This window comes from Homo sapiens, chromosome 15, assembly GCF_000001405.40.
Source record: "Homo sapiens chromosome 15, GRCh38.p14 Primary Assembly".
Classification (NCBI taxonomy): domain Eukaryota; kingdom Metazoa; phylum Chordata; class Mammalia; order Primates; family Hominidae; genus Homo; species Homo sapiens.
In genome coordinates, this window is record NC_000015.10 from 63,860,067 (window position 1) to 64,982,603 (window position 1,122,537).

At 45.1% G+C, this 1,122,537-nt stretch overlaps 15 protein-coding genes, 5 long non-coding RNA genes, 3 other non-coding genes and 4 pseudogenes across 84 annotated transcripts in view, besides 158 other annotated features; 11 read left to right on the top strand and 16 right to left on the bottom strand.

The window, feature by feature from the left end:
* Positions 395 to 454: an enhancer, noted in NCBI's record as "active region_9542". NCBI's record gives its function as "activates an Ori minimal core promoter by ATAC-STARR-seq in GM12878 lymphoblastoid cells {active_cell/tissue: GM12878}" and the evidence as "EXISTENCE:reporter gene assay evidence [ECO:0000049][PMID:35858748]".
* MIR422A (microRNA 422a) lies at positions 10,864 to 10,953 on the bottom strand. Its single transcript, NR_029944.1, has one exon. It is a non-coding gene; the product is annotated as a microRNA 422a (primary transcript).
* Positions 18,828 to 19,723: an enhancer, noted in NCBI's record as "H3K4me1 hESC enhancer chr15:64171093-64171988 (GRCh37/hg19 assembly coordinates)". NCBI's record gives its function as "activates a minimal SCP1, AML or CMV promoter by ChIP-STARR-seq in naive and primed H9 embryonic stem cells {active_cell/tissue: H9 hESC(naive and primed)}" and the evidence as "EXISTENCE:reporter gene assay evidence [ECO:0000049][PMID:30033119]".
* Positions 31,226 to 31,315: an enhancer, noted in NCBI's record as "active region_9543". NCBI's record gives its function as "activates an Ori minimal core promoter by ATAC-STARR-seq in GM12878 lymphoblastoid cells {active_cell/tissue: GM12878}" and the evidence as "EXISTENCE:reporter gene assay evidence [ECO:0000049][PMID:35858748]".
* Positions 32,664 to 32,958: a silencer, noted in NCBI's record as "tiled region #4498; K562 Repressive DNase matched - State 5:Enh". NCBI's record gives its function as "represses a minimal TATA promoter and a strong SV40 promoter by Sharpr-MPRA in K562 cells {active_cell/tissue: K562}" and the evidence as "EXISTENCE:reporter gene assay evidence [ECO:0000049][PMID:27701403]".
* Positions 32,664 to 33,114: a biological region, named in NCBI's record as "Sharpr-MPRA regulatory region 4498".
* Positions 32,885 to 33,114: an enhancer, noted in NCBI's record as "active region_9544". NCBI's record gives its function as "activates an Ori minimal core promoter by ATAC-STARR-seq in GM12878 lymphoblastoid cells {active_cell/tissue: GM12878}" and the evidence as "EXISTENCE:reporter gene assay evidence [ECO:0000049][PMID:35858748]".
* Positions 33,890 to 34,391: an enhancer, noted in NCBI's record as "H3K4me1 hESC enhancer chr15:64186155-64186656 (GRCh37/hg19 assembly coordinates)". NCBI's record gives its function as "activates a minimal SCP1, AML or CMV promoter by ChIP-STARR-seq in naive H9 embryonic stem cells {active_cell/tissue: H9 hESC(naive)}" and the evidence as "EXISTENCE:reporter gene assay evidence [ECO:0000049][PMID:30033119]".
* Positions 36,743 to 36,792: an enhancer, noted in NCBI's record as "active region_9545". NCBI's record gives its function as "activates an Ori minimal core promoter by ATAC-STARR-seq in GM12878 lymphoblastoid cells {active_cell/tissue: GM12878}" and the evidence as "EXISTENCE:reporter gene assay evidence [ECO:0000049][PMID:35858748]".
* Positions 36,993 to 37,042: an enhancer, noted in NCBI's record as "active region_9546". NCBI's record gives its function as "activates an Ori minimal core promoter by ATAC-STARR-seq in GM12878 lymphoblastoid cells {active_cell/tissue: GM12878}" and the evidence as "EXISTENCE:reporter gene assay evidence [ECO:0000049][PMID:35858748]".
* DAPK2 (death associated protein kinase 2) lies at positions 46,970 to 186,419 on the bottom strand. Of its 24 annotated transcripts, NM_001384997.1 has the most exons (13): positions 186,232 to 186,419; positions 180,104 to 180,201; positions 123,467 to 123,688; positions 111,357 to 111,495; positions 79,166 to 79,295; positions 70,341 to 70,389; positions 69,485 to 69,511; positions 65,875 to 66,027; positions 64,750 to 64,795; positions 52,042 to 52,131; positions 51,842 to 51,925; positions 48,624 to 48,757; positions 46,970 to 48,534 (listed from the first exon to the last, which is right to left on the bottom strand). In NM_001384997.1, exons 2-13 carry the CDS (start codon positions 180,193 to 180,195, stop codon positions 48,351 to 48,353), a joined length of 1,350 nt encoding a protein of 449 aa, NP_001371926.1. In that variant the 5' UTR covers positions 180,196 to 180,201; positions 186,232 to 186,419; the 3' UTR covers positions 46,970 to 48,350. The 24 variants fall into 24 exon arrangements, 20 of the variants coding, with proteins under 20 accessions (NP_001371926.1, NP_001371929.1, NP_001382221.1 ...); NR_169523.1 differs by lacking the exon at positions 48,624 to 48,757 and having other exon boundaries at positions 123,559 to 123,688; NR_169522.1 differs by lacking the exons at positions 48,624 to 48,757; positions 111,357 to 111,495 and adding an exon at positions 62,970 to 63,277.
* Positions 68,208 to 75,887, top strand: LOC101928988 (uncharacterized). The gene is made up of 4 exons (NR_120344.1): positions 68,208 to 68,422; positions 69,445 to 69,772; positions 72,496 to 72,611; positions 75,475 to 75,887. It is a non-coding gene; the product is annotated as an uncharacterized LOC101928988 (long non-coding RNA).
* Positions 111,324 to 111,618: a silencer, noted in NCBI's record as "tiled region #12240; K562 Repressive DNase matched - State 5:Enh". NCBI's record gives its function as "represses a minimal TATA promoter and a strong SV40 promoter by Sharpr-MPRA in K562 cells {active_cell/tissue: K562}" and the evidence as "EXISTENCE:reporter gene assay evidence [ECO:0000049][PMID:27701403]".
* Positions 112,366 to 113,113: an enhancer, noted in NCBI's record as "OCT4-NANOG-H3K27ac-H3K4me1 hESC enhancer chr15:64264631-64265378 (GRCh37/hg19 assembly coordinates)". NCBI's record gives its function as "activates a minimal SCP1, AML or CMV promoter by ChIP-STARR-seq in naive H9 embryonic stem cells {active_cell/tissue: H9 hESC(naive)}" and the evidence as "EXISTENCE:reporter gene assay evidence [ECO:0000049][PMID:30033119]".
* Positions 125,374 to 125,875: an enhancer, noted in NCBI's record as "H3K27ac hESC enhancer chr15:64277639-64278140 (GRCh37/hg19 assembly coordinates)". NCBI's record gives its function as "activates a minimal SCP1, AML or CMV promoter by ChIP-STARR-seq in naive H9 embryonic stem cells {active_cell/tissue: H9 hESC(naive)}" and the evidence as "EXISTENCE:reporter gene assay evidence [ECO:0000049][PMID:30033119]".
* Positions 138,014 to 138,515: an enhancer, noted in NCBI's record as "H3K4me1 hESC enhancer chr15:64290279-64290780 (GRCh37/hg19 assembly coordinates)". NCBI's record gives its function as "activates a minimal SCP1, AML or CMV promoter by ChIP-STARR-seq in primed H9 embryonic stem cells {active_cell/tissue: H9 hESC(primed)}" and the evidence as "EXISTENCE:reporter gene assay evidence [ECO:0000049][PMID:30033119]".
* Positions 149,696 to 149,755: a silencer, noted in NCBI's record as "silent region_6524". NCBI's record gives its function as "represses an Ori minimal core promoter by ATAC-STARR-seq in GM12878 lymphoblastoid cells {active_cell/tissue: GM12878}" and the evidence as "EXISTENCE:reporter gene assay evidence [ECO:0000049][PMID:35858748]".
* Positions 150,126 to 150,215: an enhancer, noted in NCBI's record as "active region_9547". NCBI's record gives its function as "activates an Ori minimal core promoter by ATAC-STARR-seq in GM12878 lymphoblastoid cells {active_cell/tissue: GM12878}" and the evidence as "EXISTENCE:reporter gene assay evidence [ECO:0000049][PMID:35858748]".
* Positions 151,073 to 151,122: an enhancer, noted in NCBI's record as "active region_9548". NCBI's record gives its function as "activates an Ori minimal core promoter by ATAC-STARR-seq in GM12878 lymphoblastoid cells {active_cell/tissue: GM12878}" and the evidence as "EXISTENCE:reporter gene assay evidence [ECO:0000049][PMID:35858748]".
* Positions 166,066 to 166,231: a silencer, noted in NCBI's record as "fragment chr15:64318331-64318496 (GRCh37/hg19 assembly coordinates)". NCBI's record gives its function as "represses an EF-1alpha promoter that drives an FKBP-Casp9 reporter gene in an ReSE screen in K562 erythroleukemia cells {active_cell/tissue: K562}" and the evidence as "EXISTENCE:reporter gene assay evidence [ECO:0000049][PMID:32094911]".
* Positions 178,653 to 179,154: an enhancer, noted in NCBI's record as "NANOG hESC enhancer chr15:64330918-64331419 (GRCh37/hg19 assembly coordinates)". NCBI's record gives its function as "activates a minimal SCP1, AML or CMV promoter by ChIP-STARR-seq in primed H9 embryonic stem cells {active_cell/tissue: H9 hESC(primed)}" and the evidence as "EXISTENCE:reporter gene assay evidence [ECO:0000049][PMID:30033119]".
* Positions 184,703 to 184,752: an enhancer, noted in NCBI's record as "active region_9549". NCBI's record gives its function as "activates an Ori minimal core promoter by ATAC-STARR-seq in GM12878 lymphoblastoid cells {active_cell/tissue: GM12878}" and the evidence as "EXISTENCE:reporter gene assay evidence [ECO:0000049][PMID:35858748]".
* Positions 184,803 to 184,852: an enhancer, noted in NCBI's record as "active region_9550". NCBI's record gives its function as "activates an Ori minimal core promoter by ATAC-STARR-seq in GM12878 lymphoblastoid cells {active_cell/tissue: GM12878}" and the evidence as "EXISTENCE:reporter gene assay evidence [ECO:0000049][PMID:35858748]".
* Positions 186,053 to 186,272: a silencer, noted in NCBI's record as "silent region_6525". NCBI's record gives its function as "represses an Ori minimal core promoter by ATAC-STARR-seq in GM12878 lymphoblastoid cells {active_cell/tissue: GM12878}" and the evidence as "EXISTENCE:reporter gene assay evidence [ECO:0000049][PMID:35858748]".
* Positions 186,303 to 186,362: a silencer, noted in NCBI's record as "silent region_6526". NCBI's record gives its function as "represses an Ori minimal core promoter by ATAC-STARR-seq in GM12878 lymphoblastoid cells {active_cell/tissue: GM12878}" and the evidence as "EXISTENCE:reporter gene assay evidence [ECO:0000049][PMID:35858748]".
* Positions 186,383 to 186,592: a silencer, noted in NCBI's record as "silent region_6527". NCBI's record gives its function as "represses an Ori minimal core promoter by ATAC-STARR-seq in GM12878 lymphoblastoid cells {active_cell/tissue: GM12878}" and the evidence as "EXISTENCE:reporter gene assay evidence [ECO:0000049][PMID:35858748]".
* Positions 190,393 to 190,939: an enhancer, noted in NCBI's record as "H3K4me1 hESC enhancer chr15:64342658-64343204 (GRCh37/hg19 assembly coordinates)". NCBI's record gives its function as "activates a minimal SCP1, AML or CMV promoter by ChIP-STARR-seq in primed H9 embryonic stem cells {active_cell/tissue: H9 hESC(primed)}" and the evidence as "EXISTENCE:reporter gene assay evidence [ECO:0000049][PMID:30033119]".
* On the bottom strand, positions 212,499 to 233,772 carry CIAO2A (cytosolic iron-sulfur assembly component 2A). Of its 4 annotated transcripts, NR_110310.2 has the most exons (6): positions 233,579 to 233,772; positions 230,132 to 230,249; positions 228,621 to 228,785; positions 221,036 to 221,085; positions 215,426 to 215,471; positions 212,499 to 212,962 (listed from the first exon to the last, which is right to left on the bottom strand). NR_110310.2 is itself a non-coding variant. In NM_032231.7 (5 exons), the coding sequence occupies exons 1-5, from the start codon at positions 233,700 to 233,702 to the stop codon at positions 212,865 to 212,867; spliced, it is 483 nt and encodes a 160-aa protein (NP_115607.1). In that variant the 5' UTR covers positions 233,703 to 233,772; the 3' UTR covers positions 212,499 to 212,864. The 4 variants fall into 4 exon arrangements, 3 of the variants coding, with proteins under 3 accessions (NP_115607.1, NP_001014812.1, NP_001276037.1); NM_032231.7 differs by lacking the exon at positions 230,132 to 230,249; NM_001014812.3 differs by lacking the exons at positions 221,036 to 221,085; positions 230,132 to 230,249.
* Positions 229,364 to 229,423: an enhancer, noted in NCBI's record as "active region_9551". NCBI's record gives its function as "activates an Ori minimal core promoter by ATAC-STARR-seq in GM12878 lymphoblastoid cells {active_cell/tissue: GM12878}" and the evidence as "EXISTENCE:reporter gene assay evidence [ECO:0000049][PMID:35858748]".
* Positions 229,474 to 229,523: an enhancer, noted in NCBI's record as "active region_9552". NCBI's record gives its function as "activates an Ori minimal core promoter by ATAC-STARR-seq in GM12878 lymphoblastoid cells {active_cell/tissue: GM12878}" and the evidence as "EXISTENCE:reporter gene assay evidence [ECO:0000049][PMID:35858748]".
* Positions 232,847 to 233,409: an enhancer, noted in NCBI's record as "H3K27ac hESC enhancer chr15:64385112-64385674 (GRCh37/hg19 assembly coordinates)". NCBI's record gives its function as "activates a minimal SCP1, AML or CMV promoter by ChIP-STARR-seq in primed H9 embryonic stem cells {active_cell/tissue: H9 hESC(primed)}" and the evidence as "EXISTENCE:reporter gene assay evidence [ECO:0000049][PMID:30033119]".
* Positions 233,045 to 233,094: an enhancer, noted in NCBI's record as "active region_9553". NCBI's record gives its function as "activates an Ori minimal core promoter by ATAC-STARR-seq in GM12878 lymphoblastoid cells {active_cell/tissue: GM12878}" and the evidence as "EXISTENCE:reporter gene assay evidence [ECO:0000049][PMID:35858748]".
* Positions 233,455 to 234,184: an enhancer, noted in NCBI's record as "active region_9554". NCBI's record gives its function as "activates an Ori minimal core promoter by ATAC-STARR-seq in GM12878 lymphoblastoid cells {active_cell/tissue: GM12878}" and the evidence as "EXISTENCE:reporter gene assay evidence [ECO:0000049][PMID:35858748]".
* Positions 235,900 to 236,019: an enhancer, noted in NCBI's record as "active region_9555". NCBI's record gives its function as "activates an Ori minimal core promoter by ATAC-STARR-seq in GM12878 lymphoblastoid cells {active_cell/tissue: GM12878}" and the evidence as "EXISTENCE:reporter gene assay evidence [ECO:0000049][PMID:35858748]".
* SNX1 (sorting nexin 1) lies at positions 235,916 to 284,165 on the top strand. 3 transcript variants are annotated; one of them, NM_003099.5, is made up of 15 exons: positions 235,916 to 236,106; positions 252,507 to 252,618; positions 258,051 to 258,178; positions 258,722 to 258,788; positions 263,437 to 263,480; positions 266,013 to 266,154; positions 267,108 to 267,186; positions 267,665 to 267,740; positions 269,850 to 269,963; positions 270,162 to 270,255; positions 271,621 to 271,826; positions 274,598 to 274,741; positions 276,264 to 276,344; positions 276,795 to 276,866; positions 277,502 to 284,165. In NM_003099.5, the coding sequence occupies exons 1-15, from the start codon at positions 235,948 to 235,950 to the stop codon at positions 277,550 to 277,552; spliced, it is 1,569 nt and encodes a 522-aa protein (NP_003090.2). In that variant the 5' UTR covers positions 235,916 to 235,947; the 3' UTR covers positions 277,553 to 284,165. The 3 variants fall into 3 exon arrangements, with proteins under 3 accessions (NP_003090.2, NP_001229862.1, NP_683758.1); NM_001242933.2 differs by having other exon boundaries at positions 277,976 to 284,165; NM_148955.4 differs by lacking the exons at positions 258,051 to 258,178; positions 258,722 to 258,788.
* Positions 236,160 to 236,239: an enhancer, noted in NCBI's record as "active region_9556". NCBI's record gives its function as "activates an Ori minimal core promoter by ATAC-STARR-seq in GM12878 lymphoblastoid cells {active_cell/tissue: GM12878}" and the evidence as "EXISTENCE:reporter gene assay evidence [ECO:0000049][PMID:35858748]".
* Positions 245,124 to 245,418: a silencer, noted in NCBI's record as "tiled region #7733; HepG2 Repressive non-DNase unmatched - State 19:H4K20". NCBI's record gives its function as "represses a minimal TATA promoter and a strong SV40 promoter by Sharpr-MPRA in HepG2 cells {active_cell/tissue: HepG2}" and the evidence as "EXISTENCE:reporter gene assay evidence [ECO:0000049][PMID:27701403]".
* Positions 251,237 to 251,286: an enhancer, noted in NCBI's record as "active region_9557". NCBI's record gives its function as "activates an Ori minimal core promoter by ATAC-STARR-seq in GM12878 lymphoblastoid cells {active_cell/tissue: GM12878}" and the evidence as "EXISTENCE:reporter gene assay evidence [ECO:0000049][PMID:35858748]".
* Positions 284,312 to 284,621: an enhancer, noted in NCBI's record as "active region_9558". NCBI's record gives its function as "activates an Ori minimal core promoter by ATAC-STARR-seq in GM12878 lymphoblastoid cells {active_cell/tissue: GM12878}" and the evidence as "EXISTENCE:reporter gene assay evidence [ECO:0000049][PMID:35858748]".
* Positions 284,642 to 284,731: an enhancer, noted in NCBI's record as "active region_9559". NCBI's record gives its function as "activates an Ori minimal core promoter by ATAC-STARR-seq in GM12878 lymphoblastoid cells {active_cell/tissue: GM12878}" and the evidence as "EXISTENCE:reporter gene assay evidence [ECO:0000049][PMID:35858748]".
* Positions 285,597 to 286,113: an enhancer, noted in NCBI's record as "H3K27ac-H3K4me1 hESC enhancer chr15:64437862-64438378 (GRCh37/hg19 assembly coordinates)". NCBI's record gives its function as "activates a minimal SCP1, AML or CMV promoter by ChIP-STARR-seq in primed H9 embryonic stem cells {active_cell/tissue: H9 hESC(primed)}" and the evidence as "EXISTENCE:reporter gene assay evidence [ECO:0000049][PMID:30033119]".
* Positions 290,324 to 290,433: an enhancer, noted in NCBI's record as "active region_9560". NCBI's record gives its function as "activates an Ori minimal core promoter by ATAC-STARR-seq in GM12878 lymphoblastoid cells {active_cell/tissue: GM12878}" and the evidence as "EXISTENCE:reporter gene assay evidence [ECO:0000049][PMID:35858748]".
* Positions 291,351 to 291,790: a silencer, noted in NCBI's record as "silent region_6528". NCBI's record gives its function as "represses an Ori minimal core promoter by ATAC-STARR-seq in GM12878 lymphoblastoid cells {active_cell/tissue: GM12878}" and the evidence as "EXISTENCE:reporter gene assay evidence [ECO:0000049][PMID:35858748]".
* SNX22 (sorting nexin 22) lies at positions 291,665 to 297,415 on the top strand. Of its 4 annotated transcripts, none has more exons than NR_073534.2 (7): positions 291,665 to 291,784; positions 292,177 to 292,260; positions 292,572 to 292,676; positions 293,179 to 293,320; positions 293,586 to 293,618; positions 293,869 to 293,936; positions 294,321 to 297,415. NR_073534.2 is itself a non-coding variant. In NM_024798.3 (7 exons), the coding sequence occupies exons 1-7, from the start codon at positions 291,710 to 291,712 to the stop codon at positions 294,440 to 294,442; spliced, it is 582 nt and encodes a 193-aa protein (NP_079074.2). In that variant the 5' UTR covers positions 291,665 to 291,709; the 3' UTR covers positions 294,443 to 297,415. The 4 variants fall into 4 exon arrangements, 3 of the variants coding, with proteins under 3 accessions (NP_079074.2, XP_016878070.1, XP_005254734.1); NM_024798.3 differs by having other exon boundaries at positions 293,179 to 293,273; XM_017022581.2 differs by lacking the exon at positions 292,177 to 292,260 and having other exon boundaries at positions 293,179 to 293,273.
* Positions 291,991 to 292,370: a silencer, noted in NCBI's record as "silent region_6529". NCBI's record gives its function as "represses an Ori minimal core promoter by ATAC-STARR-seq in GM12878 lymphoblastoid cells {active_cell/tissue: GM12878}" and the evidence as "EXISTENCE:reporter gene assay evidence [ECO:0000049][PMID:35858748]".
* Positions 293,361 to 293,590: an enhancer, noted in NCBI's record as "active region_9561". NCBI's record gives its function as "activates an Ori minimal core promoter by ATAC-STARR-seq in GM12878 lymphoblastoid cells {active_cell/tissue: GM12878}" and the evidence as "EXISTENCE:reporter gene assay evidence [ECO:0000049][PMID:35858748]".
* Positions 293,614 to 294,345: an enhancer, noted in NCBI's record as "H3K4me1 hESC enhancer chr15:64445879-64446610 (GRCh37/hg19 assembly coordinates)". NCBI's record gives its function as "activates a minimal SCP1, AML or CMV promoter by ChIP-STARR-seq in primed H9 embryonic stem cells {active_cell/tissue: H9 hESC(primed)}" and the evidence as "EXISTENCE:reporter gene assay evidence [ECO:0000049][PMID:30033119]".
* Positions 293,614 to 294,380: a biological region, named in NCBI's record as "H3K4me1 hESC enhancer GRCh37_chr15:64445879-64446610".
* Positions 294,091 to 294,210: an enhancer, noted in NCBI's record as "active region_9562". NCBI's record gives its function as "activates an Ori minimal core promoter by ATAC-STARR-seq in GM12878 lymphoblastoid cells {active_cell/tissue: GM12878}" and the evidence as "EXISTENCE:reporter gene assay evidence [ECO:0000049][PMID:35858748]".
* Positions 294,221 to 294,380: an enhancer, noted in NCBI's record as "active region_9563". NCBI's record gives its function as "activates an Ori minimal core promoter by ATAC-STARR-seq in GM12878 lymphoblastoid cells {active_cell/tissue: GM12878}" and the evidence as "EXISTENCE:reporter gene assay evidence [ECO:0000049][PMID:35858748]".
* Positions 295,751 to 302,956, bottom strand: PPIB (peptidylprolyl isomerase B). The gene is made up of 5 exons (NM_000942.5): positions 302,786 to 302,956; positions 301,975 to 302,088; positions 300,038 to 300,131; positions 296,659 to 296,843; positions 295,751 to 296,079 (listed from the first exon to the last, which is right to left on the bottom strand). The coding sequence occupies exons 1-5, from the start codon at positions 302,918 to 302,920 to the stop codon at positions 295,957 to 295,959; spliced, it is 651 nt and encodes a 216-aa protein (NP_000933.1). The 5' UTR covers positions 302,921 to 302,956; the 3' UTR covers positions 295,751 to 295,956.
* Positions 301,515 to 302,079: an enhancer, noted in NCBI's record as "H3K4me1 hESC enhancer chr15:64453780-64454344 (GRCh37/hg19 assembly coordinates)". NCBI's record gives its function as "activates a minimal SCP1, AML or CMV promoter by ChIP-STARR-seq in naive H9 embryonic stem cells {active_cell/tissue: H9 hESC(naive)}" and the evidence as "EXISTENCE:reporter gene assay evidence [ECO:0000049][PMID:30033119]".
* Positions 302,313 to 302,813: an enhancer, noted in NCBI's record as "H3K27ac hESC enhancer chr15:64454578-64455078 (GRCh37/hg19 assembly coordinates)". NCBI's record gives its function as "activates a minimal SCP1, AML or CMV promoter by ChIP-STARR-seq in primed H9 embryonic stem cells {active_cell/tissue: H9 hESC(primed)}" and the evidence as "EXISTENCE:reporter gene assay evidence [ECO:0000049][PMID:30033119]".
* Positions 302,313 to 302,870: a biological region, named in NCBI's record as "H3K27ac hESC enhancer GRCh37_chr15:64454578-64455078".
* Positions 302,621 to 302,870: an enhancer, noted in NCBI's record as "active region_9564". NCBI's record gives its function as "activates an Ori minimal core promoter by ATAC-STARR-seq in GM12878 lymphoblastoid cells {active_cell/tissue: GM12878}" and the evidence as "EXISTENCE:reporter gene assay evidence [ECO:0000049][PMID:35858748]".
* Positions 302,814 to 303,314: an enhancer, noted in NCBI's record as "H3K27ac hESC enhancer chr15:64455079-64455579 (GRCh37/hg19 assembly coordinates)". NCBI's record gives its function as "activates a minimal SCP1, AML or CMV promoter by ChIP-STARR-seq in primed H9 embryonic stem cells {active_cell/tissue: H9 hESC(primed)}" and the evidence as "EXISTENCE:reporter gene assay evidence [ECO:0000049][PMID:30033119]".
* Positions 302,921 to 303,280: a silencer, noted in NCBI's record as "silent region_6530". NCBI's record gives its function as "represses an Ori minimal core promoter by ATAC-STARR-seq in GM12878 lymphoblastoid cells {active_cell/tissue: GM12878}" and the evidence as "EXISTENCE:reporter gene assay evidence [ECO:0000049][PMID:35858748]".
* Positions 303,421 to 303,470: an enhancer, noted in NCBI's record as "active region_9565". NCBI's record gives its function as "activates an Ori minimal core promoter by ATAC-STARR-seq in GM12878 lymphoblastoid cells {active_cell/tissue: GM12878}" and the evidence as "EXISTENCE:reporter gene assay evidence [ECO:0000049][PMID:35858748]".
* Positions 305,459 to 496,107, bottom strand: CSNK1G1 (casein kinase 1 gamma 1). 4 transcript variants are annotated; one of them, NM_001329605.2, is made up of 13 exons: positions 495,922 to 496,107; positions 440,253 to 440,657; positions 399,135 to 399,175; positions 391,446 to 391,515; positions 356,496 to 356,647; positions 353,824 to 354,058; positions 347,443 to 347,528; positions 344,799 to 344,883; positions 344,375 to 344,523; positions 343,016 to 343,123; positions 328,309 to 328,419; positions 320,282 to 320,388; positions 305,459 to 306,014 (listed from the first exon to the last, which is right to left on the bottom strand). In NM_001329605.2, exons 2-13 carry the CDS (start codon positions 440,431 to 440,433, stop codon positions 305,912 to 305,914), a joined length of 1,428 nt encoding a protein of 475 aa, NP_001316534.1. In that variant the 5' UTR covers positions 440,434 to 440,657; positions 495,922 to 496,107; the 3' UTR covers positions 305,459 to 305,911. The 4 variants fall into 4 exon arrangements, with proteins under 4 accessions (NP_001316534.1, NP_001316535.1, NP_001316536.1 ...); NM_001329606.2 differs by lacking the exon at positions 328,309 to 328,419 and having other exon boundaries at positions 305,459 to 311,919; positions 496,000 to 496,107; NM_001329607.2 differs by lacking the exon at positions 328,309 to 328,419.
* Positions 385,913 to 386,413: an enhancer, noted in NCBI's record as "H3K27ac hESC enhancer chr15:64538178-64538678 (GRCh37/hg19 assembly coordinates)". NCBI's record gives its function as "activates a minimal SCP1, AML or CMV promoter by ChIP-STARR-seq in primed H9 embryonic stem cells {active_cell/tissue: H9 hESC(primed)}" and the evidence as "EXISTENCE:reporter gene assay evidence [ECO:0000049][PMID:30033119]".
* Positions 386,414 to 386,914: an enhancer, noted in NCBI's record as "H3K27ac hESC enhancer chr15:64538679-64539179 (GRCh37/hg19 assembly coordinates)". NCBI's record gives its function as "activates a minimal SCP1, AML or CMV promoter by ChIP-STARR-seq in primed H9 embryonic stem cells {active_cell/tissue: H9 hESC(primed)}" and the evidence as "EXISTENCE:reporter gene assay evidence [ECO:0000049][PMID:30033119]".
* Positions 387,035 to 387,094: an enhancer, noted in NCBI's record as "active region_9566". NCBI's record gives its function as "activates an Ori minimal core promoter by ATAC-STARR-seq in GM12878 lymphoblastoid cells {active_cell/tissue: GM12878}" and the evidence as "EXISTENCE:reporter gene assay evidence [ECO:0000049][PMID:35858748]".
* Positions 387,984 to 388,278: an enhancer, noted in NCBI's record as "tiled region #12494; HepG2 Activating DNase unmatched - State 5:Enh". NCBI's record gives its function as "activates a minimal TATA promoter and a strong SV40 promoter by Sharpr-MPRA in HepG2 cells {active_cell/tissue: HepG2}" and the evidence as "EXISTENCE:reporter gene assay evidence [ECO:0000049][PMID:27701403]".
* Positions 466,025 to 466,885: an enhancer, noted in NCBI's record as "OCT4-H3K27ac-H3K4me1 hESC enhancer chr15:64618290-64619150 (GRCh37/hg19 assembly coordinates)". NCBI's record gives its function as "activates a minimal SCP1, AML or CMV promoter by ChIP-STARR-seq in primed H9 embryonic stem cells {active_cell/tissue: H9 hESC(primed)}" and the evidence as "EXISTENCE:reporter gene assay evidence [ECO:0000049][PMID:30033119]".
* Positions 466,886 to 467,745: an enhancer, noted in NCBI's record as "OCT4-H3K27ac-H3K4me1 hESC enhancer chr15:64619151-64620010 (GRCh37/hg19 assembly coordinates)". NCBI's record gives its function as "activates a minimal SCP1, AML or CMV promoter by ChIP-STARR-seq in primed H9 embryonic stem cells {active_cell/tissue: H9 hESC(primed)}" and the evidence as "EXISTENCE:reporter gene assay evidence [ECO:0000049][PMID:30033119]".
* On the top strand, positions 482,500 to 482,632 carry LOC124900364 (small nucleolar RNA SNORA48). Its single transcript, XR_007064814.1, has one exon. It is a non-coding gene; the product is annotated as a small nucleolar RNA SNORA48 (small nucleolar RNA).
* Positions 495,373 to 495,432: a silencer, noted in NCBI's record as "silent region_6531". NCBI's record gives its function as "represses an Ori minimal core promoter by ATAC-STARR-seq in GM12878 lymphoblastoid cells {active_cell/tissue: GM12878}" and the evidence as "EXISTENCE:reporter gene assay evidence [ECO:0000049][PMID:35858748]".
* Positions 495,823 to 495,882: a silencer, noted in NCBI's record as "silent region_6532". NCBI's record gives its function as "represses an Ori minimal core promoter by ATAC-STARR-seq in GM12878 lymphoblastoid cells {active_cell/tissue: GM12878}" and the evidence as "EXISTENCE:reporter gene assay evidence [ECO:0000049][PMID:35858748]".
* Positions 495,993 to 496,042: a silencer, noted in NCBI's record as "silent region_6533". NCBI's record gives its function as "represses an Ori minimal core promoter by ATAC-STARR-seq in GM12878 lymphoblastoid cells {active_cell/tissue: GM12878}" and the evidence as "EXISTENCE:reporter gene assay evidence [ECO:0000049][PMID:35858748]".
* Positions 500,688 to 500,914: a silencer, noted in NCBI's record as "fragment chr15:64652953-64653179 (GRCh37/hg19 assembly coordinates)". NCBI's record gives its function as "represses an EF-1alpha promoter that drives an FKBP-Casp9 reporter gene in an ReSE screen in K562 erythroleukemia cells {active_cell/tissue: K562}" and the evidence as "EXISTENCE:reporter gene assay evidence [ECO:0000049][PMID:32094911]".
* PCLAF (PCNA clamp associated factor) lies at positions 504,238 to 527,621 on the bottom strand. 3 transcript variants are annotated; one of them, NR_109934.2, is made up of 4 exons: positions 527,381 to 527,621; positions 520,892 to 520,972; positions 516,677 to 516,839; positions 504,238 to 506,009 (listed from the first exon to the last, which is right to left on the bottom strand). NR_109934.2 is itself a non-coding variant. In NM_014736.6 (4 exons), exons 1-4 carry the CDS (start codon positions 521,303 to 521,305, stop codon positions 505,964 to 505,966), a joined length of 336 nt encoding a protein of 111 aa, NP_055551.1. In that variant the 5' UTR covers positions 521,306 to 521,375; the 3' UTR covers positions 504,238 to 505,963. The 3 variants fall into 3 exon arrangements, 2 of the variants coding, with proteins under 2 accessions (NP_055551.1, NP_001025160.1); NM_014736.6 differs by lacking the exon at positions 527,381 to 527,621 and adding an exon at positions 521,260 to 521,375; NM_001029989.3 differs by lacking the exons at positions 516,677 to 516,839; positions 527,381 to 527,621 and adding an exon at positions 521,260 to 521,375.
* Positions 521,036 to 521,546: an enhancer, noted in NCBI's record as "H3K27ac hESC enhancer chr15:64673301-64673811 (GRCh37/hg19 assembly coordinates)". NCBI's record gives its function as "activates a minimal SCP1, AML or CMV promoter by ChIP-STARR-seq in naive H9 embryonic stem cells {active_cell/tissue: H9 hESC(naive)}" and the evidence as "EXISTENCE:reporter gene assay evidence [ECO:0000049][PMID:30033119]".
* Positions 527,485 to 527,985: an enhancer, noted in NCBI's record as "H3K27ac hESC enhancer chr15:64679750-64680250 (GRCh37/hg19 assembly coordinates)". NCBI's record gives its function as "activates a minimal SCP1, AML or CMV promoter by ChIP-STARR-seq in naive H9 embryonic stem cells {active_cell/tissue: H9 hESC(naive)}" and the evidence as "EXISTENCE:reporter gene assay evidence [ECO:0000049][PMID:30033119]".
* Positions 527,485 to 528,056: a biological region, named in NCBI's record as "H3K27ac hESC enhancer GRCh37_chr15:64679750-64680250".
* Positions 527,567 to 528,056: an enhancer, noted in NCBI's record as "active region_9567". NCBI's record gives its function as "activates an Ori minimal core promoter by ATAC-STARR-seq in GM12878 lymphoblastoid cells {active_cell/tissue: GM12878}" and the evidence as "EXISTENCE:reporter gene assay evidence [ECO:0000049][PMID:35858748]".
* Positions 527,770 to 595,237, top strand: TRIP4 (thyroid hormone receptor interactor 4). Of its 3 annotated transcripts, none has more exons than NM_001321924.2 (13): positions 527,770 to 527,982; positions 533,880 to 534,049; positions 535,332 to 535,465; positions 537,540 to 537,752; positions 540,677 to 540,755; positions 546,264 to 546,393; positions 549,547 to 549,762; positions 554,019 to 554,145; positions 558,475 to 558,662; positions 563,965 to 564,089; positions 565,474 to 565,565; positions 584,940 to 585,042; positions 594,931 to 595,237. In NM_001321924.2, the coding sequence occupies exons 5-13, from the start codon at positions 540,749 to 540,751 to the stop codon at positions 594,996 to 594,998; spliced, it is 1,056 nt and encodes a 351-aa protein (NP_001308853.1). In that variant the 5' UTR covers positions 527,770 to 527,982; positions 533,880 to 534,049; positions 535,332 to 535,465; positions 537,540 to 537,752; positions 540,677 to 540,748; the 3' UTR covers positions 594,999 to 595,237. The 3 variants fall into 3 exon arrangements, 2 of the variants coding, with proteins under 2 accessions (NP_001308853.1, NP_057297.2); NM_016213.5 differs by having other exon boundaries at positions 527,770 to 527,898; NR_135855.2 differs by lacking the exon at positions 554,019 to 554,145 and having other exon boundaries at positions 527,770 to 527,898.
* Positions 527,986 to 528,486: an enhancer, noted in NCBI's record as "H3K27ac hESC enhancer chr15:64680251-64680751 (GRCh37/hg19 assembly coordinates)". NCBI's record gives its function as "activates a minimal SCP1, AML or CMV promoter by ChIP-STARR-seq in naive H9 embryonic stem cells {active_cell/tissue: H9 hESC(naive)}" and the evidence as "EXISTENCE:reporter gene assay evidence [ECO:0000049][PMID:30033119]".
* Positions 569,948 to 570,459: an enhancer, noted in NCBI's record as "OCT4-NANOG hESC enhancer chr15:64722213-64722724 (GRCh37/hg19 assembly coordinates)". NCBI's record gives its function as "activates a minimal SCP1, AML or CMV promoter by ChIP-STARR-seq in naive and primed H9 embryonic stem cells {active_cell/tissue: H9 hESC(naive and primed)}" and the evidence as "EXISTENCE:reporter gene assay evidence [ECO:0000049][PMID:30033119]".
* Positions 570,460 to 570,971: an enhancer, noted in NCBI's record as "OCT4-NANOG hESC enhancer chr15:64722725-64723236 (GRCh37/hg19 assembly coordinates)". NCBI's record gives its function as "activates a minimal SCP1, AML or CMV promoter by ChIP-STARR-seq in naive and primed H9 embryonic stem cells {active_cell/tissue: H9 hESC(naive and primed)}" and the evidence as "EXISTENCE:reporter gene assay evidence [ECO:0000049][PMID:30033119]".
* Positions 584,178 to 585,377: an enhancer, noted in NCBI's record as "MED14-independent group 3 enhancer chr15:64736443-64737642 (GRCh37/hg19 assembly coordinates)". NCBI's record gives its function as "activates an origin of replication core promoter dependent on BRD2, BRD4, P300/CBP and CDK7 cofactors, and independent of MED14, by STARR-seq in HCT116 cells {active_cell/tissue: HCT116}" and the evidence as "EXISTENCE:reporter gene assay evidence [ECO:0000049][PMID:35650434]".
* On the bottom strand, positions 584,681 to 600,521 carry LOC105370861 (uncharacterized). The gene is made up of 3 exons (XR_932367.3): positions 600,433 to 600,521; positions 590,766 to 590,811; positions 584,681 to 584,820 (listed from the first exon to the last, which is right to left on the bottom strand). It is a non-coding gene; the product is annotated as an uncharacterized LOC105370861 (long non-coding RNA).
* On the top strand, positions 599,512 to 826,002 carry ZNF609 (zinc finger protein 609). 5 transcript variants are annotated; one of them, XM_047432263.1, is made up of 10 exons: positions 599,512 to 599,560; positions 639,227 to 640,100; positions 762,761 to 762,986; positions 810,280 to 810,367; positions 813,850 to 816,190; positions 818,050 to 818,416; positions 820,119 to 820,294; positions 820,580 to 820,796; positions 821,243 to 821,321; positions 821,626 to 826,002. In XM_047432263.1, exons 2-9 carry the CDS (start codon positions 639,354 to 639,356, stop codon positions 821,314 to 821,316), a joined length of 4,236 nt encoding a protein of 1,411 aa, XP_047288219.1. In that variant the 5' UTR covers positions 599,512 to 599,560; positions 639,227 to 639,353; the 3' UTR covers positions 821,317 to 821,321; positions 821,626 to 826,002. The 5 variants fall into 5 exon arrangements, with proteins under 5 accessions (XP_047288219.1, XP_047288221.1, XP_016877510.1 ...); XM_047432265.1 differs by lacking the exon at positions 599,512 to 599,560 and adding an exon at positions 600,161 to 600,279; XM_017022021.2 differs by lacking the exon at positions 599,512 to 599,560 and adding an exon at positions 600,207 to 600,364.
* Positions 600,034 to 600,103: an enhancer, noted in NCBI's record as "active region_9568". NCBI's record gives its function as "activates an Ori minimal core promoter by ATAC-STARR-seq in GM12878 lymphoblastoid cells {active_cell/tissue: GM12878}" and the evidence as "EXISTENCE:reporter gene assay evidence [ECO:0000049][PMID:35858748]".
* Positions 600,564 to 600,683: a silencer, noted in NCBI's record as "silent region_6534". NCBI's record gives its function as "represses an Ori minimal core promoter by ATAC-STARR-seq in GM12878 lymphoblastoid cells {active_cell/tissue: GM12878}" and the evidence as "EXISTENCE:reporter gene assay evidence [ECO:0000049][PMID:35858748]".
* Positions 600,744 to 600,843: a silencer, noted in NCBI's record as "silent region_6535". NCBI's record gives its function as "represses an Ori minimal core promoter by ATAC-STARR-seq in GM12878 lymphoblastoid cells {active_cell/tissue: GM12878}" and the evidence as "EXISTENCE:reporter gene assay evidence [ECO:0000049][PMID:35858748]".
* Positions 604,762 to 604,811: an enhancer, noted in NCBI's record as "active region_9569". NCBI's record gives its function as "activates an Ori minimal core promoter by ATAC-STARR-seq in GM12878 lymphoblastoid cells {active_cell/tissue: GM12878}" and the evidence as "EXISTENCE:reporter gene assay evidence [ECO:0000049][PMID:35858748]".
* Positions 651,619 to 651,806: a silencer, noted in NCBI's record as "fragment chr15:64803884-64804071 (GRCh37/hg19 assembly coordinates)". NCBI's record gives its function as "represses an EF-1alpha promoter that drives an FKBP-Casp9 reporter gene in an ReSE screen in K562 erythroleukemia cells {active_cell/tissue: K562}" and the evidence as "EXISTENCE:reporter gene assay evidence [ECO:0000049][PMID:32094911]".
* Positions 654,386 to 654,465: an enhancer, noted in NCBI's record as "active region_9570". NCBI's record gives its function as "activates an Ori minimal core promoter by ATAC-STARR-seq in GM12878 lymphoblastoid cells {active_cell/tissue: GM12878}" and the evidence as "EXISTENCE:reporter gene assay evidence [ECO:0000049][PMID:35858748]".
* On the bottom strand, positions 668,402 to 669,674 carry GAPDHP61 (glyceraldehyde 3 phosphate dehydrogenase pseudogene 61; annotated as a pseudogene).
* Positions 668,621 to 669,487: an enhancer, noted in NCBI's record as "H3K27ac-H3K4me1 hESC enhancer chr15:64820886-64821752 (GRCh37/hg19 assembly coordinates)". NCBI's record gives its function as "activates a minimal SCP1, AML or CMV promoter by ChIP-STARR-seq in naive H9 embryonic stem cells {active_cell/tissue: H9 hESC(naive)}" and the evidence as "EXISTENCE:reporter gene assay evidence [ECO:0000049][PMID:30033119]".
* Positions 679,235 to 679,735: an enhancer, noted in NCBI's record as "H3K27ac hESC enhancer chr15:64831500-64832000 (GRCh37/hg19 assembly coordinates)". NCBI's record gives its function as "activates a minimal SCP1, AML or CMV promoter by ChIP-STARR-seq in naive H9 embryonic stem cells {active_cell/tissue: H9 hESC(naive)}" and the evidence as "EXISTENCE:reporter gene assay evidence [ECO:0000049][PMID:30033119]".
* Positions 679,736 to 680,236: an enhancer, noted in NCBI's record as "H3K27ac hESC enhancer chr15:64832001-64832501 (GRCh37/hg19 assembly coordinates)". NCBI's record gives its function as "activates a minimal SCP1, AML or CMV promoter by ChIP-STARR-seq in naive H9 embryonic stem cells {active_cell/tissue: H9 hESC(naive)}" and the evidence as "EXISTENCE:reporter gene assay evidence [ECO:0000049][PMID:30033119]".
* LOC101930091 (uncharacterized) lies at positions 682,035 to 774,646 on the bottom strand. Of its 4 annotated transcripts, XR_007064678.1 has the most exons (5): positions 770,448 to 770,536; positions 769,544 to 769,604; positions 766,195 to 766,299; positions 738,979 to 739,066; positions 682,035 to 682,830 (listed from the first exon to the last, which is right to left on the bottom strand). It is a non-coding gene; the product is annotated as an uncharacterized LOC101930091 (long non-coding RNA). The 4 variants fall into 4 exon arrangements; XR_001751587.2 differs by lacking the exons at positions 682,035 to 682,830; positions 738,979 to 739,066 and adding an exon at positions 763,588 to 763,672 and having other exon boundaries at positions 766,078 to 766,299; positions 770,448 to 770,576; XR_007064677.1 differs by lacking the exons at positions 682,035 to 682,830; positions 738,979 to 739,066; positions 770,448 to 770,536 and adding exons at positions 763,590 to 763,672; positions 774,595 to 774,646.
* Positions 686,358 to 686,427: an enhancer, noted in NCBI's record as "active region_9571". NCBI's record gives its function as "activates an Ori minimal core promoter by ATAC-STARR-seq in GM12878 lymphoblastoid cells {active_cell/tissue: GM12878}" and the evidence as "EXISTENCE:reporter gene assay evidence [ECO:0000049][PMID:35858748]".
* Positions 697,322 to 697,823: an enhancer, noted in NCBI's record as "H3K4me1 hESC enhancer chr15:64849587-64850088 (GRCh37/hg19 assembly coordinates)". NCBI's record gives its function as "activates a minimal SCP1, AML or CMV promoter by ChIP-STARR-seq in naive H9 embryonic stem cells {active_cell/tissue: H9 hESC(naive)}" and the evidence as "EXISTENCE:reporter gene assay evidence [ECO:0000049][PMID:30033119]".
* Positions 697,824 to 698,323: an enhancer, noted in NCBI's record as "H3K4me1 hESC enhancer chr15:64850089-64850588 (GRCh37/hg19 assembly coordinates)". NCBI's record gives its function as "activates a minimal SCP1, AML or CMV promoter by ChIP-STARR-seq in naive H9 embryonic stem cells {active_cell/tissue: H9 hESC(naive)}" and the evidence as "EXISTENCE:reporter gene assay evidence [ECO:0000049][PMID:30033119]".
* Positions 703,026 to 703,595: an enhancer, noted in NCBI's record as "H3K27ac-H3K4me1 hESC enhancer chr15:64855291-64855860 (GRCh37/hg19 assembly coordinates)". NCBI's record gives its function as "activates a minimal SCP1, AML or CMV promoter by ChIP-STARR-seq in primed H9 embryonic stem cells {active_cell/tissue: H9 hESC(primed)}" and the evidence as "EXISTENCE:reporter gene assay evidence [ECO:0000049][PMID:30033119]".
* Positions 703,596 to 704,165: an enhancer, noted in NCBI's record as "H3K27ac-H3K4me1 hESC enhancer chr15:64855861-64856430 (GRCh37/hg19 assembly coordinates)". NCBI's record gives its function as "activates a minimal SCP1, AML or CMV promoter by ChIP-STARR-seq in primed H9 embryonic stem cells {active_cell/tissue: H9 hESC(primed)}" and the evidence as "EXISTENCE:reporter gene assay evidence [ECO:0000049][PMID:30033119]".
* Positions 712,100 to 712,169: an enhancer, noted in NCBI's record as "active region_9572". NCBI's record gives its function as "activates an Ori minimal core promoter by ATAC-STARR-seq in GM12878 lymphoblastoid cells {active_cell/tissue: GM12878}" and the evidence as "EXISTENCE:reporter gene assay evidence [ECO:0000049][PMID:35858748]".
* Positions 712,200 to 712,299: an enhancer, noted in NCBI's record as "active region_9573". NCBI's record gives its function as "activates an Ori minimal core promoter by ATAC-STARR-seq in GM12878 lymphoblastoid cells {active_cell/tissue: GM12878}" and the evidence as "EXISTENCE:reporter gene assay evidence [ECO:0000049][PMID:35858748]".
* Positions 732,889 to 733,329, top strand: RPS26P50 (ribosomal protein S26 pseudogene 50; annotated as a pseudogene).
* Positions 736,915 to 736,964: an enhancer, noted in NCBI's record as "active region_9574". NCBI's record gives its function as "activates an Ori minimal core promoter by ATAC-STARR-seq in GM12878 lymphoblastoid cells {active_cell/tissue: GM12878}" and the evidence as "EXISTENCE:reporter gene assay evidence [ECO:0000049][PMID:35858748]".
* Positions 739,290 to 739,490: a silencer, noted in NCBI's record as "peak2369 fragment used in MPRA reporter construct". NCBI's record gives its function as "represses an SCP1 promoter by STARR-seq MPRAs in K562 erythroleukemia cells {active_cell/tissue: K562}" and the evidence as "EXISTENCE:reporter gene assay evidence [ECO:0000049][PMID:32103011]".
* Positions 743,568 to 744,067: an enhancer, noted in NCBI's record as "H3K27ac hESC enhancer chr15:64895833-64896332 (GRCh37/hg19 assembly coordinates)". NCBI's record gives its function as "activates a minimal SCP1, AML or CMV promoter by ChIP-STARR-seq in naive H9 embryonic stem cells {active_cell/tissue: H9 hESC(naive)}" and the evidence as "EXISTENCE:reporter gene assay evidence [ECO:0000049][PMID:30033119]".
* Positions 757,561 to 758,153: an enhancer, noted in NCBI's record as "NANOG hESC enhancer chr15:64909826-64910418 (GRCh37/hg19 assembly coordinates)". NCBI's record gives its function as "activates a minimal SCP1, AML or CMV promoter by ChIP-STARR-seq in primed H9 embryonic stem cells {active_cell/tissue: H9 hESC(primed)}" and the evidence as "EXISTENCE:reporter gene assay evidence [ECO:0000049][PMID:30033119]".
* Positions 762,583 to 762,662: an enhancer, noted in NCBI's record as "active region_9575". NCBI's record gives its function as "activates an Ori minimal core promoter by ATAC-STARR-seq in GM12878 lymphoblastoid cells {active_cell/tissue: GM12878}" and the evidence as "EXISTENCE:reporter gene assay evidence [ECO:0000049][PMID:35858748]".
* RPL21P15 (ribosomal protein L21 pseudogene 15) lies at positions 771,011 to 771,467 on the bottom strand (annotated as a pseudogene).
* Positions 792,941 to 793,441: an enhancer, noted in NCBI's record as "H3K27ac hESC enhancer chr15:64945206-64945706 (GRCh37/hg19 assembly coordinates)". NCBI's record gives its function as "activates a minimal SCP1, AML or CMV promoter by ChIP-STARR-seq in naive H9 embryonic stem cells {active_cell/tissue: H9 hESC(naive)}" and the evidence as "EXISTENCE:reporter gene assay evidence [ECO:0000049][PMID:30033119]".
* Positions 806,248 to 806,947: an enhancer, noted in NCBI's record as "H3K27ac-H3K4me1 hESC enhancer chr15:64958513-64959212 (GRCh37/hg19 assembly coordinates)". NCBI's record gives its function as "activates a minimal SCP1, AML or CMV promoter by ChIP-STARR-seq in naive H9 embryonic stem cells {active_cell/tissue: H9 hESC(naive)}" and the evidence as "EXISTENCE:reporter gene assay evidence [ECO:0000049][PMID:30033119]".
* Positions 806,948 to 807,645: an enhancer, noted in NCBI's record as "OCT4-NANOG-H3K27ac-H3K4me1 hESC enhancer chr15:64959213-64959910 (GRCh37/hg19 assembly coordinates)". NCBI's record gives its function as "activates a minimal SCP1, AML or CMV promoter by ChIP-STARR-seq in naive H9 embryonic stem cells {active_cell/tissue: H9 hESC(naive)}" and the evidence as "EXISTENCE:reporter gene assay evidence [ECO:0000049][PMID:30033119]".
* RNU6-549P (RNA, U6 small nuclear 549, pseudogene) lies at positions 811,197 to 811,302 on the top strand (annotated as a pseudogene).
* Positions 825,476 to 825,977: an enhancer, noted in NCBI's record as "NANOG hESC enhancer chr15:64977741-64978242 (GRCh37/hg19 assembly coordinates)". NCBI's record gives its function as "activates a minimal SCP1, AML or CMV promoter by ChIP-STARR-seq in naive H9 embryonic stem cells {active_cell/tissue: H9 hESC(naive)}" and the evidence as "EXISTENCE:reporter gene assay evidence [ECO:0000049][PMID:30033119]".
* Positions 827,508 to 843,215, bottom strand: OAZ2 (ornithine decarboxylase antizyme 2). Of its 2 annotated transcripts, none has more exon segments than NM_001301302.1 (5): positions 827,508 to 828,768; positions 829,018 to 829,103; positions 830,308 to 830,483; positions 831,368 to 831,522; positions 842,963 to 843,215. In NM_001301302.1, coding segments are annotated over 5 exon segments (567 nt in total). In that variant the 5' UTR covers positions 842,983 to 843,215; the 3' UTR covers positions 827,508 to 828,637.
* Positions 839,498 to 840,334: an enhancer, noted in NCBI's record as "NANOG-H3K27ac-H3K4me1 hESC enhancer chr15:64991763-64992599 (GRCh37/hg19 assembly coordinates)". NCBI's record gives its function as "activates a minimal SCP1, AML or CMV promoter by ChIP-STARR-seq in naive H9 embryonic stem cells {active_cell/tissue: H9 hESC(naive)}" and the evidence as "EXISTENCE:reporter gene assay evidence [ECO:0000049][PMID:30033119]".
* Positions 840,335 to 841,172: an enhancer, noted in NCBI's record as "NANOG-H3K27ac-H3K4me1 hESC enhancer chr15:64992600-64993437 (GRCh37/hg19 assembly coordinates)". NCBI's record gives its function as "activates a minimal SCP1, AML or CMV promoter by ChIP-STARR-seq in primed H9 embryonic stem cells {active_cell/tissue: H9 hESC(primed)}" and the evidence as "EXISTENCE:reporter gene assay evidence [ECO:0000049][PMID:30033119]".
* Positions 842,801 to 843,020: a silencer, noted in NCBI's record as "silent region_6536". NCBI's record gives its function as "represses an Ori minimal core promoter by ATAC-STARR-seq in GM12878 lymphoblastoid cells {active_cell/tissue: GM12878}" and the evidence as "EXISTENCE:reporter gene assay evidence [ECO:0000049][PMID:35858748]".
* Positions 843,031 to 843,350: a silencer, noted in NCBI's record as "silent region_6537". NCBI's record gives its function as "represses an Ori minimal core promoter by ATAC-STARR-seq in GM12878 lymphoblastoid cells {active_cell/tissue: GM12878}" and the evidence as "EXISTENCE:reporter gene assay evidence [ECO:0000049][PMID:35858748]".
* Positions 844,477 to 860,503, top strand: LOC124903507 (uncharacterized). Its single transcript, XR_007064679.1, has 3 exons — positions 844,477 to 844,566; positions 852,511 to 852,639; positions 858,000 to 860,503. It is a non-coding gene; the product is annotated as an uncharacterized LOC124903507 (long non-coding RNA).
* Positions 851,010 to 851,210: a silencer, noted in NCBI's record as "peak2370 fragment used in MPRA reporter construct". NCBI's record gives its function as "represses an SCP1 promoter by STARR-seq MPRAs in K562 erythroleukemia cells {active_cell/tissue: K562}" and the evidence as "EXISTENCE:reporter gene assay evidence [ECO:0000049][PMID:32103011]".
* Positions 858,001 to 858,501: an enhancer, noted in NCBI's record as "H3K4me1 hESC enhancer chr15:65010266-65010766 (GRCh37/hg19 assembly coordinates)". NCBI's record gives its function as "activates a minimal SCP1, AML or CMV promoter by ChIP-STARR-seq in naive H9 embryonic stem cells {active_cell/tissue: H9 hESC(naive)}" and the evidence as "EXISTENCE:reporter gene assay evidence [ECO:0000049][PMID:30033119]".
* Positions 871,875 to 872,522: an enhancer, noted in NCBI's record as "H3K27ac-H3K4me1 hESC enhancer chr15:65024140-65024787 (GRCh37/hg19 assembly coordinates)". NCBI's record gives its function as "activates a minimal SCP1, AML or CMV promoter by ChIP-STARR-seq in primed H9 embryonic stem cells {active_cell/tissue: H9 hESC(primed)}" and the evidence as "EXISTENCE:reporter gene assay evidence [ECO:0000049][PMID:30033119]".
* Positions 872,523 to 873,171: an enhancer, noted in NCBI's record as "H3K27ac-H3K4me1 hESC enhancer chr15:65024788-65025436 (GRCh37/hg19 assembly coordinates)". NCBI's record gives its function as "activates a minimal SCP1, AML or CMV promoter by ChIP-STARR-seq in primed H9 embryonic stem cells {active_cell/tissue: H9 hESC(primed)}" and the evidence as "EXISTENCE:reporter gene assay evidence [ECO:0000049][PMID:30033119]".
* Positions 876,092 to 877,071: an enhancer, noted in NCBI's record as "H3K27ac-H3K4me1 hESC enhancer chr15:65028357-65029336 (GRCh37/hg19 assembly coordinates)". NCBI's record gives its function as "activates a minimal SCP1, AML or CMV promoter by ChIP-STARR-seq in primed H9 embryonic stem cells {active_cell/tissue: H9 hESC(primed)}" and the evidence as "EXISTENCE:reporter gene assay evidence [ECO:0000049][PMID:30033119]".
* On the bottom strand, positions 879,825 to 915,523 carry RBPMS2 (RNA binding protein, mRNA processing factor 2). 5 transcript variants are annotated; one of them, NR_138350.2, is made up of 8 exons: positions 915,167 to 915,523; positions 891,495 to 891,572; positions 890,277 to 890,315; positions 889,365 to 889,427; positions 888,934 to 889,084; positions 888,353 to 888,462; positions 881,107 to 881,176; positions 879,825 to 880,934 (listed from the first exon to the last, which is right to left on the bottom strand). NR_138350.2 is itself a non-coding variant. In NM_194272.3 (8 exons), exons 1-7 carry the CDS (start codon positions 915,251 to 915,253, stop codon positions 881,114 to 881,116), a joined length of 630 nt encoding a protein of 209 aa, NP_919248.1. In that variant the 5' UTR covers positions 915,254 to 915,523; the 3' UTR covers positions 879,825 to 880,934; positions 881,107 to 881,113. The 5 variants fall into 5 exon arrangements, 2 of the variants coding, with proteins under 2 accessions (NP_919248.1, XP_047288402.1); NR_138363.2 differs by lacking the exon at positions 915,167 to 915,523 and adding an exon at positions 914,590 to 914,677 and having other exon boundaries at positions 888,353 to 888,501; NR_138364.2 differs by lacking the exon at positions 915,167 to 915,523 and adding an exon at positions 901,065 to 901,151 and having other exon boundaries at positions 888,353 to 888,501.
* Positions 882,514 to 883,015: an enhancer, noted in NCBI's record as "H3K4me1 hESC enhancer chr15:65034779-65035280 (GRCh37/hg19 assembly coordinates)". NCBI's record gives its function as "activates a minimal SCP1, AML or CMV promoter by ChIP-STARR-seq in naive H9 embryonic stem cells {active_cell/tissue: H9 hESC(naive)}" and the evidence as "EXISTENCE:reporter gene assay evidence [ECO:0000049][PMID:30033119]".
* Positions 889,905 to 890,880: an enhancer, noted in NCBI's record as "H3K27ac-H3K4me1 hESC enhancer chr15:65042170-65043145 (GRCh37/hg19 assembly coordinates)". NCBI's record gives its function as "activates a minimal SCP1, AML or CMV promoter by ChIP-STARR-seq in primed H9 embryonic stem cells {active_cell/tissue: H9 hESC(primed)}" and the evidence as "EXISTENCE:reporter gene assay evidence [ECO:0000049][PMID:30033119]".
* Positions 894,610 to 894,669: an enhancer, noted in NCBI's record as "active region_9576". NCBI's record gives its function as "activates an Ori minimal core promoter by ATAC-STARR-seq in GM12878 lymphoblastoid cells {active_cell/tissue: GM12878}" and the evidence as "EXISTENCE:reporter gene assay evidence [ECO:0000049][PMID:35858748]".
* Positions 894,710 to 894,889: an enhancer, noted in NCBI's record as "active region_9577". NCBI's record gives its function as "activates an Ori minimal core promoter by ATAC-STARR-seq in GM12878 lymphoblastoid cells {active_cell/tissue: GM12878}" and the evidence as "EXISTENCE:reporter gene assay evidence [ECO:0000049][PMID:35858748]".
* On the bottom strand, positions 902,321 to 902,449 carry MIR1272 (microRNA 1272). The gene has a single exon (NR_031674.1). It is a non-coding gene; the product is annotated as a microRNA 1272 (primary transcript).
* Positions 903,677 to 904,562: an enhancer, noted in NCBI's record as "H3K27ac-H3K4me1 hESC enhancer chr15:65055942-65056827 (GRCh37/hg19 assembly coordinates)". NCBI's record gives its function as "activates a minimal SCP1, AML or CMV promoter by ChIP-STARR-seq in naive and primed H9 embryonic stem cells {active_cell/tissue: H9 hESC(naive and primed)}" and the evidence as "EXISTENCE:reporter gene assay evidence [ECO:0000049][PMID:30033119]".
* Positions 911,074 to 911,575: an enhancer, noted in NCBI's record as "H3K4me1 hESC enhancer chr15:65063339-65063840 (GRCh37/hg19 assembly coordinates)". NCBI's record gives its function as "activates a minimal SCP1, AML or CMV promoter by ChIP-STARR-seq in primed H9 embryonic stem cells {active_cell/tissue: H9 hESC(primed)}" and the evidence as "EXISTENCE:reporter gene assay evidence [ECO:0000049][PMID:30033119]".
* Positions 915,384 to 916,230: an enhancer, noted in NCBI's record as "H3K27ac-H3K4me1 hESC enhancer chr15:65067649-65068495 (GRCh37/hg19 assembly coordinates)". NCBI's record gives its function as "activates a minimal SCP1, AML or CMV promoter by ChIP-STARR-seq in naive H9 embryonic stem cells {active_cell/tissue: H9 hESC(naive)}" and the evidence as "EXISTENCE:reporter gene assay evidence [ECO:0000049][PMID:30033119]".
* Positions 915,699 to 915,948: a silencer, noted in NCBI's record as "silent region_6538". NCBI's record gives its function as "represses an Ori minimal core promoter by ATAC-STARR-seq in GM12878 lymphoblastoid cells {active_cell/tissue: GM12878}" and the evidence as "EXISTENCE:reporter gene assay evidence [ECO:0000049][PMID:35858748]".
* Positions 916,231 to 917,076: an enhancer, noted in NCBI's record as "H3K27ac-H3K4me1 hESC enhancer chr15:65068496-65069341 (GRCh37/hg19 assembly coordinates)". NCBI's record gives its function as "activates a minimal SCP1, AML or CMV promoter by ChIP-STARR-seq in naive H9 embryonic stem cells {active_cell/tissue: H9 hESC(naive)}" and the evidence as "EXISTENCE:reporter gene assay evidence [ECO:0000049][PMID:30033119]".
* Positions 939,196 to 940,098: an enhancer, noted in NCBI's record as "H3K27ac-H3K4me1 hESC enhancer chr15:65091461-65092363 (GRCh37/hg19 assembly coordinates)". NCBI's record gives its function as "activates a minimal SCP1, AML or CMV promoter by ChIP-STARR-seq in naive H9 embryonic stem cells {active_cell/tissue: H9 hESC(naive)}" and the evidence as "EXISTENCE:reporter gene assay evidence [ECO:0000049][PMID:30033119]".
* Positions 945,615 to 946,123: an enhancer, noted in NCBI's record as "H3K27ac-H3K4me1 hESC enhancer chr15:65097880-65098388 (GRCh37/hg19 assembly coordinates)". NCBI's record gives its function as "activates a minimal SCP1, AML or CMV promoter by ChIP-STARR-seq in primed H9 embryonic stem cells {active_cell/tissue: H9 hESC(primed)}" and the evidence as "EXISTENCE:reporter gene assay evidence [ECO:0000049][PMID:30033119]".
* Positions 946,631 to 947,138: an enhancer, noted in NCBI's record as "NANOG-H3K27ac-H3K4me1 hESC enhancer chr15:65098896-65099403 (GRCh37/hg19 assembly coordinates)". NCBI's record gives its function as "activates a minimal SCP1, AML or CMV promoter by ChIP-STARR-seq in primed H9 embryonic stem cells {active_cell/tissue: H9 hESC(primed)}" and the evidence as "EXISTENCE:reporter gene assay evidence [ECO:0000049][PMID:30033119]".
* Positions 948,662 to 949,169: an enhancer, noted in NCBI's record as "OCT4-NANOG-H3K27ac-H3K4me1 hESC enhancer chr15:65100927-65101434 (GRCh37/hg19 assembly coordinates)". NCBI's record gives its function as "activates a minimal SCP1, AML or CMV promoter by ChIP-STARR-seq in primed H9 embryonic stem cells {active_cell/tissue: H9 hESC(primed)}" and the evidence as "EXISTENCE:reporter gene assay evidence [ECO:0000049][PMID:30033119]".
* Positions 950,692 to 951,199: an enhancer, noted in NCBI's record as "OCT4-NANOG-H3K27ac-H3K4me1 hESC enhancer chr15:65102957-65103464 (GRCh37/hg19 assembly coordinates)". NCBI's record gives its function as "activates a minimal SCP1, AML or CMV promoter by ChIP-STARR-seq in primed H9 embryonic stem cells {active_cell/tissue: H9 hESC(primed)}" and the evidence as "EXISTENCE:reporter gene assay evidence [ECO:0000049][PMID:30033119]".
* Positions 951,200 to 951,705: an enhancer, noted in NCBI's record as "OCT4-NANOG-H3K27ac hESC enhancer chr15:65103465-65103970 (GRCh37/hg19 assembly coordinates)". NCBI's record gives its function as "activates a minimal SCP1, AML or CMV promoter by ChIP-STARR-seq in primed H9 embryonic stem cells {active_cell/tissue: H9 hESC(primed)}" and the evidence as "EXISTENCE:reporter gene assay evidence [ECO:0000049][PMID:30033119]".
* Positions 955,566 to 966,996, bottom strand: PIF1 (PIF1 5'-to-3' DNA helicase). Of its 7 annotated transcripts, none has more exons than NM_001286496.2 (13): positions 965,503 to 965,581; positions 963,712 to 964,288; positions 962,412 to 962,544; positions 962,200 to 962,325; positions 961,301 to 961,454; positions 961,101 to 961,215; positions 960,916 to 961,022; positions 959,781 to 959,920; positions 959,051 to 959,157; positions 958,191 to 958,278; positions 957,880 to 958,025; positions 956,508 to 956,699; positions 955,566 to 956,291 (listed from the first exon to the last, which is right to left on the bottom strand). In NM_001286496.2, the coding sequence occupies exons 2-13, from the start codon at positions 964,267 to 964,269 to the stop codon at positions 956,232 to 956,234; spliced, it is 1,926 nt and encodes a 641-aa protein (NP_001273425.1). In that variant the 5' UTR covers positions 964,270 to 964,288; positions 965,503 to 965,581; the 3' UTR covers positions 955,566 to 956,231. The 7 variants fall into 6 exon arrangements, with proteins under 7 accessions (XP_011520385.1, NP_001273426.1, NP_079325.2 ...); XM_011522083.3 differs by lacking the exon at positions 965,503 to 965,581 and adding an exon at positions 966,916 to 966,996; NM_001286497.2 differs by having other exon boundaries at positions 955,566 to 955,882; positions 965,527 to 965,581.
* Positions 959,417 to 959,917: an enhancer, noted in NCBI's record as "H3K4me1 hESC enhancer chr15:65111682-65112182 (GRCh37/hg19 assembly coordinates)". NCBI's record gives its function as "activates a minimal SCP1, AML or CMV promoter by ChIP-STARR-seq in naive H9 embryonic stem cells {active_cell/tissue: H9 hESC(naive)}" and the evidence as "EXISTENCE:reporter gene assay evidence [ECO:0000049][PMID:30033119]".
* Positions 961,814 to 962,315: an enhancer, noted in NCBI's record as "H3K4me1 hESC enhancer chr15:65114079-65114580 (GRCh37/hg19 assembly coordinates)". NCBI's record gives its function as "activates a minimal SCP1, AML or CMV promoter by ChIP-STARR-seq in primed H9 embryonic stem cells {active_cell/tissue: H9 hESC(primed)}" and the evidence as "EXISTENCE:reporter gene assay evidence [ECO:0000049][PMID:30033119]".
* Positions 963,666 to 964,155: a silencer, noted in NCBI's record as "silent region_6539". NCBI's record gives its function as "represses an Ori minimal core promoter by ATAC-STARR-seq in GM12878 lymphoblastoid cells {active_cell/tissue: GM12878}" and the evidence as "EXISTENCE:reporter gene assay evidence [ECO:0000049][PMID:35858748]".
* Positions 963,666 to 964,524: a biological region, named in NCBI's record as "H3K27ac-H3K4me1 hESC enhancer GRCh37_chr15:65116122-65116789".
* Positions 963,857 to 964,524: an enhancer, noted in NCBI's record as "H3K27ac-H3K4me1 hESC enhancer chr15:65116122-65116789 (GRCh37/hg19 assembly coordinates)". NCBI's record gives its function as "activates a minimal SCP1, AML or CMV promoter by ChIP-STARR-seq in primed H9 embryonic stem cells {active_cell/tissue: H9 hESC(primed)}" and the evidence as "EXISTENCE:reporter gene assay evidence [ECO:0000049][PMID:30033119]".
* Positions 965,714 to 965,843: an enhancer, noted in NCBI's record as "active region_9578". NCBI's record gives its function as "activates an Ori minimal core promoter by ATAC-STARR-seq in GM12878 lymphoblastoid cells {active_cell/tissue: GM12878}" and the evidence as "EXISTENCE:reporter gene assay evidence [ECO:0000049][PMID:35858748]".
* Positions 966,997 to 975,866: 8,870 nt separating the features above from the next.
* On the bottom strand, positions 975,867 to 981,355 carry LOC124903508 (uncharacterized). 3 transcript variants are annotated; one of them, XR_007064682.1, is made up of 4 exons: positions 979,788 to 980,090; positions 979,525 to 979,630; positions 978,954 to 979,068; positions 975,867 to 976,070 (listed from the first exon to the last, which is right to left on the bottom strand). It is a non-coding gene; the product is annotated as an uncharacterized LOC124903508 (long non-coding RNA). The 3 variants fall into 3 exon arrangements; XR_007064681.1 differs by lacking the exon at positions 975,867 to 976,070 and adding an exon at positions 981,107 to 981,355 and having other exon boundaries at positions 978,854 to 979,068; positions 979,788 to 979,937; XR_007064680.1 differs by lacking the exon at positions 975,867 to 976,070 and having other exon boundaries at positions 978,854 to 979,068.
* Positions 977,468 to 977,567: an enhancer, noted in NCBI's record as "active region_9579". NCBI's record gives its function as "activates an Ori minimal core promoter by ATAC-STARR-seq in GM12878 lymphoblastoid cells {active_cell/tissue: GM12878}" and the evidence as "EXISTENCE:reporter gene assay evidence [ECO:0000049][PMID:35858748]".
* Positions 981,372 to 981,691: a silencer, noted in NCBI's record as "silent region_6540". NCBI's record gives its function as "represses an Ori minimal core promoter by ATAC-STARR-seq in GM12878 lymphoblastoid cells {active_cell/tissue: GM12878}" and the evidence as "EXISTENCE:reporter gene assay evidence [ECO:0000049][PMID:35858748]".
* Positions 981,702 to 982,141: a silencer, noted in NCBI's record as "silent region_6541". NCBI's record gives its function as "represses an Ori minimal core promoter by ATAC-STARR-seq in GM12878 lymphoblastoid cells {active_cell/tissue: GM12878}" and the evidence as "EXISTENCE:reporter gene assay evidence [ECO:0000049][PMID:35858748]".
* Positions 981,702 to 982,472: a biological region, named in NCBI's record as "H3K27ac hESC enhancer GRCh37_chr15:65134214-65134737".
* On the top strand, positions 981,849 to 1,007,936 carry PLEKHO2 (pleckstrin homology domain containing O2). 2 transcript variants are annotated; one of them, NM_025201.5, is made up of 6 exons: positions 981,849 to 981,962; positions 988,527 to 988,676; positions 994,855 to 994,971; positions 999,828 to 999,932; positions 1,001,411 to 1,001,509; positions 1,004,833 to 1,007,936. In NM_025201.5, exons 1-6 carry the CDS (start codon positions 981,951 to 981,953, stop codon positions 1,005,820 to 1,005,822), a joined length of 1,473 nt encoding a protein of 490 aa, NP_079477.2. In that variant the 5' UTR covers positions 981,849 to 981,950; the 3' UTR covers positions 1,005,823 to 1,007,936. The 2 variants fall into 2 exon arrangements, with proteins under 2 accessions (NP_079477.2, NP_001181988.1); NM_001195059.2 differs by lacking the exon at positions 988,527 to 988,676.
* Positions 981,949 to 982,472: an enhancer, noted in NCBI's record as "H3K27ac hESC enhancer chr15:65134214-65134737 (GRCh37/hg19 assembly coordinates)". NCBI's record gives its function as "activates a minimal SCP1, AML or CMV promoter by ChIP-STARR-seq in naive H9 embryonic stem cells {active_cell/tissue: H9 hESC(naive)}" and the evidence as "EXISTENCE:reporter gene assay evidence [ECO:0000049][PMID:30033119]".
* Positions 982,505 to 983,056: an enhancer, noted in NCBI's record as "H3K27ac-H3K4me1 hESC enhancer chr15:65134770-65135321 (GRCh37/hg19 assembly coordinates)". NCBI's record gives its function as "activates a minimal SCP1, AML or CMV promoter by ChIP-STARR-seq in primed H9 embryonic stem cells {active_cell/tissue: H9 hESC(primed)}" and the evidence as "EXISTENCE:reporter gene assay evidence [ECO:0000049][PMID:30033119]".
* Positions 984,105 to 984,464: an enhancer, noted in NCBI's record as "active region_9580". NCBI's record gives its function as "activates an Ori minimal core promoter by ATAC-STARR-seq in GM12878 lymphoblastoid cells {active_cell/tissue: GM12878}" and the evidence as "EXISTENCE:reporter gene assay evidence [ECO:0000049][PMID:35858748]".
* Positions 984,575 to 984,684: an enhancer, noted in NCBI's record as "active region_9581". NCBI's record gives its function as "activates an Ori minimal core promoter by ATAC-STARR-seq in GM12878 lymphoblastoid cells {active_cell/tissue: GM12878}" and the evidence as "EXISTENCE:reporter gene assay evidence [ECO:0000049][PMID:35858748]".
* Positions 985,915 to 985,964: a silencer, noted in NCBI's record as "silent region_6542". NCBI's record gives its function as "represses an Ori minimal core promoter by ATAC-STARR-seq in GM12878 lymphoblastoid cells {active_cell/tissue: GM12878}" and the evidence as "EXISTENCE:reporter gene assay evidence [ECO:0000049][PMID:35858748]".
* Positions 985,915 to 986,496: a biological region, named in NCBI's record as "H3K27ac-H3K4me1 hESC enhancer GRCh37_chr15:65138202-65138761".
* Positions 985,937 to 986,496: an enhancer, noted in NCBI's record as "H3K27ac-H3K4me1 hESC enhancer chr15:65138202-65138761 (GRCh37/hg19 assembly coordinates)". NCBI's record gives its function as "activates a minimal SCP1, AML or CMV promoter by ChIP-STARR-seq in primed H9 embryonic stem cells {active_cell/tissue: H9 hESC(primed)}" and the evidence as "EXISTENCE:reporter gene assay evidence [ECO:0000049][PMID:30033119]".
* Positions 986,497 to 987,055: an enhancer, noted in NCBI's record as "H3K27ac hESC enhancer chr15:65138762-65139320 (GRCh37/hg19 assembly coordinates)". NCBI's record gives its function as "activates a minimal SCP1, AML or CMV promoter by ChIP-STARR-seq in primed H9 embryonic stem cells {active_cell/tissue: H9 hESC(primed)}" and the evidence as "EXISTENCE:reporter gene assay evidence [ECO:0000049][PMID:30033119]".
* Positions 991,410 to 992,356: an enhancer, noted in NCBI's record as "H3K27ac-H3K4me1 hESC enhancer chr15:65143675-65144621 (GRCh37/hg19 assembly coordinates)". NCBI's record gives its function as "activates a minimal SCP1, AML or CMV promoter by ChIP-STARR-seq in naive H9 embryonic stem cells {active_cell/tissue: H9 hESC(naive)}" and the evidence as "EXISTENCE:reporter gene assay evidence [ECO:0000049][PMID:30033119]".
* Positions 993,774 to 994,342: an enhancer, noted in NCBI's record as "H3K27ac-H3K4me1 hESC enhancer chr15:65146039-65146607 (GRCh37/hg19 assembly coordinates)". NCBI's record gives its function as "activates a minimal SCP1, AML or CMV promoter by ChIP-STARR-seq in primed H9 embryonic stem cells {active_cell/tissue: H9 hESC(primed)}" and the evidence as "EXISTENCE:reporter gene assay evidence [ECO:0000049][PMID:30033119]".
* Positions 1,005,309 to 1,005,358: an enhancer, noted in NCBI's record as "active region_9582". NCBI's record gives its function as "activates an Ori minimal core promoter by ATAC-STARR-seq in GM12878 lymphoblastoid cells {active_cell/tissue: GM12878}" and the evidence as "EXISTENCE:reporter gene assay evidence [ECO:0000049][PMID:35858748]".
* Positions 1,006,812 to 1,007,491: an enhancer, noted in NCBI's record as "H3K27ac-H3K4me1 hESC enhancer chr15:65159077-65159756 (GRCh37/hg19 assembly coordinates)". NCBI's record gives its function as "activates a minimal SCP1, AML or CMV promoter by ChIP-STARR-seq in primed H9 embryonic stem cells {active_cell/tissue: H9 hESC(primed)}" and the evidence as "EXISTENCE:reporter gene assay evidence [ECO:0000049][PMID:30033119]".
* Positions 1,012,930 to 1,013,019: an enhancer, noted in NCBI's record as "active region_9583". NCBI's record gives its function as "activates an Ori minimal core promoter by ATAC-STARR-seq in GM12878 lymphoblastoid cells {active_cell/tissue: GM12878}" and the evidence as "EXISTENCE:reporter gene assay evidence [ECO:0000049][PMID:35858748]".
* Positions 1,013,040 to 1,013,089: an enhancer, noted in NCBI's record as "active region_9584". NCBI's record gives its function as "activates an Ori minimal core promoter by ATAC-STARR-seq in GM12878 lymphoblastoid cells {active_cell/tissue: GM12878}" and the evidence as "EXISTENCE:reporter gene assay evidence [ECO:0000049][PMID:35858748]".
* Positions 1,023,992 to 1,024,211: an enhancer, noted in NCBI's record as "active region_9585". NCBI's record gives its function as "activates an Ori minimal core promoter by ATAC-STARR-seq in GM12878 lymphoblastoid cells {active_cell/tissue: GM12878}" and the evidence as "EXISTENCE:reporter gene assay evidence [ECO:0000049][PMID:35858748]".
* Positions 1,033,368 to 1,033,477: an enhancer, noted in NCBI's record as "active region_9586". NCBI's record gives its function as "activates an Ori minimal core promoter by ATAC-STARR-seq in GM12878 lymphoblastoid cells {active_cell/tissue: GM12878}" and the evidence as "EXISTENCE:reporter gene assay evidence [ECO:0000049][PMID:35858748]".
* Positions 1,033,628 to 1,033,937: an enhancer, noted in NCBI's record as "active region_9587". NCBI's record gives its function as "activates an Ori minimal core promoter by ATAC-STARR-seq in GM12878 lymphoblastoid cells {active_cell/tissue: GM12878}" and the evidence as "EXISTENCE:reporter gene assay evidence [ECO:0000049][PMID:35858748]".
* Positions 1,034,478 to 1,034,527: a silencer, noted in NCBI's record as "silent region_6543". NCBI's record gives its function as "represses an Ori minimal core promoter by ATAC-STARR-seq in GM12878 lymphoblastoid cells {active_cell/tissue: GM12878}" and the evidence as "EXISTENCE:reporter gene assay evidence [ECO:0000049][PMID:35858748]".
* Positions 1,034,568 to 1,034,617: a silencer, noted in NCBI's record as "silent region_6544". NCBI's record gives its function as "represses an Ori minimal core promoter by ATAC-STARR-seq in GM12878 lymphoblastoid cells {active_cell/tissue: GM12878}" and the evidence as "EXISTENCE:reporter gene assay evidence [ECO:0000049][PMID:35858748]".
* Positions 1,034,732 to 1,035,330: an enhancer, noted in NCBI's record as "H3K4me1 hESC enhancer chr15:65186997-65187595 (GRCh37/hg19 assembly coordinates)". NCBI's record gives its function as "activates a minimal SCP1, AML or CMV promoter by ChIP-STARR-seq in naive H9 embryonic stem cells {active_cell/tissue: H9 hESC(naive)}" and the evidence as "EXISTENCE:reporter gene assay evidence [ECO:0000049][PMID:30033119]".
* Positions 1,051,064 to 1,051,358: a silencer, noted in NCBI's record as "tiled region #6079; K562 Repressive non-DNase unmatched - State 21:Repr". NCBI's record gives its function as "represses a minimal TATA promoter and a strong SV40 promoter by Sharpr-MPRA in K562 cells {active_cell/tissue: K562}" and the evidence as "EXISTENCE:reporter gene assay evidence [ECO:0000049][PMID:27701403]".
* Positions 1,051,432 to 1,051,481: a silencer, noted in NCBI's record as "silent region_6545". NCBI's record gives its function as "represses an Ori minimal core promoter by ATAC-STARR-seq in GM12878 lymphoblastoid cells {active_cell/tissue: GM12878}" and the evidence as "EXISTENCE:reporter gene assay evidence [ECO:0000049][PMID:35858748]".
* Positions 1,051,682 to 1,051,861: a silencer, noted in NCBI's record as "silent region_6546". NCBI's record gives its function as "represses an Ori minimal core promoter by ATAC-STARR-seq in GM12878 lymphoblastoid cells {active_cell/tissue: GM12878}" and the evidence as "EXISTENCE:reporter gene assay evidence [ECO:0000049][PMID:35858748]".
* On the top strand, positions 1,051,836 to 1,098,625 carry ANKDD1A (ankyrin repeat and death domain containing 1A). Its single transcript, NM_182703.6, has 15 exons — positions 1,051,836 to 1,051,898; positions 1,055,731 to 1,055,834; positions 1,057,320 to 1,057,448; positions 1,061,855 to 1,061,953; positions 1,066,000 to 1,066,104; positions 1,066,835 to 1,066,933; positions 1,070,756 to 1,070,854; positions 1,071,421 to 1,071,519; positions 1,074,070 to 1,074,168; positions 1,082,401 to 1,082,499; positions 1,083,418 to 1,083,516; positions 1,084,586 to 1,084,681; positions 1,087,338 to 1,087,527; positions 1,089,775 to 1,089,906; positions 1,097,037 to 1,098,625. Exons 1-15 carry the CDS (start codon positions 1,051,865 to 1,051,867, stop codon positions 1,097,120 to 1,097,122), a joined length of 1,569 nt encoding a protein of 522 aa, NP_874362.3. The 5' UTR covers positions 1,051,836 to 1,051,864; the 3' UTR covers positions 1,097,123 to 1,098,625.
* Positions 1,052,048 to 1,052,591: an enhancer, noted in NCBI's record as "H3K4me1 hESC enhancer chr15:65204313-65204856 (GRCh37/hg19 assembly coordinates)". NCBI's record gives its function as "activates a minimal SCP1, AML or CMV promoter by ChIP-STARR-seq in primed H9 embryonic stem cells {active_cell/tissue: H9 hESC(primed)}" and the evidence as "EXISTENCE:reporter gene assay evidence [ECO:0000049][PMID:30033119]".
* Positions 1,055,299 to 1,055,799: an enhancer, noted in NCBI's record as "H3K4me1 hESC enhancer chr15:65207564-65208064 (GRCh37/hg19 assembly coordinates)". NCBI's record gives its function as "activates a minimal SCP1, AML or CMV promoter by ChIP-STARR-seq in primed H9 embryonic stem cells {active_cell/tissue: H9 hESC(primed)}" and the evidence as "EXISTENCE:reporter gene assay evidence [ECO:0000049][PMID:30033119]".
* Positions 1,070,705 to 1,070,999: a silencer, noted in NCBI's record as "tiled region #9291; HepG2 Repressive non-DNase unmatched - State 20:ReprD". NCBI's record gives its function as "represses a minimal TATA promoter and a strong SV40 promoter by Sharpr-MPRA in HepG2 cells {active_cell/tissue: HepG2}" and the evidence as "EXISTENCE:reporter gene assay evidence [ECO:0000049][PMID:27701403]".
* Positions 1,070,748 to 1,070,847: an enhancer, noted in NCBI's record as "active region_9588". NCBI's record gives its function as "activates an Ori minimal core promoter by ATAC-STARR-seq in GM12878 lymphoblastoid cells {active_cell/tissue: GM12878}" and the evidence as "EXISTENCE:reporter gene assay evidence [ECO:0000049][PMID:35858748]".
* Positions 1,071,087 to 1,071,964: an enhancer, noted in NCBI's record as "H3K27ac-H3K4me1 hESC enhancer chr15:65223351-65224228 (GRCh37/hg19 assembly coordinates)". NCBI's record gives its function as "activates a minimal SCP1, AML or CMV promoter by ChIP-STARR-seq in naive H9 embryonic stem cells {active_cell/tissue: H9 hESC(naive)}" and the evidence as "EXISTENCE:reporter gene assay evidence [ECO:0000049][PMID:30033119]".
* Positions 1,086,900 to 1,087,400: an enhancer, noted in NCBI's record as "H3K4me1 hESC enhancer chr15:65239186-65239686 (GRCh37/hg19 assembly coordinates)". NCBI's record gives its function as "activates a minimal SCP1, AML or CMV promoter by ChIP-STARR-seq in naive H9 embryonic stem cells {active_cell/tissue: H9 hESC(naive)}" and the evidence as "EXISTENCE:reporter gene assay evidence [ECO:0000049][PMID:30033119]".
* Positions 1,087,401 to 1,087,901: an enhancer, noted in NCBI's record as "H3K4me1 hESC enhancer chr15:65239687-65240187 (GRCh37/hg19 assembly coordinates)". NCBI's record gives its function as "activates a minimal SCP1, AML or CMV promoter by ChIP-STARR-seq in naive H9 embryonic stem cells {active_cell/tissue: H9 hESC(naive)}" and the evidence as "EXISTENCE:reporter gene assay evidence [ECO:0000049][PMID:30033119]".
* The window catches only part of SPG21 (SPG21 abhydrolase domain containing, maspardin), a 26,893-nt gene continuing 7,311 nt past the window's right edge, over positions 1,102,956 to 1,122,537 (bottom strand). For 2 of the 3 annotated variants that reach the window (NM_016630.7, NM_001127889.5), the window contains exons 3-9: positions 1,120,798 to 1,120,959; positions 1,116,409 to 1,116,489; positions 1,114,536 to 1,114,681; positions 1,110,048 to 1,110,156; positions 1,109,189 to 1,109,296; positions 1,105,254 to 1,105,394; positions 1,102,956 to 1,103,670 (exon numbers count right to left, since the gene is read on the bottom strand). In NM_016630.7, coding sequence (NP_057714.1) covers positions 1,103,554 to 1,103,670; positions 1,105,254 to 1,105,394; positions 1,109,189 to 1,109,296; positions 1,110,048 to 1,110,156; positions 1,114,536 to 1,114,681; positions 1,116,409 to 1,116,489; positions 1,120,798 to 1,120,959 — 864 coding nt within the window. In that variant the 3' untranslated portion in view covers positions 1,102,956 to 1,103,553. The remainder of the gene's footprint in view (positions 1,103,671 to 1,105,253; positions 1,105,395 to 1,109,188; positions 1,109,297 to 1,110,047; positions 1,110,157 to 1,114,535; positions 1,114,682 to 1,116,408; positions 1,116,490 to 1,120,797; positions 1,120,960 to 1,122,537) is intronic. The other variant, NM_001127890.5, reaches the window with a different exon arrangement.

A 1,122,537-nucleotide genomic window follows, 5' to 3' on the forward strand; every position in this document is an offset into this window, starting at 1 on the left:
AATTCAGAGTTGGGCAAAGTTAGAAGCAATGGAGAAGGCATTTAGCAGGCTTTTGTAGGCCACTGTAGGCTTTCCTCACTGCAAGATTTTTGACAGACTGCTAGAATACCTTCTGGAGCAGAAAGCTCACTTCTTCACAAGAGAGCCAAGGCCATTGCTGGCAGCTGTGTTAAAAACTTCTTCCTTAGTTGAAGTCTACTTCCTCAGAAATGCACCCATTGGTCCTATCTCTACAGAGGCTGAACAGCTGCTCCCCCACCCACTGCCTTCCGGAGGTGAGGCTTTCAAGTGTAATGAAATCTTTGAAAGGTGCTTGTACTAAATCAAAGACACCAGCTGCACCCAGGGTGTACCAGCTGCCATCATCCACTGCCACAGGAACAGTGGATCTTCTAGGTGCTTTCAGAGTCCATGAACCAGTGACAATACTAGTCTGGTGCCTGCCACAAACAAACAGGCTCTTTAAAGCAGTGCCCTGGATCAAAGAGCAGAACCAGATCATCCTTGGAAGAAAAGGGCCGAGCAGATTTGGAAACGCGGCCAGATGCCCCAGACTCCTCTCCTTATAGCAGCTGTCAGAATTACAAGAAAGTATCTGTTGATGTCCCTGGTCCCTGTGCCCTGAAAACCTTCCTCCTCACTCTCTGGCCTAGGAGTAGAAATGGTTTCCTGCTGCTGCTGATCTGAGTTGTGTCATACTCTCCAGTGCTTTCTTGATTCTTCCATTGCTTGTGTGATGTCTATTAACATCTTTCTGTTTTAAATACTCAAAGTAGTATTCGTTTTCAGACTAGACATTACTCATGTAGGCTATGTTACCTGTATTACATTACCTATATATGTTACCTTCAGCTGTCATGCTTCAAGCACCCCCTTGCTGTTCTACAAGTGCTAAATTTCCTCCTTTAGACTAGCTATTCATTTTCCCATTTAACAGCCTTGGTAACTGATTTAGAAAAAATCTCTCTCTCTCTTTTTTTTAAAGAATCTCTGAAAAGGAAGATACAGGTCTGTGTGATCCACAAAGATCAAGAGTAGGGTCCAGGCCAGGTGCAGTGGCTTATGCCTGTGAACCCAGCACTCTGGGAGGCTGAGACAGGTGGATCACCTGGGGTCAAGAGTTTGAGACCAGCCTGGCCAACATGGTAAAACCCTGTCTCTACTAAAAATACAAAAATTAGTGGCTTGTGCCTATAGTCCCAGCTGCTTGGGAGGCTGAGGCAGGAGAATTGCTTGAACCTGGGAGGCAGAGGTTGCAGTGAGCCAAGATTGCACCACTGCACTCCAGCCTGGGCACAGAGTGAGACTGTCTCAAAGAAAAACAAAAAGTGGGGTCCAGTACCCCTCAATTCAACAAATATTCACTTGGTTCCCAGCATTCATTCATTCATTCGACAAATATCTATTGAGCACTGCTATTTTTCAAGCACTGTTGTAATTGGAGGGATACAGCAGTGAACAAGACAAAGTCTTTGCCTTAATGGAGTTTATATTTAAGTGGGAAGAGACGGACAATGAACAAATAACAAATAAATCTACAGTATATCAGACTGTGATAAGAGCTACAGAGAAAATACAAAGCTGGGTAAAGGAGTGAAGAGTGCCCAGATAGACATTGCTGGGATCGCTTGAGGTCAAGAGTTCAAGACCAGCCTGGGCAACATGGTTAAACCCAGTCTCTACTAAAAATACAAAAATTAACTGGGCATGGTGGTATGTGCCTGTAGTCCCAGCTACTTGGGAGGCTGAGGCATGAGAATCGCTTGAACCTGGGAGGCAGAGATTGCAGGGAGCCGAGATTGGGCCACTGCGCTCTAGCCTGGGTGGCAGAGCAAGACCCTATCTCAAAAAAAAAAAAAAAAAGTGAGTATAAACAAATGGGGAGGTTTGTGGACTGAACTCTGAACATTCCTGTGTTCAGAGGTTAGGAAATTATGGAAGAACCAGGAGAGGGGACTGAAGAGACAGGGTGTGTGTATGTGTGTGTGTGTGTATGTGTGTGTGTAGCAAGGAGAGAGGAGAGACTGTGAATGATCCTTGGGTAACTGCAGTCCATGTCTGTCTGTATGTCTTGTACCTCTGAGTTTGTGTAGCAGAGGACAGCCACATGGACTTTGAGTCTGCAAGCAAAGTTCCAGGCATGCAGTGAAAGTTCAGTGACCTCCCCAAAAAGGGTCCATAAACTCAGTTCATGGGTCTCTCCAAGAAGCCCCTACAACTTGAGTTCAATGCAGTCCTCAAGAATGTCCTGTTGGACCTGAGTTTATCAGCCTCCCCAGACAGCCTCACAGTTAGAGTCAGTACATTTCCTAAGAACCCCCTGCCTGAATTCAGTGAGCCCCTGCAGCCTAAATTTCGCACATTTCCCAGAAAGGTCCCACAGCCTCAGTTCAGTCACTTCGCTAGGGTGTCCTTAGAATCTGAGTTCTGAGCACTTCTCAAAGGTTCCTGCAGCCCGAGTTCAAAGCATTTTGACCTCCCTGCAGGCTGATTCCCTCTATGTCCTACCCCCAGGAAACCCCTGTGCCTCTAGTCCCCATCACTCCAGGCTCACCCTCAGGCTCTAAGTTACCAAGGCCCAAGGCCAGGAAGGCATGTGAAGCCAGGAGTCTTTTACTTCAGGGAAGAAAGGACACTAGGTCTCTCTCTCTCTCTCTCTCTGTCTCTCTCTCCTGCTTACTCTGACAAAGGCCTCTGCCCCTTGCTGGCAGCCTAGTGTCCCCATCTGCCAAGCCCCTAGGAGACCCTCAGTGGTGGCCACAGGTAGATCAGGGTGCAGACTCAGGATGGTGAGAAAGAAGGATCCCAGGAGAGAAGGGGGCTGAGTCTCCCTGGCAGCTCTGTCTTTCTCCCATTTTTCTCTTTCTCTCACCTCTGCTGGTAGCAACACCCAGGTCATGCACCCTGAATGGACTCTACAGTGAATGGGAGGAGCAAAGGGAAAGGGAAGGCATAGAAGGCCAAGGGAGTCCTAAGCTAGGCCAGCATCTTGGCAAGGAGCTGGCAGAGCTCCCCAATGTTAGAGAGCTCAACACCACTCCCCTTGGGAGAATCTCTGATGTTAGAGGGCTCTTCGATACCCCCCAACCCTCAGGAAAAAATGTTTGGGGCTGGGCGTGCCAAGGGCTCTGGTCCTCAGTCTGCTGCAGAGAGTAGAAAAACATTTATTCAAAACTATTCTCTAACCCCCTCAATGCCAAAAAAGTTTATCCTGATATCAACAGGGACTCTTTGCAGGGTTTTAAGCAGGTGAGGGGAACGTCATGCTGGGGTTGTAGAAAGCATCCGCCAGCTGGTGCCCCAGGGAATGGGAGAGCAAAAGCAGAAAGACCAGTGAGGACTTTGTTGCACTCGTCCTAGCAAGAGATGAGGGGGACTTAGGCTAGGGGAGCAGCAACGTTGTTGGAGGATGTAGAAGTATGTGAGAGAATGTTTTCATTTTATTCTTTTTATAAGATGGGTCTCGCTATGTTCTATAGGCTGGCCTTGAACTCCTGGGATTAAGTAATCCTCTTGCCTCAGCCTCTGGAGTAGCTGGGACTACAAGTATGCATCACCATGCCAGGAAAGAGAATGTTTAAAGGGCAAAATGGACAGGTCTTGGAGATGGTTTTGGTATGTGGGAGAAGGCAAGAATTCATTCAATGCCAGGTGTGGTTGCTCATGCCTGTAATCCCAGCACATTGGGAGGCTGAGGTGGGAGGATCAGTTGAGGCCGGGAGTTCAAGACCAGCCTGGGCAACATAGTGAGACGCCATCTCTATTTAAAAAAAAAAAAAGATTTTCATTCAACAAATACTTATTAGGCACCTCCTAAGCCAGTTCCACGTGCTTGGAATATAGGCTTTAAACAAGTAAGAAAAAAATCCCTGCCCCGTGAGTTCACATTCCAGAGAGTGACTCCCAGGTTTCTGCTTCTTATGACTGGGTAGATGATGGTGTGTGTCACTGAGATAGGGACATGGAAAGAGAAGCTGGTTTGGAAGGGGAGGGGTGCTGAGGTCCATTAGACATGGTTCGCTTGAGGTGCCTGTGGGATGACCAGGGAGGCTGGCCAGGCAGGACTTGTGGCTGGAGCTCAGATGAGAGGTCTGGCCTGGCAGGAGGTAGAAATTTGGTAGTGGCCACACATGGATGGTTCTGAATTTAAGGGAGATGGGAGACTGACCAGGCAAGCAAGTGCAGTCCAAAGACAGACCAGACTCTGAGGAAACAGATGGTGGCCTAGCTTAGGGCTCCCTTGGCCTTCTATGCCCTCCCTTTAGGGAAGGGAGGAGTGAGGGAAGCAGAGGGGTGATGAGAATTGGGAGAACCAGGAGAGTGGGGTGCCATTGAGCCACTAGGAAAGCCAGTACAGCCCCGAGAGAGGGATCCATTAGATTTGCTCACCAGGCCACTCAGTGACGCCGATGGGGGCAGGTAGTATCAAAGGAATGATGGGATTGGATCTCAGTGGACTGAGGAATAACAAGGAATGAGGAATCAGAGAGAGTTGTGGGTCCTTCTTTCAAAAAGTTTGGCCAGGAGGAGGAGGAGGAGGTAGCCCATCTGTGCCCTCTAGGGAGAACAGGTGTCAGGGCACAAAGGAGAGTACATGTCACTGTGGTTCAAAGTCGACTTAGGAGGGTCAGTGAGGAGCCATGAGGGGCCAAAGCATGCTGTGCGGTTTCCCCTGGCTCCTTTAGGCAACAACAAGCCCGCCTTCCAGCTACTCTGGATGGTTGATCTGCCAGGAGCCTCTCCACCTCATAGAAGGTAACCTGGCCTGCTGGGAAGCACCCAGCCTTCAGCTTGACTTTGAGTTTGCAACTCTACTTGGCTGCTTCCTCGTTGAGTAGCTATAGGTAAATTCATTAACTTAGCCTCCGTTTTCTCATCTATAAAATGGCATCTTCACAGGGATTAAATAAAAGAACATTGTGAATATAATCAACTTAACTATGGACTTAAAAATGGTTACAATGGGCCGGGCACAGTGGCTCACGCCTGTAATCCCAGCACTTTGGGAGGCCTAGGCGGGTGGATCATGAGGTCAGGAGATCGAGACCATCCTGGCTAACATGTGAAACCCCGTCTCTACTAAAAAATACAAAAAAAATTAGCCGGGGGTGATGGTAGGCGCCTGTAGTCCCAGCTACTTGGGAGGCTGAGGCAGGAGAATGGCGTGAACCCGGGAGGCGGAGCTTGCAGTGAGCTGAGTTCGCGCCACTGCACTCCAGCCTGGGTGACAGAGCGAGACTCCATCTCAAAAAAAAAAAAAAAGGTTACAATGACAAATTTTATGTTATATATATTTTCTCACAATGTTAAGATTAATAAATTAATGTGCCAAAAGCCATTGAATTGTACACTTTTTTGTTTTTTTTGAGACGGAGTCTCAAAAGTCCAGCCCAGGCTGGAGTGTAGTGGCGCGATCTCGGCTCACTGCAGCCTCCACCTCCCAGGTTCCTCCACCTCCCAGATTCTCCTGCCTCAGCCTCCAAGGTAGCTGGGATTACAGGCCCTCGCCATCATGCCTGGCTATTTTTTTTTGTATATATATTTTTTAATAGAGACGGGCTCCACCACGTTAGACAGGCTGGTCTCAAACTCCTGACCTCAAATGATCCGCCCACCTTGGCCTCCCAATTTGCTGGGATTACAGGCATGAGCAACTGTGCCTGGCTGAATCGTACACCTTAAATGGGTATATTGTATGGTATGTGAATTATAGCTCAGTAAATCTGTTAAAAAACATGAATGGGCATATTAATTTGCTTATTTAATTATTTCCTATAAAGTGTTGTTTATAGGAATCGTGCCAACTTACTGCCCAAGTTAAGTTTTATTTGTTGGTATATATTAACACATATACACACAGTTTACAATTTAATTTTCACCCTAAGTGGTGTACAGTCATTAAAGGGGCCCAGACCTCTGGGCTGCTCCAGGTTAAGAACCTTGCCCATGTCTCCTAGACCCTGAGTCTGATCTTCATCTCAGAAGTTGTCAAACTCCACCTGCAAAGCTCACTCTGGGGTAACCAAGCTCTGGAGAACCCAGGCCTCTGATGCAGACGCTTGAGAGGCTGATAAACAGGAAGGCCAATGGCTCCTTTTACCGATGGGGACACACTGAGCAGTCCTGGGTAAGGGCCCTCCCCATCACTGCGTGCCCAGCAGAAAGGAGGAACACAGGGTGCTCAGTGTTCTTCAGCACCCTCTTCCTAGCTATAACAACCATGGTTTTCACTGGCTGGTTCAACTTTATTGTGGGATAGAAGTCAATGATCAGAGCAGATATAAATAAAGAGCATTAGAAAATAATGAATCAGGAACATTTTTTTTTTTTTAAGATTCCAGTTCTACAAACCTGTTAGGAAAAACATCAGCCCCTACCACTCCCGTTTCCCACTTTCCAGGGAAACCACGTTCAGCTCTTACAGTGTCTTAAAAAAAAAAAAAATCTACTCCTTCCTGCTATTTTTCAGATTGGAAAACAGTTTGTAGAAGTCCTGGATGAGGGTCTCAATTTTGACAATTGCTCTAAGAGAACCTGTAAAGCAATATGAAATCTTGTAGAGCAATAGTAATTAGCTGTGGTAGAGGGTAGTTATAATAATGTAACTATTGCATCCTAACCCCTCTACCACAGCTAATTATTTCATGTTGCTGTACAGATTGCAAATGACTCTCCTCTACAGTATATCTTTTTTTTTTTTTTTTTTTTTTTTTGGTTTTGTTTTTGTTTGAGATGGAGTCTCGCTCTGTCTCCCATGCTGGAATGCAGTGGCGCGATCTCAGCTCACTGCAACCTCCGCCTCACGGGTTCACGCCATTCTCCCGCCTCAGCCTCCTGAGTACAGGCACCCGCCACCATGCCGGGCTAATTTTTTTTTCCTTTTTTTTTTTTTTTGTATTTTTAGTAGAGACGGGGTTTCACCGTGTTAGCCAGGATTGTCTCAATCTCCTGACCTCGTGATCTGCCCGCCTCAGCTTCCCACAGTGTTGGGATTACAGGCGTGAGCCACCGCGCCTGGCCTATATCTTTCTTTTTTTAAAAAAGGTAATTTTTATTGTGTTAAAATATACATAATATAAAATTTATCTTTTTTACTTTTTATTTTTTCTTTGAAACAGGGTCTCACTCTGTCACCCAGGCTGGAGTGCAGTGGCACAATCATAGCTCACTTCAGCCTTGAACTCCTGGATTCAAGCGGTCTTCCTGCCTTAGCCTCCAGAGTAGTTGGGCATTTTAACAATTTTTGACTGTACAATTCTTTGGCATTAAGTATATTCATGTTGTGTAGGCATCACCACCATCCATCTTAAAACTTTTTCACCACCTTAAACTGAAACTCTGTACCCATTAAACAATAACTCCCCATTGCTTCCTCCTCCAGCTCCTGATAATGACTACTCTACTTTCTTTCTCTATGAGTTTGACTCCTCTACGAACCTCATCTACCTGGAATCATACATTTGTCCTCCTTTTGTGTCTGGCTTCTTTCACTTAACATAGTGTTTTCAAGGATCATCATGTTGAAGCATGTATCAGAATTACATTCCTTCTTCAGGCTAAATGGTATTCCGTTGTGTATGTATCATACTTTGCTTATCCATTCATCCATTAATGGATGCTTGGGTTGTTTCCACTGTTTGGCTCTTGTGAATAACGCTGCTATGAACATGAGGGTAAAAATATCTGTTGAAGTCCCTGCTTTCAATTCATTCATTCATTCATTGAGACAGGATCTTACTTTATCAGTCAGGCTGGAGTGCGTGGTGTGATCACAGCTCACTGCAGCCTCAACCTTCCAGGCTCAAGCCATCCTCCCACGTCAGCCCCCTTAGTAGCCAGGACCACAGGTGCATGCCACCATGCCCAGCTAATTTAATTTTTTTTTTGTAGAGAAGGGGGGGTCTCACTATGTTGCCCAGGCTGGTCTTGAACTCCTGCCTCAAGCAGTCCTCCCTCTTTAGCCTCCCAAAGTTCTAGGATTGCAAGTGTGAGCCACTGAGCCCAGCCTCAATTTTTTGTATACCTAGAAGTGGAATTGCTGGATCTTCTAGTAATTTTATGTTTAATTTTTTGAGGGACCTACTTTGTCTTTCTGACAACAGTTTTATGACCAAGGTGAGGCAGATACTAAGACAACTGTTCTCATAAACCAGACAGGACACTTGGTGGCTGGCCCAGGGTCTCAAAGCTTGTTGGAAAGTAGAGCTGGGACTTGAGCCTGGCTCTTCTGGCTTTAAGTCCACCTTCTTTCTCGCTACCATGCTGTCCTCCCTATTATATTGGCCTTCTTAAGCCTATAGTCCCCAACCAGAGGTCTCAGATAGATGTTCCCATTCCTCCAGAGCATGTAGAGGAAGCTACATTTATGCAGCCACCCCCCTTTGTTTGCAATCATCATTAGCATCTATCAATGGCACATGCCTGGTCTATTATAGGTCTTGAATTAGAGCCCACCTCACCTCCGGTTAGACTAACTCATTGGATGAAGAAGTCTCATTGACACATTGGGAAAAAGGGTGTGCCTTTGCAATGATTCATGTCTATCTTATATGAATGCTTAATCCCTCAGGGGCTGTTCTTTGATCCAAATTTTGTTCCCCCTCTATTCTGGACCAACTGCTCCACACATAACTCATGGCATTGAAATAACAATTTTAAAGTAGCTGCCACATTTCAGGAATGGAGGGCTTTGCACATGTTAGCTCATTTACTCCCCTCACCCTGAGAAACAGAAAGCATCTTTCTGTTTTGCAGATAAAGAAACATAGGCCAGAGAGATCAAGCCACTTGCCTGAGAGATGGCCCAAGATTTTCTGGGTGCCAACATCAGTGCCTCTATTTCTCCACCTCACAACACCTCCTTCCCAAGGATATCTCCCACTATGTAAGACTTTGTAATCTAAAGCTTATGCTCTTAACGGGAACAGAGGGTTTTTTGAGTTGATGGGTTTTTTTTCTTTTTTCCTGTCTGGAGTTCAGACTTGACTTCTAATTGGTAGGGTTTTGTCCTCACTTCTTTGGACCCTCTCCTACAAGACCCTCTCCTACAAGACCACCCACCAGTCTGGGTCCTAATTGTTTGTGACTCTTTTTCAGGGTGGGAGCAGGGTGGTTATGGAATGACCATGGGTCCCGGCATGTAATAAGTGGCCATGACCTCTAGGTCTCTGGGCTAACACCAAGTGTCCCTGTTTAGCCAGTTCTCATTGAGATGTATTGAATGAATAAATAAGCTCATGAAAAAAAAATCAACCTAGACGATATTCTTCTCATCAAGAATAATAATACAAAATCAACCTAGACAATATTCTTCTCATCAAGAATAAAAATAAAATAAACCTAGACAATATTCTTCTCATCAAACAAAAACAAACAAACAAACAAAAAACTCATAATTATCCCCAGTGTTCTCTGCTTCAAAATAATGTGGAGGTACTCAGGAGGCTGAGGTGGGAGGATTCCCTCAGGCCAGGAGTTTGAGACCAGCCTGGGCAACACAGCAAGACCCCATCTTTAAAAAATTTTTTTTTAATTATCCAGGTGTGGTGGTATGTGCCTATAGTCCCAGCTACTTGAGAGGCTGGTGTGGGAGGGTGATTTGAACCCAGGAGTTTGAGGCTGCAGTGAGGTATAATCTCACCACTGCACTCCAGCCTGGATGACAGAGCAAGACCTTGTCTCTAAAACACACACACACACACACACACAAACACACATAATAGTGAGGAGGACTTGAATGCTATGAGAAGTGGGGAGCTTAGGAGGAGAGAGGAGGCCAATTTGCTATGATGAAAAGTTCAGTGCCCTAAGTTGAAATCCTAATTCCAGTCGCTTACTGTGTGGCCCTGGGCACATCACTTAACCTCTCTGAGTCATATTTTTCTCATTTTTGAAAAGGGGATAATAATTCTTGCCTCGCTGAGATGGTTGTGAGGATTAAATAAAATGAGGGGTGTGAAGGTGAGAGCACAGTCTCCAGCACACAGGAGAAATGAGGAAGCAGAGAGAATACTGGATGGATGAATGACCTAGCAAACAGTACAATATAGAATCTGTTTAAAGAAGTGAGCTTAAAAAATCCTCATGTGATGTATGTTATCTTTTGGGGCTATAAATGGCATTAGGCAATGAGGTATGTCAACGAACAATTATGACTCACCGTGGAAATACCAAGTCTTTAAAACCCAAGAACCAATTACCAAATCCAGCATCAAAGACACACTGAAGCACTTAAAAAAAAAAAAAAGTCCCATAGTCTAGGATGTGACAAAATTGCTATGTGTGGGATAGAGCCCTTGATTGCTAAGAAGATTCTGAACATTCACAGTGGAAAATTTTTCTCTTCCATAGGATCAAGTGAGAATCCTATATTCTATATGTGGATTAGGACCAATTAGGATGTCAGGGTCTAAATGATTTTGGTGATCTTGGCCCTAAGGATTGCAGGCAAAACCCAAAAGCCACAGTCTCTGAGCTCCTCCACTAAGGGTGTGCCCAACCCCCTCCTGCTCCCCCTCCGAAGCACTGGAGCTCCTCGCTGCCGGTGCCAACCTCCTCTTCCAGGAAGGAGCTCCCCACTCTCCCATGCCCTACTCTGGAGCTCTGGGTCTGATGTGTGCCTGGGCCTCCATGCTCCTGGCCTGAGGTGCTGTCCAGATGCTGAGAGTTGGGAGACTTTGCTGTCTCCAGGAATATTAATAGCATGGGAGCTGTCCAGCCTAGGGAGCCAGCACTGAGAACAGGAGCTGGGCAGGGAGGGCCTCGGAGCTCAGAGCCCAGGACCCAGAGCTTCTGAGCCAAGCTAGGATAGCCAGGAGGGGCCCTGGAGGCCATGCCTAAATGAACAAAGGAGGAAACTGAGGCCCAGGGAGGACAAAGCTTGGCTCAGGGACAGAGAGCCCATCTGCAGCAGAGAGACTCAGGCCTTCTGACCCTAAGTCCAGTGCTTCTCTCGTGTCCTCACATTGTGGGCTTCCCCCAGCAACATACAGTATTATATGCTCACCAATGAGGTATGCATCTGCTGACACATACCTACCACTGACCATGACACTCACTGATACAGCCCCCTCACAAGGTGCTTTTATCATCTCATTTAATTCTTACCACTACCCTGTGATTAGCTATGGTAGTACCGTCATCATCATCGTATTTTCCAGCTACAGAAACTGAGGCACAGAGAGGTGGGGTGCCAGACCTGGGGACTGGAGTCAGTTGTGAGAGCAGTGCGCCAGGGAAGGTTGCCTAGAAGAGGGGACATCTGAGCTGGATAGAGAAGCAGGTGTTCACTAGGAGGGTAAAGGAAGGGAAAGACATTGTAGGGAGAGGGACCAGCAGGAACAAAGCCTAGATTTATGAGGTTGGGGAGAGAGAGACAGAGGCAGAGAGAGAAGAGCACTGCAGGAGCATGAGGCATGCAGAGGATGATAGAGGGTACGGTGGAGACAGTGGGCAGGGTGGGGCTGGGGACTGTCTTACACAGCCATCCCTAAAGGCTCTCTCTGAGGGAACATGTGCATTAGTCCCGGGGCAGCAGACCCTCTGGACCCCAGCCTGAAAAATTTTGGAGCAGAGCTTCCCTAAGTGTTTTCCCTGACGGTGTTCCCAAGGGGTGTGGCTTAACCTTCCAACTACGCAGTAACCTCTCCTAAGTAAGAATAGTATCTGGCCAGACGCAGTGACTCATGTCTGTAATCCCAGCACTTTGGGAGGCTGAGGCAGGCAGATCACTTGAGACCAGGAGTTCAAGACCAGCCTGGCCAACATGGCGAAACCCCCTCTCTACTAAAAATACAAAAATTAGCTGGGTGTGGTGGTGCACTTCTGTAAGCCCAGCTACTCGGGAGGCCGAGGCATGAGAATTGCTTGAACCCAGGAGGTGGAAGTTGCAGTGAGCTGATATCACGCCACTGTACTCCAGCATGGGTGACAGAAAGAGACTATCTCTCAAAAAAAAAAAAAAAAAGTGATATCTCTCCTTCTGGGGTCTCCCTCCTCCATCCCAGCCTAGCTGTGGGCTGAAGCCCCATGTCATCAGGATAAAGGCTCAAGGCCTGGCTACCAAAACACAAAAACACAAGCACTCAGGCCCTGGCCTTTAGGGCCACTTACTTGCCTCCTATGTGTCTGGCTGGGGAGAGGGAAGAAGGATGACTGAAGGACAGGCTGGGGAGAGGAGTCATATCGCTGTGCCAAACTTGCCTCAAGATGGGGTACAAGAAGACAAGGAAGGGAATTTATGTTCATTGAACATTTATTAGGCAGTTGATTCCATTCTAAACACTTTTTTTTTTTTTTTTTTGAGACAGAGTCTCTGTCACCCAGGCTGGAGTGCAGTGGCGCAATCTCGGCTCACTGTAAGCTCCACCTCCAGGGTTCATGCTATTCTCCTGCCTCAGCCTCCTGAGTAGCTGGGACTACAGGCACCCGCCACCACGCCCGGCTATTTTTTTTTGTATTTTTAGTAGAGACAGAGTTTCACCGTGTTAGCCAGGATGGTCTCAATCTCCTGACCTTGTGATCCAGCCACCTCAGCCTCCCAAAGTGCTGGGATTACAGGCATGAGCCACCACACCCTGGCTGTAAACACTTTAATTTAAATATGCTATTTTATTTAATCCTCTCAAAAACCTTCACTTTATAATTGAGGAAACCAAAACTCAGAGAGGTAAGATAAGTCACCTGAGGTGTTTCCCCTGAGGCCATACTTCCCACTAGTATCCGCCTATGGGGATACTAAGGCCGACCTGGAAGTTGAGATTGACAGCACTGCTCTGAAGGAAATCTTTAGCTCAAGGACCCCCTTAATCCACTGGCCTTGTTGACCTTTCTTAGAACTGCACTGCCGTGTAAGATACTTTGATGTAACCTTCCTTCCTTCCCTCTCTCCATCACATGGGTCAGACCTGCATTGACGTCTGACGCCTCTCTCAGCCTTGCCAGCTCCCTCTCCAGTTTTGCACACTTACCGAATAATCTCCTGCAGTCTAACCCTGTCTTGATGTCTGCTACTTGGAAGACCTGGGCTAACACAGCCATACAGCTAGTGGTAGCTGGCTGGGCTTAGACTGACCTATATAATCCTTCTTCTGCACCATGTGCCACCTGCCATGAAATGGAAATGTCGGGGACTAATGTGAGCTGCTGCCTGGTTTTCTTTAAACAGCACAGGACAGAACTCCTTAGCCCTCCTCCCTCCCACAGCTTCCTTGCTTCCTTCCAGATGGAGTGACTGGCTGCCTCTGGAATCTCAGGGATCTCTTTGTGCCTGCCTGGCTGCTTCTCACTTTTCCCTGGGACTCAAGTGGGGAAGAAAGTCTACGTAGGTTTATTTATATCTTGAAATGAATCTTCCAGCCTGTTTTACACCTACCTCTCAGTTTCAGGTTATTTTTGTTTTGTTTTGTTTAGACAGAGTCTCACTCTGTTGCCCAGGCTGGAATGCAGTGGCGCGATCTCCACTCACTGCAACCTCCGCCTCCTGGGTTCAAGCGATTCTCTTGCCTCAGCCTCCTGAGTAGCTGGGATTACAGGCACACACCACTACACCTGGTTAATTTTTGTATTTTTAGTAGAGACAGGGTTTCACCATGTTGGCCAGGCTGGTCTTGAACTGACCTCATGTGATCCACCCACCTTGGCCTCCCAAAGTGCTGGGATTACAGGCGTGAGCCACCATACCTGGCCTTCAGTTTCGGTTTTTATTTTGCCTCAGGTCTGAACAATTCCCTCCACAATGACAATGTTCCAAGCTTCCTGAGTGCTGCACAGACTTTGTGACCTGAAAATAAATGAAATAGAAAGTAATCCTACAGATGGTACAGACACCCCCAACTAGGAGGAAGAGCAAGCTTCCTGAAAAGCTGTATAAAGAGCTCTTTCCACAAATTATATTAAGCTTTATAGTTAAGGGGTAGAGGGCTCCCTATCTCAAAGAACCCTGAATCTATGGCTTATTCCCTTTTTTCCCCCAGACCCAGACTATACAGAGTGGTACTGGATAAATATTTATAATGTGAAAAAATGATTATCTTTAATGGAGTCATTTTACAAGTTCAGATTTTCTCATGACCATTTTCTGGAAAGCAGAAAATCTGAAATTGTAACACGGTTAATAATATGAATATTATTAATCATCTAAGTAATAAAATAATGATATAAAATTCTTCCTGCTTTCAGAAATATATAAAGAGGCCACTGAGCCCATATCTCGAATCTATGAATTCTAAATAGTCCTGGCTGCAGTCTCAAGGCTCCAGGCTGAAGAAATGAACATGAATTTGTTTTGTTTTGTTTTGTTTTGAGTCGGAGGCTCACTCTGTCACCCGGGCTGGAGTGCAGTGGTGCAATTTCGGCTCACTGCAACCTCTGCCTCCTGGGTTCAAGCGATTCTCCTGCCTCAGCCTCCCTAGCAGGTGGGATTACGGGTGCGCGCCACCATGCCTGGCTAATTTTTTATATTTTTAGTAGAGATTGGGTTTCTCCATGTTAGTCAGGCTGGTCTCGAACTCCTGACCTCAGGTGATCTGCCCGCCTTGGCCTCCCAAAGTGCTGGGATTACAGGCATGAGTCACCACGCCCAGCCGAACATGAGTGTTTTTAAGGACTCCTGAGAGAAGAGGAGAGAACACCTGGACTAAAAATGCACTGCACTTGCATATCCTGAGGCCAATCTTCATGGTTTTTATGCTCTTATCCACCTAGAGCATCACAAACACCTTTCTGCAGGGTGGCCCATTCTGACATTAGCCAGATTATGTCAGCCCTGGATTGCTCAGGCAAATTATGACTGCCAAGGAATCTAGCCATGGCCTAGAAGAAAGGGGTCATAGCGACTGGCTGTTACAGGAATGCTGACAAACCAGAAAGGAGAAGACACCAGGCCCAAATGATGAATGCTCAGAATTCTATCCGAGGGTTCCAAAACACAACTGCCCCCAGGCCTGGGCCATGCTACTCTAGTCCCTATTTTTCTTTTCTTTTTTTTTTTTTTTGAGACGGTGTCTTACTCTGTTGTCCAGGCTGGAGTGCAGTGGTGCAAACATGGCTCACTGTAGCCTTAGCCTCCTGAGCTCAGGTGATCCTCCCAGCTGAACCTCCTAGTAGTTGGGATTATAGGCACATACCACCACACCCAGCTAATTTGTGTAGTTTTTGTAGAAATGGGGTCTCGCCGTGTTGCCCAGGCTGGTCTCAAACTCCTGGGCTCAAGCGATCTGCCCGCCTCAGCCTCCCAAAGCGCTGGGATTACAGGAGTGAGCCACTGTGGTCCGCCCCTGTTTTTCTTTTCTATCTAAATCCTATCCAGTCCTTAAAGCCCAGTTCAATTTTCACCTCCTCCATGAAGCCTTCTGTGGCTACTCCATTGCATGATGACCTCTAGGCTGTCTCTAGCTTCCTGGGACGCTGTTCTGTACAACATGGCACTTACAGTTGTAAGTCCTGCCTTTTATAGCTAATGGTCTGCATTTGTGTAACATTTGCATTCACAACTTGATTGCAAGTCTCTAGAGAGCAATAGTTTTGTTTTCTTCTCAGTTCCAGGAACACAGTAAATCAACACTTGTTGGTTTGGATATGCAGTAAGCACTCAATAAATGACTGTTGATCTGGCATCCAATAGATGCTCAATAAATGCCTATTGGTTTGGTTTACAGAAAGTGCTCAATAAACGCCTACTAGCTTGGTATACAATAGGAGTTCGGTAAGTGACTGGCTTGATCTACTAGGGTTTTTTTTGAGTCTCCTCTTTGTTGAGGACTGGCTAAGCCGATTGGGCACCAGACCCAGTGGGAAGCTGGTTGGAAGATAGCTAGGACAGGAGAGCTCCCCACAGCAGGCCAAAGTGGAGAGCGAACAGTAGGGAGAACCCAAGCCAAATTCTTGAGAGGGACTAAGAGTCAAGGTCTGGAGAGCCCAGACCTAAATATCAGTTCCTAAGAAGCATCTTCCAGTAACTTCTAACAGCACCTCTTCAGTGAAGCCTTTCCTGACCTCACTATCCAAAGTAGCCATCCCTCGCCCTGTCACTCTCTGTTGCACTCTCCCATCTTACTTACTTCTTAGCATTCACACTACTTGATATTAGCATTTCTCCCCTACCGGGCACCCACCCCACTCCCCACTAGAATGTAATCCCTGTGAGGAAAGACTTCCTTGTTTATCAACACTTGCCTTGTTCACCAACATAACCCCACGGCTAGAAGAGTGCCAGCACATAGTAGGTGCTCAATAAATAGAACTTGAATGAATGACTGGATGAACTGAGAGAAATCAAGAGAAAGGAAGTCAGCAGGAAGTGAATTCAGACAGATCTGGATGGGAACTAGCAAGGTCCTGGGCCTCTGGCGAGAATGGCCCATGAGGCTGTGTGGGAGTTTTCCGCCTTCCTTTATGAGCCTGTAGGTGCCATAAATGGTCGTGTCTGGTAATCTTAAAGGGACGGAGGAGAAGGAAGAGAGGGTCAGCCTACCCCTTTCACATTATTTCTATCCTCAGGGCCGGGCGTGGTGGCTCATGCCTATAATTCCAGCACTTTGGGAGGCCAAGGTGGGTGGAGCTCTGAGCTCAGGAGTTCAAGACCAGCCTGGGCATCATGGCAAAACCCAGTCTCTACCAACAACACAAAAACTTAGCCGGGTGTGCGGGCACACACTGTAGTCCCAGCTACTTGGGAGGCTGAGATGGGAGGATCATTTGAGCCTGGGAAGCGGAGGTTGCGGTGAGCCAGGATTGTGCCACTGCGCTCCAGCCTGGGTGACAGAGTGAGACCCTGTTTCAAACAAACAAACAAACAAACAAACAAACAAAGAAAACACATTAATTCTATCCTCTAACTATAAAATTCTACAATGGCTCCACTTTCTTAACCTTGGGGAGCCCCGTAGGATACTCTCTCGTGGATAACATCAAAACATCTCACAAAGCACATTATGTTTGCTTTATTATACAAGTAATAAGCAATAAACTGGGTTAGTACTCAGAATATACCCACTCCCCTCCCACTCCCACTGTGGGTGGCATATACTTCCCTGCCCCATTGGTGTTGGGCTTGGCCATAGGACTTGCTTTAGCCAATAAAATGTTAGGAAATGAGGTAAACAGAGGCTTTATACATGCTTGTGCATTTTGGCTTGTCTCTTGGGCTCTGACAAGCTGGAAGGTGAAGCGAAGCAAGCTTTTATAACTGTTGCCCCTTCAGCCAGAGCCCCAGAATGAAGGCACGTGGGGCATACAGCCTGACCTGCAGTGAGGAGCCAGACCTAGTCCAACTGCAATTTGACTGATTTAGCAGGGCGGGGCTGAGACAGAGCAGCCCTTCCATGCCCAACCTAAGTCAGTCAAATTGCAGTTGATCTGCAGAACTGTGAGCTTGAGAATAAATCCTTGTGTTGTAATCTACTGAGATTTGGGGCTGGTCTGTTATGCAGTATTATTGTGGCAATAGCTAATAATTATATAATATATATTTACTGTAGAAAAAATTAAAAATATAGATAAGTAAACAGGGAAAAATAATACACCCATGATCCTATCACCCAGAATAAGTACTGTTAGCATAGTGGAATATGGCTCTTGGCTATTTTTCTATATTTCACAGCAATGGGGGCCTAGTATATATACCTTTTTTGTAATCTGCTTTTTCATACCAACATATCATGAGCATCTTTCTAAGGCCATAAGCATTGCAGCATTTTCTCATCACCCCTCCCAGCAACTTACAAGACAGGCGCAGTGGCAACCGTGTTTGCCCAAGTTCACTCCTCTAGAAATGAGCAGAGCACATTGTGACTCCAAGCTCAGTACCCTTTCTACCAGGCAGGGGTTCTCTTGGGGCCTCATTAGCATTTTTGTCACCTGGCAAGGTCAGCTCTTTCCCCAAGGAGAAGAAAGTGAAACCTTTATCTTATCTGGAAGTGGAACAGAAGTGTTTGATTCCCTTGATTCACCTGATCCCAGGGGCTGCAACAGGCCCCAGCTCCAGGGACCTACTGCCAACCTCTCACCACAAGCATCCAGGGGAACACTTGTTTCTGCCTTAGGGTGTAGTGGGGCATGAGCAAGCGGTTGGTAAGTATTTTCTGATGCCCACAGGTTTCTAGTTTCAACTGAGGCTTTTTTTTTTTTTTTTTTTTTTTTTTTTTTTTTGCGATGGAGTCTTGTTCTGTTGCCCAGGCTGGAGTGCAGTGGCATGATCCCGGCTCACTGCAACCTCTACCTCCTGGGTTCAAGCGATTATCCTGCCTCAGCCTCCTGAGTAGCTGAGATTACAAGTGCATGCCACCACGCCCGGCTAATTTTTGTATTTTTAGTAGAGACCGGGTTCCACCATGTTGGGCAGGCTGGTCTCAAACTCCTGACCTCAAGTGATCCGCCCTCCTCGGCCTCCCAAAGTGCTGGGATTACAGGCATGAGCCACCTTGCCCGCCTATCTGAGGCATTCTTCTTAGCAGAAATGGAGCAGAGGGTAGCTTCCATTCCTGCAGTAAAGCTAGCCTGGGTGCTTCTGGCAGGAACCTGGGAAGCCCGTGGAGCCAGGCTGCATTCCCAATTCAGACAGTTTCAGCAAGAGAACCCCAGGGAGGTTGGAGAGAGGGGCACAGAATGACCAGATCAATGGCTGAAGTTACTCACCTAAGCAAAGTGCAGGACTCAGAGATGGAAGGCCTGTGTCTTAGTAGTTGTGTGGCCTCAGTTTTCTCATCGGTAAAATGGTCATGGAACTGTGTGCCCATTGAACACTCTCTTCCGACACAGGGTTGTTGTGAGGATGGTGAAGTAATAAGCAGGAAAGAGCGATGGCACTGCAGGGAGCACTTACCCTCAGAATCCCAAGAGGCCGTGTCCTCCTGGGTCAAGCGGAGGAGGCAGGACATGCAGGTCCCCACTCTCCAAGCCAAAGGACAGCAGCAGGGAGAAGGAACCTGGCTTTGGGGAGCTCCGGGTTGGGAGAGGCCAATCCTACAGAATCCCTGACAGCTGGCAGAAAACAGGCTCCAGGCACAGAGTCTCCTCTGATCAGGTTTTTCCCTGAGGAAGGCCCTTTATTTGTGTTTTCCTCCTTAAGTTGATGTTCTAGCCCCAGCTTGTGAAAGGGAAAGAGAGAGAAAGACAGGAAAAAAGAGAGAGGAAGGGAGGGGAGAAGAGGAGAGCAGGAAAGAATAAAAACATCCCACAGTGTGTGGACTGGGGCCATTGCAGGTGGGTGGGAGGGGACATCTGAGAGCATCCGATGGGGCCACTCTGCAGCCAGACTCCCCCAGGAACCAGAAGCCTCAATGCAAACCCAACCATAAAGGCTGGGGAAACCCTGGGCCCAGTGGCTCAGCTGGCAATGATTGTATGCCTCTAGGGTGGGGGTGGGGCACGGGGTAGGCCTTTTGTTCAGCCAAAAGGCCTCCTCCTGCCTCCTCCTTTCACCAAGTCCAGCCTCTCTGCAGGATGAAGAGATGGGAGGGCCAGAGACAGAAAACGTGATAAGAGAGAAAATGCTTTTTTAAAAAAGTGTGTAAAGTATCTTTTTTTTTTTTTTTTTGAGATGTTCTCCCTCTGTCATCCAGGCTGGAGTGCAGTGGTGCAATCTCAGCTCACTGCAACCTCCACCTCCTGAGTTTAAGCAATTCTCCTGCCTCAGCCTCCCGAGTAGCTGGGTTTACAGGCACGTGCCACCAGGCCCAGCTAATTTTTGTATTTTTAATAGAGACGGGGTTTCACTATGTTGGTCAGGCTGATCTTGAACTCCTGACCTCAGGTGATCCACTTGCTTCGGCCTCCCAAAGTCCTGGGGTTACAGGCGTGAGCCACCGTGCCTGGCCTTAAGTATGTGAAGTATCTTGCACAGTGTCTGGCACATATGAGGTAACAAATATGACCAAGTTTGCCCCGAGAATTAGTGACAGGGCCAGGACTAGAGCCCAGGTCTCTGGACTCTATGTCCCAGACATGATTCTTTGATCTCTTGTTGGTAGCAGGGTGCAGCTAGTGTCCAAACTAATGCTTGGTGATGAGGACAGTGGCTGGTTGAGTCCATAGGGGACCTGCCAGGCACACCCTCCCTCAGGATTCTGGTTGCCAAGGCTGCCTCTTACTGAGGCCTGAGCACAATGCATTCACTCTCCCCTGGGCCAGGAGCAACTCTGCACAGGCAGGGGCGGGCTCCCTAGGGCCAGCCCCCAACCAGGCTCCAGGAATGCTGAGGGAGTACACCAAGAGAAGGCTAGCCTAGAGGCAGCTCCCAAGATGCTCATCCCAGGGACCCAGATCTCAACAGCTGTGCCCTCAGAGTCAGTAGGGACAAATGGACCTCTTCAGAGAGCTACCCTTGTGGGGCCTGGGCCCCCAACAGCACACCTGGGGACCCCAATCCTAGGCAAAACTTGAGAGGACACTGGGGGACCCAAGTAACAGCCTGTGAGGGTCCCTTGCCCAGTTGGGAAGCCTCACTCTACATTTTTCCTTCCTGTATATAATTCTTTCATCTCTAAATACCATCCACTGAGAGGCTTTTATTTCCTTAGTTTGTACAACCATTTAAGGATGGAGATTATGACTTCTTCAGCACAATCCAAGCACCTTAGCACAGAGCTGAGATGCACGGTATTTAGAAAATGGGTTAAGTTGAAAGGAAAGAAATCGAGTTGGATTCCTTGGGGGTTCTCAAAGGTACTTGGAAGTTCACAGAACCAAAATGAGCAAGGAGAGTTTCTACGTCTTGATGCACCTGCCAATACAGATTTCAGTACTTTATTTATTTATTTATTTATTAATCTATTTATTGAGACAGAGTCTTGTTCTGTCACCCAAGCTGGAGCACTGTGGTGCAAATATCACTCACTGTAGCCTTGACCTCGTGGGCTCTTGGGAACTTTCCAGTGAGACTTAGAAGGAAATGCCTCAGCTTTAGGGGAAATTCCCAAGAGAAACAGTTCAGTTAAACTACTTTCTACGGTCCGAGGCCATCGCATGGTCATGACTGGCTGTGAGGGAGATAGAGAAAGGTGAGACTTGGGTCCACATCTTGGAGCCCCCTGGGAAAGAGGATATTATTAACCTATATTAGAATTCTAGTGTGAATGAGTTCCCCTACTCATTTTTCCCAGAAGCTAAGGAGAGAGCTTAAGAGGTTACTTTTTTTTTTTTTTTTAGGCAGGGTCTCACTCTGATGCCCACACAGGAGGGCAGTGGCGTGGTCTCAGCTCACTGCAACCTCCGCCTGCCAGGCTCAAGTGATTCTCCCACCTCAGCCTCCCAAGTAGCTGGGATTACAGGCTGCCATGCCCAGCTAATTTCTGTATTTTTAGTAGGGACAGGGTTTCACCATGTTGACCAGGCTGGTCTCAAACTCCTGACCTCAAATGATCCACCTGCCTCAGCCTTCTAAAGTGCTGGGATTGCAGGCAGGAGCCACTGTGCCCGGCCCAGAGGTTACAATTTGAATTGCAGACGTGTGTGAAAAATCAGGCCTTGGTGATGACCTTGAGCCGCAGGATATAAATAACTCCCACCTGCTTAGCATTCCAATAATGGAACACTAGGCATAAGACCTTCTGGTGGGCAGGTACCCATCTGGGAGGCTGCAACAGATTGTGGTTTCAAACACTATTTCTTCCATTTGCCAGCTGAGTGATCTAAGACGAATAATCTGCCCCTTTGAGTCTCAGCTTCCTCATCCCCAAAGTGGGGAAGTGAAAAGTGCGAGGTTGTTTAGACACGGATGGAACTGCCTGAGTGAAGACACTTGGCATGCAATAGGTGCTGGGCCATCCTACTTGCCAGCCTGCTTTTGTAGGGCAAAGAGGTGTAGTACCTTTTCCTCACCCATTCCAAGGTCCATGGCCAATACCCCCATGACAAAAAACAGATTAACGAGAGAAAAGCATAACACATTTATTTAATCTAAGTTTTACGTGATGCGAGAGGCTTCAGAAATGAAGATCCAGAGACAAAGGGAAAACTGTGTATTTTTAAGCTTAGGTCCAATAAAGAACAGACAGCCATGTAGAAATGTGATTGGAAAGAGGGTGTGCTCTAATGGTGATAGACTGAAGGCAGAACACAGCAAGGCCTCTTGTTCAGCTTCTCTACGGCCTCTCTGTGTAGCGTTCTTTCCTTCCTGAGTAAGGGGCAGGACCCCTGTCGTATGAGGGTCTTCCAGGGAGATGGGAAGAGGTTAGAGAGTGACATTTCTAGGTTTCGTGGCTTGCACTGGGGAGAGGAGTTCTAGTTTCTATGACCTCTTTCAGGGGCAATACTGGGTAAGGAGAAAGGAGGGAAAGAAAAAGGAAGGCAGGAGAGGATCAGCAAGACTTGCTTTTGAGGCCCTTCCCATCCCTTCCAGTCCAAATAACTCAGAGTGCTAGAGTGCCATATTTTGGGATATTGTGTTCTGAGCCCCAATATTTGCTTGGGTTTTTTTTTTTTGTCCCTCCCTTCCTTCCTTTCTTCCTTCCTCCCTTCCTTCCTCCCTCCCTCAGGCCTGGCAGGCTGAGGAGGCTGCCCCTGCCATAGCTGCTCCACAGCAAGGCCTAGAGAGTAGCCACTGCACCAAGAGCCTTGGGCCAAGCTCTGAGCACCCTGGCTAATACCAAAGCTGGAGCCTAGAGCAGGGTTCCCAGAAGGTTATCTGGGGCTGGCTTTGACCACATTGGCTACAGCATGGCCTGTGGGTAGACATGCTCTGAACAGCTGAGGCTGACCTGAACGTTGGCATCATCAGCAGAATCATCTTCACCAAGCAGGGTTTGAACTTGAGGTCAGTGACCCCAGGCAGTGTGGGGAGAGGGTTCTTCACCTGGCTGTGCCCCATGGATGGACAGCTAGGACTATACTCTGGGCCCTGCCCTATAGCTCAAGAAACATCCTTTACCCAGAGGAGGCAGAGACATCCCAACTGGTTTTGGGAAACAAATATGAGAGGCTCAGATCATATAAATGAAAGCTTGTTAGGCACCAAGGGAAAGTGGGCAGAACGGCCCCTCCACCTTACAGATCAATAAATCTGACTAAACAGGAGTTCGATTTACACAGCCTGGCCAACATGGTGAAACCCCGTCTCTACTAAAAATACAAAAATTAGCCGGGCGTGGTGGCATGCACGTCTGTAGTCCCAGCTACTCAGGAGTCTGAGGTAGGAGAATCACTTGAACCTGGGAGGCAGAGGTTACAGTGAGCCAAGATTACACCATTGCACTCCAGCCTGGGTGACAGAACGAGACTCCGTCTCAAAAAAAAAAAATTAAAATAAAATTTAAAAATAAAAATGTACTGAAACATTATGATAGTATGAGCTCATGTTGCTAGAAAGTGCGTGTGTGTCTGTGTGTCTGTGTTGAAAAAATACAGAACATGTTCTAAAATATTACTAGTGGTTAGATCTGAGTAGTGTTAATTGTGGAGATTTGGGGGATTTTGTGTGTTTTTCTGTTTTCCAAATTTTCTTTGAGTATCTTGTCTTTTATAATGAGAAAAAATTCTCCATAAAAAATAAATAAACATATTTTAAGAACAAACCTTCTCCTCGGTCTCTGGCACCCATAACCTTCAGGCTGAATTAGCGTGTGCTGAGTGGTCAGAGTCCAGGGCTGGAAAGCAGGGTTTGGGTTTTATCTGTGGTCAGCCTAAGACTAGTGAAGGCTCTCCTTATCCCCGAGGGTCTTCAGAGCCCAGGCTCCTGGGAGTAACAAGACCTTGGAGAGCTAAAGAGGACAAGCCTTCCCCAAGAGCAAGCATCAGCCCTCGGGTGCACCCTGCAAAGGATGCAGGCCTATGGCCAGAGCCCACTGGCAGGTGAGGAGCTGGTCTCCAAATCACCAGCCTGTCCTCCCTGTGATCTCCTAGTTACTGTCCTTTCCAAGGCTAGTTTGTTCATTTCTTTTGCTTTGGTGAATTACCTGGTAAATTCCTAACACATGTTTTTTTCTTCTTTAAGTTATAGCCCCAGTCAGTTTCTGCTGCTTTCAACCAAAGAACCATCTGTTTCACCATTCAAACAGATTGGAGAACAAGAGAGATGAAGGAAGAAAGGAAGCCAGCTTTTAGTGCAGGCCTACTATGTACAGGCGTTGGGCTAGGTACCCCCATACATTCTCTCAACTTATTCTGATAACAGCATTTCAAGGTAGGTTTCGTTAGGCCCAGTCTAACAGAGGAGGAAACTGAGGCTTAATGGAGTGAAGTCACTTGTCTATCGCATATGGAGTTGGTGAGAGAACCAGGTCCTAAGAGAACCAAAATTGTCTCATCACAAAGTTCACGCTCTCCCCAATGTCTGAGGCACCTTCCTTTGGCACTTTGCTGATTTTTTAGTTGACAAAAGAGAAGCATTAAAGAGCATTCTATTTTTTCACTCTGGAAGTCGGAAGAGCAGACTCAGACCTGGCCCTGGGCACAATTGTGAGGCAGACGGGTCTCAGGAACCTTTTCTGTGCCTTGTGTTCCCTTCCCACCCACCTCCGGGCACTTCCTGGATACATGTCCTTCTTTGCTTGCCCCACGGAAGCTTGCTCTTGGGAAAGAGTCTTCCTGAATCATTCCCATCCTACTCCCTGTGATGGAGAAGGCTTAAAATGTTTTTATGTTCAGGGAAGCATCAAAGAGAAAAATTTCTAGCTCTGGGATTGCAGGAGTCAGGAAGCAGGGCAGGGCCGTGAAGAGGACAGTTGTACCCTGAAGTCATAGTTCACAGACCTCCTCATGGTGGTCGGCCCTGAGGGGTCAGGGCAAGATGCCCTGAGCAGAGGAGTGAATCAGGAGGTGTGAGACCTGAGCCTGTGAGGAGTGGCCTGTGCTCTGCCTGAGGCCAGGAAAGGCCAGGGCAGGGTGGCTGGCAGGGCTGGCCTCACACCATCCAGGGACAGCCAGGGATCCAGTATCCTGGGTTTTTTTGCCCTGGGTTGGCCCCCTCTGACAGTTACTCTCCCCTAGGGCTACTACATGTCCTTTTGGGGAGATCCCCGGGAGTGAGGAAAGGGCAGACAGGGCCAGAGCCCCTAGGCCTCCAGAAGGCAGTCCGGCATGCAGAGAATTCCCACCAGGACCGGGGGGTTGGCAGGGCCATCATAACAACTGCTACCCACTACTGAGTGTGGGTTGCACGCCAGGTTCACTCAGCACTTTCCCAGCATTTGCTGTGAGTCCTCAGAAGCGGATGCGCCTCCAGTTTCCCAGTCATCAGGACCAGGATTGTGGGAGGCAGCTCCACCATCTTCCCACTGCCCAGGGCTGCCCCAGAGCCAGTGGGGATGACAGCGTGGGGAGAATATGACTGTTGTCTGAGAGGGATGGGGTTTGATTGTGCTTCCCTTCACTTTTTACTCAAGAAAACAAGACAGAGTAATTTGGCTCTGAACAAACAATTCCCACTTGCTAGGTGCAGGCCAAAACGCCTAAGTTTGAAACCTAGAAGAAGCCTTGAGGTTATCATTCTAGAGCTAGAGAAACCAAGGCCCACAGGTGAAAGGACCGCCTTGACTTGCTGAACCAGGACTTAAACACGGGTGTCTCCACCCCCAGCAGGTTGCAATTTCCACTCCAGGAGTTGGAGGGTCTGTTATCTCAAAGGTGTCAGGTTGTAGGCGACAAGAGCCCTGCATGGCTCCTGCTGTGCCCTCCTCTTCCTGACTACATTCCCACTCAGAACAGGTTGCCCCAGGACCACAGGAAATATCTCGATTGTCTCTGGATTGCCACTTTTCTTTATTTTCAAAAAGACTTTTTTTTTTTTTTTTTTTTTGGAGACAAGCTCTGGTCATTTACCCAGGCCAGAGTGCAGTGCTGTGATCATGGCTCACTGCAGCCTTGACCTCCTGGGCTCAAGTGATCCTCCTGCCTCAGCCTCCACCTGGCTGATTTTTCTATTTTTTGTAGAGATGGGGGGTCTTGCTTTGTTGCTCAGGCTGGTCTTGAACTCCTGGCCTTAAGCAATCCTCCTGCTTTGGTCTACCCGAAGTGTTGGGATTACAGGGGTGAGCCACCACACCAGCCAAAGACTCTTTGCTTCCAGAAAGAAATAAGAAATAACCTTCTCATTGCATTTCATTGAGAGATGCAGAATAGACCACCTCCTGCAAGCTGCTCCATTTTAACTTTTGTCAAGGCAGAAAAATCCTTTAATTGTTTCAGATCTATTGAATTGAGTCTTCCCTTGCTGGCTGACTAAAGCAAGGGCTGAAGGATACAGGCCCCAAATTTGCTGAGCCTCTACACTGAGCACTCTACAATGGTTTGTAGAGTGGCAATGATAAGGAAGCCCACTTTGTAGGCCTGTTGGGGGATTAACCGAGATAACGTAAGGCAAAAGGCTTAGAACACAGTATGGATTTAATAAACATTTACTATTATTCTTCTAATCCCAGCCAGGCCACAAGCGAGGATATATCATCCTAATCTCATTGAAGTCTGAGTTCATTAACTTTTTTATTGTAGTAAAATATAGATAACATAAAATTTACCATTTTAATCATTTTTATGGTCGTGGGAAGCGCTGCCTCTCCACTCTCACCAGCGTCAGGTCCTAGGACCTCTCCAGCCCCTGAGTTGGGTTTCTGGATTTTTCTCGATGGTCTGAATTTACAGTTTTCTTAACATGATGCCCATGGCTTGAGAAGGAGCAAGGGGGAGAAGGAGGTCTCCATTTCTTCTTGGAAAGGTAACAGAAACACTGCCCATCCTCAGGGACCAATGGAAGTTGTTCTTTTCTTTGGTCTTCCCTGCCCCACTAGACTTTCTGTACCCTTCTGCCCACTCCCCAGTAGGACCTGTTCCAACTGCTCCCAATATCCCTCACTCTCCATGGGAATTGCTCCTTTTTTGTTTTTGTTTTTTGGTTTTTTTTTTTTTTTGGAGACAGAGTCTCACTCTGTCACCCAGGCTGGAGTGTAGTGGTGCGATCTCGGCTCACTGCAAGCTCCGCCTCCCGGGTTCACTCCATTCTCCTGCCTCAGCCTCCCGAGTAGCTGGGACTACAGGCGCCCGCCACCATGCCCAGCTAATTTTTTGTATTTTTAGTAGAGATGGGGTTTCACTGTGTTAGCCAGGATGGTCTTGATCTCCTGACCTCATGATCCGCCCACCTCGGCCTCCCAAACTTCTGGGATTCAACAGGTGTGAGCCACCATGCCCGGCCCCTGCTCCCTCTTTTTAACAGGGTTATTGAAACATAATTCACACACCACACAATTCACCCATTTAAAGTGAATGATTCAATAGGTTTTAGTATATTCAACGATATGTGTAACCATCATCGTAGTCAATTTTAGAACATTTTTGTAGCCATAAAGAGAAACCCCACACCCTTTAGCTATCACTCGCCCATCCCCAGGTCCCCTAGTCCCAAAGTCAACACTGATCTACTTTCTGTCTCTATAGATTTCCCCATCCTGGACATTTCATATAAATGGAATCATATACATGGTCTTTTGTGTCTGGCCTTTTTCACGTAGCATTCTATTTTCAAGGTCCATCTGTGCTATGGGAATCTATGCTTGTGAATGTGTCTTTCTTCTCTGCCTGGGCCATTGAAACAAGGCCATGTAAGCCACAGCAGTTTTCCAAAGGACATGTACCCCTTTCTTCTCTCTTTTTGACTCCTGCTCTCCACTTCCGTCCTTTGGAGGACTTCGTCTTCTTCCAGCCAGGCTTCTGTTAACCCTTCTGCCAACACTTCCTCTGAGGGCCAGGCCCAGGGCTGGAGGCCTGGGAAAGCTGCCCCCAGCTCCTCTTCCAGTGCTGGGGCTAGGCCTGGGGAATTCTGCTTTGAAGTTGGTTTCAACATGGGGAAGTGAGTGGATAGGGCCTCTAGTCCTGCTCTGAGCTCAGCCCTTGTCATTCAGAAAGCCACAAGGCCTGGGACAGGCCCCTGAAGTCCTTCCTCCTGACCCTACCCCTGACCACACGATGCCTCGAGGGATGCAGATGCTCCGAGGAGCCCCAACCAACATGTGCAGGCCCACACGTACATGCACAGAACCCAGGACTAATGCCAACAATGGAGACCCTTCTCAGTCTGCTTAAAACTCTGAAATCTTATATTTATAGAATACTATCTTTATTTGATTATGTTTTGTTTTAGATTTTAACTTGCAACGTTTGTTTATCCAGGGCTTTTTTTCTGTCTCTCTTTCTCAAAGATGGCCAATGTTGGTTGGCCATTAGTCAAGTACTGTGCCCATGCTGGGCAAACTAGGCTCCTTTGTCATGCTGTGTGGGGAGAATGGGTGTGGAGCTGGCACTTTCCCTATTCCTGCCCAGCCTCAGCCTGGCCCTGGGGACATCTGCCCAGCAGGCCTATGTGGCTGGATCACATGGGTCCCACTACAGTTCACTGCCCTCCAGTCCATGATGAGGTCAATTGCTCAGATTGTCCCCAGGGCTGACTGAGTGGAAAGGTGACTCCTGACAGGGCAGGCCTCCAGGGTTAGTCTCTATGAGATATGAGTCCCCACTTGCCCCAGAACATCAGCCTCATTGAGAGCTGCTGCAAATGGCCATCTTCCTTTAGGGCTAAGCATCATCCCCTCCCTGCAGGGCCTCACGAGGATGAAGGCGCTGCAAGAGGACTCTTGGATGGAAGTGACTTGTTGGGAGAGCCCATGAGCTCTCCAGAAAGGACTCCCAGCCTGCAGAAATGTTCTTTCTGTACACATATGACACATGCACTTATACTCACCACCTCTCCTGTGGACACACCTCCACAGTGTGCCCCTGTGAATCCCAACCCACACTTTAATCCACCTTCTGCCACCATCTCCACATCAGTGGTCTAGAGCTGGCGGCAATGGAGAAAAACACACCCACTGTACAGAGAAGATGCCTGAAGTGGAGGGACAAGAGACCTGCCCAAGGTTACATGGATGTATGCAGAGCCAGAGTGGGTGCTCAGGCAGCTGTGGTGTGGTGGAAGCACATCACCTGATCTCCTCTCCCCAGCTGTGTGACCTGGGGCAGGTCACTTAACTTCTCTGAGCCTAGAGTCTGCATCTGTGAGACGATAACACCCACTTCAGAGGGCTTCCGTGAGGATCCAGGGAGTCATGTGATACAAGCACCTCCTTACAAGCTATAAAGATGGTGAGAGCTAGTGGACAGTCAGAATTCTGGCCTTTTCCCTTCTTTTGAAAGTTCAGCTGCAAGTTGTATTGGGATATAGGTTGCACATACTTTTTTTTTTCCTGTTATATCTTTTAACATTTCATGGTATTGTTTATATATAGAAGTTTGTGATTTGAATGTTGTTAAATTTATTCATCTTTTCCTTTAAGGTTTTTTGTTTTTGTGTCTTGCCAAAGGTTATAAGTGAGGAACATTAAAAAAAAAAAAAGACAAATTCCCCAGACAAATCACAGAAAATAGAAAAAGATCTTGAAAATATTTTTAAAAACTCACATAATAAGAGGAATGCTAAGATGCCATTTCACATTATCAGATTAACGGAAGTTGTAAAGTTTGCTAACACACTGTGTTGGTGAAACTGATGAGGAACAAGCACTCTTGTTCTTTGCTGGTAGATGTATACACTTGTAGAACTCTGATCAAGAGCAATTTGGCTGTATTTGTAAAAATTAAAAACACACATACCATTTGATCTATAAGACCACATCTAGGAATTTATCCTCAGATATTACAGATGTATGAAATGACATATGCACAAGGTTATTCATTATAGCATTGTTTATAACAGCAAAGGAAACAACCATCATTAGGGAACTGGTTAAAATATGTTTCATCCATGCAATGAACCACTATACATTTGTAACAAAGAATAAGGAAGCTTTTCTGAACTGATATGGAAAAAATATCTCTATACCCTTAAGTGAAAAAAGCAAAGTGCAGGACAGTGTGTATAATAAGCAATTGTCTTACCCCGTGAGGCGCACTGTGGCAACCAGACCTCTGGGTTGTGGAATCAGGTCCTACAGGTCACCGTGGTTGGGGGACAGTGGCAGTTGCTGCCCCCATCTCAAGAAGGCTTGAGCAGCCGGCAGTTTGGCATCATTCTACAGCAGGAGGTTAAGGGCCCCCCTCCCAGAGTGGCGATCATTAAAGCCAAGGCTCCCAAAGGTCAAGCTGCAGAGCAACACCTGGAAAGAATCTGCCACAGCCTTCAGAAGCATCATGCTATGTTGACTTCTATATAGTCAGATAAGCAGGATCACTTGAAAGCTGAATGGGATCAGCCTAATGACCAAAGGTATTGAGACAGCCTTGTGCAAGCAAAAATTAAGAATGCCATGCAAGCGTTTATCATTAACACTGAAGGACAAAACACATGAGGCACACAAACCTGGCGCCTCAGACTGTGAAACATTCCTAAAACCATAATTGGAGATTGCCTAATCAAAAATCAAGTGAATTTGTCAAGTAAGGGTTATGGCTAGGATATTCATATTCCTACCAAATCAATAGCTATTGCTTGTTAATATTTTTTGTTTTATCTATGTTTTGATGGAAAGCAAATGAATATATTGTTCATATTTTGTTACTTTGGTTAAAATCTATTTTGCTTCTTTTGTTGAATATAAAATTGACCCTTGAACAATAAGGATTTTTTGTTTTGTTTTGTTTTGTTTTTTTTAAAGACAGGGTTTTGCTTTGTTGCCCAGGCTGCAGTGCAATGGCGTGATCTCAGCTCACTGCAGCCTCCCCTTCCTGGCCTCCTGGGTTCAAGCGATTCTCATGCCTCAGCCTCCCAAATAGCTGGGACTACAGGTGTGCACCACCACACTAGCTAATTTTTGCATTTTTAGTAGGACAGAGTTTCACTGTGTTGGCCAGGCTGGTCTCGAACTCTTGACCTCATGTGACCTACCTGCCTCAGCCTCCCAAACCGCTGGGTTTACAGGTATGAGCCGCGGCACCTAGGCTTATATACCTTTTTATACTTTAAATTTTTTGAGCCATGTGAATATTTTACCAATGCAGAAAATTAACACTATTTTAAAATAATAACAGTTTCCCAGAATCCAATCCAAAATATCAAACCAGACACTCTGGGCCCATATATTTTTTTAAAAGTTTCCTAGGAATCTCTCAGGGGAATCCTGGCCTGTCATGGAAGATCGCTAAGAACCTACTGAGCCTTAGATCCAGCAGTCAAGGTCCCAGCCCTTGCAGCGCCACCTGGTGGCCTTAGTTACCAAGCATCCCTCAGAAAAATGTGTGTGGATGGCCAGTGAATGCAGACCAGGACAAAGAGTAACATGGCACTGTGTCCACAGGCTGGGTGGGGCTGGCCCCAGCGGACCCAACATCGACCTCCAGGACTGGCTGTGTCGGTCCTGAGGGAAACGAGGCAGAGGGCCTAAAGTTCTACAGCCTCTGTCCCAAGGAGCCACCCAGAGGCAGCCTGCAAGAGCACATACCTTGGGCCTCTGTCCCAAGGAGCCACCCAGAGGCAGCCTGCAAGAGCACATACCTTTGGACCTGAGTTCAAACCCCGGCTCCACCAACTACTAGCCTCGTTATCTCATGCAGCATAACTTCTCAGGTCCTCTGTTTTCTCATCTGCAAAATGGAGACAAGTATAAGTCTGTAGACACATCTAGTATAATGCCTATGCTCAATAGGAACTTGATTAATGCTCATTCTCTTCCCTTTTGTTACTTCTAGATAGCTTTACTCCCTGGCCCTAAAGAGCCTAGCTGGGCTCATGGGAGCTTCCTGTGGCCTGGGAGGGTTCAAGCATTGGAGAGACTGAGGAAGAAGAAATCCATATGCTTCTTGTCTTTCTAAACCCTCTCCCTCCTCCTTGCCCCTTCTTTAGCTAGCAAGGAATACATTTCAGGCCTGGCTGAGGTGGGGAGGCAGTTCAGGAAGTGGCTGCAGTTCCCACAAGCAGAGTCAGATGGGGTTCCAGTCCTGTGCTATAGGCCTGGGTGCTCCATCAATCAATCGAGTCTTTTGGCCTGGGAGCAAGGCCCAGTCCCTGCCCTCCCTCGGGGAGTGCATTATACTCAGGGAGAGCCGAATAGAACACAAATCACAGTGAATGTGCAGGGGACTAAGGGGACTCAGAGGCACTGATGAAGTTACTAAATTGACCATCTGCTCTTTCAGGTTGTGACACTATTTCTAGAAGCTCCTGATAAAAATGCAACTAGGAGCCCATGAATCCCTCACCCTTTAGTTCAGACTAGCATCTCTGCTTCCCTCCTAGGTCTTCTGGAAGATGGCAGAACCCAAGAGAGATGAGACATTATAAAAACGTAGACAAGACATTGAAACATTTTTGTTCGAAGCTGTAGAAAGGAATGTTCAGACGACAGAGCAGAGCACTCCTAGAAGGGGTGACTGCTAGGTTCCAGACCCCCTGGCAGTGGGAAGACACCAGCCTGGCCAGAAGAGAGCCTCCCAAAGGGAAACTGGGGGATACTGAGATCACCTGGGTCACAATTCTGCTCTTTGTACCCATGTCAGCAGAGGACCTCCAAGAAGTCAGATGCTGGGAGAACAGAGTCCTAACCTTAGGCATTACCCGATTCACAGGTGAGGAAACTGAGGACCAGCAAGGGGAGGTGCTTGCCTCAGTCCCATGTGAGTTAATGGATGACCCTGACCTGGACTTCAGGTCTCCCGAGCCCTATTGCATGGTGCAAAGCACTCAGTCTTTGGAGCCAGGTAGAACTGAATTTGAACCCAAAGTCCCCTGCTACTTTGCTAGCCATTTAGTTTTAGAAAAGTCATCTACCTCTCTGAGCCTTGGTTTCCTGCCTTTGTAAAACAGACCAGAGCTCTTGCTCAGGAGTGTTGTCAGGACTAAAGATAATATGTGCAAGCCACCCGGCACATGGTAAGTGGGGATGCTACGATTATTGCTTCTCCTACGCAAACCACACCAGCCACAGACAGGCAGGAAGAGGGCTGGCTGCTGCAGCTCTCAGGCACAGCAGCTTTGCACTTGGTGGTGGTCATGGTAGGGGCATGGGGTTCTGGTTGAAGGAGTCAGATGTGTGGAAAGTAGAATGTGCCTTGTGGCTGGGTAGTGAGGCTTCTTCACTAACTCCAGAGTTGCAGAGTATGCAGGCCGTGGGAGCCACACACCCAGCCCATGGCATGCAGAAGCAAGAGGCATGACCCCTTATTCATATGAAGGGCCCTACCGATCACATGCTTTGCAGTCGCCAGAGTGGTTGCCAGGGGCAGAACCACTATAGGGGATCTTCCTTCCTCTTTTGCTCCAGGCTCCTCACTTACATGTCTATTTTTACCCTGTACTGTATGCTGTCAATAAGAAGCATGGTTATTACAGCAGCAACCACATTCCGAGTGCAACGGAACGGGAACTTCACATGCATCAGCTCATTCCATTTCACCCTCACAGAAGCCCTGCGGGAGCATACTGTCATTCCCATTTTACAAGAGGGAGAACTGAGGCTCAGTTCGTTGCTAACAGTTACCCAGCCAAGAAGGTGCCAGAACTGGGATTCAGACCCTGAGGTCCAGTCTAACTCCAAAGCCAGGGTTTCCATGCAGCACCCCCCTGCCCAGGTATGATGCTTCTTTCCAGGGAAGGGAGGTTGATAGAGGCAGGGCCTACAGGTTATCATTATTATTGTTGTTGTTTTAAAGATGGGTGTCTTGCTCTGCTGCCCAGGCTAAGTGCAGTGGCATGATCATAGCTCACTGCAGCCTCAAACTCCTGGGCTCAAGCAATCCTCCTGCCTGCGGGTTTTGAAGGCTGTAGCAGGACCAACTCCTGGGCAGGTGTGTTGGGAGTAGGGAGCCTCATTTGAGCCCCAGAAAGTTTGCTCACGAGGCAGTTCTGAAAAAGTAGAGAGCACCACAGCAGAAGCAGAGGAAGAGAATTGAAGGAGACATGAGGTTCACCTCCCAGCAGCTGTTCCCCTTCTCTTAGCAATGACCAGTTCTCCTCCTTCCAGTTTCGGGGAAGCTAACTCCACCCTAGGCACTAAGGCCTTGGGTCTCAGGCCTAAACAAATCACCCTCATCCATCCCTCAGCCTCCGTGACTGGTCCATGGATAGGGCGTGTGGATCAACAAGACACGGGGAGGGGCTCACTGGGGTCTTCAGAAAGCAGCTGCCCCACTTTTCTGAGCAAGCTTCCATAGGCAGGCTTGCTGTCTGGTGTTTAACAGCTCAGTGAACATGGTGAAGTCACTCTCCCCACCATCCCCTGTATGTGTTGAAGGCAGCTGGGGTGATAAATAAAAAGGCTCCTGTTTTAAAAACCTCCACCTGTAGGAAAGGTGGGAGGCTGCAGTGCCCTGAAATCACCCCACAGAGGCCAGAGCCTGGCTGAGTCACCACAGCCTCTCCTCTGATTCCTGGCCCAGAGGAGCCACCCGGGCGCCCAGGCCGGGACCCTGGGTATTTTCAGCTTCCAGCAGCATCAGCAGGGTCAGAGAGGCCTCAGCCATATTGTATTTCATGTGACCGAGGCGCCTGGCCAGCGACATGGCCATGGAGAGCCAGCCTTGTATTCTTGTCACTGGCCTGGGCTCCACCTCCCTTTCTGCTCTGGTCTCCAGAGCCTGGACACAGCAGAGGCATGTGGGAAGGGCTCCTGCCAGGCACAGCAGGCACCAGAAACGGGTGACAAGAGGGACAGGCAACTTTAGCCACTACAAAGTCCTCGAGGATGGGCTTCAGCGTTGTTGGGAACTCCACCGTTCACCCATTCCCTTCATAAACAACCTGAGCAGTACGTCTTCCTGGGCAGTGTTAGGGCAGGGTAGCTGACTATCCCAGTTTGCCCTGGGCTCTCCTGGTTTTAGCACTGAAAGTCCCATGTCCCATGAAACCTCTCAGGTCCCAGGCAAGCTGGGACAGTTGGTTACTGTAGTTGGGAGCGTTGTTAGTGATATCTCCTCCCATGCTCGGGTCCATCTTCCAGCTGTGATTGCTTTTTGAGGATGCAGCAGCACCTGCGGCCTCTTCCAGGCTCCCCCCACCTCCCCTCTCTCCCTCAGCTCTCGGGTTGTTTTTCTAAAGCAGCACATCAGAATCACCTGGAGGGCCTATTAAAGTACCCTCAGAGTTTCTGATCTAGGAGGTCTGGGAGGCAGCTGGAGAATTTGCATTTCTAAGTTCCCAGATGACCCTAATGCTGCTGGCCAGGGACCACACTTTGAGAACCCCTGATCTTAGCCACAGCTCTGATAAAGTCTCACGAAACCTCTCAACCCTCCCCATAGCTTGCTGAATAAAGGCCTAAGCCTGGGTTGAAGCCCCTCTTTATCTAGCCCCCTTCCCCACCGCAGCAGGCCCCACCCCAACAGGGTGCCCCGCGTCCCCAGGGGATACCTTGCTCTCTCCTACCTCTGTGTCTTTGCTCAAGCTGTTCCTGGCCTGGACTCTGCAGCCCCCTCCACCCATGTGAATCCTCTTATCTGTGAAGCGCACTCAAAGGCTACTTCCTCTGGAGGCCTGCCTGGGCCCCCATCCCTCGGAACACAGGACTCCTTCCTCAGCTCCCAGCTTAGCGCCTATTTCATCCTTGTCACTGCACTGTGGATTCCTTGAGGACATGAACTATCTTTTCCCATCTTTGTCTCTATATTTGCTAAATAGATATGACCCCAGAAGACAGAACCAGGACAATGGATGGATCTGCGGGGAGGCAAACTTGAGCTTAACCTGAGAAAGAACTTGTAACAACCTGAACAGTTTGACACCAGCCCTTAAGGGTCCTGCCAAGAGATCCTGAGCTCCCTGTCGCCCCTGGGCATCTTCAGTGGTGTTGGACGAGCATCTACAAAGTCTCTGAAACCCCTGCTTAGACCAAGTACTGACTACCTCAATGTCCCTCCTGGGGCCCTCTCTCCCCAGGAGAACCTGACACCCCCCCATCAAACCCGCTGCCCAGCATGCCAGACCCACAAGGCCCCACAGGCTGGCTGGACCTTACTGGAGACCAGTGGTCACAGCAAGTGTGACATTTTGTCAGTGGCCTTCACTGTCTGAATACAAGGAGTGACCAGTGGTGACACCCTCCTGCTCCAGGCCAGCCTCCCTGCCTTCCTCTGATCACCGCCTCCCCCGAAGGACCAACCCCACCTCGATGTACTCACATCGCCTTTCCTTACCTCATCCATATCTCACGTGGCCAGGGGAAGCAGCTCATCTATGGGCAAGCTGAATATCCACAGGTGCGCTCCCAGCTCGGGCTCCTTAGGAACAGGAATATCCTCCTGCAGAATATTCTCCAGTGCCTTCCCCATGCTGGGTGCATGTAAATGCTCAGATGTTCATTTCCTGATGTGCGTTTCCCATCGATGTCCTGCTGGAACCCTTCCCTCACAAGTGGTGCTCTCCCAGGTGTGCTCCAGCGGGCAAATGCCCTCCTCACCCCTCCCCATCTGATATTAGGAAAGAACCTGTGAAACCCATTCCAACCAAGAAGCCTGGGACTGAGGCTTTCTGCCCCTGCCATCCCTGGGGAAACGTTACTGTTTAAATCCGATAAGCGTGAAAGCCTCGCTTGATTGCATGGCAGCTAAGCATACTATGTGTAGTGGTGTTTATTTGCTGATTGGTTGATTTGGAGAGGAAGGAGAAGGATTTTCCAGAGTCTAGACTCTTATGGCTTTGTGGGGCTTTCCAGGGTCAGCATCGATTGTGAAAGTTTGGTGAGCTTGGCAGTTTGTATCATTTAAGAAAATCTGCCCGGGCTTCCTCCCCCACCAGGAAGTGTCCCATCAGTTCCAAAGCCCTCAGCTTAGTTATTGGAAAGGCCTGAGAAAGCCACGACCCAGCGGACCCAGCTGGGGAACACCTGGGTCTCAGTTCACCTTCTGCCAACCTCTAGGTCTTACGAGCATTCCTGTTTCCTCTCCTTCCCTGGGCTACTTGAGGTCATGACCTTCTGAAAGAATGCAGGGTCAGCCAGCCTGGCTGAAATTTCCCCTCCGTGGGTGTGAAAGGCGATATGTCCAACTGTGAACACACAGGGCCCACATCCTTATGACTCAGCAGATGCGGCTGTCCTCAACCACATCGCCCAGAATGTCACTCTGACCTGCCTCAGAGGTCTGACAGCAGAATAGATTCTGCAAAGCCTGGGCCCAGGAGGCGCTTTCTCCATGAGTCCTTTTGGACAACACACATTCACCCAGACACACACTCAGATGCACACACACACACACAGACACATCCACTACAGAGACAGATGTGCACACACTGATACCCAAACGTACCCCAAACGCAGACACGCGGACATGCACAGACACCCAACACACACATGCACACACAGGCCCCCGGACAGTCAGATACACACACAAAGACATCCACACACACAAACACCCAGACACATCCACACACGTCCACACACCCCACAGAGACATGTCCACAACGGGTGCCTAGGTATGCCCAGAAACACACAGTTACCCGAATACAGCCAGACACACACACACACACACACACACACACACACACACACACACACACAGACTCCTCCAGAGGACTCAGGAAGAATCAGATCTGTCCCGTATGCCTGACCTTGAATGCCTCTGCCAACCCCAACAGATGGCCACTGGCTCTCCGACAGGGCCCTCTGGTCTCTGACCAAGAACCAGGGTCACAATGGACAGAGAAGGGGAAAATGGTAGAACTACTAATTCACCACCGTGCAGTTAACCCGCAGAAGTCTCATTCTTTCATTTAATTGGTAGCTTTCCAAAGTTCAGCCACGAGAAGGCGTAAGGACAAGCAATCAGAATACTAACCCATAACTTCCTGTCCCTTCTCTTAGCACCCATCCTTTAAGGCCAAATTAAAGTCCACCTTGTTCATATAGTCCTCCAGATTCCCAGAGTTAGAAACCGCAGCTTCTCCCATGCGCCCCTCATGTCATGCTTCTTGGTCTCTTTTTTTTTTTGAGATGGAGTTTCACTATTGTTTCCCAGGCTGGAGTGCAATGGTGCCATGTTGGCTCACTGCAACCTCTGCCTCCCGGGTTCAAGCGAGTCACCTGCCTCAGCTTCCCAAGTAGCTGGGATTACAGTGCCCACCAGCATGCCCAGCTAATTTTTGTATTTTTATTAGAAACAGGGTTTCACCATATTGGCCAGGCTGGTCTCGAACTCCCGACCTCAGGTGATCCACCTGCCTCAGCCTCCCAAAGTGATGGGATTACAGGTGTGAGCCACCGCGCCTGGCCCACCATTGATTTTTTTTTTTAAAGACGAATTGAGTACCAACTGCTCTGTTCACAGCTTTCTTTTCCTTTTTGTCTTTCTTTAAGAGACAGGTCTCACTGCAGTGACTATTCACAGATACAATCATAGTTTGCAATGTAGCCTCCAACTCCTGGACCCAAGCAGTCCTCTCGCCTCAGCCTCCCAAGTGGCTGGGACTACAGGTGCACCACTGTCCCCAGCTGACAGCTTTAAGGTGAGTGCAGTGGCTGTGTCAGTCCATGCCTGCCAAAGGAATCAGTGGAGACAAAAAGAAGGAGCAAATTCAAACTTTCCTCCTTTTGCCCTCTCTCCTATGTGGGTTCAGATTCTTCAGGAAGCAGATGCCAAGATGGGATGAGAAGTGCTGGAGACCTGGGGTGTGGGATGAGGAACGCCTATGAAGGATGAAGGGGAAAGGAAGCAGGAGTAGGCAAGGGAGAGCTTTCAGGCCATGATGTAGGTGTGACACCTAAGGAAGGAGGGTGGGAAGGAAGGAGGGCTGGCTAGGAAGTGCCTCTGATGGCAGAGCAACCCAGAGAAGGGCTCAGCCAGGTGATGAGCAGTCCAGGGGCAAATATTAGAAGGGTCCCATGCTGGGCAGGAATGGCCTGGTTCGAGTACCCGCCGCGTGTCTCCCATCCCACCATGCTCAATCACTGGCCAAAAGCAGCCTACGGAGAGTGAAGACCTTGTGGCTACTCTGAGAATGCTCTGAGAATACCTGGGCTGGGATTTTTATTCCCCTTTTAAGGAGAAGGGGTAGAATATACCCCTGCCCCTCCCAGCCCTGCCTCCTCAAACATCGCCTCCTCTTGGAGTTTGAGTAAGGACGTGGGTCTGAGGACAACTTCCAAGGCCAACTGGGCTGAGTTTGCCAGCTCATGCTCCAGGTGCCTTCATGTCTCTTTGGACTTAAACCTACAGGCTAGAACAGTATTTGAAAAGTCAGCTGGCACTTAGCAAACTAATACAACACCCTGAAGGGGTGGCAGCTGGGGGCCAGCAGTGAATAGCACTCTTTGCTGCGGGTTCTCTCTTGAAGGCACTTCCGGGGCTGCCACACTTCTTATCTCCTTCCCTCCTTCCTTCATTCCCTCCTTCATTCCCTCCCACCCCACCTTTCCTCCTCAGATCTTCATACCATCTGCCAGGCACCAGCACACTGTGGAGCCCCATAAATGAACTGACACAGTCCTTCCCTTCAAAGAGCTCCCATCCAGAGCTTCCTCTTGCACCCACAGACGGGAAGCTTGCACGACCTTCCGTCAGGCTGCCCGGCCCTTCCGGACAGATCTTCCAAGCACCTCCACCACCCTCTGTCTTGCCAGCCAGCCCAGAGACAAACACTCAGTGCCTGCTCACAGGGGCAAAGTGTGTAAATAAGTGAAGCAGCCAAAACAATGAAACTCTTTGGCTATTTGAAGTATATTTCTAAGTTTCAATGGCAACATAATTCTTCCCAGCTTTTTCTTCTTTTTTTTTTCTTCTTTTCGAGACAGAGTTTCGCTTTTCTTGCCCAGGCTGGAGTGCAGTGGTGCAATCTCAGCTCCCTGCAACCTCTACCTCCCAAGTTCAAGTGATTCTTCTGCTTCAGCCTCCTGAGTAGCTGGAATGACAGGCGCCCGCCACCATGCCTGGATAATTTTTGTATTTTTAGTAGAGACAGGATTTCACCATGTTGGCCAGGCTGGTCTCGAACTTCTGACCCCAGGTGATCTGTTCACCTCAGCCTCCCAAAATGCTGGGATTACAGGCGTGAGCCACTGTGCCCGGCCTTCCCAGCTTCTTTCTTACCTTAACCCCCCATGCACCTCACTTTTATCCACTACTGTCTTGAAATTAACAAATACTTGTTGGGATGCATCATAAAATAGTATTTCATCTATAAAAACGAGTGAAAAAGGCAGATACACACCAACCACAGCAGAGTTACACTGTGGAGATTTTTTTTTTTTTTTTTTGAGTGGGAGTCTCACTCTGTCACCCAGGCTGGAGTGCAGTGGCATGATCTTGGCTCACTTCAACCCCCACCTCCCGGGTTCAAGCAATTCTCCTTCCTCAGCCTCCTGAGTAGCTGGGCTTACAGGCACACGCCACCACGCGTAAGAGGTGAACTACAACGTCTCTATGAAGGAAAAGTCAGGCCCTGGACTCCACAGACAATCAACTCCTGAGTAAGAAAAGAGGCAGGGTGTCCAGTGCCCAAGGGTGCCTGGAATATAAAGCCTACAAAGATGCTTGTCTCTGCCCTGCTGGTGGTTTGGCACACCTGACCTCATAAACCAAAGATAGTCTGTGCCAGGCTGGGCCCATAGCTCCATCTCCCAGGGGTATTCAGAAGCTGGATGTAAAACAGGAAGGCAAAGTACTTACTTTTTTTTAAATGAAGAATTAGATTCACATCAGTGTATGGGCTGAATTAGGTCCCCACCAAATTCACATGTGGAAGCCCTAACCCTCAGTACCTCTGAATTGTGACTGTATTTATAGAGACAGCCTTCAAAGAGGTGATTAAGTTAAAATGAGGCTGTAAGGGCCCTAATCCAATCTGACAAGGGTCCTTCTAAGAAGAGGAAATATGGACACACAGGGGCACCAGGGACGCACATCCACTGAGGGACCACCGTGTGAAGAGGCAGCAAGGAGGCGGCTGTCTGCCAGCCAAGGAGAGAGGCCTCAGGAGAAACTGATCTTGCTGACACCTTGGTCTTGGACTTCTAGTCTCCACAACTGTGAGAAAATTAACTTCTGTTGTTTAAGCCACCCAGTCTGTGATATTTGGTTATGGCATCCTTAACAAACTAATACAACACTCAAAATAAGAAAACGGGGTAGGGGCAAATAGTCAAGTCCCGCACTTAGTTCTTTAAAGAGTTGTTACAGGCTTTGTCTTTTCATTCAGAACCTGTGTTGGGTGCTGAATGAAAAGACAAAGAGCAGGCCGGGTGCAGTGGCTCACGCCTGCAATCCCAGAACTTTAGGAGGTCGAGGCGGGCAGATCACGAGGTCAGGAGATCGAGGCCATCCTGGTTAACATGGTGAAACCGCATATCTAATAAAAATACAAAAAATTAGCCAGGTGTAGTAGCAGGCACCTGTAGTCCCAGCTACTCGGGAGGCTGAGGCAGGAGAATGGCGTGAACCTGGGAGGAGAAGCTTGCAGTGAGCCGAGATCACGACATTGCACTCCAGCCTGGGTGCGAGACTCAGTCTCAAAAAAAAAAAAAAGAGTTGTTACACGCTTTGTCTTTTCATTCAGAACCTGTGTTAGGGTGCTAAATGAAAAGACAAAGGAGCAGTATACTGTCCTCTCAGCTCCCTGACTCCCAGCAGGCCCTCTCGGAGGGGTGGGAGGAAGACAGCCAGCTGAGAGGCCCCTCGCTGAGAGCCTCCAGCATCAACGTGATGCTTTCTCCTGTGTTTAAACCACTGCTGAGAGTCGGAGAGGTAAGAGGTGCACTGATCTCCAGGAGCCCTCCATCCAGAGTCTAGGTAAGCAGTGTTGAGTCTCACTATTGGCCATGGTTGACTAACATCTACATTTCTCAGAGTTGCTCTTATTGGGGTGCTATGCTGACTGCTTTGAACAAAGGAGACTGAAAGGCCCCAGAGGAAAACTAAGGTCTCTCTCTGACCTTCTCCTTCCCACCCCTCTTTTTCCTCCCTAGGGCAGGGAGGAGCTCCCTCTGAAGTTCCCACCTCTTGACTGAGGAATGGTCTTCCAAAAGGAATGGAATTGTCTTGAACCCCTTCCCTAGGAATCTCATCAAACCACCAGGGAATATTAATAACCACAAGGAGATTAAAAGTCATCACCACCCCCAGACAGGCTATTGCCTATTCTGGAGGGAGTTCCAAAACAACTTTGATTACCTGAGGGACTTGTATTTGCATAAGACACCATTCTCTGTGCAGTTCTTCCCCTTTCCTTCCCGTAACTTATCACCACCTCCCCCCAAAGCCTCAAGGCTCTATTCCTTTATGCTGTAAAAACTTCAACCATTGGGTCCCTCTCTGGAGCCTCATTCTTCTATGAGGCTCCTGTGTACAGCCACAAAATTAAAATGGTTTTTCTCCTGTCAATCTGTCTATTGTCAATTTATTTCAGAAGCGACTGTTATGGAATCTTCAGAGGAAGTTGGAGCTTCCTTACACTCTATGCCTATGGTCCCAGAGTGTAACTAAATTGTGTAAAAACAAATTCCTTATGCTTGCCAAGTCCTTCAAAGTTGACAAAGCTCGTTTACAAAATTGGTTTCAACAAGGCACTCATGACAAGTAACACTGATATCACCATTTCACAGATTAGAAAACTGAGGCCCAGAAAGGTTGAATGACAAGGCTAAGTTCCAACAGCTGCAAAGTGGCAGGACTTAGCCCAGGCTTTTTGGATCTGATTGGTAAAATATAATAAAGACTGTTAAGAACTGGAAAAGGGAATTGAGAGATGATATAGGATCTCCCTGGCTCAATTCCAAAATGAGACGAAGAAACCCAAGTGCAATCCCATCTAGGAGCAGGATAATGGCCCAGCTGACTTTTCAAATGCTGTTCTGGCCTCTGGGTTTAAATCCAAAGAGACATGAAGGCACCAGAGCATGAGCTGGCAAACTCAGCTTCGTCGGCCTTGGAAGTTGTCCTCAGACCCAAGTCCTTACGCAAACTCCCAGGGGAAGTGATGTTTGAGGAGGCAGGGCTGGGAGGTGCAGAGGGTATTTCCTATCCCTTCTCTTTAAAAGGGGAATAAAGGCTGGGCTCCGTGGCTCACACCTGTGGTCCCAGCACCTTGGGAGGCCAAGGCGGGCAGAACACGAGGTCAAGAGATCGAGACCATCCTGGCCAACATGGTGAAACCCCGTCTCTACTAGAAATACAAAAATTAGCTGGGCGTGGCGGCACACGCCTGTAGTCCCAGCTACTAGGGAGGCTGAGGCAGGGGAATCACTTGAACCCAAGAGGCGGAGGTTGCAGTGAGCCGAGATTGCCCCATTGCACACCAGCCTGGGCAACAGAGCGAGACTCCATCTAAAAAATATATATATATAATAAATTTAAAAATAAATAAATAAATAAAAGGGAAATAAAAATTCCAGCCAGGTATTCTCACATTGAGTGGTGTGATGACCTCTGATCTAGGTGCTGGTAGAAGAACACAAAAAAAGCCCACCATCGAGTCGTGTGAGAAAAACACTGCAGGGAGGGGCACTACGTCCTGTCCCTAATAGAGGCTGCTGCGGCAAATGGTGACCATTAGGATGGACTTTTTTCACCTCATTTCTCCCTTTATCTTTAACATAATATTTGATACATGCAAAAGCATAGACAACTAATATGTAAGTTAGAAAGCATTATAATAAATAGAACTTGCAGGAGCCCACCGTGAACTTAGTGTTGGCTGGAACACTGCCAACAGCCCAGTGCCCACCTTGTCCTCCTCCCCATCTCAGCCACCCAGATGTAAGTTTCATCCAGAATTTTGAGAGTGGTCATTCCCTTGCTTTTAAAATTCAATTTTAGGCCAGGTGCAGTGGCTCACACCTGTAATCCCAACACTTTGGGAGGCCGAGGCAGACGGATCACCTGAGGTCAGGACTTCGAGCCCAGCCTGGCTAACATGCTGAAACATAGGGCTCTACTAAAAATACACAATCAGCTGGACATGGTGGCATGCACCTGTAATCCCTACTCGGGAGTTTGAGGCAGGAGAATCACTTGAACCCGGGAGGCAGAGGTTGCAGTGAGCTGAGATCACGCCATTGCACTTCAGCCTGGGCAACAAGAGTGAAACTGTGTCTCAAAAATTAATTAATTAATTAATTAAATTTTATCACATTCACATGTATCCCTAAACAACTTATGGCATAGTTTGTGAGCTTTAAAAAAAAGAGTATAATAGTGTACATAGTTCTCCGGGATTACTTTTTCATTGAACACCGTACTTCTCCAGGAAAAGTAGAGAAGAATGTGGATTTGAGGGTAGGCAAAACTGGGCTGGAATCCCGATTCTAAGTACTCCAGCTGTGTGACTGCATGCAAATTTCCTAACTCCGCTGAATCTCAGCTGTATCATATAAATGGGGCTCTCATTTCCCTTACAAGATTAGGAAGAGGACTAAATGAAATGTATGCAAAATGTTCCTATTGCAGAGCAGATTTTAAACAATTATTATGAGCTTCATTTTCTTTTCTTTCACTCTTCCTCTAGCTTAGGGGTGGAGGATCACTGACCCATAGAGGAAAAAATACTTTAAAAAAATTTCTCCCTAGATAATATAATCAACTGCTTTTTAGATTAAGAACTGGGAACATGAATTTCATTCAGTAAGTAAATAAATGACTAAAATATATACTTCAGCTATATATTATGAATTGCTAATGGACGAAGGGGGAGAGAAGAAGAACCAGTGGGAGAGGGAAAAACCGGAGGAGAGAAACTGTTAAGGGGAACTCACCAATGGTGTGTCTGCTTTTTGAAATGTCAATTAACCATTGTTCACAGATCTTCAGCTGCTCAATCCCTAAGCCTATTAATGTTTGCTTAGAATGGGATCCTCTCAGCAGATCACCAAGGAAGACATTTTCCTTTGGGGTGCAGCTACAGTGAACAGAACAATATCAGGATGAAATCAAGTTGGGGACTCTATGGAAGGAAAGTTCTCCAATCCTGTGCCAGATAGAATTCCCTGTGAGAAACAAGTCCTCAAGTTAGCTCTTTCACGTGTACTTACTTTGATTGTCTGTGGAGTCCAGGGCCTGACTTTTCCTTCATAGAGATGTTGTAGTTCACCTCTTACAGTATGGCCTTCATTTGCTTCCAAAATAAGGTTTTCACAAATAAATATGCGAAGGGAAAAGGCAAATGCAATCTAAGATTTGGAGTCAGGAAAGCTAGTGAGATTGACATCGAAATGCAACACACTAAAATATTTATATGGATATTTGTGAAATATTAATGCAGCATCCAACACTCACATAAGCACACACTCTGGGGCAGGAACCCTCCAGACCTCTTGAAAGAATTGCATTTGAACCGGCATGGCTTTCATCACTGGAATGTTCCATTTGCCTCTGAGAATGCTGTGGTCTCTTTCAGCCCTGTAAGTGTCAGCTGGTCAACACATCCTTCTTCAGAGCCAACAGAACACACGTGGCGCCCTGGGCCAGCTGCTGCGCTCATCCTCACACCTGGGGGCCGCAGTCGTCTGCTAGCAGAGGCCACAGGGACTGGGCCCCTGTCTGGGAGGCGCATGGGTGCCTGGCTTCTGGCTGCTGGTCCTCAAAGTCATCCTCAAAGGATTGTGCATCCTCAAAGGCCCCCCTCTGCCCACTGCCTGGCCCTGTGCTTCCCAAGGGCTTCTAGGAAACACAGCAGGTGCCATCCAACACCAGAAAGCTGGGCTAAGAAGACTCAGTCAGCAGTGCTTTATATAACCTGGATGAGAAGAGGGCCAGGAGGAGATATGGGCATGATGGAGTCCTGGTTTCCCAGGGCTTAGAGAACGTGGACCCCTTTAGGACAGGGTCTGTGTCTGTCCTGCTCTGTTCCAACCCAGCATCTAGAACAGTGCCAAGCATACAGCAGGAGCCCGATTAATACTGGTTCCCTGACTGCCTTGCAGCCTGTGGGGGTGGGCTGCTGAGATGCCCCCATCCAGGGGCAGTGTCCTTTACTGTGAAAGATGGGCAGAAGCAAGTGTGTCAATTTCTTCCATTTCCAAGAATGAAGGATGAGGCAGGCCACAGTCAAGAATAGATGAGACTCGTTAACAATGAGGCAAAGCGAACGGTTCATCCTTTCCTGAAAGGTCCACTGCAGTTTATCAGCTGAAGAAATGAGCACCGTTACTAGGGGCCAGAAAGTCTGGGCTTTCATTAGATATTTTCACAAATTTGTTGTGTGAAGCACTAGTCACTTCCTCTCTCTAGGCATCGGTTTCCTCTTCAGTGAAACATAGTGGTTGGGCTAGACAAGTTGTAAAAGGCTCTCTGATCAAGACTGGGTTTGTCAAAGGTCTTTCCTGCTCTTCTTCCTAGCAGGAGGGCAGCCCCACCTTTACCGTAACTGACTTCCTAGGAGCTCCCAGTGAGCCCTGTTCCAGAACATGCCTGCTGATTTATGTAACCAACCATAGCCAAGAGCCCCTCGCAGGCCCAGGGCCCTTGCCCACAGTTGGCAGTTCTCGGCCTCTGCTATCCTCCCAGGGTGGAGGGAGGCACAGGACTGTTTCTGCCTGAGATCTGGGGAAGCTCAAGAAGTCCAGGTCAGCTGCTAAGCTTTCTGCAGCCAGCTTGTGGGCTCACTCCATTTCTGGCTCGACACTTTTCTGAAACTGGGTCGCCTTGCTGTTCCTGTGGGGTCATTTTGCTCTGGACCCATCAACTGGCTGCTGACGAAGGGAACTGGGACCTCTTTCCCCAGCACCCTTTCCTTTTAATAATAGTTTTCCCCCCTCTCTCCTTCCTGGCTCACTTCCTCAGCTCAGTTTCCTCACCTTCCAAAACTTCTCTTTCAGCCTCTTCCCATGTGCTTTCCCAATCTCCCGGCCTCGCCCTGACTTTATTTCTGACTTCCATGGGTCGTCTCTTGAGTGCTGCTCAGCAACACTGTTCTTTTGGCCTGAAAAACAGGGCCCACATTTCGATGCCATTGAGTGAGCTTCCCTTGCCATTTCCACCGAAGGGGCCAGGTCATCCGTCTTTTTCCTCTCCCTTCTCGCCGTGGATCCTTCTTCGCCCTTCTCCGCCCACATCGTTAGGAATTCTCCTGCCCCCATCTTGGCTGTAGTTGGCAAGTGTGTATTTTGCTAGGGCCGCCATAAAAAAAGTACCACAGACTGGGTGGCTTAAAAGACAGAAGTTTATTTTCTTACAATTTTTGAGGCCAGAGTCTAAGATTGAGGTGTCAGCAGGGTTGGTTTCCTCTGAGGCCCCCTTAGTTTGTCGATGGCTATTCCCCCTCCCACTCCTGGGCCTTCATGTGGTCTTTCCTGCGTGTCCTAACCTCCCCTTCTTATAAGGACACCAATTATATTGCATCGGGGCCCATATCAGTGAGCTCATTTTAATTTAAGTGCCTTTCTAAAGACCCCATCTCCAAATACAGTGATATTCTGTGGTACCAAGGGTTAAGACTTCAACATAGAAATTTTAGGGAGACACACTCAGCTCCTAACAGCAGGAGTGGTGGCAGTGAGGTAGAGGGAGCATGGGCATACTCGTCTCTGGCAACTTTTTTTTTTTTTGGATATGGTCTCTCTCTGTCACCCAGACTGGAGTGCAGTGGCGTGATCTCAGCTCACTGCAGCCTCGACCTTCTGGGCTTAAGCAATGCTGTCACCTCAGCCCCTGGAGTAGCTGGGATGCCAGGTGCCTACCCCTACACCTGGCTAATTTTTTGTATTTTTTGTACAGACTGCGTTTTGCCATGTTGCCCAGGCTGGTCTCCAACTCCTGAGTTCAAGCAATTCCCCTGCCTCGGACTGCCAAAGCGCAGGGATTATAGGCGTGAGCCACCACTCCCAGTCTCTGGGTGGGTTCTCTTGAACTGGACACCTTCCTGTTAGGGAAGCAAGGAGGAGGCAGGCCCACTGCAGGCCTGCGCGGACGGTTCAGGAGGACCTTCTGAGATTCTGCCCACTCAGCACCCCACTGGGTGCCCCCCCTCAGAGTTACAGGCACACGGGCTAAAGGAAATGAGATGGGGGTAGCCCTAAAAGAAGCCAAGCATCAGGTAAACCAGAAGTTTAATAAAAATGAGCAAAATTACAACATGGCGGGCCAGCAATGGGCTGCTTCAGAAGGTCTGAGGTGTTGGTCAGCCTGACGTCCTGGCTTCCATGGTTCTGGGAGGTCACAGGATTGGTCCCTCACACCCAAGGTTCACTTTCCTCAATCACCCTGTTCCCAATGGGGAGGACTCTGTCTCTCTGGTGTAATTTTTGGCCAGGCTGGTTCTGAACCCCCTCAGCCTGTGAAGAAGGCTGCCTTAGTCTGACCTTCACCCCGTGATGATGAGGATGTCCTTTATATTGTTTTCCTAAGTCCACACTCCCACCCCAGACTCTGAGGATGGCAGACAGAGGAAAGCCCATTTTATGGAGAATTAAGAGCTTTGGGAATGCTGGAGCCTCCTCCACAGAAGACAGCCACAGCTCCCAGGGTCTCCTGGCTTGCCTGCAAGCTCTTCTGAATTCCTTGGGCCCATCTCTCTTGCAAAGTGCTCAGGACGCCCGGGTGCTGGTGCTGAGCTGGGTCCAAAAGTCTGCACAGAAGGGAGCCCCGCTGGGCCCAGACCTCCCTGGCGGCCACTGCAGGTCAGGCCAGTTAGGAGGTGCTGCTCCTCCTCCGTGGGTGGAGGGCTTTCCTCCTGGCGATGTCCTCCTCAGTGTCACTCTCACAGTTCCTCTGGAGAAAAAAAAGAGAAAGAGGTCCAGGGCAGGAGGATCATGAGACGCCAGGAATGGGGCTGTGCTGGGCAACCTGGGTTGATTCACCTGGACCACGGGACTACAAGCCAGGGAGGTGGGTGGTGAAAGCAAGCCTGCTGATCCATCCAGGGGCTGGGGGATGGGAGGGATCTGAAACGAGGCCAGACCAACTGCTTGGAGGAAGGAAAGCAGCAGGGCATCTAAGGGAAACCAGACATCAGGAGAGGCCAAATTATAATAAAGAAAATTACATCTAGTTCCCTTTGTGGCTGCCATATAATCAAGGCCACTTGGCTGGGTGGTCTGTGGCTGCTGGGTCTCCTGAGCTCAGCCTAGAGAGACTGGAGGATGGGTGTGAGCCACAAGGTACTCCCCATGCTTGACAGCCACCATCCCATGCCCCTTCTTCTTTGATGGGCTGCACCTTCAGCCGCCTTGCTGACCAGTGTTTCCAGGGAAATGACTTCTGAGCTCCATTTTTATAAAACAGGAAATGAGTATAAAGTACTGTCTGTCAGTTCCTACATGGCAAACCAGAGCTGAGGCAGCCACCCCGAGGCCATAATGTCTTTTCATCCAAGTCATGATGATCTAATGTAATTATAAAATTATTAAAAGAAGTACTAATCCACAGTGACTTCATTCCTAAAATATCTGTTGTCCAATGTTCAATTCCAGTGCTTCCTAAACAAAAGGACCTATCATTACTCTTTTTTTTTTTTTTTTTAAGGAAAGTCCCTTTGGGAAAACTGCATAACAGATATCTGGGACCCAACATTTTTCCACTTCTAGGATGAACCTTTGAGCTGATGGTGCTTGCTATTTGAGTAAAAAGAGTACTATTTAAGAATATTTGTACAAGAACAAAAGTTTGGAAAGAAACTGACATTCTTTTTGGCTGGGCGTGGTGGCTCATGCCTGTAATCCCAGCACTTTGGGAGGCCGAGGCGGGTGGATCACCTGAGGTCAGGGATTCGAGACCAGCCCAGCCAACATGGCAAAATCCCATCACCACTAAAAATACATAAATTAGCCAGGCATGGTGGTGCAAGCCTGTAATCCCAGCTAGTCAGGAGGCTAAGGCAGGAGAATCTCTTGAACCCGGGAGGCAGAGGTTGCAGCGAGCTGAGATGGTGCCACTGCACTGCAGCCTGGGAGACACAGTGAGACTCTGTCTCAAAAAAAAAAAAAATTGACATTCTTCTCAATTACTCTGGTCTTCTCTCCCCACAGATTGTATCTGTCAGGGAAGAAGGGCCAGCGGCTCAGCCTGCGAGGCATGCCCACCATCTGCCACTCATCCTCCCAGGGCCTTTTCCCCTTCCTCCAGCCTGAGCCAGCTGGAAATCCAAGGTCAAGATCAACTTTAGCCAAATACATCCTAGACCAAGCCCGGCTATAACAATAAAAATAACTCAAGCTCTGCTGAATAGCAACTTTTTAGCTTGAGTCAGAGCCAAACAGTAAAAAAATAAGCTGGGTAAAGTCTGCTTGTCATTATCAGGGATTCTCAGCGGGAGAGCGGTCCAGTGCCCTGCATAGGAGACGAGGAAAGCAGCCAGAGCCGGCACAGGGCTTGGCCAAAGCCACACAGTTGTTTGGGGCCTCTGGGCCATAAATCCTCAAGTGCTGGCAAGAGATCATGCTAAAGAGAGAAGACCCCAGGCTGTGTGGAGGGAGTGGGGACAGCAGGGCTATCCTAGGTCTAGCCGTGCATCATAAGGCTGCTCAGCCCTCTTAGGCACCCACCTCCCAGTCGCTCCCTGAGCAGGGCGTCCCCTTCTGTCCTGACCTGTGCCATCCCAGACATTCCTGAGCACCCTACACCACGCTCCATAAGCGGGGGGAGGGGCTGTCCAGGGAACCCCTACCAACTGCATTTTAAAGTCTACAGGAGGATTTTACTTTTTTAATTTTGAAACTTAATTTTCTTTAGAGTTAGGGTCATGCTCTGTCGCCCAGGCTGCAATGCAGTAGTGTGATCATAATTCACTGTAACCTTTAACTCCTGGGCTCAAGTGATCCTCCCACCTCAGCTCCCTGAGTAGCTAGGACTATAGGTGCCTGTCACCATACCTGGCTAATTTTTTTGTTTGTTTGTTTGTTTTTGTTTTGTAGAGTCAGGGTCTCACTGTTGTTGCCTGGGCTGGTCTTTAACTCCTGGCCTTAAATGAACCTCCCGCCTCAGCCACCCAAAGTGCTGGGACTATAGGCACGAACCACTACTGCCAGCCTACAGGAAGGTTTTAAACAACAACAATTGCTAACGCTTACTGAGCACTTACATGCCAGGCTTTAAGAATATGTCATTATTGGCCTGGCATGGTGGCTTATGCCTGTAATCCCAGCATTTTGGGAGGCCGAGGCGGGCAGATCACCTGAAGTCGGGAGTTCGAGACCAGCCTGACCAACATGGAGAAACCCCATCTCTACTAAAAATACAAAATTAGCTGGGTGTGGTGGCGCATGACTGTAATCCCAGCTACTCAGGAGGCTGACGCAGGAGAATCGCTTGAAGCCAGGAGGCAGAGGTTGCGGTGAGCCGAGATCGCGCCATTGCACTCCAACCTAAGCAATAAGAGTGAAACTCTGTCTAAACAAACAAAAAAAAAAAAAAAAAGAAGAAGAAGAAGAGGAAGAATATGTCATTATTTAATCTTTAGGAACTATTATTAACCCTATTTTACAAATGATGAACTATCAGCACAGAGAGGTTAAGTAATTTCCTCAAGGTCACACGGTAAGTGGCAGATTTGAATCCTGGTAGTCTGACTGCAGAGGGCACCCTCTTCACCAGTATATTCTGTTATAAGCTACTCCCTTTAAATGTATACAAAATGGCAATAAAGTAATCAAATATAAGATATTGTCTAAATATTATGATGATGGTAATCTGAAACAAAGCAGAAATAGAAATATGGAAAAAAGAATGTAAAGCTCCCATTCTAAAGCAGCTTTTGGGTTATCAGAAATACATTTTGGGTTGTCTGTGGTCAGCCGGCAGCAGCGGCCCCTCTGAAGGCCCACCAGGAAAGGATGGGAGATCCTCCAGGAGTTCATGCTGCTGCATCAGTGGTCCCCTCCCGGCACCACCCAGAGGTCCCCAGAACACACTCCTCTGAAGATCACACTTCAGCCTTCAGGGAAGAGGAGGACTGGGCCAGCAGAACTGGCTGGAAACAGTGAACACCCACCTGCCTTGTGAGGGGAAAGGGAACTCACCCATCCCTGAGCTCCAGGCTACCCCAGAATTCTGCCCAAGAAGAGGGCATGCATTTACCCACCAGGTCCTCATCCGGCCTCAGGTGCACCTTCTTCATCAGCGAGCGGGTGAGGTGGTTGCACAGGGACACGATGCTGAAGGAAAGCTGAGGGAGGCAGAGGAAAGGAATCCCCAGGTGAGAATGTGCATGGAGACCCTGGAGAGCCAGAAACCCCGCCCTAGCCCCCACCCTGTCCCCCGCCGCCCCAACCCTGGACACACCTTCCACCGCCTGCGGACATACTGCTTCCTGAAGTTCTCCAGATTGACCACAGACTCCCTGCGCACCATGGCTTGCTGGTTGTCCACCGGCTGAGAGACAAAGCAGAGCATGGCAGCTGATGCTGGGCTTCAGACAGCAGCCACCCTCCTCGCCGCAGAACTCCCCACCCACCGCATGCCCACCGCCCTTGGCTTGACCCTGGCATCTCCCCGCCAGGTGGGGCACACCGTGGGAGCATCACAGTCAGGGCAACAGCTACACATGTCTCAGCTGTTCAGGAGTTGCCTCTCAGCTATTATTACCACAGCCTGACACACACACAGCCTTGGCTGGAGGCTCAGCAGCTCCTGAAGGGGAATAGCAGGAGGCAGGCCCTCCAATCGCACATCACTTTGGGGAGAGGGTCATTTTACAGCAGTCTGGGATGCCCTCTGGGCACTGGGGTGATTCTGGGCTTGGCAAAACAAATGCCTTGTTGGTAGACGGGGAATTCATACTCCATTAAAAAATAAATGGAAGGAAATAAGGGCTTTGATGAAAGTCAAGAGGCAACAGGATGTGCAGTTGCTTTTCACAGCCTGGCAGTCAGAGCTCAGCTTAAATTTTGACTTCTCCAAGAAGCTTGGGATGGCTTCTCTGAGCCTCAGTTTCCCCATCTGTAATATGGGGATAATAATATCATGTCACAGGGTTGTTAAGGATTATATGATCATGCATATATAAAGTGCTTAGCCCAGCACCACTCAATAAATAGTAATAAGTTATTGTGAGCTTTCCTGCGTTCTCCATTCCCTTTTCAACACCCCCCTTTTGTAAAATAAGGTTTTGTGAAATCAAGAGATAGGTTTCAGGGGTTCTGTGAACAAAATGTGCCTATATATCCATACAAAGGAATATTAGTCAGAAATACTATTCATAAAAAATTGAGTCCAATACATTTTACAACACGGATGAACCTTAAAAACATTATGTTAAATGAAAAAAGCCAGACACAAAAGGCTACCTGCTGTATGATTCAATTTATATAAAATGTCCAGAACAGACATATCCGTAGAAACAAAGCAGATGGGTAGCTGCCAGGGGCTAGGGAAAGGGGAAAACAGGGAATGGCTACTAAAGGGTATGACATTTCTTCCTGGGGTAATGTAAATGTTCTGGAATTAGATAGTGATGTGGTTACACAACCTTGTGAGTATACTAAAAACCACTGAACTGTACATTTTAAAATGGTGAATTTTATGATATATAAATTATAACTCAATTTTTAAAATTTAGTATGTATGTACAGACATGCATTTCTTTGGAGGAGAGTCAATAGCTTTTATCGATTCTCAAAGGCCCCCATGACCTCAAGAAAATGAACTGCCTAGAATGATTCCAAAGGTCCCGGGCAGCTCTGGTTTTCTCTCTGCTCTGACAGCCTTCCTGCCGCAATGCCTCATTCACCTGGTGAATGCTAAGCGAGGGAGCCTATTGATTCCCAGGCGTGGGTCTTGTCTCCTAACCATGCTCGGAGCACACCTCCACGCTTGATTTTTCATCATGGCATCAGGGACCGGAAGAAAGCCAGTGCACACTGCTGGCCACGCTGCTCTGGAGCTGGCAGCCTCTGGCAGGAGGTCCATCCCATGGCAGCCCCTGCTGCCCATCCCCCTGGAAGGCCTTCAAGTATTTCAAAGCCCAATTCAGACATGATCTCCTCCAAGACAAATTCCAGAAAATCATGTCTCCCTCCCTGACATGAACAAGGCACATGTATGCTCCTTTATGAAGTCCAGCACCTCTCAGAACCAGCCTTGCAGAGGAATCACCCCACTCCTGGAAAATGACTGGAGGGCACAGACTTTCTTCCTGTCTATGTCAATGCCCTGCCCTACTCTCCTCCCAACCCGGGACCTACAACAGTGAGTGCTTAATAGTTGTATGGTTAAGTCATTTCCCTGAGCTGTTGGAGAGATAAGTTGGAATGAAATCCCAGGACCTGGGACCTACTCACTCCCACTGATGAGGGGCCCAGGTCACCTGGTCAGCCCAGTCACACCACCTTGAAAGGGTGTCAGGGCACAAAGGTTCCCCATGGCTCTGCCCAGGAGTCAGTAGGATGTACAGCTCCGGGGCGGGGGGTGGGGTGACCCAAAGCTGGAGGGGGAGTGCATGCAACCTGGAAGTGGATGGGAGATGAGAAAACCTGGGGCTATTCACCCTCCGAAACTGAAGCACAGTGCTTTTGGGCCAAAGAGTACAGAAGGAAAGAGAGGAGGGGAAGGAGAAAGACAAGGAATGGGAAGAGAAAAGGACAAGGCTGCCGGAGGAACCAGCAGGCCATGTCCAGCCCTCTAGATCCTGTCTTTAACTGTCTGTCACCCACTCTGTGCACCTGCAAGCCCAGCCCTGGGTCTAGTCCCCCCCTGGAAGGGAGGCACAAAAGTGGATGGAGGGTGACCAATCTGTGCTGAAGACCTTGCCTTTTCCCTTCTCCAAGCCTTCCAGTGGCTTCCCTGTGCCCTCTATACATCCCCACGAGCTCATGGAGACCCTCAAGGCCTGTACCCTCCACCCTGATTTTCTACCTCTCTGCTTCCTGTCCATTTGGCTCCCATCGCACAGGTCCACTTGCTGGTCTGTGAATCCAAAGTCTCCGGGTCTTTGCCCTTGCTCTCTCCTATACTCACTTTATCACCTTGTTCAAGTCTTTGCTCAAATGTTATCTCCTAAGGGAAGCCTTCCTTGACCACCCTATATAAAGTAGCAAGCCAACTTCCCCCATGATTCACTATGCCGGGGCACTAAATCTTCATTACACGTGGTGCTACCCAATATTCTATTCTGTATTTATTCACATTCAGTCCTCAGTATCCTTGAAGGGTTGGTTCTAGGACTGCCGCAGATACCAAAATCCATGGATGCTCAAGTCCCTTATTATAAAATGGTGTGGTATTTGCATATAACCTACACATACCCTCCCCTAATGCTTTAAATCATCTCTAGATTACTTATAATAGCAAATATGATATAAATGCTATGTAAATAGTTGTCACACTGTATTATTTGCATTTATTATTGTAATGTTATTTTTATTTTTACTTTTTGCGTATTTCTGATCTGTGGTTGACTGAATCTGAGGATGTGGAACTTGCAGGTAGGGAGGGCTGACTGCTTGTTTTTTGTTAGTCCTCTCTCCCTTGCACCTCCAAGCTCCTAGAATCTCGTTTCCAAGGTGCTTAGCACCCTCCCCAACCCATCAACCATTTCTAAGTCTAACTTCACTGATGTCTGCAATTCCCCTGGGCATGAATGACCTTTGAGCCTAACCCTCACAGGGGCACCTGCACCTCACAAGGAGAGTTTGCTCAGATGGGATTAGTAGACTCTGGGGGAGAAGAGATTTCTTTTTGCCCACTTACTGATTGGCACCCTCACCCAGGGGAGGAAGAGCTAAGCCCATGGCTGGAAGGTCAACTTGCAGGTGTGGGGAATCTCGTTAATGAGAATCCCACCCTCCTCCTGGCCCAGCAGTGCCAGCCACTGAGCAGAGGGGCCCAGCTAAAATGTCAGGTGAGATCATTCCCAGAGGCTATTAATGGGAGGTGATGCAATTCTTTTGAGGGCCCTGTTTATAGCTACACACAACACCACCAACCCTGAGGAGGCAGCATGGGGCTATCATTCTGTCAGGCTGGCCTTTCCTAATCAATGGGCCTTCCTGGTTGTTAAGAGCCCCACCAAACGCTGATGCTGACATCTCAGCCTGGAAAGATGTAAATTCTGCAGCAGAGGTGAAAATTCTGCAGCAAAATTGTTCCCAGAGGGAATGTGGCACAAACACTTTTGATTCGACTTGGGGTGTGAGGGGGAGATGGAACTGTGTCCTGCCTTCTCCTGACCCGCCCCTCCCTGCAAACAGAAAGTGCCCGCCTTCTGGCCTTGTGGTCCATCCGTGATACCAGGGAGCCCTGGGTGATTCTGACCAGGCTCCTAGGAGTGTGTTTGGTGTCTTGGAAAAATGTCCAAAAGGGAAGCAAGAAGACAGAAAACTGTGGGGTAGTCAAGTTTTGTTTATGCAGCTGCAAATGCCTTTGAAAAAGTCCAGTGGGGTGTGCCAGGTCAGTACCAACATCCACAGGCAGGGGCAGGAAGCAGCAGCCGCTGCTAAGGCATGAAAAAGGAATCCTGGCTTTACTGAAGAGGCGACTCCCCCAACTCCACCCCCCACACAACGATTTTCTCTAGATACTAGGTCTTCTTTAGGAACTGCAAGCAGATTGCACCTCCAACCCCCATCTGTGCCATCTCTCCAGCCCCTTACTCCAGTGAAAGCCAGGGCACTCTCACACCCACTTCTCTCCTGCCCAGGACCCCTCCCCGCTGCCCTTCCCTCAATGGAGTTTTATAGGTGGCACCCCTCCACCCCTCCCCTTCGCTGGATGTTTTGATGGCTGAAGCCTGGGCTCTGCTGCCTTCACCCACCTGTTTTCCCAGGAAAGGAGCACATGGGGCTTGTGGGAGGCTTGAGGCTCTGCCTCCTCCTAAGTGGGAGGGACAGCTGCAGAAAGGCTGTGAGCCTGAAGGCTGCCCCCTACAGTGAACAAGCCAGTGGAAGGAGGCAGAAACATTCCTTTCCTTGCTTGGCCTGGTCTCACATTTCTGAGTTAGGTCTTGACATGGATACGCTCTGTTTTTTATTCTTCTATGGGACCATCAGTTTTCTGAGCAATTTTTTGTCCCCAGGAAAAGCTTCAAAGGTTCTTCCTTTTGTACTGTTATAAAACCCAAGAGACTTGAGAGACGTAGCAACCAAATGCCACATGTGGACTGTTTGGATCCTGATTTGAACAAACCAGCTGTAATGGGACACTGTTGGGAGTGGTGGGGACATGTGAGGATGGAATGGGAATCCAGATGAGATGAAGGAATTATTGCTGATTTTGTCAAGTGTGATAATGGCATGGGGTTGTATTAAAAAGAAAGTCCTGGCTGGGTGCGGTGGCTCATGCCTGTAATCTCAGCACTTCGGGAGGCCGAGGCAGGCAGATCACCTGAGGTCAGGAGTTCAAGACTAGCCTGGCCAACATGATGAAACCCCATCTCTACTAAAAATACAAAAACTAGTTGGGTGTGGTGGTGGGTGCCTGTAATCTCAGCTACTCAGGAGGCTGAGGCAGGAGAATTGCTTGAACCTGGAAGATGGAGGTTGCAGTGAGCCAAGATCGCGCCATTGCACTCCAGCCTGGGCAACGAGAGTGAAACTCTGTCTCAAAAAAAAAAAAAGAAAAAAAGAAGAAGAAAATCCTTAGCAGAGATTTATGCTGGAGAACTTATGAGTTAAATAAGTCTGAAATTTGCTTTAAAATACCCCAGAAGAAAAGTAATGGGAGAGATGAATGAAAGAGGACCCGCATGACTTGATTCCTGCTGGAGCGGGGTCATAGGTCCTGGAATCCACTATCCCATTCCTTATACTTCTGTGCAAGTTTTGGCAATTTTCCTGCTGAGGGGACCATAACAAAAAGTTTAAAACACTCTTTTAAATCTGTGTAATCTCCCTCTCTTTAATCTCCATTCAACTGTTCCAAGTTCCTAACCCCAATCTTGGCTCAGCCCCACCCCCCTTCCAGATTTTACTCATGCCTTCCTCAAGGGACACAGCTTGGGAGTGGAGGAGGGCGGTCACTGGTGGGGACGGCGTCCCTGGGAAGGCCTCTCTTCTCTGCAACCCTCTTACCCTTTCTCAATCAGAATTCCTCTCTCCTTTGATTTCTAGGAGATGAGGAAGCTCTATTTTATCACTCACCATAGCTTTTCCAATCTAGTTGGCTGGGTCCCCATCTGCCCCAGACACTGAATCTTTTATTTGAGGTTATCTTGTCCTTGTCTGTCACCTCCCCCTGAGCCAGAGCACAATCAGTGTTTGTTCAACGGGACTGGACCCTTTTGCAACGTGAACATGCCCACTGCTGGGTCAGGAATTTCACGGACCAAGGAAAAAAGGCATCCAGTCCCACAGACATTTACAGAAGATTGACAGTAGGGGTGACAGCTGGGCACACAGCCACCTCCAGCAAGGGCCGGGCCACCTGTGCTGCGTGATGGAGTGAGGTAGGAAGCCACCATCTTCATGATCACCTGTAAGGGAGGGGAGGGGGCCCATGGGGGAGACTCCAGCTCTTTCTGCCATTATTCCTCTGCTCCATCCCTTCACTGCCAGGCTCCCACAGCTGCAGAATCATCGATTACCAAACCATCACCCCACCTTCTGACACACAGTCAGGCAATGCTAGGCTGTGAGCACCTGCCTCACAGCAGGGACAGGCAGCTGCCTTCCCCAAGGGCCAGCTTGCCAGCTTCCTTGAGAATTGTTATTCAGGGCGATGTCATACACTCACTTTCCCCTCCCAAACAGCCCAGGATGGTGTTTGAACAGAGCACAGAAGCCGACCTTTTATTTGCAGTCTGGGCTGGGTGCAGTGGCTCACGCCTGTAATTCCAGCACTTTGGAAGGCCGAGGTGGGTGGATCACCTGAGGTCAGGAGTTCGAGACCAGCCTGACCAATGTGGTGAAACCCCCATCTCTACTAAAAATACAAAAATTAGCCGGGCATGGTGCTGCGCACCTATAGTCCCAGCTACTCAGGAGACTGAGGCAGGAGAATTGCTTGAACCTGGGAGGCAGAGGTTGGAGTGAGCCGAGATCATGCCACTGCACTCCAGCCTGGGCGGCAGAGTGAGACTCTGTGCGGCTCCCCCACCAAAAAAATTGCAATTTGGTGAATTAAAAATCCTCAATGGCAGAGGGGCCTGCCCACAGAGCAGCACCCACAAGCCTTCCTTCCTCTAGGCACCAGCGAAACAGTCCATTCTCACAGCCCTTCCCGCCATTGTTAGCCCTCCACACTGTTGTAAAAAGTCAGCTGAGGGCGTGTGGGGAGCAGAGATAAGCAGGTCCTGTGGCTGCATCCCACAGGCCCCCGGGCTCCCCCAGCATCAGGTTCCAATGCCATGGAAGGACGGGACTTCAGCTGGCCAGGACACAGAGGAAGGTCATGGTCTCCTCTGCTTTCCCCAAAAGACTTGGGGGCATTTCTCAACTCTCTTTCATTTGTCTTTAGAAGCTCTTTGTACAGAAAAAGGTCTGTTTACGACACGTCTAAGTGAGAAACAGTTACAGTGACTGGACATGAGCATAGAGAGGACGATGTCACTGCTATAAGGAAAACCACTTAGAGTTCGGAGTCCAGCTCACGGCCAACTAAATGGGTGACTCTCAGCACTGTGTATAGCTGATCATGATTCTAAAACAACCACTTCTCCCTCCCTTTTCCCAATTTTCCCCATTCAAATCATTGCCAACATTTTACTCTTTTACTGTATTCTATTTTTTATTTTTTTGAGACAGAGTCTCACTCTGTCACCCAGGCTGGAGTGCAATGGCGTGATCTTGGCTCACTGCAACCTCCGCCTTCCAGGTTCAAGCGATTCTCCTGCCTCAGCCTCCCGAGTGTCCTGAGTAGCTGGGACTACAGGCACCCACCACCATGCCCAGCTAATTTTTATATCTTTAGTAGAGACAGGATTTCTCCATGTTGGCCAGGCTGGTCTCACACTCCTGACCTCAAGTGATCCACCCACCTCAGCCTCCCAAAGTGCTGGGATTACAGGCATGAGCCACCACACTGGGCCTGCATTCTATTTTGACCTTCACTAAAAAGCTTGCCCTGTGTTGCCCCATCAGTGGCTTCCTCTCCTTAGAAACCTGGCTGTGTGAAGGTCAAGGTCTGTTAACACGGCCAAAGGGACATTTAATATTTGCAGTGTCTCAGCACCAAACAAGTATACAACTTCCCGTGACAGGGCAGGTAAGACCTTGGAGAGACTGTAGACAGGTCATTTGAACCAATTCTCTGGGGTAAGATGTAGGAAATGGAGCTTTTGCCATCTTTCATTGGTTCCAAGATATACATTTTTGGATCTCTGAAGTCAGGAGGCATCTCCCAGATGATGGTATCATATTCTTACTGTTGGCCCGGACAGAAGGCAGGTGCTCCGGGAGAGGATAGTACTGTTTTTGCCAGCCATCCAGGGCCACCCAGCCTCAGACTGTTGGACATTACACTCTCTGCTTGATGTTCTTTTGGATCACACTGATAGTGCAAATTCAGAAAGCAAACCTGCATGAGTACCACCGGCTTGGGACTCCTGTTCTCAGGGAAGGATTTTTCACCCCCATTTAGTGTCAAGGTTGAGATGCATGGGTTTCCTTGCTCCCCCTTTCTGCATGGTGGCTCTATTTCTCATTTACCCTCTCATTGAGGGCATCACAGCTTTATGTGGTGGGGGTAGAGAGAGTTTCCTATTAGACGCCCCATCTTGGGCCTTTTTTCTTAGTGGTCCATAAAATGATGATGCATCTTATCACCACGGTTTCTCATAGCTGATGAAGTAAGTTTCTGTTACAAATATTGTATATGATATTTGAAATGATCCTTCATGCATATAGAAAAGGAGACAGGATTCTGAAGAAATGGTTTCATGAGATGAAGCTTTCCTGTCTTGTCCTAAACCACTTCCTGTCTGAGCTGTTCACGGGGCATTCCCTCCCCAGCACCTGGAACCCGCTGGCTTCTCATGACTTTCGGGATAAGGGCAGAGCTCTTCCACATGGCCAAAGCCCTGCTGCTCCTGCTTGTTCTCCGGTCATTTCCGCACTGTATTCCTATTCTCTCCCCTCCAGCTTTCAGTCCTCACATTCTCAACCTTCCACACCGCCTCTCATCACAGAGCTCTGGTATGATGGCTCTGTTGGGAAACTTCTCTCTCCCTGGTTGGCTTAGCTGACCTCCGTTCCAGTGTCACTGCTTCAGGACGCTTCCCCCGATGCTGTCAGACCCTGACGGCAGGCCCCTGCAGTGCTATGTGCTTCTCTCCCAGCATGAACACAAGCTGCAGCTCTATCTCTCTGTGATTCTTGGTCAATGTTCAAATCCTTCGCTGGACTGAGCACTCCGTGAGACAGGAATCAGGCCTATTTTTACTAAACATTGTATCCCCAGAGTCAAGCCGGGCATCTGGAAGTTGGTTGGTGCCTAAGTATAATTTATAAATGGATGGATGAATCCAGGTGTGAGCTGCCCCCACAAGCAGGGAGTAAACTTCTGGAGCCTGGCGCAGCCAGGGGAAGCAGAAAGAGCAACAGACTTGTCATTAGAAGGTCTCTACTTTTGCCATAATGATGTGACCTTGGGAAAATCCCATCCTCTCCCTGTTTCCTCAGCTCTAAATTGGGAATATCGTTTAGTCTGCCTCTAAGATAGGGATGTTTTGTGAGGCCATGAAGACACTTTGAACTATACAAGTTATGCCCCTACCCACAAGCTTCTAGCTCAGCACTAGGCTCATATGCCATGCTCTGTTGACATGAGTTGGTTGACTGTCCCCTCCCCCAGAGAAAGGGAGATGAGATCTTATAATCCTTGGGGAGGGGTGCTCAAAGCTTTGGGTCATGAAACGACCATGTGGCCTTGCGCTTCCCCATCTTTATGTTTGCCCTTTTCAAAAACCCTCACGGAACTTCTTAGGCCTTCAAGGCCCAATGGCCTAGGTACATAAGAAAAGGAACCTCCTGTTGAGGACCTTCTGGCCTTTATTCTCGACACAGAGTTGGGGCCGTTAGCCAGAAGAGGAGAAAGGGTGGAGAATGGGAAGACTCCTTCCTTCCTTCTCTCCTGCTTGCAGGCTGGTCTTCAGACAGAGACAGGGATGGGTAGGGACAATGACTTTGCCTTCTGGGACAGAGCTCCTGGGACAATCATCTGCAGGTGTATGCATTCCACCTACACCTGGCAGAATACATGAAGTTGCTTACTTTACCTCTGGGACCTGGACTTTAATATTAAGGTAGATATTTACAGCAAAGCCTTACTACTTTCTCCCATATACCTCATCTTAGAGATGGGCATCCTGGGTTTCTGTTTCATCTGTACTGATTGACTATATCATTTTCCCTCTCTGAGTCAATTTTCTCATCAGTTACATGTAAATAATAATAATAATAATGCCACCCACCTTCCTATCTCACTGAGTTCTTTTAAGGACCAAGTGAGGTCATTTGTCAGACATGAGTGCTTGGTAAGTGAAAAATCAATGCAAACGAAAGGCAATATTATTTTCTCTATGCATTGTAAATCCCTGCTTCTGTAGCAGGAAAGCACCATGCTGACTTAGTTATTCCTAATTAACTCAAATATTACCCAAGATCTACAGTCCATAAGGTATGTAGGCAGAAAGTGAGATATGAACAAATCCTTCATCACAAATCAATTCTCAAGCATTTCCCCAGGGCCAGCCATCCTCCCTCTGCAGAAGGGGACCCTGAGGGGTACTCACTCTCTAATTGTTTTAACAGCTTGGCTGCCCTGCCAGAGCCCTCCCAGAAAACCAGATTGGTGAGGGGAGGTGCAGAATGAAGAATTAACTGGCACCTCAGCAATTCTGGATTCTGTGGAGGGGCTGGAAGGCTATACTACAGACACACACCCCTGCAGGATAATTCTAGCTGGAGGCCGCAGCAGGGTGGATGAGAACATGCTTCTGCAAACCTCTTGGGATGCATCACTGACTGGATTCTGGCGATTAGAGCTTCCAGCCTGCCAGAAATTCCTCAGTGCATGATCTGCTGAGCAGCTCTGACAGGGATTCACTGGTGTCCTGGTAGAATGTGGAGCCCAGGCCCTCAGAGCTCCCACTCTCCAGCTGGAAGCTGCCCACCAGCTCCTGAATCCACTGCAGGTCTGCGGAGAGCTCCTGCCTCAGAATCTCAAACTGGGCTTGCAGATGGTCCAGTTTCCTGGCCATGCTTCCGAGGCTACATCCCGTGGCCTGGATGTCTTCTCGCAGCAGCTTCTTCAATGACTCCACCTTGCGGAACTCATACCTGAGCTGGGACAGGTCATGCCGGGCGCTCTCATTCTCCTCTCGGTACCAAGCTTCCTTCTCATTGAAGATGGAGACCAGGGCCTCCACATCGTCCTGGATGGTATCGTGGGCCTCCACCAGGGCACGGCATCCCAGGTCGACCCGAGCCACGTCTTCCACCACACAGGCAAAACGCTCGAAGTTGACATAGGAGTTGTTGGGAGGCATGCTTGAGTGGCATTTGAGAGTGTACTCTCTCAGGTGCTTGGTCTTCAGCTGGGTGGGCTCTGTCTTCCGCTGTTCAGGGGCTCTGCCTTCTCCTTTTGACTGGTGGGTGTTCAGACAGAAGAATCAGAGTGTTAATTTGCCGCCCACCCCAGAGGGCAGTCCAAAGGGTAGGCAGAAGGCACACAAGCGGCCTCTGGCATTCACTGCATGCGTCAGGCCATGGGGAGAACCAGGGTGGGATGAGCACCTCCTTAGGCCATAAGTGAGGTCAAGGAGTGTGGGGGTGCTGTCTGCATGCTCATTCAGGGCAGAAGGGTCCACAGCCATTAGAGAGAGCTCCACACACATAGCATTTAAGGGGTGCTCACGCAGACAAGCAGGCTGCAGCCAGGACTCCGCAGGCATCTGCGCAGGGCTGGAGCACGCAAGGCCAGGGCTCACGCAGCAGGGCTGAGGAGCATCTCTCCTTCAGGGCTCCTTGGGCCTTCCCCATCCTTCAATGAGCTGATGAAGCTGAGCAGATAAAGCTGACCTCTTCCCAGACGACTCCAGCCCTCCCTGTTCTGTCTTCCACAGGCCTCACCTTCTCTTTGTATTGATTGATTGATTATTATTTTTTAGAGAGATGGGGTCTTGGCATGTTGCTCAAGTTGGTCTTGAACTCCTGGGCTCAAGTCATCCTTCTGCTGCCTCGGCCTCCCAAAGTGCTGGGATTACAGGCATGAGCCACTGCACCTGGCCTGCCTCACCTTTTCTTATCTCCACCTTTCTTATGGTCATTTCATCCTTGCTGGCCTTCTCACATAACAGTTAAGGTGAATGGGAAGTCTGGTGACGTCCCTGGGTGTGCATAGCTGGTCAGTCAGCAGAATTAGGGCCTGAATCCTGCTGAGTCTCACCCTCTCAAAGTGCTCTTCACCACACCAGACCACAAGAGCCTCTGGAAAGCCAGCAGCTGACTGGAAAGCCAGCAGGAAGCCCGACTGCAAGGCGAGTTAGGCAGGGATTCATTTTTTTGCCCTGACTCTCCCCAGAGGGAACAGAATTGCCCTAACAGTGGCTGTCTCTCTTCCCCACCAGGCCTCTGTCTCAGGCCCCATTCCTCAGGGCCTGAGGAGGTGGGTGGCTGATTTAAGTGTCATCCTTGACTTAGAGCCCCAAAAATCAGAAGGAAGGAGGCCTGGTCACAAAGTGGGGGTTTTCAATTGTCATCTATCTTTCTACACCTGGGGAGTCCTGATTTCCACTTGGAGAAGTGGCAGTGACATACCCTTCAACAAAGAACACTGTGTAAGTTGGCCCCAAAGAAAAAGGGTTTCAACTGTGGTTTGTGAGGGTTTCATTTCATAAGTTACCTGAATTTGAGACACACAAACTTAAAATAGCAAGCAAATAAACCTATTCGAATAAGCCCAGGCCCTCTGGGGCCCCTGGCTAGCTTTCATCTGTGCCCAGGGTCAGTGTTTAAAGCAAAGGCCTCTCCATGGGCCCTCTGCATCTGGCTGCCCAGGCCAACCCTGGCGACAGAGCAGGGACCCTTTGCCCATTGGAACTCATGGCTGTGCCCTTACCGTGATCCAGGGGTGTCTGAGAGCCTCTTGGATTGTGAGCCGTTTCCTGCAATGAGGATTGGGAAACAGTGATGATCCATGAGGACAGAAGTTGGGAGCAACCATCTCCGTTCTCACTCTTTTTAGACCTATATTTTGGCATTATTTGGCCACTGCCGTCAAACCAGTGGAATGGAGGATGCAGAGATGGATGGGAGCTGGCTGCAAATCCTGCACTCCAGGGGAAGGAAGCAGTCCAGACAGACCCCTCAATAGAGTGGCCTTGTTACCTACACCCATACTATTAGTCCCAAAGCTGAAAGGCCTAAGAAGAGTCATAAATGCTCCAATGAGCTTCCAGAATCTTCCAAAAGCCAACTCTCCATTGCTAAATCCCTGGTCTGTTTTTCTGTTTGCCTCCTGGATCCGTTCTCTGCCTTTCGCTGCTCTGTACCCAGGTAAGCAACTCTCCCTAGCACTGTTCTTAGACAGGAAAATCAGGGCCCTTGCACTCCAGACAACCCCACTCTGGCCCTCTCTGAAGTCTGTGGGATGGAGAGGACATGGTGTTCTAGTCTGTGGACCTTTCTTCCTGCCCCATCCAGAGCATGCTCTGGGTACCCAGCGCCCTGCAATTCCCTGCCTATTTCCTTCTTTGACCCCACAGCCACGGGACTCACCCTGGCCCCTGGAGAAGGGATAGGGTTAGCATGTCTTCCACCATCCCACTGTACTGACCTCTCTGAGCCTACCAGCTCCTACTCCCAACCTGAACTGGCTTGAAAACCCTGCCACTTAAACTTTTCAAATCTGAATTCCAGGTGCCTTTGGGACAGACTGCACAAGGTAATGAGCCCTAAAGAAACCCAGGCTGACTTGTAGCGCACACACACACACACACACACACACACACACACACACACACACATTATTTACATTTCAACAGGAGAAGAAAGCAGAAAGACTTGAGCAAACAAGATGAATGCCACGTCTTGGCTAGGCCACACTTTCCAGCACCTGCCCGGATTAGACCACAACAGTGCAGATGACAGCTATGTCAAAGTGGGGACATACTGACAGGTCTTTGACAGAGGCGACAGGAAGGGATCAGTACCTGAGAAACCAGTGGCTTCTCTGTCCTCTTACCGGGTCTCTTTAACCAGAAGCTTCCGAATAAAGTCCTTGGCCAGCTCGCTCGTCTGGCTGAAGAATTCCTCATCAAAGTCGTAACTCACTGCTGTGATATTTGCCAGTGTTTCCTGCTTCGTGTCTCCCAGGAAAGGGGATGCTCCACTTAAGCTGAGTACGACAGACAGGGAATCAAATAACTAAGGGAAAGTAGGTGGAAATGGGGATTACGGACTCGGGGAACCCTGCCCCATGACTGCTGCAGGGAGCTGGAAGGCTCCCAGCAACACAGCCTGCCCCCTCTGGGCAGCCAACCAGCAGCCTGTTCAGCTAAGTCCAATTCAATACATGTTCATGGAGCTCCTCCTAAGCACCCGACAGAGAGAAATTGTGTCTTCAACGGACTCAAAAGCGGAGGGGAGAGAAACACAGAGACATGTCTCTTTGTGATCCCCAGCAAGACAAGCAGAATATAATGGAAGGCCAGCCAAAGGATAGGGGAGCACAGGAAAGAGGGAGGCCCAGTGCAGCTTCACGGTGGCACAGATATTTGCATCATTTGTGTCTTGAAGAATAAAGAGGTTGTCAGCAGTCAGAGAAGGAGACGGAAAGGCCTTCTGGGTTACAGGAGCAACTTGAGCAGAGCCCACAAAGTTTGGAAATAGATGGGCCATTAGGGACAAGAAGGGTCTGTGTGGTTCCCCAACAGGGTTTGTCAAGGATGTCATACAAATAATGACTCCTACATCTACTATCTCCTGACTCAGATTTCAGTTGTTCATGGGATGCCTTGGTAGAGGTATGATCCAGCAGTGTCTGGATCAGATGTGCCATTGTCCCAAACTCATTGTGTCCAAACCCATTCCAAGCACTCCCTTGATGAATCACATTACTTCACAAATGTACCCGAGCTAGAAGCACAGGAGTCACCTTGGACTCTTCTTTCTATTCCCTTGCCACATCTGACTGGCCAAAAGCTTCCTTGTTGGTTCCATTTACTAAATATCTCTTGAAAGTCATCCCCATTTCCACAGCCACTTTCTTAGCATGGTGGCAGCAAGGTGCACTGTACAAATTTTGGTGTTGCAATCCTGGGTTTGAATCCCAGCTCAGCCACTCATTAGCTGTGTGAAGCTAGAACCCCTTGTGTAGTTTCCTCATCTGCAAAATGAAGAAAATAAAATTCCCACCTCATGTGATTGCTGTGAAGAATACATGCATACAAAAGCCTTCATGCAATCCTGGCCCACACTAAGGGCTCTGGAATTAATGGCCATTATTATTGTCATTGTGAGAACACAAAAGCCCTCTATGACTTCCCATCTTCTACAGGATCACATCTAAACTCTTGAGCAAGGCATCAAGAGTTGGTCCTTACCCCACGCTTGGTACACTTCAGCCACACTTAAGGTTTACCGTTCCTTTTCTCATGCCATTTCCTCAGCCAGCACAGCCCTTCCCTCCTCCACCCACAGAATTAACTTCGTTCCCTACATCCCAGTTCAAATTGATCCATCAATCATGTGCTGTCTCTATTTCTCTCTCAATAAACCTTCAGCAGTCCAGCAAACCAGTGGCTCCCCATCTGTGTCTCAAAGAGGCATGTTCATTCCTCCAGCCTAACCTTGGTTCCACTGGGTGTGAGTTAGGTGTATGGTGTGTCTCCCACAGACAGGGAGCCCCAGCAAGCAGGGAAGACCCTCCTTCATGTCAGTATCCTAGTGCCTGGTACAGTGCCTGCCATGGAGCAGACCTCAACAAAGCTGTTAAATTCAAATGAGCCACAAGAAGACTATGTGCTCAGTAGACACTGGGATTCCATTTTTTTTTTTTTTTGAGACAGGGTCTTGCTCTGTTGCCCAGGACGGAGTGCAGTGGTGCTACTACAGCTCACTGCAACTTCTGGGCTCAAGCGATCCTCCAGCGATCCTCCTGCCTCAGCCTCCCAAGTAGCTGGGACTACAGATGTGTGCCACCACACCTAGCTAGTTTTTTGTTTTGTTTTTTGTAGAGATGGGGTTTTGTCATGTTGCCCAGGCTGGTCTTGAACTCCTGGACTTAAGCATCTGCCCACCTCAGCCTTCCAAAATGCTGGGATTACATGGGATCCCTTCATAGTTCAAATCAGAGTCCTGAAGAAATCAAAGTTTCAAGAGCCAACATCAGACCGTTCTGGCTCTGATCTGAAACTATAGATCCATGGTTCTCAGCCTTCTCTTTGCATCAAATTCAGCTGGAGTTTTAAAAGATACAGATACTAAGTCCCTACCCCTAGCAATTGTGATATAATAGATCTGGGGTGGGGCCTGGGCCATGGTGGGTATTAAAAGCTCTGCTGTGCAGCCAGGGTTGAGATCTTCAGCTGCAGCTCAGGGGGATCCACCACGTCACACAGGGCTCCTAGTCCAAGAGCTGCTGGGAGAATCAGGGACCTGGCTCATAGGGATCATTGAGAGAATAATCCTCTCAGCTGCTGAGCACTGGTGCCCCCTGCCCCATCTGGTTGACTCTTACTCCAGGGTGCTATAAAAATAGCATTTTCCATGTGTGCCATGAAGGCAAAAAGGTTGGGAAGGGCTGATGGAATGAATACTCACTAGCCCACTGTGCATGTTCCAGAGTCAGGGCTAGGAGACTTGCGCATGTTGACTTATTTAGCTTTCACAACACACCCATGGCAGGAAGTTTGTGATTCCTATTTTTCTCATGAGAAAAACAAGCCCAGAGGTTAAGTCCCTACCCAAGGCCACAGAGATGGAAAGTGATAGTATCATGGGACTCCAGCCCCAGAGGTAACTCACTACACACTGGAGCTATGCAGGAAATCTCTGTCTAAGCAACTGAGTACTTCAGGGACAGGCAAAGAGGAAGGAGAAAGGAGGAGAGAGACAGTGAGAGGAAGAAAAGGGGATCTGGGGAAAAGGGGAAAGAAAGAAGAGGCAAGATTGGGGAGGGCATAAGTAGCTTCACAGGGCTGTCCCAAGAGTTCTGAGTGAAGGGCTGGGCACAGTGGCTCATACCTGTAATCCCAGCACTTTGGGAGGCTGAGGTGGATGGACCACGAGGTTAGGAGTTCAAGACCAGTCTGGCCAACATGGTGAAACCCTGTCTCTACTAAAAATACAAAATTAGCCAGGTGTGGTGGTGGGTGCCTGTAATCCCGGTTACTCGGGAGGCTGAGGCAGGAGAATTGCTTAACCTGGGAGGTGGAGGTTGCAGTGAGCCAAGATCACGCCACTGCACTCCAGACTGGGTGACAGAGCAAGACTCTGTCTCAAAAAAAAAAAAAAAAGAGTTCTGAGTGAAAAGTGACATTCTCCAGTATACCTCAGTCTGGGGGAGGGTGAGCAGGGGAGCCCTGGCATTCCATAGGAGGAATGCAGACACAGGTTGTGCAGAGTGGAGAGCCTGAGGCTGCTCCCCTGGATGCCTATTCAACCTCAATGCCAGGGTCAGATGGATGAAATGGACCTACAGCACTTAGCCTCAGGCTTGCTGTGTGGACTTAACACATCTGGATTATGGTGGGTGCTTAGTAAATGTCAGTCTATCAGCCTGCCCCTCTCTCATTCCTTCTGGTTCCCCCAGATCTAAGCTGAGCCAGAGCCCCTGGATCAGGGATACTCACAGGATGTAGGTGATGACGCCTATGCTCCTGCAAAATAAAGAACAGTCAAGTCAGGGCCACCTGGGTCCCATCCCCGACCAGCAAGGGACACCCTCATGGATCTAAGGGGAAGAGGTCACTTGCCTCCTCCACAGCAGACCCTGGATGCCGTCTCATGCTCCACACCCATCTCCATCCTGCTCTTCAGCAGCAGCCCGGGGTGTGTTTGGAGTCATCGAGCTCTGAACCCTGAGTCCGAAGACCCAAGTTCAAGATCAGACTCCTGCACTTGCAGGCTGTGTGATTTAGGTAAGTCCCTTACCACCTCGGAGCCCTTCCCCCCTTGTAAAATGAGGATAATGATAACTACCTCACAGGACTGTTGGCAGGATTTTAGAAAACCAGGTAACAAAGGTGCTTGGCCAACTATAAAGCAGCGTCCAAATGAAACGAGTCCCATCTGTGCAGAGGACTAATCCCTGCAGTATCCACAGGCCCAGCACAGTGCCCAGAACTCATGGACTTTCAGTGATGACTTGGTTGGCTGACTGAGCGAGCTACTGTTACTATTATATTTAACCCCAGCTGGGGCAGGCCCACGGGTGAGTCTGCGCCTCCCCCTTGCCTCTCCTCTTGCTCCTCCATTCCTGACAAAGCTCTGACCTGGCCAGGAGCTAACTGGCCTCAGGTCCAGGCCTAGAGACCTCCAGCTGCCCTGGCCACAGGTCTAACACATCGGGGGAGCAGCCAGAGGCTCTGAACAGTGAGTGTGGAGTAAGGGGCTTTCATGGTTAAGCGGATGTCACCTGGAGCAGGATCTGAGGCCTTCCGCCCTTGGAAGGATCGCTAGGTCACCTGAGTGGCCTATCCAACTTACCACATGTCAGCCTCCAGACCCAGGGGCTCGTAGTTCACAATTTCTGGAGCTGAAAGAAGTCATATTAAATAGTCAACATGAGTGTGAAAATGAGAGGAGAGATGGTTTTAGGGAATTTTAGGGAATTTGGTGCCAAATATCTCCATCCTGAATCTCCAGGAAAATTAGAGCAGCAGATAAAGGTGATCTGCATCTAAGATTCTGAGGAAAGGAGTTGCCATGGCCCAAATGTTTGTGCGTCCCCAAATTCATATATCGAAAGCAAATCCCCAATGCAATAGTATTAAGAAGTAGAGTCTTTAGGAGGTGATTAGGTCATGAGAATGGAAACCTCACAAGTGGGACTAGTACCCTTATAAAGAGGCCCGAGGGCTGGCTGTGGTGGCTCACACCTATAATCCCAGCACTTTGGGAGGCTGAGGCAGGAGGATTGCTGGAGCCCAGGAGTTGGAGACCAGCCTGGGCAGCACAGTGAGACCCCATCTCCACAAAACATTTTTTAAAATTAGCTGGGCATGATGGCACATGTCTGCAGTCCCAGGTACTTGGGAAGAGGCTGAGGTGGGAGGATTGCTTGAGCCTGGGAAGGCTGACGCTGCAGTGAGCCATCATTGCACCACTACACTCCAGCCTGGGTGACAGAGTGAGACCCATCTTAAAAAAAAGAGAAAGAAATAGAAAAAGAGGCCTGAGAGAACTTGTTTGCCCCTTTGGTCATTTGACAACTTAGCAAGAAGGCACCATCTATGAAACAGGGTGAGCTCTCACCAGAGTCCAAATTTGCTGGCACCTTGACCTTGGACTTCCTATCCTTCAAAACTGTAAGCAATAAATTTCTGTTGTTTATAAATGACCCACTTTAAGGTATTTCATTAAAGCAGCCCAAAAGGACTAAGAAAAGAGTTGTCTGTTATCCTGGTAGAAACCTTTTACAAACAGGCCTTGATAGGAAGAGGAAAAGTACACCGAACACCTGAAAAAGGAAGAGAAGGGCAGGGAGAGGAAGGTACAGGAAGGAGAAATGGGGCCTCGGCTATGTGGCCTGCTTTAGAACTCTCTGGTAAAGACCAGTCATGTCAGTGCTGGAAAGTGATGAAGAAGAAGGCAGAGAAGAACTCCATTTTCCTGAGTCTGGTCTGAAAGAGGGTACCTCCCACCTGAGGAGCAGGAGGACATTCCTGGGGGTCCCTGAGACAATGAGCTTGAGGTGCCTGAGGGGCAGCCAGGGGAAGATGTCCAGGGGCAGGCTCCAGGGGAGTGGTCCAGAGCCATCACGTTTGGAGCCATCCATGTACAGGAAGGAGCAGGAGCTGAGCCAACGATGTGATGAGCAGGAGAGGGTGCAGAGACTAGGAGAGATGGCTCTGCCAAGGAGAGAAGAAGATCAAATGCTCCCCAGAGATCAAGCAGATAATCCCTGGAAAGTGAGTGTTGAATTTCACAGCCCCGCAGTGCCCAGAGTGTCAAGAAGGTATAGGATGGGCGTGGTGGCTCAAACCTGTAATCCCAGCACTTTGGGAGGCCAAGGTAGGTGGATCACTTGATGTCAAGAGTTCGAGACCAGCTTGGCCAACATAGCGAAATCCCATCTCTACTAAAAATAAAAAAAAATTAGCTGGGTATGGTGGCGGGTGCTTTTAACCCCAGCTACTTGGGAGGCTGAGGCATGAGAATTGCTTGAACCTGGGAGGTGGAGGTTGCAGTGAGCTGAGATCATGCCACTGCACGCCAGCCTGGGTGACAGAGTGAGACCCTGTTTAAAAAAAAAAAAAAAAAAGGCTGGGCACAGTGGCTTACGCCTGTAATCCCAGCACTTTGGGAGGCCAAGGTGGGCAGATCACCTGAGGTTGGGAGTTTGAGATCAGCCTGACCAACATGGAGAAACCCTGTCTCAACTAAAAGTACAAAATTAGCCGGGCGTGGTAGCACATGCCTGTAATCCCAGCTACTCAGGAGGCTGAGGCAGGAGAACTGCTTGAACCCAGGAGATGGAGGTTGCAGTTGAGCTGAAATTGTGCCATCGCACTCCAGCCTGGGCAACAAGAACAAAACTCCGTCTCAAAAAAAAAAAAAAAAAAAAAAAAAGAAGCTACAAAGAAGTAGAGGTAAGAGTATAGATGACACTTTATTTTATTTATTTATTTATTTTTTTTAGATGACACTTTTTAAAAGCTTGGAGATCATGGAGGCAAAAAAGAGGACAGTAGCTTGAGAAGGAGGAAGGACTGAGCCCATTCAACTGCGAATGGAAAAGGTGGAGAGTGGGAAAGTGTGAGTTTATCTAAAACAATATCAAAACCATTGCATCCACAGCCTGTGTCTGCCCTCCTGTCCTCTTGCATCCTGCTACTTTAAGACTCAGGGAACTACGCTCCTGGTTTTGCTGCTGTTTTAGCTTTATAAAAATGCTGTCATACTGCATGTGATTTATAGTCACTTTATTTTTTCACTGAACATTTATGCTTCTAGTGTTCACTGATTGTTCATCCATGCTTTTTACATTTTCACTGCTATACGGTAATCCATCGTGTGAATGTGTATCATTTTTTAGTCATTCTCCTCTCAGAGTTCATTTAAATGGCTCCCATTTTAAACAATTATTGAAACGACATTGCTATGAACTTTTTTTTTGCATGTGTTTCCTAATGTGCACATGAAAGACTTTCTTTAGGTCAGTGATAATTCAAAGTGTGGTCTGCAGACGAATAGTCCACAGACTGTCACTGGTCCAACAAGATAGGCACAGAAATTTGGACTATGCATTTAGAGACTCTGATAGCAATGTGACACTGTTGTGACATCCAAACTGTGGTCATTTTTCTAATAATTTATTTGTTTTTATTTTTATTTTTTTGAGACAGAGTTTCACTCTTTTTGCCCAGGCTGGAGTGCAATGATGTGATCTCGGCTCATCGCAACCTCCACCTCCTGGGTTCAAGTGATTCTCCTGCCTCAGCCTCCCAAGTAGCTGGGATTACAGGTGCACGCCACCACAACAAGCTAATTTTATATTTTTAGTAGAGACGGGGTTTCACCATGTTGGCCAGGCTGGTCTCAAACTCCTGACCTCAGGTGATCCACGCCTCTCAGCCTCCCAAAGTGCTGGGATTACAGGCGTGAGCCACAGCGCCTGGCCTAAGAATTTATTTTTTATTGTATCTTACTGAAGTAGCAGTTCAGGACAGATTGATTTTTTTTTTTTTTTTTTTTGAGACAGGGTCTTGCTTAGTCACCCAGGCTGGAGTGCAGTGGCATGATCACAGCTCACTGCTGACTCAACCCCCTAGGGTTAAGCGATCCTCTCACCTCAGCCTCCCAAGTAGCTGGGACCACAGGCATGTGCCACTATACCAGGTAATTTTTAAATTTTTTTGTAGAGATGAGGTCTCACTGCGTTGCCCAGGCTGGTCTTCAATTTCTAGGCTCAAGCCTCCGGCCTCAGCCTCCCAAAGTGCTGGGATTACAGGCTTGAGCCACCACTTCCAGCTGAATTTTTTTTTTAAAGCTTTCATCATAGATTGAGAAGCAGAACTCACTTTCTCATGCCATTGATCTGAGATACATACACTTTTATTTCTGTCATCAACATGCTTTTATTTGTCTTTTTTTCTGTGCTTTTCTTTTCCTTTCTTGCCTTCTTTAAAAAATGAAGACTTTTGGTTTTATTGTTTTTCCCCAACTTCTTTTTTTTAACAGCTATCTTTGAGACATAACTGTGGATATCTAACAAATTCTAATATAAATCAACATTTTGATGCTCCTCGAACAACCTAAAAACCTCAGAACATTAATTTTAAACACTGCTGCATCTAACATTTTCTTCATGTTCTAGTTTTATCCTAGTTTTTTTTTTTTTTTTTTTTTTTTTTGAGACTGAGTCTTGCTCGTCACCCAGGCTGGAGTGCAATGGTGCCATCTTGGCTCACTGCAACCTCTGCCTCCTGGGTTCAAGTGATTCTCCTGCCTCAGCCTCCCAAGTAGCCGGGATTACAGGCACCCACCACCACACCCAGCTAATTTTTGTATTTTTAGTAGAGATGGGGTTTCACCACGTTGGCCAGGCTGGTCTTGAACTCCTGACCTCAGGTGATCCGCCCACCTTGGCCTCCCAAAGTGCTGAGATTACAGGTGTGAGCCATGGCACCCAGCCTATTGTTTTGTTTTGTGTTTTGAGACAGACTCTCACTGTTGCCCAGGCTGGAGTACAGTGGTGTTATCTCAGCTCTGTGCAACCTCCGCCTCCCAGGTTCAAGCAATTCTTCTGCCTCAGCTTCCAGTGTAACTGGGACTACAAGTGTGAGCCACAATGCCTGGCTAATTTTTTGTATTTTTAGTAGAGGTGGGGTTTCACCATGTTGCCCAGGTTGGTCTCAAACTCCTGGCCTCAAGTGATCTAACCGTCTTGGCCTCCCAAAAAAGCTGGGATTACAGGCGTGAGTCACTACGCCCAGCCATCATCACAATTTTAGGCAGAAAAATGTTTATATTTGCTTAATATTTACTGATTTCTTTGCTTCTATTACTTCTTGCTTTGAGGCCTCCCTTCAGAGTTCATTTCTTTAATTCAGAAGTACATCTTTTAGAAGTTCTGCTAATGATGGTGTATTGGTGGCAAACTCTATATCAATGTTTTGGGGTTTTTTTTTAATTGTTCTTATTTGTTTTTCTTAAATCTTTGCCTTCTTTTTTTTTTTTTTTTCCTGATACACGGTCTCACTCTGTCGTCTAGGCTAGAGTGCAATGGCGAGATCTCAGTTCACGACAACCTCTGCCTCCTGGGTTGAAGTGATCCTCCCGCCTTAGCCTCCCAAGTTGCTGGGATTACAAGCGTGCGCCACCATGCCTGGCTAATTTTTGTATTTTTAGTAGAGACAGGGTTTCACCATGTTGGTCAGGCTGGTCTCGAGCTCCTGACCTCAAGTGATCCACCCACCTCGGCCTCCCAAAGTCCTGGGATTACAGGCATGAGCCACCATGCCCGGCCTCATTCTTGAGATATATTTTTTCTGGGCACACAATTATGGGTTTACTTTTTATTTTTCCTCAGCTCTTTGAAGATAATATTCCACTGGATACTGGCTTCCATTGTTGTTTTGAGAAATATGCTGTAGATCTAATTATTGTTCTTTTGCAGGTATTTGTCTTCCCTGACTGCTTTGTCTTGGTACCCTTCAGTTTCACTATAATGTGTCTAGGTAAGATTTTTGTTTTTTTCTGCCTGGTATATATTGTCCTTTCTGTGTCTGTGGATGCATGGATGCAGTTCTGAAAATTCTCAGCCATTCTCTTCAAATAGTGCTTCTCCTTTTTTTCTTTTTGTATCTATTTCCTCCTTTTAGAATTCCAAAGAGATCTATGATAAGTTTTCTTTTTATCCTCTTTTGCTTATCCTCTCTTTCATATTTCTATGTCTTTGTCACTCTATGGTGCTCTAGCTAATTTGTTTCAGCTCTTTCAATTCTTCAACTCTCTCCTTAGCTGTATACAATCTGCTGTTTAACCCATTCACAGAGTTTTACATTTCAACAATTAAATTCTTTAAAGTTCTATCATCCTGTTCTTTTTAAAATTCATCTGGTCATTTTTGACACCTCTTGTTGCTTGCTCATTCTTGTGAGTCTACCTTTTATTTCTATGTATATAAAATGTACTTTAATATTTATATTCCACTAGTGTATATATTCCATCCATCAGATGTTACAGTCAACATCTGATAATTTCAGTATCTTATGTCCTTGAACATCTAAATTTTGCTAGTCTCTAACTGAAGTGGCGACAAGTGCACTTGCCTCTAGTGGAGTTCCTTCTGTTGAATTTTCTTGCTGCTCACTGCTCTAGCTCTAGGTTCAACTCATCAGCTTTTGGGGGTGGGACAGGTGGTGCTGAAGGAGTTACTATGTTTAAAGATTTCTCTGGCCAGGAGCGGTGGCTCGCTGGCTCACGTCGGTAATCCCAGCACTTTGGGAGGCCAAGGCAGGGGGATCACTTGAGGTCAGGAGTTCGAGACCTGCCTGGCCAACATGGTGAAACCCTGTCTCTACTAAAAATACAAAAATTAGCCAGACGTGGTGGTGGGTGCCTGTAATCCCAGCTACTAGGGAGGCTGAGGCACAAGAATCACTTGAACCCAGGAGGCGGAGGTTGCAGTGAGCTGAGATCACACCACTGCACTCCATGGGTGACAGAGTGAGACTCTGTCTCAATAAATAAATAAAAATAAAGATTTCTCTTATTTCCTGTGAGACCAGAATTTCATGAAAAAGAAAATTTTTCTCAAGAATCCAGTTTTGTAAGCCGGGCATGGTGGTTCACGCCTGTCACCCAGCACTTTGGGAGGCTGAGGTGGGAGGATCACTTGAATCCGGGAGTTTGAGATCAGCCTGGGCAATATAGTGAGACCCCACCTCAAAAAAATTTTTAAAAAATTGCCAGGCATAATGGTGCATGCCTGTAGACCAAGCTACTCAGGAGGCTGAGGTGGGAGGATTACTTGAGCCCAGGACATTGAATCTGCAGTGAGGTATGATTGCATCACTGCACTCCAGCCTGGGTGACAGAGTGAGACCCTGTCTCAAAAAAAAAAAAAAAAAAAAATCCAATTTTGTAGGAGGAGGGCTTTTCAGAACACCTAATCCACCCTAGTACTAAAAGCTGACACTAATTTTTTAACCCTGGGTCTGAGGTTAGAATATCAAAGGAATGGTGGGAGCAGGGGAAAATGGTTATAACCTGTTTCTCAGGGGTCTTGGGAAAGAAAGTCATCACAATTTAGCCAAGAGGTTGGAGAAGTCATCTTATATATTTTAAGGTAAAACAAAACCAGTGCAAACAAAACCATACTGGCTCACAAAAGCCAATGAGGTATATGTCTTTCCAACTCTGTGTTGAGTGACAACATGCCAGTACCTTGAAATTGGCCAATGCTATAAATTAGGGAATTTTTTTTTGAGACCTGGTTATTGGATATTTATCAGCATACCACTGGGCAAAACTCTCCATTGTATAGCCTCATCCATCAATAACCCACTCACACTAACAGTCTAGTGTGAACTCTGGGCTCCATTTGGAGTGGACAGTGACTTGTCCCTGATAAATGCCTTACTCTGGCCTTACTTCCCTGGTAGGGTATCAGTGAACCTGGGAGGTGTTCCTCCCCTCCTCTGGCTCCCTCCCCACCCCTCTTCAGAGACCTCTCCCACTCCAACACCAGCCCTTTTCCTCTCACTCACTCAAGGCCATGACTGATCCCATTGACTTTGCCAGAGTGGGTATCTCATATGAACAGTCTTTTCAGAACATCTATTTTACTTGCTTTACACTTAATCACATCCTGTCTTGTGATACCTCTTCCTTATTGCTCTCAGTTTCTAGTTGTTTATTGTTATTTAACAATTATAATAAACTTAATAGACATGCATTTTTACCACATATGTGAATGGTGGGTAGCAACTGCTCTTTCAGACAAAGCTCAAGTCTAGATGTCTGTGCCCCAGGTTTAAGTTGGCTCTGCCACCAACTTGTGACCTTGGGTGTGTCATTCTGAGTATGGCTCCTTAACATCGCTGTGTCCCCCATACATCACCTAATATCTGTCATACAGTAGGTGACAAATAACCTGAGTTTACCTTAACTAAAATCCCCCAGCCTGCCATCTCCACGTGTGTTAAACTGGACCAGAAAATCTAAAAAGATCCTTCTGGCACTCTTTTTTGATGGTTTGATGCCTTGTTTCTACAACTAAATTGTAAGCTCTTTGAGGGCAGGGTTTGTTAGAGAGACAACCTGGCATAATGGGAAGAGCACAGGCTTTGCTGTTGGCTGTATCTGTATTTGAATCTCAGCTCCACTGCCTACTGGTTGGGTTGCCTTGAACAAGGCACCTGTTGGAGAAAATAATTAACTCTGCTTCATGAAGCCATTTGGGGATAATTAAGACAATGTTTGTAGAGCATGAGACATAGTGCCTGGCACACAGCAAGGGCTTCCTGCCCTGGGATCTGTGGGGTCTCTGAGCAGCATTCTACGGTGGCTGCAGAGCCTGAAAATCCACCAGGTGGTTGGTCTGACACATTCTTTCTTTTTTATTTGACTGTGGTCAGAAGTTTTAGCACCCAGATTTTGAGGACATCATGCCCTCCCTATCTCCAAGACCACTCCAACTCCCAAAGCAGATAAACAGATGGTGGTTCTCAGCGCTCATTCCTTCCCCCTCTACAGGCTATTTCTTCATGACCCCAATCTCCGGCCCAAGCCCTATAAGGAGGCTTCTGGGGTACAGAATGGGCAGGGGCCTGGGCCAAGGGTGACAGAAACAGAGGGAAGAGGAAGCAGCCAGGGCCCCACTGGAGCTGGGCACCCCCATGCATGAATAAAGCCAGGCATAGAGGAGAGGCGAGTGGGTGGATGTGGTATTTGGCAGATGATTTCCTTTTTCCTTTTCAGGAAATCAAAAGCTAGTTCAGAGAAGGTTGAGTTTATGGGAATTCAAGAGGGCGAGGTAATTTTAAGTCTTCACAAGAATAAACTCATCTAAGAGCACGAGGTGGGGCCAGCGCTACAAGGGTTTAACCTTACAGGCTGTAGCCCCACTGAGAGCCACTGGGCCCCACTCAGCCCTTGCCTCACTGAGCACTCAAAGCCTACACCTGGGCCCTCATCCCCAGGCCCAATAAGACATTTCCTTCCCCACCCATTAGGTTTCTAGAGATGTCCCAATGCATCATCTCTTTGCTCAGAGGCCATAGCCCCAGACACAGGTTTCTTCCCAGGATCCCTACCTTTGATGCCAGATTCTTAGCTGAAAGACAAACAGGCCTACAACTCACCAACAAATTCCGGCGTCCCAAAAATATTCTTAAATTCAACTCCATCTTCTATTTCGTGAGCCAGACCAAAGTCAATCAGCTTGATGTGTGGAATGGGAATATTCTTGTCTAACAACATAATGTTTTCTGGCTGGACAACAAAAAGTAGAAAAAAAAAAAAGGAAGGAAGAAAAGAAAAAAAAAGACGGTAATTAAAGGCTGGTTGGTTCGTGTTTTGGCTTTGGGGTTTGGGGTGGGACTTGGTGTTCTTTTTAGGAGACTGAAACAGCATAAACTCTTCCTTGTTTTTGGTCCTCAGTCTTCTCTGTGAACCCAAAGACAGGTAAAGCATTGAGGGCAAGGCCTGGGTTTTACCAAACCTTCTGCTCACAGCAGAACTGAAGACTCCAGCCTTCATCTCCATTCTGTCTCTGAGTGGCAGATCCCTTTAATGCAGTGCCTCTGTTTTCCTATCTGTCAAATGGGGCCAATGAGATACTTGCAGCATTTCCTGTAAACAAACCCAGCACTGCTGTGTGGGTGTGAAAGGGACGGGGACATCCCAGCTTAGCCTCTGTTTATACTTGGCTTACTGACCTTGGTCTTCCTGACCGCCTCTTTCCCCTGGCCAGCCAACTTCCTGTTGACAACATTCCCCTCCTCTAGACTCACTGTGTAGCCCACACTTCTCTCTGCGTTTAACTAATTTTGGTCCTCAGCAGGACACAGGAAAAATGCACCCGATTTCCAGGGAAAATACCAGCTGCTCAGGCTATTTCCAGCCCAGCAAGCAGCTGCCAGGTCTGACACAACAATGCAGGTGGGTGCAGGGTAGGGGACAGCCCCTCACACACCCATGGGCCTGGCCCTCACACACCCCAGACTCCCAGTGAGGCTGCAATGGAATCCTGAGCTCTCCCTTCTCACTCCCACCCAACCACTCAGACTACGGTCCCCTCTGCCTCACCCACTTTCTCCCACTCCACACAACTTTCCTTCACTCCACTCTAAAGGAAATGTCCTGAAAACACACATCCACACAAAATATGTATACAAATGTTCACAGCAGCATATTCCCAATATCCCTGAAGGGGAAACAGTGAATGAATGGATAAACAAGATGTGAACACCCATAGCACATCTAGTATCCACATGTGAATTCGATTTGGCCATAAAAAGGAATGAAGCCAAAGAAAAAAATAAAAAGGAATGAAGTACTGCTGGGCGCGGTGGCTCATGCCTGTAATCCCAGCACTTTGGGAGGTCGAGGTGGGTGGATTACTTGAGGTCAGGAGTTTGAGACCAGCCCGGCCAACATGGCAAAACCCCTGTCTCTACTAAAAATACAAAAGTTAGGTGGGTGTGGTGGCGCACGCCTGTAGTCCCAGCTGCTCGGGAGGCTGAGGCAGGAGAATCACTTGAACCCAGGAGGTGGAGGTTGCAGTGAACCAAGATCGTGCCACTGCACTCCAGCCTGGGCAACAGAGTGAGTCTCTGTCTCAATTAATAAATAAATAAATAAATAAATAAAATGAAATATAAAAAGGAATGAAGTACTGATACCTGCTACAGCAGCAAGGAACCTTGAAAACATTTATGCTAAGGGAAAGAACCAGTCATAAAAGACAAAAAATATTCCATTGATACAAAATACCCAGCATAGGCAAATCCACAGAGACAGAAAGTAGATTAGTAGTCCCCTAGGATTGGGGGAATGGAGAGATGGGGAGTACAAGGTTTCTTTTCTATTTTCTATAAACTATGGTGGTGTTGGTTATATAACTTTGTAAACGGTACACATTAAGTGAATAAATTATATAGTATGTGAATTATATCTCCATAAAGCTATTAAATAAATAAATATTTAAGAAAATCAAACATCCCTGTTTCTTAAAGCACTGAAGGGTTTCCACAGCTTGCACCTTTGTTCACACCATCTGCTCTGCCTGGAAAGCCTTCTGTTCAGTCTCTGTCCATTGAAATCCTAGCTGGGCTTCAAAGTCTAACTCAACCCACTGTGTTCTTGCAGACTTTCCTCAGCAACCCTGAGCACCCTCCACCACCCCCAGGAGTGAGCCCCACCCCGCTCCAGGCCCCACCAGGCTTATTTGAACCTTTCTGTGATGACATTTGGCATGCTTTCTCTTGTCCAGCGGCCCTTTGCTGTTTTTATCATAGCTCCCCTACCAGAGCTGTCCTCAGCCGGAAGGAGGACTCAGATCTTTGCATCTTTGCCCCTGCAATGCAGAGCACAGCAGCTGGCATGCTGAGGGTGACCCTAGCTGTTAGCTGAACTGATAGTGAATCTGGACAGATGCCTTCTCCCAGGTCCCCCTGGCTGCCTATGGTCTCTGTGACCTTCCAGCTGGAAACTTCCACTCAAGGGAGCTGACTGAGGCCTTCCTTGGCTTTTTTTCCTTTTTTTAAAAAAAATAAATAACACATTTCCTTTTGCATTTTTTTTGCTTTTTTATTCTTCTTCCCCTCTGGAGATTACTCTCAACACTGTTTTGAAAATGTGTCCAAGTCTCCCCAAGGCACCGCAAATTTCCCTAAGGCTGTACAGAAAGGAGCATGAGGGTGGGTGAAGTCAGCTTATGACCTGGAGAGGATCCAGGAAAGTGGCCCCACTCTAGCACCCCTGACCAGCCCACTGGGGGCTGCCCATGGACCCAAGTGTCCTGGCACCCCATGCAGTCAGCTGCAACCTCCCAACTGCCAACTACCTCCCAGGCAGGCAGTTTCACCCTCTTAGGAACTTCTCCTCTCCTCCAGGGAAAAGACAGTGAGACATCTCCCTGGGGCTGAAGGGCCATGGCCCAGCCCTCCCGACCACCATAGCTGAGAGCCCAGGACACCATCTCACACCACACGCTGAATGGGGGTGGGAGCCAGACCTGGTGATCCCCAGGACTATGGAGCAGTAGGGATGAGGTGGTGGAGGGGAAGAATTGAGGCTGAAATAAGATGGGAGTCTCCTTCCTCACACAGGCTCACCTCTGTGGCACACAGTCCAGGAGAGATGGTTTCTTCACTGGTCTATAAGAACCTCAGGGCAGGCCGGGCACAGTGGCTCACACATGTAATCCTAGCACTTTGGGAGGCCAAGGCAGGGGGTATCACCTGAGGTCAGGCGTTCGAGACCAGCCTGGCCAACATGGTGAAACCCCATCTCTACTACAAATATAAAAATTAGCTGGGCGTGGTGGCATGCACCTATAATCCTAGCTACTCAGGGGGCTGAGATGGGAGAATCACTTGAACCGGGGAGGTGGAGGCTGCAGTGAGCCGAGAACACACTGCTACACTCCAGCCTGGGCGACAAAGTGAGACTCCATCTCAAAAAAACAACAACAAAAAAAACAAAAATAAAAAAACAAACAAAAAAAAGAACCCCAGGGCAGGGCCATGTTTCCCCCGCCCGAGTCTCATCTGTCCTCAGCCCCACCCCAAGCACCTAACACACAGCAGGTGACTTCTCTCCTGCCTGGAACACTCTCCCTGCACTACCCCAACCCCAAACCTGGCTAGTTCCTATTCACATTTCAGCAAAGGTAGTACCTCCTCCAGAAGGCCTTCTCTGCTCTCTCCCTGCCTACCACCCTCCCCAGTTCCCAAAGTACCCTGTAATACCCGAACACAGTGCTTCTTACTCTGATGAGCTTGTCTGCTTGTCTCCCTCTACTGGGTTGCCCAAGGGTTTTGTTCCTGTCATCTCCCCAGAGGTTGGGATAGAGCCTGATATCCAGCAGCTGCTCAATATATGTGCCCCAAGTGAAGACAGGTGCCACTGATTAAGCCCCTGCAATATACAGGACCCAGTGCTAAGCAAACATGCGACATACTTTACACTTCATTGAACTCTCAACTACCTCACATGGTGGGTGTTATCATTCCTTTTGCAAAAAAAAAAAAAGAAGAAACCAAGACTAGCCAGGTGTGGTGGCTCATGCCTGTAACCCCAGAACTTTGGGTGGCAGAGGCAGGAGGATTGCTTAAGCCCAGGAGTTCAAGACCAGCCAGGGCAACTTGGAGAAACCCTGTCTCTACAAAAAAAATTTTTAAAAATTAGCCCAGCATGGTGGCACACACTTGTAGTCCCAGCTACTCAGGAGGCTGAGGTGGGAGGATCACCTGAGCCCAGGAGGTTGAGGCTGCAATAAGTTATGATTGTGCCACTATACTCCAGACTTGGCAACAGAGTGAGACCCTGTCAAAAAGAAAAAAGAAAAGAAACCGAGACTATAACATTAGTTTGTATTATCCCTCATTAGGAACTTTAACCTTTATCTCTCAGGCCCCAAAGTTTGTGCTCCTAACCGCTAGACTAAATGATTCCCCTTCCTTGCTTCTCAGGGGTCTTATTAATCTAGCCCAGGAGGCCGGGCGCAGTGGCTCATGCCTGTATTCCCAGCACTTTGGGAGGCTGAAGTAGGTGGATCACTTGAGGTCAGGAGTTCAAGACCAGCCTGGTCAACATGGTGAAACCCCGACTCTACTAAAAAAAATACAAAAATTAGCTGGGCGTGGTGGCACACGCCTGTAGTTGCCACTACTCAGGAGGCTGAGGCAGGAGAATTGCTTGAACCCGGGAAGCAGAGGCTGCAGTGAGCTGAGATCGTACCACTGTACTCCAGTCTGGGTGACAGAGAGGGACTCTGTCTCAAAAAAAACAAAACAAAAAAAATCTATCCCAGAGAGAAGCAGCAATGCCACTCTGGCCTGGCAACCTGGGGCAACCTCGTGCCTGGCTCAGACACAGCTGTTTTCCTCCTCTGGCACCTGTGTCCTACCCCAGGGTGCCTTTTCTTCTGGTGATGCTTCCATGCAAGTGAGTAGCCCCAGAACCCATCCCTGGCCTCAGGAGCTCCTGAGCAGGAGGTCCTCAAGTCAGATGAGAAAACGGAGGTCCTGGCAGGGCGAACACCCAAGCTGGGTCTGGATAAAAGGATGAAGCCTGGGGGTTTCAGGCTGGAAGGTGGCCGTGGGGCAGTAGGAATGCTCTGTTGGGTCGTCAGGACCCAGGTTCTCGTCCCTACCTTCACCATTCACTTATTGGGCCATTTGGACCAGACATACCCATAGACTCAGACCTGCCCTGATTGGGAGTAAACAGAGGCCATGGCTCCCTGCTATCCAGCCATGTTTCTGCTTCCTTCCTAGGCCACCAAGGTACCTATAGGCTGGCCAGGGGATTTGGGCCCCTAAACCTGAAGCTCTACCTGCTTTCAGACAGGCTTCCTTCTTGCTGTCCCAAGCTCCACTATTAGCCTGATGACAGCCAGGACAGAGGGTAGGGACTAACATTTACAGCATGTTTACTAAGCCAAATTTGATGCTAGTGTTCTATGTGATCCTTGCAGCCACGCTGAGTGATAGGTACTGTTATAAACTCCATTTCACAGATAAGAAAACGGGGCTCACACAGGGCTAAATGATTTGCCAAGGTGCAACAGCTTGTAATGTCACAATCAGTGGGGAGCAGTGGGGTGGGGGCTTCCCTGGCAGTCCAATCCCTTTCTCCCCAACACATCACTGAATCTGGTTAAATATCTTCAGTGGTCCCACTGGCCACCGGAGAAAGTCCAAATGCCCCACCTGATATTTGAAGTAGTCAAGGCACTGACTGCCCCATGCTCTCTTTCCAGCCTCACCACCCATCCCTTGCCTGTACCTGCTCTATATCCCCGCAGGGTGGGCACTACCACTCCACAACGACATCTCAACTCCATCCTTTGCTCTGGCTTGGAATGCCTGTCCTACTCCTCTTCATTTTCAGAGCCTCTTCCCCCTCAACCCTGCCTCCCCTTACTCCCTTACTTAGAGAGAATCTTTTTCTAAAAAAAGAGATGAGATGTTGCCCAGACTGGATTTAAACTCCTGAGCTCAAGTGATCCTCCCCGCTCAGCCTCCTGAGTAGTTGGGATTACAGACATGAGCCACCCTGACCACCCAGCTAACTCCCTTACTTCTCCCTGAGCTTCCCCCAACCCTGTGCTCTAACCCCTCCGTGTTGATGACGCTGGCCTGCTGGCAGTCCTAAGCTGTAGGCTGTCTCTCACAGGTGATGCCACTTTCCTGGGTGGCAGCCTTTTCCCTGAGAAAATTCAAATTGGTTTTAGGATTCCTGGTATCCCCTGTGGCGTCTTGCATCCTGCATGTTCCATTAATATTTGAGGAAATGAATTGAAAGAATCCAGGGCCAGAGGCTCCTCCTTTTCTGCCAGGCCCCGCACCACCACTAGGGGCTCCAGAGTGCATTCCTCCTATAGGGCTGTGATGCGGATGGAGCAGGAAGGAACGGCACTAAGGGAGGGTCCAAAAGGAAGCTAAGGGTCAGCAGAGTGGCAGTTCCCCAGGAATTTGGTCTAAGCTTCTCTGCTTCCACCCTCCCCAAATAGAGCAGGGTGGTGCAAAAGAGCCCAGGCCTGCAGATTGGAAAACTGCAGGTCCAGCTCCACCACCCAAGGCCATGTGAGCTTAAGCAGGCCACGTCCTTTCTCTGGGCCTCAGCCCCCCAACTGTAAGTCAGGCAGTGGATGGCATCCAAAGCCCCTTCAAGCTCTGGGCTCTGCAGTTTCGAGATGGCACAACCTCCCAAGCTGGCTGTGAAAATTCCTACTGCTTTGGGCTCTAAGGCAGGACGTGTAAAGGCGCAGGTCTCCTGGCCCCAGGTCAGGAAGAACAGGCTGCTGCAACCACACACTGCTGGGTCCAAGCCAGAGTGCCCTCTGGGGCAGTCCGATTCTATCCATACTCCCCACTCCTGTCATTCTCCTCCAGCTTTATTTACTTCAACCAAATACTTCACCCACATACCTGACATCACCTCCAAAGCACGGCTGGAGGGAGGGGTCACATTCCCACAGGTGCCGCCACTGCCCAGCCCAGGGCCTGCCTGCCACCAGGAGGCAGAAATACCCTTGTCAAAACAAACCCACCCAGCTCATCCCGCCAGGGAGGCACCCATGGGAGAGGCCAACGTGCTCCTTTGTGTCCTGGGGGATCTGGCCAGAGGTGCCTGCTGTGGTGCCGACCAGAAGGTGGTTGTCCGGTGGGGCACCCATGGCCTGTGGGCCCAGCACAGCGTGTCCTGAAGTCTGAGCAGGATGAAGACACCCTTGGGGGGCTATGTCATAAAGTACAAAAGACAAAGGCAAGTCTGGGTTCAAATCCCAGCTCTGCTGTTCACAGTATGAAAACTGGACAGACACTGGAGCTCTTAGAGGCTCAGTTTCCCATCTATAAAATGGGGGCAAAACCTACTGAGCCACGGGGTTGTTCTGTGATTGAGAGAGATGGTTTATGTAAGGAGCAGCACCCAATGAGATTTCAGACAACAGTGGCTATGTTTGCTCATTCTTTTCTGGGATGCAGCATGAACAGTCATCCCTGGGAGCTCACAATGTTGGGGCTGCAAGGGACCTCAGAGATCATTTAGTCCCTTCATGTCAGAGCAGCCCAGAGACATCAAGAAACTACCAAGGTCACTGAGCAAGGACCTCCAGCCCAGTGCCCTCTCCAGATGCCCGTGTGGCCTGCCTGCTGCTGAGTGAGGCTGCTCTGCTCAGCAAAGCAGAGGCCCAGCCAGGGCTGTGCTGTGGGGACAAGGAAGCTGCCTACCAATCTTCACCAGCCATGTCAAGCACAGCCCCAGATTATTCAGGCAGTGCTGGGCAACCTGAGAAAGGAAGGCCGCTCCATGCTAGGCCTCTGTGGACAGGTTTTGAGGGTGCTCAGCTCCCTGTCCTCACACACTGTCGATGGGACCACAGCCAGCCCCTCCCCACAAGTCTTCAGTGTGGCCCATGCCCAATACGTGCCTCTGTGTGGCATTCAAGGCCCTGCTTCCCCACCTCCTACTCCCTGCCCGCTTTCCCTCTGCTACCTCTCTGCTACCTCTTCATCACCCCATCCCACCCTGCAGTTCACTCTGCTGGAACAGCCTTCCTGACAAGCTCCTTCTCCCCCTCTCCACCCAGTTCCCACACACACTGGAACTTCTTCTATGATCTCCCTCCCCTCCAACACACAGCTAGTTGTCCCCAGCTTGCACACACCTCTGGCAGAGAATCAGCTGCACTACAATTCCTTCCTTACATGTCCTGTCCCCACTATACTAAAACCCCATAAGGAAGGACAAGGGCCTTGCCTTTCATTTCCATCCCCAGCACCCAAGGGCGGCTGGCATTATAGCAGGGCCCAGTTACTGTTTACTGGACAAATAAAGAAATGGGCCAATGCGGTCACATATGCATCTCTCACACATCCTGCTTTTGGAGAATATAGATAATGGCTAAGCATGCACGCCTTGGAATCTGGGTTCGGATCCCAGCTCTGCCATTTATCAGCAGCCTGACACTGGGCAAGTTATTGAACCTCTCTCAGCATAGGTTTCTCACCTATAAATTAGGAATAACAATCATAAAACCTATCTCAAGAGGGTTACTAGGAGGATCAAACAAGGCATATAAAGTGGCCTATAGGTGTTATCATAGTCTCTGTGACTATTTCCTTGATGATGTCTCTCCTTCCCAGAATGAGAATCTTTATCATCTGCCTATTGAACTCCTAACCACATTTCCAGGCCCTGCCCAAACCTTCTTTCCTCCAGAAGCATCATTTGGATATGCAGCCCAGCTCTTCTTCCTTCTCCCATCTCCATTCATGCAACAAGCTTGATCCATAGCACCAACCACCACCAAGAGCTCTGTGAGTGAGTCTTGCCTTCCCCACTTGTATTAGTCCATTCTCGAATTGCTGTAATGAAATACCTGATGGGCGCAGTGGCTCACGCCTATAATCCCAGTACTTTGGGAGGCCGAGGTGGGCAAAGCACCTGAGGTCGGGAGTTCAAGACCAGCCTGGCCAACATAGCGAAACCCCATCTCTAAGAAAAAATGCAAAAAAATTAGCTGGGTGTGATGGCACACACCTGTAATCCCAGCTACTTCAGAGGCTGAGGTAGGAGAATCGCTTGAACCTGGGAGGCAGAGGTTGCAGTGAGCGGAGATCACACCACTGCATTCCAGCCTGCATGATGGAGTGAGACTCCATCTCAAAAAAAAAAAAAAAAAAAAAAAAAAAAAGATTTAACTGGTTCATGGTTCCATAGGCTGTACAGGAAGCATAGCAGCTTTTGCTTCTGGAGAGGCCTCAAGAAGCTTACACTCATGGCAGAAGGTGAAGGGAAAGCAGGCACATCTTACCTGGCCAGAGAAGGAGCAAGAAGGAGAGAGAGGGGAGGTGCCTCACACTTTTAAACAACCTGATCTTGTGAGAACTCACTATCATGAGAACAGCACCAAGGCACTAAGGGGAAAATCCGCCCCCAAGATCCAGTCACCTCCCAACAGGCCCCATCTCCAACACTGAGGATCACAATTCAACACGAGATTTAGGTGGGGACACAGATCCAAACCATATCACTGCTAGACTGCACACTGGCTGAAGGCAGGGCCTGCTTCTCACACTCCTCCTGCGTTCCTCCACACACGCAACCTAGAGGTCCGTGTAGAACAAAACTTGTAGCACTTCACAGTTTACAAAGGAGTCACATGTGTCTCATTTTGTCACAGTTTACAAAGAAGTCACATGTGTCTCATTTTGTCCTCACCCTGTGAAGCAAGTGCTGTCTTGCTTCTGACCCCTGTAAAACTGACCCCAGTTTTACAGATGAAGAAACCAAGGCACAAGAGATCGTTTGCCCACACTGCCTCAGCTAATAGGTAATGGAGCTGAGATTCAAGCACAGGCTGACCCCAAATCCTGTGTGCTCTCCACTCTCCCACATGGCCTCCCCTCCTCTAGCTGATGCCGGCGTGCCTTCTGAAATCACCCTTGCCTGCTGGTTTGCCATTTCCAACCTAGCTCTGGTGCCTCATCAGTTTGCTGTGCAGCTCCATGTTTTTCCCAGAAAACCCACAGTTGTGGCTTAGGAAAGGGCCTGAACTCAGTTGCACTTGGATTTGTTAAACCACAGCCTCTGGCTACTCACCCATGACTGCTTCCTCCTCTGGGGTAGGCCACTGTGTGGCTCTGACCTCCTGTTGCCCTACTGGGTAAAGCAGGAAAGAAAACCCTACCTGCTCTGTCTCTATACTCTCATGGGATAGAGGGAGAGAAATAAAAATTCACTTTCAAGGCCATTCCAGGACCACTGGCTTTCAGTCCTGGGCTAAGCAGCACACTGGCTTTATGGTCTGTGCCACACACCACCAGCATTTGCCTTGGGCTCTCCCTTCCCTTCCCTTTATCAGACCCTCAAAGCCAACGGGTGAGGCTGGGATGGATGTTGCTCCCATCTAACCAGTGAGGAGCCTGGGCCTGGATTCAGGCATTCTGAGGACCTAGCTGTGCTTTAGGGGCCCCCCATCTGTGCTAATTGCCTATCGGAATTCCCAAACCAACTAAATCCAACTCACCAGGAGTTGGCTCCAAGATGCATGACTTCAAAGCAAGCCTGCAAGGAAGTCAAAATCAGCTGGGGTCCAGTGTTTAGAAAACCAATGCTACAGAGGGCCCCATCCTTAGGTAGATAGGAGTTCGATTCCACTTCTACCCATCCTAGCTCTGTGATCTTGGCAAGTCACTCATCTCTTTCAGCCTTGGGTCCCTCACTTGCAAAATGGGAATGTTAATATGGTAAAGCAAATATGGCTGAATGTTGAATGTAAGGAGAGGGTTTAATGATGTCTATTGTATTCTCCCAATTTCTTCAAATGTTCTGAAATTTTTTTCCCAATAAAAAGTTTTGAGGGAAAAAGACTTCCATGCTGTGACTGCTGATAGAAACTCTTTGGTCTGGACCTGAACCTTTACAGTCTCATCCTAACAGATCTTGCCAGTTCGATTTCTACCAAGTCTTACCTCCACTTCATGCCTTCAGGTTTTAGTATGGAAATAGCTCCAGGCATAAGTTCTACTTTCAAATGTATGCACATTCTATAGCAATTAATAAAATACAAATTAAATTTTTAAGTATGAGGGATAACTTATTAGAAAGAGAAAACAATTTTTTTTTGAGACATAGTCTCACTCTATCAACCAAGCTGGAGTGTGGTGGTGCGATCACAGCTCATTGCAGCCTCAACTTCCTGGGCTCAAGTGATCCTCCCATCTCAGCCTCTTGAATAGCTGGGCCTACAGGCATGTACCACCACATCTGGCTAATTAAAAAACATTTTTTTTTTTTGTAGAGACTCACTCTGTTACCCAGGCTGGTCTCAAACTCCTGGGCTCAAGCAATCCGCCTGCCTTAGCCTCCCAAAGTGCTGGGATTACAGCCATGAGCCACAGTGCCCAGCCAGAAAGAGAAAACAACTATTAGAAAGAAAAAAACAACTATTAGAAAGAAAAAAACACTGTTTTATTTTTTTTATTTTTTATTTTTTTGGATTAACTGTGTGTAAAAGGCATAACCTAAGGAAGTAAGAAATCCGTAATGTTAGAATCTGGTAAAATAAAACTTGGTGACCTCCAGCTTTGTTTAGTGTTTCCTCACTGGCTAAGTTCAAGTCTCAGCCCTGTCACTTAATACTGTGTAATCTTGGGCAAGTTACTTAACCTCTCTAAATCTCCATTGCCTATATGTAAAAAAGTGACAAGATCCTGTACTTCAGTGAGGATCAAATGAGAAAACAGACATGTAAACACATCATGTTCTAGAAAGTTCCACACACATTTGAAGTATTAACATCCTCATGACAGCTTGGCCAGCAGACTTCATCACACATTATTAAAGGACAGCTCGCAGAATGACTCAGGGCATAGAGGAATTTGGATTTTTTGGAATATCTTACTCAAGGATTCATGCCTCTTAACACTGTTTATATAAAGCAATTCCCCCCTCCCCGGGGTTCTGGATTCCTGGCCTGCATAGAATTTTCATCAATTCTCATGACTTGTTATTTTGACATAAAATACCATCAGACCTGAAAACTTCACCTTCCATTTCTGAGTTCTCAAGTTGGATCAGGCTTGGGTGCAGATTGGGGGTGGAGGAAGGACATACCATTACTCAGAGGGGAAGCTACCAAATCCAAAACAAACACAAAACCACATAAAAATGCCCTCTACAAGGCCTCTGTGTTGGAATCATGCAAGGGGGTGCGGTTCCTGGGTGATACTGAGCCCTGTTTCCTGGTGATCCATCCCGTGGAAGGTACATCTAGTGCTACCAGGTACCGAAGGGCAGTCAGCCCCAGTGTCCCTTCCATCTATGTCAAGATAGGTGACATCGTCTATGCACATCACCTCCACCTACCCACATCAGCAGGCTTTCTGTGGTGGATGTACAACACACACCAGGATGATTTCCACTCTGCAGAGACAGAGAGCGCACTCCTTGGCAGCGAGCATTTGTTTGTGATAATTGGTTACCTTTTATTTCCGATGGCATCCCCACCGAGTCTCACTATGGCCAGCTCCTAGTAGATGATGGGCTCCTGGAAGGCTGGTACCATAGCACATTGATGTTTGTCACTCTACCCCCTGGCATACAGTAGACCTTCAACAAATGTTCATATCAGTAAATTGAAATCCACCTGCAATCTCTTCTGTATTTTCCAGGTAAGACATGAAAGGGCCTTGGCCATCCGTGTGTGTGCCTGGTTTTCACTAACGCATTCACTCATTCATTCACCCATTCACTCATTTGTTCGACACTGAGGAACTCAGCATGTGTTGGGCACTAGGTAGCAGAAAGTGACTCACTGTGATCAATGCTCAGCAGAAGTTTGTACACAGGGCCAGGCGTGCTGGCTCATGCCTGTAATCTCAGTACTTTGGTAGGCTGAGGCGGGCGGATCACTTGAGGTCAGGAGTTCGAGACCAGCCTGGCCAACATGGTGAAAACCCATCTCTACTAAAAATACAAACATTAGCCAGGCGTGGTGACAGATGCCTGTAATCCCAACTACTCAGGAGGCGGAGGGAGGAGAATCGTTTGAACCTGGGAGGCAGAGGTTGCAGTGAACCGAGATCCTGCCACTGCACTCCAGCCTGGGAGACAGAGTGAGATTCCATCTCAAGAAAAGAAAAAAAAGTTTGTACAAAGAACAACGGAAGCAGAAAGGCAGATTAGTTCTTAGTTACGCTTTTCAGAGGTGGCAAGGATGGTGAAAGTGTTCCGGAGGAAATGGCAATTCTGTTGGGCCTTGAGTGATTAGCAGGAAATCCATGAGCAGAAAAAAGGAAGAGCAGCAGCATCTGGGATGAGAATAGCACAAACAGAGGAGAAGAGAGGCCAGGGTATGTATCTGTATCTTGTTGCCCGGGGCTAGGTTTTGGAGAGAGGAACAGTGGATGAGGACAGAAATAGGGCTAAGGCAGTGCAAGAAAGGCCCGAGAATGTCATGCTAAGAGTGGGTTCATTCACCCTATGGCTAACAAGGACTCATCACAGATTTTTGGGCAAGAGCATTCCATGATCTGTTTTTTTTTATTTATTTTTTTATTTTTGTGGGTACATAGTAGGTGTATATATTTATGGGGTATGTGAGATATTTTGATACAGGCATACAATGCATAATAATCATATCAGGATGAACAGGGTATCCATCATCTCAAGCATTTACCCTTTGTGTTACAAACAAAGCAATTATGCTCTTTTAGTAATTTTTAAATGTACAATAACTTATTGTTGGCTATACTCTATTGTGCTATCAAATACTAGATCATCTTCATTTATCTAACTACATATTTGTACCCATTAACCAGTCTCCCTTCCCCCCACCCCTGGCCTGGCCCCTCTACCCTTCTGAGGCTCTGGCAACCAGAAATTTTATTTCCATGGGCTTTGGGGGAACAGGTGGTGTTTGGTTACATAAGTTCTTTAGTGGTAATTTGTGAGATTTTGGTGTTCCCATCACTTGAGTAGTATACAATGAACCCAATTTGCAGTCTTTTATACCTCACCCCCCTCCCACCCTTCCCCCGAGTCCCCAAAGTCCATTGTATCATTCTTGTGCCTTTGCAACCTCATAGCTTAGCTTCCACTTATGAGTGAGAACATACAATGTTTGGTTTCCATTCCTGAGTTTCTTCACTTAGGATAATAGTCTCCAGCTCCATCCAAGTTCTGGCAACCATTTTTCTACTCTCAATATCTCATGAGTTCAACTGTTTTAATTTTTAGCATGCATAAATGAGAACATACAAAGTTTGTCTTTCTGTACCTGGCTTATTTCACTTAACATAATGACCTTCAGTTCCATCCAAGTTGTTGCATATGACAGGATCTCATTCTTTTTATGGCTCAATAGTACTTATTTGTGTATATTTACCACATTTTCTTTATCCATTTGTCTGCTGAGGGACACTTTGGTGGCTTCCAATTCTTGGCAATTGTGAACAGTGCTGCAATAAACACACAAGTGCAGATATTTCTCCAATATACTAATTTCCTTTCTTGTGGGTATATATCTAGCAGTGGGATTGCTGGATCGTTATGTTAGTTCTATTTTTAGTTTTTTGAGGAACCTCCAAATGTTCTCCATAGTGGTTGTATTAACTTACATTCCCACCAACAGTGTACGAGGGTTCCCCTTTCTCAGCATTGTTACCAGCATGTTACTGACTGTCTTTTGGATAAAAGCCATTTTAAATGGGGTGAGATGATGTCTCACTGGAGTTTTGATTTGCATTTCTCTGATGATCAATGGTGTTGAGCACCTTTTCATACACCTGTTTGCCATTTGTATGTCTTCTTTTTAGAAATGTCTATTCAGATCTTTTGCCCATTTTTTAACCTTTCCTGTGATGCTGATTTTGCCCATTTTTAAATCAGATTATTAGATTTTTTTCCTACAGACTTGTTTGAGCTCCTTATATATTCTGGTTATTAATCCCTTGTCAAATGGGTTGTTTGTAAATATTTTCTCCCATTCTGTGGGTTGTCTCTACTTTGTTGATTGTTTTCTTTGCTGTGCAGAAGCTTTTTAACTTGATGTGATCCCATTTGTCTATGTTTCTTGGTTACCTGTGCTTGTGGGGTATTACTCAAGAAATCTTTGCCTAATCCAATGTCTTGGAAAGTTTCTCCAATGTTTTCTTTTAGTAGTTTCATAGTTTGAAATCTTAGATTTAAGTCTTTAATCCATTTTGAATTTTTCTATATGGTAAGAAACAGGGGTCTAGTTTTATTCTTCTGTATGTGGATATGTAGTTTTCTCAATACCATTTATTGAAGAGACTGTCCTTTCCCCAGTTATGTTGTTGGCACCGTTGTCGAAAATGAGTTCACTGTAGATGTATGTATTTGTTTCTGAGTTCTCTACTCTGTTTCTTTGGTCTATGTGTCTGTTTTTATACCAGTACAATGCTGTTTTGGTTACTATATAGCTTTGTCATATAATTTGAAGTCAGATAATGTGATTCCTCCACTTTTGTTCTTTTTTCTCAGGATAGTTTTGGCTATTCTGTGTCTTTTGTGGTTCCATATACATTTTAGGTTTTGTTTTTTCTATTTCGGTTAAGAATGTCATTGGTATTTTTATAGGGATTGCATTGAATCTGTAGGTTGCTTTAGGTAGTATGGACATTTTAACAATATTAATTCTTCCAATCCATGAACATAGAATATCTTTCCATTTTTTTGTGTGTCCTCTTCAATTTCTCTCATCAATGTTTTATAGTTTTCATTATAGAGATCTTTCACATATTTTGTTCTTTGGTTAAGTTAATCCTAGGTTTCTTTTTAGCTATTGTAAGTGAGATTACTTTCTTGATTTCTTTTTCAGATAGTTCGCTGTTGGCATATAGAAATACTACTGATGTTTACATGTTGATTTTGTCTCCTGCAACTTTACTGAATTCGTTTATCAGTTCTAACAATTTTTTGGTGGAGTCTTCAGGTTTTTCCAAATATGAGATCATATCTGCAAACAAGGATAATTTTACCTCTTCCTGTCCAATTTGGACGCCCTTTATTTCTTTCTCTTGTCTGATTGCTCTAGCTAGGACTTCCAGTATTATGTTGAATAACAGTGGTGAAAGTGGGCATCCTTGTTGTGTTACAGATTTTAGAGGAAAGGCTTTCAGGTTTTACCCACTCAGTATGATACTAGCAGTGGGTCTGTTATATACGGCTTTTATTGTGTTGAGATATTTATCATGTGGGGATGTTGAATTCTATCAAATGCTTTTTCAGCTTCAATTGAAATGATTATGTTTTTTTCCTTAACTCTGTTGGTATAATGCATCAATGTTCATCAAGGATATGGTCCATAGTTTTCTTTGATGTGTTTTTGTCTGGTTTTGGTATAAGGATAATACTGGCCTCTTAGAACGACTTTGGAAGTATTCCCCCCTCCATTTTTCAGCATAGTTTGAGTAGGATTGGTATTAGTTCTTTGTTGTTGTTGTCGTCATTGTTTGAGACAGGGTCTCACTCTGTCACCGAGGCTGGAGTGAAATGGGGTGATCATGGCTCACGTGGCCTCTGCCTCCAGGGCTTAGGTGATCCTCCCATCTCAGCCTCCCAACTAACTGGGACTACAGGCATGCACCACCACACCCAGCTAATTTTTGTATTTTCAGTAGAGACAGGGCTTCTCCATGTTGCCCAGGTTGGTCTTGAACTCCTGAGCTCAAGTGCTCTCCCCACCTCAGCCTCCCAAAGTGCTGGGATTATAGGCATGAGCCACAGCACCTGGCCTGGCATTAGTTCTTATTTAAATGTTTGATAGAATTTAGCAGTAAAGCCATAGGGCCCCAGGCTTTTCTTTGCCAGAAAACTTCATATTACAGCTTTGATCTTCTTACTTGTTATTGGTGTGCAGGTTTTGGATTTCTTCATGGTTCAATCCTGGTAGGTTGTACCTGTCTAGAAATGTATCCATTTCTTCTAGGTTGTCCAGCCTATTGGAAATCATATAGTTGCTCACAGTAGCCACTAATGATCCTTTGAGTTTCCGCAGTATCAGTTGTAATGTCTCCTTTTTCGTCTCTGATTTTATTTATTTGGGTCTTTTTTCCTCTTAGTAGGTCTGGTTAAAAGTTTGTTGATTTTACCTTTTCAAAAAACCAACTTTTTTGTTTCACTGATCTTTTGTATTGTTTTCTTCATTTCACTTTTATTTATCTCTGTTCTGATCTTTATTATTTCTTTTCTTCTACTAATTTTGGATTTGGTTTGCAAAAGCCCTCTTAATACTGCTTTCAATATACCCCATAGGTTTTGGTATGTTGTATTCCCATTATCATTTTTTTCAAGAAATTTTTCAATTTCCTTCTTAATTTCTTCAATAGCCCACTGGTCATTCAGAAGCATATTATTTAATTCCCATGTGTTTGTATAGTTTCCAAAATTCCTCGTTATTATTTTTCAGTTTTTTTCCATTGTGGTCAGAGAAGATACTTGATATGATTTCAATTTAAATTTTTTTTTTTTTTTAGATGGAGTCGCACTCCGTCGCCCAGGCTGGAGTGCAGTGGCGCAATCTCAGCTCACTGCAAGCTCCACCTCCTGGGTTCACACCATTCTCCTGCCTCAGCTTCCCAAGTAGCTGGGACTACAGGCACCCACCACCACACCTGGCTAATTTTTTTGTATTTTTAGTAGAGATGGGGTTTCACCATGTTAGCCAGAACGGTCTCAATCTCCTGACTTCGTGATCCACCTGCCTCGGCCTCCCAAAGTGCTGGGATTACAGGCGTGAGCCACTGCACCTGGCCAAAAATTTTTTAAAGACTTTTATTGTGGCCTAACATATGGTCCATGCTTGAGAATGATCCATGTGCTGAGCAGAATGTGTATTCTGCAACTATTAGATGAAACGTTCTGTAAATATCTATTAGGTCCATTTGGTCTATAATGCATATTAAGTCCTATGTTTCTTTGTTGATTTTCTGTCTGGATGATCTGTCCAATGCTGAAAGCAAGGTCCTCCAATGTTGGATGCATACATATTTACAACTGTTATATCTTCTTGCTTAACTGACCCTTTTATCATTATATAATGGCTTTGTCTCTCTAAAGTTTTTATCCTGAAATCTATTTTGTCTGATGTAAATATAGCTACTCCTGCTCTTTTTTAGTTTCCATTGGCCTGGAAAATCTTTTTTCATCCCTTTACTTTTAGTCTATGTGTGCCTTTGTAGGTGAAATGCATTTCTTGTAGGCAACATATCATTGGGTCTGGTTTTTTCTTTATTATTATTATACATTAAGTTCTAGGGTACATGGGCACAACGCGCAGGTTTGTTACATATGTATACATGTGCCATGTTGGTATGCTGCACCCGTTAACTCGTCATTTACATTAGGTGTATCTCCTAATGCTATCCCTCCCCCCTCCCCCCACCCCATGACAGGCCCCGGTGTGTGATGTTCCCCACCCCGTGTCCAAGTGTTCTCATTGTTCATTTCCCACCTATGAGTGAGAACATGCGGTGTTTGGTTTTCTGTCCTTGCGATAGTTTGCTCAGAATGATGGTTTCTAGCTTCATCCATGTCCCTACAAAGGACATGAACTCATCATTTTTTATGGCTGCATAGTATTCCACGGTGTATATGTGCCACATTTTCTTAATCCATTCTATCATCGATGGACATTTGGGTTGGTTCCAAGTCTTTGCTGTTGTGAATAGTGCCGCAATAAACATATGTGTGCATGTGTCTTTATAGCAGCATGATTTATAATCCTTTGGGTATATGCCCAGTAATGGTATGGCTGGGTCAAATGGTATTTCTAGTTCTAGATCCATGAGGAATCGCCACACTGTCTTCCACAATGGTTGAACCAGTTTACAGTCCCACCAACGGTGTAAAAGCATTCCTGTTTCTCCACATCCTCTTCAGAACCTGTTGTTTCCTTACTTTTTAATGATTGCCATTCTAACTGGTGTGAGATGGTATCTCATTGTGGTTTTGATTTGCATTTCTCTGATGGCCAGTGATGATGAGCATTTTTTCATGTCTGTTGGCTGCATAAATGTCTTCTTCTGAGAAGTGTCTGTTCATATCCTTTGTGCACTTTTTGATGGAGTTGTTTTTTTTTCTTGTAAATTTGTTTAAGTTCTTTGTAGATTCTGGATATTAGCCCTTTGTCACATGGGTAGATTGTAAAAATTTTCTCCCATTCTGCAAGTTGCCTGTTCACTCTGATGGTAGTTTCTTTTGCTGTGCAGAAGCTCTTTAATTTAATTAGCTCCCATTTGTCAATTTTGGCTTTTGTTGCCATTGCTTTTGGTGTTTTAGTCATGAAGTCTTTGCCCATGTGTATGGCCTGAATGGTATTGCCTAGGTTTTCTTCTAGGGTTTTTATGGTTTTAGGTCTAACATTTAAGTCTTTAATCCATCTTGAATTAATTTTTGTATAAGGTGTAAGGAAGGGATCCAGTTTCAGCTTTCTACATATAGCTAGCCAGATTTCCCAGCACCATTTATTAAAAAGGGAATCCTTTCCCCATTTCTTGTTTTTGTCAGGTTTGTCAAAGATCAGATGGTTGTAGATGTGTGGTATTATTTCCGAGGGCTCTATTCTGTTCCATTGGTCTATATGTCTGTTTTGGTACCAGTACCATGCTGTTTTGGTTACTGTAGCATTGTAGTATAGTTTGAAGTCAGGTAGCATGATGCCTCCAGCTTTGTTCTTTTGGCTTAGGATTGTCTTGACAATGTGGGGTCTTTTTTGGTTCCATATGAACTTTAAAGTAGTTTTTTCCAATTCTGTGAAGAAAGTCATTGGTAGCTTGATGGGGATGGCATTGAATCTATACATTACCTTGGGCATTATGGCCATTTTCACAATATTGATTCTTCCTACCCATGAGCATGGAATGTTCTTCCATTTGTTTGTGTCCTCTTTTATTTCATTGAGCAGTGGTTTGTAGTTCTCCTTGAAGAGGTCCTTCACATCCCTTGTAAGTTGGATTCCTAGGCATTTTATTCTCTTTGAAGCAATTGTGAATGGGAGTTCACTTGTGATTTGGTTCTCTGTTTGTCTATTATTTGTGTACAAGAATGCTTGTGATTTTTGCACATTTATTTTGTATCCTGAGACTTTGCTGAAGTTGCTTATCAGCTTAAGGAGATTTTGGGCTGAGATGATGGGGTTTTCTAAATATACAATCGTATCATCTGCAAACAGGGACAATTTGACTTCCTCTTTTCCTAATTGAATACCCTTTATTTCTTTCTCTTGCCTGATTGCCCTGGCCAGAACTTCCAACACTATGTTGAATAGGAGTGGTGAGAGAGGGCATTCCTGTCTTGTGCCAGTTTTCAAAGGGAATGCTTCCAGTTTGTGCCCATTCATTACGATATTGACTGTGGATTTGTCATAAATAGCTCTTATTATTTTGAGACACGTCCCATCAATACCTAGTTTATTGAGAGTTTTTAGCATGAAGGGCTGTTGAATTTTGTTGAGGGCCTTTTCTGCATCTATTGAGATAATCATGTGGTTTTCGTCTTTGGTTCTGTTTATATGATGGATTACGTTTATTGATTTGCATATGTTGAACCAGCCTTGCATCCCAGGGATGAAGCCAACTTGATTGTGGTGGATAAGCTTTGTGACGTGCTGCTGGATTTGGTTTGCCAGTATTTTATTGAGGAGTTTTGCATCGATGTTCATTGGGGATATTGGTCTAAAATTCTCTTTTTTGTTGTGTCTCTGCCAGGCTTTGGTATCAGGATGATGTTGGCCTCATAAAATGAATTAGGGAGGATTCCCTCTTTTTCTATTGATTGGAATAGTTTCAGAAGGAATGGTACCAGCTCCTCTTTGTACCTCTGGTAGAATTCGGCTGTGAATCCGTCTGGTCCTGGACATTTTTTGGTTGGTAGGCTATTAATTATTGCCTCAATTTCAGAGCCTGTTATTGGTCTATTCAGGGATTCAACTTCTTCCTGGTTTAGTCTTGGAAGAGTGTATGTGTCCAGGAATTTATCCATTTCTTCTAGATATTCTAATTTATTTGCGTAGAGGTGTTTATAGTATTCTCTGATGGTAGTTTGTATTTCTGTGGGATTGGTGGTGATATCCCCTTTATCATTTTTTATCGCATCTATTTGATTCTTCTCTCTTTTCTTATTAGCCTTGATAGCAGTCTATCAATTTTGTTGATCTTTTCAAAAAACCAGCTCCTGGATTCATTGATTTTTTGAAGGGTTTTTTGTGTCTCTATCTCCTTCAGTTCTGCTCTGATCTTAGTTATTTATTGCCTTCTGCTAGCTTTTGAATGTGTTTGCTCTTGCTTCTCTAGTTCTTTTAATTGTGATGTTAGGGTGTCAATTTTAGATCTTTCCTGCTTTCTCTTGTGGGAATTTAGTGCTATAAATTTCCCTCTACACACTGCTTTAAATGTGTCCCAGAGATTCTGGTATGTTGTGTCTTTGTTCTCATTGGTTTAAAAGAACATCTTTATTTCTGTCTTCATTTCGTTATGTACCCAGTAGTCATTCAGGAGCAAGTTGTTCAGTTTCCATGTAGTTGAGTGGTTTTGAGTGAGTTTCTTAATCCCGAGTTATAGTTTGATTGCACTGTGGTCTGAGAGACAGTTATAATATCTGTTCTTTTACATTGGCTGAGGAGTGCTTTACTTCAAACTATGTGGTCAATTTTGGAATAAGTGTGATGTGGTGCTGGGAAGAATGTACATTCTGTTGATTTGGGGTGGAGAGTTCTGTAGATGTCTATTAGGTCTGATTGGTGCAGAGCTGAGTTCAATTCCTGGATATCCTTGTTAACTTTCTGTCTTGTTGATCTGTCTAATGTTGACAGCGGGGTGTTAAATTCTCCCATTATTATTGTGTGGGAATCTAAGTCTCTTTGTAGGTCTCTCAGGACTTGCTTTATGAATCTGGGTGCTCCTGTATTGGTTGCATATATATTTAGGATCGTTAGCACTTCTTGTTGAATTGATCCCTTTACCATTACGTAATGGCCTTCTTTGTCTCTTTTGATCTTTGTTGGTTTAAAGTTGTTTTATCAGAGACTAGGATTGCAACCCTTGCTTTTTTTTGTTTTCCATTTGCTTGGTAGATCTTCCTCCATCCCTTTGTTTTGAGCCTGTGTGTCTCTGTACGTGAGATGGATCTCCTGAATACAGCACACTGATGGGTCTTGACTCTATCCAATTTGCCAGTCTGTGTCTTTTAATTGGAGCATTTAGCCCATTTACATTTAAGGTTAATATTGTTATGTGTGAATTTGATCCTGTCATTATGATGTTAGCTGGCTATTTTGCTCATTAGTTGATGCAGTTTCTTCCTAGCACTGATAGTCTTTACAATTTGGCATGTTTTTGCAGTGGCTGGTACCAGTTGTTCCTTTCCATATTTAGTGCTTCCTTCAGGAGCTCTTGTAAGGCAGGCCTGGTGGTGACAACATCTCTCAGCATTTGTTTGTCTGTAAAGGATTTTATTTCTCCTTCACTTATGAAGCTTAGTTTGCTAGATGTGAGATTCTGGGTTGAAAATTCTTTTCTTTAAGAATGTTGAATATTGGCCCCCACTCTCTTCTGGCTTGTAGGGTTTCTGCCGAGAGATCTGCTGTTAGTCTGACGGGCTTCCCTTTGTGGGTAACCCGACCTTTCTCTCTGGCTGCCATTAACATTTTTTTCCTTTATTTCAACTTTGGTGAATCTGACAATTATGTGTCTTGGATTTGCTCTTCTTGAGGAGTATCTTTGTGGCGTTCTCTGTATTTCCTGAATTTGAATGTTGGCCTGTCTCACTAGGTTGGGGAAGTTCTACTGGATAATATCCTGAAGAGTGTTTTCCAACCTGGTTCCACTCTCCCCGTCACTTTCAGGTACACTAATCAAACGTAGATTTGGTCTTTTCACGTAGTCCATATTTCTTGGAGGCTTTTTTTGTTTCTTTTTACTCTTTTTCCTCTAAACTTCTCTTCTCACTTCATTTCATTCATTTGATCTTCAATCACTGATACCCTTTCTTCCACTTGATCAAATCAGCTACTGAAGCTTGTGTATGCGTCACATAGTTCTCGTGCCAGGGTTTTCAGCTCCATCAGGTCATTTAAGGACTTCTCTACACTGTTTATTCTAGTCAGCCATTCGTCTAATCTTTTTTCAAGGTTTTTAGCTTATTTGCGATGGGTTCGAACATCCTCCTTTAGCTCAGAGAAGTTTGTTATTACCGATCGTCTGAAGCCTTCTTCTCTCAACTTGTCAAAGTCATTCTCCGTCCAGCTTTGTTCCATTGCTGGCGAGGAGCTGCGTTCCTTTGGAGGAGAAGAGGCCCTCTGATTTCTAGAATTTTCAGCTTTTCTGCTCTGATTTCTCCCCATCTTTGTGGTTTTATGTACCTTTGGTCTTTGATGATGGTGACGTACAAATGGGGTTTTGGTGTGGATGTTCTTTCTGTTTGTTAGTTTTCCTTCTAACAATCAGGACCTTCAGCTGCAAGTCTGTTGGAGTTTGCTGGAGGTCCACTCCAGACCCTGTTTTACTGGGTATCACCAGCGGAGGCTGCAGAACAGCAAATATTGCAGAACGGTAGATGTTGCTGCCTGATCCCTCTTCTGGAAGCTTTGTTTCAGAGGGGCACCTGGCTGTATGAGGTGTCAGTCAGCCCCTATTGGGAGGTGTCTCCCAGTTAGGCTACTCGGGGGTCAGGGACCCACTTGAGGAGGCAGTCTGTCCATTCTCAGATCTCAAACTCCATGCTGGGAGAACCACTACTCTCTTTAAATCTGTCAGACAAGGACGTTTAAGTTTGCAGAAGTTTCTGCTGCCTTTTATTCAGCTATGCCGTGCCCCCAGAGGTGGAGTCTACAGAGGCAGGCAGGCCTCCTTGAGCTGCAGTGGGCTGCACCCACTTTGAACTTCCCGGCCACTTTGTTTACCTACTCAAGCCTCAGCAATGGCAGATGCCCCTCCCCAAGCCTTGCTCCCACCTTGCAATTGAATCTCAGACTGCTGTGCTAGCAGTGAGCAAGGCTCTGTGGGCATGGGACCCTCTGAGCCAGGCACGGGATACAATCTCCTGGTGTGCCGTTTGCTAAGGCCATTGGAAAAGCGCAGTATTAGGGTGGGAGTGTCCCGATTTTCCAGGTACCATCTGTCACGGCTTCCCTTTGCTAGGAAAGGGAATTCCCCGACCCCTTGTGCTTCCCGAGTGAGGCGATGCCCCTCCCTGCTCCATGGGCTGCACCCACTTTCTGACAAGCCCCAGTGAGAGGAACCCGGTACCTCAGTTGGAAATGCAGAAATCACCCATCTTCTGCGTCGCTCACGCTGGGAGCTACAGACTGGAGCTGTTCCTATTCGGCCATCTTGGAACCTCTTAACTGTTTTTTGTTTTTTAATCCATTCAGCCAATCTATGTCTTTTGATTGGAGAATTTAGTCCATTTACATTCAATGTTATTACTGATAAGTAAGGACTTACTCCTGCCACTTTGCTTTTTTATTTCTGGTTGTTTTGTTGTCTTCTTTTCCTTCTTTCCGTCCTTCCTGTCTTCCTTTTAGTGAAGGTAATTTTCTCTGGTGGTAAGTTTTAATTTCTTGCTTTTTATTTCTTTATATCTCTGCTGTAGGTTTTTTGATTTGAGGTTACCATGAGGCTTGCAAACACTGTCATATAATTCATTATTTTAAACTAATGACAACAATGCTGATTGCATGAACAAGCTAACAAGCAAAGAGAAAACTAATAAAAACTCTACACTTTAACTTTCTCCCCTCACTTTTTAACTTTTTGTTTCTGTTTATATCTTATTGTACTGTCTGTCTTGAAACATTGTAGTTATTTTTTATCAGTTTATCATTTAGTCTTTCTACTCAAGATACAAGTAGTTTACACACAATTACAGTGTTATGATATTCTGTGTTTTTCTGTGTACTTAATATTACCAGTAAGTTCTACACCTTCAGATGGTTTCTTATTGCTCATTAATGTCCTTTTCCTTTAGATTGAAGAATTCCCTTTAGCATTTCTTGTAGGACAGGTCTGGTATTGATGACATCCTCAGATTTTCTTTGTCTGGGAAAGTCTTTATTTCTCCTTTATGTTTGAAGGATATTTTTGCTGGATATACTATTCTAGAATAAAGGTTTTTTCCTCAGCACTTTAAATATGTCATGCCACCCTCTCCTGGCCTATAAGGTTTCCACTACAAAGTCTGCTGCCAGACATATTGGAGTTTCATCGTATGTTGTTTCTTTTCTCTTGCTTTTAGGATCCTTTCTTTACTCTTGACTTTTGGGAGTTTGATTATTAAATGTCTTTAATTTTTGGGAGTTTGATTATTATTTGGGTTTAACCTTCTTTGTGTTCTATAACCTTCCTGTACTTGAATATTGATATCTTTCTCTAGCTTTGGGAAGTTCTGTTATTATCCCTTTGAATAAACTTTCTACCTCTATCTCTCTACCTCCTCATTGGGGCCAATAACTCTTAAATTTGCCTTTTTGAGGCTATTTTCTAGATGTTATAGGAATGCTTCATTCTTTTTTTTTCTTTTGTCTCCTCTGTGTATTTTCGAATAGTCTATCTTCAAGCTCACTAATTCTTTCTTCTGCTTGATCAATTCTGCTGCTAACAGACTCTGACGCATTCTTCAGTACATCAATTGCATTTTTCACTTCCAGAATTTCTGTTTGATTCTTTTTAGTTATTTAAATCTCTTTGTTAAATTTATCTGATATAATTCTGAATTCCTTCTCTGTGTTATCTTGATTTTCACTGAGTTTCCTCAAAACAGCTATTCTAAATTCTCTGTCTGAAAGGTCACATGTCTCTGTCTCTCCAGGATTGGTCCCTGGTGCCTTATTTAGTTCATTTGGTGAAGTCATGATTTCCTGGATGGTTTTGATGCTTGTGGACGTTTATTGATGTCTGGCCATTGAAGAATTAGGTATTTATTCTAGTCTTCAGTCTTCGTTTGTTTGTACCCATCTATTTGGGAAGGCTTTCCAGATATTTGAAAGGACTTGAGTGTTGTAATCTAAGTTTTTGGTCACTCCAGCCAAATCTGTATTAGAGGACACCCCAAGCCCAGTAATGCTGTGGTTCTTGCAGACTTGTAAAGGTACTGCCTTGGTAGTTTTGGATAAGATCCAGAAAAATTATCTGGTTTAGGAGGCAGAGACTCTTGTTCTCTTCCCTTACTTTCTTCCAAATAAATGAAGTCTCTCTCTGTACTGACCTGCCTGGGGCTAGGGGAGGGGGAACACAAGCACTCCTGTGGCCATCACCACTGGGATTGTGCTGGGTCAGACCTGAAGCCAGCATGGCCCTGGGTCTTGCCCAAGGCTTATAACAGCTGCCTGGCTACTGGCTATGTTTGCTCAAGGCCCTAGGGCTCTACAATAGGCAGGTGGCAAAGCCAGCCAGGCTTGTGTCCTTCCCTCAGGGTGGTGAGCTTCCCCCCCTTGGGTGGTCCAGAGATGCCATCTGGGAGCCAGGGCCTGGAGTTGGAAACCTTGGGAATCTACCTGGTGCTCTATTCTAATGTGGCCTAGCTGGTATCTAAGCCAGAAGACAAAGTCCTTCCCACTCTTCCCTCCCCTTTCCACAAGCGGAGGCATCTCCCCCCATGGCCCCCACTGCCCCAGGCCTATGGCAAGTACTCCCTGACTACTGCCAGTGCACATTCAAGGCCCCAAGACTCTTCAGTCAGCTTGTGGTGAATACTGCCAGGCGTGGGACTCTCCCTTCAGGGCAGTGGGCTCCCCTTTGGCCCAGGGTAGGTCCAGAAATGCTGTCTAAGAGCCAAGGCCTGAAATTGGAAACCCGAAGAGCCCACTTGGTTCTCTACCCCACTGTGGTCAAGCTAGTACCTATGTTGCAGGACAAAGTCCCCTTTATCATTCCCTTTCCTCTTTCCATAGCCACCACAGCTGGGAATGTGCTGGGTCACACCTGAAGCCAGCATGTCTCTGAGTGCACATCTCTGAGTGATACACTGGATGTCACTGCTGACTATTCAGGGCCCAGGGCCTCTGTAGTCAGCAGGTGATGAATCCTGCCAGGACTGGGTCCTTCCCTTCAAGGCAGTGGATTCCCTTCTGGCTCAGAGAGTGTCTAGAAATGTTGTCTGAGATCTAGGGCCTGGAATGGGGGCCTCAAGACTCTGCCTTGTGCCCTTTCTTACTGTGGCTGAGCTGGTATCCAAATTGCAAGATGAAGTCCTCTTCACTTTTCCCTCTTTTCTCCTCAAGTGGAGGGAAGGATTCTCTCCTGGAGTTGCAAGCTGTGCTGCCAGGGGCTGAGGGAGGTGTGGTACAAGCACTTCCTTGGCCATCCCAACTGATGTCTCACTAGGTGTACCCTCCAAGTCCTCTGGCTCCAAGCACAGCACAGGACCAGGACTTGTCCAGGAATTGCAGTCCTTGTGGCCTAGACTTCCGTTCAAGTTTACTTAGAAACCCAGAGCACTTTAGTCTGCAGTGGTGAGGCTTGCTGGAACTCAGGTTCTGACCACTAGGATGAGCAATTCTCCTCTGTCTAGGGCTAGTCTAAATGCTCCTTCCATGGGTTCCAGCGGGGTTCTGCCTGGTATTGCTTTCTGCTGTGACAGGGCAGCACTGAGTTTCAATGCAAAGTCCCACAATTGCTGCACTCTCCCTCCCCCAAGTGCACAGGTTCTTTCTCCATGCAACATGGCTGCTGCCAGAAGATGGGGAAGGGGTGGTATAGGTGATTCAAGACTGTCTTTCCTACCCTCTTCAGTGCCTCTTTCTGTGATATGAAATTAAAACCAGGTACTGTGGGCCGGGCGCAGTGGCTCACACCTGTAATCCCAGCACTTTGGGAGGCCGAGGTGGGCGGATCACGAGTCAGGAGATGGAGACCATCCTGGCTAACATGGTGAAACCCCGTCTCTACTAAAAATACAAAAAAATTAGCCGGGCATAGTGGTGGGTGCCTGTAGTCCCAGCTACTCAGGAGGCTGAGGCAGAAGAATGGCGTGAACCTGGTAGGTGGAGTTTGCAGTGAGCCGAGATTGCACCACTGCACTCCAGCCTGGGCAACAGTGCAAGATTCAGTCTCAAAAAAATAAATAAATAAAATAAAATAAAACAATAAATAAAACCAGGTTCTGTGACCTCTCACCTGGTTTTTGGTTCTTACAAAGGTGCTTTTTTTGTGTATGGATAGTTGTTCAATTTGGTGTTCTTGCAGGGAGGGTGATCAGTGAAGGCTTCTATTCGGTCATCTTGCTCTGTCTCCTGTTTTTACCAATACTGCTTATCTCATATTAATTTGTCCATTTGGACTGGGTATGGTGGCTCATGCCTATGATCCCAGCACTTTGGGAGACCAAGGTGGGTGGTGGGGATCACCTGAGGTCAGCAGTTCAAGACCAGCCTGGCCAACATGGTGAAACCCTGTCTCTACTAAAAATACAAAAATTAGCTGGGCGTGGTGGCAGGCACCTGTAATCCCAGCTACTAAGGAGGCTGAGGCAGGAGAATCACTTGAACCCAGGAGGCAGAGGCTGCAGGGAGCCGAGATTGTGCCACTGCACTCCAACCTGGGCAACAGAGCGAGACTCTGTCTCAAAAAGAAAAAAAAATATCCATTTGTCGGCTCCCTGCAACGAGGCTAGGAGCATGTGGTGAGCAGGGACAGAGCCTGACTGTCCATTGCACAATGGCTGAACATAGGAGAAGCTGATTAAATACCAGCCTGAAGAGAGGTTGTTCACATTCCAAAGGTAGGCAAGAGAGTGAACCCTCTTCTATTACCTGCCCCTTCAAGCTGGAAGGTGTGCATAGAGAACAGGTTATGGGTAAGGGTGTGGAGACAACATGCTGGCTGTGTTCCTGGGGCAGTAAGGACCCTGAGCTTGGGAAGGAGTTAACAGAATATAAGCAGGAGAGGAAAGTGAAAATCCATCATGGAGAATGAAAATCAGGAAGAAAAATGTGGATTTTATATGGTGGGAAACAACACAGAACCAAGAAGCCTCCTCTAAGCTACCAGCTGGATCTTAATTGCATGATCCCCTCCAGGAGACAGAATGTTCCAGCCAGGAGGCATGCATACCCACATTCTGGCTCCAGGAAACATGTACCCGATCCTGAGGTAATCCTTCTGAGTTCCAGCTACTCATCACTTCCTGAAGTTGCCCAGGTGGGCCTAGGCCAAGGGACCCACGGGTGGAAGAATCAGAAAGCTCAGGTCCTCACAACTCTAAGGATACCTGGCCATGGTGGGGACTGGCAGCATCCTCACCTCACATGCATCCAGAGAAAACCCAGACTGTTTCCAGGTAATGGAAAATGTCCAGGTTAGCCCCGGAGCCTCACCAGCCCTCGCCAGCAGTTCTACCTAGCAACCAACTCAGCTCTCTGCTGGACAATTTATTAACAGAACTGTACTCACAGGGTTTGTTTTCCTAGTCTATGGGGCCCACAACACTGTAACAAAAGTTCTATTTCCTTTTCCTCTATTCTGAGAAGGGGAATAACAATAACAGCTACTATTACCGAGCACCTATTCCATATCTGGCACTTAATGCTTCTCTCTAACCCTTACAGCTCTGCCAGGTAGGTATTATTTGCATTGAAGCTGAAAAGCTGAGGTTCAGGTGTATCATGGTACATGGTAACTCAGCCTGGCTAACTCCAAGCCAGTGCTCTCCCCACCACAGCGAGCTGCCATAAAGGCAAGCCAAACATCACGAACCTGCTGCAGTCATTGGTGCCTGTTGGGCTCCAGCCACTCCTCCTACCAGACCCATTCAAGAAAAGACAAAGGAGCCCATTTTGAAGCAGCTCTCCTGGAGCCAGCAAAGACACAATAAAACAACAAGTTAATTGTCCACAGCAGTACCAGGAAGTCACACAGGTGCAATCAAGGCAGACCATTTCCTGCTGTTACTACCCTGAGGTCCAAAGGCCTGCCCAGGCCTCACCATCCTTGGTGACCCCCATTTTTACCCTGTGACGCCTCAGTAAAACTCTGGAAGACTTCTGTTGGAGGTATTAAAAAATACCGTGACAGCCAGGAGCAGTGGCTCATGCCTGTAGTCCCAACACTTTGGGAGGCTGAAGTGGGCAGATTGCTTGAGCCTAGGAGTTGCAGACCAGCCTGGGCAAAATGGCAAAAACCCATTTATACAAAAAAATACAAAAATTAGCTGGCCATGGTGGCATGTTTCTGTAGTCCCAACTACTTGGGAGGCTGAGGTGGGAGGATTACCTGAGCCTGAGAGGTCTAGTCTGCAGTGAGCTGAGATCACGCCACTGCACTCCAGCCTGGGTGACAGAGTGAGACCCTGTCCCCCCCAAAAAGAAACACCAAAAACAAACTGACAATCATGGCCAGACGCAGTGGCTCATGCCTGTAATCCCAACACTTTTGAGAGGCTGAGGCGGGTGGACCACTTGAGCCCAGGAGCTCAAGACCAGCCTGGGCAAACATGGCAAGACCCCGCCTCTACAAAAAATACAAAAATTAGCCAGGTATGGTGGCACACGCCTTTAGTCCCAGCTATTCAGGAGGCTAAGGCAAGTGGATAGATTGAGCCCAGGAAGTCGAGGCTGCAGTGAGCTGTGATCACACCACTGTGTTCCAGTTGGGTGACAGAGCGAGACTATCTCTATTAAAAAAAAAAAAAAAGTGACAGTGAGCCTAAGGAAGGAGGACCATGCTAAGGGGACTCATAGAAGGTCACCCTATCAGGCAGAGTAGAGTAAGAGCTGGGGTAGGGACTCATATGGGAACTGAGCTCATGCCCTGGCATAGCCACTGTGAGATAATGGACATGCCAGACCCTCTCTGGGCCAGGGGCACAAGCCAGAACTTGGGTGTCATCCAGAACCCTGTCCCCTCCTTCATCTCTACCTCTAATTAGGCACCTAATCAATCCTCAGATTGACCTCTGCAAAAGATCTTGACTCTGTCCTCTCCTCACATCTTACCTAGATTATTGCTTTAGCCTCCTAGCTGAGCCCCAGCCTCCAGGCTGTCTCCAGCCTATCCATCCTCCCAGCCAGAGGGATCACTCTGAAACAAGTACATGCTTACCTCACTTCTCTGCTCACCTGAACCCTTATCTCTCAGGGTAAAGTGCAAGCTCCTTGGCTTAGCTCCCAGACCCTTGTGTCTGCTTCCTGCACTGTTCCTGGCTTCTTCCCCAGCCACTCAGCACACACTTCCCATGCCTGTACTTCCCTGAATGCATTGTGCTGTTTTGTGACCATGTATTCTGCTGGCCTTTCTTCCTTATAAGGCCCTTCTCTTCTTCTATTTCCTACCAATCCTTCAGAACTCAACTACATAGCACTTTTTCCAGGGAGCCCTCTCTGATATCCCGGTTGGACTTAGATGTCCCCTCCTTTAGCCTCCCCACCCACCCTGGGCTTCCTTCTAGCATAGTACTTAGAGTTGCTGGTTTTTCTATCTCCTACACTAAGGTTCCTGGAAAAGATGAAGTAATCTCAGACAGGGCCTCAGTGAATTTTGTATCAGCAGCAATACCCAAGCACCCAGCACCATGCTTGAAAGACCACAGGGATTTCTGGATAGAAAAATGAAGGGATCTCCCCAGCAAACAGGTCATAGAATTGATCAAAGTTAGAGGACTTTACACATTAAGTATCTGTATAGGCTCATCAGTCTATGCAACTGAGCTCAGTTACTAAGGGAACTGATCCTTCTACTTTGACCACATTCTTGCTTTATGAAGTCCTATGTGGTCACAGTGAACTCTCTCAGTCCTGAATACCAGTCACCATAAATGATCAGTGGCCCCTACAAGCAGTTTTATGACCACAGTTTGGAGCACAGTAGGGGTTGTGAGTTGGGGAGGGCAGCCAGTGGTCCCTGGGCTCCAGGATTTACAAGCTCTGGTCAAGGGATGATGGAGGCTGCACTATGAATGGGTCTGGCGAGCCAGCCAACTTCAGCAATCCTCCAAACATTTCTAGTTTTTTGTTACTGAAAAGTTCAGTCTTGTGAAAGGTGTTTGGTTTCAAGTTTCCTGTCACTGGTCTACTTATTTAGAAAGTGTTCCCCCCTGCTCCCTGAAATAAATAAGGTGCCTGAAGTCTGATTTAAGCAGCTTCTTGCAGTCAGCTCCAGTGTGCAGAAAACCTGTTATGAAAAATGAAACTGAGAAGGTGGACATTTCCGTGGCATCATCTTTCCCATGAGCTCAGGGTTTTTCACTGTAAGATGAGAAAGAAGGGCTGGTCGGCACTGGGCCCATCCTGGGAAAGACACCAGGAGGGACTAAGCCTCTTCTTCCTAAACTTGATTCTTTTCCCTTTCTCCCCTTACTGACCTTGAGATCAAAGTGAGCAATTTTCTTTGTGTGAAGGTAGTTCACCCCATCCAGGATCTGCTTAATGAAGCTGGTGGCCTCCTCCTCACTCAGTGACTCCTTCTGGGCCAGGAAATCGAAGAGCTCTCCTCCAGACACTCTGTAAAACACCAGCGGGGGGAGGGGAGGCCCAGGCCCAGTCAGCTCTGCATGTCATGAGGCTGGGCTGATAGGGGCAAGCCCTCATCCTGACCCCCCAGGGACCTTGTATGGCAGAATCCCCCTGGCTTATTTCTGGGGCTTTGTCTGTCCAGTGCCAGGGACTGACTTTGCTCCTATTTGCTTTGTTCTTTCTTTTGGATCACAAGGGCAGGAATCACCCTGGAGGTGTTGTCAGAAGAGCCTCTGCTCCCACTCTAGGCCCTGGTCCCAGTCACCCTGGAGGTTGCCCTCTCCCCTCCATATGCCTGAGATGGCAGGGGACAAAAACAAGCAGATTATTTAGCCTGAATGTTTGCGTTCCTCCAAGTTCATATTTTGAAATTCTAACCCCCAAGGTGATGGTATTAGGAGATAGGGCCTTTGGGAAGTAATTAAGTCATGAAGTTAGAGACCTCACAAATGAGATTAGTGCCCTTATAAAAGAGACCCCAGAGGGCTTACTTTCCCCTTGCACTATGTGAAGTTACAGTCAAAAGACAGCCATCTATGAGGAAGTGAACCTTCATCTTGATCTTAGACTTCCCAGACTCCAGGACTGTGAGAAATAAATTTATGTTGTTTGTCAGCCACCCAGTTTATGGTTATTTTGTTATACAGCAGCCTGAATGAACTGAGAGAGGAAATTGGTACCAAGTGTGGAGTGCTACTGTAACAGACACCTAAAAATGTGGAAGCTGCTTTGGAATCAGCTAACAAGTAGAGGCTGGAAGAGGTTTGGGGTGCCAACTAGAAAAAGCCTACATTGCCATGAATGAATGGACTGTAAGGGTGGTCCTGGTGAGGGATCACAAAGAGAGGAGATTCTCAATCTTCTTAGAGAATACCTAAGTGGCCATCAACAAAATATTTGTAGAAATACAGATGGAAAGGCCATTCTGATAATGTCTCAGATGGATATGAGGAACATGTTACTGGTCTGGTCAATGGAGGAAAGGGCATCCTTGTTATAAAGTAGCAGAGAACGTGGCTGAATTGTGTGTGTGCCCTAGTGTTTTATAGGAGGCAGAACTTGTAAGCAATAAAAATGGAATATTTGGCTGAGGAGATTTCTAAGCAAAGTGTTGGAAGAGTGTCCTGGTTCCTCTTGACTACTTAAAGTAAAATGTGAAAAGAAATGGTTTAAAGACAAAATTGTTACTCAAAGGGAAGAAAGCTTAAAAGTATGCAAAATTCTCAGCCTCCTCATATTGGAAAACATAAGAAAACCTGTTTGGGAAGGAACAAAGGTATGACCAAGCAACCATTTGATAAAAAGATTAATATGGCTCTCCAGGGAAGCCAGGTGCTATTCATCAAGACAATAAGGGGATTAGTCAGCCATCTAAACAGAAGCCAGGACCTATTGTCCAAGACAATGGAAGAATAACCCTGAAGTCATTTCAGAGATCGTGGGGGTGAAAAGAGGGGTGTCCCTCCCATCACAGATTCATAGTGCCAGAGCTTAGAGGGCAGAATGATATCAAAGGAGGGGCCTCCACTGCCCAGTGCTGCCTCACATTGTGGGCTTTGCTCTCCAAACTCTGTTGCCATACTCCTCAGACATACCAGGTGTGGCTCCTGGAGGGCAACAGTGTGGCAAGCTCTGTGCCAAGCAAAGCTGGTGGGTGTGTGGCTGCTTTCACCTGGATTTCACAAGATGCCTTAGAGAGCTGGTGGGCCCCTGGGCAGAGAACTGCCTTTGGTGTGGGGGCCAATGTTTGGAGAGCAAAGCCTTATGGGCAGGGTTGCTCAAAGCTGCAGGGGCAAGACCTCCATTCCACCCCCATGGGCCTGGAGGGCAGAGCAATGAGCCAAAGATTCTTCTCAATGTTTTGTACTGGCTCAGAACCTGTCACTCCTTTATTCTTTCCCATTCTTCCTTTTAGAATGGGAATGTGTATCCTCTGCCTGTCCCACCATCATATTTTGTAACACGACATGTTTGATGTCATTGGTTCACAGCTGGAGAGCAACTTGCCTCAGAATGAATCATACCTTGAGTCTCACCCACATCTGATTTAGATATTTAGATGAGACTTTGGACTTTAAACTTTGGAGTTGATGCTGGAATTAATTAAGAGTTTTGGAACTATTGGAATGGAAGGAATGTATTTTACATTTGAAAAGGACATTAATTGGGGTGGGGGGCAGAGACAGAATGCCAGAGTCTGAATGGACTAAGACAGATGACAAAGCGGAACAAATGCTGTGCCAGAAACTAAAGACCTAGGTTCCATTCCAGCCTTGCCACTGACCTTGGACAACTCATTTCCCTTCTCCAGGCAGGCCCTGGTTTCATTACCTACAAAAGAAGCAGACTGAGCAAGACAGCCCCAAAGCCCCCTTTCTTCAATTTTATAAAAGATGGCCCCTTTATGGGGCTCAAGAGAATCTAAGTATGGCCCCTAACTTAAGCATAAGACCCCATTAATTATATTCATTTTTAAAGACTCTAGAATACTGTTTTTGATGTTTGATACTACTTTTTCACACTCTACATTCTTGCTTCCTATAGTTGATGTGACAGAGCAAAAAAAATCTCCCCTGAGATTTAGAATTGCCAGATAAAATAGGTTTTTACTTGCTAAATCTGGCAACCCTACTTGGGCTTATTTATCCTGTCAACAAAAAGAGTCAAACTCTGTAAAATATTTAAAGATGTTTATTCTGAGCCAAATATGAGTGCTCAAGACCCATGACACAGTCCCAGAAGGTCCTCAGAACATGTGCCCAAGGTAGTTGGGTAACAGCTTGATTTTATACATTTTAGGGGGACAGAAGTTACAGGCAGAATCAATAAATCTAAGGTGTACATTGGTTCCATCTGGAAAAGTGGAACAACTTGAAGGTGAGGATAGGGGGTTGGGAGGGCTTCTAGGTCACAGGTGGATTTTCTGATTGGCAATTGGTTATTATTGAAAGACCTGGAATCAATAGAAAAGAGTGTCTGAGTTAAGACAAGGGTTATGGAGACCAAGGTTTTTATTATGTAGATGAAGTCTCACAGGTGGCTGCCCTTGGAGGCAATAGATGGCAAATGTTTACTATTCATATTCTTAAAAGGTGCTAGACTCTCAGCTAATCTCTTCAGGATCAGAAAAAGACATGGAAAGGAACAGAGATTCTCCACAGAATATAGATTTTTCCCACAAGAGTCAGCTTTGCAGGGCCATTTCAAAATATGTCAAAAGATTTATTAGGGTAAAATACTTCTATTTCTTTCAGGGCCTGCTATTTGTCATGTGATGTTATAGTAGAGTCAGGTTGGAATTTATTATCTTATTGCTGCAAAGAGTCTGTTTTGTTAGGCTTAAGTTCACTGTTTTCATATTAATGCTGGTCACTTGTGCCCGAATTTAAATGGGCAGAGAGTATAATGAGGCATGTCCAACCCCTCTTCCCACCATGGCCTGAAAGTTTTTCAGGTTTACTTTGGAATCTCCTTGGCTGAGAGAGGGGTCTATTCAGTTGGTTGAGGGGGCTTAGAATTTAATTTTTGGTTTACAATCCTCTGACAGAAGCTGGGGTATCCAGCCAGCATGTGCTCCACTGGGGCTGAAATAAAGCCATGGGCCCAAAGGGAAAGATCTCAGGAAGGGTTCTAGGCCAAGGGATCCAGGACCTTGGGATCACTTGGAGAACTTGTTTTAAAATGCAGATTTCCAGATCCCACCATAGACTTTAACAAATTAGATTCTCCAGCAGTGAGGCCTTAAAACCTGTATTTTTACTCTAACAACATAATAATAGCAATTAATATTCATTGAACACATACTCTATGTTACATGCCTTATGCACATTATCTCATTTAATCATCACAATATCCTATGATCTAAGGACTAACATTTTTCTATTTCACACTTTAAGAAACAAAGGCTCAGAGAGGTTAAGCAACTTGCCCACAGTCCCATAGCTAGTAAATAGAGTCAGGATTCAAACCCAAGCAGAACAGCTCTCAACCACTACAGCATACTGAGTATTGCAGATGATTCTTTTCTTTTCTTTTTTTTTTTTGAGACAGAGTCTCATTCTGTTGCCCAGGCTGGAGTGCAGTGATGCGATCTCAGCTCACTGCAACCTCCGCCTCCCAGGTTCAACTGATTCTCAGGCCTCAGCCTCCTGAGTAGCTGAGGTTACAGGCACATGCCGCTACGCCCAGCTAATTTTTGTATTTTTAGTAGAAATGGGGTTTCACCATATTGGCCAAGCTGGGACTCCTGACCTCAAGCAATCCGTCCACCTCAGCCTCCCAAAGTGTTGGGATTACAGGTGTGAGCCATTGCGCTCGGCTCCAGATGATTCTTATATGGCTAAAATGGCTCCAACCCAACTTTGGGGATCATTCCCTGCCCCCTAGTCCATCCTAAATAAAGAACATCAAAATCTTCTTTTCTCCTTTCTTTAAACATTTCCAGAAGCACACCTGGACCCACTCAATAATCTTAGCATCATGAAAAGTAGAACAACCGGACATAAAATAGTGACATAGAAAGTACACAGCAACACCTATGATATGCTGTGACTTACAAAATGGAACCTAAATCCGCTTAAGCCTCTTGTTCAGCACTATCAACAGAACTTTCTGCAATGATGAAAATGTTCTAGATATGTGCTGTCCAATAGAGTAGCCACTAGTCACATGTGGTTACTGAGCACTTGCAATGTGGCTAGTGTAATAGAGGAATTGAATTTTAACTTTTATTTAATTTTAATTAATTCTAATTTAAAAACTGAAGTGGTATAAAATATTTTCCATTAAATACAACTTTATTGTTTCAGTAGAATTGCATTTCACTTTAACCGTTGCATTGCTTTGCGTAAGAATTGAAATGTGGGCTGGGCACAGTGGCTCACACCTGTAATCTCAGCACTTTGGGAGGCTGAGGCAGGCAGATCACTTGAGCCCAGAAGTTCAAGACCAGCCTGGGCAACATAGTGAGACACTGTCTCTACAAAAAAAAAAAACTTAGCTGGGCATGGTGATGTGCACCTGTAGTTCCAGCTACTTAGGAGGTTGAGAGGATCACCTGAGGTCGAGGCTGTAGTGAGCCGTGATTGTGCCATTGCACCCTGGGCAACAGAGTGAGAATCGGTCTCAAAAACAAACAAACAAACAAAAAAACAGGTTGAGATGTGCTGTAAGTATAAAATTCACACTGGATTTTGAAGACTTAGTTTGAAAAATAGAATGTAAAATATCTCATTAATAATTTTAAATAAAAATATTATTAAAATCAATTCACCTATTTCTTTTTGTTTAGTCAGTGTGGCAACTAGGAAATTTAAAATTATGTATGTGGTTCACATTACATTTCTATTGGACAGCGCCAATAGGCAGGGTATCTCCTCTAGATCTAACTACTAGTTACAGGAAATACAGGGAACAGAGGAATGAGTTAAAGAACACCATGAGGAAGGAACAAGTCTAATCCAGACTGTGAAACAGGACAAGTGGCCTAGTTTTCCAACATATCAATGGCATCAAAAAAGAGGCAAAAAAAGAGAAGGGGAAGGGGGAAGGTGAAAGGGTGAAGAGAGACTGAGATAAGATGGCACATTTGAGCATATGTACCATCTGCCATAGCTGCAGCGCCCCTCTGCTCAGGGTTGAGTAGGGTGTGGCCTAAGGTGGCTGCCTTGGTGTTGGGGACCAGGCTGGTGCACTATTTTCTCAGTGTCTCATGGGTGAGGCCGTCCTTTGCCCCACTCTGACCCTTGCCCCCACCTTGGGCAGGTGCTGGAAGCTGGAGCACCCTCCCAGCTGCTGGAGTAACCCTGGGTCTGCTCTGCAGACTGGGGTCAAAGGGCCAAGATGATGGCTCCAATCCTTCAGCAGCAAAGATACAACCTTCACCTTGGGGTGGGACATGTGAGAGTTCTAGGGCTCAACTTTTCTTCTTGTGAAACAGGAGTGAAAAAAATAATGCTTTCATTACCAGCTTTGGATGTGAGGGTGGGAGTGAGAGGAATCTCTATGAGATTCTTGATAAAGTCCTTGACATAAACACCGTACATGGTGTCATCATCAGGGGTGGCAGTGGTGGAAGGGGGCTTGATTTAGAGTTTATTTGAAGTTTGCCACCGGTGCAATGTGCTTTCCCAAACATTTCCTCACTTGAGCTTGATATCCACCCGGAGGGCATCCTCATTCTCAGATGAGAAAACTGAGGTCTCAGGAGAGCAAGTGACTTGCCCAAGATCACACAGCTAGTAAGTGGCAGGACCAGGATTTAGACCCAGATTTTCTCAGCCCCAGTTCACCATGTGTCCCTCTCACCACAACCCTTCCACATTACAAAGCCTGAGGTGCTGATGCAAAATGGAAAGGCTCAAAGCAGCCCCAGGCACTGGGCAGTCCTCTGATATCCCTGCTCTGCTGCATCCACGCTCTCCTCACAGTGGGCTTCACTATCTATCTTCCTCTCTCCCCAGCTATATTATTTTTGCTTCCACAGCACCTAGTGCAAGAAAGACATTCAATCAGAAGTTTGGTGAATAAAAGAAGAAAGAAAGAAATAAAACATTAAAAATAACAACATGATGTAGAATATTCTGTATCATATAGACAGTGAAGCCTTGGTATTTGTGAAAGATCTGTCCAGAGCTCTCTGCAAATTTTCACATCTGCAGTGCCCCCTCTGAAACACACAGAACCCAGCTCCACCCTTAGTCTGCCAGCCCCTGCCAGGTTGTGTGGGCCTGTGACCTCGGGCAAATATCTAAATAAATAATAACCCTGCAATTCCTACTTTAAATAAAATGCTGCATCAGTGTAAAAGCTTCTTAGCTTAGCATTCCCAAAAGCCACTGACATGAAGTCTGGGGTTGAGGGAGGACTTTGGGGTGCAGTAATCAGTCATCTGTTTGAAGGTGAGATATGGGCAGGAGACCTGGTGAGACATGGTCTCCTTGGGATGAAGAAGGGAACAGCCACTGTGCCCCCTAGAATCTCCCCCAGAAACTCAGAAAGGTGGGAGGCTGATGACCTGCCACTGTCTAGGCCCTGGATACCCAGGCTGGGACATTCACATTAATGCTCAGTCACCTCTTTTCAAAGCCAAACCAAGGAGCCTGAGTGTCATTTCTTTACCCTCTAAGACCTCTGCCCTGGAGCCACCCCCCATCTCCTTCCAAGTTTCTTTCCTCTTACATCCCACATCTCTTTAGCTTTAAGATGAAAAACAAAGCCTCACGACCTGGCCTCATCTCTTCTCCTAGTGTTCCCAGGATCATCCCCTTCCTGCAAATCTGACCTTTGCCTCCTTCCTCCCTGCAGGGTGGCATGCCTGCTGGAAATGCTTTTCAGACTCTTCTGGAAATGTATACATGAATGACCTGCACAGGCAGCGATAGGGGAAAAATGCTGCCAGAGCTGCTGGGCCCAGGAAGCTGGGCTCAATTCAGGAACCTGGGAAGCATCACTGCCACCCTGGAGCACTCTGCCAGGCAGTTCTCTGGTATGCAACCACCACGGTATCGCTTTCCACAGGCTTGGAATCAAGGAGGCCCCAGAGCAGTCAGGGGCCTGTGATGGGAGGCCAGCCCAACCTTCACAGGGAGACTTACATTTTTCAGGGCTAGTTCCACATGTGACATGAGTTAAGCTGCTGAGATTTTGAATATATTCTATACCCCATACAGAAGTCAACTTATATGGACAATTAAATCCTTCCCAGTCCTGCCTTCAAGAGTCACGACCAGAGGCAGCTGCTTCTAGGGAGGTCACAGATGGGATAATAACAACTGAAAGGGATTTAGATCAGAGCCAGGCATGTCCTCCTAGTGCTGGCCACTTGAGCAGAAAGCAGGCGGAAGCCCTGCACCAGACAACAGTTGCTGAGAGGGGCAGTGGGATCAGCGTAGACTCATTCATAAAACCTGCAACTGGGCAGCTTTCAACTGAGTAGGTGGATACTAACACTTACTGGGCAAACCCACTAACCTATTAGGGCCCAGTGAGGACCACGAGGCCAAGACTTCTGACCAGCCTAACAGGAGTCACTAAGTCTAAGCAACAAAAGCCCATGAGGCTGGGTGCGGTGGCTCATGCCTGTAATCCTAGCACTTTGGGAGGCCAAGGCGAGTGGATCACTGGAGGCCAGGAGTTCAAGACCAGTCTGGCCAACAGAGTGAAACCCCACCTCTACTAAAAATACAAAAAAAATTAGCCAGGCATGGGGGCACATACTGGTAGTCCCAGCTACACAGGAGGCTAAGGCACAGGATCACTGGAACCCGGGAGGTAGAGATTGCAGTGAGCCGAGATCACGCCACTGCACTCCAGCCTGGGTGACAGAGCAAGACTCCATCTCAAAAAACAAACAAACAAACAAAAACAAAAGCCCAGGAACTCCTCTCCTGGGAGGTCCTCCCTCTCAGAACCTGGCCATACATGGGTTAGGGACAGTCTTGGAACGCTTGGGTCTTCTCCAATCTCATAAATTCTTAGCAGTCCATAGACAGGCACCCTGAGAACAATGAGACAGCTTGGAAGTGAAGGGGGAGACAGAAACGGGACAGAACTTAATAAGCACAGAGGCCCAAGCAAGTCATGGGAGCACCAGCGTGACAACTGATGTTACAGATGGTGCACCTGAGCTCACAAGAAGCCGGCACATAACTGGCTGACCATGAGCCCTGTTGGGAAAAACACAGACATCTCAAGAGCATTTACCTGCCACATCCCCGCCACCGACTCCTAGGGTTCTACAAACAGGAAGAAGCAGGCAATTTCCCCAGCAATTAAAGGCATGCCAATTATAGTAAGAAAGTATCAATTTATAGCTATAAAGATCAATAAATAATGAAACACGTTTCAAAACAAATGACCCAGGGCTGGCAGGGCTGCAGGCACACAGCAACACTCCTACGTTGTGGTAGTAATGGTTAACCAGCACCATCTTTGAAAAGTGAGGATATTGAGTCCCAAAAATGTCAGCCTTTGGCTTAGTCATCCCATTCCTGGGGATGTTAGCTAAATCCTCAGGACTTTGCTGAAAGAATTAATTAAAAAGAAAAGGAGAAAATCATGAGAAGAAAGTTGTTTTATCAGTAAAATTTGTAATGGTTAAAAGCTAGGAAATAAAAAGCATGTGTCCAACAATAAGGATGCTATGGTTTGACTATTTGTGCCCTACAAACTCGCATTGAAATTTAATTCCCAATGCGGCCGTATTAGGCAGTGGGACCTTTAAGACGTGATTGGGTCGGGGTGCGGTGGCTCACGCCTGTAATCCCAACGCTTTGGGAGGCCAAGGCAGGCGGATCATCTAAGGTCAGGAGTTCGAGACCAGCCTGGCCAACATGGAGAAACCCCATCTCTACTAAAAATACAAAAATTAGCTGGGTGTGGTGGTGGGTGCCTGTAATTCCAGCTACTTGGGAGGCTGAGGTAGGAGAATAGCTTGAACCCAGGAGGTGGAGATTGTAGTGAGCCAGGATCGCGTCATTGCACTCTAGCCTAGACGACAGAGCGAGACTCCATCTCAAAAAAAAAAAAAAAAGAGGTGATTGGGTTATGAGGGCTCTGTCCTTATGAATGGATTAATCCATTCATGCATTAGTGGATTAACAGGTTACATGGGTGGGACTGGTAGCTATATAAGAAGTGAGACCTGAGATATCCCACTCTGCCCCCTCACCGTGTGATGCACTGGGCTGCCTTGGGGGACTCTGTAGAGAGTCCCCATTAGCAAGAAGGTCCTAATCAAATGTGGCCCCTCAACCTTGGACTCCTCAGCCTCCATAACTGTAAGAAATAAATACCTTTTCCTTATAAATTAACCAGTTTCAGATATTCTATTATAAGCAATAGAAAATGGACTAAGACAAGGGAAATACTGGTATGCAATTCAGTGAAACATATAGTCAGTTAAAAGAGAAAAGCCAATTTTTAGAATTATGTTAATTGGGGAAAAAAGTAGAGCAGGAAATTATACAAGTACAATGATTGTATACAAATAGATAAAGATTGAGAGGAACCACAGAAAAACATAAATAGCTGTGTTTGGGTTGTAGGATTATAAATGTAATTTCTTGTCCATTCCTGCTTAGTTTTTTTTTTTTCCTCCCCATAATAAACTTTTTAAGAAGTGGCTCGGCCTTTCCAGAAAGGTGCACTTGTCACTCTCTGCTGGGAATCAGGATGCCGACTGCTGACCCTCAGCTTCTCTCTGGGTCACGCAGGGCAGGCATCCAGTAGTCCAACCAGCTGGGAGGCCCGTGGGAGAAACATGGAGGACACTGGGAGCTAGCGAAGGGAAGAGCACAGGCAATTCTATACATTTAAACACCGAGATGGATAATTTAAGAATCAAATGCAAGAGTATGCAAATGTCCATCTGCTACTTAAATCTATATCCTGCCAATACCAGAGCATAGTTCTCAAATTAGAATGATCTCAAATGTCAGGTGGTCCACCGAGTCTGTAGGCAGGTTAAGGATGGCTGCCTGCTTTACAGATGAGAACTAAAGCTCAGGGAATTGAGGTGACTTGCCCAAGGGCACAAAATCAGGGATTCCTGAGAGATTCTATCACTCCCGCTACCAGGCAGGTGTATACATGCTTATGAGCCTCAGAATATTCTTTTTTTTTTTTTTTTTTTTTCCGAGATGGAGTCTTGCTGTCACCCAGGCTGGAGTGCAGTGATGCAATCTCGGCTTACTGCAACCTCCGCCTCCCGGGTTCAAGCAATTCTACTGCTTCAGCCTCCCGAGTAGCTGGGATTACAGACACCTGCCACCACACCCGGCTAATTTTTGTATTTTCAGTAGAGATGGGGTTTCACCATGTTAGCCAGGCTGGTCTCAAACTCCGACCTTGTGATCTGCCCGCCTTGGCCTCCCAAAGTGCTAGGATTACAGGCATGAGCCACTGCACCAGGCCAGAACATTCTTTATATAGTCCTTGCTGCTTGACTGGACACAGCCACTGTAACTTGTCCACAACCCAACTCAAACTCTATTGTTTATCAGAGCCCCACCTGCCCAGGACGATACCAGCGTGGCTAGCCAAACCCTAGAGTATTGAGGTCATCTATCCAAATTCCATCATGAACTGTGAGGTCTTCCTCTGCTAAGCCAGCATAAGGCCAACCCGCCTCACACTCATAGCTGTCTGCACAGGCCGTGTGGACTCAAGTCCTGGTCCTGCCACTTCCTGGCTATAGGCTCCTGTAAGTGTCCTGGCCTCTCAGTGTTCTTGTCTGTAAAATGGGGATAATAAGAGTGTCTGTGTGACAGCGTTGTTATGAGGATTAAATAAGGTACAGAAGTACTTGGCTTGCACAATGAATACAAAATAACCTGTCTGCACTAGTAAGACATTTCCCTCATCACAGTCTTTAAAGATTGAACAAGACGACAGATAGAAAGCGCCTAGCAAATTCTTGGCTTACAGTAGGACTCTCTAAATAATAGCTATTATTATAACAATAAAGGTGTCATTCACAGCACAAATGCAGTGGACTTTCCCCAGGAAAGGGCTGGAGAAGGGCTTCGCAGAGCCCAGAGATGTTTGTACTTCCCCTCCTCATAGTACACAGCCCTCGCTGACAGCCTCCCCTGGCCCCACCCCACCATCTGTCCCACTCACCCTCCCACATGCTTCTCCAGCCAGGAAAAGACCCCAGTGCAGTCATTTCTTCCCTTTGATCTCCAGGATCCAGTGAAAGCCAGACTTAGGCCATTGCCCTCTGCCCCTGCTATTCAGCAAGCTTGCCCCTCCTTTGGCTCAGTTTCAGGAGGAGGAAGCGGGTAAGGAGGAAGGGGGTAACTGAGACAGAGGGGATCTGCCCACCACTGACTTCACCTCCTCTGGGCTGAGCTTAGGCCTGGTTGCTGCTGCCCCCTGGGGCCTGTGGCTGGAGTTTCCACTGCTCTGCCTGCCCCTGCTGCCCCCCAACCCTGTGGGTCCTGGGGACCCCACTCACAGCTCAAGGATGAGCACCACGTCGGTGCGGTTCTCATAGACGTCGTGCAGCGTGATGACATTGTGGTGCAGCACCTGCCGCAGGATGCTCACCTCCCGCTCGATCTCCTCCCGGCTCACACCGCGCCGGCTCGCCCGGCTCTGCCGCTTCTTGATGAACTTGGCTGCATACTCAAGCCCCGTGCTCTTCTCCCGGCACTTCTTCACGATGGCAAACTGGCCACTGTGGGGACACAGACCCACAAGATTAGGTCATCACTGTGGTCATTGGGGAAATGACCCCACTGTCAGCTACCAGGTCACACAAATTCAGAGTGATTCTGCCAGGACAGGACAAATCATGCCACCAGTCTGCATCCCCACCTGATGACAACCTGTGGATGAGATGGGGCAGGGACTGGGCTTCCCTTCTGTCCATTCCTTCTATGAGGAATGAATGTTAGTATTCTTAGTCCCAGTGTACAGAGGTGAGCACTGAGGCCCAGAAAGGTTATTGATCAGGATGACATAGCCTTGTCATTGCAAAATCTCAGCTAGAACCCAAGTCTAGGACCCACCAGATGAAATCACAATGTCCATAAGCAGACTGGGCTGGTGGGGATCCAGGTTTGGGTAGAGTTTGGAGAGGAGGCAGCCTAACAAGGTTAATCATCATAGTGGGGGAGCATCACAGTCAGAGGACTTGGTATAAACAGAGAGTTGTACAATTAGGAAACTGAGGCATAAGGATAGGTCATGTGACTCGCCTGAGGTCATCGCAGAGTTAATGGCAAAGCCAAGCCTCAAAGTCAGATACCCAACCGGCTGTCCACAAAGCCTCTGAGATAGTTAGAGCAGTCTAGACCATTATTATTCCCCTTCAGGCACTAGTACCCAGGGCTGGGCTCAGAAACCCATTACTCCAGGGACAGAGACAGCAAGCATGAAATGGAGTCCATGGCAGAGTGGCAGGCAGCCCTGAGCCAGCTTCCCTGAGTGCTCCAGGGGCCCTCCCCACAGGGAAGGGCACCAACCACCTGCTTCTGCACCTCAGTTCAGTGACCAGCAGGAGCAGATCTAAGTCCTCAGAGACTTCCCAGTGACCATCTTGCCCGGGGGTCCTCCCGTCCCCTTACTGCCATTTGCCATCATTGCCCCATGTTTTCTTGCCACCCAAAATACCCACTGCTTGAGTAACTCAGAAAGTTTTCTGGTTCAGCTTAATGGCTCAATAAGGGGCCAGCAGACTCCAGACTTAAGAGGTACACTCTTAGTGGCTCTGGGTTAAAAGCTACATACAGGGAAATGCCTGGGATATTTGCCCCAAATGCAGAAAATAGCAAAATAGCACTGCATCTGAACCACTCCATCATTAGCATCATCCTCAGTGAGACAGTCTTCAAAATACCCGGAGTGGCAATAACAACAACAAAGTCAAGTTCAGCAAGCAACAGATACATAGGCCAACACTTAGGTAGCATTCTATGGCAGCCACTTCAGAGACGTTCCCAAACACAAACTCATGCATCTCTCCATTGCCTTAATCTCCATTCAATCAACACTGTCTGGGCATCCAGTCTGTGCCAGGATCTGTGCTAGGCACTACGGGGCAGGGACCAAAGGCACAGACAACAGGTACAGATGGAGCTCTAGGGAAAGAGAAGATCCTGGGGGCTGGACTGGGCAGAGAAGGCTTTGTGGAGCCAAATTTATCTTACATCGTCCACTGACTCTAAATTTTTAGCTATTTCAGTTCCAAATATTGGCTCTGAGCTGTGCACACACTAAGGGCTGACGCAGGTGGAGTGGAGCCAGGCCTCCCAGAGCCAGAGTGAACACATTCAGTGTGAACTCTAACACATATGGTCTCTTGGAGCCACTCTGGGCCTCGAGGACAGCGGGTGCCTTGGTAGGTGCCAACAAACACTTGACCGAGCTTCCAGGCCCGGGTGGCTCTGAGTCTCAGTGTCAAGGCAGCCACACGCCTCTCCTCTCCGACACCTCAAGCAGCCGCTGGCAGGGCCTGGCATTTCAGAGTCCCTGTGACCTTGTCACAGAAGCCCTGAGTTCCTACTTGACCTGTGGGGAAAGCAAAGCTTAAGGGTGGTAAGGGATACACTTAGGTTTACAGAGCACATAGGCAGTGGCGCAGGGCTTGGCTTGGCATCCAAATCCCCCAGCTCCCAGCCCTGCACTGTGTTGACAGCCTTAGGACTTGTGAAACGGCAGAAGGGCTTTTGTAAACTAGAGCTAAACATTTCAGGCCATGTTGACGTTGTTTCCCCTTCCTCTTATGAGGGAAACAGTGGCATTTTTTTTCTATATCACATGCCTGAAAAATTCCTCAAACTCTCAAAAAGCAAATGAGTGTTTGCTTTTCCTGCCTGAGTTTTCTCTTTGCGAGACAGCTGTGGCAATGAGTGGTGACCGGGGCAGGCCCACTGCACAGGCATCTTTCCCTCCCCAAAAGGAGGTATTTTGAGAGTGGGTGACTACGATGGCGCCAAATACCACACACCACCACTCGTCTCACCTGTCTTCACTCAGGCACAGCCCTCTGCTCAACCTGTAGAGGGGAGCCTCAGAGGGAGCCAAGGCTGCTGGCTGGTGTCCCCCACTCCTTGGGCTGTTTCCAGAAGAGCAGAGAACACCCTCCACCAGACCCAGCCCCCAGGCTTCAAGATCAGACAGGCCTGGCCTCAGAGACTTATGCTTTCACCTGCTCTGAACATAGATTTGCTCATCTGTCAAATGGGAATCAGGGTTCCCTGCTAGAGAATTGTGAAGACTGGAAATATTTGTAATGTTGGCCCGTGGTACTCAAAAGTGGTTCATGTGAAGGCTGAGCAAGAGACATCCAGAGACATAAGTCACTGATTCAAATGGTCTGGAATGTGAAACCAAGGAATTGGTTTAATTTTATTTATTTTTAGAGATGGGGTCTGGCTCTGCTGCCCCGGCTGGAGGGCAGTGGTGTGATCATAACTCACTGCAGCCTCAAACTCCTGGGCTCAAGCAATCCTCCCAACCTCAGCCTCCCGAGTAGCTGGGACCACAGGTGCCTGCCACACCACCCAGCTTCAGTTTAATTTTAAAAGCACCACCCTACCCCGCCAATGATTCCCACGCACAGCCAGATGTGAAAATAGCTCTATTCCGAGCAAGTAGCCAACTCTTTAAATCCTAGAGCAGTGGTTCTCAACCCAGGCCACACATTGATATTGCCTGGGGAATTTTAAAACTCCTAGTGTTTAAGTCTCACCCTGAGAGATTCTGATCTCCTGGGTCTGGGCCTGAAGATGGGGCTATTTAAAAGCCCGCTGGGTAACTGACATGCAGCCAGGGCTGACTTACAACAGCTTTCTGATTATCTCCATTTCACAAATGAAGAAACTATACCACTGTTACTCATACTAGTTCCTCATTTTCAGTATTACACTTCCCCATAGTTCTCTGATCTGATCATTTCAGGAAAGGAGTAAAGAAAGGGAATCAGAGGGGAGGGGTTGTCTCTCCCATCAGCATGATTTTTGCTTGAGGGGTTCACCAGTCTAACTGCTGTGTTATGAATATGCAAATCAAGGCAGAAGATTACTCTAGCTTTCGGAGGATAACAGGAGTGAAAATTTGCAGTCAGGCACTCCCTGGCCACTGTACTCAGCAGATGCACAAAAGCAGAACCTGAGGTGGCTCTAGTATGCCCATCAGAGGGCCCAGCCAACCCAAGGGCAGGTGACAGCAACAGGCCTTTTTCTGCACACAGAAGGCTCTGCAGCCAGAAGTTGAGGTCCCACAGTGCAGAAGTCGCCAGCTAGGCTACAGGGATGATGGGTGGGAGGCGAGGGTCTGTCTACTTTAGGACAGAGCCACCCAGAATGTCATCCAGGGAGGGAGCAGAAGGGAGCAATTCAACCTCTAATGAAAGTCATTGCTAACACTAAATCAAAAATGATGGGAATACTGGAATCTGGTATACATATGCAAAGCACACATATTCCAGTATCTCTGCCCCCCATAGCAACAATCAATACCTATGCATGGTCTACTGCAGCACGGGGCTGGTAGGAGGCCCGATTCCTCGTCCTAATCTGCTATCAAAGTTTCATGGGCTTGACAGGGAGCTGCCTTTTCAGTTCATGTTTCTCCATCTGCCATCCCAGGTCTCATCTTAGAAAGCTTCCTGTCAGACAGCTCCAAAGAGCCTGGGACAACTCTAAACAGGAATGAAGCCCTTTCTCTTCACTCTCCAAATTCCTAACTCTGGGCTGGTGTCAGGAGACTGGGAGTCTAGTCAGAGCCCTACCACTAACGAGCCAGGACCCTGGGCAGCCTGTTCAACTCCCCAGGCCTCAGTTTCCTTCTTTGTCACATGGGGATGATAATACCTGCCCTGCCCACTTCCCAGGGTTGTTTGGGAAATCATGAGGTAATGTCTGAGATAGGACTTTACCATCCAGCCTTGCAGAAGAGCATGAGGTGTGGGTGGGTGGGAACTCTGTGCCTGAGACTGGCTTGCAAAAGTCACGTAGGATGGTTTCGTGAGGGACAGTAAATCCTCAAGATACAGAAAACACCCCGCTTCTGCCAGCACACTCTCCTGCAATTCTGTCAGGAACACACCCCTCTTCCCAGGCAGAGGACTCAGCTCCTCACTCACTCAGCACCTGGGAGGACAAGTGGGCTGTGTCAAGATCAGTGTCACTGGCAGATGGGCCTCATTTCCAAACTTGTCAGGCCCCCAGGTGCCACCTCATAAGGGCTCTCTAGTTGTCTGCCCAGGACTCACATTAAAAGGGGTATACCTAGAACAGCTTCTCAGTGCTCAGAAATGTCCCCAACCTCAGCTCTTAAGGTTCATGGAGGAGCCTGGCTTAATCCCCACCCCCCAAAGTCTTCACTGTCAAGGGTAAATAAACAGGGCATGAACCAAATGTCACACCACGGGATCAATTTTGTATAGCAATGTGAACATTACAACATTTACATCCAGCTTTTCCTTTTTTTTTTTTTTTGAGCTGGAGTCTCGCTCTGTTGCCCAGGATGGAGTACGGTGGCGCAATCTCGGCTCACTGCAAGCTCCACCTCCTGGGTTTAAGTGATTCTCCTGCCTCAGCCTCCTGAGTAGCTTGGATTACAGGCACCGCGACCATGGATGGCTAATTTTTTTCTATTTTTAGTAGAGACGGGATTTCACCATGTTGGCCAGGCTGGTCTTGAACTCCTGACCTCAAGTGATCTGCCTGCCTCAGCCTCCCAAAGTGCTGGGATTACAGGCATGAGCCACCGCGCCCGGCCAGCTTTTTTCTTAATGAGCTAACTTCATATTCATTCTCTTTTTCAATATTTGCAAGTATCATTTTTAGTTCCATTTCACAGATAAGAAAACTGGAGAGGTATGGTGGCTCACACCTGTCATCCCAGTGCTTTGGGAGGCTGAGGCAGGGGGATCACTTGAGGCCTGGAGTATGAGACCAGCCTAGCCAATATGGTGAAACCCTGTCTCTACTAAAAATACAAAAATTAGCCAGGCATGGTGGTGCAAGCCTGTAATCCCAGCTACTTGGGAGGCTGAGGTATGAAAATCACTTGAACTCAGGAGGCAGAGGTACCAGTGAGCCGAGATCATGCCACTGCACTGCTGCACTGCAGCCTGGGTGACAGGGTGAGACTTTGTCTCCAAAAAAAAAAAAAAAAAAAAAAGCCAGGCAAGGTGGCACAACCTGCAGTCCCAGCTACTCAGGATGCTGAGGTGGGAGGATGGTTTTCAGCCCAGGAGTTTGAGGCTACAGTGAGCTATGATCATACCACTGCACTTCATACCACTGCACTTCAGCCTGGGCGACAAGCAAGACTCCGTCTCTAAAAAAAAGCCAATAAAAAAGAGAGAGAGAAAACTGGGCTTAGAGAAGTAAAGTGACTGGCAATTGGGCCAGGGAACAGGGCTAGGACACAGATCCACGTCACTGACTCCGGCTACAATGAGGCTCTCGAGGTAACTGACCAGTAGTGTGTACCAAGTAGTGAGGAGAGGGGCCCATCCCAGAAGAGAACAGTATTCGACATTGTTTTGAATTGCTGGCATGTGGTGATAGTAAAAAGCAGACTGATTTTTACTCGATTTTATTATCGGTTTGTTTGATTTATTTATACATACATACACACACATACATACATACACACACACATACATACACACGCACATACATAGTCTCGCTCTGTTGCCCAGGCTGGAGTACAGTGGTGCAATCTCAGCTCACTGCAACCTCCACCTCCTGAATTCAAGCAATTCTCCTGCCTCAGTCTCCCAAGTAGCTGGGATTACAGGTGCGCACCATTATACCTGGCTAATTTTTGTATTTTTAGTAAAGATGAGGTTTCACCATGTTGGCCAGGCTGGTCTTGAACTCCTGGTCTCCAGTGATCTGCCCGCCTAGGCCTCCCAAAGTGCTGGGATTACAGACATGAGCCACTGCGTCAGGCCTATTATTGGTTTTAAATTCTCAAAAGGCAATATACCCCTTACGGCCTGCATCAAGGTAGACCACTCGCACTGCCACCCACCCTCACCCTCTGTGGTAAGCCACAGCCAACCAGACTTGTTCTGTCAACTACCAGGGCCAAGCTGCTAAAGGCTTTGAAAGATCTATGGGCTGGGTGTGGTTGTTGTAATCCCAGCACTCTGGGAGGCGGGAGGATCACCTGAGGTCAAGAGTTTGAGACCAGCCTGGGCCAACAGGACAAAACCCCATCTCTCCTAAAAATACAAAAATTAGCTGGGCATGGTGGTGCACACCTGTAGTCCCAACTACTCGAAGGGTGAAGCACAATAATTGTTTGAACCTGGGAGGTGGAGGTTGCAGTGAGCTGAGATCGCACCGCTGCACTCCAGCCTGGGTGACAGAGCAAGACTCCATCTAGAAAAAGAAAAAGAAAGGTCCATGGATTGAGTGGGTCTACCTCATTCCCTCTCTTAGTCGACTCTAAAGTGTCCAAAGATTGAGTGATGTACCCCTAAGTCACCAGTCTATCAAGGTGGAAATGAGGTAGAGCTGCATAGAACGCAGGGCCCCAGCCAAGGGACAAGATGCCACCAGAGGTGAGAGGTACCAAATGGGAAGTGTTCCAAAGCAGAGGGTCGCGGAGACTGGCTTCCTCCTCCTGCTTCCCCACCGCAGACACCGCAGTTCCTCTTTCCACTCTGGAGAACAATGAGCCGTGATTCCTCTGGAATTACCCTGCGAGGTTTCAGGGCCATAGGGCAGGGATAATGCTTAGGAACTTCCAGCCAAGGACCTTCAGCCAATGTGTCTCAAAGGCAGGAGCAGCTCAAAGCTGTAGTCCACAAGAACCAGGTCAGCCTGATCCCGGAGGACCCACACCCACATCCCACAGCCACAGCCTGCCTGGGGATGGTGTCACTGAGCCCCCTCCCTACTCCTCTGCCTGGCCAGGCTCCACTGTGGAGCCTCTGTGGCTGACCCTGTCCTTATTTCCCACCCTTTCCCAACACATCCATCTTCCAGCCAGGCCACTCCAAATCCCATGAACAAGACGCAGAAAACACTTGGGGACACATTCCCCAAGGTCAGAGCAAGCAAGGGACCAGATATTCAGGAAACCAAAACAGAGTGAAGAAATATAACGTTATCTGAGGTCAGAGCAGGAAACAGGTCAGGGTTTTAGGCCAGAGAGACAAGGGTAAGGAGGAAAAGTTTACCAAAGCCAGGTGGGCAGTGCGCTGGGAACTAGATGGGCATGACAGGAGTGAGAAACACGCAGGGAGCAGCAGCAAAGTCAGCAGCAGGTGGAGAGTCTGGAACAACAGAATGCCAGCCAAGAACCTGCAAACAGAAGAGGGCACAGGGCTGCCTAATATGACTCTTCTCCCAGCTAATGACCCAGGCCCCTCGTTTCATGAGCCTGTTTCCCCTCCCTGACCTTGTTGCTACTGTCTTTCTAGTTCCTTGACGATGGCTTTGAAATTTGAGGTGTGGAACCCTCTCTCAAATCTTTCACCGAAGTCCAATATGTAAAACAGATGAAAAGCTGTGCTTCTTTTGGAGAGGCATCCAGAGCCCACCCACTGACCGCCCCCACCCATGAGGCCTAAAGGGGCTTCAGGGAACCCCAAAAGCTCCAGGGAACACAGTTTGAGAAGTACTGCTCTATAGCATGGAAGCATAGCATGCTCTAGATGATCCCAAAGAAGTTTCAAATCATAAATGAAAATGAAAAACAGAACATGCAGATGCTTCTCAGTATTATTATCTAGTCTTTTAGGAAGTCACTCCAACCAAGCCGAACTCAGGGTCAGCGGTGAGGAGCACATGTAGGCTAAGTACCAGGAGCCAGAGTCTCCAGGGAACTGACTCCTGACCTATAAATGGCCCCTGTCCACAAAGTCACAGGTGGCTGTTCTGTATGGGCCTGCAGCAGCTGCTTTTAGAGGCTGGCTTGTTTCATTCCCAGGTCCTACAGACTAACTTCCTTCCTCTAGACATTTTTTTGTTGTTGTTGCGGGGTACAGGGAGTCAGAAAAACTAAAGCACAAAAAGGAAGGAATCACTTAGCAGGGCCAAGCTGGGCTAAAGTATGACAACTATTTTTTAACTTAAGTACATTTTGATGCTGTTGTCAAATGAGCTCAAGCCTGCAAGTCTAGGACCTGAAATAAGTTAGGCTCAATTAAAGTTTGACTTGGCTACGTAAAGAAAGATTTTCACTGAAAATATAGCTCAGTATCCTCTGATATTTCCCTTAGTCTAGAGTCTAGATTCTAGACACTAAACATGATGTAGGTTACTGAGGAAATGCTGGGCTTGGAAGGTACCACCCACCACCCACCCACCTGCCCATGTACTCACCCAACCATCCACCCATGCATCCTCCTAACTGTCCACTCACCTATCCATCTGTCTCTCATTTACTGATCATTGTCCTAAGTGCTGTAAACAAGACACACCTCACAACTTGAAAGGCTTATATAGTCTATTGCAGAGATTAGACAAACGCAGATGAAAAGGAAATATAGCCTGGGCATGAAAGAACTATCTGCAACAGCTGGAGAGGCAGGGAGTGATACACAAGCACTTCATTCTGTGGAGGCCCCAAATAACCTCTCACCTTCACTCCCTCCCTATCAGGTTGTGGCCACTTTCTCAAGGAAATACATCAGGAAGCTGAACCTGCCCTTTCCTTTCCTCCTTGTGGGAGCACAGGGAAGGAGAGAACAAGCAGTCAAGGGACCAGTCGGGCTCAGTTGGGTCAGGCACCCTTCCCACCATCTGAGTTCCTGACAGTCAGATGTATGTTTAACAAAAGAACTTCAACAGAGCAGGTCAGTTTGCTCCCTCCTAGAAATGCCAGCCAGGCCCATAGCCTGGGCAAAGCCCAGGAGACAGAACCAAAGGATAATACCTTAAAAACGAGCTTGTGCTGCCACGCAGGAAAAAGACTGCAGAAAGAAGATGGGAAAATCCAGGATGGTTTGAGGCTCTCCTGTTACTGTGGGGGTACAGGATTACCCCTCATAAAATGGTAAAGTGAACCATTCATGTTCTAGAATACCTCCCTCCCCACTTGCCCTCCCCTCTCCTGCATCCAGCCCGCCTCCTGTGAACTTTCCACCTCTTCCTGGCCCACAACCCCCTGTGATCTTTCCCATAATTCATGTAAGGTGACAAAGGATCCCTAAGGGTTATCCTGACCTCCCTCCAAAGAAACACCTTCACAGTTTAACACTATTTGTGACCAAGAAGGGGCTTGAATAGTGGCAAGTTTAGGCACACATGGGGCAAAGTGGTAAGATGACTTGGAGATAGAAAGGTCTTTTTACTTTCCCAAGATTCACATTAAACAGGTGGCTCTGCAGAGGGCTATGTGTGTCTGTGTATGTGAATATGGATGGTGTACAAATCATAACCAGTTATTTCTTGCCCAATTTTTTTCTGTCCACCAGGATCTTAAGGCCTGAGAGATTCTTGATGTAAGAATCTTGTTTTTCACTGATATAGTCAGCTCTTAGCCATCTAGGATGGATGGTCTCTGTTTCTCAAAATGTTTGTGAATTTTTAATCCCATGTTTATTTCTTCACCATGACTTGAAAATGCCCAAGATTGCTTGCCTCTCCCAGACATGCAGGGCTGTGAATGGGGAAGACTACATATCACGGGCAAAGTACAGGGTTAGGGGTCCTGGCTCTACCACCAACTTCCAAGCTTCCTTTTCCCTTGGGGCCTCAGTTTTCTCATCCAAAAATGAAGGATTGGACCAAGATATCTCTTTCAGGTCCTCATGCCAATCCCTGTTAGAGTCTCTGATGCAGGTCAGTGTGTGACATACTGTATCACAGGTATCATATGTTTCATATTGATACATATGAAACATTCCACAGACACACACGGTGGTTTCTGGGTTTCCTACCGCACAGGGCCCAGCCATGGGTCCAGGCTACTGACATTGATCTGTCACGTGTCAGCCAACTAAATTTTCAAAGACAAAGGAGGACCAGGGCTTCAGGCAAGGAGAGCAGATCTCAGGGACTATCTTCATGGCCAGGAAAATGCTGAACTCTCCAAACACCACAAAAGTATTTCTATAAGAAATGACCTGGGCATTCATCTTGGCACTCAACTATAAGCCAGCCTGTAAGAGCCTGGAGAGTAAGAGGTGTTATCTTCATAACTCTCACAGGGCCCACCTCAGCACCCGGCACAAAACAGGTATTCAGCCAGTGTTTGTAGAAATGATGACCTAAGCTGAAGAACCGGGAAGTGTGATAAAGGGCCTTGTCATCCTTGGCTGGCCCCCAGTGCAGCAGGAACCCTTCATTGGCAGACTCACTTACAAATAAAACATTCTTGATTGTTTTTGATTAGAAAAAGAAGAATGTTAAAAGAAAAGGAAGGAAGGAAGGAAGGAAGGAAGGAAGGAAGGAAGGAAGGAAGGAAGGAAGGAAACGCACAAAAAGGAAGCTAAAAAATGTTCCTTAGTCCCACCTTTCTAAGATAACCATCGTTATCATCTTGGTGTCTGCCCCTCAGATGTTTTTCAGCACATACTGAAATCTTTTTTACTTTTTTTTTTTTTTTTTTTTTGAGACGTAGTCTCCCTCTGTCGCCCAGGCTGGAGTGCAATGGCTCCATCTCGGCTCACTGCAACCTCCGCCTCCCGGGTTCAAGCGATTCTCCTGCCTCAGCCTCCTGAGTAGCTGGGATTACAGGCATCCGCCACCATGCCTGGCTAATTTTTGTATTTTTAGTAGAGACCAGGTTTCACCACATTGGCCAGGCTGGTTTCGAACTCCTGATCTCAGGTGATCCGCCCACCTCAGCCTCCCAAAGTGCTAGGATTACAGGCGTGAGCCACTGTGCCTGGCCTGTTTTTTTCATTTTTTAATGTAAGTGAGATGGTACTGTAGATACTATTTTGAAGCCTGCTTTTTAAAAATTCTCCCCTTAACAATAGATCATTAACATCTCCTCATATAATTAAAAATTATTTTAATATCTAATTTTAAATGGCTGTATAATATCATATTATACAGGTAAACCATGGTTTTTAAAGCAAATTCTCAATTTTGGACATTTATATCATTTTCAATTTTTAATATTATGATACTGTTATAAATACACACATGTATAAATCTCTGCATACATCCCTGGTTGTTGTTGTTGTTGTTTTCTTTTTGAGACAGGGTCTCACTCTGTAACCCAGGCTGGAATACAGTGGCACAATCATAGCTCATTGCAGCCTCAGCCTCCCAAGTGGCTAGGACTATAGGCGCCCACCACCACACCCGGCTATTCCTTTTTCTTATTACTTGTAAAAGCTCTTTATGTATTTGTGATATTTAACCTTTTGTCAAATATGTTGAAAAGATTTTCCCTAACTGATTTTCTTATAGGCCAGAGTGGTTATGGGTTTATTGTCTAAAGAAGCTATAGGTCTTTCTCAGCATCAGAAGGTGGTAACAAGTTTTTTCCCTTCACTTCGCCTGCCTGTTACTTCAATCACCCAACTGCTGTGTCTTAGGGCTACTCTGAAGGGAGCAATTCTGTGCCTCAGTGACTCTTGCCATTGCTGGTCACATTGTTGGTCACTCCATGCAGGGTATACCTTCAAACTTACTGCACGACCCAGGGGACCCACTGCCATCCCTTGTCCCCCTGACCTGGTCCTTTCCTCAAAGTCACTGCACTCTTGCTCCGGGCAATGTCCCTCCTGTTAGCTGACTAAAGGAAGGCATGGCATTGGAGGGTGAGCAGGTCCTGCTGCAGAGCGTGCCTGGTGCCCCCAGGGTGGGCCACAGCTGTGAGGCAACCAGCACAAGACCCCTTTAGAGAGGCAAAGCATCTCTCCTGACCCCAAATTATTCAGCATGTGTGTAGTGTCCTTTACAGTAGGACTCACATGTTGGCTTTCTTTCAGAAATTACCAGAAAGATGTTTGTCTACCTCATTTCAGATAATGAAAATGATGTCATCTATCTTATTTCCTTTTTGTTATCTTGGTACCAAATGACAACAACTATGATGACCTAGATGTTGGGTGTATTTCCTCCTTCTTCCTTTGCACCATGGATTCTCAAACTTGGGGGCATATCAGAATCATTTGGGGAGCTGGTTAAAAATTCAGGCACAGCCAGATGCAGTGGCTCACACCTATAATGCCAGCACTTTGTGAGGCTGAGACAGGAGGATCACTTGAGGCCAGGAGTTGAAGACCAGCCAGGGCAACACAGTGAGATCCCATCTCTACCCTGCCCCCCAAAATTGTTTTAATTAGCTGGGCATGGTGGCATGTGCCTGTAGTCCCAGCTACTCAGCAGGCTGAGGTGGGAGGATCATTTCAGCTTAGGAACAAGAGACTGCAGTGAGCTATGATGGTGCCACTGAACTCCAGCCTGACAACAGAGCAAGACCCTGGCTCTAAACACAAAAATATTAAAAATAAATAAAAATAAATGAGACACCCGGGCCTTATTACACATTTGCTAAATCATACTCTTCTGGAGGGCATCTGGCTTTTGATCTTCCACTTTTATGTTTGCTTTCTATGTGCCTCTCATCATAGGTTGCCTCAAATTCTTAACATGCATGAGCAAGAGGAATCATAAGTGGTTCTGTGCTGCCATCACTGCAGCGTTCACTCCAGGACACGAGCATGGAGAAATACAGTGGGCAGCAGAGCACGACTTCCAAAACGGAGCTTAGCCCATTTCACAGACGGCTAAAGGGAGTCCCAAAGTGTGAAAGGCTTTGCCCAAGGGAGGACTACTCAGGCAATCATGTACAGCCGATCCTAATGGCCAAGTTCATTGTAGAGCAAAAAGCATTTATCACAGGAATGAAATGGTGCCACCCCCATCCCCCTCTGCCCCCACGCTTGCAGGTGGCCTATTCCCTCATCCCCACCCTCAAAAGATTTGGCTTTAGGTCCACACCCAGCCTTTCTGCCCACAAGCCTGGAGGGCTGGGTGGGGACAGAAGGAACAGGTCCAAGTCCTCTTAGAAGCACATCTTCCTCTACACCTCTCCCATCCAGCCCTACTCCCCAGCAGACACCAGAGCCTCTGTCAGGCAAGCGGCTCAGAGTGCAACTGTGCCATCTCCTCTGTCATCACCACCCCCAATTAGCAACTCCCAGGTGCCTTCAGGGTTGCCACTCCTGCCCCACTCCTCCAACTCTGCTCTAAGCCATTACAGGCTTTGGCACTGCCTGACAGGTTTCCTTCAAGCCTAATTGTCAGGGCGCAGGAAAGGTATGTGTCAAATCCAACATGATTTATTTGTCCTTTGTCTACCCCAGCTGCAATTTATTTTATTTTATTTCTGAGACAGATTCTCGCTCTGTCACCCAGGCTGGAGTGCAGTGGCACGATCTTGGCTCACTGCAACCTCCACCTCCCAGGTTCAAGCAATTCTCCTGCTGCCTCAGCCTCCCAAGTAGCTGGGACTACATGTGCCCGCCACCATGCCTAACTAATTTTTGTATTTTTAGTAGACATGCGGTTTCACAATGTTGGCCAGTCTGGTCTCGAACTCCTGACTTCAGGTGATCTGCCCACCTTGGCTTTCCAAAGTGCTGGGATTACAGGTGTGAGCCACCATGCCCGGCCTTTGCTGCAATTTAAAATGGACCCTAGCCTCTAAAATGGTCTCTTTCCTCTAGAAAACCCACCCATCAAGTCTCCCACACTAACTGCCTCTAATTGCCCTTGTCCTCACCCACATGGCCCACACTGGAGTCAAAGAGGGGCAGAGGTTAACCAGCAGTGCTCTGAGGGCACGGAGGTCTCTGGAAAGGACTCCAAGATAACTCCAGTCCAGTTCTGTTACAAGGTGGCTGTGAGACCCTGGGCGAGTTTCATCATCAGTGAGACAGGAATGAAAACCGCCTCATAAGCTATGATGATTTCATGCACTGATCCACACAAGTGCCCACAATGGCATCCAGCACATGGTAAACACCAACAAATAGGATTTTATCCTTGGTGCTCTGGGCTTCAGTTTTCCCACCTGTGAAATGAAAGTAATACACTTATCTCACAGTCAGTTAAGAAAAAGGAATTTGAGAATTGGGAGAACACAGCACAGAGCCTGACATATCCTTGGTGCTTAGGAAGTGGTTTCTGATTGATGAAGGATGAAGCAGTCAGACAGTGAGTGTCATGAGTCAGAGCAGACATTCTTACCCATGGGTGCAGGCTGCCCTTCCCTGCCCCTCAGTACCCCAGAAAATCACCTCCGTCCTCAGGGAAACAGGCCCACAGAGCAGTCATGGGCTCCCACATGGATGTGGGCTGGCCACACAAGCACATTCCTGCCTTGAGAGGTGGCAGGTCCAGGCTTTCCCTCTGGGACAGAGGGAGAAGCCAGGTTGTGTCTCAATATATTAGGGCCCAGGAGAGCCAAAGGATGGACTGTCTCCCTCAGGCTGCCTGCCACCACACTGTTCCTGCAGGCTGGGGACTCTGCAGGGTCTCTCCTGCCAGAGGCTGGGCCTGGCTGGCAAGCCTCCTCTATACACAGAGAAGGGTCCCCACATATGCCAGGCTCTCTGGCTCCCTGGGTCTCTGCAGGGTGGACCTATGCCCGGAGGAGACCCAGGGGAATCCCCAGGAAGCCCAGGCAGGAGCAGCTGAGGTTGCCATGGCCGTAACAGTAGGTGCTTTCCGTGTGCACAGCTTGGCATCCTCCCCCTTGCAGCTCGTCCTGCCCTGCACTGTTCTGTCTACTTCCCGGAATCTCACCGTGGGCTGTAGTCTCCTGAAAGGAAGGGACAGTGCTGCTTGTTCACTGTTGTGCGTTTGTGCTGGATGAGGATTAAATGAATAATGAGTCTTGAGAGCAAGCACCGGGAACACAAAGATGAACAAGATGCAGTGCCCATCCACGGAAGAACCACCAAATATTGGAAGAAGGCAGCTTCCTCGCAAATCTTCTCTTTCCTAAAGGAAATATTCTATATATTGACTCTCCTGTGCTCTTGGAGGGCAGGGCTGTTTTGTGAAATTTTCTACCTGCCAATCCCCCACAAAGTACACAGTAGGCGCTTTGACACAAACTAAACTCAGCTCGGGAGCATGGCACAGACGCTGTGCTGGAAACTCGCCCATTCACTCTTCAGCAGTCAATCTCTGTTCTGAGAGGAGTTTTCCCATGGATCCCAGAGGCCAGTAAGAAGCAAACTAATTTGGTCAAAATCTCTCTTCCTCTCCAGCCCAGGAATGATCTGACCAAGCTGGGGCTGGGGGTCAGGACTATCCATGGGCCAGGCATCAGACCCGAGCCTTTCCAGGGCACGTGGGGACTGGGAGGACAGTTCTGCCCCCACAGCTGCCAACAGCTGCTTCTCGTGGAACTGCAGGGTCAAACCACAGGGGAGAGGAAGATCATCTCCCCTCCCATCTCATAACTAAGGAAACACTCACAGCAGCTTGCCCAAGGTCACAAAGCAGTTCAGTCACACAGCCCAGGACCTCAGGTCCCTTACTTCTATTCCTGTGACTTTCTACAACTGCTAGGATTTCCAAACTTGCTCCATCAGTAGGGGTCTTTTCCTTTTCATTATTTTAAAACTTTTTAGCAGAATAATGTACACAAACATGGCTAAGTAAAAATGAGATTGCATAGAAAGCCTTATAATGCAAACAAGAGTCCCCTGCCCCATTCCTCTCCCACCCTAGCTCTGCTTGCCAGAGGCACCATTTTTAAGTCTTCTTGTATTTAAGAATGCTTTTTTCCCTGCTTTTATTTTTTTATTTTTTTTGAGACAGGGTCTTACTCTGTTGCCCCAGCTGGAGTGCAGAGGCACAATTACAGTTCACTGCAGCCTCAAACTCCTCGGCTGAAGCTCTCCTCCTACCTCAGCCTCCTGAGTAGGTAAAACCACAGTCATGCAACCACTATGCCTGGCTAATTTTTATATTTTCTGTAGAGATGGGGTTTCGCCATGTTGCCCAGGCTGGTCTCGAACTCCTGGGCTCAAACTCCTGGGGCTCAAACTCCCAAGGTACTAGCATTACAGGCATGAGCCACCACACCCGATCAATAACGTTTTCAAATAAGCCTTACATAGATGTTTAATGTACAGAATAGATCAAAGCATCTTTGCTTTGGATGAAAGGGGGATGATACAAAGCACTTGCCTGACTACTACTACTACTACTACTACACACACACACACACACACACACACACACACAGCCCCTAGGTCTGCTCCACAGGACTTTGTGTAAAAACCACCCCACTACAGCAAACTCCCCCTTATATCACAGCATCCCGCTTTTACTGGGGCCTGCTTGCTATGGGGCAGAAGAAACCTTTCTCCCTGAACAAATACGTGCACCAAGCATACCTGGACTTTGTCCCCACACCCAGACTCCTGAGATGTCACCATCTACAGCAAAAGAGACCTCTACAAAGCCTCTGGTTTTCCCTAAAGTATAGGCTCTGAATGGGAGGAGAGAACTAGGGAGGAACCCCTGTGTGTCATGACTCACAAAAATGCAACTAACAGCTGGTTGGATCAGTAGCCATGTATTCCTTAACATGACTGAATTAGACTGCTTTCCTACTAGTTGGCAGAATTCAGGTATGCAGGGGGAAAAAAATGAAATTTCAATGTAATGGAAGAAGGCATGATGCTGGGGGTGGGGAGAACCATGGTAATTAGGGGGAAGGCAGATCAAGATGGCTGCACAGTAGAGGTCTTTGGGGTGCTGGAGAGCCACATGAGGGCACTCAGAGCCTGGCAAGCTGGGAATAGGTGATGACAAAGTGTCTGATGAGTGTAAAATGAAGGTGGTGGGGGCACCCTCTGACTGCTTACTCCCCAATCCTTCTCTTCTTCAAAACACTTGAGTCAACACTTTTTTTTTTTGAGATGGAGTCTCGCTCTTGTCACCGAGGCTGGAGTGCAATGGTGTGATCTTGGCTTGCTGCAACTTCTGCCTCCCAGGTTCAAGCGATTCTCCTGCCTCAGCCTCCCAAGTAGGTGGGATTACAGGTACGTGCCACCACGCCCAGCTAATTTTTGTATTTTTAGTAGAGACAGGGTTTCACCATGTTGGCCAGGCTGGTCTAGAACTCCTGACCTCAGGTGATCCTGCCTCAGCCTCCCAAAGTGCTGCAAGTGCAGGCATGAGCCACTGCACCCGGCCAGAGTCAACACTCTTTAATCACCTCCACTACCTGCCAAAAAAAAAAAAAATCTAGTCTGCACTGGATTCTGCTGTGCTGCGCCATCAGATGCTGAAGGCAGGCACTGGCTCAATCTGCTGTCTCTAGATCATGGTACAGCCATGCTTCCCCAAGCAGCTTGGCCCGACAAAGAACAGTTACCGTATGTGATGGTGTAATCTCCTTCCTTCCTCCTCCTACCCCGAGATGGGGCTCAAGCACTCACAATATACATTTTCTCTCTCCAAAATTCAGAGCAAATACACAGCCTAAGAAGACAACAGCCTCTTCCCACTTGAGGAGGATGGGAAGGAAGTGGGGCTACTAAGCAGTGATCAGAGCTCCCAAGAAGACCTTTCTGGAAATCTCCCCTTATGGCACAAATAGGTCAGCAGTGTGCCCCCCTCCCCACTCTAGGAGCCCCGGGCTGTACTTCCCCTCCTTTCCTCTCAATTGCACCCTTAAGAACATTGCTCCTAAATGTTGTACCAGCGGCATTGACTCCACCTGGAAGCTTGTCAGAAAAGTGGAATCTTAGATTTCATCTCAGCACTACTGAATCAGAATGTGTGTGTTAACATAACTCCCAGGTGATCCACATACACATTAAAGTTTGAGAAGTGCTGTTTTAGAAAATATTACGGCAAGGCCCCAATCCACTGCATAACAGAATCCTAGGCACCCCAATATTCATGCCACATTTCCTTTGGTTCTGACCCTCTTTGCTGAAAATTTGCTTTCCTACCTTGGTAAAGGCAGTATTATGAACAAACACAAATTAATAAATATCTGTTGAGTGACTCCTTCTGTGAATAAAAGTAGCCCTTGAAGAGCAACTTCATGATTTGCAAAGTAGTTTCACATGAATCCTCTCATTTTACACTCTCAAATCCTTGGGAGGCTCATGGGGACAGGTATTGCCAACTCCTACTGCAGAAGAGCCAAGCTCAGGGCCCTGGGGAGAGTGGCACAGTCAACCTCCAAGGTGGCACCTCTGATCCCCATCTGGTGGAAACGTCCCAGCTCAACGCAGATCAACCATAGTGTTAAGAGGAAAGGATGGACTACTTTAAAACATTTTTATTAACAGAGTTCATCAGAAATTCCTTTTTTTATGTAAGTCTTCTTATTGGAAACACAAATGAGCTCTACATGCTCTAGCAATAAACAATATATGTCCTTCAATAAAATACGTTTTGAAGATGAACACATTTTTAAAGGTTTTAACAGTTTCTCCTATTGTCCCTGTGTCTTCCATAGCATCTATCAACATAATTTGTCCATAATAGTAAAAAATATTTCATAATTAATGGATGGATGGATAGATGACCAACTGGAGGACTTGGCAGAACACATACTAAACTCTCCCAGCTCCAGTTTCCACTTCTGTAAAATGAGGCTAATATCTACCTATGTCAGGCTTCTATGAGGCTCACATAGCAATGCAAGTGAATATGCTTTGTAAACTGCAAAAGGCCACACACATGCAAGGGATGATAGTATGAACTCCCATCAATCTCACACACAGATACAGTAGGCAGCTATTTGGTAAGAATTCAGGGGGCCTTTGTGCCCCCAACTCACCCAATAAACTCACTGATATCTCATCTGTAAAGTATCATTCCTTAGAGTCTTGGGTCTTTTAAACAAAGAATCGCCTAATTAATGAAACCAGCAGCAGAGGGAGGAGGAGAGAGGGAGGGAGAGAAAGACTGAGACACTGTGTGTGTGTGTGTGTGTGTGTGTGTGTGTGTGTGTGTGTGTGTGTGTCGTGGGACCTGTGTGTGTGTGTGTGTGTGTGTGTGTGTGTGTGTGTGTGTCGTGGGACCAGAGGTGGTGGGGTAGTGTTAAGACTGACTCTTTTATTAATTTACCCAAAGCAGGAATTTGCAGGAATGGGACCTAGGCTTGGAGGCTGAGGAGGGTGGGTGGATGCAATAAGGCCACAAGATAAGGTGGGGAAGAACTGATCTCAGGGGAGACCCCTTGAGGATAGAATGGACAGACGACCCCCTACTGGCTCTTCTCTTCTAACTCTGAAGGCTGGACTTCGATCCAGAGCACATCTCTAGATTCTGTCCCTTTTCAGCGGCTGAGTGAGGAAAAACTTGGAATAGCAACACTTGCAAAGGGTGTGAAATTAATCTGCATTAGTGGGAAGGTTTAGCAATAGCACTCTATCATAGGCAGTGCATTGCTCTGGCAGAGACCTAGACACACTTTGCAGACTGCAAAATCATGTCCTTACAGGGCATCCAATGCTTCCAGCATCACCAGGATTCGCCTACTTCTTTGCTGACCCATGGTGGCATTACCTGGGTTTAATCAGCTGAGTGATCAAGAGCAAATCAGTCATCCTGTCTTGGGTCTTAAGTTTCTTTTCTTTCTTTTCCTTCCTTCTTTTCTTTTCTTTACTTTTCTTTTCCTTCTGACAGAGTCTTGCTCTGTCACCCAGGCTGGAGTGCAGTGGCGCAATCTCAGCTCACTGCAACCTCTGTCTCCCAGGTTCAAGTGATTCTCTTGCCTTAGCCTCCAGAGTAGCTGGGATTACTGGTGTGTGCCATCACACCTGGCTATTTTTTGTATTTTTAGTAGAGACGGGGTTTCACCACGTTGGTCAGGCTGGTCTCAAACTCCTGACCTCAAGTGTCTGCCTGCCTCAGCCTCCCAAAGTGCTGGAATTACAGGCATGGGCCATGGCACCTGGCCTATCACACCTTTTAAAATTAACAATAATTCTTTAATGTCATCAATATCCATTTGGTGTTCATATTTCCCCCATGTGCCTTAACTTTTTTTTACAGTTTGTTCCATCAAATCAAAACCCAAGGAAGGTCACATATTGCAAATGATATGTCTCTTAAGCCTCTTTTAATCTTTAGGTTCTTCTCTCTCTCTCTCTCTCCCTTCCCAGAGCTCCCCTCCATCCCTCCATTTTTCTCTTTTTCTTATACTTCATTTGTCATAAATACCAGGTCTTTTGACCTATACCATTTCTCACTGTCTGGATTTTATTGGCCACTTCCTGATAGTATTGTTTACATGTTCCTCTGCCCCCTGTATTTCCTGTAAATGAGTAGCTGGATCTAGAGGCTTGATCAGATTCAGGTTTGAGTTTCTTGCAAGACTCCTTCATTGGTGGTGCTGTGTGTTCCCATCAGGAGGCGCCTAACGTTGGCTATCTCTCTTTGTGATATTACCAGCTTCTGATGATCAATGCCTAGATCCATTAATTCAACAGGGGGACCCTCACTTTTTAAAAAAATCCTCATCATAATCTATGGCTTGCCTCATGCTGATACCTTTGCCTGGATGGGGCAGCTTGGTTTAGACAAGTGTTCTGAGGACTTTGAGCACCTTAGTGGGATAGAGACTTTCAGAGACATTACTGCCCCTCTTCAAGGGTGGAGATAGGGGTCTCTGCTAGGCCTCAATGGAAACTGCTGGCTGGTTTGGTGGGGTCTTTCCCCTCAGCTTGCATAACAATAATTCCACAGTGGGCCCCTTGGTTTGGCAGCGGGCTTTCGCACAGGCTCCAGGGCACACATACAAAAGCACTAAGCACGTGCAGCACCGCTCCTGAGTCATCCAAGGACACAACCCAATGATCCTGTAACTCTGAGAGCCACACCCTCCCTTTCAGCAGCCACAGGTTGTTCTCTGACCTTACACTCTTGGCTTCAGTGCCAAATCAGTGATGACTTATCTTTCCTTTGAAACGTTAATTCCTTCTACTCCCAGAGTTCCTTTGAGATGAAGGTTTTCATGAGCTTTCAAAACACTCTCTTACCTAATCCTCCTAGCACTTAAGTAAGGATGAAAGGTGACTAGCCGAGAGACCCCACTTCCCAAACAGGGAAACTGAGCCCAAAGCTTAACTGATCCACCTGCTGTTGTGCTCTGGCCTCAGGCCCCCACTTCAGGGTGCAAGATTGTGGGTTTGACAAGACAAAGACATGTCTTCTGAGTGAACCCAATACCCATCCTTGAGTGGTGCTCTGTCCTGTGGTCTCAGGGAAGCCAAGAGGCTCTTCTCAGGAGGGGTATCCAGTTAGCTCAGGGCAAGTCATCCTACCTAGATTTTCCCAAAGAGCAGTAATTTCAAACCCTTTGATTCACTTTCAGGCTCTGTGTGTGAGGTTGTGTGTTTGATCAAGGGTTTGGTAAGTTCAGCCACCACAGATACTAGATACAAGAGCAGAAACTTACCTTTCCTTGACCTAAGTCATAGATGCCAGCCCAAGAATATCATGTGCAGTTCCGGAAAGATGTGCAGGTGCTGGAGAAGATGTGGAAAGGGAATGTCTGAAGCAACTCAGAGGGTGGGAGGACAGCCATGTGCCCTCCCAACATAGGAATGGGCTTATACCAATCTGCCCAGAGTCCCTCATGCCTAAGGCCAACAGCAAATACTGGGAAACAGATAGCCAAGGTAGGGGTGGGCAGGGGAGGAAAACAAAAAACTGTCTTGCCCACAAAGGAGAAGAAGTAAACACAAAGACTAGATCTGGGAGAAGAACCAGATTCAAACCACATAAAACTCTGCAACATGGCTGGGCATGGTGGTGCGTGCCTGTAATCCCAGCTACTCAAGAGGCTGAGGTGGGAGGATCACTGGAGACCAGGAGTTCAGGACCAGCCAGGGCAACATAGTGAGATCCTGTCTCTAAAAAGAAAAAAATTTTTTAATTAGCTAGGCGTGTTGGCACACATTTGTAGTCCTAGCTACTTGGGAGGCTGAGGTAGAAAGATCACTTGAGCCCAGAAGTTTAAGGCTGCTGCAGTGACCTATGATCGGATTATTGCAATCCAGCCTGGGTGACAGAGCCAGATCCTGACTCAAAAAAAAAAAAAAAAAACCCCACAAAAAACCCTCTGCAACACGTACAAACCCAGCCAGCTCAGCATGGTTCTCCCTATGGCCTCTCCTGGCATCCCATCACTCCTGAGAGGGTGTCAGGACCAACCCACACTGAGTGGTCTCCGCTCACCACACTGGTCCATCCAGCTTTCCCAGACCAACCTGATCCTTCCGCCACCAAAGCAGCACCTGCCACCAAGATGTGTAGCCACCTGAGTTCTGACACATGTAGCTTTTGCCAATTTAACAAAAAACAGTCAGGAGGCAGAATGTCAGCCTTTACCATCAGAGGCCATAAGCCCCCAGACTGACCAGCCAGGGAGCAAAAATGACTTTTTTCTCCTTATATCATGTCCTGGTCTATACAGTATATGTCAGCCCTTGGCAACCACCAGCTAAGGACGTACAACATCGTCACCTATATTAGACGCTCAAGAGAAGCAAGGAACTCCCCCAACTCCATTCCCACTTCACCAAAGCAGGGCAGAAACAACCAAGAAAGACGTCAGAGATCCCCCAGTATACAATAAAACTTGGCAAACCTCATGGAACCATGGAAATAAAAGGAATTTCTTACCGTCACCTCACTTTATAAATGGGGAAACTGAGGCCTAGCAAAGGAAAGGAACTTGCCCACATCACCTATTCTCCCGGGCAGTGACAGATGCAGGACCAGACAGGTCTCCTGTCAGGTGGCCCCATTCTCTTCCCTTCTCACCCTGCCTCATGTGTCAGACAACTCATCCTTGGTGCCTGCCAGGGGAAGGCCTGGCAGCTGGAGGAGGTGAGGCCAAGTACAGATTACATCAATCTAGCAGGTAGCCAAGAAGGAAGTAGACATTATTCTTCCCTCCCACCCATAGGGAGCCCGACTCCAGGAAGTCACTGAAATGCAGGGAGGCTCAAACCTTAACTCGGAAAAACCTGCATGGGCTGCAGGGGAGAGGATCTAAAGGCAGTGGTGGGCCCACCCTCACTTTACTGTGCTTTTTCACTTTACAAGTGATCTTTCCACCTCAGCCTCCCAAGTAGCTAGGACTACAAATGTGTGCCAACCTCTCCTAGCTAATTGAAAAAAAAATTTTTTTTTTAGAGACGGGGTCTCACTATGTCATCCTGGCTGGTCCTGAACTCCTGGTCTCCAGTGATCCTCCCACCTCAGCCTCTCGAGTAGCTGGGATTACAGGCACGCACCACCATGCCCAGCCAACCTTTCTCATTCCCTTTCACACAACCCTTTCTCACTCTTCTCAAAATGACCTGAAGGTACAGGGTCCCCTCAGCCTGTTTTCTGGCCCCCACTCAGTTTCCAGTTCCCCCCAGTCTTCCTTCCTCTCCCCTATCATGGCAATCTGTCCCCTGCTCACATTTCATCTTAGCTCCAGCCAGAGCTCTCCATCCTCCAAGAGCCAGTAGGAAACCTCTCCTGCCTCCTGATCTCCCAGCCTCAGAGAAAGTCAATGCTGGGAAGGCAGGCACAGGTCCCCTCCTGGAGGGGGACAGGCTTACTCTGCACAGGAGTTTCCCAAAATCCCCTTGGATAGCTCTGTGATGCTTCTCCTAACAGTTACCTGATGCCTGCAGTTTGTTTAACTATAAAATTCTGCATAAGGGACTGAGAGTCCGACTTTTTTGGCACATCAAATAGCTTGGAGCATACAACTATGTTTGCTGTGTGCCATTTAGCACTAAATGTCAAGACGATACAGTCCAAATGTTCATCATCTAGTGAATAGATGAACAAAAGGTGGTGTAGCCATACAACTGGATATTATTTGGCAATTAAAAGGAAAAAAGTACTGATCCATGCTATATCATGGATGGACCTTGAAAATACTATGCTAAGTGAAAGAAGCCAGTCACAAAGGACCGCATGTTGTATGATTGCACTTTTACAAAATGTCTAGAACAGGCAAATCCACAGACAGAAGGAAGATTAGTGGTTGCCTAGGGCTAGTGGGTTTGGGAGAAGCAGAGAGTGACTGCTAATGGGTAAGGGGGTTTTTTGGTAATGAAATGTTCTAAAATTGATGATGATGATGGTCACACAACTCTGAATACATTAAAGCCATTTAATGGCTTTAATACACTATATGCGAATGTACTAATGGCTTTAGGACACTATAAATGGGTGAATTGTATATAAATTATATCTGTTTTTTTAAAAAAGAACCATAAAAATACTCACATGCTTTCACCAGGTGATATCAACTCTACCCTATATGCAGGTTCTTTATGAAGCACTTTTCATATATTGGCCTCAGACAGTATCTCAACACCCTGCACAGTCAGTGCTCTCCCCATTATAGAGATCAGGAAGTTGAGACTCACAGAGTTACAGTCACAGAGCCAATTTGCCACAGATCTAGAACTTAAAGTCAGATTATCTGAGTCCAGGTGCATTGTATTCTGGGAATTTGGCCTCTAGAGAGACTTCAAATGAAAGAACATAGTTTCATAGACAAGAAAAAGCTGGAAACAAGCTAAGCATTCTCCACTAAGGAACAGCTTTGGCAATCAGATGTTCTGGATGCAATAGACAATTATATAAACATTAAAATAGCAAGTATGAACATCATAAGGGACATGTTTATAAAATAATAAGTGAACATGCACAAATGATATGTATGGTTTGATTCAATTTTTGTATTAGAGAACACAGATGCAAAAGTGCATGAGGATAACAAATAGTTGAGTGAAACTTTTCCTTTTAAAATTTCCTGTGTTTTAAAAGTAAGAAAATGAGAAGAAACACCTGCATAGACATCCCTAACCAACAGAGCAGTGCACTGCTGTCATCCAATCAAGGGTGTACTTGAGGGACAGGCCACAGAGCTGCAGCATCACCAAGGGCCTTACAGATGACAGGGGAGGAAAGGGTAGGATCCCCTTTTCAGTCTGCAAACATAAGACCTCTTTGTTTAAAGGAGGCATAGGAAAGTTGGCCAGAATTTATTGTCACAGCTGATCCTTCCCTCAAGGTGTCCTGGACATGAGGCCCTCCTCTATTTTCACCTCCTGTGCATACCTCCATCATGGGATTCAGCCCATTTTACTGAAATTCTCTATATATTATTCTCCCTTAGTAGACTGTAATTGTCCAGCCTTGTACCCCCAGGCACCAACTACAGTGGATACACAGTAGATCTGCAGTGCATGTTTTCTGAATGGACTTGGGCTAGTATCTCTTCATTACCTGCCATCCTCCTGAGCTAGACTTTTACAGACCAACACTTAGTACAGCTTCCTGATCAGTGTTGCTGTCTTCAGCCCTCCACCCACACACCCAATCCACACCCCACATTCCCCAGTATATTGTCCTACAACGCAGACATCATCATGTTCTCTGCTCAAGATTATTTTCTCCTTCCCATCAAGCCTGAGCTCCTTGGCCAGGCCCCAGGGGCCTTTCACCACCTAGCCTCATTCTACTTGCCCAAATGTACTCTGCTTCCCAGCAGACACACCCCAACACACTCATTTCCACCTCTGGGTTTCTGCTAGCCCTATTTGCCTAAACTAGGAGGTCGTCTGCCTACCCAAATGCTACTCCTGTTTTAAGTTCAAGTTCCAGCTCCTCCTGGAAGTCTTCCCTGACCATGCCACCCCCCAGGAATCCTCACCTTGGAATATGTTAGCTCCTAAAGTTCAGTACACTTAATTGTCTCTTTATGCTCATTTCTTTACTGTGTTTGCCTTTCCCCCCGCCCCTAAATTAGGTTAATCTGTTAAGGGCAGGGCAATGTCTTACACTTCATCTGTGTGACCCACCACACCCACTGTAAGAGAGGCACCTTACAGCAGCTCAAGACTTCGAGGTGGTTAGCACTAAAAATCTGAAACACAGTCATGATGAGTAACGACAAAAGCAGTTTCCAGTGGCACAAAGGCTTGTTCTAGGCAGCCAGCACAGTTGGGCTGTGGGTAAGAGGGTTTGTCAAAGGGCCTTAGAATTGTAAACCTATGCCACTGAAACAAACTGAGTTCTCTGTAGCACCTGATGGTATAAACCAGTGTTTCTCAAAGTGTGACCCGAGACCAGTAAGATCAGGATCATCTGGGAACCTGTCAGAAATGCAAATTATCAGGCCCTAAGCTCAGACCCACAGAGTCAGGAACTCTGGGGGTGGGGCCCAGCATCTGTGGTTTGATAAGCCCTCTGAGGATTCTAATGCCCACCAAAGTTTGAGAACCACGAGTTCTCACGCAACAGGAATATCCTGGTATGCCAGAAGGTTCAGTTTCTTCTATCTCTAAAGACGGCCTATAAATATCATTTTTAACTTATGTCTTTCTGTTTACTACTACTCTCAATAACAATAGTAATAATATAACAACAGTATTGACTGCTTAGTGTCCTCTGCCAACTTTCCCAACTACAGTTTTCAGGAGCAAGAAGTTATCAGCATAGGTATAGGCATGGGGATCCGCATTCTTGGCTTTTTCAATGTGATGATGATCCCTACATTTGTCTCTCAGCCTCAAACCAGTTATTTCTCATCACTCCCAAATCCCAGCTGACCACTTCAGGCAAAGTCCCCACCCGCCTGCCTTAATGTCTTGATTTTCAGAGTTGGCACTTTAATTGTTCTGAGCCCCTACTGCAGTTTTGGTCTCTCATTTGTCTACCCATCCCCACTTCGGAAAACAATGGGTCAGTCTGCTACCAGCTTGGGTTTTATCCCATTCATGAAGACAAGCTTCCCATGGACTCATTCTTCAGCACCTGTCCCAGCTCTGCATGTCAGTGGGTGGGGTGGGTTTGTGTGTAGAACAGCAGCCGAGCTTCCTGTAATCTTGTTTATAAACTGTTGATGCATGTCCTGACCGCATCACAAGAGGGTTCACAGGGAAGCCGTCAGTCTTGGGGCAGAATCTGCAGGGCACCAGCAACCCCATGTGGAGGTGGCTGACTCATTCTGTGGTCTCCTGTCTGGGGACATAGCAACAACACAGACCCAGAGCTACTTGGCAGAGGGCCCCACTCATGGTAGGCACCCAATCTGAACCCTCCAGATTAGCATAAAGGCAGGACAATGGAACAGATAAAGCCATATGCAAAGGATCAGGATCAACAGCTCAGGTTGGAGTGGAAAAAACACAGGTGGAGGATTGGCTGTGCTTGTGGCTTTGCACCCCCAACTACGTGACTTCTGGCACCAAGTCACCTCTTGCCTGTGAGCCTCTTTTCCCTAAAAGTTAGAGAGTAAAGATGATCTCAAGCTGGGCACAGTGGCTCACACCTGTAATCCCAGCATTTTAGGAGGCCGAGGTGGGTGGATCACTGGAGGTCAGGAGTTCCAGACCAGCCTGGCCAACATGATGAAACCCCATCTCTAACTAAAAATACAAAAATTAGCCAGGCATGGTGGCGGGCACCTGTAATCCAAGCTACTCAGGAGGCTGAGGCAGGAGAATCGCTTAAACCCAGGAGGCGGAAGCTGCAGTGAGCCTAGACTCAAAACACTCAAGTGTTTGTGGAAGTGTTTAGGAGAAAAACAACGCTACAGCCTTATACACTCCAGGTTGATGCTTGGATAATGAAAATGTTCTATATCTGTGCTGTCTAATGTGGTAGCTGCTAGCCACGTGTGGCTACTGAACACTCGAAATGTGGATAGTACAACTGAGAAACTAATTTGCAATTTTACTTATTTTTAATTACATTTAAATTTAAGCAGTCAGATGTTGTTGGTGACTACCACATTGGACAATGCAGCTCTAACTGAATTCATGAAATGCAAGTCCTTGAGAACTCTGTCTCCATATAGTAAGTGAAAAAATAAAACTGCTCCTCCAGTTTGCACATGCTTTACTCTAAGTGGGAGAAATTCCAAGGACCACTTAAAGAAGTCCCAGGAAGCAAAACCCCTCTTCTTGGGCCCTCAGCCCAGCTTGGCCACCAGCCACCTTCATGGAAAGTAATGAGTCTTTTCCAGCCCCCCAGCCTTGATCTCTCTGTGTGTCAGTTCCTTCCGTAAAGTGCAGACCAGCCACTCTGATTTCCTCACACAGTTGCAAGAACACACTGCAAAGCTGTACCATAAGGAATCTTAAAAGTCCTGGCAAACATACATTACTGACTGTCACTACCCCTCACTGCTGCAGCAACCTTCCTGAAGCCTCAATACATGACCCATTAACCACTGAGAGGCTGGAAAGAGGTGACCATACTGCGGGATGGGAGAACATCCACTGATTTATCAAACATTCAGTAAAATAGTCTACGTGGCTTATATGCCACATGCATTCAAGAAATGTGATAAATCGATGCACTAACAATTCCATTTTCCAGAATTTATCTGACAATTTTACCAGTACAAGGGTGACACAAGAGTTTGTCTTGTTTACAGTTAAATCCTTAGTGCCTAGAACCATACTTGGCAGACAGCAGATGAGTAAATGAGGTATGCAGATGTATGTAAAAAGATGCGCATTTCAGCAACAACCTAAATGTCTATCAAGACGGTACTGCTTAAATTAATTATGGTCCATCCATAACAGGTGGTCTATGCAGCTTTTAAAAAGATACACATACCTGATCTGGGAAAATACACAAGATTAAAATACAAAGTTACAGAACAACATTCTGATCCCATCTGTGTATATAGTCTGTTCTACCTTTTTGAAAATATAGACTATGCATATGTATGTTCATATATGCATTGACAATTTCTGGAAGGATATACAAGAAACTTAATGATCACTTATGAGGAATAGGACTAGAGAGGTTCAGGAGGATGGTGGGAGGGAACTTTTAAATGCACTATTTGATTTTGTTATTAACTGATTTTCTTTCTTAACTATACAAGTTAAACATGATCATGTTAAGCATTCTATCTGGGGCACTGCATAGCCAATGAATATATTTATATAGGGAATGACTGTAAAATGTTTACACTACAACATAAATAGGGAAATGGGATATAAATTGTATCTTCGATATGATCATAATGTCAAACAGACAAGAAAGAATTCACAGAAGCAAAACTATGTCAGTCCCTACTAGCCTAGTCCCTGAAAGGAGGCCTGAGACCCCTGCCACCCCAGACCCCCAGACAACCCATAAGGTGGCAACCAAATCATTAAAGAGCCGACTCATTTCACGGTGCATGTGCACAAAGCAGTCACAATAACATTTTGGTTGTTCTGTAAAATGAGACCAGTCTAACTCCCTTGTTCTGCATGGGATTATGGAAATGGGGTAACCTGCCATTATCTTTATACAAGGGTTAAGATCTTGTTCTTCATTACTGAGATTTTAAGCTGGGAGGCTGCAAGTCACAAGACATTAAGTGAATGTGGGCAGTCTTAAGAGGCCAGGAACTAACAGCTTAAACTACACTACGTGCCTTTAAGACTTAGTAATTGGGCAGAAAAGTGAAACCAGGAGAGAAGCTTTCAACAGCTATGTCTCTGATTACCTTGCATTCAGTCCTATGGAAGCAAATACCTTAAGAAAACATGAGGAGAAGGGGCAAGAACTTTAAAAGTAGAAAAACCTAAGGGCTAGAAAGGCCCTGAGATACCATCTAGCCTAACCCTCACATTGCCAGAGAAGGAACTGAGCGCCAGATAAGAATGCATTCCTTCTAAAATGATTGCAGACCTGGGAAGGAGGGTGCTATTAAGTGAACAGAGTTATAGGTTTCCTGGCAGCGGTGACTGAGAAAGCAAGCTGGATTTGAGAAATTATTCATTCTGGAAAACTACAGTTGGCCTCATATCACATCAAAGCCAGAGGAAACATGGGACCAGTCCCTGTAAGTGGTCCAGCCTCACATGAATAAATCATGATGCCATTATGAGCAGATAGAAATCTCCTGCTTCAGGACTAATTAGTCATTTCACTTAGAAAATGGGAGAGGCCCCAACCTTCTCTGGGTGTGGCTGGCAGCTGTGCCAGAAAGAAACACCTTCTAGCCAGGGTTCTGGCCAGGAGGCTAGGCTGCCAGAGGCCTTGCTGAGGTTGCACCAACACAGGTCAAGTGTTTATCTACTTGGTTTTCCTCTAACTAGGCTCCCAGATGGACTTCACCTACCCACGGAGAACCTGATCCTTGGGAAATGGGGTTATCACAGAGAATGCTTTACAGGGAAAAGCATGGTCCATCCTGCAGTTTGGGTTTTTAGGAATACTACCTGCGGAGGCAGCACTGCTGGGACCAGGATCAGGGAATGGGATCTCTGACCCTACCTTGGCCACAAGGAGAACATTTATGTTGGTCCAGGCCCTGGCCTTATCAGACATGAGCCTTCAGAGACCTGAGAGCTGTTGGGACAATCACACAGTGTTCTGCCTGAAAAGGACCTTTGATAGTATCCGATAGTCCAACATTCTGGCTTTCCACAGGAAGAAATGAAAACCCTGGGAGTAGGTCACTTGTTCAAAATCACCCAATGATTTAGGAACAGAGAGGAGACAAGACCAAACACTTTCCTATGCCAGTTGAGCAGCCAAGGAGGCACTGACAGGTGTTTACCAAAGACTGCATGGTACTGCAGGGGGGCTTACATCTAACTGGAAAAACAAGGCCTGATCCCTCAGAAGAGTTAATATTATTACACAAAAATAAGACCTGGCTGGGCTTGGTGGCTCACGCCTGTAATCCTAACACTTTGAGAGGCCAAGGCAGGTGGATCACCTGAGGTCAGGAGTTCGAGACCAGCCTGGTCAACATAGTGAAACCCCGTCTCTACTAAAAATACAAAAATTAGCTGGGCATGGTGGTGGGCACCTGTAATCCCAGCTATTTGGGAGGCTGAGACAGGAGAATCACTTGAACCTGGGAGGTGGAGGTTGCAGTGAGCTGAAATCGTGAAATAGAGCCACTTCACTCTAGCCTGGGTGAAAGAGCGAGACTCCATCTCAAAAAAAAAAAAAAAACATTCTGACATTGTTGAAGGAGGGAGGACAGATAAAGTACCAGATGCGTTGATAGCCAAGAGGCATGCAGTAAGGAAGAATGCTAAGAGGAGGTGGGCAGGGAATGATGGGGAGGGAGATCTGGACAGAAGAGGAGAGAAGAACAGATTCTGCAGTGTTAAGTAAATGTAAGGCAGCAGGAAAGGGTACCGTGTGGTCAGGAGTCTGTGCCAGCTGCAGTCTGGCAGGAGAACAAACAGCCTGGCTGACCCACAGGGCCCTGCCATGCCAAGGACAGCCTCTCTCTTGCTTATGCCACACAGGACAACGACAGCATGTTCGAGGTGGGAATTACCACTCTGACGTTCAAAAGTAGCTAATCCCAGAGCTGCTCTGTGAGCTCTTTATATAAGGTCTTCCCATTGCCTAAAGGTCTAAAGGATCGAGACCACTTGACCACAACACTCAGGGCACTGCTATAGGCAGAGTAGAGGCAGCTGCTGTCAGCTCAGTGCCCAGCCTGCAGTGAGTGGATTGACCCCCAAAGTTCTCATGCAACTCCAAGAAGAAACAGGGGTGGGCAGTCATAGTGGGTTGAATAGTGGCTCCCTAAAATATATTTCCATATTCTAACCCCTGGCACATGTGACCATGACCTCATTTGGAAAAAGGGCCTTTGCAGATGTAATTAATTTATGGATCTTAAGATGAGATCATTCTGGATTACCTGAGTGGGCCCCAAATCCAATGACAGATGCCATAAGAGTGAGGCAGGCAGAGATTAGACAGAAGAGAACTCACAGAGACACACAGGGAGAAAGCAACATGAAGATGGAGGCAGAGATTGGAGTGATGTGTCTACAAGCCAAGAACACAAAGGATCACCAGCAGCCACCAGACGCTAGGAGACAGGTATGGAACTGATTCTGTCTCAGAGCCTCCCCAAGGAATCAACCCTGCTGACACCTTGATTTTGGACTTCCGACCTCTACAACTGGGAGAGAATAAATTTATGTTGTTTGAAGCCACCCAGTTTGTGGCCATTTGTTATGGAGGCCCCAGCAAACTAACACAGCAGGGAAAGGGGGCATAGGGAGGAAGGCTTGGGTTCTTCAGGAAAGCATCCGAGAGGACAAAGCAGCCTCTGCTCTTCAGGGCCCACGCAGCGCAGGGAGGGCTGGCTCCAGGGGACTGCAGGTCAGCATGGCCATAAGCAGGAAAGTCCTCCTCTCTCTCAGGTACTGCCGCCACCAGCAGGACACACGGCCTCTTACAGATTCTCTGCCCACAGCCATGGTCCTGTCCACCTCTCCAGCACCTTCCACACCTGACCCCCCTTATCCATGAGTTTCCCAAAGTAACTGGCACTATCCTTCTCCAGCAAGTTTCTTAGAGTCCATTATCACAGAGAGGCAGTGTAGTTCAGTGGAAATTGTTCTGGCTTTGGAGCCAAAGAGACATGGATTTTAATCCCAGGGTGACTTGGGATATGAGTGATTTGCCCTCAGTGAGCCTCAGTGTTCTCATCTGTAAAGTGGGGTAAATAATCGCTGCCTTGCAAGGTTATTGTGACAGTTAGAAATAGCATAGGCTGGGTGCAATGTCTCAAGCCTCTAATCCAAACACTTTGGAAGGCTGAAGTAGGAGGACTGATTCAGGCCAGGAGTTCAAGACCAGCCTAGGCAAGTAGCAAGACCCTGTCTCTACAAAATATTTATAAATTAGCCGGGCATGTTTGCTCATGCTTGTAGTCCTAGCCGCTTCAGAGGCTGAAGTGGGAAGATCGCTTGAGCCCAGGAGGTCAAGGCCACAATGAGCCATGACTATGCTACTGAGTTCTAGTCTGGGTGGCAGAGAAGAAAGAAAGGAGGAAAGAAAGAAGGGAAGGGGAAGGGGAAGGGGAAGGAAGGAAGGAGGGAAGGAAGGAAGGAAGGAAGGAAGGAAGGAAGGAAGGAAGGAAGGAAGGAAGGAAGGAAGGACGGACATGTAAAATGCCCAGCATATGGCCTGCATACAACAGGAGCACAATAAATGGCAGGAATTTTCATCACCATTATTTACATCATGACAAAGTTTTTCTAGAACACTGGCCTAAGCCCAACTTGTTCTCATTGCTGTTGTGGATACAAAGAGATCCACAATGTTGGGGCTGTCCTTGGGGGCTCTCACTCAGCAGGGAGTTCTAGGGACCTACTGTGTTCCCTTTTCTTACTTGCCTTCAAGTCTCTTCTTCTCCAGACACTGGCTGTGACCTCAGTCCCCTAGGTACCTTCAGTAGGCACCTAATACATATTTGTTTTGTGACTAATGAATACATGATGTTGAGTGAGTCACCTAACCTCTTGAAACATCAGTTCCCTCATCTATAAAATGCAGCTAATAGTGTCTATCTACCCTGCTGCCTCACAGGGCAGTTGTAAAGACCAAATAGACAACAGCCAAGGAAGGCATAGGAAGAGAGCAAAGCACCACACGAAGCCCCACCTGCACCTCAAAGGCTGTCCAACCCTCCACCGAGGTGGCTCTGCTGGGCCTAGGACAGTCACAGTCAGGTCTCAAGGTGCTTGCATCTCCCTGTGCCTAGAGAGCCGCATTCCAGGACACGGGCAGGTCCACACCTTAACAGGTGCAAACCTCCCTGCTTTCGCTGGTCTGGAGTCAGAAAGCCTTGACTCAACTATGATGCTGCCTCTTCCTAGCTGTGTCTCCAGGCCACTTAACATCTCCAAGCCTCGGTTTTCTCTTTTGTAAAAAATAGTCAATTATCCCTGCCTAACTAGAAATGTAGCCATGAGCATTGAAACAGACAATGCATGGCAATGTGCTTTGTCAACTGTACAGTTCTGTACAAATTCAGGTGATTATTACAATGATTCCCATTGTGTTGAAAAGCAGCCACACTGGCCTGAGCCTCAGAGGAATACAGACTCCCGGAGAAGGAGGAGAGGACAAACACCACTGCTCCTTGCAATTCCTGTAACTTTGAAACCTGCTCCATAAAATTGCAAAATCCTATATGCCTTTGCCAGGAGACCAAAAATATTCAAGGCACGACTCTAGAGAACCACAAGATGAGCCATTTCTATAATGGGTACTGCTGGGCTTCAATCAACTCAGCTGCCTGGCCCAAAAAAGTCATTTTTTAAAAACACCACACACCACAATTTGGCCTCTCCCCCAAAACATACATCCTTTCTCTTAAGAAATTAAGTGAAATCCAACTTTGATGAAACCCAACTCTGAGGCATTCATTCTCAGAGAGCAGGCCCCTGGTTCCCTGGTGAGGCGGGCAGACAAGCATTCTCAAATGACGGTTTGCAGGTAGACAGATCTCCAGTGGAGGTGGAAGAAATCAGCACTTGGCCAGTCCCAAGGGCTGTGAGGACAGGACCTGTGAGCCCAAGGAAGCAACTGCTGCCTCAGACTCAGAAATTAGCTCTACTAACCCAGCGAAAAAGCTAAACAGCCTTAAGACTCTTTTACTGGTTGTTTTAATCAACCAGGTACGAAGAAGGTGAGAGACCAACTCCTCTTCACCCACAGGCCTGGATGCCACAACCCCACACTCCAACTCCCTGCCCCGCAACAAATGGCCTCCCCCATCACATAGGCAGCCAGCAGATGAAAGTCCCTCCCAGACTGGAAATGGCCACCTGTCCCGTGGTTCTCTGGGTCCCACAACCCAGGCCACCTGGCCCCTCTAGGTTGCACCAGGCTGAGGAAGGCAGACACACCCAGTCCTGGATTCAGGGCTAACAAGGCCAGGATCCTACCTGTAGCTACTCGCCCAGCTTTTACACCTGGGGCTGCCTCTTACTCCAAAGGTCCTCAGTCCTGGATGGAGACGCATGTACCTTATTTGTTAGCTCAGGCTCCCTTTAGCAGTTTCTGTTTTCTGTTGCAAAACTCTGAACCCTCTGAGAGACACCCTAGCATGGTAGAAAGAGCAAATGCTTTGAGGCCAGGTTTGAGTCCAGGGCCTGCTGCTGACTGCCTCTGAGGATTTAGAGAAGTGACTTCTCCTGGCCTTGGTTTCCTCCTCCCTAAAAGGTGGCTAATGCCTGTCCAATAAGGCTTTGTAAGGTTATAACAATATGTGGATGGTGCCTGGTGTATGGTTGGTGCTTAACCAGTGGTAATTATTATTATAACGCCATTCTCACCCCCATCCCCACCCCAACATTCCAAATCCTGAAGTCTAGTCAATCCTCCAGAACTGATTGCTCCCACCTTCAGGTCACAAGCAACCATTTACCAGAGTGCCCTGTCTCAGACCTGCCCACCTCTGGGCCAAGCGGAGCTAGCTGCTGTGAATTACAGAATGCACTCAAAGCAGTTAAGTGTCTGTTTACACAGAAAAAAATTCTGAAATCTTATATGATTGCAATATTTTCCCACCACATCTGCTTTTATGGATATAAATCAGTGAACACACTTAGATCAGGATTTATTCGGAAGAGTAGCTTCTCTTACATGGACTTTTCTCTTTTGATAACTACGGTACTACCCAGTGTCCAGTAGGCAAAACACAAAGGTCTAAGGTACTTGCATGATTCTGAAAGTTCCTTCAGACTCTTCAGAAAGAATTATCTTATGTCTAATACATTGTCCTTTTCAGATTATAAAAGTAATATGTGCTCATTGTAGACCATGAGGAAAACAGAAAAAGTATATGAAAGTACAAATCTGTGGCAATTTCACTGTTTCTAGAGAATGCCACAGTGAATGCTTCGGTGTATTTCTTTCTAGCCTTTTTTTCCTACATGCCAGTGTGTATGTAAGTATCCATTCATTTTAAAGCGAACAAATGAATAAGCCAGCCAGACAGTGCAGACAGGAAAGCAGCTGTTAATTGCCCATGGAATGCTTCCTTGTCTTGTTTTCCATTCTCCCTGCCCCCAAACAACTTATTTATTAGTGACACACCTATGCGTTGTATAACTACATCTTATCAGAGGTTGGTGAACTTCTATCCTCTGAGTGAGTTGACATAGTCATCTCTGCTTTCCATTTTCATGCCACAGAGTCAATATTTACTAGCCATGTTGCTAAAAACAGGCACTGGTCACAGACTTGGTGCCAAACCACTGTGTCTAATCTCAGCAGAAGCAGTCTCAGTGGCACCCGCAGGCTTTACTGTGCCATAAGCCATGGCTCTAGATGAGTGATTCCTGCCCCAGCTGAGTAGACAGCCCATGGCCCAGTAAGAACACTTCACATAATCATGAAGTTGCAGGACACTAAGTGCCAGAAGGCACTTATATGCTAGAGATGGGGGAAAGGAAACTGAGGACTTGCCTAAGCACAGGCAGCTCCAGAGCCAAAGCCAGGACCCCTTTCTCTCCCACGCCAGCACACTCTTATTGCACTACCTTGTTGAATGCATCAACATGAAGAAACAGCTGAGAAGGCAGTGGGGGATAGAACCCATTTCATCAGGACTGGAAACTGGGCACTTGCTCTGAAATGGTCAATTTCACAGGGGTCTTCCCCAAGAGTGGCATGTTCTCTTGCAGTAATGATTAAGGTGATACCATGGCATCATCAATTCTCTTGCCTCTTGCTGTCATTTATTCATTCATATCACATATTTTTATTAAGCACCAGCTATGGAAAGGTATCGCTTGCTTCACCAAAGCAGCACTACTTTGCCCATCTCCTCTGGGAAGGATTTATAGTTGACAAAAGAGACACACCCATTTGATAGCGAAAAGAAATCTAGGCTTAAAGAAAAATATTTATAGAAAGGAAATGTAGGAGAATCATGGAATGACGTCAGGGTAGCCCCTTGACAGCAGGCCTCTAAAGAAAGTCCCTGTTCCCAAAAGCACCTCAGGTACTAGAAGGAATAAATCAAAAGGGAAAGGATAGGTAACTTGGTGTGATACCAAATGCCTACAGTGTTTCTATGGAGTAATGGAAAGGGCAAAGGACCTGGAGTGCAAAGACCCACATTCAGGTCTCACTTCTGCCACCAAAATGCCTTGTGACCCAGAGACAGAAAGTGCCTTGCCCAGGTGCATTAACGTATTGGTAGCCAAAGTGGGATATGAAGCAAGTTCTTTACTCCAAGTCCGTGGCGATGGGCCAGATGCCACAGATGAGTCTTTCTACCCCTCTTATCATTAGCCTTAAAGAAAGCCACAACCCTGATCTAGAACATCTATGGCAACAGAATTTCCCTTCATCTTTCCCCTCAGTAGAGATCAGACCCTACCCACAAGGGGAAGCCCTGGCATCTTCTCCTGGAAGTAGGCACTTCAGTGGGGTTCAGTCTCAGTCACTTTCGGGAGGAACAGGACAGCGGCCCCCAGGCTCACGTCAGCACAGGATGATACTGCGATGTGGGACGACTCTGGCACATGAAAGGGAGCGCGAGTGAGCATTCCGTACAGTTGCTGGGATGTCAAGCAGCTCTGCACACTTGGTCTGTTCCCCTGCCCCACCCCCTCCAGACAAGAAAACAAAGAAGCTCATGTGAACAGGGCCTTGATGAAATTGTTGCTGCTGAATTTCTACCTTCTCCTGGGCTTGTAAACACAAGCTCAGCGCCCTTGGGGCCTCAAAGCTGGCTAAGCACAGCTGATGGCTTTACCAGCCCCTGTGCTCGTTGAGTGCCTACTGTGGATCCAGCCATATGCTAGAGGTGGAAGGGACACAAAGAAGGATAAAATGTGGCCCCGTCTTCAATGGGCTCACAATCTGGCTTGAAATACAGAATGAATCCCCAGAGAACCTTCTACTTTGGAGTAATTGTGTAAGAGGCACAGATACTAAGGGCTATGGATGCTCAAAGCTGGAGGGATAGATGGGGCTGGAAGGAAGAACCCATGGGAAGGCCCCAGAGGGAGAGGAAGTATTTTCACTGGACTTGAGAGCTAAGTACAATTAGTTAAGTGGAAGACAAGAAGAGACAGGAAGGAGGAAAAGAACATCTTATAAAAAGGCTTGGACTAAGCAGCTAGAGAGGAGAAAGCTTGGAAGTATTGGGAGGTAAGTTTGGACAGCAGAGTGGGCAAAGCAATGAGACTAAGTTGGTCACATCACTCAGTTTAATCTGCCAGCCACTTTCCTGACTCTGTATCAGACACTGGATAGGGTGGAGATGGCCTAGACGTTGGTCTGGAAGCACTTACCTTGCAAAGAGGAAAGCAGGGTAACAAAAAGGGAAGGGAAACATATTAGAAACACAAACCACAGGCATAGAGTACAATTTTCCTAGGGTAACCATCCAAATGCTGGTTAGTATCAACAAGGGAGCTAATCTTGGCAATGCTACAGGTAGTGGCTACTGGGTGATCTCACAGAGACAAAAGGAAATGTACAACACTGTTATTACTAAAAGAGCACCTGCAATTATTAACATTTAAATAGTTTAGGTTATTTTCTCTGTTAACAGTCATTTTCTTCAAAGCATTAGGCAAAGGTTTCCTAGACTTTTTTCTGAGAAGAGCTTCCTAAAGAGAGCATTAGCCGGAATTAAGGCTTGAGCTAGGATACATACAAGTATTCTTCACTTCACCCAATAGACAAGTTCCCTTGTGCATGGTGACTACTTCCGTAAAGAACTGACCACTTAAAATGTTTAAATGATCCTAAAGAGTTCACAATCCCATGGGCATGGTGGCTCAAACCTGTAATCTCAGCACTTTGGGAGACTGAGGCGGGTGAACACTCGAGCCCGGAAGGTTAAGACCAGCCTAGGCAATATGGTGAGATGCCGTCTCTACAAAAAAATAACAAAAAATTAGCTGGGTGTGGTCATGTGCATCTATAGTTCCAGCTACTCAGGAGGCTGAAGGGGGAAGATCTCTTGCGCCCAGGAGGCAGAGGTTGCAGTGAGCCAAGATCACATCACTGCACTCCAGCCTGGGTGACAGAGTGAGACCAAGTGAAGAATACTTGTGTGTGTGTATTCTAGCTCAAGCCCTAAAAGAGCGCACAGTCCCTCAAAGGGGGTTAGACAGATGATATCTTGGGGCCCTTCCAGTCTAAATTCTAAGATAGCATGATGAGAAATGACTCTTTCCAAACTCCCTTAGGGTATCTCTGCCAGAAATTTTCTGGCAAAAGTGCTAGGAGACTCACTGTAGGTACCAGTATACAATCCTCACCATCTCTTTACCTTCTCTTTTAGTTGCTGCCATCTTAACTTACTCATCCTTCATTCAGCAAGGGTTTACAGAGTCTCTTCTCTTTGTCAAGGGGCGATGTGGAGGAGGGTGGAAGCTGACTCTAAGGCAAAGAGTGACAGCAGGGATATCCACAACATGCTGTGGGAACACAGAACAGGCTCGCCCAACCCTGCCTGCAGTAGTCAGGGCAGGCTTCTGGGAGGAAGCAGAACTTGAGTAGGGCTCAATGCATGGGTGAGACCTAGATGAGCATAGGACTCTAAGGAAAAGGTGGCCACTGAAAGGATACACCTATTAGTGGGAAGTAAACCTAGAAGCCATAAAGGAATTGGCTTGTGGAGTCACTGTTGGGTGTGGTACACACACACGGTGGGGGAAGGGCAGATCCCAGCAGGAGTCTAACATGAGCAAAGGCAAAGAGAGAGAATTAACAGAGCTGGGACAGAGGATAATAAACCAACTCACTCAATCAAGGGAGGAAAGGAATAAACTAACAGCTCTGAGAGCCTCTGATGTGTCTCAAGTACCATTTTGAAGAACTGATGGTGGATCCAGTTGCACATTCTGCTCAAACTGGGGCATATAAAAAATACTGATGCCAGGGCCTCACTGCAACTCCTCCCTGTGAACTCTTCAAATCAACTGATGACCACTGGGCCTTTAAGGAAATGATGTTGCTATCTACGGCCATTTGCTGGACACTTCCCACGTGCCACGCTATGTCCCTTACATCTGTGGCAGGAATGGAAAAGGTGCTATTTTAAAAAGCTGCTCAAAGCCGTTACCATCTGCTACAGGAGGCGGAAGACTGCATCGTGCGGGGGTCAGAGATGGCTTTTTGTTTAAGAAAAACTTTAAAGGACCTTTGGTTCTGCAAAAGAGAGGCCTGGGGTCCAATCAGGGAGGTGCTGCAACAAGGAGTTTAACTGCCTATCTGAAAGAAAAGGGGAGTCTACCTTGCGCGGTTAAGTAAAAAGAATGGTAGCAGATTTGGGGCCTAGGCTGGGGTCCTGGAAGACCCTGGTATCATGGCAGAGGTCAGAAGTCAAAGAAGCAGAGGTTTTGTTACCCAACTTTAAGCCATTTCCTTCTCTGTGCAGCAATTCCTCTCATCAACCCCAAGCCTTAGGTGAAAATCAATTCATCCTTCAACCAGTCTCAGTGGCAAGGGAGGGACTCAGAAATGGGCCAGGGTCCTTGCCTGAGACTTCAAGATCACAGAGGAGGTGCAGCCTTGTCTCGAAGGAGGAAAGTGATCCTCGAGTTGCAAGGGCCTAGGGCATGGAGGAAGATGTGAGCATGCCCTGGGGAGGCTCAGAAAGCCTGGGTTGGGGAACAGGACTTCCTGTTGCCTGGAATGGAATGCTTATTCTTATTCGGACATTAAAGGACAGAGACCCCAGAAAGCTGGAAAAGTGGAGACTCAGATTCCACATGTGGTATTTCAACAACCCCATGAGATAGCAACCATCTTACGATGAAGAAACAGAGCCTATGAGTGCAAAGCACCAAGGAGCTCACAGTGGCAGAGCCAGGATCAGACTTGGACCTGGTGATTCCAGTGCCCAGAACAGTCACTGCCAGGCTGTCCCGCCCTGAGCCTATCCTTCTGCCTGGGTCTCTCCACTGCCCTTCTCCCCTCTGCCCAGTCCATCTTGTCTCTTAGCCTGCAAAACATAGACAGGGAGGAATGCTTCACCAACTAGAGCCACACCACAGCCCTGAGCAGTCAAGTTCAACTAGTGGGGCCTGCCCCCAGGGTGCTAAATAAACCTCACCCCAATGAGGGAAGGATATTTCATCACCCTTCAAGCCCTGTGGCCAGGCCACCAGGGGCCAGTGTTTCAGGATTCAAGATCAGGGTCCTAAGGCCTCAGGGTTAGAAGCTGCCAGCAAGGAGGTGGAGGTGAGCAGGGAGGCAGTGCCAGCCCTGGAAATGGATTAGACACAGGACAACTGGACTCTCAGCAGGCTCCCCAGTAAACCACCAAGAGACCCAGACACTATTAACAACCACCTTCCCTGTTCTCTGGAGGGGATCCCAGGGTCACAGACAGAAAGAAAATTCTAGGCAACTTGGTACTTCAAAGAGAGCACTGGACCAGGATTCAGAAGTCATAGGTTTAAATCCCAGCTCAGACACTTACCAAGGTAAGTTAGTTCAATCTCTAAGATTCAGCTTCCTCATCTGTAAAAAGGGAAAAATACCTATAATCTCATAGGACTGCAAGAGGATGAAGCCAGGTAACAGACCTCAGAGCTTAGTGCAGGGCCAGGTATCGAGGAGACACTCGATCCCCAACATCCAGAGCGCCCTTCCCTTCTTCCTACCCCAGCCACACTCCAAAGAGGGCAGGATTGACCTAGGTGGACAGTGCTTCTGGGCTTCCCAGGGCTCTGAGTCCCTGGAAGGATGTCAGGGCAAGGGGCAGCTGGCCTCTGCTCACCGCTGCATCCTCCTTTCCCAACACTGCACCTTCACTTTCATCTTCACCCCAATTCCATCATAAATTACTTTTACAGTTTTGCTGTAAACCCTACTGGAGTAGATCAGGAGTAGCCCACCTTTTCTACAAAGGACCAGATGGTAAATATTTGAGGTATTGCAAGCCAAGAAGCAAAATGTAGGATATTATGTAGGCACCTATATAACAAAGGAGAAAATCGAATTTCCACAAGTTTTAAAGTTTTTAAATAATTAATTAATGAAATTCAAAATATAATAATAATTGAGTTTTATTTTGTTTTTATAATACAGCTGTTCCAATGAAAAGAATGGAAATATGGATATTGCGGGGGATGGATAACATTTTGCTTAATTGGGGTCTAAAGTTAGCGTTCTCTATCATCAAATTGATTGGAAACATTCCTCTGTAAAAGCCAATCTTAGCTCCAGGGCCACTCACACACAGGGCGCAGGCCAGATTTTGGCTGTAGGGCTATAGTTTTCTGTGCCCCACACTCAACAATGTAGGAGCCCTCGCAGGTGAAAGTTCCTGGTTCTAGACCCTGTGGACGGCTGACTGGGGGTGAGGGGCAATCTTGAGAAGAGAGGCTGGCGGCTGAGCCATCCCCTCTGTGGAAGGCCCTGGAAGCTGCCGGGGTCTCACATGACCTCCCACCTGCCCTACCAGAGCCCTGGGGTGCTTTGCTACAGCTGAGGTGATAGGGTAACTCTTTTTTTTTAATTAATTAATTTTTTTTAAGGCAGTCTCTCATTCTGTTGCCCAGGCTGGAGTGCAGTGGCATGAACTCTGTTCACTACAACATCTGCCTTCCGGGCTCAAGCAATCCTCCCACCTCAGCCCCCCAGGTAGCTAGGACTACAGGCGCATGCCACCACACCAGGCTAATTTTTGTATTTTTTGTAGAGTCAGGGTTTCGCCATGTTGGCTAGGCTGGTCTCAAACTCCTGGGCTCAAGCTATCTACCCACCTCCACCTCCCAAAGTGCTGGGATTACAGGAGTGAGCCACAGCACCCAGCCTGATAGGGTACCTCTTAAGCCTCACTTTGGTTTCCCCAGCAAGGTGGAGGACAGAAGCTCTCCCTTTTGCCCTCTCAAAAGCACTCCCCATCCCAAGTACCTGCTTCGCCAAATGGTACGCTCTCAGAAAACTTCCTGAGAAAATCCTGTGAGCCAGCTTCTAAAAGCAGAGACAAAGGAGCAGACCCCTTGGCAGGAGTTCCAGGTCCCTTAAGGACATGTATACTCTATTTCTCAGAGAAGGAAAGTGAAACCATCAGTCTATAGGGAAGAGCTCTGCATTTAGTCCCAACTGGCCTGGGTCGGGTAGAGTCTCTGAGCCTCCTTTTCATCACTTACAAAATGGGAACTATTATGTTGGCCTTACCTACCTTGTGTTGCTATTGGAACTTCAAAATATCCATGAAAATATAATGATGACTTACATAGTGGCTCACCGCCTGTAATCCCAGCACTTTGGGAGACCAAGGCAGGCAGATCACTTGAGCCCAGGAGTTCAAGACCAGCCTGGACAACATGACAAAACCCTGTCTCTATAAAAAATATAAAACATGAGGCCAGGTGCGGTGTGGCTCATGCCTATAATCCCAGCACTTTGGGAGGCCAAGGCAGGTGGGTCATCTGAGGTCAGGAATTCGAGACCAGCCAGCCAACATGGTGAAACCCTGTCTCTACTAAAAATACAAAAAAACTAACCAGGCGTAGTGGTGTGTGCCTGTAATCTCAGCTACTCGGGAGGCTGAGACGGGAGAATCACTTGAACCTGGGAGGTGGAGGTTGCAGTGAGCTGAGATCATGCCACTGCACTCCAGACTGGGCAACAGAGTGAGACTCTGTCTCAAAACAAAAAAACAAAACAAAAAAAAAACCCCAAAATTAGCCAGGTATGGTGGCACATAGTCCCAGCTCAAGAGGCTGAGGTGGGAGGATTGCCTGAACCCAAGGAGGTCAGAAGCTGCACTGAGCCATGATCACGCCACTGCCCTCCAGCCTGGGTGACAGAGCAAGACCCTGTCTCAAAAAAAGAAAAGAAAAGATAAAAATGAAATGCAAACACCACGAAGAAAAGTAAAGTGCAGGAGAGAATAAGGTTTGAAATTAAGGGGAAAGTACAGAAAACTTGAACTACTTTAAATTTCCCCACAGTGAAAATGTTAATGTATCTTTACAAAATTCATAAACTAACAAAAATACACAAAAACAATAAAAGAGTATTGGCAAAGCCACAAGGAAATAAGTACATGCTGATGACACTGTAAAGTGATTCACTATTTCCAGTTTAAACCATTAAGCAAATCAGTCATAACCTTTGACCTGGTATGCAACCTCTGGGAATACACCCAACCAAAATAATGCAGAGAGGAAATTAAACAAATATGTTCACCGAAACACCAATATTTTTAGCAGTGAGAAACAACAGGGGAAAGTTACCTGAATTGGGCATGCCTGGATAGAATATTATGAAGTTAGCAGAAGTACATAAACTGTATCTATCTATCTATCTATCTATCTATCTATCTATTTATATTTTTTGAGATGGAGTCTCACTGTGTTGCCCAGGCTGGAGTGCAGTGGCGCTATCTCAGCTCACTGCAACCTCCACCTCTGCGGTTCAAGTGATTCTCTGGCCTCAGCCTCCCAGGTTGCTGGGACTACAGGTGTGCGCCACCACACCTGGCTAATTTTTGTATTTTTAGTAGAGATGGGGTTTCGCCATGTTGGCCATACTTGTCTTGAACTCCTGACCTCAAGTGATCTGCCTGCCTTAGCCTCCCAAAGTGCTGGGATTTCAGGCATGAACCACTGCACCCGACCCTATTTATTTTTTAATTGTCCAGTAATCTTCAAAAATGTTAGTGTCATGAAAGTCAAAGAAAGACTGTTCCCAGTTAAAGGAGACTGGAGAGACATAACCACAAGATGCAACACATGATCCTGCCCTGTGTCTTTCACTGTAGGGAGAAAAACTGCTATAAAGAACACTAATAAGAAAATTGACAAAATTAGAGCAAGAGTGATAGCTTAGGTAAAAATATTATATTGGTATTAAATGTCCTGAATTTGTAACTGTATAGCAGTTATGAAAGAGAACGTCCATGTACTTAATACTTCACTAGGAAATCCATAGTGAAGTATTAAGGGGTGAAGAGGCATAATGTCTGCAACCTATTCTCAAATGGTTCAGAAACTAGGATGGATGGATACGTAGGTAGGCAGGTAGACAGACAGACAGACAGACAGATAACCCACAGACGGAAAGAAGGAAGGAGGAAAGGAGGCAGGTAGAGAAGGGGAAAGAGAGAGAGAGAAATGACAAAATGTTATAAACTGGTATACATAGGTCAAGGGTATATGGGACTTTTGTTATTCTTACAACTTTTTTTTATCACATTTCAAATTATTTCAAAACAAAAATATTTTTAAGTATATGAACTCTGGATATGTGGAAAGGTACATATTTAAAAACAACATGGAGTCAAAAAACAACAATCCAACACAAAATGTACACACTGGCAATAAATAAGTAGAAAAGCAAGGATATCCAGAAGATACAGGCCCATGGTGGTTTCCATTTCCCCCACATAAGTACTGCCCCCCGCCCCCAGCTCTTACAGTTTCCATAATGCAGACAGAGCTCAATGAGACCTACCCTTAGGGCAAGCGATTTGCACTGTGTGCTGAGCTTCTAACTCAAGCGTGTGCAATGCGGCCACTTTGTCTGAGTGGCTTTGTGCTTTGTTTTCCTAACAATGGGTGATGAAAGTGCCTCCCTCTCTCATCCACAGCCTCTGCCACCCAGGGCCCCTTGTAGTCATCAGTCCTCCTGGCAGCCCCATCCCTTCACCTTCTCCACATGCCCTCTTGCCCAAGCCTGGGCCTCTGCTCCTTGGTCGTGGCAGAGCCCTCACCCTTGAGGTAGTTACCGGCCTATCTCCTGGATTAGACCCTGCCGCGCCCAGGGTGATAGCTTCCTCCTCCGATCTCCTGGAATGTGTTTTTGGGTCCCACTATTAGCACATAGTCTAGGTACATCTCATTTCATTTGCTAAGGAGGAGAGTACTCCTGTGCCCCATCTGAGCCTTAGCTCTTCTGGGGCAAGGTCTAAGCCCTAAGTCTCCTCCCCAACACACAGTGGGTGCCCAAGAATATTTATTGTTAACTGTGATAGTGACCTACATACAGTACAGACATGCACATACTCATAAGCTCCTTCACACACACACATCCACACACACCCACTTACCTTTTAGAAACCACCAGCTTGTCTAGGGTGCTGCTGTGGTGGAGGAGGCTTTCTTGCTTTTAACCAAGTTCATTTTGCTCTCAGTCTACAGCCTGAGTTACAAGAGACCACTGTACTATACCGTTTTGCATCCGGCCAGCTCACAGTTCCCTACCCCCCTCAGGAGGACTGGTGTAGGGAGCCCCTCTCTGACACCCCTCTCTCTAAAGTCTGCTGTATGGCTGCACGCAATGGCTCACGCCTGCAATCCCAGCACTTTGGGAGGCCGAGGAGGGCAGATCACATGAGGTCAGGAGTTGGAAACCAGCCTGGCCAACATGGTGGAACCCGGTCTCTATTAAAAAATACAAATATTAGCTGTGAGTGGCGGGTGCCTATAGCCCCAGCTACTGGGGAGGCTGAGGCAGGAGAATCGCTTGAACCCAGGAGGCAGAGGTTGCAGTGAGTCGAGATGACGCCACTGCACTCCAGCCTGGGCAACAGAGCAAAAATCCATCTCAAAAACCAAAAACCAAAAACCAAAGTCTGTTGTGGTGTTGACAAGATCAAAGATGATGTAAATATGATACCCTTGCACCTAGATGTTGACAGGGCTGCTGGCTCCCCTCACCTGCCTCTCCTGTTTGTGGCCACTCTCCAACCCTGAACTGGGCCATAGTCCTGTGGCTACAAGTCTCATGGGTTTAAGAACCTCATCAAGGCTGCAGGATGGAATCCCACCAAGGGAATTTGGTGGCCTGGTATGGTCCTCACTGCTGCCCTATGCAGAGAATGGATATATCTGCCCTGTCTCCCTTCCTCCCCTTCCAGCCCCTTTTACTGACAAACTCTTTGATCCCCTACCCCTACTCGCCCTCAACCACCCTGAGCCCTGGGCCTTTACTAGAATAGATGACCTCTGAAGAATCTCCTGGATTGATTTTTATTAAATTATAGAATTAGGCTGAGGCGAAAAGAGCGCTTGAGGCCAGGAGGTCAAGATCAGCCTGGGCAATACAGTAAGACACCCGTCTCTACAAAAAATTTTAAAATTATCAAAGTCTAGGGCACATGCCTATAGCCCTAGCTACTCAGGAAGCTGAGGCGGGAGGATGCTGGAGCCGGGGAGCTTGAAGCTGCAGTGAGCTGTGGTTGCGCCATTGCATTCCAGCCTGGGCAACAGAGCAAGACCCTGTCTCAAAATACACACATACACACACACACACACACACACACACACACACACACGGAATTTGCATAGTATAATAGAAACAGTATGAGCTTTGTAATCTGACAGAGCTAGGATGGAATCCTGACTGCCTTGTTTAAAGTGTGTGACCATGAATACTTTATTTAACTTCTCTGAGCCTCATTGTCCTCACCTGGGAAATGGGAATGTGATCCAAGTCCAATTGTTCTGAAAGGGCAGGAAGTACTCAGCACAGATACTCACAGGAGGGCAGATTTTCTTTTTTTTTTTTTTGAGACAGGGTCTTGCTCTGTCGCCCAGGCAGGAGTGTAGTGGTGCAATCACAGCTCACTGCAGCTTCAACTTCCCATGCTCAAGCAATCCTCCCATCTCATCCTCCCAAGTAGCTGGGACTACAGGCGTGTGCCACCACACTTGGCTAATTCTTCATGTTTTGTAGAGACAGAGTTTCACATATGTTGCCCTGACTGGTCTCAAACTCCTGGGCTCAAGCAATCCTCCCACCTCGTCCTCCCAAAGTGTTGGGATTACAAGCGTCAGCCACCATGCCTGCCCCAACAGTAGATTCTTAACATATGTCAATCGTTTTCACTTTCCCAGCAGCAAGAAATACAAGCAAGCATGTGTATGATCAGAGAGGCACAAAAATCCCAGGCCAGGGTAGTGAAGAGGGCTTTGCCCAGAGGAAGTTTCTGGCTTTTATTTCCGACATTCTTTGAGATTTTCTGTGTCACACAGAGTAGAATTTCCCACTTGGCATCTCCTTGATAAGGTAGGTTTGTATTTCTTGAACCAGTTACCTAAAATTTTCGAGACTGAGTTTTTTCATCTATAAAATGGGAACAACTACTTCACAGGGTGTTATGAGAATTAAACTCAATAATGTATGTCCGGTAAATGGAAGTAATTTTTGTGTTTTGTTTCCCACTTTGTGTTTGGGGAATCCTGGACATTCATGAATTCCAGGGCTTATGGGGGCTGTGAGCTTGCTTGGCTGAGGTATTCTGCCTTAGGTTTAAATTTAACTCAAGGCAGATCCCAGATGCTCTGCAGTTAACTTATGAGTATCTGTAGGTGTTAAGCACTTATCAAGTATAAAAGGCCTGGGCTGGACACCACAGTAGAGGAGACGGACAGATAAAAGCTGATGTACACAGGAGCCCAGCCTGGAAACCTTCAGTCCAGCAGGGAGGACGACCGGGAAAACCCTATGTGTAACATGAGGTATGATCAGAGACGTGGTCCAGAATAAGAGGGAATTAAATCTGACAGAAGGGAGTGGGGTGGATGGGGCAGGGCATGGCAGGTTTTGTCAGAGTCACCGTGTTTGATCTGGACCTTGAAGAAAAAGCATAATTTTTCCAAGAGTGAGGAAACAGCAAGAGCAAAGATAAGTCATATACGTTTTGTGGGCCTCTGGCCTCTGTCTCAGTGCTGCAGTGATATTCCAAATAGGAGAACAGCTCTGAACCTGCTTTCAAAGAGTTGATAAACAAGTGCCAGATAAGCCTCATCTCATACGGCCATTAGTGCTGCTCGCCCCAGCCTCTCCAACCTGCCCCTGCTTAGCACTTGGGGGAATGTGAACTACATGCAAGTACGTGTGCCACAGTAGTTGCAAAGAGCAGGAAGTCTGTGGGTATGAAAAATACCCCTGCAAAGATTAGTAGGCAAGATTCAGAAATAAAAATAGCCAGGCGTGGTGGTTTACACCTATAATCCCAGCACTTTGGGAGGCCAAAACAGGAGGATTGCTTGAACCCAGGAGTTCAAGACCAGCCTGGGTAACATGGCGAAACCCTGTCCCTACAAAAAATTTAAAAATTAGGTGGGCGTGGTGGTTCATGACTGTAATCCCAGCATTTTGGAAGGCTGAGGTGGGTGGATCACCTGAGGTCAGGAGTTCAAGACCAGCCTGGCCAACATAGTGAAACCCCATCTCTACTAAAAATAAAAAAAGTAGCCGGGCATGATCGTGCACACCTGTAATCCCAGCTACTTGGGAGGCTGAGGCACGAGAATTGCTTGAACCCAGGAGGTGGAGGTTGCAGTGAGCCAAGATAGCACCACTGCACTCCAGCCTGGGTGACAGAGCGAGACTCCATCTCAAAAATAAATAAGTAAATAAATAAATTAGCTGGGCATGGTGGCACATGCCTGTGGTTCCAGCTACTTGGAAGGCTGAGGTGGGACGATTGCTTGAGCCCAGGAGGTCGAGGCTGCAATGAGCCATGACTGAACCACTGCACTCCAGCCTGAGTAACAGAGAGACCCCTGGGGAGGGGGAGGGGGAGGGGGAAGGGGGAAGGGGGAAGGAAGGAAGGAAGGAAGGAAGGAAGGAAGGAAGGAAAAAAAAAATAGCTGCTGGGTTAACTCCTGACCTGGTGATCCACCCGCCTCGGCCTCCGAAAGTGCTGGGATTACAGGCATGATCCACGGCACCTGGCCTTAAATTTATTAATTTAAAAAACCATTGACCCAAAATAAGTCTCACAGATCTACCTGCACTGCTATAAAAAGATACTCAACAGATTTCGTTAAGTGAGAAAAGCAAGTTGTTGACTGTTATGGTCGTGTGGTCCCCTCTGTCCACACACACACTTGCTTAACTTAAAAAGGTTCTGAATGGTGACAGAAGAAAATGACCATCGCTGGGCACAGTGGCTCACGCCTGTAATCCCAACACTTTGGGAGGCCGAGGCGGGTGGATCACGAGGTCAGGAGATGGAGACCATCCTGGCTAACACGGTGAAACCCCGTCTCTACTAAAAATATAAAAAATTAGGTGGGTGTGGTGGCGGGCGCTTATAGTCCCAGCTACTCTGGAGGCTGAGGCAGAAGAATGGTGTGAACCGTGAACCCGGGAGGCAGAGCTTGCAGTGAGCCGAGATGGCGCCACTGCACTCCAGCCTGGGCGACAGAGTGAGACTCTGTCTCAAAAAAAAAAAAAAGGAGAGAAAATGACCATCAAAGTCTACCTGTGGGGTGTGAGACTCAGCGAGAGGGCAGAGGGAGTTCTACTTTTTACTTTATACTCTTCATAACTTTATGACATTCACCTCGAATAACTTCTATAATAAACAAACATCTTTTTAATTTAAAAGGATCATAAAAGCCCCCTTGCTTCAGGGTTAGTCTTAGGAGCTCTTTTGCCAAGGGCTGAGATGAGTAAATCGAACACCTATGTTTGTTGTTTTCTATAGTGCCCAGTGTGGCTAGACTGGGCTATTGAACCAGCCTGGGTAAATTTAAACTTCACACATTTCCTAGAGGATGTTGTTTCTTTCCCCAAAGAAGGTGTCCTGGCTAAGCTGAATGTGCGGTGGCTGATCCTAACCACAGATGATCCCATTGGGAGACTCCAGTCTGTCTACCCCCTGCCCCCATCAACATGGCTGCCCCAGGGAATCTTTGTCCACATTCAGGCAGGCTGAGGGTTTAGTGCAGAGGCTCCTTCCCCCGCCGAAGTCTCTCATCCCCAGGCAAGGAGACTGCAGGTTGGGTGTCTGGCAGGGTGTCTTGCATACATGAGCCTCCTCTAAGTGGTAGCAATTATATGGTTGCTGTCTTCTTCAGGGCAGAGGTGATATGTGGAGTAATGGTAAGGTAAGATCCTTAAGAGAAGTGGGGGCTATGGATAAAGGTTGGATGTAGATTTAAATAAGTTCTTATCTGTTTGTTCGTTTGTTTGTTTAAACCAGCACGGTAGTCGGTAGTCGAGAAGTTTCTGCCTTTGAGTTCCACTTCCTCCAATGCTTGTTTATGACCTTAAACAAATCACCTCCCCTCTCTGGGCCTCACTTTCCTCATCTATAAAATGGTAGATTTGGATTAAATTTTTGTTGAAATCCAGCTCAACAGAAACATCTTATGATTTTATGTTAATATAATATAAGTAAAGAAAATCTGGTCAGGTGTGATGGCTCACTCCTGTAATCCCAGCACTTCGGGAGGCCGAGGCAGGCAGATAACCTAAGGTCAGGAGTTTGAGATGAACCTGGCCAACATGGTGAAACCCCATCTCTACTAAAAGTACAAAAATTAGCCAGGCATGGTGGCGTGTGCCTGTAATCCTAGCTACTCGGGAGGCTGAGGCAGGAGAATCGCTTGAACCCGGTAGGCAGAGGTTGCAGTGAGCTGAGATCATGCAACTGCACTCCAGCCTGGGCGACAGAATGAGGCTCCATCTCAAAAAAAAAAAAATCATCTAAGTAAAGGAAAGTAATCAAAGGATAGGAAACAAGGAATCACTCTTCATTATATGCTGCTTACGTTAAATTACTTTATAACATTGTGCATGCAGTAGTTGTCTATGTGGAAGTTCACAAAACCATCACTGGGCCTATCTACTAGCACCCTCCTCCTGGGAAACATCACTCCTTCCCAAAGGCTCATCCTTCTAACTTTGACCATGCTACACTACCCTCGAGTACAAACAGAAAAGACTTCCTTCCCTTATATTCTTTCCCACTCCTCAGAAGCATTCCGATTAAAGGAAGTAATGACTTTGTGTTTTGTGGGTCCTTATGATGCGGTAGCCAGAGTCCTGGGCTAGGAGTCAGACCACCAGACCCCACCCTGGTTCTATCACCAGTTCACCTCTTCTCCTCTCTGGCCTTAGCCTCATCTACAAAATGAGGAGTTGGATGAGTTTCTCTTTATGAGCCCTGCTCTGATATTTCCCTGCTCTGCTCTACTGATTGCTACCAAGGCTGGGAGATGCCAAACATTTCTGCAAGCCAATATTTCTCCAAACACTCCTAGAAACAGCAGACAACCTCCAGCATCCCAAACAGGCTGGTGCCAAAAGTGTGAGCACAGCCAACTGCCTGCACTCAGCGCTGGAAGCTAGAAATCAGGCAAAATATGCAGGGCCAGGGAGGGTCCCAGCAGAGTGCAGGATGCTCCAGCCAGGGTATCCTGTTTCCATCCAAAGCTTTTCCTACAGAGATGCTCTTACTCATAGGATAAGGATAGACAAAGCCTCTAAAGGAATCAGAAACATGTGGACCAGGCCAGGGCAAGAAGTAGAGTTAAAGGTTATTTATTTTTTGGGGGGAGGATCACAAGGTCAAGAGATCGAGACCATCCTGGCCAGCATGGTGAAACCCCATATCTACTAAAAATACAAAAATTAGCCAGACATGGTAGCACGCACCTGTAGTCCCAGCTACTCAGGAGGCTGAGGCAGGAGAATAGCTTGAACCTGGGAGATGGAGGTTGCAGTGAGCCGAGATCTCACCACTGCACTCCAACCTGGCGACAGAGTGAAACTCCATCTCAAAATATATATATATGTGTGTGTGTGTGTGTGTGTGTGTGTGTGTGTGTGTATATATATGTATATATATATATATATACATATATATATATATATTTTAGTTAAGGTCTAATAAACAGGAAAATGCCCATATGCATGCATGTCTTCATATAAATACTCATAAAATGAACACATCTGTGAAACAGACACCCAGATCAAGAAACAGAATACAGCACCCCAGAAATCCCTTTTGTGCCCCCTTCCAGTCACTAGTCCCCAAAGGATAACCACCATTCAGACTTCTGGCACCACTGATTCCTTTTGCCGTTTTGAACTTTTGCAAATGGAATAAAGCAGTACAGACCCTTTTGAGTCTGCCTTCCTTTGCTCAACATTACATGTCTGAGCTTCATCCATTGTTACATGTAACAAACTGTTGTTCATTTTCATTTTTGCATAGTTAAGACTTAATGAAGAGCTAAAATCAATGAGAGGGCCCTGAGTCTACACTAGGGTGCTCACTGACAGCCAAGTAAAGAGGTTTATATTGAGCTCTCCAGACATCAGGATGATCCCCCTGCTCTTCTTCCTGCAGTCCCATGCCTTCCTCCTAGAAGGCTGCAGAGGCAGAAGGTGGGGCCTTGACACCCCAAAACTACTCCAAAGGCTCGATCTGTTCACTGTTGAAGGCCAGAAGCTCTTGATCATGAACACTTACCCCATGCCCAGCTCTGAGAGGGATTCCTGACTCAGCATCTCATTTCATCCCCACAACCATGAGCTAGGTAATGGTACTATTTCTGTCTTACAGGTAAAAAAGCTGAGGCTCAGAGAGGGCAGGTTGTCTAATGTTGCACAGCTAGGACAGGAACCCAAACCCCAACCCATGTGACCCCAAAGGCCAAACCTCTCCACCACTCTGTGTTGGCAGGGAATTCACCACCTGGATCTGGTCCCCACCCATGCCCCCAGCCTCATGTAACGCTGCTTGCCCCGGCCTGCTTTCCAAGGCCACACTGGCCTCCTGCGGGTTCCCCAGGTCCCAGGCACTTCCCCACTTCAGGGCTCATCCATGCTGCTGACTTTGCTTTTGCATTTACCCTTCAGTTCTCAAATGAACAGTCACTTCCTCAGAGCAATCTTCTCTAACCACCCAGATGGAATTACATCCCCATGCCCCATCAATCCCTTGCAGGGCATCCTTTTCTCTCATTTCTTAGCCCTTAACACACCTTATGGTGATTTATCCTTTAGCATCCACTTGTCTAGTGCCTTTCTCCACCAGCCTGGGGAGCATAAACTGCCAGAGGACAGGACTGTGTCTGTTTTGTTTTCCACTGCTTGGATGGTGCGTGGCACACAGTAGGTCCTCAAGAATACGTTAAATGAAGAACAGGAGGGCAGGAGAAAAGAATAGGACTGTCCCTTCAGAAGCTGAGTGGTCATTCAAAGGCAGCTCTAGTTCTAGCCTGTTCTGTGGCCCCAGGCAAGACCCTTCCCTTCTCTGAGCCTCCATTTCCTCAACTGTCAAGTGAGAGGCCTGGAAGAGAGGACCTCTAAAGGCCTTCTAGGTCATCTGGCCTAGACCACAAATCCTAGGACATCTGACCACTCCAAAGGCCCCTGGCCCCTAGTCCCTGGGCCTCCCCTGCTGCTTACTCACCTTTTGCCCCATTAGCACTTTAGAAGAGTAGGGGAGGTGAGAATCACCCCAAGACACCCCAGGCTATGAGCTGCATGGGATCTCCACACCCTGTTGCAAGTGGAGGACCAGGAAACATGAGGTCTCTTCCGGGTCTAATAGCACATGTCCTTGATATATGGAGTCAGGGAGAGACAAGACTAAGAAGGAATTATAAATGCAATCCCCAGGAAACTGCTTCTACTTCCTTCTTCAGAGTCCCACTCCCCACAACTTCTCAGTTTCTCTGCCCACCCAGACTCTAGTCCAATCCAAGAATGCCCTTGTTAGCATGTATGTAACTGCCAGGGTGGAGCTCCAGGAGGGCAGAGACTGTCTCATCTTGCTCGTCTTTGTACCCACAGTACTCAGCACAGACCCCTGCATGCAGGACATGGCCAAGTGAGGGCACTGAATCAAGCATCATTGGCAGGGCTGGCTGTGGTTTGTTGCCGAGAATGGCATCTTTCTGCTGGTGCCACCAAGGGCAGGAGAAGAACCTGAGGCACAGAGAACCGGCTTCCCATTCAGAGGCAGGCTCCAGCTGACCAACCCCAGCCTCTGGTCCTATGTCCTCTTCCTACCCCTTCACCAGGCCCAAGACTGGGAAAAGTCATTCCCCTCTGGGGTCTCTGCAGTTATTTGCTCCCCCACCCACCATCCAGTCAGCCAGGACTAACTCCCTGATCTTGAAGCACCTGCTGCCTTTCATTCTCTTTGGAGTGAAGCTCTTCTGGCTTTGAAGCTCTGTTTCATCTTTGAAAGTTTAAAAAAAAAAAAAGTAAGACAATTAGTCCTGACATAAGAGTTCTATAAAGGGAAAAAACTCCTGTTTTGCCTGTTGGATACAGTAGACACTTGTGAAAAGAAAATAAATCTTGGGGCCCCCACATCCCTAAGCTAAAGGGAAAAGTCAAGCTGGGAACTGCTTAGGGCAAACCTGCCTCCCATTCTATTCAAAGTCACCCCTCTGCTCACTGAGATAAATGCATATCTGATTGCCTCCTTTAGAAAGGCTAATTAGAAACTCAAAAGAATGCAACCATCTGTCTCTTATCTACCTATGACCTGGAAGCCCCCTCCCCATTAGAGCCTTCCCATCTTTGCTTAGAGTTGGAGTTGTCCCGCCCTTCCAGACCAAACCAATGTTCATCTTGCATATTTGATTGATGTCTCCAGTCTCCAACCAAACTGTGCTGTGACAACTTTGGGCACAGGTCCTGAGGCTGTCATGGGCATGCGTCCTCAATCTTGACAAAATAAATTTTCTAAATTAACTAACACCTGTCTCAGATTTTCTGGGTCTACACACTCTAAATTCCCATGTTTTCATGCTGCGCTGTGTGTGAAGGGGTGAGGCTAGGTGCTCTGATGAGCATGTGTGAGTGTACAAGTGCCAAGCTCATGGGAGAGGGCATAACAGGTGTGCAGGTGCAAAATGGACTGGTCAGAACCTTGGCTATGTCACTCACTGGCTCAGCAACTTTGGGCAACTTGCCCAAACGCTGGACCACAGTTTCCTCATCTGGAAAAGGAGAGTAAAAATAATGCCTATTTCATGCATTGTTATGAGACTCAAACTTCATGACTGGTGTTTTGTAATCACTACACTACCACCTAAATATTAGCAGCTGGTAGAAATGGAAGGCAAGAAAAGAGCTTCAGAAAATCTTAATTTCTATCCAAATCCTAACGATAGTACTTTCAGATCTGATTTTCACCCTGGCTGTGCTCTGGGCTCAGCAAACCTGAAAATGCACCAGTAACAAAGATCCCAGGAAAACTTCATGATGGGGCTCGTGTGGCTGGTTACTCAACATAAATCCATTCTCAGGAGGATTACCTCACCTCCCATTCAAGTTCTGAGCTTAAAACAAAACCCTGGGAACCATGGAGAATCCCAAGTGAGACTCAGAAGAAAACCAACAAGTCAGGTCTCCATCCAGAGCCTGGGGAAGCTTTATGAAAAAAGTAACAGATCAAACAAGAATCATGAAGGTTGTCCCTGCCAGCTAGATTATGCTGAAAACACAGAACTCAACAATTCTCATCCCTTTTACTGGCAAGTCATTATTTCCAGAGCAATGACCATGTGCAAAGTCACCCAGGCAGGTGAATAATCCTCAGGCTCATTTTTAAAGCTTCCCACTGGTCCTGTGGCCCTGCCTTCCAACACCAACTGACAACTGTGCCAGAAGAAGCATGACTTTGGCTCCCTCGGCATCCCCCCACCTCTCACACAGTCTCCTACCTCCCCAGCTCCTCTCCGATGTCATAAAAGTCCTCCACCTTCTGCTGCTTGAATGGCTCCATGTTTGGACTCCTCATTGAGGCCTGGAACATACAATCCTGAAATGGGAAGAAACCTGTGGTTAGGACAGCCATCCAAATTAGCACAAGCCTAAGAGTCTAAGGCCTAAACGTAATTGGCTGCAAGGGAGCTAATAATTTAGTAATAATCCACAGCCTTGGTTCTTCAAGAACTGCCCTGCTCAAGCCTTTTCTCACCTGCAGCTGATGATGTATGGTTCTTATTTGATTTATACGAATTCAAATTTGTTAAGGAGACAGGAAAGGAGAGCTCCTCAGGTCTTCAGATCTGTCTGAAGAAGTTCAGAGAAACATCCATGGTGAACTTCAGCTATTTGTTTTCATTAAATTCAAAACTACTGCAAAAAGAGGCAGCTGTTGTACAGTTTTTAAAAAAAAATGGCCAGGCATGGTGCTCACAACTGTAATCCCAGCACTTTGGGAGGCCGAGGTGGGTGGATTACTTGAGGTCAGCAGTTCGAGACCAGCCTGGCCAACATGGTGAAACTCCATCTCTACCAAAAATACAAAAATTAGCCGGGTACGGTGGCATGCATCTGTAATCCCAGCTACTTGGGAGGAGGCTGAGGCAGAAGAATCACTTGAACCCGGGAGGCAGAGGCTGCAGTGAACCAAGATCACACCACTGCACTCCAGCCTGGGCAACAGAAAAAAAAAAAAAAAAAAAAAAAGCACTAGCTTTAAAGTCAGAAGTCCTAGGTACAAGCCCCAGTCTTGCTTGGGTAAGCCACCTAAGCTGCCAGAGACTTAGCTTCTTCATCTGTAAAATGGGGCTAATACTGTAAAATCAACTTCAAGTCATGAAATTATTTTGTAAACTAGAAAATGCTGTTAAAAGGTAAGGGATTATCATGACCTCAGCTCCCTCAGGTGTTGTACCACCCAACTGCGTGTCTGAACTAATCTGTAAACTCTCTCACTCATCAACCCCAAAGGAAAGATGGACAGGAGGAGTGAGGCAAATTCCTACAGGCACCAGGAGTCAGGAGCCTGAGGTGCTAGTTCCAGCTTTGCCTACAACTAGCTCTGTGATCTCCTTTCTTGTCAGAAGGGCCTCAGTGTCCTCATCTGTAAAACTGAGCCAACTCTGCCTGCCCCAGGCATCTCACTGAAAGCCATAGCCCAACTCTGAGCCATGGGGAGCACTTACCACTCCACCAGAAAAGACTGTCTGCATCGTCTCCTGGGATCCCTCTGCCCCAAGAGGCTTACCCATTCCTGACAGCCATGTGCCACTCTGGACAACATCCCAAGAGCAGGGCGCAGGGCACAGTCTGCAAATCACAAGAATAAAACCAGCTGCCTGTGGATGTGTCTTCCAAGGGTCTTTAGCAAAGGCCTGTCAGAGCTCATTTTGGTTAGCACTGGCAGCTTTTCTGCTGACTGCCAATCAGATCCCAACCACACATGGGCTCCACGAACCCCAAAAGACTATTTTCACCAGGCTGGGTGGAGGCACCATTATATAAGGGCACATCTCATCAATGCCAAGTGGCTGGAGCTGTCCTAACTCTCAGCGGGTGTATACATTTCACCCTCTTTCCACCACTTTAGCCCCCTGCAAACCAGAGCTTCATTACCAAGATGCCGCCTGCCTCTCTCCCTTCCACCAAGGCACACAGAGCCTGAAGACCCTCAGGCAGAGCTGGCCTGGTTCCCAGGGCTTACTCTCGTGGTCACCTGCCTGTGGGTGTCCAGGCTCCCTCATGCATCCTCCATGCTTGGCCAGGGCTGGAGCAAGCATGAAATAGTGAAAAGAGTAGGCTCCAGGAGCCCCAGTTCCAGACTAGCGTGAGTGTATATTAGCCCTGTGACCCACAGCAGGTGGGTACCCTCTCTGGGACTCATCCCCTCACCTGTAAACAGAGTGATACTATCTATATCACATACTTCACACATCCATGTGGGGATAAGGATATAAACTACTGTACAAATAAGAAAGATGATTATTACTGTGATTTAACCCATGCCAGGGAGCCCTCTAGCAAGTTTAGCTTGACCATAATCAGAAGCTCGACGCCCCTCATCCCCAACATCCTGGCAAATCTCCCAAGACTGGCCCAGGGAGTAAAGGGAGTGCTATCTACCATCTTCTTTTCAATGGAAAAAAAAAATTCCTTCCAAATAAACAATTTGGGTCAGGTCCTGCAGGGTGGGGTTACCAATTTCACACAGCTAGAAGCAAGCAGGAAACTCCAAAAAAATTCTGTTGGCAGAAACCCTGAGAGTGGTCCCAGGAACAGCTAAGATCTCCCATTTGGTGAGAGGCCAGCTCCATTTGCTGAGAGCAGGATTCAAAGAAGCCCCAGTTCCCAGCAAAATGGTGAGCCTCTGCCTTGGGCTCTATATCCTGGGTGGCCAAGGTTAGGGGGGCAGGTGAGCCCCTTAGGGACAAACTAGGCCCACCAGTTAGGCTTTCGCTCATCTTTCCAGCCTTTGCCCCCTCCCTTATATATCCTATATTCCAGCCAAAGTTGACCTTTCCCATTCCCCTAAAACTTTCATCCCTGCTATATCTCGGCTGAAGTGGGGCCCTTGCCAGGGGAGGCCCAGCTGGAAAGCCCTGGAGAGTGGGCATAACTACCCACTTCCCACAAGACCCAGCCAAATGCTACCGTCTCTGTGCGGCTCCATGATCCTTGCCCTCCCAAAAACAGATGACAATTCTCCACCTCTTCAAGTTCTCCCAGAGTGCTCTTCATACCTTTTTAGGGTTCGAGTTGATCATATTCTGGCTTATGTTTATGTCTAACCCAGAGGGAGAGAATAGATTCCATAGTCATCACACAGACCTGGGTTTAAATCCCAGCTCTGTCACTTACTGGCACATTGTCTTAGCTGAGCACAGGATAACTTTTGAGTTTCACATTCCTTCCATGGAAAATGAACGTAAGACAATGTCTAGTGTTGGTGAGTATGTGCGGCAACTAGAGCTCTCAAACACTGCTGGGAGGGGTATACACTGGGACCACCACTTTGGAAAACTGTTCAGCAATTTCTTTGGACATATCTAAGAGAAATGCATGCAGATGTTTTCCCAAATGATCCACGTTAGAATGGTCACTGCAATACTATTAGTAATAACTAAAAATTGGAAACAACCAAATGGTTATCAATAGAAGACTGGATAAACAAATTGAGGTACTATATACCCATACAATGGAATCATTATACAGCAATAAGAATTAACAAACTACTGCTACCTGCAACAACATGGATGAATCTCAGAAACATAATGTTGAATGAAAGTAGACAGACACAAAAGACTGCATACTGTGTGATCCCATTTAGGTAAAATTAATGCATGGTGCTAGATGTCAGCAGAGTGGCTATCCCCTCACTCAGGGGAGAGTTGGAAGGGGAGCTTCGGAGGCTTCAGAGTGCCAGCAATGTTGTTTCCTGATCTGGGTGGTAGTTAGATGGATATATGGGATGATTTTGTATGTGATCAAAATTTTACATAATTTTTTAAAATGAGACTAATGTGAGACAAATGAGATAACCCATGTGTAATGTTTTAAACGGTCCATGGATAACGTGAATTCCTTCCCTCCTCTTTGTGACTTGGAGCCCCATAAGGGCAAGAATTGTGACATTCCTACCTCTGTCCCCTTGTCGTAGGCTAGTACACAGTAGGCACTATATAAGTGTTGGCTGATTTTAACTTAGTTCCCCAGCCTCCTTTCTCAAGGCCGCTACTCAGATGCTCATCAGGTAAAACAACTGATAGCCACTTCAAGCACTTTCCTAACACCTCTCCTAAGGCGAATTTGCATTTTACCAGTTTAGAAACAAACTAAAGGGGTGAAACTGAAGTGGAATTATAGTCACCAGCTAGGACCCAGATAAGGAGCCAGAGGCACAAGGACCTTTCCAGCCTCGAAAAGCTGAAATCACATGGCAGAGGGAAGGGACACAGTTACAACTTTTGGCCAGAAGCACAGGCCATCAGCTCCAGATGCTCCCAGGATGATACCCACCTTAATGCCCATGTTTCTCCTGATGGAGTCCTTGGAATTCAAATTCCTGCCTACAACTCTAATACCAGGCAACACTTCAGGGGGCTACCACAGATTTCCTAGAACCCCATAGATCATCTATTTAGGGATTTTTAGAACTGCTTCAGGATCACCAGGGTGAGAAGGGGAAGCCAGAGCAGTTCCACGTTATCCATACTATATGTTGGCGTTCTGGGTAAGAATTCACTGTGAAACAGAAGTTTGAAAACCACTGCTGTCTGGTCTAACCCACTTGTTTTTACAAGAGGAAGCTGAGATCCAGAAAGGGGAAGGGACTCACTGAGCATCATACAGGTGACCCATCCCGCTCCTCTTCCCAGGGCTTCTTCTGTTGATAGCCACCCCAACTCCTCCAAGATGTCACCAGGGTTGGCAAAGTCAGTGGCCTCCTGAGGGACAAGCTAGGAGGAGGTGTCTAGGGCTGGAAGATCACCTCATAGGAAACTCTCAACACTCAAGAAGCCCTCTCCACCACTGGCCCAGCTCACTCTGCAAAGTGAACTCTCTCAGTTCCTCATCCCACCTCACCAAGTGCAAGTGAGTGAAACGGGACCACAGCAAGAGGGCAGGCAATGGTTGGGCAAAACACACACGACCGTCTCATTACACACACCCCCATTAGGAATCATCACACTCAGGCTCTGGAGAGGCTGCCAACAGAAGGGATGGGGCTCCGGCATTACAGAGCTCCTCTCTACATTCCAGGCTTTGACCCATCACAGTCTCCAATGAGGAAGCTGGGGCCCACAGAAGGTCAGCCACCTGCCTGAGTTGACACAAGAAAAACTTGGTCTCTCTGGCAAAGATCCAGCTCCCTTGGGAAGCCTGCTTGTTCACCCCACAGCTAACAAATCGGGAGGCCTCAAGGAGGTGGGCAGGGTCAGTGCGGGTCTCATTCCTGCCAGCCAGGAACTTACCCCAGAGGAGCAGACCTCCAGCCACATCCACACACCCCTGACCCCTCTGCCCAAGTCTCCTCTGAAGGTGCTGAATCATCAGTGGTGCCACTTGAGGGTGCTCAAAAAACATCTTGGGAGATGAGCGGTTTGGGGAAGGACAGGGCTGTGAAGTTAGCTGTGAAGAGGCCAAGGCACCACGGCCTCTTAGGTCAACAGGACTCTCCCAGGAATATCTTCCACAGAGGCAGTTGGGAGTCGCAGTGTCAGAAACCAGAGTGGCTGCCCTCCACAGGATTCCAGGATACAAGATGTCAGGCGCTGTCCCTGCACCTGCCCGCTTGCCCCCGAGGCAGCCAGCTATGGTGCCCTCTCCTCCAGTGTGCACCACTGCCTTACCATTACCTGCACGGCCTCAACGAGGCTCACCTCTCTGGACCTTGTTTTCTCTTTTGTAAAGTAAGAATACCAATTTCCACCGTGCAGAGTTACGGTGAGGGTTAGCCAGACCTATGCAAGCCTTGGGACCTCCAAAATGCCTAGCCCAGAGTCCTAGTCAACTGTTGGCAACGCCCTTCCAAGCCGTTCCACCCCAACCTGCAGCACACCTGCTGGCCGCCCCCACGCCCATCCTAGCTCTACCCCAGGCCGGGGCGCCTGACGGCGGGGACCCCAGCTTCATTCAGCCCCAGAGGAAGCTCAGACATCTGAGCACCCTCCTCGCATCACATCCTTGTGCCAGGCGGGAGCAAGAGGTGAGAGAGTCAGCCCAAGCTGAGAAGACTTGGCCGGGAGCCGGGCGTGCTCTGCCCGTTCCAGGGGGCCTAACTCGATGGACGTCTGTCTCCCATCTCCCTGCTGGGTGCTTGGCTCTGCCCGCCGCCTCTACCCTGTCTCCCAGGTCAAAGTGCCAGGCTCCGGAGGGCGCCCCAGGGCAGCGGCGGGCAGCTCCCGCGCTCGGGTGCCGGCCACAATGCCCCGGGCCACGGCGTCAGGCATTGGGGCGGCGGGCCCGGGATCTGCGAGCGAGTGCCCCGGATCTCTTCGCCCCGCCAGCCCCAGACCCGGGCGCTGCTGCCGTCAGGCCGCGCGCCCCGTCCCGCCCATCGAGCCCGCAGACGGGTGCTACTCACGGCGGGAGGCTGAGCTGCCGCGGTCGCGGCCGCGGCAGGCGCGGCGGGAGCGGCGGGCGCGGCGGGCGCGGCGGGCGCGGCGGGCGCGGCGGGAACGGGGGACGCGGCGGGGTGCGCTGGGCTCGGCCCTGCAGTCCTCTCCTCCCAGAGCGCCCGGCACCCGCCCGCCGAGCAGCCTAGGAGCCGAGGGGGCGGAGCGGCCAGCCCCGTCCCAGGCGCCGGCTGGAGGCGCGCCCGGCTGCCCGGGACGGGGCTCGGGGCGCCCCCTGCTGGAGCCCCCTCCGGACAGTCCCGGGGCGAGAGCCCAGCTTCCCGGCCGGGTAGGGGACACCTCAGGGCTCCCAGACTCCCGGGAGAGCGGGGAGAGTCGGTAGCAAGACCCTCTGCGCGTCCCTACCGGCTCTACCGCGCACATGCTGCGTGGCCTTGGGCAAGTCGGCTACCCTCCCCCGGCCTTATCTGGAAATCGATTTGAATGAGCTTATACGTATGACATGGTCTGGCACAATCCTCAGAAAATGGTACTTGTGTGCTCCTCTCCCCACCATACACACCGTGAGCGAGGAAGCCCCACTGAGGAATAGGCCGTCTCCTCCCTCCCAGCCAGAGCGCTCCCTACACCGCAGACTCTCCTGGAAACCTCAAGCCCACAGCGTACAGCAAGGTGGGGGCTGCGATGAGAAGGGCCGCTCTGCTCCTCACTGCCCCCGACCCAGCCTGAGAGCGGCCTGCCCTCGTTTGCCCTTTGTCCTGGCACGGTTGCTGAGTGAAGCCCCCCTCTCACCATCACGCCTTCTCTAATAGAGGACTTGGGAATGGGTTCCTCTCTCTGCCCTCTGCCAAAAAATCCCTGAGGAAAAAAGGAATGAGAGTGAGGGGGTGAAGGGAGGAAGGAAGGGAAAACAGAACTTAAGCCAAGTTCATTTGTCTTATTTCAAAACAAGAGGCTGTTTAGAGGAAGCAAATGAGGACCCCTCCAACCCCTGGAATTTCCATCCCTAAGTCACCCATGGGGCTCCTCAAAAGGGCCTTAGATTCAGAGTCCTACCACCAGGTTCAAAGCCCTGCCCTGCCACTCCGCATGTGTGTTCTTGGGCATGGCTCTTTCTTCATCAGTAAAGTGGGAGAAACGCACCTTCCGGTAGCTCCTAATGAAGCTATGGTGGGGCTGAGATGAGATGGAGTGTGTAAGATGCACCTAGAGGACCTCTACCAGTGTGAGCACACACACACCCTTCAGCCTTTTGGACATTGGGACAAATACAGATGGACCCCACCCCCCAGCTGAGCAGTGCCTCCGGGTCCAGGACATCCTCGGCAAAGAGTTCCTTGTTTATAAACTTCACAATAATTCAGAACAGTGCAGCCAGCGAGCCTCCTCTCCTAAGAGCAGCATGATATATAGAGTAATATCCAAGACTAGAGGTGGTTTCTGATGTCAACGGACCTAAGGGAATGACACCCACTGGTGAAGTTTCACCAACATGAGAAGTCCCCCACCAAACTATCCCTAAACACCTCTTCCTCCATTTCCATTTACCTATCACTGGTGACAAACCATTACCAGCCTTGGTGGCACAGGACAACAGTTTCACTATGTTCATGCATTCTGAGGGACAGAAGTTCAGACAGCACAGTGTGTATGGCTTATTTCTGCTCTGCAGTGTCTGGGATTTCAACTGGGAACACCTGAATAGCTGGGGGCTGAAATCATCTGGAGATTTCTCCATTCTCATACCCAGTACCTGGGCTGTGATGAATCCAAGGCTGGGCTCAGCTGACCCTGCTGATCACCTACATGTGGCCTCTCCATCTCTTTCCCTTGAGCCTCATGCTTAATACCTCATTGTCAGCAGCAGCAGCCCCTTACATGAGTCAAAAGAGACATTCTTGGGTTTAGCAATTGACAAGTTAGTCAGAGTCCATTGCAGCTGGAAGGGTCATTGTCAATTGACCCTGGCCACTTTTCAGATGAGGAAACTGAGGCTCGGAGAAGGGAGGTGACTTGCCCAACATCACATAGCTGGTGAGAGACAGAGCTAGGATTAGAACCAGGCCTCCTCCAGATTCAGTCTGGTGCCCCTTCCACTGTACCTGCCAGAATGCAACTATCTAGGAAGCTACCATCTGGAGATGCATCTTATGCTTAAGGTTGGGTGAGTTCATCAGACCCTCACCTGAGGGCAGCGACAGGGCACTGAACACAGGACCAAGGTGGCCATCAGCAGAAAAGGGGAGGCCCCGAGGACAGTGGCAATGAAGACACAAATTCCAGAATGAAGCCAGAGGCAGTCCAGGTATTAAGAGCTAAGAATTATCCAACTCAGTTCCAGTCCCTGCATGGTTCCCATGGCTGACCAAATCGAGTGTTAATGCCTCACCCTAGCATTTAAGGCCCCAACCCTTATTTTCCTGCTGTGTATGCACATTCCCTTCCCTCCTCTGCATGCACATCCAGCTCTTTTGCCAGGTTGGATTATTGGCTGTTCCTGCCTCCATGCTTTTGTTCGTTTCCACTACCCTTCATCCCATTCTACAAAATCTTATCTATCCTCTAAGAGCCTTCTAAAGTATCATGTCTTCCACAGAAACTTCCCTGGTCTGCCCTCTAAATACCTCTCTCCTTTGAACCTCACCACTCTTGGTTGGTACATCTCTTGTCATCTTCCTTCCTCTATTTTAATTAGTGTCTACTTCTCCTTTTCTCAAGGGCAAGTACAATTTCTTGTCCATCTTTGAACCCATACAGTGCTTGATATCCCAAACCCAGTAAAGGTTTCTTAAACTGAATTAAGGAAGGTAAATATCACAAGGGGCCATAGCTGTCTTGTTTTCTATTGTCCCCTAAGAGCACCCAAGCACCTGGCACTTAGTAGATGCTCAATAATCTTACTTCAAGTGCTTCACTTCTAGGGGGATGTCATTATCCTCTTTTACAGATGATGTAACTGAGGCTTGAGAAATTTGATTTGCTCAAACTCATCCAATTTGTAAGTGGCTGAGCTGTGACATGAATCTTGCCTACTGGTCTCTGAAGCTATTCCCTCTGCTGCCTTCCCTCAACTGAAACTTCCAAGATTTCTAAAACAGTGTTAATCTGGAACTTTTCAGTCCAGGCAGTACATCAGAATAACTGAGAATAACATGGGGTGCTTAAAATCCCCCATGCTTAGACTGCACCCTACATCAATTACATCAGAACCTCTGAGGATGAGTTCTGGGTATCAGTTTTTGTTAAACTCCCCAGGTGATTCCCAGTGCACAGGTTGAGACCCAGTCTGTTCATGTCACAGAGACCTAGGGAAATTCTCAACCCCCTCAATGACAAACACATCTGAGTACCTGCTTTGTAAAAGACATTCCAAGGGACTGTGAGATGGTAGAGTCACAGGACCTGTGCTTCCCAGGGATGAGAATACAAGCCCATAGATAAAGATGTAACCATGGCAGGCAGCAAAGGGCACTAGTCATGGTGATATCCTAAAGCATACTTTGGTGCCTGGCAAGTTTACAGAGCCTAAAAACCTCCTGACAAGGGGGCAAGGTGGGGATTAAGATGCTGCATGTTGGCCATGGCAGATGGCACCTGGGTTGGCTTACAGCATGTGTAGTGTGACGGCTAAATGCAGAGACTCTGATGCCAGACTGCCTGGGCCCACACTCAGGCATCCCAGCATGCAACTTACGTGCCATGTGGTCTGGGGCAGGCTATTTGATCTCTCTGTGCCTCATTATCCCCATAGGTCAAATGGAGCTTATAGTAGCATTTATCTCTTGGGTTGTTGTGAGCATGCAGTTACTTTTCAATTCGATCAGTGTCTGGCACTTGGTAAAGTCCGCAATGATTATTAACTGTTATTATTATTCCCTAAATGTCTGGCAATAAGCTCCCCTGGGGAGGAAATGGATCTTATTCATCTCTGCGCCCCATCCCACCCCTAGCCTGGCCCAGAGAATTGCCAAATGCAGTCTGAAATGCAGTCTTCTTGACAACGGGTCAAGTCCTGACTCTCAGGCTCTCGGCCAAGGGAGTGCACAGGTGATTCCTCCCCAGAGGGCTTGCCTACTGGATGGAAGGCCGGCAGGAAGCTGCTTCTTCCCAAACTGACCTGGTGGCCTGGCTTCTCAGCCCTTCCCAGCCATGCCCACTCTGCCCTGTGCCATCTGCCCTCCTAGATGGGAGGTGTGGAGCAGGCTTGGTTTGGCAACCTTTCCTGCTACCCCCCCCACCCCCGGGGGCACTGGTTCTTGCAGCCAGAGGCAGCTGCTTCAGCCTCTAGCCTTGCTGGACTCAGCACCACAGGGATGGGGCAGGGAAGGGGAGGAGAGAAGGGAGGAAGGAGCTGGGGGATGGGAGGCCTTGCCTCTCTCTAGAGAACCTGGGGGATGGGGATTTCCTGGACATGTGTACACACTCTTTTACTCCGCAAACATTCAATAGTACCTCCTGGGGTTATGTGCTGGAGTAGGGGCAAATAAAGACCCAATGCCATAAAAGGTCAGATCTACTCCAGAAGGAGCCTCCAGAGAAAAGGAAAGCTTGATTCAAACTTGAAAGAAGAGTAGGGATCACCGGGAGAACAGAAAAGTCCACAGTGGGGCAAGGGAGGCAGGGCACATGGGGTGTGAGCAGCTGTGCATGTAAAGGGCTGCAGGTATGAAACCACTTGTCATTCACCGCCCCTATTTCCACCTGAGCCAGCACAGGGCCTACGCTATGGGATCATGACCCATGCATATGCCATTGCCTTCTATTCAGGACAGAGGCTGGTGACACATTGTGTGGCCAGGACCCCTCAAACTATACCCACCTTTAGGGCTACAACATCCAACCACCTTCTTCTTTAGGCTCGGGAATCAGACAGGCCTATTTGTATTCCTGCTCATCCACTTTCTGAGCCTCTGTTATCTCATCAGTAAAATGGGAATAATTACGTCTTTTTCTCAGGGCTGATGTGAGGACCAGACTCACAAACACTGTGGCAGATGTTTGAGAGAGCACTGGCTCAGGACCATAGGAAAGGTTTGAGAGAGACAGAGATAAAGAGGGAGAGAGAGAGAACTGGCACAAATGTCAACCTCCCTCCCAAACCAGATCCTTCCATCCCTCAAGACAGTCGGTCACGTATGCCCTATCTTTCCAGCCATGTTGTTCCTGCCTCTGTCTCTGAAATGCTTTCTTCTTTTCTCCTTTATCTATCCAAGGTTCAGCTCAATTCCAACTTCATTCATTCTTCAATCCTTTCTCGGTGCCCATTGGGCCAGACTCTGGGCTGGGCCCTGAAAGAAATGAGGCACTGGCCCTGCCCTGCAGGAACTCAGAGCCAAGCAGAGGAAATACCCTGGGAACAAAATGCCTGGAATCCTGTGTTCTGAGGCCAGATCAGGGGCTAGGCAGATCCCAGAAGGAGCCCAGACATGGGAGGGGTGGACCCTGAGTGCCTGGAAGGTGGGCAGGGGGCAGGGAGACTCCTCAGAGGAAAGGACCTCTTCCTAGATCTCATTAGTTAAGAATTCACAGCCATATCTGCTGAGCTGAAGATATGATTTCACCTTTCTGTGTTTGCTGATGGGTCCCCTGAGTGACCCCTGTCACCCTCCCCACTCTGTGCCAGGGATGTAGTCGGAGTCATCAGGGGCCTTTGGTGGATCCATGCAGGAAGGATGGGTAGGACAGCAGCTCCTTCCACACCCCCGCCTGAGCTCTGACCTCTGTGTGGGCTGGTCCTCCCACTTGGGGCCCTGCTCTGCCTGGGGCCCTGCTCTGCCCTCCCTGACCTGCATGGTGACTCCATTTCAGCTGAGCCCAGGTCCTGACCCAGTTATGAACAGCTGCATCCAGGAAAACAAAGACACAGGAGGCTAAGTTCAACCATCTATAGTGGCCTCTGCCCCAAACAGGACTAGGCCCGGCTCTGCCCCCTCCAGATCTGTTCTCCAAGATAAAGGACTCCAGGCTCCCTCAGCCCTTCTCTTTCATGAGATTTTTTTGGCCTCTTAGCCTTGGTTTCCATCACTCCAACTACATAAAATATTTTCATCCTTCCACCCAGATCAAATCAAAATTTGTAGAGAATTTATCATGAGCCAAGGCACTGTGCTGTTTTCTAATTATCTCATTTAATCCTCAAGCTGAATGCATTTTTGAGACCAATATGAATTTTTAAAAATTATATAGATGGGGAAACAGATTCAATCAAAGAGCATGATGGATATTTACATTTAGTTTTGCTGCCCAGTTTCCAATCCCTGCTTCCTATCTGGGAGGAAATAACTATGGTGGCTGTGTAAGTGGATATAATGCACCATCCCTCACCACCAAAGTTGAAGGGAGGCCAGGCATGGAGGCACTTTGGGAGGCCAAGACAGGCAGACTGCTTGCACGCAGGATGTCAAGACCAGTCTGGGCAACAGAGCGAAACCCCGTCTCTATAAAAGAAAATACAAAAATTATCCAGGCCTGGTGGCATGCTGAGGCAGCGGGATCGCTTAAACCTGGGAGGTCGAGGCTGCAGTGAGCTAAGATTGCTCCACTGCACTCCAGCCTGGGTGACACAGCGGCAACACCCTGTCTCTAAAAAAAAGAGTTGAAGGGAGGAAATCTTCCTTCCTCGTGTCCATAAGACTTAGGCATGGCCAATCAGATATTTCTGCCCAGCACTTTGAATCCCAAATAAGTAATGCCAAGATGTTCACAGTGGGGTCAGCAGCAGGCGAGGCCTCCTGGACAGATGATTTTTCCAGCCTCTGGAGCCCCTTTGGTTCCTGCTGCTCCAGCTTCATTGATGCTGTGTCCCTCTCACCCTCCAGCACACCTTTTGTGCTGAGTTGGCAAGAACCTGAATGATACTGGGAGACACGAGAATGTGCTCAATGCTGAAGGGCCAGGAGCCATACATCTTCTTTCACACCCAGAGTAATCCACCTCATCATAGAGCTTCCAACACAGGAGAAAGGTGGACAGAATTCCCAGACTCCCGGGGAAGGGAAGCCTGGCGTACAGCAGGCCTAGAGAGCAATCAGACCCGACAGCCCAGGGGCACAGCAGGCTCCAGGGGCAATGTCTCCAAGAAAAAAGTGAACTTCATACATCAAGCAATCTGTTTTCACCTACTGAGTGGCACTCTTTGAGAGGAAAGTTTGGGGATGAATTTATTGTAAGTACATAGAAAAATTAAATGAATAAATAAAGTGATTATTATTTCTAGAAAAAAACAAAAAGGTGTATAAGTAAGGAAATGTCATCATAATACACTATGGCTCAGCTTTGAGCAGTGAATAATATTTACATGTCATCATCATGTGAACAATAGATTTTTGTCTTGTCTCAATAGAGAGAAGGATGGGGTTGGGGAAAAGTATAAGAATTAAGTGGCCAGGCGCGGTGGCTCACGCCTTGTAATCCCAGCACTTTGGGAGGCCAAGGTGGGCAGATCACGAGGTCAGGAGCTCGCGATCAGCCTGGCCAATATGGTGAAACCCCATCTCTACTAAAAATACAAAAGTTAGCCGGGCATGGTGCGCCTGTAGTCCCAGCTACTCAGAAGGCTGAGGCAGAAGAATCGTTTGAACCCAGGAGGTGGAGACAGAGTCTGCAGTGAGCCGAGATCATGCCACCGCACTCCAGCTTGGGTGACAGAGTGAGAGTCTGTCTCAAAAAAAAATAATTAAGTCCTCGTCTTTCATAATAGGAAGTCAATAGCTACATGAAACTGAAAAGTCATGAAGCAGTTTTATAATAATGTTTCTTGGAAATAAAAGAAAGAGTTTTCAGTGTTGAAACTGGTGGTCTTGGGGCTCAAGTGTGGAACAAGATGGGCAGGGAATAATGGTTCTTAGTTACAAGACTTATAAAGTTTTTGCTCTTTAAAACAATATAAATATATTACTTGGATAAAAAATAAAAGAAAAAGATAAAAAATGGGTAGGATCAGATTGATTTTTTTAAAAGCAGATAAAAATCACAACTCAAGATATCAGAGTTGAGCCGGGCGCAGTGGCTCACACCTGTAATCCCAGCCCTTTGGGAGGTAGAGGCAGGCAGATCACCTGAGGTCAGGAGTTCGAGACCAGCCTGGCCAACATGGAAAAACCCAGTCTCTACTAAAAATACAAAAAAAATTAGCCAGGCATGGTGGTGCATGCCTGTAATCCCAGCTACTCTGGAGGCTGAGGCAGGAGAATCACTTGAACCTGGGAGGCGGAGGTTGCAGTGAGCCAAAATTGTGCTACTGGACTTCATCCTGGGCAACAGAGCAAGACTCCGTCTCAAAAAAAAAAAAAAAAAAAGATAGCAGAGTTAATAATCTTCATAGTCACTAATAATAATTCAGCATTTACTGTACACAAATCACTGCATTATAATCCCCACTTTATAGATGAAATCTAGTGAGACTCAGGTAGTTAACATATAACAGAGACAGGATTTAAACCCAGGCAGTTTGACTTAGAGCCCCAGTGACAGCATACGCTGAAGCTCCAAACTCTGCATTAAACATTAGGAAAAGCAGAAGACCAGGACTGGGTGGTGACCATCAGAATAGTGCATGAATTGCCATACTAGGCACAGCAGGGTCAGTAGGCTCCTCTCCCTTGTTTCCACCTAACAGTGGCTAGAGGATACAGCTTTGGATTTGGGGAAAAGCTGAATGAGAATAACTCCATGAAGAGGAGAACAACTTGACTAGGGAAACAAATAGGGCGGCTGTAAGAGCCACAGGGAAAAGCAAAACAGAGGTAACTCTGGTCCTCCATGAGGGACAGAGGGGGAAAAAACAAAGACAGCTTCATCTAGAAGGGAGATACACCAGAGGGCACTTTACTCAGAGTAAAGCTCTACTTTTTTGGCAGTTTGTCCCCAACCTGTATGCTCCCCACCCAGTCCCCAACAAGAAAGCTAGTCTAACATGCCCAATCCATTCCCAACCCACTTACGCAGTTTGTAAACTGGAAAATAAAGAAGTCTCAGGCCAGGTGCAATGGCTCATGCCTGTAATCCCAGCACTTTGGGAATCTAAGGTGGGAGCATTGCTTGAGCCTAAGAGTGCAAGACCAGCCTAGGAAACATAGTGAGACCCTGTCTTTAATAAAGATTTAAAAAACAAATTAGTTGGGCAAGGTGGCATATGCCTGTAGTCCCAGCTACTCAGGAAGTTGAGGCAGGAGGATTGCTTGAGCCTGGGAGGTCAAGACTGCAGTGAGGCATGATTGTGCTACTGCACTCCGGCCTGGGCAACAGAGCAAGACCCTGTCTCAAAATAATTAAATAATTAATTAATTTTTAAAAATCAAAAAATAAAGAAAAGAAGTCTACCAGAAAATAAAAAAAGATGAAAAATACTGAGAAAAAATTTAAAGCATGGAGAATATATATAGGAAGTCCAGTATTTGTTTAAAATGAATACTAGGACAGAAGAGAGAATATTGAAAGAAATAGCAAAAAATATACCAAGAGAAAATTGTCTTTAGCTAAAAAAAATAAAAATAAAAATAAAAATCTTCAGATTAAAGGACCAAGTGCCAAGTAGGGTTTAGAAGGGTTAAAAAATGTCTATACCAAGGCACATCATGTTGAAATTTCAGAATTCCAAGAATGTAGAAAAAAACAAGAATTAAGAGGGGAGAAGTCGCTTGATCCCAGGAGTTCAAGACCAGCCTTGGCAACATAGTGAGACCTCATCTCTAGTGAAAATAAATAAAAATAAAAATGAAAAACAGGGAAAGGCATCTTGCCTCAAGAATACATATCAGAACAACAGACTTTAGTCAAGCCAAACTGTCTTCTAAGTATGACAGCAAAATGAAGCAATTTTTATAAAATGGCTCAGAAATTTTAACATACAAAACAGATATAAAAAAATTACTCTAGAAAGTGTAAACAGAAGTTTAAAGAATCCAAGAAAGAAGGAATGTATATTCAGAAAAAAAGAAGAATCACAGAAAGAGGGTGATATGGGATATAAGAAATAGTTTGGGCCAAATAAGACTCAAGAAAATACAGCTGGAAAGAAAACAGGGGCTGACATTTGGAGGACTCTTAGACAAGTTGCCAAAGTTTAATAGCATGAAATTACATTTCCTTCTTTCTTTATATAACCAATAACATCTCTTCAGAATGTACTAGAATCACTGGGCCCCTTAAAATTGATTCAGAACTTCTGGGGCTGAGAAATGTGATCTTCAACAGGCCCTGAAGGAGATGCATATCTACAAAAATTTGAGACCCAACGTGTATTTGGTTCTAGAGAGAATATTATACTGTATATATAAAATCATAAAATAAGTCATTTATTGGTTTTTAATTTTTTAGAAGCAACCTATGAGCATAAAGGATAGACTAGTTTATAGGCACACATCAAAACGTCATGTTATTAATCTTGACAATGAAAAAAATGTATAGCAAATTTGGGAAGTGGAAAGGGAAAAAGCAATAGAAGGAAGGGAATTTGCTCCAGCTTATGTTATTTTAAATTATTAATGGTAGCCGGGTGTGGTGGTGTGCCTGTAGCTCCAGCTACTCGGGAGGCTGAGGTGGGAGGATCACTTCAGCCCAGGAGGTGGAGGTCACAGTGAGCCAAGATCACACCACTGCACTCCAGCCTGGGCGACAGAGTGAGACTCCTTCTCAAAAATAAATAAATAAATCTAAATTATAACAGAAGTTTCCTAAGGGAAATGCCTGATACCAGGGCTGGAGCAGGAAGAGTACAAAGTAACCTAGAGCATCTTGTGCCACAAAGTAAGAAAGTGCTCAAAAATGACAGTAACATGCCAAGAGGACAAGGAAGCCAACTTCAGAGGGCTCTCACTGGCCAGATTAGGAATTATTTCAGTATTGAAATAAATAATGACAGGACCAGATTAGAACACATCAGATAATTTTAAAAGAATCTATGTCTTCCAGCCGGGCGTGGTGGCTCATGCCTGTAATTCCAGCACTTTGGGAGTCTGAGGTGGGTGAATTACCTGAAGTCAGGAGTTCAAGACCAACCTGGCCAACCTGGTGAAACCCCATCTCTACTAAAAATACAAAAAATTAGCCAGGCATGGTACTGGACACCTGTAATCCCAGCTACTCAGGAGGCTGAGGCAGGAGAATTGCTTGAACCTGGGAGGCGGAGGTTGCAGTGAGCCGAAATTGCACCGTTGCACTCCAGCCTGGGCAACAAGAGTGACACTCCATCTCTCAAAAAAAAAAAAAAAAAAAAAAAAAAAAAAAAAAAGAATCTATGTGTTCCAATCTATTTAAAAATAAAAATGTTTGGCCAAATGCAGTGGCTTACATCTGTAATGCCAGCACTTTGGGAGGCCAAGGCAGGAGAATTGCTTGAGGCCGGCAGTTTGAGCCTTGCCTGGGCAACATAGCAAGACTCTGTCTCTAAAAAATAGAAAAACTTAGTTGGGAATGGTAGTGCATGCTTGTAGTCTCAGCTACGTGGGAGATTGAGTCAGGAGGATCACTTGAGCCCACAATTTCAAGATTGCAATGAGCTATGATCACACCACTGCACGCCAACCTGGGTGACAAAGCAAGACGCTGTCTCTATAAAAAATAAAAATAAATACTAAAATAAAAAATGTTTAAATTTTTTAAAGGAGAGGGAAGGAAAGGAAAATGATATTTTCAAGAAACATGCCAACCAATAAGTATAGAAGAAGTAATGGAATTTTAAAAATCACCACTTAAGCAGCACATAGTAATAAGTGATTCAGGCAAGGAGCATCACTGGATAATAAAACCACTGAGGCCAGGCACGGTGGCTCGTGCCAGTAATCCCAACACTTTGAGAGCCGAGGTGGGTGGATTACCTGAGGTCAGGAGTTCAAGACCAGCCTGGTCAACATGGTGAAACCCTGTCTCTACTAAAAATATAAAAATTTAGCCAGGCGTGGTGGCAGGTGCCTGTAATCCCAGCTACTTGGGAGGCTGAGGCAGGAGAATCGCTTGAACCCAAGAGGTAGAGGTTGCAGTGAGCCAAGATCACGCCACTGCACTCCAGCCTGGGTGACAGAGTAAGACTCTGTCTCAATAAACAACAAAACAACAAAAACACTGAGTGAACGATTGTTGGGGAACAGGGTACTCATCTGGTCTCTAGGTATCACCTCACAAATTACTCATTTGTGAGTAATTTGGGAGGAATCTGACATATCCATCCTTAAGGAAATGACCAAACTAACTTAGCATCAATTATAATAAGACAAACTGACACCATGTGTCTACGGTGTGCAGGACCAAGATATCACATGATCTCCGTAGTTCTGCCAAAAATGTAGACTCTGAATCTAATCACAAGGACGCAATCAGACAAGTCCAGATTGAGGGATATTCTAAAAAACAACTGACCTGTATCCTTCAAAAATATCAGTGTCATGAAAGAAAAATATGGCTGAAGAGACATAACAAATTCAGTGTCACTTGTGATGAGTGACTGGATCCTGGATTGAAACAAATTATTTCAATAATGTTGAAAGAGACATTATTGGACAATTATGGAAATCTGAATATGGACATTTTATTAGATAATCATGTCAGTGATAACATTTTCTAAGTGGGAGAAGTATATTGTGGTTATAGGGGAGAATGTCCTTAATTCTTTTTTTTTTTTTTTTTTTTTTTTTGAGACAGAGTCTCACTCTGTCACCCAGGCTGGAATACAGTGGCATGATCTCGGCTCACTACAACCTCCACCTCCAAGGTTCAAGCGATTCTCGTGCCTCAGCCTTCCTAGTGACTGGGATTACAGGCACCTTCCACTATGCCTGGCTAATGTTTTTATTTTTAGTAGAGATGGGGTTTCGCCATATTGGCCAGGCTGGTCTCAAACTCCTGGCCTCAAGCAATCCACCTGCCTTGGCCTCCCAAAGTGCTGGGCTTACAGGCATGAGCCACCACTCCTAGCCAAATATCCTTAATTCTTGGAGCATGCATATTTGAGGAAAAATGGCTCTATGTCTACATCTGTTCCTCAAATGATTCAGCAAAAAAGAAAATTTGTATATATGTACAGTGAGAGAAAGCCAAATATGGCAAATGGTTAACAGTTGATAAGTGAATCTAGGTAAATTTTCGCAACTTCCCTGTAAGTTTGAATTTTTGTTGTTGTGGTGGTTGTTGTTGTTGAGACAGAGTCCCGCTCTGTCACCCAGGCTGGAGTGCAATGGTGCAATCTTGGCTCACTGCAACATCTGCCTGCTGGGTTCAAGCAATTCTCTGCCTCAGCCTCCTGAGTAGCTGGGATTACAGGCGCCTGCCACCACGCCTGGCTAATTTTTGTATTTTTAGTAGAGATGGAGTTTCACCATCTTGGCCAGGCTGTTCTTGAACTCCTGACCTCATGATCCACCCTCCTCAGCCTCCCAAAGTGCTGAGATTACAGGCGTGAGCTACCATGCCTGGCCAGTTTGAAATTTTTTTAAATCAAAAGTTGGGGAACATAGGGGTAATCACTCTGTGGTCACCCCCATGTACATGTTAATAAAATTTATATGCTTTTTCCCTAAACAAAAGAAAAGGCCAGGTGTGGTGGCTCATGTCTGTAATCCCAGCACTTTGGGAGGCTGAGGGAGGAGGACTGCTTGAAGCCAGGAGTTTGAGATCAGCCCGGGCAACATAGTGAGATCTCATCGCTACTAAAAATTTAAAAAAAAAAAAGTGGGGGAAAATATAACATAAAATTTACTACAGTAGGCTGGGCATGGTGGCTCACACCTGTACTCCCAGCACTTTGGGAGGTGAAGGCAGGCAGATCACCTGAGGTCAGGAGTTCAAGACCAGCCTGGCCAACATGGTGAAACCCTATCTCTACTAAAAATACAAAAATTAGCCAGGAGTGGTGGCATGTACCTATAATCCCAGCTACCCAGGAGGATGAGGCAGGAGAATCGCTGGAACCCGGGAGGTAGAGGCTGCAGTGAGCCAAGATTGCACCACTGCACTCCAGCCTGGGCCACAGAGCAAGACTGCATCGCAAAAAAAAAAAAAAAAAAAAAAAAAAAAAAAAATTTACTAAGTAGCAGAAACAGCAAAACTAAAAATTTTTGAAAGTGGTTGTCTCTAGGGATGTCTTAGTCTATTTGGACTGCTATAACAAAATACCATAAACTGAGTAGTTTATAAACAACAGAAATGTATTTCTTACAGTTCTGGAGGCTGGGAAGTCCAAGTTCAAGGCACTGGCAAATTGGTCTGGTGAGGGCCAACTCTCTGGCTCATAGATGGAGCCTTCTCATTGTGTCTTCACATGATGGTAGGGGCAAGGCAGCTGTCCCCGGCCTCTTTTATAAGGGCACTAATCTTTTAAAAGGGCTCTGGGACAGGCACAGTGGCTCATGTCTGTCATCCCAGCGCTTTGGGAGGCTGAGGTGGGAGTGAGAGGTGACAGCGTGCTAGCAGCCCTCACAGCCCTCGCTTGCTCTCGGCACCTCCTCTGCCCGGGTTCCCACTTTGGCGGCACTTGAGGAGCCCTTCAGCCCGCTGCTGCACTGTGGGAGCCCCTTCCTGGGCTGGCTGAGGCCAGAGCCGGCTCCCTTAGCTTGCGAGGAGGTGTGGAGGGAGAGGCCCGGGTGGGAACCGGGGCTGCGGGTGGGAACCGGGGCTGCGGGCGGTACTTGCGGGCCGTACTTGCGGGCCAGCGCGAGTTCCGGGTGGGTGTGGGCTCGGCGGGCCCCGCACTCAGAGCCGCTGGCTGGCCCTGCTGGCCCCAGGCAATGAGGGGCTTAACACCCGGGCCAGCCGCTGCGGAGGGTGTGCTGGATCCCCCAGCAGTGACGGCCCACCAGCGCTGAGCTTGATTTCTCGCCGGGCCTTAGCTGCCTCCCCACGGGGCAGGGCTCGGGACCTGCAGCCCGCCATGCCTGAGCCTCCCCCCTTCCCTCGGTGGGCTCCTGTGCGGCGGGAGCCTCCCTGACAAGCGCCACCCCCTGCTCCACAGAGCCCAGTCCCATCAACCACCCAAGGGCTGAGGAGTGCGGGCGCAGGGCGCGTGACTGGCAGGCAGCTCCACCTGCGGCCCTGGTGGGGGATCCACTGGATGAAGCCAGCTGGGCTCCTGAGTCTGGTGGGGACTTAGAGAACCTTTATGTCTAGCTAAGGGATTGTAAACGCACCAATGGACACTCTATCTAGCTACTCTGGTGGAGACTTGGAGAACCTTTATGTCTAGCGAAGGGATTGTAAATACACCAATCGGCACTCTGTATCTAGCTCAAGGTTTGTAAACACACCAATCAGCACCCTGTGTCTAGCTCAGGGTTTGTGAATGCACCAATCAACACTCTGTATCTAGCTACTCTGGTGGGGACTTGGAGAACCTTTGTGTCTACACTCTCTATCTAGCTAATCTAGTGGGGAGGTGGAGAACCTTTGTGTCTAGCTCAGGGATTGTAAACGCACCAATCAGCACCCTGTCAAAACAGACCACTTGGCTCTCTGTAAAATGGACCAATCAGCAGGATGTGGGTGGGGCCAGATAAGAGAATAAAAGCAGGCTGCCCCAGCCAGCAGTGGCAAGCCCTTCAGGTCCCGTTCCACACTGGAAGCTTTGTTGTTTTGCTCTTTGCAATAAATCTTGCTGCTGCTCCCTTTTTGGGTCCACACTGCCATTATGAGGTGTAACACTTACCAGGAAGGTCTGCAGCTTCACCCCTGAGCCAGTGAGACCACGAACCCACCAGAAGGAAGAAACTCCGAACACATCTGAACATCCAAACATCAGAAAGAGCAAACTCCGGAGACGCCGCTTTTAAGAACTGTAACACTCACTGCTAGGGTCCATGGCTTAATTCTTGAAGTCAGTGACCAAGAACCCACCAATTCCGGACACTGGAGGATTGCTTGAGGCAGAAGTTTGAGACCAGCCTGGGCAACATAGCGAGACCCTCTCTACCAAAAAATTAAAATTAGATGAGCATAGTGGTGTGCACCCATAGTCCTAGCTGCTTGAGAGGCTGAGGCTGGAGGATTGCTTGAGCCCCGGAGTGCGTGGTTTCAGTGAGCTATGATTGCGCTACTGCACTCTGGCCTAGGAGGCAGAGTGAGACCCTGTCTCAAAAAGAAAAAAGAAAGCAGGGGGTGGGAAGTGGGGGTGTGCTCTGCTCTCATGACCTAATCAACACCCACCTCCTAATACTCATTAATAAGTTCCCACCTCCGAATACCATCACTTTGGGGGTTAGGATTTCAACATATGAATTTGGAGGGTACATAAACATTCAGATCACAGTAGTGAGTATCACTGGGTTGGGCCAAAAGGGGTACTTCTAGTTTTCATCTTATATTTTTTGAACTTTTTTGGTTTTGCTATATTTCTATATTACTTCTATGATTAAAGAAAACTAGGTTAATTAATAAAACAAAATATCTACAACAGAAGCTGTTCTGAGGATGGTAAGCTTATATCCATGGGGGTCTCTTCATTCCAGAAAAAAAATGAATAAGCATTGCATTTAATGCCCATTAATGCTCATTAAGTTTTTAGACCTATTAGTGAGTGCTGAGGTCCTTAAAGCTCATGCAGATTTCCTCAGCTTCATTTCTGTTCAACAACAGCACTTAGTAAAGGGTAATGTATTCTTTTGCAAAATCTTGCTAAGAGGAAAATAATTGCCAAGAGCATCAAACATTGCTAATGTGAAGACACATTAAACTGTAAATATCCTTCAGAAAATGATGAAAATGGCAAAATGAGTAAAATCATATCTTGATTATTGTGTCCAGCTACGTCCCATTTATTTCACCAGGAAGTTCTATGTCTGTCAATCTACCTGGACCCTATTTTCAATCCACAAAATAGATAAGGAACCTAGAAAATTTTGCACTGTGTTCTGTTAATTCACTTTAATCAATAGGGAAAATGACTTGCCCAAATCACGCTGCTGATTTTTGGCAAATGCTCGACTGGAAATCAGGCCTCTTCCGGTATATCCTAAGCCCATAGGTCCTGACCCCATGGCCTCTGATTCTTCCATGCTATGTGAGTATGGACACGTCACTCAACATTTCCTGGCCTCAGTGTTCTTACCTGTAAAATGAAGTTGGAGAATTAGATTAACACAAAATTAGCCCTCACTGTCCCTGATGGTAGCCACGTTTTTCAGTGGGAGAAATGTAGGTCTCACAAGGCTCTGCAACTTGGTAAGTTTCACCTTGCAAGGCAATCTTGCACACATACTCACTTTACATTCTGTCTCATCTGAATAGACTCAGCTTAATGTAGCCAAAAAAAAACAAAAACCAAAACAAAAAACACCCACAGTTGTGACAGCCTGAGGCATCCAGCTACAAGAAAACTCAGTTGACAGGACCCAGTTTAGCTAAATTTGCTTAATCAGAACAACAACAAAAAAAGCCTAGGAACCATAACACTCCTTAAAAAACAAAAAGCAGGTCGGTAACGGTGGCTCATGCCTATAATTCCAGCACTTTGGGAGGCCCAGGCAGGCGAACCACGAGGTCAGGAATTTGAGACCAGGCTAGCCAACATGGTGAAACCCCATCTCTACTAAAAACACAAAAAATTAGCTGGGCGTGGTGGCGGGCACCTGTAATCCCAGCTACTCGGGTGTCTGAGGCAGGAGAATTGCTTGAACCCAGGAGGTGGAGGTTGCAGGAAAAAAAAAAAGCAAACACACACACACACACACACACACACACACACACTCACACACAGAGAGATTTATTAAGCTAATAAGTTTTGGTAAAAGGTCATGATCATTTTTAATTCTGCATGAATCAGTGGATTAGCAACTGTAGACCAAACTCAGTATTAATCTCGCTTGTTGTTAATGATGCTAAAGGATCCTCGGAACCCCTAGAAAGCCAACATTCACTGTGGCTTCTATAGTTAGACATTCAAAACCAGAAGGAACTTTAGAGATCACCTAACACATTAACTTTATAGAAGACAGAAGGAGGCCCACCAGAGCAAGAGTGACTTACCCAAGTTCACACTTGCCTGGGGCAGAGCCAAGATTAAAGGTCAGGCCTCTTGACCCCCAGCTCAGTGGATATTCCTCATGTGAAATGCTAAAGGCTGAAGCCCTGGGTAAAGCCAGATCCACTCATTATGACCAAGGTGAGCCTGAAATAATTCAACAAGAAATGTTGGAAGGCCAATATGCAAAAAACACACCAGTAGCTGTAGGAGACACCTGAGGAGACATGAAATAGAAAATACATTAGAAATAGCTAAGAATGTGAGCAGTGGGCTACAGCTCCAGCCCCCAAGAGTTTGGATAAAATCAAGGGAAACTTTCCCAAGAGAGAAAATACATTGTATTTCCCACCTTAAAAATATATTTTTAAAAATGGTTTTATAAAAGACACATATACCACAAGAGGTGTTTTGGTTTTGTTTTAAAGACAAGGTCTTGCTGTGTCACCAAGGTGGGAGTACAGTGGTGCAATCACAGCACACTGCAGCCTCGACCTCCTGAGTTCAAGTGACCCTCCGCCTTAGCTTCCCTAGTACCTAGGATGGCAGGCACATGCCACTATGCCCAACTATTTTAATTTATTTTTGTAGAGACAGGGTCTTGCTATGTTGCCCAGGCTGGTCTCAAACTCCTAGCCTTAATCGATCCTCCCACCTTGCCCTCCCAAAGTGCTGGGATTACAGACGTGAGCCACTGTGCCCTGCGTACATGAGTCTTTTTTGGTGTTTTAAATAATATTTATTAGGGGTTATCAACTTATCAAAAGGAAACATTCATTGCAGATAAACTTTTTAAAAGACAGAAATAAAATACTCTTAAAATGTTGATATTTCTTCTATTTTTATACATAAATACACTCTTGTTTTTAATTGGGATCACTTGGCATATATTATTTTGTATCTTGCCTGTCTTAATTTTGTCTTGAGAATTTCCCATGTAATTAAAGAGTCTTTGAAAACATCAAGATTCCATTAAATAAGTGTAGTATCAATTATTTAATGCCTTACATGTTGTTAGTCATTAAGTTGCACATTTTTCATGATAAAAAATGATGCTGTGATCATCATATGATTCATAACGTAGGGTTTGAAAATAATGGTCATGGATAAGATAAACTATTCAATAAGGGATGTCAAGACAATAACTAGTCATCTGGATACAAAACTGAGTTGGTTCAGCATTTATACCAGTATAAATTCTCAGTAGTCTGTACTGAGTATTTATACTGAGTATTTAGTAAATTATACTGAGTACTTATGCCAGTGTAAATTCCAAATGACTCAAAGATTGAAATGTTTAAAAATAAAATCATAAAAGTATTAAAGGGAAGGATAGGAAAAATATTCCCCTAGGAGAGGGAAAGACCTTTCTAATTATGACCAAAAAAGTCCAGGATACATAAAATTAAGGAATGACAAATTAAATCCCATAAAAGTATATTTATGGCAATTAAAAAAGAGAAAAAGTAAAAAAGGACAAACTGGATAGGAATGGTAGCTCATACCAGTAATCCCAACAGTTTGGGAGGCCGAGGCAGGAGGATTGCTTGAGGCCAGAAGTTCAAGAGTCTGGACAACACAGCAAAACCCTGCCTCTACAAAAAATTTAAAAATTAGCCAGGCATGGTGGCCCATGCCTGTAGTCCCAGCTACTTGGGAGGCTGAGGTGGGGGAATTGCTTGAACCTGGTGATTGTGCCACTGCACTCTAGCACAACATATGCTAAAATGTAAGCAAAAAAGGAGCATATGTGTTCTGGCATTTACAGGCATAAAAAACTCTGAAGCTACAAGAGCGATTAATCATGAAACCTACTGGAAAAGGATGTGAACTAAATCGGGAAGGAGTCTTTTCACTGTATATACCTTTGAATGCTTTTTGATGTTGAACCACCTGTGGTATTACTCATTCAAAAACTAAATAAAAGCCAGGCATGGTGGCACGCAGCTGTCATCCCAGCTACTTGGGAGGCTGAAGCAGGAGAATCACTTGAACCCAGGAGGCGGATGTTGCAGTTAGTGGAGATTGCACCACTGCACTCCAGCCTGGGCGACAGAGCAAGACTCCGTCTCAAAAAAAAAAAAGAAAGAAATGAATAAAAATATAAAAATCTCAGCTACTTGGGAGGCTGAAATGGGAGAACCACTTGAGCCCAGGAGTTCAAGACCAGCCTGGGCAACATAGCAAGACCTGATCTCTACAAAAAACAAACACACAAAAATTAGCTGGGTGTGGTGGCTTGCACCTGTAGTCCCAGCTATTCAGGAGGCTGAGACAGGAGGATTGCTTGAGCCCAAGAGTTAGAGGCTACAGTGAGCTATTATCTTGCCACTGCACCCCAGCCTGGGCAACAGAGCAAGATCCTGGTATCTTAAACAAACAAAAAACTGCAGATGACTAACATGTTGTTAGTCATTAAGTTGCACATTTTTCATGATAAAAAATGATGCTGTGATCGTCATATCATTCATGACATAGGGTCAAACATGTTTACACAACAAGAAAATAGGAAATATATTTGCAGTATATGTGACAGAAAATGCTAATATTTGTATTGTATAATTAGCTTTTTAAAACATTAACATTCCAGTAGAGGCCAGGCACAGTGGCTCACACCTGTTATCCCAGCGCTTCGGGAGGCTAAGGCTGGAGGATTGCTTGAGCCTAGGAGTTTGAGGCTGCAGTGAGTATGAAAGCACCACCGCACTCCAGCCTGGATGACAGAGAAAGACTCTTATCTCAAAAAAAAAAAATTCTACATGTTTAACCTTACAAATAGATGCTAATGAAAAACCTTTTCAAAATCCTCCACCTTGGGCAAATATTTTTTAAAATAATAATACCCAATATTACTGTAGAACAGGAACACCTACCCCACTCTTGGTTGGGTGTCAATTGGTACAATTTCTCCAGAGGCCAATTCAACAATATGTATCAAAGCCTCAAAATCATTCATAATCTTTGGCAAAGAGTTCCATATCTAAGAAAGTCTTCAGTGATGGGCCATGTGCCGAGGCTCACACCTGTAATCCCAGCACTTTGAGAGGCCGAGGCAGGCAGATCACTAGGTCAGGAGATGGAGGCCATCCTGGCTAACACAGTGAAACCCCGTCTCTGCTAAAAATACAAAAAATTAGCTGGACGTGGTGGCATGAACCTGTGATCCCAGCTACTCAGGAGGCTGAGGCAGGAGAATCGGTTGAACCTGGGAGGTGAAGGTTGCAGTGAGCTGAGATCACATCACTGCACTCCAGCCTGGGTGACAGAGCAAGACTCCCTCTCAAAAAAAAAAAAGTCTTCAGTGATAATCACTCCAGTCAGAACAAAGGCACAGGCTGCAATAAGTCCATGGTGGTCTGGTACCACTTAGTGCAGCCCGGTTAGAGGGGCAGTGAGTGTGCCCTCAGGGCCTTTGGGAAAACCCAGGGCAGCTGATGCCAAGTGGGTATGCTCTGTCACTAAGAAATAATGCTTTGCTGCCATCTGGTGTTCTCCCAGATAATCGCACCCACCCCAGAGGAAAAACTCTCCAAGTTAGCACCGAGCAGCCCTTTCCTCTATTCTCCCCTACCCCGGAAGATGCGGGTCTCGCTCTGCCACCCAGGAGGGAGTGCAGTGGCGCAATCAGGGTTCACTGCAGCCTCAATATCCTGGCCTCAAGCGATCCTTCCATCTCAGCCCCCCAAGTAGCTGGAACTACAGGTGTGCACCACCACGCCCTGCTAATTTTTTGATTTTTTGTACAGACAGGGTCCCGCTATGTCGCCTAGGCTGGTCTCAAACTCTTGAGCTCTAGCCATCCGCCCACCTTGGCCTCCCAAATGTTGGGATTACAGGCGTGAGTCACTGCACCTGGCCTTCTCTATTTTTAACAAACCCTAATAAAGCATTTACTAGGTTCCAGGCGTTGTGCTCAGCACTTTACAAGCATTCCCTTTTTTAGTCCTCATAAGGGCCCCACGAAATAGGTAATTTTATCATCCCCATTTTACAAACGAGGGAACTAAAATACAGAGAAGCTAGGTAACTTGCCCAAAGTCACACAGCTACTAAGTGACTGAGTATTGGATTAGAACAAGATGGCAGTTTGGCACCAGTGTCTGTGCTCTTGACCACATCCTTTGTGAAGAGGATCCAGGGTCTGCATGGTGCTAACAGCACTTGGAGAGAACCTGACAGCCCATACAGCAACATCCTCTCCACATCCAGTACATCTGCCCCAAATAAGTCCATATCAGAACTGGGTTCGCTCATGCCCTATAGGCAGTCTAACCTGAGTCATGGACAACCACCAGTTCAGGCTAAATCCAATGAAGTTTTTTGGAAAAATCTTTACTTGTATTTCATATATACAAAAAGATATCAGAAATAATGTGGCTGAGCACAGCGACTCATGCCTTTAATCCCAGCACTTTGGGAGACCAAAGTGGGAGGATCGCTTGAGCCCAGGAGTTTGAGACCCCCTAGGCAATATAGTGAGACCTCATCTCTACAAGAAATTTAAAAATTAGCTAGCTTTGGTGGCGTGCATCTGTAGTCCCAGCTACCCGGGAGGCTGGGGCGGGTGGATAGCTTGAGCCTGGGAGATAGAGCCATGATCGTGTCACTGCACTCCAGCCCCGGTGACAGAGTGAGACCATGTCCCAGAAAAAAAAAAAAAAAGAGTATTAACAGTAGTGGTGCATCAGTAATGAGTTTGAACCCCAACAATTCACTGGCTTGTTTTCTACCATGGTATTAACACATGCAGAAAACCACCTGGGATATGAGTGCAATGAGACTTTTATAGCAATCCTACCCCTTCCTAGTAAACTGGCCCCCACTAACTACAGTTAATTGTGTCCTGCTGGACACATCTGCAGTTTTGGTAGCAGTTGCTTCATGGTGGAGCTGGGAAAGCTGCTTTTTTTTTTTCCTTTTTTTCTTCCTTTCTTTTATTTTTTTCTTTATTTTTTGAGACAGCATCTCACTCTGTTGCCAAGGCTGGAGTGCAGTGGCGCAATCTTGGCTCACTGCAACCTCCGCCCCCCAGGTTTAAGCAATTCTCTGCCTCAGCCTCCCGAGTAGCTGGGATTACAGGCACGTGACACCATGTCCAGCTAATTTTTGTATTTTTAGTAGAGATGGGGTTTCACCATCTTGGCCAGGCTGGTCTTGAACTCCTGACCTCGTGATCCACCCGCCTCGGCTCCCAGAGTGCTTGGATTACAGGCGTGAGCCGCTGCACCCAACCTAAGCCACCACGCCCGGCCATAAGCTTCTTATTTGTAACGGTCTAAGAAAGCAGTGGATAAATAATTAGTTGAGCGTGGTAGCTCTCATCTGTAGTCCCAGCTTCTTGGGAGGCTGAGGTGGGACAATTGCTTGAGCCCAGTAGTTTGAGGCTGCAGTGAGCCCTGATGGTGCCTTTTCACTCCAGCAGGGGCGACAGAGAGCGACCCTGTCTCAAAAGCAAAAACAAGAAGGTAGTGGCTCCTACTGGGGCTCAGAAAGCAATAACCCAAAATATGGCTCCTTGGTGTGCTGTGAATTAAAGAAGAATAGAAAGCCTCAGAAGCAGCCTCAAAAGCAAAGACTCTCTCTGACCATATCCTGCCCTGCTGTCTCCTGCCCCTTCCTCCTCCAAAGGGAGTCATAGAAAACAGAATCTGTCTTCCCCAAGGGAGGAAATAGAAACCAGAACCTCTTTTCAAAGCAAGCCATACCAGTCTGGGAAACATGGCAAAGTCCCATCTCTACAAAAAAATACAAAAAAAAATTTAGCTGGGCATGGTGGTATGCACCTGTGGTCCCAGCTACTTGGGAAGTTGGGGTGGGAGGATCACTTGAGCCTGAGAGGTTGAGGCTGCAGTGAGCCATGATTGTGCCACTGCACTCCAGCCTGGGCAACAGAGCAAGACCATCTCAAAAACAAAAACAGTAACAACAACAAAAAGCAAACCACAAAACCTAGAAATATTACTCTAACTTTCCCCCGCCTTTCTGTGCATGAGCTGGCCATAAAGAAATTCTCTGACCTGCCTTATCTAACAGTAGGTCATAAGACTGCCCCATACCCAGGAGGAAGGAATGCTACACAGAAAGGCCAAGAAGAATCTGAAGAGATAGTCCTTGCTGGGTTTCCCCACTTAGTCCATTACCATTAGATCGCACTTTTTGTCCAATCACATTTCTACACAATTGTCCACTCTTCGTCAAACCTAAGCAGAAAAATAAGACAGTTTTCCCTGGGTCTTTGGATTCTTCCTATCTGAAGCCTGCTGTGTCACATAAAACTTGGATTGACCACATTTGTTATGCTTTTCTCTTGTTACCCTGTCTTTTGTCACGGGGGTGTTGGCCATGACCTTTATGATGGGTGAGGAAAGGTATCACACCTTCTGCCCCTATACTCCCAAAGTTGTGAACCCTCAGGGCTCTGGGGGGTTATTAAAGGAGGGGGGAGCCCAGTGCTCAGCTAGCATTACTTGTAAAGCAGAGTTATTAACCCGGGGTCCACTGGCTCCTTAGCAAGTCTGTGAATGTCCTGGAGTCACATGCAGTTTCATGTGAGTGCCTTTTTCTCCCTAGGGAGAGGGCCCATTCCACATCTTTTATCTGATTTTCCAATTGGTCTGACTTTTCAGAAAGGATAATCATTCTTGTAAATCAGGAGTTTGCTAATGGCACACAGGCCAAATCCAGCCCAATGCTGGAATTTTGTACAACCCACAAGCTAAGATGGTTTTTATATTTTTAAACGGTTGAAAAAATTAAAAAGGAAAATATTAATTCATGACACATGAAAATTATATGAAATTCAAATTTGTGTCCATAAAGTTTTCTTGGAGTGCAATCATGCTTATTTGTTTACAGACTATCAGCTGCTTTTGTGCTACAAGGGCAGAGTTGAATAGTTACAACAGAGCATATGGCTTGAAAAGCCTAAAATATTGCCTATGTGGCCCTTTTCCAAAAACGTTTCCTAACCCTTGCCAAACATGGACCAGATAACACTACTTCTGACTATATATGTACCTCTATTTTTCACTTCTATGTAGATACCATTATGATTAATAAAGTTTAAATTCATGTTCTAATATAATTAATGCAGTAGATGTTAGTTTTTTGACCCCTCTCACTCTACTATAGAATTCCCACCATGTGAGTCTTGCTGGGGGGACAGAGTCCACCTCCCCACACCAAAGGTCAGATTTTCTTTTCTCCCGCCTTCTTGGCAGCCAGGACATGGACATGTGACTTGAGATCAGCCGACTAGAGATCTCAGCTAGGACTAGGAAGCTGGAGTGAGTCACACAAAAATGAGAAATCACTCTGGCAGTAGCGGAGACAACAGAAGTCACATCTAGCTTCCAGGAGCAGCAGGGCCAGCAGTTCAGGTGACTCCTGTAGCAATGATCCACTTGGAGTTGCATGTCAGTAGTGTCCTCACCAGACAGTCCCTAAGGCATGGTTTTGTCTTTGGACCTGCTGCCCGGCTTCTGTTTCTACTTGGCCAGGACGAGCTCAGGCAGTAGATAAAACTGAGTCCGAATCACTCACTGCCTGGAGCAGAGAGAAGCTGAAGGTCCAGGCTAATAAGTATGAACTCCAGGAGGACAGACAATGGCTGATGTATCTTTGTGTCCTTGGCACCCAAGACAGTGCCTGGGTCCAGACTTTGGGAGCTAGGCAGTTCTGCATCAGGAGTTCACTCACATGGTTTGCAAATTGCTGCTGGTTGTTGTTGGGAGGCCTCAGCTGCACTCCGTGTGGAATTCTCCACAGGGTGGCTTGAGTTCTCGTGACATAGCAGCTGGATTCCTACAGAATAAGCAATCCAAGAGCCTAAGGTGAAAACAGCAATACCTTTTATGATCTAGCCTCAGAAGTCACCCATTGTCACTCTGCCATTCTTTATTAGCCACACCCATCAGCTCCAATTCAATATGGAAGTTAACTATACAAGGGCATGAATACCAGGAAGTGAGGATCTTGGGGGCCATGTTGGAGGCTACTATACTTCACATGACCATTAACCCCTAAAACAAACCAAATGAAGGACAGATAAAGTGCGGACCATACATTTAGGTTGGTTTAATCAAAACTTCTTTGGTGGACTTCTTGATCTTCAAAATTGTGTATGCCATCTAGCCTTCTCCACATTTGTTCCTTATCTATGAAAGGGTCCAGGACTCTCCTTGGAAGGAAGGAAGGCCCAATCTTAAGGGTTCCTTTTGGTTCTCAGATCTCTGATTCTACAAAATAATCAGCAAAAATAAAGCTTTGAAGATATCCTTTAGGAGTTGACATTTACACTGGAATTTACAATTCAATAAAAACAGTGAGTCATTATAAGAATCATCTGCTTATTTATTTTACAGAGTAATGATTTAAATTGAGTACATTTGGGCACAGTAGATATTTGACACGAAAAATAGTTGTATCAGAATGAGCATCAGAAAAATAGCAACTCATCTTGCACATAATAACTAGAAAATATTATTCTGTCTGATCATTTAAGTGTTACAAATCCTGAGAATGTTATACATTGAACAAATTAGGTACTACCTTATAATTAAATCTCGCTTGGAAAGAATCCTTTAAAAAATACTCTGAGGTACAAATCACCTATGTATTAAACATGAGTCTCTGACATTATACAAAGAGTTTAAACAAATATATCAAACAATTACAGGCCAGTGGCTCTTAAAACAGCTATCAGTCAGGTTCAAGGACACACTGTTCCACAATTTCCCGTAAGTTGGGGTTTTCCATTGCAGCTGCCACTCGCTCTTTGTCATTTATCTGCTTATTGACTGAAAAATACACAGACAAAAGTTAGCAGAAGAACTGTGTCAATATACAGCACCAGACAGTATTTTTATTAGCCTGCTGAAACAAAAACTTTAACTCCTTGAGAACTTAAACCTGTTTTTGGCTAATTACTCATAATGTAATTTCCCATCTAGAAGGCAGACTTAAGAGAAAAATATCTACTAGAATTCTACTACTTAACCACATCTATTTTTTTCTTTCCAGTCTTTGTCCATACACATATTTTTATACAGTTACATTCAGAGTAAATATAATTTTGAAAATTGCTATTTTTTCCCCCATAAGCCTATATTTTAAACTACAGGGTTATTTAACATGGTAAAAGTCTTAAGTGTTCTAAAGTAATTATGAAGACTATGCTACAATGAATACCTTTAAACATATAGCCTTCTTTTTGGAAATATTCTCAAAAATGGGATTATTTTTAAGAGTATGAATATTTTTATGGTGTGATTCATATCATTGATTTACTTCCTAAAATTACTCACCAGTTTATATTGTCAACACCAATACATGAGCTATCAGTTTGGCAACAATACCTGGTATTATTATCATTGTTATTATTATTCTTTGAGACAGGGTCCTGCTCTGTCATCCAGGCTGGAGTGCAGTGGTGCAATCATAGCTCACTGTAACCTCCAACTCCTGGGCTCAAGAGATCCTCCTACCTCAGCCTCCCACAGGCATGAACCACCACACCTGGCTAATTTTCAAATATTTTCGTAGAGACAGGGTCTCACCATGTTGCCCAGGCTAGTCTTGAAATCCTGGCCTCAAACTCCTTCCCTCAAGGCATTCTCTCGCCTTGGCCTCCCAAAGTGCTAGGGTTACAGGTGTGAACCACCATGCCCGGGCAATAGCTGGTATTATTTAATAAAAACAAATACACATATATACATACATAAAACAGGAGATGGAAAACGGCTCAATATTATTGTCATAATTTGCATTTCCTTGACTAATAGGAAAATAGAACATTTTCCATGTGCATATATTAGTTCTTCTTGCATGAATTTCCTGTTCATGTCTCTATTAATCTACTAGATCTTTTTTTAAAATTAGTTTGAATGGATCTTCATATAATAAAGGTATTGGCCCATTATGTTTTCTGTAATTAGCTAACAGCATTCTTAATAGAAGAGTTCAAAAGAGAGACGACTATATTCTTAATGTGGATTGAGTTTTCTGGGCTGCCGCTGAAATGTCTCATGTAGAAGACACACAAACATACACATATTCCTGCGAAAATACTTTCAATTTGGTTTCTTCCTACTACAATGTAGGCTCCACAAAGGCAGGAATGTATCTCAAAGGCTGAACTGTACCCACACATAGAAGGCACTTAATAAATACTTACTAAATGAAAAACAAGACTCATAAGACTTAATACTATTGCTGCTGTAAAATCCTATCATTCAAGGAATTTCAAAACGATAACCTGAGTGGATTTAGGGTACCTAAACTCTTATTTTTCTAAATTACAGGTAGAAGCCCTCAGCTCGTGGGGTTTAAAGAAATTCAGCCCACAAAGAGTATAATAATCTACATGTCTAGAACTATAAATAGGGCATGGTTTTTAACAGTTTTCATGACAGTACCTAAAAAGTTTCCTGGATAGGCTGTTCCTCTGGAAGCAGCAGGCTTCCCTCTCTATAGCTCTCTTTTATGTAGGAGATTTTGTGTGTCTCTCTCCAGCCCTGTGTATGCCTTTCTGAGTCTTCTTGGTATCTATCTCACTGTTGCTCTTCCTCTATTAGCTCTTTCTTCCATTCCTCTGCTATTTTTTCCCACCTTCTCAATTTACTTAGTGATGAAACTTAAGTACAACATGCCTTTTAAATGTATTTCTCATTATTTGCACTCTATCATTTGTAGATTAAAAACATTAAAATTATGTTTTTAATGTAACACAGGGATCATACAGAACATTTTGTTTTTTGCTTTTCCCAAACCCCACTTCTGCTATTTTTAAGTAGCTACTGATTGATTTCTCTCTGTAGGCCAGAGGTCCTCTATATAAAAAAGGTTCCCCACTCCCATTCTAATATACTAACCCAGAGAGACAGCACCTACCCCAAGATTCACTAAAGCTCTACTTGCTAGACCTTCAATTTCAAGTACACAGCTCTCTATCCTGTCACCAAAGAAAAGAAGCCTACTTAGAGCTCATAAGTCAAGGTCCCCAGCACTGGATATTCTTTACAGATGTGTAGCCACTGGCCTAAACCAGTCAACATCCGTGGGCTCTAGTGCACTCGGAGTCCACTGCAAAAATTACTTCTTTGAAATGCCTAGGTTTCCTCACCTAGGAAGGAAGAGCCAATAACCAATTGTGCACTTTTTTGAAAGTAACCCAGTAGATTCTTGGCTGGCAGAAGAATCCAGTATCCAAGATAAAATACTATCTGAAGTTGTTTTTCAATTATGTTTCAACATTCACTTACTGTCTTCTTCTGTTGAGTGGGTTCCTTCAGAAATGTAGATTTCCAACTGGAAAGTGGGAAAAAAAGTAAAAGAAAAAACATTAATGCATTCTAAGATAAGAGAGTGAAGTGGAATGTACAGTAAATTCAAACATCTAGGGATGAGTGCCCAAATCCTGTTTCTTTTTTTTTTTTTTTGAGATGGAGTCTCACCCTGTTGCCCAGGCTGGAGTGCAGTGGCATGATCTCGGCTCACTGCAACCTCCGCCTCCTGGGTTCAAGCAATTCTCCTACCTCAGCCTCCCAATAGCTGGAATTACAGGCAGACGCCACCACACCCAGCTAAGTTTTGTATTATTATTTTTTTTTTTTAGTAGAGATGGGGTTTCGCCATGTTGGCCAGACTGGTCTCAAACTCCTGACCTCAGGTGATCCGCCTCGGCTTCCCAAAGTGTTGGGATTACAGGCGTGAGCCACTGCGCCCAGCGCCCCCCAAATCCTGTTTCTAACATCAGAGACATAGGGACAAATCCCCCACATCCTTCTCTAAAAAAAAAAAGGACTGAAATGAGTAGGATTTTTTATTTTGTTCACCTGGAAAAGGCCTGCAGGTGGTATTTCCATTAATTTTTTTATGAATACACAAAAATATCATTTTACACAAATGAGATCTCATATGTGTGGTTTTACTTAAGAATATCTCTTTTCTGCACTCTACTTCTTCCCAACTCGGTATCTAAACTTCCTCCTGCCCTGCTACTGACTCAGGAAATCTACAATAACAATCTAGTGTGGTTTCTTCCATATTCTTCTCTTTACCCACATAATCTTACACAGATTTTACACACACACACACCCACATATCAGGGTTGGAAGTTTCTTCACATTGCTTGTTTTACAAAAATGGGATCACAATATAGTTTTCAGCATCCTTCTTTTCTCATTCATTATTATCATGCTAAATTTATTCTCAAGTATAATACTGGTTAAGCTATCCCTCCTGGCCCTGCTGCACCTATAGACATGAGCTACCCTCCAAGACCCAGAGCTTTTAAGACAACCTACAAAATTATTGCAAATCCTGTGGTAAAGAGAGTATGCTGTAATAAAGACGTCTACTTTCCAGAGAACACTGGAACATATGAACTAATTTTTATTTACTTATTTACTACGGAGATAAACATTTCTCATGAGTGAGAAAAATCATAACTTATTATAGTTAAAAGGGACCTTAAAGGTCATCTAGTCCAATCTTTTTTTTTTTTTTTTTTTTGAGACAGGTCTTACTCTGTCGCCTAGGCTGGAGTGCAGTGGCGCGATCATGTCTCACTACAGCCTCGACTTCCTGGGCTCAGGTGATCCTCCCACCTCAGCTCCCACACTCCCACCCCTCTCCTCCCTCGTCTCTATTTTTTTGTAGAGACCGCGTATCGCCATATTGCCCAAGCTGGTCTTGAATTCCTGAGGTTAAGTGATCCGCCCATCTAGGCCTCCCAAAGTACAGAGATTATAGGCGTGAGCCACTGCACCTGGCCCCAATTTTTTTTAAAAAACAAAACAAGCCGGGCGTGGTGGCTCATGCCTGTAATCCCAGCAATTTGGGAGGCCGAGGCAGGCGGATCACGAGGTCAGGAGATCGAGACCATCCTGGCTAACACAGTAAAACCCCAACTCTACTAAAAATACAAAAAATTAGCCGGGCGTGTATTACCAGCTACTCAGGAGGCTGAGGCAGGAGAATCCCTTGAACCCGGGAGGTGGAGGTTACAGTGAGCTGAGACTGCGCCACTGCACTCCAGCCTGGGTGACAGAGCGAGACTCCGTCTCAACAAAACAAAACAAAACAAAACAAAACACCTTTCTCCTAGTAGCAAAACACTCTTATTCTAGACCTCAAAGCAACAGGTATAGAATCACTCTATACTGACTTACTTCAGTTTAAAATTACACAGGACTCATTATTCTAAAAGTGATAAAGGGGAAAAGGCAGCATTTATGCAGCTATTCCTATATGAACTATACTTCAGGGTAACCAATTGATGAGGGGAGCTGTTACCAATAATGGGACAAACTGAATTTATAGGCCTCTGATGTGATGCAATGAGAACACATTTATTCAGTATTCTTGCCAAAAATGCACAAACTGAATCTAACCAGGAAACATCAGAAAACTCAATTTGAGGGACAATCTATAAAATATCTGGTTTACATTCTTCAAAAATATCAAGATCATGAAATAAAGGCTAAGGAACTACTCTAAATTAAATGAGACTAAAGAGACATGGCAACTAATGCAATGTATGATGGGGGAGAGGAGCAGAGCCAGGAGGAGGGACCGCCATGAAGGATGTTACCCATTGGAATACGTGCTGTAGATGAGATGACAGTACTGTATCAATGTCCTGGTTTAGAAATTTATACTGTGGTAATGTAAGAGAATGTCCTTGTTTTCAGGAAATACATCCTATAGTATTTAGAGTAAGGGGGCATTACAAATGCACTCAAACATTTCCAGAAAATATGTGTATGTGTGTGTACATATATAGAGAGAAATTAATGATAAACCAAATGTGGCAAAATGTTAACAATTAGTGAATCTGAATCTGGGTGAAGGATATATGGAATTTCTTTGTACTATTCTTCACTATTTTATTTCTTTTCTTTCATTATTTTCATTTCAAATAAAAAGTTAAACATTGTAATTAAAACAGTTAAAAATGAAAAATAAAATTTACAGGGCATCATAAACCACTAGTATAATAATTTATTAATTTACTCAATTTAAGACGTATTTATTGAGCTCCAAATATGTATAAGATCATAGCAGGAACACAGAGATGTATCATATATGAATCTTGACTTCAAGAAGCTGACAGCTAGCTGGTCAGGCATGGTGGCTCATGCCTGTGATCCCAGCACTTTGGGAGGCTAAGGCGGGTGTATCACCTGAAGTCAGGAGTTCAAGACCAAACTGGCCAACATGGCAAAACCCTGTCTCTACTAAAAATACAAAAATTTAGCTGGGTGTGGTGGTATGCGCCTGTAATCCCAGCTATTTGGGAGGCTGAGGCAGGATAATCGCTTGAACCCAGGAGTCAGAGGCTGCACTGGGCCGAGATCGCACCACTGCCCTCCAGCCTGGGCGACAGAGCGAGATTCCATCGCAAACAAAAAAAAAAAAAAAAGAAAAGAGAGAGAAGTTGACAGTCCAGGAGGGAAGATGAAAAACAAACAGAACACAAGTTAGAAAAGGACACTCTCTACATCAGAAGACAAAGAAAGAGCCACGGGGCTGGGTGCAGTGGCTCACGCCTGTAATCCGAAACACTTTGGGAAACCAAGGCGGGAGGACTGCTTGAGCCCAGGAGTTCACGAACAGCTTGGGCAACATAGTGAGACTCTGTCACTACAAAAAATAAAATTAGCTGGGCATGGTGGCATATACCTGTGGTTCCAGCTACTTGGGAGGGTAAGGAGGGAGGCTCACTTGAGCCTGGGAGATCAAAGGTTCAGTGAGCTGTAATCATACCACTATATTCCAGCTTGGGCAACAGGGTGAGACCCTGTCTTTAAAAAAAACAAAAAGAAAGAGCCACGGCAATTCAAAAAAAGAAATAGCTTTAGTTACAGAAATCAGGACTAGTAGTATGGAAAGGTGAATACAAAAAATAAAAAAAAAAATTTAAAAGATAAATAAAAATTCATCTTAAAAAGAAGAAAGAAATCAGGACTGATATCATGGAAAATAAAATAGTATTTCACTGGGCCTTAAAACGTGGGTAGGATTTGGCCAGGCCCAGTGGTTCATGCCTATAATCCCAACACTTTGAGAGGCCAAGGCAAGATGATCACTTGAGCCCAGGAGTTTGAGACTAGCTTGGGCAACAAAGAGAGACCTCATCTCTACCAAAAATTAAGAAAAAATTAGCCAGGCATGGCAGTGCACGCCTGTAGTCCTAGCTACTTGGGAGGCTGAGCCTCGGAGATAGAGGCTGCAGTAAGCAGTGATCACACCACTGCACTCCAGCCTGGGAGACAGAGCAAGACCCTGTCTCAACAGCAAACAAAAAAGATGTGTAGGATTTGAACATATGAGATGGGAGGAAGGGAACTCCAAGTAGACAGGGTACTCTGTGTAAAGGCTAGGTAGCAGCCAGGTAGAGAAGGCATAATTGCCCAGCAATTACAAGAGGCAGTAAGAGACAAGGCCGAATCATTCACGAGCGATAACCAATTACTATGAATTAACTGTGATATCCATATTCTTGCTCAATAGTAGGGTTAAAAACATCTTCCTCAGATTATCACACCAAAAGCACAAGTTAAAAAATTAAAAACAAATTAGACTTTATGAAAATTTAAAACTTTTGTACTGTAAAGGACACCATCAAGAAAGTGAAAAGACAACACACAGAATGGGAGAACATATTTGCCAATCATATCTGACAAGGGACTTGTATTTAGACTATATAAAGAACTCTTATAATTCAATAATAAAAAGACATCCTTATTTTAAAATGGGCAAAGGATCTGAATAGACAGCTCTCCAAAGATACACAAATGGCCAAAAACCACATGAAAAGGTTCTCAACATTATTAGCCATCAGAGAAATAAAAATCACAACCACCATGACAGCAGGGTGCAGTGGCTCATGCCTATAATCCCAGCACTTTGGGAGGCCGAGGCAGTGGATCACTTGAGGCCAAGAGTTCAAGACCAGCCTGGCCAACATGGTGAAACCCTGTCTCTACTAAAAATAAAAAAAAATTAGCCGGGAATGGTGGTACATGCCTATAATCCAAACTGCCTGGGAGGCTGAAGCACGAGAATCGCTTGAACCCTGGAGGCGGAGGTTGCAGTGAGCCGAGATTGCACCACTGCACTCCAGCCTGGCGACAGGGCAAGACTTTGTCTCAAAAACAAAAACAAGGCCAGGCACAGTGGCTCATGCCTGTAATCCCAGCACTTTGAGAGGCCGAGGCGGGTGGATCATGAGGTCAGGAGTTCAAGACCAGCCTGACCAATATGGTGAAACCCCGTCTCTACTAAAAATACAAAAAATTAGCTGGGCGTGGTGGTGGGCACCTGTAGTCCCAGCTACTCGGGAGGCTGAGGCAGGAGAATCGCTTGAACCTGAGAGGCAGAGGTTGCAGTAAGCTGAGATGGCGCCACTGAACTCCAGCCTGGGTGACAGTGAGACTCTGATTCAAAAAACAAAAACAAAAAACCATCACTTCACACCCACTAGAATGCCTGTAATCAAAGATAATAATAAATGTTAGCAAGGATGTGGAGAAGTGGGAACGCAGAATGGTGCAGCCACTGTGGAAAACAAACAATTCCTCAAAATGTTAAACACAGAGTTACCATAGGACCGGGCGATTCCACTCACAGGTGGAAAAGAAATGAAAATATATGCCTACACAAAAACTTATACATGAATGTTCATAGCAGCATTACTCATAATAGACAAAAAGTAGAAACAACCTAAATGTCCATCAACTGAGTAACAGACAAGCAAAAACCACTGAATTGGTACACTTTAAATACGTGAATTGTGTGGTATGTGAATTATATCTCAACAAAGCTGTTTTACAACAACAACAACAACAAAAATACATCTTTCTTACCTTATGTTTAAATGGTAAACATCGCTGAAGTTTTACTCTTAAGCACAGCCCTGTGGAGGGAAAATCACACCTCCAATTATCTCTTTATTGCTTCTTATTGGTTCTTGAAAAAGCATACAACTGCGTTTATGTGCCCCCATACAACACAGTTGCTGAAAACAGCTTTGGCTCAATCCAGAGCAGAGCTCCTTTGAGGCTGGCACCACGCTAGGAAATTTAATATATAATCTTACATATTCCTTAGGATAATCCAATAAGCTATTACTAATCCCCTTCTACAAATTATTAAACCAAAGTCACAACGTAACTTCCTCAAGGTCACTGAGTTACAACAGTGGCAGAATTGGGATTGGAACCTATGACCACTGGAAAGCCCAGGCCATTTTTACTACATCAGTTGGCCTTCCAGCAAAAGTCAATTAACTCATTAAGCCTTTTTTTTTTTTTTTTTTTTGAGACGGAGTCTTGAACTGTCGCCCAGGCTGGAGTGCAGTGGCATGATCTCGGCTCACTGCAACCTCCGCCTCTCGGTTCAAGCAATTCTCCTGCCTCAGCCTCCCAAGTAGCTGGGATTACAGGCGCACACCACCACACCCAGTTAATTTTTATATATTTTTGGTACAGATGGGGTTTCACCATGTTGGCCAGGCTGGTCTCAAACTCTTTACCTCAAGTGATCCGCCTGCCTTAGCCTTCCAAAGTGCTAGGATTACAGGCATGAGCCACCCCACCCGGCCAATTCAATTAACTTTTTAAAATGCCCCACAACAGGCCAGGACACGCAAAAAAATAAAACAAGTCAAAGCCATTTTAAAAGGGCCACATAAAATCTCTCAAATTTGTAATCCTTTATGCCTGCAAGGTACAAATACAGTAACTTCTTTAAAACAAGTTCCACTGAAGTTCAGTTTATCATCCCATGCTAAGACACATCAACAAAACCTCAAACCATACAGCAATACAGCAAGATATAATTGTTAGACTACCTATCTTTTAGGGAGGTAGTAACTTGGTTTTGGTTTTCTAAGTACCATTTGGTTTTCTAAGAGAATTTTTTGAAAAATCCCAAAACAGGGAAAAGGATTAGATGAGATATAATGAGGTGGTGCCTGCCACAGGGTCTTTATTTACTTATTTATTTTTTTGAGACAGAGTCTTGCTCTATTGCCCAGGCTGGAGTACAGTGGCGAGATCTCAGCTCACTGCAACCTCTACCTCCTGGGTTCAAGAGATTCTCCTGTCTCGGCCTCCTGAGTAGCTGGGACTACAGAAGCACGCTACCACACCCACTAATTTTTGTATTTTTAGTAGAGACAAGGTTTCATCATGTTGGCCAGGCTGGTCTTGAACTTCTGACCTCAAGTGATCTGCCCGCCTCGGCCTCCCAAAGTGCTGGTATTATAGGCATGAGCCACCGCGCCCGACCTTATAGAGTCTTGAACACAGTAGTTCTATAATAAATATTAGAGAATTCTAAAGAAAATATATTATTTCCTTAAGAGGGTCTCTCTTCAGAGGATCTGCCTTAAAGCATATCTGGGAGAGTTCCTCTTCCCCTGGCCCCACCATTGTCTCCTTAATTTGTTATCTGTGTACTGTCTGAATATCCTCACGTATTTTAGTCACTATTGGTAGGTGTTTTACAATTCGCAAAGCACTTTTTTGAGCATCATTATCCTCAAGAGAGGTAGTACAGCATAACTGAGATACTTTGGGTTTCAAAAGTAGCTTCACTACATACTCGCTGTGATCCTGCATAAGTTACTTAACCTCTCTGAGCTTCAGTTTCCTTATCTGCAAAACAGGCATTATAGTATCAGCTGGGCAAGGTGGCTCATGCCTGTAATCCCAGCACTTTGGGAAGCCAAGGCGGGAGGACTGCTTGAGCCCAGGAGTTCAAGACCAGCCTGGGCAACGTAGCAAGACCCCATCTCTAAAAGTAATAATAATAATAATAATAATAAAACTTAAAAATATATATAATAATATCACAATATATAGGGTTGCTATGAGGAATAACCTGTTATGCAATGTGTTTAAAACAGTACCTGACACATAAGTGTACAATAATAGTATAAAAATAATTACTATAAATAGTAAAAAATAATAGTATAAAATATTACTATTTTATACTATTTTATAATTTTCATTTTACAGCCAAGAAACCAAGGTAGGTGATTTAACATTACTTAGCTAACAAGTGGCAGAGGTAGAACCCAAACCTACACCTTCTGACCTCCAAACCCTAAGACCGTTCCCATTGGACCACAGCTGCCTTCAGCCATTCTTATCTGGAATAAGTCACCACAAATGATTATCAACTTGTTTCCCTGCCTTACCCTCTTGTTCCCTTGGAGTCTTCCTTGTCAATCACTTACCAAGGTAACATTGAGTAGGTGATACTCTTACTCAGGCACCTTTCCAGGCTAGGACTACCTGCTCTGGAGGAATATCTGTTAACACATCAGACAGACGAAGGCTTCTCTCAAGTTTTCCAGCTGTGTTGACTGAACAAAACTACTATGATACACTATTATACAATTCTCTAAAAAACCAATAGGCCGGGTGTGGCAGCTCACACTTGTAATCCCAGCACTTTGGGAGGCCGAGGTGGGCGGATCACTTGAGGCTAGGAGTTTGAGACTAGCCTGGGTAACATGGAGAAACCCCGTCTCTATTGAAAATACAAAAAATTAGTTGGGCATGGTGGCACGCGCCTATGATCCCAGCTACTTGGAGGCCGAGGCACGAGAATCGCTTGAACCCAGGAGGCAGAGGTTGCAGTAAGCCAAGACAGCACCACTGCTTTCCAACCTGGGCAACAGAGCAAGACTCTGTCTCAAAAAAAAATAAAATAAAATAAAATAAAAATAAAAAATAAAAAGCCAATGGTCTTAGCTGAAATGCATAACGAAAGGGCTAAGACAAAACTTTCTACAGGAAGTGTACAGATCTGAAATATCAACTATAATCTAATGTTAGCACCCTTACAGAACAGTTTTTATTTCATGCACTCTCCTGATATTTGTCCACGTACACATTTTTCTATAACTGCAATCATGATGCAATTTGAACTTATTCAAGCTTTTTCATGTTTTTTTTCTTTTTTAAGAGATTGCTGGTTTCAAACTCCTAGGCTCCAGTGATCCTCTCGCCTCGGCCTCCCAAAGTGTTACAATTACAGGTGTGGGCCACCACGTCTGGCGAATATTTTCTTCTATAAAATTAGTTCCTTAACTCCTGCGTCAAACAGTATAAACTTCCAGATAGGGATTTACCAATATATACCATGAGGCTTCAAAATACTTACATAATCTAACCCAATTATTCCACGTATAGGAATTTATCCTGATGCAATAATGAGATATATAAAAATATTTATATAAGGCCAGGCACGGAGGCTCACCCCTCTAATTCCAGCACTTTGGGAGGCCAAGGCAGGCGGATCACCTGAGGTTGGGAGTTAGAGACCAGCCTGACCAACATAGAGAAACCACATCTCTATTAAAAATACAAAATTAGCCAGGTGTGGTGGTGCATGTCTGTAATCCCAGCTGCTTGGGAGGCTGAGGCAGGAGAATCGCTTGAACCTGGGAGGTGGAGGTTGTGGTGAACCAAGATCATGCCATTGCACTCCAGCCTGGGCAACAAGAGTGAAACTCCGTCTCAAAAAATAAATAAATAAAAATATTTATATATAAAGTTGTTCGGTCAGGCGCGGTGGCTCACACCTGTAATCCCAGCACTTTGGTAGGCCAAAGAGGGCAGATCACTTGAGGTCACAAGTTCGAGACCAGCCTGGCCAACATGGTGAAACCCCGTCTCTACTAAAAATACAAAAATTAGCTGGGCTTGGTGGAGGATGCCTGTAATCCTAGCTACTCGGGAGGCTGAAGCGGAGAATCACTTGAACCTGGGAGGTGGAAGCTCCAGTGGCCACTACACTCCAGCCTGGCCAATAAAGTGAGACTCTGTCTCAAAAAATAAAATAAAATAAAATAAAATAAAATAAAATAAAATAAAGTTGCTCATCACAGTATTATTTATAATTGCAAAAGGCTAGAAGTAGTCCAAATGGTTACAAAACTTCTGATGTACCAATATGATTAGCATGTAACCTATAACTATATAATTAAAGAATATTTAATGATGGCCAGGTATGGTGGCTCATGCCTGTAATCCCAGCACTTGGGGAGGCTGAGGCATGAGCCCAGGAATTTGAGACCAGCCTGGGCAACATGGCAAAACTAGCCAGGCATAGTGGCACCTGCCTGAAGTTCTAACTTTTCAGGAGACTGAGGTGGGAGGATCACTTGAGCCCGGGAGGTGGAGGCTGCCTGCAGTGAGCCGAGATCGTGTCATTGCATTCCAGCCTGGGTGACAGAGTGAGACCCTGTCTCAACAACAAAAAAAATTTAAAAAAAGAAATATTTAATGAGAAAAATAATTCATGTATTTCATGCTATTACTTAACTCTTACGACTCTATAGATATCCTTATTATTCCTGTTTTACAGATAAGGAAACTGGGTCTTGGAAAGGTTAAGTAACTTGCCGAAGCCCACAATACGGTACAGCCAATAGACCTGGAATTTTAGCCCAGAGCATATATTCTTTTTTTTTTTTGAGACGGAGTCTCGCACTGTAGCCTGGGCTGGAGTGCAGTGGCGTGACCTTCGCTCACTGCAACCTCCGCCTCCCGGGTTCAAGCGATTCTCCTGCCTCAGCCTCCCACGTAGCTGGGATTACAGGCGCCCGCCACCACGCCCAGCTAATTTTTTGCATTTTTGGTAGAGACAGGGTTTCACTACGTTGGCCAGGCTGGTCTCAAACTCCTGACCTCATGATCTGCCCGCCTCGGCCTCCCAAAGTGCTGGGATTACAAGAGTGAGCCACTGCACCCAGTGACATTCTTTCATAATAGCTGGTTTTTTTCTTTATGTTTTTGTGGGGTATCAAAATTACTGCCAATAAACATGTTACTCATATAATTTAAATAAATGTTAATTTTAAAAATGAATTTGCTGGCTGGGAGTGGTGGCTCACACCTGTAATCCCAGCACTTTGGGAGGCCGAGGTGGGCAGATCACCTGATATTGGAAGTTCGAGACCAGCCTGGCCAACATAGTGAAACCCCATCTCTACTAAAAATACAAAAAAAATTAGCCAGGCATGGTGGCGGGCGCCTGTAATTGCAGCTACTTGGGAGGCTGAGGCAAGAGAATCGCTTGAACCTGGCAGGCGGAGGTTGCAGTAAGCCAAGATTGCACCATTGCGCTCCAGCCTGGGTGACAAGAGTTAAACTCCAGCTCAAAAAATAAATAAATAAATAAATTTGCTATAGGTTCTTGAACTCTCCATTTAAGAACTCTTTCTTATATGTCAAAATATTTTAAGACACCCCCTCCACAACACCCACAGCAGTACTTTCAGTATCTGTTCGTTCACAAATTGTCCAATGACCAAAAATAACCATGCATTCAGCATTCAGTAATGCTTTTTCTAGCAATGGGATTTTTTTTTTTTTTTTTGAGACAGAGTCTTACTCTGTTGCTTAGGCTGGAGTGCAGTGGCGCAATCTCAGCTCACTGCAACCTCCACCTCCCATGTTCAAGCGATTCTCCTGCCTCAGCCTCCCGAGTAGCCGGGATTACAGGTGCGTGCCACCATGCCCAGCTAATTTTTGTATTTTTAGTAGAGATGGGGTTTCACCATGTTGGCCAGGCTGGTCTTGAACTTCTGACCTCAAGTGATCCACTGCCTTGGCCTCCCAAAGTGCTGGGATTACAGGTGTGAGCCGCCATGCCAATGGGAATTTTTTTTTTTTGAGATGAAGTTTTTGCTCTTGTTGCCCAGGTTGGTGTGCAATGGCATGATCTCAGCTCACTGCAACCTCTGCCTCCCAGGTTCAAGTAATTCTCCTGCCTCAGCCTCTCAAGTAGCTGGGATTACAGGTGTGTGCCACCATGCCTTGCTAATTTTGCTTTTTTTTTTTTTTTTTTTTTTGGGAGATAAGAGTCTCGCTCTGATGCCCAGGCTGGAGTGCAGTGGTGCAATCTCGGCTCACTGCAAACTCCGCTTCCCGGGTTCACGCCATTCTCCTGCCTCAGCCTCCTGAGTAGCTGGGACTACAGGCACCCGTCACCATGCCTGGCTAATTTTTTATAGTTTTAGTAGAGACAGGGTTTCACCATGTTACCCAGGATGGTCTCCATCTCCTGACCTCGTGATCTGCCCGCCTCGGCCACCTAAAGTGCTGGGATTACAGGCGTAAGCCACCGCGCCCGGCCTAATTTTGTATTTTTTTTAGTGGAGATGGGGTTTCACCATGTTGGTCAGGCTTGTCTCAAACTCCTGACCTCAAGTGATCTACCCACCTTGGCCTCCCAAAGTGCTGGGATTACAGGTGTGAGCCACCACGCCCGGTCACCAATGGGATTTTAATAACCACAATAATACCTATGGATTCACAGACCTCCAGTCCCTCAAGATGTGGCCTATATGGTGGAAACCACCAGCAGAGGGAACCCAGGTCAACCAGTGAGAAAAGACAGAAATCACAATAGTGGAAATAATAACGAAATAGCGACCTTTTCAATCTTTTTTATAAACTTGTTGCTTTTTAATAGGTGAGATAGTCCCATGGTTTGAAAATGTAAAAACATAAAAAGGTATAAAGTCTCCCTCCCACCCTTTCCCCCATCTGCCCAGCTCCCACCACCACTATTACCCGCTAACACCCTTATAGCTATTCATTTATGTATTAATATTATTCAGGCATATGCAATCAAATACAAATGTATGTTTTTGCTTTTTTTACACAAATGATAGCAAAATGATACTTGCTTTTATTTCTTAACAGTATGTCATAGAGATCTCTCCATATCAGTACATGCAGAGCTTCTTCATTCTTTTTTATAGCTGCATAGTATTCCACTGTTTATATTCACCATCAATGATTATTTAATCAATCCCCTACTCATGAACATTTGGTTTGAAATAAAATCCCTTTATAACAAAGCATATGTTCAAATACATTTATTGTACCTGCTAACAAATCCAAAATACTGGGAATCCAACCTCCTACCAGGACTTCTACCCATACTATGTAGAAACCAGAAGAGTCACTGAAAGGAGATGGTGATGGAAGCAATGCTAGTCTGACACCACCCACTCCAACCTCCAGAACTGAGGAAAAGCACTGGCCCACATGCACTCTCCATTAATTGTGGGCATATATACCTGGGAGGGGCAGCCTGACATAACTAAAGGAGAAGTGGAGTCAGGAGACCTGGGTATGAGCCTTAGTTTCACCATTTCCTGGCTACCTGATTCTGTGCAAGTCACTTAAACTCTCTGAGCTTCAGGTTCCTCATCTGCAAAATGAAGATAATAATATTTTAACTCAACAAGCTAATTGTGAGGACTACAGAAGATGAATACACGAACATACTCTGTAAACCATAAAGTGTAATACATACACTGTATGGTTTTTCAACAATGATGCAAATTGTTATTATGGGTCAATATCAGCAAGAATAACTTAGAATTTATATAAATATACATGTATGTACAGAAAAACTTACCAATAAGAGTCGCCAAAGAGCAATGAGGTACTGTTGGCGTGAACCTGATAATAACCAGATATTCTTCTTCATTTATCTCCTGAACTTCCACACAACTTTCCGAGACCACTTCCAGTTCTTCTAAAGTATTGGGCTTTTCTGGGTCCCGGATAGTTCTAATCAAATCTAAAGAATCATCAGAGATAAGATATTCTATTAAAACATGACTATTCTAAATAAAGATGATTTTGCCAGGCCTAATTTAAGCACTGACTTCTCTTACGTTTAAGCAAATAGTACAGCAACTCCCAGGTTTCTGACAGAAATTTTCACTACTGGTTTCCTCTTGAGAAAACTGTTTTCTTGGATTATTATAAGACCATATCCAGTTTCTCCAATCGGACATTGCAGAGAAAATATAATAAGAATGGAAACAGTGTCATGGAAGCTCAAGAGGAAGAAATAACTTTCAGCTTGAAAGAATGTGGTTATCAGGCTTTATAGGAGCGGAATCTGAATCAAGCCTTGAAAAATAGGTAACATTTCAATATTTGACATTTAAAGTGAAGGAAAGTAGCTGGGCATGGTGGCTCACACCTGTAAACCAACCACTTTGAGAGGCAAAGGCGGGAGGATCACTTGAGCTCAGAAGTTCGAGACCAGCCTCAGCAACATAATGAGACCCCCGTCTCTACAAAAAATACACACAAAAATTAGCCGGGTGTAGTGGTGCAGGCCTGTGGTCCCAGCCACTCAGGAGGATCGCTTGAGCCCAGGAGGCAGAGGTTGAGAGCGGAGATCGTGTCACCGCACTCTAGGCTGGGCAACAAAGCGAGACCCTGTCTCAAAAAAAAAAAAAAAGTGAAGGAAAGTAAAGTAAAGAAGAAGAACCCTAGTTTGCCTGGAAGCAGGCATAAGTGAAAGGTGTTTTAGAGTATGAGATTTGGGTCTGACCATCAAGTGTCTTTTACAGCCAGCTACCGGCAATAGCAAGTCCTCAAGAGGTTTGAGACAAGTGACATGGACAACACTGTGCTGTCAGCTGGTAACTCATCATCAGCTGCTAGACTCAGACTAAAAAGCAGAACCAATGATACCAGCTAAAAACACCAGGCCTAAAATAGTATCTAGGACAACACTGGCAGAACTAAAAGAAACAGAACGAGGAAGAAATTTGGGTGGGGCATAGAGCAAATGAGTTCAATTTCACACAGAATGATTTTGAGGTGCTTAAGGGGTTATCCAATGGAGTTTTCTAGCAAGTGGTAAACTGTAGCATAGAGTTTAAAACAGCATCAAAGCTAGAGTGGTTGTCAAACCCACAGGATTCACAAAGAATAAGTAGAACCTTGGCTGAACATTGGAATTACCAAGAATGTTTCAAAACAAACAACAAGGCCGGGCGCGTGGTTCAGGCCTATAATCCTAGCACTTTGGGAGGCTGAGGCGGGTGGATCGCCTGAGGTCAAGAGTTCGAGACCAGCCTGGTGAACATGGTAAAACCTCGTCTCTACTAAAAATACAAAAATTACCCAGGCGTGGTGCCGGGCGCCTGTAATCCCAGCTACTTAGGAGACTGAGGCAGGAGAATCACTTGAAACCAGAAGGCAGAGGTTGCAGTGAGCCGAGATCCCGCCATTGCATTCCAACCTGGGCAACAGAGCAAAAACTCCGTCTCAAAAACAAAAACAAACAAACAAAAAAACCTGATGCCTGGGCCCCAATTCCAGAGACTCTGATTTAATTGGTTTGCTGGCCTTTGAGTTTTAAAAATTTCTCGGGTTGTTCTTAGGTACAACCCAGTATGAGAATCAGTGGTATAAAGAAAAAAGAGACCCAACAGATCCATGCGAAGCACCTAACTTAGGGATCAGAATGAGAAACAAAAGCAAAAAGAACTAGAGGAGGGAAGAGAGGGATGGTTAATAACATTAAATGCTGCAGAAAAATTCAGGCTCATGAGAGCTAAAACAGGTCTTTCATTTGTCACCCCAGCCAGCTGTAAGAAAGCAGTTTCAGTAGAGAGTGCGTGCGCTGAAGCCAGCTTGCAAAAGGGGAAGCAAGTAGGAACTGAAAATGTCTTCCTAGGGCCTTAGCTGGGAAGGGAGGGACATGAAAAGGACAATGACTTTATAAGGAAGCTAGAACAATGACAAGGATAAGGGCAACTTTGAGGAGAGAAATTGAAAATATAAGTTGGGAGGAGCGGAGACTGGTAAAATAAGCAGAAGGGAGTGGGATCAAATATTTAGAAGTCTCAGTTGGCCTTGGAGAAGACAAGATTTCTTTCTTACTCTGAGGCTGGAGAAAGAGATGAAGGAAAGGAGAACAATAAAGAGAAATGGTGAGGTAGAAAGGAAAGAAGCAGAATTTTACATAGAATGTGCTTGAGGTTCTCAAATCTGAAGTTTTGTTTTATTATTTATCACACAAAATTATATGTAATCAGAAATGCAACTGGGAAAAACAAGAACAAATTCTATTTTCTCTTTAATTTGCTCCTGGGCTTGTCACTTGATTAGAAACAGAATTTTGCCAAACATGACGGCTCATGCCTGTAATCCCAGCACTTTGGGAGGCTGAGGCAAGTGGATCACCCACCTGAGTTCAGGAGTTCAAGACCAGCCTGGCCAACATGGCAAAAACCCGTCTCTACTAAAAATACAAAAATGAGCCGGGTGTGGTGGCATGTGCCTGTAATCACAGCTACTCAGGAGGCTGAGGTAGGAGAATCACTTGAACCCAGGAGGCTGAGGCTGCAGTGGGCCAAAATTGTGTCACTGCACTCTAGCCTGGGTGACAGAAGAGACTCTGTCTCAAAAAAAAAAAAAAAAGAAAGAAAGAAGCAGAATTGGAAAACATAGGCAAGAAAGTCGACAAAGCTTCTCTTTCACAGAGCTGTGTTATCATGGGACTTAGGGAAACAGAGTTTTCTGAAAAGGAATTTTCTGCCTCTCATACTAGGCTTTCTCCCCATAAGGCTCATTTAATTGTATTATATTCTTTATATGCCACTAAACCCTGAAATTAAATATCATCCTTATTAAATTTCTCTAGTTTTCTAGTTTCTAGATTTGAGAGGTTTGGCTTTACTTCTTTAAAAAGAAAGAAGGGCCGGGTGTGGTGGCTCATGCCTGTAATCCCAGCCTTTGGGAGGCCGAGACAGGCAAATCACTTGAGCTCAGGAGTCCAAGACCAGCCTGGGTAACATAGCAAAACCTCATCTCTACAAAAAAATACAAAAATTAGCTGGGCATGGTGGTGCATGCCTATGGTCCCAGTCAGTCAGGAGGCTGAGGTGGGAGGATGGCTTGAGCCCTGGAGGTGGATGGAGGCTGCAGTGAGCAGTGATTGCACCACTGCACTCCAGCCTGATTACCAGAGTGAGACCCTGTCTCAAAAAAAAAAAAAAAAAAAAAAAAATTTAAAAGAAAGTTCTCCTCATATTACTCCCCACACTAACATTCTTCCACAGCACTGCACTATTAAAATTCTTCATTTATATTTAAAACCTTCAGTATCCAACTGCATCCCACTACCTAGAACAATGTTCAACCACATCTTCACATTTAACCACAAACCCTATCCTATAGCCCCATCTATCTGTCATTTCCTATCTTCTTACCTCCATGCTTTTAAGTTTCCTCTTAGTATGCCCTCTGACCCTCTACATATCTAGATCCTAATTATTCTTTGAGGCCCAACTCAAGTGGCTCCTTCTCTTTATTTCAAAGTCTTTCTAGATCCCCTCAGTCAGAGACTAGTATCTCCCTTTCTCTGAATTTCTGTATCTCTTATTCAGTCTACAGCCTTCTATTACATACTCTATTTTTGCATATATGGGTTTCCTTCAATATCAGTTTGAAGACTAGAGTCACTCTCTTCCAAAGTTGTATCTCCAGTGCCCTACCATCCCTAGATTATGTGGACAGAGATCTGGCAGGACAGGGATGTGGTCTGCTTTGTGGAGATCATTTTACTCACAATTATCATCTGCCTGGAGGCTGATTAGGTAAGTCCTGCCTCTAGTAAGAGAGGTCAACCAAATTAGCTCCCAGAGTATTTCCTAACCCTGGCTTCCTTCTACTGGCCTATAATCCTTACTTGAATTATATTTGTATTCTATGGTTAGATCTCTCAATATTATATCCAGTCTTTTCGGTTTTCAAAAACAATACAACATAATTAAAAAAACAAACAAACAAAAAGTTGTAAGGCAATTGTGAAGTGGTGGAAAGTGCATTACGGTTAGAACCAGTAGGCACAGCCTTTGCTTTTTGGCTCTGTTCCTTACTGGCAGTGTGACCTCCAGGTAGTTCTTTAACCTTTGTTTCCTCATTTGTACAATAAAGATGGCCCCAAGGGTTAAACAGAAAATATTTAATATGCAACATGGAAGAGTGTGTATGTGTGTGTGTGCGTTATGTGTGTGTACACAAGGCCTTGCTACAAGAAGCCAATCTCGTTCTCTTCTTTCGGGGACCTCTGCTTACTGACTTTGCCGGATAGAGTGGCTGTGACCTTGGGCCAGTCCCCAACTCGACTGTCACCCACAAGCGCCCTCAGCGGTAGCAAGAGTGCGTGTCCAGGAGCTAGAGAACGAGGCTCTAGTAGTGCAATCAGGCCAGCTTTGCTTCCTAACCAGGCACCCTAGACTTGTGGTCTCCCCACAAGTCTTGGAATGGTTACTAAGACGTAGGCCACACGTGGAGAATGAAGCTTTTAAGACCTCTGGGTTCGGCTTGCCCCAGGTTTACGAAGAGCCCAGTTCCCAGAAAGACCCACACCCCCCACGTGACTTAGGACCCCGAAGAAAGCGCCTGCTACGCCCCGGACAAGATCTGGCCAAAAACAAACAAACAAACAAACAAAAAAAAAGGTCTCCCCTCCCAGCCCTCAGGTGAGGCCATCATCCCCGCACCCCTCAGCTCCGGCCTGCACCTATAACGCCAAATGCTGTGCTGGGTAAAATTAATTACCATAAACTTCTAGCGCTTTCTCTTCCATGATCCGGGGCTGCCGGGCAGCTCCCGGCTCAGAGAGGCCGGAGAGCCACAGGACTCTGCTCAGCGTCCAGGAGAGCAGCCCGGACACCCGCTGCATCTTCACGCTCAGCCATCCCTGGCGACTGTCCCAATCGCGCCACCGTCTCTCAGCAGCCTCGGGATTGATCAACTTCCTGGTCTTCAAATGGGCCGAGACAAGCCTAAAGGTTCAGGAGAGCAGAGAAAAGGCGGGGCCAGACGGAGTAGCTCGAAGGACCTAGGGAAGGGGCCTCAAGGACTACAAGTTCCAGCGTGCTTTGCTCGATTTCGGCGGGACAAAAACAATCTTCGCGGCTCGTCAGCACATTGCATGCTGGGATGCGTGAGCTATTTTCTTCGGAAGGCAGCGAATTGTATTCTGGGACTTGTAGTGTCCGCCTGGTAGAAGTGGATGTAACGGTCTGTTAACCGCGACTGACTCACTCAGTATCCGTGATAAGTTAAAGATGAATCCTGAAGGGGTAGGGGAAAGGAGATCTTGAGTTCTCCAGCACGGAGACTCTTTACAATTATTTCTCCGCGGGATCCGCTGACAGCCAACGTCTTTCTTACTTCCTGATCGGACAGGAAGTAGGTTTCAGTTGCTGTGAAAAGGGATGTCATGGGAAGCCAGTGAGGTAGTCAGGTATGGCATGGGGAGGGCTTTTTGGCTTTCTCGTCTCCTAAGGGACTCAGTCCAGCACAGCTTCCCACCTTTGAACGAATATTTCTGCTAATGGCCTCCAAAGACAACTTAGAACATAAGTTTTCCCGTGTCTAATGTGTACAGTGGTGACATAATGGAGATCGCCATCCTTAAAAGTGTATCTTGGCCGGGCGCGATGGCTCACGCCTATAATCCCAGCACTTTGGGAGGCCGAGGCGGGCGGATCACCTGAGGTCAGGAGTTCGAGACCAGCCTGGCCAACATGGGCAAACCCCGTCTCTACTAAAAAATACAAAAATTAGCTGGGCGTGGTGGCAGGGGCCTTAATCCCAGCTACTTGGGAGGCAGAGGCAGGAGAATCGTTTGAACTCAGGAGGCAGAGGTTGCAGTGAACCAAGATCGAGCCATTGCACTCAAGCCTGGGGGAGAAGAGCGAGACTTCCCTCAAAAAAAAAAAAAAAAAAAAAAGTGTATCTTAAGCCCTCTGGTGTTCGTGGGTGTGATGGATGCCAGTAACAAAATCGATTTTATTTTATCCATCCATCCCTCCGATCAAATTTGTAGGTACTAATTTGCCATAGGTGATCCATAGGCATGGAAGATACAAAGATAAAACGCTGCCCCCGCCTTCAAACAGCTCACATGACCTGTGAGGGAGTCCATCCCTGAATTTGCAGTTACAACCAAACTAACTAAACCTCTTGTCAAAGTTGGTGACAAATGCCATTTCTATTGAGAAGATAGGATTATCTTGCAGAATTGTCCCATGCTAACATGCCCATTTATCTTTAAACTCCAGTCTTGTTTGTCTAGTTAATGTAGGCCTTAGGATCACCAGACAATGAATTGCTTAGGTCCCAAGGAAATTTTGGTCAGGGTTCAATAATTTCCCTGCCGTCTATTCCACTCCACTTACTCCACAGCAATTGAGAGGATAATCCTAACATTTTTCCAGCCAAATCTAGGACACTGAGGCCTCACTTCATCTGTGAGGCCTCCCTACTTCTCCAAGCAGAATTGATTATCTCTTTCCCTGTGCTCCCACAGGGCACCATAGCATTGAACATGTCGAACTGTCGATTAAATACCTGATTTCTGTATCTGAAACTCACAGCAAGGTGCCAGGCATACAGTAGATGCTCAGTATCTGTATTTCTTAATGAATTAACTGAATGTTGCTCAAGGAATAAGTGGTGAAGCTTTCTTCTAGTCTTGTTCAGATACCTCAATCGAAATATTTATTGACTCTCTGTGAGGGCATTGTGCTTGGCATGGGTAGATGGCATGTAGAGGTTTTCAAACATTTTAGTGACACTCCTTCATTCAGACGAACTCTTAGAAGCCTGTTGGATAAAGCTATCCAGAGCACAAAGGGCCCTAGAAACCTGAGCAGCCCCTAACTCCTACTTTTCTGCCCCTTTGGCCCCACTCGTTAATATCTCAGCATCGCGAACCAGGCCTCGGATTTGCTGCGCAGCCTCAGCTGGCCGGGTGCCGCCCCGCCCCCAGCGCCTAAGCCCCGCCCCTAGGTCTCCGCCCCTCGGATCCCACGGGGTCCCTTGCGGCCCTCCCACTCCTCGCACCGTTGGATCGCTTTGCTCACGGCGCTATCTCTCGATAAAGTTGTTGTTGCGGCTTCCGCCGCGGGTGGAAGAAGATGGCGTCGGGTGGTGGTGGCTGTAGCGCTTCGGAGAGACTGCCTCCGCCCTTCCCCGGCCTGGAGCCGGAGTCCGAGGGGGCGGCCGGGGGATCAGAACCCGAGGCTGGGGACAGCGACACCGAGGGGGAGGACATTTTCACCGGCGCCGCGGTGGTCGTGAGTTTGCACCCCTCGGGGTAGCAGGCGGGAGGGCACCCCGAAAGGGAAGAGAGGCTAAGCGAGAATCGGGGAGGTTGGGCAGAGTGGGCCCGGTGAGACCTTGCCTCGGTGTCAGCAGTCCGGGCCCCGGGGACCCTGGATGTGCTCGAAGCGGTAGAGCTTGGCTTCCCGGCCCCCAGGCGGGAAGAGTAAAGAATGAGGGTTGTGGTGCCTTCGTCGGCTAGCTCCCTAACAGCCGAGAACCGCCGACGCCGTCCTTTGACCCTGCAGTGTGGTGACACTCCACGGATCCACGGGGTTATTTTGCAGGTCGTGTCCTGCCAAGGCAGATTCAGTAGGACGGAATAAGCGAATGGGATGCAGACCTTTCCCCCGTCTTACTGCTTCTAAGATGAATAGCGTTATGTGGACTAGCCTGGGGTGGTGACCCGCCCACCAGTTCTTTCTTTAGCCCAGCATTTACCGATAATAACCAAAGGCCCTTTCTGGATCTTAGTTTACAAAAGTTATGTTGATTCTTCTGATCTCTAGGAAAATCAGGCCAGAGGCTGGTGGACAGAAGGCACTGCCAGATAAATCACTACATAGATCAGAAAGCTTTCTCCTTTTTAAAGGGATGTGTTCAAGTGCCCACGTACCTCACTGGGAGCAAATCTGAAATGTGATGAGGAAATGGTGTTTCCCGTAATGTTACCGGTAGGAGGCCCTTGAGTGTAGGTTGTCGAGGTTCTTGGCATTTTGAACAAATAATTGGACAAAACGCACAAAATAACAAAGGAATGAAACACAAACGAAGCAGCGAAAGCAGGAATTTATTAAAGCGAGAAAGCACCCCACAGGGTGTGAGTGGGCCGGAGCAAGGGGCTCAAGAGCCCACTTACAAAGTTTTCTGGATTTTAAGTGCTCCTTTTATGGTTCCTATGGGTTACCCCTTATCTGGATGAAGGATTTGGTCTGTGGCTAAAGGCCGAGGTGAATTGGCGTCCTGTGCAGATGAACGGATGGTCCCTGCTTGGCCTGCGGCCAGTCTAAGGCACTCTCCCTTTCCATGTGAGACGTGGTGGATGGGGAGGGTTGCAGGGATAGTAGCCTTTGATCCTTTGCCACTCGGGCGTGGGCAGATGGGTTTTTTCCTTTTGGTTTAGCTTTAGGAAGTTGGCCTTAATTGGCCTTAGGTTCCCTGCCCCCAAACCCAGGGGGTTCCTTTTGGGAATTCAGCTTTGGGAAGTCAGCACGAATTGGCCTTAGATTCCTTGCCCCCAGACCTTGGTGTTTTCTCTTTTAGAAAGTTAACGTAAGTTGACCTCAGATTCCCTGCCCCCAAACCTTGGTGTTTTTCCTTGATTCAGCATGAATTGCCCTTAAGTTCCCTGCCTCCAGACCCTATTCTCCTGCCTCAGTAATAAATATCCGGGTCTCTAATAAGAGTTAGGTATTAGAAAAAAATAATCTTTGTAATGTGGAAATCAGTAATCAGTTATGGAACCAGTAGAGATGTTTTGGGCTATTTTATGAGAATATTTACTCATACCACTTGGTATAGGTTGTTCCAGGCTGTAAAATTCAATGCTGGGTCTGTGAATTTATCTGTTTGGCATAATGCTTCTCTTCACAGTAGCTACTCAGTGTGTAACCAACTAAATAAAACAGCTATAAATTCTTTATGCAACATGTGGTCTGAAAAAGTTTGAGGCTTTCCTCATTTGTGTCAGATTTTCCCTGTCCTGTATTCAGAAATTGAGTCCATAATCTCAGCTCATAAGGTGCTTGATAATTCTAATATAACAACTAAAACTGTCAAATGAAGTCTCTTATTCTGAGAAATAATAAGTCTTTGTGACTGTCATAAAACAGGAAACAATTTTTGTTTGTTTTTAGAGACATAGTCTCCCTGTGTTGCCCAGGCTTGTCTTGAACTTCTGGGCTCAATGGATCCTCCCTTCCTCCTAAGTAGCTGGGATTGCAGGTGCATGCCTGAGAAATAATAATTCTTGCCGCTAATTTAGTCCTTCTGTATGTTATTTTAAGTAAGTATTTAGTCTGTTCCTTTAGTAATTCTTCTATAAGTCATGGAAGACAGCTACTGTTGGTAACTGCTGGAATGATGTGCAGACTGAGAATATGAAAACAGAAACTCTGACACTGAAAGTGATTGGTCACATAGGCAAATGTTGATTTATTTTCCAAAAAGGAACCTGGAAGAGTGAGGAGTTATTTTCTAGAGTTAACCTGAAGCAGTGGCCGAGTGCCATGCACACGTGTAATCTCAGCACTTTGGGAGGCCAAGGCAAGAGGATCACTTGAGGCCAGGAATCGAGACCAGGCTGGCCAACATGGCAAAACCCCATCTCTACTAAAAATACAAAAATTATCTGGGCATGGTGGCACGTGCCTGTAATCCCAGCTAGGGAGGCTGAGGCACAAGAATCACTTGAACCCGGGAGGCAGAGGTTGCAGTGAGCCGAGATTGTGCCACTGTGCTCCAGCCTAGGTGACACAGCAAGACTCTCTCTCAAAAAAAAAAAAAAAAAAAGTAGAAATTTAAAAAAGAAATGTAGGAGGCTTCAGTTTGATTCATCTTACCATACTTTATGGAGTTATCAATACCTCTTTTTTGTAAGACTGTAAAAATCCTTTGCCTAATTTCCAGCTAAAAGAGAGTTGAGGAGGTCAGAATGACCTTGTTCTACTGCAGAAAGCATAATTATTTTTATTTAGATATGATCTAGGAAAATTGAGTTGCTAAGGAAACTAAAATGCCACCTATAAGCCATTTTTCAAGCTGCCCATCCTGATGTTAATCTTCAGGATGCCAAGACCCCAAGAGAGCTCGCTAGTTTAACTGTCTTGTTAAACAGCCATAAAGAACAAATTATAATCCAATACATGCTTTAGTTGTGAGCCAAAGAAGATAGAGGATTGCAGCACTTGTGGTATTTTAAAGAACAACATTGAAGAATTAAGTAATTAAGAGTGTGGGCTTTGAAGTCTGATTTAAATCTAGGCTCTATGGCTGGCTAGCTTATCCCTGAACATGGTACTTAATTACTCTCTACAGTTTCCTCACGTGTAAAAAGTGAATAATACTAGTATTTACCTCCACCACTATTGTGAAGATTAAATTAAAATGCCTGTAAAGTGCTTAGAAGATGTTCCCTCCATAATAAACATTTAAAGAGTGCTTACTTTTTGAGGGCATGAGCTGTATTTGTTGGTGAGCATTTTGTAAACTGGAATTACTCTAAAAAAACCCACAAAATCTAATAATGGATTAGAAAAGTTAACATTAAAAATGGGTAATACAGTTGATCAAAGTCAAAACTATTATTAGCCTGGCATGGTGGCATAAGCCTGTAGTCCCGCATACTTGTGAAGCTGAGGTGGGAGGATCACTTGAGCCCAGGAGCTTGAGGCTTTAGTGAGCCAGGATTGCACCACTGTACTCTAGCCTGGGCGAAAAAGTGAAACCCCATCTCAAAACAACAACAAAACTAGTGATATTTATTTGATTAGCTAAAAGCATCAAATAGACACTTAATGACTTCATTTTTTTGAGACATAGTCTCACTCTTTTTGTTCAAGCTGGAGTGCAGTGGCACAATCTCAGCTCACTGCAGCCCCTGCCTCCTGGGTTCAAGCGATTCTCCTGCCTCAACCTCCTGAGTAGCTGGGATTACAGGCACGTACTAGCGTGCCTGGCCAATTTTTGTATTTTTAGTAGAGATGGGGTTTTACCATGTTGGCCAGGCTGGTCAGGAACTCCTGACCTCAAGGGATCTGCCTGCCTTGGTATCCCAAAGTGCTGGGATTACAGGCATGAGCCACCATGCCCGACCGACCTCAATAGCATTTTGCTAATTTAAGTTAATCTTCATCTTTTATTTTGTTTCATGTTGGAGACAGAGAGGAGCATTGAAGAATTTTGAAGTTGAGGCATGTAAAGTTAAAACTAATTTATGGTATGCCCGTAATTTCCTGGGCATTGATACAACTGCTGCTGTTAATCATCCCATCTGCTCTCTTTTACAGCCCAAGAGGCTTTGTTAGTTCAGTAATTAAAATGTGGTTTAATTTATACTTGAAAGAGCAGGCTTACACATGCATCTCAGAATCTGTAAACCAGTTACTTAAATGGGAGAGAATTGGCCAGGCGCAGTGGCTCATGCTTGTAATCCCAGCATTTTGACAGGCCGAGGCGGGCGTATCACAAGGGCAGGAGTTCTAGACCAGCCTGGCCAACATGGTGAAACCCTGTTTCTACTAAAAACACAAAAATTAGCCGGGCGTGGTGGCACACACCTGTAATCCCAGCTGCTGTGGAGGCTGAGGCAAGAGAATCACTTGGCTTGAACCTGGGAGTTGGAGGTTGCAGTGAGCCGAGATCGTGCCAGGGCCCACCAGCCTGGGTAACAGAGCAAAACTCCATCTCAAAAAAAAAAAAAAAAAAAAAAGAGACTCAAAAAAATTACTGAAATAAATTTGAAGTCATTGCTTTAAAACTACAAATAGTTTAGAGAGTTATGTAAGTTATGTATTAACATTTAGGCAGGAAAGGACATGGTCTTTTCAGAAACTACTCCTAAATCTGTGATCACTATAACATCTTGCGAGAGAAGGCAAAAGCTTTTTATTTGTTTGTTGATAAATAAATACAAGGTTTCTGTCTGTCTCCCAGGCTAGAGGGCAGTGGCACCATCATGGCTCACTGCAGCCTCTACCTCTTGAGCTAAGTGATCCTCTCACCTCAGCCTCCTGCGTAGCATGTGCCACCATGCCCAGCTAATTTTTCATTTATTTATTTTTTTGTAGAGATGGGGGTCTCCCTGTGTTGCCCAGACTGGTCTCTTAACTACTGGGCTCAAGTGATCCTCCCACCTTGGCCTCCCAAAGTGCTAGAATTATATGCGTGAGTCACCACGCTTGGCCCAAAAACAATCTTTTTGAAAAAACTGGGGTAAAATTCACATGACAAAATTTGCCATCTTAATCATTTTTAAGTGTATAGTTTAGTAGCACTAAGTATATTCACATTGTTGTGTAACAGAGATCCAAAACTTCCTCATTTTGCAAATCTGAAACTCTGTACTTATTAAACAGCTTCCACAGTCCCTGGTAATCAATCACCATTCTAACTTTGTTTCTGTCAATTTGTCTATTTTTGATACCTCATATAAGTTGGAGTCAAATAGTATTTGTTTTGTGACTGGCTTATTTTACTTAGCACAGTGTCCTCAAGGTTCATCCATGTTATAACATGTGACAAGATTTTCTTCTTTTTTAAGGCTGAATAATATTGCATTGAATGTATATAGCACATTTTATTTATCTGCCAGTGGACATTTGGGTTTGCTTTCTCCTCTTGGCAATTGTAAATAGTGCTGATGTCAACATGAGTGTGCAAACATCTCCTCAAAATCCTGCTTTTAATTCTTTTGGATATATATCCAGAAGTAGGATTCCTGGATCTTGTGGTAGTTCTATTTTCAATTGTTTGAAGAACCTCCATACTGCTTTCCATGGTAGTTGCACCATTTTATGGTCTCACCTCAGCTTTTTAAAACCTGTTTAATTTTGAATCCTAACCAACCTCTGGTAACAGATACCAAATTACAGCTAGATAGGAGGACTGAGCTCTCTTATTCTGCAGCCCTGTAGAGTGAATGTGGTTAACTGTATTTATTGTATATTTTCAAAAAGCTTTCTGAAAGAGAGGATTTTGAATGTTTACAGCACAAAGAAATGATAAATGTTTGAGATGCTGGATATACTAATTATCCTGATTTGATCATTGCACATTGTATGCATATATTGAAATATCACTCAGAATCCCATAAACATGTACAATTGTCAACTAAACATAAAAAGAAAAAAAATTAAAGAATAATGCTTGTTAAAGATTTTTTGTAGATACCAAGTTTTTTAAAAAGTTTCCTTCTATTGCTGTTTTGATAAAAATTTTAAAATATCTATTGAATTTTATTATTTTTTGACATCCCTTGGTCATGGGGTTTCTGTCTTAAATCTGTTATATGGTGAGCTGCTTTACTGGAGTGGACTCAACGTGGTTATTGTATATTGTCTTTTTTGTATTTTTTATTGATATAGTTGTACATATTTTTAGGATACACATGGTATTTTGATATCTGTATACAAAGTGTGATGACCAAATCAAGGAATTTGGGATATTCATCACCTCAAACATTTATCTTTTTGTTGAGAACATTAGAATTCTTCTAGCTCTTTTGGAACATACGATAAATTATTGCTAACTGTAATCTTCCTGCTGTCAAATACTAGAACTTATTCCTTCTAATTGTATTTTTGTACCCATTAACCAACTTCTCCTCATCCTGCCCTGCCTTCCCTTCTCAGCTTCTGGGAATCACCATTGTACCCTCTACCTCCATGAGATCCATGTTTTTGACTCCCACAGATGAGTGAGAACACTTGACATTTGTCTTTCTGTGCCTGACTTCTTTCACTTAACGTAATGACCTCCAGTTCCATCCATGTTGCTCTAAATAACAGGAGTTCATTCTTTTTTATGCCTGAATAATAGTCCATTTTGTATATATACCACGCCTTCTTTTTTTTTTTTTTTTTTTTTTTTTGACACAGGGTCTTGCTCTGTCTCCCAGGCTGGAGTGCAGTGGTGCAATCATGGCCCACTTCCCTTGACCTCCTGTGCTCTGGTGATCCTCCCATCATAGCCTCCCAAGTAGCTGGGGCTACAGGTGCATGCCACCATGCCCAGCTAATTTTTGTATTTTTAGTAGAGACGGGGTTTTGCCACGTTGCCTAGGCTGGTCTCAAACTCCTGGGCTCAAGTGATGTGCCCTCCTTGGCCTCCCGAAGTGTTGGGATTACAGGTGTGAGCCACCATGCCTGGCCTATACCACATATTCTTTATCCATTCATCCATTCATGGACACTTAGGTTGATTCCATATCTTGACTGTTGTGAATAGTGTGCTGGAATAAACATGGGCATGCAGAAGAAATATATATGCTTTGATATATTTGCTTTCTTTTGGATACATACCTAGTAGTGGGGTTGCTGGATGCTATGGTAGTTACATTTTTAGTTCTTTTAGTAATCTCCATACTGTTTTCCATAATGGCTGTGCTACTTCACATTCCCACCCACAGTGTATGAGTGTTCCCCTTTCTCCATATCCTTGCCAGCATTTGTTGTTTTTTGTATTTTTAATAATGTCTTTTTTTATACATTGCTGGGTTTGGATTGCTATTATATATTCTTTTACATCTACGTTCATAAGATAAACCTGTAGTTTCTTTCTCATGAAAATTGTATGGTTTGGGGAATTAAGATTATATGGTAATTTCTTCTATTCTTTCGAGAATGTTTATACTATTGGAATGATCTGTTTCTTAAAAATTGGTGGTACCTATAAAACTGTTCAGGCTTGGTATTTTTGTTTATGCTTTATGGAAAGATTGTTAACTATAAACAGTTTATTTCTCTGAGTGGTTATAGAGTTTGGTAGTTTTATTAAAAAGCCATAAGAAAAATGATGGTTAATCTGGCTAATACTTTAATTCTCTGTTCTGTGAAACATGCATGGTGGTTGTTCCCAAAGATATAACACATCCTCATTAAGTTTCTTGATATTAGCCCTTCTCTGATCTTAATCAGACTTCTGAAAGTGAATCTTTATAACAGTATCTTTAAACAAAGGTGTATCACTTAGTTTGTTTAGTTACTAGTTTAGTCATTTATAGCTAATATTGGTAAAAATTCTAGTGTGTAGTGTTTTCTACAGGGATATTGCCTCAAACACTTGTTTTTGGAGTTAACATACATCAAGTGGTCACATCTGGTCAAATGATCAGAAGTTGAAATTCTACCTTGTGGTAAATATATTCTTGAAAAAAGTGATAGGTATATGCAAAGACTCATTTTAGTGCTCAGCTCAAATAGTAAAGTTTTACTTCGCATAAGTTTAGATTTCCCTGAAATACATAAACTCATTAATTTCTTGATCATTGTATTGTACTAGCAATTAACTTAGCTTTCAGAATTATGGAGGAAAAGCTAATAAAAGTAATTATAGAACACCAGTTTTGGAGTAAAGGGTTTTTTTTTTTTTTTTTTGGGACGGAGTCTCGCTGTGTCGCCCCAGCTGGAGTGCAGTGGCGCGATTTTGGCTCACTGCAAGCTCTGCCTCCCGGGTTCATGCCATTCTCCTGCCTCAGCCTCCCGAGTAGCTGGGACTACAGGCGCCCGCCACCACGCCCGGCTAATTTTTTTGTATTTCTAGTAGAGACAGGGTTTCACCGTGTTAGCCAGGATGGTCTCAATCTCCTGACCTTGTGATCCACCCTCCCCAGCCTCCCAAAGTGCTGGGATTACAGGCGTGAGCCACTGCGCCCGGCCCAGGGAGAAGACTTTTAAAGATGGCTAATAGGCCGGGCACTGTGGCTCATGTCTGTGATCCCAGCACTTTGGGAGGCCAAGGCAGGTAGATCACCTGAGGTTGGGAGTTCAAGACCAGCCTGGCCAACATAGTGAAACCCCATCTCTACTAAAAATACAAAATTTAGCTGGGTGTGACAACGCATGTCTGTAATCCCAGCTACTTGGGACGCTGAGACAGGAGAATCACTTGAACCCGGGAGGCAGAGGTTGCAGTGAGCTGAGATTGCGCCACTGCACTCCAGCCTGGGCGACAGAGCAAGACTTGATCTTAAAAAAAAAAAAAAAAAAAGATGGCTAATAATAACCTGACTTAAAATTTATTTAAAAGTAGGGTTTGGGGCCGGGCACGGTGGCTCACGCCTGTAATCCCAGCACTTTGGGAGGCTGAGGTGGGTGGATCACCTGAGGTCAGGAGTTCGAGACCAGCCTGGCTAACATGGCGAACCCCTGTCTCTACTAAAAATACAAAAATTAGCCAGGCGTGGTGGTGCGTGCCTGTAATCCCAGCTACTCAGGAGGCTGAGGCATGAGAATCGCTTGAACCCGCGAAGTGGAGGTTGCACCACTGCACTCCAGCCTGGGGGATACAGCGAGACTCTGTCTCAAAAAAAAAAAAAAATTAGGGGCTTATGAGAGAAACAATAAAGGTTGCCGTCAGACTTCTGGTTTCTGTAAGGGTTGCCAACCCATTGTTTACTTAGGTGGTAAGGCCACTCTGACAACTTGGCCATTTGTAGTTCATTAGTTTGGACTGGAGAAAAGAAAAAAAAATCTGATATCTCTTCCTTGGTCCTCAAGCTTCTCAGCACTCAAGTAACTTTTGACATAAATAAATCATGAGTAGTTGATAGTTACTAGAGCAAGTAGCCGTAAGTATCTCATCTCCAGGAAAAGCTGTTGCTCAACTTTTTCTGGCTTATTCTTTTGCTTCGTCACGTGGACAGCTGGAGCTTCATTCTGCTTTCAGAGCAGATTTGAACTGGGTTTGCTTTTTCAATTTAGAAGGTAATCCACCCATTAATACTGTGATTCTTCTGCGGTTTTCTGGGCCCTTTCTAAGTTTTGTTAGGTTGAGACCCAAAAAGTTTAGTTGGGAAATTAAACCAGAGAATTCAGTAGAATGTCTGAGGCTAAATCTGGGGTCTCATGAGGTCTCTAATGGCCTTGCACATGATTTTCCTTAACTAGCTCAGTGGTCAGCTTCATGCTATTTTCCCCATCCTTCCAGCTCTCCCTTTTCCATTTTCATTAGTCCCTCTACTCTGTATCTCAGAAGTTCTTTACCTTTTTTGTGCTGTGGGCCAATTGGCAGGCCCTGTAAAGCCTGTGGACACATCCCCAGAATAATGTTTTTAAATGTATGAAATAAAATACATTAAAATATGAAGGAAACCAATTATATTGAAATTCAGTTTTAATAAATTAAAATGATTTTACATTAATAACATACTTAAATAGAGATGAGCATAAATGAGACTTTGAGATCTATAAAAACCATAATCTCATATAAAAATATCTAATATCAGTTACAATCTCAGGTACTTCTATTATGGTTTGTTGCTTATCTTTATGATTAATGTATATGCCAAATTTCAGTTCAAGGTTAATGAAAATGAAATTATAATAATTTTATTCCCATCCAAGTTCATAGATTACCCCCTGAAGTATGTGGCTAATGGACCCCAAGATAAGAACCCCTAGTTTAACTCCTTAAGCTATGGAGTTAAACTCTAGTTTGTAGAGTTAGGTACACCCTATTCTGAAATCCAGTGGACATTGAATGTCCATTCTCCCAAGCACAAATACTTTTAGTGCATCTGTGCCAGTTTTGAAACGTGGTGGGAGAGGAGTCACTGTCTGCTGTAGGCTGAATAATGCCCCCCTTCCTTTTCCCAAAGAAGTCCACATCTTAATCCTGCAACCAGTGAGTATGTTAGGTTATGTGGCAAGGGGGAGTTAAGGTTGAAGATGGAATTAAGATTGCTAATCAGCTGACCTTAAGATATGGAAGTTATCCTGGATTATCTGGCTGGGACAGTGTAATCACAAGGATCCTTAAAAATGTAAGACAGGCTATGAAAGACGATATGGAAGAGACGCAAAGAGATGAAATGTTACTGGCTTTGAAGATGGAAGAAGTGGGCCGTGAGGCAAAGAACCCTAGAAGCCAGAAAGGGCAAGGAAACAGATTCTTTCCTAGAACCTCCAGAAAGGAACACAGCCCTACTGACACCTTGATTTTAGCCCAGCAAAACCCATTGGACTTTTTCAGAACTGTAAGATAATTTGCATTGTTTAAACTGTTAAATTTGTGATGATTTGTTGCAGCAGCAATAAAAACTAATAGGCTGTCCCACCTCACTCATTTCTCCCTAGAAGTAAAGGTGGCAAAACCAACAGTATTTCATGCTAAGTTCTTCCAGGGTAGTTTTTAAAGACTCCATGGAGGCCCATTTATGATCTGGGTATAGCTCCTGGGATAGATTTACTCCTAATTGTCCTTGTCCTGTTACATTAGTGTGATCACACAACTCCTTAGCTCTATCTTGCCTTACTATGAAATATACTAATTTTCCCTCAAAAAATGAGTTATCTCATCCTCCAAGAGCCATGTTACCTTACCATTTAATTTGGATTTGACCTCTAAATACAGTTAAGTTTTAACAGTACCTACGTTTTTGAGATCCTTTGACTGTAATGTAAGGGTTCTGTGTGGAGCAAAGAGCAGTTAAGCAACATGAGGAAGAATCACAACTGGACAACCTAAAGGTAAGTTGCCTAGAATCACAGCAGTGCTTAAAGTAGTGAATGGCTTCGTCAGCTCTGAGGGGCAGCAAGCCTGTTTCTGTCCTTCTCTGAGCTAAGAAAATTGTGCTAGTGGCCTGGAATGGCTTGAGGCTGGTAATTGTGGAGAAATACCTGCTCTTAACAAAAGTGCTCTCTCTTTCTGGCACACCTTTCTAGTACCTCTCTGCAAATTAGTATTGGTCTGTCTGTATGCTCTTTTAATTATAAACAGAAACAGTTGAACTCTTAAACAGGCTGATCAGTAGAACCACTGGCTAGAATTAACAGCCAAAGGGAGTAAGCAAGTGTTGGATATCCCAGCTAGGATTTTAGCTGCGAAAAGGAAAAAAAAAAAAGCAAGGGCGATTCTTTGGCATTATTTACTGTGTCACAAACAGTATTTTCATCACAGAGAATAGTTTCTTGCCTAGAAATTTAGCCCCTTTCACACAGGTGAATAGTTATGTGACTTACTGACTGCTAAGGAGTTTTTTAAAAATATGGGTTATTGGCCGGGCGCAGTGGCTCACGCCTGTAATCCCAGCACTTTGGGAAGCCGAGGTGGGTAGATCAGGAGGTCAGGAGATCAAGACCATCCTGGCTAACACAGTGAAACCCTGTCTCTACTAAAAATACAAAAAATTAGCCCGGCGTAGTGGTGGGCGCCTGTAGTCCCAGCTACTTGGGAGGCTGAGGCAGGAGAACGGCATGAACCTGGGAGGCGGAGCTTACAGTGAGCCAAGATTGCGCCACTGCACTCCAGCCTGGGCGACAGAGTGAGACTCTGTCTCAAAAAAAAAAAAAAGGTTATAAAGCAATGCTTATTTTTAGTATTGGTTTTGCCATTGAATGTAATCAGTACGTTCTTTATAAAGTACTGTGGGTACTTCCCCCACAGTAAATTCTTTATAAAATTTTAACTGTTGATTTAAAATTAGCTTTCTATACTTTAATAATACTAATAAAAATCAGCCTTAATCTTAGACATAGCATATGAAGTGTGTTATAATGTCCAGGTGGCTTTGTATTTTGATAACGTGCTATTATTATGGACTCAAATCTCGTGGAAGACTTGTTTTCTTTTAACTGCACCATGTGAATATACGATACCATGAACGTGAGTCCATTTCTTCTTTAAAAGTGGTTCTGCTCAGTTTTTTTAAAAATCTGATTTTAAATAAAACTTGATAATGTTATTATGCCTCAAAGGCCAACTGTGTACAAGGTACTCTTCAGCCTTAAAAAACTTAATTTTTCCAGTGCTGGAAATAAATTTGATAAGGACAAAAATAAAATATCAAAAGAGTTGGGCACAGTGGCTCACACCTGTAATCCCAGCACTTTGGGAGGCTGAGGTGGACAGATCACCTTAGGTCAGGAGTTCGAGACCAGCCTGGCCAACATGATGAAACGCCGTCTCCACTAATAATACAAAAATGAGCCAGGCGTGGTGGTGGGCGCCCATAATCCCAGCTACTCAGGAGGCTGAGGAAGGAGAATTGCTTGAACCTCAGAGGTAGAGGTTGCAGTGAGCCGAGATCGCGCCATTGCATTCCAGGCTAGGTGACAGAGTGAGATTCCATCTCAAAAAAAAAAAAAACCAAAAGAGAGAAAGTTGGGGAGGGGTACTGTACAATATGCGAGAGAAAGGGTTAACATACTTCTGTGTAAGAAAAATGCAGACCTAGGGTAGGCGCAGTGGCTCATGTCTGTAATCCCAGCACTTTGGGAGGCCATGGTGGGCAGATCGCTTGAGGTTAGGAGTTTCAGGCCAGCCTGGCCGACATGGTGAAACCCCGTCTCTACTAAAAATGCAAAAAAGTTAGTTGGGTGTGGTGGCACGCGCCTGTAGTCCCAGCTACTTGGGAGGCTGAGGCACGAGATTGCTTGAACCCGGGTAACAGAGGTTGCAGTGAGCCAAGACCACGCCACTGCACAATTAAAGAAAAAAAAAGAAAAAGAAAAATGCACACCTAAGTAATGCCAACTTAGCATAGAAAAATAGGTGAAGAACATAAAGACAAGTCACAGATTCAAATGACCAGCAAATGAATGGAAAGAAATTTTCACTACTCAACCTAGTGAAGATTTTTGTTTTGTTTTGTTTTGTTTTGTTTTGTTTTTTTGAGACAGAGTCTCGTTCTGTTGTCCAGGCTGGAGTGCAGTGGCTCGATAGCTCACTGCAACCTCTGCCTCCTGGGTTCAAGCAGTTCTCCCTGCCTCAACCTCCCAAGTAGCTGGGATTACAGGTACCCACCAACACACCCGGCTAATTTTTGTATTTTTAGTAGAGACAGGGTTTCACCATGTTGGCCAGGCTGGTCTCAAACTCCTGACCTCAGGTTATGTAGGCACCTCTGCCTCCCAAAGGTTGTCTGCCCACCTCTGTCTCCCAAAGTGCTGGGATTACAGATGTGAGCAACTGCACCCAGCGCAAAGATTTTTTAAAAGAATGCTTAGTGTTGCTGTGGATGCCGCACTCTTACACACTTCTGGGGGAATGTAAATTGTTGGTCTTCCTGGAAGGGAGCTTAGCAGAGCCTTTGATACCACAATTCTACTTAAGAATCTATCCCAAGAAAATAATCAGATGTGGATTTATATATAGGATGGGTCTCACAGTAGTATTTGGTGGAACCTGGAAACTGTCCAGCATTAGGGGAATGATTATGTCATATATCCATAATGGAGAGTTCAGTAACTAAAAGTGGGATTTTTGTACGCTTTTTAATGACATGAGAAAATGCTCAGGCAGTAGAGGGGAAAAAACAGGATACAGAGTTTTACATAGGTAGAAGATTAATATTGTAAGAGAACTACAGAAAAAAGATTAGGATAGTAAGTATGGTCATGTCTATCTTCAGCTCTCTTAGAACTCAGCCATGTGTGATTTTTGGGATGGAGTCCCAGAGGATATCTGAGAGCAGTTTTCTGTTCTCACAAGTAGTTGTTATCTAGCTTACTAAGGGAACATAAGTCTGTTTTAATCACAGTTTGGGTTTGTTTTGTTTTTGAGGCAGGGTTTTGCTCTGTCACCCAGGCTGGAGTGTAGTGGTGTGATCATGGCTCACTGCAACCTCGACCTCCTGGGCTCAAGTGATCCTCCCACCTCAGCCTCCAGAGTAGCTGGGGCTACAGGTGCACACCATCACGCCAGGCTACTTTAAAAAAAATTTTTTTTTTAGAGACAGGGCCTCACTGTGTTGCTGAGGCTGGTCTCCAACTCCTGGGCTTAAGCAGTCCTCCCACCTTGGCCTCCCAAAGTGGTGGGATTATAGGTGTGAGCCACCACACGTGGCCACAGTTTGGGCTTTTGAAAAAAGTTAGGTGGAGGAAGAGAGGTATGAGTACTCTAGTTTTCACTGCAGTATCCCATTTGTGTGTGTCTGTCTCTTGAGGGAAAGATAGACTACTATTCTAACACTGCTCCGGAAAATATTCTTAGTCATTAACCTTCCAAGTTAAGTGGTGGATCAGAAATGGAAAGCTGGCTTTATTCATCTTTATATCACAGGAATGGGTCCTTCTAGGCATTTTTTAAATGGCTAAATTCTAACCTATGCCTTTTCTGTTGTTTTAATCTCCCCCGTGAGCTACTAGTAAATTACATTTGTATACATGTATCCTTAATGTATACTGGATTTTAATCTCTCATACGTCTCCATTTGGAGATGACTGGTGTCAGTAGGAAGTGAATGAAATCAGGTGGCTTCACATGAGATCTATGTACTGTACAAGAGTGTAGGAAGGAAGTAGTGTGGAAGAAGGTGGTTGGTTATTGGTGATGTGTGAAGCAAAAGGGAAATGCTGCTTTTGTATTTATCCTGTTTCTGTCTTTCTGCAGTGATTTTTTAGTTTTGTTTTTAAGATTGTTAAAGCAGCTAGAGGACAGGACCACTATCTCTAATAGACTTGGAATAACATTTAAGCTTATACAACTAAGTGTTCATGAAACTTCATTAGCAGGGAATAGTTCCAGTAGAAGGATTGTTTGCTCATATAAGTCTAAATATTGGTATGTTTCTTTTCTTGTTCTTTTTTCTTCAAAAAAATTTTTTAAGACTAGTCAAGTGCAGTAGTGAGAAGTGGGGAAATATCAAACAAGGGTTTCGATCTGTAACTGACTGTGAACAGTCAATTGAGATAACTCACTACCTTCAGACCTGCTAACAGTTTCTTTTCTGAAATCTGTCCCCAATATTTAGATGAAGCTATTTGCAAATTTAGAGTACCCAAATAGATTGTCATTTCACTTTGTTGGGTCAGAAAAGGTCTGTCTCCAAGGAACAAATTCCCTCAGATTTGTTAAGGAAGTGTGTCATAAAAGGTTCCTTAAGCCAGGTCTTTTAACTGATCTGCCCTTAGGGTCTGACTTCACAACACTGCAGTGCCATACCATGGCTTTCGAAGCCACATTCTCAACTTTCAGCTCAGGTTCTGCACAATCCAGCTTTGTTCACTCTGGTACCGGTCTGGGGACCCACCCCACCCTTGTTTGCCGCTGATCACTGAGCTTTGAATAAAGGCTATGGACTGACTGTATTTTCACCATGTGCTCACTAGGCTAAGCATGATTAGTTTTTATTCTCCTAGCTTGACACAGTGTGTTATTGAAAATTGTATTTGTGTGAGTTAAGGATGAAAAGATAAATTTTACTTTTAACAGCATTAGAACGTAGTGTTATACCTTCCTTTGCGTGTCAGATGGGTCAGTAATATCCACACAGCTGGGCTTCAGTTAACAGTTTAGCTGAGGCTACAGAGTAAGCATGGGTCAGAGCTTGAGTTCTGGACTCCAGTGTAGTATCCTGGTCACTAGAATGTGCACAGTCAGCATTTGAAAGAATAAAGGTCATCAGCTGAGAAAGAGAAATACATTTGGACATGTTCTTTTGAAAATTATCTGTGTGTACACATACCCATGTTGGTATCATGTGCTTTGGGGTAGGGCATTTGAGCGAGGTTATGCTGTTAGAAATTAACCCTAAAATGTATGGACTTATTTTTGCTCTGTCATGACTTGGGCAGCACTTATTTTACTAATAACGATTTGCTGCTTATTGAACTGGCTGACTGGTGGCAACTGAGGGAGGCATTAAAAGTTGCTTTCTAGGCAAGTTGGGTTTGTTTTTCATGGTAATGTTTTATTCAGAGTATCTCTTTGTTTTCAGAGTAAACATCAGTCTCCAAAGATAACTACATCCCTTCTTCCCATCAACAATGGCTCCAAAGAAAATGGGATCCATGAAGAACAAGACCAAGAGCCACAGGATCTCTTTGCAGGCAAGTTTGGACTCAAAAGTTACTCTAGGAACCTCCTAAATGGCTTTGTTAAGTTGCTGAGTTAAAGTCAAAACCAAAAAAAAAAAAAGTATTGGGAACATAACTTTATGTAAAGTACTTTTGTGGAGGATTCCAAAGTACATGAAATACAGGCCCTGCCATCAAGATTCTTTCAGATTTAGGGAGTAAGATATAAATACACAATTGTTTAAGAAGGTGAGTTAAACTGTTAAACAATAACAGAAATGCAGTTGGAGGAATGATAGAAATACTAAGTCACAGGAGCTCAGAGGAGTGTGAGACCAGTGACTAAAGCAGTGCGTGTAGCCTTGTGTGACCAAGACTAGGAGTAAGAATTGCATTTGGTGTCATAATCCAAAAATGTGCATACTGGTACAAAACAGAAACAAAAGTTTTATTAAATGACTTGCCCTTACTACTTCTAATACAGCCTGAAACTTTCTATTGTTTCCTTTTTCAGTGCTCTTTGCAACACATTGAATTGATTTCACAATCCACCAACAAGCTGTAACCTCCAGTTTGAAAAACACTAGTATAGGACAGTTTCTCAACCTTAGCACTATTAACATTTTGGGCTGGATAATTCTTTGTTGAGGGGTGCTGCACTGTTCTCAACAGAGGGGGTGCTTTTGCCCCCCAGAAGACATTTGGAAATGGTTGGAGACATTTTTGGTTGTCACAGCTGGTGGTAGTACTACTGTTATCTAGTGGGTAGAGGCCATGGATGCTGCTAAACACTCTGTACACAGGACAGGCCCTCACAACAAGGAATTGTTTAGCCTAAAATGTCAGTAGTGCTATTGTTGAAAAAACCCTGTCTAAAGTGATCTTGGGCCAGGCACAGTGGCTCACACCCGTAATCCCAGCACTTTGAGTGGCCAAGGTGGGTGGATCACTTGAGGTCAGGAGTTTGAGACCAGCCTGGCCAACGTAGTGAAACCCCATCTCTACTAAAAATATAAAAAATTAGCTGGATTCCATGGCGCACACCTGTGCTCCCAGCTACTCAGGAGGCTGAGGCAGGAGAATTGCTTAAACCCTGGAGGTGGAAGTTGCAGTGAGCTGAGATTGTGCTACTACACTGCAGCCTGGGTGACAGAGCAAGACTCCATCTCAAAATAAAGAAAGAAAGAAAGAGAGAGAGAGAGAGAGAAAGAAAGTGATCTTGGAAGAAGCAGGATTTATGCAGGAGAAAAGGAAAAAGGGGCCCCATGGTTGGGCAGGAAGTATAAGGTATGTTTGAGTGGCAGTCAGTAAAGTTGGTGGACCACAGCAGGACATTCTTGGAGAAGTCATGGAAGATAAGGCTGGAAATGTAATTTGGAAACAGATTTGGGAGGACCTTAGACATTAATAATTCGAGTCTGGATTTTCATCTTAATGCCAATTAAAAGCCATTGGCAGCTTTGTGTAAAGAATGTGGTATGGGCAAAGTAATGTTTTAGGAAGACTGACCTAGTGGAATTGGAATTATATTAAATTAGTTGCAGTGGGCAGAGACCAGATAATTTTTCGAAGGTAATCACAAACTAGTTCAAGAATGAAATAGCAAAGACTGAACATAAGGTAATAAAAGCAGGAAAGGAAAGGTGAAAACTTTTCAAAAGGGAAATCAACAAAATCTGATTTTAGTGATTGAATATAATGGATATCAAAAAAAAGTGGGGATTGAAGACAAAGTCAAAAGGTTTCAAGTCCAAGGGTTGAGAAGAAAATGGTATCATTATAGAACCCCATTCTAAAGAAGAAACTGGCTTTGGGAAAAAAGTAAGCTTTGGTTTTAGATACTTTACATTTGAAATGCAAAGGGAAATACCCAGGAGGTGACTTGAACTTTTCTTTCCTACCTGAGGGAAGACAAGAGCTGGACATATGGGAATCATCTTTCTAGAGGTGGTAGTTGAAACTTCCATGTGAACGAGATCCTCAAAAGAGTGAATGGTGAGGAGGGAGAAAGACAAGGGTGGAGGGTAAGATCTTGGGACGACTCTTACGTTAGAACCTTGGTAGGAAATTTAAAAGACATACAAGGAAAGAAGAGATTAGAAGAAAGAATAGAAAAATTGAGATTTTCCACTTCCCTTCATCCCTGAAATTTAAATATACAATATTTATTCTGATACTGATTATTTTTTGGATAAAATTTCTGGAGGAGGCCAGGCACGGTGGCTCAGGCCTGTAATTCCAGCACTTTGGGAGGCCAAGGTGGGAAGATTCCTTGAGCCCAGGATTTAAGACCAGCCTGGGCAACGTAGCAAAACCTCGTCTCTATTAAAAAATAAAAATAAATTTCTGGAGGAGAAGTGATATGAAGGCAAATAATGAATTGTCTTTGGTTATATGGCAGATTGAAAAGAAAGTGAATTTTCTATCTTTGGGACCTTAACATTTATATGATCTTTCATTATAAGGAGACCTGACCTGACAGTTTAGTGTAATAGTTACCCAGTGATTGGGTTTTATACACATGAACATGCAGATCTTTATTAGGGTCATATTTGTTCATAGTGAGGATTCTAATTTACTTCATTCCCCTACTAGTTTTTTAAGTAGCCAATACCTGCCTCACTTCTAAGAAAGGAACATAAGGTATCTCTAGAATGGAAAGTCTACAATGAGACACTTAGTTTAGGACTTCAGTAGCTTCTCAGTTGTTTTAGGTATTTGACTGTGGAAACTTAAACGTTCTGATATCATTTTTAAATAATAAATCTAGTGATGATCAGAGTCTCTCATGGAGCCTGAATGCTTTTCCAGTACTCTTAACAGGAGTTCAAAGAGAAAAGCATGTTTTAATATAAGTTTTGGCATCTTTGTCACATGAATTTCAGTAGAAGATGCACAGCTCTTCAAAAGGCTTTTTTTTTTTTTTTTTTGAGACAGGGTCTCACTCTGTTGCCCAGGCTGGAGTGCAGTGGTGTGGTCATGGCTCACTGCAGCCCCGACCTCCCAGGCTCAAGTGATCTTCCCACCTCAACCTTCTGAGTAGCTAGGACCACAGGTGGGCACCACCATGCCTGTTAATATTCGCATGTTTGTTTGGTTTTATTTTTTGTAGAGACAGGCTTTTGTCATGTTGCCCAAGCTGGCAAAAGGTTTTTAGTAGCTTTCTAAAGGGCCAAATATTTTAGATGAGTGATACTTCCTGTTTCATTTCCAAACATGTTTGTTAACTGAATTATTTGTGTGGGACCTGCATGATGTGAATATCCTACGCATACTTCAACTGGTTGCTTGTTTCAGAGACTTCTAATATGCTAACATGTTCATTATATGTATAGTTAGTCCTCGAACAATGCAGGCGCAGTCAAAAATTTGTTTATAACTTCCCCAAAACTTTTCTAATAGCCTACTAATAGCCTACTGTTGACTGGAAGCCTTACCAATAAGATAATCAATTAACATGTCTTTTGTATGTTACATGTATTATATACTGTATTCTTACAATAAAGTAAGCTAGAGAAAAGAAAGTTATTAAGAAAATCATAGGAAGGGAAATGTATTTACCTTTCATTAAATGGAAGTGGTTCATCATAAAGGTTTTCATTCTTGCATCCTCACATTGAGTAAGTAGGCTAAGGCAGAGGAGGGGTTGGTCTTGCTGCCTCAGGGTGGCAGATGCAGAGGAAAATTCATGTATAAATGGACCCGTGCAGTTGAAACCTGTGTTGTTCAAGGGTCAACTGTACTTTTTTGCTTGTTTGTTTTATACTCCCACCCCAGAGTCAGATTATGTTACCACCTTTCTCACTTTCCTGATAGGGATCAGATTTCATTTCTAACAGTGTGGCACCCCTGTTTGCAGACTTGATTCACATTTAGTGATTAGAATACTGATCTGGGACTTGATTATGCTATAGGCATATATGCATAAACCATCATCTCTGGTTTCGTTTAGCCCCAAATGAAAAAGAAGCAGCAGCATTCTTTGTATTTCCTAAGATTAAGATAGAATACTTACTGATCAGACCAAACCCAAATTGACATTTATGTTTTCTGTTACTAAAAAAGAAAAAAAGTTTGGACTGTTTAGGCTTAGAGCATCTAGTTCCACTGCTCCAAGTTGAAAGTGCATTCTTTTTATTTGCATAAAAAATTTTAATGCCTAGAAATGGTACATAATGCTATTTTTAAAGTCCCTTCTCTGGAACACTGAGGGAATGAGTCGTTCTGTTCAACTGAGTACTCCCCAGATAGACAAAGGCAGCCCTTAAGCACTGTTTTTTAAACTGTTTTGAGTAGGAAGATTTTCAGATATTACATGTCTTTTTTCACAAATTGGATAGCATATAGTAAGTATAATTTAACCTTTACAAGGAGATCTAAACCATTAGGAAAAATTCTTAAACCATGACAAAATAACAGTGCTGTCATCAGGTGTGGAAAAGTGCCCTTTCCCAAATGTTACTGTGCTTGTGTCTTGGCTCCATTTTTTTCTAGCTTATAGCTTTCCTGACACTTGCTTTGACGTCATTTTTTTCCTGTCAGTATGCCTGCCTCTTCTATCATATTGGTGTGTAAAGCAAATATCTGAACTTCTTTTACAAGCAATTTTTTTTCTTTTTTGGAGACAGAGTCTCCCTCTGTTGCCCAGGCTGAAGTGCAGTGGCGCGATCTCGGCTCACTGCAACCTCTGCCTCCCCAGTTCAAACAATTCTCCTGCCTCAACCTCCCAGTAGCTAGGACTACAGGCTCAGGCCACCACACCTGGCTACTGTTTTTTTGTATTTTTAGTAGAGACGGGGTTTCACCATGTTGCCCAGGGTGGTTTTAAACTCCTGAGCTCAGGCAGTCCTCCCACCTTGGCCTCCCAAAGTGCTAGGATTACAGGCATGAGCCGCCACGCCCAGCCTTTTACAAACAATTATAACAAGAATAAATAGGGCTCATATAATGTTCTAAAGGAATACTCCGAAGATTAAAATTGACAGACTAAATTAGCTGGCTGTGGTGGTATGCACCTGTAGTACCACCTATTCAGGAGGCTGAGGCAGGAGAATCACTTGAACCTGCGAGGTGGAGGTTGCAGTGAGCCCAGATCGTGCCACTGCACTCCAACCTGGGTGACAGAGTGACACTCTGTCTAAAAAATAAATAAAATTGATAAACTTATTTTGGCTGTGTTGTCTTTTTGCTTATCCTTGGTTCTTGTATAAATTCTAGGTAGGAGAGGGTAGCCAAGTGGTTGTATTTGGAAAGAAGGAGAGGTTGTTCTACTAAGCCTGTGCTAGAAGAACACTTCCCTTACCTTCCTCCCCTTTTCTCCTTGTAAACATTTTATGACTTTCAGTCTAAGAGCCTCTATGTATTGAGAGTGCTTGCTATTGTTCTTGTAAGTTCTTAGCCTATACAAGTTTAGCCTTCAAAGACTCATTACTGACCTTCATTTTAAAATATCAACTTCATTTTAGATGCCACAGTGGAGCTATCCTTGGACAGCACACAAAATAATCAGAAGAAGGTGCTAGCCAAAACACTCATTTCTCTTCCTCCTCAGGAAGCCACAAATTCTTCGAAGCCCCAGCCAACCTATGAGGAGGTGAGGATCTGTGCTCTTGGTCTTATCGCTTTTAGATATTGAGGACTGTGTACGGCCAGTCTGAAGTGTAGTTGAGTATGAACCTTGAGAAAATATTTGTTACTCTTGAAGGAGATCTTTATGGTTAATGGACAGCCAGAATCCAATACAGGAGTCTTTCTTGAGCAGAGTATCTATTGCCCAGAGAGCACGAAGGCTTTCAGTGGTTACTAAAGATACTTAGTGTGCGAAGCTTCCACATTCAGGAGTATAGTTTCTCCTCACTCCCTTCCTAGCCTGCAAGAGGCAAGTCTTTCTAAATCTGGCAGTTATTCATTGTCATCAAAATAAGATTTTAAGGGGATACATGTAACAAAGACTTGTAAGCTGGCTCCTAATTTAAAATTTTGAGAGTTGGTACATTGGGATTGTTGGGAATGGACAAAAGCTGAACACTGAAGGATACATCTTGATTTTATTAGATTGGTATAAGGTTATTACAGGGTAAAATTGATAGCTTTTTTTTTCATATCAACTCTCATGATTTGTCTTTTCTTGAAAAAGCTAGAGGAAGAAGAACAGGAGGATCAATTTGATTTGACAGTCGGTATAACTGATCCTGAGAAGATAGGTAAGTGGTTCTTAGGACTCCTTGTGATGTTAGGATGTGGCTGTGGAAAGCATAGGTAGCTAATTTCAGGATGGCTACCCCCAGAGTTGAACTAGCCAATGTGAAGTACTTCATTAGTATCTTTTCTGTAAAAGTAGACCCCTTGCTATGTTTCTAAGGCCAGAGACTGCTGTTACTCAATGCGTTAGTCAGTCTTTTCTTGGCTTCAGGAAGAAAAATCAGAGTCATCAAATACTACTAGAATCCCTTTTTATTTTTATTCTTTTGGTTTTTTGTTTTTTAGAGACAAGGCCTCATTTTGTCACCCAGAATGGAGCACAGTAGCACTATCATAGCTCACTATCATCTCCAGCTCCTGGACTCAAGCAGTCCTCCCGCCTGAGCCACCCCAGCCGCCCAAGTAGCTGGGACTGCAGGCACGTGCTACCATGCCGACTAATTCTTTTTTTAAGAGATGGGGTCTTGCTATGTTGCCCAGGCTGGTCTCAAACTCCTGGCCTCAAGTGATCCTCCTGCCTTAGCCTCTTAAAGCACCGAGATTACAGGCATGAGCCACCGCACCCAGCTAGAGTCTCTTTTTAAAAACCCCAACAGGCCAGCCATGGTGGCTCACACCTGTAATCCCAGCACTTTGGGAGGCCAAGGCAGGCAGATCACTTGAGGTCAGGAGTTCAGCCAGGCCAACATGGTGAAACCCCATCTATACTAAAAATGCAAAAATTGACCAGGCATGGTGGTGTGCGCCTATAATCGCACCTACTCAGGAGGCTGAGGCCAGAGAATCGCTTGAACCCGGGAGGTGGAGGCTGCAGTGAGCTGAGATCATGCCACTGCCCTCCATCCTGGGTGACAGAGCAAGACTGTGTCTTAAAAAAAAAAAAAAACACACACACACACACAAAAAACATTATCTTCTCCTTCAGAGTTGATAAGACCATTTTACTGTCTTTTGAGATAGTAAATCCAATGTAAGCACCCTAAAAAATACATGTTCTAAAATTGAGGGACACTGAACTTATTTTTTCCCTCAAGAAGTTTGAAACTCTCATTTATACACATACTTTTGATAACCTTATGAGGTGGGGAAGTCTATCTGTGGGATCCAAGTTGAATTGTACTCAAAATTGAAGTTAGATCTTCAAAAAGCATAACACTTAACTTTGTCTGGACTTGGATTTTTAGGATGGCTTTCCCCTCTACCAAGCTTGCAAGAGTTATCCCTGAGTGGAGAACAATAGGCCTCATCTTTCCTTGTTCTAGCTATAGTCCCTTATGGAAGAGGCTATACAGAACCTGTCTTCCTAAACAGGAGTGGTGTTTATACAGTTAAGAGGACAAATGTAATTCTCAACTCTTGGTCTGTTTGGTACTAGGGACAGGAACTTGTTAGACTTTATGCCAAAATGGTTGTCTTTTTTTTTTTTTTTTTTTTTTTGAGACGGGGTCTCACTCTGTCACCCAGGCTGGAGTGCAGTGGTATGATCACAGCTCACTGCAGCCTCGACTTCCCCAGGCTCAGGTGATCCTTCCACCTCAGCCTCCTGAGTAGCTGGGACTACAGATGTGCATCACCATGCCTGGCTAATTTTTTTATATTTTTTGTAGAGACAGGGTTTCACCATGTTGCCTAACCTGGTCTCTGGCCAAAATGGTGGTCATTAAACTATTGATTTTAGGCCAGGTGCAGTGGCTTACATGTGTAATCCCAGCAGTTTGGAAGGCCAAGGCAGGAGGATCACTTGAACCCAGGAGTTCAGGACCAGCCTGCCCAACATGGCAAGACCATGACTCTACAAAAAGTAAAAAATTAGCCCTGTCTCTACAAAAAAATAAAAAATTACAGAGGCATGGCGGTACATGCCTGTAGTCCCACGTACTTGGGAGGCCGAGGTGGGAGGATCATTTGAGCCTGGAAGGTCAAGGCTGCAGTGAGCTGAGGTAATACTACTGCACTCCACGTTGGGTAACAGAGTGAGATCCTGTCTCAAAAAGAAAAAAAATTTTTTTTTAATTTGAACTGTTGAGTTTTACTTTTCCCAGACTGTTGGACTGGTAGGATGTTTTTGAGCGTCTTACACAGTTCTGTCATCTAACAGAAAAGGAAATTGAGGACCAAAAAGGAAGTAGCTTTCCTGGTAGGGCACAGTGTGGCCCATGATAGATCCTGGACCAGGACTTTGGATTATATGTCTAGATTCTCTCTTGCTTCTCTAATATTTATGGATAGTCTATAAACACATTAATTTTAAGCTAGTTATTCACCGCTTTAAATCCTTGGTGGAATAAGATGAATGAATGGCACTTATTCTCTTAAAATGTAATAAGTCATGATGTCTGAACCAGGAGAGGGAACATACTGGTTTCCTAAGGCTGCTGTAGCAAAGTACCACAAACTGGTTAAAACAACAGAAATTTCTCACAGTTTTGGAGGCCAGAAATCTCAAATCCTGGTGTCGGCAGGCCATTCTCCCTGTGAAGGTGCTAGGGAAGGACTGTTCATGCCTCTCTCCCAGCTTCTGGCAGTCTCAGGCCTTCCTCGGCTTGTCGATGCATCACTTCAGTCTCTGCCTTTGCTGTCATGTGGCATCCTTCCTAAGCGTCTCCACATTGCCTTCCCTCTATGCATGTCTATCTCTGTGTGCACATTCCCTCTTTAACAAATAAGGACACCAACCTGAGTGGAGTAGGGCCCACCCTAATGTCTTCATTTTAACTCAGTTACATCGGTAAAGACCCTGTAAGATCACATTCTGAGGAACTGGGAGTTAGAACGTAAAATGTACCTATTTTGAAGGGGACACAATTTATCCCATTACAGAGAGTAATTTAAACAGCCCATGGATCAGATGCATTTAAACACAAATCACTCTTGGTGATAAGTTTTCACCTCCTTGCCCTGTAGTCTAGATTCTTAGTCATGTTGATGCCAAGAAACCAGCTAATTAAAATATTTTCATATTCAAGGCCTGATCTTTATAACAACGCATTCTGTTTGTGTGGGCTGTTTATTCAACATGTGCTTCTTGTTCCTGCACACGTCTAAATAATTTAGAATTCAACTTTTACCAGGATATGCTTTTTAGAGCCTTGGTAATTTGCATATGTTATCTTCAACTCTGAAATTATTCTGGAAATTTACGTAAATTTAAAACCTTGTATTACTAGCTTATTTGCAGATCTGTGTGCTCTCTATGTACATGCAGTATGTCTCTTTTCATGTACATTGCCTAAGTAAAAGCAGCTGAGAAACAAAATATCTGAAGATCCTGCTTTTCTGTTTTCTCTGTGTTTGCATTTAGACTTTCTTAACTGCAGGCACTAAATTATGGGATTGACTTCTTGGACATTTGACCATAACTATTCTGCTGTGAATGAAATTTTGAATATTACTTCTATAAAATAAACTTAGATTTCTTTTTTTTTTTTCTTTTATCAGTAGTAAACATCCTTAGTAGTATTGGGTAATGTTAATAAGGTGGTTTAGAAGAGAACTAAAGTTGGTAATCAGTATAAAATAATTTCTAAAGTTTAGCTTATGGTTTCTGTTTTATATACACCCTTTTGGTAGGGGCTGGGGAAGTATAGCAGACAAGCCCTGTATTCCTGTGTAATCTTCAAATTCTTGGTAAATTTTTCAAAAAGCAGGCATTTCCAGCCATCTTACTGAAACCAAGTTGTAATGTGGGAAGCTGCTGATCCAGTACTGCCTGCTCTTCCTTCCCTTGGCCCCTCACCCCTCACCCCAGAACCAGTTCAGGGGCTTAAGCAGCTGGTAACTGTTGACCTAGGTTTTCCGGTTTGATGTGGGAAGGAATCAAGGGTGGGGGAGGCAGGGAACAAAACCAACCCCAAACACCATAGTCCAGCACTGGAGCTGTGTCTGTTTGGATTCCAGAATATGTCTTTTCAGTGCTCAGGATATCAATGGCATCTTTATCTCCTTAAGTGGTCTAGGTCAGGACATCACCACAGAGAAAAACAATAGCTTGAATCCCAAATTATTTAACAGTCAAAGACTTCTTCATAAAAATAATTGCTCCAGGAAAGGGAGATTTGTGTGACATTAGGCAGCCAAAGTGTCTTCCTGCCAGACCCTTTGCTCTTGGTGAACATGCTAGATCAGAGAGGTCAGTGTCCCCCCCGGCACCAATGGAGGGGGTTGTGACGATATTTCTGAAAGAGCAAATCGAGCCCAGAGCTAGCCTAGGGTAGAACTACTTGTTTCCTTTTATATCAGTTGCTTCCTTCTCCTCCTGCTTTATACAGCAAGAGAATTGTTTGGTTTTGGACAGATGTGTGTAACCAGCCCAAATATTGGCATGGTAACAACTGATGGATTGTCAGTATCCAGTGCTGCTTTGTGGAGGGTATAAATGGAGCCTGGCCTGGCTTTGGAACAGAGGGCTGACTCTCTTGTGTAACTCAAACTGGGGCTCAGCCAGCATCCATGGGGGCTTGCTATGTGCCACAGAGGCCCTGAGGCAAAGTAGGAACTGGATTCTAAGATTGCATATAAAGCTTGGAGATGAAACAAGCATCCCTTCTTATCCAGGGTTCCTATGGCTTTTATGATTCCTGGTCAAATGTTAGCTGGATTGGCACTGCTTTGGTTTACAAGATAATCTTCTGCTTTCTTGTTCTCTCACAGGGGATGGTATGAATGCATATGTAGCCTACAAAGTTACAACACAGGTGAGTCCAGGTGACCCTGCTGATGACCATCTTCATAGACTTTGGTGCTTATACCAAGGTCATCATTCAGATTATTTCTGGGTATCTCCTTTGTTTCTTTGCCAACATCTTCATGTTTACTCAAGATAGAGCAAGCCTGCATCCCCTTGGTAATCTCATCTGGGTACTCCAGACTGAGTCTTTTTAATACTCTTCCAGAAAGCTAACATTTCAGTGTGATTCTATTAACTCGTGGTATATCTGATACAGCCCCATCCCTCTTAGAGAACCATGTGGTTTGGAGCTAGATTCACAGATTGCCCTAAACCATCTTTTAAAATCTTCAATGCTTCTGAGGTTTCAGAGAGCTTTTTTAAATACTTAACCTTTTGCCCCTCTAGTCTGCTCTTCTTTTGTATATAATATTAATGCATACAAAATGTATACAATGTTGTATACAAGTTAGGAAGCATAATAAATGAAGCCCTAAACTTACCACTAGTCTTAAAGTTGAGTATCATTGGATCCACCTGCGTGTTTTTCCATCATATCCCCTGCCTCATACCTTAGAGGTGTCCTTTCTCCTGAGTTGTCTCTCATTTCCTTTATAAGAAATCTTTACATATATATATATATATATATATATATATATATGACTGTTTTGCTTTGTTTTGAGTTTCATAAAAATAGTATCATGGGGGCCGGTCACGGTGGCTCACGCCTGTAATTCCAGCACTTTGGGAGGCTGAGACGGGCAGATCACAAGGTCAGGAGATCGAGACCATCCTGGCTAACACAGGGAAACCCTGTCTCTACTAAAAATACAAAAAAATTAGCTGGGCATGGTGGCAGGCACCTGTAGCCCCAGCTGCTGGGGAGGCTGAGGCAGGAGAATGGCGTGAACCCGGGAGGCGGAGCTTGCAGTGAGCCGAGATCGCGCCACTGCACTCCAGCCTGGGCGACAGAGGGAGACTCTGTCTCAAAAAAAAAAAAAAAAAAATAGTATCATGCTGATAATTGTGCTTGCTTTATTTAGCATTGTTTCTCTCACCCATCCTTGATGGTCATGGCTGTAGTTAGTTCATATACCACAAAATATTTATGTTTTCCTGTTGTGAACATTTTCTGCTGTCAACATGTTTCTGGTTTTTGTAACTGGGAACTTTCTTGCACATCTCTAGTACACACGTAGAAGGATTTCTCTAGAGTATGTAACCAGGAGTAATTCCCGTGGGTCATAGGTACTGCAAATATTGGACACAAGGAATACAAACTGTTTTTTAAAGTCTTTGTACCAATTTGTACCCCATCAGCAGTGTATAAAAGTTCCCATTGATTCACTTCCTTGCCAGCAATTGGTGAGGCCAACCTCCTTAAATTTTGCCTATCTGGTGAGTTTAAAGTGAACTCTCATTGTGATGTAGCCCTAACTTTTTTGGTAGAAATCTGCTTTGTATTGTCTCTCTACTACTTGTTGGCCTGCGTCCTGTGAGCTCTAGATTATGATACTTTAGAGGTTACTGTCTACAGCTTAGACATTTCATCCAATTCCCACCCTGCTCATCACCTGCTTCCCCTTCTTAGAAGCACTTTTTGTCTGTCTTTAGTTTGGCTGCTGTAATTCCAGCAGCTAATACCCTTAAATAAGTCAATGAGGCTTGGCGCAGTGGCTCACGCCTGTAATCCCAGCACTTTGGGAGGCTGAGGCAGGTGGATCACCTGAGGTCAGGAGTTCGAGAGCAGCCCGGCCAACATGGTGAAACCCCATCTCTACTAAAAAACTATAAAAATTAGCTGGGCCTGGTGGCAGGAGCCTGTAATCCCAGCCACTCAGGAGGCTGAGACAAGAGAATTGCTTGAACCTGGGAGGTGGAGGTTGCAGTGAGCCAAGATTGCACCACTGCACTCCAGCCTGGGTGACAGAGTGAGACTCCATCTCAAAAAAAAAAAAAAAAAAAAGCAGTGAAGAATGAGCTGGGCATGGTAGCGTGTGCCTGTATTCCTAGCTACTTGGGAGGCTGAGGTGGGAGGATCGCTTAAGCCCAGGAGTTTGAGGCTGCAGTAAGCTGTGATCGCACCAATGCACTCCAGCCTGGGCAACAAAGTGAGATCCTGTCTCCAAAAAAAAATAGTCAATAAAAGATGAATGGGTTACTGGTTACTATAGAATTCTAGCTTTAAACTAGAACTGAACATTTCTTTCTTTAGAACAAGAGTTCTTAACCTGGGAATGAAACTGTATTTGAATTTTTTTTTCTCAAGGGTCACCATGGCTTCAGATGTATTTGAATTTAATTGATTGCCTTTATAATCCTATATATTTTTTGCATTTAAAATCATTATTCTGAGAAGAGCTCCTTAGGCTCCCAGACTGCCAAAGGGGAACTATAGTTTTAAAAAGTTTAAGACTCTCTGCCTTGGAGAAAGTTATTTGCCAGGTGACTGAAGGGCAGGGATCTGGGAAATGGGTTTCTTTAATGTCAATAGGATGACTTTCAAGATACCATCCCCTATTTGGAATGAAATTGCCTTGTGTTTTTTCCTGTCCCCAAGACAAGCTTACCATTGTTCAGAAGCAAACAGTTTGCAGTAAAAAGAAGATTTAGTGACTTTCTGGGTCTTTATGAGAAGCTTTCCGAGAAGCACTCTCAGAATGGCTTCATTGTCCCTCCGCCCCCGGAGAAGAGCCTCATAGGTAAGCCTGTGGTCTTTCATTCCACTTGGATTGTTTTCCTTTGCATTCTCTCCAAAATTCACTCACTGTTCAGTATATGAGACTACTTCTATTAACAGTCTTGTGGTTAGAAAAGAGACATTTCCAGTGTTTTCCTACACTGGAGGTCTAGAGAAAAATAGCATATTTTGGCATGTTCTCCTTGGGTGCAGTAGGAGCTCTGGGTTTAGCCTCCAGAGATGTTCGTTTGTTTTCTGTTGGTCTTCAGGAGTCTTACATGATTGCGGTTGCCTCCAGATTGAAATAGACTACATTGGATTAGGGGTCAGAGGAAGAAACCTCTTCATTTTGTTTGTTTGTTTGGTTGGTTTTTTGGTTTTTGTTTGTTTGTTTGTTTTTGAGGTGGAGTCTCGCTCTGTCACCAGGTTGGAGTGCAGTGGCGCGATCTCAGCTCACTGAAACCTCCACCTTCCGGGTTCAAGAGATTCTCCTGCCTCAGCCTCCCGCTTAGCTGGGACTACAGGTGCCCGCCACCATGCCCAGCTAATTTTTGTATTTTTAGTAGAAACAGGGTTTTACCACGTTGGCCAGGATGGTCTTGATCTCTTGACCTCGTGGTCCGCCCGCCTTGGCCTCCCAAAGTGCTGGGATTACAGGTGTGTGCCACTGCGCCCGGCCAGGAGCCTCTTCATTAACATCAGTTGATGTTTGTACTCAGGGTTCCATGGCCGCCTTTTTAAGAAAATGTTTACTCTGCAAGTCCTAGAGTTTAGAACCTTCAGCACTTAGAGACTAGTTTTCAAAAGTGGCTCTCATGTAAAGAACCTTTTGTTCATCCCTGCATATAACATAGAAGTGGCCTTAGGCTGTGTGCTAGCCTCACTGCCTTTCCTCCTGTTGACACTTAAAAAAAAAAAAGATTTATCCTCTTCATGATGATTTATGGTTATTTTGCTTTTTAAATTCCATTCTAGGGATGACAAAAGTGAAAGTTGGGAAGGAAGATTCTTCTTCTGCAGAATTTCTTGAAAAACGGAGGGCCGCTTTAGAAAGGTAAGTGCCATGCAGCCATTTTCCTGAATAATGTGAGGACAAATGAAAAGCTGAAAAGTGAGTCTAAATGACGAGACAGTCCATTGAGTTAGAGATGAAACGTGAATAAATTGAAGTTGCACACCTCCATATTATCTCTTAACTTTTCCTGAGTCGCTTATTTTCCCACCTTGAGAATAGACCATCTTCTGTTTTTTCCCCATCCTGAGTGAGCAGGCAGTCATATTCTTAGACAATCAATCAAATATGAATGGCTCTGAGGTTTCTTTCTGACCAGTTATTTTTCCCTCCCTTTTTGGAAATGTCAGGAATGTGAACTTGAATATGCTTACAAGGAGAGACCTACTTAAGTACCTTATCTTAGGGTACTTTAAGTACAAAAAGTACAGAAGACATGGTATCACTGCCAGCACTGTGTGACGCCCAGAACCTTCTGAGGCCAGCTCAACTAACCAGATGATAACTGCTTACCTTTTAGGTACCTTCAGAGGATTGTAAATCATCCTACCATGTTACAGGACCCTGACGTCAGAGAGTTCTTGGAAAAAGAAGAGGTTAGTATTCAGTGCAAACTGAATTTCATAATTTATATCTGCCCCTAGTGAAACGAAACTAGTTCATTCCAAAAATATGTGAGCACTTAACATGCCTAGTACTAGACTGTATCCTAGTTTTGTGTGAACCCCTGAGAGTGACAAGTATTTTTCAGCCTTTGAAATAAAAGAAGCTCTGCCCGAAGTCAAAAGCAGTTGGTTGTAAGGGTCAAATAGCAGCCTAGTATTGTCTTACTGGATCAACACAGTGATCTATTTGGCAGGTCCTTGGCATGTTGTAGGTTACTTCTTGGCTCAGATTGAATGTATATTTTATGCCAGGCGGGTCACTGGTTAACAGTTACCACAAACCACAGAACTACCATGTAGGAAAAGTGTTGATTGAAGTAGACAGTCTCTTTCACAGGCTATGCGTAGGCTAGTCATGATTGTCAAAAACTGAAAACAGCCCAATTGCTAACAGTGGAAGAATTAAGTAAAATATATCAATATAACCAAATACTTGATTCTCATCATAAACAAAGTATACAGAAATGTTAGTACATGGACATGTATGTTAAAAGAATTACAAAATTTGAAACATGAAATAGCATATAAATACAGCTGTAGAAACATGTAAGTCATTAAGGATCAAAAGAAACACTGGAGTGAAATGTTTTATCTCACAGGAAAGCAAACTAGAAGGAAGTAAGTGACTGGGTAGGGCTATCATTTTGCTTTAATTTTTATTTTTAAATTTTTCTTTCATTTGTATGTAGTATGTGTTACTCCAGTGAAGAAAATGATACTAAATAAATGAGGGGGTTTTCTCCTCTAAAATGAAATGTTTTCATTAAAAATTCCCTGTCAAATGCTTCAAATCTTTTAGTCTTTTCTTGTGGATATTCTTAAATCCCTTCTGCCTTTTCACCCTCTCGTCTTTACTCCATACCCCTAAGCAGGGTATGTCTGTAGCAGCACTGTGGACACTTTGGGTCAGATAGTTCTTTGTTGTAGGGGTTGTCCTATGCATTGTAGAGGGTTTTAGCAGCATTCCTGGTACCTACCCACTAGATCCAGGTAGCACCCCCTCCCCAGTTATAACAACCACAATCATCTCCAGACATTGCCAAATGTCCCCTAGGAAGCAAAGTGGCCCCAAGTTTAGAACTACTGCCAGGCCAGGCGCGGTGGCTCTTGGCTGTAATTCCAGCACTTTGGGAGGCTGAGGCAGGAGGATCACCTGAGGTCAGGAGTTCGAGACCAGCCTGGCCAACATGGCAAAATCCTGTCTCTACTAAAAATACAAAAATTAGCGGGTCGTGGTGGCGGGCACCTATAATCCCAGCTACTTGGGAGGCTGAGGCAGGATAATCACTTGAACCCTGGAGGCAGAGGTTGCCGTGAGCTGAGATCGTGCCACTGCACTCCAGCCTGGGCGACAAGAGCAAGACTCCGTCTCAAAAAAAAAAAAAAGAACTACTGCCATAGAGTCCTGAACACTAAAATCTGACTTTTTAGCATAGTGTGCTGTATATGCTATAGATTTTTCAGCGTCCTTTCCATGCCCTAGGAGAGTACTGGGGAGACTGAACAGCAATCAGATTGTTTCTGAATATTTGGCATGCTTGACTACTAGGTTATCCCTGAAAGTAGCCTTGATCTGAATCAATAATTTTCTTGTCCTCGGATATTTGTTCACTGAAGAAAATTCGAACACAGCACGATTTCAGTGTCTTAAGACTTTTAAGTCTGGTTTTGTACAAAGTGTGCTAATCCAAGGGAACTTTTGACTTTTAACAAGAGTATGCTTGGTACTTAAGCAGTTCATGCCTGGGTAGGCAGACAATCTCAATTTGAGGTCACCTGGCCACGTAACACCCCAGTCTACTTTTTTTCTGTATAAAATATCAAAAGCTGAAAATGTTGCTGATTCTTTTTAACATGGTTCTTTGATTTTTCTGTATGGACATGTTAGTTGTGGATTCCTCAGACTGCCTTTGAAAACAATTTACAGTTCAAATAATTTGTCTGGCAAGTTTTGGCATGCCATCTGATGGATACTAATTCTTCTGAACCTAAAATAGGGGCAGCAGATAACTTGCCATCCCTGCCTTCTTGGTCTTGTAGCTGCCACGTGCCGTGGGTACCCAGACATTGAGTGGTGCTGGTCTCCTCAAGATGTTCAACAAAGCCACAGATGCCGTCAGCAAAATGACCATCAAGATGAATGAATCAGACATTGTGAGTAGCCCTGTGCCTCTTACCTCCACCTACACCTCAGGCTTATGGGTCAGAACCCCTAAGGAGTCCTGAAATTTCTGAGATTAGAAACTTTTTTATAAGATTTTTCAGTCCCTTTTTGAGAAACAACTGCTAAAGAAAGACTGTACTGCACCCATAAAAGTAATCTCATTAAAGTTCTGGGCTTTTGTGTTTCAGTGGTTTGAGGAGAAGCTCCAGGAGGTAGAGTGTGAGGAGCAGCGCTTACGGAAACTGCATGCTGTTGTAGAAACTCTAGTCAACCATAGGAAAGGTAACAAGCTCTGAAATGCACTTGGAGCTAGGGGAAATTGTTGTCTCTAGTGAACTGGAGATGCGAGGGCATGCTGTTCCAATCCTCTCAGCCATCCAAGTTGAAATTCTCAGCCCACCTGGTCCTTGATGTTCTGATAAAAAAAAGGTATGCCCTGTGTCTCCTGGCAGAAAACATGATTCAACCACTGTGGGCATTGTGCTTTCTACCTGGGAGGGGTGCAGGGAAGCCATCCCAGATACAGCATGACCTGGGATATGGGCTTCTGTTGATTTTGACTTGATGGCTTACATCCAAAATGATGTCATACATGCTTGAGCTACATGGTCAAACCAGCAATGCGTAAATGCAAGGAAACCACCTGTCTCCTAATCCTTCTGCATCTCTCTTTAGTGAAATTTGCTTAAGAGCTTGTGAAATTTTCCCAGTTTGAATCTTTTCCCTCTTTGCCTTAAACATGCTGATAATTAGAAATTGAAACAGACAGAAGACCCATAGCATGAGGCCAGGGTAAGTAAGGGTTGGCAAAGTATAATCTGGCCCATGGGCCAAATCTGACCCTGGTTCCTATTGCCATGAGCTACAAATTTAGGTTTTTACATTTTTAAAGGAATGAATGAGGGGAGAAAAGAATCTGTAGCAGACTATGTGTAGCCTTCAAAATCTAAAAAATTTATTATTAGCCGGTCGCGGTGGCTCACGCCTGTAATCCCAGCAATTTGGGAGGCCGAGGCAGGTGGGTCACGAGGTCAGGAGTTCAAGGCCAGCCTGGCCAAGATGGTGAAACCCTGTCTCTGCTAAAAATAGAAAAAATTAGCCAGGTGTGGTGGTGGGCATCTGTAATCCCATCTGCTTGGGAGGCTGAGGCAGAGAATTGCTTGAACCCGGGAGGCGGAGGTTACAGTGAGCTGAGATGGCGCCACTGCACTCCTTTACACAAAGTTTGCCCTACTCTAGAACGTGCAAGACTATACGATGTGCACATGTATTCACTCTTCTCTCTTGTACAGAGAGGCTACCACTCATGAGCTTCAACATAAATATAAGAATAGTTTCTTTGGCCTGTTTGTTATTTAACAACTGGGCTTTGGTTCTCCAGGGATATTGGAGCTGCTTCCTTCAGGTAGGCCTAACCCAGTGAAACTCAGGACAGCTGGTGCCTCTCCCTCCTGCTCCTGTGACCAGGCCACATTCTCTTTACTCTCTGAATACAGTTAACTGTGGTGTAAGTGACTGGGTTGCAGAGCCCTCAGTTCCCAGATATGCAGTGGGCGGCATTGCTAAGACATGCCATGCAGTGTCAGCTGATTTGTCCCTTTTCCTTGTGAGATCAGAGAGGCCTCTGCTGTCTTTTCCTCCTTCCAGAGCTAGCGCTGAACACAGCCCAGTTTGCAAAGAGTCTAGCCATGCTTGGGAGCTCTGAGGACAACACGGCATTGTCACGGGCACTCTCCCAGCTGGCTGAGGTGGAAGAAAAAATTGAGCAGCTCCACCAGGAACAGGCCAACAATGACTTCTTCCTCCTTGCTGAGCTCCTGAGTGACTACATTCGCCTCCTGGCCATAGTCCGCGTAAGCTTCTGTTTCCTTTTCTCCTCCTTCCCTTGATTTGATTTGTTTTTCCTTTGCTGGTCCCCTTCCCAAGACAGTTTCATCCCATTATAGCTTGTAAATAGGTGTCACTTTTTCTACTTTTAAGAGGAAAGGTATCCTGTAAACCAAGCAATCTATTCACCTGTTAGCTAGTTATCACTGAATCATTTTGAGCCCCACAGCCAAGATTCCTAGATGGCATTTGGAGAAAAGACCACTCTTGAATTTCCGAATAGGTTGCCCTTTATTGTTGAGGCCAGACAGTGTCTTCTGTGGTCCTTTCTTGAAGCAAGGTTGCTTACAGACCTACTCTCTTGGTCCCCTGGAGCAGTGACTTCCTCAGTCCTTTGGTCTTTGCCTCCTTAACAGTAACTGGTGGCTTTGCCCTGGTTAAGAGCTCTTGCTGACTTCCACTTGTCCTTCCAGTATGGGCAGTCAGGTAACTACATGGAACTGGCTTGGCATTGCATGGAGGAGTGCGGCCAGGGGACTGAGAGAGCTTGTCACCAGAGCCTTCCTGTGCTGTGTCACCCCACACTGGTAACATTCCAGCCTGCCCCTCGTCAAGCACCTCACTCTTTCTCCTGGTGATCAAGCAGTGTGGTTTCCCCGTGAGCACTCCTAGTGATTAAGGTTAAGGAATTTTGACAGTAGTATTAGCTGTCGCATGGCCTCCCTAAGACAGAGGAAAGAACCAAGAGGAAGCCTGGCACCTACACTCTAAGGGCCTAAGTCTGTCCTTGATTTCGCTTGGGATCAGGATGTGTGAGCCTCAGAGTTAGAACAGTGCCCCCCGCTCGTTCCCCGTCCCCAACATATCTCCCATTAGGGAGCTTGTGCGTTGTGTCAGGAGCTGAGCTGCTCCCAGGCTGTCACTTACCCCGTGGTGGAGATGCCTCATAGAGCCTGGAAGGTTGCTCATTGTCCTCTCCCATTGCTATTTGGTTTGCTGCTAACTCCAGAGTGATGAGTCTACCTGCTATGTAATTCTTAGAACTGGGCAGGCTACTTAGACTGGAGAGCCAGCTGCAGGAAGGGCACCCTCTGGGGGAAGCTTTCTATGAGGAGCATTGTTTGGGGTCTCTGGAGAGCACAGTTCTTGGATATGGCCCCCAGGCAGAGTGAGCTTGTACCACAGGGGTGAGGGCCTTGCTTAGAGCTACATGGGCTGGGGCTGGGGAAGTGTGCCTCATGGCACATAATTGCGAATGGTCTTTTCTCAGAGACCCTTCATCTGCCTACCTCATGCTTATGAGCCTGGTGGTGGGATTGGAGAGAAGAGCAAAGGTTTCTTTTCTGCTCTTCCCTGAGCATGGAGCCGGACCACTGTTAGGCCAGTGGGTTGGGCTTGAGTCTAACTAACTCAGATAAGAGGTTGCCCTTTACCTAATCTTTTGACATTGAGGTGTTAAGATGCTGCAGGGTAGCAGCAGTGACAATCCTGGGGCAGGTGAATTTGGTGGCATTGCATTCCCTAAGGTTCAAGTTTTGGCAAAAGCCTGTGCTGAGGAGGCATAGACAATATGCAGGGAAGGTTGGGGCGTGGTGGCTCACGCCTGTAATCCCAGCACTTTGGGAGGCTGAGGCAGATGGATCACCTGAGGTCAGGAGTTCGAGACCAGCCTGGCCAGTGTGGCGAAACCCCATCTCTACTAAAAATACAAAAATTATCTGGGCGTGGTGGTGTGTGCCTATAATCCCAGCTACTCAGGAGGCTGAGGCAGGAGAATCGCTTGAAACCAGGAGGTGGAGGTTGCAGTGCAGTGAGCCAAGATCGCGCCATTGCACTCCAGCCTGAGTGACAAGAGTGAAACTCCGTCTAAAAAGAAAATATTCGGGGAACTTTTGCAGGGCAGTGAGGGAGCCGCTGGAACCCGGCTGGGCGGCTGGCCCCAGGCACAGATCCTTGATCCAGGCTGCTGCTTGGGGCCTATTAAGCAAGTCCGGGTGGGCGTGGTTAGTCAGGCCAGCAGCTTCCTTCCCTGGAAATGCTGATTGTGGTCAAGGAACTGGAAACAAGGAAAACTAGCAAATAGATTTTGGGGAGCTTCTTGGAGGCCTTGGTAGCCTAGAGCAGGTGAGTGTGTGGTTGGGAAAAAGCAATGTGGCCCTATGGTGGTTTTAGGTGTTGATTTAAAGATTTGTTAAGCTAACCTTGTGCATTATTTGGGTGTCAGTTTAAAGGCTGGGTCCTTAGGGTGGACTTCCCTGACATATTTCCCAGGCTAAGCTAGGCCTCTGGTTTCATGTTATAGTACCCTGCTGCTTTCCCAGTAGTCTGCATACTTGTATCTATTTGTAATTGTAAATGTAATGTTGGCCTTTTCCATTAGATGACAAGTTCCATGAAAATGGGACCATGAGTTTCATCCACTGTATTCTTAGCTCCTGGCACATGGCAGGCACTCAGGGAAAGTATGTAGCCTTATGAACTGACTGATCTGAGGGAGGCACTTCTGTAAGCCATAGTATTGGTCACTGGCATGAGGCCACCTACTGGATCCCTGCCATCCAGCCCTGGGAGTAGCATGAAGCAGCATGGCACTGGCCTTCTGGAAGCTTGGAGAGGAGTCTTACCCAAGCTTTGCTCCTAGACATTAAACTTCCCAGCTGGGCACTAACATGTGGCTGCAGAACCTGCCCTTGCTCAGTCTGTCCCTGGTGCAGCTGCTGGGAGAGCCTGCCTCGAGGCAGAGCCAGCAGAGCTCTTGAAGAGCTGGTTGTGCTCCTCCTCAACCCCACCCCCACAGGCTGCCTTCGACCAGCGCATGAAGACATGGCAGCGCTGGCAGGATGCCCAAGCCACACTGCAGAAGAAGCGGGAGGCCGAGGCTCGGCTGCTGTGGGCCAACAAGCCTGATAAGCTGCAGCAGGCCAAGGACGAGATCCTCGAGGTGAGTCCACTGAGGCAGCCCAGCCAGGGGTGTTCTGCTGGTTCCAAATGAACCCAGGGCCCATCCCACCCAGAGGTTTGGAACCCCACAGGGGGAAGAGCGCTGATTGAGTCTAAAGGGCCGTGGCTGCTGAGGAAGCCTCTGAGAATGACTCCAGGCCTTCCTGAGGCCTAGTCCCCCTGTTCTTTTTCTACTCTACGCAGACTTGTCAAATCAGAATCTCTGGCCCGGCATGGTGGCTCGCGCCTGTAATCCTAGCACTTTGGGAGGCCAAGGTGGGCGGATCACTTGAGGTCAGAGGTTTTTTTTGTTTGTTTTTGTTTTTGTTTTAGATGGAGTCTCGCTCTGTCAACAGGCTGGAGTGCAGTGGCGCGATCTCAGCTCACTGCAAGCTCTGCCTCCTGGGTTCACGCCATTCTCCTGCCTCAGCCTCCCAAGTAGCTGGGACTACAGGCTCCTGCCACCACACCTGGCTAATTTTTTGTACTACCGTGTTAGTAGCCAAGATGGTCTCGATCTCCTGACCTTGTGATCCACCTGCCTCGGCCTCCCAAAGTGCTGGGATTACAGGCGTGAGCCACCGCGCCCGGCCGAGGTCAGGAGTTTTAGACCAGCCTGGCCAACATGGTAAAACCCCATCTCTACTAAAAATACAAAAAATTAGCCAGGGCTGGGCACGGTGGCTCACGCCTGTAATACCAGCACTTTGGGAGGCCAAGGTGAGTGGATCACGAGGTCAAGAGATTGAGACCATCTTGGCCAACATGGTGAAACCCCGTCTCTACTAAAAAAAATACAAAAATTAGCTGGGCGTGGTAGCACCCACTTATAGTCTCAGATACTCAGGAGGCTGAGGCAGGAGAATCGCTTGAACCTGGGAGGCGAAGGTTGCAGTGAGCTGAGATCACGCCACTGCACTCCAGCCTGGCAACAGAGCAAGACTCTGTCTCAAAAAAAAAAAAAAAAAAATTAGACGTGATGGCACACGCCTGTAGTCCTAGCTACTCAGGAGGCTGAGGCACGAGAACCGCTTGAACCTGAGAGGCAGAGGTTGCAGTGAGCCAAGATCGCACCACTGTACTCCGGCCTGGATGACAGAGCGAGACTCCATCTCAAAAAAAAAAATCTTGGCAGGAGGGGTCCTGGCTGGGTCTTTGAAAAGCTACCTAGCTGATTCAGATATGCCTTCTCGTGAGAACTAAATTAAGTTTTCCAGGCCTTTCAGCCCTGCTGGTGAGTACCTAAACTGGAGGCTGCTGGCATGTCAGAGCCTTCTTGAAGGACCACACTTGGTCCCAGATGCCTGAAACACAGGCATCTCTTTTCCAGTCAGCCCCTAAAGTAGCCTTCTGCCGGACTCTGACTTACGTGTGGAATCCTCTGTGACACCTCATCTTACCCACAGGGACAGACAGACATAATGATCAATTGAGCCCTCATATGTAAAATCGCTGTCCAAATGTGAAGGCTTAATAATGGTGCCATAATATGAGGTGATCCTTTCTTTCCTCTTTCTTCCCAGTGGGAGTCTCGGGTGACTCAATATGAAAGGGACTTCGAGAGGATTTCAACAGTGGTCCGAAAAGAAGTGATACGGTTTGAGGTGAGATAGAAAATCCTACTTCTCACTTAGCATGCAGTGCTTGTTTTGGGAGTACTCTTGGTGTTGTCCAACTCTGTTGGGTAAAGAGAGAGGTGCCAGTAACTTGGCAGTTCTCGTGAGCAGGCGTGGCCTTCTTTGGGGGGGTGTGTGCTTGATCCTAGGAACAGTGGCAATCTTACACTTGTGGCTGGACCACAGCAGTTAAACACAAATCTTGCAGCTGCCATATACCCTCGGTCCCCTGTCGTTTCTCCTCCACTTCCCATCTCCTGCCCTCCAACAAAGCCTTTCAAGGCCTTGGCAGACCCTCTTTGGCTGGAAATTACAGCTGTTCCACCTGCTGCCTCTACTTTCTGAGACTGTGTTTGGCCTTGGTCAGCAATAAACACCACCATCCCATCGAAAGGGAAAGCAAAAACTGGATGGTCAGTGTAGAATCTTGTCTCCTAGAAAGAGAAATCCAAGGACTTCAAGAACCACGTGATCAAGTACCTTGAGACACTCCTTTACTCACAGCAGCAGGTATGTAAGTTGTGTGTGACCTTCATCCTCTACTGCCTGCTCCAAAGGCCAGCTGCCTCCTCGGGGCTTCTGCAACAAGATGTGCAGGCCCTGCTTCTGAGGGGCTGGGCCCTCCTATAGTCCATCATTGAAAATAGGTCCTGCTGCTCTGACATGGAGCATCCAACAGGGTCTTTTACCAAGCAGGAGGGCCCAGGTCTGCTGCCCTCATTCTGAGGTGAGTTAGTTTTTGAGGACAAACCCCATCTCCCTGTAACTGCTTACCCTTCGAGGAGCCACCCCATGGTACCACCTGGCCCTCCTGAGGCTGAGGCCTCATCGGTATGTGAAACAGTGGCCCCACTGTGAGGAACTAACTGAGCCAGGCAAAGCTGTGGCCACCACAGGGGTGCTCCCTCTGGGGTGGAGCCAAGACTGTCTTCAGAGACTGCCCTTGCACTTGGGGCTCAGTAACTGCTGCCTTCCCTGTCGAGAGGGAGGTGTGAAGGTCATGTGGCCTGTGCAGCTGCTCGGAGCCTGCCTTTGTGTGGCAGGCGCTTGGGGAGCGCCAGGGTACTGTGCTTGATTCCTCCCAGGCTGGCTTAGGCTCTGCCACTAGGTGGGGGCACTTGCTTAATGTCCCCACTTCTTTGCAGCTGGCAAAGTACTGGGAAGCCTTCCTTCCTGAGGCAAAGGCCATCTCCTAATGGACCAAGGACCCCAGAGCCCACCTGTGTGACGCTGCCTTTTTATACACTGTCCTCCTCCACCTTGATGGACCCCTAGTGATGCATCCTGCCTAGGCTGGACTTAACCCCTTCCTCCCTGTCCCCACGACCAACTGTCCCCAGTTACTCTAACCGTTATTTCATTTAGCTTCCATATATATTTTCTTACCTAAGAGAATAGTTTCCTGCTTTAAGCAAAAGACCTACAATAGGTGGTGGAATTATGGGATGGGGTGGAGTATTGATATAAATATATAAATACAAATGTATATTTTTCAGGATGTGGTTTAGGAACTGGGAATAACGTTTTCTGTTACTCCTGATGGTGCCATGAAAAGGTTATGTAATAAAATATTTTAAAATCAGGTCACATGACTCAGAATGTTGGTGGTTTTTGCTTAGGCTGGGGAGCAGTTGGGAATCAGGTCTGGAATACTCCTAACCAAGAAGTTGCCCAGGTATAGTAAGTTTTTCTCTACCGTTCACAAGTTTTGTGCTGCTGCTTCCCTCTGGAAATGGGGTTTCTTTCTCTCCGCCTACCTCAGCTACCTGTTCTGAGGGTCTCAATCTGTTTCGTATTCCCACTTCTTTAGGGAAGGAGTTTTAAAAACATCTCTTAAAATAAGAGGAGCAAAATCTATTAAAACCTATTCTCCTGCAAAGGAGGCAGAGACTTTCTCTCTCTCTTTTTTTTTTTTTTTTGGTGTCCCTATCATTAAGCAAGAGCCTTTCTCTTTTATTCTTCCTGCTTCCCTAAGCTGCTCAGGGTTCTCTGAGTCTTGCCCTCTGATGGCAAGTCTTATATATAACTAAACCTATTTTTGTCACCCATCAAAACACATCCTCAGTAGACTGTGTGAAGGTGTGAAGGTCTGATAATGACTTGATGCTTTGTCTCCATAGACATGAAAGCCATGCCCTCTGCCTCTAGATAGGGTGATCCAAGAGCTCCTGAACCTTAGGAGGTTCAAAGAAGCTCTACTGTCTGTGCCCAGGAGGTAGCCTGCCAGCAAGAGCCCTCAGGAGTTGCACACACAGCCAAAGGGTGTTCACACAGATCTCTGCCGGTCTAGCCAGGGGAGGCCAGAGTCTCGTCAGTCAAGGATGGGCTTCCCCCTTAGCTGTGTCCACAGCTGCTCAAGCTATACTGGTCAGAGTGGGCTTTGAAGCTCCTTTGTGAGCTCGAGCTGCTGACTGCCACTATGGGAGCCTTGCCACCTCCAGCCCCTCCATCCCAAAGACGCTCCTGCCACTGGGGCCCCAGGTCCTGCTGTATCAGTTCTCTTTGGTGGGGGGCTAAGGTTTGGGGCGAGGCAACCTGAGACAAGAAAACGCAGTAAACATTCTGATTCCCTGTACACAGATGCAGCACCAGGGGAAGGGCCAGTGGTGCAAGTATTTCTTTTTAACAGGTGAAGTTTTTGGAAAAAGTCACTCTCCCTACCCCTCAGTATCCTTACCATCAACTTTGGTTTTATCCTTCCAGTCTTTATTATATGCTTGCTTTTACATAGTTGTAATAATATACACATAAAGTATTTTGTATCCTGCTTTTATCATTCAACATTGTACATGTTATAAGCATTTTACTATATTGTTATATATCTTCACAAAGTTGATCTGTAAAGCTGTGTAATTTGAAGGCATCCATAGGGTGACTGTACCATAATTTTGATTCATCCCTTGTTGTTGGATTCTTGGTCAGGGGTTGTTTGTTTTGTTTTATTGGTAACTTTAAAATTTTGAATACAATTTCAGATTTACAGAAAAGTTGCAGGAATATCACAAAGAACTCCTATATATCTTTTATCCAGATTTACTGAGTGTTTACATTTTATCCCATTTGCCTTATCTATATTTCATGTTGCATTTTCTTAATCATTTGAGAATAATTTGCACAGATACCCCATTATGCCCAAAACAGTATGCATTTCCCTAAGAACAGGACATTCTCTTCTAAGAGAAGAAGAGAATTACTTTAAGCATTATTCAGTATTTTTTTAAGTATTATTATCAAAATCAGGAAGTTTAACAGTGATTTAATACTGTTATCTAACCCATGATTCATATTTAAATTTTGCCATTTATCCCAATAATGTCCTTTGTAGCCATTCTTTTACCTTGTGCAGGATCATGTTACATTTGTAAACGTGTGTCTCTCAATACTGCAGATTCCTCAACTTTCTTTTGTCTTTCATTACCATGACATTTTTGAAGAATACAGGCTATTTTGTCGAATGTTCCTCAGTTTGGATTTGTGTGATGGTTCCGCATGACTAGGTGAGGGTTTTGCATTCTGGGTGGGAATATCACAGAAGCAGTGTGTCGTCAGTGCGTCGTAATCAGCATATAATGTCAGTTGGTCCCATTAATGTTGTTAACTCTGTTCACCGCTTAGGTTGGTGTCTGCCAGATTTCATTTTAAATTTACGATTTCCTCTTTGTAATTTACAAGTAATTTGTGGGGAGATACTTTGAGACTATATAAGTATTTTGTTCCTCATTCACCAGTTATATAGTATCAGTTGATTAGTCTTGTCCCAGTTATTACTGTCATGATTGACCAACATGATTTCCTAACTCCATAATGCCTTCTACATTTATTGGTTGACATTCTACATACAAAGAAAAACATCCTTTCTCACCATTTATTTATTCACTTGTTTATCAATATGGATGCAGGGATTCCTGTTTTACTCAGAGTTGCAAGCCATTGCTTTGATTTTATCTTGATTCTCAAATTGTCCCAGATTTATAGCGGCCTCTTGTGTGTTTGTAGCTTGCTCCCATCATGTTTTGAGTACTTTCTTACCTTCTGGCATAACAAGATGTTCCAGGCTCATCTTGAATGTTCCCTACCCTAGCCCTGGAATCAGCCATTTCTCCAGGGAGTCTTGGTTCCTTATAATGGAGAATGGTATTTATTTATTTTTATTTGATTTGATTATTATTACTATTTTTGAGACAGAGTCTCGCTCTTGTCGCCCAGGCTGGATTGCAATGGCACAATCTCAGCTCACTGCAACCTCCACCTACCAGGTTCAAGCAATTCTCCTGCCTCAGCCTTCCAAGTAGCTGGGATTACAGGTGCCTGCCCCCACACCCAGCTAATTTTTGCATTTTTGGTAGAAATGGGGGTTTTACCATGTTGGGGAGGCTGGTCTCGAACTCCTGACCTCAGGTGATCTGCCCACCTCAACCTCCCAAAGTGCTGGGATTACAGGTGTGAGCCACCATACCCAGCCAGAGAATGTTATTTAGAAACCAAGATCTGGGTGCCAAATGTGCTGCTTGTTACTGGAATGTCATTGCCTCTAGGCTCTCACCATACAGTGCAAAGAGATGATAGATAGATAGATAGATAGATAGATAGATAGATAGATAGATGATAGATATAGATAGATAGATAGATTGATTGATTTGTAGAAACAAGATAGGTTAGAGATACCTGACATAAATAGATACTAAAAATCATGAATTCACACTGATGCTTTGAGACCAGCCCTGTAGGTTTATTCCAGTCTGCCCCCTTTTCCATGTTGTTAACTCTTTCCTCCAGAGAGACAAAGATTTCAGGTTGCTTTGTTAAGTTCCATCTAATGATCATTCTGACGTAAGTCTGTTTTTCTTATTTCCTTGGAATGATGTCTCCTCTGGTTTCAGAACTTCCTCCTCTGCTTCCTGTATCCTGAGGCTGGCGGGGCCAGTTGTCTTTAGGGCTTGTGCATTTTTGTAAAGAGCTTGCACGTGTGGAAATCAAGTAGGCCAGTAGTGGGTTAGGGGTACTGAGCCAGAAGCCTCTACAAGGAATAACAGGAGCACAAAGGAAGAAGGTGGTATTCCAGCTGGGGACCCAGGAGGGAGGACTTTGTGGAGAACCTGATGCTTGAACTGAGTCTAAAAGGTGTAAAAGTGTTTGTTGCTTCTGCCTCCCTGTCTGTCTGGCAGGGTGAGGTAGGCGCATCTAGGGAAATGTCAAGTGGCTTGGTGTAGGGTAAAGTCAGTGAGGCCCATGGAGAAAAACGAGCAGGAGCCACATCACATGGGTGTCTGATAGGACCTGGGAGGCGCTTTCCACATTACCATTGTCGCTTCGTGATCTGGACACACCAGAAGGCGTGAGACTGGAGGCAGGAAGAGCAGCCAGGCTTATCCCTACCCTCAGGAGAGCTGAAAAGGGCAGGTATGGTGGGGCCAGAGCTCAGGAGAGTTTCGGAACCACTGAGATCGGTCCTTGATTTGATGAGAGGCTTGAGGGGAGAGGGAGGTAGCTAGGATGCCCCGCAAGCTTCTGGCCCAGACACTGGGCAGACAATGAAACCCTTTGTAACACATGAGGCAATAGGTTTGGGGCAGATGGGAGGGGAAGCAGTGGTGGGGGCAGTGAGTGCTGAAGGTGTTTTAAGAAGCGGCTCTGGGCCAGGCACAGTGGCTTATGCCTGTATTCCTAGCATTTTGGGAGGCCGAGGTGGGAGAATCACTTGAGCCCAAGAATTTGAGACCAGCCTGGGGAATATAGTGAGACCCTGTCCCTACAAAAATAAAAACAACTAGCTGGGTGTGTGGTGGTGCATGCCTGTAGGCCCAGCTACGCGGGAACATCACCTGAGCCCAGGAGGTTGAGGTTGCAGTGAGCTACAGTTGCGCCACTGCACTCCAGCCTAGGTGACAGAGCAAGATCTTGTCTCAAAAAAAAAAGCAGCTCTGGATGGGAAGGGAGGCCAGTTGCTTTAAGTAGGGGAGATAGAGTTAAAGGAGGCTTTGTTTTATTTAAAGGTGGGACAAACTTAAGCATGTTAATAAAATTCAGAGAAGAGAAAGAGAATGACTATCAGAGCCATGTTTGGAAGAAAATGGGGTCCAGAGCACAGGAAGGGGACCTGTGTTCAGAGGGTGCCTCACTGCTGAGGCCACAGGAAAGAATCTGTAGGTGGAGGGGAGGCCGAAGAGGGGAAGTTTCATGCTTGATAATTAAAATTTTCTGAGATAGGAATGTCATATTTACCTATTTAAGCCAAGTTTTTTTAGATAAAAGGTATGGAACCTGCTTTCCCCTTGGCTAGTTCAGCGTTTGGGCTCCGGAGTGCTGAAGATGAGGACTGGACTTCGAGCTGGTGTGATCCCAGTATTCAGTGTCAGTACTCAGTGACAAAATAAATGAGAGAAACGGGAATAAGAATTGTCGCCTACACAAAAATACCAGCAACTGTTAACTCTTCCCAGAAGATTTTCATTCTGAATGCTCCTGTAGCTAGGAACCCTAAAAAGTCTTTGAAGCAACTCAAGTTTTAAAAAAGGGGAGGAACTCCTGGAAATCTCAGGATGGGGCCAAGATGTGGCTGGAGAGTGTGTGGTGATGGAGGGCGTGTCTTTTGCCGAGCACACTCAGGGCCCACGGGAAGCCCATAGACTTCAAGGACATCAAGCCCCAAGGTGGTGGGATTTTCCCCACCAGTACTTGGCAGCCTAGGGGGAAGGGGAGGGCGGGAGAAGATAATGGGGATCCCTGGCTCCAAACATAGGAGGACACATCTGTGCTACAGTGCGCACATGCCTGGATGTACACTCTGTCTTTGGAGACACTGGCTAAGATTCTCTGCTCCATGTTTGGACAGGGTCGTGCCTGATCTGAGATAAATGGACAAGAACAACTGAAGCCTGTCTTCTGGTGCATGTGTCACCTGCCGATAACTGCATCTTGTGATAAAGTTGGGTGATTTACAGTCTCCACCAAATGCTAAACTCTGGGGTCTTACGCCTTTATAACTCCATGGGCCCCAGCAAAGGTTCAGGCTCAAAACAGGTGTCAAATAGATAACTGTTGAATGATTGTTCCCCAGTTGCAGGCTCTGCCACCTGGCGTTCATACTGTCTGTGAAAGGACCCAGCTCACCTTTCCCTCTTTATCTCCCAGTCCTTCCCAACAGCGCCGACACCTCATGGAAACTGATTGCAAATGTGCTACTTCTCACTTCTGTGTGGCCCGAGGAGGCTGGGTTAATGCTGGGCTTGGTACCTTAAGCACCCTTTCTCCCTTCCCCATCTTCATTCTCAGAATTACACCTGTCTGAAGCAGGCATTTTCCAATGCCCTAGATGGGAATATAAGTGTAAGGAGATGTGAAGCATTTGCCTGTGTGTCAGAACATTCACTGAGGATCCTCATAGGCACTTCTAGAAACCAAATCCTTGAAGATGACTAACCAGAAATGCCCGTCATAGCACTGTTTACAGTTGCAAAAACTGAAGCCAATTGAAATGTCCATCAGGAGGGGATTAAATGAATTATGGTACAGTTACACCGTTGAATATTTTACAGCCATTGAAGATGATATATAGCTATATTCATTGACAAGGAAAACTCATATTTTTTAGTGAAAAAAGCAGGTTATAGAATTGCATGATATTCACATTTATATAAAACTTTATATATGGGAAGGATGTTGATTGAATTGTTAATAACTATGGTCACCTCTAGAGATGGAAGTTTGCATTACCTTTAATTTTTAATACCATTTTGTATTGCTTAAAATTTGTATGTATTATCGTTAAAATAAGAAAAATCAAATAAAGCTATTTTCATTATGGGAAAACAATCCAGTGCATCCTTTGAGGCCCGCATCACATATCTGTTCTTTGGGCAGCTTCCCCTGATCCGCCCTCTGCCCTACCCCGGACTGGAGTTGGGCCCTGCGTCTGTCGTCCTCTTCAGCCTCTGGTCTTCCTCTCCTGTGTGGTGTCAGCTCTGAGGCGGTCTCTGTAGCCTCCTGAGCTCTGGACTCCCTGGGGTCCTGGGCTGCACTGTCTCTGCTCATCCTGGTGTCCTCCACCACCTGCACAGGAGCCTCCGGGGCAGTGGCTGCTCCTCGGCTCAAGATCATTGCCATACAAGCCTGTGGGTCACTGAGGCCAGATCTGGGGATTTTTCAAGAGATCCGGAAATCTGGCCTAATTTGAGGTTTAATAGGCCTCACCGTGGTTGGTAAGACTGGTGCTCAGTGTGCTGGGGAAGCCTGCAGGCCCCACAAGTCTTGCCCAGACAGGCCTTTCACCCCTTTGGCCCTTGTCTGTTGTGGAAATGCTCCTCTGGCTCTGATGACCAGACCTCGGGGCAGAAAACTTCACCCACCCAAGGCTGCTCAGAGGAAGCCAGCTGCTCGCCTTCCACAGGATGCTCTTTGTCTGGGTCCAGAAAAGAAACAGAAAAACCCTGTCCAATCCGAGACAGGACCTTTCCATAAAGAGATGTGACTGTTTCCAAATGACTGCCCCTTCGGGGCTTCAGAGCTCGCTGCTTCCTCTTCCATTATGAGCTGCAGTGGCGATAGCCACAGGGGCCCAACACGCAGGTTTCACTGGCAGCCTCTCAAGAAAAATAGACGAGGCTCCTGCGGCCAGGAGCATGTTCCGCAGCAGGGGACAGACTGCCCATGACCGCCCCTTCCCACTCGTGGGCCTAATTATTAACTATAGTAAGAACTGCCTCTGGGCCCTGAGATAGCTCACATCCAGCACTGTCACCCTGCAGGGTGCACTCATGACCCACACTAAGGACAGGTTCAGGGAGCTGAAGCAGCTGGCCCAGGTCACACCCCATAGCTAAGATGAACTCAAGCTCTTAGCATGGCCTCTCTGCCACACCCTATCCCACACACTGTAGACATTTAGACGGGGACAGACAAGAGGAACCTGGAAATCAACCCACTAAGTTTTGTTTTTTTGTTGTTGTTTGTTTGTTTTTTGAGGTGGAGTTTCGCTCTTGTTGCCCAGGCTGGAGTGCAATGGTGCCATCTCAGCTCACCGCATCCTGCGCCTCCCGGGTTCAAGCGATTCTCCTGACTCAGCCTCCCAAGTAGCTGAGATTACAAGCACGTGCCACCATGCCCGGCAAATTTTGTATTTTTAGTAGAGACAGGGTTTCTCTATTTTGGCAGGCTGGTCTCGAACTCCCAACCTCACGTGATCCGTCCGCCTCGGCCTCCCAAAGTGCTGGGATTACAGGCGTGAGCCACCACACCCGGCCCTAAGTTGTTTTCTTAAAGACCTGAAGGCATCCACACAGTAGGCCTGTTAAGGACAAGTCCCATTTGGATACCCACCTGACCTGGTAAGCATTGGAGCTTCTCTGACCCCTGCAAGACATTCTTTCCCCAGATGGGCAGGGGTTGCCCAGTGGAGTAGTAGCAGAGGCTGGAAGACAGAAGCATCTTTGGTGAGTAGCTGGGGACCTTAATGGCAGACATGAAAAACTCCACTTGCTGAGAAGCCACCGCCAGCACCCTGGGGACAGCTAGCATATGAGGCAGGGCCACCTCCCTTCCAGACCTCGAGGCCTGGAGCTCCTGCCCATCCTGGCTTCTGCCTGTTGCCCCAGTTCTTGGTCCCTCAGCTCTCTTCACAGTGAACCCCTGTTACTTGAGGGACCCAAGTGTGTCTTTGTTTCTTGAACCCCAGTGCTTGGCACACCAGAGGGGCCACTTGGTTGATTGGCTGACATGGCTCTGAAAGGCACTGGGAGTTGCTGTATCACCACACGCAGCCTGGAGAGCTGTGCCGTCAAAGTGGTGGGGTGGCCTCTGCCAGCTCTCCCTGTGCCAGACCTGAGTCGTGTTGTCTGAAGCAGCTGAGCTGCCGCTGTCCTATCTGGGCAGGGGACAGGAGACTCCTAGAAGTGACATTGCTGGCTGGAGCCCCGGGTTTGGGGCCTGCCTGTCCTGGACCAATTTTTGCTCTAAGGACTTGGGCAGGACATGCTTGTCAGAGGTGCGTTCTAACAGCTGCTTCCAGTACCCACCACTCCCTCACGCCTGGCTTCCCCCGGTTGACAGAAGTGAAGAGTTTGGACCAACTCAGTAACAACGCTTTTTAGTAGCACTCTTTTTAAAAGACACGTTACACCAAAATCTAATAAACATAAAAATGATGTTTTTAAATGTTATATTTATTATTTCCGTTTATAAAATGTACTTATTAACAAGGTAATCAGTAGGAACTCTGTGAACAGTAGGAGGCTGTTTTGATGAACAGCATAGTTGGTGATTTATATCAACCTCTGCTTCCAATTTATTTCTTTACTATTTTTGGTTGCACAATATGGAGGAAATCAGAAAAATCCTTATTGCAGTGTTAGTAGTTGAAATTGTTAATTTTTTTTAAGCTAACCTTGCAGTCTCAGGGTACGGAAGAAATAGAATCTGCTTTTGTTGTCAATGAGTCAGTATCCATCAGGATGAACCATGTCATTGGTAAGACCTTGCCGTTTTTTGCCTACGAAAACGGCAAATTCACATAATTCAGTCAATAATAGCTAACATCTCTCTGCTGTGTGCTGGGCCCCATGCCAAACACTGTGGAAGCTGCAGTCATTTAATCCACACACCACTCTCTGTTGTGTGAGGACCCTGAGATAAGGACAGATAAGGACCCTGAGCCTCAGGGGGGTTGTCCAAGGTGATGCCGGTGACCAGAGCTGGGCTGGGGTGGCGCAGGCAAGGTTCACCATGGCTCAGACAGCCCCCAGTGGCTGGGCCCCTCCTGGCCAGTCCACCCCTCCGCTGCCGCCCGCCCAGCCCGGGCCCAGAAAAGAATCCAGCCTCTGTGCCCCGTGGCGCCCACAAGCTCGTGGCCCAGGGGCTGTTTGTTTTCTTAACGAGGTTGACCAAACCTCCTGAGCAGCCTTTGTGGCGCAGCAGAAGCCTTGCCGGTGAAAGGGGGCTTTGTGTGACTGCAATGGAAGCCAGGGCCTGAGCTAAGGCAGGGTCTGTGGGCCAGCCTACCCGTGCGCAGGAATGGGGCGAGTCGGGGTACATCTTCACTCCCCAGCCCTTCCTGCCCTCTGCTCCTTGGTTCTATTTCCAAGTGGCAAACTGCCGGCTCTATGCCTGCATAGAGGAGCGAGTGGAGCCAGGCCCCCGGCGGGGCTGCTGCGGTAATCAGGAGACCGGTGCTTGCTTAGTGTGATCTCCAACCAGGAGCTTCAGGACCACCAGGGAGCTTGTTGAAGATGACCGCTTCAGGCTCCACCCCAGCCCAGCAATTAGAAAATCCAGGGCCAGGGCGGCCGGGCATGGTGGCTCACGCCTGTAATCCCAGCACTTTGGGAGGCCGAGGCGGGCGGATCACGAGGTCAGGAGATCGAGACCATCCTGGCTAACACGGTGAAACCCCGCCTCTACTAAAAATACAAAAAATTAGCCGGGCGTGGTGGAGGGCACCTGTAGTCCCAGCTACTCGGGAGGCTGAGGCAGGAGAATGGCGTGAACCCGGGAGGCGGAGCTTGCAGTGAGCCGAGATCACGCCACTGCACTCCAGCCTGGGCGACAGAGCCAGACTCCGTCTCAAAAAAAAAAAGAAAATCCAGGGCCAGGGCACTCAAATGTGAGATTTCACAGCCCTACAGGTGGTGGTGATGATTGCTAAAGTCTGAGAACTACTATAATCTAGTATTGAAATACAATCCATGTGCTAGATCGTGGTGGAGAAAAGACAAAAGCTTGTATCATAAAACAGCTCATTCTAAAAACAAGTTACTTTGAGGTCTGCACACCCATCATATAGAGTCTGGAACGTGGTGTTCATATGCTGAGCTGGCCAGCACTGAAGGCGTACAGAAAGCAAACTTTCTTTGATTGTAATAACTGCTATGGTATTTACATCATGTCATGCGTTCCTCTTTATAGGAAAATACTTGGCCGGGCACTGTGGCTCACACCTATAATCCCAGCAGTTTGGGAGGCCGAGGCAGGAGGATCAGTTGAGCCCAGGAGCTGGAGACCAGCTTGGGCAGCATAGTGAGACCCTGTCTCTATGAAACAAAACAAAACAAAAATTAGCCGGGCTTAATAATGCATACCTGTAGTCTCAGCTACTTGGGAGGCTGAGCGCTTGAGTCTGGCATGTCAAGGCTGTAGTGAGCCATGATTGTGCCACTGCACTCCAGTCTCAGCAAACGAGTGAGACCCTGTCTCAATAAATTAATACATAATTGATTTTAAAAAATTAGAAAATATTCTCCATACCTGTTTTATCTCCCCAAAGACATCTTAAATGCCTCTGTGTCAAGGATCTCGTTTTTCTTCTTTTGTACCTGCACTCTTGTGCGGTGGAACACTGTGCAATTAGGAGCTGCAGGTTCCCTATCACATGTTTGACAAGTCAGTTGCATGGAATCTCTTTCCACAACTGGTGATGAAAATCCACTGATCTGAGGCTTCCTGGAACACCTGAAAATTAAGTAAATGGAAAAAGTAGACAATGATCTGCCAAGAGAGAAGAGAGGAGAAGTGTGTTTAATTCTGGAGGTAGGAAGAAGATTCTTGTTGTCCCACCATGCAGGCAGCCTCTAACCCTTCAGCAGACGCTGCTCCTTCCCCTCCCTAGTTTTTTCTCAGCATACCCCCACTGCCCATTCATTCATATAGTCTTTCAATCACAAATATTATCCATATAGTCTTTCAACCCAAATGTTTTTGAGACACACAGTAACCAAACAATAATTGCAGACTGTAATATGTGCATAGAAAAGGTCATATGATAGGGTGGTCAAGAAGGAAGCCTCAGCTGGGTGAGGTGGCTCACGCCTGTTATCCCAGCACTTTGGGAGGTCAAGGTGGGTGCATAGCTTTAGCCCAGGAGTTCGAGACCAGCCTGGCCAACATGGCCAAACTCCGTCTCTACAAAAAATACAAAAATTAGCTGGGTGTGGTGGTGCGCACCTGTAGTCCCAGTTACTCAGGAGGCTGAGGTGGGAAAATCACCTAAGCTGCAGTGAGCCCTGTGGTTGCGTCACTGCACTCCAGCCTGGGTGACTGGAGTGAGGCCCTGTCTCAAAAAAAAAAACAAAAACAAAAACAAACAAACAAAAAAAAACCTTTTTGAGTTGAGTTTTAGGCTAAGAATTGGAGGATGAGCTCAATCCTTGAAGAGTCAAGGAAGGGTGCCCCCAGGTGGAGCAAACAGCCTAATGCAAAGGCCCTGAGGCAGGAAAGAGCTTGTCAGGTTGGAAGAGCCTAGTGCATGATGGGGAGAGGAGAGGAAATGAGGTGGAAGATGGAGGCTGGGCTGGGTTGTTTACAGCTTTGTGGATTGCATAGAGAGAGTGGGTTTTATTCTAAGTGCAGTGGGAAACATTGGAAGGTTTTAAGCACATGCCTTGATAACAGTTTGTGCTGCAGGGTAGAGAATGGACGTTCTATTGGGGATGAAGGCAGGAAAAAATGGAGACTCACAGACAGAGGGGCAGACAGTCATTAGGATGAGGACCAAGAAGTCTGAGGATCCCAGGAGAGGCCTCCCTGGACAGTGGGAGTTGGGGAGGCCCTGTAGGCCAGGGAAAGCTGGGTCCCTGAATGATGGGGCCGTAGGGAGGAAATGAAAGCACAGCACTTCTCCTCACTCTGGGCTGCTTTTCTTCTAGGGGACCCCACTAGAATCTGGGAAGTTTCAGCTTCCTGATTCTGTGGTCCTTGTGTGATGCAATTTGGAAAAAGAGAATGTGGGACATGATATTGGTGAGACCTGTTTGCCCCATTTTGGGGTCGTCATCTCAGCCCTTCTCTGGGGGCAGGGCTGGGGATGGAGGTTTTTTGCTCCAGCTCAGAGGCGTCTCTGCAGAAGCAGGGGAGGGGTGAGTCCCCTCAACCCCAGCCCCGAAGACAGGCACTCTGCTTCCTCCTGCCCACCCCAAGACCTCCCACTACGTATGAGCTTTGGAAGGCAGGGCCTCGCCTCTCTGCATGTCACGGGGCCTTTGTGGGGGAAGTCAGTGGAGTAGAGGACCTGCCATGGTGCTGCTGATAGCAGCTCTCCGACAGCTGAAGGGTGCAGGGCTGAGAGGTGGGAGCAGAGGTCCTTTCCAGCACATGGCCTGAGAGAGTTCTGGATCAAAATCCTGCCACATATCCAGGAAGAACCTGCCCGGAGGGGTGGACAAGAGCAACCCGGTGCCACCCCCCAAAGTCTCTCTTCCCATCCACTGCCCTGTGCCCACTTATCCTAGTCATCCAGGAGAAGCCCACAGTCAAGCTGCTGCTCAATGCTTCTGTTAAGGGCCTAACATGAATCATCTCACTTTTTTTTTTTTTTAAGACAGAGTCTTGCTGTTGCCCAGTCTGGAGTGCAATGGTTTGATCTCGGCTCACTGCAACCTCCGCCTCTCAGGTTCAAGTGATTCTCCCGCCTCAGCCTCCTGAGTAGCTGGGATTACAGGCATGTGCCACCACACCTGGTTGATTTTTGTATTTTTAGTAGGTACGGGGTTTCACCATGTTGGTCAGGCTGGTCTCGAACTCCTGACCTCAGGTGATCCGCCTACCTCGGCCTCCCAAAGTGCTGGGATTACAGGCGTGAGCCACCGCGCCCGGCCAAATCATCTCACTTTATACACTTGCCTGAAGGAGCCACGTTATCCCTATTTTGCAGATGAGCAAAGGTCTACGGAGCTCCTGAAATCCAGGCAGTCTGACGTCCAAATCGGAGTCTAGGTCCCTAAACTGCCTCTTCCCCACAAACAGCCTGGAGCCCCTTAGGGTTGGAAGATATGAGTGAATGGATGGATGAAAACAATGAATGAATGGGGGGGCCTGTGGATGCTGGGGAAAGGGGCATCAAAGCTGGACTGGGTCCAAGCCTTGCTCAGGTGTGGCCTCAGCCGGGGAATCCAGATCACAATTTCAGGGACCAGGCTGAAAGGAGGGAAAGGCTCGGGAAGGGACTGAGGAACCCAAGACAGGTCCCTGGTTGGCCCCAGGACCGGCGCTGAGGCCCGGGCCCCGCCTCCGTCCGCGCCTGGAGCCACAGGCCGTCCTTGGTAGGCGCTTAACTCAGGTTGGGTGACATTTTCGCTCGCCAGTTCCTGGCATCAGTGAGTGCTCCGTCAATGTTTGACAAACGGTTGACTCCACTGCCCCGCGCTGTGGGCGCACTAGACTTCGGGGGCGGCGTCCAGGTCCCGCCTAATCTTCTAGGCTCAGGACCCGCGGCGCAAGGGAACGCCCGGGGCGGGGTCGCCTGGGGGCGGGGCCTGGGGTGGGGCCTGCGGACCGAGGGGGCGGAGCCGGCCGCCCCGGGGTCCTCAGTCCGCTCCGGGAGAGTTAGGGCTCCGAGCCGAGCGCGCGGAGCAGCTGGGGCCGGGGCGCGGATGCTGGAAGTTCACATCCCGTCGGTGGGGCCCGAGGCCGAGGGGCCCAGGCAGAGCCCGGAGAAAAGCCACATGGTGAGCGCGGCCCCTGGATGGGGAGGGGCGCCGGGACCCGCAGGATTTCCCCGCGCTGCGCTCAGTGGGGACCCGGGGCCCGGGCCTGGGTGAACGAGCGCTGCGGGCTGGACCGTCGGGGGAAACCTTGTCGAGGGTTTGGGGGCCGCTTGGATTTGCCAGCCTCGCGGACCATGGTTCGAGCTCTTGAGGGACCCCAGGGCTCCGAGGGGCAGGTCCGCCAGCCGGTTCTCCCAGGTGTGCGGGAGCGGAGAGTCCCCGGGCAGCCGCGGCGCCGCAAGGCCGCTTTGTGCCTTTGAGAGCGGGAGGGTGGGCACGTCGCCAGGCGCAGGTGCTGCGGCGTCCTCCCGCGGGGCCTCACGCGCAGACCCGCTGCCCGCCCGCGCCGCCAGGTGTTCCGAGTGGAGGTGCTGTGCAGCGGGCGCAGACACACGGTGCCAAGGCGCTACAGCGAGTTCCACGCGCTGCACAAGCGGGTGAGGCGGCGCCGACCTCCCACCGGCCCCGGCCCAGCCTCTGTCCAGCCCCCGCCCAGGCCCTGTGAGGCGGGCGGGCGAGCCCCAGCCTCCGCCACCCCCATTACTGCCTCAGTCCCTGCGCAGCCGGTCAGCCCCCGGGCCTCTGTGGGTGGGTTGGGGCCTTCCTCGCCCTCGGCCGGTCCACCACTCACCAGGGTCTGTCCCAGTAGAGCCCGAAGGCGGGGGCGCGGGAGGGCTTCTGGCTGGGGCGAAGAGGGCTTGAGGGCTCAGTCGGGATGCTGTGATCGCACGCGGTAAACCTCCAGTAGATCAAGAAGCTGTACAAAGTGCCCGACTTCCCCTCGAAACGCCTGCCCAACTGGAGGACCAGAGGGTTGGAACAGCGCCGGCAGGGCTTGGAGGCTTACATCCAGGTATGCGAGAGCACAGTTGGTTGCCCCCCGGCCTTCTGTGCCAGGGGTGTGGCCCAGACAGAGAGGTGTGGGGGCATGGCAGGGAGGGAACCCACAACTTGGGGATGTTATTCACCACCTCAAGCATCAATTTTCTGAGTCTAATATAGGTCCAAACACCCCCCTCTGGCTTGTTGAAAGGACTGAAAGAGGTAACGGACACAGGTAGTCCCAGCTCCATGAAACCCAGGTCCTGTCCCCTCCATGGTGAGGTCCTGTGCTGCCCTCCTGATGGCATGTAGGGTGAGGGTCCTTCCCCCAACAGCAAAGCTATGCCGCGTCATGGGGTACAACCTGTGCACACAGCGCCCAGCGCCCAGAAGGGCCCTGAGCCTGGTTCAACGCTCTGCTGTCATTGTCGTGAAATTCTTTTTTTGGAACAAAGAGCCCTGCATTTTCACTGGCACTGCGCTATGCAAATTAGTAGCTGGGTCTGATTGCAGGTCTCCTCTGTCCTCTCCAGGGCATCCTGTACCTGAACCAGGAGGTGCCCAAGGAGTTACTGGAATTCCTGAGACTTCGGCACTTCCCCACAGACCCCAAGGCTAGCAACTGGGGGTAAGGGGGGCCGATGGCGGGGGCCAGGGGCTGTCAGCAGTGAGCAGGTGAGGAAAGGTGTTGGAGGGCAAGCCCTTTCTTTTCACATCTGCCAGGATCCAGCATGACCGCCCTCACCAGCTCTCTTGACCTGGGTGGAGGGGCTTTTTTTTGGACAGACTTGGTTACCCCCGCCACCTCCGGAACTGGGGCTTGTTACAAATAGAAGCAGTGGTCCCCTGGGAGGTGCAGTTCTGGGCTCTGGTGTCTCCACCCCTTCCTCACGCTCCCCCGGCATCCCCAGGCAGCTTACAGTGTTTCTCTTCTCTTCAGCACCCTGAGGGAGTTCCTGCCTGGCGACAGCAGGCAAGTCAAAGCCCTAGCCCGCGCTTGGCCCCTGCTGCCCCCTAGTGGCCATATGCTAGGAGGCAGGCCTGCTGCCTGGGCCTGTCTGGCCTGGGCCCTGAAGTCTGTTTTCCCTTTGGTGCCTCCTGAGCCCATTTCCCACTCACCTTTTCCTTCATGGGTCCCTGGTGATGGCAACCCCGTCTCCACCCCTCTGTGGGATTCTGCCCTGCCTCCCGCACCCATGGTTCATGACCCTGTTTCCTCCCAGCTCCCAGCAGCACCAGCGGCCTGTCCTGAGCTTCCATGTGGATCCCTATGTTTGCAACCCCTCCCCAGGTGAGGAGGTGCCTAGATATGGGGCTACAGGGCTGGGTTGTGGGCTTTGCATTTCTCGGCTCCTGGGACCCTCAGACAGCATCTCCTTCCTGCTGCCCACCTCTGGAGCCACTACCTCCTGCTCCTGTCCCCTGGAGCCTGCTTTGTAGACACAAGGAAAACAAGTTTGGCTTCCCTGGTCTCCATTTCTTCAGCAGCCTGACTTCTTTACCAAGCTGATGTGAAAAGAATGTGACCTGGGAATGCGGAGGCTTCATTTGGGGTGGACAGCTGCTGTCTGCTGCCTTGGCAGGGGCTCCTACTCCCAAGTGGGGGCTGAGCCCATGAGCAGGAGCTCAAGGAGCTGCAGGTCTGAGGCCAGACCTGTTTAATTCTATCCCACAGAGTCGCTGCCCAACGTGGTGGTGAATGGTGTGCTCCAGGGCCTCTACAGCTTCAGCATCAGCCCAGATAAAGCCCAGCCAAAGGCGGCCTGTCACCCTGCTCCTCTGCCACCGATGCCCTGATCAGTCCAGAGGCCTTTGGCTGCCTCCTAAGAAAGTCATGTGCCTCTGTCCTATGAACTCCATATAAGGCTGGGTCCTCCTTTGGCCTGGACCCAGGACTTAATTACCCAGTGCCCAGTTGTGCCACATTCCCACTCAAGGCTCAGAACTTGGCTCGCATTGGTAGCTGGAGGTGGTAGAATTTGTATGCTCTTAGAGCCCAACAGCCAAGGCAGGGTCAAGAAGATAAGTAATAAAAGAGGAAGTCAGCCAGGCGCGGTGGCTCATGCCTGTAATCCCAGCACTTTGGGAGGCCAAGATGGGTGGATCACCTGAAGTCAGGAGTTCGAGACCAGCCTGACCACCATGGAGAAACCCCGTCTCTACTAAAAATACAAAATTAGCCGGGCATTGTGGTGGTGCATGCCTGTAATCCCAGCTACTCGGGAAGCTGAGGTAGGAGAATCTCTTTTTTTTTTTTTTTTTTTTTTTTGAGACGGAGTTTCACTCTTGTTGCCCAGGCTGGAATGCAATGGCACGATCTCGGCTCACGGCAACCCCCGCTTCCCGGGTTCAAGCAATTCTCCTGCCTCAGCCTCTCGAGTAGCTGGGATTACAGGCATCCGCCACCATGCCCGGCTAATTTTTGTATTTTTAATAGAGATGGGTTTCACCACGTTGGCCAGGCTGGTCTTGTACTCCTGACGTCAGGTGATCCACCCGCCTCGGCTTCCCAAAGTGCTGGGATTACGGGCGTGAGCCACCGTGCTCGGCCCAAGGCAGGAGAATCTCTTGAAGCCAGGAGGCGGAAGTTGTGGTGAGCCGAGATCGCGCCACTGCACTCCAGCCTGGGCAACAAGAGTGAAACTCCGTCTCAAAATAAATAAATAATAAAGGAAGAAGTCAGCTGGGTGCAGAGGCTCATGCCTGTAATCCCAATACTTTAGGAGGCCAAGGCAGGAGGATGCTTGGGTCTGGAAGTTTGAGACCAGCCAGCGCAACATAGTGAGACCTGTCTCTACCAAAAAAAAAAAAAAAAAAAAAAAATCAATTTAGAGGTAGGCTATGAAAAAGTACAGATACATCCCTTAACATAGACTGGAGGGTGGTGGCAAGGGGAGCAAATGTGGAGGCCCAGTAGCTGGCAAAGTTTAGAAGCAGGGGGCAAAAGCTCCTGCCTGACTTTTCCTGGGTAGCTCCTGGGTCAAAATTTCAGGCAGGATCCCAGGGAAGGGGCAGGCACCCATTGCCACAGGAGAGTTGCAGGCATGTTGGGATGTAGGCCTAGGGGAGGTGCTGCAGGCTCAAGAACCAGGCCCACACATTATATATTAAAAAAAAAAAAACCCACATTTTTTTTTATTGGTCAGTGTTGGTAGGAGTTTGTTACAAAAGTGAGTCCATGGGCCTGTGGAATGTGAGGGGAGTGGGTCCGCTCCACCAGATGCCAGCACCGGGGCCAGTGCAGCTCAGAGCCCTGTGGCGGACTACAGGGCCTGCACAGACGGTCACTCAAAGAAAGATGTCCCTGTGCCCTACTCCTTGGCGATGGCAAAGGGCTTCTCCACCTCGATCTTGCCGCAGTCTGCGATGATCACATCCTTCAGGGGTTTATCCCGGCTGTCTGTCTTGGTGCTCTCCACCTTCCGCACCACCTCCTGGAAAAGAAAGGTGGAAGCAGGAGGGCATGGTGGATCAGGAGGTCCACCGCTCAGGAGAAAGGCCCCAGCGTATGGCTCAGGAGGGCTAAGACCCACAAGTGATCAACAGCACACAAAACTGGAGGCACCAAAATTCTAACAGACTCCTGGCCAGAGCAGGGAGAATGCAGATTTGACGAGGGGGTACAGGAATTTTGTTCCTTTGAAGTAAGACCCAGGTTGGGCCAAGGGTGAGGAGGAGGAAGAGGGTGACCAGGGCATGTGGCTTCTCAGGGACATTGCGTTCAGCTGCACTCTGTATACCTCAGGGGTGGGACCAGCACGTCACTGAGTGAAGGAGGGGAGGGAGGCTCTGGCAGTTGTGCAGCCTTCCTGGCTGGGCTCTGAGGGGGCTGGAAGAATTTAGAACCTTGGAGGCATGGAGGTACAGGGTTTATTCTGGACAGGAGCACTGGGCTGCATCTGTGGGTTGGGTCCTTTTGGGAAAGGGATGGACACATGGAGCTCCTGCCCTGGGGTCTGTGTTGAATCCCCGGTGAGGATTGCCCAGTAGTAGCCCTTGCTTCCACAACTCACCATGCCCTCTAGAACTTTGCCAAACACCACATGCTTGCCATCTAGCCAGGCTGTCTTGACTGTCGTGATGAAGAACTGGGAGCCGTTGGTGTCTTTGCCTGCGTTGGCCATGCTCACCCAGCCAGGCCCGTAGTGCTTCAGTTTGAAGTTCTCATCGGGGAAGCGCTCACCGTAGATGCTCTTTCCTGGGAAAAAAGACAGAGCAGGTCAGGGGCGCTGGATTGCGCCAAACCAAGCAGACATTCGGGGCCAGGACTGAGGGGGCTTAACCTGTCCTCTGTGCCAGGCTAGGCTGGAGTGGACTACAAGGACATAAAAGCAGCGTCCTTCCTATCTTCTGGCCTCAGAGCCAAGCCATGCTGACTGAGGCCAAGTGGGGCATCAGGCCAGGCTGATGTGGTGAACAGCTCACAGAAGGATTACTTTGAGAAGATAGTTTTGTGGCTTTTAAATAAGGCGCATGTTATCAGCTCCCCTTAGCTATGGCCCAGGCCTGCCACGGAGGGACTTTGGTGGAGGGAAGTGCCGTGCAGGATGCAGGGGAGTCAACAGGGTCGGAACTCTCCAGAAAAGGAGGACTGCTGTGGCTGACCAGCCTGTTTTCCTATGAGCACAAAAGACACAGGCATAGCTGCAGAGGAGAAAGCAGCCAGAGATGTGTGGGGAGGGGCAGAAAAGAGGGGCTGCCCCTTGGATTCTGGAGAGTCAAAGCCTCTTAACAAGGAATGAACAGGAATAAAAGACAGCTGTGAGTGTGTGTGACGCGTCTGTCCACGTGGGGCTTGGGGATATGGTAAGGGCAATCCGGAGTGATCTCTATGCCATTTCAGAGATCCTAGTTCCAAAGCTGCTTCCACGAGGAACACCGAAACCCTTCTTTTTCCCTATCACCCCTTGGAGACTGACACTGTGCATGAGGCCCCAAGAAACTCAGCCAAAAATGGGGTCATTTTCATTTTGTTTTATCTAACACCTTTCAAACATATTTGCATGCAAAACTCTTTTTTCCTTCTCACTGCACCTACCTTCATCCTGTGGTTCCACAGAATGGAACTGAGCTGGGAAACTGTCCTAGACAGATGCCAACCAGGAAGATGTTTCTGATTGGGCAGCAGGTAGGATGACTGAAAACCAAGAATGACCAGACTCTGGCTGGTGGGGACAGGGTGCTTCTGCCTGTGCTCCACCTCTCACCCCCACGCTGGGGAGACTGGACTCTGCCACATGTGCAGTGAGACCTGGCTGGAGTGCTGGCTAAAAGCCTCCCCCATTTGAGCCAACTGTGGGATTTTGATTATAGTTGTTATCCAGAAAACCCCCAAATCTCCATCCTTAGCTCCAGCCACTCTCTCAAGATACAGGGGTTCCAAACTCAAATGGACATTTCTATTTAAACTCAACATACCTTGTCATCTTTCTCTCCAGACCTCAGTTATTCTTTTGACCCCTTTTCCTCTGCACGTGGCTCAGGTTGTCCCTACCCACTCCCCATGTACTTACTCTTTCTTTCCATTCCCACCACCACCGCTGCAGTAGGCGAGTGCTTAGGGTGCTCATAGTGTGAGCCAGAGACTGTTCCAAGCATCTTACATATTTAACAATCCACTCTATGAGGAGGAGCTAACTCCACTTCAAAGATGAAGAAACTGAGGCACAGAGAATAAAAGGAGCCCCAGCAGAGCAACAGCGGGGCTAGAGTTCAGACCAAGGTGGTCTGCTCTCGAATCTCTGCTCTCAGCCACCTCAGGATCAGGTCCAAATCTCCCTGCCCAGGGTCAGTGGCACCAATGCCCCCAGCAGCCTGCCTGCCCTAGCCTCCACATCCTGGATCTGCCACCACATGACTCCCCTGGCACCCCAAGTGAGGGGTCATCCTCTTACTCAGCTCTGTGGCCCTGACTCCCTGCAGGCCGAAGCCCAGGCTGCAGGACATCACCCACCTCTCTGCACTCCGGGTACAGATGTCCTCACCCCACCTTTGGCCAAGCTCCTGCCACAGAACAGCACCGGGCTCATGCCCTAACCCTGCCTCTTTTCTGCCCGTTCAAATTCTCCTCATTGAGGACCCCACTGAAATCTTTCCTCACATCCGCAAGGTCATTCCCCCGTTCCCTGGCCTGAGGGGATCCCTCTGCTTGTCAGCACTTCAACAATGGCTGACTTACTAAGCACTCACTGCATGCCAGGCACTTCACACTCCAGATCTAGCCCAATCCTCATGGCCCCACAACTCTCTCCACCCTCACTGTACAGAACAGGAAACTGAAGCTCCAAGGACTCACTTGCCTGAGGTCACAAAACAAGAAGGTGGCAGACACTGGATCGAGCCCAACTGCGTCTGACTCCACAAATACAGTTCTTTGGTCTCCTTTGTGAGCCTGAGTCCTAAACGCTGCATCATGGCTCACTTGTACATTTTCAGTTGTTGGAAGTAAAAGGGAGCCACTGCCCCATGGGTCTTCACATCCTCAACCCCCACCACAGAGCCCCATAGACACTCATCGAGGAGTGAGCTGTGTTCTAAGGGAGCAGCAGGCTGTACCTGAGCTCAGTGAGACTCATGCAGGCGTCCGGGGGTCTTTCTGTCCTATGTGTGCAAGTTAATGCCAAGGTGAGGGTCGGCCCTCACAGAGTGGTCTCTGGTGAAAGACTGTCAAGGAAAGTAACTGCTCCCACTCTTTTTTTTATTTTTTTGAGATGGAGTCTCGCTCTGTCGCCCAGGCTGGAGTGCAGTGGCGTGATTTCGGCTCACTGCAACCTCCGCCTCCCAGGTTCAAGCAATTCTCCTGCCTCAGCCTCCCAAGTAACTGGGATTATAGGCGCGTGCCACCACGCCCGGCTAATCTTTTGTATTTTTAGTAGAGATGGGGTTTCAACATGTTGGCCAGGCTGGTCTTGAACTCCTGGCCTCAAGTGATCCAGCCACCTTGGCCTTCCAAAGTGCTGGGATCACAGAGTCACCACGCCTGGCCCTCTCACTCTTGCTGGGGCTTCCAGGGTAGCCTGGACAGGCTTTGGGCATCTGACCTAGAATCGCGTACCCACATGTCTTCACTTTGCTTCCACACGCCTCTCTCCCCAATCCCCATTCTGAAGAGGTATCAGGAAAGGTCACCAGGCTATAGGCCTGGATCAGCAGGACGGTCACCTGGGAGAGATTCTCTTAGATCTACCATCAGGTCCACCCCATTATTCTCTCTCCTTTGTACTGGGTTCCCTCTTCAAAGAAGGGTGCCGCTGGTCTCAAAGTAGGTAAGTAATAAGTAGGCCTGCCTCTAGAGCTGGGGAAGAAAGAGGCCTGGTCTCCCCAGCAGAACCTGGCCCTCCCACTGTGGAGGCTACACTGACATACTCCTTGGCCCAGAGGACCTGTGGTTACCTCCTGTGCCATCTCCCCTGGTGAAGTCTCCGCCCTGGATCATGAAGTCCTTGATTACACGATGGAATTTGCTGTTTTTGTAGCCAAATCCTTTCTAGAAAAAGGGAAGAGAAGGTAAGGAGGTGGTATGGGGCAGCAGGAAGACATTACATTAAATAGGCCTCACAGGAACAAGTCCACAACTCCTGCTCGCAGAAGAGACACCACTGCTGACCACTTTCACTGTTCAGTGTGCTACTAAGTGAGCGGGCAGGCGCCACAGGACAGGCATGGTACACACAGATGTGGAAATCCCTCTGCCTCCATACAATTCCCAAGCTTTATACAATTCTACATCACATAATGCTTTTCCCCTCATTTCTTCCAATCATAAGAACAGATACAAGAAAACTGAGAAGAAAGGTCACCTGCTGGCTCAATGGAAAGTTAATATAAACTGAAATAGGGCACTGTTGTTTCCTTAAAACCCACTGCCCTCACCCTAGGTGAAGTCTCCCCAGGAAGCTCTGGACCCCTTACTCTTTTTTATCTCATTTTTTAAATTTTATTATTATTTTTTTGAGACAGAGTTTCTCTCTTGTCACCCAGGCTGGAGTGCAATGGCACAATCTCCGCTCACTGCAGCCTCCACCTCCCAGGTTCAAGCGATTCTCCAGCCTCAGCCTCCTGAGTAGCTGGGATTACAGGCATGTGCCACCACAATGCCCAGCTGATTTCTGTATTTTTAGTAGAGATGGGGTTTCACCATGGTGCCCAGGCTGCTCTCAAACTCCTAAACTCACATGATCTGCCCTCCTCCGCCTCCCAAAGTGCTGGGATTACAGGTGTGAGCCACCATGCCCAGCCTGTTTTTTTATTTTTTATTTTTATTTTTGAGATGGAGTTTCCCTCTTGTTGCCCAGGCTAGAGTGCAGTGGGGCAATCTCGGCTCACTGCAACCTCCACCTCCTGGGTTCAACAAATTCTCCTGCCTCAGCCTCCCAAGTAGCTGGAATTACAGGCGCCTACCACTACACCTGGCTAATTTTTTGTATTTTTAGTAGAGACAGGATTTCGCCATGTTGGCCAGGCTGGTCTCGAACTCCTGACCTCAGGTGATCTACCCGCCTCAGCCTCCCAAAGTGCTGGGACTACAGGCATGAGTTACTGCGCCCGGCCTTTTATTTTTAATTAATTTATTTTTTTTTTGAGACAGGGTCTCACTCTATTGCTCAGGCTGGAGTGCAGTGGCATGAACATGGCTCACTGCAACCTCCATTTCACTTCAGCCTCCTGAGTAGCTGTAGCTGGGACCACAGGTGCACCCCGTCACACCCAGCTAATTAAAAAAAATTTTTTTTGGCCGGGCATAGTGGCTCACACCTCTAATCCCAGCACTTTGGGAGGCCAAGGCAGGCGGATCACCAGAGGTCAGGAGTTCGAGTTCAGCCTGGCCAACATGGTGAAACCCTGTCACTACTAAAAATACAAAATTAGCCAAGCGTGGTGGCGCATGCCTGTAATCCCAGCTACTCAGGAGGCTGAGGCAGGAGAATCACTTAAACCCGGGAGGCGGAGGTTGCAGTGAGCTGAGGCCGCACCACTGCACTCCAGCCCAGGCGACAAGAGTGAAACTCCGTCTCAAAAAAAAAAAAAAATTTGCGGGGGTAGAGACAGGGTCTTGCTATGTTGCTCAGGTTGGCCTTGAACTCCTGGGCTCAAGCAATCCTCCTACTTTGGCCTCCAAAAGTGCTGGGATTTTAAGTGTGAGCCACTGTGCCTGGTCAGGGCCCCATTACTCTTAAGAAAGGGCAATACTGTGTTCCCAGGGCAACAGGCAGTCGGTGCTCAGTGAGGTCCACGCTACAGATCGGCTGAACTCTGCAGGTCAGTTTGCTGCCATCCCCAGTGCCAATTTCACTTCATGTGAGTTGACTACCCCTGCTCCAGCCACTTACCTCTCCTGTAGCTAAGGCCACAAAATTATCCACTGTTTTTGGAACAGTCTTTCCGAAGAGACCAAAGATCACCCGGCCTACATCTTCATCTCCAATTCGTAGGTCAAAATACACCTGAGGAAAGAGACCATTTCCAACTTAGCTTCTTTAAAGGGGCGTTGCTAGGGGAGGGAAGGTACAAGAAGCTAACCTGAGGATGGGAGAGAGAATAGAGCCATATTTTTAGAGAAGTGGTTCTGAATCTGATTTTGGTGACGGTAAAAATCCTATGAGAATCTAATGAAAGCTCCAGACCCTTTTCTTGGAAAACATGCTTATCTATACCCTCCTTGGACTACAGGATAACAATATTTGCTCTAAACAGCTAATGGACCCAGATTCTAAAAATTAACATTAGAAAACCCATAAGGAGCGGAGCCTAAGTTCACCACTTAAGTTTGAAGTATACATACTGTGCTTTGTAATTGGAAGTGGCTAAAATTTGGCTTAAGGAGAGAAAGGATTCGGAATCCGGCAGGCGTGATCTTTCACCATCTCCCCAGCACTGAGGGGTGTTTGCAAAAAGCCTGCTCTGAGACTGCCAGTGTCGGCCCCAGATGGGTATCCGGGGATCCAACTAACTCCCTGGGTCAGGGCAGGGGCTGGGGGTGTCGGGGTGGGTCCGGGTCGTTCCCTGGACTGAATGGGCAGGACGGCCCAGACGCCACGAGGCCACAGACAGAAGCCGAGGGAGGAGGGGCTGAGCCAAGGCCAAGCCAAGGCCGCCCGGGCCCGAGCTCCGGCACCGTAAATGCCGCGGACTCCACCGGACCTTGACGGTGACTTTGGGCCCCTTCTTCTTCTCATCGGCCGCAGAAGGTCCCGGCAGCAGCAGGAAGAAGACGGACCCCGCGATGAGGGCGGCGGCAAGGAGCACCTTCATGTTGCGTTCGGAGAGGCGCAGCATCCACAGGCGGAGGCGAAAGCAGCCCGGACAGCTGAGGCCGGAAGAGGGTGGGGCCGCGGTGGCTAGGGAGCCGGCGCCGCCACGCGCGGGTGGGGGGGACTGGGGTTGCTCGCGGGCTCCGGGCGGGCGGCGGGCGCCGTTTCCCCCCTCCGGCTCGGCGCCGGATAGTAGGTCCCCCTGCGGGGCGGGCACCGACGCGGGCTCGTGGGTGGTTGCCACGTTATTGCTCCCTCATTGGGCTCCCGGCCGCCCTCTCCCGCCCACAGGAAGGCCACCGGCGGAAGGCGGCCTCGCAGAGCACGGGCCCGGGCTCCGAGAAGACCACAAGCCCCGGCATGCTCCGCGGCCCGCCCCGCCCGGAGCGCTGTTCCACTGGCCTGCGGTAGCTGGCGCTTGAGGTTAGCAAATACGTGGGCCTGGACAAGGGGCACGGGAAGCTTGTCACTGTTTTGGGCCAGTCAAGTGTTTGTCACCGCCAAATTGGCTCTAAACGTTGTGGCTTCCAAACACTTCAGGGACATTTATCCTTACCGAGCGTGGCCTTGTACGGCTCCTCCACTTGTCTTGCAAAACTTGCTGCACAACCCACTTCCTTTTTTACTGAGGCCGTCAAGTTACTACCCATTTTTCTCTCCCTTCTGTAATCTTGCTGTGCTTACTGTTGTGTATATCAATGGACATCTTATTGTATACGCTGTTCTTAACTTCCTTTACCTTTTCCCCCAATAGACTACATTTTTTTTTTTTTCTGCGGAAGGGACTGTGTTGCATTTACTCTGTCCACAGCTCCCTCACAGCGCGGCAGTACTGAGTGCCCAACAAGTCCTGGTTGGGATAGCTTCACATCCGCACTGACATGAGAAATAATTTATGCCACGGCCTGAGGATACAATGCCTTTTTCCGGAGGTCAGGAATAGTTACTAGATGTCCCCACAGGGCTATTTTAGGTCTTCACACACTTAGTGTTGTCCCAATCTACAACATAGATACTTTGGTACTGGGAGTCTTACACACCAAAACAAACCAAAACACAAACTTCCAAAATTTGGACCTATGGCGTTAAAACGTCTTTAAAACTAATTTTCAACGATTAACTTCGTAGAAATTCCAGGTCGTCACAGCACAGATTATAGGCAGGGCTCCATTTACATAAATTATGCAATGTAGTCTTCATGAGGCGCTGACCTGAGACTGAAGTTATGCAAGGCCACTGGCATTAACTTTGTTGTTCATTACAGCGGCCTTACACAGGTTGTAGAGCTTCAAGACAGTTCTCTTATTTCCCATCCTTGCACCTCAATTCAGACAACCCCAATCAGGAGGAAGTTTTAAACATTGTTATACTGACAAAGATGATCTTCCAGATCCATCTCTCATCCCTTTTTTTTTTTTTTCTCCTATTTTGTTAAGCCTCTTTCTTCACTCACTGGTCTCAGGCTGCCATAGCCAGAGAAAAATGTTTACTAAATCATGTTTTCAAAGTAGCCTCCAGCTGGGCACAGTAGCTCATACCTGTAATCCCAGCACTTTGAGAGGCTGTGGCAGGCAGATGACTTGAGTCCAGGAGTTTGAGCCTGGGCAACATGGTGAAACCTGTCTCTACAAAAAATACAAAAATTAGCAGGGCGTGGTGGTGCGCATCTGTAGTCGCAGCTACCCCAGAGGCTGAGGTGGGGGAATCACCTGAGCCCAGAAGGTCAAGGCTGCAGTGTACTGTGATCGTGAAACTGCACTCCACCCTGTCTCAAAAACAAAGAAACACTCAAAAAACCCAAGTAGCCTCCTGCACATGAGGAGCTAAGGCTAAAATGGCATCACAGCAGCCTTTCTCCCACTCCCACTTTCAAAAGAAATCAGGTTGATGGATAAAATGCTCTCAATGTGAAACTTTTCTCTCATGATTCTTCCACTGCTACCTGCCTGTGAAAAAGTAATTAAAGAGTAGTAACAAACTGGAAGGAGTCAATCATGCCCAGATTGACAGTTGTTCTGTTGGCTACATATGCAGTATGGTTTTACATTGCTCATCATAGTTCTATCTTCTGTCTGGACACATATTCCGCATTTGTAGAGGAGAATTATAAAGCTACTAAAGTTGTTCCACAGAGCAGATCCTGATTTCCTGTGTTCTACCACCTGAGAACAACAGGGACCCAGGAACTAACGTATGAGTGATAATGTCCAAATTCTTCCAGGAATATTTATTTATTTGAGACGGAGTCTTGCTCTGACGTCCATGCTGGAGTACAGTGGTGCGATCTTGGCTCATTGCAAACTCCACCTCCTGGATTCAAGCAATTGGCCTGCCTCAGCCTCCTGAGTAGCTGGGATTACAGGTGTGCACCACCACGCCCAACTAATTTTGTATTTTTAGTAGTGACAGGGTTTCACCATGTTGGCCAGGCTGGCCTCGAACTCCTGACCTCAAATGATCCACCCGCCTTGGCCTCCCGGAGTTGCTGGGATTACAGGTGAGAGCCACTGCGCCTGGCCAATATTTATTTTTTTAATTAAAAAATAATTTTCTTCTTCAGCACTCGAAGAGAGACAGCAGTATTTATTTTTGAAGTGACTCACAGGAGAAGACAATATTTAATCCAAGGAATGAAACAAGAATGCCAAATTATTTTTGTTCACAGGAGTCTTGAATCGCATCAAAGTTAGTCCTAGCTAGATTGTTAATTACAAATGAGCCGAGGGAGATTAAAAACAGACAAACCAATCAACCAACCAAACAAGCAGAAGTAGCCAAGAAAGGTAAGACATTTTATTTTACATACAAAAAGGGTGCAAACTGAGTCCTTTCCTCCCCAAACTGGGGAAGAGGTATACTTAAAGATCACATTTGTGTTTTCCATGGTGCCCTAGGAAATGGGCTACTCTGAGATCACATATCAGAACCCATTTTCCATTTTCTCCAAAGAAGGCTACTTCCTCTGCAGAGAAGATTTTCCTAATGGTGCACAAATATCTCTCCTGGAGGAACCATTTCAAATACACTTGAAATTGACATTCATGTTTAAAAATACTACAAATTTCATTTTCACAGCTGAGCTTTGTGACCAGTGCCAGGGTTTATGAAACATTATACATCTAAAAAAAAAAAAAGTAAAAAAAGAGGCATTTAACAATAATCAGACACATCCACACATTAAAACTGATTTCCACTGCTGATTTATACATTATCTAGTTGTTTAAAAATCGCAATCAACATCCCAACATCTTTTTAAGAGTACAATGGGCAAAGATCAAAGACAGATAAATAATAATATAATAAATTAGAGCATGTAATACATCCTATGGGAATTGCTGAATCAACATTATTTTCCATTGGGGGGTATATATTTTTGGTTTATCTTTATCTTTTCTGCTGTTATTTTTTTTCTCTGCTTGATAAAATGGGGCTCATTCCTAAAGCCAGCTTGCTGAGACACTAATTTCAGAAGCTCACTTGTCACTTGTTTAACCTCTGAGAATACTCAGGAACACATGGTTCCCAGCAGCTTGGGCTGGGTCTTTATGGAAGTGAAATGCACATAGATGAACACACGCACTCACGTGCGCACACACACCACACACACACACAGACACGCAGTCACACACTTCCATCTGTAAATATATTTCTCCCCAAAGAAATGGCTCATCTTTCCTGAGACATTCCTAATAGACTGATAAGCCTTCTAAAAAAGGCTTTTGGTGCAAGGGCTGGCCTGGGATTTGGTCTGGAGCTCATGAACTGAAAATGTCTCACCTGTACTGAAAGAGGGGTGGGTGGGGACATTCAGAACAGCTGTCCTCTTGTGGGTGTTACTGGAATGGCTGCACCACACCCCCACTTATTACCATGAATAATCCTCTGCTCTGAGACCTTATAGATGGTGATGGCACTGGGAAAGTGATTGTGAGGAGTAAAAGAAGAAAAATAAAAGAAATTCTGTCTACAGAACGGAGGTTTCTTTGTAACATCAGGTTTGGTAATCAAACTAGAAATACAAGGAATACGTGTTCACTTTTTCCCTTGAAAGGTGATTTACAAATACCGGAAGTGGGTTTTCTGGTTGTGTTTTGAGAAAATATGTCAACTACCACTGTGTATTATCCAGGGAACCTACTCACTATTTTGAATACAATGAGAAAACTATTTTTTTGTACTTAGTCACCTGCAAAAGGAGTTAGGAAAAACATTTTTAAGACTGCTTGCTGGACAAAAGACTTTCAAGATTCCTTACTTGTGGCTAAAACATTGCTCAAAAAGGATAAACCCACATAAGGGCCATGGTTGCCTCTTCTTTTTCTTATTCAGAAACAAAATCACCCCCCATACACCAAAAAACAAACTGAAAACCAAAAACAACAACAAAAAAACAAAACCCAAAGCCAAAGGAATCCCAATTTGATTCCTATCAACCCCTCATGGGAAAGACTAGGAGTCTCTGCCATCGACCTCTAGACAGGACTTCCCTGGAGTCTGCAAAAGCAAGAACCCGAGAGATAAGTGCCTGTCACTTACGTGGCCAATTCAGATGGGTTGCCTAATTATCCTGGCTCCCTGAGGGTTTCTGGAATTCATCTGCCCACCATAGGGCAATGGTGGGGATGGTGGCAGTGGCGTGGCAAAGGCAATGTTGGCTGTATGGTGTTGCAGGCTCCCAATCTGAGAAACGAACCTTAATATGGTTCTGACACTGGAGACAATGTTGTTAGGGCAACTCAATGGGAATGGAGAGCTGGTTTAAATGTGAAATGGAAGAGGTGGCTGGAACACAGGAGGCATGTGGGCTTGGGAGATGCATCAAACGAAAGTTCCTCTGAGAAGACGTTTTCTTGGCTGCCATGGAAGTTCTCATTTTTGAGAAATGCAAGCCATGCTTGCTCACTGGGAGGAGGAATGGATTTTATCTTTTACATAAAAAAGTTAAGGCTATAATCTTTAGTAACCACTTTGACGTTACATTATCATTGTTACATATTTCTGGCATTAAAAGTGGTTACTAGCACTGAAAATCAACACTGAATATGCACTACCAGCATATCTTCCCACTGAACTAAGTTTGGAAATTACTTTAGGGGTGATGGTCACCTTTTCTGGCTGATGGACAGGGACTGTTTTCTAAGTACTTGGAGTTCATTTAGAAAAAAGAGACAATCAACATGTCTAGAAACCTCAGGATCTCTGCTGTCATCTGTAGCTCATGCATTCCAATATAAAATGGGATTTTAACTGGAAGCTAATCTTGTACCTTCCTAGACCCTGTTTATTGCTGGACAGGCTCCATAATAGCAGAAGAATGTTAATTAAGGCAGTCATGAGTGCACACTGGCTGTCAGGATACTCTATCCACCCTTGGGGGCAGTCTGGAGTGAGATCTCTGGAAAGCACCAAGGTGCGTAGAGCAACTTGACCAACTCTTACTGCAGAGACACAAGTGATACCCTGGTCAAAAGGGAGTAGGGGGGACCATTTATGCCTTGGTGGAGTCTTGGCCTGTGTGCCTCAAATCTGTTTAGGATGCAATGTCTGAGGGACTGTAGAGCTTGGGAAAACTCCTAATGTATACTATTAAGGGTTTTTATGAATAGATGCTGAGTTAGCTTTCAGGAAAAACAACTGCATCAATCCTAAAGAAAAAGATCGTTAGGCACCATACTTGTGAAATGGAGAAAGCTCAGAAACTACAGAGCAAGTGGATGGGTGGGGACAGTCAGCGAGTGCATGCCCTAACCCCAAGGATCTGGCTGAGGCATACAGCTAAGGAACTGTAGCAGTAGGGTTGAGGAGGGAGCCCTGATTCGCTGATGGGCCTGAAACAAATGGCCAATTGCATCTAGGGTACTCAGGTTTTTTGCTTATTTTTAAGGAAGATCCCACCAGAATCTCCCAGGTCTGGGACCACTTTGAAGTGCCAATGGCTCTGGAGGGATCACCATTACTCTGCATGCTAAAGGGACCTGGGATTCTTTACCCTTGTTATAAAAACCAAATATCTAGTAAGAGATTTGTGAGGTTGGAAGGTGAGAACAGTGTCTTAGGAAGTACAGTCCCCTACAACTGATCCAGTAAAAATTTTAAGACAAAAAAAAAGTCGCAAATCCAGCTGCAAGGCAGCTTGCCCTGCAGCCAAGCTGGTCAGTGCCTTTGCTTTTGTGTGTGTGTGTGTGGAAGCAGGGTGAGGGGCTGAAGAGAGGCACTCAGTAGAGTATAGAGTGCCAGGATGCTCCAGGCATTCCCACCATTTCCCTCTGCCCTTTTTTTTTTTTCTTTTTAGACAGAGTCTCACTCTGTTGCCCAGGCTGGAGTGCAGTGGTGCGATCTCGGCTCACTGCAACTTCTGCCTCCCAGGCTCAAGTGATTCTCCTGCCTCAGCCTCCCGAGTAGCTGGGACTACGGGAGCATGCCACCATGCCCAGCTAATTTTTGTATTTTTTGTAGAGACGGGGTTTCACCATGTTGGCCAGGCTGGTCTCGAACTCTTGACCTCACATGATCCACTTGCCTTGGCCTCCCAAACTGCTGGGATTACAGGCGTGAGCCACTGCACCTGGCCCCCCCTCTGCCCTCTCTTGAGAGGCAAGGCATTTTCTATACAGGGGTGAGGAAAAGTTAAACTTTCTATACAGTAAGTTAGCAATGCCCAAATCCCAACTGAGAAACGATGTAAATTTTAGTGATAGGGCTGTAACCACTAGGTAATGGCAAGGACATAAATCCCAATATTCACAGTCCTTGTGGGGAAGGGGTGTGATATTGTATCTCCCTGCCACTTTATGTTTCATATATAGAAACATTTATAGAAATGACATATTACCATCTTTTCATAAGCTAAGCAGGTTTGATGCCAGTGAAATGATATTCCCTAGCCAAGGTCCAATGGAACAGATGAAGCCCAGTACCTCTGATCCATGTTAATGTTATTTCTGCTCTGTGTAAGGTACATCAAGGGAATTTTTCAAGAAATGGCAACTATCAGAAAATATCCCCACACCCTCCAGTACAAAAGACAGCCCTGCACCTCAAACCAGAGGTGAAGACTTCTATGGTCCACAAACCATCAGACTAAGTCACCCACCAGCCACTGTGCTCCATGGTTAGCTCTCTACTCCCAGATACAAGACCTCTTTCCTGATGTAAATGACCCTTTCTCTTCTGTCACCGCTGGAATGAGGAGTCATTGTTTGGTTAAGCCACTAAACTCAAATGAAAATTGGGCATGAGAAGAGTAACTCCACACATGAAAGACTTGTCAAACAGTGAATGAGGAACCAGATCCTTCACAGTAGTACCTCATATGAAAACACCATGGGGGGAGGCCTAGGGCATACTGGGAAAAACATGCTTAGAGGCACGGCCACCTTTCTGGAAGGAGTCCAATTGAGAAGATAATTTCAGACCTTTCATTCCAGTCTCCTTTTCCCTGGAATGTTCCAGCACCAAACAATCTTTCCCTCCTTTTAAATGCGGCCCCATATACTGCATCCTAAGCCTACTGCTATGGACCTGCTGGGAGAAGATCTTCATAAGCTTGGTTTCTGATAAGGCAGGCCAGCCCAAATGCTACAGCTCAGCTATTGGGGCAGATAGGATACACCGATTTTCTTTTCCTGGCCCTATAATGCCACACCCTGAGGTCCCTCTGGCAGGTGGAAGGCAGGTTCACTGTCCTCTTTTTTTCCACTAATGGCAATATGGTGGTGGCTGTTTCATCACTAATTTTTCCCCCAAGTCACCAGGACGTCACATGGCTATCTAGTTGGAAGTCCCTGGCAGCATGGGAAACAATTTCAATTTTTTTTTGTTAAGCATCTCCTTCTCTGGGATGAGCTGTTTCCTGGTCACAGTCTGGCTCGGCTGGCTCATCTCATGTTCTGGAGAGCTAGGTTTTCAAACTGTAAGCTGATTAGGTCAAGATGCTCTGGTAGGGACATTCTTCAGCTGCTGAGAAGATGAATGAAAATTCAAGTATGTTTTCTTGCCAACCTGAGTGTTCACTCAGAATGACACCGAGTTTGGCTTCTCTTCTGGGTGCTGCAGATCAAACTCTTTCCACTGAGAATGTCCTCTGGACCCATGTTCTCTCTGAATGGCTTGGCCGGCCCCATCCCCCTCAAAACAGGTAAAAGTAAAACCCCCAATATAACCAGACACAATATGCATCTGCCATGTTTTTGTTTTTGTTTTTTTTAAAAAAACTAAAAGTGCAACAAAGTCAGTTTTCTTTCCTTTGCTTAGAACAATTTTCATTGTCCTACTACCTGGAGAAAAGAGTTTGTCAAAAAAGCTAAGAACGCCAACACACAGGGACAGTAGACTGCAGATTGCTCACAGCTTGTGTCCTACAGTGTAACTTCACAGGAGGGAGGGAAGAAGGAACCTGAACCCCAAGGCCAGCTGGGATGAATGCTGCACAGGCACAGAGGAAGAGGAAACCATACTGCCAGGCACACCTGGGATACGGAGAAGGTTCTTCTCCAGCCCAGGTCTGCCATTTTCCTCCTACCTTCTTGGCCTTACCCCCAGCCTCTTGATCTCCTTCTGCAGACAAAGCCTTTAGCTCACTAGGTTTTATGCTGGAGAGGGTTGAGGGTGGGGTAAAAACCAGGAGTAAACTAAGGGGAAGAAGGAGAATAGCAGTCCTTGAGTTTTTGTGAATGACACCTTCACTGTAAACAATGGGAAGGAGAGTCAACCAGGCAGCCCTATGGGCAAGCAGTGGAGGAACAGCAGCTCTGGGACCTGCTCAGAGCCTTAGGCAGGCGGAGATGGCCAATGACCCACTAGGCCCTGGCTGCCCGCACTGGCCCCTTCTGGGGGCATCTGTTTTCTTCTTTTTGGTTTGGATATCCACCCTCCCCCAAAGAGGAGTCCCTTCCAATGAGAAATGGCAGGAGCTGCAGGTACAATTGAGTCAGAGTCCCCAGGGCCTGAGGACTCCTGGGAGGCACTGGTCACTTGTGGCGCTGAGCAGTCTTCTTCCTTTTCCTCTTAAAGAAACAGCAGCACCTGGAGCACAAGGAACATTGCAAGTCAGTGCGGGAGGCCTGCAGCTTCCAGCAGACTTCTGCCTGCTTCTGCTTACTGCAGGGGTGGAATTTTCCCCCTAGCACCCACCCATAGGGACCACCCACCATCTACAGTGCACGCACTGGAGGCAGTGGGCAGTGTCTGCCAGAAAAGCCAAAGGAAATAGCTGCTTGATTTCAATCTGCAGTCATCCTACCTAATTATCAAGATGGTGCAGGCTAGGCAGGGCTGAAATAGGCATTACTGGAAGGAGGGTGAAGAAGGCTCATAGTTTAGCACCCAACCCAGATGCCTCACCTTATCAAGAGTCATGACTGGGGGTCCTCAGGGCTGCATAAAAATAGTCTACATTGTCTACTCCTTGATACTGAGGGCACAATTATTTAATTCAACTCACTGGCCAGAGGGCAGGGAGGCTAAAATAAGGCAAACAAATCCCATGATAAGTATGATGTCTGGAACTCTAGGAGGATCTCAGGATGTTACCAATGAAGGATTAAGGATTCTCTCCATCCCCCTCTCTGTCCTCACCCACCGAAGTAGGCAGGAGAGGCCCTGACTCTAATAATGACGGTGAGCCACATCTCCTGACATCAGTACAGCTCCCCTTTTCATTTGCAGGGGACCACTGTCACAGCCCAAGAGCTGACCATCAGGATGCTCTCACTCCCCAGTTTAGGGAGTGAGATACAGGGCACTCCCCAATTTAGCTTCCTGAGACTGCTGCTGTGCCAGATGGGGTTTATGAACTGGCCTTGTTTAGGATGGAGGTGGGATTGGCTCCTTTATGAGTCCTCCAAGTTCTGCTTCCTGGGGACTAGCCACAGTTCTGGCACATCCCAAAGTCTGAGTATCCCCCATCCTCACTCCTGTCTTTAGAACAGGAAGTATCACTCTTGCTCAGGCAGTCCAGAAGCAGGTGATGAGTGCTGTGGCAAGGTGTACAAGATATGTCCTTTCTGGGGAGCTGACACATGGGGAATGAGAATGAAAGGGACAGAAGGTGGTGGATGAGTCAAAGATGCCGGATGATGGAGGGCAGTAAAGTTGGAAGCATAGCTCAGACTTGCTAGATCCTTGAAAGAAAACTTTTCTGAAAAAACTATCTTTGAGTCTCTTGCCTAATTATTGCAGGTGTAAAGCCAGCAATATTCATATGGAAATAAAGACTATTACTTACTTCCCATACCCCTAGGTATTCCATTGTAGCCAAGATTCCCTCTCTTTTTAGTTAGACTCTTTGGCATTCCTACATCCAATGGACTAGTTATAAAAAACTGGAGAAAGTTTCTAAGAATGCAGAAACATTTACACAGACCATGATGGGCTTTAATCATATCTGAATGAATCAAACATGAAAATTTTAGAAATAGGACTTTCTTAAGAGGGTCTTTGGAAAGATTTTCTCTGAAAGTATCAATGACATTTGTGAGGTACTATTAATGGGTGCAAATATAATCACTAAGCAAAGTGTCATATGTATTTGGAAACTAAATTCTTTTAAATAAAAGTGACCAACATTTTTGATTGTTAAAAATAATCCTCAGTGGAAACCCTGGATAAGAATTCAAGAACAAATGGTGTTTTTTGGTGTTTTTCTTTCTTTTCTTTTCTTTTTTTTTTTTTTTTTTTTTGAGACTGAGTCTCACTCTGTCGCTCAGGCTGGAGTGCAATGGCGCCATCTCTGCTCACTGCAACCTCCACCTACAGGGCTCAAGTGATTCTCCTGCCTCAGCCTCCTGAGTAGCTGGTGCCCACCAGCACACCCGGCTAATTTTTGTATTTTTAGTAGAGACGGGGTTTCACCATGTTGGCCGGGCTGGTCTGGAACTCCTGACCTCAAATGATCCACCTGCCTCGGCCTCCCAAAGTGCTGGGATTACAGGTGTAAGCCACTATGCCTGGCCCAAATAGTGTTTTTCTATACGTAATGCTTTAGAAATGGACATTTTCCAAGTTGAATGTCCTGAAATTAACAATAAAAGAGGCAAATTAAATCTCTATTTCAATAGACTTACCTCTTTTCTTCTGAATCATGATTTTCACAGGTATTACTAACTTTTAAGTCAACTTCTATTCTTAATCTTTTTGGAGGATGCTAAGATGATGATTTTGTGTTTTTAAGAAAGCAATAAAAAAAGTTTACAATACTGTTTAGGTCCATTTCAAATTGTACAATGACTTCTCTTTTACCTCCTCCAAGGCAAGCCATAAGAATTAATGCCTGCTTACAAGCATATCATAACTGGATGTGCAATGCTGAACCCACCTAACTAAAAGGAAGTGTGAGTTATGGTTCAAAGGAGTTGGAATATTTCAAATTTAGAGCCCTGGATTTATCTTTGCTAGTTATTGTAGTTAAAGCTTCAGCAGTGGCAAAGGCTTTTAATGATTCTACCTACAAGAAAGCAGGCCCCACAATCTGTTCTTCAACTCTTTGGTGTCTGTGGTGACTACTAGCAACAGGATCTATTAAACTGGGTCAGACTCTAGACCAAGTCCACTGATTGACTTTCAGATGTGTTCCTCTCAGAAGAGAATGAAGGCAGGTGGTGGACACCTCATGGCTTAGGTTTCCTTTCAGTTGATTCTTTGACTGTTTAGATGACAAGAAGTTCTCAACATGCTGGAGTCAAAATCGATCCAAATCTCCCTACTCTCAAAGCCATCTAGTGCTCTTACCCCAGGCCTCTGACCCACTACCTTTTCCATATGGCATTCTTACTATGTCCTGGCCCTCTCTCTTCAGCTATTCCCTTGCTATGTTCCTTTTCTCTGCCATATGTGTACATTCTTCCTTTCTTCTAATACTTAACTCAAGTCCTACAGTGTTTACAAGGACTTCTTTGACCATCCTGTCCATGGTGACCTCTTGGCCCCTCAGCCTCTCAAGGGCAGTAATCTCAATGTCCTGCAGAACTCCTTATCCTTTCATGTGTATGTCTGATCTCTTCAGCTAGATGGTACCCAAGCTCTTTGGGGCAAATTTTGTAACCCCACCCCCCACCCCACTAGAGTTCCAAGCACAGGGTTGGATAAGCATATAGCAGGCCCTCAAGTATCTGCAGTAAGGATCATGTGACTGACACCTCACAGGAAAAAATAGACCACCACAATGTCGGATTACACAGACACATGTTTGCAAAACAAATAGCCAAAGGTATTCTTTGATCCCCTAAGACTATAAATCTGACCTCCACAAAACCCAGTTGTTTTCTTTAATACATTCCTGTCCCTGAGGAAGCCCCTGTAGGCAATCTGGCTTAGATAGTTAGGGTTCAGAAACCAGTGCCCAACCCAGTCACTGAAGACAAATAGAAACATGGCAGTCATGAAACTAGCAGGCTGTTACCTCCATATAGAGCATGACTTTATGCGTGCGGACAATGTGGGAGAGTTAAAATTCCAGACTGCAACAGACCAACAAGTTCAGGAGTACCTGGAAGGTCACAGGCAAGAGAGCAGGGGAAGGGGCTATGTCTTGTAGCAAGAATGTTCCTCACCACACATGGATTCTTGAGGGCTTCTCCTTCCATAAACTCCATGTTATTCCTAAAAATACATTCCAGGAACCTTTTCCAGGAGTGGAAAAGACAGGCTCCAATATATCAATTAGCTGAGTCAGTCCTTGGCCTACTAAACTCTCACATAGGAATAAAGAAAAAGACAATAAACAAAAACAAAACAACTCTCAAAACAACAACAACAAAACATCCACCTCTCCCTGAAGGAGCTCCCCCTTTTTTGAGGTTGCTACTCTACAGAGGGAAGAGCCAGCTGAATCAAAAAGTCAGATTTTCCCAAAGCAGCCAATTTCCAGGTTAGAGACCACATTGCAGAATGTGAGATTATCCAGCAACAACTCACTATCCTTGCGGCTGTGAGTAAACACAACTGCTACATAAAAACTGATACAGTAATCTTGCCCTTTTACTTCTGTCCCTCTCCATATCTGGTTGTATTAATTTGGGAGAAAATTTACTCAGCTAAAAATAGATAATTTTGGATACTGTGGGATACTGTTATGGCAGGAGGAGACAGCGATAAGATGGGTTTGAAAGAAGGAATAGATTAATTCCTGGGTACAGGCCTGCCCCATCCCCACCTTATGGATCTAGATCCCCAGTCAGGGTGGTTATGGCACAAGGAGTCCTATGGAAGCTATTTAATGTTCCTAAGGCATTTTGTTTGGCTTTGCCAGTCCCAGCCTAGTCTGGTCCACTCCCCTTGCAATGGACTGGAGAGAGGGACTCACCACAGGTTGAGCATTTTCAGGCAGCTACAGAGTATATAAAGAGAAAAACACAGAAAGGAAGAGAGAGAAAGAGAGAGATATTAGTCCACAGAGGTGAAATGGAAGCGACTCCCTGTGAGCCATGCAAACATGCAGTATGTGTCTGTGTTTAGTTTCTTCTTCTGTCAAGGTAGGCTGAGTAGGCCCAGGCCACTTGGTCCCCACGTTAAAGTGGAGGGTTCGGACAGGAGCCTGACAGAAGCATCAAGGTGGGAGCTGGATCTCAGGGGTAAGGCAAAACAGAAAGAGTTGGTAGGAGCTCCAGGGTGGGCTTTCCTGGGCAACTTCTAGGAAGGCAGCAGGGGAAAGAGCAAATGACCCTGCCTGTAAGAACTCAATCAAGCACCAGGGGTGAACCATTTTGGTTCCCATATGAAGTCTTACTGTGCAATATTAAGCTAGCCTCTCAAATATTCTGAGGGAAAAAGAAAGTCCCTAGCCTTTGTGCAAGTCCAACATGCCTGATCAAAGCAGCTAGCAGTTAGCTCTTCCTCTAGAGAGGGAGAAAAGGTTTAAGCGACACTTACTTTATCTTATTAGAAGATGAATCAGAGGAAGGAGGGTCACTGCTCTGTATTAAGGTATAACTACCAGAGAAGGACCTAAATTCTACTCTTGTTAATGCTCAGGAGAAATGAGGTTCACATTTGTTAAATTATAGCTAAAGTCTGGATAACCAAAAATTCCTGTATTCTTACTGTAACAAAAATCAACCAAAAAGCTGCCTGCCCTCACCACCCTTTAAACCATAAACAAGGACATATGTCCTGGAGCTAGAGAAAAAGGGAATTCACATGTTCGTTTTGTACACAGAACAAAACCTAAGACCCTGTTATTTCTTTCCACCTTTACACTAAACAAGCTGGGTGAGGAACCCAAAATCAAAAGCCTGAAAGTGAAGGTTTCACATGGTCTCCCCAGTACTGAGGTGTGTCTCAATATAAGCATCATCCCCTTCTACCCCACAAGCAGGCTGCATGAACAAATGGCATCACAGCTGCGTGCAATGAGGGGCTGTTTGGAACACCTCGTGCTTCTCTAGCTGTGACTTCTTCCCATGAAAATGATCAACCAGGTGGACACAGGGCTACCCTTTCCTTGCCCCCACACGCAAAGGCCAAGAAAAATAACACATGGCTGGGCCCTGACAGTTCTCTGGGCAAGATGGATTGATAGCCCATGAAATCACTAAATGCCCTAAGCCATGAGCTTCGGGATGACATCTGGTCAAATATAATTTCTCCCCTATGCTTTCTACATCTTTTAGAAGGTCCAAACCTGAAGCTGGTGGCAAAGAGGCACATTTGTCCTTTTTGCTAAATGACAAGACTTTAAACTCTCCTTACATTCTAGAGGTTAGATTATACCAATACAGAATACACCAGATTGAAATCTCTGTGTGAATGAGCCCATATCTTACACACAGAACACAAATACCACACTCACATACACAATTAGTATACACATTTACCAAAATGAGATGAGATGAATGGGTTCAAAAGATAAACCTGTATAGGGCATAACATAAAACTAAAGCCCATTTGATTACTGCATTCAAAGTATACTATTAAATCCAAAGCTAAACTTCTAGCCTTCAAAGTAATAGCCACAAAGGTGAATTGAGAATGGGGTGGGAGCTGGGAACAGGTACGGCCATCCTTCAAGCTCTGACAATGTTTGAATCAGACCACGCTTGGTACAGTGGTTCTCAACATTGGCTACATGTTAGAATGACCTGAACTTTTAAAATTCCTGATGCTCGGGCCACATTTCAATAAATTAAATCAGAATGCCTGAGGCCAGACTCAGACATTTGTATTTTCTACCATGCCCCAAATGACTCCAAAGTGCAGCCAGTTGAGAGCCCAGAGGGTGGGAGTAACATATTGTTTATTTAAGATAATGTAATTTTGTATGGAAATCGAAAAACTGTGAGTACCATTAATATCTCCAAAGTCCCTGAGAATAGGAGCATGTTTCCTTATTAAAATGGCCTTTTCCTGGCATAACCAGCATAACCCTCACCCCCTTATATATCAGTGCCTTATACAAGCTGGGAGAAGAGCTCTGAAGCTGCCTACAGTTAGCAGGGGCTCAACAAAAGACAGTCAAGTCATCCTCATTTACTTTTGATGTATTGGGTAGGAATCCTCAAGCCCTGGTTTTCCAAGCAAAAATTTTCTTTTTTTTTTTTTTTTTTGAGATGGAGTCTCGCTCTGTCGCCAGGATGGAGTGCGGTGGCACAATCTCGACTCACCACAACCCCTGCCTCCTGGGTTCAAGCGATTCTCCTGCCTCAGCCTCCTGAGTAGCTGGGACTACAGACGCATGCCACCACACCCAGCTAATTTTTATATTTTTAGTAGAGACGGGGTTTCACCATGTTGGCCAGGATGGTCTCAATCTCTTGACCTTGTGATCCTCCTGCCTCAGCTTCCCAAAGTGCTGGGATTACACGTGTGAGCCACTGCACCTGGCCAAAAACTTTTGTGTGTGTGTGTGTGACAGGGTCGCACCTATCACCCAGATTGGAGTACAGTGACATGACCATAGCTCACTGCAGCCTGAACCTTCCAAGTACCTAGGACTACAGGTGCATACCACCATGCCCAGCTAATTTTTAATTTTTTTATAGAGTTGGGGTCTCATTATGTTGCCCAGGCTGGTCTCAAACCTCTAGACTCAAGTGATCCTCCTGCCTCAGCCTCCCAAAGTGCTAAGATTACAGGCATGAAGCACCACACCTGGCTAGAAAGGACTTCTTGAAGGTAAAATGAGTTCATCAAATAGACTGGCAGGGCTGGGCACAGTGGTTCATGCCTGTAATTTCATGACTTTGGGAGACTGAGGCAGGAGGATCACTTGAGCTTGGGGAATAGAGGCTGCAGTTAGCCATGATCGTGCCACTGCACTCCAGCTTTGGCAACAGAGAGAGACCCTGTCTCAAAAAATAAATAAATAAAAAAGATGGGCAGGAGACCAGGGGAATAGGCAGGAAAGACAACAATACAAAGTACATCTGGAAGGTGGAAGAATGCAGGTCTCAGTGGCATCTCACTAACTTACATTTAGAGGTATAAGAGTGTTCTGGCTTGTATTAAGCTACCTGGGGGCTCATGAGACTACTTAGGTACAATATCACTATAAATACGTTGTCTGCTTCAGAAAACAAGACCCTGGGATATCCTGAAGGTTCTCAAAGGGCTCACAAGAAAGGTCCTCCATATCAGGGATAGCAGCAGTTACTGACTCATGGTGTCTCTATCTCTCCCTACCTGGTATCTTCTTGAAGTCTAAATCTGGATCTAAATTTGGGATGGGGAAAAAAGTGGTAGAAATGCTGCTTTTGCAGCAGAATTGGCAGTTATCTCACCTTCCACCCCAGATTTTAAGAGTTTAAACACAGACCATGCAGCGCACCAAGGGGCTGGTGGTATGGGTGGGGCAAGACATACACATGCAAGAGAAGCAGAAAAGGGTGTGGGGCAACCTCCTTACCCTCCTGAGATGAGTATGACTTCCATTCTTTTCCCACACTCTCATTCACAGATGCAGACTATAATATTTTTCTTGCCTGACTTAGTCTCTCTGAAGCCAGAATCATTTGAGAGTGAACAAAATGGCCCTGAACTCCTTGTTCCATGATTGTACATCCAGTTGCTAGCCCACAATCAGAAATCGAATGCTATTCAGCATGGCCCATGGTTTAACAGCAGATTTTTCTCTATATCCCATATAGAGCAAGAAGCTCCACAGCCCCAAGAAGCTCATGGCTACTATCCACTGTAGCCCTGATAACATGATTCTTTCGGTTCACTATGTCTTTTTCATGTGAACTAGAAAAATGTGACTGTCTTCCCCGAAATCACAGCTAAAGAAGGGCAGTAGCAGCCTTAAGGTACCATGCAAAAATTAAAACAGTTAAGGAAGAAAGCTGTGGTTACAAGCATGAGAAATCCAGTCTGAGACGAGCAGCACACAGAGAGGAAGAGACAGAAAAGATTTTTCAACCCATGACTTAAGAGCCCCCTTGAAAGATGTACGTACTTAGCTTCCTCCACTACCTCCACCTCGGCATGAGCTGTGATTGGTGCATTGGAGTGGGCTCCCGTGGGATCATCAACATTCAGCTCTCCATTGGTTGAGCTAACCACCTGAAACAGAAAGACAGAAGTGTGTGACAGGCACCATGGCAACAGAAATCTCTTGCCAGCGCCAGACAGGGTCGCTAAACAGGCAGTGTCTGGAATGTTTGTTTTCCTGGGTTAAGGGATCAATTTAGGGAAGGTTCCCAGGCCCATATCATGCGAGAACACTAATATCAATGATGTAATCATATAATGATGATAATAACTTACATACTGAGTGCCTACTCCGTGTCTGACACTCTGCTACATTGTGTGTGTAAATCTAATCCTTACAAAAATCTTATGAAATAGGTTTTTTTACAGATGGAAACACTAACAAATGACTTAACCAAGGTTTAGAGTTAATATCTGTGAATTTCCATGAGGAAAATTTGTTCTAAACACAGATTCTTTCATATTGCAAAAACACACACATTACTTTGTTAAGTTAAAAATAACTGCATGGCTGACTTCTAAAGGTAAAATCACTTGGCTCCCTTGAATGTGATGGGTGAAGTCTAGTTCTCTCAGTTTATTATGCTATAATGATATAGACTTAGTGCTGATGTTGAAAGAAAAAGTTCTAAAAAGGAAGTCAACAGTGGGTACCAGAAACTATAAATAATCACACTTTCCTTCAGAAATTTCCTCATGGCTTTGAGCACTGGTTCGAAGTTACAAATAACAAGATTGTCACATCCTCTCCGACAAGAGGGAAGATGGTAAAAAAACACTCTCCCTTGGAAAGCCAGTCTTATTTCAACGATCTTTATTTCAGGTTCACTGCCATCCCAGTTCTCACTGATGGTCCCCGAAATGTAAGTGAAGGCTCTCACTCCTGTCATCTGGTTAATGTGGACCCAATCAGGCTTCTCTTGCATGTGTAGCTGCTTCTGCCACCTGGTTTCATTTCCAGCACATTATTCCTGTTTATGTGGGTGCTGGGAAGTGGGAAAAGGGGCCTCACTGCTGGACAAAACACTCTGCTTGTTAAAGACCTTGGCTGAAACATGGGAGAGAACACAAAATAGGATAAACAATTTGGATATCATATGCCCTTGGATAAGTACTTCCATCTATTTGAGATTGTTTCTTATAGGTTGATGAGAGAATTATACAAGAAAATGTATGAGACTGTCTAGTATAATACCTAGCATAAATAAGGGAAGCAGCATAGTGTAGAAATTGCCCTAATCAGCCCTAAGTTTGAACCCCAGCTCCACCAGTTATTTGCTGTGGGTCTTTGGGCAAGATCCTCAGTCTATGCCTAAGCTTCCTAATCTCTAAAATGGGAGAACAATGCTGCTTACCTAATGGTGTTTACTGTGCAGACAACCCACAGAAAGTGCTTAGCCCAGTGGCATGAGACATGGTAACAGCTCAATAAGTGGTCATCTTACTGTTATTCTCTCTCCGTAACTGTTTATTCTTATCTGCCTCTAGCTCAGGGGTCCTCACCAGCAGTTAATCCACAAAAATTTCCTGAATAGTCATAAAGAGGAGGGTGGGAGGAAATATATAGTACACGTAGCCTTTGGGACAGATAGGGTGAATACTACTTACTAGCAAGCTATATCCGCTATTATTTCTAAACAAGAAATAATTATTGTTCTCATTAGTAACCCGTTTTTTTTTTTTTTTTTTTTTTTTTTGAGAGAGAGAGTCTTGCTCTGTTGCCCAGGCTGGAGTGCAGTGGCATGATCTCGGCTCACTGCAACCTCTACCTCCCAGGTTCAAGCGGTTCTCCTGCCTCAGTCTCCTGAGTAGCTGAGATTACAGGTATGTGCCACCACACCTGGCTGTTTGTTTGTTTTGTTTTGTTTTTAGTAGAGATGGGGTTTCACCATGTTGGCCAGGCTAGTCTCGAACTCCTGACCTCAGGTTGTCCACCTGCCTTGGCTTCCCGAAGTGCTGGGATTACAGGCACGAGCCACTGTGCCCGGCCTCCAGCTGAATCTTTATAGAAGACTTTTATTTGTTTAAACACAGGGAGACTTAAAGATTAAAACGGATTAAAAGAGACTAAGACATTGTAAAAGACTGATGAGGCATATTGCATTGGTTAATGTGAGGCATGAACCTTGATTAAATCCTGGACACTACAATATTAATTCTGGGGACAACTGGAATTAGGTGGAATGTGACATGAACTATATATTAGATATTATGAAATTAACTTTCTTAGAATGTCTTCGTTCTTAGAAGATACAGGCTGAAGTACTTTGGGATAAGATATAATGATGTCTGCAACTTACTTTCATATGGTTTAGCAAGCAAACACACACACACACTTTCACTCATAGATTTAAAGCAAATATGGCAAAATCTTAATAATTCGTTCAGCAAGGTTAAAGATATACAAGAGTTTATTGCATTTCCCTCCCGATTTCTCTGTAGAGTTGAAATTTTCAATACAAAAAGTTGAAGAAAAACCAGCAAAACCAAAAAGTTGAGGAAGGAGGGTATATGGATTGGAAAACCACAGCTCCTCACTCTAATGCTATCCTGTTAATTTCCTCAGTGCTTCATTTGCTTCTTGTGGACATATTCTGGCTGCATACCAGTGATAATACTGGTAAACTCATTCTGTGAGCACAAAGGTTACAGGAAACATAGTAAGTTTCTAGTGGACAATTCAGGAACTAGACAAGACGTTAAATAAAATGTCTTGGCTTCTACTCACACGAATGAAACATTAGTAAGCATCACCACTGAGAATTACCTGGTGACTCTGGGTCATGGGGCCTGCTCACAGCGTTTCACATGGCTTATACTTCCTAAATTCTCCTCGCTACAAATTGCCACTTGGGCCATAAGCACTGTCCTTGGGCAATCTAAGGAATAAGAGGTTATCCCCATTTTACAGACTAGACATCTTGTCTGTATCAATGAGCATGTGGTCTCAAATGAATGAGACATAAACAGAGCCTCCATTCTCTACTTTTAAACTTAATTGTACCAAAAACATACCTAAGACTTAAAGGCTACACATCTGGGCCTTCACAGCATCCGTTTAATTATTTCAGGTTGGAGGTCTGGTTTGTCAAACTACTGAACTGCAGGCAGTGGAACAAACACTGTGTAAGTGATGGAAGAGTTGGATTCTAGGCCTTGTTCTACCATTAACATCCTCTGTGAGCCCTATTTTCTAATTCCATAAGACAAGGCAAATGACCATGATCCTATCAACTTCATAAATATGAAGGGAATTAAATACAATGATGTTTAGAAAATAAATTTTAAAGAATTAAAAAGAATCTTATGAATAACAAATTACTGACATTTTAAACAATATTATCTTTATGTTTTTCTTTTTTTTTTTTTTGGAGATGGAATCTCGCTCTGTTGCCCAGGCTGCAGTGCAGTGGCGTGATCTTGGCTCACTGCAACCTCTACCTCCCGAGTTCAAGCGATTCTCCTGCCTCAGCCTCCCGAGTAGCTGGGACTACAGGTATGCACCACCACATCTGGCTAATTTTTGTATTTTTTAGTAGAAATGGGGTTTCACCATATTGGCCAGGCTGGTCTTGAACTCCTGACCCCAAGTGATCTGGCTGGTATTTTTTTTCTATTAAATTTTTAGTATAACTTTATGGCCGGGTGCAGTGGCTCACGCCTGTAATCCCAGCATTTTGGGAGGCCGAGGTGGGCGGATCACGAGGTCAGGAGATTAAGACCATCCTGACTAACACGGTGAAACTCCGTCTCTACTAAAAATACAAAAAATTAGCCGGGCATGGTGGCACACGTCTGTAGTCCCAGCTACTCGGGAGGCTGAGGCAGGAGAATGGTGTGAACCTGGGAGGCGTAGCTTGCAGTGAGCAGAGATCATGCCACTGCACTCCAGCCTGGGTGACAGAGCGAGACTTCGTCTCAAAAAATAAATAAATAAATAAATAAATTTTTAGTATAATGTCATTATAAAAGATAATAAAAAATAAGCTTCATTATAAAAAGCTTTATTTGCGGCCAGGCACGGTGGCTCGTGCCTGTAATCCTAGCACTTTGGGAGGCCGAGACAGGTGGATTGCCTGAGCTCAGCAGTTCGAGACCAGCCTGGACAACATGGTGAAACCCCGTCTCTATTAAAATACAAAAAATCAGCTGGGCGTGGTGGCGGGCGCCTGTAATCCCAGCTACTCAGGAGGCTGAGGCACAAGAATTGCTTGAACCTGGGAGGCGGACGTTGTAGTGAGCCAAGATCATGCCACTGCACCCCAGCCTGGACAACAATGCGAAACTCTGTCTCAAAAAAAAAAAAAAAAAAGATTTGCATACTTCAAATAGACATTTATTTTGCTTTAATCACTATTAAAATTAATCGCTCATTACTCTGGCTATACCAAACAAGACCAATTAATATCTTAAAGCATTACTCATGAGAAAGACTAAGATGAAGGACTGTTTTGACGTTCAGACCTGGTAATATCCCTTTTAGGAGTCTCAATAATTTGGGTTATTAGTTTCATTTCTCAAAATGTCACTGTGAGGAGAAATCAGAGCTGTGTACCAAAGGAAACAGTACTTCAACTCATGTGTCATTCTAAGTCTTATGTCCTTACTTGGTCCTGAACATTTCTAAAAGCTCCCTAAACATTTTAATTCAGACAACTTTAGAGGAATCTTTTTGAAAGGGAAAATATATTATCTTCTTGCATTTAGGCCTTCCACACATAAAAGATCTGTGGAAATACTGGAAGGATGAGAACCATGGGGGTCTGCCCATTAAATATGTTGGAACAGGAGCCTTCATGTGCCTTATCAGAGCAAACTTTTCTTGTCTTAGATTCTGCACTCCCTCCCAGGGTCATGGTGTCTGCAAGTCACCCAGGTTAGGCCAAACATGATTTTACTACATTACCTCTGGCAAGTGAGACAACTCAGAAATATGTGGACATCTGTTGTGTTAGGAAAGTATTGTTAATCTGGTTTGCAAAAGGTATGCTAAAAACAGTGTCAGCCCAAAGAGGCCAAAGTAATGAGGAGCAGCAGAGCTGAACATAGTATTAGGTAAATGGTGTAACTGCCTGTCCTCTATCTAAGTGCCAAGGAAGCTGGTAAAACTTAGTTTATAGGGAGTAGAGGAAGTTGCATGTTTCAAAAGAGTTGCCAAAGACACCTCAGTTGGATCCATTTCTAAAGGACACTTTACGAGGCCAGGCACGGTGGCTCACATCTGTAATCCCAGGACTTTGCGAGGCCAAGGCAGGTGGATCACTTGAGGTCAGGAGTTTGAGACCAGCCTGGATGACATGGCAAAAACCCATCTCTACTAAATATCCAAAAATTAGCTGGGTGTGGTGGCACGTGCCTGTAATCCCAGCTGCTCTAGAGGCTGACAGGAGAATCGCTTGAACCCGGGAAACAGCAGTTGCAGTAAGCCAAGATCGCGCTACTGCACTCCAGCCTGGATGACAGAGCCAGACTCCATCTCGAAAAAAAAAAAAAAAAAGAGAGAAAAAGAAATATGCTTATTTTGTAATTATAAAAAGACAAGGATAAACCATAATGTTAAAAAGGAAAATACCAAAGAGCTGCTCTTGCAGCTCTGTTTTGAACAAGCTGCTCTCTTCTATTGGTGTACAGATCCCAGGATCTCCTAACTTTATTATTATATTAGGGATTCCCTTTGTTTCTTTCCTGTGCTGGATCTCTGGTTTCCTGGATCCCAGATATTCCTTTCTTTTTATTTTTTTTGAGATAGAGTCTTGTTGTGTCGCCCAGGCTGGAGTGCAGGGGCGCAATCTCAGCTCACTGCAACTTCTGCCTCCCGAGTTTAAGTGATTCTCCTGCCTCAGCCTCCCAAGTAGCTGGGACTACAGGTACCCACCACCACGCCCAGCTAATTTTTTAAAATTACTTTTTAGTAGAGATGGAGTTTCACCATAGTGGCCAGGCTGGTCTTGAACTCCTGACCTTGTGATCTGCTCACCTCGGCCTCCCAAAGTGCTGGGATTACAGGCATGAGCTATTGCACACAGCTGCTACTCTCTTGTTCTATTAATTCTGATAACACACATCCTCATGTGGCTTCACAAGAAAGTGTGCCTGAGAAATAAAATTGAGTTTTTTGTTTTGTTTTGTTTTGTTTTGTTTTAAAGAGACAGGGTCTTGCTCTGTCACCCAGGCTGAAATGCAGTGGTACGATCATGGCTCACTGCAGCCTCAAACTCCTGGGCTCAAGCGATCCTCCCGCCTAAGCCTTCCTGGCAGCCAGGACTATAGGCACATAGCACCACACCTAGCCAATTTTTCTGTTTTGTGTAGAGACAATATCTTGCTATATTGCCAGGATGGTCAAGAACTCCTGGCCTCAAGTGATCCTCCTGCCTAGGCTTCTCAAAATGCTGGAATTATCGGTGTTAGCCACTGTGCCTGGCTCCTAAGAGCAATGATTTTTTTCTCTTTTTTTTTGAGACGGAATCTCAGTCCATCACCCAGGCTGGAGTGCAATGGCGTGATCTCGGCTCACTGCAACCTCTGCCTCCCAGGTTCAAGCGTTCTCCTGCCTCAGCCTCCTGAGTAGCTGGAACTATAGGCATGCGCCACCATGCCCAGCTAATTTTTGTATTTTTAGTAGAGACGGGGTTTCACCATGTTGGCCAGGATGGTCTCAATCACTTGACCTTGTGATCTGCCCACCTTGGGCTCCCAAAGTGCTGGGATTATAGGTGCGAGCCACCACGCCTGGCCATCCTAGCTAATTTTTTAACTTTCTGTAGAGATGAGCTCTCCCTTTGTTGCTCAGTCTTGTCCAATCCATCATGGTTTTTTTTGGGGGGGATGGAGCCTCATTCTGTCACCCAGGCTAGAGTATGCAGTGGCATGATCTCGGCTCACTGCAACTTCTGCCTCCCAGATTCAGGCAATCCTCCCACCTCAGCCTCCTGAGTAGCTAGGATTACAGGTATGCGCCACCGGGCCTGGCTAATTTTTTTTTTTTTGTATTTATAGTACAGATGGGGTTTCACCATGTTGGCCAGGCTAGTCTTGAACTCCTGACTTCAAGTGATCCACCTGCTTTGGCCTCCCAAAGTGCTGTGATTACAGGAGCTACCACGCCCAGCCTCAATCCATCATTTTAACCTATATGATCCTATGTGGTTTTCTATAGGGCCAAAACTGTCTTTCAAGCTGTGATTAAGATCTTTCCATGAATCACTCCTTGTAACAGCATATCCTAGATGATCAAGGCTACCAAGATGCATTTCTACATGTACAAACCTGTCTGCACCTTTATAAGAATTTATGTTTGACAGCTCTGAGTTCACTGTGTGTCCCAACTGATGGTGTCACTTACCAGTATGAGAACAATATTGAGGCTAAGATTATTAAAAACATTCACATGTAAGACAAGTTAAGAGATACCAGATGTTCTAGTACTAAACAGAAAAAAGAGATTCAGAATAGCCCAAATGAAATCAGAAATAATTTTCTTAAGATCACATTGATTCCAGGGAGAAAAAAGGAAACAGCCCAACTTCCTGGGTACCCACTCAGAAACAGATGACTTATACAAATTAACATTCTCAGCTTATGCGTTAAGGCACATATCATGGAATGAGCAACATATGCAGTCCTTTAGTCCTCTATTCAAAAAATACTTGTAAGTTTCAGGTCTTTACAATTCACAGACTTGACACTAACACAATCCTACCTTGATGTTATTTTTATGGTTTATCATGAATGCATCAAGGTGGTAGGACTAGGTTAACCAGAAATCAGTATCAGAAATCATATAGATGTTTCTTAGTCAATGACAACAGGAAGTAATCATTTTAACAAGCGACTCTTACCCAAGTCCACCTAGACAGAAAATCTACAGAGATATTCAATTAGCCCTTCCTGTAAGCTTCCTTTCTAAGGCTGCCGAAGGTTCAGAAGCAAGCCAACATTCCACCAGCCAAGCTGGAAAGGCCAGGAAAAGGCAATAAAGGCAGTAAATACCTGCACTGATCCCCCATGGCGGTCTGCAGCCAAGTGAGACGTTAGGTATGAGGTATTGGTCTGCCGGCTGGGCTGAATTTCCCACTCTCCTCGGCGCTCTGATGATACATTCTGCTTAGGCGTTAGAAAGCATGAGAGCAAGATATGGAAGGAAAGGTGAAGCAACAGCAAGCAATAACAAAATCAAGTACATTCGTGTCCCTGTAGGTTTTTCTTTCGGTTTTGGATTTTAAACTAACAACCACTGGAAAGCAGTGAGGAAAAGTAAGCTTGTCTACATTCATTTTAGCCTTAATGAGTCAATACATGAATCTATATCACACCCTCCTTACCCAGAACCAGAAAACCAATAACGACCAAAAGAGGAGGGAGGGGGAAAAAACACACAGTCAAAGCTGGGATCATCTTTTAGTTTCCATAGAGGTAAAATTTCAGTAGCCACTAAGCAGATCAAACTCAGAATGTTAAGATTGTTCGGAGTGGTGGCATACGCCTATAATCTCAGCACTTTGGGAGGCCAAGGTGGGCGGATCACGAGGTCTGGAGTTCGAGACCAGCCTGACCAACATGGTGAAAGCCTGTCTCTACTAAAATTACAAAAATGAGCTGGGCATGGTGGCGCACACCTGTGATCCCAGCTACTCGGGAGGCTGAAGCAGGAGAATTGCTTAAACCCAGGAGGTGGAGGTTGCAGTGAGCCAAGATCGCGCCACTGCACTCCAGCCTGCGCGACAGAGCAAGACTCCATCTCGAAAAAATAATAATAATAATAACAAAAAAAATAGCTACATCGTTTGCCTGGTTCTTCTAGCTAACAGCGTCTAGACTGAATTAGAAAAAGTTTACTTATTAATATGATACTATGAATTATTTTCTTCTGGAAAGCAAAAGGAGGGTCGACCTTCAACTAAAAACCTCTTTGGATTCTGCTTTCACCTTAGTATCATTCAGGCTCTCCTTCTTTACCTGCTTTTTACATCTGCTACTATTCTGATCTTGCTCATATGTGACTTTTGTCCAGAAGAATCTGTTTAGGTGCCTCTTCCCCTGTGCCAGATGGCTGAGTTGTTAACATCATAATGCTCAGCTGTAACAGTCCTAAGGCTCTACAAAAATGAAAAATGAGTAGTTGGAGAGGCAGCAATGAGGGATTAGTAAATCAAATTTTAATTGCTGCTGATATAAACAGCTGCAGGGGTTAGGATGTGATATTGCTGCTCTGCATGAAAACCAGAAAGGACTATAAATCTTACAAATGTTCACAGCTATAAAAGTTGTATTCTATAAAAAACGAAGGGCAAGGAAGTAATGGTTTGAGGGTCTATATTCACTCCCCATATTTCAGTATCTCATTGACAAGAGTTGCTTAAAGCTCACCCGTAAGTCACCAAAAAGGCATTTCTCGTAAAAATCAGAGCTTTGTACACCAGCTACAATTTACTTTTTTTTTTTTTTTTTTTTTGAGACGGAGTCTCGCTCTGTCGCCCAGGCTGGAGTGCAGTGGCGCATTCTCGGCTCACTGCAAGCTCCGCCTCCCAGGTTCACGCCACTCTTCTGCCTCAGCCTCCTGAGTAGTTGGGACTACAGGCGCGCAGCACCATGCCCGGCTAATTTTTTTTGTATTTTCAGTAGAGACAGGGTTTCACCGTGTTAGCCAGGATGGTCTCGATCTCCTGACCTCGTGATCCGCCTGCCTCAGCCTCCCAAAGTGCTGGGATTACAGGCGTGAGCCACCACGCCTGGCCAATTTACTCCTTTTTATTAATGGAATACGAAGTCATATGGACAAGAGTATTATAAAGGATCCTGTTCATATTTTCTCTGCTCTTCCTCAGAGAATAAACATATTCTATGAGAAGGCAGCTGTATGGACTTGCTCTATTACCTTATAAATGAGGGGTTTGATTTTATGCTGCTAGTTATGTTAGAGAGAATCAAAGCTACCCAAAATATTCCCCTACTACAATTATTTCTGCCAAAAGAGGTTCAAATGTTTCATTTTCCAAAATAAGACTGGTGTACAACATAATCATAAACTTATTTTTATTTTTTTGGTTGAGATAGAGTTTCACTCTTGTTGCCCAGGCTAAAGTGCAATGGCGCGATCTCCGCTCACCACAACCTCCGCCTCTCAGGTTCAAGCGATTCTCCTGCCTCAGCCTCCCAAGTAGCTGGGATTACAGGCATGTGCCACCATGCCTGGCTAATTTTGTATTTTTGGTAGAGACAGGGTTTCTCCAGGTTGGTCAGGCTGGTCTTGAACTCCCGACCTCAGGTGATCCACCCGCCTCGGCCTCCCAAAGTGCTGGAATTACAGGCGTGAGCCACCGTGCCGGCCATATTTTATAAACTTACTGACATTGTCTATATCCTCAGAGCACTTAGTCTCATTTATTCTGACTGCTGGAGATCTGAGAATAAACCTATTCTTGTAATATTAGAAGTAATATCTATAACTAAACCTATCAGTGATAGACTTTTTCAGTTCTCTAGAACTTTTTATTTTTTGTAATATTGAAATATAATATTTAAGCTCTTAAACTATTATACAGTACTGTCAGGTTTCTAAAAACTTAAGTGCTTAAAAAAATCCAGACAATGGTAAGCCATTTAATGTTGAGTTCTATAATACATACTAAATGCAATTACATCTCATGAATGCTCTCTGTTTTTGCATTTGTTTTTTTGTTTTGTTTTGTGTTTTTGAGATGGAGTCTTGCTCTGTCACCCAGGCTGGAGTGCAGTGGCACGATCTCGGCTCACTGCAAGCTCCGCCTCCCGAGTTCACGTCATTCTCCTGCCTCAGCCTCCCGAGTAGCTGGGACTACGGACGCGCGCCACCAGGTTGCTAATTTTTTTATATTTTTAGTAGAGACGCGGTTTCCCTGTGTTAGCTAGGATGGTCTCGATTTCCTGACCTCATGATCTGCCCGCCTCGGCCTCCCAAAGTGCTAAGATTATAGGTGTGAGCCACGGCACCCAGCCTGCATTTGTTTTTGAGGCAGATAAAATAGAAAATGGCTGGAAATGTATGTTCATGTATACTCATGGGCTTTTAAAGTTAAGAAAACCCTGGACAGCTGATCAACAATTATTTCCATTTTTACTGACTACACATAAGAACTCTGGTTTTATGCTATTGTCTGATTCACAGGGCTATGTGGTTCTTTATATTCATTCTAGTTCAATAAATAATTTGTTGAAAGATTTAAGATTTTTGTTTAAATGAAAATACCAAGACATTTTTCAAAGGCCTAAAAATCACATTCCATCTCCATTCTCAAAGCAATATGCTATTTATCTTTTAAAGATAAATAGAAAACTAATGTTAACACTCTAGATTGCTTCATAAATGCTTCCACTATGATGAAGGAAAAACACACTATACCATACTACTGCCCGCCAATGCCTTCTGTATCTGTTGAAAACATCAAAACTAAGTACAGATGTGAACCTAGGGGTTGCGGGTTTATTACTTTGGAAGCAAGTTTTCGGTAAGATGTTAAATTCTAGGGCTACTGTTTTCTGGAATTTAAGAGCTTGGACCGGTATCTAGAGGATAACATAGTAGAAAGGGCCATTTGCAGTTTTAGAAAGCAACAGAATGCCTAGGAAATAGATGAAACCAAAGAAAGCTGACAACTACAGCAGTCTGCTAGTGTAACTCTCCAAGAAAGGTATTCTAGGCAATACTGTGTACACAGGAGTTATGATTAGGCCTCATCAGCACAGTAGCTAGTTAGATTAAGCAAACTAGTGGAAGAGATCAGCATGTAAATCCTTCATTCTTAAAGATCACTCATGCATACACATCTAATTAAATGTCACTCAAGAGGTGCATGAGTAGAAAAGTCATTCAGCAAAGTCAATTTCTCTGCATTACTTGAAAAGCAGAGCTCCACATGGAGTGTGTAAGTCCCCCAAAGCAGGAGCAGGAATCTCAAGTAGTGGTAACTCCTTGGGGGAACGCTTTAAAATTTTCAGTCGTGATTGCATCACCTTCATGGAAATGATTGGTTTACTATGTAGTAGGTAAATCTTGAAACAAGAAAGTAGCAATCCAGCATAGCATAAATGAAAGGTAAAGGTAACAAAAATACTTGAGAAAACACAGAAGACTGTTGAAAAAGTGAAAACCCCCACCTATGCCCTATGGCAGGGGAAAAAAATCTCTCCCAGCATTCATTTGGCAGGGATTAATGTAAGAGTGACACTAACAAAGTGCCATAATCCCAGCACTTTGGGAGGCTGAGGGGGGCGGATCACCTAAGGTCAGGAATTCAAGACCAGCCTCGCCAACATGGTGAGACCCTGTCTCTACTAAAAATGCAAAAATTAGCCGGGAGTGGTGGCATATGCCTATAGTCCCAGCTACTTGGGAGGCTGAGAACCCAGGAGGCAGAGGTTGCAGTGAGCTGAGATTGTGCCACCACACTCCACCCTGAGTGACAGAGTGAGATCTGCCTAAAAAAAAAAAAAAAAAAAAAAAAAAAAAAAAATCACCAAATCCTATTCTTCATAAAAAACTCATTTTAAAAAATTATTTTTGATTACATATACAAACAACTTTATCTACTTCACTTTATGGCTCAAAAAATACCTTAAAAGCTGCCATTTATAAAGAAACATTTTGGCCTCTCATGTAAGTCTTCTCAGCCTCATTAACTGTCTTCAACTATAAACTAACAAGAATGAGACTGAATAGTACCAAAAGGTTAGCAAAGAGAATATACTGGATTACATTCTGGTTTTATCACACTTCCAATATTAAAATTTCTTTTTTTTCTTTTATGATATGGTGGGGGTAAGACGGAAGAAGAAAAGAATGGAACAGGAGCCAGCTGTGGTGGCTCACGCCTGTAATCCCAGCACTTTAGGAGGCCGAGGTGGGTGGATCACAAGGTCAGAAGATTGAGACCATCCTGGCCAACACGGTGAAACCCCGTCTCTACTAAAAATACAAAAAAAATTAGCCAGGCATGGTGGTGCACACCTGTAGTCCCAGCTACTCGGGAGGCTGAGGCAGGAGAATTGCTTGAACCTGGGAGGCGGAGGTTGCATGAGCCGAGATCGCGCCACTGCACTCCAGCCTGGGCAACAGAGTGAGACTCTGTCTCAAAAAAAAAAAAGTATATACTTGAACAAAACTAAAAACTTCCTTCTATTAAGCTCATGAAACATAACCAGTTTTCCCATGCCAGACAGGGGTTATGCCATGTAATCTGTCATTTGTGCAGAGATATCCTGTATTCTATAAACCTTATCAAATAGGAGGGAAGTTTAAAAATCACTGACAACAACCTGAAAAGGGGATTATTCCCAGGCTCAACACTATCCAGAGACGAGAGTATCAATTCTGTGACGCTTTTAGAAAAATCACGGAAACCACCCTAGAAGTCTGCAATTCTCTATTCAAACTCTGCCCTATCCTTACAATGGTGTAAGATACCTCCCTAGGAAATGTTGGTTTATCTAGATAGGATTACTTCAGAATCACCAAGTTTCCTCCTACAAGGAGCTGGGTTAGAACACAGGTGTCTGCTGAAATACAAAACACTTAACACATACAGAAAGAAAAAAACTTTTAATATGGAATACAGAATTAAGAGAAGAGGTGAGCCGCAGTGACTAGGTGATAGAACAGAAGACGCTAAGGAATCTATTTTCAGTTTTGCACTTGCTTGTTTCAAAGCTCCTCTCAGAGTAAAGGTCCCAGAAATGAGGAGGGGCAGACGTCTCCTGCACTGAGCTCTATGTGGAGCTGTGGCCATCCTGTGGCCAGGAGGAGTGTGCAATCTCTGTCTGTGCTCCTACTGGATGGCAGGCAGCATGTTAGGAAACTGCACGCAGGTCACAAGGAGGCAGATTATCTCTGCGCAAACTTAGCCCCTTCAACTAGCAAACCCTGAGCCTCGGTCAGAACTAAACAGTACTCTGTAAAAAGACAGAAACAAATAACTATATCAGCTTTTTTTTTTTTTAAGGTATTCATTTTATGAAGATAACTGACTACCTTGCCTATTTAGCAATGTGGCCTAATGTTTCCTTTAGAAAAATTATGCTCATAACAAGCTGTAGTCACTAAGCATAACAGCACAAAGCCACAATATATTTTTCTTTTTCTCTTCTTTTCTTTTCTTTTCTTTTTTTTTTTTTTTTTGAGACAGAGTTTTGCTCTTATTGCCCAGGCTGGAGTGCAGTGGTGCGATCTCGGCTCACTGCAAACTCTGACTCCTGGGTCAAGCGATTCTCCTACCTCAGCCTCCCAAGTAGCTGGGATTACAGGCATGAGCCACCATGCCCAGCTAATTTTGTATTTTTAGTAGAGACAGGGTTTCACCATGTTGGTCAGGCCGGTTTTGAACTCCTGGCCTCAGGTGATCCACCGCCTTAGCTTCCCAAAGTGCAGGTGTGAGCCACCGACCCCAGCCAGCCACAATATATTTTTCTAAGGCTTTATGTCCTTTAAATGTATTCCCTTACAGTCTAGATACAAACAAATCCAAAACACTCTTTTACTGGAGGCATATCTTCTTCAGACCTCACATGATTTGACTCTTAAATTCTGCGTTTATTTTTCCGTGTATTATAAGGTATTGAGTTAGTTTAAATATGGTTCTTTTGGAAGGATGAGAGATTACCTTTACTGATCTTTGATTCATATTTTCCTAGTCAAATTGGAGAATTTGCAAGGGAACAGTCCACCTAGTACAAAATTACAAAGAATAAATTCTTTCCCTTAAACATATGCTACGCATCTCTTTTCACATGGCGAATGAAAACAAAACAAAACAAAACACCTATGCTACACATACAAAAACACAAAAAAGAGTAAGTGACATTTTGGGGTAGGATACCATGTCTGTTACCATTTAAAAGCTTTTAATAGTCAATATGACTCTCTCCACTGTCAAAATGGGATCTGTTCCTCTAACCTGCTAGTTACTAAGTAGCCCTTCTTTTTCACATACCCACAACAAAACCCACCATAATAAAAGAGGTCAGCCAGAGAAAAAGGAGACGCTATCATAACTCCTGAACCATTGCGGTGTAATGTTTATGTAGCATTTACGTAAGGATTGTCACAAGCTTGGATTTAAAGTACTGAAAGGGCAGGAAGAGTGCTGCTGCATGCACATAGTAGTCAATGCAACAGTCTACATTTACTGTGTTGAACAAGCACACTGAATAAAACCTATGACAGTACAATATGTTGTACTCTAATATCAGATCTGTGGATACCGGCAGGACTTACTTCCTGATTGAATTTGATCAGATAATGCAAAGGACGTTTTGCCAGGTAGAAGCAAGCAGGCAGAACTATTAAGGTTTTCATCCCCTTTCTGCCGGATTGTAATACGCAGTTCTTTAGAGAGGAATCAGACCCATGGCAAGATTTACAACTTTTGGTACTGGGAAAGGACAAACACGAAGTATAAAATGATGGAAAGACTAACTCAACTGGGATCTTTCTGAATGGATCTAGCTTTTAGGAACGTTTATTCTATCCAAATTCATAGTTTAATTATAGTTCTCTAGTTAGGTAAAATTTATGTTCAAAAAAATTGTGCTTGGCCAGGCATGGTAGCTCACACTTGTAATCCCCGTTACTTGGGAGGCTGAGGCAGAAGGATCACTTGAGCCCAGGAGTTTGAGACCAGGAGGCCCTGTCTCTACAAAAAATAAATAAACATTAGTCAGGTGTGGTGGCTCACGCCCATAGTCCCAGCTGTTTGGGAGGCTGGGGTGGGAGGATTGCTTGAGCCCAGGAGGTCAAGGTTGCTGTGAGCTGTGATCACGCCACTACACTCTATCCTGAGAGGTGGAGTGAGATCCCATCTCTATTAAAAAAAAAGAAGTGCTTGGAATAAAGATAGTTTTAAAAGGCAGATCCAATATATGTGAGTTTAAATGCAGTCCTTTAGGAACCATATTTGGGATTTATTATTGTATATAGATAAACCAAACAGTACTCAATTCAATATACCTAAAATCTAAACAAGCAAAGCAAAATTTTCCCAGAATACAAGGAAAATAGGATTCTTGTTGTGATGGAAAAGAACTAATAAGATCACCTGAACTTTTTTTTTTTTTTGAGACGGGTTTCACTTTTGTCCCCCAGGCTGGAGTGCAATGGCACGATCTCGGCTCACCACAAACTCTGCCTCCCGGGTTCAAGTGATTCTTCTGCCTTAGCCTCCCAAGTAGCTGGGATTACAGGCGGGCACCACCATGCCGGGCTAATTTTGTATTTTTTAGTAGAGATGGGGTTTCTCCATGTTGGTCAGGCTGGTCTCGAACTCTCGACCTCAGGTGATCCGCCCGCCTCGGCCTCCCAAAGTGTTGAGATTACAGGCGGGAGCCACCATGCCCAGCAATCACCTGAACTTTCTTTGCTGCAAAAGACTGCTCTGTGTGTGTTTTTTTTTTTTAAACACCCCTCCCCTTGAGCAGACAATCCAGCCCTACTCTAGCTGCCAAACAGAGGCAAAATGGCTCTTTGTGGAAACAAAAACGAGTAGGAAGAAAAGCTTAAAATTTATTTTTCAATAAAGGTTAAATAAAAATCTATGCTATAAAAAAATATCTATTTACATCTGCACCCTTCATTTGGCAGATTCATTCATTCACTCATTCATTCAAACAAGTATGCATCAAGTGCCCACTATTCTAAACATTGGTTTGGGTGTTAGGGTTAATTAAAGCAGTGAACAAAACAACAAAAACCTCTGCTCTTACAAGGCTCCAATTTGAGAATGCTGACACCCTAAATAGGTTAAATGTCCTATGGCCAAAGTTTTGGGATAAGATAAAACCAAGGTCTGAGCTCTTCTTTCTCCTTCTACTGTAAGTATGAGACTAAACAGTTTGTTGAGCCCTAGGCTCAGATTTCCCAGAATAAGGAGACTCTTTAGGCATTATCATCAATGTCATCTCTATGCCTTGACTCCCAAATATCTCTCTAGTTGTCTCTGGAGAACCATCCTCTGCCTGCTAGACCTCTTCAGGTGGAATACATTGCTAGTATTTCAAACTCAAGATGCCTAAATTCAAATTCCAAACAAGTTCCTCCCCCAACTTTGCCATCTCTAGTAATAGTACCACATGCCTCCTAATTATCCAGGCTCAAGATCTCTGCAACAGCTTTGACTCTTCCTTCTCCCTTAATCCTGACATTCATGTGGGCTGCCAATTCTGGTAGATTATATCACTGTAGCATTGTTCAATTCTGTTTCATTTGCCCTACTATAACCCATCTAGACTCCCTCTACATCTCAAGGGAATTCACTGCCTGCTTAATGATTTCCATGTTTGCTGCCAGACTAGTACCACATTCTGTGCCAAAAGATTTCAAAAGCAGAGTTTTAATCATATCACTCCTTTGCTTAAAAATCTTTAGTCCCTATTCCTACTTAAAATAAGCACCAACTCGCCAGCCCAGCATTCCAGGAGCTTCACCAAATGGTTTCAACCTACTTTCCTAGCCTTGTCTCCTAGGACTCCTTTACTCGCATCATATATTTTAGAAAACTGAACTAGATAAAACATTTGTTGTTGATCATATATTCTTCTGCTTGGAATGCCTCTTCCATCTCATTTAATTCTGCTAAAAGCATGTCAAATGCAGCTTCTCTCATCAAATTATTTGTCTTGCTCAGACTAGATGAAATTTCTTCTTCCAAACCCAGATGATAATAATTTGCAACTTGGGATGCTTATCTGTTCTGCCTTGTGTTATAGTTATCTGTCCATTTGGCTTATCTACTTGTCAGCTCTTTGAGGACAAGGACTCCCTACTTGGTATCCACAGGATATACTTTTTTTTTTTTTTTTTTTTTTTTGAAACAAAGTCTCTGCTGCCCCGGCTGGAGTGCAGTGGCACAGTCTCATGTGCACTGGCTCACTGCACAACCTCCGCCTCCCAGGTTCAAGCAATTCTCCTGCCTCAGCCTCCCAAGTAACTGAGATTACAGGCGCCCACCACCACACCCAGCTAATTTTTGTATTTTTAGTAGAGATGGGGTTTCACCATGTTGGCCAGGCTGGTCTCGAACTCCTGGCCTCAAGTTATCCACCCGCCTCAGCCTTCCAAAGTGCTGGGATTACACGTGTGAGCCACCTTCCCTGGCCCACAGGATACAGTTTCACATAGCAGGTCCTCAGCTCAGATTTACTGAGTCAAAGTTGCTGATGAAAGGTTAGCTGTTCCTAAAGTCAATACCTGTCAATCTCGCTCAAGGAGAAACTGTATTTTTCTTTTGCTAATTTCAAAACTTGAAAGGAATTAGTCTAGAAAATCATCTTGTTTTCAATTCTTAGAGTAATAAGAGAGAGATTTGGCTGCAAATTTTCTTAAAAAAAAAAAAAGGGCATAAGAAAACAATCCTAAAGATAGAAGAAATGTAATATTAACATAGACCAAAGGTTGAACAGACACTAGAAATCCATTACCCAGAGTGCATAGTGCAGAAAGAATTTTACCCAGCAAGGATTCAGAATCCTGGTGGGAAGGCGTTATAACATTTACATCAACGTGAAGGAATTCCAATCTCTTAGCAGCCACAGGATACTAAAAACTCTAAAATTAAAAAAATAGGGCCAGGCATAGTGGCTCCCAGCATTTTGGGAGGCAGAGGTGGGCAGATTGCTTGAACCCAGGAATTTGAGAACAGCCTGAGAAACACAGTGAAACTGTCTCTACAGAAAATACGAAAAAAAAAAAAAAATTAGCTGGGCGTGGTGGCGTGTGCCTGTAGTCCCAGCTACTCAGGAGGCTAAGGTGGAAGGATCACTTTAGCCCAGGAAGTTGAGGCTGCAGTGAGCTGTGATTGTGCCACTGTGCTCCAGCCTGGGCAACAGAGTGAAATCTTTTCTCAAAAAAAAAAAAAAAAAAAAAAGAAAAAGAAAAGAAAAAGAGAAAAAAATATATATCAAAGAGAGATATTCAAGATTCAACTTTTCAAAAATAAGCATAGTAGTTAAATACAGATGAGATTTTCCTAAATAATTATATACTGTGGTCAGAGACTTTTCATTTAAAAGTACATTGAAATTCACTACTCAGTTTTTACCCTGACAACCGAAGTTTTCAATCATCTCTTTTCCTCATACTTTAAAAATCCATGCAAAACCACAGCATTGGTTATAAATTCACTGAAGCAGGAAAGTAAAGGAAACACATATTTTAAGATAGTCTAGGACGGGCGCGGTGGCTCATGCCTGTAATCCCAGCATTTTGGGAGGCCGAGGCGGGCGGATTGCCTGAGCTCAGGAGTTCGCAACCAGCCTGGGAGACAGTGAAACCCTGTCTCTACTAAAATACAAAACATTATGCAGGTGTGGTGGCGTGCGCCTGCAGTCCCAGCTACTCGGGAGGCTGAGGCAGGAGAGTTGCTCGAACCCGGGAGGTGGAGGTTGCAGTGACGCGAGATCGCGCCACTGCACACCACCCTGGGCGACAGAGCAAGACTCCATCTCAAAATAAATAAATAAATAAAATTTTAAAAAAAATTCTATCACATTCTAAGAGAATGGAGGTAAAAAAGAATTTTAAAAAATAAAAAATATTCTAAAAAATAGGCACAAGGTGCCGGGCATGGTGGTTCATGCCTGTAATTGCAGCACTTTGTGAGGCTGAGGCAGGTGGATCACCTGAGGTTAGGAGTTCCAGACTAGCCTGGCCAACATGGTGAAACCCCATCTCCACTAAACATACAAAAATTAGCCCGGTGTGGTGGCAGGCACCTGTAATCCCAGCTTCTCAGGAAGCTGAGGCAGAAGAATCGCTTGAACTCAGGAGGCGGAGGTTGCAGTGAGCCAAGATCATGCTCCAGCCTTGGTGATAAGAGCTAAACTCTGTCTCAAAAAAAAAAAGAGACACAAGGATATATGTTGACTGTGATATGACACTACTTATCTATTTTTTCTTTACATACATTTTCTACTTAAATGCATTTTTGTTTTTTGAGATGGAGTTTCTCTCTTGTTGCCCAGGCTGGAGTGCAGTGGTGCCCAGGCTGGGGTGTAATGGTACCATCTCGTCTCACTGCAACCTCCACCTCCCAGGTTCAAGTGACTCTCCTGCCTCAGCCTCCTGAGTAGCCGGGATTTGAGGCATGTGCCACCACACCCAGCTAATTTTTATATTTTTAGTAGAGACAGGGTTTCACCATGTTGGCCAGGCTGGTCTCGAACTCCTGACCTCAGGTGATCGACCCGCCTCGGCCTCCCAAAGTGCTGGGATTACAGGCGTGAGCCACTGCGCCTGGCCGCATTATAGAGTAATAAAACTTCATTTAAAATATTTTAGAATATATTACTACACTTCCAACCCTATTTCTGTTAATAATTTTGATCTCCTTCCATTGATTCTGCTTATTTCCCCATCCCGTCCAGCTCACTTTACTATAACCCAGTTTATTCAATAAAGGATGTGAAGTAGATTTATAACCATGCCTTTATAGGTGGATAGGCAGATCATTTCTATATCTCTGCTACCAATGACAATGCAACAGTTTTATGCACATAACCTATACTTTGAGTGGTTTTATTGATTGATTTCAAGAAGTAAGGTATTTCATCAGAGAAGAAAATAACTTGATCAAATTGCTTTCTAGCCAGGCACAGTGGCTCACGCCTGTAATCCCAGTACTTTGGGAGGCCGAGGCAGGTGGATGACCTGAAGTCAGGAGTTCGAGACCAGCCTGGCCAACATGGCGAAACCTCATCTCTAATAAAAATACAAAAATTAGCCAGGTATGGTGGTATGTGCCTGTAATCCCAGCTACTTGGGAGGCTGAGACAGGAGAATTGCTTGAATCTGGGAGACAGAGGTTGAGGTAATCTGAGATTGCACCACTGCACTCTAGCCTGGGTGACAGAGCAAGACACTGTCTCAAAAAAAAAAAAAAAAAAAGAAAGAAAAAGAAAAGAAAAAAGAAATTGCTTTCTAGAGAATTTGTACAATTCGTAAAATCAACAGCAATATGTCAGTTTAACTGTGCCCTCACCTGCACTAGCTATTAGCTTTTAAAAAGGGAGGGATGGGAGAGAACTGCAGAAGTCAACAGTCTTTTGTTGTCAAACCAGAAGTCAGTCAAATTATAAATCTTAAACAACGACTTTAAAGGATGTGACTATGGACCCAATTAGTGCCCAGAGTTTGCTTAACCCTTTCTTTTTTGCCCACCTATTTTCTCGTTTATATGTACTCTCTAGTAAATGGCTTTCCTCCTTTTACATACTTTTTTCTTACCCACCAAACCACATATTTTGCCAAGAGTATATACTTACTGGTGAGAAAATATATTTGTGGGTGTACTCCATTGGACATGTGTGTGTGTGTGTGTGTGTGTGTGTGTGTGTGTGTGTGTGTGTTTATATACTATTCTTAACCTATATACTTGCACATGTGCATCTATGAAATAAATGTTTTTGTATTTTCTTGTAAAAATGTTAATACAAGAAAGTGAAATCATAAGGAGAGGAAATAAGCTAATTTGATATGTGATAATTATTTTAAAAATATGTAATCTGTTTATTATGCTTTGCTTATTTACCTACTGTGGTCTCTGTTTTTCTCTTAGCAATATATTTAATATAAAGATAAAAATCCTATGTCATATTTACTTCCCAAATACATAAGCCCTTTTTAAAAATGTCAAACTTGTTGATTTTTTGGTGTGTGTTTGCCTTATCTGTCTTTAGGCTGAGAGATGTCCCTCACTGAGACCACTAGTTTTCCAAACAACGAACAATGAAGGACAGATGACATCGCCTAAGCTGAGTCTTCACTGCAGGTCCATCTCAAATCTTGACCAGCTCTATAATTTGCCCGGGTAGAAGAACAAGGGGTGGTGTGGAGGTTCCATTTCATGCCCAAGTCAGTTGGAAGTCCAAAGTACCTACCATTCTTAACCAGCAAGGAAAAACCAGAACTGGCAAGAGCTCTAGACCAGACTACAGATGAGACCCAAAGTGGGCTACCTGGTACATCCTGTCTGTGCGACAGGTCTTTTTTTTTTTAAACTGCTCCTTGGCGAGTAGGGCTACTCCACAGGCACTGTGCCCAGAGTAGCCTCCAACAGGTCTTTTGGTCCTATGGTAGATGCCTCTGATCCTAACTTATAGCTAGTTCCCCCCAACAGCCAACAGACTCTGACAGGCCCACACACTTTTTTTTTTTTTTTTTTAAGACAGGGTCTCACTCTATCACTCAGGCTGGAGTGCAAATGCGGAAGCAATCTTGGCTCTCTGCTGCCTTGACTTCCCGGGCTCAGGTGATTCTCCCACCTCAGCCTCCAAAGTAGCTGGGACTATAGGCACGTGCCACCATGCCCAACTAATTTTTTGTATTTTATGTAGAGACAGGGTTTCACCATCTTGCCCAGGCTGGTCTTGAACTCCTGGCTCAAGTGATCTACCTGCCTTGGCCTCCCAAAGTGCTTGGATTACAGGCATGAGCCACTGCACTTGGCCAGGCTGACTCTTTAGACTGGATGCTTCATATAGGGCACCTGGCCACATCTCAGTGCAACTATACATGCCCTGAGGGTTGCTTGAAAGTCATACCACACCTGTAAGAAATGGCAAGCATTTGATCTTTATTTTCAGTACATACACTAAAGCGGAGAAGCTGAAGAATTTGGGTTTTAATATTAGCCAAGAAGAAGGGTAGTGTCTGAAAGAATGGAGGATCAACACATACCTGATTTCGAAGAGGCTGCTGTTGTGATGGCCGATCCCTATGTGTGTGGCTTTCTCGAGTTATTGCAGATGCACCAGAATCTACGTGAACTGACCCTACTGGAGTAGGCTAGAAAAATGAAACAAAAAGTCAAATGGGGGAAACAGGTCCAACTTGATGCATATGCAAAGGACAGAATGATTCTAATTCTAATAGAGTAGTAGTAATTATTTTCAGCTACCAAGAGCACTTTCAAGTTGTCTTGTCTTCTCAGTTTGCTCATCTGCAAAAGGGAGGCAGCCTGGTCCTTAATAGTTCATTGGAGAGTAGCTTACCTTCGAAAACAAAAAACCAGGGCCGGGCGCGGTGGCTCGTGCCTGTAATCTCAGCACTTTGGGAGGCCGAGGTGAGTGGATCACCTGAGGTCAGGAGTTCGAGACCAGACTGAGCAACATGGAGAAATCCCATCTCTACTAAAAATACAAAATTAGTCAGGTGTGGCAGCGCGTGCCTGTGATCCCAGCTACTCGGGATGCTGAGGCAGGAGAATCGCTTGAACCTGGGAGGCGGAGGTTGCGGTGAGCTGAGTTCACACCATTGCACTCCAGCCTGGGCAACAAGAGTGAAACTCCGTAAAAAAAAAAAAAAAAAAAAAAAAAATTTCCTCCACTGATATCTGTTTGGCCCTGTGAACCCCTGACCAGAACAACAAATTCAAAAGCTTCCTATGATGCTGGGTTCCACTGCTACAAAGGTCAAGTACATTAACAGCGTATGTGGCATCAACTTCTGAATCATGGGGCCAGGTGTGGTGGCTCACGCCTGTAATCCCAGCACTTTCGGAGGCCAAGGAGGGCAGATCACCTCAGGTCAGGAGTTTGAGATCAGCCTGGCCAACATGGCAAAACCCCGTCTCTGCTAAAAATATAAAAATTAGCCGGGCGTGGTGGTGTGTGCCTACAATCCTAGCTACTTGGGAGGCTGAGGCAGGAGAATCGCTTGAACTCAGGAGGCGGAGGTTGCAGTGAGCCGAGATTGGCGCCATTGCACTCCAGCCTGGGAAAACAAACAAACAAACAAACAAACTTCTGAATCATTCAAATGAAACTTCTCCTAAAAACTGGGCTTAAATTCTGTTATCTTAGGACACACAAGTTATTATCTTCCTATATTACTAGGAAAAAATACTTCCTACTTCTGAACTAGTAAGAGCAACCTATGGCAACACCCAGACAAGGCTAGTAAATATACAGTCTACGATCAAAGGAATATTTTTACCAAAGATTCAAGCAGAAAGACTGGCAAGTAAAGGCATGAGGCAGTGCTGGTTGGAGAAAGGAGGTAATGAGGTTAAAAAAAAAAAAAAAAAAGGATACTTACAATAGGTCTCCCAACCCAATCATAGGCATAGTCAAAGGTGTAGCCTTTCTTTTCAAAGAGGTCTGTGAAGAGGGTCCGTAAATACTCATAATCAGGTTTTTCAAAGAAGTCCAGTCGCCTGACATATCGAAGGTAGGTTGCCATCTCCTCTGTTAGGAAAGAGATGAAAGGCCCTGCTCATTAGCTGAATGCTTTCCATAGCAGTTGTGGGGAAGCATTGGGCCACAAAGGGGTTATTTATACAGACAATTTGACACTGATGTTTTCTTTACTGACAAAATAAAAGTGATAAAACCTACTTTGGTCTGTATCACAAAAGGAAATGTTAATTACCTAAACAGCACCCCTATCTAGAGATACCCAGTCATGGACTCTACCTAGTTTCAAAGCTCAGTCACACTGGAATGTCTTTTTAGCATCCCACCTGGAAAGTTCTCACAGAGAGCTTCAATGGGAGTATTCCTTTTGGTGTCACCAATTTTTTGATATCTCTCTTTTAATGTGTCAGCCTGTAGAGAGTAAAGAGAGAAAGTTACTTTAAAAGAGGGCCTAAACATGGGAGATTCAATATGTTTTTGGACACAATGGTTGTTTCACTCAAATTCGCAGTATTTGTTGGTCTTGATTTTTTTTCTAACACTAACAAATAAGAAATGTAGTAGAAATTATATATTTAGATATATACAAACATCTGCTGTGTTCTGGAAAATTTTACTTGTGAAAATATTTAGTTGTCTCAGATAAACACCATCAAATATAATGGATGAGTGGCTAGGATAAGAAAATAACAATATTATGTGGCCAATATTTTCAAAATTGCAGAAGCTTAGTAATATCCCATGGCCACCATAATTCAATATGATTCAGCATTCTCTCTTAGATCAGCTCTAAAAGTACTGCTAATCCAGGTGGGGGAAACAGATAAGTAATTCTACTACACATATATTGAGACTTTGAACAGAAAAAAAACAATAACTGAAAAATGTCTTTCAACAATGTGCTTCCAGAGGGAAAAAAGTTGTCTATGGTACAGCCATGGCTAACAGGTTTGGTGTATGTCAGTAACTCAAAAGCAGCCCAAGTCTGGTATGCTCAGAGCTATAGCCAGAGGGCTTCTGAACCCTGGATCAACAGTGGGCTCCTAGGGAATTCTTGTCAGGCTTTACCTAGCTTGCTGCACTCAGACTTAAGCAATAGTGTTCTGAAGTAAATAGGAGAAATTTTAGATCTACAACTACCACTAAAATGATTTATGGACAACGAGAGAGTTTCAAGCAATTAATAATACACTAATGCATTGTGTGGCTGTATGATGACCAAGTTTGACATGAAACTCTATTTGAAAGCTATAAAAATCAATGAGAAGATGTATATGACAGGAGAGGAATTTAAGAGTGAAGAAATAAAATCTCAAAGGGAATGGGTGGAAGTCTTACGTTTTAGGACAATAGTCTAGAAAGCCTACAGCAAAATGAACCATCCTGCCTTTCTGGAAGAGGGGGTGTAGGAGTACCCCAAACTACTGATTAAGTTTCTTTCCATATTAATATGTTGAAATAAATTACAACCAAAAAATATGTCTTGGGCCAGGCGCGATGGCTCATGCCTGTAATCCTAGCACTCTGGGAGACCTAGATGGGTGATCACTTGAGGTCAGGAGCTCGAGACCAGCCTGACCAACATGGTGAAACCCCGTCTCTACTAAAAATACAAAAAATTGGCTGGGTGCAGTGGCTCACGCCTGTAATCCCAGCACTTTGGGAGGCCGAGGCAGGCGGATCACAAGGTCAGGAGTTTGAGACCAGTCTGGCCAATATGGTGAAACCCCGTCTCTACTAAAAATACAAAAATTAGCCGGGTGTGGTGGCGTGTGCCTGTAGTCCCAGCTACTCAGGAGGCTGAGGCAGGAGAATTGCTTGAACCCAGGAGGCGGAGGTTGCAGTGAGCCGAGATTGCACCACTGCACTCCAGCCTGGGCAACAAAGCGAGAGTCCGTCTCAAAACAAAAACCAAAAAATTAGCTGGGCGTGGTGGCATGCACCTGTAATCCCAGCTATTCAAGAGGCTGAGGTAGGAGAACCGCTGGAACCTGGGAGGTGGAGGTTGCAGCGAGCCCAGCCTGGGAAACAGAGTGAAACTCTGTCTCAAAAAAAAAAAAAAAAAAAAAAAAAAAAAAAGTCTCACAAGATACTAATGGGACTTACAATGGGTTAGAAGCTCACCATTTCCTAGCCAAACAGCCAAAGGCACAGAGTAATGATAATGCTCATAATTATAATAGTAAACTGACATGTAACCACTGTACTGACACCTACCTAAGGAAGGCTATTTAAACTCTACACATTTTGCAATGAATAGATATTGTCTGAATAGGCATTTATTCAATAATACACTTGAAAAGCAATCTTAAACCTGGATTTTCATTTTAGTTCAGGTGAGTTCTTAGCCTACATAGGATAAACAAATATTTTCCAAGTTTTCCTGAGGAGTACACCCTGCTGGCCTTTCTGGTAAAATGTGTAGCAGCTGTTGTCAACAATTTGTTCCAGAAATTCCCTTACATACTGGGAACACTCCTCCTGCTACATAATGGTAGTGGAGGAGGAATACCAACACAGAGAGAAAAGCAGCACTGTCAAGCCTGGGAGGAAATGAGGGAAAAGATCATGGAAAATCCAAGAACAAGGAAAAATTAAGAAACGGAAGACAAATGTGAACAAAACAGTTTCCAAAGCCCAGGAGAGCATTTATAATGTAGACTAATGTAATTAGTCCCTGCTTCTTATCTCCAGAGCCAATTAGCCAATAATCCTTTTTGTGTGTTGTTTTAAAAAAATATTTATTTGTTTATGTTTAAATAGAGATGGGGTCTCACTATGTTGCTGATCTCAAACTCCTGGACTCAAGCAATCCTCCCACCTCAGCCTCCCAAAGTGCTGGGATTACAGGCATGAGCCACCGCATCTGGCCAGCCCCCTACACATTTCTTAAAAACATGAAGCCAGAGGCTCCTTCATTAACAACTGAGCATTGAAACAAAGCCCTCCACTGAACACTTTCAAGGATACCTTGAGTCCTTGCCAGGGGAGGCTGCCTCGAAGGAAATACATGAACATATGGCCTAGGGCTTCCAAATCATCTCTCCGGCTTTGCTCTAAAAGGGAAGACAGATCACACATTATGTTTGCAGTTATTAAAGCAGAAAGAGGTTCAAAACCAAGTAATCCCTTCAGAAACCCTTCGGCTCTGGAAAGGCTCTGCTTACTAATTACTTGTATATTTAAACCAAGGATAGTATTTTAGATCAAAACCCTAAACCGATGTGTACTTCCTTTGCCTAGATCTGTTGATGGTAAGTAAATATCAAGAGAAAAGAGCAAATTCTGAATTAAAACCAAGCCCAAATCACTAAACAGTGAATTTCCACCCCTCACTCAATGCTGTCACCTTCCTGAAAGTGATAAAATTTTAATGAAATGCTATTTCCAGTATATGGGCTACAATTACCTTTTAGTTACCACCAGAGAGTGAGCAGCAGATTAAGCAACCCAAACTGTTAAAACAGTCCATTCTGGCTAGGCCTGCAAAGATACAAGCTGCAAAATGCCTAGCAAACATGCCAAGTGCTTTTTATTCATCATAAAAATTAACACTTAAAATTAAGTTTCATATCAATGAACATCAGTACATACTCTCTTGGCTCCCATTCAATTTGTACCATGTCCTATAACCTCAAAAACATTTTAGAATTTATTACTAAGGTCTCCTCAAAATTAGATGGGTAAGGCTACACACATCTGTAGTGCCAGCTACTTAAGAGGCTGACGTGAGAGGATCGCTTCGGCCCAGGAGTTCGAGATAAGCCTGGGCAACATAATGAGACCTCATCCCAAAACAAAATAAAACAAAAAATCAAAGTCCCTGCATTCTGGAAGCGTATCTAAAACAAGTTGCTGGGTTTTTCTCTCCTTTTAATTGGGAAGGTGAAGATGACAAAGAACTGCAAAATAGTTAACAAAAAACTGCAACTTCATCTCAGAAAACATCCTACACATTCTTTGATTGTTAGAATCTAAGTAGTACACACCTTCGTTTCTTTATTCTTTTTTACAGACAGAGTCCTTGCTCTGTTTCCTAGGCTTGAGTGCAGTGTTGTGATCATGGCTCACTGCAGCCTCAAATTCCTGAGCCCAAGGGACCCTTCTGCCTCAGCTGAGTAGCTAGGAATATAAGTGTGTGGAACCACACTCGGCTAATTTATTTATTTTTATTTTTTGTGAAGATGGGATGTCGCTATGTTGCTCAAGCTGGTCTCAAACTCCTGGCCTCAAGCAAATCTAACATATCAGCCTCCCAAACTGCTGGGATTACCCATGTGAGCCATTGCACCCAGTCCATGCATTCATTTTGAATTTGCCAATTATGGTTTAGTCTCAGATTTCTTTTTTCTTTTTTTTTTTTTTTTGAGACAAGGTCTCGCTCTGTTGCCTAGGCTAGAGTACAGTAGCATGTTCTTGGACACTGCAGCCTCGCCCTCCTGGGCTCAAGTGATCCTCCCACCTCAGCTTCCTCACTAGCTGGGACTACAGGCATGCACCACCATCCCTGGCTACTTTTTGTATTTTTTATAGTTACTGGGTTTTGCCATGTTTCCCAGGCTGGTCTTGAACTCCTGGGCCAATCAAGCAATCAACCAGCCTTGGCCTCCCAAAGTGCTGGCACTACAGGTGTGAGCCACCACACCTGGCCCATCTCAGACATTTTATGTGTTTATTTTTCAGAATCAAGTTTAGGGCTTTATCTGAATAAACTACAGAAGCAAGACTAAGAGGCTACCTTCAACTTGATTGTGCTTTCTTTGTACAGAAAGTAAAACCCAAGAGAGCCAGAGAAAGCCACTCAGCTAACTCAAAATACAGAAGTGCAACATGTTTAACTATTGCCTTAAATTATAGGGAATTTGCATGAAAAAGAATAGTAGTCTACAGGGTAGATGAAGAAAGAAAAGGCAACTTTTTAAATAATGATTTGATGGAGGTTGTAAAAAGATGGTTACTAATGGGAAGGAGAGGTACCCTGACAGAGATAAATAACATAAAACTGAGTTGGTATACAACAATTGAAACAATCTTAAAAAGAATGAAAACAGCATGACCATCAGAATCCTTTGTCTACATGGCTTGTCTGAAGTTTGCAATAAAATATTCATAATTGAAAAAAAAAGCAGTTATACAAAAACAGTTTGTTGACACAACCTAAGGATGCACAAATGAAAAAGAGAAAAGAACAAGGAGAGTTGAGTGGAGGCCTCCCACAAAGCAGGGCAGATAGAGAAACGACTCTGCAGTTTCTCATACTGTATCACACCTACTCATTGCCTCTCCATTTTTATATCCACTTCCTGTAACAAGAAGCCCCTTGGTTATTAAAAATTCACTGGACAAATGTTTGAATTTTAAACAGTTGAGCACTAGAGGGCGAAAACTCTCCACATTTTCAATATTGATCAGGCCTACAGAAAAAAGATTTCACAGCAAAATAAATTATGAGATTAATATATTTTTAAAACTCACTGGAATAAGTAATAAAGTAACTTTTCAAATCCTGAGAACTATGAAAAAGAACTATAGAATATGGGACAATAGGAAAAATAAGGGTTCCTAAATCAGGAAGGGTACCTAAATAAGGTACCCAAAATAAGGGTACCTAAATCAGCTCAACGATTTAGGTATCTAGATCTTGGTTTATCCTTTCCACTAATTTAATCCAGTGAAATTAAGCATGGTCAAGTCACCTACTTTGGGTCTCAGTTTCCTCATCTGAAAATAAAGTGTTCAATCTGGGGAGAATTTGAAAAGTCATTTTCCAGCTCTAAAATTCTAAAATAATCTGATAACTTAAGCCTTTAGGGCCTTTCAGGAAAAAAATAAGAGTGAAAACCAGAGCATGCTTTATTTTCATACGACTTTGAACACTCCACACTTGTCCAATTCATTATTTCTACATGCCCTCATTTTTTCATGCAGCATATTTTCATTTTCAAAGAAGAAAGGTTTCCAATACCAGTGAGACCAGCAGGACACAAAATTCTTCAATTCTTCTGATTGGTTGAAAGGTGTGCTTTCATCCAATCAGAAAGATGTGCTTGGTTTACATGCATAACATCCCTGATTTTAGGTTAAATATATTTGTTGAAGGCAGGGAGCAAGGTAACCCAGTGTTCTCACCCTAATTTCAACCATTAAATAATATAAATTGGGCTTCTCAGTAAAAGCTTAATCAGTGGGAAGGTGGCTACTATGGTCTGGATTTCTGTCCTTCCCCCGGACCCCCCAACACACACAAACCTCACGTTGAAATTTGATCCCAATGTTCGAAGCTGGGCCAAATGGAAGGTGTTTGGGTCATGGGGGTATATCCCTCATTAACTGATTAACGACCTCCCTTAGGGATGAGTTCCCAAGAAAGCAGGTTGGTGAGAAGAGCCTAGCACCCCCCTTCCCATGTGATCTGCACATGCTGGCTGCTCCCCTTCCCCTTACACCATGAGTGGAAGCAGCATGAGGCCCCTGAGGCCCTCACCAGATGCAGATGCCAGTGCCATGCTTCTTGTACAGCCTGCAGAACCCTGAGCCAAATTTAAAGGTCTTTTCTTTATAAAATGACCCAGCCTCAGGTATTCCTTTATAGCAACACAAAATGGACTAAGTAAGTGTGGCTACTCTGATGTGGCAACTAATGCAAGGTTTAGGAGGCTTCTTCTCTTGTCCTCCTCCTCTGTAAAATTAAGAAGTGATTTTCTCAAAGCCATTTGAAAATACACATCTCAGTCATTTCTTCTTTGCAACACAAAAAAATGCAACACATTTAAAAACCAATAGCATTAGAGTTCCTACAAAAACTTCTATCGTTTGAGGCATGGGAAAGAGTTTAAAAAGCAGTGACAACTTTCTTTATGTATTCTCTGTAATGCAGAGAGCACAAAATATGATGACAGGTTAGATTTGACCTGAAAAACTCTGGTACTCAGTAAGCCAAGTCTGGGGGTAAACTCAAAAGTCCCGGCAGGAATGGCAGTACACCAAGAGATGAAACAGACTGATGCACAGTAGATGCTTAAAACAGATTTTGTTGAATAAATAATAATCGGGATAATTACAATATGGACTGATATTACTATTATCAGGCATTATGCTAAACATTTTACATACATTATCTCATAGAACCATATATTACAGGCATAATTATCATACCCATTTTATACATGAGATAACCGAGGCTGAGGGAAGAAGGTTATTGGATCAAAATTACATAGCTATTAAGAAAGAGCGCCAGGATTTGCATCCTTTTTCTTAACCACTACTCTGTATCTTATACAAACATAACATGAACACCCATCCCTTGTCTGTTCTTGTCTTTCCTCTTAAGAACAATAAAATTAGTACACAAATGGCTGAGCCCAGGAAGTGGGCATTAAAACAACTTCTAGAGTTTGTCAGTTAAACCACATAATCTTAAGTTTATTATTTAAGATACAGTTTTTGTTTCCTTGTAAAATGGAAAATTACTTGTCATTGTGAAGGAAGAAGGGGATGCTGAGCACTATGCAAGAGACCTATGTCAGACATGGTGCTTTCACATATATTATCCATTCAACCCTCAAAATATCCCTGTGAAGCATTACCCTCATTTTACAGAGGAGTTTCAGTGAGATTAAGTAACTTGTCCAAAGTAACGCTGATAGTAAGTACCAGAGGACCTCTAGTCTAATTTTAAAGTATTACATTTACTTAAGTGAGGATTTCCATGTGGTTACTGAAAAAATCTTGATAACATCATAATTTCAAATCGAATTGTATCATACTACTTTGTAATGCCATTTTTTACTCTTCACTATCACTTGAATTCCTCAGGTGAATAACCTGTGTAGTTTACTCAATGAGGGAACTTAGTAGATATTACATTAGTCTTTAAAATACTTATTAATGTGCAGGCCAGGCATGGTGGCTCACATCTATAATCCCAGTGTGTTGGGAGGCTGAGGCAACAGGATCTCTTGAAACCAGGAGTTTGAGACCCGCCTGGGGAACACAGTGAGACTCTATCTCTATAAAAAAATTTAGAAGTTAGCTGGGCATGATGGCATGCGCCTGTAACCCTAGCTACTGAGGCTGAGAAAGATCTCTCCAGCTCAGGTGACTGAGGTTATAGTGAGCTATGATCACACTGCTGCACTCCAGCCTGAGTGAGAGTGAGATTCTGTCTCTAAAAATAAAATAAATATGCTGGGCACGGTGGCTCACACCTGTAATCCCAGCACTTTGGGAGGCCGAGGCAGGCAGATCACTTAAGGCCAGGAGTTCAAGACCAGCCTGGCCAACATGGTGAAATCCCGTCTCTATTAAAAGGACAAAAATTAGCCAGGTGTGGTGATGCATGCCTGTAATCCCAGCTACTCGGGAGGCTGAGGCAGGAGAATTGCTTGAACCCGCGAGGCAGAGGTTGCAGTGAGCCGAAATCGTGCCACTGCACTCCAGCCTGGGTGATAGAGCGAGACTACATCTCAAAAAAATAAATAAAATAAAATACATCTTAGTGTGCAATAGTTCACTAATATTTAAGAATATTTTATAATTATTTCTGCCTAGGAGTATGGAATCTGAGAATATTCTGCTTGTCTACTCTCTAGAATGTTGATTTTCAAACATGTTTTTTTCAATCACCTAGGAGTCTTTTCTTCAAATAGAATCTTCCATGGAAGCCCAATATATGAAACATAAAAAAGGGAGGCTTTTTTGAAGTGGATAAGCCTAGGGCTCTGCCTGCTTGGTCTCCCCACTGTTCCTTAGGCTTCTCTGACAAATACTCTCCCCCTTGGGCTAGTTCCTCACAGGTAAGGTCTTCTGCCTTGATTAGAGCATTTAACAATATTTGTGCAGGTTGTTTATCCTGAGTAAATTGCAAGACTAATGGTAAACCAAGTATATTTTCACTGAATAAGACAGAAGCTCTTCCTTGAAGACTTCTGTGCAGAACTATGTGCAGTGAACAGAAGTCTACTCCATTTTTAGTGAGGCACTCTTCCCCACCGCTGACCCAGCCTGATGTCCTCTTCAGGACTATCATATATAGGGTCATACATAAGTAAATACCAAATTCATTACTAAACTCATTAAAATGCTATCCTCTTTTTACAATAATTCAAGTACTCACACTGCTCAGAAACTAAACATTTGGAAACAGTGTAAAGAATTAAGAACCTATGCATAGTCTATAGGATTCTTTGAAAAGTCATTAACTTACCATCTCAACTTCTCATGTATAAAAATCACTCAACCTTGTGAAACAATAAAAACCACAAGTTGTAATGCACAATGGGGATATAATGTTACAGAAATAATAAACTGTTCTAATGACTCGCCCCTTTCATGGAACAGAAAAAAACACACCTTTGCCAAGATGCGTGTTGATAGACATATATCTTGCAGTTCCAGTTAAACTTTTGTGTTCCCTATAAGGTATGTGTTTTTTGGTTTCGGGGTCAATGTATTCCTTGGCCAGTCCAAAGTCTATAATGTGTATAACATGCTCTTTCTTATTGCCTTGTCGACCAATCAGGAAGTTCTCTGGCTTGACATCTCGGTAAATGAGGTTCTTTGAGTGCACGTATTCCATTCGAGAAAGCTGAAAGAGAAACAAATGATAGAAAGACTGTAAAGAAGTATATCAGGAAAATACATCAAAACAGTTTCTTTAGCCAGACCAAGGTTTTAATTATTGAAATAACAGTAAAATTCATCTCCTTTCACCGCCCTGAGTCACTTCACTGACTTGTAAACAAAAAAATATTTTGCTATAAATACGTACACAACAAATATCAAGACTAGGAAAAAAAGTGGGATAGTACAGGTCTGCTAAAATGATAGCTCAATTTTACCTCATAATGTCACAATTTGCAAATGACAAATGAAATCAGTTGTTTATATGCTACGTCAGAAAATTAAGCATTTGAGACAAAAGAAGTATTCCCAGGTAGGATATCAAACTGTTGGTGACCTTTGAGACAAATGCCACTGCTACATTCACCTTCTGCCCACATCTTCTTATGCTTATTTGGACAAGACTACCCAACCCAGTTTTCGATGTTGTGAGGCCCAGAGAAGTTAATACTGGCCTGACATCACATAGCTAATTAGCAGCAGAGACAGGGAAACAGTTCATTATTATTATTATTATTTTTGAGACGGAGTCTTGCTCTGTCACCCAGGGTGGAGTGCAGCCTCAGCCTCCTGGGTTCTAGCAATTCTCGTGCCTCAGCCTCCCGGGTAGCTGGGATTACATGCACATGCCACCATGCCTGGCTAATTTTTGTATTTTTAGTAGAGACAGGGTTTCACCATGTTGGCCACACTGGTCTCAAACTCCTGACCTTGGGTGATCCGTCCTCCTCGGCCTCCCAAAATGCTAGGATTACAGGCATGAGCCACCATGCCTGGCCGAAACAGTTCATCGTTGTTGTTTTAAATTTATTTTCAGATTATTTTTGTAGAGATGGGGTCTATGTTGCCTACGCTGGTCTCAAACTCCTGGCCTCAAGTGACCCTCCCACCTCAGCCTCACAAAGTGCTGGGATTATAGACACGAGCCACCATGCCTGGCCAGGGCTATAGTTTTTATGTTAAGTTAAATATAACCAAAAATAATAATCATAAAAGCATTTCAAATTTTATTAAGTATTTCTATCTACTAAGCTTTTCTACTAACTTTTTTTTTTTTTTTTTTTTTTTTTTGAGATGGAGTCTTGCTCTGTCGCCCAGGCTGGAGTGCAGTGGCACGATCTCGGCTCACTGCAAGCTCCACCTCCTGGGTTCACGCCATTCTCCTGCCTCAGCCTCCTGAGTAGCTGGGACTAAAGGCGCTCGCCACCACGCCCAGCTAATTTTTTGTATTTTTAGTAGAGATGGGGTTTCACTGCGTTAGCCAGGATGGTCTCGATCTCCTGACCTCATGATCCGCCCACCTTGGCCTCCCAAAGTGCTGGGATTACAGGCGTGAGCCACCATTCCCAGCCCTTTTCTACTAACTTTTAGTAGAGAAAGAGAAGCTCAGATATTTGAATTTGGGGCTCAAAAGTCAAAGTCAATTATCTAACATTTCCAAATTTTTATAGGACAGTGGGAGAGACCATTACCATTTTAAACAAATGAAGATATATTTGCATCCTTCCCCAAAGGGCTTGTGACAAACTTCTCAAAGGAACTGTTGGAACTGCTTCTTAAACTGGTATTTGTGTATAATTTGGTAGGAGCTACAAGAGCTGCCTCTTCAGCTGAAATTTGTCTCTGAGAGAACTGGAGGCCTGAGAACTACAGCAAATTCCTAGTCACACAATTTTGAATCTGAGTGTTAGTGCAATGGGTTATAACATCAATCTTTTCTTGGTTGCAACAGTGAAGGGAGAGATAGGACATGACAAAACCTTACAGCTATATTTAAAACACATAAATAGGCTGGGTGCAGTGGTTCATGCCTGTAATCCTAGCACATTGGGAGGCCGAGGTGGGAGGACTGCTTGAGACCAGTTTAGACAAGCCTGGGCAACATAGTGGGAGTCTGTCTCCAAAACACTTTTTTTTTTTTAAATGAGCTGGCATGGCACCTGCAGTCCTAGCTGCTGGAGAGGCTGAGGCAGGAGAATCACTTGAGCCTAGGAGTTTGAGGTTGCACTGAGCTATGATCATGCTACTGTACTCTAGCCTGGGTGACAGAGACCCTGTCTCAAAAATGAAAAACAAAACAAAACAAAATCAAATAAATTATTCACATTTTTACAACTCCATCTAATCGACCTCTTTCTCCCTAATCTAAATTATATACTTCCTCTTCAGTTAAGGGCAGAGCATTGCTCCAAGGTGCAAAGTCTTAAAATAGAGCAAATTGCAGATGTAGTGTGACTTCTCTGAATTTACCCTTTTTGCCCCAGCCAGCTTCCCAGAATGCCATCAAGCCTGTGAGTACTAATTCTTGATGTGTTGCTACGGCTAGTAAATCACCAAAAGGCCCACAAGGATGTGGCTGAGGAACCAGCTTATTCTCTTCTAGAAGAGCAATTCCAACTTACCAGCTGGATGGCTATCATTAACACCGTCTTCAAAGTAAATGTTCGGTCACAGAGGTCAAACAAGTCCTCCAAGCTAGGGCCAAGGAGCTCCAGCACCATGGCATTATATTTCCCACATGGTCCAAAGTAATACACCTGTGGGAGACCTTCACCTGAAAGCAGAGGGGAAATGGGGGTATACAGTGGGAGACACAAAAGCCAAAATATGAGATAACAGTATTAGCACTGAATAAAATATTTTTAAAAGTACAATTTGTGAGATTTCCATTTTCTTTCATAGTCCCTACTGGAAACTCAAACTGAGCACAACAGCTTCAATGGGAACTAATAATGATGGGAAAGGCTAAGTCATTGCACAATACGTTCAAATGAGTAGTTATTTAATACCACAGTGCCAAAAACATTTCCACTGCTATAAGATAGAGAATGGTCCCTGATCCATTGGATCTTCCCAAAAGGATGCCTGAAAGTGCAGTATCATAAAAGGCTCAAAGGATGGCTCACTGAGCTCAAAGGCCAGGCTAACATAACTTGTTACATTATCTGGTTCATGAGCACTCTCTATGCTTACTGCCATAGCCACATGGGCTATTTGGAACTGTTGCCCTATGGACAACTCAGACTGAAGAGGCAAGGTCACAGAGCGTGCAGCCTGGCCCCAGGCCAGCACAACTGGCCCTCTTTTCACAGGGAGTCTCTATAGTTTTTTGTTTTTTATCAGCTGGAGAAAAGTCAACAGACACTTAGTGTTTGGTTGCTGATAAGTGCTGATGAAAGGAAAAGGGGGAAAAAACACAAGGCTGGGTTTTCCCCAGATTTGAAATTCATAACTATTAAGAAGCCAAAATCCAGACTTTCTCACCTAAGTGGCAAATTGTGAATGAATTTCCTTTATAAAGTGCATTGTAAATATGAGGCATTCACTAAATATATAACTGGTACCATGAGAATAGTAGATATTAAATAGGATTACAGACGCCAGGCGCAGTGGCTCATGCCTGTAAGTCCAGCACTTTGGGAGGCTGAGGTGAGTGGATCACAAGGTCAAGAGTTTGAGACCAGCCTGGCCAACATGGTGAAACTGTCTCTACTGAAAATACAAAAATTAGCTGGGCATGGTGGCACGCACCTATAGTCCCAGCTACTCAGGAGGCTGAGACAGGAGAATCGTTTGAACTCAGGAGGCGGAGGTTGCAGTGAGCTGAGATGGCGCCACTGCACTCCAGCCTGGGTGACAGAGCGAGACTCCATCTCAAAAAAAAAAAAAAAAGATTATAGAACACTTAAAAAATTATCTGGTTTCACAGAGCAGAAACATTCCCATCTTATATATTTATGTATATAGTGGTCTACAGTTGCATATGTTGTAGATTATTGTTTGCTTCTGCCTCTAAGTGTTTTAACTTGAGACAAGGTCTCAGTGTTACCCAGGCTGGAGTGCAGTGGTAAGATCTCGGCTCGCAATCTCTGCCTCCCGGACTAACGCGATCTTCCCAGCTCAGCCTCCCAAGTAGCAGCTGGGACTGTAGGCTCGCTCTACCACACCAGACTAAATTTTTGATTTTTTATAGAGATGGGGTCTCACTATGTTACTCAGGCTGGTCCTGAACAACTCCCAAGCTCAAGCAATCCTCCCTCCTTGGCCTCCCAAAGTGCTGGGAATACAGGCATGAGCTACTGTGTCCAGCCCCATTCCCTTTTTATTTCTATGGGTGGGATATAGACAGATGTACATCTAACACATACTTCTCTCGAGGGTAGGTCTCACATATTTGGAATTAATAACTATTTCATATATTGTATTAGTCTATCTTGATTCATTAAATCCTAAACAACTTTTTTTTTTTTTTAGACAGAGTCTCATTCTGTCACCCAGGCTGGAGTATAGTGGCGCAATCTTGGCCCACTGTAACCTCCGCCTCCTGGGTTCAAGCAATTCTTGCGCCTCAGCCTCCCAAGTAGCTGAGATTACAGGCATGGTGTCCACCAATTTTTTTTTGCATTTTTTGGAGAGACAGGGTTTTGCCATGTTGGCCAGGCTGCTCTCGAACTCCCGACTTCAAGTGATCCATCCACCTCAGCCTCCCAAAATGCTGGGATTACAGGCGAGAGCTACCATGCCCGGCCTAAATCCTAAACAACTTGAACATTTTCTTTAAATATGTTTATTCCTAGCTTGTATCCTCTAACATATGTTACTCCTGCTAGTTCAATAAATATCTGTTCAATTGTTTTTGTTGTTGTCTTGATTCTCCCTATCTCCAAAAGAGAAAAGGATTTAATTTGAAGTGTTTTTTTTTTTTTTTTTTTTTACATGGAGTTTCACTCTGTAGCCCAGGCTGGAGTGCACTGGCGCCATCTCGACTCACTGCAACCTCCGCCTCCCGAGTTCAAGCCATTCTCCTGCCTCAGCCTCCTGAGTAGCTGGGATTACAGGTGCACACCACCACGCCCAGCTAATTTTTGTATTTTTAGTAGAGACAGCGTTCCCCCATGTTGGCCAGGCTGGCCTCAAACTCCTGACCTCAGGTGATCCGCCCGCCTCAGCCTCCCGAAGTGCTGGGATTACAGGCGTGAGCCACCACACCAGGCCCCAAAGAGTCTTTTTTTCCCGGTTGTTTTGAAGAAGTCATTTTTCAGCTTTTTAAAAATATATAAAACCCAACTAGTTGTTTCCAATGACTCCTGCTGAGACATCCAAAGCAGAACACTCTGTCCTAGAGATTTACTGCTTTTATTAATCAGACACATGGTAAATGCAGTTTGGGGATCTTTTAAATTTATGTCCTATATAAGGATTTAATGCCACTAAAATGTTATTTTCCTAATATAAATATTATATTCTTCAAAGCAGGTTGTGGCAGCGCCTGTTGTTTGCATGCCCAATATCCATTCTCCCTCTCCTTTTTTCTTTTGAGACAGTGTCTCACTGTGTCACCCAGGCTGGAGGGCAGTGGTATGACCATGGCTCACTGCAGCCTCGACCTCCTGGGACCAAGCAATCCTCCTGCCTCAGCCTCCCAAACAGCTGGGAGCACAGGCACATGACACCACATCGGGCTAGTTTCTTAAATTTTTTCCAGAGATGAGCTCCCACTATGTTGTCCAGGCTGGTCTTGAATTTCTGGGCTCAACTGATCCTCCTGCTTTGACCTCCCAAGTGCTAAGATTACAGGGATGCCTCTCCCCTTCTTTTTTTCTTTTTCTTTTCTTTTCTTTTTTTTTTTTTTTGAGACAGAGTCTCGCTCTGTTGCCAGGCTGGAGTGCAGTGGCACGATCTCAGCTCAATGCAACCTCCACCTCCTGAGTTCAAGTGATTCTCGTGCCTCGGCCTCCCAAGTAGCTGGGATTACAGGCACGTACCACCACACCTAGCTAATTTTTAAATTTTTAGTAGAGATGGGATTTCGCCATGTTGGCCAGGATAGTCTCGATCTCCTGACCTCGTGATCTGCCTGCCTTGGCCTCTCAAAGTGCTGGCATTACAGGTGTGAGCCACCACGCCCAGCCTCCCCTTCTTTTAAAATAACATAACTTTTTTTTTTTTTTTTGAGACAGAGTCTTGCTCTGTTGCTCAGGCCGGAATGCAGTGGCGTGGTCTCAGCTCACTGCAACCTCCGCCTCTTGGGTTCAAGCCATTGTCCTGCCTCAGCCTCCTGAGTAGCTGAGATTACAGGCACCTGCCACCATGCCTGGATAATTTTTGTATTTTTAGTAAAGACGAAGCTTCATCTTGCTGGTCAGGCTGGTCTTGAACTCCTGACCTCAAGTGATCCACCCAACTCAGCCTCCCAAAGTGCTGGTATTATAGGCATGAGCCACCATGCCTGGCCCAGAACTTCTAATTGTTGCAAATAGCAACTTGCCCAGTTATAACTCCAGTCTCCCTTGACAATTAGGAAAGACCAATGAGATGGAAGCAGAAATGAGTGTATAACTCTTTTTTTTTTTTTTATTCAGAGTCTTGCTCTGCTGCCCAGGCTGGAGTGCAGTTGCATGATCTTAGATCAGTGCAACCTCCGCCTCCTGGGTTCAAGCTTTTCTCTTGCCTCAGCCTCCTGAGTAGCTGGGACTACAGACTCAGCTAATTTTGTTTTTAGTTTTACTCTTGCCTCAGCCTCCTGAGTAGCTGGGACTACAGACTATGGCTAATTTTTTTTTTGTTTGTTTTTGGTAGAGATGAGATTTCACCATGTTGGCCAGGCTGGTCTCAAACTCCTGGCCTCAAGTGATCTGCCTGCCTTGGCCTCCCAAAGTGCTGGGATTACAGGCATGAGCCTCCGTGCCTGGCCACTGAGTGTATAATTCTAAAAAAATTCTTTCAAGAGAGATGGCTAGAATGAAAGGTCCAGAAGCCATCTAGAATCACCAGACATCTTGACGATGTAAAGTAGTGCCAAGAATAGATGGAGCAAAAAACAGAACCTAAGTCCCTGATGGCTGTGGAGTAACCATGCTAATGTTGGACTTTTCTTCTCTCTGGATTTTTTTTATCAAAAAGAAAAATCAATCTCCACCTTGACTGAGCTACTTGTATTTGGATTTTTAAAAAGCAGCCAACTCTAATCCTAATTAATAAACATATTACTCCATTCGTTGGTTAAATTGCAAATCTGGGCATAATATCCTCTTTCTAAAGTACAAGCTAAAAGTCAGGCTTGCTTAGAAATATAATATTGGCATAATTTCCTACACTTGTTGCCAATACTTAAGGTTCAGTTTAAATGAGACAACTGATCTTGTTCTTAATAATCCTTAGTATCAAATCTAGATTATCTTTTGCCAGAAGTTTCCATGTTTACAATGAAGTCACAAAAGGATTTTGAGTAATATCTACAATTTCTAACTATAATGTCACCCATTACTCCTACCTAGGAACTTGGAAGAATTAAGAGTTCCTGCTCGCTGCATTATTGGTTTTATTAAGTACCCTGAGACCTCACAACACACTGGCAGGCTTTGGGATGCTCAAAGCAACTTCTAGACCACTGAGTGGTTTTGAAGCATTTCTAGGAGAGGGTCAAGGTCCGAGATACCAGTGTAGAAAAAGCTCAAGTCAGAGTCTTAGATCTAGTATTTGCTTCTGCTTTCAACTCTGGCACATTCCTTAGCCTCTCTGGGTTAGCTTATTCATCTGTAAAGAGGAGGGGGTTTACACAATGAGATACCATCTCACGCCAGTCAGAATGGTGATTATTAAAAAGTCAGGAAACAACAGATGCTGGAGAGGCTATGGAGAAATAGGAACACTTTTACACTGTTGGTAGGAATGTAAATTAGTTCAACCATTGTGGAAGACAGTATGGTGATTCCTTAAGGATATAGAACCAGAAATACCACTTGACCCAGCAATCCCATTACTGAGTATATACCCAAAGGAATATAAATCATTCTACTATAAAGACACATGCACATGTATGTTTACTGCAGCACTATTTACAATAGCAAAGACATGGAACCAACCCAAATGCCCATCAATGATAGACTGGATAAAGAAAATATGGTACATACACACCATGGAATACTATGCAGCCATAAAAAGGAACAAGATCATGTCCTTTGCAGGGACATGAATGAAGCTGGAAGCCATCATCCTCAGCAAACTAACACAGGAACAGAAAACCAAACACCACATGTTCTCACTCATAAGTGGGAGTTGAACATTGAGAACACATGGACACAGAGAGGGGAACAACACACACCAGGGCCTGTTGGTGGATGGGGGGTCGGGGGAGGGAACTTAGAAGACGGGTCAATAGGTGTAGCACACCACCATGGCACACATGTACCTACGTAACAAACCTGCACATTCTGCACATGTATCCCGTTTTTTTTCTCCTTAGAAGAAATAAAGAAATAACAACAACAACACCACCAAAAAAAAAAAAAAAAAAAAAAGAGGAGGGGGTTTAGACTGGTTCCTTTCAAAATCCAAATTCTTATGGCCAGGATTTCCTTCTAGCTACCTTCTGGGTTCCTCTTTGTAAAGCCACAGAACTATGAATGAAACTCACCTCCATATTTTATGAAATAACGTGTGGCACCAATTCAAATATAAGCTGGTAGTGAAACTCAACTGGAAGTGTATCTATCAGAAATATCTTTAAAACTTAAAAAAAAAAAAAAACCCAAAATGAGATGCAGTGACTTCACCTCCTACCTACTGAGTCAGAATTTCTAGGAGTGGAAGCAAACATTGCTCCACAAGTGATTCTGATGTGTAACCTCAGCTGAAAAACACTATATCTAGAGAGTAGAAATAAAGGGTTTTGCTTTGTTTTATGATTAATATAAGGATTCAGAATACAGTGACAGGTCTCTTTCAGAAGTTATTTCAGATCAAAACAACTGGACTCAATACCTTTTGAAGGAAAGAATTTTAAGGCAAGTTAAAAAGATTTCTCTGTTTAAAGTTTCTTAGTTATTTTCTTACAGAAAATATACCTTTGAGCATAAAAGTTTCTTTGGGAGATGTAGCTGTAATTTATTAGAACTATCTGTACAGAAAGCTCCCCATGCAAGTTCTACTCTGAGCCTGGTTTTTCGCAGGAGTGCCCATAAAGTGGTCTGTGCTGGTGGTAAAAGACACAAACACAAGCACACTAAGAAAGTCTGTCTCTTTGGTCAGAGATTACCACACAGTAACGGCTTATCAGCTGGGCTGCATTTAAATGAAAAAAAAAATCCTGTATATTTCATTCTTCTTTTGCAGAGCCATCTCTAATCCACTGCTTAAGAAATTTTAAATTAATCAACATTATGCTATGAAATCCTTTAATGAGGCTGGGGAGAAGGGCAGATCCTTAAGTGCAACATAAGGTACACATGCGGTAAACAGGTACTTTCTATAAATAATTATGAGGGAATGGAAAGGAAGTGGGAGACTCAGGCAAGGAAGATATGTGCTGGATTCTTTGATCAATGGTATATTGGAAACTAAGGTATTAATAGTTTTATAATCTCTCATCTGCTCTGGAAATAATGTGCTAATGAGGTCTCCCCTTCCTAAATTGGTAAACTGCATAGAAACCTGGAAACTAAAGAAGTGACTACTGAATTTTACTTTTCTGAAGGATTTCCAATAGATTTCATTATATTTCCTTTAACTACAGGTTAAATCTCTTATAAACCAAACTGCAAGGTTACATATACAGTACATATGTTATCTTGTATATTTTTCTTAGTACTATGAAAGAGCCTTTCCATCATCAATAACATGATGTTATAAACCCTGCCAGACATATGGCTCACACGTACATCAAGCTGCACAGAATAGGCAATGAATGTAGAACACTAGAGCTAATTTTCAGTCTGTATGAAGTTTAACTTGAGTCAAATACACCAATTCAAGGAAAATGGCTTCTTTTATCATCCAAGCTGTTATCTAAAAACAATCTACAACACATTATGAACCCTAACTACTCTAAGTAGAGATATTTTAAAATGCACATCAGGTTGAGAACTGAAATAGAACCACCTCAAAGGTTTTGGTAATTTGATCCTATTATTGCCTAATAATTAGTCTTTCATTCTTTTTTAAAAACTAAATTACCTAACTATGAAGGACAACAACCTTGGCAAGCCCATTCTTTTGCTTTGTTTATATAGTTTATTTTTTAATGTTTAAAGAAAATAGAATAATTTTTCTCCCAAATTAAATTAATTCTCTTCTCAGCCCCATCAATAGTAATAGTTTCTAGCACAACTACTAAATGCTCTGTAATGTTTCTGAGGGATCAGGCAATTATTATTATAATACATGGGCAATTATCATTAAAGAAAATAATATTAAACATGTACCCTTAGCAAGAAATCAGAAATAGGCAGATAAATGAGATGTTATTCCATTGTAAGTAACGAAAGGGAAAAATGGAAGCATAGCCTTTAAAACTCTGAGAATAAACCCATGAAACAATGCATTATTACAAAGATATGAGATAATACGTAGTATATCTTTTTTAAAAAAGAACAAACAATCCCTCTCATGTCTCTGACTCTGAAAAATGTCTCTTTGCAACATGAACCAGTTAAACATATGAATTTACTCAAAATGCTGGTTTAATAACAAAAACAGCTAGGCCCAGAATTAAGAAAACAGGATTACTTTGTCTGTCCTGTAATGAAAAATGTTTTACAATCATCTTGTTTAAAGGCCTCCTGGGAACTGGAATACTGCCAAACATAGGCTGCTAACACGAGCTCAAATTTGTATGGTGGGGGAAGAGGCAGTGAGGAAAGGCAAAAGAAGAGGAATAATTTCACATTTCCGAGCCACAGACATTGAGCTTTAACAGTGTCTCTATTACATACACATAATTATGAATGCCTTGAGCCTTAAAGCAGGCTTAACATTTTATTTACCCAAAAGGAGTCAGAAAAGAAAGCCCAAGACAGGACAGAGGACAGATTTCTTCTATAGTAGATAGAATCCAAAATACACTTTTCTTTTTTTTTTTTTTTTTTTGGAGACAGAGTCTTGCTCTGTTGCCCAGGCTGGAGTACAGTGGTGCAATTTTGGGTCACTGCAACCTCTACCTCCTGGGTTCAAGCGATTATCTTGCCTCAGCCACCCGAGTGGCTGGGATTACAGGCATGCACCACCATGCCTGGCTAATTTTTGCATTTTTAGTAGAGCTGGGGTTTCACCATGTTAGCCAGGCTGGTCTCAAACTCCTGGCCTCAAGTGGTCCACCTGCCTCTGAGGCAGGAGAATAGGGTCTGGAAACAGTAAACCTAAGGCCAACCTATGGCTGCCTTCTTGGAATTGGACTAAGAGGAAAACCCCACCTGTCCACAACCAAGTCATAACAGGCCAAAGGCCCATCCCTCTCCGAACCTCCCCTCCCCTATGTCAGGAATGGGAATGTCTGGTTTTGGTCCATTCTGGGACCTTCATCTGCATATATGCCATAGGTGAGATGCCTCTGATTGGTCCTGGGCAGAATCTTGATTCTGACTGGTCCTGGACAGAATCCTGCCTCTGATTGGCCTAGGGCAGAATCCTTCATTTACATAGGGCATAACCTATCAGAAGCCCCTAAAGGTACTTAGATGTGTTACCATGATCTTTTGTTGTTGTTGTTGAACAGAGTTTCACTCGTGTCGCCCAGGCTGGAGTGCAATGGCGTGATCTCGGCTCACTGCAACCTCTGCCTCCCAAGTTCAACTGATTCTCCTGCCTCAGCCTCCCAAGTAACTGGGATTACGGGTGCCTGTCACCACATCCAGCTGATTTTTATATTTTTAGTAGAGTCGGGGTTTCGCTATGTTGGCCAGGCTGATCTTGAACTCCTGACCTCAGGTGATCCACCTGCCTCGGCCTCCCGAAGTGCTGGGATTACAGGCGTGAGACACTGCTCCCGGCTTACCATATTCTTTTAATTCAATAAAAACCCCAAGGAACATTACAATCAGGGCTCTTGAGCCACCCGCTCAAGCCCGCTCCCACTCTGTGGAGTGTACTTTCACTTCAACAAATCTATGCCTTCGTCTTCCATTGCTTTGTGCGTTTTGTTCAATTCTTTGCTCAAGGCACCAAGAACTTGGACAACTCACAGTCAAGACTTTCCATCTGGTAACACCTTGGCCACCCAAAGTGCTGGGCACGTAAGCCACTGTGCCTGGCCCAAAATAAAAACAGGTAAAAGTGTGTTGTGTATTGGAGGTGGGTAGGGGCAGAGGAGTAAAGTCCTTTCCCTTTCCAAAAAGACTAACTCGGCTGGGTGTGGTGGCTCACGCCTGTAATCCCAGCACTTTGGGAGGCCAAGGTGTATGGATCACGAGGTCAGGAGATCAAGACCATCTTGGTCAACATGGAGAAACCCCGTCTCTACTAAAATACAAAAAATTAGCTGGGCGTGGTGGTGCACGCCTGTAGTCCCAGACTAGGGAGGCTGAGGCAGGGGAATCGCTTGAACCCAAGAGGTGGAGGCTGCAGTGAGCCAAGATCGCAACACTGTACTCCAGCCCAGTGACAGAGCAAGATTCCGTCTCAAAACAAACAAACAAACAAACAAACAAACCAAAAAAAAAAAAGGAGACTAACTCAGCTCAGCTCAGTTACTAACAGACTAACTTTACTCAGATGGTAAATTCATGAGATTAAAAAATCCAGTATTTGACATTTTTCCACCTTCCTTAGTACTGTAGTTCCTGTGATTTAAGATAAAAAGATGGATTATCTACTGAATTTCAAAATCTGCCTCAAAACCTAAGAAAATACACCTGATTCTTCTTAAAATCCACCTGAACAATTAACAACTAAAAAGTCAAGAAGGTTCTAGCAAGCAGCTAGAAGGAATGAAAAGGAAAAAATGAGGTTACCCAAAGTACAGTGATCCCCTTCCTGACAATCGTGCCCCAGTCCCATTACACTTTCTTTATCCATGTGTCTGTCTTCCCTACTAACAGAAGGCTATTTGAAGACAGCAACTACTGTGTGTTAATTTTTTGTATGTCAGCACCTAGCACTGGTCCAAGCATATGGTAGATATGGTTAAAATAAGTACTAAGTAAATTAATAACTACAACTCAGTGCGATGGCACTTGAGTTTTCCATTTGGAATGCCTAATGCTTTCCTCAAAATGCTGAAATACACACAATACATACAGAGCAAAGCAAATTCAGTGGATTTAAAATGTGCACGAATACTAACACAATTGATTTTTCTGAGTTCTTGCTTACATTTCATGGGAATACTTTTAAAAGACAGTTCTGCTGGGCAAGCCACAAGTATGAATACTCCAAGTAAATTCAGAGTTGCAATATTTCTACATTGACTTCTGTGTATTTTAAATCTTCCATGATGATTGTAAATGATATCTACAGTTTATCTTGCTGTTCCCATATGTAGGTAAACAACTATGCAGAATTACTTATTTCAGTTAACAGCACTGAAAACTACACACAAACAAATGTCTTCTCCTCTCTCAAAACAGCACCTGCCCATCCAAACAGATTAAATGACCAAAAAAATGAGACATCTAAATCATCTAATATGAAAGGAAGTCCAGTAACTTCTTCCTACCCTTATCTTCTCCCTCTCAATTTATAAACAAATTCTTTATTTTGGTCCCATTTAACTTGGAAATACACGGTCTTTTCTTCACCTAAGTAGTCTTTTCCTACCACACTTGAATCTCATGGTCATCCTGTAAGGAAAAACAGGGGAAGTACTAAAGACCCCATTTTACAGATGAAATAAAAACCCTGAGAAATATTGTGTGAAATCTCCTAGGTTCCCAAATAATACAACCAAATCTCTCAATTCCAGATTCACTGTTCTCTTCTCTACACTAAGCTGCCTACATTCTCTTACTCTCAATGTTCTTTTTCATCTGTGTTGTTGCCAAAATTATTCTCCATGCTCCCCAACCCAACTCTTCCAAACCCTATGTCCTGCCCTTTTGGTTAACATTTTCTTTTTCCACCAATTCTTTATCACCTTTCCAGTACATAAATCCCCCACTATGCTCCACAGGCAGCTTGATTTGTCCTACTCACCCTTTTGGCTTCCCTTATTTTTAATTTTTAAGAAATTTTCTTGCCCTCTCCCCCATTATTTTAAAATCAGCTCCACAAACACTATCTTTTCACCTTTCCTGTCCACCTCTCTGTGGTTCTCAAGCCTTGTCAATTCCAGTCCCTGGTCTTGAACAGGAACCACCTGGGGCATTACTTTTTTAAATTATAAAAGTGATAAACAGACAGATATAGCATGGATATCTATATTACCCATTTTTAGACAACCAAACATAACAGCAAACCAAAAGCAGTAAAAAGCATATAAAGAAAAGGTATTCACACCCGGGCACGGTGGCTCACGCCTGTAATCCCAGCACTGTGAGAGGCCGAGGCAGGTGGATCACGAGGTCAGGAGCTCCAGACCATCCTGGTGAAACCCCGTCTCACTAAAATACAAAGAATTAGCTGGGCGTGGTGGCGCACGCCTGTATTCCCAGCTACTGGGGAGGCTGAGGCAGGGGAATCACTTGAACCCCAGAGGCGGAGGTTGCAGTGAGCCAAGATCATGCCACTGTACTCCAGCCTGGCAACACAGCAAGACTCCGTCTCAAAAAAAGAAAAGAAAAAGAAAAAGTATTCACAACCACAAAGGCACATGATTAAGAACAGTGTACTGCAACTTCATTTTTAATTTAATACTATAGCATGGGCCAGACATGGTGGCTCACGCCCATAATCCGAACAGTCTGGGAGGCCAAGGCAGGTGGATTGCTTGTGCTCAGAAGTTCAACACCAGCCTGGGCAACATGGTGAAACCCCTGTCTCTACCACAACTACAAAAAATTAGCCAGGTGTGGTGGTGTGTGTTTGTGGTCCCAGCTACTTGGGAGGCTGAGACAAGAGGATCACTTGAGCTTCAGAGGCAGCAGTTGGCAGTAAGCTGAGATCATACCGCTGTACACCAGCCTGGGCGACAGAGTGAGACTCTGTCTCAAAAAAAAAAAAAAAAAAAAGAAAAAGAAAAATACTACAGAGTGGATATTTTTTCTTATCAACATATAGACCTACCTTATTCATTTTAATAGCTACATATTAATAGTAGTATAATAGTATTCCACCATGTAACATATCTGTTTAACTTTCCCCCTACTGATGGGCATTCATGCTGTTTCCATGTGTTAATTAGAAATATATATTATAGTGAACACCTATTGCTTTTGCCTGGTCTGCATCCTTTTGTTCCTTCTGATAACACCACCTTATTCTTACAGTGGAAAGTACCATTTCCCCAGTGTTACTTCATGTGGTTAAAGTGGGGGCAACCCATCTCCCACTGACATCCCGAGGATGCCACAAGCCCAATTACTCAGAATACTCTATCTGCCTGCCTGGGAAAACTGGCTCAGGAATGGGTGCCATGTCTCTCATGTAACAAGAGTCAACTCTAGGACTTTTGTGGAACTATAGAGAAGGAGGAGTATTCTCTCTCTTTCTCTCTCTCTTTCTCTCTCTCTCTCTCTCTCTCTCCCTGATCGCTAAACTGAAAGCAGCTCAGCCTGGAGTTGCCAGGGACCACCACATGGAGAAAGCCTATTTGAGAATGAAGCTAATGCAGAGAAAGAAGAGGTGAGAAAAAAAGAGAGGCAAATGTATCACATACCTATGGACCAAGGACATTATTAGTCCTGTATCTGGATGGCTTGAAGTGAGAATGCTTTTGACTTCTCAGTTCTGTGAGCCAAGAAATTCTCCTCTCCCTCTCTCAAGTGAGCTTGAACTGGGATTCTACTCTTGGCAAATAAAAGCATCTAGACAAATAGGCATGCAATACTACAAAAAAAAATCCTTAAGCCTATATTTTTGGGCATGTTTGTAAATTTTTTTTTTTTTTTTTTTTTTTTTTTTTTTTTTTTTAAGACAGAATCTCACTCTGTCGCCCAGGCTGGAGGGCAGTGGCGCGACCTCGGCTCACTGTAACTTCCACCTCCCGGGTTCAAGGGATTCTCCTGTCTCAGCCTCTGGAGTAGCTGGGATTACAAGCATGCGCCACCGTGCCCGGCTAATTTTTATATTTTTAGTAGAGACAGGGTTTTACCATGTTGGCCAGGCAGATCACCTGACGCGCTGGGCCTCCCAAAGTGCTTGGATTATAGGCGTGAGCCACCATGCCCTGCCCGGTAAACATATCTTGAATGTTAATTCCTTAAACAGGAAATGCTGAGTCAAATGCTTGCATAGTTAATATTTTAGTATATAGTGCCAAATTGCCAGTTTTGGTTTTTTTTTTTTAAGTCAGGGTCTCACTCTATCACCCAGGCTATAGTGCAGTGGCACAAACCATGGCTCACTGCAGCCTTGACTTCCCAGGCTCAAGCAATATTCCCACCTCAGCCTCCCGAGTGGCTGGGACTTACAGACGTGTGACACCACGCCTGGCTAATTTTTAATTTTTTGTTGAGACAGGGTCCCACTAGGTTGCCCAGGTTGGTCCTGAAGTCCTGGGCTCGAGCAGTTCTCCCACCTCATCCTTCCCAAACTGCCAGAGTTCTAAATCTTCTTTGGTCCCTATTCTGACTCTAGGCTTGGGCCTATTTTCAACATTTAGCACGACAGTCCCCATTACTTGAGTACTCAGGTCTGTGAGGGTATTTAAAAATAAAATGGCAGCCGGGTGCAGTGGCTCACGCCTGTAATCCCACCACTTTGGGAGGCCAAGGTGGGTGGATCACTAGGTCAGAAGATTGAGACCATCCTGGCTAACACGGTGAAACCCCGTCTCTACTAAAAAATACAAAAAAATTAGCCAGGCGTGGTGGTGGGTGACTGTAGTCCCAACTACTCAGGAGGCTGAGGCAGGAGAATGGCATGAACCCAGGAGGCAGAGGTTGCAGTGAGCCGAGATTGTGCCACTGCACTCCAGCCTGGGTGACAGAGCGAGAATCCGTCTCAAAAAAATAAATAAATAAATAATAAAATAAAATAAAATTGCAGGTTATATTCCTTTTAGAACATTAATTAAGCCTGGGCATGGTGGCTCACACCTGTAATCTCAGCACTTTGGGAGGCTGAGGCAGGAGGATTGCTTGAGGCCAAAAGTTCGAGACTAGCCTGGGCAACATAGGGAGACCCCATGTTTACAAAAAATAAAAAAATTAGTTGAGCGTGTGATGTATGCCTGTGGTCCCAGCTACTCAGGAAGCTGGGGTAGGAGAATCTCTTGAGCCCAGGAGGTTGAGGCTGCAGTGAGCTGTGATGACACCACTGCACTTCAGCCTAGGTGACAGAGCAAAACCTCATCTCCAAATATATATATATTATATATATATTTATATTTTATATTTATATAAACATATATATATTTGGAGATGAGGTCTTGCTCATATATGTATATGTATATATATATTAGGATATATATATATATACACACACACATATACATATATATATTAGGTGCTGTGCCTATCTTGTTCACTACTGTATCCCTAAGACTTAGCTTAGAATAGTACTTAACCCAAGTGGGATGCTCAAGAATATCTCTTTAATAAATGCATGAACAGAGACATAGCAGCCTCTGGGACTTGGTTTATTTTTTGTACTTGGAAAGCTTTCCTTACTCTTCCATTTTTATATGTTCAAATAAATCATAGTCGTTTTTTAAAGCTCAGCCCCATACATGCCACTCTCTCTATAAAACCTTTTCTCTTTCTCAAAATTAGAAACCATTTTTTCTTTCAGAACTTCCTCATTTTATATGCATTTTAAAAATATATATAACATTCTACTGTTTTAGCTTGTGTTACAGTTACTTACCATTATTGTCCTACCATTAACCTCACTGTCCTAACATGAACATACTGTAAGCTCAGTAAATATTACATTTTCCTTCCAATGACACTCTAGTGTACTGAAGGGCAGAGATCATCTTATTTATAATTCTTTGGCCCTCAAATTACCCAGCATAGTGGTAGCTATAAACACAGTGATGTGTAGTGTTTTGTTAGTGAAAACTTCATCTCCTTGCATTATCACTAATGTAGAAGAGATTACCTACAGGCTGGCTTTAAGGCAATATGAAGTATAAAGAAAAGAAAATGCAGAAAAATGTTAAAAGTGTGTTAGACTGCTGAAAGCACAAGAATGCAGAATCGTGCAGATCTGACAAACTCTTCTTTTAATGGATGGAATATAAATTACTTTTGTAGAAAGAAAATGACAATATAATTGTCACAAATGTTAAAAATTGATCTTTTTATTGGTTTTTGTTCCAAGCACACTTACAAATAACTTATATTCTCAAATAGAAAAGGGCTTAGCTAGCAGCTAGATTACTATTATGATAGTAGGCACAAGGAGTTATCTATCTTTAAATAGTTTGTTACTGGAACTTAAGGAAATGTTTTCTTACCAATGACACTGACAGATACTGGAAAGGAACTAGTTAAGTTTTAATATAATACAGTAGATACATAATTCTGCCTTCTCATAATCATAGGAATAATTCTCTTCAATGACTCACCTTCTTCATTCCATAGTACTCCACAGCTTTGGGAATGCTAAATGTTACCTCCCTTCTAAATGATTAACCTTGACATACTATGAGCTAGGAAGAAGAGTGACTAAGGGCTGTGGTCAGTCCTTTGAGGGTCACTGAGCTTACTTCTAGTCCTTATTTTAGACTGAGACTTCCCTTGTCTTTGACCTCCTTAAACAAGCATTCTCTAACGGCAGCCACTAAAAGCTCTACTCAATGCCAGAGAAATGGCTGTGAGAATACGGATGGAAGAGAAACATACAGGTATACAGTAAGAGAAATACGAGTAAAGACCAAAAAAAGGTCAAAATATGACATAGAATTAAAGGGAGAAAATAGCACCAGAACCTTCAGGGTCTGTGTCTATTTCCAAGCAAGCTCCCACTGACAGGTTTTGGTGATCCACCTTTTTGAAACCTCTGCCTGCATAAGCACTATATTGATTTCCTATAACTAATCACAACTCTTCAGTCCAGTTCACTTATATGTAAGTTACATGGGTGTATTTCTAGAACCTTACCTTCTATTTTTCATGAAGCCCTTTAAAAGAAAACAAAATCTAAGTAGCAAATTCTACCTTCACACTGAGCAAATAACCTCAAGCAGTTCTGCACTTTGCAAAATGATGCGCTGAAAAGGTGTCAGTACTTTGTGTTACTGTGGGATGTATGAAGGCCAAACAATTTTTATAATAAACTCACAACAGTCTATTTGCAATTAAGGAAATTACTGGTCCAAAATGTGTAAAATAGAAATGTTTTTCTTTTGCAGGAGGGAAAAGGACAGATTCTCTCTCTCTCTCTTTCTCTCTTTTTTTTACATTTTCCTTTCCCCAGTGCAAAATTCTCTAAAATTTTATAAATGTAATTAAAGGCAATTACTCTATGTGGCTCAGGTGATTTAGAGCTATTTGAGAATTTAAAGAGGCAGGGAAGGACCACAGGAGGTCTGGCCCTAAAAGATAAGCAAGTCTCTTACAGCATTATATATGAATATCTCTTGCTTATATTTCATCACGCAGTAGGGTACACTGTTAGCCACAGTATCAGAAATGTCCTAAAACTTTACGGAAATTACAAAGGACACACAACTGGAAAATTCGTCCTGGTCCAGAAGTCGGGCCTCAGAAATATCAGGATTTTGTTTTTGTTTTTTGCAAACTAGTATAGCTAAAGGCTGAGGTCCTGATATTTCACCCTTGGAAGAAGAGATGGAAATTCATAGTATCACTATTTAAGCTCCATTTAAGACTAGAAATTATTAGTACTGAGTATGTGAATTATACCTTTCCAAGTCCAATAAATGAAACAACTCTTCCTATTTTTTTCTTCACAAAATTAAGCATTTGCCACACACTGGACTTAAGCTACAACATCAATGGAAACATTTAAATATCCTTTTAAAATGTTTCCTGACAATGCAGGTAGATTTGAAATCTCTCTCTCCCTCCCGCTTCCTCTCTCAAATGAAAAGATGACCACACCACACTTTTCCTCATCTGACATTTGTTCCATAAGATAGAGCTGGTTTTCATATACTGATCAGGTTCTTGCTACTAACTCACCAAATCAGGCACACTTTTATATTTAAGTTCTGCTCCCTAAGAGGAACAACTGTGACATTAGTGCTGCTCAGATATTTTCAAACACCCCCCTCACCCTTTACCCAGTGAACGGGATTGCAACTTTTTGTTTTTAACATGAGGCTGTTAAAATAAATATAAAATATTATAAAAAATAAAATATAAAATAAAATTAGGTTGCTGTTGCCCTAATATTTACTTATTTCAAATAGGCCACTCACACAGGAGCAGGTCCTGAGAGCATAAAAGTTAGGCAGATGTTGCTTTAAACCTCAACTCATCATTCCAGACCCCCTCAAAGTATGAGATGAGCTACCTCACTTAACAGAGGCTCAAAGCAGGTTTTTCTCCAAAATGATTATTTTCCCACAAGAGGTGGTGAGTACAATACATTGTGAAAGGTGTAGTTCTGTTTCTGGGGGTACTCACTGCCCTATGCCAGGACCACACACTAGCTCTCAGTTTCTACTCCCTACTTTAACAATCTCAAGATGTTAAAATGTCTCAAGGCAAAATGGCTTGCTATTTAGCAAGTGTTACTAGAAGAGAAAGAAAAGCATGGTCTGTAAGCTCTCCATTTCCTTGTTATATTGTCATTTTTTTTCTCCCAGCTCTTAAACCTCATTCTTAGAGAATCTGCTCTCTCTTGAGTGGTGGGCCCATGTGGTTCTGTACCCACAAGTAAGCTACCTGGACCAGGATTGAAAAGCTGACCCAAGATGGGTCAGCCAATCTTCTTCTTAGGAATGTGCAGTTGTGACATAAGGGCTCTACTCAATCTCTGCTAGGGCTTAAATTGAGGAGAAGGGCTATGCAGGAGGCCTTTTCCCACAAAATACAAGAAGCAGAGAAGGCTGGTAATGTAGACAAAATGATACTGGTAGACGCAAGCTGAGGCAAGAGATTTTACAGCCCTAAGCAGGAGGAGGGTCAAAAAAAGTGTCAGAGACAAGAAGAGTTGAAAAGAAAGCCAGGGACCAAGAGTAGTTGTCTTGGTTCCTAGGAATTATCCAAGTGTTTTGTTCTAATCCCTAGATAGGCCTGTATATTTCCTATCTTGGTTTCATGACATATCCTGCTGGTCTTCCAGTAAATCTTCCTTTTGAGTTTAAGCTAATTTAAATAGATGCTGTTATTTGCAATCAAAACAGTGTTGACTAAGAACATATATAGCTGCTCTACCTCCTCTTAAACCAACATTTTTTATTGGCTTGTTTCACACAATAGATAACTGGAAAAGCACCCAAACATGAGATGACAAAATGTTTGATGGCAATTTAACACATGTATCAGTAAAATGAAATTTCAGCCCCAAAGTGGGTGTCTGAGAAATCATGGCAAACCAGAGTGATGCCTCAGTATTTCCAAAGACACTGAAAACGAAAAAAACCTCATTGGGCTTTATAAATCAACAAAATATATGTAGCTTAAATCTGTTCCGTATAAATATAGCAGAAGCAGAAAGAGTCTAAAAGTCTAAAAACCCACAAAAAGTTTTTGGGTAAAGGAAAGGGGGTTCTGGATTATCTTCCCCGCAAGGTAGAAGTTAAACTCCTGAGTGGATAGTAACTTAAGGACTGTGTTAATGAGAACATATTTGGCAATGATTGTGCAACTCCGAGGTGACTGAGAAAGATTCAAACACTGAACTCATTTGTATTGTATATATTTATTTTCTGTATTTCAAACATTTCTTAAATACTTACTATGTACAAGATACTACACTAGACGGTTAAGGGAAGAAAGAGAAAAAAGATAAATAAGGTACAGACTCTATCCATAGGGAACATAACAGGTAGAAAACTGTTAGGTAAACAGCTAACATGGTCCTGGAAATATGTAACGTCAACAAAATTAGCCTGGGTGTGGTGGCACATGCCTGTAATAACAACTACTCGGGAGGCTGAGGCAGGAGAATCGCTTGAACCTGGGAGGCAGAGATGGCAGTGAGCTGAGATTGTGCCACCACACCCCAGCCTGGGCGACAGAGTGAGACTCCATCTCAAAAAAAAAAAAAAAAAAAGAAAAGAAAAGAAAAGAAAATAGTGAGGAAAAGTTGAGCTAAACTTTTTCTCACTTCAATTCATGGCTATCTCCACTTATTCACACTATCTAGAATTGGAGATGACAATGTCTAAATCTTCAGTCCTCAAAATGTAATTGCAAGGCTATCCATTCATACTTTTGCACAGCAAAAGAAATAATCAACAGGGAGAGGAGATAACCTGTTGAATGGGAGAAAATAACTGCAACTATTCATCTGACAGGGGACTAATAACCAGAATATACAAGGAACTCAAACAACAAAACCCACCGCAAATAATCCAATTTAAAAGTGGGAAAAGAACATTAATAGACATTTTTCAAAAGAAGACACACATGGCCAAGAGGTTATTAAAAAATGTTCAACATTAGTACTCATTAAAGAAATGCAAATCAAAACCACAATGGCATATCATCTTACTGCAGTCAGAACGGCTACTATTAAATTAAGAAAATAACAGATGTTAGCAAGGATGCAGAGAAAGGGAACTCTTTTACACTGTTGGTGGGAATGTAAATTAGTACAGTCTCTATGGAAGACAATATGGAGATTTCCCAAAGAACTAAAAATAGAACTACTATTGGATCTAGCAATCCCAGTACTGGGTATCTACTCAAAGGAAAAGAAATCAATATATCAAAAAGATATCTGTACTCATGTATTTTTCACAGGACTATGCACAACAGCAAAGATATGGAATTAACCTAAGTGTCCATCAATGGATGAATCAATAAAGAAAATGTGGTATACATACATAATAGAGTAATATTTAGCCACAAAAAGTGTGAGATCCTGTCATTTGCAGCAACAAGTATGGAACCTAAGTTAAAACAAACCAGGCACAGAAAGACAAATACTGTATGATATCATTCATAAGTGCTAAAAAATAGGTTTACATGAATGTTGAGAGTGGAATTATAGAGAATAGAAATTTGGAATGGTGAGGGAGTGGGAGGGGGAAGGAAGATGAGAAATTGGTTGGTAGGTACACAATGTATGTTATTTGGGTGATGAATACCCTACAAACCCTGACTTGACCACTATGCAATCTATGTATATAACAAAATTGCACAGGTATCCTCAAAATTTGTACAAATGAAACAGGAAGACAAAATAACTTTTCCCTGAATTTAGGAGTATAGGTAATACCTCTGGCAGAGAGACCTGAAAAATTTATACATGGCAAGAAAAGATCCAAATTTTACTTTCTTTTACCAGGTTCACTATTTCATCCTTTCTTCCCAGGTTATGTAAATTTTCTACCCAAATGAAGATCAAAAGGTTTCTTCTAAGTTCCCTAAGCACTCCTAGAGGACAACTAAGTTCAGGCATGTTCTTTGTTCACAACTACCTGTGTTAAAAGAGTCCTCTTTAAGTAAAATTCCCATTTTTTCTAGTATATCTTCAGAAGTTTGTATTCTTGAATTCTTGTATTCTGTTTCCTGTGTTGCTCAGCTTATTTATAATGTACTCCTAAGGATGTTCACAACATTATAAAAGGGTCTTATCAATATTACACTTTCTTATGACTTCTTCAGATCTATAGTTAATTGCTCTATTGAAACAGAACCATGCTCCTGTTAATTTACAGTTGCCTAGATTCAAAGCTCTTTTGTGGTACCAACCAGCACTGCTTATCTTTTATGAGGGCATATAAAACCATTCCCTCCAAGCGACTTCGAAATTGCAAAGCCTGATAACCTCTATTAACACTTACTTTATTCACACCACAAAGGTTTCAGTGGGTGAAACAGTTTGAATACAGGAGCACTAAGCTTCTCAGTTGTATACATGGCACATGCATTCAACATCAATGATTGATTTACTGTGGGAAAAAAATTTCAAAACCTAAAAAACTCAAGGCCATAAAAGGTTTTGGAAGTAACGAAGGCAGCCTTCTGAGTCACAAAATTAGGGGGCATCATGTGAAACAGGAAATCTTGCTCTTTCACTGGGGGAAATTTCCAATCTTTGCCCCAGTTAAAAGCTTTTATGACTGTCTTCTGCCACTGTTTTAAAATTAGGTAAGGGATAATGTGTGGATGGCTCTAGGAATCTGCTGGGTTTATAGGTATATACGCACATAAAAAAAATCTGTACAAAAACATGCAGCCTGGGCAACAAAGCAAGATCCCATCTCTATAAAAAATAAAAAATTAGCCAGGCATGGTAGTGTGCACCTGTATTCCCAGCTACTCTACTTGGGAGGCTGAAGTGAGAGGATCTCTTGAGCCCAGGAGTTTGAGGCTGCAGTAAGCTATGATCACGCCACTACACTCCAGCCTGGGTGACAGAGCAAGACCCTGTCCCTTAAAAAAAAAAAAAAAAAAAAAAAAATATATATATATATATATATATATATGAAAAAAAACCCACATTCCTAGTGCAGGTTTGCTTACTGTGTGACTTTAGGTAAGTTACTGAAGTTCCTGTGCTCAAAAATGGGAAAAAAAGAAACAACCACATAAAGTGCCTATTAGACTGAGCCCTACTGACTTGGGCTCCTGAATTACAGCTATGGCGTGTATTCTGAATTCAAACCTCCAGAGCACCCATTTTTTCCCTGGAGTTGGGCCAGGGCTGTGCCATGCCCCCCCAGGGATAGAGATTCACAGCTGGAACCCAACCCCCTGGATCTGGGCTGCTAAAGGTACCTCAAGACCCTGAGCCTAGGATCCTAGTCTCACGGCTGCTTGTAGGCTATGTCAGATACCAAGAGTCTCCCCATTGTGGGGAAAATGAGAACAGGAGGACCCAAAAGTCTTTTCCAACAAGGATATTAACAACCTTCTGCCATCACTACCAAAAAACTCTATACCCTAGGCCACTAAGGCATCCACATTTATTCCTGATGTTTAATGTAGCCAAAGAAGTTGCACAGAGGCTGTATCACTAAACCTACCTGCACACAGATTCATCACACTCTTCCCAACCGGCACACTAAGACCCAACTGCAGGTGAAAGTCTTTGTCTATCAAAGCCACTCTAGAAAGTTTAAGAGAGTCAACAGTTCCATTAGATGCACAAACATCAACACAGTGGTACAGAAACATGAAAAAGCAAGAAAATATGACACCACCAAAGAAGCATAACTCTTTAGTAATAGACCCCAATGAAAAGAAATTTTAAAACTGCTGGAAAAGGAACTCCAAATAATGATCTTTTGTTGTTGTTGTTGTATGTTTTTTTTCTTTGTTTTTGTTTTTGTTTTGAGACAGGATCTCACTCTGTCACTCAGGCTGGAGTGCAGTGGCACAAACATGGCTCACTGCAACCTCAACTTCCTGGGCTCAAGCAATCCTCCTGCCTCAGCCCCACAAGTAGCTGGGACTATAGGTGCGTACCACCACACCTGGCTAATTATTTTTGTCTTTTTCATAGAGATGGGGTCTTGCTATGTTCCCTAGGCTGATCTCAAACTCCTGAGCTCCATCGATCCACTTGCCTTGGCCTCCAAAAGTGATGGGATTACAGGTGTAAGTCACCCATGCCTGACCTAAAATAATAATCTTAAGGAAACTTAATGAGATACCAGAAAATACAGACAAGTAAGTCAACAAAACCAGACAAATAATTCATGATATAAACTAGAAATTCAACTAAGAGATAGATATAGAAAAGAACCAAACAGATTTCCCACAGATGAAGAATTCAATGAATTAAATAAAAAGTACAACAGAAATTCAACAGCAGACGTAAGCAGAAGAAAGTCTCTGAGCTTGATGAGAGGTCATTTGAAACTACTCAGTTAACAGAACAAAACAAAATAAGGCGGGAGCAATGTTTCATGCCTGTAATCCTAGCACTCTGGGAGGCTGAGGCGGGTGGATCACTTGAGGTCAGGAGTTCAAGACCAGCCTGGCTAACATGGTAAAACCTTGTCTCTACTAAACATACAAAAATTAGCCAGGCATAGTGGTGTATGCCTGTAATCCCAGCTACGCGGGAGGCTGAGGCAGGAGAATAGCTGGAACCCCGGAGGCAGAGACTGCAGTGAGCTAAGATTGTGCCACTGCACCCCAACCTGGGTGACAGAGTAAGACTCCGTCTCAACAAACTAAACAAAACAAAACAAAAATAATGAAAAAGAGTGAAGAAAGCTTACAAGACTTATGGGACACCATTAAGTGAACAAACATGCATATTATATGATTTCTAGAAGAAGAGATGAAAAAAGGCATAGAAAACCTATTTAATGAAATAACAACTGAAAATTTTTCATGTCTAAGGAGAGATATGAACATCCAGGTCCAGGGAGCTCAAAGGTTCCCAAATATATTTAACCCAAAAAGGTCCACTTTATATTACAGTCCTAAATTGTGAAAAGTCAAACACAAAGAGAGTACTCTAAAAACAGCAAGAAAAAAGAGTCAAGAAAATTATAAGGGAGTAACAGCAGATTTCTCAGTGGAAACCTTACAGGCCAGGAGAGAATGAAATGATATGTGCAAAGTAATGGAAAGAAAAAAAAAACTCTCAGCCAAAAATACTACATATAGCAAAGCTATCCTTCAGAAATGAGAGAGCAATAAAGTCTTTCCCAGACAAGCAAAAACTGAAGGAATCTGTCACTACTAGACTGGACTTACAAGAAATGCTCAAGAGAATCCTGCATCTGGAGGTCAAAAGATGATAATTACCATCATAAAAATACGTAAATCTATAAAACTCACTGATAAAGCAGATACACAAAGGAGAAAGAGAAAAAGAAAAAGAATCAAACCGTATCACTACAGAAAACCACCAAGTTGCGATGATTAACAGTAAGAGAGGAATAAAGAATATATAAAGCAACCAGAAAAAGATTAACAAAATGAGAGGAGTAATTCCTCACCTGTGAAAAATAGCCTTGAATATAAACCGATTATATTCTCCCACTTACAAGATGCAGACTGGATGAACTGATAAAAAACGATGACCCAACTATATACTGCCTACAAGAAACTCACTTCACCTATAAAGATATATACAGACTAAAAATGAAGGGATGGAAAAAGATATTCTACACAAATGGAAACCAAAAGCAAGGAGGAGTAGATATATCAAAAGATCTTAAGTCAAAGCTGTAAAAAGCAACAAAGAAGGTAATTATACAATGTTAAAGAGAACAATCCAGCAATAGGATATAACCAATTGTAAATATATGTGTGCTCAATGTCAGAGCACTCAGAAAGATAAAATATTATTGGATCTAATGGGAAAGATAGATTCCAGTACGATAATTGTTGGGGGCTTCAACATCCCATTGGATTTAAACATCACTTTAGACCAAATAGACCTAACAGACATTTACAAAACATTTCATCCAACAGCTTCAGAGTATATACTTTTCATCAGCATATGGAATATTATCCAGGACAGGCCATGTGTTAGGCCTCAAAACAAATTTCAAAAAATTTAAAATAAATGGTATAACAAATATCTTTTCTGACCATAAGGAAATAAAACCAGAGATCAATAACAAGAGGAACTTTAGAAACTGTATAAATACATGGAAATTCAACAACATGCTCCTGAATAACTATAGTGTCAATAAAGAAATCAAGATGGTGTACAGCAATAAACACATCAAAAAAGTAGAGATTTCAAATAAACAACCTAATGATGCATATCAAGAAACTAGAAAAGAAAAAAAAAACAAGTCTAAATTCAGTAGAAGGAGAGAAATAATAAAGAGCAGAAATCAACAAAATTAAGACCAAAAGTTGCAAAAGATCAATGAAACAAAAAGTTGTTTTTTTAAAAAAAAAGATAGACAAAACCAACAAACCATTAGCTAGACTAACCAAGAAAAAAATGAGAAGACTCAAATAAATAAAATCAGAAACGAAAAAGGAGACATTACAACTGATACCACAGAAATACAAAGAATCATTAGAGACTACTATGAACAACTATATGCTAACAAACTGAAAAACCTAATGGAAATGGATAAATTCCTGGACATATACCACCAACCAAAACTGAACCATGAAAAACACAACCTGAACTAATTATGAGTGATAAGACTGAAGCAGTAACTTATTCCATCAAAGGAAAGGCCAGAACCTGATGGCTTCTGATATAGTTCAAATATTTGTCCCTGCTCAAATTTCATGTGGAATTGTAATCTCCAATGCTGGAGGTGGGGCTTGGTGGGAGGTGTTTGAATCATGGCGGTGCTGTCTTCATGGTAAGTGACTTCTCATTAGATCTGGTCATTTTTTCCCCCACTTTCCCCCGACTCCCAGTCACTCTTCTTCCTACTTTTGTATTGTGATGTACCAGTCCCCACTTTGCCTTCTGCTATGACTGTAAGCTTTCTGAAGCCTCATCAGAAGCCAAGCAGATGCCTGGTGCCACACTTCCTGTGCAGCCTGCAGAACCATGAGCCAATTAAACCTCTTTTCTTTATAATTTATACAGTCTCAGGTATTTCCTCATAGCAATGCAAGAATGGCCTAATACGGCTTCACTACTGAATTCAACCAGATTTATATCAATAACTAATATAAATTCTTCTAAAACATTAGAAAAGTGAAGAGGAGAAAATTCTTCCAAACTCATTCTGAGTCCAGGATTACCCTGATGCCAAAACCAGACCAGGACACAACAACAAAAGAAAACTACATAGCAATATTCCTCATGAACATAGATGCAAAAATTCTTAACAAAATACTAGCAAACCAAATCCAACAATGTATAAAAAAGATAATTCACCATGATCAAGTGGGATTTATTCCAGGGATGCAAGAATGATTCAACATACATAAATTAATATATGAGATATATCTCATGAATAGAATGGACAAAACCGTATGATCATCTCAATAGACACAGAAAAGGCATTTGATAAAATTCAACATCCCTTCATGATTAAAAAAAAATCCTCGGCTGGGCGCGGTGGCTCTCGCCTGTAATCCAAGCACTTTGGGAGGCTTTGAGGAGGGCGGATCATGAGGTCAAGAGATCGAGACTATCCTGGCCAACATGGTGATACCCTGTCTCTACTAAAAATACAAAAATTAGCTAGGTGTGGTGGCGTGAACCTGTAATCCCAGCTACTCGGAAGGCTGAGGCAGGAGAATCGCTTGAACCAGGGAGGCAGAGGTTGCAGTGAGCCAAGATTGCGCCACTGCACTCTAGCTTGGGAGACAGAGCGAGACTCCATCTCAAAGAAAAACAAAACAAAACAAAACAAAAAAAACCCTCAACAAACTAGGTACAGAAGGAACATACCTCAATGTAACAAAGGTCATATAGGACAAATACAGCTAACATCATTTTAAACAGGGAAAAGCTGAATTTCTCCTCAAAAAATTGGAACAAGACAGGATGCCGTCTCTCACCACTCTAATTCAACATAGTACTAGAAGTACTATCCAGAGCAAACAGGCAAGAAAAAGACATAAAGGGCATCCAAATTGAAAAGGAGGAAGTCGAATTGTCCCTATATGCAAGTGACATGATTGTATATGTGGAAAATCCTAAAACTGCCACCAAAAAAATTCTCAAAATGAATTTAAAAATGTAGTCAAGTTGCAAGATACAAAAGCAACATGCAAAAATTACTAGCCATGTGCCTGTAGTCCCATCTACTCAGGAGGCTGAGGCAGGAGGATCACTTGAGCCTGAGAAGTGGAGGTTGCAGTGAGCCGAGATCACACCACTGCACTCCAGCCTGGGTGACTGAGTGAGAACCTGTTTCAAAAAAATAAATAAACAGGCCGGGCATGGTGGCTCACACCTGCAATCCCAGCACTTTGGGAGGCCTAGGCAGGTGGATCACCTGAGGTCAGGACTTCGAGAACAGCCTGGCCAACATGGTGAAACCCCGTCTCTACTAAAAATACAAAAACTAGCTGGGTGTGGTGGTGGGCACCTGTAATCCCAGCTACTTGGGAGGCTGAGGCAGGAGAATTGCTTGAATCTGGGAGGCAGAGGTTGCAGTGAGCCGAGATCACGCCACTGCACTCCAGCCTGGGCGACAGAGCGAGACTCTGTCTCAAAAAATAAAAATAAAATAAGAAATAAATAAATTAGTAGCATCTCTACATCCCAATAACAAACTAGTGGAAAAAAATCAAGAAAGTAATTCCATTTACAATAGCTACAAAAAAAATACCTAGGAATAAATTCAACCAAGGATATGAAAGAGCTCTACAAGGGAAACTGTAAAACACTGGTGAAGGAAACTGAAAAATTAAAAAAAAAAAAAAAAAAGAGTGTGGGCCGGGGGGAGACATCCCTTGTTCATAGATTGGAAGAATATTGTAAAAATATTAATAATACCAAAAGCAATCTATAGCTTCAACACAATCCATATCAAAATACCTAAGACATTCTTCACAGAAATAGAAAAAACAATCCTAAAATTCTTATGAAATCACAGAAGACTCTGAATAGCCAAAGCAATCCTGAGCAAAAAGAACAAAGCAAGGCCAGGCATAATGGCTCACACCTGTAATCCCAGCACTTTGGGAGGCTGAGGCAGGTGGATCACTGGAGTCCAGGAGTTTGATGCCTGCCTGTGTAACATGGCAAAACCCCACCTCTACAAAAAATTAGCAGGGCGTGGTGAGGGAGGCTGAGGCTGTAGTGAGCCGTGATCACATCACTGCACTACAGCCTGGGTAACAGAGTAAGACCCTGTATCAAGGCGGGGAAAAAAAAACAACACAGCTGGAGGCATCACCCACTAATCACGCACTACCTGATGTCAAAATATACTACAAAGCTACAGTAACCAAACAGCATGTTACTGGCATAAACAGACAAAGAGACCAAGGGAAGAGAGGAGAGAACCCAGAAATAAACCCACATATTTGGAACCAGCTAATTTTCAACAAAGGTGCCAAGAACATTCAGTAGGGAAAGGATGGTCTGTTTAGAGAAATGAAACTAGACCCCTATCTCTAACTATACAAAAAAAAACAAATCAAAATGGATTAAAGACTTAGATGTAAGACCTGAAACTATGAAACTACTAGAATAAAACATTGGGGAAATGCTTCATGACATTGGTCTGGGCAAAATCTTTCAGGTAAGACCTCAAAAACACAGGCAACAGAAGCAAAAATAAACAAATGGAATTTCAGCAAGCTAAGAAGCTCCTGCACAGCAAAGGAAACAACTGAGTGAAGAGACAACCAGTAGAATAAGAGAAAATATAATATATGCAAACCATGTATCTAATAAGGGATTAATTAATAGCCAGGATATATATGCAATTCAAACAACTCAATAGCAAAAAATAGTAAAAATAATAATCTGATTTAAAAATGGGCAAATGATCTTCACAGCCATTATCAAAATCAGTTTATCAAAAACATGTGTGTACGTCCATGTTTATTACAGCTCTATTCATAATAGCAAAGATATGCAATTAACCTAAGTGTCCATTAACAGATAAAGGACAAAAAAATGTGGTACATATACACACAAGGAAATACTATTCACCCATAAAAAAGAATGAAATTCACACCTGTAAGCCCAGCTCTCAGAGAGGCGAGGTGGGAGGATAGTTTGAGCCCAGGAGTTTGAGACCTGACTGGGCAGTATAGCGAGACCCCGGTTCTCCACAAAAAGGAAAAAAAAAAAAGACACACACACAAAAAAAGAATGAAATTCTGTCATTTGCAGCAACACAGATGGAACTGGAGGCCTTTATAATAACTGAAATAAGGTAGGCAGGGAAAGACAAATATCACATGTTCTCGCTCATGTGAAAACTTAAAAAGTTGATCTCATATAGAATGATGGTTACCAGAGGCTGGGAATGGTTGGGTGTGGGGAGGATGAAGAGAGCTTGGTTAATGGGTACAAACATACAGTTAGAAGCAATAAATTCTAGTGTTGATAGCACAGCAGAGTGACTATAGTTAACAATAATTTATTGTATATTTCAAAATAGCCAGAAGAGTAGATTTGAAATGTTCCCAACACAAAGAAATGGTAAATGTTTGAGGTAATGAGTAGCTTAACCACCCTGACTTGATAATTACACATAGATATGCATGTATCAAAATATCACATATATCCCATAAATAGGTATATTATGTATCAATTTTAAAAATGAACCGCCTACTAGGTATTTAACAAGTTAACTGGCTTTCTCTGCCCAATGAGATTTTGTTTTGACTACTGCATTTGTGAAGTTTCAACTGGGGTCTTGTTAAGGCTGGACACAGTGGTTCATGCCTGTGATCCCAGCACTTTGGGCAGCCAAGGTGAGAGGATCACCTGGGGCCAAGAGTTCAAGACCAGCCTGGTCAACATAGTGAGACTCCATCCCTACAAAAAACTAAAAATATTAGCCAGCTATGGTGCATTGCGCCTGTAGTCCCAGCTACTTGGGAGGCTGAGGCGGGAGGATGACTAGAGCCAAAGAATTTGAGGCTGCAGCAAGCTACGATTGCACCACTACACTCTAGCCTCAGAATCAGAGCAAGAGTCCGTCTCTTTAAAAAAAAAAAAAAGGGGGGGGGGGAGGAATCTTGTCATTTTTTAATTTGAGGATTAGCTTCTCCTTTATAAGAGAGCCAAATCAGAAGAGTCACTAGATTACAATAGCTGCTGGGAAGCCAGGATATGGGAGCCTAGACTTAGAAATTTCAGGTTATGTCAGAGACCTCCATTTTCCTGTCATTTACTGCAAAGAATCCTATTATCCTGCCGTTTACCTACCCTCTAAACCCTCAATCCTCTTTCATTTGCTCTGGTCCTTGCTGACTCATCCCCTCCCTCCCTTTTTCCTCCCACTTCAGCTGCATGCTTGGTTCTGGCTTATTCATCTTCTAGTCAATTAACGAACATATACCACGCTGTTGTCATGTGGTCAGCTATGGAGTCATTCTCATACTGTCACTCTTCCTAATACGGATCTGTTTCGGCCACAGACTCTTTCATATCTCTGCCCCAAACCTCTCATCCACCAAATCTTGTTCCTGTGTGCTAGAATACAAGCAAAACTGAGAGCTATGCTGGAAAAAAGATTTATGGATTGGAAAATTTTTAAATTGATAATGTATGTATCTTCCTAAGTAAAAGACCCTAAGGAAATACTGAAACCTAAAATCATTCCCATAAAAAGAAAAGAAATTAAAACTTGCCTATGGTGACCATAATACAATTAACATAACATTGATGATTGAAGAAAATAAGAAAAATAGTTATAAGATTTTACAATTTGGTTTCTATAAGAAATGAAAAAATGATAGCTAACAGGAAAATAAAATGCTTATTCTCAGTTTCAAGGTTCTCATGGTCCCCTTTACTTTCTTCCCTGATTATCTTGGAGATATCAATTCTTAAGCATTAAGTCTTGAAAATCTTGGTGGTAAAACTGTAATCAAGAAACAAAGCTTGAAAAGTGTGACCACTCACTAGAAAACAAAGTGGAATGGAAGAGAAAGAGTTAGAGATCACACAAGGAAAAGCAGAGACAATGTGGAAGACCTCCAACCAGAACCACATTCACAATTACCCAGTGCTGTCATTTTTGTTCTATCTCTACATAATTAGAGAATTGGTATGAATTTCTAGATCAGGTCATCAATGTGAAACTGGGGTCCAAAAGGCCAAGGTAATGATTAAGAGTTGGGTACTGAAGAAAATGGTCATAGTCCCAGGACAACAAAAAGTTCCTATTTTAGGAATTTAATGTCTCAAGCTCTGGATATCACAGCAATAGGTATTCTTTAAATTCATAATCAATCATTTTTCCCAAATAATTTCATACATTTATAAGCAATGATTAATTCACTGAACAAACCTAAGTCACAATGGGCTTTTTGTTTAAGTATTCATTGTCAGGAAATCCAAATATTTTATAATTCACTGGACAGTAATGAACAATGACAGACAAAACACTAGTGAGTAAAAACACTAATTATGTTACTGTGGTCTTTGTGTGGCTTTGGCACAAAAGGTTGTTTATTTACAATGCTGCAACATCACCTTGGTAATCAAAAGAGTGGCATATGCGCACTGGCTGCTCAAACATTAACTACCAATGAGTCATACTTGCAGCTGAGAACTTACTCTGAAAAAATAGGGGGAGGAATGCTGTGCCTCTAAGTTAAAAACAAGCTCTGGTGTTCATGCTCACATTTACAAGGACACATGGTGAAATCTTGTCTATTTTCTTGTCAATTGATCTTCTTTCAAAATAAATTTCCTTTTTTTAACCATCACAAGGAATATTTTTATTAATAACATTGGTAAAAATCTAAAAAGGCAAGCTTATTAAATCTTTCTAACTTCTTTCTGCCACTGAACTACTTGCTGACTGCTATGTGACAGAATGACATCACACCAGGCCTTAAGATACGCTTGAGATACAAGGGTAAAGAAGACACAAGGCTTGTTTTCAAGGAGCTTATAATCTTATGGCAGGGAGTGGGGAGAGTGGGACCAATATGCAATTACAATAAAAAAATAGTCAATGCCTAATCATCAATAGGATAATATAATCAGGATTTTAAAAATATCCCAATGTTCTTCCTCATCTGGACTCTGGAAAAAATAAAATAAAAAATATGGCCAGGCACGGCGGCTCACATCTGTAATCCCAGCACTTAGAGAGGGCGAGGCAGGCAGATCACGAGGTCAGGAGATCAAGACCATCCTGGCCAACATGGTGAAACCCCGTCTCTACTAAAAAAATACAAAAAATTGGCCAGGCGTGGTGGCTCACGCCTGTAATCCCAGCACTTTGGGAGGCCGAGGCAGGCGGATCACGAGGTCAGGAGATCGAGACCATCCTGGCTAACATGGTGAAACCCCGTCTCTATTAAAATTACAAAAAAAAACTAGCTGGGCATGGTGGCGGGCGCCTGTAGGCCCAGCTACTCGGGAGGCTGAGGAGGAGAATGGCGTGAACCCGGGAAGCGGAAGTTGCAGTGAGCCGAGATAGTGCCACTGCACTCCAGCCTGGTGACATAGCAAGACTCCATCTAAATTTTAAAAATAATAAATATATAAATAAATGGCAAACTTGGGCCTAATATGAAGAACTTCAAATACACTGGACTTTCCCACATTAAATTAGCCTGAAGAGTGGTGAACTCTATGATTAGAACTAAGTAGTCAAGCCGATTTAGATGACTGTAAGAAAATCCTAAAAGTAATTCTTACACTAGCGGGTAGGGGTAGCAAGGGGATTTGAAACAGAAAACTAAAGCACTTCCTATCTTGGAAAAGTCTGCAGCTACCTTGTTAGTTGCAGGCAAGGGTATTAAGATGATGCCCACCGCAGCTATTTTAGAAGTAGTGGGTGATCTCAAGAAGCAGAAAAGAGGCCAGTAGTCACCACTGAACTGCATATAGGACCTAGAAGGCTTTGTGACCTTTACATGTTTGTTAGAAAAGGTACTGGGAGACAGACCAACGATGGCCAGCCTACCTGACTATGAGTCAACAGTTGGCCTAACCAGTACAACAGAGCCCTCCTATTCCCACTCATGACAATGATGGATATACCAGTCTCAGAGATTCCAGTTTTTCCTTGCTGCTTAAGTGAAAAGCAATTTGTATAGTCACCTTTCCTCTAATGCCCTCCCTGTTTACTCCTCGCTTTCAGTGCACAGAGAATGCTGAAACTTCAAGAGCTTGCAATTTTCTGTATTTGGGAAGAGTACCAACCCAGCAGCACAGATGTTATTCCTACCTAACAAATACATTAGATTTTTTTTGGCTCTATATTGAAAAGGGAAGATTGGTCTGATTTGGTGGATCTATTTGAAAGGGCTTACAGAGGAAATCCTGAAAACTGGCCTGTCCACTTCCCCACTTAAACTTCTAAGCTGGACTGGATTAAGCATGTTGTTACCTGACCCTTGGATTTATGAGACATATACAAACATGCTTATCATAAATGGGCTGTGACAGTCTTTTCCCTAAAACTTATGAAACCTAGAATAACTTAACAACATTATAAAACCAGGAATGTAAGAGGAACAACAATTAAAATGTAGTCCTGGGGCATGTGGGAAGATAAGCCTCAAGTTATGTATACACCCTGTGAACTCAGTTGCCAGTCTTAAATCTTATGCCAAAAACACTCCAATCAATTAACAAATATATACTGAGAGGCTACTGTGAGCAAGAATTCATATTAAGTTCAATGAAAGACAAGTCCATTGTGGGCTCCCTGGGTTATAACTATAGCTGATTATTGCTATAGTCAGGGTATAATAAAACTTGAATAACACACAATGACTCATATAATTCTAAATATTTTAGGATGCAGAACTCAAATTCCTTCAGTAGTACCTTCATAGGGTTACTTGAAATAGAACAAACAGTATGATGGCTCATGCCTGTAATCCCAGCATTTTGGGAGGCTGAAGGCAGGAGGATCACTTGAGCCCAGGAGTTCAAGACCAGCCTGGGCAACATGGCAAAACCCCATCTCTACTAAAAATACAGAAAATTAGCCTGGTGTGGTGGTGCATGCCTACAGTACCAGCTACTCAGGAGGCTGAGGCAGGAGAACTGCTTGAGCCTAGAAGGCCCAGGCTGCAGTGAGCCGTGATCGTGCCACTGCACTCCAGTCTGGGTGATGGGAGTGAGACCCTGTCTCCAAAACAAGAAAGAAAGAAAGAAAAAAAAAATAGAAACCAAGCTTTAGTCATTCATATAAAACCTGTCACAGTGAAGGGGGCATAAAGCAGAGGAAATTCTACTAATGTCAAATAGTGAAAATAGCTCTGAAAGATTTCATCTTCTGAGAGACTTGTCCCTACAGGTAAACATTAGCAAAACATTTTTCTGGAAGCCAGTAAGATATTTGAGAAATTAGAGCTTTTTGGTAAAAACAAACATTTTTTACAGTGATTAACTTAATTTTTAAAAATTGCCGAAGGTCATAGGTTATTACAATCATATGGATAGCTCTTGCAAATTAATGAGGACAATGGATAAAATGACGGTTCTGTAATATTTCAGAATGTATATTTTAGTATGTCTTCAAAACAGATAAACCATCTCAGTATGGTAAAGTATATTTTGCAAATTACCAACATTTCCTCCTTTCTTTTGGTATAAGTAAAGAAAAGAGAATGAACTGCTGAAAAGCAAATCCTTCACACTATGAGTATTTGACAAGTGGAAGGCATCTGCAGGTTGGTCTGTGGGCATAGTCATAGCAACACAGTTCCCCTGTCAACTCAACTCCAGGAACCAGAGCGCAAGTAGCTTTGTGGTTGACTATGTTTATTTACCTATCCGGCAAGCAGGGGAGATAGATGGTTTGGTAAAAAGGGCAAACCAGACAAAAAAATTTGTATATTTTAGGGCTTCCAGCTAAGATACATACTAAGTAAGTGGAGAGAAAAGACTTGACTTACCTGCACTGCCAAGCTGTTTATAAAATCTGTACTCTAAATGAAGCTGTGGAGCACGTGATTTTATTGGTTCCTGAAATCCAAAAAGAAAAACTGTGATCAGATTTAAACAAATGGGATTTTTCCATTCTTAAATTTTTGGAGTAAACGAGGGCTAAGATCACCCAATGTTTTAGAGATAATATCCATATATAAGAGCCTTTTCTAACCACAATTGGTCTTGGACAGTATAGCTAAGAGAAGATGAAGGTGAATTACATACAAGTCCTTCCATGGATAGTTAAATAAAAATAGACTTTGCATGAGCTATCATTCAAGGATATCTTTCTTGCAATGAAATATTCTCCTGGAATGTATTCTGCCAGGAAACTTGATGCCAAACCTTTAAATAAAAAAATACCAGAATGTATTTCCTGCTTGTTTTGTTCAGAATTTTGGGTGGTTCATGGTTTTATTATTTTTAGAAAAATAATGCATGCTCAGAAGAAAATTCAAATATACAAAAATTAGGAAGAAAGTAAAAATCATCTGTGATCCTGTCACTTTAAAGAGAGGCACTATTAACATTTTAGTGAATGTCTTTCAAAGTATTTATTTATCTATATATGTATTAATATATATAATATAGACTAATGAACTTAATTTTATATAAATGAGATTATAATATATTTGCTGTTCATTAATGTGCTATTGAATTCAACAATGTAATAACATATTCCCATGGCGGTAAATAAACGTGTATAATTTCTTTTTTTTTTTAAGACAGGGTCTTGCACACTGCAGTCAAAACCTCCCAGGCTCAAGTCATCCTCCTATCTTAGCCTCCCGAGTGGCTGGGACCACAAGTGTGTGCCACCACTCACAGCTAATTTTTAATTTTTTGTAGAGATAGGATCTTACTATGCTGCCTAGGCTGGTCCCAAATTCCTGGGCTCAAGCAATCCTCCCACTTCAGCCACCCAAAGTGCTGTGGGATTATAGGCATAAGCCACTGCACCTGGCTTATATTATTTTAATGGTTTGAGTATTGCCCTGTATGTGGATATGTATTTATGTATGTATGTATACACACCCTCCCCATAATTTTTGGACACGTGAACTGTTTTCATTTTCCAATATTATGAACAATGCTTTTAGGAACATCCTTATGTATATTTCTTTTTAAACTATTGAGAATTAAAGATTGTAAATGCAATTAAAATATGTAACTTCAATCAATGTGGTGTTCAAGTTTCCAAAAATGGAGTTTTCTAAAAACCTCAGAGATAAAGCAGCCAAACAACCATACTTTGCTCTATACCAATTGAGCAACTGGCTGGCTGATTATTCTAAACTGACAGTGTACTGGGCAACTGGCTAACAAGAAAACCAAACATTACCCTAAACACATTATAATCTCTCTTTAAAACCTCAACAGTAGCTGACATGGTGGCTCATGTCTGCCAACCCAGCACTTTCAGAGGCTGAGGCAGGAGGATCACTGGAGACCAGGAGTTTAAGACCAGCCTGGGCAACACAGCAAAACCTCATCTTTACAAATAAATAAATAAAATAGGACGGGCATGGTGGCTCATGCCTGTAATCCCAGCACTTTGGGAGGCTGAGACGGCAGAACTGTTTGAGCCCAGGGGTTCGAGACCAGCCTGGGCAACATAGGGAGACCTTGTCTCTACCAAAAATTAAAAAATTAGCCTGGCAGGGAGGCACGCTCCTGTAGTCCCAGCTACTCAGGAGGATGAGGTGGGAGGATTGCTTGAGTCCCAGAGATCAAGACTGCAGGGAGCTGTGATTGTGCCACTGTACTCCAGCCTGGGCGACAGAGTGAGACCTTGTCTCAATCAATCAATAAATAAAATAAAGCTCAACATCTGCACACCCATTAGGATGGCTATTATCAAAAACAGAAAAATAACAAGTGTTGATGAGGATGTGGAGAAACTGGAACCCTTGTGCACTGCTGATGGGAATGCAAAATGGTGCGACCGCTCTGGAAAATGGCATGGCAATTTTTCAAAAAATTAAAGACAGAATCATTATGATTTACAATTCTATTTCTGGATAGATGCTCCAAAGAAGTGAAAGCAGGAACTCAGATTTATTTGTACATCCATGTTTATAGCATTATTATGCACAATAACTAAAAGGTGGAAGCGACCTAAGTGTGCATAATTGGATGAATGGATAAACAAAATTGGGTATATACATAGGGTGAAGTATTATTCAACCTTAAAAAGGAAATTCTGACACATGCTACAACACGGGCAAACCTTGAGGACATCATGCTCAGTGAAATAAGCCAGTTACAACGGACAAATATTGAATGAGTCTACTTAATATTAAGTACCCAGTAGCCAGGCGCGGTGGCTCACGCCTGTAATCCTAGCACTTTGGGAGGCTGAGGCGGGTGGATTGCCTGAGCTCAGGAGTTCGAGACCAGCCTGGACAACACGGTGAAACCCCGTCTCTACTAAAATACAAAAAATGAGCCAGGAGTGTCAGCGTGCGCCTGTAGTCCCAGCTACTCAGGAGGCTGAGGCAGGAGAATTGCTTGAACCCGGCAGGTGGATACTGCAGCAAGCCTAGATCGCACCACTGCACTCCAGCCTGGGCGACAGAGCAAGACTCCGTCTCCAAAAAAACAAACAATAAAAAAAATTAAGTATCTAGTGTAGTCAAATTCATAGAGACAGACAGAATGGTGGTTGCCAAGGGGTTGGGGGGAGGGGAGAATGAGGAGTTAGTGTTTAACAGATACAAAATTTCAGTTAGGGAAGATGAAAAAGTTCTGGAGATGGATGGTGGTGATGGTTGTACACCAATGTAAATGTACTTAATGCCATTGAACTTTTTTTTTTTTTTTTTGAGACGGAGTTTCACTCTTGTTGCCCAGGCTGGAGTGCAATGGCATGATATTGGCTCACCACGACCTCTGCCTCCTGGTTCAGCGATTTTCCTGCCTCAGCCTCCCAAGTAGCTGGGATTACAGGTATGCACCACCACACCTGGCTAATTTTTGTATTTTTAGTAGAGATGGGGTTTCTGCATGTTGGTCAGGCTGGTACCAAACCCCTGACCTCAGGTGATCCGCCTGCCTTGGCCTCCCAAAGTGCTGGGATTACAGGTGTGAGCCACTGCACCTGGCCAATGCCACTGCACTTTAAAAAACTGTTATAATGGTAAATTCTGGATATCATCTCTTATTAGATAATATTATTTTCTCCTATTCCTTTCCATGGGTTGCCCTTTTTAGAATTCTGTTGACAGTGTGCAAAAGTTTTAAATTTTGCTGAAGTCCAACTTAGCTAGTTTTTTTCTTTTGTTGTCTGTGATTTTGGTGTCATATCCAAGAAATCACTGCCAAATCCAATGTCATGAAGCTTTTCCCATGTGTATTCTAGTAAAATATTATAGTTTCAATCTTACATTTAGGTCTTTGATCCACTCTGAATTAATTGTTGAATACAATGTAAAGTAAGAATCCAACTTCACTGTTATGTGGGTATCCAGTTTTTCTGGCATCATTTGTTGAAAAGACTGTCCTTTCCCCCAATGAGTAGTTATTTGTCCTTTTTTTCTTTTTTCTTTTGAGATGGAATCTTACTCTGTCACCCAGGCTGGAGTGCAATGGCACAATCTCAGCTCACTGCAACCTCCACCTCCCGGGTTCAAGCAATTCTTCTGCCTCAGCCTCCCAAGTAGCTGAGACTACAGATGCACACCACCACACTCGGCTAATTTTTGTATTTTTAGTAGAGACGAGGTTTTACCATATTGGCCAGGCTGGTCGCAAACTCCTGACCTCGTAATCCACCCACCTCAGCCTCCCAAAGTCCTGAGATTACAGGCATGAGCCACCACACCCCGCCTATTTGTCTTATGTTTAAGACAGACTCCAAGGAAGGAGATTCCATAACTTCCCTCGACAATTCATGCTGATGTTGAACAAGTTTCATGGTTTGGAACACTTTTATATTATACTCAAATCTCACTACTGAAACTTAAGCCTATTTTTCTTAAGTCCTCAGCAAAAAAATAAAAAAGCTCCTCAATAACCACGAATACTATTAAGTAGCTCTCTTCAAATAACAAAACTTACTTTTCTCAGGCTTTCCTAGACTTTCTTTTCTTAGGCAAAGTAATTTCAAATTCCTTTCACCTTTCCTCATTGGTCCTAGTTTTTAATTCTTTGATCATCTTTGAAGGCTCTTTCCTGAATCCACTTGAAGTTTTCTGCATTTTTCTTAAGATATAGAATCCATTAATCAAAGAATTCAGAAGTTTCTCCGAAGTTGTCTAGTCTATCCCTCTGCTTCTAGGAAGATTTTCTCTAAATCAATTCAGGCCAGACTGGAATGTTTGTATCTGTAGGAAGCGCTATGAAGAAAGAACTCATACCCTTGTTTGAGTATAAAATCAGCAATCATTAGAGTTGGACTTCAAGTGTCTCAAGACTTTCAGTAAAAAGAAAAGTACATAAGACTAATTATACTGTAGAGTCCCTTTCTTATTTATCTCTTCAGATAGAGAGGTATCATATCACTCTTATGTCTCCATCTGGTTGCAGATATTCCACTGAATCACTATCAAAGCAGCCAGGTATAGAATTTTTCCATTAGCAAAATAACTAAGAATTCACAAGGAACCAAACAGAAACAGTGATGACAAATCAACATGGAACTAGAAGTCGATCAAAACACTAGAAAAGGGACTATTCTTTCCAGAGAAATCGCTTTTGGATTCTGACAAACCACAGAGGCAATGAATTTTAAAAACCACACATCCTTCCTCAAATATTATACTCTCAATCTTCATGCTGGAAAGCATAATAGAAAATATTCAATCTGACGTTGGGTAGCCAAGCTAGTAAATTAAAAATGCAAAACTCCATAGAGTTCAAGGGTTGAAAGGCATACACATCACATATATTCAGACATGAGGGTCTTATTATGAAGACTGAGAGAATTACACACTTCAGCCAACTCCTTAGCACATGGCCATAGCCTGCTCAGCCAATTGGGCTTCAAGGTGCTTTTCTGGAAGCACTATAAGTAGAAGGCATTGCAAAACTCAGTCTACAGACTACAGAAGGCAGCAATATTAGCAGCACAGGAGATTTTTTTTTAAACCCAACTGTTAGAAAACCTCTGTTAAAAAGAACCCTAGAAATGTGGGTGATGGATAAAGGAGGGGCTCATTACACTATTTTGTTTACTTTGTGTACGATTTTTTTAAAGGTTTTTAGAAATCTAAGAAATCTAAGAAAAAAGAGTCCACAATGAAGATCCAAACAAAGTACAACAGAAACAGCAGCAGCAGAGCTTCCTTGCATTTCTGTGCCAGATGCTGATTACATTTCCATAGAGGGCTGTGCATTTGCCAGAATATTTACCATATTCTGGAAAACATATGCCTGCCTAAAATCCTAAACAAACAGCAGACAGCTACCTTATAGGAGTGTAGTGCTTAAGGCAAATTGACCATTACAATCCAAAGAGCTCAATTACTGCCTTCATATCTTCCTTTGGAGAACAGAAGCCCAAAAGCAAGAATGAAAGCCTGTAGACAAAACTGTTATCCTCTAAAATGGCTTTGAGACTTATTTGAAAGAGAAATGCGGTACTGAGTCACACCATACTAGATTGTAAGAGTTCCATTTTTAGCTTTAAATAGTGGCCATACAAAGCAGAATAAAAGTTTTTAAAAAGGAAATGAAATGTAACGATCAATCATGTCAACAATATGTTATGTAAGCTTATCTATACAGGTTGATTGGTATAACCTGGCAGAAGAAATCAAGATGAAAGAACTGTCCCTAACAGAAAGCCTAACAAATATGTAGTAATGTAGCAAATTTTTAAAGTGTTTTAGGAAGTGCTTTGTTCTCTTAGAAGTCCCAAATAATCAAAGATTATTCCAACTTATCAGAATAATAAAACAGAAAAAGTAAAAAAAGCAGGTGTACTAGAGAACACTTTTAAGAATAACCAAATTCCTATAAATTAAAAAATATGGTTAATATTATTTTTTTGAGACAGGGTATCACTCTGTCACCCAGGCTGAGTGCAGAGGTGCAAGCAATCTCAGCTCACTGCAGTCTCGACTTCCTGGGCTCAGGTGACTTCTTCCACATCAGCCTCCAAAGTAGTGGGGACTATAGGTGTGTGCCAGCATACCTGACTAATTTTTTGTATTTTTTGTAGAGACAGGGTTTTGCCTTGTTGCCCAGGCTGGTCTTGAACTTCTGGGCTCAAGCAATCTGCCTGCCTTGGCTTCCTAAAGTGCTTGAATTACAGGCATGAGCCACTGTGTCTGTTCGGTTAATCCTCTAATATTCAATCTAAGAGGATATTTGACCTGCATTGTTACATGTATTACCTCTCTTCCTGCTCCCATCTATCCAACAAGAGTTCCAAGTCAAAATACAAAAATACTTGGTTTCCTAGAAGGTACCTGCTGCTCTAAGCCCTGCTCCCTGTCCACCCACCCCTTTGTAGGGAAACAAATCTGGTAACTGTCAGTTCCTCACAAGACAACCCTAACTCCTCCACAAGCAAGCTGGATGAGAAGAACAACCAATCACAGAACAAGTGTGGATGTGGTAAGTGCAATTCATTAGAAAATAACAATGCCAGGCGTGGTGGCTCACGCCTGTAATCCCAGCACTTTGGGAGGCCGAGCTGGGCAACATGATGAAATCCCATCTCTACAAAAAATACAAAATTAGCCAGGTGTGGTGGCATGTAGTCTGTAGTCCCACCTACTTAGGAGGCAGACTGAAGTGGGAAGATTGCTTGAGCCCAGGAGGCGGAGGTTGCAGTGAGCCAAGATCACATCACTGCACTCCAGCCTGGGCAACACTGTGAGACCCTGTCTCCAAAAAAAAAAAAATAAAGAAAGAAAGAAAAAGAAAAGAAAAGAATAGCATAGATTTCCTTCAATTTCCTTCAACCATTAACTCCTCTGGCTTCCAACTAATAAAACAAAGCTACCTGTAAATCCTGGGACACTTACTATGAGGACAAACACAGAGTTTCAGTGAAACTAGTCATACGAAACATTTCACATGAAAAAATGGTTTTGTTATCAACCTTAAATATAAGATAAAGAATTCTGTCTTTTAAAATTATTAGTCCTCAAAAATAATAAAATTATTACTTTTTTAAATAGGATATCATTTTCTATGACTAGTTTAATTATTCACAAGGTTAGTACTAATATACCAATTGACTTCTTTGCTTCTAATATGACCATATGGTATGTTTTCCATGCTTGACAGATTTTTAAGGCCATGATTAGATGATCAGTTATGATTTTCTTCTAAGTACAAAAAATAAATCAGTTAAGTTAGAGAAAAAAACAGTAAAATTTTTGAATGATTTTATCTTTTTAAGATACCTCTGTGAAAGATTAAGTTCACAGAGTTACTAGTTCTTCCAGCTTTTTTTAATCAACTAATTTTTGAGTCATCATTGCTAACACTAAAGTTAGTATCATTTAACTATATAGTGTTATATAGTATACAGTGATTCATCACTGTTAACACTATAAATGAAGAAAAATGTGGGATCATACACAAAAAAAACCCCAAACCATTAGCAGTTTTGCGAATGAATGCTTAAAACTATTTCCTATAAAAAGATATAAGCAATGGGAGCACCAAAACATTAATTACCACAAACAGATTCTACTCACCAGTTTGATTGCTACATATTCATTGGTGTAGAGATTTTTACCTAAGAGGAAAGCAGAATGTATATGTTTTAGTGACATTTATTCTGGGAAAAGCAAAGCAAAATATTAGCTTACAGGGTCATGAGAAAGGTTATATTCCCAATGCTGTTCACATAAATGAAACTTGATTTATAAGCGAAAAGCTACAGAGATAATGAGATCTAGCAAGGCTAGAACAGCTTGAAAATTTAGAAATTTAAGCTATACCTGAGAATTTTCCTAAAAGAGAAAACAAATCTCTCTTACACACACACACACACACACACACACACACACACACACACATGCATGCATATTAATATTTCCCAACTATTAAGCCACAAGGCAATTCAAGAAGAAATGCCAGAATTTCAAAGAGATTTTAGCTCTTGGCACAATAAACACAAACCTTCATTCTTCGAACTAACTGGCAAATAGAATTCTATATATTTTGTCATGGTATTTCGTGTCAACTTTGGATGGCATAAAGGACAGTGTGAATAAAACCAATTATTGCCCAAACCTACTTTTGGAGAATTCATCTACTGCTTGTAAGGAGATGATTCTCAAAGCTGTTTTGACTGTTTACCAGAACAACAGACTTATATCTTTAACTATTTACAGGAAACAGATCTTCAGCTAGACAACACTTACACATCTCAAAGTTCTTCCTGCAATAACGGTTTTTCCTTTAAACTTTCCTATTTCTACAAATGTAATCAATATTCCCAGACGTTTAGACTAAGAACTTGGAATGATGATGAGGGCCAGAGCAACAACATTCACTTACTGAACCTGTAATATATGCTGGATACTCAGCTCCTCTCACCTCCCCATCCTCACTAATCCTTGGAAGCCTTAACTTTAATTCCTCCTGAGTGCTTAGTACATATCATGTAGTTCAGCCACTGCACTGAACTTCGCATCTCTTCTTACACGTTTGCCTTCTTATCCAGCTAGAGTGTAAATATCTTGAGGATAGGGATTTTAAGTTTTCTCAATACCCTATGGTGCTTAAGACCATGTTCAGCACATATAAAACACTCAAAATCTCGACTGATTAAAAGTTATTGGTACTGTACGTACAGCATAACTATTTTTAAAATATACCAGTAAATGTTATATTTCTGTAATACATAGCGGAATATATGTGCGTGAAAAAGAATATAAAAGGAATATAAAATAGTTTTACTATTTTAGTATTTTCTGATTTTTATATAATGCATTGTTTTTATAAATAAAAAAACAAGCTGGGTGTGGTGTAATCCCAACACTTTGGGAGGCTGAGGCAGGTGGATCACTTGAGGTCAGGAGTTCAAGACCAGCCTGGCCAACATGGTGAAACCCTGTCTCTACTAAAAATACAAAAATTAGCCGGGGGTGGTGGTGAATACTTGTAATCTCAGCTACTTGGGAGGCTGAGGTGGGAAAATCGCTTGAACCCAGGAGGTGTAGGCTACAGTAAGCCAAGATTACACCACTGTACTCCAGCCTGGGCAACAGAGTGAGACTCCATCTCATAAATAAACAAACAAACAAAAAAAGCTGCTTACAATACAAATTCTCATTTACAAACCTCTAGACAACAGAAGGCCCTCTGCAATATAACTACATCATTAAACTTTTCATACTGCCATCAGATTGCGAGTACCTTTACGTGTCAAAGAGTACACTAATTTAGGAATAATTTTTGTCTGCAAGTAAGATAAAAAGAAGACTAACAGGTTGGTTTCTTAGGTCAAACACCTCAGAAACCATAAGATGAATAACTTCTTTTTTAGGGGAGCACAAGTCAAAAATAGGCATTTCTCTCATATATATAGTGTTTGCATTAACCTTCTAAAGGTTACTTTATGTTTCTTATTAATGTTCCCACCAAAGCCATTTTAAAATATATTTCATGAAATTATAAAAAGGATAGTAATAAGTAAGAGAGGAACAGATGAGGCAGTAACAAACAGCCAATTCCCAGGCCGATTAAAACTTTAATTTGGCCCAGGACTTCTTGCACACCAGATGTGACTCTGCGCAAAGATTTTTCAGGACAGCTCTTCCTGAAATGAAATGAGCATTGTTACTGTGACTTAAAACTAGTTTTAGGGCCAGGTGCAGTGGCTCATGCCTGTAATCCCAGCACTTTGGGAGGCTGAGGTGGGTGGATCACCTGAGGTCAGGAGTTCGAGAACAGCCTGGCCAACATGGTGAAACTCTGTCTCTACTAAAAATACAAAAATTAGTTGGGGGTAGTGGTGGGCACCTGTAATCCCAGCTACTCAGCAGACTGAGGCAACAGAATCACTTGAACCTGGGAGGCAGAGGTTGTGGTGAGCTGAGATCATGCCATTGCACTCCAGCATGGGAGAGAGGAACAAAACTCTGTCTCAAAAACAACAACAACAAAAAACAAAACAAAACCAACTAATTTTAGCACAGGCTTAACCCTAAGAACTTAATTACAGCTCACACTTGTAATCCCAGCACTTGGGGAGGGCGAGGCAGGTGGCTCAAGAGGTCAGGAGTTGGAGACCAGTCTGACCAACATGGTGAAACCCTGTCTCTACTAAAAATACAAAAATTAGGCAGGCGTGGTAGTGTGCACCTGTAATCCCAGCTACTCAGGAGGCTGAGGCAGGAGAATCGCTTGACCTGGGAGGCAGAGGTTGCAGTGAGCCGAGATCGCACCATTGCACTCCAGCCTGGGCAACAGAGCAAGACTCCGTCTCAAAAAAAAAAAAAAAAAAGCCATTAATACCATTTTTCCCTGTTCCTACTTCCTGTATAATTGCAGAACATCAATGCTATCTTAAAGTTTAAAATGAAAGGTTTTATGACCTGATAAGATCTGTGATTTTGCATGAGCATTGTGAGGTAGTACAAGATTAACTAGAAAAATAAGAGAACAGAAGTAGGGAAAAGCATGTGAATATTTAATGCCCATCTACACAGATACCAGACATCTAAGATGAGCAACCTCAGTTCTCACCCTTCATAGACTGTATTCTAGCTCCTCACACAAGGTCTTGTATGTGGTGGCTCAAAAGTGTGTCAAATAAATCACATGATATAGTGAGTGTTAAAACAGAAATACAAATGAGTCAGTAGAAGAGCTTGGATACGGAGGGTAGTGAATTTGGGCACAAGCAGCACTTGAAGTGAGTCCTGACGGATGAACAGAGGAGAGAATAAAAGGCATTTTCTATTTTTAAAAAATACTAATTTGAACAATGATATGGATAAATGATAGAAAATGCACAGGATGTGATATACTGTGGGTAGACCCATATAATCGGAGCACATAGTGTGTGGGAAGAAACAGAAGAAAAGCCATAAACATCCACTAAGCTAAGGACAGGTTATGAATAATATCCAATGCCAGGTCCCCACTCTGAGGTATGTACCTGTGGGTACTTGGAAGTGTGCCAAGGCCTTTGTGCACTAAGCTACAGGACAAGTAAGATACACTTTTCTTGGATCCTAATTTTCATTTGAAGATTTGGATAAAGTCTTTTTATTTACATAAAAACAAACCTACTATATTATAGAAATTGTGCATAGATTTCTTTTGAAGAAAAAGATGCAGTCAGGCGCAATGGCTCACGCCTGTAATCCCAGCACTTTGGGAGACCAAGGTGGGTGGATCACCTGAGGTCAGGAATTCGAGACCAGCCTGACCAACATGGAGAAACCCCCGTCTCTACTAAAAATACAAAATTAGCCAGGTGTGGTGGTGCATGCCTGTAATCTCACCTAATTGGGAGGCTGAGACAGGAGAATAGCTTGAACCCAGGAGGCAGAGGTTGCAGTGAGCGGAGATCACACGACTGCACTCCAGCCTGGGCAACAAGAGCAAAACGCCATCTCAAAAAAAAAAAAAAAAAAAAGCAAGAGTTCAAAGAAATCCTGGGCACTTACATATTTGTTTCTTCCACAAGAAGTCTTGAGGAGTCTCATCATTCAGTGTGCAACCTTTTTCTTTTTTCTTTTTTTTGAGACAGAGTCTCGCTCTGTTGCCCATGCTGGAGCGCAGTGGCATGATCTCAGCTCATTGCAACCTTTGCCTCCATGGTTCAAGCGATTCTCCTGCCTCAGCCTCTGGAGCGGCTAGGATTACAGGTGCGCGCCAACATGACCAACTAGTTTTTGTATCTTTAGTAGAGACGGGGTTTCGCCATGTTGGCCAGGATGGGCTCGATCTCTTGACTTCATGATCCGCCTGCCTTGGCCTCCCAAAGTGCTGGGATTACAGGTTTGAGCCACCGCTCCCAGGCTCAGTGTGCAACCTTTTCCTTATTTTTCCTGCATTTAGCTGGGCAGCCGCTTTTCACAGTGCAGTTGACTTTCAACTAAATTTTCCATTTTTAGCCCCTTCTGCATCCCACCTTTGTGAAGTTCCTAGTGTCTCCAATTCCTAAGCCTATCTGGTATATTTTATAGCATTAACCGGCCTGCCCCTTCAGGCACTCAGCCTTGTCTGGAGTGCTAAGTCAGTTACCACCTAACCATCTGTGTTTCAGCTTCCAAAATTTTGTTAACATTTCTCAGTCTGTTTTCACTTTCTCTTCCATTTTTTTGGTTCCTTGTGGTTTTATGCCTTTTTGTTTACCAAAAAAAAAAAAAAAAAAAAAAAAAGCCCTTTTCTAAATATACTTTCTAGTCTTAAGACTAAGCCAGCACCCAATTTCATAAACTTCTACCTATAATTATTTATGCATATATTTTTTACTTCCACTCGGCAGTAAATTTCCAGAGGACAGTAACGTTTAATTCATCTTTTTATCCCTAGAAACAAACATAGTATCTGACATTCAGTAGGTAAGAGATGCTAAAGTGAACAACTTGACTTGATATATGTAGAAAGTTCTTGTGAGAAAGTTCTTGGGTGATAAAAAAGAAAGGCTAGTTTAGAATAAGATTATAGATAATCCTAAATGCAAATATAGGAGTTTTAACTTCATTCTTCGGTTTGCTGTGAACGAAGGGGAAAAGCAAATGGTGAAAGTTGTATTTTTACAATATTAATCTGACAACTATATGAGAACAAATGTTTAAAAATCTGAAGAAATGGAATAGTTCCTGGAAACATACATACAACCTACCAAGATTGAGTCAGAAGAAATAGAAAACCTGAAGAGAATAACAAGTAATAAGATGGAAGCAATGATAAAGACTCCCCCAGCAAAGAAAAAGCCCAGGACCTGATGGCTTCACTGCTGAATTCTATCCAACATTGAAAGAAAAAATATAAATTCTTTTCAAACTATTTCAAAAAACCAAAGAGGAGGGGAATAATACTTCTAAACTTATTCTGAGTCCAGCATTACACTGATACCAAAACCAGGCCAGGATAAAACAAAATAAAACTACAGGCCAATATCCCTGATGAAAACAGAGGCACAAATCGTCAACAAAATACTAACAAACTAAATCCAACAACACACTAAAAGATGATTCACCATGATCACATGGGATGTATCCCGGGGATGTTAAGGATGCTTGAATATATGCATATCAATACACGTGACACGTCACATGAACAGAATGAAAGACAAAAACCATATGATCATCTCAACAGACACAGAAAAGACATTTGATAAAATTCAACATCCCTTCATGATAAAAACTCTCAATAAATTAGGCATAAAAGGAACACATTTCAACATAATAAAGGCCATATATGACAAACTCACAGCTAATATCAGACTGAATGGGGAAAAATTAAAAGCTTTTCCTCAAAAGACTAGAACAAGACAAGGATGCCCACTTTCACCAATTTTATACAACATAGTATTCAAAGCCCTATCCAGACCAATGAGGCAAAAGAAAGGGCATCCAAATAGGAAAGGAGGAAATCAAACTGTTCCTGTTTGCAGACCACATAATCATATATATAGAAAATCCCAAAGACTCCACCAAAAAACTATTAGAATAAATGAATTCAGTAAAGTTACAGGATACAAAATTAACATACAAAAATTAGTAGCATTTCTAATGCCAAAAACAAACCAGTGGAAAAAGAAATTGAGAATATAATCGGAGCACACAGTGTGTGGGAGGAAATATGGTTTGGCTGTGTCCCCACCCAAATCTCATCTTGAATCATAGCTCCCATAAGTCCCATGTATAGTGGGAGAGACCCAGAGGGAGGTAACTGAATCATGGGGTGGGTTTTTCACATGCTGTTCTCATGATAGTGAATAAGTCTCACAAGATCTGATGGTTTTATAAAGGGGAGTTCCCTTGCACATGCTCTCTTTGCCTGCTGCCATGTAAGATGTGACTTTGCTCCTCCTTTGCTTTCTGCCATGATTGTGAGGCCTCCCAGCTATGTGGAACTATGAATCAATTAAACCTCTTTCCTTTATAAATTAGCCAGTCTTGGGTATGTCTTTATTACTGGCATGAGAACAGACTAATACAGAAGACAATCCCATTTACAATAGCTTTAAAAAAAAAAAAAAACCTAGGAATAAATTCAACCAAAGGGGTGAATGATCTCTACAAGGGAAACTATAAAATACCAACAAAAGAAACTGAAGAACACACACACCAAAAATGAAATATATCCATTGGAAGAAAATTGGCCAGTCACAGTGGCTTATGCCTATTACTGCCAGCACTTTAGCAGGAGGCCAAGGCAGGAGGATCATTTCAGGCCAGGAGTTTGAGAGCAGCTAAGCAACATATGAGACACTGCATCTGCAAAAAAAAATTTTTAATTAGCCAGGTGTAGGGGTAAGTGCCTATAATCCTAGCTAGTAGGTAGACTGAGATGGGAAGAATGTTTGAGTCTAGGATCTTTGAGATCATGTCACTACACTCCAGCCGAGGTGACAAAACAAGACCTTGTCTCTTTTTTTTTTTTGGAGACAGAGTCTCGCTCTGTTGCCAGGCTGCAGTGCAGCGACACGATCTCGGCTCAATGCAAACTCTGCCTACCGGGTTCAAGCAATTCTCCTGCCTCAGCCTCCTGAGTAGCTGGGACTATAGGCATGAGGACCACACCCTGCTAATTTTTGAATTTTTAGTAGAGACAGGGTTTCACCATATTGGCCAGGATGATCTAGATCTCCTGACCTCATGATCCACTGACCTCGTGATCCACCCGCCTTGGCCTCCCAAAGTGCTGGGATTACAGGAACAAGCCACCACACCCAGCCCCTGACCTTGTCTCTTAAAAAAAATAAAAATAAAAAATCGGAAGAATATTGTTACAATGTCCATTCCACCCAAAGCGATCTACAAGATTCAATGCAATCTCTATCAAAATACCAATGACATTCAACACAGAAAGAGAAAAAAAAATCCTAAAATTCATATGGAACCACAAAAGATTCCAAATAGCCAAAATAATCTTGGGCAAAAAGAACAAAGCCAAAAGAATCACTCTACCCAATGCAAAAATCTCCTAGAAAACTATAGTAACCAAAGCAGCATGGCACTGGCATAAAAACACACAAGTGAAACAGAATAGAGAACTCAGAAATAAATCTCCACATTTACAGGTAACTGATTTTCGACAAAGATGCCAAGAATATACACTGGGGAAAACAGTCTCTTCAATAAATGGTACTAGGAAAACTGGATATTCACACATAGAAGGAAGAAAGTAGACCCTTATCTCTCACCTTATGCAAAAATCAACTCAAAATGAATTAAAGACTTAAATGTAAGACCCAAAACTATAAAACTACTAGAATAAAACACAAGGGAAATGCTTCATGACATTCTCTAGGCAAAGATGTTTTGGATGGGACCTCAAAAGCAAAGCAGGCTCATGCCTCTCATCCTAGCATTTGGGAGGCCGAGGTGGGTGGATCACTTGAGGACAGGAGTTCAAGACCAGCCTGGCCAACATGGCGAAACCCCACCTCTACTAAAAATACAAAAATTTAGCTGGGCGTGGTGGTGCACGCCTGTAATCCCAGTTACTTGGGAGGCTGAGGCAGGAGAATCACTTGAACCCAGGAGGAGGAGGTTGAAGTGAGCCAAGACTGTGCCACTGCACTCCAGCCTGGGAGACAAAGCGAGACCTTATCTCAAAAAAAAAAAAAAAAAAAGAAAAGAAAAGAAAAAGAAAAACAGCACTGGCAACAAAAGTGAAAACAGGCAAATGGGATTATATCAAATTTAAAAGTTTCTCAACAGAGTGAAGAGACAACCTAGAGGGAAAAAATATTTGCAAATTATTCATCTGACAAAGGGTTAATATCCAGACCATATAAGGAACTTGAACAACTCACTAACAAAAAACCCCAAATAATCCAATTTAAAAATGGGCAAAAAACCAAAATGGACATTTCTCAAAAGAAGACATTCAAATGGCTAGCAGATACATGACAAAATGTTCAACATTACAAATCATCAGGGAAATCAAGTCGAAACCACAATGAGAAACCACCTCACTCCAGTTAAAATGGCAATTATCAAAAAAACAAATGCTGGCAAGAATGTGAAGAGAGGGAAATTTTTATACTCTGTTGGTAGGAATGTAGATTAGTACAGCCATTATGGAAAACAATATGAAGAGTTCTCAAAAAATTAAAAACAAAACTACCATATGACCCAACAATTCCACTACTGGGTATATATTCAAAGGAATTGAAACCAGTATGTCAGCCAGACATGGTGGCTCATGCCTGTAGTTCCAACACTTTGGGAAGCCAAGGTGAGAGGATCACTTGAGCCCAGGAGTTCAAGACCAGCCTGAACAACATGGCAAAACCCATCTCTACAAAAAAATAAAGTAAAATAAATTTTATTTTTTAAATAAAATTGGGGAGGGGAGGGGAGGAAACCAGTATGCCAAAAAGATATCTGCACTCCCATGTTTACTGCAGCATATTGACAATAGCCAAGATATGAAATCAACCTAAGTGTACATCAATAGATGAAAAGAAAATGTACATATATACAATAGAATACTATTCAGCTATAAAAAGGAAGTGCTGTCATTTGTGGCAAAGGAATAAACATGGAGAACATGTTAAGTGAAATTAGCCAGGCACAGAAACACAAATCCTGCATCATCTCACTTATATGTGGAATCTAGGAAAGCTGATCTCATAGGAGAGAACAGAATGGTGGTTATCAGAGGCTGGGGAGGGAGAAGGAAGAGGAATAAGGAAAGGTTTGTCAATGGGTACAAAGTTACAGTGAGATTTTAAGAATAAGTTCTAGTGTTCTATTAAGTAGTAGAATGACTATAGCTAACAAAAGGACCTTAAATAACATCATTTCATGTTATAACACTGATGAGAAAAAAAATCAATTCCCAGCCAGAACTACCATCTGTGTAGAGTTTGCATGTTCTCCTCATGTCTGTGTGGGTTTCTTCTGGGTACTCCAGTTTCTTCCCACATCCCAAAGATGTGTACCTTAGGTTAACTGGGGTGTTTTGTTTGTTTTTTAGGGAACACACAGTATTTCATTTTTTATTCTTTTTATTTCAATTGTTTTTGAGCTAACTGGGGTGTTTAAATTGTCCCAGGATAAGTGAATGTGGGTGTGTGTGTCAGCATCCCGCCACGGAATGACATTCCTCCAGGGTTGACTCCCACCTTGTGCCCTAAACTGCTGGGATAGGGTCTGGCAACCTGAGACCCTGAACTGGGATAAGTGGGTTGGAAAAATGCATGAATACAAATTATTGTAAAATTAAAATTCTAGCCTATGGTAATCATACATATGCAAGACAATCAACAATGCAGTACAAAAGTGCTCAAGGAGCCTGCTATATTTGTTTTTGCACTGCACAGTAGTAGGATATTCTCCTTACCATTTTTGCTTTGCAAACATTTATTCCTTGATTTTACCCACTACCATTGTGCTGCCATCACTCACTGATTCACCAAAAAAAAAGGGTAATTATCTTGTTTTTATTAATCTGTCTTAAATGTATGTATAGCCCACATTTATTTCAATGTTTAACATTACAAGTGTTTTGGGCCTTTATCTAGAAGTTTGGTGATGTTTTTGTGATCAGAAGTATGCCATAGGTCACTCCTCCTCAACTTTTTGAAACAGTTTCAGTAGAAATGGCACCAGTTCTTCTTTACATATCCAGTAGAATTAGGCTGTGAATCCATCTGGTCCTGGGTTTTTGGTTGGTAGCCTATTTATTACTGATTGGACTTTGGAGCTCATTCTTGGTGTGTTCAGGAAATCAATTTCTTCCTTCAGTCTTGGGCAGGTGTATGTGTCCAGGAATTTATGTATCCCTTCTAGGTTTTCTGGCTTGTGTGCACAGAGGTGTTTGTAGCAGTTTCTGATGGCTATTTTTTTTTTTTTTTTTTTGAGACGGAGTCTTGCTCTGTGGCCCAGGCTGGAGTGCAGTGGTGCGATCTCAGCTCACTGCAACCTCTGCCTCCCGGGTTCAAGCGATTCTCCTGCCTCAGCCTCCCGAGTAGGTGGGATTACAGGTGCATACTACCACGTCCAGCTAATTTTTGTATTTTTAGCAGAGACAGGGTTTTGCCATGTTGGCCAGACTGGTCTTGAACTCCTGACCTCAGGTGATCCGCCCACCTCAGCCTCCCAAAGTGCTGGGATTACAGGTGTGAGCCACCATGCCCGGCCTCTGATGGCTATTTTTATTTTTATTTTTGACATGGAGTCTCACTCTGCCACCCACGTTGGAGTGCAGGGGTGCAATCTCAGCTCACTGCAACCTCCACCTCCCAGGCTCAAGTGATTCTCCCACCTCAGCCTCCCCAGCAGCTGAAATTACAGGTGCACGCCACCAGACCTGACTAATTTTTTTTGTATTTTTAGTAGAGACAGGGTTTCGCCATACTGGCCAGGCTGGTCTTGAACTCCTGACCCTCAAGTGATCCACCCACCTTGGCCTCCCTAAATGCTGGGATTATAGGCATGAGCCACCACACCTGGCCTCTGATGGCTGTTTGTATTTCTGTGGGGTCAGTGGTAACATCCCCTTCATAATTTCTAATTGTGTTTACTTGGATCTTCTCTCTTTTATTCTTTATTAGTCTAGCTAGTGGCCTATTTATCAATTTTTTTTTTCAAGAAACCAACTTCTAGATTTGTTGATCTTTTGAATGGTTTTTCATGTCTTAATTTCCTTTGGTTCATCTCTGATTTTGGTTATTTTTTGTCTTCTCTGCTAGCTGTGGGGTTGAATTGTTCTTGTTTCTCTAATTATTTTCATTGTGATACTAGGTTGTTAATTTGAGATCTTTCTAACTTTTTGATGTGGACATTTATTGCTATGAATTTCCCTATTAACACTATCTGAGCTGTGGCCGGGCGCAGTGGCTCACGCCTGTAATCTCAGCACTTTGGGAGGCCGAGATGGGCGGATCACGAGGTCAGGAGATCGAGACCATCCTGGCCAACACAGTGAAACCCCGTCTCTACTAAAAATACAAAAAAATTAGCCGGGCGTGGTGGCAGGCGCCTGTAGTCCCAGCTACTCGGGAGGCTAAGGCAGGAACATGGCGTGAACCCAGGAGGCGGAGCTTGCAGTGAGCAGAGATCGTGCCACTGCACTCCAGCCTGGGTGACAGAGTGAGACTCCGTCTCAAAAAAAAAAAAAAACACTACCTGAGCTGTGTCCCAGAGACTCTGGTATGTTGTATCTTCGTTCTCATTAATTTCAAAGGGCTTCTTGATTTCTGTCTTTATTTCATTATTTACCCAAAAGTCATTCAGGAGTAGGTTGTTTAATTTCCATGTAACTGCATGGTTTTGAGTGATTTTCTTAGTCTTGACTTCTATTTTATTTTACTATGTATGTGTGTATTTTATTTATTTATTTATTTTTGAGACAGAGTCTCGCTCTGTCTCCCAGGTTGGAGTGTAGCAGCACGATCTCAGCTCACTGCAACCTCTGCCTCCTGCGTTCAAGTGATTCTCCTGACTCAGTCTCCTGAGCAGAGTAGCTGGGACTACAGGCATGTACCACCACACCTAGCTAATTTTTGTATTTTTAGTAGAGACAGGGTTTCACCATGTTGGCCAGGCTGGTCTTGAACTCCTGAACTCAAGTGATCCGCCTGTCTCAGCCTGCCAAAGTGCTGGGATTACAGGTGTGAGCCACTGAACTCGGCCAATTTATTTATTTATTTTGAGACAGGGTCTCACTCTGTCACCGAGGCTGGACTACAATGGCCCCATCTTGGCTCACTGCAACCTCCGCCTCCCCAAGACGCAAGCAATCCTCCACCTCAGCCTCTCAAGTAGCTGAGACCACAGGTGCACATCACCACACCTATTTTTTTCTGGTATTTTTAGTAGAGACAGGGTCTCGCCATGTTGCCCAGGCTGGTCTTGAACTCCCGAGCTCAAGCAATCAGCCCACCTTGGCCTCCCAAAGTGCTGGGATTACAGGTGTTAGCCACAGTGCCCAGCCTTGGCCTTCATTTTAATTGTACTGTGGTGCAAGAATGTGTTTGATATGATTTTGGTTCTTTTGAATTTGCTGAGAATTGTTTTATGTCCAAATATGTGGTTGATTTTAGAGTATATGCCATGTGGTGATGAGAAGAATGTATATTCTGTTGTTTTGAAGTGCAGAGCTCTGTAGAGGTCTGTAAGATCCATTTGGTGCAATGTTGAGTTCAGGTCCTGAATACCTTTGTTAATTTTCTGCCTCAATCATCTGTTTGATACTGTCAGTGGAGTGCTGCTATTATTGTGTGGGAGTCTACATCTCTTTGTAGGTATCTAAAAACTTGCTTTACGAATCTGGGTGCTCCTGTGTCGGGTGCATATATACTTAGGATAGTTAGGTCTTCTTATTGAATTGAACCTTTTACCACTATGTAATGTCCTTCTATCTTTTTTGATTTTTGTTGGTTTAAAGTCTGTTTTGTCTGAAATTAGAACTGCAATCCCTGCCTTTTTCTATTTTCCATTTGCTTGGTAGATTTTCCTCCATCCTTTTATTTTGAGCCTACGGATATCATTACATGACATGGGTCTCTTGAAGACAACATACTATTGGGTCTTGCTTTTTATCCAGCTTGCCACTCTGTGACTTTTTTTTTTTTCTTTTGAGATGGAGTCTTGCTCTGTCGCCCAGGCTGGAGTGCAGTGGCGCAATCTCGGCTCACTGCAAGCTCTGCCTCCTGGGTTCATGCCATTCTCCTGCCTCAGCCTCCTCAGTAGCTGGGATTACAGGCGTCTGCCACTATGCCTGGCTAATTTTTTTGTATTTTTTAGTAGAGACGGGGTTTCACCGTGTTAGCCAGGATGGTCTCAATCTCCTGACCTTGTGATCCGCCCACCTCGGCCTCCCAAAGTGCTGGGATTACAGGTGTGAGACACCACGCCCGGCCCCACTCTGTGACTTTTAAATGGGGGTATTTAGCCTGTTTACATTCAAGGCTAGTATTGATAGGTATGGATTTGATCCTGACAATGTGTTGTTAGCTGGTTATTATGCTGGCTTGTTTGTGAGGTTACTTTATAGTTTCACTAGTTTGTATATTTAAGTATGTTTTTGTATTAGCTGGTAGTAGTCTTTCCTTTCTATATTTATTGCTCCTTTCAAGATCTCTTGTAAGGCAGGTCTGGTGGTGTTTTGGAATGGGGTCTTGCTCTGTCGCCCAGGCTGGAGTGCAGCGGTGCAATCACAGCTCACTGCAGTCTCAGTCTCCTAGGCTCAAGAAATCTTGGAATGCACCACCACATCCAGCTAATTTTTGTAGAGACAGGGTTTTGCCATGTTGCCCAGGCTGGTCTCAAACTCCTGTGCTCAAGAGATCCACCCACCTCGGCTTCCCAAAGTGCTGAAATTACAGGCATGAGCCACTGTGCCTGGCCTTAACTCTTGTTTTTATCAATTACCCCACTGTAAAATTAGTTTCTTTATACATGGTTTCACTTAAAATCACAGTGTCCAAGAACCTATTGATGAAGTTAAGTGAGAACTTACTGCACTGTATATTTCAAGATAGCTAGACAAGAGAATCTTGAAAGTTATTATCACAAAGGAAGGATAAAGATTGAAGGCTATGAACATGCTAACTACCCTTATTTTATTATATAATGTACAGATGTATTGAAACATCACACTCTACCCCATAAGCATGTACAATTATTATGTGTCAGTTATAAACAAAATAAAAAATATTAATCTGGCCCCAATGTATAAAACAGAAGTGAATGAGGTAATTAGAAAGAAGATGAATAAAATGTTTTTATAACAGAACATATAAAGAATAACTATTTCACAGAGCTTTATGAAGATGATAGAATATGTGTAAATATTTTGTAAACTGCAAGGTGCTAGATAAGTCTAATTTTTATTACTTCTATTATTATAGCAGAGAAGAGGTAATAATTCCTAAGAGGACTAGAATAGGATCTTCATGCAAGGTATTTTGAAGGAAAACCTAACAACGTTTGGATTACATGTAATGTGAGGGATAAGGAAAACGGAAGGGTCTAAATGAGGGGTGTCCAACCTTTTGGCTTCTCTGGGCCACACTGGAAGAATTGTCTTGGGCCACACATAAAATACATGAACACTAACAAAAGCTGATGAGCTAAAAAAAAAAAAAAAAAAAATCACATAATGTTTTAAGAGAGTTTGCAATTTTGTGTTGGGCTGCATTCAAGGCTGTCCTGGGCCACACGTGGCCCACAGGCCACAGGTTGAACAAGCTTGGTCTAAATGATGCTCTTAATTAGCGGAGAACAGACTTAGTTAGGAGAGTAAACAATATCATTCCACGCTACTATGATGCATTCCTGCAAATTCTCACTAAACCTAAAAGTGATAGACAAATTATAAAATGCTTCTTAGCTTCTATTTTCACATGTATATAAAAGAGTATAATCACAGAAGTATAATAAGTGAGACAAGCCTATGTAACACCCAACATAGTGGCTGATACATCACAAAATGCTAGCTTGCGTTTACTTAATTTCTCTAAGGGCACCAAAAGAATCAAATACATGTTACCCTTTTTCTTAAGAGGCACTGGAGGTGACTTGATAAGTCTCCTGAGCTAAGCATTGCCTCAAATGAATTTCTTTGCAAGGGCACAAATGCATCATTAAAATTTTACAGGTCAACACAAAATGCAGCCATGTTTCAGAAATTTAGACAATCACTCAGCCACTATCCTAAATAATACACAGTACTCAAAAATTTTGCTCCAGATGAATTTAATTACAAAGATTATGTTAAAACCCTGCCCATTTAAAATAAATAACTGCTTCAGCTAAAAAAATAAAAATAAAAGCATACCAATAACTATGAGGAAGGAAAGCCATTTAATGGACAGAAAAGTACCATTGATGAGCTGGCACAATCCCAAGCACTGAAAGCTTTTAGTATCTGTTGCACAAAATCCACAACGCTTCCCAAGCTCACTTCCTGGCTATTGGTTCCTTTATTCTTAATAGAAAAGGAACTGCATTACACAGTAGTTTTTGGAGCTTTATATTTAAACTCAGCCCTTTCAAAGCAGCAGTCCTGGATGTGATGCTGTCCATAAAACCCTCTGCATGAAGACTTCCTGTTTCTGTAAGTCACCTACAGAGACAACATTCACCGTAAGCTTCATCAGACACTGCATTATTTCAAAGAACTAGGAGTTCTCAGTTCTCAGAGCCATACTGATAAAGGAACATACAGTCTGTTTAGTTAGAGCTCCAGCTGTCACATTTTCTTGCCCTTCAGTGAAAATAGTACATGTATAAATTACTACCTAGAACTTGTAAAAAATCCAGCCAAATGAACTTGAGGCAATTAGTAGTTAAAACAAGTAACTACTTTTATATAACTCAGATGATTACCATGTCTATTTAGGGCAAAGAGGACAGGTTGGCCTATTGCCACCTCCACCCAAAAAGCATCTCTTCTTTTTGTGGAGACACAGTCTTGCTATGTTGCCCAGGCTGGAGTGCAGTGGCATGATCTTGGCTCACTGAAACTCTGCCTCCCAGGTTCAAGCAATTCTCCTGCCTCTGCCTCCCGAGTAACTGGGATTACAGGTGCATGCCACCACACCCAACCAACTTTTGTATTTTAGTAGAGATGGGTTTCACCTTGTTGCCAGGCTGGTCTCAAACTCCTGACCTCAGGTGAGCCTCCCGTCTGGGCCTCCCAAAGTGCTGGGAGGCATGAGCCATCTTGCCCGGCCCAAAGAGCATCTCTTTAAGTGAGCAGTATGATTAGGGGTAAGAAGATAACGATAGCAATACAACTCTAAAGAAAAAAAGCAGATAATGTTTTCACTTTTACTAACTTAATAGTATTAAAATATTAGTATACTATGCAGAAACATTTCCCAAATGATTAGTAGTTAAGGCAAGAATAATTTTTTCTTGTGTCAAGTTTTTTAAAGGGCTTACCTATCAACAACAATAAGTACATTATAATAAAAGAAAAACTTATTAAAGCTTAATATCACTGGGATGGTATATACAGCATGTTTATTATTAACAAGACAGACAATGCTCAAATGTTTTCTAAAGTGTAGAACATGATCCATTAGTGGGATATAAAGTAAATACATTCAAATATTGATTTTAAAGAATGTCTTGACCAAATTTTTTAAAGAAAAAATATATAAAATAAAAAGTATCAGAGTACATTATACTCAGTAAGGATAAAATATTATTTCATGAAACTTCATATACACAGATATTAACTATGTGTATATTAAATCACAATTTTTTTAGTGTGAGTTATGATCAAAGAATAATAAGAGCCATCAATAAAAATCTTCTAAAAAGCAGTTTCAATTATTTCATTTTGCAATGAAAAGCTGGTCAGTGGCTGGACTAGTTTCTATATAACTTTCCTAAGGTATTACACATGATATTCTGATTAATCTGTTAGTAAGAAAAATGAGAGTGCTTCTAACATCTGAAAGTCTAAAGTGAGGCTACGTGGAGTGAGGTAAAAGGCAGCCAGGGCCAAAAGAAAGGGAGAAGTTGAAAGTCATTTATAAATAGCATCAAAGCAGGACTCATACTCCATTTTTCAGAAAGTGTCTATGTACTTTCAAGGGCCTATGCTTTACAAAGAAAATTTGTAAAATGTTCTATATTATAGTGGTGGGCAGAAAAACTGGAGTGAATCATTCTAGAAAGTATGATTTTCTGCAGCAGAGAAATACCAAAGTATTTTTGTATTTTTAAAATTTTTATGCATAACTTCAAAGGCATATGATTTTCCCCCATGTAACCTACCCAATTTCAGTAACTTTATTATTTTGAAACAAATCTCAGATGTTACATCATTTTATCAGTAAATATTTCATTATGGGTCTGAAACAGAATTGAAGTACTTTTTCAGAACAGACGGATCATTTATTATTTGAAGACCTCTAGAATATGAATGTGGAAAATTAAAAGGTCAAATGGGAACCCATGAAAATGAAAAAGAGTGACGTACCAATGAGATATTTCAGCCACCCAGGTAGGAAAAAAAAGGTACAACAGTCCTTTGAAAAATAAAAGAGTTGAGGCTGGGCACGGTGGCTCACGCCTGTAATCCCAGCACTTTGGGAGGCCGAGGCAGGTGGATCACGAGGTCAGGAGATCGAGACCATCCTGGCTAACACAGTGAAACCCTGTCTCTAATAAAAAATACAAAAAAATTAGCTGGTGGTAGTGGCGGGCACCTGTAGTCCCAGCTACTTGAGAGGCTGAGGCAGGAGAATGGTGTGAACCCGGGAGGCAGAGCTTGCAGTGAGCCAAGATCGCACCAGTGCACTCCAGCCTGGGTGACAGAGCGAGACTCCATCTCAAAAAAAAAAAAAAAAGAAAAAGAAAATAGTTGAAAGTGAAAAAACAATCATGAACAGAGTTCAAGGTAAAGCAATCAATTCCGGAAGAACTAGAACCATGCAACGTCAGTGACTTGAACTTGATCATTAGACAAAATAGTCAAATATATTTTCCTGCCAATAAGAATATAGACCTCTATTCTAGACAGTGATGCAAGTTTTGAGAGGAAATATAGATGTTATTAATAAAGTTGGAGGCTGGGTGCTGTGGCACAAACCTGTAATCCAAAAACTTTGGGAGGTCAAGGTGAGAGAATCACTTGAGGCCAGGGGTTTGAGATCAGCCTAGGCAACAAAGTGAGACTCTGCCTCCACAAAAAAATTAAATAATTAGCCAGGCATTGTGGTGCACCCTTCAGCCCTAGCTACTTGGGAGGCTGAGATGGGAGGATCCTTTGAGTCCAGGAGTTCAAGGTTACAGTGACCTGTGATTGCACCACTGCACTCCAGCCTGGGCAACAGAGTGAGACCCTGTCATTCATTCATTCATATGTACATACATAAAATAATACATATACACACACTTTTACCCCTGCTACAAGTTTTCATATTGTTATTAATATTAAAATAATAAAATTTAATATAATAAATATATTAATATTAATATATTTAATAATATATTAATATTGGTATATTTAATATATTAATATTAATATATTTAATAATATAGCAATATTGATATATTTAATAATATAGCAATATTGATATATTTAATAATATATTAATATTGATATATTTAATAATATATTAATATTGATATATTTAATAATATAGCAATATTGATATATTTAATAATATATTAATATTGATATATTTAATATATTAATATTGATATATTTAATAATAATATTGATATATTTAATAATAATATTGATATATTTAATAATAATATTGATATATTTAATATATTGATATTGATATATTTAATAATAATATTGATATATTTAATAATATATTAATATTGATATAGTTGAATAATATATTAATATTGATATATTCGAATAATATATTAATATTGATATATTTGAATAATATATTAATATTATTTTATTATCTATTAAAATATATATATTTTTTGAGATGGAGTCTCACTCTGTTGCCCAGGCTGGAGTGCAGTGGTGCAATCACAGCTCACTGCAACCTCTGCCCCGCCGGTTTCAAGCAATTCTCCCACCTCGGCCTCCCGAGTAGCTGGGATTACACGTGCCCACCACCACTCTTGGCTAATTTTTGTATTTTTAGTAGAGACAGGGTTTTGCCATGTTGGCCAGGCTTGTCTCAAACTACTGACCTCAGGTAATCCACCCGCCTCGGCCTCCCAAAGTGCCGGGATTGTAGGCGTGAGTCACCACACCCAGTCCAGGGGTAAAAGTATATATGCATGTATGTGCGTGTGTGTGTGTGTGTGTGTGTGTGTGTGTGTGTGTGTGTGTATATATATATATATTTTTTTTTTTTTGGACACAGAGTCTCATTCTGTCACCCAGGCTGGAGTGCAGTGGCACAATTTCAGCTCACTGCAAGCTCCGCCTCCCGGGTTCAAGCGATTCGCCTGCCTTAGCCTTCCAAGTAGTCAGGACTACAGGCACAGGCCACCACACCTGGCTAATTTTTGTATTTTTAGTAGAGACAGGGTTTCACCATGTTGGCCAAGCTGGTGTCGAACTCCTGACCTCGTGATCTGCCCGCCTTGGCCTCCCAAGTGCTGGGATTACAGGCATGAGCCACCGTGCCCAGCCATAAAAGTAGATTTTTATGTAAAATTAGGTACTCAACTAATGTACATATAGGAGAAGACAGAGTATAATGAGAACTTCATAGATCCCACTGATGCAACTACACCCCACATCTAAAAATTTTTAATCTTTATGAAAGCATTTATGTAAAAAGGAGCAACGTTAACCTATGTGTTTCACTTTTTTTTAAGTCTTGCTTTACTGTTAATTATTTGGACAATTTCCTAAAGGGTCTGGCACATAATTTTCAGCTTTGTTTAGATCCAGTGATTATGAAGCAGCTCCACCTAAGTGGTATGAAGATCACTGACATACACTGTTAACATCAAAAAACAAATTTCAATCCTCTTGCACAAATGATCCACCTTTTTTTGTAATTTTGTTTACACCTACTTTTTCTTTTTTACTGAGGTATAACTTACATGCAGTAAAGCACACAAACGTTAACTGTAGAGCTCGGTGAATTTTTATATATCCATACATACACCCATGTAACTACCATTTGGAAAGAGAACATTTTCAGCATACCAGTAGGTTTTCTGGTACCTCCTCTCAATGACTAACTCCTACTTATCACAACCAAAGGTAATCTGTTTTGACTGCTATTGTAGGAAATCACATTTGCTTATTTTTGACATCATATGGATGGAATTATCTAATAAGCATTCTCATGTATCTGCATTCTTTTCCTTGATTACGTCCGTGAGATTCATGCACTTTCTTGCATGCATTAGTAGTTCATACTTTTTCATTACTAGATGGTATTCCATTGTATGAATATATCACAATTTATTTATCTGTCCTACTGTTGATGGACATTTGGGCTGTTTTCAGTTTGGGCCATTAGGAATAATGCTGCTATGAATATTATTAAATATGTTTCTTGGTGCACATATATATGCATTTTCTTAAGTGAATACCCAGAGTGGAATTTCTGGATCATAGAGTATTCATACACAGAAACAAACAGGCCAGGCACAGTGGCTCACGCCTGTAATCCCAGGACTTTGGGAGGCCGAGGTGGGCGGATCACAAGGTCAGGAGTTCAAGACAAGCCTGGCCAACATAGTGAAATCCCATCTCTACTAAAAATACAAAAATTAGCCAGGCATGGTGGCACGCACCTGTAGTCCCAGCTACTCGGGAGGCTGAGGCAGGAGAATCCCTTGAACCCAGGAGGCGGAGGTTGTGGTATGCCGAGATCGCACCACTGCACTCAAGCCTGGGCAACAGAGCGAGACTCCATCTCAAAAAAAAAAAAAACAAAACAGAAACAAATAAAATATCCATAAACAAAATGCATAAACAAAATGTGGTATATTCATACACTGGATGAGGACATGACCTAGTTTTACTAAAATGATAAATAAGAAAGCATAAGTTCTCCTACATTAGAGGACGATACTGTTAATTAAAAAGAAGTACACGTATATACGCGCGCACACACACACATAAAGGTTTCAGCTTGTTCAAGCCCTTTCTTTCTGAATAAGGGTAATAAGCTTATCAAATTCACTTTGCATTTCACCAAGCAGCATGTTGAAAAAAGACAGCCCTTCTCAAGAAGTCTTTGGAAGCTGTGAGTTGAGCTGATATAACAATCGTCACTGACCACCCAGGACAACCAGGGCAAAATAGGTAGTCATTCCACTCAGACTTACCTTTTTTTTTTTGTTTGTATTGTTTTGTTTTGTTTTGAGACAGTCTTGCTCTGTTGCCCAGGCTGGAGTGCAGTGGCGCAATCTTGGCTCACTGCAACCTTAGCTTCCTGGGTTCAAGCGGTTCTATAAAAATAGCCCGGCTAATTTTTTGTATTTTTAGTAGAGACAGGATTTCACTGTGTTAGCCAGGATGGTCTCAATCTCCTGACCTCATGATCTGCCCGGCTCGGCCTCCCAAAGTGTTAAGGATTACAGGCGTGAGCCACTGCGCCCGGCCCCTTTTCTCATATTTTATCTTCAGAACTGCTGCTTCTCCCTCCAAATCAAAACTCTATTCTGTTGGTGTCTTATGCTAAGCATTCAGAAACAGCCAACTTAGTTCCATTTACAATAGCCCAAAGATAGAAGCAACCCAAATGTCCATTGATGAGTGAATGGCTAAACAAAATATGATATATACATACAATGGATTATTCAACTTGAAAAAGGAAGGAAATTCTTTTTTCTTTTTTTTGAGACAGAGTCTCACTCTGTTGCCCAGGCTGGAGTGCAGTGGCACAATCTTGGCTCACTGTAAGCTCCGCCTCCTGGGTTCACGCCATTATCCTGCCTCAGCCTCCCAAGTAGCTGGGACTACAGGCACCCGCCACCACGCCCGGCTAATTTTTTGTATTTTTAGTAGAGACGTGGTTTTACCGTGTTAGCTAGGATGGTCTCGATCTCCTGACCTCATGATCCGCCTGCCTCGGCGTCCCAAAGTGCTAGGATTACAGGCATACGCCACCATGCCGGGCCAAAGGAAGGAAATTCTGATACATACTATTATCCTTGAGGACGTTATACTAAGTAAAATAAACTTGCCACAAAAAGACAACTACTGTATGATTCCACTTTTATCAAATATCTGAAGTAGTCAAATTCATACAGACAGAAAGTAGGGGCTGGGTGCAGCAGCTCACACCTGGAATCCCAAAACTTTGGAAGGGCGAGGCAGGAAGATCACTTAAGGCCCAGGAGTTCCAGACCAGTCTGAGCAACATAGTGAGACTCCATCTCTATAAAAATAAAAAAAATAAAAAGAGAAAGTAGAGTGGTAGTTACCTGGGAAGAGGGGAAAGTAGGAGTTGTTTAATGAGCATAGAGTTTCCAATTCACAAGATGAAAAAGTTCTAGGCTGGGGGCGGTGGCTCAAGCCTGCAATCCCAGGACTTTGGGAAGCCAAGGCAGTTGGATCACCTGAGGTCAGGAGTTCAAGGCCAGTCTGGCCTACATGGCAAAACCCCATCTCTATTTAAAAAATACAAAAATTAGCTGGGCGTGGTGGCGAGCGCCTGTAATCTCTGCTACTCAGGAGGCTGAGGCAGGAGAATTACTTGAACCTGAAAGGCAGAAGTTGCAGTGAGCCGAGACTGTGCCGAGAAAAAAAAAAAAGAAAAGAAAAAGTTCTAGAGATGTATTTCACAATAATATAACTATACTAAACACTACTGAATTGTACACTTAAAAATGATTGAGATGGCAAATTTTATAATTTTATGGAGTTTTTTTTTTTTTTTAAACACAGTGTCTATTCTGCTGCCCAGCCTGGAGTGTAGTGGCGCAATCTAGGCTCAGCGCAGCCTCAACCTCCTGAGCTCAAGCAATCCTCTCACTTTAGCCTCCCAAGTAACTGGGATTACAGGCATGCACCATCAAGCCTGGCTAATTTTTTTTTTTAACATTTTTTGTGGAGATGCGGTCTTGCTATGTTGTCCAGGTTGGTCTCAAATGCCTGGCTTCAAGTGATCCTCCTGCCTTGGCCTCCCAAAGTGCTGGGATTACCGGCATGAACCATCATGCCCAGCCTCTACTTTCTATCTCTACACAATTGCCTGACCTAATTTTTTATTTTTTATTTTTTTGAGACAGGGTCTCAGTTGGTTGCCCAGGCTGGAGTACAGTGGTACGATCTCAGCTCACTGCAACCTCAGCCTCCCGGGTTCAAGCAATTAGTGCCTCAGCCACCCAAGTAGCTGGGATTACAGGCATGTGCCACCATGCCTGGTTAATTTTTATATCTTTTTGTAGAGACAGGGTTTCACCATGTTGACCAAGCTGGTCTCAAACTCCTGACCTCAAGAGATCCGCCCGCCTCTCAGTCTCCCATGAATTTTTCATATGAAATGGAATCACAAAATCAATGGTCTTTTTGTTACTGGATCTGTTCATTTAACCTGTTTTCAAGATTCATCTATGTTATAGTAGTATGTATCTTTATTCATTTTTATGGGCTAATAATACCACATTTTGTTGACCTATTTCTTCAGGTGATAAACATTTGGGGTGCTGCCACTTTTTGAGAAATTGTCAGACTGTTTTCCAAAGTGGTTATAGCATTTTACATTCCCAAGAGCAGTGTATAAAGACTCAGATTTCTACACTTCCCCCCTAGCCAACAATTGTTATCTGATTCTAGTCACCCTAGAGGGTATGAAATGGTAACTGTGGTTTTGATATGCATTTCCCCAATGGCTAACAATGTTGAGCATCAAGTCATATGCTTACTAGTCATCCTTACATTGTTTCTGGAGAAAAGTCTATTCAAATCTTTGGCTTATAGTAAGAATGATACAATGGACTTTGGGCAGAAGGGTGGGAGGGGGACAAGGGATAAAAGACTACAGATAGGGTGCAGTGTACACTGCTCAGGTGATGGGTGCACCAAAATCTCAGAAATCACCATTAAAGAACTTACTCATGTAACCAAACACCATCTGTACCCCAATAACCTATGGAAAAACAAACAAAAAGTGTATCTAAAGTGACCATTAAAAAAAAATCCTTTGCCTATTCTTAAATTGGGTTGTCTTTTTATGAATGAGTTGTAAGAGTCTTCTATATATTCTGAATACTAGCCCATTGTTAGATACATAATTTCCAAATATTTTTCTCCCATTATGTAGACTGACTTTTAAGTTTCTTTTTTTTTTTTCTTTTTGAGACGGAGCCTCACTCTGTCACCCAGGCTGGATTGCAGTGGTGTGATCTTGGCTCACTGCAACCTCTGCCTCCCGGGTTCATGCAATTCTCCTGCCTCAGCCTCCTGAGTAACTGGGATTACAGAAGCGCACCAACACACCCAGCTAATTTTTGTATTTTAGTAGAGATGGGGTTTCACCATGTTGGCCAGGCTGGTCTCAAACTCCTGACCTCAAGTGATCCACACACCTCTGCCCTCAGCCTCCTGAGTAGCTGGGATTACAGAAGCACACCAACGCACCCAGCTAATTTTTGTATTTTAGTAGAGACGGGGTTTCACCATGTTGGCCAGGCTGGTCTCAAACTCCTGACCTCAAGTGATCCACCCACCTCTGCTTCCCAAAGTGCTGGGATTACAGCCATGAGCCACTGCACCTAGCCAACTTTTAACTTTCTTGATGGTGTTCTTTGTCACACAAAAGTTTTAAATTTTTATGAAATCCAATTTATCTGTTTTTTTCTTCTACTGTTTATGCTTTTGGTATCATAACTAAGAATCCACTGGCAAATATGAGGGCAGTAAGATTCATCCTTATGTTTGTTTTTTTTAAGACTTTTATAGTTTTGACTCTTACATTTAGTCCTTTGATCTACTTTGGGTTAATTTTTTATTTGTGGTATGAGGTAAGCGTCCAACTTGAATCTTTTGATTGTGGCTATCCAGTTGTCCCAATACCACTTGTCAAAATAATTATTGTTTCCCCATTGTATGGTCTTGACACACCTGTCAAGTGCAATTGACTAGAGATTCATGGGTAGGTGTCAAATCTATTTTACCAGTCTATATGTCTATCCTGATGGGAGCACCACACTGTCTGCTTTGTAGTAAATTTTGAAATCCAAAGTATGAGTCATCCAACTTTGTTCTTCTTTTTTCAAGATTGTTTTGGCTCTTCTGGGTTTCTTGAAATTCCGTATGAATTTTAGAATCAGCTTTCAGTTTCCACAAAGAAGCCAGCTGAGATTCTGATAAGGACTGTGTTGAATCTGTACTTCAACTTGGGGAGTGCTGCCATCTTAACAATATTAAATCTTGAGATCCATGAATGTGGAATGTCTTACCATGTAGTTAGATCTTAAATTCCCTATGACAATACTTTATAGTTTTCAGAGTATAAATTTTGTACTCATTTTATTAAATTTATTCCTAAGTATTTTATTCTTGATGCTAATGTAAGTGAAATTTTTAATTTTTTTAATTTTTGATTTAAATATATATACTTTTGTGTAATACTGATTCAGACCTCTTCTCTCATGATCTATCCCCAGAAACATATTATGTCTTTTAATGAGAATAATATTAGTATCTCTTAAATGTCTACTAGGGAACTATTTTGGCTAAGATATTTTTAATTTTTATTATTATTTTGATTTGTTTCCTAGTCCTCAGCCTTGTTCCAGACAGCTGGAGCTTATTAACACAAGTGATATCATATGAAAGTTTTACTAAGACACAGCTAAAAATTTCAGCAAATATAATTTATAATTCTAATTCATATTACTGTTAACTTATACTGTATACAAATTTTGTGAAAAATTCCACATTTAGCCTTGACTCCTCAATACAAATATTTTAGAGTAGAATAAAACTATTGAAAAATATAGTTGTATCATCAATGTATAAATTTTCTGTGCAATCTATACAAAATAAAATTTATCCAGAAGCTACAGAGGAAGATACATTTCTTATAATAACCTCTATTTTCATGAAAATGTTTATTGTTATTTATTATTATAATAAAATCTAGATTTAACTGGAAGCCCAATTTTATGGTTAACAGTTCTAGTACTCCACTTGAAGAAATAGAATGTAGCCATTAAAATTATAATCATGAAAACCACATAGCAATGTAGTTAATAAAAAAGCCGAATCCCAAAGTATATCCAACATTTATATCAAGGTACACACATACCTGAACAAAGTCTTTGTTCTAATTTTTGTGATGACATTGCAATATTGCCTACCAAAAAAAATTGCCCAAACCAACAAAACAAAAAAGCTCCATAAATTAGAATTATCCTAAACCTGTCTATAGTCTAGATGTTCAAATCCAAAAAAACTGTTTATCATTTAGGTTAATCTATTTGCTGAAGTACTTTATAAAATAAAGAAGACTAACAAGTATAAAAAGTAGCATTACAACCCTCAAAAAGGACCCTACTCTGCTGAGATACTGTTAACATGTTAACTTCTAGTTTCACAGTACAAACAAACATTAATCCAAACTACCTGGAATAGTCCTTTAATCAAAAAACATTTAGAATTACTTAAATCACAAAGCATTTACTGTTTCAGCTTTTTGCCCTGATAAACTGGAAAAAAATCCTACTATTCTTTAGCTATGAACACCTCTGGATAAAAACAGATTGCTCCATGTTTTCTAAAAGCACAGAAAAACTACATTTTGGAGGAAAGGGGAGTGAGATCACTCTAGTTAATTTATCTTCTCCAAGAAGGGGAAAAAAAAAAAACGATGACTTGTAATTCCTCCTTTTTTCATGGCCTACACAATAAAGTCCAAAATCTCTATCATGATCAAGAACAGGCTTTGCTCACATCTCCGGCCTCACTTCCTAATACCAATTCCACTGAACGACCCCTGTGGATCTTAAGTCACCCATGCTTTCCAGCAGTGCTGAGGTTCTTTACATTTTCTTGTGTTTCACACCTCCATGCCTTTTGTATGGTGCGGCTTCCTCTTTTGAGAATGTTCTTTCACGTTCTCACCCCCGGACCCCAGCCCTTTCTCCTTACTGCCCAGCTCGAGCCTTAAAGGTTCAACTCAGAGTGTCTTATTTGTGCAGGTTTTCTGCCATTTGCCAATTCCAGCAGAGATATCACTCTTTCTAAGCTACATTGGAAGACTAACAAGTATAAAAAGTAGCATTACAACCCTCAAAAAGGACCCCACTCTGCTGATATTGTTAACATGTTATTGTTAACAATATTGTTAACATGTTATTGTTAACAATATTGTTAACAATATATTGTTAACTCATATTGTTAACATGTTAACTTCTAGTTTCACAGTACAAACATTAACCCAAACTACCTGGAATAGTCCTTTAATCAAAAAACACTTAGAATTATAAATATATATAAGCTAATTATCTTATATATTTCTTCTATTATTTTACTTACTGCATTGCAGTATAGTTACTAATTTCTAAGTATGAATCCCCAAATAATGATCTTGGCAAAAGCAGGGTCCATGTCTTATTTATGATCTTTGTACCCCCAGGGCCTAGCTAAATGCCTGCCAAAAAACCAGATGCTCAATACAATTTGTTAAATGAATAAATGGCTAGGTAATTATGGAAATCTACCCCTAGCCTTTTATTTGAAAGAGGCATAGTGTTTATAACATCCTCCACTTTGATTCTGCTCTAAATTTACTTTGCAATAGTATAATATTAAACTTCACAATAATTAATTTACCAATGTTTTTCCTCCTCACCCCCTGGAAAATCTCTGACGATTAATGTTGGGGATGATCCACCATAAAAACTAGATGGTGTCACTTAAAAGATCATTAGTTATCATTTTATACTTTATTTATATTTCTTTTTCTGGTAACATGTAATTATATTAAATGCTAATGACTATCATCTTTGTATTATAATTAGACATTTATTCTGATGTCTTTTGTAACTATTTTTTTCTGGCTTGTGGTATTTCAACTATACATTTAACCAGTAACCGGTAAGACTACATGGCATATAATAGAAATAGCTACTTGTGATGTCTTGGATCTGGGCTGTAGTTCCAATTCTGTGACAAGCTGGTTGTTCTCCCTAGACCAAGTCACTTAATTTTTAATTTCTCTCATCTTTAAAACGATGACAGTTGAACTAGACAATGCTAAAGTTCCTTATAAGTCTAAAACTTAACTACTTTTGTTGATCTGGACTTCACATATTAAGTTACTCAAAGTTACCATAAACTTTTGGGAAGCCTGGGACCATTCTTGTCTCATTCTAAACTTACAGTCATCTTTTTCATATTAATTTTTGCTAATCTAGTTGTCAAATCTAAAATTGTACAGTAGAACTGGTTTGTGAACCATGGTTAGGACTTTTGTTCAACTCTTTGCTTATTTAATATAATGCTGAATCTTGATTCTGTTAACCAGCAATACATATTAGCTGCCCCACCCAAAGCACTGTGTTGTGTACAGCTTTCATCAGTATGTTCTTCAAAGGTTTGATCCAATTCACTGTTGAAGTGGATAGGACCAAAATACAGAATTCTACTGTTTAGCATCAATGAGGGCAATGATCCATTAACTCATTCTCTTTTATGAAGATGGTTAAAGGAATGACAAATCTACTTAATTATCTTTTCAGTCACCGCACATTTCTATATGTTACCAGAATACACAAAAGTATGTCAAATAAATGCCCTGCTGAAATAAAAATGTATAACATAGACATCTAGTTTAACATGGCAGAAAAAAATTGAGACATTTAGCTCTATTTATTTCCAAAACCCCACTGAAAGGACAAAGGAAACAAGAAAGGACAAAGAGAACAGGTGAGGAAACAGTAGACTAGAGATGTCAACATTTTGGAAGATGAGAATTGAATAAACAAATGGTAAATGACTTAGCAAAACTAAGCCATCCAGCAGAAAAGGAATCTAAACACAGAATTACCTAATATCATGACAAATTTTTTAATTGTTGGACTTGAGGAAAAAAAATTAATGAAAGGTATATTGATAACTAAGAATTTTTTTTAAAAATCAAGTATCAGCAATTTTTAATTCTGAGGGAAGGAATGATGGAGTCATACTAAAAAGGAAATACAGTAACAGTGCTCTCATAGATTGGTTGTAAACAATACTTCCACAGCCATAAAGCTGTAAATGTAAAAAAATTATTGAACCAAAAAATATGACATAAGTATATTGGGAGAATATGGGCAAGGTATGTACGTCATTAGGGATGGCATCTGTGAGACAATCAATAACAACATCTAATATTGAAAAAATTAAGAAATAATATTTAGAAATAAGGAGGTATCTAGACGACATGGATAAAATAATTGAACCACTTGCCTATAGGATTCAGAACTTTAGAATCTATGTAACCTAGTTATTGGAATTAAAGATAAATTATAAAAAATATTACATGATACTTTATAAAGTTATATATATATATGTGTGTATGTGTGTGTGTGTTTGTGTGCATGTGTATATATATATATTTCCTCTTGTCCTAGTAACCCCAACATAGAAAAAAAAAATTGAATCAATCCAGCATCACCTGCTCTTTGAAAGCCCACAACAGCTGGCAGTAAGCTCCACTTTCTTTGACAAAAGCTTTGCCGCCTTCTGGAAAAGTAGGCCATAAGTTCAGACAGTTTTTTCCTTAGGATGCATGATGACATCATGTAAATACTGCTTCTGAATCACCCTCATAAACACATCTTTCTATAAACTTCTGTTGCCCATAACCATCCTACTTTCATAGTCCTCCTCAAAAATTGTGGCCAGACATGGTGGCTCATGCCTGTAATCCCAGGACTTTGGGAAGCCAAGGTGGGCAGATCACCTGATCTCAGGAGTTTGAGACCAGCCTGACCAACATGGCGAAACCCCATCTCCACTAAAAATACAAAAATTAGCCGGCCGTGGTGGTGCACGCCTGTAACCCCAGCCACTCCAGAGGCTGAGGCAAGGCACGAGAATCACTTGAACCCAGGAGATGAAGGCTGCAGCGAGCCGAGATTGCAACACTGCACTCCAGCCTGGGCGAACAAGTGAGACTCTGTATCAAAAAAAAAAAAAAAAAATTCCGGAATTGTTTGGCAAGCCTGGAAATTTTACCATTACATTCTTCTGGTTAACCATTCAAGATGTCAATGCATAATCTTGCAAGTATTGTATCTGTGACACTTCTAAAATTACCATATTAATGCAATGCAGACTGTGTGTCACCTAATGTGGTTAGAACTCTTCATTTCTACTTTATTTTGATGGATTATGCTATTGACAGAAATAATTCTTCTCCAAGATCTGTTAAAACTGCTTAACCTTAACAAATTGTGCTTAAGTTAAACTAGGGTGTAATTCCAAAAGAAATTTAAACTACGATACTACTACAAACAAGAATCTCATATACATTTGATATTCTTCCAAGAAAATTAAAATGCACAACAAAAACAAAATAGACAAATGGGACTTAATTAAACTAAAAAGCATCTGCACAGCAAAAGAAATAAGAGAGTGAACAGACAACCTGCTGAATGGGAGAAAATATTTGCAAACTGCATCTAACAGGAAACTAATATCCAATTACAAGGATATTATAGTATTTACAATACTAATTGTAAGAATTTACAAGGAACTTAAACAAACAATAACAAAAAACCGTATAACCTCATCTAAAAGTGAGCAAAGGACATGAACATTTTTCAAATGAAGACATACAAATGACTTCATTTGAATGACATTTGAATGACATACAAATGACCAAGAAGCATATGAAAAAACGCTCAAAAGAACTAATCAGCAGAGAGATGCAAATTAAAACCACAATAAGATATAATTTTATACCAGTCAGAATGGCTATTATTATTATTTTTTGTTTTGTTGGTTTTTCCAATAAGCCTTTTACACTCCTAAGAATGGCTATTATTAAAAAGTCAAAAAATAAAAGATGTTGGCATGGGTGCAGAGAAGAGAGAACACTTATACACTGTTGGCGGGAATGTAAATGAGTGCACCCTTTATGAAAAACAGTATGGAAGTTTCCCAAAAAACTAAAACCACCATTTGATCCTGCAATCTCACTAATGGGTACCTACCCAAAGGAAAAGAAATCATTACATCAAAAAGACACCTGCATATGTTATGTTTATCGCCAAAAATACGGAAACAAGTGTCCCTCATGGATGATTTTATATATATATATACACATACACATACACACACACATTTTACACACACACACACACACAGGCAGACAGGCAATGAACTACTATTCCGCCCTTAAAAAAATAATAAAATTTCACGTTTTTTGCAGCAACATGGATGGAACTGCAGGCCATTAACTTAAGTGAAACAACTCAGAAACAGAAAATCAAAAAATGCATGCTTTCACTTATAAGTGGGAGCTAAATAATGTGTACACATGGACACAGAGTGTGGAATAATAGACACTGAAGACTTAAAAGGGTGGGAAAGAGGTGAGAAATGAGAAATTATTTAATGGATACAATGCATATTATTCAGGTGATAGTTACACAAAAAAACCCAGACTTCACCATTAGGGAATATATCCACATAACAACAAAAAAATTAGAATGCATTTTATCTAAAGTTATAATTTAATTTAATTTAATTCAATTAATTTATTTTTTTTGAGACAGAGTCTCGTTCTTGTCACCCAGACTAGAGTGCAATGGCACGATCTCAGCTCACCTCAGCCTCCCGAGTAGCTGGGATTACAGGCGCCCACAACCATGCCTGGCTAATTTTTGTATTTTCAGTAGAGACGGGGTTTCACCACGTTGGCCAGGCTGGTCTCCAACTCCTGACCTCAGATGATCTGTCTGCTTTGGCCTCCCAAAGTGCTGAGATTACAGGCGTGAGCCACCATGCCCAGCCAAGACTCCTATTTTTAATCACTTAAGCAGAAGAATGACATGACTTCTAAAACTTGTTTTAGTTTGTTCCATCCACAGAACCTAAAAATTTGTAAATTTATAAGAAAACTTTAACAAGGTTACAAATATATATCAATGTTTCTGGTTAATTAGGTGTTTGGCTGATACACTTTCATTTGTTTAAAATACCATGATTTTCTAAGAAACTATTAACTTAAAAGCAAAAATTTGATTTTAAAATGGCTTCATTTTGAACTAGAGAAGAAATACCTTTAAATTATGTTACATTTTGGTCTGGGTGCAGTGGCTCACGCCTGTAATCCCAGCACTTTGGGAGGCTGAAGCGGGCAGATCACTTGAAGTCAGGAGTTTGAGACCAGCCTGGCCAACATGGTGAAACCCCATCTTTACTAAAAATACAAAAAATTAGCTGGGTGTGGTGGTGGGCACCTGTAATCCCAGCTACTCAGAAGCCTGAGGCAGGAGAATTGCTTGAATCCAGGAGGTGGAGGTTGCGGTGAGCTAAGATCATGCCATTGCACTCCAGCCTGGGCAACAAGAGTGAAACTCCATCTCAAAAATAAAATAAAATAAAATTATGTTTCATCTTAAGCCTGCATTCTCTCAGATGATTTTCAAAAATGTTTAAAGCAGCAGAATCATACCTTTCAAACAAAATCTTATTGAAAACTCAAATGTATAAAATGTATAAAACAGATAACATGGAGAGTTCTGCCTGCTCACTTTTCTTTTCTCATTGACTTGGAGTGGAAAATAATGGATCTAAGACTGTGGGATATAATATGAAATGAACTGCTTTAGATAGTATTCATCTGTAAATTGTTAATAATTACAACTGCCAAAAAAAGAAAAGCTAGTAGCAGAAGTTAAAAGTTCCAATAAAAGCAGGGCGCAGTGGCTCACGCCTGTAATCCCAGCACTTTGGGAGGCCGAGGCAGGTGGATCACAAGGTCAGGAGATCGAGGCCATCCTGGCTAACATGGTGAAACCTCGTCTCTACTAAAAATACACATATTAAAAAAAAAAATTAGTCAGGCGTGGTGGCAGGCGCCTGTAGTCCCAGCTAGTCGGGAGGCTTAGGCAGGAGAATGGTGTGAACCTGGGAGGCGGAGCTTGCAGTCAGCCAAGATCGAGCCACTGCACTCCAGCCTGGGCGACAGAGCGAGACTCCGTCACAAAAAAAAAAAAAAAAAGTTCCAATTTAAGTTCACAAGTGACAGTTCAGTAATTCAGACAAGGAAAGAACAATATGCAGAGCCTGTCATATAAATCCTACATCAATCACAGAAATAAGTGTCTTACTTTAGAAGCCATGCAGGAGTGTCACAGAACAAGCTGCTACCCTTAGCCAATTTATTTACCTTTGTCAGAAGTATCCTGTGTTAATGCATTTTTGCATATTTCATCAGACACCAAAGATGGAAAAGATCAAAAAGGTTAATTTGTTGTGCCTCCATTTTGTTGTATGCAAGTAAAAACATCCTCTCACTCTATCCTACTTCAAAAGGATAATATGAATATTATTAAAATCATACGCCTGTCTCTCTAGTCTAACAGGTCTCCCATAAACATACGTGCACCCCTATGTGGATGTGAAAGAAATATCACCAGCCAGGTGCAGTGGCCCATGCCTGTAATCCTAGCACTTTGGGAGGCCGAGGTGGCTGGATCACTAGCTTAGGAGATAGAGACCATCCTGGCCAACTTGGTGAAACCTGTCTCTATTAAAAAAATACAAAAAATAATTAGCCGGGCATGGTGGCGGGCACCTGTAATCCCAGCTACTCAGGAGGCTGAGGCAGGAGAACTGCTTGAACCTGGGAGGCAGAGGTTGCAGTGAGCCAATATCGCGCCACTGCACTCCAGCCTGGTGATAGAGCGAGACTCCATCTCATAAATAAATAAATAAATAAATATCATCTATCTACTTATTCTTGCAACTAAGAAAAACATCAGCAATTATTTGTACATTGAGGATGTATATTTTCTTAACTCTAGAGGAAAATAATTTTATTTTAATGTTTACATGATTCTTTCCAGGCCTGATTCAGCAGAAGGCTCAAAACTTTAAAAATGAGAAAGTTCTCACAAGATTCCCCATGATTTTCAGTTAGTATCAATCTATAAAATCTGTTTTCATCCCATCATGTCCTCCTACCTACACAATCACTATCCATCAATTTTCCCTTCTGTCTTAAATCTTCATAATTCTCCTTTCATTGAGGCAGTACACAAAAGACTCCACAGAAATAATCTTTCCATTGAAAATGAGCAAAGGCCACATAGAAATACTCTTTAAAAAAATAAGCAAATATGTGTAAGTATGTTTAACTTCACCTATGAACACATACACATTTAAGTAATACCATTTTCCCCTATCAGACTGTCATAGATGAAAAGATTCTTGATATTGTTTAAGATTTCTGAAGCACTGGAGGAAATAAGCACAAGGACACACATACACACAAAGTGAAACATCTTTTTGGAGGGCAAACTGACAATGTGTAACAAAATTGCAAACGTACATATCCTTTGACACAAAAAGTACGCTTCCAGGATGTAGTCTAAGAAATTAAACCAACTTTAAATACAAGGAGATCGAGTAGACCAGTGCCAGTCCGTGGCCCTGTTAGGAACCAGGCTGCATGGCAGGAGGTGAGCAGTGGGTAAGCAAGCATTACCACCTGAGTGCCACCTGAAAGATCAGTGGCAGCATTAGATTCTCACAGGAGTGCAAACCCTATTACTGTGCATGTGAGGGATCTAGCCTACATCTAATACTTGATGATCTAGGGTGGAACAGTTTCATCCTGAAACCATCCTCCACCCCTGGTACATGGAAAAATTGTCTTCCATGAAATGGGTCCCTGGTGCCAAAAAAGTTGGGGACTGCAGGAGTACTGTATTAATTATAGTATTAAAATACAAAATAATTTTTGTGTATATTGATAATGGCTAAATTGAATACTATAGAAATATTTAAAATTGATGAGATATATTTAAGTTGAAACAAGATGTTCATGCTCTATTAAGCAATAAAAAGAGGCTTCTTTTTTTGAGACGGAGTCTCACTCTGTCTCCCAGGCTGGAGTGCAGTGGTGCAGTCTCAGCTCACTGCAACCTCCATCTCCCAGGTTCAACTGGTTCTCCTGTCTCAGCCTTCCGAGTAGCTGGGATTACAGGCGTCCGTCACCAAGCCCGGCTAATTCTTTGTATTTTTAGTAGAGATGGGGTTTCACCATGTTGGCCAGGCTGGTCTCAAACTCCTGATCTCAGGTGATCCGCCCACCTCGGCCTCTCAAAGGGCTGGGATTACAGGCATGAGGCACCACGCCCAGCCATAAGAGGAAGCTTAGAGCACAATTTGATTGCATTTCTAAAATATGTCCTAATACACATTTTTGAGCTGTAGAAAATTAAACCATCATTACTGGTTATCTCCACAGACACCTCTAAAGTAGAATTAAAAAAAAATTTTAAGCAATAAGTGTATTTTCTTTTTAAAAAAATTTGCTTTAATGAAATTGTTTTGCTTTGATTACTACTTTTTGCTGATTACAAAATACACATGGCTCATTTTAAAAAGATAGGGAAGGGCCAGGAGTGGTGGCTCATACCTGTAATCCCAGCACTTTGGGAGGCCAAGGCAGGCAGATCACCTGAGGTCAGGAGTTCAAGACCAGCCTGGCCAACATGGTGAAACCCCGTCTCTACAAAAAATACAAAAAATTAGCTGGGCGTTGTGGCAGGTGCCTGTAATCCCAGCTACTTGGGAGACTGAGGCAGGAGAATCGCTTGAACTCAGGAGGCGGAGGTTGCAGTGAGCCAAGATCGTGCCATTGCACTCCAGCCTGGACAACAAGAGTGAAACTTCGTCTCAAAAAAAAAAAAAAAAAAAAAAAGAGGGTCGGGGGGTGGCCAGGCGCGGTGGCTCATGCCTATAATCCCAGCACTTTGGGAGGCCGAGGTGGGTAGATCACAAGGTCAGGAGATCAAGACCATCCTGGCTAACATGGTGAAACCCCATCTCTAGTTTGGTGTGATTTCTTAATCCCTATCTCAAGCCTAACTTTCTAAGTCTCAGATATGCATTTCTGCATATGTGTCACCCAGTCCTCAAATATTCACAAACTCTATCTTACCTGCCTTCCCAACCACTCTCCCTAGTCCTATATTTACTATCTCAATTAACTCATTTATGCCTAGTGTTCCATTATTGGAACGCTAGGCTGGTGGGAGTTATTTATATACACTGCTCGAGGTCATCACCAAGGTCTGATTTTTCACAAAAAAATTTGCAGCTTCCGGCATAAATGGGTTTACATCTTCCTCATTTATAAGGTCTCTTCAAGCTGGCACATTTAGTCATCTTTGACTTCTTCCCATCAAATAATTAGTGACTAAATCCTGCCTAAAGTCTATGTCTAAAATTTCTAATTTACCCTGTCCTCTCTCCATCTCACTTCCATTTTCAGAGCTAAGACCAAAGGCCCTGCTACTTCTGACCTGGACAATTCAGCCTTTCTTGAGTACCCATTACATACCACACACAGTGAAAGGAATTAGAATATGAGGACTAAAAAGCAAAGTAATACCCTTACACCTATCTTGGGAGAGAGAAATGGAAGAATAAAGTACAACATGATAAGTATTACAATTAGAGCAAAATCTACAAGATGTCAACTTCTTTCCTATTTGATCTAATCTTACAATACAACCCGAATTCTCTTTCTGGAATATAAACTAGATTATGTCACTCTGTTGTAAAACTCCTGATGATTCGACCCCATTGCCTACAGGATAAAGTCCAAATGCTTTAATATATGCAAACACTTCACAATTTCGTCCCAACTTACCTAAAAGCTTCATTCTATTACTTTTCTTTCACTTCACATCCTATGACCCAGTCATGTATAACTAAATGCTGCTGTGATATGCTGGGCACTTGCACAGTATCTAGTGATTGTGTATCCTGCACAAGCTCTTCTTCCTTATGTCTACCAGCAGAAATCCTGTCCTATCATCAAATCATACCTCCTCTTTGAAGCCTTTATTAACCTTCTCTGCCAATGTAGTTTCCATACAATCTGGTTTTTTGTTTGTTTGAGACACGGTCTCACTCTGTCGCCCAGGCTGGAGTGCAGTGATGTGATCTTGGCTCATGGTAGCATCAGGCTCCCAGGCTCAAGCCATCCTCCCATCTCAGCCTCCCAAGTAGCTAGGACTACAGGTGCATACCACCACACCCAGCTAATTTTTGTATTTTTTGTAGAGACGAGGTTTTGCCACGTTGCTCATGTTGGTATTGAAATCCTAAGCTCAAGTCATCTGCCTGCCTTGGCCTCCCAAAGTGCTGGGATTACAGGCATAAGCCACTACACCCAGCCCCCAATCTGCTATATTATCACTTTGTATTGCAATTTGTTTTTCTCTGTCTACCACTAGACTGTGGTATTTGTAGAGACAAAAACTATATCTTCTTATTTCTATCCTTCCCAGAGTCTAGTATCAGTAAATATTCAAGAAATAGTTGTTAAATGTATGATGAAGGCTGGGTGCAGTGGCTCACGCCTGTAATCCTAGCACTTTGGGAGGCTGACGTGGGCAGATCACCTGAGGTCAGGAGTTCGAGACCAGCCTGGCCAACATGGTGAAACCCTGCCTCAACTAAAAATAAAAAATTAGCCGGGCATGGAGGCACACGCCTGTAATCCCAGCTACTTGGGAGGCTGAGACAGGAGAATCACTTGAACCCGGGAGGCAGAGGTTGCAGTGAGCCGAGATTGTGCCACTGCACTCTAGCCTGGGCAAAAAGAGCAAAACTCCATCTAAAAGAAAAAAAAAAAAGAAAACTGTATAATGGGGTGGAAACATTTGCAGAGAACCAAAATGCACTATCGTTACTTTTTTTTTTTTTTTTTTTTTTTTGCTGTTTGGAACCGATAGGTCTACTATCTACCACCACCCCCACATAAACCTGGAGCCCAAAGAAAGTATGCTTTATTTTCCCCCCTCTTCCTATTCATCAGCTTTTTATCCTTCCATCTCATAAATAACAGTAAACAATACAGAAAGAATCCCTGCCCTTTAAAGGGCTTATATTCAAGTAAGGAGAGGCAATTAATAGGGAAACATACATATGGTCATTTCAGATAGTGATGAATGCAATGAATAAAATAAAGCAGTTTGACGAGACAGGATGTGCTAGAGAAGAAACGTGCTATTTTAAATGAGAATGAGGAACAAGTGATAGAATGTTTCTCTGAGAAGGTAAGACATAAGCTGAGGCCTAAAGGATGAGAAACAACCCACTACGCAAAATTTTAGGGAAATAATTCTGCAAGCAGAAGGAATTGCAAGTGTAAAGGCTCTGAAGCAGAAATGCACACGGTTGGTCAGGTGTGGCGGCTCACATCTGTAATCCCAACACTTTGGAAGGCCAAGGCAGGAGAATCGCTTGAGGCCAGGAGTTCAAGACCAGCCTGCAAAACATCATCTCTACAAAACATTTAAAAATAAAAAAATTAGCTGGGCGTGTTCTTATGCACTAGCTATTAAGGAGGCTGAAGTAGGAGGATCGCTTGAGCCTGGGAGTTGGAGGCTGCGTGAGCTATGATCATGCCACTGCACTCCAGGGCGGGTAACAGAGCAAGACCCTGTCTCTCAAAAAAAAAAAAAGAATAAGAAGAAATGCACTTGGCTGTTTGACAGACTGTGTGTCTAGGAAAGGAAATTAGTTTAGAGAAGCAGAGCTTTGTAGGTGGTAGCCATGATGTAGGCTGACTGCACCTGCCTTGACTTTGGAATTTTGTAGTTTACAATCTTCTCCTCGCTAATATTAGAACAAGAAAATGACGGAATGGGGTATGCAGCCCACTCTATTGTCAGGAAGATGCCAGATAATTCTGAAAGTATCTTTTCTAGATACAAGGCCATAACAGTATGGTCCCAGGGCTAATGAAAACTTGATAAGCAGAGAAGAGTAAAAGCACATGAAAAGAAAGACAAGTTCTTCTGACTACAGGCAAGTCCAAATGAGAAACATCAAAATTATCTCAGATTCAAAGAGGAAACAAAACACAATACTACTCTGAAAATATATATGGGCTATAAATGTATGCTTTTAACTGAATGAATTTTTCCCTTCCCACGTAAACTTATAATACAAATCTAGACTTCAGTGATTAAACAGATTTCCACTTTTAATTCACCAAGGTTTTTCTTCACTTTCACAGAAATGAAACAATTGTCTGATGTTTTGAGAATTCAAAGATTTAGATGCTTTAGAAACTGCCTCTTAGCAATCATTTTATGGATGTTTATGTCATAATTATTTAATCCATCCAAGTAGTACTGTGATGTTACAGTCAATTTATGACATAAAGAAATATTCACAGAACTATTCGTTAAAGCAACTCTGTGATTGCTAGAAAGTAAAGCAGTAATTACACATCTTACTCGTATTGTAAGTAGCATCTGCTGGCTTTGGTAACCCGAACACAATTCTAAATATAAAGATCCTTTCATTATCCTAATTAAGTCCTGAATTTCCAGGTTGTCAGCCTTCTAACAGTAAAAATAAATCCATTCTCATCATTCTTAAATTCAAATGGTCTCTGGCTAGTATAGTGATGTTTCTCCAAGGCTCTCTATGGGGGATCAGAGATAAGATTTTGTCCATGTTCTCTATGCAGGACCATCACAAGTAGCAGAGGTGGTCAGGCGTAGTGGCTCAGCCTGTAATCCCAGCACTTTGGGAGGCCGAGGCGGGTGGATCACTTGAGGCCAGGAGGTCAAGACCAGCCTGGCCAATATGGCAAGAGCCCGTCTCCACAAAAATACAAAAAAAAAAAAAATAAGCTGGGCATGGTGGCACATGCCTGTAAGTCCCAGCTACTCTGGAGGATGAGGCACAAGAATCACTTGAACCTGGGAAGAGGAGGTTGCAGTGAGCTGAGATCGCACCACTGCACTCCAGCCTGGGTGACAGAGCAACACTCCATCTCAAAAAGAAAAAGAAGTAGCAGAGGTAACAAACATAATTACATTATGTTCCCACCCTCCCACCACTCCCCCCAAAGGGCCAAAGTTTCTTACAATGAGTCTTCACATTAATCCACAGTCTCAAGAGCTATGAAGGAAAAGAAAACACTTTAGCCTAAAAGATGACCTTTCCACATTCTCCAGGCTAATTTCCAACTTCATATATTTATACGGCCTTTTATTTTCTCTATCCCACTCATCAAGGGAGAGCCATTAAAAAGTATATAAATGGCCGGGCGCGGTGGCTCACGCCTGTAATCCCAGCACTTTGGGAGGCCGAGGCGGGCGGATCACGAAGTCAGAGGATCAAGACCATCCTGGCTAACATGGTGAAACCCTGTCTCTACTAAAAATACAAAAACAAAATTAGCCGGGCGTGGTGGCGGATGCCTGTAGTCCCAGCTACTTGGGAGGTTGAGGCAGGAGAATGGCATGAACCCGGGAGGCAGAGCTTGCAGTGAGCCGAGATCGCGCCACTGCACTCCAGCCTGGGCGACAGAGTAAGACTCCATCTCAAAAAAAAAAAAATTTTATATATATATATAAATACCCAATGTACCTTCTTCCCAATCTCACATTTTTAGACAGATTAATTTTGTCATTATTTTCCATCTCACCCATAAATTCATAATTGAAATAGAAAATCCATTGCCTTAGTTGGGAAATAAAATTGCCTAACTTCTCCTTGGAGTTCTAACTTAATTCTAATGCTGGAAACTCCAGGAAGAAACGCAAACAAATTATCTTTTGGAAAATTTCTCCAAACAGGATGTACTGTATATCCTTGCAGACTAAGCCTGGGTATTACTGAGTAAGGATTTACTCTTTTCTTTTCAGGGGCAGAGTCTGAATTAAACCAAGGCCTTATGTCCTTCTTAAAAGACCAACAGCATCTGCATCACCTGGAATTTGTAAAAATATGCAGAATTTGGGGCTCCACCTCAGACATCCTAAATCAGAGTCTGCATTTTACTGATATCTGTATGCAACTCTATGTTCATCAGAAAATCTCAGAACTGGTAGAAAACTTAAAAGCCCATCGCACACACATAAAGAGAGATGAGCCTTGGATAACAAATAATTGATAATGACTATAGTGCCCCTTCACAAATTATTTCTTAACAACAGGTTCTCCTTAAGAAAAATTTCTTGTAAAACTATAAACGGCTTGTCTTGAAACACACCAAAGCTTATCATAGGTATTGTTGTTAGTAGAAGTCACTGACATAACCAAGTGCTTACCTAATCTGAGCTCTCCGAAGTTCCCACATCCTATCTTCTTGCCAACCCTGAAGTTGGGTCCCACCATAAGAACCCCAGAGGACGATGAGGAGCCAGATGGTCGAGAGCAGTGTGCACTCCTTTGTGCCATGGGTTTAGTTGTCCGTTGTCTTTCATCCTTTTCCCTACTAGGATGGTCCATGATCCTACAGGACAGAGTCTCCTATAGTACAGCAAGTAGCTTCAGTATGTATACCTCTCTTCAATACAAAAGTATGTCCAAATAAATTGTAGTCAGAGAAAGGTAAGGAGTTCTTTTAGCACCATATTTGTTTGTAATGTATCTCCGGGAGATGAAAAACCATTTATTTGTTCCCGTAGGAAATGTAGTCACTAGGTCTCAATCTTAGGTGAACATCTTGTAACCTAGGTAAAAATCAAGAAAACATGTAGTTAAAAATTAAATTTTGAAACAAATTCAGAAAGTCACTACCAATTAGAATGAATCCTATCCAAAGGTGAGCAAAATGCATAGCTTCTGAAATGGGTTTTGGTTTTCTATCCTCCAATAGTTTAACCATCTGGATTAGTTATTCACATAGTATCATAAGCTCAGTAGGCTGCAAACCATAGAAGCTACAGAAACACACAAGCCTTTAATATAGAATGCTTTCTTCTAGTAATGTATCTATGACCAAAAAGAAAGACAATTGTTTTTCATCACTGGCTAACAGAAATACAGAGCAGTGCTAAAATCAAGTTAAAGAAACTGAGGATGATTTAATTTTAAGCTCTTCCTTTTAATTTCGCCAAAACTTATAAGAAATTAGACTATTCACTCCCCCATTCCCCTATCCAAGCATTTACCAAGCACTAGCAAGAATTATGTAATCTTCAGTTACCAATCAACACAGACAACCTCTATGAAGGAACTTCCAAAACTCTATTGGTATTAAGTAGTCCTAAAGTTCTGAAAAGCTAAACTTTTGGTGGTTTTTGCTGTATGCTGAGTATGCAATGACAGAGTGCCAAAAAGAGATCCTTTGCAGAACCCCAAAGTGAAAATAAAGCAAAAAAAAAAAAAAAATCTTAAGCGTAACATTCATCTCTACCAGAATTCTGCAGTGTCCAAATTCAGGACTGAGCCCAACACAAATGTTTGCAATGAGATAATTTTGATGCTATATTTGATTATCCATGTGAGTATTCTTAACAAAAAAAAAAATACTGCTATCACCAATCACATACTAAACACACACTTATATTTCACTTTCATAAATGTTTTCCTTAAAACTTAAGTGAAAAGAAGGCCAGGTGTGGTGGCTCACGCCTGTAATCCCAGCACTTTGGGAGGCCAAGGCAGGCAGATCACCTGAGGTCAAGAGTTTGAGACCACCTGGCCAACATGGCAAAACCCTGTCTCTACTAAAAATATAAAAATTAGCTGGACGTGGTGGCAGGCACCTGTAATCCCAGCTACTCGGGAGGCTGAGGCAGGAGAATAGCTTGAACCTAGGAGGTGGAGGTGGCAGTGAGCCGAGCTCGTGCTACTGCACTCCCACCTGAGTGACAGAGTGAGACTCCGTCTCAAAAAAAAAAAGAAAGAAAGAAAGAAAACTTAAGAGAATTAGAACAAATGTCAAATGTTTGGTTATTATCACCAATTATACAACAAAGCAAAGACACCTATACTCTAAACTTCCTGAGGACCTGTAATTCCCTACTAAAGTAACAGGTAAAAAGCTGTCAGCTGACTGTACAAGTGGGCACATAATCCAATAATACAATCTGTTTGCTTTATTTATTTATTTATTTATTTTTGAGATGGAATTTCGCTCGTTGCCTAGGCTGGAGTGCAATGGCGAGATCTCGGCTAGCTGCAACCTCTGCCTCCCAGGTTCACGCGATTCTCCTGCCTCAGCCTCCCAAGTAGCTGGAATTACAGGTGCCTGCTACCACACCCAGCTAATTTTTTGTATTTTTAGTAGAGACGGGGTTTCACCATGTTGGCCAGGCTGGTCTCGAACTCCTGACTTCAGGTGATCCAACCACCTCAGCCTCCCAAAGTGCTGGGATTACAGGCGTGAGCCACCATGCCTGGCCTCTGATTGCTTTATTATAGTTTAAATAAACTGCTTTTCATTTTTGTTTTCTTTGCTTTACAATAGATTTACATTTATAATGTATATTCTGTAAAGGAAAAAAAAATCAAAGCGATCAAAGGAGGTCAGCAACTACTGAACTTCCTACATGAACAACATTAAGAATTCATATTTCCTCATTGTTTCTCCTATTTTCAAGTATATCCACTATCCCGGTTATCCTTGTCTTTTGCCTAAATCCCTCAAATGATATTAGAAAGAAAGAGAAAAAAATATCATAATTGTTGGGAGTATGTCTATACGTGAGACTGTCAACTATACTTCCTTCCATTATAAGTTAATATGAGGACAGAGGCAGAATGTGTCTTGGCCCAATTCAGTCAATTTATAAGTATTCAATGAACTCACACATTTTCAAAAATTATCACTACAATAGCCTCATTTATAAAGATTTGGAAACTATATTACATTGCCTATTTCTCTTCATATTTTTCATTTTTGCTCACTGTTTTTTCCAACAGATGGATGTTATTTTTATAATACTTTGCACTAATTTCTTCCATTGCACTTAGACTAGTATAACATTAGATGGAATAATCACACATAGCCCTCATTATCCATGTTTACTTACATGTATGTATTAGAAGAACACACAGTATTTGTCAGGTTAAAAACCCATAGAAGCCAGGTGCAATGGTATGTGCCTATAGTCTCCAGTTACTTGGGAGGCTGAGATGGGAGTACTGCTCAAGCCCATGAGTTCAAGGCTGGAATGTGCTATTATCATGCCAGTAAATAGCCACTGAACTCTAGCCTGGGCAACACAGAAAGACCCTGTCTCTAAAAAAAAAAACAAAAAAAAAATTAAAAATTAAATTTAAAAATATTAAAAATTAAATTAAAAAAAAAAAACCCTATAGAAAGCCAAAAATTGGCTGGGCATGGTGGCTCATCCACGTAATCCCAGCACTTTGGGAGGCCAAGGTAGAAGGACTACTTGAGCCTAGAAGTTTGAAATGAGCCTGGGCAACATACGGAGACCCCATGTCTACAAAAAATTTAAAAATTAGGGCCGGGCACAGTGGCTCATGCCTATAATCCTGGCACTTTGGGAGGCCAAGGCGGGTGGATCACCTGAGGTCAGGAGTTCAAGACCAGCCTGGCCAATATGACGAAACCCCATCTCTACTAAAAACAAAAAAATTAGCCAGGCGTGGTTGTGCATGCCTGTAATCCCAGCTACTTGGGAGGCTGAGGCAGGAGAATTGCTTGAACCCAGGAGACAGGTTGCAGTGAGCCGAGATCATGCCATTGCACTCCAGCCTGGGCGACAAGAGCAAAACCCCGTCTCAAGAAAAAAAAAAAAAAAATAGCTGGGCATGGTGGCGCACACCTGTGGTCCCAGTGACTTGGGGAGGCTGAAGTTGGAGAATTGCTTGAGCATGGGAGGTTCAAGGACGCAGTGAGCCATGATCGTGCCACTGCACTCCAGTATGGGTGAGAGCAAGGCCCTGTCCAAAAAAAAAAAAAAAAAGCCAAAAATCTCACTCAGCTGGGGGAAAATGTTCATAACACCTACTTGTAGAACAGAACAATCACTTTACTTCCCACAACCATGACAAAAACTGACACTAAAGGTGCTGTGTCAATTTTCTAATCTATGCATGGGACATAAGCATTGTTCAATCTATAATTATGAAAGATGAGGCCAGGAGCAGTGGCTCATGCCTATAATCCCAGTACTTTGGGAGGCCGAGGTGGGCAGATCACCTGAGGTCAGGAGTTCAAAACCAGCCTGGCCAACATGGTGATACCCTGTCTCTACTAAAAATACAAAAAAAATTATGGTGGTAGGCGCCTGTAATCCCAGCTACTTGGGTGGCTGAGGCAGGAGAATCGCTTGAACCTGGGAGGCGGAGGGGGCAGTGGGCTGAGATCACGCCATTGAACTCCAGCCTGGGCAACGAGAGCGAAACTCCACCTCAAAAAAAAAAAAAAAAAAAAAAGGAAAGAAAACGAAAGATGAATAATATTCAATGCTACTTTATGTGGCATCTCTCACTTAAGAAATTAAAGTTACTAAGTTTTTTAAAATCCTGTTTCTTTATCACTCTCAATTACAACTGCTCAATTATAAACTGCTCAATTACAAACTCTTTGGCTTATCATTTGAACTCTACTTAAATTCATGTAAAACAGTATATGGGAGGTTACATGAAGTCTAAAAGAAAATTAAGTCATATTATAAAAGCATCAAAAAAAGTTTCACTAATTTACTGTTTGTATATTTCAGATTCTCATATATTGGCTTTATCAAAAGTGAGGTACATAAATATTTAAATTTCAAAGTCAAAACACCCTGGGTTTTTGTTAATAATCAAAAGAGAGATTGCCAGGCTTCTAAATCTCTCTTCTTACACAACTTATGATGAAATTGTTTATAGGTATAGGACTGCTGGATCATATGGTAAGTGTATGAGAAACTCAAAAGCAAACCAGGCTCTTTCTGATCTACTACTTCTTCATCCACCACACATTGCTTTTGGTCCTCATGCTTGCTGTTTCTTGGTCACAAGTTTCGGCTTCAGGCATCACTTCCCATCCTACTGTCCAAAACAGAAATAATAGGGCAAAACCAAAAATCTTTCTCCTTATAAGTCTTTTTTTTTTAAATTATGTTGGTCAACGATAAAAATTCTTCTAAGAAACACCCCAACAAATTTCCCCTTCTGTTGGGTTGCCACTGGTTTTTGTACCAACATCTGTCATTCCAATTGTAAGCTTTTCAAAGAATGAGATAAAACCCTAACCTGATGTTTAAAACACAGGGTAAATTTCAAGAGCAGTATCATACCCAGAATAAGTATTTAGCAAACATTAAGCAAAAATGATATCTGTGTGCTCCAGTGCACACATGAATGTGTGTTTATAAAACTATCAATAACTATAGGACAAATTAAAAGACACTGTAGGACAATTTGAGTACCAATACAAGGCTTGAAATGCATTTAAGCTAAAACAAAACAAAACAAAAGGCCAGGTGCAGTGACTCACATCTGTAATCCCAGTGTGTTGGGAGGCCACAGTGGGGAGAATCACTTGAGCCCAGGAGTTCAAGAACAGCCTGGGCAACAAAACGAGATCCTGTCTCTACAAAATAAAAATAAAAATTGGCCGGGCAAGGTGGTATACACCTATGGAACCAGCTACTCAGGAGGCAGAACTGGGAGGATTGTTTGAGCCCAGGAGTTCAAGGTTGCAGTGCGCTATGATAGTGCCAGTATGACCCTGTCTCCAAAAAAAAAAAAACAAAAACAAAAACAAAAAAAAAACTTACTATAAAGCTACAGTACTCAAGACAGTGTGATATTGCAAAAAAAAAAAAACACAAATAAATCAATGGAACAGAATGGAAAGCCCAGAAATAGATTCACACAAATATATTCATACCAATCTTTGACAAAGGAGCAAAGGCAATTCAATGGAGAAAGGATAGTCTTTTTAACAAATGGTGCTAGAACAATTAGACATATATTTGCAAATAAAGAAAAATAATCTAGATACAGACCTTACATCTTTCGCAAAAATAAAATCAAAATGGATCACAACCTAAATGTAAAACACAAAATGATAAAACTCCTACTATATGCCATAGGAAAAAATCTAAATGACTTCGGGTTTGACAATGACTTCTTAGATATACCAACAAAAGCATGATCAATGAAAGAAGAAATTGTTAAGTTTAACTTCACTAAAACTAAAAACTTCTGCTCTGGGGAAGGCACTGCTAAGAGAATGAAAAGATAAGCCACTGATTAGGAGAAAATATTTACAAAACACTTAACTTGTTAGAGGCCTGTTATCTAAAATATACAACACTCTTAAAACTCAACAATCAGAAAACAACCCAGTTAAAATATGAGCAAAATATTTGAATCAGACGTCTCTTCAAAGAAGATATACGGATGGCAAATACATATATGAAAATATACTCAATACCATATGTCAGAAGGGAATTGCAAATTAAAACAATGATACCACTATACACTTATTAGAATAGTGAAAATCCAAAACACTGACAACATCAAATGCTAAGGAAGATATGGAGCAATAGGAACTCTCATTCACTGCTGGTGAGAATGCAAAATGGTACGGCTATTTTGGAAGAAAGTTTGGCAGTTTCTTATGTAACTAAACATACTCTTACCTATGACCCAGCACATTTCTTGGTATTGACCCAAATGAAATGAAAACTTAAGTCCACACAAAAACCACCACCTAAACGTTTACAGCAGCTTCATTTGTAGTTGTCAAAAAATGAAAACACTAAGATTTCCTTCAATAGGTGAATGAATAAACAAATTTGTGGTATAGCCATGCAATGGAATATCATTCAGCAATAAAAGGAAATGAATTATTGAAAGCTACAAAAAGACATAGAAGAACCTAAAATGCATATTGCTAAGTGAAAGAAATCCATTTGAAAAAGCTAAATACTACATTCCAAATTCATGACATTCTAGAAAAATCCTAACTATGGAGATGGTAAAAAGATCAATGGTTGCCAGATATTGTGGGTGGGGAGGGGGGCGGGTGAACAGGTGGAGCCCAGGGGATTTTTAGAGCAGGAAAACTATTCTGTATGATACCATAATGGTAGATGCATGTCATTATACATTTGTCCAAATCCATAGAATGTATAATACAAATAGTGTAATACATTCTATCTAATGTAAACTACCGACTTTAGTTAATAACGTGTCAATATTGGTTCGTTAACTACTACAAATGTAGCATAGTAATGCAAGACATTAATAATAGGGGAAAACGGGGGTGGAGGAGTGTTGGGGGATATAGGGGAACTCTGTACTCTCCACTCCATTTCTCTGTAAACCTAAAACTGTACCCAAAAAATCTAAAAATAAAGCCTGTTAATTAAAGTAATAATTCTATCTAAAAAAAGCAACAAGAAACTTAGGAAGCTATATTACAAAACCTGTACAAAAATCTATGCTCAAAACTACAAAATATTGGCCAGGCATGGTGGCTCATGCCTGTAGTCCCAGCACTTTGGGAGGCTGAGGCAGGTGGATCACTTGAGGCCAGGAGTTCAAGACCAGCCTGGACAACGTGGCAAAACCCTGTCTCTATTTAGTATACACTACTGTATTTCATGTACATATATATATACATACACACCACAGTATATCTAATCTTCAGACTACATTTTAGTAGTACACTAAAGTACGGGGACTTATGAAACATCTTGTCAGCAACTTACTTGTTTTTGATTTTGTTTTTGTTTGAGACGGAGTCTCGCTCTGTCACCCAGGCTGGAGTGCAGTGGTGCAATCTCGGCTCACTGCAAGCTCCGTCTCCCGGGTTCACGCCATTCTCCTGCCTCAGCCTCCTGAGTAGCTGGGACTACAGGTGCCCACCACCACGCCTGGCTAATTTTTTGTATTTTTAGTAGAGACGGGGTTTCACCATGTTAGCCAGGATGGTCTCAACCTCCTGACTTCATGATCCACCCGCCTCAGCCTCCCAAAGTGCTGGGATTACAGGCGTGAACCACCGCGCCCTGCCTGTCAGCAACTTACGCTTATGTGGTCAGGGAAAAAAATGTTCGTCTTCTACTTGCCAAAAAGGCACAGAAAACACTGTCCACTTAATCTATAATACTTATTTTTATCTTATTTCCTTATAACGTTGATCTCTGGAAATGACTGGATCCTACAACTAAAAAGTAAATTATAAATAAAATTTGTCTTTGGGTTTACACCTTCAGATCCCTTACTTTTTTCAGTGAAAACAACTAATCTCAATTTCATAAATTCGTCTGTTCTACCTGTTGTACATTTTTGTTTATTATATTTTTTTGTAGAGACGAGGTCTCACTATATTGCCCAGGTTGGTCTCAAACTCCTGGGTTCAAGAGATCCTCCAGCCTTGGCCTCCCACAGTGTTGGGATTACAGGAATGAGCTACCATGCCCAGCCCCACTAGTTATATACACATTTTTAGAACAGCTGTTCATTATTAAAGGGAGCCAAAGCAAAATACAGTGGCACTTTGATTTTATTTGCCTTCCAGCTCTCTCACACTCATTTACTCTCATTGTACTCATTCTATGATTTCATCAACCTCTGAGGACCCTCAACTCTCTAGCAGCCTCTTCCAGTCTTCCGACTTCCTTTAGGATAAAACAAAATCCTGGCCAGGCGCGGTGGCTCACATCTATAATCCCAGCACTTTGGGAGGCCGAGGCGGGTGGATCACGAGGTCAGGAGATCGAGACCATCCTGGCTAACACGGTGAAACCCCATCTCTACTAAAAATACAAAAAAATTAGCCGGTCGTGGTGACAGGCATCTGTAGTCCCAGCTACTCGGGAAGCTGAGGCAGGAAAATGGCGTGAACCCGGGAGGCGGAGCTTGCAGTGAGCCAAGATCACGCCACTGCACTCCAGCCTGGGCGACAGAGTGAGACTCTGTCTCAAAAAAAAAAAAAATCCTTACATGGCTTGAGGTCATTCCAGATCTGGCACTTGCTTACCTCTTCCGCTTAATTTCTGTTTAACTGTTCCCTTATATTTTATGTTAATGAATATCAAACTTACTTCAAGGCTTCCAAAGGGCCCTGGACCTGGGTCCTCCTTTATCTCTGCTCTTCATTATGTTAACTTATGCTCATATTTAGTTTTCACCTTAAATGTCTATTTCCCAAAACAAGCAATTACAGTGCCCCTCTTATGTAGTCCTTTTAGTAACTCACCATAGCAGTAATCACAGTGCACTGTAATTGCTTGTCTACTCACGTATTAGCTCTGTGAAGGTAAAAACTGTTGTCACATTCACCATTTTATTTGCAGGGCCTAGCATGGTAAGTTCTCAAATACTTAGTGAATAAAACACACACACACACACACACACACACACACACACACACACACAAATAAATGAGTTCTCAATCTTGGTTTTCAACCAATGAACAGATCTCACAAGGCTAAAAAAATCCAAACTCCAGATATCATAATTCTTGCCACCATTCTGAGTAGAAAGAAAAAGATAATCAAAAGTACCATGACTATAGTACCTGTCACAAGTACCCTGCAAATAAAATGGTGAATGTGACAACCTTCACCGAGCTACTAGAGCTACTACACAAGTAAACAAGCAACTACAATGCACTGTGATTAGTGCTATGGTGAGGTGCTAAAAGGAGTACATAAGAAGGGCATTGTAATTGCTTGTTTTGGGAAACAGACATTTGAGGTATATCCTGCCCTAATTATCTGCCATGCGTTATCATTGTGATCATTGTGAAAAAGCAACAGTCATTAGAAAACTATAACCCAAATTTTCACCCATTTTAAATGGCGTGAGAGAACATCAAAAGATGAAAACTTATGGCCAATAAACTGATTTTGGCCTGGTGTGGTGGCTCATGCCTATAATCCTAGAACTTTGGGAGGTCAAGACAAGATGATCGCTTGAGCCGAAGAATTCAATACCAGCTTGGTCAACATACTGAGACCCCATCTCTACAAACAGACTTTTTTTTTTTAAATTAGCAGGGTGGCACATGCCTGTAGTCTCAGCTACTTGGATGGCTGAAGCAGGAAGATCACTTGAGCCCAGGAGGTCAAGACTGTAGTGAGCTGTGATCACACCACTACCCTCCAGCCTGGGAGACAGAGAGACCCTGTCTCTCCCCAAAAAAGGGGTGGGTAGGTTTTGTTTTAAATCCAACTCTAAGTATTCTTATCTGGGTGCTTTCTGGAATTGTCAATAGTCAGCTATTTCATTTTTTCCTGGCCATGAAGAAACAGCCTATTTACATAGGCACAAAGTAGGTGAGAGGTAGAAAATCAAGGCTAGAAACCTGCAATTTTATTCTCAGCCTCAATATCAATTTACTTCCCTCCACTTGATTCACCTTTTCCAACAGGAAAAGGGACATATGTGAAATGTACTGTATCTTGTACTGCAAGAAAAGAAGATTTAAATAACTGTTTAAAAAAAAAAAAGTTTAGCCTGGGCACGGTGGCTCATACCTATAATCCCAGCACTTTGGAAGGCCAAGACAGAAGGACTGCTTGAGCCCAGGAGTTCAAGACCAACCTGGGTGATGTGGTGAGACTGTGTCTCTATAAAAAAAAAAAAAAATTAGCTGGGCATGGTGGTGTGTACCTATAGTCCCAGCTACTTGGGAGGCTGAGGTGAAAGGATCCCTTGAGCCTAGGAGTTCGAGGTTGCAGTGAGCTATGATTGTGCTACTACCTGGGTGACAGAGAAACACTCTGTCTCAAAAAAAAGGAAAAGAGGCCGGGCACAGCGGCTCACGCCTGTAATCCCAGCACTTTGGGAGGCCGAGGCAGGCAGATCACAAGGTCAGGAGATCGAGACCATCCTGGCCAATATGGTGAAACCCCATCTCTACTAAAAATACAAAAATTAGCTGGGTGTGGTGGCGCATGCCTGTAATCCCAGCTACTCGGGAAGCCGAGGCAGGAGAATCGCTTGAGCCCTGGAGGCGGAAGTTGCAGTGAGCAGAGATCGCACCACTGCACTCCAGCCTGGCAAGAGAGCTAGACTCCATCTCAAAAAAAAAAAAAAAGGAAAAAAGAAAAACATATATACATATGCATTTTATTTTATTTATTATTTTTTTTAAGACAGTCTCGCTCTGTCACCCAGGCTGGAGTGTAGTGGCATGATCTCAGCTCACTGCAACTTCCACCTCCCGGGATTCTCCTGCCTCAGCCTCCCAAGTAGCTGGGATTACAGGCATGCACCACCATGCCCAGCTAATTTTGGTATTTTTAGTACAGACAGGGTTTCACTGTGTTGGCCAGGTTAGTCGCGAACTCCTGTCCTCAGGTGATCCGCCTGCCTCAGCCTCCCAAAGTGCTGGGATTACAGGCATGAGCCACCATGCCCAGCCTACACACGCATTTTAAAATACTACTTCTACATAAATGAATCTTAAAGAATAATAGCAATTACAGAAGGAGTTTGGATAATTTCCAGGTGTCAAAAAGGAAAAATACAAACCACTACATTTATTCAAAGTGTTCCTAGTTAAATCAACAAATATTTTGTGAAGCCAGGTGTGGTGTCACACACATATATTCCCAGATACTTAGGAGGCTGTGGTGAGAGGCTCACTTGAGCCCACGAATTCGAAGCTGACATGCATGATGACCACGCCTGTGAATAGCTACTACATTCCAGCCTGGACAACATAGTGAGAGCCAGTCTTTTTTAAAAAAAGTGAAAAAAAAAAAAAAAAAAAAAGCCACGGGGTTTGGTAGCTCACACCTATAAAATTAGTCAGGTGCAGTGGTGCATGCATGTAATCCCAGCTACTTGGGTGGCTGAGGCACGGGAATTGCTTGAACCTGGGAGGTGGTGCTTGCAGTGAGCTGACATCACACCACTGCACTCCAGCCTGGGCGACAGAGTGAGACCATGCCTCAAAATCTCCTTAAGCTGATAAGCAACTTCAGCAAAGTCTCAGGATACAAAGTCAATGTGCAAAGATCACAAGCATTCCAATATACCAATAGCAAGAGAGCCAAATCATGAGTAAACTCCCATTTACAACTGCTACTAAGAGAATAAAATACCTAGGAATACAACTTATAAGGGATGTGAAGGACCTCTTCAAGGAGAACTACAAACCACTGCTCAAGGAAATAAGAGAGGACACAAATGGAAAAACATTCCATGCTCATGGAGAGGAAGAATCAATATCACGAAAATAGCCATACTGCCCAAAGTAATTTATGGATTCAATGCTATCCCCATCAAGCTACCATTGACTTCCTTCACAGAATTGGAAAAAACTACTTTAAACTTCATATGGAACCAAAAAAAGAGCCCGCATAGCCAAGACAATCCTAAGCAAAAAGAACAAAGCTGGAGGCATCACGCTACCTGACTTCAAACTATACTACAAGGCAACAGTTACCAAAACAGCATGGTACTGGGACCAAAACAGATATATAGACCAATGGAACAGAACAGTGGCCTCAGAAATAACACCACACATCTACAACCATCTGATCTTTGACAAACCTGACAATAACCAGAAATGGGGAAAGGATTCCCTATTTAATAAATGGTGTTGGGAAAACTGGCTAGCCATATGCAGAAAACTGAAACAGGACCCCTTTCTTACACCTTATACAAAAATTAACTCAAGATGGATTAAAGACTTAAATGTAAGACCTAAAGCCATAAAAATCCTAGATAAAAACCCAGGCAATACCATTCAGGACATAGGCATGGGCAAAGACTTCATGTCTAAAACGCCAAAAGCAATGGCAACAAAAGCCAAAATTGACAAATGGGATCTAATTAAACTAAACAGCTGCTGCACAGCAAAAGAAACTATCATCAGAGTGAACAGGCAACCTACAGAATGGGAGAAAATTTTTGCAATCTATCCATCTGACAAAGGGCTAATATCCAGAATCTACAAAGAACTTAAACAAATTTACAAGAAAAAAACAAACAACCCCATCAAAAAGTGGGCAAAGGATATAAACAGACACTTCTCAAAAGAAGACATTTATGCAGCCAACAAACATGAAAAAATGCTCATCATCACTGTCATTAGAGAAATGCAAATCAAAACCACAATGAGATACCATCTCACGCCAGTTAGAATGGTGATCATTAAAAAGTCAGGAAACAGATGCTGGAGAGGATGTGGAGAAATAGGAATGCTTTTACACTGTTGGTGGGAGTGTACATTAGTTCAACCATTGTGGAAGACAGTGTGGCAATTCCTCAAGGATCTAGAACTAGAAATACCATTTGACCCAGCAATCCCATTACTGGGTATATACCCAAAGGGTTATAAATCATTCTACTATGAAGACACATGCACACGTATGTTTATTGTGGCACTATTCACAATAGCAAAGACTTGGAACCAACCCCAATGTCCATCAATGATAGACTGCATAAAGAAAATGTGGCATATATACACCATGGAATACTATGCAGCCATAAAAAAAGATGGGTTCATGTCCTTTGCAGGGACATGGATGAAGCTGGAAACCATCATTCTCAGCAAACTAACACAAGAACAGAAAATCAAACACCGCATGTTCTCATTCATAAGTGGGAGCTGAACAATGAGAACACATGGACACAGGGAGGGGAACATCACACACTGGGGCCTGTTGGGGGGTGTGGGGCTAGGGTAGGGATAGCATTAGGAGAAATACCTAATGTAGGTGATGGGTTGATGGGTGCAGGAAACTACCATGGCACGTGTATACCTATGTAACAAAACTGCATGTTCTGCACAGGTACCCCAGAACTTAAAGTATAATAATAATTTTTTAAAAGTAAGAAAAAAAATCTCCTGCTGGGAGAAAAAAAAAAAAACCCCAAAAACCAAGAACTTTTTTTTTAATCTTAAAAATAAAAGTTAGAAGGTTGTAGGTATATGGCAAAAAAAAAAAATTAATAAATAACTATTCAGTGAGTGCCTCCTATGTGCCTAAAACTGGGTTATTCCACTGAGGATATAACAGTGAACTTGACATATACAGCTCCTCTGCTCACAGAACTTCTAGTGTAGAGAGGGCCTCACAAACACATGAATTAAAAAAACACAAATCGGGACGATGCTACATATCAAAGATCTGCTAAACTAAGGATTACGGTGAAATCAAAGAGGAAAGTTTTATTTTATTCATATTTAGAGATGTGTTCTTGCTATGTAGCCCAGGCTGGAGTGTAGTGCCTGTTCACAGGTGAGATCACAGTGCAATGCAGCCTTGAACACATGGGTTCAACAGATTCTCCCACCCCAGCCTCCTGAGAAACCGGGATTACAGGCATGTGTCACCATGCACAGCATGGAAGAGTTTTAGATAGAGGGGTGGGAAGCCTTTTATTAGAAGACACATTTATTTTTTAAAAGTTTAAAAATTGTATGTTGACAATTTATAATTATATAAATGTAAGGGGTACAAAGTAATGTTATAATTTATGAATATAATATATAATAATTAAATCAAGCTAGTTAACATATCCATTACCTTAAATACTTAACATTTTTGTGGTAAGAATATTTGAAATTTATTCTCTCAGCAATTTTAAAATGTACAAAAACTATCTTCACCACACTGTACCACAGAATTAAAAAAAAAAAAAAAAAACATATCCCTCAGCTGAGATTTTGTTCCCTTTAACCATGGTCTCACCACTTTCTCAACCCTCCAGGCTCTGTAACCACCATTCTATTCTCTGCTTCTATGAGTTCAGTTGTTTTAGATTCCACACATAAGTAAGAACACGCGGTGTTTGTTTTTCTGTACCTGGCTTATTTTACTTAGCATAATAAAATATTCTCCAGTTCCATCCAAGTTGCCACAAATGACATAATTCCTTCTTTAAGGCTGAATATGTATATGTGTGTGCGTGTGTGTGTACATTTTCTTTATTCATTCATGTGTTGAACACTTAGGTTGATTCCATAACTTGGCTATTGTGAATAATGCTGCAATGAACATAAGAAAGCAGACATCTCTTCAACAAACTGATTTCAAATCTTTTGGATAAATACCCAGAAGTGGTATTGCTGGATCATGTAGTAATTCTATTTTTAGTTTTTTGACAAACCTCCATACAGTTTTCCATAATAGGAATACTAACTTACATTCTTACTCTGTCAGATGGCAATTACAAAAAAGACCAAAGATAACAAGTATTGGTGCGGATGAGAAGAAGAGGGAATCCTTGTACACTGTTGTGAAAACATAAATTAGAAGCCACATTTAAACAGTGTCCTCAAGGAAGAGATGGAGCCAACCTTGTCAAGAGCTAGGGAACACAGTTTCCAGAAAGGAAAAAGCAGCAGCCTATTAAGAAAGGCTTTTGGTGAAAGAAGACCAGCAACGCCGGGGATTACAATGAGCAAAGTAAAGAGGTAGCAGGAGTCCATTGTTCAGGATTTTATAGGTCACTGATAGTCCAATAAGAAGACATTTAAGAATGGTACTGACATTTATGCTTAAAGGGATTTAGCTTTACAAAAAGCATTTACATTTTCTAAACGATTGACTCTAGGTGCTGTGTGACCTATTCAGTGGAGTCAAACTGGAATTACTTGCCTTAGTAAAGGCAATTATTCCTTTTCAAAAAGGACGCTGAGCCTCACAGAATTATGTTCACTGACTAGGTCACACTGTCAAACACAGTCAAAGGAGTCCAAAAAGCCTGAGCCCTCCTCCCTTCTGCCACACCAACCAAATGATCCTGCTTGCCCACTCACTTACCCATTCATTCCCACTGAGCCAAAAGTGCACTGGCCTCACAACTGTCCTCCTGAAACAATTTTTTTTAAAAAATCTGTGCAGTGATTTTAACATGTCCACAAATTTTTTTCAAAGGAGCTAATTATTCCTCCCTCGAGAGACTTAAAATTTCTTCTAACACACTGAATGCTCTTCCTCACTTGAATACTATATTTATGCCCCCTTTCTGGGGCAAAATTTCTCCATGGGTCAAATCTGTGTTTTTTAAAAACAGCTTTATTAAATATAATTCACCTACTATACAATTTATCTATTTAAAGCACACATTTGGGTTTTGCTGTTGTTGTTGCTTGTTTGTTTTAACAGATAGGGTCTCGCTCTGTCAGCTACGCCGGAGTGCAGTAGCATGGTCAGAGCTCATGGCAGCCTTGAACTCCTGGCCTTTAGCAATCCTCCAACCCCAGCCTCTCAAAGCACTGGGATTAAAAACATAAGCCACTGGCACTCAGTTTTGCTTTTTAAAACAAACAAACAAACAAACAAACAAACAAACAAACAGAAAAAGTTAATGCAGGTTGGGCTCGGTGGCTCACGCCTGTAATCCCAACACTTTGGGAGGCCAAGGCGAGCTCATCACTTGAGGCCAGGAGTTCAGGACAAGCTTGGAAAACAGGGCAAAACCTGTCTCTATTAAAACTACAAAAATTAGCCGGGCATGGTGGCACACGCCTGTAGTCCCAGCTACTTGGGAGGCTAAGGCAGGAGAATCAATGGAACTCAGGAGGTGGAGGGTGCAGTAAGCTGAAATCATGCCACTGTTCTCCAGCCTGGACGAGAGAGCAAGACTCTGTCTCAAAAAAAAAAAAAAAAAAAAAGAAAAGAAAAAAAGTTAATACAGCTTGTCTATCATAAAGGGAGGAGACCACCCCTCATGTTGTCTTATGCCCAATTTCTGCCTCCAAAGAAAAAAGAAGTAAAAACTAAAAGGCAGAAATGAAATTCACAGGCAGACAGCCCAGCTCTGAGCCCTGGGCCTGGTAGTTAAAAATCAAGCCCTGACTTAACTGCTTGTGTTATCTATAGATTCCAGACATTGTATGGAAAAGCATCATGAAAATCTCTGTCCTGTTCTGTTCCATTCTGAATACCCGTGCATACAGCCCCCAGTCACGTACCCCCTGCTTGCTCAATCGATCATGACCCTCTTACGTGGACCCCCTTACAGTTGTAAGCCCTTAAAAGGGACAGGAATTGCTCACTTGGAGAGCTTGGTTTTTTGAGACCTAAGTTTGCTGATGCTCCCGGCCGAATAAAGCCCTTTGGTGTCTGAGGGGTTTTGTCTGCGGCTTGTCCTGCTACATCATAATTCGTATTATTGCTGCTATTATCATGTCACAGCCTTTAGAGACATGGAACTTTTTTTTTGAGATGGAGTCTCGCTCTGTCGCCCACGCTGGAGTGCAGTGGCATAATCTAGGCTCACTGCAACCTCCGCCTCCCAGGTTCAAGCAATTTTCCTGCTTCAGCCTCCTATGTAGCCGGGATTACAGGTGTGCGCCACTACGCCCGGCTAATTTTTCTATTTTTAGTAGAGACAGTGTTTCACCATGTTGGCCAGGCTGGTCTCAAACTCCTGACCTCAGGTGATCCGCCAGCCTTGGCCTCCCAAAGTGCTGGGATTACAGGCGTGAGCCACTGTGCCCGGCCTAAAGTTTTCTATAGAATTTTTGTAGAGTCTTTATCAGATTAAGTTCCTTTTAAATCCTATTGTGAAGGTTTTCCTATTATGAACTATTAGTGAATATTATCAAATACTTTTTTTGTATCCATCAAAGTGATAAGGTTTCTCTTTTTTTTTTTTTTTAATGTGGTGAATTACATTTCATCTGTTTTTACTTATTTGTTTTCAACAGGGTTTCGTTGTGTTGGCCAGGATGGCCCAGGATGGCTGGGACTACAGGGGCATACCATCACCCACCTAATTTTTAAATTCTTTTGCAGAAACGTGGTCTCACTATGTTCCCCAGGCTGGTCTCAAACTCCTGGCTTCAAACAATCCTTACACTTTAGTCTCCCGAAGTGCTGGGATTATAGGCGTGAGCCACCACATTCAGCCTCATGTCTGTTTTTAAAATAATTTTTCAACTGGGAGATTTCAAACGTGGTCTATCTTTAGCCTACAATTAGTGCAACTGATTTTTCTTGAGTTTACCTGGTAAATAATACCAGTTTCTCTAATTGATTCACTCATTTCACCTGACAAAGATGGAAAGGAAGCTAGGGGCTTAAGCAACTGCTACATAGCTGGGAAAAGGATTTCGAGACTGCTGCCAATTTTCTCACCTAATGACTTCACTTCTAAACCTTATCCAACTTAGGTGGGGAGTTCTTCCAGGTAGAAGTAAGCCAACTGTGATATTAAGAGCTTTTATCAAAGAGGAGGGAAATACATATTTATATAAAAATTTTTACAAAAAATTAATCATATATATATATATTTTTAATGGCTTTGTAGTTGTGGCCTCAAGACACAACTGAATTATATACCCAACTAACTTTCTTCTTCCCGTGACGTATCAGTAGGGGTTTCTAAACTTTATGTGGTTCTAACAACAGTGTATGCTCAAAAAAAATAGCTGCAAATGATTTTCTTTCCATCTGGTCTAAATAATACTGTTTCTGAAAGACATTTCTAGAAATTTGTGGCATGAGATTAGGGCAGTTACCTGGTTTTCATCACTCTGAAGTTTTCTTTGCTAGTGATGCTTTGGTATTATTGTTTTTTGGTTAATTCATTATATCATATTATTTTGGGAGGGAGGTAAGTTTGAAGGGCTGCTGAGTATAAACTTGTATTTCTTTCTTTCTTTCTTTCTTTTTTTAAAGACAGGCTCTCACTCTGTTGCCCAGGCTGGAGTGTGGTGGCATGATCTTTTTTTTTTTTTTTGAGACAAAGTTTCGCCCTGTCACCCAGGCTGGAATGCAGTGGTGCAATCCCAGCTCACTGCAACCTCCGCCTCCCAAGTTCAAGCAATTCTCCTGCCTCAGCCTCCCAAGTAGCTGGGATTACAGGCACATGCTAACGAGCCTGGCTAATTTTTGTATTTTTAGTAGAGACGAGGTTTCACCATGTTGGCCGGGCTGGTCTTGAACTCCTGACCTCAGGTGATCTACCCATCTCAGCCTCCCAAAGTGCTGGGATTACAGGCATGAGCCACCGTGCCTGGCCAACATGATCTTGGCTCACTGCAACCTCTACTTCCCAGGCTCAAGTGATCTCTTGCTCAGTCTCCTGAGTAGCTGGAACTACAGGCACACACCACTACACCTGGCTAAATTTTGTACTTTTTTTTAGAGACAATGTTTTGCCATGTTGCCCAGGCTGGTCTCCAACTCCTGGGCTCAAAGTGATCCGCCTGCCTCAGCCTCCCAAAGTGCTGGAATTAACAAGCGTGAGCTACTGCGCCTGACCTAAACTTACATTTATAATATCATCTTTTCCAGAGAACTATTTACTTTGGACAAATGTTTCTAATGAGGTTCAAATTTACTGTGATGCTGGATAAAACCTGGTATCATCCAGAGTCTCACATGTTAGACTTTGAGCTGGTTTCTCACTACTTAATAAAATTTGTCCCATTTGATTTTCTTGTCAAATTACATGTATTACTATTATTAAAACGCATCTACTCTCAAAGGATATCAGGCATCCTGAGACTATTCAAAGGAAATATACCTTTTTTTTTTTTCCAAAAATGCTTTGAGTAGCACTTTTAGAGTAAGTGCTTTCTTGAGGTGATTGCTTTATGGAAGCAATACTTGCCTGAATTTTAAATTATTATAAGCTTATTTCAGTTCGTTGAATTTGTTTTGTTTTGTTTTGAGATGGAGTCTCCCTCTGTTGCCCAGGCTGGAGTGCAGTGGCACGATCTCGCTCACTGCAACCTCTGCCTCCCAGGTTCAAGCAATCCTCCTGCCTTAGCCTCCTGAGTAGTTGGGATTACAGGCGCATGCCGCCATGCCCGGCTAATTTTGTGTGTGTGTGTTTTAGTAGAGACGAGGTTTCACCGTGTTGCCCAGGCTGGTCTTAAACTCCTGAGCTCAGGCAATCCGCTATCATGCTTCACCCCCTGTATTCGTGTTACAGACACAAAATGTAACACCTTTATTTTGAATAAAGCATAAAAGAAAAATACTGCTTGTATAAAATAAATGACTGCCTAAGTAGATCAGGGCTTTTTTTTTTTTTTTTTTTTTTTTGAGACAGGGTCTCACTCTGCTACCCAGGTTAGAGTGCAGTGATGCCTCAACCTTCTGGGCTCAAGCAATCCTCCCACCTCAGCCTCCTGAGTAGCTGGTACAACAAGTGAGCACCATGACATCTGGCTAATTTTTGTTTAGTTTTTGTAGAGACAGAGTCTCACCATGTTTCTCAGGTTGGGCTCAAGCGATCCACATGCTTGGCCTCCCTAAGTGCTGGGATTACAGGAGTGAGCCACTGCACCAGGCCCTTTTTCTTATTCTCTAGATAATTCCACCGAAACAGGCACACGTCAAAAAAACAAATGCATTAATGAAGAGGTTACAACGCTCAGAAGTACCGGATATTGATTCTTTACTGGGAAGGTGTAGAGTGGCAAAGTGAATAGTGGGTGTCCCACCTAACAGGTACAGCTATTTCTGCTCCTGTTGAATTTTGCCATATAAAAATATGGGGCCGGGCACAGTGGCTCACGCCTGTAATCCCAGCACTTTGGGAGGCTGAGACAGGCGGATCACTTGAGGTCAGGAGTTCAAGACCAGCCTGGCCAACATGGGGAAATTCTGTCTCTACCAAAAATACAAAAATTAGCTAGGCGTGGTGGCAAGTGCCTGTAATCCCAGCTACTTGGGAGGCTGAGGCGGGAGAATCGCTTGAGCCCAGGAAGTGGAGGTTGCAGTGAGCTGAGATCGTGTCAATGTACTCCAGCCTGGGTGACAGAACAAGGCTCCATCACAAAAAAAAAAAAAAAAAAGAAAAAAGAAAAAAAAGAATACGGGTCCCATGCAATGTGGCCAGCTCTGAGTTTTCAGAAGTTGCTTAACACTGAAATTTTAATAAAATCTCCCAGTTTTTATATGTTCGCAATTAATTTTTTAAAATTTTTAAATACTGTCCACACCACCAGTTTGTAACCTCTGGTCTCAAGTTCTTAAAGTGAAATATGGCTTTTTAAATCTTTAGCGTAAGTGATCTACATTGCCAAAAACAAGGGTGGGAATTCACAAAACACAAAGGAAAATATCCTGTTTAAGATTAAAAAGTATCTTTTTCACCCTACAATACAAATTCGTAATATAAAAGCAAAAGTATGAGATATTTATAATGCTCTCTATAGAGAAATTCAGAATAGTATGATTACTATTGGTAATAAGTTTAATTCATTTCTGTTTCTTATTCAAGAGAAAAATTCCCATTTTTCAATTTCAAATGCAAAAAATAACAATTTAATGTATTATTTAAGGAAATGAGCATCACACAAAATAACAGCTTATTACCCACTGAAATAAAAAAAAGCATTTTTTTTCTTTTTTTCCTTTTTTTTTTTTTTGGAGATAGGGACTTGCTCTGTTGCCCAGGCTGGAGTGCAGCAGTGCAGTCATGGCTCACTGGAGCTTCAACCTCCTGGGCTCAAGCAATCCTCCCACCTCAGCTTTCCCCGCAGATGGGACCACAGACACATACCACCATGCCCAGCTAATTTTTCTATTTTTTGGTGGGGGAAGAGACTAGGTTGTGCTATGTTTGCCCAGGCTGGTTTCAAACTCTTGGATTCAAGCGATCCTCCTGCTTCAACCTCCCAAAGGGCTGGGATTACAGGCACCAGCCATCGCACCCAGCCTAATTAAAGCATTTCTATGACAGTTTTATAATATAAAGAGAAATGGCCATAATATATCATGCACAAAATTACTAAAGATCTATGGGCTATTGGCTAATATGAAGACAGCTGCTTCTGATATTGTACTCAATTAAGGAAGCCATGAACACGGTAAATTTAAAAGTGTCTGGTCAAACACCTAACACCAGTATTAATAAAGTTTTCTAATTATGAAATGACCATATTGTTAAATTTTCCCTGAGTAAGACTTTCCTCCACCTACTGAAAGTGGAGAAGAATGGAGGGAGTTACAGTTATGATTTGGGACATAAAGCCTGAATTATTTTTCTATAGTTCCCGCTAAGCTACTGATAAACCACAGAAGGCAGTAACAAACCTCACAAGAGTGCCTGGTAGGCTCTAATTGGATCTTATCTAACATTTTACTGTATTTTTTCTTTTTTCTTAACTAAATTACTCTAAGTAGTAAATATCTTTTGCCTTCTGAAATCAATATTCTGTAATATGTAATATCTTCCTCTCATGGAGCATAAGTAGTAAATATCTTTTGCCTTCTGAAATCAATATTCTGTAATATGTAATATCTTCCTCTCATGGAGCATAAAGTCTTATTGTAACTTGAATCCTCCCATATTCATTTCTCTTTCCTAGTTTTGTGCATGAAATACCCACAAAGCAATTTGGTTATTTCTCCTAAAGCTGTTCAACAGTTAAACCTTTTTCCTTTGAAGCACATACTATACTCTCAATTGGTACATGCAAGCAAAACAAGTTTTCTTTTCTCTCTCTTTTTTTTTTAAATACAGACACGGTCTTACTACATTGCCCAAGGTCTTACTACATTGCCCAGGCTGGTCTCGAACTCCTGGGCTCAAGCAATCCTCCCGCCTTGACTTCCCAAAGTGCTGGTATTACCAGCATGAGCCGCCATGTCTGGCCCAAAGCAAGTTTTTAATCTCATTTAGTACAGGCCAGGCATGGTGGCTCATGCCTGTAATCCCAGCACTTTGGGAGGCCAAGATGGGTTGATCCCTTGAGCCCAGTAATTCAAGACCAGCCTGGGCAACATGGTGAAACCCTGTCTCTAGCAAAAAAATAAATTAATTAAACAATACAAAAATTAGCCAGACATGGTAGTGCGCATCTGTAGTCCCAGCTACTCAGGAGGCTGAAGTGGGATGATCACTTAAGTCCAGGAGGCAGAGCCTGGAGTGAGCACTACATTCCAGCCTGGGTGACAGAGGAGATCCTATCTCAAAAACTAAATAAGTAAGTAAAATAAAGTCAGTTATTATAAAATTTAAGATAGAGTTCACTTTAATCATAACATTGTAAAATGCACTGCACTTTTACATTCCTCGTTTTGTTTTTGGGTTGTTTTTTTTTTTCCTCGCTCTGTTGCCCAGGCTGGAGTGCAGTGGCACAATCATCTCACTGTAGCTTCAACCTCCTGGGCTCAAGCAATCCTCATGTCTCAGCCCCCTGAGTACCTAGGACTACAGGCTCACGCCACTATGCTGGGCTAATTTTTCCTTTTTTCTTTTTAAAAAATGGAGTCTTAGTATGTTGCCCAGGCTGGTCTTGAACTCCTGGCCTCAAGTGATCCTCCTGCCTTGGCCTCGCAAAGTGCTAGGATTACAAGTGTAAGCTAGCACAACCAGCCTCCTCTTGCTTTTGTGTGGTATTTACTGGCAACCTGAAAAGCTGTGGTTTAAAATCTGCTATGACATTGAATATAATTACTAGCTTACTTTTATTTAACTTTTGTCCAGTCTCAAAAAATTATTTAATTACTGACTATACTTTTTTTTTTTTCTTTGAGACAGAGTTTCACTTTTGTTGCCCAGACTGGAGTGCAATGGCGCAATCTCGGCTCACTGCAACCTCTGCCTCCTGGGTACAAGCGATTCTCCTGCCTCAGCCTCCCTAGTAGCTGCGATTACAGGCATGTGCCACCACGCCCAGCTAATTTTGTATTTTTAGTAGACATGGGGTTTCTCCATGTTGGTCAGGCTGGTCTCAAACTCCTGACCTCAGGTGATCCACCCGCCTCGGCCTCCCAAAGTGCTGGGATTACAGGTATGAACCACTGTGCCTGGCCAATTACTGACTATACTTAAAACATATAAACAATTTCACCCATCCAATTAAAATCTTTAAAGTTATATTTACTCCCCTCCTTCCTTCAAAACGCCATTATCCCCTTATCTTCTCACTCTATAGCTATGTGGAAATGCAAAAGGAATACTAGTGTTCTTAAAACAAAGCCTCTCTTTTCCCAGCTGATTTTACTGTTCTATAAAAATAGTTTGCTTTAAGACATGTCACATTGTAGAACAGTAACAACTACACCATCTAAACCTTATTGGGCCTTTATGCACCAGGTACACTTTAAATGATTTAAATATATTAATTCATTAAATCCTTCCACTACCTTATGGATAGTAATACTGTTACTATAATTCTCACTTCACAGATGAGGAAACCAAGTAAGATGCGTAACAAAACTAGAAAGCAGTAGAGGCTTTGACACTTTTGTCAGGTAGATACTTGACATCCTGACTCAAAAGCCCCTGACTTACACTACTATGTATTTATAAACACTACACTGATTACCCAAACCTATAAATACCGAAGCATATGATTGTCCTGTGCGATGGTTAATACTGAGTGTCAACTTGATTGGACTGAAGGATGCAAAGTAATGTTCCTGGGTGTTTCTGTGAGGGTATTGCCAAAGAAGATTAAGATTTGAGTCAGTGGCCTGGGAGAGGCAGACCCACCCTTAATCTGGGTGGTACCATCTAATCAGCTGCCAAAATGGCTAGAATAAAGCAGGCAGAAGAAGACAAAAGAGCAGCCTTGCTGAGTCTTCCAGTTTTCATCTATCTCCCATGCTGGATGCTTCCTACCCTCGAAGAACATCTGACTTCAAGTTCTTCAGCTTTTGGTCTCTTGGACTTACACCAGTGGTTTGCCAGAGGCTCTCAGGCCTTCGGCCACAGACTGGAGGCTGCACTGTCTGCTTCCCTACTTTTGAGGTTTTGGGACTCAGACTGGCTTCCCTGCTCCTCAGTTTGCAGATGGCCTATGGTGAGTCTTCACCTTGTGACTGTGTGAGTCAATTCGGCTTAATGAACTCCCCTTCATATATACATATATTCTATTAGTTCTGTCCTTCTAGAGAACCCTGACTAATACACCCTAGGACCACATATTCTTGTTGCCTAATTATAAAGGAACTCCATGAAATTTCTTTAATGGTTCTTAAGAGTCACTGCTGACTGTGCAACAAATGCACATGGTATTATAAGAAAATTTATTCTTTTAGGGAATAAGTACATTTTCATGTAAAATATTCAAGTTTTGAATACATCAATAGAATCCTACTAAATTAGCTTGTATTGTACAGTGAAATTATTACCATACAGTCTGATACTCTGTAATATGTGTTAGCAGGGTAACTATTGAACATGTAAAAAGCATCTGAATCATGAGAACTTGATTAATACAGGATTTAATAAAGAATTCTTTTGTTGTTTTCAGTATTTGTGACATCTGGGTAGTGGACACTTTTTCCTATAATCATCCCCTACAGCTACACAGTAATAGAAGTATATTTTAAGGAGAATGGAGCAACACAATTTCAAGTGGTTGTTAGTGATATTTTACCTTCACTGGGATATAGCTACAGTTACATTATCTCACTCATAAGCAGCATAGCAGGCATCCGTTTGAATTCTACAAATGTATATGCTCAGCTTTCAGACTCATCTTTCATTATTTTCAGTAAAAACAACTCCAAATTCTATTAATTGGAGAAGGTATACAGGTGGTGAGCTTGCCTAAAAGACAATGCACATATCCTGATAGCTGTTAGTACTGCCTTATTCTCATATTATAATGGCTTACTTACTTCATACCAAGAGAAACTCATAGCCCCAGAATCACAAAAAATTATATAATCATTTCTATAACAAATTTACTCAAATAGCAGAGAAGTAGATTCACAACTACTTTAAATAAAGGTTTTAAAAGCTCCATAATTATAACTACCTTTAACTATTATAACTTTAGGCCTTAAATCACATCTCTAAATTTTTACAGTAATAAGACAAGCATCTTTTAAGTGCCTACTGCATACCAGGCACTATGCAAGACACTTCACTTGGACTATCTTAATAACTATCCTATGAAAGAGGTATGATTATTATCACTTTACATAAAAGAAAAGATTAGAGAGGGTAAGTAATTGGCCTAATACTACACAGCTAAGAAATGGCAGAGACAGAGACGGACAGAGAGACAGAGAGTTAGTTCAAACTCATATCTGCCCTGATTCCAGTGGTGCTACCCACATCATGTCATATCTTATATTACATCACACTTTACCTCATTAAATGTGAATAAAAACCTTTGCATCTCAGCTTTCAGTTTTGTAGTGTTTTAAGCCATGAACTACAAAAAGAAATAGTTTTGGAAACAGAGTCCTGCTCTGTCACCCAGGCTAGAGCGAAGTGGCACAATCTTGGCTCATTGCAACCTCGACTTCCCAGGTTTCAAGTGATTCTTGTGCCTCAGCTTCCTAAGTGGCTGGGACTACAGGTGTGTGCCATGATGCCCAGCTGATTTTTGTATTTTTAGTAGAGACAGGGTTTTGCCATGTTGCTCAGGCCAGTCTCGAACTCTTGGCCTCAAGTGATCCACCTACCTCAGCCTCCCAAAGTGCTGGAATTATAAGTGTGAGCCACCATGCCTGGCCCAAGAAAATATTTTTAACATTTAAAAAAGTAGTTTAGGCCAGGCATGGTGCTTCACACCTGTAATCCCAGCACTTTGAGAGGCCGAGGTGCGCAGATCACCCGAGGTCAGGAGTTCGAGATCAGCCTTGCCAACATGGTGAAACTCCGTCTCTACTAAAAATACAACAATTAGCCGGGCATGGTGGCAGGCACCTTTAATCCCAGCCACTCAGGAGGCCGAAGCAGGAGAATCGCTTGAACCTGGGATGTGGAGGTTGCAGGGAGCTGAGATCACGCCATTGCACTCCAGCCTGGGTGACAGAGCGAAACTCTGTATCAAAAAAAAAAAAAGTAGGGGGGAGGAGCCAAGATGGCCGAATAGGAACAGCTCCGGTCTACAGCTTCCAGCATGAGCGACGCAGAAGACGGGTGATTTCTGCATTTCCATCTGAGGTACCGGGTTCATCTCACTAGGGAGTGCCAGACAGTGGGCGCAGGCCAGTGGGTGCGCGCACCGTGCGCGAGCCGAAGCAGGGCGAGGCATTGCCTCACCTGGGAAGCGCAAGGGGTCAGGGAGTTCCCTTTCCGAGTCAAAGAAAGGGGTGACGGACGCACCTGGAAAATCGGGTCACTCCCACCCGAATATTGCGCTTTTCAGACCGGCTTAAAAAACGGCGCACCACGAGACTATATCCCACACCTGGCTCGGAGGGTCCTACGCCCACGGAATCTCGCTGATTGCTAGCACAGCAGTCTGAGATCAAACTGCAAGGAGGCAGCGAGGCTGGGGGAGGGGCGCCCGCCATTGCCCAGGCTTGCTTAGGTAAACAAAGCAGCCGGGAAGCTCGAACTGGGTGGAGCCCACCACACCTCAAGGAGGCCTGCCTGCCTCTTTAGGCTCCACCTCTGGGGGCACGGCACAGACAAACAAAAAGACAGCAGTAACCTCTGCAGACTTAAATGTCCCTGTCTGACAGCTTTGAAGAGAGCAGTGGTTCTCCCAGCACGCAGCTGGAGATCTGAGAACGGGCAGACTGCCTCCTCAAGTGGGTCCCTGACCCCTGACCCCCGAGCAGCCTAACTGGGAGGCACTCCCCAGCAGGGGCACACTGACACCTCACACTGCAGGGTATTCCAACAGACCTGCAGCTGAGGGTCCTGTCTGTTAGAAGGAAAACTAACAAACAGAAAGGACATCCACACCGAAAACCCATCTGTACATCACCATCATCAAAGACCAAAAGTAGATAAAACCACAAAGATGGGGAAAAAACAGAACAGAAAAACTGGAAACTCTAAAACGCAGAGCGCCTCTCCTCCTCCAAAGGAACGCAGTTCCTCACCAGCAACGGAACAAAGCTGTATGGAGAATGATTTTGACGAGGTGAGAGAAGAAGGCTTCAGACGATCAAATTACTCTGAGCTACGGGAGGACATTCAAACCAAAGGCAAAGAAGTTGAAAACTTTGAAAAAAATTTAGAAGAATGTATAACTAGAATAACCAATACAGAGAAGTGCTTAAAGGAGCTGATGGAGCTGAAAACCAAGGCTCGAGAACTACGTGAAGAATGCAGAAGCCTCAGGAGCCGATGCGATCAACTGGAAGAAAGGGTATCAGCAATGGAAGATGAAATGAATGAAATGAAGCGAGAAGGGAAGTTTAGAGAAAAAAGAATAAAAAGAAATGAGCAAAGCCTCCAAGAAATATGGGACTATGTGAAAAGACCAAATCTACGTCTGATTGGTGTACCTGAAAGTGATGGGGAGAATGGAACCAAGTTGGAAAACACTCTGCAGGATATTATACAGGAGAACTTCCCCAATCTAGCAAGGCAGGCCAACGTTCAGATTCAGGAAATACAGAGAACGCCACAAAGATACTCCTCGAGAAGAGCAACTCCAAGACACATAATTGTCAGATTCACCAAAGTTGAAATGAAGGAAAAAATGTTAAGGGCAGCCAGAGAGAAAGGTCGGGTTACCCTCAAAGGGAAGCCCATCAGACTAACAGCGGATCTCTCGGCAGAAACCCTACAAGCCAGAAGAGAGTGGGGCCAATATTCAACATTCTTAAAGAAAAGAATTTTCAACCCAGAATTTCATATCCAGCCAAACTAAGCTTCATAAGTGAAGGAGAAATAAAATACTTTACAGACAAGCAAATGCTGAGAGATTTTGTCACCACCAGGCCTGCCCTAAAAGAGCTCCTGAAGGAAGCGCTAAACATGGAAAGGAACAACCGGTACCAGCCGCTGCAAAATCATGCCAAAATGTAAAGACCATCGAGACTAGGAAGAAACTGCATCAACTAACGAGCAAAATCACCAGCTAACATCATAATGACAGGATCAAATTCACACATAACAATATTAACTTTAAATGTAAATGGACTAAATTCTCCAATTAAAAGACACAGACTGGCAAGTTGGATAAAGAGTCAAGACCCATCAGTGTGCTGTATTCAGGAAACCCATCTCACGTGCAGAGACACACATAGGCTCAAAATAAAAGGATGGAGGAAGATCTACCAAGCAAATGGAAAACAAAAAAAGGCAGGGGTTGCAATCCTAGTCTCTGATAAAACAGACTTTAAACCAACAAAGATCAAAAGAGACAAAGAAGGCCATTACATAATGGTAAAGGGATGAATTCAACAAGAGGAGCTAACTATCCTAAATATATATGCACCCAATACAGGAGCACCCAGATTCATAAAGCAAGTCCTGAGTGACCTACAAAGAGACTTAGACTCCCACACATTAATAATGGGAGACTTTAACACCCTACTGTCAACATTAGACAGATCAACGAGACAGAAAGTCAACAAGGATACCCAGGAATTGAACTCAGCTCTGCACCAAGCGGACCTAACAGACATCTACAGAACTCTCCATCCCAAATCAACAGAATATACATTTTTTTCAGCACCACACCACACCTATTCCAAAATTGACCACATAGTTGGAAGTAAAACTCTCCTCAGCAAATGTAAAAGAACAGAAATTACAACAAACTATCTCTCAGACCACAGTGCAATCAAACTAGAACTCAGGATTAAGAATCTCACTCAAAGCCACTCAACTACATGGAAACTGAACAACCTGCTCCTGAATGACTACTGGGTACATAACGAAATGAAGGCAGAAATAAAGATGTTCTTTGAAACCAACGAGAACAAAGACACAACATACCAGAATCTCTGGGATGCATTCAAAGCAGTGTGTAGAGGGAAATTTATAGCACTAAATGCCCACAAGAGAAAGCAGGAAAGATCCAAAATTGACATCCTAACATCACAATTAAAAGAACTAGAAAAGCAAGAGCAAACACATTCAAAAGCTAGCAGAAGGCAAGAAATAACTAAAATCAGAGCAGAACTGAAGGAAATAGAGACACAAAAAACCCTTCAAAAAATCAATGAATCCAGGAGCTGGTTTTTTGAAAGGATCAACAAAATTGATAGACCGCTAGCAAGACTAATAAAGAAAAAAAGAGAGAAGAATCAAATAGACACAATAAAAAATGATAAAGGGGATATCACCACCGATCCCACAGAAATACAAACTACCATCAGAGAATACTACAAACACCTCTACACAAATAAACTAGAAAATCTAGAAGAAATGGATACATTCCTCGACACATACACTCTCCCAAGACTAGACCAGGAAGAAGTTGAATCTCTGAATAGACCAGTAACAGGAGCTGAAATTGTGGCAATAATCAATAGTTTACCAACCAAAAAGAGTCCAGGACCAGATGGATTCACAGCCGAATTCTACCAGAGGTACAAGGAGGAACTGGTACCATTCCTTCTGAAACTATTCCAATCAATAGAAAAAGAGGGAATCCTCCCTAACTCATTTTATGAGGCCAGCATCATTCTGATACCAAAGCCGGGCAGAGACACAACCAAAAAAGAGAATTTTAGACCAATATCCTTGATGAACATTGATGCAAAAATCCTCAATAAAATACTGGCAAACCGAATCCAGCAGCACATCAAAAAGCTTATCCACCATGATCAAGTGGGCTTCATCCCTGGGATGCAAGGCTGGTTCAATATACGCAAAGCAATAAATGCAATCCAGCATATAAACAGAGCCAAAGACAAAAACCACATGATTATCTCAATAGATGCAGAAAAGGCCTTTGACAAAATTCAACAACCCTTCATGCTAAAAACTCTCAATAAATTAGGTATTGATGGGACGTATTTCAAAATAATAAGAGCTATCTATGACAAACCCACAGCCAATATCATACTGAATGGGCAAAAACTGGAAGCATTCCCTTTGAAAACTGGCACAAGACAGGGATGCCCTCTCTCACTGCTCCTATTCAACATAGTGTTGGAAGTTCTGGCCAGGGCAATCAGGCAGGAGAAGGAAATAAAAGGTATTCAATTAGGAAAAGAGGAAGTCAAATTGTCCCTGTTTGCAGACGACATGATTGTTTATCTAGAAAACCCCATCGTCTCAGCCCAAAATCTCCTTAAGCTGATAAGCAACTTCAGCAAAGTCTCAGGATACAAAATCAATGTACAAAAATCACAAGCATTCTTATACACCAACAACAGACAAACAGAGAGCCAAATCATGAGTGAACTCCCATTCACAATTGCTTCAAAGAGAATAAAATACCTAGGAATCCAACTTACAAGGGATGTGAAGGACCTCTTCAAGGAGAACTACAAACCACTGCTCAAGGAAATAAAAGAGGATACAAACAAATGGAAGAACATTCCATGCTCATGGGTAGGAAGAATCAATATAGTGAAAATGGCCATACTGCCCAAGGTAATTTACAGATTCAATGCCATCCCCATCAAACTACCAATGACTTTCTTCACAGAATTGGAAAAAACTACTTTAAAGTTCATATGGAACCAAAAAAGAGCCCGCATTGCCAAGTCAATCCTAAGCCAAAAGAACAAAGCTGGAGGCATCACACTACCTGACTTCAAACTATACTACAAGGCTACAGTAACCAAAACAGCATGGTACTAGTACCAAAACAGAGATATAGATCAATGGAACAGAACAGAGCCCTCAGAAATAACGCCGCATACCTACAACTATCTGATCTTTGACAAACCTGAGAAAAACAAGCAATGGGGAAAGGATTCCCTATTTAATAAATGGTGCTGGGAAAACTGGCTAGCCATATGTAGAAAGCTGAAACTGGATCCCTTCCTTACACCTTATACAAAAATCAATTCAAGATGGATTAAAGATTTAAATGTTAGACCTAAAACCATAAAAACCCTAGAAGAAAACCTAGGCATTACCATTCAGGACATAGGCATGGGCAAGGACTTCATGTCCAAAACACCAAAAGCAATGGCAACAAAAGCCAAAATTGACAAATGGGATCTAATTAAACTAAAGAGCTTCTGCACAGCAAAAGAAACTACCATCAGAGTGAACAGGCAACCTACAACATGGGAGAAAATTTTCGCAACCTACTCATCCGACAAAGGGCTAATATCCAGAATCTACAATGAACTCAAACAAATTTACAAGAAAAAAACAACCCCATCAAAAAGTGGGCGAAGGACATGAACAGACACTTCTCAAAAGAAGACATTTATGCAGCCAAAAAACACATGAAAAAATGCTCATCATCACTGGCCATCAGAGAAATGCAAATCAAAACCACAATGAGATACCATCTCACACCAGTTAGAATGAATATCATTAAAAAGTCAGGAAACAACAGGTGCTGGAGAGGATGTGGAGAAATAGGAACACTTTTACACTGTTGGTGGGACTGTAAACTAGTTCAACCATTGTGGAAGTCAGTGTGGCGATTCCTCAGGGATCTAGAACTAGAAATACCATTTGACCCAGCCATCCCATTACTGGGTATATACCCAAATGACTATAAATCATGCTGCTATAAAGACACATGCACACGTATGTTTATTGCGGCATTATTCACAATGGCAAAGACTTGGAACCAACCCAAATGTCCAACAATGATAGACTGGATTAAGAAAATGTGGCACATATACATCATGGAATACTATGCAGCCATAAAAAATGATGAGTTCATGTCCTTTGTAGGGACATGGATGAAACTGGAAACCATCATTCTCAGTAAACTATCACAAGAACAAAAAACCAAACACCGCATATTCTCACTCATAGGTGGGAATTGAACAATGAGATCACATGGACACAGGAAGGGGAATATCACACTCTGGGGACTGTGATGGGGTGGGGGGAGGGGGGAGGGATAGCATTGGGAGATATACCTAATGCTAGATGACGAGTTAGTGGGTGCAGCGCACCAGCATGACACATGTATACATATGTAACTAACCTGCAAAATGTGCACATGTACCCTAAAACTTAAAGTATAATTAAAAATAAAATAAAATAAAATAAAAAAACCCAAATCACAAAACAATTTAAAAAAAAACAAAAACAAAAAAAAAGTAGTTGAAAAATAATTTAAAATTTTTCTTGCTCATATAAGCAAAATATCTTACTTTTATGTTTAAAGTTACATAAAATTTTTTAAAAGAATTTTTAGCCCACAAGATAAATGAGATTATGTAAAATGTTCAAACCTAAGAATCACTGGTGTTCCTGAGAGAAAAGAAAAACCAGAAAGTTTGGAAAACTGATTTGAGGGAATAATTGAAGAAAATTTCCCTGACTAGCTGGGAGCAGTGGCCCATGCCTGTAATCCCAGCACTTTGGGAGGCCAAGGTAGATGGATCACCTGAGGTTAGGAGTTCAAGACCAGCCTAGCCAACATGGTGAAATCCTGTCTCTACTAAAAATACAAAACTTAGCCAGGTATGGTGGCGGGCACCTGTAATGCCAGCTACTCGGGAGGCTGAGACAGGTGAATCACTTGAACCCAGGAGGCCAAGGTTGCAGTCAGCCCAGATTGCGCCATTGCACTCCAGACTGAGCAACAAGAGTGAGACTCCATCTCAAAAAAAAAAAAAAAAAAAAAAAAAGGAATGCTAAAAGGAGGTCTAAATCTTGAAACAATGGCTGGGCACAGTGGCTCATGCCTGTAATCCCAGCACTTTGGGAGGCTGAGGTGGGAGGATTACTTGAATCCAGGAGTTCAAGACCAGCCTGGGCAACACAGTGAGACACCATCTCAAAAAAAAAAAAAAAAAAAAAAAAAAGGTCAATATGTACCAGAATAGAAGCTCCTGAAAGCACAAAACTCACAAGGTCTATAAAATAACATAATGAGGACAACAAAGTGTCTAGGTAACAATCAACATGATGACTAAAGCAGTACCTCACATCTCAGTATTAATGCTGAATGTAAATGGTCTTAAATGCGCCACTTAAAAGGTACAAATTGGCAAAATGGATAAAAAATTGGAAACCAAGTATTTGCTGTCTTCAAGAGGCTCACCTAACACCTAAGGATTCCTACATGCAAACGGAAACCAAAAGCAAGAAGTAATAGCTGTTCTTACATCAGATAAAACAGACTTTAAAGAAACAACAGTTTAAAAAGACAAAGTCATTATACAATGATAAAAGGATCAATTTAACAAGATTTTACAATCTTAAACATATATGTACCTAATTCTGGAGCATCTAGATTCATAGAACAATTACTACTAGACCTAAGAAAAGACAGAGACAGCAACACAATAATAATGGGGGACTTCAACACTCCACTGATAGCCCTAGATAGATAGATCTTCGAGCACTAGATAGATCTTAGAGACACAAAGTCAACAAAGAAACACTGGATTTAAACTGCACTTGAGAACAAATGGACCTAACAGATATTTACTGAACATTCTACCCAAGAACTGCAAGATATACAGTCTTCTCATTACCACATGAATCATTCATTACAGGCATGCACTGACCACCACGCCCAGCTAATTTTTTTGTATTTCAGTAGAGATGGTGTTTCACCATGTTGGCCAGGCTGGTCTTGAACTCCTGACCTTAAGTGATATGCCTGCCTCAGCCTGCCAAAGTGCTGGGATTACAGGAGTGAGCCACCGTGCCCAGCCTAAAATCTTTTATCTCAGCAGTCCTCAACCTTTTTGGCACAAGGACCAGTTTTACAGAAGACAATTTTTCCACAGACTGGGGGTGGAGGGCAGGGGGGAATGGTTTAGGGATGATTCAAGCACACTACATTTATTATGCACTTAATTTCCATTATTATTACATTGTACTATGCAATGAAATAATTATTCAACTCACCATAATGTAGAATCAGTGGGAGCCCTGAGCTTGTTTTCCTGCAACTGGATGGTCCTTTCTGCAAGTGATGGGAGACTCTGGCCAATCATCAGGCATTAGATTCTCATAAGGAGTGCATAACCTACATCCCTCTCACGTGCAGTTCACAACAGGGTTCACGCTCCTATGAGAATCTAATGCTGCCATTGATCTGACAGGAGGTGGCGCTCGGGCAGTAATGCAAGTGATGGGGAGTGGCTTTAAATACAGATGAAGCTTCACGCACTCACCTGCCACTCACCTGCCACTCACTTCCTGCTATGCAGCACGGTTCCTAAAGGGCCATGGACCACTACTGGTCTGTGGCCCAGAGCTTCAGGACCCCTGTTTTATCTAACAGATGACAGCAGTTAAACTTACCTTCACCAAAAAGTGTACTTCTATAACTACCTAATTTAGAGTAAGCTTAGAGACCACAATATTATTTCCATTTTTGGTTTCCCTAATAACTCCAGAAGAGTTACTACAAAGATTCAGATTATTGACTTATTTTGCAAGTACTGCTCAGTTCACATAATCTACAAAGAAAATGAGAATCTGCTGCAAATCTATCTGTCATTTCAGAACACATCCTGTGTGAGAAGGGTAGCCTAATACATGCTTTTAGGAAAAACATATTTCAATACCTGATAAAGAGTTTTGTCTACCTCACTAAAAATTTTTTTAAGCAAAGCTAGGCTAAAACAATAAAAACATAACCTTATCTGAGAAGATGGCTTTCCTTCCCTACTCAAGGAAAATAAATAATAAAACAATCAAGATGAAGCCAGTATTGAGGAGCCACAGACACTTCTTACTGGCATAAAAATAAAGTACCACAAAGGTCCTGATCCTCATTTTTCTTTCAATTGTTATACTTTTCCTTAAAAAAAATAAGGGCTTTAATAACTGCACTTTGGTAACAAAGTCAGTCACCATGACTGCCTATAGAAACACAAAAAGGCAGCCTTGATGATTGTCCCAAGAAATTACTGACTTGATTTTTCCATTAACTGCCTCATCACTATCTACCTCCTAAAGAATCAGTATATTTCTTTCATGAATATTTACTTTGTGATTGATGATTTGAATTTTAAGCTTTAATAACCAACTTTAACAATTATTATTTTTTAAAAACCCTATCACAAGCTTAGTAGTAAAGAATCATTCTAATGTTGATGGAAACAATTAGAATTTCAACCTTTTCTGTTGATCAAGAAAATACTAGACTGTCATACAAGCTACATCCTCACTTGAGTTCTCTAAGGATGAAAGTCAACAAATTCTTGCTGTTGTTCCTGTATTGTCCTAGTCATTTCATTTCAAAAACCTAAGAATAAGGAGAAAATAAAATTTACCTGCAACATCCCAGTAATCTTTTTCAATGCAAGCACAAATATTTCCTGTTTGTCACTATACCCCCAGTACCTACACTAGGCCTAACACATAGTATAACAGTTGCTCAATAAATTTATGGAGCATGAATGAATAATATTCATCTTAATTCATATATCCATCTATCGATTTATGTGGCTATTTTTTACCTATCTGCCTACCAAACTATTCTATGGAACTCTATGCGACTAGGGACTGCTCTCTGACTTACGTACCTAAACCGTTCAAAGCACCATGCCCAAAACAGAGTAAACAAATGTAAAATTGAATTGACTGTTTTCAAGTAACTGAAATTTACTTGACAAATTATCTTGATTAACTAGATTCGATCTCTCTCATTTCACTCCTTATTCTATTCACAAGAAAATTACAAAGCAAAACCACAATGTCCTCAAAGTGTATAAGCCACACTCTACATACTTCCTTTCTTCCTTTCTTATTTGTTTTAAAGCCCAGGAATTCTACTGAAGTCAGCATAAATGCTACCTGCACTCAATACTTACCTATGTCACTGAACATGCTTAATTGATAAATTTAAATAATAATTTTGGCAGGTCCTGTGCTATGTGCCTATAATCCCAGCTACTCAAGAGACTGAGGTGGGAGGATCACTTTGAGCCCAGGAGTTCATGACCAGCCTGGGCAACTTAGAAAGACTCCATCTCAAACAAAAAAATAACAATAATAATTAATTTTTGATCTGAAAATGTAAGAGATTCAAAATAACTGACATAGATATAACAAACTAGAAAGCATCTATAACCAAGGAAAATATAACTTTCATTAGAGAGGAAGTTTACAGGTTAGTAACAGTTCATGGAAAACTCAGTTTTAGTCACGATTCTATGGAAAAATCATCTACTCAAGTAATATAAAAATTTTCACTAGTGAGATTTACATTACAGAAAATCCTTCACATAAACATATTTTATAAATATTCACATATGTCTTTTTAACGTATTATTTACTTTTTTCTGATTCAGAAACACATGCTTGTTATTTTGAAAAAAGCAGAACTCGGCCGGGCGCAGTGGCTCACACCTGTAATCCCAGCACTTCAGGAGGCCAAGACGGGTAAATCACCTGAGGTCAGGAGTTCAAGACCAGCCTGGCCAACATGGTGAAACCCCATCTCTACTAAAAATACAAAAATTATCCAGGCGCAGTGGCAGGCACCTGTAATCCCAGCTACTCAGGAGGCTGAGGCAGGAGAATCGCTTGAACCTGGGAGGTGGAGGTTGCTGTGAGCTGAGATCTTGCCACTGTATGCCAGCCTGGGCAACAGAGCGAGACTCCGTCTCAAACAAAACAAAACAAAAAAACAAAAGCAAGCAGAACTCATAGAAACATATGACAAAAAAATGAGAGTGAAACTTCATCACCAAAAAAGACTTCTAATAAGTTTTTCCAGTAATATACTAACATTTTTGTCTGTTTTAAGAGACAGAATCTTGCTCTGCCACCCAGGCTGAAATGCAGTCGTACCATGATAGCTCACTGCAGCCTCGAACTCCTGGGTTCAAGCTATTCTACCACTTCAGCCTCCCGAACAGCTAGGACTACAGGTACCACCATGCCTATTTTATTTTTTGTAGAATGGGTCTCATTATGTTGCCTAGGCCGGTCTCAAACTCTTAGCCTCAAGTAATCCTCCCACCTCAGCTTCCCAAAGCTCTGGGATTACAGATGTGAACCCACCTGGCTTTGTTTTTTACTGTGATAAAATATATATAATATTTATAATTTAACCTTTTGTAAATGTACAATTCAGTGGCATGAAAACACACTCACAATATTGTGTAACAGTCTCCAGTATCTATACCCAAAATATTCTCATTATCCTCAACATTAATTCTGTACCCATTAAACAATAGCTCTGCTTTTCTCTGCCCCATCAGCCCCTGATAACCTCTATTCTACTTTGTCTTTGAATTTGTCTATCCTAGGTAGCTCATAAGTGAAATCATGCAATATTTGTCCTGTGTCTGACTTATTATACTAAGCATGTTTTCAAAGTTTACCCACGTCATAGCATGTGTCAGAATTTCCTTCCTTTGTATGTATATACTACATATTGTTTATGCACTCATCTGTCAACAGGCGCTTGGTTGGCTATTATGAATGCTGTTATAAAGGTACTGTACAAACATCTGTTTCAAACCCTGTTTTTGATTCTTTTAGATATATGCCTAAGAGAGGACTGCTGGGTCTATATGGTAGTCCTATGTGTAACCTTTCGAGAAACTGCCAAGCTGTTTTCCACAATGGCTGCGGCATTTTATATTCCCACCAGCAATAAATAGAGTTCCAATTTCTCCACATCCTCACTACTTTTTTACTTTCTGTGTGTGTATTTTAATAGCTATCTTAATGGATGTGAAGTGATATTTAGTATGATAGCAAGATTAGGACTTCTATAGATGTGCAAGAACCATTTTCTAAGTAAGCATAGGCATGGGACATCTAACAACTTGATGGTTAAAAACACTTGAGCCCGGCGCGGTGGCTCACACCTGTAATCCCAGCACATTGGGAGGCCAAGACAGGCAGATCACCTGAGGTCAGGAGTTCGAGACTAGCCTGACCAACACAGAGAAACTCCCATCTCTACTAAAAATACAAAATTAGCTGGGTGTGGTGGTACATGTCTATAATCCCAGCTACGCAGGAAGCTGAGGCAGGAGAATCGCTTGAACCTAGGAGGTGCAGGTTGTGGTGAGCTGAGATCGTGCCACTGCACTCCAGCCTGGGCAACAAGAGTGAAACTCGGTCTCAAAAAAAAAAAAAAAAAAAAAAAAAAAACACTTCTGGCCGGGCGCGATAGCTTACACCTGTAATCCCAGCACTTTGGGAGGTGGAAGCTGGTGGATCACCTGAAGTTGGGAGTTCGAGACCAGCCTGACCAACATGGTGAAACCCCGTCTCTACTAAAAATACAAAATTAGCCAAGGATGGTGCTGCATGCCTGTAATCACAGCTACTTGAGAGGCTGAGGCAGAAGAATGGCTTGGACCCAGGAGGTGGAGATAGCAGTGAGCCAAGATCACGCCACTGCACTACAGCCTGGGCAACAAGAGCGAAACTCCATCTCAAAAAAAAAGTACTTCCAAGAAAAGGGGAGAGTTAAAGTGCAGGATTCTGAAGGGAAAAAGTTAAGGAGGAGAGAAAAGGGGCTACAGGAAAAGAATTAGCAGTTACAAGGGATACAGTCAAGTGAATGTAATCTCTAGTACAGTGATTCTCAAAGCATTGTCCCTAGGTCACCAGCATGAACATCATCTGCAAATCTGCTGAAAATGGAAATTTGGAGGCCCTACCCCAGATGAGCTGAATCAGAAATTCAGGGGGTGAGGACCAGCAATCTGTGTTTTTTTGTTTTTTGTTGTTATTGTTGTTGTTGTTTTGAGGTAGAGTCTCACTCTCTCGCCCAAGGGGGAGTGCAGTGGCACAATCTCCGCTCACTGCAACCTCTGCCTCCCAGGTTCAAGCGATTCTCCTGCCTCAGCCTCCCAAGTAGCTGGGATTACAGGCACCCACCACCACGCCCGGCTAATTTCTGTATTTTTAGTAGAGACAGGGATTCGCCATGTTGGCCCAGCTGGTCTCAAACTCCTGACCTCAGGTGATCCACCCGCCTCGGCCTCCCAAAGTGCTGGGATTACAGACATGAGCCCAGCCAGCAATCTGTGTTTTAACAAACCCTCCAGAAAATTCCAATACATGCTAACATTTTAGAACCACTAGTGTCTAATAAGAGAACTTTAATTATGTAATTAAGATTAAAGCAAAAGAAACAGGAGGAGCAGTAGTGCCCACTGACAACTGTCAGAGGACAAATTGCACAAGGCCTTAAATACGAATATTAAATCAAGAGGAGTGACTGACAGTTCTCAATTTCTGAGGCTCTTTTCCTCTATTAATACCACTGCCCTCAACTAGAGAATGGTCTTTTCAAACTCTCACAGAGTATTTATGAAACTTGACTATATGCTATGCCCAAGAACCACTAAGTTGCATCCATCAATTTTGATGTTGTTTTTTTAATTAACATTCAGTGTTATGCATTGGTAAACCTCTATCATTATTTCTTTTGTAACCTCAAGAGTTATTTAGATGTGTTCTTTTAAATTTCCAAACATTTTTAAAGGTCATTTTTTTAAAAAACTGAGTCCTAATTTAGTTTGCACTGTCATCGAAGGTTTGGTCTATAGAATACATATTCTTTGAATTTGTTGAGATTTTCAGGGCTACTTTGAAGGTTGTTACCTCTCGCATTACAGAAATTTTGGATTCCACAAAGTAACTATATCTGCAAATAGTAGTAACTGTATGAAACTAATTCTTTAAAACTTGAGTACAATGTTCTATATTCACCCAATAGCTCTGTCTTGTTGTGTTGTTTTAATGATTTTTTTTTCTTTAGCACATCTCTGCTGGCAGGAAGTATTGTTTTAATGTCAAAAACATCTATTCTAATATAATGGTGAATTTATAAATTTCTCCTTGTAGTTGTTATGTAGGTTTATGTATGTTGAACCTGTATTATCTGGTATAAGTAACAGAATTCTAGTATCTTCCTGGTAAACTAAACCTTTTATTGTTATATGATGTGGTAGAGACTGCAGGTGGCTTTCCCAGAATCACCACTCCCTCAGTAAAGTCCAGTTTTATTCTGGGCAGCCTAATTACCTTGCAGCAAAGGGCTAATGAAGTTGCTAGGTAGAACTTCTGTGAAACCACTTTAAGGTCATGTATGTTGGCTCATGCCTGTAATCCCAGCACTTTGGGGGGCCGAGGCCAGAGGATCACTTGAGCCCAGGAGCTCAAGACCAGACTGGGCAATATGGCAAAATCCTGTCTCTACAGATAGTTTTTTAAAAATTAGCCAGGCATGGTGGTGTGTGCCTGTGGTCTCAGCTACTTAGGAGGCTGAGGTGGGAGGATCACTTAAAGCCTGGGTAGTTGGTACTGCAGTGAGCCATGATCACACCACGGCACTCCAACCTGGGCAATAGAGTGAGGCACTGTCTCAAAAACACCACCACGTCCAGCTAATTTTTATCTTTTTTTTTTTTTTTTTTTTTTTTTTTGAGACGGAGTCTCGCTCTGTCGCCCAGGCCGGACTGCGGACTGCAGTGGCGCAATCTCGGCTCACTGCAAGCTCCGCTTCCCGGGTTCACGCCATTCTCCTGCCTCAGCCTCCCGAGTAGCTGGGACTACAGGCGCCCGCCACCGCGCCCGGGTAATTTTTTGTATTTTTAGTAGAGACGGGGTTTCACCTTGTTAGCCAGGATGGTCTCAATCTCTTGACCTCATGATCCACCCGCCTCGGCCTCCCAAAGTGCTGGGATTACAGGCGTGAGCCACCGCGCCCGGCCAATTTTTATCTTTTTAGTAGAGCCGGGGTTTCACTACATTGGCCAGGATGGTCTCAATCTCCTGACCTCATGATCCACCCGCCTTGGCCTCCCAAAGTGCTGGGAATACAGGCGTGAGCCACAGTGCCCGGCCTGAAATATTTATTAAACTGTCATTTATTTCTTCTGTTGGTTGGTTGGTTGGTTTCAAAGACATCTTGCCCTGTCACTCAGGCTGGAGTGTAGTGGCATGATCAGATCTCACTGCAGCCTCAAACTCCTGGGCTCAAGCAATCCTCTTGCCTCAATCTCTTGAGTAGCTGAGACTACCAGCTCGTGCCATGACACCCAGCTAATTTTTTTTTATTTTTTATAGAGACAGAGTCTTGCTATGTTGCCCAAGCTGATCTTGAACTCCTGGCCTCAAGTGATCCTCCATAAGCCACCACACTCAGCTTAAACTGTCTTAAGACTAAGATGCTTAGAGAGGGAAAAGTGGTATTACAGTAAGCTTCTTGGGCATGACTTACTCACAGACTATCTACTCTAAAATCTAAAAGACCCTTTTTAAAAGCGGGATGAGGTGACTCTTCTAATTTAGTCAGCATGAGCAAGAACAAACAAAACCTATAAACTCAACTATTGAAAGTTACTTCGAACTTTATACTGAAAAAGCACTATACAAAAATTTCCATCGGTTATTCCTCATGGTCACTTTTACAAGATGGTTTGTTCCCAACTGGCTAAATGACTTCCCTTGTTACCCACTGTATGCACTATTTCCCTTCCGACAGTGACGTCCCCTTGCACTCTGTCAAGTAGGATTAAAACTTTTCAGACTCAAGTATTTTCCTTTTTCTCGTGGCTCTCCAGATATTATTAGCTGTTTCTTCAAGAGGCTTTAGAGGCAGAGATTCTTGAGCTTGACATCCTGGCTCCACCACATACCAGCAGTGTGAACTTCAGAAGTAACCTTCCTTTCTCTGCCTCATTTGCTGATCTGTAAAACTGGAATAGCCACACTTCAGTGGCTTGCTGTGAGAATAAAATGCATTTAACATGCCACTTGTTATGTAAACTCTCAATAAATTGCCATCACTATTATTAGTATTATGTTTTCTCACTAATACTTCCCTAGAACAAGCCTTTACTGCTGCTAGATTACATCCACTAGATTATGTCTGCATTTCCTCAACCAGCCCACTTCATTCATATCTTTTAGTAATCCAAAGTATTGTGCAGATCACCATCAGATTTACCTTGAATACATACAGATACTTCCTGTTACTCTCTAGCTTAAGAACCTTTAATGTGGTGATGTCCATCTCATGTCATCCAGGGATAAAGCAACCCTTGTTTATCCCATCTTGGCTCTTGGTCTGTGCCCATGGCTGGTTCGTGCCTTGGATACATGGAAAATAAGTAAATGATTAAAAAATAAAAATTAAAAATCTTCTATGGATCCCTGCTTATGAGCACATCAAATCTAATTTCCTCTGCCTAACTTTCATTATCCTCTCTTAACAGCAGTTCCCAAACTTTGAGTGTACATCAGAATCATCTGGCATGCTTGTTAAAATACAGATTGCTGGACCCCAGTCTAGAGTTTCCAATTCAGTAGGTATGGGACCAGGGCCTTAAAATCTGCATTTATAATAAATTTCCAGGAGACGCTGCTGCTGCTGCTGCTGGTCAAGAAACCACATTTTGAAAAGTACTATTCTATCTTGACCAGCCTGACCAACATGGAGAAACCCTACCTCTATTAAAAATACAAAATTAGCGGGGTGTGGTGGCGCATGCCTGTAATCCCAGCTATTCGGGAGGCCAAGGCAGGAGAATCGCTTGAACCCAGGAGGCAGAGGTTGCAGCGAGCTGAGATCGTGCCATTGCACTCCAGCCAGGGCAACAAGAGCAAAACTCCAACACACACACACACACACACACACACACCTCTTCTAAAATAGACCCCATTCTGCCTCTGTAGGCTTATTTCTCCTTCCTCCCCACCTAGCACACACTGCTTTGACTGGATTAATCTTTTCACAGACTGTGGCCAATTCTCCCACCCTGTGCTGGCCTAGTACACTTTCTTGCTTTTCCAAATCAAACCCAGCCTTTAAGCCTGTGATTCTTAACACTGCCTGCACATTACAAACATCTGGGAAAGCTTTTAAAAACTGCAGATGCACCTCACCCAAGATTCTGATTCATCTGATTTTTGATTAAGTTTTCCCAAGTGATTCTAAGGAGCAGTCAGAGTTGAGATCCACTACTTTAACTTTAATCTCCTTCCTGTCAGAATTGTGAATACTCACTGGATTTTCTCCCCTCTAAATTACTGTAATGTTGACAGATTAGATCAAGTTTTTGCTTCATTACATATCTGTGTTATTCTCTACCTTTCATTTTAAGTCTTGTTTCTTTCAACTCGAAATTGAAGATATAATCTATATCACCATACTAGAGCTGCGGTAATATAGAAGCTGAAGATATAGACTATATCTTCAATTTCTATATTACCACAGCTCTAGTATGGTGATGAATACACAGTAGAAACTGATTATTTCTTCACTGATTGTGAGTTCAAATTAGAATTCAGAGCCTTAAAATATTTTTTGGCGTATTATTTTGACAAAGCCTTAAAATATTTCTAATCTATTGAATTCAGCAAATTACATTCCTTTCTTTTTAAACATGGTTCTGCAACAAACTCATTTTGTTATGGTGAGTCATTTAGCCCCTTCCTTCCCCAATAAATAAATTGGAAAGAAAAATAGTAATGTATAAAAATGCTTTAAAAAATAATAAAATGAATAATAGCATTGTAAGTGGCTTCACAGTTGCTTCCTTAGAGCAAATGGCCTTTTCTAAATCCATTAAAGACTGTTTCAAAACAGTTAAAACAGAATCAAAGCGCACATATTTAAAGATGCTGAAACTCTGAATAGTTCTATGATTTGTTTTCTCAACAGATGTGCATCCTTCAAGCCCTGAATTCACCAGATGCATATTAAATTAATCTGTACTTTTAGTTTTTACATAACACTCTACTCTAGTTTTATAAATACACCACATGAAAGCAGAATTCCATTGTTGCTTTATGGCATTAAATATTAACAGATTATCTCCGCTGTGCAAAAAATACATTAAGATTCATTTTAATGCAGCCAAATGTGTGCTCATTAAATATAGGCTATAATAACTTCACCACTATTTTTAAATTGGCTGATTTCTATCTGGAACGTGAAACATAACAAATTTGCTCATAGAAATCCAGTGACACCTGGTACCTGAAAGAAATATACACATTTCAATTATAAGAAATACTTAATTTAAGTCCACTTAAACCTCCTGGAAAATTTACTTCTTATAAATCCATAATTTCTTCACTAACTGCAATGAAAAAATTAGCACAGTTATATCAGAAATAAGACTACACTGAATTCCAGTGTGACTCATTAATTAGCTGTACAATCTTGAGCAAGTCACTTAGCCTCTCTGCACTTAAGTAGTCTCAGCTGTAAAATGAAAGGGTCTAACTAGACCATCTCCATATTTTCTTTTAGCTTTATGATTTCATAATCTATGAAACTCAAGAAACACAGCATTAACCAGATGGATCCCATTAAAGACAAAGTGAGCCTTCATATTGATTGATTTGGAGATAATGTATCTCTGGAGAATCTAAGTGCTTTCACACAGACAGTTCCTAGTTGACTTATTTAACTAGGTGAAAAAACAAACAAAACTCACCAAACAGAGTTATTAAACAATTCTTGCATCATACCCTAGATGACCAGAATATTTAGATGTCATTATACCAATTAAGGTTAAAATGTTTTAGAAAATAGAAGCTGTTCTAGAAGTACAGGACAGGACAGTTATAAAGCCAAGTGAAAGAGGATTCTAGCTAACAATTAGTACTCAGGCTACATGAGAATAAAATGTCTCAGGACAGCATTCTATTACTTTTAGAATCAAGATTCTCAGCCTGAGACAGAATTGAAAATATTCAGGAAAGTACAGCAGTACCCATGGAAGCGCTTCCTATTCAGTTTTTGCCAGCTCAAGCTTCTAGATAGTCTTCAACAAGTGTAATAAGCAGCAGCAAACACTAGAGAGGGTGATCAAAATCTGTATAGTTGAAACCCTTCGCAACAATAAAACCCAAGTGACAAAGGCTCTTGTCCTTAGTGACAGTTGAAAAATTCTGCATTTAAATTTCCTATCAAGCCCCTTTACAACCTGAAACATCACATGACTGTGCCACATTTAGCTCATACTTCCTAAGACTCTAATACATGTATGAAATAATTAAGCAGTTGTCAATTAAGACCTAATAACCTAAAATCAATCTTCTTGAAAGGGAAAACCACACTCTGAACAATGCTTCTAATTACATTCGAGAACGTTAGGAAACTCTCATTTAAAAATAACTCCCACAGATTATTTCATTTGTTTTAGTTTCTTTAAGAACATCCTTATTAACGCTTGTAGAATAGAAAAAAAAACTTATTTTTTTTTGAGATGGAGTCTCACTCTGTCGCTAGGCTGGAGTGCAGTGGCACAATCTCGGCTCACTGCAACCTCCTACTCCCTGGTTAAGCGATTCTCCTGTCTCAGCCTCCCAAGTAGCTAGGACTACAGGCATGCGCCACCACACCCAGCTAATTTTTGTATTTTTAGTAGAAACGGGGTTTCACCTTGTTGGCCAGGATGGTCTTGATCTTCTGACCTCGTGATCTGCCCACCTCAGCCTACCAAAGTGCTGAGTGTGAGCCACTGCACCCGGCAGAAAAAATTTGCATAAACCAATTGGTCACGACTGGATGCAGTGGCTCACACTTACAATCCCAGCACTTTTGGAGGCAAAGGTGGGCAGATCAGGAATTCAAGACCAGACTGGGCAATATAGTGAGACCTCATCTCTGTTTATTTTTTTTAATTAAAAAATAAATTAAAAAAAAAACAATTGGTCACCCATGTGCATGCATATACACATATTCCTTACACCTTTCCAAAAAAAAAAACTAACTTAAAATAAACCTTATAACTAAATGTAAACTACAAAACGATAAAAAATTCTTGAAGATAAATAGGAGAAAATGTAAGTGACCTTGGGTTTGGAAACGAGTTTTTATTTATTTATTTATTTATTTATTTATTTATTTATTTATTTATTTATTTTGAGACATAGGTTTGCTCTTGTTGCCCAGACAGGAGTACAATGGTGCGATCTCAGCTCACTGCAAATTCCGCCTCCCAGGTTCAAGTGATTCTCCTGCCTCAGCCTCCTGAGTAGCTGGGATTACAGACGCACACCACCACACCCGGCTAATTTTTGTATTTTTAGTAGAAATGAGGTTTCACCACATTGGCCATGCTGGTCTCGAACCCCTGACCTCAGGTGATCTGCCTGCCTTGGCCCCCCAAAGTGCTGAGATTACAGGTGTGAGCCACCACACCTGGCTGGAAATGAGTTTTCAGATATAACACTAAAAGCATTATCAATGAAAGAGAAGAGGTTAACTTGGACCTTATTAAAAACTTCTGCACTATGAAAGGCACTATTAAGAGAATAAAAAGACAAGCCATAGACTGGAAAAAATATTTGCAAAAAATATATCTGATTAAGGATTTGTATCCAAAATACACAATGACCACTTAAAACTCAACAAGAAGCAAACAACCTTATTTTAAAATGGGCAAAAGACCTGAACAGATACCTCATCCAAAAAGGTATAGAAATGTCAAACATACAAAAAGATGCCCAACATCATAGAGAACTGCAAATTAAAACAAGATACTACTACATATCTATTAGATAACGAGTAAAATACAAAAAAAGAGACAATACGAAATGCTAGTGAGGACGTGAAACAACGGGAACTCTTGTTATTCATTACTCGTAGGAATACAAAATGGTATAGCCACTTTGGGAAACAGTTTGACAATTTCTTACCAAATTAAATAGTCTTATCATAAGATCCAGCAATCACACTCCTGGGTATTTACTCAAAAGAGCTGAAAACTTTTAATGATAGAAAAACCTACACATGTATGTTTATACCAGCTTTATTCATCATTATCAAAAACTAGAAGCAACAAAGATGTCCTTCAAATGGTGAAGGGATCAACAAATTGTGGCACATCTATACAACAGAAAATTATTCAGCAATACCAACTGGGTATGCTGGCTTGCACCTGTAGTCCAAGCTACTCGGGAGGCTGAAGCAGGAGGATCGCTTGAGCCCAGGAATTCAAGGCCAGCCTGGTCAACATAGCAACACTCCGTCTTAAAAAAAAAAAAAAAGAAAGAAACAAGGAAAGAAGGAAGGAAGGAAGGAAGGAAGGAAAATGTACAGAAAAGAAAAGAGAAAAGAAAAATTGTCCTGCAATAAAAAGAAATGAGCTATGAAGCCACAAAAAAACATGAAGAGGCCAGGCACAGTGGCTCCTACCTGTAATCCCAGCACTTTGGGAGGCTGAGGCGAGCAGATCACGAGGTCAGGAGATCGAGACCATCTTGGCCAACATGGTGAAACCCGGTCTCTACTAAAATACAAAAAATTAGCCAGGAGTGGTGGCATGTGCCTGTAATCCCAGCTATTCGGGAGGCTGAGGCAGGGGAATCGCTTGAACCCAGGAGGCGGAGGTTTCAGTGAGCTGATATCCCGCCACTGCACTCCAGCCTGGCGACAGAGCACAACTCTGTGTCAAAAAAAAAAAAAAGACACGAAGAACATTCAACGCATATTGCTAAGTGAAAAAAAAAACAATCTTAAAAAGCTCTATGTTATATGATTCTAACTATATGACATTTTGGAAAAGGCAATACTATAGAGACAGTAAAATGGTCAGTGTCTGCCAGTAATTCAGGCAGGAGAGGAGGGATGTGAAGCACACAGGATTTTTAGGATGGTGAAACTATGTGTAGGAAACTGTAATGGTGGATACGTGTCATTATGCATTTGTCAAAACCCACAGAATGTACAATGCAGAGTGAACCTTAGTGTAAACCAGATGCTATAGTTAACAATAATGTATCAATATTATTTCATTAATTGTAACACATGTACCACACTAATGCAAGATGTTAATAATAGGGGAAACTGGGGGATGGAGGAGAGAAGCACACTGAACTCTATGTACTATCTGCTCTCTTATTCCAGAAATCTAAAAGTATTCAAAAAAAAATTAATGAAAAAAACACAATAGGGCATACACAATCTCAAAGAGTAAATATTGCCACTGTAGACTACAGAAATTTTAGCAAAGTGCAAACAAAATTAAGAGATTTTAATCCTCTTGCCTTTTCCTGGCATTAGTCATTTCTCTCTGCTCACCAGCACCCACATCAGAGAGTGACCTCTAGGAAATGGAAAAGAATTCCAGCTGGGAAGCGGCTTGATCACAGCTGTGGTTAGCAATTTATCCTAAAGCTAAAATGAGATCTGGTGATTATCATGGATACTCAAACACCAAAAAAAGGAAGAAAAGAAAAAAATTTCACATCATTCATTATGGTCAACAGAGAAATTAAAGTGTATTTTAAAACATATTGGCAAGGCGCGGTGGCTCACACCTGTAATCCCAGCACTTTGGGAGGCTGAGGAGGGCAGATCACCTGAGGTCAGGAGTTCGAGACCAGCCTGGCCAACGTGGTGAAACCCCATCTCTACTAAAAATACAAAAAATTAGCTGGACATGGTAGGTAGCGGGCACCTGTAATTCCAGCTACTCAGGAGTCTGAGGCAAGAGAATTGCCTGAACCCGGAATGTGGAGGTTGCAGTGAGCCGAGATCACGCCACTGTACTCCAGCCTGGGCAACGAGAGCGAAACTCCACCTCAAAAAAAAAAAAAAAAAAGTATCAAGACAGAAGAAAATGTATAACTTTCATTCAGGAAGTCGTAAATACCCCTTTTTATAGGCTAAGGAGTTAGAATGTATAAGCAGCAGAAATCCATGGGGATCCAATGCTATTGTTCCCTGGCAAATTTATGTAGCATTTTGATGGAGACATCAAACTCGGCACCCAGGCTTCTCCCTTTTCGTGGCAAGGGCAATGGCTACCTCTTCACCCGACATCTCTGGACAAGGCAAAAACTAAGAGAATATCCCTCTACCCAGTATACCCACACCTCCAATGTGATGGGTGAGAAATTATTAAAGAATAATTCCCATCCCTAGCACCCCAACCCCCACTATAACTACACTGCCCACTTGGAGCTTCTGGGTGAGGGACAGACTACATTAGTGTGGGGACAGTCCATCTGTCTTTCTATCTCATCAGAACATTCCTGCTGCAGACAAAGCATGGCTTCTATCCAGATGGCTCTCTCTTTAGGCCATTTCTGGGATACCACACTAGTGCTATTTCAATTTCTCTGAGATGACTGAGTCTTTCTGGTCCGCTAAGTTAAGGTTATAACCTCAGCAAGTTTGGTCTTTTACAGTTTAGTAACCCAAAAGCCTGCCGTCAGAATTTATTAAGATCCAAAATGAACCTAGCATGGTGGTTAGCACCTGTAATCCCAGCTACTCAGGAGGTTGAGGTGGAAGGATCACTTGAGCTCAGGAGTTCAAGACCAGCCTGAGCAACACACTGAGACCCTCGTCTCCAAAAATTAAAAAAAAAAAAAAAATTAAAAATTAAAAAAATCCCAAATGAAAAGTGCCAACTATGTGCACACATTTAGATGAAAACTAAGCAACTGGCACAGAGGGTAAGATAAAATCCACTACTGAAAGAGTAAATTTAAGTAAGCTTGTTTTAAGTTAAAAATCCTCAGAAGAAGCTTCTTTTCTGGTTTTAAGACATCAAGTGAATAAAGATTTAATCTAAAATATCTTTTTATCAATTTTTTAAGCTTCCATCAACAAGTGGACTATGTTAAATACTACTTATAAAAATGGTTTTATCGGCTGGTCGCGGTGGCTCACACCTGTAATCCCAGCACTTTGGGAGGCCAAGGCGGGCGGATCACAAGGTCAGGAGATCGAGACCATCCTGGCTAACACGGTGAAACCCCGTCTCTACTAAAAATACAAAAAGAAAAAAAATTAGCCGGGTGTGGTGGCAGGCACCTGTAGTCCCAGCTACTCCGGAGGCTGAGGCAGGAGAATGGCGTGAACCCGGGAGATGGAGCTTGCAGTGAGCCAAGATCACGCCACTGCACTCCAGCCTGAGCAACAGAGCAAGACTCTGTCTCCAAAAAAAAAAAATTGGTTTATCAAGTGAACAGTGAGAATTAAAAGATGCATGAAGTTACCATTCATATAGTTTGAAATAACAATTAACTTTAAACAGTATCTGTCATCATCCTGTATAACTCAATATAAAAATGCAAGATCTTTGGTTACATGTTCACTGATAGAGCTGATATTATATAACCTAAATCTACTGAGGATTTTTATTTTTACAAAATAATCTGATGAACTCAAAGCCATAAAACATAAAAGGGGTTGGGAGAGAAGGAATCTGAAACAGATGGCATCTAAATTTTTTTTCCTGAGTCCATCTTGAACACAATCCCAATAATGTCAAAATCCAATTTTGCTCTCCAAATAAGTAATCTCCACAACTTAAAATGGTAATTCTGAAGTAAATCCATTCTTTTTCTTTTTTTTTTTCCTCCCAGCTTCTCAGAGCTTCTATATTGGGCAGAAATGAGTAGAGACAAGTTAACTGTTAAAAAGAGAAAAACTATCATTCCACAAATTCAAAAGTTATTTCCGGAAAATACACTTATCTAAAACCACTGAAGCAGTTTCTATCAATATGTAGTACTAAAATCTATGACACCAGCCTTTTTTTATATAATGATTATTTATCCTTATTAGAGACTAAATCACAGCTCCATAAAAGAAATATGCTTTAAAATAAAAATGAGCTCTGGAAGAATACTCATTTGGTTTGAGTAAAAAGAAAGCACCGCCTGGACTTTTTAATAACATTTTCACAGTAACTCACTCCTGATTGTATAGCGCCAATAAATTCAGCTGTATTTTGTTCATTATCTAATTCTAGTATATGGTACATATATAAACCTTCCCAATCTTTCCTAAAACTTTCTGAGGTCATCCAAGAGATAGATATTAAACAAAGGTTTAGTCATTTTTAGATTTCCTGACAAGCAAATTCCATAACTGACAACTGCAAAGATCCTTGGAACGGCCACAGACTTTGAGAGGAAGTGGTGATTGAGAAATCTCTAACCGTCTCTATTCATTGCACACAATTAAGATAGAATTTTTTACTCTAGCAGCTAGTATACTATCTCTTATATCAAAATTAATAGATTATCGGGCCAGGCACGGTGGCTCACGCCTGTAGTCCCAGCACTTTGAGAGGCTGAGGCGGGCCAATCACTTGAGGCCAGGAGTTCAAGACCAGCGTGGCCAACATGGCAAAACCCCATGTCCACTAAAAATACAAAAATTAGCCAGGTATGCTGGCGCACACCTGTAATCCCAGCTAATCGGGAGACTGAGGCAGGAGGGGCGCTTGAACCTGAGGGGCAGAGGCTGCAGTAAGCTGAGCCTGGGCACTCCAGCCTGGGTAACAGAAACTCCGTCTCAAAAACAAAAAAGATTTTTAAAAATATTAATACAGTATTATAGTTTGAGAAGAAGACAGGGGAAAAAGTGGGAGCTTCTGAGAGCTTTACCAAAGCATATGATCTCAACTTTAAGATTTAAAGGATGATAAAAAAATGATACGAGAAAACACAGCAGGCCGGGCAGGGCAGTTCACACCTGTAATCCCAGCACCTTGGGAGGCCAAGGTGGGTGGATCACCTGAGGTCACGAGTTAGAGAGCCGCCTGGCCAACATGGCCAACACCGTTTCTACTAAAAATACAAAAATTAGCCAGCATGGTGGCGCATGCCTATAGTTCCAGCTTATTCAGGAGGCTGAGGCAGTAGAATTGCTTGAACCCGGGAGGCGGAGGTTGCAGTGAGCCAAGATAGTGCCGCTGCACTCCAGCATGGGTGACAGAGCAAGACTCCATCTCAAAAAAAAAGTGAAAAGATAAAAGAAAACACAGCAGAAAGCTTAGATATATACAGACCTTACACTCTCAGAAGAGCCATTTAGAAAGCTAAATAACCTTACCAAAACTCTGTAACTATCACAAAACATAATTTGAATTCTTCTTTTTTTTTTTTTTTTTTTGAGATGGAGTTTTGCTCTTGCCCAGGCTGGAGTGAATGGCACAATCTTGGCTCACCGCAACCTCCACCTCCCGGGTTCAAGCGATTCTCTTGCCTCAGCCTCCCGAGTAGCTGGGATTACAGGCATGCTCCATCATGCCTGACTAATGTTGTATTTTTAGTAGAGATGGGGTTTCTCCATGTTGCTCAGGCTGGTCTCAAACTCCTGACCTCAGGTGATCCGCCCACCTCGGCCTCCCAAGGTGCTAGGATTACAGGCATGAGCCACCATGCCTGGCCTAATTTCAACTCTTTATAAAACAAAGAGACATGGGGAAGAAATATATTTGAAAATTTCTCAGGGCTGGGTGTGTTGGCTCATGCCTGTAATCCCAGCACTTTGGGAGGCCAAAGCTGGCGGATCACTTGAGGTCAGGAGTTCGAGACCTGCCTGGCCAACATGGCAAAACGCCTTCTCTACTAAAAACACAAAAATTAGCTGGACATGGTGGCACACGCCTGTAGTTCCAGCTACTCAGGAAGCTGAGGTGCGAGAACTGCTTGAACTTAGCAGGCGGAGATTGCAATGAGCAGAGATTATGCTGCTGCACTCCAGCCTAGGTGACAGAGCAAGAATCTGTCTTTAAAAAAAAAGAAAAGAAAATTTCTCACAAATTTACACAAAACTTATGAACTTCTCAAAAAAGGTCAAACTGAATTGCAAACTTTGTATTCTCACAAACATCTATTATTACAGGAAGTTATTTGATTTTTGTCCTCTGAGTATAAATTACATTTGAAAATAACTAACTATAAGTCACCTCAAAAAGCAAACTACGTTAGCTGAAAATCTGACATATAATAGGTGACACATAACTATATTATTTTAAATCCACAAAACAAATGAGTATAAAGACTTTGGCCGGGTACGGTGGCTCATGCCTGTAATCCCAGCACTTTGGGAGGCTGAGGCGGGTGGATCACGAGGTCAGGAGATAGACACCATCCTGGCTAACATGATGACACTTCGTCTCTACTAAAAATACAAAAAAATTAGCTGGATGTGGTGGCATGTGCCTGTAATCCCAGCTACTCAGGAGGCTGAGGCAGGAGAATTGCTTGAACCTGGGAGGTGGAGGTTTCAGTGAGCCGAGATCGTGCCACCACACTCCAGCCTGGGTGACAGAGTGAGACTCCATTTCAAAAAAAAAAAAAAAAAAGAAAGAAAAAGACTTCATGGGCTGGGTGAGGTGGCTCACACCTGTAATCTCAACACTTTGGGAGGGCGACGCAGGAGGTTTGCTTGAACCCAGGAGTTTGAGGCTGCAGTGAGTATAATTGCCCCAGTGCATTCATTCTGGCCTAAGTGACAGAGAAAGACCTTGTCACTAAAAATAAATAAAAAACAGACTTCATGTTTCTTGGATTTATTTCTATATCGTAATAAGGAATGATTTAAAGGCAGAAATGTATTCGATTTTGTTTTCTGAATATTATATAAGTTTTTCTAGTAGCATAAATCTAACTGAGATGAGAGGTGCTGCTGATGCTGCTGATTTTTATCTTAAAATTACAAGTAGGCCGGGCACGGTGGCTCACACCTGTAATCCCAGCACTTTGGGAGACCAAGGCGGATGGATTACAAGGTCAGGAGTTCAAGACCAACCTGACCAACATGGTAAAACCCTCTCTCTACTAAAAATACAAAAAATTAGCTGGGTGTAGTGGCAGGCGCCTGTGATCCCAGCTACTCAGGAGGCTGAGGCAGGAGAATCGCTTGAATCCTGGAGGTAGAGGTTGCACTGAGCCGAGATCGTGCCACTGCACTCCAGCCTGGGTGATAGAGCAAGACTCTGTCTCAAACAAACAAACAAACAAACAAAAAACAAGTACCTTCTATTTTACACCCCAATTTTAATTCTCTTTAAAGAGACATGTGATGTTAAGATTTACATACATTACTTTTTCATGTATTTCGTGTTAATCCATACTATAAACACCAATATGGTGTAGCTGAGAAAAATCTATAAAATATATTTTGCTCATTTCAATAAATGGGCCATATTCTACTTTATTATTTTGAATTTTAAGAAACTACTGATAACTGAATTTCATGCTACCTACGATCAATTTCGAGAAGACACTGAAAGTCCTATTGTATGCATTTTTTTTTCAAAATTATCCGGTTGCTTTCCTATCTCAAACCTCGTTTCACAAAACTGGGCTGCCTTGACTGTGTATGATTAATGGTAATAATTTATCTTCTAATTCAAAGGTGGTTCCGTTTAAAATGGGATGTTACTTATAATACAGGTAAGAATTTTAACTCATACTACTTATGAAGAAACAAAAGCTCTGGTAGGTTCCATGACTTGCCCAAGGTCAGTAACTAGCAACTGGCATAGTCTAGGTTCAACCCAAGATTTATCTGCCTGAAAGTCAATACTTCCACTTGACCGCAATTATCTCCTTAAAAGATTAAGACACAGGCTCAACAGCAGAACATTCATTCTCTCTCTGAAAATTCACATATCTGTTCTGAGACATCACTACACAGCACCTAGTATTCAGTCACTGATTGAAACAAAAATGAAGAGGATCTTTCTACTTCATTTAAATTAGGACAGGTTTACTGGCAGGTAAGAAAGAGGCTGCAAAAGCCTTGCCTCAACATGTCTTGCCTAGACCTGTGATACATCTATATGGTTTCCCCAGTCCATTCTTTTTAAATAAACACGTACATCTACTACACAAGACTACACCTGGACTAGCCTATTGTTAAATGCTTTTCAGAATTCCACTTTTCTAAGGTAATTTATACCGGAATTAATATCGAGCTGGGAGACTTGGTTGAATATGTCATTCAGGCACTTTCCAAACATCTTAAGTGTCATTTAGGGGCAACAAACCCAGTTCCACTCTCTTTTACATTGTGATGCCTGCCCACTTGGGGGACATTGCTCCTGTAGGACGTGGGGGCGAGGAAACAGTAAAGGAAGAAGTGGGGGAAGCGTACGGAAGTTGGGTAGAGGAAAGTCTCATTACCCACTCTTGTGCCCTAAGCTCCGCCAAGGGCGGCTCCCCGCGGTACCCAGTCGACTCAGAACCCCCACAACCTTCGAAGTCCAGCTCTGTCCCAGCGGGGTGGGTAGGGAAAGAGGGCAATGGAAGCACGGGATAGCCCCAGTCACCCTGACGAGATCTGTGCCCTCCTTTTGGCTCCCGGGGGATGCTCCCCCTTTCAGAGTAAGCCCTCCAGGTGGCAAACTCCCGGTCCACACCGGCTAGAGTCAGTTTCTCGGAAGGGGCGCCTCCTCCGCCTACCTCTACCCCGCTAACCGAAACTCTCCACCCGCTGTGTCCCTCAGCCCCTCCATTCCGCCCCCGCAACCCTCCACAGACACAAACGCCAGCCTGCGCCCCACCCGGGATCACGGCGTCCCCCACCCACGCCCAGGAAAGGGCCCCCCACCAACCCCCTCAGACACACACACACCCCCTCAGACTTCAGCCTACAGAACCCCGACGAAGCCGGGCAGATACCTGGTCCAGCAGTGCTGCAAGGCGCAAATGAGGCGGGCGCGGTCCCCTCCCCGAGGCGCCAAGTGCTTCTCTACCCACCCGCAGCGGTGGTTTCTCTCTTTCCCAGGAGCGGGAGGGAGGGGAGAAGGCGGACGGGAGGGGGAAGGCGAGGAGCCGAGGGGCGGCTGGAGCCGAACCGGAACCACTAGCGCGGCCCCGCCCTCGTCCCGGAGTCGCAGAGTACCCTGGCGGGCCTAATAGGACAAACTTTGGGCAGGCAGCGTTAAACTGACACCATCACTTCCGGGTTATCCCCACGGCTGCCCCCTCCTTAGCAACCGCGTGGGGTTGCTAAGCGGAAGTGCCTTCAAAGCAACCCACCCCCATTTCTTCTGGGACTACCAGAAGATATATCGGGAGCACTGAGCTCTGCTTTGGCAACACGCTCTTACCTTCTGCTCAAGATCTTAGACCAAGTACACGCTTCGCTGCCAGAGGCACGAAACCCATCCCGCTTTTCCCTTCAACTGTACTCCTCCACCAAGCCCCCGTCTCTATATACTCCTGCTCCCTCCCACCCTTAATCCCGTGGCTGACCCAGTGGCTGTTCCTAAGGCTCCAGGCTCCTCTCTCAGGTCCCTCGAGGGAATTATTTTCTGACGGTTTAGCAAGCATCTCCCTCTTGTGGATTTTTAATTGTGTTTCAACCAGATTTTTAAAATTTCTTTCAATGTTGTGAAAGGTTTTTCATGCACTTAGTTCTCCTGTGACAGCCCATGAAGCCGAATGGTTAGAAAAATGTTGTCTTCACCTACATTTTGTAAGAGCTGCACATGTTTGTGTAAGGTCTGGAATTAACCTAGCCAAATGGAATAGGCAAAAAAGATTCAATGTAACTCGACAGTTATTTTAATCCTTAAAACAGAGAGCAGGGCACATGTTCTCAGGACCTCTTGAGACTGCGCCTCGGGGGCGGGGTGGTGGTGGAAAAAAGACAGAAAACAAAGAAAAAGGCTAAAGGGAGCCCATAATCAAATTTGGGAAGGAAGAAGACTGTCTAATCCTCCACTCAAAACTCAAAATATGCCGGGTGCGGTGGCTCACACCTGTAATCCCAACACTTTGGGAAGCCGAGACTGGCGGATCACGAGGTCAGGAGATGGAGACCATCCTGGCCAACATGGTGAAACTCCGTCTCTACTAAAAATACAAAAATTGGCCGGGCGCGGTGGCTCGCGCCTGTAGTCCTCCTGTAAGCACTTTGGGAGGCCGAGGCGGGCAGATCACGAGGTCAGGAGATGGAGACCATCCTGGCCAACATGGTGAAACCCCGTCTCTACTAAAATACAAAAAATTGGCTGGGGGTGGTGGCACGTGCCTGTAGTCCCAGTTACACGGGAGGCTGAAGCAGGGGAATTGCTTGAACCCGGGAGGCGGAGATTGCAGTGAGCCGAGATCGTGCCATTGCACTCCAATGGCACTCCAGCCTGATGACAGAGCGAGACTCCGTCTCAAAAATAATAATAAATAAATAAACAAACAAACAAAAATTAGCTGGGCGTGGTGGCGTGTGCCTGTAGTCCCAGCTACTCGGGAGACTGAGGCAGGAGAATCGCGGGAACCCGGGAGGCGGAGGTTGCAGTGAGCCGAGACCGCGCCACTGCCCTGCAGCATGGAGACAGAGCTAGACTCCGTCTAAAAAAAAAAAAAAAAACCTTCAAAATAAACTTTCATACCGACACTATGGATAAGAAAAGAGACCTCATTTATTGTGTCTGGGTGATTTGGGGTTTGAAAATATTGGGAAAATGAATGGTTGGGGTAAAAGTTAACAAAGTAATACTCGAAAAAAACAACTCGTATCTGGAGGCTGGGTGCGGTGGCTCACGCCTGTAATCTCAGCACTTTGGGAAGCCGAGGCCTGAGGATCACCTGAGGTAAGGAGTTCGAGACCAGCCTGGCCAAACTGGTGAAACCCTGTCTCTATTAAAAATAGAAAAATTAGCTGGGCGTGGTGGTGGGCACCTGTGATCCCACCTACTCGGGAGGCTGAGGCATGAGAATCATTTGAACCCAGAAGGCAGACGTTGCAGTGAGCCGAGATTGCGCCATTGCACTCCAGCCTGGGCAACAGAGCGAGACTCCGTTTCAGAAAAAAGAAAAAAAAAAAAAAAAGGAAAAGAACCCATATCGTTATGGCAGGTAAAATATTCAGAGAAATGCAGTTGGGCATTCAGAGAAAAATGAGTAAAAATCTTCATTTGGTTTTCCTATCTTAAATAGGTCTTCTTACAAGCAGAATGCTTAACAGTAGCTCCTAAATTTGTTTTCTATTCCATGGCAGTGAATATACTTGCCACGGCAGGCTCTAATTTTATTGGTCATGATAACCTCTTTATAGACACCAAAATTGAACTGTTATCCACCTTAACTGGGGCAGAGAGGAAATGAGCTTTGGTCACTTAAACGAAACACCACGTCTATTGGTTTCCTGTATGCATGAGACAGGGTTAAATTGATTCACCATAGGCAATCACTTCAGCAAAACCTTTAGGAAATCACTTCAAACTCAAATGGGTCAATAGGATGTTTAATACATCTCCACCTCTGCCATTGACATGAATACATGTGGGAGTATATACACATGCACAATTCAAATGGAATTTCAGCTCATCCACTAATTGTTCCTTTAAAAACCTGGGCGGGATGCAGTGGCTCACACATGTAACCCCAGCACTTTGGGAGGCCAAGGAGGGTGGGTCATCTGAGGTCAGAAGTTTGAGACCAGCCTGGCCAACATGGAGAAACCCCATCTCTACCAAAAATCAAAAAAAAAAAAAAAAAATTAGCCGGGCATGGTGGCAGATGCCTGTAATCCCAGCTACTCGGGAGGCTGAGGCAGGAGAATCGCTTGAACCCAGGAGGCTGAGGTTGCAGTGAGCCAAGATCGTGCCATTGCACTCCAGCCTGAGACAGAGCAAGACTCCGTCTCCAAGAAAAAAAAAAAAAACCTGGCTGAAAGTGACAAGTGGTAAACATGTTACCCTGACAAAACAGAGCTTGGTATTTCAATTGCCAAACAGGTTTAAATATCAAAAAACTTTGAAATAGTAAATAAAATGAGCTCAATGAACAACAATATATCTAAAACTATGATAGACTAGGATGTTTCAAAAAATTAAAACATGATTATGGTAAATAATAAATGTGTTCTATAGAAAGAAATGTTTTATTAAGAAAATCAAGTTATGATTAAATGTGATAGCGTAAGCCAATGTAGAAATGCAAATTCCTATGCATCACTCATTTTACCCACTGCCTGAAGAAAAATGATTTATAAGCAGCATTTGTTTACATCCTCTCTTCCTACAGCTTTTTTAAAAACTCCAGGCACTTTTGTATAGGTGTATGAATAACTGGCTTGACTCCTAATTCATCACATGTCCTCTATTCTATTATTTTCAACATACTCATTGCTTTGAGATCTCTAAAGATAGATAGTACAAACCCCACCTAAAATTAGGTATGTGAGTTTAACTACACTTTTGTAATTTTTGTGGGGAATCCATAGTCTCTCTCTTTTTTTTTTTTCTTTTTAGACAGGGTCTCACTCTGTCACCCAGGCTGGAGTGCAGGCACAATCTTGGCTCACTGCAGCCTTCACCTCGTAGGCTCAAGCGATCCTTCTACCTCAGCCTCCCAAATAGCTGGCACTACAGGCATGCAGTGTGCAGCCACACCCAGCTAATTTTTGTATTTTCTGTAGAGATGGGATCTCACTATGTTGCCCAGGCTGGTCTTGAACTCCTGAGCTTAAGCAATCCGCTTGCCTCAGCCTCCCAAAGTGCCGGGATTATAGCTGTGAACCACCACACCTGGCTAATTTTTGTATTTTTTGTAGAGAAGGGGGTCTCATTCTGTTGCCCAGGCTGGTCTTGAACTCTTGGAGGCCTCAGCCTCCCAAAGTGCTGGGATTACAGGTGTGAACTACCACACCCGGCCATGAATCCATATTCTTTTTTTTTTTTTTTGAGACGGAGTCTCGCTCTGTTGCCCAGGCTGGAGTGCAGTGGCGCGATGTAGGCTCACTGCAAGCTCCGCCTCCTGGGTTCACGCCATTCTCCTGCCTCAGCCTCCCGAGTAGCTGGGACTACAGGTGCCCACCACTACGCCCGGCTAATTTTTTGTATTTTTAGTAGAGATGGGGTTTCACCTTGTTAGCCAGGATGGTCTCGATCTCCTGACCTCGTGATCCGCCCGCCTCAGACTCCCAAAGTGCTGGGATTACAAGCGTGAGCCACCGCGCCCAGCCCATGAATCCATATACTTAATATGAACTATAAGGCAGTGCTCTCAGATCTGGGCCAGATCTCAAATAGCCCTCATTAAGTCAGTACAGTACCTTCATCCTACAGATCAATATGGGACTTCCAAACTTTTCTCCCACTCTCTTGAGCTGTCTTCATTTTTTTTATTGCCCTTGGTAATCATTTAAAAACTTAACATATCTAATGTATATTGGGGAAACCCAATATGCTGTAACTCAATTATTAATATTTAAATACTACTACAGGAATTAATATTTAAATATTGTTAGAGTTACATTGGCATCTTCAAACATAAAATACCAGAACTAGGCCAGGCAGAGTGGCTCATGCCTGTAATCCCAACACTTTGGGAGGCCAAGGTGGGTGGATCACTTGAGGTCAGGAGTTTCAGACCAGCCTGTCCCTACTAAAAAAAAAAAAAAAAAAAAAAAAAAAAAATACAAAAAATTAGCCAGGTGTGGTGGTGGGTGCCTGTAATCCCAGCTACTTGGGAGGCTGAGGCAGGAGAACCTGGGAGGTGGAGGTTGCAGTGAGCCGAGATCACACCACTGAACTCCAGCCTGGGTGACAGAGCCAGACTCTGTCTCAAAAAATAAAAAATAAAATAAAATAAAATACCAAAACTACAGTCTAACAATTAATGAATGTGTGGAGTCAATAAGAAGAAATTTAGCCAAACTTATCATTTATGTGCCTAAGCAATATACAATATAAAAGACATAGTCCCTTACACAAGGGACTCAGAGAAAGTCACTTAGGATACACATAACATAAACCATCAAATGTTAATGCTTAGAAAGCTTGAAGACATAACAGCCTTAGGAAGGCTAAAGATATAACAATTATCTAAATAATTGAAGGTTGCGGCCGGGCACAGTGGCTCATACCTATAATCTCTCTCCCACTTTCATATGCTATTCTCAAAGGTAAAAGAAACCATTATAACAATGATGGTTGAACCAAGGCTCAGTTGAACATTTTTTTTCTGAAAGTGAGTTAGCTTGAAGATTCTAAGTACAGTAGAATTTGTAAGCAGTGTACACATGAGAAAAGTGCATTTAGTTTAGGCTTTATATTCCATGTTTTTGTCTGTTGAGACGGGGTCTCCCTTTGTTGAGCAGGTTAGAGTGCAGTGATGTGATCATGACTCACTGCAGCCTCAACCACCTGGACTCAAGCAATTCTACCACCTCAGCCTACAAAGTAGCCGGGACCACAGATGTGAGCCACCATGCCCAGTTAATTTTTTGATTATTTGTAGAGATGAGGTCTATGTTGCCCAGGCTGGTCTCCAACTCCTGAGCTCAAGCGATCCTCCCGCCTCAGCCTCCAAAAGTGCTGGGAGTACAGGTGTGAGTCACTGCACCCAGGCAAAATTCTACTTTTTTTAGAATCTCATGGGAGAGATGAGGGGGAAAAATAATAAGCATTTGACATCTTTTAAATAAGTCTTTGAGCTCTCTTTATAATTTTCTCTTGAGTATTTGCTCGTCCTTTGTAAAACTATGGAAACACAAAATACATATGATGCTCACAATGCTCTAGCATTCAAAAATTCCAGAGTAGTTTTAATCATTATCTGGTCAGGAGTAACACTAGCATTAATAATTTGAATAATGCATTAAAAGAAAAAAAAAAGCTGTGAGCAGTGGCTCATGCCTATAATCCCAACACTTTGGGAGGCTGAGGTGGGTGGATCACCTGAGGTCAGGAGTTCGAGACCAGCCTGACCAACATGAAAAAACCTCATCTCTACTAAAAATACAAAATTAGCCTGGCATGGTGGCACATGCCTGTAATCCCAGCTACTCAGGAGGCTGAGGCAGAAGGATCACTTGAACCTGGGAGGCAGAGGTTGCGGCGAGCCAAGATCACACCATTGCACTCCAGCCTGGGCAAAAAGAACGAAACTCCATCTCAAAAAAAAAAAAAACAGACTAACTTTGTGAAGAAGGGTACAAAATTAAAACCTTGGTTTTGACTGGGCATGGTGGCTCACACCTTTAACTCCAGCAGTTTCAGAGGTTGAGGCAGGAGGATCGCTTGAGCCCAGGGGTTCAAGACCAGCTTGTGACAGAGCAAAACCGCATATCTAAAAAAGAATTTAAAATTAGCTGAGCATGGTGGCGCATGCCTTAGTCCCAGCTACTCAGGAGGCTGAGGCAGGAGGATCACTTGAGCAAGGGAGGTTGAGGCTGCAGTGAGCTGAGATCACACCACTGCACTCTGGCCTGGGCAATAGAGTAAGATCCTGCCTCAAAATCAATCAATCAATCAATCTTAGTTAAACTATCTTCTTAATGGGTAGATTTTACTTTTTAATTCAGTTTCAATGAAAAGAAGGGGTCTATACTTCCCTTCTGTTTAGAAAAGCTAAGTGGCCATGCTACATTTTGAAAATGCTTCGAAAAGGAAACATTATGTATAAATTTGCCTAATGAAAGTGAAACATCATCAAATATATACTTGAAAAAATTTTTTTTTTTGAGACGGAGTCCCACTCTGTGGCCCAGGCTGGAGTGCAGTGGCATATCTCGGCTCACTACAACCTCCACCTCCCAGGTTCAAGTGATTCTCCTGCCTCAGCCTCCTGAGTAATTGGGACTACAGGCATGTACCACCCTGCCCAGCTAATTTTTGCATTTTTATTATTTATTTATTTTATTTATTTATTTTTTGAGATAGAGTCTCACTCTGTCACCCAGCCTGGAGTGCAGTGGCGTGATCTGGGCTCACTGCAACCTCTGCCTCCCGGGTTCAAGTGATTCTCCTGCCTCAGCCTCCCAAGTAGCTGGGATTATAGGTGCCCGCCACCACACCTGGCTAATTTTTGTATTTTTAGTAGAGACGGGGTTTCGTCATGTTGACCAGACTGGTCTTGAACTCCTGACCTCAGATGATCTGCCCGCCTTGGCCTCCCAAAGTGCTAGGATTACAGGCGTGAGCCACCATGCCCAGTCTTTTTTTGCACTTTTAGTAGAGTCAGGGTTTCACCATGTTGGCCAGGCTGGTCTCGAACTCCTGACCTCAGGTGATTCACCTGCCTCGGCCTCCCAAAGTGCTGGGATTATAGGCGTGAGCCACTGCTCCCAGACTGAAGTTGAATGTAGGCATGTAATTGTTTCTAAAAAATTTGAATCTTGGCCGGCTGCAGTGACTCACACCTGTAATCCCAGCATTTTGGGAGGCCGACGCGGGCAGATCACGAGGTCAGGAGATCAAGATCATCCTGGCTAACAGGGTGAAACCCCATCTCTACTAAAAATACAAAAACAATTAGCAGGGCATGGTGGCAGGCACCTGTAGTCCCAGCTACTAGGGAGGCTGAGGCAGGAGAATGGTGTGAACCTGGGAGGTGGAGCTTGCAGTGAGCCAAGATTGCGCCACTGCACTCCAGCCTGGGCAACAGAGTGAGACTGTCTCAAAAAAAAAAAAAAAAAAAAAAATTCCCAGCACTTTGGGAGGCCCAGTCAGGCGGATCACCTGAGGTCAGGAGTTGGGAGTTGGAGACCAACCTGGTCAACATGGTGAAACCCTGCCTCTACTAAAAATGCAAAAATTAGCTGGGCGTGGTGGCGAGCACCTGTAGTCCCAGCTACTCCGGAGTCTGAGTTAGGAGAATCGCTTGAACCTGGGAGGCAGAAGTTGTTGTGAGCCAAGGTCAAGCCACTGCACTCTGGCCTGGGTGACAGAGCGAGACTCCATCTAAAAAAGAAAAGAAAAGAAAAATAGCAAATGAAGTGTCAGATCCATTAAAACTTGACTTCAAGATATTTTGTTTAAACTACTCCTTAAAAATAAACCTAATTATCAAATAAGTACTTGAACTCAGCTCCCAATTCAATAACATACTGTTTAATAATATCCACCTCTAAAAGACAAAGCAAAAAATATAATCTACAATCATTCGGACTCAAACAGTTTGGAAGGTGTTAAAATCAGGTCAATGCTCTGATTTGTATTTGGAAAGAATAAAATAGGACATAATTTTAGGAAGCACACAAATGGATAGTGTATTGTAAAAATAAGTATGCATTTATTACAAACGTATTTCAGAAAAATATGCCTACTAAAATATGATTACTTTTGACAACAGGCTGCTGCAAAAAGGGTGATGAGGAATATTATACCCACTTCTTCAATTATACCTCTGGTTATGTTGAAAAATGTCATAGTAGCTCTTAGGAGTTTTGCCATGCCTATGGGTTTATGGCATGATTTGCCTTTCATGTTATATTGACTTCCAACTTTAAAATTATATTTTATGATAGCGAATCAAATGCAAATCCTAGGAAAATTTCTTTTAAGAGATGGGATCTGGTTCCACTGTGTGTGCCACCATGCCAGGCTAATTTTTTATTGTTCATATATAAATATATATTTTTTTCTTTTCTTTCTTTTTTTTTTTTTAAGACATTGTCTCACTCTGTTGTTCAGGCTGGAGTGCAGTGGCACAATCTGGGCTCACTGCAACCTCCACCTCCCAGGTTCAAGCGATTCTCCTGCCTCAGCCTCCTGAGTAGCTGGGATTACAGGCATGTGCCACCATGCCTGGCTCATTTTTTCATTTTTAGTAGTGACAGTTTCACCATGCTGGCCAGGCTGGTCTTGAACTCCTATCTCAGGTGATCCACCTGCCTTGGCCTCCCAAAGTGCTGGGATTACAGGTGTGAGCCACTGCACTCAGCCTTTTTTAAAATTTTTTTTTTTTTTTTTTTTGAGACGGAGTCTCGCTCTGTCGCCCAAGCCGGACTGCCGACTGCAGTGGCGCAATCTCGGCTCACTGCAAGCTCCACTTCCCGGGTTCACGCCATTCTCCTGCCTCAGCCTCCCGAGTAGCTGGGACTACAGGCGCCCGCCACCGCGCCCGGCTAATTTTTTGTATTTTTAGTAGAGACGGGGTTTCACCTTGTTAGGCAGGATGGTCTCGATCTCCTGACCTCATGATCCACCCGCCTCGGCCTCCCAGAGTGCTGGGATTACAGGCGTGAGCCACCGCACCCGGCTAAAAATTGTTTTAGAGATAGGGTTTACGCTATGTTGCCTGGGCTGGTCTCCAACTCCTGGACTCAAGCAAACCTCCCTCCTCAGCCTCCTGAGAAGCCACTGTGCCCACCATGATTCTATCCTAGTATTTTATCTTTTTTCTTGTTGTTGTAGAGGCATTATCAACCGTTTAAACCCTCAAGACCAAATTATCTTTACATTTTTTTAAAGAGAAGATATCCATCCAAGGTTTTCCAACATTGCGTATTTGTCCTCCTTGCCAAAAAAGAGGGTAGAATAAGTAATGTTTAATTAATACTGAATTTTTTAATGTGCAAAAATCTAACTCTGCTTTTTAAAGCAAGTAGAAGGAGTGACAATATGGCACCATTCCAATAATCAAACACCAATAAAAATGGCAGCAGTACAACAATCTAAGCAAATCTCAAATACAACATACTTGTAATTAGAACACAATGCAATGACTTGATTTTAGCAAGAACTAGACACTTAATTTGGTAAAAGAAACCAAACAATGCATTATATTGAATACTAAGCTAAGTTACCATAATTAGTCTTACAAATTCTCAAATTTCACAACTACTTTTGAACATCTAAATTTAAACCTAAATTTTTTAATTAAATGCCTGTTCAACAAAGCTAATTGGAACAAACACATTTATGTAAATTTACATTCTAGAATACCAGGGTAAACAAGGAGACGTTATTCAAAGATGAATGAGAAAGTTCTATTCTTTTTCATCATTTGTGTGATCAGGTTGCAAAGGACATGCTCTGTGAAAAGAAGAGAGAACATCAATAGCCATCCAAGTATCAACTGTTTGAAAAAAATAGTTACAAACCTATATAAATCAGGAACATTAATTAACAGTGCAGTAGATCTGGTCTAATGACTAGAAATGAAAGAAAATTAAACTTCATTAATTAACAAACACCTACAAATTTCAAGTATTAATGCAACAAAATTTTTAACAATTTATTTGCCTGTTAATTTGCAGAATCAGTGTTTCTCCTTTAGACTACGTTGTAATTTTTATTAAAAAAAGAATCTATTTATATAGCATATTATTTCAACATGTTATTAAATGGATTGATAAACAATATAATCCTTCAGCAAGAACTTTGTGGTAACAAAAAGTAAAAAAATTAACCAATCCACTTTAGCAGAGAAAACATATAGCAAGTTGTCCTTTGACTATATATACTCTTTTGAACCATGTGATTACATTAACTAATTAGGAAAAACCCCAAATTGGCCAGACACAGTGACTTACACTCATAATCCCAGCACTTTGGGAGGATGAGGCAGGAGGATTGCTTGAGCCCAAGAGTTTGAGACCAACCTGGGCAACTTAGTGACACCCCATCTCTACAAAAAATAAAAAATCAGGCCGGGGTCGGTGGATCACGCCTGTAATCCCAGCACTTTGGGAGGCCAAGGTGGGTGGAACATTTGAGGTCAGGAATTCGAGACCAGCCTAGCCAACATGGTGAAAACCCATCTCTACTAAAAATACAAAAATAGCCGGGCAGTGGGGGTGTGTGCCTGTAATCCCAGCTACTTGGGAGGCTAAGGCAGGAGAATCGCTTGAGCATGGTGGGTGGAGCTTGAAGTGAGCTGAGACTGTGCCATTGCACTCCAGCCTCGGGGACAGAGAGCCTGTCTAAAAAAAAAAAAAATTAGTTGGTCGTGGTGGCACATCCCTATAGTTTCAGCGACTCAGGAGGCCTGAGGCAGGAGGATCACTTCAAGGTTGCAGTCAGCCATGATTGATTGTGCCACTGCACTCCAGCCTGGGAAACAGAGCAGGTCTCTGTGTCAATAAAACAAAAAAAGAAGAAGAAAAAAGAAAAACCCCAAAATTGTTAGCATAGAATAGTTGTAGCTTTTGAAAAATAATTTACATTATCCCAAAGTCAGGGAGGGCCCTGTGGCTCGTGCCTCTAATCTCAGCACTTCGGGAGGCCGAGGCGGGTGGATCACCTGAGGTCAGAAGTTCGAGACCAGCCTGGCCAACATGGTGAAACACATCTCTACTAAAAATACAAAAATTAGCCGGGCATGGTAGCAGGTGCCTGTAATCCCAGCTACTTGGGAGGCTCAGCCAGGAGAATTGCTTGAACCTAGGAGGCAGAGGTTGCCGTGAGCCAAAACTGAATCATTGCACTCCAGCCTGGGCAACAAGAGCAAAACTCTGTCTCAAAAAAACCCAAAAAAAAAAACAAAAAACAAAGTCATTTTGTACCCATTATAGTTTTTTTTTTGAGACGGAGTCTCGCTCTGTCGCCAGGCTGGAGTGCAGTGGTGCGATCTCAGCTCACTGCAACCTCTGCCTCCCGGGTTCAAGCGATTCTCCTGCCTTAGCCTCCCAAGTAGCTGGGATTACAGACATACGCCACCATGCCCACCTAATTTTTTTGTATTTTTAGTAGGGACGGGGTTTCACCATGTTGGCAAGGATGGTCTTGGTCTCTTAACTTCATAATCCGCCTGCCTTGGCCTCTCAAAGTACTGGGATTACAGGCATGAGCCACCGTGCCCAGCCTCATTACACTTTTTATGGAGGAAAAGTCAATTCAAAACTTAATCAAAAACTACTTTTTTTTTTTGGTTTATTAGAGCTGACAAAGATTTGTAAGATCTACTCTAAAATTCTTGGTTTTCAAATTAGATCCAGCAATCCTTGATGGGCAGAACCAGGTAGTGAAAGAAGGAAGTGAAAATGAAGGCACTCAGATTTGGTATAAGATTATCGTTGGCCCGGCGCGGTGGCTCATGCCTGTAATCCCAGCACTTTGGGAGGCCAAGGCAGGTGGATCATCTGAGGTCAGGAGTTCGAGACCAGTCTAGCCAACATAATGAAACCCTGTCTCTACTAAAAATACAAAAACAATTAGCTGGGCATGGTGACGCGTGCCTGTAATCCCAGCTACTCAGGAGGCTGAGGCAGGAGAATCGCTTGAACCCAGGAGGTGGACTCCAGCCTGGGCAACAAGAGCAAAAACTCTGTCTCAGTAAAAAAAACAAAAACAAAATAAGATTATCATTAACTCAGTATTAGATAACAAAGATATCTTCATTGTATTTTCCTGGAAATTAAATCAAATTAACAAATGAACATTATCATAACCCAGACTTCCTTTGTGCAAGCGCCTGATTTACTTTAGGCATCATAACTCTGTTAAAGGTTTAAGTAGATAGTCTTCCTTGATTCTGACTCTTCCCCCACGCAACTGCTGGGAGTTTACCCTGCCTTTGGGAGAAAAATAAGGCCATGGGAATAACTATATTCCATAGAGAGTTTATATCATAAATCCTTCTAATAAACTCATTTATTATTTCAATAAAGGGGTAATTACAATCCTCCTAAACAATGGCAAATCTAAGAACAGGACCTAAAGAAATAATATAAACCTCTATTACCTAGGTTTATGTCACAGATTTTATAATACCATGGATTAAAGTTCTTTATGAGAATACATGTGTAATCTCTTTTCATATGGTGGGAAGGCTATAATATAGGTTTTATTCCTGTGATGATCAGTGTTATAGTCACATTTGGCTATATTGCCAAATATTTTATTTCCTTGATGTAAGTCACAGGTAATTCAAGAAGTCTGAAATATATTCTAAAGCTAGTCTTGACTATCAGCTTGTTCCTGTTGGAAAAAAGAACGAGGAAGAAAGGTGCCAGACAATGACAGAGAACTAAAAGAAATTTATTGGATCAGGAAAGCAAAACTATTAAAAAGCTTTATCCAAAATGTATCCCTCTGGGGCCAGGCATCATGGCTGAGGCCCGTAATCCCAACACTTTGGGAAGCTGAGGTGTTAGGATTGCTTGAGCCCAGGAGTTCAAGACCAGCCTAGGCAACATAGCAAGGCCTGGTCTCTACTAAAAATTTAAAATTAGCCAGGAGCAATGGCATGCATCTATAGTCCCAGCTACTCAGGAGGCTGAAGTGGGAAAATTGCTTGAGTACAAGAGGTCAAGGCTACAGCGAGCTATGATCTCACCACTGCACTCCAGCCTGAGTAACAGAGCAAAATCCTGTCTCTTTAAAAAAAAAAAAAAAAAAAAAAAAATCCTGTCTCTAAAAAAAAAAGGGTATCCCTTTGGTTGATTTTTATGGAAACCAGAAATCATGATAGTGATATAACAACAAAGCCTAAGATTTAATTGCTGCTAATCTCACAACATGGATCATAGACACTCAATTACTATTTACTAAATGAGCTTATGAACAGCACTGAATAATTTCTTTTTTTTTGAGATGGAGTCTCACTTTGTTGCCCAGGCTGAAGTGCAGTGATCTCGGCTCACTGCAACCTCTGCCTCCCAGGTTCAAGTGATTCTCCTATCTCAGCCTCCCCAGTAGCTGAGATCACATGCATGTGCCACCATACCTGGCTAATTTTTGTAATGAATAATTCTCAATATTTTATATGCTTTCATATGTCAAATACTTTGTTTTAATTACTCTTTCAGCCATCTATTTTTATCTAGTTTGTGTTCAATGAAAATCCATTCCAAACACAATGTACAATCCAAAACAGATGTAACAGATATAGAATGTACAAATAAGAAGCAAAAGGGACTGTTCAGTCACACATACCATAGGTCAAGATCTGTTGGATCTGCTTGTTCCCATGCAGGTTTCTAAAGATGGCAAATATTGCCTTAAGACTTATTAAAGCTACTATGGCCATATGGGATACAGGAACAACTAAGCATCAGTGTGTGACCATGTGAACCAAAGATTTCATGGAGTGTCCTTTTTTTTTTTTTTAATAGAAACACAATCTGGCTCTGTCACCCAGGCTGGAGTTCAGTGGCACAATCATAACTCACTGCAGCCTCGAATGCCTGGGCTCAAGCGACTCCCACCTTAACCTCCAGAGTAGTCAGGACTACAGGTGTGCGCCACCATGCCCACCTAATTTTTTTTTTTTTTTTTTTTTGTGTAGAGACCATGCCTAAGCTGGTCTCAAACTCCTGGGCTCAAGCAATCCTCCCCCTTCAGTCTCCCAAAGTGCTAGGCATGCCTGGCCTCATGGAGTACGTATTTCTTTTTTTTTTTTTCAGACGGATTATCGCTCTGTTGCCCAGGCTGGAGTGCAATGGCATGATCTCGGCTCACTGCAACCTCCGCCTCCCGAGTTCAAGTGATTCTCCTGCCTCAGCCTCTGGAGTAGCAGGGATTATGGGCACCTGCCACCAAGCCCAGCTAATTTTTGTATTTTTAGTAGAGACGGGGGTTTCGCCGTGTTGGCCAGGCTGGTCTCGAACTCCTGACCTTGGGTGATCCACCTGCCTTGGACTTTCAAAATGTTGGGATTACAGGCACAAGCCACCGCACCCAGGCTGGAGTGTCTATTTCTAAAAAGGCTTCTATACATCAAGGCAGTTGTAAAAGTTTTACTTACCAGAATCAAGTCCACTTATGCTTAGGCCCAGGCTCTATCTAAAAATATTGACTAATTATAGAAAGTGTCCCAAATGTAGCTACTCAGACTCATAAAGTTGTTTTTTTTTTTTTTTTTTTTTTTTTTTAAGTATTTACAGAAAGAGCACAAAAGCATTGTGAATTTAATGCAGACAAATTTCTGGTCTTCACTTTGCAAATACAGAACCAGATTTGTTATTTTGCTTATTTCATGTTCTTTTTTTTTTTTTTTTTTTTGAGACGGAGTCTCGCGCTGTCGCCCAGGCTGGAGTGCAGTAGCGCAATCTCGGCTCACTGCAAGCTCCGCCTCCTGAGTTCACGCTATTCTCCTGCCTCAGCCTCCCGAGTAGCTGGGACTCCAGGTGCCTGCCACCATCCCCGGCTAATTTTTTGTATTTTTAGTAGAGACAGGGTTTCACTGTATTAGCCAGGATGGTCTTGATCTCCTGACCTCGTGATCCGCCCACCTCGGCCTCCCAAAGTGCTGGGATTACAGGCGTGAGCCACTGCACTTGGCTTTTTTTTTTTTGAGACGAAGTCTCACTCTGTTGCCCAGGCTAGGCTAGAGTGCAGTAGCGCGATCTCAGCTCACTGCAACCTCTGCCTCCTGAGTTCAAGTGATTGTCCTGCTTCAGCCACCTGAGTAGCTGGGATTACAGGCACTCACCACCACGCCCAGTTAATATTTGTATTTTTAGTACAGATGGGGTTTCACCATTTTGGCCAGGTTAGTCTCAAACTCCTGACCTCAGGTGATCCGCCGGCCTAGGCCTCCCAAAGTACTGGGAGTACAGGCATGAGCCGCCGTGCCCAGCCCACCGCTTAATTTCAAGATTAATCAAATATGACTTCAAAACAGATCAATTTTTTTTGAGACAGAGTCTCGCTCTGTCACCCAGGCAGGAGTGCAGTGGCGCAATCTTGGCTCACTCCACCTCCTGGGTTCAAGTGATTCTCCTGCCTCAGCCTCCTGAGCAGCTGGCATTACAGGTGTGTGCCACCACACCCAGCTAATTTTTGTATTTTTAGTAGAGACCGAGTTTCACCATGTTCTCCAGGATGGTTTCGAACTCCTGGCCTCTAGTGATCTGCCCACCTTGGCCTCCCAAAGTGCTGGGATTACAGGCATTAGCCACCGCACCTGGCCCAGATCAACTTTTTTTAACCCACCTCCTGCACAAAAAATGGTCAATTTTTAAGTTGTAAAAATTATTCAACATGTACAAAGTCACCTCTTAATTTCAAGATTAATCAAATACGCCTTCAAAGGAAATCAACTTTTAACCCACCTCCTGCACACAAAAAAATCAGTTTTTAAGTTGTGAAAATTATTTGACATACACAAAGATAAAAAGGCACTATTTTAAAATTACTTGAAGTCAATGCACTTCTAATTTTTGGAATCCAGTTAAGTATCGTAACTAAATCTGGCATTCTTGTTGAATTGGAATGGGTGATAGGAAATGCCTACTATTTCACTTTTAAGTGTATATGCAAGAATTAGTCATGCTTGGATTTGGAGTAAATTCCAGTCTATCATTGCTCTGGCACACTTCAATTACCACATAGAAAGTAAAATGCAGGGCTGGGTGCGATGGCTCACACCTGTAATCCCAGCACTTTGGGAGGCCGAGGCGGGTGGATCACAAGGTCAGGAGATCAAGACCATCCTGGCTAACATGGTGAAACCCCGTCTCTACTAAAAATACAAAAAATTAGCCGGGCGTGGCGGCGTGCGCCTGTAGTCCCAGCTGCTGGGGAGGCTGAGGCGGGAGAATGGCATGAACCCAGGAGGCGGAGCTTGCAGTGAGCCGAGATAGCGCCACTGCACCCCAGCCTGGGCGACAGAGCGAGACTCCATCTCAAAAAAAGAAAAGAAAAGAAAAGAAAGTCAAATGCAATGGCAAATCAAATCCAAAGCCCTAAAGAGTTAAGTGCCCTTGGCCAGGCGCAGTGGCTCATGCCTGTAATCCCAGCACTTTGGGAGGCCGAGGCGGGCAGATCACAAGGTCAGGAGATCAAGACCATCCTGGCCAACATGGTGAATCCCATCTCTACTAAAAATACAAAAATTAGCTGGATGTGGTGGCACGTGCCTGTAATCCCAGTTACTCAAGAAAGGCACAAAAATCGCTTGAACCCAGGAGGCGAAGGTTGCAGTGAGCCAAGATAGCACCACTGCACGCCAGCCTGGGCAAGAGTGAGACTCCTTCTCAAAACAAACAAACAAAAGAAACAGAGTTAAGTGCCCAAGAGAAGAGTGAAAACTTAGCAATGTAAATCTAGAGCATATCAGCATTAAATTAGGATGGCTGAAACAATACATAGAATATTTATAGTAACACCTGGTAGTTTCTTCCAATGCACATATATAATAAATAGAATCATGGAAGCTTTTTCTATTACCTAATCATTTTACAGCCTTGTAGATTTAACAAACTAAAATGAAAACTGAATCTCCATTCCATAGCTTGCTAAGTAATTTTTGATGTTCTCTTTCTCCTCTGTCTTATACGTGAAACTCCAACAGATTTAATATTGGCATTTATCATCTAGTCAAATCCTTCAGATGCTCTTTAAACCAGTCCAGTTTGAGACTCTCAAGCGTTTCTCTGTTAATAAGGAGTGAAATTAGTAGATTTGATGAAGACCTGGTTTTTTTCCTTGCCACATTGAACTTCTAGGCACCATTTGGATTCGGTTTTAGTGTATGGGTTGGAGAACTGTAGCTGTTTCTTGACCTGCCTCTTAATGGTAGAGATGTAGAAGGGCAAGCAAGACCACAAGGAGACCGGCTGTAGGCTGTAGGGCACTGTTGGAGGGCTTTGTGGTTTCGGCTGCAGTAGCTTCCGGCATACTGGTTAAAGGAACAAATGAAGAAACCTGCACGGGTAGGAGCAGCGCCAGAAGTAGCAGACCCAGAATGAGCATCGCCACCATCCCCTTACCCATTTGGATCAGTGTGCCGTGTGTCCAGCTTGCTGCTCAGTGTGCTGGAGGATGGGTGGCTCCTGGCTGGTGCAGGGGAGATAGCAAGTAGGGTCTTATATTCAAGGGGCATCATAATGGCAGTGACATCACTCCCTTTCCTCCTACATCCAGACAAGTACTTTGTTTCGAAACAAAACATTTAAGTTGCTTAGAAAGCCTGGACCTTATTAATTACAAATCTATAAAAAGGCAGATTTCGAATCTTTTTTTCCCAAGTGGCGTGATTTTTCCCTTGGTTTTTTTTTCTGTCCCATATGACCTTCAGAAATTTTTCTTGATTCTTAAAAGTGATGCAAATTTTTTGTTAAAAGTTGTTAGCACAGGGTATGAGAAGAGGTTTTTACCCAGAGATAAGTATTATTGATATTTGGTATATTTTCATATAGTACATATACATGTATTTACACAGTAAAGATTGTACTTTTGTATCCAGAATTTTGGGTTAACAATTATTGTGAGCATTTTCCTGTCATTAAAAATGTAAAAGGTATGGTTTCATTAACTTCTTAAAAAGTTTGTGGCCGGGTGTGGTTGCACTCGCCTGTAATCCCAGCACTTTGGGAGGCCGAGGCGGGCAGATCATGAGGTCAGATTGAGACAATCCTGGCTAACACGGTGAAATCCCATCTCTACTAAAAATACAACAAAATTAGCCAGGCGTGGTGGCGGGCGCCTGTAGTCCCAGCTACTTGGGAGGGTGAGGGAGGAGACTGGTGTGAACCCGGGAGGTGGAGGTTGCAGTGAGCCGAGATTGCACCACTGCACTCCAGCCTGGGCAACAGAGCGAAACTCCGTCTCAAAAAAAAAAAAAGTTTGCACACTGGCCAGGTGTGGCAGCTTATGCCTGTAATCCCAGCACAGTGGGAGGCCAAGGCAAGTGGATTACTTGAGCTCCGGAGTTTGAGACCGGCCTAGGCAACGTGGCAAAACCTCATCTCTACCAAAAACACAAAAAATTAGCTGAACTCCATGGCACATGCCTGTAATTCCAGCTACTTGGAAGGCTGAGGTGGGAGAATCAATCGAACCCAGGAGGCAGAGGTTGAAGTGAGCGAACATTGGGCCACTGCATTACAGCCTGGGTGACAGAGTGAGACCCCCATATCAAAAAAAAAAAAAAAAAGGAAGAAAGAAAGAAAAAAAGGAAAAAAGGAATGAGATATTCATGAAATACAACGGATGAAACTCGGAAACTTTTTTTTAAAGGTTGCACACCAAGTTTGGTGTGTGTAGTTTTATCCCTACTTTTTGTTTTTCACTATTCTTACGTACTTACAGAGAAGTTGTAAAGACAATACACCATGGTATTATTCCTAGTTGGTTCTAGGTGATGGGGATTTCTATATTTTCCAACTTTTCCATATTGGTCATATTTTTATTTTTATTTTACTTGATTTTTTTTGAGATGGAGTCTCGCTCTGTCCCCCAGGCTGGAGTGCAGTGGTGCGATCTCAGCTCACTGCAACCAACACCTTTCAGGTTCAAGCAATTCTCCTGCTTCAGCCTCCCGAGTAGCTGAGATTACAGGCACGTGCCACCACGCCCGGCTAATTTTTTGTATTTTTAGTAGAGACGGGGTTTCACCATGTTGCAGGATGGTCTCGATCTCTTGATCTTGTGATCTGCCTGCCTTGGACTCTCAAAGTGCTGGGATTACAGAGGTGAGCCACTGTGCCAGGCCTATTTTTGAGACAGGTCCTCACTCTGCCACCCATGCTGGAGTACAGTGGCGGGATCTCGGCTCACTGCAACCTTCATCTCCCAGGGTCAAGCAATTCTCCCACCTCAGCCTCCCTAGTGGCTGGGATTATAGGCGGCGCCGCCACCCTTTTGGTAGAGAAGGGGTTTCACCATGTTGCCCAGGCTGGTCTGGAACTCCTGAGCTCAAGCGATCTGCCCACTGTAGCCTCCCAAAGTGCTAGGATTACAGGCATGAGCCACCGCACACAGCCTGGTTATATATTTCTTGTGCAAGTTGAACTGGTAGTTTTTTAAGGGACAGGATTAATGGAATTCAAGTTATATAAGCCAACAAGGAAATTGCCTTGTAAGAAAAGCCTAAAGGAAAAAGACAGTAAGAATTAAAGACTCAATACACTAAGTTCATGGTTAATGACATAGCACTTATGTGAATGGGAACTGATCCTCTTTGAGAGATTGGGAAGAGTAAAAAGAATACTTTTTACTAATGTTTGAAATTTGCTGGCTGGATGCAGTGGCTCACGCCTGTAATCCCAGTACTTTGGGAGGCTAAGGTGGGTAGATCACAAAGTCAAGAGTTCAAGACCAGCCTGGCCAACAAGGCAAAACCCTGTCTCTACTAAAAATACAAAAATTAGCTGGGCGTGGTGGCGTGTGCCTGTAATCCCAGCTACTTGGGAGGCTGAGGCAGGAAAATTGCTTGAACCTGGGAGGCGGAGGTTGCAGTGAGCTGAGATAGCGCCACTGCCCTCTAGCCTGGGCAACAGAGCAAGACTCCGTCTCAGGAAAAAAAAAAGAAAAGAAATTTGGGAGTGAGTTATAATAAGAAATTAGAAGAAGTTTTTAAAAACTTTTTTTGCATTTTCTTATGAGCTTGAAGAGAAACTTGACTCAATATCCTATTTGTCCTTTATTTTCAAGATATTTTCTTTATTAATTAATTAATTAATTTTTTATTTGAGACAGAGTCTCACTCTGTCCCCCAGACTGGAGGGCAGTGGCGTGAAAATGAGATACATGTGCATTACATGCAAGTTTGTTATATAGGTATATGTGTGCATGGTGGTTTGCTGCACCAAGCAATTCTTTTGTTTGAGCCTCCCAAATAGCTAGGACAACAGGTGTGCACCAGCACGCCGAGCTAATTTTGTATTTTTAGTAGAGACAGGGTTCCACCATGTTGGACAGGCTGGTTTTGAACTCCTGGCCTCAAGTGATCCTCCCGCCTCGGCCTCCCAAAGTGCTGGGATTACAGGCGTGAGATAAATATTTTCTTTATATTCCAGAATATAAAAACTTACTTTCTCTTTGCTTTTCCTAAGCCACTGCTTCCTGCCTCTTCAGGAATCTGATTCTCTTTTTCAGAATCTTTAGGGGACAACCTAAAGAATTCTCCAATTCCTTTTTGCCACTTGGGAGTTGGGCGCACGCAAACGGGGTTCCCTCCTGCATATTTATTTTCAGCTGTAAAATATAAACAGATGGAACTAGATAAGTGCTAATAATACAATCTCTATTCCTTAAACAACTTAATTCCTTCTTTAACATCAAATTCTCAAAGGTATTAAATAATCTTTATTTAAGATATACAACTTAAAGAATTAGAAAATGTGACACAATAAAGCTGTATTCCACCAATAAACTCAGTGTGATGGTTATCTTAGCAATAACAGTAGTAACAGAATTTTTACAACTGAAAAATATTTTTATATTTTGTCCACAAGCAGAGCTATTCAAATACTCTTGCCGGGTCCAGTGGCTCACGCCTGTAATCCCAGCACTTTGGGAGGCTGAGGAGGGTGGATCACAAGGTCAGGAGTTCGAGACCAACCTGGACAACATGGTGAAACCCCCGTCTCTACTAAAAATACAAAAATTAGCTGGGTGTGGCGGCACGTGCCTGTATTCCCAGCTACTTGGGAGGCTGAGGCAGGAGAATCACTTGAACCAGCGAGTCGGAGGTTGCAGTGAGCCAAGATTGCGCCGCCACTGCACACTCCAGTCTGGCAACAGAGCGAGACTCTGTCTCAAAAAAAAAAAAAAAAAAATATATATATATATATATATATATATATATATATATATATATATATATATTCTTGTATGTACTGACATACTGAAGTTTGACACACTTTTTCCTAACATAAGATAGGACCATGTAGTATAAAGTGCCAACATTTTACTTACTAAGGTCATTTAGTTAAAGCACATATAAGAGGCAATGTGAAAGTCTCCACAAAAGTAGATTCCATTTTTCAAAGCACCTGGCTCCTTTTCAGTTCATAAGAGAAGTCCAATTCCTGGTGTTTTTTTTTTTTTTTTTTTTTTTTTTCAAAGTCTAGCTCTGTCACCCAGGCTGGAGTGCAGTGGCGCAATCTTGGCTTACTGTAACCTCTGCCTCCCGGATTCAAGTGATTCTCCTGCCTCAGCCTCCCGAGTAGCAGGGATTACAGGCGCCCGCCACCACGCCCAGCTAATTTTTGTTTTGTTTTTGTTTTTTTGGGGGGGAGACAGAGTCTCACTCTGTCACCCAGGCTGCAGTGCAGTGGCACGATCTTGGCTCACTGCAAGCTCCGCCTCCCGGGTTCATGCCATTCTCCTGCCTCAGCCTCCCGAGCAGTTGGGACTACAGGCGCCCGCCACCACACCTGGCTAATTTTTTGTACTTTTAGTAGAGACAGGGTTTCACCATGCTAGGATGGTCTCGATCTCCTGACCTCATGATCCGCCCGCCTTGGCCTCCCAAAGTGCTGGGATTACAAGTGTGAGCCACCCTGCCCGGCCAATTCCTGGTTATTTTTCAACAGTAATATAAGGAGAAATTGAGGGAAAATTCTTGCCTTTTTATAAAGTAATGACCAGGAACAAATTATTCAGTTACTGCAAATCTTTTGCTTTAAGCTAAAACATTTGCTTTAACAACTCTAGTTGTTAAAGAATGCTTACAAAAGTTGTTTCCATATAGACTCTGAAGTTATATTGTTTCTACTTATTTATTTACATTTATAAAAATAGCAATGGGGTTTTGCCACGTTGTCCAGGCTGGTCTCAAACTCCTGGCTGAGGCAACCGTCCCGCCTTCGCCTCCAAAAGAAGGAATGGCATATAAAAGATAGTGATCTTTTGGTTCACAGTTTTCCCAAAGGAACCTTACAGGAATGCTTTTACTACTAGAAAACATACAGCAGCAGCTGGGCGCAGTGGCTCACGCCTGTAATCCCAGCACTTTGTGAGGCCGAGGCAGTTGGATCATGAGGTCAGGCATTTGAGAACAGCCTGGCCAACATGGTGAAACCCTGCCTCCACTAAAGATACAAAATTTAGCCAGGCATGGTGGCGCATGCCTGTAATCCCAGCTACTTAGGAGGCTGAGGCAGAAGAATTGCTTGAACCCGGGAGGCGGAGGTTGCAGTGAGCCGAGTTCATGCCACTGCACTCCAGCCTGGGTGACAGAGCGAGACTGTGTCTCAGAAAAAAAAAAAAATATAGCAGCAACAGGTTCAAACCCAACTCCACTGATTTAGTTGTGTGACCTTTATCAAGTTATATAACCAGATATTAAATTTCCTTATCTTTAAAATAAGGATATTACCCATTTCATACATCCAATTATTCGGATTAAAAATAGAGATTTTTAAAATGCCTTAAAGGATGCATTTATTCAACATATATTCAGTAAGGGCCTATTTAGTTGGCTCTGGTGATTCAACAGTGGACCAGACGATGAGATGCGGCTCTAATGAAATTTCATCAGGCCAGGCGTGGTGGCTCACGTCTGTAATCCCAGCACTTTGGTAGGCTGAGGCGGGAGGATTGCTTCAGCCCAGGAGTTCGAGACCAGCCTGGGCAATGTGATGAAACCCCATCTCTACAAAAAACACAAAAATTAGGCGGGCGTGTGGTGGCATGCGCCTACAGTCCCAGCTACTTGGGAAGAGCCTGAAGTGGGAGGATCATTTGAACCCTGGGGTCAAATCTGCAGTAAGCTGTGATTGCACCACTGCACTCAAGCCTGGGCAACAGAGTGAGACCCTGTCTCAAAAAAAAAAAAGAAAAAAGAAAAGAAAAAGAAACTTAGTCTAGTGGTACAGGGTATAAGTTACTCTAAAAAAATTCATCAACTTCTATTTCCTTTTATCTGAAGAGATAGAAATAGTAAATGTTTTCTAATGAAATGTTTATAATAGGGAGAAATTTGAATTGACTTTAAAACCCATGAAGTCCTAAACAGTGTTCACCTTTATGTTCTTAATTAAATCTTGTAGCGTTAATCTCCCTGTCTGCCAAATTTCCTACTGAAAGGAATGAGGCACCAGATGGCAGGGCATTTTCTCATCTACTCCACGCACAGAAGGAGCAGCGTGAAGCTATTTCCTTTGCCGGGTTTCACTCCTACTCTCCCAAAGACAGTATTAGGAGCTGCAAAGTTGGAGAAAACCCACAGACATCATACTCAAACAAACAAACAAACAAAAAAGAGTAAGGAAGAAAGGAAAAACAAGCAAACAAAAACAAAAACATTTTTATTAAAGTTTAGTAGACATTGCAATGAGCACTCAGCACTGTTAACGATTGTTCAAACCCTTAATCTACTAAGGGGGCTTTTAAATAGCCTCTAACAATATTTAAATAGCCTCTGTTATTATTAAGAAAAATAATAGCTGGGCGTGGTGGATCACGTCTGTGTTCCCATCACTTTGGGAAGCTGAGGCAGGCAGATCATGAGGTCAGGAGTTTGAGATCAGTCTGGCCAACATAGTGAAACCCCATCTCTACTAAAAATACAAAAAAATTAGCTGGGTGTGGTGGCGTGCACCTGTAATCCCAGCTACTCAGGAGGCAGAGGCAGGAGAATCGTGTGAACCCGAGAGGCGGAGGTTGCAGTGAACCAAGATCACACCGTTGCACTGCAGCCTGGGCAACAGTGCAAGACTCTGTCTCAAAAAAAGAAAGAGAAAGAAAAAGGAAAATACTAAACCAAAAAACAAAAATTGATAGGCTGGCTGTGGTGGCTCATGCCTGTAATCCCAGTAGGAGGATTGTTTGAGCCCAGGAGTTTGAGACCAGCTTAGGCAACATAGTGAGACCCCCATCTCTACAAAAAATAGAAAAAAAAGCCCGGCGTGGTGGCATGTACCTGTAGCCCCAGCTACTTTGGAGGCTGAGGTGGGAGGATTGCTTAAGCCCCATAAGTGGAGGATGTAGTGACCAGTGATTGCACCACTGCACTCCAACCTGAGCAACAAAGAGAGGCCCTGTCTAAAAAAAGAAAAGAAAAGAAAAATAGGCTTGAAGATAAGGTGTGTCGGTCCTTAACTCCAAGGCTTGAAATTCCCTTCCATGAGACCTCCCCCCCACCTCTACCCTAGCCGGCCAAAAGGCCCAGCCTCTCTTATTATATCACAGGGCAAGGAAGAAATTCGGGCGTGAGTACCTCAAGAAAAAGAAATTCATGGCAAGCCAGGGGCTTGCAGGTGCCAGGACTGATCCCCTAACTTTAGGAGGGCTCTTCTTACCTTTCCTCGATGAAACTGATGTCGAATTAGTGGCAGAGGTGGAAGAACCAAGCACCTTTCTGGGGGCTCGAGCAGCCACCACTGTGAAGAGAGGCAAAAAAGGGTGTTCAGAAGGGGCAGGAGGGTTCCGACACCGAGTCCTGGACCCCAGCAGCTTGGAGAGGAGAGCCTGGCGATCCAGAACAGCAGGATAACCTTACCCTGCCCCTGCGACTTCCTCTTCTAGGTAAAGGGGCCAGGCGGCTACTCCCTGGCTAGCTAGATGAGTTTGGCGCACAGGGCCCAGGGGGACCTCTGGCGTCTGTCGCCCGTGGCCAGGCTGCCGGGAGGACCCCCCCGCCCTCCAGTACCACACTCGATCGCCTCACCTTTTCTGTAAGTGCCTGGAACACTGTCTGCTTTAGTCCGCACCATGTTCAAACAAGAAGAGAGGAGAGGAGAGAACGAACTGACTTCCCAGCCGAGGGTGTTTCACTGGACAAGGACCCGAAAACTATCCCGCCACAGTTTATATTGGTCTCTTTCCCGCGCGCTCCAAGGTCTCTCCCGAGCCACCGCTCCCATTGGTTCCGCGCCGTTCCCCCTGAACCAATTGCCAATGCCCAGTGGTGACAGCGGCGAGGCTTCTTGCAGCGCGAATCCGTCCATCAACACGCAAAGGCCTAGGATTCGTAGGCGCCCCAGGTGGGCGGTACCAGGACTCTCCAGGGGTACCCGACTAGTGGGTGCTAAGTTTCTGAACTACAGAAATGAGCCTGCTTAGAAAAGAAAACCTAGCAAAGACAGCGAATTACAAACGATCTTCAAAAGTTACTATAGCTTTAAGTCCATAATGATTGACTCCTGGAGGTGAAACCTGAAATTAAGCGGACTTTTTGATGCAAATCAAAATTAAAAGAACTTGAGAACTTTCCTTTAGTCCCCCAGGCATGAACTCTTTGTACAGCATCCATACTAAAACAATTCTATGGAATGGGGAAAAGGAAGCTAATACAACTTGTTTACAAGGGTTTTTTTAAATGTCTTTAGGATGATGTGAGACTAAACAAAAACTAGGGGGATTGTATATACATACACACATAAAAAGAAACTAATAAAACGTCTTCTTGAGAACCGAATGGTGTCAGAGCTCCTAAATAATCTGCCAAATCTGCCAGGAGCGGGGACTCATGGCTGTAATCCCAGCACTTTGAGAGGCCGAGGCGGGCAGATCGCTTGACCCCAGGAGGTCGAGACCAGCCTGACCAACACGGTGAAACCCGTCTCTACAAAAAATATACAAAAATTAGCCGGGTGCAGTGGCATGTTCCTGTAATCCCAACTACTCGGGAGGCTGAGGTGGGAGGATGGCTTGAGTTCAGGAGACGGGAGATTGCTTGTGCCTAGGAGGGAGAGGTTGCAGTGAGCCATAATCACACCATGCACTCCAGCCTGGGCGACAGAGCGAGATCCTGTCTCAAAAAAAAAAAAGAAAGAAAGAAAGAAAAGAAAAGAAAGAAAGAAAAGAAAAGAAAAAAGAAAAGAAAGGCAAGGCAAGGCAAGGAAATGAAATGAAACGAAACGAAACGAAAAGACCCTGCCAAATGTGGTAAGACCACATCGCTGTCACACAGTGAGCATAACTCTAGGATAAAGGGTCATAATTTTTTTCTATCTTTATGCTTACCTTCTAATTACTCACAACACCCCTGGGGAGTGATTTTCACTCTCTAAATACCATACATAAAACAGAATCGGTCAGGCATGGTGGCTCACACCTGTAATCCTAGCACTTTGGGAGGCCGAGGCAGGCAGATTGCCTGAGCTCAGGAGTTCGAGACCAGCGTGGGCAACATGGTGAAACCCAGTCTCTACTAAAATAAAAATAAAAATAAAAAATAAAAAATTAGCTGGGAGTGGCGGCATGTGCCTGTAGTCCCAGCTACTCTGGAGGCTGAGGCAGGAGAATTCCTTGAACCCGGGAGGCGGAGGTTGCAGTGAGCCGAGATCACGCTACTGCACTCCAGCCTGGGCGACAGGGCGAGTCTCCGTCTCTAAAAACAACAACAAAAAACAGGATCAGATGAACTTGCTTTGGGATGTATTCTGTTAAATGCTCACTTGAAAGGCTACTCTAGAAGTGTAAACACAGCATTAATTCTCTCCAATGAATTGCTCGAACTTAGAATTAGGCTACTCAGTACTTTAACAGAATCAACAACTGCACTCTGTAACACAGATTTAAGGAATCTAGGCAACAGGTTAAATTAACACAATAATAGAAAATGTATTGGCAATTACCTGTAGTTTTGTCTTAACCTTGGTATCTAAGGTTACAGCCAAATCAACCGGAAAAATCCACAAGACCCAGGGCATTCCTTTGTTTTTTGTCCTCATGGCCCATCTCATTGCACAGTGGTTTTTTTGTGTGTGTGTTTTTTTTTTTTTGAGATGGAGTCTCACTTCTTCGCCCAGGTTGGAATGCAGTGGCGTGTTCTCGGCTCACTGCAATCTCCGCCTCCCGGGTTCAAGCAATTCTCCTGCCTCAGCCTCCCACGTAGCTGGGATTACAGACACGTGCCAAAACACTCGGCTAATTTTTGTATTTTCAGTAGAGACAGGGTTTCACCATGTTGGCCAGGCTGGTCTCAAACTCCTGACCTCAAGTGATCTGCCTGCCTCAGCCTCCCAAAGTGCTGGGATTACAAGTGTAAGCCACCACACCTGGCCAGCACAGTGGTTCTTAAATGCCATTATTTCCTTTCCAGTTTAAGTGGCTTCTACATAGGTCTGAATTACTTAATTTGAACTTATATTCCAGATTCCTGCAGAAAGAATAAGATAGTCTTTTCTCCTTGCCCACCTGCCAAGCAAGTTGCCAGAAAGAGTATCAAATATATATTTCCACCCGGGGCAGTCTACATATTACTATAGTTGTGTGTTTGTTTTTGTTTGCATGTTTGTCATTTTAACACCAACGATGATAATGAAGAATGCATGCTAGAGAAAAAAAAAAAGTGCTGATGCCTAGTAAAAGTTCTTCATTGAAATGTTTGCTTTGCAGAAGCAATTAAACACAATTTTTATAATGAAATAAAACACAGAGAGTGGTGTGGAGTGAACCTGAAAATTTCAAAGGCCTAGGGCATTAAGAAAAGTTACAGTATGTATCAATACAATTTCTGCCTAAATTTATTTATTTTATTTATTAATTTTGAGACAGAGTCTCACTCTGTCATCCAGGCTGGAATGCAGTGGCACGATCTCAGCTCAATGCAACCTCTGTCTCCCGGTTCAAGCAATTCTCATGCCTCAGCCGCCCATGTAGCTGGGATTACAGGTATGTGCCACCACATCCAGCTAACTTTTGTATTTTCAGTAGAGACAGGGTTTTACCATGCTGGCCAGGCTGGTCTTGAACTCCTGACCTCAGGTGATCTGCCTGCCTCGGCCTCCCAAAGTGCTGGGATTACAGGTGTGAGCCACTGCAACTGGCCTGCCTACATTTATACCAAAGAAAATCTTGGCCGGCGCAGTGGCTCATGCTTATAATCCCAGCAATTTGGGAGGCAGAGGCAGGTAGATCAACTGAGGTCAGGAGTTCGAGACCAGCCTGGCCAAAATGGTGAAACCCCATCTCTACAAAAATACAAAAACTAGCCAGGCATGATGGCTGGTGCCTGTAATCCCAGCTACTTGGGAGGCTGAGGCAGGAGAATCACTGGAACCTGGGAGGTGGAGGTTGCAGTGAGCCCAGATCATGCCATTGCACTCCAGCCTGGGTGATGGAGCAAGAATGTCTAAAAAAAAAAAAAAAAGAAAAGAAAAGAAAAAAGAGATCTTTAAGTCTTGCTAAATGGGTGTGCTTGCATTGCTCAGGCAGAAATGTAATTTAACAAATGACAGTAATAATAAATTGCATTATAATTACATCATAATTAACATATGACTTATGAGAAAAGAATGCCTTTTTCTTTTTTTGAGACAGGGTCTCACTCTGTCACGCAGGCTAGAGTGCAGTGGTGTGATCACAGTTTACTGCAGCCTCGCCTCCTGAGCTCAGGTGATCCTCTTCCAAGTAGCTGGGAACACAGGAGCTTGCCACCACACCTAGCTAATTTTTAGGTTTTTTTTGTAGAGACAGGGTCTCCTGATATTGCCCAGACTGGTCTCGAATTTCCGAGTTCAACCAATCCTCCCACCTCAGCCTCCCAAAATGCTGAGATTACCGGTGTGGGCTACGGTACCCAGCCACCTATGTTATTCTGGAGGACGTACTTATCATAACATGTATGACATACTAAATTATATTATATGAAAAAACTTAAGTCATAGTCTCTGCCTTCAAGCACTTAATGTTTTAGTTATGGAGACTGTTATGGTTAATTTTAGGTGTCAACTTGACCAGATTAAGAAATACCTAGAGGGCTTGTAATCCCAGCACTTTGGGAGGCCGAGGCGGGAGGATCACCTAAAGTCGGGAGTTTGAGACCAGCCTGACCAACATGGAGAAACCCCATCTCTACTACAAATACAAAATTAGCCGCGCATGGTGGCACATGCCTGTAATCCCAGCTACTCGGGAAGCTAAGGCAGGAAAATCGCTTGAACCCGGGAGGCGGAGGTTGTGGTGAGCCAAGATTGCACTATTGCACTCCAGCCTGGGCAACAAGAGGAAACTCCATCTCAAAAAAAGAAAAAGAAAAAAAAAAGAAAAAGAAAAAGAAATACCTAGATAACTTGTAAAGCATTGCTTCTGGGTGCCTTTGAGGGTATTTCCAAAGGAGACTGGCATGTGAGTCAGTGGACTGAGTGGGGCAGATCTGCTCTCAATGTGAGCGGGCACCATCCAATTAACCAAGGACCCAGAACAAAAAAGGTGAGAAAAAATATTTCTTCCTTCTGGAGCTGAGACACTCTTCTCAGACTTCTGCTCCCAGACATCAGAACTCCAGGCCCTCCACCTTGAGACTTGAAGATTTCACAACTTGGACTGAGCCAGCTACCAGCATTCCAGGGTCTCCTGCTTGCAGATGGCCTGTCATGGGTCTTTTCAGTCTCCATAATTTCCTGAGCCAATTCCCTAATAAATCTCCTCATAGATCTGTATCTATATCTATCTGTTATCTATCCTATTGGTTCTGTCTCTGGAGAACCCTAACACAGGGACTGAATAAATAAACAGGTAAATGACTTTGATACCTTACAATTATTATTAAATGTAGTGGAGTTTTACAAAGAAACAAAACTTGTACCCACAATTAATAAACATTCACAGAGTATTTTGACTTTTTCTTAAAAAAAAAAACCCTGGAAAATCATCTGCTTTCCAAATTAATGATATCTACGACAATCTAAATGGAATGTAAATCAATACACTTATGAGGTTTTGTTTTGTTTTTGTAAAAAGGCCTTGCTCTGTCGCCCAGGCTGGAGTGCAGTAGTGCAATCAGGGCTCACTTCAAGCTTGACCTTCCAGGCCCAAGTGATCCTCCCACCTCAGCCTTTCAAGTAGCTGAGACTACAGGCATGTGCCACCATGCCAGGCTAATTTTTTTCATTTTTGTAGAGATGAGGATTCTCCTTATGCTGCCCAGACTGGTCCGGAACTCCTGGGCTCAAGTGATCCTCTTGCCTCTGATTCCCAAAGTGCTGGCATTACAGGCATGAGCCACCACGCCCAGTGTGTGTGTGTGTGTGTGTGTGTGTGTTTGTGTGTGTGTCTCCGTGTGCGCTCGGGTGATCCTCCCGCCTCGGCCTCCCAAAGCGCTGGGATTACAGGCATGAGACACTGCGCCCGGCCAATACACTCATGATTTTAATTATAATATTTATGCCAATGAAAACACTAGCAAAAAGGTAAAACAGCTGCCAATTTAATGTGACCACTTAGTCTAAACAGGCTAGTAGAAATGAAGAACTTTTAACCTGCAAATGCAACAAAAAGCCAGAAATGAATGGGAAGACATTATGATCTCCAGAAAAGTTTGGCTAAATTTTCCCCAGCCCATTGTCTTAGCGGGGTAGGGAATTGCAGACAGCCCTTAAATACTGTCATTTTTGGTTGAGAACTCATGTGGAAAGTCCTCAAAGCCAAATTCCAACTCCTGTTTTACTGTTTTTTACCCTCGAGCTTGCTGAGTTGTCTTGGCTCTCCTGGAAAATACATGGCTCAAAAAATAAAATAGAAGTTTTAGCGGTGTGAATCTAGTAGTCGACTACAGGGGGTATTAAAAATAAACACTCCATCCCGGTTAACACGTGAAACCGCGTCGCTACTAAAAATACAAAAAAAATTAGCCGGGCGTGGTGGCGGGTGCCTGTAGTCCCAGCTACTTGGGAGGCTGAGGCAGGAGAATGGCATGAACCCGGGAGGCGGAGCTTGCAGTGAGCCGAGATCATGCCACTGCACTCAAGCCTGGGCGACAGTGCGAGACTCCGTCTCAAAATAAATAAATAAATTAATTAATTAATTAAAAAATTAAAACCACCACCAGAGCAAAAACTTACAGCGCTTACAATACCTTCCACGTGCTGTTTTATTTTACATAAAACCATGACGATTAAAAAGCTGGCCTCTCAGCTTTCCGGGTATTGGTTTGTTTTCCCCCTAAACTGTCGTTTTTATAGGCACTTGCACTGTCTTCTTAGCAGAATTGCCAATGGCCTTCCTCGAGTCCTACGTTTAGCGATTGGCAAGAATCATGCACTGACAGAGCTCGACTCCGGAGGGCACAAGGAAGTAGACAACAAAGCAGGAAGAAGCAGGAGGCGCACAGATGGGCGGGATCTGCACTGGAGGCGGTGCGACCTTGCGGGGCGGTGCAAGCTGGCGGAACCCGCGTGAGAGAGGTTGGTGTTGCGAAGGGAACTAGTCCGGTGCAGGACGTGGGGCTTTTGCAGCTCAGCTGGTTCCGGCTGGGGAAGATGGCGGTGGCTGGGGCGGTGTCCGGGGAGCCGCTGGTGCACTGGTGCACCCAGCAGTTGCGGAAGACTTTCGGCCTGGATGTCAGCGAGGAGATCATTCAGTGAGAACAGTTCGGGTCCAAGCGGGGAAGGAGCTCTGGGATGTGCACTGCCTGAGCGAACCGGGAAGCGGGGAGGACTGAAAAGTTAAGAGAGAAATGTGATAAAGGGGCTGCAGTCTGTAGTCTGTAGGCGTCGAATTTTGGCCTCCACCTTTGTAGTTTAGTTTCTGGAATAGGGTGTCCGGCTCCACAGTCTGCCGGTCGGGCTTTTTTCCTGGGAAGACGCCCAATCTGTAATAATTAGAAATGCAAGGCTGTCCCAGGAGCCAGTTTCCTTTCTAGAGAGAAGGGGCAGGTCAAACTGTATTTCCTAACTTTGAACCCCTTACTCTTTTATTTATTTATTATTATTGTTGTTATTATTGAGACGGAGTCTCTGTCGCCCAGGCTGGCGTGCGGTGGCGCGATCTTGGCTCACTGCAACCTCCGCCTTCCGGGTTCAGGTGATTCACCTGCCTGAGCCTCCCAAGTAGCTGGGATTACAGGCACGCACCACCACACCCGGCTAATTTTTAAAAATTTTTAGTAGAGTCAGTGTTTCACCATGTTGGCCAGGCTAGTCTCCAGCTCCTGATCTCAAGTGATCCGCCCGCCTCGACCTCCCAAAGTGCTGGGATTACAGGCATGAGCCACCGCACCCAGATATACTCTGAACATTTTAGTCGGCCCAATCTGAGTTGTGTCAGTAGAGCCAACAGGGTCAGCTGTGTCAATAGGACCTAGAATTTAAGTGGAAGCAGCGTGGTAGAGTACAAATAGCTTCTGACTCTGGAGTCTCAGGTTCTATATTCTGTTGTCGTTTACCTGTTTTAGAACCCAGGACAACTTAATTTTTCTCTCTGTACCCTGGTTTCTTCATTTATAAGATTAATCATTAGTAGAGCTTATCATGCTTTATGACTCCTATGAAATGGAGATGGTGTACATGACTTAATATCTACTTTCAACTGATTGAAGAACATTTGTTGCGCTGCTGTTACACGCCAGGTGCTGGGGTAACAAAGACAAGACAGTTGGGTTCCCCTTCGTTGATGAGTGCTGAGGTTGGGGAAATGAAGGGGCTTGTTGGAGCACAAAATAAAGGATTCTCATTAAGATTTGAAAAACTCGGAAGGTTTATTGGAAAGGATAACTTTCACCCGAGAACTAAGGAATAGACAGAGGTGGCGGTCCAAAGTGTTCAGGCAGGGGAGAAAACTACAAAAATGGGACTTGATCGAAGAACTGAAAGTGTTCCTTCATTTGATTCCTTGGTCACTGATGTTGAAACCTAAATTGCTGTTCTAGGGCTTTTGTAGGAAGTAAGATGAGTTTCTGAGTTTCGGAGAAAATAGACTTTTGGCAAGGAGACAGTTCAAGTAGGTTATTTTAATGGATTTTTTTGAGGCCCTAGGAGATGGCTCAAGCCCTTATTCCCAGCACTTTGGGAGGTAGAGGTGGGAGGATTGCTTGAGACTGGGAGTTGGAGACCACCCTGGGCAACATAGTGAGACCCTGTCTCTACAGAAATAAAAAAAGTAAACAACAAGATAAAGGATTTTTTTTAACACTAGAATAGACAACAAAACAAAACAGCGAAATCTTATGGTTTGGCTTTACCCTTGCTTGAACGCAGTCAGATTAAGTATTTAGTAGTTTTCAAACATTTTTTAAAGCAGTGGAATGCTATCAAATGAAATAATGAAACTTTGCAATATATAAAACAGAAAAGTGTTTTTTACGAATATAAGTTCAAAATTTTCACTTTTTTTTTTTTTTTTTTTTGAGACAGATTCTGTTGCCCAGGCTGGAGTGCAGTGGTGCGATCTCAGCTCGCTGCAACCTCCGCCTCCCACGTTCAAGCGATTCTCTTTCCTCAGCCCGAGCAGCTGGGATTACAGGCGCGCACCACCATGCCTGGCTAATTTTTGTATTCTTACTAGAGATGGGGTTTCACCATGTTGACCAGGGTGGTCTCGAACTCCTGACCTCAGATGATCCAACCGCCTCAGCCTCCCAAAGTGCTGGGATTACAGGCATGAGCCACCACGCCTGGCCCAATTTTCACATATTTATTGTAAATATGTGTAATATATTAAATATCAAATATATTAAATATTAAATATATCAAATATTATATTAAATATATTAAATATTAAATATATCAAATATTATATTAAATATATTAAATATGTGTATTATATTAAATACAGTATTAAAAAAAAAAGATTGAGGTGGCCAGGCGCAGTGGTTCATGTGTGTAATCTAAGCACTTTGGGAGGCCGAGGCAGATGGATCATTTGAGGTCAGGAATTTCAGACCAGCCTGGCCAACATGGCGAAACCCCCACTCTACTAAAAATACAAAACTTAGTCGGGTGTGGTGGAGCGTGCAGGTCATCTCAGTTACTCGGAAGGCTGAGGCAGGAGAATCCCTTGAACCGCGGGGCAGAGGTTGCAGTGAGCTGATACCGCACCACTGCACTCCATCCTGGGTGACAGAGTGAGACCTCGTCTCAAAAAAAAAAAGGAAAAAAGAAAGATTGAGGCTATTTTTGATAAATTAACAATTTGAAATAGGGTAAGAATGATAGATGTAGTCTTCTCAGTCTAGAATCCAGTTGTATTTTGTTTGGATTACACAGTATCAAGAAAATGCGTTCTCAGGCCAGGCGTGGTGGCTCACGCCTGTAATCCTAGCACTTTAGGAGGCCAAGGCAGGTGGACCACCTGAGGTCAGGAGTTCGAGACCAGCCTGGCCAACATGGTGAAACCCCGTCTCTACTAAAAATACAAAAAAAAATTAGCCAGGTATGGTGACGGGCACCTGTAATCCCAGCTACTCGGGAGGCTGAGGCAGGAGAATCGCTTGAACCCAGGAGGCAGAGGTTGCAGTGAGCCAATATCTCACCACTGCACTCCAGCCTGGGCGACAGAGCGAGACTCCGTCTCAAAAAAAAAAAAAAATTATATTCCGCCTGGGAAGGAGGTCAGTGCCCGTCGGCATGTATTACGCTAAGATACTATTTGAAGCATTTGTTAGGTATTCACTAGTATTCCACAACAGGCTATTATGCCATGATGAAAGCATTTGCTGTGCCTTGCCTGGCATTTAATTGAGAATTACCCAGGTGTATGTACTACAGTAATGTACTAACTTGAACAATTTTATATGAGTGGACTGAATTTTTGAAATAGCACAGAGCTATTAACTTTTTTTTTTTTCTTTTTTGAGACGGAGTCTCACTCTGTCGCCCAGGCTGGAGTGCAGTGGCAGGATCTCGGCTCACTGCAACCTCCACCTCCCAGGTTCAAGCAATTCTCCTGCCTCAGCCTCCCCAGTAGCTTGGACTACAGGCGCGTGACACCATGCCCAGCTAATTTTTGTATTTTTAGTGGAGATGGGATTCCACCAGGTTGGCCAGGATGGTCTCGGTCTCCTGACCTCGTGGTCTGCCCGCCTCAGCCTCCCAAAGTGCTGGGATTACAGGTGTGAGCCACTGCACCCGGCCTTAACTTTCTAATTAGTGATACATTTATAAGACATAAATAGCTATCCACAGAGTTAACAAAATAAACTTTGGTCCACAATCTGGATGAGTTCATATTATTTTGATAAGATTTGGTATATAACATATTTGGATGAATGTTGTTCTTTATTATACCTTGTTAAGTAGTTAAAATGACATTTATTCAAATGGTTCTGAAACTCTCTTCCCTGGTTGTTTGAAAAATACTCCAGGGTTGGCCAGGTGCAGTGGCTCAACCTGTAATCCCAGCACTTTGGGAGGCTGAGGTGGGTTGATCACTTGAGGTCAGGAGTTCAAGACCAGCCTGCCCAACATGGCAAAACCTTGTCTCTACTAAAAATTCAAAAAATTAGCCGGGCGCAGTGGTGCACGCCTGCAATCCCAGCTACTCAGGAGGCTGAGGCAGGAGAATTTCTTGAACCTAGGAGCCAGAGGTTGCAGTGAGCCAAGATAGCACCACTGCACTCCAGCCTGGGTGACAGAGTGAGACTCTGTCTCAAAAAAAAAAAAAAAAAAAAAAAAGCCAGGTGCAGCGGCTCAGCCTGTAATTCCAGCACTTTGGAAGGCTGAGGCGGGCAAATCACTTGAGGTCAGGACTTCGAGACCAGCCTGGCCAACATAGTGAAACCCCGTCTCTACTAAAAAAAAGCAAAAACAAAACAAAACAAAACAAAAATTAGCCGGGTGTGGTTGTGCACGCCTGTAATCCCAGCTACTCAGGAGGCTGAGGTAGGAGAATCGCTTGAACCTGGGAGATGGAGTTTGCAGTGAGCTGAGATCGCACCACTGCACTCCAGCCTGGGAGACTAAATGAGACTCTGTCTGAAAAAACAAAAAAACCCTCCAGGGTTAAATGATCCCTTGGGATTCCTTACAGTTTTGCAAGTCTTTGATAGCAGTTAATCTTTTGGTGGGGACTGGTAAGTTTGGGGATCAAGATGATTAAAATGTGTAAGTCCTGAAAAACCATTGTCTTTTCTAATCCATAGTAATTAGAAGATGCCTGTTTTTGGGGGGTGTGTGTATGTGTGTGTGTATTTTTAGTAGAGACGGTTTCACCATGTTGGCCAAGCTGGTCTCTAACTCCTGACCTCAGGTGATCCACCCGCCTCAGCCTCCCAAAGTGCTGGGAGCCATCATGCCCCACCGTTTTTGCTTGTTTGAGACAGAGTCTCATTCTGTTGCTCAGGCTGGAATGTAGTGGTGCAATCATGGCTCTGCAGCCTTCACCTCTGAGACTCAAAGGATCCTTCCACCTCAGCCTCCCAAGTAGCTAGGACTACAGGAACATGCCTCCATGCCTGGCTAATTTTAATTTTTCTTCTAGAGACAAGGTCTCCCTATGTTGCCCAGGCTGGTCTCAAACTCCTGGGCCCAAGTGATCCTCCAGCTTCAGCCTCCCAAATTGTTGGGATTACAGGCATGGGCTCCCGAACCCAGACAGAATATTCTCTTAGTGAGGCCCAAAGGCACAAATTTGTTTACCTCTAGAGCATAATTCTGCAATTCCACCATTACACTGTGAAAAGAATGCAGTACATACGATACCAATCATAGGACAATTTCATAATTTTTAAAAAGTTAAAGGATATAGCACTATGGTAATAATTTTTCTTGCATTCCATATCATTGTGTCTGAATTACAGTTTCTGTGCTGTTTTCAGTGTCTTGTATGTTAATTTTTTTTTTTTTTTTTTTTGAGAGGAAGTCTCACTTGCCCAGGCTGGAGTGCAGTGGCACGATCTCAGCTCACTGCAAGCTCTGTCTCCTGGGTTCACACCATTCTCCTGCCTCAGCCTCCCGAGTAGCTGGGACTACAGGCGCCTGCTACCATACCCGCCTAATTTTTTTTTGTTTTTTTTTTTTAGTAGAGACAGGGTTTCACCGTGTTAGCCAGGATGGTCTCGATCTCCTGACCTGGTGATCCGCCCGCCTCGGCCTCCCAAAGTGCTGGGATTACAGGTGTGAGCCACCGCGCCCGGCCGCTTATGTGTTAATTTATAAGTAATTTTTATCACTTCTTTCTCTTGTAATGATAAGATGTTCACTGTAGAAAACTAAAAAAATCAGAAAAGGATAAAAAAGTAAACTAAAATTACCATAATACTACAACCCAGAAATAAGCACTGTTTCTTTCTCTTTTTTCCCATATATATTATAATGTAATACATTTTAAAAACGTATTTATTGTAGGAAAAAAGAAAATAAAAATAAAACTACCTTTAATTCCATCACTCACTAGTAATCGTTTTGGTGTATAACGTTGTTTTTTTCCTACACATAAGTGTATGTATGTATACATTCATACCAGTTAGGATCGTATCGTATTTCTAGCACCTAGCATAGTACTTGGCTCAAAGTAAACACTCTAATAGATTAATGAATGGTTTTTACTACCTAGATCTCTGTTAAGATTACTGAGAAACAGTGTAAGTTAGTCTTGTTTCAACAACTTATATCTTTGCCTCCTGAGGTACGTTTTGTCAATTGAGAGTGCTGAAGAGATACGAGAATATGTTACTGATCTCCTCCAGGGAAATGAAGGCAAAAAAGGTCAATTCATAGAAGAACTTATAACCAAATGGCAAAAGAATGATCAGGAGTTGATTTCGGATCCTTTGCAGCAGTGCTTCAAAAAAGATGGTAAGTTAATGTAATTATGCAAATGTTGAAATATTGGTAAGTGGGCAGGCTTAAAGAATTATTATTATTATTTTTTTTTTTGCCATCTTGTGTTTCTTCACAGCTAACTTAAACAGAGTCATATGTATACATATTTTTAGTTCGGTTCTACTCAATCCGTAATGAATATTGCTCTAGTTCTTTTTCAACTTAGAAAATATCACAAAAAGGCCGGGCGTGGTGGCTCACGCCTGTAATCCCAGCACTTTGGGAGGCTGAGGTGGGCGGATCACGTGGTCAGGAGATCGAGACCATCGTGGCTAACACGGTGAAACCCCATCTCTACTAAAAATACAAAAAGTTAGCCAGGCATGGAGGCAGGCGCCTGTAGTCCCAGCTACTCAGGAGGCTGAGGCAGGAGAATGGCGTGAACCTGGGAGGTGGAGCTTGCAGTGAGCTGAGATAGCACCACTGCACTCCAGCCTGGGCGACAGAGCGAGACTCCATCTCAAAAAAAAAAAAAAAAAAGGAAAATATCACAAAAAAATGTGTGTTTACAGACACAAATGTGGCTTCAGAATAATTTGAAAAATTTATACATAAAGAAACATTTTTCAGTCGTGCATACCTGGATGTAAGTAAAGTGTTGATTGACTATAGTATGAATAGCATTTAGAGATAACTGCTTAAATAGTACAAAAGATAAGCACCAAACTAAATAATCTAAGTTATTATGCAATCTACAATATCAGAATTTTGTTTGTTTTGAGACATGGTCTCACTTTCATTGCCCAGGCTGGAGTGATGTGGCTTGATCCTAGCTCACTGCAGCCTCTGCTTCCTGGGCTCAGATGATTCTCCCACCTCAGCCTCCTGAGTAGCTGGGACTACAGGCGTGTGTTACCACACCTGGCTAATTTTTGTATTTTTTTCTAGAGATAGGGTCTCACTCTGTTGTCCAGGGTGCTCTCAAACTCCTTGGTTCAAACGGTCCACCTGTCTCGGCCTCTCAAAGTGCTGGGATTATGCATGTGAGCCACTAAGCCTGATTTTAGAATATCAGATTTTAATTTAACTTCTTAGTCCCAGCCACTTGTTTGACTTCTTTTTCATTGACTGCACTCTTGGAAATGATGATTTAAATTTAATTCTGGTTTGACAGGAAAAGATAATTAAAAATCTTCCTGATGATATCTTGACTCTAAATATTAAGCATCACCTTAGTTTATTAGCTATATTAGTTCACCAGGAATCCTCTTATCAATCTGTGTGTGTGTGTATTTTTTTTTTTCTATCTTTAAAGAAATTTTAGATGGGCAGAAATCAGGCGACCATCTAAAGCGGGGTAGGAAGAAAGGGAGAAACAGACAGGAAGTTCCTGCATTTACTGAACCTGACACGACTGCAGAGGTTAAAACACCTTTTGATTTGGCCAAGGTGAGTGCTTATAGATTGAAGCTTTTTCTGACTATTGGAGAAGAGGAAGTGACTAATACATTTCAGAGAGCAAAGTGTACAAATTGGTCTAGAATGGCAATTTTTCAACAAATGCATGAATTTTAGGTAGAAAAAGTTACATATACTCCTTTCTATATGGTAGATTTTTTGTTTGGCAACCTGATTAGTATTATAAAGACATCTTTGCTTTTTTTTTTTTTTTTCCCCAAGACAGAGTCTTGCTCTGTTTCCAGTCTGGAGTGCAGTGGTGCGATCTCTGCTCATTGCAACCTCCGCTTCCTGGGTTCAAGTGATTCTCCTGCATCAGTCTCCCGAATAGCTGGGACTACAGGCATGCGCCACCATACCCAGCTAATTTTCTTTTTTTTTTTTTTGAGACAGAGTCTCGCTCTGTCGCCCAGGCTGGAATGCAGTGGTGTAATCTCAGCTCACCACAACCTCTGCCTCCTGGGTTCAAGCGATTCTCCTGCCTCAGCCTCCCAAGTAGCTGGGACTGCATGCGCACACTGCCACGCCCAGCTAATTTTTCGTATTTTAGTAGAGATGGGGTTTCACCGAGTTGCCCAAGCTGGTCTTGAGCTGCTGAGCTCAGGCAATCCACCCACCTTGGCCTCCCAAAGTGCTAGGATTACAGGCGTGAGCCACCGCGCCCAGCCCTGTTTTTGAACTTTAAATTAATGGAGCTAAATAGTGTGTACTCTTGTATCTAGCTGCTTTTTTTTTTTTTTTTTTTTTTTTTTTTGAGACGGAGTCTTGCTCTGTCACCCAGGCTGGAGTGCAGTGGCGCAATCTTGGCCCACTGCAACCTCTGCCTCCCTGGTTCAAACGATTCTCCTGCCTCAGTCTCCCAAGTAGCTGTGATTACAGGCACACATGCTACCACACCCAGCTAATTTTTGTATTTTTAGTAGAGATGGGGTTTCACCATGTTGGCCAGGCTGGTCTTGAACTCCTGACCTCAAGCAATCTGCCTGCCTTGGCTTCTCAAAGTGCTGGGATTACAGGCATGAGCAACTGTGCCCAGCCAGTGTCTAGCTTCTTTCAATTTATGAGATTCATCTCTACTCTGGGCAGCTATACTTTCTCATTCTCATTGCTACACAGAATTGTATTAAGTGAACACATCACAATTTATCCATTCTATTATTTGGATAGTTTCCAATTCCAATGCAACAGTGAACATTCTTGTATGTATTTTTGGTGAACATATTTACACATTTCTGTTTAGTATATATCTAGGAGTTGAATTGCTGTGTCATAGAACATGCATATGTTCAACTTCAGTTGATATGAGTTTGCAGTCCTGCCAGCAGTGTATGAGAGGTCTAATTCTTTTGTATCTTTGCTAACACTTCATATTTTCTCTTTTTCAGTTTAGCCATTCTGGTTGGTATTTAGTGGTATTGCATTTTGTTTTCGTTTTTGCATTATTTTGACGACTAATGAAATTGAGCACTTTTTCATATGCCTGTTAGTCATTAGGATATCTTTTGTTATGAAGTTCTTATTAGGTTTTTTTTGCCCTTTTTTTGTTTGAGATAGGATCTCGCTCTGTTGCCCAGTGGCGTCAACTCGACTAACTGCAACCTCCACCTTCTGTTTTTCTATTGTATTATCTGTCCTTTTCTTAGTGGTTTCTGATTAAGTCAACTTTATATTTATTTTTCCTATTTTATTGATGGCCCATATTTCCAAATCTGTGAATATCATCTGCTTTTAGAGGCATTCTTGTTTCTTATGATCTCCAATTTAGCTGTGCTTAAAGATGTCATATAAACAGATTTAACTGCTACATTTACCCTCCACTAGCTATAGTAATGGGCTGAAAGCTACTAGCAGAAAAGACAAGGTAATTATCAGCTAGTTTTTCTAGAGTATAACCTTTCCTCAGAACCTTGATTATAACTAATTTGTATTTCTTCCTTTCACTGCCTTCTTTCTTGGTTCTTGGATAGTATATAAGTTGTTACTGAACAGAACGGAGCATTTTCTCCCTTGACTTTTTACATTGTCATTAATTATTTGATGTTATTTTGATGTCTTTGTACGATAGGCACAAGAGAACAGCAACTCCGTAAAGAAGAAGACAAAGTTTGTCAATTTATACACAAGAGAGGGACAGGACAGGCTTGCAGTCCTGCTCCCTGGTCGTCACCCTTGTGATTGCCTGGGCCAGAAGCACAAGCTCATCAATAACTGTCTGATCTGTGGGCGCATTGTCTGTGAACAAGAAGGCTCAGGCCCTTGCTTATTCTGTGGCACTCTGGTAAATTATTTCTTTTCTATTTTATTTTACTGTGCTTTGTGTTAATACGCAGAGCCAGTCAGATCTCAAGTAATTTCTCTTTTTTTGTTTTTTTTTGGTTGAGACGGAGTCTCACTTTGTCGCCCAGGCTGGAGTGCAGTGGCACGATCTCGGCTCGCTGCAGGCTCTGCCTCCCGGGTTCATGCCATTCTCCTGCCTCAGCCTCCCGAGCAGCTGGAACTACAGGTGCCTGCCACCACGCCCAGCTAATTTTTTTGTATTTTTATTAGAGACGGGATTTTACAGTGTTAGCCAGGATGGTCTCGATCTCCTGACCTTGTGATCCGCCCACCTCGGCCTCTCAAAGTTCTGGGATTACAGGCGTCAGCCACCGTGCCTGGCTTTCTCTTTTTCTTAGTAAATTTCTTCCCTAAAATATCCAGTGAACTCGAGTGTCAGGGATATGATTAGTTAGAAACCCAAGGTTAGGCCAGGCACAGTGGCACACGCCTGTAGTCCCAACACTTTGGGAAGCCAAGGTGGGTTTTGGGAGGCTGAGGTGGGAGGATCACCTGAGCCCAGGAGTTTGAGACCAGCCTGGGCAATGTAGGAAGACCCTGTCTCTACAAAAAAAAAAAAAAAAAAAAAAAAAAGTTTTTAATTAGCTGGGCTGGGTATGGTGGTGCACACCTGTGGTAGCATTTACATGAGGGGCTGAAATGGGAGCTTCACTTGATCCCAGGACGTCCAGGCTGCAGTGAGACAGCGAGTCCTTATCTCAGAAGAAAGAAAGAACCCCAGGTTATATCCTAGTACTGAGGCCATTAATGAGAAGGGTTTGAGAACATACATTGTTGAGAGATCCAAGGGCTAGGAGCCACTGTGACAGAATCCTCAGATCATTATAGCTTCTATTTCCAGGATTCCACCTTGTCATAGCTCTGCTTTGTCTGAGAGAATGACCTCAAGAATGCAGTGATAATGACTCACAGAAACCCTTAATGAGCTATCTAGAAAGCTAATTTTACCAAGTTGAGCTGGCTGTCAGAAGCAATGACATTTGGTGTTGGTAAAGGCATCCGTTTTATATTACTTCATTTTCTCCTCTTTTCTGATGGGGCCCTTAATTTTTTCTTTTTTCCTTTTTTTTTTTTTTTTTTTTTTTTTTTTGAGACGGAGTCTCACTCTGTCGCCCAGGCTGGAGAGCAGTGGCACAATCTCGGCTCACTGCAACCTCTGCCTCCTGGGTTCAAGCAATTCTCCTGTCTCAGCCTCCCTAGTAGCTGGGACAACAGGGACACACCACCACGCCCAGCTAATTTTTTGTATTTTTAGTAGAGACAGGGTTTCACCATATTGGTCAAGCTGGTCTCAGAACTCCTGACCTCAGGTGATCCAACCATCTCAGCCTCCCAAAGTGCTGGGATTACAGGTGTGAGCCACCGTGCCTGGTGGGACCCTTAATTTTTTCATATGCTCAGAATAAGCTGATAGACAATGGATGACCTGAAAAATGTAGTGTCTACCAATAAAAATGTCCATTAAATGGCAGTAAATCTCCTCCCATATGGAGCTTTCTCTTTAGAGCAAGCTCTTATAGCTGCTGGCAGGAACTCTGTGTGTCATTGAGGCAACTGCTAGGAAGTATTGTACAGTGTTTTCTCCTAGGTCCCTTGAAGTAATGTAAAGCAGATTGGCCTTGAAGTTTGTTTGTTTGTTTGTTTTTTGAGATGGAGTCTCACTCTCTTGCCCAGCCTGGAGTGCAGTGGCTCACTGCAACTTCCGCCTCCTGGGTTCAAGTTCAAGTGATTCTCCTGCCTTAGCCTCTTGAGTAGCTGGGATTACAGGTGCCCACTACCACGCCCAGCTAATTTTTGTATTTTTAGTAGAGACAGGGTTTCTCTATATTGACCACGCTCAATTGAACTCCTGACCTCAGGTGATCTACCTGCCTCGGCCTCCCAAAGTGCTGGGATTACAGGCATGAGCCACTGCGCCTGGCCCTTGTTTGTTTTTTAGACAGAGTCTCAGGCCAGGCATGCTGGCTTATGTCTGTAATCCCAGCACTTTGGAAGGCTGAGTTGGGAGGATGACTTGAGCCCGGGAGGTGGAGGTTGCAGTGAGCAGAGATGGTGCCACCGCACTCCAGTCTGGGTGACAAAGCCACACCCTGCTCAAAAAAAAAAAAAGAAAGAAAAAAAGAAAAAATAACGTACTCTCAAAGATAAATATTTCTCACTGTTGAGAATACTAGATAAAACATATGTGACTTTACCATAAAAAGCAACCCAGTTCTAATCATGAAGCCCAAATCTGACAAGAGAAGTTAATTATAAGAAGATGTCTTATTAGAAAGAACCAGAAGCCAGGTATGGTGGCTGATGCCTATAATCCCATTGCTTTCGGAGGCTGAGGAGGGAAGACTGCTTGAGCCCAGGAGTTCAGGACCAGCCTGGGCAACATGGCAAAACCCCATATCTACAAAGAAGTCCCAGCTCCTAAGTAGCTGGAACTATAGGCACACACCACCACGCCAGGCTAATTTTTGCATTTTTTTGTTGAAATGGGGTTTGGCCATGTTGCCCAGGCTGGTCTCGAATTCCTGCACTCAAGCAATCTGCCCACCTCAGCCTCCCAAAGTGCTGGGATTACAGTCATAAGCCACTGTGCCCAGCCTTTTTTTTTTTTTTTTCTAAACCATTAAGTCATTCAGGGACATGTGCAGTGATATAAGTTTTTTGTTTGGGTCATAAAAAAGAAATGGAAAGAGATCTGGAGAAAACTCATTTGCATTTTTATATTTTGGTGTGTTTGGATTAAAAAACACCAATAGTCTCATTATTTTATCATCATCTAATGTGTAATTTCAGGTTACTTTTAGATATATCAAGAAAGCAATATAATTTAACTGTTGGATCACATGTCTTACTCTTACTATTTTACAGGTGTGTACTCATGAGGAACAAGATATTTTACAGCGTGACTCAAACAAGAGCCAGAAACTGCTAAAGAAACTCATGTCAGGTAGACAGCAGTCTTGTAATTGGATCACTGGGATGATGGGTACCTTGTTGCGTCTGTGGTTGTTTCTCTTTTCTGTATCCTGGAGTGCAAGATGCAGTTTATTCACTCATTCTCAGTTTTTTTGGGGGGTTTTTTTTGTTTTGTTTTGTTTTGTTTTGATGTGGAGTCTCACTCTTATCACCCAGGCTGGAGAGCAGTGACGCGATCTTGGCTTACTGCAACCTCCGCCTCCTGGGTTCAAGTGATTCTCCTGCCTCAAACTCCCTAGTAGCTGGGATTGCAGGCGTGTGCCACCACGCGTAGCTAATATTTACTTTTTTTTTTTTTTTTGAGATGGAGTCTCGCTCTGTCACCCAGGCTGGAGTGTAGTGGCGCTGATCTCGGCTCACTACAACCTCTGCCTTCTGGGTTCAAGCAATTCTCCTGCCTCAGCCTGCCAAGTAGCTGGGACTACAGGCACATGCCACCATGCCTGGCTAATGTTTTGTATTTTTTAGTAGAGATGGGGTTTCACCATGTTAGCCAGGATGGTCTTGATCTCCTGACCTCATGATCTGCCCACCTTGGCCTCCCAAAGTGCTGAGATTACAGGCATAAGCCACCACGCCCAGCCAATATTTACATTTTTTTAGTAGGGGTGGGGTTTTGCCATGTTGGCCAGGCTGGTCTTGAACTCATGACCTCAAGTGATCTGCCTGCCTCGGCCTCCCAAAGCACTGGGATTACAGATGTGACCCACTGTGCCTGGCCTATTCACTCATTCTATAAGCATCTATTTTTTAGAAAAATTATTAAGACTACATAACATTGAACAGCAAAATAAATAATAGTATTACATTATAATCTAAATAAAATTAATATCCATGTGACCATACTTGTATAAATAACTGAATAAGTTAATAAAATGGAGAAAGGACAACTTCTTATAAAAGAATTCCAGTTAATAAAGTACAAGAAATGAAAATACTAGAAAATCACAATTAGAACACTACAGTAGTAACTGCCACAAGCACGATCCACCAATGGATACTGAAATTATTGGTTGAAAGTTTAAGAACAAGAGATTTACAATGTCATGAAAGACAAGAAAAGATTGAAGAAACGTCACAGATCAGAGTAGATTAAGGATATATATGACGACTAATTGCAGTATAGATCCAGTATTAGATCCTAGAATAGAAAAATGACATTAATGGGAAAAAAATGTTAAAATCCAAATAGTCTGTCTATAGTATTATACCAATATTAATTTCTTAGTTTTGATAATTGTACTATGGTTTTGTAAGATAAGATGGTAACATTAAAGGAAGCTATGTGAAGGTTATATAGGAACTCTACTTATTTTCTAATTATTTTGCATGCCTTTTATGCTTGAAACACACCTGACAAAAATGGTTAAGGACATTTTTTTTTTTTTTGAGACGGAGTTTCACTCTTTTTGCCCAGGCTGGAGTGCAATGGTGTGATCTCGGCTCACCGCAGCCTTCGCCTCCCAGGTTCAAGCGATTCTTCTGCCTCAGCCTCCCCAGTAGGTGGGATTACAGGCATGCGTCACCACCCTGACTAATTTTGTATTTTTAGTAGAGACAGGGTTTCTCCATGTTGGTCAGGCTGGTCTTGAGCTCCCGACCTCAGGTGTTCCACCCACCTCAGCCTCCCAAAGTGCTGGGATTAAGGTGTGAGCCACCGCGCCCGGCCAACATTTTTTTTTTTTTTTCTGAGACGGAGTTTTGCTCTTGTTGCCCAGGCTGGAGTGCAATGGCGCGATCTCAGCTCACTGCAACCTCCGCCACTTGGGTTCAAGTGATTCTCCTGCTTCAGCCTCTCAAGTAGCTGGGATTACAAGCGCATGCCACCTTGTCCAGCTAATTTTTTTGTATTTTTAGTAGAGATGGGGTTCTCCCATGTTGACTAGGCTGGTCTCGAACTCCTGACCTCAGATGATCTGCCCACCTCAACCTCCCAAAGTGCTGAGATTACAGGCGTGAGCCACCGCACTTGGTCAGTTAAGGACATTATTTTTATTTATTTATTATTTATTTAGTTAGTTAGTTTTGAGATGGAGTCTCGCTCTGTCGCCCAGGCTGGAGTGTGGTGGCGTGATCTCGGCTCGCTGCAAGCTCCATCTCCCAGGTTCATGCCATTCTCCTGCCTCAGCCTCCTGAGTAGTTGAGACTGGCGACGCCCGCCACCATGCCCGGCTAATTTTTTTGTATTTTTTTAGTATAGACGGTGTTTCACTGTGTTAGCCAAGATGGTCTCGATCTCCTGACCTTGTGATCCACCTGCCTTGGCCTCCCAAAGTGCTGGGATTACAGGCGCGAGCCACCGCACCCCTATTTTTAATTTTTTTTAGACGGAGTCTCGCTCTTTCGCCCGGGCTGGAGTGCAGTGGCGCAATCTTGGCTGACTGCAACCTCTGCCTCCTGGGTTCAAGCGATTCTCCTGCCTCAGCCTGCCACGTAGCTGGGACTACAGGCGTGCACCACTATGCCCAGTTAAATTTTGTATTTTTAGTAGAGATGGGGTTTCACCATGTTGGTTGGCCATGGTGGTCTTGATCTCTTGACCTCGTGTTCCACCCGCCTCGGCCTCCCAAAGTGCTGGAATTACAGGCATGAGCCACCGCGCCCAGCAGTTAAGGACACTATTAAAAAGAAAAACAATATACTCATTACTCACTACTTACGCAAATATTTCATTTTGTTCCTACCTTGGTTCATAGTAGTTTTTGTTTTATATCGACAGATTTGTTGGGATTATAATGTAGTCATCTGTGTAAAAACATTTGTTTTTCCATTTTCCAACTAATTCATAATTAGCTGCCATCTTGCTATATATTCATAATTGTTTTTAGTAGCTAAAAATAGTCTTTTAACTTGGTTTATTATAGTATGATTATTTCCTAATTACTGGATATTTGTTTCCAAATTTTAAATAATATTACAAATTGTCACCTTTATTAACATAGCTTTTGATTTACTTCCTTGTGATAAATTGCTAAGAATAATGTTACTATGTCAAATAATGTGTCTTTTTTTGACACTTGAGATGTATTTGCCAGATTATTTTGTCAAAATATATAAATAGCCGGGCATGGTGGCTCATGCCTGTAATCCTAGCACTTTGAGAGGCCGAGACGGGCGGATCACCTGAGGTTGGGAGTTTGAGACCAGCCTGACCAATGTGGAGAAACCCCGTCTCTACCAAAAACACAAAATTAGCCGTGCATGGTGGCACATGCCTGTAATCCCAGCTACTCAGGAGACTGAGGCTGGGAATTGCTTGAACCCCGGAGGCGGAGGTTGCAGTGAGCCGAGATTGCACCATTGCACTCCAGCCTGGGCAACGAGAGTGAAACTCCATCTCAAAAAAAAAAAATCATATTAATCTATAGCAATATTAGCATTGTACCCAGAATCCTGTTCACTCTTGAGTTTTGACATTTCAAATTTGTTTTAGTTGTAAAAGGCTGTAATTTTATTATTTTTTATTTTTATTTTTATTTATTTATTTGTTTTGAGACAGAGTCTCTGTCACCTAGGCTGGAGTGCAGTGGCGTGATCTTGGCTCACTGCAACTTCTGCCTCTCAGGTTCAAGCAATTCTCCTGCCTCAGCCTCCCAAGTAGCTGGGATTGCGGGCGCCTGCCACCACACCCAGCTAATTTTTGCATTTATAGTAGAGACAGGGTTTTGCCATGTTGGCCAGGCCTCCTGACCTCAGGTGATCCACCCACCTTGGCCTCCCAAAATGCTGGGATTACAGGCATGAACCACCGCGCTCGGCCTGTAATTTTATTATTAATGAGGTTGCACATGCCTCTATGTTTTTTTCAATTAGATTTTAAGGTAATCATTCTGAGAAAAAATAGTTCTGATTGTACGTACTGTCCTTGTTTGTTTGTTTGTTTTTAGACGGTCTCTGTCAGGCTGGAGTACATTGGTATGAACACATTTTACTGCAGCAATTCTCCTGCCTCAGCCTCCCAAGTAGCTGGATCTACAGGCTTGTACCACCGTGTCTGGCTAATTTTTAAATTGTTTGTACAGATGGGCTCTCACCATGTTGCCCAGGCTAGTCTTGAACTCCTAGGCTCAAGTGATCCTCCCACCTCAGCCTCCCAAAGTGCTGCAATTACAGGAGTGAGCCACTGCACACAGCCACCTAACCCATTTTGGATCTTGGGTGTATCATAATCTATGGCTCTCTTTTCTGGGATATACAAATTTACAATATGCTGTCAAAGAAGAAAACACAACCATGGAATCAATGTTGGCTTTAGAGTTATACTCGAGCTCAGATTTTGTTTCTATGGTCTAATTTCTTTTTCTTTTCTTTTTTTTTTTTTTGAGATGGAGTCTTGCTCTGTCGCCCAAGCTGGAGTGCAGTGGCACGGTCTCGGCTCACTGTAAGCTCAGCGTCCCAGGTTCATGCCATTGTCCTGCCTCAGCCTCCCAAGTAGCTGGGACTACAGGTGCCTGCCACCATGCCTGGCTAATTTTTTGTATTTTTAGTGGAGACAGGGTTTCACCATGTTAGCCAGGATGGTCTCGATCTCCTGACCTCATGATCCGCCCGCCTCAGCCTCCCAAAGTGCTGGGATTACAGGCGTGAGCCACTGCACCCGGCCACTGGTCTAATTTCTAACTGTGTGAACTCAGTAAATTTATAGTCATCTCTGAACTTCAGTTACTTTATCTGTAAAATAAAGATAATACAAACTGTCTTACAGGGTTATTGCGAAAATTAAATAACATGTATACTAAGTGACTCAGCATTTAGCAGGTTCTCATTAAACTGAAACTGTTCATTTTTTCTGCCCCTTTTGTGAAATTTTCTTTTTTCTTCCATTATTTAGTGTTTAGTTTTGATAATATAAACGTATATTTAGGCTGGCATAGTGGATCATGTCTGGAATCCCAGTACTTTGAGGTGCTGAGTTGGGAGGATTGCTTGAAGCCAGGACTTTGAAACCAGCCTGAGCAACATAGTGAGACCCGCCTCTCTACAAAAATTTAAAAATTCAGACACAATGGCATGTGCCTGTTGTCTCAGCTATTCAGGAAGCTGAGGTGGAAGGATCGCCTGAGCCTAAGAGTTTGAGACTGCAGTGAGCTATGATCACACTACTGCACTCCAGACTGGGCAACAGCATTAGATCCTGTCTTGAAAAAACGTATATTTAAAGGTAATATTGAGCAAATGTCTTCTTCACTGAGAAGGCATTTTTATGTCACATTCTTAAATACTTTGGTGCCCTTAGTGAACCAAATTTTTATAAAGGAAGAAAAGATCCCTGCCATTTATTGAAAACCTGTCATGTGTCAAGCACTGCTTACTGCTGTACAGGTAAGGCCTGGACTGTGTACTTGTTTTCTGTTGAAATGAAGGCTCCAGGCCATCAGGCCAGAACCAGATCTTCTGATGTTTTGTTCTTTGTTGCACACTGGTACAACTAATTTGTATTTAGAGGCTGACACCATTTGACTTCCTTATTGAATTTCAGGAGTGGAGAATTCTGGAAAGGTGGACATCTCTACCAAGGACCTTCTTCCTCATCAAGAATTGCGAATTAAGTCTGGTCTGGAGAAGGCTATCAAGCATAAAGACAAACTGTTAGAGTTTGACAGAACTAGGTATGAAAGGGTTAGAATAACAAATGCTAAGAAATAAACTAGTCCACAGATTCTGGCCATTATTTTGGTACTTGATACCTTCTCAAAGTGGAGTGTGAAAGAGTTTATAGCAAAAGAAGAGCCAGATGCTCTACATAGGAGGCCTACATCTTGTTTTTTAATCCACGGTTGAATAATATAGGCTCCTATGAAAAGAATCCTGTCCTGTAGCATTTTTTGATTCCTGACAAATGTTAGTATATCCCCTGGACAGTTATGTGAGTTGACAGAATTCACCACTTGTTTTACTTGTAGCCATTCATTCAGTCACCTGTATTAGAGTACGTGTTATTTGCAAACTGTTAGGCTGGGCTCTGGAGAATCTGTAAGGAATTGCCTCTGGGAGAACACAGGTTATGCCCTATCATAGGAGGGCATGATTTACCCTTCTCCTTTACTTTGACTAAATTTGTTTTTTGATTCAATAATCGGTATATTAAAATACAACTAAATTAGCTTTATACTACTGCATTATTATTGTTTAGCCCATTGACTTCTGTTTAGGAGATAGATTTATGATAATTCTGTTTTTGACTTCCTCCTTACTTACATTTTTTTTTCTTTTGAAAAAAATACTTGTTGAAAACCAGTTAGTGGTAAAAAATGTTTGGATAGGATTTATATGCTCCCTTCTCAAATGACTCTGAGGGTCCTCAGAGAGACCCTGAATCTCTTGTAACCTGAGAGTCTGTTGCTGACAGTGTAATCTTTTGATGGGACATTCCTGCTACTTCCAAACCATTTGCTATGAATACATGAGATAAGATTTAGAAAACTATTCCTTAAATAAACCCATCACAAGGTGTATAACTCATATTCACTCTTCATCCTTTCAGTATCACATTTCACCCTACTCAGTAGAACGTATTATTAGAAATAGAAATGGAAGCCGGGCACGGTGGCTCACACCTGTAATCCCGGCACTTGGGGAGGCCGAGGCAGGTGGATCACGAGATCAGGAGATCCAGACCATCCTGGCTAACACAGTGAAACCCCATCTCACTAAAAATACAAAAAAATTAGCCAAGCGTGGTGGCAGGTGCCTGTAGTCCCAGGTACTCGGGAGGCTGAGGCAGGAGAATGGCATGAACCCAGGAGGCGGAGCTTGCAGTGAGCCAAGATTGTGCCACTGCACTCCAGCCTGGGCAACAGAGTGAGACTCTGTCTCAAAAAAAAAATAATAATAATAGAAATAGAATGCACTTACTTTTTGATAAACAGAAAGTGGAAAAGGGTCTCTCCCTATTGTTGCTGTTTTGCTGGTGTATTCATGGATACCAGTTTCATTATCTAGGTTTTTGTATAAGACCAATTTCCACCAGGCACAGTGGCTCACGCCTGTAATCCTAGCACTTTGGGAGGCCAAGGCAGACGGATTGCTTGAGCCTGTAAGTTTGAGAGCAGCCTGGGCAGCATAGCAAAACCCTGTCTGTACAAAAAATACAGAAATTAGCCAGGAGTAATGTTACATGCCTGTAATCCCAGCTACTTGGGAGGCTGAGGTGGGAGTATTGATTGAGACTGGGAGGTGGAGGTTACAGTGAGGCGAGATTAATCCAGTGCACTCCAGCCTGGGTGTCACAGCGAGATTGTCTCAAAAAAAAAAAAAAAATTCCTCCAGAGTACTGTTAAAAAAGTTTCTACTCTAAGTCTGCTTTATTTTTGTTTTTTTTTTTTGATCCGCCAGCCTCGGCCTCCCAAAGTGCTGGAATTACAGGTGTGAGCCACCGTGCCTGGCCTAAGAAGACAAATTTTTTTTTTTTTTTTTTTTTTTTTTTGAGATGGAGTCTTGCTCTGTCGCCTGGGCTGCAGTGCAGTGGCGCCATCTCGGCTTACTGCAAGCTCCGCCCCCTGGACTCACGCCATTCTCCCGCCTCAGCCTCCTGAGTAGCTGGGACTACAGGCGCCCGCCACTACGCCCAGCTAATTTTTTTGTATTTTTAGTAGAGACGGGGTTTCACCGTGTTAGCCAGGATGGTCTCGATCTCCTGACCTTGTGATCCGTCCGCCTCAGCCTCCCAAAGTGTTGGGATTACAGGTGTTGAGCCACTGTGCCCGGCTGACAAAATTTTTTTATAATTCTAGCTGAGTATGAAAATTTGAAGCCAATATATGAATCTAACTTCAGTATTTCCCTTATGTCTATTTATGTCACTATTTGTAATTATGGGGAAACGTAATCTTAACTGGATTTATGACATTGGAGTAATCACTCAACTTCTATGAGCCCCAGGTTTATAATATGTAGAATTAGAGAGTTAGACCATCAAGATTCCTTCCAGGTTTTAGTGTCTCTGTCAGTATGATCTTAGAGATAGGCCTAATTGTCATATTTTGGAACTTGGCCCCAGTGCATTAGTGAGAGCCTGCAAAGTGGGGTATAGGTAATGACATATAGTAGTAGGGTAATAGAATGTCTTAAGAGTAAATAGTTGGCCAGGCACAGTGGCTCACACCTGTAATCCTAGCACTTTGGGAGGCCAAGGTGGGTGGATCACGAGGTCAGGAGTTCAAGACCAGCCAAGCCAAGATGGTGAAACCCCATCCCTACTAAAAATACAAAAATTAGCCAGGCATGGTGTTGCGCCTATAATCCCAGCTACTCAGGTGGCTGAGGCAGAGAACTGCTTGAACTGAGGAGGCAGTCACACCACTGCACTCCAGCCTGAGCGACAGAACGAGACTCTGTCTCAAAAAAAAAAAAAAGGTAAATAGTTAAGCTACAGAACTGAGACTTAAGCATAGAACTCCAGTAAGCAAATAAGCCTAGCAAGAATAGGCTGGATCCCAGTTACAGAGGGACTAGGATATTTAGTAAGCTGTCAAACTTGAACTCAGATGCAGCAAAACCAGGCTGAAGCCCAGCTTTCAGAAGGTAGAGGCTGGACTAATATGAAAGGTAGAAGGAAAATGTATTATGGTGCTGTGTCTTTTCTTGCCTGAGGTTGAGATAAGTTCTAGGAGCTGAGCCTACACTGGAGATAAAACATATGCAGAGCTTGACCTGATTTTGGAACATATTTGAGATATTAAGTTACCTTGAAACTGTTTTCCAATAATCGGTCCTTATTTGTCAACAGATGACCTAATTACCATGTGTTCCCTTTTTCTCAGTATTCGAAGGACCCAAGTCATTGATGATGAGTCAGATTACTTTGCCAGTGATTCTAACCAATGGTTGTCCAAACTTGAGCGGGAAACCTTGCAGAAGCGAGAGGAGGAGCTGAGAGAACTTCGACACGCCTCTCGACTTTCTAAGAAGGTCACCATTGACTTTGCAGGAAGGAAGATCCTGGAAGAAGAAAATTCACTAGCAGAGTATCATAGCAGGTAAGTGAGCAGCACTAGAAAGGGTCTCAAAGAAGGAACAGGTTGACCATAAAGGATTTTCCCTTTCTAGTGGATCTTTTATTTTTGTTGATTTAAAAAATGTGTTTATTTGGAACAGAAAACATGTTAAGAATAGCTAAGAAAAAATGTTTAAATGAGCACTCCTACCAGATAATTACTGATTTTTGTGGTTTGGTTTTTTTTTTTTTTTTTTTGAGATGGAGTCTCGCTTTGTTGCCCAGGCTGGAGTGCAGTGGCCTGATCTTGGCTCACTGCAACCTCCGCCTCCCAGGTTCAAGCCATTCTCCTGCCTCAGCCCCTTGAGTAGCTGGGATTACAGGTGCCCACCACCATGCCCAGCTAATTTTTGTATTTTTAGTAGAGACAGGTTTTCACCATGTTGGCCAGGCTGGTCTCAAACTACTGACCTCAAGTGATCCGCCTACCTCAGCCTCTGAAAGTGCTGGGATTATAGGCATGAGTCACCATGCTCAGCAAAAAAAAGTTTTTAAAACAATGAGATATAGTATGGGCACAGAAATAGATCAATGAAACAGAATCCAGAAAGAGATTGGTATGTTTACATTGTGTTTGTATGTGTGCATGGGTGTGTGTATATATGTATGTGAGTTTAGTAATCAATAAAGCTAACATTTTTAATTGCTAAAGCAATAATTAAATATGTTATTTTGGGATAATTGCCTGTTTAGAAAAAAATCTAGGTAATGTCTTTATCTCAGACCATTCTATGATGCTGTAATAAGTTTCACTAAAGAGTTAAATATAAACAATATAAAGGGATCAGAAAGAAATACAGAATTATAGGAGAATATAATTATAGTCTTGGTGTGATAAAGCTCTTCCTAAGCAAGATACAAAATCCTGAAGTCATGAAGATATAAGATATTTTAAATAAAAAAGACAGTACCAAGTTGGAAGAAAATATTTTAAGTGGTTTTAACAGTCAAAGGAACAATATCCATACTATATAAGTAAGAACTCTTGCAAATTAAAAGAAAATGACCAAAAACTCCAGCAGAAAAATGGACAAAAACTAAAAACAATTTACAAGTGGGGAAGTACAAATAGCCAGTAACATTTGAAAAGATGTTTAACTAGCAATCAGGAAATACAGATTTTAAAACAATATATCAATTTTCTTTGGCTCATCAAATTTGGCTTAAATTTTTTTTAAAGGATAATATTGCATATTGTGTGGGTATAGGAAAATGGGGATATTCTGTTACTGTGAATGGGAGTATTAAAATGATGCAGCCTACATACTGTATGATTTTAACTATTCAGTAGTTCCAGGGATTAGAAGAGAGGGAGGAATAAATAGAAGGAGCACAGAGAAGATTTTTAAAGCAGTGAAACTACTCTGTATGTAGTTATAATGGTAAATACATGTCATTATAAATTTGTCCAAACCCATAAATTGTACAATACCAGGAGTGAACGCTAATGTAAACTATGGCTTTTGGGTGATAATGATGTGTCAATGTAGGTTGATCAGTTGTAACAAATGTACCACTCTGGTGAGGGATGCTAATAATGGGGGAGGCTATGTATTTGGGAGGTCTCAGGGAATGTGGATAACCTCTGTATATTCCTCTCAATTTTGCTCTGAACCTAAAACTGCTCTAAAAAATAAAGCCTAAGGCTGGGTGCGGTGGCTCACACCTGTAATTTCAGCACTTTGGGAGGCCAAGGTGGGAGGATCACTTGAGGCCAGGAGTTCAAGACCAGCCTGGGCAACATATTGAGACCCCACCTTAAAAAAAAGTCTATTAACATAAATACATAAACAAAAAAGTTACAACTTTTTAGAAGAGAATATTTAAATTGTGCATACTGTTTTTTTTTTTTGAGACAAAGTCTCGCTCTGTTGCCCAGGCTGGAGTGCAGTGGCGCGATCTTGGCTCACTGCAAGCTCCGCCTCCCAGATTCACGCCATTCTCCTGACTCAGCCTCCCAAGTAGCTGGGACTACCAACGCCCGCCACCACGCCTGGCTAATTTTTTTTGTAGTTTTAGTAGAGACAGGGTTTCACCGTGTTAGCCAGGATGGTCTCAATCTCCTGACCTCGTGATCCACCCGCCTCGGCCTCCCAAAGTGCTGGGATACAGGCGTGAACCACTGCGCCCGGCACTAAATTGTGCATACTTTTGACTTATCAGCTACACACCACATATCAAGATAACAATTTCCTTTTCCCTTGTCAAAGATTTTTTAAAAAAATTGCCATTTTCAGACATGAAAAATAGTATTTCATTCTAATTTTTATTCACATTCCTTTGCTTTAGTTGTATGTTAGTAAGTTTGAGTGTTCTGAAAATGTATTCATTTGCTTTTTTACTATTTCTTTTATAGAGATTCTAGAGTTCTGGATATACTTATCATTTTACTGTGTCAAATTTATTCCTCTCTTTCAGACCTCACTCTCCCCACGCTATTTTAGACTTACCTCATCATACAAATTCTTATACTTTTTAAAAGCTTCAGGCCTTTGTTTCTGATTTTTCCTTGGTTTGGAAATTCCTCCTCCATTCTTTGCATTTCACATACCTACCTCTCCCTTGAACCTACATGATACAACATGTTGGATGATGGAATAATAACCACTAAATGGATTGTGCCTGTTTCATAGTAATTATTACATCCCCTCATGTATGATTCATCATCTATACGGCTTTCTTAAATCTGCCACTTGGATTGAAAGCCTCTTTAAAAAAAAAAAAAAAGCCTCTTGAAGGCAGGAACAATGTCTTCCCCACCTTTTAAGCTGCCTTATATATGAGGTATTCCTAACAAACATATATTGAATTGAATTGAAGGTCAAGTTTAGCCTTTCCTGTTAGTTGAAGCTTTTCATTATGTTGTGCCTCACAATTATTATTGTTATCCACAAACGTTTTGTCAAGCATCCAACAGGAGTATTGAATAGAGTAGCAAGTACTGTAGAGCTATAGAATGAATTAAGATAGGGTTCCTTCAGGGCTTATGATCTCTTACTAACTAACCAGTAGGTTTCCACAATCTTTAAATGAAAATCATCACATTCTTTTATAGGTTTAGAGCCAGATATCCAATGCCAACATCATAGGCATGGGATAACAGGGGATGTATCCAATGATTGTTTAGATAGTGGGTACTATAGGACCTTAGAGAAAGGATTAAGCATTTTTGTTCTGGGCCAGTAGGGTACCTCTTTATAACTTCTGAGCCTTCAAGCAAAGATAGAATGCAGACTAGCAAGAAGGAGTGGAGAAAGGACTGCTGAGCAGACAGAGGAATAACTGTATAGGTTGTATTGCGAAGATGAGCTGCCATAGAATACTCTTCTGTGGGTCAGGGTATTCCTAGGCAACTTTTTTTTTTCTTTTTGTGACAGGGCCTTATTGACTATTGCCCAAGCTGGAGGGCAGTGGCGCCTTGAACTCCTGGGCTCAAGTGATCCTCCCATCTCATCCTCCCAAGTAGCTAGAACTACAGGTGTGAGCCACCATGCCCAGCTAATTTATTTTTTGTAGAACCAGGGTCTCTCTATGTTGCCCAAGCTGGTCTCAAACTCCTGGCCTCAAGTGATCCGCCCTCTTTGGCCTATGATAGTGTTGGAATTACAGGCACGAGCCACCACTCCTGGCCTCTAGGCAGCTTTTCTGGTCTTGGCATGTTTAATGATCTTGTTGAGCAGGTGAATGACTGTAGCGTGCCCTATGTATTTTCTTGGTATTCTGGAACTTTTATTTTATTTATTTTTATTTTTTTTTATTTTTTTGAGACAGTCTCACTCTATTGCCCAGGCTGGAGTGCAGTGGCACGATCTCGGCTCATTGCAACCTCCTCCGCAGTTTCAAGTGATTCTCCTGCCTCAGCCTCCCGAGTAGCTGGGACTACAGGCGTGTGCTACCATGCTCAGCTAATTTTTGTATTTTTAGTAGAGATGGGGTTTCACCATGTTGGCCAGGATGGTCTCGATCCCTTGACCTTGTGATCCGCCCTCCTTGGCCTCCCAAAGTCCTGGAATTACAGGAGTGAGCCACTGTGCCTGGCCATTCTGCAATATTCATTAACTCATATTCCTTAGGGTTTTTGGTGTGAGAAGGAAGTTGGAGTGGGGAGTAGGGAAGGTCATCCATAGACTCCTCTTTATATTCCAAATTTTATTACTATTAAAGCATTTTATGTTGGTGGTAAGCATTCTGAGCATAGAACATTACCAATTGTTGCATCCTTTTGGTTTATTATCACAGACTAGATGAGACAATACAGGCCATTGCCAATGGAACCTTGAACCAGCCACTGACCAAATTGGATAGATCTTCTGAAGAGCCTTTGGGAGTTCTGGTAAATCCCAACATGTACCAGTCCCCTCCCCAGGTTAGTGGACCTTTGCTCTAACTGTTAATAAGAAGTTTGGCCCCAATTTTGCCTTCTTTTAAGTATGTCTATTTCATAGACTTCAGATACCAATCAGCTCTCTCAATACACCTGTACCAATCAGCTCTCTCAACACACCTGCCAACCTTATTCTCTGGCCCACATTTTTTCCATTTTTATTGCAGTACTTCTGACAAATTGACTTGTTTTATCTTCCAAGTACTTCCCAAGAAAGGGTTTTGTTAAGTACTATAGAAATTTAGACAGAAATTCCATGGTTCTTTTGTTAATGCTCTTTCTCTTTTTTTTTTTTTTTTTTTTTTGAGATGGAGTCTCACTCTGTTGCCCAGGCTGGAGTGCAGTGGCATGATCTCGGGTCACTGCAACCTCCGCCTCCCAGGTTCAAGCTATTCTCCTGCTTCAGCCTCCTGAGTAGCTGGGACTACAGGTGCCCGCTACCACGCCCAGCGAATTTTTTGTATTTTTTAATAGAGACAGGGTTTCACCGTGTTAGCCAGGATGGTCTAGATCTCCTGACCTCGTGATCTACCTGCCTCAACCTCCCAAAGTGCCCAGCTATCAATGGGTTTTATAGGGAAGCTGGCATTCATTAAAAGTAAATATTCACCAGGCGCACTTTGGGAGGCTGAGGTGGGCAGATTGCTTGAGCCTGGGAGTTCTAGACCAGCCTGAGCAACATGGCAAAACCCCGTCTCTACTAAAAATACAAAAATTAGCTGGCCATGGTGGCGTGGTGCCTGTAGTCCCAGCTACTTAGGAGGCTGAGTCGGGAGAATCACCTGAGCCCAGGAGGCAGAGGTTGCAGTGAGCTATGATCATGCCACTGCACTCCAGCCTGGGTGACAGAGTGAGACCCTGTCTCAAAAAAAAAAAAGCAAATATTTTTGAAAAATATATGTTTGGGAATGGTGGAGAAAAAAATTCCAGGCAGAATGAATTGTAGGAACAAAGGCATGTGTACACAAAAACATGGGATATAGATATAGGAATTTCCAAGCACACAAATCTGGAGAGGGAATTTCCAGGCAGAAGGTACAACACATACAAAGGCTCAGCAGCGTGAGAGCATTGCAGGTTTGGGGAATCACAAGTAATTAACTATTGTTATGGACTGATAAGTGTATTAGTTTCCTAGGGCTGCTGTAACAAAGTACCACAAATTAGGTGACCTAAACAACAGAAATTTATTATCCCATACCTGGAGGCTAAAAGCCCGAAATCAAGGTGTTGGAAAGACTACATTCCCTCTGAAGGCTTTACAGGAGAATGCTTACTTACCTCTTTAAGATTCTGGTGGCTCTAGGTGTCTTTTGCCTTGTAGCTCATTACTCTAATCTCTGCCTCTGTCTTCACATGGACTTCTTCCCCATGTGTGTCTCTGTCACTGTGTGCTCTCTCCTCTTACAAGGATACAAGTCATTGGATTTAGGGCCTACTATAATCTAATATAACCTCATCTTAAACTGATTACACCTGTAAAGATTATTTCCAAATAAGGTTGTATTCACAGATTCCATGAACGTGGACATTGATTTTGGGGGGATACTACTCAACCCAGTACAGTAAGCAACACCTGATCATGAAAGATTTTTTGTCTTATGCTAATGAGTTTAGGTTTTGCCCTAAAGTAGGCAAAGAAGGGTTCTGGAAGAATTTTAACAGAAGATTGGCATGGCTTCCATGCCTACGTAGAGAATGGATTGGAGGGAAGAGTAAGTAAGATTAGAAGCTGAGAAATTGCCAAGGTAGTCATTGCAATAGCACCATGGAAAGATGATGCCAGCCCAAATTAGTATTAAAGCACTAGTGGAGCAGTAGAGAGTTATTTAAAGACCAAAAGTGGGAGCCGGGCCTGAGATGTAGTGATACACATCTATAGTCCCAGATACTTGGGAAGCTGAGGTGGGAGGATCACTTGAGACCAGGAGTTGGAGGCTGCAGTGAGCTATGATTAAGCCACCACACTCCAGCCTGGATGACACAGTGAGACCCCATCTCTAAAAAAAAATAATTATCATCATAAAGACTAAAAATGTAGATGAAGAGACCTGCTGGCAGATTCTTTAATAGTATTATCAAAAGATAATGAGGAATTAATTTAGGAAAGTGGCTGTGTAATTAGAGGGAACAGCTGTAGTAGAAATAGAAAAAATAATTTGGGCCTCAAGATTGTTCACATACCAACATTTTATGAAATTATTTATTTCCAGCCAGGTGTGGTGGCTCACGTCTGTAATCCTAGCATTTTGGGAGGCTGAGGAAGGAGGATCACTTGAAGCCAGGAGGTCAAGACCAGCCTGGGCAACAGAGCAAGACAGTGTCTCAAAAAAAATTTTTTTTAAAGAAATTATTTATTTACCCTATAATGGATCAATTCTTTTTCCTCTTTGGTCCTCTGTAAAAACTTCTATCTCCTATTTAGTATGTAGTCAATTCTGCCTTATGTTTTGAATAGTTATTTATGTGTCTGTCTTCCACTAGGCTTTAAGTTCCTTGCAAGCAAGAACCGTATCTTTTTCATATTTTATGTCTCCCTAGTTAATGTGCTTTTCACAGTTAAGTACTCAATAAATGTGTATTTAATTTGTAAAAATGTGTATTTTTAAGATATGCCACAATTGACAAGAATCATAAAATTGTATGGCAGAAAGATCCTTAGAAATTTATTTAGTCCAACTTCATCCTTTTCCAGTTTGAAAAACTGAAATCTTTAGGGGTTAAATGCCTAGGGTTTCGACTACCACTAGAAGTTTTTTCCTATAAGTTATTTTATGTTCATTTTTATTTATTTTTGAGACAGGATATTGTTCTGTCATCCAGGCTAGAGTGCAGTGGTATGATCATAGCTCACTGCAGCCTCCACCTCCCAGGCTCGAGAGATCCTCCCATCTCAGCTTCTCAAGTGGCTCAGACTACAGTAGCCACGTGCCATCATACCTTACTAATTTGTATATTTTTTTGTAGAGAAGGAGTTTCGCCTTGTTGCCCAGGTTGGTCTTAAACTTCTGGGCTCAAGCGATCCTCCTGCCTTGGCCTCCTTAAGTGCTGGGATTACAGACATCGGCCATCATGCCTGGCCCTTATTATTATTTTTAAAGACACAGGACCTCACCATGTTGCCCAGGCTGGCCTTGAACTTATGGGCTCAAGTGATCCTCCTGCCTCACCTCCTGAGTAACTAGTGAAGCTACAGGCATGCTTCACTGTGTTCAGCTTTATAAATTATTAATTTTTTAAAAAAGATAACCCCAAATATCATCATGCTAATTGCCTTTATTTTTAAATTTTAATTTTGGAGGACATGGTATCGTTGCTCTGGAAGAAACATTAACCTTTGCCATTCTCTGTCTGAACTGTTGCCAAGACTCTTCACTCTCCTGTAATTACCTGTACCTTATAATTCTCTATTCTTTTTATATGATGGGAGCCCTGTTTTAGTAGTCCTCCACCCTCTCTTTCAGGAGACAAGTTCTTCATTTCAGGGTAAGAGAATATTTCATGCATCCAGTAGTCAGAACTGCTGCCTCTGACCTGACAACATCTGTTTGGCTTTGTCATGGTGCCAGCATGTGACACTGCCCCTAAGCACATGCAGAATTGTGGACCAAAATGTTGAACTTTCATTTAGCTCACAGAATTCTATTGAAAAATTATCCAGAACCAAGTATGGATCATTAAGTATAAATTGGAAATAATTATAGCTCTTTTGGTGTGATATTTGTGCTGTTGCTGGAATTAGTAAGCATTGTATGGAGATTTCAACATTCTAATTATTCTTTAAGATGGGCCTTGTTATCATACCTGAGACTTCTACTGAATGTATACTATCTCTACCCTTTTGGCCTTATTGCAGACAAAGATGGGATTATTTTTCATTTGTTGTTGTTGTTGTTGTTGTTCTGAGACAGAGTCTCTCTTGCCCAGGCTGGAGTGCAGTGGCACAATCTTGGCTCATTGCAACCTCCACCTCCTGGGTTCAAATGATTCTCCTGCCTCTGCCTCATGAGTAGCTGGGATTATAGGCACCTGCCACCACGCCCAGCTAATTTTTGTAGTTTTAGTAGAGATGGGGTTTCACCATGTTAGCCAGACTGGCCTAGAACTCCTGACCTCAAGTGATCCACCCGCCTTGGCCTCTCAAAGTGCTGGGATTACAGGCGTGAGCCACGATGCCCGGCCTGGGATATATTTTTCTAAGAAAAATGTTCCCAATATGATTTCCTCATTATTAGCATTCGCATCATTTTGTCTACCTACCCCAGATTCTTGCCTTATAAGATAGAACTGTATGTTTGTTTTTCTGTGTAGTGGGTTGACCACACAGGTGCAGCCTCACAGAAGAAGGCTTTCCGTTCTTCAGGATTTGGACTAGAGTTCAACTCATTTCAGCACCAGTTGCGAATCCAGGATCAAGAATTTCAGGAAGGCTTTGATGGTGGCTGGTGCCTCTCTGTACATCAGCCCTGGGCTTCTCTGCTTGTCAGAGGGATTAAAAGGTAAGAATAAAAATGAATCTGGGCAGTGGAAGATCTTAGAGTGACATAAATTTAATTTAGAAATATGAATTGGAATTAGTTTTCCTCAATCTAGTGATGATTTATAATACTCTTCAATAAATAGAACTTTGAACAACATATTCATGTTACTGACTTGGTAGCAGTATATTTTAAAATTAATTTCAAAACATTTAAATTGACAAATATAGTAGTAGTTTTTGTACTGAATAGCTTAAACAAACTGAGCATAAAAAGGCTAAGAAAGTCATAACAAAGATAGAAGACTAATTTTTTCATCTTTGGAAGGAAATCTATTGAAAAATCTTCTCTTGGCTTTGCTTTGGAATATACTACTAAGCAACCTTAATAATTTGATCCTATTTGAAACATAGTTTTGATGCCTATTTACTTATTAAGATACCAGCATAACTGATTTTATTTTCCTGTCCATATATCTAACTATTAATCTGGCTAATAATATTGAGAAACTATTTTATTACAAAATGCTTTTCTACAAAAGTAGGGGAAATTGAGATAAGTAGAGGTATTATACAGCTGAGTTACACCTGTTACTGATAATAATATTTAATAGCTTACTATTCCGTGGTGTCTTGTGTTTTTTTCTTTTCTTTTCTTTTCTTTTTTTTTAAAGACCGAGTCTTGCTCTGTCACCAGGCTGGAGTGCAGTGGCGTGGTCTCGGCTCACTGCAACCTCCGCCTCCCAGGTTCACGCCATTCTCCTGCCTCAGCCTCCCAGGTAGCTGGGACTACAGGCGCCCGCCACCACACCTGGTTAATTTTTTGTATTTTTAGTAGAGACGGGGTTTCACCTTGTTAGCCAGGCTGGTCTCGATCTCCTGACCTCGTGATCCGCCCGCCTCGGCCTCCCAAAGTGCTGGGATTACAGACGTGAACCACCGCGCCTGGTGTGTTTGTTTCTTAATTCAGTTTTTAAAAATAGTGTTTTTCTTGGCTTTTATTATCCATGTAAATGGAAAACTGTAAAGCACAGAAAAGTAGCTAGAAAAAGAAAGATTACCTATAATCCCACACCAAGAAACCGCTGTTATTAGCATTTTGGAGTGTTTCTATCTTTCTTTTTTTTGAGACAGAGTCTTGCTCTGTCACCCAGGCTAGAGTGCAGTGGCCTGATCTCGGCTCACTGCAACCTCTGCCTCCCAGGTTCAAGCAATTCTACAGCCTCAGCCTCCCGAGTAGCTGGGATCACAGGCGCCCGCCACCACACCTGGTTAATTTTTGTATTTTTAGTAGAGATGAGGTTTCACCATGTTGGCCAGGCTGGTCTTGAACTCCTAACATCGTGATTCGCCCACCTTGGCCTCCCAAACTGCTGGGATTATAGGTGTGAGCCACTGTGCCTGGCTTCTTTCTTTCTTTTTTTTTTTTTTTGAGACGAAGTTTTGCTCTTGTTTCCCAGGCTGGAGTGCAATGGTGCGTTATCAGCTCACTGCAACCTCCACCTCCCGGGTTCAAGCCATTCTCCTGCCTCAGCCTCCTGAGTAGCTGGGTTCACACGCATGTGCCACCACGCCTGGCTATTTTTGTATTTTTAGTAGAGACGAGGTTTCTCCATGTTGGTCAGGCTGGTCTCAAACTCCCGAACTCAGGTGATCTGACCACCTCAGCCTCCCAAAGTGCTGGGATTACAGGTGTGAGCCAATGCGCCCGGCTGTTTCTATTTTTCTTGTGTAAATTGTTAAATGGTGAGAGCATGATATATATGTTTGTGTTTTTCTTCTTTCACTTATCATTACAACATATGTCTTTTGCTTCTTATTTCTTTTTTTTTTTTGAAATGAAGTCTTGCTCTGTCGCCCTAGCTGGAGTGCAGTGGCGTGATCTCAGCTCACTGCAAGCTCCGCCTCCCAGGTTCACACCTTTCTCCTGCCTCAGCCTCCTGAGTAGCTGGGACTACGGGCGCCCGCCACCATGCCCAGCTAATTTGTGTATGTGTGTGTGTTTTTACTAGAGATGGTGTTTCACCGTGTTAGTCAGGATGGTCTCGATCTCCTGATCTTGTGATCTGCCCGCCTCGGCCTCTCAAAGTGCTGGGATTATAGGCGTGAGCCACCGTGCCAGGCCATTTCTTATTTTTTTCTATTAGAATTTTATATGCCTGGCAATGTCCCAACTCATAACAGTAAAAATACCTTATATTTAAATAGAATTTTAGTTTTCAAGGCAGTAGCTCTATGAAATACACGCATGTGCTGCATAACGACTTTTCAATCAGCAATGGAACACATGTACAACAGTGGTCCCATAAGATTAGAATACCGGCCGGTCACGGTGGCTCATGCCTGTAATCCCAGCACTTTAGGAGGCCGAGGTGGGCGGATCACAAGGTCATGGTGAAACCCTGTTTCTACTAAAAATATAAAAATTAGCCAGGCGTGGTGGTGTGTGCCTGTAATCCCAGCTACTCAAGAGGCTGAGGCAGGAGAATTTCTTGAACCCGGGAGGTGGAGGTTGCAGTGAGCCAAGATTGCATCATTGCACTCCAGCCTGGGCGACAGAGTGAGACTCCATCTGAAAAAAAAAAAATTATAATACTATATTTTTACGCTACCTTTTATTTTCTTTCTTTCTTTCATTTTTTTTTTTTAAGACAGGATCTCGCTCTGTTGCCCAGGCTGGAGTGCAGTGGCATGATCTCGGCTTGCTGCAACCTCCACCTTCCAGGTTAAAGCATTCTCCAGCCTCAGCCTCTCGAGTAGCTGGGATTACAGACATGCACCACCATGCCCGGCTAATTTTTGTATTTTTAGAAGAGATGAGGTTTTGCCCTGTTGGCCAGGCTGGTCTCAAACTCCTGACCTCAAGTGATCCACCCGCCTCCACTTCCCAAAGTGCTGGGATTACAGACATGAGCCACCATGCTCAGCCTTTACTGTACCTTTTCTATGTCTAGATGTATTTACATACGCAAATAGTTAACCACTGTGCTCCAGCTGCCTACAGTATTCTGTACAGTAACATGCTGTACCAGCTTGTAACTTAAGAATAAGAGGCTGCCGGGCACGGTGGCTCACGCCTATAATCCCAGCACTTTGGGAGGTCAAGGTGGGTAGATCACCTGAGTTCAGGAGTTCAAGACCATCCTAGCCAACATGGCGAAACCCCATCTCTACTAAAAATAACAAAAATTAGCGGAGCATGGTGGTGCATGCCTATAATTCTAGCTACTCGGGAGGCTGAGGCAGGATAATTGCTTGAACCCAGGAGACAGAGGCTGGAGTGAGCCGAGATTGCCTGGGTGATAGAGTGAGACTCAGTCTCAAAAAAAAAAAAAAGAGCAAGAGGCTATACCATAGCCTAGGTGTGTAGTAGGTTATACTATCTAGGTTTGTGTAAGTTCAGCCAATGAAATTGCCTAAAGACACATTTCTCAGGACATATCCCCATTGTTAAGCAAGATGTGACTGTAGATTAGGCCAGTATTATTATAGTCTTTGACAAATGAGGATACTGAAGCAGGCAAAGGTAAAATGGATTGCCCTGAAATATGAAGCTAGGTGATGACAGAGATGGAACTAGACTTCTGGTTTTCAGAGTGCTCTTTCCCCTCTACTGTTCAGGCTTCAGACGTTTCTCTACTTTACTTAAAAGCAAATGATTATCAGCATTTAGGCATAATCATTTCTACTTTGGTAGTTTCACTATTAGCTGCCATTTCTCTATTGTGTTAAGGTGCACTACACCTTTTCTCCCCTCTTGAAGGTCAGGTTTCCTTGCTTTGGCTCCTAATTGTTTCATAGTTCATGTCTGTAAACGCCATTAGAACAAGTGCATGGGAATCCGCTTCTGCTCCAGGATGATCAAAACCTTAGATGTCTGTTCTTCTCATTGAGTTTTCTGCAATTTAGGTGTCTTGCTTTTCCAAAGTAGAAAACTAAACAACTTGCCTTCTGCTAAGGGAATCAGAGTGTTTACATTTCTCTCATCCTATTTGGATCTGTTATTCAAATTTTCTCACAGAAGCGAAAGAATGAGCAGCATCTAGTACACAGTCACTTTATTTTAATCCCACAGAAATAAAGTAGGTGGTTTTGCCACATTTGTGGGACCATTTTCCCAGTAATTCTTCAGGTTATTTGGCCTAGAGGGAAGATATACATTGGTTCATTCCCCATATCGTGCACCTACTGTGTGCCTGGCACTCTTCCAATTTATCTATATTGGGAAACCAAGGATATGAAAAATTCATGACCCCATTTTCCATTATAAGAATGGGATAAGAGGGATATATTATCAAGGTACTTTATTTAATTTGGTGGGAGGGGAAAGAGAAACATCTTTTTGTAATCCTTGGAAAGTAGCAATTAAATTCTCCTGAATACATTCTGTTATTCTCTTTAGAGGTTTTTTCAAACTAGTCCACAAGTTGTTTAATAATCCTCAAAGAAAACCCCAAATACAATTTAAAAATGCAAATGGAGCCGGGCATGGTGGCTCATGCCTGTAATCCCAGCACTTTGGGAGGCCGAGGTGGGCAGATCACAAGGTCAAGAGATCGAGACCATCCTAACATGGTGAAACCCCATCTCTACTAAAAATACAGAAATTAGCTGGGTGTGGTGGCACGTGCGTGTAGTCCCAGCTACTCAAGAGGCTGAGGCAGGAGAATCGCTTGAACCCAGGAGGCGGAGGTTGCAGTGAGCCGAGGTCGCGCCACTGCTCTCCAGTCTGGCAACAGAGCGAGACTCCGTCTCAAAAAAAAAAAAAAAAAAAAAAAAAAGCAAATGGGTGTGGTTCTAATTGAAGAGTAAAGATAAGCGTTTTTATTTACTTAAATTATTTTAAATAAATAAAAAGTAACATTCTTGGGAGTTGTGTGTAGATGAGGATTTTTCTGTCAGGTTGGAGAACAAATCAACTAATCTTCTAGGGAAAGGTTAGCCTTTGACTCAAGGGCAAGGATTTCCATATCTCTAATATGATTTATATGCCTTGAAAATATAGGATTTGTATTGGAGAAGCACCAAGACTGGTCAGGGTTCCAAATCTGAGTTGTAGGGATCAGGTGAAAAGCAGTCAAGAGTTGAGAGAGATGACTTGTCGCTATTCTGATGGAGGAGAAATTAGTGGACAGAGTTCATCCTCAAGTGAAAAGTATTGTGAGAGAAAAGTGTTTTTGACAAAAGATACTGCTCTTGAGAAGGCATCATCTATAGACCTCTTGGTTCAACTGGATAATTTGCTATAGGATTTGTTATATATTATGGGATATTCCAGGAAACTAGAATTTATATCCTTCCCACTAAATTTCTATTTGTTTAAGGGTGGAGGGCAGATCCTGGTACACCCCCCACAGAGGACGACTTTGGATAGCAGCCACAGCTAAAAAACCCTCCCCTCAAGAAGTCTCAGAACTCCAGGCTACATATCGTCTTCTTCGTGGGAAAGGTAACAGCCGCATATTCTCCTTTCAATTTTACTTTATGGAGAGAAGTCATTGACGTTCATCTTCTTTCACTTCCTTCTTTCTTTGGCTTTTTCTTTGTTAAAAGAGACTTTTAATCTTTGTATATGTTTGTTTGTTTAGTGGTAAATCATTGACAGCGTTCAAAGCATTAATCTGTCAAAACAGTGCAAATAAAAATATCAATTTCCAACACAAGAAATCAACTAGTCTTAATTTTTTTATCTGAGAAAATCATCTTCTTTACTCTAAAGGTAAAATGACTAGTGTAAACTCTGAGATCCTTACATTGGGAAGAACAACCACAAATAGGAATTTTCATTGAGAGTGGCCTAAATAGACACCTACTATTGGATTTGTACAAATCAAAGTTGATTGATTTAAGCAACGTATTTTGGGAATCACCCCAAGAATACTAACTTTGGATCCTTAAAAAGACTTCTGACCTTTGGGCATCCTGTTTTTCCTTTGTGTTATCCAGCTCATACAGTTGTTTTGAGGGTAGAATAAAAGGACAACTACACAACCATCTTTAAAGGTTTTTAAGAAACAAGGCTTAAAGAATCACTAGGAATAAAAAGTTCATGCTTCCTTAAAAGCACTTTTCTTTTTTATTTTTTTTTGAGACAGAGTCTCGTTCTGTAACCAGACTGGAGTGCAGTGGCGCCATTTCTCCTCACTGCAACTTCCGCCTTCCAGGTTCAAGTGATTCTCCTGCCTCAGCCTTCCGAGTAGCTGGGACCACAGGCGCATGCCACCACACCCAGCTAATTTTTTGTATTTTTAGTAGAGACAGGGTTTCACCATGTTGGCCAGGCTGGTCTTGAACTCCTGACCTCAAGTGATCTGCCTGCCTTGGCCTCCAAAAGTGCTGGGGTTATAGGTGTGAGCTACTGAGCCCGGCCTAAAAGCACACTTCTATTCCTATTGATATGGACTGGCTTGTTTTAAAGACATTCATTCTTATGGTTTTAACCACATTTTGATGTTTTTTTTTTCTTGTCACCTGTAACTGCCTTACTTTGCTTCCAAAACTCATCACTGCCAAACTCCAATCTGATCCAATGGCGTATAGTAGAATCGATTTGTATTAGGATGAATTTGTGGGGTCCTTGAACTTTGATGGTATGAGGGCAAAGGAAAAATTTTCTAGCTTAACATGTGGATAGTGGACTAAGCCAGCCACTCACTAGATTTTTTTGCTAAAATGCAAACAGTTGTGCCAAGTAAATTTCACTGTTTTCCTTATGTCTACAAATAGATAATGGAAAAAGTTATTAATGTTTGTTCAGAATTGAAAACAGATTCCTGAGTTCCAAGATCACAAAGAAGGAAATTTATTCAATATTTTTGTTATTCCTGATTCAGATGTGGAATTTCCTAATGACTATCCGTCAGGTTGTCTTCTGGGCTGTGTGGACCTAATTGACTGCTTGTCCCAGAAGCAATTTAAGGAGCAGGTGAGTAAAGAATACTTTTTTTTTTTAGAGACAGGGTTTCGCCATGTTGGCCAGGCTGGTCTTGAAAGCACTTTAAGAGGCTGGGCCTCTTAAAAGTGCTGGGATTATAGGCATGAGCCACCACACCCAGCCTGGTGCATATAAATATCTGTATAAAAAGCTGTTTCCAGGCCGGGCGCTGGTGGCTCAGGCCTGTAATCCCAACACTTTGGGAGGCCGAGGCAGGTGGATCACAAGGTCAGGAGATCAAGACCATCCTGGCTAACACAGTGAAACCCCATCTCTACTAAAAATACAAAAAATTAGCCGGGTGTGGTGGCACGTGCCTGTAGTCCCAGCTGCTCCAAAGGCTGAGGCAGGAGAATAGCTTGAACCCGGGAGATGGAGGTTGCATTGAGCTGAGGTCCTGCCACTGCACTCCAGCCTGGGCAACCGAGTGAGATTCCTTCTGGGGGAAAAAAAAAAGCTATTGCCACAATGCAGCTAGCAAGTATATAGGGTCTTCATCCCTTACCAAAACCTTGCTTCTTTTGAAGAAACCCTTGATTATCCCTTGAATTATTTTGATTGGGGGGTGGGAATACTAGGATCTGTTATTGCTAATTCTGGAGCTTTTGGTCCAGGCTATTGAACTCATGATAGGCAAATGTATTTGACTCTGATTGCCAGGACTGTGCCATATTTGGGAGGAGGTATGTGTATTTATGTATGAATGTACATATGTATGAATGTACATATGTATGCATTTATATATTTTAATTTTTATCACTAAAGATTGAACTGACAGGTCGGGCGCAGTGGCTTACACCTGCAGTCCCAGCACTTTGGGAAGCCAAAGCGGGTGGATCACTTTAAGTCAGGAGTTTGAGACCAACCTGGCCAACATGGTGAAACCCCGCTTCTACTAAAAATACAAAAATTAGCCTGGTATGGTGGCGCATGCCTGTAATCCCAGCTACTCAGGAGGCTGAGGCAGGAGAATTGCTTGAACCTAGGAGGCAGAGGTTGCAGTGAGCTGAGATCGTGCCACTGCACTCCAGCCTGGGCGACAGAGTGAGACTCTGTCTCAAAAAAAAAAAAAAAAAAAAGATGGGCATGGTGGCTCACGCCTGTAATCCCAGTGCTTTGGGAGGCCAAGGCGGGCAGATCATGAGGTCAGGAGATCAAGACTATCCTGGCTAACACGGTCAAACCCCATCTCTATAAAAATACAAAAAAAATTGCTGGGTGTGATGGCACGCGCTTATAGTCCCAACTATTCGGGAGGCTGAGGCAGGAGAATTTCCTGAACCCAGAAGGCAGAGGTTGCAGTAAGCCGAGATCATGCCACTGCGCTCCAGCCTGGGCAACAGAGCAAGGCTCTGTCTCAAAAAAAAGAAAAAAAAAAGATTGAACTGATGTAACTAAAGTACATTTTTGAGCAGCAGAGGGAGCCGAAATACTTTAACTTAATTAGAAAATTCCTGAAATGTAAGACCTTTATGTTTAGACACAGAACTAGCAGAAATCCAAAACAGGAAAAGTCCATCCTTGAAGCACAAACAGTCTTACCTATCAGTATGGTTTTCCTGTTCTTTGAACAGTTGCTTTAGATAATAGGGCTTCCACCAGTGTGCTGAAGAAAAAGAGCTTCAGTTTCATTTTTCCCAGCAAATTCTCTTTTTCAGACTTACTTACCTTTCATTACTGTTATTACTGTCTACTGTTTTCCTTTACTGTTCCCAGCCATTTTACCCTCTCTATTCTTTACTCTTTATTTATTTTTTTTGGAAACTGGGTCTCACTCTGTCGTCCAGGCTGGAGTGCCAATCTTGGCTCACTGCAACCTCTGCCTCCTGGGCTTAAGTGATCCTCCCACCTCAGCCTCCCAGTAGCTGGGACTACAGGCACCACACCACCATGCCCAGCTAATTTTTGTATTTTTAGTAGAGACAAGATTTCACCATGTTGGCGAAGCTGGTCTTGAACTCCTGGCCTCAAGTGATCCACCTGCCTCAGCTTCCCGAAGTGCTTTGATTATAGGTGTGAGCCACTGTGGCCAGCCTACTGACTGATTTTAACTAACACTTGTTATCCCTCTAGATTTATGTCTTTCATTTCCTTGTGAGTTACCTCCTCTGCCTCCTCTGATTATGTGTGTGAGTACAATGCATGCATTTTGGTGTGAATTTTGAGTTCTAGCGTTTTGTTCTTCCCTTAGTATCTGATCCAGACCTAGGCAAAACCATAGACACATGGAGGCTATCCCCCACACTCTTGTGCCTGCACTATCCCTCTGAGCTTTTTGCCCATTTTTTTCAATGTCTACTTTCTTCCTCCCCCCTCTTTTTTTTTCCCCCAGTCTAGAAGTAATATTATAAAAATACCTTACACTGGTGTAGGCTTTACAGTTTTAGAGATTCACAGTCGTTAACAGCTTAGTATAACATACTGCATTATGTTTTCTTCCTGGGATATGTATTTGCGTTCTAAAAGAGAACCCAGGAGCATCTGGCAATGTGGATGATGGTTTTTGGCAAGCGGCCTTGCTTTATTTTCTCATCTATTGATCAAGCAAACTACCACCTGATACAAGGTCAAATGATTTCAATCTCTAGATAGCCAATCTTCTTTGTGCCACAAATTTGTGTAGAGAAGGGTAGGAAACTATAATCCTGATCTATGGAATACTATGAAGGTTACAGGAATTAGAAATCTAATTAAAACAAGTCTTGTTGATTTCTGAAGGATACCTCTTTTTCATGATACTTCTCCTTTAACTTATATTGTATCTCATTTCCTGAGGTTGCTTTGAACAGCATGTAGAAGTGCAGGAATCCTCCCATATGTTTCCAGCTAGAGGTGCTGGCAACTCTCTTTATGAATGTCTCTGATATATAACATTAAAATATAACAGAAGCCACTAGGCTTCATCAGACATGGGAATCCCATACCCATTTTCCCTATGGTTGGCTTTTCTGTAACTTTTTCCCACTGTTTCTTTTTTCTTTTTTTTGAGACGGAGTCTCACTCTGTTGCCCAGGCTGGAATGCAGTGGTGCAATCTTGGCTCACTGCAACCTCTGCCTCTCAGGATCAAGCGATTCTCTTGCCTCACCCTCCTGAGTAGCTGGGATTACAGGCACATACCACCACACCTGGCCATTTTTTTTTGTATTTTTAGTAGAAGCAGGGTTTCACCATGTTGGTCAGGCTGGTCTCGAACTCCTGACATCAGGTGATACACCCGCATTGACCTCCCAAAGTGCTGGGATTACAGGTGTGAGCCACTGTGCCTGGCCTCCACTGTTTCTTTTCTGTGTTTAAGGGTAGCATATGAATTTATTTAGAATTGATGTTAGCCCTATTTTTATCTTATTTATTGAGTAAAGAGTTTATCAGTTTTAAAAGTTGTAGCTTTTGGGTTGGGCGTGGTGGCTCATGCCTATAATCCCAGCACTTTGGGAGGCCGAGGCGGGTGGATCACTTGAGGCTAGGAGTTCGAGACCAGCCTGGCCAACATGGTGAAACCCCGTCTCTACTAAAAAACTACAAAAATTAGCCAGGCGTGGTGGCAGGAGCCTGTAATCTCAGCTTCTGGGGAGGCTGAGGCAGGAGAATTGCTTGAACCTGGGAGGCAGAGGTTGCAGTGAGCCGAGATTGTGCCACTGCACTCCAGCCTGAGTGACAAGAGCAAAATTCTGTCTCAAAAAAAATAAAATAAAAATAAAAAAAGAAATGTAGTTGTCTAATCTATTATACCAGCCTCATTCTTGTTTTCTGAATGAATGAGTTGAGAGTTTAGGAATAATGGCTCTTGACTAGCATTTACCAAACTATTCCATGGCATAGGTGTTCTCTGAAACACAAATTTGGGAAATACCTTTGGATTAAACAGATCTGTTTACTGTAGAACATCTCAGAGCCCTTAATATGCTAGTGTGGATTATGACTCTCTATGAGGTGGATATAACATGCAGTGTTCTCAAAACTTTGAGCATAAATTAATCCCCCACCCAAACATGCACTACCTATTTACATACTACAGAACTGGTATCATGGTATTTACAGTTTAGGAGTGTTAGTCTAAGTATGCTTGATTTTTCTGTATTCTCATAGGTCAACTCACTGAGAGAGAACCATCTAGGAAGTAGTTTCCTAACTGTGACCTGTGCCTTCCCTTCAGTATCTCCATATTCATTTATCACCCAGTTGAATTGCATTTTCTTTGAAAACTAATGTGGATCTAGTAATTTTTACTTCAACTGAAACTAACTTCCTGTGTGACTTGGACCACATTTTGCCTTTACATGCTGTTCCTTTTTCTTTTCCCCCCAAAATTCAGTAATTTACTTCTGACCTCACATTCTTGGCCTTTCTTTGATAAGTTAAAATACACTAAACCCTCACTATTTTTGGCATAGTGTGATCATTTAGTCCTCTTAAAAAAAGAAAATCGAAAAGGTTTTGTTAGTGGTTGTTTTAAAATCAAGTGCACTACACTGTTAAATGGCTTTAAAAATATGTGCTTTCTCCTGAGCCATGAACTAGTCTTCCTTTTTATCTTCTAAGATTAGTATGGCCAACATGACTAATTTGTGCCAGAAAAAATTCCTCTAGATCCTCAACCCTCCTGAGTAATGGCAGAGGATCAGCCTAGAGAAGGTAGAAGTGATATAGAAAAGGCTATGGGTTCAACTCAGGGTAAAAAGGTAGATGAGAGCCATCTCGTTAAAGCTTCTCCTGTGATTCCCCTGGAAGGAGCCCATGCTGTTTGCCAGCATTTTATCTGCCAGCAGCAGATGTAAGCTCTCAAAAACAGCAGGGAGGATGTTGACTGCAACAATGCATCAAGGCTGTGGTTTGTAACCTCAATAGTAAGGCAGTTAAAACTTTTTTTTTTTAACAAAGACATTTTGATTGCCAAATCCATAACCATTAGCAGCTGTGGTTTGAACAGTTCTCTAGACCTAACAAGTTTTCAAACAAAAAGTTGAGTTGGTGGCTTTTGTTTCTACGTGTCTGTGTTGTGTTTGTGCTATTTATATCCCTGCCTTCAATAGAAAATCTGATTTGTCTGAAATCTCCAAGGTCATTGATTATTCTATTTCTTCTGAACTGAATCCATTCCTTTCCTGCCAGCTTACTGACCCTTTAGTCTATTTGATCTTACAGCTTTTACAATAGCCAAGACCCTATCTTCAAGGAATTATGCTGAAGCAGTTATACTGCTGGGTGCCTGTTTCCAATAATTGACGGCAGTAGACTTGTAGTCTTCCAATAGGGAAGAGAATATTACTTCTTCCTTTTTCTAGAAAAGTATCTTCAGGATCTAGGAGAATTTGCTGGAAGAAAAGTAAGCAATTTTTAAAACTTTAAAAAAAAAAGAGTATCCAAGCAACATAGATCTTCAGGAAGATTCCAAGTATCACTTCGTTTGTGGAAATCATCAGCTTCTATCACCAATGAATTGTCTGTGAGTCTGAGAGATGAGAAATTAGAAAATGAAGGATTTAATAGTCAGTATTCAAACCAGGCACTGGAATTCAAAATGCAGTCCACAAATTCTCTTTTAAAATATGTGAAAATGTCCTGTCTGTTGTACTGAGAAAATCTGCCAATATATAGACCTCAAAATATTCCGATAACAGCCCTCACGATGAGGGCTGTTATCTGAGACTCAACAAGAAGAAAAATTGTTATGTTACTAACAACTAGCTTAACCCTGGACAATTCATTAAAATCACAGCTCACTTGAGTGAGATATAGGGAATGTAGTTTTGGAATTCTCTTGAAGACTGGAACATTGACAGGCTGGGCACGGTGGCTCACGCCTGTAATCCCAGCACTTTGGGAGGCGGAGGCTGGTGGATCATGAGGTCAGGAGTTCAAGACCAGCCTGGCCAACATGGTGAAACCCTGTCTCTACTAAAAATACAAAAAAAAATTAGCTGGGTGTGGTAGTGGGTGCCCGTAATCCCAGCTACTTGGGAGGCTGAGGCAGGAGAATCACTTGAACCCGGGAGGCAGAGGTTGCAGTGAGCAGAGATTGCACCACTGCACTCCAGCCTGGGCAACAGCGTGAGACTCCATCTCAAATTAAAAAAAAAAACAAAACTGGAACATTGACTAGAGTTTCTAGATCAAAACAGACTGTCTTTAGGGTTATTTGCAGTCTGGGTATTAAGTACCCACTTAAATGGTTTCAGAAACCATTTATATTATATATATATATATATTTTTTTTATCCAAAGAGCATTGTGTTTTCTTTTTTTTTTTTTTTTTTTTTTTTGAGACGGAGTCGTACTCTGTCGTCCAGGGTGGTGGAGTGCAGTGGAGTGATCTTGGCTCACTGCAACCTCTGCCTCCTAGGTTCGAGCAATTCTCCTGCCTCAGCCTCCTGAGTAGCTGGGATTGCAGGTACGCACCACCACGCCCGGCTAATTTTTGTATTTTTAGTAGAGACAGGGTTTCACCATGTTGGCCAGGCTAGTCTTGAACTCTTGACCTCGTGATCCGCCTGCCTCGGCCTCCCAAAGTGCTGGGATTACAGGCATGAGCCACCATGCCTGGCTGAGCATTATGTTTTCTGTTGTACTTATCCTGAAGAGAGATGGGAAATATTACCACTTTTCCATGTATTTAGTGTTTTGGTTTTCATCTGAAAATAAACATGAAATTCTTAAGATTTTCATATATATTTATTCATTAATAAATACTTGAGCCAGGCGCAGTGGTTTACGCCTGTAATCCCACCGCTTTGGGAGACCGATGCAGGCGGATCACTCAAGGTCAGGCTCTTGAGACCAGCTTGACCAGCTTGGTGACCATCTCTACTAAAAATACAAAAATTAGCTGGGCATGGTGGCGCACCCCTGTAATCCCAGCTACTTGGGTCACTGAGGCAGGAGAATCACTTGATCCTGGGAGGCAGAGGTTACGGTGAGCCGAGATTGCGCCACTGCACTCCAGCCTGGGTGACAGAGCAAGACTCTGTCTGAAAAATAAATAAATAAATACAGCCGGGCGTGGTGACTCACACCTTTAATCCCAGCAGCTTGGGAGGCCAAGATGGGCGGATCACAAGGTCAGGAGATCAAGACTATCCTGGCTAACATGGTGAAACCCCTTCTCTACTAAAAATACAAAAAATTAGCTGGGCGTCGTGGCATGCGCCTGTAATCCCAGCTACTCGGGAGGCTGAGGCAGGAGAATCTCTTGAACCCGGGAGGTGGAGGTTGTAGTGAGCCAAGATTGCGCCACTGTACTCCAGCCTGGGCAACAGAGCAAGACTCCATCTCAAAAATAAATAAAAATAAATAAATAAATAAATAAATAAACACTTGAGAGCCTATTATAAATCAGGCACTGTTCTAAACACTAAGAGAAACAAAAGGATGAATCAACTGTAGATTCTGTCCTCAGATGTTTGAAAGACTTCTAGGTAGATATGTATATAAACCAAATATAAAATAAAAAGTGAACCTAACTGTCTTAAAAGAAGTAAAGACTGTCTCTGAGAAAAATAAAGGAGGGAAAGCTTGCTTCTAGCTGGGAAGGATCCCAAAAGACTTTATTTAAAAAGATGGTTTTGAATTAGCTTTGAAGGATAGTAATGAAATCTATCACTTTTTGATCAGTTATTATGTGCCACATTCATCATGCTATTTTCTAATCCTTATAATAATTCCAAGCAGGGTGTCATTTCCCCTCCTTTAGGGATGAAATATCATCCCTAAAGTGTCAAGAGAGTTCAAATAACTTGTGTAATGTCCAGGGTGAGGAGTTCGAGACCAGCCTGGTCAACATAATGAAACCTCATCTCTACTAAAAATACAAAAAAAATTAGCCAGGCGTGGTGATGTGCACCTGTAATCCCAGCCACTTGGGAGGCTGAGGCAGGAGAATCACATGAACCCAGGAGGCAGAGGCTGCAGTCAGCTGAGATCGCACCATTGCACTCCAGCCCAGGCAACAGTGCGAGACTCCATCTCAAAAAATAAATAAAAAATAACTTATGTAATGTCAGTTAATGGTAGAGTTATGATTTTGCTGTTCAAGTGTTTCTACTGAGATGGTAGAAAAGCATATTACAAGGATGAGGAGTAATGGGAGCAAAGGCACAGAGGTGAAGTTATCGGCCTCTATGGAGAATAATGGCAAACCAGTTCATTGAAAGAAGAGTGTGAGTATAGAGCAAGCTTGTCCAAGCTGTGGCCCGTGGGATGCATGTGGTCCAGGACGGCTTTGAATGAGACCAAACACAAATTTGTAAACTTTCTTAAAACATGAGATTTTTTGTGTGTGATTTTTTTTTTTAAAGCTCATCAGTTATCGTTAGTGTATTTTATGTGTGGCCCAGGACAATTCTTCCAGCGTGGCCCAGAGAAGCCAAAAGATTGAATACCCCTGGTATAGAGGAATAAGCAGCAAACAAAAAATGAAATGGGGAGTCTCTCTGAAACTAATCTGCTTCTGGGACTGCCCAATTAAAAAAAAATTAAAAAGGGCTGGGCACAGTGGCTCACACCTGTAATCCCAGCACTTTGGAAGGCCGAGGCAGGTGGATCACCTGAGGTTAGGAGTTCGAGACCAGCCAGACCAACATGGAAAAACCCCGTCTCTACTAGAAATATAAAATTAGCTGGGCGTGGTGGCGCATGCCTGTAATCCCAGCTACTCAGGAGGCTGAGGCAGGAGAATCACTTCAACCCAGGAGGCAGAGGCTGCAGTGAGTCGAGATTGTGCCATTGCACTCCAGCCTGGGCAACAAGAGTGAAACTCCGTCTCAAGAAAAAAAAAAAAAAAATGAAAAGGTAGGTTTGTTCAGATGATAGATAGTTTTGAATGATAGGCATTCAAATCTATCAAATGATAGACATATCAGTTGTGGGATGGGAAAGAGTGTTTTGAAGTTTTTTTGAGGCATTAACATGATCTGAGGCTTGCTTGAGGGAAAACTAATTTGGCAGAAATGTGGAAGATGGAGTGGAGATATTCTGAAGATGGGAAGACCAGTGAGAAGACAGTTGTAGTCCAGGATAGAGATGTTTGAAAAATATGTTCTAGGATAATGCCAATGAAATGAGGCAAGACAGGAACAATGATGCAAGGGGCTTTATGTAGGTAGAATCAATTACTGGATATGATGCCTTCATTTTACCTTTAAGTAAACCAAGGCTTAGAGAAAGTGGTCTATTTGATCTAGAAAGAATATGCTGTAGTGTCGCTATCTACTTGGAATCTGTTCAGGACTCCTTGGTTTGTCATCTAGTCTACCATGTAAACCAAGTGGCAACTTATCTTCTAATTTAAGATATTATTGGCCAGGCATGGTGGCTCACGCCTGTAATCCCAGCACTTTGGGTGGCTCAGGTGGGCAGGTCACTTGAGCCCAGGAGTTCGAGATGAGCCTGGGCAACCTGGTGAAACCCCGTCTCTACAAAAAATACAAAAATTAGCTGGGCATGGTGGCATGCACCTGTAAACCCAACTACTAAGGAGGCCGAGGTGGGAGGATCCCTTGAGCCGGGGAGGCAAGGGTTGCAGTGAGCAGATTGCATCAGTGCACTCCAGCCTGAGTGACAGAGTGAGACCCCATCTCAAAAAAAAAAAAAAAAAAAAAAAAGATGCCGGGTGCAGTGGCTCACGCCTGTAATCCCAGCACTTTGGGAGGCCATGGCGGGCAGATCACGAGGTCAGGAGTTCAAGACCAGCCTGGTCAATGTGATGAAACCCCATCTCTGCTAAAAAAAATACAAAAAAAATCTGCCGGGCGTGGTGGCATGTGCCTGTAATCCCAGCTACTCGGAAGGGTGAGGCAGGAGAATCCTTGGAACCTGGGTGGCGGAGGTTGCAGTGAGCCGAGATCGCGCCACTGCATTCCAACCTGGGCGACAGAGTGAGACTCTGTCTCAAAAAAAAAAAAAAAAATATTATTATTGCTTAGGATATTATATAATCATACATTCATTAAGTATTTATTAACTATCTGTCATGTGCCAGGCACTGTGTTAAATACTAAGGATCCAGAGTTTTAACAACATTATTCCATCCCCTCTAGATCTTTAAGTATACTAGATGAAACTGAGACAAGAAAACCCAACCATAATAACTATCACATGAATAGTGGAATACACTAAGGAAGGGACCCAACTGTTAACTTTGCATGGCTGGAAGTGGGATGGGAGGGGGAGTGTAAAGGAAGCTTCTTAAAAAAAAAAAAAAAAAAAAAGACAAGTCCTGCAGAAGCAATGCTTCCTGGAATACCATAATGGTAGATTGAAAAAAAAAAAAAACCTGAAGAAAGTAAAATTTATATTTTCTTCAATAAACCATTCTACATCATGTCACCATGCCCTTGTCCACTAGGACAGCTCCTGCTCATCCTTTAAAACATCTCAGGCTGGGCGGGGTGGCTCACACCTGTAATCCCAGCATTTTGGGAGGCCGACGCATTTGGATCACCTGAGGTCAGGAGTTCGAGACCAGCCTGACCAACATGATGAAACCCTGTCTCTACTAAAAATACAAAAATTAACCGGGTGTGGTGACATATGCCTGTGTTCCCAGCTACTCAGGAGGCTGAGGCAGGAGAATCCCTTGAATCCAGGAGGCGGAGGTTGCAATGAGCTGAGATCGTACTATTGCACTCCAGCCTGGGCAACAGAACGACACTCCGTCTCAAAAGAAAAAAAAAATCAGCCAGGCACATTGGCTTACGCCTGTAATTCCAGCACTTTGGGAGGCCGAGGCGGGCAGATCACGAGGTCAGGAGTTCAAGACCAGCCTGGGCAGCATGGTGAAACCCTGTCTCTACTAAGAATATAAAAATTAGTTGGGCATGGTGGCGGGCGCCTGTAATCCCAGCTACTCAGGAGGCTGAGGCAGAGAATCACTTGAACCAAGGAGGCGGAGGTTGCAGTGAGCTGAGATCGCGCTACTGCACTGTAGCCTGGGCAACAGAGCAAGACTCCATCAACAAAAAAAAAATCTCAGATGTTACTCTCTGAAGTCTTCCCTAACCCCAGCCCATTTCCTCCCTAACAGGATTAATTTCCTTCTTTGGGTTCCTACTGTGTTCATACTTCTATTACTGCTTTTTTTTTTTTTTTTTAATATTGACATGTAGTTCTTTAGGTGACCATCTATGCCTTTTTTTTTTTTTTTTTTTTTTTTTTTTTAATAAGGAGTCTCACTCTGTTGCCTGGCTGGAGTGCAGTGGCGCGATCTCGGCTGCAGGTTGTGTGCCACCACACCCAGCTAATTTTTGTATTTTTAGTAGAGACGGGGTTGCACCATGTTGGCCAGGATGGTCTCCATCTCCTGACCTCATGATCTGCCTGCCTCAGCCTCCCAGAGTGCTGGGATTACAGGCATGAGCCTCCAGGCCTGGCCTAGGTGACCGTCTATGTCTTATTCACCTTTATATCAGTGTGCTAACATAGAGCCTGCCATGTAGTAGGTGCACAGTAAGTGGTCATGACAATAAATAGAGAGGGAGACAATGGTAGATATATGAAAAATCTTGGCCGGGTGTGGTGGCTCACACCTGTAATCCCAGCACTTTGGGAGGCTGAGGTGGGTGGATCACGAGGTTGGGAGTTCAAGAGTAGCCTGGCCAACATGGTGAAACCCTGTGTCTACTAAAGATTAAAAAAAAAATTAGCCAGGCGCATACCTATAATCCCAGCTGCTACTCAGGAGGCTGAGGCAGGAGAATCTCTTGAACCTGGGAGGCAGAGTTGCAGTGAGCTGAGATTGCACCATTGCACTCCAACCTGGGCGACAGGGTGAGACTCCATCTCAAAAAACAAAAAAGAAAAAAATGCCATATGAAAGGATTTGAACTGTGTTCTAAAGATAATCATATGAAGTCGTGTTACTTTGTTTTTTTTTTTTGAGACAGAGTCTCACTCTGTCGTGCAGGCTAGGGTGCACTGGTGCGATCTCGGCTCACTGCAACCTCCACCTCCCAGGTTCAAGCGATTCTCCTGCCTCAGCCTCCTGAGTAGCTGGTATTACAGGCGCACGCCACCACGTTTAGCTAATTTTTTTGTATTTTCAGTAGAGATGGGTTTTGCCATGTTGGCCAGGCTGGTCTGGAACTACTGTCCTCAGGTGATTCACCCGCCTGGGGTTCCCTAAGTGCTGGGATTACCGGCCTGAGCCACCACACCCAGCCAAAGTCATGTTTTACGATTGTCCTGGCAGCTGTAGGAAGGATGTACTGGATGGGGCAAGCCTGAAAACAGAGATGATTTAGGAAATTATGGTTGTCCAGGTGAGTTATGATGAAGATCTGCAGCAATGCTGTGTCAGTTGAGTTGAAGAGAAAGGATCTGATGATTGGAATGTTTAGGAGGTAAAGTTTGTAGGACTTAGTAATTTTACTGGATATGAAGGGTGAGAGAAGTCTAGGATCAACTTGGGTTTCTTTTTTGTTCTAAAAGATATGTTATTTGATAAAGGAGTATTGTTGACATTAATAACACCAGATTGCTTGACAATGACCTTACCTTGATATGTTAAGTGAAGTCAAAGATCTCTCAGAGCACTGCCTCAGAAGTTTTCAGTTGAGTCAGACTAGCCATTGGGAAAATAAAATCTAAAATTGGCACAGCCCTTAACTCAAGAGAAGTCTTCAGCATTCTGAGGTAATAGTCTCAGAGTGGACTTTGTTGGTTGAAGACCTTACCATGTACTGTCATTCATTCATTCATTTATTTATTTTGAGTTTCGCTCTTGTTGCCTAGGCTGGAGTGCAATGGCACGATCTCAGCTCACTGCAACCTCTGCCTCCCAGGTTCAAACGATTCTCCTGCCTCAGCCTCCCAAGTAGCTGGGATTACAGGCATGCACCATCACATCTGGCTAATTTTGTATTTTTAGTAGAGACAGGGTTTCTCCATGTTGGTCAGGCTGGTCTCGAACTCCCAACCTCAGGTGATGCACTTGCCTCGGCCTCCCAAAATTGTCTTTAATTAAAAGCAACTTTCTTCTGGTGTTCACTAGTTTAAGTTGGAGTGGAAGCCTATTATATTAAAATGAAGACCAAAAATAATTGTCATGAGTGGGTGATTCCCAGTTAGGCCTTGAAGAATCAGGCCAGAAAAGTTATGAGGTTAATTTTAGAGAAAATATACTTGTTTGAGTTCTTTTATGTGGAGGTTCTAGCATACGATTCCACAGGGCACAGGAAACCACAGTGGAAATGTTACTGTCGATAAAATGAGACCTGGTTGTAGCTGCTTCAACCAGATTGTCTTCCACAAATGGCTATAAGATCTGTAAGTTTGTGTGTGTCTTATCACTTATTTCTTTCACCTGGTACATATATGGATTGTCTCTGTAGCATTGAGCTGGAAGCCCCTGTCTTAGATACTAGGCATGTGACTTGAATTGGGTTACTGGTATATGGGAGTTCAACTATCCCACTTTGGGCCAAGTGGTATGATCTTTATTCAACCCTAGTCAAATATTCAGTCGTCATCTGGTCAAAGTATTATGATCAGTAGGTCACCCTGAAGTAAGAAAACGTTTATCTTCCAGTAGAGTGGGGCCTGGGGTGGTAGTTATCCTGTGACACCTTGAATTGCTTTGAAGGAAAATATAAATGAGAACTGTTTATCACAGAGCACAGTTGCTTGCGGGATATGCTTCCTTGGATCTGTTCTTGCACCTCTTTATCAGACTCATTTCCTTCTCTCTTTCTGCATATTATCACCTCAGTCTTCTTGGAGTTGGTTTTCAGCTAACGAGATTTCAGACCCTGATTTCATGTTCTATCTAGTTCCTCAAAATTCAGACCAAGAATGCCTACAGCAAATATATGTTCTTTGTTAATGAATTCCCTATTATTGTTGCTTTAGTTATTAGTTCTTCAAATAACAACTTATAAATCTTTTTTTTTTTTTTTTTTTTTTTTTTTTGAGATGGAGTTTCACTCTTGTTGCCCAGGCTGGAGTGCAATGGCGTAATCTTGGCTCACTGCAACCTCCACCTCCCAGGTTCAGGTGATCCTCTTGCCTCAGCCTCCCGAGTGGCTGGGATTACAGGTGCCCGCCATCATGCCGGCTAATTTTTTGTATTTTTAGTAGAAACGGGGTTTCACCATGTTGGCCAGGCTGGTTTTGAACTCCTGGCCTCAAGCAATCCACCTGTCTCGGCCTCCCAAAGTGCTAGGATTACAGGCATGAGCCACCATGCCTGGCTAACGTATAAATCTTATATCTGGAGACAGATATAAGATTTACAGATCATCTGGGAATTTGTTGTGAAGAGTGACATAGTTTAGGAGTTATTGATCATTTCAGTACAAGAATGAATAAGAATGAAGGGGAGGCTTGAAGATTTGGTGAAAATGCCCATTTTCCACTGAATCAGTGGTGGTTGACAAAAACTGCTAACCAATTTTTTCTCTTATGAAAATGGCAAAAGAAATTTATATATATATACATATTTATTTAGTCCTCTAAAAAAAATAAAATTAGACAGGTCTGGTGGTGTGCACCTGTAGTCTCCAGTACCTCCTGAGTGGCTTGAGCCCTCCAGGTCAAGGCTGTAGTGAGCTACGAACACACCACTGCACTCCGGCCTGGGTCACAGAGTGAAATCTCAAAATAATAATTAATTAATAATAAATATAAAATAAAATGTGACATCCAGAGCTTATTCACATTCTTCACCTCCCTTCTCTTATTCTTTCTCTGGGTAATCTGCATTTTAGTTTTCTGACTTTCAGACCAGATATCCCTTACTTGTGAGGATACAATGTAAGTATATAGTGGCTTGTTAGTATGTAATGTGGTCTTTAGTGTCCAGGCCCTGGTTATGGGGATTGTGGTTGTCTTTTTTTTTTTTTGGAGGTACTGAGGCTCTGCCAAGCTAACTTCGTTTTAATGCATTTGATAATGAAAAATAATCTCTTCTTCCAATGCATAGGCTTTACTTTATTCCTTGTAGGCCACTTTGCTTTTCACCTCTGTTTCTTGTAAGCCCCTTGAAGTTCAGTGCTAGTAGTAGGAAAAGGGATATTCACCTGGAACTTTAATTTGAGATTCATCTGGGAAAGTTGATTTTTATGTTTGTCTTTATTGTGAGGCATGATGGGTCCAAGGAACCTATTGTTATTTAATTTGTCCACCATTTTTCCAGTTTTTCCCACTATTTAACATTTTCTTACTCTGTTAATACACATCAGGGTGGTTTTTCTTAAACATAGAGCCATATTGACTACTTGCCAAGACACAAGCTTAGGGATAACACATTAAGAGTAATATCTACTTTTACTTAGAGTTATAGTTCTAAGAGTGTACAATTCCCAGCATGTGTGTATTCACCATGAATAAAATAACGTTAATGCACAAGTTGGTAAATTCATTTTTTTTTTTTTTATTTTTGAGACCGAGTCTCGCTCTGTCACCCAGTCTGGATGGAGTGCAGTGGTGCGATCTCGGCTCACTGCAAGCTCCGCCTCCCGGGTTCACGCCATTCTCCTGCCTCAGCCTCCGGCGTAGCTGGGACTACTGGTGCCCGCCACCACGCCTGGCTAATTTTTTGTATTTTTAGTAGAGACGGGGTTTCACAGTTTTAGCCAGGATGGTCTCAATCTCCTGACCTCGTGGTCCGCCCGCTTTGGCCTCCCAAAGTGCTGGGATTACAGGTGTGAGCCACTGCGCCCGGCCAATTCATTGCGTTTTTATTCAACAAGTATTTATTGATTGCCTGCTGTGAACTAGGCATGGTCCTAGATGCTGATGAGTAAACAAAACAAAAATCCCCGTCCTCATGGAGCTTTCATCCTAGTGAGTCGAGACCAAGTAAAAGTTCTAAATAAGTAAATTATATTGTATCAGACGATGGTAAAATAAGGCTGGAGAGGGCCGGGCGTGGTGGCTCACGCCTGTAATCCCAGCACTTTGGAAGGCCGAGGCAGGTGGATCATGAGGTCAGGAGATTGAGACCATCCTGGCTAACACGGTGAAACCCCGTCTCTACTAAAAATACAAAAAATTAGCCGGGCATAGTGCCGGGCACTTGTAGTCCCAGCCACTCGGGAGGCTGAGGCAGGAGAATGGTGTGAACCCGGGAGATGGAGCTTGCAGTGAGCCAAGATTGCCCCACTGCACTCCAGCCTGGGCAACAGAGCGAGACTCCGTCTCAAAAAATATATATATATAAATAAAAAATAAGGCTGGAGAGGTAGTTTAAGAGTGCCAAGTTTGTGGGGAATTTGGTGCTCTGATTTTAAATAGGGTTATCAAGAATATTCACTAAAAGTTGACACTTCAACAAAGTTCTGAAGGAAGAGAGGGAAGAAGCCATGGAAATATCTAGGGTGAAAAGCATTCCAGGAAGAAGGAAAAGGCAAGTGCAAAAAACCTGAGGCAGGAACAACAAGGAAGCCAGTGTGGCAAGAGTGGAGTGAAAGTGAAGGAGAGAAGTAAGAGAAGGTATCAGAGAGGAAATGGGGGGCCAGATTGTCTATGGACTTGTAGGTCATGGTAAGCAAGGACTTAGACTTTTATTCTGATTGAGATGAAAACCCGTTGGAGAGTTTTAAGCAGAAGAATGGCGTGATCTGATACAAAAAAAAAAAAAATTAGTTCTGGCGGCTGTGTTGAGAATAGACCAAGAGGGAAGTTAAGGGCAGAAACAGACCACTTAAGAGGTTATTGCAGAAGCCCAGGGAGACATTATGATGGCTTGGACCAGGGAAGTAGCCATTGAAGTCTTAAGAAATGGTGAGATATTGGATATACTTTGGCTTTTCTTTGAGACAGGGTCTCACTCTGTTGCCCACGCTAGAGTGTGTGCCACTATGCTTGGCTAATTTTTTTAACGTTTTATTTTTTGTAGAGATGGGGTCTTGCTATGTTGCCCAGGCTGATCCCAAACTCCTGGGCTCAAGCAATCCTCCTGCCTGGGCCTCCCAAAGTGCTGGGATTAGAAGTGTGAGCCACCGCACCTAGCCAGAGAAAAGAATTCTATCTTTGGATGGCAAGAGTGAAGATAAAAAAAAAAAAGAATTCTATCAAGTTCTACTACAGATAGATCAAGTTCTACTACAGATAGATCAATTAAGATGAGAACTGAGCCAGGCACGGTGGCTCACGCCTGTAATCCCAGCACTTTGGGAGGCTGAGGCAGGTGGATTACCTGAGGTCAGGAGTTCAAGACCAGCCTGGCTAACATGGTGAAACCCTGTTTCTACTAAAAATACAAAATTAGCTGGGCATGGTTTTGGACGCCTGTAATCCCAGCTACTCGGGAGGCTGAGGCAGGCAGGAGAATTGCTTGAACCCAGGAGGCAGAGGTTGCAGTGAGCCGAGATCACGCCATTGCACTCCAGCCTGGGTAACAGGGTAAGACTCCATCTCAAAAAAAAAAAAAAAAGATGAGAACTGCGAATTGACCGTTTGATTTAGCAGCATGGAAGTCAACAGTGACCTTTACAAGAATGATTTTGATGGAATGATGAGAGTGAAAGCCTACTTATAGTGAATTCAAGAAAAAAGTAGGAGAGGAATTAAAGGCAGGGAGTACAGATAATCTTTTGATGAATTTTGTTGTAATGGGAATCTGAGAAATGAGTAGTAGCTGGAGGAGGATGTGGGATCTGGATAAGAGATTTTGTTTCATGCCAGACATTACAGAATGTTTGTGTGTTAATAGGATTGATCCAGTAGAGAGGCAAAAACTATTGACATGGAAGAAGGAGGAGAGATTGGCTGAAATGGTTTATGGTGTTGGAAAAGCAGAGCTGTTGATTGTCCTTTGCCTCAATGGTCTCTAAGCCACAGGGAAGGAAAAACAGGAAAATTAAAGAGATAGTAATTATGAATGCTGCTGCTCTGGTCTCTGTAGAATTAGGTTTGGAGATCTTGATGGCAGCCTCTGGTTTTATTTGTGCCAAAGCACCTCAGCATGGATCTTGTGCAGAGCTTATTTCCTTCTAATACCCAGCAATAACAGCTGGGCCCTGTTTTTCTTTGGCTTCTGAAGATAAAAGGGATAAGAAAGAAGAGGGTTTACCTTTGTATCTGTAGCCTTACTTTTCTACCGTGAACATTTGACCCTGCCTATTAATATGATTGTGGCTGATAGTTAATATTAAGTTTGTTTTATTGGCTGGGTGCGGTGGCTCTCTCCTATAATCCCAGAACTTTGGGAGGTTGAGGCAGGAGAATCATTTGGGTCCAGGAGTTTGAGATCAGCCTGGGCAACATAGAGAGACCCCATCTTTAAAAAAAAACAAAACAAAAACAAAGTACATGTCCCACCTCTTCCACACTGAAAGCCATGGTGTATGGGCAGGGCCAGATGCTAGTAAAAATCCCTTCTGTTTTCTCCACAGCATCACTTATCATGTAGGACAAGAGTGGTCAATAAAGAAGTTTAACTATTCATGCTTCTAGTTACAGAGAAATTTGAATTTCCTTACTTTTTAAAATGAAACTTTTAGTGGCTTAGACTTTAGAAGGCTTATCTTAGCAGTCAAATAAGGGTGGAAAATACAGGTAATTTCATACTTTTTACGGTAGTTACTAGGAGAAAGTCTTCTCTGGTAATGAAGTCTGACCCAGAAGCCTATGAGTCATATTTGTTGAATGTGCTAAACATAAGACATAGTAAGATAGGAAATAATGAAATTCCAGCTCAGCCATTGCTAACCCCCAATTGTTCTTAAATTGTGATTGTGTAGCCAGCATAGTCTTACTCTAGGTTCTGTGTCTGTTTTTACAAAAAAAGTAAAAGTCCTAACTATTCACACAGATTTGTTTTTATGATAAGAGATCCAAAGGAGGTTTCTAAATAATTTTCAGAATTGCTCTAACCAGTTACCTTTTCACCCGAAGTAGATCTGGAAAGCATCCAGCAAAACAGCTTTTGCATGTTCATACCTTTCAGAATGAATCATCTTCCTTCCCTTTAGCTAGAGAAGGGCTATGTGTACTGTTTCTGGCAGAATTTCCACAGATGTTTTATTTTTCTTAAGTCTTCCAGTGCTTCACTTGAGTTGAACCTAGGGGGTACCTGATGTTCCCCAAGGAGATCTCTGAATCTCCTGACTCTTGGTTGTTTGTGATAAAAGAGCATTCCGTTCTGATTCTTCTGGGAGGATTTCAGGTATCCTTTTTTTTTTTTTTTTTTTTAATGAAGTTGTTCCCACTATAGGAAATCAGAGATGGCAGGCAATAGACTGTATAATGCTGTACTAAGGATTGTAGAAAGGTGAAGGTTTGTTCTTGCTTGTTGAGCATAATCCTCTTTACCTGTGAAATGGAAAGTAGTATCATCAGAATGTTGAGGTGAAATCTGGGACATCTTCTGTTCTCCTTAAATTCAAAGCTTGTCCCAACTATCCTGAACTTTTTATTTTTATATTTCACAGTTTCCAGACATCAGTCAAGAGTCTGATTCTCCATTTGTTTTCATCTGCAAAAATCCTCAGGAAATGGTTGTGAAGTTTCCTATTAAAGGAAATCCAAAAATCTGTAAGTCATGATTTTTTTTCTTTAAGACTAGTCAAGTGCAGTAGTAAGGAATGGGGAAAAAAGTAGAACAAGGAGTTCAATCTATAACTGACTGTGAACAATCAGTTGAGGTAACCCACTACCTTTGGATCAGCCTGTAAGTCATAATCTTTGATGGTCTAATTTTCTTTTCTTTTCTTTTCTTTTTTTTTGTCTTGCATCTTACTTGTCTAGATTTTTATAAAATCTTCCCTTTTGGCCGGGCACGGTGGCTCATGCCTGTAATCCCAGCACTTTGGGAGGCTGAGGCAGGCGGATCACAAGGTCAAGAGATCGAGACCATCCCGGCCAACATGGTGAAACCCCCCCGTCTCTACTAAGATTACCAAAAAAAAAAAAAAAAAATTAGCTGGGTGTGGTGGCGTGCGCCTGTAGCACCTGTAGTGCCTGTAGCGCCTGTAGTCTCAGCTGCTTGGAAGGCTGAGGCAGGAGAATCGCTTGAACCTGGGAGGCGGAGGTTACAGTGAGCTGAGATTGTGCCATTACACTCCAGCCTGGTAACAGAGCGACACTCAGTCTCAAAAAAAAAAAAAAAAAAAAAAAATTTATTGTGTTCTGTGTGTCCCTAGTGTTGGAGGCTTAATATAATTATACTTATCAATAACTTTATGTTAGGTTAACTACAGTAAAGCCTTTCCAAAGTATACCTTGATCCACAATTACCGGCATAGTAAGTCGCTCTAAACTTCAATTTCAGATCCTATTACATTAAAATGCTATTTGTCAGCCAAAAGAGTGTTTTGCCCCACTGTACTGCTCATTAAAGGAAGTAGTAAGGCAGTGCAGTGGCAACATTGTCATTTATCCATTTATTCATTGTTCAGTATTCAACTCAAGAATAAGGGCTGGGCATGGTGGCTCATGCCTATAATCCCAGCACTTTGGGAGGCTGAGACGGGTGGATCATCTGAGGTCAGGAGTTCGAGACCAGCCTGGCCAACATGGTAAAACCCCGTCTCTACTGAAAATACAAAAAATTAGCAGGGCATGGTGGTGGGCACCTGTAATCCCAGCTACTCGGGAGGCTGAGGCAGAAGTATCGCTTGAACTCGGGAGGCAGAGGTTGCAGTGAGCCGAGATCACGCCACTGCACTCCAGCCTAGGCAACAAGAGCGAAACTCCATCTCAAAAAAAAGACTTAACATTTTAAGTATTTATTATTGAACATCTATTTTAGAGACACCACTTCCCACATTTCTCTTCATTATTGGTTCCCAGAGTACAGCCTTGGCTCTCTTGCTTTTCATTCCTTTTTAACATTTTTTTTTTTTTTTTGAGACAGAGTCTCACTCTGTCTCCGAGGCTGGAGTGCAGTGGCCCAATCTCGGCTCACTACAACCTCCACCTCCTGGGTTCAAGCGATTCTCCTGCCTCACCCTCCCGAGTAGCTGGGACTACAGGCATCTGCCACCACTCCTGGCTAATTTTTGTATTTTAGTAGAGATGGGGTTTCACCATATTGGCCAGGCTGGTCTCGAACTCCTGACCTTGTGATCCGCCTGCCTTGGCCTCCCAAAGTGCTGGGATTACAGGCGTGAGCCACTGTACCTGGCCTCATTTTAAAAATTTTTATTAGTTAATTGATTGAGACAGGGTCTAGCTGGGACCCATCTTTTCTTCCTCTGTCCTAGAGCAGCCTCTTGTATTTCAAAGCAGTCTCAAAACGCATATAGTGGGCCGGGCGTGGTGGCTCACGCCTGTAATCCCAACACTTTGGGAGGCCGAGGCAAGTGGATCACAAGGTCAGGAGATCGAGACTACCCTGGCTAACACAGTGAAACCCCATCTCTACTAAAAATACAAAAAATTAGCCAGGCATGGTAGCGGGCACCTGTAGTCCCAGCTACTCGGGAGGCTGAGGCAGGAGAATGGCGTGAACCTGGGAGGCGGAGCTTACAGTGAGTCGAGATTGCACCACTGCACTCCAGCCTGGGCAACAGAGCGAGACTCCGTCTCAAAACAAAACAAAACAAAAACAAAAACAAACAAAAAAAACACACATATAGTAGTGGTGTCCTCCCTGCCTAACATCCTTGGAAAAGCAACATCAGCAACTCTCCCATTTGCTCATGTCAGTTACCATTTTGTGCCTCTTTGTCATTGCTTTCCCATTGTGTGAATTGCATGATTCTAGGGCATGCATTGTCCTCACTGGTGCGAAACTCTCCCTCATCCAATACCTTGGGGACCAACTAGCCATTTTATAAATCTATGCCCTAGAGAAGTACTTCTCAAACTATAATGTAACTAAAAATCACCTAGCAAGCTGTTAAAACACAGGTTCCTCAATCCTGCTCTCAGGTGATACTGATGCTGTTGGCCAGCTGGCTGTACTTTAAGTAACACTGCTTTCAATCACAAAATGAAATGCTTAGAGTAGGAATTTATATTAATGTATATTTACTGCAAAATTCAGGCAACATCTTGATTGATAAGATCCTAAGATTCCTACACATTCGAAGATCTGAACCAAGTTGCCCTTAACTGACACAAATTATTTACTTCAGACGGTACTCCAGTTGGTGGCCCAGTAGCCCTGGAAATCCTTTCTTTTCTCCACTATTAAGGATTTATTTATTTTTGAGATAGGGCCTTGGCCTGTCACCCAGCCTGGAGTGCAGTTGTGCAATTATGGCTCATTGCAGCCTCCACCTCCTGGGATAAAGTAATCCTCCCACCTCAGCCCCCAAAGTAGCTGGGACTACAGGTATGTGCCACCACGCCCAGATAATTTTTAAATTTTTGGTAGAGATGAGGTCTCACTATGTTGCCCAGTTTGGTCTCAAGTGGATCCTCCTGCCTTGGCCTCCTAAAGCGTTAGGATTACAGGTGTGAGCCACCACACCTGGCCCTGTTTAGGATTTAGATCTCCTTTTACCCTCCCTCTGTTTTGGTTCTAGCAGTCTACCCCTTCCTCCTCCATTTCATTCTCACCTTCCTCTAGGTACTGGTGGCAACACTGGTGGTAGGAGGAAACGGTGGTAAATCCTCTCTCTCAAACCCACTGTTAATTGATCTTTAGTCCTACTTCCCTTTTCGTAGCTTCTTCCCCTGGCTTGGTTTTCATCTGCTGCCTAAAGTCCTGTGAGAAAATGTTCTGTGTAGAGTTTAGCTATTTCTCTGAAATGTTTTACTTTAGTACTTTCTCTACACCTTCAGGACCTATAGGGCCTTCATTTTTCTCCATAAGGTTTCATGATGGTGAGGGGAGTGACATTCTTAGGAGAAACCTTTAATAACTTCCTATCTTTTTCGTATTGTTTCTGTTAGTTAATGGTAGACTAGACAAGGTTAAAAATTGCACAGAAACAATAGGTAGTGAAAATTTTATTTTGAGATGGGGTCTCACTCTGTTATCCAGGTTGGAGTGCAGTGGCACAATCTCAATTCACTGCAACTTCCATCTCCCAGGCTCAAGTGATCCTCCCACCTCAGCCTCCTAAGTAGCTGGGACCACAGGCACGCGCCTCCATGCTTGGCTAATTTTTTGTATTTTTGCTAGAAACGGGGTCTTGCCATGTTGCCCAGGCTGGTCTTGAACTCCTGAGCTCAGGTGATCCATCCACCTTGGCCTCTCTAAAAACCTTCTACTCTGCCAGAACTCTCTTGCCTTAGGTCCTAGGGGATAACCTCCAGTAGTTTAAGCTGGAAAAGTCTTTAATCCCAGTTACATTGGGGAAAATACATACCTGCCTCTTAATTTGAAATGGTTATCACACTTTCCCCTAGATATATTATTACATGAAGTGATTAAGTTTAATAGCAATAATATTAATACTTGGTCAGGCACAGTGGCTCATGTCTATAATCCCAGCACTTTAGGAATCTGAGGCAGGAGGATCACTTGAAGCCAGGAGTTTGAGACCAGCCTGAGTAACATAGCGAGACCCTGTCTCTACAAAAAAATAAAAAAAATTATTCCAGTGTGGTGGCGTGTGCCTATAGTGCCAGCTACTTGGGAGGCTGAGGCAGAAATATTGCTTGAGCCCAGGAGTTCAAGGCTGCAATGGGCTATGATTGCAATACTGCACTCCAGCCTGGGTGACACAGCAAGACCCTGTCTCTAAAAAAAAAAAATTAATTAATAGTCTGCTTTACTTATAACACTGTGGCTTAAATGTTTGTTTTTTTTGTTTGTTTTTGTTTTTTTTTTTTGTGGGATGTCTTAGGAACCTAGCCACCCTTTACAGATTAGTTCTATGATAAATATATTCGAAATTCCAAACTTTTATTTTTGAGACAGGGGTCTCACTGTGTTGCCTAGACTGGCCTTGAACTCTGGGCTCAAGAGATCTTCCTGCCTGAGCCTCCCAAGTAGCTGGAACTACTATGTAGATATACACTACTATGATGCCCGGCTTCAGGTTCCAAACTTCAGACTTGCAAATAAACTTTCAGAATATGACCCATTTATGTGTTGTATCATATATATATATATAAAAAATATATGGATGTATAAATGCCTTAAATTAAAGGTGTATACTTTGATTTGTTTGTTTTTGGAAGTGTAAATTTGAGTTTGCTTGACCTTAAGGTAATTGTGTCTCCTCAAATTGAGATAATTCAGAAAAGAGCAATATACAATAGGGTATCACCTGGCTCTGTGTCTGCTTTATATAGGTTGAATACTCAGATAAAGGAAATTTTTTAAATTTAGCAACATGCTCTATAAACTCATGCACCTTATATCTTTTGCAAACCATGTGAAAATTCCTATGAGAGTTATATCAATTAATGACAAATATTTTTTCCCCTTTTAACTTCTTGCCCATCTGCTGCACATGCATTTGACTTTCTTTTAGGCACTATGATTGAGGATGTGGTTTAACACTGAAACGATTAGGTACTAAATGTAAAAATATTGGGGAAATACAGAAACTAAGTGTTACACCCTACCATGAAGAGGATGTATTGTATGTCACTATGGTTCACTATCCAGATCCTGATCTTAGAAGCCCAGGGTGGGCTGGGCGCAGTGGCTCACGCCTGTAATCCCAGCACTTTGGGAGGCCGAGGCGGATCACAAGGTCAGGAGATGGAGACCATCCTCGCTAACACGGTGAAACCCCGTCTCTACTAAAAATACAAAACATTAGCCAGACGTGGTGGCAGGTGCCTGTAGTCCCAGCTACTCGGGAGGCTGAGGCAGGAGAATGGCGTGAACCCGGGAGGCGGAGCTTGCAGTGAGTCGAGATGGCGCCACTGCACTCCAGCCTGGGCGAGAGTGTGAGACTCCGTCTCAAAAGAAAAAAAAAAAAAAAAAAAAAGAAAGAAAGGAAAAAAAAGAAAAAAGAAGCCCAGGGTGAACTAGAACTCAGAGCTTTGAGTTCCTGCAATCTAAGGACAGTCATGATGACTGCTGCTTTCCACAAGAAGCCCCGGTCCCTTACCATCATTGCCCACAGCTGGCCCAAGAGTTGCCTCTATTGGCAATCACTCTGTTAGACGTTAAGGATACAAAATGTCCATGATTGTAAGGAGTTCACAGATTGTTGGCAAATGTCTGATTTTTTTTAGGCAGCCTAGAGGATGAAAGAACGTCTGAATTCCTGGGAATATCCTGGAAATCCTTGTTCCTCTTGTATCTTGTTTCTCCTATTAGCTTTCCATTTTAGACATCATCATTGAAGCCAGAGATTAGTCTGCCTACAATTGAGTGTTTTATTCTGATGGGTTGATCTTACCTGAGCTGGTCTCACTTGAGGGCTTTCATAATCATACTGGAGTTTCCTGAAACGTAAAATAGGAATGTTCTCATTCAGTAAAGCTTTAAGAATGTGAAGAAAATGATATGTCTTTTTTTCTTATGAAGAATCTGAAATAAATAATAATTAAAAGACTTGCCTGGGGTTATATGGTAAATGAAAGGTGAAATTGAAACCATAACTAAGAAACCTAACTCCCAAGCCTCAGCGTAAATAATATAACCACCCTTACTTCTTCAGGAGACTTTGAATTTATGAAGCCCCCCACTTTTTTTTTTGAGATGGGGTCTTGCTCTGTTGCCCAGGCTGGCATGCACTGGTGAGATCTCAGCTCACTGCAACCTCTGCCTCCTGGGTTCAAGCAATTCTCCTGCCTCAGCCTCCCGAGTAGCTGGGATTACAGGCGAGCACCATCACACCCAACTAATTTTTGTATTTTTAGTAGAGACGGGGTTTCGCCATGTTGGTCAGGCTGGTCTTGAACTCCTGACCTCAAGTGATTTGCTTGCCTTGGCCTCCGAAAGTGCTGGGATTACAGGCATGAGCCACACCTGGCCTGAAACACTTTAATATATATTATTTCAGTTATAGGCTGAGCATCCCAAATCTGATCTTTTTTTTTTTTTTTTTTTTTTTGGGGAGTGGGTCTCACTCTGTCACCCAGGCTGAAGTGTAGTGGTGTGAACTCGGCTCACTGCAACCTCTGCCTCCCTGGCTCAAGCAATTCTCCCACCTCAGCCTCCCAAGTAGCTGGGACTATAGGCCTGCACCACCATACCCGGCTAATTTTTTATTGCTTTTATTTTTATTAATTTTTTTTTTTTGAGTTTTACTCTTGTTGCCCAGGCTGGAGTGCAATGGTGCGATCTTGGCTCACTGGAACCTCCAACTCCTGGGTTCAAGTGATTCTCCTGCCTCAGCCTCTTGAGTAGCTGGGATTACAGACACCCTCCACCACGCCCAACTAATTTTTGTATTTTTAGTAGAGACGGGTTTCACCATTTTGACCAGGCTGGTCTTGAACTTCTGACCTTAGGTGATCTGCCTGTCTCGGCCTCCCAAAGTGCAGGGATTACAGGAGTGAGCCACTGTGCCCGGCCCAAAAAAAAAAAAAAATTTTTTTTTTAGACAGGTCTCACTCTGTTGCCCATGCTGGAGTGCAATGGCATGAGATCTTGGCTCACTGCAACCTCCACCTCCTGGGCTCATGCCATCCTCCTGTCTCAGCCTCCTGAGTAGCTGGGACTCCAGGCTTGCACCACCATACCCAGCAAATTTTTCTGGGGGTTGAGGGGGGTTTGGTTTTTTTGTTAGAGACAGTATTTCACCATGTTGGCCAGACTGGTCTGGAACTTCTGGGCTCAAGCGATCTGCCTGCCTTGGCCTCCCAAAGTACTGGGATTGCAGGCATGAGCCACCATGCCCTGCCACAAATCTGAAAATCTGAAATGCAAAATCTAAACCTTTTTGAGCTTCAACATGATGCTCAAAGGATATGCCTCATTGGAGCATTTGGGATTTTGGATTTCTGGATTTGGGATACTTAACCAGTAAATATATATAATGCAAATATTCCAAAATCCAAAAAAATCTGAAATTTAAAACACTTCTGGTCCCAAGCATTTTAGATAAGGAATACTGAACCTGTAGTTATTTGATTAAAGGACTCAGTGTATGTGTAATACACGTAGCTCAGTGACTGGTCTATAGAATGCACTTCATGTTAGCTATAATCTTCTTAATAATTCTGTGTGTTAGTAAGGGCTTTTTCCTCCTTTCATTTTACAGGTTTATGGAAGTTGTTTTACTCAAATCTTTCTGGCACAAGGTTTCCTGTTCTTTTCACTGTATCAGATTGCCTCAGGAACAAATTATTCCAATTTACATTTCATTTCTAGGGCACAATATCATAGAGTTGGAAGGAACCTTCAGTATTGTATAGTCCAGTTTCCTCTTAGAGTTGATAAAAATTGAGGACAAGAGTGACTAGGTAACATACTCAAGGTTATACAGCTAGGAAGTCTTAGGATTAAAACTGAGTTTTTCAGCCAGGTGTGGTGGCTCACGCCTGTAATCCCAGCACTTTGGGAGGCTGAGGTGGGGTGGGGGATTGCTTGAGGTCAGGAGTTCAAGACCAACTTGGCCAACGTGGTGAAACCCTATCTCTACCAAAAAATAAAAAAATTAGCTGGGCGTGATGGCACACACCTGTAGTCCCAGCTACAGGGGAGGCTAAGGCAGAATTGCTTGAACCTGGGTGGTGGGGGTTGCAGTGAGCCGAGATTATGCCATTGCACTCCAGCCTGGGCGACAGAGACTCTGTCTCAATAAATAAAGTCTTTCAACTTATGCAATACAGACGACTGGATGTCTGGAGTCCTAGATGGAATTCTAAATTCTGTCCCAGCTTGTCCTAAAAAGCTGAATGGGACTCACCTCTGGGTACCACCACCTTTACAATCTGTACTCTTACATTTGTCTGATATCTGCTATTTGTGGTTACTTAGTACTGTCTATAATATAAAGGTTTTGAAATTTGTAGTGTCTACCTTTGTTTAATTCATTTGGTGAGAGCATTTATTGAGCGTCTACCATTTGGCAGTCACTATGGTAGTGTTAGGGATACAAAGGCTGACTTGCCTTGTAACAGGGCTCTTTGCCAGATGGCTGGCACATGTTCAGGTTTTCAGCCAGGCAGCATAAGGGATAAAAGAACTCCTAAATCCCTGGGAATGCCCTATGCTCTAAAGCCCTAATTAAAATCAACAGCATTGTGATTATTGTTAAATGATATTCAGGGTATCACTTAGTGATGGTTTCTGAGGAAGCCCAGAAAAGGACATAATGTTCTTCTAGAAGCAGGTGTAGCCTAAAAGAAAAGAGAGAGAGAGATAAACAGACAAAGAGAGATATACAGACAGACTAATGTTGGGCAAGAGGAGATTTAAGTAAACAGAGAAACTTGTTAGGCTGAGGCTAATTTTTCTCACAGTCTTACTGTGCCATGGTCAGTACATGTATTCTTAACTTAATTGGACAAGTGAAAATACTGAAATCCAGAGAAATTGAATGACTCGCCTAGGTCACACAGCTAGTTAATACCAGAGAAGGGTGGACTAGAACCTGGGTCTTCTGATTTTTAGTCCAGTGCTCTGTTATGCCCAATTGCTGCAACAAATGAAAATGACAACATATTGAGAGGCAGTGATTATGGGCATGGGCCTGTGGTATACTCAGCTGCCTTTGAAGGGGAAGACTCCTTGTTTTTTTTTTTTGTTTTCTTTTTTTTTTTTAGTGCTGAGACTGAACTGAATTATGTTTCTATTTTCAGCATAAGCATCACTATTGACTTAGATGAGACTTTTTGTGGGAGAAAGCAAACTGCCAAACTGTTCTCAGGCCAGACAGACAGGAATTCTCTTAAGATTCTCCTAATGAGATGGATGGTTCCTAAGGCTGCTACCACTGAGCCAAACTCTATCCTGGTAGATCTGAGAAGAGGTCAGAGACCACATCAGTAATATACCTTTCATTAGGGTCACCTGGGATGGGAAGGTTGCTTGTTTTCTAAGTTTAACACTTAGAGAGTCATATAGCCTATGACCTTTAACCTTCTTAGCTGGTGATAGGGGCCCTTTGTCAGTAAAGCATTCATGTGGATTCTATTCCACTGTTGCAGGTCACTCCCCCTATTAAGTCTGAGGCAGCAAAGGGGTGTTGAACTGCTTTTCTCACTGTGAAGGTTCATGCATTATGCTCAGCCAGTTAACAGGTCACAGGAATGGATTTCCCACTGTGAAATGCCTGCCTTTATTGCATGTGTATATTCTTAAAAATTTGCCGTAGCATCAAACCCCTTAAAAATGTGATTATTTCTTTTCTAGTAGCTACAAAATTAGAAATAATTAACTTCTTAGATTCTTAGGACAAATACTCATTGTATGCATTTGTGTATCCTTGTACAGTGTTCCCATTGCTTCCTTATTCTTACAGAATGAAACTCTGAAGTTTGGAAGTGTCTGAGTCCTGAAGTAAGATAATTGAATGTGACAGGAACACAGTAACCAGAAGACCTGGGAGGCTGCAAAAGATTTGCATTGCAAATACAAAAATAAATAATGAGACTTATTTTTCTCCCTTACAGGGAAATTGGATTCCAAGATCCATCAAGGAGCAAAGAAGGGGTTAATGAAGCAGAATAAAGCTGTCTGACCCAGGAGAAAAGGAACTATACAGCATAGTGGAGTTTTGTGTACTAAAATTGCTATCTACTGGTCCTTTGGAATTGAAGTAGTAGAAACCTAAAGGCTTGGCGTCAGGCTTGAATATCTCAGAACTTAAACTCTTACCAAAATCTGTATATTTTTCTTAAGGAGTGGGATTCCTACTTTATGTAATGGGGTCGAAATCTTTGAACACATTATTTATAAAAACCTGTTTAAAAATTCTAAGTCTTTTGACATTTTTCTTAGAATAGTATCAAAAGAGATTGGACCAAGTTGGAAATTCTTTTCCTTTCTGAGACTTGTATTTGTAGTTAGAAAGTTTTTAACCTAGGTTAATGATTTTTTTTTGAGGGTTCCTCTCAGATTTTAAAGTTTCTTATCAAAGGGATAATCTGATAGAGTAATAGGATGTTTGAGGAATCCTGTGCTTAATACAAACCTGTGATGGGACAAAAAGGTTTGTAACAAGTTTTCTGCTCCAATCCAATGTCTCTTAAACAGTCTGAATGAAATGTGAAAAGCCGAGTAACCCTCACTGGCAAATTTTTTTTTTGGAAGGAATAACCTGAAGAAGTGCTTCCACTTCTTGGGTTTGAGAAGCCAGGATATGGATGGTTCAGACTGGGAGGAGATGGAGCCACCTGCTAAAGCACCATGAAGCTGCCCTATTTATTTTGTTGGTATTGCAAAAGCATCACTTGGATGGGGCAATTAGAAACAAACTAAAAAATAAAATCGCCTTAGTAAATGCATCCAAATACCCACCAAATGCTGAACTCAAACCTTTTAAACCATTCACATCCCAGAAAGCTATGCGCTTTGGAAAAAGAAGAGGTTGGTTTGAAATGAGATTTTTGTCAGTCTGGCCGTCCTTAGTGAAACACTGAGGCTGTTCTGAAGAGCTGTCAGAATCTCAGTTGCTGGCATCCTGAGGAAATTCATGGTCTTAAATGTGTATGTTCTGCTTTTTATAAAACAACACCACCACACTGGGGAAGTTGGACTCCCTCCAGCAGTTGTGTGCATTTCTTAAAAAAGAGAGAGCAAGGGAGAGAAAAAAAATGTGCCCTGTGTTATGAAAAAGATTAATTTCCCCTTTCTTTAATCCTTCATATTCAGCGTTTATTTGCATTGAAATGCCTCCACTCATTATGCATTGATGTTCACTCAACTGTGAACCCTGCTTGTTGCATAGCTCTAGGCATTGGTTTTGCAGGGCCTGATCACTCTGGATTCCCAGGGAAAACCCACCCGATTCTTGTTGCGGTGATGCAAACATGTAGTATTCTCTTTTTCTGTTCAACCTCTGGAGAAAGGGGAAAGGACTGCTAATGTCCACTTCTTTGGCAGGGGGCATGTCGGGGGAGTCTCTTTCTGGCTTCCTGCAGACCCTACTATTAATGAAGCCATACTGGGTTCACTATGCAGCTAATAGTTTACTAAGCAGTAGCACCTTGAATTCTATGCTGGAGTTGTCTGGCTCTCTTAATACCAAAATAAAACTAGAAGACAGGAGGTGAAGAGCCTAGGGAGGGAGGAAAAAAGTTTATTTGAACAACAGCCTGAGCATAGAGGTGTCTGGATTGATTTTTTTCTCCTGGATAGACTGTGTGCATGCCGAAAGAAAAACATCAGGAGCTGTGACAGATCAGGTTATGCAACCATTTTGTGTGCTGAGATAAGACAGTTTACAAGAACTTCACAAGTTTACAAGAACCCACCTCAGCATCCAAAATATGCAACTGGAGCCTCATTAGTAAATGGCAGAATAACATGGAAACTTCTCCTTTTCATGGTTAGACTGTGAAAGTCTGTCTTTAGTTCATATGGTGGTGGTGGTATAAGGTCTCTCTTTTATTTGTGGAGACACCAGGGAGGAAGTGTGGGAGAAACTTGGGGGTAGATGGCCTTCAGTTGCTCAGTGATGAATAGCACAATTTAAAGCCTAGTGGAAATTCTTAGCAGCCTGAGTGCAAACTTGCCCAGGAATAGCCTTTTAGGACTTTACAACACTTTGCTCTGACTGTGTAACTCTGGGACAGTGTGGCCTAAAGGAAGTTTCACATTTCTGAGCTGGTTTTTTGTTGCAGTCTAAATATCTGTACCCACTTTTGAATAGTTGGGTTCAATTGCTGTCAATTTGTATAGTGCCTAAAGGTTTCAGCTTTTTTGTTTTTGTTTTTGTTTTTGTTTTTCCAGGCAGGACTCAGTCTCATTTATATAAAGTCAGAGTAGGGGGATATATGAAACTGGAGACTTTCTCTGACGGGGTTTAGGAAGCCTTGGCTTTATTGCTTCTCGGCCTTTTGGCTAAGATCAAATGTAGGAAGCCTTGGCTTTGCAGTTAGATGTTTGGAATAGAGTAAGGGTTTTTGTTTGTTTCTTGCTATAGCTAATCTGGAAAAAGAAAACTAGGTATCCCCTCTTTTAAGTCAGAAGTTTACATAAATTCATTTTTTCCTAGGAAGTAAGTGTGAAAAATTTAGACTTCAAAGCCCATTTATGTGGATTTCATTTAATTTAGTAAATTTTAAAAATGCACCTAGCCAAGATCAAGACAGCATGGGAGTTATTCTCAAAAAGTCAGCTCAAAAAGACGAGTAAACAGCAAGCATCTATTAAACTAAAGAAATCAGTGAACTTCAGTTTGTTAGGCCTGGGGAGGGACAGAAAATCCAATGATGAAGGAATTTTTTTTCCTAGAGATTCAAGTAGCCAAGCATACATCTGCTGCTCTGAGCTTCTGTGAATGTGTTCGGAGGGAGGTGATCCATACCACAGGCACCAGCAGCAACAAGGCATCCAGCATGTGGAGGGCTTTTCTACTTCTCTCATGCAGAGAAGAAAGAATACAGCCTCAGTGCCATCCTCTGACACAAATGAACTTGTGTAAATGTCCATTTATGTGTATGTACATAATGTGGCTTAATTCATAGGGTGACAACTGATAACCTGATCCATTTTCAGACTTCATTTGTGACAATGGAGAGTCCAGAGAGACAACCTAGTAAGTGTACCCTAGCTTGAGGTCAGAAAAATGGATGTGTATATAGTGAGTGGGACTGTGGAACAGTGGGGTGGTGGGGAGTTCCTGAGAATCCATAGAGGAATGTCACAGGAAGGGAGTGAGATAGTGGCATAAGGAGAAAAAAAAACATCAGTACAGAAGATTTAAGAGTCTAGAGCTGTACTGTCTATTATGGTAGCCACTAGCCACTTGTGGTTATGAAAATCTCAATTATATGAAATTAAGGATTCAGTTATTCAGTCACTGTTGACCATATTTCAAGTGCTCAAATAGCTACATGTGGCTAGCGACTTCTGCATTGGACAGCACAGATATAGAACATTTCCATCGCTGCAAAAAGTTCTGTTGGATAGTGCTTGTCTGGAGCAGGGGTTGGCAAACTTTCTGTAAAGGGTCAGATAGCAAATATTTTAGGCTTTACACAGGCCATGCAGTCCTTGTTTCAACTGTTCAACTCTGCTGTTGTAGTAAAAATGCATCTATAGATGATAATGTAAATGAATGAGCTTGGCTAGAGCCAATAAAACTATTTTTTTGTTTGTATTTTAAGACAGTTTCATTCTTGTTGCCCAGGCTGGAGTGCAGTGGCAAGATTTCGGCTCATTGCAACCTCCGCCTCCCGGGTTCAAGCGATTCTCCTGCCTCAGCCTCTCAAGTAGCTGGGATTACAAGCATGTACCACCACGCCCGGCTACTTTTGTATTTTTACGGGGTTTCTCCATGTTGGTCAGCCTGGTCTCGAATTCCCGACCTCACGTGATCCGCCCGCCTCAGCCTCCCAAAGTGCTGAGATTACAGGCGTGAGCCACCGCACCTGGCCTGAAATTTGAATTTCATATCATTTTCACATCATGAAATAGTATTTTGATTATTTAACTGTTTAAAAATGTAAAAATCATTCTAGCTCATGGGACATGTTAAAACAGGTGGTGAGCCTGATTTGACCTGTGAGATGCAGTTTGCCAACCCTTGGTCTAGAGGAACAGTAAATCAAAACTTAAGGTTTGTTTACTATGTGGGACATCTGATCACTTGAAAATTTTTAGTGGTTCTTCGAGGCTTGAGAACTTTCTCTGGCTGAAACTTGGAGTTCACTGCAGGAATGTTTACCTTCCTTTGTTCCCTATTTTTGCAGTCTAGTTCTCTCCAATGGCAGAGTCATGCTCCTTCAGTGGGAGATGACTACTGGAATGTTTAATCCTTAATTAAATCATGCCTAAGTCTAAAACACTAAACCCTTCTCTGTCTCCACCTGCTAAGTAGCTGAATCCTCACTTGTAACTTTGTCTAGTATACATTGGAAGTTCGCTGTCACCTGGGATCAGTTCTGCCCCTGTACTGTCTAACAACATGACTATTGGTGGACCAAAGAGAGATTATTTTTCCTAGACCAGAAAGGTTTACTTTTATCTTTAGCTATCAACCCCTCCCCCCACCTTTTTATGACCTCACTTTATCTCCAAGTCACATGCTATCTTGAGTGGCACTGTTGAAGGATGCCCCAGGATAAGGGAAAAAAGGTAAGATAAATGCAAAGCAAAATAAAATGGTCAAGGACACAGGAAGGACATAATAGGGGCTAGGATGTGGGAGGCCTTGAGAATTAAGGTAAATTTGTTTGCTATGGAATGAGATGGAAGTCTTAGGAGGTCGTCATGAATAGATGTTTCACAAGTGAAAGCTGGGTGGGAGGGCTCACTTAAACATGGACTGAATGCCTACTGTGCACTAGATAGTATGCTGGGCAATCAGAGATGAATAGCAGATAAGGAAAAATAAAAGCTACAATCCTTAGAATGGTGGGTTGGAGAAGGACAGAATAAGGTTTTTAGATAATAAAAGGCAACAAGATTTAGTGATAGAGGATGGTGAGGGGAAAAGGGATATATAGAGGGATTAGAAATGGGTGCTTTGGGGAGAAAAGCAAGTGGTAATCCTAAAAGAGAAAGCTGGAGAACAAAGGATAAAAAATTAGGAGGTTGGTACTTTGCTGAACTAAGGGGTAAAATGGATGAAACCATCAGGAGCTGTGATTGCTCTTCTGTTCTTTGTGGATGCCCATGTTCAGATCCCCTACGGCCCTTTCCTCTCTGTGGTTGAAGGACAACTACAGAAGAGGTGTCTTCTGTGTTATAAGGTGCAATACTCCCCCCAGAGACCTCTCTATGAGGAAGTCTGATCCAGCGAGAGTTCTACTGCCCACGAGGGGACAGCGTTAGGTTCGAGCTCTCTAATCCAGGTTTCTTTGAGTTTATCTTGGTTCTAACCGGCACGCCGGGTTTTCCAGCATTCCCTGAGCTAAGACTCCCTAATCTGGGCTCCGGGTGAGCGCGCATTCCGAGACCCAGGATTTCGCTCCTTCATCCAGGTTCCGGGTTTCCCCTGCGCTCACCGGCTCCAGACTCCACACAAGCGCGGAATCCGGATCCGAGGGCCTGGCAGTCCAGTGTCCGCGTCTTCCGGGTGACTCTGGTTGTCCCGGATCGCGGCGGCGGCGGCGGTGGCGGCGGCTGAGGGACCCGCGGCCCCGGACACAGCGGCACCGGCCGGGCGGGGCGGAGAGGCGCGGGGAGGGGGCAGAGAGCCAGAGCCGGAGCCGGAGCCGGAGCCGGGGTGGGGTGGGGGGGAGGGGCCGCGGGAACGGATGGCGGCCTGGGCCCCGTAGCAGCGGCGGCTCTACGGCCCGGGGCCCCGGGCGGGCGGAGGTGGCGGCTCCCGGGACCGGCCGCGCGGTGAGTCCGGAGCTTTGTGTGGAGCCGGGACTGGGGGAGGAAAGAGGCGGCGGCACCGATGGGGCGCGGGGCTGAGGGGATCTGATGGGGGCCGGGGGCGGCGGCGCTGCCTGACGGAGGAAGTGGGGGTTGGGGGGGCTGGGGCGGAGCGAGGGGAAGGTGTGTAGGGGGGGTCGTTGCGTGGGTGGGGGAGGGGGCGTCGAGGGGCGCGGGGTGAAGTTCAAAGCGTGGCCACGGCCGGTTCAGGCTGAGGGTAGGGGTGCCCGGGAGGGGATTAGGGTCTGGCTAGGTTATGGGAGCAGGCCAGAGAGTTTCTGAGGCGAGTCTGGGTATGTTGAGGGCGCTCGGGGCGACTGGGGCCAGTCAGGGAGTTGGCGGGGGAGGGGGGGCGGGGGCGGTGGTGGTTGTTCAGAGCATAGGGTCGGAAGCAGGACGTGTGCGTGACCTAGGAGTGGGGAGCAAGGTGGCTGGGATCCTGCAGTAAGTAGGTTGTGGGTGTGTGCCCCTAACAGTCTTCAGGTCACATTTACTCCTGTCCTTTTCTTCAAGATGGAGGGATCCCTGGGCCTGGACCTCAACTGCTATCCTTGTACCCCCGGGAGGGTTTGTGACCCTATCCTGTTTGGAAAACCCATGCTGCCCTCTTTTCCCTTTATGTGTAATTACGGTTGGATCATCTCTGTGCTTTGCTCAGATTCTCCTTCCTCCCTCTGGGGTTGAGGAGGAGGAGACACATCTGACCAATTAATGTGTGTTTGTGAAACAGGCAGCAGCAAACAGTCATTTCAGCTTCGAGGAATTAGGCTCACACAGGGTGGAGAGATCAGAGCCCTTCAGGGGGAATATTTCTGAACAAATCACGGATGATTAAATTCTCTAAGAAACAGCTCCCTACCTAAATGAGAGTGAGAAAGATAGGGAAGAAAGCCTGTCTGTTTCCAGCCATGTGTCCAGAGCCTAAGGGGTTGAGGAGAGTCCCCAAGCCCCTACAGGCCTCCCTTTTCTGTATTAGGCTTTGCTCTGCAGCCTTGAGTTAATTTCACCCCTGCTGCTTTGTCTTGGGGGAGGGAGTGCTGGTTTAGGCTGTTGTGAGGAGATGACTGTTCTGCTGCCACACACAATAGTCGTGTCATTTTATCGGGAGCGCTACCCCAGGGCTGAGAACTGCTGCAGCAGAGATAAACCGGTCCCTCTCACCCGCCTATTGTGTACACAGTGAAGGTCATAGGTTCAAGTCTTGTCTGAGAGCTTTGGATATGCTCCATCTCCCAGGCTCCTCAGTGCCATTTTCTTCCTTTTCCAGACTGGGGCTTGCCATTGGAGGAGGCCAGAGAGAAAGGCTCTTCTTTTTGAGTGAGGAACAATGCAGAGCTCATTGGCACACATTTTTCAGAAGAATAAGGGATGCCAGCCATGTTGTGCCTGCCTCTTTGGCTAGCCTGTACTAAGTTGTGAAGGAATAGTGTCTGGTAGACTCAACTACGATGTTTGTTTCAGACCCTTAAGGAAGAAGACTTCAAGGGAAGGTTCTACTCTTAGTTGAATCATCATATTTAATTCTTTTATATGAATGGAACACTCATGCAGTGATTTTTGTTTGTTTCCGAATACCACTAAAAACCTGTGCAGTGTTAAGATGGGGAGTCAAGCCCAGGTGTGGTGGCTCATGCTTGTAATCTTGGCACTTTGGGAGAATGAAGCCAGAGGATGGCTGGAGCCCAGGAGTTTAAGACCAGCCTGGGCAACAAAGCAAGACCCTGTTTCTTTAAAAATAAAAAATAAAAAAGTCAAGAACCAAGTACCTTTTTAATGGTGGCTTCCTGGTCAATAATAATAGCACAACAAAAAAGCCACAGAATTTGCCTATCTGGGCAAGGGCTGTGGGAACAAACCTTTCAATATTTATTTTAACTCTAATGAAAGGACATGAGTTGCTCATTGTGCAAAAGTCTATATCTGCCTCTGTATTAAGAAATTTGCCAAAGAAATAAACATTTTTGAAAAAATGTATGGGTCTTAGGGATTATTAGTGAGAGAAGGATGAGAACAAACTAGAAGGAATCCTATTGTACATATCTGATAGAAGTGCTCAAATAATATTTATGTACTATTAGTTGTGTAAAAAATTATTTGGGACCAGGCATGGTGCTCACACCTGTAATCCCAGCACTTTGGGAGGCTGAGGCAGGAGGATCACTTGAGCCTAGGAGTTTGAGAGTGGCCTGGGCAACATAGTGAGAACTCATCTCTACAAAAATTTAAAAAAATACAGCTAGCTGGGCATAGTGGCACATGCCAGTGGTCCCAGCTACTCAGGAGGCTGAGGTGGGAAGATCGCTTGAGTTCAGGAGTTCGAGACCAGCTTGGGCAACATGGCAAAACCCCATCTCAACAAAAAATATAAAAAATGTTAGCTGGGTGTAGTGGCATACGCCTGTGGTCCCAGCTTCTTGGGAGGCTGAGGTAGAAAGATCTCGTTGAGCCCAGGAGGTTGAGGCTGCAGTGAGCTGTGATTGCACCGCTGTACTCCAGCCTGGGTGATAGAGCAGGACCTTGTCTTTAAAAAAAAAAAAAAAAAATTTGGGGCCTGGAAAAGAGGTTTCCATTTAGGACATTAAATACAACTTTTCTTTAAAAAGAGATTAGAAGTAAAACTCATTGTGAGTGGGGAATTGTATATAATGTGCTGTGTACACAATAGCCAATCATTTCCCATAGGATAGTGTTGAATAAGAACTTTAGCCTTTGGTTTTGGTAAAGGTCTTTCTGAGGCAATTAGTCTGTCTATGGTGCCTCCCTTATCCTTTTATTTCAGTGAGTTTCTTTAAATGATGGCCTGCCACTGAGGTGTTGGGCCTTTGATAGGAGGGAACAGGTTGTTCTGACCTTTATATATTTTTTGATAACAGAACTGTCTTCAGGCCTTACTGGAGGTGTTGTCTGTCTTTAGACTATTTCCAACTCTGTGTCCTAGGAATATTTGAGTGAAGCCTCAGCTAAACTGAGTCCAAAGCTTTTTGCTCTTGGGCTCTTGGCATTTATTTCTGAATGCTGTCAGGTGACAGTGAAGGCAGAAGCCTCAGATTAAATTTGTCCTGATTAGATTTAGTGGCTTCAGAGTTGGGCCCTTGCCACAAGGAATCTCATGTGAGTCTTCTGATTGTGACCATCATTCAAAGAGTGCTTTGGATTCCCCCCCAACTACCCGTCCCAGCTTCTTGGTAGAAAAAAATTTCCTTGTGATAGAAGTCTAGAAAGTTGGACAGATTAGTGCTTATTTTGTGAGGATATGGAGGCATAATTTTGGCTCCTGGTAGCAATTATGTTGCAATTAGCATATAGCAACTAAATGACTGGAACACGATAATTTGTTGAGGGGTTTACTGATTGCTCTGTCAAGTGGAAGTGCCACTCCTTATTTATTTTATTTATTTGACTCAGAACACTATTGCCTGAGCTTAGCCATGGAGGCTAAGTATAGCAATGATATGTGTTCTCCAGAAGTTCCCACTCTGCTTCCTCTTTGTAGTTACTTCTTTTCCAGGTACCTTAGTACTTGTACTGCCCTTTTCTCCTACTCTGAAGGTAGCTAAGCAATTGTTATTTCCCTCATGGAAAACTGGTCATGGATGGGAATACTGCCAGGCAGATGGGATTAGCCTGAGATGAGGCAGCCTTATATTGTGTGGGAAGTTTTCTTTTCAGTCTCTTAATTCTCTCTTCTACTTGATTTTTCAAAATCAGTTTCCTTTAAAGAAAACAAACAAAAACCCCACAAAATGCAAAATATCGTAATGTATTAAATATGCCTTCATGATACCTCTGTTATAAAAGTTGTCTGTGACAGACAAAATGAAGATAGGTGATGTTGATTGGCAGGTTCTGGGTCCACTAAGTGTCAGTGAAGGACTCTTTTCGCTAGGGAACAGGTAATTCACCAAAGCACCTGCCTAGCTGGGCATGTGGAATTGGCAGCAGCTGTGTAGCTGAAGAGGGATTACTGAGCAGGTGGTTGAAGAATCACATGCCACAGTGACAAGAAAATACTTGGTCTTCCGTGGGTTAGATTCAGTTTGTATGTGTGAAATTGCACTTTGTTTCACATTTCTTAATGCTTGTTGATTTGTTAGTAAGATGGTAATAGAATAGAGAAAGAGATTCTTCTGTAACTGTGGTTTTTTAGATCACTCAGTAGCATGCCCTAGACATGGCCCTACACGGCTCTATTGTATTTATGGGAGTTCTGGCTTTATGCTTTGTGCATGGGAGGGAAATAGTGGTAATTCAGTGTTTCTAGTACTTGTTTATTAAAGGGAAATGGGAAGGAGAAAATTTCTTGCTTTCAGTATGGTGAAAAAGATTTAGCCTACTGGGTGGATACCTAATAGGTTTTATGCAAATGATGTAATTGACTTTTTGTGGAAGTCTACCTGACATGCCTTACTCAAGTGATTTTGCATGTGTTTTTATATTATGTTTTTATATTATGAATATATTTCCCCACATGAAGTTTGCATCTCTTCGGTTGTTTATTTGTTTGTTTGTTTGTTTTTCTTTTTTGAGACGGAGTTTCGCTCCTGTGGCCCAGGCTGGAGTGTAATGGTGCGATCTCGGCTCACTGCAACCTCTGCCTCCCAGGTTCAAGCAATTGCTTGCGTCAGCCTCCTGAATGGCTGGGTCTACAGGCGCCCACCACCATGCCCAGCTAATTTTAGTATTTTTAGTAGAGATGGGGTTTCATTATGTTGGCCAGGCTGCTGTAGAGCTCCTGACCTCAGGTGATCCACCCACCTCGGCCTCCCAAAGTGCTGGGATTACAGGTGTGAGCCATCATGCCCTGCCAGTTGTTTTTTTCAATTTTTAGTTTCTCCCAGCACCTTTGTAACTCTTTTCCCTGACATTGACATTAACATCACTTGTTAGAACCAAGTCATCACCAGAAGAAATGATGTTAAGGAACATCACCACTAAATATTTATCTTAAAAACGGATATAGGCCGGGCGCAGTGGCTCATGCCTGTAATCCCAGCACTTTGGGAGGCTGAGGCGGGCAGATCACCTGAGGTCAGGAGTTTGAGACCAGCCTGGCTGACATGGTGAAACTCCATCTCTACTAATAATACAAAAATTAGCCAGGCTTGGTGGTGCACTCCTGTAATTCCAGCTACTCGGGAGGCTGAGGCAGGAGAATCGCTTGAACCCGGGAGGTGGAGGTTGCAGTGAGCTGAGATTGCGCCATCGCACTCCAGCCTGGTCAACAAGAATGAAACCCTGTCTCAAAAAAAAAAAAAAAAAAAAAAAGTTAGCGGGGGGTATAGCATTTCCTATAACTTGGGAAAAGACTATTTGAGGTTTTCTGAAAATTCAGATTTTTTAATAGATTATCATCTTCTGTTAATATGATTTTCTCTTTCATATGTTTGTGCCACTATAATAGGAATGCCATAGAGCCTAAAACTTGTAAGCAAGTAACTTTGTGTTTATTTTCTGACCTTTTTAGTGCCTTCCATTCATTTTCTATATTAGGCCAACAGGTTGTGTGCCCCTTCTCTTGAAACACATACACACACGACCTAATGGAATTCACAGGGTACTAATTAACGGATGATTGAAGAGAAATGAGCCATATGAACTGTTTTAAAGTTCAGAAATCTCTTTCCCACAGCCCAAGTGGAGTGAAGGCTCTTTGAGGGAAAGTGAGGCCAGACTATGACTCAGGTCAGGGCCTATGGAGCACTGCATAGATGGGGACATTTGCAGTGATCTACCTAAAGCTAAGCTAGCTTTAAGTGGAAGTCTAGCGACAGCAGTTAATTGTTTAGTATTCACTTCTAGGAAAGAATGTCAAGTTCTTGATTTCCTCATACGAAGCTATGGCAGTTTTTTATGTTTGTTTTATTAAAACTGTTCACAAACCACTTATGCTTTCCTAGCACTCTCAGTAGTTTGCTTCCTTTTACCTTTCCCCCACCCCCATCTCTTATCCCACTTCCCTACCCTGAAGACTTCTCTAGCAGCTTGGAAACACTCTAATTACTGTAGCTATTATAGTCACAACCCAGATCCTCCACCTCCTTCTCTCTCACCCCTTTCTTTCTTCCCCCCTCCCCTTGCTCTAGCAGCAGGAGTTGAACTGCAGTCTCATGAGCACAGTCAGATCTATGAATGAGCTTTATATCTTGTCAAGGCAGAACTCCAGATCCAACAGGGCTAATTTTTCATGGTTCTCTTGCTGTTTGTTCTTGGATCAGAGTCCCAGAAATAAGAGATGGCAAATACCTGTCAGGTCATATCTAGTCCATCACTCAGGGGCAAACCTAGGATTTTTCTCTTGTCTCTGTGAGAAATTTTTCCTTCTTTCTTTTGCAGGTGAGAGCTGTCTGATGCCAGACAAGCTCTGAAACTGCCTTCTTTTTATTGTGTTCTCTGGTCATTAGTGTCTGGCCAACTTCTTTGGGGTTTTTTTCTTTTTTAATTCCATTTTTCAGGAATACTTCCTCCCAGCAATATCTCTACCCCTTCTTCAGTCCTTTCTTCTTGATTGTGGGCATCACCTTTGTGGATTCCTTTTGTACCATCAGTTATCTATGCCAGAAGTATCACTTTTCTGACCTTTGCCACAAGTGTCACTGTGGCCTGCTTTTAAGGAGGTACATTTGATGAAAACACAGGACATAAATTCTAGCAGGTGGTAATTAATAAAATACTTTAGAAAACATGTGCCTTAGCCCGGTGCGGTGGCTTACGCCTCTAATCTAAGCACTTTGGGAGGCCGAGACGGGCGGATCATGAGGTCAAGAGATCGAGACCATCCTGGCCAACATGGTGAAATCCTGTCTCTACTAAAAATACAAAAATTAGCTGGGCATGGTGGCGCACGTCTGTAGTCCCAGCTACTCGGGAGGCTGAGGAAGGATGATTGCTTGAATCTGAGAGATGGAGGTTGCAGTGAGTGGAGATCGTGCCACTGCATTCCAGTCTGGCAACAGAGCAAGGCTCTGTCAAAAAGAAAAAAGAAAATATGTGCCTTAAGTAACCCCTGTACTATATGAACAAATGTTGCTTCTTCTGTTCTAACACTTCTCTTTATGTGGATGAAATTTTATTTTTCTGTGTCTTTGTTACAGTTAAGATATTGTCTAAGAGTGTTATGTTTTCTTTACTAGTATGCTTTTTTTTTTTTTCTTTTTTGAGGCAGGGCCTTGCTCTGTCACCAGGCTGGAGCATAGTGACACAATCACGATCACAGCTCACTGCAGGCTCAACCTCCTGAGCTCAAGCAATTCTCCTACCTCAGCCTCCCAAGCAGTTGGAAGTACAGGCAGGCGCCACCACACCCAGCTAATTTTTTTTTCCTCCCTCCCTCCCCTTCCTCTCCTTCCTCTCTTTCCTTCCTTCCTTCCTCCTTTCCTTTCCTTTCCTTTCTTTTCTTTTCTTTTCCTTCCTTCCTTCCTTCATTTTCTCCTCTCTCCTCCTCCTTCTGCTTCTCCTTCCTTAAGACAGGGTCTCACTCTGTTGCCTAGGCTGGAGTGCAATGGTGCAATCACAGCTCATTCCAGCCTCAATGCCACCACACCTGGCTAATTTTTTTGTGTGTTTTTTTTTGTTTCGCTGCATTGCCCAGGCTTGTCTTGAACTCCTGGGCTCAAGCCATCCTCCCACCTTGGCCTCCCAAAGTGCTGGGATTATAGGCATGAGCCACTGTGACCAGCCCAATTTTTAAATTGTTTTTGTAGAGATGGAGTCTCACTATGTTGTGTGCCACTGCACTCCAGTCTGGTTGCCCAGGCTGGTCTCAAATTCCTGGACTCAAGCAGTCCTCCTTCCATGGTTTCCCAAAGTGCTGGGACTACAGACATGAGCCACAATGCCTGGCTAGTATAGCTTTTCAAAGAATAGAGGGGAAAAAATCATAGAATTGAGAGTCATAAAACCCAGATTCTGATCATTACTGTGCCTCTAATTAGCTGTTTGTCCTTGTGCAAGTCATGCCCCTGTTTTCATGTGCCTCATCTGTGAAATGAACACATTAGACAGGATGATCACTGCGGTTCCATTTAGCTGTAGAATATCATGATACCAAGATTGAGAGTCAGGTTGACACTTGTAGTCCTAGCACTTTGGGAGGCTGAGGCAGGAGGATCACTTGAGCCCAGGAGTTGGAGACCAGCCTGGGCAACAGAGAGGCCTCATATCTTAAAAAAAAAAAAAAAAAAAACAACACAATTCAGCCTGGCCAACATGGTGAAACCTTGTCTCTACTAAAAGTACAAAATTAGCCGTGTGTGGTGGCACATGCCTGTAATCCCAGCTACTTGGGAGGCTGAGGCAGGAGAATCGCTTAAACTTGGGAGGTAGAAGTTGCAGTGAGCCGAGATCAAGCCATTGCACTCCAGCCTGGGCAACAAGAGATAAATTCCATTTCAATAAATACGTAAATAATTAGCCAGGTGGTGTGCACTGTGGTCCCAGCTCTTCAGGAAGCAGAGATGGGAGGATCGCTTGAGCCCAGGAGGTCGAGGCTGCAGTGAGCTGTGATCTCACCACTGCAATTCAGCCTTCACTCGCACAGAGCAAGACCCTATTTCCAAAAAAAAAAAAAAAAAAAAAAAAAGATTATGGTGGAAGAACAGGACAAAAATATTTAACATAAGTGAGCATCTTTTTTTTTTTTATTGCTGGTCAAAAATATAGCCGGTATTCAGAAGGGCTAATGAGTGCAATTTCAGTTCCCTGGGGCTTGACTCTCATACTCTTTGATTTGTTTGGAAGGCTGTACTTTTATTAGGCCATCTTTTTTTGGAGGGTTTTGTAGCCTCATTCTGCAGGCTCACCAACTTGCCGCATATATCTTTTTCTAGTGTGCTTAAAACATAGGAGTGGAAATCAGAAAGCTGCAAAAAAGGCTGGCCTGGCTTGGTGGCTCACGCCTGTAATCCTAGCACTTTGGGAGGCCGAGGCGGGTGGATCAGCTTGAGGTCAGGAGTTGAGAAAGCTGCAGAAAAGGAACCTTAGCTTGTGAGAAGGAAGTTGTACCTGGAAGGATTTGCCATCTATCAATAAGAAGTAACTTTGTAAATTCAGTCAAGGATCTAATAATCTATTATATCTGAAATCTGGGAGCTAAATTGGACTGATTATGGAGGTTAGTTGGATATTTTTCCACTTTTGACTAGTCAGTAGAAATTCCACTTTGAATTAACTTCTTGGGACTGAGTACAAGTTGAGTTGCCCACAGTGTTTTGTTCGGAAAATAAAATTATGTTGTTATTTATTTATTTTTGACAGGGTCTTACCCAGCCTTGACCTAGTGGGTTCACCTCAGCCTTCCAAGTAGCTGGGACTACAAAAGTGTGCCACCATGCTTGGTTAATTTTTGTAATTTTTTTTGTAGAGATGATGGTTTGCCATGTTGCTCAGGCTAGTCTTGAGCTCCTAGGCTCAAGCCATCCTCCTGCTTCAGCCTCCCAAAGTGGTGGGATTACAGGTTTGAGCCACTGCACCCAGCCAATTACGTTATTTTTAATGCTGAAAATGCACGTTGATGACATTTGCCGAAGTATGACGAACAAGGGGGTATCTCTGAAATACCCTCCTAAAAGAGACGAGAAATGAAAAGCTGGTTGGTAAGTGTTTCAGGAACTTTCAGATTGAGAGTAATGTTAGGAAGTATTTGCTTTCAAGCAGTTTTTTTTTTCTTTTTGAGATGAAGTCGCTCTGTTGCCCAGGCTGGAGTGCGTTGGCGTGATCTTGGTTCACTGCAACCTCCACCTCCAGAGTTCAGGCGATTCTCCTGCCTCAGCCTCCTGAGTAGCTGGGATTACAGGCGTGTGCCACCATGCCTGGCTAATTTTTGTATTTTTAGTAGAGATGGGGTTTCACCATGTTGTTCAGGCTGGTCTCGAACTCCTGACCTCATGATCCACCCGCCTTGGCCTCCCAAAGTGTTGGGATTACAGGCGTGAGCCACTGCACCCGGCCTCTTTCAAGCAGTTTTAAGGAAATAAAATTACACAGCCAAGTTGTTAATTCCCCATATTAGGATTTTTATCAGCATTTTTCAGTTAATTATTTGATCTGGGACTTCGAGTAGCAGCTATTAATACTTATTGAATAGTAAGAGGATGCTGGTCTTTTAGTCTTCTGTTGTTGTTAACATAGCAAAATCATAGGTTTAATCTACCTTTGAACATTGGAAATAATGTTCACTGTTTTCAGATTTGTACTTAAAACATCTGTTGGTCCAGGCACGGTGGCTCACACCTGTAATTCCCGCACTTTGAGAGGCCAAGGCTGGCGGATCAGTTGAGGCCAGGAAGAGACCAGCCTGGTGAACATGGTGAAAGCCCGTCTCTACTAAAAATACAAAAAAATAAGTTAGGCGTGGTGGCATATGCCTGTAATCCCAGCTACTCAGGAGGCTGAGGCATTAGAATCATTTGAACCTGGGAGGCAGAGGTTGCAGTGAGCTGAGATTGCCCCCCTGTACTCTAGCCTGGGTGACAGAGCAAAATTGTGTCTTTAAAAAAAAAAAAAAATTCTATTGGTCTGGAGTAGAAAAATTTGGTAGGCAAAACTTGTTTGTTTTGGATCATTAAAAAGTCCTGAGAGTGCCTTGCTTTATTCCCAGCCATCTATAGCACATTACTAATTTTTAGTTCATCTAAAGGTTATTTGGGGAAGTGTTCCACTTGAATGTGAGATTTTAGAATGATTTATATTAGAAATATAAGTAGTTTGTTTTTTGTTTTTTTTGTCCCCCCAAGATGGAGTTTCTCTTTGTTGCCCAGGCTGGAGTGCAGTGGCACAGTCTTGGCTCACCGCAACTTCCGCCTCCCGGTTTCAGGCGATTCTCCTGCCTCAGCCTCCTGAGTAGGTGGCATTACAGGCATGCGGCACCACGCCTGGCTAATTTTTTATTTTTAGTGGAGATGGGGTTTCTCCATGTTGGTCTGGCTGGTCTCGAACTCCCAAACTTAGGTGATCCGCCAACCTCGGCCTCCCAAAGTGCTGGGATTACAGGCATGAGCCACCATACCCGGCCAATATAAGTAGCTTTTTCTTTGTTTTTGTTTTTGTTTTGTTTGTTTGAGATGGAGTCTTGCTCTGTCACCCAGGCAGGAGTGCAATGGCACAATCTCAGCTAACTGCATCCTCAGCCTCCTGGGTTCAAGTGATTCTCCTGCCTCAGCCTCCCGAGTAGCTGGTATTATAGGTGTCTGCCACCACGCCCAGCTAATTTTTGTATTTTTTAGTAGAGATGGGGTTTCCCCATGTTGGTCAGGCTTGGTCTCAAACTCCCAACCTCAGGTGATCCACCCGCCTCGGCCTCCCAAAGTGCTGGGATTACAGCCGTGAGCCACCACACCCGGCCTATAAGTAGTTTTTATAGATGGTTTAAAAAAAGTGTGAAGTGCAGCATGGGGGTTGGATTGCAAAGTAGCCAAAGTGGGTACCACGAAACCTTTGGCTATCATACCACAGCATGAAATCCAGATGAGGCAGTTAGTCCATATTGCATGCTGGTACCACATTTCATGCTGGTACCTATAGTTTCTTAGACTGTAGTTCAGTATTTGTGGAGAAAGACAGCAGTGTCTGCTCTATCCTGTGTACAAAGTACAGCTAGTGTGGTCTTGGGATATTATCAGCAGCATACCTAGCAACATTCCTAGGTGGGCACTTTGTGTCTGGTTGAGATGAATTTTCATTCATATGAATAGAAGTGAATGTTCATGAATATAAGACGGGTGCGGTGGCTCTTCCTTGTAATCCCAACACTTTGGGAGGCCGAGGCTGGAGGATCACGTGAGCCCAGGAGTTCAAGGCCAACCTGGACAACATAGACCCCATCTCTACAAAAAATTTGAAAACCTGCCATGGTGGCACACTCCTGTAGTTCCAGCTACATGGGAAGTGGATCACTTGAGCTTGGGAGGTTGAGGCTGCCGTGAACTGTGATCATGCCACTTTACTCCAGCCTGGGCAGCAGTGAGACCCTGTCTCAAAAATAATAAAAAAAATAAAGACCAAGAATATACCTTGTAAATTTCAGCTACAAATTCTGAAATTCGGTGTAAAGCTCAGCATTTATCTGTTTTGGAACAGATGCTTCTAGAGCAGAGTTCTAAAGAATGGTATCAAAAATGAAACTATAAGAAAAGACATGGAATTGTAAAGCTTATGACATATATATCTGAAGGGTAAGGAAGGGAAGAAATTTGTTTCTACTTGGCATATGCTTTCAGATGTACTTCCCGTTCATAATTTGAAACCCGCCTATGCTTTTCTCCTTGAAGCATTGCTGTTCTTCCAGTTGCTTTGGCTTAAAACTTTTGACTCATATTTGGTTCTTTTTTTTTTTTTTTTTTTTTTTTGGAGACAGAGTCTTGCTCTGTCGCCCAGGCTGGAGTCCAGTGGTGTGGTCTCGGCTCACTGCAACCTCTGCCTCCTGGGTTCAAGCGATTCTCCTGCCTCAGCCTCCCAAGTAGCTGGGATTACAGATGCCCACCACCATGCTTGGCTAATTTTTGTATTTTTAGTAGAGACAGGATTTCACCATGTTGGCCAGGCTGGTCTCGAACTGCTGACCTCGTGATCTGCCTACCTCGGCCTCCCAAAGTGCTGGGATTACAGGCATGAGCCACCGCGCCTGGCCTCATATTTGGTTCTTTTTTTCGTCCTCACCACCTCATCTGAATCATTCACCAAATTACGTATCTAAGCATTCACTAATTGGATAGCCTGACATTTAGCCTCACTAGTTAGCCTTTTTCTTTTTTTTTGAGACAGAGTCTTGCTCTGTCACCCAGACTGGAGTGCAGTGGTGCGATATCGGCTTACTGCAACCTCCACCTCCTGGGTTCAAGCGATTCTCCTGTCTCAGCCTCCCAAAGAGCTGCGATTACAGGTGCATTTCACTACGCCCAGCTAATTTTTGTATTTTTTTGAGATGGAGTCTCAGTCTGTCGCCCACACCCCGTCTCAGTGCAGTGGCGTGATCTCGGCTCACTGCAACCTCTGCCGCCCAGGTTCAAGCAATTCTCCTGCCTCAGCCTCCCGAGTAGCTGTGATTACAGGCGCCTGTCATTGCACTCGGCTAATTTTTGTATTTTTAGTAGAGATGGGGTTTCACCATCTTGGCCAGGCTGGTCTTGAACTCCTGACCTTGTGATCCACCTGCCTCGGCCTCCCAAAGTGCGGAGATTACAGGCGTGAGCTACCGTGCCTGGCCAATTTTTATATTTTTAGTAGAGACGGGGTTTCACCATCTTGGCCAGGCTGGTCTCGAACTCCTGACCTCAGGTGATCCTCCCGCCTCGGCCTCCCAAAGTGCTGGGATTACAGGCGTGAGCCACCACACCTGGCCTAGCCTCACTTTTTTTTTTTTTTGAGACTGAGTTTTGCTCTTGTTGCCCAGGCTGGAGTGCAATGGCACAATCTCGGCTCACTGCAACCTCTGCCTCCCAGGTTCAAGCAATTCTCCTGCCTCAGCCTCCCGAGTAGCTGGGATTACAGGCGTACGCCACCATGCCTGGCTAATTTTGTATTTTTAGTAGCGACGGGGTTTCTCCATGTTGTTCATGCTGGTCTCGAACTCCCGACCTCAGGTGATCCGCCTGCCTCAGCCTCCCAAAGTGCTGGGATTACAGGTGTGAGCCTGGCCTCACTTTTTAATCTGACCTAGTTCAGGTCTTCATCTTCTATATATTATTGCAATAACCTCATGGTTATTGCCTTTTTTTGTATTGCATACTACATACAACTGCTGTATTATAATTTTTATTTACTCATTTAGGTAATATTTACTGGGCACTTATATGCCAGGCCACACATAGTCTTGTCCTGTTTGGACTTGTAGTCTAGTGGGAGAGACAATTAATGAATTTATGATTATGAACTAAAGTGCTCTGAAAGATAAGAATTTTGTTCTAGAAGAGTGTGTGCAAATAAAGCCAGCGTAGACCTTTAAAATTACAATTTTGATCATTTTGCTTCTTTCTATAAAATCTTCGATGGTTCCCATTGCCTACATAGGTCAATATTCAAGGTTCTTTATGATTTGACCAAACCTGGCCTTCCTCAACCTTATTTCATATTTTTCATTTTATCCATATCTTTTTTGTTGTTTGTTTTTAAGATACGGGCTCTTGCTATGTTTCCCTGGCTGGCCTCAAACTCCTGGGCTCAAGTGACCTCCTACCTCAGCCTCCCAAATAGCTGAGATTACAGGCCTGTGCTAGCATACCCAGTTTATCCTTTTTTTTTTTTTTTTTTTTTTTACAGCTATTCCTCTAAGTTACCCTGCATTTTTCAGTCTCCATTTCTTAGGGTTTTTTTTTCTCTTCTGTTCTGTTGGAATGCACTACCTTGCTCCCAGGACAGTTAACTCCCAAATCTAACCATTCCTTCAACTTAGCAAAAAAATTTCCTTCCTGAAGCCTTTCTTATCCCACTTCTTCCTATCCACCTATCTCCAGAATTGATTTCATCCTCCTCTTTATCTCTAACTTTTTGCTGGGATCTCTGTTGTAGTACTTTATCACATGTTGTCTTTTTTTTTTTTTTTTTTTGAGACGGAGTCTTACTCTGTCACCCAGGCTAGAGTGCAGCGATCTTGGCTCACTGCAACCTCCACCTCCCAGGTTCAAGCGATTCTCCTGCCTCAGCCTCCCGAGTAACTGGGATTACAGTTGCCCGCCACCGCGCCTGGCTAATTTTTGTATTTTAGTAGAGACGGGGTTGAGTTTCACCATCTTGGCCAGGCTGGTCTCGAACTCCTGACCTCGTGATCCACCTGCCTTGGCCTCCGAAAGTGCTTGGATTACAGGCATGAGCCACCGCGCCCAGCCCGCATGTTGTCTTTAACTGTAATTATTTGTGAATATATTTTCTTCATCCCTCATTTTAAGCTCGTGAGATACCTGTGTCTCCTCTGTTCCGTAAACTCTTAGCCCAGTGCTTCTTTGAATATAACTTTATGCTTAATTAATGCTTGATGAATTGAATTAGAACTTGATTCTTGAAAAAAGAAATTGTGATTTTTTTAGACTTCTTTTTATGCAAAAGTAACGTAACTTCCATTCAACACATTTTATCCCAAATTGAATAAACTAGGGAAAAGGCAGACGGTGAATGCCTTGAGAAATTGTTCAGATTCAAGGACAAGCATTTGTTGCCTTTACTGCATATGACTGTACTGTGGTTCCATACATCCGAGCTGATAGAAAACTTGCAGCAAGGGTCTAGTGGTGATGCATGGCAGGTGGAGGTGAGATAAATTTAGTCACAGGAACCAAATTGGTTCTGCTAGGGCAATATAGGCATTGTTGGGCCATCTGGGTGTGGTTGACTTCTGGGAGGTCTTTTTAGTTTTTCTTTCTCACTTCATTCCATAAATATTTATTGGATGCCCTGTTCTAGTTGTTTAAGATCAATGAACAAAATAGACCAAAAAAAAAAAATCAACCTCATGGATATTATCTTTGAATAGGAGATAGAAATAAACATAATAATATATAAAATTAGAAAGGTAATATATGATATGGGGAAAAGTACAGCAGGATAAGGAGAATTGGGAGTGGAAAAGAGGGTTAGGTAGGAGAGGTGGGAGGGGTTGCAACCCTAAATAAGATGGTTAAAGTAGAGATCTTTGAGAAATGTTGTGTTACTGGGTTGTTAGGCACTTCCCTGAGATTAGTGGATTCTCTTCTGCCCAGCAGAGAGAAAGGCAATGTCTACAGTTGTTCCAGAGTCCAGCTGACACTGAGGAGAAATAGCTACTCCTTATGTTCTTTTCTCCTGTCTGCTCCTCTTGCTGGCATCACTGGAAGTTAACTGGGGTGAAAATTGCAGTCAGTCTTGTCTGGAAGACAGCAGGGGTGGAACTAGAGACCTTCTAACCCAGTTCCCTGAGGGGTGGGATTTACCCTTCTGCTGACTGAGCCTTGGTTGCCTGGAGTGATGGGTGAGGTAGGCCTCTGACTTTTTTCCTTCCTCAAAGGGAGAAGCCCAGTATCATAACCTTCTCTCTTCTTAGTGAGGCCTCAGCAACTTTATTTCAGGTAGCTCTTTAAAAATAAGCTTTCAAAGAGTGTGTGCTATGCGCCTGGCCTAAAGCGTGAATTTTCAGGTTTTTGGTGCTTTGACTTCCTCTCAACACATTAGCTGTGTTTTGGAAGTCTCAGTACCTAATTTCAGCAGCCTAAAGATGAAGTTTTCTTATGTCTAGATGCTCTCTTGTTTGAATTGCACATTGTAAATTTATTTGTTTATTCCCTTGCTTACTCTTCTCTTTCTTTTTTTTTTTTTTTTTTTTTTGAGACGGTGTCTTGCTTTGTTGCCTAGGCTGGAGTGCAGTGGCGTGATCTTGGCTCACTGCAAGCTCTGCCTCCCCGGTTCAGGCCATTCTCCTGCCTCAGCCTTCCAAGTAGCTGGGACTACAGGCGCCTGCCCCCACACCCAGCTAATTTTTTGTATTTTTAGTAGAGATGGGGTTTCACCGTGTTAGCCAGGATGGTCTCGATCTCCTGACCTCGTGATCCGCCGGCCTCAGCCTCCCAAAGTGCTGAGATTACAGGCGTGAGCCACCACGCCTGGCCTGCTTTACTTACCCTTTTCTAACTCTTCTACTTCATTATTTTTCTTGTTACCCTTTCCCTTTTCTCCTTTCATGAAGCTGATAGGAAACAGAAGTCCCTTAGGCCAGACAGCTATTTAGGTAATTGGCTAGAAGCTAAAATGTATACCTAATATGCAAGCAATGGAATGGAATGTCTTATTTCCTTTTTTTTTTTTTTCTTTTTTTTGAAACAGAGTCTCGCTCTGTCACCCAGGCTGGAGTGCAGTGGCGCGATCTCAGCTCACTGCAACATCTAACTCCCAGGTTCAAGCAAGTCTCCCACCTCAGCCTCCCGACTGGCTGGGATTACAGGCATGCGCCACCGCGCCCAGCTAATTGTTATGGTTTTGGTAGAAACGGGGTTTTACCATGTTGGCCAGGCTGGTCTTGGAACTCCTGACATCAGGTGATCCACCCACCTCAGCCTCCCAAAGTGCTGGGATTATAGGCATGAGCCACTGTGCCTGGCTGCATATCTTATTTCTGTCCACATGTTATATTGGATTCAGCTTGTGGACATCAAGCTCTCAGCCTGTTACACTATATGCCATTTGATGTAGCTGAGGATATATTGGGACCCATTTACTCTGTTTTTGGTTATTTATACCACCAGCTTGTGTAGTTTCAGTACACAAGAAGACCTATTTGCCATTTTGTAAAAATGTGGTCTTTTTCATATTTAATTTTAGAATAAAGGTGTGTGTGTGTGTGTGTGTGTGTGTGTGTGTGTGTGTGTGTCTGTTTAAAGAGGTGGGGTCTTGCTGTGTTGCCCAGGTTGGAGGACAGTGGCTATTCACAGGTGTGATCATAAGTGTGCCATGGCCTCAAACTCATAGGCTTGAGCTGTCTTCCTACCTCAGCCTCCCAGGTAGCTGGGACTACAGGCACATGGCACTGCACCTGGCAGAATAAATGAACTTTTTTTTTTTGAGACGGAGTCTCACTCTGTTGCCCAGGCTGTGGTGCATTGTTGCGATCTCGGCTCACTGCAACCTCTGCCTCCTGGGTTCAAGTGAGTCTCCTGCCTCAGCCTTCCAAGTAGCTGGGATTACAGGTGCCTGCCACCAAGCCCGGCTAATTTTTGTATTTTTAGTTTTTAGTAGAGACAGGGTTTCACCATGTTGGCCAGGCTGGACTCAAACTCCTGACCTCAAGTGATCCCCCACTTCCCAGACTCCCAAAGCACTGGGATTACAAGTATGAGCCACCACATGGCCAGAATAAATGAATTTTGTGGTGAACTCAGATCCATACTAAGGAAAAATCTATTACTTTTAAGCAGACAGAGTTCTAATATTGGGTGGTCTTCTGGGCAGATTTTATATTACCTTTCTCTGGGAGGGTTTGCTGTATATCAAACTTGAAGTCATACATTCTCCCTACCTATGCTTAAGTAGTACATAACATATTACTGATATTGTGAATTTTAAAGCCAGCAGCTGTTAATCCAAGTGTATGTTGTTGTTTTCTTTAGTGGTTGAAAGGATATCAGTTTAACTGACCAAACTGTATTGCTTTTATTAGTAAGAGAACTTGAACATAGCTTGTTTGCTGCTGTTTACTTAATAATGTTTCTGTGGTTTGTGTTAGTAGGCCCTTCCAGTTGCAGAGCTAGAAATCTAGGCAATGTGGATTTCAGATGAGTTTCGTAACACTATCTGACACAGTGGGAAGTTCAAGGAAGTATCTGGCAATATTATTTTTCTTATGGAGCCTTTCCATAAGAAAGAAATTCAGTTATAACAAGGTCACATTTGGGTAGGTGACATAATGGTGAAATGACATTTTCTGCCAATAACAAAACCTATATATTGTACCTGTGTGATTTTTTTTTTTTTTTTTTTTTTTTTGAGACAGAGTCTCGCCCTGTTGCCCAGGCTGGAGTGCAGTGGCGCAATCTCGGCTCACTGCAAGCTCTGCCTCCCGGATTCACACCATTCTCCTGCCTCAGCCTGCCAAGTAGCTGAGACTACAGGTGCCCACCACCACGCCTGGCTAATTTTTTGTATTTTTAGTGGAGATGGGGTTTCACTGTGTTAGCCAGGATGGTCTCTATCTCCTGACCTTGTGATCCGCCCATCTCGACCTCCCAAAGTGCTGGGATTACAGGCATGAGCCACCGCGCCTGGCCCGTACCTGTGTGATCTTAAGCATTTGATTTATTTAAAAGTTACCAGGGCTGGGTGTGGTGGTTCACGCCTGTAATCCCAGCGCTTTGGGAAGCCGAGGTGGGCGGATCACTTGAGGTCAGGAGTTCGAGACTAGCCTAGCCAATGTGGTGAAACCCCGTCTCTACTAAAAATACAAACATTAGCTGGGCATGGTGGTGCACACCTGTAATCCCAGCTACTCAGGAGGCTGAGGCAGGAGAATGGCTTGAACCCGGGAGGCAGAGGTTGTAGTGAGCCAAGATTGCACCACTGTACTCCAGCCTGGGCGACAGACTGAGACTCTGTCTCAAATTTAAAAAAAATTAAAAATGAAAGTGTTATTGGCCAGGAGCAGTGGCTCACGCCTTTAATCCTAACACTTTGGGAGGCTTGAGGTGGGCAGATCACCCTGAAGTCAGAAGCTCGAAACCAGCCTGGCGAACGTGGCAAAACCCCGTCTCTACTAAAAATACAAAAAATTAGCCTGGCATGGTGGCAGGTGCCTGTAATCCCAGCTCCTCAGGGGGTCTGAGGCAGGAGAATCGCTTGAACCTGGGAGGCAGAGGTTGCAGTGAGCCGATATCGTGCCACTGCACTCCAGCCTGGGCAACAGAGCAAGACTCCATCTCCAAAAAAAAGGTGTGCTGGGCGCAGTGGCTCACGCCTGTAATCCCAGCACTTTGGGAGGCTGAGGCAGGTGGATCACCTGAGGTCAGGAGTTCGAGACCAGCCTGACCAACATGGTGAAACCCCGTCTACTAAAATACAAAAATTAGCTGGGCGTAGTGGCGGGTGCCTGTAATCTCAGCTACTTGGGAGGCTAAGGCGGGAGAATAGGTTGAACCCAGGAGGCGGAAGTTGCAGTGAGCCGAGATTCCACCACTGCACTCCAGCCTGCACAACAAGAGTGAGACTCCATCTCAAAAAAAAAAACAAAAAAAGTGTTACCAATAATTTAATTCTCATCTCATATGCTTGATGGAAGGAGACTAACTGTTCAGGTGTAGTACTGCTCTGGGCTATATACCTCATAGGAATGATAGAGGCAGCAAGTGATTATTATAAGGAATAACAAGCAATAGTAATGTTAATTTTTTCCCTATAACCAGGGAAGTAGCATGGAAGTTTGAAAGGTTTAAATCCTTGCTTAAATAAAAATGTCAGTCCTAATCAGAATAATGGGACTGAACTTGAAATGTTAAAGGAATTGGAGAAGCTGCAAAATTAGGTCAGATAGTAATAGAAGGTTTATTTATACATAGATTGATTAAATTCTTCATTGAGAGCAAATGTGGTTTTGACTAAGATAAGCTACTCCCGACAATTGGCAGTTTTAGAACATACAAAGCAAATAAATAACCTGAATTTTACCCGGAGGAACAAATAAGAATTGATTCAGGTTTCTGTAGGTCAGGCATTATTTCATAATAATTATACCGTGATTAAGTTCAGCATTCTTCAGAAAGGAGAACAAAATCTGTCATGCGAGGATTCATTTTTAGGAAATTGAGCTGTGATCATGTATATATTAGGGTGAGTGGAGAGGAAGATTTTAAAGAGAAACCTACTGGAAATTTAAAGACTTAAAAATCATCATATTTGAAATACATGTTAAAAGAATGCAAGAGATCAAAAGGACCATACAAAACAGTTGGTTATTTGGCATAGGCTTAGAGGCTGTGGAGAGAAGAAAGGCATCTTTCTTTTTTCTTTTTTTTTTTTTTTTTTGAGACGGAGTTTCACTCTTGTTGCCCAGGCTGGAGTGCAATGGCGCGATCTCGGCTCACCGCAACCTCTGCCTCCCAGGTTCAAGCGATTCTTCTGCCTCAGCCTCCCTAGTAGCTAGGATTACAGGCATGTGACACCACGCCTAGCTAATTCTGTATTTTTAGTAGAGGCGGGGTTTCTTCATGTTGGTCAGGCTGGTCTCGAACTCCCGACCTCAGGTGATCCGCCTGCCTCGGCCTCCCAAAGTGCTGGGATTACAGGCATGAGCCACCGTGAAGAAAGGCATCTTTCTAAGAAGAAGGCATTTCTAAAATATTGGAAACGTTTTCAGTCAAGGCCAGAGAAGCCCACAGACTGATTAGGAACAACCTAGAAATTAGGTGAATAAAAGATGAATTCAATAAGCCTCTTTGTAGAAATGATTAGGTAAGAGATTTTGTGTTTTTTGTTTATTTGTTTGTTTTTGAGATGAAGTCTTGCTCTGTCGCCTAGGCTGGAGTACAGTGGCACGATCTCGGCTCACTTCAACCTCCACCTCCTGGGTTCAAGTGATTCTCCTGCCTCAGCCTCCTGAGTAGCTGGGATTATAGTCACACGCCACCACACCTGGCTAATTTTTATATTTTTAGCAGAGATGGGGTTTCACCATGTTGATCAGGCTGGTCTCGAACTCCTGACTTTGTGATCCGCCTGCCTTGGCCTCCCAAGGCTGGGATAACAGGTGTCAGCCACCGTGCCCAGCCTTGTTTTTGTTTTTAAAAAAGATATGTTATAATGAAAAGGTCAGCTAGAGAATTGGTAAGACTACTTAATCATGGTGTGAAAGATCCATTTAAGAATGAAAACATTAGAGAATTTCCACTATTTCTTTCCAACCAGATTAAAGTTTCTAGTACAAATGATGATAGATGCTTAACTTTTTTTAAAAGTTTTTTTCTGATTGGAACGTGAATAAATCCTCTAGAAAGTACAGAAAAATATCTAGAAGTCCCAGGAATTATCCCAGAAATGTTAACATTTATTTAATATTTCCTATACGTTTTTTTTTTCTGGCTGCCTAGGCTTTTCTTGATTAAATCAGTAAACTTGATGAGCTCAAATTTATCTACCCAAGAATTTAGGAAGAATTCAGAGTTAGCCTGTGGAATGCTTAGTGAAAGTATAGTACCTTAAATTGTAAGTGGCATGGTTACTATACTAAGGAACTGGTGTAGATTTCAGATGTGGTTCTGTCCATAAGAAGGGTTCAGAGTGAAGGGACTAAAAACTACACCATATTAGAAAGCTGGAAAATGTAGATTAAAGATTGAGATGATTTGGTGCCAGTCATGTAATTTGTTGGCGTCAAGGCAATGGGTTAGTTTACATAAGGAAAAATCACATATGACAGATCATTAATACTTTTATGTGAACACAGTTGTTACCAGTAGACATTGTTTAGTTTGAAAAGACTTATGGTAAGGAAGGTCAGACCAAAGACTGCTTGAAAACTTTAGTCATGGAGTGTCAGAAAATTGTTTTGTTGTGAATTAGCAAACTGATTTTCTGACGGTAAATACTTGCCTAGGTCTACAGTCCCTTCGGTTCTAAAAACCTCCAAAAGCTCTGAAAACTGAAAGATTTTTGAAAAGATATGCACAAATCTGACTTCAACTAATAAAAGGCTATTTATAGTCTTTTTATGTAAAGTAAATATTCATATTGCTGGAGGAATATTAACGAATTTGATTACAGTGTGCTGTTTCAGTTTTTTCTTTCTTTTTTTTTTTCCCCCTGAGATGGAGTTTCACTCTTATCACCCAGGCTGGAGTGCAATGGTGCTATCTCAGCTCCCTGCAACCTCCACCTTCCGGGTTCAAGTGATTCTTCTGCCTCAGCCTCCTGAGTTGCTGGAATTACAGGCATGTGCCACCACGCTCAGCTAATTTTGTATTTTTAGTGGAGACGGGGTTCTCCATGTTGGTCAGGCTGGTCTCGAACTCCCAGCCTTAGGTGATCTGCCCGCCTCAGCCTCCCAAAGTGCTGGGATTACAGGCGTGAGCCACCAAGCCTGGCCTCTTTTTTTTTGAGGCAAGTTCTTACCCTGTCAGCCAGGCTGGAGTGCAGTGGCAGAATCATGGCTCACTGCTTCATCGACCTCCTGGGCTCCAGTTATCATCCTGTCTCAACCTTCTGAGTAGCTGGGACTACAGATGCATACCACCACGCCTGGCTACATTTCTTATTTTAGTAGAGACAAGGTCTGGCTATGTTGCCCAGGCTGGTCTTGAACTCCTGAGCTCAGATGACCCTCCCACCTTGGCCTCCCAAAGTGCTGAGATTACAGGTGTGAGCCACCATGCCCAGCACTGTTTCAGTGTCTACTGACAGCATTACACTCTACTATATAAGGTGTATTAATTATCTGAGCTGGCCTTGAACTCCTGGGCTCAAAAATCATCCTCTTGCCTCAACCTCCAGAATAGCCAGGACTGTAAGCACACATCATCACACCTGGCTATTTCAGCTTCTCACAGATGAAATAACTGAGGCCCAAATAGCTGTAGTGACTTCCCAATGTTATTACACATCTAGGGAGAGTAAATAGTAGAATTGAGTTTTTCTGCCTGCTTACTTGGTTTTGTGTTTTTTTTTCCCCCATTGCACTGTGCTGCTTCCTTGTTAATCAAATATTAACAAGTTTGATCAGAGGGTGCTGTTTCAGTTTCTTTCCTTTTTTTTTTTTTTGTCCTGGTGACATTGCCTCCAAAGACCATCTTGATGATAAATAAGTTCTATGTGGAAGAGTTTAGTGACATTCATCTTATTTGACATTTTAATAAATGTTTCACATAAGTGAAATATTGAGATTTTCCTATGACATTAAACTCTTCCAGGTAGTTAGGTCCCCAAATTGTTGAGATTATGCTTCAGGAATATCTTGACTGAGGTGAAAAGTAAATGAGCTTCAGTGTGGATAAGAATTGCATTTAAAAAGAGGGAGAAAGTCTAAACTACTTTCTTAGGATGTGTAATTTTTAGCTAACAATTGCAGCCCCCAGTAGAAATTAAGAATCTTGGCCGGGCACAGTGGCTCACGCCTGTAATCCCAGCACTTTGGGAGGCAGAGGTGGGCGGATCACGAGGTCAGGAGTTCCGGGCCAGCCTGGCCAACATGGTGAAACCCCGTCTCTACTAAAAATACAAAAATTAGCTGGGCGTGGTGGCGCGTGCCTGTAATCCCAGCTGTTCGGGAGGCTGAGGCAGGAGAATCGTTTGAACCTGGGAGGTGGAGGTTGCAGTGAGCCAAGATTGCGCCATTGCACTCCAGCCTGGGCAACAGGGTGAGACTCTGTCTCAAAAAAAAAAAAAAAAAAAGCTGGATGCGGTGGCTTATGCCTGTAATCCCAGCACTTTGGGAGGCCGAGGCGGGCGGATCATGAGGTCATGAGATCGAGACCATCCTGGCCAACATGGTGAAACCCCATCTCTACTAAAAATACAAAAATTAGCTGGGCATGGTGGCGCTTGCCTGTAGTCCCAGCTATTCAGGAGGCTGAGGCAGGAGAACCGCTTGAACCCGGGAGGCGGAGGTTGCAGTGAGCCGAGATTGCGCCACTGCACTCCAGCTTGGGCGACAGCGAGACTCCGTCTCAAAAAAAAAGTGAAAGAAACTAGGAATCTTGGTAAGATATTCCTCGCAAAATTAACTTAGTGTACTGCCACGGAAATGCTGGGCATCATTAGGAAGAGAATCAGTACCAAATAAACAAAGATAAAAATAAACTTCCATCTGTGTAAAACCAAGGTTTGTTTATATTTGTGATACTGTGTATTCTGTTGACCCCGAAGAAGTATTTATCAAAGCTGATGACCAAAGAAGGTGAAGGCTTTAATGAATACATGCAAAGAAAAAAAAAATTCAGCTTTTAAAGACAAAGGGAATATAATGTCAAGTGATGAAAAGAACATATAGACTTGATCACCAGTTCTTAGGATCCTGTATTAGATATGGAACACTCAGGTTAGAAGTGATTTTAGCTTAATGATTGGGCTACTCTTATAAATAGTAAATAAATAAAATATGTTTAACGGCGGTAGAAATTTAAAAATGGAAGATAAAGTGTTTGCATGTTTTTTAAATTACACTTTTTATTTTGAGATAATTATAGAGTCTTACGCAGTTGTAAGAATAATGCAGTGGGGTTGGGTGCAGTGGCTCATGCCTATAACCCCAACACTTTGGGAGGTTGAGGTGGGAGGATCACTTAAGCCCAAAAGTTCAAGACCAGCCTGGGCAACATAGTGAGACCCTGTCTACAAAATTTTTTTTTTTAAATTCACTGGGCATGGTCATGCACCTCTGTAGTCCCAGCTATTCTGGAAGCTGAGAGGATTGCTTGAGCCCAGGAGGTGGAAACCGTAGTGGGCCATGATAGCGCCACTGTACTCTAGCCTGGCAAAACAGCAAGACTGTCTCAAAAAATAGTAATAATAATGCAGAGGGATCCTTTGTACCCTTGACCTAGTTTCCTCCAGTGGTAACATCTTGCTAAAGTACAATATCATAATTTTGACATTGATATAAGCCATCTATCTTGTTCAGACCTCCCCATTTTACTCATAATCACTTTTGTATATATGTGTTTTCAGTTCTGTGCAGACTTAATCACATGTAGAGTCATACTATTTTCACCACCACAGTCAAGATACAGACAGCTCCATCACCACAAATGTCCCTCATGTTGTCCTTTTATAGCCACACCCACATCCTTTCTACTGTCCCCTTCTCCCATCTCCCACAATAAGATTTTTGATAAATTATTGGATTGGTACATTATATAATAACCTGTTAAGGGAATACAGGAGTATTTGAGGAAGTATATCCTTGACTTTTCCTAAAATTATTTAAAGTTTATTTTATCGGCCAGGCACGTTGTCTCACACCTGTAATCCCAGCACTTTGGAAGGCCAAGGCAGGCGGATCACCTGAGGTCAGGAGTTCGAGACAAGCCTACCCAACATAGTGAAACCCCGTCTCTACTAAAAATACAAAAATTAGCCGGGTGTGGCGACGTGCGCCTGTAGTCCCGGCTATTCAGGAGACTGAGGTAGGAGAATCACTTGAACCCGGGAGGTGGAGGTTTCAGTGAGCTGAGATCGTGCCACTGCACTCCAGCCCAGGTGACAGAGTGAGACTCTGTCTCCAAAAAAAAAAAAAAAAAATTGTTTTGTCTATCCAAATAATAGATAAATTATTTTTGGTTTCCTATGAACTTTGTATTAAAAGTCAAATAGTGGGGCAGCTTTTTTTTTCAAGACACAGTCTTGCTCTGTCACCCAGGCCAGAGTGCAGTGGCATGATCTCAGGTCAATGTAGCCTCTGCTTCCCAGGTTCAAGTGATTCTCATGCCTCAGCCTCCTGAGTAGCTGGGACTATAGGCATGTGTCACCATGCGATGCTAATTTTTTGTATTTTTAGTAGAGGCAGGTTTTGCCATTTGGCCAAGTTGACCTGAAGTAATCTGTCCGCCTTGGCCTCCCAAGTGCTGGCATTACAGGTGTGAGCCACTACGCCTGGCCTTTACTCCCATTTTTCTAAATAATAATGTGTTCTCTTACTGCCCTTCTCTTCGTATCGAATCATCCCAATATAGTTATGTCACAATTTTTGGTTAGGTCGATATTCATTATTTATTGTGCTGAGTAAATAATGTTTATTATTGAGCCGTTTGATATACTACTATTACATTTTTGGTGCAACTTTTTCCCCCCAGGATTTAATATCATTACTTAATTTTTTTTGATTTGTTTTTATATCCCTATTTCTGATTAATTTTTTTCAGACTCTCCAACAGATCTATAAATCTCATAGTCAAACATCAAGTAATCTGTAAGTTAGTTTCTTACTGTCTCCCTCCATCCCTCCCATCCTGTTATCTCTCTAAATAGCCTAATCTGTGGTGATTAATGGCATGATTCCCTTTACATATAATACTGCTTTAGGATCAGGACTATGTTATAGCAAGACAATTCTCTTGTTCATAGGTATTTATTTTACTTTTTTAAAAAGTATAATATGTATGTAGTAAAGTACAGTAAGTGCACGAATCTTGTGCACAACTCAGTTTTTCCATGTGTATACAGATATGTAACCACTATCCAGTTCAAGATATAGAACATTTATTTCCAGCACCCTGCAAGATTCCCTCGTGTTTCTTCCCAGTTGGTATCCCTCTCCCCAAGCATGACCACTTTTCATGACTGCTTTTTTCACCTTTGATTCACAGGTGTTTTTTTTTTGTTGTTTGTTTTTTGTTTTAATTTTTTTTTTGAGACGGAGTCTTGCTCTGTCGCCCCGGCTGGAGTGCGGTGGCACAATCTCGGCTCACTGCAACCTCCGCCTCCTGGGTTTAAGTGATTCTTCTGCCTCAGCCTCCTGAGTAGCTGGAACTACAAGCGAGCGCCACCACGCCCAGCTAAATTTTTTTGTATTTTTAGTAGAGATGGGGTTTCACCATATTGGCCAGGCTGGTCTTGAACTCCTGACCTTGTGATCCACCCACCTTGGCCTCCCAAAGTGCTGGGATTACAGGCGTGAACCACCGCACCCAGCCAATTCATAGGTGTTTTAAGTGTGACACTTGGATGGTTTAAGTCTGATAGAACTTTTACATTTATTATACATTTAAATATATACCTGGGGGCTCTCAGGAGTTTGTGGACTAGTCCTTTTTTGGGAAGCAACTATGCATGAATGAGACTGTTGCAAGGCTAGGAATACGCAGAAATGGTTAGGAATTTTAAGAAATATGGAAGCTGCTTTGTTTTCTAAACTTTCCCTTAGATTCTTAATGAATCTGAATTCTTTTTTCTGGAGAAAGGAATCCACACTCTGATCTAGTAGATTTGACAGCTGACTGCTAATTGAGAGAGTTTATAACTAGTGACAAATCAAGGTGAAGTAAGAATGGAGAGGAGAAATGCCAGCGGGGCATTGATATGATTCTGCTCATTGAGGAGAACAGTGTTCATTCACTCATTTGTTGACCAAAATGCTTAATGAAGGTGGACTGTAAACCAAACACTGGTTCTTCAATGGTGAGCACAAGAGAGACAGCCTCTGCCCTCAGGGTGGGTGCTTGCAGTGTAGTGCAGGAAACAAATGTGACATCCTTGAAGCAAAATGGTGGCAGTTGTGGCCATACCTCATGGCTGGAGAGGTAGTGTTAGGTATCTTTAAGGATATTTATGTGAATCCCACCCTTTTTTGTGGCTAGTCTAACATTATTTATATTTTTTGATAAGAGAAGTTTTCTTTGTCCCCTCAGATTTACTCTAGGGCTTCTTGTAGAATAGATCTGGGAAGGGAGAGATAAGGTCTAGAATATAAAAAATGAAGGCAATTCCTTGTCTGTTCTGAAAAATGCTAAATGTTTTTTCCTTTCCCTGAGACTATGAATTTGACCATGTTTAGAGATGAAGAACTAGGCGTGATGTAATTCCAGCACTTTGGGAGGCCAAGGTGAGAGGATCTCTTGAACGCAGGAGTTTGAGACCAGTCTGGGTGACAAAGAGAGACTTTGTTTCTACAAAAAAAAGAAAGAAAGAAAGAAAGAAAGAAAGAAACAATTAGCCGGGTATGGTGGTGGTGCATGCCTGTGGTCCCAGCTACATGGGAGACTGAAGCAGGAGGAGGATCCCTTGAACCCAGGAGGTCAAGACTGCAGTGAGCTTGTGTTTGTTTGCACCACTGTATTCCCACCTGGGTGGCAGAGTGAGACCCTGTCTCAAAATAAAAAAAAAGGAAAATTAATGATTTTACACAACAGTTCTGTGTGCAAGCCTAGTTTTGTGTTTTTTTTTTTGTTTTTTTGTTTTTCTTTTGAGATGGAGTCTCACTCTCTCTCCCAGGATGGAGTGCAGTGGCGCGATCTTGGCTCACTGCAACCTCCGCCCTCCAAGTTCAAGCAATTCTCCTGCCTCAGCCTCCTGAGTAGCTGGGATTACAGGCACCTGCCACCGCGCCCGGCTAATTTTTTTTTAGTAGAGACAGGGTTTTACCATCTTGGCCAGGCTGGTCTTGAACTCCTGACCTTGTGATCCACCCGCCTCGGCCTCCCAAAGTGCTGGAATTACAGGCAGGAGCCACTGTGCCTGGCACAAGCCTAGTTTTTTAGATGTTTTGAATGCTACCATCTCCATTATTCACTTTTTTTTTTTTTTTTTTTTAGACGGAGTCTCGCTCTGTCACCCAGGCTGGAGTGCAGAGGCGTGATCTCAGCTCACTGCAACTTCTGCCTCCTGGATTCAAGCGATTCTCCTGCCTCAGCCTCCCAAGTAGCTGGGATTACAGGCACCCGCCACCATGCATGGCTAATTTTTGTATTTTTAGTAAAGACAGTTTCCCCATGTTGGCTAGGCTGGTCTTGAACTCCTGACCTCAGGTGATCTGCCCGCCTCGGCCTCCCAAAGTGCTGGGATTACAGGCATGAGTCACCATGCCCAGCCACTTTTTTTCTAACAATTTGACATTACCACCTCCTTAGCACAAAAAGTTTATCTCTGGGGATAAGAACTTCTAAAGAGCTACATAGCCATCCAATTATGAGGGGAAGAGGCATGGCAGAGCTTATTTTTAAATTTTTATTTACTTGTTTGAGACAGCACCTCGCTCTGTCACCCAGGCGGGAGTGCAGTGGCATGATCACAGCTCACTGCAGCCTCAACCTCTTGGGCTCAACAGATAATCCCATCTCAGCCTACCAAGTAACTGAGACTACAGGCATTTGCCACCATATCTGGCTAATTTTTTATTTTTATTTTTGTAGAGACAGGGTCCCATTATGTTGCCCAGGCTGGTCTCAAACTCCTGGGCTCGAGTAATCCTCCCGCCTCAGTCTCCCAAAGTACTGGGAGTACAAAGGCATAAGCCACTGCACCCGGCCAGTAGTTGTTTTTTTTTTTTTTTTTCGAGACGGAGTTTTGCTCCCGTTGCCCAGGCTGGAGTGCAATGGCACGGTCTCGGCTCACTGCAACCTCCACCTCGCGGGTTCAAGTGATTCTCCTGCCTCAGCCTCCCTAGTAGCTGGGATTACAGGCATGTGTCACCACACCTGGCTAGTTTTTGTATTTTTAGTAGAGACAGGGTTTCTCCATGTTGGTCAGGCTGGTCTCGAACTCCCGACCTCAGGTGATCCATCCACCTTGGCCTCCCAAAGTGCTGGGATTACAGGCATGAGCCACCGTGCCCAGCCCCCAGCTAGTAGTTTTTTTTTAATTGTTTACCTCAGATAATCTGCCTCTGCTTTTTGGCCTAGCTATACACAGGATTTAGTAAGGGTTTTCTATGTGGATCACTTTCACCAAATGAATCTCTAAAGGGTCAGGACTGAATTATTTACATATTCAGGATACCATTTAGCCTATTGTGAGATACATGCTGGCACAGAGCAGTAGTGACAAACAACAAGGATCTGAACTTGAGCCCAGTTGAATTGCTATGTGCTGATGGAAGAGTCAGTTGCTTATGTGAAATGAAACAGGTCAAGCCTTGTAATCTTTGTTGGAGAATAGCAGCCTTTGAGGACTATAAAACTATTGATGAGTTGCAGCATATAAAGACTCAGGGACTAAGAGATGCTGCTGTTTTGCTCTCCTGTCCTTAGGTGACACATGGTCAGATAAGCCCTGTTGAATTGGATCTGTCTTCTCAAATTGGCTCTTTTAGTCTGTTCTTTATCTAATCTCCATTGGAGATATAAGCTGAAAGCTATGGTACTTGAGGAGATGACACAGTTCCTTTGTTACAGTAATTAATGTAATAAATTAAGGGAGAGGCCCAAAGGGAAGGTGATTGTTTCTCATTAGAGCCCTAGGTGGAAATTCATTTGATTAGCAAGCTCCCATGAAGTGTGGCAGGTAGAGAGGGAGATGCCTGTTTTTATAGTTGGGTAAGCTGAGAGTCACTGAGGATGGTTTACATGTTGTAGTAACCATACTGAAGCTGGCTAAGTATGAATTGATTTCAGGGCAACATCTAGAATTCAGGGAAGATGGTATAATATGGTTACCTTCTCAGCAACTTTGTTGTATCCCATTAGTTTATTGACAGTTCCCTGAGACATCAAATCCTGTAAACCTCACACAGTTTATATTCAAAGACAGTTTATATTGTCAGTGGGATCAACAACCTTGTGGGTTAGAACAACTGGCAAAAGAGGTAGTACAGATGTTAAAACCATGAGTTTTGCCGGGTGTGGTGGCTCACGCCTGTAATCCCAGCACTTTGGGAGGCTGAGGTGGGCAGATCACTAGGTCAGGAGTTTGAGGCCAGCTTGGCCAACGTGGTGAAACCCCATCCCTCTCAAAAATAAAAAAATTAGCCGAGTATGGTGGCGCCCCTCCAATCCCAGCTACTCGGGAGGCTGAGGCAGAAGAATCGCTTGAACCCAGGAGGTGGAGGTTGCAGTGAGCTGAGACTGTGCCGTTGCACTCCAGCCTGGGCGACAGAGCAAGATTCCGTCTCAAAAATAAATAAATAAAACCATGAGTCTTGAGATTGGTACCTTGTCCCTGAGGGATTTCTGAAGCAAGATGGAGTCTGTCAGTCACGACAGTATATGGCTTTAGGAGCCACATCGAGCCAGGCGTGGTGGCTCATGCCTGTAATCCTAGCACTTTAGAAGGCCAACACAGGCAGATCACCTGAGATCAGGAGTTCGAGACCAGCATGGCCAACATGGCGAAACCCCATCTCTACTAAAAGTACAAAAAATTAGCCAGGAGTGGTGGCACATGCCTGTAATCCCAGCTACTTGGGAGGCTGAGGCAGGAGAATTGCTTGAAGCCAGGAGGTGGAGGTTGCAGTGAGCCGAGATCACGCCACTGCACTCCAGCCTGGGTGACAGAGTGAGACTCTGTCTCAAAGAAAAGAAGAAGAAAAAAAGCCACATGTGAAGGTAGGCATAGCCTAAAAGGAAAACCCTAATCACTGAGTTCATGGAAGAAGAAAAGATTGCCATTTCCTTTCATAGAACTCAAATGGGTATTGGTACAACCTGTAATTTAATTTGTAAAAAAAAATTTTTTAAACATTTTCCTTTATTTTTCTTAATACTTTAGATGCCTTGTGAAAGGTAGAACCATGAAACAGTTCTCCCTAAGTTCATACACTAGAACCTTATAAGAGTAGTTGGGTCATATATTTTCGAGTTGTCTTCTTTTTATTTTTATTTTTTAAATAAATAGAGATGGAGTCTCGCTGTGTTGCCCAGGCTGGTCTAGAACTCCTGGGCTCAAGTGATCCTCTCACCTCGGCCTCCCAAAGTGCTGGGATTACAGTCGTGAGGTGCTGTACCCAGCTTTGACTTGTCTTACATTTTTCAGATTTATATCCTCATGATATGCTTAGAATGTGATAGACTCTTCCTCCATCTTATAATGAGAAAATACTTAATGAAGCAGCTTAGCTAGTGTCAATGGAAATTTGAGTCCAGAAATCACATCTCCTGACTCAGAGTTCATTGTTCTTTTTACTACACCATGCTACCCTCCTCGAATTGAGTATAGCATTTTTTCTTTGGCATGCAGGTTTTGGAGGGGAATACCTAGCTAGACAGCCCTAATATCCATATTTTGTGTGTGACCTGTGTGGTCTCAAGCAGATTATAATTCATATATAACTGTCACATGCTCAGGCCAAAGCCTATAAGAGGATTGATCCAAAATCCATAAGAAAAAGAGGACAGATAAATTTACAGTAGAACAGTATTAGACAATTTACTGCTTATACTGGATTATCTGTGGGTAGTTACCAATTAAAGGAATTGGCTCTTTGAAGCCTTCTTGGATGGATACAGAGATCTCTCGGGGGTGAAAGAGAAATGTAGTGTTTCTTGTTATGTTTGGATATGAGTGGGGTCCAGTTGCTGTTTTTGCCCTCTGAGCTGGGACAGAAACCTCACATGAAAACTCTTTTTCATTCTTACCCTTGTCGAAGGAGAGGCCTTGTTCATTCCTGAGGTAGAAGAGTTGTATGGTCTGTGACATAAGTCCTTAAAATTGCAATTAATGACCTGAAATGTATGATTTACAATGTACAAGCCTGTGGGCTGGGAGTCAAAGAGATGGATGTTATTATGATATGTTTTTTAAGCAGGAGTGCTTTGGGTAAATACAGGGTATGGAAAGTGATTGTCATGACCTATCTTGGTCCCTTAAACATATCCATGTAGCAAGGAATTTCTTAATGATCAGGTGTAGGAACAAAACACAGATAGTACTGACAACTCATGGTGGACAAGTGATTCCAGAGGCTGTTGAGTTGCAGTCCTAAAGAAGGAAGTGGAGTACACTTAGGCAGAAGGAGAGAAAAGAAAGGAAAATAATCACAGAAACTTGTGCAAGTTGTTAAATGCCTTGTGGTCTCTGTAAGATATTGGTTCTCCTGATTCCGCACTTTCTCTGCCATGAAAGCAAGAGGTCAGTGCTTTTCGTTTCCCACTAGCATGTTGGTTACCCCACCTCTTGGGGTTAAACATCTCTGCAATGACCTGTCAAAGAGTTGATTATTAGCTGCATAAAGCCAGGGATGCTGTAGGGAGCAGATGGGAAGTGGTTTGGCTGCTGCAGCCAGGCTGATTGAAGAATCCTTGGCAATTTTACAGTGTATCTTTGGAAATGTACCACCAAAGTTACTATGAAGCCTGCTGGGTTTGGAAACCTAGATTTCTGAAAAGTCACCTGGTTGAAAAGTAGTACTTACGAAAACTCTTCACTCTCAAAAATAGGAATATAGGGACTTCCTAAAAGAACATCAGGACCACCAAAGATCAGTCCTTGGGATATGTTTTCTTTGCATCCTGGTCATTCAGAAATTTTGGAGTAGCTTTCTAGTAGGGAAAGCACTTTTTGATGGGTATATTAATAGAATTATAAATTTGAAAAAGGCCTTAGGCATGTCTAGACTAACCCTACCACACACAGGAGAATCTTTTATGTATTTGCTTCACAGGTGATTATGCTTTTTCTGCTTAAATACTTTCAGTAAAATAGACATTAAACATTGTGGGTCATTGTTGGGAATCAGGATATTAAATTTTTTCCTGAGTTAAATATCTGTCTTTCTGTAACTTCTACTCACTGACTCTCTTTCTACCCTCAGAGTCACAGAGTTACTTTCTTCCACACTGCACACATCATATACATATATATATGTTTTTGTTTTTGTTTTTTCTTTTTGAGACAGAGTCTTACTCTGTCACCTATGCTGGAGTGCAATGGTGCAATCTCAGCTCACTGCCTCCCAGCCATTATCCTACCTCAGCCTCCCAAGTAGCTGGGATTACAGGCTCCCGCTACCATGCCTGGCTAATTTTTTGTATTTTTAGTACAGACGGGGTTTCATCATGTTGGCCAGGCTGGTCTTAAACTCTGACCTCAGGTAATCCACCCGTCTAGGCCTCCCAAAGTGCTGGGAGAACAGGCATGAGCCACCTTGCCTGGCATCATCATATATTTGAAGCTAACAGCCTGTCTTCCTTCAGTGTTCTCCTTTCCAGACCAAAGAATCCCAGTTTCTAAGGTCTTTCCTCTTAAGAAATGGCTTCCCAGTCTTGTACCATACTGTGCTCTGTAGTACATCCTTTCAGTTTATTAATATCACACTTAAGATGTGGAATCTGGAAATGAGCATAGATCATCAGATGTTTTTTTCGCCTCCAGCTACCGTTTCAGAAAAAGTACAATTTTTAAAAAGTGTAATGGCAGTATCACTTGCTTACTAGAAAAAAATCCCAAAAAACAAAACAATTTGCCATGGCATATGGAATTGGAACAAGAGGAATTTGAAAAAATATCAGCTTTATAACTTACGGTTTGTCTTTCCTTATTGTTAAGGCTTTTTGAGGTACATTATCAAAGTACTGGTTTTCCCTCACATATTATTCAGGGATAATTGTTAATATCTGAATTGAGTTTTCAGCTTACAAAGTGCAGTTGATATTTGTATTTATAGGAATTATTTAAATTTATGCTACATTGAACTGATTTTAGTATTTCAGGTAGTTTTTTTTGTTTGCTGGTTGAATTTTTTCAGATGGCATCTCGCTCTGTCGCCCAGTCTAGAGTATAGTGGCACAATCTTGGCTCACTGCAACCTCTGCCTCCCAGGTTCAAGCAATTCTCCTGCCTCAGCCTCCCAAGTAGCTGAGATTATAAGATGTACTGTCACACCTGGTTAATTTTCGTATTTTTGTATTTTTAGTAGAGAAAGGGTTTCGTCATGCTGGCTAGGCTGATCTCAAACTCCTGATCCTCAAGCGATCCACCCACCTGGGCCTCCAGGTGGAGGCCCAGAAGTGCTGGGATTAGCCACTGTGGACTACTTTCTTTATGAATTTTAATTGATACTGCATTTTTTGTTTCCTTGTATCTTTTTTTTTTTTAGTGTTAAATCCTTTTGTCCTTTCAACTAAGTTACACATTTTCATTTTAACCTGTTATCTTTTTTTTTTTTTTGAGACACAATTTCATTCTGTCACCCAGACTGGAGTGTAGTGGCGTGATCTTGGCTCACTGCAACTTCTTCTTCCCAGATTCAAGTGATTCTCATGCCTCAGCCTCCCAAGTAAGTGGGATTACAGGCACATGCCACCACACCCAGCTAATTTTTGTATTATTAGTAGAGATGAGGTTTCACCATGTTGGCCAGGCTGGTCTTGAACTCCTGACCTCAAGTGATCCTCCTGCCTCTGCCTCCCAAAGTGCTGGGATTACAGGCATGAGCCTGTGCCTGGCCTCTGTTATCTTTTTAATGCTCTCTTCCTTACTGGCATACTTTGTTTATCATGCATCCTGCAGCAGGGCAGGCAGTACAGTAGACTGAGAACTGTCAGAAGCTCTCAGTGAGCACTAACATTTTTCTGTTTCATACGCTTTCCTTACTCCTCCAGAGTCTCTCTTCCGTTACCATTCTATTTTCTAGAGGAAGGTCTTTTGAAACTAAGGAAAGTTTTATTGTTTTTCTAGGGATAAAACAAGGTGGGGTTGTTTTAATGGTTAAATTACATACTGAGGATAGTGAGTAACCCTTAGATTAATGTAGGTTACACTCTAAGCCTAGCCACAATTGCAAAGATTAGAGAACTAAAAAATTATGATTTGGGGAAGAACTGTGCTTTAAGAATTCTCTATCATGGAAATTCAGTTGGCATCTCCTTTCCTAGAGATGCCCTCTGCCCCTCATAATAGAAAAATTATTTTCAGTACCATGTTCCATTGCCTTACTCACTGTCTTACTTGCTGCTGTATTTTCAGCACCTAGTTTAGTGCCTGGCACGTTGAAGGCAATAAATAAAAGATTTTCTAACAAATGAATAGGTATCTACTATGCTATTTCATGGAGGCCAAGTCTTCTTGTGTAGTGTTGAGAATTCCAAACAGGTTACTAATTTCTTCAGAATCCTAGATCATTTTCAGAGTTTCATTTCTTTTTTTCTTTCTTTTTTTTTTTTGAGACAGCGTCTCGCTCTGTCACCCAGGCTGGAGTGAAGTGGCACAATCTCAGGTCACTGCAGTCTCGACCTCCCAGGCTCAAGCCATCCTCCCACCTTTCAGCTCCCTGAGTAGCGGGGGCTACAAGCATTACCATCATACCCGGCTAATTTTTGTATTTTTTATAGAGACAGGGTTTTGCCATGTTGCCCAGACTGGTCTCAAACTCCTGGGCTCAAGTGATTCTCCCGCCTTGGCCTCCCAAAGTGGTGGGATTACAGGCATGAGCCACCATGCCTGGCCTAGAGTTATCATTTCATAAGAGATTATGTTTCCTTTACCTTGTGAGTAACTTTTTTCATAGTTTGTACATCATATCATCCACCCCCACTTTTTGCTCATCTCTTATAAAGTAGGATCTATGTAGACTTGGCATTTACTAATAAATAGTGGTTGGTTGCTGTTAACACTAAGATCTCCACTTGGGTAATGGATATATTTTCTTCCCACATCTACAGCTAAATGGCAGATAAATGTGCACACCTCTCCCCCTTAAATTCCTGTTGCTAGCAGGCATTCACCTGGCTCCCCTCCTTTGCTCTTCTACTGTGACATCTTTTCTTGCCCCTACACCCTAGTTCTTTGACATTGCTCTGAGGGAATAGGTAAAAAAGTACAATTTGTCTTGTCTGTGTCCTATCTGTGGCATTTACAGATCTCTACAAAGTTAGAGATCCACTTTGCAGAATTCACTGTGACACTACTGGCTTGTTCTTTCTACTCAATTACCTTATAAAAATTACTTTTTGGCTGGACACGGTGGCTCATACCTGTAATCCCAACACTTTGGGAGGTCGAGGCAGGCAGCTCACATGAGGTCCAGGAGGTTGAGACCAGCCTGGCCAACATGGTGAAACCCCGTCTCTACTAAGAATACAAGTTAGTCAGTCATTGTGGTGCACGCCTGTAATCCCAACCTCTTGGGAGGCTGAGGTGGGAGAATTGCTTGAACCCGGGAGGCAGAGGTTGCAGTGAGCCGAGATCACGCCACTGCACTTGAGCCTGGGCAACAGAACAAGGCTCTGACTCAAAAAAAAAAAATTTTTTTTTTAATGGATAGAGAAAGGTGGTGGACAGAGGAATAAGCAAGAACAGAACTCTTTGGCTTTATCATAAAATAATACTGGATGGTATATGTTGACTGCCAGGTTTTCTAGATGGCACACTCCTCAAGTCTTGTTAGTCAGGAGATAGTGGAGACAGAGTCTTACTCTGTCACCCAGGCTGGAGTGCAGTGGTGTGATTTCAGCTCACTACAACCTCTGCCTCCCAGGTTCAAATGATTCTTCTGCCTCAGCCTCCCGAGTAGCTGGGATTACAGGTGCCTGACACCACATCTGGCTAATTTTTGTATTTTTAGTAGAGACGGGGTTTCACCACATTGGCCAGGCTGATCTTGAACTCCTGACCTCAGGTGATTAGCCTGCCTCTGCCTCCCAAAGTGCTGGGATTACATATGTGAGCCACTGCACCTGGCCATAAATTGCACTTTTAATACCCCATCACCACCACCCCCTTTTGTAGCCAATCTCTGTTTCCTATGGTGTGAGGCCTGGTGTTTGTCAATACAGTGCCATCAGTATTACATGAGAAAGTGAAGAGTTATTCTACATCCTGGTGTTAGGATTTTTAGTAGTGTCCAGTTTTTCATAGAGTAAACATTTTTCTTTATTTGTGTGTCGTCCTATTTTAGTGGGAAGTGGGAAAGGCCACTTTGAATCCTGCTATTGAGATAATAATTTGAAACCTGGAGTTTTAGAAGGCTGTTTCAGCTTCTCTGAACTTAAGCTGATTGGTTGAGTCCCCTCTGAGATTGTCTCCTCTAGTTCAAGTCTTAGCCCCCTGTCCTGAAGTTGCATTTTCCCCAGTTCTGCTTGTTTTTCTCTTTCATTCTTAACCATAAGACTTTTCCTTCCCAATAGTAGGAGGAATCTATACTATTTGTACTAGAGATAGACCCTGTTAGAGAGTTTTTAAAGCTTTTGCTAGATCATGTTCTGCGTCTCTGATAATGTAAGAAAAAGCAAGGAGAAATGGGGGTATAAGTAAAGTTGTGCTAGAGCTTGCATCTGTGATATGCCAGGACCTGTATTGATTGAGGAAGGGTTGCCAGCTGACAGTGGTAGTAGAAATAGGTCTCTTAGGAGTGGGAAATTAACTCTAGAGGACTCCTAGTTAAGACTTACCATGGAATCTCTGGGCAATTGGAAATACTGTACTTTCCCCTAGGGAGATGGAGTGGGAATTGATTTTTCCTTAGGTCCAATGTAACTTGGTTAGAAATACAATTGAACCTGTTTGTCATGTCTGTTGTGATATGATAGCCCCATAGGAAGGGTCTGTTTTTGTGTGGGAGTTTATTTCAGGCGTCTCTTGCCTGTATTGTTTCTTTTAACAGCTTTTTAAATTTTCTTTTTCCAGCAATGATGTTGTCCACTGGGCATGTACTGACCAATGTGGCAGGTCTGAGAACATAGCTGAAGCTGAAAATAGGAAAGCTGGGGGCAAGGAAGAGCCTTGAATCTTGAGGTGGGACGTTGACTCTAAGATGTCCTTGAGCAGTGGAGCCTCCGGAGGGAAAGGAGTGGATGCAAACCCGGTTGAGACATACGACAGTGGGGATGAATGGGACATTGGAGTAGGGAATCTCATCATTGACCTGGACGCCGATCTGGAAAAGGACCAGCAGAAACTGGAAATGTCAGGCTCAAAGGAGGTGGGGATACCGGCTCCCAATGCTGTGGCCACACTACCAGACAACATCAAGTTTGTGACCCCAGTGCCAGGTCCTCAAGGGAAGGAAGGCAAATCAAAATCCAAAAGGAGTAAGAGTGGCAAAGACACTAGCAAACCCACTCCAGGGACTTCCCTGTTCACTCCAAGTGAGGGGGCAGCTAGCAAGAAAGAGGTGCAGGGGCGCTCAGGAGATGGTGCCAATGCTGGAGGCCTGGTTGCTGCTATTGCTCCCAAGGGCTCAGAGAAGGCGGCTAAGGCATCCCGCAGTGTAGCCGGTTCCAAAAAGGAGAAGGAGAACAGCTCATCTAAGAGCAAGAAGGAGAGAAGCGAAGGAGTGGGGACTTGTTCAGAAAAGGATCCTGGGGTCCTCCAGCCAGTTCCCTTGGGAGGACGGGGTGGTCAGTATGATGGAAGTGCAGGGGTGGATACAGGAGCTGTGGAGCCACTTGGGAGTATAGCTATTGAGCCTGGGGCAGCGCTCAATCCTTTGGGAACTAAACCGGAGCCAGAGGAAGGGGAGAATGAGTGTCGCCTGCTAAAGAAAGTCAAGTCTGAAAAGGTAAGAGGTGGCCAGATATGGCTGCCCACTGACTGCCAGTCAGAACTGCCCTGGACTAACTGCCAAATACTATGTGTACTCTGTGGGAGGCTCATTAGTGTGTGGGTAATGACCAATTACAAGGTCAGAGCAGCTGGTAATGATAATGTGGTTTTCTTCCAAATTAGAGGATTCCCCTACAGACTCATTTACAGCAGGCCTGGACATTGTGGAACAGGATATTTGTTGTTGGGGGCAGCTACTTTGTAGAATGAACTTTCTGTAGTCTGAGTTGAGACCTTCCCACCTTGTCTTTGCCCACCTCAGACACTTGTTGGTAGAGATTGGCATCAGACCTTTATTTGTTTCCCAGCTTGACTGGCATTTCATCATCAGACTCATAATAGTTGATAAACAATACGCCTTTGGTGATAATGTAGATTGAGTACGGTTCTTGATGGGATAAATGGTGCTGTTGGGTCTCTGGTAGAACAAAGGGCTAAATTTCATGGCATATCTACGAAGTGTTCTATTGCCGGCTACCAAAGAGCGAAGGGGCACATTTTGAGGGCAAGAGGTACTCATTGTACTTTGAGGTACTTAGATCTTATGAGTTATTGTTGTGGTTATGACAGTTTGGCCTAGGAAGAGATTGGCCATTAAAGGTGTAGCTTCATGCCAGGTATCTCCCACAACTATTAGGAATCAAAGTCTCCTCGTGGTTTAATAGCTGCCAACAGTGTAATGATACCTTGCCTTCTGCTTGACTTGGAAGGACAGGTGCCTGCAGCCCCAGGAGGGGTTAGAACTGAGTCCCTCCTCTGGGAAGATGATCTTAGTTCATGCTTTAGGAAATGGAACTTGCAGGGCTGGAGGAGAATGGGTGTGAGTCTAGGGTCAGCTCAGGCAGCATTAAACTTCAGCAGCTTATTCCTGCAAAACAGTGGCCTTGTGGTGAGCTGTTCATTGGCTCTTGATTTTCTGCTCTGTGCTCTGCTCATCCTGTGCTTTCAGCTGATCCCAGCAGATGCAGTATAAATTGATTTCTCTGTAATTAGATCAGCTGCAGCAGGGAATACCTATTTCCATATGTAAGTGTTAATAAATAAAGGCTGGATGTGTATGTTTGGGTGGTGGTGCCCTCTTAGTGCCTGTATTCCAGTGGTAGCTCATGCTTTCTTTGCTGTCGGTATTTTGGTCTTTGCCTCTGGCACATCTGTAGCTCTTAGCAACATCTGGGCTTCTCCAGTAGCAGGTCTGTGAGTTTCTTCCACTAATAATACAGTGGCTCATTCCCTTTTACCAGTGGCAGCTGCCAGAGAGGCTGCCTGTGTTTAGGTGGCAGATGCTATAGTCCACTTCAGCAGAGTCAGGTTCCAGCTGGTTACTAGCTTGGCTCATCCTGTGCTGGCTGTGATTTGCTATTTTCTCTCGGGTACAGATGGATAATACTGTTTTAAAGAGGCTTAGGAGTACTAGCAGTTGTTGCTTCTGTTCCAGGCCCATTAGACTGTTCCCTACATCTGGCTTCAAGAAACTCTTGCCATATATCCATATTCATAATCATTATTCTTCCTGTGCTAAAAAGTACTTCTGAGGATGACCTTCATTCTCCTATCTAAATTTTAGAGTACTTATGTTGCAACCTTCTAAGCCCAGTGATAGTCTGTGGATGAAAGGATTAATATTGCTTAGCTTTATGTTGGATTTAAGTGTAAATGTCCATGATTGTCTCTAACAGAGAAGCAAATGGAACCCATTTTCTCACATAGAGGTGCAGGGACTGATTGGGTGGCTGCCCTTCAGATTATAATTGGGCTGAAAGATGCAGTATGTTCAGCTAAGAATACATCCTGGTGCCAGGGAGTTTTGTCCCTTAATAATGTTGCTTTGCCATATAAGCTTTGCCTCCCAGGGAGACTCTGAGAATGGGGCAGCAGAATGAGAAAGAAAAGGGAAAGAGACTGTGCTTCAGTTTTTGAAAGATAGAGAAAATTGCTGGCAATTACTTTTAGAAGCAGAAAATTTGCTATACAGTTTCATGTAACCATAAGCAAGAACCTGCTTTCTCAATTCCTTCCCCTGTTCCCTCAACCCTTTTGGACAGTCTGGTCCTGAGGGTGCCTTTCCATATTACCTTTGGCTATTGAAATAAATAATTATTTAAATAAATGTTTGGAAGTTGCTAGGAGATTAAAACATGCTGTGCAGGGAGAGAACATTTCTGGACTGGGAGGAGCAGAAGAGGCAAGTTAAAGGAAAGGAAGTTAGGAACCATGCAGAGGAGCGGTTTTTGAGAAACAACAATCTCCGGTTTGGGGCATAATAGGTGCTCAGTGAGTATTTGATGATTAGTACTATAATTTATAAGCAAAGTCTTTGAAAACTTCTTTAAAATTTTCTCTCTGAGAAATGGGCTTGCCTGTGGTTTGGGACGTTTCTATGTAGGGATAACAAACAGAACCAAAATAGCAAAACAGATGTTTTGATATAATCTAAGAATTGCATCCTCTCAACTGGGAACTGTCATGAAGAGGAAGAACTCATAAAATTTGGGAAGTTTCTTGACTGAATTCTGTGGTGCAGAGTAGCAGTGTTGACTACTAGCCAATGAGGAAGATTTGAATATTGAAATTACTGGCTGGGCCTGGTGATTCATGCCTGTAATCCCAGCACTTTGGGAGGCCTAGGTGGGCAGATTGCTTAAGCTCAGGAGTTTGAGACCAGCCTAGGCAACATGGTGAAACCCTGTCTCTACAAAAATTAGCCGGGCATTGGTGGTGTGCACCCGTAATCCCAGCTACTGGGGAGGCTGAGGTGGAAGGATAGCTTGAGCCTGCGAGGTGGAGGTTGCATTGAGCTGAGACGGCACCACTGGACTCCAGCCTAGGCAATAGAGCCAGACCTTGTCTCAAAAAAAAAAAAAAAGAAAGAGAGAAATTATCTATCTCATGTTCTTCTTTGTGAAGGTAGATATCTCAGGCTATGGCCTGGGAAATTTTCTGTCAGACAAGGATGTGGATTTCCCTTCATGGGATCCCACTTTTGCTCGACCATACCTTCCTCTGACAGAGTGAGCTCTGTGCTGTTTCCCAGAGTTCTAGGAGAGACCAGAGATGGCTCTTAGCAACTGCTGCTGCTCTGAATTGTTATTGAACACTTCTGCCTCATACTTCCTGCCAGCTGAAGAGATGGGGGAGGGAATGTTGAGGAATAAACAAGACAGAGCCTTCCAGCTCTTGCCTGTTCCCTTGCCTTTAGTTTGATTGATGGATTGTTAAGTTAGGGATGGAAGGGGAGGTAGGGAGGAGGGCAGGCGCCTGTCTGAGTGTCCTGAGCTTAGTGCTTATGTCGCCACTCTGACAGGCAAGAAAAAAGGAATTTACAAACCACAGATGGCAACGATCTATCTGTGCTGACTTTGTCAGGGCTTACGACCAGGAGTTTAAGGTGAGACTCCTTCTTTTCCCCCAAATCATATAAAATAGCCAAGTAGGCTCTAGTAGTTAAAGAAAGGATCTAGAAGTTTCTAACCAGAAGCTCCCCCTCACATGTCTTTAGCTGCTGCTTTTGATCTTGCAAGGTAGGAACACTGCACTTTGCTTTTCCCGTGTTTGAATGTCAGCTTCTGCTGCTTTCAGAATGCTGCATATATTTACCACTTCCCCCATTAGTTTAGGATACAAAGAAAACCATAAAGTGTGCTCTTTGCTCTTTCAACTTCTGATCATGCATGCTATCATATCCTGTGTTCTTAAGAGCATCTTCCTTTGCCATTGGTTTTGTATTCCTGCCCTAATTTGTGCCTTCTAGCTTAGTTCTCTTGTATTGTAGTCCCTCATTGCCTAACCAAGGTCAGGTCTCTTTTATTCCTTCTGATCCAAGGCTTTCTTAACGCCTTCTTCCACTAGCTGTTATTTCTCAGCTATTGATGGCAGAGCAGTCAGCTTTGCTTCCTGAAACCAAATGCCCTCAAGATTTTCCTTCATGGAAAACATTAAAAAGAAGTTGATATTTATGTGGGACAGAGTTGCATTCTGTAACTACAAGCTTAATTTATTTTTTCATTCAGAAACTCTGTTTTCCTTCTAGGTGTTGTAATTCAAGGCAGTTCCAGAGAAAGATTATCTTGTCCAATTTCCTCATTTTATAGAAGAAACTAAGACCAGTGAAGTCCTGTGACTTGCCCAGCATCTCACAGGTAGTCACTGGCAAAGCCAGATTTGTAGACACCAAATTCTTATGGCATGTTGTTACTCTGGGATTCTTAACAAATCTTTAACTGTCAGGAAGGATTCTCAATTTTCCCACTTTATTTGTTATTTTCTTAGTATTATTATTTTCGAGATGGAGACTCACTCTGTCACCCAGGCTGGAGTGCAGTGGCACGATCTCGGCTCATTGCAGCCTCTGCCTCTGATTCAAGCGATTCTCCTGCCTTAGCTCCCCGAGTAGCTGGGATTACAAGTGCATACCACCATGCCTGGCTAGTTTTTTTTTTTTTTTTTTAATTTTAGTAGGGATAGGGGTTCACCATGTTGGCCAGGCTGGTCTCAAATTCCTGACTTCAAGTGATCCACCTGCTTCGGCCTCCCAGAGTGCTGAGATTACAGGCATGAGCCACCACACCCAGCCTATTTGCTTATTTTTAAGGCAGGGTCTCGCTATGTTGCCAATGCTGATCTTGAACTCCTGGGCTTATGCACTTCTGCCTTGGCCTCACTTATGCACTTCTGCCTTGGTCTCACTTATGCACTTCTGCCTTGGCCTCGCAAGTAGCTGGGACTACAAGTGTGTGCCACCACACCCAGCCATTTTTTCAATGTAAAGACTACCTTGAAACATTAGATGAAAATGCTTACATACTCCAAAATTGCTTTTACCCCAAAACTGCTTTCACTTGTTTTTCACAGTGACTTTAACATTGTAGACACTCAATAAACAAAGGATCTTTGAGTTTAGGATTTTAGGTAAGGTAATGAATGATGTTTGCAAAGAATAACCATTACAGCTGGCACTGAACCTATCCTGTTATTTATAAAGAAGGAAAGTTACTTTAAAACTGCTACTTTGAGCTTGACTACTTATGATATATGTGTGTGTGTTCTGGAATATTTCATCCAGCCAAATTTTCATTATAATAATTGAGGAATAGTTCTTTCTTTACTTGGCAATTGCAGGTAAGAAAAAAAACCCTGTTCTAGTGCTTCTTCCTTGGACACATCACTAATAGGCAGACCTTCAAATGTATTGTGGATATTACTAAGTATTTTGTAGAGAAGATATACTGTTGGCTAATTGTTATCACTTTTCATTCAGTCAGTACATTAATTGAATGCATTTTAGATACTAGGTTTTCTACTTGGTATTGGGTATACACTGGTAAATAAAACAGAGATGGTCTCTGCTTTTTGAGGAGCTTACAGTTTACCGTCTACAGCAGAGTTCCTAAAAGTGTGTCCCATAAAACCATGTACATCACCAGAGTATCAAAAATGCACATTCTTGGACCCTACCCTAGATATGCCGAATAAGTTTTTGGGGTAAGGGCCCAGAAATCTGTACTTCCAGAAGTCTCTCCAGATAATTGCTATATACATCAAAGTTTGAGAATTTTCCTTTCAAGGTAAGTATTCGGGGCCACTTCTCATTTAAAACACCAGCCTTCTAAACTTGAATTTCACATCAACTCTTATGTATAATTTAGTGGCTAAAAGCGTAAACTCTAGCCAGGCCTCCTGGCTTGAGCCTGGGAGGTTGAGGCTGCAGTAGTGAGCTGTGATCGCACTAGTGCACTCCAGCCTGGGCAACAGAGTGAGACTCCGTCTCAAAAAAATAATAATAATAAATTTTTTAAAAAGTGTGAACTCTGGAGCCAGACTACCTGGCTTTGTTTCCTACCTTTGCACTTATTTACTGAGTGATCTTGACCAAGTTTCTTAATTGTTCTTCCTCAGTTTTCTTATCTGCAAAATGAGAGAAATAGCACCTACATAAGTTTGTATTTATTTATTTATTTATGAGAGGGAGTCTCACTCTGCCGCCCAGGCTGGAGTGCAGTGGTGCAGTCTCTGCTCATTGCAACCTCTGCCTTAACCTCCAGAGTAGCTGGGATTACAGGCATGCACCACCATGCCTGGCTAATTTTTGTATTTTTAGTAGAGACAGGGTTTCGTTGTGTTGGCCAGGCTGGTGTCGAGCTCCTGGGCTCAAGTGATCCACCCGCCTTGGCCTCCCAAAGTGCTGGGATTACAGGCATGAGCCGTCACACCCAGCCTTTAAGTTTGTCTTTAGGCCGGGCGCGGTGGCTCACGCCTATAATCCCAGCACTTTGGGAGGCCAAGGCGGGTGGATCACCTGAGGTCGGGAGTTCGAGACCAGCCTGACCAACATGGAGAAACCCTGTCTCTACTAAAAATACAAAATTAGTCGGGCGTGGTGGTGCATGCCTGTAGTCCCAGCTACTCAGGATGCTGAGGCAGGAGAATCACTTGAACCCGGGAGGCAGAGGTTGCAGTGAGCTGAGATTGTGCTGTTGCACTCCAGCCTGGGCAACAAGAGCAAAACTCTGTCTCAAGAAAAAAAAAAAAGTTTGTCTTTAGATTAAGTTAGCTAATTCATATAAAACACTTAGTGCCTGGCACGTAGGAAGCATTCAATAAATATTAGAAAAAAGAAAAATACAGTTTGAGTGGAAATTGGTCTTAGTCTCTCCTAGGCAATAATGTACTGAAATACAACAACATTCCACTTTACAGGAATCCCAGTATGAATAGATATACATGTTAGCTAAGACTTTTTAGCACTATGGTCTGAAGAAGTTCCAAATCTAGGCTGGGAAATTTTCATGGTGGTGATGTGTTCTAAAGCCCCTGATAATTATAGTTGGAGGTGGGGGGAAGACCAAAAATTAGCTTAGGGCATATTGAAGTGGCCTGTTGAATTTCAGACTTCATATGAATCGAGCTTCTTTTCTGGCCATATCCCTGGCATGGGGTTGGGTATGTTGGATAGATGTTACTGTGGTTTTGCCGGAATATGCAATCTCACGGACACTGGAGTAGTGCTAAGTGTTTTTGTTTCTACACAAGACTGCATGGAAAAAATCTAAGTCTTAGCCCTTAATCTTCCTCCCCCAGTGTGAACTTGTATTTTTGCCATTTGGGTATAAGAGCTTTTACCAGCAGAGCTCATCCAGGGAGGCAGCAGGGCTTGGGATGTGGCAGTAACATACACAGCTGAGATCCTGCCACTGCTGGCTGTCTGAGCCCTCTCTCTGTGGTTTTCACTCTTCAAGCCATGCTTGAGTAACCCGCCTCCAGAGCTGCTGACAGGGCTGTGTTCAGAGGCCTTGGAAATTACACTGTTCATTTCCTTATCATCCCCTGACCTGCAGTGCAGAGCCTTCTGGTGCAGGAACAAGGCAGAAAAAATCCAGACGGCTCCCAGCCAGCATGTGTCAAGAGCTACAAAGAAGGAAATTGGACTTGCTCACTTAAAAACCATGGGGTTAGGCTTTGATTTTCAGTTCCTGTGGAGAGTTATTTGTGTGTATGAGCATGTTGTATCTCTGTGTATATGTATAGAATGAGTCTGTGCGTGGCAAAGCTGTGGAGGAGGACCATTTGAAATAGAGAGCAGAGGGAAGATGGCTTTTCTCTTCACTTAATTTCCCAGTTGTGCCATTGGGGTGGGCCTGGAACCATTAGCATCAGGAAGGTGCCAGACCATATTAATATTTTAAAATATATTTCTCTCGGTACAGTTTAGTCATGGTTCAGAGCACCCACAGAAGAACCTTTCCTGGCTGACCGAGGAGACATTTTTAACAAATCCTATTCCCTAAAGTCATTCATCCTAGATGACATTGACATAGTCAATATTTAAGCTGCCTAAGAAAGTGTAGACTTTGGGTCAGTCCTGGGTAAGAGCAATAGCTCTTTTGAGATGAAGGATAGTGTGATAAAAGAGAGACCTTTGTGATAGCTAAGGTGAACTAAGGAGGAATTTGGAGCATTTTGAGATTTTCTGTTCACAGGGCAAAGTTCTATTATATTTTAAGAGCCCATCCTTGTTTTGGGGGTTGGTATTACAAAGCAATCTACTTTTCTTTTGGCATCTGTTGCTCAAGGAGGCCCAAAGGAAGGACTTCAGGCTGAAGTAAAATGTGAGCAGTAAGAAGTTCTTAGCAAAGTTTATAAATATTCTGTCCTTAATTTTCCTTTTTCTGGATTTCATGTGCCTTCATGTTAGTGGTGCCATTGAAGCCTTTGTGAAGTGGGGAGAAAAAAAATAAATCTTTAAGCTGTCAGACCCTGGAGGTGTTTTAAACCCTAAGTGTCTGTCTTGTTGAAAGTACTCTGTAGAGAAGTGTCTTCACATAAGGTGATAGCTAAGGTGAGAGGGGACTACTTTCTTTTCCCTTCATATAAATTAGTGGGCCCTGTATCAGCAGCAAATGAGAATTCGATAAAAATTTGGATCTCAGACCTCCTCCCAGTCCCTAAAGTTAGAAACTCTAGGCTTGAGACCCAGAAAATTTTTTTTTTTTTTTTTTTTTTGAGACAGGGTCTCACTTTGTTGCCCAGGCTGGAATACAGTGGCACAATCAAGGCTCACTGCAGCCTCAACCTCCCATGCTCAAGTGATTCTCCTACCTCACTTCCTACCTCCCCAGTAGCTGGGACTACAGGTGTGTGCCATCACGCCCAACTAATTTTTAAATTTTTTTAGAGACGGGGTCTTACTATGTTGTTCAGGCTAGTCTTGAACTCCTAACTTCAAGCGATCCTCCTGCCTTGGCCTCCCAAAGTGTTGGGATTACAGGTGTAAGCCACTGTGCCCAGCTGAGACCCAACAATTTGCGTTTTAACATTAGCTGTCCTGTTGATTGTGATACACACTAAAGTTTGATATCTACTATTGTAGAGCACCCTTCCCTCTTAATAGTGAAATTGAAATTACCAAAAACTTTAAAATGTAACGCTGGGCAGTAGGTATGATTTTTTTCTTTTAAAAATATCCTTATATATCTTTAACTCTTTGTGGACAAACTGACAGGAACCTAAAATTGGAATGAATATCTAAGGGCTTAGGACTTTCAGAGCAGAAGAGCAGAAAAGATATTCAAAAAAGACCCACTTTTCTCATCTGAATGGAGGAAGTAAATAATAGTACTGACCTCATAGGGTTATTGTGAGGATTAAATGAGATGAAAAGAGTTAAGCATTCAGCACAGTGCCTAGCATTATAGTAAGTAACCAATAAATGTTAGCTGTTGCTGATGTTACTGTTCTTAGCTTTGAGGTGCAAGGTCATTGTGAAATTAAGGAGAAAGGATATCCTTAGAGACTTTGAAGAATTAATCCCCTGAAGGCTTTGGAAAACAATGAATTTATGATAGCTAATATTCCAGCTCCTACTGATTTCCAAGAAGGCTTCAGGGAGAGATTGATTCAGAGCATTTGGAGGCATTGAAGTTTGGGGTTTTGTTGTTTGATTGGTCAGTTTGGAAGTGTGTGTTGGACTTCTTTTGGCAGAGGGCTGATCTCAGGTTGAGAACCATGGCTTTTGTTTATTCTCCATTAAGGTCAGTTTCTTTGGTATATAACCAACTTCTTCTGAATTATTTTCCTAAGAATTGAAATGAAGATAACATGATTGTTTTCATACAGGAAGTTTCTTTCCTCTCTCTGCTAATCCTTGTAAGGTACAGACTAGTCTTTTGAAGGGATTAGCAGAGGTAGCCAGAACAGTCAAGAGAAGAATGAGGATTGAAGTACTGTAGTCCCCCCAACCTTATCCTTGTTTTTGCTCTCTGTGATTTCAGTTACCCTCAGACAACCAAGATGTGAAAATATTAAATGGAAAATTCCAGAGATAAATAAATCACTAAGTTTTAAACACTACATTATTCACCCCATTTCATCTCATCCCATAGGCATTTTATCATCTCACATCATCACAAAGAGGGTGAGTACAGTACAATATTTTGATAGAAAGAAAAAGACACCATATTCACATAACTTTCATCACAACACATTGTTATAATTTTTTTTTCTTTTTTTTTTTTTTTAACAGACAGGGTCTCCCTCTGTTGCCTAGGCTGCAGTGCAGTAGTATGATCACAGCTCAGTGCAGCCTCAAACTCCTGGCCTCAAGTGGTCTTCCTGCCTCAGCCTCCCGAGTAGCAGGGACTGCAGGCATATATCACCACATCGGGCTAATTTTTAATTTTTTTTATACAGTTGGGATCTTACTGGTTGTCCAGGCTGGTCTGAAACTCCTGGGCTCAAGTGATTCCCCCTGCCTCAGCCTCCCAAAGTGCTGGGATTACAGGTGTGAGTCACCATGCTCACAACCTGTGTCTTACTGCTCACACCTGCTCTTACTGTGTCTAATTTATAAATTAAACTTTATCATAGGTACGTACGTAGAGGAAAAAACCTAGTATATGTAGGGTTCGATAATATCTGCCATTTCAGACATCTACTGGGGGTTTTTGAATGTATGTCTTGTGCTTAAAAGGAGGCTACTACTTTTTTGTGAGGAAATAAAAAAGACAGTTTTTAGATGTTTTGAGGTGGTCAGGTTTTACCCTAAAATGTTTGTTGTCCATTGGGATGTGACAATTTGACTGTGCACCTGTGAAATACTCTAATTGCTTTTTAAATTTAAGACTGCTGGGTTACAGCCCTAGTGGCAAATACTAGATTATGTTTTGATGAGCCAGACCTGGGCATTAAATCCTTTCTTGGGCTCTGTTTTCATTTGGTAATGAGTTCTTTTTTATTTTTATATTTATCTTTTATTGTTTTATTTTACAAGTTTCCACATAGCATTGATTTTTTTTTTTTTTTTGGTTCCTTCATTTTAAAAAGTTTTTATAAACTGGTACCTAACTCACCCAGCTCAGAGTTGATATTTCCTGGCTTATGTGTTGCTTTTTTTTTCTTTTTTGTTTCTTCAGAAGTCAGGTACTTAGTTCTGCACTGAATCAAACCTTAGTGAAAGACAACAGAGTGTTGTAGAAAGGAGGTATAGGGGCCAGGCTCGGTGGCTCACACCTGTAATCCCAGCACTTTGGAAGGCCGAGGCAGGTGGATCATCTGAGGTCAGGAGTTTGAAACCAGCCTGGCCAACATGGTGAAACTCTATCACTACTAAAAATACAAAAATTTAGCCAGGCATGGTGGCGTGGTGGAGTGTGCCTGTAATCCCAGCTACTTGGGAGGTTGAGGCAGGAGAATTGCTTGAACCTGGAAGGAGGAGGTTGCAGTGAGCTGAGAACACGCCACTGCACTCCAGCCTGGGCAACAAGAGTGAAACTTTGTCTCAAAAAAAAAAAAAAAAAAGGAGGTATATATAGTCGTCATACTTAGACCAACCAAATCAGCATACTGAATGTATCCTATAACATCTGAATGTTACAGAAATTAACATTCAGGTTGCAGAGTTTCTTGGTCGTGAGACAGCTTAGGGTACGTATCAGAGTCACTTCTGGAGGTTTTACAAAGTATAAGTGTCCTACTGGATAAAATCTTTGTGGCTGGAGACTCCAAGCATGTAATTTTTTTTTTTTTTTTTTGAGACTGAGTCTCGCTCTGTCGCCCAGGCTGGAGTGCAGTGGCGCGATCTAGGCTCACTGCAACCTCTGCCTCCTGGGTTCAAGTGATTCTCCTGCCTCAGCCTCTCGAGTAGCTGGGATTACAGGCACACTCCACCACGCCCAGCTAATTTTTGTATTTTTAGTAGAGGCGGGATTTCACCATGTTGGCCAGGATGGTCTTGATCTCCTGACCTCGTGATCCAACCACCTCAGCCTCCCAAAGTGCTGGGATTACAGGCATGAGCCACCGCACCCTGCCTACTTTTTTTTTTTTAAGTTCAACAGGTGCTTGTAATGTTCTTCTTGGTTAAAAATCACTATCATGTGAAAAGGACTCTCCTTTTTCATTGCTCAGTGTACAGGATGCTTATGTTGGGGTCAGGCATTTCGGAATTCAACTATAATGAACCTGATTTCTCATTATCACCTTAATTAGGAGAATTAATTATTGAATTTCTGACAGCCTTTAAGGTAGAGCATCCATATTTGTGTTACTAATTCAGTTTTAAATTATTGTTCCAGAATTTTTAAGGCAAATTTAAGCAAAATTCTTATGAGTAGATATATTTGCCACATATAGGCTATTTGAGCTTTTTTTTCTATGTAGATTAGAAAGGGGCAGAAGACAGATTTGGATAATCAAAATTTATGGCTAATCCAAAACCAGTCTCTTTTCTCATTGGTTTGTGAATGTATTTCTGTGCTTATATTGGATAATAGGTGTTCCTAATTTTCTGGAAATTCATGACATTTGAAAATAAAATAATGTAGCAATACAAAAAAGACCTTATTCCTGAGTCTGCTTCTGGATGCATTCAAAGTAAACATGCTGTTTTAGGAAGAGGAAATATCGCATCACAGAAATAGAACAAGCACCTTATATCATAGTTCTTTGTTGTTGATTTTTTTTAAAATAAATACAATTTATTTGAAATCAAAAAGAGCATTAATGTTTTGGGGTATAAAGTATTTCCTTGCTGAGATTTTTAAGTCTTATGCCTGAAGAAGAGTAATTAGAATGCTAATTGTTATCAAAGATGAACACATACCTAATTGTGCAGCAAACTCATACTTTTTTAAAAAAAACTTTTAGGTTTAGGGATATGTGTTGCAGGTTTGTTAGATGGGTAAATTGTGTGTCACATGGGTTTGGCGTGCAGATTATTTCCTCATCCAGGTAATAAGCAAGCAAACTCATACTAGAAAACATTGTGGTATGTCAAATTTTAGCCAAAATAATAATTACGTAACCTTAAATTCTCATAATAAAATTTTAATAATAAATTAATATAAAAATTTAAAATTTTAAGTGTGGTTTTTAGTACTGGTACATGCATTACCTATCTATCTTCTCAGAAGTTATATTAATCTGTACTTTAGATGGATCTTTTTTTAGGTTTTGGAGTATCTCAAATTCATATACCACTGTGAGTAGGAGGAGAAAAAATTGGCAAATGTGGGGAAAAACTCATCATACAAAGTGACTACACATTTATATACACCATATTAGACTAGATCTTAATTTCATCACTATGCAGATTCCTAAACATCTGGTAGAGTGTCTGTTTTAGATAAAATATGCCATAAGGCATTTTTCATTTTGCTTGTACATATGTGCTTGGATTGAGAATGTAGGGATTTGAAATCAAACAAGCTGATTGCTTATTACAATTTCAGAAGGAGACTGAGAAATTCTTTCATTTTTGTTTGCTTCTAGTATCTCTCCTGTCCTTTCCCATCTCTTAAAAGGATTAGGTTCTAAAGTCAAAGTGTGAGGCACTCAGTCAGAAGTTACCTACAGAATTTCTTAGGATGATTTCTTGAAGCTTGACATACTGGCTCCATGAATTCAACACAATCAGTTTTTTCTTTAGCATTGAGACAAGCCATTATTTCTTCAGCTGAGGTCCCCACATAAGAGCTGACTTGTGTGAGAGCTAGACTATATTAATGAAAAATATGTATTTGTAAATACTAGAATCACCCTAAGCCTAGTAAAATGCTTATATTATGAGAGGCACATGGGAGTGGAAACCAGATTAAGGAACAGCCAGCTGGCTGGGCAAGGTGGCTTACACCTGTAATCCCAGCACTTCAGGAGGCCAAGGTGGGAGGACTGCTTGAGCTTAGAAGTTCAAGACCAGCCTGAGCAACATAGGGAGGGCCTGTCTGTACAAAAAACTAAAAAATTAGCTGGGTGTGTTGATACATGCCTGTGGTCCCAGCTACTTGAGAGGCTGAGGCGGAAGGATCACTTGAGCCCGGGAGGTCGAGGCTGCAGTGAACCATGATCATGCCACTGCACTCCAGCCTGGGCAGCAGAGCAAGACCCTCAAAAAAAAAAAAAAAAACCACCAGTTCAAATCTCCTATCTCTGGCTTCCTCCAGAGCATATGCTCAATAAGCAGAACAGCTGTGAGGCCCAAACCATTCAAATTGGTTTTTGTTCCTTTCTTTCTTTTTTTGCCAGTTACATACAGTTGATTTTATAATGTTAAATATTATCCATTTAGTATACAAAGGTATTTTATGACAATAGAGCAAATCTTAGGATCCAGATTCTCTATGTAGTGGAAACTTTGGGTCCATGGAATGAATATAGCTTAATGTAATGATTATTGTAATATTTACATTTCAGTTCCAACCTTCATGTTCTTCACAGTGTCCACAAATTCCTTCCCTTTATTTCTGTATAGTAACCTCAGATCTTATCGTTGAATTGAACAAGAACTATCATGTAGCAGAGCTGTTCTCCTCTTACCAACATAAATATTTCTGAGCCTAGTTTCGCTTTCTTAGGCCCAGTGCCTTTGGTAGGTCCTTTGAGGTATACCTTTCACCTTCTAGCCTCTTCTCACTTTCACCTTTAGATTCTATCTAAACTATGCTTTTTTTTTTTTTTGAGACGGAGTCTCACTCTGTCATCCCAGGCTAGAGTGCAGTGGCGCGATCTGGATTCACTGCAACCTCTGCCTCCCCGATTCAAGCAATTCTCCTGCCTTAGCCACCCCAGTAGCTGGAATTACAAGTGTGCACCACCACACCTGGCTAGTTGTTGTATTTTTTGTAGAGATGGGTTTCACCCACACTTGAGGCTGGCCCCAAACTCCTAGTCTCAAGTGATCCTTCCGCCTTAGCCTCCCAAAGTGCTGGGATTAGAGGTGTGAGCCACTGCGCCCACCCTTTTTTTTAAAATTTTTTAATCCTGCTTTAATTTTTTGTTGTTGTTGTTATTTCTGAAATAACATTTTACATTTGTTGTTGGTCTTGTCTTAAGCAAATGGGATTATATTTAGTTATGCAGATTTAGGAAGGGCTCTTCCTTCCTTCTCAAATAAAAATAACCAGGAAAAAGCAGTCGTTTTCATATGTTCTACCTGGGACATTCATTATAGTCTGGGTACAGCATTGTATGTATCTTGAAAACTACTGTACTACCTTTGACAGTGAGGTGTTTTACCCATAGTTCAAAATTGCTGTTACTGCCTAGAGATGACACTGCTGTGAATAGTATACCTTATTCGAAGGCTTGGTGCTTTTAGGCATGGACTGGTGGCATCTCTTGGACAAGGCATTGCAATTGCCCTGGAGGACTGGCCAAACAAGTTTTCATGTTGAAAAGCTGAGTAAAAATGACTCTGGGTGTAGGCCAATATAGTATCACTCGGGAAAAAGAAAAGCACAATATGCCTCTCCCTGGGAAGCAGTTTGGCCAGGGCAAAGCTCCCAGAAATGGAAATTTAAGCTTGTTGATTTGGGAAACTCTTGGTATTTGCCCCTCAGCCTTTGTGAAATGGATCTTCTTTTTAAAGGGGGGAGGGGTAGGATAGAGGAGACTTAAAGGCTTAAAATAATGTCCCCTCTGAACCATCTAATCACCTCCTTAGAACTAAGCAGGTAAGGCTGGGCGCAGTGGCTCACATCTGTAATCCCAGCACTTTGGGAGGCCGAGGCAGGCGAATAACCTGAGGTCAGGAGTTCGAGACCAGCCTAGATAACATGGTGAAACCCCATTTCTACTAAAAATACAAAAAATTAGCCGGTCGTGGTGGCACACGCCTGTAATCCCAGCTACTCGGGAGGCCGAGGCAGGATAATTGCTCGAACCTGGGAGGCGGGGGTTGCAGTGAGCTGAGATCGCGCCATTGCACTCCAGCTTGGGCAGCAAAGGCGAAACTCCGTCTCAAAAAAAAAAAAAAAAAGAACTAAGCAGGTAAATGTCCTCATGTCACAGAAGAAAAGATCGACTTGTTTAGAAACCAAGTTAGGTAGGGCTGTCTGTAGTTGGTAGTAAATTATCAACCTGAAGTGGCATTCAGGCCAGAGAAAAGTCAGGGAAGATAGTTGGAAAATAAAACCCCAATGACTTTTTCATATTTGACTAAAATTTTCAGATCTCTTATTGTTCTTATTCCTTAGTCATATTTCACCCTCCTTCCTGTTTTATATCTAATAACCTGAAGCAGAAAAGGGCCAGGCCAATCCTACTTTAATCTCTTCCATTCCCCTGCCCCCCTGGAGTATATTTTTTAATTTTTAAAATTTATTTGTATTTGTTTTTCGTTTATTCAGTCTTGCTGAGTTAAGCAGAAACCTCATAGAGGTGGGGTTTTTTTGTTTGTTTTTGCTTTGTTTTGAGACAGAGTCTTGCTCTGTTGCCCAGGCTGGAGTGCAATGGCACGATCTCGTCTCACTGCAAGCTCTCCGCCTCCTGAGTTCAAGAGATTCTCCTGCCACAGCCTCCCAAGTAGTTGGGATGACAGGCATGCGCCACCACCCACACCCGGCTAATTTTTGTATTTTTGGTAGAGATGGGGTTTCACCATGTCGCCCAGGCTGGTCTCAAACTCTTAAGCTCAAATGATCCTCCTGCCTCAATCCTCCAAAGTGTTGGATTACAGGTGTGAGCCACCATGCCCACCCAAATAATACTTTTAAAGAAAACTTAGATTTTATTGTGGTGCCACTATATACTGGGCATTTATTAAGAATATATATATATTTTTAATCTTGTATTGATCTTATCTTAGGGATGGTTCCTTATAATTGCATTTATCCTTCTTATGTGTTTCTGTATCTTTCAGAACCATTTCCAGAATTAATCAGGCTACCGAACAATAAGTCCAGTCTTAGCTTATCAACTCTCAGGATGATTCTGATTTTAAAAATTTTCACCAGGTTCCAGCAGTCCCTTATACTATATCAATTTCTTCTCTCCTTAACCCCTACTCCGGAAACTTTTTACTTGATAATGTTTGTCTGGCTCTTCCTTATTTAATTGCGAGTTTTAAGCTTCTTGCTTTAAAAATATAGCATTAGCTGATTTTAAAATTACCTCTGGGCTGGGTACGCTGGCTCACTCCTATAAACCCAGCACTTTGGGAGGCCAAAGCACGTGGATCACCTGAGGTCAGGAGTTCAAGACCAGCCTGGTCAACATGGTGAAACTCCATGTCTACTAAAAAATACAAAAATTAGCTGGGTGTAGTGGTGCATGCCTGTAGTCCAAGCTTCTCAGGAAGCTGAGGCAGGAGAATCACTTGAACCCGGGAAGTGGAGGCTGCAGTGAGCCGAGATCATGCCACTGCATTCCAGCCTAGGTGACAGAGGGGGATTCTGTCTCAAACAAAACAAAACAAAATTCCCTGTGATTCAACAGATCCTATATGGGATGCTTTATAACAAAATTAATGTTTTTCTGGACTTACAGGTTGGAGGGCTATCCTAGTCAAGCAGTTCAAATTTATGGATACTCATTCAGTTCATCCAACAAATAATTATTAAATAACTACCATGTGCTATACAGTGTGCTGGCACTTAGGATAAAGAGTTGAAGCCAGGCATGGTGGCTCACACCTGTAGTCCCAGCTACTTGGAAGGCTGAGGTGGGAAGTTCCTGTGAGCCCAGGAGTTCAAGTCCAGCTGGGACAACATAGCAAGATCCCATCTAAAAAAATAAAAGTTAAATGGATGTGGTCTCTGCTCTGTGGAGTGTGTGTATATATATGATATATAAATAAAAATTATACATATATATTATTATTATTATTTTTAGACACTCTGTCACCCAGGCTGGAGTACAGTGGCACAATCTTGGCCCACTATAACCTCTGCCTCCTGGGCTCAAGTGATCCTCCCAACTCAGCCTCCCAAGTATCTAGGACTACAGGTGCGTGCCACCACACCTGACCAATTTTGGATTTTTTGTCGAGACAGGGTTTCACCATGTTGCCCAGGCTCACCACGTTGAACCCCTGGGCTCAAGTGATCCACCCGCCATGGCCTCCCAAAGTGCTGGGATTACAAGCGTGAGCCATCGTGCTGGGTTCCTGGAGTTTATATTCTAATGTGGGAGACAGATAAATTGGTTATTATAACAAACTTTGATGAGTAATGATAACATAGGGTATTGTGGGTGCACAGTGGTGGCCAGAGTATAGTGTAGGATCAAGGAAGATCTCTGCTCAAAAGAGGTGATGGAGATCTCTAACCTCTCTGATAGTTAAACAGAGACCCAAAGGGATAAGCAGGAATTAGACAGGTGATGGGAGAGAGGGCAAAAGGCTTGTGCCAGGTGAGAGAATAGCATAATCAAAGGCTAAGTGGTAAGACTAATCTTGAGGCATGAGAAGAACTGGAAGAAGTTCACTATGACTGGAGGAGGAGGAATAGAATGGTAAGATGAGGCTGGAGTGCTATGGGGTCAGATAGTAGAAGGCCTTAAAAGCCTTGTTAAAGGATTTGGATTTCATCCTAACATCTGCAGAAAACTATTGTTAGACTTTTTAGTGGATTACAGTGATTGATTTTTGAGTTTTTGAAGAATTACTCTTGATGTCATCTGCAGAGTGGATTGGAGAACAAGATTGGAGGCATTTAGGAAGCTGTTAGCATAGTTAGCAAGACAGCTGGACCAGAATAGTATTAATAGGAAAGGAGCAAAGTGGGTAGATTTGAGAGAATAGAAGTTCAATTGATAGCATCTTGGTAATTGATACCATGTTGGGAAGAGATTGAAGAAGAAGTCGAGAGTCATGTCCAGATTTTGGGCATGAACCAAGCTGTTCATGGAACCACTTACTCATAGGAGGGAACACTGAAAAGGGGCAAGTTTGCAGGGAATGATAATGAGTTTAACTTGGGACATGTTTTGAGGTGCTTGCACTGCCTGTGCTGGGGATAATGTAAGCAAAATAGATTTGGTCCTGCTCTTTCTAGGGCATACGGTTTAGTAGGGGAGATAGAATGGAATCAAACAATCATATGCACATCTATCATTTTACACTATTAAAATTATAAAAGTGAAAGTTATAGGATGCTGAGAGCCTATAATTAGGAACTGAACCATTCTTGGCGGGTGCAGGGCGGGGGGCGGGGGGCGGGGGCGGGTCAGGGAAAATATCCGTGAAGAAGTTTGAGTAAATATCTGAAGGATAAATGGTAGTTAATTTGGAAGAGGGAGTTGAATGAATGAACAACCAAGTAGAAATGTCTCTTGAGGACTGGATGTGTGAGAGAGAGAACTGGAAATCTAAAGATTTAAGAGTTTATTAATGTGAACACATAAATGGTAATTGATGCCATAGAAGTGAGTGCACTTACCCAGGAAGAATGTGTCTGTATTGAATGAAAGGGGCTCAGTATGGGTCACTGAGGAACACCAAGAAGGTAGCTACCTTAGTTGGCATATTGGGAACTGCTTCCTTGTGTCCTAGAGAGAATACAAAACCCACAGCTGGGAACATATGTCTATACAAACATTTTAAAATCCACTGAAAGAGGTTATAGAACTTGCTTGGTTCTGTAGTTAGAATTGGTTTTATTGGATTGAGGCACACTTTGAGGAAAAGTTCGTTTCTCATGCCACTTATGAACAATGGAAGAGTGATCTTTGCTTTTTATTTTAACCATTTGCCATATTTTCCCTGCCTGGCATCATCACTCTCAACTTTTTTAGTTTTCCTTTTTTCTTTTTTGACCTAATTTTCAGTTATTTAAACTCTCAACTTCTAATAGTATTAAAGTGAAAGCATAGATATTGTAATCAGGCCTATGTTTGAATCCCAGCACTGACTGCCATTTAATATATATAGGATCTTCTGCAAATTACCTCTCCGTATCTCATTTTCCTTAGATTTTATATGGTTTTAATTTAAAAGATCTAAAAGTACACTGTAAATGCACAGTATATGGAGGTTATAGTATAATAGTTACAGGTCAGCAACAAATGTTTGTTCTATTTTCCTTTCTCCTTGCAGCCTCTCTTGTCTTTCCAGGCAGGTGAGTAGTTTCATCTGTGATCATTTATGCTCTGTACCACCTCCTCATGGCAGTATGTTACAGCAGCTTTTCTACCAGAGCATAAGGAGTCTTGCATTTTTGTGGTAAAAGTCCTTTCTGGAGAAGCAGTACAGGAAGGTTTCTGGGTTGCTATAACCAGGATTTTTCAACAACAACACTATTGGTATTTGGGGCTAGGGTAATTCTTTGTTGTTGGGGTGGTCCAGTTTATTGTAGGATGTTTCACAGCATCCATACCTTTATCATATTCGCTCCAAGGTAAGACAACCAAAAATGTCCCCAGACACTGCCAAATATCCCCTGGAGGGCAAAGTTTTTATTTGAGCACTATTTGCTAAAATATTGTTGTGGATGCTATTTACATAACTGTGTGTTCAGTTTATGAAAATGCAGAGTTGTACATATATGATATATGTAGTTTTCTGTTGTGAATGTTGTTTCCGTAGAAAGTAGAAAACCAAAGGCAGTTAGAGAGCCAGGCTCCCTAACCTGTGTCTCAGTTTTTATTATCCCCAAATCTCTATTTTTCTTTTTGTTTTTTTATTCTCGTTTTCTTAAATTTTTGGCTAATATTTTTTTTCCCACACGTTCTGGTATTCTCCCCAAATCTCTAAAAGGTGAGGTGAAATTAAGGGAGAAAAGGGTTCACAATAGAATGGGAAGACAACAAAAAGTAACCGAGAAACTGACTTCCAAATGTCTCTTCAATTCCTAGCTGTTAGGATATGGAATTCAACCTAGGGAAATTTCTATTACAAGATTTCAGAAATAAGCTCTGAGTACGGGACAGAATTAAATTATCAGCCGAAGAGATTATTTTATTATCTTTCTTCCCACCTTCTCTGCTACACTGACAGCAAAGGAGAGGCTCACCTGATTTTCGTCACTTCAGCTGTTACCTTTACCTGATGGCCACTGAAGTTATTTCTGAAAGTGTTCGCTTTTACTTTTAATTTAAAATCTTTCCGTTCTTCTTTACTTTGTACAGGTGGGTAGAAAGTCCTTCCATATTAGATAATGTTGACTACCCCCTGAGAATGTAGTCCCCAGAGAAATCCTTGGATAGCACTCAAGCTGGAAGCAATAGGTTAAGTAACCCACGTCCATGTCTTAAGAGGAGTCCAAGATAAGATCCCATTTTGAAGTTTGAAAGATCCTGTAAAGGGAAGGCAGACCTTGGGCCAAGCAGCCTTTGAGGTGGTAACCAGCTCATAAACAAGAGCTGGCATGTGCCAACAAAGTCTCTCATCCTGGCTCCAGAGTTGGCTGAGGAGAGAAATTTGTGGAAGCCTCTGTAAGTGGAGGATTGTTCTTGGCTTTGGCTTTTGTGTGGCTGGATATGGAGTAGGGAGGGAGCTTGGACCTGGTCTCTGGGGTGTAGGCATTTCCCTGAGAGGAGGATTTTTTTTCCTTTCCTTGTTTTATTTTTTCCTCCCTGTCCTTCCCTTAGTGTTAACATTTCAAGGTACAGGAAATGATTGGATACTGATTGTTTTATAACTCTCTTAGGACAGCCTATTAATATTCTGCTGCCAAGACGACAGTCAGGAGGAATTTAGGTAGAATCAAGGCTCATAACCTTTATGAAAATACCCTAAGCAGGGAACCTTCAATTTATTTTGAAGTGTTTGAGTTTTACTAAAAGCCCATCATTGCCAGTGTGGTTTTTTAAAATGGACAGCCATAGTGGCTAAGGAGACCAGTAAGACCTGGAGTTGGCAGCAGAGTGAGCCTTCTGAGGAAAAAAGGAAGAGGAATATTGGTGTGGGAAAGAGGTGCAGCTGTGCCACTGGATCCCTGTCCCTTCATTATTCTTTACTGGCCCTGGCAGCTGTCAAAGTTTGCTTAATAGAGTTGTGGGCTGGAGATTGTTTCTTAATCCCTGTATAGGAGTACCAAGCTCCAGCTGTGTTATCTAGGCTCTGGGGCCCTAGCACTTGGCCAACTAATGCTGAGGCATCTGGTGACTCGAGACAAAAGCCTATTATGTCAGAGAGAAGATTGGGCAAAGCACAAGCATTGTTATCTCTAATGCCCCCGGGGCAAACTCTGTACTTGGCAAGTGAGAATGCCTTGACCTTGTGAGTTTACAGCAACCTGTCCACTCGGTTTTCTGTTTCTTTGAGATTATTTTCTACTAACGAGGTTTCAGCATTCTGGCATTGAAATCTATAAGTGCTTTATTGTAAAGAATTTGGAAAATTCAGAAAAGTAAAAGGAAGAACATAAAAATTGTACTTCATTCTACCAGATTCTTAAGAGAAGAATTTCTTTAATGTTGTGGAACTGGCTGAGATTATTGGTTCAGGACTGGCTTGGGCATGATCTATACCTCATGAATCTCAACTCTGTCCCTTTAAGCATCTTTAATTTTCCCATTAGAGATCTGAACTGGTTTGGCCCTGCTTGGCTAGATTTTATTACAATTGATGTGATCTCACCCTGGAGTATGAAACTCATCTTCTTTGTTTAGCTTTTTATAACTTATCTCAAACCAATTTTTTATCTTCATTTGTGATTGTCTTCAGAAGTCTGGGTGTTTGTTTTTTTTAAACTGATGGTGGTGAGTATGTAGGGAGAGAGTAGTTTTGCAATTTTTAAAGACTTAATGTTGACCTGCTTTCTTCTCTTTGGAAAGAGGTGTCTGTGATGTCAGTTAACATAATTTGCTTTCGTTGATGAGCTTGCTCAAGACATAAGCTTATGAGATTTCTAGTTGTATAAAAAGAAAAGGGCTGTCTTTCATGTTTTCTTTTCCTTGCTGGAGTAGCATTTTAGTTAAGGAAGTTGCACAAAAAGAAACCCATCTTTTTTCTGTGTAATTTTCTATATGGATTTCTATGTTGACCAGTCTAGACCTTTTGTCTATTCGATGTTTACATAGATGTTTAGATTTAACTTTTAATACATTGTGGTTAAAAAAAAAAAAAAAGGAAATTTTGGTGCAATAGAGAAAAGTATTTTGGATTTATTTATTGTTCCTTTTAAATGTTAAAATGAGGCAGGAATACAGTACTTGCAGCCTATTGTCTAAGAGTACTCTTTGACATTTATAATATCAGGTATAAGCATTTCCAAAAGAGATCTTCCTTAACATACCATACCCTTAATGATCTTTTGACAGGACAGAAATGGGGAGAGATGTTAGCAGGGTATATTTTAATTTATATTCTCCAAAAGTATACATCCTATACTATGATGAATTATTATAGATTTTATTTTCATGTAATATGGACTCCCTTGCATAACTGGAGAGAAACAGCTTCCAATTAAAGTAATTATGCTAGCAGCTCTGAGACTACTCTTTGGAACTGTTGTCAGCACTTTGGTTTGAAGAAATCAGACCAGGATTGACTGCCTAATAGTAGGCTTTTACCAAGAGCCTGACATAAGAATTTCAGGAAATCTAGGAAAATCTTTGAAAATCTGCTATATTATAGGCCGGGCACAGTGGCTCAAATCTGTAATCCCAGCACTTCGGGAGGCTGAGGCGGGAGGATCAGGAGTTCGACACCAGCCTGGCCAACATCGTGAAACCCTGTCTCTAAAAATACAAAAATTAGCCAGATGTGGTGATGCACACTTGTAATCCCAGCTACTTGGGAAGCTGAGGTGGGAGGATCGCTTGAACCTGGGAGGCAGAGATTGAAGTGAGCAGAGATCACGCCACTGCACTCCAGCCTGGGCAACAGAGCAAGACTCCATCTCAAAAAAAAAAAAGAAAAGAAAATCTTCTATGTTATAAACTTAAATTTCATGTGAATGGAAGATTGAGAAATGATGGCTGATGGCCTAAGCTCTGGGTAGAATTTCAACTTTTTGCATGTTTATCAAATGGCTTTAATGTTCCTGCCTTTTCCTGGTTATTATTTAAAAAAAAGTAATGTTTCCAGAAACCATTTAACAACTGATAACTGGAAAATTTTTTGGAAGAGGTTAGCTAGACAGGTTATACGGGTTTTTTTTTTTTCCTCATACAGTTTTTTTAAAAATTGAGAAATAATTCATGTTTTCTTTTTTTTTTTCAGTATACAATTCAGTGGTTTATACTATATTCACAAACTGTGTACCCATCACATCACTAATTCCAGAATATTTTCATCTCCTCAAAAAGAAACCCTGTACCCATCAGCAGTCACCCTAATTCTTCATTTTACTTAGCCCCGGGCAGTCTACTTCTGTCTCTCTAGAAATTTCATGTAAATGGAATCATACAATCTGTGGCCTTTGGCCGGGCGCAGTGGCTCACGCCTGTAATCCCAGCACTTTGGGAGGCCAAGGCAGGCAGATCACAAGGTCAGGAGTTCGATACCAGCCTGACCAACATGGTGAAACCCTGTCTCTACTAAAAATACAAAAATTAGCTGGGCGTGGTGGCACATGCCTGTAGTCCCAGCTACTTGGGAGGCTGAGGCAGGAGAATTGCTTGAACCCGGGAGGTGGAGGTTGCAATGAGGCAAGATTGCGTCATTGCACTCCAGTCTGGGAGACAGAGCAAGACTCCATCTCAAAAAAAAAAAAAAAGGGGGGGGCCTTTTGTGTCTGACTCCTTTCACTTAGCATAATCTATTGTAGCATGTATCAGTACTCCATTCCTTTTTATGGTTGAATAATATTCCATTATATAAATATACCACATTTGTTTATCCATTTCATCAGGTGAGGGATATTTGGGTTTTTTCCTTATTTTGACTGTTAATGGATAATGCTGCTATGAACATTCATATACAAGTTTTTGTATGGACATATGTCTTCAGTTTTTTTTATTATATACCTAGGGATAGAATTGCTGGATTATGTGGTAACTCTTTGTTTAACTTTGTTTGGAGCTGGCAAACTGTTTGCCAGAATGTAAATGGCTGTGCCATTTTACATTCCCGCTAGCAGTGTACAAGGATTCCAATTTCCCCACACTTTCAACAATACTTGTTATTGTTCATTTGTTTAATAATAGCCATCCTGGTGGGTGTAAAGTGGTATCTTGTGGTTTTGACTTGGATTTCTTTAATGACTAATGATTCAGAACATCTTTTCATGTGCTTATGTGCTTGTATATCTTCTTTGAAGATATCTGATTCTTTGTCAATATTTTAATTAGGTTCTTTGTAAGAATATATTCTGGATACTAGTGTTTTCTAAGATTTTTATGGTTATAGCTCTTACATTTAGGTATTTGATCCATTTTGAGTTAATTTTTCTATATGGTGTGAAGTAGGGATCCAGCTTTAGTCTTTTACATGTACATATGCGGTTTTCCTAGCACCAATCGTTGAAAAGACTATTCTTACCCCACATTGAATTTTCTTGACACCCTTGTTGAAAATTAATTGACCATAAATGTATGGGTTTTTATCTAGACTCTCAGTTTTGTTCCGTTGATCAACATATCTATCCTTATGGCAGTATTACAATCTTGATTACTCATCTTTGTAGTAAGTGTTGAGAATTGTGAGTCTTTCAACTTTATTCTTCTTTTTGAGATCGTTTTGGCTATTCTGAGTCCTTTGCATTTCCATACAAATTTTAGGATCAGCTTGTCAATTTCTGCAAGAAGCAGGCTAGGATTTTGATGGAGATTGTATTGAATCTGTCAGTCAGTTTGGAGAGTTCTGCAATCTTAACAATAAAAAATCTTCCAATCCATGAACATGAGATGTCTTTCCATTTATTTATAACTTCTTTAATTTCCATCAATGATGTTTTGTGGTTTTAGTGTACAAATCTTGCCCTTTTTCTTTTTTTTTTTTGAGACAGAGTCTCACTCTGTCCACCAGGCAGGGGTACAGTGGCACAGTCTTGGCTTGGATCACTGCAACCTCCACCCACCAGTTTCAAGCGATTCTCCTGTTTCAGCCTCCCAAATAACTGGGACTACAGGTGCACGCCACTAAGCCCAGCTAATTTTTTGTATTTTTAGTAGAGCTCGGGTTTCACCATGTTGGCCAGGCTGGTTTCCAACTCCTGGCCTCGAGTGATCTGCCTGCCTAGGCCTCCCAAAGTGCCGGGATTACAAGCATGAGCTACCACGCTCAGCCCTGTTTTTTCTTTTCTTTTTTTTTTTTTTTTTAAGCCAGTCAAATTTAGGGGTTGTACACCAAAATCTTGCACTTCTTTTGTTAAATTTATTCCTGAGGATTTTATTCTTTTAGATGTTATTTTAAATGGAATTGTTTTCTTGATTTCATATTTGGATTATTCATTGCTAGAGTACAGAAATACTATTGTTTTATATGTACTGATCTTGTATCTCACCACCTTGTGGAATTCGTTTGTTGGCTCTGATATGATTTTTGTGCATTCCTTAGGATTTTCTATATATGAGATCATGTTATCTGCAAATTGAGATCCTTTTACTTCTTACTTACAACCTCGATGTCTTTTTTCTTTATTTCTTGTCTAATTTTTCTAGCTATAACCTCCAGTACAATGTTGAATAGAAGTGGCAAGAACAGACATCCTTAACTTCTTCACTGATTTTAGGGAGTAACTTTCAGTCTTAATTATTAAATATGATGTTAATTAACTGTGGACTTTTTTATAGATGACTTCTATGAATATGGGATTTTTTTTTTTCTTAGAGATGGGGTCTTGCCCTGTCACCCAGGCTGGAGTGCAGTGGCACAATCACAGCTTACTGCAATGGCATAATCACAGCCCACTGCATCCTTGACCTCCCAGGCTCAAGCAATCCTCCTGCCTCAGCCTTGCAAGTAGCTGGGACTACAGACACATGCCACCACATGTGGCTATTTTTGTTGTTGTTTTTTGTAGACACAGGGTTTCACTATGTTGCCCAGGCTGCCCAGTCTAGTCTCAAACTCTTGGGCTCAAATGATCATCCCACCTCGGCAATCCCAAAGTGCTGGGATTACAGGCATAAAGCACCGTACCCAGCCCAATATGAGATTTTGAAGGGAACATTTATACTGTAGTTAGAGATTTTAAATTATGTTGATATTTTTCAGAACAAGATAATTCTTGAGGAACAGGTGAGGAAGGAGGCTGGAGAAACCTCTGGAATGTAAAGCACACAAGATTGAGAGCACCTAGCTTCTAGTGTCCATTCCCCTACTTAAGCTGAATAACATTGGAAATTCTGTTTAATTCTTTGGGCTTCCTTCATTCATGCTTTCTGTTCATCACATATTTATTGATCATCTAGTTTGCCAGGTATTTTGAGGATGCAGGGTTAAAAGACTAACGGCTATCTGAGTCGTTGTCGTCAGATATCAGCTACACTCCATTTCCAACGTCTTTTTTTTTTTTTTCTTCTGTAAAGATGGAGGTGATGGGCATATTTGATTTGTGGGGACATGTTACGGCCCTGCTTATTTTCAGAGTTCAGTATATTCTCAGTGTTAAGACCAGCCTTACACATAAGATGGCATGAGTGCTACCTATGTGTCAGTCTCTTACACAATTATTATTTCAAAGTACTGTAGTTATAGCAGTGACTCCCAAATATCCATTCCCTGCCCTGACATCTTTACTAAATTTGACCATGATTTCCAGTTGCCTAACAGATTTCCTTGCTTAGTTGTCCCAAATGTACTTCAAATTCACAAAGTTCAAAGAAAAATCATAATTTGTCCCTAAAGTCCACCTCTCTCCATTCCTTTCTCCAGTACTTTCTCAGTGTTAGTACTGGGAATACTTCTGCCCAGTCACCCAAACTAGAAACTTGTGAGTCATCTTTGATGCCTTTCCCTCACTGCTCACATCTGGTACATCACAAAGGTTCTTTAAGAGACTATCTCCTGCTTATCTCTTGTAACTTCCCCTCTTTATACTTGTTGCCACTTCCTTTGTTCAGACCCTCATCATTTTTAACCTGGACCAAACTCTACTCTTACCCCCTTTCTTTCCCACTTGTCATTCAGGATCCAACTTAAATATCACTTTCTCTTTACAGCATATTCTTGTTAGCCAGTTGCTCAGACTTCCGAATGAAGTTAAACACCTATTAATTTTATAGAAATATTGAATATTATATAGGGGTTAATAGCACAAATTATAGAATTATGCAGGCTTGAGTTTGAATCCTGGCTCCTTTTTTTTTTTGAGTTGGAGTCTCGCTCTGTTGCCCAGGCTGGAGTGCAGTGACGCGATCTCGGCTCACTGCAACCTCCACCTCCTGGGTTCAAGCGATTCTGCTGCCTCAGCCTCCTGAGTAGGTGGGACTACAGGTGCGTGCCACCACGCCCAGCTAATTTTTGAATTTTTTAGTAGAGATGGGGTTTCACCATATTAGCCAGGCTGGTCTCGAACTCCTGACCTCTTGATCCAGAATCCTGGCTCTTTTTTATTGGTGGGGGTTTTAAAAAAATTTATTATTATTATTATTATTATTATTTTTAATTTTTTGTGGGTTTTTTTATTGTTTAATTTCTTGTTTGTTTGTTTTTTGTTTTTTTGGCTGAGCACAAGGCACTTTATTGATGGTACATGACAAGGTGGGGCACCCTAGGCCCCTCCCTCTCCAAGGGGTCTGCATGGAAACTGTGAGGAGGGGAGATTCAGCTTGGTGGGGGACTGATTATGGCAGGGACTCCCCAGCAGTAAGAGCTTCTGTCTTCCTCTCATGCTGTCGCTGGGCTGGTGGTCCAGGGGTCTTACTCCTTGGAGGCATTGTGGGCCATGAGGTGCACCACCCTGTTGCTGTAGCCAAATTCATTGTCATACCAGGAAATTAGCTTGACAGAGTGGTCCTTGAGGACAATGGCTGCCCCAGCATCGAAGGTAGAAGAGTGGGTGTTGCTGTTGAAGTCGAAGGAGACCATCTGGTGCTCATTGTAGCCCAGGATGCTCTTGAGGGGGCCCTCCGATGCCTACTTCACCACCTTCTTGATGTCATCATATTGGCAGGTTTTTCCAGACGACAGGTCAGGTCCGCCACTGACACATTGGCAGTGGGGACATGGAAGGCCATGCCAGTGAGCTTCCCGTTCAGCTCAGGGATGACCTTACCCACAGGCTTGGCAGCGCCAGTAGAGACAGGGATGATGTCCTGGAGAGCCCTGCAGCCATCACGTGACAGTTTCCCGGAGGGGCCATTTATAGTCTGGGTGGCAGTGATGGTGTGAACTGTGGTCATGAATCCTTCTATGATACCAAAGTTGTCATGGATGACCTTGGCTGGGGCGCTAAGCAGTTGGTGATGCAGGAGGCATTGCTGACGATCTTGAGGCTGTTGTCATACTTCTCATGGTTCACGCCCATCACAAACATGGGGGCATCAACAGAGAGGACAGAGATGTTGACCCTTTTGGCTCCCCCCTGCAAGTGAGCCCCAGCCTTCTCCATGGTGGTGAAGACACCAGTGAACTCTACGACGTACTCAGCGCCAGCATCACCCCATTTGATTTTGGAGGGATCTTGGTCCTGGAAAATGGGTGATGGGGTTTCCATTGATGACAAGCGTCCCGTTCTCAGCCTTGACGGTGCCATGGAATTTGCCATGTGTAGAATCATACAGGAACATGTAGACCATGTAGTTGAGGTCAATGAAGGGGTCATTGATGGCAACAATATCCACTTTACCAGAGTTAAAAGCAGTCATGGTGCACCAGGCACCCAGTACGACCAAATCTGTTGACTCTGACCTTCACCTTACCCATGGTGTCTCAGGGATGCAGCTGCCAATGCGAGAGAATATGTGGCTGTCTGTCGAACAGGAGGAGCAGAGACTTTTTTGAGACGGAGTTTCACTCTTGTTACCCAGGCTGGAGTGCAATGGTGCAACCTCGGCTCACCACAACCTCTGCCTCCTGGGTTTGAGTGATTCTCCTGCCTCAGCCTCCTGCGTAGCTGGGATTACAGGCATGCGTCACCACGCCTGGCTAATTTTGTATTTTTAGTAGAGACGGGGTTTTTCCATGTTGGTCAGGCTGGTCTTGAACTGCCGACCTCAGGTGATCCACCCACCTCGGCCTCCCAAAGTGCTGGGATTACAAGGCGTGAGCCACTGCACCTGGCCTTGGTTTTTTTTTAAACTCTGTCACCCTGTCTGGAGTGCAGTGGTGTGATCTCGGCTCACTGCAACCTCTGCCTCCCAGGGTCAAGTGATTCTCCCATCTCAGCCTCCCGACTAGCTGGGACTACAGGCCCATGCCACCACGCCTGGCTAATTTTTGTATTTTTTGGTAGAGATGGGGTTTCATCATGTTGGCCAGGCTGGTCTCAAACTCCTGACCTCAAGTGATCCGCTTGCCTCTCAAAGTGCTGGGATTACAGGCATGAGCCACCGTGCTGGGCCTGAATCCTAGCTCCTAATAGCTGTGTGACTTTGAGCATATTACCTAGCCTCTGGGCCTCAGTTTCCTTTTATCTGTAAAGTAACACTGATAACTACTTTATAGAGCAGAAGTGAAGATTAAATGCAATTACAAAGGTTATAATTATACTATCACGGCTACAATATATTGAACATACATTATTTGCTAATCACTGTGCTAAGTATAATACTTGATACTTATTGCCCATGGAAAGTAGTTAGCTCAATGCTTAATATTAGTAGGGATTCAATAAACAAAAGCTAGTATTTTCTGTGTGGTCTTCTTCCATTCTTAGCATCTTAAGGGCAAGAACGATGTCTTATCTTTGTGACTGACAGTATGGTAGATAACAATAAACAGTTGTTGAGTTTGAATTTATTTAATGGGATTTGAGTAACTGCCAAGAGGTCTTCAGTATAATATTCCCTGCTAACTTGACTGCAGTTCCTTTGGAATTGAAGGTTTTGAGTTTTCTATTAAAGTATACATACCCCTAGAGAGAAGTAATACTTTGAGCTATTATCAACAGCCATCTTAAGGAAATTAGTTGTTTATCAGCTGCTTTCAAATCTGAGAAAGACCTTGCAGGATGAGACTTGGGTAGGAAAGAAAGAAGATGGGAAAGAGACCTGAGCTCACAATATCATGTGTAACAAAATCACTTTTTCCTATTTGCCTCAGAATTACTCTTTTTCCTAATTTGTAATGTATATCATTCCACTTAACATACATGTACTGCATTTAATACCTATAGCTCTCCTGTGGGACCATGGAATTAGATCAGCAGAAATGAGTCATTTCCATTACTTGAATTACTTAGGTTATTTAGCACTTTGTGATATTATGGGCAAGATGGCAGATTCACTCCCTATGTAGTTAATAGCTTTATATTGAGTACTGAGAGGATATTCTAGACCTGGTCCCTAATTTTGGCCAGCTATTTTGGCCAAATTAATGTCAGTTATCAGCTGCCCTATGAACTGCCCAGAGGATTGCTGAATACAAGATGAGATGATAAACCTAAAAACACTGAAAAAGCTACACAAATGCAAAGTGGATTATTCCAGACATTATTATTATTATTATTTGGGACAGTCTCGCTCTGTCACCCAGGCTGCAGTGCAGTGGCGACAATCATGGCTCACTGCAACTTCCGCCTTCTGGGTTCAAGTGATCCTTCCACCTCAGCCTACCAAGTAGCTGGGACTACAAATGTGAGCCACCATGCCCAGCTAATTTTTTATATTTTTTGTGGAGACGGGGTCTCCCTATGTTGCCCAGGCGGGTCTTGAACTCCTGAGCTCAAGAACTTCCCACCTCAGCCTCCCAAAGTGCTGGGATTAGAAATTTGAGCCATTGTGCCCAGCCTTATTTCAGACTTTAACACATGACCTTGGAAAACGCAATGTTGTGGGCCTCAGTTTCCTCATCTCTAAAATGAAAGACTTGGGAAAAAAAATTACTTCCAACACCCTTGTCAACTCTAACATTCTTAGAAATTCCATTCTCTCTCTTTCTAACCTATGTCCCTTGCTTCCATATAGTCTGTTCTTAGCACAGCAGCCAAAATGATTCTTTGAAACTTGTCCATTCATTATCACTTCTTTGCTCAGAACCCTCCATTGGCTCTTAATTTCATTCAGAGAAAAAGTCAATGATCCACATGATCTGTGCTTCTCTCTGCCATACCTCTATGGCCTTATCTCCTATTTCTCCCTACTAGCATGCCCCTCCAGCCCTACTGGATTCTGCTGTTCCTTGAAATGCAGCTCCTCTTGCCTTAGGTCTCTTACATCGAAGGTTCTGGCTACTAGAATTCTTTTATCACAGAGAAGTACGTAGCATGGCCAACTCCCTCATCTCTCTCAAGTCTTCACTCAAATGTCAACCTATTTGAAATTTGCAACCACCTCTGTACCCTCCTTTTATCCTATCCCATTATTTTTTCTCGAAGCACTAATCTTTTTAATTTACTATGTGTATACTTTATTATGCTTATTGTTTATTATCTATCTGCTAGAATGTAAACTCTACCAAGGCAGAGATTTTGTTTTCTTTTGTTTTGCTTTGTGAATCTTTGTTTCTCAAGCACCTATAATAGTACCTGGCCCAATAAATATTTATTAAACATATGAATGAAATGTGCAGTATGGTAAATACTAATCTCATTTTTAGCTGATGTGAGCCTCAGTTGACTGATTTATGAAATGCTGGTTTTGTTCTCTGTCTTTTTTGTTAGAGGCATTCCTCAGATATCTGGTAGTACTTGGTTGTCTGCTCACGTTTTAAACATCTTTAAGATGGAGCGCTGAAAGTTATATTTGAAGCTGTGAGTGCATTTGCAGGACATCTTTATGGTGAGCTTCACAGCGAGATGACTGTTAAGTTGGGAAACCCCAGATGTCAAGATCGTTAGGTGTTTCCTTATAGGCTTACCAGATTTCTTAGAAAAATAACAAGCCCCTTCCAATCCTCCTGGAGAGTAAAGATTTCTTTGAGCTAGGTGAAAAAGAGGACTGGGGCTTCAGCCTTCAGCATTCAGTATGTTTAAATCCACATTTAATCTCCTTATTTTAGGTACGGTACTCATGTCCTCCACTATTCCTGGAGCACCCTGGTCCAGAGATCCTCTATTTGAGCTTTCTCTATTTGAGAAACTAGCCTCTCTAGTTTTTTTGGGTCGGGGGTGGTATGTGAGTGAGAAAAGGAATTAAATAAATAATTGCTGCTTTTTTTTTTTTGAGACAGAGTCTGCTCTGTCACCAAGGCTGGAGTGCAGTGGCGCAATCTTGGCTGACTGCAACCTCTACCTCCCACGTTTAAGCGATCTTCCTGCCTCAGCCTCCTGAGTAGCTGGGGCCACAAGTGTTTGCCACCACGCCTGGCTAATGTTTGTATTTTTAGTAGAGATGGGGTTCCATCATGTTGTCCAGGCTGGTCTCGAACTCATGGGCTCAAGCCATCTGCCCGTCTCAGCCCTCCCAAAGTACTGGGATTACAGGCATGAGCCACTGTGCCCAGCCATAATTGCTTCTTATATAGTTTTCAATCAGTGTTATTCATCCTAAATCATTGATTTCACATCATCTGGTACTGCCAGTTACTGAGCTTTTAGGGGAAGATTCTGTAGTGTTGATTGGTATAGTTCAAAGTTTTTTCTGTTGCATGCTTATTATTCAATATAGCGTTCTTAGGTTTGCTTAGTCAGTTATCATTCCTTCATTTGCTTTCCACGTTCCAAAATATTGTTGTCTCCTCTCTAGTTCATCCCCCTCCTTGTGGGTTTAAGTCTTTTAAAATTCTTTATTGTTTCAGTGTGGTTTTTGTCTACTCTATTTATTGCAACTATTTTCTTGTTTCCCATTTTTCTTGTTTGCTTTCAATTGACAGTTTTATTGAGATAACTAGAATCACATGTAGTTTCATAAAATAATACAGAGAGATCCCTTGTACATTTTACCCAATTTCCTCCAATAGCAGCATTTTCCAAAACTAGTGTAACAGCCAGGTAATGGGCATTGATACAGTCCATCAATCTTACTCAGATTTGCCTTGTTTTGCTTGTTCATGTCTGCGTATGTGTCGTTATTTCCATACAATTTTATATCACGTGTAGGTTTCTCTTTCCACACCACTGTCAAGATTTTGAACAGTTCCATCAACACAGCAATCACTGTTATTAACCTTTTTTTTTTTTTTTGAGATGGAGTTTCACTCTTGTTGCCCAGGCTGGAGTGCAATGGCACAACCTCAGCTCACCGCAACCTCTGCCTCCCGGGTTGAAGCGATTATCCTCCCTCAGCCTCCCGAGTAGCTGGGATTACAGGCATGCACTGCCACACCCGGCTAATTTTATATTTTTAGTAGAGACGGGGTTTCTCCATGTTGGTCAGGCTGGTCTTGAACTCCCGACCTCAGGTGATCCACCCACCTCGGCCTCCCAAAGTGGTGGTATTACAGGCGTGAGCCACCACACCCAGCATTATTTATTTTTTTTTTTTAAGATAGAGTCTCGCTCTGTCGCCCAGGCTGGAGTGCAGTGGTGTGATCTGGGCCCACTGCTGCAACCTCCGCCTCCCGGGTTCAAGCGATTCTCCTGCCTCAGCCTCCCAAGTAGCTGGGATTGTAGGCATGCGCCACCATGCCTGGCTACTTTTTGTATTTTTAGTAAAGATGGGGTTTCACCGTGTTGGCCAGGCTGGCCTCGAACTCCTGACCTTAGGTGATCTGCCCACCTTGGCCTCCCAAAGTGCTGGGATCATAGGCATGAGCCACCGCGCCTGGCCGTGTTAACTTTTTTATACCATACCCACTTTCCCTGCACATGTGAACACAGTATATTCCCACCTCCATCCCTAATCTCTTGTAACCACTAACCTGTTCTCCATTTCAAAAATTTTGTTATATAAAAACTGTTATTTAGGCCCGGTGCAGTGGCTCACACCTGTAATCCCAGCACTTTGGGAGGCCAAGGTGGGTGGATGACTTGAGGTCATGAGATTGAGACCAGTCTGCCCAACGTGGTGAAACCCTATCTCCACTAAAAATACAAAAATTAGACGGGCATGGTGGCATGAGCCTGTAATCCCAGCTACTCAGGAGGCTAAGTCAGGAGAATTGCTTGAACCTGGGAGGCAGAGGTTGCAGTGAGCCGAGATCATGCCATTGTACTCTGCACTTCAGCTTGGGCGACAGAGTGAAACTCCGTCTCCAAAAAAAAAAAACTGTTATTTATATAAATATGTAAAGTGAAACAGGGTCTCTGTCACCCAGGCTTGAGTGCAGTGATGTGATCATAGTTTACAGTAACCTTGAACTCCTAGCCTCAAACTATCCTCCTGCCTCAACCTCCCAAGTAGCTAGGCGCATGCCACCACCCCTGATTAATTTTTAAAATTTTTTGTAGATATGAGGTCTTGCTATGTTGCCCGGGCTGGTCTGGAACTCCTGGCCTCAAATGATTATCCTGCCTCTACCTCTCATAGCACTGGGATTACAGTCATGAGCCTGGACAAAAATGTTATATAAATTGAATCGTACCATATGTAACCTTCTGGGATTGGCTTTTTCAATCAGCATAATTTTCTGGAGATTCATCCAGGTTGTTGCGTGTATCAATAGTTCATTCCTTTTTGTTGCTGAACGGTAGTATTCCATGGTATAGATATACCACAGTTTGTTTTACCATATACGTGTTGGAGGTGAGCTGGGCTGTTTCTAGTTTGGGACTATTATGAAAAAAAATGGCTATGCACATTTATATACAGTTTTTTGTGTGTGTGTGAACATAAGTTTTCATTTCTCTGGGACAAGTGCCCAAGAGTGCAGTTGCTGGGTCATATGGTAATTGTGTTTAGTTTTTTAAGAAACTGGTTTTCAGAGTGACTATACCATTTTACATTACCACCAGCAAATGTGTGAGAAATCTAGTTTCTTTGCATCCTTGCCAATATTTACTGTTATCTCTATTTTTTATTTTAGCTATCCTGGCAGGTATGTAATGGTACCTCAATGTGGTTTTAATTTGCATTTCTCTAATGATAACAGTGTTCAAGTTATTTTCGTGTGCTTGTTTATCACCTGTGTATTCTCTTCAGTGAATCATCTGGATGTCTTTTGCCCACTTTCTTTTTTTTTCATTTTTATTATTTTCATTAATTTTTTTCTTTGGCCACTGGAATAAAGACTCACCATTTTCTAACTGAGTGATGTTTTTTAAATATATATTTTTTAGAGACAGGGTCTCACTCTGTGGCACAGAGTGCCATTGTAGCTTTGAACTCCTCAGCTCAAGCTGTCCTCCCGCCTCAGCCTCATGAGTAGCTAGTACTACAGGCACATGCCACTACACCTGGCTAATTTTTTTATTTGTTTGTGGAGACAGGGTCTTACTATGTTGCTGAGGCTGGTGTTTAACTCCTGGACTGCAGTGACCCTCTCATCTCAGCCTCCCAAAGTGTTGGGATTACAGGCATGCGCCCCTGTGCCCAGCCTATGGCATGATTTTAGAAGTGGTTTATGACTGTATAGCCTCTTCCTGTTCTTGCTTGTTTTCTGAGCCTGATTCTCCAGACTTCCTGGGAATTCAGTGAGTCACCCACTACTAACCTTTCATCTTTTGCTTGAATCAACTAGGGTTCGTTTCTGTATGCAACTAGGGACCTTGAGTTATATAGTTTCTGAATTTTGAGAGTAAAAACCACAATACATATTAAAGAAGTGCACCATCTAACCAGGGAGATGGGACTTAATGAAATACTAGAACTGGCCGGGCTCAGTGGCACATGTCTGTAATCCCAGCACTTTGGGAGGCCGAGGCAGGAGGATCACTAGAGCTAAGGAGTTCGAGATCAGCCTGGGCAACCTAGCAAGACCTCGTCTCTACTAAAATTCCACCCCCCCCCCCAAAAAAAAAATTAGCTGGCAGGCAAGGTGGCATGCAGGCCTGTCCCATTTACTCAGTGCCAGCTACTCTGGGGGCTGAGGTGCAAGGACTGCTTGAGCCTGGAAGGTTGAGGCTGCAGTGAGCCGGAATTGTGCCACTGCACTCCAGCCTGGGCGACAGAGAGAGACCCTGTCTCAAAAAAGAAAAAAAAAAAAAAAAAAAAAAAAGGCCGGGCACGGTGGCTCACACCTGTAATCCCAGCACTTTGGGAGGCCATGGTGGGCGGATCACCTGAGGTCAGGAGTTTGAGACCAGCCTGGCCAACATGGCGAAACCCCGTCTCTACTAAAAATACAAAAATTAGCCAGGTGTGGTGGTGGGCAGTTGTAATCCCAGCTACTCGGGAGGCTGAGGCAGGAGAATCACTTGAACCTGGGAGGTGGAGATTACAGTGAGTCGAGATCGTGCCACTGCACTCCAGCCTGGGTAACAGAGTGAGACTCGCTGGGTGCGGTGGTTCACACCTGTAATCCCAGCACTTTGGGAGGCCGAAGCGGGTGGATCACCTGAGGTTGGGAGTTCGAGACCACCCTAACCAACATGGAGAAACCCCATCTCTACTAAAAATACATACAAAATTAGCCGGGTGTGGTGGCACATGCCTGTAATCCCAGCTACTCGGGAGGCTGAGCCAGGAGAATGGCTTGAACCCAGGAGGCGGAGCTTGCGGTGAGCCGGGGATCATGCCATTGCACTCCAGCCTGGGCAACAAGAGTGAAACTCTGTCTCAAAAAAAAAAAAAGAAAAAGAAAAAAAAGAGCAGAGTGAGACTCCATCAAAAAAAAGAAAAAAGAAAAAAAATACTAGAGCTGTATTACACAGAAATGTGATAGCTTATCTAACACAGACAAGTGATATAAATAAAGGGGAAATTAATGGCTGGAGCATGTGGAACAGGTTTATAGAAAAACTGGATGCAAAAATTTACATAGAAAGAAGAAGTGTTTATATACTGTGGCCCTTTGGCAGAACACAAACTGTAATATGATTGTTTTGCCCCCTTAGGGGCACTATCTTCTTCATTGAAAATGTATATCCTAGGGCTGGGCGCGGTGGCTCTCGCCTGTAATCCCAGCACTTTGCAAAGGAGGCTGAGGTGGGCGGATCACCTGAGGCCAGGAGTTGGAGACCAGCCTTACCAACATGGAGAAACCCCGTCTCTACTAAAAATACAAAAAAAAAATTAGCCAGGCATGGTGGCGCATGCCTGTAATCCCAGCTACTCGGGAGGCTGAGGTGGGAGAATTGCTTGAACCTGGGAGGCGGAAGTTGCGGTGAGCCGAGATCGCGCCATTGCACTCCAGCCTGGGCAACAGGAGCAAAACTCCATCTCAAAAAAAAAAAAGAAAGAAAGAAAATGTATATCCTAGGATGTTCTAGTTAGGTTAATCTCTTTCCTTTGTTGCATTAGGAGGTGAAAAAAATTTTTAGATGGGTTAGATTTCCCTCAAAAATATTTCTAGTGATAAGATGTTCAAATAGTATATTGAGGTCTAATGCTAGATCAAAAAGTCAGTTGCTAAGACACTTGATGTCACAAACTGTTAACCATCCTGGCATTTTAAGCTTTTGAGAAATGTAAAATAATTCTTCTCCACTAAAATGTTTGAGGCTTTTGCTTTAGTTTATAGACTGGTTTATTATACAGTTTATTTGTAAATTTGGCTCATCATAGAATGTATTAGTAAATTTGTCCATAGGCAGAAGCCAGAGAGTTTAGTTTTTAAAAGTTTTATCTGTAAAGTGTGGATTTTTGTTTGGTTTTATTTATTATTTATTTTTATTTTTTTGAGAGAGAGTTTCACTCTTGTTGCACAGGCTGGGGTGCAGTGGGGCGATCTTGGCTCACCGCAACCTCCGCCTCCTGGGTTCAAGCGATTCTCTTGCCTCAGCCTCCTGAGTAGCTGGGATTACAGGCATGCACAATCACGCCTGGCTAATTTTGTATTTTTAGTAGAGACGGGGTTTCTCCATGTTAGTCAGGCTGGTCTTGAACTCCCGACCTCAAGTGATCCACTGCCTCGACCTCCCAAAGTGCTGGGATTACAGACGTGAGCCACTGTGCTGGACTGGTTTTATTTTTTATAGAGATAAAATAAAACCCAGGCTAGAGTGCAGTGGTGTGATCATAGTTCACTGCAGCCTGGAATTCCTGGGCTCACGCAATCGTCCCGCTTCAGCCTCCTGAGTAGCTGGGGCTACATGCATGCACCACCATGCCTGACTGGTTTTTGTACATTTTTCTTTTGAGATGGAGTCTTGTTCTGTCACCCAGGCTGGAGTGCAGTGGCGCGATCTTGGCTCACTGCAACCTCCGCCTCCCAGGTTCAAGTGATTCTCCTGCCTCAACCTCCCAAGTAGCTGAGACTGCAGGCGCCTGCCACCATGCCTTATTTATTTATTTATTTATTTATTTATTTATTTATTTATTTATTATTTTTTATTTTGTTTTGAGATGGAGTCTCACTCTGTTGCCCAGGCTGGAGTGCAGTGGCGCGATCTCGGCTCACTGCAAGCTCCACCTCCCAGGTTCACCCCATTCTCCTGCCTCAGCCTCCCAAGTAGCTGGGACCACAGGCACCCGCCACCACGCCCGGCTAATTTTTTGTATTTTTAGTAGAGACGGGGTTTCACCATGTTAGCCAGGATGGTCTCGATCTCCTGACCGCGTGATCCACCCGCCTTGGCCTCCCCAAGTGCTGGGATTACAGGCGTGAGCCACTGCGCCTGGCCAATTTTTTTATTTTTGAGACAGAGTCTCACTCTGTCACCCAGGCTGGAGTGCAGTGGCACAATCTCAGCTCACTGCAACCTCCGACTCCCCGGTTCAAGCGATTCTCCTGCCTCAGCCTTCGGAGTAGCTGGGATTACAGGCGCCTGCCACCATTCCCGGCTAATTTTTGTATTTTTAGTAGAGACAGTGTTTCACTATGTTGTCCAGGCTGGTCTCGAACTCCTGACCATGTGCCTCAGTCTCCCAAAGTGCTGGGATTACAGGCCTGAGCCACTACGCCCAGCCTACCTGCCTAATTTTTGTATTTTTAGTAGTGACAGGGTTTCGCCATGTTGGCCAGGCTGGTCTCAAACTCCTGACCCCAGATGATCAGCCCGCCCTGGCCTCCCAAAGTGCTGGGATTACGGGCCTGAGCCACTGCGCCCAGCCTTTTTTCCTTATTTTTGTAGAGATAGGGTCCCACCATCTTGCCCAGGCTGGTCTCGCACTCTTGGGCTCACGTGATCCTCTTGCCACACACCTCCCAAAGTGGTGGGATTACAGGTGTGAACCAGCTTACCTGGCCAAGAGTTTTATTACTAGCTGGATTATGATGTTAGCCCGTTGTGTATCTTCTATATCTTATGTTAGGATTCTTTTCTCCCATCTTCCCGCATCTTCATCTTTTCTTCCCCACAGCATATTCTTGGAGAGAAAGGAGTAGGCAGGAGTTTGCTATTTGAAGGCAAGTAGGGAGAGAGATGTGGGGAGGCTGGTCAAAAGAGGAAACTCAAGTTTAAAGCAATGAAACACCAACACTAACTTCTTTTTCGAAGTTGCTGATGGCTTTGTGTTTAGTAATCCAGATTAGGTCATGAATCTTTTGATACAGATAGGTTTTTTTGTGTGTTTTGTTTTTTATTTTTGTTTTTGTTTGGTACGGAGTCTCACTCTGTCACCTCGGCTGGAGTGCAGTGGTGCAATCTTGACTCATTGCAACCTCCGCCTCCTGGGTTCAAGTGATTCTCCTGCTTTAGCCTCCCAAGTAGCTGGGACTACAGGTGCGTGCCACTGTGCCCAGCTAATTTTTGTATTTTTTAGTAGAGACGGGGTTTCACCATGTTGGCCAGCGTGGTCTTGAACCCTTTACCTCGTGATCCGCACGCCTCGGCCTGCCAAAGTGCTGGGATTACAGGTGTGAGATACCGTGTCCGGCCACAGATAGGTTTTTAAAATGTAGATTAAAAAAACCTTTGTGTCTGGCTGGGCGCGGTGGCTCACGCCTGTAATCCCAGCACTTTGGGAGGCTGAGGTGGGCGGATCACGAGGTCAAGAGATCGAGACCATTCTGGCCAACATGGTGAAACCCTGTCTCTACTAAAAATACAAAAATTAGCTGGGCATGGTGGCATGCACCTGTAGTCCCAGCTACTTGGGAGGCTGAGGCAGGAGAATCGCTTGAACCCGGGAGGCGGAGCTTGCAGTGAGCCGGGATCGCGCCACTGCACTCCAGCCTGGGCGACAGAGTAAGACTCTGTCTCAAAAAAAAAAAAAAAAAAAACTTTTGTGTCTAACAGCAAAACAAAATCCATCTTTGTTTCCTTCCTCTTCTCCATCATATAGGAAATATGGAAAAGCAGAAAAGAATTGCGTTTTTCTGGCCGGGCGCGGTGGCTCACGCCTGTAATCCCAGCACTTTGGGAGGCTGAGGCCGGCGGATCACGAGGTCAGGAGATCGAGACCATCCTGGCTAACACGGTGAAACCCCGTCTCTACTAAAAATACAAAACATTGGCCGGGCGTGGTGTCGGGCGCCTGTAGTCCCCGCTACTCGGGAGGCTGAGGCAGGAGAATGGCGTGAACCCGGGAGGCGGAGCTCGCAGTGAGCCGAGATCGCGCCACTGCACTCCAGCCTGGGCGACAGAGCGAGACTCCGTCTCAAAAAAAAAAAAAAAAAAAGAATTGCATTTTTCTGAAAAGAGAATAATTGGCAGAGTGGTACACTTGCTAGTGAATTACAGTGGGACTATAACTGATTCTAGAGAAAAGAGATTGTTGTTTAAGTAGAATTCCGCCGGGTGCCGTGGCTCATGCCTGTAATCCCAACACTTTGGGAGGCCAGGGCGGGCAGATCACGAGGTCAGGAGATCGAGACCATCCTGGCTAACACAGTGAAACCCCGTCTCTACTAAAAATACAAACAATTAGCCGGGCCTCGTGGTGGGCGCCTGTAGTCCCAGCTACTCAGGAGGCTGAGGCAGGAGAATGGCGTGAACCCGGGAGGCAGAGCTTGCAGTGAGCCGAGATCGTGCCACTGCACGCCAGCCTGGGCGACAGAGCGAGACTCCAACTCAAAAAAAAAAAAAAAAAAAAAAAAAGTAGAATTTCTTCTCTTGCCCTTCCCTTTTGGCTTCTACTATTTACTTAACTGAAACTTAACGAGTCCATTTTTTCCTTTCTCTTCCTTCCCTTTCTCTTCAGTGGATCTGTTTCTTCCCTTTAAAAAATAGGTTGAGTTGGGCATGGTAGTATAGACCTGTAATTCCAGCTATTCAGGGAGGCTGAAGCAGGAGGATCACTTGATGCCAGGAGTTTGAGACCAGTCTGGGCAACATAGGGAGACCCCCATCTCTCTCACACACACACACACAGACAGAGTAGGTATTTCTGAGAAAGTTGAACCTAAAACCTACTCCCCAGTAGATATTTTTTATGCTGTGTGAGAGTAAGGAAGCTTAGAAAATGGCCTAAAACCACTTTTTCTCAAACTTGGAACTTTGCATACAATATTTATGGGCCTCTTGGGCAAAACTATAGACGTAATTTTGCCTGAATCTATTTGGATTATTTTTCAAGTAGTTAATGTGAGGGAGAAAGGCAGAAATGGTCATCTCTTCCAAGGCCAATTTTTTCTAGAACTTCCTTCCTGACTTAAGATTTCTCTGTGTTATTTTCTCTCATCATCATATGGAACTTCAGCTCTGTAACACTGAAATAGGATTTAAATATTGTCACCTTTCAAATTTCTGTGCACTACACTATATTTTTATATTTTACATTCATTATATTTTAATCAGTGCATCCAAAGTTTTCATTGTTCAACCTAAACTTGATTGTCTAGTGATATTCCGTATCTTGCTGATGCTTAATGCACCAACCACTCAAATGCTGAGGCTGAAACAGAGAATCATCTTAGACTCTCCTTTTCACTTATTCAGAAGTCCCATGTCCTGTGGATGATTCTTCTTTTTAACAATATCCACCCTCCTTCTCTCCATCCCCACTTTCTCTGCCTTAGTTGGACCTTAACACTTTTTACCTGCATCATTCCAGGTTGGTCCCCTGGCTTCTGGTCTAGCATCTCTCCAGTCCATTCTCTACATTGCTGCCAGGTGATCTTTCTAAACATTCTGGATTAAATTCATATAACATTGTAAATTAAATTCCAGTTCCAGTGAGAACACATGGACACAGGGAGGGGAACATCACACACTGGGGCCTGTCAGCGGGTGGGGGGCAAGGGGAGGGAGAGCATTAGGACAATTACCTAATCCATCTGAGGCTTAAAACCTAGATGACGGGTTGATAGGTGCAGCAAACCACCGTGGGACGTGTATACCTATGTAACAAACCTGCACGTTCTGCACATGTATCCCAGAACTTAAAGTAAAATTTAAAAAATTTAAAAATAAATTTAAAAATTCCAGTCTCTTAATTTTAAGACACACAGCTCTTCAGAATTCCATCCCAGTCTGTTTTTTGTTGTTGCTTTTTTTTTTTTTTTTTTTCTAATTTCATCTACCATTCCTTCTTTATTTCAGCCATACCAAAGTATGGCAGTTCCCTAGACATGCCATGGGGGTTCATACTTTCTGTTGTTTCATATAATTGTACCTTTGTGTATATATACTTTTTTCTCTGCTTAAAACACCTTTCCCTGCCTTTTTGTTTGTTTTTTGCTTTTTTTTTTTTTTTTAAACGGAGCCTCCCTCTGTTGCCCAGGCTGAAGTGCAGTGGCGTGATCTCGGCTCACTGCAACCTCCACCTCTGGGTTCAAACGTTTCTCCTGCTTCAGCCTCCTGAGTAGCTGGGATTACAGGCGCCCTGCCACCATGCCCGGCTAATTTTTGTATTGTTAGTAGAGACGGGGTTTCACTGTATTGGCCAGGCTGGTCTTGAACTCCTGACCTTGAGTGATCCACCCACCTCAGCCTCCCAAAGTGCTAGGATTACAGGCGTAAGCCACCACGCTCAGCCTCTCTGCCTTTTTAAATCAAAAACTAGTTCTATTTTAAGAAGCAATCAAAGTTTTACTCTGATGAGTTTTTGTTTCCCAGAACCTCATATATGTTTGTGTCATAGTATTTATCACACCATACAATATGATCGAATTCTTTTCCACCTAGATTGGAAGATCTTTTTGAAGGCAAGTCTTGTGTTGTCTTTGCCTTAGGCTACACGTTACTTAGCACAACCCCTGGTAGTAGCTGTTCCATAAGTGCTCCTTGACTGACTCTCATTTATGTTAAAAAGAAAAAAAATCCATACAGCAGAAAATTTTTCAACTTTGAGGCCAGGCATGATAGCTTACAGCTATAATTCCAGCACTTTGGAGGCCAAGGACGGCGGATCACCTTAGGTCAGGAGTTTGAGACCAGCCTGGCCAACATGGTGAAACCCCATCTCTATTAAAAAATACAAAAATTAGCCGGGCGTGGTGGCATGCATCTGTAATCCCTGCTACTCAGGAGGCTGAGGCAGGAGAATCGCTTGAACTTGGGAGGCGGAGGTTGCAGTGAGCTGAGATCATGCCACTGCCCTCAGCCTGGGTGACAGAGTGAGACTCTGTCCTAAGAAAAGTTCTCAACTTGAGCACTGGACTCATTTAAGTAATAATCGTTAAAACCAAAGCCCAGCAAAATAAAATAATTTGAAAGGACTTCAGGGCTGTAATATAATTTGATGTGCTTTATAGGTTTGAAAGTTTTTGCTAAGCAGATTTATGCAGAATGTGATTAAAATAATTTTTTGGCTCACAGTGTCAACCAGACAAATGATGTTGAGGTTAGTTGCTAGGCTGGTTCTCCTTCCTTTATGTTGAAACAACAGGCAGCATTCATTTTAGCTGATGATGAAGACCTGGTTTCTCCTACAGCCTTATCTGAAATGCCTTTCCAAAGCCAGCAGTGACTGTCAGGCTGTCCAGAGTTCTTTCAACAGGAAAACCAGGACTCATCCCTTCTCTTAACTCCTCTAAGCTGTCAGCAAGCGAACCCCTTTTTACCAATCTAGCATGAAAGCCATGAGCCAGGAATACAGGGCAGGTACATTGATTGTTAAAGGGCGTTTGGTTTTCAGTCTCTGGATTCCAAGTCAGTGCTTTCTCCTCTGCTGTCAGACCATCAAGTTGTAGGTAGGTGTTGTGCTGCATGTTTCAAGATGGCCCATAGATGCTGGACAATTCCAGAAAGCAATGGTTTCCCTATTATGAGAAAACTGTGTACCTGTCATTTCTGCCATTCTGTTAAGCAGGTAAAAGAGATTAAGACTTGCTATTTAGCAAGATTAAATGAGACTAGTACCCCACTTCTTTCTTGAAGCCGTTGTGTCTCTCCTGTCTGTACATTTAGACCTTTCTTTTGCAACCAGATCTACTTGTTAAAAGGTGGGGAATGGGGTTGGCATGATGAGAAGAGTATGCAGTATACAGGATTTTTTTTTTTTTCTTTGAGACAGGGTCTAGCTCTGTAACCCAAGCTTGGAGTGCAGTGGCGTGACCTTGGCTCATTGCAACCTTCGTCTCCTGGGCTCAAGCCAATCTCCCACCTCACCCTCCCGAGTAGCTGGAACTATAGGCTCACGCTACCATGCCCAGCTAATGTTTGTACTTTTTGTAGAGATGGGGTTTCACCGTGTTGCCCAGGCTGGACTTGAACTCCTGAGCTCAAGGAATTCACCTGCCTCAGCCACCCAAAGTGCTGGGATTACGGGCATTAGCCAACACACTTCGCCAGGATTTTTAATAATCCATTCATCAAAGCATATATCTGTATAATAAAAATCACTGATTATGAGTGTACAGATTGATGACTTTTGTGAAATGGATGCATCTGTTTAACCACCCCCAAAACCAAGATGTAGAACGTTTTAATTTCCCCAAGTTCCTTTGTGTCCCTTTACAGTTTTCTCTCCCTGCCCCCATTGCAATCAACCACTAATCTTACTTCCATCATTAGTTTTGCCTGTTCTAGAATATGTATAAGAGAAATCATACAGTGAGTACTTTTTTGTGTCCAGCTTCTTTCACTTAATATAATCTCCTTGGAAGTTGTCTATGTTGTTGCATTTATCAGCAGTTTTTTTCTTTTTATTGCTGAGTACTATTTCATTGTATAGATATACCACATTTGCTTACCTGCTTACCACCAGTTGGATCATTTCCAACTTCTGGCTATTATAAATAAAGGTGTGAACATTCATGTACACAAAGTTTTTTGTGGATAGAGGGTTTTATTTTTCTTAGATAAATACATACACATGAAATTACTGGTTCACATGGTAAGTATATATTTAACTTTATGAGAAAGTGGCAAAATGTTTTCCTAAGTGGTTACACGATTTTATACTCTTACCAGCTATGTATGAGAGTTCTAGTTGCTGCAAATCCTTGTCAGTACTTGATACTGTCTGTTGTTTTCTTTTCAAGTGGCTATACATCTTAGTCACTGTGAAGGAGTACATCTCTCATTGTGATTTTAATTTTTCTTTTTTGCTTTGAGACAGGGCCTCACTGTGTTGCCCACATGGGAATGCAGTGGCATGATCACTGCTCACTGCAGCCTTGACCTCCCAGGCTCAAGTGATCCTCCCACTTCAGCCTCCCAAGTAGCTGGGACTACAGGCATGCACCACCATGCCTGGCTAAGATTTTAATGTTCCATGTTTCTTTCTTTTTTTTTTTTTGGAGATGGTGCCTTGTTCTGTCACCAGTGGTGACCAGTGGCGACCAGTGGTGAGCCCTGATTGCACAGGTTGGAGTGCGGTGGTGCGATCAGGGCTCACCACAGCCCCAACCTCCCAGGCTCAAGCAATCTTTCTACTTTAGCCTGCTGAGTAGCTGGGACAACAGGTGCATGCCACTATGCCCAGCTAATTTTTAAATTTTTTTGTAGTGATGGGGTCTTCCTACATTGCCTAAGCTGTTCTTGAGCTCCTAGACTCAAGCAATCCACCTGCCTATGTCTCTCAAAGTGCTGGGATTACAGGCATGAGCCACAACAACCCAGCCAGTTTTTCATGTTTCTTTTTTTTTTTTTTTTTTTGAGACAGAGTCTCGCCCTGTCGCCCAGGCTGGAGTGCAGTGGCGTGATCCCGGCTCACTGCAAGCTCTGCCTCCCAGGTTCACATCATTCTCCTGCCTCAGCTTCCCGAGTAGCTGGGACCACAGGCGCACGCCACCACACCTGGCTAAATTTTTGTATTTTTAGTAGAGATGGGGTTTCACTGTGCTAGCCAGGATGGTCTGGATCTCCTGACCTCGTGATCCACCCACCTCGGCCTCCCAAAGTGCTGGGATTACAGGCATGAGCCACCACGCCTGGCCCAGTTTTTCATGTTTCTTGATGCAAATGGTAATTTTTAAAATTTCATTTTTCATTTGTTTGCTGCTAGTGTATAGAAATGCAGTTGATTTCTGTGTATGACCTTATATCAATGTCAATTAGCCCTTATTTCTAGCAGTTGTTTTATTTTAGATTTCCTAGGCTTTTTGGAGATAGTCATGGTGTTAATATTGGACTTACTCAACTTTAGACAGTGAGAATAAGATCCACATGATCTAGATGTTTGGATTTTTTGGTTTTCTGGATATTTGAGAGCCTTATCTTTGTAGGTCTCTGCATGCATGTTAGGATGACATAATTGAAGTAAACCATGAATATAAAGTGGATGAATACAGTTGCAATAATAATTCTATGTAGAATTGACATGGCAGATGGGAAACAAGGCTGCTTTGCCCTCTGGGCTTTTGAAAAATTGGAAAGTAGGCCCTGTGCTCTAAAGAATGATAAAATCTGGCTCTGGCTCATAAGAAGTACTTCCTAAAACCAGGTTACTCAGGAGGATGATGGAATTACCTCTAGCCATTTGTAAAGCCACTTACCACTTTTTTTTTTTTGGACAGGTATTTTGTTAGTGAGTCCCCACCAGTGTACCAGGCACTGTTTTAGTGCTTGGGATACATCAGTGAACAAAACAGTAAAACAAATAAACAAACAAAAAAACTCCCTGTTTAAATTACATTCTAGTGGGGGGAATACATAATAAATATTAAGCATGAAAATACTGATTTTTTATTAGTGGTGAGAAGGGCTCTGGAGAAAAATGAGGCAAAGCAGGAGGACGGGGGTGTAGAGAAATATATTGATTTTAATACCCTTGTAGATTACTTTTTGATTAACACTGGAAAGTCATCATAAACCAAATAGCAGGAAAAAGTACTAATTCATAATTAATTATTCAATGATGACCCTTTGATGAGGATTATCTCAAGTTTACATATGTATTCCCCAGTGATTCTTTTCTCCAACTGAATTGTCTAATTTGCAAGGAATTTTTTAGAAGAAATGGTTCCAAGCAAGCTATGCTGCGATCCCTCAACCACAAAAGATCTAATTTTCATAGAAAAATATTTGAATTTTTTCAACAGTTACAAACACAAAGTAGGAAACAAAGGTCCTAGCCTTACCAAGTTGCATAATTTCTCATTTTACCATCTCACTTAGGAATGGTCAATATTATGTTTGAGAACAGTAAAGCAAAGGAAATAAAAAAGGTGCCACTTTTGAATAATTTTACTCGTGTACACTCTAACAAAATGTGAGATGCCAAAGAAACAACACTACACCAGATGGCTATTAAATCAAATGCTTTTCTTTACAAGTCGATGAATCAATAGACTCTAGTGAATGTGCTCAGTTAATAGAACTGCTTAGGCTGGGCTAGGTGGCTCATGTCTGTAATCCTAACACTTTGGGAGCCTCTGGTAGGCAGATTGCTGGAGCCTAGGAATTCAAGACCAGCCTGGACAACATGGCAAAACCCATCTCTACAAAAGACAAACAAAAACAAAAATTACTTGGGCATAGTAGTATGTGCCTATATTCCCAGCTACTTGGGAGGCTAAAGTAGGACTTGAGCTCAGGAGGTTGAGGCTGCAGTGAGCTGTGATCTTGTCACTGCACTTTAGCCTGGGCAACAGAACAAGATCCTGTCTTTAAAAAAAAGAAAGAAAGAATAATAAACTGCTTACAGCCCTTGAAGAGAAATTCTTAGAGAGTTATTTGTTCTGCATATATGTCAAAACAACCTACTTGAGATGAAATATTCAAAATTATAAATGAAATCTTTTAAAAAAGATGATACAGAAATCTTTCTTCTGTTCATGTAGTGGTAATGCTGGTGCAAAGATGGGTATATGGATATAAAGGCTTCATGTCAAGAGTTCACCTGAAAACCCTGAAATTTAGGCACATGAATTTTTTTTATTCCGTTTTGCATAGGAGAAATTCAGTTTTGCCTGTAGGTCTAAATTCCACATTAAATTTTATTTTCAAAATGGTGAATCTAATAATAATAAGTACTTAAAAATAAAATAGTACCCACTGTGTTTCAAGACTGTTTTTGTTTGTTTGTTTTGGTTTTGGTTTGGTTTGGTTTTTTTGAGACGGAGTTTAGCTCTTGTAGTCCAAGCTGGAGTGCAATGGCGCAATCTTGGCTTACCACAACCTCCGCCTCCCGGGTTCAAGCAATTCTCCTGCCTCAGCCTCCAGAGTAGCTGGGATTACAGGTGCACACCACCTCGCCCGGCTAATCTTTTTTTGTATTTTTAGTAGAAACAGGGTTTCACCATGTTTCAACAGCTAGGCTGATCCACCCACCAAGGCCTCCCAAAGTGCTGGGATTACAGGCATGAGCCACCGTGCCAAGACTGTTGTAAGAAGTGTATGTATATTTACTAATTTAATCCTCACAGTTAATGATGTAGGTACTATTAATATCATCCCCATCTACAGCTGAGGAAACTGAGACATAGAGCAGTTAGGTTATTTTCCCAAGGTTACATTGGCAGAGCCAAAATTCAAAGCCAGGTAATCTGGCTTCAGAGTCTGTACTCGTGTGTGTGTGTGTGAGTGAGAGAGAGAGGGAGACAGGGAGAAAGAAAGAAAACACAAATAACATAAAATTTACCATCTTAACCATTGATTTTTGGTCCATGTTTTTTATTTTTCATTTTTGGGCTTAATTTAATTTATTTTTGAGATGGGATCTCACTCTGTCATCCAGGTTGGAGAGCAGTGGTGCAATCACAGCTCATTGCAGCTTCAGTCTCCTGTACCCAAGTGATCCTCCTACATTAGTCGCCCAAGTAGTTGAAACTACAGGTATCTGTCACCACGCCAAACTAATTTTTTTCTTTTCTTCATGTTTTTTTAAGAGACAAGGGTCTTGCTATATTGCCCAGGCTGGAGTGCCATCACAGCTCACTGCAGCCTCTACTTCCCTCAATGGATCCTCTCACCTCAGCCTCCCAAGTAGCTAGGGCTACAGGCATGCACCACCACACCCAGCTAATTTTTTTCTGTTTTTTTGTAGAAATGGGGTCTCACAGTGTTGTCTAGGTTGGTCTTGAAATCCTTGGCTCAAGTGATCCACCCACCTCAGCCTCCCAAAGTGCTGGGATTACAGGCATGAGCTGCTGTGCCCAGCTGTGTATCTTCTTTGTAGAAATATCTATTCAAGTGTTTTGCCCAGGTTTGAATTGGGGTTTGTTGTTGTTATTGTTGTTGTTGTTGTTGTTGTTGTTAAATTGTGGGAGTTCTTTATATATTTTGGATATTAATCTCTTATTAGATGTATGATTTGCAGGCCAGGTATGGTGGCTCATGCCTCTAATCCCAGCACTCTGGGAAGCCAAGGCAGGAAGATTGCTTGATGCCAGGAGTTTAAAACCAGCCTGGGCAACATAGCAAGACCCTGTTTTTAAAAATAAATAATTAAAAAAAAAAAGAGGAATAGATGACCAGGCACAGTGACTCATGCCTGTAATCCCAGCACTTTGGGAGGCCAAGGTGGGCGGATCACCTGAGGTCACCAGCCTGACCAACATGACGAAACCCTGTCTCTACTAAAAATACAAAAATTAGCTGGGTGTGGTGGCACATGCCTGTAATCCCAGCTACTTGAGAGGCCGAGACAGGAGAATCGCTTGAACCCAGGCAGTGGAAATTGCAGTGAGCCGATGATCGTGCCACTGCACTCCAGCCTGGGTGACACAGTGAGACTCTGTCTCGGGAAAAAAAAAAAAAAAAAGAAACATGATTTGCAAATATTTTCTCCCATTCTGTAGGTTGTCTTCTTAGTCTTCTCATGCATAAGTTTTCAGTTTTGATGAAGTCCAGTTTATCTATTTTAACATTTGTTACCTGTACTTTTTGGTGTCTTAGTCAAGAAATCACTGCCAATCCAATGTCAGGAAGCTTTTCCTGTATGTTTTTCTCTAAGAGTTTTATAATTTTAGCTTCTACATTTAGGATGGTCCCTTTTTTTTGTTTGTTTTGAGGTGAAGTCTCACTATGTTGCCCAGGCTGGACTCACAACTCCTAGGCTCAAGCAGTACTCCCACCTCGGACTCCTGAATATCTGGGACTATAGGCATGCACTCTGCCCAGCTGGTTCATTTTGAATTAATTTTTGTTATGGTATAAGGTAAGGGTCCAGCTTTTATCTTATGACTTCTTTTCATTTCTGACCCATTGTTTTTACCTCCAAGGGTACTTATACCTTAATTCAAAGAGTTAGCATAAAGGATTTAGAAAAGTAGATGTCTTGCTTGGCGCGGTGGCTCACGCCTGTAATCCCAGCACTTTGGGAGGCCGAGGCAGGCGGATAACCTGAGGTCAGGAGTTCGAGACCAGCCTCAACATGGAGACACCCCGTCTCTACTAAAAATACAAAATTAGCTGGGCGTGGTAGTGCATGCCTGTAATCCCAGCTACTCGGGAGGCTGAGGCAGGGGAATTGCTTGAACCTGGGAAGCGGAGGTTATGGTGAGCCGAGATCGCGCCACTGCACTCCAGCCTGGGCAACAAGAGTGAAACTCTGTCTCAAAAAAAAAAAAAAAAGAGAGAAAAGTAGATGTCTCAGGGAAGGGATGACCATGGAGAGGGAGAAAGACAAGAGAACAGCTGATCAATGGGGCAGTGAGAACTTACACATTTATTGATTAAGCTTACCTTCTTATATCGCACGTTTTGTGGCAACTACCAAACGTCTCTACTAAAAATACAAAAATTAGCCAGGCGTGGTGGCAGGTGCTTGTATTTCCAGCTACTCAGGAGGCTGAGGCAGGAGAATCGCTTAAACCAGGAGGCAGAGGTTGCAGTGAGCCGAGGTCGCACCACTGCACTCCAGCCTGGGTGACAGAGTAAGACTCTGTCTCAAAAAAAAAAAAAAAAAGTTTTTTCTTATTTTAAATTGAGTTGTTTGTTTTCTTATTATTGTGTTTTGAGAGTTCTTGATACGTTGTGCATGTAAGTCCTTTATCAGATGTGATTAGCAAATATTTTCTTCCAGTCTGTGGCTTGTCTTTTCATTATCAGTGATAAGAGAACATAAGTTCTTAATTTGGAAGTTTAGTTTATCATTGCTTTCGTTAATGGGTCATGCTTTCCATATCTAAAATCTTTGTCTAACCTAAGGTTACAAAGGTATTCTATTTTATTCCTGAAGTTTTGTAGTTGCAGGTTATATATTTAGATCTATCATCCAACTTTAGTTAATTTTTATATATGTTGCAAGGTATGGATTAAAATGGTTTTGTTGTTGTTTTGGTTTTTTGTTTTTGAGACAGAGTCTTGCTCTGTTGCCCAGACTGGAGTGCAGTGACGCGATCTTGGCTCACTGAAACCTCCGCTTCTCAGGTTCAAGCAGTTCTGCTGCCTCAGCCTCCTACAGGCACGCACCACGCCTGGCTAATTTTTCTGTTTTTAGTAGGGACGGGATTTTGCTATGTTGTCAGAGTGGTCTGGAACTCCTGACCTCAAGCAATCCACCTGCTTCGGCCTCCCAAAATGCTGGAATTACATGCTTGAGCCACTGCTCCCAGCCATTGTTGTTTTTTTGAAACAAGGTCTTGCTGTGTGGCTCAGGCTGGAGTGCAGTGATGGGATCATAGCTCACTGCAGCCCCAAACTGCTGGGCTTAAGTGATGGTTGGCCTCAGGCTCCCAAGTAGCTGGGACTACAGGCACATGCAACCGTGCCTGACTAATTTTTTTCTTTTGTAGAGATGGGGTTTCACTATGTTGACCAGGCAGGTCTCAAACTCCTGGCCTCAAGCAGTCCTCCCACCTCTGCCTCCCCAGAGTGCTGGGATTACAGGGCATAAGGCATTGCACTCAGCCAAAATGAGTTTTTAAAATTTTTGGTTTTGTTTATGGGTATCCAGTGGTCCAGCACTGTTTAAAAAACTATTCTTTTTCTCCTGAGCTGCATTTTCACTTTATGAAAAATCAGTTGACCATTTATCATAGATGTGTGGTTCTATTTCTGGACTCTCTGATTTGTCTATCTTAGTTGGCATTACTACATGTCTTGATTACTATAACTTTATAATAAATGTTGAAGTCATATGATTTAAATCTTTCAACTTTGTTCTTTCAAAGTTATTTGGCTGTTATAGATTATTTGTCATAAACATTTTAGATTCAGCTTGTCCATGCCTTAAAAAAAAAAAAAAAGCCTACTGGGACTTTAATTGGAATTGCATTGAATCTATCAATAAATATGGAGAGAATTGCCATCTTAACAATATTGCCCTCCAATCTATGAACACAGGTTATCTCTCTTTCATTTTAGGTCTTTAAGTTCTCTTTACAATATTTTGTTTTCAGTGTGTATATTTTACACATTTTTAAGTATTTCATACTTTACTATTTTATGTTTTGAGGCTATTGTAAATGGTATTTTTAAAATTCAGTTTCTGAATGTTTACGTAATAATTTTTTAATTTTAATTTATTTTTTAATTTTATTTTTTATTTTTATTTTTATTTTATTTTATTTTATCTTGTGAGACAGAGTCTCACTCTGTTGCCCAGGCTGGAGTGCAGTGGCGCAATCTTGGCTCACTGCAAGCTCCGCCTTCTGGGTTCACGCCATTCTCCTGCCTCAGCCTCCCGAGTAGCTGGGACTACAGGCACCTGACACCATGCCTGGCTAATTTTTTGTATTTTTAGTAGAGACGGGGTTTCATCATGTTGGCCAGGAAGGTCTCGATCTCCTGACCTCGTGATCCACCTGCCTCAGCCTCCCAAAGTGCTGAGATTACAGGCATGAGCCACCACGCCTGGCCTATAAAATTTATTTTCATAAAGTGATCTTATACGCTGCAACCATGCTAAACTGATATATCAGTTCTTAGTAGCTTCTTTTAAGATTCCATAGAATTTGCTAGCTAGACAATCATGTCATTTTCAGATTAGGAAAGTTTAACTTCCTTTCCATTTAGATGCCTTTTATTTATTTTTCTTGCCTTTATTGAACTCAATAGAACCTCTATTACTATGCTCCATAGAAGTGCTAAGAGTAGACATCCTTACCTTATTCCTGATTTTAAGGGGAAAGCATTCCGTTTTTACCATTAAATATGACGTTAGCTGTAGTTTTTTCATAGATTTTCTTTTTCGGATTGAGAAAGTCCTCTTCTATTCCTGGCGTGTTGAGTGTTTTATCAGGAATGGATGTTAGATTTTGCCAAATGCTCTTTCTGGGTTATCCAGATAAATACATATACTTTTAAAAATTTTAGTCTCTTGGCCTAGCACAGTGGCTCACACCTCTAATCCCAGTACTTGGGAGGCCAAGGCAGGCAGATTGCTTGAGCCCAGGAGTTCAAGACCAGCCTGGACAACAAGACAAAACCCCATCTCTACAAACAAAACAAAACAAAACCACAAAAATTAGCCGGGCAGTTAGACTACAGGCATGCACCTGTAGTCCCAGCTACTCTGGAGGCTGAGGGGAGATCAGTTGAGCCCAGGAGGTCCAGGCTACAGTGAACCATGATAGTGCCACTGCATTCCAGACTGGGCAACAGATCAAGACCTTGCCTCAAAAAAAAATCTAGTCTCTTACTATGGTGAATTACATTGATTAAATTTCAGGTGTTCAAACAAATTTACATTCCTGGTATAAACCTCACTTGATCATGATTTATTAACCTTTTTATATATTCTTGGATTTGATTTGCTAATCTTTAAAGAATTTTCCGGCCAGGTGTGGTGGCTCACACCTGTAATCCCAGCACTTTGGGAGGCCGAGACGAGTGTATCACCTGAGGTCAGGAGTTCAAGACCAGCCTGGCCAACATGCTGAAACCCCATCTCCACTAAAAATACAAAAATTAGCTGACACAGTGATGTGCGCCTGTAATTCCAGCTACTTGGGAGGCTGAGGCAGGAGAATCACTTGAACCTGGGAGGCGGAGGTTACGGTGAGCCAAGATCACGCCATTGCACTCCAACCTGAGCAACAGAACAAGACACCATCTCAAAAAAAAAAAAAGAATTTTCCACCCTGGGAGACCAAGGTGGGAGGATCGTTTGAGCCCAGGAGTTCAAGACTGGCCTAGGCAACCTAGTGATACCTCATCTCTACAAAAAATAAAACAAAATTAGCCAGCTGTGGTGACACATGCCTGTAGTCCCAGCTACTCCAGAGGCTGAGATGGGAGGATCGCTTGAGCCCAGGAGGTTGAGGCTGTAGTGAGCCGAGATCACGCCACTGCACTCCAGCCTTGGTGACAGAGCAACACCCTGTCTCAAAAATGAATAAATTGGGCTGGGTGCAGTGGCGCACGCCTGTAATCCCAGCACTTTGGAGGCCAAGGCGTGTGGATCACTTGAGGCCAGGAGTTCGAGGCCAGCCTGGGCAGCATGGTGAAACCTCGTCTCTACTAAAAATACAAAAATTAGCCGGGCATGGTGTTGCACAACTGTTGTAATCCCAGTTACTTGGGAGGCCGTTAAGCGAAATTCTGTCTCAAAAAAAAAAAAATAGCCAGATGCAGTGCTTTACGCCTGTAATCCCAGCACTTTGGGAGGCCAAGGCGGGCAGATCACAAGGTCAAGTGTTCGAGACCAGCCTGGCCAACATGGTGAAACCCTGTCTCTACTAAGAATACAAAAATTAGCCGGGCATGGTGGTGTGTGCCTGTAATCCCAGCTACTTGGGTGGCTGAGGCAGGAGAATTGCATTGCTTGAACCCAGGAGGCAGAAGTTGCAGTGAGCCGAGATTGGGCCACTGCATTCCAGCCTGGGTGACAGAGCAAGACTCTGTCTCAAAAAAAAAAAAAAAAAAAAAAAAAGAAAACCTGAAGATTCAGTGAAGTATAGAAAACAGAAATCACCCATAATCCTACATGTAGCAATAACGCAATAACTACCTTTTTTTTTTTTTTAGTTGGAGACAGGGTCTCTCTCTGTTGCCCAGGCTGAGTACAGTGGCATGATCACAGCTCACTGCAGCTTCAGCTTCCCAGGCTCAAGTAATCCTCCTTTCTTAGCCTCCCAAGTAGCTGGGACCACAGGCACACACACCACACCTGGCCAATTTTTTTTTTTTTATTATTTGTAGAGAAAATGTCTTGCTATGTTGCTCAGGCTGGTCTCAAACTCCTGGGCTCAAACAGTCCTCTTGCCTTGGTCTCCCAAAGTGCTGGGAGTACAGGCGTGAGCCACTACTCTTGGGTAATTTTAAAATTTTTTTATAGAGACTGGAGCCTGGCAATGTTGCCCAGGCTGGTCTCGAACACCTGGTCTCAAGTGATCTTCCCGCCTCAGCTTCCCCAAGTGCTAGGATTACAGGCATGAACCACTGCTCCTGGCCAGCACTTATTTTAAATGCCAGCCATTATTCTAAATGCTTCATATATATATATTAGTTTATTTAACCCTCATGACAATCAGATATTATCTATTTGCATTTTATAGATGAAGAAACCAAATGAAAGGTTAAATAAGTGATCAGTTTCCCAACCCTAATTAAAAATTTAACAGAAATTATTGCCCTTCCCTCCTAGCCACTAAATACTTAGCACTGCTTTACTAGTCTTTCACATAATGCCAGTGTATTTAGTCTGTTTGTAATCTGTTAACACCATGTTGACCAGTTCTTGGTTGTTATATACAGTGTTTACCTTCCGATTTTTAGCCTCTGTAATACAGTTACAGCATTACCTAGGTTTATTGAGTTTTTTTATAGTTACTAGATTTAGTGTATACTTAGTTATCAGTATTTGAGGGAATTTCAAAATATTATTTATATCCTATCTGCTTTTTAAAAGGATTTAATGCCATTTATAATAAATAAGTCATACAATGAACTTTTCAACATTAAAGATTAAAAACCGTAAAGAGGAACCAGGATAATTATATCCAAAATGTAAGCTCATTTAGTAATAACAAGTTAATATTAAATTTAGTTCTTCTTTCTGACATTTTTGGTAAGAATGAGATTCTTGGTTTTGGAGATAGCACAGACTATTAGTTTGAAATTATGGGATTTGGTATGTCACATATTATTCAGAATGCTAAAATATCTGCCACTGAGCAAACCTGAAATGTAATTCTTTTTTCTTATTCTTCTTTTTTTTTTTTTTGACAACTTCTGATACCAAAAAAATGTGTAATTCTTTACATACCTTCTAATAGTAGATGGTCAGATTTTTTGTACGTGCAGTGATTTCAGAGAACATTGAAAAATAATCAGGAACTGGTTCAGTTTGCACAAATTTACTCTTCTACTCCTTCTTCTGCACCCACTAAAAATTGTGAAACTGTGCAGATGTAATAAATATATTGTGTGTAGGCTGAAGTATGATACAGAGTGTGAAACTGAAATATTTAGTCCAAATTTTTATTCAGCAATGAATAAAAATTCCCAGGGCAATGAATAATTCTATCGAGGGCTGAAATTAGTGGTGGGGATTGGTGGAAAGAGAGATGGAGCTCATTTTATGAAGTCTCATAAATTTGGCATGAATCTTATAATCAGTGAAGAGCTATTAAAGACTTTTTGATCAGGGTAGTGTCATGAAATTGAATTTTAGGAATTTTTTAGGAAGCTGAATACTGTTAGTGGTATATAGAAAGATTTTCTGGTTTTTTTTGGGACGGAGTCTCGCTCTGTCGCCCAGGCTGGAGTGCAGTGGCGCGATCTCGGCCCAGTGCAAGCTGCGCCTCCCAGGTTCACGCCGTTCTCCTGCCTCAGCCTCCCGAGTAGCTGGGACTACAGGCGCCCACCACCGCACCTGGCTAATTTTTTGTATTTTCAGTAGAGACGGGGTTTTACTGTGGTCTCGATCTCCTGACCTCGTGATCCGCCCGCCTCGGCCTCCCAAAGTGCTGGGATTACAGGCGTGAGCCACCGCGCCCGGCCGAAAGATTTTCTTAAAGGAGGAGATACCAGGAAATCACTTTATAGTCTATTGGTGTATATCATACATAGACTATTGCTTTTTGGTTTGTTATTTACTACTGTAATTCAAGGTGTAAGTAGCCCCAGCTTAATATAGTTTCTCATAAATTTTCATTCTTAACCTCTCCCAAGAAGCTCACCATACTTAACTCTCCATTATTGCTGTACCTTTTTTGTTCTCCAAATTGTAATACGTACATTTCTCTACCTGTCACCCTTTGATTTCCCCTTCCCTTGCCATCTCTTGCCACCCCTACCCCCACCTCCTACCTGGGTTCCAATCCTGGTTCTGCTTACCATGTAACTGTGGCAGTTTACTTTATCTCTCAAAGCCTCAATTTCCTCATCTATACAATGTGAATAATAGTTTCAGCTTCATAGGGTGGTTGGGAGAGTTATTAGGTAAATATATGGAATACTCTTAAAATAATGCTTGGCACTTAATAAGTACTATGTAAGTATTGTTACTGTTGTCTGGCTCATATTTATTTTTCTGATCTTAGCTTAGAGTTTATATCTTCCTTCTGGGAAGTCCTTTCTGCCCAAAGCTGAGTTACATATTCCTCTTTGTGTTGCCACAGATTCCTGTGCCTCCCTTGCCATGTTGTATTGTCATAGCCTAATTGTTTCATTGCCACAAGTTCTTTTTCTGCTTCCATCACATCATCACATCCTTCTTGATTGGCAAATAGTAACTACTCAATAAATATTTGTTGTCTAGCACATACATACAGTTCAAACAGAAAACTAAAATAGACTAAAGTATGAGGAAATCTTGGTATTGGAACTTAACTATTGAGGTTTATTTCAAAGAATTTTATTTTGCAGCTTCTTTTGTATAGCTTTGAAACTCTAAAATATTTCCTTTTTTTTTTTTTAGTTGCCATTTCCTTTGAGTCAGCAGGCCTTTCATCTGGACCTTGACCCAAGAAGTTATGATTTTTCTCACTGTTTCACTCTATCTCCCAGTCTGAAATAGAGCATTGCACTTTTTAGTGTCTGAGAGATATCATGCCTTTGCAGTTAAATTCTCTTCTGTGGCTTTGGCTGGAATGTGAGTAAATTTCCAGAGAGGATACATAATTCCCAGGCTGAACTCTAACCTTGTGAACTATTTTAATGTGTGGCCTCATAAATGTAAATTTTTTAAATTTTAGACCAAGGAGGTGCTTGTTGTTCTGCCTTAATTGCAACTTCTATTTAGAAAGAAAGGATCTCTTGGCTTTAAGATAGAATCAAGAGGTGATAGTAGTGAGACTCAAGTCCTGAAGATAAAAACAGAAAGGGCCAAAAGCTCACCTCTTGGTTAATCAGGCAGGTGTGGAGGTTATGGAAATCCTCAAAGATAAAAAGTGCCTGATGGCAGCAACCAAGGGGAAAGGAAGATTGGCTGAGCCCCTGGGGTGTGTAGCAAGGAGACCATTGGTAGCCAAGTTGGAATCTGAGAAGCGGCCCTGTAGCTGAACACTAGAAAAGCCTTTGCGTGAGGTATTCCCAATTCTAACATTTATTTATCACCTTCTGTGTACCAGGTTCTGTGATCATTGTTAGGAGGAATGAAATAATGACATAGCCTTCTAGAGAACCTCAGTATCCAGCAGGAAAGATGGGCATATAATGAATAATTATATTAATAACTTTAATAAGATCCCCTACCACCTATAAACTCCATGAGAACATAGAACATGTCTGTTTTGTGTCTAGCACTGAGTGGTCGCTCAATAAGTATTTATTGAATAAATGAATTTGTTTAGCCCTTTCTAGTTTACTATGTGCCTTCACAGATATCTCGTTTAATATTCTACCTTCCTTTTCTATTCACCCACTTTGTGATGTAAGCAAGATAAATAATAGTATCCGTAGCAATAATAGTATAAGACAATAAACTGAGTTAAATAGAAGTTAAAATGATAAACAGAGAAGGGAGTAAAATAGGAGCTTTTGTAGCTACATCTTAATCAGATGAGTTGTTATACCTCTGTCCAGTATCTAGAGTAATTACATACTTACCACCCTTCCTCTTGTCTCTCTGGGTTTTTTTTGAGACTGAGTCTCGCTCTGTCACCACGCTAGAGTGCAGTGGCACAATCTCAGCTCACTGAAAACTCCACCTCCCAGGTTCAAGTGATTCTCCTGCCTCAGCCTCCCGAGTAGCTGGGACTACAGGTGCATGCCACCACACCTGGCTAATTTTTTTGTATTTTTAGTAGAGATGGGGTTTCACCATGTTGGCCTGGATGGTCTTGATCTCTTGACCTCGTGATCTGCCCGCCTCGGCCTCCCAAAGTGCTGGGACTACAGGTGTGAGCCACCACACCCAGCGTCTCTCTGGTTTTTTAATTTGTTTTTTTTTTTCCCCCCGCAGAAGATCCTTTGGTTTTCTACTAGATGTTATTCCATCTAGATAGTGTTTATTTATTGTTCATAGTCATCTCTTACCCAGGGAATTCCTTATTTTGTATTCCTGAAATCGAAATATTCTTTCATACTCATTATTTAGATGCTAAGAGAAAACTTGGGGACCGCTCTTCCCAACAAGATTGTCTCAAATTTTGTGCCCATCTGTGTGCATTCACGCACATGAGCATGTGTGTGGAGGAGAAGAGGAAAAGAACAGAGATGGAAAAGATTTTGAAGTGGGATGCTTGGCAAGAGGAGTAAATAGATGATAATTATGAAGAAGAAATTGGCAGGATTTCTTAACTGACTAGATTATGGGAACAAGGAGTAGAGAAACAGGTCAAAGTTGGCTGAAGTCCATAGAATGTATATTTTAATTTAAGTGCTAAATTTCCTCCATACATTTTTCATGAACTTTGAAAAATTTGTTGGCTTTATACGAACCTGTGAACTTCAGTGAGAAAAACAGCATCTTTATATTTTTGAGCATAGTCTCAATGTCATTAATTCTTCTGCTTAAAAATCCTCAAATGACTTGCCAAATTAGGATAAAATCTAAATTCTGTTACCAAGGCCCCAAATTTCTACGTATCTGACTGCAACTGCCTACTTAAACTGATCTTACCATTATTCCCATTCATATACCACCCACATAGGCTTTATATCTGCTCTTACTTAAGAGTTTTTATACTTCCTGGTCCCTCATCCTGGTTGTTCCTCCCCAGTACTCAGCTTATTCAGTTATCAGCTCTTCCATACTCCTTTATCTAACGTGGTACCCTCAGTGACTTGTTATCTAACCTATTACTTTGTTTTGTTTTATTTTTATAACAGCACTTACTACTTTCTGATATTGTCATCTTGTTTGTCAGTTTTTCTCTTCTAGAGAAATCTTTGTGAGGGCAGGTTCTTGGCTCTCTACTGATTACTTGAGTCTCCATTGCCCAGCCTTCTTGTTGTATCAGTTTTAATATAGCAAACCAAAATAGGATCTTAATTTTAAAAAATAGTAATGCTACTTAAGATTTGATTACTCTTAAGACCTAGTGTTTCTGTATGCTAACTCCCTTTTTATAATGTAAAATGAATTATTCTCTCATAATATTTTTCTTTCTTTTCTTTTCTTTTTCTTTTTTTTTTTTTTTTTTAAATGATTTAGATGGGGTCTGCCTGTGTTGGCCCAGGCTAGCCACGAACTCCTGGGCACAGGCAATCCTCTTGCCTCAGCCTCCTAAAGTGCTGGGATTACAGGTGTGAGCCACCATGCCTGGGCAGTCTCATAATAATTTTCATTCCTGACTTTTTTTCAGATCTAGTCTCTAGAAAGAAACTTGTGCATACCAAGACAGTATGGCCAAAAACCTATCCTGGCAAGTGTTAATGCTATGTTTCCACTCCTGAACACCAGGAACTGAACATTGTTGTGTTTGGGTATTGTGAGTATGGAAGTCATTCAATTATTTTTCAAAGCGGGCTTAGTACATGATGTTTTGTTAAGCTACCTTGAGAACTGGAGTTTGTGTTTAAGTTTCAGTGAGATAAGGGTAGACCTCCTAATGCCTGTGAAAATTTTGATATATTTTATAATGTACCACCTGACATCATAATGTACTGCCTGACATCCAAATCATCTTTTTGAGTTTTATAAATCTCCAAACTTCAAAACTAGTAGATGCTGGTATAAAACCTAATAATTTCAGTTCAATCTTTACATTCTCCAGGGTCCACTTTTCATTCTCTTAAGTACAAGCCTATTTCTCAGTTTGGCATAGTGCCAAGAACATTGATAAATGTTGGCCCCAAAATGATTGTCAAAGTTCTGTTCACTTAAATTCACTGTAATTAGTAAGAATAGTTATCATTTATTTTGGGTGCCTTCAAAGTAGACTATGCTAGGCAACAATTTCTCTTGATAATCTCACAATAGCCTTGGCATTTGAAGAAACTTTGGCCTAGAAACATTTATGCCCCCAAGATCACACAACTAGAAAGAAGCAGAAGTTGATTTATCTCCTAAATCTATGTGACTTCAAAGCTGGTCATCCTACCACTATGCCTGGTTGCCTATATCATTTAATGTGATGAAGGCACTAATGTGACACCCACACCGGGCTCAATTTATTAGTAATCCTTCTATATCACAGCCACACAAGTGCTTAGAGTTCCTGGCTGAGATCAGTCTATATAATTATATTACACTTCTCAAGTTTAGTAGTGCTAGACAAATAGGAAGGGAGTTTTACATTCTTTGTTTATTTGCAATAATTTCATGATTGTCGTAATTAAACTATAGCCCGAGTTTAAAGAAGAAGCCAGCCAAAAAAAAAAAATTAACTCATACATTCATCCCTAAACAATCAAATCTCAGTAAAAATTTTAATATTAGCAGCAAGTTCTTTTTATTTTCTAGCAGCAGCTTCTTAAGAGAGAGGAAAAGAGGGTAAGCGTGAGTGTGTGTGTGTGTGTGTGTGTGTGTGTGTGTGTGTGTCTAGGAGAGGGGGAGAGCACATATGTCAACTAAGAGGTGAGTTTACTTCTGAAGTCCAATTGTCTAACGTATGGAGGGAGGATAACCTCCAGGCTTGGTGGTGCACACCTGTAGTTCCAGCTACTTGGGAGGCTGAAGTGGAAAGATCACTTGAGCCTGGGGGTCAAGGCTGCAGTGAGCCATGATCACGCCACTGCACTCCAGCCTGGGCAATGGAGCAAGACCCTGTCTCAAAAAATAAAAACTAAAAAATTTTAGTCTGGGCATGGTGGCTCACACCTGTAATCCCAGCACTTTGGGAGGCCAAGGTAGGAGGATCACGTGAGCCTAAGAGTTCAAGACAAGCCTGGGGAACATGGTAAAATCCCATCTCTACAAAATATACAGAAATTAGCCAGGTGTGGTGGCATATGCCTGTAGTCCCAGCTCCCTCGGGAGGCTGAGGTGGGAGGATTGATGGAACCCAGCAAATCGAGGCTGCAGTGAGCCATGATCGCATCACTGCACTCCAGCCTGGGTGGTGGAACAAAACCCTGCCTCAAAAAAAAAAAAATAATTGAAAATAACTGAAAATTTAAAAGATTGGCGGGGCGCAGTAGCTCACGCCTGTAATCCCGGCACTTGGGGAGGCCGAGGTGGGTGGATTACCTGAAGGTCGGGAGTTCGAGGCCAGCCTGACCAACATGGAGAAACCCTGTCTCTATGAAAAACAAAATTTAGCCGGGCATGGTGGCGCATGCCTGTAATCCCAGCTACTCAGGAGGCTGAGGCAGGAGAATAGCTTGAACCTAGGAGGCAGAAGTTGCGGTGAGCCAAGATCGCGCCATTGTTCCAGCCTGGGCAACGAGAGCGAAACTCTGTCTCAAAACAAAACAAAACAAAACAAAACAAAACAAAAAAACCCATATATATATAATATATATGTAATCCCTCCCAAAGTGGTGGGATTACAGGCGTGAGTCGCCGTGCCCGGCCTATTTATTTATTTTTTGAGACGGAGTCTCGCTCTGTCACCCAGGCTGGAGCGCAGTGACACGATCTCTGCTCACTGCAGCCTCCACCTCCTGGGTTCAAGCGATTCTCCTGCCTTAGCCTCCCGAGTAGCTGGGACTGCAGACAGGAGCCACCACACCCGGCCTAAATTTTAAATTGTGCCTCATTCTGAGTAGCATGATGAAATCTTGCACCATCCCACCCTGTCCCACCCAGGATGTAAACTGTTAGCCTTTATCTAGTATATGCATGTTGTATGCGCTGGCTGCTACAAAGTTAGGCACTTCGTAGCTGTGTTGGTTATCAGATCAAAAAAACAGTTTATGTAAGGTTAGGTACTATTCGTGGTTTCAGGTACCCACCGGGGGTCTTGGAATGTATCCTCCAAGGTTAAGGGTAGGGGGGACTACTGTAATTGCCTGAATGGCTCAGAAGGGAGAGCTGTTGTGGCCAGAGAAGCTGCTTGTTATGTAATCCACATTAGTACAAGATAATCATAAGATGAGCTGTAAGTATAGTGGGTGTTAGATCACTGCTGGGTCTTATTTAAGGTGGCAGGGGTGTTAGGGTAACATTTAGAAGTTGAGAGCAAAGAGTAAGGTTTGTTTTGACTTTATACAACACTTGAAGTAAAAAGCAGTTTGTTTTGTTTTCAGGCATAAAGATATCCATCCATGTGTTTGTTGTGTTGTTTTTGTTTTTTGTGGGGTTTTTTTTTTGTCATATTCACAAGGGAAACCAGAATCTGTATGTTCCTCTGGAAAATTAGGTGAAGAGAAGTATAACCTATTTCAGTGTGGCTTCAGTCTATGGTCTGGGTTTTATTAAACCAGATACGTATAAGAGCATGTCAAATTTAACCACCTCCCTTCATCCACTAGATTACAGTGAATGATAGTAATGTCACTGATACATTGTTATACACATTGCTCACTAACTGTTTTTTTTTTTTTTTCTTTTTAGAAACGGAGTCTCGCTCTGTTGCCCAGGCTGGAGTGCAGTGGTGCGATCTCCGCTCACTGCAAGCTCCACCTCCCAGGTTCACGCCATTCTCCTGTCTCAGCCTCCCTAGTAGCTGGGACTACAGGTGCCTGCCACCACGCCTGGCTAATTTTTTTGTATTTTTAGTAGAGACGGGGTTTTCTTTTTTTTTCTTTTTTTTTTTTTGAGACGGAGTCTTGATTCTCGGTCTGTCACCCAGGCTGGAGTGCAGTGGCGTGATCTCTGTTTACTGCAACCTCTGCCTCCTGGGTTCAAGCAATTCTCCTGCCTCAGCCTCTCGAGTAGCTGGGACTACAGGCAGGTGCCACCATGCCTGGCTAATTTTTGTATTATTATTATTATTATTACTATTTTTAGTAGAGACGGAGTTTCACCATGTTGGCCAGGCTGGTCTTGAACACCTAACCTCAGGTGATCCACCCACCTTGACCTCCCAAAGTGCTGGGATTATAGGCATGAGCCACCACACCCAGCCACTAACATCTTTTATCCATTAATAGTTCTTAATTTTGTTTTGCTTGTCTTTAAGTGCTTGTCCCTTTACTAGGATAAACTAAGTACTATTGATAATTTACAAAAGTGCTCCATCTTTACTGTTTACATCTACTGGCTAGAATGTCTACCAAGTTATGTAAGCATTTTTGTAAATGAATTTATTGCCTTTAGTTTTAGAAATATTGAGAGCAGAATGGAACACTGACAATCAGATTTGGCAAAAGCATTCAAAGTGATTGTTATGGTGATTCTGATCATCTCTTTAAGATAAGGGAGTTAGGAAGATTACTAGAATAAGCATCTTTAATATTGAGCTAAGATTCATTTTTGTGTTCCTTAAAATTCACCATAGTTTTGACTAAACTAAGGAGGACAGTGAGTACTTACTTTACACTGACCTATACATTCATTTAAAAGCATTCTTTAATTGAAGTACTTTATTTTATTTTATTTTATTTTATTTTTTGAGATAGAGTCTCGTTCTGTCACCCAGGCTAGAGTGCAGTGATACAGTAATGGCTCACTGGAGCCTCAACCTCCTGGGCTCAAGCAACCCTTCCACATCAACCTCTTGAGTAGCTGGAACTAAAGGTGTGCACCACCATGCCCGGCTAATTTTGTTTATTTTTTGTAGAAACAAGGTCTCACTGTGTGGGCCAGGCTGGTCTCAAACTCCTGGGCTCAAGCAGTTCTCCCGCCTCAACCTCCCAAAGTGTTGGGATTACAGGCTTGAGCCACCATGCCTGGCCCAATTGAGGTATTTTATTTTAGATGCATCTTCTAGCCAGGCAAGGTGGCTCACACCTGAAATCCCAGTGTCTTGGGAGACTGAGGCAGGAGGATTGCTTGAGCCCACGAGTTTAAGACTGTAGTGAGCCATGATCATGTGACTACACTCCAGCTGGGGCCACAGATCGAGACCTTGTCTCTAAAATGAATGAATGAATGTATGCATGAGCCTCCTGAGAAGCCATGGAGAAAGAAGCAAGCATGACCAGTCAGTGACTGACATTTAAACTGTAAGAAAAATTGACTTCATTTTATATGAACTTTAAAGGAGACACTCTGTGTAGGTAGGTACTTCAAAATATGTGTAAGTGTAATTGTATCAGAATAGGTGGCCATGATGTGATTTGATGAGACTGCCAAGAGCTAGACATTCTAGCCATTTCTTAAAAGGCCAGTTAGCTAAACACTAGTTAGGATTCATTTATTTAATTGATTCACAGCTTAAAATTAAGTGTAGTAAAGGAAACAGATATAGAAGAGATAGGGAAAGGTTTAGAGTTGGAGTGTCTTCAGCTGCTTGTGGAGGGCGTGGTAGAGACAGTGTTAACTACTTCCCAGTTTTACCTTGGGTGACCCTTGTTACAGATCACTGCTTCTGAGCTGCTTTTGAGAGCTAGTGGAGAGAGATTATATTACGTCCTAGGAGAATGTAACTCAGTTCTACTGGAGGCCACCATTCTCTTCCAGGTCATGGGTGGTACCTCTTAGTGTCACTCAGAGGTGAGGACTATTTGATGGCAGGCAACCTTAAGCTGCTGACAGGACAGAAACCTTTGTGATAAGCATTGGGAAATCTGACTCCTGGAAAGAGTGAAGCATCAAAAACTCTGTAGAGTATATGAGTTTCGCCTATTAGGCAGTTATAAGGAAATAGCTAAAAAGGAACTGGCTAATTAGAGTTGAGAGAAAATATTTATAAACAGACTTTAAATACTTTAAAAGCAGGCTTTTATTTTATATTCTTTCAGTGGGGATAGTGTGAACTGCCACCTCCTTTAAAAAGCCTTGCATTCCAGCTGGGCGCCATGACTCACTTCTGTAATCCCAGCACTTTGGGAGGCCGAGGCGTGTGGATCATGAGGTCAAGAGATCGAGACCATCTGGCCAACATGGTGAAACCCATCTCTACTAAAAATACAAAAATTAGCTGGACGTGGTGGTGCGCACCTGTAGTCTCAGCTACTCTGGAGGCTGAGGCAGGAGAATCGTTTGAACCCGGGAGGTGGAGGTTACAGTTGAGCCGAGATCACACCACTGCACTCTAGCCTGGCGACAGAGCAAGACTCTGTCTCAAAAAAAAAACAAAAAACATTCCATCTAAAAAAATTACCATTTACTTGCAGATGTTTTCTTGTGGAAGAAATAAAGTTTAAAGAAAAAGAAATAAATTACCAAGACAGCTTTCCAAATATGATGGATTAATTATCTGTATATTGTGGCAAGATATTTTCCCCCTCCCAACATTTATTTTTTATTTATTTATTTATTTTGAGACAGGATCTCGCTCGGTCACCCAGGCTGAAGTGCAGTGGCACGATCTCGGCTCACTGCGACCTCTGTCTCCCGGGTTCAAGCGATTCTCCTGCCTCAGCCTCCTGAGTAGCTGGGACTACAGACACGTGCCACCACACCCGACTAATTTTTTGTATTTTTAGTAGAGACGGGATTTCAGCGTATTAGCCAGGATGGTCTCGATCTCCTGACATCGTGATCTGCCCACCTCAGCCTCCCAAAGTGCTGGGATTACAGGCATTAGCCACGGTACCCGGCTGAGATATTTTCTCCCTCCCAACATTTTATTATGAATAATTTTAAACATACAGAAAAGTTAAGTAAAATGATCACCCACCACCTAGATTCAATAATTGTCAAAGTTTTGTCATATTTGCTTTATCTATATATGTGATTGTATTTGTTTTGCTGAACAGTTTGGAGGTTTTAAACATTATGACATTTCTCTCCCAAATACTTTATCATGACTCTCCAAAAACATGAGGACATTTGCTTATATAACTGTAATACCATTATTATACTACACAGTACTTCCTACTGTCATCTTTTATCCATGTGTAGCAAGTTATTTAGCCACTTTTAAATTTGTTTCTCCTCACTCCAGTAACCCTACACCCCCGAAAACCTTATTGTTCCTTGTCACTTTGTCATGTACCTCATGCCCAGCAGCAATTGGTGAGATGGCTTTTTCATATGGTTTTATATTTGGGAACCTCTAGAGCAGTGGTTCTCAACTTGGGCTGGACATTAGAATAACTTGAGGAGCTCTTGAAAATCCCAATCCCCCTACATCCCAGACCACATATATCAGAATTTCTGATATTCTGATGATTTCCATGCGTCAGTAGTTCTTAAAGTTTCCCAGGTGATTCTGGTGTGCATCCATGATTAAGAATCACAACTGTAGGTCCTATTAATCTTCAGTAAGAGTATTCAGTGTTTGGATAGGTGCTTGACAGTTTTCTGACCAGAACAGAGATGAAAAGTGGTATGCCTAGGTATTTAGGCTTTTTCCTTTTCTTTCACTGAACATTTACTGAACATCTACAATGTGTAAAACACTGAGCTAGGTTCCCATTCATAAGGATGAATAAGATATGTTAACTGTGGTGTTCTAGAAAGGCCATGGACTTAGGGTTAGACTTCTATGGAGTTAAATTCTAGCTTTGCTGAGAACAATTTGTGTGATTTTTAACTAAGTCCTAAACCTCTCTGGGGCTTTAACATGATGTGGTTTGTTTACCTTGCAGATATTATCTTAACCACTCTTACTACCTCTGTACTCTAGCCACACTGGCCTTCTTTCTTTTTCTCAAACATATGAAGCTTGCTCTATGTATATATGTGGCTTTTTACTACCTTCTTTTTCCACTCCCTCTGATACCCCTCTGGGATACAAATGGGCCCTTGCTAGTCATTCAGGTTTCAGTTAAAATATCATCTTCTCATTGAAGCTTCTTCTGACCATCTAATCTAAAATAACTTCCTGGATAGTCCATATCATATCATGGTGTTTGATTTTCATTGTGGCATTTATTCCTCTTAGATAGTTTCTTGTTTGTTATGGGCTTACTTTCTCCTCTATTATATAAGAGTACCAGGAGAGCTAGAACCTCATCTGTTTGGTTTCCCTTATTCTCAGGAACTGTAGAAAAATGCCTGACACATAGAGGATGCCTAATAAATATTTGTTGAATTAATAAAGTGGTAACAGTAATTCTACATTATGTTTGAGATAGTTTAGGAAAACCTCCTGGGGACAATTTCCTATCAGTTCCCTCATGCTCTTTCCCCAAGGAGTATCTTTTCTCTTAAATGCTAAAAGCCAAAGCCTTTGTTGTGCTTAGAAAATCCAAGCAGGTAGAAGATACTTCTGAATATGTAAAAAGTGTGCCAATTCAGTAGCCCCCTCCCCAGACTGGGGTTAGAGGGCTCCCTTTTGCTCTCACAGTGAGTCTCCTTGTGAAAAAGAATCAATAGTTTTATCATCTTGTCTTAGCACTTCTCCTTCTGAACAGAAATTTGTTGTTCAACCTTTGGGTTTATGCTGGAGAAACAGAATGCATTGATAAACCATCCTTTTGTGTGTATCATTGAGAGCCAAGATGGAAGCAGTGTTAGACAGCTAGTTAAGTTTTTTTCTGTAGTGTCTTTTCTGAGTTAAAAAGCAAATGCAATAAATGCCCACAGAATGTTCTTGACTTTTCTTTTTCTTTCTGGTGTATTTTTTTAAGCTTTAATTTATTGCTCTTGCACTGTGTGCCAAGAACGGAATTGCCTAGATCACATCTTACAATATCTCTATGAGATAGGAACTCTTTCTTTCTTACTTTTTAAAATAGAGATAGGGGTCTCGCTATATTGCCCAGGCTTGTCTCAAACTCCTGTGCTCAAGTGATCCCCCTGCCTTAACTTCCCAAAGTGTTGAGATTACAGGCGTGAGCCACTGTGCCTGACTGGCCGAGAGCTCTCTTATTCCCACTTTATACATGAGCATAGTGAGTTTTAGCAAGCTAAGAAACGTGGCCTGGTTGGTGGTTTGTGGAGCCAGGATTAAAATCCAGGTAATCTGACTTATATCTTCCACAGTTATAACTATACTACCTCTCATTATATCTTTTTCTCTTCTCATCTTTATCATTTAAATACTTTTATAAAAGGCATTTGAGATGGTTAAGCATAAATATGTTTCTCAAAGCAATAGATACCAGGAAAACAGTTCCTGGTGGCCTTGCTTAGAAGCCATGTTCTAATCAATCAAGATTCTTAAGGAAGAGTAGCATCATCAATTGTTCATGTATATTAGTAGATGAGTCTGGAAAGTGGAACCAAGGTTCTGGACTTCTTTGTTTCTTTAAGCCTTCTAATTATATTTTGATGATTATGGTCAAGTATATGGATTCTAGTTTGTCTTTAGTGAGAGATTCAAAAGGAGCATTGTGTTTAATTCTAGAAACTCGAGATACTAATATTATCACGATGAGTTCACTCCTATTATTTTCATGTTATGTTTTTTTGGATTAGTAAAATTAGCTTAGTTTTGGCCAGGCGCAGTGGCTCACACCTGTTATCCCAGCACTTTGGGAAGCCGAGGCAGGTGGATCACCTGAGGTCAGGAGTTCGAGACGAGCCTGGCCAACATAGCAAAACCTCGTCTCTACTAAAAATACAAAAATTAGCCAGGTGTGGTGGCACGCACCTGTAGTCCCAGCTACTCGGGAGGCTGAGGCAGGAGAATCACTTGAACCTGGGAGGCGGAAGTTGCAGTGAGCCGGGATCATGCCACTGCACTCCAGCCGGGGCAACAGAGCGAGACTCTGTCTCTAAATACATAAATAAAGCATATGATCTATATGGACAGTCATATCTTTTTCTTTTTAAAAGTCCATGCTGATGCTAGACGTAAGAGATGATTTGCACAGAGTAAGTGCTAAGGTTGATAACAAATTCCTTCTGTAGGGTGTTTATCCAAGAGGGGAAAATAGGAATTCTAGAGGGGAAGATATGAAACTTTTGGGTATAGATCCCTCAGCAGAGCAGAAACACAGAGGGCTTAGGCACCTCATAAGAAGAGCTAATAATACTGCCACTGATCATGGTGATAATAAGAAAGAGAGCAAACATTTATTTACTGTTTGCTAAATATAGTGCTGGCACTTTAAATGTATTATATGAATAGATTAAATGGGTTAATAAATGTAGAATACATAGAATAATGCCTGGTGCATGGTAAAAAGTTATATAAACAGCTGCTATTTTTATTGTACTTTTATATTTTTATATAATATATTTTTATTTTTTAATTTTTATTGTTATCCTTTTGGGTGGTGATTGTAATTATTCTTCACAGCAACCGTATAAGTTAAGTACTATTATTATCCATTTTACATATGGGTAAACTGGATGCCAGAGGTTAAGCCAGGAAATAGTAGAACAGGATTCAAACTCTCTAGTTTTATGTAGTTGAGTCTTTTTTTTCAGTCAGTCTCACTCTGTCACCCAGGATCGCCCAGGCTGGAGGGCAGTGGTGAGATCTTCACTCACTGCAGCCTCTGCCTCCTGGGTTCAAGCAGTTCTCCTGCCTCAGCCTCCCAAGTAGGTGGGGTTACAGGTGCCCACCACCACGCCTGGATAATTTTTGTATTTTTTTAGTAGAGACAAGATTTCGCCATGTTGGTCAGGCTGGTCTCAAACTCCTGACCTCAAGTGATCTCACAAAGTGCTGGTATTACAGGTGTGAGCCCGGCCTTGAGTCTTTGTTTGGTTAGGACTGCCTAGGGATATAGATAGCTATTCTACTTAGTGTTGCTGGAAAGTTGCCCTTAAGGAAGTGACATTTAGGCTGATACTGAAAGATAAAAAGCTAGGTATGCAAAAGTTGAGAAAGGGAAAGAGGAACTTTAGGCAAAGTACAGCAAGTGCAAAGGCCTGAGGGGAAATGGGTTTGACATGGTTCTGTAAACAAAAATGTCACCTTCTGAGTGAGTTCTTCCCTGAATACTGTATTTAAAACTGGCCAGGTGTGGTAGCTGATGACTAATTCCAACACTTTGGGAAGCCGAAGTAGGCAGATCGTTTGAGTCTGAAAGTTCAAGACCAGCCTGGGCCCCATTGTGAGACCTCATTCTTTACAAAAAATAAATTCGCTGGGCATGGTGGCATGTGCCTGTAGTCCCAGGTACTTGGGAGGCTGAGGTGGGAGGATCACTTGAGCCAGGGAGATTGATCCCTGTTTTATTTTCTCCATAACACTTATTATTGTCCCACATAGTATATAATTTATTTTGGTTGTCTCTCCCACAATGGGATATAAGCTTCCTGAGGACAGGGATGTTTGTCTGATTTGTTCATTGTTATTGCCAGGTCCTCCCTTAGCCCATGGGACTTTTTCCAGTAAATTAGAAAAGAATGCCAGGCACGGTGGCTCACACCTGTAACCCCAGCACTTTGGGAGGCCAAGGCAGGCAGTTCACCTGAGGTCGGGAGTTTGAGACCAGCCTGACCAACATGGAGAAACCACCATCTCCACTAAAAATACAAAATTAGCCGGGCATGGTGGCACATGCCTGCATACCTGTAATCCCAGCTACTCAGGAAGCTGAGGCAGGAGAATTGCTTGAAACCGGGAGGCGGAAGTTGTGGTGAGCCAAGATGGTGCCATTGCACTCCAGCCTGGACAACAAGAGCAAAACTCCGTCTTGAGAAAAAAAAGAAAAGAAAAGAAAGTCTCCTTTCCAAAAGGTTGTGGCTCCACGCGGGACACGTAGTTCGGCTAGAAAAGCATGGACCTAGATTTTGGCCTCCTCTTGCCTCCTCAGCCAATTATACAAGACATAATTGAGCAACCATTACATGGCAGTCCTAGGATGCATTCATAGTACCTAGAACAGTGCCAACGTGTAGCAGACATGAATAAATATTTGTAGAATGATGGAATAGTTTAGAGTGAAGAAGAGTGATTATGAGATGAGAAAGTAAGCAGAAACCAGGTCAAGTAAGACTTCTAAGGAGTTTGATCTTTTTTTTTTTTTTCCTAAATAGCAGTCAACTGACAAGTCCCATGGAATACTTTCCATTAAATCATAATCTGTATTTTCAAAAAGCAGTGCAAGTAATTCTGCAGTAGAGTTAGTGGCCCAACTTTCTTTTTTTTTTTTTTTTTTTTTTTTTTGAGACGGAGTCTTGCTCTGTCGCCCAGGCTGGAGTGCAGTGGCGCAATCTTGGCTCACTGCAAGCTCCGCCTGCCGGGTTCATACCATTCTCCTGCCTCAGCCTCCCGAGTAGCTGGGACTACAGACACCCGCCACCATGTCTGGCTAATTTAATTTTTTTTTTTTTGTATTTTTAGTAGAGATGGGGTTTCACCTTGTTGAGGATGGTCTTGATCTCCTGACCTCGTGATCCGCCCACCTCGGCCTCCCAAAATGCTGGGATTACAGGCGTCAGCCGCTGTGCCTGGCTAGCAGGCCAACTTTCAATACTTTTGGACCTTCAGGGATCCATCTCCTGCCTATTTCACCCTTGTCTATTTGGCATTTTACTTTGCCTGCATATGTGGGTTTACCATGTTCTTTCAAACTCTGTGCAAGGGAGTTTGGGATGAACTATATGTAAAATATTCATTTTTTTCCTTGCAACCCCAAATCCAAACACAGTTGGATGGAGTTTTTAATCAGGGTTATTGCAGAAAACCCAGGACCTCAGGTCCTTGTGATTGAGTGGTGAATGAAGGGGAAAATGAGGCCACTTGAACATTATTCTGTTTAGGAACTTGCTGTATGAATTAGTAGAGACCATCACATTTTTCATCAATTCCTGCTCTCACCACACCCCGCTCTTGCCCCTGCTAAAAAACTACCAGCCTTCTCTCATGTTATGATTTAGGGGCCCCTGTTCACTGAGGGGCTAACAGCTGGAATTGTGGCACTGCATTAGCCTTTTTTGAGCTTTTATTTCTCTTTCATGCTGGATTTTTTTTTTTTTTTTTTTTTTTTTGGCACCCACACCCCATTTGAGAATTTACTTTCTCTCTGAGAAGTTTTTGTCAGTAGTTTTTTGTTTTATTGCCTTTTCTGTGATAGGTTAAGGATACAGCTTGGTAAAGAAGGAACCTGCAGGGGTTTATTGATGGAGTTCCTGTCCCACCATGCCCTAGGCCTAGTACATACATGCTTCTGATGAATCACTGCTGTTAGTATTTAGTATCTCCTGATCCTCATAGTCCATATTATGCAAAGCATAGAATCTGCCCAAGGGACTTAATAGCTGAATCACTCACTTGATCTGTTGTCTTTCACTCTTTCTTCCCTTTGTTGGTGGCTACAGGCAAGTATATGAGAGATATAAAACTGTAAGCAAGACAAAATCTGGACTACATATCTTTATTGCTGCTTGGGAAGTGGCCTGGGAGTTCAAATTCAAGGATTTGAAGCTTTGTACAGCTGCCCCAGATAACCTGCTCTCATTGGGATGAGGATGAAGTATTTCCACATGATTGCTCAAGTCCCTTTTCTCTTTGCCCTGATGCCCCCTCCCTCCTCTCTATTTCATTAATTGCTTAGCAGTTGCTGATGGAATTAAAACGAAATGTGTCTGCAGCCTCTGTGGTTTGCTGTCAGAACTCTCTTTCTAAGGTCTTTATCTTACTGCTAGGGATGGGTGAACATCTGATTTTGAAGCAAGAGGAGGGAGGGACCTGTGGCTGTAGTTAAATGCATTTTTCTAAAAGCAGCAGCTTGCAGAGTTGGACTCCTCCTGAAGCACTATTCATTTTACCAAGCCATGCCCTAGTCCCTTATGCTGTTCATTAATGGGGCTTGTATGTGGCAGCACAGTATATAGAAATGAATCCTGCTGAATTGCTTTTGTTGGTGATGTGGAAAGTGCTTTTCATTTTTAACTAAGAACAAGAAGGAAACAGCCTCAAAGTGTGAAAGAGTCAAAACCAAATCCCGGGGTTTCTGTGGAAGACAAGAATCTGGATATGGCTGAGGCGGGTGGATTACCTGACATCTGGAGTTCAAGACCAGCCTAACCAACATGGAGAAACCCCGTCTCTACTAAAAATACAAAATTATCTGGGTGTGGTGGCACATGCCTGTATTCCCAGCTACTCAGGAGGCTGAGGCAGGAAAATCACTTGAACCTGGGAGGCGGAGGTTGCAGTGAGCCTAGATCGCACCATTGCACTCCAGCCTGGGCAACAAGAACTCCATTTCAAAAAAAAAAAAGGAAGAAGAGGGGAAAACCAGAGGTTATCTATAATCAGTAGGATTTTTTTGCACATACAGAATTTCTGGCAATAATAATCTTTTGGACACAGGATGGGAATAACAACCATGGAGGAACTTCTGTTTTCTTAGGGAGGTCAACGTATTTATTTTCTCTTAATACCGAATTCTCTTTTCTTATTCATGGTTTTGGTTTTGTGTACTATTAATTATATAAATTAATGGGATCCCAGGTAGTATTTGTATATTTACAAAAAGGTTATGAAATTTAAGCAAGGTAAACTTAAAGATAGCCACTTGAATTTTGCCAAAATTTGGAACTTAATCTACATTCTAACCAAGCAAGCTGGTTTTATCTGAGAAAATATAAATAATTACTTGATATACTTGGCCGGGCAAGGTGGCTCACGCCTGTAATCCCAGCACTTTGGGAGGCCGAGGCAGGTGGATCACGGGGTCAGGAAATCAAGACCATCCTGGCTAACGCAGTGAAACCCCGTCTCTTCTAAAAATACAAAAAATTAGTCAGGCGCGGTGGCGGGCACCTGTAGTCCCAGCTACTTGGGAGGCTGAGGCAGGAGAATGGCACGAACCTGGGAGGCGGAGCTTGCAGTGAGCCGAGATCGCGCCGCTGCACTCCAGCCTGGGCGACAGAGCGAGACTCAGTCTCAAATAATAATAATAATAATTACTTGATATACTTGAAAAATTAATAAAAATGGGGGCTAATCAGGATTAGGCACCTTGAGAAACCAAAACCCCTGGTTTGCCTTCTTTTAGGTCAAATTTATCTACTTAGTTTATATTATAACTTACAGGTATAAATGTGGTTGTTGTTATTAATAATAATCTTTTATTCAGTGTCTACTTGCTGCCAGTTTCATGAGGCTTTCTTTAAACATTAATACTGACTTTAGGCTAGCTTAAATATATTATAAATTCTGATACAGATTTCTCTAGTCATGTGCTTCTTAGTTATGATGTCAATTCAGAATTTTTTATCAGAATTTTGTTCTAGAAAAAAAAAAAGTCAACACACGTCACTGCTATAAATTATATCCCAGAATGGGGGCTAAAATAAACTTGCAATATCTTTAAAAAATCTAACTTCCATGCCCTATTCTAGAAAGCTACTGGATGTTTCTACGAAAAGGAAGATGTGATAGAGGAAAGATGAAATTCAATAAACAAGAAAGGTTAAAGGAATCCTCAAAATAGTGGATGGAGCCAGGCGTGGTGGCTCAAGCCTGTAATCCCAGCACTTTGGGAGACTGAAGCGAATGGATCACTCGAGGTCAGGAGTTCGAGACCAGCCTGGGAGGTGGAGGTTGCAGTGAGCTGAGATCATGCTACTGCACTCCAGCCTGGGAGACAGAGCGAGACTCCATCTCAAAAAAAAAAAAAAAAAAAAAAGAATGAACTGAAGGCCCATTTTAAGAATCATATATATACACATATAAATATATACATATATATGTATATATACATATATGTGTATATATACATATAAATATATACATATATGTATATATACACATAAATATATATATGTATGTATACACATAAATATATATATGTATGTATACACATAAATATATATATGTATATATACACATAAATATATACATATATGTATATATACACAAATATATACATATATGTATATATACACACAAATATATACATATATGTGTATATATACACACAAATATATACATATGTGTATATATACACACAATATATACATATATGTGTATATATACACACAAATACATATATATGTATATATATACACACAAATACATACATATATATGTATATATATACACACAAATATATACATATATGTATATATATACACACAAATATATACATATATGTATATATATACACACAAATATATACATATATATGTATATATATACACATATATGTATATATATACACATATAAATATATACACATATATGTATATATATACACATATAAATATATACACATATATGTATATATATACACATATAAATATATACATATATATGTATATATATACACATATAAATATATACATATATATGTATATATATACACATATAAATATATACATATATATGTATATATATACACATATAAATATATACATATATATGTGTATATATACACATATAAATATATACATATATATGTGTATATATACACATATAAATATATACATATATATGTGTATATATACACATATAAATATATACATATATATGTGTATATATATAAAGAAAACAAGGTCGGGTATGGGGACACATGCCTGTAATCCCCGCTACTTGGGAGGCTGAGGCAGGAGAATCGCTTGAACCCAGGAGTCAGAGGTTTCAGTGAGCAGAGATCGCACCACTGCACTCCAGCCTGGGCAACAAGAGCGAAACTCCGTCTCAAAAAAAGAAAGCAGGCTTAGTGCAGTGGCTTATGCCTGTAACCCAACACTTTAGGAGGTCAAGGTGGGAGGATTGCTTGAGGCCAGGAGTTCAAGACTAGCCTGGGCAACATAGTGAAACCCACCCCCCTTCCCTGCAAGAAAACAGAAAAAATAAAATATAGATAATTATTTTTTATCTGCTTGTTAGGATATGAATGACTTTGTAAGTGTGACTGCATAGGGAAAAAAACATAAAGGAAAAGATTGATAGATTTTTACTAAATAAAAGTTTAAGATTTATTTATTTATTTTTTTATTTTTTTGAGACAGTCTTGCACTGTCGCCCAGCCTGGAGTGCAATGGCATGATCTCAGCCCACTGCGCCCAGCCAAGGTTTTTTTTTTATATCAAAAAAGGTTGTGAACATTACTGAATGATCTTGCTTCACTGCAGTCCTAAGTCTTGTCATTAGTCTATTTTAGTTATCTTATAGATTTTGGAGTTGCTCCCTCTCATTCTTTACTTGGAATGATTCATTTACAGGAAAATTAATTATTTAATAAGGTTTATGAGCCGGGCACAGTTGCTCACGACTGTAATCCCAGCACCTTGGGAGGCTGAGGTGGGCGGATCACAAGGCCAGGAGTTCGAGATCAGCCTGACCAACATGGTGAATCCCCGTCTCTACTAAAAATACAAAAATCAGCCATGTGTGGTGGCGTGCACCTGTAGTCCCAGCTACTCAGGAGGCTGAGGCAGGAGAATAGCTTGAACCCGGGAGGTGGAGGTTGCAGTAGCTGAGATCGTGCCATTGCACTCTAGCCTGGGCGACGGAACAAGACTCTGTCTCAAAAAACAAACAAACAAAAAATTATGACCAGACATGGTGGCTCAGGCCTGTAATTCTAGCACTTTGGGAGGCCAAGGCGCATGGATTGCGTGAGCTCAGGAGTTTAAGACCAGCCTCAGCAACATGGCGAAATCCCATCTGTACAAAAAAGTACAAAAACTATATGGGTATGGTGGCATGTGCGTGTAGTCCTGGCTACTCTAGAGGCTGATTGGTGGGTGGATTGCTTGAGCCCAAGAGGTTGAGGCTGCAGTGAGCTTTGATAGGGCCACTATATTCCAGCCTGGGTGACAGAGAGAGAACTTGTCTCAGAAAAAACAACAAAATTGTGCAGGATCTGGATTTTTTAAAAATTAAAAAAATTTTCATTAAAAATTATAAAACAAAAAAGATTTGCATCTACATTTTGCTATTTTTTTATGTCTTTTTTGTTCCTCTTTCCCTCCATCACAGCCCTCTTTTGTGTTAAATAGATATGTTCTATTGTGTATAGTGTAGGGAGACCCATCTCTACAAAAAATTTAAGAATTAGCTAGAACAGAGAAAACAAAAAGAAGTGATGGTACATGCAAAGAAGTGATGGTACATGCATGCCTATAGTCTCAGCTACTTGGGAGGCTGAGGTGGGAGGATGAGTTGAGCCCAGGAGGTCAAGCTGCAGTCAGTTGTGATTGTTCCATTGCTCTACAGTCTGGGTGATAGAGCAAGACCCTGTCTCAAAAAAAAAAAAAAAAAAAGTAGCCAGACCTACTGGCTCACACCTGAAATCCCAGGTGCGGGAGGCCTAGGCAGGTGGATCATTTGAAGTCAGGGGTTCGATACTAGCCTGGCCAACATGGTGAAACCCTGTCTCTACTAAAAGTACAAAAAAAATTAGGTGTGGTGGTAGGTGCCTGTAGTCCCAGCTACTTGGGAGGGTGAGGCAGGAGAATCACTTAAGCCCAGGAGGCAGAGGTCGCAGTGAGCTGTGATCTTGCTACTGCACTCCAGCCTGGGCGACACAGGAAAACAAACAAACAAAAAAAAAAAACTTGTGTTTTTGTATAGCTCTGTTCCCTTCTTTGTCCTTTGTGCTATTATTGTCATACAAATGACGTATACCCATCAACACATATTATAAATATTGCTTTATGCAGTTGTCTTTTAAGTCAGATATGAGAAAAAAGTTATAAATAAAAAATACATTTATACAGTCTTTTGTATTTACCTACTATGGCAGGTAGGCAGAATACTGCCTCCTCCAAAAAAAATCTATTTCTTATTCCCTGGAACCTGTGAATATGTTACCTTACCTGGCAAAAGAGATTTTATAGATGTGATTAAATTAAGGATTTTGAGGTGGGGGGATTAGCTTAGATTATCCAATGGTTCCAATGTAATCACAAGGGTTCTTGTAAGGGAAGAAGAGGGCAAGAGAGTCAGAGTCAGAGAGAGATTTAAAAATGGTATACTACTTAGTTTGAAGATGGAGGGAGGGGATGAGCCAAGGAATTTAGACAGCCTCCTAAAGCCTAGAAAAAGCAAGAAAAATGGATTATCTCCTAGAGCCTCCACAATGAAATGCAGCCCTGCTGACATCTTAATTTTAGTTCAGAGAGAACCATTTTAGACTTTTGAACTCCAGAACTGTATGATAATAAATTTGCATTGTTTTAAGCCACTGAGTTTATGGTAATAGTTTCTTATTGCTGCTGTCATTTAATACAGCTATGGGGGAGTTAGCTTTACTAACATTCTTTCTTTGTGTGGATTCAAGTTATTGCCTAGTGCCCTGTCATTTCACTTAAAGATTCCCTTTAGTATTTCTTGTAGGGCAGGTCTACTAGCAATGAACTCTCTCAGTTCTTTTCTTTTCTTTTCTTTTCTTTTTTTTTTTTGAGACAGAGTCTCGTTCTGTCGCCTAGGCTGGAGTGTAGTGGTGCAGTCTGCAACCTCTGCCTCCTGGGTTGAAGTGATTCTCCTGCCTCAGCCTCCCGAGTAACTGGGACTACAGGCATACGCCACCATGCCTAGCTAATTTTTGTAGAGATGGGGTTCCACCTTGTTGGCCAGGCTGGTCTCGAACTCCTGACCTGAAGTGATCCTCCCACCGTGGCCTCCCAAAGTGCTAGGATGACAGGCATGAGCCACCACGCCCAGCCTCTCAGTTCTTTTTTATCTGGGAATATCTTAATTTTTCCTTGTTTTTTAATGGATAGTTTTGCTGGATATAGAATTAAATACTCAGCAGTTGACAACTCTGTTTTCTAGTCTTCAATGTCTTCTTTTTTTTTTTTTTTTTTTTTTTTTTTTGAGACAGTCTCGCTCTGTTGCCCAGACAATTTTATTTTTAAATTTTTTTAGAGACGGGGGTCTCACCATATTGCCCAGGCTGGTTCAGTGGCTATTCACAGTTACACTCATAGCACACTGTGACCTTGAACTCCTGGCCTCAAGCTGTCTTCCTGCTTCCTCCTCCTGAGTAGCTGGGACTATATGCATGTCACCATCCTGGCCTAGCCTTCACTTTCTGCTTGTGCAGAGCTTCAAGGTCAACCGGAGGTGAGAGTTTAGGGCCTTCTCAGTACTTTACTGAGCGTGGCCTCAGCCCTGGGCATGTATACGTCCTTGTGCATACATGTGGCTTGCTTTTTTTAAAGATTTTCTTCTACTCTCAGACAATCTAGAAAACATACGGCTTTCTAGATTTCCAGGAAAGCCCTGTGAACATGTCCTTCCCCAGCTTTTCCTTTTAAGTTTTTTTGGTCAGGCAGCCACAAAGTTAAGCACTTCCCTATATTTTTCACAAATACTCCTACCTCCCAGGGAAAAGGCTTTTTATGCTGGGTAAGCTCTGAGTCTGGTCAGATATAGATAACCTTGCAAGTGGGGCCTTCCAGGGAACCACCGGAAAGGTCAAATAATGATAATTCCCTGGGAATGAAGCTTCACAGGCACGCCAACCCTGTTCTGCCCCATCTAGTGATTGTCAAGCTGCTGCTTTTTCACTGTGATTGCAGGCTTTTGATTTTTCAGAGCAGGAGATGGGAGTAGGGCAAGTTAAGGTGCTAACAAAGCTCAATGTTTCTTACTGATATTCAGGCGTTTTGCTTGAATAAATGCTCTTAGATTGTTGTAAGCCTTTGGTGTTAATTTCCAGAATTCTGAAAAACTTGATTTTGACAATTTTTGTTTTATGGAGAAGAGAATTTTCAAAGATCCTTTACTCTGCCAATTTTGCCAGTGTCCTCCCTCATTCTTTAAAGGCTTTTTTAGTTCCTGGCTCAGAGTCACCCTCTCCAACACTATTCCTGGCTTAATTCTTGGTAAATTCTATGTCCATATTAATTATCTTTCCAACATCTTTATTTCTTAGTTCCTTATCCATGTCTCTCCCAAAGATTTTTGACCTCTATCCTGTCTCAGCTACTACTCCCATAGTCGTACTCTAGACCAGTGCACCAGGACCAAGCTGTTTTTGTAAATAAAGTTTGTTTAAATATAGCCTTACTCCTTCATTTATGTATCGTCTATAGCCTCTTTCATACTACAACAGCCAAGTTGAGTAATTGCAACAGACACCATTGACTCTCAAAGCCTAAGGTATTTATTGTCTAACCCTTTACAGAGTTTACTGACTCCTGCCCTAGATCTAGTCAATTAGAGCTACATCTCCTCTGTTATTTCAGTATCAAGCATGCTATTCTTCCATCACTCATTTCTACTTTCACAACACCCTTCCTCTGGAATCTCTGCTCCGTCAATCCTTTGACACTGTGAATCACCACTGTTTGTACTGAGCATTACACTCTTTTTCAAGTACTTCCCTACTGAACTTGTATTCATTATAATTACTTTCTTCGCTACATTGTTAAATTTCTCACCGACAAAAACTCAGTCCAACTTTTTGCTTACTTCATGCCTGTATCTGTGTGTCTACATGTGGCTGAAAAAACTGTTCTGCCTGTTCTCACATTAAGTTCACAATCATTAGCCTTAAGCAATCCTACATTTCCCTATCCATTCACTCTTTCTTTCTTTCTTTCTTTTTTCTTTTTTTTTTTTTTTGAGACAGAGTCTTTTTTTTTTTTTTTTTTTTGAGACAGAGTCTCGCTTTGTCACCCAGGATGGAGTGCAGTGGCGTAATCTCGGGTCACTGCAACCTCCGCCTCCCAGGTTCATGCCATTCTCCTGCCTCAGCCTCCTGAGTAGCTGGGACTACAGGCGCCCGCCATCACGCCCGGCTAATTTTTTGTATTTTTAGTAGAGACGGGGTTTCACCGTGTTAGCCAGGATAGTCTCGATCTCCTGACCTTGTGATTCACCTGCCTCGGCCTTCCAAAGTGCTGGGATTACAGGCATGAGCCACCACGCCGGGCCAAGACAAGAGTCTTGCTCTGTTGCCCAGGCTTGAGTGCAGTGGTGCGATCTCGACTCACTGCAACCTCTGCCTCCCGGGTTCAAGTAATTCTCTGCGTCAGCCTCCAGAGTAGCTGGGATTACAGGCACCCGCCACCACACCCAGCTAATTTTTGTATTTTTAGTAGAGACGGGGTTTCATCATCTTGGCCAGGAGGCAGGAGAATGGCGTGAACCCAGGAGGCAGAGCTTGCAGTGAGCCAAGATTGCGCCACTGCACTCCTGCCTGGGTGACAGAGCAAGAGTCCATCTCAAAAAAATAAAAAATAAAAATTAAATTAAATTTAAAAATAAAAATAAAAGTGAGATACGATAGTCCTGTTTTAGAAGCTCTGTTTTCATTGGTGGGGCTTGTCATTTGGTGGCCCTTACTATAGGAAGGAGTTGATTGACCATTGATGAGGGACCATCCACCTTCCAGCATCTGTAGGTCTTTTGTCTTAGGCAAGTCATTTTTCCCTTAGAGGAATCAACCCATCTTTTGCCTGCTTTCTCATAGCCCAGAGGAGCAAAAAGGGGTTTGTGTTTGACTGTTGCTGTGAGTGTTTCATTTCATCTCTGTTCTTAGTTGTGCATGGTGCGGGTGAGTACCCAGCCTGTCCAACATATTCTGAGTAAATGTTCAGACTTTTGCTAGAATCGTGAATGTAGGGGAGGTGGGAGGAGGCTGCCTTGGGTAGTGGAGATGATCTAGAGCTCTGATTGTATCTTTTAGGACTTTGAGCGATCTTCCTGTTTTGAACCCTACGCTCTTTTCAGAGTACCTGATGCCACAAATTGCTGATCTTTTCCTGGGTTTTGAATGTTTGCTAACAGTTTCTTCACTTCCACCTCTACCAATTTTATAAGCTTAGGTTTCATCTTTTTTTGGTCTCTAGGTTAACGTTTATCCATCTGCTTTCCAGTTCCCAAAATGGTTTTCACATCTCTTGTCTGCTATTCTCTTCTCTCTTGCTCTTTGTCCTCAAGGATTTATGCCTATTTTTATTTGGTTTCATTTTATTGAGGTTTTAAAAAAGAAAGGAGGGGAATGTATAAGTAGAGCAACTAACCCTCAGTTGTACAGGTTGTGCCTTTTAAGAGGGTTCCCTGCTGATCAGAACTAGGATCTCTGACTCGGCACTTTGGGAGGCCGAGGCAGGTGGATTGTTTGAGTCTAGGAGTTTGACACCAGCCTGGGCAACATGGCGAAACCCAGTCTGTATTTTAATTTATTTATTTATCTACTTATTTTTATTTATTTATTTATTTTTTGAGACAGAGCCTTGCTCTGTCACCTGGCTGACAGACTGGAGTCCAGTGGCGTGATCTCTACTCACTGCCACCTCAGCCTCCCAAGAAGCTGGAATTACAGTTATGCGCCACCATCCCTGGCTCATTTTTGTATTTTTAGTAGAGACAGAGTTTCGCCATGTTAGCCAGGCTGGTCTCGAACTCGTGACCTCAAGTAATCCACCCACCCAGCCTCTCAAAGTGCTGGGATTACAGGAATGAGCCACCACACCTGGTCAGCCACTGCACCCAGCCCCATCTTTATGTTTATTTTTATTTCTTTTTTTGAGACGGAGTTTCACTCTTGTCCAGGCTGGAGTGCAATGGTGCAAGCTCGGCTCACTGCAACCTCTGCCTCCCAAGTTCAAGTGATTCTCCTGCCTCAGCCTCCCGAGTAGCTGGGACTATGGGTGCATGCCACCACACCCAGCTAATTTTTGTATTTTTAGTAGAGATGGGGTTTCACCATGTTGGCCAGGATGGTCTCGATCTCTTGACCTCGTGATCCACCCGTCTCAGCCTCCCAAAGTGCTGGGATTACAGGCATGAGCCACCACGCCTGCCTGCTATTTTTAAAAATATAAAAAATAAATAAGGAACTAGACTCTCTAAGAAAAAAGAAAAAAAAAAAGAGGGGGCCCTGCTTAAGGTATTTGAAATGATGGGTTAAAATCCATCCTGGGCCGGGTGTGGTGGCTCATGCCTATAATCCCAGCACTTTGGGAGGCCAAGGCGGGAGGATCACTTGAGGTCAGGAGTTTGAGACCATCCTGGCCAACATGGCAAAAACTTGTCTCTACTAAAAATACAAAAATTAGTCAGGCGTGGTGATGCACGCCTGTAATTCCAGCTACTCGGGAGGCTGAGGCACAAGAATCACTTGAACCTGAGAGGTGGTGGTTGCAGCGAGCCAAGATCGTGTCACTGCACTCCAGCCTGGGTGACAGAGCGAGACTCTGGGGAAAAAAAAAATCCAACCTGAGCTTGATTCACTGTGCCTTAAACTTGTTTAGCCCCGAGGAAGGTAGCTTCTCTAATTCACAATGGTCTTATGCTGAGGGTAGCCTTGGATATATGTATTTGTTGCTGTTGTCTTTAGCTAATAACTTGAATCTGAGGTATATTTCTGCTTTGTTTCTTTAAAATTCTGTAGTAAATTGTTAATGGTTTTTACTGGGTTAAGATATCCATTTTTTGGAAAAGGTCCCTATGTATTTCTTTTGAATATAGTAACAAATTAGTTTCATCTCTTAATCTCTAGACTAGTTTCCAGTGTAGCTAGCTAGTTGACACCTAATTGAGCACTCAGTAACCTTAGTTAATGCTCATTTACTTTTGCCCTCATGCCATCCAAACTCAGATTCAAGCATGACTTTATTACTTCAGCATTCTGCGTAATAAAATTCTTGTCCCATAAACAGTGACTCACAGAAGGAGACTGATTCTAAAGGATTCTGAAATATATTTTTTACTTTTTGTTTTTTTGTTTGGTTTTGTTTTTTGAGACAGAGTCTTCCTCTGTCGTTCAGACTGGAGTGCGGTGGCATGATCATGGCTCATTGCCACCTCCACTTTCCAAGCTTAGGTGATCTTCCCACCTCAGCCTCCCGAGTAGCAGGGACCACAGACATGTGACACCATACCTGGCTAATTGTTATTTTTGTAGAAATGGGATCTTGCCGGCCGGGTGCGGTGGCTCATGCCTGTAATCCCAGCACTTTGGGAGGCTGAGGAGGGCGGATCACCTGAGGTCAGGAGTTCGAGACCAGCCTAACCAACATGGAGAAACCCTGTCTCTACTAAAAATACAAAAAATTAGCCGGGCGTGGTGGCACGCACCTGTAGTCCCAGCTACTCGGGAGGCTGAGGCAGGAGAATTGCTTGAACCCGGGAGGCAGAGGTTGCGGTGAGCCGAGATCGCGCCATTGCACTCTAGCCTGGGCAACAAGAGTGAAACTCGGTCTCAAAAAAAAAAAAAAAAGAATAACTTGAGCTGATAATGAGTATCAGCAACATTTTCTACTGTGGCCTTGATAGCTGCAGACTGGTACTGGTCCATGGCCTGTTAGGAACCTGGTCGCACAGCAGGAGGTGAGCAGTGGCTGAGAAAGTATTAGCACCTGAGCTCTGCCTCCTGTCAGATCAGCATTAGATTCTCATAGGAGCGGGAACCCTATTGTGAACTGCACATGAGAGGGACCTAAGTCATGCGTTCCTTATGTGAATCTAATGAATGCCTGATGATCTGAGGTGGAACAGTTATAGCCCTGAACCATCCCCCGTCCCGCCAACCCCCCTCTGTCTGTGGAAAAATTGTCTTCCAGGAAACTGGGCCCTGGTGCCAAAAAGGTTGGGGACCACTGCTTTATAGGAATACTCGGTAGAATGATGATTATTACAGTATTGGAACAGAGTTAAAGACAGCAAAAATCTTGAGTTCAGTGAAACGAAATACTTCTCAAATTTATTAGACCCATCATATATGCTTTTTAATTAGTTGTCTCTAGTTTTAACCTTTCCCATATGTTTCATACAGAGAGACAGCTGTAATGTGGCAACCTGTGGCTCTTGTCTTTTATCTCCAGAATAGTGATGTTTTTCTTTAAGATAATAATTTCTTTTCTTTTAGCTTTTCTTCCTATAAGTTGTTATCTCTGCCTGTTGCTTTCTAGAAGAGGATCCAGAAGGAAAATGCTTTGCTGTTTAATCAATATTTTAGGAGAGGCTACTCTACAGAACAGGAAATGACATAATTTAACTCACAAGGATGGCGAAAACTAAAATAATTAGTTTATCTGTTTAGAGTATCTGAAGAAAATAGCAGCTCATTGTTCTCTAAAGTGGATCTTGCCACCCACCAGTTGTTGAAATCTCAGCCTTGTCTTTGTACATCTCAGTGTCGAAAGAGGTCGAGGAAAAAATCCTGTCTTTCCATCTTCCTTTATATAAGGAATGGTTATTGTTTAGATGAAACTGTATCTACCCTGACCGTGTCATATCTGTAGTACCTAGCAGCACAGTACCTATTAATTAGTAGTAGGGCTTCAGTACATTTTTTTTCATAAATCCTGAAGTAACTATTAAGTTCTGGGACAGTGGTTCAAAGGGCATAATAAAAAGGGATGAAACATCAAGTTTCTGGAAAATTGTGGTGTATTTGTGTATTTTCTTGCATTTGTGGCGAGACTAGTAAAAGTTAACCTAATTAGATTTTCAAAAGTGTTCATTGATTATACTCAAAAAACATTTATGGAGTACTTCCTGTGGTCAGGCACAGCACTAACCCCTGGTATAGAGTGTTGAAGGAGACCTTTAGGAGATGTGAAAGAGGGAATACCCTCCTTCATGAAACTTCCAGTTTATTCTGGTAGGGAAACACTATAAAAATAGCTCTTTTGCCTGAGATAAGTGTTACAAAGGAAAATTACTCCTGATTGTCTATGGATGTGGTGTCTCCAGGTTAATTTTTCTGAAAATGAGTGTGGATAGCAGAGTCTCTAAAGAAGTTATCAGGCCAGGCACTGTGGATCACTTGAGGCCAGGAGTTTGAAATGAGCTTGGCCAGCAGGGGTTTTTCCATGTTGGTCAGGCTGGTCTTGAACTCCCGAACTCAGGTGATCTGCCCGCCTCAGCCTCCCAAAGTGCTGAGATAACAGGCATGAGCCACTGCCCAGCCAGTAGGAGGATCTCTTAAGCCCGGGAAGTTGAGACTGCAGTGAGCTGCTGCGATCAAACCACTACACTCCAGCCTGGGCAGTGGAGTGAGACCTTAAAAAGAAGGGGAAGGCCGGGTGCGGTGGCTCACGCCTGTAATCCCAGCACTTTGGGAGGCCGAGGCGGGCGGATCACGAGGTCAGAAGATTGAGACCACGGTGAAACCCCCGTCTCTACTAAAAATACAAAAAAAAAAAACAAAAATTAGCCGGGCGTGGTGGCGGGCACCTGTAGTCCCAGCTACTTGGAGGCTGAGGCAGGAGAATGGCATGAACCCAGGAGGCGGAGCTTGCAGTGAGCCAAGATTGCCCTACTGCACTCCAGCCTGCGTAACAGAGCGACACTCTGTCTAAAAAAAAAAAAAAAAAAGAAGAGGAAGACTGTACAGACTACTAGAGATTATGGCAACCTCTTTCTCAATCTTGTTTTCTTGTTTTTTGTTTGTTATTTGTGGAGATGGTATCTCACTTTGTTGCCCACGCTGGTCTCAAACTCCTGGGCTCAGGTGGTCCTCCCACCTCAGCCTCCCATAGTGCTGGAATTACAGGCATGAACCACCATGCCTGGTCTGTAGTCTTTTTTTTTTTTTTTGAGATGGAGTTTCGCCCTTGTTGCCCAGGCTGGAATGCAATGGCAAATGGCAAACTCTGCCTCCAGGGTTCAAGCAATTCTCCTGCCTCAGCTTCCCAAGTAGCTGGGATTACAGGCATGTGTCACTACGTCTGGCTAATTTTGTATTTTTAATAGAGATGGGGTTTCACCATATTGGTCAGGCTGGTCTCGAACTCCTGACCTCGGGTTCGGGTTATCCACCTGCCTCAGCCTTCCAAAGTGGTGGGATTATAGGCATGAGCCACCATGCCTGTCTGTGGCCCTCAGTCTTAATAGTGCAACCAAGAAAATGTCTCAGCTACCCAAATAGGGGAGATGGTTTACACATCAGAATGTTATCTGGGGACTTTATCTCCTGAATTTGGTCCTGGGTTGCTCAAATGAACACTAGCTAGTTCCATTTTAGCTCTTCTGATGGAGCCCAGTGTAGACTGGTACAGGAATTGTGGAGGATGTCCCTGCCTTGTGTGGACATGTTCCAACCTGAAATAAGGGTGGTCTTGAGAAGCTAAAAAAGGAGAAGAACTCAACTGATTTTTTTAATTGATGGTTTAGTAGCCAACTTCTGACCTGTTCTTAGCCTGAAAAGACCTACTGATATCAGGCTAATCATAGTTCTGAGATAAAGGTCAGTGGATGAAGCCCTTTTTGGAGGATCCCTAGGGCACATTTAATAACAACAGAAACTTCAGCAGCAGCAGCAGCAGCATTTTATCAGACTATGTTCCAGGCAGCAATACCAAATGCTTCTTATATATTTCCTTTAATTATTGCAGTAGCTCTATGCAATACACACTAGCATAATTTTTATTTTACTAACAAGAAAATTGTGGCTTAAAGAAGTTAAATAACTTGCCTAAAGTTGCACAGCCAGTAGTGGAGGCTCTATTTAAAGCCAAGATGGCTATCTTCAAAGTCCATTTGTCGTAATCATTATCTCCTATTTATCTTCATCCCCTTTACTTCTATTTGAATAGTATTTCTTTCCTTATCTCATCTGTTCTTAACCAAGGCCCTCCTTTACTTCTTCCTAAAGTAGTCCACATCTGTGGAGCTTCTCAGGAATATACTTTTTTGTGAGATTTTTCTATAAGATTAAAATTATAAATTAAATGGCTAAAAATTTTTACATACTGTAAACAGACCCAGACAGTTAAAGAGATTATAGAGATTTGGCAGGAAAAACTCGATGCTTTTGGAAAGCTCTTGATAGTATTCACAGATAAGCGATAGTGAAAATTGAGACTAATGGATACTGGTAAAAAATTAGATGTGGTATGGTTGATCATACTTGTTGTGATTAAAGCTAAAACATTATTCAAGTTTGCTAGAAAGTTGAAGAGCTGAATTTGGGCTGGATGGAGAAGGTAAGAAAAAAACACACTGCACATGGTCCTCATTTATGAACTTAAATCTTTCCTGGCTGCCAACTACTTGCTGATTAGAAATCTGAACTCCCAACCTGTATACTAGGAAATCTAGCCTTTTATTGTCCTGGTTTAAGAAGGATTTAAATTGTGCTCAGTATTGAAGTTTTTGGGTCGGAACTATTTTAATATTATCTATGAATAAATATAAGGTCATACATATTAGTAGGGGAGAGAGCGTATGGGATAAATTGATCTCTCTCTCTCTTTTGCTCTTTATTTTGAGAGAGGGGTTCTTGCTCTGTTACCCAGGCTAGAGTGCAGTGGCATGATATCAGCTCACTGCAACCTCTGCTTCCTGGTTTCAAGTGATTCTACTGCCTCAGCTTCCTGAGTAGCTGGGATTAAAGGTGTGTGCCACCACACCCAGCTAATTTTTGTGTTAGTAGAGTTGGGGTTTTGCCATGTTAGCCAGGCTGGTCTTGAACTCCTGGCCTCAGATGATCCATCCACCTTGGCCTCCCAAAGTGCTGGAATTGCCCACGTGAGCCACCTGGCCTTCATATATAGAAAATATATATTTATTTTACATACACATAACACACACACACATATACATGCATATATATATATGTATATATATATGTATCTGGGTTTAGAGTAGTCATGTAACCCAGGAAAGGAATCCAGAAATCAATATAGACCTCCTTAAGATAAGAGCAGTAGCTTTCAATGTCAGTTTACAAGGTAATGGTTATACTAACCATAACCATTTTGTGTTTGTTGGCATTAAAAACAAACACAAAATGTTATCCCTTGAAGATAAAGACAAATAGGTTCAAAAGTAGAAAACTTTGTACATTTCTGATAATACCTTAAAAAGGTCCTGAGAAGAGTAAATAAACTACCCTGGAAATGTAGGCAATACCATAGAGTTTTCTTTAAGTTCCAGAAAGCCTGGAAGTTGGTTGAGTAGTATGTATCGAAAAGCCTTAAAGGCCGGGCATGCTCGTTTATGCATGTAATCCCAGCACTTTGGGAGGCTGAGCTTGGGAGGATTGCTTGAGCCCAGGAGTTCAAGACCAGCCTCCGAGGCCAAGTGCAGTGGCTCACGCCTGCAATCCCAGCATTTTGGGAGACCAAGGCTGGCGGATCATGAGGTCAAGAGATCGAGACCATCCTGGCCAACATGGTGAAACCCCGTATCTACTAAAAATACAAAAATTAGCTGAGTGTGGTGGCATGCACCTGTAGTCCCAGCTACTCAGGAGGCTGAGGCAGGAGAATCGCTTGAACCCAGGAGACAGAGGTTGCAGTGAGCCAAGATCGCGCCACTGCACTCCAGCCTGGGCGACAGAGACAGACTCTATCTCAAAAAACAAACAAACAAACAAACAAAAACAGCCTCCTCAACAAAGCGAGACCCTGTCTCTATAAAAAATGTTTTAAAAAAAGCCTCAAAATGTGCATACCCTTTTACTTGCTTATATGTAGGACTTCACCCTATGAAACTAGTGAAACAGGTGCAAAGATATTTCTCTCAGCCAGGCATGGTGGCTCATGCCTATAATCCCAGCACTTTGGGAGGCTGAGGTGGGTAGATCGCTTGAGCCCATGAGATTGAGAACAGCCTAGGCAACATGGTGAGGTCCTATCTCTACTAAAAATAATTTTTTTTTTTTTTTGAGACAGAGTCTTGGTCTGTCACTAGGCTGGAGTGCAGTGGCACGATCTCGACCTACCGTGCACCGGGTTCAAGTGATTCTCTTGCCTCAGCCTCCCAAGTAGCTGGGACGACCGGCACACACCACCACGCCCAGCTAATTTTTCTATTTTCAGTAGAGATGGGGTTTCACCATGTTGGCCAGGCTGGTCTCAAACTGACCTCAGGTGATCCGCCCGCCTTGGCCTCCCAAAGTGCTGGGATTGCGAGTGTCAGCCACCACACCCGGCCTTTTTTTAATCAGCTGGTGGAATGTGCCTGTGGTCTCAGCTACTTGGCAGACTGAGATAGATCACTGGATCACTGGAGCTCTGGGGGTCAAGGCTGTAGTGAGCCATGATTACATCACTGCACTCCAGCCTGTCAGCAGAGGGAAGACCCTGCCTCAAAGAAAAAAAAAAAAAAGATATTTCTCTCAGCCTTGTTTATACAAGTGAAAATTAGGACAACCTAAATATCCATCTATAGTTAATTGGTTAAATGAATCGTGGTTGGTTTGTTCAAAATAATTCTATTCAGCTGGGCATGGTGGCTCACGCCTATAATCCCAGCACTTTGGGAGGCCAAGGCAGTTGGATCACTTGGGGCCAGGAATTTGAGACCAGTCTGGCCAACTTGGTGAAACCCCATCTCTACTAAAAATATGAAAATTTAGCCAGCTCTGGTGGCAGGTGCCTGTAATCCTAGCTACTTGAGAGGCTAAGGCACGAGAATTGCTTCAACCCAGAAGGTGGAGGCTGCAGTGAGCTGGGATCTCGCCACTACACCCCAGCCTGCATGACAGAGTGAGACTGTCTCAAAAAAATAATAATGGTAATAATTCTGTTCAAGCATTTAAAATTATGTTTTAAGTTGGCCAGGCATGGTGGTTCACGAGGCCCGCAATCCCAGCATTCTGGGAGGCCAAAGCAGGCAGATCACCTGTGGTCAGGAGTTCAAGACCAGACTGGCCAACATGATGAAACCCCATTTCTACTTAAAAAAAAAAAAAAAAAAAATTAGCCCGGCATCTGAAATACCAGCTGCTTGGGAGGCTGAGGCAGGAGAATTGCTTGAATCTAGGAGGCAAAAGTTGCAGTGAGCTGGGATCGCGCCACTGCACCCCAGCCTGGGCAACAGAGCAAGACTCTTGTCTCAAAAAATTACATAAATAAATAAAATAAAAATAATGTTTTTGCTCTCTCCGGTCCGTGCCTCCAAGATGACAAAGAAAAGAAGGAACAATGGTCGTGCCAAAAAGGGCCGCGGCCACATGCAGCCTATTCGCTGCACTAACTGTGCCCGATGCGTGCCCAAAGACAAGGCCATTAAGAAATTCGTCATTCGAAACATAGTGGAGTCCGCAGCAGTCAGGGACATTTCTGAAGCGAGCGTCTTCGATGCCTATGTGCTTCCCAAGCTGTATGTGAAGCTGCATTACTGTGTGAGTTGTGCAATTCACAGCAAAGTAGTCAGGAATCGATCTCGTGAAGCCCGCAAGGACCGAACACCCCCACCCCGATTTAGACCTGCGGGTGCTGCCCCACGTCCCCCACCAAAGCCCATGTAAGGAGGTGAGTTCTTAAAGACTGAAGACAGGCTATTCTCTGGAGAAAAATAAAATGGAAATTGTACTTAAATAAATAAATAAAAATAATGTTTTAAGTTATAGCTAATTGACACAAAAATGTTCACGATGCAGTGAAATTCTGATAACCTTTCATAGTCTGAAAAATCTAGTTGTTCTAGGAGAAATAAGTCATCCAGAATGTTCTCTTGTTTGTTTTTGAGACAGGGTCTTGTTCTCTCGCCCAGGCTGGAGTGCAGTGGTGCAATCACAGCTCACTGCAACCTCCGCCTCCCAGACTCACGTAATCCTCCCACCTCAGCTTCCCCAGTAGCTGGGACTACTGGTGCGTGCCACCATACCTGGCTAATGTTTTATATATTTTTTGTAGGTACAGGGTTTCACCATGTTGCCCAGGCTGGTCTCAAACTCCTAGACTCAAGTGATCCACCTGCCTACAGTGCTGGGATTACAGGTGTAAGCCACTGTACCCAGCCATTCCAGAACATTCTGATGATTCAACCATAACTCATTTCATAGTATAATTGAGTGGATAAGAAGGGTTGGTGTTTGCTGTCTCGCCATATTAATAGTTTTGTGTTGGAACTCCTTGACTGTCAATCAAGTATTATGTTTGAGGAAGATGTAAACATTTAATACTTTTAAGATTAGGAGAGGTTTGAAGGGTTTTATGTCATGAACACACATATTAAGGAAGAAGCATGGCTCTGCCCTCTTGAAAGACTAAAGAAATATTCCATCAGCAGTTTACTTTAGAAGAACTGAAAGAATAGGTTGATACTGAACCCACTCCCAGAGCCAGGTAGCTGAAAGGGCACTGTGATTGTTATCTTACTAGGAACACGTGGAGTGGGAGTAAGGCAGTTTTCTGCAGAAAAGAGGGATTCTGGGCAGACAAAAACTACATATGCACTATGTTTTGTTTTGTTTTTTTTGTTTGTTTGTTTTAAATTAAAACCAGAAAAGGCGAAGACTTGGAGAATGCTCAAAATTTTTTTTTTTTTTTGACACGGGGTCTCACTCTGTCACCCAGGCTGGAGTGCAGTGGTGTGATCTCAGCTCACTGCAACCTCCACCTCCTGAGCTCAGGTGATCCTCTCACCTCAGCCACCTCAGTAGCTGGGACTACAGGCTCTTAACACCACATCTGGCTAATTTTTTTTTTGTATTGTTGGTAAAGACCGGGTTTCACCATGTTGCCCAGCCTGGTCTCTAACTCCTGAGCTCAAGCAGTCTGCCTGCCTCAGCCTCCCAAAGTGCTGGGATTACAGGCATGAGCCACTGCACCTGGTCACAAAATGTAAAGATTTTGAGGGCCATTGATTTTAAACTCCAGAAGCTGGTCCAATCAGAATGAACGTAAGGATTTTTGTTAGTGTGATTAGAAAAGAATGTGTCTCGGCCGGGCGCGGTGGCTCACGCCTGTAATCCCAGCACTTTGGGAGGCCAAGGCGGGTGGATCATGAGGTCAGGAGATCGAGACCATCCTGGCTAACAAGGTGAAACCTCGTCTCTACTAAAAATACAAAAAATTAGCCGGGCGCAGTGGCGGGTGCCTGTAGTCCCAGCTACTCGGGAGGCTGAGGCAGGAGAATGGCGTGAACCCGGGAAGTGGAGCTTACAGTCCGGCCTGGGCAACAGAGCGAGGCTCCGTCTCAAAAAAAAAAAAAAAGAAAAAAGAAAAGAATGTGTCTCTTTCTACTGGGTTTGGAGCTGTGAGTTTATAAAATTTGGGCCGGGCGCGGTGGCTCGTGCCTGTAATCTCAGTACTTTGGGAGGCTAAGACAGGTGGATCACCTGAGGTCAGGAGTTTGAGACCACCCTGGCCAACATGGTGAAACCCCGTCTCTACTAAAAATACCAAAAATTAGCCGGGCGTGGTGGTGGGCATCTGAAATGCCAGCTACTTGGGAGGCTGAGGCAGGAGAATCACTTGAACCCGGGAGGCAGAGGTTGCAGTAAGCTGAGATCATGCCACTGCACTCCAGCCTGGGCGACAGAGGAAGATTCCGTCTCAAAAAAAAAAAAAAAAAAATCGAAGTGCTACAGCCACCTTGCCACCTAGGAGGAGATCCTGGCTGACAATGCAGCTGTGCCAGAGAAAACACCAAGAGAGGGAGGGTTTGAAATTGGGCCCGAAGACATCATTTGAGCCCGTACATCAGGTCATGTGTGATATAGACTTTTTCAGTTACACGAGAGCCACTAAATTCTCTTTTTAAGTCAGGTTGGCAGTGGTTTTTCTATCATTTCTAGCTGAACAAGCCCTAATACAATATCCTTAGGGGTCATAACATCCAACTACCTCATGTCTTGAAGTTTGGAGAAGTGAAGTGACTTACTTAAGGTTATACAGATAAATGGTAAAAAACTGGGACTAAAACCTGGCCCCTTCCCACCTCCTTTGTAAGATAATTACTCCAATGTGTAAATCACTTTAAGGAGGTTTGGGGCAAAGTCTTAAATGGGTTTGAGGATGCCATTTAAGTAATGGAAATCAGTCCTGCTCTCATAGTAAGTGTCATTTGGAATGACAGTGACTGCTATTGACAGAAAACTGACCCCACCATCATAGCTCTTATTTTTCTCAGACTTTGGATAAGTGGGCTGTCCATAGTATCTTCATGATTGGTAGCTTAATAAATAAATTATTTGTGAAATCACTGGATAACATTTGGCTAGCTGTTTTAATGTTGCCCATTCCCTCAGCCTCTTGAGCTTCTAGAATCAGCAGACTTGTTTTTCCATGGTGTGTCTAGTAATATGAAATGAAATATGGACCTCAAATATATAAATATATGCCAAGCTCTTTCTTTTTTTCTTTTGGAGATGGAGTCTCGCTCTGTTGCCCCAGGCTAAAGTGCAGCGGCGCGATCTCAGCTCACTGCACCCTCTGCCTCTCAGGTTCAAGCACTTCTCCTGACTCAGTCTCCAGAGTAGCTGGGATTACAGGCATGCACCACCATGCCCGGCTAATTTTTTTGTATTTTTAGCAGAGATGGGGTTTCACCATATTGTCCAGGCTAGTCTCAAACTCCTGACCTTGTGATCTGGCCAACTCAGCCTCCCAAAGTGCTGAGATTACAGGCGTGAGCCACCGTGCTCTATGCCAAGCTCTTTCTTGCCTTAGGAGTTTGCATATGCTGTTCCCTCTGCCTATAGTGCTTATCCCTTGGCTCTTCACATGGATGGCTCCTTCTCATCTTTTGGGCCTCAGTTTAAATCCAGCCTTAGAGATGCCATCTCTGATTACCCAAGGTAGCTCCCTTCTCATTGTTCTCTTATCACATGACCTATTTGTCTCCTAATAGCAGTTTCTAATTTATATCTAATTTGTATTTACTTACCAGTCCCTTTCGTTTACCACCTATACTCAGTGTGTATAGCATAGGAGCCATACATAAGAAGTACTCAATAATTATTTGTTAAATGGTTGGGTTCTGTTATCCTAGGCTTGAAAAACATTAAAAAGCACTATTTGTACCCTTTCACCAACCCTGCCCCAAGTACCTTAATTGCCCTTACACCTCTACTGACTGAAAATACGGCACAAATCCTGAAGAGAAAGGGAAACTAAAAGCTGTACTTAACTGCTATGCTGATAGTTGTCTTAGGCAGTTTTGAATTAATATTTTATTATCTCTGTTCTTCAGCTTGTTGTGCCTTGTTTTTTCTCTTCTCTGTGACTTCTCACCTACCCACTTGACTCTGACCAGATTCCTGACACTTAAAGGGTATATCCAAGAAATGAGATGGCCCTGAGCACAGGGGAGGAAGGATGGAATGACAAGGGCCACCAGAAACCTCTTTCAGGACTCTAATCACTCTAAGGTCACAGTTTAGAGTCTAGAATGAGAGGGACTTTGAGTGCCTCTTTTTCTTGCTCAGTGCCCTCAGCTTGAGTGCTTAGCTGGCAGACGGGCACTTTTCCTCCTCAGTTACTGTCAAAGCAACATGAAGGTCAGGCAGAGAGAGACAAATGAGAGCAGCTCAGGGAAAGGAGGTTACCACGGTAACAAGCAGGAGGGACTGCTATTTGGAAACAGACCTAATCTTTCTCCTCCTTCTCCCTCCTTCTCAGCACAGGAAGATGGGTATTGTTTAGCTGACCTGCATCCTTGGGGTGGGAACCATAATCCCTTTCTGACAGTTCCCAATGACACTGGAGTGATCTGCTTTGCATTTTAATTTGATAAGCAGCAGCGGCAGTTTTCTCTGAAGTGCTGAAAACATGGCTTTTTCTGGCCCTGTTCCAGATAGGATTCTGGTTGCCACAGAGAGGGGTTTGATATTGTTGTTTATTTCTCAACAAAGATCTTGCATATTTGCATAAATGTGGAAGATGCTGCTTGGTTCTAGACAACCAGAATCAAATGAATACAGGCTATCTTTAGGTTATGAATATCTATCTGCTCTAGGAAGGTCACAGAGATACTGCCCCATCCCCAGCTCACAGGACCACCCAGTGACCTGTGCAGTGGATCTTCTGACTTAATGTCCTTACCCTTCTGCCTCCCCCATCTACTTATATGTCACACTATTCTCAATCTCTTCCCTTACCTACCCTACCCTTATAGTAAGCCTTCACTATGTATATAAATATTCCTTCCTTTTCTTTCAAAATAAAAAGAGCATTTTAAACTAGAAAAATAAATTATCAATGTAATGAAAAATTAAATGCCAAAAAACATAAGAGAAAGTAAAAATCATCTAGAATATTACTATAGACATGATGGCTAGAACATCCTTCCAGATCTAAACCTCTAATTCTATCTGCTTTGTTTTGTTTTGAGATAGTCTCGCTCTGTCACCCAGGCTGGAGTGCAGTGGCACGGTCTCAGCTCACTGCAAACTCTGCCTCCTGGGTTCAAGCGATTCTTGTGCCTCAGCCACCCAAATACCTGGGATTACAGGTATGCACCACCACGCCTGGCTAATTTTTTGTATTTTTGATAGAGACAGGTTTTCACCATGTTGTCCATGCTGGTCTCAGACTCCTGGCCTCAAGTGATCCACCTGCTTCAACCTCCAAAAGTGCTGGGACTACAGGCATGAGACACCACATCCAGCCTCTATCTGCTGATCTACGCATTTTATGAGTTGTATATACTTATGTATAGATCAGTTTATTTTTATTTATCTTTAATTTTTTAATTTTCTAACACTTCTCAAACAAAAAGTAGAGTTAAATTTAACATTAATGGGCCAATATAGTACATGCTCCATCATACTTTTTCCTTTAATTCACTAAAAAATATGTTGTAGATATGTCATTGATGTAGATAGGGATCTATGCTATGATGGACCTATAGATTGTTTCTGGTTTTGTGGTTATTTTTTGGTTTGGCTATTAAAAACAACATTGAAGAAAACTGTCCATCATACATCTTTGTGTGTGTATATATATATATATATATATATATATATATATATATATATATATCCTGTTATCTTCTTGATACAAATCCTAGAAATTGAATTTTGGGACAAAAGAACATGTGCATTTTATATTTTGATACATATTGCCAAACTGCCCTCTAGAGAAGGCACCAACCAATACTGCATAAAAGTCCCTATTGTTTTTACATACTCTTACCAACTGGGATATGTTCAACTCTCTCATCTTTGCCAAATAGATGGGAAATATACTGTGTTTTTATTTGTGTTTATGTATATTATTGAATCCTTAAAAATACTCACATGACCCCTTCAGATTTTACACTGAAGACCTATCTACTTCTTTTCCCATAATGTACTTCCAGGCTTCTCTTTCCTGTAGTGCTGGCAACTGAGCAAAGTAAAAAAAAAAGTTATTTTGTGGTGGTTTTTTTTTTTTTTTTTTTTTTTTTTTTGGTTTTTGAGAAGATATCAAACAAAAAAGTAAAAAATTTTAAAAACACCTAATTGCATTAATCTCTGCACCCTCCCTCCAAACCAAAACCAAACCTGTTTTTTTTCTTTTTCTTTCAGTGATGGACTGTCATTCACTCAGATTTAAGCTCCAAAGACTGAGATGTTTGTCTGTTTGTTCATAGCTGTATTCTCAGTGCCTAGACTGGTGCCTGGCATGTATCAGTTGCTCAGTAAATATTTGTGCAGTAAATCATCTCTCAGCCATCTTAATCAGAAATTCTAATCATACCTAATTCCTTTACTGATTACCTACATGTCTGATGCCTTGCAAAGTCAAATTGCTTAAAGGTCCTGAATGTCTCTTGGGTTCTTCCCTTTATCCCCCTACTTCTGATCATTCTTACTTATGTTTTTATTCCTAGGAGCCCTCCTTTTCAATCTCTCTAGTTTACTCCCCTCCTTCTATTAATTTTACCTTTGGATATACAGATACAATAACATCATACCCTTTCTTTCATTCCTCAGTGGCTTCTTAATACCTGCAAGGTTAAGTCCCAATTTAACTCTCCCTGTACTCTTTAACCAAACCAAGCAGCTTGTTGTTCTTTAAATACATTGTGTTTGTTCATGCCTGTGTGCCTTTGAAGAGGCTGTTCCTTCTGCCTGGAATATGCTTTCTTCTTTTCTTGGGAAACTACTACTTATTCTTTAGGTCCACTCCAGCATTGAGTCATCCCTATTCCCTCTGGCAGTTATTCCCTGGGCAGGATACTTGCAGTCCTTTGTTCACTTCTGTTATGATTATTTGTTTGCCAATTAATCTAATCTAAAATGAAACTTCGTGGCCAGGCACGGTGGCTCATGCCTGTGGTCCCAACAGTTTGGGAGGCCAAGGTGGGCAGATAAGTCCAGGAGTTCAAGACGAGCCTGGCCAACACAGCGAAACCCCATCTCTAAAAAATAGAAAAATTAGCCAGGTGAGGTGGCTCACGCCTATAATCCCAGCACTTTGGGAGGCCAAGGCTGGCGGATCACGAGGTCAGGAGATCGAGACCATCCTGGCTAACACGGTGAAACCCTGTCTCTACTAAAAATACAAAAAATTAGCTGAGCATGGTGGCGGGCACCTGTAGTCCCAGCTACTCAGGAGGCTGAGGCAGGAGAATGGCATGAACCCTGGAGTCGGAGGTTGCAGTGAGCAGAGAATGCGCCACTGCACTCCAGCCTGGGCGACAGTGCGAGGCTGTGTCTCAAAAAAAAAAAAAAAAAGAAAAAAAAAAACAGAAAAATTAGCCAGGTGTGGTGGCAGCACGCCTGTAGTCCCAGCTCCTCGAAGGCTGAGGCACAAGAATCACTTAAACCCGGGAGGCAGAGTTTGCAGTGAGCCAAGATTGTGCCACTGTACCCCAGCTTGGGTAACAGAGCAAGATCCCATCTCTGAAAGAAAGAAAGAAAGCAGGGATGGCGGGGGTGGGGGCGGGAGAAGAGGGAGGGAGGGAGGGAGGAAGGAAGAAAGGAAGGGAAAGAAAGAAAAAAAAGAAAAATTAATGGCCTCTCTTAATTTTTATAAGCTCTATATGTTAAGTATGTTCTACAAAATTCTAAATTTATATAGTCTTTGTTATTTGGTATTTTGGGTTTTGTTGGTCTGTTTTAGAAGAGGTTTGCTCTAGGGAGTTGTTGTAGAGCGAAATTTAGTTTATCAAGGCTTGACTGCTTTATGATTTCAGTTCTGCTTCAGAGTATATTTGTACTGAAAAATCAGAGCCATTTTATGATGCAACTTATGCAGTTCAGCCATCACCTTCTCCCATTTGTTCCCCACACTGCAAATCTCTGAGTCCTCTGTGTTATGCCTCTTCCTTACCCAACAGGTTGCCAAGTCCTGTGATTTGGCCCTCTTGTTCCTGATGCCACCACTCTAGTTGAACATTGCCATTAATTTTTTATGTAAAATAATTTTATTTTACAATAAAGCCCTTTCTTCCCATGAAACCTAGAGCATAAAGTGGGAGGAGAGCAGTGATGGACGATGAGGCTGAGGAAGGAGACAAATAAATTGTTATTGCATTTACTGAGCATGAACTGAAGTGGACAGTATGCTAAGTGGTCTACGGGTCTCATCTCTTCTATTCCTAACAGCCAGGTAAGATAGTTAAATCCCCATCTTACAGATGATGACACACTCATGTGGAAAGTTTAAATCACTTGAGGAAGGTAATAGAGCTAATGAGGGTAGAACTAAGACTCATACCTAAGGATTTACCAAAATTAATGTGCAAATCAAGATCTAAAAATAAATAAAATTATTGAACAACCTTTCATTGTCCTTTTTACAAAAGATGAATGTGCTTAAGCAGAGGACTACTAAATAATAAGTACCCTCTTTTCTGTCTGACATAGCACCTTGAGTTTTATTGAGCTCAAACATTTAAGTCCAAATTAATCATATTTGAGAAGAATTTTCACACAGTGATCCTATTGTCTAGAGTATTCTGCTAAATGGGAGCATACCAGAAGACTACAGATAGGCAAACGTTCAAATTTTCAAAATTGCAGACCATACGTGGTGCTTAACAGTGATCTTCAGCAAAATCCTAGAACAGGATATAAACAAATCACTTGTGAACTACTTGTTCTCTCCTTCCTTGGCCTTCTAAGCTTCTTTGCAGTAGCATAGTATAGTGGAAAAGAGAATAAGCTTCAAAGTCAGACATACATTGGTTCAAATCCTGACCCTGTCACTTAATAACTAGGTAATTGCAGGCAAGTCAGTTAACCTTCCTGCAGCTCTGTTTATTTTCTATCAAAAAAGCTATCATTTACTTCAAAGGAGTGTTATGAGATTTAATAAGATAACATGTAGAACTCCTGGCACACAGTAGGCATACAATAAATTCTAATTATCTTCCCTTCATCTCATCATGCTTTCCTTTACCCAGTACAGTTTAGCTTTTGGGCCCTACTTTTTTCTGCAACTAGAACTTCTTGCTAAGTTTATTTAACACTAGCCCATTTTCTTCTTTAAACTTCATTTCCCCTTGACTTCTTATGACAGTGTTCAGTTTTGGTTCTTAATTCTTTAGTACTGTATGGGTTCTGGCACCAAATTGTCTGAGCCTGAATCCCAGTGTCATCACTTAGTAGTAACCTTGGCTAGGTTAGTTATCTAGCCCCTCTAGCCTTGATAATTCATCTTTAAAAGCAGGTTACTAGTAGTAATTACCCCAGAGGGTAGTTTTAAGGAATAAGTGAAATGCACATAAAATGCTTTGAAAAGTGCTGGGACACACACAGGAAGCAATAAATTAAAGTTTGCTTTTATCGTTATGATGATTATTATTTTCAGACTTCTTTGTGGTCTTTTCTTCCTGGATTTACTCATTTAAATGTTGATGTTCCTTGGGTTCTCTCAGATTGCCTTCTTTTTTCTCTCCAGTCTCTTCAGGCTGTCTTACCCAGCAAGCTCATGACTCATGACTTCTATTAACTACTGCCCTGACTTTTCTTTTTTCTTTCTTTTTTTTTTTTTTTTTTTTTTTTGAGACGGAGTCTTGCTCTGTCACCCAGGCTGGAGTGCAGTGGCGTGATCTCGGCTCACTGCAAGCTCTGCCTCCTGGGTTCACGCCATTCTCCTGACTCAGCCTCCCGAGTAGCTGGGACTACAGGTGCCTGCCACCACTCTGGGCTAATTTTTTTTTTTTTTTTTTTTTTTTTTTTTGTATTTTTAGTAGAGACGGGGTTTCACTGTGTTAGCCAGGATGGTCTCGATCTCCTGACCTTGTGATCTGCCCACCTTGGTCTCCCAAAGTGCTGGGATTACAGGCGTGAGCTGCCGTGCCCGGCACTGCCCTGACTTTTCTTCTGAGTTCCCATCCTTTGCATCCAGTTGCCTATTTAAAACTCATACCTAAAGTTGAACTTGCTTTCTCGCTTTTATTCCACCAATAATTTGCCATTGTTGCTGTTGCTACTGTTGTGTTCTTGCATCTCCTGAGATAATGGCGTCAGAAATCTTGAAGTCAGCCCAGATTTTTCTTACCTCCTTGACTTGAGTCAGTCACTGAGTCCTATTTTTTTTTTTTTTTTTGAGATAGAGTCTTGCTCTTGTCACCCAGGCTGGAGTGCAGTGGCATGATCTTGGCTCACTGCAACCTCCACCTCCCAGGTTCAAGCAATTCTTCTGCCTCAGCCCCCAGAAGTAGCTGGGATTACAGGCTCCCACCACACCTGGCTAATTTTTATATTTTTAGTAGAGATTGGGTTTCTCCATGTCGCCCAGGCTAGTCTCAAACTCCTGACCTCAGGTGATCTGCCTGCTTCGGCCTCCCAAAGTACTGGGATTACAGGCGTGAGCCACTGCACCTGGCCCACAGTGCCTTTCTTTATCATGACAAGTAATCTCCCACCACTCCCTCCAACCCCTTTATGCCAAACTATTGTGGCCTCTATTGCACCTGACTAAAATAATCAACTCTTTTCTTGTTCCTCTGTTGAATTTATCCCTTAAGATTTAGCTGAGGCGGAGCGTGGTGGCTCACGCCTGTAATCCCAGCACTTTGGGAGGCCGAGGCAGGTGGATCATGAGGTCGGGAGTTTGAGACCAGCCTGGCCAAGATGGTGAAACCCATCTTTACTAAAAATAAAAAAAAATAGCCAGGCATGCTGGCGGGCACCTGTAATCCCAGCTACTCGGGAGGCTGAGACAGAGAATTGCTTGAACCCGGGAGGTAAAGGTTGCAGTAAGCCGAGATCACACCACTACAGTCCAGCCTGGGAGACAGAGTGAGACTCCGTCTCAAAAAAAAAAAAAAAAAAAAAAAGATTAGGCTGAAATGTCACCTGCCTCTCCCCCAGGTAGACACAAATGATTCTGCTCCTTTTATACTTACCTCTTTTGCATTCTTTATGACATTACTTTAATTACTTGTTCACATTTGTTTACCTCACCCAACCTTGGGACAGGGATCATATTATATTTCTAACTTAGTATAGTATAATGGTTACACCATAGTAAGTATTTAATGTCGCTGAAAGGAATCCAGAAAAAGAATGCTTACTAGGAACCAAATTAAGTTCTAAAGCAAGGCTTGCTAAACTACTTCCTCTCTCTCCCCTTTTTCCCCCAATAGAGTTGTTAGGTGGGTAGATTGGAGTGCCTTGATTTCTTCAAGGTATTTGAAAAAGCCTTTTATGATATTCTTGATGACATGTTGATGAAATGTGGACTGGATAGTGATACAGTTGGGTGATTTTATAGCTGACTGAAGAGCTATATTTAAAGATTATAGATGACTAGATGTTTGTCAGCTAGGATAGAGGTGGTATACCACAGGACTCTTGCCTTTGGTCCATTCTTGTTCAGCATTTGTATTATAACATCAGTGACTAAATAAAATGTATGCATATAAATTTGTGGGTAATGTAGTGGTCAGGACTTTTTCAGTTATGATAGAAATCTGGCTCAAGCTAGTTTAAGCAAACAAAGAATTTATAGATTCCCAGGAATGGAGTTTATTAGTTTAGGCAGGGTTTCAAATAATCCCATCAGGATTCTGTCTTTGCTTACCTCCATTCTGCTTTCCCCTAATTTGGCTTTATTTAATTTAATTTATTTAGTTATTTATTCATTTATTTATTTATTTATTTTTTGAGATGGAGTCTCGCTCTATCGCCCAGGCTGGAGTGCAGTGGCATGATCTTGGCTCACTGCAAACTCCACCTCCCACCTTCACGCCATTCTCCTGCCTCAGCCTCCTGAGTAGCTGGGATTCCAGGTGCCCGCCACCACGCCCGGCTAATTTTTTGTATTTTCAGTAGAGACAGGGTTTCACTGTGTTAGCCAGGATGGTCTTGATCTCCTGACCTCGTGATCCGCCCACCTCAGCCTACCAAAGTGCTGGGATTACAGGCATAAGCCACCGTGCCCGGCCTAATTTGGCTTTATTCTTAGGGAAGTTTTCTTTGTGAGTCTGGCAAAATGGCCTCTCGCAGCTTCAGATTTTATTAGTCCTTCTAGCTTAAGGTACCAAAGGAAGAAAGAAACAGTATAACCTGTATATAACCTGTTTCATGTAGTTTTGGTAGATCTGCCCACTCCTATACTGCAGTGAGGTGAAGGAATGTATTTCCCAAAGGTAATAGAGATTCCCCTGCTAGAAGAAGGGAGGGAAAGCATGATAAAAAGCCATAACTGTATCTCCATGAACCACTACAGGTGGTTATCTCAAGCCTGGAAATCTGAATAGAGATTAACAATGTTGCAAGACACTAGAAAGGTGGAGTTAAGTTAACAAGATACTACCATTACCATTATTATTGTCTAATATTTTTTGAACTTTTACTGTATATAGCTAGGCACTGTACACTGAACACTTTACATTCAGTTAATCATTACAATGACCTTATGAAATATAGGTAACTTTGATGGTTTTATTTTGCAGAAGAGGAAACTGAGGCTCAGAAAGATTGCATAATGTTATTAGTGGTTAACCAGCTGTTAAATAATAGAGCTGAGATTTTTTTTTCTTTTTCTTTCTTTTTTTTTTTTTTTTGAGACGGAGTCTCGCTCTGTCGCCCAGGCTTGAGTGCAGTGGCGCGATCTCGGCTCACTGCAACCTCCGACTCCCAGGTTCAAGCGATTCTCCTGCCTCAGTCTCCTGGATAGCTGGGATTACAGGCGCCTGCCACCACGCCCGGCTAATCTTTTTTTTTTTTTTTTTTTTTTTTTTGTATTTTTAGTAGAGACGGGGTTTCACTGTATTAGCCAGGATGGTCTCGATCTCCTGACCTCGTGATCCACCCGCCTCGGCCTCCCAAAGTGCTGGGATTACAGGTGTGAGCCACCGCGCCTGGCCTTAGAGCTGAGATTTCAACCAGTCTGTCTTTTAGCAGGATTAGCATTTTAAATGTATTTATTTATATATTTATTTTGGGGATAGAGTCTCACTCTGTCACCCAGGCTGGAGTGCAGTGGCACAGTCATGGCTCACTGCAGCCTCAACCTCCTGGGCTCAAGCAGTCCTCCTGCCTCAGCCTTACGGGTCTGCAAGGACCCGCCACCATGCCTGGCTAATGTTAAAACTTTCTGTAGGCCGGGCGCGGTGGCTCATGCCTGTAATCTCAGCACTTTGGGAGGCTGAGGCAAGCGCAGGAGTTCAAGATCATTTTGGCCAACATGGTGAAACCCCGTCTCTACTAAAAATACAAAAATTTAGTTGGGCATAGTAGCAGGCGCCTGTAATCCCAGCTACTTGGGAGGCTGAGGCACAAGAATCGCTTGAACCGGGAGGCAGAGGTTGCAGTGAGCCGAGACCATGCCACTGCACTCCAGCCTGGGCAACAGAGCAAGACTCCATCTCAAAAAAAAAAAAAAAAAAACAGAAAAACTTTTTATAGAAACAGGATCTCACTGTGTTCCCCAGGCTAGCCTCAAATTCCTGAGTTCAAGCAGTCCTCCAACCTTGGCCTACCAAAGAGCTGGGATTATAGGCATGAGCTACCACTTCTGCCAAGATCAGCATTTATAGTTTAAAACGGTTACATCAGTAATACCAGCACTTTGGGAGGCCGAGGCAGGAGGATCACCTGAGGTCAGGAGTTCGAGATCAGTCTGGCCAACATGGTGAAACCCTGTCTCCAAATACAAAAATTAGCCAGGCATGGGCTGGGCGTGGTGGCTCATGCCTGTAATCCCAGCACTTTGGGAGGCCGAGGCTGGCGGATCACCCTGAGGTTGGGAGTTTGAGACCAGCCTGATCAACATGGAGAAACCCCGTCTCTATTAGAAATACAAAATTAGCCAGGCGTGGTGGCACATGCCTGTAATCCCAGCTACTCGGGAGGCTGAGGCAGGAGAATCGCTTGAACTCGGGAGGCGGAGGTTGCAGTAAGCTGAGATCGCGCCACTGCACTTCAGCCTGGGCAATAAGAGTGACACTCCATAAAAAAAATAAATAAATAAAGTAAAAAATAAATAAATAAAGTAAAAAAAATAAATAAATAATAGAACTATCATTTACTGAATTTATTGGTGTCATATCAAGGAATAATATCCACAGTTATCTGAAAAGGCTATTAAATACAAACATTATATACATTATCTGTAAAACAACACACACATATACATATATCTGTACCATATATATTCTATGTAAGGCTGATTTTCTTTGTATACTTGAACCAAAACATTTCACCAACAGATTGAATGGAGAATCCAGCTGTCTTCTATTAAACCAGACATTGAAAATAATATGTTAATATTTAACAGGTTTTTTAATGTTATTTTAACTAACTTAAGGCATACTTTTTTTTTTTTTTTTTTTGGAGACAGAATCTCACTGTGTTGCCCAGGCTGGGGTGCAGTGGCGCGATCTTGGCTCACTGCAACCTCCGCCTCCCAGGTTCAAGTGATTCTGTTGCTTCAGCCTCCCGAGTAGCTGGAATTACAGGCATCTGCCACCACACCTGGCTAATTTTTGTATTTTTAGTACTGACGGGGTCTCACCATGTTGGCCAGGCTGGTCTTGAACTCCTGAACTTAGGTGATCCACCCTCCTTGGCCCCCCAAAGTGCTGGGATTACAGGCGTCATCTACTGCACCTGGCCTTAAATGTTTTCTTCTTTCTTTCTTTCTTTCTTTCTTTCTTTCTTTCTTTCTTTCTTTCTTTCTTTCTTTCTTTCTTCTTTCTTTTCTTTCTTTTTTTTTTTTTTTTTTTTTGAGACAGAGTCTCACTCTGTTGCCCGGGCTAGAGTAGGGTGGCAGGATCTCGGCTCACTGCAACCCCCTCCTCCTGGATTCAAGCAATTCTCCTGCCTCAGCTTCCTGAGTAGCTGGGATTACAGGCATGCGCCAACATGCCCGGCTAATTTTTGTATTTTTAGAAGAGATGGGTTCACCATGTTGGTCAGGCTAGTCTCGAACTCCTGACCTCAGGCAATCCGCCCGCCTTGGCCTCCCAAAGTGCTAGGATTACAAGCCTGAGCCACCATGCCCAGCCAAATTATTTCTTATTTTAATTCTAGTCTGGTAAACATCAGTCAATTTATCCCACATAAATAAAAGTTCTTTGGGGTTCTTAACTTTTTTAAAATCTTTTTGTTTTAATATAATTGTATTTGTAATACAGTACTCTCATGTACCATGTACCCTTTTCCTAGGTTTCCCCAATGATAATATCTTGCAGAACTCTAGCACAATATTGCAACTGGGATGGTAATATTGATGCATTCACCTATTGTGTTCAGATTTCCCCCATTTACTCGTACTCATTTGTGTGTTTTTCTGGGTGTGTGTAGTTCCATACAGTTTTGTCCCATGTATAAGTTCATGTATCCACCACCCAGTCAAGATACAGAACAGTTACATCACCACATCACCAAAAAGATCTCTTGTGTTGACTATTTACAACTACATTTACCTTTCTTCCACCTTCCCCTGCCCACCCCTAATCCCTGGCAGCTGCCAATCTGTTCTCTTTGTCTCTAATTTTATTTCAAAATTGTTATATGTGTGTATGCATGCATGCGTGTGTGTGTGTGTGTGTGTGTGTATTTTTTTGATACAGCATCTCACTTTGTCCCCCAAGCTGGAATGCAGTGGCATGATCATGGCTTACTGCAGCCTCAACCTCCTGGGCCCAAGCGATCCTCCCACCTCAGCCTCCTAAGTAGCTGGGACAACAGGCATGTGCAACCATGCCCAGCTAATTTTTTTTATTTTTAAAGATGGGGTCTTCCTATGTTGCCCCTGCAGATCTGGAAATCCTGGGCTAAAGCATTCTACCCACCTCAGGCTCCCAAAGTGCTGAGATGATAGGCGTGAGTTACCACACCCAGCCCTGTTACTTGCATGTTTTAGTTTTAATTTTTCTTTCTTTCTTTCTTTCTTTCTTTCTTTCTTTCTTTCTTTCTTTCTTTCTTTCTTTCTTTCTTTTTTTCTTTCTTTTTTTTCTCTCTCTCTCTTTCTTTCTTTCTGTCTGTCTGTCTTTCTTGTCCTTTCTTTTACTTTCTTTCTTATCACTCTGTCGCCCAGGCTGGAGTGCAGTGGTGCAGTCTCGGCTCACTGCAACCTCTGCTTCCTGGGTTCAAGCAATTGTCATGCCTCAGCCTCTCGAATATCTAAGAGGCTAATTTTTGTTTTTGTTTGTTTGTTTGTTTGTTTTTTAGTAGAGATGGGGTTTCACCTTGTTAGCCAGGATGGTCTTGATCTCCTGACCTCATGATCCACCCTCCTCGGCCTCTCAAAGTGCTGGGATTACAGGCATGAGCCACCGCGCCCGGCCGTATTTTTTTATAGAGACGGGGTTTCATCATGTTGTCCAGGCTGGTCTTGAACTCCTGACCTCAGGTGATCCACCCGCCTTGGGCTCCCAAAGTGCTGGGATTACAGGCGTGAGCCACGGTGCATGGCCTCATTTTAATTTCTAATATGTTAAATATCAAGGGATATAGCCTACCTAAACCAAGGCTCTTTAAGGTTCTCATTTTTTTTTTTTATGGGACTAGGTATAAGAGGGGGAAAATATGTTAAGTATATGAAAAAAATAAGGCCGGGTGTGGTGGCTCACACCTGTAATCCCAGCACTTTGGGAGGCCAAGGCGGGTGGATCACTTGAGGTTAGGAGTTCAAGACCAGCCTGGCTAACACGGTAAAACCTCGTCTCTACTAAAAATGCAAAAATTAGTCCAGTGTGGTGGCATGCACCTGTAGTCCCAGCTGCTCGGGAGGCTGAGGCATGAGAATTGCTTGAACCCAGGAGTCAGAGATCAAGCCACTGCACTCCAGCCTGGGTGACAGCATGAGATGCTATCTCAAAAAATAATAATAATAATAAGGTTCTCAGTTTTTAAGAATTTCCTGCAAGGTGAAGTGTCACACCTGTAATCCTAGCACTTTGGGAGGCCAAGGCACAAGGATCTCTTGAGCCCAGGAGTTCGAGAGCAGCTTAGGCAACATAGGGAGACCCCCATCTTTACAAATTTAAAAATTAAAAATTGAGCAAACCAACGCAGAAACAGAAAACCAAATACCACTTGTTCTCACTTATTAGTGAGAGCTAAATGATGAGAACACATGGACACTTAGAGGGGAACAAACAGACATGGGCCTACTCAAACAGAGTGGAGTAGAAAAGAGTAGAGGGTGGGAGGAAAGAGAGGATTAGGAAAAATAACTAATATTTACTAAGCTTAATACCTGGATGATGAAATAATCTGTACAACAAACCCCAGTGACAGTTTACCTGTATAACAAACCTGCATATGTACCCCTGAACTTAAAAGTTAACAACAAAAACAACAAATAGCCAAGTGCAGTGGTGTGTGCCTGTAGTCCCAGCTACTCAGGAGACTGAGGCCGGAGGATCGTTGAGTCCAGGAGTTCAAGGCCATAGTGAGCAATGATTGCGCCACTGTAGTCCGGCCTGGGTGAAAGAGCAAGACCCTGTTTCTAAAATAATAATTTTTTTTTAAGAATTTCCATGACCAGAAAGTTTTAGAACAGCTGGCTTATAGCAGGGAGAATCATCCCATTCCTCCTTCCTAAGCCACAGCAGAGCAAAATGTGATTTGTGATGTCTCAATTTAGAATTCTCATGTTTTCTCACAGGACTGACAGTATGAATAATGATTCATTAGTTCTTGAGTACAGTTTGGTCCAGCCACGTTATAGGTTAAATAGATTTCTGTGGGCCGGCCTAGGAATCGCTGTTTAAGACTTCTGACATCGTGATTATTAAGATTTCAGAAAAAGGCTTTAGCTTTCTGTTGTGTTTACTTTATTTGATTTGTGGAGTTTTTTAATTTTGCATTTTGTTTGCTTACTTGTTTTTATATTCTTAAAGGTAAAAGAGTGGAGTAAAGATGACACACTTAAGTCTTGACTTTTTAGGAAATGCATATGTGAAAGGAGGTAAAAGAAGTGTATTCAGGAAAGGAAGTAGTTACAGAAGTTCTTTATTCTTAGGAAGCAAATCCTAATGCTTACCTTGTAACCATACAGGAATAGGAGGGATTATCAGCCTTCTATGGTAAACATACAGTCAGCTTCAGAGGAAGTACTTGGGTCTCTATCATCACTCATCAGCTGCAAAGTTAATAAGCTTTGCTGAAGGAAAATGTGAATTTCAAGCAGGCAGGAGATTGTAGAGTGAGAAGACTTAGGGAAGAGCAATGGAGATGCTTCATTCAGCAAAAACCTTTACCACAGTAATGGACACTGCCATGTGATTTGTGTTGCACACTGATTTTGCTTATGAGATTTTTTCCTTTGTTAAATTTCAAGCATAATTTATCTGTTTCCCACACACTGGGAATTTCTAGACAGTCTTGAATATCAGGATTGTTTGATCTGCTGTCTCCTCTTTAGCAGAAAAGGATTTAGGGTCTGAGCCCAAGAATGTATAGGGATCACTGCAGGAGAACAGACTGTAGACTGCAAGTCTGTAGTCTTCAAATTATATGTTCAAAAGCAAAAACAAACAAAAATCAAAAGAGAAAGAAACAAAATTTAATGTTCACTGTACTTGAATTTTCTTTTCTTTTTTTTTTTTTGAGATGGAGTCTTTTGCTTTGTTGCCCAGGCTGGAGTGCAGTGGCGCAATCTTGGCTCACTGCAACCTCTGCCTCCCGGGTTCAAGCAATTCTCTGCCTCAGCCTCCCGAGTAGCTGAGATTACAGGCTCCCGCCACCATGCCCGGCTAATTTTTTTTTGTATTTTTTGTAGAGATGGGGTTTCACTATGTTGGCCAGGCTGGTCTTGAACTCCTCACCTCATGATCCGCCCACCTCAGCCTCCCAAAGTGCTGGGATTACAGGCATGAGCCACCGTGCCCAGCCTGTACTTGCATTTTCTAGTGCACAATAGAACAGCCTTCACTGCTGACCTTGAGTAGGTACTGATTGGTTAAAATTAAGTACTACATTAAGTCTTCTGTGAATAATAGAATATATAGCTTCTTTTTTTTTTTGAGACGGAATTCCCCTCTGTCCCCCAGGCTGGAGTGCAGTGGCGCGACCTCGGCTCACTGCAAGCTCCGCCTCCCAGGTTCACGCCATTCTCCTGCCTCAGCCTCCCGAGTAGCTGGGACTACAGGTGCCCGCCACCACGCCCGGTTAATTTTTTTTGTATTTTTAGTGGAGATGGGGTTTCACTGAGTTAGCCAGGATGGTCTTGATCTCCTGACCTTGTGATCCACCCACCTCAGCCTCCCAAAGTGCTGGGATTACAGGCGTGAGCCACTGTGCCCGGCCTATATATAGCTTCTTAGAACTGTTTGAAGACTGGTTATGTTGCCAGCTACTCTGTCTTTTTATCTTTTTCCTCCTTGCCTCCTGCTATAAGATATTTTGGAAATTAACCAGATTTATAATCAAATTCTTTTTCAGGGCAGCCTAAGTGAAATCTGGAAGCTCAGCAGTCCAGGAGCCTCTTTTTTTTTTTTTTTTTTTAATTTATTTTTGTTTATTTATTTATTTACTTTTCCAAAGGCAGGGGAGAGGCAGGGTCCAAGTGTAGTTACTGTTTGAAAAGGACCTGCCGGGCGTGGTGGCTCATGCCTGTAATCCCAGTACTTTGGGAGGCCAAGGCCAGCGGTTCACTTGAGGTCAGGAGTTTGAGACCAGCCTGGCCAACATGGTGAAACTCTGTCTCTACTAAAAATACAAAAATTAGCCAGGTGTGGTGGCATGCGTCTGTAATCCCAGCTACCCAGGAGGCTGAGGCAGGAGAATCACTTGAACCCAGGAAGTGGAGGTTGCAGTGAGCCGAGATCACGCCACTGCACTCCAGCCTGGGCAACAGAGTGAGACTCTGTCTAAAACACAGAAAAGAAAAGGACCTGAGGCCAGGCATGGTGGGTCACACCTGTAATCCCAGCACTTTGGGAGGCTGAGGTGGTGGATTGCTTGAGCCCAGGACTTCAAGACCAGCCTGGGAAACATGGCAAAACCTTGTCTCTACAAAAAATACAACAGTTAACCAGTCATGGTGGCGTGCACCTGTAGTCCCAGCTACTTGAGAGGCTGAGGTGGGAGGATTGCTTGAGCCTGAGAGGTCAAGGCTGCAGTGAGCCATAATCACATGAGCCTGGAAGACAGTGAGACCCTGTCTCAGAAAAAAAACGAAGAAGAAGAAGAAAGAAAAGGACCCGAATTTCCTCCACTTATAGTTAAATGTTGTGTTGTTTTGGGATTTACTCAGGGTATTCTGTTGCATTCTGACAAGAGCTTTGTGGGAAGGAGGCATTCAGATTTCTCCTTCCATCCTTAATTATCCCATGATGTCTACCTGCTAGCCTCTCATGACAAGGAATTGCTGATTTTTCAGAATAAGCAAAAATCATCCTTGTTTAAACTTATTTATTTATTTTTTGAGATGGAGTCTTGCACTGTCGCACAGGCTGGAGTGCAGTGGTGTGATCTCAGCTCACTGCAGCCGCCGCCTGCCGGGTTCAAGGGATTCTCCTGCCTCAGCCTCCCGAGTAGCTGGGACTACAGGGATGTGCCACCATGCCCGGCTAATTTTTTGTATTTTTAGTAGAGACAAGGTTTCACCATGTTGGCCAGGCTGGTCTAACTCCTGACCTCGTGATCCTCCCACCTTGGCCTCCCAAAGTGCTGGGATTACAGGCGTGAGCCACTCCGCCTGGCCTAAACTTGTTTATTGAATGGAATTTTGTCTCAAAATTCCAGTCAACAGAAAGTGGTTCAAATAATTGAAGATTTTTTTTTTTCTGATTTTTGTTTTGAGACAGTCTTGCTCTATCACCCAGGCTGGAGTGCAATGGTGCAATCTCAGCTCACTGCAACCTCTGCCTCCCAGGTTCAAGCGATTCTTGTGCCTCCCAAGTAGCTGGCATTAAAGGCACCCACCACCACGCCTGACTAATTTTTTTTGTATTTTTAGTAGAGACGGGGTTTCACCATGTTGGCCGGGCTACTCTCGAACTCCTGGCCTCAAGTGATCTGCCCACCTTGGACTCCCAAAGTGCTGGGATTACAGGTGTGAGCCATGTGCCCAGCCTTTTTTCTGTATTTCTTTTTTTTTTTTTTGAGACGGAGTCTTGCTCTGTCGCCCAGGCTGGAGTGCAGTGGCGCGATCTTGGCTCACTGCAAGCTCCGCCTCCCAGGTTCACGCCATTGCCCTGCCTCAGCCTCTGACTAGCTGGGAATACAGGCGACTGCCACAATGCCCGGCTATTTTTTTTATTTTTATTTTTAGTAGAGATGGGGTTTCACCGTGTTAGCCAGGATGGTCTTGATCTCCTGACCTTGTGATCGCCTGCCTCGGCCTCCCAAAGTGCTGGCATTACAGGCGTGAGCCACCGCGCCTGGCCTTTTCTGTATTTCAAGAGACAAAAATAAATAACTTAATAAATAGATAAATGGGGTTTTATTTGCCATTCTTTTAAATAACCCACAATAAGAATTTGGTGAGCAAATTAAGTTTTATATAATACCTTGGTGGATTATTTATATGTTTATCCATGAATCAGTGAGTATTCATTTTAATCCCTCTGCCCTGTATACCTATATTACTATTAACATTACTGATGTTGAGTCACTGTAAAATCTTGAAGCACTTTTTGGATTATTGGTAAAGATAACATCTCGCTTTTTTTTTTTTTTTTTTTTTTTTTTTAGGCAGAGTCTTGTTCTGTCACCCAGGTTGGAGTGCAGGGGCACAATCTCGACTCACTGCAACCTCTGCCTCCCGGGTTCAAGGGATTCCCCTGCCTCAGCCTCCTGAGTAGCTGGGATTGCAGGCACCCGCCACCACACCCGGCTAATTTTTGTATTTTCAATAGTGACGGGGTTTCACCCTGTTGGCCAGGCTCGTCTCAAACTCCTGACCTCGTGATCTGCCTGCCTTGGCCTCCCAAAGTGCTGGGATTACAGGCGTGAGCCACCAGGCCTGGCCTGTTTTGTTTTGTTTTGTTTTGTTTTGAAGACAGTATCTCATTCTATTGCCCAGGCTAGAGTGCAGTGGTAGTACCTTGGCTCACTGCAGCCTCAACCTTCTGGTTGCAATCCTCCCATCCTCTCAAGCAGTTCTTTCATCTCAGCCTCCTGAGCAGCTAGGACTACAGGTACACACCACCATGCCTGGCTAGTTTTTGAATTTTTTGTAGAGACAAGATCTCTCTATGTTGCCCAGGCTGGTCTGAAACTCCTGAGCTCAAGTGAACCTCTGTCCTTGGCCTCCCAAAGTGCTGGGATTACAGGTGTGAGCTACTGCCTCTGTCTTGATAACGTCTTATCAACATAATGTTTAGTGTATTTGATGACATCCTTTTTTTTTTTTTTTGAGATGGAGATTCACTCTTGTTGCCCAGGCTGTAGTGCAATAGCACGATCTCGGCTCACTACAACTTCTGCCTCCTGGGTTCAAGCGATTCTCCTGCCTCAGCCTCCTGAGTAGCTGGGATTATGGGCATGCACCACCATGCCTGGCTAATTTTTGTACTTATAGTAGAGACGGGGTTTTGCCGTGTTGGTCAGGCTGGTCTTGAACTCGTGACATCAGGTGATCCACCTGCCTCGGCCTCTTAAAGTGCTGGGATTATAGGCGTGAGCCACTGTGCCCAGCTAGTGACATCTTACTTTCTACACAATCTTATCTGATAATTCTGAATAAATCTGAACATTCATGTACCAACATCCCCAACTACCTTTTTATTTTTGGATAAAACAAAGTTTCTTAGAACTACTGCTGTTATCAGTAGAACTAACTTCCTTCTTGCGTTTTTGTCTGTGAAGGTGAAGATACAAGACTCATTGTGAAGGGGAAAAGGCAAGGTCTATCTCAAATATCTCTTCAATGAATTTCTTTTTTTTTCAGATAGGGTCTCTCATTTTGGTGCTCAGGCTGAAGCGCAGTGGTGCAGTCATAGCTGCTGCCTCATCCTCCTGCCTCAGTCTCCCAAGTAGCTGGGACTATAGGGATGTGCCACCATGCCCAGCTCATTTTTATTTTTTGTAAATATAGACTTTTGCCATGTTGCCCAGGCTGGTCTAGAACTCCTCAGCTCAAGCAATCCTCCCGCCTTGGCCTCCCAGAGTGCTGGGATTACAGGTATAAACCATCACATTTGGCCTTCAGTGTATTTTCTACCTGTAAAGTTATGTTGCAGCCATGAAGATTTTTGTCCATCAGTGCCTCTCATCTGTGAGAGGCAGTTGAAGTAGGTATATAGTTATAATTACTCTTTGTGGGGAGATGAATGACTCTGGCCTTTCTCTATTCTCTCAAGTCCCCATTTCTGTGTCATCTGCCTACCAACATTGAGATCCTTATATATGTTATTAAACTGATATCTTTTTTTTTTTTTTTTTTTTTTTGAGATGGAGTCTCACTCTGTCGCCCAGGCTGGAGTGCAGTGGCGTGATCTCGGCTCACTGCAAGCTCCACCTCCCAGGTTCACGCCATTCTCCTGCCTCAGCTTCCTGAGTAGCTGGGACTACAGGCGCCCGCCACCACACCCGGCTAATTTTTTGTATTTCTAGTAGAGACGGGGTTTCACCGTGTTAGCCAGGATGGTCTCGATCTCCTGACCTTGTGATCCACCCGCCTCAGCCTCCCAAAGTGCTGGGATTACAGGTGTGAGCCACCATGCTTTTTTTTTTTTTTTTTTTTTTTTTGCACTCTGTCGCCCAGGATGGAGTACAATTGTGCAATCTCAGCTCACTGCAACCTCCACCTCCCGGGTTCAGGTGATTCTCATGCCTCAGTCTCCCAAGTAGCTGGGATTACAGGTGCACACCACCATGCCCGGCTAATTTTTTATTTTTAGTAGAGATGGGGTTTCACCATGTTGGCCAGGCTGGTCTTGAACTCCTGGCCTCAGGTGATCCACCTGCCTCAGCCTCCCAAAGTGCTGGGATTACAGGCGTGAGCCACTGCGTCCGGCCTTAAACTGCTATGTAAAGGTAAATTGAGAAGTATCATTTTAGGATGGGCAACGTAGGGAGACTTTGTCTCTACAAAGTTTTTGTTTTTGTTTTTTTTGGAGACAAAATTTCACTGTATTGCCCAGGCTAGTCTCAAACTCCTGGACTCAAACAGTCCTCCCATTTCAGCCTCCCAAAGTGCTAGGATCACAGGCATCAGCCACCATTCCCGGCCAAAAAATTAAAAAAAAAAAAAAATTAGCCTAGCATGGTGGTGCACGTGTAGTCCCAGCTACTTGGGAGGCTGAGGTGGGAGGATTGCTTGAGCCAGAGAGGTTGAGGCTGCAGTGAACCATGATCACCCCCTGCACTCCAGCCTGGACGACAGAGCGAGACCCTGTCTCAAAGAAAAGAGAATTATCGCCAGGCATGTCTGTAATCCCAGCACTTTGGGATGCTGTGGCGGTTGGATCACCTGAGGTCAGGAGTTCGAGACCAGCCTGGCCAACATGACAAAACCCAGTCTCTACTAAAAATAGAAAAATTAGCCAGGCATGGTGGTGGGAGCCTGTAATCCCAGCTACTTGGGAGGCTGAGGTAGGAGAATCGCCTGAATCTGGAAGGCAGAGGTTGTAGTGAGCTGAGATCACGCCATTGCACTCCAGCCTGGGCAACAAGAGTGAAACTCCATCTCAAAAAACAAACAAACAAACAAAAAGTATTAAAAGATAAAGGACATAAAGTGTTGGGAAACTCCAGAGATCTCCTCTTTAAATTCTCTATAAGTCTCTTTTCAAGCTTTTGTTTTGTTGTTTACCTCCCTAGTAAGCTAAGCCCTAGGAGCCATGATGGCACTTCTTAGCATTTCAAAGACTGAGAATTAGCTTAACTTTTGTTGGTGTAGTTATTAAGGCATCTAATGACCTTAACTTTTTAATATTCCTATACCTTATTTTCCCTCTTGGCCCCAATTTCCTGACAATCCCTGCTCTTATATTTTAGGTATATGAAAAGATGGCAAAATGAGTCCTTTTCTGATTTTTTTTTCTCCTTTTTTGAGACAGGGTCTTGCTCTGTTGCACAGGCTAGAGTACAGTGGCACGATCACAGCTCACTGCAGCCTTCACCCCCGGGACAAAACTTTCCTCCTGAAATGGGAAAAGTTCCCTTGTCCCCCTCACAGGGCGTGCAATGGGAGTGTGGCTCACTTCTTCACTGCCCTGCTGCTCAGACCTGTAGGGTAACATACAGAGGGGCAGGCTATGGGGCTCCAACCCCGGCAGTGTCTAGGGGTGAATGCTTACATCTGAAGCCCCAGTGGGTGTGTGTTACAGGGTGCTCTTTTAGTTTAGCTGTCCTTAGGCGGCTTGTGTTAGCTCAATTAGACCCCTGCCTTATCACAAGAACAGAGGGCTTTCTGTATCCCAAGGTTCTTGTCTTGGTGTACTGGAAGAATTGGATCAAATGTGGGCTTGGAGAATGAGTGTAAGGTTTTATTGAGTGAAAGTAATGCTCAGCAGATTGGGGAGCCAGAAGGGAGATGGTTTTCCCCTGGAGTTCAGCTACTCAGCGGCCCAGGCTCTTCTCCAAATGCCCCAGCCAAACTCTGCTTCGTTCCACGGCCTGCTGGCATTTGTCATGTGCTCTTCCGCCACGTGTGCTCTTCTGCCGGCATGCTCCTCTCAACGCCCTCTCGAGGTCCAGCCGCTGTGTCTTCTTCTGCCAATGTGTTCCTCTAGAAGTCCAGCCGCTTGTGTGTCTGCCTGCTAGGGTCTGGGGAGTTTTTATAGGCACAGGGAGGGGCTGTGGCAGGCCAGGGTGGTCTTGGGAAATCCAACATTTGGGCGGGAAAACAAAAATGCCTATCTACCTAGGTCCGTGGACACAGGCCCCTGATGGAGCCCTAGCCAGGGACCATGCCCTCCTCTACCCAGCACTTCCCTTACCCCCTTCTGTATCATTTAAAGGGACCACGTTCTCTACCCAGCACACCCGTGTCACTCCTACCTCAGCGTCCCAAGTAGCTAGGACTGCAGGTGTGTGCCAACACACCCAGCTAGTTGTTTTTGTTTTTGTTTTTGTTTTTAATTTTTTGTAAAGACAGGGTCTCACAATGTTGCCCTGGCTGGTCTCAAACTCCTGGACTCAAGCACTCCTCCTGCCTTGGCCTCCCAAAGTGCTGGGACTACAGGCTTGAGCCATTGCACCCAGCCCCCTTTTTCTGATTGTTATCTTCTCCTGGAAAGTGATAAATGAAGCTATCTTTGTTTCAGTGAATAATAGAATATGAAATCCTGTAAAGCCACATAGGTTATTAGATGAATATCACAGAGCTTATTATGCACTATGGCTTAATGTTAGATTATAGATGTGACCAAATGGTAATTAACAGAGCTGGAGCTGTAATTAAATACTATTATGCTGCTCTGTGATCTCTCCTTAGATTTCTGTTGCAAAGTAAATGGAAAATGAATAGTTCAAACCCATAGGTGGATTTCGTCGCTTCTCCCCATCCCTGAACATCTCTTTTAATTAACTAAGTAATTAAATAAAGTCATCTTCATACAACAGAGATGCCAAACTCTGCCTAGTAACTCTAATCAGTAAGGGTAGTTTGATGCATACTTGTTAATGAGTTCCTCATGTGTATGAGTCTGTTCTGTTATTCTTAGTGATCAGTTCAGCTGAAGTTTCTTCTCTTCACTTATTGTATAGCAGGGTATAATTTGGCAGACTGCTTGAATGCAACAGTGATGTTTCCAACCTACATTTTAGGTGTTGTTTTCTGGATTTCTTGGTGCAAAACTGGGGACTTCATTTTATCTAGAATGTATTAGCATATGTTTCTCCTAGCCTGCCAGGAGCACTGAATAACCTAGCAGGAAATTAAACTACTTCCAGAAAAGAGCTGTCCTCAGTGGCTGAGAGAAAGTGTATAGGTGTCTCCCTGGGGTAAACTTCCTTCTGTGCCTAGGGTTGCTGCCTGAGCTGTGGAACAGGTTGGCAATAGGACATGTGCAAGCAAGGCAATCAGAAAGTTCACAGGGGTGACCTGGAAGGTTTAGGCCAATGTCTGTGTCCAGTAGGACCTTGCAGGAATTTCTCTTGTGAGTAGAAGAAAGTATAAAAAAGGGAACAAACCCTAAGCAAAAGAAGTACACATATAGGCTGTGAAACTGCTTCTGTCACAGTTCTTCCCCAAGAGAAAGAATAGATAAACAGAGGTGAGGCCAAGAGTAAAGATGATCTGTATATTCTGTCTCTAACTTTCCCTCTCTAGTGACTCTCAAGAGTTTGTTCCAGCACTGCAGAGGAGTGAGTAGGGAGGATCCAGTTTACTTTTTCTGTGTTGTTTTTTACCTTCACTTCTGTGCATGGAAATTTTAAAGATCTTTCCAGGATCTACCACATCCCAAGAAGGTTGGGAAATTAAATTATAAATGCCCAGTTTTCAAGAGAGCAAATATGCCTTTTGGCATTTATCATAAATGTAGATGATTCATTATACAGGCTTCTACTTCCATTTCATTTCATGAAAAAGGTGGAGTTGGGGAAGTACAAGGGGTGTGTGTGTGAGACAAGCAGACAAGGATGTTTTGGCAGCTCTTCAGGGACCAGAATTAATCAGAATCAGTGTATGAACATTCTGTGGACTCACAATGATGATCTACAAATAGTGATGACTTTCTAAGCCAAGAAGTCAGAGCCAACTGTGGAGAATGGATCCGGAACCCAGACCTCAGCCTATAGGCTAGTTTTCAAGGCCAGGAAGGTGTTTGTCTCTGTGTGTGTTGTGGGAGGGAAATGGATTATAGATAGAGTGATAGTCATGTAGTAAATTATTCCAGAATCAGAGTTTTGTTGCAGAGCTATTTAGAAGCTTGGCTTACGGATACATGTATGATCTTCTCTGAATGTCTCTATTAAAGGACTAGACTAAGAAGTCTATTAAAGGACCTAGACTAAGAAGTCCTCACAAAGGACTCTCTATTAAAGGACCTAGACTAAGAATTCCTCACAAAGGGAAGAGTCCCAAGGATTGGGAAAGTCCCAATCTTTGACTCTCATTTTCTAGGTCTGCTGATTAGTATCATACTTAATCTTCGGAGGAAATAAGCCAGTGTGTGCATTGAGTGTCTTTGCATATGCAAGACGTTATGCTCATTCAGGATTGGGGCATCAATCACTCGAGCATAATAGACTTTGTCAGCCTCATAAATTCTGGGATTTAAAGAGTTAAAGGATCACTGCCCACTTCATTTCATTCTTTTTTTTTTTTTTGAGATAGGATTTCACTCTGTCACCCAGACTGGAGTACAGTGGTGCAATCATAGCTCACTGTAGCCTCAACCTCCTGGGCTCAAGTGGTCCTCCCACCTCCGCTTCTGGAGTAGCTGAGAATACAGGCATATGCCACCACACACAGATACCTTTTTTATTTTTGTTTTTTATAGAGGTGGGGTCTTGCTATGTTACCCAGGCTAGTCTTGAACTCTTGGCTACACGTGATCTTCCTCCATAGGCCTCCCAAAACATTAGGACTACAGGCATGAGCCATTGCACCTGACCCATCACAACTTTTATGTTGTCTCTAGATGGGTTGCATTCTTCTTGGAACCTAACTAATTACATTCTTGTGAGAGGTTCTAGTTTCTGGTTTTGGAAGCAAATTGCTTCTTTCTTTTTTTTTTTTTTTTGAGACGATCTCAGCTCACTGCAACCTCTGCCTCCCAGGTTCAAGCGATTCTGCTGCCTCAGCCTCCTGGATAGCTGGGATTACAGGCGCCCACCACTACGCCCGGCTAATTTTTGTATTTTTAGTAGAGATGGGGTTTCACCATGTTAGTCAGGCTGGTCTCGAACTCCTGACCTCAGGTGATCTGCCCACCTCGGCCTCCCAAAGTGCTGGGATTACAAGTGTGAGCCACCGTGCCTAGCCATGTTTGACTATTTCTATCTATGTGTACATAATCAACAACATCTTCAGACTGCTGTTGATTGGCTTCTGGGTGGCAACAGCACCTCCTGTTTCTTATAGATAAATTTGATGTTAGAATTATATTCCAAGATGCCATTCTCATTAAACAACCACTGTTACATGTTACAGTTTCTAAGGGTTAGAAATTCCCACCAGGTTAATCCCAGCCCTGCTATAACTTTATTCCTTCTAGCCAAAGATGTATTAAAGCACCTAGGATCATTAGGAATCATGGCATTCCTAGGATTTGGCTATTTCTTCCTCTCTTTATCCCCACCCAAATTCATGGATTTTATGCCAGACTAATGTACTGTTTGCTGAATGATAGATTGGTAGGAAGCATAGTGGTGGTAGCAAAACATACCTCAGATGCTGGGCCTTGTCTTTCTCATCAGTCTGTGTGCTCTGTTACTATTGAAATCTGGCCCTGATTCTCTTTCATTAGAGACTTTTTAATGAGATGAGGAAAAAATAGAACTTTTTAAAAAACATTTTAGCCAAGTGCAGTTTATGAGGAAGATCATTAAGAAGATCATTATACGCTCATTAATAAGAGTTTCTCTTAGCACAGGATGTTCTCATCTAAACCACTAGATTTGTAGTGGTATCATAAGCCAGAACTTGAAAGGAAGAACCAAAGTCTTATTTATAGCCGTCTGCACTCTGGCAGGAATAGATATAGGACTAGATTAAATACAGAAAAGGTATTTCCTCTAAATGTTCTCCCTGCAACTCAGCTACTACTTTTTCTTCCCTCCACAGATGGAGTCCCCTGTTTCCACACCAGCAGTGCTGCCAATACACCTTTTGGTGCCAGTGGTCAACAATGACATCTCATCTCCCTGTGAGCAGATCATGGTTCGTACCCGATCAGTTGGGGTCAACACATGTGATGTGGCTCTGGCCACAGAGCCTGAGTGCTTGGGCCCCTGTGAACCTGGAACTAGCGTCAACCTTGAAGGCATCGTGTGGCAGGAAACAGAAGATGGTAAGTGTGATATGTGGCTTTCCCCTCCCTTCTCAACCTGCTTCTGCAGGGGAGCCACCAGGGACTTATTGTTGTAAATATTACCAAGTGGTTATTAGAGTCTCAAGTGTCCACAGTCTGCGGGAGATACCCACACAGAGGATTTTAGCAGACTTAGCAAAATTTCCCAGCTTCTAGAGATTCTTCCCTTCATAGTATTCAACAGTGTTGATCCTGGTACTTATGATATGCAGTCATGTGATAGGTATTGGCCAGGTAATTCAAACTGTATCTGTACTCTCCATATTTTATATGGGAGAGTTAGATTATAAATTAAATTTGAGGTCAGGCCTGAAGAGAAAAATTAATAAAAGGGCAGCTGAGGGAGTCAAGAGGATGGAGAATAGTCACTCTTAAATTCACTTAATGTTGGCTCATTGCATATGCAGCTCTTGCCTTTTTTAACACCTATAGGTACAGCCAGTTCACTCTTCCCACTGATTGCCTCATTGCCCAGCCACCCACACCGCTTCATGTATCTGTCACTTGGTACAGATTTTATAGGAAATGTTTAGATGGTCTTGTTTTCAGGCATCCACTAAGCAGTTGGCTCACTGTAGGTTGCTGTTGCCCAAGGCATCCAGACTTCTTGCATGTTCCACTTGCCCCTGAGAACGGAATCTATTCTGTTTTGAAAATTTATGAACCTGAAAAAATGGAAGGAAGTGTAAAGAGACTTAATGGGGTATTTCAGATCTTTTGGTAACATCTGGTGGCAATTTGATTTTTGCATATTCTTTTTCTGAAGAATCCAAATCCTTGTCAGAGTATATGTGGTTAGAGAGTCTGGGCCTCAGTCCCATCATGTCTCTGCATCAGTAAACAGACTTTCAAACTGTCCTCACTCTGAGGAGTTTAGAGGCCCAGAGGAGCACAGCTAATCATCTCTGATTATCACAGAGCTATTTTGTCAGTCTGCCCCTAGAAATTCAGGCATTTCATTCTGGTCATTCTAATAAAATCTGTTCCCCTGAATATTTTGTTGTCATTCAGTATTTATTTAAAGTTTACCGTGCAATAGGTGCTGATGTGTTACAGGTTAAGAACTCTGTATTCTTGTCTGTGTCATCATTAGGAATGTAATACATCTTCAGCTTTCAGAATAACGTCGCTAATGAGGTTTTATTGTGTGCCTGAGTGGTAGAAGCTGATGCAGAGAAGGTAGAGAGAGAGTTTAACTCTAGAGGTTGACTCTGGATATGTGTATACAATATACAATCTGAAAATCACAAAGTGGCTATCTGATTTTTAAAATGTCATCTGCTTATGGACAAATGTCTGAACAGTCACAGAGTCTGTTGGAATGACAGACATATCCGGACCATATCTCTGTGCCACCAAGCAACCTTCAAGGCCTCTTACCTCAGTATATTGAAGATAGAATAAATCGATTTCCTGCCTGTTTGTTCTGCTTGCCTTTATGATGGTGACTCTTTTCCAAGAACAAGATGCTTTTTTTATGTGAACCTAACAAAAACTTTGAGAGAGTGAGGCTAATGCTTTCACTCTCCTGAGGACAATGAATACCTTTTTATCTGAGGATCCCTTCCTGCCAGGGCAAAATTAACACATAATTTTTTTTTATTTTTTGTAAATCGTTTGCACTGGAAGACTCTCTGTCAGGTTGTCACAGGCAGCCTATTATTACCAAGTTCCCCTGTTACGTACACTTTTTTTTTTTTTTTTGAGATGGAGTCTCACCCTGTCACCCAGGCTGGAGTACAGTGGTGCGATCTTGGCTCACTGCAACCTCTGCCTCCCAGGTTCAAGCGATTCTTCTCTCTCAGCCTCCTGAGTAGTGGGGACTACAGGCACATACCACCACGCCTGGTCCATTTTTGTATTTTTAGTAGAGATGGGGTTTCACCGTGCTGGCCACGCTGGTCTTGAACTCCTGACCTTGTGATCCACCTGCCTCAACCTCCCAAAGTGCTGGGATTACAGGTGTGAGCTACCACACCCAGCCCAGTTTGTACTCTTAAGGTACTCTATACTTTATTTCATAGCACACATCACAGTTTGCAACTTTGTTTATCATTTTTATGATTTTTCTATTAATGTGTATCTTTTCTACTGTGTTAGAAGTTCTGAGATCAGGCAGTCTGTTTTGCTCATCATTGTATCCAAGGTACTTAACATAGGTGGCATCTGACACCTATAGTAGTAGACTGTCAAAAATACTTGTTTGAGGCCAGGCGTGGTTTATCACCTGAGGTCAGGAGTTCAAGACCAGCCTGGCCCACATAGTGAAACCCTATCTCTACTAAAAATACAAAAAAAAAGCTGGGTATGGTGGCGTGTACCTGTAATCCCAGCTACTTGGGAGGCTGAGGCAGGATAATCACTTGAACCCCGGAGGTGGAGGTTGCAGTGAGCCGAGATCGCACCATTGCACTCTGGCCCAGGCAACAGAGCAAGGCTGTCTCAAAAAAAAGAAAAATATATTTGTTTGAATGAAGGAATGCTTGCATCTATGTCATTGTCATTTCTGGATCTATCTTAATATATATCTAGAGGAGCCGGGTGCGGTGGCTCAAGCCTGTAATCCCAGCACTTTAGGAGGCCGAGGCGGGCGGATCACGAGGTCAGGAGATGGAGACCATCCTGGCTAACATGGTGAAACCCTGTCTCTACTAAAAATACAAAAATTAGCCGGGTGTAGTGGTGGGCGCCTGTAGTCCCAGCTACTCGGGAGGCTGAGGCAGGAGAATGGCGTGAACCCAGGAGGCGGGCCTTGAAGTGAGCCAAGATTGCACCACTGCACTCCAGCCTGGGTGACAGAGCCAGACTCCATCTCAAAAAAAAAAAAAAAAAAAAAAAAAAATATATATATATATATATATATAGAGAGAGAGAGAGAGAGAGAGAGAGAGAGAGAGGATATTAAAATATTGCTTGAACTTAGGAATGGTGTCGAAGTACTTTCCAAAATTCTAAATCTTCTCTGCAACTCAGAATAAATACTGCTTTCACCAGGTTTGAGATCAGTCTCGTTGTCTAAATCTGTAAGATTTTTAATCCTACTTTTAATACCAGGTTTTCTCCCACTTACTGTATTTCAAGGCTTAGGTCTCTTTCTTTATTTTATTCTCTTTTTCTGAAAGAGAACTGTTCAGCAATAATATACTCATCTTTTCTTTGCTTTCTGGTCACCCCAGAGGGCCTTCACCTGAACTGTCAGTTGGCGAAGGTCTGAATTGGGATCAGAGTTGGTTCACATTCCTTTTCATCTTCAGGTAACAGAGATTTCCTGCAAAGATCATTCTCTGAAGATCTGTAAGATCCAGGATACCGAGTCAGTCCTCAAGTTAATCATAAGAACTACATACAGATACTTTTTAAAAAATTCTTCCAGACTTCTAGGTTTTTTTTTCTGCCTCTCGACATTTTGTACTTCTGTCTGTCTCTTTGTCCAGCAAACTACACTGTCTTCAAACAGAAAAGTCCTTACAGCTCAGAGAGAAGCTGTGAATGCTTGGCCTCTGAGGGGAATGGAGGACACTGAGGTCCCTGTAGAACTGAGCCACCTTGCTGAGAACAGGTATAGGAGTCATGGCCTCAATTATTCCTAGTTTCTTTGCCTACTTGTCCTACAGTGTTACTTCTTTCTTTCCTCTTCTCTCCCTATCACTCCCTTTAAACCTTGGATGCATTTTTAAATTCCTGCAGATTCCATTTCTTTTTAGGCTGTTGATAATTCAGTAAGCACTGCAAAGATCCTACTTGACTAGATTCAACCGTGGGACTGTTAAGAAGACCCAAGTGTAACCTAGAATTTTTTTGTCTGTTTGTTTTTGAGACATTCTCAGCACTATGTAAGGGCTAGTTCCACTGGATTTTGCTTTATCTCACCTCACTTCAAATCAAAATACTGAGTATGTCCGAGGCGGGAGGTACACTTGAGGTCAGGAGTTTGAGACCAGCCTGGCCAACATGGCAAAACCCCGTCTCTACTAAAAATGCAAAAATTAGCCTGTAATCCCAGCTACTTGGGAGGCTGAGGCAGGGGAATCACTTGAACCCAGGAAGTGGAGGTTGCAGTGAGCCGAGAGTGTGCCACTACACTCCAGCCTGGGCGACAGAGAGTGAGACTCCGTCTCAAAAAAAAAACAAAAAAAAACAAAACAAAACTACCAAGTCTATTCTGGGTTCACAAGGCTTAACTCTAATCTAGGATCCTGAAAAAATGTATAAGAAGCCTTAAAGCAGACTATGTACTTTTAGGGACACAAAATTGCATACTGGCTTGTGTGGTATTTTAAAGAAAGGCAAGGCTGACTTTAGGTAAGAGTTCTAGGAGATGCTATAGGTTCTCCTTTTTGGACAGTAGCACTAACCCAAAGGCCAATACCAGTGATGTAGTTTACTTTGGCAAATGTGCTTTATGGAAGAATTTATGGTATAGTGGAAGGAGCACTGGAGTAAAACTCTGGAGACTTCTATATCTCTGCCACTATCATTATGACCTTGGAAAAATCCCTTAATTTTCTGGGCCTTAGTTACCTCATCTCTTAAGTTGAACTAGGTGACCAATTAGGACCTGACAGTTCTTTTTAGTTCTTTTTTTCTTTCTTTTTTTTTTTTTTTTTTTTTTGAGACAGGGTCAAGCTGTGTCACCCAGCCTGGAGTATAGCAACAACATCATCTCTCACTGCAGCCTCAAACTCTTGAGCTAAAGTGATCCTCCTGCCTTGGCCTCCTGAGTAGCTGAGACTACAGGCATGTGCCGCCGTACTCAGCTAATTTTTTATAGAGACAGAGTCTTGCTATGTTGTGCAGACTGGTCTCAAACTCCAGGCCTCAAGTGACCATCCCACCTCAGCCTCCCAAAGTGCTGGGATTACAGGCATGAACCACCATGCCCAGCCTATCAGCTCTTAAGTTATAAAAATCTATGCAGGCCAGGTGTGGTGGCTCATGCCTGTAATCCCAGCACTTTGGGAGGCTGATGCAGATGGATCACTTGAGCCCAGGAGTTTGAGACTAGCCTGGGCAACATAGCAAGACCCTATCTCTACAAAAAAAATTTTTTTTAAATCTATGCCTTAAACCATGGAATCAGGGCCAGGCACAGTGGCTTGTGCCTGTAGTCCCAGCTACTCAGGAGGCTAAGGCAGGAGGATCACTTGAACCCAGGAGTTCGAGGCAACAGTGAGCTATGATTGTGCCACTGCATTCCAGGCTGGGTGACGGAGTGAGACCCCATCTCAAAAAAAGAAAAGAAACATGTAATCAGCATGGATCCAACACTGGTTGACTATGGCAACTTAAAAACGAACAAGTGGACGGGCACGGTGGCTCACACCTGTAATCCCAACACTTTGGGAAGCTGAAGCAGGTGGATCACTTGAGGCCAGGAGTTTGAGACCAGCCTGGCCAATATGGTGAAACCCCGTCTCTACTACAAAAATTAGCCAGGTGTGGTGATACATGCCTGTAATCCCATCTGAGGCAGGAGAATCCCATGAACCCAGGAGGCAGAGGTTGCAATGAGCCAGGATGTGAGAGAATATGCGGCTGTCTGTAGAACAGGAGGAGCAGAGACTTTTTTGAGACAGAGTTTCTCTCTTCTTGCCCAGGCTGGAGTGCAATGGCGTGATCTCGGCTCACTGCAACCTCCACCTCCCGGGTTCAAGCGATTCTCCTGCCTCAGCCTCCCAAGTAGCTGGGATTACAGGCGTGTGCCACCACACCTGGCTAATTTTGTATTTTCAGTAGAGATGGGGTTTTTCCATTTCGGTCAGGCTGGTCTCGAACTCCTGACCTCAGGTGATCCCCCTGCCTCGGCCTTCCAAAGTGCTGGGATTACAGGCGTGAGCCACCATGCCTGGCCCCTGCTCACTATTGTAATAACATCCTGTCATCAGATTTCTTCTACCACCATTTGACTGAAATATTTCTCATACCAGTTTTCCAGAGGTCTTCTCTCAGTCCTTCCTAGACTTCTATTAGCTCTCTTATTTCTTTATTCTTGAAACTCTCCTCTCTTGCCTTGGTCATAAATCTCATTTCTCTTTATAACTGGTTATTCTCTCTATTTTGTGCCAGTCTCTCTTCCTTCTTGTATTCATTTAATCAGAAATTCCTGTTGAGATTCAGGATGCTGAAATATCGGTCAATTCAGTCCTATCAGCCACTAGATAGGGTCTGTAGCAGCTGGTGCCCTGCTCCCTTTCCCACAGGCAAACAGCCTTATCCACAATATATTTTTTCATTTACTGTGTGTGTCATAGTGGGGAAAGTTGAGGAAACATTGAGTTAGGAATGGCATTTAGCTGCTTGGAGAAGAAATGAAACTATAATAATGATTTAATATAAGAGAATTTGGAGGTAGGTAGGTAAGTAGTCTAGGGCTGGTATGATGACATCGCAATGGAATCACTGTTTCAGGCTCCTTAAAGTTACTTCTTTATTGTAAAATTGCTTCTGTAGCTCCAGCCATCATGTTTACTTTCCAGTCTTGAAAGAAAAGGAAGGTAGAAGAGAAAAAGCACCTGCCTCCCATCTTAGTCTGTTACCTTTGGAGAGGTTTCCCAGAAGCCACACCATAAGACTTCTGCTTACATCTTGTTGGCTACCCTGTGTGCAAGGAAGGCAAAGAAATTTAGCCTTTTAGCTGGATACATTACTTCCCCGCACAAAATAGGGGCTCTTACTAAGGGAAAAGGGAAGAAATTAGTAGAATCTGCCACTCTTCTGCTTTGCATAGCCTTCCTACATCATAACTTCCAAAAGCTATTACTTTAGCAGCTTTCTATTGTAAGTACTCTCCTATATATTCATATCTTTAGCTGTCTACCTTGTGTGAACAATACCGAGAACTTTATCTCCACACTTGACCTTTTGCCTAATACAGTTTCACTGATGAACATCAACAGAAACTGATTTATTAAATTCGAATGTCTAAAAAGGAGTATTCATCATTTTTTACCAAAAATTTCCTTCTCTTTCCTTCTCTGTTTCTCTTCATTACACCTACATTACCATCCTCCTAATTTTCTTTTTTCTTTTTTTTTTTTTTTTTGAGACAAAGTCTCGCTCTGTTGCCCGGGGTACAATGGCCTCCACCTACGGGGTTCAAGCGATTCTTCTGCCTCAGCCTCCCAAGTAGCTGGGATTACAGGCGCCCACCACCACACCCAGCTAATTTTTGTATTTTTAGTAGAGATGGGTTTTCACCATGTTGGCCAGGCTGGTCTCGAACTCCTGACCTCAGGTGATCCACCCGCCTCGGCCTCCCAAAATGCTGGGACTACAGGCATGAGCCACCATGCCCAGTACCATCCTCCTAATTTTCTAGGCTCAAACCTCCCTAGTCATCTCTTGACTCTTCACTCTTCATCTCTGTATAATTTTTTAGTGGTTTCTCTAGGAATTACAGTATATATATTTAACTTTTCACAGTTTACTTAAAATTAGTACCTCAAGTGGAATGTAGAAATCTTACTACCATATAAGTCCCTTGACTCTCCATTCTTTTTTCTTTTTGAGATGGAGTTTCACTGTCTCCCCCAGCTGGAGCGTAGTGGTGTGATCTTGGCTCACTGCAACCTCCGAGAAGAAATGGAGTTTCACCGTGTTAGCCAGGCTTATCTCAGACTCCTGGCCTCAAATGATCTGCCTGCCTCAGCCTCCCAAAGTGCTAGGATTACAGGCATGAGCCACTGCACCAGGCCTTACTCTCCATTCTTTTGTTTTCTTTTTTGTTTGTTTGTTTTGTAAATTATTTTATTTCTTCCATGATGATTTAGAGGCACTGTCTTCAAACCAATACAAATATTTCATAAATAATATTTGGCTGTTTTCTAACCAGTTGAGTAACTTGTTGCACAATAAGCTACTTCACATCTTTCAGCAAGAAATACATTAAATTTGAGTAGTAAAGACATTACATAATGAATTAGGACACAATTAAAATTTGCTTTAAATATTTTTTTAGGGGAGAGGACACCACACTTCTACTCAATGAAGAGAAACATTTTTACAGTCCTGAGGTCTTTTATTTTTTTAACACCCATTATGCTGTGAATTTGTAGGGAAGAGGTTCCAGCAGTTCAGGCTCCTTCCCATTGGTTCTCACAAAGTGTGCTTCTCTGGGTAGAGGCTGCTGCTTCAGGTGAACCCAGATGCCTTTCTCTTTGGCTTCTTTCTTTTTCTGATCATTTTTCCTTCACATGTTTCAGGAAGCTATCTTGGCTTTTAGAGAGTGAGTGCTTAATGTGCTGAATACACACATTAATTCTCTTGGCAAGAATCTTGCCCTTGTTTGTTTACAACAATGCCAACAGCGTGCTGGGGGACACTGTAGACTCTTCCAGTTTAGCCGTGGTAACACTTGTGGGGCATTCCTTTTTGAACAGTACCCATTCCCCTGATGTCTACAATATCACCTTTCTTATAGATTCGCATATACATGGCCAAAGAAACAACTTCATATTTTCTTTTCTTTCTTTTTTTTTAGACGGAGTTTCGCTCTTGTTGCCCAGGCTGGAGTGCAATGGCGCAATCTCGGCTCACCACAATCTCCGCCTCCTGGGTTCAAGCGATTCTCCTGCCTCAGCCTCCCGAGTATCTGGGATTATAGGCATTCGCCACCATGCCCAGCTAATTTTGTATTTTTTTTTTTTTTTTTAGTAGAGACGGGGTTTCTCCATGTTGGTCAGGCTAGTCTCAAATTCCTGACTTCAGGTGATCCCCCTGCCTTAGCCTCCCAAAGTGCTGGGATTACAGGCATGAGCCACCACACCCGGCCACAACTCTATATTTTCTAAGAGACCTAGAGAACATATATTGGGTGCCTCTCTTCTTAACCTTTGTGTTTGTCCACTGGAAGATGGCAGTTCTGGCCGAAAGGCTCTCCATTATTTATGTTGTAGTTGTCTTACAGTAGCACATTGCCTGCTTTTGTATGGCTTATGAGCTAAGAATGGCGTGTGTGTATATATATATATTTTTTGAGACAGGGTCTTGTTCTTTCAAGACGGGAGTGCAGTGGCAAGATCACTGGCTCACATACAGTGGCACGATCATGGCTCACTGCAGCCTCAGCCTACCAGGCTCAAGTGATCCTCCCACGTCAGCCTCCCAAGTAAGTAGGACCACCAGAGCATGTCACCATGCCTGGGTAGTTAAAATTTTTTTTTGGTAGAGACAGTGTCTTATTACATTGCACAGGCTGATCTTGAATTCCTGGGTTCAAGCAATCCTCCCGCCTCACCTCCCAAAATGCTGGTATTACAGGCATGAGCAACCACACCCAGCCTCTATTTTTTAATAGTTGAAAAAATGCAAAATCCAACAATATTTGTGAGGCATGAAAATTACGTGGAATTCAAATTTCAGTGTCTATAAATAAAGGGTTTTTTGTTTGTTTGTTGTTTTTATTTTATTTTTTATTTTTATTTTTTTGAGACAGAGTCTTACTCTGTCACCCAGGCTAGGGTGCCGTGGTGCAATCTTGGCTCACTGCAACCTCCACCTCCTGGGTTCAAGTGATTCTCCTGCCTCAGCCTCCCAAGTAGCTGGAATCACACGCCTGGCTGATTTTTTTTGTATTTTTAGTAGAGATGTGGTTTCGCTATGTTGGCCAGGCTAGTCTGGAACTCCTGACCTCAGGTCTGCCTGCCTTGGCCTCCCAAAGTGCTGGGATTACAGACGTGAGCCACCATGCCTGGCTGTTGTTGTTTTTGTTTTGTTTTTTTCAGATAGAGTCTTGGTTTGTTTCCCAGGCTGGAGTGCAGTGGTGTGATCAGTGGTGTGATCATGGCTCACTGCAGGCTCAAGTGATCCTCCCAGTTCAGTCTCCCAAGTAGCTGGGACTACAGGCACACACCACCATGCCCAACTAATTTTTTTTGTTTTAATTTTTTTTTTGTAGAGATGGGGTCTCACTATGTTTTACAGGCTGGTTTCAAACTCCTAGGCTCTAGCAATCGTCCTGCCTCAGCCTCACAAAGTTCTGCGATTACAAGTGTGAGCCATCACACCTGGTCCATAAATAAAGTATTGTTTTGTTTTTTTTTTTCTGTAACCTATTAGAAGTGACACGTTTTGTTTTGTTTTGTTTTGTTTTTTGACACAGGGTCTCACTCTGTTGCCCAGGCTGGAGTGCAGTGGCGTGATCACAGCTCCCTGCAGCCTCCACCTCCCAGGCTCAAGTAATCCTCCCACCTCAACCTCCCAAGTAGCTGAGACTACAGGCATGTGCCACCCCATCTGGCTAATTTTGTATTTTTTGTGGTGACAAGGTATTGCCATATTGCTCAGGCTGGTCTCAAGCTCCTGGGCTCAAGTGATCCGCCCACTTCAGCCTGCCAAAGTGCTAGGACTATAGGCGTGAACCACTACACCTGGCCTATAATATTTTCTTACGGAAATGAGATCTCACTGTGTTGCTCAGGCTTGTCTTCAACTCCTGGGCTCAAGCAATCCTCCTGCCTCGGCCTCCCAAGATGCTGGGATTACAGGCGTAAGGCACTGGGCCTGGACCCATAAATAAAGTTTTATTGGAAGACAGTCATTCTCATTTAATGTATTTTGTTCACATTTGCCCTACAGTGGCAGAGTTGAGAAGCTGTAACAGAGACCATGTGGCCTGCAAGGCCCAAAATATTTGTTATCTGGTCTTTTGTTGAAAAAGTTTAGCCAGGCATGGTGGTGGGCGCCTGTAATCCCAGCTACTCGGGAGTCTGAGGCAGGAGAATCGCTTGAACCCGGGAGGTAGAGGTTGCAGTGAGCCGAGATAGTGCCACTGCGCTCCAGCCTGGGCAACAGAGTGAGACTCCATCTCAGGAAAAAAAAAATTATTAAAAAAAAAAATGTTTACCAATCTCATGCCTCGTATAGCCACCGTGCCTGGCCAAGGGTCTGAATGTTTAATTTTATTTAATTTAAATTTAAATAGCCATATGTTAACTAGTGGCTTATGGTATTGACAGCACAGGGGCTAGATCTTTAAAATATATATACACAGACATGCATATATATATGTGTGTGTGTGTGTCTGTGTGTATATACTCTGAGATGGAAAGAAGAGTAATTGTGTGGGAGTATGAAGAGGGTGGGTAAGTAGCTGACATCTAAACAGACCCATGGTGACTTCTGTGTACTCTGGCCCCTGTTACCCAGGAGAACATTCGGCCCTACTTCAAACTCTGTGGTTGAGCCCTTTGCTTTGGTCTGTGGGCTGCAGTTTTCTCATTATCAGAGTAATAGGCTATGGTTTTGCTTAGCAGGAAGTTAGTCTGCCTGTGGTAGCTCCGCTGAGAACCTGCCCCAGCTATTCTTCATCCTCATCTGATTGCAGATCCCAGCTGTGGGCTTTTATCCTTTTCACTAAAGGGAAGGGGCTCTCCATTAATCTTCTTTCATGGAAATGGTAACCTTGGTAGTTACTCTTGGTTTTTCCTGTGTGATTTTGATGTAGAAAAGTATGTGTGTGAACTGTGAAATATCTAATTTTAGATATTTGCACTAGAAAAGTAAGGTGGCATTCAGCTATTGGTTTTTCTTTCTCATATGCTATAATTAATGCCCCTTCACCTTCAGTCTTGCCCCAGGCAGTACTCACCTAGAGGAGAGATGGGGCACAGTAACAACCAAGCTTTCTCCACTGTTTAGCCAGTTGCATACTAGCTTGAATCCCGAAGAAATAGCTCTACCAATAGCACAGTCATAAAGAGCCTAGCAGCCATTGTCTGACACCACAAATCTTCATAGCAACAGACCACCACATGGCAACAGCAGCCACACAAAGGAAACATTAGGGAAATCAGTACCTACTTTCTCCCACCCCTCCCCCACCAAAAACAACAGCCAACACATTCCCACCTAGCAGCTTACTCCCAGAGGATACTTTAGGGCAGTGACGTGTTTATATACCTTTGTGGATTGTGTTATATGTCCACTGTCATACATTTAAATCCTGAAGACCTTGGGAAAAATTTCAGTCACCGGCTTTTTTGAGTTTCATTTTGCAAATGGCAAAATAGACTAATCTCCAGGGGAGAAAGAGAGTCTCCCTTTGTGCATGCTCACACACCTCCTCCCTCCCCCAAGCAAAGCACAGTCAGGCAGTATATATAGGTGACTAGGCTGTGAGCTTGCCAGATAGGTAAGGTTGTTTGCAAATGAGATTCTTTTTATATTTCAGTAACAAAACCCAGACCTATTTTGTTATCAAAATCATCCTGATACTTAGGAATTTAGTTGAGTGATACCTAGGCAATAAATATCTTACTGGTATTGCCTGGGATTAATCATTAGCCCTAACTAACTTAGCTTTGAAGTGTGATTCAAAGGGGAAAAAGTCCTATTTGAGAGCCTTGGTGTTTTCTTGCTCTGTTAATAAGGTCGTTTGACTATCTGGGCCTTAATTTCCTTATTTGTAAAATGAGGAGGTTGGACTACATGATCTCTATGATCCTTCTAGCTCTGATATTTACAACTCTGTAATCATTTATGTGGAATAGAAGAGGGACTTGTCTTTGTTAGTCATTGGTTGTGATGAAATCTGCTGGAAGATGTTGAGCCCTCTGGTCTTAGTGCTTACACTGCTAAAAACAGGTCCTGGCCCTGCCCTATTTGATAAAGCTGCTGTAACAATGATAGGCAGAAGCTATTAACAAAGTTGGCAACTAGCCTTTTCTCCCACAGCAGTAGTTTCAGACTAGTTCAAGCAGAGCTTTGCTCCCAAGCTATTGCTACTGAGGCTGCTGCTGCCTCTTAATGATACCGGTGAGAACTAACTCCATTTCTCTCTTTAACTCGCTCTCTCTCTCTCTGACTACTCTGAAACAAGGGGCTGTTCTCCACCTCTTCTGATACCTCATTATTCCATCTCCCTCAGGCTTTACAGAACAAAGAAATCACAGGGCATCAACTTTATAATTTAGGCAGCTGGAGATAATTTCACCAGGATAGGGTGGGTAGGTAGCTGATTCCTCCTGGCATTAGGCAGCATTGCTAAGTGGCCTTGTGTTTTGTCTGCCAGGCTTAAGCTTTGTTAGGCCCATTCAGGCTTCTCTGTATTTCAATTAAATTATAGTGGTAAACCAAGCCCATGTACTTTCAAAGGGGTAGGGGTTAGGAAAAACAAGAAAAGTATGTCATTTATAGGCCCTGCTACTCACTAATTGCTCAAGAAATTTTTGTTTAATCTACTATCCCTGTGCTTACTCCTGCCAGATCCTTTATTTCCTTTAGTTGCTGCCTTCACGGCCTTCTCCATAGCAACAAGCTATATGACAAAAAGGCTATGGTGAGAAATTGAGCAGTCACCCCTCCCCGAAGTTGTACTCTGTTTTCTCCTTAGGGTATCTAAAAGCAGCCCAAAAGACTGCTGTCAAATAATTTTCTACCCCCATTGAACTCATAATCAAATGAAACTTTTAACCCTGAACTAATTTGGTGAACAACCTGCATTCTCCTTATTTGACTCTGATTATCCCTACCTTTTGAAAATTTTCTAGATCATTCAATATACTTGAAATATTGTGCATATTCTCATTTATGAAGCTCCCTTTTGCTTTTTAGCTTTCAGCTTACTCCTTAGAATTATACAGAAAATCTCCTGGAATGAAGTATGGAGAAAGAGTAGATGAAGAAAGCGAAACCCTCCCCTTTTCTGCCATGTGCTGTTGCCTTAGATACTAGACTAGTCTTCTGCCCTAGAGATTGGGCAAGCTGCCTGAAGTATAGAACTGGCCTGCATCTTGGCTGATCCTGGCATAGCCTAATCTGTTATCCTTTGTTATCTTCCCAGCCACTTGTCTACAGGAGTCACAAACCCAAAGGTTTTGTTTTTGTTTTATATTAATAAGTCTTACTGAAAATAATATAAACATGTACGCAAATTCTACGTGTGCAAGTCTGCATTTTCGAAGTGAACACACCATGTGATACCAGCACCTAGATGAGGAAACACAGTATTGCCAGAACCCCAAAATCTCTTTCATGCCTCCCTTCTAATAGCTAGCCCTTCTCCCCACCCCAGGTAACCAATCTCATTGTTAATACCATAGATTAGTGTTACCCATTTTGAACTTCATGTAAATAGAATCATTACAGTATGAGCTTTTTTATGTTGAGCTGTTCAACATTGTGCCAGTGAGATTCATCCATATTGTTACATGTTGTTAAACTTTGTTTATTTTCATTATAGTATTCCATTATGTGAGTATACTGCTACTTATTCAGTTGTTGATGGCATTTGGGTTATTTGCAGTTTGAGGCTGTTATAAAAAGTGCTGCTGTGAAAATTCTTGTACATGTCTATTTGGGACTATATATACATATTCCTATCTATCTATACTTAGAAATGGAATTATTGAATCATAAGGTATGTGTATGATCAACTTGAATAGACATCACAAGTTTCCCAAAATGTGTAAACCAATTTACATTCCTACTTCCAATGTATTAGAATCCTGATTGCTCTGTGTTCTAGCCAACACTTGACCTTATTTGTCTTTTTCATTTTAGCCATTCTGGTGGTGTGTAGTGGTATCTCATTGTGGTATTAATTTGCATTTCCCTGGTGAGTAATGAAATTGAGCATCTTTTCATGTGTTCATTGGCCATTTGGAAATCTCTTTTACGAAGTGTCTGTTCAAGTCTTTTGCCCATTTTTGGATTGGGTTGTATGTCTTTTTCTTATTGATTTGTATGAATTCTTTGCATATTCTGGTTATTAGTCCTTTGTGAGATTTATGTAATATAAATATCTTCTGTGTCTTAACTTTTCTGTTAATGGTGTCTTTGTCTTCATTTTTATGTAGTCTATTTTATCTTTTTTAAATTTTTTGTTTTTCTTTTATTGTTAGTGCTTTCTGTGCCCTGTTTAACAAAGTTTTGCCCATCCCAAGATAATATATTCTTCTATGTTTTTTCTGAGAACCTTGTTTTATATATATATATATATATATAAAATATATATAAAAATACATATATATATATATGTATTTACATCCACAATCTATCTGGAATTTATTTTTGTTTAGGATGTAAGTTGGAAGTCAAGATTCTTATTTTTTTATATGGATATCTAATTGGCCCAGCACCTTATCAAAAAGACCATCCTTTCCCCCATTGCACAGCAGTGTCACATTTGTCGTAAACCAGTTAACCTGTGTGGGTTTATTTATGGGTTCTCTTCTGTTCCATTTATACATTTACGTATTCTTGTGTCAATACTACATTGTCTTGATAACTACAGCTTTGTAAATCTTGTTATCTAGTAGTATAAGTCTTCCAGTTTTGTTGTACTTCTTCAAGATTGCCTTGGCTTTACTTGGCCTTTTGCATTTCCATGTAAATTTTAGGATCATCTTTGTGAATTTTTACAGAAAAAAAAGTGCTGAAATTTTGATTAGGATCTACAGATCAATTTGGAGAAGACCCAAAGTTTTATCCTTTTACTTAAGCTAGTAAACTCAGCAGTTACTGAGGGAGAATTGGGGGGAGGGGGGATCAGAGCAAGTCACTGATATCATTTAGGGATCTTGTTTAAAATATATGTTAGCTGGCCAGGCACCATGGCTCACACCTGTAATCCCAGCACTTTGGGAGGCTGAAGTGGACAGATTTCTTGAGCCCGGGAATTCAAGACCAGCCCGGACAACATGGCGAAACTCCATCTCTACAAAAAGTAGAAAATTAGCCAGGCTTGGTTGCAAGCGCCTGTGGTCTCAGCTACTTGGAAGGCTGAGGTGGGAGGATCACCTGAGTCCAGGAAGGCTGAGGCTGCAGTGAGCTGTGATTGCACCACTGCATTCCAGCCTAGGTGACAGAGTGAGGCCCTGTCTCAAATAAATAAAATAAAATTAAATTAAAAAGTTAGCTATCTCCTGCTCCTATTCTCAATCAGCATGTTCAAGATGGAGCTTGGAACCAGGTGCAGTGGCTCACACCTGTAATCTCAGCACTTTAGGAGGCCAAGGCAGAAGGATCATTTGAGCCCAGGAGTTTGAAACCAGCCTGGGCAACATAGTGAGACCCGTCTTTATTTAAAAAATAAAATAAATAAGATGGAGCTTGGACTTGCCTATTGTAAAAAATGCTCCCCAAGAAATTATGGTTTGCTGCCATCACCACTGTTCTCCACCAACCCTGTTTGAGAACCACTGACTTAGACTGCAGTCTAGCAGCAATTCAGTGAGGCTAGTTAAGGTAAAATCTGACTGATTTAATCAACACCACATCTGCCTTTGGGGCTGTATTAATTTCCTGGGCTGCTGTAACAATGTACCAAAAACTGAGTGGCTTAAAACAACAGAAAGTTATTATTTCACAGTTCCTGAGGCCAGGCATCTGAGATCAAGGTGTTGGCAGGACCATCTGTCTCCTGCAGCTCTAGGGAAGAATTCTTCTTTTCTTCTGCTCTTTGCTGGCAATCCATAGTGTTCCTTGGCTTGTAGCTGCATCATCCCAGTCACATGGCTGTCTTCCCTCTTTGCATATCTGTGTCCAAATTGCTCCATTTTATAAGGACACCAGTCACTGGATTAGGGCAGACCCTAATGACCTTATCTTGATAACTTGATTGCCTCTGTAAAGACCCTATTTCCAAATAAGGTCATATGCTGAGGTACTAGGGGTTAGAACTTCAATATACCTTTTTTTGGCAGGGGAAGGGTGGGACAGGGACACAGTTCAATTCATAAAAGGGGCAAATGAAAATTTCAGAATAATTATTGTCACAAGTTGGAGAGAGAAGATTTTCTAGAAATGTGCATAATAATGAGAGACATTGCTTCCCAAAGTCAGTCTGAGCAGATCATCCACCCTCTGACCCCAACTGTTACTGGGTTGAGTTCCTCTTTTTTTGCTTTGTTTTGTTTTGTTTTGTTTTTTTGAGTCTCTTTCTGTCGCCCAGGCTGGATTGCAGTGGCGCAATCTCAGCTCACTGCAACCTCCGCCTCCTGGGTTCAAGCGATTCTCTTGTCTCAGCCTCCTGAGTAGCTGGGACTACAGGTGCCTGCCACCACACCCAGCTAATTGTTGTATTTTTTTTAGTAGAGACAGTGTTTCACCATGTTGGCCAGGATGGTGTTGATCTCCTGACCTCATGAGCCACCGTGCCTGGCCTCCTCTCTCTTTTTTTAAATCTACTTATTTTATTTTACTTTTTGTAGAGCTGAAATCTCACTTTGTTGCCCTGGCTGGTCTTGAACTCCTGGGCTCAAGCAGCCTCCCATCTTGGCCTCCCAACATGCTGGGATTATAGGCATGAGCCGCTGCGTCAAGACTTGAGTTCCTTTCTCTGCATTACTATTTACCCTTCCTTGGGTAAATACACTTGTGCTTTCTTTTTTTTTTTTACTGAGAGTGAAAGGGTGGTTCAGCTCTACTCTGTTAACAAACTCTGAAACAGTCAAGTAGAGGTTACCAGAAAGAAAAATAGGTTTCAGCAGTTGGCAGCATACTAGCCTCTGGCTGAAGAAGGCCAAAAGGAAAAGTGCCTCGCATAAGCCAAGCCTAGTCATATTCTTATCCTAGTTCCTTCTGCTAGGTCATAAAGCAGTAAAGCTGTGGACAGTGGGATTCCTTCTCAACCCCAGGCAAGTATTTTTTCAAAGCTGTTCCATTGAGATGATACCATCTTTCTTATTCCTAGTGGTTTTCAGAGGACTCCAGCTGTATAGCCAAAGGCATGATGACCTTTGCTGAGCCACCTTCTCCAGCCATGGCTGCAGGATATGGTTACCTCAGCAAGAGGAAAGGAAGGATATACGATTTAAGGGTGTGGTGAAACAGCCTTTGTGGCACTTATGCAAAGTTTCCCTAGTGTAAGAATGTATAGATGGGAGGAGGAACTGTGTCAGATTTTTTGCATTTCTCCCATCTTTCCCATTTCTCCCATTTGCACACCCCATCCCCACAGTGTGGGTGTGAAGTGGTTTACATTTACTGGTTATTCCACTTTGGCCTTCTCTATCCTGTACTAGTCCTTTTCCTGCCTATAGTTTTAGCAGTACCAGATCTGAATGCTCTTCAAATTGACACTTGCTTAATAATGGTTTCAGCTGGCTCTCTAATAATACTTTTGCCTGAAATTCTGTTGAGAGAAAATACTATGGTCATGTGAAAATGGTTCCAGGATGATGGGTGTTAGTTACACTTGTGCTTTCTTTTTTTTTTTTTTTGAGATGGAGTTTCGCTCTTGCTGCCCAGGCTGGAGTGCAATGGCATGATCTCGGCTCACCACAACCTCTGCCTCCCAGGTTCAAGCAATTCTCCTGCTTCAGTCTCCCGAGTAGCTGGGATTACAGGCATGCACCACCACGCCCGGCTAATTTTGTATTTTTAGTAGAGATGGGGTTTCTCCATGTTGAGGCTGGTCTTGAACTCCTGACCTCAGGTGATCCGCCCACCTCGGCCTCCCAAAGTGCTGGGATTACAGGAGTGAGCCACCGCGCCTGGCCTACACTTGTGCTTTCTTTGGCTCCTCGAGTCCCAGAAGATCTCAGAATTAAGGGTTTAAGATTTTTGTTTTCTCTCCAACCCAGACTTGAAGGTGGACAAATTTGAAGACATCATTTTCTTTAGCAGTAGTTTCCACATTTTGCTGTACATTAGAGTTTGGGAGTGGGAGTTTTTAAAATCCCAGTCCCCAGATCTCACCCAATTAAATTGGATCAGAATAACTGTGGGTGGGAGCCAGGTGTCAGTATTTTTTTAAGGGTCTCCAGAGGCTTTGAACATTTTTACAGACTATCCCAAATTGCTTATTGGATCATCTGAGATATTTATACTTAGAATATTAATAAAGAACTCCTGGATAGTGTATAGATTCTCTTTGGAAGTATCCTCTCTAAAGGAACAGTAACCACATTTCTGCCTTTAGGTTTCTGGTTTTGGAAGACTCGTACGTAATTTGACCCTTCCTTACAGTCAGATCCATGAATTGAGGATGAATGGTTTGCCAGGATAAGTAGGATAAAAACCTAGAGATGTTGCTGTTAATCTGATTGGAGGTTCTGCCTACATGAAATTTGGTAGGGCATGAGTATTTATAGCATGGCAAAAGCATTCTCTCTAATAATTTGCATTGCAGCAACAAATTTGGAGCTAAAATACAGGTTTTTGGTTTGTTTTTGTTTTTATTTTTTTGAAACAGAGTCTCGTTCTGTCACCCAGGTTGGAGTGCAGTGGTGCAATCATGGCTCACTGCGGCCTCCAACTCCTGGGCTCAAGCAACCCTCTCACCTCAACTTCTCAAGTAGCTGGAACCACAGGCGTGTACCACCATGTCTGGCTAACTTTTTTTTTCTTTTGTAGAGACTAGGTCTCGCTGTGTTGACCAGACTGGTTTCAAGCTCCTGTCCTCAAGTGATCCTCCTGCCTTGGTCTCCCAAAGTGCTGAGATTACAGGTGTGAGCCACCACGCCCAGCCAGTATGACAGTTTAAAAAAAAAAGTTTGACCAGACACAGTGACTCACACTTGTCATCCTAGCAATTTGGGAGGCCAAGGTGGGAGGATTACTTGAGCCCAGGAGTTCGAGACCAGCCTCTGCAACACTATGAGACCTCTTCTCTACCAAAAATCAAAAAAATTAGCCAGGCAAGTGGCACACTCCCGTAGTCCCAGCTACTTAGGAGGCTGAAGCAGGAGGATCTCTCGAATCTGGGAGATCGAGGCTGCAGTGAGCCCTGACTGTGCCACTGCACTCTAGCCTGGGTGACAGAGCAAGACCCTGTCTCAAAAAATAATTATTATTATAATGGTTTTCATTTTCTGTAAATCTAAAATTTTTTTAAATGGTTTTCAGATAACAACTATGCACCAATTTAAGAAGAAAATCTTAGCTAGTACGTAACCACACATGGTCTAATTCTTTCTAGTTTCTTCATTTCTGGAGGCAACTCACTCTTGGAAGTTTCTGAATATATTTACCCTTTCTCTACATCTCTGGTTTGAACTTTCATCCTGGAGGAAATAGCGCTCATAAATGCACATACTCTCTAATCACATGTCAAAGTTAATTATTAGACAGTAACATACCAGAGATCAGCTGTGGGAAGGAAACAATTTCTACATTCTCCCATCTGAGGCTTCTGCAGAGGTAGTAGCATGTAGAGTTCCATACCAGCCTTCCTCACAGGCATCCTCTTGCAACTCTCCCTCAGCTCTCAGTCCTACCAATTTCCTGCAACATTCCTTGCTGCAGGCGTGAGCCACCACACCTGGCCAGAAACTATAATTTATTTACTTTCATACGATCTGTTTCTCCACCTCAACCTCTAAAGAGAACTAGAAAACTGGAGTGGGAAAACTTTAGAAAACTACTAGTACTGACTGGGAGTTGAGGTATTGGTTGTAGCTGCATCTTCCTCCTTGCCCTTACTCCGAACATCAGTAAACAAATATGTCTGTCATTCTCCTTTAGAAATAAAAATAGGAACTACATAGACACCATTAACAGGTTTTTGATCATTTAGTGGTGGTTAAAAGGACCTTTGGCCATTATAAGAGGTCTAGAGAGAGTAAAGAGGACTTTACTAGGAAAGCAAAGAGAAGACCATAACTGAAGGCATATTCAACTTCTAGAGAATAGGACCAAATTGAACAACAATTTGGCACCAGTGTAAAGTGTGTCAGCAACAATTATTAATATTTATTGTTAACTATTCATACTAGCACTGGACATTAGGCTTAACACTTACTATTTTTCTGACCAAGCTAAGGAAATACAACTTTCAAGGGAACAAGGTAACAAAGTAGGCCAGGTGTGGTGGCTCATGCCTGTAATCCCTGCACTTTGGGAGGCTGAGGCAAGAGGATCACTTGAACCCAGGAGTTTTAGACCAACCTGGGCAACATAGCAAGACCCCTTCTCTATCAAAAAAAAAATTTTTTTTTAATTAGCTGGACATGGTAGTATGTACCTGTAATCCCAGCTACTCAGGAAACTGAGGTGGGAGGATCACTTGAGCCCAGGAGGTCATGGCTACAGTGAGCCATGATCTTGCCGGTATACTCTAACCTGGGCAACAGAGCAAGACCCTGTCTCAAAATATATGTGGGAACAAGCTTTTTATTTGTATTATTTATTTATTTTAAACAACAACATCTTGTCCAAGACAAATTTTTTTTAAAAAGAGGAAAAGAATAAAGAAAAAGAAGGCCAAGGCCAATGGCTCACACCTATAATCCCAGTACTTTGGGAAGACTGCTTTAAGCCAAATTCAAGACCAGCCTGGTCAACATATAGCAAGACCTCATCTCTACAAAAAAAAATTTAAAAATTAGCTGGGCATGATGGTGTGTGCCTCTAGTCCTTGCTACTCAGGAAGCTGAGGAGGGAGGATCACTTGAGCCAAGGAGTGTGAGGTTACAGTGAGCTATGATCACATCACTGCACTCCAGTCTAGGCGACAAGAGTGAGACCCTGTGTCAATAAAAAACAAAAAGAAAAATAATAAAAAGAATCAGAGGTCTTTAAAATATAACAGATGATGGATCCAGTGTTACATACCTAAGTATACCTTTACCAGAGCTTCTGCCTTGATATGTGAGTCTGAGGGTTCAACTGTAAATTGCAGAAAACTTATAAAATGGTTTGGTGCCCAAGGACTGTTGCTAAGTCTTGCATGTAAGTCCAAAGTGGATACTATCCAAGTGACCTGCAATGCCATCCATAGATGGTGGGCAAAATTGATGGATGAGCTCTTGATCCAATGGGTAGCTTTGTTTTTATTATACATGTCTTTGGACCAGGCAATCATCTACTAAGTCACATTATAATAAGAAGAGGAGTATGAATGCTTAAAACAGACTTTGTTAGCTACCCTTACTGTGCTTTGAATTCAAAGCATAATTTCAGAGATAATGAGCTATATCTTCTCCTAAATTTTCTCTCTCTTTCTTTTCTTTTCTTCTTTCTTTCTTTTTCTTTCTTTCTTTCTTTCTTTCTTTCTTCCTTCCTTCCTTCCTTCCTTTCTTCCTTCCTTTCTTTCTTCCTTTCTTCCTTCCTTCCTTCCTTCCTTTCTTTCCCTCCCTCCCTCCCTCCCTCCCTTCCTTCCTTCCTTCCTTCCTTCCTCAGGCTGGAGTACAGTGGTGCAGTCTTGGCTCACAGCCACCTCCATCTCCTGAGCTCAAGATATCCTCCTACCTCAACCCTCTAGGTAGCTGAGACTACAGGCGTGTGCCACCATGCTCGGCTAATTTTTCTATTTTTTGTAGAGATGGGGTCTCACCATGTTACTTAGGCTGGTGTTGAACTCCTGGGCTCAAGTGATCTGCCTACCACAGCCTCCCAAAATGCTGGGATTACAGGCATGAGCCATTGCACTCGGCGTCCTACATTTTCTGCCCCACAACTAGCAACTGTTTTTTCCTCTGATTTTTTTTTTTAATTTTTGAAATTATTTTATTATTTCAAAAGTAATGCCTGATTTTTTAGCTATGACACCAAAAGCACAAGCCAGCAAAAGAAAAATTAGATAAATTGGATTTCATCAAAACTAATAACTTTTGTTTATCAAAGGATACTACCAAGAGAATAAAGATAGAATGAGAGAAAATATTTGCAAATCGTGTATCTGATAAGTGATTAATATCTAGAATAAAGAACTCCTACAGATCAACAATGAAAAACCCAAACAACCTAATTCAAAAATGCGCGTAAGACTTGAATAGACATTTTGCCAAAGAAGATATCTAAATGACCAATAATCACATGAAAAGATGCTCAGAATCATTAATTATAAGAGAAATGAACATAAAAACCATGATGAATTACCACTTCATACCTACTAGGATGGTTGTTATCAAAAATGTGGAAAATAAAAAGTGTTCAAGAGGATGTGGAGAAATTGGAACCCTTGAGAACTGTTGGTTGGAACATAAAATGAGTACAAGCCATTGTGGAAAACAGTTTGGTGGATCCTCAAAAAGCTAAACAGAATTAACATATGATCCAGCAATTCTACTCCTAGGTATATACTTAAAAGAATGGAAAACAGATGTTCACACAAAAACTTGTATGTGAATATATGACAGTATTATTCACAATATTCAGAAGGTAGAAATAACCCAAGTGTCCATCAACAGATGAATGGATAAACAATGTGGTATAGCCATACAATGGAATATTATTCAGCAAACAAAAAGAAATGAAAGCTGGTACAGTGACTCATGCCTCTAATCCCAGCACTTTGGGAGGCTGAGATGGGAGGATCACTTGAGCCCAGGAATTCAAGACCAGCCTGGGCAACATAGCAAGACTGCATCTCTAGAAAAAAATACAAAATGGCGGCCAGGCATGGTGGCTTATGTCTGTAATCCTAGCACTTTGGGAGGCCGAGGTGGGTGGATCAGCAGAGGTCAGGAGTTCGAGACCAGCCTAGCCAACATGGCAAAACCCCATCTCTACTAAAAATACAAAAAAAATTAGCCAAGTTTGGTGGCACACACCTGTAACCCTAGCTACACGGGAGGCTGAGGAAGGAGAATCGCTTGAACCTGGGAGGTAGAGGTTGCAGTGAGCCAAGATCGTGCCACTGCACTCCAGCCTGCACAATGGAAACAAGACTCCATCTCAAAAAAAAAAAAAAAAAAAAAAAACTGGGCACGGTGGCTCACGCCTGTAATCCTAGCACTTTGGGAGGCCAAGACGGGCGGATCACTTGAGGTCAGGAGTTCGAGACCAGCCTGGCCAACATGGTGAAACCCCATCTCTACTAAAAATACAAAAAATTAGCTGGGCATGGTGGCGCATGCCTGTAGTACCAGCTACTCGGGAGGCTGAGGCAGGAGAATCGCTTGAACCTGGGAGGCAGAGGTTGCAGTGAGCCGAGATCATGCCATGGCACTTCAGCCTGGATGACAGAGGGAGACTCTGTCTCAAAAAAAAAAAAAAAAAAAAAAATCAACCTGGTATGGTAACACGTGCAGTGATAAACTCATTATCACTGTATAGGATGTTGTCAGTTAGGCTTACTTAGTACTCCCAGCTACTCAGGAGGCTGAGGCAGGTGGATTGCTTGAGCTGTGATCACACCACTGCCATCCAGCCTGGGGGACAGAGTGAGACCCTGTCTCCAAAAAAAAAAAAATGAAGTTCTGATTCTACAATGTGGATGAACCTTGAAAATACATGTTAAGTGAAATAAGCCAGTCACGAAAGGACAAATATTGTATTTTTTCCACTTAGGTATCTAGAATGGATACATTTATATAGACAGAAAGAATATTAAGGGCCGTGGGGAGCATAGGGAATGGAGAATTATTGCTTAATGGCTACAAAGTTTCTATTTCAGGTGATGAAAAAGTTTTAGATATTGTGATGGTTCAAAAGGAAAAAGTAACAATTTTTATTGTTGAACATTTAGGAGACAAAGTCAAAATTCACCAAGAGGAAAAGAATAAATTACCCAGAGATAACCAATGTTTGAATTTTTATATTATATATTTTTGTTGCTTCTTTTATTTTATATTTTTAACAAATTGAGACCCTTCTCTATATATTTCGTAATCTTCTTTGTTTAGAGAAATATATTCCTGTAACATATTTCCATAACATTAAATGACCTTCTATAACATTTTAAATAACTACAGAGTATTCCATGTTAAGGATGTATCATAATGGACTTAGTCATTATATCTTTTATATGGTTTAAAAAAAGATACTTCTTAAATTTTCTAGCTCTTCAAGAGCTGAGCTTCATTTTTTACATCATCAATAAAGTACCTCACATACCAAGGAGACACATTATGTGTTTCATAATAATAACCTTGCAGCTTTGGACTTTTCGGTTTTTGTCCAAACTCCCTTTTCTCTTTTTATCCTCTTGCTGCATTTTGCCTACTTGGACATTTTCTTTTTGCTTCTTCCACCTGTTCTGTGTGTCTTTCACTTTGCCACCAGTATGTAGCTTTATTGCTGCATCTGTTTCTTTTCTGGTAGAAATAGGTCAAACGTAAAATCAATAACCTGCTTCTCAGCCCAAAATAAACCTACAGGTGTTGATGTCTTTTGCTTTAGTCCACAGTTTTATTCTCAAGTGCAGTGCGTAAACCATTTAGTGTTTTACACCGAAAATACGAGCTCCTGAGAACCAAGAAAGTGTAATCTTATCTTGTGAGGCAGCGTAGTTAAAAATACGTATAAGGCCATGCAGTATGGTTTACACCTGTAATCTCAATACTTTGGGAGGCCAGACAGGAGGATCGCTTGAGCCCATAAGTTTGAGACCAGACTGGGCAACATAGCAAAACCTTGTCTCTACTGAAAACTTAAAAATAAAAATTAGCCAGGCATGGTGTCATACACCTGTAGTCCCAGCTATTTGGGAGGCTGAGGTGGGAGGACTTCTTGAGGCCAGAAGTTTGAGGTTGCAGTGAGTTATGATCATGCCACCGCACTCCAGCCTGGGCGACAGAGTGAGACTTAACCTCAAACAAAACAAACCATACAGGCTTTAGTTGAGAGTCATATTGATTGGGATTCAGATCCTAGCTTTTGCATCTTATTTAGCTATATAACATTGGAACAGATTGCTCTGAGTTTCCAGTTCCTCGTCTGTAAAATGGGAATGATTATACATTGGAGGTTGGTGAGAGAATTAAATATGAGATAATATATAGAAGATGTTAAAGCACAATAAGTTGTATGCATTATTGGAAATACTGTCTGACCACCACCACATACCAAAAAAAAAAAAAAAAAAAAAAATTAGGGAAAGCAACCAAATATGTAACCCGTTGTATCTGGGACTAAGCATCCTTTCTGTATCATTAGGACTTGGGAAACTTCTTCCACAATTTTAGTGGGATTATATTGGAGTCTGAATCTTACTTTAGTGGCCAGATTCAGTGTGTAGTAACAGTTAAGGTCTAGGATGCTTCTAATTGTTCATTTCATAGGTGGAAAAGGAAGATGGATACTTACTGCAAAGTATACAGCAAATTTTGTCTGGGAGCAAGACATACATAAGAGAAAGAATTTGAAATGACTCCAGCTTTGGTTGGGCAAATTCTGACAATTATTTTTAAATGTAAGCCCAATGAAGTCAAATATCTATAGTGACTGTTATCTCCAGATGAATTTTGAGAAAAAAAAAATAGAATTGTTATAAATTAAATGAAGCTTCAGAAAGATAGGACTCAATTTAGTCATATTGGTGGTTTTTTAAAAAATTCTAAATCTTTACATTGTATTTTAATGCCATAAACTCATTATCACTGTATAGGATGTTGTCAGTTAGGCTTACTAACGCTCCTTTTCCACCCCCCAACACACACAAATCATATATCTGATTTAAATCAGAACTCTGTCTCACACATACACACACACTCTCACACTCTCTCTCACACACACATGCACACACCCATGCTGCTGGAAATTTGGGGAATCACACTGAGTTGAGAATCAGAAAGTAACTGAGATTCTTATCTTTGGAAGGAAAGGTAAGTAAGTAGCTGAGGAGTTCCTATTCTTCTGTCAGCTCATCAGCCAGAGATGAGATCTGGTGCCACTCCAAACCCTGCCTGATGGGTTAAACCAGTATTAGGGTTATTTATTCTGTTCAGTACTTACTGAGTACCTGCTAAGTATTTAGGGAGAGAAAAGAAAAGTGTATAGACGATGTTATCTCTTCTAATAAAGCATCATTTTTGCGGGGGAGGGGTTGCTTTTTATTTTGTACATGAATACATGAAGTGGCACAACATTCAAAAGAGATTAAAAGGATAGGCAGTAAAAAGTAAGTCTTCTTTCCCTGTCCCTAGCCCACCTAGTTCTGCTACCTTGAGGCAACTACAGTTATAGTTTCAAAGTATAATTTTTAATATTTTTAAAATACTTTAATACTTTAAAAATCAGAACATTTATCTAGGAATAGAATAATATAGCAGTCATAGGGACACACTTTGACACATCACATAAGAAATTAGGTAAAGAGCCAGGTATATCGTGGCATGTGCCAGTAAGTCCCAACTACTTGGGAAGGTGAGGCAGGAGGATCACTTGAGTCCAAAAGTTCAAGTCCAGCCTAGGCAACATGGTGAGAACCCATCTCAAAAAAAAAAAAAAAAAGTGTAGCCCATGCCTGTAATCCTAGCACTTTGGGAGGCCGAGGCCGGTGGATTTCCTGAGCTCAGTAGTTCGGGACCAGCCTGGGCAACACAGTGAAACCCCCTGTCTCTACTAAAATACAAAAGAAAAAAAAAAAATAAGCCAGGCATGGCAGCATGCACCTGTAGTCCCAGCTACTTGGGAGGCTGAGGCAGGAGAATTGCTTGAACCCAGGAGGTGGAGGTTGCAGTGAGCCAAGATCTCACCACTGCACTCCAGCCTGGGCAACAGAGTCAGGCTCCATCTCCAAAAAAAAAAAAAAAATTGTAAAAAAAATAGGTAAAGTAAATCATTAATTTCTAAATCAAATAAGTTCAGTCATGACAGACAACATAAAATTTGTATGTGGAAGTCTTGGGGCTTAAGAGAGGATAAAAGTTAGATTAACATTAGAAGAAGGTATGGAAAATCTGTACACAAAACAGTACCTATACTTTAGCAGGGCAGCCAGTGAATCAGAAATGTGTTAAAGGGAAAGAGGTCCTCTACTTAGATCCAATAACTGTGTCTTTAGCATCTCAACCTCCTGAAAGTAAGAAGCTGGGGAGTTGGGGGTAGCTAGAGGGAGAGACCAGACCATCCATTTGCACAGAATATTCAAAAGAGTCTGTAGAACTTTGAGAAAAACCTTGCAGAGTGTACATCTTCACCTAAGACTAGAATAGCTAATGCGATTGTGAAATGGAATATTTATTTAGTGTGTAAGATTTGTGTTGATGGGTGGGGGGGGGATCCTTTGTCATTTATTTAAAAGTAATATAAAATTATAAAAATGTTTGTTACTGGCCCGGCAGAGCCAATTTGGCAGTCTAGAAAAAGTCTGGATTTATAAGCAAACTAATGGAAATAGGAAGGATTTTTTTAGTAATAGTTTTGAGGCAACTTTGTGAGGAGGGAATAAGTTGATTTACAGACCCATCTCAAACTATCTATAAACATATATATACATATATACACATGAACATCTTAACTTTATGTAAGCCTGGTCCTATTTACTTTCAAATGGACTGGAATGAAAAGAAATTATACCTTATTGCATTTTTGTCATGTAGTCCCAAGTAGGCAGCTTTGCTTCCTAAGATTTCTGGGGTGGTTTCTTCATATTTGCTTTGTATATGGGAGCTCATTTTTAGGAAGTTTTATAACCGAAATATCTTCAAATAAATATATGCAAATAATACCACAAAACAGCATAAGAGCCCTACTAATGATACAGTCAGCAGATGCCATATAATTGTGAACTGAAAGAGATCACTTTTGGCTAAATTATAGAGCTCAGCTCATTTTCACCTTTTCCTAAAAAGGTGACTCTAGGTAAAAGGTAGCTGAGCAGACCACAGCAACTCTTGTTCAGTTTGATTATTTTAAACTAGGAAACCAGGTAACTGCAGTAGATGCCTGCTATTATGAGGGATTAGATAGGAGCAGTGAGCCATTGCTCAGCTCCTGTTCAGTGTGGGGGTTCCCCAGCCAGTTCATCACAGGTATCAGAGGGCAAACACTGTGACAGGAGCTGTCAGGAGGACTATACAAAGAGAAAGCATTATTGACATAGCAAAGACATGAGGTGACCTAGATGTTTGTAAGCCACTCTGGCAGCTACAGCTGAGGGAGCAGGCCTGGTTAGAGATTTCTCACAGGTGTTCTCCAGACCCGAACACTGTAGTTTTATGTAGATTGCTCCCCTCTTGGGAAGGAAGTAGAGCTGTTTTGTTTCTATTCACGTGTTATGTATTACCTCTCTCACTATCTCATTAACCAGTGTTGTCACCACCACACCCAACTCTGTGTACTAAAATTTGTTGTTCAGAAATTAAAAAAAAAAAAACTTAAGACATGAAACCTGAGAGCCCAGTTTACATTTTTCTTTTATTTATTTATTTACTTAGAGACCAAGTCTCTCTCTGTCACCCAAGCTGGAGTGCAGTGGTGCAATCGCAGCTCACTGCAACCTCTGCCTATTCTCATGCCTCAGCCTCCTGAGTAGCTGGGATTACAGGCGAGCCAACACACCTGACTAATTTTTGTATTTTTGGTGGAGATGGGATTTCACTATGTTGGCCAGGCTGGTCTCCAACTCCTGGCCTCAAGTGATCTGCCCACCTCGGCCTCCCAAAGTGCTCAGCTTACAGGCATGAGCCACCATGCCCAGCCTTATTTTTATTTTATATATATATTTTTAGCCGGGACTACAGGCACACACCACCATGCCTGGCTAATTTTTTTTTTTTTTTTGAGACAGGGTCTTACTCTGTCACCCAGGCTGGAGTGCAGTGGTATGATCACAGCTCACTACAGCCTCGACCTCCCAGGCTCAGCCATTCTCCCCACCTCAGCCTTCCAAGTAGCTGGGACTACAGGCACGTACCACCACACGTGACTAATTTTTATATTTTTTGTAGGTACGGGGGTTTTGCCATGTTACCTAGGCTGATCTCAAACTCCTAGGCTCAAACAATCCTCCCACCTTGGCCTCTCAAAGTGCTGGGACTACAAGTGTGAATCACTATGCCTGGCCAACACTTGGCTTATTTTTTAAAAATTTTAGAGATAGAGTCTCACTGCGTTTTCCAGGCTGATCTTCAACTCCTGGACTCAAGCAGTCCTCCTGCTTCAGCCTCCCTAAGTAGTTGGGACTACAAGTGCGAGCTACCGCACCTAGTTCAATTTAGATTTTTCTATCATTATGCCATATTACCTAAGATACTGCAAGTCTGGGGCTGGTCTGAGTGCAGTGGTGTTTACAACTAGTTGATCACAACCAATTACAGATTTCTTTGTTCCATCTCTAATCCCATTGCTTCACTTAACTAACCTTAAAAAATAAATACATAAAAAGATACTCCAAGTCTGTACAGAATGTGTACTGTGGCTCTTCCTAGACAGGGCATCCAGCTCTGTGCCCTATTTGGAAACCAGGGCTTCCATCTGGCTCCAGATGCCTGATATGACAGAGCTGAAGATAGCTACTATAAAATATGTTCAACAGTAATTTTATTTTAAAACCATTTCTGGAGACTTTTTACTGGTCTTTAAAGAACCCTTTATTTCCTTAGACAGATTAGGATATTCATTACCCTATGCATCTTTGTGATCTTTTGGATTGTTAGAGGTAAGCCTTGCTGGTGATAATGTCTTCTGTTTTACATTAGAGTTTTGTCCCCCTCATTCTAGATTATAAACTTCCTGGAAGCGCCAGGCGCAGTGGCTCACGCCTGTAATCCTAGCACTTTGGGAGGTCGAGGTGGGCGGATTGCCTGAGTTCAGGAGTTTGAGAACAGCCTGGGCAACACGGTGAAACCCCATCTCTACTAAAAATACAAAAAATTAGCTGGGTGTGGCGGCGTGCGCCTGTAGTCCCAGCTACTTGGGAGGCTGAGGCAGGAGAAATGCTTGAACCTGGGAGGCAGAGGTTGCAGTGAGCTGAGATCGTGCCACTGCACTCCACCCTGGACGACAGAGCTAGACTCCGTCTCCAAAAAAAATAAATAAATAAAAAATAAACTTCCTGGAAGCAATGACATGTTTATTCAACCCCACTCCCCCAACCCCTAAACAAACACACAAGTAGAATATAGCTTTGAATAGTAGCTCCTTGCAGATTGAATGAGAAACTACTAGAGTTTGCGTTATCTGTTATTTTAATTTCTTAGTAGTGTCCAAGATATCACACTCTCCTAGACTGGGAGCCAAAGAGCTATAAAAAATTGGTAGCAAAGTCACCAACTTGCTAGGAATCATAAATTACCCCTTACTCTGAAAGGTTGAAGGAAATTTGAGTTATAAAAGACAATATGGTTACTCCAGCACCATCTAGAGGAAAGTCTAGAAAGGTTTAAAATGGTATTTTACAAGTTCACTATATCAGTTTATTTATCTATTTATTTAGAGACAGAGTCTCACTCTGCCGCCCAGGCTGGAGTGCAGTGGTGTGATCTGGGCTCACTGCAACCTCTGCCTCCTGGGTTCAAGCGATTCTCCTGCTTCAGCCTCCTGAGTAGCTGGGATTACAGTGCGTCACCATGCCCGGCTAATTTTTGTATTTTTAGTGGAGATGGTGTTTCTCCATGTTGACCAGGCTAGTCTCAAACTCCTGACTTCAGGTGATTCACCCGCCTCAGCTTCCCAAAGTGCTGGGATTACAGGCACGAGCCATCATGCCCCGCCATCAGTTCAATTAAATCTAGATATCACATTCTTCCTATCCTTTTTTATTATACATGTCATGATATGGTAAGATATCGTTCACTTGGCCATTCAACCAAACTTTACTCTCTTCTTTATTTATTTTATATATATTTTTTCTTTTTTATAGAGATGGGAGTCTTGTAATGTTGACCAGGCTGGTCTTGACCTCCTGGCCTCAAGCAATCCTTCCATCTCTTCCTCCCAAAGTACTCTGTTCTCATCTACTGCCTGATAGCATGTTATTTCTGCGTGTGTTTATCTCAACTGGATTGTAAAGTGTGTGAGAACAGATTGAGATCATGTCTTCTATTTCTATAATATGTATCTCCATAGCCCCTTACTACAGATAGGAAGTCATTAAAGATTGATTATTAAGTGATAGGTATAGGTATTACAACCTTATAGGCTAGATACAATATAGCAATATGGAAGATTCTTAAAAGCATAGCGCCAAGTGGGCCGGGCACGGTGGCTCACGCCTGTAATCCCAGCACTTTGGGAGGCCGAGGCAGGTGGATCACGAGGTCAGGAGATCGAGACCATCCTGGCTAACACGGTGAAACCCTGTCTCTACTAAAAATACAAACAATTAGCTGAGCGTGGTGATGGGCGCCTGTAATCCCAGCTACTCGGGAGGTTGAGGCAGGAGAATGGCATGAACCCGGGAGGCAGAGCTTGCAGTGAACCGAGATTATGCCACTGTGGTCCAGCCTGGGTGACAGAACGAGACTCCATCTCAAAAAAAAAAAAAGTATAGCACCAAGTTGAGGGGAAAAAAAACAGAATAGAAAAAAAAAAATTATAGCACCAAGTTGAGGGGAAAAAAAACAGAATAGTCCAGGCATGGTGGCTCACGCCTGTTGGATCACTGAGGTCGGGAGTTCGAGACCAGCCTGACCAGCATGGAGAAACCCCGTGTCTGCTAAAAATACAAAATTAGCCGGCATGGTGGCACATGCCTGTAATCCCAGCTACTCGGGAGGCAGGAGAATCGCTTGAACCTGGGAGGCGGAGGTTGTGGTGAGCCAAGATCGTGCCATTGCACTCCAGCCAGGACAACAAGAGCAAAACTCCATCCCCCGCAAAAAATCAGAATGATATCTATAACATAATACTAAATAAGCAAAATAAAATATATGAAAACAAAACAATAATATATATAATATACATTTATAAGAACATATACAGGCTGGGCATGGTGGCTCACGCCTGTAATCCCAGCACTTTGGGAGGCCAAGGCGGGTGGATCACCTAAGGTCAGGAGTTGGAGACCAGCCTGGCCAACATGGTGAAACCTCATCTCTACTAAAAATACAAAAAAAATTAGCTGGGCATGGTGGCAGGTGCCTGTAATCCCAGCTACATGGGAGGCTAAGGCAGGAGAATTGTTTGAACCCAGGGGACGGGGTTGCAGTGAGCTGAGATCACGCCGTTGCACTCCAGCCTGGGCAACGAGAGAAACTCTGTCTCAAGAAAAGTAAATAAAAAGAACATATACAAACAAAAATGTGTACATTAAACATAAAGAATGTCTGTAGGGGGCAGGGGCATGGAAATTGTGTAAAATGGAATAAGTAATTAACTAACAAGGGGAAGCTGAAAACAACAACTTTACCAGATTTAGAAAACAGCATGGATAAGTAGCAGCTTTTGGCGAAGGATGAATTAAGCAACTCAGCACTCAGTCAAAAGTTTTTACCTTATTTTCTTTTTTTTCCTTTTTTGAGACTGAGTCTCACTCTGTCACCCAGGCTGGAGTGCAATGGCGCGATCTTGGCCCACTGCAACCTCCGCCTCCCGTGTTCAGGCAATTCTCTTGCCTCAGTCTCCCAAGTAGCTGGGATTACAAGCACCCACCATCACACCCAGCCAATTTTTGTATTTTTAGTAGATATGGGGTTTTACCATGTTGCCCAGGCTGGTCTCGAACTCCTGACCTCAAGTGATCAGCCTGCCTCAGCCTTCCAATGTGCGGGATTACAGGCGTGAGCCACCATGCCTAGCTATCTTATTTTCTATAACTTATTTTAATATATTAGCCCACCAATCAGTAACAATTAACAAATATTTATTTAGCATCAAGTATTAGATCAGCTTTTTCCATATCTCCTTCCTACTCTCTGACACATGCCTCAGTTCTTCACTTGTGGTTTGGTCTCACTCTTCTTCATGTGTGTCATGCTTATCCCAAATCCATTTAGGATTATAAAATTCTCCCTATTCTTTCTCTGACCTAACAGTCCATGGCTTTACCACAGTTTGTAGTGCAGCATATGGTTTTGGGTTTTTAAGTAATGGGTTTTCTCCTTTTTTCTTTCTTTCTCCTTCCTTCTTTTCTTCCTCCCTTCCTCCCTTCCTTCCTCTTTTCTTTTCTTTTTTCCTCCGTCCCTCCTCCCTCTCTCCCTCTTTCTCCTCCCCTCCCCTCTCTCCCTTCCTCCCTTCCTCTTTCTTTAGATCCAGCATCCCAACTAATGGTTTTGAATATATCCATTCTCCGACACCACCCTGCCCCCCACCTCCAAGATTAGAACACAACTTTCCATTCAGTAGCCATATCTCTATTCTGTTTTGAATCTTCAGTAGCACTTGGCACAATGACGGAGTATGGTAAGTAGTATGGGCCAGGCACAGTGGCTCACGCCTGTAATCCCAGCACTTTGGGAGGCTGAGGCAGACAGATCACTTAAGGCCAGGAGCTCAAGACCAGCCTGGCCAACATGGCGAAACCCGTCTCTACTAAAAATACAAAAAATTAGCCGGGCATGGTGATGCGTGCCTGTAGTCCCAGCTACTTGGGAGGCTGAGCCAGGAGAATCACTTGAACCCAGGAGGTGAAGGGTTGCAGTGAGCCAAGATCGCACCACTGCACTGCAGCCTGAGTGACAGAGCAAGACTGTGTCTCAAAAAAAAAAAAAAATTATAAAAAATAATAGGTATTATGTATTTGCTGATTAGTTGCATAAAAGCAGTGTTTGAGGCCGTGCATGGTGGCTCACACCTGTAATCCCAGCACTTTGGGAGGCCAGGGCAGATGGATCATGAGGTCAAGAGATTGAGACCATCCTAGCCAACATGGTGAAACCCCGTCTCTACTGAAAATACAAAAATTAGCTGGGCATGGTGGTGCGTGCATGTAGTCCCAGCTACTCGGGAGGCTGAGGCAGGAGAATCACTTGAACCCCGTAGACGGAGGTTGCAGTGAGCTGAGATCGCGCTACTGCACCCCAGCCTGGCGACAGAGGGAGACTCCGTCTCAAAAAAAAACAGCAGCGTTTGAGGTAGATTAATCTGACAATAGTTTACCGCCTGGATTGACAGAGATAAAGGGTGGAGTTAGGGAGCACAATTCAAAGACTATTGGGATAGTCTACAGGTAAGTTAATGAGGACTTAGACTCTAGTGGTTGTGGGGATGTGGAGAGGAAGACATTATTCAGAGATTTCAAAGGCAGAATGGGCAGGTCATGGTGGCTGACTCTTGTCCAAATGCCAGAAAGTCAACTCTATTTACTTCTTTTTTTTTTAGCCCTTGATCCCTCCTGGCTATGCCCAAAGTTTCCTGCTTCCTTTACAGATCATCAGTTGCCTCTCCTCAGGATCCAGAATTCTCACAACTTTCAAGAATTCAAACTGGGCAAGCAAATCCCTGAAAGGCAAAACTGACTGCACTGGTAGAAGTGGCTTGATCCCCAGCTTTCTGTCTCCCAGCATGAAGATAGCAGCAGCTTAGTTAACTTCTCTATAAAGAGGCAGAAGGAAAACAATGCTTGGCTTTTATGCCTTATGTGTAGCAGTTCTTATACTTTTTGGTCTCAGGACCCCTTTTCATTTACCTTAAAAATTACTATTTTTTTTTTTTGAGACGGAGTCTTGCTCTGTTTCCCAGGCTGGAGTGCAATGGCACGATCTCGGCTCACCGCAACCTCCGCCTCCCAGGTTCAAGCAATTCTCCTGTCTCAGCCTCCCGAGTAGCTGGGATTACAGGCATGCACCACCACGCCCAGCTAATTTTGTATTTTTAATAGATATGGGGTTTCCCCATGTTGATCAGATTGGTCTCGAACTCCTGATCTTAGGTGATCCACCCTCCTCAGCCTCCCAAAGTGCTGGGATTACAGGTGTGAGCCACCGCGTCCAGCCTAACTTAAAAATTATTGAAGGGCCACATACCATGGCTCACACTTATAATCCCAGCACTTTGAAAGATATACACACACACACACACACATTATATATAATATACATATTATGTATAATATATGTTGAGGTAGATTAATCTGACAATAGCGTATATGTTGGGTGTGGTGGTGCACACCTGTGGTCCTAGCTACTTAGAAAACTGAGAGAGGAGGATCACTTGAGCTTTGGAGGTTGAGGCTTCAGTGAGCCGTAATCATACCACTACACTCCAGCCTGGATGACAAAGATCCTGTCTCAAAAAAAAAAAAGGTATTGAGGACCTCAAAGAACTTTTGTTTTTATAGATTATATCTATTGATATCTACCATTTAGGAATTAAAATTTAGAAACTCAAAGTGTGTATTATTCATAATAATGAACCTGTTACATGGTAATATAAATAGTATTTTTAATGGAAAATAACTATTTTCATATTTTTAGTAGAGACGGGGTTTCACCATGTTGGCCAGGCTAGTGTCCAACTGGCCTCAAGTGATCTGCTCACCTCAGCCTCCCAAAGTTGTGCTTTTTCGTTTCTCTCTCTAGGAGAGCCTTAAAGATCTATGTTTCATTTGTAGCCATTTCTGGGAATTCTTGGCACCTGAACTGAGATCCTCATTACCCATTGTTGTTAGAAATAACATGTTCAAAAGAGGTATAAAACGCGTTTTTAGTTTTTTAAAAGTTTTTTATTGGACATTTACCACACACACTCACACACTGCATTCAAAACTCGCTGGCAAACTGTGGTCGTAGGGAGTTACCAAAAATAGTTTCTCAGACTGATTCCTTTGGTTAGTAGCTATAGAATTTTTCCCCATGGACTTTGAGTTCCAAATAACAGACCCTTAAGAGAATCATGTAATTAGTGGATGATAGAGCTACGTTAATATTTACTCCCTGATTTCCTAGCCTAAAGTAGATTGGAAGAAGGAAGTTGGATGTAATAGAGAGGTTGGTGATAAGGGAAAGACTACTGCAGAAGGCAGACATATTAATGACGAGAAAAAGTAACTGCTGACAGCCAAAGAGGAGACCGAGAAGCAAAACACAGAAACTCAGCAGAGTAGTTTGGTCTCAATTAAAGAGGGCCATTAACCCCTAATATCTCAGGAACCTTCAAAGGGACATCTCTTTACCACACCACAGAATAATTGTATCTAGAATAATGACCCTGAGTCATCAAGAAAATTTTAAAATACGCTCTGTATATGGGAAGTCCCCAACTTACGAATGGTTTGTGGTCCAAAGTTAATTTTCAAAACATTTTTTTGGAACGCAAAATATTTTTCTTTCTTTCTTTTTTTTTTTTTTTTTGATACTGAGTCTTGCTTTGTTGCCCAGGCTGGAGTGCAGTGGCATGATCTTGGCTCACTGCAACCTCTGCCTCCTGGGCTCAAGCGATTCTCCTGCCTCAGCCTCCCGAGTAGCTGGGATTACAAGTGCACGCCACCATGCTCAGCTAATTTTTGTATTTTTAGTAGAGATGGGGTTTCGCCATGTTGGCCAGGCTGGTCTTGAACTCCTGACCTCAGGTGATCTGCCCACCTCAGCCTCCCAAAATGCTGGGATTACTGGCATGAGCTGCCACACCTGGCCTCAAAACATTTTCTATAGAAATAATGAAATAATTATTTTGGGCCTTAGACAAGCTGCTTTTTTCATTTTATCAGTCCAATAAACAACCTTTGAATGCCTAATATTAATAAAAGTATTTCTTTTTTATCTGGCTCTCATTTATATCTTTGTTTCAGTGAGAGTTCATTCTGAGGCCAGAGCCTGAACATAAATACAGTTCCCCTCTGGCCTCATAATCTGTTCCTCAAGGTGCAGACGGTCTATGTCAGGGATTATTAGCAAGTTAGGATTCGGTTACCAAATCCAGTCCCACTTCTGGTTTTTATAATACAGTTTTATTGAAACACAACTATGCCTATTTGTTTACATATTGTCTGGGGCTCTTTTTCTACTATAAGAGTTGAGAAGTTATGACGGAGACTGTGTGGCCTGCAAAGCTTTAAATATTTACTATCTGTCCCTTACTTTAAAAGCCTGCCAATCCCCAGTCTGTGTGATCTGGTCCACCGTTGTCACTAATATGCTGTCTCTCTGACCTCATGTGTTCTCACTCTTCCCCTCATTTATTCCACTACAGCCACACTATCCTCTTTGCTCTTCCGAACGTGCCATGTGCATTTCCACCACAGGGCCTTTGTACTTGCTTTTTCCGCTGCCTAAAATGTCTTCTAATTTCCACAGAGCTCGCTGTCTCACCTCTTACAGGTTTCTCTGCTTGAATGTCATCTTCTTGAGAAGGCTTTTTAAAATTGCCCTTTATAAAATAGCAGCATCACCATCCCTCACATCGTCTTCTGCTTTGTTTTTCTCCATAGCTTATCACTCTCTGGGTTTTTGTTGTTTGTTTGTTTGTTTGTTTGTTGAGACCGGGTTTCACTCCCGTCACCCAGGCTGGAGTGCAGTGGCGTGATGTGGACTCACTGCTGCAACATCCACCTCCTGGGCTCAAGTGATTCTCCTGCCTCAGTCTCCCAAGTAGCTGGGACTACAGGCGTGTGCCACCATGTCTGGCTAATTTTGGTATTTTTTGTAGAGACAGGGTTTCACCATGTTGGCCAGGCTGGTCTCGAACTCCTGGGCTCAAGCAGTCCTCCCGCCTTGGCCTCCCAAAGTGCTGGGATTACAGGTGTGAGCCACCACGACTGGCCGCGTATCACTATCTGACATATGCTTACATGTTCCCTTATTTATTGTCTTTCTCCTCTTATCTGAATGTAAGAGCAGAGACTTGGTCAGTTTTGTGTGTTGCCATGTCCCAGTACTTGAGAACAGTGTCTGGCCCAGAGTAGGTGCTCATTTGTGGAATAATAGAATGAATGAAAGCATGTATGTGTGCTAATCTGTACTTTACCCTGGTTAGTTAGGGTGTATTTGTATCCAGTTAGGGTATAGTTGTCAACATCAATCAGGATTGAAAATTGGGATTAAAATAAGATTTAAAAGCAGCATATAGGCAAATGCTGATGTTTCCATTTGGAAACTCAATGCTACTGGAATATTCAGGTACACTTCATCTCTTCCCCTTTCTCTTTTGTTGTCTCTTATGCTGAGGGCAAGCATCTGGCCTTATTTATCCTTATTCTCTAGTACTTAGTCCAGCACATTCCATAAAGTTGGCTCTTAATAAACATTTGCTGCCAACCCAGGAGTGGACCTCAGCATTTCTTCACTGTTTTTGTAACTTCAATACTTCACAGAATGCTTGGCAAATAATAGATGCTCAATAAATATTCGTTCAAGGTAGGAATGAATTATTTGTCTACCTAGGGTAGACATTATTCCAGGTTATCTGTTATGTAACAAATTAACCTAAAACATAGTTGTCTAAAACAATAAATATTATCTCACAGAGTTTCTGTGGCTCAGGAATTCAGGAGTAGCTTAACTGGGTGGTCTGACTCAGGGTCTCTCATGAGGTTGTAGTCAGTTGTTGACTGGGGCTGCCATCATCTGAAAGCATATCTGGGGCTGGAGGATCCTCTTCCAAGTTGCTTCACTACATGACTATTGGCAGAGGGCTTCAGTTGCTGGCCTCGTGGACTTCTCCATAGGGCTGCTTAAGTGTTCTCACAAAATGGCTGCTGTCATCCCTAAGGGAAGAAATCCCAGAGAGAAAGCAAGGAGGAACCCCCAATAATACCTTTTATCACCTTGTCTCAAAAGTCATGCACCATCACTTCTGCAAGTTGCTAAAGGCAGCTCACACTCCAGGGGATGAGAATTAGGCCCCATCTTTTTTTTTTCCTCTGTGAATTAGGCTGGAGTGCAGGGGCAACATCTCAACTCATTACAGCCTAGATCTCCCGGGCTCAAGTGATCCCCCCATGTCAGCCTCCATAGTAGTTGGCACTACAGGCACATGCCAACAAGCCCAGATAATTTAAAGAATTTTTTAGAGACAGGGTCTCACTACATTGCCCAGGCTAGTTTCGAATTCCTATGCTCAAGCAATCCTCCCACCTTGGCCTCCCAAAATGCTGAGATTACAGGCATGAGCCACCATGCTTGGCCATGAAGCATTTTTAAAACATTGAGATATTTCTACTAAAACTAATAATTTTTTTTTTCTTGAGACAGGGTCTCTTTCTGTTGCCCAGACGGGAGTGCAGTGGCGCGATCTCGGATCACCACAACCTCTGCCTCCCAGGCTCACGCGATTCTCTTGCCTCAGCCTCCTCAGGAGCTGGGATTACAGGCACGCGCCACTACTGCCCGGCTAATTTTTGTATTTTTAGTAAAGATGGGGTTTCACCATGTTGACCAGGCTGGTCTTGAACTCCGGACCTAAGATGATCCACCTGCCTCGGCCTCCCAAATTGCTGAGATTACAGGCATGAGCCACCGTGCTTGGCTAACTAATAACTATTTTTATGTGTTTTTTTGGGAATAGGTGATACATACAGATGTATGTATCACCTATACCTGTATGTATGAGTTCAAAAGCTAAAAGGTTTTATACAGAGAAATGATAGGATATGAGAGGTTTTATTTAACAGGATCTCTCTGGTCTCTGTGTTGAGAACAGGTCAGAAAGTGATAAAGATGGAAGCAAGTTAGGAAGCTATTGCAATAATTTAAGGAGTGCTTGGAGCAGTAGAAGTGGAGGTAATGAGAAATGATCAAAATCTGGATATATTTTGAAGGTTGAGCCAAAAAGATTTGCTGATGGTCAGGTGTGGGGACATGGATAGTAGGAGAGGAACCAAGTAAAACTCTAAGGGTTTTGACCTGAACACCTAGAAGGATGTACACATGCCATTACCTCAGATAGGGAGAATTCAGAGCAAGTTGTTTTTGTTGTTCTTGGAGGAGAGGGTTGTTAAGGAGAGGATGGGTATCAGGAGCTCAGTTTGGAACATATTAAGTTTGAGATCTCCATTTAGACGTCCAATGGAAATGTCAAGTTTGTGATTAGATACATGAATCTGGAGTTTAGGGGAGAGGTTGGGGCTAGGGATAGAAGTTTGAGTCATCAGCTACACATGAAGTACCAGCAAAAGATGCTGAGGAATGACCAGAGAGATAGGAGGAAAACCAGGAGAGTATGGTGTTCTGGAAGCCAAGTGAAGGAAGCGTTTCAAGAAGGGAATTGGTCTGAGCATGAAGGAGCTGAGCATGAAGGTACCAGATCCCTGAGAGAAAGTATGTACTAATGGAAATAGTAAAAATGAGGGGCCTAGAAAAAAATCTCTCTCTCTCTTTCTACTATTATACTTGGATCAGCCTTGACTACACAAATGTTTTGAGGTTTTGAATTATTATCTGAAACAAAGCAGTGCTGCTTTGGGATTGAGTTTGTCTCAGCATTTCACTCCTAAGAACTGTGGGAACCTGGCCAGTCGTGGTGGCTCATGCCTGTAATCCCAGCACTTTGGGAGCCCGAGGCAGGTGGATCACCTGAGGCAGGACTTCGAGACCAGCCTGACCAACATGGTGAAACAGTATCTCTACTAATAATACAAAAATTAACGAGGTGTGGTGGTGCACACCTGTAATCCCAGCTGCTTGGGAGGCTGAGGCAGGAGTATTGCTTGAGCCTGGGAGGCAGAGGCTGGAGTGAGCCGAGATTGCACCACTGCACTCCAGCCTGGGTGACACAGTGAGTCTCTGTCTCAAAAATAATAATAATAATAACTAGGGGAACCTGACTAGTGCCTCATACATGTCATCATTTTCCCTTTACTCTGCTCCAATATTTATCACCTTGAAGAAGGGAGAATAGTGAGTACTCTAAAACTTAATAATGGGTACTTAGATTATGTCCATAAGACTTGGTAAATCTGAAAGTAAGATTCTAGAGAAACACGGAGCACTATTTATTACTGCTGTTTTTTAGCAGTATTATCCTCAAACATGCTGAGCCTTTCCTTATTTTGTGAACACTTATGAAAAATAGTAAGTTTTCCAAGATGAAGACCAGTTTTTCTTTCTCTTCAGCCTACTTGCTTCTCTAAAGCTAGCCCCTAATAGAGAAACTTGGTCTGTTAAGTGTTATTTGCTGCTTTTCTTTCCTGTCGTCCTATTCTCCAGCTGTCTCAACTCGGAACCTTGCAGGAAGACTATTAAACCTCATCAATGTGTGTTTCCTTTGACATTTAAACAAGCCTCCATTTTGTCTTTCCATATCATAATTTTTTCTCTTCCCTTCTCCCATTTCCAGCACCTTGTTTGACCTGTCTTCTCTTCAGCTCATTCATTATTGCTAAAGTTTGCAGATTATACCAAAGGAAGAAGCCTGATTTATAAACATGTGTTCCCACCCAGCTGTTTCAAGAATAGTAATGAGATTCATCTTCTAGTTGTGTGCCTGCTCTCTGTGTACAGCTGTGCTCATCTGCCCTTATAAATGAGATGCCTATCTCTAAGTCTTACCTTCTCTATAAATGGACTCTGTTCCTATTAAATTGATTATGCAGTAATCAGAGCAGGCCACCTTTTGGGGGAGACATCCATTTGAAATCACTTTGCTAATAGCTAGAGAGAATTTAGCCTAATTACTTCTTTAGGAGAGATGCCATTTCCCTTAAGATGCCAGGGCACTGCAAAGGGATAGGATTCCTATCCTTTTCCCCTCTGGATGACCCCCTGCAATCCTGTATGTGTATGTGTCTTTTATCTAAGGTGAAGGTAACAGGATATTCTAAGAAAATTGTGTGAAAACAATCAGAATCCATTAGAGATAGCTGTGTCAGGCCTTAGAGTCTGAAAGATCTGACCACTAATAGTGAACCCTTGAGTAAATGATTTATCCTTTCTGGTGTATCATTTCCTCCTTTGCAAAGTAGCCTTAACAATCCTTATATGACAGGATTTTTGGCACCCACTTATGGCCTGCCTTCCTCAAAAAGTGATTTAAGACCAGGTGCCGTGGCTCATGCCTGTAATCCCAGCTCTTTAGGAAACCAAGGCAGGAGGATCACTTGAGACCAGGAGTTGAAACCAGCCTGGGTAACATAGTGAGACTCTGTCTCTATTTTTAAACAAACAGAAAAAATTATAAAAAGTAAACAAATGGGCCGGGCCCGGTGGCGCATGCCTGTAATCCCAGCACTTTGGAAGGCCGAGGCAGGCAGATCACCTGAGGTCAGGAGTTTGAGACCAGCCTCAACATGGAGAAACCCCATATCTACTAAAAATATAAAATTAGCTGGGCGTGGTGGTACATGCCTGTAATCCCAGCTACTCGGGAGGCTGAGGCAGGAGAATTGCTTGAACCTGGGAGGCGGAGGTTGCGATGACCCAAGATCACGCCATTGCACTCCAGTCTAGGCAACAAGAGCAAAACTCCATCTCAAAAATAAAAATTAAAATTAAAAATTAAATTAAAAAATAAATAAACAAATGCCAGCTACTCAGGAGGCTGAGGCAGGAGAATCGCTTGAACCCAGGAGGCGGAGGTTGCAGTGAGTAGGGATTGCGCCACTGCACTCCACCCTGGGCAACAGAGCAAGACTTCGTCTCAAAAAAAAAAAAAAACACACACACACAAATAAAAATAAAAGTGATTGGCCTAGTGACTACTGTAATCTCAGCACTTTGGGAGACCAAGTTGGGTGGATCGCTTGGGGCCAGGAGTTCAAAACCAGCCTGGCCAACATGGTATAACCCTGTCTTTACTAAAAACACAAAAATCAGCCATGCATGGTGGCACACGCCTGTAATCCCAGCTACTTGGGAGGCTGAGGCACAAGAATTGCTTGAACCTGGGAGGCGGAGGTTGCAGTGAGCCAAGATTGCACTACTGCACTCTAGCTTGGACAACAGAGCGAGACTCTGTCCAAAATAAAAATAATTAAATAAAAATAAAAGTGATTTAAGGCTGTAAATATTCAATAAGATAATATGAAAACATCTAGCACATAATAGTTTTATTTTTCTTTTTTACTTTATTGTATTTATTTATTTTTTGAGATGAAGCCTTGCTCTGTCGCCGAGGCTGGAGTGCAGTAGCACAATCTCAGCTCACTGCAACACCTCCTTGAACACCTCCTGGGTTCAAGCAGTTCTCTTGCCACAGCCTCCTGAGTAGCTGGGACTACAGGCGCCCACCACCACGCCCAGCTAATTTTTGTATTTTTAGTAGAGATGGGGTTTCACCATCTTGGCCAGGCTGGCTGGTCTTGGACCCCTGACCTCAAGTGATCACTCGCCTTGGCATCCCAAAGTGCTGGGATTACAGGCATGAGCCACCGCACCCGGCTTAATCCTATATTTTTAAAAATCTAAGATTTGGGCCAGGCGCGGTGGCTCATGCCTGTAATCCCAGCACTTTGGGGAGGCCGAGGCGGGCGGATCATGAGATCAGGAGATCAAGACCATCCTGGCTAACATGGTAAACCCTGTCTCTACTAAAAAATACAACAAAAATTAGCCGGGTGTGGTGATGTGCGCCTCTAGTCCCAGCTACTCGGGGGGCTGAGGCAGGAGAATGGCGTGAACCCGGGAGACGGAGCTTATAGTGAGCCGAGATTCGTGCCACTGCACTTCAGCCTGGGCGACAGAGCGAGACTCTGTCTCAAAAAAACAAAACAAACAAAAAAACCCTGAGATTTGTAGAAGCCAAGTGACTTGTTCAAGGTTACACTATAACAAAGCCAGGATTTGCACTGAGGTTTTCTAACTCCATGTCCAGTGATTTTTAGACAACATTGTATGTCGAAGAATAAATGAATATAAGTGAGTTACTAGAGATATGTCCTAGAAGTGCCAAATCAAAAAGTATTTTATTAGTGGGTGGCCGTAGACAAACAAAAGCTAATTCCAGATCCCCCAGATTTATTGTCTTGATATATTCCATAGAAAATATGCCTTGGAGCTGGGTGTGGTGGCTAACACCTGTAATCCCAACACTTTGGGAGTCTGAGGTGGGCAGATCACCTGAGGTCGGGAGTTCGAGACCGGCCTGACCAACATGGTGAAACCCTGTCTCTGCTTAAAAAAAATACAAAATTAGCCCGGGCATGGTGGCACCTGCCGTAATCCCAGCTACTCAGGAGGCTGAGGCAGGAGAATCACTTGAACCCAGGAGGTGGAGGTTGCAATGAGCTGAGATCAGGCCATTGCACTTCAGCCTGGGCAACAAGAGTGAAACTCTGTCTCAAAAAAAAAAGAAAAAGAAAAAGAAACACAGATGCAAGTCACTAAGTGGGGCTGAATCTGTGGACTGGCTGACCTCCAGATCTGGGAACAAAGAGTAGTCGTGAGAGGTGATTTCAGAGGAGTAAATAGATACTAAAAAAGCTCATAGACTAAGAATGTGAGGCCAGGAGAGTGAGATGCTAACCCCCAACCAGCCTTATGAAAGGAGGCTTAAAATAAGTTAATTGTTGAGTGGAGGAGGGAAGCTTTAAGGAGTTGGGAAGGACTGTGTCAAGCTGCCTCCTGATTCATTATTAGAATAGAAGTGTGATATCCTAAATTTCACTGTGGCATAGGCCATTTGAAGACCTGTTGTACTGAGTCCCTAGGGGGCCAGAAGAAAGAAATTGCAAAGTGATGAGACAGAGAAAGGGGAAAAAGTAATAACAAAGACATTCCACTCAATATGAGGCTGCAAACCAAAATGTTAATAATAGAAATCTAATGTTAAGAAAGATAACCAATAAAAACCAGGACTTCCACTTCAGAGAAGATGGAGTAGACAGATTTTTCCCTATTCCTCCCCTAAATACAACTAAAAACTCTGGAAATTATTTATAAAACAAATACAACAAGACTGTGAAACGTGGAAGAAAGAAGGCAGACCAGCCATGGGTCACAAGACCTTAGAAACAACATGGTGATGAGTTCCCTGGGTTTTCTTTTTGTCTCTAATATCCCAGACATGGCGCTAAAACTGAATATTATATTTAATGGTAAAAGACTGAATGGAGCCAAGTGTGGTGGCTCACACCTATAATCCCAGCACTTTGGAAAGCCAAGGCAGATGGATTGCTTGATCTCAGGAGTTCAAGACCAGCCTGGGCAAAATGGTCTTGACAAGAGGATAGCTTGAGCCCGAGTTTGAGCCCAATCTGGGCAACATAACAAGACATTGTCTCTAAAAGAATTAAAATGCCAGCCAGGTGCGGTGGCTCATGCCTGTAATCCCAGCACTTTGGGAGGTTGAGGCAGGCGGATCACATGAGGTCGGGAGATTGAGACCAGCCTGACCAACATGGAGAAACTCTGTCTCTACTAAAAATACAAAATTAGCTGGGGGTGGTGGTGCATGCCTATAATCCTAGCTACTTGGGAGGCTGAGGCGGAGAATTGCTTGAACCCAGGAGGCGGAGGTTGCAGTGAGCGGAGATCACACCATTGCACTCCAGCCTGGGCAACAAGAGCGAAACTCCGTCTCAAAAAAAAAAAAAAAAAAAAAAAAAGGAATTAAAATGCCAAAAAAAAACCCTATATAAAACATAATTTTTCTTTTATCAGATTGGCAAAGAACAAAATGAGAACATCATGTTGCCAAAGGAAAAGGGCAAGAGGTATTCATGGGCTACTATAAATGGGTATATGAATGAGTATGTCCTCTTTGAGGCAATTTGGAGGTGGTTTGGCCGTATTTGTGAGAACTCCAAATACAAGTGCACTGTGATTAACAGTTTTACTTACAGGAATTCATCTTACAGACATATTTGTGTAGGTAAAATGAAGCATTTGTACAAGATTATTCATTGCAGTTTATTTGTAATAGCAGAAGATTGAAACAACCTAAATGTCCGTTCAAATGCTGCCATTGAAAAGAATGAAGTAGTTCTCTGTCTACACATATGGAATGATCCAAAATATTTGGGTACATGAAAAAAGCAGTGTGCAGAACATTGTGTGTATATTGCTATCATTTAAGGAAGAATATATGAACATATTTGCATATATACATATAAAATATCTGTGGAAGACTTTTGGATGTTTCCAAGTAGGGGAACTGGAAGACTGAAGAACAGTTATGGAAGGGACACTTCATTTTATATTAGGGTTTGTTGGAGATTTTTTTTGGTTGAGGTGTGGGGACTACCTTTTGAATTTTGGAGTAAGGCTACATTACCTAGTCAAAAGCTTTATTTTTTTATTTTTTATTTTTTTTTGAGACGGAGTCTCACTCTGTCACCCATGCTGGAGTGCAGTGGCGCAATCTTGGCTCACTGCAAACTCCACCTCCTGGGTTCAAGTGATTCTCCTGCCTCACTCTCCTGAGTAGCTGGGATTACAGGCATGCACCACTATGCCCAGCTAATTTTTGTAATTTTAGTAGAGACAGGTTTTCCCCATGTTGGCCAGGCTGATCTTGAGCTCCTGGCTGCAAGTGATCTGCCTGCCTTAGCCTCCCAAAGTACTGGGATTACAGGCGTGAGCCACCACTCCCGGCCAAAAAAAAATTTTTTTAATTATCCAGGTGTGGTGACATGCTCTTGTGATCCCAGCTACTTGGGAGACTGAGGTGGGACGATCGCTTGAGGCTGTACTCCAGCCTGGGCAACAGAGCAAAACCCCATCTCCAAAAATAAAAATAAAATGTGTCTTGACAAAACCATGAAGTCTTTACAACTGTTACCCATCCTAAGGGACCTCAGTAGCATTGTAGGCAATTCCTATGGAACTATTCTGGCCCAATCCTATTTGTCCCATTGGTACCCAGAGTACCTCCTAAACCCTCTTATAGAAGTCAGAGTGCTGATCAAAAGAATACTATTCTCAGTGGCAAATGGGGTGTGTCTTGTCTATATCTATGTGCTCTTATTTTCCAGGGATGTTGGTGGTAAATGTAACGTGGAGGAACAAGACATATGTAGGTACACTCCTTGACTGCACACGACATGATTGGGCACCCCCAAGGTAAGCACTTACAGCTATTTAGTTTATATTATTCTGAACCACACTAATTGGTGATCCCTTATACTTTTATCCTGCTAGAGTTGTACATCCAGCTTTTAAAGGACATGATGGTATAGATACCAGGGAAAGCACTGTATTTATCTGACATTCAAGAAGACTGAATGGCCAGGCGCGGTGGCTCACGCCTGTAATCCCAGCACTTTGGGAGGCTGAGGCAGGCGGATCACCTGAGGTCAGGAGTTCCAGACTAGCCTGACCAACATGGAGAAACCCCGTCTCTACTAAAAATAAAAAATTAGCCAGGCATGGTGGTGCATGCCTGTAATCCCAGCTGCTTGAGAGGGTGAGGCAGGAGAATCGCTTGAACCCAGGAGGCAGAGGTTGTGGTGAGCCAAGATCACACCATTGCACTCCAGCCTGGGCAACAAAAAGCGAAACTCCATCTCAAAAAAAAAAAAAAAAAGAAGATGAATTGTGTATTAAAGTGTTCGGGGGGCCGGGTACGGTGGCTCACGCCTGTAATCCTAGCACTTTGGGAGGCCAAGGCGGGTGGATCATGAGGTCAGGAGATCGAGACCATCCTGGCTAACACAGTGAAACCCCATCTCTACTAAAAATACAAAAAAATTAGCCGGGCGTGGTGGCGAGCGTTTGTAGTCCCAGCTACTCGGGAGGCTGAGGCAGGAGAATGGCATGAACCCGGGAGGCGGAGCTTGCAGGGAGCCGAGATCGCGCCACTGCACTCCAGCCTGGGGGACAGAGCAAGACTCCGTCTCAAAAAAAAAAAAAAAAAAAAAAATTAATTAAAAAAAAATAAAGTGTTCAGCGGGTGCTCACTTCAGTGGTACATATACTAAAATTGGACCAATACAGAGAAGATTAGCATGGCCCCTGCACAAGGGTGACATGCAGATTCGTTAAGTGTTTTATATTTTTAAAATTAGGAAAAAAAAGTGAAGTGTTGAGGGGATGCACTTTGACTGGAATTATTAAAGTCACCTTGAGACCAAAGCTATAACATCTAACCATGGGTGAGCAAACATTCATTGATGATAGCTATTTCTCAGAAATTTGAACTCAAGAACATTTTTAGTTTTATAAACTCTACTAGAACATACGGGTTTCACAAGGACCTTTTCATGTCGCAATTTGACCTTTAGATGGATATTTCAATCAATGGCCCCTTATAGCTTTTTCCTAATATTAGTACTCAGTTCGTCAGGGTTTGGGAAATCCAGGCGTTGAGGGTAACTTGCAACTAACATACAGGTAACATCCTAGGAGCTTACCAATTAATGCAATTCCCATGCAGTCACAAGTTTCTTTGTTGGATCATATTCATTGAAAATGGTAGTTATTATCTGAACAGTTCTTTTAGGAAAAGTATCTTAAACCTTCATCTGCCCATTGTTCCCATGAAACAAAGATGGGCAGAAATGTCCCAAGGAAAGGTATTTTAAAGTTCTTGATTCCATACCACTTTCTTATTCTCAGATGTGATTATTCTCTACCGAGGGCTATTTATGCCTCTTAATTTTCAGAGATGCTGGGCCAGGTTTCTAGAGGCTTAGACTTTTTTTTTTTTTTTTTTTTTTTTGAGATGGAGTCTCGCTCTGTCGCCCAGGCTGGAGTGCAGTGGCGCAGTCTTGGCTCACTGCAAGCTCCACCTCCCGGGTTCACGCCATTCTCCTGCCTCAGCCTCCCGAGTAGCTGGGACTACAGGCGCCCGCCACCACGCCCGGCTAATTTTTTGTATTTTTAGTAGAGACGGGGTTTCACCGTTTTAGCCAGGATGGTCTCGATCTCCTGACCTCGTGATCCTCCCGCCTCGGCCTCCCAAAGAGCTGGGATTACAGGCATGAGCCACCGCACCCAGCCCAAGGCTTAGACTTTTATAAGACTATATTCAGGCTGGGTGCGGTGGCTAACGCCTGTAATCCCAGCACTTTGGGAGGCTGAGGCGGGTGGATCACCTGAGGTCAGGAGTTCGAGACCAGCCTGGTCAACATGGTGAAACCCTGTCTCTACTAAAAATACAAAAATTAGCTGGGCATGGTGGCTCATGCCTGTAACCCCAGCTACTCGGGAGCCTGAGGCAGGAGAACCGCTTGAACCAGGGAGTTGGAGGTTGCAGTGAGCTGAGATCGCTCCACTGCACTCCAGCCTGGGCGACAGAGCAACACTCCATCTCAAAAAAAAAAAAAGACTATATTCAGACCATAATAGTTGCCCTGATAAGAATCAGAAGCAGGCCAGGTGCAGTGGCTCACGCCTGTAATCTCAGCACTTTGGGAGGCCGAGGCGGGTGGATCACAAGGTCGGGAGATCGAGACCATCCTGGCCAACACGGTGAAACCCCGTCTCTACTAAAAATACAAAAATTAGCTGGGCGTGGTGGCTCATGCCTGTAACCCCAGCTACTCGGGAGCCTGAGGCAGGAGAACCACTTGAACTAGGGAGTTGGAGGTTACAGTGAGCCGAGATCGTGCCACTGCGCTCCAGCCTGGCGACAGAGCAAGACTCCATCTCAAAAAAAAAAAAAAAAAGAATCAGAAGCATATGAGCTAAAACAAGTTAGTAAAGTTCTTTATGCCCTCCCTTTGCATTTCTGAGAAACCTATTGGAAGGACTTATTTCTGCTTTGGGCATGCAAGAATCCAGAGAGATAGGAGCTGAGTGAGTAGGTTGATAACAAGGAAGCAGTAAGTAGCTTTACAGTAGAACTGTTCTGGGAACCCAAAGGAGATATTTGACAAAATTTGCCTCTTTTCTGCAATAGCTATGGTTCCCACTGTCTTAGAAACAACCTACTCCAGCTGCCCCCTGGAACAAGAGAGTCAAAACCATCTTTAGATTTACAAGGGAACCAATCTTAGCTAAAGGTTTAATTCTAGGCAGTGTTTTAAGCTCCATGAAAAGCTACTTTAGGGCCTATGAGGAGTGACCCCTAGGTGCAGATCTCCAGACATTCAAAGAACTCATGTACTCTTGGTTATATCTGATGTTTAGGGAACTCTTAAATGGATAGGTGCTTTGTTCTACCTTTCTATATCTTCATAGTGAGGTATGTAAGAAAAAGGCATTGGGCTAAAAGTAGAGCTAGAGTCTTGTTGTATGTTGCCATTAATCAGTGATGTTACCTTGGACAAGTCATTTAGCATGCCTGGCCTCAATTTCCTGTATGATCTCTAACATCTTTTCTGAAACCATGACTATGGCTGTATATAGGAAATGTTGACTTGACTATCTTACGGAACAGATTCTGCATGGTTTTAGAGGTAAATGTTTGGGAATAATTTGCAGCTAACGTGTATCCCAGGAGTTCACCATTTAGTGCAATTCACAATCAGAATTTCTTTTAACAAATCATATTCATTGAAAATGATAGTCACCATCTGGACAGTTCTGGAGGCTACAGCTAAACTGCTTTGAAGATGTTTTCTCTTCTTAATAATATTCTGTTGTGTTTATCCTTTGCCAAGGTTCTGTGACTCCCCGACCAGTGACCTGGAAATGCGCAATGGCCGGGGTAGAGGCAAACGCATGCGTCCCAACAGTAATACACCTGTCAATGAGACAGCCACAGCCTCTGACAGCAAAGGGACCAGTAACAGCAGCAAAACCCGGGCAGGAGCCAATAGCAAAGGCCGTCGGGGCAGCCAGAATTCTTCAGAGCACCGCCCACCTGCCAGCAGCACTTCTGAGGATGTCAAGGCCAGCCCTTCCTCAGCTAATAAGCGGAAAAACAAACCCCTTTCAGACATGGAGCTGAATTCTAGCTCAGAGGACTCCAAAGGGAGCAAGCGTGTCCGTACTAATTCCATGGGCTCAGCCACTGGCCCCCTTCCTGGGACAAAGGTAGAACCCACTGTTCTGGACAGAAACTGCCCCTCCCCCGTCCTAATTGACTGTCCCCACCCAAACTGCAACAAGAAGTACAAGCACATCAATGGACTTAAGTACCACCAAGCTCATGCCCATACAGATGATGACAGCAAGCCGGAAGCGGATGGGGACAGTGAGTACGGAGAGGAACCTATTCTCCATGCAGATCTTGGGAGCTGCAACGGTGCATCTGTCTCACAAAAAGGTTCCTTGTCCCCTGCCCGCTCAGCTACCCCCAAAGTTCGACTTGTAGAGCCCCATAGCCCTTCTCCTTCAAGCAAATTCAGCACAAAAGGCCTCTGTAAGAAAAAGTTGAGTGGGGAAGGGGACACAGACCTTGGGGCCTTATCCAATGATGGCTCTGATGATGGACCCTCAGTGATGGATGAAACAAGCAATGATGCCTTTGATTCTTTAGAAAGGAAGTGTATGGAAAAAGAAAAATGTAAAAAACCCTCTAGTTTAAAACCTGAAAAGATTCCTTCCAAGAGCCTAAAGTCAGCCCGTCCCATTGCCCCTGCCATCCCCCCACAGCAAATCTACACCTTCCAGACAGCCACCTTCACAGCAGCGAGCCCAGGCTCTTCCTCAGGCTTGACCGCCACAGTGGCACAAGCCATGCCCAACAGTCCCCAACTCAAGCCCATTCAGCCCAAGCCCACTGTTATGGGAGAACCTTTCACAGTCAACCCTGCCTTGACTCCAGCCAAGGACAAGAAAAAGAAAGACAAAAAAAAGAAGGAATCTTCAAAGGAACTTGAAAGTCCTCTGACCCCTGGGAAGGTGTGTCGAGCAGAGGAAGGCAAAAGCCCATTCAGGGAATCTTCAGGAGATGGGATGAAAATGGAGGGGCTCCTAAATGGCTCATCAGACCCCCACCAAAGCCGACTGGCTAGCATCAAGGCTGAAGCCGACAAGATCTACAGTTTCACGGACAATGCCCCCAGCCCTTCCATTGGAGGCAGTAGCCGCCTTGAAAACACTACCCCTACTCAGCCCCTGACTCCCTTACATGTGGTGACCCAGAATGGAGCTGAAGCCAGCTCAGTCAAAACCAACAGCCCTGCATACTCTGACATCTCTGATGCTGGGGAGGATGGGGAGGGCAAGGTAGACAGTGTCAAATCAAAGGACGCCGAACAGTTGGTTAAAGAAGGGGCTAAGAAAACTCTTTTTCCCCCTCAGCCTCAGAGCAAAGACTCACCATATTACCAAGGCTTTGAGAGTTACTATTCTCCAAGTTATGCACAGTCCAGCCCTGGGGCTCTGAACCCCAGCAGCCAGGCAGGAGTGGAGAGCCAGGCCCTGAAGACAAAAAGGGATGAGGAACCTGAGAGCATAGAAGGGAAAGTGAAGAACGATATCTGTGAAGAAAAGAAGCCCGAGCTGAGCAGTTCCAGTCAGCAGCCCTCGGTCATCCAGCAGCGTCCCAATATGTACATGCAGTCCCTGTACTACAACCAGTATGCCTATGTACCCCCCTATGGCTACAGCGACCAGAGTTACCACACCCACCTTCTGAGCACTAACACGGCTTACCGGCAGCAGTACGAAGAACAGCAGAAACGCCAGAGCTTAGAGCAGCAGCAGCGGGGAGTGGACAAGAAGGCAGAGATGGGCCTGAAGGAGCGGGAGGCAGCACTCAAGGAAGAGTGGAAGCAAAAGCCGTCAATTCCACCAACTCTCACCAAGGCCCCCAGCCTGACAGACCTGGTGAAATCAGGACCTGGCAAGGCCAAGGAGCCAGGGGCTGACCCAGCCAAATCAGTCATCATTCCCAAGTTAGATGACTCTTCAAAACTCCCGGGCCAGGCCCCTGAAGGCCTTAAAGTGAAGCTGAGTGATGCCAGCCACCTAAGCAAGGAGGCCTCTGAGGCCAAGACAGGTGCTGAGTGTGGTCGACAGGCAGAGATGGATCCAATACTCTGGTACCGACAGGTAACTGTTGCCCTGGGAGGAAGTGGAAATACCGTATGGTAATCGTCTATCTTCCTCACAAATAAGGGCTGTCCTTATACAGGGGTTCAACGGAATTGAGATTAGCAGGAGAGATGTATAATTTTAAGGATTCTTTACCTTTGTAAACTATTTTAATGTTTTTTATTTTATTTTAGTATTATTATTTTTTTTGAGATGGAGTCTCACTCTGTTGCCCAGGCTAGAGTGCAGTGGTGCAATCTTGGCTCACTACAACCTCCGCCTCCCAGGTTCAAGCAATTCTCCTGCCTCAGCCTCCCGAGTAGCTGAGATTACAGGCACACGCCACCATGCCCAGCTAATTTTTTTTGTATTTTTAGTAGAGATGGGGCTTCACCATCTTGGTCAGGCTGGTCTGGAACTCCTGACCTCAAGTAATCCACCTGCCTCAGCCTCCCAGAGTGCTGGGATTACAGGCATGAGCCACTGCACCCAGCCAATTTTTATTTTATTTTATTTATTTATTTATTTATTTTGAGATGGAGTCTGGCACTGTCACCCAGGCTGGAATGCACTGGCGCAATCTCAGCTCACTGCAACCTCTGCCTCCCAGGTTCACACGATTCTCCTGCCTCAGCCTCCCGAGTAGCTGGGATTACAGGTGCACGCCACCACACCTGGCTAATTTTTTGTATTTTTAGTAGAGACGGGGTTTCACCATGTTAGCCAGGATGGTCTTGATCTCCTGACCTTGTGATCCACCCACCTCGGCCTCCCAAAGTACCTGGATTAAGGCGTGAGCCACTGCGCCCAGTCGTAATTTTTTTTATTTTTATGTTTTTATAGAGACCAGAGTCCCTCTGTGTTGCCCAGGCTGGAATGCAATGATGCAGTCATAGCTCACTGCAATTTCCAACTCCTAGGCTCAAGCAGTCCTCCTGCCTCAGCCTCCCAATTAACCAGGACTACAGATGCATGCCACCACACCCAGATGATGTTTTAATTTTTTGTAGAGAGGGGTCTCACTATGTTGCCCAGGCTGGTCTTGAACTCCTGGCCTCAAGCAATCCTCGCGCCTCAGCCTCCCAAAGCACAGGGATTCATATTAATGTTTTTTAAAAAGCACTTTTATATCCATAGCAGGTGTTTTTTCCATTTGACAGGAAAGGCCCAGACAAGTTAGCTTAATTTGTCTGGGGTTACTTGAGACCTCACTAGCAGAGCCAGGATTAGAACCCAGGTATCTCGATTCCTTGTCCGTGTTTCCTCCACTGTTTGGTTCCTATGAAATGAGTTATTGATGGTCTCTCTATTTTTTAGAGTAGGTCCAAAGTATACTCAGTTACTGAGTTTCTTTAACAAGGATTTTATAGGTTGAGTTAGAACTAGGAACTTGGAATCTCATATCTTGCTCTGCTCATGAGACTTAGAATGTCTTCCCTTCCCTCTTGGTATAATAGTTATGCTTCCCTCCCTCCTCTGATCTGAGTGTCACTTATAAGCTTTCCAGTCCCTGAGCGTGCTCTGAAAAAGTGAAACAATCTAAACATATTGGAAGGGGCAGCCTCTCCTATTTCAGTCGTTTTCCCAGAATGCTTGTTCTTACCTAGAAAACATCCACTGATGCATGGATGGATTTTCCTTTTCTCCCCCTGCCCCATCTTGTTCCCTGTGGGTGGGTGCAGAGGTGGGGGCGGGGGCTTTTTAACCAAAAGGGAGCAGAGTTGGATTATAAACAAGATCAGTAGAGGCCAAAATCCTACTCTGCCCCAGGTGTCTAGTACTAATTATCTGCTCTGGTGGTTCTACTGGGACCTTGGGCTTGAAGTATATCTGTCTTATCTGTACAACACCCAGTCGTTGTTCTGTGATTGTTGTAGGAGGCAGAGCCCCGGATGTGGACATATGTTTATCCTGCCAAGTACTCAGACATCAAGTCAGAGGATGAGCGGTGGAAGGAGGAGCGGGACCGCAAATTGAAGGAGGAAAGGAGTCGGAGTAAGGACTCTGTCCCCAAGGAAGATGGGAAGGAAAGCACAAGTAGTGACTGCAAGCTGCCCACGTCAGAGGAGTCTCGCCTTGGGAGCAAGGAGCCCCGGCCAAGTGTCCATGTGCCTGTGTCCTCCCCACTTACCCAGCACCAGTCCTACATCCCCTACATGCACGGCTATTCCTACAGTCAGTCCTACGACCCCAACCACCCCAGCTACCGGAGCATGCCTGCTGTGATGATGCAGAACTACCCAGGTACAGCACCAAGTGCCAGCACTATTCCATTCACTGGAAGGGGGAATGAAGCACAGATTTCACATCCAGAGTTTTCTTGCTCAGCCCCAAGGCATATTGAGGCTCGCTTAGATGACGGACCTTTTTTCACTGAGTCATTCTGTGAGGTGGCCACCATAACCCATAGTTCCTTGAATGACCCATAATGATAGTCTGTGTGACTACCTCTCTCTCCCTTGCTCCAGCTCAAGGATTGTCTCTGTAGTCAGTTTTCATTGCTAACTAAAGGTAAAACTCCTTCTCTGTCACTGCTGTCTCCCCTCAGCTGGAATTTGTAAACCATATACTCCACGTTTTGCAGTGTGCTAGGCACTGTGGGAGGTACAAAAGAAGTAGAGCCATTGAGTTCCTTCCACTCCCGGAGCTTACAGCTTAATCATAGTGGAGAGACACAAAGAACAAATAAAATGCAAACCATAACAATGCATGGATTCAGTTGCCAGATCATGTTCACCTGTCAAGTAAGAAGAGCCATCTGAAGTCAGACTGGGGGGAGGTCCTGCTAGATTCAGCTTGGAAAAGACAAGCTCTTTATAGTGTTTAAATGTTTTTTGTTTGTTTGTTTTTTGAGACGGAATTTCACTCTTGTTGCACAGGCTAGAGTGCAGTGGCGTGATCTCGGCTCACCACAGCCTCCACCTCCTGGGTTCAAACGATTCTCCTGCCTCAGCTTCCCAAGTAGCTAGGATTACAGGCATGTGCCACCACTCCTGGCTAATTTTGTATTTTTAGTAGAGACGGTGTTCTTCCGTGTTGGTCAGGCTGGTCTTGAACTCCCGACCTCAGGTGATCCGGCTGCCTTGGCCTCCCAAAGTGCTGAGATACAGGCATGAGCCACCGCTCCGGCCTTAAATGTTTTTTAACTTGTTAGAAGAAAATGCTCTTATTTAACTCTACTCGTTTTGTTGCCCAAAGAACCATGTGGGGTGCTTCTGGGGTGGAAGGGCACTGCTTTAGCCTCACTCCTTAGAGCCTCCAGCTTCCTACAGCAGCCTAAATAGTCTCAACATTCTGGTGACATTATTATAAAGCACACTCTAAATAGAAATAAGCTTTTCAAACAGAAATAGGAAATTTCTTACCCTTGAGGTGTTCCTTTATCCCTGTCACTCACACCCATCAATATAAAAATCATAGTTGCATTTGTTGAGTGCTCGCCCTGAGCCAGGCGCTGTCCTCTGAGATTTATAGACATTATCTTTTTTAATCCTCCCTATCACCTTAAGTAATAAGTATTGATATCTTCATTTTTGATGATGAAGAAACTGAAGCTCAAAACAGTTATTTATTTGCTCAAGGTTACCAAGCTAGTAAGTCTCAGAGTAAGGTTTTGAGCCCAAGGCTCTGACTCCAGATAAGTGTGATCTTTCCACTTTATCATATCACTTCTCCAAGATGAATCTGAGACCAGTTCAAAGAACAGTATCAGATCTATGGAAGTTGGAAGCAGGAAACAGGGCCATGTTCCTAATATCCCTTAGCTAATTTTTCCTGTAGAGCTCAGTAAAGAAAGGTCAAGCCAACAGTCTCAGCCAAAGACACTATGTTAGAAAATACCTCAGCCTGTGCCTAGGAAAGCTGATGCCCACCCAATCAAGCTCACTAAAGCAGAGTTTCCTCTACCTCTCCCATCTCTTTGACTGTTTGATTTCTCCTTCCACAGGTTCCTACCTGCCTTCCAGCTACTCTTTTTCCCCATATGGCAGCAAGGTCTCAGGTGGTGAAGATGCTGACAAGGCACGAGCCAGCCCCAGTGTGACTTGTAAATCCAGCTCAGAGTCCAAAGCCCTGGACATCTTGCAGCAGCATGCCAGTCACTACAAGAGCAAGTCTCCCACGGTAAGAAAAGTACAGTGATGCTGGCTGTTACCCAAAGACTAGTAAGGCCAGATCCAGGGTCTGGGAGAAGGTGGGCAAGTTCAGGTCCTGACCACAGTGCAGCTTGGCTGACTTGACACTGGCAGCCCCCAGGGCATCTTCTTTATTCTTAGGTATCTTGCACTTTTAGGGGTCATAAGGTGGCACCCTGGGCATCTCACTTGTGTGTGTGTGTGTGTGTGTGTGTGTGGTTGTATGCATATGTGTCTCACTATAGTGCTTTTGTGTCTCTGGTTTCCTTTCCAGATAAGTGATAAAACTTCTCAGGAGAGAGATCGAGGAGGCTGTGGGGTGGTTGGGGGTGGTGGCAGCTGTAGCAGCGTCGGGGGAGCAAGTGGGGGTGAACGGAGTGTTGACCGGCCCCGCACCTCTCCTTCCCAGCGCCTGATGTCCACACACCACCACCACCACCACTTGGGGTACTCATTGCTCCCAGCACAGTACAACTTACCCTATGCAGCAGGTAAGCCTGTTTTCCCTACCACCTGTTGTTTTGTCTTGTTTTGTTTTGTTTATCTTCATCCCAGTAGTAATGTCCACAGCTAGGACCCTCCTACCTGCCTCATAAGAATCCTTTTTTAATTTTTTTTTTTTGAGCTTCTAATCTGTGCACAGTCCTAACCTCCTGCAGTCATTAAAGCATATGATATTTATTCCTCCCTTGGAGTTTGGGGACTCTTAAATTCCTCCAGAATACTGGCCTTGATAGTCAGAAGAATATGGAACAGGTGTTCCCCAAAGGCAAAGAGAAACAATCAGCTGAGAAATAGAGCCTTATTATCTATCTCCAGCAAATATATCTGGCTGAGTATCAGATTTTTTTTTCTGTCAGCACCCCAAAACTCAGGGAAAAAGATTAATGGAAGGTTTCTGTGAGTGCTACACTAACATGTTCTCCTGCTTATTCAGGGCTTTCTTCTACAGCCATTGTTGCCAGCCAACAAGGCTCAACTCCCTCACTCTACCCACCCCCCAGGAGGTGAGAATGGTAAGTCACTTTTATTAATTTGGGGCAACACATAAAGCCGGGATAGTTGCTACCTGGATCACAGAATCCCTAGGTGAGAAATAGCTATGAGGGGTCAGCAGTCTGGAATCCATGGAACCCTGGCCAAGCCTCTTGTACAAGAGTCTCCCGTGAAGCCATGTGCATCTGAGAGGACCTGTGGAACACAGTGTCCCCTAGGGACCAGTACTGGCCACTCCTACAATTCATTTTCTTGGAGTGCCACCTTGTGGTTTTTTTACCAACAGGCTGAGTGCCTGGTTATCTGTCCATGTTTCCCTTGCAGACACCAAGTGCCCGGATAAAGTCAGCTTCACGGGCCCGGACTGGCTTACCCAAGGAGGTGCTGAAGGTGCCGTTTAGACATCAGTTAAATGGTGTTGATCATCCTGTTTGCCGTTTCCACCATGACTGAAGGCAGACCCTTGGCTATCTCACCTCCACCAGACCTCCGGACTACCTGACCCTACCTCTTCCTCAGGAGCTGGAGAGCTGGTACTTAGCAAAAATATTTATTCTCTCAGCCACAGTTATGACTATTGTGGCCTCTGTGGAGATGAAGGCACGGGAAGCAACCAGGGGAACATGGCCTCAGCCCAGAGAAGCCACTGCTCTGTTCCCCAAGCCCTTGGTCTGCTGCTGGAGCAGTACCAGCCCCCCCGCCCACCAGGGAGGGACCCCCACCCCCAAGCACTGGGTAAGGTCTGAAGACAGCACAGCAGCCATACCCCTCACCATCATTACCACCATCACCAGATTCTGCATCTCCCTAGTGCTTTGCACCCTGGGAATTGGCAGCATGTGGAGGAACTAGAATCTCAGGAAAGAAATTGGGGGTTGTTTTCTACATAATTGTGAAAACAAGGTCTTCAAATGTGGAGACTTCTCCCCATTTACATGAGCACATATAAACGCTCACAACCTAGCCTGGAAAGGAAGACCAAGGCATCTGCCCCAACATGGCCTTGAGCTGCCTGTGAGGCAGGGGGCAGGGGTTCCAACACCAGCACAGGGCTCCCCAGGGACACTGGGAGCAAGCTGGTGCTGGAGCATGAATGACGTCTGTGAAGTAGAACCTGCGTCCCCACTAAGTCCTGCTGCTTCTTATTCCCCAACTCCTTGCCCTTTTCCCTTCCCTCCTAACCCCTTGGTGCCTTTCCCAGGGGGATCCCCACACTGGTCTTGCCTCTTCTTTTCCACTGCTTGGCTCTTAAGCCTCAGGCAGATAAACTAGTATTCCCCCCAGCTTGGGGAACCTTGGAGTCTGCCAGGTCACCTTAGGGCAAGGCCCAGAAGGCAGCCCCTGGGAGCACCCAGCAGTTCTTGGAGATGTCCTGTCATCTAGCCATCTGATATCTTCCTCATTTGAGGCCACAGATATATACAGCCCAATTCCTCTGTCTACAAGTACATGATTTTATATAGCTCAGTCTATAACCTCCATGTGGGCCAATATAAGCTGTGTTTCTTGGTAACACATATTTTGTTTGAGGGGCCACTGGCCATGGGAGGTTATTTGTTCCTTAGACCCTGGAATAACACATCCAAGCCATTACTTATTAGAGTCTCAGAATGTACTCAGTGGAGCTGTGCTTTGAGGCAGCCAACATTTCTCTGCTCTCCTTAGAAATGCAGTCTCCCAATGGAAGCTTTATACTCTTTGTACTGGGAAAGTGAGGATGATTTGGTAGCTTTATTGGGGTCATGTCTTCCCCAAGGTGTGGGGAGCTTAGCTTACTTGGCTTTTGAGGTATCATCCCTCTGTTCTCCCCTCCTATCTTTCCATGACCCTCTGGATTGAGAGAGAGAGATAAAGACTGACAGACACCAGTGTAGGCTGGAAAAGGGAGTGTGTGACCAGAGTGCCAAAAGTGACTAGGAGCAGGAACTTGGCTCCGACTCAGTTTGGAAAATGGGAAATAGGGGACAGTAAGCACAATGCCCAGTAGTAGTTGATTTCCAAGGACCCTGGAACCCTACACTTGAGAGGCTTAGGGTCACCATCTGCTCAAGAGGATCCCCTCTGATCTACAGGCCTTTTCCCTAGGTTTCTGCCTCCTCGTTTTTGTTCAAGTTGGGTTCTGAGTCCTCCCCAAAAACCATTGTTTTAGACCTCTTGGCAGGGCCCCAAAACAGCCTCCCTCATACCCATCATTCCCTCTGCCTTCTGCTGCCCTCATGGGCAGTGCTCTGAGCAGTGACCTCCCTTTCCTCCGTGGAAGTAGCTAGTGCAGACACCGTCATCCCACCCCACCTGAGTCACCCCAACCAAGAGGGTGACTGAATTTCAGCCTGATTATGCCCTCCTGGGGCTCCTGTGAGGTGGAGCCAAGGTTCCCTCTCTGTTCCTGTTTGTTTTTAAATATTGTTGTGTGTTTTGTATCTGTGGCACTGGCCTGCAGCATACTCTGTATATATTGTAAAGAAACCGTTAGGAGTAATTTTCTTTTGCATTGGGCAGGCATGGCCCTGCATTCCTGCCCTTTCCACTCATTCTGTAACACAGAGGACGAACTTCTGTATTAGCTGGGCAGCCTTGGGTTCTCCAGAAGAGAACAGGTTTTTCTTTTCCTTTTTAATTTTTCTTCTTAAACATTTGGCTCTTTGATCCTCATATCCAAGTCTCCCCTGAAGAGTAGGAGCTGCTCAGAAGAGCAGGTGAAAGCCACCATGGCAGATCCTGATGCCTGCCGGGCCTAGTCTTCCCTCTGAAATAACATGAAGCAGCAGCTGTGGAGATTCTTGACAAGTGCTGAGTGAAAGATTTGCTGCCCACCTCTACATGGGGAGGAGAAACACAGGTGGGAGCTACCTGTGGCATCCATGACCTAGTCAGAGGGATGAGATGCTCAGCAGGGGTCCCCATCCTATCCCACCCCACAAACAAAGGCTGGAAAAATTTGCTACCAAGGGCCAAGACCACCAGACCAAGCCTGTTTATGAGCCACCCCTGCCCAGGCCCTCACAGACATTGCTCACGGGGCTTCCCATAGAGGAGAAGCTAAAGAGGGAGGGGGCCTCATCCCCAGATAGATCAGGCAAGGCTTGGAGAGCTGCTCTTTAGGATCCACATCAACTACTTCCTCATTTTAAGGTATGGCAGTTCCCTTCATCCCCTTTTCCTGCCTTGTACATGTACATGTATGAAATTTCCTTCTCTTACCGAACTCTCTCCACACATCACAAGGTCAAAGAACCACACGCTTAGAAGGGTAAGAGGGCACCCTATGAAATGAAATGGTGATTTCTTGAGTCTCTTTTTTCCACGTTTAAGGGGCCATGGCAGGACTTAGAGTTGCGAGTTAAGACTGCAGAGGGCTAGAGAATTATTTCATACAGGCTTTGAGGCCACCCATGTCACTTATCCCGTATACCCTCTCACCATCCCCTTGTCTACTCTGATGCCCCCAAGATGCAACTGGGCAGCTAGTTGGCCCCATAATTCTGGGCCTTTGTTGTTTGTTTTAATTACTTGGGCATCCCAGGAAGCTTTCCAGTGATCTCCTACCATGGGCCCCCCTCCTGGGATCAAGCCCCTCCCAGGCCCTGTCCCCAGCCCCTCCTGCCCCAGCCCACCCGCTTGCCTTGGTGCTCAGCCCTCCCATTGGGAGCAGGTTGGGGCGAGCTGGAGGCCCGGGCTGGAGGGGCAGTGTTGCTGTTCATAGATTTTGTTCCATTGGCGTTGCTCTGTTGAATTTAATTTCAGTCTTCCTGATTCTTCCCTTCTGTAAAGTGTACATTACCAAGTTCCTTGTTTTTTTATATATATATATAAATATATATATATACAAACTGTACTCTTTTTGCCTTTGTACATTCAGGCAAGAAGAGAAAATAAATCTTTTTAAGAGACAATCACAAATCTGTGAGGGCTGCTGGTTATTTCTCCTGGAGTTTGCTGCTGAGCTGCCTCTTCCTTCCTCCCAATTTTCCTGTTCTCCCTCAGCTCTCCTGATCTTCCTGGCCCTGCTCCATATGCATCCTCAGCTTCACTTTCCCTGGCTGATGGCAAGCTGTTGAATCCAGTGTCCAGACTACCTGCCTTGTAACCCTTTTCTGCCCAGCATTGTTTTCTGGCTTGGCCACTGGCTTAGCCCAGGAGCTTTACTCTGTGCCCTGGCCTCCCCTCTCTTCACCTTTAGATTTCCATTCACCGAAGTGGCTTTGGACCCCTGGGTACTCTGGGACCTGTTTCCTGGAGGCCCTGGCTTGGGACACTCACCTGTGAAACTATGCAGCTGGGAGCTCTCTGCCTAAGAGTTTGCACTATTTAAACCTGCCTGGGAGTTAGGACGGATGGTTTTAGGAATGACCGGAAAACTACCCCTAAAACTCCCCCGACATTCCAGCCTCTAGAATGCTCTGATCCAGAGCTCAGTGGATGATTCCCAGCTGGTGGACTCCTGTGGCTACCCCATCAGAACAAGGGCTAAGGGTTTATGGGTCAAGAGTATTTGATCAGAATTTTAAAGGGTGGTATACTCTGAAACACAGCCCAACCAAACCATTGTTTGGCCGCTTTCTCTTTTCCTCTACCTTCCTCATCCCCACTTTTTTCCCTTTCTCTCTACTTCCTCTTCTTAATTGGCTTTGGAATTGAAATATATTTTTAAATTATTTGTTGTATTTATTGAATAAAGTTTTTAATGTCCCTGTTCTTAAATTTAGACTTAGTTTGCCTTTCACACACCACCCCCACCCCCAAAATATTCTACCTTCTAAGTTGCTTTTTAAACTGTAGTGCAGCCTTTTGGGTACCATATTTCTTTCCTGTCAGTGGTCTTCAATAGCAAAAGTTTTTTTTGAAAAGGGAAATCTTGACTGGGTGATTTTTTTTTGAAGAGGGAAATCTTGACTGGGTTTCCAATTTAGCCTTTGTGACTCTAGCCGTATTGAAGAGGAATCACCAATAGGTGGCAGCAGAATCTCAAGCATGTTTCTTGGGAAAAAGTAAGGGACTGAGTTTTGTCTTGGTTCTTTTTCATCTGTCTTGTCGATTCCTTGTGTTTGTTTAATATCTGCATCCTAAACTGCCAGCTGCCTCTAGGAATTACCTGCCCAGTGGGGGACACTTGATTTCAACGGAATGTCTCTAGTCCCAGACTTGCTCTAATAACATTTGCCAGGCACGGTGGCTCACGCCTGTAATCCCAACACTTGGCGAGGCCGAAGCGTGGGAATCACTTGAGGCCAGGAGTTCGAGACCAGCCCGGGCAACATGGCAAAACCCTGTCTCTACTGAAAATACAAAAAATTAGCTGAGTGTGATGGTGGGCATCTGTAATCCCAGCTACTCAGGAGGCTGAGACAGGATAATCACCTGAACCCAGGAGGCGGAGGTTGCAGTGAGCTGAGATTACACCACTGCACTCCAGCCTGGGCGACAGAGCGAGATTCCATGAAAAAAACAAAAACAAAAAAAAACTTGGGATTCGAGCTCATTACTTTTAATGAATACAAGTTAGAGTCCAAGATAAATGACTTGGCCCACAGTGAAAACACAAGCAGGCTCCATAAAGAGCAATGTGAGAGCCACAGCTTAACAGTAGACAGTTGCAAAAATGTAGGTGGAAGAACATGCCCTTCAATTGGCAAAACAGAAGCAAAAGAAAAAAAGTGCCAGTAAATCCTTGAGAAATTAAAAAAACTGTGGTGAAGAGGATTCCAGCCCCCTTGGTACCACTGAGAGCTTATTCATCAGGCTGTGGTGTGGGGGACTGGAAGCCACACCTTAGGACACTGAGCTCCAAAAGGGGAAAACTAGAACAGGGAAGGTGTGTGCTGCATCCTTCAAAGACCTCAGGAATGGGAATGTCAGGAGCTCCATGCAAAAGCCAAAACCCAGTATCAGGACCCAACCTCCCCAGCCTTTTACAGAAAAGGAAGAGCTAAGAGCAGATTGGATCTTGGGTATAGCCTCTCCTAGATGAAGCTGATATGTACACATCTCTCTCCAGGGGGCTCTGGCAGTAAGTCTCAGACTCCTAGCAACCCCGCATTTCACAGTGTAATATGGCCCCAGAGAGAGACCTCAGCCAGTTTATCTGCCCTCCTACACTGCAGTTTTTTTCCCAAGGAGCACGCACCACACCTCTATTTATTAGGCTCTGGAGTCAAAACAGTTTGGTAGGGAGTTGGTCCTAGTTCAGAAATAAAGAATAGACCAACCACAACTTTAAATCAGTTTATTGACACAGTAACACAACACACTTGCCTCCCTGACATCCCCGTCCCCCTCACCCAATCTAGATCTCTCCCCCTTGCTCTCCCCTTAGAAAAAGCTGTTTAGTGAAAACAGTTAAGGGCAGGCCACTTCTACACTCCCAGCGCTACCCTAGGCCCTGCAGAGCAGAGTCTCAGACACTACTCGGAACCTGGTGGGGAGGCAGCTAGTACTATACTCAGCCAGCCAGAAGTATCCAGTCCCTAAGAACGGATTGCCCCACAATTCCCAGGCCCTGAGTTGCTATATATTCCTCTTCCTTACTGCTGTTTGTGACCCCAAGAAGGAGACCTTGGGGCCTGGGCCTGCAGCCAGGAGCAAGAACTCCTGGCAGTGATTTGAGAATTAATTAGAGTTTGGCTAGTGTTTTAAAGGCCCAGGCATCCCCCAAAAAAGCCCTGGTGGTGGGAGTAAATTTCAATGCCCCTATTTAAAATGTACTGATAACATTAAACAGATTAAGCCAGCTTAACCAAATGCCAGAATAACACTAAGCTGTAAAGAAGGAGGGGTCGGACCTGCTTACTCCAGGCCAGACGCAAATGCACACAGAGAAGCCCAGGTAAGAGTGTCAAAAAACAACTCAAGGACACTGCCCAGGGACTGAAAAGCCTATACTCAGGAGCCCCTGGGGTGACAGGAAGCAAAGAAAGAAAATACACAAGTCTTAATAACCAAAACAGAAAGCCAACAGCAGGGAAACCTGAGCCTGACAGTGCTGCCCACCAGCCCTCCAGGCCATGCCCCTGAACCCAGACAGTCCCTCCCCCTCTAGGCAATGTCCTCCCCTAGGCTAGATAGAACACATCACACAGCGCAGTTTAGAAAGCTTCTAATGCCAGTTCATAAACATCTTCATTTACTATTGGTGATTACATGTGAATAATATGTTTATACTGTTCTTTATGGAAAACAATTTCAACGAGTCAACTCCGAGAACACAATAGGCAACCCTCACCCTGAGCCCCTCAGTGTCCTTCCCTAGACAGCGAGGAGCCCTCTCGTCTGTCCCAGGGCTGCCTAACTTCCCCTCTTCCCCCACTGTGGCTCTTGGGTAAAGCATCCTCTATGACTATTAGTCCTCATCGGACAAGTTCTGGTCCAGGGGATAAACCATGAACATCACATCTGGCCGAGAGGGGACACAGGGATGGCCTGGACGTACAATCTCAAAGCCCAAGAAGCTGAAGGTCTTCAGGAGTGGAGCTGCAGAAGACAGAGTGTAAAAAAGTCTGATGAGAAACACAATGGTAGGCTGAAATCAAAACCCCAAACAAAGATGGAACAAATAAGCACTAGGCTTTTACGAGCCCTTCAGGCACTTGCCCTCCTGCCATGATTTCCCAGGGTTTGAAAGGCAAATTCAAGAGTCCCACCTCATCCTGGAGGTGCTCCCTTCTCTCCCCCAGGCCCCACTGTCTGGGCTGTAAGGCTCAGGCCACTCTGACTCCTCACCTCTGTCTTCTCGGCCCTTCCTGAAGCAGATGAAGACATAGTTCACTTTCATCTTCTCTTCAGCAAACTCTAGCAGTGCTAACAATCTGCAGGAAGCAAAGAGAAGTACTTAGGCCCATCACCACCTTCCTAGACCTCCCTCCCATTCACACCCCACCCCCACCCCTACCAACCCAAAGGCTTTTCTGAGGCCTACAACCAGCAATATAAATACAGAAGCTCTGGGCTGGGCACAGTGGCTCACACCTGTAATCCCAGCACTTTGGGAGGCCGAGGCAGGTGGATCACGAGGTCAGGAGATCAAGACCATCCTGGCTAACACGGTGAAACCCCATCTCTACTAAAAATACAAAAAACTAGCCGGGCGTGGTGGTGGGCGCCTGTAGTCCCAGCTACTCGGGAGGCTGAGGCAGGAGAATGGCATGAACCTGGGAGACGGAGCTTGCAGTGAGCCGAGATCGCACCACTCCACTCCAGCCTGGGCGACAGAGTGAGCCTCCATCTCAAAAAAAAAAAAAATTCAGAAGCTCCAGGAGGAAGATTCCTATGTCAAGACCCCAAGAGCCTTGAATTTTGGAAAAAAAAAAAAAAAAAGCCACAGCGCCTGAGAAAAATGTTACTAACTTTTCTCTTCCTGCAATAGGAGATCTGAAAGTAACACTACCCATCTTAACTAATGCTGTCCACAAGACAGAGTCTGGGGCCTAGAAAGAAAACCCAGTTCTTCAGGTGTCCCACAGATTGCCAAGTCTGATATGATCACCTGCCACTGAGAGGGACACTCTGGGCTCTAACACTGCCTAAAAGGATTTTCTCAAGAGGCTGGGACCACTCAGGAACTCTGTCCTCAGGACATTTCTTACCCATCTTGGCTGCTTGGAGGGTCTTTGCCCAATCCAATGAAATCCCACTTACCTCTGAGCTTCCTGGGTGGGGTGTGAATGGGAGGGAGGTCTAGGAAGGTGGTGATGGGCCTAAGTACTTCTTTTTGCTTCCTAGCCTTTTAAACTACAGTACTGTGTAGCTACAGGGGGATTTAGTGTCAGAGTGAACCATGGGGCGATTAACCGGCAGGCATTTGGTTAATGTGATAACAATCTGCTTTAATTATAACCTAGAGCAGGCCTGTCTTACTGGCTAAAAATAACCTGTTACAAAACGGTATCTGCTTGGGGAGTCTAGAGCTAAGGGAGAAGGCACAGACTCCCCTACAATTCTGTTACCCACAGTAAACATATACTCTTCTCTGGAATGGGACCTCCTTTCCCTCCCCAGCATTTGGCTCTTTACCCTTCTTTGCTCCCATCAGCTAATAATCCATCTGGGATTTCTACAAACAGGCTCTGGCTGGACAGGACTGCATCCCAAGAAGAGACCTTCACCTCGGTGACCTCATACTGGAAGTGGACGATGTGAGGTTTTCCATCATTCACAGGGAGGTCCTGGGTCACAGTGAGCTTCTCGTCCTGGGAAGGAAAGCAGGGCAGAGGACCAGGTCACTACTGCTTCTGGCCATATCATCCACTCCCTAATCTAGGCGATGCTGGGAGTCCCCTTAGGCCAGTGTCAGGGTAGCGTGGGATAGAGGCCATGCTGAAAACGCAGAGCTTCATGATGGCTAAAAGGAGCTGTCACTCACCAGGCACTAAGACCAGTTGATGGTGGTAAAAGCTAGCAAAACAGAAAGGGAAATATTTACCTAAATTGTCCACTAGGTGCCAAGTACAAAGTGCTGTCCCATATATTACCTTTATCATCATGACAAGCACTTGAGATGGTAATTAACAACTCCACTTTAAGTCTGAGAATAATGAAGCAACTGACCCAAGGCTCCAAAGACAGTGAATGGCAGAGATGAGATTCAAACCCAGGTCTCCCTGACTCGAAAGCCCACGCTTTCCCCCAACACCATGTTCTTTTCCTTCCCTGTCAGAAAGGGAAATACCAAAAACAAATGAGGGTATGTATGAGGGTTTGGCTGGAGCCCCAGTCAGCCAAAGTCTGATTCCAAGTGGACTGCAGGGTCCGTGTTATCTCCCTTGGGCACAATCTCAAAAGCCCAGAATTCAGCTGCCTTGCTAACCTTCCATCCCAGTCTTAGTGAGAAGCTAAACTAACTTCTGGGCCTCAATTACAGCAGATTAAAAGGCAACAAATGGTGCTGATATCTCTCCTCTAGTATTCCCAATAAGCCATGCAACAGCCTCAGCTGAAAGAGTCCTTCACAGTCCCCCCACTGGCCTAGGCTAAGAGCCAGAAGACTAAGAAAGTGATTATTCCCCTTGAGCAGCAGCACAGTGGAGTCTGAGAAAGCTCCAACCCCAGCCTTCCATCCCAGGGTCCTCCTTACCTTATATATTAGAGCTGAGAGAGAAGGATCCCTGCCGCCCCCTCGCCCACCGGGGATCTTCGACAGTGGGTGAGGGGCATCAGGAGCACCACAGAGGCCCTGGAACAATGTGCCTGCAGCACTGGAGCTGGGGACAGTTACTCAAAGGCAAAATACTACTGCAAGAGACAGAGAGGGTGAGACAGTAAACACCAAGACTTGACGATTTTTTTTTTTTTTGAGGCGGAGTCTCGCTCTGTCGCCCAGGCTGGAGTGCAGTGGCACGATCTCGGCTCACTGCAACCTCCACCTCCCAAGCTCAAGCGATTCTCCTGTCTCAGCCTCCCGAGCAGCTGGGATTTCAGGTGCACGCCACCATGCCCAGCTAATTTTTCTATTTTTAGTAGAGATGGGGTTTCACCATGTTGGCCAGGCTGGTCTCGAACTCCCGACCTCATGATCCACCCACCTCAGCCTCCCGAAGTGCTAGGACTATAGGCGTGAGCCACTGCGCCCGGCCAAGATGTAAAGATATAACTCAAATCCCACCCCCACCCCATCCTGGCTCTCTCTAAACAAGGGAAGGCTTATGAACGCTCCCAGCTGCCCCAGTCCTGTGGGCTTCAGCTTCCAGAACTACGCTGCTGTCTTAAGGGGAACCCACCGTGTTGCAAAGTCATGGGGAGGAAGTCTCAGGAGGGCCAAGGGACTCCAGCTGGGTTTATTTGACCGGAGGAGCACCTAGCAATCTTCTAACAAATCACTGTGGCACTGGGCAGACCTTGGAAATCACCAGGTCCTGGCTTACCTGCCAAGCCTCAAACCCTGTGCCAGTCTCTTTTCATTTCCCTATGGTGCCTCAACCACCTATGTGGCAGAATCAAAAAGGCCCACAGTTACAGGCTGGAGAGGGGAAGTCATATGGTCTGGGTACCCTGTTCCTGAGGAACTCTCAAGGCTACTTCCCCAGTGATGGCCCCATCCCCCTTCTGAGCAAAGGAACTGGGGTGAGAAACTTTTTTTTTTTTTTTTTTTTTTTGAGACAGAGTTTCACTCGTTTCCCAGGCTGGAGTGCAGTGGTACGCACTTGGCTCACTGCAACCTCTGCCTCCCAGGTTCAAGTGATTCTCCTGCCTCAGCCTCCCAAGTAGCTGGGATTACAGGCATGCGCCACCACGCCTGGCTAATTTTGTATTTTTTAGTAGAGACAGGGTTTCACCATGTTGGTCAGGCTGGTCTGGAACTCCTGACCTCCAGTGATCCGCTGGCCTCAGCCTCCCAAAGTGCTGGGATTACAGGCATGAGCCACCACACCCAGCTGGAGTGAGAAATCATTTAACCAAATCCCTCAATGGTTAAGAATAAAACTAAATCCAGGGATTTGGCTCCCAGAGCAGAGGTACACAATAGTACATAGAATACTGTGATGTCTGATTTGCCCCTGGTATGCACCAAATGCTGGGCCTTCTTGCCCTTCTTTGCTGATCCTTTCGTGACCTGAGCGTGGGAGGTCACATAATAGTGATGTGGTCAGAACACACACTCAGATGTGCTGGGTGCAGGCTATGTGCTGGGAGAGGAGGATACGTGCTATGACCTGAGTAAAGAATCCAATAATCAGACAGATTATAGCAGGTAAAAGGCTCCTAAAAGAGCTGTCACCTTACTGGCCACCTTGATTTTCGGATGGACCCAACAGGGCTGTAGATCTGCTCAACTGTCTTTGAATCCAATTTAGTGGTTCCTTAGACTGAGATGTAGTTCATTCCCTAGGCCAAGGGCAAGTGAAACAGAGAAGGAGGTAAATTGTGTGTGTGTGTACACACCACGACTCAGCAACAGGCCTGTTCCCCAGCCACCACACATCAGCCTCAGAGCAGCTGGAATGCACTGGATACATTTAGCGGGTATTGCAGTGGTGTGCTGGGGCCAGCTCACACAATCGTGCACATCTCTTGCCAAATATGTGTTTAATGATGTCATGTTGGTAGCCTGAATTGGCCAAAGGAGGAGTATTTACACTGCGAAAGTCCCCAAATGCTGTAAGTCAGGGCTTTTTTTTCCCTGAAAGCCATTGTAAAACGGTGTGAGGTAACTATTCTTCACACTGTCCTTTGCTTTATATAGCATGGCATGCCAATTTTGGATTCTTCTAAATGAAGAGCAACAAAACTGAATTCACACCTAACATGGCAATGGTACAGTAACCAAAGGGGCAGTCCTATTAGCAGAACTGTATCTGCACTCCAGCTGAAAATGCAAGTCCAAACCCGTCACTGCTCAGCTCCTAGGGTCTGTTCTCTCAAAGATTTCAACTGGGGGCCTACAAGTATACTTGGAAATTTCTTTGAGAAATGGATTTCCCAGGGAAGTGTCCATGGGTGAGGAGCAGCATCAGTATCTAGGGGTGCACTTTGGGAGGCCGAGGAGGGAGGATCACTTGAGCTCAGGAGTTCAAGACCAGCCTGGCCAACATGGCGAAACCCCACCTCTACTAAAAGTACAAAAATTAGCCGGGCGTGGTGGCAGGTGCCTGTAATGCCAGGTACTCAAAAGCCTGAGGCAGAAGAATTTCTTGAACCCAGGAGGTGGAGGCTGCAGTTAGCCGAGATTGTGCCACTACACTCTAGCCTGGGTGACAGAGCCAGATTCCTCCCCCCCAAAAAAAAAAAAAAAAAATCTAGGGGTGTAACCACATATCTACCTCTTCCCTCCTCTGGAAAACCTCAGGTCATCCTCACCTCCTCCACTCTCGGCCTCATCAACAGCTGTTAACAGAAAAGGCTGAACTGGGCGCAGTGGCTCATGCCTGTAATCCCAACACTTTGGGAGACAGAGACGGGTGGATCACTTGAAGTCAGGAGTTTGAGAGCAGCCTGGCCAATATGGTGAAACCCCATCTCTACTAAAAATACAAAAAAATTAGCCGGGTGTGGTGGTGTGCACCTGTAGACCCACCTACTCAGGAGGCTGATGCAGGAGAATCACTTGAACCTGGGAGGTGGAGGCTGCAGTGAGCCAAGATTGTGCCACTGCACTCCAGCCTGGATGACAGAGCGAAACTTCAGCTCAAAACAAAAACGGCCAGGCGTGGTGGCTCACGCCTGTAATCCCAGCAGTTTGGGAGGCCAAAGTGGATGGATCACCTGAGGTCAGGAGTTTGAGACCAGCTTGGCCAACATGGTGAAACCCCGTCTCTACTGAAAACACAAAAATTAGCCGGGTGTGGTGGAGCGTGCCTGTAGTCCCAACTACTAAGGAGGCCGAAGCAGGAGAATCGCTTGAACCCGGGAGGTGGAGGTTGCAGTGAGCCAAGACCACGCCACTGCACTCCAGCCGGAGCAACAAGAGCAAAACTCTGTCTCAAAAAAACAAAAACAAACAAAAAAACAGAAAGGGCTTAACAGAGGACTATGCTACTGTTTTCAAGGACAGGAGTTATTTTCTGCTGGGGACAATGAGCTATTGTGATTCCCCCTTCCAATGTGTTAAGGGGCAGAATAACAGTGTCCAGACTAGAAAAAATAAGACAAGAGTTTGGTGAGGGGAGTTTCCCCAAGCAAATGCACACACATGCACCACATCATATGATTCCGTTCTCATTCCCCAATGATCACTTCTCTGTGCTGAGGTTCCTGCAGGGGCATAAGGAGGGCTGGACCACGGGAGAAAGCTGGTTTGCTTCTATTGGTCAGTGGAGCTACCCAAAGATGGGGCAAACCCCTCTGGGATAGACAGATTATCATCTTGTATACAGAGAATTAATTAGGTTCACAAAATAACCCTATCAATCACCAAGCCCTTGCAATTCTAGAATTCTGGTGCCAGGCTCCTACTTCCAAAGGAATTATTCCTCAAATGGTCTTTAGATGAGCGAGCTGCATTCAACCTCTGCCCTGCATCCCAACTACCATCTTGATTCTTAGCTAATTTTTACTTGCAAACAGCAGAAGCAATGGGCCAACTCACTGAAAAGACAAGAATAAAGTGAGGATTTTTTTTTAGACCATAATACCCTTTGTCTTCCTAGAAGTAATCCCTGGAGCCTGCCTGCCCTGTGTCCAGCACTAATCTATGAGCTTGTGATATTTCTTTCTTTAAGCTAGTCATATTTAGCAGTGGGGCTTGTGATATTTCTGGTTTCCTGATCTCTCTCCTCTTCAAATAAACGCAAGATATCTACGCCATGGTAACATGTCATTTACTTCCCCATTCTCACATACAAGGATCCTGGAGGCTCTCTGCTCCTCCCCCATAAATCTGCGCAGATAAGCAAGTGTGTGTGTGAGTGGGGGTGGAGGGGTGTTTCAAGCCCCCACTCTGGGAACTAGTTCCAGTTCCCTAAAAGAAACAGCTGGGGTTTGCGATAAGTTTAGTAGACAGTAGATCACAATAATTATCTTCATCGTCCACATAAAGCATCTGTTATTAGTTACTTGCTGTGAATGGCAAATTGCTTCTCTTCCAAAAAACCTGTCATTTCTGAAGTGAGAAAGGAAGGGGGATGGGTACGTATGTGGTAGTTAAAGACATTAAGGGGCATGAAATTACCCAGTAATGGCCTTCTCTTCTGATAATGGCTTTAGTGTTCAAATGGTATTGAAGCTACGCCACCAAGCTCATTAGGAATAATGAATCCTGGAAGAATTTAAGCACAACAGACAGTGACTTCTAAACACAAGTCTTCCTATCATAAGATCCAAACCAGGTTGGGTTTCATATTCAGTTTAGTCTTGTTTCTAACTGGCTCCTATCCCCAGCTTTTTCCAATCCTTCCTCACCTCCTGGTCACACCACTTGAGGGCAGGCATTGTTTAATCTCAACCACCTAAAGGATGATTTAAGAAACAGGCTGGGCATGGTGGCTCATCCCTGTAATCCCAGCACTTTGGGAGGCTGAGGTAGGAGAATTGCTTGAACCAGGGAGGCGGAGGTTGCAGTGAGCTGAGATCGTGCCACTGCACTCCAGCCTGGGTGACAGAGCGAGACTGTCTCAAAAAAAAAAAAAAAGAATCTCAGTCCTTTTCAGAGGCTGAAAAGATCAGGCTGATTAAGGAAAATCAAATGTATCAGACCGAACCCAAACATCCAGCTGGGCTGGTCCTGCTTTGGAAGAGAAAAAAATACATATATCCCATGCCAGAAACTAAGGTGTCAGGTATCCAGCATACAAGGCAATTCGGAAGAGAGATGGAAGATTAGAGCCAATCTGTTAGTGCCTTTTATTTTCTCAGTGATAGGACATGCCCTTGGAAACACTCCTCAGAATACATATGAGTGCTACTAACATATCACATCCTGCTGCCTCTAATTTAAAGTGTCTGTGAAACTGTTGTCTGAAATGCCCTTAGCAGGTTACAATTTCACACACTGACTACAGACAGGCAGCGTATGCAGCAGATGTACAGCTGGGCAATGATGATGGTAAATAAAATTTTTATAATTCAAATGCTATTTCTAAATCTCTAGGGTACTTACTATTTAGAATTAACCTTAAGTCTCTTGATAAAAGTAAAGGATCTTCTGTTAAAGAATCACTTCCAGCCGGGCGCAGTGGCTCACGCCTGTAATCCCAGCACTTTGGAAGGCAGAGGCAGGCAGATCACAAAGTCAGGAGATCAAGACCATCCTGGCCAACATGATGAAACCCCGTCTCTACTAAAAATACAAAAATTAGCTGGGCGTGGTGGTACACGCCCGTAGTCCCAGCTACTTGGGAGGCTGAGGCAGCAGAATCGCTTGAACACGGGAGGCAGAGGTTGCAGTGAGCCAAGACTGCACCACTGCACTCCAGCCTGGCAAAAGAGCGAGACTCTGCCTCAAAAAAAAAAAAAAAAAAATTACTTCCAGCTGTCTTTAGTCAGTTTTGATTTACATACAGTTGGTCCTCTATATCCACAGGTTCCACATTCGTGGATTTGACCAACCATGGATCAAAAATACTCAGGAAAAAAATAAACAACAGCATAATAAAAAAAAGTACAAATAAAAAGAGCACTAAAACTATTTACATAGCATTTACATTGTGTTATGCATTATAAGTAATCTAGAGATAATTTAAAGTATATGGGAAGATATATGTAGGTTATATGTAAATACTACACTATTTTATATAATGGACCCTTGGATTTTGGTAAGGGGAAGGTCCTGAAAGCAATCCCCCACAGATGGCTACCAAAAGAGTACAGAGTACACAGAGAAGAGATTCCATATAAAAGTAATTCTGTGAGTAACTTCCACTTAGCTACATCTAAAAAATACTTGAATTCAAATTCTCCTTAATATACTTCTGATCATGTTTCACTTGAATCAGTAGCCTCCTTCGCTCATTCAATTCTGCACCCTTTCTCTCTGGTTTCTATTACCTGTCAGAGAAAGTCAGATGGCCTTGGTATTAGCTACCTTTTGGTATCAATTGAAGACATGAAAACCACATTCCCAACACAGTTCTACATTCATTTCCCCCTCTCAACCTCTTCTGACCCATTCTTGTCTCAGGCCCTGCCTCATAGAACACCCAAAGGTGCCCTCACTTCCCTCATACAGGTAGCTTTTACTCTGAGACTAGGAATGTCTTTGATGACTAATCCCTACGCAAAAAGATGTGCCATCACTTAGCAAAATAGAAAGTAAGAAAGGTGAGAGGGTGATGACCACCTCCAGTCTAGTGTGGCTGTAGAGGCTGATTTCCAGCTACCGATGCCCCTTCCATCTGAGAAAGGGCCCCTGGGCAGATGCCAGGCAAAAGTCATTTCACTAGGGCTATTCTGCGTTCCACAGGGACTCTTCTTGCTAAGCACAATTATAAAGAAAATGACATCACCACTCTGAATCACAGGCTGAAAGCAAAATTGGGTTTTGGTTGATTCTCCACAAGAAACACAGTTATAGTGATAGCTAGAATATCTGTGCCTTTGGGGTTTGCTTATCACACAGCTGATATTGGTACATATGCCAAAGGAACGCACAATCACATATGCTACCAGAGGTGAGTGGATAGCTAGGTAATCAAGCTTTAATATAAGACTTTACTTTTACATATTAAGTACCTCAATCTAGTTTGCAGAGTAAGGTCATCACACAGTGCCAGCCTCTTCCCAGGACAGAATTACATCATTGTTTATATAGTATCAAAGGACTAAGAAATTTTCTTAAGGTTTATCTTATACAAAGCATTTTACACTACTGCTGCTAACCGGACACTACCTGTTTTGTTCACTTTAAGTGACAAAATTCTTGCCTGCCTACTTGTCCCTTTCTTGTCTATAACTTTTTTTTTTTTTTTTAAGAGATGGGGCATCTCACTATGTTGCCCAGGCTGGTCTTGAACTCCTGGGCTCAAGCAATCGTCTCAGCCTCCCAAAGTGCTGGGATTACAGGTGTGAGCCACCATGCCTGGCCTGGTCTGTAACTTTGGCTTCATAACCTTCTAAATCATGGCACCAACTTGAATCAACACTGCATACTCTTTCAAAAAGGGATGAATTACTCATTTTGTTTTTCTAGAAATGCACATTTGTAACATCCCTCTATCCCACTCCTCAGTCCCCTTTTTTATATTTTTGAGCAGCTCTGAGGCTAAATTTGGATTTCTTGGCAGAGTGAGGAATTGCTATTATTAGCCCACACTGCTTTCTGAAGCATAGCTCTGATTTTGGGGGATTCCTGACTATACTAGGAGAGTCTGTGTCTGTCTCTCTCTCTCTCCTCTTTGACTCTCTCCTCTCTCTCTCCCCTCTCTCCTCTCCCCCAACCCTCCTACCATAGAGTGACCTTGAAGGCACATCATTGGAAAACTGGCTCTCCCTACCACCCCATGCCCAACAAGCCATATTGTCAATAAATAAGGAATAACTGAAACCAGACCCTTTAGGAAGAGACAGAAATTCCATTACCCAGGAAACCACTCAGTGAAGATGCTGATAGTTCTGATATGTTCTTATGCCCTGCCCCCTTCCCCCAAAAAACCACCTGCAGAACCAAATGTTTCTCCTCAAAGCCCATCAGCACAGATTGATAATAATATCACTATCAAGCCAGGGCTAGTGCTTCTCTACATACTGTACTGTCACAGGTACAAAGCAAGCCCTGGACAGATACTGTCTCCCTGCCCCCACAAATCCAGGGAGAAAAAGACCAGGAAGCTTGATTTCCTTGGATTTAAACCTCATGTTCAAAAAGGATAATAAAGGTGCTCGTACTTGTATCTTCTTCCCTCCCCCACCATCAGGAATTCTGACATTTTGGAAGTACCAATCAGAATAACACTGGAAAGGAAGAGCCTTGTTTTCAAAACATAGTGCCAGCTCCTCTGCAACTATTTCTTCCAGGAAACCAAGCCTCCACCTCCTGAGTTTTTCACTGGAGCCAGGGAAGCTGAAAATCCCATCCCCCACCCAATGGGAGCTAAATTCCCAGCCAGCTCCCCACTCTATGGATATGAAACACTCGAGAACACTGACTGGGAAGAACATCCGGCTCTTATCAGAATCCCTAGTTAGGACTCTACCAGGATTCCTTTTAGAAAGTTAGGGGCAGGCCCAAGGAATCTAGGAAACACGCTATGGAAATGGGATTGCCATCACTCAAAGAAACCAGACACCCTGCACACAACACCCCACCCCCAGGCCAAGTGGAGGAGCCTGATCCAAGGCCTAGCTCCTACCCAGGCCCTGGCAGGCCAGTTGGCTCCTCTCTCCACCTGCCTCTCATACAGCCAGGCCCCTCAAATTACCAACACGCTAAGCAAGGGCCCTGGAGACAAGCAAGCCTGTTTTGCCACTTAGGAAGCTGGAAAGAATTTTCGAGTCAAGTTAACCCAACCCCCTCTTCTTTTCACATGTAAGCACACTGGCTCAGCCAGAACTCAGGTCTTTCAACCTCACAGTTGGTGAAGACTCTTACATGTTGGTTCCAAGTTGCTCAACTCTCAGGGCTCAGCCTACAAAAGACTCGGCATTTCGACCAGCTCAGTCCAGAGGACTCCAGAGAATGACTGCTGAGACCACCCCACTTTCCAACCCCCACTACAGACACACAAAAAGAACAGAAAAAAAAGTCTATCTCACATACCCCTTGAGTGGGTTTTGTTGTAGGTCTCTCTGCTCCCCTCCACCCCTGTGCTTCATCCTGCCCTCTCTCATACCTGCCATCTATCCTCAGCACACACGGCGCCTTTGCCACAAGTAACACCTTTGCATCCAGCACTCTCCGTGTCTATATCCGCCTCCACCTCCTCAGCTCCCGAGGGGCTGGGTTACAGAAGATGGAGTGAAAGGGGGGAATGCAGAGGGGATGGACATGGAGAGTCTTGGAAAAGGAAACTCTAACAGCTGATGGGTTGTAGGGTAAAGAGAACATGGGAGGCAGGGATAACAGGTCAAATAAGACCATAACAAATTATCAAACGGCGAGTGAATTTTCTTCCTGCATGCAAAGAAGAAATGAGGGGGAGGGCACCAGTTAAGAGTCTGAGACTTGGGGGAAGAAAATGGCCAATGGCTGAGAACTGAGTACAGACAGGAACTTCAGAAGCTGTTGCAGGTATTGTATCTTGGGCACTTCTGGACAGCACCTGAGAGAGAAAGACTAAGAAATCCCTGAAGAAATTGAGCCCAGGAGGCAGAGGTTGCAGTGAGCCCAGATCGCACCACTGCACTCCAGCCTGCGCCACAGAGTGAGACCCTGTCTCAAAAAAAAAAAAAAAAAAAAATATTCCTCGAAGAAAATTAGGCCTTTGTCAGTAGAAAAGGGCTGACACCCACTACAGGAATAGGATGGGAAAAGCTGCAGGAAGGAAGCTGTGGTTTTTAACCCCAGCTTTGCATTATAAAGAATTACCTGGGGAGCTTTAAAACTATATGCTAATAATCAGGACACTCTAGGCCAATGAGACCAATCTTTGAAGGTAAGGCCCAAGTGACTGATTTCTCAAATGTGAAGCCAGGGTAAGAAACACTGAAATACAAGAAAAGCTGAAAACCCAGTTGGAATATTTAAGGCTGGTGCTGTTAACAAGTGGGAAAGGAAAGTTGAGAGACTATTTCAGTAAGAAGAGTGCCCAAGTTTGAGAGGAATCCTGAGTGGCAGTTAGAGGGCTCTATGCAAAGAAAAGCAATAAAGAAGGCAATGCATTTGAGAGGAACTAGTCTAATTCTGAATAGAACATGGCCCAATTTAAGGAAGATTTACAGGGAATGGATCTGCTTGCAAAATAATGAGGCCCAAGTGAGAGGCAGAGGCCATAAGGCCAAATCTGGGGACAAAAGGTCTGGTGTGGGGAACTAATGAGCTTCAGACACGGTTTGGACAGGACAGCAACAAGTTTGGGGAAAAAATGAGGAAGAGAATTAGGTCCAAATTGTAAATGAAAGCCATTCTGATGTATAAGGAGCAACTAGGATTAAAAATTCCGGGGAATTAGGAAATTGTGGAACAGTTTCAGAGAACAGAGGCAGAAATATGGGATATATTAAAATTTGAGGGAGAGATAGGTGAGAAGGGTTGTCTTGGAGAAAGAGAGGCATGTAGAGAAAGGAAAATTGAGGAACTATCTGCAGGGGGAAGGATATACCATGCAAGTTTGGAAAACCAGGGTGCTCGGTCTGAGAAAGATGTGCAGCCTTTCTCTAATTAATGGGGGAAGACTAGGGTCGGGTTTTGAGGGAGGAAATTGCAAAGATCTAGTGTCCAGAATATAGAGCTTGGTTTGAAGGCACTGGAGGTACAGGGGGAAGGTTCACTGGAAGCGAGATGGCTGGGTCCTGTGATCTAATGATCCAAAGACGGGATTCAGTTAAGAGGGGAAGGAGAAGGATGAGTTCCAGCTGAGAAAAGATGTTTAGAGGGTAAGAATGTTTCCAAGAGTGTTGGGGGTATACCATTGGGGCAACAGGATGGAGCACAAGAATCAAACCTGGTGTTTGATAAATAAAAGGAATGGCGCTGGGAGACTGGGAAAATGGGGCCTAACTGGGAGAGGGGTGTGGAGAGGGGAAGGTGGGGGAAAGATGAAGCTGAAGTATGGGACCAGGAGGAAGAGGCTGGACATCTGTGTAAGGACTGCTAGGCCTGAAGAGAATGGGGGGAGGGTGATGAGTGGGGGTAAACTGAGAACTGAAGGATGGAGGTTGACTTTGCGGGGGGCAGTGATATGAGAAGAGTCTGGGTGGGGGGTGCAGTTTTCATCAGGGAGGGAATTCAAAGGGAAGGGTGAAGTGACTTATAAGGGGAGTAAGAAAGATTTGAGGAAGACAGGAAACAATTTGGGGAATCTGGATGCCGGGGAAAGCCCAGTTTGGGGAATGGGGCACAATTCGGTGGGGCTGAAAGAAAAAAGGGGACTTGCTTGGAAGGTTGGGTTCCGGCTTTTGGGGGCTTTAGGGGAGGAGAAGGCCCGGATGAGGGGGATGGGCCCGGCTGAAGAGGGGGCTAAAGGACAGAAGAAGGCCCAGTTGCAGGGCTGAGGACCGGACTAGGGTGGCTGAAGTGGTGAACGGACCTGGCTGGGGGCGGATGGCCCCGCTGCGGGGGGCGGGGGCCGGCTAGGGGTACGTGAGAGGCCCTCTGGAGCAGATGAGGGAGGATGGGGGCGGGGAGCCTGGGCCGGGCCGTTACCTGTCCTGGGTGTTTATCATCCTCGGCGGCTCTGCTCAGGGTGGGAGGAGGCGGCGCAGGGAGTGGATAGATGGATGAGTGGGTGGGTGTGGGGTCACGCGCGCGGGGTCGATCTCTGCGGGCTAAGTCCCTGTCAGGCCGCGGGCCGAGCGCCTCCTTTTGCCTCAGCGAGCGCCTGCCTCCAACTGACCCTCCCCGGCCGCCACCGCCGCCGCCGCCGCCGCCGCCCCGCCCCCGAGTGCCTCATCTGCATAGCCCCACCCCAGCGCCGCGCGGTGTCCTGGGAAACTGGGGCCCACAACAAAGGGCAAAGCACCGCCCCGCCTCCGCGCAGGCGCACCACGGACCGATCGTGGGGGTAGGGCTAGGGGGTCCGAACGAAGGGCAGGCTGTGCAGGAGGCCATGACCAAGGCGGTGGGTCTGCCCGCAGCTGCGGCAGCGCGGCCCAGAAGATGCGTTGTGTTTCCGGTAGTTTTCTGTGAGGATTGACTCAACCTGGTCCTCATCCCTATTCCTTGTTGGCGTGGGGCCGAACAGGGCTGTGCCATTTGGGAGGATATTAAAACAAAATCAGAAATCTTAAGAGAACTACACACATATTAGCACCATTCCTAGTCTGAGTCCAGGCCCACAGATCTGTTATCTCAGCTCATAATGCAGATCAATAACCTCAGCTGTCAGGGTAGATCAACAATCTCAGCATCTCGCACACATCTCATGTCAATCGTCAAGGCTGCTCCAAGCACTGGCTTAGGTCATCTGAAGCCAGAACTCTGTAGATCATGAGCACAGTCACAACAAGACAGTCGTGGAAAGCGTCGTCACTAACTTGTTCACGGTCACTTCAGATCACAATCAGTGCAAGTTACTTCAATCGATCATGCAAGGTTACTAGTTCAGTCACCTCCATTCATTATCCCTACTGGTCCTTATGACAGATTAGTGCCTGAAGGCCACAGTCACCGGTGCGCAGACCCCTCAGATCACAGTCCTTGTAGGTTACAATCACAGACACTTCAACACAATCATCAAAAGCCCCGACTCTGTTCACAGTCAACCCAGATTGCAATCAAGAGAGGTCACATTATCTCAGATCACAGTGGGTCACTCTGTCACCTCAGATTACATCCATTCAGTTATTCAACAAATAATTATTTTATTTATTTACTTATTTTTGAGATGGAGTCTCTCTCTGTGGCCCAGGCTGGAGTGCAGTGGCACAATCTCAGCTCACTGCAACCTCCACCTCCCGGGTTCAAGCGATTCTCCTGCCTCAGCCTCCTGAGTAGCTGGGATTACAGACATGTACCACCATGCCCGGCTAATTTTTGTATTTTTAGTAGAGACGAGGTTTCACCATGTTGCCCAAGCTGGTCTTGAACTCCTGACTTCAGGTGATCCACCTGCCTCGGCCTCCAAAAGTACTGGGATTACAGGCATGAGCCACCGCACCCGGCCAACAAATAATTATTGAATAGCTACTTACTGTATGCTCCAGGCATGTGCTAGAGTCCAAGAATACGCCATAATCAACCAGGCAAGGTTCCTGCCTTGGATGTCACAATCCGGTCAAGGGGAGAGACACAGGTCATCACAATACCAGGTAAGTAAGTGCTCAATCTGAGGAATGCCACAGAGAAAGTAATTTAGGGAATTAGGGACAGCTTTGCAGAAAGAGTGATAACTCAGAGAAAGGGTGACACTCCAGATCGGCGGTCACTATGACTTTCAGTTCACAAACATCTCACATTGGAGTCATCTCAGGATATGGTTACTCTCCTTCACAAACAGCATGCTTTTGGGTTTTGGATGATGGGGATGGAGGCACAGAAGGAAGGCTGGAGCTACCAAGCTAAGGCTTTTTCAACACAAATTAAAGTGGTAAATGATACCGAAACTGCCCGGATTATCACTAGATATTCAGGCAAGGCTGGTCTCATACTCTGGTTCACTTTAAGATCCTCCACTTTGTCCCTCAGCTATCCCTACCTACTCCTCCAGGTTCAAGTCAGGTATGTTCTTACATTAGTACTTAGCAAAATTGGACATTTAAACCCAGCCCTGATCTACCCCATCGCATAGTCCCAGAGACCTGGGCAATCCTCCTGGACCCTCAGAGGGAGCTGGAATGTCTCACTTCTGCCAGCCCATTCCTGGCCAAGTAACCCTTTAACCTGAAGGACAGTTTTTGACCCATGAATCAACAAATATTGAGAACTCACTATGTCAATAATAGCGACCATTTATTGAGCATCATGGGTAAAGTACTAAATTTTAGAACAGCTCTCCACCCTCGTTTTAAGGATGAAGAGAATTAAACCTCAGAGAGATTTATTCTGTCATCCAATATTTATTGAGGGTCTGTCTATACCAGACATGTTAACATGCTAGCTTTAATTCAAAGCGATTAAGTGGTATAGTTAGAATTTGGATCCCAAGTTGCCTGATCCTGTGCTTTCTCTGGATCTGCATGGTGGAAGAGTCAGAAGCTCTCTGGACAGCTTTCTGTTTAAAGGAGTGGCCACCCTGATAGCCACCTGGTCAGCAAGTGAAAAATTCACAAAAACTGAGGTCTTCAAATCTAAATTAATTAACATGAAATAAAGTTAAAAGTTCAATTCCTCAGTCCCACTAGCCACATTTCTTTTTCTTTTGTTTGAAACCGAGTCTCATTCTGTCACCTAAGCTGGAGTGCAGTGGGATGATCTCAGCTCACTGCAACCTCTGCCTCCCAGGTTCAAGCAATTCTTCTGTCTCAGCCTCCCGAGTAGCTGGGATTACAGGCGCCCACCACCACACCCGGCTAATTTTTATAGTTTAAGTAGAGACGGGGTTTCACCATGTTGGCCAGGCCAGTCTCGAACTCCTGACCTCAAGTGATCCACCTGCCTCGGCCTCCCAAAGTGCTGGGAATTACAGGCATGAGCCACCGCGCCCGGCCCACTAGCCACATTTCATATGCTTAATAGCCATATGTGGCTAGCAGCCACAGTATTACACAGTATACATATGGAACATGTCTATCATCACAGAAACTTCTACAACAGCACTATATCCCATCACCCCTCTATCCCTGTCTACCCCAGTCACCACCACAGGTTCAAGTCCCTTCTCATCCATTGCCCTCACACTGGCAATCTATCAGACTCTGCTTCCTGCTCCTAACCATACCCTCCCACTGTGCCTTCTGCAACGTGTGATCAGCAAACTCTTCCACATCCTCAGCCTTTTCTCAGCATCCTTGCTTTATCTGAAACTTGGCTATCCACTAACCGCTGCTTCTCCAGCAGCTCTATTAGGTGAATTCTGTTTCTCATTCTCACGTGCCTCAGTGTCAGAAGTGGGTAAGTGTATTCCTCTCCATCCCAATGCCATTTCTAGACCAGTGTTTATCTTCCCCTCCCTCCCACAAAATCCCTGTTCCATTGGGGCTTCACCCTCTAGATATACTATCTTGGTTAATGTCATTAGCCAGCCTCCTGGTTGATGCCCCTTATTTGGCTCATGGCTTGCTGCCTCTCCGCCCCAAATTTTGTCATATTTGGTGAGCTCAAGGTCCACATGATGGCCTCTCAGCCACGCTCCTCTCACTTCCTCGACTTTCTCATCTCCGGTAAGATTTTCAGCACTCCACTGTAGCTGCTAACACACCCTCAACTTTGTTTTCACCAAAAATCATTTCACGTCCAAAATATTGACTCTCCAACCATAACCTTTGCCTTAATTAAACCTTTCAACAAGTCTTTGACCTGTATCAGGAGCTTAACGCTTGACCTCACTAATTCCTCACTATTCATTAGCCCTAAGTTTTTTGTTTGTTTTTTTTAAGAGGAAGAAACTTGTTAAGAGAGATGAGAAAGTAACCTGTCTATGACTGAGCGTGGCAACTCATTCCTATAATCTCAACACTTTGAGAGGCCGAAGTGGGAGGATCACTTGAGCCCAGGAGTTTAAGATTAGCTGTGGGTAATGAGGAGACCCTATAAAAATTTTAAAAAAAAGCCAGCGTGGGGACACACACCTGTGGTTCCAACTACTCGGGAGGCTGCAGTAGGAGGATCGCTTGAGCCTGGGAGGTCAAGGCTGCAGTGAGCTGTGACTGCACCACTGCATTCCAGCCTGGGTGACAGACTAAGACCCTGCCTCAACTTAAAAAACAAAAGAGGCCGGGCGTTGTGGCTCACGCCTGTAATCCCAGCACTTTGGGAGGCCGAGGCGGGCGGATCATGAGGTCAGGAGATCGAGGCCATCCTGGCTAACATGGTGAAACCCCGTCTCTACTAAAAATACAAAAAATTAGCCGGGCGTGGTGGAGGGCACCTGTAGTCCCAGCTACTCGGGAGGCTGAGGCAGGAGAATGGCGTGAACCTGGGAGGCGGAACTTGCAGTGAGCTGAGATCACACCACTGCACTCCAACCTGGGCAACAGAGTGAGACTCCGTCTCAGAAAAAAAGAAAAAAGAAAACGAAAGGAACCTATCTAATGTGTCAAAGCTTTAGTGCAAATACTTGGGTCCAAACTCAGTAGTCACTGTTACCAATTGCAGATTTTTACATAGGACTGAATTATATGGTAAGCCACAGAAATTTGGAATAACTGAAACTCTCCTATTTGAGTCCACTGCCAGCTAATGATACTGTTTTTTTCTGTTTCCCTTGGCAAAGAGAGATAGTAGTTTATTAGAAAAGTAGTCGAGAACCATAAGTGTGAAATTATGTTAAAATAGTTCCCACAAAAATCATTATTTCTTTATGCATATTTTTAAAATTTTAACAAAGATTGTATACATTTATGGTGTACATCACGTTTTCATATATGTATACATTGTAGAAGAGTTAATCAATGATTAAATTTTTTTTTTTTTTTTTTTTTTTTTGAGACGGAGTCTCGCTCTGTCACCCAGGCCAGAGTGCAGTGGCACGATCTTGGCTCACTGCAACTTCCACCTCCCAGGTTCAAGCGATTCTCCTGCCTTAGCCTCCTGAATAGCTGGGATTACAGGCTTGCGCCACCAAGCCTGGCTAATTTTTGTATTTTTAGTAGAGACGGGGTTTTGCCATGTTGGCCAGGCTGGTCTCGAACTCCTGACCTCAAGTGATCCGCACACCTCAGTCTCCCAAAGTGCTGGGATTACAGGCATGAGCCACTGCACCCGGCCAAATCAAGCTTTTTAACATATTTATTATCTTACATCCTTATCATTTTTTTGCAAATATACACTATGTTGTTAACTCTAGCCATCATGATGTAACATAGATCTCTTGAACTTACTCCTCTTGTCTAACTGAAAATTTGTGTCCTTTGACTAACACTTTTCCAATTCCTCTACCTGCCCCCGGCCTCTGGTGACCATCATTTTACTCTCTATTTCTATGAGTTTGACTTTTTGTTTTGTTTATTTGACACAGGGTCTCATTCTTTTGCCTAGGCTGGAGTGCAGTGGAACCAGCATAGCTCACTGGAGCCTCAAATTCCTGGCCTGAAAGGATCCTCCTGCCTCAGCCTACCGAGTAGCTAGGACCACAGGCACATGCCACCATGCCTAGCTAATTGTTTTTTACTCTTTTCTCCAGAGACAGGGTTTCCCTGTGTTGCCCAGGCTGGTCTCAAACTCCTGGTCTCAAGGGATCCTCCTGTCTCAGCCTCCCAAAGCAATGAATGGGATTACAGGTCTGAGCCACCATTCTTGGTCTAAGCTTGATTTTTTTCACACTCTACATGTAAGTGAAATCATGCAGTATTTCTTGTTTTGTGCCTGGTTTATTTCACATAACATAACATCTCCCAGGTTCATCCATGTTGTCGCAAATGATACAGTTTCCTTCTTTTTTTAAGGCTGAATAGTACCCCGTTGTCTATATGTACATTTTTCTTTATTCATTCGTGTGTTGTTGGGCACTGTGGTTGTTTCCATGTGTTGGCTGTTGTGAATAATGCTGCAATGAACATGGGAATACAAATCTCTTTGACATGCTAATTTCAGGTCCTTTGGATATATACCCAGTAGTGGGATTCCTGGATCATAAAGTAGTTCTATTCTTAATGTTTTTTATTTTTTATTTTGAGATGGAGTCTCACTCTCTCACCCAGGCTGGAGTGCAGCGGAGCGATCTCAGCTCACTGCAACCTCCGCCTCCCAGGTTCAAGCGATTCTCCTATCTCAGCCTCCGGAGTAGCTGAGATTACAGGCACACGCCACCACGCCCAGCTAATTTTTTGTATTTTTAGTAGAGACAGGGTTTCACCATGTTGGCCAAGCTGGTCTCAAACTCCTGACCTTGTGATTTGCCTGCCTTGGCCTCCCAAAGTGCTGGGATTATAGGCATGAGCCTCCATGCCCAGACTATTCTTAATGTTTTGAGGAACCGCCATACTGTTTTCCATAAAGGCTATACTAATTCACATTCCCACCAACAGGGTGCAAGGGTTCCCTTTTCTCTGCATCCAGACCAACACTTGTCTTTTGTCTTGTTTTTTCTTTGAGATGGAGTTTCACTCTGTTGTCCAGGCTGGAGTGCAGTGACGTGATTGCAGCTCACTGCAAGCTCCACCTCCTGGGCTCAAGTGATTCTCCTGCTTCAGCCTCCCAAGTAGCTGGGATTACAGGCACCCACCACCACACCCATCTAGTTTTTGTATTTTTAGTAGAGACAGGGTTTCTCCATGTTGGCCAGGCTGGTCTTGAACTCCTGACCTCAAGTGATCCACCCACCTCAGCCTCCCAAAGTGCTGAGATAACAGGCATGAGCCACCATGCCTGACCATCTTTTATCTTTTTAATAATATAATAGTAGTCCTAATTTTGACTCACATCTCTTCTTTTCTTTTTATTTTTTTTTTATTTTTTTTTTTGAGATGGAGTCTCACTCTGTCACCCAGGCTGGAGTGCAGTGGCGCGATCTCGGCTCACTGCAAGCTCTGCCTCCTGGGTTCATGCCATTCTCCTGCCTCAGCCTCCCGTGTAGCTAGGACTACAGGCGCCCGCCACCATGCCCAGCTAATTTTTTGTATTTTTAGTAGAGACGGGGTTTCACCGTGTTAGCCAGGATGGTCTTGATCTCTTGACCTTGTGATCCACCTGCCTCGGCCTCCCAGAGTGCTGGGATTACAGGCGTGAGCCACCGTGCCCGGTCTTTTTTTTTTTTTGCACTCTGTCGCTGAGGATGGAGTATAATTGTGCAATCTCAGCTCCCAGATCCCTTCTTTTCTAGCTTCTTTTTTTCTTTTCTTTTTTTTTTTTTTTTGAGACAGTCTTGCTCTGTTGCCCAGGCTGGAGTGCAGTGGTGTGATCTCTGCTCACTGCAACCTCCGCCTCCCAGATTCAAGCAGTTCTCTGACTCAGCCTCCCGAGTAGCTGGGATCACAAGCACCCATCACAACACCTGGCTAATTTTTGTATTTTTAGTAAAGACAGGATTTCACCATCTTGGCCAGGCTGGTCTTGAACTCCTGACCTTGTGATCCACCTGCCTCGGCCTCCCAAAGTGCTGGGATTACAGGCGTGAGTCACCGTGCCCGGCTTTTTTTTTTTTTTTTAAGACAGGGTCTTGCTCTGTCACCTAGTCTGGAGTCCAGTGGCGCCATCTCGGCTCACTGCAACCTCTGCCTCCTGGATTCTCCTGCCTCAGCCTCCCAAGTAGCTGGGACTACAGGCACATGCCACCATACCCAGCTAATTTTTGTATTTTGGGTGGAGATGGGGTTTCGCCATATTGCCCAGGCTGGTCTTGAATTCCTGGGCTCAAATGATCTGCCCGCCTTGGCCTCCCAAAGTGCTGAGATTACAGGCATGAGCCACCACGCCCAGCCTTTTCTAGCTTGTCTATCATCCATCACTATAACTACTCCTTCCCTCTGTCTCCTCCCATTGTGCTTGCCTGGCAAAGCCCTACTCCACATAAATTCAACCATTTGCTTTCCGAGTGCTTTTGCTACAGCAAAATCACAATACCAGGCAGGTTATCTTCACTCATGTTCATGATCCTAACCTCAAACGGACTGTCAATACTGCTGGGTAATTCCTACTACGTTTCCCCATTAAGTTTGCTTTTCCACTCTCAAGAAGAATTTTTTCCCTAGGCTCTCTCTGCAAAACCTCTACCCCTCTCATCTTAGCTGATGACCTAGCCACCATGTTACTAAGGAAATAGAAGCAATAGGAAATACCCTGTCATTCCTACCACAGCCTACAAACCCATCTGCATCTCCGCCTACTTACATCTGTCTCCTCCTAGTGCTCTGAGAAGTGGATGTCCCTTTGCTAAAGACTAGCCAATCCTGGCCAGGCACAGTGGCTCACACCTATAATCCCAGGAGTTTGGGAGGCCAAGGCAGGCAGATTGCTTGAGCCCAGGAGTTTGAGACCAGCCTGGGCAATGTAAAGAGACCCCCATCTCTACAAAAAAATGTAAAAAATTAGCCAGGCGTGCTGATACACCCCTGTAGTCCCAGCTACTTGGGAGGCTGAGGTAGGAGGATAGCTTGGGCCCAGGAGGTTGAGGCTACAGTGAGCTGTGATCATGCCACTGCACTCCAGCCTGGATGACCCTGTCTATAAAAAAAAAAAAAAAAAAAAAAAAAAAAAAAAAAAAAACTAGCCAATAAAAACTAGCCAATCCCACGGCAAAACCTATGGAACTTCCTCTCTCCCATCTTCAAGGACCTAGTTCCTAAAATCTAAATCTCCCCCTTCAGCACACAAACATGCTCTCTAGTCTTTAAAAAATAGTAACACAGGCTGGGTGCAGTGGCTCACGCCTGTAATCCCAGCACTTTGGGAGGCCGAGGCGGGCAGATCACAAGATCAGGAGTTCAAGACCAACCTGACCAATATAGTGAAACCCCGCCTCTACTAAAAATACAATAATTAGCCAGGCATGGTGGCACACACCTGTAGTCCCAGCTACTCAGGAGGCTGAGGCAAGAGACTCACTTGAACCCAGGAGGTGGAGGTTGCAGTGAGCCAAGATTGCTCCACTGCATCCCAGCCTGGGCGACAGAGCGAGACTCTGTCTCAAAAAAAAAAAAAAAAAAAAAAGTAACATAGTCACTCTGGAAAACAGTTTGGCATTTTCTTAAAAAACTAAACATGCAGCTACCACATGACCAAGAAATTGCATGCCTGGGCATTTATCCCAGAGAAATGAAGACTTATGTTCACACAAAAACCGGTACATATATGTTCATAGCAGCTTTATCCATAATAATAGCAAAAACTTAAAATTAGCTCAGGTATCCTTCAGTAGGTGAATGGTTAAAGAAACCATGGTGCATCCACACCATGGAATATTGCTCAGCAACAAACAGGAATGAACTATCAACACACAGCAACTTGGATGACTCTCCAAGGAATTATGCTGGTTATTTGTTGTTGTTTTGAGACAGGGTCTCACTCTGTGGCCCAGACTGGCATGTAGTGGCATGATCACAGTTCACTGCAGCCTCACCTCTAACTTCCAATCTCAAGTGATCCTCCCACCTCAGCCTCACAAGTAGCTGGGACTATAAGTGTGCACCACATCAGGCTAATTTTTTTATTTTTTGTAGAGATGGGATCTCACTATGTTGCCCAGGCTGGTCTGAAACTCCTGGAATCAAGCAATCCTCCTGCCGCATCCTCCCAAAGTGCTGGGATTACAGACATGAGCCAACGAGCCTGGCCCTGATTTTAAAAAGGTTACATACTGTATGATTCTATTTATATAACAGCTTGTTTTTTTGTTTTTGTTTTTTGAGACACAGTCTCGCGCTGTAGCCCATGCTGGAGTGCAGTGGCGCAATCTCGGCTCACTGCAAGCTCTGCCTCCTGGGTTCATGCCATTCTCCTGCCTCAGCCTCCCTCCCAAGTAGCTGGGACTACAGGTGCCCGCTACCACGCCTGGCTAATCTTTTGTATTTTTAGTAGAGACGGGGTTTCACCGTGTTAGCCAGGATGGTCTCGATCTCCTGACCTCGTGATCCGCCCACCTCAGCCTCCCAAAGTGCTGGGATTACAGGCGGGAGTCACCACGCCCAGCCTGGTTTTTTTGTTTTTTGAGACAGGGTCTCGTTCTGTCACCCACGTTGGAGTGCAGTGGCACAATCTCGTCCACTGCAGCCTTCGCCTCCTGGGTTCAAGCAATTCTCCTGCCTCAGCCTCCTGAGTAGCTGTGATTACAGGTGTGTACCACCATGACTGGCTAATTTTTTTATTTTTAGGAGAGACGGGGTTTCACCATGTTGGCCAGGCTGGTCTTGAACTTCTGGCCTCAGATGATTCACCTGCCTCGGGCTTCCAAAGTGCTGGGATTACAGGTGTGAGCCACCGCACCCGGCCTTATATAACGGTTTTTGAAATGACAAAATTTTCGACCGGGCATGGTAGCTCACGCCTATAATCCTAGCACTGTGGGAGGCCGAGATGGGCAGATCACCTGAGGCCAGGAGTTTGAGACCAGCCTGGTCAATATGGCAAAACCCCATCTCTACCAAAAATTTAAAAAAATCAGTCACTGTGGTGGTGGGCACCTATAATCTCAGTTACTCGGAAGGCTGAGGCAGGAGAATCTCTTGAACCCGGAAGGCGTAGGTTGCAGTGAGCCAAGATTGCTCCATTGCTTCCAGCCTGGACAACAAAAGCGAAATTCCATCCCCCCAAAAAAAAAAGAGAGAGATAACAAAATTTTCAAAATGAAGGTTGCCAGGAGTTTGGAATGGGGCCTGGGAGGAGTCAGGAGGGAAACACGTGTGGATATCAAAGGGCAACCCTGAGGGATCTTTGTGGTATTGGAACTGTTCAGCAGTGGAGGATATACGAACCTACATGTGTGATGAAATTGTATTGAACTACACACCCATACACACACACACACACACACACACTCACACACTAGTACAAATAAAACTGGGGACATCTGAGTAAGTTTGGTGGATTTTATCAATGTCGATATCCTGGTTATGATACTGTGCGATAGTTTTGTAGAATGCTACCACTGGGGTAACTGGGAAAAGTGTGTAAGGGATCTCTCACTATTACTTCTTATTGCATGTAAGTCTACAATTACCTCAATAAAGCGTTTTTTTGTTTTTTTTTTTTTGAGACGGAGTCTCACTCTGTCACCCAGGCTGGAGTGCAGTGGTGCAATCTCGGCTCACGGCAAGCTCCGCCTACCGGGTTCATGCCATTCTCCTGCCTCAGCCTCCCGAGTAGCTGGGACTACAGGCGCCCGCCACCATGCCCGGCTAATTTTTTTGTATTTTTAGTGGAGATGGTCTCGATCTCCTGACCTCGTGATCCGCCTGCCTTGGCCTCCCAAAGTGCTGGGATTACAGGCGTGAGCCACCGTGCCCAGCCTTTTTTTCTCTTTTTGAGATAGAGTCTTGCTGTGCTGCCCATGCTGGAGTGCAGTGGCACCGTCTTGGCTCACTGCAACCTCTGCCTCCCGAGTTCAAGCAATTCTTGTGCCTCAGCCTCCTGGGTAGCTGGGATTACAGGTGTACGCCACTACACCCAACTACTTTTTTTTTTTTTTTTTTTTTGAGACAGTTTTGCCCTTGTTGCCCAGGCTAGAGTGCAATGGCGTGATCTCGGCTCACTGCAACCTCCACCCCCCAGGTTCAAGCAATTATCCTGCCTCACCCTCCCGAGTAGCTGTGATTACAGGCATGCACCATCACTCCTGGCTAATTTTTGTATTTTTAGTAGAGACAGGGTTTTACTACGTTGGCCAGGCTGGTCTCGAACTCTGGATCTCAGGTGATCTGCCCGCCTCGGCCTCCCAAAATGCTGGGATTACAGGCATGAGCCACTGCGCCCTGCCAATTTTTGTATTTTTAGTGGAGATGGGGTTTCACCATGATGACCAGTCTATATAGGTTTTGTTTTTGTTTTTGTTTTTTTGAGACAGAGTCTCTGTCGCCCAGACTGGAGTACAGTGGCTCAATCTCGGCTCACTGCAAGTTCCACCTCCTGGGTTCACGCCATTCTCCTGCCTCAGCCTCCCGAGTAGCTGGGACTACAGGTGCCTGCCACCATGCTCAGCTAATTTTTTGTATTTTTTTTATTATATTGTATTTTTTTGTATATATTGTATTTTTTTGTATTAGCCAGGATGGTCTCAATCTTCTGACCTCATGATCCACCTGCCTCAGCATCCCAAAGTGCTTGGATTACAGGCGTGAGCCACTGCACCCGGCCTGTAGTTTTTTTTTTTTTTTTTTGAGATGGAGTCTCACTCTGTCGTCCCGGCTGGAGTGCAGTGGCGTGATCTCGGCTCACTGCAAGCTCCGCCTCCCAGGTTCACGCCATTCTCCTGCCTCAGCCTCCTGAGTAGCTGGGACTACAAGTGCCCGCCACCATGCCCGGCTAATTTTTTGTATTTTTAGTAGAGACGGGATTTCACCATGTTAGCCAAGATGGTTTCGATCTCTTGACCTCGTGATCCACCCACCTCAGCCTCCCAAAGTGCTGGGATTACAGGTGTGAGCCACCGGGCCCAGCCAGTTTTTTTAACTAAACATTTTATTGGCGGGACGTGGTGGCTCACGCCTGTAATCTCAGCACTTTGGGAGGCCAAGGCGGGTGGATCACTTGAGGCCAGGAGTTTGAGACTAGCCTGGCCAACATGGTGAAATCCTGAGTCCACCAAAAATTAGCCAGGCGTGATGGCATGTACCTGTAGTCCCAGCTACTTGAGAGGCTGAGGTGGGAAAATCACTTGACCCTGGAAGATGGAGGTTGCAGTGAGCTGAGATCAACACCACTGCACTCCAGCCTCGGTGACAGAGCAAGACATGTGTATATATATACACACGTATATATATATATACACGTATATATATACACACGTATATATATACACACGTATATATGTACACGTATATATATACACACGTATATATATACACGTATATATATACACACGTATATATATATACACGTATATATATACACGTATATATATATATACACGTGTGTGTGTGTGTGTGTGTGTGTGTGTGTATATATATATATATATATATATGATGTGCTAAGTTGGCATGTAGGTAAAAACCATACATATAAATGTAATAAAATGTATTAAAAAATGTGAGCTGAGCCCAGAAGCTTACTTCTGTAATCCTAACACTTTGGGAGGCCAAGGCAGGAGGATCACTTGAGCCCAGGAGTTCAAGACTAGCCTGGGCAACATAGTGAGAACTTGTCTCTACAAAAAACAAAATTAGCCCAGCCGCAGTGGCTCACACCTATAATCCCAGCACTTTGGGAGGCTGAGGTGGGCGGATCACTTGAGGCCAGAAGTTTGAGACCTCCACCTCTCCTAAAAATACAAACATTAGCCAGGCGTGGTGGTGCACACCTGTGGTCCCAGCTACTCGGGAGACTGAGGCAGGAGACTCTCTTGAACCCAGGAGGTGAAGGTTGCAGTGAGCTGCGATCGCGCCACTGCACTCCAGCCTGGGCAACGGACTGAGGCTCAGTCTCAAGACAGGAAAAAAAAAAAAAAAGCTGGCCAAGTGTTGTGGTGCATACATGTAGTCCTAGCTATTCAGGAGGCTGAAGTGGGAGGATCATTTGAGCCCAGGAGTTTGAGACCAGACTGGGCAACATAGGGAGAGCCTATCTCTACAAAAAAAGTTAATAATTAGCCAGGCATGGTGGCACACTCCTGTAGTCCCAGCTACTCCCAGGAGGCTGAGGTGGGAGGATCACATAAGCCCGGGAATTTGAGGCTGCAACTGAGCTATGTATGACTGCACCACTGTACTGTAGCAGAGTGAGACATCTGGGCAGCAGAGGGAGACCCTCTCTCTAAAAACAAAACAAAACAAAAAAGCCCTAGAGGATCTAAGCCCTCCTGCCCCTCCAGCCTCATCCTGTGCTCCTCTCTTTGGTGGAGCAACCCTGGCTTCTTCTCAGGGCCTCAAACAGGACCAGCCTCTTACTATTCCCTGACCTGGACCACCCTTCCCCAGATCCTCCTGAGGCGGGGCTGGCTCCCCATCCTCAGAGAGCCCTTGGCAGCATCCCTGTTCCCTGTGTATTCCCTCATGGCATATCTGTAATGCATTCATCTGCTGCTTCCATGTTCATTGTGTGACACTCGTGTTGGACTGAAAGCTCCAGGTGGGTAAGAAGCGAAGAGCCTGGGCCACATGAGGTGCTCAGTGAATACTTTTGTGTATGGCAAAATTCAGTGAAGAAATTTAAAGCATGAAAGCTTACAGCAGAGTTGGAGAGATGTAACTTACATATCTGAAACAAGGCAGAAGCACGAGAAGACAGCAGCATCAGTGCAGAAGTGGGCCGCTCAGCCCGCGAGTGCAGGAGGCGCTGAGAAGAACAGGTGTCAGCTCTCTGCTGAGAACAAAGACAATTCAACGCCACTTTTTCAAGGTGAAAATAGAGCCCAAAGCCCTGAAAAAGGAAATTAAAAATAAAGGTTCTCTGAGGCCCAAGCAAGATCAGGATGTCAAGAGCCTGGCATTTTTCTTCTGCTCCCTCCCAAAGCTGCCTTTCAACATTGCACGGTGTTCCTTAAGGACATCACCAAAGAGTCAGAAAACCTGCGAGTCCTGGTTCTCCCCCTTTTCCTGGCTGCTGATCCTGGCAAGGCACATGTGCTCTTTGTACCTCTGTTTCTCAGCTAAAATTTGAGGTTGGGAGTAGACTCTTAGGGTTCTTTTCCGCGATAAAGACTTTTCCAAGTGGTCACTTGAGCCACCTCATAAGGTCTAGCTTGGATCCCACTACCAACCCTTGAGTCAGGATCATGGTTGGGGGCGGAGGGAGGAACTGGCTTCTAGAGGCAGCAAAAGACTTGTGAGGAGCCCTGCCCCTTGGCTCACAGGGCAGGAAGCGCCTGGCGGAAGGTGAAGCAGTTGAAAGCACTAGAGCTGGAAGTGAGTGAGGGGTAGTCCTGCCTGGGGCGTAGGGTTCCGGTCCCAGGCAAAACATTATTTTAGACCAACAGGAAAAACAAAAGTAATGGTTCCCACCAACTTCCCAGCTCCAGGAAGCTGGGCATGACTAGTGATTTTTTTTTCTGTTCCTCTAGCCTGTGAGCATTTCCACTCGTCTGCCAAGGCAGAGACAGCCCCATCCAGAAGCAAGAATGAGACCTCGGGGCCCTGGCGCCCTTGAGCCAACCCCATCTCTGTTCTCACAACTTGCCTTGCCTGACCTCTGGAGAAAAACTTCAGAAAATATCACCCTTTCTTCCCACCTGCTCCCGCTGGCCAAAATCCCCATCAAAGCCTGGCTTCAGCCCCTCAGACTGGGAACTCTATCCAAATGGAGTGTGGGGAGTGTGGGTGAGGAAGGACGGAAGGAAGTAGGTCACACGCTGGCTACCGCACAACGGGGAAGAGGCCAACCTCGGAAAGGCAGAAGAGTGGCCGCCATGCCGAGCTTCCAGAGATGGAGAGAAGGTCTAGGAAGCCACCTTGGGGAAGCCGCCTGAGCAGGAGCGGGGCAGCCAGGGATCAGAGCCCACGGCCTGCTGGGGACCCATCCTGGGCACGGGGCTCTGGGCTCTGTGCCCATTCTCTGATGTGCCACATTGTTCTGCTACTTCCTTCTCTGGAAGTAATAAGGGGGTTGGGGGTGGGACAGCACGGCCAGGAGTAGATGGAGCGGGGTGGAGCTGCCAGTGGGGGAGGAGGCTGCGGTTCATTCCCACGACCAGCTGCCCTTCTGGCCGCCCTGGGACTGCGTGGGAAAAGGTCTGGGAAGTATGGGGGATGGTGTGTGTGTGTGTGTGTGTGTGTGTGTGTGTGTGTGTGTGTGTTTTCATGTGTCTGACTCCCTTGCTTGGCTTCAGTCACAGGACAAAGCCCTTTGAGAAACAGTCACCAACCTGTGTTCCCACTGGGCTCTGTCCTGGGAGAGGCACAAGAACCCGCCCTGACGCCTGAGAGAAAGACTCTGAAGGCCTCAGGACCAAATCCCTGGAGGGGTCTTGGCGTCTAATGAATCTAGATTGACTGACTTCCCTGGGATGCTTCTGGAACCTTCTGCTAAGCCCTCAGCTTCTTGGCAGAGCTCTATTACTAACTGGATATCAGAATATGGGTGCAAACTAGACATGGGGAGTGAAGTCAGCCATTCTCACAGCATCTACCTAAGAAGGCCAGGATCCTCCACAGCCACGTAGATCGTAGAGCCAGTGGCATGCCGGGGATGATATACAAAGACAAGAAACTCTGAAACAGAGAACACAAACTAACAGCCCATAGGCCAAATGCAGCCCGCAGGCACATGGCTTATTTGGCCAACACAGCATTTAAGAAATGTTTGAGCCGAGGCTGGGTGAGGTGGCTCAGGCCTATAATCCCAGTACTTTGGGAGGCCGAGGCAGGTGGATCACCTGAGGTCAGGAGTTCAAGACCAGCCTGGCCAACATGACAAAACCCCGTCTCTACTAAAAATACAAGAATTAGCCAGGTGTGGTGGTCCATGCCTGCAGTCCCAGCTACCCAGCTGCTTGGGGGGCTGAGGCAGGAGAATCGCTTGAACCTGGGGGGCGGAGGTTGCCGTGAGCTGAGATCACACCACTGCACTCCAGCCTGGGCGACAGAGCGAAACTCCGTCTCAAAAAAAAAAAAAAAAAAAAAATCCCAATTTCTACAGTCTCTTGAAAAATCAGACGATATGGCTAACATTGATGCATATGGCCCCAGGACCACAGCTGATGGGGCTGAATAATGACCACCCTTTAGAAAGACCTTGGACTGTCCATTTTGCCACTGTCCACACCACTCTGTATTGTCTCCAGCAGTGAGGCCGAGTATGAGTTGCTGTTGCTCATCACACTTGAATGGTTATTACACTGTTTTCTGTACCCTCGTCTCATTCAAAAGTGGGGATATGGCCAGGTGTGGTGGCTCACGCCTGTAATCCCAGCACTTCGGGAGGCCGAGGCAGGTGGATCACTTGAGCCCAGGAGTTTAAGACCAAACTGGGCAACATGGAGAAACCCCATCTCTACTAAAAAAAAAAAAAAAAAAAAGTGGGGACACGAAAGAAACTAAGAGGGCCACTGTTTGTAGCGAGCACATTTCTACCCCAGCCAGGCCTATCTATAAGCAAATAAAGATGGGATTTCATGTCCTCCCATCAGCTTTTCTGCACCCTCCCTTCTACCTTCCAGTGGCACAGTGCTTAATGACAGCTGCTGACAATACAGTGTCACAGGCCTTGCGCCAAAATTACCCCCAACTCCTTCCCTCACTCCCAAATCACAACTCTTATTATCTAAGTGAGCAACCCCAGTTGCAAAACACAAAGGAGTAATAAGTCCTGTAGAAATTCTCAGCTCCACCCCAGCCCCTGGTTGCCAATGACCCTGTGAAGAAGCTAAAACTCCTTAGCTCGGACATTCTGTCACAGAGAGACCTGCAGCATGTGCCAGATGAACTTGCATCAACTGAAAACCAAGGTCACCTCTGGAGACCAGAAATGGAAGTGACAGTCCCAGGCCTATTCATAAAGCTTCAGTTTTTTACAAGGAGATTGTAATCATGCAAAACTTGCGTAATTAAAATTAATAATAAACAGAAATGCCTCAGCCTAGTTCCTGTGAGTCTGACCCCAACTTACATTTCCAGGTTTTTTTTTTTTTTTTTTTTGAGACGGAGTCTCACTCTTGTCACCCAGGCTGCAAGCTCCGCCTCCCGAGTTCACACCATTCTCCTGCCTCAGCCTCCTGAGTAGCTGGGACTACAGGCACCTGCCACCACGCCCAGCTAATTTTTTTTTTTTTTTTTTTTTTTTGTATTTTTAGTAGAGACAGGGTTTCACTGTGTTAGGCAGGATGGTCTCGATCTCCTGACCTCGTGATCCACCTGCCTCGGCCTCCCAAAGTGCTGGGATTACAGGCGTGAGCCACCACGCCTGGCCTTTTTTTTTTTTTTTTTTAAGACATGGTCTCACTCCAGTGCCCAGGCTGGAGTGCAATAGCGTGATCTCAGCTCACTGCAACCTCCACCTCCTGGGCTCAGGTGATACACCCTGCCTTAGCCTCCTGAGTAGCTGGGACTACAGGTACATGCCACCATGCCCAGCTACTTTTTGTATTTTTTGTAGAGATAGGGTATCTCTCTGTTGCCCAGGATGGATACATTTCCAGTTTATCTCAGATTACTCCCTTCCATGAACAAGTCCACTCACAGAACCCTCTTTCTCCTACAAAGAACGTCTTTCTCCTCCTCCTTTGTCAAGCAACCTCTAGCTCATCTCTCAAGACTGTAGTCTTTCAATAATTTAGCTCATGCATACCCTAAACATTTTTAAAAATTATGTACCCCTTCAATAAAGCTTGTTTTAAAAGTGAAGTTTTTAGGCTGGGCATGGTGGCTCACGCCTGTAATCCCAGCACTTTGGGAGGCCGAGGTGGGTGGATCACCTGAGGTCAGGAGTTCAAGACCAGCCTGGACAACATGGTGAAACCCCGTCTCTACTATAAATACAAAAATTAGCCGGGCGTGGTGGCAGGTGCCTGTAATCCCAGCTACTCGGGAGGGTGAGGCCAAAGAATCGCTTGAACCCAGGAGGCGGAGGTTGCAGTGAGTAGGGATCACACCATTGCACTCCAACCTGGGAGACAAGAGCAAAACTCTGTCTCAAAAAAAAAAAAAAAGGGGAAATTTTAAAATTTGATTTAAAAAAAATTTTAACCATGTTTAAATAGTTGCAAAAGGCTGGGCACAGTGGGACATATCTGTAATCCAAGCACTTTGGGAGGCTATGGTGGGAGGATTGCTTGAGGCCAGGTGCTCAAGGTTACAGTGAATAATGATCATACCACTGCATTCCAGCCTGAGTGATAGACTGAGACCCTGTCTCTACAAAAAAATATAAAAACAGTTTCGAAGGATGTGATTTCTTTGCAATTTTTTTTTGTATTAGAAATATTGAAGCTGGACACAGTGACTCATGCCTGTAATCCCAGCACTATGGGAGGCCGAGGCAGTGGGCAGATTGCTTGAGGCCAGGAGTTTGAGTCCAGCCTGGCCAACAAAGCAAAACCCCATCTCTACTAAAAGTACAAAAATTAGCCGGGCATGGTGATGCGTACCTGTAATCCCAACAACTCAGGAGGCTGAGGCATTAGAATTGCTTGAACCTCGGAGGCAGAGATTGCAGTGAGTTGAGATCAACCCAGTGCACTCCAGCCTGGGTGACAGAGTGAGACTCTGTCTCAAAAAAAAGAAAGAAAAAGAGGCCAGGTGCAGTGGCTCACGCCTGTAATCCCAGCGCTTTGAGAGGCAGAGGCGGGCGGATCACTTGAGGTCAGGAGTTTGAGACCAGCCTGGCCAACATGGTGAAACCCTGTCTCTACTAAAAATACAAAAAATAGCCAGGCGTGGTGGCGTGTGCATGTAATCCCAGCTGCTTGGGAGGCTGAGGCAAGAGAATCGCTTGAACCCAGGTGTCGGAAGTTGCAGTGAGCCAAGATCATGCCACTGCACTCTAGCCTGGGCGACAGAGTGAGACTCCCTCTCAAAAAAAAAAAAAAAAGAAAGAAAGAAAAAAAGAAAAAGTAAGCTGTTCTTTAGCACAGGAAATTTTACATCACTCCTTTTTCTCCTTGAACTTGTATTTTCTTTTTACTTCTCTCACATAATGCTTTCCTAATACAATATGTACTTTATCCCTTTTTTTTTTTTTTTTTTTTTTTTGAGATGCAGTCTTGCTGTGTTGCCCAGCCCAGGCTGGAGTGCAATGGCACAATCTCAGCTTACAGCAATCTCCGCCTCCCGGGTTCAAGCGATTCTCCAGCCTCAGCCTCCCCAGTAGCTGGGATTATAGGTGCCTGCCACCACGCCCAGCTAATTTTTGAATTTTGAGCAGAGACAGGGTTTCACCATGTTGGCCAGGCAGATCTTGAACACCTGACCTCAGGTGATCCACCCACCTCAGCCTCCCAAAGTGCTGGGATTATAGGCGTGAGCCACTGCGCCCAGCATTTTTTTTTTCCCCCAAGATGGAGTTTCACTCTTGTTGCCCAGACTGGAGTGCAGTGGCGCGATATCAGCTCACCGCAAGCTCTGCCTCCCGGGTTCCAGCGATTCTCCTGCCTCAGCCTCCCGAGTAGCTGGGATTATAGGCATGCACCACCACGCCCAGCTAATTTTTGTATTATTAGTAGAGACAGGGTTTCTCCATGTTGGTCAGGCTAGTCTCAAACTCCTGACCTCAGGTGATCCACCCACCTCAGACTCCCAAAGTGCTAGCTAGGATTACAGGCGTGAGCAACTGCACCCGGCCAAGAATTCTTAAATATAAGACACAAAATTGTATAGGAAATACAACTTATATTGAGAGAGATGTTCTCATGCTAGAGTGAGACAGTGATAAGCATCAATGTTTTTGTTGGCTGGTTGGTTGTTTTTCTGAGACAGAGTCTTGCTCTGTTGCCTAGGCTGGAGTGCAGTGGTGCAAATGTGGTTCACTGCAGCCTCGACCTCTTGGGCTCAGGCAGTCTCCTGCCTCAGCCTCCCACGTACATGGGAATACAGGTGTGCATGACCATGCTCAACTAATTTTTTGTAGAGACAGGGACTCACTTTGTTGCCCAGGCTGGTCTCCTGGGCTCAAGCCTTGGCCTCTCAAAGTGCTGGGATTACAGGTATGAGCCATTATGCTTAGGCTGTGTTTTCGTTGTTATTGTTGTCTTTTTTTTTTTTTTTTTTTTTTGAGACAGTCTGACTGTGTTGCCCAGGCTGGAGTGCAGTAGCTATTCACAGGCATGATCGTAGTTCACTGCAGCCTCAAACTTCTAGGCTCAAGTGATCCTCCTGCCTCAGTCTCCTGAGTAGCTGGGACTACAGGTACATACCGCCACACCTGGCTAGGCTCAATTTTATTTCAACGTTTCAATCTCACACATGGTAATGCTGAGGTATCTTATTCACATAAGTACCTGGGAAAGGAAGAAGTTCTAGCAGAGTCACTCAATACCACCTAATCATCAAGCAGATGACAACAAAATTTGTTTCAGGTCCTTCCATTCAAAAGCAAAATATTGGGAAAGCTTTAGTTTGTAGAAAGGATCTATAATACAGTCATTTGAGTCATTCACTTTCTCAATATTGAAATCACTATTTCAAACTGTTTCTGTTTGAATTCCCAGAGATTTTTACACATCAAGACAATATACCAAATACCAGATCTCCCAACATACCAAACATCAGATCAACCAACAAACCAAATACCAGATCACCAACAAACCAAATACCAGATCTCCCAACATACCAAATACCAGATCACCAACATACCAAATACCAGATCACCAACATACCAAATACCAGATCTCCAACATACCAAATACCAGATCTCCAACATACCAAATACCAGATCTCCAACATACTAAATACCAGATCACCTAGCATACCAAATACCAGATCTCCCAACATACCAAATATCAGATCAACCAACAAACCAAATACCAGATCACCAACAAACCAAATACCAGATCTCCCAACATACCGAATACCAGATCACCAACATACCAAATACCAGATCTCCAACATACCAAATACCAGATCTCCAACATACCAAATACCAGATCACCTAACATACCAAATACCAGCTCTCCCAACATACCAAATACAAGATCTCCCAACATACCAAATACCAGATCTCCAACATACCAAATACCAGATCAACAACATACTAGATCTCCTAAGATCTAGGATGAAGGGCCAGGCATGATGGCTCATGCCTATAATCCTAGCACTTTGGGAGGCTGAGGTAGGTGGATCACTTAAGCCCAGGAGTTTGAGACCAACCGGAGCAACATGGCAAAACCCCATCTCTACTAAAAATACAAAAATTAGCCAGGCACGATGGCTCACACCTGTAATCCCACACTTTGGGAGGCTGAGGCGGGAGGATCACTTCAGGCAAGAGGTCTAAGACCAGCCTGGCCAACATAGCAAAACACCGTCTCTACTAAAAACACAAAAAATTAGGCCAGGTGCGGTGGCTCATGCCTGTAATCCCAGCACTTTGAGAGGTCGAGGCGGGCAGATCACAAGGTCAGGAGTTCCAGAACAGCCTGACCAACATGGTGAAACCCCGTCTCTACTAAAAACACAAAAATTATCTGGGCATGGTGGCTTGCACCTGTAGTCCCAGCTACTCAGGAGGCCGAGGCAGGAGAATCACTTGAACCCAGGAGGCGGAGGTTGCAGTGAGCCGAGATCGAGCCACTGCACTCCAGCCTGGGTGACAGAGCGAGACTATGTCTCAAAAAAAAAAAAAAAAAAAAAAATAGCCAGGTGTGGTGGTGCGCACCTGTAATCCCAACCACTGCACTCCAGCCTGGGCGACAGAGCAAGACTCCATCTCAAAAAAAAAAAAAAAAAAAATTAACCCGGTGTGGTGGCGTGCACCTTAATCCCAGCTACTCGGGAGAGTGAGGGAGAATCACTGGAACCCAGGAGGCAGAGGTTGCAGTGAGCCGAGATCGTGCCACTGCACTTCAGCCTGGGTGACAGAGGGTGACTCTCTCAAAAAAATAAACAAGTAAATAAAAATAAAAATACAAAAATTAGGCAGATGTGATGGCACATGCCTGTAATCCCATCTATTCAGGCAGTTGAGGTGGGAGGATCACTTGAGCCTGAGAGGTCGAGGCTTCAGTGAGCCATGATCTCACCACTGCACTCCAGTCTGGGCAACAGGGTGAGAACTTGTCTCAAAAAAAAAACAAAAAAAAGCCTGTAATCCCAGCACTTTGGGAGGCCGAGGTGGGCAGATCACCTGAGGTCAGGAGTTCGAGACCAGCCTGGCCAACATGTCAAAACTCCTCTCTACTAAAAATACAAAAATTAGCCAGGCGTGGTGGCACATGCCTGTAATCACAGCTACTCAGGAGGCTGAGGCAGGAGCATCACTTGAACCCGGGAGGCGGAGGTTGCAGTGAGCTGAGATCGTGCCATTGCACTCCAGCCCAGGTGACAGAGCAAGACTCCATCTCAGAAAAAAAAAGATATAGGATGGGTGAGACATATATGTCCTTTGTAGCATATCCACTAAATTATGCTATAATAACAACCAACATCAAAATCTATGTTGCTTAAGCCAACAAAGGTTCCTCCCCATCTTCCCCAACACTCTAATGTCCATCACAAGTTGGTTGAGGTTCTGATCCATACCATCATCACTCAGAGATCCAGACTCTACCAGCTAAAATGTCATCAGTCACCATGGCAGAGAGAAGGTAAGAAGGAGAATCACATACTGGCTCGTAAATGCTTCTACCCAGAAGAGACACTTTTGCTCATAGTTCACTGTCCAAAGCAAGTCACACGGCCACGCCTAACTTCTAAAAGGTGGGAAAACACTCGGAGGGAAGAGAACAGAAAAAAGAGAGGGGAAGCACTCATGCTTCCTACATATTTCTTTTGTAAAGTAAGAGAAAAGAAATTGTAAAAACGAAGGGAGGACAGGCAATCTCAGTCATAAATAGTTCTTATTAAAGATGACACTGGGCACAGTGGCTCACACCTGTAATCCCAGCACCTTGGGAGGCTGAGGCAGGAGGATCACTTGAGTCCAGGGGTTTGAGACCAGCCTGGGCAACATAGTGAGACCCTGCCTCTGCAAAAAATGAACAAAATTAGCCAGGTGTGGTGGCACGTGCCTATAGTCCCAGCTACTTGGGAGGCTGAGGTGGGAGAAGTGCCTGAGCCGGGAAAGTCAAGGCTGCAGTGAACCAAAATCAAGCCACTGTACTCCAGCCTGGGTGACAGAGTGAGACTCTGTCGAAAAAAAAAAAAGAAAAAAAAAAAGACTTTTTGGAAATTGATTCCCTTAAACATAAGCCCACCTGCCCTTAGAAAATTCTTTTTGTAGCCAGGCACAGTGGCTCACACCTGTAATCCCAACACTTTGGGAGGCCAAGGAGGGAGCATCACTTGAGACCCGGAGTTCAAGACCAGTCTGGTCAACACGGTGACATCCCGTCTCTACTAAAAATACAAAAATTAAGGCTGGGCAAGGTGGCTCATGCCTGTTATCCCAGCACTTTGGGAGGCCGACGGGGGTGGATCACCTGAGGTCAGGAGTTTGAGACCAGCCTGACCAACATGGTGAAACCCTGTCTCTACTAAAAATACAAAAATAGCCGGGCGTGGTGGCACATGTCTGTAATCTCAGCTACTTGGGAGGCCTGAGGCAGCGAATTGCTTGAACCTGGGAGGCAGAGGTTGCAGTGAGCCGAGATTGCACCACTGCACTCCAGCCTGGGCTACAGAGCAAGACTCCATCTCAAAAAGTAAGTAAATAAATAAAAATTTAAAAATTAAACAAATAAAAATAAAAACAGTGAAAATTCTTTTTGTACCTCTTGGGGTGCAAATACTAGTTTGAAGACCACTACTTCCTTTTTGAAGGCTTCCCTGACCCCTACATCCGGGGACCACTCTCTGACGTTCCCACTGTTGCTATTGTACTATCTACTTGAAAGCTGCTGGGAGCTGGTTATCTTTTTAGATGAGTATCATGTTTTCCTAACAGGCTATATAGTCTCTTTGAGGATGGGAACCCTATCTTCAGGTTTTTTGTATCCCCTACACCATCAAACACGGACACTCAGAAAGTATTTGAGTTCAGTTTGATGGCAGACACTTTTCTCCGCGTGCTTCATCTCCTCATGTATGAAGTTGGAACAGCAAGGCCTACCCTTACAATTACACTGAGATGAAGGAAATAAGAGCCTCTTCAGCTCACTCCCACTCACCTAACTGGGATCAGCATCCCAATACTCCACTTCTGAGAAACTGGATGGTCCAGCTTTATGTAACAAGGAGCTATTGAAGGCTCTTGACAAGGTCTGTAGCGAGTGGGTCTGGGGCAGACCAGCCTGATATCAGTGACTGCTGGGTGGTTGGGGGGCATGAGAGACAGTGTGTGTTGGGGAAAAACAGCTAAGGACAGAAAGTACCGACAGAAAGTTGCTCCTATGGGCCAGGCACAGTGGCTCATGCCTGTAATCCAGTACTTTCAAAGGCTGAGGGCAGGAAGATTGCTTGAACCCAGGAGTTTGGGACCAGCCTGGGCAACACAGTGAGACCCCCATCTCTACAAAAATTTTATTTTAATTAGCTGGTGGTGGTGGCTAGTACCATTGCACTCCAGCCTGGGTGTTTTTCTTTTTTAAAGAAAGAAAGTTGCTCCTATGATCCACAAATGAGGTGATGGGCATCCACTGGGAGGTGTGTCTGGGAATGGTGAGCCACACTGCACCCTCAGGGAGCAACCCTAGCTGCCTTCCTGAACCTCCAAACCTGGATGCCAGACTGAGATCACAACCCCTGCCCGTCCACTAGCCCAAACCAATAGTTTTCGGCATTCTACCCTGCCCTCTGGTGGCCTCTGGGAGCATTGCAGATACAGCGTTCTAAGGAAGCCCAGAGCTGGTTCTTCCTCAGGGGAGATGGGATGGATGTGGGTAAGGGCAACATGCTCAGATAGCCCAGCCTTTGGGCCTGGCTCTTTGATGGCTGAAGCAAAAGAAGGAAATGGCCAAGCGCGGTGGCTCCGGCCTGTAATCCCAGCACTTTGGGAGGCCAAGGGGATCACAAGGTCAGGAAATCGAGACCATCCTGGCTAAACACAGTGAAACCCCGTCTCTAGTAAAAATACAAAAAAATTAGCCGGGTGTGGTGGCGGGCGCCTGTAGTCCCAGCTACTCGGGAGGCTGAGGCAGGACAATGGCGTGAACCCGGGAGACGGAGCTTGCAGTGAGCCGAGATCCTGCCACTGCACTGCCACTGCACTCCAGCCCTCCAGCCTGGGCGACAGAGTGAGACTCCGTCTCCAAAAAAAAAAAAAAAAAAAAAAAAAAAGAAGAAGAAAACAAAGGAGGGAGAGGAAGGGGTCATACCTATGGGTTGGGCGTAACTGTGCACTTGGCAGTTTTTTTCCCTATAGTTACTGCACAGAGTGAAAACTAGGAATCTTTGACCTGAAGTTGCAAAGTAATAAGCACATGGGCCATAGTATAGTGCACGAAATGGCTTTATATGGTTTGTTGTCGGCATCCAAAATCAGGACTTTTCACATTAAAATCTGAATGTCCAGTTTCTGTTGAAAAATCAAAACATGAAGCCACATGGAGTCCCCACCTTGCTGAGCAGCAGCTGGCAGGGGTTGAGGGGCAACCACTGCCCCCTTCTCCTGTCACCCAGTCACCCAGCCTGCCTCCCTCAGTCTCCTCACTTCCTGCAGAGTGCGAGTTTCCAACTCTTGACTAAGTCCAGCACTTCATGATGGAGAACAGGGTCAAAAAATATCAGGACAGGGCCCAACGCAGTGGTTCATGCCTGTAATCCCAGCACTTTCGGAAGCCGAGTTGGGCGGATCACCTGAGGTCAGGATTTCGGGACCAGCCTGGCCAACATGGCAAAACCCCGTCTCTACTGAAAATACAAAAATCAGCCGGGCATGGTGGCATGCATCTGTAATCCCAGCTATGTATGTATTATATATGTATATTATATAGATTATAGATAACATTTTATATATATATATATATCAGGACGGGGGTCCACCAGGCATCTAGTGCTTGAATTGCTTCCCGAGTACCACCACTAAGCATCATCAGCGTATACTCGAAGACCTGCAGGGACAGGAAAGTCACTGCCTGCCTGTAATCCCAGCACTGTGGGAGGACGAGGCAGGCAGATCACTTGAGCCCAGGAGTTTGAGACAAGCCTGGGCACCATAGTGAGACCCTGTCTCTACAAAAAATGTTTAAAAATATTAGCCAGGCATGGCCGGGTGTGGTGGCTCAAGCCTGTAATCCCAGCACTTTGGGAGGCCGAGGTGGGCAGATCACCTGAGATCAGGAGTTTGAGACCAGCCTGACCAACATGGAGAAACCCCATCTCTACTAAAAATACAAAAATCAGCCGGGTGTGATGGCAGGCACCTGTGATCCCAGCTACTCGGGAGGCTGAGGCAGGAGAATCACTTGAACCCGAGAGGCGGAGGTTGCATTGAGCCTAGATTGCACCATTGAACTCAAGCCTGAGCAACAAAAGCGAAACTCCGTCTCAAGAAAAAAGAAAAAAAAAAAATTAGCCAGGCATGGTGGTGCACACCTGTAGTCCCAGCTACTTGGGAGACTGAGGCAGGAGGATCACCTGAGTCCAGGATGGAGGCTGCAGTGAGCTGACTGCACTGCTGCACTCCAGCCTGGGTGACAGAGCAAGACCCTGTCTCAAAAAAAAAAAATGAAGTAGCCATTCCCAGTCATGTGTTAGGTATCACCAAAGGCCCTGGACTGTGCTGGTGAGTGACAATGGCATGACCTATGCCCTGAAAGAACGTCCAGTATGTGCAGGCACCAGCAAGGTTTGCAGACGAGACAGTGCCTGGCAGTGCTGACGACGGAGTGACCCCTGAGTAAAGCGCACTGAGAGAGAACAGCCCAAATTTGAGTTTCCAGGGGGGTCTATCCCCTGGATTTTACCCATTCCAATGGGCAAAATCTCCCAGACATGAGAGAAATTAGGAATGTAATTCCTGAAAATATCAATAGTGGGTTCTCAACTTTGTTACTATGACATCCAGGGGTTTCTTTTCTTATTTTTTGAGACAGAGTCTCACTCTGTTGCCCAGGCTGGAGGGCTGGAGTGCAGTGGCGCGATCTCGGCTCACTGCAAGCTCCGCCTCCTGGGTTCATGCCATTCTTCTGCCTCAGCCTCCCGAGTAGCTGGGACTACAGGCGCCCGCCACCACGCCCGGATAATTTTTTGTATTTTTTTTAGTAGAGACGGGGTTTCACCGTGTTAGCCAGGATGATCTCGATCTCCTGACCTCGTGATCCGCCCACCTCAGCCTCCCAGAGTGCTGGGATTACAGGCATGAGCCACTGCACCCGGCTGACATCCAGGGGTTTAATCAGTGAGATGGAAGCTGACTTGATTTCCTACGATAGTCGGGACACCTGAGTTTTGTGTCAAGCCCGCATAACCAAATGAGCTCCGCACATCTTTCTGCTTCTGAAGGCTGAAGCTTCTCCATCTGTGAACCGAGGCAATTGGATCAAATCTCTCTGGGCCCAATATTCACTTTTGTATCCCCAGTGCCAGCAGAGTGACTACTAGCATGCAAGTATGCACAAATGCAGGAGGTTCTCCATGAGTGTTTGTGTTTGTTAGTGACTAACTGCCTGACTCTGCCTCTGGGAACAGAGGCGCCCATAGAGTCCACAATAAATGACCCCAGGCAAAGGTTAATCTGGAAGAGCAAAAGGGAAAAAGGAAAAAGGTGGGGGCGTGTCCTGAATGCGTGACACTGGCCATCAGCCCTTATGCGGTAGAGAACCATGGAATGAAGTTCTTCTAACCTGTGAAAGTGGCGTCTTGGCACGATTCACCTGGCGGCCGTAGACAGGAGAGATTTCAGACGAGGTTTGTGAGCATCTTCAACCACGAGAGGGCGCCCCAGGATCACACAGTCCCGCCAGCTCCCAAAGGAAGGAGGCTGTGCCAGAGGCACCTGCCTAGTGCTAAGTCTTAGGTGAGCAGAACTTTCTCCTTGGTCACCACTGGGCCAAGACAAGGGGCCTGAGATGTAAATAAAGGTGAGCATAGGAGAAGGAGGGGCCAAAGAGAGAAAGGGACTTGCTGGGGCCACAGAGCATGTCTACAGGTACATCAGGACATGGAACGAGACCCAGGTGGGGTCAGTTTCCCATTACCTTGAAGAGGAAGGCAATGCCCGATCTAGTAGAGAGGAAAAAGCTGCTCTGTAGTACAAGGGAGATGACGGTGGTTAGCAAATGTCTCCAATCACAGGGAAGAAGGGGCCAGAAGCCAGGTGGGGGTGTGTCCTGAATGAGTGACACTGGCCATCAGCCCCTATGCAGTAGAGAACCACGGAATGAAGTTCTTCTAACCGGTGAAAGCGGCGTCTTGGCACGATTCACCTGGCGGCCGTAGACAGGAGAGATTTCAGTGCGTAGGCCCTGGGGAAGCGCATATGAATGGATACTTGGGAGTGTGGCCTTGGGGGAGAACCCTGGGGGAGGCCACTGCTCCAAAAGGAAGTGGCTTTTGCTCCTCCCACCCCTGCCCCTCCCCCCAGCCCCTCTCCCTCCATGTCTTTCTGGAGACACAAGTTAGTTTTTAGGAAGCACACTCCTGCTTTCAGTAATGAGAACCTGGGTCTGGAAAGAGACACAGGCCCATCTGAGAAGCCTCTAATCTAAGAGACCACCTTCAGCAGGGGACAGAGCCTGAGGGTATCCTGCTCTGGAAGCTGCAGTCACCCTGAGGTGGGAGATGAGGCATGTTCCTCTGTGCACAGCTCTTACACCACCCATGCAGTTCTGCGAGGCCAAGCACAGAACCACGATACCATGGGACCCAGAGCAGTACTCTGGACCTGTGGGTAAGGTGGGCAGCAGCCCAGCCTCCGGGGAAAGAGAGGAGCGGAAGTTTAGAACCAATAACCCCCAGCTTTCCCTGCTTGAGTAGCTCCACAGCCCAGACTCCCACACTCCAGGCTGTGCATCACCTGAGAACAGAAACTGTGCCTTATCCTCCATCTCAGCACCAAACACAGGCTCAGCAAAGGGCAGGGGCACAAAAAATGTTTGCTGGAAAGAATGACTGGACAAGAGAGGATGCAAAGGTCAGTCAGCGTGCTCCTTCCCCCTTGAGGGCAGCAGACCAGAGCTCAGGGCTCTGGCTCAGCTCATCATGATCAAACATGACCTTGGCACCTTTCTGAACTTGAACTTCCTGTCCATGGGATGGAAATGATCCTTCGCAAACAGCCTTCCCAGGACAGCTTCGAGGATCAGGGCAGGACTACCTTGTAGCAGCCTATGGACTTAGCTCTTTCCTTCTCTCTTATTCCACTTGGTAATGTTAAGTGATTGAGAACAAACTCAATTCACCTCAATTTGCCCTCACATATTCAAGTGGTTGCAGGGTTTTTCTGTTTGATGGTTTTTATTTTTGTTTTCAGCCTATTTCTTTTTCATTTTTTTTTCTTGTGAGATGGAGTCTTGCTCTGTTGCCCAGGCTAGAGTGCAGTGGCATGATCTCGGCTCACTGCAAACTCCACCTCCTGGGTTCAAGCGATTCTCCTGCCTCAGCCTCCCGAGTAGCTGGAATTACAGGTGCCCACCACCACGCCTGGCTAGTTTTTGTATTTTTTAGTAGAGACGGGGTTTCACCATCTTGGCCAGGCTGGTGTCAAACTTCTGACCTCATGATCCACCCACCTCAGCCTCCCAAAGTGCTAGGATTACAGGCGTGAGCCACCACGCCCAGGCGTTTTCGGCCTATTTCTTAACCAGGCTACTATGTGATGGTTTTTATTATTTATCTATTTATTTTTGAGATGGAGTCTCACTCTCACCCAGGATGGAGTGCAGTGGCATGATCTCGGCTCACTGCAACCTCTGCCTCCCAGTTTCAAGCGATTGTCCTGCCTCCGCCTCCCAAGTAGCTGGGACTACAGACATGTGCCACCGCACCTGGCTAATTTTTGTATTTTTAGTAGAGATGGGGTTTCACCATGTTGGCCAGGCTGGTCTTGAACTCTGACCTCAGGTGATCCGTCCACCTCGGCCTCCCTAAGTGCTGGGATTACAGGGGTGAGCCACCACACCTAGCCATGGTGAAGCCTTTCTAACTCTGGTTTCCATAGCTGTAAAATTAGATGATTGATGGGCATGGTGGCTCACACCTATAATCCCAGCATTTTGGTAGGTTGAGAAGGACAGATTGCTTGAGCTCAGGAGTTCAAGACCAGCTTGGGCAATATGGAGAAACCCCAGCTCCACAAAATATACAAAAACTAGCCAGGTGTGGTGGTGCACGCCTGTAGACCCAGCTACTTGGGAGGCTGAGGTTACAGTGGGCTGAGATCGGGTCACTGCACTCCAGCCTGGGCAGCAGGGTGAGATTCTGTCTGAAAAAAAAAGATAAGTAAAACTTTCCTTTTTTTTTTTTCTTTGAGACTGAGTCTTGCTCTGTTGCCCAGGCTGGAGTGCAGTGGCATGGTCTCAGCTCACTGCAACCTCCGCCTCCCAGGTTCAAGTGATTCTCCTGCCTCAGCCTCCCTAGTATCTGGGATTACAGGTACATGCTACCACACCTGGCTAATTTTTGTATTTTTAGTATAGACAGGGTTTCACCATGTTGGCCAGGCTGGTCTCGAACTCCTGACCTCCAGCAATCCGCCCGCCTTGGCCTCCCAAAGGGCTGGTATTACAGGCGTGAGCCACCACGCCTGGCCAACACCTTTCTTATGTATGTCAGCAGGCTTTTTATGGCAATCATGGGCGATAGCAAACGTATGTATTGTAAACTCTGAAGCAGTGTATGAATACAACTACTGTCAGAACTTTGAAGCCCTAAATGGCTTGATAAAAAGGTTAGAAGTCCACCTATAATCCCAGCACTTTGGGAGGCTGAGGCAGGTGGATCTGAGGTCAGGAGTTCAAGACTAGCCCAGCCAAGATGGCGAAACCCTGTCTCTACTGAAAATACAAAAATCAGCCAGGCATGGTGGCACACACCTATAATCCTAGCTACTCAAGCTCACTGCAACCTCTGCCTCCCAGTTTCAAGCGATTCTCCTACCTCCGCCTCCCAAGTAGCTGGGACTACAGACATGTGCCACCACACCCAGCTGAGGTGGAGGTTGCAGTGAGCTGAGATGATGCCCTGCACTCCAGCCTGGGGAACACAGTGAGATTGTCTCAAAAAAAAAAAAAAAAAAAAAAAGCTACAGTTAGATCCAGTGCCAAAAACTACTAGCTCCAGGGTTTTGTGTGTGTTCTCCTAGATTCCTGGGCCCCACCCTGTCCTTCTTTCACCTTCCTCCCAGGTAGAACATGGGGTTAAAAATCTTTCAATGACTACTGATCCATTGAAAAAACAGTCAAGGAGTACGTCAATTGGAATCGACTCAATTTCACTGCTTCTTAAGGATGAAGGAAATATTATCTTTTTAACATAACTGCAGGCCAAGCGTGGTGGTTCACGCTTGTAATCCCAGCACTTTGGGAGGCTGACGCAGGCAGATCACTTGAGTCCAGGAGTTCGAGACCAGCCTGACCAACATGGCGAACCCCATCTCTACTAAAAATATAAAAAGTAGCCAGGTGTGGTGGTGGGCGCCTGTAATCCCAGCTACTTGGGAAGCTGAGGCAGGGAGAATCGCTTGAACCTGGGAGGTGGAGGTTGCAGTGAGCCAAGATTGCACCACTGTACTCCAGCCTGGGCGACAGAGCGAGACTCCATCTCAAAAAAAAAAAAAAAAAAGGAAAAAAAAAAGATAAGCATAGAAAACATTTAGGGAGTACCTACTATGTGTTAGGCACGTTATTGTGTCATCATTAAAGCTCATAACCTTGTGAGGGAAGGAAACAGAGTCACAAACACACACTCCTTGGCCGGGCGTGGTGGCTCACGCCTGTAATCCCAGCACTTTGGGGGGCCAAGGCGGGCGGATCATGAGGTCAGGAGATGGAGACCATCCTGGCTAACATGGTGAAACCCCATCTCTACTAAAAAACACAAAAAATTAGCTGGGCTTGGTGGCAGGCACCTGTAGTCCCAGCTACTTGGGAGGCTGAGGCAGGAGAATGATGTGAACCTGGAAGGCGGAGCTTGCAGTGAGCAGAGATCGCGCCACCGCACTCCAGCCTGGGCGACAGAGCAAGACTCTGTCTCAAAAAAAAAAAACAGAAACACACACTCCGAGGGAAGGCACAGGCTTTTCTGGGATGAGACAGCCATTCCTGTCTCTTAGGCTCCTCCTACTAAGCTGCTGCATATTCTCTACTACAGGCAGAAATGGAGATACACCATCTTTGTTCTTGCATAAGCTGATAGCCAGATGAATCCTGCACGTCCAACAACCCTAATCACTGGGTTAAAGGCCAGAGACTACACAATGCTAGGCTGAGGCTAGATGGGTCACTGAGGGCTTCTCTTTGTCCTTTAATCAGGGAGTAAGACCCAGTGTCCCAGGGAAAGATGGGGTCATATTTAGATCAAGACAGAAGACAAGAAAGTATGGCATGCCAAGAAGAGGTCTGCAGCCAGCAGCCCTGAGCTGTAACCATGGCTCTAGCACTGCAGGGAGAGGCTTCCAAGCCTGTGGGGTGAGGTGTCTGCTGCCTGCCTGCCCTGTGGGGTGCTGGACTGACTGGAAGACAGAGACACCAGTGGAGCATGCACTGGTCACTGTCTCCATAACAAAAAAGGGCTTGCTTTAGGGCAAACTACTCACCTCTGTGCTTCACCTTCTCCATCTGTGAATGGGAGAGCTGGGTGGACTCAATCCTCAATGCCAATGTCTGACCCTGGTTTCCTGGGGTCATTTGAAGGGCCTCTCAAAAGAACAGATTTAAGGGGATGGCTGGAAGGTCATGAAGATAATGGCCAAGGGCACCTGACCTCCCTCCAAACTCTTGCAGAGGCTCCCGCTCCCTCACCCCAACCAGAGGCCAGGGAACTAGGGGATGATGGTCAAGGAGGTGGGGGACGGGGTATGGAATGGACCAGGAGCACATGCCCCTCTCCTGGCTGCCCTGGAAAGTTGCCAGGGCAGTGATCCCATTCAGCCTTGCTCCCCTTGCTCCTGGAGCCCCTCTTCTGCCTGAGAGAAGGTGTTGGGGTGGGGCCTGCACTCCTGCAGGGCCACCTGGGTGGAGGCTGGCACAGAGGATGTGAGGCAGGGCAGGCCTGCAGCTTGAGTGGGGCGGCTCTGCTCCCTCCTCCTGATACCTTTGCAGGAGGCTTTATCCTCCCATTTTCCACCTTTCCCTTTCTCAGTCCCCTTCCGGCACTTGCCCTACTTCCCTCCTCTGACGGACTTAGCCTGGTTTCTCAGGGATATTTGCCCTCTGACAAAGAACTCAAGATCCAAAGGCTTTATTCCAGACCTCAGGAAATGGAGCTCTGCGGGGCACGTGTGGGCAGGGCAGGGTGGGGCGGAACGGTGGGCAGGAGGGAGGCCTGGATCACCCCCCAACCCCCGCTCCCACCCCTGTCCCAGAACTCTGGACCCCATGCGGCCTGCACTCTTACCTTGTACTGATCCCCAGGGACGCATCATGTCAGGCCACACAGCCTGGAACCTAGGAACCTGCCTGGGAAAGCTCCAAGATAAGTCACATCCCTTAAAAACGCTGGCCAGGGCTGGGCATGGTGGCTCATGCCTGTAATCCCAACACTTTGGGAGGCCGAGGCAAGAGGATCACTTGAGCCCAGGAGTTCGAGACCAGCCTGGCCAACATGATGAAACCCCCGGGTCTCTACAAAAAATACAAAAATTAACCAGGCATGGTGGTGTGTGCCTGTGGTCCCAGCTACTACTCTGGAGGCTAAGGTGGGAGGTTTAACTGAGCCCAGAAGGCAGAGGTTGCAGTGAACCATGATCACACCACCGTACTCCAGCGTGGGTAACAGAGAGACCCTGTCTCCAAAAAAAAAAAAAAGAAAAAGAAAAATGCTGGCTAGGCAGCAGCACCCAACGATGGTTCAGTCAGGGTGACAAGCACCATCTCTGTTGCGAGAAGAGCTGGCTCTGGCCAGGGCAGGGGGGCATCAGGGGCTTCCCAGTGGCTCACAAGCATCTGTTTAGTACTGGCCTCACTTGTGTGCTTGCAGGGAGGGGATTACATGGAAAGACAGCCTCTCCTGCCAACGAGGGGATTTCATCGCTGCTGGGAAGGGACCTCACACCAAAAGAACCCTGGTGGAGGCTGGGCATGGTGGCTCACGCCTGTAATCCCAGCACTTTGGGAGGCCAAGGCAGGCGGATCGTGAGGCCAGGAGTTCAAGACCAGCCTAGCCAACATGGTGAAACCCCATCTCTACTAAAAATACAAAAATTAGCCCAGTGTGCTGGTGCATGCCTGTAATCCCAGCTACTTGGAAGGCTGAGGCAGGAGCATGGCTTGAACCCAGGAGGCAGAGGTTGCAGTGAGCCGAAATCAGGCCACTGCACTCCAGCCTGGGCGACAGTGAGACTCATCTGTGGGTGGGAGAAGTGGGGGAAAGAATGCTGGTGGTTCCCAGATGCCTAACTCCCTTTCAGAAGGGAAGGAACACTTTCAACTGTGATCAGGACTCAACACCTCTGGGGATAACGAGCTGCTTTCTGGAAAGAGAGCAGGACAGGGAATCAGGACACAGGTGCTTCTGACCCCAGCCAGGAAGCCCTGATCTACTGAAGGCTCCTTAACCCAAGTTCAGTCTAAACATGACTGCTCACTAAGGCCTTTCTGCAGAGGCCCTACACTGAGAAAAGCCCCCAGTCCAGCTGAGAGTGCCCTCTGGAATGGCTGCAGGGCTCCTCCTTCCCCGGCTCCTCCTCCACTCAGACCCAGGCCTGGGCCCTGCTCGCTAAAGCGTGAAGGAGGCCCCCCAGGGAAGCCGCAGGCGCAGGGGCTTTAAATTATAGAGCAGCTTTCTTAGCCCCTCTCAGAAAGGCCCAGGCACCTTCGCTAAATAATTCACGACCTCAGGAAGACCCACTGGTTCTTGACACAGATGAAGTAGGTCAGCCCTCGGCTTGGCCCTGGGTGGGGGCCATAGGACACAGAGCAGCTTTCCCACCAGCACAGGCAGGGGCTGAAGGCTGGGCGGCCTTGCCAGCTGGTCCGATACTGCAGCGAGGCAAGGGGCACAGCGCGGGAGACGAGTAACCCCGGACTCCTCTGGGCACGAACACAGCCACCCTCTGAGGTCCAGGTAACTCGCCCACAGACACCCAGGGTTACCTGCAGGGCCTGGTCCTGGCCAGGCTCCTCCTCCTCCTCCCTCAGAGCACCTGGGTCGCCAGCTGACGCATTCACCAGCACTGACATCTTAGACCCAAGCCGACCTGTGCAGGACTGGGATTCAGGAGACGGGGTAAGGCGGGGAGCGGTGACCTGAGGTGCAAGTGAGGAAGTGACCAGAGCCAGCCACAGCCACTTTAGTTTTGCTTAGAGCAAGGCTGGAGCAACACCTATTGGGAGGGGGGTTCCGGGGCCTCTGCTGTCCTCCCTTTCCAGGCACGGCTTTGGGTCTGAGGTGCGGTGCGGTGCAGAGCAGCTCTCCCAGGAGTGGATGAAAAAACAAACAGTTAAACCCTGAGTTCAGCACACCAGCCCTCCAGTAAGAGTCTGAAAGGATTTCAAGCAACCTCTTCACAGACAAGGAACCCGAGACCCCAAGTCACAAAAGGTAAGACTGAGGGTCATGACGGGCATCCTGACACCTGGCCCAGGCCAGCCTGGGCTCTTGGCACTGCACAGCTTCCCTGAGCCTCACACCCATTTGCTCCCGCTCCAGGAATCAGAGTTGCAGCCCATAGACTACAGGGTGGATGAGGTTAACCCCTTCTGGGCAAGATTCCAGGTCCTAGCCTTCCCTCCAGCACAGCCTCACAAGAGGCACGCCAAGGACAGACACCACCTGGCAGAGCCCAACAGCCCAAACCTCAGTCCTCTTTTACCAGAGCGAGACTCAAAAAGACCACAGGCCGTAAATGGTTAAGCCGAGTATATCACCGCCTTCCCCCAGGAAGGTCCCACCTGGGGGCCTGCTCTTGGTGTAGGGAGTCTCTCCCTACCCTGACAGCCTGGAAACTGAGGAAGTAAAGCCACAACTGCCAGGCCCTTAGGCAAGTCACTTACCCTGGACTTTGTTTCCCCAGCTTACAAACCAGGGAGGCAGGAGAGGCTAAGTGAGCTCCAAGGTCCTCCCCCACCACCTTTACAGTCACAAGCCAGCTGCCAGCGGGCCAGGCCCACTTCACTTCCTTCCCCCGACTCCACATCTCTCTGGCTCTGCCTTCCCAATGGCAGTCTGCGTCCACGGAAGGGGGAAGCAAAGGCCGAGAGCAGTCATTTTGGTTTTGTTTTATTTTGCATTTCATATATTATCCAGTTTCACATTCTCACAGGATCAGCAATGACAACAGCCGCCTCATCTCCCAAGTCTGAAATGGCCAGACGGTCACAGCTGCGGCTGACAGTAAAGCACTGATATGCTCAAAACAAAAAACATTGCACAGTGTTTCCTTCATTTCATTTTCTTAAACAAATGCCAGACACAAAGGCGTACTGCTGAAGAATGGAAACCCTTTTCTTCTTCATGCCTCAAACTAAACATTAAACTTATCTGACAGGGCGAACGAGGTCGCTTTAATAATTAATGGTACGCACATGAAAAATCCTTTATGATGCATAAATATTTTGTTACACAGGGTACAAAAATACTTCTCACGTTTTGGTTGGTTTCGAGGTTTGGAAAGAATGAGGAGCAGCGGCGGGCGGGGTGCGCTGTGGAGAGGTGAACAGAACGGGCAGAGAGGGCTTTCTTACGACTGTTGGCCCATCCGAGAAGGCAGGAGCGGAGGAGCCCCATGTGAAATGAAAAAGCAAACCCCATCTATCTGTTGGGTGGAGGTGGGAGCTGAGCCTGGAAGCGTGTGGGGCCACGGAACTTGGGCCTCCCTGAAGCGGGGTGGGTGCAGGGGCGGGGCGAGGAGAGAGGGGCAGGCAGGATGAACCACTGGGAGCCAGGACCTGTCGCTATGGTGACAGTGTGAGAACAAACTGTACACTCATATATACAAGTATAAGTGTCTTAATTCATGCCAGAAAACATGCAAAATTAAACACCTCACTTCCTCGAGGGGGAGCTACAGAAGCAAGTTTGGGCGGGAGGTCAGGCCTTGCCAGGTCCCAGTGAGGCCTCCGAGCTGGATCTGGGCGCCCCAGGGAGAAAGTCCCCAAATCCTCCTGGGAGGCATTGGAGAAAGGCTTGAGGGTGCAGAACAAGGTGAGGAAGAGGAGGGAGGGGAACAGGAAGCAGTCCACTGAGTCAGGCTTGGGATTCACAGTCTCTGGAGGGCAGCAGCTCTGTGCAGGCCGCCCGGGGGCAGTGGGAACTCGGGGCGCCTGTCCCGGCACCACCACAGATTACCAGAACCACCTCCCCGGTGACCAGACCTGGAGGGAGGGAGAGAGGCGGCCGTGAGCAGAGGCGTGGGACTAGAGCTAAAGCCAGGCCTGCTCTGGGCTCGGCTAAGCTCTTGAGACCCGGGGCAGAGGGAGGAACTACGGCCCTTCAGGGAGCCGGAGTCTAGGACACTTGTCCTGGGCCTCTGGGGCCAACACTTACTGAAAAACTAACAGAACTGACGGTACTTCCATCCTTGCTGGGTGGTGTCAGAGGAAGGGTACCAGCGCACCTGCAAGAGAAGCCAACGTCAGGAGCCAGCTGTGCATCCCTTCCCTCAACAGGAAGCCAGGTAACCATGGCCATCGGTGTCCCCGCTGGAGTCCTGGTTCTGTCACTGATTGGCTGGCACATTTTGGGCCAGTTACTCACCTTTAAGCATCAGTTTCTCTATCCGGCAAGTGGGAGTGCACTGCCTGATGTGCCTCCTCTGCAGGACACAGGTTCCAGCGAAGGAAAGTCACGCAGGCGTCTCATACCCCAATCAGCCCAATCCAAATGGGCCACTATACTGGTGGGAGCCCTGGCAGCTGGGGGCAGTGGTGCCAGCAACCCGCCCTTCCCCTTTACTGACACAGCACGGAATTCCTAATTCTGTGGAGGAGGAGGAAAAGAATGAGCCTCATACATTTTTGTTTGACTTCTTTGGGTCTCAGTGTTCTCATCTAGCTATAGGACAGAAATGACGAAGTCATATGTGGTTGTGAGGATCAGGTAAGACAGGATGTAAAGATACAGTAAGGCCGGGTGCAGTGGCACACACCTGTAATCCCAACACTTTGGGAAGCTGAGGTGGGAGGATCACATGGGCTCAGGAGTTCAAGACCAGCCTGGGCAACATAGGGAGATAATGTCTCTATTAAAACCAAACAAGGCCGGGCGCAGCGGCTCACGCCTGTAATCCCAGCACTTTCGGAGGCCGAGGTGGGCGGACCACCTGAGGTTCAGAGTTCGAGACCAGCCTGACCAATATGGAGAAACCCCATCTCTACTAAAAATACAAATTAGCCGGGCGTAGTGGTGCATGCCTGTAATCCCAGCTACTCGGGAGGCTGAGGCAAGGAGAATCGCTCGAACCCGGGAGGCGGAGGTTGCAGTGAGTTGAGATCGCGCCATTGCACTCCCGCCTGGGCAACAAGAACAAAACTCCGTCTCCAACAAAAACAAAAACAAAAAACAAAACAAAACCCAAAGTCCGTGTAGACCCCAAGGGGTAGGACTCTCCAACATCAGTCCTGATTCTTCTGAGAAGCCATGGATGAGACCCAGCTGAGGCTCCCGTTTTGACCTTCCCACCCCTGCTGTGCCATGCCCTCCATCACAAGCCTCTAAGTCCAGAGGTCTATAACGTCAGGTGGGCGGCAGCTATCTGAGATCATCCTCACCAGTGCCTGGAAGTTGCCTAAACCCTGGCACTTGCCAGAAGGCCCCACAGAGCAGTAGCCCCAAAGCTGGGTTCCCAGAGACTGGTCAAGAAAATGGCACGTTCCCTCCTCCCTGTGGGCCAGTCATCTGGAAGGCAAGTATGCTGACTGCCAAGACCGCAGGGAAGGCCGCCTGCCCCAGTTATGCACGGTGAAGCATGTCTGTCCCAGCCTGACCCAGGACAGGGAAAGGGGTGTGGCGGGGGGAGCGGGACAACACAGGACCTTGAGTTGCGGTTGGGGGATGAGCATCCAGGGAGGGGAGCTGGAGTCCCCTCAGGAAGGGAAGGGGCAGCACATGAGCGTGTGGCAGGAAAGGAGTAGAAGCTGGGCCTGCAGACAGCTCCCTTGAGGTTGGAGCAGGCAGACCCAGTTACCCACTTGGCTGCTGGGAACTCCTGCTTCCTGGGTAAGCCATGCCAGGCCGTCTGGGGGCTGATGGAAGCTTCCTAAGAACCCGTTCCTATCCCCGCCAAATTCTAGGTGCTGTTTTGTACACTGCAGAATTCCAGCCACCACATCCCAGGAGCTCAGCGGGAAGTTAGAAACCTGGCTGGACACTAGCACTTATTCCACAAGAGAGGGACACACGAGGAAACGAGCAATGCTGCTATCAGAGAAGCCGGCGGCTGGCACCAGCTCAGGGAGCCCCTTAGTGGGCCCTGACCACTGCCCTTCATGTAGCCTCCGGCAGCCCCACAGCAAGGAAATCCCGGACGGGCTGGGTGTCCCGCAGGGCCGGACAAGGGGAGAACATGGACGACAGAATGGAAGGAGCTCAGGAGGCCTGCAACCCAACCTCTTTCACCACTGGGAAGCTAAGGCCTTGAATGACTGCCTAAGGCCGCCCTCAGCATATCTGCTGGATCCTGCCCTACACTCTCGCTACAAGGTGCTGGGATTCCTGCTTCCCAAGCAGCGACTTTCCCTCCAGCCTGAGGGACTCCTTGGGGAGAAAGTGGAGGAAAGCTCCCATATTTGGGCTTGGGACAGCTGTGCCACTGAAGCAGACGGAATGCATTTAGAAGGGCTGCTTTTCCGCTTCCTCCGGGTGCCTGGCATAGGCCAGTGGCCTGGGTCCTCTAGAAGCCACACAATCCCTTCCTAGAGCTCTTCTTTCTGCTCCAGCTACAGGAGACCCCCAGGGGGCCAGGCCAGCAAGACAGGGCACCCGCAGTGTCCTTTCAGGGCCTCCAGTTGTGCCCAGGGGGGGGGGGGCTCCTGAGAGTACCCCCCACAGGCTATAGTGACCAGGTTCCGAGAGGGCTGCTTCAAAACAAAGAGCGGAGGATGCAAACTCAGCCGTCTCTCAGATCCTGGGACTGACCAGTTGAGAAGATACACCAGAAAGCAAGCAACGGGATGAACCTACATAAGAATAAATATAAGGCCAGGTGTGACAGCTCACGCCTGTAATCCCAGCACTCTAGGAGGCAGAGGTGGGCGGATCTCTTGAGCCCAGAAGTTTGAGACCAGCATGGCCACCATTACGAAACCCCGTCTCTGCAAAAAAATACAAAAATTAGCTGGGCGTGGTAGCACACACCTGTAATCCCAGCAATTTGGGAGGCTGAGGCAGGAGGATCGTGCTTGAGCCCAGGAGGCAGAGGTTGCAAAGAGCAAAGGTCATGCCACTGCACTCTAGCCTGGGCAACGGAGTGAGACTCTGTCTCAAAAAAATAAAAATAACTAAAAAAAGAGAAAGGAAAAAAAAAAGATATAAACAACCAAAGATATGGAAGCCTCACTTATCCGAAATTAAAACATTTAACCCAGACTGGTAAGTCTACACTTTCACCGTGTCATAGTTCTAGGAATTTATCATAAAGAAAACAAAACAATGGCTGGGCGCGGTGGCTCATGCCTGTAATCCCAGCACTTTGGGAGGCCGAGGCGGACGGATCACCTGAGGTCGAGAGTTCGAGACCAGCCTGACCAACACGGAGAAACCCCATCTCTACTAAAAATACAAAATCAGCTGGGCGTGGTGGTACATGCCTGTAATCCCAGCTACTAGGGAGGCTGAGGCAGAAGAATCACTTGAACCTGGGAGGCGGAGGTTGAGGTGAGCTAAGATCACACCATTGCACTCCAGCCTGGGCAACAAGAGTGAAACTCTGTCTCAAAAAAAAAAAAAAAGAAAGAAAGAAAACAAAACAGAAGAGGTGCCCAGAAGTACACACAAGGATATCCATTGTTGTATAGCTATCAGTAAGCAAAACTGTATAAACAAACCAATTTACCATCTACAGGGAGCTGGACACATTCGTACAATGGTGTACTAGCCAGGTATCCAAAATGTAGAGCTACACTTACTATTATTTATTTTAAGTCCTAATATTTAAGTTTTTTTGGTTTGTTTTGTTTTTTTTTTTTTTTTTTTTTTTTTTTTTTTTTTGAGACAGAGTCTCGCTCTGTCACCCAGGCTAGAGTGCAGTGGCGCGATCTTGGCTCACTGCAACCTCTGCCTCCTGGGTTCAAGCGATTCTCCTGCCTCAGCCTCCTGAGTAGCTGGGGTTACAGGTGCCCGCCACCACGCCCAGCTAATTTTTGTATTTTTATAGAGACGGGGTTTCACCGTGTTAGCCAGGCTGGTCTTGACCACCTGACCTCAGGTAATCTGCCCACCTCGGCCTCCCAAAGTACTGGGATTACAGGCATGAGCCACTGCGCCTGGCCCTAATATTTAAGTTTTTAAAAGATTAAATATGTATTGCAGTTTTTCTAAGATTCATACCTATAGATTTACTTATACACCTGCTCCAAACTACCTATCGAACTGAAGAATTAAAAGTACAGGTTTTCTGGGGATTGGATGATAAGCCAAAGGGAAGAGAACAAAAACTGCCTGTTTTTTTCCATAAATGCAGATATGCTAATACAATAATAGCTCCTGCTCATGAAGCACCTCCCCTGTGCCCAATGCTGTTCTAGGTAGATTTCATATACTAAGTTCATTTAATCCTCACAAAAACCCTATGAAGTAGATGCTATTATCATCTCCATGATACAGATAAGAAAATAGAGGCACGGGAGTTTATGTAACCTTAAGGTCACTGGTAAATGGGTGAACCAGTTTAAGGGGGAGAAAAAAGCCATGGAAGACCCGCATATCCTCAGGTTGGAACGTAAAATGAAATCCAGTCTGGGAGGACCGTGGGATGCAATAGGACGCTGAGAACCCTTGCTTTTAGGCCACCATCTTTCTATGCTGAACCCCACTGGGCCTGCCATCCACAGTTGCTTTTGTGCCTCACCCTCTTTAAGGGGAAGATTCTATCAAGAGGGTTAGAAGGCCAGGCAAGGTAGCCTCATGCCAAGACAGAGCAGGACCAAACAACCTCCAGGACCCCTCCTGCAGGTCTGGTCTCTGCAGCCACGTAGCTGTGGAGGCCTGGGCTCAGGCTGGGCTACTGGCAAAGGGCATGCAGCTGGGGTAGAGAACAGAGGTACTTGTTCTCATCACCTTGTCCTTCAGCTGCTACCTTCTCCTGAAGTCACCTCCTTGCCCCCAGGCACAGAAAAACTCAGTCCTTCTATTGGTCTTTTGGGTTCAAAACAATTCACTTAAGATCAACAGTGTCCATACTTCATTTAGACACTTTTATACCCTATCTCTGGGGCAGCACTGTCAGGGGGCAAGCAGTGGGGCTGTTGGAAGGAAAAAAATAAAATGTTCTTAGTCGGGAAACAGTAAAACAACCTGTTTTACTATTGAGGAAAGGGCTGCCCAGAGAGTTTGAGTAGCAAGGACAGAACTAATGACTCCCTGGTCTAATCTCTTCCCATTAGCCTGCCTCCCCAAAAACGCCACTATCCTTTGGGGTGGGTGGCCTCTATCCCAGTCCCCGTCCAAGGAAGGCCAGAAGGCAGGAACTCAGGCACAAAGAGGCCTCCAGCCTCAGAGAGGACCCAAGGGAACCCAGACAATAATGATATTAAATAACATCACAACCATCTGCACTTTCACAGCACTCCCTCCATGCCATCACGCGACTCCATGCCATCATGCGAACAACACACCTATCAAGTAGGCATTATCATCACCATTTTACAGAAACACAGAGATGGTGGGTAACGTGCCCAATGTCCCACAGCTGTTGAGAACCAGGATTTGGGCCAGAGTTGGACAGCTGCAGAGTGTGGATGGGGTGGGAGAAAACTGGGAAGGAAGCCAACAGGAGGAAGGAAGCCCTGTGGCGTGGAGCTCAGGGCCAGAGAGCAGTGCCACCCCCACCTGGCTGGGCAGAGGTGCCCTCTCTGATTCATTTGACAAACTCATTGTCCCTGGCTCCCAACCTCTGTCACAGCCTAGCAATTCAGAGGATAGGGCAGAACCTCTCCACCTTATCTGGTCTATCCCTCTCATTTTACAGATGGGGACACAGAGGTGAGGATCATGTAGCCAATTGGTGCCAAAGCTGGGATCAGAGGTGAGAAGCCCAGTGAGGTGGGAGCCTGTGATTCCTTCCAGTGCCTCCCAGGGCCTTGCAGTTAAACATCCGCTTGACCTGAAGCATCAAGTCACTGCCCAGGTCAGGGTAGACAGGATGAGCTTCCCTGCTCCCCGCTCTATTCCAGCCACAGAACCCAGTTTGCAGTAAATACCCAACAATTCCCTCCAGGGGAAGGTCTTTACCACCTTCCTTATCCTCTGATCAATTTTCAAGCTATTTGTGGTGCTCAGCTGGGGAAGAGCGCCAGGGTTAACCACAATTCTGCCCTCAGTACAACTGAACGTTGCGGAGCCAGGGAGCATTCCCCTGCTGGGGAAAACAGTTTGCTAGGGTAGCAGCCCCTGAATCTGAACTTTCCGCTTTGGAACTGGACAAACCCAGGTGTCACTGAGTCCCTGGAAGAACCTGAAAATGGACGTACACACAGCTCTCGGGCAGAGCACCCGACTCCTCCCGCCTCAGCTCTGGCTCCTGTGAACCCTCCTTTCTGGCTTCTCCTGCTTTCCTTCCTCATCCCCTCCTGCTCCCCAGCCAGGTCCCAGCAACCTCAATTCTCTCCTTCGCAGCAGCACAGCACACCCTGGCCGGGCAGCTCTTCCTGGGGATTAGTGCTCATCACCTGGCTGGTCAAAGGTTGAGGTGGGCTCAAAAGTGCCCCCCAGCCCCTTCCTGTGGCTGCCTGGCTGCAACTTGTCACTGCCACTGTGAGGCACCCCACTGCTCCCCGACACACGCACAGTGGGATGAGACCTCCCCTGCAGAGTGCTCCAGTGACCTGCACTTGTGGCCAAGTCAGACCAGAGGAAGCGCCTGCATGGCCAGGGGAAAGCCTGACTCCCTGCCTGCCCATTGGGCACCCAGCCCAGCACCCCACACAGAGCCTTCCTGGCCCTGCTCTAACAGCCCCGACTCTCCCCAGAAGCATTCACTCCCTGTTTCCTGCCCGGCACAGGTTCACAGTGGACAGCGTCCAGCCTTCATGGAAGCGAGAGCCAACACTCAGGGCGCTCTAGGTTACATCCTAGCACTCAGTAGTCACTTCGTCTTGACATCTAACTTTCACAACAACCCTAAGGCAGATTATCTGATCATTCCCATTTTTCAGATGACTAAAAAAAAAAAATCGAGGCACAGCAATCTGTAAGAGCTTGATGAAAGGGACAGGAAGGGGCAGAGGCAGATGGTCTGACTCCAGAGACCATACCCAGGTTAGGACTGGAATCATAGTCCCATCACCATGGGAGAACATAGTCGGTGCCTGGGCAGGGGTGCTTGGGGCTGGGGAACCACAGCTGGGCTGCCTGGCATCCTCCATGGGAACTCGTGGGTTATCTTCTCCCTCCCTGTCAAATCCTAAACCCAAGGGGAGGACAAATAGGTCCCTGGGGTCTGGGCTTTCAAACCATCAAGGAAGACAAGAGTTCTGCTGCAGCTCTGGGACAGCAGCGGCCAAGTGGCCAGGCACATGCAAAGTCTGGCCAGCTAAGAGCCCTTGTTCTTCGCCCTCCCCAACCTTAAAGGGCTTACCTGAGCGTGGAGGGCGGCGGCAGCGGCAGTGGCAGTTGGGTAGGTGAACGCAGCATGGGAGATGGCTGGGGTCAGCTCTGTGGTGTACAAAGGGTAGGGGGCCCAGGCCTCTGGGGATGCAGGGATCAGAGCAGCCCCCATCAGGTCATCTACAACAGGAGACAATGGCCTCCATCATCAGAACACTCGCCTCCCCTTCCAAACGGAGAAGGGGACCCAGCACTATGGTTGAGCCATATGCCCCACACTGAGGCCAGACCACCCCCAACCACAGAGGACCCCGAGACCAGGCAAGGAAGCCACGTTAAATCGGCCTGTCATGGTGTGCATCCTGCCTGCTTTAAGACAGGCCTCAGCTCGTCTCAAATGAGAAATTAAAGAAGGTTGCAGGGAAGCTGGAAGCCCTGGCAGCTCAGAAATTCTAGGCAGGCTGCAGGGGAGGGAGGAAAACCAGGTGTTTCAAAAATGGGTGGCCGTGGACACAAAAAGCCTCCTGGAAAAGGGGCTTCCCTCTGCAAGAGCCTGCAAGTCTGCCCTGAATGCAACTCCATGAGGGCCTGCCAGCTCAGAGTGCCACTCACAGGGGTCCCGTGCGATGAAGTGTGCTCCTAGGGCGGGGTGCACGTTGCTGGGATTTGGAGTTGCCATTAGCTTGCTCTTGGCCATCTTGGTGTTGGCTTTGGCAAACTCTAGCCTCAGAGTCTGTGGATTTTCGGGATCAAAGCGAATACCCTACATGGGTAGAGAAAAGAAGAGAAAGGCTTACTCCGGGGGACCCAGAGTGTTAATGGCAGAGAGTAGAGAAGGGCGCCATAAACAAGCTCGCCTCGAAGACCTGCCCACACGGTGGCTGAGGCAGAGGAAAGGCAGCTCAGGCCTTGAGTAATGGCCTTTGGCACAGACAGTGTCGCCAAGGACTCTGCCCAGGGATGGCCGGGAAATAAGATACATCTGCACACCCACTGCCTAAGAGGGCTGTGAGTCAGAGAAGACCTGTTCTCCACCTACTCACGTTCAGCGCATTCTTGGCCGCTTCTGCTCCTGCACGGCTGTCAAAGATCACAAAACCAACAGGCTAGTAGGAAAAAGAGAGAACACCCTTATATCTCTCCTAGCATTCCACCTCTCCCTCCAAAATAACAACAAAAAAAGAGTATCATCTATGTGGAAACAGTATTTGCCCTGCTGATGAGAATACAAAAGGAAAAAAAGCCCCCCAAAACTCCAGCCCACATCCTCCCTGTTCACTGGAACAGCAGTTTAACATGCACCAAAAGTCAAGTCTCCCTCCCCAGGAATATCCTGTGGGAAATGATGCCAACAGAGCTTAATTCCACTGAATTAAACGTCGCCCTTTTAGTAAAAGTATTGTTTTTAATGCATGCAGATAACTAAAAGTAAGTCCCAGTGTTTTCCCCAGCAAGAAAGGGGACACCAATGTATCAAGGGCATGGGAAGACTCCGGTTCTATCAAGGAGCAATAGGTTGAAAACTGCTCCAACTTCATTTTCCCAAGGATCAGTCTAGACCCCAAATAGCCCCCAAAGGCTAGCGGGCCCTGGCCTCCTTGTATTAAAAGCTAGAGCTCAATCGTGCCATTGCACTCCAGCCTGGGCAACAAGAGCAAAACTCCATCTCAAAAAAAAAAAAAGCTAGAGCTCAGCTAACTGCTTTACTGTCCTCAGCCAGCGGGGCTCCCAGATTCCTAAGAAACAGACAGGGAGGACCAGGAGCTGGCTGGGCTCAGATGGCCAGTGAAGAGACAGTGGGACCTACAGAGGCTGCTCTGTCAGAAACAGGACAACAGGGAGCGCAAGTCTGTACCGCCAGATGCCTCTAGATTAGGGAAGGGTTAACGGGCCCTTGTTTGAAGCTCAGCAGCCGGTCTGGGCTGGGAGGAAGAAAACCCTAGGAGAGAAATTACCTGTCTTGCAGTGAGCTTGATCAGGGACCCTTCATACCCCTGCGGAGAGAGGTGGCTGTTACCGTGGAAGGTCAGAAGCGTATGTTGTGCTAGCCCAGCGCTGCCACCTCATCAGCCCCCGCGTTCCCCTGAGTCATTCTCACACCCTTCTCCCTGTCAACATCAACCCACCCTGACCTCCGCCACTGCCAAACGTCCACCGCCCTGCGTTCTGAATCACGCGGTCTAGCACATAGGGTGGGCATCACGCGGCAGCACTCATCACTTCAGGCAGAAATTCCCATTTGCTCCACTAACTAGTAACCCGAGAGCACAGACCTTACCTTTTAAGTTTTCTCATCTGCAAACTGAAAAGGCTACACTGAATCTCAAAGATTCTTTATATAACCACATATATTTAAAGATTCTTACTGTTAGCTGGGCATCATGGCTCACGTCTGTAATCCCAGCACTTTGGGAGGCCGAGGCGGGCAGATCACAAGGTCAAGAGATCCAGACCATCATGGCCAATATGGTGAAACCCCATCTCTACTAAAAATACAAAAACTAGCCAGGCATGGTGGAGGGTGCCTGTAGTCCCAGCTACTCGGGAGGCAGAGGCAGGAGAATCGCCTGAACCCAGGAGGCGGAGGTTGCAGTGAGCCGCACGCCACTGCACTCCAGCCTGGGCAACTGAGTGAGACTCTGTCTCAAAACAAAACAAACAAAAAGGACAAGCGCCGTGGCTCACACCTGTAATCCCAGCACTTTGGGAGGCCGGGGCGGGCGGATCACGAGGTCAGGAGTTCAAGACCAGCCTGACCAACATGGTGAAACCCCATCTCTACTGAAAACACAAATATTAGCCGGGCATAATGGCGCATGCCTGTAATCCTAGCTACTTGGGAGGCTGAGGCAGGAGAATTGCTTGAACCCAGGAGGCAGCGGTTGCAGTGAGCCGAGATCAAGCCACTGCACTCTAGCCTGGGCGGCAGAGCAAGACTCGTCTCGAGGAAAAAAAAAAAAAGATTCTTACTGTCTCCATTTAACTGGCGAGGAAACAGAGGCTCAGAAGGCAGCATGTGAATTCGCAGAACCAGGACACGGGCTGGACCTGCCCCCACAGCTTCTGCCACGCCTTCCCGCATCATCCTGCTGCCCTGCCCGACCCGAGATTCACTCCCGCTGCTTCTCCAGGGTCCCAGGCTCTACCCAGGGGGCGGCTGGGTCCTGACTCACCTTGAACGGCCGGAAGAGCAAGTAGAGTTCTCTGGGTTTAATGTCCACAGGGAGGCCGCTGACAAACAGTGTCCGGACCTGGAGACAGAGACCAGTGATCAGGGCCAGGCTGCCCAAGACGGACAGGGATGACAACAGCGCTTCCTTCAGGCAGGCAACTGGAATCCTTCTAGAGCTTAGAGGAATTCAGCCTTTCCTGGGCCTCCTTGGATACCCAAGGCAAATTAACATTGTTTCACAGCACTCAATTTCTCAAAGCCCTTTCCTTTCTCTGGGTACATCCCAGAGGCATCGTGCTGCGTCTGCCGGATGCCTCTGCACACAGACTGAGTCTGCTGGTGAACAGAGGCAAAAAGAAAGCCCTGTTTGATAAGGGTACAAACCCAGCCCAGCATGCCTTTTTTTTTTTCTTTTTTTTTTTTGAGACAGAGTCTTACTCTGTTGCCCAGGCTAAACTGCAGTGGCGTGATCTCAGCTCACTGCAACCTCCACCTCCTGGGTTCAAGAGATTCTCCTGCCTCAGCCTCCTGAGTAGCTGGGATTACTGGGGTACACCACCACGCCATGCTAATCGGTATGCCTTTTCAAACCAAAGCCTCCTCTAAAAATCTGAAGAAAGCTGCAGTGCCTGACCCCCCAAAAATGTACATGTAAAAATGTATCTATTTTTTTAATCCATTGCACCACTGGCCCCTCAGACAAAAAAGTATCTGTTTTCTAGATGATACCCATGGCCTCCTGGTAGAGAGCCTCCAGTCTGGTCGAGGGGAGGAGCAAAGATGTAAAGGAAACAGAGTCCCATGCCCACTATCCCCTGCAGTGATTTCAACAGAGGGCCCGGCACTTTCTCATCCATCTCCTGCTCCTACACGAGATGTGGGACCTTCAATGTCAAGAAACACCTTATACTCCTGCCTCTCTGCCTGCTCTTAGCATGGTGATGGTACTAAATGTTGACTGAACAGGGTAATGGGTAAACAGTCAAAACCATTATGCTGAGTTTTGAAGAACACGCTAAGATCTTGCCAGCTTCAGGTGAAGCATTTGATGCTGTGAGTTTTTTTTTTTTTGAGATGGAGTTTTGCTGTCACCCGGACTGGAGTGCAGTGGCGCCATCTCGGCTCACTGCAACCTCTGCCTCCCCGGTTCAAGCGATTCTCCTGCCTCAGCCTCCCATGTAGCTGGGATTACATGCATGCACCACCATGCCCAGCTAATTCTTTGCATTTTTAGTAGAGATGGGGTTTCACCACATTGGTCACGCTGGTCTCGAACTCCTGACCGCAAGTGATCCGCCCACCTCGGCCTCCCAAAGTGCTGAGATGACAGGATTGAGCCACCGTGCCCGGCTGATGCTGTGAATTTTGAGCATTGCCCCCAACATGGTTACAAGCCAGATCTAAACACTAGGTGTCCATCCTGTGACTGTAGCCACTGCTGCTATTTAAACGCTGCTGGCACCGGATGCTAAACTAGCAAGCCCTGATCAGCCAAAAATTGTGATGGGGAAGGGGAGACTTTCCATAGCTTAGATCCATTCAAAACATTTTTTGAAACCGTGGCTTCCTGAATAATGAAAAATGTGAACAAGCAGAGCGTCCCTACACGCTTGACTCCTGCTCTGGGCCACATCTCCTCCTGCGAAGCCAAGCACAGGTCTTCTGAACTCACCGCTGCAGATTTTAGAAGTTCACATGCCTCACCCCATCACGCGGCCATTCTTGAAAGCATTAAGTTGCCCTACAGTGGGCCACATCCCCTTCTTGAGAGGTACCAAAGAACTTGCTCCGCTCTCTAGTGATGGCCCGCTGACCCCAGACAACAGCCTTTCTGAGACGATGGCTTTTATCAGTGGCTTGTCTCAGGAAGCTGGAGCAATGTTAGGTAAAACTACACCCAATGCACCCAGAGAACTCAACAGAGCCAAGAATGTCAAAGGAAATCAGCCAGGATAGCTGCTGGTTACTGGTGTCACCACTCCCACCCACGCAAGAATGACTCTCAGCCACGGTGAAGACAAACTTTGTCTCTTAAACTTTGACTCTCAGCCATGGTGAAGACAAACCTCACGTGAGCTTTTGCCAAGCCCATTCAGCAGAATCTCGGGCCGCTTGGGACGCATCTTCTCCCTTGGGACACGTCTTCCCCTCAGTAGAGGCACCACTATACCAGCCTCTGTGCCCGGGGTTGGGGTGATGGCACCTCACACCTCACAGCCCTGGCAGCTCATGTCCCACGGAGACACCACTCGAATCCTGCTTTGTTGTTGGCAGCATCTGGGGGTCTGGATAGCCAAGGATCCAGGATGGGTGAAACCGAGCTCCTGACCTGAGCCCAGCAGGCCTCTCTGCCCTTTGATGTAAGGGCCTTGAGGTGTGCGTGTGAATCCCCAAGCAGAAGTGACTTGTCCAAGGTCACATGGCTTGTTCTTTAAAGGCAGCAGACCTGGAACTCAAAACCCAGGCCTCGGCCAGGTGCAGTGGCTCATGCCTGTAACCCCAGCACTTTGGAAGGCTGAGGCGGGTGGATCACTTGAGGTCAAGAGTTTGAGACCAGCCTGGCCGACGTGGTAAAACCCCATCTCTACTAAAAATACAAAAAATTAGCCAGGTGTGGTGGCCCATCCCTGCAGTCCCAGCTACTTCGGAGGCTGAGGCAAGAGAATCACTAGAACCCAGGAGGCAGAGGTTGTGGTGAGCCAAGATCGCACCACTGCACTCCAGCATGGGCGACAGAGTGAGACTCCATCTCAGAAAAAAAGAAAAAAAAGGCTGGGCGTGGTGGCTTACACCTGTAATCCCAGCACTTTGAGAGGCCGAGGTGGGTGGATCACTTGAGGTTGGGAGTTCAAGACCAGCCTGACCAACATGGAGAAACCCCGTCTCTACTAAAAAATACAAAATTAGCTGGGTGTGGTGGCGCATGCCTATAATCCCAGCTACAAGGGATGCTGAGGTAGGAGAATCACTTGAATCGGGAGGCAGAGGTTGCAGTGAGCTGAGATCACACCACTGCACTCCAGCCTGGGCAACAAGAGCAAAACTCCGTCTCAAAAAAAAAACCCAAAACCCAAGTCTTCCTACTACATGCCCAGCCTGGCCCACTGCACTCCAGCCTGAGCAACAAGAGCAAAACTCCGTCTCAAAAAAAAAAAACCCAAAACCCAAGTCTTCCTACTACGTGCCCAGCCTGGCAGAGGTGATGGGTGCTTTGGGTGCTGGGAAAGGACGACAGGACCCGAGCACCAAGCCCTCTGGGTAGCCCAGGGTCTGCCTCCAACACCTCACCCCAGAGGATGGGCCAAGAGTGCAGCCACCAGCGTCCTGATGGAGGGACCTAGATCGGTACCACTCCCTTCTCTCCTCCCCTTCCTCCCCAGGAAAGCAGGACATGATTTGGGTCAAAGACCCAGACCAGAGCAGACCCACGGAAACCTCTGCTTCAGTTCTCCCCAGGGGCCACACATTTCACCCAGGCTAATTTTAAACCCTCCCTCAAATGGCTCCTTTCTGGCCAGACCTCCCCAGAGGCCTCTTAAATAGCAAGTTCTCAGCACAGAGTTTCCGCTTGGGGTAGGGTGGGGTGAGTGTAGGGGCTGTTTCCTTATCCTGGCTCAAGACTCGTTTCCAGCCAGGATTCCCTCTGGGTCCGATGACCCTTTTCCTCAGGGTTCCATCTTTCAGGTTCTATAGAGTCCAAAAGGCTACCCCACAGCTCCCATCCTGTCCCTGGCCACCTCTCAGGTGGTCAAGGCAGTCACGGATGAGCTGGTGGGCCCGTCTGCCTGAGCACAGATGCTCTGTGGGGAGCAGTCCGGGAGGCTAAATCACAGCAAGTGTGATTCCCAAACACCCGCCTTGGTTCCTACTAGATTCCAGCCACCCCAGCAGATGACATCTTAAAGCCCAGCCCCTTGTACAGACAGGGAGACTGAGACCCAGAAAGCCTTGGTGATTTGTCAACGGCACACAGCTGAGTTCACGGAGGAGCAGGGCTCCTGAGACCAGGCACCCTGACTCTGCTGTTTGTGAGGGCAGGGGGAGCGGCACAGGGCAGCCTCATCAGCGTCATGGGTGGGTAAGTGCTGCCATCCATCCACTCAGTATGACACTTGTTTAGGATGACAGCCACACCAGAGTGAGGAGGGCAGAAAAAGGGGAAACTGGCAAACCAGGAGCAGGGGAAGCGTGGGCTCCGCAGGCTGACCAGCCACATGTAGGGAGGAACAAGAGGTTCCAAAGCCGCCCAACACCTGCTTCCATCAAGCCCGCCCAGCCCACCCACTCCAGGGCCCTGACAAGCGTCCACAAGGCTGCCTGCACTGCCCCCTCGGCTCACCCCTTCCTCACTCCTTAACTAAAGGTATCCAGCCTTCAGGTCTTTCCGGAGTCCTCAACTACCCTTTCCTTCCTCTGAAGCCCCACAGTGGCCGTTAGGACCCCTCGCCTTATAGTTCCCAGCAGTCTGAGGTACCCCTCACCTTGACTACAGAAAGCCCTAGAGACAGGAACCAAGCCTCAAAACATTTCCATCTCCCAATGTCCCTAGAGTCAGGTCTAAGCACTGGAGACCTCCCCCATCTCTACACACCTCAGTCCCTGCAGAGAAGAAACTCACAGCCAGAGACCAGATACGATCCAGCATGGCAGAACGATACCATAAATGGCAGAGAGGGCCGGGCATGGTGGCTCACACCTGTAATCCCAGCACTTTGGGAGGCCAAGGAGGGTGGATCACTTGCGGTCAGGAGCTTGAGACCAGCCTGGCCAACATGATGAAACCCCGTCTCTACTAAAGATACAAAGTTAGCTGGGTGTGGTGGCGCACACCTGTAGTCCCAGCTACTTGGCAGGCTGAGGCACGAGAATCCCCTGAACCCTGGAGAGATGGAGGTTGCAGTGAGCCGAGATCATACCATTGCACTCCATCCTGGGCAGGAGAGCAAGACCCTGTCTCAAAAAAAAAAAAAAGGCAAAGAGAACAGGCCTTAGTTACACTGGAGTTTGCTTCCTAGCTTCATGCTTGGCCTGAGGAAGCCACTTCATCTTTCCGAATCTCAGTTTCTTATTTTTATTTATTTTTCATTTCTTTTTTTTTTTTTTATGGAGTCTCGCTCTGTTGCCCAGGCTGGAGTGCAGTGGCACAAACTCTGCTCACTGCAACCCTGTCCTCTGGGTTCAAATGATTCTCCTGCCTCAGCCTCCCAAGTAGCTGGAATTACAGGCGTCTGCCACCACGCCCAGCTCTTTTTTTTTTTTTTGGAGAGACAGGGTTTCACCACGTTGGCCAGGCTGGTCTCCTCACCTCAAGGAGTTCCTTGAGGTCAGGAATCCCTGACCTCAAGTGATCCGCCCGCCTTGGCCTCCCAAAGTACTGGCATTATAAGTGCGAGCCACCATGCCCGGCCTCATTTTTTTTTTTTTTTTTTTGGAAATGGAGTCTCGGTCTGTCTCCCAGGCTAGAGTGCAGTGGCGCTATCATAGCTCACTGCAGCATCAAACTCTTAGGCTCAAGAGATCTTCCTGCCTCAGCCTCCAGAGTATCTGGGACTATAGGTGTGCACCACAATGCCTGGCTAGCTTTTCCATTTTTGTAGCGATGAGGTCTCACTATGTTGCCTGGGCTGGTTTTGAACTCCTGGGCTCAGAGAATCCTTCTGCCCTGGCCTCCCCAAAGTGGTGGAATTACAGGTATGAGCCACCATGCCTGGCCTCAGTTTCATCTTCACAACACAAACACCATCTACCTCCAAGACTAAGAGCTCACCTTACTCTCCCCATTACTTGTGAGAGCAATAAAATGCTGGCTTCATTTAGGGCTCCTGCATTTACCTGCACAAGGATCTCCCTCATCAGGTGCCATGAGCCACTTATTAAGGTTGTCTACTGAAGCTGGTAATGTGGGTAGGATGTCCTAAGGTGGTCACTAGATTCTTTAGTTTTTCTCTTCCCCAGAGGAGGTAATGCCCGAAATAGAAGACACCACAGAGATCAGCTAGTTCAACCCCTTCGTTTTATAGATGGGGAAACTGAAGCCAAGAACAGGGTAACAAGGCAAGCTGATGGCACAGCCAGGATCTTTCAGCAATGGCAGGAACAGAGACATGCAGTTACTTCTCCAAGGTCCAGCCAACTAGTCTTGTGTCTCAGGCCAGTACAGGGGACCATTGTGGTACCTACGTCAGGGTAACAGGGGAAACATTCAGGAACAGGCTGGATGCTCCAACCTGGGCAATATAGCAAGGCCCTATCCCCCCCCACAAAAAATCAGCCAGGCGTGGTGGAAGGCACCTGAAGTCTGAGCAACTCGGGAGGCTGAGGTGGGAGCATCGCTTGAGCCCAGGAATTCAAGGCTGCAGTGAGTCATGATTGCACCACTTGAATTCCAGCCTGGGCAACAACAGAGCAAGACCCTACCTCTAAAAAACAAAAATAAAAAATAAAAGGTTAGATGCAGACAAGGATTCAGGCACCGACAACTAGTTGATGACAAGGAAAGTTCAACCAAATAACTCATGTCCTGCCTATTCCATGGGTTTATTACAAGAATTCAGCACATACACAAAACGTTTTAAAGCATTTAAAGAGTGCACAGGGGTGGTTCTCACAATCTCAGGCTGCTGGAAGGCACCAAACGCATTCACTTGGGCCCTTTTCCATACTCTCATCCCTTCTGCAGAAGCATCCAGCAACCCAAGGGTTCCTGTCCCAAAATGTGAAGAGCAACCACAGCCCTTCCAAAAAAGTCACCCTTATGGCAAGTAAGAGCAGAAATGCTGGGAGCACAGTCAGGTCCTCAGCACAGCTGGAAGGTACACCTGTAGTCACATGGAGCAGGTATGGGGGAGACCGGGGGAACGGATGGAGGATGATTCTGAGAACTCAGTCAAAGATACTTGTTGAGGAACAACCCTTCTGGTGGAACCTGCTGCAAGCACCAATATAGGCAAGGAACGTGGCCAGGGTTGTGTACCCATACAGAATACCACAGACATGGCTGTGTGGCTCTCATGACCCCACAGGAGCAGACCCAGCCCTGCTGGAGGTCCCAGCCAGTGCCAGGCCTACCTAGGGGAACTGACCAACTTTTGGCACAACTGCCTCTGCCCAGCAAAGCTTTGGAGGCACCCAGAGCTGCTCTTTTCTGAGGCAAGTCTTGCCTCTAGAGTCACAGGGAGTGGGAGGGTGGGAGAGGGGTCCATGGACCCCACAGGCTATCACTTACTGGCACTTCCTGGAGTCCTCTAGATCTTTGCTGCCAATTGTTTATAAGCCTGACTCCTTTGGGGAGAAGGGCCTGTGTGTTCTTGAGCTCTCTCCCGCCAGCCAGTGCTAGACCTAGAGTGCCTGGGAGCTACCTATTTTTATTTTTAATTAAAAATTAAACTTTTATTTTTATTTTATTTTTATTTTTTGAGATGGGGCGTCACTCTGTGGCCTGGGCTGGTCTCGAACTCTTGGGCTCAAGTGATCTTCCTGCCCCAGCCTCCCAAAGCACTGGAATTATAGGTGTGAGCCACCTCACCCATCCTGAGCCACCTCTTGACCTCTCCCCACCTCCCCGGGAGGCCCCTCAGTCTCACTCCCAGCTCCAGCATCGTAACTCAGCCCTGGGGTCCTGGGGAAGGGGAGCACAGCACCTGGGTGGCACAGGAAGTAGAGCCCCCCATCCTCAGCCTTGTTTCTGGAGGCCCCTGGAATGGGGAATCCCCTCCTAGTACGAATAGATCTAGGAGGAGCTTTTGGACCATGCTGTCTAATCCCACCACGACGGAGGAGCCTGCCCAGGCTGCCCAGGTCACCCAGCCCTCTCTTTCAGGAAGGTGTGAGCTGCAAGCTGACATCCAAATGTTCTTCCTCCACAGCCCTCTCCAGCCTAGAGGTTAAGGGGTCATTTTTTAGAGAAGAGAAGTAAGAAGAAGGGGCTCTGACAAACCCATTCCCATCTACGTGTCGGTGATGTTCTTCCTTCAGACAAACTGACATTTGTTTCAGGATCTTCAGAAAAGACCAAATTAAACAACCCTTCAGGAGCAAAGTATCAGGAGCACCCAAGACACCAGCACAAATCCAGGCTTGCGTGGAAAGGGACTCGGCCTGTTTTTCTTTTTTTAATTATTTTTTAATTTTTTTGAGATGGAGTCTTGCTGTCACCTAGGCTGGAGTGCAGTGGCACCATCTCAGCTCACTGCAACCTCTACTTCCCGTGTTCAAGCGATTCTCCTGCCTCAGCCTCCGGAGTAGCTATGACTACAGGAGCGCGCCACCATGCCCGGCTAATTTTTGTATTTTTAGTAGAGATGGGGTTCCGCCATGTTGGCCAGGATGGTCTTGAACTCCTGACCTCAAGTGATCTGCCCACCTTGGCCTCCCAAAGTTCTGGGATTACAGGCGTGAGCCACCGCGCCAGGCCTACTCGGCCTGTGTCTATCAGCTCAGGTAGACGTCTCTCTTGGCCCTGGACACTGCCATGGGCAGACCTGGCATTCAAGCTGCTGCCACAAAAGGCCAGTGCCCTGGACAGCAGATGCTTAGGGTCCCTCCTTCCAGGGCACACACAGGGCCCAGCTCACATGGAGGTCCTGCAGGAATAGGGAATGGGCTCGTGGGGGAGAAGGAGGGGCCAAAGCAGCTGAGCAAAGCCTCCATGAAGAACAGGACTGGGACATGGGGTCGGCCAGGAGCCACGACCATGGGGACCCCACACTTGGTCAGAAGTGGCTGCGGCCTGGCCGCTCACCAGAAGCGTGTCTCCCTCTGCAAGGGGAAGGACAAGCCCGATGCTGAGGGATCCAACTCTAAACTTCTCAGATACTGTGACCATGAGGACAAGTTCCGTAAGTGCTGGCTTTTATTAGTGATGGAAAAGGTAAACACTGCTTTCAAAAACAGTGGTAGGCTCAGGGATATTAAAGTCTCTTAAGCTTTAAGTTTGGAGGACAAATCCCGGCCTTAGAATAGCCACGAAAGGACCCCAGACTCCAGGAACCACCACCTAGAAAACAGATCCTTCTCCGGATCACCTGAGGTCAGGAGTTCTAGACCAGCCTGGCTAACATGGTGAAATCCCCTTTCCACTAAAAATACAAAAATCAGCCAGGCATGGTAGCGCACGCCTGTAATCCCAGCTACTCGGGAGGCTGAGGCTGGAGAAATCGCTTGAACCCAGGAGACAGAGGTTGCACTGAGCCGAGATCACGTCATTGCACTCCAGCTTGGGCAAAAAGAGTGAAACTCCATCTCGAAAAAAAAAAAAGAAAGCAAACAGACCCTTCTCCACCAAGGATACTGAGGCAAGAAACCACTGGAACCACTCCCCACTCTTCCCTGCCCACAGACAACCCACCAACCCACCAGGAACAGTCACCCCTAGAGGCCAACTCTGGCCTTCTGTAAATTCCTGTCTCACAGGATTGGGACTTGGAGAAAAGACACCCCAGGAAAATCTCACTGCAGGCAATAGAAATATCCTTAAAAAAAAAAAAAAAAAGACTTTTGCAGCAACCCTTTAGCATCTCTAAAAGTTAGAATTCAATCTGGAAAGGAAGAATTGTTTCAACTGTCCACTCACAATGTTCAAGTAACGAATGCACGTGCTTCAGCAGTCCCCTACCCACTGCTTCGAGCGAGCTCTCCCGGTGTCATCCCGATGGAAAACACTACTTTGGGAAGGGGGTGAGAAGAGGAGAGAAATCCAAAAAGGGAAAAACGAGCCTCTTATAAGCCCCTCCCACATCCTTCCCCAACTCCCAGCCCTCAGTAGCAACCCAAATACAGAACATCTGAGCTGGAAGAAACCTTATTTTTAGAGGAGGAAACCAGGGCCTAGGGGTCGAGCGAGTTGCTCGCAGTTACCGAGCATGTCAGAAACAGCCTGTTCCCAAGTGCCCAGCTCACGAGTCAATGCTCTTTTGCAGACCTTGATCTCACACCAACCCACTCAGACCCAGTGGGGCCAGCCCAAGGTACCCAGGAACAACTGGCCTTCGGCTTTTTTGAGACAGGGTCTTGCTCTGTTGCTCAGGCTGGAGTGCAGTGGCGCAAACATGGCTCACTGCAGCCTCCTGGACTCAAGCGATCCTCTTGCCTCCATCTCCTGAGTAACTGGGACCACAGGTGCACACCACAAAGCCCAGCTTTTTTTTTTTTTTTTTTTTTTTTGAGACGGAGTCTCACTCTGTCGCCCAGGCTGCAATGCAATGGCATGATCTTGGCTCACTGCAACCTCCACCTCCGCCTCCTGGGTTCAAGTGATTCTCCTGCCTCAGCCTCCCAAATAGCTGGGATTATAGGCACCCACCACCATGCCCGACAATTTTTGTATTTTTAGTAGAGATGGGGTTCCACCATGTTGGCCAGGCTGGTCTCAAAAACTCCTGACCTCAAGTGATCCATCCGCCTCAGCATCCCAAAGTGCTGGGATTACAAGCATGAGCCACTGTGCCCAACTCCCGGCTAATTTTTTAATTTTGTGTAGAGGTGGGGTCTCACCATGTTGCCCAAGCTCATCTCGAATTCCTGGACTCAAGCCATCCTCCTGCAATCCCAAAGTGACTCACGCCTGGCCTGGTCTTCAGCTCATGAACAAAGAGGACAGACACAGTATCTTGCAAAAGGTTGGGGTAGGTATGATGGTGATGGTGGCGATGGCAGGGGGGTGGGGGGTGGTCCCACTGGATGATGCCACGGTGAATCCTACATGGTTACAGGCCAACGACGAGACTGACTGACAGACTGTCAACTCCCCACAGCTGAGTGTGAGTGGCCTTGTGCCCCACTAGCTATGGGGAGGTTGGGGATGGGTGCTGGAGCAGGCCCAGCCATCCCTACCAGCCCAGACCACAGAGCACACGAGCTGCAGCCTACATTTCTAAGTTTACGGCTTTCCTGTTATAAAGACACTGAGCACGTTTTCAGAATTTGCTGCCATCATCATCGCACCCAGATCTGATCTGGCTTCCCCAAGGGAAAGAGACCCCACTGAGAACCAGGACACTGCACTCAGGGTCCAGCTCAGAAGATACCCACTGACGAGATTCCAAACAAAAGACAAAGAACCTCAAAACAACGTCAGGAAGCCCAGGGTGAAGCCCCAGCCCTGTCACCAGCCATAGCAGGTGGCTTTGTGGCCTTCGCTTGTCAGCCTCAGCTACAGTAGAGTAGACTCGCCTCAGGTCCCGTCACACACTGACACTCTATGACACCAGGCGTTTTAAAGGGCAGTAGAATGCGACTGAGTCTCAGATAAGACTCAGCCACCATCCTCCATCTGCTCAGAGCTTCAGTGACTCCTTCTGCACACAAGGTGGCAAAGAAGTGGTGTGAACAGAGAAGAGAAGGGGACAAGATGGAAGTCAGGGGCCAGCCAGCTCTGGGCCCTAGACCGACCTGGGCCTGGGAACTTGAGGGGGGTCTCTGCAGAGCCAACGTTAGGGCTGCCGAACAGAAACGTCAGGGCAGTCATACCCTTGGTGTGGTCTTGGTCGCCGTAGTGGGTAGGGGGTGGGGGTGGGAGTGTTTTGGGGGATTGGGTCCTGCCTGGGCCCCGCGCTTAGGCTTGGCACCAGCAGGTTGCTCTTACGCCTCCCATAGGAAAGAAGGCCCTCTGAGTATGGCCACTTGACGTGAGGTGGATGGAATGTGGCGACATGGCCTGCAGACCCAGGACTTATAAGGCTCTGAATAAGGACACAGGGGAAGACAGCAAGCAGCACACAGCCAGACAGTGGATGTGAACCTAGATCCACACACTCCACAACATGTTTCCCATGCTTCCTGCAAGGAGCTCTGGGGTGGCTCAGCTACCCAGGCAAGGACGATGCCCAGATCCCCTTGCAAGAAGCCCCCATCTAGAGGACACTTGGCCCCAGAGTTTACCAGTGTCACCACAGCCTCACCTAGTAAGGACAAGTCCCAGGTTCAGGTGGGATCTGGTGTTCTGCCTGCCCCTGCTATCCCTCTTGCCCCAAATCCCATGTTATCAGGGCCTGGCTATAAGGCCCCATCCTGGGCTGCACCTTGTAGTTTCATTCCTTTACACAAACCATCAGCATGCAAAGCTCATAGTCCTTTGAGCAACAGGTAGAACAGGTATGGGGTCCCCATTTTACAGATGCAGAAGTCAGTCCAGGGATCAAGTGCCTGGCTGGCCAGTGGCAGAGCTGAGGCTTAAGTCCAAGTTGCCTGAAAAGTTTGGGGCTCTTCCTCATAATGTGCAATGTGTCCTAGACTTCCAATGGTGTGTGTGTGTAGGGGTGGGGGGAATAGAGACTGGGGGGAACTAAGCCAGGGTGAAAAGTTATCTGAAAGGAGGGACAGGGCTGGGCAGGTATAAGAAGGCTTCAGGCCTCATTCTCCAAGCCACTTCCAGCCCCAGGAAGAGAAGCCTTAATGTCGTGGGAACACACCTGGTCAAAGCCTGTTGTGTGCACTTGACCTACACCTCATTTAGGGAACTAGACCAAACAGAGAATGAGCTGTGCTTGCAAACTCTGTGTCAGGGCAGGCTGGCTGAAGCGTGCCTTCCATCAGGATCCAGACAGAGCCAGGGGCCAGGACTTGGCTTTCAGGGGCAAAGTTCACTGGGCACCCCGGCATGGAAGCCTCCCAGGCCCACCCACCTCCTGCAGCCTTCTTGGTGCTGTGTGGCCAGCTAACACAGATCTACTGCCTGCCTGTGTGCCTGGCAAGGGTTGCAGTTGCCGCCACTGCCATACAATACCCTACAGAAGGGACTAGATTCAAGGCATTGGGCTAGAGGACCCCTACACCCCTCACTGCCAGCTCCTAAATCAATACCTCCAACCCTTAAACCACATGATGCTATGCTGGCATGAACACACAGCCCCGAGCCCACCACACCTAGCCCATTACTTGACGGAGGCGAATGAAACCTGACAGGAGAGATGTTTCCTAACATGATGCTCCTGTCAGGAGGGGGTTTCTGTTCAGAGGTAGAAGCTGCTTCTGCAACCTGCATTCTGATTTGCAGCTCCCTGCCACAAACATAGCAGGACCCTCCATCCCAAGCTGTGCCCGGATGTATATGGCCACGACTGTACAGCAAGAACAAGAGGTGGGGCACGGTGGCTCACGCCTGTTATCCCAGCACTTTGAGAGGCTGAGGCGGGCGGATCACGAAGTCAGGAGATCGAGACCATCCTGGCTAACACGGTGAAACCCTGTCTCTACTAAAAAAGTAAAAAAAAATTAGCCGGGCATGGTGGTGGGCGTCTGTAGTCCCAGCTACTCAGGAGGCCGAGGCAGGAGAATGGTGTGAACCCGGGAGGTGGAGCTGGCAATGAGCTGAGACCACGCCACTGCACTCTAGCCTGGGTGACAACAGAGTGAGACTCCGTCTCAAAAAAAAAAAAAAAAGAAGAACTGGCCAGGCACGGTGGCTCACGCCTGTAATCCCAGCACTTTGGGAGGCAGAGGCGGGCGGATCACGAGGTCAGGAGTTCGGGACCAGCCTGGCCAACATGGTGAAACCCCGTCTCTACTAAAAATACAAAAAAATTAGCTGGGCATGGTGGCGTGCGCCTGTAATCCCAGCTACTCAGGAGGCTGAGGCAGAAGAATGACATGAACCCATGAGGCGGAAGTTGCAGTGAGCCGAGATTGCGCCACTGCACTCCAGCCTAGGCGACAGAGCGAGACTCTGTCTCAAAAAAAAAAAAAAAAAAAAAAAAAGCAAAAAACAAAAATTAGCCCGGCGTGTTGGTGTGCACCTGTAGTCCCAGCTACTCGGGAGGCTGAGGCAGGAGAATCCCTTGAACCCAGGAGGTGGAGGCTGTAGTAAGATGAGATCACGCCACTGCACTCCAGCCTGGCGACAGAGCAAGACTCCGTCTCAAAAAAAAAAAAAAAATTAGCCAGGCATGGTGGCATGCACCAGTGGTCTCAGCTACTCAGGAGGCTGAAGCTGGGGGATTGCTTGAGCCCAGGAGCTCGAAGCTACAGTGAGCCGTAATCATGCCACTACACTCCAGCCTGGGCAACAAAACGAGATCCTGTGTCAGAATAAAAAAAAGGGCGGGGGGGGACCAGTCTGGGCAAAAACTGGAAGGTGCAGAGCCTTTTCATCAATAGTTCTTCAAAAATGGGCCAGGCACGGTGGCTCACACCTGTAATCCCAGCGCTCTGGGAGGCCGAGGTGGGCGGATTACGAGGTCAGGAGTTCGAGACCACCCTGGCCAACATGGCGAAACCCTATCTCTACTAAAAATACAAAAAATTAGCCAGATCGCTTCTCTGCCTTTTGGCTAAGATCAAGTGTAAAAAATTAGCTGGGCATGGTGGAAGGCACCTGTAATCCCAGCTACTCAGGAGGCTGAGGCAGGAGAATTGCTTGAACCTGGGAGGCGGAGGTTGCAGTGAGCTAAGACTGAGCCACTGCACTCCAGCCTGGCAACAGAGCGAGACTGTCTCAAAAAAAAAAAAAATGGTCTCAGCTCCTATGCCAGTATCCTCTCCTAACTCCCTGCCCCTACCTGCACTAAAAGATAGTTGAGGAGGGGGAGGTTGGTTAACCACAAAGAAGGGCGAAGTACTCCAGACTTCTGCCATGGCCTGGTCCAAGTCAGGCTCTGTCCGTCCTCCTTGGAGGTTGGAGGTGGCCTTGATAGCTTGTGACAGTCAAGAGCCTCTGCTCAGTTGGCCGTGAGTTGACTGACAGCCAAGGCAGATGCGCCTAGGCAAACGCTCCCACCACACCCAGGCCCTGCTGCACTCCAGAGGCCTCCAACGCTGATACAGCCACCAGTGCACTCTTCAGGAAGGGAGGGCCCAACAATCCTGTCACCTGTCTAGTGTTGGCACGTATCAGAAGTAACCGTACTCTCTCCATCAAAGGGTGGAATATGGGAAGAAGCAGAATACAAGGAGGCTATGCCAGTGCCTGGACAGGCAGTGGACGGGTTCTGGCATATGAAGCCTCATAGGCTGCCCACAGTTCTGACTTAATGGTGGCTTTTTTTTTTTTTTAAGATGGAGTCTCGCTCTGTATCCCAGGCTGGACTGCATGACGCAATCTCAGCTCACTGCAAGCTCTGCCTCCCGGGTTCACGCCATTCTTCTGCCTCAACCTCCCTAGTAGCTGGGACTACAGGCGCCTGCCACCACACCCGGCTAATTTTTTTTTTGTATTTTTAGTAGAGACTGGGTTTCACCGTGTTAGCCAGGATGGTCTCGATCTCCTAACCTCGTGATCCACCTGCCTCAGCCTCCCAAAGTGCTGGGATTACAGGCCTGAGCCACTGTGCCTGGCCTGTTTTTGTTTTTTGAGACCAAGTCTCATTAAGTGGCCTCCGCCTCCCAAGTTTAAGCAATTCTCCTGCCTCGGCCTCCTGAGTAGCTGGGATTACAGGTGCTCACGGCCACACCCAGCTAATTTTTGTATTTTTAGTAGAGATGGGGTTTCACCACATTGCCCAGGGTGGTCTTGAACTCCTGGGCTCAAGTGATCCACCCACTTCAGTCTCCTAAAGTGCTGGAATTACAGGCATAAGCCACCGAGTTTTTCGGTTTTTTACTTTTTTTTTCTCTCTTTTTTTTTGAGACAGGGGCTCTCACTCTATCACCCAGGCTCAAGTGCAGTGGTGGGATACTGGCTCACTGCAGCCTCGACTTCCCGGGCTCAAGCGATCCTCCTACCTCAGCCTCCTGACAGGCTGAGACTACAGGCGTGTGCCAACATGCCCAGCTAGGCAGCATCATTTCTGAAGTGTAGGGGACAGGTTCTGCCCCACTGCCTCATGGTTTGCCAGAGGCGTGTGGATCCTTCTGTGGCAGCCATGGGCGGAAGACAGAGGAAGTGACGTGACACCAGATGTCGCTGCTGCCCATAACCAATGCCAGAGCAGATCCAGAACCCAGCACTGTAGTTCAGTTCTGGGTAATCTTGGACCAGGAGCTCAGTACTCAGGGCAGGCAGGACTCACCCTGCCTCCAGCTCGCAGGATTGTCCTGAGGCCCCGAAGGATAAAAGGGTTCAGAGCATGAGAGCCAAGCAAAGGCTCAGCACCCACCAGCCATGGCTTCCTCTACTTACGGCGCTTGCCAGTCCCACCCTGGACATGGGGAGGAGGAAGCCAGCATGTCCCAGCCTTGAGTGGGATTTTTTTTTCTTTTGAGACAAGGTCTCGCTCTGTCACCCAGGCTGGAGTGCAGTGTGGCACGATCTCACTGCAACCCCTGCCTCCCAGGTTTAAGTCATTCTCCCACCTCAGCCTCCTGAGTAGCTGGGACTACAGGCATGCACCATCACACCCAGCTACTTTTTTGTTTTTGTAAGGACGGGGTTTAATCATGTTGCCCAGGCTGGTCTTGAACTCCCAGGCTCAAGTGATCCTCCTGCCTTGGCCTCCCAAAATGCAGGGGATTACAGGCATGAGCCAACATGCCTGGCTGGCCTCCTTGAGTGGGATTTAGAAACTGGTTCTCTCTGGGGCAGACTAAACAGATTGCCCGTATGTGGAAAAGGAAGGGATAACGAGACACAAAAGAATGTCCCCCAGAATATCAGCCAAATGGCTCTTTAGAGCAAGAATCGTTTCTTTAGTTAAAATGCCCAAAGCAATGGGTAGTGGAGGAGTGTGTGAAAGTAGTCACGCCCAGGTACAGGAAATAAGTAAGTGTGCCATTTGTAGAGAATTTAAAATAAAACTGCTTGGGCGTGGCAACTCACATCTGTAACCCCAGCAGTTTGGGAGGCAAGGCAGGACAATCGTTTGAGGCCACAAGTTCGAGAGCAGCCTGGGCAGCAAAGCAGACACTGTCTCTACAAAAAATTAGCCGAGGCCAGGTGCAGTGACTCAAACCTATAACCCAGCACTTTAGGAGGCCAAGACAGACGGATCACCTAAGGTCAGGAGTTCGAGACCAGCCTGCCAACATGGTGAAACCTCATCTCTACTAAAAATACAAAACTTAGCCAGGTGTGGTAGCGGGTGCCTGTAACCCCAGCTACTCGGGAGGATGAGGCTGAAGAATCACTTGAACCCAAGAGGCAGAGATTGCAGTGAGCCGAGATTGCGCCACTGCACTCTAGCCTGGGCAACAAAGCAAGACTCTGTCTCGAGGAAAAAAAAAAAAATTAGCTGGGCATGGTGCTGGTAGTCCTACCTACTAGGGAGGCTGAGGTGGGAAGATCATTTGAGCCCAGGAGATCGAGGCTGCTGTGAGCTATGATCATGCCACTGCACTCCAGCCTGGGCAACAACAGAGACCCCGTCTATAAAAAAAAAAAAAGGAATTTAAGGCCGGGCGCCGTGGCTCATGTCTGTAATCCCAGCACTTTGGGAGGCCAAGGTGGGTGGATCACCAGGTCAGGAGATTGAGAACATCCTGGCTAACACGATGAAACCCCGTCTCTACTAAAAATACAAAAAAATTAGCCGGGCATGGTGGCGGGCACCTGTAGTCCCAGCTACTTGGGAGGCTGAGGCAGGAGAATGGCGTCAACCCGGGAGGCGGAGCTTGCAGTGAGCAGAGATCGTGCCACTGCACTCCAGCCTGGGCGACAGAGCAAGACTTCGTCTCAAAAAAAAAAAAAAAAAAAAAAAAGAATTTTAAAAATATGCAAGATGTGTAAGGATATAGATTTTTTAAAAAAGAATTTAGGTCAGGTGCAGTGGCTCACATCTGCAATCCCAGCACTTTGGGAGGCCGAGGCCTCCCAACATGGAGAAACCCCATCTCTACTAAAAATACAGAATTAGCTGGGCGTGGTAGCACATGCCTATAATCCCCCTACTTGGGAGGCTGAGGCAGAAGAATTGCTTGAACCCAGGAGGTGGAGGTTGCGGTGAGCCGAGATCGCGCCATTGCACTCCAGCCTGGGCAACAAGAGCGAAACTCCGTCTCAAAAAAAAAAAAAAAAAGAATTTAAAAAATAAAATCCATCCTGGCTAACACGGTGAAACCCCATCTCTACTAAAAAATACAAAAAATTAGCCGGGCGTAGCAGCGGGCGCCTGTAGTCCCAGCTACTCTGGAGGCTGAGGCAGGAGAATGGCGTGAACCCAGGAGGCAGAGCTTGCAGTGAGCTGAGATCGCGCCACTGCACTTCAGCCTGGGCGACAGAGCGAGACTCCATCTCAAAAATAAATAAATAAATAAAAATAAAATAAAACTGGCTTGGTTTGTTTATTATCTTCGTGCAATGGCAACTCTAAATCATATCTGTGATAAAAGGCCCCTCCTGGCAGGGGCTGACAGCTCCCATCACCCATCTTGGGATGCCACCAGCCCAAAGGAAACTAGTCCGGAGTCAGCCTCTGGGCTTCTGGTTGGCATCACCCAAAACTCAGCCATTAGAAACTTTAATTGCAGATACCCGGCTGGGCGCGGTGGCTCACGCCTGTAATCCCAGCACTTTGGGAGGCCGAGGCAGGAGGATCAGGAGGTCAAGAGTTCGAGACCAGCCTGACCAACACAGTGAAACCCCGTCTCTGCTAAAAATATAAAAATTAGCTGGCCGTAGTGGTGCGCGCCTGTAATCCCAGCTACTTGGGAGGCTGAGGCAGGATAATCGCTTGAACCTGGGAGGCAGAGGTTGCAGTGAGCCAAGATCATACCACTGCATTCCAGCCTGGGTGACATGGCGAGACTCCGTCTCAAAAAAAAGAAAAAAAAAAGAAAATTGCAGATACCTTTCTCCCCCTGCCTTCCAGTCTCACCAAAAACCCTAATATAAAACACAATAGCAGTATACTGTGTGGTTAAGAGCAAACTCTGGGTTCAAATCCCAACCTCCCCACTTAATAGCTACATGAAAGTTATTTAACCTCTCTGTGCCTCACTTTCCTCATTTATGAAATGGTGATAATAATGTAAGTACTTCATAATGCTCTTACAAAGATTAAGAGTTAAAATGGTGCAGAACATATAACAATGCCTGGCATAAATACAACATACAGGTTCATTATTATTAGTACAGCCTCTCCCTTAGATTACTTAGGCAGAGGGGACACATCCACAATAACTCCCAGTGAGGAGGGGAACCTGACCTCCTACTGCTATATGCCTGGCAGGGCTTCTAGGTGAGTGCCCAGAAACAGAGAAGCCTCCATTCCCTCATATTCAAAAAAAGCCTGCAGACCAAGATGTCCCAGATGCTTTCAAATGCTATTGATGTTAAAGAAAAGGGAGGTGCCCAAATAGCACACTGGATCCAGGAATTACCTCGCACTCATCTAGAGTGCCTTATCCCCCACCTCCCACACCCCCCTCCCCGTTCCATCCACACAAGTCTAAGCACCTGTTCACCCACATCTCAGGGAGGGCTGACCTCAAGCCACCCAGTGGTCCCAGGGCTCTGGCTGCTTCCTGACACCCCTCTGAGGACACATGATGGGCTCTAGGATACCAGGCCTGCAAGCAGCAGCCCTGTCCCAGCCACACTGGGATGAGGTGGAAGGGCAGGGAAGGGCAAAGCCCCTCAGGTCAAACTGTAGCCCCCTTAGCTGCCATTAACCCCTGCCTTTCTATAGCTTACCATTAAGCTGGCAAAAACTTTTTTAACTCTTAAGAAACTTATATCCTCCCTCAACCCAATAGTATAAATACCACTCTCCCCCTTCCAGGGGTGCCCCCCAGTTAAAAATTACTTTAACAATCTCCAAACTCTTCAAGTTGTATACACTAAATATACACCTTTATATATGCCAATCATACCTCAAAAAAGTGGTTTTTAAAAATTACTATAACTTAGTATCACCTCGTACCGTTTAGTTGTCCCTCGATATCTGAGGCGGATTGGTTCCAGGGTTCCCCCTTGGATATCAACATCTCCAGATGTTCAAGTCTCTTATATAAAATTTGTATATAACCTATGCACAGGCCGGGCACGGTGGCTCACGTCTGTAATCTCAGCACTTTGGGAGGCCGAGCTGGATGGACCACTTGAGGTCAGGAGTTCAAGACCAGCCTGGCCAACATGGTGAAACCCCGTCTCTACTAAAAATACAAAAATTAGCCAGGCATGGTGGCGTGCACCTGCAATCCTGGAGGCTGAGGCAGGAGAATCACTTGAACCTGGGAGGAGGTTGCAGTGAGCCGAGATTGCGCCACTGCACCCCAATCTGGGCAACAGAGACTGTCTCAAAAACAAAACAAGGCTGGGCGCCGTGGCTCAGGCCTGTAATCCCAGCACTTTGGGAGACTGAGGTGGGCAGGTCACCTGAGGACAGGAGTTCAAGACCAGCCTGGCCAACATGGTGAAATCCTGTCTCTACTAAAAAACAAAAATTAGCCAGGTATGGTGGCGGGCACCTGTAATCCCAGCTACTCAGGAGGCTGAGGCAGGAGAATTGCTTGAACCTGGGAGGCAGAGGTTGCAGTGAGCTGAGATTGTGCCACTGCACTCCAGCCTGGGTGACAAGAGTGAAACTCCCCTTCAAACAAATAAAAAAATAACCTATGCACATTTTCTGGATACTTTAACTCATCTCTAGATTATTCACAATACCTAATACAATGTGAATGCTATGTAAATAGTTGTTATATTTATTTGTATTATTTTTTATTATTGTATTTTTTATCTACAACTGGATTCATGGATAGGGAACCCATAGAAATGGAAGGCCAACAGCAACTGTATTATGAAAGCAAGGTCTCCACTTTCAAAATAGAAATCACATTTACCCCTCTTCAGAGACATGGTAATTACCCAGTTATCCCTTGAGAATCACTAAGACAGGACATTTAGGTCTGAAGTTTGGCAGCACTGATACAGCCTGCCCCGGACAGGTTCATGTACTGTATTACCTCATGTCGTCCCCAGCTCCAGTCAAGACTTACCTGCAGGACAGCACAACCTCTAGATTGGGAGGGACATTCAGCTCCTCCCCTTAATTCCTTACTGCCCTCCTTAGCTTTCAAAGGGTATCAAAGCTTCGAACACATCTTCCCAAGTGGCAGAAAAATGCCAATTTTCCCGTAATACCACAGTCATTACTGCCCTAATTCCAAACTCTCATTATGGCTGCACTGCCTGATATTGCTGCAATATAGCAAACTCCAGGTAGTTACCCAAACAAGCCATGTGGTTACACAAACCTACCTCCTCACTTATACATGCGACTCCCTCCTCTTGGAATGCCTTTTCCACCCCCACAGGTCTAACCTTGCTCCTCCTACTCACCCACATCTCAGGGAAGGCTGACCTCTAATCTCTCAGGAGCACCATGGTACCATGTGCTCATATGCCTTTATTTTATCTATCATTGCATTTCACCTACCACCACTTCCTGGCAAGTCCTTCCGACCTCCTAGGCTGAGAATTTTCACTTGTATCCTTAACCCCTGGGTCCAGAAAGAAAACTTAATGCGTATGACATGGATAAAGCCTATAGGTAAGGTAGTCAAGCAGGCAGAGTCAAGGCTATCCAAAGCAGTTCAGGACAAGCAACCTCACTGATAACTCCCAGAACCATGAAAAATACACTCCCTTCGCCAGTGACCCAGCGCCTTTAGGAATTGAGGTCTTACGGCGTGCAGCAGCATTCCTTGGTTTCCTGGGCTTGCTCTCGCTAGTCTCCAAGAGTTGACTGGGAAGAAGCCACCTGTGTCAGCCATGGGAGTAAACCACTGCTAACGCTGATTCTCCAGATGGTTGCTCTTAGGGGCTGCAGAACTGACTGCTTAGGGAGCATCTAAACTACAGGGAGGATTCCAGTTCCAGCCTACACCACCAATCCAAGATGGAGCCACCAGCACAGGGGCTCATGGCCCACTATTCAGAAGACTAGGCCAGGGCTTGGGGAATAACCCTTTCCCTTACCAGACCAGACAGACACTGGGCTCCAGGAGACCCTCAGAACCCTTTGTTCTGGACCTCTGCTAAACGCGAGCCCACCATGCCCTTTTCCAAGTGCGCGGATTTGGAACCACCATAGGGCCGCAGGCCATCTCAACTCCCAAGGAGGAATAGTAGGGATTCCACTTTTTGAGAATCCTGCCCTCTTTCCCAGAAAAGGTACTTAGAAAGGAGTGGCTAAAACCTCAAATGCTTTTTTCAAGACTTAGAATGGCCACATGGGTCACCCTTCTCACCCAACAGCAGTGGGTCTGAGGGTTTGCCCAGTACCAGCCTCTTGGGCAGTGTGAAGTCCCCACTGAAGTAGACCCTTTAGCAGAAGTGGGGTTCTGGGTCCCCATTCAGCTTTATAGGAGACATGCTCTCCCCCAGTTTCAGCCCACAGCAGGGGGCCAAGCAGAGACTCCAAGTACGCTAGCAACCCTGTCACCCTCCCCAACTGTCAAGGGAGATTCTAACAGCCAGGTAGAGTCAGGATGGGGGCAAGATCCCCAAAGCCAAGGGCCTTTTGGCATCAAGGTACAAGGAGGGCAAGGCCTCTGGAGCCCAAACAAATCCACCACACTTAAGTCATTAGTGGACAGATGTCACAGTTGTATATTCTTCCCTTCCCCTTCCGCCAAAAAGTGGAGATCCAAACCTAGATTGTCATCGACTGGGGCTGGCTGAAGGTCTCTGAATAGCCGAGTGGGAGCTGGCGGCGCTGAGCCCAGCCCAGCCGAGGGCCACCGGCGCCATTCTGCACCAACCCCCAGCACAAGGGGAGGAGGCAACACCAGTCCACACCAGGGGCTCTGCGGTTTCTCCCCCAGGCCAAGGGGAAGGGCGCCCAAGGTGGATAACCAGCCCTTGGTTTCCTGGGCGAGAACATGCCAGGGCAGGGGCAGGAAGGCTCTCTCACCCCTAGAATGACGCAGCAGAGGCCAGAGGCCCTGCGAAGCCTGTCCCCTTCTACTCCAGTTCTTGTCTCCGCCAGCCTAGCTCCTCGTCCCTATTCACTGATATCTTTGAGGCTTTTATCCAGCACCCCACCCCGCACACACATCCTCCCTACCATCCATTAACCACCCAGCTGCTGGTGGTTCCACGGAGCCGCCTTACACTCCCTCCCTTTCGCACATGGCCGGTGGACGAGATGATTTCGCCCCTCCTGGCAGGATCCCACCCAGGCCAGCTTTGGGGTCCTGGCTTGGTTGCCAGGACAAACCCAGAGAGAGGAGAAGGACGAACTGAGTGTCTTTAGTCATCTTCCAAACTAATTAAATTGTGGGCTCACCTCTGCCAAAGCCCAGGTTCTGGGGCTGTGAAGAAAGCCCGCCCACCCCCATGACAACAGCTCGCAGGAACCGAGGAGCCGGCCGGCCCAGGCCTCCAAGGTCACGGGGAGGGGGTCAGGGCGGAAAAGGCAGTGGAGTGAGGGTGCCGCCCTCGGGCCGTGCTAATCCCGCTCCGCTCCGTGCCGCCGAGGCGGGGTCCTGGCCACGCAGGAGGTGCGCCTCGGAGGAGGGCGGCGAGCGGCTACGGGGTGGGGAGCAAGGGGCGCGCGGGCGGCAGGCATGGAACGGACGCGGCGCATCTCGCCCACCGCGGGACGCCCGGACGGCGGCCGGCGCGCGCGGCCCGCCTCGAGCCCGAGAGGGCGGGGAGACAATGCCTGTCCGGCGGGGCAGTCCAGGCCGCACGCTCCCGCCCGCGGACACGGGCCGCTCCTACCCGGGCGAGAGGGCAGCGGCGGGAAGGCGCCGGGAGCGATGGCCACCCCGGCCCCGCGAGGCGCGGCAGGCCCCGCTCGCCCTCTCCCGCGCCCGCCTGGCGTGCGCTTCACCCGGCAAGTCCCGGGGCCACAGACCCACCTCCTCCTCCAGGGCGCCGCCGGAGCCCGCGCCGGAGCCGGTGCCGGTGCTGCCGCCGTGCTCGCCGTCCGGCTTCAGGTTGCTCATGGTGCGGGGGAGGGGGCGGCGGGAAGGAACGCGAGGGCGAGCGCGGCGCCGGCCCCGCGGGAAGTGGGAAGGGGCGCGGGGAGCGGTGCGCTCGCGGGTGCGGAGCGGGTGGCGGGGGACCCACGGGGCAGTGAGAGGGGCAGCCTCCGCGTCGGGCCAGGGTCACATCAAGTTTGGCGGGTGCGGAAGGTGGGGAGGGGGTGCGGCGGGGGAGGCAGTGGGAGCCGGAGGGGCCGCCGCCTCCGCCTTTTCACTGCGACCGGCGAGTGCGCCGCGGCGGCGGCGGCGGCGGCAGCGGCGGCGGGGGGCGGGCGCCGGGGGAGGGGGCGGGCGCCGGCGGCGGGGGGCGGGGCCGGAACCGGCCTCAGCTGGGGCCCGGCCAGCCCCCTCCCCCGCCCGCCGCGCGGTCTCCGGGGGAACGCGCAGCCAATCCCCACCGCCCACCGTGGGCTCGCCCCGGCCCCGGCCGCGGGGCGCCGGCCTCCGGCCGGGCCTTTCCCCTCTCTCTCGCCTGGGTCAGCGCTCTCCCTCTCTCCTCTTCCCCCGCGCCCTTCTCCACGGCGAGTTTTTAAACTTTGATGAACTCGCCCGGCGAACTTTCTTAAAGGGGCCGCGCGCTGCGCGCCCCAGCCCGCGGGAGGTGGAGCCCCGTGCCCCGCACCCAGCGCCCCGGTCCCTGGGCGGCCCTGCCCGGGCGGCCTCGCGCTTAGGGCACCCGCAGCGAGGTTTCCGGGCCGTCGACTCCCCTTGTATCTTGATCTAGGGTTTTGGGGTTCCCGACGCACTCATTCTGCCCCTAAATCCAGTCGCGCAGACCTCAGCTCCGGGGGACCGAGTTCTGGGGGTGATGGCCGGGGGGAGGGGGTTGGGAGACACCTGAGCTTTGGCCCGGGCTGGGCGCTGTTTTGCTGAGTGACCTTGAGGAAATCACTTCCCCTCTCTGGCCTCAGGCTCCCAGCCCAGAGGGTGGGACTTAGGATCTCAAACTCCCTTCCCACTCCCAGTCACTATCTGAATAGGACTTAGGTGGGGATTCGAGTGTTGGGACCCCAATGGTCATTAGCGAGGGCTGCCTCGAATGACCAAGAAGGTTCTGTTGCCCACCTTGCCCTCAACACGCCTGGCTTTCGGGTCTTCTCGCTCCTCCCCCGACCTCAGTGCCCCTCACACCTTTCCCTGCCTCCTATTCTGAGCCCGAAGGCTGGGGACGGATGTAATAGCCTAGAGGCTGGGGGAGGTGGGGGAGGTCGTCGTGACTCCCCCCGCACCCCCGCGCAGGTCAGTAGGGCGCGGCCTCTGGGTCGGTTTTCTCTTCTATTTGAAAACCCAGCCGATGGGGGCCCGCCCTGCTGCCACAGTAGAAACCCGCACCCACCTCGGGGAGCGCTGGAAGCGCTGCAGCCTGAATCCGGCAGAGCCGCGGGAGAACTGGGTCCCTCCTCAGTGCCCCTTCTCCTGGACGGGGCGGAGGTTGCGGTGACCCGAGATCTTGCCATTGCACTCCAGCCAGGGCAACAAGAGCGAAACTCCGTCTCAAAAAAAGAAAAGAAAAAAGAAAAGCTGGATTTGCAGTCACGGACTGGTTAGGATCCCAGACCGTGGACAAGTGCCTGAGCCCCCAGAACCTCTGTGTGTCGACCTCCTGAATTAGGTAGGACTAGCACCACAGGATCACTGTGCTGTGGCTTAGTCTTCCCAGTAAATTATAATCTCCATCCTGACCTGCCATCTCACAGATAAATTGAGGCCTAGAGATGGGCAATGTCTTTCCAATGATATACTCATTCCTTTAGTAAATAATTATTGAGCACCTACTGTGGGCTGGGGACCATTTTCTGCTGGTGGCAAGGCCAAGAGCACCCTGGTTTCCCATCAGCCCTGTTGCCAACACTTGGCTCAGGCCCTATGAAGAGGGAGCTGCTGCCTGTAGGAGCCAGACCTTTACCCAGAGTTTTTAAGATGCCTCCAGCCTCAGGCATCTCCAGATAGAACCAACCTTGGGAACCCTCAGATACCCCTACCATCCTCCACAGGCCTCAGTCCAATCTGGCTGTGGGCTTGATCACCATCCCCTCCCCTAGAATAGGTCTTCCTATCAGGTTTGTCTCTAACTTTGGCCCAGGAATACTCTTCCTCTTCCTCTTCCTCCCCCGCTCCCCCTAATCAATCCAAAATCTTCCCTTCCCTCAAGATCCTGCCTTTCCCATGCTTTTTCCAGGAGAAGGAGCCTGGCCAGATTTCTGAACTCAGCCATTATATGGTTAATTTGAATTTTTCAAAGAAGAGCCTCTCATCTTGTAATTCTGGTCACCCTTCTTCTCCATTCTGGTCTCTGTTTTCTCCATAGATGGGAGAGCTAAGGCCCAAAAAGGTGACAAATGACACAGGGGCCACAACTGACCCCCATCACTACATTTCTTTTCTTTTTTCATTTTTTTTTTTTTTGTTTTGGGGGCTTTTTTGAGATGCAGTCTTGCTCTGTTGCCAGACTGGAGTGCAGTGATGCGATCTCGGCTCACTGCAACCTCCACCTCCCAGTTTCAAGCTATTCTGCCTCAGCCTCCTGAGTAGCTGGGACTACAGGAACGCACAACCACGCCCAGCTAACTTTTGTATTTTTAGTAGAGACGGTTTCCCCATGTTGGTGAGGATGATCTTGATCTCTTGACCTTGTAATCTGCCCCCATCAGCCTCCCAAAGTGCTGAGATTACAGGCGTGAGCCACCGCGCCCGGCCTTCTTTTCTTTTTTTAGAAAAAAGATCTTGCTCTGTCACCCAAGCTGGAGTGCAGTGGCACAATCACAGCTCACTCCAGCCTTGAACTCCTGGGCTCAAGTGATCCTTCTACCTCAGCCTCCCAGGTAGCTGTGATTACAGGTGCAACACCACGCCCAGCTAATTTTTTTTTTTTTTTTTTAAGAGACTGGCCTCTCATTATGTTGTCCCAAGCTGGTGTTGAACTCCTGGGCTCAAGTGATCCTCCCACCTTGGCCTCCCAAAGTGCTGGTATTATAGGCGTGAGCCACCACACCCAGCCTGTATTTCTTCTTAAGTTCTTCATAATTTGTAGTAAATGCTTACCCCTTATTAGACTGCCATTACTTATTTAACCTGTCTCTTGTTAGATATTTGTATTATTTCCAGTTTATTTTCTCTTTTGCCTTCATAGGCAAACTTTATATGAGGATTCTTTTTTTTTTCTTTTTCTTTGAGACGGAGTCTCACTATGTCACCAGGCTTGAGTGCAGTGCATCCTCCATCTCCCAGGTTCGAGCAGTTCTCGTGCCTCAGCCTCCTGAGTAGCTGGGATTACAGGTGCCTGCCACCACACTCGCTGTCACACCTGGCTAATTTTTGTATTTTTAGTAGGGACAAGGTTTCACCGTGTTGGCCAGGCTGGTCTTGAACTCCTGGCCTCAAGTAATCTGCTCACCTTGGCCTCTCAAAGTGCTGAGATTACAGGCATGAGCCCGCCCTCTTATATGAGCATTCTTAATGCCTCAGAAAGTTTCCTGTATGTGTGACCAGCCCTTAAGCACTTTGGAGGCAACAACTGTCTTTTCCCTCTCTGTGCACCCCTATGGCCCCTGAAATGGCAGAATCTCCAATCTCACATGGATTTGGAGATCATATAAACACAAAGCTCCCACCCAGCCCGCACCTTCATGAGTAGTCAGGCGTACCCATTGGTGCTGACCAGAAGCTGATGTGAAAGAGGCTAGAGAGAGGAGTTTGGGGTGTACAACTCTTTCAGACATCTGAAGGGTAGGAACTTATATCTCTGTCTCCCCAGCTATGACCTAGTAGTGTAGCCTCTAGTAATCTCTTCAGTGCCCCAGGCCTCCCCCACTGTCATGCTCCATATCACCTCTGAGCTTCTCGAATTTCTATTCCTTTTGTCTGGAATCCTCCCATCCTCACTCTCCACCCCCAGCTTCCAGACCTTTCCCAGTACCCATTCTCTCTCCCCTGTGCTCTCAGAGTGCCTTCTCTGTGTCGTGTTGAACCTGGGAATACCTTGTTTTGAAGTCTCACCTACCACATGGGAAGCTTTCTGACTCCAAGGAGTGGCTGTAAACCCTGCTGAGTGAGTAGAACTCCTTAACCTCTGCAGCCCCCTGGCCTCCAGCAAGGAGCAGATGATGGTGGGCATTTTCAGTAGTAGGTGTTTAATAAACCTTTGCTGAACCAATACTGGGCTATTCCTGGAGCTTCTGGGCTATCTGAAGCCAATGGCCCTTTCTCTTTGATGTACTGTACATACATCATCCTTCAATATTTCATCCTTAGGGTAGGGAAAAGAGATGGCCTCACTCCTGGGAAACACTGCCCTGGAACTCAACTCCTGAGAGTGTGCCTGGCTACTTCAGGGCAGGCCCCCATTCTGACCCCAACTTTCCCACCACCAGGAAAGCCTAGGCAATAAGAAGGCAGATAGAAGCTGGGCTTGGTGGTGTGCGCCTATAGTCCCTGCCACTTTGGAGGCTGAGCTGGGAGGATTAATTGAGCCCATCAAGTCTAGATGGGGCAACATAGCAAGATCCCCTCTTTATTTAAAAGAAAAAGAAGAAAGGCAGGTAGAGAGGATGACCTTGAAGCTTAAAGGCTGAGATGTGTCTGAGTTATATTTTCTTTTTCTTTATTTTTTTGGGGGGAAGTCAGGGTCTTGCCCTGTCACCCAGGCTGGAATGTAGTAGCACAGTCTTGGCTCATTGCAACCTTCACCTCCTGGGTTCAAGCGATTCTCCCACCTCAGCCTCCCAAGTAGGTGGGAATACAGGATCCCCCCACCAGGCCCAGCTAACTTTCCCTAGCAGGGTTTCACCATGTTGGCCAGGCTGGTTTCGAACTCCTAACCTCAAGTGATCCACCTGCCTCAGCCTCCCAAAGTGCTAAGATTACAGGCGTTAGCCACCGTGCCTGGCCATACTTTTTGTATTTTAGTAGAGATGGGTTTTGCCACGTTGCCCAGGCTGGTCTCAAACTCCTGGCCTCAAGTGATCCACCCACCTTGGCCTCCCAAAGTGCTGAGATTATAGGCATGAGCCACCACACCCAGCCATCTGAGGTATATTTTCTTGGTGCTCATAGGTTTTTGTTTATTTATTTTGAGACAGAGTCTCACTCTGTTGTCTAGGCTGGAATGCAATGGTGTGATCTCAGCTCACCACAACCTCCATCTCCTGGGTTCAATCAATTCTCCTGTCTTAGCCTCCTGAGTAGCTGGGATTACGGGTGCGTGCCACCATGCCCAGCTAATTTTTGTATTTTTAGTAGAGATGGGGTTTTACCATGTTGGCCAGGCTGGTCTCGAACTCCTGAGCTCAAGTGATCCGCCTGCCTTAGCCTCTCAAAGTGCTGAGATTATAGGTGTGAGCCACCACGCCCGCCCATTGTTTATAGGTTTAAGCTCCACTTAAGTGCAAGAAGTCTCTGGAGGGAAAGGGGACAGGCTACTGCCCCAAGCAGTTAATCTTTCTATTGTTCCTGCTATCCCTAGTTATAGGATTAAGGGACCTTCACGAGCCACTGGCAGATGGCATGGATGGTGGGAAAAGCATGAAATAGCCCTGTGATAGAATTCTGATTCTGTAACCTTGGGCAAGTTGCCAGCTAGTATCAGTCAGTTCATCTGTAAAATCGGAATACTAGTACACAATTGCAAGAATGTGTTAAGTAAGATAAGAGCTCATGGTAAGCTCTTGGAGGTTGTGATTATTGCCCTGGGTCCACTGCTAGTTTGCAGGTCAAGGTCACAGACTGGGTAATTTCTTTTTTTTGAGAAGGAGTCTCACTCTGTCACCCAGGCTAGAGTGCAATGGTGCGATCTCGGCTCACTGCAACCTCTGCCTCCCAGGTTCAAGTGATTCTCCCGCCTCAGCCTTCCCAGTAGCTGGGACTACAGGCACCCATCATCATGCCTGGTTAATTTTTGTATTTTTGTAGAGACAGGGTTTCACCATGTTGGCCAGGCTGGTCTCAAACTCCTGACCGCAGGTGATCCGCCCACCATGGCCTCCCAAAGTACTGGGATGACAGGCATGAGCCACCAAGCCCAGGCAACTGGTTAATTTCAGCCCCAAATCCCTGAGCTCTCCCTTTCTCTCCTTGCCTTCCTCTGGGCCACATTGTGAACCTGGATCCCAGGTTCCAATCTAAGACAAACAGTATTTCCAAAGTAGCTGTGCCAGAAGACCTGGATCTGCGTCCAGGTCACCACGGCAACCCGTGTGACCATAGGCAGATAGTTTAATCTCTCTAAGGCTTTGTTTTCTCAAGGTAAAACTAGAGAACTAGCGACACCTTTCAGGCAGGCTTTCATGAGTGTTCCCTAGGCTTCTGTAAGAATTAAATGAGATCCTGATGCTGAAACTTCTTTGACGTCCTCAAAGCCCCAAGACAACCGGAGGGGCGATTGTAAAGTCAGCAAAGGAACAACACAAGAACTTCACTTCAGATCCAGCCTTCCTGAGAGGTGGTGTCTCCTCCCTGCACACCATCTCCCAAAGATGTTATTTCTCCTGTCCCCACCACATAGCTGAAAATTAGCAGGGGACCATCTGAGGACAGGGATAGCGTCTCTTCACCTTTGAATCAAATCTTGGAAGCTCAGTTCAGGTCCTGGCAGAGGGGTTTCAGTAATGAATATTGAATGATTGAAAGGCTAGGGTTACCAAGGAAATATCTCTGACAGCGTTTTTTTTTGTTTTGCTTTGTTTTGTTTTGTTTTGTTTTGTTTTGAGATGGAGTCTTGCTTTGTTGCCCAGGCTGGAGTGCAGTGGTGCGAGCTCGGCCCACTGCAACCTCCTTCTCCTGGGTTCAAGCAATTCTCTTGTCTCAGCCTCCAGAGTAGCTGGTATTACAGGCACTCGCCACCATGCCCGGCTAATTTTTGTATTTTTAGTAGAGACGGGGTTTCACCATGCTGGTCAGGTTGGTCTCAAACTCCTGACCTTGTGATCCGCCCGCCTCGACCTCCCAAAGTGCTGGGATTACAGGCATGAGCCACCATGCCCTACAGTATTTTTACATTAACATGTCAATGGCTGCTTTTCCTCTCTTTGAAGATGGGAGGGAGAATGAGATGCCAGGAACCTGAATGGGGAGAGGACCCAGGATTAAAAAACAAAGAGAAACCCCAAAGGGATGTCTGGCAGGCCAAAGGTTTCTATCTGAACCCTGAGCTCCCTACTCACACCTCCCTCTCAGCACCCAGGGCCTATGAAACCACAGGGCCCACGCCCTGCTTCACTGCCAGTTCCTATGAAACCACAGCCTTTGCTGTTGGGGAAACTGAGGTTCAGCGGCCAAAATCAACTAGCTTGAAGTTACACAGCAAAGTACTGAGTTCACTTAATACTTTCTGTTTAATTTCAAAAGCAGGTAGCTTAGAAGCTTTCCTTCTAAGAAAAAAAAAAAATCAAACCTAATCAAATAGATTTTCATATACACCCCTCCAAATGATCTTTTATCCTCTAGAAAGTCTTTGTGTGTGTGTGTGTGTGCATGCGTGTGCATTTTTTAAAATGAATTTTAAGTTCTGGCAACAATTTAATGACATTTGCTAAACTTTTACTGGTTTTGAGTCCTTCCCAGGGAACCAAAGGTCACTGAAAGCTTCTCTGGCCTGCTTCCCTGCCTGAGTCTCTGTCCTCCCAGAGCCTGGGAGAGGGCCTTCTGGGCCCGACCAACTGCGGAATTGCCCAGCATGCCCGGGAGGCTGGCTCTACCGGGCTACTTTTCTAAGGGACTTAAAGTAGGAATTGTTACACTTGACTAGAGTCCAGTGGGGCAACTGACAGTCTCAGGGACAGGGGCTCCACATGGAATGAGGTGGGATAGGGTGAGAAGGGAAGATGAGCTATCTCTATCCTCACCACTGAAGGTGGCAATGTGAGCCTATGCCCTCCTATACTGCCTTTTTTACCATCCAGAAGAGTCTGTTGCCCATGAGGGGAAGGGTGCACTCATCCTCTCTAAGGCCTTAGAAATTTAAGGAGGAAGTAGGGGGAGAGGGCAATGCCTAACCCAAAGGAATACTTCCCAGTGGTGTGTTAGGGCACCACAGGTCATAGAATCTATGCAGAAGCTGCTTAGGACCAGGCACGGTGGCTCACACCTGTAATCCTAGCACTTAGGGAGGCTAAGGCAGGAGGATCCCTCGAGGCTAAAAGATCCAGACCAACCTGGGCAACGTAGCAAAACCCTATCTCTATAAGGAAAAAAAAACAACTAGGCCAGGCACAGGGACTCACGCCTGTAATCCCAGTACTTTGGGAGGCTGAGGCAGGCGGATCATGAGGTCAGGAGATCGAGACTATCCTGTCCAACATGGTAAAATCCCGTCTCTACTAAAAATACAAAAATTAGCTGGGTGTGGTGGTGCGCGCCTGTAATCCCAGCTACTCGGGAAGCTGAGGCATGAGAATCGCTTGAACCAGGAGGCAGAGGTTGCAGTGAGCTGAGATCGCACCACTGCACTCCAGCCTGGCGACAGAGCAAGACAACGTCTCAAAAAAACAAAGACAAAAAACTAGCTGGGCATGGTGGTGTGTGCCTGTGGTCTCAGCTACTCAGGAGGCTGAGGTAGAAGAATTGCTTGAGTCCTGGAAGTGGAGGCTATAGAGAGCTGTGATAGTACCACTGCACTTCAGCCTGTGCAACGGAAAAGGTCTCTAGAGGTCAGCCAAGCCAATGGAGCCCACACTTGGCTGCAGTCCAGAATTGCCTTTTGAAAAAGACAGATTTCAGGGCCAGGCATGGTAGTTCACACCTGTAATCCTAGCACTTTGGGAGGCTGAGGCAGGCAGATCGCATGAGTTCAGGAGTTTGAGACCAGCCTGGGCAACATAGTGAAACCCCATCTCTACAAAATATACAAAAAAATTAGCCAAGCTTGGTAACTTGCACCTGTAGTCCTAGCTACTCAGAAGGCTGAGTTAGGAGGATCACCTAAGCCTGGGAGTTCCAGGCTACAGTGGGCTATGATGGCATTATCGCCCTCCAGCCTGGGTAACAGAGTAAAACCTTTCCACTGGAAAAAAGAAGATTTCTGGGTCCCATCTAAAAACAGCTACATCCAAATCTCTGGGAACAGGCCTTGGAAATCTCCTTGTACCCCCACAACTAGAACCTTAGGTCTCGAATCCAACTGTCTGTGCTAAACACTTGAATCTCTACCAGAAGCTAATCCAACCTTTGCCTGAACTGGAGGAGAAGCAACTCATATCCCCCACCCCAAATTGCTCATTCCACAGCCAAACCTCTAGCTCTCATTAGAGTAGTATTGTTGTCAGATAATGATAACAATTTAGTGATAATTAACATTTATTCAATACTTGGCCTTTGACTTCTTTTCTTTTTGAGACGGAGTCTCGCCCAGCTGCCCAGGCTGGAGTGCAGTGGCATGATCTCGGCTCACTACAACCACTGTCTCCTAGGTTCAAGCGATTCTCAAGCGATTCTCCTTTCTCAACCTCCCAAGTAGCTGGGATTACAGGCACTCACCATCATGCCCGGCTAATTTTTGTATTTTAGTAGAGACGAGGTTTCACCATGTTGGCCAGGCTGGTACTCAACTCCTGACCTCAGGTGATCTCCCAGCCTTGGCCTTCCATAGTGCTAGGATTACAGGCGTGAGTCATGGCACCCGGTTACTTTTTTTTTTTTTTTTTGAGCCGCAATCTCACTCCATCGCCTAGGCTGGAGTGCAGTGGTGTGATCTTGGCTCGCTGCAACCTCCACCTCCTGGTTCAAGCGATTCTCCTGCCTCAGCCTCCCAGGTAGCTGGGACTACAGGCACATGCCACCATGCCCAGCTAATTTTTTGTATTTTTAGTAGAGATAGGGTTTCACCATGTTCCCCAGGTTGGTGTCGAACTCCTGAGCTCAGGTGATCCACCCGCCTCAGCCTTCCAAAGTGCTGGGATTACAGGTGTGAGCCACTGTGCCCGGCCAGCCTTTGACTTCCTCTTTTTTTTTTTTTTTTTTTTTGAGACAGAGTCTCACTCTGTCACCCAAGCTGGAGTGCCGTGGCGTGATCTTGGCTCACTGCAATTTCTGCCTCCTAGGTTTAAGTGATTCTTCTGCCTCAGCCTCCCTAGCAGCTGGGACTATAGGCGTGCGCCACCACGCCTGGCTAATTTTTGTACTTTTAGTAGAGACAGAGTTTCACCATATTGCCAGGCTGGTCTCGAACTCCTGACCTCGTGATTCGCCAGCCTCTGCCTCCCAAAGTGCTGGGATTATAGGCATGAGCCACTGTGCCTGGCCTGACTTCTTAACACAATGTTTAAGCTTCCACGTTTTGCACTAAGATAGGCCTGGATTCAAACTTTGATACATTTTATATTTGTTTCTATGGCTTTGGACAAGTGATGAGGGACTCTGAGCCTTGGTTTCTTTATCTGTAAAATGGGGATAGTACCTATCTCATAAGGTTTGTGTGCAATCAAATGAGATGATGTATAGGAAGTCCTTGACATAGTGCCTGGCATAATGTCCTCTCAGATATATAATTCAGGCCAGGCGTGGTGGTGCACGCCTGTAATCCCAGCTACTTGGGAGGCTGAGGCAGAACAATCACTTGAACCCAGGAGGCAGAGGTTGCAGGGAACCGAGATTGCACTACTGCACTCCAGCCTGCATGACAGAGCGAGACTCTGTCTCAAAAAAAAAAGGCCAGGTGCGGTCATTCATGCCTGTAATCCCAGCACTTTGGGAAGCCGAGGCAGGCAGATCACGAGGTGAAGAGATTGAAACCATCCTGGCCAAAATGGTGAAACCCCGTCTCTACTAAAAATACAAAAATTAGCTGGGCGTGGTGGCACGCTCCTGTAGTCCCAGCTCCTTGGGAGGCTGAGGCAGGAGAATCGCTTGAACCCGGGAGGCAGAGGTTGTGGTGAGCTGAGATCGTACCATTGCACTCCAGCCTGGGCACAGAACCAGACTCCGTCTCAAAAAAAAAAAAAAAAAAAAAAAAAATATATATATATATATATATATATATATGTATGTATGTATATATATGTATATATGTATGTATATATGTATGTATATATATGTATATGTGTGTGTGTATGTTTATATATATATACATACACACACAATTCAGTTAAACCAGCCAGATGTGGTGGCTCACACCTGTAATCCTAGCACTTTGGGAGGCCATGGGAGGCCAAGGCGATGGATCACTCAAGGTCGGGAGTTTGAGACCAGCCTGGCCAACATGGTGAAACCCTATCTCTACTAAAAATAAAAAAATTAGGCTGGGCATGGTAGCTCACACCTGTAATCCCAGCACTGTGGGAGGCTGAGGCGGGCGGATCACCTGAGGTCGGGAGTTCGATACCAGCCTGACCAACATGGAGAAACCCCATCTCTACTAAAAATACAAAATTAGCCAGGCATGTTGGCACATGCCTGTAATCCCAGCTACTCGGGAGGCTGAGGCAGGAGAATCACTTGAACGCAGGAGGCGGAGGTTGCAGTGAGCCGAGATTGCGCCATTGCACTCCAGCCCAGGCAACAAGAGCGAAACTCCATCTCAAAAAAAAAAAAAAAATGCAAAAATTAGTCAAGCGTGCTCACTTGAACCCAAGAGGCAGAGGTTGCAGTGACAATCCAGCCTGGGCGACAGAGCAAGACTCTGTCTCAAAAAAAAAAAATTAGTTAAACCCAAATCTCTCTCTCTGTGCCTCCACCCAACTCCTCTATATATAACGGCCCTGGGTTCTACAGTCCCATAGAGCAAACCCATGTTCCCTGTCCTAGAGCAGCCTTGGCAGACAGCCAACCCATTCCTAGCACCTGACTCTGATTCCTGTCACCTCAAACCCTGGTTGAGCCCTCTTCTTAACTGTATGGCAATGGGGGTGGTGAAATATTTTGGAAAGGGGATTCTGCCCAGTAGGCCAGGCCTCTAGGAGTACCTTGAAGATGTAGGAAACCAGTAGCTTATGTGGAAAGGCTGTAGAGATTGGTGATCCCAGGAGAGAAGAGGATGATGGCCCCTGCACCCTGATGATGTAAGGCCGCTAAGGCCAGCTGTGTGCTGGGCACAAAGTTAGGCGTCTCTCATCCCTGAGCTCATTTATCTTTTCTGGCTGCTCCATGAAATGATTTTTCCTTATTTTATATTTCCAGTGCAGAGAGGTTAAGTAACCTGGACTGTGATGTACAGCTATAACTGACAGGATTGGAATTGGAACCCAAGACTCTCCCAACTTCTGGTAGTAGAATGTAACAAAGGAGTTAAGTCTGAATTGAGGTCTAGAGTCTAAAATGCAGTTTTAGGCTAGGCATAGTGGCTCATGCCTTTAGTCCCAGCACTTTGGGAGGCCGAGGCAGGAGGATTGCTCGAAACCTGGAGTTCAAGACCAGCCTGGCCTAACATAGTGAGACACCCATGGCTAAATATATATATATATATAATTTTAATATATATAATATATGATATATGTTATATATGATATATTTTATATATGCATTTTATTTTGTTTTTTATTTTTATTTCTTTCTTTGCTCTTGTTGCCCAGGCTGGAGTGCAATGGCGTGATCTCGGCTCACTGCAACCTCCACCTCCTGGGTTCAAGTGATTCTCCTGCCTCAGCCTCCCGAATAGCTGGGATTACAGGCATGTGCCACCACACCCGGCTAATTTTGTGTTTTTAGTAGAGACAGAGTTTCTCTATGTTGGTCAGGCTGGTCTTGAACTCCCGACCTCAGGTGATCCGCCCGCCTCAGCCTCCCAAAGTACTGGGATTACAGGCATGAGCCACCACGCCTGACCTTATTTTTGTTATTTTTTAAGAAAAGCAAAAAACAAAATAAAATGCAGCTTTCTTCCAAGAATCATCAAGATAAACATTTTTTTTTTTATTTTTTATTTTATTCATTTATTTATTTATTGGGACAAGGTCTCACTCTGTTCCCCAGGCTGGAGTGCAGTAGTATGAGCTCAGCTCACTGCAGACTTGATCTCCCCTGCTCGAGCAATCCTTCCACCTCAGCCTCCTGAGTTGCTGGGACTACAGGTGTGTAACACCACGCCTGGCTCATTTTTGTATTTTTTGTAGAGACAGGGTCTCACCATGTTGCCCAGGCTGGTCTTGAACTCCTGGGCTCAAGTGATCTATTCACCTCTGCCTCCCAAAGTGTTGGGATTACAGGCATGAGCCACTGTGGCTGAGCTTTTTTTTTCTTTCTTTCTTTTTTTCTTTTTGAGATAGGGTCTCTTTTGTTGCCCAGGCTGGAATGCAGTGGCATGATCACAACTCACTGCGGCTCTGACCTCCCAGGCTCAAGCAATCCTTCTGCTTCAGCCTCGACCTCCTGAGTAGCTGAGACCACAGGCACACACCACTACACCTGCTAATTTCTTATTTTAGTAGAGATGAGGTCTCTCTATGTTGCCCAGGCTGGTCTCAAACTCCTGGCTCAAACAGTCCTCATGCCTCAGCCTCCCAAAGTGCTGGGATTATAACCATGAGCCATTGTGCCTGGCCCAAACATTTATTAATTGCTTATCTAACAATAATCCTTTGAATTTATAGTACGCTTTATTTTACATTGTTATTTATTTATTTATATTTTATTTATTTTATTTTTTTTGAGATGGACTCTCACTCCGTCGCCCAGGCTGGAGTGCAGTGGCGCAATCTCGGCTCACTGCAAGCTCCGCCTCCTGGGTTCACGCCATTCTCCTGCCTCAGCCTCCCTAGTAGCTGGGACTACAGGCACCCGCCACCACACCCGGCTAATTTTTTGTATTTTTTAGTAGAAACGAGGTTTCACCATGTTAGCCAGGTTAGTCTCGATCTCCTGACCTCGTGATCCACCTGCCTCGGCCTCCCAAAGTGCTGGGATTACAGGTATGAGCCACCGTGCCCGGACATATTTATTTATTTTTAATTTTTTTTTTTTTTGAGAAAGGGTCTTGCTCTGTTGCCCAGACTAGAGTGCCATGGCCCAATCACTGCAGTCTTGAACTCCCAGGTTCAATCAATCCTCTTGCCGCAGCCTCCCAAGTAGCTGGGACTACAGGTGTGTGCCACCATACCTGGCTAATTGTTTTTGTTATTTGTAGAGATGGGGTCTCCCTACATTGCCCAGGCTAGTCTTGAACTCCTGGGCTCCAGTGTTTCTCCTGCCTAGGCCTCCCAAAGTGCTGGGATTACAGGCGTGAGCTACCATGCCTGGCTCGTGTGTGATTTTTCATATAAATGGTAACATCCTGGCCGGGAGCAGTGGCTCACGCCTGTAATCCCAGCACTTTGGGAGGCCAAGGCGGATGGATTTTGAGGTCAGGAGATCGAGACCATCCTGGCTAACACGGTGAAACCCCGTCTCTACTAAAAATACAAAAAATTAGCTGGGCGTGGTGGCGGGCACCTGTAGTCCCAGCTACTCGGGAGGCTGAGGCAGGAGAATGGCGTGAACCCGGGAGGCGGAGCTTGCGGTGAGCCGAGATTGCGCTACTGCATTCCAGCCTGGGCGACAGAGAGAGACTCCATCTCAAAAAAAAAAAAAAAAAAAAAAAAAAAAAAAAAAAAAAAAAAAGTTGGGATTACGATTTATGAGTTAGCAACATTAAATCCATGGGGTAGGCAAAAGAAGCAAGAAAAGTACCCTTTTCCTCCTGCCCCCTCAGTGTGCACTGAGCTGCCAGCCACCCTCCAGCTCTCTCAGGGTTGCTTTTGTCCTGAGACACTGAAATCAGAGGAAACGGCAGGGTCTCAGGCCTGGGGGCTTAGTGGTGCCACTGGTAGAAACAGGCAGGTTGAGAAAGGGAAATAATTTTGCAGGATGATTATAGTTCATTTGTTACCAGACAGACAGACTTAGAGCTACCATTTATCAGCTATGAAGCTGGGAATGGTGGCTCATGCCTGTAACCCCAGCGGTTTGGGAGGCTGAGGCAGGAGAATCACTTGAGGCTAGGAGTTCAAGACCAGCCTGGACAACATAGTGAGACTTTGTCTCTACAGAAGAATAAAATAAAAAATTAGCTGGGTGTAGTGGCATGCCCTTTTATTTCCAGCTACTTGGGAGGCTGAGGCAGGTGGACCGCTTTAGCCAAGGAGTTCGAGGTTGCAGTGACCTTTGATCATGCCATTGCACTCCAGCCTGGGCAACAGAGAACTACTTTGTCTCTTTTTTTTTTTTTTTTTTGAGACGGAGTCTCGCTCTGTCACCCAGGCTGGAGTGCAGTGGCGTGATCTCGGCTCACTGCAAGCTCCACCTCCCGGGTTCACACCATTCTCCTGCCTCAGCCTCCCAAGTAGCTGGGACTACAGGTGCCCGCCACCATGCCCAGTTAATTTTTTGTAGTAGAGACGGGGTTTCACCATGTTAGCCAGGATGGTCTCGATCTCTTGACCTCGTGATCCACCTGCCTCGGCCTCCCAAAGTGCTGGGATTACAGGCGTGAGCCACCACGCCCGGCCTACTCTGTCTCTTTAAAACAAACAAACAAACAAACAAAACTGCTAAGTGACCTGGACAATAAGTAGACATCTGAGCCTCAGTTTCCCCAAATTGTAAAGTGGGGATGTAATAGTATCTACACCTTACAGCCTGTGTGAAGAGGAAATGCAGTGCTACGTATTCCACAAAACTCGAGGCCTCAGTACTGTGTATGATAACAGCCATATACGTGATTTTTTTTTTTTTGAGACAGAGTCTCGCTCTGTCGCCCAGGCTGGAGTGCAATGGTGCAATCTCAGCTCACTGCAACCTCCGCCTCCTGGGTTCAAGCGATTCTCCTCCCTCCGCCTCCCGAATAGCTGAGACTACAGGCAGCCATCATCATGCCTGGCTAATTTTTGTATTTTTGTAGAGACGGGGTTTCACCATGTTGGCCAGGCTGGTCTCGAACTCCTGACCTCAGGTGATCCGCCCACCTTGGCCTCCCAAAGTGCTGGGATTACAGGCATGAGCCACCGCGGCCGGCCCATATACACGATCATGATTTTTATCGTTAATGTTGTTATCTTTGGGTTGTTGAGGTGGGTCCTGAGGTTTCTTCGACATTCTGCAGGACTCTGGTAAGTTTACAGTTGGAGTCTGAGATCCTGGCAGCTGATGGATCTGCAGGACTGGAGGTCAGAAGAGAGGTCCGTGGCACAGCTCACAGGTGGTCTCTAGGTATCTGGAATCAGGCTAGAGAGTGGGCATCTTCTGGGGGACATGGAATGCAGAGGGGCCCAGAGATGCCACCTAAGCTCCTTCCCTTCCCTTCCAATCCTGCTCAACACTCACGAATGAACCTTCCCCTCTTGGTGTCAGACTTGGACAGGAAACAAGTCAGGGCTCCAGAGTCAAAACACTGGAGTTCACATCTTGCCCTGCCAAGCTACATCAATGTGGTCAAGTCATGTAGTGTCTCTACTCCGCAGTTTCCCCACGAGTGCAAAGGAGGGTATCATTATGCTAATTACAGAGAAGTTGACAGGATGAAAACCATTTAGTAAACTTTACAGGCCACGTAAATACAGGACATAACTTTCCTCACAGGCCAGATACAAAAAGCATCTTTTCCATGAAGGCTTCCCAGACTACCCCCTGGGATGATTTCTTCTCCCACTGATCTCCCACTGCCGCTCACCTCAGCCTTATATACACCTGCTGCCCCAATCAAGAGGCACAAGAAGGCTAGGTGTGGTGTCTCATGCCTGTAATCCCAGCGCTTTGGGAGGCTGGATCACTTGAGCCCAGGGGTTCAATACAACCTGGACAGTATAGTGAAACCCCTGTCTCTACAAAAAAAAAATGAAAAAAAAAAAAAAAAAGCTAGGTGTGCTGGCACACACCTGTAGTCCCAGCTCCTCAGGAGGCTGAGGCAGGAGGATCGCTTGAGCCCAGGACTTTGAGGCTGCAGTGAGCCATGATCGTGCCACTGCACTCCAGCCTGGGAAACAGTGAGACCCTGTCTCAAAAAAAAAAAAGAAAAAAAAAAAGCAGCACAAGTTTGAGTACCGCACAGGACAGGTGACCTGAATTCCAGCCAGCATCTTTGTAGTATCCCCTGACATCCTGCTGTGTGGTGGTCATCTTGTGGCCTGCCCACTCAGTACTTTCCTAGCACTTGTCCATCTGTAGGATGCATGACCAGCCAGGTTCATAGTGTGTGGTCCACTCCCTGACCACAGTATAGTTAGTCATGTGTTGTTTAATGATGGGGATGTGTTCTGAGAAATGCATCATTAGGCGATTTTGTTGTGCAAACATCACAGAGAGTATTTACACAAAGCTACATGGTATAGCTCACTACTACTCATCTAGGCTATACGAAATAGCCTGTTGCTTCTAGGCTACAAACTGTAGCCTACAAACAATGTTACTATATACTGTAGGCAATTGTAACACAATAGTAAGTATTTGTGTATCTAAACATAGAAAAAAATACCATAAAAATACAGCATACAGGGCCAGGCATGGTGGCTCATGCCTGTAATCCCAGCACTTTAGGAGGCCGAGGCAGGCAGATCACAAGGTCAGGAGTTTGACACCAGCCTGGCCAATATGGTGAAACACCGTCTCTACTAAAAATACAAAAAATTAGCTGGGTGTGGTGGTGCATGCCTCTTGTCCCAGCTACTCAGGAGGCTGAGGCAGAAGAATCGCTTGAACTTGGAAGGTGGAGGTTGCAGTGAGCTGAGATCACGCCACTGCACTCCAGCCTGGGCAACAGAGCGAGACTCCATCTCAAAAAAAAAAAAAACAAATAAAATAAAATACAGCATACAGGCCCCGGCACTATGGCTCAGGCCTATAATCCCAGCATTTTGGGAGGCCGAGGCAGGCGGATCACCTGAGGTCAGGAGTTCAAGACCAGCCTGGACAACATGGTGAAACCCCGTCTCTACTAAAAATACAAAAAATTAGCCACGTATGGTGGTGCATGCCTGTAGTCCCAGCTACTCAGGAGGCTGAGGCAGGAGAATCGCTCAAACCCAGGAGGTGGAGGTTGCAGTGAGCCAAGATTGTGCCACTGCACTCCAGCCTGGGCTACAGAGCAAGACTCCATCTCAAAAAATAAAAAATAAAATAAAATACAGCATACAGGCCCAGCACGGTGGCTCATGCCTATAATCCCAGCATTTTGGGAGGCCGAGGCAGGCAGATTACCTGAGGTCAGGAGTTCAAGACCAGCCTGGACAACATGGTGAAACCCCGTCTCTAGTAAAAATACAAAAATTAGCCAGGCATGGTGGCACATGCCTGTATGCCTGTAGTCCCAGCTACTCGGGAGGCTGAGGCAGGACAATCGCTCAAACCCAGGAGGTGGAGGTTGCAGTGAACCGAGATTACACCACTGCACTCCAGCCTGGGCGACAGAGCAAGACTCCATCTCAAAAAAAACAAAACAAAACAAAACAAAAAAACAGCATAGAAGATAATAAATGGTAAACCTATATAGGGCACTTACACAAGATAATAAATGGTACACATATATAGGGCACTTATACCGTTAATTATTTTTTTATTTAAAAATTTATTTTTAATAAATTTTTAATAAATTTAAAGTCTCACTCTGTCACCCAGGCTGGAGTGCAGTGCCATGATCTTGCCTCCCTGCAACCTCTGACTCCCAGTTCAAGCAATTCTCCTGCCTCAGCCTCCTGAGTAGCTGGGATTACAGGCATGCACCACCATGCCCAGCTAAAAATTTTGTATTTTTAGTAGAGATAAGGTTTTGCCATGTTGGCCAGGCTGGTCTCAAACACCTGACTTCAAGTGATTTGCCCACCTCTGCCTCCTAAAGTGCTGGGATTATAGCCATGAGCCACCGCGTCTGGCCTCAGCACCATTATTGAAAATCAATTGAGTTGGCTGGCACATGGCTGACACTTGTAATCCCAGCACTTTGGGAGGCCAAGGGAGGAGGACCACTTGAGACCAGGAGTTGGAGACCAGCCTGGACAACATAAGTGAGACCCCATCTTAATTAAATTAATAAATATTAAAATAATATTAAAAATTAAAAAAAAGAAAATCAATTGACATGAGTTTTTTTCTAGATTCTCCATTTTATTACATTGAGTTATATGTCTATCCTTATGCCAGTATTAAACTATCTTGATTACTAGATTACTATTAGTTGTTTTGTAATAAGTTTTGAAATCAGAAGTGTAGGTTGCCCAAGTTTTTCTTCCCTTTCAATATTGTTTTGGCTATCCTGGGTCATTTGCAATTCCATATAAATTTCAATATTAGCTTGTCCATTTCTTTTTTTTTTTTTCTTTATTGAGATAGAGTCTCACTCTGTTGCCCAGGCTGGAGTGCAGTGGCACAATCTCAGCTCACTGCAACCTCCGCCTCCTGGGTTCAAGTGATTCTCCTGCCTCAGTCTCCCATGTAGCTGGGACTACAGGCACATGCCACCACGCCAGCTAATTTTTTGTATTTTTACTAGAGATGGGGTTTCACCACGTTAGCCAGGATGGTCTCAATCTCCTGACCTCATGATCCGACTGCCTCGGCCTCCCAAAGTGCTGGGATTACACGCATGAGCCACCACGCCCGGCAGCTTGTCCATTTCTATACGGAAGTCAGCTAGGATTGTGTAAGAGATTGCACTGAATCTGTAGATCAATTTGAGGACTATTACTATCCTAACAAATAGTCTCTGAATCCTGGCCGGGCACCGTGGCTCATGCCTGTAACCCCAGCATTTTGGAAGGCTAAGGTAGGTGGATCACCTGAGGTCAGGAGTTTGAGACCAGCCTGACCTGGTAAACATGGTGAAACCTTGTCTCTACTAAAAATACAAACATTAGCCAGGCATGGTGGCGTGCACCTGTCTTCCCAGCCACTTGGGAGGCTGAAACAGGAGAATCGTTTGAACCTGGGAAGTGGAGGTTGCAACGAGCCAAGGTTGTACCACTGCACTGCAGCCTGGGCAACAGAGCAAGACTCCATTAAAAAAAAAAAGTCTCTGAATCCATTAACATGGCATTTTTTTCTATTTATTTAAGTCTTTTAAAATTTATTTTAATGTTGTTTTCAGAGTATAAGTTTTATACTTCTCTTGCTAAATTTATTCCTAAGTATTTTATCCTTTTTGATGCTATTGTAAATGGAATTGTGTTTTTTTCTGAGACGGAGTTTTGCTCTTGTTGCCCAATCTGGAGTGCAATGGCGCAATCTCAGCTCACCTCAACCTCCACCTCCCAGCTTCAAGCGATACTCCCGCCTCAGCCTCCTGAGTAGCTAGGATTACAGGCATGTGCCGCCATGCCTGACTAGTTTTGTATTTTTAGTAGAGACAGGGTTTCTCCATGTTGGTCAGGCTGGTCTCAAACTCCTAACCTCAGGTGATCCGCCCACCTCGGCCTCCCAAAGTGCTGGGATTACAGGCTTGAGCCACCACACCCAGGCTTTGTTTGTTTGTTATGTTTTGTTTTTGAGACAGAGTCTCCCTCTGTTGCCCAGGCTGGAGTGCAGTGGCGCAATCTCAGCTCACTGCAAGCTCCACCTCCCGGGTTCACGCCATTCTCCTGCCTCAGCCTCCCAAGTAGCTGGGACTACAGGCACCCACCACCATACCCGGCCAATTTTTTTGTATATTTTTAGTAGAGATGGGGTTTCACCGTGTTAGCCAGGATGGTCTCGATCTCCTGACCTTGTGATCAGCCCGCATCGGCCTCCTAAAGTGCTGGGATTACAGGCGTGAGCCACCGCGCCTGGCCTTTTTAACTTTTTTGGCTGGAGTCTTGCTTTGTAGCCCAGGTGGTATCTCGGTTCACTGCAAGCTCCGCCTTCTGAGTTCAAGGGATTTTTCTGCCTCAGCCTCCTGAGTAGCTGGATTATAGGTGCCTGCCTGCCACCACGCCTGGCTAATTTTTTTGTATTTTTAGTAGAGACAGGGTTTCTCCATGTTGGTCAGGCTCTATTGAACTCCCAACCTCAGGTGATCCACCCACCTTGGACTCCCAAAGTGCTGGGATGACAGGCATAAGCCACCACACCTGGCCCTTCTTTTCTTTTCTTTTCTTTTGAGACGGAGTCTCACTCTGTCATCCAGGCTGGAGTGCAGTGGTGCAATCTCAATTCACTGCAACCTCTGCCGCCTGGGTTCAAGCGATTCTCCTGCCTCAGCCTCCCGAGTAGCTGTGATTACAGGTGCTTGCCATTCAGCCTGGCTAATTTTTGTCGTTTTAGTAGAGATGGGGTTTCACCATCTTGGTCAGGCCAGTCTTGAACTCCTGACCTCGTAATCCACATACCTCGGCTTCCCAAAATGCTGGGATTACAGGTGTGAGCCACTGCACTGGGCCTTTTTTTTTTTTTTTTTTGAGATGAAGTCTCACTCTGTCACCCACGCTGGAGTGCAGTGGCAAAATCTTGGTTCATGCAACCTCCACCTCTTGGGTTCAAGCGATTCTCCTGCGTCAGCCTCCTGAGTAGCTGGGACTACAGGTGCGCGCCACCACACCCAGCCGATTGTTTAATATGTTCAGCAGCAAGCGCGTTTCACCGTATTGGCTAGGCTAGTCTCAAACTCCTGACCTTGTGATTTGCCTGCCTCGGCCTCCCAAAGTGCTGGGATTACAGGTGTGAGCCACCAGGCCCCGCCCTCTTTTCTTTTTTAATAGAGATGGGGTCCCTTTCTGTTGCCGAGGTTGGTCTCAAACTTCTGGGCTCAAGCGATCCACCCGCCTCAGCCTCACAAAGTGCTGAGATTACGGGTGTGAGCCACCGAGCCCAACCAAGTATTTTTTCGTGTTTTGTTTTTTTTAATCATGAATGGGTTTTGTATTTTGTCAAATGCTTTCTTTATGTCTTTTGAGATAATCATGTTTTCTTATTCTATTAGTAAAATATATTACATTGATTGATATTTGGATGTTAAACCAACCATGCATTTCTGGAATAAATTCCACTTGGTCATGGTATAATTTTTTGTATATGTTGCTGGAATTGGTTTGCTAGTGTTTTGTTGTTGTCTGAGACAGGGTCTCACTCTGTTGTTCAGGCTGAAGTGCAGTGGTGCAATCATAGCTGACTGCAGCTTTGAACTCCTGGGCTCAAGCGATCCTTCCTGCCTCAGCCTCCCAAGTAGCTGGGACTACAAGTGTGGCCGCCATGCCCAACTAATTAAAAAAAATTTTTTTTTTCTAGACACAAGATCTGTTGCCCAGGCTGGTCTTGAACCCCTGGGCTCAAGCAATCCTCCAGCCTCAGCCTCCCAAAGCACTGGGATTACAGGTGTGAGCCACTCAACCTGGCCACTTTCCTGGTATTTTGCTGAGGATTTTTGCATCCATATTGATAAGAGATATTAGTCTATAGTTTTCTTTGAGATGGAGTCTAGCTCTGTTGCCCAGGCTGGAGTGCAATGGCACAATCTTAGTTCACTGTAACCTCCACCTCCCAGGTACAAGAGATTCTCCTGCCTCAGCCTCCCTAGTAGCTGAGATTACAGGTGGGTCACCATGTTCTGCTAATTTTTTTGTATTTTTAGTAGAGATGGGATTTCATAATGTTGGCCAAGCTGGTCTCGAACTCCTGACCTCAAGTCCCAAAGTGCTGGATTACAGGCATGGGCCACCATGCTTCACCTTGAGTAGATTTAAATTGATTGGTTTTTATTTTTCTTAGGGGTCATGTTTTCCTGTCTCTTTGTATACATGCTAATTTCTGTTGGATGTCAGACACTGCCAATTTTACTTTGTTAGGTACTGGATTTTTTTTCTTTTCTTTCTTTATTTAAAATTTTTTCTTTTTAATTTCTTGTAATACTCTCCTATCCAATGGAGATTTTGTTTGTTTGTTTGTTTGTTTTCAGACGAAGTCTCACTCTGTTGCCCAGGCTGGAGTGCAGTGGCGCAATCTCAGCTCACAGCAACCTCTGCCTCCCAAGTTCAAGCGATTCTTCTGCCTCAGCCTCCTGAGTAGCTGAGACTACAGGCACACACCACCACGCCCAGCTAATTTTTGTATTTTTAGTAGAGATGGGGTTTCACCATATTGGCCAGGCTGGTCTCGAACTCCTGACCCTGTGATCTGCTTGCCTTGGTCTCCCAAAGTGCTGGGATTACAGGCATGAGCAACCGCGCCCGGCTGATTCTTTTTTTATATATACTTTTTTTTTTTTTTTTACTTTTTTTTTTTTTTATTGATCATTCTTGGGTGTTTCTCACAGAGGGGGATTTGGCAGGGTCATAGGACAATAGTGGAGGGAAGGTCAGCAGATAAACAAGTGAACAAAGGTCTCTGGTTTTCCTAGGCAGAGGACCCTGAGGCCTTCCGCAGTGTTTGTGTCCCTGGGTACTTGAGATTAGGGAGTGGTGATGACTCTTAGAGCATGCTGCCCTCAAGCATCTGTTTAACAAAGCACATCTTGCACTGCCCTTAATCCATTTAACCCTGAGTGGACACAGCACATGTTTCAGAGAGCACAGGGTTGGGGGGTAAGGTCACAGATCAACAGGATCCCAAGGCAGAAGACTTTTTCTTAGTACAGAACAAAATGAAAAGTCTCCCATGTCTACTCCTTTCCACACAGACACGGCAACCATCCGATTTCTCAATCTTTTCCCCACCTTTCCCCGCTTTCTATTCCACAAAACCACCATTGTCATCATGGCCCGTTCTCAATGAGCTGTTGGGCACACCTCCCAGACGGGGTGGTGGCCGGGCAGAGGGGCTCCTCACTTCCCAGTAGGGGCGGCCGGGCAGAGGAGCCCCTCACCTCCCGGACGGCGTGGCTGGCCGGGTGGGGGGCTGACCTCCCCACCTCCCTCCCGGACGGGGCGGCTGGCCGGGCGGGGGGCTGATCCCCACCTCCCTCCTGGACGGGGTGGCTGGCCTGGCGGGGGCTGACCCCCACCTCCCTCCCGGACGGGGCGGCTGCCGGGCGGAGACGCTCCTCACTTCCCAGACGGGGTGGCTGCCGGGCGGAGGGGCTCCTCAATTCTCAGATGGGGCGGCTGCCGGGCGGAGGGGCTCCTCACTTCTCAGATGGGGCGGCTGCCAGGCGGAGGGTCTCCTCCCTTCTCAGACGGGGTGGCTGGGCAGAGACGCTCCTCACCTCCCAGACGGGGTCGCGGCCGGGCAGAGGCGCTCCTCACATCCCAGACGGGGCGGCGGGGCAAAGGCGCTCCCCACATCTCAGACGATGGGTGGCCGGGCAGAGACGCTCCTCACTTCCTAGATGGGATGGCGGCCGGGAAGAGGCGCTCCTCACTTCCTAGATGGGATGGCGGCCCAGCAGAGACGCTCCTCACTTTCCAGACTGGGCAGCCAGGCAGAGGGGCTCCTCACATCCCAGACGATGGGCGGCCAGGCAGAGACGCTCCTCACTTCCTAGACGGGGTGGCGGCCGGGCAGAGGCTGCACTCTGGGCACTTTGGGAGGCCAAGGCAGGCGGCTGGGAGGTGGAGGTTGTAGCAAGCCGAGATCACGCCACTGCACTTCAGCCTGGGCACCATTGAGCACTGAGTGAACCAGACACCGTCTGCAATCCCGGCACCTCCGGAGGCTGAGGCTGGCGGATCACTCGCGGTTAGGAGCTGGAGACCAGCCTGGCCAACACAGCGAAACCACGTCTCCACCAAAAAAATACGAAAACCAGTCAGGCGTGGCGGCGCGCGCCTGCAATCGCAGGCACTCGGCAGGCTGAGGCAGGAGAATCAGGCAGGGAGGTTGCAGTGAGCCGAGATGGCAGCAGTACAGTCCAGCTTCGGCTCGGCATCAGAGGGAGACCGTGGAAAGAGAGGGAGAGGGAGACCGTAGGGAGAGGGGGAGGGGGAGGGGGAGAGGGAGAGGTACATTTTTTTTTTTGAGACGGAGTTCCGCTCTTGTTGCCCTGGATGGAGTGCAATGGCGTGGGTCTCAGCTCACTGCAACTTCTGCCTCCCAGGTTCAAGCGATTCTCCTGCCTCAGCCTCCTAAGTACATGGGATTATAGGGGCCTGCCACCAAACCTGGCTAATTTTTGTATTTTTAGTAAAGACGGGGTTTCTCCATGTTGGCCAGGCTGGTCTCAAACTCCTAAACTAAGGTGATTTGCCTGCCTTGGCCTCCCAAAGTGCTGGGATCACAGGTGTGAGCCACCATGCCCGGCCAAATTATATTATTAATATAATGTTTTGGAGACAGGGCCTTGCTCTGTTACCAGGCTGGAGTGCAGTGGCATTATCATAGCTCACTGTAGCCTTGACCTCCTGGGCTCAAGTGATCCTCCTGCCTCAGCCTCCTAAATAGCTGGGACTTCAGGCACTTGCCACCTGTTTTACATTTGTTTACATTTACATTGTAAAACAGGCACATGCCTGCCTGTTTTACATTTGTTTTTGCAGAGACAGGGTCTCACTATGCTGCCCAGGCTGGTCTCAAATGATCCTTCCACCTTGGCCTCTGAAAGTGCTGGGATTACAAGTGTGAGTCACGGTGCCCGGCCCTGGAAATTTTCTTTAGGCAGCAAGGTGGGGCATTTGTAGGGTTTTCCTCATTTGTTTGCTGACTCTCTGGAATCACTATTTTTCATCTTATGGGTTTCAATGTCTTGAGAACCATGTTTCACATACTTTGGGGAGTATTTTAGTTGTTTTTAGGTGGGAATGTAAATCATCTTGTCTAGAAGCAGAAATCCTTACAATCATTTATTAATTTCTTTAGCTGGCATTTATTGAGGAAGAGCTTAGTGTGTGCCCACCTTCCATTTGTCTTACAACTCTCCAAACACTCCAAATTTTCCTGCCTTGGGGTCTTTGCACAATTTTTCCTTTGTCTAGAATGGTCTTTCTAGCTCTACTTTCCTCCCTCAGCTCAAAGGGGCCTTCTCTGACTACTCTATGTAAAGTGAATCACTCTCTTTTTAATTTCCCATCACATTTCTGCTTTATTTTACAGCTTCTTCTACTAGAATAGAGCCAGACTTTTTTTTTTACTTTTTTTTTTTTTTTTGAGACGGAGTCTCGCTGTGTCGCCCAGGCTGGAGTGCAGTGGCGATCTCTGCTCACTGCAAACTCCGCCTACCGGGTTCATGCCATTCTCCTGCCTCAGCCTCTAGAGTAGCTGGGACTACAGGCGCCCGCCACCACGCCCGGCTAATTTTTTGTATTTTTAGTAGTGATGGGGTTTCACTGTGCTAGCAAGGATGGTCTCAATCTCCTGACCTCGTGATCCACCTGCCTCAGCTTCCCAAAGTACTGGGATTACAGGTGTGAGCCACCGTACCCGACCTTTTTTTACTTTTTTAACCTTAAAATTTTTTTTTTCACGCTTGTAATCCCAGCACTTTGGGAGGCTGAGGCAGGTGGATCATGAGGTCAAGAGATCGAGGCCATCCTGGCCAACATGGTGAAACCCTGTCTCTACTAAGCACCACTGCACTCCAGCCTGGCAACAGAGTGAGACTGTGTCTCAAAAAAAAAAAATTTAGAGATAGGATCTCACTATGTTGTCCAGGCTGGGCTCAAACTCTTGGGCTCAAGGGATCCTCCCATCTAGGCCTCCCAAAGTGCTGGGATTACAGGCGTGAGCCACCGCGCCTGGCCAGGCAGGAATTTTTGTGATTCTCTGGAACCAGCTCAGGGCCAGGCACACTGTTAAGTGTTCAATAAATATTTACTGAATGAATAAATGAGGTCTTTGCATACTTCATGGTGCCTGTCACATAATAGAGCTCAGTCAAATTGCGGGTGCCTGGCTGAGGAACACAGCCCCCTCCCCTGAGTTGTCCAGCGGGGATGGGATATTGGGCCTCTGGATTGTGCCCATGTTCAGCTCACCCTCAGCCTCACTCTCCTTAGTGATAACCAAAGGCCCCTGCTTGCCGGCCAGGGGAGGGCTGACAGGTGGGGCTGATGAGTTCCAGACCCAGTCCTCTGGGCCCCAGCACAACCAGATAGAACCGGATGCTGGCTGGAAGCCAGAGCCAAGCTTCCATGACGTCGTTGCCTTCAAGGGGCGTGCCCTCCCTGGCCCGTGTGGGCCTTCAGCTCTTGCCCACCGGGCTCAGAGCCTCCTGCCACTGGGCTCTGGGGAAAAACCTAGCCATCCTCCCTGGTTCTAGTTCTGCATCTACTTGTGCAGCCACTGACAACTATTAGAACACAGAACTAAATAGTGGTCGGCGCTATAAAGTGAAAAATACTTTGTAGATTTAAAACATTCTGTAAGTACTCACTAAACTAGAAAGGACTTGGGAAGCTTCTGTTCAAAACCACTACTTTTGACAGAGGAAGAAGCTGAGATTTAAATGAAATAATGGGCTGGGTGCAGTGGCTCATGCCTGTAATCCCAGCACTTTGGGAGGCCCAGGTGGGCAGATCACTTGAGAGCTCATGAGTTCAATCCTAGCCTGAGCAACATGGCAAAACCCCATCTCTACTAAAAATACAAAAATGAGCTGGGTGTGGTGTCGCATGCCTGTAGTCCCAGCTACTGGGGAGGCTGAGGCAGAAGAATCACTTGAACCTGGGAGGCAGAGGTTGCAGTGAGCCGAGATCATGCCACTGCACTTCAGCCTGGGCAAGAGAGCAAGACTCAGTTTCAAAATAAATAAATAAACAAAATAAAAATAAACAAATAAATGGAATAATGTATGTAGACTGCTTAGCACCACACTTGGGACGTTGTGATTTTACTCTAGCTATTCACCGCCTGCCCACCTCTGGCTAAGCAAACTCTGCGTTTGTGCCTCTCCACTTCCGCACACTCCCCTCCCACCTTGTCAATGAATTTTTTGTTCATTTATGTCACTTCATAATAATATATGCAAAGTGTTTAGCTCAAGGCCTGGCACTTCATAAATGAACAAAAAATGGGCCGGGTGTGGTGGCTCACATCTGTAATACCAGCATTTTGGGAGGCCGAGGTGGGTGGATCACCTGAGGTCAGGAGTTTGAGACCAGCCTGGCCGACATGGTGAAGCCCCTGACTCTACTAAAAATACAAAAAATTAGGCTGAGGCTGGGCACGGTGGCTCACGCCTGTAATCCCAGCACTTTGTGAGGCTGAGACAGGCGGATCACTTGAGGTCAGGAGTTTGAGACCAGCCTGATCAATATGATGAAACCCCGTCTCTACTAAAAATACAAAAATTAGCCGGGTGCGGTGGCAGGCATCTGTAATCCCAGCTACTCGGGAGGCTGAGGCAGAATAATCTCTTGAACCCGAGAGGCAGAGGTTGCAGTGAGCTGAGATTGCGCCATTCTACTCCAGCCTGGACGACAAGAGTGAAACTCCATCTCAAAAAAAAAAAAAAAAAAGAACAAAAAATAGTAGCTACAGTTCTTATTGAAACAGGGGATCCATCTGATAAATGCAAAGCAAAGCACTTTGCATATATCATTTAATTCTCATGTAGGATGAAATCGGTATCATTATTCCCATTTTACTGATGAGAAAACTGAGGCTTGAAGTAAGTGGCTGATGCAGTTCAGACCCCAGAGTAGGAAGATGCCAAACTGGTAGGTTCTGGCTTCTCTTCCCTTAGTGGTATCTTCTAACAAATTGTATTTCCTGCTAGCTATTCCTTCCTGTGCCTTTGGGGAAGGTCATCTGGCCCTGAACATTCATTTGGTCAATCACTGAAACAGGGTAAGATGGGGTCTAAAACCTCCAGCTGAGTGTATGTCCTGAAGCCCAACTCTGGGTTTGTTTGTTTTTTTTTTTTTCCTTGAGACAGAGTCTCGCTCTGTCGCCAGACTGGAGAGCAGTGGCACGATCTTGGCTCAGTGCAACCTCTGCCTCCTCGGTTCAAGTGGTTCTCCCGCCTCAGTCTCCTGGGTAGCTGGGACTACAGGTGCATGCCACCATGCCCAGCTAATTTTTTTGTATTTTTAGTAGAGATGGGATTTCACCATGTTGGCCAGGGATGGTCTTGATCTCTTGACCTCGTGATCCACCTGCCTCGGCCTCCCAAAGTGCTAGGATTACAAGCATGAGCCACCGCGACTGGCCAACTCTGAGCTTTTTTAGAGTTGGCAGCAAGGATGTTTCTGAAGGTCAAAGATAATCCCGTGTCAAAAACAGCTCTGGGGCAGGAGGAGTCATGTTCTGTGGGAATGAGCCCTCAGACCCAGCCACTTCCTCATCAAATGTCCTAGTAGCTGGGTCTCCTGGAGCCCCTAGCTCTGCATTCCCACAGGATGGTAGGAGCTGCTGATGGAGGCAGGCAAGTGGAAGTCCAGCCCTGTAGGAGCTCCAGTTCACAGAGGGGAACTGAACTGGCCTTTTTGGAGGAAAAGAAGACTTGAACCAAACTTGGAGGACCTGGTCAACTTGGATGAAGGAGAGTGAGGTGGGACGAGTAGGCTTTCTGTTCAGTGCAGAAAAGCTGGGACTGCTGGTTAAGCCATCAGCATTTCCCAAGCCCCACGGGTGTGTCCCACTGGGTGTTCACACCACAGACCCTTCAAGGGAGGATTGTCATTGCTGTGTGTCAGATGAGGAAACTCAGCCAGGGTCCAAGACTGCAGGAGGGATGTGCTGAATGCATGTGATGAGGAAATGGGGACCATTCTTTTATTTATTTATTTATTTATTTATTTATTTATTTATTTAGAGACAAGGCTTGCTCTGTAACCCAGGTTGGAGTGCAGTGGCACAATCTCGGCTCACTGAAGCCTTGACTCCCAGGCTCAAGCAATCCTCCCACCTCAGCCTCCCAAGTAGCTGGGACCACAGGTGTGTGCTACTGCACTGGGCTAATTTTTTTCTTTTCTTTCTTTCTTTCTTTTTTTTTTTTTTCGAGATGGAGTCTCGCTGTCACCCAGACTGGAGTGCAGTGGTGTAATCTTGGCTCACTGCAACCTCTACCTCCTGGGTTCAAGTGATTCTCCTGCCTCAGCCTCCCAAGTAGCTGGGACTACAGGCTCGCATCACCACGCCCAGCTAATTTTTGCATTTTCAGTAGAGACAGGGTTTCACCATGTTGGCCAGGCTGGTCTTGAACCCCTGACCTCAAGTGATCCATCTGCCTTGACCTCCCAAAGTGCTGGGATTACAGGTGTGAGCCACTGTGCCCAGTCCTTTCTTTTTTTTTCTTTTCTTTTTTTTTTTTTTTTTGAGACAGTCTTGCCCTGTCGCCCAGGCTGGAGTGCAGTGGCGCGATCTCGGCTCACTGCAACCTCCGCCTCTCAGGTTCAAGCTATTCTCTGCCTCAGCCTCCGGAGTAGCTGGGATTACAAGCACCCACCACCACGCCCGGTAATTTTTGTATTTTTTTAGTAGAGATGGGGTTTCACCATCTTGGCCAGGCTGGTCTTGAACTCCTGACCTTGTGATCCACCTGCCTTGGTCTCCCAAAGCGTTGGGATTACAGGCGTGAGCCACCATGCCTGGCCTTTTCTTTTCTTTTTTTGAGACAGGATCTTGCTCTGTCCTTCAGGCTGGAGTGCAGTGGCACTATCAGCTCACAGCAGCCTTGACCTCCTGGGCTCAAACAATCCTCCTGCCTCAGCCTCCTGAGTAGCTGGGACTACAGGTATGCATCACCACACTCAGCTAATGTTTTTTTGATTTTTTGTAGAGACAAGGTCTCACCATGTTGTCCGGGCTGGACTTGAACTCCCAAAAGTGTTGGGATTACAGGCATAAGCTGCTGCGCCCAGCTGAGAGAGACCATTCTGAGAGAGGCCATGGGAGCCTCAGCAGGCTGTGAGACAACCTTAGCCAGGGCAGGAGCCTGGAAACAGGTGGGCAGATGAGGCTGGGCTGATGGGAGATGCATGAGGTCTGAGCTGGAAGGGATCTCAAAGATCTCTCCAACTCATTTTACAGGAGGAAATTGAGGCCCAAAGAGGGAAAGGGGCTTGCCCAATGACACACAAGAGGTTAACGGTAGAGCCAGGCTAGAAAGACCCAGAGAAGATCAAGTACACCCCAATTAAACACAAAGTTCACCCTCACATACTCCCACCTCCAGGCACCACCGCCCCCGCCCCATCCAACAAGCACACTAACACTGGGGCAGTGACAGTGGCTGCATTTCCTCCTATAATAGACCCTCTTTTCCCAGGATGAAGCCCCCACCTTAGGTTATTAGGGGCTCCAGTCAGACCCAGCTCAGCTTCTATTTCACTGTGGGGACCCTGGGGCCTTCCTTCCCATTCCCTGAGCCACAGTTTGCTCATCTGTGATGTGAGGCCACTGGACCAACTGACCACTGTGGTTTTTTCAGTTCTCAGTGAGCAGAGGAAGGCGAGGCTAGGGCTTCTTCCTCCCTCTGGTCCCCCAGCCCCCAGTCCAGCCTGACAGGGGTGGGGCCGGCCTGCTGGGGCTCACATGCCTGAGGAGTAAGCTCCTGGTCCCGAGGAGGCAACATGATCTGTAAAAGATCCCTGACCATCTTTTTGAACCCTGGAGAGGGCGTCTCAGTCATATGAGGACCACAGGGGGATTAGCGATGCTTAGAAGGGAGGCCAGGGAGGCAGCCACCTGGGGGAAAGACTAGGAAGAGGGGAAGTGGGAGAGAAGGAAGTAGCAGTGGGGCAGGTCTGAGTCAGGGACCGAAGACCTGGGAAAGGCAGCTCTGGTGGGTCTGGAGAGGAGGCAGAAGAGAGGAAGGCAGGCGGAGGAAGGGTGTGTGCTCAGGGCTTTGAATGATGCCTGAAAAGGGCCTAGAAGTCTTGTGTCACATAGTCCCTGGCACAAGGAGACCTGGCAGAGAAGGGGAGAAAGCGTTAAATCTGGAGCCTGCCAGCTTGGATTTCAGACCCTTCCACTCAGGCTGTGTGACCCTGGGCAAGTTTTTTGCTCTCTCTGAGCCTCAGGTTCTAACAAAGAGCAGTTTTGGTGCATCGTTCACACTGGGTGGGCTGTGAGGTCAGATGTCCATCCAACCTCAGACCCTCCATGGCCCTTGCCGGTCTTCCTGGGTATGCCCCTCCTTTAGCCAAAGCATATATCCCCCCATGCCCCTCCCCCAACGCCTGCAAGAGCTGCCCTGTCCTAGCCTTCTGGGAGTGCCCCAGCCCCTCTGAAGGGGTTCGAGCCAATCCAGGGCCTATGCAATGAGGGACCAGCAGGACTCAGGGGATGGGGGAAAGGACCTTCTCAAGGCTCATTTTGGGAGGGGGAGTACATACCTGCTTCCCCCACCCGTGCTCCCCCATGACCCACTCCATGGGATATTTGGGTTTCCTCCCCTTTCCCGAGCTCAGGCCCTGCTTGCTTTCTCCACAACAAGGAGCGAATGTTATTTAAAAGGAGATCAGGAGATTTGCCTTAAATAGGCATGGAGTGCTGTGCCAGGTCCCAGTAGAGGGGCGGGAGAGGAGGCCATCTTGGCGGAAGGGAGAAAGGAGTGGAGCTGCAAGAGAGAACAACCTCCCAGGAGTGCGCAGAGCCCTGCACAGTTTACCAAGCACAGGCCTAGTCTGCGGGGAGACGCCCCGGTCTTCAGATGCCAGGAGTGTGGAGGTTTTCTGGGAGGCAAGGGGATAGGGCCTGCAGAGTGGGGGGCTGTCTTGAGACCTCCCCTGACACCTGCCCCCACCATCAGTTTCCAGACCTTTGGCCCCTGCCCCCGGGCTGCCCCTGCCTGTCCTCCCAGCCCTAGCTTGTAACTGGATGCCATCCTCACTCTGCACCTTCCCAGGTGAGCTGGGGCTCTGCTTACTGAACCCAACACCCACTGGGGGCGGGGATTGAGGGGGCACCCCTGGGGCGGGCATCTGCCTGGAGGCTGAGGCTGAAGGCGGGAGCTGGAGCTGCGGGGGAGGAGTGGAGATGGGCTGGCTGTCTCATTCACAGCCCCCGCCCCAGGCCTCCTCAGGAATTTAGGGTTCCAATTCCCTATTCAAGGTCACCTTCTAAGCCTTTCAAGCCCCACCCCTCCCATCTTGGCCTGCCAGGGCCAAGGACTCAGGGGCACCCCCCTGCCATTTCTGTCCCAGCAGGTGATGCTCTTGGAATCTTAAGGAAATGGAGTCTGGCCTGTGGAGTTTTGGGGACAGAGCTAGGGGGAAAGGAAGCATCCCATGTTCAGTCCTTTTTTCAAAGGCCCTGAACACCAAGGTGAGGCCTCAGATACCTGGATGCCCAACCTGGATCTGCCATTTACAGCCATATGACCTAGGGCCACCCACCTTCTGTGAGCCTTGACTTCCTCTGTAAACTAGGTCTAAAGATTCCACTGTAGACTGGGCGCGGTGGCTCACACTTGTAATCCCAGCACTTTGGGAGGCTGAGGTGGGCGGATCACCTGAGGCTGGGAGTTCGAGACCAGCCTGACCGACATGGAGAAACCCCGTCTCTACTAAAAATACAAAATTAGCCGGACGTGGTGGTGCATGCCTGTAATCCCAGCTACTCAGGAGGCTGAGGCAGGAGAACTGCTTGAATCCGGGAGGGGGAGGTTGCAGAGAGCCGAGATCACGCCATTGCACTCCAGCCTGGGCAACAAGAGCGAAATTCCGTCTCAAAAAAAAAAAAAAATTCCACTTTAGAGTTGTCGAAGTCGCTTTCATAAGAAAATGGGCAGAAGACAGAAGGGGGATTATGCCCAAGTGCACTAACTGACCGGGACCTGTACCTCACGTGTGTTGCGGGAGGCAGAGTGGGGAGATTTCATCCTCCCCTTCCCCATGGTGGGTGGGCGCAGCCCAGGTCCTCCAGAAGGCCAGACAGGAAGGAAGGCTTTGTGAAAGATGGCATTCATTTACTCTGGGCTGCTGTGAATTCTCTTTGTTATTCCCCAGAGGCTGCTCAAGAGGGGGTTAATGGGGCGGGGGATGGCCCCTTCAGGTGACAATAATCAAGACAAATAAATAAGAGCTAACCTTGAGGGTTTGCTGCATCCCTGGCCTGACTCCAGCTCTTCTGTCTTCCTAACTCCATCCATGTTTGATCGGCTTTATCCCCATTTCACCAACGATGAAACCAGAGCTCAGATTTAAGCAGAATAACCACAGTCACACAGTCGGGAACTGATGGGGCCAGTGTTTAAACACAGGAATCTGGCTTCAGGGCTCTCTGCTGACTTTGCAAAAATCCCAGGACCCTTTATTTGGGACTTGGGTTCCAGATACAGCTTGCAGTGTGGCCATAGCCAAGTCACCTAACCTCTCAGAAGTTAGGTTTCTCAGCCATGCGCAGTGGTTCATGCCTGTAATCCCAGCACTTTGGGAGAACAAGGCAGGCAGATCACTTGAGGTCGGGAGTTCCAGACCAACCTGACCAACGTGGAGAAACCCCGTCTCTACTAAAAATACAAAATTAGCCAGCTGTAATCCCAGCTACTCGGGAGGCTGAGGCAGGAGAATTGCTTGAACCCATGAGGCAGAGGTTGCAGTGTGCTGAGATGGCACCACTGCACTGCAACCTGGGTGACAGAGCAAGACTGTCTCAAAAAAAACAAAAAAACAAAAAAGAGAAAAGAAAAAGAAATTAGGTTTCTCTCTTTATAAAATGGGGACAATTGTCCCAACCTCCCAGGGTTATTGTGAAAAACAAACTAGAGGGTTAATGAGGCCGGGCATGGTGGCTCGCCCCTGTAATCCCAATGCTTTGGGAGGCTGAGGCAGGAGTATTGCTTGAGCTCAGGAGTTCGAGGCTGCAGCAAGCTCTGACTGCGTCACTGCACTCCAACCTGGGTGACAGAGCTAGACCCTATCTCAAAAACAAAAACAAACCAACAAGAGGGTTAATGAGCACAAAGCAGATAATCTGATGGAAGATTATTTAAAACTTCCCTGCTCTACACTAACTCAGCCCCCACCTCCTAAAGTGTCCATGCACCCCCCACCTAAGCCCAGAGACTGGGAGACAAAGGCTCTGCGGTTCCCTGGGAAAGGACTGAATGACCAATTGGCGCCACCTAGTGGTCTGCAGTGCATGGGGAGCGGGAGGGCCCGGCTGCTCCGGGATTGGGGGTTAAGTAAGATCATTAGCCCAGTGCGGATGGGAAAAATATACCAGGACGTCAGAAAGGATGGGGTCAGGCCTAGTTGGCACCCCACTGAAGACAGGGTGAAGGAGCGCACAGGGCTCAGGGTTCTATTCTAGTTCCAGTTCTGCCACTAAGAACCTCTCCAGGCCTCAGCTACCTCCTTTGCAGAATGGGAGTAAACATTCCTTACCTCTCAGGTCACTGTCCAAGCCTTTGTTCACTTATGAAACATTTAATGAAGCATCTGCTTTCAAAAGTCATCCTGCTGAGGGTTGTGAGGACACAAAGACATCTCAGCTGTGTCTCTCGGGATCAAGGGATCCGCTTCATCCTAGCAGGGAGACTGAGCTGTAAATTGCTCACTACCCTCAGATGCAGATCCCAGGGGACACTGAGGAGGGAGCATAAGGCACAGGAGGCAAGTGGAGGGACAGCAGGTAGTGGGACTCCCCCTCCAAGGGTGAATGTCTTTGAGAAGTGGCAGGAACTGTGACAAGTCAGGTCATAAGATTATCTTTCTGAGGGCCATCGCCCCGCCCCTCTTGCCTGGCCCCCTGCCTGCCTCCCAGCTGGGGACTGGATCGCCCTGGGCTGAGCCCCCTACTCTGGGCTCAGCCCCCTCAGGGCCAGGCCAGCCTCCCCACATACCACCTTCTCTTGCATTAAAGCCTTTAAAGTGGACCATAGGTCCATCAAGGATAGTTCACATCTCTGTGCATTTGCACTGTGTAGCTCCTCTCTCCAAACACCTTTTCTCCAACTCGTCCACCTGGCAAAGTCAACTCCAGCCTTCCTGTGGGAGAGTGGAGAGGAGAGTGCGAAATCCCCCAACTAGGAAGGAAACAGAAATGAAGGGGTGCCCCCTGCCCCCATCAGCAGTGGCACAGCCTGTAAGAATGTGAAATATACATTTGGTCTTCATCCCCATTTCCTGGCATACAACTCCTAAAATCCTTGGAATCTCCAAAGTGATAAGTGTCTTTTTGTATGCTGATGATTGCCTGATGGCCGGCAGCCCCTAGGCAGCTTCAGGATGGGGCTGGTCACCAGAAAGACCAGGGCAGGATTAGAGGGTTGGGACTTTCAGCCCCACCCTATGACCTCAGGGGAGGGGAGGGAGCTGAAAGTTAAATTGATGACCAATGGTTAATCAATCATGCTTACATAATGAATTCTCCATAAAAGGCCCCAAAGCAGAGGTTCTAAGAGCTTCTGGGTAGCTGAGCAAGTGGATATTAGTGGAGGAAGGCTTTCCCACAGAGGGAAGCTCCACACCCCTTCCCCCACGTATCCTTTTCTAATAAAGTGATAAATGTGTTTCCCTGAGTTCTGTAACTCACTTTAGGAAATTAATCAAACCAAAAGAGGGGGGTCTTGGGAACCCCAACTTGAAGCCAGTCGGTCAGAAGTTCCAGAGGCCCAGACTTGTGACTGTCTGAAGGGGCTGTCAGTTTTGGTGACTGAGTCCTCAACCTGTGGGATCTGAGGCTGCCTCCAGGTAGATAGCTTCAGAATTAAATTAGAGGACACCCAGCTAGTGTCCGCTACAGAATTGCTTGTTTGTTGATGGGAAGAAGTCCCTGCATTTGGTCACAGAAGTCTTCTCTCTGTGTTAATTGTTGTTGCTGTTGAGAGAACAGGAAAAAGCAGTTGGAGTTTTTCCACCCACACCCTGCTATATGAGGGCAGCTTTCTTGGGCAGGTAGCAAGTCCTGGTCGCCTAAGGGTAAGCTCTCTACCTTCCTTATTTCTTTGTTCATTCCCTTGCTGTCTGCCTGCCCCTTTCCATGTGCTGGGTGTGTGTGTGTGTGTGTGTGTGTGTGTGTGTGTGTGTGTGTGTGTGTGTGTGTATTTTTGCTTTGTTTTGTTTTGAGCTGGAGTCTCACTCTGTTACCCAGCCTGAGTTTCAGTGACATGATATCTTGGCTCACTGCAACCTCTGCCCCCTGGGCTCAAGTGATCCTCCCACTTCAGCCTCCTGGGACCACAGACACGCACCACCATGCCTGGTTAATTTTTTGTATTTTTGGTAGAGATGGGTTTCACCTTGTTGCCCAGGCTGGTCTCAAACTCCTGATTTCAAGTGATTCACCCACCTCAGCCTCCCAAAGTGCCGGGATTACAGGTGCGAGCCACCGTATATGGCTCTCCCTGTGCTTCTTTGCCTCAAATCCAGAAGTTATCTGAGGACACAGTCTTTCCTGGCCTTTGCTTCACAGGTAAAGTTCCTTGAGAGGATGATGCTGGGGGGAAGGAGAGGCAGAGAGAAGGAGGGTTCCATAGACTGGGGAGGGGCAAGTGGTCAGAGGGTCCTCTGGGAGCACCACAGGGAGGTGGCAGGGGCCCAGAGGGCCTGGCATGAGGTACTGGAGAGTCTCAGAAAGCCTCCCACCCCATCCCAGGGCCCAGGCTGAGTTACTGCCTATGGATGGTGATCAGGGCGGGCCCTGAAGATGAGAGCGGCTCCTATAAGCCCCACTCTCATTTGACCCTGGGGATTGAGGAGCCTCCTGTCTGACTGAGATAGGGTTTCCCTACACCCCTCGGGATACAGGCTCAAAGTTAAGTTAAATTAGATGTCAAGAAAATAGAGAGCCGTGAGGTTTCTTGCACACCTCATAAAATAATCCACTATTGTGATCTGGCATGCGGGTCAGGAATGTCTGGAGCTCACCCACCATGTGGAACTCACTTGTCTTCCTCTGGGGGCCTTCCAGAGAGCATCTTCACCATGAGAAGGGATTGCTAAGGAGAGGACTTTCCGGTGCCCAGGTAGTCTCACGAGAAAGACATTTTATATAGCAGGACAGATGCATATGAGACTGGGAAAAGCTGTGATCAGCCCCTGCGGAAGGGGAAGGGGCTGGGTGAGTGGGATGCCTCAGCCATGTGTGGAGGATGGAGTCAGAGAGAGGAGTCCCAGGTGAGGATGCAGAAGATAACTGCATCACCGGACCCTCAGACATCCCCAACAACCCGGCCTTCGGGGGTGATTAGAGAGTCATCCTGGACAGAATCACTAGGCCCTCTTGCAACTTGATGAAACATTTGGCCTCTTGCCAGTAGCCACAGGACTTGCATGGGAGACCAAGGTCACCCAGCCCCATACCCGCCTTTAGGTCTGAACTGAATCGGGGGAGGAGGTAGCAGAGTGCAGAGCTCCTGCCCCTGGCAGCTGTGCTCAGTGTCTGGTGGCGGCTGCAAAGGTCTTCCTGGCCTGACTGCTCCCAGCTCTACTCCTGCCAGTGGCTCTAGCCTTTCTGATTCCTATTTGTTTCCAAGCCTAGTTTTCTGGGCTTCATATCAGTTCTTTGAGATAGCCTGTTGTTATCTTCCTTTCCTGCTTCAATTATCCTGAGTCAGTTTCTCCTCTTTCCATCCAAGACCACCGAAGGTTGCAGAGCTGTTAGAGAATATGAGATAGTGCTATCTGGGCTGAACTGGGTGGTCCCCAGACCGTGTGTTCAGTAGAAGGAAAGAGTGAAAGCAGCAAAGTGCAACCAGATTGTAACTGCCCTGAGGGCAGGGCCTCAGTGTGACCTGCTCACAGCTGGACCTGGGAGAAGGGATGTGTTGCATGGGGAAATTGGGAACATCTGACATATAAATGGCACCACATTTAAAGACCCCCATGGTTGCCCACTTGTTGTGGGGTAGGGGAAGGAGGTGTCACTCTGGTGGGCTTGTTTTCTGCTCCTAAGAGTGTCTTCTGTTTGGAACAGAGAAAAGAAATTGTGTCACAGAAAAACAATTGACTCAGCCGGGCGCAGTTGGGAGGCCAAGGTGGGCAGATAACAAGGTCAGGAGATCGAGACCATCCTGGCCAACATGGTGAAACCCTGTCTCTACTAAAAATACAAAAATTAGCTAGACTTGGTGGCATGTGCCTGTAATCCCAGCTCTTTGGGAGGCTGAGGCAGGAGAATCGCTTGAACCAGGGAGGCAGAGGTTGCAGTGAGCTGAGATCGTGCCACTGCACTCCAGCACTCCATCCTGGCAACAGAGCGAGACTCTGTCTCAAAAAAAAAAAAAAAAAATTGACTTCTCCAGGTCAGGGAGGGTGGCACCACCATGCCCAGCTAATTTTTGTAGACATGGGGTTTCACCATGTTGGCCAGGCTGGTCTTGAACCCCTGACCTCAAGCCTCCAGAGTTCCTCCTGGGACTACACCACTGTGCCCGGCAAATTTTTGTTTTTTGGTAGAGACAAGGGCTTCATCATGTTGCCCAGGCTGGTCTCGAACTCCTGGGCTCAAGCAATCCACCCGCCTTGGCCTCCCAATATGCTGGGATTACAAGTGTGAGCCACCTTATCAGGCCATCTTTTTTTTTTTTTTTTTTTTTTTGAGAGAGAGTCTCTCTCTGTCACCCAGGCTGGAGTGCAGTGGTGCAATCTCAGCTCACTGCAAGCTCCGCCTCCCGGGTTCACTCCATTCTCAGCTTCCAGAGTAGCTGGGACTACGGGCGCCCACCACCATGCCCAGCTAATTTTTTTGTATTTGTAGTAGAGACGGGGTTTCACTGTGTTAGCCAGGATGGTCTCCATCTCCTGACCTCGTGATCCGCCCGCCTTGGCCTCCCAAAGTGCTGGGGATTACAGGCGTGAGCCACTGCGCCCGGCCCCAGCCACCTTTTTTATTAATCTGACACCTGTAGCTGCCAATGCATGCCTCCATCATAACCCATATTTACCACCCAGAATCGATACCTTTTCACTCACAAGCAGAGAATCTTAGTTTTAGCTAGCCTATGAGGACCCCTGGGCAATTTCCATCAGGCTTTTTGAAAAACTGAAGTTAGTTTGTTGATGATCAGGTTCAAGCTGGGGAGACCATCAAGGCTCAAACTGAGAAATTTCAACCCAGGCTCCTAGCAAATGCAGCAACATATAGCAGGCCTGTTTGTTTCCCACCACGTGAATTCTCTAGTATGTCTGACTATTGGGTGATGGTAACTCACCTTCACCAAATGACAACGTCATTTCTGTTTTGTTTTTTTTTTGAGACAGAGTTTCACTCTTGTTGCCTAGGCTGCAGTGCAATGACGCAATCTCAGCTCACTGCAACCTCCACTTCCCCACCTCCCGGGTTCAAGTGATTCTCCTGCCTCAGCCTCCTGAGTAGCTGGGATTACAGGCATGCACCACCATGCCTGGCTAATTTTGTATTTTTACTAGAGATGGGGTTTCTCCATGTTAGTCAGGCTGGTCTCGAACTCCCGATCTCAGGTGATCCACCCGCCTCGGCCTCCCAAAGTTCTGCGATTACAGGCGTGAGCCATCATGCCCGGTGACAATGTCATTTTATTGCTAGTCACCAACATCAGATAACTCAGCTTTTCAAACGACCAGTGATACTAAGACCACCTCACAGAAGGGTGTGATCTCAGCCACTGTGGCCTAAACAAACACGTGTGTGCACATGCACAAGTGAGAGGGGGAGAGAGAGGAGGCAGGAGGCACAGTTTTTACACAATTCTCTAGTTTATTTGTCCGAAATAAATACAACCTGAGAACATCCATTTCAATGTCCCCAAACACTATTTATCCCCTGAAAAAGCAGCTTAAAATATGGGTGCACATTTTGCAGCTTATGTTCTTTGGTTAGGCTCTGAAGGGTGTTTGTTCTGGGCTGGGCTAGGCTGGGCCTAGCTGTAGAGACACACCTAAGTTCCGTTCTCTGTTTGGAGGCTGCACCCAGCCTGAGTCCCCACCAGTCCCCTCCAAGAGCCCTGATGCTGCTTCCGGAGCACCTGTCTTCATTGCCTCTCCCTTCTGCAGCCTGAAAGGAGGGATGTTCAGGACTCTGCAGCTCTGTGTCCAGCCCTTGCAGAGAGCTTTGTCCTCTGACATCAGCTACCACACAGGCTCATTCTCAACTGGCACAGAAAGGGTTACTTCTGACCCTACAGCAGCTTACCCAGGGCAAAGTGAGAGAAACTGAAGCACAGCTGGTATATGGGTTTAAAGTACTCTCCCTTTAACCCTGCCAGGAGGCTGAGAGTCCCTAAAAAATACAGAAGGGGACACTGCCTGCCTACTCCAGTTATTCCCTGGGGCCCTGGGCCACTAGGGAGCAGGAGGACGGGGAGGCCACAGGCCACCCTTTGTCTTCTCTTTGTGGGTGAGGCTCAGAGGATTGGGTCCATGTTCTCCTGGTCTGAGGCTGCCTCATCATCATCTGGGGACTCCTGGATCAGAGCCAGAGAAGCCCAGTCATGGGTTTGTGCTGTTCCCCAGGACCATAACCTGGGGGCCAGCATCTCTTTCCTTTTGCCCTCACCCCTAAAGGAGCCAGCAGAGGGCTTTTCTGCCCCCACCCCAGGTCCCACTGGGCCGGCGCTCCCTCTGTCCTAGCTCCCACCCTGCCCGTGGCCACAGCCCACCACTGGATGACTCCCTCTTACCAGACTGAGGCTCCTGCCCCGCCGCAGGGTGGCATAGAAGTGCAGCACACGGGGGTCACAGCGAACCGCCATGGGGTCAAAGTCCAGCACACGTAGGCCCTGCAGGCTGCGGGCCCGAGAAAGGGCCACATAGGCCTGGCCACTGGCAAACACACGGCCCAGAGAAATCTCCACACAATCCAGGGTCATGCCCTGGGGGATGCAGGGACAGAGATGGAGTCAGCTCAGCCTTAAGTCCCTTGCCCCGAAAGGCCTGACCCTTTACCAGCCCTGCTACTGCCCCTGGATCTCCTCGTCCAGTCCAGAGAGTCTCTAGACAGAGGGAGAGCATGACAGCAGGTGGCTGTCTGAGTAGGAGGGGGACCGGGAGACAGATCCAGGTAAGAGTTGAGGGATGGAGTGAAAGGAAAGCACTCAGGCTCTGGGTCAGACAGGCGTGGAGCTGAATCCAGGCTGCCACTCACTAACTGTGTGACATGGGACACATGAGCCCTGGTTTCTTTCTGTGCAAAATAGGATTATTCATTATATCTATACTTTATACTTGATACAGTGGTTGTATACAATTTATACAATTTTACGTATCTAGTGGTGGCTTAGAAAATGGTGGGGCAGGAGATGGCAGAGGGGAAGTGAATGTATCCAGGAAAGGGAGAGGAGGTGGACTTGGAAATTCACTAAAGAAAAGTTTATTCTGGGCTGGGTGTGGTGGCTCACGCCTATAATCTCGGCACTTTGGGAGGCCGAGGCGGGCAGATGACCTGAGTTCGAGACCAGCCTGGCCAACATGGCAAAACCCCATCTCTACTAAAAATACAAAAAATTAGCCAGGCGTGGTGGCGGCCGCCTGTAGCCCAGCTACTCGGGAGGCTGAGGCAGGAGAATGGTGTGAACCTGGGAGGCGGAGCTTGCAGTGAGCCGAGATCACTGCACTCCAGCCTGGGCGACAGAGCAAGACTCTGTCTCAAAAACTAAACTAAACTAAAATAAAATAAAAAAAGACACATAGGCCAGGCACGGTGGCTCACACCTGTAATCCCAGCACTTTGGGAGGCTGAGGTGAGTGGATCACCAGGTCAGGAGATTGAGGCCATCCTGGCCAACAAAGTGAAACCTCATCTTTACTAAAAATACAAAAATTAGCCAGGCGTGGTGGCATGCGCCTGTAGTCCCAGCTACTCAGGAGGCTGAGGCAGGAGAATCTCTTGAACCTGGGAGGTGGAGGTTGCAGTGAGCCAAGATCGCGCCACTGCACTCCAGCGTGGGCGACAGAGCAAGACTCTGTCTCAAAAATAAAAAAAAGACACATAGACTGCAACATGCCTGACCTCCCTCTGCCCTCCCTGTCCCTGCCCCCCACACCGGTGCTCACTTGGCTCTTGTGGATGGACATCGCCCAGGCCAGCTGGAGGGGCAGCTGCTGCCGACTGAGGAGCTGGCCCCCGGTGGCCTGCACCGTCCAGCGGTCAGCGTGGATGACCTCAGTGACTCCACACAGGAACCGCACCTGGGGTAGCCCTAAGGAGAGCATGGAGCAGTCCAACTTTAGCTCTGCTTCAGGGCTCTGAGGTGAGGAGCAGGGGCCTTTGGAGCTTTCCTTCCTAGTCTTTTTCTCCCCCCACCATTCCCGGGGCCATGCTGCAAAGCCCCGTAGCAGGACTGCCACCTCCTCCCAACACTTACCTCTCCCTTCTGCCTCGAACCCAACTACCACCCCTCGGGCACCATTCACCAGGCCCCGAGACACCGATAAGTTTTTCACCAGCATCACCTGCAAGGGAGAGAGAGGAATGGACAGCAGCCCCCCTACCCATGCCTGGTCTTAGCTTCGCCATGGCTGTTCTCAGAGGCTGAGGGCAGGGAGCTGTCATGGGGACACTGAATCCCAATCCTTAGCTCTGCCACTGGCTGCCTGTGACCCCTGGGGCAAGTTGCCTTATCTTCCTCGGTCCCAATTTTTCTTTATGTCAAAGAGGAATAATATTTGCTCAATTTGCCCCAGAAGGAGGTGGTAAGGGATCAATAAGGCAACCTCTATCACAGGGCTTTGAAAATGATTGGCTTGGTTATAGGTACATCTGTGGACCACAGATCTTGAGGGATGGCCTCTAGGTCCTGCCACCCCTCTCAGATACACTGTGCCTGCATTTTCCCCTTGGGTGCCCTAAGGAAAATCTTCTGCCCACCCCCAACATTGAGGGAGGAATCAGGACTGTCTCCTGTTTATAAAGTATACTACAGAAGACAGCTGTGTGGGGTAGGTATTTCATTCCCCATTTTTAGGGATGAGGGGACAGAGCTTCAGCAAGGGAAAGAAATTTGCCCAAAACAACACTGCTTGGAGGACCTCCTGGTGTAGGAAGAGAAAAACAGTAGAAAGCTTAAGATGGGAAGGTGGGTGGGAACAGGAGGCAGGGAGGTTTTCAGTGTGGTCAAAGCTGGGCCCACTGGCTGCAGAGTGGCCTGGGCAGAGGGGTAGGGATCAGCAAGGCCCATGCGGGACAGCCCAAGCTCCCAGGGGCTAGGCCCTGCTTCCCACTCACCTGGGCCCCCAGCTTTAGTTGAAGGAGCTGGCTAACAGGACACTGGGCATCCAGGGTACTGGCCAGCTCAGGGTTGCTGTCCATAGCCTCAAATCTGTGTACCTTACCTGGAGAAAAAGAGTTGAGCAAACAGATCACAAATCACTGACTTGTGACTCAGCATCCCAAAAAAGACTTTTTTTAAATTTTAATTTAATTTAATTTTATTTTTTGAGAAGGAGTTTCGCTCTGTTGCCCAGACTGGAGTGCAAAGGCGTGATCTCGGCTCACTGCAACCTCTGCCTCCTGGGTTCAAGCAATTCTCCTCAGCCTCCCGAATAGCTGGGATTACAGGTGCCCACTACCACATCTGGCTAATTTTTTTCTATTTTTAGTAGAGATGGGGTTTTGCCATGTTGGGCAGGCTGGTCTCGAACTGCTGGCTTCAGGTGATCTGCCTGTCTCGGCTTCCCAAAGTGCTGGAATTACAGGTATGACCCACCGCTCCCAGCCTCCAAAAAAAACTATTAGACCAGAGCACGGGGGTAGGGAGTAGAGGCAGCGCAGGCCTGGGGGGCTGTGGAATTTAGTTCATCACACCTCTCAAAGTCACAGTTGCATTTGCAAATATGAGGGCCTTTATGGCTTCAGAGGTTGGGGGCCTAGGACCCAGAGGCCCAGGTTGCCTGGGGGCTACATCTGCTTATAACTCTTCCCAGCTGGTCTTGCCCAGCCCAGGCTCCCTGCTCACCTGGCAGCTCCTGAAGCCGCCTCTCGTTGGTGAGGGCCACATCATCCTGGTGGGTGCAGAGCCTCGTGGCCACAATCCCATCTCGCCCCACCTTGTGGGAAGCTGTGGCCTGGAGCTGGCGGGTCACCTCATCTGAACACCTGTTGGGGCTGGACTGTCAGGGCAGAGCCCACCTGTGCAGCAGGGGAGGTGGGGAACATGGGCAGGATGGCTCAAGCAGCAGGCCATGGGTCAGGCCTTGGGACTGGAAGAGGGCACCAGGGAAGAGTTGCTGCCCCCTCAAGCTGGCCAACCTGTCCCTTCCAAACTTGGACCCCAAACATGGGGAATAAGCAGGGGCAGGGTACTGAGCTTTGATCACATGTGGGCACCCTTCCCTGTGCTGCCCCAGGTCAGAGCTGGCCACCCTCGCACTCCATAATACTCCTGAGGAAGTTGGCTATGATGAGTGAGCACAGGCTGGAGATTTGCAGGACCCAGATTGGCCTCCAGGGTACAATCTTCTATCCACTTGCCTCCTACCTTGGGTGAAAAATCTAGCTTATGTTTCTGTTTTGTTTTTGTTTTTTGAGACGGAGTCTCGCTCTGTCACCAGGCTGCAGTGCAGTGGCATGATCTTGGCTCACTGCAACCTCTGCCTCCCTGGTTTAAGCGATTCTCCTGCCTCAGCCTCCCAAGTAGCTGGGACTACAGGTGCGTGCCACCACGCCCAGCTAATTTTTGTATTTTTAGTAGAGACTGGGTTTCACCAGGTTGGCCAGGCTGGTCTCAAACTCCTGATCTTGTGATCCGCCTGCCTCAGCCTCCCAAAGTGCTGGGATTACAGGCGTGAGCCACCGTGCCCAGCCCCTGACACCTACTTTATGCCAGGCCTTGTGCTAGGTGATGGAGACCCAACCCTGAGGGAGGCTAGGTCCCAGCACTCAGAGCAACCATCTCCTATGGTGCCATGATGGTCTTGACTACAATCCATCCTGAGTTGTCCAGTGCCCTGCCCAAGGCTCCTCTTCCTGCATGGAGTGCTTGCTCCTGAGGGTAACAATTCTACCCCTTCTGTGAGTCCCTCTCTGTGTTCCACTGTGGCCCATGCCTGGATCCTCATCCCATAGCCCCTTCCCCAACCAGCAGAGCTCACCTGCCTAGCCTCACGGCCTGCAGTAGAGAGATGAAGGTCTGGTCTGCCTGCCTCCACACCTTGGTCAGCTCCAGGGTCACTGGCACACACCTCTTCCAGCTCTTGGACTGGTGGGGGCAGGGTGGGGGTGGGTCAAGGAGCAGAGCAGACCCCCAAGGAGAGCAGAGCTAGGAGGTGAGTAATACCTGGAAGCAGAACCGTGGGGGCTGGGAGCCCTTGGTCACAGGTGGCAGCTGCAGAAAGTCCCCACAGATGATGAGCTGGATCCCTCCGAATGGCTTGTTCTGCTGCCGGACAGCTCTGGAGAGGAGCGTGGGGTGCTTTAGGGGCACACAGAAGACCACCAGGTCCCAGTTCTCACCTGCTGCCCTCTGAACATACTGACCTGGCCACGGCCTCCAGTTTGTCAAACAGGTCTGCCTCCACCATTGAGATCTCGTCAATGACCAACCGCTGGCAGTTCAGCCAGCCCTGCCGCACGCCTGGCCTTTGGGCCAGGGCCACACACTGGGCTAGAGGAGCCTGGCCTGAGCCGATGCCTGTGAGTGACACTATTCAGCCTGGGCTAATACCCAAAGCCTCTCTTTTTTTTTTTTTTTTTTTTTTTTGAGAGAAGGTCTCTTTCTGTCACCCAGGCTGAAGTGCAGTGGCACGATCTTGGCTCACTGTAACCTGGGCCTCATGGGCTCAAGCGATCCTCCCACCTCAACCTCCATAGTAGCTGGGACTACAGGCACACACCACCATGCTCAGCTAATTTTGTTTTGTTTTGTTTTGAGATGGAGTCTCGCTGTGTCGCCCAGGCTCAAGTGCAGTGGCGTGATCTCGGCTCACTGCAAGCTCTGCCTCCTGGGTTCACGCCATTCTCCTGCCTCAGCCTCCAGAGTAGCTGGGACTACAGGCGCTTGCCACCATGCCTGGCTAATTTTTTTGTATTTTTAGTAGAGACAGGGTTTTACCGTGTTAGCCAGGATAGTCTTGATCTCCTGACCTTGTGATCCGCCTGCCTCGGCCTCCCAAAGTGCTGGGATTACAGGCGTGAGCCACTGCGCCCGGCCGCTAATTTTTAAATTTTGTGGAGACAGGGTTTACTGTGTTGGCCAGGCTGGTCTCAAACTCCTGGGCTCAAGCGATCCTCCCACCTTGGCCTCCTAAAGTTTTGGGATTACAAGAGTGAGCCACGGCGCCCAGCCCCCAAAACTCCCTCTTTATGCAGACCTCCCCTCTCTCCCTTCCCAGAAGCTGGGCTTGCTCTTAGCTCAAGCCCTAGGGGTTCCTACTTACCTGCAAAGGCATGGAGGGTGGTGCCCCCGATGTGGCAGGCTGCCACCCCAGTGCTGGCAGTGGCCACAGTGCCTGTGGGGGGCAGTGAGCCCAGGATTCGCTTTAGCAGATATGACTTCCCTGTTCCTGGACAGGGGCAAAGTTAGACAGGTCTCCCTGTTCCTCTATCCCACCCCACCACTGTCCCCCTACCTCCTCTCTGCCCCCACTACCTGCACTCCCAGTGAAGAAGATGCTCTGGCCTTTCAGGACGGCCCTCAGCACAGCAGCCTGTTCCTCAGAAAGCTGTGGCTTGGTGGAGGGCAAGCTCAGCCTCTTCACAGGCAGGGGCCACCTTGGGGCTTCCTGGGGGGAACAGAGCTATCTCAGAGCATCCTCCCACCCGCTAGGCATTGCCCCCACCCTTCTTGGCCCATGTGCAATGCTGGGCCTGGTAACCCTTTGTCCTCTACTGCCTTCATTCCATGGAGCTCTTGGGTTTGCCTGGAGAGCTTGCCAGCAACTATTGGGGTCCCGATCTCTCCTTGTGCCCTGAAGACCCCCATTGTCCAGTCCTGGGCAGACCACACCAGTGTGGTCTACACCCTCCCTTAGCTCCTTCCCCTGGGTTCCCTAACCCTTCTCATCCTGTCACTAAAGTTTCCTTCCTGTCACCTAAGTTTCTCTTCCTATCACAAACCTGTTTCTCACCTCAAAATACCCAAGCAAAACCCTGTCTAGCCAGGGCCCCTTCTTATCCTGTCTCTGTCCTCTCGCCAGCTTAGTGTCAAACCCTGGTGGGCTATGATTCACCTGCCCCAGCCCATGAAAATTGTCAAACCCACCAGACTTTTTTCCCCTCATCTGCTTCAACTGTTGGCTGCCCAGGACACGAATGACCACTTCATTCTCTCCATAAGCTCCTCTACTCTGGGCCTATTACCCTCTCCCAGCATTCTTTCTGTAGTCCTTTGCAAGCCTCCTTCTCTTCTTTCTCTCTCGCTCTCTCTTTTTTTTTTTTGAGGAAGAGTCTCGCTCTGTCACCCAGGCTGGAGTGCAGTGGCGCGATCTAGGCTCACTGCAACCTCTGCCTCCCGGGTTCAAGCTATTCTCCTGCCTCAGCCTCCCAAGTAGCTGGGATTACAGGCGCCCGCCACCGCGCCTGGCTAATTTTTGTATTTTTAGTAGATACGAGGTTTCACCATGTTGGCCAGGCTGGCCTCAGAACTCCTAACCTCAGGTGATCCACTTTAGCCTCCCAAAGTGCTGGGATTACAGGCGTGAGCCACCATGCCCGGCCTCTGCTTTCTCTTTTAATGTAGCCAGGTCCCATTTCCTGTTTTGATTTACTCCATCTCAGGGATTACACTATAACAACCACAGGCACAATTCCCACACCCCTGTCATACTGAGATGTCAGATGGGTATCAAATACCCACACCGGCTTCCCCTCAAACTTGGGTCTCTAGGTCTCTGCCATCTTAAAGAATGGCACATCTACTCCTAAAGGTGTCCCTTCTTTCCCGTCCTCACTGTGCTAGGCTCGGCCCCAGCCTGGGGCTCCACAGGCCGCTTCACCAGCGTAGTGTCCGGAACCCGGGTGGCCGCCCTGAGCCGCCGCTCCTCGGGCTGCACAGGGCTGATGGTGACGAAGTCGCGGGGCCGCGGGCCCAGCAGCTGCGCTCGGGCGGAGGCCGGCCCGGGACCCGGGGCCGCAGCCAGCTTGAGGCGCAATGTGCGCAGGAAGCGGCGCAGGCGGTCTGGGGGGCAGTCCGAGAGCAGCAGCTGCACTGCGCCGGCCCCGGGGGTGTCGTGGGCGGGGAGCCGCAGGGTGCTGCGCCCGGCCTCGGCGAAACGCGTGAAGAGGCGCGCGGCGCGCAGAGGAAAGCAGCGCGGCCGCCCCGCGGGCCCTGGCGCTTGCAGCCGCAGCATCAACTCGCGGCGCTCGTTGCGACCCAGGCTCAGCTCCGCGGTGCGCAGGGCCTGGCGCCTTCGCGGCTGCCCGCCCGGGCTCAGCTCCTCCACAGCCACGCGGCACCGCAGCTCCGAGTCCTCATATTCCCCTGCCGCCGCCTCTATGCCCGAGAGCATCGTCACCGCCTCTGCTGGTCTGCGAAGACACCGGAGCACAGGGGTCATGAGGATTCATGAGACGTAATGGGTGCTATAGGGGACGTAATGGGTGCTATAAAGGACGTGACAGGGAGCAGGGTCAAGGCTACACAAGATCACGAGGACTGTCACTGGTAACACAAAGAGGTCACAAAGACGGAGAAAGGGCTTTGGGCTAACCGAAAATCCACCCTTAGAATATGCCCTGGGCCGGGCGCAGTGGCTCGCGCTTTAATCCCAGCACTTTGGGAGGCTAAAGTGGGCGGATCACCTGAAGTTAGGAGTTCTGAGACCAGCCTGGCCAACATGGTGAAACCTCGTCTCTACTAAAAATACAAAAATTAGCCGGGCGTGGTGGCGGGCGCTTGTAATTCCAGCACTTTGGGAGGCTGAAGAAGGAAGATCGCTTGAGCCCAGGAACTCGAGACCATCCTGGGCAACATAGCGACACCCTCTAATTAAAAAAAAAATACATACATATAAATACATACATATGCATACATTATATATATGTGTGTGTGTGTGTGTATATATATGTATATATATATATACACACACGCACCCTGCTACACAATTTCCATTTCTATATATCCAATTTCTATATATATATACACACAATATATATACAATTTCTATATATATACACACACACACACACACACATATACACACACACCGTGCTACACAACAATTTCCAGAGCGGCGGATGGGCACCGAGGATTAGGGAGCCTCAGGTGTCCTGCAAGGACCTCACTAGAACAGGGGTCCCTGCGCAGAAAGAATCCTCCTTCCCCGAGACCCAGGGCGAGCACATGAATCCTCAGAGTACTCTCCCCAGGAAGCAGGAGAATCGCCCGTGGGGAGATGCAAAGAGGGCTGCCGTGTAATAAGCGACTTCTGCCTTGTAGGTACATTCACTGGCTTATATGCAGCGGGCAGGTCTCACTCTTCCCCGTGTACAGACGTGGAAACAGGCTAAGAGAGGGAAACTCACTTGCCCTTCATAAGCCACAGCGGCTAGTAGTCAAAGTCAGTGTGATTCCCATGCCCTCGCGCTTCCCACCACCAAGGTGGGGACGAGGTGGAAAATATTCGGCTAGGGAAATCGCGGGGGACCCTGGGACCCTAGAAGCCGTGCTCCCTCAGGCTGACCCATTTGTTTGCACCCTCCCGCCGGAAACCCCTAGATAAATCAGGCTCTTTGCTCCCCACCTCTGGGTTCGGGCAGACACTCACTTGTGCCGACACTCAGATGAACAAGCAGATCGTAGCCGGCCTGTGGCTAAGCTCCGAAACTAGAAATTTTTCAAATGCTAGAGGCAGAAAATCACCCAATCACCGACTGGATCTTTAAATTCTCCAGCCACTCAGAGGTAGGGGCGTAACAATGGGCGTGTCTTTCTTTGCGTCTCTACTCCAGGAGCTTGGGCTGTACCAATTGCCTGCTAGAGGAAGGAGGTTTATGGTGGTGGCTGAGCATACCAAATCCAGTGGACGGCTGGGCGTGGTGGGAGGAGGCCGCCGCTGCGGCAGCCACCCGGCGGCGCGTGGTGTCGGGTCTGAAAACCCTACGCGACTCCGAAGATTTATTTTCAGAACCATCCTTCCAGCACACTCCCTCTCCCCTCTAGCCCGCACACAGAGGCTGGGCTTAGCCTTGGGGAAGATCTGCCTTTGGACTCTCACACCCCTGTTTACACTCACAGTACCATTGTCCAGTTCTGGGCAGACCACCCCAAGGCCTGCCCAATCCCTCCCCCGCCCCCAACTCTACATCCTTCTCTGCCTTTGTAAGGGACTTTACGCTTTGGCTCTCTCACCCACCTGAGGCCCATGAGTGAGAAACTCTGAGACCTGTGCCACGTGCCAGAGGGTACAGCGGAAGCGAGTAGAGTCTCTGTCTTCAGGGAAATTGTATCCCTCTTCTTGCACAGGATGCTGAAAGAATTTACTTTTAATCATCTTTATTATCTCATTGAAGCTTGGAATTACATAGCTGGAAAGGATCTTACAGGTGAGTCTGGCTACCTCATTTTACAGATAATGATAACTACCATGGATTAAATTGCCCTTTCCTTTCCTTTTTCCTTCTTAGGGCTCACTCTGTCGCCCAGGCTGTAGTGGAGTGCAGTGGCACAATCTCTGCTCACTGCAACCTCTGCCGTGGCGCGATCGTGGCTCACTGCAACCTCCGCCTCCTGGGCTCTGGTGATCCTCCCGCCTCAGCCCCCCAGGTAGCTGGAACTACAGATGCACACCCAGCTAATTTATATATATATATATATATATATATATATATATATATATATACACACACACACACATATATACACACACATATATATACACACACATATATATATACACACACATATATATATATACACACACATATATATATATAATTTTTTTTTCGTATAGACGGGATGTCACCATGTTTCCCAGGCTTGTCTCGAACTCCGGAGGTCAAACGATCCACCCACCGTGGCCTCCCGAAGTCCTAGGATTACAGGCATGAGCCCGGACCTTATTTTTCAAATGAGAAAAAAGCAAGGCTTCCAGAGATTTTACTGAAGGTCACATAGCTGATATGGAGAGCAAAACCAAACATTGAACCCAGATTACCTGCTCGCTTAATCACTCCATGGGGCTTAGCTACTACACCACACTGCTCCCAGTCTGTTAGCGGTAGAGGGTGATGACTGAAAGTTGTCCAGGTTCTTGGCGTTTTGAACAAAGAATTGGACAAAATGCCCATCAAAGCAAAGAAAGAATGAAGCAACAAAAGAACAAAAGCAGGAATTTTTTGAAAACGAAAGTACGGCTAGGCGCGGTGGCTCACGCCTGTAATCCCAGCACTTTGGGAGGCCGAGGTGGGGGGATCACTTGAGGTCAGCAGTTCCAGACCACCCTGACCAACATGGTGAAACCCTGTCTCTACTAAAAATACAAAAATTGCCGGGTGTCGTCGTGGACATCTGTAATCCCAGCTGCTTGGGAGGCTGAGGCATGAGAATCACTTGAATCCAGGAGGCAGAAGATACAGTGAGCCTGGATCGTGCCGCTGCACTCCAGCCTGAGCGACAGAACGAGAACTTGTCTCAAAACAAACAACAACAACAAAAAACAAAAACGAAAGTACACTCCACAGTGTGGGAGGGGACCCGAGATACAGAATTTTCTTGGGTTCAAATACCCCCTAGAAGTTTCCCATTGGGAACTTTACGCTTACTTCATGTAACTGAAGTGGTAGCGATAATCAGTCTGATTGGTTGCAGACAGCAACCATTCAGCCACCATTCAGAGGCTGGAGTGAAGTTACAAAGTTGCAAACGAAGACTGGACCCACACTCCTATGATTTGTTGCAGACAGCCAATCTCCCATCTGCCAATCTCCCATCTGCCATGCGGGAAACGTCAAAGGGAGTAGCCTTTGGTCCTTTTGTTCTTGTCCTTACTTAGGAGTGGAAAGTTAGAGTTTTCCTTTTTTTTTTTTTTTTTTTTTTTTTTTTTTGGGAGACAGCGTCTGGCTCTGTGCTCTGTTGCCCAGGCCGGAGTGCAGTGGCAGGATCTCGGCTCACTGCAACTTCTGCCTCCTGGGTTCAAGCGATTCTTCTGCCTCAGCTTCCCAAGTAGCTGGGACTACAGGTGCGTGCCACCATGCCCATTTAATTTTTGTATATTTGGTAGAGATGGGGTTTCACCATATTGGCCAGGCTGGTCTCGAACTCCTGACTTCGTGATCCGCCTACCTCGGCCTCCCAAAGTGCTGAGATTACAGGCGTGAGCCACCATGCCCGGCCAGGGTTTTCTTTTTTCTTCTTCTTCTTCTTCTTATTTTTTTGAGGTGGAGTCTCTATTTGTTGCCAGGCTGGAGTGCAGAGGCGCTATCTTGGCTCACTGCAACCTCTGCCTCCCCCATTCAAGCGATTCTCCTGCCTTAGCCTCCCAAGTAGCTAGGACTACAGGTGCATGCCACCATGCCCAGCTAATTTTTGTATATTTAGTAGAGACGGGGTTTCACCATGTTGGCCTGGATGGTCTCAATCTCTTGACATTGTGATCTGCCCGCCTCGGCCTCCCAAAGTGATGGGATTACAGGTGTGAGCCACTGTGCCCAGCCGGGTTTTCCTTTTAATTTAATTCTAGGAAGTCGGCGTGAAACAGCCTTAGGTTCCCTGCCTCCAGACCCTGTTCTTCTGCCTCAAGGTGACTGGCCTAGCTTCATGAAAGGTATAACCTGGACTGGAATCTCAGCTAGTAACAGCCACTGCAATGCCTTTCCAGTGGATGCTACCCTAAGCAGGTTTCCATAATGTCTCAAGCCTCTGTTTTCTCAAAATGGGAGAAAGATAAAAATAGTCTAAAATTGATTGGTGATAGTTGCACAACCCCGTGACTATACTGAAAACCATTGAATCGAATGCTTTGAATGCTTAAATTGTATGGTATGTGAATTATATCTCCATAAACCTGTTAGAAATCTTTTTTTTTTTTTTGAGACAGGTTGTCACTCTGCCACCCAGGCTGGAGTACAGTGGCACAATCATAACTCACTGCCGCCTTGACCTTCCTGCTCAAGTGATCCTCCCATCTCAGCCTCCCAAGTAGTTGGAACTACAGATGACTACCACCACGCCTAGCAAATTTTTGTATATTTTATAGAGACTAGGGTCTCGCCATGTTGCCCAGGCTGGTCTCGAACTCCTGGTCTCAAGAGATCTGCCAGCCTCAGCCTGCCAGAGTGCTGGGATTACAGGAGGGTGCCACCATGCCTGGCTGGAAAGAAATCTTGAGAGATATTTTTCTTCTCCAGTGTTGTCTTGACATATATTGAATATCAGTGGCATGCGTCATTGTGTATGAGTAAATGAGTAGGTTAAGAAAAATTTTCAGCTGGGTGTGGTGGCTCACGTCTGTAATCCCACCACTTTGGGAAGCTGAGGCAGGTGGATCATGAGGTCAGGAGTTCAAGACCAGCCTGGCCAAGGTGGTGAAACCCCATCTTTACTAAAAATACAAAAATTAGCTGGGTGTGGTTGCAGGCATCTGTAATCCCAGCTACTCGGGAGGCTGAGGCAGGAGAATCGCTTGAACCCAGGAGACAGAGGTTGCAGTGAGCCAGGATCGCACCACTGCACTCCAGGCTGGGCGACAGAGCGAGACTCTGTCTCAAAAAAAAAAAAAAAAAAAAAAAGAGAAAAGTTTTCAAGGTCATTATGGTAGGCAGAATAATGACCCCCTTCCCCAAAATGTCCATGTTCAAATCCCTAGAATTTGTGAATATTATCTTACATTGGCAAAAGGGACTTTGCAGATATGATTAAGTTTTTTTTGTTGTTTGTTTTTTTTTTTTGAGGCGGAGTTTCACTCTTTTTGCCCAGGCTAGAATGCAATGGCATGATCTCAGCTCACTACAATCTCCACCTCCCGGGTTCAAGCAATTCTCCTGCCTCAGCCTCCCTAGTAGCTGGGATTACAGGCATGCGCCACCACACCTGGCTAATTTTGTATTTTTAGTAGAGACAGGGTTTCTCCATGTTGGTCAGGCTGGTCTTGTACTCCTACCTCAAGTGATCCGCCCACCTCGGCCTCCCAAAGTGCTGGGATTACAGGCGTTAGCCACCACACCCGATCATGGTTAAGTTTTTTGAGATGAAGATGTTATTCTGGATTATATGAGTGGCCCAATGTAATCACAGGGGAAAGAAGGAAACAGGAGTCAGAGAAGATATGACAAAGGAAGTAGAGTTGAGAGAGAGAGAAAGAGAGACGTGAAGATGTTACTGCTGGCTTTGAGGTTGGAGGCAAGGGCCACAGACTAAACCAAGGAAGGCAGGAGCTCTCTAGAAGCTGGAAAGGGCAGGGAAATGGATTATCTCCTGGAGTCTCCAGAAGAAAAACAGCTTTTGATTTTAGTACAGTAGGACACATTTCAGACTCCTGGCTTCCAGAATGACAAGATGATAAATTTTTGTTGTTTTAAGCCACTAAATGTATGATAATTTGTTATAGCAGCCATAGAAATAAGAAACAAATACAGCCACATAGAGAGAAAATGAAAGAGCTGGGATTATGAACCCAGGTCTGTTTCCAAAGCCTGTGTTCTCTCTTTCCACTGCTCTCTGCTTACAATGGGCCTAGCGCACTTACACACAGGGGAAGCCAAATCCCTTACCCTGATTCTGTGTGCAATACCCCAGACTGCTTCAAGGGAAGGCACCAGAATGTCCCAATGGATTTTCTCTTAATATGTTTTTTTTTGTTTTGGCTTTCAAACTTTTTTTTTTTCTTTTTTTGAGACAGTCTCGCTCTGTCGCCCAGGCTGGAGTGCAGTGGCGCAATCACGGCTCACTGCAAGCTCCGCCTCCCGGGTTCACGCCATTCTCCTGCCTCAGCCTCCCGAGTAGCTGGGACTACAGGCGCCCGCCACTACGCCCAGCTAATTTTTTGTATTTTTAGTAGAGACGGGGTTTCACCGTGTTAGCCAGGATGGTCTCGATCTCCTGACCTCGTGATCTGCCCGCCTCTGCCTCCCAAAGTGCTGGGATTACAGGCGTGAGCCATCGCGCCCGGCCTTGGCTTTCAAACTTTTTAAAAACAATTGTGGAAAAATATACACGACATTTATCGTTTTAATTATTTTTAAGTGTATAATTCATGGCATTAAGTACATTCCAAATGTATAACCATCACCACAATTTAATTAATTAATTAATTTATTTATTTATTTTGAGACAAAGTCTCACTCTGCTGCTCAGGCTAGAGTACAATGGCACGATCTCGGCTCACTGCAACCCCTGCCTCCTGGGTTCAAGCGATTCTCCTGCCTCCGATTCCCGAGTAGCTGGGACTACACCTGCCTGCCACCACGCCCGGCTAATTTTTGTATTTTTAGTAGAGACGGGGTTTCACTATGCTGGCCAGGCTGGTCTCGATCTCCCGACCTCAGGCGGTCCACCTGCCTCGGCCTCCCCAAGTGCTGGGATTACAGGCATGAGCCACTGCACCTGGCCACAATTTATTTATTTATTTTTTCACTTTCCCCCACAATTTATTTTTGAATGTTTTCATTATTTCACATAGAAACTTCATCCAGTTCAGGCGTGGTAGCTCACGCCTATAATCCCAGCACTTGGGGAGGCCAAGGCGGGTGGATTACCTGAGGTCAGGAGTTTGAGGCCAGCCTGACCAACAAAGTGAAACCCCATCTCTACTAAAAATACAAAAATTTGCCGGGGGTGGTGGTGGGCACCTGTAGTCCCAACTACTCAGGAGGCTGAGACAGGAGAATGGCGTGAACCCGGGAGGTGGATGTTGTAGTGAGCCGAGATCACGCCACTGCACTCCAGCCTAGGTGATGGAGCGAGACCCCATCTCAAAGAGAAGAAAAAAATGAAACTTCATCCATTAGGCAATAACTCATCATTCCTACTTCCTCTCACACTTTAGTTCTCTCATTTTATTATGAAAATATCCAGGCCAGGCACGGTGGCTCACGCCTGTAATCCTAGCACTTTGGGAGGCCGAGGTGGGCAGATCATGAGGTCAAGAGATGGAGACCATCCTGGCCAACATGGTGAAACCCCGTCTCTACTAAAAATACAAAAATTAGCTGGGCGTGGTGGTGCACACCTGTAGTCCCAGCTACCTGGGAGGCTGAGGCAGGAAAATCGCTTGAACCCCGGAAGTGAAGGTTGCAGTAAGTTGAGATCACACCACCGCCCTCCAGCCTGGTGACAGAGCGAGACTCTGTCTCAAAAAAAAAAAAAAAAAAAAAAAGCAAGCAAACAAACAAAAATCCAAGCATATACAGAAAGAGCGAACGAATTGTACAGTGAACATTGATACATTCATCACCAATCTACAATATTTTGCAGTATTTGTTTTATCACATCCATACATCTACCCATCTCTTTGTTATGTACTTCAAAGCTACAGAGATGAGTATATTTCACTTCTAACTCTTTAGCATGCATAGCATTAACCAGAGTTTATGTTTATCTTTTTTTTTTTTTTGAGACGGAGTCTCGCTCTGTCTCCCAGGCTGGAGTGCAATGGTGCGATCTCAGCTCACTGCAAGCTCCGCCTCCCGGGTTCACACCATTCTCCTGCCTCAGCCTCCGGAGTAGCTGGGACTGCAGGCGCCCGCCACCACGCCCAGCTAATTTTTTTGTATTTTTAACAGACACGGGGTTTCACCGTGGTCTTGAGCTCCTTACAAGTGATCCACCCGTTTCGGCCTCCCAAAGTGCTGGGATGACAGGCGTGAGCCACCGCGCCCAGCCATGTTTATCTTTTTAAAAAATTTTTTTGTTCGTGTCCTGCACGGCGGCTCACACCTGTAATCCCAGCACTTTGGGAGGCCAAGGCCGGCGGATCACGAGGTCAGGAGTTCGAGACCAGCCTGGCCAATATGGTGAAATCCTGTCTGTACTAAAAATACAAAAATTAGCCAGGCGTGGTGGCGTGTACCTGTAATCCCAGCTACTAGGGAGGCTGAGGCAGAAGAATCGCTTGAATCCCAGAGGCGGAGGATGCAGTGAGCTGAGATCTGGCCACTGCACTCCAGCTTGGGTGACAGAACCAGGCTTTATCTCAAAAAAACAATTTTTTTGTTGTTTTTGTTTGAGACAGAGTTTTGCTCTTGTTTTTTTTTTTTTTTTTTTTTTTTTGAGACGGAGTCTTGCTCTGTCACCCAAGCTGGAGTGCAGTGGCACAATCTGGGTTCACTGCAAGCTCCACCTCCTGGGTTCATGCCATTCTCCTGCCTTAGCCTCCCGAGTAGCTGGGACTATAAGCTCCTGCCACCATGCCCAGCTAATTTTTTGTATTTTTAGTAGAGACGGGGTTTCACCGTGTTAGCCAGGATGGTCTCCATCTCCTGATCTCGTGATCCACCCACCTCGGCCTCCCAAAGTGCTGGGATTACAGGCGTGAGCCACTGCACCTGACCCTTGTATTTTTAGCAGAGACCGTGTTTCATCCTGTTGGCTAGGCTGGTCTTGAACTCTTGACCTCAGGTGATCTGGCCACCTCGACCTCCCAAAGTGCTGAGATTACAGGCATGAGCCACCAAGCTCAGCTTTTTTTTTTTTTTTTATTTCTAAAAGTAAAAAGGCCAGGTGTTGTAGCTCATGCCAGTAATCCCAGCACTTTGGGAGGTCAAGGCAGGTCAAGGCACTTGAGCCCAGGAGTTACTGACCAGCCTGGGAATCCAGGTGAGACCCCCATCTCTACAAAAATTAAAAAAAAAAAAAATAGCTGGACGTGGTTGCACATGCCTATGGTCCCAGCTACTTGGGAGGCTGAGGCTAGAGGATGACTTGAACCCAGGAGGTCAATGCTGCAGTGAGCTGTGATGATACCATTGCACTCCAGCCTGGACAACAGAGTAAGACTCTGTCTCATAGAAAAATAATAATGAATTACATTTAAAAATCTTTTTAGAGACAGAGTCTCACTCTGCTGCCAGGCTGGACTCAAATACTTGGGCTCAAGTGACCCTCTGGGCTCAGCCTGTCTAGTCACTGGGGCAACAGGTGCATGCCTGGCTATGTTTACTTTTTTTTTTTTTTTTGAGACAGAGTCTTGTCCTGTCATCCAGACTGGAGTGCAATGGCGCGATCTCGGCTCACTGCAACCTCCATCTCCTGGGTTCAAACCAATCTACTGCCTTGGCCTCCCAAGTAGCTGGGATTACAAATGCCTGCCACCACGCCCAGCTAATTTTTGTATTTTTAGTAGAGACTGGGTTTCACCATGTTGGCCAGGCTGGTTTCGAACCCCTGACCTTGCGATCCACCCGCGTCGGCCTCCCAAAGTGCTGGGATTACAGGCATTAGTCACTGTGCCTAGCATTTTTTTTTTTTTTTTTTTTTTTTTTTGAGAGAGGGTCTGGCTCTGTTGCACAGGCTGGAGTGCAGTGGCAAGATCTTCACTCACTGCAACCTCTGCCTTCTGGGCTCAAGCCAACCTCCCACCTCAGCCTCCCAAGTAGCTGGGATTACAGGCACACACCACCATGCCCAGCTAACTTTTGTATTTTTTGTAGAGACAAGGTCTCACTATGCTGCCCAGGCTGGTCTCAAACTCATGAGCTTAACCAAACCGCCCACCTTGGCCTCCCAAAGTGCTAGGATTATAGGCTTGAGCCACCATGCTGGACCATGTTTACATGTTTAATGTAAACTTCACATACAGTGAAACACATAAGTCTTAGGAGTATCATTAGAAGACCTTTGCAAATTAATATACCTGTGTAGCCCAAACCCCTATCAGGATTTACAACTGTGCTGTCCAATACAGTGGCCACTAGCCACATGTGGCTATTTTAATTTAAACTTAAATCAATTAAAACTAAGTGAAACTCAAATCCAGTGCTCAATTGCCACATGTGGTTAGTGGCTATTACATTGGATAGCACAGATAGGGGACAGTCTCCTCCACTGCATGAAATTGTAAGAACATTATCATCACCTAGAAACTTCCTTTGTGCCCCTTCTCAGTCAATCCCCACTCTCAGTCCTTAGACAACCTCTGTTCTGATTTTATTTTTAACCATGGATTAGTTTAGCTTGTTCTAGCATCTTTTTTTTTTTTTTTTTTTTTTTTTGAGACGGAGTCTCGCTCTCTCGCCCAGGCTGGAGTGCAGTGGCGTGATCTCGGCCCACTGCAACCTCTGCCTTCCAGGTTCAAGTGATTCACCTGCCTCAGCCTCCCGAGTAGCTGGGACTACAGGCACGTGCCACCACGCCCGGCTAATTTTTTGTATTTTTAGTAGAGACGGGGTTTCACCGTTTTGGTCAGACTGGCCTCGAACTCCCTACCTCGGGTGATCCGCCCGCCTCTGCTTCCCAAAGTGTTGGAATTACAGGCGTGAGCCACCGCGCCCGGCTGGATGTATGTTTTAATTTGAGACGGAGTCTTGCTCTGTCGCCCAGGCTGGAGTGCAGTGGCGCGATCTCGGCCCACTGCAACCTTCGCCTCCCGGGTTCACGCCATTCTCGTGCCTCAGCCTCCGGAGTAGCTGGGACTACAGGCGCTTGCCACCACGCCCGGCTATTTTTTTGTATTTTTAGTAGAAACGGGGTTTCGCCATGTCGCCCAGGCTGGTCTCGAGCTCGTTACAAGTGATCCACCCACCTCGGCCTCCCCAAGTGCTAGGATTACGGGCGTGAGCCACCGCGCCCGGCCTGGATTTATGTTTTAATTTATTTTGAATAAATACCTAGGTGAGAAATTCTGGGTCATAGAGTAGTTGTATATTTAGTTTCATATGAAACTGTGAGATCTTTCTTCAAAGTGGTTGTACTCCCCACACAGGATTTTGTCTGAGCAACAAAGTCCCTGAAGGGAAAGGTATCGAACATGTAACTAGACACTGCCTGGTGGTGGATTAAAGGTCCTCGGGTCTTCGCTCCTCCCCGCTCCACGCGCCGTGGGCCTACCAGCTGCATCCTGATTGGCCCGCGGCGTAGGGAGGCGAGGCCAGAGGGAGCCCTACCTCCTGGGGCTGTACTTCCTCCCCTTCGGCTTCGGGCGGTTCTGGGCATCCGCCCGACACTCTGCTCCCTGCTGCCGCCGTGAGGTCAGTCTGGATTGAGGTGCAACGCTGCTCTCGGATCTCGCCCAACCCAAAGCCTGGTTTGGAGGCAAGATCTCAAGAGGAAAGGGTTTTCTTCATTTTGAAATTTCCTCCTCGGAATATCCTTCCACACGTCTTATCTGCTCGCTGTCATTGAGAGGTCTCAGTTCAGTCCCTGGCTCATTAATAATAGCTACAATGACATTAGCACAGAGGGGGTTATAAAATGCATTTTTGGCATTATCTCATGTGATACTACTCAAAAGGCCCCGTCCCTTCCACCTTAGGACCCTTTCTCTCCAAGCTTTTTGCCCTCCCGCTTTCGCAGCCCGAAGCTTACAAGGACAGTCTGTAGAAGAGCTGAACGGGAAACGGTATTTATTTTACTGTCTTCCAGTTTCCAGAGCAGGACGGCACCTTGCACTGTCATCACCGGGCAGCGGACACTCATTTTGTTGAACCTCTCATACAGCTGATCCTCTCTTAACTTCCACGACTTCACACTCCCCTCGTTTCTTCCTGTCTACTGGCTGCTCCATGTTAACCTCCTTTGCTAACACCTCTTCCTCATTAGACCTCTCACTGATCCTCTCTCTCTTCCTTCCCTCCCTCCCTCCCTCTTTCCTTCCTTCCTTCCCTCCATCTCTCCCTCCCTCCCTCTTTCCTTCCTTCTTTGGTGACTCAATTATCAACTACATGATGATTCCCAATATTCTATCTCCAGCCTGCCCTTCTTCCCAGAACACCAAACAATATCCCCATTTGTCTTCCTGAGATTTCCACATGGATGCCAATAGGCATGTCAGATTCACTTTCTCCAAAACAGAGGTTTTAATCTCCTTCCCCAGTACCATATACGCCTGTTTTCCTCCTTTCTTTATCATCTCAGTAAATGGCACCACCATTTTGGGCTCAATTTAAAAACCCACGCCATATCCCTGATTTGTTTCTTCAACTGCCACATCCAACCCACCATTGAAACCCGATGTTTCTTGTCTTTTTTATTTTCTTTCTTTTTTTTTTTTTTTTTTTGAGACGGAGTTTTGCTCTTGTTGCCCAGGCTGGAGTGCAATGGTGCAATCTTGGCTTACCACAACCTCCTCCTCCTGGGTTCAAGCAATTCTCCTGCCTCAGCCTCCCGAGTAGCTGGGATTACAATCATGCGCCACCACACCTGGCTAATTTTGTATTTTTAGTAGAGATGGGGTTTCTCCATGTTGGTCAGGCTGGCCTCGAACTCCCGACCTCAGGTGATCCATCCACCTCGGCCTCCCAAAGTGCTGGGATTACAGGTGTGAGTCACAGTGCTGGACCTCTTTTTTTTTTTTTTTTTTTTTTTTAACAAGGTCTTGCTCTGTCACTCAGGCTGGCACTTGTAGCTCACTGCAGTCTCCAACTCCTGGCCTTACGCGATCCTCCTGCCTCAGCCTCATAAATAGCTGGGACTAAAAGGTGTGCAGCACCATGCCTGGCTAATTTATTTAAAAATTTTTTTTGTAGAGATAGAGGCTCACTAAGTTGCCCAGGTTGGAAGGTAGGGTCTTTTAAGACGTATAAATCAGATTTTGCAGCTGGTGTAGTTAAAAGCCCTCAATGCCTCCCTAAGACTATTCATCTTAGAATAAAACCCACAGTCCTTACCATAGCCTGAAGTCAATTCCCCTTCTGTGCACCGTGACCTCAAGCCTACTGCTCTCCCTTGCTCACTAAGCTTCTGTCACACTGGCCTCCTTGATGTTTCATAATACCCAAAGCCCTTTCTTGTGCCAGAGTCTTTGCACTTGCTCTTCCCTTTGCAGGAAATGCCCTCCCCCTTCCTCCCCACCTCTTTGTGTGGCTGTCTTTTTTGTCATCATTTAGGTCTCAGCTGAAATATCCACTCTTCAGAAAGGCTTCCCCCACCACACATACCATATCTAAAAATGGGCTCCCCCAGTTTCTATTTTTTTTTTTTTTTTAGACGGAATCTCACTCTGTCGCCCAGGCTGGAGTGCAGTGGTGCGATCTCGGCTCATTGCAACCTCCACCTTCCGGGTTCAAGCAGTTCTCTGCCTCAGCCTCCCAAGTAGCTGGGATTACAGGTGCCTGCCACCACGCCTGGCTAATTTTTATATTTTTAGTAGAGACGGGGTTTCACCATCTTGGCCAGGCTGGTCTTGAACTCCTGACCTCAGGTGATCCACCTGCCTCGGCCTCCCAAATTGCTGGGATTATAGGTGTGAGCCACCACACCCAGCCACAACAGGTATTTTTTGAATGGACGAATCAATGAATAAAGAAACCACTCCAAGTCCTGATCCCTCTATCTCTTTTCTAGCTCTTGAATCTATCCTCCACATCTTCGTAACCACTGCTCTGGTTCAGTGGTTCAGCAAGTTGCATTACATCCAACTTGGATTTCTGGAATAATCTACTCAATGGACTACCCTGTCTTTCTTGCCCATATTGCAGTCATGAAAATGAGCTTGTAAGATGAAAATGAGATTGTGTCATACCTCACTTCAAGCTTCAGTAGCCCCCTGCTACTTGCAGGAGGAATTTCAATCCCTTAGGTCAGCACTCAAGGCCTTTAGTGCTCTGGCTCCTGCTGCCTCGTTGGCGGCATCTGACCGAATTCGCCTTCCCCATCCTGCCCCCAACACATATGACCACATAAAGACTGCCTACAATTCACCTAACAAGTCAGGATATTCTACAAGTTCTCACTTTTGTGAGATGTTCTCTTGTCCTGAACTTTCCCTCCGCCCCTATCCAACTAACCCTGCTGGAATACAACTCAACCCCTCCTCTGGGAGCCACTCTCACCACACACCATGTACTTTTTCATCAAAGTCCTTCTCAGGGCTGGGTACCATGTCTGAGGTCTATAATCCCAGCACTTTGGGAGGCCAAGGTGGGAGGATTACTTGAGCCTGGGAGGTTGAGACTGCACTGAGCTGTGATTGCACCACTGCACTCCAACCTGAGTGACGGAGCAAGACCCATATTATTATTTTTTTAAGTGTCCTTATCAGGACTTGTCTACCTTCCTGCTGGTTTGGTTCATCAGCTCTCCAAGGCAGGACCTAGATCTTACGTGGTGTGGTCACACGATGCTGCCCAAAGGAGTCATGTGGAGTCAGGCAGGGTTTGAATCCAGTCAAGTGGCCTTAACCAGGTCATCTAACTTCTTCAAGCCTCAGGTTCCTGATCTGTTCAATGAGGATAACAATTGTATCTATTTCATGGATACTTTCGTGAGGATTAAATGAGATATAGGGAGAGTTTAGAATACTGAGTAGATAACAGGGGGCCTTACATTCTTTTCAGTGAATAATTGTAGGATGATGCCTTAGAAAGCACCCCCACTTAAGGGGCACTCAGTACACTTTGCAGAATGATTAAATGGTACACACACAAAACAGACCCCCACACCTCCCAAACCTTCAATGACTTCCCATTGCCCTGAGGTTAAAATGTGGTCTCCTCCACACAACCTACAAGGCCCTCTCTGCACAAAGCTGTCTGCTTTTCCAGACTGGCCGCCCTACATACACATGCTGTGCTGTTCATGCCTCCATGCCATTGATTACACGCTGTCCCCTCTCCCTAGAATGCCTGTCCTACCCCTTTGTCCTGGTTCTGGTGCCCCTTCTCTGTGCATTTACCTTCTCATTTAACACTCGGCATTCTCATCTTCTTACATGCCTTTCTCCCCAGTAGAGGACAGGGATCCTGAGCTCTGCCATTATCTCCCAGCCACTATTGTAGGGACTGACAGACAAAGAAAATAAAATATGTGTTGAATGAAAGCACACAGTATAGAGGCAAAACCAGAGGGTTTTTTGAGCTAGATGGGGAAACTGAGGCCAGAGTAGTTCTCAATGGCTCATTCCCCAAAATGACAGAACTATTTGGATGTCAAACCAACCTGTCCTCACTGCTCTCTCCCTACAAAGGGCTGCTTCTGTGTAACAAAATGAATTTCCCCAGGGTCTCTGGTCTGCTGCAGGTGGAGCATGAGTTTCCAGATACAAGATCTTCTGAGTCCTTGATCATTGGAGTAGAATGCTGCACAGCTCTGCAGATTGAGGGAGTAAAACCATGTGGTGGCCGAAAGAGGTTGCTACATATACAGACTATCTCAGATCCTCAGCCTCAATTTTCCTTCATCTTTCCTTCCTTCCTTTCTTTCTCTCTTTTTCTTTCCTTTCTTTCTTTCTCTTTCTTTCTCTTTTCCCTCCTTGCGTCCCTCCCTCCCTCCCTTCTCTCTCTCTCCCTTTTTTTTTTTGACAGAGTTTCACTCCTGTTGCCCAGACTGGAGTGCAATGGCGTGATCTCAGCTCACTGCAACCTCCGCCTTTCGGGCTCAAGCGATTCTCCTGCCTCAGCCGCTCAAGTAGCTGGGATTACAGGGATGCACCACCTCGCCTGGCTAATTTTCTATTTTTAGTAGAGACGGGGTTTCTCCACGTTGGTCAGGTTGGTCTGAACTCCCGACCTCAGGTGATCAGCCTGCCTCAGCCTCCCAAAGTGCTGGGATTACAGGTGTGAGCCACCGCTCCCAGCTCTTTCTTTTCTTTCCTTCCTTCCCTCCGTCCTTCCTTCCTCTCTCCTTCCTTGTTTCTTTTCTTTCTTTCCTTCCTTCATTTCTCTTTCTTTTCTTTTTCTTTCTTTCCTTTTTTCCTTCCTTCCCTCCCTCCTTCCTCTCTCTCTCCTTCCTCTCTCTTTCTTTTCTATTCTTTCTTTTTCTTGACCAGTGTGATAATATCAGCCTCAATTTTCTTCATTCCTTTAGCTAAAGGATCCCAGGCCTAGGCATGAGGGAGAAGTGTACCTGCATCTCCTTCCCCCTTGGCCTGGGAGCCCCAGGCTGCCCTTTTCCGTACAGGGCTGGAAGTAGCCTGGGAGCCTGAGGGCTGGCAGAAGGCCGTGAAAGGGGAGCTTGGTCGCTGGCACAGCCGCTGCTATGGCAGCCAGAGCCGAAGAAGGTCACCATTGATCTCACATGCACTTAATTTTCCCTTCCTTGGCATGGGACGGGGTTGACCAGGAGAGCTAAGGGGGAGTATGCGTGTGTGTGTGAGAGGGGAGCGGTGCTGCAGGCTGCGATGCAGCCAGTTACTTTCTCTCTCTGGGCCTCAGTTTCTCCAATGTAAAATGAGGGCGCATGGTATAACTAAAATCATTACTCTCTGCTGGTCCCCACACTCCCACTCTCCAGTAAGGCTGTCAGGGCTGCAAGCTCACCGCGGGATCGGGGGGATGGTCGACCCTCAGATACGGGAGGGATTGAGCGATGCCCAAGGAGAGCAGGAGAACACTGCGCTTGGAGACCCCTGAGAGCCAGGGGCGGGCCGCCCCCTAAAGGGACCCCGGAGTCCCGACTCTCAGCTCCAGCTCTTCCTGTGACACCACCCTCCGGACAGAGACCCAAGCTCCAGGCCCGGCCCCGCCCAGAGGTTCCAGGGAGAAGACCAGGCCACCGCCCACTGCCCGGCGTCGGGGAGGAAAGAGGAGGAGCCTCTGTGTGCCCACATCTCTGGCCGCCCAGGGCAGCTCGGCTCGGTCTCGCAACCCCAGCCCACTGGTTCGGGAGACCTCAAAGGCTCCACCGCCAGCGCCCCCAGCGCTCACTGTGTGCGCCCCACCCCAGCCCTGCCTGCGCGCCGCTCCCGCCACCCTCGCCTCAGTCTCTGGGCCGGAAGCCCCCTCTCCTCCCCCGCCGCAGCCCCCTCCTAGTCCCTCTCCCTCCGCCGATGCGGGAAACCTTCTCCGCCCCGTCCCGCCCTCTTCCTCCAGTTGCATCTCCGCCCGGCTCCTCCGTCCAGTCTCCAACCCAGGCCCCGCCCCTCCCCACCCATTTCCCGCCCTGGGCCGGGCCCCCGGCCCCACCGCCCCCTCCCCGGCCCCGCCCCGGCCCCCGGAAGCCTCACCCCGCCCCCGGCCCCGCCCCCCCGAAGTTTCTTGGGCCCCCGGCAGCCGGCGGGACAGAACGCGGAGAGTCGCCGCCTGGCCGGGCGTAGACGCGGTGGCAGAGCCCGCGCGGCGCTGGAAGCGAGTGGCGGAGCGGCGGGACCTCGGCGGACTCGCCATGGAGGAGGAGGTGAGGGCGGGGCCCGGCGGGGCGTTGGGCTGGGGTCCTCGAGCCCCTCACGGGGATTGCGGTCCTGGGCTCAGGCCCTCGTTCCTGCCCGCCCCACTCCCGCCAGTCTCACCTCAGGAAGAGCCTGGGCAAATGGGGCAGGGGCGAGGGGCTGGATCCATATCGGGGACTTCGCAGACCGCGTCCTCCTTCATTCTCGCTGACTTTCTCACCAGTTGTGGGGCGTCGTGGTTGTTACCGTTCCCATTGGATTGACCAGGAGACTGAGACTCCAGCGAGATTGATGACTTGCTGAAAGTGGCCTGGGTGACTGGGCTCGAACCCCGATTACCGTGGTCGGATCCTGACTCTCTCTCTCTCTCTGTGTGTGTGTGTGTGTGTGTGTGTGTGTGTGTCGGATCCTGACTGTGTGTGTGTGTGTATGTGTGTGTTGGGGGGTTCCTGTCTCAAGGATCGGATCCTGACTCTGTGTGTGTGTGTATGTGTGTGTTGGGGGGTTCCTGTCTCAAGGATGTGACCATGCTTTGGTGGCAGGAGGATTGGAGAAGTTGCTTTTTTCTCCCTTGTATAAGTCTCTGTATCTTTTCCCCCACTCTCTCCCCGCTCCACATCCATCTGAGCAGCTAGCTGTAGGGAAGGAATCGGGAGTCCGGCCCACCTAGGGTCTGATCTTAGTCCCTGCCTTCCCCACCCGAGGGCTGGACCAACTGTGTCCCTGGAGCCTCCTTCTAACCACTCAAAACACTCTTGGCCTGGGATTGGGTCTTGCCCCTGCCCCTGCCCTTTACTTGCAAACTCAGTTCTGCCAGCAGCCGCTTTATCCGAGGGTCCAGCACGCAGCAAGCACTTAATATATGCCTGTGGAATGATTAAGTTAAAATGAGGGGCCTGTTGGGTCTAGAGGAAGGTGAATTTGTTTCTTATCCCCTGAGGGGGTCCCAGCTTCAGCCCCTCTCAGCCCAAGGGAAGGGGCATGTCTTTGCCTCCTTGGATGGGGAGGAAAGATGAAGTTCTCTGCCTTGGGGGAACCCTGGCCAGCTGGGAAGCCCTGAGTGGACCGGACTGCCTGTGTCCCTTCAGTGCCCACCTCCCACTTTTCCAGGGCCATGGATAGGAGCAGCTAGTGGTCCGTCAGGGCTCCCTCTAGGCCAGGCCCTGCCTTTCTGTGGGATGGTAGATAAGTCACTTCCCCTCTCAGCCTTCATTTCCTCTTCTACAAAATATAGTGCCTGTCCTCCTCATACTCCTGGCCTGACAGTGGCCGGTTCTCTCAGTGGGTGAAGGTAGGGGGCAAAGTCAGGCCTCTGTGATTTGCTGCGGTTTCTTTCTGGCTGTTAGGTGGGGCTGCCATCTGCCTGCCCCAGGCCCCTGCTGCAAGGGCTGGGCTCTCTGGCCAGGGCCCCTCCCCTGCTCCCAGAGGATGTGGGTCAGGATTACTCCATCTCCTGATCTGCGCTGGCCCCTGATTAAGGGAAGTTCTCCGGACACCTCCTGGGCCCGGCTCAGCTCTGTACACCCTTGGTCCTGAATCTCTCACATTGTCACTTTCTTTTCTTTTTTTTTTTTTTTGAGACGGAGTTTCGCTCTTGTTGCCCAGGCTGGAGTGCAGTGGCGAGATATTGGCTCACCGCAACCGCCACCTCCTGGGTTCAAGCAATTCTCCTGCCTCAGCCTCCTGAATAGCTGGGATTACAGGCATGCACCACCACGCCTGGCTAATTTTGTATTTTTAGTAGACATGGGGTTTCTCCATGTTGGTCAGGCTGGTCTCGAACTCCTGACCTCAGGTGATCCGCCTGCCTCGGCCTCCGAAAGTGTTGGGGTTACAGGCATGAGCTATTGCACCCAGCCTATATTGCCACTTTCTGACTCCTAGATGCCCAAAGCTCTCTAAATATCTGGGCCATCTAAGTTCTTGTCCACTTTACCCAAGCCCCTGCAAGCCTCACCCCCACAGCAGGGGCTTCCTTTCCCTACTCCCCTTTGGCATCCCTAACTCTGCTTTCCTCCCACTTCTCCCAGTAGCTTCCGCTTGTTGCACTAGGCCTCAGTGCCCATCTTTGTTTCTCTAAAACACCTCTTAGGTCATAGCCACATGCTCTGCCCCATGATCCCAGGCCATCTTCATCATCTCTTTCACATGGCTGCTTTCAGCCCTCCTGCTAGCTTTCAGCTTCCTCCCTGTGCCCGGCCACCCTGGGCCAAGGTCCCTCAGCCTCAGTGACCTCCTCTATGCAACGGGCAGGCTGGTAGCTCTTGTCAGGCTGAGGCTTGGGGAGGAGATGCTGGTCTGGGCACTGGGCATCTGCCCACCTGTGTGCTCCTGGCCTCGGTTCCTCCTTTGTAAAAGGAAAAGGGTGGGTGATCGAGCAATGTGATGATGTATATTCAAAAGCTGAGAAAACTGCGAATATCAGTGGGGGTATTATTGCTGCCATTGGAGTAAGGGTGGAAATCCTGGACCTAGGCTTTCCCTTCTGTACTCTGGGGCTCTGTCCTCTGCCAGCAGTCATGCCTTTCCCTGGCTTCTAGGCTCTCCACTTGCCCTCACCATCTAGAGACAAGCAGGGCAGTGTCCTGTCCCAGTACTGTTTCTGTCCCACGGAGTAATCTCTTGCCCTTTCTGGGCTGTACTTTCTCTTTCTATAGTAAAGGGGTTGAGGGGGCAGGGGCTTTGATAACCTTTTGTGCCTTGCCTTCTCTGGACCAAGGCGTGTGTCTCTTCCCCTGCTCAGAGCCCTCCCCAAACCCTACCTTCTGCAGGGGTCTCCCAAACGAACCCCAAGCCCTTATCTCATCAGAGAGCTAGGACCGGTGCATCCCTCTGGTTAAGTGCTATGTCTCTGCCAATAGGCTGGAGCCTCTCAAGCAGGAGATTACCCGCTCCCCACCAGACAGGGGACTTATCTTATACAGCGTCTCTGTTACCCACCTCAGACTGAAGGTTGCCCTGGGGCAGAGCCTGTGCTTCCTCTCTCTCAATGCCCCGGCACAGGACTCTGACACGGTGGATTCTTAGTAGAGTTGGGTCAGAACATCACTGGGTTTTGTCAAAGAGCAAAGGTTGTCATAAGCTTCCTGGGATGTGAGGTGCCAACCAAGTTTCTTCTAGTCTCTGTCTCTCGTAACCTGTGTTGTGGTTCCATCTGTCCCCTTCTGTGTACAGAGTTGAGGTGACCTGGCTTCTTTTTTTTTTTTTTTTTTTAATGAGTGATCCAAGGGAGGCAGGCTGGTGCCTAGGGGTGCCTCAGGAGCTGCTCACAGTGGGCAGGAAAGGGCCTGGGTGAGGAGGGATGGGAGGGGAGAGGGCAAAACAGGAAGAACAGCGGTCAGCTGCTCAGTGAGGAGAGGAGGCCGAGAAACTGGGCTGAGCAGGACAAAACCTCCCCTGTGAACCCTGCCAAGGGGAGGGGCCCCTTATTAAAACTTACTGGGGCATAGCCAGGCCCCCCTGGAGGGAGGGGGTCTGAGGGGCAGGGAAGGGGGCTGGGTGGAGGCAACTAGGACTCTGGCCTCCAGCCAGTCCTCCCCTGGGTGGCTGTTTCTGTGGCTGGGCTGTGGTTCACACCATCTGTAGCCCTTCAGTTGTCCCCTTCTCCATACCAAAGTGCTGTTTCGCCTAGTCCTGCCCTGGTCCCATTCATTCTTCAAGGACCTGGACTTGTTTCTGTAGGTAATCCAGTCACAGTATTCTCTAGGCTACATCAGCCCAGAAGTGACAGTGATCTAGGCACAAGTTCCAGCTGTGGCCCTAGGGAGCTTCCAGAGGGTAGAAAGTTTTCAGGAGAGGTCATGAGTGGAGAGAGTTTAGAAAGGGGTGTGAGATCCCTTGGGGTGGTGGGTGGGTCCCCTGAAAGCAAGAGGCGAGCTTGGAGCTCAGAGGTGGGTGGCTGGGCAACAGCTTCACACTCCACAGACCTCACTGCCTTGTTTAAGAGAAACCAAGAGTCTGCCCATCAGGTGGAAGGCCTGGCAGGGGCTGGTGGTGCTGTCCTTGCTGTTGCCGTTGCAGTAGGAGGGTTGTCAGTGTGAAATGTGGGGGTGGGGTTTCCCATTTCCCTGTTCTTCCCTTCTAGCCCTGGGCCTATGACAGCCTGCAGGGCTCGCTGAAGTAGTGTTAGGGCCCTGGGGGTGTCAGTGGTGATGTGGGGAATGGGAGTTGAGTGCATGATGGAATGGGAGAGCCTTTCCCTTCTTGTCAAAGGGTGCTGAAATCCCTCTTCTCCTGGACAGGGTGGCTCATAATCGGCCAGCCTTCTACTTCCTTGTTCCTATATCTGGGAAGACCTTTTTTTTTTTTCGGAGACAGGGCCTCATCCTGTTAACCATACAAGAGTCCAGTGGTGCAATCTCGGCTCACCACAACCTCCGCCTTCCTGGCTCAAGGGATTCTCCTGCCTCAGCCTCCTGAGTAGCTGGGATTACAGGCGTGCGCCACCACCGCCCGGCTATTTTTTGTATTTTTAGTAGAGTTGGGGTTTCCCCATGTTGGCCAGGCCGATCTCAAACTCCTGACCTCAAATGATCTGCCCATCTCGGCCCAAAGTGCTGGGATTACAGGCATGACCCACCATGCCTGTAGAAGAAGACCCTGGGAAGATCATTTGGACCACCCCACTTCCCCATTTCTCTTGCCATCTACAAGTTAGGGAGAGACCCCAAGGTGGGACCCCACATTCCTGGAGCTCCTGGAGATCTGAGGCCAGCAGCTATAGACCAGAAAGGGCTTGTCCTGACTTGGGAACTGGGCCCAGGGAGAGGGTCCCTGAGAGCCAGAGAGGATGGCAGTGACAATAGTAACAATAATGACAGCTGCCGTTTACTAGGTTTAGGGCATCCTGGGAACTGCTCTATATGCTTTGTCTTTACTCAGCAACAAATGTTTATTGAACACTTACTATGTGCCAGTCACTGTCTAGGAACTGAGGGTACAGGAGTGAACAAAACAAAAATCCTGCCCTCGTGGAGTTGGATTCCTTACAACTTCTGCTGTTAGTAGCTGCATTTCACAGATGAAGAAACTGAGGCTCAGAGAGGTTAAGTGGTTTGCTTCAGTCTGCATGACTGCAGCTTCTAAGCCCAGATTCCCCACCACTAGAATGCGCAGTTCAAAAGGGGGTGGGGGCCCACAGTGAGAACCAGGCTGGGGTTCCCCTGCCATGACAGAGACCAGGGAAGCCAGGTCTTCCCAGCTCCTGACAGTGCACCACGCTTACATCTGTCTGGGCTTGTTCTTCCAAAGGCAGCTGTGGCCACAGGATATCCCTGGGGAGAGGCACACCTCTTTTAACTGGGGCCCCTTTTTTGAATTTTATGTAAATTATAACGTAGTCAAAATTAGTCCATGCTAATTTCCTTCTAGCAGCCTCTAGATTCTGACACATTCTTGATCCCCTCTCCTTCACCCCCCACTTCACACTCACGACTCTGGGTACCTATCAGTGAAGCAAAGTGGTTAGCAAAGGGTGTGTATTTTTATTTTCATTTCACGCGTACCTCTTGAGCACCCATTATGTGTAAAAGAACAGGGCTGGGTGCTGGGGACCCAGAAGTGGATCTGACCCCAACCTTATTTGGTAGGCATGTATCTGGCACCCAGCCACCCAAGCAGGCAATCAATGAGGCACAAGATGTCAGTAGCTGGCCCCAAGGCTCCAGGGTGTCTACCCAAGTCCAAGAGAAGGGCTTGAATTTAACTCCTGTGCCAGCCTGTGGTCAAAGACAGAGTCCTTGGAACCCTCACCAGATGTGGTGGCCACCCTAAGGTCCTTGCCTGGAGTGGGGAGGAGGGGAGAGGAGCCTCCTGCTTTGGGTGGGAAGCGGAAGGGGCTGCAGAGTGGGTTCTCTAGAAGCATAGCGGTAGAGAGGCAGATTGCCACTCAGCCTGCCTGTCCTTCCAGTCTTTGTTCTGGGTGGCCTTCCTGGGCCACCCCAACCTGAACTGGGTCCCCCACTGTCCTCTCGCTGCCCTTTGTGTGTTTCCTGTATAGCATTTCACACAGGTTGATGGGTATGCCTGGGTATTTATTTGTTCAGCTCCTATTTTCCCGCACTGTGAGCTCTGAGGACAGAGACTGCCTTACTTTTATTCTCCTGTGATGTTGTAAGCACTCAGTACATTTGTTGACTGATTGAATGAACACATGGAAGCAGAATGGTGGAGTGGGAAAAACGTGGGGTCAGAGAGACCTGCTTTGAATTCTGGCTCTGTCCTCTAGCAGTGGTTTGCCACTCTGTCGAGTCATCCTCCATTCTGAGCTTTAGTTTGCTATGACATGTGGATAATGAGGCTACCATCTTGGAGGGGAGTTGTAAGAGTGAAATGACACTATGTGTATCAAATGTTATACAGTGGCTCAGAGTAAAGTGGCTGCTGCTATTATTGTTGTTATTAGCTCTGATCCTGGGTTAGGAATATCTGCCTTGGGGGTTGTGGGGAAGCTCACATATTATGATGTCATTAGGTACTTAGCCTAGGGACACATCCCTTGTGTGACCTATGAACCTGTGACCTGTGACCCCATGGTAGCAACCCTCATGGTATGAACTGGTGCTGTGTTACAGGGTGTGAAGGAAGCCGGTGAGAAGCCTCGGGGAGCACAGATGGTGGACAAGGCTGGCTGGATCAAGAAGAGCAGTGGGGGCCTCCTGGGTTTCTGGAAAGACCGATATCTGCTCCTCTGCCAGGCCCAGCTGCTGGTCTATGAGAATGAGGTGAGGACCTGCTTGGCCCTGAGATTGGGGGTTCTGGGACAGGGGCAAAGTGAGGGCATTCAAGTTAGTAGGAGGACCCTGGGTCTGGGGCCAGAAGACCTGCTCTACTTTTGCCATGCTGTGCAACCTTGAGCGAGTACCTAATCCTCTCTTGGGTCTCTGTATATGGGGATAATACCTCCGAGGACAAATCTAGGGTTTCTAGATGAGAGTTCTTTTCTTATTTTTTTAAACTTAATTCTTTTTTTTTTGGTGATGGAGTCTTGCTCTGTCACCAGGCTGGAGTGCAGTGGCGAGATCTCGGATCACTGCAACCTCCGCCGCCTGGTTCAAGCAAAGCAATTCCTCTGTCTTAGCCTCCTGAGTAGCTGGGACTATAGGCATGCATGCCACCATGCCCAGCTATTTTTTGTTTTTGAGAAAGAGTCTCGCTCTGTAGCCCAGGCTGGAGTGCAGTGGTGCGATCTCAGCTTACTGCAACCTCCATCTCCTGGGTCCTGGTTCAAGCAATTCTCCTGCCTCAGCCTCTGGAGTAGCTGGGATTACAGGCATGCACCACCATGCCCAACTAATTTTTTGTATTTTAGTAGAGACAGGGTTTCACCAAGTTGGCCAGGAGAGTCTCAATCTCTTGACCTCGTGATCCACCCACCTTGGCCTCCCAAAGTGCTGGGATTATAGGTGTGAGCCACCACGCCTGGCCCTCTTTTTTTTTTTTGAGATGGAGTTTCGCTCTTGTTGCCCAGGCTGGAGTGCAATGGCACGATCTCAGCTCACTGCAACTGCCGCCTCCCAGGTTCAAACAATTCTCCTGCCTCAGCCTCCCAAGTAGCTGGGATCACATGCGTCAGCTACCACACCCGGCTAATTTTGTATTTTTAGTAGAGACAGGGTTTCACCCTGTTGGCCAGGCTGGTCTCGAACTCCTGACCTCAGGTGATCCACCCACCTCCGCCTCCCAAAGTGCTGGGATTACAGGCGTGAGCCTGCGTGCCCAGCGGAGAGTTCTTTGAACTGTATGTGCATCTAGTGTGCAAGTCTTTTCCTGTCCCTGGGCAAGGTTCCATATGAGTGAATGTTATGGAAAACTGAAGCCTGCTCCATTCAGCAGTGGTAGTAGAAATAATAATTAGCAGGCCGGGTTGTAGTGGCTTACACCTATAATCTCAGCACTTTGGGAGGCCGAGGCAGGCGGATCACCTGAGGTCAGGAGTTCTAGACCAGCCTGACCAACGTGGAGAAACCCCATCTCTACTAAAAATACAAAATTAGCCGGGTGTAGTGGTGCATGTCCGTAATGCCAGCTACTCAGGAGGCTGAGGCAGGAGAATCACTTGAACCTGGGAGGTGGAGGTTGCAGTGAGCCGAGATCATGCCATTGCACTCCAGCCTGGACAACAAGAGTGAAACTCCATCTCAAAAAAACAAAAAAATAATAAGTAGCACTCGTACTTGTTTGGAGATATGCTCTTACATATCTCCCTATGACAAATTGCAATAGTCCCATGAGAGTGGTCTTCATGTTAGATTTTTACAGAAGAGGATACTGAGGCTCAGGGTGACAAGATGACTGTTCAGCATCTCCCAGTGAATGGAGGAGTTAGGTCTAGAAGCAAGTCCAGCGTGCTTTCTACCAAGAGACGCCAGCAAGTAAACTCCAAAACTTATTTTTGTTAGAAAATCTCTAAAATATGTTAAATATTCTCCGCTTTCTTCAACAGAAGATTCTGGCCTAAATAAAATCTTTCCCTGGTGGCTCAGTGTCATCACCTGTCAGACCCACCTGCAGAGTGGGTTCTCTAGATGCACAGGGGTAAAGAGGCAGATTGCCTCTCTGTTTTGAACTGGCAGGAGGCTGTACTTCTCATCTTTTCTTTCTCCTTTAACATCAAGCTGCTGGTTGCAACTTCTGCTGTCCTTGTGCCTCGAATAGCCCTCACTTCTTCCCACTTCAGATGCTTGTTCCCCTTCTGATTTCAGCAGGCTTGGGATTTGGACAACCAAGGATGCTAAGCTTGCGTGTTAACTAAGAGTCAATTAAGATGTAGGTGAAGACTTGAGGAAGAAAAGTGGTTTTTACTTGTAGATGCTATTTGTGTGCTGTGGTTGAGGCTATCGGAGGGCCCATCCACTGAAAACAGGGTAGCAATATATGCCTTTGACAAATGAAATACCTGGGGAAGAATTGGCCTGGGGGCAGAAGGGGGAGCCTGCCTCTTCCTCATCCACCTCTCCCAGCCTGCCTCAGGCTATCTTGGCAAATTCACAGTTGTCCCAGGACAAGAAAGATTAGGCAACCTGGATCCAAAGTGTTTAAAGGAGCTGCCTCGGAGAAACACCTTGTCTGACCTACCTGAGTTGCTGGCTCGTGGAGTTTGTTTGGGTGTCAGAGAAGCAGTGGGAAGAGGGCAAGGGAATGAGGGTGCGTAGACAGCACCCCCAGATGTTCTCTACTGCTGCTCCCACCAAAATAGGATGTGCCACAGTTGAGAATGAGGCAGCAGGGGGACCTTTTTTCCAATAAAGGGGGTTGTCACAGCTTCTTCCAGTGCCAGCTGCCATGAGATTTAAGTAACAGGCTTCAGCTGTCAGCCTGTCAGGTACTGTCAGACTTGTCCTAAACTGCCTCTCTGCATCTGGCCACAGCTGGGAAGCAGGAAGGATTTCACATCTCCCAAACATGAAAAATCTAAATCATGCTTTTTTCCCCTTGTTTGAAAAAGATTGCTATTAAAAATGTAAATGCAATTTCAGGAACTTAACACTTAGGGGTGGGGGAGCTTGGCCCTGGAGTAGGAATTGAGAAATGCTTATTAGCTCAATTCCTCTTTCTGATGTAAGGAACTAGGCGAATGCGAATGGCTCTTGGCTGTTTCTTTGCTGTCAGAGAGGCTGACATTCCAAAGATGCTTCCCTCACCCATTGCCTACTGGTTTATCCGTTTTTCTGAGCTGCAGAAGAGCTGGGATGATTCAGCGTCTTGGGGTGGGGTGGAGAGGAGACCCAGGACAGGCAGCTATTGGGAGCTTAATGGTAGAGGTGGATGGACTTTTTGTTCCCAGGCAGAGGAGGGTGTATTCGGGCCAGTGGCGGTCCAGTTAGTGGAGGCCTGTGGACACGGGGCAAGTAAGCTGCTCTCTCTCAAGCAAGGATTCTTCCCCGGGCAGTTTCCCTGCTCCAGATTCCCGGGGAGGAGGAGACTTCCTGAGTTCTCAATCTGGATAAGGCACTCAGAAAACTGGTCCTACATATGTTCTGCTTGAGGGCTGCTGCTTGTAGGGTGCAGTTGGGGGAACAGAAGGATAAGCAGATAGATACACAGAGAATGGGGTAGAGAAAGATGGCCAAGCAGGGAGTCAGGACTGTGTTTTCCCATGGCAGGACTCGGCTCCTAGCACCTCATAGGGTGTCTGCATCTTGCAGGTGTTTTGTAGATGTTTGCATCCCCCTGGCAGTAAATGATGGGATGGAGAGCACTCAAGTTCAGGGGTTCATGGTTGGGGGCAGGGGAGTTTCTCAGAGCAAGAGGATTTTTCTGGTCCGTCTGTTTAGTTGAGGAATCTGGAAGGTACTGGAGGCTAGAGATTGGAAAGGGATGTATGGATGGAAGCAAAAATGAGAAAAGATACTTGATTTAACCTGGTTGGGAGAGATAAGGCCACCTTGGCCATCTCTTCCCCTTTCTCTGAGGGGCTGACGAGAGAGTCGATTAGTAGTTATCCACATTAGATATACAGTCATCTGCTTTAAAATATCCTGAGGTCTGGGCCTTGCACCCCAAGAGATTGTGGTATAATTGGTCTGGGATGTCGCCTGGGCATTGGGGTTTTTAAAAGCTCCCAGGTGCCACCAAGGCTGAGAACCTCTGGTGTAGAGCAGTGGTTCTTTTTTTTTTTGAGAAGGAGTCGCCCTCTGTCACCCAGGCTGGAGTGCAGTGGTGCTATCTCGGCTCTCTGCAGCCTCCGCCTCCTGGGTTCAAGCGATTCTTCTGCCTCAGCCTCCTGAGTAGCTGGGACCACAGGCTCATGCCACCATGCCCAGCTAATTTTTGTATTTTTAGTAGAGACAGGGTTTCATTATGTTGGCCAGGCTGGTAGCAGTGGTTCTTAACTGTTCGCATCCAGGCCAGGCTTGGTGGCTCATGCTTGTAATCCCAACTCTTTGGGAGGCTGAGGCAGGTGGATCACTTGAGGTCAAGAGTTCGAGACCAGCCTGGCCAACATGGTGAAACCATGTCTCTACAAAAATTAGCCGGGCGTGGTGGTAGGCACCTGTAATCCCAGCTACTCGGGGGGCTGAGGCCGGAGAATCGCAGGTACCCAGGAGGCAGAGGTTGCAGTGAGCCGATATCATGCCACTGCACTCCAGCCTGAGCGACAGAGTGAGACTCTGTCTCAAAAAAACAAAAAACAAAAAAAATTCGCATCCATCAAAATCCCTGGGGGCTAGTTAGAACGCAGATTGCCAGGCCCACCCTCTTAGGTGTAATGATTGAGTGGGGATGAGGCCTGGGGGTTTGCATTTCTTTTTCTTTTTCTTTTTTTTTTTTTTTGAGACAGAGTCTCGCTCTGTTGCCCAGGCTGGAGTGCAGTGGAGCGATCTTGGCTCACTGCAAGCTCCGCCTCCTGGGTTCACGCCATTCTTCTGCCTCAGCCTCCCAAGTAGCTGGGACTACAGGTGCCCGCCACCACGCCCGGCTAACTGCCCGGCTAATTTTTTTTTGTATTTTTTTTAGTAGAGATGGGGTTTCACTGTGTTGGCCAGTATGGTCTCGATCTCCTGAACTCGTGATCTGCCCGCCTCGGCCTCCCAAAGTGCTGGGATTACAGGTGTGAGCCACCGCACCCAGCCGGGAGTTTGCATTTCTAACAAGCTCTCAGGTGGTGCGAATGCTGCTGGCCTAGGTCCCAACCTTGGAGGACCCCTCGTGCAGAGCAACCTACTGCCTGTGACTGGAAGGAGTGTGCTGTGCTGGAAAGGGCCCTGGCCTGGGAGTCAGAGGCTGTGGTTTGAGTTGGGGCCCTGCCCCTTATATTTGGGTCTGTGTGCCTAGGGCAAATCCCTTCACCTCCAGGCCTCATTCTTTCCTTCTAAAATGAGGCAGATATGGGGCTGCAGGCTTTCAGGGTTATTGTGAGGTTCAGAGACTCAGGGATGCAGAAGTGCTCACTAAGTGTCAGATTTCTTCTGTTAAACATCAGCAAGGGTTTCCTTAACTTTTTGGCCCGTCCCAGGGTGGTGTACCCTCCCCCACCAAAGGATCTGCTTCTGCTTCCCTGGACTCTCCTGGATGACAGAGTGCCACACCCAGGAAGTTGTTCCAGTTGGGTCTTCCCTGGAAGAGGACCAGTTGACCACCACTGAGGGAGGAGCTTTTCCCAGGCAGCTTGCTGGACAGGCACCTGATGGGTGGAGCCTGTGGAGAAAACACTCAAATGTCAGGAGTGGTGGGCAGGAAGACAGTCTGGCTGGTGTCCAGAGATGGCCGGGAAGAGGCTGGGCACTGTTCTGGCCACTGGCCCTCCTAATGATGAGGCCTCCGAGTGGTGGGGTGGGGATGGGATGCGCTTCAAGGAGCCCTTGCCTGTTGCTTGTATGTAGCCTGCAGCCTTGGATGAGGTGCTGCTCTCCCAAGCCAGGGCTCCGCAGGGGGTGATGCTGAGTGAGGAGCACAATTCAGGATGGCTGTGCTGAAGGCAGGGCATGTAGCCCCAAATTTGCCTTGTTCACACTTCCCTCTGGCTCTTCCTGGAAAGTCGTTGTCCCCCGTCCCCATCCCACTCCCTGCCTGCCATTTTGTGGCATCCTGCATTCTTCTTCTGGCTTTCTCTTCCACAGATCTCTGCCTGGCCTCTGGGCATGGCTGGACCCCAGACAGCCTTTTCTTATCCTCTCTAGCTTCCCCTCTGTTTCCTCCTCTGGCCTTAGGCACATACGCGCCTCTGGGCTATGTGCCCATCTCCCATCTGGATGGGGAGCCTTGTGGGCATCCCTCCAGCCAGCATGCACTTGCCAGGGTCTGGACACCACATCTTGGTGACTGATTGGCAGCCTGAGGTCCTCCCTCTAACCAAGTGATGTCCTCGCTGAGTGGGATCAGGGTCTGGGACATGAGTAGTTGAGGGTGGTGGTGGGTCTGACTGTCACCAGCTCATGTCCCTTCTGTCTCCCTCCCCAGGATGATCAGAAGTGTGTGGAGACTGTGGAGCTGGGCAGCTATGAGAAGTGCCAGGACCTTCGTGCCCTCCTCAAGCGAAAACACCGCTTTATCCTGCTGCGATCCCCAGGGAACAAGGTAGGGCGATGCCTGCTGCTGCCCCATCTCCCTCTAGCCCAGAGTCAGCTTGGGAGGCCTAAGCAGGTTTAAGGCAGGCCTGGCCCCTTGAAAAAGCCTGTTTTCCGTTGCGTGTGGCTGAGGCTCAGCCCTAGCAGCCACCATAGGTCAGACCTTTGCTCATTTTGTCTCGGAATCTTCCAAGCCCCTAGTTGATAAGAGATGCACTTAGGGCTCTGTTGAGAGACCTCTGCTCCCCTTTTCCTCTTGCAGGCCCAGGGCCTCCATCCCAGGCTGTAGTTGGAAAGTAGCCTTTGGGAGGTGGGGCACTTGGCTGTACCCCAGACCCTGGGGGAGGCCCAGGGCTGAGGCAGGAGAGCTGTGGTTGAGGCCTCCACCCTGCCAGGCCTCAACACCGTGATGCAGCCTGGGGCAGAGGGGGAGTGTGTGGCCTCCCTTCATCCCAGGCCTTTGTGGGTGGGCCCACCCTGGACTAAGGACTAGGAGGCCTGCAGCCCCCCAGCTTTCCTCCCCTTGCACTTTCCTTTCTTGGCTGTAGCTGGGGAAGGTCCCTGGCTTGAGAGAGTCTTTCCCTGGGACATGCTGTGTGTACAGATGAAGTTTGCTGTTTGCACCACATTTCTCTGGCGGGGAGTCTGGTGGGTGTTGACACATGGTGTAGCTTCACAGATGTCAGGAGCGAGTTCAGATTTGAGGCTGGCATGCACAGCACCTCTCGCCAGCTTGCACCCATCTGCGGCTGGGCCATTCCTTGCCTTGTCCTCTGCATGTCATGTGGAGCCTCGCAGAATAGGGCTGAGTCACAGAGGCTGGGAGTTGGGGAGCAAGTCTGGTCTGGGCCTGCTGGAGGCCATTCTGTTTCTCCCCCAGCTTTAGGGGATAGGAGCCCAGTCCTCTGCAGACCCTGAAGACCACAATGCTTTACTCATTGACCCTTTGTCCTACTGTGCAGGGGGTGGGGGCGCAGAAGCAACCAAGATAGCAGTGGAGGGGGCTGTGGAGCTGTGATACTAGGGAGCTGGAAGTGTATCCCAGGGTAGCGGCTGGTATAATTATAGTGTTATGAGGGCTCATGGGACTGGGCCCAGGTTTCACTTGACATCTGCTGCTTAGGGCTCTTTGAGGACAAAAAGAGTCACATTTTAATCTTTTCAAGGCCTGGAGCCCCTACCCTGTCCTGGAGACCCACTTCCTTCCTGAGTGGGCACTGTATATGTGGATGTGTGTTTGAGAGAGATGAGATGCAAAGTATGTTCTGTGTGAAGATCTGCCACCTGTGTGTCTGGCCCTTATGTGTGTATCTTTTTTTAATGCAGGTGAGTGCTCACCTGGCCGTGTGTCTGTCTGGGTGTGTGTCTTAGTATGCTATGTGGATGTGGGGTGGAGGGGGACCTAGCCTCTCTGGCCTCTGCCTGTGCTGTTCTGTGGGCCATCTCTTCCCCAGCTCTGAGAATCAGCTGGTGATAGACTAGGTGGGCTTGGCTCAGCTCAGGGTGGGACATCACCTTCAGAGAAGCCTGTTTGTGCAGCTGTGTTCTCAGCTGCTTCAGCCAACACCCTCCCTACCAGCCCCCAACCCTGCAAGAATTTAGGCTGGCTCTGAGAACAGGACAAGAATTTAGGCTGGCTCTGAGAACAGGAGATGGGGCTGTGGAGCAAGTGGTGGGTGCTGCGGATGAAACAGTGCATCCTGGTTCCAGCTCAAGGGTCCCTGACCCTCCCCACCCCAGGAGCTCACACAGATTGGGGCTCTCCAGAGGTCAGTTGGTGGACCTGGCCCAGGGCACCACATTCCCACATCCTCTCACCCTCCTTTCTCAGCAGCCTGGGTGTTCCCCGTCCTCAGTGAGGCCTCCAGCCGGCCAGGAGGTCACATGACCCTGGCTGTCTGGTCCTGAGGCCGCCTTTTTTCCCCTCTAATCAAATAAACAAAGACTCCAATGTCTTACATGCCCCTCTCCCCCTGCTTCTCCAGCCCCACACCCCTGCCCATGAGGTCACAGGCAGACGCTGCCAGGAAGCAGGGTGGCCACTGCTGGGCCTTGCTGCCCTGCTGGTCTCAGCCAGCTTGGCCCTTTCCTCTTTCCTGCCTCCTCTCTTCCCCTCCCACTTTTTTCCTCTCTGCCATTTTGTCCTTAACCTTTTCCCAGGCCTTGTGGGCCTAGTCTGTGGCCAGTCCTGTTAGCATCTAAGCTCCTAGCAGTGCCTATGTCCCTGGGGCTTCTTGGAAGTTCTCAGGGCAGGGACCTGTACAGCCTGTGGCCCTTCAGGATGGTTTTTGGGGAGAGGCACAGCTTCTTGGTATTCTTATTTTTTGAGACAGGATCTCACTCTGTCACCCAGGCTGGAGTGTAGTGGCATTATCTCAGCTTGCTGCAACTTCTGCCTCCTAGGCTCAGGTGATCCTCCCACCTCAGCTTCTGAGTAGCCGGGACTGCAGGCACACACCGTCATGCCTGGCTAATTTTCATATTTTTTGTAGAGATGGGGTCTCACTATGTTGCCCAGGCTGGTAACTTCTTGGTATTCTAATTGTTTCTATTGTGGTCATCCTTGTGGAATGCCTGGCTCGTTCAGCCAGATACAGGGTTCCTTAGGAGGGTGGAGCTGGGTCCTGTTTAACCTTGTCTTCCTTCTCCTGTGGGAGCCTTTTGGCTTGCACAATAGGTCTTCTCTGAGGCCATTTCTGCTTCTCACAAGGGAGCAGAAGAGAGCCGAGGCAGCCTGCTTCAGGTGGGCTGGGCCAGTGGGGAAGGAGCTGCAGTTTGGGCTGGGTCCAGTGGTTCTGTTCTTGTCCCTTTGAGGTCCAGAGTAATGAAGCGAGTAGAACTTGGTAATCTGACTTCTAGGCCTGCTCTTCTCTGGCCTCCTCTTGTTCCATTGGCTCCTGAGTTCAGCTGTACACTTTTCAAGCTCCCTGGATGCTAAATCCTGTACCATGCAGGGGTCACACCAGCTCTGAGCCTGTGAATAGGAGGAGCAGCTGGGTAGAAGGGCTGGCCCCAGACTCCCTTTCTAGCAGGTCCCGTCACAGAGTTGGGTGGCCTTAGCGACCCCAGATGCAGTGTGGTCTGTCTCTGAGCCCCCAGCAGCCCTGATGGCTGAGCTGAGGCAGTTGCCAAGGTGCCCTGGGGTTTCTGACTTAACTGAAGATCTGCTTCCAGGATCAAATTTACCCTGGTCATGCAAATGAGCATTTGGCTGTGCCTGGCATGGTGGGGGTGGGACCCAGGGCCCTGCATGAGGAGGAGGCAGTGGCAGCCAGGAGGAAATTATATAATGAGGATGCTGAGGGGGCCAGGCCGACCTCGGTGTTACATAACTGGAGAGTGGAGGGAGGGGAGGTACTATCTAACACCAGGGTGGAGGATGGGCAAGCTGGCGACCGCCAACAAAGAACTAGGGCATCTTGAGGTCAGAGAGTAGGCAGTGGTCCAAAAATGGTGAGGGAAGGAAACTTGAGCCAGTTCATTAATTTTTTGGCTCATTCATTCAAGAACTATTTACTGAGCACCTACTATGTGCCAGTCCCTGCTTTTAATCATGTTTAATTTCCCCATCATTGCTTGGTAGTAGGCAGTGTTATCCCATCTTACAGACGAGGAAACAAACTGTTTTGTCCAGAGGGAAGGCAATGGTGCTAATTCCTATTACTGAGTATTCACTCTGCCTAGCTCCAGATTTAGTACTTTAGATATATCTTTTTTCCCTCAATTAAAAAATAAAAAACTGTGGTAAAAAAAAATTTACCATCTTTTCCAGTTTGAAATTGCACAATTCAGCGGCATTAAATACATTCATGGTGTTGTACAGCTATCACCACCATCCATCACATAACTCTCCATCGTGTAAAACTAAAACTCTATGCCCATTAAATAATAATGCCCCATTGCCCCTCTCCCCAGCCCCTGGCAACCACCACTCTCCTCTCTGTCTCTATGATTTTGACAACTCTAGGTACCTCATATAGGTGGAATTGTACAGTTTTTGTCTTTTTGTGTCCAGCTTATTTCACTTAGCACAATGTTTTCAAGGTTCATCCCTGTTGTAGCATGTGTCAGATTTTTCTTCCTTTTTAAGGCTGGCTGATAATCCATTGTACGTATGGACCACATTTTGCTTATCCATTCATCTGTCAGTGGACACTGAGGTTGCTTCCACCTTTTGGCTGTTGTGAACAATGCTATGAGCATGGGTGTACAAATTGGATACATCATTTTAAAAATGATCTTCATGGCTCCATGAGGCAGGTTCTGGTGGTATTCTCTTTTACAGTTGAAGAAACTGAGGCCTGAGGTCAGACACCTGTAAGTGGTGGACTGTCCTGCTCAGAGGCCCTACTGCCTTGTCCACTGCGTGAGGCAGCCCCTCAGTTTCCATGACCTCACTCCTTCCTCTTATTTCCTGTCTGGCCATTGGGCCTGGCAGGGTCAGGGTTCTCTGAGCCACCCTCTGATTCTAACAGGAGCTCAGAGCTCCTACCTGAATTGGGAAAGGACTCATGGGTGGTGTGGGGTGGGTTTGAATGTAGACTGGGGCTATTCCTACTTTTCAGAGTAAACGGAAGCCCAGAGCCCAGGCAGCTGGCCTGGGGGAGTCCCATGGAGCTGGACCAGATCCGGGCTCTTTCCACAAGGCCAGGCTGATTCGAATCTAGACCCAGCTGCATACTGGTGGGCAGTGGGGAGGGCTTCTCTGTGAGATCTTTCCCTTTCCTGGCCCAAAGCCCCAGTGTCATACTTAACTGTGGGGTCATTTTGGTTTGACTTTGGGATCTAGGTAAGGAAGCCTCCTTAAGATGCCAAATGTGAGCTTTGTTAAACATCTGCCATCTACTCCATCCATCTTGCCCACAGGTCAGCGACATCAAATTCCAGGCACCCACCGGGGAGGAGAAGGAATCCTGGATCAAAGCCCTCAATGAAGGGATTAACCGAGGCAAAAACAAGGCTTTCGATGAGGTGCGATGCAGTCTGTGGACATGGACAGCTCTGTGTCTCCTTTCCCACTGCGTGTGATCTAGGAGAGGACCCTGCCCCTCCTTACCCCAGACTACCCCTTGATTATGTCACTGCTATGGGGCATTGTTGTTACCTTCTATAGTCCTCACTACAGCCCCTCATAGTAGGTGGTGCTGTCCTTGTTTTACAGATGAAATGGAGGCCTAAGGAAATTAAGTAACTTGTCTTAAACTGGAAAGCAGATAAGTGGTGGGCTGGAACTAGACTGGTGGCAGCATGCATCCTTTCTAAGCCTGGCCTCAGCTGGAAGCAGCAGGTGGGCCCAGGCCAGAGAGTGCTGCAGAGTGAGCCGACAGCTCCCTTTTCAGTTTGACCATGAAGTCCAGGGCAGGCTGGCTCTCAGCTCTGGGCCTCCCTCTCTGTCTGCAATGACCATTCAGCCCTGCAGACCTCAGCCCCCTGTGCTGTACTGGGGACTGTGGCAACAGTAGCCACAATCTGGCTTGGGGCAGGCAGAGCATCCCATGGGGCCAGGATCTCCTAGGAAGATTTGTCTTTGACATCACGGATCTTTGGTTATTTGGGCTAAAATGGACCTGGGGGCCACCTACAGTGATGCCTTGGATTATGTCAAGGAGCAAATCTTCCCAAGCAAGTCCCCTCTTAATACCCAGGTTCCCCGACTCCCAGCCCATAGCTCCTATGTCGTGTCCTGTGTTACATGTCATGCTCAGCCCTTCACTACCTAGGGGAAAAGTGTCCCCGTTCCACGGGAGAGGGATGATGGGACATATCATAGATATTGGGGGAGGCCATAGGAGCCATGGGCTGGGCCTCAGCCCACTGAGGGACAGAGGGACAGAGGGACAGAGACAGCTGGAGTCACATGTGGGCCTGAGCCCCCACTCCCCATCATAGGGCCAGGCTGCTCCAGGGTTCTGAGTCTGGACCTCCCATGTGACTCTTACTCTGAGACTTCCCAGCCAATCCTGACCCCTTCTGTTACCCTCAGAGAGAAGATGCTGACCTCCAGGCTCCCAGACTCAAGGGGCAGAGGCCCTGCTCTCTCTCTGGGCTCTCTCCAGGGGTCCTGGGAGGGTGGCAGAGGCCAGGGCAGACCTTTTCCAGAAACCAGGTACCAGGGGAGCATAGGCTGCTTTCAACCTTCTCTCCTAGCTAAGCCCCAAAGCCACCTCAGGGCTGCTTATATATTTGTGATATACTCAGGGGCAAGGGCCGATGGCCCATATTTGGGCAGGAAGACTGAGGCAAATGGCAGCTGCAGAGAGGGAGAGCCTCAGACTTTGCAAGAGACTCCAGGGGCATTGCAGAGTTAGAGAAGCAGAGGCCAGGGCAGGGAGATTCCCAGAGAGGGCAGCGGTGGGGCACTGACCCTGGCTCTGAGCCAGGTCCGCCCTGGCTACTTCCCACACTCCCCAAGGCTTGGCAGGGGCTGATCTGGTTCCCCCTCCCTCCAGGTAAAGGTGGACAAGAGCTGCGCCCTGGAGCATGTGACACGGGACCGGGTGCGAGGGGGCCAGCGACGCCGGCCACCAACGAGAGTCCACCTGAAGGAGGTAGGGCCTTACCCAGTGTGGATGTTGGGGTTAGTTGAGCCTAGGACCTCAGCTCCTCTGGGCGGCAGCCAGGCTTGGGGCCACATTTTTCCTGAGGACACCTGGAGCTGGGGCTTCCTGAGGAGTAGACAGGAAGTGATGGGGCACCTGTGTTACACGTGCTCAGGGTATGGATGTCCTTGAGCCTGTAGCCTTTTCCATTTGTTCAATCCACACACAAATGTTGAATCTGTCCTTAGCCAGAGTTGGTGCCAGAGGGAAACTGAAGCCCATGAGGCCAGTCCCTGCCCCTCAGAGCTCGTCTTCCAGCTGAAAAATAGGCCTATCCCACAGACTGCTCCATGCAAAGCTGTGTCTGATTTTTGTGCGGAGGAAGGAAGGCTCTAGGAGGTCAGGGCAGGAGGGACCACAAGGAGCCACTGGCATTTTAGCTGACCCTTGAAGGATGGGAGGGGTTCACTTGGTGGACTTGGAGTCAGGGGATTCTCTGTGGAGGGAGTGCTGTGAGCTGAGGCACAGCGGGAGGGTTTGAGGTATGCGGAGCAGCTCCATTTGCCTGGGAGATGGGTCTGAGAAGGGGGTTGTGGGGAGGAAATTGTGGAGGCCTTGGTGAAGAAGCTGGAGACAAGGAAGGGAGAGTGCGTTTCAGAGGTCAGTTTGAGGCTCTGGGTAGGATGGGTTGGGTTGAGAGAGGGAAAGGCAGGGGCCAGGAAGGAGGTGGGGGAGGCGGCTTTCCAGGCCCCTGGAGGGGATGAAGAGGGAGGGGTTGATGGGAGGATGTTAGGAAGCAAGAGCCACCTGGGCTTGTGATTGAGTCAGGGGATTGGACCAAGGGAAGGTTGTCTGAGGTTCCCCAAGCCTGGAGACTGGGAGCATGGAGGCCCTGGGCACAGGGAATTTGGAGAGGGTATGGGCAATGGGGAGGGGGGAAGGGAGGAGACTCTTTTAGACCAGTGGAGCTAATGCTGCAGGGGAGGATTTTGGAGGCCAGGAAAGAACCTCAGCAAGTGCTACATTTAGGGACTGGAGGGAGGTCAGCTAGCAGGGAACCAAGAAAGAGGAAGCCAGAGGCAAGTGCCACATCTGGAGAGAGATGGGCACAAGACCTGGTGGGCATCAGCCAGGTTGGCAGCCGCAAGTCACAAGGGCAGGACCAAGGACAAGGCATTTACAACATATTTTCTTTTTCTTTTCTTTCTTTTCTTTTTTTTATTATTATACTTTAAGTTTTAGGGTACATGTGCACAATGTGCAGGTTAGTTACATATGTATACATGTGCCATGCTGGTGTGCTGCACCCATTAACTCGTCATTTAGCATTAGTTATATCTCCTAATGCTATCCCTCCCCTCTCCCCCCACCTCTTTTTTTTTTTTTTTTTTGAGATTGAGTCTCGCTCTGTCGCCCAGGCTGGAGTGCAGGGTGCAATCTCAGCTCACTGCAACCTCCGCCTTCCGGGTTCAAGAAGTTCTCTGCCTCAGCCTCTCGAGTAGCTGGGATTACAGGCACCCTCCACCACCCCCGGCTAATTTTTGTATTTTTAGTAGAGACGAGGTTTCACCATCTTGGCCAGGCTGGTCTTGAACTCCAGACCTCGTGATCTGCCCACTTTGGCCTCCCAAAGTGCTGGGATTACAGGCGTGAGCCACCGCGCCTGGCCTTGCAGCGTATTTTCTAAAAGGAGTCGATTTAGGGCTGTCCCGGGGTGCAGGGCTGGGTTTGCCGGAGGGAGGGACCCAAGGTCGTGGGAGGTCTGTTTTTGAGTTGCAGCAGCCTGTGCCTGTCTGTCAGCTGAGGGATAGGATCCTGCAGAGGGAGCACTGAGGTGGCCACAGAGAAAAGGAATGCCTGATGGGGGCCGGGGACGGATGTAGGGAGGGCCAGCCTTGGAGGGAGGGGCCCTCTGACAGAAGAGTTCAGGGAGGCGCTGTGTGTGTGTGTGTTTGTGTGTGTGTGTGTGTGTGTGTGTGTGTGTGTGGTGTGTTAGGGGTGACTTTCTGGTGGTCCCCAGTGCCTGATGTCAGCCAGGTCCTGTGTATGTATAAAAGGGAGTGAGAGCAACAAAGGGAGATGGGCATCGTGGCACATGCCTGTGGTCCCAGCTACTCTGGAGGCTGCAGTGAGCTGTGACCATGCCACTGCACTCAGCTTGGGTGACAGTGCGAGACCCCCTTTTTTTTTTTTTGAGACGGAGCTTCGCTCTTGTTGCCCAGGCTGGAGTGCAATGGCATGATCTCGGCTCACTGCAACCTCCGCTTCCAGGGTTCAAGCAATTCTCCTGCCTCAGCCTCCCGAGTAGCTGGGATTACAGGCATGTGCCACCACACCTGGCTAATTTTGTATTTTTAGTAGAGACGGGGTTTCTCCATGTTGCTCAGGCTGGTCTCAAACTCTCGACCTCAGGTGATCAGCCTGCCTCGGCCTCCCAAAGTGCTGGGATTATAGGCGTGAGCCACTGCACCCAGCCAGCCCCATCTCTTAAGAAAAATAAGGTGGCAGGGGAGAGTAAGGATCCCAGCCAGGACCCCCACCATCTGAGGGACCTTGGGAAAGGCCTCCTGCCCAGCCCTGCTGGGGCCTCTGAGGCTCTCTGGGAGGGTCTCATGACTGTGGGACTGCTGGATATCCCTATTGGTCCCTGGAGCCTGGTGGGGGTGGGTAGCTGCCTTCTGGTGCAGCTGTTCTCTGGCAGTCAGCTGTGGTCTGGGACCACATCTGATGACATGAGGAGAGTGGGCACAGGCTGCCAAGCAGCTGGACAGGCAAAAGCTGGAGAGAAGCTGGCAGACGGAACAGAGGTCTCCAGGAAGGGCAAGCAGAAGTCAGTGAGCTTGAGATGAACTGGAAGAAGTATGTTTGAGTCCTGGTCCTGTCTCTGACTGACCAACTGGTTGTGGGGACCCTGGGTATGGTGATGGGTAGGTGGGTTGCAGAGAAGGGAACCTCTGAAGGCCATACAGCTAGGTAGGGGTTAGATGCAGGGCTGGAACTCTGTCCCCTGCCACCCAGGCTTGTATAGTCCAGTCCAGGTCCAGTATCCCAGAAACCAGCCTGGGGCTCCAAGAGGACCCTGGCTGTGACTTTCCTGGCCTGTGATTCCAAAACAGGGAATTCTTTGGTGGTGAGGGAAAGGAGAGGAAGATTCATCAAGAAATCACTTTAGCTTCTAATTAAGTAGCCACAGAAGCCAGGACAGAGGGAGGCTGGGGAGCTGGGGGCCTGGACAACCTGGATGGGAGAGGGTAAGAACTCGTGTCAGTGGGCACACCTGACCCAATGGCTAGTCAGCCAAGATGACACCCATATACCATCCCCCCCACCAGGTGGCCAGTGCAGCTTCTGACGGTCTTCTGCGCCTGGATCTTGATGTTCCGGACAGTGGGCCACCAGTGTTTGCCCCCAGCAATCATGTCAGTGAAGCCCAACCTCGGGAGACACCCCGGCCCCTCATGCCTCCTACCAAGCCTTTCCTAGCACCTGAGACCACCAGCCCTGGTGACAGGGTGGAGACCCCTGTGGGGGAGAGAGCCCCAACCCCTGTCTCAGCAAGCTCTGAGGTCTCCCCTGAGAGCCAAGAGGACTCAGAGACCCCAGCAGAGGAGGACAGTGGCTCTGAGCAGCCTCCCAACAGCGTCCTGCCTGACAAACTGAAGGTGAGCTGGGAGAACCCCAGCCCCCAGGAGGCCCCTGCTGCAGAGAGTGCAGAACCGTCCCAGGCACCCTGTTCTGAGACTTCTGAGGCTGCCCCCAGGGAGGGTGGGAAGCCCCCTACACCCCCACCCAAGATCTTATCAGAGAAACTGAAAGCCTCCATGGGTGAGATGCAGGCTTCTGGGCCACCTGCTCCAGGCACAGTGCAGGTCTCAGTGAATGGCATGGATGACAGTCCTGAGCCTGCCAAGCCCTCTCAGGCTGAGGGCACCCCAGGAACTCCTCCAAAGGATGCAACAACATCCACAGCACTGCCCCCCTGGGACCTGCCACCTCAGTTCCATCCCCGCTGCTCCTCCCTTGGGGACTTGCTTGGGGAAGGCCCGCGGCATCCCTTGCAGCCCAGGGAACGGCTATATCGGGCCCAGCTGGAGGTGAAGGTGGCCTCGGAACAGACGGAGAAACTGTTGAACAAGGTGCTGGGCAGTGAGCCGGCCCCTGTTAGTGCCGAAACATTGCTCAGCCAGGCTGTGGAGCAGCTGAGGCAGGCCACCCAGGTCCTGCAGGAAATGAGAGATTTGGGAGAGCTGAGCCAGGAAGCACCTGGGCTAAGGGAGAAGCGGAAGGAGCTGGTGACCCTCTACAGGAGAAGTGCACCCTAGGGCCTTCTGGGCCAGAGGCACCATCCCTTCTGGCCATCCATCAAGTCCATCAAGGCCCAGCCCTGCTGAGAAATGTGCTTCTGCTTCTACAGCAATGGCTGCAGGAGGGCCATTGGGCATGTCAGGGTTTGGCCATGACCCGAAGAGACTCCTGGCGTCCTTCCTACTCTGCTCTGGCCAGTGGTGCCAGGTGCCACCCAGGGCTACTGCCTGGCTATCTGGCCTGGCCTCTGGGCTGGGGCTGGGGCTGGGAGCACACACGCTGGGACCTATGTGTTTGTGTGGTCGTTCCAAACTGCCCCAGGGCTTTGGGGGCGGCACTTGGGGTTTCTGGGAATGACATCATCTCTGTTCCCCATCCCCAGTAGTTTACATTCCTGACTTCTGAATACAGCACAGCTGAGCCCCCTGCAGCTCCCATCTCCAGCTATTCCTAGGCAAAGAGCCTCATGGCTAAGGCAGCCTCAAAGCCAGCCCCTCCTCCCACCTATTCTGAGTAGCTGCAGAGGCCTTGGGTCCAGGCTCTAGGTTCATCCCTCAGTTGGGGGGAACGTAGGACCCAGCTGGAGCCTCTTGAGGGAGATGAGAGGCCTCTTTGTGAGGAGGACATTAGCTGTGTGGCCTCTCTCTCTTTGGCCCTGTTTCCTTTTTTGCAAAACAAGGACATTTTCTGCAGCCCCTTCCTCTCAGTGAGCTATGATTGGAGGGCTTAGGTCTGGAGGATTCAAGAGTGGAAGAGGAATTTAAGGGGTCCCCTAGTCTAGTCTCTGCCCCTGGATAGTGTCCAGCCTTGTATATTTCTGAAGAGGTGGATCCCAGAGTGGCTCTGATGTCCACATTAGAAAAACTTACTTGTAATGATCATGTCAGCCTTCAGAAGAGAATCCCCACCAACTTCTGTGCCTCCTCAGATGGGGATTTATCTGGATCTCTGTGGTTCCTTCTCAGCCGAAACAGGTCCAGTATCCCAGTCATTTCTTCAAATGCTGATAGGGGTATGTTGGAATCCGAAGCCACTTCCCCGCCTTCAAGCCCCAGATGGGCTGCTCTCCTGTAACTTTCTAGGAGAAGAGACATTTTCTTCTTTCCCTTTCCTGGTCCATCCCTGCACCCTGGTCCTCTCCCAGCCTCTCCCCCACATTGTCCCTGACTCTAGGGGCACATCCAGTCTCCATCGTGCTGCAGCAGCTGGACTGAGGGCAGAGCCTGTAGGTGCAGAGGCCCTGGCTCCCGAGGTCCAGCCACTCTCCCTGGGGCCTCTGGGGTGAGAGCAGCTTCCGATAGGACCTGCCCAGATTTCTGCATGTGCACTTTTGTTTACTGAAAGAGAGAAAGGGGGGGGTCACAGCAACATGCCCTGGCCTTTCTGCTCTGTTCCCCAACCCCACTGAGGCCTGCTGCACAGGTCAATGCCTTCGTTATCGTTATTGTACTGTCACTTTGTTCTTGAGGTAGTAGTCAAGGATCAGGAGGGGCAGATGTCTTCTCTGGGCTGCGTGGGGCCGGAGCAGAGGTGAGCAGCAATGCACTGGTTCGGGAGCCCCCATCAGCCTCCTTGTGCAAACTGGGCCCCCATGCCACAGTCTGGCTTTCCCTCCATCTGCCCCAGGACAAGAGCAAGAAGGACATCAGTTGCCCAGTCATGTGATCCCCTGCCATCTTGCCTTAGGAACAGCCTTCCCCCACCAGCAGCCATGGCTGGCTGGGGCTTTAGCCAAGCCACCTACTGCCAGGAATTGGAGCCTCAGTTCCCTCCTGTGTCAAGTAGCTAACTGCAGCAGCTGGACTGAGGGCAGAGTCTGTGGGTGCAGAGACCCTGCATGTAGGTCACAGGTTGAGGCCCAGCCACTCTCCCTGGGGCCTGGTGGGTAGGCAAGTAGCTCTGGGGCCACCTCAAGTGACCAAATGCTATTAATTTCCATCCTTTAGCAGGCTGGGCCCTAGGCAGGAAGCTGGCTTCTGGGAGAGGAGTGAGAACGTGCAGGGCCTGCCTAGCTTGCGTGCTTGAGGAAGGTGGCATTCCGTGCTTGCCTCCTTGAGGAGGGTGGCATTCTGTGTCTTCTGCTTATGAAGCGCCTTTCTTAAAGTTTGGCAATAAATCCATTTTTATGGAACTTCAGTGCCTCAAGCCTGTTTGTTGTTGTGGGTGCCAGCTCCAGGGCTGCCCTTCTCCAAGACAGCAGTTGGTGATTGGTATCACCAGTCCTCCAAACTCGGTACTAGGGCCCCCATTCCATAAGCTGGGCTGGGACACTGCCTGCTCCTGGGCTCCATTATTGCTTATTATTATTATTATTTATTTTTTTTTTTTGAGATGGAGTTTTGCTCTTAATGCCCAGACTAGAGTGCAGTGGCTCAATCTCAGCTCACTGCAACCTCTGCCTTCCAGTTTCAAGCGAGTCTCCTGCCTCGGCCTCCCAAGTCGCTGGGATTACAGGAGCCCGTTTTTTTTTGTATTTTTAGTAGAGACGGGGTTTCACCATGTTGGTCAGGCTGGTCTCGAACTGCTGACCTCATGATCCACCCACCTCGGCCTCCCAAAGTGCTGGGATTACAGGCATGAGCCACCACGCCCGGACCCTATTATTATTATTATTATTATTATTATTATTATTATTATTATTAGAGATGTGGTCCTACTATGTTGCTCAGGCTGGTCTCGAACTGCTGGCCTCAAGCCATCTTCCCACCTCAGCCTCCCAAAGGGGATTACAGGCATGAGCCACCTTGTGCAGCATTCTGTTCTTGCTAAACTCAGGCCTTTCTGATATATACCCCCACCCCCAGTGTTTCTACGGCTGGGGGCTAAGTGTCGCAAGGAACAATAGTTTTCAAAAACCAAACTTTTCATTTGGAAATACTTTTAAACTTAGAGAAAAATTGCAGGAATAAGAATAGTACAAAGGCCATGGTATGGTAGCTCATGTCTGTAATCCCAGCACTTTGGGAGGCCGAGGTGGGTGGATCATGAGGTCAGGAGTTCGAGACCAGCCTGGCCAACATGGTGAAATCCCATCTCTACTAAAAATACAAAAATCAGCCGGGCGTGGTGGCGCGTGCCTGTAATCCCAGCTACTCCGGAGGCTGAAGCATGAGAATCGCTTGAACCTGGGAGGTGAAGGTTGCAGTGAGCTGAGATCATGCCTCTGCACTCTAGCCTGGGCAACGGAGCAAGAATCTGTCTCAAAAAAAGAACAGTGCAAAGAACACCCATTTACTCTAGCAAGATTGACCTGTTTTCTCTTTTGAGCACTTTCTCTTTTTCACATATACATATAATTTTTTTTCTTTGAGATGGAGTCTTGCTCTTGTTGCCCAGGCTGGAGTGCAGTGTGGCACAATCTCAGCTCACCACAACCTCTGCCTCCCAGGTTCAAGCGGTTCTCCTACCTCAGCCTCCCGAGTAGCTGGGACTGCAGGCACACACCGCCACGCCCTGATAATTTTTGTATTTTTAGTAGAGACAGGGTTTCACTGTGTTGGCCAGGCTGGTCTCGAACTCCTGACCTTGTGATCCGCCTGCCTTGCCCTCCCAAAGTGCTGGGATCACAGGCATGAGCCACCACGCCTGGCCCATAACTTTTTTCTGAATCACTGGATAGTTGGTTATCATGGCTTCTTATCCTTAAATATTTAATACTTCACTGTGTATTTCCTAAAAATAAGTATATTCTCTTATGTAACTGTAGTACAGTTATCAGTACATTTAACACTGATAACAATAGTTTATTGCTCATATTCCTATTTGTCATTTGACCCAATAATATCCTTTATTATATGTTTCCTCTGGTTGGTGTCAGGTCAGGCATACAACTGTCATCACTCTTTCATCTCCTTCAATCTGAAACATTTCCCCAGCCTTGCTTTGTCTCTGATGACATTGACATTTTTGAAGAATACAGTCCTCCCCTTTCTGATTCCTCTTTTGGGGTTTGTCTGAGGTTTCCACCTGCTTAGTTGTGATAGTTAATTGAGGTTATGGATTCTCAGCTGGAAACTGCACAGGCAATTGGGTCCTTCTCAGGATATTACTCTGGAGATGGACTACCTGCATCTGGCCCTCATGGGTGATGTTCATTTTGATTACTGGGGCCAGGTGTCTGATTTTTCTACTGTTAATGTTTTTGCATTTTTCCTCTTACTAATAATCTGGGAGACAAGATCATCTAAATATGTTGCACCTCACCACAAATTTCCCCAGATTTAGTATCCATTGATGATTCTTGCTGAACAGGTGTTTCCTACAATGGTTCTAAAATGATGATTCCAGCCATTATTTTACCCTCAGAGCCTGGTCCTTGTTAAGGGTGAGCCTGGGTCCTATCTTTGGCTCCTGACCTCCTGACACAAACAAAATGCAGCAGAATTCCAGGGCTTCCCTGAACACTGTTGGGAAGCCCTTAGGCCAGTGGACAGCTCCAAACCAGGCTGCCAAGGTCCAAATCTCACCCAAGGACCTTGGGTGTGTCTCAGTTTCAGGAGACCTCAGTTTCCTCACCCACAAAAGGGGATTACAGCCACACCCTCTCCCCACCCGCCATCCCCCATGTGGGAAAGCACGACTGTGCTCACCAAAGCCCAGCTCCCTTCCTCCTCCTCTGTGAGAACCATGGACAGACCCCGGGGCCAACACAACAGGAAACACCTGAACCGGGGCCTATCAATTGTGGCAATGACCCTCATGTCGCTCCTGAATTCCCCTGCCACTGCCCTGGCGCGTGACAGCTATACCGAGTGAGTGGCCCGCAGAAGCTGAGGGACCTCAGGTGAATCACTCCATCTTCCCAGGCCCCTTCATCATAGAGGAGTCTTTTTGATGGCAGAGTCCCCTCTGTAAGGCCACTTTGAAGAGAGTGGCTGCTGGGATGGTGTTGGCCAGCCATGGGGAAGGATGTGGTAAGAAGCACATTTCTGGCCAGGCGCGGTGGCTCACGCCTGTAATCCCAGCACTTTGGGAGGTCAAGGTGGGCAGAGCACAAGGTCAAGAGATCGAGACCATCCTGGCCAACACGGTGAAACCCCATCTCTACTAAAAATACAAAAATTAGCTGGGCATGGTGGCATGTGCCTGTAGTCCCAGCTACTGGGGAGGCTGAGGTAGGAGAATCGCTTGAAATCAGAAGGCGGAGGTTGCAGTGAGCCGAGATTACGCCACTGCACTCCAGCCTGGCGACAGAGCAAGACTCCATCTCAAGAAAAAAAAAAAGAAGAAGAAGTGCGTTTCCCTCTGGTCTTGGGGCTGGAGGCCTGTGCAGAGAAGGGTAGCCCTCCTTTTGAACACAGGCTGCCATATCTCTGTGACTTGAAGTCCTGTGGGTTGTTACAGTGCAGGATTTTTTTTTTTTTTTTTTTGAGATGGAGTCTGGCTCTGTCGCCCAGGCTGGAGTGCAGTGGCGCTATCTTGGCTCACTGCAACCTCCGCCTCCTGGGTTCATGCCATTCTCCTGCCTCAGCCTCCCAAGTAGCTGGGACTACAGGCGCGCGCCACCACACCCAGCTAATATATATATATATATATATATAATTTTTTTTTTTAGTAGAGACGGAGTTTCACCATGTTAGCCAGGATGGTCTCGGTTTCCTGTCCTCATGATCCGCCCGCCTCAGCCTCCCAAAGTGCTGGGATTACAGGCGTGAGCCACCGCACCTGGCCTTTTTTTTTGAGACTGAGTCTCTGTCGCCCAGGCTGGAGTGCAGTGGTGTGATCTTGGCTCACTGCAACCTCCGCCTCCTGGGTTCAAGCGATTCTTCCGCCTCAGCCTCCCGAGTAGCTGGGATTACAGTTGCCTGCCATCACACCTGGCTGATTTTTGTATTTTTTGTAGAGACGGGGTTTCACTATGTTGGCCAGGTTGGTCTCGAACTACTGATCTCAGGTGATCCACCCACACTGGCATCCCAAAGTGCTGGGATTATAGGCGTGAGCCATGGAGCCCGGCTAGGATATGTACATATTTTTTAATTAAGACGGAGTCTCGGTCTGTCATCCAGGCTGGAGTGCAGTGGTGTGATCTCAGCTCATGGCAACCTCCGCCTCCTGGGTTCAAGCAATTCTCCTGCCTCAGCCTCCTGAGAGCTGGGACTACAGGCGTGCGCTACCACGCCTGGCTAATTTTTGTATTTTTAGTAGAGATGGAGTTTCACCATGTTGGCCAGGCTGGTCTCGAACTTCTGACCATGAGTGATCTGCCCGCCTTGGCCTACCAAAGTGCTTGGGATTACATGCGTGAGCCACCGTGTCCAGCCCAGTAGAGGGTTTCACAAATCACAAGGTGGCTATCATCAGACAGGACCCAGGACAGGGGGAGGGGCAACCAGATTGCCCCTTCCTCTACCCCTGCCTAGGCCCTGGCGGCATCCTGTCTCGGGAGTCACTGTGTTTTGTTCCCTTCTCCCTGTCTTGTCTTCCTGCCTCCCCACCCCTACCCTCATGTCCCAGACAAAAGGGGTGTCAGAAAAGACAAACTCACTCCACAGAGGTTTCTGTGACCAAGGAGGCTCTGTGATGGAACATGGATGGTGGAGAGGTGATGATGGAAATTCCTCCCTGTTGACATAATTTAACAAAATTCTTAGAGGAAACAGCAGGATGTAAGTAGAGAAAACATGACTTCAGGTTTGGAGGCAGACACACCTGGATTCAAACCCCAGGGGTAGCCAGGTGCAGTGGCTCACACCTATAATCCCAGCACTTTGGGAGGCTGAGGTGGGTGGATCACCTGAGGTCAGGAGTTCGAGACCAGCCTGGCCAACACGGGAAAACTCCGTCTCTACTAAAAATACAAAATTAGCCAGGAGTGGTGGCAGGCGCCTGTAGTCTCAGCTACTCAGGAGGCAACAGAGTGAGACTATGTCTCAAAAAAAAAAAAAAAAAAAAGAAAAGAAAATGCTTAATAAACTCCAGCAGCCTGGCCTCACAGAGCACCTACTGTTTGCCAGGCCTGTTAACCTCTCACAGTCACCACAGTGGCCTCACAAGGAAGATGTAATTTCACTCCATTTTACAGGTTAAGAAACTGAGGCTTAAGCAACTTAGGTAGGGGACCAAAGTTAGTGTCAGGACCTGGGATTTGACCCTCCTGGGGTTTTGGCCTGGGGCCACAACTGACTGCTTTCTGCTATTTGTCTGGAGGGTCTGTGATTTCAGATGGAGGCTCACCCCAGAGTCCTTGGGGCACCCCCACCTTTCCTGGCACTGGGAGGATACCCCAAGGCCTGGGCAGGTTCTCCACCAGCTGGCTATGGCCCAAAGGAGAGGCTTCGGAGGACTTTCCCTTATAAGGACAACAGCTCAGCTGTGATGAAACTTCTCAGCCTCCTAGCTGGGGAGGCGGGAGAGGGGAAATGACGGTGGCTCCAAGGGTTACAGCTGAGTTTGAGCCTCCTCAGGAACTTGCCCACAAGCCTCCACTCTCTGTTGTCATAATTTTATGGGAGGAGGGGCCAGGCAGGGCTTGGGACCAGAGGGGGTGGCCCACAGAAGGGAAGATGCCTACATTGAGGCCTAGGGAGGAGACAGGACCCTTCAACATCCAGCAGGCAGCTTGCAGATCTGGACTCCAAGCCGTAGGCCTATCTGGCTTCAAACTCACACTCACCCTGGGGAGGATTATCAGAGGGTCCAGAAGGCTATTAGGCCAGCCATCCCTTTCTCTCTTTTGTTTTTTGTTTTTTTTTGAGATGGAGTCTCGCTCTGTCACCCAGGCTGGAGTGCAGTGGCACAATCTCGGCTCACTGCAAGCTCCGCCTCCCGAGTTCATGCCATTCTTCTGCCTCAGCCTCCCGAGTAGCTGGGACTACGGGCGCCCGCCCCAGGATGGTCTAGATCTCCTGACCTCGTGATCTGCCTGCCTTGGTCTCCCAAAGTGCTGGGATTACAGGTGTGAGCCACCACGCCTGGCCTCCCTTTTTATTTATTTATTTATTTATTTGAGACCCGGTCTTGCTCTGTGGCCCAGGCTGGAGCCAGGCTGGAGTGCAGTGGCACGATCTTGGCTCACTGCAACCTCCTCCTCCTCCTGGGTTCAAGCAATTCTCCTGCCTCAGCCTCCCGAGTAGCTGGGACTACAGGCACCCACCACCACGACCAGCTAATTTTGTATTTTTAGTAGAGACGGGGTTTCACCGTGTTGGCCACGTTGGTTTCGAATTCCGGACCTCAGGTGATCCACCTGCCTCGGCCTCCCAGAGTGCTGGGATTATAGGCGTCAGCCACCGTGCCCGGCCCCTTTCTCCCTTTGGACCTCTAAAGTGGAGTCTTAAAGAGCAGGGTGTGTGGGGCTGGTCTGCTTTTGGCCTTCCTCCCCATGAAGCCTGTGTCCCTAGGGGACTGCCCTCCCCAACACAATTCGTCAGCCCACCGTCCAGTCTGAGAAACTATTCCATCCATGGAATCACAGGATATTGGGGCTGATAAGGATCTTTGAGACGTCTAGTCTCACCTGCTGGTTTTAGAGAGGAGGAAATAACAGCTCAGAGCGGCCAGGGGAGGTGGTGGCTCATATGTGTAATTCCAGCACTTTGGGAGGCTGAGGTGGGCAGATGTCTTGAGGCCAATCTTCAAGGCTTGAGACCAGCCTGAGCAACATGGCAAAATCCTGTCTCTACAAAAAAAAATTAGCAGGGCATGGTGATGCAGGCCGAAGTGGGAGGATCGCTTAAACCTGGGAGGCGGAGGTTGCAGTCAGCTGAGATCGTGCCACTGCCATCTCAAAAAAAAAAAACAAAAGCTCAGAGGGGACCTGGTATTGCCCATTTGTTTTGTTAAAATGTGTGTGTGTGTGTGTGTGTGTGTGTGTGTGTGTGTGTGTGTGTGTGGCTTTCTCTTGGTTTCCCATTAAAACTTCCTTTTTAAGAAATCCCAAGTTAACCGAATAACAGGATAAAGAGCTTTTTCTACACCCAGATCTGGTTAGTTCTGGGGGTCAGTGTTTCCCTGAAGACCATGTCTGGAGTTGGCAGCAGGGGAGGCAAGATCCCAAGGGAGAGATGGGTGTGGCAGATGGAGAATCTGTCTCTGACACTGCTGTGCATAAGCTGTGGCACCTGCAGTGGCTGCTCAGCCTCTTGGAATTGTAGTCTCATCTCTTAGGGGGAGACAATCACTCCTGGCAAGGCGATTTTGAGGATGAAATAAGATAATTTAGATAAAGCATTTGCTCAGGGCCCACCACATAGCAAGGACTTAGTAAATGGATAATCATATGGTGTATTGGGCACCTACTCCATGCCAACATTACATTAGGAGCCGTGGATTCCAAGTACAATAAAATGGGATCTTTCCTCAGGTTGCTCACTGCCAGTCAGGGAGACAGGCACTCCAACTCATAAATGCAATGGGACAAGCTCTGTGTTAGACCCACAGGCAAATTCTGTGGCAGCAGAGAGCAGACATCAATGGGCTGTGTTTGCTGAGGGAATCAGTCGAAACCTGAGGAGGAGGTTTCTTTGCCTGGGCCTCAAAGGAGGAGTTAGAGTTTACAGAACAGAGGTGGCAGGGAAGGACATTGGAGACAGAGGGAACAGAGTCACAGTGGGTTACCGGGTTACTGGAGCCATGGTCAGCTCTTTGTGTAGTCTCCTATTGGCTATAAGTAAGAGGTGGGGGACTGGGAGGTGAGGTGGGAGAGGGGAGCGGGGATGCTGGTCACCCAGAAAGGTTGGACTTTGCCCTAGAGACCAAGGGAGTCTGGGGAGGGGGTCGTTTCAGGAGGTGGGGGGCGGCAGGTGGGGGTGTGGGGTGGAGACTGGAGGCAGGGAGGGTAGTTAGGAGGTAGTGACAGTGAACCAGGGGAGGAGTGGTGAGGGCCTGAACTGCAACAGTGGCATTAGGGGTAGAGTGGAGGAGAACTGGGGACTTTGGGGCATTGTGAATGTGGGAGAGATGGAATGGGAGAGAGGGAATTCAGAGATGACTCACAGAGTTCTAAGGAAGTGGGAGTACCTTTTTGAGATAGGAAGCCCCTGGGGAGGGCGGGATGGGGAGAGGATGGTGGCCATGTGGAGGGGTCTGGTGAACTACTAGAATTGAGCTGAGGCAAAAAATTGACAGTCAACGGGCATCCAGACAGTGGATAATTAAAGCCACAAGCACTGCTGAGTTATATCTTGTATGTTACTTAAGATTAGATTTGACTGTGACTGACAAGAGGCCATGGTGTCAGAAGAGTTCATCAGAGGCTAAACCTCAGCTCCGGGGGAGTTAGGCCAAGACAGCAGTGACACAAATTCATTTATCTTGCATGAATTAAGTCTGGTGGTAGAGGCCATCTCTATCATGGCACTCCATGGTCATCTGGGACCCAGCCTCCTTCCCTCTTACTGCTCTGCCATCTTACCCCTTGACTTTGATTTCTGGACCCATGAGGTGATACAGCTGCAGCCCCCGCATAAGTGTTCTCACCCTTGGGAAGCAAGAAGGGGTATAGGATGCACACTTTCCCTTTAGAGACACTTTCTGGAAGTTGTACTGCTGCCTCATTGCGAGGGTGGTCTTGCAGCTAGCTGCCTGGTGTTTTTTTTCCTGTTGACTGTGTGCCAGCTGAAAATCAAAAGTCTTATTACTAAAAAAGAAGGGAGGGAATGGAGCTAGAGCAGTGTTTTTCAAATGGGGATGATGTTGCCTTCAGAGGACATTTGTCAATGTCTGGAGATATTTTTGTCACAAATGGGGACATTGCTACTGGCATTTAGTGGGTGGAGGCCAGAGATGCTGTTGAACACCCTACAATGCACAAGACAGCCTCCCCGACAACATCTTGGGGGCTCCTCATCCAAAATATCAGTAGTGCTGAGGTTGAGAAACCCTGACCTAGGTGGACAACGTATAGTCTCTTTGCCACAACCAGGACGGGGTGTAGAGTGAGTGGACTAGTCACCGTAGATGTGCAAAGACACCTGTCCCTGGCAGACCATAATGTCAGGAGAGTTCAGCAGCAGCCCAGACCTAGGCTCTGGGGTTTTATCAGATTTGTCCCAGCTTAGTGGGGCTCTTGTCCTCAAAGAGGCTTTGTTTTGTTTGTGTCTTTTTGTTTTATTCATTTCTGTTTTAAAAACTATTTTTATTTTTTGTAGGAATAGGGTCTCACTATTTTGCTCAGGCTGGGCCCTTGTTTTATTCATTTCTTGATGTTGAATTCTGAAGCAGAGACCCAGGTTGGAGCCTCAAGGAAGAGGCTTAAGATAGAGGCGGGCTGAGCTCCGTGGCTCATGCCTGTAATCCCAGCACTTCAGGAGGCCGAGGCAGGAGGAGCACCTGAGGCCAGGAGTTTGAGACCAGCCTGGGCAATGTAGCAAGACCCTGTCACTACAAAATATTACAAAATAATTAGCCAGGTGCAGTGGCATGCACCTGTAGTTCTAGCTTCTCAGGACACTGAAGTGAGAGGATCCCTTGAGCCCATAAGTCCCAGGTTACAGTGGGCTATGATCATGCCAACGCATTCCAGCCTGGGCAACAAAGCGAGACTCTGTCTCAAAACAAACAAACATATATATATGCATTTCTTTGCCCACTAGCCACACCCCTGAGCTGCAGGTAGGGGAAAGAGTCCAATAGTCTTGGTAGCCAGGGCCAAGTTCTGATTCAGTCCCTCAGAGTGTGACCCAATCAGGACTTCTCCTCAGCCTCCTGGCCACAAGCCGGGGCTGGGTGGCCAAGGTGAGGCCCTTGTGGCCTTGAATCCGCAGAGATGCCAAGGCAGCCTTGCCAGCTTTGCCCAAATTGCTGGGCTGGCCTTTCTGTGCTTCCTCCCTCCCAACCAGCCTTCCAGCCTAGTCAGCTTTTCTGGGCCCCTCCCACCTCCATTTCCTTCCAGCCTGTGGCCTTGGGTCTGAAGGGAAGCAGCCCTGCCCCAGCTGTGGCCAGCGCCAGGCCATGCTGAGGCTGAGGCCTGTGGGTCCCCAGAGTGCCCAGGGTGTGGTGTGGGTGAGAGTGTGCTGGTCAGTGGGATGAGGAGAGTGCAAACAGCTCTGTCTCTGGGGAAGGCCAGGGGAGAAGAATAGATCCCAAGTCATTCTGAACATTTGGGGTGCCTGCTATGGGTGAGCAAAAGTCTCCTCAGACTAAACAGCCCTCTTCTTTTCTCTGTGAAAAGGTTCCCCTTGAGAGGAATTTGTCTCAAAATCACCCCTCAGGCTTGGGCCAAGGTCAGTCTCTACAGTGGATCTGGGAGGCAGGGTTCCATGAACTCAGGAAGTATCTTCCAATTTGTTTCTGGAGGGCCAGAGGGACCCCGGAGTTTTTCAGCATTTTGAAATATACAAGATATTCAACAAGACTAGGTGGCAGATGGGACCAGATATGTGGCACAGACCTTTCAGCTCTGTGAGCTTTGACAAGTCGCCTAACTTCTGCTCTTCAGTTACCTCATCAGTTAAACGAGGAGAATTGTGCCCACCTGAGAGCTTGGAGATTAAATAGGATCACGCATGCGTGGCACCTGGACGATGCCCACCCAGTACCCACGGGAGGCCCTCAGGAAGCAGTGGCTGTTACTATCATTGTATCATCACTCTGTCTCTCAGAAGAGCCTTTTCCTTTCTTTCTTTCTTTCTTTTTTTTTTTTTTGAGATGGAGTTTTGCTCTTGTTGCCCAGGCTGGAGCACAACGTTGCGATCTTGGCTCACTGCAACCTCGGCCTCCCAGGTTCAAGCGATTCTCCTACCTCAGCCTCCTGAGCAAGGAGAGCCTTTTTACTCTTTTTCAGAAAGTCCTCCCTACAGCCACCTCTTTCTGTAGCTCTGACCAAAGAAAGTCTAAGGTGAAGGGACCCCAGTAACCTACACTTTACAGGTGGAGAGGCAAGAGAAGGGACTTGCCCAAGGCCACCTGGGGTGCCTGTGGCAGGGCATCAACAAGCTCGGGTCACTGCAGCATTCTTCTCCCCACCCTCTTCCCATTCAGGAAAGAAGGCCAGTCCTGTCATTTGTGCTGTTGTCTCAGACACCAAAAGGCTGTTTTCCTTCTGTCCAGCTCAGCATCGATGCCTGGAATCAGGAAGCAGGGTGATGGAAAGTGTCCTGTCTGACGTCTTCCTGCGGAGGGGGGACGGCATCCTCACAGGCTGGGCTTCCTGAAATACAGCTGTGGCAGCAGCTTCAGGATTTGGCAGAACATTTAACATTATTATTATCATTATTTTTGAGACAGAGTCTCACTCTGTTGCCCAGGCTGGAGTGCAGTGGCGCAGTCTCGGCTCACTGCAACCTCCGCCTCCCGGGTTCAAGCGAGTCTCCTGCCTCAGGCTCCCAAGTAGCTGGGATTACAGGTGCGTGTCACCACGCCCGGCTAATTTTTGTGTTTTTAGTAGAGACTGGGTTTCGCCATGTTGACCAGGCTGGTCTTGAACCAGCGATCTACACACCTTGGCCTCCCAAAGTGCAGAGATTACAGGTGTGAGTAACTTCGCCCAACCAACAATTGGATACTTTTCAGTACTATTTGAATTATTATTATTTGCCATACACATAAGTTAAATCTATTAATAAAATAGTCAGGCCAGGCGCGGTGGCTCACGTCTGTAATCCACCTGACCTCAGGTGATCCACCCACCCTCGGCCTCCCAAAGTGCTGGGATTATAGGCGTGAGCCACTGTGCCTGGCCTAACATTATTTTTTAAAAGACCGAGTATTGGGAATAAGGTGAGGAGGGAGGAGAGATGGGGTAGATGAAAGGAAACAAACTTTTCCAGCAGAGAATAACTAGAGTTACTCTAGAAATGCTAAATAAAAAAATAGAGCATGAGTGTGTTATTTACAGTCAGGGAGAGGATTCACAGCAGTGAAAAATTATTCACTTTTTTTTTTTTTTTTTTTTTTTTTTTAGTTTCCTACACTACATGGATATAAAAATCATTCACTATTAACATAGTTACTTCTGGGTAGTGGTTCTGGAGGTAGGATAATTTAATTTTTAATTGGATACTTTTCTTTCTTCTTTTCTTTTTTCTTTGAGAAAAGGTATCTGTTGCCCAGGCTGGAGTGCAGTGCACCATCACTGCTCACTGCAGCCTCCACTTCCCAGGCTCAATCGATCCTCCCACCTTAGCCTCCTGAGTAGCTGGGACAATAGGCAAATGCCACCACATTCATCTAATTTATTGTATTTTTTGTAGAGATGGAGTCTCTATAAAAGTTGCCCAGGCTGGTCTTAAACTCTTGAGCTCAAGCGATCTACCCACCTTGGCCTCCCAAAGTGCAGAGATTACAGGTGTGAGTGACTTCGCCCAACCAACAATTGGATACTTTTCAGTACTATCTGAATTATTATTATTTGCCATACACATAAGTTACATCTATTAATAAAATAGTCAGGCCAGGCGCGGTGGCTCATGCCTGTAATCCAGCTACTTGGGAGGCTGAGGCAGGAGAATCACTTGAACCCGGGAGGCAGAGGTTATAGTGAGCCAAGATCGCGCCATTGCACTCCAGCCTAGGCAACAAGAGCGAAACTCCGTCTCAAATAAACAAATAAATAGGCCGGGCGCGGTGGCTCACGCCTGTAATCCCAGCACTTTGGGAGGCCGAGGCAGGCAGATCATGAGGTCAGAAGATCAAGACCATCCTGGCTAACATGGTGAAACCCCATCTCTACTAAAAATACAAAAAATTAGCCGGGCGTGGTGATGGGTACCTGTAGTCCCAGCTACTTGGGAGGCTGAGGCAGGAGAATGGCGTGAACCTGGGAGGCGGAGCTTGCAGTGAGCCGAGATCGTGCCACTGCACTCCAGCCTGGGCAACAGAGCGAGACTCCGTCTCAAAAAATAAATAAATAAACAAATAAATAAATAAAAATAGTGCTGAGCTCGGAGGCAGGTGGGAACTACTTTTGTCTCTAGACTCATTGAATGTGACCCAGGTAGTCCTTGGTCAGTCTAATAGGGAATTCTGTGTCAGTCAAATTTCAGCTAGACCCTCCTCCTGTCCCCTCAAGACCCAGTTAAGATTGGCTCCAGAAAATTTTTAAAAAGTGGCCCTAGACTATTCAATAAATAGAGTTAGAAATTTGGTTACCCGTTCGAAAAAGAAAAAAGAAATCTTTACCTCACACTATCCACAAAAAATCAACTCTAGATGGATCAATAACTCAAAAAGTTAAAGTTAAAACCTTTAGGCCAGGCACAGTGGCCTATACCTGTAATCCCAGAACTTTGGGAGGCCAAAGTGGGAGGATCATTTGAAGCCAGGAATTCAAGACCAGCCTGGGTAACACAGCAAAACGTCATCTCTACAAGAAATACAAAAATTAGCTGGGCGTGATGGCACGTGCTTGTGGTTCCAGCTACTCGGGAGGCTGAGGGAGGATCACTTGAGCCCGGAAAGTCGAGGCTGCACTCAGCCATGATTGTGCCATCGTACTCCAGCCTGGGTGACAGAGCGAGTCCCTGTGTCAAAAAAAAAAAAAAAAGCCCCCAAACCCAGGCATGGTGGTTTGAGCCTGCAGTCCTAGCTACTCGAAAAGGTAAGGCAGGAGGATCACTTGAGTCTGAGAGTTCGAGGCTACAGTGAGCTATGATCTCACCACTGTACTCCTGCCTACGTGACAGAGCAAACTCTTTACAAATCAATTAACAAAAAGCTAAAAATTATAATAGGAAAATTAACAAAAGATATGAATAGGCATTTCACTGAAGAGAAAACATGTCTGGCTAATAAACATGAAGACATGTTTAACTTCCTTAACATTCAGAGAAATGCAGATAAGCCCCATAGTGAATATCATTTTACATCCATTGGTTGGCAAAAGTTAAACACTTTGGGATGGGTGCAGTGGCTCACGCCTGTAATCCCAGCACTTTGGGAGGCCGAGGCAGGTGGGTCACCTGAGGTCAGGAGTTTGAGACCAGCCTGGCCAACATGGTGAAACCCTGTCTTTACTAAAAATACAAAAATTAGCCGGGCATGGTGGTGTGCACCTGTAATCCCAGCTACTCAGGAGGCTGAGGCAGGAGAATAGCTTGAACCCGGGAGGGAGAGGTTGCAGTAGGCTGAGATCGTGCCATTGCACTCCAGCCTGGGTGAGAAGAGCAAAAATCTGTCTCAAAAAAAAAAAAGTTAAACACTTTGACAGTACAAAGGGGACAAAGGATATGGACCATGAGCTCTCTTTTGCTCAGTTTTTGGGAGTAAAAATTGGCACAACTACTTTAGAAAACAATTTGACATGTTCATGTCAAGCTGAACGTATATCTAACTAGAGTGGTTGAGTGACTTGCCCAAGGTTATAGCTAGTGCATTTCAGAGCTGGGATTTGAACCAAACTGACTGGCACCAAAGAAGGGCAAAGGACACTGATGAAACACTCCCAGACACTGGGGCAACGGCTGGCCAGGGCTGGAATATTCTGTGACCCCCACAGGGGAAAACTAAGTGAAATATCTGAAAACATCACAAACATAGACACACTATCACAGCCTCACAGGCAGAAAGGGAACTTACCAGGCATCTGGCCCTGACACAGCATGAGCTCTGGAATGATGATTGCGGGTACACTGCCCTCCCTCCCTTCGTTTAGCCACTGTGCAGAGTGAACACCCACAGGTCTCAGCATGTGACTCTCTTCTGCAAGAGTCAGCCCAGTGGGGAGACAGACACTCCGGAAACCTAGATATGTGCTGGGCTGGGTGGCAGTGCCACAGCTGGGCACTTTACTCCCCAACATAAATGTAGGCATTTCTGTGTCTTGTGAGCCCATGAATCCTCATAAGACCCTGTTGAGTTGGGAATTACTGCAGAGCTGTAACAGACAGAAAACCTAGGCCCACAGACAGCCAGTGACCTCCCATGGGCACACAGTTTGGGTGTGGCAGAGCGCGGTATGGAATCCAAGCCTTCTGGTGCTAAACCCTGCAGGATTCTGGCAGGTCACACTCCAGGCTCCCAAGCCAAGCAAGCGTTTGAAAATGCCTTCCCATGTCCAGTCGCGGTGGCTCACACCTGTAATCCCAGCACTTTGGGAGGCCAAGATGGGTGGATCACTTGAGGTCAGGAGTTGGAGAACAGCCTGGCCAACATGGTGAAACCCCGTCTCTACTAAAAGTACAAAAAAAATGAGCTGGGCGTGGTGGCACGTGACTGTGATCCCAGCTACTCAGGAGGCTGAGGCATGAGAATTGCTTGAACCCAGGAGGCAGAGGTTGCAGTGAGCCGAGATCATGCCACTGCACTCCAGCCTAGGTGACAGAGTGAGACCCTATCTCAAAAAAAAAAAACAAAAAAAAAACGAAAATGCCCCTCTGTGAGCCACAGGCTCTGCCCCTGCAGTGGGCTATCTACCTGTCCTAGCTTGCTTTCTTCCTCAGAAACAGATGTTTCATCCTCCTACCATTCTCTTGACTGACTCCACAATTGTGGCTAAGACAAACTGGGTGAATCACATCTAAAGCAGAAGCAAGTCTGCATGAACCCCAACACTTCCCCAGTCAATTTCCTGTGTTAGGTTCAGAGGGGTCATTTCAAACTCTCAGCATGTTCAAGACGAGACTGCCTATAAGGCCACGTCTTGGGACATGGTTTAGGGGAGGAGGTAGGAATATGTGGCAGGGCCCTCTGGCTATACGGATCTCCCTATCTGCTGGAAACTCCACCACTAAAACCATTCCTTTGTATCATTTCCCCAGAGGGATCTTGATAATTGTGAAACGCCAAACAACTTGCCAGCCATGAGTCCCAAATCACAGCTATGAAAGTGCTTTACAGTTTATAAAGTGATTTCACAGCGAAAAATGGGTTTGCTCCTCATAACAACTATGAAAGTTAGGGCAGCAATTTAAATGTGTCCATGGAATAGATGAGGACACTGAGTGAGGCCCTGAGAGGCAGAGGAATTCCTCTGCCAATCAGAGCCCACACTTGAATACAGGTCTTTCTACTCCACATTGCATGTACCCCTGATAACTGGGAGTTGCCTTGGGAGCAGATGCTGATGGGACACAAAACAGGCAGATTTTGATAAGAAGGCAGATGATGAGGTGGAAAGGCTCTGAAGAAAGAGGTGGATGGCAGAGCTTGGCTAGAGGGGAGCAGGACTCCCCAGGGAATCGAGGATCTGGGCAGGGGAAAGGGTAGCCTGGAAGCAGGGAGAGGTGGAGGATGAGCTCTGGGAGCCAGAACCTGAATTCTGTTCCGGCCCTGTTCTGAAGCCTGAGGGGCTGGAGTGGACTTCTCCTCTAGGATCTGTCTGCCCTGTCTGCTCTGAGGACCTGCCAGCTCTCCTGGGAGGCGCTCAGGGCATCTTGTGAGCCTGTCAGCACTGACCTTGTCACGCGGCTCATGACTGCTCCTCATCCGACCTCAGATGAGTCAAGAGGGGAAGCAGGCGCAAAGGGCTTCCAGGGGATTCCCGGGATGCAGGCAGCTTGGGGCCCTAGGGGAAAGAGCCTGGGGCTCTTCAAGGCTGGGCTATGAAGCCACCCTCCTCCCAGGGTTGAGGGGCAGTCAAAATATCCCCAAACCTAATGTGATTTCTCACCTGCCAAGTGGCAGCAGTGTGGCATCGGGGCATAAAAGCTGCTAACAGTGGGGAAAGGCCTGGCCCAGTGCCAAGCAGGCTGTGGGCGTCCCTAGAAGAATGAGCAGCGCAACTACAGCAGGAGTCCCAGGCCCTGGGCAGAGAGACACCCCTTTATCGAGACCTACTACCTGCCAGGCACTTTATTTATTGGTAAATTTAATCAGATTTTGAAAACCACAAAATCTGGATACATTTGCATTGTGGTATTTGTTGTAATTGTTGGATATAATTACATATACATGCTATAAAATATAAGATAGAACTAGAACAAGAGTTCTTAATCTGGCATCTAAGGGAACCCGAAAGATCAAAGGATAGAGTTCAAGGAGTCTAAAAATTTGGAAGAGAAAAAATATATATCTTTATTTTCACTAATTTCTACCTGAATTTTAGCATTCTCTTCAACGATGAATGTAGGCAACAAACCACAGCAGTATTAGCAGGACTCGTGATGATGTCACTAGCAATTACAAATATTTTCAAATCATATAACGGTTTTTGAAGATATTTCAAAATATGGTTTATACTCATCACTATTTCAAAATTACAGCAGTTATTGGACCTATTATTAGCTCTTGATCTTCAGGCATTAATTAGGAAGCACTATCTAGTACTATGTCGAAAAATTTTTTTTAATTGTTTGATGACTACATTTTAATACAACTGGTTTTCTTTGTAAGCCTATGCTAGTTTATTTTGTGCATTTCAGAACATTATTCTGAGAAGGGGTCTGCAAGTTTTTACCAGATGACAAAGGAGGCCATGGCACACACAAAAGAGGTTAAGAACCCCTGATCTAGGTCTTCCCTGCAGTATTTTAGGATATATCCACATTTTAAAAATGTGGATTTTGGCCGGGTGCGGTGGCTCACTCCTATAATCCCAGCACTTTGGGAGGCCAAAGCAGGTGGATCACTTTAGCCCAGGAGTTTCAGACCAGCCTGGGCAACATGGCAAAACCTCATCTCTCCAAAAATTATAAAAAATTAGCCAGGCATAGTGGCATGCACTTGTAGTCCCAGCTACTCAGGGGACTGGGGTTAGAGGATTGCCTTGAGCCCAGGAGGTTGAGGCTGCAGTGGGCCATGATTGTGCCACTGCACTCCAGTCTGCTGGGTGACATGAGACCCTGCCTCAAAAACAAAAAAATAACAAAAAAAAGCCGGGCACAGTGGCTCGTGCCTGTAATCCCAGCACTTTGGGAGGCTGAGGCGGGTGGATCACCTGAGGTCGGGAGTTCGAGACCAGCCTGGCCAACATTGTGAAACCCCATTTCTACTAAAAATACAAAAATTAGCCGAGCATTGTGGTGCATGCGCCTGTAGTCCCGGCTACTCGGGAGGCTGAGGCAGGAGAATTGCTTGAACAGGGGAGGTGGAGGTTGCAGTGAGCCAAGATTGCGCCACTGGACTCCAGCCTGGGTGTGACAGAGCAAGGCTCTGTCTCAAAAAAAAAAAAAAAAAAAAAAGATTTTGATTTTTTAAAGACAATTTTCCAGTCACATCAGAAAGTTGAGTGCTGATCTGATTATTTCACTTAATTGCATAAAATTCAACTCTGTGACATCCCTGGACAGTGAGCAACCCACAGCTCCTCAGTTGAAAAGTCTTCCCCCAGAAAAGGCATATACATTGTTTAACTTAAAAGCTGCATGTTGGCCGGGCGTGGTGCCTCACGACTGTAATCCCAGCACTTTGGGAGGGCGAGGCGGGTGGATCGCGAGGTCAGGAGTTTGAGACCAGCCTGGCCAACATGGTGAAACCCCGCCTCTACTAAAAATACAAAAATTAGCTGGGCATGGTGGCAGGTGCCTGTAATCCCAGCTACTGGGGAGGCTGAGACAGGAGAATCGCTTGAACCCTGGAGGTGGAGGTTGCAGTGAGCTGAGATTGTGCCATTGCACTCTAGCCTGGGGGACAAGAGTGAGACTTTGTCTCAAAAAAAAAAAATGCATGTTTTTCTTCATACTTATGTCTAATCATCATAATTAGACAATGTCGTAAGAAGAATAGTTAAAGGACTATTCTGGCCAAGGGCCTTTTGGCCAGAAAAAAGGCTGGCGGTAGAGGGCTGGGGGAGAGGACACAAGACAGCTATCTTGTTCTTATGAAGGGCGGCCCTTACATTCCTGTGTGCAGATCTGGAAGCCCGACAAGGACTCATGGTTTGAAATCAGGACTCCAGGCCAGGCGCGGTGGCTCACGCCTGTAATCCCAGCACTTTGGGAGGCCGAGGCAGGCGGATCACGAGGTCAGGAGATCAAGACCATCCTGGCTAACACAGTGAAACCCCATCTCTACTAAAAAATACAAAAAATTAGCCGGGTGTGGTGGCGGGCACCTGTAGTCCCCGCTACTGGGGAGGCTGAGGCAGGAGAATGGCATGAACCCAGGAGGCGGAGCTTGCAGTGAGCCGAGATCGCACCACTGCACTCCAGCCTGGGTGACAGAGCAAGACTCCGTCTCAAAAAAAAAAAAAAAAAAAAAAAGAAATCAGGACTCCAGGCGAATGTCCATATAGTTTCTCTTCTCTCTTTCAGCCACTTCTCCCGGGGCCTTGGGTCCCCCTGCTGGCTCCCCTCCCTTCTATGGAGATGTGCTCTGGGAGAAAGGCCATGAGAAAGAAGCTGGTGTTGAGGACAGAGTGGCTGACCCAAAGCGGAGTTGGTTGGGATGCTGGCCAGGGGACTGCCCACAGGTGTGGTTGAGAACCCATCACCATACCTCCTTGAGTTTCAGTCTCCCCAGCTGTAAAATGAGGACAATGATATCTGCTCTTAGTTGGCAGGCACTAAATGAGATGGTAAATGAGAAAATATTTGTGGTACAAGGTCACAAGGATCAAAAACTCCCTCACACTCAGGTATAGGTGACTGATAATCCTTCAAGGATAGCTTTTCGCAGTAGGCTAAGCCATGTAAATAGAAATAACTATTTCTTTTTTTTTTTTTTTTTTGAGATGGCGTCTTGCTCTGTCACCAGGCTAGAGTGCAGTGGCGTGATCTCAGCTCACTGCAACCTCTACCTCCTGGGTTCAAGTGATTCCCCTGCCTCAGCCTCCCCAGTAGCTGGGACTACAGGCACGCACCACCACATCTGGCTTCACCATGTTGGCCAGGATGGTCTCAATCTCCTGACCTCGTGATCCACCCACCTCGCCTCCAAAAGTGCTGGGATTACAGGCATGAGCCACCATGCCTGGCCAGAAAATAACTATTTCTATGTAAATTGGGGATCAAGTCTAGGTCGAAGGACTGACTTTCTTTTCCAATGGTGAACTCCCCTTCACGTGGATGGGAGAAATAGCACAGTTTCAGAATCAAACACTTCTGGGGTTGAATCCTAGCTCCCCCATGTCCTACATCTGGCCTTAAGCAAGATGGTTCACTTCTTTGAGACTCACTTTATCATCTGTTAAGTGGGGATAATAACAGAACACACCCCCCAGTGCTGTTGTGAAGATTAAATAAAATCCTCTGTGAAGAGCACTCAGCCCAGAGGTATGGGAAGACACACCTCAAAAATGTTTATTAGGCCAGGTGTGGTGGTTCACGCCTGTAATCCCAACACTTTGAGAGGCCGAGGCAGGAGGATTGCTTGAGCCCAGGAGTTTGAAACTGGCCTGGGCAACCCCATCTCTGCAAAAAGTAAAAAAAATTAGCCAGGTGTGGTGGTGCATGCCTATAGTCCCAGCTACTCCGGAGGTTGAAGTAGGAGGATTGCTTGAGCCCAGGAAGTTGAGGCCACAGTGACCGGAGATTGTGTCAACTGCACCCCAGCCTGGATGACAGAGCAAGACCCTGCCTCAAAACAAAAAAAAGTTTATCTATATATATGATCATGATTATTCAGGATCCAAATCCTACTGAGTGAGTGAATGGGCCATGAGTAATTTAAGGTGGGCTGGGCCGCCCCAAGTGCTAGTGTAGTAAGGGGGCTGCAGGTAGATGGAAGTCCCTCCAAACCCTTCCCCCACCACAGGGCTTCCTCCTGAGAGGGAACACACTGCCCCACAGGCCCTTTTGTGTCAGGCCTTAGAGTGTGTGTACTCGGCCTCCATGATGGCCTCCTCTTCTGGAGCTGACCCCAGACCGCAGGGTCAGCTGGCAAGGGCCCTGGCTCTGTGACCTCTTTCAGTCCCTTGCGCCCAAGAAGCTCGCAGGCTGCCAGGCCCGATGCTCAGCTGCATGGAACTGGCCCCCTTGGCCAGGCCTGGAGGCCCAGGAGGGAGGGCCCCAGAGTATAGCTGCCTCCTCAGGGAGCCCCAGAGTCTCCCTCCGGTCAGATGGCTCCTCAGACAATGAGCAAGGCTGAAACTGAGCTGGACAGAGGAGAATAGGAACCAGGACCTAAAACAAGGAGCTAAAACTGAGAGCGGAAGGGCACCCACAAAGGCCAAGTGGGGAGCTTCAAGACCTCGTCAGAGCTGACTCCAGGGGCTACAGCTCACACTTCTGAGGCCTGCCTTTCCTCCTTCACACACACACACACACACACACACACCACACCAGGGCCGAGAGCTGCATGACCCCTAGAGCAGTGATCCCCAACCTTTTTGGCACGAGGGACCAGTTTCATGGAAAACACTTTTTCCATGGACCTGGGGGTCAGGGGGTGGGGGGCAGTTTCATCAGGCATTCGATTCTCATAAGGAGCGCACAACCTAGATCCCTCACAAGTGCGGTTCACAATAGGGTTCTTGCTCCTATCAGAATCTAATGCGGCTGCTGATCTGAGAGGAGGTGGAGCTCAGGCGATAATGATCGCTAGCTGGACACTGACCTCCTGCCAGGTGGCCTGGGGTTTGGGAACCCCTGCCCTAGAGGGACCAGATAGGAGGGGCCACCTCAGGAATCACCCTGTGTTTGCAAACCAGCATGGCCAGAGGCCACTATTTACTGCCACTGACCAAGGGTCCTCCAGTACTGTTTCTAAAGTTTCAGCCATTCATGTATCACTTTCCAGATTTTTGCTATTTAAACTATTATCCATTTAATATTTTCCTTTAAATCAATTCCTTTTAAAACTTAGCCTAGTCGCATCCAGACATGGTAGTTGACATCTGTAATCCCAGCACTTTGGGAGGCTGAGGTGGGTGGATTGCTTGAGCTCAGGAGTTTGAGACCAACCTGGGCAACATGGCAAAACCCAGTCTCTACCAAAAATACAAAAATTAACTGGGTGTGGTGGTGCATGCCTGTGGTCCTAGCTACTTGGGAGGCTGAAGTAGGAGGATCACTGGAGCTTGTGAAGTTGAGGCTGCAGTGAGCTGTGATTGCACCATTACACCCCAGCTTAGGTAACAGAAAAAGACCCTGTCTCAAAAAAAAAAAAAAAAATTAAAAAACAAACAGGCCAGGTGTGGTGGCTCATGCCTGTAATCTCAGTACTTTGGGAGGCCAAGGCAGGTGGATCACTTGAGGTCAGGAGTTCAAGACCAGCCTGGCCAACATGGCAAAACACCGGCTCTACTAAAAATACAAAAATTAGACAGGCATGGTGGCAGGCGCCTGTAATTCCAGCTACTTAGGAGGTTGAGGCAGGAGAATTGCTTGAACTCGGAGGTTGCAGTGAGCCAAGATTATGCCACTGCACTTCAGCTTGGGTGACAGAGCAAGTCTCTGTCTCAAAAAATAAAAATAATATAAATAAAAAACAAAAAACTTAGCCTAGTCACAGGGCATAATTTCTGTGAAATCATGAATTTGATGAGTTTATTAATTTTGTCCTGACTTATATTTGGATCAATATATTGTTGAAGTAATGATAATTTTATTTTTTAAATTTTGTATATTTATTTATGTTAGAGACAGGATCTCACTGTTGCCCGGGCTGGTGTGCAGTGGCGTAATCATAGCTCACTGTAGCCTTGAACTCCTGAGCTCAAGCAATCCTCTCACCTCAGCCTCCCAAGTAGCTGGAACTACAGGCATGCCCCAACACACCTGGATAATTTTTAAGATACTCTTGTAGAGACAGGGTCCTGACCTCAAGCAACCTTCTGCCTTGGCTTCCCCAAAGTGTTGGGATTACAGGTGTAAGTCACCATGTCCGGCTGTAATAATCTTAAAACCAATTCAACCACATATCACCTAAACTCACCTTGTGGACTGTATTTTTTTAATTAAAAATTTGTGGTTATTTATTTATTTATTTATTTTATGTATTTATTCTTTTTGAGATGGAGTCTCGCTCTGTCGCCCAGGCTGGAGTGCAGTGGCGCGATCTCGGCTCACTGAAACTTCCACCTCCTGGGTTCAAGTGATTCTCCTGCCTCAGCCTCCCGAGTAGCTAGGATCACAGGCGTGTGCCACCATGCCCGGCTAATTTTTGTATTTTTAGTAGAGACGGGGTTTCACTATGTTGGCCAGGCTGGTCTTGAACTCCTGACATCAGGTGATCTGCCCGCCTTGGCCTCCCAAAGTGCTGGGATGACAGGCATGAGCCACTGTGCCCAGCCTAATTTTTAAAATTTTTAGAGGGGTCTCTCTATGTTCCTCAGGCTGGCCTTGATCTCTTGGGCTCCAGCAATTCTTCTTTAGCCTCCCAAGTAGCTGGGACTATAGGCATGGGCCACCATAGTCTGGCTCTAGGTTTTAAATTCATCTTGGGGTCCACATTTTGGGAAACCACTCAGTGGAGAGAACAAAGATTTTGGGGGTTATACCATACAGGTCTCACTACTTTCTAGCCGTGTTACCTTGGGAAAGTAATTTACCTCTCTGGGCTTCAGTTTTCTTTTCTGTAAAATGGGATCCTCTCACAGCTGTGGTGGGAAATGGGAGTGAGTACTGAGGATGGCCTTGGCCATAGTAGCTTTCTTCCTTCTCCTGGATCCTCCCTCCATCCCAGCAGAGTAACTTTGCCTGGAAGCCTGGTCTCTCTAGCTTTCTTCCTAACCACAGGGAGCTATTGCATTTCAGGGTATCTTACTCTAAAGGCATGCTGGGAGGAGGTGAGCACTCCTTTGCTACCTGTCCTGGAGTTGACCAAGCCCAGGGGGAAGTGCCTCCTGGTGTCCAGCCTAAGTCCCCTTGCTGCAAAGTCAGTTCCTGCTCTTGTGTTCTGTTCTCAGTGGATGTGGGAATTAGTTAGAGACCCTCCTCAGAGGGGCAGCCTGATGATATGGAAAGGCTTATAGGACGCTGGGTTCAATCCTGGCACTCCCACTGTCTTGCTGTATGCCCTTGAGTGGGTACTCAATGCCTCTCTCTAGGTGTGGGTTTGCTCATCTGTAAAATGAGGAGGCCAGTTTTGACTGTGAACCCAGCCCTCTTCCCCACTTCCCCTCTCCCATTGCAGATGGGATGGGTAGAAGGGGCAGGGGCTCCTGCCTTTTCCTACTGAGCAACTAATTTGTGTTTCTCCTCTGGTCAAGGATGTGGGAACTGGGAGGGAGCAGGGCAGTGTGGGATGGTGGAGGAGAAGAAGTTGCTGATGAGAGTGGGAGGCTGGCTGCCACTAAGCCCTTCCCTACTGGAAACTCCTTCCCTGTCCCCTCCCCCAGACAACCTCAGGAAAGGGTCTAGGTGTTTCCACAGTGGTCTAGGAAGGGCTAGACCAATGTGGAGTGGACGACATGCCTGGTGTCTCCCTCTGGAGAGTGCACTCTGGATACTAATCTGAGTCTCCAAAAAGGAGAAAGGGTTAGGGATCATTTGGTCTCACCTTCCCTCCTGCTTTTACAGAAAGGGAACCAGAGAGGTATAGTGACTTGTTTATGTCATGCAGTGACTTGACAGCACAGTGGGACATGAACTTGGAGTCTTGGATGTGCAGTCCTGATCTTGCTCCCAGCACTGCTCAGGGAAGACATTCTTCCTGCTCTGCCTTCCCACCTCTCCTCCCAGGCTCCTGTGATCCCCACAGGGAGAGCTAGAGCTTCTATAAAAACTGCTGTAATTGATTCTTAACAGGAAGTGAGGGCTTTTTCACTTTGAGTTGACAACCACAGCAGCTACACACACACACACACACACACACACACACACACACACAAACACACACACAAACACAGACATACAGTTAAGGTTTAAATATCTGTCCCCTCTGAAACTCATGTTGAAACTTATTCCCCAATGTGGCAGTAGTGAAAAGTGGGATCTTCAAGAGGTGATTGGGCCATGAGGACTCTGCCCTCATGAATAGATTAATTCATTCATGGATTAATGGATTAATGGGTTCATGGATTAATGGGTTATCACGGGAATTGGACTGTTGGCTTTATAATAAGAGGAAGAGAGATCTGAGCTAACATGCTCAACCCCATCACCATGTGATGCCCTTCAGGGCCTCAGGACTCCGCAGAGTCCCCACCACCAAGAAGGACCTCACAAGGTGCAGCCCTTCAACCTTGGACTTCTCATTCTCCAGCACTGCAAGAAAGAATTCCTTTTCTTTATAAATTACCCAGTTTCAGGTACTCTGTTACAAATAACAGAAAACCGACTAAGACACACACACCCCAAGTTTGTACACAACCATGTGCACACACACAGTCACTTGCCCATACTCCTACGCATTCAGGCACCCAGCTGGGAACACAGCGTGCCTTTCTTTCTAGTGCCACAAGATACCCATTTATAGGCTTCCAGCTTGTGCCCTCTGACCTGCCTTACATTTTGATAGTAGAGGGTGGATTTGAGGGGGAAGAGCAGAGACCACAAGACCAGGCAGGGTTTCCTCAGTGGCTGCACTGCAGGGATTCAATGGGCAGCAAAGGCCCCCACACCCCAGGCTGGGCCTCATGGCTGAGACTCATCAGTCTTGGGCCTGGAGGGGCTGCTCTCAGTCTAACAGGCCTGACTGACAGGGAAACCACCAATTTGTCATTGGGTTCCAATCCCGAGTAGCTGGGATTACAGGCGTGCGCCATGACGCCTGGCTAATTTGTTTTGTATTTTTAGTACAGATGGGGTTTCACCATATTCGCCAGGCTGGTCTCAAACTCCTGACCTCAGGTGATCTGCCCGCCTTGGTCTCCCAAAGTCCTGGGATTACAGCCGTTAGCCACCTCACCCGGCCAGACAAATGTTTGTTGCATGAATGTCTTGCCCCTCACATCTGTGTTCCGTCCAGCCTTCCTCGCCTCTCCTTTTTCTTGGTGCCCTGGCTGTGGCCACAGTACTTTCCTAGGAGGAGGCCTATGCAGGCGCGTAAGGAACTCGGTGAAGGAGTCAGGGCCCCCAACTCGGCTCTCGCGAGCTTGCTGTGTGACCTCAGGCCAGTCACCTCCCCTCTTCTGGCCTGGGTTTCCACACCTGCACAATGGGAACAGCAACCTCAGCTGCCTGCCGTCTCTGACGTGAGGGCCAAATAAGAAAAGGTGAGAAGCTGGTCGCAAAGCGGTAAAAAAAGCCTTCAGCGCCGAAGCCGGGGAGGAAGCCGCTGATGAAGCTATTGCTGAGAAGTGTGAAGCCCCCACCCGAGGATCCGCTTTTGAAGAGGGACCCGGGGAACGCGTAGGGGGAAACTGCCTTCCTCTTCCCTCAGTGGAAAGGGCTGTGCTCATGTCACTGTGAAACGAAGCTATTTTTATGTAGTACAACTGCGATTATGACAGGGCCTCTTCCTGAAGGGGAAGGGTGGGGAGGAGACCTGAGTCATCAGTGGGGCGGCCGGCCCCACAGGCTGACACAGGCAGCTTGTGGAAACCAGGCCCCCCGCCCTGCCTTCCGCAGGTAGAGGCCCCAGAGAGGGGAAGGGGCCGACCACCTGCTCCCGAGCCATTCTCGGGCTCGGCCAGCCATTGGGCTGGGAACCTGTCAATCCTGGTTGATCTTCCAATGAGCTGTGAACTGGTCTTCCGGGAGGACTTACAGGAGGCTGGAAACGGGGCCTGGCGCGCGCTTCCCTCTCAGTGCGAGGCTGACTGGTTGGACTCGCCGGGCTCTACTGTGGGCCCCACGCTATGTTTAGACGCCCGACGTGTCCCATTTTATTGAACTCGTCCTGCCCCCCAAGTAGGGACGATTTACCTCCATTTTCTAGATAAGGCACTGGGGGCTCCGCGAGGGGATGTGGCGGACTGGAGCCCAGCTGCACTCCTGACGGGACTGAATGCGGGGCTGAGGGAGGCAACAGGAAGAATGAGTATTTTCTTTACTGGAAGGGCAGGGAAAGGTTTCTCTCAGAAGGTGACATTTGAGCTGGGCCCTAAACAATGAGCAGGATTTAGCTGTCTTGAGGAGGGGGAGAGGGAAGGGCATGTGACCCGGAAAGGATGCAGCCTGGGCAAAGGCAGGGAGGTGTGCATGGCTTGTTTGGGGGTGTCGAGCAGGTCGGGGGGGCTGGGTGGGGAGTGGCCGCGGGGCGTAGGTAGGGGAGGGCCTGGCATGACAGGCTAAGGGGTGTAGGCTCCTTGGGGTTCCTTCAGCGCTGTGCAAGCCCTGAGCATCCTCCCAGAGGTGTGGCCCTGCAGAGAGAGGGGAGGGAGCCCACTGGGGGAGGCGAGCTGAAGGAGTGGCCTGTCAGGTGGGTTTCCTGCCCTGGAGCCTGAGCTCAGGCAGTGGCTGCCGTGCCCCGCCGCCGCCCTCTTCTGCCGCCTCCTCCACGCCAGCACTTTTGCATGCAGTACTCCCTTCAGTCGTCACAGCCACCTGCAAGGTGAATATTACCACCTTTATTTCATAGGGGAGGTAACAGGTTTAGAGAGGTTAGAGGAGCCGCCCCAGGTCACACAGCCCCTCTTGATATTCTTCAACAAAAGAATCCTCTCTGACCCCTGCTCTCAGTCAACGGAACAACCAACAACCTCCTTCCTTCAGAGAAATAGGGACCCTGAGGCTGCAACCCAACTGTAATCATCTGCCTCCAGGCACCCTCTGCACAGACTCAGCTGTTAAATATAGATGGCCGCTTAGAGATCCTTTTGTTCTCTTTACATATTACAGATGGGGAAACTGAGGCCTAGTGAGGAAGAGACTTGCTTGGGGCCCCACAAATGGACCTAGATTGGCGAGCCTCTTTTGAGCCAGAGTCTCACTGGGGTTCTAGCCCAGCTGGGAAGTTGAGCAAAGAGGGATAAGTGGGTTACAGCTCAAGGACTGGGGGTGCCTTGGGGCTTCTAGGAGATGAGAGCCGAAAGGCATTCAGCCCTTTAACCCCACTCCAGAGCTTCAGACTGTTCCTTCTCAAGACACTTTACTGCCATCTGTCTGAAAAGTGTGCTAATAAATATGCAAATTTTGGTGACTTGAGAGGACTGGTGTCCTCTTGAGTTGTACAGGGCACAATTTGCAGATTTGTGAGTGATCACCAAGCCCCGAAGATGCAGCGAGGTCTCTGGCAACTCCCTTTCTCAGTCCCTTCTCTATTCCTCTCTTCTTCTTTGTCCCTCTCAGACTGGGACTGGGGGTGGGGGCAGGGGGGGGATTTCCTACTAGGGTGGGAGGAAGAAGGGTGAAGGAAGTAGGGTAGGAGGAGGGGAAGTGTGGAGGACAACAGAGGGAAAGGGTAGAACTTATTTCTGCTGTCAGAAACCGAAACCAAAAGTCCTGGCAGGAGTTAATGTGAGAGGGAGGTCTGTAGCAAGAGGCTGAGGAGCAAAGCCTTCACATCTGAGGACAGCAGCCCTGTCAGAGACACCCTGGCTGCAACCTCGGTGTCACTTAGACCAGGGCTTGCCTCTCATGCTGACAAGAAGCATGCAAAGGCAGTCTGTTTTCTCTGGGGATACCAAAGGCCCCTCCAGACCTTACAGTGCCCAGCACTGGTGTTAGGATCACTGCTGGAAAGGGGAGGGGGCACTAACTCAAGTCACCATGTCATCTAATAGCCCAAGAGTGGGTGACCCTTTGTCTTGTCTGGTATTAGTCTGTGTGGACCTGCATACACCCATGAGGCTGAGGCTGGGGGCAGCCGGCATCTGTGTGTCTAGCATAATGGGGATCCTCTTTCCCCAAGTCAAGCTTAGGACGTGTGGTATAACATAGATTTTTGTGATCCACCTGGCTGTGAGAGGTCATTTAGGTGCCACAATAATGGATTCTTTGGGGCACTTCATACTCTATTATAACAATAGGAGAAAATGTTTGCAACTTGGACTTGTCTTTTAAAATTCAGATTGTGTGGCCACTATTTCTTGTGAACTTTGTGATTCAACGAGCCAATTGTGTACTGGGAACCCAGATGGTGCCCCTCCCTTGAGGCTTGCTGGGTCCTCTGTGTAGGGATAGACTCTGTTCCGGGCGCCGTGGCTCCCAGTTCCAGACTGGCAGCCCTTTGAGCGGCTGAAACTTTAATTCATCTTTGTATCTCCCATGATGATAGGAACCTCCTGTCTCCTCAGGGGTTCTCAGAGTGTGAGTTTCTGGCTTCTCCATTCATCCCTCTGAGGCTGACATATCTGTGCTGGCTTCACAGAGGCAGAGAAGAATGGGGAGCATGCAGGGGAGGTGGACTGATGGATCAGGGCACAGGGGAACCTGGCTCCACCATTTCCCAGCCCTGAGGCCTTGGACAAGTTACATTTCTGAGTCTCAGTTTCTTCATCTGTAAATGGGGATGATTTAAATAGTTGACTTTTACTGAGCATGTTCTCTGGGTCAGGCACTGCGTTAAGCATATTGCAGGCAGACTTATTCAGAAAGCATTTATGAGGGCCTCCAATGTGTAAGGAACACCACAGTGTCAGAAGGAGAGGCTTGAAGAAGATAGGTGACTGGCCAAGGTCACATGCAGGTGAAGGAGTGGCAGAACTTGTACCCCAGAGCCCACTCTTATAACGAGCCCTCTGTATTGGATGGCCCCAGCAGACCCGAGAGGACAGGCCAGTGGAGAGCTCAGCATGGAGTCAGGTGGGGGAGACTCCTCTGTTCTCAGTGGAGGCCAGGCCCAGCTGTCCTGGAAGGAGCTAGAAGCCTGAATTCAGGTTGTGGAGCAGTGAGAGTCCAGCCCCACACAGGATGCCATGGGAGGAGGCCCTTCAAACCGGGATTCTGAAAGAACACATCCAATAGAAGGGGCAAGGGCTGCTGAGGGCCCTGAGGAGGGGGCGTGGGCTACCCATGAGCAGGCCCTTCACTCGTGGCCTCAGCTGCCCCTGCAGAAGGCTGGAGCCTGAGAGGAAGCCAGCCAAGTGAGCGGTGGAGGAGGAAGCTGGTCACATTCAGTTCTGGCTGACTCACGGGATCTGGGCTGAAGGACATATGTCTGGGAGTGCCCCAGAAAATATCTCACTGATATGGGAGATTTACTGGACTGCCTTTGGGGATTAGGCGTAGCCTCCCTTCCCTGCACCCCAGGGAGTGAATCCACTTCCCCACCCCTACCAGTGACCTCAGGCAGATGGCCCCAGGTAGAGAAAGCTGTGATTTGGTCAAGGACTCCTCTTGGCAGAGGCTGGCAGACCTCTAGGCCAGCCAGAGGAGATGGGCCTGCAGTGCACAGCCCCAAGGACTGGACACGTGTACACACAGCACCCAGAGGGACAGGATGTGAGGGCCAGGCTGGGCAGATGCAGGGAAGCCTTGAAGCCACCCTTGCTCTTCTCCTCTACACCCCAAGTCCTCAGTCAACCCTGTTGGCTCCAGCTCCACAGTACAAGCCTCTTCTGGTTCCTTTCCCACTGTCTTTTGAGCCTCCCCTTTACCAGCCTCCCTGCTTCTACCCTTGACCCAGAGTCTGTTCTCAACACTGCAGCCAGAGTGATAGTGTTAAAGATCACATCACTTCTGGGTTCATTCCAGTGGGCCGTCATCCACCCCAACTTCACCAAGAGCAAATGCCAAGCCCCCACCTCCCAAAACATACCTCTTAGATACTATTTCCTACTCCTCTCCCCATTCCTCACTCTGCAACAGCCACTCTGGCTTTCTTGCTTTTTTTCAAATAGCCCAGGCACAGCCTCCCACCCCAGGCCTTTGTACTGTCAGTTCCCTGTGCCCTGAACACTCTTTTCTTAGACATCGGCATGGCATACCACCTTACTGCCTTCCAGCCTGCTCAAATATCACTGTATTTCTCAGCATTCAAATTAGCATTATTTCAGGACTATTTTCAAAGGTGTGGACAGGCTGTAAGGAAACCCTAAGGGAGAGTGCAGTGCCCAGGTTCAGTAGCATGGGGCATTTTTGCTACTCCCAGGCCTGGCAGAAGGGCGAGGAGGAGGGAAAGACATGGCTGGTGGAAGGAAGGACAGAATTGTGGGAGAGGGCCACCTGACCAGAGCTGTGACCTGCAAGGAGGGAGCCAGGGGGATAAAAACCTCCCCCGCCTGTCTAAGCTCTCCTGCGAGGCTCATTGGCTGAATCCAGCCAGAGCCAGGACACAGTCCTTCAGGTCAGCCTTTTCTGGGGATCTGGAGGGCAAATGGAAGTTCCCTAGCACGGTTGCTTTCTTGGGAAATGTGACTGCTCCCCACCCCCAACTCCCAAGTCCTCTTACCTTGCCCTGTTTTTTCCCCATGGCACTTTTCTTCTAACATATTTACATATTATGATTATTTTTATTGTCTGTTAGCTCCAGGAGGGTAAGAATTTCAGTCTCTGTTATTTTTTGTTGTACCCCAAGTATCTAGAACACTGACTGGCACATTGTTGACAATAATTGTTGAATAAACAAATGCCTACTCAATCTCTCTGGGCATTTTGGGGAAAGCCTTTGGTGCCCAACTGGGCCCCTGCCTGGGGAAGGAGTGGGTTGATGCTGCAGACTGGGGTTCCAGGATTGGAGAGAAGCCAGCAGAGCCCCAGCTGGGAAGGAAGGAGAGCCTGCAGGGCTCTGCCCACAGCAGCCGCCCATTCCTGTGGCTCCCACAGCAGATCCCTGCCACTCTCCAAGGCTGTGACTTTGAGACTGGTAGGATTTTCCTTGGCAAATGCATCACTCTGCTCGGTCTCTCCAACAAGGCACCACTATGTGAAATCTCCTACCTCATGAATTAGCTCTTTGAAGGCACATCTGGTGCCTTTCCTGGGCCTCTAAGGAATGTTTTCTTCAAGGAGTTCTGGACTCACCCTGCAATGGAAAGTCCAGGAGTTGTAGGCTTGGGGGCTGTGTTCTGAGCCTCCCTGACAAGGCCTTGGATTCCTAGGTACATGGCATTGTGGGGCTTGTCTGACCCCAGGGCTGTCCTTGGTTCATTCTTGGGCTCCTTCCCTCAAAGGTGCCCAGGAATGCTGGGGACTTCCTGAGATGGCACCATCATCCCCTCACTAAGACTTGATGTCCTATGGGAGTGAAGACTCAAAACAACACAAAGCCCAGCCTTGTACTCCAGTTGTAAGGTTGTGCATTTTCTTAAATGGATCTATAAACTGAAAGTGATTTAAATCAAAACAATAGGATTTGAGGAGGGTGCCTTGGAAAATAATATTAATCTGGAAAAATAAACATTTGAGACTAGCAGGAAAATTCTGAAAAACAACAGGAACACACTACATAAAATCCAGAGTCTCGGCCGGGCACAGTGGCTCACGCCTGTAATCCCAGCACTTTGGGAGGCTGAGGTGGGTGGATCACGAGGTCAGCAGATTGAGACCATCCTGGCTAACACGGTGAAACCCCATCTCTACTAAAAATACAAAAAATTAGCCAGGCACGGTGGCGGGTGCCTGTAGTCCCAGCTACTCAGGAGGCTGAGGCAGGAGAATGGCGTGAACCCAGGAGGCAGAGCTTGCAGTGAGCGGAGATCGTGCCACTGCACTCCAGCCTGGGCGACAGAGCGAGACTCCGTCTCAAAAAAAAAAAAAGAAAATCCAGAGTCTTGCTCTGTCGCCAGGCTGGAGTGCAGTGGCGCGATCTCCACTCACTGCAACCTCCACCTCCTGGGTTTAAGTGATTCTCGTGCCTCAGCCTCCCCAGTAGCTGGGATTACAGGCACACACCACCACACCCAGCTAAATTTTGTATTTTTAGTAGAGATGGGGTTTCACCATGTTGGGCAGGATGGTCTCAATCTCCTTACCTTGTGATCCACCTGCCTTGGCCTCCCAAAGTGCTGCGATTACAGGCGTGAGCCACTGTGCCTGGCCAAAATCCAGAAATCTTAAAGTAAAAGGTTGATAATTTGAACCTGTAAAAATTTAAAACCTAAATTGAGAAAATTGTCAAAAAACAAAGTCAAAAGTCCACACACTGTGGAAAACTATTTGTAACATAATATCAGATAAAAGCTACTCAGGAGGCTGAGGCAGGGGAATTGCTTGAACCCAGGAGGCAGAGGTTGCAGTGAGCTGAGATCATGCTACTGCACTCCAGCCTGCCAACAGAGCAAGACCCTAGCTCAAAAAAAAAAAAAAAAAAAAAAGCTACTCTTTTTAATATATACATTTTATAAATCAATATAAAAAAGTCCAACCAAATTTTAAAATGGGTAAAATATATAGACAGACAATTCACAAGAAAAAATAAAATTTAATGAACAGCAAATACGTGAAAAGATACTTACCTTCACCCATAATTAAAGAAATGCATGAAAGAATGACAATGAAATACAGTACCATTTTCAGCTGCTAGATCAGCATGAATTGAAGTGTTTTACAATGTATGGTGTTGGTGAGGGTGTGGGGAAGGACAATCTAGTGCATCATTGCTGGGAATGTAAATTGACCAATATTTTGGAGGGCAATTTGGAAATAACTATTATGGTAGAGTAAAAGTGGTCACAAGTTCTCTGATGTGCCTTCCATGGAGAGGTGGGGTCTATGTCCCCTTTTCTTGAATTTGGGTTGGACCGTGAATTCCCTGGTCAATAAAATACAGCAAGTGATACTGTCTCAGTTGCAAGTGTATCCCTTAGATTGTCCAGCAGGTTCCATATCCTCCCTCTTGGAAGCCAACTACCTGGTTACCTGACCTGCATTATCTAATGTTCACATGCTGTAAAAAGCCCAAACCATGTGGGGAATCCCTACAGGATATGACACCACATGTTTAAAGAGCAGTCAAGGAGCACTGAGGCCCCAGTCATGTGAGCGATGAAGCCACCTTGGAAGAGAATCACAGATGAACCATCCGGCTGAGCCCTTCCCAAAATCCCTGACCCACAAAATCATGAACAATATAAAATATTTTTTTTTTTTTTGAGACCGAGTCTCACTCTGTTGCCCAGGCTAGAGTGCAGTGGCATGATCTATGCTCACTGCAACCTCCAGCTCCCTGGTTCAAGCGATTGTCCTGCCTCAGCCTCCCGAGTAGCTGAGATTACAGGTGCACACCACCATGCCCAGCTAATTTTTGTATTTTTAGTAGAGAAAGGGTTTCACCCTGTTGGCCAGGATGGTCTCAATCTTCTGACCTCGTGTTCTGCCCGCCTCGGCCTCCCAAAGTGCAGGGATTACAGGCGTGAGCCACCACACCTGGCCAAAATGGTTGTTTTTGAGCACTAAATTTTGAGATAGTTAGTTATATAGCAATAGATATCTGGAACATCTATTCAAATTTAAATGTACCCATTGATCCAGCAATTGCACTTTTATGAATCTAAGCTACTGAAATAGTTGTACAGGTGCACAAAAACATACACACAAAGTTCATTGCAGCACTGTTTATAATAGCACAAGACTGGAAATAATCTCTATGTCTATCATTAGGGTGATGGCTAAATGAATTCTAGTATATCTAGCTAATGATATACAGTACGCCAGCTGAAATTCTGAGACAAGGAAAAGTCCCATTTGAGGTCCTGTGAGCCTAGGGTGATATAACACAGTGGTTAAGGGCAGAGAACCTGGCTTTGCCATTTACTGTCTGTGTGAATTTGGGGAAGTCACCTGTCTATACCACAATTTCCTCATCTGTAAGATGTGGAGGATAATCATAGTACCTACTTCAGAGGGCTGTGGTGAAAAATAAACAAGTTAATATGACAATATGATATATATCTGTGCTATATGTATTTTGAAGATTTTTTTTTTTTTTTGAGATGGAGTCTTGCTCTGTCACCCAGGCTGGAGTGCAGTGGCGTGATCTCGGCTCACTGCAACCTCCTCTTCCTGGGTTCAAGCCATTCTCCTGCCTCAGCCTCCCCAGTAGCTGAGATTACAGGCACACACCAACACGCCCAGCTAATTTTTGTGTTTTTAGTAGAGATGGGGTTTCACCATGTTGGCCAGGCTGGTCTCGAACCCCTGACCTTGTGATCCACCCACCTTGGCCTCCCAAAGTGCTGGGATTACAGGTGTGAGCCACCGCGTCTGGCCGTATTTTGTAGATTGAAGGGCTTGGAATTTTAAATTGAGTTGGACCAGACTTTTAATATCCTAAAATGATTGCAAAGCATAGTATCTGCCAGATTGTCATCTGGGGACAGGAAGGGAAATTTGACTGATGAAGATGTGAACATAGGCCATGTGTGGTGGCTCACGCCTGTTATCCCAGCACTTTGGGAGGCTGAGGCAGGTGGATCACTTGAGGTTGGGAGTTTGAGACTAGCCTGACCAAAGTGGAGAAACCCTGTCTCTACTAAAAATACAAAATTAGCTGGTTGTGGTGGCATATGTCTATAATCCCAGGTACTTGGGAGGCTGAGGCAGGAGAATCGCTTGAACCCAGGAGGTGGAGTTTACAGCGAGCAGAGATCATGCCATTTCACTCCAGCCTGGGCAACAAGAGCAAAACTCCATCTCAAAAAAAAAAAAAAGTGATGATAGTGGCAGGAGAATGTTTTTAAAGAAATGGACTCATATTGTACTTCCTGTTCTGACTCTTGCTGTCTCTTAGAGATTCTTCCTACCTCAGCAAATACAGACCCACTAATTTCTTTTTAACAGCTGCTCAGCATTGCATTGTATGATTTTATAATCATGCATCACAATTTATTTTGTCATCCCCTATTGATGGGCCCTTGGGTTGTTTCCAATTGTTTGCTATAGTTACGGAACAGATCGCAGTAGACATCCTTGCATCTTTATGTAATTACTGCAATTATTTCTATGGTGTAGATTCTTAGAAATGGAGTTGTTGGCATGAAAGGTATGTACATTTAAAAAATTCTGATAGCCATTGTCAAATTGTTTCAGTATCTGGTCCCATCTTTCCCTCCACTGCTCTTTGTTTTCATAACATTGCTGTCTGTTTTTATTGTTGTTGTTGTTTTAAGATAAACTTTAGTATCATTTTGCCAAGTCTTATCAGGCTGTAGTTTTGAATGAGTACAGGGATGAATTAGCTACCACATCTGCCTTGACAAGTTCAGTTGGCCAGGCGCTGTGACTCACGTCTGTAACCCCAACACTTTGGGAGGCTGAGGTGAGAGGATTGTTTGAGCCCAGGAGTTCAAGACCAGCCTGGGCAACATAGGGAAACCTCATTTCTGCAAAAAAAAAAAAAAAAAAAAAAAAAAAAAAATTAGCTATGCGTGTTGGCACATGCCTGTGGTCCCAGCTACCTGGGAGCCTGAGGTGGGAGGATCGCTTGAGCCCTGGAGATAAGGCTGTGATAAGCCATGATCTTGACACTGTATTGCATTCCAGCCTGGGTGACACAGTGAGACCTTGTCTCAAAAATAAATAAATTTAAAAAAAGTTCATAGTATGGCAGGGATTGGGGTTGGGAGGGTGCTTTAGTGGGAGCTGGAGCAGAAGGTGACAGCTGCAAAACAGTTACTTGCATCTAGGCCAGGGATACCACGGAAGGCTTGACCATGGGTTCTGGGAACCCTCAGGAAAGGGGCATTTTGAGTTTGGAGCAATCTGGGAGCCCTCTACAGAGGAGGTTTCATGCCTAGTCTTTGTAGTGGTTACAGAGCACTTTCTAGAACAACAACTGATTGAATTCTCACAATAGCCCTTTGCATATAGGTAGTGTTATTATCTCCACCTTCCAGATGAGAAAACAAGTCTGGAAGATGAAGGTCTTGCCTGACTCCAGCCTGCCAGCTCTTAGGTGCCTTTTCCTTTTCTCTTTTCCTCGCTTCCCAAGCATCTCTCCCTGACCCCCAACCTCCTGTCCCCCAACTTGAGCCTCACTGGCTGGGCTGGCAGAGCCCTGGGCAGAGGGCATGCTCAATGACACTGCACATGGCTGTGCTACCTTCTTAGAGAGGACACACATCCGGTGCATTGGGCTTTCACAACAGGCTGCACCCTGTCCCTGCTCTGGGACCCAGATCACAGAACTGCCTCACCCCTCAACCCAACAACACCAGGTCATCTTATCCTTTCTCCAGGCAAACACCTCTCTCCCTTCTGCCTGTTAACCTAAAAAAATCACGGGAACAGAAAACCAAATACCGCCTGTTCTCACTTATAAGTGGAAGCTAAATGATGATAACTTATGGACACAAAGAAGGGAACAACAGACACTGGGGCCTACTAGAGGGTGGAGGATGGGAGGAGGGAGAGAATCAGGAAATATCACTACCAGGTACTTGGCTTAGTACCTGGGTGATGAAATAATCTGTACAACAAACCCCCATGACACAAGTTTACCTATGTAACAAACCTGCACATATAGCCCTGAACCTAAAACAAAAGTTAAAAAAAAAAAAAAAAAAAAAAAAAAGAAGGCCGGGCGCGGTGGCTCACGCCTGTAATCCCAGCACTTTTGGAGGCCGAGGCGGGCGGATCACGAGGTCAGGAGATCGAGACCATCCTGGCTAACATGGTGAAACTCCGTCTCTACTGAAAATACAAAAAGAAATTAGCCGGGCATGGTGGCGGGCGCCTGTAGTCCCAGCTACTCGGGAGCTTGAGGCAAGGGAATGGCGTGAACCCGGGAGGCGGAGCTTGCAGTGAGCCGAGATCGCGCCACTGCACTCCAGCCTGGGCGACAGAGTGAGACTCCGTCTAAAAAAAAAAAAAAAAAAAAAAAAAGACCTTTAGAATTTCATTTGGGTTAAATATTGCCCCCTTCCTGCAGCTTTTTAAGATGCGCATTCCTCTAACGGGAATCCATAGTAATTCCCTACTTTCTTTGCGAAAGTTATTGGATCTTTTCCCTCATTAGAAAGGCCCGAGTATGTCTGGGAATTAAACTGCCACTCAACCCCACATTTACTTACATCTTTACCACCGCGTCTATTCCTCTCTCACCCCGCCCCCATGGCCCAAGTCTTTAGCCTGGCATTCACGTACCCTCACTGGCAATCTTGGGGAAAGCCTCAGAAAATGGTACAGCAGAAAGCCCAGCGTGGAGGAGCCAGTTGGGAGACTCAGCATGTGGGCACCCTGCTTCTCTGCGCAGAGCCTCCTCTGTCATAGGTAGATCCAGCCCATCTCAGGTTACACTACAGTCTGTAACCCCTAGCCTCTCCCTCCTCGCGCCCCTCTGGCCTCCATCACTGTCGTGCCGGTCGTGGGGACAGATGGGAGGGAATTACGGTATTTACAGCTGCTCTTCGCCGGCTCTTGCTCCCCCGCGTGTCGACAACCGAAACTGCAGCGAGGCCCAGAGGCCTCTGCCCACTCCCCTCGGAGTTCCAGGAGGACGCTAAGCGCGAGAAGCCAGGCTCAGGGAAACTGAACGCCCATACGCTCCTAGTCCCTCTCACCTGGATCCTCTGCGTCAGGTTACGTGCTTGCGCTATTTTTCCTTTTGTTTCTTTAAATTTTTTTTGTAGAGACAGTGAGCGTGTGTGTGGGGGGGTGGAAGGGTAGGTCTCACCATTTTGCCCAGGCCGGTCTCGAACTCCTGGGCTCAAGCCTTAGCCACCTGCCTTAGCCTCCCAAAGTGCTGGGACTACAGGTGTGAGCCACCACGCCCAGCCTGTTTGCGCTGTTTTCTGAGGCTTTCCGCCAAATTGCTTTCTTTCCTGGCAAGAAAGTCACGCCCTAGAATTGGGGTGTCCCAGTGGACTGGCCGGGTGGTTGGATTGAAGGATGTCCTCCAACCTCACCTTCAGCTGTGGCCTGGCTGGGGACCCAGCACGTGGTTCAATGCCATGGGAATCACCTGTTTCTCCTTTGGAGCGAGTCACACCTGGAGGCCATTCTCAACTCTCCACAGCTTGTTGTATGTCCCTGAGTGAAGTATTAACCTCTCTGAATCTCAGGTGCCTCCTCCGTACAGTGGAGCTTCCATATTCTAGCATTTGCCTCACAGAGTTGTCAATATGATTACATGGGATAGTATAGGTTGCAGGTGGAGAGCTGGAGGATAATCACCGCCACCACACTAGGGCACTCATTGTGTGCCTGGGCCTAGGCATTTTGAAATAGCCCTATTAAAAAAGGATCATCCACAGATAAATTGAAGGTCAGAGAGATTTAGTGATTGCATGGGGTCACACAGCCGAGCTAGGACTGGACTCAGAAAGACATGGATACACAAGTGCTGGGAGATGTGGGTGGAGTCTGAGGTCTGTGAGTTTATAGCAGGTGTCCCCAACCCCCGGGCAGGACCAGTATGGGTTTGTGGCCTGTTAGCAATGGGGCTGCACAGCAGGAGGTGAGCAGCAGGCATTACTGTCTGAGCTCTGCCTCTTGTCAGATCAGCAGAGGCATTAGATTCTCATAGGAACATGAACCCTATTGTCCCCACATGCGATAGGTTGCTGCACTCCTTATGAGAATCTAATGCCTGATGATCTGAGGTGGAACAGTCTCATCCTGAAACCATTCCAATGGCCCCACCCCAACCCATGGAAAAATTGTCTTCCAGAAAACCAGTCCATGGTGGTAAAAAGATTGGAAACCACTGGTTTAGAGGGTACCTAGGGACCTGAAAAATAAACTGGCCCTGCCTCCCTTTGGTTAATGCTTTCTTCCTCTAATGGATTATTCATCACCTCTCAATCCAATGCTTGAGGGGCCAGGGACCTAAAAGACCATCCAGGCCTATTTCCTTATGGAGAGAGGGAAAGGACTTGTCCAGTTCCACAGCTGGGCAGTGCAGATCTGGATTGGAGCTCAGGTCTCTTAGTCCTGTGCTCCTGCTGCTCCTTCCCCCACTGGGTGAGCAGTTCTGCAGGGGGCTGCCACTCCTACCCACAATCAAACTGCTCACTTATTTGGAGCACCTGTTCAGGAGCTGCCCACTGGGTACCCCTGACCCCACTTGGCTGGGAGCTTCTGCCACTCCCTCCCTCCTCTCAAGCAGCTGATTGCTCTAAGCAGAGAGGAAACCAGTGCCATTCTGGCTCCCAAATGCTGGTACAAGACCAGCAAATATTTACCACTCTTGTGTGTGTGTGTGTGTGTGTGTATTTTTTTCTTTTGTTAGAAAAGGGCTAGCGCAATATATAACAAGTGATTCATGGTGGCGTCTTCTGGTAGATTGATTGTATTTTGTCCCTTCTTTTTTTTTTTTTTTGTTTTTTTGAGACGGAGTCTCACTCTGTCGCCCAGGCTGGAATGCAGTGGCCTGATCTCAGCTCACTGCAAGCTCCACCTTCCGGGTTCACACCATTCTCCTGCCTCAGCCTCCTGAGTAGCTGGGACTACAGGCACCCGTCACCACGCCCGGCTAATTTTATATATATATATTTTTTTAGTAGAGATGGGTTTTCACCATGTTAGCCAGGATGGTCTTGATCTCCTGACCTCGTGATCCTCCCACCTCGGCCTCCCAAAGTGCTGGGATTACAGACGTGAGCCACCGCTCCCAGCCCCTTCTTTGTATTTTAAAATTTCTTTAGTAATGAACAAACATTAATAAGACAAGAAATAAAAAGCTGTTTTAAAATTTCTCTTAAGCAAAAGGCCAACAATCATTTAAAAAATGAGTGGGATAAGAACAGATTGTTCTCAGGAAAAAAAAGAAAAGAAAACGGCTCTTAAACATAGAAACAGATAACCAACTTTTCTTGTAATGATAGAAATGCAAACTAAGATTATAATGAATTACTATTTCTTACTTATCAGATTGGGAAAAATCCAAGTTTTACAGAATGTTCTCCTTGGAAACAGGCACCCTCATACATTGGTAATGGAAATGCAAAATATTTCTGGACCTTATGGAGGAGAATTTGGCAATAGCTAGCAAAGTTATATGTGCATTTACCCTTTGACCAAGCAATCCCATTTATAAGAATAGATCCCATAGATGCACTGGTAAAAATACCAACTGATGCATGCATAAGGTTGGTCATTGTAACTCTATTGTAATAACAAAAGTCTGGAAACAGGGCCAATGTCCATCAACAGGGAGTGGTTGAATAAGCCACCCAATGGAGGACTCTGAGGCTGTACAAAGGATGCAGGAAGATCTCAACAGACTACTGCGGAGAGATCTCTGTAGTAGATTGTTCCCAGAATAAAGCCAGAAGAATGTTCAGAACGGGCAAATCTATGGAGAAAGAAAGTAGATTTGTAGTTGCCTAGGGCTGTGTGTGGAGGGTTGGGGAGGGTAAACTGCAAGGGGGGGTGATAGCTAAAGCATATGGGCTTTCTTTTCTGGGGTGATGAAAATATTTAGTGGTGATAGTTATACAACTCTGAACGATACTGTACTAAAAACCATTGAATTATACACTTAAATGGGTGAATTTTAAGGGGCAGGGCAAAGTAAGAAGATGATATATAGTATGCTACTGCAGTAAAGGGAGAATATATGATTAAATTAAACAATATAAGGGTAAGCATCAACAACACAAATGTTATTTTGTCAGTCAGGATGCAGTGAAGGAAGCAGAATCATGTTGAGGTTATGGGTTTAGGGTACTGGTCCCCAACCTTTTGGCACTAGGGTCCAGTTTTGTGGCAGACAATTTTTTACAGGACTTGGGTGGTGGGGGGATGGTTTTGGGATAAAATTGTTCCCCTTCGGATGATCAGGCATTAGTTAGATTCTCATAAGAAGTGTGCAACCTAGGTTGGGCATGGTGGCTCACGCCTGTAATCCCAGTACTTTGGGAGGCCGAGGCAGGTGGATCACTTGAGGTCAGGAGTTTGAGACCAGCCTTACCAACATGGTGAAACCCCATCTCTACTAAAAAAATACAAAATTAGCCGGGCATGGTGGCGCAAACCTATAATCCCAGCTACATGGGAGGCTGAGGCAGGAGAATTGCTTGAACCCGGGAGGCAGAGATTGCAGTGAGCCATTGCACTCCAGCCTGGGCAACAAGAGCAAAACTCCATCTCAAAAAAAAAAAAAAGAAGTGTGCAACCTAGATTCCTCACATGCACAGTTCACAATAGGGTTCACCCTTCTATGAGAATCTAATGCCACCACTGATCTTTCAGGATGCGGAGCTCAGGTGGTAATGCTCGCTCTCCTGCTGCTCACCTCCTGCTGTGTGGCCCAGTTCCTAACAGGCCATAGACCAGTACTAGTCTGAAGCCTGGGGGTTGGAGACCCCTGGGATTAGGGATCTGTGATAGTAATTTGCCTTACACAGTTGCGGAAGGACCAGAAGGGGAGTTGGGGATCAGAGGAGTCCTTAGTCAGTCATCTGAGAAACCAAGTATGTCCAGCTGCTAAAATGGAACCACAAGGGAAAGCTCCTGGGGAGGTCTATGGGTGGTACTAATGCCCTGGGTCTGCAGCCAAGTCCGCGATGGCCTGGGGCCACTGTTGGTCAGCAGGCTCAGCAGCTGGGAAGAAAAGCTGGATGTGGAGTGAAGGAGAGTGACAGCAGGCTGGAAGCCAGTGGTGCCCTCTTCATCCATCACCACAGCTGACTATGACAACCTTCAGAGACTTAACTTTGAAACATGTAAATACTTTACATAATTGTAAAGCAAAATTAACATTTAAAAATATCAAAAAACAAAAGCAAAACAAAATAAATAAACCATGCATGTTGAGTTGGTGGCATAACCACATAAAGAACTATTCCAAGTGACTAAAACAGTAACGTGACACTATGCCCCTAGTGGGATGTACATGTGACAAAAGCTTTACAAAAAACATTTAAACTGTTTTCAGGAATAATATCTTTGGCTAGGCGTGGTGGCCAAGCACTTTGGGAGACCTAGGTGGGTAGATCACCTGAGGTCAGGAGTTCGAGGCCAGCCTGGCCAACATGGTGAAACCCCCGTCTCTACTAAAAATACAAAAATCAGCCGCGTGTGGTGGCACACACCTGTAGTCCCAGCTACTTGGGAGGTTTAGGCATGAGAATCGCTTGAACCTGGGAGGCAGAGGTTGCAGTGAGCTGAGATTACGCTACTGCACTCCAGCTTGGGCAACACAGTGAGACTCTGTCTTAAAAAAAAAACAAAAACAAAAAGGGGGGGGTGCGGCGCAGTGGCTCACACCTGTAATCCCAACACTTTGGGAGGCCAAGGTAGGTGGATCACCTGAGGTCAGGAGTTCAACACCAGCCTGACCAACATAGTGAAACCCCATCTCTACTAAAAATACAAAATTATCCAGGTGTGGGGGCGAGTGCCTGTAATCCTAGCTACATGGGAGGCTGAGGCAGGAGAACTGCTTGAACCCAGGAGGCAGAGGTTGCAGTGAGCCGAGATCATACCACTGTACTCCAGCCTGGGCGAAAGAGTGAGACTCTGTCTCAGAAAAAAAAAAATCATATCTTTGATTATTATGTTGGAATTGTTATTTTGAGACCATTTTGAGGGGTTGGCTCAGGGCTCATTAATTGTTAGCTGTTATCATTATGTTATTTTTCAAAGGCCATTCCAAATACCTCCTTCTTCAGGAAGCCTTCTTGAACTATATTCTAAGGACTAATGACTGAAAGATGCTCTTCCTCCTTTGATCCCCAAAGTAGTAGTAACTACACCTATCATGGCTTTGCTGGCTTCTTGCCTTGGGATAGAGATGCCTGAGACCCCATTATCCCTAAATTCAAAGAAGCTGTAAATGCCTTTAAGGCAAAAAGGACATGGACATCCCCCAAGGGTCTGAAGTGCAACCCATTCTGGTGTATTTAATGTGTATCTTTTTGTTTCTATGTGTCTTTGCAAGTCTGTGTTGTTTGATGTAAATGCATTTGTAATATTTTTATTGATATTGTTTCCTAGGTCTTATTTGGTTTGGTTATTTACTTTTTCTGCCTAGCACTAGGTGTTTAAATCCATATTGCCACGAATACAGCGGGTCCCTTGCTTTGAGTGCTGCACAGTTTATCCATCTGCTCTTACAAGAAAGGGCGCTTAGATTGTCTCCAACTCCCAGCAACCACAGCAACACAGCAACCAACATCCTCCTACATGTCCCTTTATGGGCCTGATAAATCTTTCTGAACACTGATAAATCCGACCATCTCTTCATATGCTTGCAGACCTGCTGAGGTTGTGGTCCCTTAAACGCCAGCTCACATCTTTGGGGTTTGACTTTCTGCGCCTGAGGCGGCGGGCCCAAGGCTCAGCCCTCCTCCCCGAGTCCCGAGAGGCGCGAGGAGGATGAGCCTGCCAGATGCCTTGTGCGCATCTATCTCCAGGGCCGGGGAGGCTGGGCGAACTCCCGGGGAGGAGACTGGGTCAGGGACACCTGCGGAACTCGGCGTGGCCCCGACCCGCCGGCCTCGGGCGCGGAGGGGTGGGCAGGTTAAGAGAGCAGGAGGAGGGACCTGCGTCCTGGTCCGGGACTGGGGTGGCCGGGGCAGCTGCGCTCCTAGCAGGCGGGGCGTGGAGTCTGGAGGAGCGACCGCCCCGTCCTCTCGGCTCCCCGGGCCCCGCCCCGGCGGACGCGCGCCTCGCGCCCGGGCACCAGCGCGCGCAGGGGCTGCGGAGCGGCAGGATGCAGGAGGAGCTGGCGTGGGAGACCGACGGCCGTGAGTCTGCCTGGAGGAGGGAGGGGGGCGGGCCGAGGCCGAGAGGACCCCCGCATCCGTTTGGGGAGTGCCAGGGGTGAGGTTGGCGCCCTCCGAACGGCCACCTCCGTGTGGGGCGTCTGTGTGGCTCCGAGCGGAATGGTTACCGGTCCGCGCACTGGGCCGAGGGGACCTTGCCAGTGCGTCTGGGACTCGGGGACCACACCCGCCAGGTGAGCGGGGAGCAGCGGCTGAGAGGTTAGCTACAAATAATAAAGGTAATAGCGATCCTTGACTGCGTGCTGTACTTTGTGTGCCAGGCCTTGACCCAGGAGAGGCACGTCATTTGATCTTCGCTGCGGCCATATGGGTAGGACATTATGTTATCTTCATTTCGCAGATGAGAAACTGAGGCACAGGGTGTTCAAATGAGTTGTTCAAGGTCACACAGCCATTGAGTGGTAGAAGTGCTGAAGGGCCCAGCTCACCCGGAATGCTGGGGCTGGATAGCGAGTGGAGACCGCATCAGATGGGGCACGCACTCAGAGGAGAGGAGCCTGACTGGCCACAGGTGGAATGAGGGCACCTCCGAACCTCCCTCAAGGAGTGCGCCCAGTGCCAGGGCCTCTAGGCCGGGCAGCAGCGTCTGTGTGGGCATCAGCTGGCCTGGGGCAGCTTTGGCTGCACCGTCTGGGAGAGGGGAGAGAAAGATTGTGTCGGTGTCTGCACTGTGAGTCCTTGATCCTGCAGCCCTGGCTGAATCCTGACAGCTGAATCCCGGGGCTTTCCCTCAAAAGCGCATAGTGCAGCTCACTGGATTCCTTTGAGACCTATAGTGTCCAAAATGCTGGCACACTGCATCTACTCAGCTGAGGGATGTGTTGGGGGTGGGAATGCTCAATCAAGATTAGGTACATGGTTCTGCCTGGGGCGGAGGATCACTTGAGTGGGCCTGCGAAGAATGTGTACCAATGGAGCATTGGGGTGTGTGGCAGAGAATTCTGGACAAAGACCCAGCATGGGCAAAGGCTCAGGTAGCTCAGTGGGTATTGGATGTGGCCAGAAAGAGGGTGCCGGATGGGAGGTGGATGGAAGAGATGAGACTGGACTTGATTTCATTCTAACTTAACCTTCTCTGGCCTGACCCTATGCAGTGTCTGCTGGCTTCCCATTGGAACTCCTGGCTGTTTGCCAATACAAACCAGGCCAATCCCCCTAAGCTGCACATAAGATAGAGGGTGCCAGACAGGAAGGGACCTATACAGATCTCTTTCTTCACCCTCCCCCAGTTTTACAATGGAAGAAACAGACCTACAAGGGGGATGTGACTAGCCCAGGATCCTGCTGCTGGAAAGTGGCAGGGAAGGTACTAGAACCCAGGCCTCTGTAAGCTCACATCTGAAGTGGCAGCTCTCTTTGGCTACCAGAATTTGACCCTTTGCCTTGGAGGAATAATAGTGATGATGATGGTGGTGGTGGTGGCGGTGTGGTCATTATGTGCCAGACACTGTGCCAGGGGGTTTTCATATCTCATTTCTAATCATGATATTAACCTTGTAGGGAAGCTCGCACTCCTGTTTTGCAGATGAGGAAACTGCCTAACACAGCTAGGAAGTGGTTAAGCCAGAGTTGAACCCAGGACTGTGTGATTGCCCCCCAGGGTAGCAACTCTGAGATCCACAGGTTGTATCCATGAGGCCCCAGAAAGCTCAAGATCCTCTTTCTCATCTGGAGAAGACTGTGTGGAATTTATCTAGAAAAACAAACTGCATGGCAGGCCTGTCTCTCACCTCAGTGCATCTTAGCCTTCCCTACCAAGACACTCGTCACCTGTCCCTGGATACACAAAGGGGCTGGGTTCAGACATTCATACTGGACCAAACATGCAGGCTATGGGGTCACTTGCCCTGCAGTGACTATGGAAAGGGCCAGCAAATATTTGTCTCTGTGCTAGTATGTGTGAGCACTTTGGGAGAGGGGACAGGCATCTATTCGTCTGGGGATTGTTGGTGTCACTCATACAAGCAGAGATTTTTTTGTTTCTGTTTTCTTTTTTTTTTTTTGAGATGGAGTCTCGCTCTGTCACTAGGCTGGAGTGCACTGGCATGATCTCGGCTCACTGCAACCTCCAGCTCCCAGGTTGAAGCAATTCTCCTGCCTCAGCCTTCCGAGTAGCTGGGACTACAGGTGTGTGCCACCATGCCCAATTAATTTTTGTATCTTTAGTAGAGACGGGGTTTCACCATGTTGGCGAGGATGGTCTTGATCTCCTGACCTCGTGATCCATCCACCTCGGCCTCCCAAAGAGCTGGGATTACAGGTGTGAGCCACTGCACCCAGCCTGTTTTTGTTTTCTTTTTAGAGACAGGGTCTCACTCTGTTGCCCAGGCTGGAGTGCAGAGGTGCAATTATAGCTCATTGGCAGCCTCAAACTCCTGGGCTCAAGCAAGCCTCTTGCCTTAGCTTCTTGAGTAGCCGGGACTACAGGCATGTGCCACCACACCTGGCTAATTTTTAAAAAAACTTTTTTGTAGAGATGGAGGTTTTGCTTTTTAGCCCAGGCTGGTCTTGAACTCCTGGCTTCAAGCCATCCTCCTGCCTTGGCCTCCCAAAGTGCTGGGATTGCACGCATGAGCCACCATGCCTGGCTCAAAAGCAGAGTTTTGTGGGTTCCTCCTGTGCCCACCTTTGGGCCTGCTGTGAGCTGTGGGTGGATCAGGAAGGGTCAAGTGTGGCCAGGGCCTCCAAAATACTTGAAGTCTAGCCATGGAGACTAGACATCCTCACAATCAAGAGCCGTCAGGATGATGGCAGCATGGGGCTCCGGTGGGGATCATCTGGACCTGTGTCCTCCTGGCTCAGAGACTAATGCAGTCTGACCCTGAGCCCACAGGTGTGCGTGACAGGGGTTGGCAGGGGGAGCTCTGAGGTTCCCTTTAATCTGAGACTCTGTGCTAAAGGTGCAGCGATGGGGGTGAGAGGAGCACAGAGAAGAGAGACCACAGAGAAGGAAAATCAGGGTAGCCTCAGCGTGGGCAGGTGGAAGCTGGTTAGGATTTGGGCAAGAGTGATTGGAAGAGGCTGGGCGCTGTGGCTCACGCCCGTAATCCCAGCACTTTGGGAGGCCGAGGCAGGCAGATCACTTGAGGTCAGGAGTTGGGGACCAGCCTGGCCAACCTGGTGAAACCCTGTCTCTACCAAATATACAAAAATTAACCAGGTGTGGTGACACACACTTGTAATCCCAGCTACCGAGGAGGCTGAGGTGGGAGAATCGCTTGAACCTGGGAGGCAGAGGTTGCAGTGAGACAAGATCACGCCACTGCACTCCAGCCTGGGCAACAGAGGGGTTGGAAGAAGGGGTGGAGGAACAAGGAGACGGAATGTGCAGGAGTGGGGTAAACATGCCTCTGGCCTCACCCGGCGCTGGCACGCAGTAGGTGGCTCAGTAAATCCTGGCTGTGTAGACTGAGCCGTGGAAAAGATGGTTACTGACTCCAGAGGGAGTTAATTTCATTTCCTTCCCCAAGAGCAGCTCTTGGGAGGGTACATGAAACTTGGATAATGGGGCACACATTTAGGCTGCTGAAAATGGCTTCGCCCTGCTCTTCCATCTTCAGGGTTTCACCACGTCCTGGTTGCGTGGCTGTGGGGTGAGTTAATGAGGAAGAGCAGCCTGTCTGGGGAGGACCCTGACCTTGAGAGGGAGGAGGGCTGTGCCGCTCTGCCCCTGTTCCTAGCTGAAAGACCCCTGCTCCAGAAATGTTCAGGAGTGGAAATGGGTTGTTTACCTCTCCTGTCTGCAGTGTGGGGCATCCTCCCCCTCATCCTGCACCCCATTTTCTCCCCACAGTGCTTCCTCTGGAGAGGCAGCTCCACGAGGCCGCCCGCCAGAACAATGTCGGCAGGATGCAGGAGCTGATTGGGAGGAGGGTTAACACCAGGGCCAGAAACCACGTGCGTAATGAGCTTCTCTGAATCCAGGCACCTGGGATAGTGTCACGATAATGCCAGTACACAGGGGGAATAGTTTATCTGAGCTAGAGGCAGGCACATTTGCATGTGTAAACTTGGAGGGAGGCTCGGGCTCTGTCCTCATGGCCTGCATTGTCTCGAGGAATCTGAGGCTTAGAGTGGTTGGGCCCCCACCCAAGGTCAGGACCAGGATGTCAAGCCAGGCTTGGGCAATTCCAGAGGTCAAACTCTTAACTTCTGGGACCCATCTGAGAGGTTAGAGCCAGGAGGGCCAGGGTCAAAGGTCAGCAGCCAGAAGCTGGCAGATGGGCAAAAGAGGAGGACAGACATCACACAAAGCATCTCACAAACAATTCATTCCCTCTGTGATAAGTTGTCGTAAGAGCGTGTGCAGGAGGGTCGGCTTTTTTTCTTTTTTTTTTTTTTTGAGACAGGACCTCATATCACCCAGGCTGGAGTGCAGTGGAGCAATCACAGCTCACTGTAGCCTTGACCTTCCTGGGCTCAGTTGATCCTCCCATCTCAACCTCCTGAGTAGCTGAGACTACAGGCGTGTGCCACCATGCCAAGCTAATTTTTGTATTTCTTCTAGAGATAGGGGTCTTGCTATGTTGCCCAGGCTGGTCTCAAACTCCTGGACTCAAGCTGTCCTCCCACCTCAGCCTCCCGAAGTGCTGGGATTACAGGCATGGGCCACCTCACCCTGCCAGAAGTGGCATTTTTGAGGAGCCAAGTGAAGGACAATATTTCAGGCAGAGGGAATAGTATGGGCAGAAGCCCTGAGGTAGGAAGGAGCAGCTGGGCTCCAGAGAGGGGATGTGGCTTGCCTGAGACCACAGAGAAAACTAGTGCTTCCTTTCATTGTCCCCTCATAAGCTGAGAACTACAGAGGGGAGAAGTGGGCACAGGGGCCACAGGCCAGCTTCCCTCAGGCCTATTTGGATAACGTTATGAACTGCCAAGGTGGTCTGAGAATGAGGTGGTGGGTCAGGTCCCTTCAGCCCCATTCTGAGAGAAGGAAGGGGACAGAACCCAGGCACTCCAGTGCCTCTCAGGGACTTGGAGGATAATCCTTGGCCACATGGGGCTTTCCAGCAGGGGGAACAGCAGGAAAAGGCCTAGAGGTGGGAAGCTGCTTGGTATTTCTGAGAAGCAGTGGTGGGCAGTGCCAGACCATGCAGCGCCTCATCATCCCCAAGGTTAGGAGTTTATCCTGAGAGCCATGAGAAACTGTGAAGAGTTTTAGATGGGGACAGATGGGTCCAGTCATTTTACTATGTTGGCTCTGGCTGCCATGTAGGAGAGGAGCATGTGGCAGAATGGGGCTGGGTCCCCAGCTAGCTGGGGACCAGAGCCAGCAAAGACCCTTCCAGCCTGCAGACCAGCTGTCCTGGGGGAGGGTGTGGGAGGTGGTCCAGGCAGCCAGGTGGCAGCAGCACCTGACAAGTGTCATCTCCCTCCGGGCAGGTGGGCAGGGTGGCCCTGCACTGGGCTGCAGGTGCAGGGCACGAGCAGGCTGTGCGTCTGCTTCTGGAGCACGAGGCTGCTGTGGACGAGGAGGATGCGGTAGGGGCCCTCACAGAGGCACGTCTGTGTGTACGTGTCTGTCTGTCTGTCTGTCTCAGGGTGGTGGGGGGCACTGGAGATCTCTCTGGGTCTATGAGCCAGTTGCCGAGATTGCTGCTAATATGCAGACATTCAGGTGCAGAGTGGTGGGGAGTCAGAGGCTTCAGGCGCAGGGACACTGCACTGATTCTGTTTTACTCCTGTACAGCAATGAAGAGCTCTCCACTTTCAAGGGTCTTTCAGTTCTCAGAGAGCCTTTTCAGTCCCTCATGATACCATGCGAACAGAGAGAGGGCTGTAGAACAGATAATTGGGTGGATTGATAGAGGCCTGATTAGCAAAAGCACCAGGAGGAAAGTCTCTCATGATATGCCACAGGGCTCTGCCCTGGCTAACACTTCAATCAAAGTCTTGGATAAAGACTAATAATAGTCTTAGTTAACCAATTGGCAGGCAGCGTGTTGCTGAGAGAGAGCACTGATGAGTAACGGGGTCTGTAAAATTATCTCTACAGGTTTGGGAAAAAGGCTGAATCTAATAATGACATTTGAAAGGGATACACTTATGGCTTTGTCTACATTTAAATTAAAAAAAAGCGCCTGGGCGCGATGGCTCATGCCTGTAATCTCAGCACTTTGGGAGGCCAAGTGGGTGGATCACTTGATCCCAGGAGTTTGGGACGAGCCTGGATGACACGGCGAAACTCCGTCTCTACCAAAAAATACAAAAATTAGTCAGTCTCATAACCTGGTGTCTAAATACATAAATAGATAAAAATTTTAAAATAAAAAATAAAACCATAAACTTCCCTGCAGCGACTTAGTTGTCCATGAAAACAATTTTCTTTGTTCCGGCTTCTCTCTGCTCCCAGGCCTCACTATGTGGGGGCTTGATTACTAGTTGGGGTTGAGGTGAGGCAGCAACCCTTACCTCCCCCATTCCCCAATCCTGTCTCCTCCCTGTACCTGCTTAGGCCTCCTTTAGGGATGCCTTTAGGAGCAGAATGTCTAGGATCCTTAGCCTGAGCTCCCTGGTGAAACACTAGAGCCTCTTGCATCAAGTCTTTATACCCACAGAGACCCCCACTATCACCACTGTGCTGTTATTTCTTCCTTCAGGGGTTTAGTGAGAAAAGAAGCTACGAGGGAGAACAGTAAGAGGGGGCCCTTTTAGAATCCCTCCTTGTTGGCCAGGTGCGGTGGCTCACACCAGTAATCCCAGCACTTTGGGAGGCCAAGGCAGGAGGATCACCTGAGGTCAGGAGTTCGAGACCAGCCTGGCCAACATTTCGAAACCCCGTCTCTACTAAAAATACAAAAATTAGCTGGGTGTGGTGGCACACACCTGTGATCCCAGCTGCTGGGGAGGCTGAGGCAGGAGAATCGCTGGAACCTGGGAGACGGAGGTTGCCATGAGCCAAGATTGTGGCACTGCACTCCAACCTGGGTGACAGAGCGAGACTCTGTCTCAAAAAAAAAAAAGAATCCTCTCTGTTTCTTTTGCAAATGGTAATAAGTAACCTTTTGAAAAATAAGACAGCCTGCTGGGCTTGCCTGCTGTAGTAATGGGGTTCGGGAGATACTGGAGAAGGGAAATCCTGTGGTTGGAGGAAAGTCTGTAGTGATATGCCGCAGGACTCTGGCCTGGACAGTTCCTAGGAACTATGTATGTGGGGAAAGCTGGTATAGGACTGTGATGTATCCCGGAGGTCCCCACTGTCAGGAGGCTCTGGCTCCCATGGCTCTCCCTCCCTCAGTCCTGAGCCTTCACCCTTTTTACTCCCAAGCGTCTGTGGACTCCTTCCTCTGGACTCTGCCCGTGCTTGTTCTTTCTCCTTCCTCCTGCAGCCAGCCCACAGTTGCTGATACTCTACCAGGTGCTGAGCTCTGAACCAGTGCCAGGTCTCCTGGCCTCTTCGGCTCTAGTTAAGGCCAGCTGTAGACCCTCATTTGTTTCTTTTGTTTTGTTTTATAATTTTTAATTTAAAAAATATGTCCCCATCTTGGATGATAGACCCTCATTTGAGGCTCTATGCGAGATCCAACACCTTCTCTAGGATTTCATGAGGAAGAACTTAAGTGCTTGTGGTCCCTGCTGGCTCTTGCTTCCAGCTTCTGGTCAGCTTTTGGCGTTCTCTTGAAATTTTGCAAATAGTCCTTTGACTCCACCCTGGTGTCATCCCAAACATGGTACCTCTCCCCGGTTTCCAGGGACTCCATTCACAGAAGGCTTGTGGTGTGGTTTTCCAAACTGGGAAATAGAGGAGACCTACATTATACATGAAAACAATGTAAAAATCCTAAAAACCCCTCTTTGACATTCTGTTCTTTAAAGGCCCTTGGTCCTCTCCTTGCCTTGGCCCCAGCCTCTGCTTCCCTCCTCTCTCCAGTGCTGTCCTTGTCTGCACCACCCGCCTCCTGCCTCCAAATTCCCGCCTGTTTCTAAAGCAAAGCAGTGCAACTCTCTTTGGATGCTCGGGAGCCTGCTGATCAGTGAGTTCCCTCTGAGTTTCACCTTTTGCCTCAACCCTTTGTCAAGGCTTTTACCCAAACACAGTTCCCTCCCTAAGAGGAATTCTGGTGCCAACCGCTAAGACCCCTTTTCTTGGTACCCCTCACAAAGGCTCCTGGTGGAGCCAACACACCCAAGGAGGCACTGCAAAAAACCATTCCCAGGATCTGGCTGGCTCTTGATGTATCCCCGGAGCTGAGTTTGGAGGCCTGGGGTTGCTCTTCACAGAGAAGAAAAGACTCCGGGGAGGTGGGGGAAGTGCAGAACCCTACTGCAGTGGAGGTCAGTGAAGGGACTCTGGGGACCCTGGAGCACGGTGCAGATGTGGAGGAAGAGCACCCTGCAAACAGGTGTGGGGCTGCCCTGAGTGGAGGCATAGACATATTTTCAGTTGCTCCAGAGAGTTGGTGGGATGGAAATTGCAGGAGTACAGATTTCAATAGAGCTCGAGGAGGCATTTCTAACAGAAGCCAGTGTTTGACTGCGCAGGGATGTCTCGTGAGGTGATGTGGTGCTGCAGACTTAAGCTATCTGCCTTGAAGATATTCTATGGGATATTTATTTATTTATTTTTGAGAGAGGCTCTCACTCCATTGCCCAGGCTGGAGTGCAGTGGTGCAATTTTGGCTCACCATAAGCTTTGCCTCCTGTGTTCAAATGATCCTCTCATCTCAGTCTCTCAAGTAGCTGGGACTACAGGCACGTACCACCATGCCCAGCCAATTAATTTTTTTATAGAGACAGGTCTCATTATATTGCCCAGGCTGGTCTTGAACTCCTGGGCTCAAGCGATCCTCCCACCTTGGTCCCTCCCAAAGTGTTGAGATTACAGGCATGAGCCACCATTCCCAGCCTCTATGGGAGATTTAAACAGTCCATTCTTAAACACCAGTCCAGGATAAGGTCTTCACCAGTCATAGCAAATCAGAAAACAGGGACAACGTATTTTTCATGAAGCTACATTTGTTTTTTTGTCTTTGTTTGTTTGTTTTTGAGACAGGGTTTCGCTCTGTCACCAAGGCTGGAGTGCAGTGGTGCGATCACAGCTCACTGTAGCCTCTACCTCCTGGGCTCAAGTGATCCTCCCACCTCAGCCTCCTGAGTAGCTGGGACCACAGGAGTGTGCCTCCACGCCTGGCTTATTTTTACGAAAATGTCTGTAGAGATGGGGGTCCCCCTATTTTGCCCAGTCTGGTTTCAAACTCCTGGGCTCAAGTGATTCACATCTCAGAGTGTTGGGATTACAGGTGTGAACCACCACACCCAGTTATGAAGCTTTATTTGTCAAGTATATATTCTAAGATTGGTTCCTTACAAATTTTTTCTTTTAAAATGGTCTTTCTTTATGAAATGGTGATGAGAGTAAATGGCAGCTGGTTTTTTTGTTTGTTTGTTTTGAGACGAAGTCTCACTCTGTCACTCAGGCTGGAGTGCAGTGGCATGATTTCACCTCACTGCAACCTCCGTCTCCTGGGTTCAAGCGATTCTCCTGCCTCAACCTCCCAAGTAGCTGGGATTACAGGTGCCCACCACCACGCTCGGCTAATTTTTCTATTTTTAGTAGAGACGGGGTTTCACCATATTGGCCAGGCTGGTCTTGAACTCCTGACCTCATGTGATCCTCCTGCCTCAGCCTCCCAAAGTGCTGGGATTACAGGCGTGAGCCACCAAGCCTGGCCGGCAGCTGTCTTATTTTTAAGTTTCATTTAGCAAAAATAAATTTTAAAAGTTTGCAATAGTACATCAGCCTCTATTTAAAAAAAAAAAAATCTTGGTCTTTAAACTCCTAAAGCTTGGAGCTCCCTGGATTAAGTGGCACTTATAGTTCCTTCTGGTTGTATGGTTTAGTCATAAGGCACAGGGCCTGGCTGGCACAGCCACGCCTTCCCACATTCTTCTCACCTCCTCTATGTCCTCTCCCCTAGTTTGGGATGAATGCGCTTCTCCTGTCTGCCTGGTTCGGCCACTTACGAATCCTCCAGATCTTGGTAAACTCAGGGGCCAAGATCCACTGTGAGAGCAAGGTAAGGCCTCAGCTGGTAGACCCCTGTCCCCTCGGCTCCCCTGGCCTGGATGCACAGGTCTCCCCCGACCTCTGTCCCCCACCCCTGCTTGCCCCTCCAGCCCCCAACCTGCCTCTGCCTGTCCCTCTTTCATCTGATCTCCCCCACCTCCCTTTACTATTCGGTGAGTTGGGAGAGTTCCCAGCCCTCTGGCTGGCCTCCTTATTTACAAGAGAGAAATCAAAGTAACTCCCTCAGAGGGTAGTTAGAAAAATTAAATGAGAAGGAGGTGAGGTCTCCTCCACCCTCCTGCCAGGCTCTGCACCCCTTGTGCTCAGTGCGGTGGGGTGAAAGGAGCAAAGCATCATTTACCAAGTGTGGTATGGTGGGCGAGTTTCTCTATCAGCCTGCACTGGGATTTGAGGGAGCAGGGCCCCAGCAAGTGAGAGTGCCTGGAATCCCTCCACTGGTGTCTAACCTTTTAGGGTGTCAGTGGCCCATAGGAAAATGCAAACATTTCTGGGCCAAATCCCTCAGCCAGGAGTTCTCACATGGGTTCTTGGAGAAAATTCAGAGGACCTATGAACTTGGATTGGAAAAAAATGCATATTTATTTTGGCTAACTTCTTGAAAATTTAGCATTTTTTTCTTTCTTTCTTTTGAGATGGAGTCTTGCTGTGTCACCCAGGCTGGAGTGCAGTGGCATGATCTCAGCTCACTGCAACCTCCGCCTACTGGGTTCAAGCAATTCTCTTGCCTCAGCCCCCAGAGTAGCTGGGACTATAGGCGCGTGCCACCACTCCCGGCTAATTAGCATTTTTTCCAATCATGAATGTAGGTAATATTAGTACTTGTGACTTTGTCACTAATAGAAAATTTAGCTATTTTCATATCACATGAAAATTTTTGCAGTTATCTTAAAATACTTCTTACACTTATCATTACATTGAAATTATGGCAGTGATTAGACCCTTCACTAGATCTTGTTGTTTAACGGGTCAGTAAGGAAACACATATGTTACTAGATTGAAAACTTGGTTTGTAATATTTTCATAACTTAATTTCAATATAATTGGTTTCCTTTTATGGTAGGCAGAATAATGGCACCCCAAAGATGTCCATATCCTAATCCCTAGAACCTCTGAACCCCCACAACCTAACACACCAATAGGAATTTGTTGGGTGTGATGTGATATGTGTGAGGTGTGATGAAGGAGGCAGGGCTGGAGTGATGTGAGCCACTAGCCAAGGAATTCGGGCAGCTTCTAGAAGCTGGAAAAGGCCAGGAAATGGATTTTCCCCAAGAGCTTCCAGAAGAAACACAGCATTGCCAACCCAATTTAGAGTTCTGACCTCTAGTATTGTAAAATAATAAATTTATGCTGTTTTATGCCATGAAGCTTATAGTAATTTGTTATAGCAGCAATAGGAAACTAATACGCCATTGTAAGCCTGTGTATTTGATTAATTTTTTTTCCTGTATAATTTTTTTTTGCATTTAAGTAAATATTCTGAGAAGGGGTCTATAGGCTTCACCAGATGTAAAAGGGTTGTGGCACATAAGAGGTCTGTCCCATGCCATTGTTAGGATCCTGTTGGCAGTGGTGGGAGTGCCTGAAAGCATTTGGGTTGGAAAATCCATCCCAGAGAACCATGCCCCTATGTGGTGGGTCACAAGATCTGAACTGGAGTGTGGGAGGGAGGGGCCAGCAGGAGGGCACCCTGTGAATACACCCAGGTTCAAGCTCAGGGTTCTGCTGTCTGGTCCTGCCAGCCTGGCCTGGCTTGGCCTTGGAAGGGCTCAGTGGCCCTGGGGAATCCAGTGCTGTCTTGATGGAGTATACTATAAACAGAGTTGTGAATGAGCCTCCATGTTCTAGAATGAGGGAGGCGGGGTCTTGGGTGTATATGGAGGGTGAGGTTCTGAGTCACGGACTCTTCTAGTTAAGCAGATCCCCTCTATATTTGTTTTCTGTTTTTGGCAACAAATCACTCTAAAATTTAAACGTAATGAATCTGAAAGTAATGATATATTATTTTCCACAATTCTGTGGTTGGCGGGCAGTTCCTGTGGCCTTGCCTGGGCTCACCTACAAGGCTGCAGTCAGCAGGTGGGTGGGCTGGGGGCTGGCTGGCCCTGGAGGGTCTCACTCACATGTCTGGAGCCTCTGCAGGAAGGGTTGGAATGTCTGGGATGGTGCAGCTGGTTTCTCCAGGTGGTCACTGATCTTTAGGGAGTTCAGCCTAGACTTCCTTATGTGTCTGCCTCAGGACAGCAAAAGAGCCAGAGCAGAATTGGCAAGGGCTCTAGAGGCCAAGGCTGGAAAGCCACGTGGTATCACCTCCATTGCATTCAAAAGCCCATCACAGGACCAGTGTAGAGTCTCAGTGAGAAGAGTAGCACCACCCTGGGGTGTGCTTCCAAGGGCAGGAGGAATAGATGCAGCCAGCTTTGCAAATGATAGACCCCACTCTTCCTTTCAATCTCTTATTCAAGGTCTTCCCCAAAGGGATTCATCTTACCTATAGATGCCACAGGCCCAGTCCTGCTTCTGCCCTAAAGCTTTCTCCTTTCGCTGCTGTTTATGTAGCTCTACCTTGCCAGGCATTGGTGATATTTACAGTTTTACTAAACTATAGACTATAATAAGATTTCAGCAGTTTTTCCATTAATATTCTATAATGCTTTAGTCATTTTGTCTCCTTAGTCTCTTCCAATCTTGTGATGATTTCTTTGTTCTTCCTTGTTTTCCATGACCTTAACCGTTTTGGAGAGTAGTAGCCAAGTATTTTGTGGAATGTCCTTAATTTGGGTTTGTCTCATGTTTTCCTCATGAAAATCATCCGTCCAGGGCTATGGAATTTGGGAAGAACACAAGAGGGAAGTGTCCTTCTCATCCTTTCATATCAAGGGGTCCATGATACCAACATGAAATACACACACTGGGCCGGGCGTGGTGGTTCATGCCTGTAATCCCAGGACTTTGGGAGGCCGAGGCAGGCAGATTGCCTGAGTTCGGGAGTTCGAAACCAGCCTAGGCAACATGGGGAAACCCCATCTCTACTAAAAATACAAAAAATTAGCCGGGCGTGGTGGTGGCTGCCTGTAATCCCAGCTACTCGGGAGGTTGAGGCAGGAGAATTGCTTGAACCCAGGAGGTGGAAGTTGCAGTGAGCCGAGATCGCACCACTGTACTCTAGCCTGGGAGACAGAGTGAGACTCCGACTCAAAAAAAAAAAAAAAAAAAAAAAGAAGTACACATATTGAAAATTTATATTCACTGAGATTTGACCACTGTCAAGATGTAAAACACTGTTGTACTGATTTTTATGACCCACTGATGGGTTGCAAACAGGACTTCAAATAATCTGACCTTAATACAAGGCAGGAGTAGAAGCTCTGGGGCATAAACATAGTATTTGCAAGTCTCCTTCCTTTTGCTTCTAGGCCCCAGAGACCTTCTTCCTGTCCACCCCCAACCCAGGCCACTTCCCTCTACTCCCTGCAGACCACATCTGCTCTTAATCTGCCCTAGAAGGTGAGGAGGTCACTTCCTAGTGACATACACTGGTCACTTGGTCACCTGCTTCTTCATTAGCAGCTGTATCAAGGAAGGCAGATACCTAGAACCTTCTTAACTGTTCTGGAGGCTACTAGTGCTACACGACCTCACCGTACATGTTTGAATTAATTTTCAGTTGATAAAATACCTTTCCTGTAGGTCCAGTCCTCTCAACCACCCACTGAAGTGGTCGGGGATTATGATGCTAGTTTGTCCTGTGTGAAAGTGGAGGCTCAGAGAGGTGGAGGTAACTGGCCCGAGACTCCGGAGCTGAGGGGTGCTGGAGCTGGGATTTGAATTTTGGCATCCCGACTCCTGCCAGCCCCCCTAAGGCTAAGTGGGCAGCAGAGTGGGTTATCCCTCGGGTCCATTCATCATTTACAGTGTTGTATCCATGGGGAGGCTGTGTTCTGGGTCCCAAACACTCGCTGTTTGGGAGACTGGCAGTGTGTGAAAAGGGCCTCCCTTCACAGACTGCAGGAACCCTCCTGCACTTGTTTCCAGGATGGCCTGACCTTACTGCACTGCGCAGCCCAAAAAGGCCATGTGCCTGTGCTGGCGTTCATAATGGAGGACCTGGAGGATGTGGCCCTGGACCACGTAGACAAGGTGAGAGTGCCTCAGGGCTACTCATCATTCCCATTGGGCGGGGGGCTCCTGGGGCCACTCTTGCACACTGGGCTTACCACATTCCTTGGGTGCATCCTTTGATCTGTGGGCATATTGCACCTGGCCTGGGGAGCCGCTGGTTGGGAAGAGGTGTTGAGGCGCAAATGAGCAGAATACAAGCAGAACACAGTCAGTTGCCACAGAGAGGTCTTGATCAAGGACTAGGTGGGTTAGAAAAGCAAGCCATTGCTTCTGCTTCCTGGAGGAGGTGGCATTTGGTAAATAAACTGGATTTGTGGGTAAGATTGGAAATCAGGGGTTGGAGAGGGCACCAAATGGAAGAGCGAGGCTTGTGGGAGCTTTAGGGACAGGAAAGGGCTCTAGTGTGAGTTCTGAGGGACTGGAATCTTAGGAGGGAAGGTCTGATGGGTGGTTGGGGGTCCCTCTGGCGATCTCAACCCCCATCCTCAAGAATCTGTTTATTCATTAGGCAGCAAGGAGCCACCTCAGGACTTCAGCCAGGGAGGGACCCCAGCAAGTGTCTCTTGTTGGGAAGTTGGGTCTGGGCTTTCCAGGCAGGGTGTGGGGAGGCAAGGGGAGAGGACAGTGTCTGGGGCAGGAGAGGCCACTACAAAGCCAGAGTGGTTGGGGAACAGAGGCCAGGTGGGCAGAGGCAGGTATGCCCACTGACAGAGTGAGGAAGGCTCACACCGCTTCTCCTCCCGGCCAGCTGGGGAGGACGGCGTTTCACAGGGCAGCTGAGCACGGGCAGCTGGATGCTCTGGACTTCCTCGTGGGCTCTGGCTGTGACCACAATGTCAAAGACAAGGTACCGTGTCCGTGAGGCTCTGGGATCCTGACCAGGGTGCAAAACTTGCCACCTTCCAGGCTCTGGCTCCTCACCTGTGTCCACGTCTGACTCCGATTGCGCTGGAGGCCCGTGTGGCCCAAAGATGAGAGTGTATTTAGTGTTCATCCAGCAGGCCCTTCACCAGCGTGTGCTATGGGCCAGCCCTGTGCTACAGGTTGGTGGCATAAAGATGCCCAAGACACCGTTTCTTACTCGAGGAACTCAGTGCCACAGGCATAGTAAGGATTTCTGATCCGACGTGGCTGGCCAGGGTGGCAGATCTGGGTGGTTGGTAGTGCTGCCTGGAGTGGGTTGAGCAGGGCTGTGATCTACTGGGGTTGTCTGTTGTTGACAGATGTGGGGAAGTGTTAGGGGGTGGTAGCCACACATCTGCTCTGCTATGGTTATGGCAGGAATAGGTTGGGAGCATGGAGAAGGTAGCATATCATTCAGGGCTTGTGAGCAGGATTTCACCAATCTGAGAAGGGGTAAGGGACGGGGACCAGAGGGTCTACCCTGCAAATGACTCTTATCATTGGACCCTTGTGAATCATTAGGCAAAATATGTTACAGCAAATTCCCTTTTTTTTTTTTTTTTTTTTGAGACGGAGTCTCGCTCTGTCGTCCAGGCTGGAGTGCAGTGGCGCTGTCTTGGCTCACTGCAAGCTCCGCCTCCCGGGTTCACACCATTCTCCTGCCTCAGCCTCCCGAATAGCTGGGACTGTAGGCGCCCGCCACCACACCCAGCTAATTTTTTTTGTATTTTTAGTAGAGATGGGGTTTCACGTGTTAGCCAGGATGATCTTGATCTCCTGACCTCGTGATCCACCCGCCTCAGCCTCCCAAAGTGCTGGGATTACACGCGTAAGCCATCGCGCCCGGCCTGTTACAGCAAATTCTAAATGATGCCTCCAACAAAGAGATTAACTCCATTATTAATCTTCTGGTTAATGTGCTTGGCCAGGATAGAGGGAGTTCTGTGTAAAATGAAGTGATAGAGAGCTCACACACAAATGCACTGCAGGGTCTTGGAACTGGAAGGCATCTGAATTCAGCCTTCTCATTTTACAGCTGTGGAAACTGATGCCCAGAGAGGGACATGCCTTAGCCAGGGCCACACAGTGAGACACAGGTAGAGCTGGATTTGGAAGCAGCATCCTAATGCATAAAGCTGTCTTTCTCCCCTTACCAGGCTGCCTCCTGGGTTGGACCCCCTTGGGTTCTGCACTGAGTCCATCCACACTCATCCTTTTGGGCTGAGCAGGTCCTACCCTGTGCAAGGCACTGGGCCAGGAACTAGGCATGCAAAGAGCGGGGAGGGCAGTGCCTGCCAGGACTGGCAAACCCAAGAGGCAAAATGATCACACCTCAGGGCCCCAGGAGAGCATGAGCACCAAGAACAGTGAAAGATAAAATACAGCTTTGATGAACTTCTCCAGAATCTTGCAATCAGAAATTCTGCAAAGAAGCTTTTAAAATTGCATACCCCTGTTAAGTTTTGTGTTTTCACAATGGGAGTGTTTTCATTTTCAGTTTCATCTGGGAGTGGGGCACGGTAAGTTTTTCAATGCCTGATAAGGGGGATAGACCTCTTAGAGTCAATGACAACACAGGTCACTCCACGTGTACTCTAGAATGCTAGGGAGGCTTTGAGAGTCCAGAGAGAGCTATTAACTCCACTTGGAAGGGCAAAGTTGCTGTCAAGGCCTCACAGAAGTGGAGATGCTGGACATCCCCAAGGTGGAGGGGAGAGGGCCCCGGGCCCACGCCAAGGCTGCCTTCTGCCCAGCTGTCCTGCCTCTGAGCCCCCTGCCCTGCCCAGGAAAGTGCGAGCGCCTGTCAGGCATCCATGTGTGCCACTTGCAGCTTCAAATGGCAGGACATGGATATTTATAACCCAGAAGGAAGAAGAAAGCCCTGCCACGGTCTCTACACCCTGCTAACTGGGGGCATGTGTTGGCCCTTCATGGTTCACCTGCTTCCTGCGTGTCTCTGAACACAGAGATTTCACGCTGTGATTGCATTTCCCACCGCTTGTCCTGGCTCGCAGCAGCCAGCCTGCAGGCTATAGGCTGCAGAGAAGCTGGCAAGGAGAGAAAAACAAAGCTGTTGAGGGCTTTTTAAAATTATTTTAAAATTTTATTATTTTTAGCTGAATTCAATTTTTTTTTGAGACAAGATCTTACTCTGTTGCCCAGGCTGGAGTGTAGTGGCGTAATCACAGCTCATTGCAGCCTCAACTTCCCATGCTCAAGCAATCCTCCTGCCTCAGTCTTTCCAGTATCTGGAACTACAGGCACGCACCACCACATCTGGCTAATTTTTGTATCTTTTGTAGAGACGGAGTCTTACTATATTGCCCAGGCTGGAATTCCTGGGCTCAAGCTATCTGCCCACCTCAGCCTCCCAAAGTGCTGGGATTACAGGTGTGAGGTACCATGCCCAGCAGGGAGATCCCTTTAAAGGACAACCCCACGCAGGCTGACCTCAGCAGGGGCCACTTCTGATACAAAGTACGTTGCGCCCTCTGCCCTGCCCCATGCAGCTGCTTCTCTTGGCTATGTCACTGTCACCTTTAGACTTTCCAAGTGCAAAGCAACTACCAGTCCTCTGGCCCTCAAGTCCCAGGGACACATGTCAAGCTCTCCACATGATCACCTGAAGACCCTCCTACATTATTGACTCATTGAACAAATATCTACTGAGTGTTGGCCATGTACCCCCGGCCCTATTCTAGGCACTTAAGGAAACTTCAGAGAACAAAATAGATGCCCCTGTGGTGCTTATGTTCCAGCAAGAAGGGTCAGACACATGGAACCAACCCAAATGCCCATCAATGATAGACTGGATAAAGAAAATGTGGCACATACACACCATGGAATACTATGCAGCCATAAAAAGGAATGAGATCATGTCCTTTGCAGGGACATGGATGAAGCCAGGAACCATCATCCTCAGCAAACTAACACAGGAACAGAAAACCAAACACTGCATGGTCTCCCTCATAAGTGGGAGCTGAACAATGAGAACCACATGGACACAGGGAGGGGGACAACACACACCAGGGCCTGTTGAAGGGGGGCAAAGTTAGGGAGAGCATCAGGGCAAATAGCTAATGCATGCAGTGCTTAATACCTAGGTGACGGGTTGATGGGTGCAGCAAACCACCAATGCACACGTTTACCGATGTAACAAACCTGCACATTCTGCACACGTATCCCAGAACTTAAAGTAAAATTAAAAAAAAAAAAAAAGTCAGACAATAAATACTAAGCACTCAGCCAGTGACAGAGTGTGTTAGCAGGTGATCTGTGCAGTGGGGAAAGGAAAAGCAGGACCCAAAAATAGTCTCAGGAGGACAGAGGTGGGGGTTGTAGTTTCAGTGTGGCCCGGGCAGGCCATGCTACTCAATGAGAAACTAACGTCTCACACAAAGACTTGAGGGAGGCAGGTGACTGAGCCAAGCAGCTGCCTGGAACAGCCTGAGCGCAGGGGAGAGTTGCTGGGGCCTTGAGCCGTGAGAGGAGATGGATCTGGGGGACATGAGGAGGGACCGGCTTCAGATGGGCACGTGGAAAGTAGAATTGGATTTGTTTAATTTTTAAGCAATGTGCCTGCCTTGAAGTATAAGGAAAGAAAGACCAGGGCTTGGCCCTTGAATCTGCCCCTGGTTATAGTTTTTGGCCCAGTTGTCAGGAGCAGGGTGGCACTGACCCAGTGTGCATGGCTGCAGCTCATCACAGGTCTGTGATTCTGGGACTCTCTGGTCTGCTGGCCTCTCAGGAGCCCTTTTTCCTGCAGGAGGGGAACACTGCCCTTCATCTGGCTGCTGGTCGGGGCCATATGGCTGTGCTGCAGCGACTTGTGGACATCGGGCTGGACCTGGAGGAGCAGAATGCGGTGAGTCACCGCCTGGGGATGGCGAGATGCATGACCCTTGCTTGCTCTCTGCCTTCGAGGAACCCCCACCAGTCCATGGTGAAGTCTAAAGCCAGAAGGCTGAGGGCATGATCTCGAACTGAGAGCCCACCAGGGAAAGACAAGCAGCAGCACTGAACTCCAGGCTTAATGGTAGTACTTGGCATGATGCCTCACCCCAGAAGTGAGACAGAAAGTGTGTGTTCAAAGAAGGGAGACGTCACCGTGGACAGGATGGTGAGGGAGGGCTTGCTGGAGGAGAAGGAAATAGAGGGGAGGGGCTGAGACAGCCTGACCGGGGCAGAACATGAGCAGAGATGTGGAGCCAGGAGTGACTATGCCATGTGTGTGCTCCATAAAGTGAGGACTTCAGGGGTGGGGCTCATGGAATCACAAACAAGAAAGTTCATTGTTCCCAGGGGCAGGGCAGTGGAGAGCTCAAGGGGTCCTGGGGCCAAGGCACAAGGGGCATCCTCTCACCGTGGGATTGGGGGTCACTTGGGGGTGGGCCTCCCCACCATCCTCATTGCTCTTCTTGTGTGTTGCAGGAAGGTCTGACTGCCCTGCATTCGGCTGCTGGAGGATCCCACCCTGACTGTGTGCAGCTCCTCCTCAGGGCTGGGAGCACCGTGAATGCCCTCACCCAGGTAGCCAGGCCCTCCCAAGACTGCGGTCGGCTCTTGGCTGCTGAGCCATAGCCATGTCGGCAGTAACGGCCACAGGGATTCCTGAACCCTGAGTGAATAGAGGCTTCGAGGCAGCAGACAAGGTTCTGATCTTGGCTTCTCCACTGCTGAGCCCTGTGACCTGGAGCAAGTTACTTAACCTCTCTGAGCCTTGTTTCCCAACTATAAAGTGCAGTGACATTTACTTTTTTACATTGTTGTGAGGATTAAATACCTAACACAGTGCCCAGGACATAATAGGGCCCAACACCTCAATACCTGTTAGTGTTTTTTTGTTTTAATTTTTTTGAGATGGGTCTTACTCTGTCGCCCAGGCTGAAGTGCAATGGTGCGATCTTGGCTCACTGTAACCTCCGCCTCCTGGGTTCAAGCAGTTTTCCTGACTCAGCCTCCCAAGAGGCTGGGACTACAGGTGTGTGCCACTACCCCCGGCTCATTTTTGTATTTTTTGGGTAGAGACAGGGTTTCACCATGTTGGCCAGGCTGGTCTTGAACTCCTGACCTCAAGTGATCCACCTGCCTCAGCCTTCCAAAGTGTTGGGATTATAGGCGGGATAGCCATTGCACCTGGCCCTGTTAGTGTCTTCTATTTGTTGAGCTCTTGATCGTTCACAAAGCCCCTTCATAACTGTTACCCCAGAAAAATTCCACCCATTTTGCAGATGAGAAAACTGGAGCTTTGAGGGCACTTTCTCAGGGTCACAAGCTAGTACGAGGCAAAGCTGAGTCTCAAAAGCCTTTTCCCCTGACTCCAGAGCTCCCACCCACTGATGAAGCTTTTCCCCTGACAGAGCTGGGGCTTGAGGTGTGACCCTGGATGAACCTCTTCTCTCTCTCCCCGTTGTACTCATCAGTTCTGCCAGTAAAAATTCTCCTCTATGACCTGGAAAGCGGGGTTGTGGCCTTTCTTTAGGTAGTGAGTTGGTGTTTTGGGTTTGCTTTTTATTTTTGAATCAGTGACAAATAACCTTTCTGGCTGGTTGAATGGCTTCAGGTTCTGGAATTCTTGCTTTGTTCTAAATGTCAATAGTATAGCAAAAATATTAATAATAAATAATACAATATAAATAATAATAGCAAAAACACACAGGCAGTTCAAAAACAGAGAATTAAAATGTTATGCTAAAAAATATTTATTTCCCCACTGCTTAATTTGACTGGCTTTGAAAAGAAAAGTAGGCTGGGCAAGGTGGCTCATGCCTGTAACACAGCACTTTGGGAGGCCAAAGCTGGAATATTGCTTGAGCCCAGGAGTTTGAGGCTGCAGTGAGCTATGATTGCACCACTGTACTCCAGCCTGGGTGACAGATTGAGACCCTGTCTCAAGAAAAAAAAAAAAAGACTGGGAAGGTTGCACCCAGCTGGGTGGCCATTGGGTGGGGGGCTGGAGCTGCTCATCACGCCAGGCCTTTTGCTCCAACCTCAGCTTGTGGTTTCTGGCAGAGGCCACGTTCCATTTCAACACTCCCACCCCTCTCAGAATGTCATGCCACAGGGTCTCGGAGGAGGTGCCAAGCCCACGGTGACTGCATTTCCCACTGGGAGATGGACTGAGTCCCACACACCCCAGGTACTCGCTCAGCTGGGACTTTAGCAGGGTGGCTAGCTAGTCCTGGTTTGCCCCATACTGTCCTGATTTTAAAATGGAAAGTCCCACATCTCAAGAACTCCTCAATCCTGGGCAAACTGAGACAGTGGTGGGTCACCCTAGTGGGGCCTGCCTGGTGTGTGCCTTGTGCAAGGTGATCACTGGGCCAGGTTGGGCACTGACTGAAAGAGAGCCCTTTGAGGCCCACCAAGATCAAGCCTCCATTCTAGCCCAGCCAGGATCCTGTTTGGAGGCACCAAGACCAGCTTGTGCTGGGCAGTGCATGCTGGGTGGAGTTTGCTCTGTATTGGCAAATCTTATTTGTCTTCCTCTTTAAAAACCACCTCCTGGCCAGGTGCGGTGGCTCACGCCTGTAATCCCAGCACTTTGGGAGGCTGAGACGGGTGGATCACAAGATCAGGAGTTCAAGACCAGCCTGGCCAACATGGTGAAACCCCGTCTCTACTAAAAATACAAAAATTAGCTGGGCGTAGTGGCAGGCACCTGTAATCCCAGCTACTCGGGAGGCTGAGGCAGGAGAATTACTTCAACCTGGGAGGTGGAGGTTGCAGTGAGCCGAGATTGTGCCATGTACTCCAGCTTGGGTGACAGAGTGAGACTCTGTCTCGGGAAAAAAAAAAGTCTATCATCTGCATGTCTTTACCAGCCATAGAATTGGGCAGGCTTTGGTCTGAATTCTTGAGTTTGTGATAGGAGGTGAGGAAAAGACTGAGACCATAATGAGTTCCTTTTACTGGTCATGAGACCTGGGAAAGTCATTGATTTTTCCAGCCTCAGTTAAATGGGGATAATACTCCCAGGGGTGTTGTGACACTCAAATGGAAAAATGAATCTCGAAGAGCTTTGCAAACCTCAGTAGGAGGGGTCCTTGTGATAACGCATTGATGCCTGTTTCCTTCTAGAAAAACCTAAGCTGCCTTCACTATGCAGCCCTCAGTGGCTCGGAGGATGTGTCTCGGGTCCTCATCCACGCAGGAGGCTGCGCCAACGTGGTTGATCATGTAAGTATGGTGCGAGTGTTGAAGGGGGTCTCCATTGCAAAGCCTTCCATGAGCACACTGATGAAGCACAGGGAGAAACAGGCACATCGGATCCTTGGGGTTGGGGTGCGGACCAGGAGTAGGGGAGCCGGCAGCACTTAGGAGAGTGAAATACTGTTGTAGCTGTAATAGGATTAGAAACCCAGCTTGCTTGCAATTCCTCTGAACTGAATTATTAGCTCCTGTTCTCTGCTCGTTTATGCATTGGGGCTTTTTTTTTTCTTTTCTTTTTTTTTTTTTTTTTGAGACAGAGTCTTGCTCTGTTGCCCAGGCTGGAGTGCAGTGTTGCAATCTCGGCTCACTGCAGCCTCTGCCTCCCAGGTTCAAGCAATTCTCCTGCCTCAGCCTCCTGAATAGCTGGAACTAGAGGCACACACCACCATGCCCAGCTAATTTTTTTTTTTTTTTTTTGTATTTTTGGTAGAAAAATACTGGGGTTTCACCATGTTGGCCAGGCTGGTCTTGAACCCCTGACTCAAGTGATTCGCCAGCCTCAGGCTCCCAAAGTGCTGGGATTACAGGCATGAGTCACTGTGCCAAGCCTAGGCATTGGGTTTTACTATTAATCTTTTATGTTGCCTATCTGTCCACTTAATTGTTAATCTTTTTACTGTTATACATTTGGTCCACACACAGGAACTGTATAATCTTTTGGTTAAAACACAGACTTTGGGAGTGCAGTGGTTCACACCTGTAATCTCAGCACTATGGGAGGCCGAGGCTGGAGTATTGCTTGATCTCAGGACTTCAAGACCAGCCTGGGTAACCCAGGGAGATCCATCTCTACAGAATTTTTTTTGAAAAACTGGCTGGTCATGGTGGTGTACACATGTAGTCCTAGCTACTTGGGAGGCTGAGGCTAAAGGACTGCTTGAGCCCAGGAAGTTGAGGCCACAGTGAGCCATGATCACACCACTGCACTCCAGCCTGGGCAAGAGTGAGACTCTGTCTCAAAAAAAAAAAAAAAAAAAATTGGGTTGGGCATGGTGGCGTGAGCCTGTAATCCCAGCACTTTGGGAGGCCAAGGTGAGCAGATTGCTTGAGGCTAGGAGTTCGAGACCAGCCTGGGCAACATGGCAAAACCCCATCTCTACAAAAATATAGAAAATTAGCCAGGTGTGGCCGGGTACAGTGGCTCACACCTGGAATCCCAGCACTTTGGGAGGCCGAGGCGGGCGGATCACGAGGTCAGGAGATCGAGACCATCCTGGATAACATGGTGAAACCCCATCTCTACTAAAAATACAAAAAATTAGCCGGGCTTTGTGTCAGGCGCCTGTAGTCCCAGCTACTCAGGAGGCTGAGGCAGGAGAATGGCATGAACCCGGGAGGCAGAGCTTGCAGTGAGCCGAGATCGCACCACTGCACTCCAGCCTGGGCGACAGAGCAAGACTCCGCCTCAAAAAAAAAAGAAAAGAAAATTACTCAGGCATGGTGGTGTATCCCTGTAATCCCAGCTACTTGGGAGGCTGAAGCACGAGAATCACTTGAACCCAGGAGGCAGAAGTTGCAGTGAGCCAAGATCGCTCCACTGCACTCCAGCCTGGGCAACAGAGTGAGACTGTCTCAAAAAGAAAAAAAAAAGTAGTGGGAGTTTCAAATGGTGACTATCTTTCTAGAAGGCAAGTTGACAATAACTATCAAGCTGAATTAAATAATTAAAATTTAAAAACAAGAGGCTTTGGTGTTAGGCCTGGCTTTGTATGCTGGTACTACAAACTGAATAATCCTGGGCAAGCTGCTTTGACCTATTTGGGCCTGTTTCCTTACCTATAAGTACTATTATTATTATTCCCATTACATAAACAGGGAAACATCTATGGTTTAAATCAGAAAGGGGTCATTTCTTACAGCTAAAACAAGTACTATATTTAAACTTATTATAAAAACAACATTACACAATTCATTGGAATATAGAGAAGAAAGGCATCCTTGATTCCAAAGCCCTAGAAAAGCAAGGACTTTTTTTTAATGCCCTCCCATTTTCCCCCATGTAAATAGTATCACCTCCAGCTAGAAAGAATTCAGGCTAAATGCTTACTTGTTTCTGCCCATCAAGACACCAGAATCCTGATGCCAGCCCAGTGGTCAAACTAAGAAGTTTTCCTGTTACCTTCATTTAGTATGTTGTTTTCCTTTTCATTTTAGCTGTTTTTGCTGCCTATTTATTTATTTATTTAATTGTGTCACTTTTATTTGTTGTATTTGCTTTGTTTTTAATACCAAAAGTAACTTGCTGGTAGTAACAGTGTCAAAAGACACATTCATAAAAAGTGAAGGCGTTGCCAGGTGCAGTGGCTCACATCTGTAATCCCAACACTTTGGAAGGCTGAGGTGGGAGGATCGCTTGAGTCCAGGAGTTCGAGACCAGCCTGGGCAGCATAGTGAGACCCCCGTATCTACAAAAAATTTAAAAATCAGCCGGGTATGGTGGTGGGTACCTGCCTGTAGTCCCAGATCCTCTGGGGGCTGAAGTTGAAGGATCACTTGAGCGGAGGAGGTTGAGGCTGCAGTGAGCTGTGATCACACCACTGCACTCCAGCCTGGGTAACAGAGTGAGACCTTATCTCTAAAAAAAATTTTTTAAAAATTCCCACAAATCATTACAAAGTTAAAAAACAAACAACACAAGAGAAAAATGGCCAAAGGTTATGAAGAGACATTTGGTAGAAAAGGAAACACAGAGGATTCTTAAGAGAAATGCAAATTAATACTACATGGAGATATAATTCTTCACTCATTAGGTTGGCAAAAATCCAAAAGTTTTGCCAAGTGGATTGACAAAGCTGTAGGGAAATAGGCACCTTCATATGTTACTGGAAGGAGTAGAAGTTGGTACAATCTGTTCAGAGGGTAATTTACCAATCTGTAGGGAAATAGACACCTTCATATGTTACTGGAAGGAGTAGAAGTTGGTACGATCTGTTCAGAGGGTAATTTACCAATATGTATAAAACTTACAAATACATGTGCCCTTTGACTCAACAAATCTAGGAATTTATTTGACAGATATACTTCCACATGTATGGAATGATAATATGTACAAGGTTTTTGCTGCAGTATCATTTGTAATAGCAAAATATTGAAACCCATGCTTAACTAGGAGACAATGTAATAAACTGTGGCCCATCCATGCAATGGAATACTATGTAACTATAAAAAAGAATGAGGACGGCCGGGCGCAGTGGCTCACACCTGTAATCCCAGCACTTTGGGAGGCTGAGGCAGGTGGATCATGAGGTCAGGAGTTCGAGACCAGCCTGGCCAACATAGTGAAACCCCGTCTCTACTAAAAGTACAAAAAATTAGCCAGGTGTGGTGGCACACGCCTGTAGTCCCAGCTATTCAGGAGGCTGAGGCAGAAGAATCGCTTGAACTCAGGAAGCAGAGGTTGCAGTGAGCTGAGATTGTGCCACTGTACTCCAGCCTGGATGACAGTGAGACTCTGTCTCAAAAAAATAAATAAATAAAAATAAAAATAAATAAGAATGAGGACAGTTTTCAAAAAATGTACTTATATGGAAAGACCTTAAAGATACAGTTATGTGAACAAAGCAGGTGCAAATTCTCTACTACAAGGAACCAAGATTCTTTGGGAAAATGGCTCAGTCTAGGACTAGGGCAGGAAATACTAATACATAGGGTGAGTCTGGAGCATCTTGTAGTGCCAGAAAGTAAAGGAGCACTCCATTAAAAAACGATGATTAGGTTGTGTCAAAAGGACACAGGGGCCACCAGAGAGAGCTCCCAATGGTCAACTCTGAAACTACTTAAGCAATAAAATAAAGTAGTATTGGATTGTAATCCAAAGTATAAAAAAACTGTGCGTCCATACTGATATAAATAAATGATTGAATAAGTAAATGGAGGAGAATAAACAAATATCCCATGCGGAAGAATTTCAAATAATTTATGTAGATATCATGCTCTCAAGGAGGTGAAGCAGAACCTCCCAACACCTTAAGTACAGGCTGTGCATAGTGACTTCCTGCCAGAAAGTGCAGTACGGGAAGAGGAAAAGAGTAACCTTACTCTGGGGAAATCTGACAAACACTACCTCAGCCAGGTGGTCAAGGCCAACATCAACAGTGATGAGTCATGTTGGCAGTATTTACCCTTGATAATGGTGTGATGAAAATGATACTTTATCTCTGTAATCCTCCCCCAAACTCCTAACCCCAGTCTAATTCCGAGAACAACAGCAGACAAATCCTGGTTAGGAGACATTCTACGAAATACTTGACAAGTAATTCTCAAAATGTCAAGGTCATGAAAAACAATGAAAGTCTGAGAAACCAGCACAGCCAAGAGGAGCATAGGGAGACATGACAACTAAATATAATGTGGTATCCTGGATGGGATCCTGCAACAGAAAGGATATTCGGTAGAAACTAAGGGCCAGACGCAGTGGCTCATGCCTGTAATCCCAGCACTTTGGGAGGCTGAGGTGAGTGGATCACTTGAGGTCAGAAGTTCAAGACCAGCCTGGCCAACATGGTGAAACCCCATCTTAACTCAAAAATTAGCCGGGTGTGGTGGTGGGCGCCTGTAATCCCAGCTATTTGGGAGGCTGAGGTAGGAGAATCACTTCAACTCAGGAGGCGGAGGTCGCAGTGAGCCGAGATCGCGCCACTGCACGCCAGCCTGGGCAACAGAGAGAGACTCCATCTCAAAAAAAAAAAAAAGAAACTGAAGACTCTGAATAGAGTATGGATGTTAAGTTCTAATAATCAATTGACATTGTCTCATTAATTATGACAAAAACATCATACTAATTAAGATGTTAGCAGTAGAGGAAACTGGATGTGGGGTATGTGGGAACTCTGTTATCTTTGCAACTTTCACGTAAAACTAAATATATTCTAAAATAAAAGTTTAGGCTAGGCATGGTAGCTTGCACCTGTAATCCCAGCACTTTGGGAGGCTGAAGTAGAAGGATTGCTTGGCCCCAGGAGGTCAAGGCTGCAGTGAGCCATGATCTTGCCACTGCACTCCATCCTGGGTGACAGAGCAAGATCCTGTCTCAAAACAAAAAAGACAGAAAAAGTTTATTAAAAACTGCAGAATAGGCCAGAAATGGTGGCTCACACTTGTAATTCCGGCACTTTGAGAAGTCGAGATGCGCTTGAGGTTAGGAGTTCAAGACCAGCCTGGGCAACAAAGCGAGACTGTCTCTACAAAAAAACTTTAAGATTAGCTGAGCTGGAGGCACGTGCCTGTAGTCCCTGTTCCTCCAGAGGCTGAGGCAGGAAGATCATATGAGCCCAAGGGTTTGAAGCTGCAGTCAACTATGATCACACACTGCGCTCCAACCTGCATGACAGATCAAGACCTTGGCTCTAAAAAATAAAAAGCAAAAAAAATATAAAGCTGCAGAACAGTGTAATATGCTTCACAAAGAAGGGTGGGAAGACCATGAAAATACGCCCAGCTGATTTTTATTGAAGATGCAAAAGCAATTCAGTGGAAGAAGGTTTGATAGCCTTTTCAACAAATGGGACTGAAGCAACTGTACATCCACAGGCAAAAAAATGAGCCTCAACTAAAACCTCACACCTTATACAAAATTAACTCAAAATGGATCACAGACTTAAGTGTAAAACTATAAAGCTTTTAGAAAAAATATAAGGAGGAAAATTTTTGGATCTAGGGTTAGGCCAAAGAGTTCTTAGACTTGACACCAGAAACATGATCCATTGAAGCAAAAATTTGATTAATTGGACCTCATCAAAATCAAAAAATTTTGCTCTGCAAAGGATCTGTTAAGAGGATGAAAAAACAAGCTATGGACCAAGAGAAAAGATTTGCAAATCACATATCTTATAAAGGCTAGTGTCTAGAGTATATAAAGGGCTCTCAAAACTCAACAGTAAAAAAAAAAAAATGGGCAAAAGACATGAATAGACATTTCACTGAAGAGGATATACAGATGGCAAATAAGCACATGAAAACATGTTTAACATCATTAGCTATTAGGGAAGTGTAAGTTAACACCACCATGATATACTACTTTTCAGAATGGTTAAAATTCACAAATTGTGACAAAAATGTTTAACAGATGGGAGAGAGAGCTTTAGGTAAGAGGATCCTCTCCACCATCCATGGTGGGGATAGGATGATTGATAGATAGATAGATAGATAGATAGATAGATAGATAGATATATAGATATTTTTTTTGAGACAGAGTCTTGCTCTGTCGCCCAGGCTGGAGTGCAGTGGCGTGATCTTGGCTCACTGCAAGCTCCGCCTTCCAGGTTCACGCCATTCTCCTGCCTCAGCCTCCCGAGTAGCTGGGACTACAGGCACCCGCCACCAAGCCCGGCTAATTTTTTGTATTTTTTTTTTTAGTAGAGATGGGGTTTCACCGTGTTAGCCAGGATGGTCTCGATCTCCTGACCTCGTGATCCGCCCACCTCGGCCTCCCAAAGTGCTGGGATTACAGGCATGAGCCACTGCACCTGGCCTAGACAGACAGATTTTTTAGAGACAAGGTCTCACTCTGTTGCCCAGGTTGGAGTGCAGTGGTAGGATCATGGCTCACTGCAGCCTCGTCCTCTTGGGTTCAAGCAATCCTCCTGCCTCAGCCTCCCAGGTAGCTGAAACTACAGGTGTGCACCACTATGCTCAGCTAATTTTGTTTTAAATTTTTTGTAGAGACAGGGTCCCACTATGTTGTCCAGGCTGATCTCGAACTCCTGGGCTCAAGTGGTCCTCCCACCTTAGCCTCCCAAAGTACTGGGATTACAGGTGTGAGCTACCACACCTGGCCTTGCCATTTCTTTATGTCTTCTTTTATATCCCTCAGTGATGTTATATAGCTTTGGTTTACTTTTGTCTTATTCATTTCTAATTATATCCTTCATAGTTAGTTTATATTTTTTGGCTGTCATTGTGACTAGAATATCTTTTTTAAAATTATGTGTCATTTCTTGTAAGCATTCAATACAAGAATGCTACTGAATAGTATTTTTGTCTTCTGTATGACTTTATTCTACTAGGATTTTTGCGGGGGAGCGGTGTCCTAGTCCATTTTGTGTTGCTATAACTGAATACCATAGACTGGGTGACTTATAAAGAATGGAGATTTATTTAGCTCATTGTTCTGGAGGCTGGGAAGTCCTAGAGCATGGTACCAGCATCTTGTAAGGGCCTTCCTGCTGTGTTGTGACATGATGGGAGGCATCACACGGTAAGACAGAGCAACTGTGCTAGCTCTGTGTAACTATACAATTACATGTCTACAAATAATTTTTTGTTCAAATCTTCTTTTCTAATATTGATAACACTCCATACCCACTGGCCTAAACTAATAATGTCAATAATGGGCATTTTTGTTGTATGTGTGTGTATATTCTGTTCTGTAACCCTTTTATAGCTCAATACATGAGGATGTTTTCTACTATAAGTATTAGTTTCTAGTATCAATTTTATTGGCCTTGTACTATTCCACAGGATGTGTGTCACTATATCACCTAGAGAGGGGGGAGTATCCCCTCTTTGTCATTTACTCAGGGGGCCACAGGAGACTATTGGGGATGGTGTCTTCCACTGTTGAAGGAGAGTTGGACTTGGAGTGAGGTATCTTTTCTGGTCCCAGCTGGCTCTTTCATTCATTCATTTTTCTACACAAATAGTTATCAGGTACTAGGTACCTAGGTACTGGGGGTGGGGACGTGGTGGGAGTAGAAAGTCCAATAAGTCATCGTTCCTATTAGCTAAGTATCCTTGGGTAAGTCATTTAAGTTTTCTGAACTTCAGTGTTTCTGTTTGTAAGATGAAGATACTAATAAGAACACCATCCCTATATACTTCCTAGGTTGATGTGTGGATTAAATGAGATGTCAGAGAATCTTAAGGTATTGTTGCTAGGAGGGACCATGGCAAACATCACTTGCCAGATGAAGAGTAGCAGAGAAGGGAAATGACTTGCCCGAGGTCACATAGTGAGTTCCTGATATAGCAGGTCTCACCCTTGGGTCTTCAGACCCTCACCCATCTAGAGGATCAGTTTGGGGCTCCAGGAATTCAAGCTTTGGGACCATAATTGCCTAAGGCCACCCATGTCATCCAAGAAGCTAAAAGGGCCAAACCCAGAAGCACTATACTCTTCCCTCCTCCTGTCCCCAGCACCAGCCTGCAGCTGGGCAGTCCTGGGAGGGACTGGTCGATTGATCCGTGTATCTCCTCCCACAGCAGGGTGCCTCTCCTCTGCACCTCGCTGTGAGGCACAACTTCCCTGCCTTGGTCCGGCTCCTCATCAACTCCGACAGTGACGTGAATGCCGTGGACAATGTAAGTGGCTACAGAGACCTTCCGGGCCCCAGGGAGCTTCTGGAAACCCTCCCAGGCTGGCAGGCTTGGCTGTGGTCTCCTAGCATGGCCCAGAGTTGAGGAATCACTTTTTTTTTTTTTTTTTTAGCTTTTAGAAAGTAATCTAAATAGTTGCTGAAGGGAATATCATTTTGTTCATCATTCCCCTCTTTTGACATTTGGGTGTTCCCAAGTTTTGGCCACGGTCTATAACATTACAGTGAACATCTTTTTACATTCAACCTTTTCCTTTCATTGCTTTTTTTCCTTAGGGAACATTCCCAGGGCAGGGGTGACTGAGGCAGTCTTGTGTAACAAGAGGCCTCTGAGTCCTGAAGCTGTGATCAGTAAAGCCCTTTTAAATCCTGTCCCCACAATCTACCCACCAACCATATAATTCTCAGTACCAGCAAGGGCATGGCTCACAGAGCCACTGGGAGCTGAAAGCAATTTGGCAGAATATGTCATATACCTTTAAATGATATGTGTGAGCACTGCTGGGAACTCAGCCTTGAGAAACATATTAAAAGCTCATGCACAGAGATATTTACTGCAGTATTATTTATCAGTCTTCAATTTGAAAATGGCCTAAATATTTAATAATAGGGAAGTGGTTAGGTAAATTATGGCACAGACAAAAATAGGCTAGTATGGAGTTATCAAAAATGGCGTTTATCAGAGTTTATAGTACACAAAAAGTGTCATGTTGGGGTAAAAAAATTAAGATGTAAAATGTACATATAAGATGATCTCATGTATGTAAAACCAACAAACTGAAAACATTCTGCATTAAAGAAAAGACTAGAAGAAATATACTAGGATCATTGTGCGGGCTGACTTAGGGTAGTGGGCCACCCCTACATGCTTTTCACTTACCTATTCCCTTGGCTTCTCCCCTAGAGGCAGCAGACGCCCCTTCACCTGGCTGCAGAGCACGCCTGGCAGGACATAGCAGATATGCTCCTCATTGCTGGGGTTGACTTAAACCTGAGAGATAAGGTACCTCTGCTTACAACCCACCTCGCTTCAGGCTTTCATGGCTCCCCCCTTGCCAGAGACCCTGCTACGAATGCCCCCTCCCTCCTCCTTCTCAGGGTGTTCAAGGACTGTCATCCTTTCTATACCAGCTCAAATGCAGCCTCCTCCAGGAAGCCTTCCTGACCTTCCACCACCTTCCCCTCTCTCTACTAAGGTCCTTCAGCCTTGGCCCACCCCCCTCTGGTATAGGCCTGTGAAATGATTGCTTTCTCCTTTATGGCCCCCATCAGACTGTGACCTCCTGAGTCACCTGGTAGGGTTGGGAAGTAGACGAATACCACAGTACTGCCCAACAACCCCCATATGTGGGACAGGGTTTGGGGAAGCTTCCCAGCTCATTAGCACAGCTACGTCCACAGGTGCTAGTGGTCTCAGAAGAGCCAAAGACTTGGTATGAGGCTGGGAGGTCACAGGTGTTTGAGGGGAGGGGCACCTGCACATGTGACTCAGCGAGGCCAGCCTAGTATGGTGTGGGGTAGAGCTGGGGGGCAGGATCAGATCCTGAAGCTGGACCTGGGAGGGGGCCCCTTCTTTGAGCTAGGCCCCATGGCAGCTGGCCAGATGTGAAGGGGAGCTTCCCATCTCACTGCAGGTCTGTGGAGGTAACTGTCTGGGAGGCCTGGAGAAAAGGAGGCCTGACCAGAGGTGGGCAAAAGGCAAAAGTGACATGATAAACCCAAGCCCCCATCTCTGGGCTCTGATTTCTTCATCTGAAAAGTGGGTGGGAACCCCTATTTCACAGGAGATGTTGAAGAGTTAATGAGGGCTGAGTTTCATAAGCTCTAGAGCTTCCTAATTTCTAAAGAAACACAAGAGGTGGTCATTGGAATTATGTATTGCTATTGCTTTATTCTATTTGTGACTTTTCCATATCCCCTTCATGCCCAGAAAACCAGAAAACCTTTCTGCTCTCAGCGTAGACTGCTGGAAAGCACTTCCTGTGGGCAGGAGGGTTTGTCCTCAGTGCTAGAAACCCTTGTGTACCCCTCCTGTAGAAACTCTGGCTTCTCTTCTTGCCTCTTAATTGCAGCAGGGAAAAACCGCCCTGGCAGTGGCCGTCCGCAGCAACCATGTCAGCCTGGTGGACATGATCATAAAAGCTGATCGTTTCTACAGATGGGAGAAGGTACGGAGGCCTCACGCTTGATCTTTCCTCATTGGAAAGGGAGTGATTTTGGCTCCAGATGGAGCTGGCTTTGAACCCTAGGCCTGACCAATTCTGGGTCCCTCAGTCTCCAAGCAGGTGATAATCACCACCTTGTATGTTACCACAGTTGTTTGTGAGGATCTGGTGAAGGGCAAGTGTCCAAACAGGCTGAAACAAGGCAGACTGAGGTCCATGCCAGCGTGGAGATACTGCTGGACACTGCTGTAGCTTCCAGCTGATGAATGCATGCGTGCATGAATGCATACAGACATGTGAAAAAGAGAGGGCAGGTGGTTCCATCTTATGCCATCTCCAGGTGATTGAACTGCTGCTTGGGATGCTATGCTCAGGCAACTTTCTGAGCCAGAAGTAAGTGTGTTGCAATTCATTAGTCGTGTCTCCTGTGGACTTGGGACAGAAGAGTGGCAGAATATTTGCTATTCCAGTTAGCAAATGGAGGTAGGGAGTTTTTTGGTGTCCTTGGGGCTTGTTTTTATATACAGAAGATAATTTTGCATTTACTTCAGTTTTCAAAGTTAATACAGATGGTCCCCGATTACAATGGTTCAGCTTATGATTTTTCTACTTTATGATGGCACAAAAGTGATACACATTAAGTTGAAACCATACTTTGAGTACCTGTACAGCCATGCTGTTTTTCACTTCAATATAGTATTCACTAAATGACATGAGATATTCAGCACTTTATTATAAAACTGGCTTTGTGTTAGATGATTTGCTCCACTATAAAGTAATGTAAGTGTACTAAGCACATGTAAGGTAGGCTAAGCTAAACTATTGATGGTGTGTAGGTTAGAGGGATTAAATGCATTTTCAACATATATATATATATATATATATATGAACTTTTTTTTTTTTTTTGAGACGGAGTCTCACTCTGTCACCCAGGCTGGAGTGCAGTGGTGCGATCTCAGCTTGCCGCAACCTCTGCCTACTGGGTTCAAGCGATTCTCCTGTCTTAGCCTCCCAAGTAGCTGGGACTACAGGTGTGTGCCACCATGCCCAGCTAATTTTTTGTATTTTTAGTAGAGATGGGGTTTCACTATGTTGGCCAGGATGGTCTCAATCTTCTGACCTTGTGATCTGCCCACCTCAGCCTCCCAAAGTGCTGGGATTACAGGTGTGAGCCACCATGCCTGGCCGAATTATGATTTTTATCAAGACATAACCCCATCATAAGTTGAGGGGCATCTGTGTTGAATCTGCTAAGTTACAAATTTAAAAACCTAGTTTTTCTTAAACTTTAAAATTCATTTTATAAATCTTATTATTCTATTTATACAACTAGTAAATTTTTCCTGTCAGTTTCAAGGAAGTCTTTTGAGTAATGTTGGGTCCCATGTTTAAACTTAGTTAAACTAACTTAAACATTGAAACTGAATAAATAAACTTAATATAACAGATTTTCTTTTTAAGCACTTCAAATGCTTCTTAAATTCTTAAATTATCCTAATAAGACCATTAACTTAAACCTATAAATAATCTCAAATATCTTAAACATTCCAATGTGGTTTACAAACTTAGTAAACTTCTTATCCCTTTCAAATAAAAATCACTGTTTCAGAATCAATTGGTAGATAAATTTCAGTAGGAATCATAAGATGTTCTCCCACTGATATGCTAGATTCCCTTAAACATGACAACCCCTTTACATACAACAGATTATTCCTAAATATAATCCCAAAATGTTAATACTGAGGGTTGGACTAGCCGATTCATCTCTGTGCTGAGTACTAAGCCACTTCAGGCTTTACAGGTCCTCACCACTAAGGCAGTGGCTGCATGTCAGAATCACAAATCTCCCCTGGACCCCTAGGCCAATTCAGGTAGAATCTCTGAGGTAGGGGCCAGACATCAGTGGTTCTTAAAGTTCCCAGATGGTCTCAATGTGCAGATGGGGCTGAAAACACTGCCCCAGGGGACCAGTTTTTAATACCCCAGGTGAGAACCAAGCTTCACCTCACAGTGATTGCCAGAGACTGTTGACCATGACATAAGCTTTGGAACTGCAGACACCAGGATGATTTTTTTCACCCTGAACTTAACAACCAGAACTCTGCATCCATTCCCTTTAGAGGGCCTTAGGCTTCTGTGGGCATCATTTATGCTATGACAGAATTCTTTAGTAACCTCTAATTTCATTGCCTGCTTTGCTAGAAAGGATTTTGTAATCCCACCCTTTACTACCCCTTGTGATTCAGCAAATCCGATTCTTGCCCTGCCTGGTTTTGGCCAAAGCTTCGGAGTACTTCTGCTGACACCCATGCTATAAGAACACAGGAAAGAGAGGCAGGTGACCGGAGGAATCTGGAAAGGCTCCCTGGAAGTAGCACATGGGTAGTCTTTTGACTATGACAATGAGGTTGAGGGGCAGGAAGGTGAGCAGAGGAATTCCGGGTGGAAGAACAGTGGGAGCAACTTGGGTTCCAGAGGTCAAGGCAAGGCATGGAGTGAGAAACCAGAAGAGAGGACATTAAGCCCCTGGCCCTTGCTGACTCCAGCTCCCAGGCACCCCAGCAGAGGTGGTAGGAGGGTCATAGGGGCCTCGGCTCGGCACTGCCCCTGTCTGGGATCATGAGGGAGAGCTTCTGCACTTTTGGGATCTGCCCCACAGGACCACCCCAGTGATCCCTCTGGGAAGAGCTTGTCCTTTAAGCAGGACCATCGGCAGGAAACACAGCAGCTCCGTTCTGTGCTGTGGCGGCTGGCCTCCAGGTATCTGCAGCCCCGTGAGTGGAAGAAGCTGGCATATTCCTGGGAGTTCACGGAGGCACATGTCGACGCCATCGAGCAACAGTGGACAGGTACCACCTTGCCTCTCCTCGCCCTAAGCAACCATTGGGCGGAGGGGTGGGACACCTGAAATGTGTTCAGTTTTCTGTGCTTCTGGTGAAAGGGCCTGTGCAACCCACAGCCTGGTCCCACACTGTCCAACACACCTGGTGCTCTGTCCCTCCTCCAGGCCTCTGCACAGGGTGCACACTCTGCCTCTCCCCATTGATTGTGAATTTCACATTCTTCACCAATCAGCCCAAACTGATACCCACTGTTTATACCTAAACTAAAACCATTCTTGGTAAAAAGAAGAGGGCCTGCTGTTGTCACTATTATTCAACATCTATATGGAAATTTTGGCCCTGGTACTAAGGTGTGAAAAGGAAATAGAAATAAGGAGTGTAAATATTGTAAAGGAAGAGAGAGACTTATTGATTTCAGATGGAATACTTAATATACATAGGACGTCCAGAGGAATCAACTAAAAAAATCTTAGAATTAATCAAATAATTCAAGGAAATGGCTAAATATAGAAAATATACTAACACCACAGAACTCCTATGAACCATGGCTAAATGGGCAAAAAATATAGAGAGAGAATCTTTTAAAAGAGATTCCATTTACAATGGTGTGTGTGTTTCATCTGGAAAACCTAAAAGACAAATACAGATGACACATATGAATAAAACAATAATGGTTCAACTATAAAAGACTTGTGTAAATGGAATGACATTCTGTATTTGTGGCAAGAAAAAGTATCATATAAATATCAGTTTTTCTCCAATTAGATTAAAACTTTGATCTAATTTTAATCAAAATAGGTTTTTGAAACTTGACTGAAGTATTCTACAATTTGTCTGGAAGAATAAACAGGGATATAAAAGTGAACATTCTGGGGGAAAACAATAAAGGGGATCTAACCCAAGCAGACTCAGCCTTTTATAAAGCCAAAATAAAATTAACATAAAGAGATATCTGGATCAGGCATAGTGGCTCCCACCTGTAATCTCAGCACTTTGGGAGGCCAAGGTGGGCAGATCACCTGAGGTTAGGAGTTTGAGACCAGCCTGGCCAACATGGTGAATCCCCCGTCTCTACTAAAAATACAAAAATTAGCTGGGCATGATGGTCGGGTCCTGTAATCCCAGCTGCTCGACAGGCTGAGGTTTAAGAATCGCTTGAACCCGGGACACAGAGTTTGCAGTGAGCCGAGATCCCACCACTACACTCCAGCCTGGGGGACAGAGTGAGACTCTGTCTCCCAAAGGAAAAAAAAAAGATTCCTGACACAAAAATATGCAAATTGACATTTGCATATCAATTTGGGATAGAGCAGAGTTCAAAAGTAAACGCTGCTACGGATAAGAACTTTCATATATGATAAAGAAGCACTTGTACATTACAGTGGCGGGGGCAGAGATAGTTAATAAATGGTGTTGAGACTGCTGGGTCAAGCGGAAGTGCCACCACACCAAGGGCAGTACCGTGAGGACATGCCTGCTGAGGGCCCCAAGAGGGGCACGGAAGGTCAGAGGGGCGAATGGAGTGACCTGGACCTGATGGGCGTGGCCCAGCATCTGTCTGTTTCCACAGCACTGGAGAGCCAGCTGAATCACAGCCAGCTGAATAACATGTTAACCCCATGCCGTGTGGGCAATTATTTTCCAAACATGGTTGTATGTTGGAACCACCTGGGAAATTTTGAAACCGTTAAATGCCTAGGCTGCACCCAGTCCCAGGTACATGAGAATCTCTGGGGGTGACATGGGCCCTAGGTGTTTCCAAGGAGCAGCTGAGTCTGAGAACCACTGGTGCAGGGGAAAGCATGGCCAGCTCCATCTCTGACTAAGCTGTATTCTCATCTGTAAATTAGGACCACTATCATGCAAGACACAGATTATTTTGAGCAGCCAGAGAGGTGAAGTATACAATTTGTGCATCATGGTACCACAACGATGAAAGTCAATTCTTTCTCCATTCAGAGTGACACCAACAGAGTGCATAGTGGGTGTTCAGGAGAAGGCCTGGGGCTGGGGAGGTTCTAGAGACCAAGACACAAACCCTTCCCTCCCCATCTGAGAGGCTGCTCCTCCACTCCCCTTACCTATCTCCAGGCTGAGCTTGGCTGGAGCATGGAGAAGGGCCTTGGAGGCTTTTGGCCTCTTTCCCACCTGGGCATGTTCAGGAGGCGGTGCAGGGTGGCATAGACAGGCGCTCTGGTCAAGTGGCCCCATTGGCTCCTTCTCCCTCTCTCTCTCCTCCCTCACTGTTCTCAGGCACCAGGAGCTATCAGGAGCACGGCCACCGAATGCTGCTCATTTGGCTGCATGGCGTGGCCACGGCTGGTGAGAACCCCAGCAAAGCGCTGTTCGAGGGCCTCGTGGCCATTGGCAGGAGGGACCTGGCTGGTAAGAGCGTACTCTGCTGGGCTGCTTCTCAGGAGCTGGGTGGCCCCCACTGGAATGCAGCAGGGCCCTCCAAGGGCTGCTCAGACAAGAATGCTGTGATGCTGGCTCTAGGCCTTCCAGATTCCTACCCCTAGCCCTGCCCTCTTTTCCCTTGGGCAAACTACAGTGCCTCCTGGCCCTGGTTTCCCCATCTGTGCAATGAGGGTGTTGGCCCAAACTGAACCCTGTGACCTTCACAGCCCCGGAGCCAGTGATGCTGTCCATAATCTCTTCCTTACCAGCCCTCTATACCTTGACATTTTTTTTCCATTTTGGAATAAGCCTGGAACCACCTCCAGACTTTTTTCACAAACATTAAGACATAGGAGCCAAAACTGACTTAATATGAGTTGAACCAGTCAAATCTGGTCAAATAAACCTTCTGAGGTCATCACAACTTATTTGAGTATGCCAATCTCAAAAGCCTGATATGGGATTCAGTGTTCTGTGGAATCATCAGACAAGCAGGATAGAAGGTTCTAGTACTAATCCCTCATTAAAAACAAAATCAGCTCATGATGAAAAAGCCTTAAACGCTGTGATACCCACTGACGTGGTACATAATGGGGCAACCACAGAATGGGGCACTAGGCAGCCACTGATAGTTGTGAAGTCTCCATTAGATATGAGGCAACAAAGAAAACCACTCCTGACATATTTCTAGTATATTGCTGAGGGAAATGTTTCTAGCATATTATTGAGGGAAAAGAAAGGACCGCCCCCCCCCCCCCCCCCCCCCATAGCTGCTATAGGCAAGGTGGAAAAGCTAAGACTCATTTCAGGGTAGAGAGATTAGGGACGCTACCTTTCTTTCCCCAAAATGTTCTTAAATATAGTTGTTACATCTTTTAACACAAACTGTGGCATGCAATTAAAACATAAAACCAGTCCTGTGAGGCAGAGCTTAGGCAACAGAGGAAGTAAGATTCTTGTTTTTAACAGAAAATATCAGGAAGAAAGCAAACGCAGCCCCGAGTGCCCCCAGGAGGTGCACAGCCATGTAACCGGAGGGGCCAGACCTTCAGGCACGTGGGACCTCAGCGTGTGGAGCCACCTGAACAGAAGATGACCATCATTTAAGGGCTTTTTAAAAAATCACTGTTAACAGACCTCCAGGTGATTCTACTGAAATGCACAGTCATGCAGAGCCCAGGAGGCAAATGTTTGTACACTGATCTTTTTCATGAGGATGGGTCCAAGGGCCTGTAATCCCGTCCAACAGGTATGGTCCTTTTGAGCTCTTGGCACACTTTGTTTATTTCTTCTTCTTTTTCTTTTCTTCTTCTTCTTCTTCTCTTCTTCTTCTTTCTTCTTTCCTCTTTTTCTTTCTTCTTTCCTCTTCTTTCTTCTTCCTCTTTCTTCTTTCTTTTTCTTTTCTTCTTCCTCTTTTTTCTTTTTTCTTTTCTTCCTCTTTTCTTCTTTTTCTTTCTTCTTCCCTTTCTTTTCTTTTCTCTTTTTTCTTTTCTTCTTCCTCTTCTTTTCTTCTTCTTCCTCTTCCTTCTTCCTGTTTTCTTCTTCCTCTTCCCTCTTCTTTCTTCTCTTCTTTCTTTTTCTTTTCTTTCTTCTTCTTCTTCCTTTTCTTTCTTCTTTCTTCTTGTTCCTTATTCTTCTTCTCTTCTTTTCTTCTTCTATCTTCTTTCCTTCTATCTTCTTTTTCTTTCTTTCCTTCTTTCTTCTTCCTCTTCTTCTTCCTTATTTTCTTTTTCTTCCCTTTTCTTCTTTCCTCCTTCTTCCTCTTCTTCCTTCTTTCCTTTTCTTCTTCTTTCCTTTCTTCTTCCTTCTTTCTTTCCTCTTTTCTTCTTTCTTCCTCTTCTTCATCCTTCTTATTCTTTCTTCTTCTTTCTTCTTCCTCTTCTTTTTCTTTCTTCTTTCCTTCTTTCTTTTTCTTTTCTCTTCGTCCTCTTGTTCTTTCCTCTTCTTCCTTTCTTTTCTTCTTCTTCTTTCCTTCTGCTCTTCTTTCTTCTTCCTTCTTATTCTTCTTTCTTTTCTTTCTTCTTCCATCTTCTATCTTCTTTTTCTTCTTCTTTCCTCTTCTTTCTTCTTCTTAGTTCTTCCTTTCTTCTTCTTCCTTCTTTTCTTCCTCTTCTTCCTTCTTTTCTTCTTCTTTCTTCTCTTTCTTCTTCTTCCTTATTCTTCTTCCTCTTTCTTCATCTTTTTCTTTCTTCTTTCCTTCTACTTTTTCTTCTTCTTCTTTCCTCTTTCTTCTTCTTCCTTCTCCTCCTTTCTTCTTCTTATTCTTCTCCTTCTTCCTTCTCCTTCTTTTTCTTCTTCCTTCTCCTTCCTCTCCTCCTCCTTCGTTCTTTTTCTTTCTTCCTTCTTCCTTCTCCTTCTTCTTAGTTCTTCCTCCTTCTTCTTTCTTCTTCCTCTTTCCTTCTTTTCTTCTTCCTCCTTCTTCTTCTTCTCCTTCTTAGTTTTCTTCTCCTCCTCCTTTCTTCTTCTTAGTTCTTCTCCTTCTTCCTTCTCCTTCTTCTTCCTTCGTCACCGTCTTCTCCTTCTTCTTACTTTCTTCTTCCTTCGTCTTCTTCTCCTTCTCCTCCTCCTTCCTTCTCCTTCGTTCTTCTTCTCCTTCTTTTCTTCTTCTTCCTTCGTCTTCTTCTTCCTCCTCTCCTTCTTCGTCTTTTCTTTCTTCTTCTCCTTCTCCTTCTTCTTCCCCTTCTTCCTTCTTCTTCTTCCTCTCCTTTTTCTTCTTAGTTCTTCTCCTTTCTTCTTTCTTCTTCTCCTTCTTCCTCCTTCTTTCCTCTTCTCCTCCTCCTCCTTTCTTTTCTTCTTCCTTCTCCTTCTTCTTTTCTTCTCCTTCTCCTCCTTCTTCCTCCTCCTTCTTCCTTTCTTCTCCTTGTCTCTTCTCCTTCTTCTTTTCTTCTCTTTCTTCTTCTCCTTCTTCCTTCTCCTTCCTTCTCTTCTTCTCCTTCTTCTTAGTTCTTCTTCCTCTTCTTCCTTCTCTTTCTTCCTCTTCTTCTTTTCTTCTTGTCTCTCCTTCTTCTCCTTCTTAGTTCTTTCTTCTCCTTGTTCTTCTCCTCCTTCTTCCTTTCTTCTTTCCTCTCTTTTTTCTTCCTCTTTCCTTCTTTCTTCTTCTTCCTTCTTATACTTTCTTTTCTTTCTTCCGCTTTCTACTTTCTTCTTCCTTTTTTCTTCCTTTTTCTCCTTTCTTCTTTCCTTCTTTTCTTCTTTTTCTTCTTCCTCTTCTTATTCTTTCTTCTCCTTCTTTCTTGTTCCTTATTCTTCTTTCTTCTTTCCTCCTCTTTCTTCTTCTTAGTTCTTCCTCTTCTTTCCTTCTTCCTTCTTTCTTCTTCTTTTACTTTTTTCTTTCTTCTTTCCTTCTTATTCTTCCTCTCCTTCTTCTTAGTTCTTCTTTCTTCTCCTTCTTTTCCTTTCTTCTTCTTAGTTCTCCTTTTCTTCTCCTCCTCCTCCCTTCTTCTTCCTCCTCCTTCCTTTTCTTCTTTCTTCTCTCCTTCTTCTTCTTCCTCTTCCTTCTCCTTCTTCTTTAGTTCTTCCTCCTCTTCCTTCTCCTTCTTCCTTCTTCTCCTCTCCTTCTTCCTTCTCCTTCTTTCTTCCTCCTTCTTCTTAGTTCTTCTTCTTCCTTCTCCTTTTCTTCTTTCTTCTCTCCTTCTTCTTCTTCTTCCTTCTTCTTCCTCTTCCTTCTCCTTCTTTTCTTTCTTCTCCTTCTTTTCTTCTCCTTCTCCCTTCTTCTTTCTTCTTCTCCTTGTTCTTCTCCTTCTTCTCCTCCTTCTTCTTTCCTCTTTTCTTCGTTCTTCTTCCTCTTCCCTCTTTTCTTTCTTCTGCTTTCTTCTTCCTTTTTTTCTTCTTCCTTATTCTTTTCTTCTTTCCTCTTCTTTTCTTCTTTCCTCTTCTTCCTCTTTCTTCTTCATTCTTTCTTCTTCCTCTTTTCTTTCTTCCCTCTTCTTTCTTCTCTTTTTCTTTTTTCTTTTCTTCCTCTTCTTCTATTGTTTCTTTTTTTCTTCTTTCTTCCTCTATCTTCTTCCTTTCTTTCCTTTCTTCTTCCTTCTTTCCTCTTCTTTTCTTTCTTCTTCCTCTTCTTCTTTTCTCCTTCTTCTTTCTTCTTCCTCTTTTCTTCTTCTTTCTCCTCCCTCTTTTCTTCTTCCTTTCTTTTCTCCTTTCTTCTTCCTCTTTCTTCTTGTTCCTTATTATTCTTTCTTCTTTCTTTTCTTCTTCTTCTCCTTCTTTCTTGTTCCTTATTCTTTTCTTCTTCTTCTTCTTCCTCTCCTTCGTCTTCTTAGTTCTTTCTTCTTCTCCTTCTTTTCCTTTCTTCTTCCTTCTTAGTTCTCCTTTTCTTCTCCTTCTCTTCCTTCTTAGTTCTTCCTTCTTCTTCCTCCTCTCCTTCTTCTCTTCTTCTCCTTCTTCTTCCTTTTCTTTTCTTCTTCTTTCTTCTTCCTTCCTCTTCTTCCTCCTCTCCTCCTTCGTTCGTCGTCTTCTCCTTCTTCTTCTTCCCTCTTCTCCTTCTTCCTCTTTTTCTTCTTCCTTCTCCTTCTTCTTCCTTCTTCTCCTCTTTCTTCTCCTTCTTCCTCCTTCTCCTTCTTCTTTTCTTCTTCCTTCTCCTTGTTCTCCTTCTTCCTTATTCTTCCTTCTTCTCCTTCTTCCTCCTCCTTCCTCTTTTCTTCTTCCTTTTCTTCTTCCTTCTTCTTCTCCTTCTTTCTTCTTGTCTCTTCTTCTTCTCTCCTTCTCCTTGTTCTTCTCCTTCTTCTTCTCCTTCTCCTCCTCCTTCTTCTTCCTTCTCCTTCTTCTTTCTTTTTGTTCTTCTTTCTTCTTCTCCTTCTTCCTTCTCCTTAGTTGTTCTTCTTCCTTGTTCTTCTCCTTCTTTTTGTTGTTCTTTCTTCTTCCTTCTTCTTCTTTCTTCTCCTTTTCTTCTTCCTTCTCCTCCTCCTTCTTCCTTCTTCTCTTGTCTCTTCTCTCTCCTTCTTCTCCTTCTTCTTGTCTCTTCTTCTCTCTCCTTCTTCTTCTCCTTGTTCTTCTCCTGCTTCTCCTCTTCCTCTTTCCTTCTTCTTCCACTTCTTCTTCTTCCTCTTCTTCTTCTTTCTTTCTTTCTTCTTCTTTTCTCTTTTTTTTGATATGGAGTCTTACTCTGTTGCCAGGCTGGAGTGCAGTGGCGCAATCTTGGCTCACTGCAACCTCCACCTCCCAGGTTCACGCCATTCTCCTGCCTCAGCCTCCTGAGTAGCTGGGACTACAGGTGCCTGCCACCACACCCAGCTAATGTTTTGTATTTTCAGTAGAGACGGGGTTTCACTGTGTTAGCCAGGATGGTCTTGATCTCCTGACCTCGTGATCTTCCCCAGGGATGGGGTGTTCCATCTTCTGCCCTGTCCGGCAGAGTAGCTGCTTGCCACCTGAGGCTGTCATGCACCTGAAATGTTGGCTAGAGGGACTGAGAAGCTGAAATTTCTTATTTCTCATTATTTGAAATTGCAGGCACCCATAGCAAGTGGCATCCATGGTGCTTGGCTTTGAGGTGCCAGGCAAGCACAGCTTGTTCTGGGGCTTGGCTGTACCAGCAGGGGGATGTGTTTCTGGGGAATTGTGGCTCTGGAAGCTTCACGGTTTCCCAGAATGTGGAAAATATATCTGTGCAGGATAGAAATCCTGCCCAGAGGCTGTTTCTGTCTCATTTGAGCTCTCCTTCATGTGGCAGAGCTGGCTGTGGCGTTTAGGAGCCTACATTTTAGAAAAGCTTACCTCAAAGTTCTGCATTGAGCCTGAGACTGGAAAGGAGATAAAATAAAACAGCTGACAGGAGCTTTGGTAGTCACACATGCCTGATGGGGTGCACAGGGCCACAGTCTCTGAAAGGCAATTTGGCATTGTCTGTCCACAATATACTTTTATCCATTGGTCCAGCAATCCTACTCTAGGAATTTTTCCTACATATAAACCTGTATGCATACAAAATGATAGACATACAAGGTTATTACTCTGAAAAAGCAAAAGATTGGAAACAAACCAAGTGACTGGCTACAGGGGACTGGTGAAATAGAGTATGTTCCATCCACACAGTGGAATTCTGTTCAGCAGTGAAAAAAGGATGAGAGTGCTTTCCAAGTGTTGTTATGGAAAGAGCTCCAGGATAAATTAAGTGGAAAAAAACCCCAAGATACAGGTACATTAAACCGAAGGAAATTGGTTCAGAGGATAGCTGCACCATTTTTAGAGAAAAAGCTTCCTTTCTCTCTTCACCTTTTGCAGGTGATGTATTTTTTTCTTTGGATTCCTTTTTTTTTTCTTTTTTTTTGAAACAGTTTAGCTTGGCCGGGCGCAGTGGCTCATGCCTGTAATCCCAGCACTTTGGGAGGGCAAGGCGGGCAGATCACGAGGTCAGGAGATCGAGACCATCCTGGCTAACACAGTGAAACCCTGTCTCTACTAAAAATACAAAAAATTAGCCAGGCATGGTGGCGGGCACCTGTAGTCAGTCGCAGCTACCTGGGAGGCTGAGGTAGGAGAATGGCATGAACCCGGGAGACAGAGCTTGCAGTGAGCCGAGACTGTGCCACTGCACTCCAGCCTGGGCGACAGAGCAAGACTCTGTCTCAAAACAAACAAACAAAAAAAGAGACAGAGTTTCACGCTTGTTGCCCTGTCTGGAATGCAGTGGTGTGATCTTGGCTCACTGCAACCTCCGTCTCTTGGGTTCAAGCAATTCTCCTGCCTCAGTCTCCGGAGTAGCTGGGATTACAAGCACACACCATCATGCCCGGCTAATTTTTGTATTTTTAGTAGACAGGTTTCACCATGTTGGTGAGGCTGGTCTTGAACTCCTGACCTAAGGTGACCCATCCACCTCAGCCTCCCAAAGTGCTGGGACTACAGGCATGAGCCACGGAGCCCAGCCATTTTTGGATTCTTAAAACTTAAGAAAAATTCTAAAACATATTTGTGATCTATTACGTTATGATATATGATAGGGAAAAAATAGACAACTTTACCTACCACTAAGTTATATTTAATCAGCATTCTTTTGTTTCCTAACATATATGTTGCGAGCTAAATGTATGCTCTTACTCTAAATCTTTCTGAGCTACACTTTAAGGGTGATAATTGTTTTGTTTTGTTTTTTGAGACAGTCTTGCTCTCTCACCCAGGCTGGAGTACAATGGCGAGATCTCAGCTCACGGCAACCTCCGCCTCCCGGGTTCAAATGATTCTTGTGCCTCAGCCTCCCGAGTAGCTGGGATTACAGGTGCATGCCATCACAGCTGGCTAATTTTTGTATTTTTAGTAGAGATGGGGTTTGGCCATGATGGCCAGGCTGGAAAATTGAAACATAATTTCACAATTATTCCTTTTTCCACCTTAAATAATAAGAGTAGAATACTTTCTGTGTTTTTATCTTATACACATGAATAAATGCTATGGCTTATCACAGTTACAATGTGTTTTCTGAAAGTAAAGATTATTTTACCTTGAAATTACAAAAATTATTTTCAGTTTTCCAAAATTCTATCTTTAAACCTAAATAATTCAATTTCATGGATGCACAAATGTTTATTGAGAGTCTCATATTCATGCTTTTCTTCACAGCACTATAAAGTTGGACTTGGAAAATTTGGACAGCCATTTGCCATTGTAATTTTTATTCTTTTTTCTCCTGATTATTTGACAAAACTTGTATCCACATTGTAGCTGTTCATGTGTCTGCTTCTATTGCATATTGTAAAATTATTAACTACTTCCCAAAATAGTATTTCTCTCAGCAGATATTTCTTTGGTACTACCATGTATTGTGTAACTTTTGGGAAAGTAAGGTGGCTTCCCTGCTCTCAGTGAAGCATTTTATTAAAAGAATAATTATAATTAAAAAAACACGATACAGATCAGTGCATATAGTATATTACTAATAGTATGCTGTTAATTGTGTAAGAAAGAAAGGAAATTAGAAAACATATTTGCATAAATAAAAGCTAGACAAAGGCTAAGAAACTAATCAGGTGGTTTCCCTGGGGTAGTAGGATAATGGGGAACAGTGGGGCTGGGACCGGGTGGGAGAAAGAGTTCTCAGTGGTTCCTTTCTATACAGTTTTAACTTTTGAAATGTGTGAGAGTGTTACTTACTGAAAACTGAAAGGATATGACATGCTGGAACAGGCAAAACTACAAAGACAGTAAAAAGATCAGTGATTTCCAGGAGCTGCAAGGGCAGTGAGAGGAAGGGAGGGATGAGGAGGTGGAGCGCAGGGGATGTTAGGGCAGTGAAAGGTTCTGTATGACACTGTGATGGTGGGTACATGACATTGGGCATTGGTCAAAACCCATAGCATGTACAGCACAAAGCGTTTGCTCTAATGTGAGCTATGGACTTTAGTTAATAGTAACGTGTCAATATTGGTTCATCAGTTGTATCAAATGTACCACACTGATGCCAGATGTTAATAATCGGGGAAACTGTGTGTGCTGAAGAGTACGTGGGAGCTCTCTGTGCTATCTGCTCAATTTTTCTCTAAACCTAAAACTGTTCTAAAATAGAAAGTCTGTGAAAAAAAACAAAAGTAAAGTTATAAAAGGAAAAGAAAACAGAGGCTTTAAATTAAATCATCTATTCCTTGGGAAAGGTATTTTGTACCATATGGGACTGAAATCATTTATCTGGATGAATTTTATAAAATGAATTTTGTAATTTTTTTCTGAGAAAAAAAAGTTCTTAAATACAATAAAATTGAAATGTTGAAATATATCTCTCAAATCCAGTACTCATATCTTTTCTTTGGGAAATACAGGGTGAAATTCCAGGTCAGACAAGCTGTCACAGATTGGTGCTATGTAAGCACAATGGCTCAACTCACGGACAGTGAATACTTCCTGAGTGGATTTTGTGCCAGGTGGCCTGCCAGGAGTGGGTACAGAGATGAGAGCCCACAGTTCCCTCCCCTTCCCCAAGCTTAGGGTCTAGTAGGGGAGAAAGGCTTGCACACCAATAACTGTAATAAGGTGCAGTCCACGCTGTAATGGATGGGTGCAAACAACTATGGGACTCCTTCCTGGGGGAAGGAAGAAAGGAAGGGGAGGAAGCAGCTCACAGAGGAGACAGAAGTGGGGAAAAGGGCAGTCCAAGCCAACAGCACAGCCTAAGCAATAGCCCAGAGGTGTGGAGAGGGACCCCCCACCTTGGGGAGTAGCGTGGCTGGAGCACAGGATGCGTGGAAGGAGGGGGAGCTGTGACCTGAGGGGCAGGAGGGGGAGGGGTGCAGATGCATTGGAAATTGTTCCCCACCCCATCACCAAAAATTAGATGTCTCATAAAGTAGAAACTGAACAGAATAGACTCCGCCTTTGGAAATGCACATCTGCTTGTCCTTTCAGAGTCTACTTTACCTTGCTAATTGTGACTCTCCTTGTTTCTAAAATGTATATTTAAATCACTTTTCCAATGGATATTTACTTACAGTTACTCCCTCCCTTTTCTTTGAGACGGAGTCTTCCTCTGTTGCCAGGCTGGCGTGCAGTGGTGCGATCTCGGCTTACTGCAGCCTCCGACTCCCTGGTTCAAGCGATTCTCCTCTTCAGCCTCCCAAGTAGATGGAATTACAGGCACATGCCACCACGCCCAGCTAATTTTTTTTTGTATTTTTAGTAGCGATGGGGTTTCAACATGTTGGCCAGGATGGTCTTGATCTCCTGACCTCGTGATCTGCCTGGGTTGGCCTTCCAAAGTGCTGGGATTGCAGGCGTGAGCCACTGTGCCTGGCCCCTTTTTAAGATATATACTGTACTTAAAACTATTCACATATAGTCTGCAGGTTTATATACTTAAAAAGTGCGAAGTCTTTCTCCTGTGGATCCCAAGATAACTTCTAGAAGCGGGTACAGGCCCTGGATCACATCATGTATCAAAATGAACCCATAAAACTCCCAGGTTAAGAACTGAGGTGAAGGAGTCCCTGGCTCTTAGTGGAGGTTGCTCCCCGCATCTCTTCCTGTGTGCAGAGCTTCACTAAATGGTTACAGCCCCACTTCAGAGTTTCTGAAACTAGTCTGATTTCCACAACAGAGGTCCCTTAGTGTTCATGCACTGGCAAGTGACAAGATCAGACCTGTGTGTGGACCACACAGAGGATGGGTGGGGGTGGGAGGAGATGGCTGGTGGAGCCAGTGAGGACTGTAGTAGTCTGGGCAAAAGATGCCAAGGCCTAACTTGTAGTGAGGAAGGCTCAAGTTTGCAGGCAAGTTGCTAGATCTCTGAGAGTCAGGGGATATAGGTGTAGTAGATGTGGAAATGCATTGCCCGGACCCCCTTCTTCCAGGAAGGCCTTTCCATCCAGCTGCAGGAGTGAGCTGGGCAGATGGCCTCCAGCTGTCAGCCCTTCAGGGTCTGCCTCAGCTGCAGAGAGTTGCCCCACCCAACACCCTGCCCTCCCCAGGGCAGCTGCCTCTGGGAACTGAGCTACGCGGGAGCATAGAGACCCAGCCATTTTAGTCCTCCATGAAAATATTCCAGTGGGTGCTTCAAGCTCCTGCGTGCCCTACTGAGTTGGTGGGTACTTGATCGGGCCTGCATCACAGTTCAATTTCGCTCTCTGCCCAATCCATCTTCCCTTCACAGATGTTGTTTTTTTGTTTTGTTTTGGAGATTGAGTCTCACTCTGTTGCTCAGGCTGGAGTGCAGTGACACCATCTCAGCTCACCGTAACCTCTGCCACTCTGGTTCAAGTGATTGTCCTGCTTCAGCCTCCTGAGTAGCTGGGATTACAGGCACGTGCCGCCAGGTCTGGCTAATTTTTTTGTATTTTTAGTAGAGACTGGGTTTCTCCATGTTGGCCTGGCTGGTCTTGAACTCCTGACCTCAGGTGATCCACTCCCCTTGGCCTCCCAAAGTACTGGGATTACAGGTGTGAGCCACCACACCAGGCCACAGATGTTGATCCTTAATAAACATCTTGCACCCAAATTTTCATCTCTGCATCCGCTTCAGCCTGAGACATGGGGGTGGAGGAGTGAGTGGGGGTGGAGGGTCCAAGATGGCTGAGTTTCTAACTGGGGATTCCAAGAAATAGTGATGCCAGGACCTAAGAAAATGGGGCTAGAAGAGGAAGGGCAGGTTTGGGCAGTGGGGCCATGGGCATAGCTTTTGACTGGTTGCCTGTCGAAGGCTGAGATGCCTGTTGAAGGCTGGCCTAATAGGCCTGAGTACGCATTCAAGGCCAGTACTCAAAATTGATCAGGGCTGGCAATGACAACTTGCAGTCATCAGGGGGCAGAGCTGGGGAGTAGTTAAAGTTGTTAGACGGCTCTAGTAGCCTCAGACGCTACTAGTTAAAATGTCAAGCTTCGCCCTTATGGTTTACCAAGTGTTTCCATAACTCATGACTGTTGTCAAGCCACAGATAGAGAAGACAATGTGGCCCCTTTGTGGAAAGATCACTGGCTTTAGGGATGGTCAGATTCAAGGTGGCATCCCAGCTCCACCCCTTACTGCCTGACCCAGTCTCCAGGTCCTCACCTGTAAAGTCAGGATAATCAGGGCTGTATTGGGGATGAAGTCTAAGAAGGTATGGCCAACCCAATATTCTGAAACCTGGCACATAAAGGGAAAGAAGCACTGATGCTTATTTTTCTGTCTAAATTGTATCTCAGCGAAACCAAGCAGTCGATGAGGGCAAGTTTTTGTTTTTTTAAATCGGTAATTTCCAGTTAATAAATGCAGAAGGAATGATAAAAATTAATATTATCACTGACCTGCAACCCCTCATGGAATGATGCACCTGTGCAATGGTCAGCAGTGGCAGCTAAGCCAGCAGGGGACTTTCTCAGGACTGGATCAGGCTGGTGATGCCTGAACACACCCAGCAATCATAATAACTTAGACACAACCAGACAGATGCCTCCTGAGATGACGCGAGAGAAACACACAGCCCCATCTATGCAGTGTTCCTGCCAAAAAGATCGAGCTTGACCTGATCAAGCCTCTTGATGTAACTACCAGTTTACAGGAAATACCAGGGACAGAGAAACAAGTGGAAGGACACCATGAGGCCACAGTCAGCCAAATCTGGACTGTGGGGCAACTACAGGGCAAATGAACCTGTTTCTTCACTGAATATATGGCAAGAAAAAATAGAGGGAGGAGGAGCTTCCAGTTCAAAAGAGATCTAAGAGACAAAGTGTGGGCTTTATATGATTAGAACAAGTCACCTATAAAAAAAAATTTATGGAATAATTGTGAGTGACAACATTCACTGGATTATTAGACAATCCAGTGAAGGAATTATTGGTAAATAATTGAAGGAATTATTGGTAAATTTTTAAGTGTGATAATGGTATTAAGGCTGTATCTTAAAGGTACACATAGAAATATTTACAGATGAAATGACACAGCACCAGAAATGGCTTTAAAATAATTTAGTGATAGGAGCATGTGTGGAAGAAACGTGGGTAGGTTAAAAGATGAACAAGTCCGGGCATGGTGGCTCATGCCTGTAATCCCAGCACTTTGGGAGGCTGATGTGGGCAGATCACCTGAGGTCAGGAGCTCGAGACTAGCCTGACCAACATGGAGAAACCCCATCTCTACTAAAAATACAAAATTAGCCGGGCGTGGTGGTGCATACCTGTAATCTCAGCTACTTGGGAGGCTGAGGCAGAAGAATTGCTTGAACCCGGGAGGCGGAGGTTGCGGTGAGCCGAGATCACGTCATTGCACTCCAGCCTGGGCAACAAGAGCGAAACTCTGTCTCAAAAAAAAAAAAAAGAAAAGATGAACAAGACTGTCTGAGAGTTGATAATTTTTGAAGCTGGATGATGGGAACATCATTCATTATGCCATTTTCTCTACTTCATGTGGGTTTAAGCATTTTCACTCAGGGGAAAGAAGACGAGAAAAGTACCTGGCACACAGTAGCAGATCAATAAATGATAGCTTAGGGTTATTTTATGATGTGCAAACTGTACTTCAGGGAGATTAAGTAACTTACCCAAAGTCACACAGAATTGGCAACCATGACCTACTTCTCAGAAAGTCCTAGGCCTGTGTAGCCCAGTTGGGCAGCAACAATAATCACAAAAGCGACTCAGTTAAATTGAATTTTTATTCCAAATGACTAATATCTAGAAAGGCAGTAGCTAACACTCAAAACAATTTGTTTAAGTGTAAATTAAAAGCAGTTGATTTGCAGGAGAGCAAACAGTGGGGTAGTGGCCATGGCACTCTGATCATGGTTATATCCAAGAAAGCATAAAATAACCAATGTCCTGATATGCAATCTGGATGTGCAGCATTTACAGCAAACAACATAAAAAGAAAGAAAGAAGAATGGAAAAGAAAAGAAGAAAAAAACCACCACAAAGTCCCAAACCTCAGAAATTAACATTCACTTAAGAACACAGTGGTGAAGACTTTTGGTAGCAAAATTTGCACGGTTCTTAAAATGGGAGTCTTCAAAAGTACTTCTTCAAATTCAAAAGCTAAGAAAACCAAAGAGGGAACAGTTACACAGGCTTAGTGGAGATGCCGCCTGTCATGAAGATGACCATCAGTCCTACTTCCCAGACACAGTGAGAACCGGTGAGCCTGACGAACCTGAAGGAAAAGGCTGGCTGACGGGTGCTGATGCCACTGACTATACAAGAACACACCGGGTCAACTCATCATTGACAGCGAGAGACACACTACTGCTCCTCCTGGCTGATGCCAAGGCTGCCTTTCTGCACCTCAAGCTCCTCGGCACTGACCATTGATGGGTCAATGGCCGCGTATTTGGTTCCATGGAATTGCAGCAAATGTATCTGTTGAAATGCAGAATCATTATTTTATTTATTTTTTGAGCTGGAGTGTCACTCTTGTTGCCCAGGCTGGAGTGCAGTGGCACTATCTTGGTTCACTCCAACCTCCGCCTCCCGGGTTCACCCAATTCTCCTGCCTCAGCCTCCCGAGTAGCTGGGATTACAGGTGCCCGCCACCATGCCCAGCTAATTTTTGTATTTTTAGTAGAGACAGGGTTTCACCATGTTGGCCAGGCTGGTTTTGAACTCCTGGCCTCAAGTGATCCATCTGCCTCGGCCTCCCAAAGTGCCAGATTACAGGTGTGAGCCACTGCACCCTGCCAGAATCATTGTTTTAAATGGCTGCATTACAGAGTAAAATGTATACTGCCTTCTATAAAAAGTTTGGTAGGAAAACATCACCATAGTGGACAAATGTTTTATACTTCTAAAATTTACAGACTAAGACATACTAAATAGAGAAAAGTCAAACAATTTTTTGAAACCACATTTGGGATCTTTGTTCCTCACTCCCTGAGCAGTCTCCCTGAGTCCCTGCAGAGTCTCCTGAGACATCTTAGATGGTGCATGCTCATGAGATGTTTACCCTTCCCTTCTGCTGCTGTGAGTTAGGTCCTTCCAATCTTCTGCTACTGTGACTAGTGCTGCTATGATGAATATCTCTGGGCATCAAGTATTCCTGTTTAGGATCCTGTCTTCTATAAGGGGATGACAGGATCAAGGGATATGACTGGTTTTTGGGATTACAGGTGTGAGCCACCATGCGTGGCCAGGATATAACTGGTTTTTTAAGGCTCTTGATTCATCTTGCCAAACTGCCAGGGCACTCACCCCTCACTGCTATTCTATTATCCATTTAGTTAGAGTATGAAGGGATGGTGTTTGTTAGGGCTTTCTTTTCTTTTCTTTTTTTTTGAGACGGAGTCTTGTTCTGTTGCCCAGGCTGGAGTGCAATGGCGTGACCTCGGCTCACTGCAACCTCTGCCTCCAGGATTCAAGTGATTCTTCTGCCTCAGCCTCCCGAGTAGCTGGGACTACAGGTGTGCACCACCACGTCCAGCTAATTTTTTTTGTATTTTTAGTAGAGACGGTTTCACCATATTGGCCAGGCTGGTCTTGACCTCCTGACCTTGTGATCTGCCTGCCTCAGCCTCGCAAAGTGCTGAGATTACAGGCATGAGCCACTACGCCTGGTAGGGTTTTCTTTTAATGCATTAAAATTAGATCAAGAAGTCACTTCACAGGACTCAGATTGACCCCATTTAGGTCTGGTGTCTTGCTCTGATGGAATTCACTGTGTCCAGAGGGCAAGGTCACATCATACCAATAGTAACCTCAGTGTGTGAATGCAGGCCTGCTGTCCTTAGAAAAGGGATGGTGGCCAGAGAGTCACTGGGGGATCTCTAATATACCTGTTCAAATTCTCCTACAAGTTATAAATGTAAACCACTTTTATCAAGTCAATGCCTCATTTCTACAAGGAATTCTGTAGTTCACTGATTCCCTAACTAGTCCATTAAAAGAAGTCTTTATGTTGCAAACATATGTTGGGCTCAGAGTGCTCTGGGTTTCAAGCTAGGCCTTACCTGTACATAAAGATTGACCTCTGCACTTCTGCACAGGTATGGGAAATTGCCTCCTGTTTTCAGATGAGCTCTTCGGGCATTAGGATACAGCTTGTACATTTCTTCTTTAGCTTCAGTTGAAAGCGCACTCTGATCAAACACCTTTAAAAAACACAAAGCTTCAGCACCATAGGAAAGGTAAAACACACACACACATACAGAAAGCTGTAATCAACTAGTGTTTTAATATGTTCTTTTCACATTATGGAAATGTTACCCTAAGTATTCCTTTCATATGAAGACAATCCTGAACCCCCAGCAGCCTGAACTACCTCCACTGCTGATCCCTGGTGACTTATAACTCCAACCGAAGACATTAGCTACAGATTTTGCTGCACAGCATCTCCTGCATTCTTTTGGTGGGGGGAAATTCTTTTTTTTTTTTTGAGGTAGAGTGCAGTGGTGTGATCTCGGCTCACTGCAATCTCCACCTCCTGGGCTCAAGTGATTCTCCTGCCTCAGCCTCCTAAGTACCTGGGACTACAGGCATGCGCCATCACGCCTGGCTAATTTTTGCATTTTTAGTAGAGATGGGGTTTCACCATGTTGGCCAGGCTGGTCTCAAACTCCTGACCTCAGGTGATCTGCCCACCTCGGCCTCCCAAAGTGCTGGGATTACAGGCGTGAGCCACCAAGCCCGGCTGGGGTCGGGGGAAATTCTACCATGAATTTCCTTTTTCCTCAAATATAGCTAAGTAGATTAACAGAATATTAATAGAGAACAATCATTGCAAATGTCAATAAGTTTCAAAAAGATCACGAAGCCCCAAAAGAACTTTTTACTTTTATCATTAATTTAAAGCAATAAACTAAGTCATTTAGGCTCAGTGAAAAAAATTCCAAAAAAATGTAGAGTACAAGCTATTCTTTCTTGGGGAAACCAGTTTGCAGCATATGATTCTAGACATCCTTCAATACCCATACACATTTACGTTTTTACATGCAACAAAATTTTTCAAAAAGTAAAATAAGCAAAAAAAATTGTATACTAAATATACCATACCAAATCTGTATGTTTAAGTGCATCTCCAACTAAAACTTACAGGCTGTTTTCAGTGACCATGAACCCAGGCAGTGAGCACAGCTTTGAAAGAAGGGCAGGCAGAGCAAATGTCCTGTGAGGACCATTGAAAAGCTTGTTCTATGTTATGGCAAATGTCAGAATGCAGCGATTATGGCAGAGGATGATAAGAAGTTGTTTACACGCTTATAATGAATAATTTCCCAACAAAAACCAATTATTAAAAATACCATATTATGGCCAGGTGCGGTGGCTCACACCTGTAATCCCAGCACTTTGGGAGGCTGAGGCGGGCAGATCATGAGGTCAGGAGATCGAGACCATCCTGGCTAACATGGTGAAACCCTGCCTCTACTAAAAATACAAAAAATTAGCTGGGCGTGGTGGTGGGTGCCTGTAGTCCCAGCTACTTGGGAGGCTGAGGCAGGAGAATGGCGTCAACCCAGGAGGCGGAGCTTGCAGTGAGCCAAGATCGCGCCACTGCACTCCAGCCTAGGCAACTGAGTGAGACTTTGTCTCAAAAAAACAAAAACAAAAACAAAAACAAAAAACCATATTATTTGAATTTAGGAACAAATCCATTTATAAGGCAAAATAATCATATGATTTTTTTTTAAGTAAATTGAAACCATAGTGAGATACCAATTCATATCCATTAGGATAAGTATCAACCAAAAAACCAGAAATAAGGGTCCAGGATATAGAGAAACTGGAATCTTTGTGCATTGTTGGTGGGAACATGAAATGGTATAGCCACTGTGGAAGACAGTATGGTGGTACTTCAAAAAGTGTGATTCTACTTCAAACGATATGTCCAAAAGAATTAAAAGTAGGATACATCTACTATGTACCCATAAAAATAAAAAACAAAAAATTATTTTTAAAAAATAATTTAAAAATAAATAAAAAAAAATTAAAAGCAGGAACTCAAACAAATATACATATATTTTTTGACAGGTTCTCACTCTGTTGCCCAGGCTGGAACGCAGTGGCATGATCATGGCTCACCCCAGGCTCAGGTGATCCTCCCACCTCAACCTCCCAAGTAGCTGGGATCACAGGGATGTGGCACCATGTCCAGCTAATTTTCCTTTTTTTTTTTTTCTTTTTTTTGAGACGAAGTCTCACTCTATTGGCAGGCTGGAATGCAGTGGTGCGATCTCAGCTCACTGCAACCTCCACCGCCCAGATTCAAGCAATTCTCCTGCCTCAGCCTCCCGAATAGCTGGGACTACAGGTGTGTGCCACCATGCCCGGCTAATTTTTGTATTTTCAGTAGAGACGGGTTTCACCACGTTGGCCAGGATGGTCTCGATCTCTTGACCTCATGATCCACCCGCCTTGGCCTCCCAAAGTTCTGGGATTACAGGGGTGAGCCACCGCGCCCGGCCTAATTTTCTTTATTAGTAGTAGAGACAGGGTCTCCTGTATTGCCCAGACTGGTCTCGAATTCCTGGGCTCAAGCAATCCTCTTGAGTCAGCCTCCCAAAGTGCTGGGATTGCAGGAATGAGCCACTGTGCCCTGCCCAAACATATACTTTTACACCAATGTTCATAGAAGCACTATTCACAATTGCCAAAAGCTGAACACAACCCAAGTGACCACTGACGGATGAATGGATAAACAAAATGTGGTATAAACCAACATTGGTTTTATTGGTAGATATTATTCAGCTTTAAAAAGAAATAGGCTGGGCGTGGTGGCTCATGCCTGTCATAGCACTTTGGGAGGCCCAGGCAGGCAGACAGCTTGAGTCCCAGAGTTTGAGTCCAGCATGGGCAACATGGTGAAACCCCATCTCTACAAAAAATTAGCCGAACGTAGTGGTGTGAGCCTGTGGTCCAAGCTACTAAGGAGGCTGAGGAGGGAGGATTGTTTGGGCCCGGGAGGCAGAGGTTGCAGTGAGCTGAGATTGCACCACTGCACTCCAGCCTGGGGAACAGAGTGAGACCCTGTTTCCAAAAAAAAAAAAAAAAAAAGAAAGAAATGACATTCTGACACATGTATAACATTTCAAGATAAGTCTTGTGAAACATTATGCTAAGTGAAATGGCCACACAAAAGGATAAATGTTGTATGATTCTACTTATATGAGGTTCTAGAATAGGTAAATTTTTATAGACAGAAAATAAAACCGTTGATTATCAGAGGCCGGGGGAAGAAAGGGAACAGGAGTTATTGTTTAATGGGTATGCAATTTCTTCTTGGAATGATGAAAATGTTGTGAAAATGGTGATGGTTGCCGAACTGTGAATATACTTAATGCCACTGAACTATGCACTTAAAAATGGTTAAAATGGCATATTTTAAATGTACATTTTACCACAATAAAAAAATAAGCAAGCTTTTGTGGTAATTAAACTATGGAATTCTTGATTCTCTACCCTTGTTACCCTTGTGAAGCACCTTCTCTTTGCTGCCCATATATGTGCAATATATGGTGCAATATCTATTGATGAGAACAGCAAAAATACATCAAATGGGTAGACTCCCTTGTTTAAATTTATTTTGATTCATTTTTATTTTTATTTTTTTTTAATAAATACAGACAGGGTCTCACTATGTTGCCCAGGCTGGTCCTGAACTCTTGGACTCAAGCAATCCTCCTGCCTCAGCCTCCCAAAGCGCTGGGATTACAGGCATAAGCCACTGTGCTCGGCCTATTTTGATTTCAATGGTGTTATTCCTGCCAGAAAGAAATCCAAGATAAGCAATAAACAGATTATTTTGGAATTGAGAAAGCTGGAGGGTAAAAACAAAAGCCAAGGCAGCATTTGAAGAGGTACATTGAAAGTTATCAAATAGTTTTATAGGAGATCTTGACATACACATTTTAAAAAGTAAAGCAGCTATTTTACTTAAAAGGAAGCTTACATCCATAATAGTTACAGGTATGTCCCGAATTTTATGAGGTTCCACATAAGAATTTTGACAATTCAAGGTAAGTCTTGAAGCCAGTTCACTCTGACCCAAACTTTCTAGCTGCAGGAAGAAACACAGGTAAAGTTTTTGAAATAATTTTGTTTTTCACATTTACATTAAATCCACAGACAACATTTGTGCTTATAAAGGTGGTATCATCTGTGGTGGGGCCAGAAAAGTCATCAGTGAGGAACCACAACTTAGGTGAGAGACCATGAACTGGGCTTCTCAGGAGGTTGTGGCATTTTTCTATTCTGGAAACCTGGGTACAAACCAATGAAACCCGGCCTTCTACAGCCCTCAGCCTACACTGCCTACTCCAGCCAGGTGCCCATGGGCAGCAAGCCAATTCCTACTGCTCAAAGGTGACAGATATATGTTTTTGTTTTTTTTTTTTTTTTAAGATAAACCTTTAAGGGATCTTAAAAGAGATTTGAGAAATCATCTAGCCCAGCAGTTCCTAAATGCAAGCCAACAGACCTGGTTCATCAGATTTACCTGGTGGGTAGAGGAAAAGTGTGAAGTAAAAATAGATTCCCAGATCCCATGCCCAGGGATTCCAGATGGATGATCTGCTGTGAGGCCTTACAATCTGTATTTTTGAAAGCTCCCCTAAGTGATTTTGATGAATAGCTGGTGGGAAGCACTGATGTAGGCAAGCCCTTACCAGCAATAATATCTGCTCAGATGTATTACTCTGCTTAGCAAATACCTCTTACACATACTTGTGAGACAGATCTATCTTCTGGAACCAAGTAGATGTGAAAATTCCCAATACAATGTGTCCCCAACCCAATGTCATGATCCTTACCCTGTCTACCATGAAATCAATGGCATCAGCCATCATAGGGTCCACCGGGCCAGATGAAAAATTTCCAAGAACTATTTTTTTGAGCATAAATGCAGGCATCAGCCAAAAGCTGTAAAACACAAAGACCTTATAATTTAAACTTCCAAGACTACACATGGCAAATATTCATTCAACATTAAAGCTTTGTATTAGCTTGGGATCTAGAAATAAAAAGTCCTAATCCCCTCCTCCAAAGAGCTCAGCATCTAGTTTTTACACACACTTTCCCAAGCTTCCAAAGAGTTATGGCTTCATATAATTAAACTTTTATTTGAGGATTTAGGATAATTATAAGAGATATTTCAAAATACCTTTACTGAGATAGACATTCTGATGAGTCCAAGATTGTTTTTTTTCTCTAATTGGCCCTATTTCCAAGGATTAAACTATTTCTTTTGGAAAACTGAATATTAAGAGAAGTATTCTTTCCTTCTGGTTGATATTATGTTTTTATCGATTGATATTTCAAAACAGATTTCAAAATACCAATATGAAAGCTATTGCACCTCCCCAAATTTGCTACTATTAGATTCAACTTGGCTAATTCAAGGCAAATTGATATTTATAGATTTATTTTTTAAATTTATTATTGTTATTATTTTTTGAGACAGAGTCTCAGTCAGTTACCCATGCTGGAAGTACAGTGGCATGATCTCGGCTGGGTGCAACCTCTGCCTCCCGGGCTCAAGCAATTCTCATGCCTCAGCCTTTCGAGTAGCTGCGACTACAGGCACATGCCACCACGCCCGGCTAACTTCTGTATTTTTAGTAAAGATGAGCTTTTGCAATGTTGGCCAGACTGGTGGTGAACTCCTGGCCTCAAGTGATCCACCCACCTCAGCCTCCCACAGTGCTGGGATCACAGGCGTGAGCCACTCCTGGCCTCTTTTTATTTTTTAATTAAAAAATTTAAAAAAAAACTTTTAGAGACAGGGTCTCACTCTGTTGCCCAGGCTGAAGTGCAGTATTGTGATCATAGCTCACTGTAGCCTCAAACTCCTATCAAGTGATCCTTCTACCTTGGCCTCCCGAGTAGCTGGGACTACGGGCTCGTACCACCAGGCCTGACTAATTTTTTAAAAATTTACTGAGCTGGGGGAGCCGGGGCCAGGCACGGTGGCTCATGCCTGTAATCCCAGCACTTTGGGAGGCCAAGGTGGGCAGATCACGAGGTCAGGAGATTGAGACCATCCTGGCTAACACGGTGAAACCCCGTCTCCACTAAAAATACTAAAAATTAGCCGGGCTTGGTGGCGGGCGCCTGTAGTCCCAGCTACTCGGGAGGCTGAGGCAGGAGAATGGCGTGAACCCAGGAGATGGAGCTTGCAGTGAGCCAAGATCGTGCCATGGCACTCCAGCCTGGGCGACAGAGCCAGACTCCGTCTCCAAAAAAAAAAATTTACTGAGCCAGGCGCAATGGCTCATGCCTGTAATCCAGAACTTTGGGAGGCCAAGGTGGGTGATCACAAGGTCAGGAGTTCAAGACCAGCCTGGCCAAGATGGTGAAACCCCGTCTCTACTAAAAATACAAAAATTAGCCAGGGGCGGTGGCCAGCGCCTGTAATCCCAGCTACTTGGGAGGCTGAGGCAGGAGAATCACTTGAACCTGGGGGGCAGAGGCTGCAGTGAGAACGTGCCACTGCACTCCAGCCTGGGCAACAGAGCGAGACTCCCATCTCAAAAAAGAAAATTTTTTTTCTGTAGAGACAGGATCTTGCTCTGTTGCCCAGGCTGGTCTAGAACTCCTGGACTCAAGCAATGCTCTTACCTCTGCCTCCCAAAGTGCTGGGATTACAGGTGTGAGCCACTGTGACTGGTCAGATCTTTACGGATTTCTATATATGATCTTTAGTTTATATTTATTCCATTAATTTCAACTGTTAAGAGCCATCATGGAGGGCAAACACTAATTTCTGTAAACCTATGACGAAAATTACTTAGATGAGGTGCAAACTACCTTCTGATGCTTATTACCACTGGGACAGCCTTGCTGGAAGTTGAGCTTCCCTCAAAAGGACCACTAGGTCACCTTCCAGTTAACTTTCTAAGTTCTCTCCCAGCCCCATCACTTTCTTATCTTTTGAAGGTGATGAGGTCTAAGTACGCTCTGTAAGGGGTGGACCCTGTTGACTTTGCTCACTCCTGGATCCTCAGTGTGTGGCACACAGTAAGCACTCAGATATTTGACAATAAGCAGCTGATGTGCCAGAGCACAAACTGAATGGGGGCTGTCTTGGCATTCTAACAATTAGAACAGCAATAAAAATCACCAAAAATAATGAGCATTATTTAGTGCATTATCTGGACGGGAAGGATTTGTAAAGTAGCTAATGTATACAAGAAATTGTTGCATGAATGCTGAGTAATTACTAAGATAACATCAGAAAAACTAAAAAATAGCTGGGCACAGTGGCTCATGCCTGTAATCCCAGCACTTTGGGAGGCTGAGGCGGGCGGATCACGAGGTCAGGAGATCGAGACCATACTGGTGAACACGGTGAAACCCCGTCTCTACTAAAAACATAAAAAATTAGCCAGGCATGGTGGCGGGCGCCTGTAGTCCCAGCTATTCGGGAGGCTGAGGCAGGAGAATGGCGTGAACCTGGGAGGCAGAGCTTGCAGTGAGCTGAGATCGTGCCACTGCACTCCAGCCTGGGCGACAGAGCGAGACTCCATCTCAAAAACAAACAAACAAAAAAACAAACAACAACAAAAAAAACTAAAAAATATCAGAGTGCAATTTTAAGTAGATGTGAAAACGATATTTCCCTATACATTATTTGAAAACACTGATCATACAGATGTGTTTACTCACTGGGCTTTTTTTTTGAAGTAGGGTCTTGCTCTGTCACCCAGCCTGGAGTACAGAGGCACAGTTGTGGCTCACTGCAGCCTTGAACTCTTGGGCTCAAGCGATCCTCCTGCCTCAGCCTCCTGAGTAGCTAGGACTGCAGGTGCATACCATGATACCTGGCTAATTTATTATTATTGTTATTTGTAGAGATGGGGTCTCACTATGTTGCTCAGGCTGGTTTCAAACTCTTGGCCTGAAGTGATCCTCCTGTCTTGGCCTCCCAAAGTGTTGGGAGTACGGCATGAGCCATCACACCTGGCCACTGGGCTTTATTTTAAGGCTAGAGCCTCGCCTTGCCAGCAATGAAAGAAGTGCACAGTAAGCCAGCTGTATGGCATCATAGATACCTACCAATTACTTAAAATGATAAAATCAATGAAAGGATGGCTCCTAGGAAACAAGTACCCCACTGGCTGCACCCAAAGCATTTCCACCATTTTGTTTTTGGTTTGTTTTTTTTTTGAGATGGAGTTTCGCTCCTGTTGCCTAGGCTGGAGTGCAATGGCGTGATCTCGGCTCACCACAACCTCCGCATCCTGGGTTCAAGTGATTCTCCTGCCTCAGCCTCCTGAGTAGCTGGGATTATAGGCATGTGCCACCTTGCCCAGCTAATTTTGTATTTTTAGTAGACAGGGTTTCTCCACGTTGGTCAGGCTGGTCTCGAACTCCCGACCTCAGGTGATCCGGCCGCCTCGGCCTCCCAAAGTGCTGGGATTACAGGTGTGAGCCACCGCACCCAGCCTCATTTCCACCATTTCTATCTTTTGGAAGAACAGACTAATATCAAGGGTCATGATGTGCAGAACATCTGTTGACAGACCAAATGCTCTATTCTTTCCATTTGGAGAACATATCTCAAGGAAATAAATTGGAAAGGGAAAAAACCCAGTAATTTGTACAAAGATTTACTGTAGAATGTGATGAAGAATTGGGAAAAGCCAAATGCCTAATAAAACTATGTCAGTCAATACACGGAACTGTTTACACATAATAATAAGTGGGATAAACAGAACATGGTATTAGTTACATAGAAATACTGAATAAAAACAGCAAAAGTATATTAATGAATATTAAACAAAATTTAAAAATTTAAGGTAATAAAAAAAGCTGAATTTAGAGTTCATTCAATTCTTTCCTTTTGCAAAGGTAATTGTTTCTAATTTTAAAAGCCAAGAAAGAGCCGGGCACAGTGGCTCATGCCTGTAATCCCAGAACTTTGGGAGGCCAAGGTGGGCAGATGGCTTGAGCCCGGGAGTTAGAGACCAGCATGGGACAACATGGCAAAACCTCATCTGTACAAAAATATACAGAAATTAACCAGGTGTGGTGCCATGCATGCCTGCCTGTAGTTCCAGCTACTTGGGAGGCTGAGGTAGGAGGATCGCTTGAGCCTGGGAAATAAAGGCTGCAGTAAGCTGTGATTGCACCACTGCACTTCAGCCTGGGTGACAGAGCAAGACTCTGTCTCAAAAAAAAAGCCAAGGAAGTTGCAGAATATAGAAGTAGATATAAGTCTTCCCTTCCTAATGTACCAAACACTCAAAAGCCAACATTTTCAAAATTTCACTGAACAAAAAAAGTAATTTTGTTCTTACCTGTTTGCAGTCCAAGTTTGGTTGAAGATAGAGGTGTCACTGAAGGAATTGCAGAGGATTAGGGAATGGACTCTAGGAGATTTGTGAGTGTATTCAGCAAATTTCTGGGCCAAAAAGCCTCCCAAAGAAGCGCCAAAAAGATGAACCTAATTATAAACAAATATAAGGCAGATTCTGAAATACTGATCAATCTTGAACCTGAGTATTAAAAAGTTGCTTCAATTATCACTAACCACAGAATATGTTATCACTAGCCAATAGACTAAAATATTTACAGCAGCTAGAAATTTAGAAAATATTGTATTTAAATGCAATTTATACAGTCCATCAAGATAATACAACTTGGCATCCAAGTTATATAATTAAAAAAAATATCATTCACAGATTGCATTAGAAAACAAAACCAGTCCAGGCACGGTGGCTCACACCTGTAATCCCAGCACTTTGGGAGGCCGAGGCAGGCAGATCACGAGGTCAGGAGTTCGAGACCAGCCTAGCCAGCATGGTGAAACCGTCTCTACTAAAAATACAAAAAAACTAGCCAGGCATGGTGGTGCGTGCCTGTAGTCCCAGCTACTCGGGAGGCTGAGGCAGCAGAATCGCTTGAACCTGGCAGGCGGAGGTTGCAGTGAGCCAAGATCGCACCACTGCACTCCAGCCTGGGCAACAGAGCGAGACTCCGTCTTAAAAAAAAAAAAAAAAAGAAAAGAAAAAAAGAAACCAACAAAACCAAGCTAGGGAAATATGGAAAAGGCCTGTATACTAAAAATACAAAAATTAGCCAGGCATGGTGGTACGTGCCTAGAGTCCTAGCTACTTGGGAGGTTGAGGTGGGAGGATCGCTTGAGCCCAAAAGGTTGAGGCTGCAGTGAGCCATGATTGCACCACCGCACTCCAGCCTGGGCAACAAAGTGAAAGCCTGTCTCAAAAAAAAAAAAAAAGAAAAAACTCAAAACCACTTAGTGGTTTATGTCTAAGAAAACTGTGATTCAGTAATTCCACCCCTAAACACATACCTAAGAGAACTGAAAACATATGTCAACACAAAAACTTGTACATGAATGTTCATGGCAGCATTATTCATGATATCCAAAGGGTAAAAACAACCCAAATGTGCATCAGCTGATGAATCGTTAAACAAGATATGGCATATTTATAAAAATATGATTTAACTGTAAAGAGAAACGAAGTATTGATTCCGGCTTCAACATGAATGAACCTTAAACTCACAATGCTAAATAAAAAAAGCCAGTCAAAAAGACCACATATGATACGATTCCACTTATGTAAAATATCTAGAATAGGCAAATCCATAGAGATAAAAATAAATTAGGTTGCAGGGCTAGTAGGGGGGAAGATGAGGACCGACTGCTAATGAATATGAGGTTTTTGGCATTAAAAAAATTATAAAACATTGACTGCAGTGATGGTTGCACATACCTGGGAGTATACTGAAAAACATGGAACTGTATACTTAAAAGGGTAAATTATATGGTATATGAATTATGTTGCAATAAAGCTATTATTAAAAAATAAAAGAGGGCTCGGCACGGTGGCTCACGCCTGTAATCCCAGCACTTAGGGAGGCTGAGGCGGGCGGATCACTTGAGGTCAGGAGTTTGAGAGCAGCCTGGCCAACCTGGCGAAACCCCATCTTTACTAAAAATACAAAAACTAGCCGGGCATGGTGGCACACGCCTGTAATCCCAGCTATTTTGGAGACTGAGGCAGGAGAATCACTTGAATCCGGGAGGTGGAGGTTGCGGTGAGCCGAGATCGCGCCACTGCACTCCAGCCTGGGTGACAGAGTGAGACTTCATCTCAAAAAATAAAAAAAAAATTGTATGTATGTAATTAGTTTCAGGGTACTCACTTTATCCAATTGTAAATGGTCTAAAAGTTTTCTGAATCCATCACAGAACTCGAGATGGTCCCAATAAACTGGATACTGCAACTGAAATAATAACGATAATTTTATTTTTAAAAATCATAAAAGTAAAAATGCAACTCACGTATTTGAAAAACTTAGGACTCAAACACTGACATTTCTCGTTTGCTCAAGCGCTGCTCCTTATTCAAAATATGTAAAAATAAGCTCTCACTTTTTACTAAACTTCATATTTCACATTTTTCTAACAGACCAAATTAAAAGAGTATAAAAAGTAAGCACACTCTAATGATATTACGTGAGTAACAATTTCAATTCCCATCAATTTCCTTTCTAAATAGCTGAAAAAGTCTGGGGTTCAAGGATGAATACAGCAGAACCCATTCCAGTAAAGAAATACCGTTTTCTCTTAAATCTAATTTCATTCAGAATTATGGCTCAGGAGAGATGGAAACAAAATTTGTTCTAAGGAGAGCTTCCTCTCTTTTTGGTAGCATTTCTTTAAGAGGGTATTCAGTAAAATTGTTCCTCTTCTTTTAAATGACTTAGTTACTCTATTTCATTTATTGTACTTTGGGGTGTCTGTTTGTTTCTTGAGACAGAGTCTCCTCTGTTGCCCAGGCTGGAGTGCAGCGGCGCGATCTCGACTCATGCCACCTCCGCCTCCCGGGTTTGAACGATTCTCCTACCTCAGCCTCCTGAGTAGCTGAGATTACAGATGTCCACCACCACACCCAGCTGATTTTTGTATTTTTAGTACAGACACAGTTTTGCCATGTTGGCCAGGCTAGTCTCGAACTCCTGACCTCAAGTGATCTAACTGCCTTGGCCTCCCAAAGTGTTGGAATTTTAGGCGTGAGTCACTCCACCCAGCTTGTTTGTTTTTGTGATAGGGTCTCACTCTCTCTCACCCAGGCTGGAGTGCATTGGCACGATTGTAGCTCACTGCAGCCACAACCTCTTGGGTGCAAGCGATTCTCCCACCTCAGCCCCCCGGTAGCTGGAATCACAGGCATGCACCACCATGCCTGGCTAATTTTTATATGTATACTTTTTTGTAGAAATGGGGTTTTGCCACGTTGCCCAGGCTGGTCTTGAACTCCTGGGCTCAAGCGATTTGCCTGCCTCAAGCAATATAACTGCCTTAACTTCCCAAAGTGCTGGGATTACGGGTGTGAGCCACCATGCCAGGCTACTGTACTTCTGTTTGTGACAAAAGAAGTATGGTACTTGACTATACGTAGCCTATCTATTAATGCTGGCAATGATGAGGAAAAAGAAGTACAAGTCACAAACTCATTTCTAAGGGACTCAGGTTTGTCCCCTAAGAATTCCTTTTTTTTGTTTGTTTGAACTGGGGTCTCGCTCTGTCGCCCAGGCTGGAGTGCAGTGGCGCGATCTCGGCTCACTGCAACCTCCACCTCCCAGGTTCAAGCGATTCTCCTGCCTCAGTCTCCTGAGTAGCTGGGACTACAGGCATGTGCCACCACACCCGACTAATTTTTTGTTGTTGTTGTATTTTTAGTAGAGACGGGGTTTCACCATGTTAGCCAGGATGGTCTCGATCTCCTGATCTTGTGATCCGCCTGCCTCGGCCTCCCAAAGTGCTGGGATTACAGGCGTGAGCCACCGCGCCTGGCCAAGAATTCCTTTTTTATATACATATAAAACCAACTGGCTGGGCGTGGTGGCTCACGCTTGCAATCCCAGCGCTTTGGGAGGCCGAGGCGGGTGAATCACTTGAGGTCAGGAGTTCGAGACCAGCCTGGACAACATGGTGAAACCCCATCTCTACTAAAAAATACAAAAATTAGCCAGGCATGGTGACAGGCACCTGTAATCCCAGCTACTGGGGAAGCTGAGGCATGAGAATTGCTTGAGCCTGAGAGGTGGAGGTTGCATGAGCCGAGATCATACTACTGCACTCTAGCCTGAGTGACAGAGTGAGACTCCATCTCCAAAAAACAAAAACAAAAACAAAAAAACTCCCCCAAAAACCTCGTCTAACAGGCTTACTGTTTAAGCACTTAGGTTCATTTTGTTATTGATGAATCACTGGAATGGATACTGCCATATGAATTATGGAATCATTTTAGATTTGATGTATGACTTTCATTATTAAAATTCTATTTGTGGATAAGACTTCCACCATTCCAAGAAAGAATGGGGAACTGATTCTACCTAGCAGAAAGTTTGAGAATTTGAGTCAGATGATAGCCTAAAAGAAAGGGGATGATACTTTCATGGAGTCTTTAATTTATAAATATCCATGCCCACACAGGTGACAAAATTATATGCAACTTAATACATACAAACAAATGAGTTCAAGCAGAACTGGGGAAGCCTGAATGAGATTGGTAGATTGTAGTAATATCAATATCCTGGTTGTGATTTTGTACTACAGTTTTGCAAAGGTTCGGCAGAAACTGGGGAAATGTGTAAAAGGTATATTTCTCTTTACTATTTTTTACACTGCATGTGAATCTACAATTACAACAACAAAAAAATTTAAATTAAAAAGATCTGTGCATTTTAACTGCTAGATACTAACAAATATTAAATAAGTTCCAAAACCTCATGGAGCTGAACATTCTGATCACATCTTGATGACAAAATAATTTTGAAGACACTGTTGACCTTTTCTTGATTAACTCTCCTCCTAATGAAACAGGGAAAGCGCACAACAAGAACCTTGAGAGTGAAGAAGAAACATCCAGCCAGAAGCCAAGGCTCTCATGACCTGCCACTGTGGAGCGAGAAACACACTGCTGGACAGCACTCCCGAGTGGGACGGGCGCCTATGGGTTGCTCGGTTTCCCCCTCCCTGGCTGATCAACAGGGGCCACCAAAAATGGTAGTGTCATGTCTCAGGCTGCAGAGGGCTGGGATGAGGGCAGTTCCCACCCTGTTCTAGAATGCTGTTTGTGAAGAGGAATGACTGAAAATCTGAACAAAGGAGGATTATGTTGCAGAGGCTCAAACATGTCACGTGAGGAATGGTTAAAGAAGCTGGAGAAATTAAGCCAGAGAAGAAAAGACCCAGGAGAAAAGCAGCAGGTAGTGATGATAACTGTTTTCTCAAGTAAGAGACGGGCTCTCAGGAGGAAGAGGAACTGATTTCCTTTGTGTGGCCTCAGTTGGTGGTAACCTCAGTAGAATTTTCAGTTACCTTCCAAAAGGAGAGACGTGACCTGCCTTTTCATCCCTTTAAACAGTAAATAAAACGTACACTAACAGCAGTACTCCCACTGGGAGTACCACTTACAAGTGAATACTGCAGGCGACTGCCAGCTAAAGAGACTCTCTCCTTCCTGGAAAATTAGGAGACCAATGTCCTGACCAATGTGGAAGCATGCAAAAAAAAAAAAAAAAAAAAAAATCAGTCACCAGGAAGAGTGCCTTTCCCACACACCTTTCTCCCAGAGAAGACTCAAGAATGATCAGTGGGAAACTGGATTTAGACCAAACTCAGCTATAAAGTAACAATCAGGAACAAAAAAACTTCCTAACCAAATGCTAACATATGAGCTAATTAATGAATCTCACCTCAAATATCAAAGATTTACATGAAAAGCCAGCTTTTCAAGTCACTTGTATGTTAGCAAATCCCTTTGTTGTCTAATATTCCATGCTCAGCAACCCTGGAAGCAGTGCTGTGATAAAATGAGGAGCAGAAACAGAGCCAGGAGACGGAGCTCAGTTCCTCCCTCCACCACTACTGGCTGTGTGAGCCGGACCTCAGTTTCTTCATCTGTAAAGAAGGACAACGCTTCCTACCGCTCTGAGTTGAGAGAAGGGCGTCAGGAGAGAATGCACGTAAATGCTGGGCATGGAGAGGCTGCCAAAAGAGGTTTGTTCCCTCTGAATCTCTGTGTGACCGTGGACTCACACCAGCCTCCTTCAAAAGGCTTCATCTCACATATTAAAATAAGCAAACAGTATCTTTCCTCAATTAAAAAAACTGCCTGGCTGGGCGCAGTGGCTCGTGGCTGTAATCTCAGCACTTTGCGAGGCTGAGGTGGATGAATCATGAGGTCAGGAGTTCGAGACCAGCCTGGCCAACACGGCGAAACCCCGTCTCTACTAAAAATACAAAAAATTAGCTGGGCGTAGTGGCGGGCGCCTGTAATCCCAGCTACTCGGGAGGCTGAGGCAGGAGAATCGCTTGAACCCGGGAGACGGAGGTTGCAGTGAGCAGAGATCACGCCACTGCACTCCAGCCCGGGCGACAGAGTGAGAATCCATCTCAACAAACAAACAAACAAACAAACAAACAAACAAACTGTGCCCATTACTATAGCTGATGAGAGACAGAAGCATAAAAAAAAAAAAACACACAAAACGTGGGTCTGAATTTTAATCAGTAATACTTACAGCGATAACCCGGTAACCCCATCCAGTCAGAGCCAAAATCTGCCGGAAAAAGACATCTGCAGTTCCACTGACAGGGGGCAGGAATATGAGAGGACACCTGATACTTCGGGGGCCCGCGTCATAGAGCGACCATATCTTACTGTCATCATCATCCACAATAATCTGGAGGGAAGGTTAAAAGAAAAAAGTGGAAAACCTTATAAATTTGCTTTTTATGTTATTTTACACTGTCATTTCACTGACAATTTTACTACTACTGCCTTGTTTGTTACAAGGTAACCTGGAGCTCACACCAGATTAGCATGCATGACAAACTCCTCTGATCTCCTTTTCTTTCCTCAGGGCTAACGTATTCCACAGAACTACTTAGAACTACTTTATAATCTTCCAAAGGGCTGCTGCTTCTCTGTTTCTTCCCCCTCCTCCTTTTTTTTTTTTTTTTTTGAGACAGAGTCTCGCTCTGTAGCCCAGGCTGGAGTGCAGTGGCACGATCTTGGCTCACTACAACCTCTGCCTCCCAGGTTCAAGCGATTCTCCTGCCTCAGCCTCCCAAGTAGCTGGGATTATAGGCACACACCCTCATGCCCAGCTAATTTTTTGTATTTTTAGTAGAGACGGGGTTTCACCATATTGGTCAGGCTGGTCTCGAACTCCTGAGCTCATGATCCACCCGCCTTGGCCTCCCAAAGTGCTGGGATTACAGGCGTGAGCCACTGCGCCCGGCCTGGATCCTGTCTCTTTAAAATACATAAATAAATAAATAAAAATACAACAACACTCCAGCCTGAGCAACAGAGGGAGAGATCCTGTCTCTTAAAAAAAAAAAAGGCAAGCTGAGGTAAGACAAGTGCTCAGCAGAGTCTGGCAGATGTTAAGTGTCCTAGAAATATTAGCTATTATTATTATTCACGGCATCCTAGTTTAATTTTTGCTTTCACTTTTGGTGGTATTTAGAAAAGTACATTAACTGCTTAAACATTTGACAATGCAAATCAGTATTTATTCTACTTTCATATTAAAAAACTCAAGGCCTCCAGGCTCTTTTTTCTGAGAGCTCCTCACTAGCAGGGCTATGGACTCCACAGTGTCACTCTGTGGGTGGCAGCACACTAACCAGGGTCACTGGCATCACTAGGAGCAGATAAATGGAGCAAGGCAAAGTCCAGAGAGGCCTAACAGTTCCCTTTGGACTTCCACAGGTCACAGATGGTGATAATGTATCTCACGCTCATGTTTTTGTCCTGTGTATCTTGCCACTCACATTTTTTCTTTTCTTTTCTTTTTTTTTTTTTTTTTTTTGAGACAAGGTCTGGCTCTGTCACCCAGGCTGGAGTGCAGTGGCACGATCACAGCTTACTGCAAGCTTGTCTTCCTGGGCTTAAGCAATCCTCCCATCTCAGCCTCCTGAGTGTCCGGGACTACAGGCGTGCACCAACACGCCCAGTTAATTTTTTCTAGTTTTTGTAGAGAAAGGGTCTCATCATATTGCCCAGGCTGATCTCAAATTCCTAGGCTCAAGCAATCTTCCTGCCTCGGCCTTCCAAAGTGCTGGGATTACAGGTGCACAGCACCATGCCTGGCTAATTTTTTCATTTTTTTATAGAGACAGAGTTTCGCTATGTTGCCCAGGCTGGTCTCAAACTCCTGGCCTCAAATGATCCTCCTAGGTCTCTAAAGTGCTAGGATTACAGGCATGAGCCATCACAAACAGCTGCAAAAGATCTTAAGATCACTGGATTC

Bases quoted from the DNA above. Each gene is read 5' to 3' on its own strand.
- DAPK2 (NM_001363730.2), bottom strand. From the start codon at position 180,195: ATGTTCCAGGCCTCAATGAGGAGTCCAAACATGGAGCCATTCAAGCAG. The intron at 123,689-180,103 runs GTAGGAGACTGT...GTGTCCCCACAG, and splicing joins ATCGGAGAGGAGCTGGGGAG to TGGCCAGTTTGCCATCGTGA. The intron at 111,496-123,466 runs GTGAGTGGGGTC...GGTGTTTTACAG, and splicing joins GTGGTGCTCATCCTTGAGCT to AGTGTCTGGAGGAGAGCTCT.
- CIAO2A (NM_032231.7), bottom strand. From the start codon at position 233,702: ATGCAGCGGGTGTCCGGGCTGCTCTCCTGGACGCTGAGCAGAGTCCTG. The intron at 228,786-233,578 runs GTAATTAATTTT...ATGATTCTTTAG, and splicing joins GAAAGCGCTAGAAGTTTATG to ATTTGATTAGAACTATCCGG. The intron at 212,963-215,425 runs GTAAGTGAATGT...TGTATTTTTCAG, and splicing joins CCACTCAACAGAAGAAGACA to TCAATAAGCAGATAAATGAC.
- SNX1 (NM_001242933.2), top strand. From the start codon at position 235,948: ATGGCGTCGGGTGGTGGTGGCTGTAGCGCTTCGGAGAGACTGCCTCCG. The intron at 252,619-258,050 runs GCAAGTTTGGAC...ACTTCATTTTAG, and splicing joins GCCACAGGATCTCTTTGCAG to ATGCCACAGTGGAGCTATCC. The intron at 276,345-276,794 runs GTGAGATAGAAA...CTTGTCTCCTAG, and splicing joins AAGAAGTGATACGGTTTGAG to AAAGAGAAATCCAAGGACTT.
- SNX22 (NM_024798.3), top strand. From the start codon at position 291,710: ATGCTGGAAGTTCACATCCCGTCGGTGGGGCCCGAGGCCGAGGGGCCC. The intron at 292,261-292,571 runs GTGAGGCGGCGC...AACCTCCAGTAG, and splicing joins TCCACGCGCTGCACAAGCGG to ATCAAGAAGCTGTACAAAGT. The intron at 292,677-293,178 runs GTATGCGAGAGC...TGTCCTCTCCAG, and splicing joins GCTTGGAGGCTTACATCCAG to GGCATCCTGTACCTGAACCA.
- PPIB (NM_000942.5), bottom strand. From the start codon at position 302,920: ATGCTGCGCCTCTCCGAACGCAACATGAAGGTGCTCCTTGCCGCCGCC. The intron at 302,089-302,785 runs GTCCGGTGGAGT...CTCTTTCCTCAG, and splicing joins GGCCCAAAGTCACCGTCAAG to GTGTATTTTGACCTACGAAT. The intron at 296,080-296,658 runs GTGAGTTGTGGA...TTTCTTTTCCAG, and splicing joins GCAAAGTTCTAGAGGGCATG to GAGGTGGTGCGGAAGGTGGA.
- CSNK1G1 (NM_001329605.2), bottom strand. From the start codon at position 440,433: ATGGACCATCCTAGTAGGGAAAAGGATGAAAGACAACGGACAACTAAA. The intron at 399,176-440,252 runs GTAAGCACTTGG...CTTTCCTCTTAG, and splicing joins CTTCGGAGAGCTCAGATTAG to GTAAAAATCTCTACACCAAT. The intron at 391,516-399,134 runs GTGAGTAGAATC...TTTGGATTTCAG, and splicing joins AATATGTAGCAATCAAACTG to GAACCAATAAAATCACGTGC.
- PCLAF (NM_014736.6), bottom strand. From the start codon at position 521,305: ATGGTGCGGACTAAAGCAGACAGTGTTCCAGGCACTTACAGAAAAG. The intron at 520,973-521,259 runs GTGAGGCGATCG...CTCTCTTCACAG, and splicing joins TCCAGGCACTTACAGAAAAG to TGGTGGCTGCTCGAGCCCCC. The intron at 516,840-520,891 runs GTAAGAAGAGCC...TATATTTTACAG, and splicing joins ATCAGTTTCATCGAGGAAAG to CTGAAAATAAATATGCAGGA.
- TRIP4 (NM_016213.5), top strand. From the start codon at position 527,798: ATGGCGGTGGCTGGGGCGGTGTCCGGGGAGCCGCTGGTGCACTGGTGC. The intron at 535,466-537,539 runs GTGAGTGCTTAT...TTTGTACGATAG, and splicing joins CACCTTTTGATTTGGCCAAG to GCACAAGAGAACAGCAACTC. The intron at 564,090-565,473 runs GTAACAGCCGCA...TTCCTGATTCAG, and splicing joins TCGTCTTCTTCGTGGGAAAG to ATGTGGAATTTCCTAATGAC.
- ZNF609 (XM_047432263.1), top strand. From the start codon at position 639,354: ATGTCCTTGAGCAGTGGAGCCTCCGGAGGGAAAGGAGTGGATGCAAAC. The intron at 640,101-762,760 runs GTAAGAGGTGGC...TTCCCTCCACAG, and splicing joins AGAAAGTCAAGTCTGAAAAG to ATGGAGTCCCCTGTTTCCAC. The intron at 810,368-813,849 runs GTAAGCACTTAC...TCCTTTGCCAAG, and splicing joins CATGATTGGGCACCCCCAAG to GTTCTGTGACTCCCCGACCA.
- RBPMS2 (NM_194272.3), bottom strand. From the start codon at position 915,253: ATGAGCAACCTGAAGCCGGACGGCGAGCACGGCGGCAGCACCGGCACC. The intron at 890,316-891,494 runs GTGAGTCAGGAC...CTCTCTCCGCAG, and splicing joins TGCTCTTCCGGCCGTTCAAG to GGGTATGAAGGGTCCCTGAT. The intron at 888,502-888,933 runs GTGAGTGGCACT...CTCCTGTTGTAG, and splicing joins CTTCATCGCACGGGACCCCT to ATGACCTGATGGGGGCTGCT.
- PIF1 (NM_001286497.2), bottom strand. From the start codon at position 964,269: ATGCTCTCGGGCATAGAGGCGGCGGCAGGGGAATATGAGGACTCGGAG. The intron at 962,326-962,411 runs GTAGTGGGGGCA...GCCCCTGTCCAG, and splicing joins CTTCTTCACTGGGAGTGCAG to GAACAGGGAAGTCATATCTG. The intron at 959,158-959,780 runs GTGAGCAGGGAG...CTTTTTCTCCAG, and splicing joins GCGGCTTCAGGAGCTGCCAG to GTAAGGTACACAGATTTGAG.
- PLEKHO2 (NM_025201.5), top strand. The intron at 988,677-994,854 runs GTGAGGACCTGC...CTCCCTCCCCAG, and splicing joins TGCTGGTCTATGAGAATGAG to GATGATCAGAAGTGTGTGGA. The intron at 1,001,510-1,004,832 runs GTAGGGCCTTAC...CCCCCCCACCAG, and splicing joins CGAGAGTCCACCTGAAGGAG to GTGGCCAGTGCAGCTTCTGA.
- ANKDD1A (NM_182703.6), top strand. From the start codon at position 1,051,865: ATGCAGGAGGAGCTGGCGTGGGAGACCGACGGCC. The intron at 1,066,105-1,066,834 runs GTGAGAGTGCCT...CCTCCCGGCCAG, and splicing joins CCCTGGACCACGTAGACAAG to CTGGGGAGGACGGCGTTTCA. The intron at 1,084,682-1,087,337 runs GTACGGAGGCCT...TCTGCCCCACAG, and splicing joins GTTTCTACAGATGGGAGAAG to GACCACCCCAGTGATCCCTC.